At 47.7% G+C, this 940,341-nt stretch overlaps 324 protein-coding genes and 1 non-coding gene across 325 annotated transcripts; 147 read left to right on the forward strand and 178 right to left on the reverse strand.

Annotated features, from left to right (window-relative positions):
* Positions 1 to 10,055: 10,055 nt before the first annotated feature.
* Positions 10,056 to 11,481, reverse strand: TRUGW13939_10602 (uncharacterized protein; the record flags this gene model as incomplete). Its single annotated transcript, XM_035493713.1, has 3 exons — positions 10,056 to 10,472; positions 10,541 to 10,747; positions 10,807 to 11,481. 3 exons carry the CDS (start codon positions 11,479 to 11,481, stop codon positions 10,056 to 10,058), a joined length of 1,299 nt encoding a protein of 432 aa, XP_035349606.1.
* A 1,518-nt stretch (positions 11,482 to 12,999) lies between these two features.
* Positions 13,000 to 15,059, forward strand: TRUGW13939_10603 (uncharacterized protein; the record flags this gene model as incomplete). The annotated part of the gene is made up of 2 exons (XM_035493714.1): positions 13,000 to 14,767; positions 14,833 to 15,059. The coding sequence occupies 2 exons, from the start codon at positions 13,000 to 13,002 to the stop codon at positions 15,057 to 15,059; spliced, it is 1,995 nt and encodes a 664-aa protein (XP_035349607.1).
* A 4,056-nt stretch (positions 15,060 to 19,115) lies between these two features.
* TRUGW13939_10604 (uncharacterized protein) lies at positions 19,116 to 23,197 on the forward strand (the record flags this gene model as incomplete). The annotated part of the gene is made up of 5 exons (XM_035493715.1): positions 19,116 to 19,187; positions 20,180 to 20,456; positions 20,699 to 21,796; positions 22,227 to 22,955; positions 23,010 to 23,197. The coding sequence occupies 5 exons, from the start codon at positions 19,116 to 19,118 to the stop codon at positions 23,195 to 23,197; spliced, it is 2,364 nt and encodes a 787-aa protein (XP_035349608.1).
* Positions 23,198 to 24,159: 962 nt separating this feature from the next.
* On the reverse strand, positions 24,160 to 26,127 carry TRUGW13939_10605 (uncharacterized protein; the record flags this gene model as incomplete). The annotated part of the gene is made up of 4 exons (XM_035493716.1): positions 24,160 to 24,279; positions 24,376 to 25,899; positions 25,962 to 26,011; positions 26,067 to 26,127. The coding sequence occupies 4 exons, from the start codon at positions 26,125 to 26,127 to the stop codon at positions 24,160 to 24,162; spliced, it is 1,755 nt and encodes a 584-aa protein (XP_035349609.1).
* Positions 26,128 to 26,713: 586 nt separating this feature from the next.
* TRUGW13939_10606 (uncharacterized protein) lies at positions 26,714 to 28,537 on the reverse strand (the record flags this gene model as incomplete). Its single annotated transcript, XM_035493717.1, has 5 exons — positions 26,714 to 27,639; positions 27,693 to 27,827; positions 27,891 to 28,176; positions 28,236 to 28,471; positions 28,534 to 28,537. The coding sequence occupies 5 exons, from the start codon at positions 28,535 to 28,537 to the stop codon at positions 26,714 to 26,716; spliced, it is 1,587 nt and encodes a 528-aa protein (XP_035349610.1).
* Positions 28,538 to 28,959: 422 nt separating this feature from the next.
* TRUGW13939_10607 (uncharacterized protein) lies at positions 28,960 to 31,689 on the forward strand (the record flags this gene model as incomplete). The annotated part of the gene is made up of 1 exon (XM_035493718.1): positions 28,960 to 31,689. The coding sequence occupies one exon, from the start codon at positions 28,960 to 28,962 to the stop codon at positions 31,687 to 31,689; it is 2,730 nt and encodes a 909-aa protein (XP_035349611.1).
* A 743-nt stretch (positions 31,690 to 32,432) lies between these two features.
* On the reverse strand, positions 32,433 to 35,059 carry TRUGW13939_10608 (uncharacterized protein; the record flags this gene model as incomplete). Its single annotated transcript, XM_035493719.1, has 7 exons — positions 32,433 to 32,766; positions 32,847 to 32,974; positions 33,045 to 33,100; positions 33,162 to 33,296; positions 33,741 to 34,219; positions 34,288 to 34,505; positions 34,790 to 35,059. 7 exons carry the CDS (start codon positions 35,057 to 35,059, stop codon positions 32,433 to 32,435), a joined length of 1,620 nt encoding a protein of 539 aa, XP_035349612.1.
* A 372-nt stretch (positions 35,060 to 35,431) lies between these two features.
* TRUGW13939_10609 (uncharacterized protein) lies at positions 35,432 to 37,327 on the forward strand (the record flags this gene model as incomplete). Its single annotated transcript, XM_035493720.1, has 3 exons — positions 35,432 to 36,203; positions 36,257 to 36,400; positions 36,465 to 37,327. 3 exons carry the CDS (start codon positions 35,432 to 35,434, stop codon positions 37,325 to 37,327), a joined length of 1,779 nt encoding a protein of 592 aa, XP_035349613.1.
* Positions 37,328 to 37,964: 637 nt separating this feature from the next.
* TRUGW13939_10610 (uncharacterized protein) lies at positions 37,965 to 38,912 on the forward strand (the record flags this gene model as incomplete). The annotated part of the gene is made up of 1 exon (XM_035493721.1): positions 37,965 to 38,912. The coding sequence occupies one exon, from the start codon at positions 37,965 to 37,967 to the stop codon at positions 38,910 to 38,912; it is 948 nt and encodes a 315-aa protein (XP_035349614.1).
* A 300-nt stretch (positions 38,913 to 39,212) lies between these two features.
* On the reverse strand, positions 39,213 to 40,548 carry TRUGW13939_10611 (uncharacterized protein; the record flags this gene model as incomplete). The annotated part of the gene is made up of 4 exons (XM_035493722.1): positions 39,213 to 39,268; positions 39,339 to 39,903; positions 39,959 to 40,103; positions 40,169 to 40,548. The coding sequence occupies 4 exons, from the start codon at positions 40,546 to 40,548 to the stop codon at positions 39,213 to 39,215; spliced, it is 1,146 nt and encodes a 381-aa protein (XP_035349615.1).
* A 1,653-nt stretch (positions 40,549 to 42,201) lies between these two features.
* Positions 42,202 to 44,486, forward strand: TRUGW13939_10612 (uncharacterized protein; the record flags this gene model as incomplete). Its single annotated transcript, XM_035493723.1, has 2 exons — positions 42,202 to 44,285; positions 44,339 to 44,486. 2 exons carry the CDS (start codon positions 42,202 to 42,204, stop codon positions 44,484 to 44,486), a joined length of 2,232 nt encoding a protein of 743 aa, XP_035349616.1.
* A 304-nt stretch (positions 44,487 to 44,790) lies between these two features.
* On the reverse strand, positions 44,791 to 45,750 carry TRUGW13939_10613 (uncharacterized protein; the record flags this gene model as incomplete). Its single annotated transcript, XM_035493724.1, has 1 exon — positions 44,791 to 45,750. One exon carries the CDS (start codon positions 45,748 to 45,750, stop codon positions 44,791 to 44,793), a length of 960 nt encoding a protein of 319 aa, XP_035349617.1.
* A 1,159-nt stretch (positions 45,751 to 46,909) lies between these two features.
* On the forward strand, positions 46,910 to 47,736 carry TRUGW13939_10614 (uncharacterized protein; the record flags this gene model as incomplete). Its single annotated transcript, XM_035493725.1, has 3 exons — positions 46,910 to 47,117; positions 47,179 to 47,492; positions 47,542 to 47,736. The coding sequence occupies 3 exons, from the start codon at positions 46,910 to 46,912 to the stop codon at positions 47,734 to 47,736; spliced, it is 717 nt and encodes a 238-aa protein (XP_035349618.1).
* Positions 47,737 to 48,015: 279 nt separating this feature from the next.
* Positions 48,016 to 49,236, reverse strand: TRUGW13939_10615 (uncharacterized protein; the record flags this gene model as incomplete). The annotated part of the gene is made up of 1 exon (XM_035493726.1): positions 48,016 to 49,236. The coding sequence occupies one exon, from the start codon at positions 49,234 to 49,236 to the stop codon at positions 48,016 to 48,018; it is 1,221 nt and encodes a 406-aa protein (XP_035349619.1).
* A 1,148-nt stretch (positions 49,237 to 50,384) lies between these two features.
* TRUGW13939_10616 (uncharacterized protein) lies at positions 50,385 to 51,076 on the forward strand (the record flags this gene model as incomplete). The annotated part of the gene is made up of 2 exons (XM_035493727.1): positions 50,385 to 50,594; positions 50,732 to 51,076. 2 exons carry the CDS (start codon positions 50,385 to 50,387, stop codon positions 51,074 to 51,076), a joined length of 555 nt encoding a protein of 184 aa, XP_035349620.1.
* A 2,428-nt stretch (positions 51,077 to 53,504) lies between these two features.
* On the forward strand, positions 53,505 to 62,832 carry TRUGW13939_10617 (uncharacterized protein; the record flags this gene model as incomplete). Its single annotated transcript, XM_035493728.1, has 10 exons — positions 53,505 to 53,749; positions 53,805 to 54,075; positions 54,142 to 54,312; positions 54,958 to 55,257; positions 55,303 to 55,354; positions 55,406 to 55,452; positions 55,521 to 59,595; positions 60,472 to 60,767; positions 61,238 to 61,599; positions 61,926 to 62,832. The coding sequence occupies 10 exons, from the start codon at positions 53,505 to 53,507 to the stop codon at positions 62,830 to 62,832; spliced, it is 6,726 nt and encodes a 2,241-aa protein (XP_035349621.1).
* A 1,399-nt stretch (positions 62,833 to 64,231) lies between these two features.
* Positions 64,232 to 66,441, reverse strand: TRUGW13939_10618 (uncharacterized protein; the record flags this gene model as incomplete). The annotated part of the gene is made up of 4 exons (XM_035493729.1): positions 64,232 to 64,959; positions 65,014 to 65,273; positions 65,331 to 65,606; positions 65,834 to 66,441. 4 exons carry the CDS (start codon positions 66,439 to 66,441, stop codon positions 64,232 to 64,234), a joined length of 1,872 nt encoding a protein of 623 aa, XP_035349622.1.
* A 1,915-nt stretch (positions 66,442 to 68,356) lies between these two features.
* Positions 68,357 to 70,153, forward strand: TRUGW13939_10619 (uncharacterized protein; the record flags this gene model as incomplete). The annotated part of the gene is made up of 3 exons (XM_035493730.1): positions 68,357 to 68,360; positions 68,440 to 69,219; positions 69,279 to 70,153. The coding sequence occupies 3 exons, from the start codon at positions 68,357 to 68,359 to the stop codon at positions 70,151 to 70,153; spliced, it is 1,659 nt and encodes a 552-aa protein (XP_035349623.1).
* Positions 70,154 to 71,489: 1,336 nt separating this feature from the next.
* On the forward strand, positions 71,490 to 72,131 carry TRUGW13939_10620 (uncharacterized protein; the record flags this gene model as incomplete). Its single annotated transcript, XM_035493731.1, has 1 exon — positions 71,490 to 72,131. The coding sequence occupies one exon, from the start codon at positions 71,490 to 71,492 to the stop codon at positions 72,129 to 72,131; it is 642 nt and encodes a 213-aa protein (XP_035349624.1).
* A 332-nt stretch (positions 72,132 to 72,463) lies between these two features.
* TRUGW13939_10621 (uncharacterized protein) lies at positions 72,464 to 74,003 on the reverse strand (the record flags this gene model as incomplete). Its single annotated transcript, XM_035493732.1, has 4 exons — positions 72,464 to 73,071; positions 73,150 to 73,609; positions 73,668 to 73,843; positions 73,895 to 74,003. The coding sequence occupies 4 exons, from the start codon at positions 74,001 to 74,003 to the stop codon at positions 72,464 to 72,466; spliced, it is 1,353 nt and encodes a 450-aa protein (XP_035349625.1).
* Positions 74,004 to 75,219: 1,216 nt separating this feature from the next.
* TRUGW13939_10622 (uncharacterized protein) lies at positions 75,220 to 76,446 on the reverse strand (the record flags this gene model as incomplete). Its single annotated transcript, XM_035493733.1, has 3 exons — positions 75,220 to 75,826; positions 75,887 to 75,956; positions 76,014 to 76,446. The coding sequence occupies 3 exons, from the start codon at positions 76,444 to 76,446 to the stop codon at positions 75,220 to 75,222; spliced, it is 1,110 nt and encodes a 369-aa protein (XP_035349626.1).
* A 1,153-nt stretch (positions 76,447 to 77,599) lies between these two features.
* On the reverse strand, positions 77,600 to 79,999 carry TRUGW13939_10623 (uncharacterized protein; the record flags this gene model as incomplete). The annotated part of the gene is made up of 5 exons (XM_035493734.1): positions 77,600 to 77,653; positions 77,788 to 79,402; positions 79,449 to 79,546; positions 79,595 to 79,793; positions 79,854 to 79,999. The coding sequence occupies 5 exons, from the start codon at positions 79,997 to 79,999 to the stop codon at positions 77,600 to 77,602; spliced, it is 2,112 nt and encodes a 703-aa protein (XP_035349627.1).
* A 288-nt stretch (positions 80,000 to 80,287) lies between these two features.
* Positions 80,288 to 81,870, forward strand: TRUGW13939_10624 (uncharacterized protein; the record flags this gene model as incomplete). Its single annotated transcript, XM_035493735.1, has 6 exons — positions 80,288 to 80,483; positions 80,546 to 80,633; positions 80,682 to 80,776; positions 80,832 to 81,073; positions 81,124 to 81,401; positions 81,459 to 81,870. The coding sequence occupies 6 exons, from the start codon at positions 80,288 to 80,290 to the stop codon at positions 81,868 to 81,870; spliced, it is 1,311 nt and encodes a 436-aa protein (XP_035349628.1).
* Positions 81,871 to 82,015: 145 nt separating this feature from the next.
* TRUGW13939_10625 (uncharacterized protein) lies at positions 82,016 to 83,306 on the reverse strand (the record flags this gene model as incomplete). Its single annotated transcript, XM_035493736.1, has 2 exons — positions 82,016 to 83,161; positions 83,235 to 83,306. The coding sequence occupies 2 exons, from the start codon at positions 83,304 to 83,306 to the stop codon at positions 82,016 to 82,018; spliced, it is 1,218 nt and encodes a 405-aa protein (XP_035349629.1).
* A 9,798-nt stretch (positions 83,307 to 93,104) lies between these two features.
* Positions 93,105 to 96,971, reverse strand: TRUGW13939_10626 (uncharacterized protein; the record flags this gene model as incomplete). The annotated part of the gene is made up of 1 exon (XM_035493737.1): positions 93,105 to 96,971. The coding sequence occupies one exon, from the start codon at positions 96,969 to 96,971 to the stop codon at positions 93,105 to 93,107; it is 3,867 nt and encodes a 1,288-aa protein (XP_035349630.1).
* A 165-nt stretch (positions 96,972 to 97,136) lies between these two features.
* On the reverse strand, positions 97,137 to 99,038 carry TRUGW13939_10627 (uncharacterized protein; the record flags this gene model as incomplete). Its single annotated transcript, XM_035493738.1, has 1 exon — positions 97,137 to 99,038. The coding sequence occupies one exon, from the start codon at positions 99,036 to 99,038 to the stop codon at positions 97,137 to 97,139; it is 1,902 nt and encodes a 633-aa protein (XP_035349631.1).
* A 1,429-nt stretch (positions 99,039 to 100,467) lies between these two features.
* On the reverse strand, positions 100,468 to 101,352 carry TRUGW13939_10628 (uncharacterized protein; the record flags this gene model as incomplete). The annotated part of the gene is made up of 1 exon (XM_035493739.1): positions 100,468 to 101,352. One exon carries the CDS (start codon positions 101,350 to 101,352, stop codon positions 100,468 to 100,470), a length of 885 nt encoding a protein of 294 aa, XP_035349632.1.
* A 1,499-nt stretch (positions 101,353 to 102,851) lies between these two features.
* TRUGW13939_10629 (uncharacterized protein) lies at positions 102,852 to 104,704 on the forward strand (the record flags this gene model as incomplete). The annotated part of the gene is made up of 2 exons (XM_035493740.1): positions 102,852 to 104,344; positions 104,413 to 104,704. The coding sequence occupies 2 exons, from the start codon at positions 102,852 to 102,854 to the stop codon at positions 104,702 to 104,704; spliced, it is 1,785 nt and encodes a 594-aa protein (XP_035349633.1).
* Positions 104,705 to 105,304: 600 nt separating this feature from the next.
* TRUGW13939_10630 (uncharacterized protein) lies at positions 105,305 to 106,321 on the reverse strand (the record flags this gene model as incomplete). Its single annotated transcript, XM_035493741.1, has 8 exons — positions 105,305 to 105,725; positions 105,776 to 105,785; positions 105,841 to 105,869; positions 105,919 to 105,941; positions 106,005 to 106,084; positions 106,136 to 106,162; positions 106,229 to 106,260; positions 106,311 to 106,321. 8 exons carry the CDS (start codon positions 106,319 to 106,321, stop codon positions 105,305 to 105,307), a joined length of 633 nt encoding a protein of 210 aa, XP_035349634.1.
* Positions 106,322 to 107,596: 1,275 nt separating this feature from the next.
* On the reverse strand, positions 107,597 to 109,321 carry TRUGW13939_10631 (uncharacterized protein; the record flags this gene model as incomplete). The annotated part of the gene is made up of 5 exons (XM_035493742.1): positions 107,597 to 107,814; positions 107,957 to 108,652; positions 108,796 to 109,122; positions 109,181 to 109,251; positions 109,314 to 109,321. 5 exons carry the CDS (start codon positions 109,319 to 109,321, stop codon positions 107,597 to 107,599), a joined length of 1,320 nt encoding a protein of 439 aa, XP_035349635.1.
* Positions 109,322 to 110,541: 1,220 nt separating this feature from the next.
* On the reverse strand, positions 110,542 to 111,433 carry TRUGW13939_10632 (uncharacterized protein; the record flags this gene model as incomplete). The annotated part of the gene is made up of 3 exons (XM_035493743.1): positions 110,542 to 110,650; positions 110,706 to 111,037; positions 111,092 to 111,433. The coding sequence occupies 3 exons, from the start codon at positions 111,431 to 111,433 to the stop codon at positions 110,542 to 110,544; spliced, it is 783 nt and encodes a 260-aa protein (XP_035349636.1).
* A 944-nt stretch (positions 111,434 to 112,377) lies between these two features.
* Positions 112,378 to 113,605, reverse strand: TRUGW13939_10633 (uncharacterized protein; the record flags this gene model as incomplete). The annotated part of the gene is made up of 2 exons (XM_035493744.1): positions 112,378 to 113,159; positions 113,221 to 113,605. 2 exons carry the CDS (start codon positions 113,603 to 113,605, stop codon positions 112,378 to 112,380), a joined length of 1,167 nt encoding a protein of 388 aa, XP_035349637.1.
* Positions 113,606 to 114,145: 540 nt separating this feature from the next.
* Positions 114,146 to 115,307, reverse strand: TRUGW13939_10634 (uncharacterized protein; the record flags this gene model as incomplete). Its single annotated transcript, XM_035493745.1, has 5 exons — positions 114,146 to 114,422; positions 114,488 to 114,928; positions 114,995 to 115,060; positions 115,108 to 115,156; positions 115,217 to 115,307. 5 exons carry the CDS (start codon positions 115,305 to 115,307, stop codon positions 114,146 to 114,148), a joined length of 924 nt encoding a protein of 307 aa, XP_035349638.1.
* A 551-nt stretch (positions 115,308 to 115,858) lies between these two features.
* On the reverse strand, positions 115,859 to 116,149 carry TRUGW13939_10635 (uncharacterized protein; the record flags this gene model as incomplete). The annotated part of the gene is made up of 1 exon (XM_035493746.1): positions 115,859 to 116,149. One exon carries the CDS (start codon positions 116,147 to 116,149, stop codon positions 115,859 to 115,861), a length of 291 nt encoding a protein of 96 aa, XP_035349639.1.
* An 884-nt stretch (positions 116,150 to 117,033) lies between these two features.
* Positions 117,034 to 118,650, reverse strand: TRUGW13939_10636 (uncharacterized protein; the record flags this gene model as incomplete). The annotated part of the gene is made up of 4 exons (XM_035493747.1): positions 117,034 to 117,397; positions 117,456 to 117,736; positions 117,787 to 118,232; positions 118,293 to 118,650. 4 exons carry the CDS (start codon positions 118,648 to 118,650, stop codon positions 117,034 to 117,036), a joined length of 1,449 nt encoding a protein of 482 aa, XP_035349640.1.
* A 1,330-nt stretch (positions 118,651 to 119,980) lies between these two features.
* On the forward strand, positions 119,981 to 120,707 carry TRUGW13939_10637 (uncharacterized protein; the record flags this gene model as incomplete). The annotated part of the gene is made up of 2 exons (XM_035493748.1): positions 119,981 to 120,257; positions 120,355 to 120,707. The coding sequence occupies 2 exons, from the start codon at positions 119,981 to 119,983 to the stop codon at positions 120,705 to 120,707; spliced, it is 630 nt and encodes a 209-aa protein (XP_035349641.1).
* Positions 120,708 to 122,536: 1,829 nt separating this feature from the next.
* TRUGW13939_10638 (uncharacterized protein) lies at positions 122,537 to 123,828 on the reverse strand (the record flags this gene model as incomplete). Its single annotated transcript, XM_035493749.1, has 4 exons — positions 122,537 to 122,787; positions 122,895 to 123,244; positions 123,309 to 123,405; positions 123,462 to 123,828. 4 exons carry the CDS (start codon positions 123,826 to 123,828, stop codon positions 122,537 to 122,539), a joined length of 1,065 nt encoding a protein of 354 aa, XP_035349642.1.
* Positions 123,829 to 124,516: 688 nt separating this feature from the next.
* Positions 124,517 to 125,302, forward strand: TRUGW13939_10639 (uncharacterized protein; the record flags this gene model as incomplete). Its single annotated transcript, XM_035493750.1, has 2 exons — positions 124,517 to 124,550; positions 124,605 to 125,302. The coding sequence occupies 2 exons, from the start codon at positions 124,517 to 124,519 to the stop codon at positions 125,300 to 125,302; spliced, it is 732 nt and encodes a 243-aa protein (XP_035349643.1).
* Positions 125,303 to 126,212: 910 nt separating this feature from the next.
* On the reverse strand, positions 126,213 to 127,659 carry TRUGW13939_10640 (uncharacterized protein; the record flags this gene model as incomplete). The annotated part of the gene is made up of 9 exons (XM_035493751.1): positions 126,213 to 126,490; positions 126,534 to 126,599; positions 126,668 to 126,726; positions 126,788 to 126,855; positions 126,917 to 127,116; positions 127,175 to 127,231; positions 127,314 to 127,382; positions 127,432 to 127,468; positions 127,516 to 127,659. 9 exons carry the CDS (start codon positions 127,657 to 127,659, stop codon positions 126,213 to 126,215), a joined length of 978 nt encoding a protein of 325 aa, XP_035349644.1.
* Positions 127,660 to 128,145: 486 nt separating this feature from the next.
* TRUGW13939_10641 (uncharacterized protein) lies at positions 128,146 to 129,633 on the forward strand (the record flags this gene model as incomplete). Its single annotated transcript, XM_035493752.1, has 5 exons — positions 128,146 to 128,376; positions 128,433 to 128,693; positions 128,771 to 128,818; positions 128,874 to 129,403; positions 129,459 to 129,633. 5 exons carry the CDS (start codon positions 128,146 to 128,148, stop codon positions 129,631 to 129,633), a joined length of 1,245 nt encoding a protein of 414 aa, XP_035349645.1.
* Positions 129,634 to 132,018: 2,385 nt separating this feature from the next.
* TRUGW13939_10642 (uncharacterized protein) lies at positions 132,019 to 132,591 on the reverse strand (the record flags this gene model as incomplete). The annotated part of the gene is made up of 1 exon (XM_035493753.1): positions 132,019 to 132,591. One exon carries the CDS (start codon positions 132,589 to 132,591, stop codon positions 132,019 to 132,021), a length of 573 nt encoding a protein of 190 aa, XP_035349646.1.
* Positions 132,592 to 133,242: 651 nt separating this feature from the next.
* TRUGW13939_10643 (uncharacterized protein) lies at positions 133,243 to 134,619 on the reverse strand (the record flags this gene model as incomplete). Its single annotated transcript, XM_035493754.1, has 5 exons — positions 133,243 to 133,260; positions 133,316 to 133,873; positions 133,929 to 134,027; positions 134,167 to 134,441; positions 134,496 to 134,619. The coding sequence occupies 5 exons, from the start codon at positions 134,617 to 134,619 to the stop codon at positions 133,243 to 133,245; spliced, it is 1,074 nt and encodes a 357-aa protein (XP_035349647.1).
* A 3,037-nt stretch (positions 134,620 to 137,656) lies between these two features.
* On the reverse strand, positions 137,657 to 138,831 carry TRUGW13939_10644 (uncharacterized protein; the record flags this gene model as incomplete). Its single annotated transcript, XM_035493755.1, has 3 exons — positions 137,657 to 137,998; positions 138,049 to 138,397; positions 138,467 to 138,831. 3 exons carry the CDS (start codon positions 138,829 to 138,831, stop codon positions 137,657 to 137,659), a joined length of 1,056 nt encoding a protein of 351 aa, XP_035349648.1.
* Positions 138,832 to 139,930: 1,099 nt separating this feature from the next.
* Positions 139,931 to 142,339, reverse strand: TRUGW13939_10645 (uncharacterized protein; the record flags this gene model as incomplete). The annotated part of the gene is made up of 4 exons (XM_035493756.1): positions 139,931 to 140,128; positions 140,193 to 140,544; positions 140,595 to 140,682; positions 140,746 to 142,339. 4 exons carry the CDS (start codon positions 142,337 to 142,339, stop codon positions 139,931 to 139,933), a joined length of 2,232 nt encoding a protein of 743 aa, XP_035349649.1.
* Positions 142,340 to 142,843: 504 nt separating this feature from the next.
* On the reverse strand, positions 142,844 to 144,847 carry TRUGW13939_10646 (uncharacterized protein; the record flags this gene model as incomplete). Its single annotated transcript, XM_035493757.1, has 1 exon — positions 142,844 to 144,847. The coding sequence occupies one exon, from the start codon at positions 144,845 to 144,847 to the stop codon at positions 142,844 to 142,846; it is 2,004 nt and encodes a 667-aa protein (XP_035349650.1).
* A 3,352-nt stretch (positions 144,848 to 148,199) lies between these two features.
* TRUGW13939_10647 (uncharacterized protein) lies at positions 148,200 to 149,213 on the forward strand (the record flags this gene model as incomplete). Its single annotated transcript, XM_035493758.1, has 4 exons — positions 148,200 to 148,340; positions 148,430 to 148,474; positions 148,539 to 148,620; positions 148,672 to 149,213. The coding sequence occupies 4 exons, from the start codon at positions 148,200 to 148,202 to the stop codon at positions 149,211 to 149,213; spliced, it is 810 nt and encodes a 269-aa protein (XP_035349651.1).
* Positions 149,214 to 149,849: 636 nt separating this feature from the next.
* Positions 149,850 to 150,458, reverse strand: TRUGW13939_10648 (uncharacterized protein; the record flags this gene model as incomplete). Its single annotated transcript, XM_035493759.1, has 2 exons — positions 149,850 to 149,960; positions 150,135 to 150,458. The coding sequence occupies 2 exons, from the start codon at positions 150,456 to 150,458 to the stop codon at positions 149,850 to 149,852; spliced, it is 435 nt and encodes a 144-aa protein (XP_035349652.1).
* Positions 150,459 to 150,618: 160 nt separating this feature from the next.
* TRUGW13939_10649 (uncharacterized protein) lies at positions 150,619 to 151,501 on the forward strand (the record flags this gene model as incomplete). Its single annotated transcript, XM_035493760.1, has 2 exons — positions 150,619 to 150,879; positions 150,968 to 151,501. 2 exons carry the CDS (start codon positions 150,619 to 150,621, stop codon positions 151,499 to 151,501), a joined length of 795 nt encoding a protein of 264 aa, XP_035349653.1.
* A 45-nt stretch (positions 151,502 to 151,546) lies between these two features.
* TRUGW13939_10650 (uncharacterized protein) lies at positions 151,547 to 152,047 on the forward strand (the record flags this gene model as incomplete). The annotated part of the gene is made up of 1 exon (XM_035493761.1): positions 151,547 to 152,047. One exon carries the CDS (start codon positions 151,547 to 151,549, stop codon positions 152,045 to 152,047), a length of 501 nt encoding a protein of 166 aa, XP_035349654.1.
* A 406-nt stretch (positions 152,048 to 152,453) lies between these two features.
* Positions 152,454 to 152,810, reverse strand: TRUGW13939_10651 (uncharacterized protein; the record flags this gene model as incomplete). Its single annotated transcript, XM_035493762.1, has 2 exons — positions 152,454 to 152,500; positions 152,627 to 152,810. 2 exons carry the CDS (start codon positions 152,808 to 152,810, stop codon positions 152,454 to 152,456), a joined length of 231 nt encoding a protein of 76 aa, XP_035349655.1.
* Positions 152,811 to 153,247: 437 nt separating this feature from the next.
* On the forward strand, positions 153,248 to 154,797 carry TRUGW13939_10652 (uncharacterized protein; the record flags this gene model as incomplete). The annotated part of the gene is made up of 4 exons (XM_035493763.1): positions 153,248 to 153,383; positions 153,443 to 153,553; positions 153,607 to 154,316; positions 154,369 to 154,797. The coding sequence occupies 4 exons, from the start codon at positions 153,248 to 153,250 to the stop codon at positions 154,795 to 154,797; spliced, it is 1,386 nt and encodes a 461-aa protein (XP_035349656.1).
* Positions 154,798 to 155,111: 314 nt separating this feature from the next.
* Positions 155,112 to 155,752, reverse strand: TRUGW13939_10653 (uncharacterized protein; the record flags this gene model as incomplete). Its single annotated transcript, XM_035493764.1, has 3 exons — positions 155,112 to 155,298; positions 155,412 to 155,553; positions 155,728 to 155,752. The coding sequence occupies 3 exons, from the start codon at positions 155,750 to 155,752 to the stop codon at positions 155,112 to 155,114; spliced, it is 354 nt and encodes a 117-aa protein (XP_035349657.1).
* A 655-nt stretch (positions 155,753 to 156,407) lies between these two features.
* On the reverse strand, positions 156,408 to 156,487 carry TRUGW13939_10654. Its single transcript has one exon. It is a non-coding gene; the product is annotated as a tRNA-Thr (tRNA).
* A 575-nt stretch (positions 156,488 to 157,062) lies between these two features.
* On the reverse strand, positions 157,063 to 157,800 carry TRUGW13939_10655 (uncharacterized protein; the record flags this gene model as incomplete). Its single annotated transcript, XM_035493765.1, has 1 exon — positions 157,063 to 157,800. One exon carries the CDS (start codon positions 157,798 to 157,800, stop codon positions 157,063 to 157,065), a length of 738 nt encoding a protein of 245 aa, XP_035349658.1.
* Positions 157,801 to 159,347: 1,547 nt separating this feature from the next.
* TRUGW13939_10656 (uncharacterized protein) lies at positions 159,348 to 160,958 on the forward strand (the record flags this gene model as incomplete). The annotated part of the gene is made up of 3 exons (XM_035493766.1): positions 159,348 to 159,382; positions 159,472 to 159,551; positions 159,607 to 160,958. The coding sequence occupies 3 exons, from the start codon at positions 159,348 to 159,350 to the stop codon at positions 160,956 to 160,958; spliced, it is 1,467 nt and encodes a 488-aa protein (XP_035349659.1).
* Positions 160,959 to 161,290: 332 nt separating this feature from the next.
* Positions 161,291 to 161,548, reverse strand: TRUGW13939_10657 (uncharacterized protein; the record flags this gene model as incomplete). The annotated part of the gene is made up of 1 exon (XM_035493767.1): positions 161,291 to 161,548. One exon carries the CDS (start codon positions 161,546 to 161,548, stop codon positions 161,291 to 161,293), a length of 258 nt encoding a protein of 85 aa, XP_035349660.1.
* Positions 161,549 to 162,748: 1,200 nt separating this feature from the next.
* TRUGW13939_10658 (uncharacterized protein) lies at positions 162,749 to 165,992 on the forward strand (the record flags this gene model as incomplete). The annotated part of the gene is made up of 7 exons (XM_035493768.1): positions 162,749 to 162,762; positions 162,822 to 162,876; positions 162,945 to 164,342; positions 164,396 to 164,539; positions 164,587 to 164,760; positions 164,818 to 164,907; positions 164,961 to 165,992. The coding sequence occupies 7 exons, from the start codon at positions 162,749 to 162,751 to the stop codon at positions 165,990 to 165,992; spliced, it is 2,907 nt and encodes a 968-aa protein (XP_035349661.1).
* Positions 165,993 to 166,363: 371 nt separating this feature from the next.
* On the forward strand, positions 166,364 to 167,301 carry TRUGW13939_10659 (uncharacterized protein; the record flags this gene model as incomplete). The annotated part of the gene is made up of 3 exons (XM_035493769.1): positions 166,364 to 166,516; positions 166,577 to 166,647; positions 166,707 to 167,301. The coding sequence occupies 3 exons, from the start codon at positions 166,364 to 166,366 to the stop codon at positions 167,299 to 167,301; spliced, it is 819 nt and encodes a 272-aa protein (XP_035349662.1).
* A 501-nt stretch (positions 167,302 to 167,802) lies between these two features.
* TRUGW13939_10660 (uncharacterized protein) lies at positions 167,803 to 169,547 on the reverse strand (the record flags this gene model as incomplete). The annotated part of the gene is made up of 5 exons (XM_035493770.1): positions 167,803 to 168,603; positions 168,652 to 168,880; positions 168,936 to 169,290; positions 169,357 to 169,430; positions 169,489 to 169,547. The coding sequence occupies 5 exons, from the start codon at positions 169,545 to 169,547 to the stop codon at positions 167,803 to 167,805; spliced, it is 1,518 nt and encodes a 505-aa protein (XP_035349663.1).
* Positions 169,548 to 170,223: 676 nt separating this feature from the next.
* TRUGW13939_10661 (uncharacterized protein) lies at positions 170,224 to 171,338 on the reverse strand (the record flags this gene model as incomplete). The annotated part of the gene is made up of 3 exons (XM_035493771.1): positions 170,224 to 170,886; positions 170,948 to 171,195; positions 171,281 to 171,338. The coding sequence occupies 3 exons, from the start codon at positions 171,336 to 171,338 to the stop codon at positions 170,224 to 170,226; spliced, it is 969 nt and encodes a 322-aa protein (XP_035349664.1).
* A 524-nt stretch (positions 171,339 to 171,862) lies between these two features.
* TRUGW13939_10662 (uncharacterized protein) lies at positions 171,863 to 173,370 on the forward strand (the record flags this gene model as incomplete). The annotated part of the gene is made up of 2 exons (XM_035493772.1): positions 171,863 to 172,141; positions 172,204 to 173,370. The coding sequence occupies 2 exons, from the start codon at positions 171,863 to 171,865 to the stop codon at positions 173,368 to 173,370; spliced, it is 1,446 nt and encodes a 481-aa protein (XP_035349665.1).
* A 166-nt stretch (positions 173,371 to 173,536) lies between these two features.
* Positions 173,537 to 176,501, reverse strand: TRUGW13939_10663 (uncharacterized protein; the record flags this gene model as incomplete). The annotated part of the gene is made up of 3 exons (XM_035493773.1): positions 173,537 to 173,575; positions 173,633 to 175,892; positions 175,951 to 176,501. The coding sequence occupies 3 exons, from the start codon at positions 176,499 to 176,501 to the stop codon at positions 173,537 to 173,539; spliced, it is 2,850 nt and encodes a 949-aa protein (XP_035349666.1).
* Positions 176,502 to 178,390: 1,889 nt separating this feature from the next.
* On the forward strand, positions 178,391 to 179,958 carry TRUGW13939_10664 (uncharacterized protein; the record flags this gene model as incomplete). The annotated part of the gene is made up of 3 exons (XM_035493774.1): positions 178,391 to 178,519; positions 178,585 to 178,729; positions 178,808 to 179,958. The coding sequence occupies 3 exons, from the start codon at positions 178,391 to 178,393 to the stop codon at positions 179,956 to 179,958; spliced, it is 1,425 nt and encodes a 474-aa protein (XP_035349667.1).
* Positions 179,959 to 180,933: 975 nt separating this feature from the next.
* TRUGW13939_10665 (uncharacterized protein) lies at positions 180,934 to 182,530 on the reverse strand (the record flags this gene model as incomplete). The annotated part of the gene is made up of 3 exons (XM_035493775.1): positions 180,934 to 181,110; positions 181,164 to 182,102; positions 182,174 to 182,530. 3 exons carry the CDS (start codon positions 182,528 to 182,530, stop codon positions 180,934 to 180,936), a joined length of 1,473 nt encoding a protein of 490 aa, XP_035349668.1.
* Positions 182,531 to 183,966: 1,436 nt separating this feature from the next.
* TRUGW13939_10666 (uncharacterized protein) lies at positions 183,967 to 191,818 on the forward strand (the record flags this gene model as incomplete). Its single annotated transcript, XM_035493776.1, has 8 exons — positions 183,967 to 186,469; positions 186,522 to 186,886; positions 186,943 to 190,639; positions 190,693 to 190,847; positions 190,920 to 191,225; positions 191,276 to 191,488; positions 191,574 to 191,738; positions 191,786 to 191,818. The coding sequence occupies 8 exons, from the start codon at positions 183,967 to 183,969 to the stop codon at positions 191,816 to 191,818; spliced, it is 7,437 nt and encodes a 2,478-aa protein (XP_035349669.1).
* An 890-nt stretch (positions 191,819 to 192,708) lies between these two features.
* On the forward strand, positions 192,709 to 194,069 carry TRUGW13939_10667 (uncharacterized protein; the record flags this gene model as incomplete). The annotated part of the gene is made up of 7 exons (XM_035493777.1): positions 192,709 to 192,747; positions 192,819 to 192,837; positions 192,903 to 192,914; positions 192,982 to 193,100; positions 193,162 to 193,326; positions 193,382 to 193,765; positions 193,833 to 194,069. The coding sequence occupies 7 exons, from the start codon at positions 192,709 to 192,711 to the stop codon at positions 194,067 to 194,069; spliced, it is 975 nt and encodes a 324-aa protein (XP_035349670.1).
* Positions 194,070 to 196,810: 2,741 nt separating this feature from the next.
* Positions 196,811 to 197,606, forward strand: TRUGW13939_10668 (uncharacterized protein; the record flags this gene model as incomplete). Its single annotated transcript, XM_035493778.1, has 5 exons — positions 196,811 to 196,823; positions 196,982 to 197,161; positions 197,218 to 197,369; positions 197,430 to 197,526; positions 197,584 to 197,606. 5 exons carry the CDS (start codon positions 196,811 to 196,813, stop codon positions 197,604 to 197,606), a joined length of 465 nt encoding a protein of 154 aa, XP_035349671.1.
* Positions 197,607 to 198,154: 548 nt separating this feature from the next.
* On the forward strand, positions 198,155 to 200,876 carry TRUGW13939_10669 (uncharacterized protein; the record flags this gene model as incomplete). Its single annotated transcript, XM_035493779.1, has 2 exons — positions 198,155 to 198,292; positions 198,357 to 200,876. The coding sequence occupies 2 exons, from the start codon at positions 198,155 to 198,157 to the stop codon at positions 200,874 to 200,876; spliced, it is 2,658 nt and encodes an 885-aa protein (XP_035349672.1).
* Positions 200,877 to 201,474: 598 nt separating this feature from the next.
* TRUGW13939_10670 (uncharacterized protein) lies at positions 201,475 to 202,952 on the forward strand (the record flags this gene model as incomplete). Its single annotated transcript, XM_035493780.1, has 4 exons — positions 201,475 to 201,758; positions 201,814 to 201,955; positions 202,022 to 202,399; positions 202,467 to 202,952. The coding sequence occupies 4 exons, from the start codon at positions 201,475 to 201,477 to the stop codon at positions 202,950 to 202,952; spliced, it is 1,290 nt and encodes a 429-aa protein (XP_035349673.1).
* A 453-nt stretch (positions 202,953 to 203,405) lies between these two features.
* On the reverse strand, positions 203,406 to 204,236 carry TRUGW13939_10671 (uncharacterized protein; the record flags this gene model as incomplete). The annotated part of the gene is made up of 3 exons (XM_035493781.1): positions 203,406 to 203,926; positions 203,980 to 204,106; positions 204,171 to 204,236. 3 exons carry the CDS (start codon positions 204,234 to 204,236, stop codon positions 203,406 to 203,408), a joined length of 714 nt encoding a protein of 237 aa, XP_035349674.1.
* A 1,838-nt stretch (positions 204,237 to 206,074) lies between these two features.
* TRUGW13939_10672 (uncharacterized protein) lies at positions 206,075 to 211,109 on the forward strand (the record flags this gene model as incomplete). Its single annotated transcript, XM_035493782.1, has 2 exons — positions 206,075 to 206,139; positions 206,267 to 211,109. The coding sequence occupies 2 exons, from the start codon at positions 206,075 to 206,077 to the stop codon at positions 211,107 to 211,109; spliced, it is 4,908 nt and encodes a 1,635-aa protein (XP_035349675.1).
* Positions 211,110 to 211,610: 501 nt separating this feature from the next.
* Positions 211,611 to 213,151, reverse strand: TRUGW13939_10673 (uncharacterized protein; the record flags this gene model as incomplete). Its single annotated transcript, XM_035493783.1, has 3 exons — positions 211,611 to 212,545; positions 212,598 to 212,665; positions 212,721 to 213,151. 3 exons carry the CDS (start codon positions 213,149 to 213,151, stop codon positions 211,611 to 211,613), a joined length of 1,434 nt encoding a protein of 477 aa, XP_035349676.1.
* Positions 213,152 to 213,840: 689 nt separating this feature from the next.
* On the forward strand, positions 213,841 to 214,509 carry TRUGW13939_10674 (uncharacterized protein; the record flags this gene model as incomplete). Its single annotated transcript, XM_035493784.1, has 2 exons — positions 213,841 to 214,280; positions 214,332 to 214,509. The coding sequence occupies 2 exons, from the start codon at positions 213,841 to 213,843 to the stop codon at positions 214,507 to 214,509; spliced, it is 618 nt and encodes a 205-aa protein (XP_035349677.1).
* A 300-nt stretch (positions 214,510 to 214,809) lies between these two features.
* TRUGW13939_10675 (uncharacterized protein) lies at positions 214,810 to 216,424 on the reverse strand (the record flags this gene model as incomplete). The annotated part of the gene is made up of 2 exons (XM_035493785.1): positions 214,810 to 216,316; positions 216,375 to 216,424. The coding sequence occupies 2 exons, from the start codon at positions 216,422 to 216,424 to the stop codon at positions 214,810 to 214,812; spliced, it is 1,557 nt and encodes a 518-aa protein (XP_035349678.1).
* A 1,381-nt stretch (positions 216,425 to 217,805) lies between these two features.
* Positions 217,806 to 221,332, reverse strand: TRUGW13939_10676 (uncharacterized protein; the record flags this gene model as incomplete). Its single annotated transcript, XM_035493786.1, has 3 exons — positions 217,806 to 220,449; positions 220,499 to 220,857; positions 220,913 to 221,332. 3 exons carry the CDS (start codon positions 221,330 to 221,332, stop codon positions 217,806 to 217,808), a joined length of 3,423 nt encoding a protein of 1,140 aa, XP_035349679.1.
* A 679-nt stretch (positions 221,333 to 222,011) lies between these two features.
* On the reverse strand, positions 222,012 to 223,554 carry TRUGW13939_10677 (uncharacterized protein; the record flags this gene model as incomplete). The annotated part of the gene is made up of 7 exons (XM_035493787.1): positions 222,012 to 222,093; positions 222,158 to 222,231; positions 222,287 to 222,704; positions 222,756 to 223,225; positions 223,277 to 223,324; positions 223,386 to 223,430; positions 223,501 to 223,554. 7 exons carry the CDS (start codon positions 223,552 to 223,554, stop codon positions 222,012 to 222,014), a joined length of 1,191 nt encoding a protein of 396 aa, XP_035349680.1.
* A 1,262-nt stretch (positions 223,555 to 224,816) lies between these two features.
* TRUGW13939_10678 (uncharacterized protein) lies at positions 224,817 to 225,769 on the reverse strand (the record flags this gene model as incomplete). The annotated part of the gene is made up of 3 exons (XM_035493788.1): positions 224,817 to 225,515; positions 225,586 to 225,662; positions 225,718 to 225,769. 3 exons carry the CDS (start codon positions 225,767 to 225,769, stop codon positions 224,817 to 224,819), a joined length of 828 nt encoding a protein of 275 aa, XP_035349681.1.
* A 664-nt stretch (positions 225,770 to 226,433) lies between these two features.
* TRUGW13939_10679 (uncharacterized protein) lies at positions 226,434 to 228,444 on the forward strand (the record flags this gene model as incomplete). Its single annotated transcript, XM_035493789.1, has 3 exons — positions 226,434 to 226,476; positions 226,538 to 228,170; positions 228,231 to 228,444. The coding sequence occupies 3 exons, from the start codon at positions 226,434 to 226,436 to the stop codon at positions 228,442 to 228,444; spliced, it is 1,890 nt and encodes a 629-aa protein (XP_035349682.1).
* Positions 228,445 to 228,838: 394 nt separating this feature from the next.
* Positions 228,839 to 229,819, reverse strand: TRUGW13939_10680 (uncharacterized protein; the record flags this gene model as incomplete). The annotated part of the gene is made up of 1 exon (XM_035493790.1): positions 228,839 to 229,819. The coding sequence occupies one exon, from the start codon at positions 229,817 to 229,819 to the stop codon at positions 228,839 to 228,841; it is 981 nt and encodes a 326-aa protein (XP_035349683.1).
* Positions 229,820 to 230,140: 321 nt separating this feature from the next.
* TRUGW13939_10681 (uncharacterized protein) lies at positions 230,141 to 230,881 on the forward strand (the record flags this gene model as incomplete). Its single annotated transcript, XM_035493791.1, has 1 exon — positions 230,141 to 230,881. One exon carries the CDS (start codon positions 230,141 to 230,143, stop codon positions 230,879 to 230,881), a length of 741 nt encoding a protein of 246 aa, XP_035349684.1.
* Positions 230,882 to 231,074: 193 nt separating this feature from the next.
* Positions 231,075 to 232,644, reverse strand: TRUGW13939_10682 (uncharacterized protein; the record flags this gene model as incomplete). Its single annotated transcript, XM_035493792.1, has 3 exons — positions 231,075 to 231,555; positions 231,603 to 232,068; positions 232,122 to 232,644. 3 exons carry the CDS (start codon positions 232,642 to 232,644, stop codon positions 231,075 to 231,077), a joined length of 1,470 nt encoding a protein of 489 aa, XP_035349685.1.
* A 2,020-nt stretch (positions 232,645 to 234,664) lies between these two features.
* Positions 234,665 to 236,089, forward strand: TRUGW13939_10683 (uncharacterized protein; the record flags this gene model as incomplete). The annotated part of the gene is made up of 1 exon (XM_035493793.1): positions 234,665 to 236,089. The coding sequence occupies one exon, from the start codon at positions 234,665 to 234,667 to the stop codon at positions 236,087 to 236,089; it is 1,425 nt and encodes a 474-aa protein (XP_035349686.1).
* A 787-nt stretch (positions 236,090 to 236,876) lies between these two features.
* TRUGW13939_10684 (uncharacterized protein) lies at positions 236,877 to 240,848 on the forward strand (the record flags this gene model as incomplete). Its single annotated transcript, XM_035493794.1, has 1 exon — positions 236,877 to 240,848. One exon carries the CDS (start codon positions 236,877 to 236,879, stop codon positions 240,846 to 240,848), a length of 3,972 nt encoding a protein of 1,323 aa, XP_035349687.1.
* A 1,041-nt stretch (positions 240,849 to 241,889) lies between these two features.
* Positions 241,890 to 243,509, forward strand: TRUGW13939_10685 (uncharacterized protein; the record flags this gene model as incomplete). Its single annotated transcript, XM_035493795.1, has 2 exons — positions 241,890 to 242,238; positions 242,311 to 243,509. The coding sequence occupies 2 exons, from the start codon at positions 241,890 to 241,892 to the stop codon at positions 243,507 to 243,509; spliced, it is 1,548 nt and encodes a 515-aa protein (XP_035349688.1).
* A 668-nt stretch (positions 243,510 to 244,177) lies between these two features.
* Positions 244,178 to 245,626, reverse strand: TRUGW13939_10686 (uncharacterized protein; the record flags this gene model as incomplete). The annotated part of the gene is made up of 2 exons (XM_035493796.1): positions 244,178 to 245,176; positions 245,234 to 245,626. The coding sequence occupies 2 exons, from the start codon at positions 245,624 to 245,626 to the stop codon at positions 244,178 to 244,180; spliced, it is 1,392 nt and encodes a 463-aa protein (XP_035349689.1).
* A 1,225-nt stretch (positions 245,627 to 246,851) lies between these two features.
* TRUGW13939_10687 (uncharacterized protein) lies at positions 246,852 to 247,850 on the reverse strand (the record flags this gene model as incomplete). The annotated part of the gene is made up of 3 exons (XM_035493797.1): positions 246,852 to 247,099; positions 247,159 to 247,542; positions 247,598 to 247,850. The coding sequence occupies 3 exons, from the start codon at positions 247,848 to 247,850 to the stop codon at positions 246,852 to 246,854; spliced, it is 885 nt and encodes a 294-aa protein (XP_035349690.1).
* Positions 247,851 to 249,535: 1,685 nt separating this feature from the next.
* On the forward strand, positions 249,536 to 252,247 carry TRUGW13939_10688 (uncharacterized protein; the record flags this gene model as incomplete). Its single annotated transcript, XM_035493798.1, has 1 exon — positions 249,536 to 252,247. One exon carries the CDS (start codon positions 249,536 to 249,538, stop codon positions 252,245 to 252,247), a length of 2,712 nt encoding a protein of 903 aa, XP_035349691.1.
* A 329-nt stretch (positions 252,248 to 252,576) lies between these two features.
* Positions 252,577 to 253,589, reverse strand: TRUGW13939_10689 (uncharacterized protein; the record flags this gene model as incomplete). Its single annotated transcript, XM_035493799.1, has 2 exons — positions 252,577 to 253,246; positions 253,312 to 253,589. The coding sequence occupies 2 exons, from the start codon at positions 253,587 to 253,589 to the stop codon at positions 252,577 to 252,579; spliced, it is 948 nt and encodes a 315-aa protein (XP_035349692.1).
* Positions 253,590 to 253,955: 366 nt separating this feature from the next.
* TRUGW13939_10690 (uncharacterized protein) lies at positions 253,956 to 256,440 on the forward strand (the record flags this gene model as incomplete). The annotated part of the gene is made up of 3 exons (XM_035493800.1): positions 253,956 to 254,003; positions 254,056 to 254,509; positions 254,564 to 256,440. 3 exons carry the CDS (start codon positions 253,956 to 253,958, stop codon positions 256,438 to 256,440), a joined length of 2,379 nt encoding a protein of 792 aa, XP_035349693.1.
* A 143-nt stretch (positions 256,441 to 256,583) lies between these two features.
* TRUGW13939_10691 (uncharacterized protein) lies at positions 256,584 to 257,537 on the reverse strand (the record flags this gene model as incomplete). Its single annotated transcript, XM_035493801.1, has 5 exons — positions 256,584 to 257,024; positions 257,079 to 257,173; positions 257,225 to 257,290; positions 257,353 to 257,461; positions 257,526 to 257,537. 5 exons carry the CDS (start codon positions 257,535 to 257,537, stop codon positions 256,584 to 256,586), a joined length of 723 nt encoding a protein of 240 aa, XP_035349694.1.
* Positions 257,538 to 257,832: 295 nt separating this feature from the next.
* TRUGW13939_10692 (uncharacterized protein) lies at positions 257,833 to 258,348 on the forward strand (the record flags this gene model as incomplete). Its single annotated transcript, XM_035493802.1, has 3 exons — positions 257,833 to 257,909; positions 258,027 to 258,222; positions 258,298 to 258,348. 3 exons carry the CDS (start codon positions 257,833 to 257,835, stop codon positions 258,346 to 258,348), a joined length of 324 nt encoding a protein of 107 aa, XP_035349695.1.
* Positions 258,349 to 258,735: 387 nt separating this feature from the next.
* TRUGW13939_10693 (uncharacterized protein) lies at positions 258,736 to 260,214 on the forward strand (the record flags this gene model as incomplete). The annotated part of the gene is made up of 3 exons (XM_035493803.1): positions 258,736 to 259,049; positions 259,114 to 259,795; positions 259,864 to 260,214. Coding segments are annotated over 3 exons (1,347 nt in total), but the record flags the coding sequence as incomplete, so codon positions are not given.
* A 1,733-nt stretch (positions 260,215 to 261,947) lies between these two features.
* On the forward strand, positions 261,948 to 263,744 carry TRUGW13939_10694 (uncharacterized protein; the record flags this gene model as incomplete). The annotated part of the gene is made up of 1 exon (XM_035493804.1): positions 261,948 to 263,744. One exon carries the CDS (start codon positions 261,948 to 261,950, stop codon positions 263,742 to 263,744), a length of 1,797 nt encoding a protein of 598 aa, XP_035349697.1.
* Positions 263,745 to 265,300: 1,556 nt separating this feature from the next.
* TRUGW13939_10695 (uncharacterized protein) lies at positions 265,301 to 266,559 on the forward strand (the record flags this gene model as incomplete). Its single annotated transcript, XM_035493805.1, has 2 exons — positions 265,301 to 265,654; positions 265,888 to 266,559. 2 exons carry the CDS (start codon positions 265,301 to 265,303, stop codon positions 266,557 to 266,559), a joined length of 1,026 nt encoding a protein of 341 aa, XP_035349698.1.
* A 2,268-nt stretch (positions 266,560 to 268,827) lies between these two features.
* TRUGW13939_10696 (uncharacterized protein) lies at positions 268,828 to 269,932 on the forward strand (the record flags this gene model as incomplete). The annotated part of the gene is made up of 2 exons (XM_035493806.1): positions 268,828 to 269,166; positions 269,222 to 269,932. 2 exons carry the CDS (start codon positions 268,828 to 268,830, stop codon positions 269,930 to 269,932), a joined length of 1,050 nt encoding a protein of 349 aa, XP_035349699.1.
* Positions 269,933 to 270,871: 939 nt separating this feature from the next.
* Positions 270,872 to 272,191, reverse strand: TRUGW13939_10697 (uncharacterized protein; the record flags this gene model as incomplete). Its single annotated transcript, XM_035493807.1, has 1 exon — positions 270,872 to 272,191. One exon carries the CDS (start codon positions 272,189 to 272,191, stop codon positions 270,872 to 270,874), a length of 1,320 nt encoding a protein of 439 aa, XP_035349700.1.
* Positions 272,192 to 274,136: 1,945 nt separating this feature from the next.
* On the reverse strand, positions 274,137 to 278,390 carry TRUGW13939_10698 (uncharacterized protein; the record flags this gene model as incomplete). The annotated part of the gene is made up of 4 exons (XM_035493808.1): positions 274,137 to 274,433; positions 274,484 to 275,130; positions 275,193 to 276,661; positions 277,024 to 278,390. 4 exons carry the CDS (start codon positions 278,388 to 278,390, stop codon positions 274,137 to 274,139), a joined length of 3,780 nt encoding a protein of 1,259 aa, XP_035349701.1.
* Positions 278,391 to 278,791: 401 nt separating this feature from the next.
* On the forward strand, positions 278,792 to 279,625 carry TRUGW13939_10699 (uncharacterized protein; the record flags this gene model as incomplete). Its single annotated transcript, XM_035493809.1, has 1 exon — positions 278,792 to 279,625. The coding sequence occupies one exon, from the start codon at positions 278,792 to 278,794 to the stop codon at positions 279,623 to 279,625; it is 834 nt and encodes a 277-aa protein (XP_035349702.1).
* A 390-nt stretch (positions 279,626 to 280,015) lies between these two features.
* Positions 280,016 to 281,334, reverse strand: TRUGW13939_10700 (uncharacterized protein; the record flags this gene model as incomplete). Its single annotated transcript, XM_035493810.1, has 8 exons — positions 280,016 to 280,298; positions 280,357 to 280,405; positions 280,468 to 280,524; positions 280,602 to 280,731; positions 280,789 to 280,879; positions 280,944 to 281,029; positions 281,087 to 281,121; positions 281,178 to 281,334. 8 exons carry the CDS (start codon positions 281,332 to 281,334, stop codon positions 280,016 to 280,018), a joined length of 888 nt encoding a protein of 295 aa, XP_035349703.1.
* Positions 281,335 to 282,588: 1,254 nt separating this feature from the next.
* Positions 282,589 to 283,649, reverse strand: TRUGW13939_10701 (uncharacterized protein; the record flags this gene model as incomplete). The annotated part of the gene is made up of 4 exons (XM_035493811.1): positions 282,589 to 283,116; positions 283,167 to 283,289; positions 283,345 to 283,500; positions 283,581 to 283,649. 4 exons carry the CDS (start codon positions 283,647 to 283,649, stop codon positions 282,589 to 282,591), a joined length of 876 nt encoding a protein of 291 aa, XP_035349704.1.
* A 2,077-nt stretch (positions 283,650 to 285,726) lies between these two features.
* On the reverse strand, positions 285,727 to 289,398 carry TRUGW13939_10702 (uncharacterized protein; the record flags this gene model as incomplete). Its single annotated transcript, XM_035493812.1, has 9 exons — positions 285,727 to 286,133; positions 286,187 to 286,490; positions 286,775 to 287,005; positions 287,061 to 287,515; positions 287,571 to 288,794; positions 288,853 to 288,993; positions 289,055 to 289,118; positions 289,181 to 289,225; positions 289,282 to 289,398. 9 exons carry the CDS (start codon positions 289,396 to 289,398, stop codon positions 285,727 to 285,729), a joined length of 2,988 nt encoding a protein of 995 aa, XP_035349705.1.
* Positions 289,399 to 289,757: 359 nt separating this feature from the next.
* TRUGW13939_10703 (uncharacterized protein) lies at positions 289,758 to 290,196 on the reverse strand (the record flags this gene model as incomplete). Its single annotated transcript, XM_035493813.1, has 2 exons — positions 289,758 to 289,847; positions 289,969 to 290,196. The coding sequence occupies 2 exons, from the start codon at positions 290,194 to 290,196 to the stop codon at positions 289,758 to 289,760; spliced, it is 318 nt and encodes a 105-aa protein (XP_035349706.1).
* Positions 290,197 to 291,039: 843 nt separating this feature from the next.
* Positions 291,040 to 293,223, forward strand: TRUGW13939_10704 (uncharacterized protein; the record flags this gene model as incomplete). Its single annotated transcript, XM_035493814.1, has 6 exons — positions 291,040 to 291,171; positions 291,241 to 291,311; positions 291,377 to 291,524; positions 291,590 to 292,672; positions 292,725 to 293,025; positions 293,108 to 293,223. 6 exons carry the CDS (start codon positions 291,040 to 291,042, stop codon positions 293,221 to 293,223), a joined length of 1,851 nt encoding a protein of 616 aa, XP_035349707.1.
* A 169-nt stretch (positions 293,224 to 293,392) lies between these two features.
* TRUGW13939_10705 (uncharacterized protein) lies at positions 293,393 to 295,344 on the reverse strand (the record flags this gene model as incomplete). Its single annotated transcript, XM_035493815.1, has 2 exons — positions 293,393 to 293,817; positions 293,865 to 295,344. The coding sequence occupies 2 exons, from the start codon at positions 295,342 to 295,344 to the stop codon at positions 293,393 to 293,395; spliced, it is 1,905 nt and encodes a 634-aa protein (XP_035349708.1).
* Positions 295,345 to 296,757: 1,413 nt separating this feature from the next.
* On the reverse strand, positions 296,758 to 297,258 carry TRUGW13939_10706 (uncharacterized protein; the record flags this gene model as incomplete). Its single annotated transcript, XM_035493816.1, has 1 exon — positions 296,758 to 297,258. One exon carries the CDS (start codon positions 297,256 to 297,258, stop codon positions 296,758 to 296,760), a length of 501 nt encoding a protein of 166 aa, XP_035349709.1.
* A 306-nt stretch (positions 297,259 to 297,564) lies between these two features.
* TRUGW13939_10707 (uncharacterized protein) lies at positions 297,565 to 298,129 on the reverse strand (the record flags this gene model as incomplete). The annotated part of the gene is made up of 2 exons (XM_035493817.1): positions 297,565 to 297,945; positions 298,016 to 298,129. The coding sequence occupies 2 exons, from the start codon at positions 298,127 to 298,129 to the stop codon at positions 297,565 to 297,567; spliced, it is 495 nt and encodes a 164-aa protein (XP_035349710.1).
* A 537-nt stretch (positions 298,130 to 298,666) lies between these two features.
* Positions 298,667 to 299,323, reverse strand: TRUGW13939_10708 (uncharacterized protein; the record flags this gene model as incomplete). The annotated part of the gene is made up of 2 exons (XM_035493818.1): positions 298,667 to 299,086; positions 299,165 to 299,323. 2 exons carry the CDS (start codon positions 299,321 to 299,323, stop codon positions 298,667 to 298,669), a joined length of 579 nt encoding a protein of 192 aa, XP_035349711.1.
* Positions 299,324 to 299,718: 395 nt separating this feature from the next.
* Positions 299,719 to 301,468, forward strand: TRUGW13939_10709 (uncharacterized protein; the record flags this gene model as incomplete). The annotated part of the gene is made up of 3 exons (XM_035493819.1): positions 299,719 to 300,641; positions 300,698 to 300,998; positions 301,055 to 301,468. 3 exons carry the CDS (start codon positions 299,719 to 299,721, stop codon positions 301,466 to 301,468), a joined length of 1,638 nt encoding a protein of 545 aa, XP_035349712.1.
* Positions 301,469 to 301,528: 60 nt separating this feature from the next.
* On the reverse strand, positions 301,529 to 302,383 carry TRUGW13939_10710 (uncharacterized protein; the record flags this gene model as incomplete). Its single annotated transcript, XM_035493820.1, has 1 exon — positions 301,529 to 302,383. The coding sequence occupies one exon, from the start codon at positions 302,381 to 302,383 to the stop codon at positions 301,529 to 301,531; it is 855 nt and encodes a 284-aa protein (XP_035349713.1).
* Positions 302,384 to 303,013: 630 nt separating this feature from the next.
* TRUGW13939_10711 (uncharacterized protein) lies at positions 303,014 to 304,917 on the reverse strand (the record flags this gene model as incomplete). Its single annotated transcript, XM_035493821.1, has 6 exons — positions 303,014 to 303,172; positions 303,240 to 303,883; positions 303,937 to 304,030; positions 304,090 to 304,466; positions 304,537 to 304,698; positions 304,776 to 304,917. 6 exons carry the CDS (start codon positions 304,915 to 304,917, stop codon positions 303,014 to 303,016), a joined length of 1,578 nt encoding a protein of 525 aa, XP_035349714.1.
* Positions 304,918 to 305,465: 548 nt separating this feature from the next.
* TRUGW13939_10712 (uncharacterized protein) lies at positions 305,466 to 306,317 on the forward strand (the record flags this gene model as incomplete). Its single annotated transcript, XM_035493822.1, has 2 exons — positions 305,466 to 305,521; positions 305,588 to 306,317. 2 exons carry the CDS (start codon positions 305,466 to 305,468, stop codon positions 306,315 to 306,317), a joined length of 786 nt encoding a protein of 261 aa, XP_035349715.1.
* A 352-nt stretch (positions 306,318 to 306,669) lies between these two features.
* On the reverse strand, positions 306,670 to 308,039 carry TRUGW13939_10713 (uncharacterized protein; the record flags this gene model as incomplete). Its single annotated transcript, XM_035493823.1, has 5 exons — positions 306,670 to 307,200; positions 307,251 to 307,607; positions 307,670 to 307,767; positions 307,834 to 307,872; positions 307,931 to 308,039. The coding sequence occupies 5 exons, from the start codon at positions 308,037 to 308,039 to the stop codon at positions 306,670 to 306,672; spliced, it is 1,134 nt and encodes a 377-aa protein (XP_035349716.1).
* An 810-nt stretch (positions 308,040 to 308,849) lies between these two features.
* On the forward strand, positions 308,850 to 310,352 carry TRUGW13939_10714 (uncharacterized protein; the record flags this gene model as incomplete). Its single annotated transcript, XM_035493824.1, has 6 exons — positions 308,850 to 308,870; positions 308,991 to 309,060; positions 309,126 to 309,242; positions 309,302 to 309,389; positions 309,447 to 310,049; positions 310,109 to 310,352. The coding sequence occupies 6 exons, from the start codon at positions 308,850 to 308,852 to the stop codon at positions 310,350 to 310,352; spliced, it is 1,143 nt and encodes a 380-aa protein (XP_035349717.1).
* A 1,459-nt stretch (positions 310,353 to 311,811) lies between these two features.
* Positions 311,812 to 315,595, reverse strand: TRUGW13939_10715 (uncharacterized protein; the record flags this gene model as incomplete). The annotated part of the gene is made up of 3 exons (XM_035493825.1): positions 311,812 to 311,886; positions 311,952 to 312,814; positions 312,871 to 315,595. 3 exons carry the CDS (start codon positions 315,593 to 315,595, stop codon positions 311,812 to 311,814), a joined length of 3,663 nt encoding a protein of 1,220 aa, XP_035349718.1.
* A 248-nt stretch (positions 315,596 to 315,843) lies between these two features.
* TRUGW13939_10716 (uncharacterized protein) lies at positions 315,844 to 316,749 on the reverse strand (the record flags this gene model as incomplete). Its single annotated transcript, XM_035493826.1, has 1 exon — positions 315,844 to 316,749. One exon carries the CDS (start codon positions 316,747 to 316,749, stop codon positions 315,844 to 315,846), a length of 906 nt encoding a protein of 301 aa, XP_035349719.1.
* On the forward strand, positions 316,574 to 319,599 carry TRUGW13939_10717 (uncharacterized protein; the record flags this gene model as incomplete). Its single annotated transcript, XM_035493827.1, has 11 exons — positions 316,574 to 316,632; positions 316,682 to 316,695; positions 316,760 to 316,914; positions 316,963 to 317,075; positions 317,143 to 317,227; positions 317,281 to 317,366; positions 317,419 to 317,456; positions 318,057 to 318,449; positions 318,512 to 318,601; positions 318,659 to 318,783; positions 318,877 to 319,599. 11 exons carry the CDS (start codon positions 316,574 to 316,576, stop codon positions 319,597 to 319,599), a joined length of 1,881 nt encoding a protein of 626 aa, XP_035349720.1.
* A 936-nt stretch (positions 319,600 to 320,535) lies between these two features.
* TRUGW13939_10718 (uncharacterized protein) lies at positions 320,536 to 321,714 on the reverse strand (the record flags this gene model as incomplete). Its single annotated transcript, XM_035493828.1, has 2 exons — positions 320,536 to 320,582; positions 320,655 to 321,714. The coding sequence occupies 2 exons, from the start codon at positions 321,712 to 321,714 to the stop codon at positions 320,536 to 320,538; spliced, it is 1,107 nt and encodes a 368-aa protein (XP_035349721.1).
* A 2,413-nt stretch (positions 321,715 to 324,127) lies between these two features.
* TRUGW13939_10719 (uncharacterized protein) lies at positions 324,128 to 325,699 on the forward strand (the record flags this gene model as incomplete). The annotated part of the gene is made up of 1 exon (XM_035493829.1): positions 324,128 to 325,699. One exon carries the CDS (start codon positions 324,128 to 324,130, stop codon positions 325,697 to 325,699), a length of 1,572 nt encoding a protein of 523 aa, XP_035349722.1.
* A 1,438-nt stretch (positions 325,700 to 327,137) lies between these two features.
* On the forward strand, positions 327,138 to 328,859 carry TRUGW13939_10720 (uncharacterized protein; the record flags this gene model as incomplete). Its single annotated transcript, XM_035493830.1, has 1 exon — positions 327,138 to 328,859. The coding sequence occupies one exon, from the start codon at positions 327,138 to 327,140 to the stop codon at positions 328,857 to 328,859; it is 1,722 nt and encodes a 573-aa protein (XP_035349723.1).
* Positions 328,860 to 330,117: 1,258 nt separating this feature from the next.
* Positions 330,118 to 331,462, forward strand: TRUGW13939_10721 (uncharacterized protein; the record flags this gene model as incomplete). Its single annotated transcript, XM_035493831.1, has 3 exons — positions 330,118 to 330,120; positions 330,171 to 330,343; positions 331,024 to 331,462. The coding sequence occupies 3 exons, from the start codon at positions 330,118 to 330,120 to the stop codon at positions 331,460 to 331,462; spliced, it is 615 nt and encodes a 204-aa protein (XP_035349724.1).
* A 1,547-nt stretch (positions 331,463 to 333,009) lies between these two features.
* Positions 333,010 to 334,148, reverse strand: TRUGW13939_10722 (uncharacterized protein; the record flags this gene model as incomplete). The annotated part of the gene is made up of 3 exons (XM_035493832.1): positions 333,010 to 333,328; positions 333,556 to 334,013; positions 334,128 to 334,148. 3 exons carry the CDS (start codon positions 334,146 to 334,148, stop codon positions 333,010 to 333,012), a joined length of 798 nt encoding a protein of 265 aa, XP_035349725.1.
* Positions 334,149 to 335,179: 1,031 nt separating this feature from the next.
* On the forward strand, positions 335,180 to 336,608 carry TRUGW13939_10723 (uncharacterized protein; the record flags this gene model as incomplete). The annotated part of the gene is made up of 3 exons (XM_035493833.1): positions 335,180 to 335,762; positions 335,825 to 336,303; positions 336,357 to 336,608. The coding sequence occupies 3 exons, from the start codon at positions 335,180 to 335,182 to the stop codon at positions 336,606 to 336,608; spliced, it is 1,314 nt and encodes a 437-aa protein (XP_035349726.1).
* Positions 336,609 to 338,289: 1,681 nt separating this feature from the next.
* On the reverse strand, positions 338,290 to 340,286 carry TRUGW13939_10724 (uncharacterized protein; the record flags this gene model as incomplete). The annotated part of the gene is made up of 2 exons (XM_035493834.1): positions 338,290 to 339,787; positions 339,841 to 340,286. The coding sequence occupies 2 exons, from the start codon at positions 340,284 to 340,286 to the stop codon at positions 338,290 to 338,292; spliced, it is 1,944 nt and encodes a 647-aa protein (XP_035349727.1).
* A 577-nt stretch (positions 340,287 to 340,863) lies between these two features.
* TRUGW13939_10725 (uncharacterized protein) lies at positions 340,864 to 341,513 on the reverse strand (the record flags this gene model as incomplete). The annotated part of the gene is made up of 4 exons (XM_035493835.1): positions 340,864 to 340,932; positions 340,988 to 341,175; positions 341,227 to 341,389; positions 341,451 to 341,513. 4 exons carry the CDS (start codon positions 341,511 to 341,513, stop codon positions 340,864 to 340,866), a joined length of 483 nt encoding a protein of 160 aa, XP_035349728.1.
* An 878-nt stretch (positions 341,514 to 342,391) lies between these two features.
* TRUGW13939_10726 (uncharacterized protein) lies at positions 342,392 to 345,515 on the reverse strand (the record flags this gene model as incomplete). Its single annotated transcript, XM_035493836.1, has 5 exons — positions 342,392 to 343,062; positions 343,134 to 343,363; positions 344,063 to 344,246; positions 344,307 to 345,140; positions 345,194 to 345,515. The coding sequence occupies 5 exons, from the start codon at positions 345,513 to 345,515 to the stop codon at positions 342,392 to 342,394; spliced, it is 2,241 nt and encodes a 746-aa protein (XP_035349729.1).
* A 446-nt stretch (positions 345,516 to 345,961) lies between these two features.
* On the forward strand, positions 345,962 to 348,742 carry TRUGW13939_10727 (uncharacterized protein; the record flags this gene model as incomplete). Its single annotated transcript, XM_035493837.1, has 2 exons — positions 345,962 to 346,020; positions 346,078 to 348,742. The coding sequence occupies 2 exons, from the start codon at positions 345,962 to 345,964 to the stop codon at positions 348,740 to 348,742; spliced, it is 2,724 nt and encodes a 907-aa protein (XP_035349730.1).
* A 338-nt stretch (positions 348,743 to 349,080) lies between these two features.
* TRUGW13939_10728 (uncharacterized protein) lies at positions 349,081 to 351,101 on the reverse strand (the record flags this gene model as incomplete). Its single annotated transcript, XM_035493838.1, has 3 exons — positions 349,081 to 349,504; positions 349,561 to 350,492; positions 350,544 to 351,101. The coding sequence occupies 3 exons, from the start codon at positions 351,099 to 351,101 to the stop codon at positions 349,081 to 349,083; spliced, it is 1,914 nt and encodes a 637-aa protein (XP_035349731.1).
* Positions 351,102 to 351,543: 442 nt separating this feature from the next.
* Positions 351,544 to 352,640, forward strand: TRUGW13939_10729 (uncharacterized protein; the record flags this gene model as incomplete). The annotated part of the gene is made up of 2 exons (XM_035493839.1): positions 351,544 to 351,804; positions 351,855 to 352,640. The coding sequence occupies 2 exons, from the start codon at positions 351,544 to 351,546 to the stop codon at positions 352,638 to 352,640; spliced, it is 1,047 nt and encodes a 348-aa protein (XP_035349732.1).
* Positions 352,641 to 352,830: 190 nt separating this feature from the next.
* TRUGW13939_10730 (uncharacterized protein) lies at positions 352,831 to 353,840 on the reverse strand (the record flags this gene model as incomplete). Its single annotated transcript, XM_035493840.1, has 2 exons — positions 352,831 to 353,583; positions 353,655 to 353,840. 2 exons carry the CDS (start codon positions 353,838 to 353,840, stop codon positions 352,831 to 352,833), a joined length of 939 nt encoding a protein of 312 aa, XP_035349733.1.
* A 394-nt stretch (positions 353,841 to 354,234) lies between these two features.
* TRUGW13939_10731 (uncharacterized protein) lies at positions 354,235 to 361,658 on the reverse strand (the record flags this gene model as incomplete). Its single annotated transcript, XM_035493841.1, has 5 exons — positions 354,235 to 354,681; positions 354,735 to 360,723; positions 360,774 to 360,958; positions 361,012 to 361,155; positions 361,212 to 361,658. The coding sequence occupies 5 exons, from the start codon at positions 361,656 to 361,658 to the stop codon at positions 354,235 to 354,237; spliced, it is 7,212 nt and encodes a 2,403-aa protein (XP_035349734.1).
* A 775-nt stretch (positions 361,659 to 362,433) lies between these two features.
* On the forward strand, positions 362,434 to 366,208 carry TRUGW13939_10732 (uncharacterized protein; the record flags this gene model as incomplete). Its single annotated transcript, XM_035493842.1, has 5 exons — positions 362,434 to 363,067; positions 363,119 to 364,864; positions 364,944 to 365,572; positions 365,620 to 365,860; positions 366,009 to 366,208. The coding sequence occupies 5 exons, from the start codon at positions 362,434 to 362,436 to the stop codon at positions 366,206 to 366,208; spliced, it is 3,450 nt and encodes a 1,149-aa protein (XP_035349735.1).
* Positions 366,209 to 373,907: 7,699 nt separating this feature from the next.
* TRUGW13939_10733 (uncharacterized protein) lies at positions 373,908 to 374,204 on the reverse strand (the record flags this gene model as incomplete). Its single annotated transcript, XM_035493843.1, has 2 exons — positions 373,908 to 374,110; positions 374,177 to 374,204. The coding sequence occupies 2 exons, from the start codon at positions 374,202 to 374,204 to the stop codon at positions 373,908 to 373,910; spliced, it is 231 nt and encodes a 76-aa protein (XP_035349736.1).
* Positions 374,205 to 375,600: 1,396 nt separating this feature from the next.
* TRUGW13939_10734 (uncharacterized protein) lies at positions 375,601 to 378,116 on the reverse strand (the record flags this gene model as incomplete). Its single annotated transcript, XM_035493844.1, has 7 exons — positions 375,601 to 375,716; positions 375,784 to 376,000; positions 376,060 to 377,106; positions 377,162 to 377,430; positions 377,483 to 377,597; positions 377,657 to 377,716; positions 377,763 to 378,116. 7 exons carry the CDS (start codon positions 378,114 to 378,116, stop codon positions 375,601 to 375,603), a joined length of 2,178 nt encoding a protein of 725 aa, XP_035349737.1.
* Positions 378,117 to 378,606: 490 nt separating this feature from the next.
* On the forward strand, positions 378,607 to 380,165 carry TRUGW13939_10735 (uncharacterized protein; the record flags this gene model as incomplete). Its single annotated transcript, XM_035493845.1, has 7 exons — positions 378,607 to 378,799; positions 378,856 to 378,974; positions 379,031 to 379,102; positions 379,151 to 379,321; positions 379,381 to 379,499; positions 379,550 to 379,766; positions 379,821 to 380,165. The coding sequence occupies 7 exons, from the start codon at positions 378,607 to 378,609 to the stop codon at positions 380,163 to 380,165; spliced, it is 1,236 nt and encodes a 411-aa protein (XP_035349738.1).
* Positions 380,166 to 380,656: 491 nt separating this feature from the next.
* On the reverse strand, positions 380,657 to 382,730 carry TRUGW13939_10736 (uncharacterized protein; the record flags this gene model as incomplete). Its single annotated transcript, XM_035493846.1, has 2 exons — positions 380,657 to 381,707; positions 381,760 to 382,730. 2 exons carry the CDS (start codon positions 382,728 to 382,730, stop codon positions 380,657 to 380,659), a joined length of 2,022 nt encoding a protein of 673 aa, XP_035349739.1.
* A 4,264-nt stretch (positions 382,731 to 386,994) lies between these two features.
* TRUGW13939_10737 (uncharacterized protein) lies at positions 386,995 to 392,945 on the forward strand (the record flags this gene model as incomplete). Its single annotated transcript, XM_035493847.1, has 3 exons — positions 386,995 to 387,179; positions 387,235 to 392,520; positions 392,579 to 392,945. The coding sequence occupies 3 exons, from the start codon at positions 386,995 to 386,997 to the stop codon at positions 392,943 to 392,945; spliced, it is 5,838 nt and encodes a 1,945-aa protein (XP_035349740.1).
* Positions 392,946 to 393,519: 574 nt separating this feature from the next.
* TRUGW13939_10738 (uncharacterized protein) lies at positions 393,520 to 395,215 on the forward strand (the record flags this gene model as incomplete). Its single annotated transcript, XM_035493848.1, has 4 exons — positions 393,520 to 393,851; positions 393,915 to 394,425; positions 394,485 to 394,976; positions 395,033 to 395,215. The coding sequence occupies 4 exons, from the start codon at positions 393,520 to 393,522 to the stop codon at positions 395,213 to 395,215; spliced, it is 1,518 nt and encodes a 505-aa protein (XP_035349741.1).
* A 1,506-nt stretch (positions 395,216 to 396,721) lies between these two features.
* TRUGW13939_10739 (uncharacterized protein) lies at positions 396,722 to 398,105 on the forward strand (the record flags this gene model as incomplete). Its single annotated transcript, XM_035493849.1, has 3 exons — positions 396,722 to 396,788; positions 396,851 to 396,999; positions 397,053 to 398,105. 3 exons carry the CDS (start codon positions 396,722 to 396,724, stop codon positions 398,103 to 398,105), a joined length of 1,269 nt encoding a protein of 422 aa, XP_035349742.1.
* A 244-nt stretch (positions 398,106 to 398,349) lies between these two features.
* Positions 398,350 to 400,179, reverse strand: TRUGW13939_10740 (uncharacterized protein; the record flags this gene model as incomplete). The annotated part of the gene is made up of 5 exons (XM_035493850.1): positions 398,350 to 399,461; positions 399,500 to 399,518; positions 399,589 to 399,675; positions 399,726 to 399,826; positions 399,885 to 400,179. 5 exons carry the CDS (start codon positions 400,177 to 400,179, stop codon positions 398,350 to 398,352), a joined length of 1,614 nt encoding a protein of 537 aa, XP_035349743.1.
* Positions 400,180 to 401,064: 885 nt separating this feature from the next.
* Positions 401,065 to 403,882, reverse strand: TRUGW13939_10741 (uncharacterized protein; the record flags this gene model as incomplete). The annotated part of the gene is made up of 3 exons (XM_035493851.1): positions 401,065 to 401,104; positions 401,165 to 402,772; positions 402,831 to 403,882. 3 exons carry the CDS (start codon positions 403,880 to 403,882, stop codon positions 401,065 to 401,067), a joined length of 2,700 nt encoding a protein of 899 aa, XP_035349744.1.
* An 890-nt stretch (positions 403,883 to 404,772) lies between these two features.
* On the reverse strand, positions 404,773 to 407,653 carry TRUGW13939_10742 (uncharacterized protein; the record flags this gene model as incomplete). Its single annotated transcript, XM_035493852.1, has 2 exons — positions 404,773 to 406,900; positions 406,962 to 407,653. The coding sequence occupies 2 exons, from the start codon at positions 407,651 to 407,653 to the stop codon at positions 404,773 to 404,775; spliced, it is 2,820 nt and encodes a 939-aa protein (XP_035349745.1).
* A 1,350-nt stretch (positions 407,654 to 409,003) lies between these two features.
* On the forward strand, positions 409,004 to 410,189 carry TRUGW13939_10743 (uncharacterized protein; the record flags this gene model as incomplete). The annotated part of the gene is made up of 3 exons (XM_035493853.1): positions 409,004 to 409,098; positions 409,154 to 409,530; positions 409,585 to 410,189. 3 exons carry the CDS (start codon positions 409,004 to 409,006, stop codon positions 410,187 to 410,189), a joined length of 1,077 nt encoding a protein of 358 aa, XP_035349746.1.
* A 2,305-nt stretch (positions 410,190 to 412,494) lies between these two features.
* Positions 412,495 to 416,323, forward strand: TRUGW13939_10744 (uncharacterized protein; the record flags this gene model as incomplete). The annotated part of the gene is made up of 2 exons (XM_035493854.1): positions 412,495 to 415,357; positions 415,413 to 416,323. 2 exons carry the CDS (start codon positions 412,495 to 412,497, stop codon positions 416,321 to 416,323), a joined length of 3,774 nt encoding a protein of 1,257 aa, XP_035349747.1.
* Positions 416,324 to 417,153: 830 nt separating this feature from the next.
* On the reverse strand, positions 417,154 to 418,874 carry TRUGW13939_10745 (uncharacterized protein; the record flags this gene model as incomplete). The annotated part of the gene is made up of 3 exons (XM_035493855.1): positions 417,154 to 417,373; positions 417,441 to 418,242; positions 418,310 to 418,874. 3 exons carry the CDS (start codon positions 418,872 to 418,874, stop codon positions 417,154 to 417,156), a joined length of 1,587 nt encoding a protein of 528 aa, XP_035349748.1.
* A 424-nt stretch (positions 418,875 to 419,298) lies between these two features.
* TRUGW13939_10746 (uncharacterized protein) lies at positions 419,299 to 420,248 on the reverse strand (the record flags this gene model as incomplete). Its single annotated transcript, XM_035493856.1, has 2 exons — positions 419,299 to 419,631; positions 419,697 to 420,248. 2 exons carry the CDS (start codon positions 420,246 to 420,248, stop codon positions 419,299 to 419,301), a joined length of 885 nt encoding a protein of 294 aa, XP_035349749.1.
* A 5,067-nt stretch (positions 420,249 to 425,315) lies between these two features.
* TRUGW13939_10747 (uncharacterized protein) lies at positions 425,316 to 427,511 on the forward strand (the record flags this gene model as incomplete). The annotated part of the gene is made up of 10 exons (XM_035493857.1): positions 425,316 to 425,456; positions 425,512 to 425,860; positions 425,936 to 425,988; positions 426,097 to 426,104; positions 426,162 to 426,255; positions 426,317 to 426,430; positions 426,501 to 426,552; positions 426,633 to 427,108; positions 427,164 to 427,317; positions 427,375 to 427,511. 10 exons carry the CDS (start codon positions 425,316 to 425,318, stop codon positions 427,509 to 427,511), a joined length of 1,578 nt encoding a protein of 525 aa, XP_035349750.1.
* Positions 427,512 to 428,488: 977 nt separating this feature from the next.
* On the reverse strand, positions 428,489 to 431,132 carry TRUGW13939_10748 (uncharacterized protein; the record flags this gene model as incomplete). Its single annotated transcript, XM_035493858.1, has 4 exons — positions 428,489 to 429,593; positions 429,679 to 430,016; positions 430,067 to 430,554; positions 430,610 to 431,132. The coding sequence occupies 4 exons, from the start codon at positions 431,130 to 431,132 to the stop codon at positions 428,489 to 428,491; spliced, it is 2,454 nt and encodes an 817-aa protein (XP_035349751.1).
* Positions 431,133 to 433,245: 2,113 nt separating this feature from the next.
* Positions 433,246 to 434,016, reverse strand: TRUGW13939_10749 (uncharacterized protein; the record flags this gene model as incomplete). The annotated part of the gene is made up of 4 exons (XM_035493859.1): positions 433,246 to 433,337; positions 433,400 to 433,594; positions 433,651 to 433,770; positions 433,830 to 434,016. The coding sequence occupies 4 exons, from the start codon at positions 434,014 to 434,016 to the stop codon at positions 433,246 to 433,248; spliced, it is 594 nt and encodes a 197-aa protein (XP_035349752.1).
* A 799-nt stretch (positions 434,017 to 434,815) lies between these two features.
* On the forward strand, positions 434,816 to 438,906 carry TRUGW13939_10750 (uncharacterized protein; the record flags this gene model as incomplete). Its single annotated transcript, XM_035493860.1, has 6 exons — positions 434,816 to 434,840; positions 434,902 to 436,896; positions 436,957 to 437,587; positions 437,652 to 438,072; positions 438,124 to 438,295; positions 438,353 to 438,906. 6 exons carry the CDS (start codon positions 434,816 to 434,818, stop codon positions 438,904 to 438,906), a joined length of 3,798 nt encoding a protein of 1,265 aa, XP_035349753.1.
* A 1,077-nt stretch (positions 438,907 to 439,983) lies between these two features.
* On the reverse strand, positions 439,984 to 446,179 carry TRUGW13939_10751 (uncharacterized protein; the record flags this gene model as incomplete). Its single annotated transcript, XM_035493861.1, has 12 exons — positions 439,984 to 440,621; positions 440,673 to 440,987; positions 441,044 to 441,110; positions 441,167 to 441,299; positions 441,371 to 441,508; positions 442,327 to 442,346; positions 442,429 to 443,990; positions 444,068 to 444,241; positions 444,558 to 444,579; positions 444,939 to 445,535; positions 445,596 to 446,069; positions 446,156 to 446,179. The coding sequence occupies 12 exons, from the start codon at positions 446,177 to 446,179 to the stop codon at positions 439,984 to 439,986; spliced, it is 4,164 nt and encodes a 1,387-aa protein (XP_035349754.1).
* Positions 446,180 to 446,588: 409 nt separating this feature from the next.
* On the forward strand, positions 446,589 to 447,034 carry TRUGW13939_10752 (uncharacterized protein; the record flags this gene model as incomplete). The annotated part of the gene is made up of 2 exons (XM_035493862.1): positions 446,589 to 446,603; positions 446,684 to 447,034. The coding sequence occupies 2 exons, from the start codon at positions 446,589 to 446,591 to the stop codon at positions 447,032 to 447,034; spliced, it is 366 nt and encodes a 121-aa protein (XP_035349755.1).
* Positions 447,035 to 447,230: 196 nt separating this feature from the next.
* On the reverse strand, positions 447,231 to 448,895 carry TRUGW13939_10753 (uncharacterized protein; the record flags this gene model as incomplete). Its single annotated transcript, XM_035493863.1, has 3 exons — positions 447,231 to 447,544; positions 447,599 to 448,778; positions 448,833 to 448,895. 3 exons carry the CDS (start codon positions 448,893 to 448,895, stop codon positions 447,231 to 447,233), a joined length of 1,557 nt encoding a protein of 518 aa, XP_035349756.1.
* A 453-nt stretch (positions 448,896 to 449,348) lies between these two features.
* On the reverse strand, positions 449,349 to 451,173 carry TRUGW13939_10754 (uncharacterized protein; the record flags this gene model as incomplete). The annotated part of the gene is made up of 2 exons (XM_035493864.1): positions 449,349 to 450,997; positions 451,059 to 451,173. 2 exons carry the CDS (start codon positions 451,171 to 451,173, stop codon positions 449,349 to 449,351), a joined length of 1,764 nt encoding a protein of 587 aa, XP_035349757.1.
* Positions 451,174 to 452,401: 1,228 nt separating this feature from the next.
* TRUGW13939_10755 (uncharacterized protein) lies at positions 452,402 to 453,334 on the reverse strand (the record flags this gene model as incomplete). The annotated part of the gene is made up of 3 exons (XM_035493865.1): positions 452,402 to 452,428; positions 452,493 to 452,956; positions 453,013 to 453,334. The coding sequence occupies 3 exons, from the start codon at positions 453,332 to 453,334 to the stop codon at positions 452,402 to 452,404; spliced, it is 813 nt and encodes a 270-aa protein (XP_035349758.1).
* Positions 453,335 to 454,601: 1,267 nt separating this feature from the next.
* Positions 454,602 to 455,618, reverse strand: TRUGW13939_10756 (uncharacterized protein; the record flags this gene model as incomplete). Its single annotated transcript, XM_035493866.1, has 6 exons — positions 454,602 to 454,827; positions 454,881 to 454,958; positions 455,016 to 455,034; positions 455,088 to 455,332; positions 455,398 to 455,462; positions 455,547 to 455,618. The coding sequence occupies 6 exons, from the start codon at positions 455,616 to 455,618 to the stop codon at positions 454,602 to 454,604; spliced, it is 705 nt and encodes a 234-aa protein (XP_035349759.1).
* Positions 455,619 to 458,464: 2,846 nt separating this feature from the next.
* Positions 458,465 to 460,104, reverse strand: TRUGW13939_10757 (uncharacterized protein; the record flags this gene model as incomplete). Its single annotated transcript, XM_035493867.1, has 2 exons — positions 458,465 to 459,465; positions 459,549 to 460,104. 2 exons carry the CDS (start codon positions 460,102 to 460,104, stop codon positions 458,465 to 458,467), a joined length of 1,557 nt encoding a protein of 518 aa, XP_035349760.1.
* A 514-nt stretch (positions 460,105 to 460,618) lies between these two features.
* On the reverse strand, positions 460,619 to 461,622 carry TRUGW13939_10758 (uncharacterized protein; the record flags this gene model as incomplete). Its single annotated transcript, XM_035493868.1, has 7 exons — positions 460,619 to 460,624; positions 460,652 to 460,987; positions 461,049 to 461,227; positions 461,277 to 461,288; positions 461,342 to 461,379; positions 461,441 to 461,501; positions 461,556 to 461,622. The coding sequence occupies 7 exons, from the start codon at positions 461,620 to 461,622 to the stop codon at positions 460,619 to 460,621; spliced, it is 699 nt and encodes a 232-aa protein (XP_035349761.1).
* Positions 461,623 to 462,074: 452 nt separating this feature from the next.
* Positions 462,075 to 462,976, reverse strand: TRUGW13939_10759 (uncharacterized protein; the record flags this gene model as incomplete). The annotated part of the gene is made up of 6 exons (XM_035493869.1): positions 462,075 to 462,316; positions 462,367 to 462,395; positions 462,458 to 462,603; positions 462,664 to 462,764; positions 462,818 to 462,865; positions 462,919 to 462,976. The coding sequence occupies 6 exons, from the start codon at positions 462,974 to 462,976 to the stop codon at positions 462,075 to 462,077; spliced, it is 624 nt and encodes a 207-aa protein (XP_035349762.1).
* A 233-nt stretch (positions 462,977 to 463,209) lies between these two features.
* TRUGW13939_10760 (uncharacterized protein) lies at positions 463,210 to 465,559 on the forward strand (the record flags this gene model as incomplete). Its single annotated transcript, XM_035493870.1, has 4 exons — positions 463,210 to 463,718; positions 463,772 to 464,612; positions 464,666 to 465,353; positions 465,405 to 465,559. 4 exons carry the CDS (start codon positions 463,210 to 463,212, stop codon positions 465,557 to 465,559), a joined length of 2,193 nt encoding a protein of 730 aa, XP_035349763.1.
* Positions 465,560 to 468,939: 3,380 nt separating this feature from the next.
* On the reverse strand, positions 468,940 to 471,668 carry TRUGW13939_10761 (uncharacterized protein; the record flags this gene model as incomplete). Its single annotated transcript, XM_035493871.1, has 2 exons — positions 468,940 to 470,588; positions 470,648 to 471,668. 2 exons carry the CDS (start codon positions 471,666 to 471,668, stop codon positions 468,940 to 468,942), a joined length of 2,670 nt encoding a protein of 889 aa, XP_035349764.1.
* A 7,680-nt stretch (positions 471,669 to 479,348) lies between these two features.
* Positions 479,349 to 480,787, reverse strand: TRUGW13939_10762 (uncharacterized protein; the record flags this gene model as incomplete). Its single annotated transcript, XM_035493872.1, has 3 exons — positions 479,349 to 480,089; positions 480,145 to 480,463; positions 480,513 to 480,787. The coding sequence occupies 3 exons, from the start codon at positions 480,785 to 480,787 to the stop codon at positions 479,349 to 479,351; spliced, it is 1,335 nt and encodes a 444-aa protein (XP_035349765.1).
* Positions 480,788 to 481,349: 562 nt separating this feature from the next.
* TRUGW13939_10763 (uncharacterized protein) lies at positions 481,350 to 483,326 on the forward strand (the record flags this gene model as incomplete). The annotated part of the gene is made up of 4 exons (XM_035493873.1): positions 481,350 to 481,514; positions 481,577 to 481,595; positions 481,653 to 482,002; positions 482,055 to 483,326. 4 exons carry the CDS (start codon positions 481,350 to 481,352, stop codon positions 483,324 to 483,326), a joined length of 1,806 nt encoding a protein of 601 aa, XP_035349766.1.
* A 1,960-nt stretch (positions 483,327 to 485,286) lies between these two features.
* On the forward strand, positions 485,287 to 489,234 carry TRUGW13939_10764 (uncharacterized protein; the record flags this gene model as incomplete). The annotated part of the gene is made up of 3 exons (XM_035493874.1): positions 485,287 to 485,536; positions 485,597 to 487,216; positions 487,271 to 489,234. The coding sequence occupies 3 exons, from the start codon at positions 485,287 to 485,289 to the stop codon at positions 489,232 to 489,234; spliced, it is 3,834 nt and encodes a 1,277-aa protein (XP_035349767.1).
* A 484-nt stretch (positions 489,235 to 489,718) lies between these two features.
* TRUGW13939_10765 (uncharacterized protein) lies at positions 489,719 to 491,707 on the reverse strand (the record flags this gene model as incomplete). The annotated part of the gene is made up of 3 exons (XM_035493875.1): positions 489,719 to 490,012; positions 490,070 to 490,837; positions 490,895 to 491,707. 3 exons carry the CDS (start codon positions 491,705 to 491,707, stop codon positions 489,719 to 489,721), a joined length of 1,875 nt encoding a protein of 624 aa, XP_035349768.1.
* Positions 491,708 to 493,078: 1,371 nt separating this feature from the next.
* On the forward strand, positions 493,079 to 494,055 carry TRUGW13939_10766 (uncharacterized protein; the record flags this gene model as incomplete). Its single annotated transcript, XM_035493876.1, has 2 exons — positions 493,079 to 493,579; positions 493,693 to 494,055. The coding sequence occupies 2 exons, from the start codon at positions 493,079 to 493,081 to the stop codon at positions 494,053 to 494,055; spliced, it is 864 nt and encodes a 287-aa protein (XP_035349769.1).
* A 30-nt stretch (positions 494,056 to 494,085) lies between these two features.
* On the reverse strand, positions 494,086 to 495,036 carry TRUGW13939_10767 (uncharacterized protein; the record flags this gene model as incomplete). Its single annotated transcript, XM_035493877.1, has 1 exon — positions 494,086 to 495,036. The coding sequence occupies one exon, from the start codon at positions 495,034 to 495,036 to the stop codon at positions 494,086 to 494,088; it is 951 nt and encodes a 316-aa protein (XP_035349770.1).
* A 345-nt stretch (positions 495,037 to 495,381) lies between these two features.
* On the forward strand, positions 495,382 to 499,408 carry TRUGW13939_10768 (uncharacterized protein; the record flags this gene model as incomplete). Its single annotated transcript, XM_035493878.1, has 10 exons — positions 495,382 to 495,411; positions 495,472 to 495,706; positions 495,782 to 496,085; positions 496,152 to 496,310; positions 496,613 to 496,681; positions 496,882 to 497,080; positions 497,135 to 497,207; positions 497,302 to 497,423; positions 497,485 to 499,211; positions 499,279 to 499,408. 10 exons carry the CDS (start codon positions 495,382 to 495,384, stop codon positions 499,406 to 499,408), a joined length of 3,048 nt encoding a protein of 1,015 aa, XP_035349771.1.
* A 1,489-nt stretch (positions 499,409 to 500,897) lies between these two features.
* Positions 500,898 to 502,798, forward strand: TRUGW13939_10769 (uncharacterized protein; the record flags this gene model as incomplete). Its single annotated transcript, XM_035493879.1, has 5 exons — positions 500,898 to 501,107; positions 501,187 to 501,342; positions 501,403 to 501,745; positions 501,798 to 502,350; positions 502,438 to 502,798. The coding sequence occupies 5 exons, from the start codon at positions 500,898 to 500,900 to the stop codon at positions 502,796 to 502,798; spliced, it is 1,623 nt and encodes a 540-aa protein (XP_035349772.1).
* Positions 502,799 to 503,421: 623 nt separating this feature from the next.
* Positions 503,422 to 505,271, forward strand: TRUGW13939_10770 (uncharacterized protein; the record flags this gene model as incomplete). Its single annotated transcript, XM_035493880.1, has 4 exons — positions 503,422 to 503,579; positions 503,638 to 504,668; positions 504,726 to 505,079; positions 505,204 to 505,271. The coding sequence occupies 4 exons, from the start codon at positions 503,422 to 503,424 to the stop codon at positions 505,269 to 505,271; spliced, it is 1,611 nt and encodes a 536-aa protein (XP_035349773.1).
* Positions 505,272 to 505,961: 690 nt separating this feature from the next.
* On the reverse strand, positions 505,962 to 507,890 carry TRUGW13939_10771 (uncharacterized protein; the record flags this gene model as incomplete). Its single annotated transcript, XM_035493881.1, has 3 exons — positions 505,962 to 507,315; positions 507,371 to 507,790; positions 507,847 to 507,890. The coding sequence occupies 3 exons, from the start codon at positions 507,888 to 507,890 to the stop codon at positions 505,962 to 505,964; spliced, it is 1,818 nt and encodes a 605-aa protein (XP_035349774.1).
* Positions 507,891 to 508,254: 364 nt separating this feature from the next.
* TRUGW13939_10772 (uncharacterized protein) lies at positions 508,255 to 508,604 on the forward strand (the record flags this gene model as incomplete). The annotated part of the gene is made up of 2 exons (XM_035493882.1): positions 508,255 to 508,363; positions 508,423 to 508,604. 2 exons carry the CDS (start codon positions 508,255 to 508,257, stop codon positions 508,602 to 508,604), a joined length of 291 nt encoding a protein of 96 aa, XP_035349775.1.
* A 364-nt stretch (positions 508,605 to 508,968) lies between these two features.
* On the reverse strand, positions 508,969 to 509,745 carry TRUGW13939_10773 (uncharacterized protein; the record flags this gene model as incomplete). Its single annotated transcript, XM_035493883.1, has 1 exon — positions 508,969 to 509,745. One exon carries the CDS (start codon positions 509,743 to 509,745, stop codon positions 508,969 to 508,971), a length of 777 nt encoding a protein of 258 aa, XP_035349776.1.
* A 711-nt stretch (positions 509,746 to 510,456) lies between these two features.
* Positions 510,457 to 517,293, forward strand: TRUGW13939_10774 (uncharacterized protein; the record flags this gene model as incomplete). Its single annotated transcript, XM_035493884.1, has 8 exons — positions 510,457 to 510,624; positions 510,686 to 510,712; positions 510,765 to 510,905; positions 510,969 to 513,935; positions 513,993 to 514,096; positions 515,638 to 515,986; positions 516,042 to 517,054; positions 517,278 to 517,293. Coding segments are annotated over 8 exons (4,785 nt in total), but the record flags the coding sequence as incomplete, so codon positions are not given.
* A 3-nt stretch (positions 517,294 to 517,296) lies between these two features.
* Positions 517,297 to 519,210, reverse strand: TRUGW13939_10775 (uncharacterized protein; the record flags this gene model as incomplete). Its single annotated transcript, XM_035493885.1, has 1 exon — positions 517,297 to 519,210. The coding sequence occupies one exon, from the start codon at positions 519,208 to 519,210 to the stop codon at positions 517,297 to 517,299; it is 1,914 nt and encodes a 637-aa protein (XP_035349778.1).
* A 316-nt stretch (positions 519,211 to 519,526) lies between these two features.
* On the forward strand, positions 519,527 to 524,430 carry TRUGW13939_10776 (uncharacterized protein; the record flags this gene model as incomplete). Its single annotated transcript, XM_035493886.1, has 3 exons — positions 519,527 to 519,883; positions 519,948 to 523,716; positions 523,775 to 524,430. The coding sequence occupies 3 exons, from the start codon at positions 519,527 to 519,529 to the stop codon at positions 524,428 to 524,430; spliced, it is 4,782 nt and encodes a 1,593-aa protein (XP_035349779.1).
* A 2,017-nt stretch (positions 524,431 to 526,447) lies between these two features.
* Positions 526,448 to 527,721, forward strand: TRUGW13939_10777 (uncharacterized protein; the record flags this gene model as incomplete). Its single annotated transcript, XM_035493887.1, has 5 exons — positions 526,448 to 526,744; positions 526,814 to 526,895; positions 526,960 to 527,169; positions 527,229 to 527,361; positions 527,415 to 527,721. The coding sequence occupies 5 exons, from the start codon at positions 526,448 to 526,450 to the stop codon at positions 527,719 to 527,721; spliced, it is 1,029 nt and encodes a 342-aa protein (XP_035349780.1).
* A 672-nt stretch (positions 527,722 to 528,393) lies between these two features.
* On the reverse strand, positions 528,394 to 529,656 carry TRUGW13939_10778 (uncharacterized protein; the record flags this gene model as incomplete). Its single annotated transcript, XM_035493888.1, has 2 exons — positions 528,394 to 528,992; positions 529,062 to 529,656. The coding sequence occupies 2 exons, from the start codon at positions 529,654 to 529,656 to the stop codon at positions 528,394 to 528,396; spliced, it is 1,194 nt and encodes a 397-aa protein (XP_035349781.1).
* A 458-nt stretch (positions 529,657 to 530,114) lies between these two features.
* On the forward strand, positions 530,115 to 530,840 carry TRUGW13939_10779 (uncharacterized protein; the record flags this gene model as incomplete). The annotated part of the gene is made up of 3 exons (XM_035493889.1): positions 530,115 to 530,439; positions 530,501 to 530,639; positions 530,702 to 530,840. The coding sequence occupies 3 exons, from the start codon at positions 530,115 to 530,117 to the stop codon at positions 530,838 to 530,840; spliced, it is 603 nt and encodes a 200-aa protein (XP_035349782.1).
* Positions 530,841 to 531,480: 640 nt separating this feature from the next.
* TRUGW13939_10780 (uncharacterized protein) lies at positions 531,481 to 532,746 on the forward strand (the record flags this gene model as incomplete). The annotated part of the gene is made up of 3 exons (XM_035493890.1): positions 531,481 to 532,248; positions 532,316 to 532,630; positions 532,684 to 532,746. 3 exons carry the CDS (start codon positions 531,481 to 531,483, stop codon positions 532,744 to 532,746), a joined length of 1,146 nt encoding a protein of 381 aa, XP_035349783.1.
* A 440-nt stretch (positions 532,747 to 533,186) lies between these two features.
* Positions 533,187 to 536,182, reverse strand: TRUGW13939_10781 (uncharacterized protein; the record flags this gene model as incomplete). The annotated part of the gene is made up of 5 exons (XM_035493891.1): positions 533,187 to 534,703; positions 534,791 to 535,076; positions 535,140 to 535,547; positions 535,610 to 535,688; positions 535,743 to 536,182. 5 exons carry the CDS (start codon positions 536,180 to 536,182, stop codon positions 533,187 to 533,189), a joined length of 2,730 nt encoding a protein of 909 aa, XP_035349784.1.
* Positions 536,183 to 536,732: 550 nt separating this feature from the next.
* Positions 536,733 to 540,029, forward strand: TRUGW13939_10782 (uncharacterized protein; the record flags this gene model as incomplete). The annotated part of the gene is made up of 8 exons (XM_035493892.1): positions 536,733 to 536,898; positions 536,952 to 537,656; positions 538,239 to 538,506; positions 538,573 to 538,787; positions 538,847 to 538,977; positions 539,028 to 539,126; positions 539,182 to 539,395; positions 539,446 to 540,029. The coding sequence occupies 8 exons, from the start codon at positions 536,733 to 536,735 to the stop codon at positions 540,027 to 540,029; spliced, it is 2,382 nt and encodes a 793-aa protein (XP_035349785.1).
* A 2,758-nt stretch (positions 540,030 to 542,787) lies between these two features.
* On the forward strand, positions 542,788 to 544,564 carry TRUGW13939_10783 (uncharacterized protein; the record flags this gene model as incomplete). The annotated part of the gene is made up of 3 exons (XM_035493893.1): positions 542,788 to 543,007; positions 543,068 to 544,199; positions 544,267 to 544,564. 3 exons carry the CDS (start codon positions 542,788 to 542,790, stop codon positions 544,562 to 544,564), a joined length of 1,650 nt encoding a protein of 549 aa, XP_035349786.1.
* A 795-nt stretch (positions 544,565 to 545,359) lies between these two features.
* TRUGW13939_10784 (uncharacterized protein) lies at positions 545,360 to 546,882 on the reverse strand (the record flags this gene model as incomplete). Its single annotated transcript, XM_035493894.1, has 5 exons — positions 545,360 to 545,380; positions 545,432 to 546,358; positions 546,630 to 546,722; positions 546,791 to 546,823; positions 546,880 to 546,882. 5 exons carry the CDS (start codon positions 546,880 to 546,882, stop codon positions 545,360 to 545,362), a joined length of 1,077 nt encoding a protein of 358 aa, XP_035349787.1.
* A 2,061-nt stretch (positions 546,883 to 548,943) lies between these two features.
* TRUGW13939_10785 (uncharacterized protein) lies at positions 548,944 to 551,170 on the reverse strand (the record flags this gene model as incomplete). Its single annotated transcript, XM_035493895.1, has 2 exons — positions 548,944 to 549,489; positions 549,548 to 551,170. The coding sequence occupies 2 exons, from the start codon at positions 551,168 to 551,170 to the stop codon at positions 548,944 to 548,946; spliced, it is 2,169 nt and encodes a 722-aa protein (XP_035349788.1).
* A 417-nt stretch (positions 551,171 to 551,587) lies between these two features.
* On the forward strand, positions 551,588 to 552,490 carry TRUGW13939_10786 (uncharacterized protein; the record flags this gene model as incomplete). The annotated part of the gene is made up of 5 exons (XM_035493896.1): positions 551,588 to 551,683; positions 551,737 to 552,164; positions 552,225 to 552,304; positions 552,354 to 552,384; positions 552,433 to 552,490. The coding sequence occupies 5 exons, from the start codon at positions 551,588 to 551,590 to the stop codon at positions 552,488 to 552,490; spliced, it is 693 nt and encodes a 230-aa protein (XP_035349789.1).
* A 403-nt stretch (positions 552,491 to 552,893) lies between these two features.
* TRUGW13939_10787 (uncharacterized protein) lies at positions 552,894 to 554,798 on the reverse strand (the record flags this gene model as incomplete). Its single annotated transcript, XM_035493897.1, has 1 exon — positions 552,894 to 554,798. The coding sequence occupies one exon, from the start codon at positions 554,796 to 554,798 to the stop codon at positions 552,894 to 552,896; it is 1,905 nt and encodes a 634-aa protein (XP_035349790.1).
* Positions 554,799 to 556,089: 1,291 nt separating this feature from the next.
* Positions 556,090 to 557,202, forward strand: TRUGW13939_10788 (uncharacterized protein; the record flags this gene model as incomplete). The annotated part of the gene is made up of 1 exon (XM_035493898.1): positions 556,090 to 557,202. One exon carries the CDS (start codon positions 556,090 to 556,092, stop codon positions 557,200 to 557,202), a length of 1,113 nt encoding a protein of 370 aa, XP_035349791.1.
* A 460-nt stretch (positions 557,203 to 557,662) lies between these two features.
* Positions 557,663 to 558,549, forward strand: TRUGW13939_10789 (uncharacterized protein; the record flags this gene model as incomplete). Its single annotated transcript, XM_035493899.1, has 3 exons — positions 557,663 to 557,694; positions 557,754 to 558,397; positions 558,473 to 558,549. 3 exons carry the CDS (start codon positions 557,663 to 557,665, stop codon positions 558,547 to 558,549), a joined length of 753 nt encoding a protein of 250 aa, XP_035349792.1.
* A 77-nt stretch (positions 558,550 to 558,626) lies between these two features.
* TRUGW13939_10790 (uncharacterized protein) lies at positions 558,627 to 559,871 on the reverse strand (the record flags this gene model as incomplete). Its single annotated transcript, XM_035493900.1, has 3 exons — positions 558,627 to 558,736; positions 558,799 to 559,680; positions 559,754 to 559,871. The coding sequence occupies 3 exons, from the start codon at positions 559,869 to 559,871 to the stop codon at positions 558,627 to 558,629; spliced, it is 1,110 nt and encodes a 369-aa protein (XP_035349793.1).
* Positions 559,872 to 560,621: 750 nt separating this feature from the next.
* On the reverse strand, positions 560,622 to 561,736 carry TRUGW13939_10791 (uncharacterized protein; the record flags this gene model as incomplete). Its single annotated transcript, XM_035493901.1, has 2 exons — positions 560,622 to 561,036; positions 561,093 to 561,736. 2 exons carry the CDS (start codon positions 561,734 to 561,736, stop codon positions 560,622 to 560,624), a joined length of 1,059 nt encoding a protein of 352 aa, XP_035349794.1.
* Positions 561,737 to 563,556: 1,820 nt separating this feature from the next.
* Positions 563,557 to 565,371, reverse strand: TRUGW13939_10792 (uncharacterized protein; the record flags this gene model as incomplete). Its single annotated transcript, XM_035493902.1, has 4 exons — positions 563,557 to 563,874; positions 563,926 to 564,290; positions 564,350 to 564,920; positions 564,985 to 565,371. The coding sequence occupies 4 exons, from the start codon at positions 565,369 to 565,371 to the stop codon at positions 563,557 to 563,559; spliced, it is 1,641 nt and encodes a 546-aa protein (XP_035349795.1).
* A 1,655-nt stretch (positions 565,372 to 567,026) lies between these two features.
* Positions 567,027 to 568,684, forward strand: TRUGW13939_10793 (uncharacterized protein; the record flags this gene model as incomplete). The annotated part of the gene is made up of 2 exons (XM_035493903.1): positions 567,027 to 567,207; positions 567,264 to 568,684. 2 exons carry the CDS (start codon positions 567,027 to 567,029, stop codon positions 568,682 to 568,684), a joined length of 1,602 nt encoding a protein of 533 aa, XP_035349796.1.
* A 610-nt stretch (positions 568,685 to 569,294) lies between these two features.
* On the forward strand, positions 569,295 to 570,454 carry TRUGW13939_10794 (uncharacterized protein; the record flags this gene model as incomplete). The annotated part of the gene is made up of 3 exons (XM_035493904.1): positions 569,295 to 569,406; positions 569,456 to 569,610; positions 569,663 to 570,454. The coding sequence occupies 3 exons, from the start codon at positions 569,295 to 569,297 to the stop codon at positions 570,452 to 570,454; spliced, it is 1,059 nt and encodes a 352-aa protein (XP_035349797.1).
* Positions 570,455 to 570,513: 59 nt separating this feature from the next.
* TRUGW13939_10795 (uncharacterized protein) lies at positions 570,514 to 571,645 on the reverse strand (the record flags this gene model as incomplete). Its single annotated transcript, XM_035493905.1, has 2 exons — positions 570,514 to 571,197; positions 571,271 to 571,645. 2 exons carry the CDS (start codon positions 571,643 to 571,645, stop codon positions 570,514 to 570,516), a joined length of 1,059 nt encoding a protein of 352 aa, XP_035349798.1.
* A 1,590-nt stretch (positions 571,646 to 573,235) lies between these two features.
* On the reverse strand, positions 573,236 to 574,250 carry TRUGW13939_10796 (uncharacterized protein; the record flags this gene model as incomplete). The annotated part of the gene is made up of 3 exons (XM_035493906.1): positions 573,236 to 573,407; positions 573,635 to 573,867; positions 573,918 to 574,250. The coding sequence occupies 3 exons, from the start codon at positions 574,248 to 574,250 to the stop codon at positions 573,236 to 573,238; spliced, it is 738 nt and encodes a 245-aa protein (XP_035349799.1).
* A 3,002-nt stretch (positions 574,251 to 577,252) lies between these two features.
* TRUGW13939_10797 (uncharacterized protein) lies at positions 577,253 to 578,515 on the reverse strand (the record flags this gene model as incomplete). The annotated part of the gene is made up of 2 exons (XM_035493907.1): positions 577,253 to 577,553; positions 577,605 to 578,515. The coding sequence occupies 2 exons, from the start codon at positions 578,513 to 578,515 to the stop codon at positions 577,253 to 577,255; spliced, it is 1,212 nt and encodes a 403-aa protein (XP_035349800.1).
* A 570-nt stretch (positions 578,516 to 579,085) lies between these two features.
* Positions 579,086 to 580,658, forward strand: TRUGW13939_10798 (uncharacterized protein; the record flags this gene model as incomplete). The annotated part of the gene is made up of 2 exons (XM_035493908.1): positions 579,086 to 579,186; positions 579,221 to 580,658. 2 exons carry the CDS (start codon positions 579,086 to 579,088, stop codon positions 580,656 to 580,658), a joined length of 1,539 nt encoding a protein of 512 aa, XP_035349801.1.
* A 168-nt stretch (positions 580,659 to 580,826) lies between these two features.
* TRUGW13939_10799 (uncharacterized protein) lies at positions 580,827 to 582,059 on the reverse strand (the record flags this gene model as incomplete). Its single annotated transcript, XM_035493909.1, has 2 exons — positions 580,827 to 581,869; positions 581,939 to 582,059. The coding sequence occupies 2 exons, from the start codon at positions 582,057 to 582,059 to the stop codon at positions 580,827 to 580,829; spliced, it is 1,164 nt and encodes a 387-aa protein (XP_035349802.1).
* Positions 582,060 to 582,698: 639 nt separating this feature from the next.
* TRUGW13939_10800 (uncharacterized protein) lies at positions 582,699 to 584,849 on the reverse strand (the record flags this gene model as incomplete). Its single annotated transcript, XM_035493910.1, has 10 exons — positions 582,699 to 582,853; positions 582,916 to 583,321; positions 583,377 to 583,499; positions 583,563 to 583,906; positions 583,971 to 584,091; positions 584,144 to 584,369; positions 584,424 to 584,499; positions 584,554 to 584,602; positions 584,666 to 584,686; positions 584,748 to 584,849. The coding sequence occupies 10 exons, from the start codon at positions 584,847 to 584,849 to the stop codon at positions 582,699 to 582,701; spliced, it is 1,623 nt and encodes a 540-aa protein (XP_035349803.1).
* Positions 584,850 to 585,569: 720 nt separating this feature from the next.
* On the forward strand, positions 585,570 to 586,280 carry TRUGW13939_10801 (uncharacterized protein; the record flags this gene model as incomplete). Its single annotated transcript, XM_035493911.1, has 2 exons — positions 585,570 to 585,609; positions 585,673 to 586,280. 2 exons carry the CDS (start codon positions 585,570 to 585,572, stop codon positions 586,278 to 586,280), a joined length of 648 nt encoding a protein of 215 aa, XP_035349804.1.
* Positions 586,281 to 586,313: 33 nt separating this feature from the next.
* TRUGW13939_10802 (uncharacterized protein) lies at positions 586,314 to 587,075 on the reverse strand (the record flags this gene model as incomplete). Its single annotated transcript, XM_035493912.1, has 1 exon — positions 586,314 to 587,075. The coding sequence occupies one exon, from the start codon at positions 587,073 to 587,075 to the stop codon at positions 586,314 to 586,316; it is 762 nt and encodes a 253-aa protein (XP_035349805.1).
* Positions 587,076 to 587,513: 438 nt separating this feature from the next.
* TRUGW13939_10803 (uncharacterized protein) lies at positions 587,514 to 590,766 on the reverse strand (the record flags this gene model as incomplete). Its single annotated transcript, XM_035493913.1, has 6 exons — positions 587,514 to 588,398; positions 588,447 to 588,853; positions 588,913 to 589,822; positions 590,093 to 590,387; positions 590,455 to 590,585; positions 590,644 to 590,766. The coding sequence occupies 6 exons, from the start codon at positions 590,764 to 590,766 to the stop codon at positions 587,514 to 587,516; spliced, it is 2,751 nt and encodes a 916-aa protein (XP_035349806.1).
* Positions 590,767 to 592,023: 1,257 nt separating this feature from the next.
* Positions 592,024 to 593,526, forward strand: TRUGW13939_10804 (uncharacterized protein; the record flags this gene model as incomplete). Its single annotated transcript, XM_035493914.1, has 1 exon — positions 592,024 to 593,526. The coding sequence occupies one exon, from the start codon at positions 592,024 to 592,026 to the stop codon at positions 593,524 to 593,526; it is 1,503 nt and encodes a 500-aa protein (XP_035349807.1).
* A 1,660-nt stretch (positions 593,527 to 595,186) lies between these two features.
* Positions 595,187 to 596,185, reverse strand: TRUGW13939_10805 (uncharacterized protein; the record flags this gene model as incomplete). Its single annotated transcript, XM_035493915.1, has 1 exon — positions 595,187 to 596,185. One exon carries the CDS (start codon positions 596,183 to 596,185, stop codon positions 595,187 to 595,189), a length of 999 nt encoding a protein of 332 aa, XP_035349808.1.
* Positions 596,186 to 597,412: 1,227 nt separating this feature from the next.
* TRUGW13939_10806 (uncharacterized protein) lies at positions 597,413 to 601,458 on the forward strand (the record flags this gene model as incomplete). Its single annotated transcript, XM_035493916.1, has 15 exons — positions 597,413 to 597,497; positions 597,556 to 598,120; positions 598,177 to 598,266; positions 598,395 to 598,446; positions 598,503 to 598,763; positions 598,816 to 598,933; positions 598,987 to 599,442; positions 599,491 to 599,643; positions 599,689 to 599,829; positions 599,881 to 600,468; positions 600,515 to 600,648; positions 600,700 to 600,846; positions 600,894 to 601,062; positions 601,110 to 601,373; positions 601,427 to 601,458. The coding sequence occupies 15 exons, from the start codon at positions 597,413 to 597,415 to the stop codon at positions 601,456 to 601,458; spliced, it is 3,255 nt and encodes a 1,084-aa protein (XP_035349809.1).
* Positions 601,459 to 601,632: 174 nt separating this feature from the next.
* TRUGW13939_10807 (uncharacterized protein) lies at positions 601,633 to 602,471 on the reverse strand (the record flags this gene model as incomplete). The annotated part of the gene is made up of 2 exons (XM_035493917.1): positions 601,633 to 602,225; positions 602,282 to 602,471. The coding sequence occupies 2 exons, from the start codon at positions 602,469 to 602,471 to the stop codon at positions 601,633 to 601,635; spliced, it is 783 nt and encodes a 260-aa protein (XP_035349810.1).
* A 775-nt stretch (positions 602,472 to 603,246) lies between these two features.
* Positions 603,247 to 604,937, forward strand: TRUGW13939_10808 (uncharacterized protein; the record flags this gene model as incomplete). The annotated part of the gene is made up of 2 exons (XM_035493918.1): positions 603,247 to 603,556; positions 603,622 to 604,937. 2 exons carry the CDS (start codon positions 603,247 to 603,249, stop codon positions 604,935 to 604,937), a joined length of 1,626 nt encoding a protein of 541 aa, XP_035349811.1.
* A 1,854-nt stretch (positions 604,938 to 606,791) lies between these two features.
* Positions 606,792 to 608,273, reverse strand: TRUGW13939_10809 (uncharacterized protein; the record flags this gene model as incomplete). Its single annotated transcript, XM_035493919.1, has 1 exon — positions 606,792 to 608,273. The coding sequence occupies one exon, from the start codon at positions 608,271 to 608,273 to the stop codon at positions 606,792 to 606,794; it is 1,482 nt and encodes a 493-aa protein (XP_035349812.1).
* Positions 608,274 to 612,107: 3,834 nt separating this feature from the next.
* On the reverse strand, positions 612,108 to 613,235 carry TRUGW13939_10810 (uncharacterized protein; the record flags this gene model as incomplete). Its single annotated transcript, XM_035493920.1, has 3 exons — positions 612,108 to 612,436; positions 612,495 to 612,777; positions 612,828 to 613,235. The coding sequence occupies 3 exons, from the start codon at positions 613,233 to 613,235 to the stop codon at positions 612,108 to 612,110; spliced, it is 1,020 nt and encodes a 339-aa protein (XP_035349813.1).
* Positions 613,236 to 614,512: 1,277 nt separating this feature from the next.
* Positions 614,513 to 615,311, forward strand: TRUGW13939_10811 (uncharacterized protein; the record flags this gene model as incomplete). The annotated part of the gene is made up of 4 exons (XM_035493921.1): positions 614,513 to 614,709; positions 614,898 to 614,943; positions 615,015 to 615,132; positions 615,193 to 615,311. The coding sequence occupies 4 exons, from the start codon at positions 614,513 to 614,515 to the stop codon at positions 615,309 to 615,311; spliced, it is 480 nt and encodes a 159-aa protein (XP_035349814.1).
* A 616-nt stretch (positions 615,312 to 615,927) lies between these two features.
* Positions 615,928 to 617,304, reverse strand: TRUGW13939_10812 (uncharacterized protein; the record flags this gene model as incomplete). The annotated part of the gene is made up of 4 exons (XM_035493922.1): positions 615,928 to 616,084; positions 616,148 to 616,766; positions 616,830 to 617,093; positions 617,154 to 617,304. 4 exons carry the CDS (start codon positions 617,302 to 617,304, stop codon positions 615,928 to 615,930), a joined length of 1,191 nt encoding a protein of 396 aa, XP_035349815.1.
* Positions 617,305 to 617,730: 426 nt separating this feature from the next.
* On the forward strand, positions 617,731 to 620,515 carry TRUGW13939_10813 (uncharacterized protein; the record flags this gene model as incomplete). Its single annotated transcript, XM_035493923.1, has 2 exons — positions 617,731 to 617,799; positions 617,858 to 620,515. The coding sequence occupies 2 exons, from the start codon at positions 617,731 to 617,733 to the stop codon at positions 620,513 to 620,515; spliced, it is 2,727 nt and encodes a 908-aa protein (XP_035349816.1).
* A 490-nt stretch (positions 620,516 to 621,005) lies between these two features.
* On the reverse strand, positions 621,006 to 622,624 carry TRUGW13939_10814 (uncharacterized protein; the record flags this gene model as incomplete). Its single annotated transcript, XM_035493924.1, has 2 exons — positions 621,006 to 622,409; positions 622,460 to 622,624. The coding sequence occupies 2 exons, from the start codon at positions 622,622 to 622,624 to the stop codon at positions 621,006 to 621,008; spliced, it is 1,569 nt and encodes a 522-aa protein (XP_035349817.1).
* A 616-nt stretch (positions 622,625 to 623,240) lies between these two features.
* On the reverse strand, positions 623,241 to 627,329 carry TRUGW13939_10815 (uncharacterized protein; the record flags this gene model as incomplete). Its single annotated transcript, XM_035493925.1, has 1 exon — positions 623,241 to 627,329. The coding sequence occupies one exon, from the start codon at positions 627,327 to 627,329 to the stop codon at positions 623,241 to 623,243; it is 4,089 nt and encodes a 1,362-aa protein (XP_035349818.1).
* Positions 627,330 to 628,692: 1,363 nt separating this feature from the next.
* Positions 628,693 to 630,515, forward strand: TRUGW13939_10816 (uncharacterized protein; the record flags this gene model as incomplete). The annotated part of the gene is made up of 4 exons (XM_035493926.1): positions 628,693 to 629,119; positions 629,191 to 629,794; positions 629,858 to 630,189; positions 630,250 to 630,515. The coding sequence occupies 4 exons, from the start codon at positions 628,693 to 628,695 to the stop codon at positions 630,513 to 630,515; spliced, it is 1,629 nt and encodes a 542-aa protein (XP_035349819.1).
* A 559-nt stretch (positions 630,516 to 631,074) lies between these two features.
* On the reverse strand, positions 631,075 to 631,985 carry TRUGW13939_10817 (uncharacterized protein; the record flags this gene model as incomplete). The annotated part of the gene is made up of 2 exons (XM_035493927.1): positions 631,075 to 631,884; positions 631,935 to 631,985. 2 exons carry the CDS (start codon positions 631,983 to 631,985, stop codon positions 631,075 to 631,077), a joined length of 861 nt encoding a protein of 286 aa, XP_035349820.1.
* A 656-nt stretch (positions 631,986 to 632,641) lies between these two features.
* On the forward strand, positions 632,642 to 637,523 carry TRUGW13939_10818 (uncharacterized protein; the record flags this gene model as incomplete). The annotated part of the gene is made up of 6 exons (XM_035493928.1): positions 632,642 to 633,513; positions 633,580 to 633,824; positions 633,879 to 634,013; positions 634,066 to 634,156; positions 634,214 to 635,317; positions 635,711 to 637,523. Coding segments are annotated over 6 exons (4,260 nt in total), but the record flags the coding sequence as incomplete, so codon positions are not given.
* A 243-nt stretch (positions 637,524 to 637,766) lies between these two features.
* Positions 637,767 to 640,089, reverse strand: TRUGW13939_10819 (uncharacterized protein; the record flags this gene model as incomplete). Its single annotated transcript, XM_035493929.1, has 2 exons — positions 637,767 to 639,928; positions 639,993 to 640,089. The coding sequence occupies 2 exons, from the start codon at positions 640,087 to 640,089 to the stop codon at positions 637,767 to 637,769; spliced, it is 2,259 nt and encodes a 752-aa protein (XP_035349822.1).
* Positions 640,090 to 640,509: 420 nt separating this feature from the next.
* TRUGW13939_10820 (uncharacterized protein) lies at positions 640,510 to 641,550 on the forward strand (the record flags this gene model as incomplete). The annotated part of the gene is made up of 4 exons (XM_035493930.1): positions 640,510 to 640,526; positions 640,599 to 640,729; positions 640,794 to 640,894; positions 640,969 to 641,550. 4 exons carry the CDS (start codon positions 640,510 to 640,512, stop codon positions 641,548 to 641,550), a joined length of 831 nt encoding a protein of 276 aa, XP_035349823.1.
* Positions 641,551 to 642,025: 475 nt separating this feature from the next.
* On the reverse strand, positions 642,026 to 657,223 carry TRUGW13939_10821 (uncharacterized protein; the record flags this gene model as incomplete). The annotated part of the gene is made up of 7 exons (XM_035493931.1): positions 642,026 to 642,709; positions 642,758 to 653,554; positions 653,638 to 653,795; positions 653,875 to 653,983; positions 654,713 to 656,545; positions 656,605 to 656,917; positions 656,979 to 657,223. The coding sequence occupies 7 exons, from the start codon at positions 657,221 to 657,223 to the stop codon at positions 642,026 to 642,028; spliced, it is 14,139 nt and encodes a 4,712-aa protein (XP_035349824.1).
* A 1,129-nt stretch (positions 657,224 to 658,352) lies between these two features.
* On the reverse strand, positions 658,353 to 660,755 carry TRUGW13939_10822 (uncharacterized protein; the record flags this gene model as incomplete). The annotated part of the gene is made up of 7 exons (XM_035493932.1): positions 658,353 to 658,689; positions 658,743 to 658,870; positions 658,932 to 659,102; positions 659,160 to 659,513; positions 659,570 to 660,169; positions 660,230 to 660,607; positions 660,732 to 660,755. The coding sequence occupies 7 exons, from the start codon at positions 660,753 to 660,755 to the stop codon at positions 658,353 to 658,355; spliced, it is 1,992 nt and encodes a 663-aa protein (XP_035349825.1).
* Positions 660,756 to 662,195: 1,440 nt separating this feature from the next.
* Positions 662,196 to 664,200, forward strand: TRUGW13939_10823 (uncharacterized protein; the record flags this gene model as incomplete). Its single annotated transcript, XM_035493933.1, has 3 exons — positions 662,196 to 662,342; positions 662,406 to 662,793; positions 662,846 to 664,200. The coding sequence occupies 3 exons, from the start codon at positions 662,196 to 662,198 to the stop codon at positions 664,198 to 664,200; spliced, it is 1,890 nt and encodes a 629-aa protein (XP_035349826.1).
* Positions 664,201 to 664,742: 542 nt separating this feature from the next.
* On the reverse strand, positions 664,743 to 665,699 carry TRUGW13939_10824 (uncharacterized protein; the record flags this gene model as incomplete). The annotated part of the gene is made up of 2 exons (XM_035493934.1): positions 664,743 to 665,533; positions 665,591 to 665,699. The coding sequence occupies 2 exons, from the start codon at positions 665,697 to 665,699 to the stop codon at positions 664,743 to 664,745; spliced, it is 900 nt and encodes a 299-aa protein (XP_035349827.1).
* Positions 665,700 to 665,825: 126 nt separating this feature from the next.
* On the reverse strand, positions 665,826 to 666,367 carry TRUGW13939_10825 (uncharacterized protein; the record flags this gene model as incomplete). Its single annotated transcript, XM_035493935.1, has 2 exons — positions 665,826 to 666,137; positions 666,206 to 666,367. The coding sequence occupies 2 exons, from the start codon at positions 666,365 to 666,367 to the stop codon at positions 665,826 to 665,828; spliced, it is 474 nt and encodes a 157-aa protein (XP_035349828.1).
* A 1,050-nt stretch (positions 666,368 to 667,417) lies between these two features.
* On the reverse strand, positions 667,418 to 668,560 carry TRUGW13939_10826 (uncharacterized protein; the record flags this gene model as incomplete). Its single annotated transcript, XM_035493936.1, has 1 exon — positions 667,418 to 668,560. One exon carries the CDS (start codon positions 668,558 to 668,560, stop codon positions 667,418 to 667,420), a length of 1,143 nt encoding a protein of 380 aa, XP_035349829.1.
* A 592-nt stretch (positions 668,561 to 669,152) lies between these two features.
* On the forward strand, positions 669,153 to 671,480 carry TRUGW13939_10827 (uncharacterized protein; the record flags this gene model as incomplete). The annotated part of the gene is made up of 4 exons (XM_035493937.1): positions 669,153 to 669,289; positions 669,343 to 669,469; positions 669,529 to 670,931; positions 670,988 to 671,480. 4 exons carry the CDS (start codon positions 669,153 to 669,155, stop codon positions 671,478 to 671,480), a joined length of 2,160 nt encoding a protein of 719 aa, XP_035349830.1.
* Positions 671,481 to 672,150: 670 nt separating this feature from the next.
* Positions 672,151 to 675,621, forward strand: TRUGW13939_10828 (uncharacterized protein; the record flags this gene model as incomplete). The annotated part of the gene is made up of 3 exons (XM_035493938.1): positions 672,151 to 672,397; positions 672,455 to 675,338; positions 675,402 to 675,621. 3 exons carry the CDS (start codon positions 672,151 to 672,153, stop codon positions 675,619 to 675,621), a joined length of 3,351 nt encoding a protein of 1,116 aa, XP_035349831.1.
* Positions 675,622 to 676,019: 398 nt separating this feature from the next.
* Positions 676,020 to 676,345, reverse strand: TRUGW13939_10829 (uncharacterized protein; the record flags this gene model as incomplete). The annotated part of the gene is made up of 2 exons (XM_035493939.1): positions 676,020 to 676,184; positions 676,256 to 676,345. The coding sequence occupies 2 exons, from the start codon at positions 676,343 to 676,345 to the stop codon at positions 676,020 to 676,022; spliced, it is 255 nt and encodes an 84-aa protein (XP_035349832.1).
* Positions 676,346 to 676,857: 512 nt separating this feature from the next.
* TRUGW13939_10830 (uncharacterized protein) lies at positions 676,858 to 678,051 on the reverse strand (the record flags this gene model as incomplete). The annotated part of the gene is made up of 4 exons (XM_035493940.1): positions 676,858 to 677,529; positions 677,583 to 677,732; positions 677,786 to 677,957; positions 678,017 to 678,051. The coding sequence occupies 4 exons, from the start codon at positions 678,049 to 678,051 to the stop codon at positions 676,858 to 676,860; spliced, it is 1,029 nt and encodes a 342-aa protein (XP_035349833.1).
* A 980-nt stretch (positions 678,052 to 679,031) lies between these two features.
* Positions 679,032 to 681,462, reverse strand: TRUGW13939_10831 (uncharacterized protein; the record flags this gene model as incomplete). The annotated part of the gene is made up of 6 exons (XM_035493941.1): positions 679,032 to 679,140; positions 679,204 to 679,399; positions 679,464 to 680,826; positions 680,887 to 681,162; positions 681,222 to 681,319; positions 681,384 to 681,462. The coding sequence occupies 6 exons, from the start codon at positions 681,460 to 681,462 to the stop codon at positions 679,032 to 679,034; spliced, it is 2,121 nt and encodes a 706-aa protein (XP_035349834.1).
* Positions 681,463 to 682,666: 1,204 nt separating this feature from the next.
* TRUGW13939_10832 (uncharacterized protein) lies at positions 682,667 to 683,218 on the reverse strand (the record flags this gene model as incomplete). The annotated part of the gene is made up of 1 exon (XM_035493942.1): positions 682,667 to 683,218. The coding sequence occupies one exon, from the start codon at positions 683,216 to 683,218 to the stop codon at positions 682,667 to 682,669; it is 552 nt and encodes a 183-aa protein (XP_035349835.1).
* A 1,047-nt stretch (positions 683,219 to 684,265) lies between these two features.
* On the forward strand, positions 684,266 to 686,029 carry TRUGW13939_10833 (uncharacterized protein; the record flags this gene model as incomplete). The annotated part of the gene is made up of 1 exon (XM_035493943.1): positions 684,266 to 686,029. One exon carries the CDS (start codon positions 684,266 to 684,268, stop codon positions 686,027 to 686,029), a length of 1,764 nt encoding a protein of 587 aa, XP_035349836.1.
* Positions 686,030 to 686,478: 449 nt separating this feature from the next.
* On the reverse strand, positions 686,479 to 688,155 carry TRUGW13939_10834 (uncharacterized protein; the record flags this gene model as incomplete). The annotated part of the gene is made up of 1 exon (XM_035493944.1): positions 686,479 to 688,155. One exon carries the CDS (start codon positions 688,153 to 688,155, stop codon positions 686,479 to 686,481), a length of 1,677 nt encoding a protein of 558 aa, XP_035349837.1.
* A 330-nt stretch (positions 688,156 to 688,485) lies between these two features.
* TRUGW13939_10835 (uncharacterized protein) lies at positions 688,486 to 690,132 on the forward strand (the record flags this gene model as incomplete). The annotated part of the gene is made up of 1 exon (XM_035493945.1): positions 688,486 to 690,132. One exon carries the CDS (start codon positions 688,486 to 688,488, stop codon positions 690,130 to 690,132), a length of 1,647 nt encoding a protein of 548 aa, XP_035349838.1.
* A 1,209-nt stretch (positions 690,133 to 691,341) lies between these two features.
* TRUGW13939_10836 (uncharacterized protein) lies at positions 691,342 to 691,776 on the forward strand (the record flags this gene model as incomplete). Its single annotated transcript, XM_035493946.1, has 1 exon — positions 691,342 to 691,776. One exon carries the CDS (start codon positions 691,342 to 691,344, stop codon positions 691,774 to 691,776), a length of 435 nt encoding a protein of 144 aa, XP_035349839.1.
* A 2,037-nt stretch (positions 691,777 to 693,813) lies between these two features.
* On the forward strand, positions 693,814 to 694,809 carry TRUGW13939_10837 (uncharacterized protein; the record flags this gene model as incomplete). The annotated part of the gene is made up of 1 exon (XM_035493947.1): positions 693,814 to 694,809. One exon carries the CDS (start codon positions 693,814 to 693,816, stop codon positions 694,807 to 694,809), a length of 996 nt encoding a protein of 331 aa, XP_035349840.1.
* A 406-nt stretch (positions 694,810 to 695,215) lies between these two features.
* TRUGW13939_10838 (uncharacterized protein) lies at positions 695,216 to 696,325 on the reverse strand (the record flags this gene model as incomplete). Its single annotated transcript, XM_035493948.1, has 2 exons — positions 695,216 to 696,139; positions 696,206 to 696,325. The coding sequence occupies 2 exons, from the start codon at positions 696,323 to 696,325 to the stop codon at positions 695,216 to 695,218; spliced, it is 1,044 nt and encodes a 347-aa protein (XP_035349841.1).
* An 856-nt stretch (positions 696,326 to 697,181) lies between these two features.
* Positions 697,182 to 699,362, forward strand: TRUGW13939_10839 (uncharacterized protein; the record flags this gene model as incomplete). The annotated part of the gene is made up of 4 exons (XM_035493949.1): positions 697,182 to 697,285; positions 697,341 to 698,058; positions 698,111 to 698,294; positions 698,347 to 699,362. 4 exons carry the CDS (start codon positions 697,182 to 697,184, stop codon positions 699,360 to 699,362), a joined length of 2,022 nt encoding a protein of 673 aa, XP_035349842.1.
* Positions 699,363 to 699,892: 530 nt separating this feature from the next.
* TRUGW13939_10840 (uncharacterized protein) lies at positions 699,893 to 705,330 on the reverse strand (the record flags this gene model as incomplete). The annotated part of the gene is made up of 4 exons (XM_035493950.1): positions 699,893 to 702,113; positions 702,169 to 703,328; positions 703,708 to 705,180; positions 705,241 to 705,330. 4 exons carry the CDS (start codon positions 705,328 to 705,330, stop codon positions 699,893 to 699,895), a joined length of 4,944 nt encoding a protein of 1,647 aa, XP_035349843.1.
* Positions 705,331 to 705,592: 262 nt separating this feature from the next.
* Positions 705,593 to 706,923, forward strand: TRUGW13939_10841 (uncharacterized protein; the record flags this gene model as incomplete). The annotated part of the gene is made up of 3 exons (XM_035493951.1): positions 705,593 to 705,623; positions 705,677 to 705,931; positions 705,986 to 706,923. The coding sequence occupies 3 exons, from the start codon at positions 705,593 to 705,595 to the stop codon at positions 706,921 to 706,923; spliced, it is 1,224 nt and encodes a 407-aa protein (XP_035349844.1).
* Positions 706,924 to 707,485: 562 nt separating this feature from the next.
* Positions 707,486 to 709,215, reverse strand: TRUGW13939_10842 (uncharacterized protein; the record flags this gene model as incomplete). The annotated part of the gene is made up of 7 exons (XM_035493952.1): positions 707,486 to 707,872; positions 707,931 to 708,115; positions 708,192 to 708,497; positions 708,564 to 708,653; positions 708,731 to 708,871; positions 708,934 to 709,066; positions 709,135 to 709,215. The coding sequence occupies 7 exons, from the start codon at positions 709,213 to 709,215 to the stop codon at positions 707,486 to 707,488; spliced, it is 1,323 nt and encodes a 440-aa protein (XP_035349845.1).
* Positions 709,216 to 710,148: 933 nt separating this feature from the next.
* On the reverse strand, positions 710,149 to 711,880 carry TRUGW13939_10843 (uncharacterized protein; the record flags this gene model as incomplete). The annotated part of the gene is made up of 2 exons (XM_035493953.1): positions 710,149 to 711,517; positions 711,579 to 711,880. The coding sequence occupies 2 exons, from the start codon at positions 711,878 to 711,880 to the stop codon at positions 710,149 to 710,151; spliced, it is 1,671 nt and encodes a 556-aa protein (XP_035349846.1).
* Positions 711,881 to 712,481: 601 nt separating this feature from the next.
* On the forward strand, positions 712,482 to 713,225 carry TRUGW13939_10844 (uncharacterized protein; the record flags this gene model as incomplete). Its single annotated transcript, XM_035493954.1, has 3 exons — positions 712,482 to 712,722; positions 712,777 to 713,029; positions 713,093 to 713,225. 3 exons carry the CDS (start codon positions 712,482 to 712,484, stop codon positions 713,223 to 713,225), a joined length of 627 nt encoding a protein of 208 aa, XP_035349847.1.
* Positions 713,226 to 714,670: 1,445 nt separating this feature from the next.
* Positions 714,671 to 715,657, reverse strand: TRUGW13939_10845 (uncharacterized protein; the record flags this gene model as incomplete). Its single annotated transcript, XM_035493955.1, has 2 exons — positions 714,671 to 714,921; positions 715,072 to 715,657. The coding sequence occupies 2 exons, from the start codon at positions 715,655 to 715,657 to the stop codon at positions 714,671 to 714,673; spliced, it is 837 nt and encodes a 278-aa protein (XP_035349848.1).
* A 586-nt stretch (positions 715,658 to 716,243) lies between these two features.
* On the reverse strand, positions 716,244 to 716,792 carry TRUGW13939_10846 (uncharacterized protein; the record flags this gene model as incomplete). Its single annotated transcript, XM_035493956.1, has 1 exon — positions 716,244 to 716,792. One exon carries the CDS (start codon positions 716,790 to 716,792, stop codon positions 716,244 to 716,246), a length of 549 nt encoding a protein of 182 aa, XP_035349849.1.
* Positions 716,793 to 716,841: 49 nt separating this feature from the next.
* On the reverse strand, positions 716,842 to 720,784 carry TRUGW13939_10847 (uncharacterized protein; the record flags this gene model as incomplete). The annotated part of the gene is made up of 11 exons (XM_035493957.1): positions 716,842 to 717,044; positions 717,138 to 717,494; positions 717,558 to 717,579; positions 717,732 to 717,862; positions 717,912 to 717,998; positions 718,422 to 718,467; positions 718,919 to 718,979; positions 719,047 to 719,131; positions 719,304 to 720,353; positions 720,424 to 720,598; positions 720,665 to 720,784. The coding sequence occupies 11 exons, from the start codon at positions 720,782 to 720,784 to the stop codon at positions 716,842 to 716,844; spliced, it is 2,337 nt and encodes a 778-aa protein (XP_035349850.1).
* A 1,192-nt stretch (positions 720,785 to 721,976) lies between these two features.
* Positions 721,977 to 723,527, forward strand: TRUGW13939_10848 (uncharacterized protein; the record flags this gene model as incomplete). Its single annotated transcript, XM_035493958.1, has 1 exon — positions 721,977 to 723,527. One exon carries the CDS (start codon positions 721,977 to 721,979, stop codon positions 723,525 to 723,527), a length of 1,551 nt encoding a protein of 516 aa, XP_035349851.1.
* Positions 723,528 to 723,905: 378 nt separating this feature from the next.
* On the reverse strand, positions 723,906 to 724,805 carry TRUGW13939_10849 (uncharacterized protein; the record flags this gene model as incomplete). Its single annotated transcript, XM_035493959.1, has 1 exon — positions 723,906 to 724,805. The coding sequence occupies one exon, from the start codon at positions 724,803 to 724,805 to the stop codon at positions 723,906 to 723,908; it is 900 nt and encodes a 299-aa protein (XP_035349852.1).
* Positions 724,806 to 725,476: 671 nt separating this feature from the next.
* Positions 725,477 to 726,417, forward strand: TRUGW13939_10850 (uncharacterized protein; the record flags this gene model as incomplete). Its single annotated transcript, XM_035493960.1, has 3 exons — positions 725,477 to 725,668; positions 725,736 to 726,010; positions 726,099 to 726,417. The coding sequence occupies 3 exons, from the start codon at positions 725,477 to 725,479 to the stop codon at positions 726,415 to 726,417; spliced, it is 786 nt and encodes a 261-aa protein (XP_035349853.1).
* A 1,069-nt stretch (positions 726,418 to 727,486) lies between these two features.
* On the forward strand, positions 727,487 to 728,209 carry TRUGW13939_10851 (uncharacterized protein; the record flags this gene model as incomplete). The annotated part of the gene is made up of 1 exon (XM_035493961.1): positions 727,487 to 728,209. The coding sequence occupies one exon, from the start codon at positions 727,487 to 727,489 to the stop codon at positions 728,207 to 728,209; it is 723 nt and encodes a 240-aa protein (XP_035349854.1).
* A 1,169-nt stretch (positions 728,210 to 729,378) lies between these two features.
* Positions 729,379 to 739,555, forward strand: TRUGW13939_10852 (uncharacterized protein; the record flags this gene model as incomplete). The annotated part of the gene is made up of 10 exons (XM_035493962.1): positions 729,379 to 729,818; positions 729,873 to 730,203; positions 730,255 to 730,384; positions 730,740 to 731,271; positions 731,333 to 731,345; positions 731,401 to 732,081; positions 733,180 to 734,943; positions 734,997 to 735,696; positions 736,826 to 737,851; positions 737,913 to 739,555. 10 exons carry the CDS (start codon positions 729,379 to 729,381, stop codon positions 739,553 to 739,555), a joined length of 7,260 nt encoding a protein of 2,419 aa, XP_035349855.1.
* Positions 739,556 to 739,846: 291 nt separating this feature from the next.
* Positions 739,847 to 740,779, reverse strand: TRUGW13939_10853 (uncharacterized protein; the record flags this gene model as incomplete). Its single annotated transcript, XM_035493963.1, has 1 exon — positions 739,847 to 740,779. The coding sequence occupies one exon, from the start codon at positions 740,777 to 740,779 to the stop codon at positions 739,847 to 739,849; it is 933 nt and encodes a 310-aa protein (XP_035349856.1).
* A 288-nt stretch (positions 740,780 to 741,067) lies between these two features.
* TRUGW13939_10854 (uncharacterized protein) lies at positions 741,068 to 743,970 on the reverse strand (the record flags this gene model as incomplete). Its single annotated transcript, XM_035493964.1, has 12 exons — positions 741,068 to 741,614; positions 741,669 to 741,949; positions 742,037 to 742,138; positions 742,441 to 742,462; positions 742,524 to 742,690; positions 742,759 to 743,011; positions 743,072 to 743,209; positions 743,266 to 743,303; positions 743,347 to 743,372; positions 743,677 to 743,762; positions 743,821 to 743,864; positions 743,926 to 743,970. 12 exons carry the CDS (start codon positions 743,968 to 743,970, stop codon positions 741,068 to 741,070), a joined length of 1,749 nt encoding a protein of 582 aa, XP_035349857.1.
* A 306-nt stretch (positions 743,971 to 744,276) lies between these two features.
* On the forward strand, positions 744,277 to 745,722 carry TRUGW13939_10855 (uncharacterized protein; the record flags this gene model as incomplete). The annotated part of the gene is made up of 4 exons (XM_035493965.1): positions 744,277 to 744,513; positions 744,579 to 745,091; positions 745,157 to 745,506; positions 745,557 to 745,722. 4 exons carry the CDS (start codon positions 744,277 to 744,279, stop codon positions 745,720 to 745,722), a joined length of 1,266 nt encoding a protein of 421 aa, XP_035349858.1.
* A 161-nt stretch (positions 745,723 to 745,883) lies between these two features.
* On the reverse strand, positions 745,884 to 748,204 carry TRUGW13939_10856 (uncharacterized protein; the record flags this gene model as incomplete). Its single annotated transcript, XM_035493966.1, has 8 exons — positions 745,884 to 746,183; positions 746,238 to 746,691; positions 746,760 to 746,987; positions 747,056 to 747,207; positions 747,289 to 747,496; positions 747,547 to 747,655; positions 747,704 to 747,829; positions 747,907 to 748,204. Coding segments are annotated over 8 exons (1,875 nt in total), but the record flags the coding sequence as incomplete, so codon positions are not given.
* A 1,118-nt stretch (positions 748,205 to 749,322) lies between these two features.
* TRUGW13939_10857 (uncharacterized protein) lies at positions 749,323 to 752,221 on the forward strand (the record flags this gene model as incomplete). Its single annotated transcript, XM_035493967.1, has 7 exons — positions 749,323 to 749,439; positions 749,516 to 749,598; positions 749,659 to 750,047; positions 750,115 to 750,501; positions 750,550 to 750,663; positions 750,733 to 750,935; positions 750,992 to 752,221. 7 exons carry the CDS (start codon positions 749,323 to 749,325, stop codon positions 752,219 to 752,221), a joined length of 2,523 nt encoding a protein of 840 aa, XP_035349860.1.
* An 803-nt stretch (positions 752,222 to 753,024) lies between these two features.
* On the forward strand, positions 753,025 to 755,445 carry TRUGW13939_10858 (uncharacterized protein; the record flags this gene model as incomplete). The annotated part of the gene is made up of 6 exons (XM_035493968.1): positions 753,025 to 753,362; positions 753,415 to 753,460; positions 753,673 to 754,025; positions 754,078 to 754,281; positions 754,369 to 754,646; positions 754,715 to 755,445. 6 exons carry the CDS (start codon positions 753,025 to 753,027, stop codon positions 755,443 to 755,445), a joined length of 1,950 nt encoding a protein of 649 aa, XP_035349861.1.
* Positions 755,446 to 755,575: 130 nt separating this feature from the next.
* On the reverse strand, positions 755,576 to 756,556 carry TRUGW13939_10859 (uncharacterized protein; the record flags this gene model as incomplete). Its single annotated transcript, XM_035493969.1, has 1 exon — positions 755,576 to 756,556. One exon carries the CDS (start codon positions 756,554 to 756,556, stop codon positions 755,576 to 755,578), a length of 981 nt encoding a protein of 326 aa, XP_035349862.1.
* Positions 756,557 to 757,493: 937 nt separating this feature from the next.
* TRUGW13939_10860 (uncharacterized protein) lies at positions 757,494 to 758,696 on the forward strand (the record flags this gene model as incomplete). The annotated part of the gene is made up of 3 exons (XM_035493970.1): positions 757,494 to 757,774; positions 757,891 to 758,279; positions 758,362 to 758,696. The coding sequence occupies 3 exons, from the start codon at positions 757,494 to 757,496 to the stop codon at positions 758,694 to 758,696; spliced, it is 1,005 nt and encodes a 334-aa protein (XP_035349863.1).
* A 348-nt stretch (positions 758,697 to 759,044) lies between these two features.
* On the reverse strand, positions 759,045 to 759,973 carry TRUGW13939_10861 (uncharacterized protein; the record flags this gene model as incomplete). Its single annotated transcript, XM_035493971.1, has 3 exons — positions 759,045 to 759,407; positions 759,467 to 759,810; positions 759,874 to 759,973. 3 exons carry the CDS (start codon positions 759,971 to 759,973, stop codon positions 759,045 to 759,047), a joined length of 807 nt encoding a protein of 268 aa, XP_035349864.1.
* A 601-nt stretch (positions 759,974 to 760,574) lies between these two features.
* On the forward strand, positions 760,575 to 761,468 carry TRUGW13939_10862 (uncharacterized protein; the record flags this gene model as incomplete). The annotated part of the gene is made up of 1 exon (XM_035493972.1): positions 760,575 to 761,468. The coding sequence occupies one exon, from the start codon at positions 760,575 to 760,577 to the stop codon at positions 761,466 to 761,468; it is 894 nt and encodes a 297-aa protein (XP_035349865.1).
* A 2,188-nt stretch (positions 761,469 to 763,656) lies between these two features.
* On the reverse strand, positions 763,657 to 765,202 carry TRUGW13939_10863 (uncharacterized protein; the record flags this gene model as incomplete). The annotated part of the gene is made up of 3 exons (XM_035493973.1): positions 763,657 to 763,798; positions 763,861 to 764,817; positions 764,880 to 765,202. The coding sequence occupies 3 exons, from the start codon at positions 765,200 to 765,202 to the stop codon at positions 763,657 to 763,659; spliced, it is 1,422 nt and encodes a 473-aa protein (XP_035349866.1).
* A 1,242-nt stretch (positions 765,203 to 766,444) lies between these two features.
* On the forward strand, positions 766,445 to 770,812 carry TRUGW13939_10864 (uncharacterized protein; the record flags this gene model as incomplete). The annotated part of the gene is made up of 1 exon (XM_035493974.1): positions 766,445 to 770,812. One exon carries the CDS (start codon positions 766,445 to 766,447, stop codon positions 770,810 to 770,812), a length of 4,368 nt encoding a protein of 1,455 aa, XP_035349867.1.
* Positions 770,813 to 771,584: 772 nt separating this feature from the next.
* TRUGW13939_10865 (uncharacterized protein) lies at positions 771,585 to 773,391 on the reverse strand (the record flags this gene model as incomplete). Its single annotated transcript, XM_035493975.1, has 2 exons — positions 771,585 to 772,468; positions 772,527 to 773,391. The coding sequence occupies 2 exons, from the start codon at positions 773,389 to 773,391 to the stop codon at positions 771,585 to 771,587; spliced, it is 1,749 nt and encodes a 582-aa protein (XP_035349868.1).
* Positions 773,392 to 774,560: 1,169 nt separating this feature from the next.
* On the forward strand, positions 774,561 to 775,753 carry TRUGW13939_10866 (uncharacterized protein; the record flags this gene model as incomplete). The annotated part of the gene is made up of 2 exons (XM_035493976.1): positions 774,561 to 774,755; positions 774,809 to 775,753. The coding sequence occupies 2 exons, from the start codon at positions 774,561 to 774,563 to the stop codon at positions 775,751 to 775,753; spliced, it is 1,140 nt and encodes a 379-aa protein (XP_035349869.1).
* A 2,797-nt stretch (positions 775,754 to 778,550) lies between these two features.
* On the reverse strand, positions 778,551 to 780,591 carry TRUGW13939_10867 (uncharacterized protein; the record flags this gene model as incomplete). The annotated part of the gene is made up of 2 exons (XM_035493977.1): positions 778,551 to 780,009; positions 780,104 to 780,591. The coding sequence occupies 2 exons, from the start codon at positions 780,589 to 780,591 to the stop codon at positions 778,551 to 778,553; spliced, it is 1,947 nt and encodes a 648-aa protein (XP_035349870.1).
* Positions 780,592 to 781,335: 744 nt separating this feature from the next.
* TRUGW13939_10868 (uncharacterized protein) lies at positions 781,336 to 782,850 on the forward strand (the record flags this gene model as incomplete). The annotated part of the gene is made up of 3 exons (XM_035493978.1): positions 781,336 to 781,620; positions 781,673 to 781,937; positions 782,387 to 782,850. 3 exons carry the CDS (start codon positions 781,336 to 781,338, stop codon positions 782,848 to 782,850), a joined length of 1,014 nt encoding a protein of 337 aa, XP_035349871.1.
* Positions 782,851 to 783,495: 645 nt separating this feature from the next.
* On the reverse strand, positions 783,496 to 784,221 carry TRUGW13939_10869 (uncharacterized protein; the record flags this gene model as incomplete). Its single annotated transcript, XM_035493979.1, has 5 exons — positions 783,496 to 783,498; positions 783,549 to 783,695; positions 783,773 to 783,883; positions 783,944 to 784,097; positions 784,160 to 784,221. The coding sequence occupies 5 exons, from the start codon at positions 784,219 to 784,221 to the stop codon at positions 783,496 to 783,498; spliced, it is 477 nt and encodes a 158-aa protein (XP_035349872.1).
* Positions 784,222 to 786,612: 2,391 nt separating this feature from the next.
* On the forward strand, positions 786,613 to 789,076 carry TRUGW13939_10870 (uncharacterized protein; the record flags this gene model as incomplete). Its single annotated transcript, XM_035493980.1, has 10 exons — positions 786,613 to 786,841; positions 786,901 to 786,962; positions 787,029 to 787,801; positions 787,880 to 787,914; positions 788,010 to 788,146; positions 788,200 to 788,217; positions 788,274 to 788,600; positions 788,668 to 788,689; positions 788,752 to 788,911; positions 788,989 to 789,076. The coding sequence occupies 10 exons, from the start codon at positions 786,613 to 786,615 to the stop codon at positions 789,074 to 789,076; spliced, it is 1,851 nt and encodes a 616-aa protein (XP_035349873.1).
* Positions 789,077 to 790,985: 1,909 nt separating this feature from the next.
* TRUGW13939_10871 (uncharacterized protein) lies at positions 790,986 to 792,929 on the forward strand (the record flags this gene model as incomplete). The annotated part of the gene is made up of 4 exons (XM_035493981.1): positions 790,986 to 791,224; positions 791,281 to 791,551; positions 791,603 to 791,945; positions 791,998 to 792,929. The coding sequence occupies 4 exons, from the start codon at positions 790,986 to 790,988 to the stop codon at positions 792,927 to 792,929; spliced, it is 1,785 nt and encodes a 594-aa protein (XP_035349874.1).
* A 663-nt stretch (positions 792,930 to 793,592) lies between these two features.
* Positions 793,593 to 795,142, reverse strand: TRUGW13939_10872 (uncharacterized protein; the record flags this gene model as incomplete). The annotated part of the gene is made up of 3 exons (XM_035493982.1): positions 793,593 to 794,297; positions 794,353 to 795,039; positions 795,098 to 795,142. The coding sequence occupies 3 exons, from the start codon at positions 795,140 to 795,142 to the stop codon at positions 793,593 to 793,595; spliced, it is 1,437 nt and encodes a 478-aa protein (XP_035349875.1).
* Positions 795,143 to 795,532: 390 nt separating this feature from the next.
* Positions 795,533 to 796,222, forward strand: TRUGW13939_10873 (uncharacterized protein; the record flags this gene model as incomplete). Its single annotated transcript, XM_035493983.1, has 1 exon — positions 795,533 to 796,222. The coding sequence occupies one exon, from the start codon at positions 795,533 to 795,535 to the stop codon at positions 796,220 to 796,222; it is 690 nt and encodes a 229-aa protein (XP_035349876.1).
* A 478-nt stretch (positions 796,223 to 796,700) lies between these two features.
* TRUGW13939_10874 (uncharacterized protein) lies at positions 796,701 to 800,493 on the forward strand (the record flags this gene model as incomplete). The annotated part of the gene is made up of 7 exons (XM_035493984.1): positions 796,701 to 797,480; positions 797,619 to 797,637; positions 799,119 to 799,292; positions 799,345 to 799,725; positions 799,789 to 799,901; positions 799,970 to 800,030; positions 800,105 to 800,493. 7 exons carry the CDS (start codon positions 796,701 to 796,703, stop codon positions 800,311 to 800,313), a joined length of 1,737 nt encoding a protein of 578 aa, XP_035349877.1. The 3' UTR covers positions 800,314 to 800,493.
* A 476-nt stretch (positions 800,494 to 800,969) lies between these two features.
* On the reverse strand, positions 800,970 to 801,428 carry TRUGW13939_10875 (uncharacterized protein; the record flags this gene model as incomplete). The annotated part of the gene is made up of 3 exons (XM_035493985.1): positions 800,970 to 801,017; positions 801,078 to 801,148; positions 801,224 to 801,428. 3 exons carry the CDS (start codon positions 801,426 to 801,428, stop codon positions 800,970 to 800,972), a joined length of 324 nt encoding a protein of 107 aa, XP_035349878.1.
* A 1,985-nt stretch (positions 801,429 to 803,413) lies between these two features.
* On the reverse strand, positions 803,414 to 804,442 carry TRUGW13939_10876 (uncharacterized protein; the record flags this gene model as incomplete). Its single annotated transcript, XM_035493986.1, has 1 exon — positions 803,414 to 804,442. The coding sequence occupies one exon, from the start codon at positions 804,440 to 804,442 to the stop codon at positions 803,414 to 803,416; it is 1,029 nt and encodes a 342-aa protein (XP_035349879.1).
* Positions 804,443 to 806,841: 2,399 nt separating this feature from the next.
* On the reverse strand, positions 806,842 to 807,330 carry TRUGW13939_10877 (uncharacterized protein; the record flags this gene model as incomplete). The annotated part of the gene is made up of 1 exon (XM_035493987.1): positions 806,842 to 807,330. The coding sequence occupies one exon, from the start codon at positions 807,328 to 807,330 to the stop codon at positions 806,842 to 806,844; it is 489 nt and encodes a 162-aa protein (XP_035349880.1).
* Positions 807,331 to 808,720: 1,390 nt separating this feature from the next.
* On the reverse strand, positions 808,721 to 810,373 carry TRUGW13939_10878 (uncharacterized protein; the record flags this gene model as incomplete). Its single annotated transcript, XM_035493988.1, has 2 exons — positions 808,721 to 809,610; positions 810,106 to 810,373. 2 exons carry the CDS (start codon positions 810,371 to 810,373, stop codon positions 808,721 to 808,723), a joined length of 1,158 nt encoding a protein of 385 aa, XP_035349881.1.
* Positions 810,374 to 814,692: 4,319 nt separating this feature from the next.
* TRUGW13939_10879 (uncharacterized protein) lies at positions 814,693 to 816,765 on the reverse strand (the record flags this gene model as incomplete). The annotated part of the gene is made up of 2 exons (XM_035493989.1): positions 814,693 to 816,377; positions 816,447 to 816,765. 2 exons carry the CDS (start codon positions 816,763 to 816,765, stop codon positions 814,693 to 814,695), a joined length of 2,004 nt encoding a protein of 667 aa, XP_035349882.1.
* A 1,738-nt stretch (positions 816,766 to 818,503) lies between these two features.
* On the forward strand, positions 818,504 to 819,482 carry TRUGW13939_10880 (uncharacterized protein; the record flags this gene model as incomplete). Its single annotated transcript, XM_035493990.1, has 4 exons — positions 818,504 to 818,630; positions 818,688 to 819,064; positions 819,102 to 819,163; positions 819,269 to 819,482. 4 exons carry the CDS (start codon positions 818,504 to 818,506, stop codon positions 819,480 to 819,482), a joined length of 780 nt encoding a protein of 259 aa, XP_035349883.1.
* A 444-nt stretch (positions 819,483 to 819,926) lies between these two features.
* On the reverse strand, positions 819,927 to 821,216 carry TRUGW13939_10881 (uncharacterized protein; the record flags this gene model as incomplete). Its single annotated transcript, XM_035493991.1, has 2 exons — positions 819,927 to 820,016; positions 820,071 to 821,216. 2 exons carry the CDS (start codon positions 821,214 to 821,216, stop codon positions 819,927 to 819,929), a joined length of 1,236 nt encoding a protein of 411 aa, XP_035349884.1.
* A 2,017-nt stretch (positions 821,217 to 823,233) lies between these two features.
* On the forward strand, positions 823,234 to 824,197 carry TRUGW13939_10882 (uncharacterized protein; the record flags this gene model as incomplete). The annotated part of the gene is made up of 3 exons (XM_035493992.1): positions 823,234 to 823,276; positions 823,348 to 824,090; positions 824,135 to 824,197. The coding sequence occupies 3 exons, from the start codon at positions 823,234 to 823,236 to the stop codon at positions 824,195 to 824,197; spliced, it is 849 nt and encodes a 282-aa protein (XP_035349885.1).
* A 316-nt stretch (positions 824,198 to 824,513) lies between these two features.
* On the reverse strand, positions 824,514 to 825,564 carry TRUGW13939_10883 (uncharacterized protein; the record flags this gene model as incomplete). Its single annotated transcript, XM_035493993.1, has 2 exons — positions 824,514 to 825,312; positions 825,395 to 825,564. The coding sequence occupies 2 exons, from the start codon at positions 825,562 to 825,564 to the stop codon at positions 824,514 to 824,516; spliced, it is 969 nt and encodes a 322-aa protein (XP_035349886.1).
* Positions 825,565 to 828,720: 3,156 nt separating this feature from the next.
* Positions 828,721 to 830,150, reverse strand: TRUGW13939_10884 (uncharacterized protein; the record flags this gene model as incomplete). Its single annotated transcript, XM_035493994.1, has 3 exons — positions 828,721 to 829,163; positions 829,219 to 830,011; positions 830,082 to 830,150. The coding sequence occupies 3 exons, from the start codon at positions 830,148 to 830,150 to the stop codon at positions 828,721 to 828,723; spliced, it is 1,305 nt and encodes a 434-aa protein (XP_035349887.1).
* Positions 830,151 to 830,861: 711 nt separating this feature from the next.
* On the reverse strand, positions 830,862 to 831,551 carry TRUGW13939_10885 (uncharacterized protein; the record flags this gene model as incomplete). The annotated part of the gene is made up of 2 exons (XM_035493995.1): positions 830,862 to 831,122; positions 831,510 to 831,551. The coding sequence occupies 2 exons, from the start codon at positions 831,549 to 831,551 to the stop codon at positions 830,862 to 830,864; spliced, it is 303 nt and encodes a 100-aa protein (XP_035349888.1).
* A 3,984-nt stretch (positions 831,552 to 835,535) lies between these two features.
* TRUGW13939_10886 (uncharacterized protein) lies at positions 835,536 to 837,419 on the reverse strand (the record flags this gene model as incomplete). Its single annotated transcript, XM_035493996.1, has 1 exon — positions 835,536 to 837,419. The coding sequence occupies one exon, from the start codon at positions 837,417 to 837,419 to the stop codon at positions 835,536 to 835,538; it is 1,884 nt and encodes a 627-aa protein (XP_035349889.1).
* A 633-nt stretch (positions 837,420 to 838,052) lies between these two features.
* TRUGW13939_10887 (uncharacterized protein) lies at positions 838,053 to 839,171 on the forward strand (the record flags this gene model as incomplete). Its single annotated transcript, XM_035493997.1, has 1 exon — positions 838,053 to 839,171. The coding sequence occupies one exon, from the start codon at positions 838,053 to 838,055 to the stop codon at positions 839,169 to 839,171; it is 1,119 nt and encodes a 372-aa protein (XP_035349890.1).
* A 2,786-nt stretch (positions 839,172 to 841,957) lies between these two features.
* On the forward strand, positions 841,958 to 843,718 carry TRUGW13939_10888 (uncharacterized protein; the record flags this gene model as incomplete). The annotated part of the gene is made up of 4 exons (XM_035493998.1): positions 841,958 to 842,199; positions 842,301 to 842,683; positions 842,755 to 843,519; positions 843,579 to 843,718. 4 exons carry the CDS (start codon positions 841,958 to 841,960, stop codon positions 843,716 to 843,718), a joined length of 1,530 nt encoding a protein of 509 aa, XP_035349891.1.
* A 1,407-nt stretch (positions 843,719 to 845,125) lies between these two features.
* Positions 845,126 to 847,513, forward strand: TRUGW13939_10889 (uncharacterized protein; the record flags this gene model as incomplete). The annotated part of the gene is made up of 1 exon (XM_035493999.1): positions 845,126 to 847,513. The coding sequence occupies one exon, from the start codon at positions 845,126 to 845,128 to the stop codon at positions 847,511 to 847,513; it is 2,388 nt and encodes a 795-aa protein (XP_035349892.1).
* Positions 847,514 to 847,999: 486 nt separating this feature from the next.
* On the reverse strand, positions 848,000 to 851,884 carry TRUGW13939_10890 (uncharacterized protein; the record flags this gene model as incomplete). Its single annotated transcript, XM_035494000.1, has 11 exons — positions 848,000 to 848,171; positions 848,238 to 848,767; positions 848,837 to 848,887; positions 848,945 to 849,226; positions 849,311 to 849,484; positions 850,483 to 850,886; positions 850,959 to 851,023; positions 851,074 to 851,447; positions 851,506 to 851,573; positions 851,626 to 851,662; positions 851,729 to 851,884. The coding sequence occupies 11 exons, from the start codon at positions 851,882 to 851,884 to the stop codon at positions 848,000 to 848,002; spliced, it is 2,313 nt and encodes a 770-aa protein (XP_035349893.1).
* Positions 851,885 to 852,462: 578 nt separating this feature from the next.
* Positions 852,463 to 853,913, forward strand: TRUGW13939_10891 (uncharacterized protein; the record flags this gene model as incomplete). Its single annotated transcript, XM_035494001.1, has 4 exons — positions 852,463 to 852,630; positions 852,683 to 853,555; positions 853,620 to 853,713; positions 853,768 to 853,913. 4 exons carry the CDS (start codon positions 852,463 to 852,465, stop codon positions 853,911 to 853,913), a joined length of 1,281 nt encoding a protein of 426 aa, XP_035349894.1.
* Positions 853,914 to 857,657: 3,744 nt separating this feature from the next.
* On the forward strand, positions 857,658 to 858,949 carry TRUGW13939_10892 (uncharacterized protein; the record flags this gene model as incomplete). Its single annotated transcript, XM_035494002.1, has 2 exons — positions 857,658 to 858,340; positions 858,397 to 858,949. 2 exons carry the CDS (start codon positions 857,658 to 857,660, stop codon positions 858,947 to 858,949), a joined length of 1,236 nt encoding a protein of 411 aa, XP_035349895.1.
* Positions 858,950 to 859,044: 95 nt separating this feature from the next.
* On the reverse strand, positions 859,045 to 859,782 carry TRUGW13939_10893 (uncharacterized protein; the record flags this gene model as incomplete). Its single annotated transcript, XM_035494003.1, has 1 exon — positions 859,045 to 859,782. One exon carries the CDS (start codon positions 859,780 to 859,782, stop codon positions 859,045 to 859,047), a length of 738 nt encoding a protein of 245 aa, XP_035349896.1.
* A 439-nt stretch (positions 859,783 to 860,221) lies between these two features.
* TRUGW13939_10894 (uncharacterized protein) lies at positions 860,222 to 861,935 on the forward strand (the record flags this gene model as incomplete). Its single annotated transcript, XM_035494004.1, has 5 exons — positions 860,222 to 860,354; positions 860,408 to 860,910; positions 860,990 to 861,423; positions 861,484 to 861,719; positions 861,778 to 861,935. 5 exons carry the CDS (start codon positions 860,222 to 860,224, stop codon positions 861,933 to 861,935), a joined length of 1,464 nt encoding a protein of 487 aa, XP_035349897.1.
* A 931-nt stretch (positions 861,936 to 862,866) lies between these two features.
* On the forward strand, positions 862,867 to 864,638 carry TRUGW13939_10895 (uncharacterized protein; the record flags this gene model as incomplete). The annotated part of the gene is made up of 7 exons (XM_035494005.1): positions 862,867 to 862,977; positions 863,039 to 863,134; positions 863,200 to 863,324; positions 863,380 to 863,405; positions 863,471 to 863,528; positions 863,584 to 863,962; positions 864,024 to 864,638. The coding sequence occupies 7 exons, from the start codon at positions 862,867 to 862,869 to the stop codon at positions 864,636 to 864,638; spliced, it is 1,410 nt and encodes a 469-aa protein (XP_035349898.1).
* A 2,730-nt stretch (positions 864,639 to 867,368) lies between these two features.
* On the forward strand, positions 867,369 to 869,112 carry TRUGW13939_10896 (uncharacterized protein; the record flags this gene model as incomplete). The annotated part of the gene is made up of 5 exons (XM_035494006.1): positions 867,369 to 867,543; positions 867,599 to 868,573; positions 868,636 to 868,701; positions 868,760 to 868,878; positions 868,939 to 869,112. The coding sequence occupies 5 exons, from the start codon at positions 867,369 to 867,371 to the stop codon at positions 869,110 to 869,112; spliced, it is 1,509 nt and encodes a 502-aa protein (XP_035349899.1).
* A 492-nt stretch (positions 869,113 to 869,604) lies between these two features.
* On the reverse strand, positions 869,605 to 870,901 carry TRUGW13939_10897 (uncharacterized protein; the record flags this gene model as incomplete). The annotated part of the gene is made up of 5 exons (XM_035494007.1): positions 869,605 to 869,668; positions 869,729 to 869,828; positions 869,898 to 870,162; positions 870,220 to 870,388; positions 870,447 to 870,901. 5 exons carry the CDS (start codon positions 870,899 to 870,901, stop codon positions 869,605 to 869,607), a joined length of 1,053 nt encoding a protein of 350 aa, XP_035349900.1.
* Positions 870,902 to 871,430: 529 nt separating this feature from the next.
* On the forward strand, positions 871,431 to 872,968 carry TRUGW13939_10898 (uncharacterized protein; the record flags this gene model as incomplete). The annotated part of the gene is made up of 2 exons (XM_035494008.1): positions 871,431 to 872,033; positions 872,084 to 872,968. Coding segments are annotated over 2 exons (1,488 nt in total), but the record flags the coding sequence as incomplete, so codon positions are not given.
* A 115-nt stretch (positions 872,969 to 873,083) lies between these two features.
* Positions 873,084 to 874,876, reverse strand: TRUGW13939_10899 (uncharacterized protein; the record flags this gene model as incomplete). The annotated part of the gene is made up of 3 exons (XM_035494009.1): positions 873,084 to 873,503; positions 873,564 to 874,520; positions 874,595 to 874,876. 3 exons carry the CDS (start codon positions 874,874 to 874,876, stop codon positions 873,084 to 873,086), a joined length of 1,659 nt encoding a protein of 552 aa, XP_035349902.1.
* Positions 874,877 to 875,325: 449 nt separating this feature from the next.
* Positions 875,326 to 876,416, forward strand: TRUGW13939_10900 (uncharacterized protein; the record flags this gene model as incomplete). The annotated part of the gene is made up of 3 exons (XM_035494010.1): positions 875,326 to 875,413; positions 875,475 to 875,792; positions 875,878 to 876,416. 3 exons carry the CDS (start codon positions 875,326 to 875,328, stop codon positions 876,414 to 876,416), a joined length of 945 nt encoding a protein of 314 aa, XP_035349903.1.
* A 437-nt stretch (positions 876,417 to 876,853) lies between these two features.
* Positions 876,854 to 878,968, reverse strand: TRUGW13939_10901 (uncharacterized protein; the record flags this gene model as incomplete). Its single annotated transcript, XM_035494011.1, has 11 exons — positions 876,854 to 877,004; positions 877,064 to 877,137; positions 877,190 to 877,220; positions 877,295 to 877,507; positions 877,711 to 877,997; positions 878,055 to 878,192; positions 878,244 to 878,350; positions 878,415 to 878,461; positions 878,515 to 878,596; positions 878,652 to 878,704; positions 878,757 to 878,968. The coding sequence occupies 11 exons, from the start codon at positions 878,966 to 878,968 to the stop codon at positions 876,854 to 876,856; spliced, it is 1,395 nt and encodes a 464-aa protein (XP_035349904.1).
* Positions 878,969 to 879,528: 560 nt separating this feature from the next.
* TRUGW13939_10902 (uncharacterized protein) lies at positions 879,529 to 880,869 on the forward strand (the record flags this gene model as incomplete). Its single annotated transcript, XM_035494012.1, has 5 exons — positions 879,529 to 879,595; positions 879,646 to 879,747; positions 879,817 to 880,097; positions 880,169 to 880,703; positions 880,763 to 880,869. 5 exons carry the CDS (start codon positions 879,529 to 879,531, stop codon positions 880,867 to 880,869), a joined length of 1,092 nt encoding a protein of 363 aa, XP_035349905.1.
* Positions 880,870 to 881,236: 367 nt separating this feature from the next.
* On the forward strand, positions 881,237 to 881,974 carry TRUGW13939_10903 (uncharacterized protein; the record flags this gene model as incomplete). Its single annotated transcript, XM_035494013.1, has 3 exons — positions 881,237 to 881,686; positions 881,738 to 881,800; positions 881,852 to 881,974. The coding sequence occupies 3 exons, from the start codon at positions 881,237 to 881,239 to the stop codon at positions 881,972 to 881,974; spliced, it is 636 nt and encodes a 211-aa protein (XP_035349906.1).
* Positions 881,975 to 882,195: 221 nt separating this feature from the next.
* TRUGW13939_10904 (uncharacterized protein) lies at positions 882,196 to 883,287 on the forward strand (the record flags this gene model as incomplete). Its single annotated transcript, XM_035494014.1, has 1 exon — positions 882,196 to 883,287. One exon carries the CDS (start codon positions 882,196 to 882,198, stop codon positions 883,285 to 883,287), a length of 1,092 nt encoding a protein of 363 aa, XP_035349907.1.
* Positions 883,288 to 883,666: 379 nt separating this feature from the next.
* On the reverse strand, positions 883,667 to 887,857 carry TRUGW13939_10905 (uncharacterized protein; the record flags this gene model as incomplete). The annotated part of the gene is made up of 5 exons (XM_035494015.1): positions 883,667 to 884,245; positions 884,339 to 884,788; positions 884,869 to 885,172; positions 886,677 to 887,486; positions 887,562 to 887,857. 5 exons carry the CDS (start codon positions 887,855 to 887,857, stop codon positions 883,667 to 883,669), a joined length of 2,439 nt encoding a protein of 812 aa, XP_035349908.1.
* Positions 887,858 to 890,030: 2,173 nt separating this feature from the next.
* On the reverse strand, positions 890,031 to 891,195 carry TRUGW13939_10906 (uncharacterized protein; the record flags this gene model as incomplete). Its single annotated transcript, XM_035494016.1, has 3 exons — positions 890,031 to 890,347; positions 890,409 to 890,967; positions 891,025 to 891,195. 3 exons carry the CDS (start codon positions 891,193 to 891,195, stop codon positions 890,031 to 890,033), a joined length of 1,047 nt encoding a protein of 348 aa, XP_035349909.1.
* A 1,339-nt stretch (positions 891,196 to 892,534) lies between these two features.
* Positions 892,535 to 893,628, reverse strand: TRUGW13939_10907 (uncharacterized protein; the record flags this gene model as incomplete). Its single annotated transcript, XM_035494017.1, has 2 exons — positions 892,535 to 893,482; positions 893,539 to 893,628. 2 exons carry the CDS (start codon positions 893,626 to 893,628, stop codon positions 892,535 to 892,537), a joined length of 1,038 nt encoding a protein of 345 aa, XP_035349910.1.
* Positions 893,629 to 894,747: 1,119 nt separating this feature from the next.
* Positions 894,748 to 896,109, forward strand: TRUGW13939_10908 (uncharacterized protein; the record flags this gene model as incomplete). Its single annotated transcript, XM_035494018.1, has 1 exon — positions 894,748 to 896,109. One exon carries the CDS (start codon positions 894,748 to 894,750, stop codon positions 896,107 to 896,109), a length of 1,362 nt encoding a protein of 453 aa, XP_035349911.1.
* A 145-nt stretch (positions 896,110 to 896,254) lies between these two features.
* Positions 896,255 to 898,003, reverse strand: TRUGW13939_10909 (uncharacterized protein; the record flags this gene model as incomplete). Its single annotated transcript, XM_035494019.1, has 3 exons — positions 896,255 to 896,437; positions 896,502 to 897,488; positions 897,548 to 898,003. The coding sequence occupies 3 exons, from the start codon at positions 898,001 to 898,003 to the stop codon at positions 896,255 to 896,257; spliced, it is 1,626 nt and encodes a 541-aa protein (XP_035349912.1).
* A 1,995-nt stretch (positions 898,004 to 899,998) lies between these two features.
* TRUGW13939_10910 (uncharacterized protein) lies at positions 899,999 to 901,192 on the forward strand (the record flags this gene model as incomplete). The annotated part of the gene is made up of 1 exon (XM_035494020.1): positions 899,999 to 901,192. The coding sequence occupies one exon, from the start codon at positions 899,999 to 900,001 to the stop codon at positions 901,190 to 901,192; it is 1,194 nt and encodes a 397-aa protein (XP_035349913.1).
* Positions 901,193 to 901,826: 634 nt separating this feature from the next.
* Positions 901,827 to 903,954, forward strand: TRUGW13939_10911 (uncharacterized protein; the record flags this gene model as incomplete). The annotated part of the gene is made up of 3 exons (XM_035494021.1): positions 901,827 to 902,255; positions 902,318 to 902,779; positions 902,839 to 903,954. The coding sequence occupies 3 exons, from the start codon at positions 901,827 to 901,829 to the stop codon at positions 903,952 to 903,954; spliced, it is 2,007 nt and encodes a 668-aa protein (XP_035349914.1).
* Positions 903,955 to 905,857: 1,903 nt separating this feature from the next.
* On the forward strand, positions 905,858 to 907,984 carry TRUGW13939_10912 (uncharacterized protein; the record flags this gene model as incomplete). Its single annotated transcript, XM_035494022.1, has 1 exon — positions 905,858 to 907,984. The coding sequence occupies one exon, from the start codon at positions 905,858 to 905,860 to the stop codon at positions 907,982 to 907,984; it is 2,127 nt and encodes a 708-aa protein (XP_035349915.1).
* A 109-nt stretch (positions 907,985 to 908,093) lies between these two features.
* Positions 908,094 to 908,764, reverse strand: TRUGW13939_10913 (uncharacterized protein; the record flags this gene model as incomplete). Its single annotated transcript, XM_035494023.1, has 3 exons — positions 908,094 to 908,327; positions 908,405 to 908,632; positions 908,684 to 908,764. The coding sequence occupies 3 exons, from the start codon at positions 908,762 to 908,764 to the stop codon at positions 908,094 to 908,096; spliced, it is 543 nt and encodes a 180-aa protein (XP_035349916.1).
* A 1,592-nt stretch (positions 908,765 to 910,356) lies between these two features.
* On the reverse strand, positions 910,357 to 911,640 carry TRUGW13939_10914 (uncharacterized protein; the record flags this gene model as incomplete). The annotated part of the gene is made up of 1 exon (XM_035494024.1): positions 910,357 to 911,640. The coding sequence occupies one exon, from the start codon at positions 911,638 to 911,640 to the stop codon at positions 910,357 to 910,359; it is 1,284 nt and encodes a 427-aa protein (XP_035349917.1).
* A 658-nt stretch (positions 911,641 to 912,298) lies between these two features.
* TRUGW13939_10915 (uncharacterized protein) lies at positions 912,299 to 914,203 on the reverse strand (the record flags this gene model as incomplete). The annotated part of the gene is made up of 5 exons (XM_035494025.1): positions 912,299 to 913,057; positions 913,110 to 913,244; positions 913,293 to 913,655; positions 913,708 to 914,001; positions 914,093 to 914,203. 5 exons carry the CDS (start codon positions 914,201 to 914,203, stop codon positions 912,299 to 912,301), a joined length of 1,662 nt encoding a protein of 553 aa, XP_035349918.1.
* Positions 914,204 to 916,562: 2,359 nt separating this feature from the next.
* Positions 916,563 to 918,386, reverse strand: TRUGW13939_10916 (uncharacterized protein; the record flags this gene model as incomplete). Its single annotated transcript, XM_035494026.1, has 4 exons — positions 916,563 to 917,006; positions 917,062 to 917,445; positions 917,505 to 918,246; positions 918,328 to 918,386. The coding sequence occupies 4 exons, from the start codon at positions 918,384 to 918,386 to the stop codon at positions 916,563 to 916,565; spliced, it is 1,629 nt and encodes a 542-aa protein (XP_035349919.1).
* Positions 918,387 to 920,214: 1,828 nt separating this feature from the next.
* Positions 920,215 to 920,745, forward strand: TRUGW13939_10917 (uncharacterized protein; the record flags this gene model as incomplete). Its single annotated transcript, XM_035494027.1, has 2 exons — positions 920,215 to 920,272; positions 920,324 to 920,745. The coding sequence occupies 2 exons, from the start codon at positions 920,215 to 920,217 to the stop codon at positions 920,743 to 920,745; spliced, it is 480 nt and encodes a 159-aa protein (XP_035349920.1).
* Positions 920,746 to 921,637: 892 nt separating this feature from the next.
* Positions 921,638 to 922,424, forward strand: TRUGW13939_10918 (uncharacterized protein; the record flags this gene model as incomplete). The annotated part of the gene is made up of 2 exons (XM_035494028.1): positions 921,638 to 921,809; positions 921,862 to 922,424. The coding sequence occupies 2 exons, from the start codon at positions 921,638 to 921,640 to the stop codon at positions 922,422 to 922,424; spliced, it is 735 nt and encodes a 244-aa protein (XP_035349921.1).
* Positions 922,425 to 922,698: 274 nt separating this feature from the next.
* TRUGW13939_10919 (uncharacterized protein) lies at positions 922,699 to 923,558 on the forward strand (the record flags this gene model as incomplete). Its single annotated transcript, XM_035494029.1, has 4 exons — positions 922,699 to 922,932; positions 922,998 to 923,189; positions 923,344 to 923,394; positions 923,463 to 923,558. 4 exons carry the CDS (start codon positions 922,699 to 922,701, stop codon positions 923,556 to 923,558), a joined length of 573 nt encoding a protein of 190 aa, XP_035349922.1.
* An 802-nt stretch (positions 923,559 to 924,360) lies between these two features.
* TRUGW13939_10920 (uncharacterized protein) lies at positions 924,361 to 925,287 on the forward strand (the record flags this gene model as incomplete). Its single annotated transcript, XM_035494030.1, has 2 exons — positions 924,361 to 924,486; positions 924,556 to 925,287. 2 exons carry the CDS (start codon positions 924,361 to 924,363, stop codon positions 925,285 to 925,287), a joined length of 858 nt encoding a protein of 285 aa, XP_035349923.1.
* A 201-nt stretch (positions 925,288 to 925,488) lies between these two features.
* On the forward strand, positions 925,489 to 926,504 carry TRUGW13939_10921 (uncharacterized protein; the record flags this gene model as incomplete). The annotated part of the gene is made up of 3 exons (XM_035494031.1): positions 925,489 to 925,722; positions 925,835 to 926,131; positions 926,238 to 926,504. 3 exons carry the CDS (start codon positions 925,489 to 925,491, stop codon positions 926,502 to 926,504), a joined length of 798 nt encoding a protein of 265 aa, XP_035349924.1.
* Positions 926,505 to 928,244: 1,740 nt separating this feature from the next.
* On the reverse strand, positions 928,245 to 928,905 carry TRUGW13939_10922 (uncharacterized protein; the record flags this gene model as incomplete). Its single annotated transcript, XM_035494032.1, has 2 exons — positions 928,245 to 928,684; positions 928,755 to 928,905. 2 exons carry the CDS (start codon positions 928,903 to 928,905, stop codon positions 928,245 to 928,247), a joined length of 591 nt encoding a protein of 196 aa, XP_035349925.1.
* A 690-nt stretch (positions 928,906 to 929,595) lies between these two features.
* On the reverse strand, positions 929,596 to 931,939 carry TRUGW13939_10923 (uncharacterized protein; the record flags this gene model as incomplete). Its single annotated transcript, XM_035494033.1, has 7 exons — positions 929,596 to 929,668; positions 929,718 to 929,860; positions 929,927 to 930,460; positions 930,521 to 930,827; positions 930,877 to 931,617; positions 931,673 to 931,679; positions 931,735 to 931,939. The coding sequence occupies 7 exons, from the start codon at positions 931,937 to 931,939 to the stop codon at positions 929,596 to 929,598; spliced, it is 2,010 nt and encodes a 669-aa protein (XP_035349926.1).
* Positions 931,940 to 932,752: 813 nt separating this feature from the next.
* Positions 932,753 to 934,077, reverse strand: TRUGW13939_10924 (uncharacterized protein; the record flags this gene model as incomplete). The annotated part of the gene is made up of 2 exons (XM_035494034.1): positions 932,753 to 933,946; positions 934,006 to 934,077. 2 exons carry the CDS (start codon positions 934,075 to 934,077, stop codon positions 932,753 to 932,755), a joined length of 1,266 nt encoding a protein of 421 aa, XP_035349927.1.
* Positions 934,078 to 935,211: 1,134 nt separating this feature from the next.
* Positions 935,212 to 935,894, reverse strand: TRUGW13939_10925 (uncharacterized protein; the record flags this gene model as incomplete). Its single annotated transcript, XM_035494035.1, has 3 exons — positions 935,212 to 935,296; positions 935,362 to 935,584; positions 935,675 to 935,894. 3 exons carry the CDS (start codon positions 935,892 to 935,894, stop codon positions 935,212 to 935,214), a joined length of 528 nt encoding a protein of 175 aa, XP_035349928.1.
* A 976-nt stretch (positions 935,895 to 936,870) lies between these two features.
* TRUGW13939_10926 (uncharacterized protein) lies at positions 936,871 to 939,239 on the forward strand (the record flags this gene model as incomplete). The annotated part of the gene is made up of 6 exons (XM_035494036.1): positions 936,871 to 937,049; positions 937,101 to 937,218; positions 937,270 to 938,049; positions 938,105 to 938,236; positions 938,289 to 938,409; positions 938,458 to 939,239. The coding sequence occupies 6 exons, from the start codon at positions 936,871 to 936,873 to the stop codon at positions 939,237 to 939,239; spliced, it is 2,112 nt and encodes a 703-aa protein (XP_035349929.1).
* Between the last annotated feature and the right edge of the window lie 1,102 nt (positions 939,240 to 940,341).

The following is a 940,341-nucleotide window of genomic DNA, read 5'->3' on the forward strand; positions in this document are numbered from 1 at the left end:
CGAGAAAGAAGATTTTATTATTCAAAAAAACAAAAGAAAACCAACCATTAAGACTAAACTACTGTCCCAAAGGACTACCCTACACAGAAGGACTCCACAAAACACCGCCATGGCGGCGGGCGGCAGGGGAAGCAGGAGCAGCAGAGACAGCGGTAGACACAATGCCAAAATATTCATTCTATTACTATCAGTACTAGACTAGGCAAAAGCCCTATTGAAAGCAAACGCCAAAAAGAGATTATACTTACTTGCCGATTTAAGATTTAAAGAATCTAGCCTATAGTACCTTTAATCTAGTTAAGATAGGCTTCTAATACTATGACTCAGTCTGACTTAGACAGTCCTAGTGAGCGAATCCATAATTAAGAAGGTGACAAGGATGGCTCTCTACAGAGCGTCCCCTCGATAACCTAAATCTAATTGGTGGCTGCCCGGATGGCCTCTAGAGACATGTCTAAACAGAACATTGCTTACACAATACGGAATAAAGCCAACTGTGAGTCTGGTATAGAATTGTATTTTACTCCTAAACAGGAACAGCAACAATATTTTTCTATTGGCAGACACTGTATGCAGAAATTCTAGTGACAGCCCACCAGTTTTGCACAACACAAACAGGGGTGGCTCTGCTAAAGTACTAAGCATTCATCCGCCATAGGGATGGCACCAAAGTATGTAGAAGGGACCCTCGTTAATCGAGCTGACTCCTAACTAGTCAATCAATATAGACCACGTACTCTGAGCACATATAAAGGAGCCCCAGATTGAGGGTCATAATATCCTAAAAAATCTGGCTGGTCGCCAGATAGAAGGACATTAGGGATATCTAGGACAGAAGCCACCGACATAGGCGTCTTAAAGGCGGTCTGTGTATGACAAAGAGTCTTATTAGTATCCTCTACTATATTTTCAGCCAAGGGAGCTAAAGTGGCATCTCTGGCAGGGTCAGACTCAAGGCAATTAGTCATGTCAGCATCGGGCTCAAGGGACAACAAGTCCGAATCTTCCTAAAAATTGGATATACTTATTAGTATCTACTATATATACTATCCACCTAGGCCCTAAGACGGAGCTTACTAGGAGGGAGAAACCAAGGTCAATTTGAGAAAGCCTATATCGAACTACTTATAATAGCGAGGAGTACATCAAGCTCCTCAGTGGTGACGACAGAAAGAGTAAAAACATTCTTTTATTATTCAAACCTGTTAGCTAATAATCTAATAACTGCTGGATAACTATTACAAGAAGTCCTAGAGACAACTACAGTAACTTGGGATACCAAAGCACTATACCATTCCACTAGGAACCGACTCGAAGCCGACTAGGAGCCTCTTAAGGAAGCACTTACCAGAGTAGGGCAGCAAGCACCGCGGCCACAATGAGTAGAGCCCGAGGGCCCACAACAGGTTGGGGTTTTCTACAAGAACGTTAGGATAGGTCAATATGCACCTGAACTGGGAGACGAATGGGCTTGGGGGCATAGGAGGCTATTGCTGGCAGAGGCAGAAGCAGAACAGGACGAAGAAAAAAGCTTGATTCTAAGAACTACCATGATTTAAGATTAGTAAAATGTCTGTGATAGCTTATAACTCGAAACTAATCGACAGGGGAATCAACAAGGGGCATATATCAAGGTGTTGCTGCGCGTGGATAAGGAACATCCTATGTTTATTTTTGGAGTTTCCATATGTCAACACACGCGTGGGTGGACCCACCCACTGCTGCATTAAACCGCCTTCTGAATCAGGAAACCGTGATGCCCTTTGTTTTGATTGGCTGGCTGCTGTAGTAACCACCGTGTCAGACATGAGGTTATTCCCAATCTATGGATACAAGGTCTCGAGGACGATCTCTTCCAGGAGGGATGGATTGTGAAGTGCTAGGCTTGGGGATGCTGATTCGGCTTACAAAGGCCTGCATATCCTCCGCGGGTTGAGTTGATACATCACAAAGGATGCATCTACCCCTCATGCTCGGTGAATATAACCCTGTTAGGAAGTAGGATCTCATCTAGATCAGGCTTATAAGCTTGAGACCCCATCCCCCAGGATGAAGGGGCTCAAGCGGTTTATTCTATATCAATATAACCCATATCTATTTACTTTATATACTGCCTCGACTCCTAGTAGGAACCCCCTCAGAGCCCAGTAGGTTCCAACTCCCTCATATATAAGTCTTTCAGACACCACCCACTTTACAATAGTTATAAATACGTCATAGGGTGGGGTTCTCGCTATTAGATAAGTTACCTAGCCAGAGCTATAGATGGAACTATCAGCCATCACCGGTTTTCAAATTGCTTTAAAACATTTTCTATCTTTACGAATTCCGGCAAAGGCTGACGAATCATTAATTTCTATTTTTTTATTTGCTTTATAGCATTTCTATATTTAGATTTAGAACTATATGGAGAGATAACTATTTTCTTAGTAAAAATATTAGAACGCAGAATTAGACTTCCGCATAACCCATTTTGGGTCGAAGGTCACGACCCAAAACCCAACCCGGTCTGGGTCTGGGTCGAAGCTTCATAACCCAGGCCTAACCCAGGCCCAGTCACTGGGGCCCCAGAAAACCCAGAAATAACCTATTTCGACCCAGTTCCGGCATAAATTATGGTATAATTATTTAAATTACACGCCGTCATTTTTCCTATTTTGATGTTTACACTGAAATAGAACACTTTCTATCAGGAAATTAATGAAATCTTTAAGGAATTTCTTAAATATGAAAAGGGCATATCGAATTCACTGTTGCTTATCTTTTACAATGCCTCGTTCTATATGGAAAGGCCGTATCTACGGTGTAATGGGAAAATGCGCATCTATCATCATACCGATGTAGTTATATATGTTAAACATATATTCACATATTATACATTTCTACATAAATCAAATAAATATTTCGGGGAATATTAGAATGTATTAAACTGTTTAAATGTTCTACTGTTATTAGAATATCAAACCATTCTATTGATAATTTCAACGCTTGTCAGAATACCTAGATATCTATATTTAAGTTGAAGGCTTTAACTTTGAAAGTAGGACGGGATGAATTTTTTTGGCTAGGCTTGGGGAAACTGGGGTGGGAATTGGGATTTGACTGGGGTTTGACTGGGCCTTGACTGGGTTCTCTGGGTTGTCTCTGGGCTATTACTGGGTTATTACAGGGATAATGCATTAGGTCCATATAATATCAGTATACCAAACCAATGAATAAGAGGATAAGGATTTATTCCATCTGATATATCAATTAACTTGACTTTCTTATTTTTCTTATTTTTCTAATTGTAGTGCTTTTCCATCTTAGTATATTATTTATATTTTCTCTTTACCTCTTTCTTTTGTGATACTTACATATCTTTTGTCATGTCTTAAAGCCAGCTTTCTGACTTTACATCATCACTTTATAGTAGAGATATTGATAATTTTCCATCTTTTTTAATGTAACAAATTATTCTATCTGCAAGTCATCATACAATTGATTCTGGCTTTCACTGGCTAGATAACCTCCTTGTTCCTCCTTCTTTGATATGTGTTAGATCTGATCACTGGAATAGGTTTATTTTCTATGATAAGATGTTATATAATGAGTTTATTGACTGGTGGTTATAGACAGACTATAGGCGGAAAAGAAAGATTAACTGGGATTTATATTACTATATAATGATCTGGAATAGCTACAACCAGGTTGCTGAGGGTGTAGATGGCACATCAAAGATCATATGTAAATGCTGTAGAAAGATTCTTGAGCATTTTTATTCCCTAAGTCTGAACAGTTCTAGTAAAGTATAATATCACAGTATATTAATAATCTAGAAATATCTGAAAACAGCTAGGTGCCTACAGTTAGAGAAGGAAAAGAAAATAAAAATTATAAAGTTTCTCTAAAAAGAGGTATGTTTTAGACTATAAAATAATATTTAGATACTAATCTATGGTATGTCTTCCTAAGGCGAAATCTCAGTAGATATACCCTTTTTATAAGAGGATTAGGAAAATGATATCTTGTAATTCCTGACTCTCAATCAGCTATTATTCTATCTTATCAAACATTTATTATTTAAGTAGATTATTTACAAAGCGCGTTCTGCTCTTGTCATTCTAATAATCCCATCTACTAATACAATCCATCACCAATTAGGGAGCTTGGTTAAAGACTAGCAATAGCAGATTCTTCATATACTACCTGCTAATTTAAAGATATCTATTATGCTTAACTATTAGACATCTCTATTCTTGTAGGTATTTATAGCAATCACTAGTTATTTTATTGACAGTGATTAGGTTTATCATGAGGTGCTTCTTAGTTTTAAGCTACTTCATAGTATACATATGGGGTCTTACTTAAGTAATATTCTGATGGAAACCTTGGTAGAGAACAATATTAAAGATAGAGTATTTAGGCTGATCATAGATAATATATTAAACAATAAGATATTAGCTGTGTCTCTTCAACAAGCTTTATTAGATAATATTGTTATTATATGAATACCATGCTTTATCTATATTATCTAGCTCAGTCTTAATCAGCTTCTTGTTCGGATTAAGGCAGTTCTATCCAATGAATCCACAGAGACAAAGTAGACAGAGAGTCAGTCTAGGCTAGTTCAAGAGAATACAAAGCAATATTAGATCTTTTCTATATTGAACAAAGTATGTTATCTTGCAATTTATATAAATATAAGCCTCCAGCACTGAGAGATATTCTATAATCTTTAGATAACAAACATCAAGATTGTTCCCATCTAAGATATAAAAATATGATGGAATTCTACATTTCTTATGCTTTGCCAGGCTAAATAGCTACGTGTTATCTTCTCTTTATTTTGTACAAAGTATGACTGTAAAGAGATACTACTTAGTGAGCACAAGTAGCGCCAAATTGACTATTTTCTTTATATTACTAAGCTGTTCTTCAATTATACAACCTAGTTATTAAAGACTTAAGATGTCACTGCCTATTATATGTTCAAGATTTATAATCAATTTTTTGATTATCTTGAACGATCATAGACACAGTTACAATAGAAGTGTGTTCTATAGAAGAAATAAATACTAGACGCACTAAACACTAGATGGACTAAGCTTGATAAATACTACGCTCAAACCAATATTATTCGAGGGTATATCTATACCATTAGTACGATGCTTATACTAGTAAATAAATTTAGATTCTTTCTCTCTAGTGATTGGGATCAGAAATAGTAAGATATCTATTATAATGTCTTTTAGCAAGTCTTTATCCCATACCAAACGCAAGTAAAAAGTCAAAGCCAGGATATATATAGCTCTCATACTGCAGCTTAACCAAGCTCAAGGCTAGAGAAGATACTTGATAAAAAGAATATACAGCTATAAGCAATAACTAATAAAATTAGTTAATATCTTGATAGTGGTCAGTAATTATCTACTACTTATATATTACTAGTTCACTAATCTTAAACTAGATACTGTTTCTATTAAGCTATTTATCTTTTAAAAAGAGCATCAATATCGCTTTCTAGCTATTGTCATCCTTGTGTGAGATACGCTTTTCTTTCTAACCACTGGTATAGGAGTGGAACACCTCTTTAATACTGCTCAAGATGTTTGTCACTATTGTTGTGGGAGAATGAAGACTGAGATAATTAAGGAGTTGATAATATTTCTTTATATATCCAAATTCGATATAGAGGTATAGAAAGCAAAACTTCTTAAAAAATTCTTCTCATAGGATGAGCTTGAGGCGGCGAAAGAAGAAAAAAAAGAGAAGCTTAATAAGGATAAGATCAATCTAATTAGTGATACAGAGGAGTAAGAGGATGAGCTAGAAAATAGACTAGAGAATAAAATAAAGGATATAAAACTAGATATAACTTCTTTATCTACTACTGAATTAGATAGTCTAGGCTTACTATCATTACCATCAACCTATATACAGACACAGGTATTAAAATGGAAACATAAGAGCTGAAAAGATAATATATTTAAATATCATTAATTAAATATATAAATTCTAAATAAAGGCTTTTCTTTTACCTTTTTTCCTAATAAATCTATAAAGTAAATACTCAAAAATACAACTACAAAATGCATAAGTTATGCAATTAGAATTCTTGGTATATTTGTTATATTTATAACCCAATTTAGGGCCCTAGGCCCAGTACTGGGTTACCCAGTCCAACCCAGACCCATTACTGGGTCGACATATTTGACCCAAAACCCAACCCAGTCTGGGTTGGGTCTGGGTTGGGTCTGGGTTTTACTGGGTCGTGCGGAAGACTACGCAGAATGGGATCTTTGGAAGTTTCTCATCTCATACTCCGTTTCCGTCAAAACTGGAAACCTCTAGAAACGGGGTAGGTATTAAAGAATTCTAATGAGAAGAATTAATCGTAAAAATAGTATTGTTTGGAAGCCTGGAAACAGCGGACTCGAACCGAAGATCCTTATCATATGTGCATAGAAGTATGCTTGGCTCATATAAAGTTTATGATCAACGTTATAGATGATTGACGAGCGATTAAAGACGAGTAATTAGATGATAGCTAAGGCGTGACTGACAGGTGCCTCAATACTTCTAAATATAGTCGAGATTTCTCAAAATTATTAGCTCCATCTCTAACTAGGCTTTTTTAGAACCGGAATTTAGATGCAGGACCTACATTTAGAGATCTAGAATGTGAAGTTAATGTGCGTTTTACAGCCTTGGAGTTTGAGAAACGGAATTGATGAAGAAAAGACCACGAGCTATTTGTCACCCAAGATACCGTACACTTACCATTACTAGGCATATCACCTTGAGCAGAGCCAGCATCATATTCGCAAAGAGGACTATACAGACACATTCCTCCAGAAACACTTCCTTCACTAGCTTTAAGCGATAAGTTTAATTAGAGAGACGAGCAAAGATGCTCACCTGGCTGAAATGCTTTACACGCGGATCGATGTAGGACTTTCATCAATTTACATTAAGGCATCACTAACATGCAATGTAGACATTGGATAGTATTCTTTCTCAGTCTCTCCAAGATGCTCGACGATTCACACTACACTACTGTGATATACTTGAAGATCCTCTGTAGATATATTCCTCAGCTCTTATTTTTGCCCCAGAGGCCGGTTTTGTACGGGAAGCTTTCGTGAATAAAATATCGGGATGGAATAAAATCCTGTCAAAAAGGGGAGTAATTTAGGATAGTTGCTGCAGCGTACTCAAGGGCCATACTGATACGGTCAGAACCGTCGTCTTCTCGCCTGATGGGCAGTATCTTCATATAAATGGAGGAGCCGTCCCTTTGCCTTCGCCTTGTACGGCATCGCCTGCGTCTCAAAAGATACAATCCTTTCATATTCTATATACATGACAAGTGGGTCTCATTGGACCAGCAACGGTTGTTGTGGGTTCCTTCTGAGTGTCAACCGACTTGCTCTATAGTTAATGATAATATAGTTTGCTTGGAGCATTCATCAGGTCGCACTAAATTTCTTAAATTTCTTACCGTGAATACAGTAAGCTCGTAACTCTAATACTGCAACAGCGGACACAAGGCTAAAATCAACTCTTTATCATTCTAATGTGGTTCTAAGATACGGACAGTACTAAGAATAGTAAAAGCTTAACAGCATTTCTACAGTACAAGAACTTTATTGTGATATGAAGAAGGCTTTGTGTCAAGAAAGTGCGAGGTAGTGCAAATGTAATTTTTAGGCATTAGGCAGAAGTGTCCTCTAAGTGTTTAGAAATGGTCATTAACTTGTGCGTAGAGTTGGAGTTGCTTGATGTTACTGTACTCGGCTCTTTATAGATAATGCAAACGACTTTTCATTGAACATAATAATATAAAACAACTTTTAACAATAATGCAATCTATATGGATAGGCTTCACTAAACCCCAATTTTACAGCGTCTAATTAAGAAGAGCCACGCAGACAGCTAAACACAAGATACCTCTTCTGGCCGCACCCTGCCGGGTCCTCAGGGCAGCAAGCCACACGAACTAGATTGGAACATGCTATCTCTATCTCGCACGATATTATATATGTATACTTGTATAGATATTATATATTACATGAATCTAGTATACCCACACTACCTACGTCACACATATGTACCAGAATATGTACGAAGTTAGATTGATTTCAAATCGATTATGCTTAAACTCTATAATTTATTCATTATAGATAATGATAGTAGGATATCTAACATACAAAAGAGACAACCGAAAATAAACCGAAACCACACAATAGAAGTAGCAATACATGAGTATAAATAAAAAGTAAAACCCGAGACATAGAAATACAAACAGAAAATAACAAACTTATAACTAAGAACAGGCCCGCGATATAATGAACCAAAGAAATATTGAAACAAAAGTACACGATGAAATGAAATAGACAATCAATGCGTATAATACATAGGAAAAGCGATCTCAGTGCTAGATCAGGACGGTGTTTTCTTTCTGGGTCTGCTGTCGTAAATATAGCGTGAATTGGATCAATGGTCCAGATTCGTCGATGGGTATAAGCACGTCGCTAAAATTGAAATTCCGGAGGGAAAATATAGTGCTTGGGCATGAGTTGATCAAGTCGTCTTCTCCTTGCAAAAGGTTGGTCGAGTTCATTAACGGCAGAACCCTGTGCACAAAGCGCATATCTCGTGATCACAATTATAGCAGCATACGTGAATAGCTACATTATTATACTCTCCACAGCAATGGCACACCCAAAACTGCTCTGGAGTTGAAAAGTTCACATCGATTAGGTAGGAGAGCTTGCTTGAGACTGTTGACTGTGCTTTGACCGCCATGACTGATTTGGGTTTTCGGTTTATTGGAATCGAAACGCAGAGATGGATCTTGTTTTGGTTCAAAAGTGCGTGACTTGCTAATACCGAATGATGGATTTCGTGGTAGTATAAATATATGAATTGACAGGCAATAATATAGATTGTTTCACTTGGAATTGTGTTCTCTGTAAGACGATTCTGGGTGACTTGATATAAACGCTATTCAACGTGGGAACAAGGTCGAATTTATCCCCGATTTTGCTTCACTTTCATAAGTACATTCCTGGCAGATGTAAGCTGAACAAACGACCCGGTCTCCATTATATTGCCCGTGGATCCGTAAGGGCTAAGCCCCAGGTAAAGAGGTATTGCCTTGAAAATATCCATTATTGAGAAGTTGCACCTTGCTAGTGGTCCCCTAGAGGCCCTGAAGGGGAATTCTCAGCTAGTCAATAACCGACCCGGGGAACCAGGGCGTCGACGGTGAATATATTCAATAAACTAGAGCGAAATAAGGGCATGTATATGTGCAAATAGATAGAAGGATCAGCTATGATCCTACGTCCTCACCACATAGTATTCGATGTCTTCTGTGGCTATGCAGGCCCGGGTGGTCCATTGCTTGTGGGCAAATGGTTTAAAATTATTTTTCAAAGACGTTTCAGGAAAGCTTTCAAACACTATCACAAAAATTCCCGGGCCCCGGGTCGTTATGAATAAAAAGGAGTCGGTGAGACCGAGGGAGCTGATAACAAGGCTTGAACGGGTTTGATAGGATGCACTGTTGAGACTTTCAGTGCAGGCGCGCCTGAAAATTCTAGAATGGAGATTCTCATTGGATTTTAAAACGGTGCTGAGGTCGTCATCAAAAAAAAAAAGTTTGCCCGTTGTGTGTTGGAAATAGGGCGTGGGTGCTGGGCAAGGTTGTAGCGTTGGTGATGCTGTGCCCCGGTGAGCCCTTAGCAGCACCATGTGATGATCCTTTGAGCGCCTCACTAGTACCGTAGCTCATAGAATATAGAATATTTTATTTGCTGCTTTGCATAGTAGTCGGGTAAATTGATATTATCAATGTAGAGACTTTTTTTGCAGCCCAGGCCGATTTTCGGTGGTAGTTGTCGGGGAAGCCCTACACGTAAGACCGGTTACATCTATCCGGACAACCTGAACAGTTAATAACTAACATTGAAATTTCGCAATTAATATAAAATTGACTTCATTAGGATTAAAAAATAAAATAAATACAGTTCCACACATTTTACCAATTTATCGTCTCATCACTCATTTTACAAAGCCAGTTTCTCGTGCATGACTTTCTTGGCGTGTATGGCCTCCTCTTTAGGACTAAACCCGATGATCTTAGAGTAACGTTCCTTGATCTCTTGGTGAACTTTTTTGTAGTCTGTGCCAATCTCAGGGATCAAGCCGGCATCTACATTGCCCACGAATCTGCTGCTCTGCACCAGCCACTGGTCGCGGCCTCGTCGGACTTTGTCGTAGGTGGCTAGAGCGGCCTCGATGTCTCGAGGAGTATGCACTAGTTCATCTGCCAAAAGTTCTGCGATGAGAGCACTGTCCTCAATCGCAAAGCCAGCACCGTTGCCGTGGTGCGGCGACGTCGCGTGTGCTGCGTCTCCAATCACGGCAATGCGTCCTTTGAAGAAGATTGGCAGAGGATTCTCGCAGGTATCAAAGATGGCCCACTTTGAATTGAGTTCAGTAAGTATGTGTATATACAAGTGAAGTTCACTGATTGACTGTATTAACTTACAATAGGAAGCCGAGGCTGAACCAGGCTCATAATCTTGGTCACATCGGGGCCAAAGTCTTTAAAGTCGTTAAGGGCATCTTCGCGCGTCGACATTTTGGTGAGCCTCCTGTCATCGGCCCACTCGTTTTGGTCCTCGTAAAAGGCCACCATGTTGAGGAATTTGCCGTCGTCCATTGGGAAAGTGAGCACATGGCCTGACTTGCCCAGCTAGTGTAACTCATTAGTACTATACATGGGATGAACAATGCAGGGGATCTTCAACTTACAAACATGCAGGAGTTCCGAGCTTTTTCTTCTCCAATGGCCTCGATAGCTGCCTCCATCGGCACTATGCCACGGTATGCGTACTTGTGCGAGTACGACGGATGCGCCGACGGGTGATTCTCGCCAACAATGAAGCTGCGTACTCGTGAGTGAATACCATCACAACCGATGACCGCGTCGGCCTCAGCAGAGGTGCCGTCGGTAAAGTTTAAAATAATTTTTCCATCCTCACGCTCGACGATGTTCTGCAGACGCTTGCCGAGGTGTGTCTTCTCCGCAGGAAATGCTTTGACTAGCTCATCGAGGAAGCGGGCGCGGTGTACGCCTTGCTGGCCGCAACCACTGGTGATGGAGAAGAGAATTTCGTCGCGCTGCTTGGGGGACATTCCATCGTAGTAGTCAAACCAGACGGTCTGCTTGCTCGGCCATCCGTTGGCGGTGGTCACCTTGTCGAAGGCGCTCTTGACGCCCGGTCCGAATGAGCCGGCCAATTCACCGTCACAGGTCTCCATTGCTGCGACTGCATTGGAACTGAATGATACCCCAGCCCCGATTTCTTTGAATTGTGCTGTCTGCTCGTAGACTTGCACAGCGATGTTGCGGCGATGTAGAGCGATGGCGAGTGTGAGCCCGGCAATACCGCCACCAACGATGGCGATTTCGAAAGACTTGGACATGCCGATTGTTTGTTTGCTTGTTTAGTATAAAATGCTAGTTGAAATTTGTTTTATCGCTTGGATGTTCTTTGGTGGTTTGGCTGTGTTGGGGATGCTGTCTGAACCTAAGTCGAGGCATCTCAGCTCGATATTTATACCAAATTTCTTCCCTTCGTCGCAGCTTGCAAGAAGCGACAGTGACGATAGTATCGCCGCATATCCGTTCGGCATTCTGCTCCCGAAACAACATTTGAGGGGAAAGAGGCGAGATTGTATCTACATCAGCATCAGTTTACATCCGACGCAGGCGGACCGTATATATCTCGGGATATCCGTGCATCCCGTAACCGATCGGATTTCCCGACTCGGCCCTAGATCGACGTCATACTGGTGCTACTTGTCGAATGCGTATTCAAACGATGTGCGATTGTGGCCACGTTTGGATCCGACGCCTGATATTCGGGTAGTTCCCCGTGTGGGGGATTGCCTGTCTCCGCCGGGTCTCGGCAGTAATTGTGGTGTAGAAGAGATCGACAGATTATTCGACACGACGCCGGATGAGGCGGATGAGGATTTGTCACCAGACATCCATGTCGCCGTTGTTTTTCTGAGGTCACCGCAATATCGGAAGTTCAGCATCAGTTGGTCGACTACGATATAAAGACAAGGTCCCCTGACGTAGCCATAGACGTGGATAGGACGGACAGCATCCACGGATCCAGCGGAAAGGGCCGAGTGGTCCACTGGATCAGCTCGCTTGAGCCATGGATCGATGGACCCAGATAGGTGAAAAGGCAATTGACCACCGACATCAACAAGAAAGGCAGAGCGAGCGAGAGGCGAAACACCGGCTTCAACACTTGCCCGGATAAGCGAGGCTGCGGCGAATGAGCGACTGCGAATAGCGTCACGGCGCCCGGTCCCCCGGCCGAGGTGAGGCTCTTCGTTAATGTTGGGTGTACGGCGTATCGTAGTCTAGGGCTCTGACTAGTCAAGCACGTAGCACGGCGTAGCGAGCGAGGATTCGTGCTGGTGCAAGAGATAAATGCCGGCGCTGCCCCTCAGCCCCTCCGCGGCTGCGTCATCAGTCGATCCTGCCGCGGATAACGTCGACACTTCTGTCTGCGCTTTGTCTGTTGTCAACCCAACAACTTCTGCCCAACCATACTCCGTACAGCCATTACATTCTCGTTCTGGCACGTGTCTGTCGGACGCGTAGCTGTTTGTTTATTTTACACGTCGAAAGATTATTCGGAAAAGAAAGACAGAAAAGAGAGAAAGAAAAACCTTCCGACCGTCCTCCGCCAGATTTGATTTTCGCTTTTTCTTCGCGCCTTTGCTGTAGATCGCTTCTATCATTACACCCTTTGGGGCAACCTTGATCAATTCGCCTCTCCGGTTTTACTCTTCCCTTATTTTCTCGTTCTCCCTCGTTTTCACCTACTTGTCCGCCTTTTGTTGGCGTGGCTGTCAGCACAGCATTGGCCTCCATCGACATCCATCGACACTCATCCAAATCTACCCGAATTTCTCCCCATCATGAGCCATTCGTCGAGATACCGGTCAGACTCCCCAGGGAGCAAGCGTCTTTACGATCCACTGCGGGCCTCGACCGGAACAGTGCCGACCGACCTCTACGCCTCACCCACCAGCTACTATGGCCACGAGGGTATGTTGTCTGCCAAAACAGCTGAGCGACGAGGCGGCTTTTTCAGCGCCGATGCACGAGATCATGTCGACGTCAAACCGATATCGAAAACCGCCTACCGAGACGGCGGCCATTCAACGAAAACGAGAACTGAATATGCCGTACGTCCGCGCAGCCAAACAATTGCCGACTCGAGACGCGAGCCACTCAGTCTAGTGATCCCACAAACGCCAACCAGGTCTAGTCAAGTACCAGCATCCGCATACGAAAGGACAATCAGCCCATTGCCGCCTCGCGCTCCCTACAGCCGTGAAGACCCCGAACGATACACAGCACCACCTAGCCGCTCGCATAGGCGCCCCTATGGCTCCGACTATCCCAGCGATACTGGCTACTTGGAGCCTCACGATCGATCCAGAAAGCATCGGGATCGTGGGTATCGGGTTTATAGACCTGGTGGGGTTTCGCACTATCCGGCCTATGGAGATCCCCGGAAATGGGACGATTCTAGATATTACGACGCTTACTCTTACACAAATGCACGTGAGACGTTTGAAAAGGAATCAGCTGCACGAAGCTCGCAGCGGACGTCCCGTCGTACTGGACGGCCATTGAGTATGACCGCTACCGAAATGGCACCTGGTCAGTCTTCTTACGCGAGAGATTCTCGAGGACCACCTCCATCTCAACGTGGGTTTGACCGGCTTCCGGGCGGAGACCGGCTACGAATCACCAGTGGCCGAGAATACTCTGACAGTGATGCCAATCGAGATCCCCGCAGACATCCCTACCAGCGGGGCTCGGTACTCCATCAGGATCGGGAGGATGGCTACTACTCGGTCACGGACGACCCGAAGGAGTCTCGCAATCATCGTCACCGCTCTCGACACAGAGGGTCCCTCAAACAAGCGGGGGAGCTTCTTGCGCCCGTCCTGAGTGGATTGGCTACTCTGGGGTTGGCCAGTGGATATTCGGACGACGGACGCTCGGATAAGTACCGGTCTCGTGATTCGGAGCATGGCCGTAGTGATCGCAACAAGGACTATGATCGTGATCATAGGGATGGAGAGCGCGAGAAGGTTTTGTCAGATGATCGTCGTCTCCGAGAGCGATCTCAGCGGCGAGACGATTCATCTGCTTCAGAAACCGAATCACGAACACGGCGTCGTGACAAGTCTTCAGCACGGCGACACCATAGCTCCAGTGACTCGGACTCGGGCCGGGGCTCCCATCAACGCAGCAGGGCCAATTCTTCAAGACATCGAAGCAAACCCAAGGACGAAAGCTCTGAAATATCTACCAAACGGGCGTTGGTAGAAAATGGGAGTGAAGATCGACCACGCAAGCCGGTAACGGTCGAGCCACCAATGGCAAAGGAACCCGAAGCACCGCCGAAGAGTATTCTCAAAGCACCGCGGGAAAAGTTTCCAGAGGACGATAACCCGATTCGCGAAGGCGTAGCTCCTCTCAAAGATGCACATAAACAAGGCATCCCGCCGGGGGCGCGGTGGACGAAGATCGATCGACGACTGGTGAATCCAGCAGCACTTAACCTAGGACATGAAAGATTTGAAGAGCGGTCGGACTATGTGATTGTGCTACGAGTATTGACGAAGGAGGAAATCCAAGCCTATGCAGTCAAGACCCAGGAGATTCGAGGTGGGTTTACTCTTTTTTTTTTTTTTTTTTTTTTCAAAGAAAACTTTTCACTGACATTACTCTAGATGAACGCTACAAAGAAGCCAAGGAAGAGCGCCGCCGAGTACGCGAGGAGAGACGACGCAACGGCGAGAACAACGACAGCTCCTCGTCAGATGACGAAGACGAAGACGACGAGGAGCGCGCGCCGCTGGCCATCGAGGCGCCGCCAGAGAAGGACGATTTCCCGGTGTCTCGCGACAAGGGGCGGGTTGCCAATGATATGGTTAATGAAGCTATGAAAGTGAGATGATTTTGGTTCCTTTTTGTGGCAGATATGCCCATATACGAGTTACATCTAGAGCTTGTCGATCAGAGAATTCAAACAAAGATTTAAAACAGTCAATGGTAAAAGAAAAAGAGGGCTCTCCTGGAGAAATGCTCATGAAGCTCGAATCGGACGAAGAACAAGATGAGGAGCAAGTGCATTGAGACGATCCTTGCTATCCTATGATAGCTTTTAATTGTTGACAAAGGGCGGTGTCTATGTAGTAGTATTCACAGTGTTCGCGATGTCCAACTACTTGGGGTCAAAAATATTGATATCATCAACTCAATGTTGATACTACTACATACTACGTACTACGCGTATACTACTTCATGTCATTTCAAATGCCGGACCGGCCCGATCCCTTTATTATACATACCATATGTATGTTATTGCCAGCTATTAATCAAATAATGAAAGGTGTCGTATATTTTTCACCATGCAGCTACCATGTTCTGACAGGGCTAGACCCATCGACCTCTTTCTTTCTCTCTTGTCGCCCCGAATGCTCAATGCTGATGCTACATCTGTAATAGATTATTGATTGTTAAGAAAGAAAGAAAAAAAGAGTCGAAATTTTTTTTGGTTTCTATTATTATTATTATTATTATTATTGATCACGGAGATAATAAACGGAAAACCGCGGAAATAAAATTATTAATAATATTCAAAAATGTTGGCTTTATGTTTATCCGTTTGCTTTGCTGCTGCTGCTGCTGGTTTTCTTTTTTTTTTTTGTGTTGGTTGGTTGGCGCAGCATGATTGGTAAACCGTCAGGTTTTTTTTTCCCAGTCATACATACGTATTATATGCACCATTTCAGTCATACCCCAATTCCCCATATGGTAATGGGGGTTACCCCTTCTCCGTACCTCATGCATAAAAACTCGTATTGTAGATCATACCCCCAAAAAACAAGGAAGAGATGTAATAAAAAAAAATTTAAAAAAAAGCCCTCAACGGTCGAGCAGGAAAAAAAAAAAGATAGAGTTTGAAATATCCCGTGTCGGCATTCGGTAAGTTGCATTCCGGGTGTTTTTTCGATAGTTTGAGAGGGAGAAAAAAAAATGGAGAAAAAAAGACAAAAAAATTGGTTCGCGAATGTTCTTTTCAGGCTATTACTACTTATAGTAAGACGAGAGATAATCAATCAGCCTTTCATTTAAAAAAAAATTTAAAAAAAAGAAAAAATACTAGATCAGATAGATGTCACATAATCTGACGCTACAGATTACGGCGATTAACAATCCAGCCAAGCGATGCATCATGCAGTGTGATTATTATCGAGCAGGCGACTACTGCAACGGACCAATGGCTACGCTACGTCAGCGCAAGAAGAAGAATAATAAATGTACTCTGTCTCTGTCGTCTGTACAAAAAAGAAACGAAGAAACGACGAAACAAAAGGAAAGAAAAAAAAAAAGAAAATTACCGAGGTGTCAGGCCCACTCATCTCACATAGCTAAGCAACTAATCATCCTACCACGGACAATATCAGAATTCCGATTCACATGTCAGATGCACCTAGTAAAAGTTAGTAAGTATTAAGTAGTACGGATGTACCTGCGTCTTTTTTTTTTTTTTTTTTTTTTTGTGGATAGTCACCGTTAGCGATGTCGTCCAATGTCAAATCAATACTGGCGAACAACCCCTGCTGGGGACACAAAACTTGGACGAGAAACCCTGGGTCGATCGTTCGGGTTCAAATTGGATCGGATTGGCATGCAGGCGCGGCAGCGTTGGACCTTGGCAGGCGTTCAGGGCCGCGAGCTATTGGAGTGTGATAGCACAGTACACTGTAGTATGGTACTAAGTATAGTACTAAGTAGTAGAGTACCAAGTATGTATAGAGTACAACTGCCCGTTTGGGACGGATCGGACACCGAAGCGGGAGTGCATTAGCGCCCGGGCGAGCCGGGGCACGATTGGCCGTGGAGCGAGGATGACTGTGCCTCGCTAAGTCGACGTCGCACTGTTGTGCTGCAGTAACGTCGTTACAGTCCGGTACGGGCTGATAACGATGGAAAGTGGGGACGGCAAGCACCTTCCGACTTGAGAACGGCAGTTTCCGCGGCTTGGCAGGCTGTATCGGCGGTTGCAGGCGGTATCATACGGGTGTATCAGCGTATCAGGCCGTACCAGAGGCCGAGTCAAAAGAGGAAAGGCGGCATGGGGGGGATGGGAGACACGAAGGATAATGGCGCATGTGCATGCGGCGCAGACCAACCATATTATGCCGCCAAATTTTCATCATTCTTTAGTCGGCAAGGCTGGAGTCAAACAGTCAAAAGTAATGAGGGGAGAACGTTAGCCTGTTTCGAGTTTATTTACACGGGGCTTCGGGAGGTGGGGGGCGCCGGCCCAATAAGAACGTTCTAGGCTTTCTGCCTTTGTCAATTATCATGGTACGTACTTCCACCTATGCGATTGTTTGTCCATAGATCTGTTCATCAACTGGACGCAGCGCGGATGACATCAACAATTCCCCGGCTCGTTATTACATAACACCGAAATCTTCCCGCCTCAGGCATCGACAGCTATAAAGTTTGCCCGTTCGAGTAAGCACCCCAGGGCGAGATTGCGAGACTCCGCCCAGGGTCTCCTCTGCAACGGCCCACCCCATGCCGCGGAGAAGGATTCCTGGGTTTAGTATTGACATCCGAACAGTACTTGCCTGTCAGAGGGATACGGACATACCACCGATCGATCACACTGTATGTAACTATGGAGTGTGCAATCATGCATGGACGTCCGGAGTATATCGTATAGGTAGGAAGCGGATACCCCCAACGGCCCGCTGTCAACAACGTTTTTCTTTCCCACTTCCTTGCGACCAGGGCCACACAGACGAGATCGACAGAACACTCGATGGCAGATTGCTATTGATGTATTAATCTTGACCGGGCGGGACCCCTGCGCGATTTTTGTCGTTGCGACAGCCTCTTATTGGCCCATCGTGCGAGAGTATGATGCTAGTATTTAGTTCTATGCAGACAGGCTTGTGTACTGCGTATTGTCGTCCCTCCCACTTTCTCGCATCTGCAATGACACTAGTCGGTAATTTCATCCTCAGAACCAAATTAATTCCGATTGAATTTTCTTTGTTCTCTGATCTGAATAATGGGACGAGCCGACTATCCATGCCTATTCGGGCCGGCCCATTTCCCCGGCGTATTAATAATAATAATACCGTTGTGGCACGGTAACTAATACGTGCGGTAATACTGTCAGGCCACTGACCAGGCGCCGGGCTTGCTTTTCCACGCCCCTCCCGCCTGCAAGCCTACTGCACATCATCAATCGCTCAGCTGTGCCCAGTATGGGGCCGTCTCGGAGCAATTGGTGCATCCGCCGTGCATCTGGCCATTCGGGTCGATGATGGCGTGTTATTAGTATTAGTACGTATTATTATTATTATTATGGCTATTATTTTATTAATAGCTGCAACGACAATACCCGTCCGTACGTATTGTGTTATTCGCACAACAATACGGTATCGCTCTGGTTCGGGCAGCGTCTGGCCAGCTGCTCCTGCCTCGTTTGGCGCGCCTTCCCAGATCTGGCCGCGTTGGGTCGTGCCTGCCCTAGACGAAATAACAATACAACCACTCATCGTCTTCTTCTTATAACTCATTCGCGCCTACTTCCCTGCAACAACCTCATCACCATCACCGTCGCCATCACCATCGCCCTCATCTTGTCCAGCCCGCGACATCCAGCGCTACTGAGCCTGCTGCTCCTCCAGCATCCAACACCATCTTCTCCAACCACCACCACATCACCTCACATCACAGCCACAGCCACAGCAACTGTCCCGTGCCACCACCAATGCCCGGCGTCTCCGTCTCACCCTACCCACTGCGGGAGCCTCTTTAGTTCCCTGCTCGTCCCCGTCAGTGCTTTGACCGTGATCCTCGTCGCTCAACCTTAACCACGCGCATGGCTGGCTCTCACTGACCTGACCCGACCTCGACCATCTCAAAGTACTCCCCCAGGATTCAGCCCAGTCCAGTCCTCTTCACCATCTCAAGCAGCCCAGCCATGACTGCTGTTGTCCAGCCTGACCTTGGTCCGCCAGCTCACAAGTACAAGGATAATCCAGCCGACGACCCGGTAAGCCTGTCTTTTTTTCCTTTTAACTCTTCTATTTCATTGGCATTCTTCGTCAGCATCATATCCCCTGCTATGCTACCAGGGGTTTCCTGCTCCTGTCCGTCCTCTTGCCTATGCTCGAGGGGAGGAAAAGAAAAAGAAACATCCTTGAATACGATCCGAACCAACCCCACATCATGAACTCTATACCTTGTTTGTTTCTTTTCGAGTATTGGCATCCTTTTTCTATTGATTGTTACACCTTCTTGTCTATCTATCTATTTTTTTTTATTCATTTATTCTACTGTATTTCTTTATAATTCACTTCTCCTCCATGCGGCCTCGGAGCGTCAACCCCGGAATGGAATGATGTCTCGTGCTTCGGACGGATGCGGTCTGGATCTGTCCGCGAGCCCTGCGAGTCATGATCACCACACGGATATACACACTGCTCTCTACACAACTATTCACCACTACTTCGGTCTCTCAAAGGCGCTTCAAAAATCCCCCGCGATTCTAGTCGCGCCAGCCGCCTCGGCTTGTCGAGTACCCCCACGACCGAGCAGCCTATCCTCGGCTTCGCTCTGGTTTGTGCTCACCAGCTCAGCTATGAGCTATCCCGGAATTCTCTTTTTATATCAAAGATGATCTAGACCTCGGATTTCTACCCTCTTTGTTTGCAACTGACCGGCCGGCCGTCTTCTTGGTCAGGATGTGTGGGCAGGAGCAGTACCAACGTTGGCCACACATTTCGACCATTGATTTTTAATTTCCAATAACATTGTTCAAAGAATGCTTATTATTTAGTTGGGCACCGACGTCGGCATGCATCCAGCCATCCTTCCTGTCATTTTGTTGCTGCCTCTTCGGAGCCGCTTCTGGCCTATTCCGCGTGTCTAGAACATTTCTTCTTCGGCGTTGCTTTTTCTTCCTTCACAAGTCTTCTTCTTATTTGTATCTGCCTTGGCTTGAGATGCTTCCTGTCCAACGCGCTGACAGTTGTTTTGTGATAGCTGCGACACATAGGAGCAAACGCCCACCATTCTCACGGTCTGCAGCAGCAGCACCGACCAACTACTCTTGTACAGCAACAAACACACAAATCATCAGACTCTCCTCATCAAAAATCAGCAAACATCCCGCCCGGTGCTTACTCGACCCCTGGAGGATTAAGCGGTGTGCATTTGCAACATCCCCCCTACCCTGGCCCGGCTCCAGATCCTGGTTATTACGCCTCCCATCCAAATCATTATCCAGCAACAACCACCCCCGCTCAGTACCCCTCTAGTGGTAAGTTTGAACGGACTTTTTTTCCTACTATTACTCACTATCGGGCACGCTGTGGCCTGGTATCTTGAAACTTTGGGACTTTCGAATAAATGACCCGGCCTTGATTCTAACCCACCGTGAAACTCGACGATAACCGCACAAAGGCCGCGACATCCAAAGAATAAAAATCCAGGCTGTGGGAGAATAACGATCTAAACATTTGCATTTTGGTTTTATTAGACGCAGCTGGCTAACCTTCTCAGGACCCCCAGATATGATGGCTACAGCCACCCACATGCAGAGGCCTTATCCTCCTATTTACCACGCTCACACTCCTCAATCAAACTCTCCAGCTTCGGTGTCATCTACCCAGGCGCATGATCAGCATGGAAGAGCTATTTACGGCCAATCTCCACAAATGGCACCTCAGATTTACGGCTATCAGCAGTACTCTCCCATGAACCCAGTTCACCCGGCTTATGCGCCGCATCCTCCTACGCCTCAGCATCCCTTGACTACGCAACCACTAATGATCCCACCTCAGTCAGCACCTCTTCCTCACTCTAATCCTCCCCCACCACATCCGGCGCCGTTGAACAATGCGGCTATCGGTAATCACAGCCCTCGGACCAATCTAGATTCGCACCAGCAGCATCCGCCAGTTCAGGCCCAGCGACCACAGATGCCTACCCCGAATTTGACTTCTCCCACTGGGGCAGTTCCTCCTCTTTCTGCAAACAATGCTCATGCTCAGCCTAACCATCCACCGAGCACAAACTCGACAACAAATGCTGCGCCTGGACCCATCCCAGCAACCACCCCGTGGGTCGTACGCCAGGATGGCAACGGCGTGCAATGGATTGCCTTTGAGTATTCTCGAGATCGTGTCAAAATGGAATATACCATCCGGTGCGATGTCGAGTCTGTGAACGTGGAGACTCTGCCTCAAGAATTCAAAACCGAGAACTGTGTCTACCCCCGCGCTTGCTGCAGCAAGGATGAATACCGAGGGAACAGGCTGGTTTATGAGACTGAATGCAACGCTGTTGGCTGGGCGCTTGCCCAACTGAACACTCCCTTGCGAGGCAAAAGGGGGTTGATACAGCGTGCCGTGGATAGTTGGCGAAACAGTAACCAGGACCCTCGATTGCGTAGTCGCCGCGTCCGACGCATGGCCAAGATGACCCGCCGCCAGGCCTCCCAGCCAGGCCACGTTGGGGCGCCCTCGCCTGTACAGCACCTTGTTTCCGGCAGCAATGCAAATCTAGCACCAAGCACTCGCCCAAGTGAGCCCATGGCTCTTGCCACGCCTATGCACCATGTTCACTCTGATAACTCTGCTGGAAATGGACAAGTTAGCGGTATGTTCCATCGGTACTAAAGCGTTCTTTACCTGAACAAACTCTTCCCGTATTTCCCTTTGCACCCGGGGAAATGCATTTATGTGTGGAGAAAGAGAGTGTGTGTATATGGTCATGTGTTTTCTGCTGTATTTCTGTTCAGTTGAGGTGTGAAGAAAATGAGTTGGTGGAGCTGGAGAGTACGAGGTGTCACCATTTCTTGTATTCTTTTTTTCTTTTTTTTTCTTCTTCTTTTTTTGAAGCGACATGATCCCCGGAGGGGGGATATGCGCGATATCTTATTTTCTTTTTTTTTTCTTTTTTTTTTTGGTGTTATTTGTTTCCCTTTTCTCCACCACGATCATGTTTGCGTGCCTCCGTGTCTTTACTGCGTGCCTTTTTTTGATCGGCAGCGTAGGCTAATCCCAACGGAAAATGTTCAAATATATAGGCGGCACTGATTTGACGAATGGTGCTCATCACTCTTCAATTCCTCCCGGACCGACTCCGACCCGCAATCCCCATGAGAGATCAGATCTTCGTCCCGGCCATGTCTTTCATGGTTTGCCGGCATACCCTACTGCTGCACATGCCTCTGGTGCTTCTGGGGCTCCGGCAATGGTGCCCCCTCTTCGAGAAAGCAGCGGTTTTGACGCTATGGGACGCCCTTCAGTCGCCACTGCTGCTTCGAAAAGGAGGAATCCTACCAAATCCGAAAAGATCACCGACGATCCAGATAGTGAAGATATCTTTGGCGGCCTTCCCGAAGGCAAACGCCGAAAGTTCATCCTCGTTGACGACACCCAGCGCAGCTGTCGGGTTCGCGTCAAAGTCATGCTCGATCAAGTCGATGTCAGTGAGATTCCGGACTCGTACCGCTTGACAAATGCAGTCTATCCTCGCGCCTACTCCCCCGTGCAGATGAAGGCGCCTCCGGGCCGTGTCGTTCCTGGCAATCGCTACAGAGACGATAGCGATATCGATGACCCCGACGGGCCTGTAACAACCGGTCGTACCTTGGTACCAGCAGGATTAGGTGATGGCGATTTAGAGGTTACAGTGCCACAGCTAAACCGGAGCCGACATCGAAAGGATAAAGTGTTGAATGATCTGGGGTACCGCATGAGCTGGAGCCAGAGCAGGGTCTTTGCGGACCGGCCTTTGTTTTTACAAAGATCTTGTAAGTGCTGTCTTTATTTGATGGCTCGATGCAAAAGCTAAACCTGGGCAACAGTGGATGCCTATCGCAACAAGATGCACGCTACTATTACGAATACAGGCCACGCGCCATCGTCAAAGGCGTCACACTTTGAGACTCGCTGCGGAAAAAACAGATGGCGTAAACGCGATCGCCAAGACGAGGACAATCCTCAATTGACTGATTCTGCTTATCGAATCGAGGCCGAGGAGGTTCAGGACTAGATGGGTATGCGTTACATATCCCGTCAAGTCTGCAAACGACACCAGTTAGGGCAAGTATGCTGTAATTTTCTTGCCCTTTTTTGTTTTCTTCTTGTTCACTTCTTTTTTTCACTTCTTCTCGGATATTTGGATCCTTTTTGTACATTTTATTCTCCTGTCCTTACCGTTCATGGCTTGGGGCCATGTTAATTTTTCATATTCTCGTTGTACCATACAGTCCTTTCGGCTTATACCCTTGACTTTCTATTTTCTCTTTCTATTTTTTTCCTTTAATTTTCTTTCCATTTTGCTCTGTACTTTTGGTTTGGTTTTTATTATTTTTATTTTTTACTGCGTTCCTCTCAGATCATGTGGGATAATGTGACATGGCATTTACGGGAATGTTGGAAACAGGCTTGGGAAACAGGAGTTGGGAAATGAGAGTTTGCTGTCGGGGCAAAAGAAAGAGAGAAAGTAACATACTCGAACATAAGGGATATGCATTATTTTTCATTGGGTTTTTTAGGGTTTTGGGTTGGATTAATTGGTTTTCTTTTTGAGTCAACTCAAGAAAAAGTCGTTTTTTTTGGGGTCAGGATGGATGGATGGATAACTGCACATGATTTTGTGATTTGCGTGTAGGCTATGGATGGATATACGATATTAGTGGGATACATGATCTTTGAATTTGCATTTGTAATTTTGGGCTTTTTTTTTATTAAACATTAGAGAGTTGATTCTTGCGCAATATGATGGTTGACTCTCAACTACGATCTCAGAGTTATTACCAGTATGCGCCACAGGCGAAGGAAAGAGTCTTATTAAACTAGAGATCAATTACTTTTGCTACAGTCTACATGTACCATATATAAACAGCTCTCTATCGGTGTTATCATTGCCTCCTAGATACATATACATATGTACAGTACACGCTATAAATGAATAATTACCCGTGAACACGTGTGGTAGATCCGGGATGTCTATCATGCACCAGAGTCGATCTGGTCGACAAACGACGTACTGCTGAAAAAATCCCAATCTCGACACGTCTGTGCCATGATCATGGGAATCTGCAAATCGGTTTTTATCAATTCCGGGTGCTCCTGAGGAAAAGAAGTTGAAATGTTAGTTACGAAAAACAACAACAAAAACAGTCACAAAAGGCATTGCAACATATATTTCGGGTTTTCCGTACGTACTATGGATAACATGAACATCCCCGCGCTCGAATGGACAGACATATGGCAATGAAAGGGCCAAATGCCAGGGTTATCTTGTGTCCATTGGAGGACCACATATGATGACTGGTTAGATGTCCCCGGCTGCAAATTGTGTGTGTCACGACGCAGAGGATTGGACGGGTTCGTGATCTTGCCATCCCATGACCCCAGACCTTCTGCCAGAACCCAAAAGTTATGGCCATGTAGATGCATGGGATGCACGGTGGCATAAGTGTTATTCAAAATCAGGCGCACACTCGAGTTGCTCCCAAAGTTGTAGGCGTTTCGTTCCCGCGGAAAAGAGAAATTTCCTCTTGGATTACTAACATCGAGCAGTACGGGATCGTTGTAATCTGCGCGAAAGGATGAATTATCCATGAACATTACCACAAATCCCGTCTCATTGTAGCCAACAGTGACTGTAACTGTCTGGACGGTCTCGGGCTCCGGGGGTGTCAATTGGTAATAAGGGACGGTCTGGTTCAGAGGGTCGTTACGACAGTTATTGCTTTCCCAGGCGGTGCGTTTTGTGCGGGGAACCGAAGAAATATTCGCTGATTCATAGTAAATAGCCGCAAGCGCAGTCTGAATAGTGGCGTTCGTCTGGAGACAAACCATGTCGATATCCGAGCGCATCCATACCGCGTCGGTAGGGGAGCCCGTAGCATTGACGATGACATCTGTTCGCTGGCCAGCACCCAGAGTGACCACTTTCGTTTTGTAAGGCTTGACTGGAACATAATCGTTTGCAATCACTGTCATGTCGTGGTTGTCGATGCTGAACTTCTGATTTGCAAGTGATCCAGTGTTAATGAGCCGCAGTCGATGAAGCTTTCCCGAATGAAACTGGAATTTAGCGGGTCCTGGCGCTGGAAGACAGTGCGTTTCGGTGGAATTGCAATTATAAAAAGCGGTTTTTCCGTTAATCAAATTGTTGTCGACATGTAATGGCTGTGGAGGCTTCGCAAAGCTTATTTCCAAAGCCTCATAGTAGCTCATATGAAAGTAGTCCGAAATCATGACTGGGCCCAAATCGAAGTCATAACTGATTTCCGGCTGCACCGGCCCGTAGATGACCATGGGACCATATAAACCATCATCATATTGCGCACTGTAATGCGAATGGTACCAACCAGTGCCATACTGATCTGCTTGAAAGGTATATGTAAATCTACCGCCGAGGGGAGCAATCGGACATTGGGAAACACCAGGAACACCATCATACCATGGCGTCTTCCTCAGGGTCGTACCATGCCAGTGCAATGTGACACCTTCGTCTTGGCTGTCGATATTGTTGACTACAGTCACCTCAATCATATCTCCCCAATTAGCTTCAATCGCTGGGCCGGGAAACTGATCGTTGATTAGGATCACACTCTTGTTGAACCCGTCGAGAGACTTGAACTCTCGCCTGATGGTGAAATGGTAATGGCGCGTCACTCCTGTGTTGGGCGGATCACCAGCTGGATTTGCCTTGCCCCAAGGTAGTCCATCTTCCAAAGGCTAGGGACATTTGCGTGTGAGTTTTCTTTTCTTTTTTTACAGTGGCACAATACACAACATACCCCATCTGTGAGAAACTTCGGTAAGTTTGGCGATAGTAGAGCAGAAACAGCTAGGAAGTTGATTAGGCAGACAATTCAACGAGATATTTCAAAGTTACAACGCACCTTTGATGGCACTCGACGCAGTCACTGTGGTCAGCACGACGAATTTCAGTAGGCGGACCATGAGGAAATTGGGAATACCAATCACGAAAGATGGTTTATTCCTAATTGTGCGTATGGGAAAGAGATGTTGACAAAATTTTGACCACTGGGTCAAAATTACAAGGGGTTTCTTGGCCTCTTATAACTTGACAGCGGTAGGGCCACGTGCAGTTCCGGTGAATCCCTGTATGTACAACAAAGAAGGGGGATTCTGACAGGCCTGTATATATGCAGGGAAAAGAATCCCCCGCTTTACTACGCCAACCCCCTTGTAAACCAATTACACCTTGTAAACTAATTATATGCTACCCACTGTCATCCGTGACTAGGCGGGCTTACGAACAGTATTAATCTAGCCAGACTCCATGATCGCCACATATACATTCATCAAGAGTGAGACATTCGCCCTTTTCTACTAAAAAAAATATATGCAGCTCTGTCCAGTGTATAGAAAGCCGTATTCATTACAGAAATATAATCCGTCCTAGTAGCTACCTGGGTGTTGGGACTATGTCATAATACCAGGATAGCACATTTCACTATCTAACCCCTCTTTTCTTACCCCCAATCTTCATGATAATTCATAATCGCATATTTGTTTAGTCGCCTCATATCTCTAGCCGCTCCGAGGCAGGACGGCGGCGCATCAGGATCTCCGCATCTGGGTTGGGAAAGATGAATTCGTGAGCTCGCAGATTTTCAGGTCGCTTGTTTTCATGCTTGAATTTGAACTCAAAGTCCATCAGCAGACGTATCAGGATGATTTTGATCTCCAAACTAGCGAAAAAGCGACCAGGACAAGAGTTTGGTCCATGACCAAAATTCAGAACGTTACTCTCAGTTGTGGAGAATTGATGGAGATGAGCCTCGCCTTCACGCTGACGGAGCTTGTAAAAGCGGAAGCCATCAAAGATCTCAGGATCAGACGTTACTTCTGGGTCATTTTGAATGGCATTGACGGCCATGCTGATATGAGCCCCTTTTGGTAAAATGGTACCATTTGAGAGCTGTGCTTTCTGAAGGAGAACACGGTGCATAGAAAGAAGTGTCGGAGGATTGAAACGCTGAGATTCACGCATGAAGGAGTCTAGCTTGCGAAGTTTTGAAAAAACCGATTTGCTCCATGTCATCCATGGCCCCGTTTCTTTTATCACGTCACGAATTTCTTCGCGGATAGGGTCGAGATACTCCGGGTGTGCTAGCAGGTCGTACAACACATGCACGGCGTTCATCTGCGAAGTATGGATCGATGCAAGGGACATCACAACCTCAAGATGGGCTAGAGATGCAGGATCGCTTTCCTCTGGTGTAGCAATCTCCATCATCCACGATAATAGGTTCTGTTTGTTTTTGTCTTGTTCCTCAGCCCCAATTCCCCCGCTCTCTTTCTCCCGCCGACGAAGAATTTCGGGAACCAGGAGTTTCTTGGCTCTTCTGATATACGCGGTGCCCTTGTATGACGAGGGCATAAACCAGCTCACAATCCCATGAGTCCACATGGGCAAGAGACGGAGAATAACAAGAGAGACAAAAACTACCACTTCAGATTAGCATTGACTATCAAAGAGGGAGAAGAAGTATAAATACCATTCTCTGTAAACTGTGTGGAAATTTCCAACCATTCCGGATTACGGCAGAGTGGTTTTCCAAGGAAGATTCTCGCACTAACACGGGCAACGAAGTCTAAGAGTGTATGGTAAGGCTTAATGGTAACCCATTCATCTATGCCTCTTAAGTTAGCAGTTTATGGTGTTAGGCAGGGGAATTTTTATATTTGAAACTGACCCTCTGACTTTGTGAGGTCTTTCTCTATAGCAAAGTTCACCTCCTCTTGCATAGGACGTGTAAGCCAGTTGAGGTTGGGTGTCAGTTTGAGCTGCAGGGTACGGAAATGCAAATTGCTGCGAAGAATAATGTGCATATTGGTAGATGATCCCATCAGATTATGCACATGGGCAACTGTTGGGCTCGCTACATCGTTCGGCAGCTTTCGTATATCATCGACATGCTTGGGAGGCAACACCAACATGTTGGTGTCAGCCCGGCGAAATTGGAAAATTTCTCCTTTGCTCTAGTATCCGCAAAATAAGCCTGCTATTTTATCTCGGTAGATAGACATTTATGACTTACTGCACGATATCCCTCAACCAAAACATCTTCTGCATGGCGGAAGAATCTAAAGTTGGACACGACGATAGGTTCCCAAAGGGATTTGATGCCAAAAACAGGCACTTTGTACCCAAAAACCTCACTCCATAGTAATGACAAAAGGTAAATAATAATTACAATGAAAGAGACTATGGGGACGATCGTTGAGGAAGACACATTTTCAGACAATGGATATGCCTGATAGGTACGAACGAAGACTAAAAGATTCCTCATGGTTACGAGCAGTACTTTGGGTAAGTTGAACAGCCAAAAGACATACCCATATGATTATTCTTATGATGACGAGAGAGTTCGTCGGTGACTATTTTATTCAATAGTCCGGTTCCGTTCCCGAGCACCGGGCCATATCCAGGTTGTCTAATGCAGCCTAACGAAAAAATTGCCACGTACCCATGTAAAAAAGTAAAGGGGGGGAGGCGCAGTCATTAATTATTATTTCTTTCACACGAGGCTCCCTGTATGTAATAAATAAAATACGTAGCGTTCATGTTACATGAAAATACATTGTATGTATCCTTGACAAGTTATCGTAGGTATTTTTGTCAACTGTAGTGTAAGATCCATCTCAAGCATTATGAAATCTTCATTATTAAAACTCACCATCTGATTTCAATTTCCATTTGATTGTTTTACCTGAATCTTCAAATACTTAGACTTGGAGCTCAACATTCTACTCCACAAGAAAATGGCGTCCGAAAAACAGCGGAAACTGGATGCAGATCTTATCAAAAGATCCCAGCAGTTGGTGTACAAAATTTCTCACGGTTGCCAGTCTGAGCGTGGCTTTGGTGGATTTAGCCTGTCACTATATGATACTTCGTGGGTGTCAATGGTCAGGAAGACAGACTCTGCGGGGGTCCGTCAGTGGGCTTTCCCAGAGGCGTTTGCATACGTTCTTCGCCAGCAACACGAATCCCCGGGAACAAATTCATCACCTGTCGATGTGATCCTCAATACAATGGCTAGCCTTCTATCGCTATTAGAGCACCGTGCCACGGATGCTGCCGAAGGCAGTGTTAATATACAGCCCATGGATTATGAATGGAGAGTGTCCCATGCCATCGCAACCCTCTCCAAAGCACTAAGCAGCTGGAATGTTGGATCTAGTCTCCATGTAGGGTTCGAGATCTTGATCCCATCTCTCCTTGATCAACTAGCACAAAGAGGCGTCAACCTAGATTTCTCTGGGAAAAGGGAATTGGAAGAGCTTCAACAACACAAGCTGTCAAAATTCAGGCCGGAAATGGTGACATCGAAACAGCAAAGCACCCTTCTACATTCATTAGAAGGGTTGATTGGCAGGGTGGACTTTGGAAAATTGAAACACCACTGCACTGTCTATGGAGGCATGATGGGATCTCCAGCGTCAACCGCAGCATACCTTATTCACTCTCCAGTATGGGATGAGGCTGCCGAGCACTATCTTCGAAATGTTGTTCAGAGCTCTGGAGGCGCACCCAGCGCGTTTCCAACTTCAATTTTCGAGACCTCCTGGTCAATATCAACACTACTGGCAAATGGATATACAATTGATAACTTTTCAAGTGATAACATGAAACATATCACCACTTACCTTCAGCAGCTCTTTGTAAGGCAGCATGGGCTACTTGGATTTGCGCCTACATTCGTGCCAGATGCCGATGACACAGCTCGGTCTCTCCTTGCCCTATCACACCTTGGGATAAAAATAGATCCATCTTTCATGGTAGAGTATTTTGAAGCCCCAAATCATTTTCAAACCTACAAACTAGAGCGAGATCCAAGCTTCAGCGCAAATGCCAATATTCTGTTGTGTCTGTTAGGAGCCCCAAACCCCATGGACTTTTTTCCACAAATTGAAAAGACCACCAGGTTTCTAATCACCATCTGGGGAAATGGTGGGTTACAGGATAAGTGGAATCTAGCGTCTGAGTATAGCCAAATGCTTCTGGCAAATGCATTACTTGACCTCATCGCAGCATGGAGTGAGGGACGTTTGACAATGTTGTCGACAGAAGTACTAGTCAGAGTAGATATCTCGATTGTTCTCTCCCAGCTGTTTTCGAAGACCTTGCTTCGCCAATGCGAAGACGGTTCATGGGGGAATTCAGTTGAGAGGACCGCATACAGTGTACTTCTTCTCGCATACATTTTAAGGCTACCATGGCCACTACCACTTCGTGAGCTTGCTTGTGCCTCGTTACTAAGAGGAAGAAACTACCTGACACTTCATGCAAATGAGTGGTCAAAGGGGGACTATATCTGGATCGAAAAGGTAAATTATCGACTGCCTATTCTCTCCGAAATTTATTGCCTAGCTGCAATGAAGGTCTCCGTGGAAGAGAGGGTGTGGGCCTCCGAAGTTACGGATATTTTTACAATGCCAGAGAAACAACTTGGGACTATGCCAAATTTCCTTGGGAGGCTGCCCATTTTTCGACATACTTCTCCAGACACGATGCTTTTGGCTACAGCAGAGGCTTGGTTCTATCTACACAAATTAAAGACAATCCGAGTCGACATTTTTCCGCGGGACAATATTGGCATGAGCAAGGACAAATATTTGGATTTCATTCCAATATGCTGGACCAGTGTCAACATCACAACAGGCTTTCCTCTCTCAGGCGATGTCATTTGGAATATGATGGTCATCTCGATGCTCAATTATCAAGCCGATGAGTACATGGAATCAGTGGTGGGAAGCCTCCCGGAGTCATCCTTGTCCGAGCTCAAATATGAAATCGGAGTTGCATGCTCGGAGTCGTGTTACGAACAGACGCATTCACCACATCTCTCTGAGGTCTCAGAAGTGATTTTAAAGTACATCAGACATATTCGGGATCACCAGTATGTTGCAGCATGCCCGGAATATGCACAGAGGGAAGTCGCAGAGGAACTGGAGAAATTTCTCAATGCACATATGGCGCATAATGCGGACAACAAGAACAACGGTACAACAAACTTTGATAAAGGCAAATCATACTTCGATTGGGTTCGGACTACAGGAGCCAACGACACTAGCTGCCCTTATTCATTTTCATTCTTCACGTGTCTCATCAGCCGTGGCATGTCTTCCGCTAAGCAGAGATATTTTGCTAGGGCTTTGGGTCTGCATCTCGCTACCATGTGCCGGCAGTACAATGACCTTGGATCCTATTCTCGGGACAAACAGGAGAACAATCTTAATAGTCTGGATTTTACCGATTTTCATGATGGTAATACTTGCGAAACTTGCGAATGCTCGGGTCCTCCTCGCAAGCAAGATCTGATAGACATTGCAGAGTTTGAGAGGACATGCATGCAAGCTTGCTTTGCACATCTATCAAGCGAGATCAGTGTCACGACATCAGCACAGATCAAAGCATTTATCAACGTCACTGATCTGTTTGGGCAAATATACGTTGCGAAGGACATTGCCAGTCGTTTGAAGAAATAGACGCTGTATGTGTACAAACTAGCGGTTGTTTTCTCTTACATCAATATGGATTGTCGGGGAATTTTGCATGTCTTGTAAGAACGAGTAAATATCAAGTAATTTCATTTCATTACGTTACAGCCCCTCTTAATTCAGTGCTGGGATTGCTTGTCCAAACATACATGTAAGCTTCAAGTAGGACATTCTCCAAGGGTCCCCCACTATTGATAATTCTGTGTAACCCACAGACAAGGGCATTGTCATGGATATCCCTCATCGCCCCCTCATCGCCCCCTCAAATTTTAAATTGGGCTGTATCAATTAATTTATTTATGTGGCCACGGAATATATAAATCAGGGAATATGCATGCATAAGTATGTAACTAGTGATCGTATTTGAATATACGAGCGATTTGCGTTTCAATGTTGCATTCAACATGCACATGGATTAAAGCTCGCCAATAGTATTCGCGCCGAGGCAAGAATCAGCTGGTAAAGGCTGGGCGATCGCTAAGAGCGAATTGACTTCCTCTTTTGGTCGATGCAGGTGAATCAGTCTATGCAAGAAGACCTTGTTACAAATGTATTTCGCGAATTCAACTACTGCGAGAAATATAGATTCGCAAGCCTGATAGTAGTAGGAGAAGGGCGAAAACCACAGTATTACAGTCACGGAACAATTTCACAACACGTAGAAGCTTGGTACTGTTGGTTGCATGAATATCCATTCCAGTAGATATAGCTTGGTTTAGATGGGCGACTATCTACGCGCTCTTCTTCACCTCTTTTTCATTCATCAGAGAGACCACTTTCGCCACAGACGGCCGTGCTAGCATGGCATTCTGCCAACGATCAAAATGTGGAAACTCCTCTGGTCGCCAGGCATGTTCGCCTGTCCGACTACCCATGAAGAAGGGGATCTGGAGATTCCACGTTACAAATGCCAGGTCTGCATACGTGCATTTGTCTCCGACTAGCCACTCTTTATCGCTAAGAGCGGTATTCAAGACACCCGCAACTCTCTTCACCTCCGAACCATAGCGCACTTTGGCAGATTCCGGGGATTCTCCATAAGTCTTCTCGTGGAAGATATTGAACCTTTTGTTTTTTCCATCTATCAGCATCCAACATGCGCAAAGACTATTTTCTGTTCCAGGTGATAGTAAGTTTAAACGTACCACGCAGCTTGTCCAAAGTAAGGCCCCTGACCCGAAGCCTGGAAGAAAGACCACTGGATCAAGTGGTACTTTTCTGGAAAAGTGGTGTAAGTGAGTTTTTGGTCTTTGTCGTAGGTGTCGATGAGGTACTTGTTGTTTTCAACTGTCAGTTCCTTCGACCAATACCGAAACCGATGTATACATTCAAGACAGCTTTACCTGAATAATTGCACCAGATTCCCAGAGCGTTATGTTCGTGTTGGGGTCGATGATGACTAGGTATATCCAATCAGCTATAGAGTCTTGGGGTGGAGGGTTACACGATCAAAGATATACCTGGAATTCTTCCATTAGGGTTTGCATCGGTGAGAGGCGGCTTTTTGAACTCGTCCAGTTCAACGTATGCGCTTTCGTATGGCAGATCCAGTTCCTCAAAAATGATGAGAACCTTGGGAGGGTTTGGGACGTGATCTAAGTAGATGGATTTAGTGCTGGTCAGGTAGGTAGGAAGATTGTTTTGCGGGCCATTTACCTCTCCAATATATTTTGATTGGCTTCAGGCTCGTCGCCATGTTCACGGTGTGATAGCAAGAAAGAAAAGTACTGTCAGTGTTTGATTGAACTCTTGCTATGGTGAAAACCTTTTGACAAGGTGGTTGTGAGAAATCCTGTTCAGGAGGGAGGCTGCTGTTTTATGATCCACAAAATTCCCACCAGAGGTGTCTAACAAGGATATTGAAAGCAGCAGTACAATCCGAAGTGGGTTTAGTTCGATATATTATTCTCATTGAATATGCACCGGTGCCCGAGACTAATTCTGTTTCGGAGCATATTCTTTGTTTCAAATATTACAATTATCTTATATGCCCCTGTAATGGCAGCGTATCATTTGTCACCGTGGGTAAATTATTTTACCATCTGCCGAGCTTTCCCCGTATGATTCCAGCTGCATAAAGCTCTGTCGTGTGTGAATATTCATAGACTGCGCATCCTTTGCCAACGGGATATGATCATCTTCGAAAGTGGTGCCTGCCATTTCTATGTCTTCATTATTATTGTCGATTTTGCCAAGTCTCTCCCACTGCCGGCGGTTCCCGCTACTTCGTTGATTCGAGGTATGAACAATGGAGGAGCGATCTTCATCACCGCCGCCGATACTTTTCAGGGACAAACGGCTCCAAAAACTTCGAAAGCTGGTAGAAAACCCCCGGCTCGCGCCGATTAAGTGGCCGTAAGTAGGTAGGCAAGCGGCGATAACGCTGGTGCTGGGCTCAATGGTTGCCCAAGTAACGCTGGGCGTCACAGCTACGTAGCGGTTGGCCCCGGTTGAAGAAGTAGATTCGTATGCCTCTTTGTAGACATAATAAAAGCGGAGGACGGAGGCGATGCAGCAACTAGATCGATCTTATTATCAGTTTTTGCTGTTCTGTGCTGTACGTTTAGTCGGACGAGGGAAACTTACAAAATACCCAACCAGAAAATGCCCGCTACTTGCAGCTTTCGCCGAGTAGACATCATGAGCCGATAGATTATAGGAAGGGGGAAGCATAGCACAATCACATCGAAGCACATGCTCATTCCAGAAAATGCTATGCCGAAGGCGGTATAGTTGTAACGAAGCGGATTTACGGACAATGGATCGTAGGCCGCCGAGATAGGGTCTCCAGCAAGGAGCTGTGCCTGCAGTCTGTGAGTGAATGGATTATTTTTTTTCAAGTCAGTATGGGATGACTGGCCATACCACTAGACAGGCAATCCCCCAGGAGAGCAATATGGCAATGTAGACCCAAACGGCAATCCGGAATGACGAAGATGTGACAAATATTCTCTTGTATAAGAGGAGGATGGATACTTTCACAAGTACCAAGCTTGCTAATAGCGGAAAAATCTCAACCCAGAGCGCATGTAAAACAAAAAAAATGTCAGTATCGCAGCTGCCCTGCCAGACCCAAAGATGAACTGACCTGGAGAAAGATAGACGACGCTTCAAGTTGGGACCTGGTGCTGTAATTAACACCGCCACGCCCAGCGGCCACATAGATATCAATGGGAACACCCCAAGCGAAGATCAGGGCTAGAATAAGTATATAGTCATCCAGGAAGAGGCGCTTGTTCTTGGAAAGAGTGGACCAGACACGAAGAGCGACAGCGAGGGTAGCCAGAATGGGGAAGACAATCGCAACGGTCAAGAGCGCGGTAGTCACCAGGGATGGGTTCTGTGCTTGAGAACTCATGGTTTTCTTTTCAGGCCTGTAAAGAAAGGAGCATATCAATAATACAATCACAATACAATATATGCAATCCGGCCTTCAAGTGGAACTAGGGCAGGGCAGTGCCCGACGCCATTGCGGTGCCTTATAAGTCGATTTTTGGCGCACAGAAAGGACCCCAAACCGAGGTGACACGAAGCATGGGCGGGTATGCACGTCAGGCTGATATAGTCACCGAAGAGACAAAGAGGCTGCGGTGCAACGTCAAATTCGTCAATCCAAAAAAACAAAGAACAACATCACGTGGTCTACCGTCTGTACATACCTTGCTCCTTCCCCTCCTCTCCTCTCCTCTCCTCTCCTCTCCCCTCCCTTCACATCTTCTCACCAACAACCATGGCCTCGCTCTCCGCAAACGCTTTGGTGTTTTTTGCCGTCGCCTGGGCGGCCTGGTGCCTGGCCTCGTTGAGGGCCAACTTGTCGCGGGCGCGAGCAACTGGCCTGCCCTATGTGATACTCCCATGCTCAGTGCTCGGCGCGCCCTGGCTTCTGACCCAGCCCGTGCTGCTCCCTCTCCTGGCAGCTCTTCCTGAATCGTGGACTGCAAAATGGCTTCCACTGCTCCTTTTCAACGACGGGTGGCACAATGGCTATGAGCCCTTTCAACGTGCCGGGGGAGATACATTCCTTGCTGTGTCACCTGGGGGTGTTATCCTCTATACCTGTCACGCAGAAGTCTCCTCGCAGCTATTCCGGGACACTCGACTGGGAAAGCCAGCTCATTTAATGAGCCTGTTGAATATATTCGGCCCGACCATAACAAGCACCGATGGAGCCGAGTCTCGCTTATACCGTCGCATCACAGCTCCCTTTTTCTCCGAGGCAACAATGCGCGATGTGTTTGTCGGCACTGTCCAAGGGGGTGGCCAGTTGGCGCAGGTGTTGAGACAGCCGGCCGCCCATCATCATCTACGAGACCTCGCAGCGAAACTTTCGCTTCATATTCTCAATCGCTTCTGCAACCAGGCTGAAACTCTAGAAGATCTTGCTATGACCTTGCGGGGTGATGATAAACCGCAAGGCACGCATCGCATGACCTATGCTGAAGCTGTATTTACCTTGCTAGAGAACTATATGACTATATTTCTCATTCCAAGCAAGCTTCTACGTAAGTGTGGGCTTCCTTTATCTTGAACCCCTTTGGGCTCTGACTTCTATCAGGATCTTCGCCTTCCCACACCCATCGTCAAGCAGCAACAGCATATGCCGAACTGGGTCGCTATTTGCAAGAGATGAAGGGTCAGAAGGAAGCAGAACTCCAGCAAAAAGTACCAGCTTTATCAAATAAGCCTGAAAGTATCCCGGGTATGCCGTCATCAGCCCCTACTCTTATAAAATGCACACAAAACCTAATGTTTGATTTCTCTAGAGCTTCTCGTCCAATCCGGGCTCCCAGCGAAGGACGGAAGCCCGGCTGTTCTTAGACCGGACCAGGTAATTGGAAATATCTGGGTCTTTGTTCTCGCTGGTCACGAAACAAATGCCAATACTCTCACTTTTATTATCTTGCTCCTTGCGTGCTACCCCGTCACCCAACGGGCCATGCAAGCTGACCTCGACCGGATCCTCGGAGACACCCCACCAGATCAGTGGACATATGATACCCACTATAATCCGTTAATGAACAGTTTCGTGGGTGCAGTGATCAACGAGGCCCTACGGCTTTTCACCGTGTTGCCTGTGATTCCAAAATATGTACCTCCGACAGGACCTCCAATCTCTATCACCATCGATGGCCATGTCCACCCTTTGCCACCGGACACGGTCGCATTCGTAAATACCAGCGCTACCCATCGACATCCACAGTACTGGCCGCGTCGGGAATCCAGTGAAGATACTACACCTCGCGCGAAGCGACCCTTTGCAGTGTCCGATTTTAACCCCGAACGGTGGATTCAAAAGACTGGAGTGGCCAAACATGGACTGTTGAGCCCACCTCCTGGTACCTTTATCCCATTCTCAGAGGGAAGTCGTGGATGTTTGGGGGAACGGTTTGCCCTAGTCGAGCTGTGTGCCTCGGTAGCAGTTTTGTTCAAATCATCGTCGGTGAGACTGCTGACAAGAGGCGAAGAAGGTGGAGAGTATCCAGAAGGAGAGCTTGCAGATACTTGGGAGGCAGCGCGGGATCGGGCGGAGCTTGCGCTGTCCGAGGGTGTGAAATTCGATATGAGTCTGCGAGTGGTGAGGAATGTACCTGTGCGGTTCGAAGCGCGAGACTCTGTGTCGAGGTAAGTGTTGATTGAAAGGCAGACTAGGTGAATAGAATGTAGGTACATGTCTTATTCAACTCGTTCTTAAACAAATATTACCTGTTAGACTTCGGGATCTTGGCGCGGTGGTGTAAATTAGAGGCAAAATATAGGTTTAAATTGATAATGCTATAGGATATCATATTCTAATTAACACAACTATTTTATTAGTTTATATAGATAAATTGTAATAAATGTATACATATTTTAGATTTTTATTAAAACTAATTCTAGCTAATTATTTCTAGTAAGGTAGTAAGCAATTGTAGGATGCGGTCGATGCGGCCGACGCGGACGATGCGGACTGCGGCCCCATCCCGGTTGCTCATCCAAAGCTTCACTATTTCGGAACCTCATTGGCACAATCCTTTGCCATGTAAGCCCCTTCCTCGGAGTTCTCCGAAGCCTAGATATTAATTCGTGATCTAATCAACACCAGACCTGTGTAAATCCGCCCGATCTGTGGCCGAGTTGCAGTTGTTATCCGGCTCATCCCCAAGGATATAAAAAGGTCATCATGCCGCTTCCAATGTGCTTGTACACCAACATTTGAACCTACCAGCTTCATATCGTCAAGTACCTTTTCTTACCACACTCCTTTAGCCATCTATCCATCCGGGATGTCTTTCGACCCTTCCGCCCTCCCATCACTCACCAGCAAGGTTTATCTCGTAACTGGTGGGAACGCGGGGATTGGGTACCACACAGCCCGGCAGCTCGCCTTGCACGGCGCACGAGTATATATCGGCTCGAGGTCTCTCAGCAAGGCTTCTGACGCTATCGCCAAGATAAAAGCCGAAGCCCCCAATGCCGATGTCCATTTCCTCCACATGGATCTCATGGACTTATCATCCGTTGTCAAGGCGGCGGATGAGTTCAAGCAAAAGGAGGACAGGCTAAACGGGTTGGTCAATAATGCTGGCATTATGGCCACGCCATTTGCGAAAAGCGAGAAGGACGGATTTGAAGCCCAGTGGGAGACCAATTACTTGAGCCATTGGGTTCTGACTTGGCATTTGCTAGATACACTGGCGAAGACGGCCAAAGAAGAAGGCTCGCCTGCTGGGAATGCCAGGGTGGTTAATTTGACGAGCAATGGTCACAAAGCTGCCCCAAAACGTGGCATCGATTTTGACGACCTGGACCAGAAAAATGGCGGAATCTGGTCCCGATATGGCATGAGCAAACTAGCAAATATATTGCATGTCAAAAAGCTGAACAAGCTCTATGGCCCACAGGGCTCAGAGGGTGAGAAGACGGGCATCTGGACTGCCGCGGTACACCCGGGGTTTGTCGATACAGATCTCAATAAGCAAACGGATGGGCCTAGTTTTATACAACCAGCATTAAAGTGTCTGGGGGTTTACAAGAAACCTGAGGAAGGCGCTTATACCACACTCTTCGCAGTGGCCGCTTCGGAGTTCAAGCAGAGCAACAGTGGGGAGTATTTCGAGCCGGTGGCTAAGAAAGGGAAGCCAAGCAAGCACGCTAGCAATATGGAGCTTGCTGACCAGCTGTGGGAATGGACGGTGGTGGAAATGCGGAAAAGGAAGTTATTGGAGCAATAGACAGGCGGTAGACGCTCCATTTGCTCAATAGTCTGTTGTAGGTAGAATGGATATCTATATGATTCTCGAAGAGTCTGATTCCACTACATTGATGAGCAGACCGGGATGTTCTGCCCCTGTTGTAGGGTCGACAATGAAAGCTTAATCAGAATATCTCTAGCTTAAGCTTATGAGGTGTACCAGGTAGATAATCAGCAGAGCATCGAGCTGCTTTACATTCAGCTAAACATTTCCATTCCCCTCTGTGGCTGATGAGGGCTTCCATAGTCTCTTCTCTTTTCTCCTGTCCAGTCCATTACTTTACATTGCCAATCCCTGTGACATCTCATAACTATCAAGAATCCGGATATACTCTACTGAGTTTGATGTTAATATGCAATAACTTCGATACATAGACAGATGCAGTGAGAACAGTACGGTACTTACTTGGGGATTTCCATCTTGTGCCTAGCATCTGGAGGACGTCCTTAATTCCCACAACCATGGACCGACACTCTTCATTGCCGGTTTCGAGAATATACCAGAGGTAGTTTGCCGCCGCTTGATAGAGACAATCACATATCAGGGGGCTTGTTTTCAGCATTCCTCCCAACTCTGCAGCTGCTCGAATGCGTCTTGAAAGCTGAAACACTGCACTGGACAGTTCTTTTAAACCCGAAATAGCTATTTTCTGCATCTCTAGGAGGTTTGGGCTTCCCATTTGGTCAACTTCACTGTTTTCGGTGCAGGAATACTTATCGTAAAGGGTGAGTAGAGCACTAAGGCATAGACCCATGGCCGCGCTGAATGGTAGATGAGCTGTAAGATCCGACATTCTCTCAACCAGTTCTTCGGATTCGTGCAAGGCGGTGGAATATAATGCTTGTGTAGTGCGATGAAGTTGGATTGCCTCTTGAAATCGAAACTCGGCATCGGTATCGCTATCGTTCAAATTACGCAGGACACGAGATAGCAGATGTGCGGCTTGGCAGGTTCTGGCGAAAGGAGGCGCCTGTACTGCTGTGCTGGTGGAAAATGCTAGTGGTTGGACCAGTGCGAGTTCCTACCTCCAAGTGAGCATTTTTCCTACTGAGTGCTCGGGCTGAGAATGATACCCCTTGATCCCAGTGTTTGTCATCTGCAGGCAGATATTCATCTGGACGGGCATCCTCGCAGGCGAATGGGCGGTTTTTGCTGCCGAGATTGACATATCTACTTCTAATTTAGCAAAAGGTTTCACATGCCTCGGGTTGAATTTATGATGCTCAAGTATTTACCTGTCTAGTATAATTACAGCCCACCATACCCTCCGTCTCTCTTCTAACTCGGTGGCTGTTTCTGAGTCTTGGTCAGGACCAAGACCGATGGCCTCCCCAGCAGGAGAGAACTTACTAGGTGAAGAGAGCATCTGCGGCGCCCGTCTTCTATCGTGGATGCCCATAGCATGCCCTAATCTTGCGCAATGTCCTACGCTGAGGTACGCTGCTGGATACATTGCATTCGATACCTCGTATAAGGCGATCAATAGAGCGGCTTGTAACAGCCTTATGGAGAATATGTTGCTGCCCTCGACATAAGAGAGACAGTCCTTTGCGGTCCTGTAGAGCTCTCGGTATGGCGACTCGGTGTTGTCGACTGGTAGGGTATGCAATTGCATTGTAACCAATAAAAGAGTTGTGTCTGCGTTGAGGACTACCTCGGCACTGGAAAGCTCCTTATACAATCGTAACTTGGAAACTATGCCATAGAAATTGTCATTTTTGGGGGGGAGAAGAGTGAACAAAGGAATTATTCAGGATTCAATTTACCAATTGGAAAGAAAGTATGAACGGAGTTGAAAAAGACGTCAACGTCATACCGCATTTGGGGTAGTCCACTAAGGCGGCCCATCAGCTCCTGTGGGAGGCTGAGGCATTGTCTTTCCAAGGAACGATTTTCCTGTTGAAAATAACTAGAATCGAGGAAGAACAAAGCTGGGAAGTCCGTCAGCCGACTAGGAGCAGGGGCTAAGGTCGAAACTTCTCGAGGAGGACTGGTGGGAAGGCCGTGGATGCTGTAATCGCAATGCCTCCCGCTCTTCCTACAGAGAGAACATTCGGGAATCTCTTTGGTACACCTCCGTTTCTGCCTGCGACATGTTGAACAAGCACGGGCGGCTCTTTCATCCGACATGACGGTCAAGTCTTGTGAAGCGAGGCGCGGGTGGTTGCATTCTTAAGATGCGGTTAACTAGTTATCACTGTTGCGGCCGCATCGTCCGCCAACCTCCGCTAGCTCTCCGCATAACTTAATTTTACCATATTATAGTAACTAGTTAGTAGTTAACCATGTTTAGTAAGGTAGTTAGTTGCCATACGACCACGTAATTCCACATAGCCCTTATCTATAACCAGTGTAGTCGGTCGGTCAGTCAAGGCCTGTTAGTGGCTATGAGTAGATATATGATATTTTAATTACTTTTAATTGTAAATTCATATTGTTTTAAACATAAAAAGCATGAAAAGGTCGAGGTTTTCATTCACCCAATAATAATGTTGGGTAGACTCTAAATTACCGAAATAGGCAAGTAGGTGGGGGCGGCTGTTCTATTTTTGGCGTGAGACATGACAGATGCGCCATCAGACTAGGTACTACTACTACCACTACTACTACTACCACGGACTCTGAGAATGATCTTGGGAATGATGATTAACAGCGGTTTCGGATAGATATATCCATTATGAGGACGAGTTGCAGTGACTGCAAACGGCCAGGCTGCCGGTAATAGTTCTCGGAGGAGGATTATCCACCGTACTACGTATACCGTGCTCGTGTCGGTTTCCGACATGTTGCACATACACCGTGTTCGTATAGTGCGTCTGACAGGGCGTATTCGACATGTGTTGTTGGTAGACGAGCACGAGGAAGAGGCTGTGGCCGTTATTATTATGATTGAACTAGCGGTGTCTTAGTCCTAGCCGCACCCGGGGGCCGCGGACCCACTGCTGGATCGGCCAGGCAACCCGTCAGTTATTATTTGTCTCTCTCGGCGCCCTCTTCCTCTTCTTCTCTTACTCCTGCTTTCTCGCTCTCGCTTGGTCGTCTTCGATTGTTTCTGTTCTGTCGTCCTATTGCTGTATTCCTTGTTTCTCGGCGATGCGTCTCTGATATCCACGAAACAGTTCTCCCGTCACGCAGCATTCCTAAGGCTGCAGCCCCCTAGCTTGGCCCTGTATCCGCTGGACTCAGGCCACTTGCAGCAGACCTAACAGACTAGATCTTATCATAATCTATGCCGTGAGAACCACACACACACACGCTCACAATAATCATGTCCCGTCGACCGCGTTCCTCGTCTTCCGGACGGGATGTGTCGCCCGTCGACGTCCACAACGCTCGCAGAACCTCCAGCCAGGTCTCGCCCGTGTCCGAGCAGTCGATGCATTTCGAGCAGTCAGTATCCCGCGCCTTCTATCCAGGCTCGCATCCAGACAGTGCCTATGCCAGACTCAGTTCTCAGCGCTTCGGCAACATCGACTCTGCCAACCAGAACCAGATCCATCCGCCCTCGCCGCCCCGCCATGTCCACCAACATATGCCCCCGCGGATCACGCATTCGAATTCTCTGCGAACAAACGCTACGGCTACCCCCGGTGTTGATAACTTGGGCGCCGCCGCTGTCGGTGGTGGTATCAGCGGTATTGCGTTCGGTGTAGCGAACCGCAACGAAAGACAGAGCGGTGTGGAGGCCATGCGGCCGGTCGACGAGCGTGGCCAACAAGAACAACAACATTATTACGATGGCCCATCGGAAAGGCACTATACGGATACCCCATACGTACCCCCGGTGCCGTACTCGGACCAGCCCGCGGCAGACCCACGTCTTGCTCGAGATTCGTACCATGGGAATTCAAATTCATATTCAGCCTCACATTTGCCGCTCGGGGGAGGAGCTGCTCTGGCTGCGGCAGGCACGCCAGCACACGGTTCACCGAGCATGTCAACATCGAATCCGTCTCAGCTCAGCGTTGGAGAGCCGTACCCTCGCTATCCCAGCGGCGGCTTGTACGATGGCCCGTACCATTCATACCACAATAATCCAGCATCTATAAACCCGGATGAGATTGCCGACGATGGCGATGATGGCTTTATTAATGTACCGCAGCGACGATCCGGCTTGTTTGGGAAAAAGTCAAGTCAAGAAGCCGTGGCCGGCGGTGCTGCTGCAGGTGCGGCTACTGGCGGTGTCCTAGGTGCCATGAACAACTTGCGCGGAGGCGGCTCAACCGTATACGGACCAGTTCCTCACAGCGAGGGAGGTCATGCTGAGAAGAACCCAGCTCTTACTCAGCACGCTGCCGATGCTGCTGCTGCCAAGAGGCGGAAGCGCTGGATGTTGACTCTGCTGGTGGGAATCGGTATTATTGCTGTCATTGTTGGAGCGATTGTTGGAGGTATTCTTGGGAGTAGGAAGCATGGTTCTTCCTCATCCAATTCAGATGGCGACAGCAGCGGTGATGGTAGTGACGATCCCGGTACGAATACCCAAACAGCCGAAGGCGATATCAAAACGAATGGTCTTCTCGACAAGAACTCACCAGAGATTCAAAAACTCATGAATAATGACAACCTTCACCGAGTCTTCCACGGCATGGACTATACCTCTTGGGGCGTGCAGTACCCTTTGTGTGAAAAATACCCGCCCAGTCCGAACAACGTCACGCGCGACATGGCAGTTCTCTCGCAACTCACCGACACGGTCCGTGTTTACGGAACTGACTGCAACCAGACCCAGATGGTGCTAGCTGCCATTGATCGGCTAGAGCTGACAGATATGAAACTGTGGCTCGGTGTTTGGGTCGACTCGAATGAGACAACAGTGAATCGGCAAATGGACATCCTGTACGATGTCATCGACGACATGAACGATACCTCCATTCTCCAGGGCGTCATTGTCGGCAATGAAGTGTTGTACAATGGTGGCTTTGAGGTCAAGGCGACCGCCCAAGAAAAGCTCACCACGTACTTGAACAATGTGCGGTCGAATCTGACGTCCAAGGGGCTCAAAATCCCCGTTGCAACATCGGATCTTGGCGACAACTGGACAGCCGATCTGTTAGAAGCGTCCGATCTTGTCATGGCCAACGTGCATCCGTTCTTTGGGGGCGTCCAGGTCGACAAAGCGGCGGCGTGGACGACCACGTTCTTCGACACACACGACGTCTCGCTGACATCCGGCACGAAGAAAGAAGCCATTATTTCCGAGGTTGGCTGGCCCAGTGATGGCGGAAATGACTGCGGAACAAACAATTGCACTGACACAACGTCTGGCTCGGTCGCTGGCATTGACGAAATGAACCAGTTCATGGCGGACTGGGTGTGCCAAGCGCTGAACAACGGGACCAAATATTTCTGGTATGTATTTGTACCTCTATTATTTTATATGCATTTGAGCTAACTGGGTATAGGTTTGAGGCTTTTGACGAGCCCTGGAAAGTAAAGTACAACACTCCCGGCAAGTCCTGGGAGGAAAAATGGGGTCTGCTGGACGCCGGACGGAATATCAAGTCGGGCTTGAAAATTCCAGACTGCGATGGAAAAACAGTCTCCTCTTAAAACTAAGGACTAGGTGCCTATTACAAATTTCTTCACTCACGTATGTTTACGACAAGGAAAGTTTCATTGGATTATGGCGTTTTGTATATGTTTCTGTATCGATTATGGGACGTTTTATGTTTGAGCGTTGGCGCTGTACTCTTGCGGGATTGGGCGCGGTTTCATGTGGATATTTGGACGATATTATTATTATGGGAGGATTAATGATGCTTGGTTTGCGAGTGTCACTTTAGGATTACGTATATTGAATGAATGGTTTATCCAAGTCTATTAATTAGTCTATCCAACTTTTTTTCCTATCCAATTAATCAACGAGATCTCTCCAGTAAATCCTCATGCGCCAAAACGCCTCTGGCCGCGGCCCAAACTCGACGAGTTTCATCGACTGCGTTGTCGTCAAAAACTGTTCTATCACGCTGTCTTTTTGTTTCTGCTGGTTTTGATAAAGTCTGCCTGTATCTTCCTCCAACGGCCCCCCAAACAGCACAAGCGGCCGCGCCGGCAAAACCAGCTCGAGATGGCGCTTCTCAGCGCCCGGCGCGAAGAGCAGAGTCTGCGCGGTCACGCTTGAGAAAGCTTGCGGGTGGGCCACGACGGTGATGCCGAGGGATGAGAGGAGCTGTTTGTCGAGCGCGTTGAAAATGGGGTCTTGCGCGATGATTTCCATTTTTCTTGTTGTTGCTGCTGCTTCTCCCGTTTGGGAGGTTTCCTGCTCCTGCTCCTGCTGGACGCTCTGCACGAGCGATACAAATGCTGCGAGCTGGTATGACGCGACGTCGCGCCGGTCAACCCAGCCATCGCGCAGCCCGCTGGGCGAGCCCAAGCCAATGCATACCAGCCGGTCGAACTCGCTACCGGCTGGCAATCTGGCCAGGATACGCAAGAGCGAGTCGCGCAGAGTCGTCCATGTAGCCGAGGTCTGCCATGCGGCGAGGTCTGCGTCGAATTTCTGGCGCAGGCTCGATAGTGTCAGACGCGGGGGTGCTTCTGCGGGGAGAATTAAAGGAAGTTTTCCTTCTTCTTCTTCTTCTTTTTCTTTCTCTTCTTGTTTGGAGGAGGGGCTGCAATCCGGGTCGTCGGCGGATCCGTCAGTGGTGGCGGATGTGTATGTTTTTGGCTTCGTCCGTGGCGAAGAATCAGAGATGGAAGTGTTTACGACGTGCACCCAGCCGTCGTCATCGGTGATTTGCAGTCGCTTGCCATGCGCTGCTCGCAGGGGGTTGTTCGACACGTGGTTGCGGTGTCTGCGCGATGTATGCGGCATGGTGATAATGCTACCGGGGTTTGTGCGTCATTGCTAATGATGAATCGCAGCCAAGTATATTCAGCAGTCGGGCTGGGTAGATGTTTTCTCCATTGGATTGATATCTATACAGCTGTAATAGTCCAGTCAATTGATCGATTGATCGATTGATCGTGCGTTGGATGAAGTGTGATATCAAGTTGAAGATGGAAATAATTGATAAGTGAAATTGATCTAGCCGAATCGGGTTAGACCGGCCTCTGCCAGGAACATCTCTCTGCATAACCAGGCATAACAGAAACAGACACACTTTAATACATTAATACAAATAAATAGATTATATACCATATGTAAACTTGTAAAGCAAGCTAGGTATAGATAGTCCGTCACATTCCTGCTTCTATCTCATTCTGGAGTCTGGACCCTGACTGTGGCGTCACGTGACGACCCCACCGACGATCAGCGATCAGCGATCAACACCACGGCGCATATCAATCACATCACCAACCTGTCAACGTCTAATGCAACTGCAGCGCCGCATCCAAATTACCCTCAACGGCAGTACTCCCCCTGCCCACTTACGCAGCCATTCAATAAAAAACAGCAATCACCGCATTCGTAATAAGCGCTGGGCTAAAGCGTGCTAGCAGATGCGGGGTCCCTGGGGATGGTGATTCGAGCTGGCTGACTGCTAGCGCTGCAGCGGGCGCCAACTCGTCCGCAAATCAGCGTCGCAAGCGCCCGTCTCGCATGCATGCGCAATGTGACGAACTTGCAGCATGGCTTCTTGTTGGCTGCTTTTCGTCCTGGCAATGGTCGACTCTAAATTAGGCCGGCAAATCAACTACGATACGGCCCATCCCGGTGCCGCACCGCGCGCACAGAGCAAAAGCCGTCCATCCGATATCGAGCCGGCGCATCTCTGGCTCTGCGACGAGCTGCGGTGACCGTGTGATTGCCAGTGCTTTTCTCTTTTCCTGTCACATTTTGTACTCACCTTCTTCTCCTGCCTCGACTACTTCTGCCCTGCTTTCCCTCTTTCTTACACTGTGTGGATGTGATTCTGGAATCACTGCAGTGTTGGCCCTGGGAAGAGCTATTTGAACTTCATCAGACGGGAGACAAGTGCAAAGAAAACGAGAACAACCCCGCCAAGCTTACCTACACCAATTCATAAAAAATGCAGACCAGGTCGATATGGACGGCTTTGGCTGTTCTGTCGCTGTTCCTCGTGGACATTGTCACTGCACACACAATCATCGTCTATCCCGGATACCGAGGGAACAATCTGCACACAAATGGCACAGTCCTAGAGGCCTCCGGTCTAGGCCAGACGGTCGTCAATGACACCACTATATTCCCATACGGCATGATGTGGATGTACCCTTGTGAGTTACACTTCACGGCTCTCTGTGTGTGTCCTTTCTCTGGATAATGCTAACGTCACAGGCGGGGGAATGCCAACCTCAACCAACCGCACCAAATGGCCCACCCAGGGCGGCGCAATCTCCGTCCAACCCGGCTGGTTCCAGGGCCACCAGACGGCTTTTTTCTACTTCAATCTCGGACTCGGTGCCACGCCGCCCAACATGAGCCACCCCATGTTGCCGCCCTTTCAGATCATCGGCCCCAGCGCGGATCCATACCCAGGCACCTTTTGTCTACCACAGGTGCCGTTGCCCGCCAATATAACGGTGAAAGTGGGCGATTTGGCAACCATTCAGGTTGTTGAGACTGCCAAGCATGGTGCTGCTCTGTATAATGTATGTTTTCTTTTGATATTGATTTGCCTGATCATACTGACCGATCCAGTGTGTCGATATCGAATTCGCCGAACCAGAGGACTGCGTCGAAGTCACGACCGACAATTGCTTCAACTCATCCGATATCCAATTCGCCAATGTCTACACTGCGGCCCTGACGACCTCGGACGCCTCGTCCATGACGGCAAGCTCCCTATTTGCCTTGGTTCCTCTCGTCGTGTTGGGCTTGTGGAGTTTGATTTAGGCATTTCTCTCTCCTTTCACTACATCGTTCAGTCCGCCTTCAGTCGATATATATACCCTACAAGTCAGCCGGACGACGGTTGTATGTACATAGCATTCCTTTTTGTTCTAGGAGCGATAATGAGGCGTTTGTTTTCATTTAATGACACATTGTTGATCGTTATTTTACGAGGCGCAGTTTCATGGTATTCACAGTTATACCAATTACATGTCATTGGCTTAATGTACGCCTGGAGCAGTACGAAACGAATCAATATACAATACAAGCGAAAAAAAAAAACTATTTCACACTTTTCAAAAGCTCCAATATCCCTTGCGTAACCTCGTCAGGTTTCTCCTGCTGTATCCAATGCCCTGCCCCGTCAATCATTCTCAAAAATACAAGTTCCTCACACGCTGTTCCATCACGCATCTTCTGCATCGCTCCGGGCTCTTGATACAAGCCCCAATCCTTCTTCCCCCCTAGAAAGGCACAGGGAACTTTGATTTTCAATCCTGAAAAGATATCCAACTCATGCACCAACTCCATACTGCCACTATCACAGCCACTCGCCGTCACAACCCGATACCAATTCAACCCTCCTTGAAAAGCAGTCCGCGCGTACTCGGACACATACACTTCCAACTCCTCGTCCGACAGCCACTGTTTCGACGAGTCGGACTCTTCGCTTTTCATAAGCATCTGCACCGCCTCGGGCATACTCGCCTGCACTGGCATGATGCAGTAGTACGGTAGCTTTTCCGCGAACTCGTCGGCCGAGCACGTTTCGAGAGCACGCGCACTGTCATTCCCAGGCCATGCGCCCGACTTTAGGTAAAAATAGCCTCGAAAGAAACCCCGCAGACCCCTGGCTGTAATCGGTCCCGTCATGTCGGCGTTTGCGCGCGCACTCGAGTAGTACTGCTGATAATGCTTGCGGCCCAACGCGGCCAGCCGATCGTGCATCGCCTTCTTTTTTTCGTTGCTGCTGTCGCTGCTGCTACTTCTGGGCAAATCAGGGACTCCGGCAAACGGATACCCTATGAGAAGCACGCTCTGAAAGATATCTGGCCGAATCAAAGCGCAATCCGCCGCAACCATGCCGCCGACATCGCCATGTCCTACCACGCATTTCACCGTCGCATACCCCAGCGCGCGCGCTAGTACCAGCACGTCACGTACAAGCGAGGTGCGCGAGCAAGTATGGAGATCGACATCGCCGTAGGGCCGTGAGTCCCAGCCTGTTGTGCGGCCGAAGCCGCGCTGGTCGGGCGCGACGATGTGATAGGGACCGGCGCGGGCAAGTGGAAGCATTGTTTTCCGCCATGAGTAAGCGACTTCGGGGAAGCTGTGGAGGAGGATAATGAGCTGGTTGTGCTGCGACGAGGGGGAGGGGGAGGAGCAGGCTTCGAGGATGTGGTAGTTTAGATGCCCCTGAGGAGAGAGGTCGAGACGACGCGATGTGATGCCCGCAGGGAGTGGTAGGGGTAAGGGATCACGCGCGGTTGTGAGGTGTGCCATTTTTCTGTATCATGTATTTGTATTTGCATTTTTGTCAATTGAGTCAATTGAGATATGTAGTTGGGTATGGAGTTCGTTGTTGATGTTATTATGTATGCACGTGACGTATCGTCACTATGGAGTCATGATATACCCTCTATCATTATCATCTACTACTACTCTCTATCGACTTATCCAAGATCCAAAACCTGCCTATGGCTTGGGAAAATCCAGTCACAGGGAAACTCTTGCCCTAGGTTCATCCAATTTGTATGCGCAGTATCCATCTCGCCGACGGTGGTGTAATCGATGATCTCGCGCGTCCGCGACAATCTATACAGGCAGCAACGCCCAGCAATTAGTTCACAGCATGTGTATACACAGGAGTAAGCAGAGGAGATATTATTCTATTCGATAATCATGGATTCCTCATAGTGTCGTTAAGACCTGGCCAGCGAAGAGAGTTTTGGAAGTGCAATCTCGCGACGCCTGGTACGGAGGCCTAGACGTACAACCTTGCCAAAATTCGTTTTTTTACCGTCTCTTTTTTTTTGCCATGGGTATTTTGTTTTGAGGTAGTAAGCTAAACCTAAAAAGGAGTAGTGAGGTTTGGCTGGAGCTATTCCTAAAATGGCTAGCTCTATCAACTATCTAGAAATAATGTAAATGAGCAACTCTCTATACTAATTACTATAGTAAATGGCTCAATAACATTATTCTCATCAGTACTTAGATAAAATATAATATATTCAAAGTAGGAAGACCCACATGGAAATTTTTTTTCTTTGTGTTTCTTTTGCCCCTCTTTTCCTCTCTTTCCTCTCTTTCCTCTTCTCACTTTTTCAACCTTGCTTTCTTCGCTTAATCCATCCATCTTCATCCAAAACACGTCAAAAGTCACCCATTTTATCGAGAGTCTATTTGCCAGAGATACTTTCTATTGCGATATTATTTCCAAAGGGCTTTTCCCCCTAAGCCATTGCCAAAAAGCTGCTCTGGGGGTTGAAAACAGCGACCGCGCCTTGATCGCGTGAGTGAGGCACCGAATCCTTTACGCAGAGCCCCTAGGGGAGAGGCACTAACTGTGGAGCGACCAGAACCATTTATCCAGACTCTCTAGTGAGCAACCAGCTATATAGAGATCGTGGCCGACAGGAAGCATTGTAACGATGGACCTAGATGGTAACAGCGGAAGTGAGCTGTCCGAGGTTCTAGATGATCAGGAATTGCGAAGAATGCAAGTAGAGTTGGAGAATAATGACGAAGCTGAAAAGAATACAAATCAGGAAACCAAAAAGACACGGCAATCCAAGCATACAGCCCAAGTTTCCGGCCTTACAGACAGGAAAAAGAAGGCGCAGGAAATCGAAGAACCACAAGTGAGGATAGTGAAACGGATAGGCAATCGGGCTTAAAGGCCCGGCATGGCGCTTCAATTGCTTCTCTAAGAAGAGCTATCCACGCTCTTGGAAGTGCGAGGATCGAAGCCGCCCTTACTGAAGCTGAAATCACGCAGCTACAAACACTAAGAAAGCTCTACTTTGGGCCTTCCATTCCGGATCAAAGCACATCTAATAACCCCAACCCCAGACCGTCTACGACTGGCAGCAAAAAGCGGAAACACGACGATGAGGACGGGAAGAACGACGACCGAAAGTATCACGAGGAAAGGCCTTCCGGGAAGGGAAAGCAAAGAGCAGAAGGGAGCTTCTCTACAAAATACAATCTCCGGGATCGATCTCGACAAGTACCCGGCGAAGTATGGTGTCCCGATTTTAAATATTGGGTAAATCCGTGTTGGGAATTTGGGCCAGAGCTTACGACCCAAGATGTGATACGGAGGCTAGGTCGTCGTCTATGAACGTGGGTGGCATGGAATTGGATTTCTCAGAAGGGGGTATACGATGATAGTATTGGTATAATAAGCCTTGTATCACTATGGGAATTGCTGAGCAATTTCCTTTTCCGACATGAATGAGGATGTAACATTCAGAGGGAATGTATCGTTAAAGACTTTATCGGATTGTATGATTTCCTCTTCTATAGATATTCTCGGATCGGGGTGGAAGTGGTTTACCGTGACAGAGGCATCTAAGAATAGTCTTATCCTGGGGCTATAAGGGGTCAAGCTGATTATCTAAGTATATAAGGTAAAATCTTCCTGCAGGCCCTGGTAGCTAGATTCCCTCCCTATGCTTATTGTTTTAGATAACTGCATCTCTAGATAGGAATCAAATATCTTTGGAAAAGGTATGTTATACATATTACAGTAAGTATTGCTATAACATATTTGTGTCTTTCTTATGACTAGCATAGCTAGTACTCAACTGCAATTAGTGCTTTGGTTGTGGATAGACTTTTCTTTATCTTAATCTCTTTGTGTTCAATATAGTCTGTATAGCTATAGTAAAGTTTTGTCAGCGTTCTGACCCAGAACCTTTATTTACTTTTATTTGAAATCTGGAAATCTCGTGGGTTAGTGCGATGGCAAGACCAAGTACCGCTGATGGACGTCAGTATGGCGAGAGCGCTAGCAAGGATGATGTGGGAGAGTCTAGTCGCTGCTTGACCGTTAATCTCGAAGAACTGAAGCTTGGAGATGTTCCTCAGGGGTCTGCGCCGGTCTTCACGGCGTGTACGTAACGTTCCACGGCATGGCACACGGAGAGCGGTGGACATGGATCGTGCCGGACGAGGGCACGAGAGACGGTTCCGTGGGCTGTGTCGTCTGCATGACGATTGATTGATTTGTCATACAGGCATATAAGCCAATAGGCCGGCCGCGCATACACTGGTCTAGGGAGGCTTCTATCCAATATGTTTATCGCCTCAGATCCGCTAAATACATAAATCTGCACAATATGCTCTCACTATATAGATTCAAGCAATATAGAGTTAGAGATTACCATTTCCTTTTCTTATTCCTATCACGTAGAGGCTCTCCCCCGTACTCCTAATATAAGACTTCTCCCGGCACACAAAATTGCTTCTATACTAAGCAAGCATGTCAGTGCAAAGCCCTAATTGCGTTCCCCACCCAACCTTCCTTAGTCAATTATGCCCTCCAACCGGTCCCAATGAAATATATTATCCAATATATTTAGAGGCCACCCAAGCTCTATATATAATTATTTAATATAAATCCTTAGATAGGGGTCTACAGGGGTGCCAGCGCGCAGGGCGGGGGCTGTAGGATTCAACCCTACCAGCCTCCATAAGGTCCAATCTTACTATAGGGTTAGTGAGACCTATCTAACCCTATTTCGGGAACTCCTTGGAGCTGGCCTGACAGCGTTTGGCTACCACGCTATCCAGCCCCCTCGTCTGCATGACGGCAATCGTGCAGCGGTCGATACCACTTGTCGTACTCAATTTCTTGCGCGTCTCTATTTGAGTCCCCACGGCACGGCGGACGACCGTCCGAGGCGAGACTGCGACAATGTCGGGGCTTGTTGAGTTACGTCAAGGCACTGGTCCGGCAGCACGCGAATGCGGTCAATATCGTGGGTGCATTGCAAAAATCGGCCGCTAGACATGCTGCGCCGAGCAAAAAAGACAACCTGCAGGTCATGCGGTCAAAAGCACCCTAGCCCGGTCAAAATTGTAGGTGAATTTGAGCAACTGGATATTTATTCTATTATCATTCTGATTATACGAAGACCAAATATAGATTTTATGGTTTCATGATAACCTCCCAGATGTGGTTCGTTCTAGATCTATAGGATTTTAGAATTGCGGCACAGTTGGTTATGGACAACGTTGATCGCACTATATTAATTAGCCTTTTTCCCCCTCGGTATTCTCTTGGACTCTTGTGTACTGGTAGTCTCCACATACAATTAAACATGCCCCATACTAACACTTGAAAGTTGAGGCAATAGCCCTAGGTCGAAAATTACCCGAAAGGGTAACCAACTCGGGCTGAGAGGGCGTAGCCCCGGCCGCCAGCCTAGGCTAGATATCAATGTGGCTTAATGCGTACTATTAATGCGCCTACCTCGCAACCATTTCCATGTGGAAAAATAACTGTGGGCCCAGATTTGAGTTAAGGTCAACATCGAAGTCTTCGGCTGGCGCAGCCAAAAATTAGGCAGAAGCTCCGCAAAGTATGCCAAAGTTGGTTAGTAGTTGGACAGGTGAATAATTCTATAAATTCAATGTTGCCATGCTCTACCTCAAGATGCATCTCCAATCAATTCAATTTCGAAATACTTTACTCAATCTCGCTTTAGCCCTACTGTGGTTTTTTTTTTTTTTTCCCCCAAAAAAATTCAATCAACATTCCCAAAATGAATGGCATTTTCCCAGCCGACCTCGCAGTTTATCTTGCTCTCTTTCCCATAACTTGTTATATCTTCATGGCACATAGATGGACCGGTTTCTTGCCCTGGTACTATCTCTGCATCTTCTGCCTGGCTCGAATCGTGGGTGGTGCACTGGGTGCTCAGGACAATAGCAGCCTGCCGGCCAACATTATCCAGAGCGTCGGAATTGCACCATTGATTCTTGCTGTTGATGGACTAGTACACGAAGCGTGAGTTATATAAATGATCTCATACCTTTTTTTTTTAGCACTAACAAAAAGGCAGTCGAGCATATCGCTACCCATCCAAGAGCCGCCTCCTCGATTGGTCTGTTGTAGTATTTACCTCAAGTTTAATGGCTGCAGCCCTAGGGCTCTCAATTACAGGAGCTCTGCACATCTACCAACGCAATGCCACGCCAGACAGTCTATCCTTTTGGAAAGCTGGGTCGGCCATGATCGTCGTGGTGTGGCTAATGCAGGTGTTTTGGTCAATTTTCTCCTTGGTGACCTCTGATGGGAAGACCTACGGTCCGGCACATCAAGGAAGCACCGCCGTAAGCATTTTTAAAAACCGGCATATTTCCAGCTTTTATGATTCGTTGGCTAATTACCTCATTTAGCTTCTTCAAGGTGCCTGTGCTGCACTCATTCCTATCGGGATCCGGGTCATTTACACCCTTGTCGCGGTTTGCACTCAGCGAACAGACCTTAGTCCAGTGTATGGGACAACTGCCGTTCGCGTCGTACTCATGTTCCTCCCAGAGGTTCTCGCAATCGTGGTTATGGTGGTTGTGGGCATCCGGACAAGAAATCTTCGATACGCATGATCGACTTATGAAACAGGGCCAGGCTACTGGACGAATGATATTATTTGATGATTTCCATACGTATTCAGTTTCATGTATTTCTACTACGTACTACATATTACTCTTCTAGTCCTAGCGCAGCTACTCGCGGCGCCCAATAGAGAAAGCGCTAGCCTCGAGTGGAGCCGTTCTGGTACTTTAATTGACGGAGATCACAGCCATAAGTGGGGCCATTTCCGCTGTGGGCGCTAGCATTGGCCGAAAAACAAGGTCGACTTTGCCCATGACGCAATGGCTACCCAAACAGGAAAGCCACTTTGGAAGGTGTCTTCCTAACCGGGCGTAGCGGGGAAGGGCAGCCAATAATGCGGCCCCCGTGCAGCGTCATAGTCCCCGTGGTGAAAGACGCTAAGCCCCATACAGCGCGCACTAGCCTCACTTTGTCACCCAAAAAAAGCGACCAGCGCACACACAGCAGTTGGTGCAGGCTGCATCGTCACCGTGTCCCCCAGGCCCGATCGGCATCGTGCTCACCACCACTTAGTATTAGTACGGTCATCCTCGAATGCGCTCTTGATCAACTCCCCTCGGCCCCGGCAGACGCTCTCTTTTGTTAATAATTCTAATCAGCGTAATAATAACTTGGGATTCGTCTCTCTTTCTTGTTTTGCTTTCTGCTTTTTCGTTCCCCCCCCTCTTTCTGCCCTCGCTGCCCTCGAGCTGGCCGCCTGCCTGCCCCGTCCTGCAAGTGTGACGCTCTTGGCGCTCTTTCCGGCTGTGGCGCGCCCAGTTCTGACGAGCCACTTCCCGATTATTTCCTCCATCCTCTCTCTGTTGTTCGCCCATCTTGCCAGAGCTGCGCTTTGGGATCCTACATCGACATCACCCGTTCCCATTGTGCATGGTCCCTGGCTGTGTGAAGAGAGGCTGGTTCGTGCGCCAGACCTGACCTGACAATCGCTGCGTTGTCTCCAGGCCTTCCGCCCCAGTCGCGATGTTTCGTCGCAGAAGTTCGTCCCGTCATCAGGTTTGTGAATTCCATACAGCTCCCTCCTCCTTGTTGCTGCTCTCGGTCTAGAGGCGATCGCTGGCGCGCACCCCATGGTCGACGTCCGCGTGGTGCCTGTCTGTCGACATTTTTCGATATCTTATCTAGATATACCCATTGGGCTAACTAATATCCCTATTCTCAGCCGCTGAATACGACTCCGTCGGCATCTGCGCAAACCGCTGCTTCCAGGGCGTTTACGGCGAACAGAGATGCCGGTGCCGCTCTGTCATCGGCCGCCGCCGCCGCCGCATTGCGAAGCCATACAACCACCCCGACATCCGTCGAAAATGTCCAGTCGAAGCGCATGCTGCAACGGCGGCTCTCCAACTCATCCCGCGGAAGTGCGGCGACTACTCCTGTTCGAGGCGGTTCCCTCCATCGGACTCCCAGCTCCAGTTCCATGTCGTCCAGGACGTTCCGTGAACCTTCTCCCCATCGGCCGCAAACCAGCTCCGGCGAAACAACAAAAAGACATCCTCCCATACCTCCACTACCTCAGGGACTCACAAACCTCTCCAAGCTAGGAGGAGGCCGGCGCTCTTCCAGTGTCCAGGTCCCTCCTTCGCGCGTTACCTCGCCATCCACAGTGCTACCGAATGGTAGGGTGACCAGTCTTGATCGGTCTTCCGGTCAAACTGCGAGTCCTACGAGCCCCTCGCCGCGTACGGTCAGAAGTCAGCACTCAGCTCAAAGCTCTCTTGATCTCGACCGGCCGGGGAGCCGGACATCAATCAACTTCTCATACCCGATGAATGCGCGGCCAAACTCTCCACCTCACTCTCCCATACAAACCGAATTTCCCCGAGACTCGTCCGAGCAATCACCCAGCCGGCCTTTATCCCCTATAGAAGCGGCGAACATCCAGCAATCAGTCAACAAGGCTTCCAGCTTAAAGGTCAAAAAGAAGCCTAGGACGGCGGCTCCGGGGTCTACAGAAGGGAGTCATTTGGCTCAAAAGAGCATGGGAAGTCGCCCTACAGGTTCAGCCGTTCAGGATACGCCAAAGTCGGTCGATTCAAGAGCTCCTCAATCTCCTAAAAGCCCCATAACCGATAATACCACAAAACGTCCCAGTCCAGTGGTCGACGACAGTTCCCAGTCTCCTATCGCTATTATCAACAACAGCACACCAACCGAAGACGTTAATAATGTGCGGGCTAAACCTAAGAAACGGCCGTCAGCTGTGATGGAGGATCACAACGCTGAAGAACAGGCAGAAGCGGCAGAAACCTCTCAGCAAAAGATTCCAGAGCCCCCGGTCGCTCCACAGTCTCCCGTCAATAATAAAAGTGTGAATGGCCGTCCAAATCAGCGTCCTCCGGCACATCTATCTATCGAAACCCCCCAAACAAAAGACCAAATGATTTCCAATTCTCCGATGCGACTGTCGCCTTCAACTTCCTCAACCCCGTCGTCGCCAGCATCAGACAGACTTTCCGCCGATCAGACTTTTGACAAGCAAAAACCGGACAGACCGGCATCTATCAGCCCAAATCGATCTGCCAGGTTCTCAAGTCATTTGACAGTAAGCTCAGAGTCACCTATACATGAGCCCCCGCCGAGATCAATGTCGCCTGTAAAGCCAGCTCTGAAGATGTCTTCATCCCCTGATCGACGCCTTTATACCGGACTTCGAACGGGTCAGACCCCAAGTGAGATCTCGGATGCCACCTCTGTGGCCTCGGACGATGGATCGCGCACGGGCTCAAGAAAGAAGGCCGTCAAGGTCAGTTTTGACGATGGGCCGGACATTGTTGGTGTGGCTGCAAGCCCCCCCACCTCACCAGAACCGGTTGATACTCCAAGCCCTATTGAGAAGACAAAGTCACGGAGTTGGTTCTCGATTGCGAAGAAGAAGCTCAATCTCAAAGATGCGAATGATGACGACTTCGAGTCTGTTCTTAAGCCTAGACCTGCACTTCCATCTTTTGGCAGCATCCGCGGTACGAGAGAACTGGATGAACCTACTACGAGCGTGGTAGACGATGACAACGAGTCCACTTCTTCATCCGATGATGAGCTTGACCATTTCTCTGCATCAAACGACCATGCCATTGGTGGTATCCTAGCCAACGCTTACTCACAGAAAGAAGAGTCCATTGCTCAAGACAGGGAAACCACGGCTCAGAACACGGGGTCGGAGGCAAGAGATACTGTTTTGGAAGATATTGATGAAATCCCATCAGTTTCTATGCAGCAACAGCTTCCTACGGTCGTTGAGGAATCAGACTCTAATCCTTCTCCCCTTGCAACACCTGTGCAAACCCCTACTGTTGCGTTGGATGGGCCGCTGTTAGGAACAAATGTTGATGGCTCTTTAGAGGCTGTTCCGACAATCGCCATTCAGCCCGCAACGCCTGGGGAAGATAACAGGAGGAGTCTTGAAATACAAAACATGCCTGGTGGATTTCCGATGTCATCTGAGCGAAACACGACTACTAAAGTTGAATCGACACCAGCTAGTGCTGCTGCAGCTCAGACGGAACCTTCTACACCTGCTAACGATGCACCTACAACAGCCGATGATGACGATGGAGAATCCGATGAGAGTGTTTACAGCGATGCTGCCGAAGAACCAGATGGCTTCGATGGCGATAGGTTCGGGTCAATTAATGCAATTGTCGACAGTCCCATGCCCTCAAAAACCAAGCCACAGCAACAGGCCCCAGAAAGCCCAAGTCCTTCACGCGTATCACCGGTTACTGCACTTGCGGTCTCCCCACCGCAGTCGCCATCTGCTCCGCAAGCCATGACTCCGGAACCGTCTACCAAGTCTTCTGTTGTCGAGTCTCAATCGCCATCGATTCCAAAGGCTACTAGCCCTACAGAATCTGCCGAGCCTGTAAAGCAGCGCAAAAATACAACCTCTGTAAATGCTCCAAGGACTGCTGGGAAGCAAAAAGGTATTGATTCTTTCGACCCGTCTTGGCCGCTTCGATCCAAGGATGACCCGTCGCCCTCAGTATCTACTCAAACCAAGGCGAAAAGACCCGTGTCTGGAAATCCTCACCAAGGGTCGCATCTGCGGAACGCGTTGGGAAAGAATGAACGTCAGCGAGCAAATCCTCAAAACAAACACTCAACCCCTGTCATGCCTCATGTGCCTATTTCTCAACGCATGTCGTCGCCTCCGCTCCCAAACAGCGCAACACTTAAAAATCAGAGCAGTACCAAGCCAACCCAGAAGCCGATGTCACTTGCAGGCAGCCTTATCAGCGCCAAGGGCGATGATAGCGACTCCGATAGCAGTTTCAAGCGGACCAGACGATCATCCCGGGCAGAAGGCCAGTATTCAATGAAAAGGACGATGCGAGCGACGAGACCGGTCAGCATGGCCGCAACAGAAACGATGGTCGGAAGATCCACATCTCCACGAGCATCATCCATGCGCATGACGATGCGTGGGCCGCCTCCGGAACGCTCATCATCGGGCTTCGCCAGTCTGCGAAATAAGACGGCCAGTCCACGAATGAGGACGTCAACCACGGCACCCTCGATCAGATCCCGGATCATTGATTCTGATGATGAAGGAGACGGTGGCCGAAACATTTTCCACAGCCGGTTTGCAGACTCGAGCGATGAAGACGAGCCATTATCAAGTAACTTGACACCTGTGCGTGGCATCCCTCGTCGCCGAGGCGAACTCGACCGTGAATCGACCGATCTGGAAGACAGTTCGGACGACGAAGGTAAACGGGCTGCTCGAAACGGGATTATCAGGCCGGGCTCGCAAATAACACCGGCTGATATCGACGCTATCTTGTCTCAACCGAGAAAACGCGGCGGTCTCTTGTCTCGATTCACGTCGAAAGGCAAGGATGGCAAAGTTCGCAAGTCTGACCTTGAAAGCGCGGCGAGAAGAGATACTCCGTTGGAGCGCACACCAACGGAGCTAGCTCAGGTCAGGGAAGAAGTAGAGATTCTCGGGGCTGGTCGATCGACGACGCCAAAGCTTCACAAGAAAAACACGACTGCCCAAGGTTCGACTTGGCCGACCGCCTCGCCGGCGCCTTCGAGGGAGATACCAAACCGACCGTCAACATCAGATGGGCTCGTGAATGGTGTTGATCGGACCGCTATTGAGCGGCCGACGTATAGTCGAAAAAATACTTTGGACAGCTTAGAGTCCGAGCCCGTCGGGGCTGTCTCGGACGTGGTTGTTGGACGGACCGGTCGCAAAAAGCGCTTTCCGTTGTTGAGAAAGGCTTTTGGTCTACGTGATTGAGGCTGAGTGGCCTATCTGGATAAAATGTATTTTTTCATGTTCGACACATTCTACTATTTTGTTACGCCTGCGGTTCTTTTCTCCTACAAAACAGCAGCTCGGCTGTATTTGTCTGACCTTCTTTTGTATATTCCGTTTGATTCCCAGGGTGATACCGCTGTTTACTTTTTTTTCTCTCTTTCCCTTCGTTGACATTTTTTTTAATGAACTTATATCTGGCTGGTGTCGAGTCGATATGCACTCCGCAAGACGCAGTCCTTTTTTTCTTCTTGGATCTTTGATTTTGAATCTTTTGGTTCTACATACATATATAAATGGCTTGGAAGACGGGTGCAGGCATTATTGATTTATGAATTAGACATGGGCCATGGGAAGGATGGTGTAATTAATAATTTGTTCAACATAGATATTGATACTGACAGTCAGTTATGATACTTTTTATTATTAGCAATAATATCAATTTATGCTTCAAAATCTGATCGATCAATCAATTGAATCGAATTGACGAGTCCAGACTCTCGTTAGTATGCTGTCACTAGCCCAGATTGACCATCCATGATCCGAGTGAATTTCTCAACCAGTTTGCCAATGAATGAAGAACACGCTGCCGGCAAAGCTTGGGGCACTGCAGCACGGCCCACGCCCCAGTCGGCTTTGCCTGATGCGCCACTCGGCGGAGCTATAATAATCATGTTTAAGAGTAATAGTCGTATCAAAAGAAAACAATTGCTGCCCAGATCGTGAGAGCTAGCGCGAGAGCTAACAGCCTTACCATGATTGATTTCCAGTGCTTGGGTGAGGTGATTCGAGGTTTTTACTACGGTGTATACTACTGAGGAATATTTTATAGAGTATCTAATATTTACAGCTGTCAATAATTGCACGTTTGATCATATTATTTTGTCAAGCATTATTGTGATGACGATGTCTCAGCTCGGCGCGGATCGGAGAAGCACCGACCCGATCGGGGCTAGACGCGAGGCCGTTGCCATAGAGACGCCGAGGCGCGTCTGCTCCACTAGGCGATCTAGACTGGTAATTTTACCAGCCCCGTTCTGTGACGGTACGGGACTGTATGCATGTGAATTGCCACGTCCCCGTTTGCCAGCCATCGCCGCAGCAACAGTCCAGAAAGAAAAACCACTGCAGTGGCTGGTAAACGATGTTAGTATCTGGCATATCAATTGAATAATTACAAATCGAGATCGTAATAATTATTAATCATAACAGGAGCAAAGTACAATAATAATAATAATGTCGAAATAATAATCACAAGCTGCCGAATCACCTCGGGTCACAATCGCGCTAACCCCGATTTCCTCTAGCTTTGTTGACATGCGTCCACAACAAACACGCTCTAGCCACGCCCCGGCCCAGCCTCCCCTGACAGAAACTCCATAAACACGACCCGATCCCATCCTCACATTCCTCCTTCCTCCATCCATCTACACTTCTACCCCATCCAAAGAATTCTTCCATTCCAACCTCAAACCACCTTCTAACTTTTCATTTTCTCCCCGCAACAAAACGTGGTCGGATAAGCTTGCTGCATTCCAGTCAATTCTTATCCTCGCCTCCGTTGCAACCACGATTCTCCCCAAATAGTCTTTTCTTGTCTCGCCTTTTGACTACAGGTCCAAAGGCATTCGAGAAAGGACGCCCAAAGGACAGTCAATCTGGACTTTGAGGCGCGCGTACCCATCCCCTTCAGTGTCTTCCCGTCGTCGTACCGGAGTGACGCTGTCTCTGAGGCTACTCAGACCCGAGTAGAAGGAGAGGTCGACATCAATTCCACTTCGCGCGTCAGACGGGAAGATACTGTTGGTGTAGCTGCTGCTCAACAACTGCCTGACCCCCGTGCCTACGGAAAGGAAGAAGTTGACGTTCGCATCTCCGAAGACCGTCGTCGCTACGAGCCTGCTCCCACTCGAGTCTACCAGGAACAACGCGACCGCTACTACGAAAGCCAGCCACAGGTAGAGCTCTCTCGTGATCGGTATGTTTTTTTTTTTTTCATTCTCGTTTTCTGTCTTGTTTTCCCAATTCCCCGGCAACCAACCCCCCCGACAACACAGCAAAAAGCGGTGGAAACGCCCCACAGACGAGCCTGTGACACTGGCCTGTTTTTGGGCTGTGACAACACAAGCTGGGCCTCGCCACTGGTTAGCAACTGGTCTAGCTCTGGTCTAGCTGCTTGCCAAGCTCTTACGTGGTCTGCCCCTAAATCCTTAGCCTCCGCCAATCACCGCTTTTGTTGTCTATTTTCTTTTTTCTACATTAGCCTCGCGTCTCGCACATTAATACCTGACACCTCCCCAATAGCTACCAAGAACCGATTGGTCGTTACGAAGAACCACGCACCACTCAAGACAAAGCTCTTGAGACTCAGCTCGACATCACCGAACGCGACTACCGTCGTCGTATCCATCCTACCTACGACGTCGACGTCTACGATCGTCGCTACCAGCCTTCTACCGAAGCTTACCGTCCCGACAACACCTACGAGCTCACCAGCCAAGGTCGTGCTCCCTACCCCCCTGTCGACGTTTCTGTAACCAAGGAGACTATCCGTGAAACCGCCCCCAAGTCCAAGATGGGTTACTACGACGACGAAGGTCACTACCACTCTTTCCGCCGCGGTGTTGAGCGTGCTGCCGACCGCATCCTCCACCCCTTCCACCATGACCACAAGGAAGAGGTCGTGGCTGAGGGTCCCTCTCGTTACCGCGAGGGTGTCCGCGAGGAGGTTCGCGTTGTCGAGCCTCGTGGTGGCTCCTCCAACCGGGAGAGCGTCCCCATCCCCGTCCACTTTGTCCGCGTCGGTGACCTGCTCATCCTGCAGGGCCGTCCTTGCCAGGTGATCCGTATCTCTGTCTCCCCCCAGACTGGCCAGCACCGTTACCTCGGTGTCGACCTCTTCACCCGCCAGCTGCACGAGGAGTCGAGCTTTGTCTCCAACCCATCTCCTTCCGTCGTCGTCCAGACCATGTTGGGTCCCGTCTACAAGACCTACCGTGTCCTGGACATCCACGATGACGGCCGTCTCACCGCCATGACCGAGACTGGTGATGTCAAGCAGAGCCTCCCCGTCGTCACCCAGGGCTCCCTCTTCCAGCGCATCCGCGACGCCTACAGCGACGGCCGCGGCAGCGTTCGCGCCCTCGTCATCAACGACGGTGGCCGTGAATTAGTCGTCGACTACAAGGTCATCCACGGCTCCCGTCTGTAAATTTTAAAACCCGAGAAAGGTTAGTCCCGGCAGCTCCCGCCCTTGCTTCACCCCCTGTACATGTCACTGACGTCACGCACAGCCAACGCATTTTCTTTTTCTCTATACTTAAATGTCCAAAATAATGGAAAGAGCTAGATTTGTCTTTTCTACGGTTTTGAGGGCCGAGATTTTGTATCCGACACGATGGAACATGTATGATGGTTAGAGCTTAGCTCATGAGGCCAGGTTCTCTTTTTCTTTTTTTAATTATTTCCTTTGTACAATCATGTTTTATCTAGGATTTGAATAACATTGAAACGTCATTCTAAATCTGTCATCCCTTGCGTAAACGTGGTAGTTAAAAATATGGTACACGTGTTATCGTGTTGTCCACGAGGTGGTTTAATCTCGAATGGCTTAAGCTTATGTAGTGTGGCCGGTTGGAATGTGGAATGACATTAGCATCAATGTCAAATCTTGACATAATTGATACCCCAGTTGTCGTTTTTTTTTTTTATGTTTGTATGTTTTAAATTGGGGTGGATTTAATTGCGAGTTCAAACCAGTCGATATGTGCAATTTTCAAAATGTTCAATGTTTCCTTAATATATATAGTAACATTTGAACACATTGGCCTAAGAACTTTAACATTTGAATATTTTTCAAAAATTTATTGAAATTGATCTGGATAAATTTAAATTATACATGTATACGCAAATCACTACATAGTTGACATATGTGAACAATCATAAATAAATCGAATATAACAAAAATAACGAATTGATAATTTTAATAATATATATCCCGACATCATTATAGATAGATCAAACTCCCACAAAACTCGAACACAGCAATATCACACACAGCGCCACGAAAACCAGAAAAAAGTACATCAAACAAAAAGTAATCCAACAATATATAAATCCATAAAGAAAAAAAAAAGAACAGCAAACCAGGAGCAGAGAAAGAAGAAAAACACCGATTGACTGATCCTGCAATATGATATGCACAACATGAATGAACATGACAAAAGGCAAAAAAGCGTACACCATGCTGTTGGTCTGTAGCTGTAATGAGAGGAGGGTAAAAAAGACAGAAAAAATCCCAGTCAATGGGAGACTCGCCAGTAGTAATGTATGACATAATAATAGTACATGATCGGAACACCTATAAGATATGCATGCACGCATCCAGAAGAGAAAGTAAACCCAGAAGAAGTAAATCAAGAGAAGCGAAAAGGAAAAAAAGGAAATTCGTCAAGACAGACAACCGCCTAGCAACACCAGAGCTGGGTATCGACAGGTGTGGGATATAAAAGAGACAGCAAAACAACCAAAGATCCAGAGCCAGTCTATATGAGACATTGTGTGATTATTGAACACACAGTATGAGTACGAAAGGAACTATAGGCAGAGAATCATTTCTCGCCATATTTCCCATATTCTTGCTGCCACTTGAGTAGATGGCGAGTAAGAACATCCATCATCTCGACACTGCTCAGTTCTTTAAAGTCTGGCTCCTTTCCTGTAGCTTCGCCACTGGTCACAGATGCGGTAGAGCTGTCGGTAGAGGCGCCTTCGCCATTCATCGCTAGGAGATTTCCTAGTTGCTCCTGAACGCCCTTGACCAAGGACGTGCGAGAACTGCTCCCATTCCCATTGCTGTCGGGGGGTGTTATCGTTTCCCCGCTTGCAGCCATCTCGACTTGCATGCGCGAGATGAAATCTAGAATCGCGGACACGCGCCGTTTCATCTCGCTCATCGAGGTGCGATTGGGGTTCAAGTGACGAGCCTTCCCGGTCTTGCCAGAGTCGGTCCCGTTTGCTTGAACCCCGTTGGGCCCGCTCAGGTTAGGCGAGTCTCGGCCATTATCACGGAACGGTCCTCCGTGAGGTGAGTTTGGGGAGTTGTTGCTATCTCCATTGACATCGCGCTCCCGTGTGTATTGATTGCGTCCTACCCGACCTCCTCGGCGCGCTGGAGGGCGGCCAGACTTTCGTGTTGATTGACGTGGCGCGGGGGTTGGTTCTGCGGGCTGGACGGGCGTTTCCGGCGTGGCTTCTGAAGGCTCAGGCTGTTCAGCGACCACAGGAGCCGATGTAGGAGGGGGTTTCGTGGGTGATGCTTCGGCTTCACGGTCGGATTCTATTGTATCGCTGTTAGATCCTCTCGAAGAAAGAAAGAAGGAAAAAACCCTACCATCTCCTCTTTTCTTCTCAGAGCGGGATTTCCTGCGTGCGGCAGGGTCTACTCGTTCTGCTTCTTGTTCTTCCGGCTCTTTGGTCTCTTTCTCTCGCTGACTGCGAGGCGGAGGAGCTCTTTTGGGTCTGTTGGCACCGTTCATTTTTGTTTTTGTCTCGTCCTCAGACACTGGTTGTGAACCGGGAATGCTTTGCTTGGATAAGGCGGACGGAGATGGGGAGCTCGTGCGTGGACGTTTGACGGCGGCTTGCCTGTTCCTGCAAACGGGTTAGACAACGTCATGTATTTTTAGTGTACTGCACTGCGCAACTTACGCTTCGCTATCGCTGCGGCTTCTTTTCGTTCTTCGCGAGCTCGTTTCGTCATTGCTCATTCTCGTCTCTTCTTTGCTCTCTTCGATGGCTCGTCGAAGCAGCTCCTCTTCATCGTACGCTGCATCTCGACTGTTCATTGTAGAGCGCCGTTTGGGGTTGTCGTTGTGTCTGGATTTTGTATCGCGTGATGAGTGAGAGCGGTCTCTTGATGACTCGCGAGACGGAGACCGCGGGCTGGAGACCGGCGCGACGGGTAGGTATTGAGACGAGAGCTGGCTGTAATAGCGTAAGCGTTTTGTCCACATAATGGCACGACCTTGGTCATGGTATCTTTGTGTGAAATGATAGAAAGTGCTTCTGCAGTAGGAAGAAAATGGCCAGATGGCGGTGGGGGCAGGATGTGAATGAGGGGAGGGGGACGCAGTGTAGAGGAATCGAGGAGAAAGAAAGCACAGGCGGAACGCCCTCAATTGCTCCGGCGCAAAGCAGGTTGAACGACTTACCCATTTGACTCATTGATGACATTATGTAGATCCTTGCGACACTGCTCGCAGTAGTACTCATCGGGGCTCATCGCCTCGTCCATGATTCCAACACAGCCACCGTGCTGCCACACCTTGCATGAATCGCACTGGATAAACATGCTCCCAGGCTCTTCGCTGAGGGGGTCGGACTCTATTGTCGCAATATTGGTGCTGTCTTTGGCTCCGACCTGAGGGGGGTCGTTGCGAGCGGTGGCATCCTGGCGGGAAGGTGGAAGACCGGGGTATTCCTGTTGTCCACACAGACACCTTGTTACTTCCTCCTCCTCATTCTCATCGTCGTCTTCGTCTCCGATATCCCCGTTGGGGCCAGGAGGAGCGCCATTGTCTTCGTCTCGCACACGTTGGCGCTGGCGCGTCTGGGGTTGATCGAGTTTGCCGTCCGAGTCGTCGAGGGACTGCGATCGCTGCGTGGACGATCTCTGAGGCGAGGATATTTTGTGATTATTCGCACGAGTATTGCGGTCGCCGCGACCGAGGGAGTTTCCCGAGCTGTTAGAATTTGTGTGCTGGAGTAGGGCTGGTGACGGTTGTGTGGTGCGAGCTCGAGAGGAACGACGAGGCGACATGGCCACGGTGGGAGTGGAGAAAATCAGTAGAGAGTGCACAGGGAGGAATCTAGCTGCTCAAGACAGCTGGCCAAGCGATGCCAGCAGCGGAGCTGGCAAAGCTCTGTTTTTTTCTTCTCGAACGCGCTCGACGAGGGATTCGAGCGTGCTCTGGTGGCTCGGCCGGGTGGCCGATGGAAAACGCAGAGAGACAATTGACAGAGGGCAGGCAATGGTAGTGCCTGTTTCCAAGTAGATCGTCCAGCGAGCAGACGAGCCGCTACATAGTCTGGGAGTAGGGGGGAGCGAGCGAGGCTGGACCTTGAGAGTATAGAGGGAGAGAGAAAGAGAGAGAGAGGAGCGAGTTGGGATGGGGGGAAAAGACGACGGAACGGGATGGCCGGTTTTTGCTCCTGCCGGCGCTGGACGCTGCTTGTCTCTTAGTGCTGCTTCCTTCCCCGCTCGACTCTCGACACCACCAGGTGAGCCCCAGCTCGCCCATCGCCCATCGACTTTTGATTCATTGCACACTGCTCTTAGTCCCGATGCGATTGCTTTGTTGTTCTCTGCAGCCAGTCGATGCTGCTGGGTGTTTTCCTGGCAATCATCCTGACGTTGCCCCTCCTCGCCTCGCCCTCGCCGCGTCGAGCTTTTTCCTGCTGACTGACTGACTGACTGACTGGCCGACTGCACAGATCGCATTGAAATGGGCCAAAGTCTCGCACGATACCCTGGGAATACGTCGATAGCTATAGTGGAAGATAGTTGTATGAGTCGATGGTCGAGTTGGGAAGACCATCGGGTCTTGGCTCGACAGCTAGGATCACGGAATATATCTACCAAACTGGACAAATGAACAATGAAATAAAAAAAAACGAACAACTGGAGAACTGCAGAACGGAGCATGTCTGCACACGGCAATCAATTGCCTGGGGATAGTCGAAGAGCGCAAGTTCTGGCGTCGTGTCGACGGTTGCGCTTCGAGATAGAGAGCTTCAACACCACTAGGAACAGGCCTAGCCTCGACTACGTAGATGCTAGGCAGTTCTACCACAGGCAGCATCAACCTAGGTTAGGCTGTGAGGGTCGGTGATGATTACAAAGGCTGCAAGGAAGATGGAATGAAAGAACAGGCGGTAAAGAGCCGTTCATGTCCTTTGCTGCCACCAGTAGAGACCATGTCAGACCCGACCCCGACAGTCTAGGCCATGCCACATGCAGATGGCATGCATTGTAGTCTAGTAATTCTCTAATTCTTCCATTGATTACTATCATTATTATTATGTCTGATTAGTGACCATGCCATGGCCGTTCGGCTAATCTGGGCCTAGCGCGGCATACCCGAGCGGCGGCCGCTTAGTTATTACTAACGGGCCTGCTTTGCTTCATCCTCGAAGACCGACCCAACTACGTGTTACTTCTTCCCCCCCTGCTGCTCGCCCACTATCTCGCTTCTGCGTGTCCTGCCTGCAACTCTGCATCTGCTTCGCGTTGTTGGCATTGCCCGCTTGCACCATACGCCTGTGGGCGTGCCTACCGTCTTCCCCGTGATTTCTCTCCTTAAAAGTCTGCCGCTGGGCAATTTACCTACCTGTGTGAGTACGACAGAGTTGCGTCCTGGAGGCTTTGAATAGTCTCTTTTTTGTTTCTTTCTGCATCGGTAGTCTCCCTTCGATGCTGTGTCTGCCATTTGCTACAGCGGTCGACCGTCGGCTACCGTGGACCCTGCTGATACCGGATCTCCCAGTTTGGATAGGATTTTGATATCACCTCGATTTGTACAGAATTCGTTGAAACCCCGAAAACTTTTGCACCGATACTAAAGCAAATACGATTTTGGAATTTGGGATTTGGGATTTGAAATTTGGTTTCTGGAGAGTGTTTGAAGAAGGGCTGCTGTGTGTGTGTGTGCGTGAACGGGAATATGGCTGCCACAATGAGTACGTCGTCTCGAGCGACTGGGGATTCGATATACTGAATTGCTTTTCTTCTTCTTCTTCATCCGCTGACTCGATCCAGGTGGACCATATTCGGCCATGCCGGATACGCCGTCCCCCGTCTATCCTGATCGTCTTATCCGTCCTCTCCCGAAGCGTCCGTTGCGGTCTCGTCTTTCCCCGGAGGCTGCAGGGACGATTATGTTCCCGCCAGCCCCCCCAGTCTCTCAGTTGTTTTATGGCTCCTATTCCGAGCATGGAGACACCCGGGACAGCAAAGTGTACATGCAGCAAAACTCGGTAGAGTCCTACAGCCACGAACACAGCCCTGATAGAGACCAGCGTCATCCGTATGAAAATGGGGTCTCTGAAGTCGAGAGTGGGGATGAGGGAAGCCCAGTCGTTGTCCGTCGTAGTGCTGGCTTTCGGGGATCATCGCTGTCTCCTTCCACCCCTGTTCCGAATGGCCAGGCGGTTCAATCTTCTCCAGGCGGGCCGGACGGCTATGATGCATTTGAGAATACCAACAACAAGAAAAAGCGAAAGATTCCCACCTCAGGGGCCTTGAACAGCCACCATTCTAGTCTCACTTCAGACCTTGCTAGTATGGGCATATCCAGTTCCATTGCAGGGTCGCCGGTGGGACTGGGGGATTCGGCAGCTGGTACATATTATGGCTCTGGTAGCCCTGCTACCTCGAGTGTAGGAAGTGTTTCTGGACCAGGGCGTGGTCGGTATGGGCGCCATGCACCGCGCGCTGTGGGCGGGCGTAATTCTCTTTCTGTTCACCAGCAAAACACCTGGCTTAGTGGTCGAGCTGGCAGTAGTCGTCGAGACTTGACATCTCCGCACTCAGGCACAGGTAAAGATTACCGCTCAATTGGAATTGACCAAGGCTCCTTTTCACTGACAGCGAGTTAGGCGAGACAGGGACCAAGTCAGACCAAGGCATTATCTCGACAGCGATTGCCAACGCGGCCGCACTCTCTCCCTCGCCAAAGGGAGGGAATAATGTCAGTTTGCTTGAACAGCAAGCAAACAAGACGACCCCGACCAAGACGCAATTCACCTTTACGTGCGAATCGGACAGTTCCAAGAGCATTGCAATGCACCCTCCCAATCCGTATCCTCTCTCCCACCCACGCATGCCAAACCCGTCAATGAACGCGCGCGACTTTGCCACGCAGACAACTCCCAACATGGGGGGACAACATGGGCCTCCTCTGCCTGGTGGCGGGACGCCAACGAATAACCCAGGTCAGCGGCCCAGACGGTCTCGGGAGAGCATGTATGCACTTGCAGCGCGGCGGCGTAAGATCCAACAGCACTACGCCAACATCCACAATCCGCCGAGCCCGGAGGATATATGGATCTGCGAGTTTTGCGAGTACGAAACAATCTTTGGGGAGCCGCCCAAAGCACTGATTCGACAGTATGAGATCAAAGACCGCAAGGAACGACGCCGCCTGGCGGAGAAAAGACGGCTGCTCGAAAAGGCCAAAATGAAGGGACGAAAGAACAAGAAGGCGACAAAGAACGCAGCAAAACACCCCAACGCCCAGCAACCTGCTCATCACGGTTCGGACCATCATCATTCGATGGATGCGCCGCCGCACCCGGATGACTATCTGGGTGAATACGACGACGAGATTCCGCCGATGGCAGCTCCAGCTCCAGCTCCGCCGCATGCTCACCACCACCGAGCGCCTGCGGTGCCGAGTGCTGGACGGCCGCCTCCTTTAGCAGGGCCGATTCCAGAGGGCACAGTAGGCAGCGGACTGGATCGGCCAGCCTAAAAAGAAGCCGGGCAGAGTGAGCATATTACGGTATTGTAAAGCCTCTGCCCGGCTCGACAGTGTTTTTGATTATAGCGTGTTCTTGTTTGTTTTCGATTTTGTCTCTTGTTTTGTCTTTCAGGTTATGTTAAAATCCCCTCTCATCATCATCATCTTCTTCTCATCATCTTCTTCTCATCATCTTTTTTTTTTTTCCGTTTCCTTTTCTTTACCACAAATTTACAAAGCATAACTAGCGTCTGCTAGCGGGACGTCAGCATGGAGTCGTCGATGGTCGATAGGAGTGAGTCATTTCAGAGGATGAGGAACCGTCACAGTTGGACGTGACTTGGAAAGAGTGAGGAGAGGAATTCGGACGCGAACCGAATTGGGACATGATTGGAAACTACGTACGTACTGCAATTAATGAGGTGTGTATCTATTTATGGCAGACGCTGGAACACATTTTTGCCAGCCGAGTACTGTTGTCCATACATACAGAATATCAATGAACAAATGAAACTTAGCATGGTAGTATAAGCCGTACTACTAAAGTCTACCTACATTGATGGCAGCCAATCAGTCATTTATTTCTGTCGAGCCATACATAGATCAGTTACTAGTACTACTAAGTATAGTACAACTGCTATATAGTTATGGTAGTATAGAAGTGGAGCCAACCGCCGCGTCGGCGCTTAACCGCTGACGAACAGCGTTTGGTTGGCCAGCAGCGCTCGATTCTTTGAGCATGCATGTTTCTCCATCTGTTACAGAATTTCGCATAAAAAAAAAAAAAAAAGAATGGCTATTGTTAGGTATATAGTTCTGGAGCCGAGTCTGGTTGGCTCGCTGCTTCCGCCATGGCTCCTACCCCGTGTGTTTTCTTCAGGATTTTGACATTGACCGTGAGCAAATGGAGACTTTCTTCAGCTCTGAAACCGAAACACTTCTTCCCCACTAGTTACTCGGTTTATTTTTGTCGATTAGAGGAATATACCCAGCGGTAGCTTTTTTTTTCTCTTTCTATTGTTTCAGATGAGACACCGCTTGGCCATGGGCGTGTCGAGGAATCCGGCTATAAAAGTCCAGGTACGTCCGTTGTCTTTTGTGGTTGTGGTCAATCAAAAATAACTTTCTTTTTTTTTTCTTTCTTTTAATTTTTTGTCTCTTTTATCTCTTCTTTATTGTCAAGCCTATTGACTAGGCTCGAGTCATCCATCCATTCATTCTCTTACAAAAGAATTGTCACCTTGTCATCTGAAAGAGTCATCGATCATTTAAACCCATCATCCTGCCCACTATATCTCGAATATTTCCCACCTGTATACCTTTCTCTGATATTACCAACTCAAAAAAAATGTTCTTCCTCGTCTTCAGACTCCTCCGCATCGGCGTTAACCAAGCCAAAAAGCGCAAAAACGGCGGCGGCGACCAGCAACAGCACGATGGCTGGTACGACAACGGCAATCGTGAGATGCAAGGCGGCATAACCGGTCCTGGCGACCGATCCGCCACCAAATCTACACTGGACAGCATTCTTCGCTTCTTCCAATTCGTCATGGGCCTGACCGTTGTCGGCCTGTATGGGGTAGACATCCACCACGCACACAAAAAGAACGTATCGGCAGACGCAAAATGGGTATACGCCGAAGTCACCGCAGGCATGGCGGTGGTCACGGCAACAATCATCCTGCTCACGCCGTTTTTTATGAAGAAGAGATCGATTACGAGCGTGCATGCTCTGCAACTGCCCGCGTTTGTGTGGGAGAGTGTGCTATGTGTGCTGTGGTTGACGCTGTTTGGCATCTTTGGCAAGATGTACATTGGTGAGGATGCCGAGGGGGACTCGGGGATTACGCGCATGAAGCATGCGGTTTGGGTTGATTTGGTCAATCTCCTCATGTGGACTGGTACGGCGACTTGGTGTGGGCTCAGGTGGTGGAAGGGCAAGGCGTCGGCGCCGGAGCCGTTTGAGAGTGACAAGGTGTATGAGCAGTGATCTCTCTCTCTCTCTCTCTTTATGCCTTATACCGCTATACACGGAAAGGATATTTGGAGAATATGATGGTTTGGCACTGGTGTCGAGCTGTCGCGACTCTATAGACCTATTACTGGCTGGTCTTTATTTGCATTTTTAGTTGTCTCTCTCTTTTTTCTTATACTGTCACTGCATCTGGGAGTTCGCTATACTATTATTGGAGTTGGGGTTTAGTCCATTGATTATTACTTAGCAGTACTCTATGCATGAATAACACGTTTATTCCACCATTCTCAATAAAATATCCGTAGACAACTGCCAATACACTTGTTAAAAAAAAAAAAAAAGTTGTTTCATTTCGACCGCATTAGACTAGTCAGCTGTTCACCAATGTCTTGAGACTGCCTGGACACGGAAAACACGCCGCTTGTGGTCTTTTGCGTCGATGACGGGGCAAACTGTGTCTGAGATGTGCTGATAATGGCCATGGGCGCTGGCCCCCTGTCGCGTTTGCGAGGCGAGCTCGGCGATAGCGCTGACGGATTGTTACTAGAAAGAATGTGCCGTTTTGCCGGCGACAGACTGCGGGACACACTGGGTATAATAATAGGGTTTGCGTTTGAGTTAATGAGATCTTTGAATTGGGAAGAGCTGAGATTCGAGGTCAGCGAAGAAGACGCTCCGCCCTTGCTGCCGACAGACTCGTGTCGTTTACGCTCGACAAAATGCGTTCGAAAGTCCCGGTCGACAAGGGTTGTGTCGGACTTTACGACTTCTGCTGCTGCTGTCGTCTGCCCGTGTTCAAGGTCCTCTGGACTGCGGTGACGCGCAACGCTGCTGACGGAAAAGGTTGCAGGAGGCGGACTTGACGGAGAAGCCGCGAGGGAGGCCTGTATGGATGTGATGTCATCGTCGCTGGGCTTTAGGTAGGACAGGGATCGCCAGGGGAGTTCGGCATCTTCTAGGAGACACTATTAGAACGGTCTTGGCACACAGATCGGCATGCCGCGGGAATACGCGGAGATATTGTCTTGCCTACCTTTGGACACTGGCTCGGTCTGTTCAGTTTGCTCAGTTTCCTCCCTTTCAGCTATCTGCTCAATCACCGCCGGAGGAAAAGGCTCTTCCATCTCAACCGTCGGCGTCGTTATAGGAGATTTCCTTCGCATGAACACGCCTCGGCGCCTGGACGATGCAGACGTGTTTACCGCAAAGGACGGCCTTTTGCGAGTCTGCTTGCTGCCAAGACCACCTGTAGCTTTGTTGTTGTTCGCCGTCCCTGCATTCTTTGTTGGCCTCTGACTTGGCTGATCTGGAATCACGATGCGTGCCGTTTTGTAGGAAGAAGACTCGCTCGGCGGCTGGCCCTTTGCGCCGGCCGAGTTTTTGAGAATTGGAGGAAGAGGGCTTTTCGACCCCTTTCCGGATCCTCCATCACGCTCGTGGGTGATGGTTAGTATGGTCACTTGGGACGTGTCGTTGGGTCGGGAAAAGTCGGTCTATATAGTCAAATGGTTAACGAGGCAAAACCCCCCAAAATCCACGCAAGAGACCAACCTTGGACGGTGGAATGGCGTGAATTGTTCTGCTTTCGTGTATTGCCATGAACAAGTTCGCGAGAGTCACGCCCGAAAGACCTTTTTGCAGCTTTGGGTCTGCCCATAGCCGCCAAAAGAGATTCTCCAGTCGACAGGCGACGGCATCCTGGATCTTGGAGCTTTGCGTAGTGTAGACTATAAAGGATTAGCCCAGTCTGACAGTGCCTTTTGTGCAGAAAATAGTACCCTTCCAAAGCTGAGCGATGTCATCGGGATTCACAGCCTCGGATCGCTGTAGCTCGGTGGTGAGCCCATCGGTAGTCGTAACAACGCCAGAGGGGATTCGTTGATTCATTGCACGCGTTGGCACAAGGTTTGAATCAGAGTGTGAGGAAAAGAAAGCTACATGGTCATGGTCTGACAAGACTGAGTTGTGCGAGTCCAGTGTGTTTGTGTTTCGTTAGACGAACAGTGGTGTGGTGTATGACTCAAAAAAGGGATGGGCGACGCAGCATGTCGTTACAGATCACGAACAGAGCGATAGGAGACGCACGATCGATCGATCTAATAGCGGGCCTTGGTTCGGGGAAAGCGGGACGCTGCAGGAGAGAATCTCGTCCTTACATGAGCTCTGCAGGCAGCCAGCGGGGAGAGAATTCCTGGGGTTTGTGGGGAAGCGACTGAGATGTCCTGATGCTTTGAGATGAGGAGCAAACTAGAGCGTGCTCGACAGGGGGCAAGACTTGCTGAGGGGGAAGAGAAACAGTCAGACAAGGCCCGTCATGATGAACGTGAGAGTTCGGAGCTCCGGGGCTGCTGACGGCGGCAAGCGTCGGCTGATAAGATTGATAGAAGAAGAAAGGGGAAGAAGGAAGAGCCTCACGAGAGACGAGGCAGACTCGGCAGACAGGAGAGGGGAAGAACGCGTGCTGGATGATGGATGAAGCCAAGGGACAGGCCATGGAGATAGCATCGTCTGCATCGAGTAAGACGACGAGCAAGAACAAGCAGGAACCCCCACCCTGGCGATCGCCGGGGTCACGCGTGATGGTATCATCCCAGAAAGTGCTTCGCCTTTCAGCTCCACCAGACGGCGGGCTCCGGTCTGCTGCCAGCTGGGCTACACAGAGAAGGCAGAAATCAATAGTACGCACGTAGGAATAAATTATTGCGAGCCCGCGTTTGCCGACTGAAACCGCCACGTGATGCGTCCCGATAAGGATAAGCTGCAGCTGTAGCTGCCTTCCCGATCAGGCAACCCGAGCTTACTTTTATGAGTATTACTAGTATTACTATGAGTATTACTATTATTATTGTAACTGGAACTTGGATGTACCATTAATTCGGGTATCAGTCGCGAGCCTGGTCGCGTATTATATCAACACCAAGATAGCAAAAAAAAAAAAAAAGAAAAAGAAAAAGAGAAAAAAAAAAGTAATGCACAACGAATGCAAAAGACCGCTCTAGTCGAATACACCGTCTATAACCTCAACCGAAATAATAATAAAAACTGACATGCTGGCTTTTGTGAACAAAGAGAAAAATAAAAAATAAAAATAGAACGGACTTGTCTAAGTAACAGTGTAACCACCGTCAACACGCAGCTCGGCGCCAGTCACATAGCGCGAGGCGTCGCTGAGTAAAAAGGTCACCGCCCCCATCAGATCCTCAGGCACGCCCATCTTACCCTGCGGGATAAGCGACGTCCACTTCTTGTTCAACTCCGGGTTCTCGTCGAGAATCTTCTTGGTCAGCGCAGTCAGCATGTAGCCTGGGCTGATGCAGTTGACGCGGATGTCATGACCAGCCCACTCGACGGCGAGCGAGGCGGCCAAGTGTCGCACGGCGGCCTTGGCGGCGTTGTAGGGAGCCTGAGGCTGGGGAACGTTGACAATGGCGCCAGACATGCTGCCGATCATCACAATGCTGCCCGGGGCCTGACGATCCATCAGGTGCTTGGCCACGCCCGTCGCAAACAGGTACGTGCCGTCGACGTTGACGCCCCAGAGCTTCTTGATGCGGTCGTACGGGTACGAGATGGCATCAAAGTTTTCGGTGAAGCCGGCTGACGTCACCAGGTTGTCGATCTTGCCATGCTGCTCGATGATGCTGGCGAGCACCGTGGTGACCGAGTCGGGGTCGGACACGTCGGCGTAATGGGCAGTGACGCGGGGGAGTCTATTAAACGATTAGCTTGAGCAATTCACAATGGAACAAAGAACAAAAAATAAAACTCACTCCTCCAAGCCGGGGTTTTCCTTTTGGAACTGGGCAACCAGCTTCTTGGCCTGGTCTTCTGCTTCATCCTCTGCAAGCCACGTTAGCTTTGTATCCGTTTCGAGTCAAAGAAAAAAACAAAACATACTGTTCAAATCGACAATTGCTAGATCAGAGCCCGAGGCAATCAGAGCCTGGCCCATGACCAGACCGAGGCCACGGGCACCGCCAGTGACGACGCTGACCTTGTTCTCCAGCGAAAAGGAAGCGAGCGTGCGCTTGAAATGCATGCCGCCGCGGCCCTGGACGACGGGCGAGCGAGGCATTTCCTCGTCAGTAGGGTGCTCAATCACCAAGTTGTCGTCGGTACGGGCAAAGGCGCCCTCATGCGTGCCCGAGGCCCCCTGCGGCGCTTCGGTCGTCAGGCGCTTCTTGGGATCATCGTCTTTCAGGCGGGCGGGCGTGGTCGAGAGCGAGCGACTGTTGACGGCGAGAGCTGGGCGGACAGCAGCTCGCACCGCGGGACGAGCTACAGCTCGGAGAGCCTGGCGAGCAGCCGTGGGCTTGAAAATGGAGGCCATGACGGTGGCAGGCAGTGTGATTGATGTGAAGTTGATGTGATGATGAGAGGAGAGGAATTGAGGGAGGTGGGAGGAAGGGAGAGACAAAAAAACAAAAAACAAAGCTGTTGACGACAGGACGGGGGCGGGTCTCCGCAATAAATACTGCCTGCTTGGGGGGAGACCGTCTAGTAGGTCCGATGGCAAAATCCAGCAGGGACTAAAGAAAAAGTGATTGACCGATGACCGATGACTGTTCTTTTTTTTTTTTTTTTTTTTTTTTTTTTTTCCCTTTCCCCTTCTCAACAAAGCTGATACGTAGCTTGGCTGCTGTGTCCACAGGCTGGCTCAACGGATCCTGGCGGCTTAAATCATTACACAAGCAGTATCGACACTGGACAGGGGGTGAGGAATGCAGAGTGCATATTTATTCTGGCTGCTTCATTCTTGCCATCTCTATAAATTGAGGAGCTTACCAATTGCAAGTTGAGAAATATTTATTTATTTTCTCGCCAAACAGGCAATTGGGCCTTCCCCAGAAACTGGAAGAGCTGCAAGTGCGTGCCCACAGGCCCAGGCCTGTTTCGACTCTTCGATGGCGGATCTCTGGGATCGGCCAGCCAAACCAGGACGCCCCTGGAATCCATTAGGGCCTGGTTAGGGCCTAGCTGGCGGGCCACCGCCCAGGGCAGCCCCTAAGACGGGACGCCCTAAGAGCGCAAGCCCCCCCAGTCAACCCCCCCCCCGCGGGAACCGCCCAGCACCCACAGTTTAGGGACCGCCCGATCCACTGCTTATCCACATGACCCGACGAAAATTTCCCATAGGCGCTGCCGCGCTCCCGTGGCTTGCAGTATCAGTCCCCACCAACGCTCGGGGGGACGATCCCGGCGCTGATCCATATTACTGCTACGTATTACTATTATTGTCTCTGGGGCTGGATTCTCATTCGACTGTTTCACCGCTTTTATTAATAAGCCTCTGTGCTGCACAACTGCAGAGGACATGTAATCTTATTATGTTCACATGACCCCCGCCACAGCCCTGATTTGGTCGTCTGGTGCTTCTGGCCGTGGAAATACGAAGTGACTTGGAACATGTTCTAGACTTTCCTCCTATTACATATATAATATATTCATGTTTGATTTTGTATCGTTTCTCGTCGTCTCCTACATTACTCCTCGCCCCCGGCGAATTCAACCAGTGGCGTGCCGCTCTTGCATTGGTCCTGCACTGCGTTAGCCTGGCTGATCATGAAAAAACGAAGCTTCCATCGAACGCGCTAAACAAGTGGGGATCCACTCGCTTTTTGCAACATTTGAAAGTTTATTGCAAAAGTGAAAACAAATTTTTAAAACTCACCCCCTTCTTGTGCACGACCCGCGCAATCGTGCCGTCGTGCGGGCTGCGAATCACCGTCTCCATCTTCATGCTCTCAATCACCACCAGCGCCTGGTCCTTCTCCACCGTCTGCCCCTCCGTCACCTCCACGCTCAAGATCTTGCACGGCATTGGCGCCAGCACGCTGTTCGCCACGTCGCGCAGCCCCAGCGCTTTTTCCATCCACTTGCTCCGCGGAACTGTCAGTCGGTACTGCCGCCCACGCTGGAACGCGACGATGAGCTCCTCGTCTTGCACTACCGTGGTGTCGAGTCGCGTGTGCCTGAAGAACGAGGTGATGCCGTGCCGCGAGCCTGCAGCGCGGTGGCTGCGCACTTGTTCGAACTTTCGCCCGTTGACGGTGACATCAAACTCGTCTGGTCCGACTTGACGCACTTCGACTTCGTGCGTCGGATTTGTTGCGTCTGGTGCCAACGACACCTGCTCCGTGAAGGTGAACCGCCGTTGTTGATAGCTGGGACTGAACCCCAGCGGCGACGACTCGATGTTTTGTTGTGATGTATTCAGCAGACTCGCCAGTGCAACTTGTGCCAGCAGCTCGTCTTCGACCGTCCGTTTGGCGAACAGCTCCTCGCGGTGCTTCTCGATATACCCCGTCTCGACCGCGCCCGAGACAAAGTCTGGGCTCTTGCAGATGGTCTTGAGGAATTCGATATTGGTAATGGGGCCCGCCACCTCGTATTCTTCCAGTGCTACCGACAGATTGCGCAGGGCTTCCTCCCGGTTGGCACCCCGCACGATCAGTTTGGAAATCATCGGGTCATAATGAGCAGACACTTCATCTCCGGCAATGAAACCCGCGTCGATGCGCACGTTTTCCGTCTCTTTGGGTGTGCGTACGTGGAGAAGCCGCCCAGAGTCTGGAATGAACCCCTGGTCCGGGTTCTCTGCGTATATCCTGGCTTCAATGGCATGTCCACTGACCGCCATCTTGGCTTCAATCTCTTCCTGACTCAAAGGCAGTGGAGCACCCTCGGCCACGAGGATCTGCCAGTGCACCAAGTCCTGCCCAGTGACCATCTCCGTGACGGGATGCTCGACTTGCAGGCGTGTGTTCATTTCCATAAAGTAAAAATCGCCCGAGTCGTTGTCGAAAATGAACTCGACCGTGCCTGCGCCTTCATAGCCGACTGCCAATGCCGCCGACCTGGCCTTTTCCCATATGTCTTTTCGGATCTCGTCCGGGAGGTGTGGCGCTGGGGATTCTTCGAGGATTTTCTGATGTCTTCGCTGGATACTGCAATCCCGCTCCCCGAGCGCAACACAGTTTCCGTGCTTGTCGGCAAACACCTGGACCTCGATGTGTCGGGGCGTCGTGATGTACTTTTCGACCAGCATGTTGTCGTTGCCAAATGAATTCTGGGCTTCCAGCTTTGCAGAGCGCAGTTGGTCTTGGAACTCGGCCTTGGACCTGACAATGCGCATTCCTTTGCCGCCGCCGCCCTTGACGGCCTTGATGAGAACCGGGTATTGCATCTTGTCGGCTTCGGCTTCGAGAAACTGCGCGTCTTGATTCCTGCCGTGGTACCCAGGGACACAGGGCACGCCGGCAGCAGTCATGATTTCTTTAGAGCGGCTGTCCTAATGTTAGATTTGTCATTCATATTTACCGTAGAGCGTACCTTTTGTCACCCATGTCCTCAATCGCCTTGGACGGCGGTCCGATAAAGACCAGTCCTGCATTGGTGCATTTCTGCGCAAATTCCGAGTTTTCACTCAACTAAACAATCAGTATAACCTGTCTGTATTCGAGAGGGCCTGCACGAACAAAACCGTAGCCCGGATGAACCCCCTGGCAGCCCTCGCGCTTGGCAATTTCAATAATCCGATCGCCATCTAGATATGCAGACGTGTCTCCCAGATTGAAAGCGTACGGACTGCTGAGCGCGTGCTGTGCTTTGCTGTCGGGGTTGGTGTAGAGCGTGGTGACCTTGATACCGTGCTGAGCGGCGGTACGGCCGACTCGACTGCATCAATCAGTTTTTTTTTTTCTTTCTTTTTCTTTAAAAGTTAAGAGGGTCACGTACAGAGCAATCTCGCCGCGATTGGCAATCAGAATCGAGTCCAGAACGGTTCCCTGCTTGTTGGCAGCAGATGTGGACGCTGCCCTTGCGGGCTGAATGCCTCGCAGCAGCGCGATGGGGCCCAGCGTGCGGGACGTGCGGAGCATCATGAGTGAGTTTCAATATGCCATCAACAATAAGTTCAAGAATGAAATTTAAAAAAAAAAAAAAGGGAAAATGGTAAGCAGCTGGTTAAAAGAAAAGAGACGTCACAAGCAAGCGGAGTAACGTCGTCGCTTTTGTAGCCGATCCTTGCCGACGGTAAGCGGGCGGCGGCCGAGCATCGAGCGTGAATCGTCTTTCTCTCTTTCCTCAATTAACCTCACCTTGGTTTTCTTTTCTTCCTCCTTCTTTTCCTCTCACTTCCTCGCTTCTCTCTTTATTCAATTCAACACAACATGTTCGCCGCAGCTGTCCCGCGCTCGACCATCCGCCACCTTGCCCTCCGAGGCCCCTGCGGAGTACGAGCAGCTCTAAGCAGCAGCCCCGCAGCAGTGCGGAGTCGCCTGCACTCGACCAAGCATCCCCGGGGCTTTGCGCCGCCGACCGACGACGACTTGACAGAACTGCGCGAGCGCGTGCAAGAGTTTACTCGTTAGTTGGAAACGTTTCTGGATTTATAATTTTTCATGCTCATTTTGGAAAAAAAAAATTAGGACGGGAAATCTCCGAAGAAGTCGCCGCGCAGACTGACCGCCAGAATGAGTTTCCGGCGGATATGTGGAAGAAGCTTGGTGAAGCCGGGTAGGTGACAGATAACTAGATTATACCTGGGCTAACGATTGTTTGCAGCTTTCTTGGAATAACCGCAGACGAGGAGTATGGCGGACTGGCCATGGGCTATCAGGCACACTGCACAGTGCTCGAGGAAATCAGCAGGGCGTCAGGTATGCTGCTCCCTTAAAATAAAACTTGAATATAACTTGAAAGATATTAATACAGCTCCAGGAAGCATCGGTCTCTCGTATGCCGCCCACTCGCAGCTCTGCGTCAACCAATTGTCGCTCAACGCCTCGCCTGAACAAAAAGCAAAGTACCTGCCCGGCCTGATCTCGGGCGAGAAGATTGGCGCGCTCGCCATGTCGGAGCACTCTGCCGGATCAGACGTGGTCAGCATGAAGACGAGTGCGGTTGCTGTTGACGGGGGGTGGCTGCTGAATGGCACCAAGATGTGGATTACCAATGTGCGCATACAAAGGAAGATTAATAAGGGACAAAACTGATAGTGGATTAGGGCCCTGATGCAGACTATATCGTGGTATACGCCAAAACAGAGCCGGACCAAGGCTCCAAGGGCATCAGCGCGTTCATCGTCGAAAAATCATTCAAGGGCTTTTCCTGCGCTCGCAAGCTCGACAAGCTCGGCATGCGCGGATCCAACACGGGCGAGCTCGTGTTTGAAGATGTCTTTATCCCCAAGGAAAACCTACTCGGAGAAATAAACCGCGGAGTCAAGGTCCTCATGGAGGGTCTGGATCTGGAGCGTCTAGTCTTGAGTGCCGGACCACTGGGGTGCGTATTTTATCTCTTCATAACATGCAGAGACAACGAAAAGGCTAAATGAAACAGAATCATGCAATCCGCCCTCGACCTCGTCCTCCCCTACACCCACACACGCAAGCAATTCAACACGCCCATCGCGCACAACCAACTGGTGCAAGGCAAACTCGCCGACATGTACACCAAACTAGCAGCCTCGCGCGCCTACACCTACGCCACGGCTCGCCAAATCGACGAATCCGCTGTGACCTCGGCTGTGAATATTCGCACGCAGGACTGTGCCGGCGCGATCCTGTATGCGGCGGAGCGCGCGACCGAGTGCTCCCTTGACGCGATTCAGTTGATGGGTGGGAATGGATATATCAATGAGATTGCAGCGGGCAGGCTTCTGCGCGATGCAAAGCTGTATGAGATTGGGGCGGGCACGAGTGAGATTCGCAGGATGGTTATTGGGCGAGCGTTTAACAAGGAGTATGCTTGAGGGATGAGGACTATTTGTAAATACTTGTTTTCTTTTTAAAATTTGGTGGTATTGTCTACTAGAAATATACTTTTTGAATGCTTCAATGTTCCAGTGTTTTCCCCCGCATATTGGTATTGCATACATCATCAGTTCGTACAATTATTTAAACATTTCTCTTCCTCCCACGATTACTCTTTGCCGGAACACGTTTCTGCTCAGGCTGGGTTTCCGAGACCGAGGCTATTCGCCTCGAGCGTCTTTTGCTATCGGGTTCGTCATTTTCGTCGACTTGTAAGGAGGACGCCCCTCTCTTTTTGGGATTCGAGACTTTGTTATTATCAGAAGTAATAACAGGAGACTTTTGTGGTTTTTGTTGTTGTTTCGTCGATGTCGCATCTTTTGGCTTGCGTCCTCTCTTGCGCGGTGGAGAGGAGTTTGTGACGTTGGACGATGGCGCGGGCACTTCCACTCTGAGCATCTTTTTGCGAGTGGTTGGTTCTTTTTCTGTCTCTTCTTGCTGTTGCTCCATGTTTTCATCCTCTACTTCTGCATCTGCAGGCTCTTCCAGCGGCGCAGCAGCCGACTCTTCAATCTCTTCGGGTTCTCCTTCCTCGCTGTCGCCCACAACCATCATTTCACGCAGATTAGATTGAGGTTTGCCCAAGTCAGGCTGGATATTCTTCTCCCTCTGACGATTGATCGACTTGTTCATGTCGTCGATTTCCAGCGGTGGCGGAGAGTACGTAGCATATCTGTTTTCACGGACGCCATTTTCTTGAATTTCCGGCGTGACCTCCTCCCGGACAATAGGTTCGAGATGCTGCTGCTGCTTTTCCATGTCGTCGTCTTCTTGCGGATTGACGCCATTCTGGAACCAGTCTGTCCTGGCAAGAGACGATTTGAAAACTTCTCTCCAGTCGCTCAGCAACGCAACCTTTTCTCCCTTGCCAGGCTCGTACAGTGTGATTTCTTCCTTTCCCAAAGCGGCGGCCGGCGGTCTTCTCCAGAGCACGCCCTGGAACGAATTGGCGTCTGTAGGGCTGCTGCTGCCATCGACAATGGCCGGCCCCAGTGACAGGGTGGTAGGCACGTCTTGAAGGGCTGATAGCTTTCGCTTCTTTTTCCGTGGCGGCCCGTCAGTATGGCCCTCTGCGCTGCCGCTCTCGGTTCCTTGCTTTTTTATAATGGATGGGTCGTCGTCGTAGTAGTCATCAGAGTAGTATTCCCAATCGCTAAAGGTCTCGACGATTTCAAGGGATGGGTCCTCGACCATGATGGGGGAATGTACGGCGGTGGCGGCCAGGTCGTCCTGCACATAAATTCGTAAGTTAACATGAAAAAAAAAAAAAAAAAAAAATTGGTTCAGACAGATATCTACTCACGCCGATGCCCGTGTACTCGTCTTCATACCAGTACCAATCATCGTCGTCTTCGTAGTACTCGTCGTCCGACATTGTGATTGTGAATTGTAGTAAGATTTTTTTTTTTTTTGTTTAAAAAAAAGTCCAAAAAGGACGACAATCAAGGAGAAATGCTTATATCCGTAAAGTCATCAAATGATCTGCAATCGTTCTTTTCTTTTCTCAACAACGAATCGAGTGAGCAGAGAGGGTTTAATGCGATAAAAAACGAGTGGCGGTGAGAGTTTCGACGGGATCTCTCTCAATATGCACAGTTCACATCAAACCTCAATAACAAAAAACAAAAAAAGAGCAGTGAAATTTGGTCCATCCATTCCAGTCGTCTTGTCGGATCAAACGGGCAACGGCGAGCGGCGAAACGGACAAACCTTGTCTCCGCTTAGTTGGTATGTCACGTGCCGTCGCGCCCGGATATTAAAAGATTGATTAAACCCCGCAAGCTGGCTACGGCGGGCGAAGTAGACCGTAAGACTATGGCTTCTTCTGATCTTGCATGGAAGAAGCTACTTAAAGCTCAAGAGAAGATTGAAGCTCTTAATGCTGAGCTTAAGGCCCTTCTTGCAAAGCTATAACAGGAAATAATTATATAAAGACACTCATTTACCAATACATATTTAGTTTAATCATGTTTTATTTCATACCAAATTAAATCTATTTATTAACAAAGTTGTTCTTTTTACAAGATACAGCCCTAAAACCCTAGTTATCCACGTCTCTTCGACTCATTCGACAGAATACTACCAACGAACACCCTTTCGGTAAAGAACGGTTGATACGTTTTGACATTATTATTTTTATAATATATGTTATTTATAGATAGATTCTTATTTAAGGGATATTCTAGATAGGTAATCTGTTTGCTTATGTAAGTAGCATACACTAACGTAATCGGTAAGCGAGCCGCCACTGCAAGCGAGCCGCCACTTCCGCCCGAAAATGCAATCTATATAAATTTCAAATCTCAATTTTATACCCAAAATATTAATTATATATAAAAAATTAATTACCAGTACGATTAGGACATCCAGTTATTCTATGTCCTGCAATACCACAACCGCTGCAGCGAAATTGACGTCATACAGGCGGTTGAGAGACTGGAAGCTCTAGCTCGACCGGAGCAGTAGTAACAGTTTGAGATGCCTCAATCTGACCCTGTATAAGCACCTAAGCTTCTTCTCTGGTGATTCCTTGCTCATAGAATATCTACTTTCTAGATCATCTGCATTTTTGCTTCTCTTTCTCATGTGCAGCTCGTAGATCATAAACTTCCTTTCATACAATCTGAAGCTCATTAATACTCATCTCATAAACTTTTGACATGCGATTAATTGCCTCATCAATAACTTCAAAGAGACTCCTTGTACGCCAGCTTATCCGCTTTTTTATTATACTTAATTGACGCTTAAATTGACGTGGATTTTGAGATATTTATAAACAGAATAATTATATATTGCTTAATCAACTTAGAGGGGGTATAAGAGTCCTTAATTAGATAGTAAGCTATTAATAAACTCAATTTAGATCAAATAGCATTAATCCAGTTGCTACAAAGCCATTCCGAATAATCTCAGCTTTATATGCCACCGTACGGGCCTCTAGAAATACAGTAAGAAAGTCGATTTTATCAATATAATTAAATCCAAACCTCATCCACTGTTCAATAAGCTATCCATATTGCCGTTTTAAAACCGCAAAACAGCTGACATCAAGAGGCTGTAAAAGGTGTAAAGAATGAGGAGATATATAGACTAGAATAATACTATTCTCAATACAAATTTAGTCAAATTCCGCAGTCAGATAGCTTCCATAGCCATTAAAAATCAACATTCAATATCTTCCCATCATACAGCCATTGGTAAGAGGAATGAAATAATTAATAAGCTAATCTATTCTAATCTTATCTATAGTCCATCCGTTATCACTAATATTAATTCTCCAATCTTTTAGAAAAATCTCAAACCAGCCTTCTTGAGAGTATTTTATTACTTTGAAGATCACATATAAAAGTAAAGCCCACCCAATAGAATTAACTGCCTCAATTAAAGTTACCTATTCTTGATTACCAAGTTATAATAGCTTTGGACGAGCATATCAATCACTTCCAGTAATAACTTTTGCAGTTACGCAAAGTCCCATAGCAAAGCCAATCTCATCGAAGTTGTAAATATCTTCCAGTAAGATACTATATTATAATATAGCCTCTTATACAGATCCAAAATATTCTTGAATTATCTTTAGATCTTCACATTTAGCGCGCTCATAGTTATATCTTCATAAAAATCTTGATTTGAGCTCTGAGCGACATTGAACTAGATTATATACCCATTTCTCTCCAACCTATTGATTTCCATATTGTGCAAGTAAAATATTGGCCATATCTCGTACCATAGATGGTCGGAGAGGTAATCCTCGCTTATCTAGATCCAATATCCATTGAACAAGCGATTCCTCTTCAAATTTATTCAATTTATGGTTATTGGCACGTGTTTAAGATCTTTGTTGAGTGCCATTTAGTCGATCTCATAGAATTGTCCGAGGAACATTATAAATCTTTGCCGCTCGTCCAATAGTCAAGATTTTTTTATTTTATAAATCAGAAATAGCTAATAAGAGTCTTCCCTCTTGTTCCTGAGAATTTAACTGATTTTCATTGCGAATTGGTGGCATATTGGCGTGTTGAACAAATTGGAATTGTTATGGGACGCGTTTTTGAGCGGAAGTGGCGGCTCGCTTGCAGTGGCGGCTCGCTTACCGATTACGTTAACGTATTTCACAAGTAAGCCGCGCACACAAGTAAACCGCGCACCCCACCAAAATCTTTCGACTTTTCAACCCACCACTCACTTCAAAACTTCGTTTTCATCAAAAAATGGTCCAAAATCATAGAAAAAAAGACCCAAATCATAATGGGCGACTTCTATTTGCTATTAACGCGTTAAAAAACAAAAAAATCACAAGTCTTCACAAAACTACGCGTCTTTTTAAAGTGCCTAAATCAACGCTTCACAATTGAGTTAATGGCAGTATTGAAATGTCAATTATCGTTTCAATTCAATAAAAATTATCATCTACTGAAGAAGAATCGCTTCATACATAGATTCTATCTATGGAATCATATAGATGTTCTATCCAACCTCAAATACTTCAGGTTATAGCCAATATTCTCCTTACAAAACAAAGAAACACTACCACACCAGCTACTGTTAGTATAAATTAAATGAGCAACTTTTTAAAACACCAAACCGACCTTAAAACGCGATTCACACATCAATTAAATTATTCCCACGCTAAATGTGAAGATTTAAAGCTTATAGACCCTTTTTTTGACACTCTTAAACATATTTAAATAGAGTATGGCATTACAAACAAAGATATTTACAATTTTAATAAGACTGGATTTGCTCTCAGAATCATTACCACTGCAAAAGTTATATACAACTGTAATAGATCAAGTAAACCAAGTGTGACGACGAGTCGATTCCTATCCTCTAAGAGTACTCTGCAACGAGAAAACCAAACATAAGAAGGGAAAGAGGAAGAGAAAGAACCTCCCCCACTAGTTACATAAGAAATATTCTTTTATGTGTGTCAGTCTATTCCCTTTATAGTTCTATATAAAGTTATTCTTATCTTAGTACTGCTCTTAGTTCCCTTTTCCTAGTAGTACCTCAGACCGTCACTACTAATTCCTAAGGTCTGGGTTAGGACTGTTACACTACCCCTCTTTCTAAGCCATACTTGCCCTCAAGCATGCTGTTATCTCTCCTATCTAGCACAAATCTGTTCTTCTCCACTATCTTTAATTATTCTTAGAGATATTTCGGTGGTCCTAGCTTCTTTAAGTAGCAGTCATAATACTTCTTTAATATGATAAAAGCGTTCTTAAAATTTCTAGCTAGATATCACTCCATATTGATATTATGACCTAACCATTTTATCTAATAATAAAGCTTTTTCTAATATACCTAGACATCCAATACTTTTTCAACTATCCACTCATCCTGTCTATTCATCTCAATAAACTCTATCAGTTCTTCTAGCTATCCTAGTAATAGTTCTATAATTACTACTCACCTCAGTTTTTCTAGTAAAAATACAAGATACACATTAATCCCATCTGGCAATTCCAGTTCAAAAGAGTTGCCAATTCGCTTCTTAATTCAGTATAGACCATTTACCTAGATATCTAGCTTCCTACTAGGCTGCCTCATTTCCCAGTACTTCATAATAACCATAACATGATCACCTACATCAAAATTAAGTAGTCAGCACTTCCTATTAGCCATCAACTGCTGTCGCTCCTGACTCTTCTAAAAGTTTGTCCTCACCACTTTCCAGGCACTATACATTCAACCTAGCTATAACTTAGTATTCTTTTTATTTAAAGTTAATTTCTTTAATGGTTTAGATAACTTCTAATTAAATAAGGTACATAGCTGGTATCCCTTTTCAACCATAAATAACAACAGTCCAATCAACTCTTGAGATAGGGTTGCTACTATGTAATCCATTATCAGCAACCAGTCTGACCAGTTATTCTATATATGGTTCATAAATACTCTCAGCTTCTGTGATAAGTACTGGTTGGCAATCTCTATCTGTCCATCAATCTAAGGGTAATAAGCAGTTAACAGCTTCAGCTTGATTCCAAGACAGCAGCATACCTCTAACCAGAATTCTAACACAAATTAACCACCTCTATCTAATACAATAGAGTTAGGAAGTCCTATCCAGCAGAACATATTCTCTAACCACAACCAGGCCATTCCCTTAGCCATAGTCTTTTTCTGACAAAGTATTGACACTAATACTTTGCTAAGTCAGTCCACAATCACAAATACTATATTATATTCTTTATAGTCCTACAGATAAATCATAAAATCCATTAAAATATATTACCAAAGTCAATCTAGGATAGACAACAGGTTCAGCAGTCCAGGAGGCAGATCCCTCTAAGTATTCATCCACTTACATACCATACAGTTATCTAAATAACAGTTCACATCCTTACTCCATAACTCCCAATAATAACATTCTTTAACCAAGCTCTAAATCTTTATCCTTCTAGGATAGGCAGTAGATAGTTAACAATAGATCTCATCCAACAAACATATACACAGGTCTCCTTCCTCAGGAACATATAAGCGGCCTTTGAATAGTACTATCTCATTAATAATTTACCAGTCCTCTCCCAAGTACTCTACTCATTCCTTTACTTCAGCTATAACAGCATATTACTTATTAGCCATTATAGCGCAAGGCACCAGATCAGTCCTAGCCATAACCACATAGACTTCTGCTCCCAGATTATCAGCCTATAAATACTTTCCACAGTTCAGCTCCTCAATGATTCTGCTATCTAAGACTTTTTCTAGAAGTAGAATCCTCTTCTAATAGTCCAGATTACCTGTCTTATTACCATATTATTAGATCAAGATATCTATAAATATATTAGCCTTACCCAGTCAATACTTTAGAGTGAAGTAAAACTTATATAAGAATTTGCACTATCTCACCTATTAAGCGTTTAATAACTTTATAGATATAAAGTATTCAAGAGCTTAGTAATCAGATAGAATCTTAAACTATTTCTCTCTTTAAAGCTTTATCAACTCGGGTCTCTATTCTTTCAGGACCTTGATAATCGCAAGTATCTCCTTATCATAAATGTCATAATTCCTCTTAGCTAGCATCATTGTTGCCAAGTAAAATGCTATTAGATACCATTTATTATCCTTACAACACTGCAATAAGACCGCTACGACTACCCTATTAGAGGCATCTATTTCTACCTATATCAATTACTCTAATTAGTAATAGCATAACACTAGAGCCTTAGTTAACAACTTCTTTAGCTTCTCAAATGCCAGTTCACAGTCACTATCCTAGACAAAGAGGATATTTACCTAAGTTAGGCAGTTCAGGGATTTAGCTATTTAACTATATTTCCATATAAACTTCTGGTAGAAGTTATAGAATCTTAGAAATAATTACACTTCTTATACAATTCCTAAAGCCATCTATTTTAGGATAATATTAATCTTAGTTAGGTTAACCTTAATTCCTTCTGGCATAACAATAAATCCTAGATACTATATGGTTTTAATATAGAATTCACATTTATAGATTACAGCCTGCAGCCTAGCTACTCTCAGTCTTTTTAGTATAAATTTCATATATATCTGATGCTCAAGCTTATTCTTACTATAAATTAGTAAATCGTTGATAAATATTACTAGAAATTTATCAAGATAGTCTATAAAGATATTATTCATCAGTTGCTAAAAAGTTGCTAGTCTATTTATTAACCTAAAAGGCATCATCTTATACTTATATATTCTATATCAATATCAGAAGATTATTAAGTCCTTTGACTCTAAGCTTATTCTAATATAATAGAAACCTTGCTGTATATCTAATTTAGTGAATATCTTTACCTTACTTAGCCGCTCAAAGACTTCTTCAATTAGTAGTAGTGAATATCAGTCTTTCTTAGTCAGAGTGTTCAGCTTCCGGTAATCCATATAGAATCAAAGTCCTCTATCTAGCTTAGATACCATGAGAATTGGCAATACAAAGGGTGCATTGCTAGGTATAATAAAACCTTTATTCAGATTGTCCAGGATATATTCTTATACAACCTTAAACTCTTTTAGATTCATTTAGTATAAAGGGCTATAACCTAGCTTTTACTTACTGATTAGCTTAATCTAATAATTATAGCTTTTATAATCTAGAAGCTTATCTAATTCCTATTTAGAGAATATATCTATATATTCCTGATACCTTTTAGATAGTTTCTATCTAATCTCAGCAAGCTTCTTAATTCCTAGATAGTCTTCCTATTTATCCTATATAACCTTTTTAATTTTATAGAAGCTCATTATAAAGATAATTATATTCTTATTCTTTAAGTACCTTACAAATCCTATAGCCCTAATAAATACTATCTATACCTCAGGCTTCAGTTTCATAAGCTTAGCTTATTTCTGGCGGTATACTGGATTTACCTTTTCTTTAGAAAAGTCATTACGCACACTACTCAACTATTAGTTTATCTTTACCAACACCACAAGCTATTCCTTTCAGTGGCTAGTCTAATATGATCTAGAGATAATATCCACAGATATAGTCTTATATAATGCTTCACCAGTAGCCTTCTGTCTGATTTCTTCATTAAAAAGACTATTTTATCAATTAGCATCCTTCTAATACTCTGTAAAAACTTTCTTCAGTCAAGAAAGGATTATTTTAGAGATAAAAAGGTCTTACTTAAACAACAGCTCATCCTTTAAAGAAACCTCTTCTAGCTAGAGTAACTGATAATAACAATAATCTATCAAGACACCATACTCTATCATCTACATTCATCCAAAGATAACATCATATTTCCCTAGCTCTAATATCAAAAAAAGAAGATACTGCTATACTCATTCTTATATCTTTAAAATCAGATGTATTAAGTATGTAATCAGTACAGCTATCTTACCATTATACCCTTTCACTACACAGAGTTATTCCAAGAGAATTATATAAGTTTAGAAATAACATATAAGCTTCTCAACAAGAAAAATATCAAGAAAAATATAACCATTTACTCCAGTATCCATTAACACTTTAATAGCAATAGAAAGTCCATTCTTAGCTAATCAAATAGATAAGACTAGACTATCCTACTCTCTCCCCAATAACTAGAAAAAATCTAAAGATAATAAATCAACACTCACAATACCTAGAGAGGAGTCTTTCCCTAAACATGATTATTTTCTAACTAACTCTCCAATAGACTGACTTCCTCAAGATTCTTTAGCTCTAGTGCTTTCTTCTTTAGAGAACAATCAAATACTCTATGCCCTAACAACTTGCAATTAAAGCACTTATTCTCCTCTATCAGCTTTTTTTATTCTAACCACAGTAGGCCTTCTAATCCATTCTTCACTTTCAGAGTTACTAGATTTAGGTAGCTCTTACCAGGTCTAAGGTATATATCAGTCTTACATGGGCATGCACGCTTCTCACTGGTATTGATCTGCTCAAAACAATTGGCAGTAGTACTGCATTTCTTAACAAATTCCTAGTACAAGACACATAGGTCGTTACTCTTTTTAATTATTACGCGCTACAACTCAAAAGACAACTTATAGAACAGGTCCTCTTTCTACTTATTAGTGGCTAAGCCTGCATCCTAAGCAAGCAATATAAATTACAAGAAAAAAAGCTAGAACTTGATATCTCTTATTATAAGGTGTTGCAGTTCTATCTTAGTATTGATGATCTTATTGACATCCTAGTACAGGGTACAAAGGTAGTCAAAGATATTATCTATATTATAATATTAATCAAATAAGTCTTTTCTTATGTAAGCAAGTAGATAATTTGCTACTTCTCCTTTATATATACTCTTTACATAGACCATATATGCCTAGGTAGTAAGATAGTAATTAGCATTAGCTTTGAGCTTCTCTTCAATATTAATAAGCTATAACTCAAACTTAGAATCTTTTCTATCTACCAGCACCTGCCCATCTAGCAACTTGGTACTCTTGGTGTGCTTCTCTTCTAGAGCTAGAGTACCCCACCCAGTCCTATCAGCTCTATCCTAAGCAGTATTACACTCCTTAATAAACTCCCTTATAGCAGCTATCTAGTTATAGATAGTCTACTTAAGATTGGCAACTTCGACTATTAGGCTCTGCTATTCTTTCTTATTCTAGATCCTCAGATCCTCTGCTTACTATACACTCTTATCCTGCTATTCATACATCTAATCAAACAACCTCTAGGGATTAATACGGCAAAGCAACAAAAATTTTTATTTATTCATCTATATAGGCAACAGATGTTCATCTAGCTCAAAATCCTCTAGACTAAAGATCAAATAATATCCCAGTACTTCACTCAACTCATTTACCCCCATCAGGTCTGCCTATACCTCTTACACTGGCCCTTAGCAATCCTCACCTATACTTACTAGTCATACCATCTTAGTCTTCTAGGCTCAGCAGTAATACAATAAAAGAATCAAGACATAGCTTAAGCAATAGTTAGATTACTAACACTACTATACAAGCTTTACAGTCTTAAGTAAAAGATAAAGAAAGTAATATTTAGTTTTATATAATAACAAGTTGATTCCTATTCTCTAAGAGTACTCTGCAACAAGAAAACCAAACATAAGAAGAGAAAAAAGAAGAGAAAGAACCTCCCCCACTAGTTACATAAGAAATATTCCTTTGTGTACGTCAGTCTATTCCCTTTATAGTTCCACATAAGGTTATTCCCATCTCAGTACCGCTCTCGGTTCCCTTTCCCTGGTGGTGCCTCAGGCCGCCACTGCTGGTTCCCGAGGCCTGGGTCAGGACCGTCACACCAAGCCTCATCTAACCTAGAAATCGCGAATAGATCACCACTATGGAATATATAAACATATAAAGATAGATATTTCCTTCCTTAATTATATTTAAATCCAAGTATAAACAAACTAATTAGTATATAAATCTGACTTTATCTCTTAATTGGTCAATTACTCAATCACCAAATAGATTATTATTATTATTATTATTTAATCAAATTTAACGTCTATACCGAGCCCTAGGCTATGACAGACAGCGATTCGTGTGGATTAGGCCTGCTTATAGGGGTTGCCCCCTATAAACCGGTGCCTCTACCCCCATTGGATCCATGCTTTCAAGGTATCTTGCACTTTCCTCGCCCCAAGCCACTTATATGCGCAGGACGATTCGGGGGCTTATAGTGGGTGGCAACCACTACCCCCTCCTTATGGCCACTAACGTTTGGGCGTTGCCTACAATAGCGGGCCGCCCCTGCCCGCTATCCTTCCCCCTCTCGCTCTCCCTCATCCAGGGCCTCAATGCCCCAATTATCAGTCTTATAGGCCTGCTCCCAGGCCTGTTGGTTATCCTCTCGCTCCCTAATGGCCCCTATAAACGCCAGCAGCGCTGTAGTGGCCTTTGGGTCCTGGAATAGGCGTGCTTCGGGGCACTGCTCGCTATCCTGCAGGGCCTTTACCCCCGCTTCGGCCAAGCCGGCATATAGTTTTTCCCGCTGGTGGCACCACTGTCGACAGTTTGTAAGAAGGTGTCTTACCGTCTCAGTCCCCCTAGAGCACCCCAAGCAATTAGGGAAGTCTCGGGCCTTAATTCGGTGCAAATAGGCCCCAATTGGTGCGTGGCCAGTCTTGAACTGGTAATATCGCCGCGCTAGGTGCTTGGGGGTGTTCGCCAACATTGGGTCAAGCTTCCATCCCCGGGGGGGATAGTAGGCCTGGCTTGCCCGCTGGGCACGCTTTGCAAGCTTTGCAGCAAGCCAGTTGGCCCTGGCAGCTCTATAAGCTTCGGTACAGGCCCGTTGAGCATGTGCCAGTGAGATGCCCGAGTATTTGCCTGTTCGGGGCTTCCCCGCAGCTTTCTTGGCGGCTTTATCGGCCTCTTCGTTGCCTGGGACCCCCTTATGGCCTGGCACCCAGCATATAGTAACCCTGCGGCCGGTGGCCTGCAGTTCCTTGGCTAGATCATGTGCCCGCAGCGCCAGGGCTTGGCCAGGGCCTGGCTGGGTATGCTGAAGCCTGCCTATAGCGGCTTGAGCATCGAGAAACACCCTAATTGGCCCTCTAAGATTCTCTGCCAGCGCCCACTCTAGGGCTTCGACTACTCCTATTAGTTCTGCATCAAAGACTTCGAAGCCTGCGCCCAGGGGAGCTAGGCGCGACCTCCAGGGGCCAATAAGTGGCTTATAAGCTACCGCAGCGCCTACGCGCTGATCGTCTAACCTGGAACCGTCTGAGTAAAGGTCAGTGTTCCCTATCCCACTTAGGGGGTCTGAGGCTAATTGCATAGCGGTTTCAGGGGAGTCTATCCTGAAATCTAGTGGTATAGACCTATTACCAGGCTCTATTGTACGCTCAAAGCCCTGGGAGGGGTCGGCGGTCAAGGCCTCTCGTAGCCTGCGGGCCAGGCCCATGCCCAGCTTCCAGGGGCCTCGGCGGGTTGGTGTTGCCCAAGCTCGGTCTTCTAGCGGCTGCTCTCCAGGCTGTGCATGGGCGTCTCCCTCCCTAAGCGTTATGGGGAGTATTTCTGCTGCTGGATGCCCCTGGGGGAGTCCTAGGAGTCTCAGGGCATACCGCCGCTGTTTACTATCTAATAGGGCCTCTGCTGGTTCCAAAGCTGCCTCCCTTATAAGCGGTCCTAATGGGGTGGACTTCAGCATGCCTGTGACTGCCCGGGCCTGGTTATTAATTAGGCCCTGCAGTCCTTCTAGGCAGTTCTTTTGCCCATGCCACCAAAGCTCGGCCCCATAAAGCGCCACTGACTGCGCGGTGGCCTTTTGGATTCGCCATGCCAGGCCTGGGGGGAGCCCCTGGGCCTTGCACAGTGCCCGCACTCGTCTTTCAGTATTTTGACCTTTTTGCAGGCGGTACTTATAGTGGGCTTTGAGGGTAAGCTTTGGATCTAGTAAGACCCCTAACCACCGGATGGCTGTTGGGGAGAATGCCACTAAAGCGTCTCCTACCTGCACCCTAGCTTCCTGGACCTGATTTTTATGTTCCCTGCTGGTGGCCCTAGAGAATAGGATGGCCTCTGTCTTTTTAGGGTCGAATTTGACGCTATTTGCCAGTCCCCACTCAGTAGCAGCTTTTGCCGCTGCTTCTAGCTGCCTGCAGATCTCAGAGACCGAGCTTCCCTGGGCTACCAGGCCTATGTCATCGGCATAGGACAGGGCCTTGATCCCTGGCACCTGCTGTTCCATAGCCTGAAACACACCCCGGATATAGATAAGAAAGAGGATTGGGGAGACCGGTGAGCCCTGGGGCAGCCCTGAGTCAATAGGCTGTTCAGGGGCTTTATAACCGTCAATTACGAGGCTGACCCTTCTATTTGTAAGGAAGGATAAGGTCCACCTTATAAGGTCATTATCCAGGCCTGCAGCTTCCATAGCCTCACTAAGCTTATAGGGGTCAACATGGTCGAAGGCCCCCATAACGTCAATAAAGATAGTGCCTGTGAGAAGCTTTTGAGTCCATCCCTCGTGCACTGTTTGCACGAGGCAGGCCACCGCGTCAATAGCCCCACGGCCCCGCCTGCACCCCATTTGTCCAGGGTGTAAAGCCCCCTGGGCCTCACACCAGTCCGCTATAAGGCCTGCAGCCAGCTTCTCAACAACCTTGCCCAGGCAGCTAAGCAAGCTTATCACCCTCCAGGCCTTCACCTGGGTGTAATCAGGCTTCCCTGGCTTCCGAAGTAGGATGCCTTTAGCGGTCTTCCAGGCCCCTGGGTGCACCCCAAGCCGAAAGCACTGCCTAGCCATCCCTATGATTCGGGGTGAGTCTAGTGCCCAGAGTAGCCGGCATGCTTTAAAATTGAGCCTGTCGGCCCCCGGAGCTTTCTTAATGCTCTGGCTGAATAGGGCCTGATGCACCCGCTCTGGCGTTATAAGCATGTGGGCCTGTCCACCTGGCAGCTCCCCAGGAGGGGAGCTACGGGGGGCGTTAGGAAATGCCATTTCCCTGATTAGGGCTTCTTTATCGGCCATGGTAGTGGCAGGGGGAGCCCCTAGATCCGGGCCTTGGAGTGCTGGGGTGGTGGGATTAGTCCGTGGCTTAGTGTACTGTAGGGCTATCCAACACCTATTAGGATCTCCTGGAGAAGGCTTTTCCAGGCCATCCCTAGGGCCTTTGGGAAAAGGGTTCCCAGTGGGGTTCGAACCTTTTTTCCACTCTTCCTTCCCCCCAGGGCCTCCCTCAGCAAGGAAGACCTCCCAGCAGGTCCTTTTAGCCGCCTTTATTTCATGGTAATAAGCGGTTCTTGCAGCCTTGAATTCGGTGTCGGTACAGGCATGGGCCTGCCACCGCTTGCGGGCTGCAGCCCATAAGCTCCGGGCTTGCCGCAGCTCTGGCTTCCACCACCGCTTAGAGCGTGCACAAAGCCGTACTGCTTTGGCATGCCTATCGAGTACGCTGGTTAGGGTGTCCTGCACCCAATTGGCCTCTCTAGCAAGGTCTTCCTCGGTGCATTGATCACTAAGAGGGGGGTGGCCTACAGCCTCTGAGGCCCAAGCTGCTGTGGCCAGCTTTAGGGCTTCCTCGTTTACCTGCAGAGCTTCTATCTGCCACCCAGTAATCTCCCCGGAGATTCCTCCTGGGGGGGGTTCTAGGGCTTCCCAGGCTAGGACGATAAGCTCATGGTCAGATGTTGTAGGCTTATCCTTATCCACCTCCCAGGCTTGCAGAGGCCCTAGGGTTGGCGAGGATAACGCTAAATCAATAATTGACACCCCCTCGGTCTTCTTATAGCGTGTGGCCTCCCCCAGTGGGTTATTAACATATAGTGAGTGCCGCTCTATAAGCTGTTCCAAGGGCTCAGCGTTAACCCGGCCCTTGGCCAGTGGGTTCCACGAAGGGCTATGGGCGTTGAAATCACCCACTAATAGGCACCTACCCACTATAAGCAGGTCCCAGTCTGCGTCCTCGATGGCCCGGCGTCGTCTAGGGAAGGCCCCTTGCCACCGGTAACTGGCCCCAATCCACACATCATAGCAGTTGACTATTCTAGTGCGTCGGGGGGCATGCCCGCTAATTATTGGTGCTTCCCATATGTCCAGGGCCTGTAAATAGGGGTGGTCTACTAAATCAGTGCGGTTCTCGACCCTAACCGCCCCTATAAGGTCTTTACGGATGGCCATAAGCACCCGTTGATCCCGCTTCTCCCCCCCTGGCCAGTACAGCAGATAGCCTGGGTGGAGAGAAAGTCATAAGCAATATAAGGCTCTTGCAGGCATATAATGCCTATTTGCCGCTCTATCCCCGCTTCTAGAGCCCTAAGGTTGCGGGGTAGGTACTGGCCGCAATTATGTTGAATAATCAACATTAATAGGGGCTGCAGCTCCAGGCGTTGGTGTTGGACACGGGGATGAGTACGGTAGGGGTGATGTCCCTGGGGCATCTTCCATAGCGTCATCGACCTCCCTAAGCTTTGGGGCTTGGGGGGCGTCCTGGGTAGTGGTTGGGGGAGAAGCCTCCTCAGCAACGCCTTCCCATTCAGTCCATTCAGGGGGGGGAGGGGGCATAACGACCTCTACGCCAGGGAAGCGCTTATGGAGTCGCCGGCGGGCCTCCCGAAGCTTGGGGCACCCCGGGGAATCAGCCTGGTGCTTCCCCCCACAGTTGCCGCATTTAGTGGGTGCATGCAGGCATGGGTGGCCTGTTTGGGCCCTGCAGTCTAGCACGTTGCAGGTGTGCTCTTGGGCTTCATGGGCGCCAGCACACACGGTGCAGAGTGGTGGTCGGGTGCCGCAGCCTCTATAAGTTCGGTGGCCAATGCCGCAGCATCGGGTGCAAACGGTGTCTTTACCCACTTCGTGATAGGGGCTGGTAGGGTGCCTGTTGCCCCCGAAGCGTACGCCCCGGGCGAGTAGCCTGCGGGCGTCATCTAGGCCTCCTACTGTTATAACGATAGTAGAGAAACGCTGCTTATTAGTCTGGATAGCCGCTATCGGCTTGATCCAGGTAGGGTTTCTCATTAGGGTGCATGTGCCCCCTAATTCAATTTCTTCCCTGGCTAGGCCTAGCCCTGAGGCGCTATAGCGGGCTACCGGCACCGCATGCACCTTAATCTTGTGCCACTGTTGGTCTGCTTCCACTGAGATGACTGCGGGGTCGACCCGGTGGCAGGCAGCCACTAATAGGTCCTTATAGGCTGGTAATAGCGAGCCTACGGTGCTTCCTTGGTCCAATAGGGCTGAGATAGCCCCTGATTCGGTGTAATTGGCGTCTATTACCCTGGCGAAGTTCGGGAAGCCTGCCTGGGCTAGGCAGCGGTTAAGCTGCAAGATGACATCGGCTTTAGACTTTCTAGGGGCGGTGCGGCCATTTTCACGCCTAAATATAAGCCTGCGGTCTCCCTTGTTGCTTCCGCGAATAGGCTTCAGGCTCCCTGGGTCCATTTGGACTTTTGGGGGCTGGTTCGGGGAGTAAGCCCGTTTTTTTGTAACGATTTGCCACTCCTGGGCATTGCTGGCCGCTATATCGGCCCACTGGGGGCCTGCTGCGGGCTTCACCCCAGGGGGTGGTTTTGATATCGGGGGTGAGGCTCTGCGTGGCTCTATGGGCTTAGCGGCCCTATTCGGGTTAGCTTGGGGGCCATGGGCGACCTCTGCAAACGTCGTCCCCTGGGATGGCAGAGGCTGTCGTGGGCCCTGGCGGTCGCCCCCTGACGATAGGGGCTTTAGGGGGTGGTTTGGGGCGTTCGGGGAGGCCTGTTGAGCTTCTAGGGTTGAGAAACGGCGCTCCAGAGCGCCCAATTGGCCTGTGAGGCGCTGCTCCATAGCCTCTACCAGAGAGGTCATATAGGCCTTCATAGCGGCCATCTCCGCGTGCAGCGCGCTATTGCTGCTTGCAAAGTGGCCTAATAAGGCCTGTTCCATGTCCTTGTAGGCTGGGCCGATTAGGGCCTTCATGGGGGCTCTTTCTGCCCCGTCAGGGCTGTGTTCCTGTAGTCTCTTCCCTAGAGTTTTAGGTGCTTCCTGGGAGCCTGGCACGCTGCTTAGGGGGGGAAACAACTCCCTAGGGTTGATTTCCAGGCTAGGCAAGAAGCCCTCGCTCTGAGGGACTGTTGCACTTGCCTCGGGGGGCGCTGGTGGTGCTGTCCCCGCTGGGGTGCCTATATAGGCCCCTACGGGGTTCACCAGACCTAGCGCCTGCCCCCCTGGGTCTAGGGGGTGGTTGTCGATATTGGGGAGTCCAGGGGCCATAGCGAAGCCCTGGATGCCTTCCAGTAGCATTGAATTTCAAAAGGTTGATTTTTGATTTTCCCGGCGGGTCAAGTTAGTAAGGCTATTCACCAAATAGATAAATATCAGATAAAATTAGATTACTTTAGCTTTAAAATGTATTTAATAAATTTACGAGGCATCATACAATTGGAAAATACCGGCTATTAATATTAGATAGCCACAGCAGCCATTTAACACCAGAATAGGATCAATATTATCATAACCATAACATTATTTCTATATGCATGCCTCCTCATTCCTCACATCTATTACAGCCACTTAATATAAGTGTTTTTACAGTTCTTAAACGCCGCTTCAGACGCGCAGTTAAGGATTAGATGCACTATAGTATTAACCATATTAATAAGCATGATTTTCTCACAATACTGCCAAGGATACGCGAGGAGATCTATACTATAAGAAATATTATAAATAGATTCTTATATATAGACATCTTACCATTCAATCCTAAATCAGTTCTATCTCAATTACAAATTACTATAAAAACACCAACTCCAGAACCTTCAAGACCAGGCACCTCATCAACCAACAACAATACACTTATAACACCTCATAATATTCAGACTTTAGAGCGCCAGACCAATTCTATAAAGCGGCTTTTAAAATAATATACTACAAGCCCTTCTTCTTCTACAAATCAGGCCTTTAATCAATTAATAAAAAGATGCTTATTAGCAATGCATTCTACAGCGCTTTTAACAAAGGAAAATCACGATCTATAAGTAGTAAATAAACATAAAAAGAAAAAACAAGATTATTAGTCAAAAGCGCTTTATAATAAAGATATTTTGACTGTAGCTGAAGGTTAAATGCTTACTACAAGACTTTAAGAAGCTAGTTTGTCTGTTGAAGCGACTGATCAAGCTAAGGCTTCGCAGTCTTATAGGTGCGCGCCATTTACATATATAAATTGCTGGCAAGTAAGCCATAAGCGCACATCATATCCCGATAATTCTATATAGAAATATAAGCGATTTTATGGTGTTGAGTACAAATCCGAATTACTTCAATATATGAAGGGGTGGGTGGGTGCGCGGTTTACTTGTGTGCGCGGCTTACTTGTGAAATACGTTATTTCATTGATTGGCTGAGTGTTATCGATTCTTATGACACCAATTCATATGGACCGGTTGATGCAATTACTAGAAGAGGTTCCTGACCTGGAAGAATATTCCTTGGAGTCGGTTGAATTTAAAAAAAAAAAAAAACCAACTTTTTGTTTATTTAGTATAACGTTAATGTTTGTTAACAAAATAAATACAACCGACTGGTTGGTTGCTTTTGCATTGGTGATAGAATAATGACGATGAAATTTTGAAGAGCTAAGGTATAGACTGTCTCGTTGTAACAGGTTTAGGAAACATCCATCCCTTATCAAATATGATTTCTACTTCGCTCGCTTCTCCGCTTCTTCCTTCTCAATCGCAACCCAGATAAAATCTGCAATATCATGGATCAACATGTCCTCAGTGAAAACAAAATTGTCCTCTCCTTCTCCTGGCTCACATAAAAGCAAGGACTTGAATGGGATGATCAAACTCCCTCCCTCGATAGTCGGCTCCTTGCCATTCCCCCCTTTTTTGATGACTATCTTCTGCGCAATTCGAAGTGGTGGTTGGAGGCTTGTGTCTCTATTCACAACTTGGCGGTTACTCGCGGTGAGGCGGACGTGTTTTGTAAATGGCCTTGCCGGAATCCACGATTTGATTTCAATGTTATGAGAACCGCGTTTGATATCAATTGTGATACCCATCTTCACACGTCCTTCGGATTGCCGTACCCACCAAGCAATATCCCTCTCTAGCTTTGCGGCTGTCTCTGTATAGCCAACTTCGAGAACCACACTCGGGAATTTTCCTTGTGTCCGTACTGGCGCCCACGACCGGTCGGCTTGTTTTTTTCGATCTTCACCATCGACGCGGGAGGATCCAAGGTAGGATATTTGACGCCTGACTTTCATGTGATTTGCAAGAGTGGTAAGCATAGCTCCGAATTCCTCGGCGGCTGCTTCATGGGGGCGGCTAGGCATCTTCAGGATGAGGACTTTCAGCGATAGCGAGTAGTCCAGACGGCCGGGCAGTTTTTCATCGAGGTGATCGAGGAGTTCTGGGGGAAACGCTTTGATAACAACAAAACTGTCGTATGGTGATTCGGGAGGTTGGAGACTTTCTAGACGGAATTGCGATTTGTAGTAAAATACAGGAGTGTCAGGAGGAAGGTGCGACAGAAACTCATCCTCTGCGTCCGACCCGCGCTCATTCATCGGCGACATTTTGCGTGCGTTGCTTTTGTTTCAAAGTTGATGTTGGAAATGATGCAATAACCAGTGCTGCAGTATAAAATGTTAGACGGCTACACCAAAAGACCTTTGGTCTCTTGGGCAGAGATTCTATGCAATAATTATGTGGCGATAAAACAAACTTCGGAAGCCTACATCTTAATGACATCAGCCATATACCACGTAAAATCTGCAAACCTTGTGTGTGTGTGTGACTAAAATACAATAACTCTTTGCTATTTCGTGTTGTTTCGATAAATTCATTCCATATCAATTTTTTGGCCAGTTACTGCAATATATCAGACCAGGGTTTTGTCTAGCTAGGTGTCTAGCCACCTTGATTTATAGATATTGCCAAGGAACTCTTATACTATAATATTGTACCTGTCCTTCACAGTAATACTCAATAGTGTTGGTTTCGTGTTCTTGCCCGCCCTTTGCAAGATGAGATCTATCAAATTGGGGATTTATTAAAATAGATTGATTTCTGCGGTGTTGACCTTCCTGTCAAAATAAACCACTTTATTGGCCAAACAGTCCTCAACTTGACATCCTTACTCTCACGTCAAAACCCACTTGAAGTTCGTTAGAGAAAACAGGAACCAGTTCGGATGGACCTCTCTCTCGCCGTGCTAATACAGTAGCGGCGACTTCGCGCAAGCCTCTGGGTTTCTATTAGTATAAATTAAATAATAAGAAAATAGTTTTAAAGAATAACCTCATCTACACGTTCCTTCATGGTTTTTACAAGCTTGTTTATCTCCCCTTGGTCAATATAATCTCATTCTTCAAGAATTCCTTTGCGCAAAGCCTCCTTATTATAGAAAGTTTTCTTTCGAAGCCGCTGCTTAAGAATTCGTCGTACATTTTCAATAACGTTCAAATCAGGGGAGCAAGGGGGATTTTTCATATAATAAAGCCTAATTGAATCCTTAAATGCGCGCACAGGGTTATAGATTGAATGGTTTCTACAAGAGCTATCCTCATCCTTAAGCAATATAAAGCTCCCCTGCCCTTTTTATACAATAAAGAGTTCAATATAAAGGTGTAAAATCTGATTTTTTATAATCAACTTGGATAAGAGAACCACTCCCTGTCCAATATAAAGTATTAAAGGAGACTTGTAATTCTAATCCACTACTGCCCACGCGTGTGAATTGGTCTTTATAAACTCTAAGCATTTTTCTAACATTCTCCTGGTTTCCGAATAATATTTATACTCTTACCACTTCCAAGTAGCCAATGGGCTAGTTAATGATAAACCCCGCAAGCTGGCTACGGCGGGCAAAGTAGACCGCAAGTGAGACCCCTCGGTTGGCGTCGGCTTTGGTAGCCCTAGCGTAACCGCCGTACAAATACGCAGTACTTGCCTTGCAACCATCCTCAAATAATTCCTCATCAAGCTGTGCAGAGAACAGAACATCTTGAAGTCGTCAATGTTTTGAATACTGATTCACTACCCTCGTTCCCCGCCGACTGCTACATCAGTCCCAATGGCCAAGTCCGGCCTTCTCCGCACTTCCTTTCTCCGCACCGAGGCAGTGTCGAGCGTGTCGGCAGTTCGGTGTCTGTCGAGCCTCAGTATACAGCAACCAACACTACGACACCGAACCTTCCAGCACGCCAGGCGGAAACCAGCTGCGCAGTTTTCACGCTCTGTCGCAAACCACACATTCCAGCACCATGCAAACGCCATCTCGGTGCTCCAGTCGTCCGTCGACACCGAGTCGGCAGACTTTAAAGAAAATGCACGCCAGATGAGCGAGTTGGTCGAGAATATGACAGACCTGCACACAAAGATTGCACAGGGTGGGTCGCAAAAGGCGCGAGACAAGCACATCGCCAGAGGCAAGATGCTGCCTCGGGATCGAGTGACGTCTCTAATTGACCCGGGCACGTCGTTTTTGGAGCTGTCGTCCCTGGCAGGACACGAGGTTTACCCAGGAGAGGACGTCCCCGGTGGAGGAATTATTACGGGCATTGGAACAGTCGAAGGCGTGACGTGCATGATCGTTGCCAACGACAGCACAGTCAAGGGAGGAACATACTATCCGATCACGGTCAAGAAGCACCTACGCGCGCAAGCAATTGCGCAGGAAAACAAGCTTCCATGCATCTACCTGGTTGACTCGGGCGGAGCCAACCTGCCACACCAAGCAGATGTCTTCCCAGATAGAGACCATTTCGGCCGCATCTTCTTCAACCAGGCGCGCATGAGCTCCCTGGGAATCCCGCAGATTTCGGTTGTCATGGGCCCCTGCACTGCAGGAGGCGCGTACGTGCCAGCCATGAGCGACGAGACTATTATTGTTGAGAACCAAGGCACCATCTTCCTCGCGGGGCCTCCCTTGGTCAAGGCGGCCACGGGTGAAGTCGTCTCGGCCGAAGACCTGGGAGGAGGCCATTTACACAGCACCATCTCCGGTGTGACGGATTACCTGGCTGTCGACGACTCACACGCGCTCGTTCTCGCTCGTCGCTCAATCAGCAATCTCAACTACCCAACAACGACCGCTCCCGTGAGCGGCCTATCGCCGGACACTGACTTTAAAGAACCCCTCTACGACCCGGAAGAGCTCGGTGGTATCGTGGGCACGAACCTGCGCCGGCAGATCCCCGTGCACGAGGTGATTGCACGCATTGTCGACGGCAGCGAATTCTCCGAATTCAAGCGCGACTATGGCAGCACGCTCGTCACAGGCTTTGGACGCATCTACGGCACGCAAGTCGGCATTGTCGCCAACAACGGCATTCTCTTCTCGGAGTCGTCTCTCAAGGGGGCGCACTTTATCGAACTATGTGCTCAGCGCAAGATCCCGCTTGTCTTTCTGCAGAATATCTCTGGATTCATGGTCGGCGCCGACGCCGAAAAGGGCGGCATTGCAAAGAACGGAGCAAAGCTTGTGACGGCGGTGGCATGTGCCGATGTGCCCAAGTTCACCGTTGTTTTTGGCTCGAGCGCAGGCGCTGGAAACTATGGCATGTGGTAAGTTGTTTTCTCTCTTTCATTCTCTGTTGTTTCAACCGTCAACCATCTAACAATAAACTATCAAGTGGCCGCGCCTACTCCCCCCGGCTGCTGTTCATGTGGCCCAACGCCAAAATCGGCGTAATGGGCTCCGAGCAACTCTCCGCAGTCATGGAAACCGTCGGCCGCAGCGCGGATCCGGAACTCAAAGCACGCATTGACCGTGAATCCCAAGCGACCTTTTCGTCGGCGCGCCTGTGGGACGACGGCGTAATTCCGCCGGCGCATACGAGACGGGTTCTGGGGCTGGGGCTGGCGGCCGCGGTGGGTGGACGTGTTGATGAGAAGGAGACCAAGTTTGGCGTGTTTAGGATGTAGTTTTTTTTACTATGTTCTAGTTTAAAAAAAAAAGAATCAAGTGATGTAGTCTTGCTCTATTGATTCATCTAGATATCGGCATGAATACATGTAAATGGAGAACAGCATTTGAATATTCGAATTGAAAAAGAGAAAAATAATAGTAACAAACGTCTTAACAAGTCAACGGTATATCCAAAAAAAAATATATATATAATTTTATCAAAAAAAGAAAAGAAAAGAAAAGTGAAAAAAAGTATACAGAAAAGAAAACCCATTTAACTTTTTTTTTTTTCAATGCATAGTCAAAAAGCCAGGGCGAAAAAATATATTCCGCCATTTAATAGCTGGGGAAATAATACAAAAAAAATTTTATTTTTTGAGCTGTAATTTTCCATGTTTTCTCTTTTCGTAGACTTGCGTCTGTATATTGAATATAACTTGTATTTCTGTGTGGTTGTCAGATGAGGTGAGGCGAGTGAGGAGGCCAGGTCGTGATATCGTGAGATAGTCTGGTTCGTAGATAGTCGTGTCGGTGTATATAGTGTAGAGTATTTCATTTAGAAAAGGAAATAATAATGGAAAGAGAAGGGGGGAAGAAAAAAAAGAAGAAGGGGTTTGTTATATGACCACACATTGTCCGCGACGTCGACGACGGTTTTGTTTGCGGCTATTGTTAACGGGCGCTTCGCGCTTGCGAGTCTGCAGATCCATTATACTAGATTGCGACTGCTGCAAGTCCTTGCGGATGATCTGGCGACACAGGTCGACAAAGACTTCGTTGACGTTGGCGCGTCGACGCGCTGACGTTTCGTAGTATGGCGCATTGCCCCAGGTCTGCGATAGCGAAAAGGCTCGTGATCGCGACACGGCGCGGTCCTCTTCTAAATCGGATTTGTTGCCGACAATCACGATGGGTACTTTTTCGTCGTCTTTGATGCGCACAATCTGTTCGCGGATCTCGGAGAGCTCGTTGAGTGAGGACATGCTGGTGATGGAAAAGACGAGGAGGAAGCCTTGTCCTTGTTTCATGTAGAGTTCCCTGCGAGTGTGTCAGTTTGGTTCGGTCTGGTCTGTAGAAAGGTTAATCACCTCATTGCAGCTAGAAAGTGTTAGCATGAGTTATAATAGTAGCTGATCTTCATGGGTGAACTCACTGAATTGCTCTGTCCCCGCAGTATCAAGTCTGTCATTGGGTCAGCATTGTTGTATATTGATTCTCCTCCAAGACGTACATTTCCAGAATACATTGCCGACCCTAGAAAATCCCAATTAGCTTATTCTCGGGACACTCTCGGACACCTCGGGTTGATTCACTCACGTCTACCTCGATGTGTTTTCGATACGAGTCTTCAATCGTCGGGTCGTAGCTTTCAATCCAAACATTCTGCACAAACTGGGCTGGGAGGAGTTAGAATAATTGCATATCGGATAGAAGAGACAAAGACACACCTGTAAGACAGCTCTTCCCAACACCTCCTATAGCAATACTTTGTCAACATCCCCGACACCTTTTTTTTTTTGGTGATAGAAAAGGCATCTTACCAGCGCCCAGGACCACAATATGATATTCCCGTCTGTATTTGTCAGCTCCAGCACTGACCAGGAGGATGAAAGCGCGACTAACCGAGGCTGCATTGGAACGGAGAAGTCGTAGACACAACAAAGTCGAAGCAAAAGCTGTACAATAAATAATATAGTACACTGTCTGATGAAAGTCCCCAGATGCAATTGAAGTCAAGTCAATTGAATTGAAAATGTTTCCGGCGTAAACAGACCGAGAAAGCTTTACCGCAAAGTCGCCGTCAGCCAAGGGATACAATTGGAGGACAAATGGTCGGAGAAATGCGAGAAGGCGGTGGGCGCGTGTCAGCCCAATGGAGATGGCGTCTTCGGTCAGGCTGAGAAGCTGTGTTTTGTTTTATCGAAAAGGGCGAAGCTGCAATTCCAATTGCAGTTGCTGGGGTGTGGAGAGAGGGATTATTATTAGGTGACGTCGATCGGGAGGGGGGGAAGCGAGTCAATAAGAGCGCAGACAAATGGCCGGCGTATTGGCAATCGGCAGGGATGGGGCGGGCAAATTGCAATCAATGGCTAGCTTTTTCTCTCGCGAGTTGAAGTCGAATTGGACGGTGGTACAGATCACAGCGTACACAACGGAGAGAGTAAAAAAAAAAGGCAGCGGCGGTGAGGGCCGTTCGGGGGGGTTGTGCTCTAAGAGCTAGTTACTAGGGACGGCCGGCACTAGAACTACTAGCTGTGGTCCAGAGCACACATAATATTAATACGCCAAACTCTATCATTAAAATTAATAAATAATAAATATTAATACGAACCTGCTCGTGCCAGCATGGACCATGGACCGAACAGCACATGTCTACGTATCCCAGTAATTGACCGGCCGGTTCTAAATACACCCGCTGCATTCTCGTCTTGGCTGCCCTGGAGGAGCGAGGAACTGTACTGTAACTAATTGACTGGAAATTTTAGAGCAATTAAAATTTAATTAAACCAGATGGGCACTGATTGGACAAAAGCACCTGCCAGGAACAAGCCAAGCGTTGATGTTTTCAAAATATATCTCAGGATCAGGATCAGATAGAGCGATAAGATTAAAAAGCCGTCCCTCGTCTATCGATACGCCACGTGCAGAATCCTGCAACTATTATTATTATTATTATTAAGGCCAGTTGTGTTTCTGCTTTTATGCAGAGTTTATGTAATCAGCCAAAACTAAAGTCACGTGCTTTTCAGTACCTGCTTACTAAGGGTTATACTCTGCTGAAACAGAATCATAATAAAAACCAAGATACTTTTTAATTTATTATATAAATTTATAAAGTATTTACAAGTATATTATTAATATATAAATATTAAAGCTTAATCTTTTTAATAGAAAGATACGCTTCATTATTATTGAACTGATGGGTCTTTTCGTGCCTGGCTGAGGACGGTGCTAAACCTTTCATAGAGCCTGTGATCCTCTTTCTCCCACGGCTTATCCATTAAGAAAACCTCCTTTCGCAGCCGGTTAACCCATGGAATGAGAGCCCTGTAATGAGATGTAAAATTGTCTGTCGCGGTCTTAAGGAAAATCGATTCCTTGGCCACAACCCCGAGTTTCATGCCAGCTAACTCTTCCATATCCACGTAGTTCCATTTTTCGAATCTGGGCACAACTCTGCTACCGTTCGGCCCATCATAGTGTATGCATATCCAAAGAATGACCCAAAAAAAAAGATTCCAAGTCATGCATAAAGGAATGCCTCTCACCTAATAGAAGACCTATCGCCATGAAAGCCCTTGTCCCTGTCTTGGCCCTCGCCCCGGAGGGCCCTTCTCGTTGCTCTTTGATGGCAAGGTCCAGATCAATGAGGAAAGCCGACCATGATGGGTTTTCTTCTTCTTCATTAAAAATGAGATTACCCGTTGAGATATCACCTTGCAACAATCCGGCCTTCATATGCAAGGACTTGTAGCCTTCTATGCAGCTCTCCAGTGCAGAGAGCATAGAGACAGATGATTTAGCCTTGTATATAGCTGTCCCGTAGTCGCGGACGATAACACGACGATGAATCCGATTTGACAAATCGGGGCTTTTCGCGGATTTGGAAGGGGAACTTGAACAAGTGCGTTTGCTAGCTGGTGGAGCTACGCCAGTACGGCTAGATGACCTCTTGCGTCCTCCCGTGCTTGTCGAACGGCTGTCTGCTGTGCTGATAGTCGGGGAACCTTCAAAGCGTGTCGGTCGGTAATTTGCGGCTTTGCTCACATCAAGTCCCCGGCGAATGTTATCACGTATGTCGTCAATTATTCCGTTGAACTTGATTGTCTCGTGGTAGTAGTACCTAGCCACATTGGTTACGCCTTTCGCTGCTGCTTCACGCAATAGTACGCCCTCTTCCTCGCGCTCTGGGTATTGCCATGAGTCCTTGATAACCAACGGTATGTTAGCTTCGTCACCCTGTCCTTAAACAGTGGGTTCTCTCCTTCCTTGCATTTTGTGAAGACAGTCGCGGCAGTATCTTGAAGGCCTTTTATTTGGCCAAAAAAGGCATCATGGAATCCAGGTACGCCGACATGGATCGAACCCAACTCCTCCTTCAGTATACCATCAATGTCACTCCGATGTCCAGAGGAATTGACCAAGCCGCTTGTTGTGTGTAGGTATGGTGTTTGATCAAGGACTGGAAAGGCTTTCGGTGGGGGTGTAGATTCGCGGACGGCGCCATATATTTTGTCCCAGATGATGCGATCCGATTCTTCGTCCAGAACTGCTTGTAGCAATGGTTTGAAACGATCTAGTTCAAGATCGTTGGAGCGGATCATAACATTAAGATCACTTAATAGGTTTTTTCGTCCGTTTGCCGAAGGAAGCCTCCGAATATCTGCTAGGGCTCGCAATGCTGAAATCAAGTCCAGAACTAAGTTTTGAGCATCTAAGACCTCGTTAACCTTTTAGTTAACATACCAGCTGCGTGTGCAGTAAGCGCCTACCTTCAACACCAAAAAGCTCCAAAGAATCCAACGTTACGGCCAATTCTAGATCCTCGCATGTTGTCCGGAAACTGCCTCGAAACGCGTCCAGTTTCTCTCCAATAGGCGCTGTATCGCTTGTATCCGGTCGCACAGGCACATTGATTAAGTGATATTGTTCCTCTTCTGCAAGTATTCATCGCTCTTCAGTTATTTCCTGGTAGGTCGGCCGGATAATTAGAGACAGCGAAACGTAGGGATGTGGCTGGGTGGTATTTGGGAGGGATACCATGTCTTCCACCAGTGTCACCCAGTGGTTTTTTTTTCAAGTTCAAGCGTAGACCAAGAACTGATAAGGGCAACTGGTTGATTGACTTGTTGCTGGGTCATTGTGCCACTCATCCCCTTGAATGTAACTAGTAGTCGTATCTGAGAAGGATGCAAATGAAGTACGGGGTAATAAATGCACCAACTAAAATAGGCTAGACGTTTAGGTGCCTGTTCTATACCATATACAGTTAGTCTATACACAGGAAGAAAGTCAAGGCAGACATTGCAGCCTCAGGCAGAAATTCAGGAATAGAGCTAACCAAAACCAGACTAGCCTGTTATTGCTCCTTGCCCTCAATTCATCCATTCGACATCACAAAAACACTAACAGACAATAAACCAGGGAATAAAGGGTCTTCTAGACTATTTGTATGCTCCGACATAAACACATTCTTGACTTCCCATCAACTGTACTCCTCAATGAGACGTCGGTCCTCCAACCATGCCGTTCTCCCTTCCTTATTATCGGGATGATCATCAATTACCAGGGCTTCTTCCTGATCAGAATGAGATTGAACGGGCAACAAGAACTCTCCCCAAGAGATCAGGCTATGTCGGACGCTGTAGAAACATGATGAGCTTTGACGATCTGCATTAGCTTGGCCTTGAATTTGTGTTTGAGTACTCTGCAGTTTTGGTATTTTGTAGTGATGCTAACACTTTAAATGTATATCAATTGATATAGTACAATGCATTGGAAAGTCCCTAATACATTATTGGCCAAATGAAATACCGTGTCAGACTTTTAGAACCACCACACCAAATAGGGAACCCTTAGTGGGGATTCTGTATATGACACCATGTGCAAGTCACATGTGGTGTAACCCTGAAGTCTACTCGAGCACAACTTTCCGAGAGAGGAAGCTTTACTGGAACGTGATTTTCACATGAATATTAACATTACTGACATTGTTCTATGACCCGAAACCCAGTGACAATAACTATTAAATACTAATCCATTTTACTCCGTTGGCCTTACGTCATCGTAGATTGGTACATGTATAATACAACCCAAACTCATTGCATATGGAATATCAGAACAACATTTGAAGTTACTCCCACACCGGACTGGTATAGTCGGGGAAATATTCATTGTGAATTCTCCGCGCATACTCAACCACGCTCGGAAGAGACCGAAGCAATTTTCCAGTCTCGGGGGCACTGCACTCATTAGCAAGACTATGCTTTTGGAGAGGAGGGGAATAAAAAAACTCACGCTTCACAAATTAAACCACTAATAATAAAAGCAAACACCGCCGTGTCAGCCTCTGTAGGCTCAGTCCCACCAAATATCCAAAACACCTTTTCAGAAGATTTGGCCGCAGCTTTGCGCTTTGCGTCGGCTAGTAAGTCTTCAATTTGATGCCAGATCTTGGTCTTGAAGGCGCGAATCTCCTCTGGAGAGAAGCGGCCGGTGCCCTGGCCGTACAGACTGGCGTTGATTTTGCGCCATGCAAGGATTCCGACGGCGACGCGGAGAGGGTATGGAATGGCCGCGAGGACTTTGTCGCGCATAGTGTAGTAGTTTTCATTCCAGCGTTCGTGTGTCTAGATATTTTCGTTAGAGCCATGTAAAAATAGCGTTCACAAGAGGATACACACATTGTAAAAACACAGCTTATCCTCCACCAAAGCCTTTAAACCCGCATCCAGGGTATTTTCAAACGGCGACAGCTTCTCGTTAAGCTTGGGCAAGACGCCTTCATCCGTCAACGCGTCGCTGATCAACTGCGAGTCGGCGAGAACGACCGGCTCGGTGTCTGCGCGACTGACAGAAATATACGGAATCTTGCCTCGAGGCGCCTTTTGCGTCGATCCTGTCTCGATTTGATACGAGACTCGCGCAAAGCGCAGACGCGTTTCGAGTTTGATGACGAAGGGGGACCAGACGTAGGCACCTCGTTCGGGGAACCCGCGGTAGACGACGAGAGTGGGTTGAGACATTTTTTTTTTTCCCCCTTCGTATGTATATTTTTTATTACTGGCGAGGTGGAAAATTGAAGAGAGCGGTACACTTTATACTTTATACTCGTGGGACCCTGCCTGCGCCGATTGGCCTATTTATACGCATCGGCGCGCGAGTCCCCGATGCGAGCGCGAGGGCGGACGCGATAGCAGCGAGGCCGATAGGGCTATTTATCTTTGTATTTATTTGGAATATGTATCATTTTCTGTATTTTGAAAAAATTAATATTAATATTGTAATAAAAGTGGCATCCGTTTCAACAGCGAATTTACGGCCTTTGCTGTATATACTATTAATATCTAATTAATTAGGAAAGCCGAGAAGCTGAGAACATTCATTACATTCCCCAGAGACTTGTCGTCAGATGAATCGCTTCCAAATCTGGGAAAATCTAGTGCAGGAAGAACTCTAGAGTAGACTTACCCAGTCTCTTTTCTATGAAACAAGCTTACATAGGTAGCTTTCTATCCTATACACTAAATCGAGTTTGATATAATACAGCTATTCCTTCAATAAAATTGTTCTACTCGTTGTTAAAGCTCACGCTGTCTTACTCCTGCTCCGTATGTCATTACATTTAAAACTAGTGATTACATGCCTTTGGGCGTATACAAAAATATCTGCTTCTTCCTACCGTATGCACTATATTTAATTTCATCACCGATAACAGAAGTCGCGGATTTCATTTTCAATGGCCATGAAGGCTAATCGCACATAGTCTTTTTGAAAGTGTCACTGCAACATTGAACTATCAACTTGGTTTTTGGTAAATCACATATACTTTTAAACCTACCATACAAGGTATACCACTGCCGAGCCTCTAGATAATCACGGCGTTTCAAACCACAACCGATCAAATCCCCGGGTTTTATTCCCCCTAATAACATCAACACTGGAACTACTCGCAATGATGGTGCATTGATTAATCGAAAGCAATGACGACCTTGGTTATCTCGTGCTTCTCAAACCGAGCGTATGCGTCCGGAGCATCTTCAATGTTGACCACGTCACTAACAATAAAACCCGGCCGCGCTTTGCCCGAGGCCACCAGCTGCACCAGCTGTGGCGCGAGATCGATGGGCTTGGATGGTCCAGCACCCCATTTGAACTCCCCAAAGAAAAAGTCGGACAAAGGAAAGTCGAAATGGGTGTGAACGCTCGCGGCACGCGGCGCCGTTGCCGTGTTGTTGGATTCAGGGTTGTACACTCCAACAGTGCCCATGCCACCTCCAGTCGAAGTCACGGCCAGCATGTTTCCAATAATGACATCTGACTGCACCGTCAAATTGCGATTCACTTGCTCGTACCCAACCGCATCCACGCTCCGGGCCACGCCATTTGGCTCCAACGCTCGAATCTGCTCTACAGGATCGGCGTCGAGAAAATTAATGGGAATGGCGCCAATGGTCTCGGCGAGTCGTAGACGCTCCGGAACGTAATCGACGCTATAAACCTTGGACGCGCCCCGTAGAATAGCCGAGTATGCGGCCATCAGACCCACGGGTCCGGCACCGAATACAGCGACTGTGTCTCCGGCCTCGAAGCCGGCAAAGTCAAGAGATGTCCAGCCGGTGGCAAAGATGTCGGAAATCATCACATAGTCGTTCAGAAGAGATACGGATTCATTGTTTGCCGGATCGGTGTATTCGAGCGTGGGTGCGGGAATGAGGCCATTGTCGGCGAACGGGACACGCAAATATTCCGCTACACGATCTTTTTTTCAGTAATAGTTCCGGAAGACAGGACTAGTGGAACCAATGCCTACCCTGTGTACCTCCCATGTTGGCGCCGTTCCCATAGCCAGCATACATCTGCGTGGTCAGATTCGTATGGAGGTGGCCTTCGTAGACGGTGAACGGGACGATGACCGGGTCTCCGACTTTCAGATAGTCCACGCCAGAGCCCACTTCAGCCACATACCCTACTCCTTCATGCCCGAGACCAAAGGGAGCAGGCGACCCTTGGTTGGTTCCCCGATAGATATGAAGGTCTGACCCGCAAATGGCCGCCCTAGACATCTGGACAATCGCATCAGTGTCATTGATGATGGTCGGCTTGGGGAGATCGACAACGTCGACGCTGTACGGATGTCCCTGCCAGACCACAGCGCGCATGGTTGCATTGGTCGCAGTCACGTTGGAAAGTGTCATGGTGAAGAAGATTGTGGCCGAGGAATGGGGTCAATCACGAAGAGAACCAAGGCCGTCTCGCTGCACCCATTTATAGGACTAGGAAGACCGTTACGTTGTCTGGATTGTCTCCCCACAACGGTGACATCCTGATTGCGACGAAGATCGATTATTATTTCCCTCTCTTAATCCTTGGTCTGGAATTCCAAAAACTAAAATAGCTCGTCGCGTCAGCATCTCGCAGAAAAACTGCCACTACCGCACGCACCTTGGCGGGTACTATTATCTATGCGAATGAGTTCTCCGATTATTGCAGGTGCCAAGAGAAGTCCTATAAAGCACTTGGGCGGATATAGATAGAACCATAAGCAACTTGCATTAGTTTCATTCACCGGCCCCATGGCCTTTTGCCACAGCAGACAATGGCGTAGGCGCTAAAGGATTACCGGACGGACGACGCGCAGTTGCAAGGATATGCCATTTCTATCTCTTCTTCTAAACAGTACTGTTACACACTATAAATCAATGAATAACGACTTCAGTCCACGATCTTGGAAACTCTCAAGCAAATAAGCCCAGTGAAACAGGCGCTGGTTTTATCTGGTCGTCCTGGATCTCTTGAAGAAGTGTACTGCCAGGGTAATCGTCCAAGTCCAGATCCATGTATCCATTGGGAGCCCACTTCCGCGCACAGACGAAGAGCGAGTGACCGTTGATGGTTTGGTCGCTCAGGATGCGCAGCAGACATTGTCCAGCATCCTCGGCCTCTGCAAACTCCACCCCGACCTCCTGAACGTGCTTAAAGGCCTCATCAGATAGGATGTTTGTTTTTACGTACCTAGATCGTCTCAATTAGTCCGAGGGGCTGGAAAGGACTACTGCCCGATGGGAGCAGTGCTTTACCATGGTGAGATGACGTTAACTCGACTGCCGTAGTAAAATACAGTCCTGCGCAGCGAGTGCATGATCCCACGCATCGCCCATTTGGTTGCTGCATACTGTAGACCGCGAGGACAGTCGAGAAAGGCCGCGCCAGACCCGATCAGCACCAGACAGGTATCCTCCTGTTGGGGGGACGGCTGCTGCCCATTCTGCTTGATGAAATAATGCGCGGCCAGTTTCGCGGTGAACAGTACCCCTTTCAGATTCACGTCGATGATATCCAGATTGGGTTCTTTGGGCTCTTGCTCGTCGCCCGCGTATTTATACACCTCGTCTGGACGATGGATGCCCGCATTGGCTACCACGAACGAGATTCTCCCACTCGGAGAAAACGACGCTGCCTCCCGGAAAAGTCGCAGCTGGTCATCCCAATTGGTAACATCACAGGGGACGTATTTGGTCCTGTAATGGGCGGCTTATCAGTACTTTTTCAACTATGACAACAAAGCGCCAGCCGACCCCATGTACCTTGGCAATTGTGCTTCCAACCTCTGCCCATTCTCGATATCCGGATCGGCGATACAGACATAAACTCTTTCGTCTATCAGCGCATGATTTCCTACTGCGGATCAACTTTTTACCCTGCGGCAGACAGAGTGCGAACGTATGCTTCTCCAAGACCCTTTGCCCCTATGCGTCTCGAGTTAGTCATCGTCAGCTAGTTATACGAAGCTAGGAATAACAAATCACCTCCTGTGATGATAGCGGTTTTCCCTCTAACTGTGTCGCTGTTGATAGGTTTGTCGCAGTCAATAGGACCTGTGTGTGTATAGCCCTCCATATTTGATAGTTGGGGTGGTTTGCTTGATTTGTCCAACGGTTGTGAGTAGATGTTTTTATTTTCTCCTAAGAGAGCCAATATTGGTTCATAAGTGAGGGATCCCGTCTTTTCCATATACCTTAAAAAAAAAACATGGAAATGTGTTAGTTTATCATGCTTACACTGAACTGAGGTTAGTTTGAGACTAGCTTGCCTCTGCGTGTAAGACTCATTCTCACCTGACTCAATATTCGTGGCATCTATTTTTCTGGGTTACGCTATCGAAGAATACGCAGGTCGAGATCATGAAACATATTTTGAAATCTCGGGACGCCAAGTGTAAGATAAACAGGTCTTATCTTTCTTTCTCAAGGCTATATTATATCCCCCTATAGTTCAGCGCCACAGTCAGCGACTCGCATTAGTGCCGCAAACTAGTCCCCACAACGGCTGCTGATCAAACCTAAATTTGTTAACATTATAACATTACTCCTCAGTAGAATACAAAAATAGACTCTTCGCATAAAAGAAACCTTGGTTTTGACTATTAATTTCCGTTTGAGCAAATTACATCATTGGCCCATGTCGCGCAGAATCGCCAACTGCTCGCCAAGTCGAAACCCCAACTGGAAGCCTACCAAACAGGTAGCAATCCCCACACCGAACGATCCCACAAGGACGACAGCGATATATATTGCTATTGTCTTGCGCGGTACTTGATCTCGGCATTCGCGCTTTGCTGACAATGGGCCTTCGGAGGAGATACGACGACTTTCCAAATCCCGAGATGGATGCCCAGCTGGATTATATGATGCAAGTGGACGTGTATTTTGGTCTGAAATATCTGCAGGTTGTAAATCCATTTTTTGGTTCGAACTCAAAAAGCAGGTGGAAATCTGCATGTAAAGGAAACATCAGTCATCTGCCTGGGATAAATCAAGTAATTTCTCGCAAAGCGTGCTCATCAGGGACAGGGAAAAAACAAAACATTTTTTATGACTGACCGAAGTTATGGAATATATGCTAGGTGAGCATAGACAAAGTCTAATAAATCACAATTATTCAGGCAAAAGCTGCCTGCCCGAAGGATGATGGTCCTTAAAAAAAATTGAATGTCACAAAACACAAAATATTTCACAGATCGATAACTATCTTCTCCGTAGATACGCCTTACTCCATTCGTCGATGTCTGTCTGAACTGCGGCCCATCCATTTCCAACCAGCCTAGCAGTAGCAACGAATTTGCCCGTTTCAAATGCTGGAGATAAAAAGCCGCCCTAGATTTAGCAATATCAGAGATCAAGAATTCAGCAGTTGCAAAGATCTTAAAAGTTGGAGTCATTGAGCGACCGGAAGAAGGCCCTTTGTGGGAACATCCAGCCACCGGCTATTTGGAAGCATCGTGAGACAAGGTTGTCGGTCCCTTTTAAGTGATGACTCCGAATATTAGATACAAAAAGGTGTGACCAATCGAAATCGATCTAGCTAGCTTGAAATTTTGTGCTTACGTTTGCTTTACAAGAGTCAAAAGCAAGCGAAGATTCAGGCCTTGGATATGAGGCAGAAAGCCTTGCCGAAGAAAATACTCGCCATAAGCACACCCATACATTGTTACTCGGGAAATCGTTCAGTGGATACCCTTGGGTGTAAATAGAGTGCTGAATGATGCTATGTACTCTTTCAGAACGCAGTATATGGGGGTTTCAGTAGCACGCAGATACATATGATGCTATCAACAGCAGAATCATCAGTGTTTCAAGTAGAAAAGCATAAAAATGGGAAACCAAAGATACGTCATGAACAATAGAGGCTCTGGGGAATTGAGGTGAGGAGCTGCACTGTCCAAAACTCCTGCTGCTCGCTTAATACCAGGTGAATACCTGTCCTGTCCATACGTTGCATTCAAGGTAACATGTGCTGAGATTGTACCATCTTCCAATAAAATCCAAGTCTCAACTTCGTCTTGCACGGTCTTCTCGTTGAGAACAATTTGTCTTCCACCGCGAGAAGCATCGCCATATCCGCCATAGCCAGTATGTCGGCCATAGCACATGTTCAGTCCATTACCAGACAGGTTTTGGGCAGTGGTGTTACCATCCCATTTAAAGCACCTGTAACGGGTAACGGTTAGATTTTGAAAAAGATTCAACTTTACATGTAGACACATACCAGTCATTGTCATGGTCATGTCCGCTGAACGTAGCCATGAGGCCTGCGGTGTTCAAGAGAGCTCGCATGAATTCCGTATCCTGACCAGTGTAAGAAGTATCTCCAGATCCTTGCTGGACGACTGTTTCTCCATTGATACCAGGTGCTGTGTGTGGGTTCACGCCGTCGTCTTGGTATGCACGCATCGCATCCGCGGGTATGTGGTAGAATGCTAACGACGGAACTACTCTACCATACTTGTCTCTAAGATCGGAATTCGTTTCATTAAACCAGTCAACCACCTTGACAAAGTCAGCGATGTCCATGTACAAGTCTTGGGCGGATTTCATACCGATTGGTCGACCCAGTCAGGCCTATTGGTATCACGTTTCGATATTCTGTTACTAGGCACGCGTCCTCCTTTTGAATCAAAGAACCACAATATAAGGGCAGGGACCTCCGTTTCAGATGAATATACCGGCAAGTAATAGTTTGTAACCCCAGCGTCTGGGTGTGAGACCATGCTTTGTGTCAGACTATTTGTGTATTGTTTTTCCTGGACAAATATATCTTGCCATGGATCTAGATTTGGGTTGCTATCATGGTTTCCGTAAGTTGATGCCCACAAGAGGCCTCTATCAACCAAGGGAGAGACAACTTGGTGAAGATATGTATAAGAATTGGAGCTAGAGGTTTGTTCTCCAGAGACCAAGTCCCCGTTTATGACCACAAGCTGCGGGCTCTCTGTGGAGAGAACACTTTTCATAACACGCTGCGAGAGGACATCTTTATCTGAATCTAAACATTCCGGTTAGTGATTGTAGCTTTGTTCCGTAGTTTTACACATAAGCCGCCCACTTTCAGCAAAATGCAGGTCCTCAAAGACGCTTATCTGGAACGTTCCATTCTTGGTGAATCGCAACATCCGATCGGGAGTTGGAGCCATCTGCCGCTGCATAGATCTAGCACACCGACCCAAAGCCTCAGTCAATGCATAAATCCACAGCACCAGACAAATGCAGAGACATGCCAGGCATTTTATTTCGCGTCGCCAGCGCCAAGCCGCAGCAACAGTGGAACTGACAGCAGCACCATCCTTTTCACAGCCGCTTGCGTGGCCCGGAGTCTTCCAGGATCCGGCCTCATGGACAACGAAAACCCTCCCGAGGGCGAGGGTGCCAGTGCCAAGCTGCGAATGGGTCGTCATCGGTCGCATTATTTATTCATTTCGGTAGGTTTTGGTGAGCCCTCGTAAATCGAAGCTTTAACTCCGGCGCTGTTGATTATTCCCGCCGGAGCCGAGCGGGTAAGTCCATGACGCAGATATAACTATTACCAGAGTAGACTAGGAGCAGCTCCCAAATTCAATGCCTCTTCGCTCACGCAAACTTGGTGCCAGGCGACACGGTGACCGATTGTCAGTACCCTATCGTGGATTCGGGCTATCGACGAATCGGGTCCTCACGGACGCCCAAGCATCCGCATTTCAATGGCAGCTTGTTTCCACTCGACTGATCACACCGTTGAACAGATGCTCTGATTGGATGACTTTGTCAAAAGCACCTTTCGACCACTTGGCTTGGAGCTGAGTCGACCCAGCATTTATTCGCTTCTTTGTACGAGACCTAACTATCGCGAAGATGACATTAGCTGGAAAATTAGGGCTCGGCTTTCAACTTCATGCCCGTAAATGGATACATAGTATGCAGGAAGAAACGCCAAGCTCTGCTATGGAACAAGCCACCACAGGATTGCAATGCGTGCGTGTCTCATGCACACCTTGTACAGTAAGAACGTAAGCGTGTTGCATTAGCGTATTCTAAGATTCGCCACTAAGAGACAAGGCACATACATAATCGTAGATGGAGCCTTTACCTAGATCAACGCGGCCATTCTATCAATCCATGCAGCCCCGACCTCCATGTTTGTGAGAAAAAAAAATATTTTTTTTTTTTTATGCTGACAGTCGTGCCAAAATCCATTTTGGCGTCGCGCTTTTTGCCGCTTCGATTACCTTCAAATTTCGGTAAGAGCTGGGAATCACGTTCTTGAGGAGACAACCTTTTGCTTTACGCCAGAATGAAGACTAAAGTCCTAATTACCGGCGCAGCTGGATTTATGTATATACGAGTGCTTACGAAATTGGCAGTTCAGGCTCAACAGGAGCAGTAATATCAATTTAAGATGCCTCAAATCTCACCCTATATAAGCGCCTGGGTTTCTTCTCTAGTAACTCTTGCTCATAATATATCTTGCAGCCTATAAATCGTGGGCTTCTTTCCCTAGTAATAATAGTCTATTGGCGGTCAACTCATCCGCTTTAAACATCCGACTAGTCCTCTTTTTACGCCTCTGGCCCGGAAATATGGCGGTATCTCAAACGCACCTCGGATAAGTATGAGCTTGCCCGGCAAGTCCAATTCAATTCACGGCTCGTTGAGAGTATTTGTGACGAAGCTAGTGGCAAATGGAATTGAAGATCAATCAAAATGGACCGATCATCGAAGATGTGTGTCATATTTTGATCAATTCTTCGGGATTCTTGAATGAATGGGAATGGCCAGATTACGCAACTTCACTCTTTCCAAGGTACAACGCTGCACACAGCACAGTGGGATGACTCTATTAATTGGGACGGAAAGAGGGTTGCTGTTATTGGTAATGGTTCTTCGGCAATCCAACTCCTTTCGCAGATGCAGAAGTCAGCTAGCCAGATCACGACATACCTTCGAAGTCCTACATGGATTTCTTCCAACCACACAGCCCACTTTGCCAAAGATGGACGCAATTTTCCTTACACCGAGGAAGAGAAGCGAGAATTCCGTGAGAATAAGGAAAAGTTCTACCAGTATAGAAAGAAGATCGAGCACGAGTTCAATAAGTATTTCTATGCCCTTTTTAAAGATTCCCCCGAAACAAGCTACCCTCCGTGATATGTTTGAGGCAGACATGAAAAAGCGGCTTAAGAACGATCCGCACCTCTGTGCTAAGCTGGTTCCGGACTGGGATGTTGGGTGTCGTCGTCTAACACCTGGCGATGGTTATCTCGAATCCCTACTCGAAAAGAACGTCGGGGTCGAATTCGGCGACATCGAACGTATTACTCCTAAAGGCATTCAAAATGCAAATTGCGAGAAACAATTTGATATAATCGTTTGCGCAACAGGCGGTTACGGTGAGTTTAGACGTGGTCAGAGAGTTCATCGACTACAGTCAGGAATTCTTAACCAAAAAGGTGTGGACAAGCGGTTGTCGCTCGTGGTTCAAGAATGAGAAAGTAGATGGACCAGTAACAGCCTTATATGCGGGGGGTGTGATTCACTATCGAGAGTTCCTGGAGGAGTTCCGTACCGAAGGCTTCGACTCCGAGTACTTGACGAAGAATAGATTTCAATTTCTTGGGAAGGGGCCCATAAAGCGGGAGGTGGATGGTGAAGACTCGGGTTTCTATGTCCTTGAGTTTGCATGGTATGATAGAAGAATAAAGTTCTACCCGAAGTCGTTCATGCTGAGTGGCCAAAATTCTTTAGGGAGCAATAGAAAGGTGAGCTGCCATGTATTATCATAAAAGCTAGTCAATCCCTGCTCCTCGTAACAGGCAAATACATAAGTGTCGTTGCTGATTCAAGATCTAGATCATTCGACTTCTGGTATTGCTCACGGTACGTTACGGTTACTATATCAGTTGATATGTAATGTGTAAAGCGGAGCACAATGGCCACTGGGAGACAATTCAGTTTTAGTCAATTTTACTCGCTTCGGGGTTCGGAAAGCTACTAATGATCGACGAATGTAGATTATACCATAGATGACGACAGGTCTTCGCAGACAGCTCAATTTACAGTTTCTATAATCACGATAATGAGCCTACGAAAAGATTAGCAATAAGATTCGAGCAAAAGACAGTGAAGATATAGTATACAAGACGAAGCCACAAAATTTACTCCCACAGACATCCACTCTCTAGATATATGGTCGCTTTTTGACCTTCGACGCGTACGTGGTCGGAGGTAGAGCGAAGGTGAAACTGCAGCACCTGGATGTCACAGCGATCCTTGCAGTGGTTGGTTTTCCATAGTCTTATTATCCGCAGAGGCTTCGATTGCAATGCAAATGCTGGGATCCTGTTTTTGGCAAGGTAAGACATGTCGAAAAAGTAAAATTTTAAGTAGATGTACGCCTTAGTTAACAAATTTGAATCAATACCAGGCAGAACATTATAGGAGCAGAGAATATATTGGTTATTGAACAATCATTTCATTTCATTTCCGTCGTTAGATACAGACTACTATTCCTATTCATTATTGAAGAGTTGTGTATTTGAGGATTATAACTAACAAATTTGTGAGGACCCCGAGCAGACAACCCTAATCTGGTAAGGCTTGGACACCCAGATCGGTGGATTCTCCAACCTATTATCAAGAAGTTATTCTTTAAAAATTTTTTTCCAACAGATCAAGAATTTTGTCAAGTAGTATGGAAAGTATGTACAGTAGATGTTCTGTTACATGGTACTGTACTCTACAATCGGCTAGATCGGAACGGCTACGTACAATAATACTCAAATTGTGTTGGGATGATATTTTTTTCAGTTATCTTCAGTCGCTGACAAAGAAAAACGCTCAGGTTTTTCGTAATCTGTTGTTGAGACTCAATTAGATTGATATGCTATACAAGAGATATTGAGCATGAAGTCGATGCTATGGTCTGTGTCAAAGCAGGAAACGTCTCTAATGCCCCACTGAGATGCCGTCGAAACTGACCAATGCGTCCACTAACCGCAAGATAGTCATGATAAGGCTTAATGGCACTGCCAGCCGCGGTTCGAACTCTATATCTGATGCTACAAGGATCTTAATTGCAGTATATATAGTCTATAATTCTTCTCGATACGTAAAGTGCTGCTATTTCTGATCTTTCGGCTAGAAAATAGAATGGGATGAATAGTGCTACGTTGGAAGTGTATTTTGCAGAGTACATATGTAGGTAATACCATAATTGGTTGTGCTCGAATAATGTGTAAAATGGGATAATTTAGCTGGGGTTATGTATATGTATAATATCATACTGTTCATACTAGCTCACGAAACTCAAATAGTTACCTACGACTCTTCCCATGCAGTTGTATCGTACTGATAGCATAGCAATCCGCGTTCAGTGTTCATGACATCTTTTTCAACACGTGGCCGCATCGGACGAAAGATCCCGGAATCAAGGAAATCTCTTAGCACACCCTCCACGGAGGACTCGTTTGTCGATGGCCCATTATGTTCACTTCGATTAGCCTCTGATAGGTGCTGCCAAATCCACCACAAACGATCAATTCGGGCATGGTGAAGGTAGAATAACTGGTCTGCTTATAGTTAGTAAAAGTTTCACATATACATATCATTACACCCCTGGACTCTATCCCCCGGAAGTTGAAGCTCACTATTAGGCGCGGTGACCGTCGAAAAATACCTTGTAGAATATATGGAATCACTAAGTGCGGCGTGTATTCTAGCTCAATGAGGAAGTCGAAGTAGCTTTCGTTGGTATTGGCGAGACGAGTAAGCTCGGATGGCTTTACGGTTAGATCCCCAACTCCCCTGACTGTCTCTTCGTCTAACATACCCCTAGAAAGACAATGGGGATCACGGAAACCCTCGTAAAAGGTCGGCACCAGTCCAGCGAAAGGGCCAGAAACAACGCAATTTCCGCCAGCGACGCCTTCGGAGCCATTTTCATTTCGGCTAGGTCCGAATCCGTCGATTATATTCCAGACAGGGGCTCTGGAAAGATCTTGGTGGTTGAGGGTCCAGTCCCAATAGCTAAATGTAAGAAAAACTGTGAAGAAATGGAAGACTATATGGAAGGGAAGGTCAAACAATTTACGGTAAAGAGCCCTGATAGTCACAGTTTTCTCGCAACGCCTGCTTATAGACATGAATGAAGTACCGATGCCACGGCAGAAACGGAGCAGCATTACGAGCTATAAATTTACGAAGCTACTCATGCAACATAGATTGGTTTATGTCAATAACTGACAGTGATAATTTCCAAATCTGCCATGCAGAAGTGCAAACTCATCGTGAATGGACGCATTATCGTTCCTGAGAGATACGGACGGGGTTTTGGCCGAACACTGCGCGGCGCTAATATAAGACAACTTCTCTTCCATATTAAGCGTCCTCCATTCTCGTCGGAAACTTGGATGAGTACACGATTCTGGTATGGGGTGAGGTATCAACAGAACCAAGGATAATGCGAATGCTGCGACGAAGATAAGGATTAGAATTGGTAGTAGTATACGGAAGCGCCTTGATCTGCTGCCCGACGGCGATTGACCCAGTTCCTCGGGGTATTCCAAGTCTGGGAGGAGCGAGTAGAGAGCTGTTTTCTGGTAGAAGAGCATTTCGTGGAGTAGGTCGTGATGTGTACTTTGTACCAATTTCTGAGGGTAAAGACAACCGCATGGCACATCACCCTCGCCGATTCGATCCAGTATCATTCAAATTTCACATGACTTCTTTTAATACTTCTTAGTTAGTACCGTACGGTCATAGAATTTTCTTTTTTTTTATGCGTGTGATCCAATCGAGAAAAGGCGGTAGACATGCACATGCAATGTTGGGTTAAATAACTCTTTAAATATTATGGGTTAGAAATACCCTTCTACTCACCTTTATAGCTCTGTTTCTTGTTTTTATAGCTCTGCTTTCTGTTTCTCTTGTTTTTCTGCTTACCTGCGCAACTCTGCTTCGTGTCTTCGTTCCTCTTCCGCCTTCTGGAAGAGAGCCTTGTAATCTGGTGAGCTATCATTAACCATAACCTCAGGCAGCGGTAAGAAAAGGAGGTAAGAAAAAGTACGTGTAGTGAGGCCGAAATGCCCACAAATGACGGACGGATTTACTCACAACGCCGAGCCGATCATGGCCGATGGCTATGCTGTGCCATATACTTGAGCTTGGGTAAATCTTCATATATTAATAATATGTATATATATATATGTATATATTAAGGGTAAATATAGAAATAATAGACTAGATCTTTATGTATTTTATACTAAGATTCTTGTGTATTAAGTTGAAATTCGCCTCGGAATGGAACAACACATCGACCGACAAAATCGGCTTAGTGGGTTGACTAGCTAACATTGATTGTTGACATCGCTCATTTTCTTCCACCCAGGCATTTGTCCATATTTCAATACCATCTCCGTCACAATTTGGGAGCCAGTCGCTGTCCCCTTTCAGAACTCCCAGCCTCTACCTACTCTACCTACAATAGATGAAATCCGCGCTTGCACCAATGTTCTGTGGGAGACCAGGGCCTCCAAGATTGTGGCTGTGAACGACGACATCGTTGTAAAGTATGGCGGTTGCATAGACGTCTGGGAAGGCCAATCTTTGGTTTACCTTGAACGGTATGTCCCAGAGGTTCCAGCTCCTCGACTGTACGCCATGTACTATGATTCCGAACAACTTTTCTTGGTCATGCAGCGCGCTCCCGGGGTGCAGCTGAATTCCATTTGGCCATCATTGGCGCAGTCTGAGAAGGACGACATTATCGCCCAACTCCAAGTAATATTTAACGCAATGCGAAAGGCCGAGTGTCCATGGCCCGACTTTTTCGGAGGCCTGGACGGGGGCGGCGTTTATCACTACCTGTTCTATAGCCAACATGGCGATGAGAAATTTCTAGGGCCTTTCTCCAGCGAACCTGCCTTCGTTGCGGGCCTTGTCGGCAATTATAGAGCCCTGGTAGAGCGTAATAACCTGCCAGGCTACAAGGCTCGCTTTTACGAAAAATACCTCTCTCGCGTCCTTCAAGGTCACCGACCCACACTGACGCATGGGGACATTCAGCAGAAGAACATTGTCGCCTAAACAGTCAAGGCGGGCGATCATTTGACATTGTACTGATTGATTGGGAGAATTCTGGTTGGTTTCCTGACTTCTGGGAATTCTTTTGTGCATCTTATCCCCTTACTTTCCAATGGGATGAAGACTGGTCCTAGAGAGTCTAGGAGTTTGTTCAGGTATGGCCTGCTGAGATGGCCATAATGCACCTGATTGACAAGGATCTAGGCTGGTGAAGTATGATGTTATACTTCTAACGAAACCGATGTATCTTCTTAACCGCAAAGGGAAAAATATAAAACAAATTAAAAGATCAGTCATCCTAATTATAATGTTACTTACGGCTGGTGCTGCGGCCGATGTTGTTCTTCTGGATGCCCTTCTGTATACTACCGCGGTACTAGCACCGGTGCAACCGCTGGTACTGTTGGAGTTGCTGCTGGCCTGGGTGCTGGAAGGGGGTGGCGCTGCATGTGGTGGGATCCTTTCTTGTTGAACATGTTTGATATTTAGACAAGTGAGAAGAGTGTAGCGTTGATGAAGGAAAGCAGAGTATCAAAGTATTAAGACGTTGAATAGTGAAGATATGGCAGTTTCAGTCAAGATAAGACAATGAGTAGTAATCTTGTTCTCGCAATTATTCATGTCATATTTCTTTTATAAGTCCAAATTGATATCCCTAATTGTGAATGTAAATGTATACAGCCCTGAACATGATACATTTCAAGTATAGTTAAAAGACTAAAACGAAATATCACTTAAGATCATTAGATTGTTAGAGTAAGTGTTCAATACTGCTCATGATCCTCGACAGCACTAGCTCTTCCCGAGTTTCTTAACAAGCCCTCACTAGCTTCAACTGATTTCAAACAATCTCCGAAGTCTGCGTGATTCTGGTGTGCTCCCAGATCTCCGTCCCCCGTACATGCGAATTCTGTCACTCTGCATCGCCACTAGTCTTCGGGACATGGCTCACCTGTGCGACGCATTCCCCGGGTTGGGTTTGCAGCCATGCAGTATGTCTCGGGTCGTCAAGGTCGAATATCTCCGTGCCGCTGTAATGGGACGAATTCGAAAGCCCGTATAAACGGAGACGTCCCATTAGATCCCTCAGGGGCTGGTGGCGGCGCAGACGGTACAGCACTGGAAGGCATATGGCGACTACCGCGATCCCCATCTCCAGCATGCCCCAGAACATAAGAATACTAACGATGCCTAGGCCCAACGTCAGTATAACACAGTTTGATATCAAATATACAGGGAAGATTGTCGTTACCAATGTCATCATCGGACGAGACACCACCGACTGTAGGCTTTGAGATTACTGAAATAGACACTCGATCGTGAGCATTGTAATCCAGAAAACAGGCTGAGAAGAGTGTGGGAGCTCACGCGATGGACCTAAAATCTCAACAAACAACGACATGCGTGCAATACCACACGCGGTTGCCCTATAAATCTCGTCAGTATACGCTAGAACATGAACCGAAATGTATCTCCAGGTCGACTAACGACATTCCAATGGCTAACACAGCGACAATCCCAATCCTCTTTTTTAATGGCAAGCGCAACGATATGACCTGAAAAGCCCTCGTTATTAGCCTCAGTCTCCCACAACTAGTGAACGTGGCCATCTCGCACCAGTGGCAATGGAATGCTCAGAATGACCAAATCTACGGCAACATCCGATGCTGCCAGTCCAATAAGAATTGCAAAAGTGTCAGTACATTTCGCCTTCAAATCGCCAAGCGTGCCAAAGTTTGTGGCAATGTTCGAGCCGCATTGTGCTAGAAGGCATATGAGAAAGGTAATAGCCCAGACGACAACGATGCCGATTAAAACTGAATTGTAAAATTTAAATGTCTAAGTGACAAATATTTGCCGATAGAACAGAATTACAGACAGTTTGAGCGTCGCGAGCGCGAAGATCTGTATCAGATCGAATGGGTATTCGAGCTAGTTCAGTATATTAACCTATCGGTACTGGAAGTAGAAAGGGATGTTGTACATACCCTTTCTAGTAATATCTGGTCCTTACCATTGTAGTCGAGGACTTCGGGACCTAGATTTGGAGTAGAATGGGCTCCAACAGTATGTGTTGTTGCGCCTGGTCCACGCTCAGCACAGCATCAAATTTTGGAGAAAGACTGTACTACCTGCGATCATGATGCCGCACTCGCCCATCACGAGTGACTGCAAGGGTCAACATCAACAACTGGGTGAGCCTTTTGACCACGTACCCAAGCTAAGAATGAAAGCCAATCGGCAGCCGTCAGACGCGAAGTCTTCAACTGGACAAACACCCGGGCTGACGCTGTCAGTGTTCCCAGAATCAGGAAGAACATACTTACACCGAGCACAGAGGCCTCGTTAACGTATGTCATGTTGCGATAAAAAGTCGCCAGCTGCGCCAAATAGATAGCTTCAAATCTCAGGCTTGAGCAGATCCGTCGAGGACTGAGTCGCACTGAAATACGCCGCACACAAGGCAGGGCGTGCCATTTTGTCGGACGACAGGCATGGAGGAGTACATCCAAGAAACAAGAGACGGAGAGCTCTCGCCCGGTTACACTCTGTGCAACGGGGCGGGCGGTATTGCAATTCGGCGTCTAAGAAGTTGGCCGTGGCTTGCATAACGGGCGATCATACGACTTCTTCCCTCTAGCTGCATAAGTACCATCTCGATAAACAAGTATTAATTGCTGGGTTGTTTTCGTCGGCGTAACTCGGAAGGAACGGCGGGCAGAACAAAGAAGCATATTAAACCCACCCACTCTTGTCTTTTTACAAACCGTACTTTCTGTTTCTCTCTTTACCACCTCGCTTTATCTGCACATTATTATTATTATTATCATTACCAAATACTAGAAATGGCATCAACTAGAATCGCCGAGCTGGCGGCTCGCATTCAGCTGCGCACATCGGACATCGACTCCTATCTCCAGCATAACCAACTGCCGTCCCCGGCTTTCGACGAAGACGGACCGGTCGACTTGAACTTGCCCAACGGGGATCTATCAGCAGCTCGTGAACAGGTGCTCGATGCCACTTTAGAGCTTCATGATCTTCTTCTAGGGCCTTCACTCTGTCTGCGTCCCGTCGTATGTTGTTGCTGATATCGATTGCTTGGACTGCTTGACGACTGACCCTCGTATAGTACAATGGACTTAGCCTGCAGGTTATCTACAAATATGACATTGCATCCAAAGTGCCTCTTTATGGCGAGGCATCATTTGCAGACTTGGCTGAGAAATGCAGCCTGAGTGAAGTCAATATCCGACGCATGCTGCGCTACGCCATGGTCTTTCACCATGTCTTTCGAGAGCCGCGCAAAGGATTCGTTGCTCACACTGCTGCTTCACGAAGACTAGCTGAAGACCCCTATGCCGGAGCCGGGCTGGGCTACATGTTTGATGAGGTGTGGCAAGGATTTGCTCATGAATGGATATCTTCCCCAAACTTGACCAGCCAGACATTAATAGACACACATAACAGACACTTCCTGCGCTAGAGCAATTCCACAGCGACGAACCAAACAAATGTGTAAGTCCGGCTTCTGTGACTGCCAGGCCATAGGCTGATAGCGGGCGCTTCCTAGGGCTGGAGTCACTACCACAACACCGACAAAGCCGCTTGGGAGTACTATGCCTTGCATCCTGACAAGGCGCGACGATTCACTCACGCCATGTCAGCATTCGCGGACGGACACGGTAATTCGCCAGCCTTCCTGGTACAGAACTATCCCTGGAACACGATCGGAACAGGTACAGTCGTAGATGTCGGGGGCTCTAAGGGCGATATCGGCGTCCTCTTGGCTAAGCAGTTTCCGGACCTGGGTTTTATCATCCAGGACCTCCCTGAGATGATTACTGGAGCTTCAGACACCATTCCAGCCGAATTCAAAAGTCGTATTCAGCTCCAGGCGCACGATTTCTTTACTGAGCAACCGGTCTATGGTGCTGACGTTTATTTTTTCCGCAATATTTTTCACAATTGGTCTGATTCTCGTGCCATCCTCATTCTAAAGGCACTCGTTCCTGCACTAAGACAAGGCTCGCGGCTTGTCATCAATGACTATGTTCTTCCTGAGGTAGGCACAATGTCGTTGACGAAAGAACGGGCTGTTCGGTATGTACATGAAGTAAATTTATGATCCCTCTGCTGGCAGCACTAACTATCCTAGTGATATGGATCTGATAATGCTTACTCTATTCAACGCGAGGGAACGGGAGGAGGCAGATTGGATTGAGCTGTTCAGAAAAGCTGACCCTCGATTTTCGGTTGTCAGGATTTGGACCCCAGAAGGTGCGACCATGGCCATTATCGAAGTTTTGTGGACATGCGCAGATGCTGCATAATGCTACTCAGTACTTCAGCCCCACTGTCTGATGAAGGTCTTATGTTATAACTTCCTTTACGCGTCCAGTATTCAAATTGACCTAGGGCATTTATACTAGCGGAGACATATTGCGCGATTTTGTAGCTGGATATAATCTGCAGACTGCTGTTCGTTGTACTTTCGTTACTCTTTACTATCTAGGTCATGAAAGCAAATAGTTTGAGCACTACCCAATGTCTATGTATATTCCCTGATCATTCAAGCATCTCTCCAATACTTCTGTGGATCGAGATATTGTACAGACAAGGCACCGACATCGGATGATGAGGCCATAGCGAGTATTTCGTTATCAGTATGTTAGTAGGAGCGGGAGGTAATGGATGTCTTAATTCTGGTGTTTACAGGGCCTTGGTAGCCCCATTTCAGCTAATTTGACATACAGATTCATACATACACGTATGTACTGCGGAGTCAGACTAAAGGCGTATAATACTTGCGGCACAGACAGACCTTCGCATACGTGTAATATTCACACATAGGATCGATTGAAGTTTTCAAGTCCCCTCTCAAGAATCCAAGCTACAGAATTTTCACCAGTCACATCATCGATCACAACATTGAAAGTTACAACCCATATTTATACGTCCAAATCAACCGTTAAAAATGCGCCTCGAAATCATTTTTTCTTTGCTTGTGATTGGACTGGTATCTCTTGTCGTTGCTGCTCCTACACCTACTGGTATTACTCCCTAGGTATTTCACATCTTGCGAGCATAGAGCTGACAGGCAAATATTTAGGATCTGAGACCACCGATAGCCCGGAAAATGTTAATTTCACCCTGATTGGGGACGGTTACTGAGGCCATTGAGCTGGATAGTGTTATCTGTTTACTAGATTGTGTGAATGGATTCAATGCGCTAGGAGAGTAATGTGTGTGTATGTGTGTGTCTTTGTGATATGAAATTGTTTGCTGGTACCAGATATATTATACTTCATTCTAGATGGTGATATATCGTATGCGGATCTATCCAAAGCATGCGACGCACGTATCAACAATCTAAGCAATTTCACCGCTGTGTTTCTTGTGTTCCAAACCATCTTTCTTAAGTTACAGGCTCTGTCATGACTTTTGAAATGTGCAAAATACTATCAAGTTCCACTTTAGGCGTCCGCCCGATACCACACTCTGTAGCGATTCCAAAGTAAGGAAGCACTGACTGGGCGGTCTTGATTCTCTTTCTTGTTCCCTCTTCGTCGTTGGCGTGTACCAGCCCAAGATAGATTTTGGTGCTTGATGGAATATTCAGGTTCTTGATAGGCTCAAAGTAAGCGATATCATCCCTGCTTTTAGGCACAGGAACGTGAATCCAAGACACTGGATGACTGATACGGCTAACGATATCGTTTGCAAGGCCCACAAGCAGTGTCGTATCCTCTGGTTCGATAAAATGTTTATGGTATAAATCCCCATAGCAAAGGTGAAAGCCCAAGGGCACTTCATTAGGAATAGGCTCACAGATACGTTCGATACGCTCTAGTACACCCTCTTTGATCGGGGAAAAATGAGGGATGAAAAAAGGATCGGTTACACGTCCTTTCTCAACTTCCAAAGCAATCGTCTCAAAGCACAGGTCCCATTGCAGGGCGAGATCCTCAGCAGGGATCCCATTGATGATAGCACGGAGGGAATCAAGAATCCGCTTCTCGTAGAGTGGATCTAGCTTGCTATGGAACTCTGCCCTGGTATGGCCCTGGACGGGATTAAACGGGGGCGGCATCGATACCTGGAAGCGTACGCCCTTGGGGATGGTGCCTTGCGATCGCAACGTCACAAATTTTCTATAGGATTCCAGAGCGACAGTGTCATATTGAGAAGGTTTGATCGATTCTTGGGTAAAAACTCCCGGATGACCATCTGGTAAATCGACTCCTCCGAGCACTTTGTGGATGGTCTCCTTCGGGAAGCAGTCAAGCTGCCAGCCGATATAGTTGGACCGAACCCCAGTTTCACCGTCTGGGATGGATTGCAAGCGATTCGGAAGGGCCGCGACCGTTTTGGTGAAGGCTTCCTCCGACGAAGAAAGAGGGATGCTGCCAATGAGAAGCACACCAGAAGGGGGCCTAATACTCGCAGTCATGATGGATATTTTCCAAGACGATGGGGTTGATAGAGCGATAATAGAAAAGAGTAGTTGAGACGGTAAAACAGAAAAGTATTGAAGCGGTAAAAGAGGAGGCACAAAGAAAGGAGAGGACAAAGGAGAGGACAAAGAAAACGCGGGGGCCAAAAAAATGCATGTATCATCATATAATGGCCGAGTAGTGGCTAGCAATCATCAACATACATATCTACCTACCTACAACATAATTATTGATCCAACCCAGACAACAAAAACAAACAAGCTATCTCCCTCGATAATCCGCACGACTTCCATACCCCGTCGACTCGGTATTGCCCGCATTCCCAACATCAAACGTATTCCGCCACCCATTGCCATATCCAAACCCAGTATCACTGCCCCCGTCCCCAATCCCACCACCTCCTTTACTGGCCCGGAGACTGCTAACATTATTATTGCTGCTGCTGTTGCTGCTACTGGTACGACCTGCATCATACGCCGACCCCGTGTACCCACGCGTCCCCGTCGTCAGACCCGATATATCAAACGTGTTTCCGCCACCAAAGGTATTACTCGTATCAGACTCGGTGTCGTAACCCGCCGTACGCCTTTTCCCGCCATAGGTATCAGTGTTTGAGCTACGATAGCCTGATATATCAGTATTTCCGTACGTGGCCGTTCCAAAGCCCGTATCTGCGATGACCGTTTTGCCGTAACCCCCCGTTGTGCCGCTGGCGCCGATGGTGGTGGCGTCGATGCCTGTGAGGTCGGTGGTGTCTGAGGTTGGATGGTAGTGAGCTGAGCTGGCGGCAGAACGCGCGGAAAGGTCCGTCGCGTTGGGGGACGAGGAGGTCATTTTGCTCTGTGTTTGGCCGATGGTGGCGGTTGTTCTCTTTTTTATATAGAAAAAAAAAAAAAATTGTTGGTGGTAGATGGAGACGTTGAGGTATAGTTTGAGAGTGGATGTGAAAAGAGTATTTTATACCCGGCGTGGCGATAAGGTTAACGTTTGAATGCGGCTCACGTTTCCATGGTTCATTGTTCCTTGCCTCTGATGTCAGTCATTATGTCAGTACTGCCACCGCCACTAGTAACGAGTCGAGTAAACAGTCCAGAATCCAGAGACAGTCAATTGATTATCTGCTAGCTAAAATACAGTCATCACTCGTATACTTGTTCAAGATGAATCTATGATTAAACGCGAAATAGAAAATAATTGTAAAGAACATGAATACTCCCTCCAAAAACAGGACAAGGCCGTAGCCCTGCCAAATGTATGTGCTCGAAAGCATCCCCCGCATGTTGAAACCGTCCATGTCGCTGATTTTACCGGGGATGACATTATGATCGCTTTGCCCTGCCTCAAAACACGGCCAAGGGCGATGTGCATTCGCTAAATAGTTTGAATAGTTTGAATTGGGTAGATCCATGGGGTGGGTATCAAAAGGCTCAAGTAGAGAAACGATTTTCGCCATCCCGTGCATGAAATAATGAAATGTGCCCTCGATTAATCCGGGTTGGTAAGCTGTATATCAAGTCAGTATATTTCCATCCACATCAGTCAAGCCTGGTCCACTCACCCTCAAAACCGGCCGAGAATAATCCTCCTCGTCGCGAAGGGACACCGCACTGTGCCGGCCTCCGCTTTGATACAATGGTGCGCCCTTCTTCATGCGATTGTCGGTGAACGCTTGGTTCGGGTTGAGAAAGTCGTTCGGCGATGTGGCCGACTTCGGCTCGCTCGAGCCCATAAAATTTCGCATAAAAGTCATCTGGGAACCCCTGCTCTGGCGGTGGGTGTCCGATGTAGTACCGGGAGTGCTCGGGTCGTATCTCGACTCGGGAGTAGGCGACTTTTCGGTCGGTTCGTTGCGCCGACGGCCAAAGAAGAAGAACCACAGTCCAGCAGCAGCCAAAGCACCAACACCCAACAAGCAGCCAATAACAATTCCGGCAATGGCACCTCCGCTCAATGAAGATGACTTCTGGCCCGTGGTGGCTGAAGCATCCGACGTTTGGGCGGGATCGGGATTGCCAACGGTGACGGTAACCGGTTGTCCAGCTACAGTATGGACCGAGATATTGGGAGCCGTCGTCGTAGTCGAATCTCCGCTGGACGTGGAACTGGCGGAAGAGACCTACACATCGTCAAGTCAGCCCGGGTGATCGTAGACTCCATTGAGTGGATCGTACGGGAGAGAGCGAGGTTGTCAATGTCGAAGGGACTGAATTAGACGCAGTTACAGTGATTGTTTCCGTCTGGGGTGTAGACTGGGTAGTGGTCATGCTCCCCTGTGCGGTTGTTAAACCCAACACGTATGAGTTTGCACTAGCCCACCAAGGAATCCCACACAACACATTCGAGTAGGGAGAGAAGGGTTTAGGGAAAGGGCAAGTGCAATATGTTCGACCAAAGAAAAAGACCACTAACCGAAGACGTGCCCGTGCTACTCGTTGATCCTGCAGCCCCCGATGTTCCTGACGGTTGCACATTGCTCATGGCAATATAGCCATAGAGGCCCTTGTCCGAATTTCCGCAGAGGTCGTCTGGGTAGCCAGGGCAAGGGCTGTCACAATCTGAAACGGAAGCCTGGTCTCCAGGAACGTAGTTGGAGCACCAGCAGCTTTTGTACTGGACCACGGCAAAGGCGTAGTCTGCATTGCATTGACTTTCACAACGTCCATTGGATTGGTATATGCTCGATACTAGGGACAGTCAGTAATTGCCGGGGAAATTCAAGGCGGAAATTTGAGTCGTACCGAGTGTATCTGAAGCTGCAGTGTTCTCCTTGGAGCAGTATGAAATGGTCAAAGCGACGGCCGGCGAGGACGCAAGCAAGCAGGTCACGGCGGCAAGCCGGGTCGTGATGGGGGAGAACTTCATGGTTCGGCGGGTATTGAGGTGTGCCCTGACAATTGGCTTCTTTGGCGATGTTCAACCCCAGTCAATACCACCATTGACCGATATGGGATGATATCTTCAGGGCCGATTGATTTGGACCTTGCGTGCTCAACTGATGGCCTGTCAGTACAAGCCTAAAAGAACCTAACAGGCTGAAAAAAACAACGGAATAGCAGTACTGACCAACAAGCCGGGTCGAGAGCAAGCTCCCTGTGAAGCAAAGGTTGTGACGGGCTGTTTACTGGGACTCGAACAGCATTGTCGGGGCCCCTGACCGGGCAGATCGGAATGGGAGCCCAATGGCTGCTGGGGGGTTGGTTCACGAGGGCAATGGATCAGACTCTGTGAGAGCTAAAGTCGACAATGGACGAGGGTAGCAGTGGTGATGGGCGATAAGTCGACGTTGAGGTTGGCGATGGGGGAAGGTGAGAGGCGTGGTGTGGTGGTGGTGGTGGTGGTGGTGGAGGGATGAAAGAAGGCAGGCAGAAAAGGTAGGCAGGCCGGTGGAACAGATGACAGCGATCGGAGAGCAGCGACTAAAATCTTTAGTGGCCTCTGGAACTTGGCAGAAAAGGAATCTGGCCTGGCCTGAATAGGCTTAGCCGGGGCTTTTGCACCGATTTAGGGGCGTGGGATGTGTTACTTAAAAGTTACTTGCAGTCGACTCGGCGGTGAGCGAGAACGACACGGATGATGACATGGATCTGAGAAACAATAGCAGTAGATCTAGGAAGTGATGGCGATGATATTGATCATGTTGATGATGTTGATGTTGATTGATCTGGTGAATGCTGCTGTGCATGTTGACGCTTGTAAAGTGTAAACACTAGCAAATCAATACAGACCCACCTGTGCTTTTACCATTGGTCTGCCCGGCGGGGCCGCTATAGATTGCACCCGTCATCATCTACGGATGTGCCTGGCTATCAGCCAATCGCTGTGCCACTCGCCGGGGAATCTGGCTCCACTGTCTAACCGCTTGTGGATCTGGTCGATACGTATACATACGGATACGGTACGGTCTCGATACTAATGGATGGCCTGATCAAGAGGGTACTGACTACTTAGTACTACTTGCGATGCGATCGTCACATGGAAAAACTCATTGTTTTTTAATGATAATAATGTCAATGGCTGGCGCGGTCTTATCTGAGCTAGTGCGACGTGTGGAATGATGTTCATCCCATGATTCTTGCCACCCATGCGCCGATCGCATCAGTCGCCATTTAAAGTCCACATTCTCCGAGAAACACTGTTCATTCCTGAGTGAAATGTATAATCTGGTAGTACTACTACCACACCGCATTTAGTATTTGTTGTTTGGTAGAATCATAACTGAAATGTCCTTGTCGGATTTAGGACTTGGTTTAAAGCCGGCGCACCCGGCTCCAGATGAGGGGGAGATAACGCAGTATAACATCATACACCATACACCATACACCATAGCATCACACAACCACACCACCAAGACAAAAAGAGGAGAAACATGTCTCACAGCCTGTTGACTACCGTTGTGGCAATGAAACACTTGATTCAGGTTCCACGATGCTCTTAAATAGTTACAATCCCGACTAGGTAATCATGTCTTGTAGCACCATGCATACATTTCTGGGTCACCTGTACACAGTACACAAGTACAATGCATCAAATGCAGAAAAACACTATCTAACAATAACAATATCAAAATGATACCATCTGCGCGGTACATAATACACAGCCCGTACAAGTACCACTGGTAAGTACCAGCCAATTGCATGGTAAATATAACGCCACAGCGGCCCCTCTGCCCCAAGCCATGGTTCTCGAGAAACGCGGCCAACCAACAACGCTGACGGACGCCCATCGATCGGCTGTCCGAGACATCGACGTAATAATTATTTATTATTATTATTGCATATTATAAAAGTGAATCCTCCGGGTAACGAGGAGGATCAAATGCCGGCACTGCTGACAGGGACCCTTCTTACCTAATCTATGACTCTACAAATGAATCAACTACGTATATAGAGTTACACATCCAGGCCAGATCTTTGGTATTATTATAATCATTGATGTCAAGACTCAAGCCCTTTCCAGCCCGATCTGATCTGCTACCAACTCAGTCATTGCTGATTCAACAGGCGGGGAAACCTTTTGATGACCTCAGAGGCTCACACACCGATGCTTCAAATGTTTGGACCGATCCTGAAACAAAGACTTGTTGCTAGAGCCCCAGCAGTGGATCGGCCAAGAACTGACTTGTCGGCTGCTGACTCGTCAAGGACGCGCAGAACTATACAATGGTACTCTTTAGCTTAGAGTGACTGCATAATAACATATCTACTTACAGTATATACAGAGTACAAATATAAATGATCGAGTGCATAAACAGGACTGAGGGTATACACCATACCATACTATACGTTACAGCGAAGCAGCCCCACATAACGCCACAGGGGCGCAGCAGGATGTCCCAGCCCACTTGGTCGCTCTCAATTTTGCACTGTTTACACTTGCGTATTTACTACGTACCATGAAACAAGAATAATATCCTCAAAGGAACACCCTTGTTTTTCCCTCACCCCCTATATAAAATGTTTAGAATAAGCGAGATTTAATTAGTAAATACCGTATAACCAGGGGTTATATGACCTGAAATTCGCTAGTACTAGCTAGAGATGATGGATTTCGATGTTGCCATGCTCACGTATGTGATATATCAGCCACCAAAAGTGTGTTTATTCTTCAATCAGAAAGGGGGTTAGTTGCTTTACACTCGGATTTCAAAACCAGAGCTTCGTCAATGTCTGGTATAATCTGATCTTCCAGCCGAAATTCATCAATATCTGATAGGGGAGTGCAAGCGTGAGTCGATTGTTTCGGTTGATATTCCAGCCACTCACGGTGGGGAATTCAGGTCACGATGACCCTGCTGATATTCAATCCTATTCAGGTCCCGGTGTTTCATCTAACGCATTTTACTTGGAGTAGAGGCATGAATGCCTTAGGCTTGTTGGAGCATCCCATAACAATGCTAATCTCAATCCCCACAGCCCATGTCTACCTTGCGTCTCACTATCCGCATCTCCTCTCCTTGTTCGTGCGGTCGTTTCGCTGGAAAAGTCACATCAACGTCACCCCCTTTGATATCCGAGGCAATGGGACCGTCTTGATTTGCCGGAAGTAACAGCTCGGCCACAAGACGCTGCCGAAAAGTGTCAAAGGGCTTGAAAGGGATCTTTTTCTGCGTGATGGTCGGCCAGTTCGTATAGGTCGTGGCATTTTTGGGATTTTTAATCGCTTCCAGAAGCTCAGAGGTAAATTGAGCCTCATAAAGATGAATAAACTCACAGTCTTGCCACTTTGCCACGAGAAGACGAGACTATAAATGTTAGGCTTTGGGAGAGTACTTTCGTGTTCAGGAAGACGTACTGTATGCGTTTTTCTATCTTTAGTCGTGAGAGATCGTTCTTGTAGCTGTGCAATAGACAGCAGGATACAAACAAAGTATGGGTCCTCCTGCCAATTGGTTGGGGTTATTTGGGCCAGCCGTTTTTGATAGAGACGCCCGACAGGCGCGTTGTTGCCATTGCCCGGATGGCTTCTAGCCTGAAATTTATCTTTGCGACCGCAAATGGCCCATGTGTAGTCAAAGTAGCCTACCAAAATTTGGGAATCATCGTCAAGAGGTGGTTGGCTGGCTTGTTTGCGACGGCCAAACACGACAGATTTTGGTCGATGAATCTCCTGGCCTGAGAAGAAGAACTTTGGTCCTTTTTTGCTGTTGATTAATATCGTCAGTTATATGCTTCACTCACCTAGTTGTCCATGGATAGATGGTGTTGCTTACCGATGCTCTTCGAAAGGGCCTCCCTCATACTCTAGAATACGGTACAGGGTGGAGAGCTTCATAAGGGGTGCGCGGTTTTTCGCAAATCGCTCAGGATCTGATAGAGGAAGTAGTGGTACACGAACGAGTTCGTGACTGGTGTCGGAGAATTCATGCGTATCGTTGTTGTTGTTGTTGTTGTTGTTGTTGTTTTGAGCTTGATGCACATCGGTGTTGTCCTGAGTGTACTCCGTCGACTCGAGCAGCTTGAAGCGACATCCTACCAGACCCAAATGACGGGAAGTCCAGAACAACGGGTCTACAAATAGTTCTCGGTGGTACCGCATGAGATATGCAAGGGGCTGGGGCGTCAAACTGGACTGCATTCTGAGAGGTGTAGAGGTGTTGTGGTAAGCTTAACGGGTCTTTGATACTTTGATAGAAGAAGAAACTCTTTCCGCCCAACATGTGCTTACCGCCTTGAATGAAAATAGGCCTAATAATCTTGCTTTTAACAAGAATAAATTGAGAGTAAAATCACGATCTGAATTAATATAATCTAGAAAATTATAATATATTAATTATGCCCAAATTTAGTCGATTACACACGAGATTTGTCGAACTGGGCAGCAAGATATTGGTGCTCTGGATGGCATGAGACAGCTTTTCCTGATGGAAATAAACTGAATTGACTGTGTGTAAAGATTATTACAGGATTTGTGTGTGGTTCGCTGATAAATACTGTTTTCTTTGTTTCATAGGTTGCTTCCACGTGACCGCAGTGGCTGAATGTATAGTCCCCCCAAACTGGAAGAGTACCTATATAAATATTAAATTGTAGATATTACAGAGATAAATATTAGTAATATCTTTCAAACTAGTTGTATATAAAGAATTAACTATCTTTTCTTTACAAACAACTTTGAAGCTCTATCTACGTATATCTATTAGTATTGCCAAGACTAGACTGCATAAACATGATGCAGAAGTCTTCAGTATCGTTACTATGAAGACCTCATCAGTCATGTTATTAGCACTATCACACTAGAAATTCCTACTTCCACTTTGCATTGTTGTATTGGTTGCACTGTAATTTGTCCATTTTGGGTGTCGTTCGATACCCAGTAGACCAACTTTTCTTTTGGTGATACATCAACTGCTCCATTTTTCTTATTTATTCTCATCTGCCGTGAATCTTACGTGTCGCGTCACACAGCAGAAATTTAAAGTATCCTTCCCGTTCCCTACTTCAGGTACCCGTGGTACGTTCCACTGGAAACCAAAAAAAAAATCTCCTGGTTGGTTCGACCCACCTGCAAGGACCGTGGTACAACGGTATATTTAATATGGAGCTAGTAATAATGAATTGAATTTAGATTATTACCAGTGTGCCACAAACTCAGGGGTTGTCCCCATATCCCCCCCATGCCATTTGTGAGTGATATTCTGTGGAAAGTATGTGGTGTCTACATTCAGTTGATGCGGTCAAACCTCACGATAACGCCGACGCGGCCGTGTTCCCTCTACAAACACATCGCGTTCTCGATACGCATCTCGCATGGGAGGGCGAGGGGCTGGTGGCAGATGAGGGGGAGGAGGCAGGATATCTCGTTCGCGACGCATTCGCTCGCGCCGCGATTGCCGGATATCCTCGGTCATTTCGACCAGTCTCGAAACATCATCCTGTTCATTCACGATAAGATTAGACGGACAAAAAGGTACGAGGAACGGGGGATCATTGACATACATAGCGGAGGTATTTGTAGATGTAGAAGTCGCGGTCAGTCTCGTCGTAATCGTAGCCTGCTCGCTCGATGGCTTCTCGTACGACGAGGTCTTTGGTGACTTCCGTGTACCTTTTTTTGCGTTTTTCCTTCACGCGATCCAAGTCTTCGGCGAGATAGTCTCTCTCGGCCTCTCGCTCCAAGATCATAATCTCTTTGCTCCGGCTGTGGTGGCCGTCGTCAGACCTGGAACGCTCGATAATCTCCTCTTCTTCTTCGACTGGGGGTTGCCGTCTTAGAGACGGTGAGGGACTGCGGTCTTGATGGCGGTGTTCGATCGTGATCTTTTCATGAATATCTCCATTTCGATCACCACTAGAAGAAGGTATTAGTAACGCGGTGGGCCAGTTTACTCTGCTACATACCGCTCTCGTAGTTCAACCTCGTCAATCCCGGCCCGTGACTTGGTGTCATCAACGCTGAGCCGCAGCGAAGGCGATGCTTTTTCGTAGCCTGATAAGTTAGTACACGTACTTTATGCAAACCAAAGATGATGCAAGATGATTCAAAGCTTACTCTCAATATGGCGGTGGTGCGTAATGACCTCTTGGACAATGGGCGGTTTGCGTATGACCGATGGCGGCTCCTCAGGCGATGATTCAGACGACGAGGAGGCCGCCTCACTTTGGCGAGAGAGCTCCCTCTCGAGCCTGCTCCGACCTGCTCGTCCCTTGTGCTCGCTACGACGAATAATATCCTCTCGTTCCACCGACCCCTGACGGGACTGAGACGACTTGACCGAAGGGGGGCCATGAGTGTGACGGAATTCGACTTTTTCTCTGCCAGGTTCATCGCGGAAATAAATTTCATCTCGATCGCCTCCAGAAGCTAGAGGCTTTTTGTTGTGATCTCGTCTCCCTCTATGAACCAATATTTCCTCACGCTCGTCATCTTCGACTAACCGCCTTGGACGAATTACTTCGTCTTCTTCATCTTCAGGAGGTAACGAATGGCGTCGACGAACACGAACTTCCTCAAGGAAATCGTCCTCAGCGTCTCGATGTGAATGCAATCGTTCTTTTCGCCGAATCCTCACTTCGTCTCGGTCGTCATCTCGCTCGGACCCTGAACGCTCACGATGACGAATACGAATCTCATCTCTATCAGCGTGCGGTGGTCGCTCTTTGTGCCGAATTAGAATTTCGTCTTCACGGTCGTCTCTCGTTGGCACAGAGTGATCTCGGCGACGAAGAAAGATGTCGTCTTCTTCATCACGCCCCGGCAATGACCTGCGTCTCCGGATCCTCTCTGGCTCGTCCCGTGGAGGCAGTGAGGCATCCCGATGACGAAGCAGGATCTCCTCGCGATCATCCCGGACTAGGTGTCTTCGGGAAGAGCGGTCTCGGTGGCGGAGAAACCGTTCTTCTTCTTCATCTCGCTCGTCTTGGGACAGCAGAGACCGTCGACGGAGCTTGTCAGCAATAATCTCATCTCGAAGTGGCGGCGAGCGATTGCGTCGACGGATGGGGATTTCTGTTTCCTCTCGTTCTTCAAACTCCCTTTCTTCGACCTCGCGACTTTTAGCTCGCCTTCGTCGTGTGCGTTTTTCGTCTTCGCGGAGTAACTGATCAAACTTGTCTTTGTAGACTGGCGGCGAAAGCTCTTGCGTTTCGAGCATGACATCCTCCTCATCTCGAGACCTCCGTCTTTCAAGCCTCTCGTCATCTAGCGATACCCGTCTCCGTCTAGATCGATCTCGCGGTGGCAAAGACCCGCGGCGGATATACATTTCTTCAGTCTCCTCCCTCTCTGGAAGACGATCACGCTTATCGTCGACATCCTCCTCTAGATAATCCTTCTCATAGCGCCGCACATCATCATCATCATTATCATCACCCCTAGACCGCCTTATCAACCGCTCAGGTTCTTCTCGTGCTTTCTCGCGCGTACGAATGAGTTCTTCAACTTCACGCCTAAGATGTGGAGGTGTAGGTTCACGGCGAAGGGGAGCAGGACGGCGCCGATGGCGGCTGCTTTCGAGCTCGGGCTCGACGTATTGCTCGTCTAGGTCTCGTCTGCGTCGACTAGGTTCGTCGATTATTTCTTCCCTTTCTTCCTCCTCCTCATCCTCTTCGTAGTAGTCGACGGGACGACGGCCGCGTCGAGACATTGTAGATGTGACGATGGTAGCTTTCTAGCTTATTTTGAGGGGCTTTGAAATACCGTGAGTGACTATCATCAAGGCTTCGTACATTTATCGAGAGGAAAAAGAGAGTAGACACGCAAATCTGCAAAAAACGAAAATAAAAACACACACATGCATGTACCGGTTGAACCAGCCAACGGGGTCAGACTAAGAAGTGCACTCCCAGGGCGTTTCAATAATAATAAGTCACGGGAGCTTCTGATGAAGCTTGTCCCAGACTGTCTGGTCAAGGCTGACAGTAATGATAAATGAGAGTGATTTTGTTGTGGTGGTCTGATGTGTTTTGTTGGCTGATGTCATTTGCTTGTTGTCCCCTCTTCCCCACTTGAGGCTGCGGCCGCTGCCGCTGACGTACTGCTTCACGTGCTCAATAAGCCATTCTTATTCTGTTGAATATATAGTAATTGTTCTAGTATAGGGTATCATAACATAAATCGTCTTCATCATCTCACATAAAAAATCCTTGTTCTATCCAAAAAACAGCCTTTTCTGCCCCTTTTCTGCTTTCGTCTCCCGAGGCCGAGCCTTCTTGCGGTCTGGAGCTGCTGCTGGTCTTCTGGACAACTGCTGTACAATGTCTTGCGAGGTCCGGTCTGCTTGGACCTCTTGCGCCTCGAGATCCTTGGCAAAATGCCAGTCTTCATGTTCGTCGCGCTGGTACTCGTCAACTCGCTGATTGCAGCGGGGACACACGTAGACTCCAAAGGGCTCTGCGCTTTCTTGGCCTACTTCGGTAGTAATAAAAGGCATTTCAGTAGCTTGACAAGTTTCAAGATGTTCTTCAAGGTGTGTTGCTGGAGGCGTGGCATCGTCGCTTTCAACTTCGCTGTCCATCTGTTTGAAAAACCGCCCAATCCCGCTCGTCGCAGTTTTTCTCTTTTTCGCCGGATTTCCTCCATCGACTGATTCGATTGAATTTCCAACCTTGGCCGCCGGCGTGTCGACAACGGGACTACTTATTCGGCCTGGCGCAAAAAAGCTATCAATGGCCTTGTTGTTGGTTGGGCCGTCCTCAAACCCGCCGACACTCAAAGACAGGTTTGAAACTGGCCAGGCTCGTCCCTCGGCATTGACCTGTCTCAGCAAATCTCGGGATAGATCAAAGAGGATGTCCTCCTCGATCATCTTCCCACCCGGAATGGGCAATTGTTTTGAGTGGACCTGAGCACCCGTTCGATGATGCAGAGTAATTGTTTTTGGTCGACGCCTTTTTTCAAGAAGACCGTCCTCGATCAGCCGGTTATAGAGATCTGCTGCAAAGATGCGCAACCACTTCTCAGCTTGGTCCATCGTGTTGATATAAGGACGGAAGGATTTGGCGGAGAGCATCGACTTGATCTGCACGCGCGTGTTGACTTCGCTAGCATCAACCCCACGAATAATATTATACAGCCAGACGGCAGTGTCGTCGTCTAGCTTAGCTTTGAACTGATCGGCCGTCACTTTCAAAAGATCATTGACCTGTTCAGTTCCAAACTCGGCACTGATTTGATCGCCCAGTTTCCCTCCGAGCATGCGGATTTTTGTAAACTTGAAGCCTCCGAGGAACTTTTGAATAGCGCGGTTTCGGACAATGGTTTGCTTATCGGGTTTGTTGCATGCGCTTCCCAGCTTCGCCATCATCTTGTTCCGCGCGATCCCTGCGGAACACGTATAAGTCAGTTTCTCCCAAACTGCAGCGCGCACCGAGCGTACAATCTCGGCACCAATCTGCATGCCGATATCGTCCCAATCTGGGTCGTCTTCTTCTGCATCGTTCTCGTCGAGGTCAACCAGGCCGTCATCCGGGGACCAGGCCAATGCCGTTGTTGGGGGAGCAGGTAAAGGAGTAATCCTATTGTCAGTTGCAGGAGGCTTTTGCAACTCCGGATAGCGCTGCCACAGTGTAGCATAGACTAGCGATGACAAGTCAATGAAGACTTCGTCGACAGAAGCCTTTTCCATCCGTGCAGCCAGCAAGTCAGTAAATGCACCATCTGCCTGGCTACGAACAAGCTCGTCCCTCCATCTAGAGAGCTCTTCTTTTATTGTACTCAAGATCTTGCGCGATTCTGCTCGATACGGGTCTAGCGACACTTTGTCCGTCTGGATGCTGCTGGCGGCGTCTTCCCGGTATGCCCATTTCCCACCCTCGCCTTCTCGGAACGTCGCGACATGCTGGAGGACCAAGTCGGGACACTTTTTCTTCGCTTCGACTGCCGGCAGCATACGAGTAATCTCAAACGGCCGCGCGGCGTAGTTGATGGCAATGAGCGAACCCCACTGCTGAACGGCCAAGGGCGTGTCGCGCGGTGTCCCCAGCCGGACCATCTCGCATTGCGCGTAAAAGGCATCGAGGTCGATGTGCGCTACTACTCTCAATGGACTCGTCGCGGAGTTTTGACGGAGCTGCTGGAGGTGGCGGTATGTGTAGGCGGATGGTTTGGAAGAGGCGCCCGGCGAGGAGGGGATAAAAGCGGGCGGAGACGACATTCTGCGATCAATTGTCCATGGTCGAGATGTATGTGTGTTCACATTCTTCTTGTAGAGACGACAAGAAAGCTGTTGAGATGAGATGATGAGATGATGCTGCACGATCGGCAAGCGCCTCGATCTCGACCACACTAGCGGGGGTCGCGGACGCTAATTATCCGTACATTATTTCAACATGACTTCAAAAATGTTGTTATCATCTCCTTTTATTTTATCCCCGAATCATTTCTCTCAGATAATGGCAGGGAATTTTGACACATTCACAATGGCCGATGAGAAACGACAAGTCAGGCCCAGCCTAACCTTTTTGCTTTCCCTTCAAGCCATCCTTTCGGGCCTGTTGGCCTATCTCGTTGTTTACACTCACATACATCACCCAGAAGAGTCTAGGATATGGATGCTCGCCAAGTTTTTCCTAGCAGTCTGTTTACTAGTGTTTACTGCTTTTCAGGCATTGGCTTGAGAAATGCGGCCCCCTCGCTATTGGAAGCCTCGATGGCGTCCTCGTGGCACAGTATATTCGCCTCATTTTTTGACCCCCGATCAGCGGTTCTGACTCCCAACCACTAAATTTACACCACCGGTCAGCGGCCCCCCAAAGTGGACTCTTTTGCACTTGTCCGGGTGTCTAAATTCAGTGACTAGGGGTCAACTATGCCCCCAAACTATACATCTCAAACTAAGACGGCCATCTGCGTACGTTAATCGAACCATCCAGTTTTTGAATCCATACTGACAGGATATAATAGGCGGCTGCCACCATTGGTACCGTTGTAAGCGCTATTTGGGGTGTCATTCGCAGCTTTGTCAGCTCTCGTCCGGCTTCCTAACTTATCCATTGTTTCCCCATAGTGATTGCTTTGGACCTGGTTGTCACTAGGTGCATTGTTACACTAAAAAGAGGGAAGCTATTCTGTGATTATTCGGTGGCCGTGAGATCGACGCAAGCATTCGTACCCTTTGCATTTGTTTGTTGATGTCGACGAGCGGACAGCTCGAAATACTTGTACAGGCGGCGCTAATATAGGTCAACTGGTCATGTGCCTAGAGTAATTTCTTCCGGGAGGGCTTAACCTCTAGTAGAAGAAGTTTATGCAGTTCTTTCTGACCAAATACAATATATGATTTCTTGTTTCATTTTTAAATTATATAATTTCTTCTAACACATGATTTACTTCTGCTAACAATGTTTGAGTCTGGGCCTGATCTTTTCGCAAAGAATTTGATTGGTGAAAACCCATATCTAGTTTTAGCTTCAGGCTTCAACCCCCATTGCCTCGTATCAGCAATAAGTCAGTGCCTGATGTTTCGATCCCGACGAGGCAGTATGGCAGCAAATCTTACATAACGCAGACATAAAAAAGGCTAACCGGATATAGCGTAGGGCAATAATTCCTTTTGCGGGCCGGACCGACAAGTCCCGTGACCAGGCCTGGGCATGTTTGCCGGGTTTGCATTTCCACCACAACAACACAACAACACGCACAACTTTGTTATTATTATTATTCTACAATGTTACGCAACAACCCAGCCTCTCACGTCTCACAGCAGATAAAAAGCCTGCTGCAATTTGCAAAGCCCCTGTGGTGGCGATGATTGGCGGCCAGCTCGCCTGCGGTCCCAGCATAGCGATTGGCCACCTGCAGCCCAGGCTGACTAGCAGAGCTAATGCCCAAAGCTAGCACGCATTACGGCCCAACCCACGATACCCCGTGGACCTGAGCGTGTCTTCTTGCAAAGCTTTGCACGCTAGTAGCCTCTTCAGGCTGTGTTGATCAATGGTTCTTATTGCCACAGTGGAGGAATATTCTCCTTCAACAATGATTATACGGAATCCGGCATCGTCACTCGCTGGAATGACTCGCCAGTACTCCGTACACAACCCAGGGTCCTAGGCAGGCAGTCACAGGGCTTCTTACGGATCGTCGCCTGAATAAGCATCAAACGCTCAGGCCGAAGGTGTCACCAAGCCGAGTTACCGGCAGCACGAGCCAGGGACGCAACATGGATCTACGACAATTATTGTGAGGGATGCTATACTAGGCACAACTGCCATCCGCCAGGACATGTCAAATCCAGACAACCGGAATCCTGGAGGATCATGACGTCTCATAATAATAGCCAGTCCTTCAGCCCTGCCCAACAGACGTATTATTACTTTGTCGAGACGGCGTGCAAAAGCCAGATATCAAACACAGCGGCTGCACGATGGCGCTTGTGGATAGATAGGCTGTAGCCGTGGTGGGACAGCATGCAGCGTAATGCGTAGAGCAATTGAATAATAGGCAAAAGCCCGTCTAGACCAGGCTCGTCTCTGCTGTCTCGTGGCACCAGAGACGGTGAGCAGCGACAACGACAGCCCAAAGGCTGCTGGGCCGCCAACAAGGCCGCGCAGCCAACCACGGGCGTCGCAACCCACCAGGCGCCCACAACCGTCTCCTTCGCCCGCCCCTCCTCGCCGCCTCCCCTCTTTCTTCCTGCTCCGTGTGCTTATCTTAACCCGTCGTCCGCTCCCTCCCCTGCTCGCGACTCTCCCTCCGTTTCCTCTCCTTCATTCTGCTGGCCCTGTGTGTCGGCTGCTCATCCCCCGTCGACCTGCTCTTCCACAGAGAGGACTATTCCGGACATATATATAACAAGACAGACTGTGTGTGTGTGTATGTGTGTGGGTGTTTGCCAAAGGAGAAAACAACAAGAAAAACGACAACAACAACACAGAAAAACACAAGCCAGACCGTTTACAGGAGGACTCCAGAATTCCACAGGAGCCAAATAAAGGAAGCCTTGTTATTGCTTTCCCATTGGACTTTTTCTACCCCCCAGGATCGATCTGTCTCCTTGCTTTTCTCCTCTCTCTCTACTTTCGCTATTCCATCGTCGCCTTGCTTGCGTCTCTTGTCTCGGTTGATGTGCCAAGACTCTTTCGACCTTGCCTTTTTGTCCCAAGGATACTCAGCCAGTCCGGTTTTGAGCTAGGAATTTCCGTTGCATATCAGTCGCCTTGATTATCTGTCAGGTTCGAGCATAGACCTGCTCAGTCCCGTGGAGTGATATATATAACCCAGACGTGTGTGTGTGTGCGTGTATTTCTATACTTGCGACCTGTCCGTGGATTGCCCGTATATCGCCGTGTGGATTCCTCTACTGTCTCTTTGCCGCCCTGAACCAAGGTTGCCATCGGAGTCGACCAGAAACCTAAAAAATAACAAGCCACTGGAATTCTTTGCCCCTGGACCGCTTTGTTTTTTTCCCCCACCCGGATCGGAAGAAAAGGACCTTTGTATAATTGTCTACTGGCCGTGGACTTGTCACTTGTTCTGCTTTTTCCCCATTCTGCTGCCTTCAGGACAAAATGGCCGGACGAGGATATGAGCGCCCGGAGCGCCACAATGAATACTTTATTTCCGGAGACGGTATCAGCCGGGAGGTTATTCAGGCCGATATTTGCAGATACCTAGGAAACGATGCACTCGTAAAACCTGGATCACATCAAGTTCGTTTACAACCCAGCTTTTTTTCTTCTTTTTTTTTTGCGTAGAAAAAACGCCGTTCCACTACCGGAGTACTGACCTAATTCCACAGGGCCGCCAAGGCTACTTAATCCGTGCTTATCGGAATTTGACTTCTGTATGTTTTGGACCAAGCGAACTGCCACCAAGAAAATACAAAGCTAATAAGGTTACTTCTCTAGGAAATGATTACCGACTTGAAAGCCGACTCGGCTCGATGGGAACAAGAAGTTGCACGCAGAGCTGACATGGGATACTCAAGAGGTACTTATGTTCAAGATATACGTAGGTCTCGAAGCCCTAACACGCCTCCAGCGAGCTACGCTTCGTCGTCAATCCATGAAATGCGTCAACAACAACAAGGAGGAGGAGGAGGAGGAGGCCCATCGCCAGCAACATTCAACCCGCCACCTAATCAATACATGGATCCCTACCCACAACAGCCTCAATATGGCGGCGGACACCAGCCGCCGCATTATGGAACACCCGCTTACACTAGCTCACAATCCCCTGGCTTCCCTCAGAATGCGTATGCATCACCTCCCCAGCAGGGTCCTTACTCTGGGCAAAACCCTCCGCCTATATCGGCCCCGGATTCCCACCCTGCATACACTTATACTGGTCAACCTAACTACCCCTTTGAAGGGAGAAACGCGGCACCTCGTTACCCGGGTCCCGGTTATGAAAATGAATCGGATTATCCCAACGTGACATCCGGCATGGGCTACCCTCCTGTTACCACAGCCTCGGGCGCACCAATGGAAACCAGATATACCCCAGAGGCGTATCCCGAGCAGCACAGACCCGGAGCCAACCGGCCACAGCAGAACAGAGACCCTCACCGAAGGCCTCGTTAGGGGTGGCCTGCTTTTGATCCCATGGGAGTGACATCCCAGGATTTCCGCTTTGACGTTTCTCTTTTTTAAGCCCGGGTCATTTATCCAGGATTTATATTACCAAATGGACGAAACCCGGTGCCTCTTGTTTTCAGACGTAAAAAAGGACTTGCCTATCTTCTCGTCAGGAGCCTTTGAAACTGGATACCTCTTGCTCCGGAATACACTACTTTTCTATCCTTCACCTTACTCTGCACGGCCTTTTGAGGGAGAAATAATCGGCGTCTATGAAAATTATATGTTTGAAATAACAAGGTCGAGGTTGCTTGGAGTTTAATCTAACGTGGTAAAATGGACGCCACTGCCTATCGGGGGTTGACTGGAGGAATGGGGCCTCCACGACTACTAATGATGAGTCTTTGTGTGCGATTCTTTGTTCTGTTTTTATTTTTTTGGCCATGATGAATCTGGCCCATTTTATGCGAATTTGAAATGAAAAGGTGGTACTCTGTTGTTGTTTATGTGATGTTTTGGATACTTCTGGTTTGTGTTTTTTGCCTTTTGGGATGTGCTGTACAGACGATTTGAGATGAGTGGGCTTGAGTCTCGAGATGAGATGTGAGTTTTCTTGTTGGGATTAATTTTTTTTTTTTGGTTTCACCACGGTTTGCATTCGTCAGGAGCTTTGGGGATGCTACGTGCGGTGTTGTTTCGTACTGGACTGGGGCCCGACGTTGTAGATAGATGCATTGCAGGCGTTTTGAGCTGCTATTTATACAATCGCACACACTTCTCTCACTGTTGTTGTCGGAATATACATGATATCTGACTGGTGCCTAACCTAATAGACATAAATGATCTTGAAATGATAGCAGCCTCTACAAGAAATCGAGTCCCGTCGCTCACGTTCTCTGAGAGCGACTTTTCACCACATCTTTTTACCATCTTTTGACCACCTTTTCCATCTTTTCCATCTTCTTGACCATCTTTTCCACCTTCCATATTTTCCATCTTTTCGACCATCTTTTTGACCATCTTTTTGACCATCTTTTTGACCATCTTTTTGACCATCTTTTTGACCATCTTTTTGACCATCTTTTTGACCATCTTTTTGACCATCTTTTTGACCATCTTTTTGACCATCTTTTTGACCATCTTTTTGACCATCTTTTCCACCTTTTCCATCTTCTTGACCACCTTTTCCATCTTTTCCATCCTCTTGACCATCTTCTTGATCGTATCTTTTACACCACATCTTTTGACCATATTTTTCACTATATCCTTTCACTATATATTATTTATCTTCTCGCTGCCTCCTCTCACTGCCTCCTCTCACTACTTCTTCTCTTACTCTAAAAATCCGACTCCCAGGAAGTCTCCATCCACATAACCATCTCCTAGCTCGAGAAAAGGAAAGAGAAAAAACATGGACGTCGAATTCGGCCAATCTCACAGCCCTTTCACCTTCCCTAACTTCAACAACGGTGACGTTCTCATCTCCATCCCCCCCAGCGAAATCTACCATCTTCATGCAGACGTCTTGAGACGCTGCTCTCCCCGGTTCATGGGAAGACTACTCGCGCAAGAGCATGCAGCGAATCTAGCCAAAGCTGCCGAACGGGCTGGCGCGAAGACGCGATTCAAGCTTGAGTTGGAGCAGTCTCGGGATCATCCGAATGGGATTTTTGTAAGAAAGGTAGTAGATCATTCTACAAGAAAGGGGGTTCTTCCGTGAGGTTTGCTAACTGGTTCTCTTTTTCTTCTTTCTTTATTAGGATGTTGATAGATATGGCCGCGCAACTCTGAGTAGCATGAGCCCACATGATTTTCTGAGCAGTATCTACGAAACAGCCATCACGCAACACACAATAGACTGCTGGAGAAACCTCTTTGGCACATTCTACAACGTCGAGCCGGACCTCAAAGGCTCTACCCTTCAAACAGTTCTCGAGAAGTGCGTGCGTCTGATGGACACCGCCGAAAGCATCGACGCTGCCGTGGCTGTGCGTCCTCATGTGGACAATGCCCTCGTGCGCCAGGGCCAGTTGCTCTACCGGTCAATTCTGGCGAGTCCGATCCAGTGGGGGAATCTGGCGTTGCGGGTTCATTCGCCAACGATCTTTAACGACGCAGTCATCCATTTGGTGGGAAAGTGGAACGCGCTGGTCAAAAAGGACAAGAAAGATATGGATCCTCGGCTGGGCGCCGTTTGCGAACGCAAAGCAGCAGAACTGTACAGGATCAAAGGTGCGGCTGAGATGCGTGTTGCTGGGCATATCCCATCGGATTGCTGGCGACGCGCAGATTGAGACCCCATCTCCAGGGCGAGCTACTCGAGCGACGTGTACATGTGGATGGCTATTGTAATCCACCACCAATGGTTTCACCAAGTCGTTGGCATTGAACGGCGCGGGCGAGACGGTATTGATGGAGGAGCCATGCTCTACAAAGCCCTACATGAAGGGGGTTCATCCTACCTAAATGCACAAGACTACATAAATTTTCACAATCTGTGTCCAATGTCCCAGAAAGCACGCACCATTCTATACGACAAAGTGCGTCAGATCAAATGGGAAGTGCGCACCTACGTCAAAGCCTTGATGCAGAACAAGACTCAGCTTGAGCTCGACTCGGGAGATCCGATTGACCATCTTCTTTGCACCAAGGTGACCGCAGCGGACCAACCCTGGAATAGTGATGACGATGACAGTACCTTTATGCCTTCATTTTTGTCGGACAGCGATGACGACGATATGGAGGTCGAAAAGGAGGGAGGAATTCCGCCTGGCGTACCTGACACGCTTGGGACCAACTTCCATCCACCTGGCAGCGAACAGACGGTTGATCAGTCTTGATATTTCCCCCCTTAGATAGTTAGTCCAGCTATTCGGAATGAGGGGGTTGTGATTCGACATGACAAGGAATCATCCTAGGAAGCTTTGACTCTGTTTTACGGTTTGCAGCATTTAAGTACTAGCTTGACCCATGTTCTTTCATACTCTTGCGATATCCTGCCAACAAATGAACACTGTAGGATTTTTCAAAAATTATTCAACCTTTTCTATGTACAATTGTAATCTTCGAGCCCCAAACACCAGTTAATGAGTGTCAAATCATGGGACGAACATGCAGATATAAACCAGGCGATCTGATGGGATGGTTCGTCATTGAGCTACAGCCTGGTATCCTCGCAATCCGATGTGTATATCGTTATAAAAAAATGAAATCAGATGTTGTTTGAACTTGACAGCCATTGGAAGCTTATTCGTCGTCAAAGCCTTTCGGGATCGCACGCGGACCTTTGGGGACTAAATTCAACACAGAAATCTATTAGCAATTTGTTTTCATCAAAGGTAGATTTACATTAGGCATAAATTCATGCCAAAAAGAAAAAAAAGAAACACAGCGAAAGGCGCAATTGAGTATGGACTGACTTGGATATGTGAATGGGATCGGCTCCGGGTCCACGTCGCCAAAGTACCGGCGAACCGGAGGGATGGAAACGAGAGCAACAGGGCCAAGCGAGCCGAGGACGATCGAGAAGAAGATAGCTGGCTTCTCGTGCGAGGCCCAGCGGATGTAGCGCAGAGGCTGGGACCAGAATTGCGGCACCGACATCGTTGCGTGTGTGAAAGTCGTATGAGGAACGCGGAGGGGCGCGGAGAAAATATATCGTGCGAGATCGATAGACGGATCAGACCAGGCGGTGTCTATGCCGTCAAGTAGCCGTGGATGTCGTGGCAGACGCAGCAATGGCAGTTTTGAAGACCAGTCGCTTTGCTAGTTGCGGAGGTGAGGTCGAGGACTGACGACGGAAAGTGGCGCTAGCCCAAGCCCTAGCTCTCGAAAGTCTTGGCACCGCCCGGAGCAACACGTCGCCCGATCCGCATACAACTTGACAGCTCGAGACAACTTAGTTACTCTCTTTCCCTTCTCGAGAAGAGTCCCTTTTTCCAGCTGCCCACCATTCAATTGTGTGGATTGCCCGTTTGTTTCGTCTCTTTCCACTACTTCAATCCCAAAAAGCCCGCCTTGCGCGGAGGCCTCTTGTCACAATGAGGCTGTTGCTTTCTGTTCTTCTTGGCTTCTGGGGAGCTTGCGCCTATGCCTTGAGCAGCTCGGGATCCCGGTTGCTGGTTGTTCTGGAGGAGGAGAAGAGCCTATACTCGACGTTTTGGGCGGATCTGGAAGGTACAGTTGGGTTTCTTACGTTGGAACGTGCTGTCGATGCTAAATGACTGCCTGCACAGGTCGAGGATATGACATTACATTTGAGTCGCCCAAGAACGAGAAGCTGTCGCTATTCGAACTCGGAGAGAGATCGTACGACCACGTTTTGATCCTCCCACCAAAGTCCAAGGGTTAGTTGGATATCTGCACGTTCTTTTGGCTCGTTAATTCTGACTGCGAATAGGACTCGGCCCGGCATTGACACCTAAGCTGTTGGTTGACTTTGTCAACAGCGATGGAAACATTCTTCTTGCCCTTTCCGGCAAGTCGTCGACCTCGAGCGCTGTGAGCTCGCTTCTTCTCGAACTGGACCTCCACATCTCCCCCGATCGTTCGTCGGCTGTCGTCGACCACTTCAACTACGATGTTCTCTCTGCCGCTGAAAAGCACGACATCCTCCTGCTACCCCGTCCCAGCCCCCCGAGGCCGGATTTGAAGCCATACTTTTCAGGCGATGGTGTGCTGGCATTCCCCCGGCCAGTCGGCCAGTCTCTGGGCAACGCCAGTCCTCTGCTCGCGCCCATCCTGCGCGCCCCGGAGACTGCTTACAGCTACAATGTCAAGGAAGATTCTGGCAGTGCTGAGGATAGCTTTGCGACGGGCTCGCAGTTGGCCCTTGTGTCGACCCTGCAGGGCAGAAACTCTGCTCGTTTCACCGTTTTGGGATCTGTGGAGGCTTTGGAAGACAAGTGGTTTTCTGCCTCTGTCCAGGGACCTAACGACAAGAAGGCATCAAAGACTGCCAACCGAGAATTTGCCAAATACCTCACAGCATGGACTTTCCAGGAAATTGGTGTCCTCAAAGTTGGAAAGGTTGAGCACTATCTCACCGACAAGGAGGGTAACATCGAGGGCGAAGTGAACCCAATCATTTACCGTATCAAGAATGACATTGTGAGTATACCTATTCATAAAAATTTCGGAGTCAGAATTAACACATCACCAGACCTTTGAGATTGAACTCTCCGAATACGAATTTGACAAGTGGGTGCCGTTCGAAGCCGTCCCCGAAGACGAGGTCCAGCTTGAATTCACCATGCTTTCCCCATTCCACCTCTTGAACCTGCAGCCCAAGACTCGTACCGAGAATAGCACAATCTTCAGCACCACCTTCACATCGCCAGACCAACACGGAATTTTCTCGTTCCGTGTCAACTACCAACGCCCATACCTGACCTACATCGAAGAGAAGCACGAAGTCACTGTCCGCCATTTCGCGCACGATGAATACCCTCGCAGCTGGAAGATTACTGGCGGCTGGGTCTGGATCGCCGGGCTTTGGTCCGTCATTGGCGGATTCCTCGCTTTCGTGTTTGTCTGGTTATACTCGGCGCCATCGCCTTCGGCCGAGGCCAAGATCAAAAAGGTAAATTAGAGATTATTTTTTAAGCTATATTGATTATGGACTTATGAGAGGGGACTGCATTTGAATTCGAAAGTACTGGATTCTTTTCTTCCTTGTTTTCCTGATATCTTGACTGGCAATGGATGTATATTATGCTGTATGTAGGACGTCCTATGATTTATTTTTTCTTCATTTTTTTTTTCTTTTGCGGTAATATATACACTTCAAAGCGAGTAAATCTGGGTATGAAATTGTATTGTCCAAGAAGAGTATGACAACGATGATGATAAACTCCGTTCCATGCAAATAGGAGATTTTGTTTTTGGTTTCTTGTTTCATTCGATTTATAAACCTCTAGTCTTGTCAGGATCCATCTCGGCCTCGTTACCACTCGTTTCCTTGACAGACGAAAACGCCGGTTTGCCTGCATATAATTGATCTGGCGTCTGCGATTTTCCGCCCTCGGCCTCTCTGGACACGGAAATCGGCGCGTTGCCGCGGAATCGTTTGCGCATGTCGACCAAGCCTCGTCTATTTCAGAGGATAAATTGTCAGTATATAAACCTGCTGCTGCTGCTGAAGAAGAAGAAGCGAGTTGTATTCGAGAGAAGAGCGGAGAGAGAGAGGAAGGGTGTGTAGCGCACTTGCAATCCGTAAGAGCTTTCATCAATTGCTGACAGCGCGTGGGCAAATCATCGGAGAGAGGCGGTCGGAGGCAATCATGAGGCGAATTGCGCTGCACCATGATACAGTCTGATTCTTGGAGGCATTCTGCCAGTGCCGTGCCTGGATGGAGCAGTCAGGTCAGTCAGTCAGTTCGGAGTCATTGTCGAGGTAGTCAAGCCGGGCTGGGGTCAGGCGCGACGCAGATAAGTGCTCCTGGGAAATGTAATTCCCAAAGGATGCCGCAATACAATGTAGATGTATATGCATATCGAGGTGAAAAGAGAATCGACTTACGGATATCTCTACATGAGCTCGGCATGTTGTCTGTGGCTCTGTAGATGTGGTGAGTAATGGGAGGACCTCCTCCGCTCACCCGAAGCTCCTCCGCTGTCATCTAAATATTACCGGAGTTGTAAAGGTATTGTATTTGTGCCTATATTAAATACAACACAGCAACTTTAAGACCTTTAGACCGGGGTTTTTAAGAAGGTTTTTTTTTTAAAACAAACAAACAAACAAAATAGCCAAAAATTTCTTGTTATATTAGTCCCGGCTTAAATCTTAAATAAATCAGTCTTCAAATGGAGTCAACTGGGCTGTTTTGAATGTCAACACATCAGTAACCGCCCGTTTTGCATATTCGAACATACAGTTGATCATTTCCCTGTGTTACAAAAGGATAGTGGTTTCAATAATCAATGCGTAGCTATCGTGCGAGCCAAATCGTCTGTGAACTGTTTGTAATTGTAGAATGTCGGCGGTAATCGGTTGTATCTAGAAATAGTGTTGGTAATTGATGTCCATGTTGGCGGCGAAGATGTACTTGATTCGTTTATCGATGTAGCAAAGATAGTTAAAGACGCAGCTAAAAGTACCCGCTCAGTATATATAGATTACAAAAAAATAAAAGCGATTGATTCTATATACCTTGTAATGTGTCAAAAATACAGGCGGTAACAACGGTAAAAAAGTACTGCCACCTACCGGATTTGCACCGGCGACCTTTCCGTATCAAGTTACGAGCGGAATGTGATAACTACTACACTAAGGTGGCTTGTAGTACGGCGTTCCATTAAATCAAACTATAACCCATATTTCCCAACTAATAGTTCAATGTGGAAACATACAAACTATGAACATCTACTCATCGTTCATCCTCTACAAGTTCACGCGATCTATACATATCATGGATCAGCAATCAGTGCGAGTAAGAACTTCAAGACAGCAAGGCGTCCGGAGAAGCTATCATCGTATTTTGTCCTACTGGGTCTTCCGTACGGTTCATTGGACAATGCTAGGTAGAATCAATAAGCCATTGTTTTGAGTCATCGGAAACACCAAGATTCCAGATAGAGATAATTTAATAATGCTAAGCAGGCACCATATAAAAGCCAGGATCCTAAATTCTTAACCATATTAGCCACTTGTAAAAAATCGAGACAATTCCCATTAAAATATGATAAGGTGCTAGGTTGCCTGCAGAAGGGCCAACTGGGCTCTTTTTTTTAAAAAAAAATTAAAATTTTCACACATATTCGTAATGAACGTGAGAAATGAAACATATCAAATTGTAGGCATGATGTCCCCGGGTCAGATGATGATCAACACCATAGAAACGAGGCGAATCTATCACACATTGCGAGGGAGAGACTCCAGAGAAGATCCGGGATAGTTCGTCAATTCGCCCAGACCGAGCGAAACAATTTTAAAACGATCTAGACCTACAAGTAGATAATGCTGATTCATATTTTCTGTGGTACTGAGGATCTCTTGAGTAATTCTTGGGTCGCTGCTACTTCCAACCCAGTCTGTTGAATCGCAATTCGTGAATGTAAACTTGATCCCTCTCAGCCCTTGGGAGGAAAACGCTGCACAAAGAGCTTTCACTTGCGAGGTGGGAGGGATTTCTATCCACACCTCGGAAGCTGGATTACGAAATCCGAGTAGACGACCAGTGATATTAGACTGACTACCCGATGGAAATAGGTTTAGTCCAGATATAAAACTTTGTGCGCCAATTTTCACAGTTGAGACGCCTATTCGCCATCGGTAATGCTGATTTTGCGGTGGCATGAATGGTTGTGTCCTGTGATAAAGCACACGACATCCCGCTTTCAAGGTCTCATATGCACTAACAGAGGATAACTGACCGGAGAAGGAGTCGCTCATCTCTATTAATTGAGGTGGCTTTCCAGTGTTCTCGTCATCGATTATTTGAATAGGATCGCCTTGGCTTTGTGCTGGCTGAAAGGCGGATCCGTGTGGACCATTTTTCAAAACAGGCTCTAGGTCTACAAGAGCAGCAATGGGCTCCAGAAGCTGCCGGATTCTCCTTCTATTGACCAAGGACAGGAGTTCGATCTTCATTGATGCTCTGAAACCGAAGAAAAGTCTAGACCAGTTCCGTGGCTTCGTAAGATTTGGGAAGAGAAAGTCGGCCTCCTGCCCAAGAAGAAACCTACTCCGCCAGTATGATTGCGGGAGCGCATCGACAGCCGCAAATAAAGCTAGATATCGGCACACGAGTCTCATATTTAAGACCTCCTTAAAGGATAAGTATGAAAGTATCTCCAGTTTTAGATCGAGCGGCAGATCAATGATATGATTCTTATGTCTTCTCTCGCTCATACATCCGTCGATCTCGTTGCCGTACGTGAGGTTTTTAACCTGCCCATGGCTTGCTTCCAAGTCATCCAGGGAGGGGATCGCACAGGGGTCAGCGTATAAATGTGAGCTCAGTATTGGTCTTATCCGCCAAAACCGTATGTGTGTTTGCGCAGCACCCTCGTAGTCATGGCCAAATTGGAAGGCGGCGGAGGCGGGGGAAGGAGTGCAATAGAGCTGATAAAAAACGGACTCTAAAATGGCCGTCTCGTTCCGAACGTAATCATCCTGCCCATGACTGAACCTGAGGAGAAACAGTCTCCAACACGAGTCATGAACGCCGAAGCACCAACGCGTGCCAGCTCGTCCGCCAATCGCCCATTCTTCTAGTGCCCCTGACCCCACGTCGACATAAGATAAATCCCTGTCAAACGGTGCCTTGAGATATCTCGGGCGACATACTATTCCTAGCCCAGTTATGGCGATATCACTAATTGGAGTACCAGTGGCGTAGATGCCTCGTACCTCTGCGTACCAAGGGAAACCGCGCGTTTTTCGTTTTTCGACAAAGGGATCCGGCAGCAGAACGATTCCACAGAAAGCGCAATAGCAGTTAGCATATAGCAAGACCATTCCTGATTGTGGCTAGATAAAAATAACCTGGGGTTCGAGCGATGTAAAGGGAAAATTCATGGTGGAAGTCGGAGCTGCGGTACCGCGGGACTAGGCAGCAGCAGGACTAGTGCTCTACAACTCTACCACGTATATCAAGGAAAAAGGAAATTAACAATTGGCTCCACTTCACCACGGTACCATTGATATAAGCAACACAGAAGGTCTCGGACAAGTTGAGAATATGATGAGCTATACCAAGACAAACGGATGACAGTAGGCTAGCACCGGGAGTCTAAGCTAAGGTGGCCTTGCTTGGTGTTTAGCCATACTTTGGGTATTTCTGTTGCGTTTATTGTATTTCGTTCCACATTTGAAATAGATTTCTGATCTTTTAGTGCAGTTGTCAACATAAAATTCATAGTTATTTTCTAAGATTTATCTCATTAATTCTATATAGGTGACAAAAAATTGATGACTTCATAGATGAAACCAAAAGTAGTTTAGCGTGGTGGGTATTATAATATCAATTCTATTGGCCAGGACCTCTCCTTAGCGCCAGCCTATGATGCCATCGGAGCTCGTGCGGAATCACATGCAGAAACACCACAACAATAATTTTCATGGCACAACTGGGATGGTTGGGCTGATTCAATCTTTTCAAATACTCTGACAGTTGAGCATGCTTTTAGTCCACAATGCCGCGCGTTCCATTCATTGGCAGGCTTTTCTGGTACGTTGCAGTCGTCACCCATGGGCATTGCTGCATTTTGTCTATCTTCATGTGAAAGTCGTATACTGATTATTTGACTTGAATGATAGGGCCGAGTACCTTGCTCTCTTTACATCGCTATTGTTGATTTTTGTCGAGGGAGTTCTGCGCCTGATCACACTATGTCTTCGTACGTCGCGAACCCGGCTTGAACGAGCGCACAGCTAACGTAACTAATCTCGAAGCCGATGCTATCATTCGGTTCTGTTATCGACAATCCAAATCCATATTCAACACGTTATCCTCTCCTCAGAATAGGAGCACAAGGAGGCCTGGAAACAAGCAGAGGACTCTGGCAGAGTCCATAGCCCAGACCACCGATTTCTCGGAGCTATGCGAACTATACGGCTACGAAACTGAGGAACACATTGTTCAGACAGGGGATGGCTATCTCCTTGGTCTTCATCGCCTCCCTTATCGCCGAGGGGAAGAAGAAGAACACGTCAACACAGGGAAGAGTGGCGTCCGCAAGAAAGTCGTCTACCTTCACCATGGTCTGTTAATGAATAGTGAAGTGTGGGTTTGCCTTACAGATGAGCAGCGGTGCCTACCTTTTCAGCTTGTTGAAAGAGGCTATGACGTTTGGCTGGGCAACAACCGTGGTAACAAGTATTCCAAAAAGTCCACCAAATCTTCACCGGCATCTGCCGATTTCTGGGACTTTTCCATTGACGAATTTGCATTTCATGATATCCCGAACAGCATTGAATATATTTTGGGCGTTACCGAGCAGCCATCTCTATCATATGTCGGATTCTCTCAGGGTACAGCACAGGCATTTGCAGCCTTATCCATTCATCCGACTTTGAACCAGAGAGTCGATGTCTTTGTTGCCCTAGCCCCAGCCATGTCACCCGCAGGTTTGTATAACGGCATTGTGGACTCGCTCATGAAAGCTTCCCCGCAAGTTGTTTTCCTAGCATTTGGACGCAAAAGCATCCTGAGTTCAACGACAATGTGGCAGTCTATTTTTTACCCTCCTATCTTTGTACGAATTATCGACATCTCGCTGAGAACGCTCTTCAACTGGACTGGCGAGAATATTAGCCAGTCGCAGAAACTGGCAGCTTATCCGCATTTATATTCATTTACCAGCACAAAGTCTGTTGTCCACTGGTTTCAGATCATTCGCAACAGAGCTTTTCAAATGTACGACGACGAAGTCGGCGGGCCGTTAGCTGTCGGCACCAACAGTCGCTACTATAAGCCAGTGAGATATCCAACGAAGAATATCAAATCACCAATCGTGCTCCTCTACGGGGGCAGCGATAGTCTGGTTGATATTGGCGTCATGCTTCGCGAACTTCCGCGAAAGACTATCGTCAGAGAGATACCCAAATACGAACATCTTGATTTCCTATGGGCTTCCGATGTTGACGAGCAAGTGTTTCATCATGTCTATGAAGCGCTTGATCAACATGCCAGGGGGCAGTCAACTGCGAGTTTTCCGTCGCGTTTATTGCTGGAAAACAAGACAAACGGATACAGCGAGGGTGACTCTATTGCCTCTGGAGTGGTCAACAACGAGCAACATTGAAACAGCCTAAAGTCCCCGATGGAAATCAAACCCGGTGGGTGAATCTGGCAAGATTCTTGGGAATACATATCTTATCATATGTGAGGTTTTGGAATTTGCAACATCTTGAAGAGTGGAATCTGCATGTGTACAGGAGAAACGTGGCATATTTGCTTTTTATTTATATGTATACATCCAACCAATTATTCCATCGATACATACATGTATATATACACATAGTGTACTTTATATGCAATTTCATTCAGTCTTCACAAGTTCACCCAATCCCACTCCACTTCTCCTCACTCGACGAACCATCTACAAACATTGAAGACACATACTCGTCATGTCAATCAATGCTTGCTAACACTCCGGTACTTGCTCGCCGTCTTGCCCTCACTACCCCCGGGTTGGTGTTGCATATGCGGGGCGTACTCGTGCGTGGCGGCAGCTCGATTCGGTGGGCTCGGACCCCGCTGAGCAGCTTTTGTTTGTTCTTCTTGCTGGCGCACGGTGTTTTCAAAGTCGTCGACGGGGCGATCGTCATCGAGGACGCGGCCAAAGGCTCGTTTGGGGAATGGGTGCTCTTCTCTGTAGGTATGCCTGGGCATTGTGACTTGAATTTGATCAATATGTTTCTTCCTTTCCTTTTTGAGAAAATAGTTGCTGATATTTGGAGGAAAACTGGGCCATCGGTCTTGTTTTCTTGATAGAGGTGGCGTGCATGGATTATGGCAAATTGCCTGACACATTATGATGCAACAACAGATTGTGGGTAATTACGGTTTGTACCAGGTAATTCTTATAAAGTAGAACTAGATGAACTTTCTAGAAGCCTTGGTTAGGGTTTTCAAAGTTTGTTTCTATGTTGGGGAGATAACCCTAACCATAGATGAAGCTTTAAGTGATGGCAAACTATACCACGCCGCGCGTACCATGGCTGTAGCCCTACTATTCCACATTTCATGTCAATATTAAAAAAGAAATAGTAAGGAACAATACCGTATACTGATTGTTTAGCATCTCTTCAATTAACAATTGTGCCTCAACTCTCCAGGCTTTCCCACTAATTAAGGTAGTACCCAACAGACAAGTACATGTACTAGACAATCAAGTCAGTCATCAATTGACATCATGGTAAAATTCAAGACAACATTGAAATCCAGGGATGCAAATAACTAGTCAGGCTCTGGAAGTCATGTAGTACTGACTCGGACTCTAATGTTTAAATATACGCAAAGGGGTAACTTTTCCCCACCTTAAGAAACCTGCAACCCTTTGGAGAAAACATACACGGCGCGGTATGCGAGCCCTTGGCTACGTACTATCTCCCAAGCTCAATTCGATAGCCCGATCCAGAAAGAGCGCGACTGATCTTACCGATTGCAGGCAAGGCGCCATACCAGACGGAACGGCAAAGCATTTGCAAGTGTTGTAGTGCTTGACGAATGGTATCAACGCTTCCTGCACGTGCCCTGGGAGGAATGTTTCTTCATACAATTTCTTTTTGTACGTATTGAAATTTCTGAATAGATTTTGCTTTATCAAAAGTGTTAGCGCCAAGGCGACTCCACTCACTAAGTCTTGGGCGATCAACGAAGGCCTTGGCGCGCCGGCATATACTCCGTATCATCATCCATGACGCCGCCTGCCTTCTTTTAGCTCTGCAGAATTTTCTTGCTTCTTTTCTTTTTTTCCCTGTCAATGCACCGCTGGGCGATGCCTGATTATGCCGAGCGATGATGTGTTTCGCCGGTGATTGGTCGACTGGATGAGAATTTTAATAAGAAAAAATAATAAGAAGAATCGCCATGAAGTTCGCCAAGTTCGTGGTTGCCCGATTGTCCATCCCCAACTCTATCGCGAACTAACCACTCTTTGCAGAGAACTTAACGAGGAATTGGTTCCGGAATGGCGGCTCAAATATCTGGATTACAAGGTACGAGTTCCAAAGCAATCGCTGGGAAAAATATGGCAACTGATGATGTGATGTGATGCATTGATTAGCTCGGCAAGAAAAAGATCAAGGCCATTCGACGAGCGCTTCAGAGAGCCAACCGCACTCCAGTTCGCCGCCACGATCCCTACTATGGCACGACATCGCAGGGTCTTGCACCGAATGCCTCGACATCGGCTGCTCGCTTTCCGCTGGATTATAATGGATCGCCGTCGCGCAACAGTGCCCCGCGCACCGCCGAGCAGCGCCCGCTCAGAACGCCGGGCTCTCGCTTCGCCAATACAGTAGGGAGCTATGGCAGCATTATCTCTGAACCTGCTACCCAAGACTTCACGCGCGTCCCCACCCTTCAGTTGCCCGATCCTGCGCTTGAACCGGACAGCCCGACAGCTATACACAAGAATGGCTCGCCAACGACCAACCCTGCGCAGGATGGGCCTTCCAACTATTCTCAGCCGCCTTCCTACTCGCTTGTCACAAAGAATAGAGGTCATAGGCGGTTTTCCTCAGCGGGGGAGGGTCACTCGAAGGCGGCCAATTTCTTGAGGAGGGTTTTCACCGCGGGTGATCTGGAATCGCCCGGCAGGAGCTACCAAAGCAGTATATCCAACGAAGTGACCCAGAAAGAGGACGATTTCTTCGACTTTTTGGACTCGGAATTGCACAAGATCGAAACATTTTACCAGCAAAAAGAAGTGGAGGCTACCCATCGCCTGCAGGCTCTTCGCCAGCAGTTACATATGATGCGCGACCAGAGAACGGCAGAAATACACAATGCCAAGCGGACAAAGTCTCCCGAGAGAGACGGGGAACACGGCAGCTACCGGAATGTGATCCCAAACAACAAATGGGCACATGCGATAGTCGGGAAGCCTCACTTTGGGAAAAACTCTCGTGCTCTAGCGAGTCTGCAAACTCCGCAAGCACCGAGACCTATGGATCCACAATCCATTTTCGGTCGACGGGACTTTGTCCAACGTCCAGAGTTGGCGCAGGTACCTTATCGCACCGCGAAGAAGAAGCTGAAGCTTGCAGTACAGGAGTTTTATCGCGGCTTGGAGCTCTTGAAGTCGTATGCTTACCTCAATCGCAAAGCTTTTCGCAAGATCAACAAAAAGTTCGACAAGTCGGTTGATATGCGGCCTACACTGCAATACCTATCCAACAAAGTCAACAAAGCTTATTTTGTTCAGAGCGAGGTCATTGAAGGGCACATGGCTGTGGTAGAAGACCTTTATGCTCGTTATTTTGAAGGCGGAAACACAAAGATTGCCGCCAGCAAACTGCGTAGAAAGCATCGCTCGCGCGATTACTCGCCAACCACCTTCCGAATTGGTCTGCTTCTCTCTGCAGGCATTGTTGCTGCTATCCAGGGTTTGATCCTGGCCATTCGATTACTCGAAGACGGTGATAGCACCGTAAAAGTGCAGACCTCCTATCTGCTCCAGGTGAGTCATTCTAGAATATCCTATGGCTGCTCTGGAGACTAACGTAGCCATAGATATACGGAGGTTACTTCTTGATCGTCTTTCATTTCATGATATTTTGCTTGGACTGCATGGTTTGGACCAAGGCTAAAATAAACTACACGTTTGTTTTTGAATTCGACACACGGCACGTTCTCAACTGGCGTCAGTTGACTGAGGTTTGTAGACCCACTATGTTTCACTGAAACGCTGCTGACAATTGTAGATACCTTCTCTGTTCTTCCTTCTGCTCGGCCTCTTTATGTGGATTAATTTCTCTTGGGTTAACGACATGTTTATATACTATCCCGTGGTACTTATTTTCGTCACGGTGTTGATACTATTCTTTCCATTTCGTGTGTTTTACCACCACTCTCGAGCTTGGTGGGCCTTTTCAAACGTGCGTGATTCGACATCTTCTGCGGATGATTGCCAATATTGACTAATATTTTTACAGTGGCGACTTTTACTTGCCGGCCTTTACCCTGTTGAGTTTCGAGATTTTTTCCTCGGTGATATGTATTGTTCTCAGACATATGCCATGGGGGTAAGGACCGTTCTAGAACCTCTTATATGGATCACTCAACTGACTTTGTTTAGAATATCGAGCTATTCTTCTGTCTCTACGCCACGGCGTGGAATAACCCACCAACATGCAACTCGTCCAATTCTAGACTTCTAGGCTTTTTTAGCACACTGCCCGCCATTTGGCGTGGCTTCCAATGCCTCCGTCGCTATCGCGACACAAAGAATGTATTCCCTCACCTGGTCAATTTTGGGAAGTACATGGGTACTCTTGTATTTTATATGTGCTTGAGCTTGTACCGCATCGATAAAGTCACCCACTATCAGATCCCGTTTATCGTCTTTGGTGTGATCAACTCAATTTACTGCTGCCTCTGGGATGTTGCAATGGACTGGAGTTTGGGCAATCTGTACGCGTCACACACTGGCCTGCGTGATGTTCTGGCTTTTCGCCGAGTCTGGATCTATTATGCTGCTATTGTGCTGGATGTTGTTATACGGTTCAACTGGATATTCTACGCCATCTTCATCAACGATATTCAACATTCGGCCTATTTAAGCTTTATCATCAATATCACCGAGATTTGTCGAAGAGGCGTCTGGACGATATTCCGTGTCGAGAATGAACACTGTACTAACGTACACATGTTCCGTGCGCTTAGAGACATTCCTCTCCCGTACAAGGCGGAAGACGAGATGGAAGATACCCCTGCAGCTGCATTGGATGGAGACCACAGTGACGACGAAGAACAACCTACCCCGCAAGCTCATGCTACTCCATCCCGCCCATCTCCTGAAACAGACCTAGAATTATCAGCAGGAAGAACACCGACCCTACGTGCCCGTTATCCAACTGCTTCTGGCCGGAGAATGAGCCGAGTCGGTACGCTGGTGGCTACTGCCCATTCTCAAGACTTTCAGCGCAAGCGACCAGCAGATGGCCTTGGGGGCTCATCTAGCACTGCACCTGTGCTGGGTGATACTGACGACTCAACCGATGACGACGACGAGAAAGACACTGACACAGATCAGCCTGACTTTTTGGAAGATCCTGAGATTCCGAGCTCTATCACACCGCGTGCAAATACTCCCAACCGCAATACTTAAATTTCGCATCCATAAGTTTTATTGTCATGCACATATACCATATATTCGATTGCGATGTCCATATATTATTATATGATTTTTATCATTTAGGGTTGAATTATTATCAATTAGACTATCACTGCATTGTTACTCTTAATTTACCAGTAAGTAAGAGGAGACATTCTATAGATAGATAATATGTTATTCCATTTATGGACTAGCCCCGGCATTGTCATGCATGACCTCATCGCTAGCGCCAGACTATAATCGCCGATATCCACGTGACCGACCCGCCACTTCGCCTGCTGACTGTTGGTGCCTCCTCCTTCATTCATCGCGTCTATCACACTCTCTCTCTCTCCGTCAGAGAAAGCCAGAAAAGCAGTTTAACGATGGCTGCGAATACTCGCTACCAGCCCGCTCCCCAGCGCGACTCGTTTGATGAGCCTGAATACTCTCAGGCCCCACCCGCCTATGGCTCCAACGATGCAACGGCGTCCGCTGAACCGCGATCGGAAGATGACAATGTGCCAGACGACTTCAAGGTATGTTTTTATTATAATACATTCGTGTGTCTGTCGTGAAATACTGACAAAGTATCGCAGTTTGGAGGCACAGTCGCTGAGGCAACACTCCCTATTCGAATGCAGTTCATTCGCAAAGTATATTCTATCTTGTAAGCGTTTGCTTTCCATACTTGCCTTGGTCGATTTATCTAACCCAGTGACCTCCTAGAACCGTCCAACTCCTCTTGACCACGGTCCTCAGCAGCATATCGTTCTTCAGCGAATCTTACCGTAATTGGATCCATGAGCACTTCTGGGTGATGATCGTGTCTCTTGTCGGCGCGATCGGGTTCATGTTCCTGACCTACTGGAAACGCAAGAGCTACCCGACCAATCTGCTGTTCCTCTCCGGCTTTACCGCGTTCGAAGCATACGCCATTAGCGTCGTGACCTCTTATTACAATGCACACATTGTCGTCCAGGCGCTAGTTATCACACTAGCCATCTTCGTCGCCCTGACTGTGTTTGCCTGCCAGACCAAGTATGACTTCACCCACTGGATGCCGTACCTGTTTGGCGGACTGTGGTTGTTGATCATTTTCGGTTTTATGGCCGCCTTTTTCCCTTACAACAGCTCTGTGGAGCTTGTCTACGGAGGCGTCTCGGCGCTTATTTTCTCGGGCTATGTCCTGGTCGACACACAGCTGATTATGCGCCACTACCATATCGAGGAGGAAATTGCCGCTGCCATCTCTCTGTACCTGGATATCATCAACCTGTTCCTCAGTATCCTGCGCATCCTGAACTCGCAGCAGAATAACTAGAAGAAAGAAAGAAGTGTATACTTCCAGGGGGGTGCCGTTGATGCCATGTATATCGAGACTACTACTCACCTCTGCTCTCTCTTTGTGCCTAGTTTTTTTTATACCTATGTGTTTCTCGTTCTCGTTGCAAGTTTTGCAATCTGACTATTAGTATAGTAATCAACAGTTTAGTTCTAACTTTATACGAAGCATCTCTCTCTCTATACGGTCAAACATTTGTCCATTCAGCACATAAAACAAAACTAAAAAGCAAACATGTCTTGAATGGTCTGTCAATCAGTCCCAATTCATTAATTATTAATAACAATAATAACATTCCACCCTTTGGAAAGTATTTCCTCTTGAAAAGAGAATTGGTGGGAAAAGAAGAATTAGTATATACATAATTCGTCATGATACGGAACGTCGTCATGCAATGCTCGGGAAAGACGCAAATAAAAAGCGAAAAAGAGAAGAAAGAAAGAAAGTGTAAAATAAAAATAAAAAAATTAGTCAAATACCCTATGATTCTTTGGATACGTGGAAGAAAATGTTCATGCCAAGGCAAACTACCATCACCACAATACCATATACAGTCAAAGCAAGACTCAGTCGGCGGAGTAGGCTCTTGCGCCAGTGGCGAGTGCCTCCCAGGATACCGCTGGATGAGAGGAGGCCGCTCCCGCTGAGCAGGCTTTGGTGATCGTCACCGGGAACACCGTCATCGGAGAGGGCATCGTCGTCTGCCTCGTCATCTTCTTTCATGAGTTGTTGGTGGGCGGCGGACTCGGGGGAGGAGATTTTGTAGTAAAATAGTCCAGGGAGGATGAAGCTGATGCTGGTACTACCGGTGCTCCCGACATATGACAGAACAGCTTCCAGAGATGACACCGTCATGGCAGTGATGAAGCTGAGAACGATGATCCCAGTGGTGATGGCCGCAAACCGAACATCACCTATAGGCTCAGGCCCGCGGTTGGCGCGAGGAAGAAGAGGAAACCGATGAGGCGAGACATCATTGCCATTAGATGCTCTTGGCGCAGGGCGCCATTTCAATACCGCATCGATAGATGCGCGGCAGGGGTGAACCTGTAAAGGATAGGAAAACATGACTAGAACGACGATTGCAGCCCGGCCGATTGTAGCTGAAACGGATGTTGGGTACAATCCGATAATATTTCCCCCGATGTTGTTTCCAAAAGATAGATAACCCGTAATGGCGACAAGAATGTATATCGAAGCGGCGCCTCCAATGCTAGCGAACACCACGCTGGTCGTCTGAAAATGACTGTTGTCGTTGATCTCGTTCAAAATAGAAAACATCTAGGACTGTTAGTAATACCCCAGAATATTCGTGAGGAGAGAACATACGTTTTGGTGGCACGTATAAGCGAACACAATGACTGGAAAACTGCTGAGTGCGGGAGCAATGCCGGCCCATTGGATAATGCGAATAGGGCCACGATCGGCCATGGTATCCCCCTTTCCGAAGTGATAAACGACCAATATCACTAGATATCCAATCGAGATCAAAGCGACGACACTGGTATATTTGAGCGAGTCAAGCCGACGGAGGAAAGACAGGGGGATGATGATAAGCCTTCAGTCGGGTCAGCGGCCGCAAGATTCAAAATATTCTCTCAAGGCATACTCACATAAACGCAGTTATCCAAAAGCGCCGGTCGAGGAGAAACTCGCTCTCTGGCACCCCGCCGACAAAGCCCTCAACGACACCGGGCATTAGGTCCCCGATAATAATAAGATAGCTCACGCCAACGCCGAAACATTTAATCGCAATCGCGGCATCAAAAAAGACAGCTGCATTCGGGTATGTAATCTGGGAGAGGGCGAAAAACGACGCAGAACCCCGATCTAGGTACTGTGCACATCGTGACTGCAGATACAGTCCAAAACCCGCAGCGATTCCTGACCAAATAACCACCAGTACTCCAAGTACGATTCCCATATGTGCGATGGCAAGGGGCATGGCAAGGACACCGGCACCGACGACTAAATTATTGTAATTAGTAATTAGAATCCGATGACCACCCAATGTTCAAGGCTGATGCCACTCACTCGTATTGACCAGGTTTATCACGCTGCTTATCCAGCTGGCCGATCCTTGAAACACATCTCGCTTTCCTCGGCGTCTAGAGATTAGGTAAATCAGCATTGCGACACTCCGAAAACATAAATATCGAGGAATACCTTCGACCTCTATAAGCGCCAGCCGCTATCGAGCCAGCGGCGACCACCTCGCCGTCCATTGTCATGTGTGCGGCTGAAACGTCACCTAGACAAAAAAGCGGCAGGAAAAACCTTGGACATAATACCAATACAAAATCAAGGGCAGAAAAACACAACTGCCGAAAGTCTGCCGTTGAGGGCGGGGGTTGGCAGCACGAAAGAGCGAGATGGAGGCCAACTATGCAGCGATGAGAGAGGATGATGTTAAGGCAAGTTCGCGGTGAGGCGGAGTCGGCGGAATCGCTGGGCGTTCCCGGTGCGGTTAGACCCACTTCCTATCTTAGTAGAAGGCGCAGGTTTACGCATTCTATATGTGATAAATGTAATCTCATCTTCTATTGGAAACCCCCTTACAACGACGCCAAGGCGGATGTGGAATAATAGTTCCCCATGTATAAGCGCTCTTCATTATTTACGGATCTGTTGTATACCAATCTTGAAACTATCAATTGATGAGGGTGCCAATGTCTGATGCGCCGTAAATCGCTTGTCTGGGTCTAGATTTGTGAACTGCTAAATAAGATCTTTGAACGTTGAGTCAACACTATCCGGGCACTCATTAAATGGTCCACATGTCATTGATTATGTTTAAATGTTTAAATGTTTAAATTGTCCAATGTCCAATGTCCAATGTCCTAACATTACGCTATTAACAATGCATAGACTCGATTTCGCATCTCCTACACCTGTACCCAGTCATAGCTTCGCCTTGCCCCAGTTAGGCTGAGACAGCAGGTCATATATCTCATTTATCAACACGGCCGAGTCAGCGACCGTATTGCCAGCGCGGCCGGCAGGGCCAGGGTCATTAAAGGCATTCACTTCGCGGACAGTCTTGGACACTTCGAGGATAGTACCGCCCTGCACGCGATACAGCGTGCCTTGCCTGTGCTTGTCCCCGATGATACTGCTGACTTCGTCCTGCTGAACCAGAGCAAGCATGACCTCGCCAACCTCCTCAGCAGTGACCCATTCGTCTTTTCCTTCCCTGATCATCTTCAATTTCTCGGGATGCTCCAGCCAGAGCGGCGTCTTGATCACACCGGGTGCCACGGCCGTCACCCGGATACCAAATTTATCGTCCAAGTCATCCAGAGATCGCACGAGACCGTTGATGCCGTGCTTCGTGGCGACGTAGATGGGGGCGGCCATGGATTTGCCCTGGCCAGCTATGCTGGAGATGTGGACGATATGCTTGCGGCCAGAATTATTTTTCCGGTGGCGCAGGAAATGTGAAATGGCCAGTTGAGTGACTCGGATTGGATGCGTCAAGTTGATGTCCAGCAGGGCGTACCGGCCTCCCAACGGCGCGTCTCGACTCTCTGGTGCTCCAGGTGGTCGCCAAAAGTTGCTCCAGTGCTATAAGCGTTATTAGAAATTCGACCTAACCCTTGCGTAGGTAGCCGCGACAAAAACGCACCTCTTCATACACTCCCGCACCAGGACAGACGATGTCGACTTCTCCAAACTCCCTCTCTGCAACCGTAAACATCTCCTCCAGCTGTTTCCAGTCGATAACATTGGTTTTCTGAAAAACAGCTCTGGCCGAGCCTGAACGACTTGAATACTTGTCTACTACGACTTTGGCCTCGGGGCGCAGGGCAAGATCTGCAATGAGAACATTGCAGCCATTTTCAAGCAGTAACGTGGCAAACGCCAGGTTAATTCCTTTGACGAGGTGGGGAAAAAAAAAAGTAAGCTGGATGTAATTTTTCTTTTTTTTTGGCGACAACGCAGAGCTAGGTTAACTTACCTGAGCCTGCACCAGTAACAATGGCGGTTTTGCCTTGGACCGACTGGGTGACCGACATGATGAGAGGTTGTGAGAAAGCTGAGGAGACAATTGCAGGAACGGGGCTCGACCCGGATCTTTTATAGACCACAGGGAAGGTCGCTTTTACCCTCCGACCGAGCTTTGTTCTTTGCTCCCTCGTGGTTGGGAAACTAGACCGAAACGCGGGGAGATCCGGCTACGGCAAGTTATCCGAGCGGGGAGGAATAGCACTCCAATACTTCACTCGGATTACGGGGAAATCCTAGCTTGCGGGGGTCATGAATATTTCCAGTCGCCTTTAATCCAGCTGAAAAGAATGGAAAAAACAGGTAACGCCGACAATATTCCATTGTTTGGTCAAGAGATCTTTCCGGGGTCCAGAGGTCGTCGGGACATCTTCTTCTTTCGGAAGGGTGTCTAACCCGAATAGGCAATAATGCGACATGCCCGTCAGACACAGCGAGTATAAATATCATTTGATTCACTTGCCAACTTATCAAGATGTAAAGCTAGTACAATTCTCAGCTTCTGCTTTTATTTGCCTCTATCTTCAAAAAATAAATGTCAAAGATTCTTTCCAACAGCCTCGTACGGAACATGGCAACGACCACGACCGCGGCCGCGACGTCATCGTCGTCCTTGACAAAAGCCGCTGGAGATATCTCCTCGGTTTTCCCAAGTCTTCGTCCAGACTACAAGCCAGAACCGCTCCCGCCTCGATTCAAGGATCTCAAGCAGGAGCTGTTTCAAAAAAATGAAGCTGCTCTAAAGGAAAGCTGGGACAGATTGCTTCCGAGTTTGAAAGAGGAAGTGGAGAAGATTCGGGAACTTGGTAGTGATGTATACTCCCCTTTTGTTCCTTTTTTTTTCAATTTTGTATCCATTATTAATGTTGATTTTAGATAATTCCCTCGGTTTCATATTCTGATCTTGTTGCTGGCAAGATGTCAGCACAAACCTTGGCCGATATCAAACACCGCGGCTCCGTGGTGATTCGCAACGTCGTGCCCCGAGACACAGCGTTAGAATGGAAAGCCAGGACGAAAGGGTACATTGCTGCCAACAAGGAAAAAGTGAAAGCATTTCCTGCCGACTCGCCAGCTGTCTATGAACTGTACTGGGCCCCGGCCCAAACGGAAGCCAGAGCACACCCCAACGTGCTGAAAACACAGGGCTTTTTGCAACAACTATGGCATTCCTCCGACCCAGACACACGCCTATCTGTGACGAATCCGCTCACATATGCGGATAGATTGAGAATCAGACAGCCCGGAGACTCCAAATTCACCCTGGGCCCCCATGTAGACGGCGGGTCTCTCGAGCGCTGGGAAGACCCAGAGTATGCAAGCGTCTACACCAAAATATTCCAGGGAAAATGGGAAGAATACGACGCGTTTGACGCCAAACACCGAGTAAAAGCTAAAATGGACATGTACAATGGCGCCGGGGCGTGCTCCATGCTACGGCTTTTCCAGGGTTGGCTTGCCATGTCCGACACGGGGCCCGGGGAGGGGACCCTGCATGTCTGCCCGATGATTACGCACAGTACAGCATACACGATGCTTCGCCCGTTTTTTGACCTTGAGTCGTCTCTGCCAAACATGGACGTTACATTCCCCGGGTCAGTGCCGGGGGCGTGTCAAGAGTACAACCCAGTAACGCACCCGCATTTGGATCTCCTGACAACCATGGTCCCAGTACCGCGTGTTGAGCCCGGAGACTATGTAGCGTGGCATTGCGATTCCCTACACTCGGTCGATAAGGAGCACAACGGCGCTGGCGATTCGAGCGTGCTTTATATCCCTGCTACTCCGCTGTGCGATATGAACGTTGACTATCTCTTGAAACAGCGCGAGGCCGCGTTGCAGTACTCGCCGCCTTGGGATTTCCCAGGTGCTGGGGGTCCCGGCGAGACTGGGTTTAAGGGGGCTGTGGATTGGTCCTCGGTGTCTCCCGAGGGCCAGCGTGCAATGGGCTTGGGCTCGCTGAAATGGGAAGTCTCGGAGAGTATGAGCGAGGGGGAAAGGCAGGCTATTGCAACGGCAAATAAGATCTGTTTCGAAAATTAAGCTGGATTGATTAATATTTTCATGACCATTCAACACATTTCTGTTGTTAGGTACATGTACGTTGAGAGTGTACGTTAAATAAAATGACCAGTTGTTCATCTTTTAGCATTAGGGCCAGTAAAAAAATAATTTACATTATAAAAGTGAAGTCTGTCTATAGAACACACTACCTCTTCCATAATAGATTGATTTGTTTCTTTCGGACCTAGAGGGGAAAAAAAGTTAGTTTAACATCATACCATTCAAACGTTGAAGAACATACCATCGGTCCCAAAAACCACACGCCAACAGCAAGTGCAACCACAGTGGCCAAAAGTTGCAACTTTGAAAAGCTGCTTCCGAGAATATCAAAGGCCTGACTGGGTGTCGCTCGCGTACCGAATATGTCGCCTCCAAAAGCGAAGATCAAGCTTGTACTTTCCAACAACGTGGGCGACGAAATGACTTTTTGAATGTCTGCGACATCGCGAGAATGAGTTAGATACCACCGGCCGTCAAATTCGAGGTAGGGGCTATATCTGAAGAGACCCTCCTCCATTTCTCCGGCAGTGGCATCCCGTCCAACAGGTCGACGGGGGTCAAGGACATTTCGCGGGATACCGATTATGGCATTCGAAGAGGGCAGGGTGCAAATGAGTTGACGAACGGTGATTCCTTGCCGGGACTGGGTCACGGCCATGTGTGAAATCGGCTCGGGAATGACGAACGACTGAGATACTACGTATGGTCTTGACAAAGTGTTTGGCCCGGCGATGCTCGAGTAATTTGTTGCAGAGTCCAGTGGCCCACGATCGTTAGGGACCGGGGACTCGTAGAGTTCAGATACAACGAGCTGATAGCCCTTGGATTCGGATGCTTCGGTCAAATCGGCCCAGAACGAGCAGGCAACCCAATTCTCCGAGATGGCAGAGGTAATTGGTTGGGTAGTGTCCACCCCTTCGTGCTTGCTGGAATAGAGGATTGTACCGGAGACGGCATCGAGGAGGTAAAATGTAGCAGAGGTTTGTCCCACTGAAGTGACGAGAGCAAGATTTGAGTTCAAATATTTATAGAGCACTGAACGGTTGCCCAAAACTTTACCAATGGACGCGACGGGATCATGTGAAGGGCGTGAAGTCGCGTGGATGACTCGCTCTCCTTGAGATGGCAAGAACTGCCACACAGGAGCCTTGTTGTCCCCGGCAGCCCACCCAAGAACTCGACCATCATCACTCAAGGTGACAAGATAACCTGGGTTGTGGAGAGGTTCGAGTGGTGTTCCGTCTTGGGCTATAGGGATAGTAACGGATTTTGTGCCAGTTTCATCCGGAACAAAAGTAACAGAGCGGGCTTTCGATTCACTTGTTTTCTGGGTCACAATTTCTCCAGATGTCACGTTGAGATCCACAGAGTTTCCATCTTCGGAATAGACGGTGGCAATTCCAGATTCGGTCTTTATTCCTTTGACCTTCCAGTCTGCCGTGTCTGTGACCTTTGTGTTCCAGGAAACAGCACCGTGGTTCCCGGTGTCGATTGCGATGACTCGTCCACGCTTTGTCGCTACTAGCACCAGCTTACGGAGACCAAAGCTGTCCAGATTGGTAACCTCGGCCGAGATGAAGCTGGTGAGGATACGCTTTGGCAGTTCCTGCAGCCATTTAGGTAAATGCTGAAGATCCCTCGCATGACGCTTCACACGGTGGATGTAAGCAGCGAGAATATCCTCATGGCCTTCTAATTCGAGCTCATGAACTAGTTCTTCGCTGCTGGTAGGCTCAGCCCAGGCTGCGGCAACAGCCCCAGAAAGGGATTCGTATCTGGTCCATTCGGCCTTGCCGTTCCTGTTCAGGTGCAAGTCACCTGAATCCAGCACATATGCAAATCGCACGGCTACCGAGTCTCCTTTGCTGACGACTTCTGCGAGAGCGTTCCTGATGTTTTCATTGCTGGGCTTATTGAATGGCCACCTGCCGAGAATTCCGTGAGAGGCTGACGAAACAACAGATACCTCGATTTCAGTGACTCGAGTGAAGAAGACGTTTGCAGCTTTGCGGCTGACTGCGAAGACAGACTTTCCGGCTAGTCGTGGCAGTTGGTAAGCCTTTGAAATCGACGAGGATTTCAAATCGATATGGTAGACTTCAGCCCACGACTCCGAGTCCGTTTCGTAGTCAACCAGAAAGTGTGGAAGGGTGTTTAGGCCTTCGGGTCCATGTACTGTGATCTTGCGGATTTCATCGCCCTTGGCGTTTTCAATGTTCAGAGTGTGTACCTGTTTCGAGCCGAGGATGTTAATCTTCAAAGCCTTGTTGGATTTATCTGCCCATGCGACGAACGGTGAGGCGGTGTTGGTGCCAACGAAAAGGATCGATTCGGGGGTAGAGACTTCGCCTTCGGAGCTCAGAATATAATTCCGGGTCTGACGGCCAGTCTGCGAATCCAGAGCTGTTACTTTGATCTTGTGGCCTTTGAGTAAAGCCGATTGAAGGGAAATGTAGAACACCTCTGTGGCCGACGAAGAAACCTGGAATGGAGTATCCCCACTGTTTTCATCAGCCAAACGCATAAAAGTGTGATGGGTTAAAAACAAAAAAGCTGTACCTGTCGTCCTTGTATTCCCACTTAACCTCACCAGTTGATCCGTCCAGTCGTCGGAGAAGTCCTTGTTTTCCTCCATAAAGTGCAAGCACATCCCGGATCTCATTGTTTGTTGTACGACCATCTTCAAGTTCAAGCAACTCTAGATCTTTCACAGCTTCTCCATTCAGTTTCGAATCCCAAGCCAATTTCCCGTCTGTTGCACTCCATGCCACCACATTCTCACCAGCGGCGCTGAAAACCGTTGACTCGCCGTCACTAGCACGAAGGAAACCTTCAGCACTGCTGCTGCCAGCCCATCGAGCCAGGTCCTGTCTCCAGACAACCGCACCGTCTTTCGGGTTAATGGCACCAACAATCAAATTCTCTGATATCGTGTATAATAACGACGCATTCGATGTCGAAGACGGTCGGTGGAAGAACGTGGACTGTAGGGAGGGCACTCCGACGAGAGCATGGTGGAAATCGAGATGGTTGACTTCGTCGGCGAAAATGGCCAGCGACTTGGTTGCGCAGGATGCGAGGAGCACAACCGCCGTCTGAAACCACATCATCGTTTATATTATTGGTCTTCTCGATTCGAGATAGAAGATGGACTTGCGACGGTGGTTGTCCGCGCTAAGCTGCAGTTGCGGATAGCTTTCCAGCTCAAGAGGGTTTAGCGTGTTTTATCAGACGAGTGTAATTACGCATGGTATAAATCGAGGTTGAATTATAACCAACTAACTAGAGGACTAGTTAATTTTCTGTATTTAGCGCGAGAATAGGTTAATTGACATATAAATCGTGTTTTAAAATCAGTTTGGCGTTTTAAAAAGTTATTCACCTAATTTATACTAACAGTGCTGGTAGTGATATCTCCTTTAGAAAACAAAATATTACATGTAGCCATAACTTGAAGCTTATAAGGCCGGATAAGGCTGCAGTTATCTCTGCGCTGACTCGGTCGTCTAGAACCCTATCATTCTCTGCGGTACGACAGTTCCCTGTATCTACACATCCGGAAGGGTACGCAAAAGGATGCATTGCGCATGCTAAATCGCCTGTCGAGACACTGCGGATGCCGACTCTGATCGTAGTTAGACGTGAGAATCAAATCTCGCCATTACAGCAGGCAGAGAAATACAGAGCTCGCCTACCAAACGGAAAGTTGGAGATTCTAGATGGTGTGTCCTTGAGGATTTGGAGGCAACGGCAAGAGTGGTTTAAGGGTTTTTTAAGTGAGAGTAACAAAGAAGCTGTACGAAAGATAATTTTAGTCATCAATTTAGTTTGTGTAGTTTCAGTTAGTTGTTTCCTTCAGAATGTATGGAAATAACAGCAATTGAATCCAGAGAAACATTTCTCTAGCTCGGTTTTGGAAATTTGATAGACCTTACACGGATAAGAAAAGCCACTAACTTGGATAGCCTGTAATATTTGATTCTGCTTCAAGTAGTCATTAACTAGCCACTAGAAAGGGAGAAACTCTAGTCTCTTCGTCCTGGAGCTGAACAAAAATATTGTTCTTCCGGATGAAAGTCACGGAGTATTAAGTCATTTTGTCATTTTATTTCTTCACTGAGTTGCCTTTTAAAAGAAACCAAACACAATATTTAGGGAGAGGAGACATCCTAATAACTACTTGATGTGTACATAGTGACAAATGCGTTGCCGCCTATGATTGGCTCAAACTCCCTTTTTGGAGCCAGCGCGGAACTATCATAGGATAGATCTCAAGATAATATTGTATATATGAAGCTTGATTGATTGCCATTCTTGATGTTTTCTTTTCAACCCCTCATACTAATACGTGGCAATTCCCAATTGGTCCACTAGATCGGTTTTCGCGTAATACGATGGTACCAATACGGAGTACAATAAGGATTAGTGGATGAAATTGGAACGCATCACCAGAAAAAGAAAATAACTTCTATTGCGGTTTCCAATGCAACAGTCACATACAATAACCATACTAGCAGGGATTAATTTGATTAAACATGCACGGCACCCGCAAAAGCAATATCCTAATGCAATTAATGGCCGCAACAGGCCGAATCTCGGGGTAACAGATTTTACAGCCTTGTGTTTACGAGAAACCTACTTAATACTTGTACTACATAGTAGTAATTACTAATTAGCTGTTCCCAGCATGCATCTAGCCCGGCCAGCTCTGTTAGTGCCAATTTTAGAATGGGAAAACCATATGGCGTGCTGTTGATAGAGCCGTAAGCGACCAATTATATCCCTTGAAAGTCCGGGCATGCAGCCTCGTACGAGCTTGAGTTTTGGCCATCCTGCCGTGCAGCAAGACTCCTCGTATTGGTAGCTTCTCCGAGAAGTTCATCTCGTAAGGTCACACTTATCATTAGAACTAGGCTGGGTGGTTTTCGAGACTCCTTCCATTCACTTTCTCCTGATGCTATTCTAACCCAACATCGACGACTACGACGCGAGTCAGGCCATGCTCAAGTTTATATCGGGCCTTGTGCTCTATTTCCAATCTGGAAAACAACATGTTGCCCCAGTCACGGAGCAGACGCGGAACGAGCGACTGCCGGAGCTTTTGTTTGCTAACATCCCTCAGTGCACTGTACATATCTCCGCTTCTTCTATAAGCAAGAAGTGTCTTGGAGGCTGATTTTATTACGATTCTAGCTAAAATGCATCTACCCACAAGCTCTCGAATGTGGCTGCGCATACTCCGACTTTCAGTGCATTTGCAGTTCCATTGGTGAGATAGCGGAAGATGAACAAGTCGAGTTCTGCATTACCCAGTGTCCGCAAAATGAGGACCAACGATGTCAGTATTATTTTGCCGTCTAAATTACAATTACTGCTCTTTATTCAAATATAGCACTAACGCGGAAAACAATATTAGATGCGCCGTCGCGAATTCTTGACTTTTGCGAACTATTAGGCGTCGAGGTCCACCTCCCAAAATATATGGATCAATTTGCAAATTTGCACAGACGACAATCAGACCTACCCATAACATATCCTGATGCGAGCTATACTGATCCTGTCTATACTGATCCTGGCTATTCCGATCCTGGCTATAGTGATCCTGCCTATTCCTCCCAGACAACTTCTTACATATTGAATCCCGCAACAGTGTTTATCACCTCGACTAGCTCCGCGAAACCAACCTCTACTGGCACAAATACCGACACAACAACGCCTACTAGTACGCCAGCACCAACTAATACAAACCCATCTGGTAATAGCGGATCAGGCGAGTCATCATCGTCATCTTCGTCGTCATCATCCTCAGGCGGTCTGTCCACGGGTGCAAAAGCTGGAATAGGAATCGCTGTCCCAGTGGCTGTTATTATACTTGTCCTAGGCATATTCTTGTTTTACCGCAGACGGAAAGCAGCCAAAAATAATAACCAGCTTGATAGCAATGGCGGAGATCCAAAGAAATCCGTACCTTTTGGCGGCGTCGAAGCAGATGCAGGACCGCCACCGGCAGAAGCCGATGGGAATCCCCTGAATGAAGCAGATAGCGGATCTATACTACCCTCACCCGAAAGTCAGAATCAACCTAGGACAACAGTTCCCATCTACGAATTAAGCGGTAAATCTACTGCTATTAGACCCCCTCCTCCCGCGGCTCTCGCACCACACAGACAGAATGAGTCGTTGAATAGACAATATTCAGTGACATCTTCGACAAGTATATCCCGAAAGGCAGTTGAGTCTTCTCCTACCCAGACAGAGTCGGAAATTGAGGGCGGCAGAGCATTATCGTCCAAGGACCCAGCTAGTGCTGTCAATGACGCTCAACCCTCTGAGAATATCAATAATTCCGAACAGCAAAGTTCACAGCAAAAGGAGCCGGAAACGGAATTGAATGCGCAAACGTCTGCCAGCGTTGAACAAAACGACCTGCAGCAGCTAGAAGAGGAAATGGCACAAGTACGGGCGCAAAGAGAGCGCTTGCAACATTTGCAAATGTTAGAAGAGAGGGAAGAACAACTGAAGAAACAGATTGCTGCGAGGAAAGCTGCTGCGAAGTCGACGGAATAATGTAATTATGATTGGTTCATCAAACTTATTTTCATCACCAATACGGGGAATCATGATTCGCTCAATATAGCCTTAATTTTTTCAGTGATTTCCACACCTTTATAATATGTTGACGAAGTTTCAAAACTATACAAGATGGTGATATTGATATGCTTGTTGGCGAACTTAGGATAGTAACATAATTTATGATCGAAAATCATTTTGGACACCAAGTTTTGGCTATAAATACCATGTTCATTTTTAAATCCGGAATAACCCGAAGAAAGACCGAATATACCGAAGGTCTGACCGCCCAAGCACCAAAGGTGTTGGTTGGAAAACGCCTTGTTTAGTCGACTAGGGATTGCTACCTCGCTCGCCATTCTCGTAGTTCGAAATACTGCAGTCGATAGGGAAAGAGGTATAGTCGGTTCAAACACTTTTGAGGACGATACTTTTTGCAAGACGTATCCAGACGACCAAAGATATCTAGTAAGCTTTACAAGTCGAATTAGTAGGACAATCAGATCAATTAGAATTTCAATAATAACATTGAACGAGTTAGTAAAATTATGCTCAGTAAGTGCTTGGCATTGATCCAGGAGCGAAGCTTGATTTATTATGAGATGATGTTAAAGTGGCAGAGAGCGGTGCTGACCCAGTAGAGGCAGCCGCATATCTCTTTTACGTATTGTAAACACTCTAGTCAACTCTATGACTTGTATATTTGGATGTATATATGTTTCTTGAAATGAGGTGTATGACTGCATAGCGGACAATACAGACCCTCGGTCATACATATAGATAATATCAATGACGAGACAAGATAGAAAACAGTGTAAAACCATGTTAAGCGATAGGACCCATGAAAGACAAAAAAAGTAGACCTGCGCCGTGTAGAAATCACCAGTTACCCAATTCGCACCAGTTGCATGTAGAGGACAAGTTAAAACGCAACTGTCCTATGATTGGAGACACCTGTCAACAAACGATAATTTAGGCGACAACAGCGTCTTTGATGTGGCTGTAGATGGCACCAAGCTCCTCGTTCATCACTTCCTGAGCGTTGACGATCATCTCGTCGACCTGCTCGCCAACACTCTTGACCTTGTAGCCACCCTTGGCGATGATCTCGGTGAAGTTGTTGCTTCCGGCACCGTTCCAGGCGAGAATCTGGGCACAAAATTAGAATATGTTATTGCAATCTCGAGGGTTAATCAACTTACGTTGGTAGTGTCGGAAGGAACATCGGTCAGAGCACCTTGAGTGCCAACAGAGATCAAGCTCTCCTTCAGCTTCTTGGGGGTGATCTCAGCAACGGCAAAAGCGGAGTCGCTGGCGGGTTGGAGGGAGAGGTAGTAGGCCAAAAGACCGGCAACGTGAGGAGAAGCCATCGAGGTACCAGAGATGGTGTTAACGGCGTACTTGCTGCCGATCCAGGTGGACAGAATGTTCAGGCCAGGGGCAAAGATGTCATTGCACTTGCCGTAGTTGGAGAAGTAAGCACGCTCGTCAGCCAAGGTGGAGGCACCGACGGTGACGGCCTTCTCGGCGGCAGCAGGAGAATAGTTGCAGGAGTCGGCGTTGTCGTTACCAGCAGCGACGGCAAAGTGGATACCAGCATCCACGGCAGCGTTAACAGCCTTGTCAAGAGTGACCGACTTGCCGCCACCAAGACTCATGTTGGCAGCGCTGCCCTTGAAGCCCTTGGCCTTTCCAGCCTTGGCATCCTTGACCTTCTTGATGTGCTGGGTAGCAGCCCACTCAACACCGGTGACGACATCGGACATGGAGCCGGAGCCGTTGGAGCGCAGAACCTTGACAGCGTAGACGTTGGCCTTCTTGGCGACACCATACTTCTTGCCAGCAATGGTTCCAGAGCAGTGGGTGCCGTGTCCGTTGCCATCTTCATCGGCATCACCGGCAGGGATAGTCTTGCCCCAGGAAGCGCGGCCCTCAAAGTCAACGTGGTCGGTGTTGGTGCCGGTGTCGATGACGTAAACATCGACACCCTCACCGCCTTCAGCAGCATAGAGGTACTTGTTGAAGGTTCCGAAGCTCAACGAGTCCCGGTGAGAGATACGAGCCAGACCCCAGGGAGCATTCTTCTCTACCGAGGGGTCTTCCATGGTGTGGACAAGCGAGTCTTTCTCGATGTATTCGACCTGTTCCGGGTCGGGTTGGTCAGCAGATGGCTCTCTTTAACCAGGGCGACGATAAGCAACAGAAAACTCACATCAGGATGGCGACGGATGGCGTCGATCACGTTTTCATCGAAGTGGCCAGTGTATCCCAGCAAGGAACCGGCAATGTCAAAGGAGTTCTTGAGACCCTGGAAGAGGCCTCCGGTGAAAGGGAAGGAACGCTTTCGGAGCTCATTGTGCTGCATGTGGATGTCCTGCACCCAGGTCTGGTGAGCGGCAGCCGAGGCCGAGTCTACATGGTTCTTGAAAACAATGATATACGAGTCTGGGATTTCCTCGGCGTTGGAGGAGGAGAGGATGGGAGCGGCTCCGTTGTGGATGGAGCTGGGGATGATCGGTGACGCAACGGCCAGCAGCGGCAGCAGCGAAAGGCCGAAGATGCCTTTCATGGTGACGACGGGGGTAGAAAACAGTGAAAAAAGAATGAGATGGAAACAAGACAGATGAGGGTGTGAGCGTGCGAGTGAGTGAGTGGGAGATGGGAATAGCAGGAAGAGGATGATGATGACGAGGGAGAGAGGAAGAGCGAGGGAGAGAGCAGTTCAAGTAGGCGGCAGATAACGCGATTGCGAGGCAGGCAGGCAGCGGCCGGGCGGGGGGCTGGGCGAGCCTGACCACTGGCCGCAGCCGATGGCGCAACTCCGATCACGGCTTAGCGCGCTGGGCCGGGTGAGGCGTGACTTGGTCGGGGCCGGCCAATCGGCGGCCGGCGAGTGGGGCCCGCAGCAACTGACCTGATCACGACTTCAAGGTTGCCATGAACAACACTGCACAACCACGGTGGGAATGGCGGGTTCTTGCTGGGTAGGACAGTGTCTGCCCTGTGATCGAGGAGGGCATGGAAGCATAGGTCTGTGTCGGACGAGCTGCGACTGCGTAGCTGCTGGTTAGTCCACTACGTACTAACTAGTATGGGGAAGGAGCAGCGTGACTCACAGCCATATCCCGTGACCGCTAGCTCTCCCAACAAGTACTGTAGTTACTATCATCCATTCCATGGCAACAATACTAATATTAATTAGGTTTGATGGTGATGCGTGCAGGCTGAGCTGAGCTCCGTCAAGCTGCGAGGCTAATTATAGGCTGATTAATTCGAGGTGGACGGTGTATGATGATCGATCCTATTGCAATAACGCCCCTGCAGTCAGCTCAGATAAGCTTGGCTGTTGCGATAACGGGTTGATATTGATAGCCGGGCCATTACATCATCGGCTGCACCCTCCACCGTTGCCCAGTTCCCCGTCCTGTCCGTAGTATTGTCCATCCTCATGATTGCGACCATTACGGAGGCCATTCAAATATTATGATTGAGACCATGCCAATTGTTCTTCTGCCGATCGTGCTCGCGTGCCTCGTCGTCGGCTGACCTGCAGTGGGCCCCGATAGCTTATCGCCTTATCGCGCAGCAAGCAGTCACGTGACGCGTGCCTGCCCTGACCCACTTGCGTCACAGGACGAATGGCCCGCTGTCAGAGTCAGAGCTGAATCTCCATTGTCCAGCTCGCGCGCGTGCAACGTCTTGCAGGAAGAGTCCGTCTGTCCTGCCCTGCTTGATCTCGGCCTCCTTGCTTTCGTGCGGCTCTATTACACGTTCGCCCAGACGCTTCATGCCCTAATCCGTCTGCATACCAGGCGAACCTCCACGCCCGCGACCCACATCGAAATTGTCTCGTCACCACCAGGCAAATGATCCGATCAGCCTGATTGACAGCCTCTCCCCTCCCGCTGAGGCTTGGTCGGCCAGAGATCTAGGGGTGTCGGCCTGGCTCTTGATCTTGATGGTGCCATCGATTCGAAAAACCGCAGCGAAGTTCTGGGCGGCACAATGACCGGCACCCCCGCCCAGCGACGTTCCCCGTCCCCTTCGTCGTCCACCACGCCCGAACGAGCTCTTGCCGAATTGACTCCGGTCATCCAATCCCTGCGAGAAACCTGTGACCGTGACCCCTTTGATACCAATGCCGCCCTGGCATCCATCGAGCACGTTTTACGACTACGTCACTCGCTGATCGACTCGGAAAGACCCCGCGAGTCGAAAGATGCTTTTCGCAACCTCGGCGCTTTCCAGACCGTGCTGCATCTTGCCCGCCATCTAGCGCGGCTATACGACCCGAAAACCCAGTCGACCGATATCATCAACAACCTGTTGACCCTTTTCAAAGACGTCTTGTCCGTTCTCTCCGAATGCCTAAAGGACCATCCTGGGAATAGACGGTACTTTGCAAAGAAGATCGATTCAGGCGGTTCAGCAGTGATCGAGGAGACATTGAAACTCTTTGTGGACAAATTCGATGATGGCGGGTTCCGAACCGAGCAGCTGTATGGCGCTGTTCTTGCCGCCGCTCTCAACCAGGAGACGGCCAGTGACTTTTTCACCGTGCTGAGCGCCAAATATGCCCCAAAGTCCGACTCTACCGCCATTGAAAATGTTCGTTCCGGTGTTGATAAGATGCTGGGGCCTGCGGAAACAGTCGAGCTGCACGAGTTTATTGGCCCTTTTTTGCGAACATGGATCTATCAAATATCACGCAGCACCACTTCTACCGTTCAAAGACTGGCCATCCCCGCATGTCTTTACCGATTGGCTTCGAATTCACGGCAAAACATGATTACCCTTCATTCCACCGGCATGTTCTCGTCCGTTCTGCCCATGCTTTTCGATGACAAGTTGTCGCTGAATGAAAGAATACTATACCGGGAACTTGCCGCTCTTCTTGCTGCCCAAGGTATCAACAAGCTTGACGACGCGACATATTTGTACCAGAAGGCTTGTGACTCTGCCGACGTCTCCCGCTTCTTGCTGCATGCTGTCCAAGCTTCCAAAGCTCCCCCTGATATCGAATTCGACCTGTCGTCTCACGGTTTCTCATCCATTGAAATATCTACATTGGGTCGGCCATTTCCGCCAGTCTCTTCTTCTGGATATACATTATCAGTGTGGGCCCGGTTTGACCGGTTTGACCCTCAATCCCACACCACCATATTCGGCGCCTTTGATGCCAAGCAGATTTGTTTTGTGCTTGCCTATATCGAAAAAGATAGCCGCCACTTCATTTTGCAGACCTCTATCAGTGGAGAACGACCAAGTGTTCGTTTCAAGACAGCCACGTTCGAGCCAGGCCGATGGTACCATATATGTCTGATCCATCGAAAGCCTCGGCCAGGCTCCAGCCCTCGCGCTTCGCTTTTCGTGGACGGTGAATTTGTAGAACAGTTAAAAATCGATTACCCAAACACACCACTTGCCCGGTCCACGACCAAGCATCCTCGTGTGCAAGCTTTCCTGGGCACGCCTCAAGACCTGGCTGTCAGGCTCGGCAAGGGGGTCTGCACATCGAGGTGGTCTCTAGCTAATGCTATGCTTTTCGATGACACCTTTAGTGATGACCTGGTGTCTGTATTCTATCATCTCGGTCCACGCTACCATGGTAATTTTCAAGACTGTTTGGGCTCGTTCCAGACCTATGGTGCTTCTGCAGCACTGAATTTACGAAACGAGTCTCTCCATCCCGGTAAAGAGGAGCACTCGGATATTGTGACCGCCATACGTCAAAAGGCCAGCAGCCTAGTACAAGAGTCCTCTTTGTTACTAAACATATCTCCTACCGCAATTCTGGATGACGACGACAGTAATTTTGTGGACGAAACCCAGCTTGTCAAATCACTGTCAAAACAAGCAGCCAAGAATCTGCAACAGATGATCAAAGCCGGAAGCAACGCCATTGCTATCAATGGTGCCATTCCATCTATAAACGACGCCTTAACACGCTCCCATGGCGTGGCAATTTTGACCGGCGATCCTGTTGTGTCTGTGCCTCAGGCCCTTGACGATTCCAGTTGGCGAATCGGTGGGTGTGCGGCCGTACATTTGCATATGCTTCAAGTCGCTACTACCCCGGAAAACACAATTCTTGCAGTTCAAATATTGTTCGAAGCCATTGAAGATAGCTGGAGAAATAGCGAGGCCATGGAAAGAGAAAATGGCTACGGCATCCTTGCATTGCTCCTTCGAGAAAAGCTTGGATTTCCGCAAAGTAGTCAAGCTGGCGGCGCGTTGAAAATATCGACCGTTTGCTCCGATAATAGAGAACGGTCTTCCCTAGCAATCGAGCTCTTACGGCACATCCTATCGTTCGTTGGATACAATTATGACGAACCAAACAAATCCATCATCACGAATCCGCTCGCTTATCGTATTCTGCTCGTCGACCTTGACGTATGGAGATTTGGAGAGCCTTCTCTTCTCCAAATGTATTATTCCCAATTTACGACGTTCGCAGCAGAAAGCCAACATCGCCGTTTCAACGCCAAGCGCTTATCTCGTATGCGTGAGTCCACTCTTTTCCTTCCTTCCTGTATGATGAGGCTAATTTGCCACAGGTGTAAACAAGAGGCTACTTGATGCGCTAAAAGGTGAAGACTTTAGTGAGGAGACGCTAAATCTATTCATACCCGCCTTTCGCTCCTTATTCGAGAGCTGTATATCTGCAGAGCTTCTTCGATCATTGTCGCTGTTCATCACCTTTGCACTTCACGAGGGAAAAGTTCCGAAACTGAACAAGAAAAAGAGCATACGTTTTGAATCTCGCGCCCGGCAGAGTTCTAATTCGTCGGATCGATCTGCAAAGAAGAGCATGCCGAAATCGAAAATTGGCCTCGAGCTACTCCGAATGTATGCTGACTACCTGTGCGCGGCGGGCGATTATGTTACTTTGAAGAAGTTTGCTAGGGCCGTGACAAATAAAGTAAGAACCACAGAATATACCTCCTTTAAATACAACCTACTAACTCACCATCGTAGTGGTTGTTATACCTAATATGCGAAGATGAACCTGAAGTGGTAATCGTGGCGACTAAGATTCTCGCACGACTAATAATTGTCCATGGAGGGGGATACAGCAAGAAACTGGCAGATAAGTCGGGGGGTTATGCAATCATGGGATCACGGCTTAAACGCTGGTGGAATATCGCTACTCTTTGGCCACTTTGCTTCACACTTTTGTTCGGATTGGACGTGGCCGAAGTAGATCTCGATGCAGCAACCGAGCATTCGTCACTTTTAGAAACGCTCATCTCGAAGAATTATGTGAAAGTTGTCTTTCCCGAAGTGCTTCCCGTCATCATAGGCATGCTGGAGACTGGCATGAATAACACAGTGTTCACTAAAGTGTCAGAGAAGGACCAGGGTGTAATTATGAATGCTGTCAAGTTTCTATCGGGAATGCACCTCAAATCCCGAGAGTTTCGAGAATTTGCGGCAACTTCGAGCTACGCGCAACAACTACTACGCGTTTTATTTCCTGTGGCAGGATCGGGGCCAATCAACGCCGATATTGAAGCACAGTTTCGAGACAGCAAGTTCAGTATTCAGCACAACAGTCTCGTGCATCGACCTGCAATGGCTTCTGCACCTGTCTTACACACCTCGACAGTGACGCCCTCGGAACCTTCGGTGACTAAAAATGATGGTTCTCTGCGGCGTTCTTCATCCTTTGTGCTCATTTCATCGGACAAAACCCAGCATTCGTCGTCTTCGGCTCAATTGCATCGGCTCTCGACTCCAAATCTTGAGATTGATGAGTCGCTTGAAAGCAATAGCCTGGTTTTGGAAATTCTCGGCCTTGTTCTAAGAGTCTTTCTCGATCAGATCATAGAGCGGAAAGACTTCACGGGTCTTGGTTTGTTCCTCAAGAGCCCCCCAGGTCCTGCAGATCACCAAATGTATTTCATGTCGTGGATTCTTCGAAGTGTGCTAGCAGAACTACAAGCAACTTTCTCGATAAACGAGAACTTACTCCAAGAAGCTCGAGTATTGACCAACTTGGGACGTTTCATGACACACGTGTCCGAGTCGCTGTTTGAAGGATGGTTTCTTAATGGGGCCAGCTCCACTGTTGACTTGGCCGGGTTTGTTCTCGAGTACCTCTCACGCCCTGAAATTTCTAGCCTGAAAATTATTCGACTGTGCAACCAAGCTATCAGTAACATACGCTCAGTTTTATTCAAAGTTATCATGCTCAAACTATCCGATGTCGACGAGCTGGACTCTTTATCCTTTTTGAATCGCCTCGGTTATTGGCAGACCATTATTCTAGCTTCTGGAGACTCGGAGACCGAGTATAGGAAGTTGTTTTACTACTTGCTCTATACAAAGCTGCTTTCTAATAAACAGGAGGTCAGGCTGGCTGCTATTACGCTCTGGCGGATTGTCCTCGTTCAAAAGCCATTAGAGACTGCATCTATCCTGAACCACGCCCCTGCTTCACTCCAACATCGACTTAGCAATGGATTTGAGGAGTTAGTCGGAATGGATGACGAAGCCTTCTTGAACTGGATTGATGAACAACGCGAAGATCTAGACGCGTTCTTCTTCGGCAGCATCACGAAATTCTGGGACAACTTCGTTACCGAGGAAAATCACAAGACTGAGGAATCAAACCGCACTCGCATAGCAAAACGAAAGGAGAGACTCAAGTTGTGGATCCAGGAGGAAAACTTGGACGAGGAACTGAACCGCAAACATGGCACAACGTTTGACCACTGGACATCCAACATATATGCCTCGGAATTTTTGAAGCATCAAAGACTTTTGCAGGATCAACATGACAATTATTCGTTCATGTGGTCGCACCTTTCTCAATTAACAGCCGACTTGTATCGTTTCGGAGGCTTACTTGAAAAACATGAGGAAGTTCGATGGCGTCTAGACCAGACTGAGGGACGTAGCCGAATGAGGCTGCGTGTTATCCCAGATGAGTCGACTGAACGGCAAGATTATCAACCGAAGCGGAAAGCGTCCGAGCCTCCAGCCCCCAAGGTCAACTCTTCTTTACGAGCTACCGCTGATAGCGAAACAATAAGCGGCGCTCCCATGGCGAACGACCTCGTGGAAGAACCTGTGGAAATGGGGGCAGTGGGAGGCGACGGCGAAGATAGAGGTTCTCTTGAAGACAGCTTTGAAATGATTGACGACCCTCGTGTCGATATCGACGATTACGAGGACAAGAACCGCAAAGTCATGCGAAGTTTGCAACGGGGAGACCAGGTCAAGAGTGTTTGCAACATGTCCCGCATCATGGGTTTAGAAGCTTGCGAGGGCCTCTTGATACTTGGAAAGAACTTTGTCTATATTTTGGACAACTTCTTCCAACGTACAGACGGTGAAATCGTCAATGTCTGGCAAGCTCCTCCCGAAGAACGAGACCCGTTTGTGCGCATGATTGCCGGCCGTGAATCTGATGAGCGGAAATCTCGCGAGCACGAGACTCGGAGCTGGAAATGGCTCGACCTTATCAGTGTCTCAAAACGACGATTCCTGTTCCGCGATGTCGCTCTTGAAATGTTCTTTACGGATGGCCGCAGCTACCTCTTGACGCTGATATCGTCGCGCGCTCGTGATGAACTATACAATCAATTATGTGCACATGCACCGGCAATCGGGGGCAACATAAGTCTGACACGGCCAGAAGACATTTGGAGATTTGAGACGTTGAGAGTTCAAGACGACGCACCCCAATCCTTTGGGTCTAAATTTGCTAGTGTATTTGGGCAATCGTCATTGAACCCAGCAACTCGGAAATGGGTCAAAGGAGAAATATCGAATTTCCACTACTTGATGCTGGTCAATACTCTGGCTGGTAGAACCTTCAATGACCTGACACAGTACCCTGTTTTCCCGTGGGTCCTCGCAGATTACACAAGCGAGGAGTTAGACCTCGACAACCCCCGGACTTTCCGTGATTTGACTAAACCAATGGGCTGTCAGACTTTTGAGAGAGAATCTGAATTCCGCGAGCGGTACAAATCTTTTGCAGAAATGGGCGACGAAAACGCCCCGGCATTCCACTATGGAACGCATTATTCATCTGCGATGATAGTCAGTTCCTACTTGATTCGTTTACAGCCCTTTGTCAAATCATACCTACTACTCCAAGGAGGCACTTTTGACCACGCAGACCGGCTTTTCTATTCAGTAGGCAAGGCATGGGAGTCCGCTTCGCGGGGCAACATGTCTGACGTTCGCGAGCTCATTCCGGAGTTCTTTTATCTTCCAGAATTTATGGTCAATTCGAATAAATACGACTTTGGACTCCGGCAGAATATGAGTAAAGCTATCGATTCCGTGGAGCTGCCTCCATGGGCGAAAGGTGACCCAAAGGTCTTTATAACCAAGCATAGAGAGGCATTGGAAAGCCCTTATGTGACAGAACATCTACACGAATGGATTGATCTTGTCTTTGGGTTTAAACAAAAGGGCGAAGCTGCGATCGAGGCAGCCAACGTCTTTCATCACCTTTCGTACCAAGGAGCAAGAGATCTTGACAACATCGAAGATCCGGTAGAACGGCTAGCTACGATTGGAATTATCCACAACTTTGGGCAAACGCCCCATCAGGTCTTCCCGCGACCTCATCCACGCCGTGACGATTCCAATCGCAAGGAGAGTCGACTTGATACTCTAGCCGAGTCTCTGACAAGGGTTCCACTTTCTTTACTGGGTAATTTATTTATGTCAATATGCAGTGGTATTGAGGCACTAACATTTCTATAGATATCCAAGAGAGAGTTTCCTCTCTATGTATGAGACAGGACCGTCTACTCTGTACAGCTGCCTTTCGGCTGAACGTTCCTCCAAGCTACGACAAATACCTGGAATGGGGATTTTCCGATGGCAGTGTCCGATTCTATGCGGCAGATAGCAAGAAGGTATTTTTCCCTCCCATTATGTCGTCTCCGGCTATATCGATCCCTGGTAAATGCTCACAATTTGAATAACAGCTTCTTGGTCACTTTGAACACTTACACGTCGGCCAATTGTCTAGTGCGCTTTTTGCGGACTCGCAAACACTCGTTACGGCTGGATCTGACTGCATTGTATCGGTATGGTCGTTCATCTCTAATAACCGATCGATGGAGCTATCGCCTCAAGCATGCCTGTTTGGCCATCGATCTCCCGTCTCGGTGCTTGCTGCATCTCGGTCATTCAGTACCCTTTTGTCCGCCTCATTAGATGGGCAGATTATGCTATGGGACCTCAATCGACGATGTTTTGTACGACAACTCCCTGCGGAGGGACCTGTAGAGGTATGTAACCCCTGCTTATCATGTGTGATATATTGCTAATATCCCAGCAGTGTGCTCGGATCAACGATATGACGGGAACCATTATGGTCTGTCGGGGCAGGCGCATCACATTATATTCCTTGAATGGTGCTCTTCTCCTTGACCAGGATATATGCGAAACGAGCGACGACGGTATTGTGTCGTGTGCATTTTACGAGGGGGCCGGCAACGAGTGGCTAGAAAGAGAACTCCTCTTCACGGGCCATAAGAGAGGACTTGTCAACGTGAGTCTTTTTTTTTTTTGATGACATATAAACGGAGGTCACAAATCCGAAATCTTGCTGACGATTTGGGGGTGGGGGTTGTTAGGTTTGGAGCAAAGTCGTCCGAAATGGACGGTTTGATCTGGATTTGATTCGACAACTTCATCATGTGGACCATAGCAAAGACACCGGGGCGAATGTCGTGGCAGGTATCAGCTGCATTCTGCCGCTTCCAACTACGGTGTATACCGGTGACGAAGCCGGACGAGTTGTGAGTTTTATTTTGCTGTATGGATGACTGGTCTAACGTGTTTATAGTATGAGTGGGATTGTATCCAACGCCGGTCTTGAAATTATTATTATAGTATACGTATAAACGTTGAAATGTTGACGACTTGATCGTACATCCAAAGCGAAGCCATGGCATTTTATATTCTAGAATTGCACGTGGCCTTGGGGCAGGCGCAACCAGTATATACACACTCTTTCGATGGGTTTGTTTTTGTTTTTGTTTTGATCATTGCTCGGAGTTTGTGAGAGGCTTAAAAAAGCACACGGAAAGCTTCATTAGAAAAAGTATTATTGAATAAGATTACGAACTGCATATACTTTTCCTTTCTTTTTTGGATTGAATGAATAATACGGATTTGTGTTCCGATGTTTTCTATCGGTGGAAAAAATATCGATAATCCTCGTGACATGGAGTGCCCGCGATTTGAGGTGAACGCTTTAGGGCAAAGCGGCAATTGGAATTCCGAATAATACACCACGCCAGTTCCATCGGAGCACTGTGGTCCGGCTGAGTAGAAGAGCTGTCCATTTGCGAATGCACGTGGTTTGATTCCTGCTTCTCCCGGCTAAAGGATGTGGAAATGGAGGTTCTAGACGTTGCGGTGTATATCACATATCGCAAAAGCAGGCAATACTGGATGCCAACCTGCCTATTCTAGGATACGGAACATGAATAACAGCGGCAACTAAAAGAGTCTAGGCAGTATATAACTGTAAAAACCTTACATAAGCCGGGGGTGTGCGGTATTTGTCGCACAGCAGACGACCGGCGTCATAGCCCCACCATGCCACCCCCGGCCTTCTCCCCTCCCCTCGCCACAGAGCGCTCTCACTACTATTAATTCAAGCTACATCTCTCAACTTGCCAAACTTCATCATCGCAAAACTTCTTTTTACCCTTCCATTGTACCCAGATACCCGTTCACCGTGTCTCTTCACATCTTTACACAATGTCGTCTTCTCTCGATCAATTGAAGGCCACTGGCACCGTATGTTCCCTTTTTTCCCCCCCAATTGCGAGTTGGATAGCTGACCATTCGTTTTTTTCATCCGTGTATAGGTCGTGGTCTGTGACTCTGGTAAGCTCTTTCTTTCGTTTTTGTATCTGCAAGGAATTACCCATGCTAACGGCTTTGCGTTCTAGGTGACTTTGCCAGTACGTTGATTGATACCTTGACACAAGAAAGTGGAAGATCGCATTGGTACTGATACTTTTGTGATAGCTATTGGCAAGTACAAGCCACAGGATGCCACCACCAACCCTTCCCTGATCCTCGCTGCTTCCAAGAAGCCCGAGTACGCCAAGCTCATCGACGTTGCCGTTGAGTACGGCAAGAAGACCGTACGTGTTGCTCTCTTTTATCTGGCCCCAAAAAACAAACAATACTGATAAATAGCTATAGGGTAGCACCGTTGACGAAAAGGTCGACGCCACCCTCGACCGTCTTCTCGTTGAGTTCGGCAAGGAGATTCTTCAGATCATTCCCGGCAAGGTCTCCACCGAGGTCGATGCCCGCTTCTCCTTTGACACCAAGGCCTCCGTTGACAAGGCCCTGCACCTCATCAAGGTATTTATTCTCAAATCAGAGACGATATTAAAAATACTTTCTTACACGTGCACAGCTCTACGAATCCATTGGTATCTCCAAGGACCGTATTTTGATCAAGATTGCCTCGACCTACGAGGGTATCAAGGCCGCCAAGATCCTGCAGTCGGAGCACGGCATCAACTGCAACTTGACCCTCATGTTCTCCAACGTCCAGGCCATTGCTGCCGCCGAGGCCGGTGCTTTCCTCATCTCGCCGTTTGTCGGCCGTATTCTCGACTGGTACAAGGCCGCCAACAAGCGCGACTACACTCCCCAGGAGGACCCTGGTGTCAAGTCGGTCCAGAACATTTTCAACTACTACAAGAAGTACGGCTACAAGACCATTGTCATGGGTGCCTCATTCCGCAACGTTGGTGAAATCACCGAGCTTGCTGGCTGTGACTACCTGACCATCTCGGTATGTTTTACAATGATTTATTGGCGGAGTTTACGAGAAGAAAAGAAAAATGCTAATTGCTATGCAGCCCAACCTTTTGGAGGATCTCTTGAACTCCACCGCCCCCGTCCCCAAGAAGCTCGACGCTTCTGACGTTGCCTCTCTTGACATCCCCAAGCGCGCCTACCTCGATGACGAAGCTCTCTTCCGCTTCGACTTCAACGAAGAAACCATGGCCGTCGAGAAGCTCCGCGAGGGTATCTCCAAGTTCGCCGCTGACGCCGTTGTCCTCAAGGACCTTCTCAAGGCCAAGATCCAGGCTTAGATTTTGGTTTGACAGAAATTCTTTTTTAAAAAAAAATTGAAACCTTCTACAAAAATTGCACATGTCGATGATTCGGGTGCCACGGTTATGACATCATGATAGAGAACGGACCGGAATGTGCATTGTTTCTTGTTCCTTTTTTTTGTTATTCTACATCCTTTTTTTTTTTTTTTTTTTTGTAATTTCCTTTGTGGTGTTCGCAAATTTCTCGTAAATAAATACCAATGAAGCAAATTGTCGGACATAACAAAATAGAGTACATAGTACTGTAATATTAGGAGCTAGTGCGGGGCACGAGGGGCAGTCATGTGACGGCCTGGCCGGGCGGTGCTTATGAATCCAGCACGCGCGATGGTGTCAGCATGACGTTTACCTTGATAAGATAGTAATCTCTTGCCGCTTTAAGGTAATCACATTCATGATCTGATATCAGAATAAAATTATTACTCTGTAAATGATTTCATAACACAGGATACCTATGTGGACCTCCTAGTTTTAAAGGTTCGAAGCCTCTTCCAACCGGGAATCATGTAAACTTATGAATTAATAGAGACGATCCTATATACATGACGGCTTAGCCGTGGCTTATCCACCCTGTCCAAATGTAGTTAGTTCAGTCACATGACTGGGCCGCATATAGGATTATTGGTTCTACCATGGCCTTCCCCATGAGAATCGACCTTTCTTCTTCCACTGATCCTGACCTCATCGCTGTAACAATCTTCCCCCGAATGACCCGCTGTCTAGGAAGCATTCCACAACCTGCCTGGTTGTTCTTCTGTTCTTATATCTCAGGGACTCAGACGGTTCCGGCTTAGCGCGACTTTTTCTGCCACCTGCTGCCAGGTGGATTTGCATGATTTACGAGGCCAGGTGCCATAAAAAATGAACTTATCATTTTTAGCTTGCTGGAAAGCTCGCTAGCTGCTATGGATATCTTTTCCAGTCAAATCAATTTTTCGTCGTCGAGTTCTAGTGATGATTCTCTTGATAGCAAAGTTCTTGGATGGGTCGACAGAGCTTACTGTTACGGAGGCTGGTGCTACTCCCGAGGCCGCCGATAATTAAGGGCACATGGTCATCAAATCTAGCCTTTTCACCTGATCATTTTCTTGTGATTCCATAGCTTGGAAAGTACCAGGAGTTACAGTGCCTCCCAGATCGATGCTCTAATATGTTAAACCTCGACAAATACCCGCATTCACTGAGCTAGCCGGTTTGCCCTCCGGCCAATGGAGAACCCCAATCCGAATACATTGAAAGTCGAATTCTACTGGCAAAAGCAATCATCAAGTATGATACCGGAAGTTGAGCTTCTAGCAGAACCTAGCTCATCTCGTGGGCTCTACAGTAGTCAACTGGGGCATTCAAAGACGATGGAGAGCCCGAATTCAGAGCTATTCGTTCTGGCGATACCTTTATCCTCACCACTGACGATCCCGTGAGGTTTCCTTTACCGAGTTGGGCACTGCTAGAGATGCAGTGGCATCTCCAGCGGGATTGCGGTGATGAGTGGCGCCGCCGAAGTACGAGACTACTCTGACTCCGACAACAACTTCGACGCAGGAGAACCTAGGATATACCATGACGCTGTTATACGCCGAATTAGGGACTTAAACGAGTGGTTACAGGTTCTGCCCGACATTCATAAATCGTCATCTAATCGAGGCGACTCGCAGATTGGCCGATGGTGGCTACACTCTAACCTAGTTCACGATCACCGTACGGAACCTACAAATTTTGATGGATTACCTGGTCGAAGACAGATATTCGCTGGTTTAAGATACTGATCTAATGAGTTACATGCTGTCTTTTTATATCCCTTTTTTTTTTAATATCATTATCGATTGGCTAGTGATTAATAGACCCTTTTTTCAATTATTATATTAAATAATTCACTCGCTACACTCGATATGAAAGTCAATTATATTAATAACTGTAAATTGATGATGCTAATTCGTTCATCGAGGGCGTGAAGATGAGTAAATAACCCGGCGTACTGCTCATGCTTGAGCAGTGCCAACCATGTCGTGCCAGCTGCTGGGAGAACATGTCCCAGGAAATTTGTAAACGAGCTCTGCTGGTTTTGGTTTGGTCGTCAAGAATTGCCCAGACTTTGTGTACAGCGGCAAAGTCGTCGCCAAAAGAACTAATTCCTTTTGACGATTATGATGTTGTAACGTTGGCGAGCATGCACGAGGGATGTTCGATAGGTATTGTGAGGATAGCGAGGGGTGGTGATGAGGCATAAAGCGGCGGGCCGCAGGCACTAATCTGGAAACTGGCAACCCCTCTGTATATACACACATCAATTGATACATTATTGTATACACACATGGATATACCTATCTATCTATCTATCTAGATGTAATATTTGGTATATTAATCTATTTAATATAATAAATATTGAATGATGTCATTCCAAGCTGTCTAGACAAGCATGGCTCGGCTATAATTGGTAAACAAACATGCAGTGTATACATACACCTAGTACATATACCCAGTAAAGACCGAGGCTTCTAGAGCAATCCTACAAACAAAAAATGCTGTTATTATTAATAATTACGTTGTTAGCAAGGCCGTTCTGGCAAAGTGGGGGTCCCGCCCCTCAATCTTATAACCGCCACCTGCCGGCGGCTGTAGTAAACTCGCACCTCTCTTCTCCCTTCATCCAGAGAATCACTTCCTTTTTTTTTGAATTTCAATCATCCATCTCAGTCGAGAATCATAAATCCGCCACAATGGTCAAGGCTGGTAAGTGCCAATGCTTATTTCCCTCTCCTCCAGTCACAACTGCGGATTCATTCCCCACGATCGACCCCTCCCAGCCCCGGTTGAGCAGATTTGAGCACCTTGCGAGAATACTGTCCCTTCTCTCATTCGCTGTGATCTGACATCAAATCAAATTCTAGTCGCTGTCATCCGTGGAGACTCCAACGTCAAGGGCACTGTCACCTTTGAGCAGTCTGACGAGAACTCCCCCACCACCGTCTCATGGAACATCTCTGGCCACGACCCCAACGCCGAGCGTGGCATCCACGTTCACCAGTTCGGTGACAACACCAACGGCTGCACCTCTGCCGGCCCTCACTGTATGTGATAGACAATAGCAAATAAAAGAGAGAGAAAAAACTAATAACCCCCCAAGTCAACCCTCACGGAAAGAGCCACGGTGCTCCCACCGACGAAGACCGCCACGTTGGTGACCTGGGCAACTTCAAGACTGATGCCCAGGGCAACGCTGTCGGTTCGACCCAGGACAAGCTCATTAAGCTGATCGGGGCCGAGAGCGTTCTCGGAGTATGTTCCCCTTTTCGCTATTTTTAAATCAGGATATGCACTAATTACTGTCTGATCTAGCGCACCATCGTCGTCCACGCCGGCACTGACGACCTCGGCAAGGGTGGCAACGAGGAGTCCAAGAAGACTGGTAACGCTGGCCCCCGCCCAGCCTGTGGTATGTTTGGACAATGTTTTGCTCGTTATGTCGAATTTAAGCTAACTCTTTCGTTAGGCGTCATTGGCATTGCTGCTTAAATAAAAGCGTCTTTATAAATTGAAAGCGTAACGACGCTAATTGTATTTGCTACCATGGAACAATTTATCTAGAATGCAATGCAGACAAGTTAATCAATCTACTACTACTTCACGCTTGCTTGATCTCTAGTAGCTACGTATAAATGTGTAGGACAAAAAGGTTCCTACAATTCATTGTTGTTTAATAATACAATTGTTCGACGGTTGGCTGCATCTACCACCACCCCGCGTGAATAAACATTGAAAAAGCACACGACACATCAATTGATCTAGACACGGAATTTGTGATAGCAAATTCCGTCACTTGCATCAATTCCTCGACTATATAAATTGATTACCTATCCTGTTCCGCCATTAATTAATATGACATATAACTAATGCCGATGGTGTCACCTCACCGCCCAGCTGTTTGTTCTCCACACCTGCTTTGCTTTCGTGGCCCGTTCTATCCTTAACTCCGCCTCCACACTGTGTGTCCTTACCTCCTCACCTTTCCTTCTCTTCCCTTATTTTTTTTCTTTCCCTTTTTGGAACCATTTTCTTCAACCATGCCTCTCGAAGCTCGAGTAAAGTCGGTTCTGTCCGGCGACACCCTGGTCCTGTCACATGTCACAAATCGAGGACAGGAGCGCACCCTGAGCTTGGCATATGTGTCCGCTCCCCGCCTGCGGAGGGAGGGCGACGAGGTATGCTATTATATTTTATTTTACATTTTTTTTCTAATATTTAAAACTCAACTAACCCTCCCAGCCATTCGCATTTGCCTCGCGCGAATTTCTCCGAGAACTGCTCGTTGGCAAAGTTGTCCAGTTCCAGGTCCTGTACGCCATCCCCACCGGCGTCAAGCGCGAATACGGAATCGTCAAACTCCCCGGAACCAACGCCTCTCTACCGGAGCTTGCCGTGCAAGAAGGATGGGTTCGTGTGCGTGAGGAAGCCGGCAAACGTAGCGACGAGACAGAGGAATCGCTGGCGCTGTTGGAAAACCTGAGGGCGCTGGAGAGCCAGGCCCGCGCAGATGGTAAAGGGGTTTGGGGCAGTTCTGAGAAGGGGTCCCTTGAGACCGACTACGAAGTGTCTGATGGGAAAGCGCTCGTTGAACAATACAAGAACAAGCAGCTCGACGCTGTGGTGGAGCGGGTTCTGAACGGTGACAGGTATCTGATTCGCCTGTTTTTGGAACAGAACCGCCATCTCCAGACGTTAATTGCCGTCGCGGGTGTTCGTGCCCCGGCGTCTCCCCGTGTGACTGCAGATGGCACCCAGCAGCCAGGCGAGCCCTTTGGCGACGAGGCTCAACAGTTTGTGGAAGCGAGGCTGCTGCAGCGCAAGGTCAAGTCTCAATTGCTCGGTGTGACCCCCCAGGGACAGCTGATCGGATCCGTGCTGCACCCGAATGGCAACATTGCCAAATATCTCCTCGAGGCCGGTCTGGCCCGTTGCTTCGACCACCACTCTACCTTGCTGGGCGGAGGAATGCTGAGCTTCCGTCAATCCGAGAAGCTGGCCAAGGACAAAAAGCTCGGTTTGTTCACTGGGCATGTCGCTTCCAAGGGACCTGCCGGCAGTGCTGACAGCGACTATATTGTCGGCCGGGTGCTCAATGCCGACACCATTTTCTTGAGAAACAAGGCCGGTGCTGAGAAGAAGATTAGCCTCAGCAGTATCCGACAGCCCAAGCCCTCCGACCCCAACCAGGCCCCCTTTGCCGCCGATGCCAAGGAGTATTTGCGAAAGAAGGTCATTGGCAAGCACGTCAAGGTCACAATTGACGGCAAGAAGCCAGCTACTGAAGGCTACGAAGCACGCGACGTGGCCACCGTTGTTCTGGGAAATACAAACATTGCTCTCTCCTTGGTTGAGGCTGGTTATGCCTCTGTTATCCGCCATAGGCAGGACGACGATGACCGATCCCCCGAATACGATTCTCTCTTGATAGCAGAGGAATCTGCCAAGAGCGAGCAAAAGGGTATGTGGGCGGCCAAGGCTCCCAAGGGCAAACAGTACCAGGACTACTCGGAGACTTTACAAAAGGCCAAGATGGAAGTGTCTATCTTGCAACGACAGAAGCGAGTGCCAGCCATTGTCGATTTTGTCAAGTCGGCATCCCGTTTCACCGTTCTCGTGCCACGCGAGAATGCCAAGTTGACCTTTGTCCTTTCTGGCATCCGTGCTCCCAAGTCGGCTCGGAATCCTGGCGATCCAGCAGACCCGTTTGGAAACGAGGCGCACGAGTTTGCTAACAAGAAGGTCACGCAGCGCGATGTCGAGATTGATGTCGAGAACATCGACAAGGTCGGTGGCTTCATCGGCGTGTTGTACATCAACCGCGAGAACTTTGCGAAGCTGTTGGTCGAGGAAGGCCTCGCCACAGTCCACGCGTATTCGGCTGAGCAATCTGGCCATGGACCAGAGCTGTTTGCTGCTGAGGAAAGGGCCAAGGAGGCCCGCAAGGGAGTGTGGCACGACTGGGATCCAAGCAAAGAGGCAGAGGAAGAAGCAGCAGCAGAAGTCGTTGCAGGCAACGGCGCCGAGGGCAATGGGGAAACTGCTGAGCGTCGCAAGGATTACCGCGACATCGTGGTCACTCACATCGACCCGGCAACGGCCCAGCTCAAGGTGCAGCAAGTTGGAAGCGGCACCTCGGCCTTGACCGAACTCATGAACTCGTTCCGATCATTCCATATCAACAAGGCCAACGACAGCCCGCTCCCCGGGCCGCCCAAGGCAGGAGACTTTGTGGCTGCTCGCTTTTCAGAGGATAACGAGTGGTACCGGGCCAAGATCCGGAGAAACGACCGCGAGAAGAAGACGGCCGAAGTGCTGTACGTGGACTACGGAAACTCCGAGGTGATCCCGTGGTCTCGCCTGCGACCTCTGTCGGCACAGTTCTCGATGCAGAAGCTCAAGGCCCAGGCTGCCGATGCCGTCCTGTCGCTGCTCCAGTTCCCCGTGTCTGAGGATTATCTAGCGGATGCGGTGCAGGTCATTGAAGAGCAAACGGCCGAACGCGAGCTGGTCGCCAATGTGGACTACATTTCGCCTGAGGGCACCCTCTATGTCACCCTGCTCGATCCGGGCGCGTCGCAGAAACTGGAAGAGAGCATCAACGCCGAGGTTGTCCGTGAGGGTCTCGCGATGGTCCCACGCAAGCTCAAGGCCTGGGAGCGCGCATCGGCTGCTACGCTGGCGCATTACAAGAAGGTCGAGGACGAAGCCAAGCAGAACCGACGAGGCATGTGGGAATACGGTGACCTGACCGAGGATTAAGTTTTGTGAACTGTTGTTGATTTGGAGGATTGCCAAAAGTGACGATTTTGCCTAAGTAATTATTTACGATGTAAATAGCATGATTACGCAGCAGCCGCATAACTACCATCTTAGCTGGATACGAATGTATTGACGTTTATCATTGATATTATGGATATTCCAGATTCAATGTATGTTTTGGTAAAGTGGTAGCTGTACGGTTATACGAGGTATAAATAGCGGTGAACTCAGATTCAGATTTCCGGGACTTCCGGGGAGATAGCCTCATCTCGATCAGTCATCTGATGGCCGTTTCGCCACCTCGTCGGCGACTGACCTGCTCTACTCTATTTGCTAGGAGAACTATTTAATAATTAATCAGTGACAGTAGTCAACAGTAGTATAACTAAACAATTACCAACATCTTACAGAATATAACGTAGGGCTTATCGGCGGCCGGGTGGGGCGCCCAAATCACCAATCAGCGGGAGATCGTCTCTTGTTCTGTGTTGTTCCTGACTTTTCTTCGGACTGACTTTCCTGACCTTGTCTTCTCGCTGCTGTTATCGAGCACTTGTCGTCCTTTCTCATACGAAACCCCGCGAAAGATTTTCACAGGATGGGTTTCTGGTCGCGCAAACAAGAGGAACCCCCCGCCGAAGATGGCGAATCAACACCGCCAACAACAACCAAGGGCGACCTCAACAAGATCGCAGCTGAAAACGACGTCACGGCGTCTGCCAGCCAGGCCGCCGGCACCGCATGGCTGGCTGGCCATTTGAACCATTTGACGCCCGAGCAGGAAGAGAAGCTGGTCGAGTTCAAGGCGTTGGTTGAGGAGAAGGAGTACTACAAGCCTGGCAAGGACGGGGAGCCGGCTAGTCATACCGACGCTACGTTGCTGTTTGTTCCCTTGGTTTATTTTTTTTACTTTTTTTCGTCAAGCTGATTTTATTAGACGGTTCCTGCGCGCTCGCAAGTTCGATGTTCAGGGCGCCTACAAGCAATTCACCGAGACGGAGGATTGGCGCAAGGCGGAGAAGATAGATGCGTTGTACGAGAACATCCGACTGGAGTCTTATGAGCGCACACGGCAAATGGTGAGTTTTCCTTTTTTTTACAAGAGCTTCTAGAGGGCTATGTCTAACAGTTGTACTCCATAATAGTACCCCCAATGGACCGGACGTCGTGATCGCCGCGGAATCCCCGTGTATCTGTTTGAAGTCAAGCACCTGACCAACAAAAACGTGTCGAGCTTTTCGAGCGAGGTGACTTCCCAAGGCGCGTCGGAAACACACAAGGACTCGACCATTCCAGCACGGCTCCTCTGCCTCTTCTCGCTGTATGAGCACTTGCTCCAATTCGTGCATCCGCTATGCTCGGCCCTCGCGCGGCCGAACCCAGAGACTCCGATTGTCTCGTCCAACAACATTGTCGACATCAGCGGAGTCAGTCTGATGCAATTCTGGAATCTGAGAAGTCACATGCAGGATGCGAGCGTCTTGTCGACGGCGCACTACCCAGAGACCCTGGATCGTATTTTTGTACGTATCTTTGGACATTGATATGTGTGTGTTTTTTTTTTTAATGTCATACTAATTTTAAGAGCAGATCATCGGAGCCCCATCCTTTTTCCCCACAGTCTGGAACTGGATCAAACGCTGGTTCGACCCCGTCACCGTGTCGAAAATCTTCATCTTGTCTTCGACCGAAGTCCAATCGACACTGGAAACGTTCATGGAACCCGAGTCAATCCCATCGCAGTACGGCGGCAAGCTCGACTTTGAATGGGGCGATATGCCAAACCTCGACGAGCCTGCGCGCAAACTGGCTGGCGCGATTGAGAAGACGGAGCAGGAAGGCGGCTATCTCAAGGGTCCGATGAGATATCTTGGAGACCACATTGAGGTTCTCGGAACCGATCAGGGCCAGCCTAGAAGACAGACTATTCCTGTACCCGCTGCTACAACATCGACGACGACAACAGACACTGAAGACTCAGCCCCAGTGCAGGACCCAAGTGAAAAAGTGGAAGAACTCGCAAAGGCGGATGAAATCGCCCCAAGCGCAGTTGAGACCGGCGCACCGGTTGCATAGTGCTTCTTCTTCTTCTTCTTCTTCTCGGGACATACATATTTAAAATATTCGATTCATATTATGAGGACGTACATTCATGTGCTTTGGCAATGTTGAACATTTGATAGAACGTTTGGTTTTGGGGCATATCTGTTTGGGGTTTCTTTTTTTACTGGCATATTGAATGTATCTAATTCTATCGGCCATCTATAAATAACAAGGACTAATTGGAAATGAAGAAAGAATAATTGGATAAAAAGACCTTGAAATATGGTATGTAAAAGAAATCTCAAGAGCTCGCCCGAGCGAGCCACAGTCTATGTTGTATGAATCTAGTACCAAAAAAAAAAAAAATTGTAACTCCCAGAGTAATGCTAATGCAAGATGGACCTCACCACCCAGCCCAAATGAACTCCCGCTCAAATTGCAAAAAATTGGATATGTAAAAGGGACAAGATGAGGGTTTTTCCCTCTTCAGACCCCGGTATCGTCGTCGGTGCCATCACCACTCTCATCAACCCCCATATCATCGTCATTATCATCCATGCCAAAATCAGACGAGTCGCTGCCCCCAAACGGATCGTCGTCATCGTCACCACTATCTGCCCAAAAGTCAGAGTCGTACGCATTGGCGGCAGCCGACTTTTCGGCGGCTGCTGCGTCGGTCATAGTGGACTCGAACGTGGGCATGACGAAGCCTTCGGGGATATCCATCTTGGAAGCGTCGACGTTCTGTTGCACGCGCGTTTTGTAGGCGTCCTTGTCGTTGCGCAGTTGCACGCCAGCGTCGACGTTGGCGGGCGAGGAGCATTCGGCGTCGTCGAGGAGGGACAGGATGGAGATTAGGACGGACTCGACTCGTTGGGCGGGCGACCAGCGCTCGGCGGCGGATTCGCCAGACATCTCGTCTTCGCCGGGGGCGTGGAGGATAGAGATGCAGAGTTCGCCGTTGTTGTAGATGTTGGGGTGCCAAATCGGTCGGTAGAAGCGGAATCCTATTCATTCAAGGTTGGTATTGTATCATGCTACCCTGTCGGATCATTCTTACCTGGAGGAGAATAGGGATAGTTTCTTGGGAATTCCATCAAGGCCTTGAAATAACCTCCATAGTACATGGAATCGGGATTCAGGACGATGAGAGCGACGTCCCAGCGGAAAATATCCTCGTCGTGTAACTGTAACGTGAAGATGTATTAGAAATCACTTGTCGCTCACTCGAAACTTATCAGCCAGTCATACCTCAATATTAACCCATTTCTCCTTGGAAAGGGCCTTGAACTCGTTCAGCAAGATGCGCTCCGCCATGGCTATGATGGGTGGTGGTGGGAATCTATTGTGTTGGAAGTGGATGTGAAGGGGGTACTGAGAAGAGTCTTGGTTTGATTAGACGAAGAAAAGAGCATTCATTTAATCGCCCCCTCGGGTCAGTCACTCGTAAAGAGGCGGTTGAGGCCGGAGATGGCAAGAGCCAAGGCGACAACGAGGGGCCGATAAGGACCCTGGCGCCTTTCCTATCCGGGACTGGCGCTCGTCCAAGTGACAATGACTTTTTTTTTTTTTCCATGTGCCAGCAGCAAGTGACTCTTTCTTGTATTCTTTTTGCTGCTGGTTGTTCTATTGTATCCGGCCCATTGTATTCGGTCGTTGGTTGATTGTGCGGTGGAAGACTCTTTAAAGAGTATTCTAACAATCACTCTATGTTTGTTCTCGAGGATATCTAGAAATTTTACAAATAAAATAAATTTCTCTATTCCTTACATCGATGTTTCCCAAGTACAGTTCAAAGACTACAGTAGAATGGGATAAACCGGGGTGCTTGATGGGTTGGAGAAAAATTTCCTAATTGGGTATTAATCCAGCCATCTATGCATAACTCCGTACTTCAGAAGACAGCATATGTGATCGTCCCGGGGAGTGATCGCGTCAAACCTACTATATGCTGACACTAATTATTATACGTACGTACTAATAATATTATAATACCCCTCACAGGCTCTCGCGAAGCTAAAGGTGGGGCAGTTGAATTCCGCTGCTTCTTAAGAATGAAGAGAGAGAAAAACAATAATAGTAATAATAACATGGTAATAACGACACAACGTCTTCCAAGATAGATCGTAGGTCGTATCTCAACACAAAGAGACACTAACCCCCGACCAAGCAGGACTCATCCAATGCCATTAAAGGTAATAATGCATGTCAAGAGAGAAGTGAGTCAGACACAGGATTGGCGGTGAGGGTCGATAACAATCTCAACTATGAAAGATTAATAATAAGCAATAAATAATTAGACGCTTCTCGGGTGAGTCATAGCTGTACTAGCTTATAAGAGTCATAAGCTCGTGTCGAAGAACATGACGAATTATGAGTCTGGCGCTACTGCGGCAGTTCTCCGCAGTCTAGATGGCTAGGTCGCTCGCCATTGTTCCGCTGCAACAAGTCATAGCTAAACAGGAAGTTGGAACTGGCTGGATGAACTGTTCTCCAGTATTCCGAGCCGGGGATCTGGACTGGGTGGACTGCAGAGTTTTCCTGTGGAAAAAAAAAAAAGTATGAAAGTTAAAAAAAAAAAAAATTCAGCCCGTGATGTCGGCTTTAAAGTGGAGGCGGGGTTCAGCAACACAGACACTCATTCGCCTCACGCCGACTCCCAATGCGTAGTAGCCGCGGAGTGAGAGACTGGTTGATGCAACAATAACAAAGGCTAAAAATGGTTCTCTGGAAGCAAAACGAGGGCATGTTATCTTTGATAACAGGGCCAGCTCCACCGGGCCGGCTGCAAGACCCGCTGCCGCAGTTCCTGCCTCTAAGCAAGCTCCGCCGCCCTGCACCAATGCTATCATCCGCGCCCTCATCTTCCTGCTCCCTCTTTTTCTTCTTCTTCCACCACCTGAACCGTGTTCAGTCTCCAACCTCTTCCTCGCCCTGCTGTCCTGCTTCCAGATCAGGTCGCCGCTGAAGACGACCCCCATCTGCGACGCGACCAGATCCCCCAGCTTCGTCCCTCTCCACAAAAGGGCGCGTCAGTTCTCGCTCACGTCCGATGCCGGGAATGCTTTCAATCTAGGAGCAACCACCAAATGAGCGACGTTTAGCTACTGCAGCTCTACCTAATTCTTTCTCCCTCCTCCGCTCGCTGAGAAGCAATGGGATTACAATGCCACGGTCCCATTTGGGTCATCGATGACCTTACACCCTGTTTCCAACGCAAGTACGTGAATCCATCCGTCGCCACTACCACCAAGAAGATATGCCGAAACGGAAAACGAAAAAAAAAGGCAACTTTACCCCATTGTTTCGCTAAATACTAACATCTCTCTCTCTCTCTCTCTCTCTAGCTACCTTCAAATTTTCTTTCCGCTTATTACCTGCGGTCTCTCCCTTCTTCTAATTGCTTTTGGCATCGGTTATCCTCGACTCGCGGAATGGCGACGCTCCGCATACCGGCCTCTAGTCAATGACAACACCGACGACGAAACCGAGGAAGAAGAAGATGTCACCGATCTCGTCTTACACAAATCTGCCAGTCGCATCTCGCACGGCGATTTCGAGGTTAACCGCGCCCCGGGACAGCTGCTCATTGTCATCACCGAGCTTATTGGGTTGCTGATTGAAATTGGTGTCTCTATCACTGTGCTCGTCACTCAGGCTTGGGGACACAATGGCAATGTAGCTGCCGCCGCAAAGCTAGTATCGTGGGCTTATATATTTGCCCTGGTCGTCGCCCGTTTTGTGCTATCTGCTCTGGACAAACAAACCAAGCCACGACTGTGGAATCACACCACCTCCTTGTACGGCATCCAATGGCTCTTGGTTATCTTTGTATTCCGTTCCGAGGTCATCCACCCGCATTCAAGACACGCCCTCGTCCTCTCCTCCGTCGAGTTCGCCGTCTCGACCGTCTTGGTTTTTCTGTCCATCACCACTAGAAGGGGCAACAAGAGTGTCTTGCTTCAGCGCGAAGATGACCTCGAGCCACCACACCAGCCATACGCTAGTCTGTTGTCGCTAATCACTTTCTCCTGGCTGGACCCCCTCATCCGACAGGGATATTACCAACCCTTGGAGCTGGAAGATGTATGGAACTTGACCGTGTCGCGCCATGCCAGTACCATTTTGAACCAGTTCCGCCAGCAGTACAAAAACTACAAGCTGCTCTGGAAGCTGCTGCGCTATTTCGACAAAGACCTCATGACCCAGGCCGCTTGGACCGTCTTTTCAAACTTGTTCACCTTCATCCCGACTTTGTTGCTGAAGGCCATCCTCGAGTATGTCGAAGACCCGCGATCGACACCAGCAAATGCCGCCTGGCTTTATGCTATTTTATTGTTTGTGTCGGGCGCCATGCAAGGTATAGCCGATGGCCAGGCGCTCTGGATTGGTCGAAACAACATCGGTCTCAAATTACGTGCCATCGTCATTGGTGAAATCTATTCCAAGGCAATGCGACGCAAAGCCGGCGCGACTACCGAGGCCAAGGAAGAGGACGAAGAAGTCTCCAAGAAGAAAAAGAAAAAGTCCGACAAGGAGGAGGAGAACCCGGCCCAGATGGCGAGGCTTGGTACCATTATTAACTTGATGGCAATCGACTCATTCAAGGTCAGCGAGGTTTCTGCCTATCTTCATTTCCTATTGGCTAGTGTGCCAACCCAAGTGATTATCGCCATTGTTTTGCTGTATCGCGTTCTTGGTTTCAGCTCCTTCGCCGGGATTGCCCTGATGGTTTTGATTCTGCCCGTCAATCTCTTCATCGCGCGCAGCTTCCGCCACATCCAAAACGAAATCCTTGCTAAGACCGATGCTCGCATCCACTCAACCAACGAGGTCTTGCAGAATATCCGAATCATTAAATATTTTGCGTGGGAACGTCGGTTTAAGGAAATTGTTAATGAGAAACGACAAGAAGAACTCAAGGCTTTACGGCACAGATACATTTTGTGGTCATGTGCCGCCACGGTATGGTACGGGACCCCGATTCTCATCACCTTCACGACATTCCTACTCTACACAGTGGTTGAGAAGAAGCCGTTAGCTCCGTCCATCGCCTTCCCAGCCTTGTCCATGTTTTCTCTCCTCCGTGTTCCACTGGACCAACTGGCAGACATGATTGCCCACGTTCAGGAAGCCCAAGTATCAATTGAACGTGTGGAAAAATTCTTGGGCGAGGAAGAAACGCAAAAGTACAGCCAGCTACGTAACCACCACCCCGAGGAGCCTCCTAAGATTGCCCTCGAAAATGCCACCTTGACATGGGGCTCCAAGTCTAGCAGAGACACTCAAGACGCCAGTGGAGATGCGTTCCAACTCATCAATATGAACGTTTCGTTCAAGCTCGGTGCCTTGAATATCATCGCCGGCCCCACCGGGTCCGGGAAGACTTCACTTTTGATGGCTCTTTTGGGTGAAATGAGACTCCTGACAGGTCATGTCCATCTTCCTGGAGTGACAACAAACCGTGCCGAGTTGCCTGTGGACCCGGAAACCCTACTGACCGAGAGCATTGCGTACTGTGCTCAAGAAGCATGGCTTGTTAACGACACAATCAAAGAGAACATTGTCTTCGCCTCACCCTTTGATAAGCAGCGTTACAATGCAGTCATACAAGCCTGTGCTCTCGAACGCGACTTTACCATCTTAGAAGCCGGAGACGAGACCCTAGTTGGTGAAAAAGGTATCAGTCTTTCCGGTGGTCAAAAGCAACGCATCTCCCTTGCACGCGCAATGTACAGCAGTGCTCGTCATTTGTTGCTAGATGACTGTCTCAGCGCGGTTGATTCCCACACCGCGAAGCACATTTTTCACGAGGCTATTAGAGGCTCTCTTATGGCACACCGGACTTGCATCCTTGTTACCCACAACGTTGCTCTCACTGTTCCCGAAGCCGACTACGTTGTTGTTATGGATAATGGAAAGATTTCGACCCTAGGAACTTCCGACAAGGTTGCAGCATCTGGAGCCCTTGGAAAAGAGCTTCTGGAATCGCGTCCAACGTCACGAGCAGGCTCAAAGGCCCCATCTCGAGTTTCATCCGATCTAGAAGAACAGGTGGAACGTGTCAATGGAGACTCTAATGGAACCACAAACGGAGCTGCTAAAGCAGTTCCTGGTGCCCAAGCTTCTGAAGGTAAAAAATCCGGACAAACTCACAAGGAGTCCAAGGCTACTGGGAGTGTTAAGTGGTCAACCATCAAAATGTACCTGGTTGCCATGGGCCCCTGGTATTATTGGATTGCCGGTGTTGGCGTCTTCGTGGCGCAACAGATTGGTAATGCTGCAACCAACGTGTGGATTCGCCAGTGGGCAAATGCATACAATGTTCAACAAGACAAGCCTGCAGATGTTGATAGCTATGGAATCATGTCCGATCTCAAGGCACCGTCTTTCGTTGCAGGCAGTGTGCCGCGCATGAGTTCTTGGGGTGGTGTTCAATTAAACCCGTTCAGAAGTTCTGAGACAGGAAGTCAAGTGGACGTTAATTATTACCTCGGTGTATATGCATTACTCGGTACCGTCTATGTTCTCGTTTCGTTGATCCGAGAATTGGTTCTATTCTGGGGATCTCTCCACGCTTCATGGGAGATGCACGAGAAGCTACTGACAGCTGTGCTCTACGCCAAATTCAAGTTTTTTGACTCCACTCCTCTTGGTCAACTGATGAACAGGTTTTCCAAGGATGTCGAAGCTGTTGACCAGGAGGTTGCGCCCGTCACCATTGGTATGCTTCACAGCCTTGCGTCAGTCATCATGATTGTAGGCATTGTTTCCTACATCACGCCGGGTTTCTTGATCGCTGCTGTGATCATCACTTTGACGTTTTCTGCTATTGGAGCTTTCTATCTCAACGCCTCAAGAGACCTGAAACGGCTTGAGTCGGTGCAACGTAGTCCCCTGTACCAGCAATTCGGCGAGACCTTGACTGGAATCGTCACCATTCGAGCATACGGTGATCCTGAGCGATTTATAATCGACAACCACCGTCGCATCGACTCGTACAACCGGCCACACATCTATCTTTGGGCTGCTAACCGCTGGCTGGCCTTCCGGGCGGATATGATCGGTGCCCTTGTTGCATTCCTTTCTGCCGCCTTTGTCTTGTTGAATATCGGCACCGTCGATGCTGGTGCTGCTGGTCTATCTCTGACGTATGCTGTTACTTTTACAGAAAACGTTCTATGGCTGGTGCGGTTGTATGCGGAAGCTCAGACGAACATGAACTCAGTTGAGCGAGTTCGCGAGTATCTAGAGGTTGAACAGGAGGCCGAGAAAGTCATTGAAGATCGTCGACCACCTTCTGGTTGGCCGGCCAAGGGCGCTGTAGATTTTGTTGATTACTCTACTCGATACCGATCCGACTTGGACTGTGTTCTAAAAGATGTCTCATTCTCTGTCAATCCTGGAGAGAAGGTTGGTATCGTTGGGCGAACTGGTGCCGGGAAAAGTTCACTTGCTCTTGCTCTCTTCCGAGGCTTGGAAGCTGAAACAGGGACAATTAAGATCGATGGAATCGATATCGGTACCATCGGCTTACAAGATCTGCGTGAGAGCATCACCATTGTCCCCCAGGACCCAACGCTTTTCTCCGGAACTATCCGAAACAACCTAGATCCTTTTGATCTATTTAGTGACGAGCAGATCTTCGTTGCATTGCGACGCGTTCATCTGATCGGCCAGGACACTTCCGGACTTGCAACTCCGGCAAGCCCAAGCAACCGTTCACTCGAAAATGTCCCCGCAGCAGCAGGTCCAGTAGTCCAAGAGAACAAGAACATATTCCGCAACCTGGAATCCCCCGTTGCCGAGTCTGGCTCGAATTTGTCACAGGGACAACGCCAGCTTTTGTGTCTGGCTAGAGCGCTACTTAAGAACCCCCGAGTTCTCATGATGGACGAAGCGACTGCTTCCATTGACTACGCTACCGATGCCAAGATTCAAGAGACTCTGCGTGAATTGGAAGACAGCACCATTATCACCATCGCTCACCGACTGCAAACCATCATTGACTATGACAAGGTCTTGGTCCTGGATCACGGTAAAGTCATCGAATTCGACCACCCGTGGACTTTGATCAACAAGGAAAACGGCAGTTTCCGAGGAATGTGTATGAACAGTGGCAACACCGAAGTTCTCTTTGAGGGGGCTAAGAAGGCATGGGAAAGCAAGAGACTTGTCGAGACTGACTGAAAAAAAAAAAAAAAAAAAAAAAAATAGATCGATAAATTTACAAGTATTTTCCCGCAGAATGTGTACACATATAAGCCATTTCCCGCATGCTGTGGTTTTTTTCTTGATCTGAATTTTTTTTCCCTTTCGTTTTTTAATTGTTTGCGGATCATCTTTGTTGTACATATCTGTCGTGTTGCCTTGTTGAATTTACTACGAAAAAAAAAACACATGGCAAACCAAGAAAGGATGTCGGTCGATTGCAGTATTTGGGGCCTTCATCTGTAGTTTCATCTATGTTTTTTTTTTTTTTTTTTTTTCGAGTTCAAATTGTCTTCTCAGAGTTTTGCGAGTAAAATGGGTGGCTTTTGTCGACTTTTTTTTTTGGGTCTTGCATTTTGTGTTAATAATGACATCAATTGATCAATCTTTTCAAGTCTTGTCTTGTTATCAGAGAGTTCAAATGTTAAGCTATACAATTGTATGTGTTATACATATATACATATATATACATCCCAAGCCTTAATAGACCTCGACCAACTTCAGCGACTCCATACTATAAACACCGATAAACTTGAAAAATGCAAGAACCTGTGGAGCTGTCCCGCAACCGGGCCCGGACGGGGTGCTAGCTGAGAATTCAACCAGTGGGATTCGGACTGCTTTACACTGCAGACAAGACGCCGACACAGTGTATGTGGTGTTTAGTTTTAATCCTCTGCCAATAACCTGAAACATGTCAAGTCCCGCCTGACGTCGCACAGTAACCAACGCGGTGGCCGTAACATTATCCGAATGGGTCTCGCCGACAAGCAGTTTGTTCAACGGACGCTGTCGAGACAGACCCTGACGACCCAGATTCTGCGTTCCATCACCGGACCCTTCAGGAACCGCCCCGGCAACATAAACCAATGCTTGGCCCTCCTGGCCAATGTGCACGGTTTTGGTGACGCGCATTGTGGACAAATCAACAAAGTCCACGGCATCAGAGTGCTCGCCGAGTACATACATGTACGAATTGTCAGGACTTGGCCAGAGCCCATGTGGCTCAATAACGTTGGCCTTGATCGAAGTCAAATAGACTGGTGCGTGCTCTGGGTCAGGTTGTGTGTAAACCCTAGTCAAGTTCTCGGCGGCGACGGTAACAAAGCCATGGGTCGTGCCATTGATGTCTGCAAAATTAGGATGGTTGGTTTCTGGGCCAGTCTCAAGAACAGAGACGACCCTGTTCGACTGGAGCGAGATTACAGACACCTTGTCCACCATTTTATGCGCAGCCCATAGTCGCTTGCCGTCGGCGGACAGCATCATATCGGATGAAAATTTGTCTGCGAGACCAGTAATGCTGCGGACCACGGTTCGCGTCTCAACGTCAATGATGGAGACTGTTGGCGATCTAATATGGTTTGCGTATGCGAGTTTGCCATCTGGGCTAAACAGGACTTTGCTAGGTCCGCCTGAACAGCCTATTAGCAAAACTGCAAGGCCATGTTGTGCTTCAGCACTTACCTGCAGTGTTCACATATCCAACTATACCTCCGTTAATGCCGTCAACAATATCGATGCGGTCGACGCCTCTGTCATGCATAGTCAGAATTGATCTCTGTCTAAATGGAAGGGGGTAGATATTACCTAGTTCCAACCCAAACTGTACGGTTGTCGGACGCAAAAAAGGCCTCGTGCGCATTTCTATCAACAAATGTCTGAGAAACAATGCTGTTATCAACGCAGCGGATAACAGTGACGGTGTTGCTCGTGACACTCAGAGATACAATATATTTGCCATCCCGGGAGAAGCCAAGACCGTGGGTGTTGACCGCTTGGATATACTGCGGGTTGAGAACATCAGTTAATCGCTGTTTGCCCAGGGCTATTGTACCCAGAACCTCTCCAGTAAGCGGCTTAATGACAGTGATGGTGTTGGAAGATTGGTCACCAGTGTACAGTCGATCCGCATTGGAGATGGGAGGAGCGACGCCTGCGATTGCAGGGGCCTGGATCTGACCGGCTACAGACGCTGCCAGCCCAAGAGCCGTGGAACAGATTAGTCCGGACAGTAACATGGCGCAAACTTGTCAGACCAGAAATAGAATTCACTGCTTGTGAGGTAGATCGATTTATATAAACTATGTTTGGTATAGGTGGGTACCCAGAACAGGGGCTAAAACAACCTACTTTTGAGGTACCGTTCCCGCAGCGGTGCCGAATCACACCTGGCTGCCTAACACTAACAGTAAACGCCTCCTCGCATTTGCCCCACTGAGGCTTATGGAATTGGATACATCCGTATTACGTACTATTGAGAATAGTTTGATGCGATTATTGGTCGAGGTAGTGATGATGAGCCTGTAGTTGTACGTAATAAAACCTTGCACTAAATCCTATGTGACGACAGCGGGTCAAATGCGAGCAACCCAATCAACATGGCCGAAAATACGAGGGAATTATGTCGGTTTATTACCAAATTAGGCAAGTAGCCGTCTCCTCATGGTGACTCGGCTCTCTCGTCTACTCATAAACATAACAATGATGACTCGGATAAATAAGCTTTTTGTAAAAATAAAAATAAAGATTACGCCAAGGAACATGCACTGCCATGTTGTAGACATGGAATGTTGAGGTCGACAGGCTATAGCAATACCGTTAGCCCTAGGTATATAAGTAGCTTGTGTCGCCTACCTCTCATAATGCTACTCTACAAATCACAACAACAAAACAAACGGCCAACGCTTCTACATCAACTTTACAAAACATGCTTGCCCGTGCCTTGGTTATTGCCGTCTCTGCTATCGGCGCCCTGGCTGCTGATGCAGTATTCAACCCCCCAAAAACAGAACTCTTCCTGAGCATTGCCTACCAGGTTGGCATACCCGTCAACACGACCACACCAAGTGGTGTTGTTGGGACTGTCCCGGTCCGAGGTGGCGATATCAAGGGCAGCCTGTTCAACGGCTACATTGTTCCCAATCTCACTTCCTCGGTCGAGAAATATCAGCCGGTGGTTAACAATGTAGTGACTACCGTGAGTCTCCCAACACATTCGAGTGGTAGATTAGAGGTTATTGTTGCTGATCTGTCTTCAAAGAGCTATGATGGACGCTTCGTCTTCGAGAATAGCGCTGGGGATCGCATCTTTGCCGAAATCCTTGGCTCGACAGCATATGGCAAGGACTTGCACGGTTTTGGATATGCGTACGTTTTTCCCTTTCGACAAAACTGCCTTCAAACTAATGCTCTAGGCAGGAAACTGGAGACAACCGCTCCTTGCCTGCAATGGATCAACACGGCAATGTTCATCGCGGAGTGGCAGGGTGTCTTTTACCGTGGTTCAGGCACCACAGTCGAGATCTTCCATGTCAACACGGGTGGCCGCGTTGACGGGCAGCCAATCGATGCTATCCCCCCATCCGCTGATATTTGAACGGGGGAAAAATTGGCTATTTGAGACATATTGACAAAGTAGAAGTATACAGGCCTGTTTCTGCAGATAGCAGTTTGTAGTTAGTCCATACCCTGTCGAACGAATAGTATATATGCTGCTTGCCTCGCATCATGAAGTGAACAATTTGTACTGGTATCTGCGTCCCGCTGCTGTTCAATTATAGTGTCGTATCTAATGCTCCACACCTGTAAACTGAAGAAGGCCTACGCAGCTGTTCCAACGTTCAGCTCCTAGGAATCGTCATCGTCATCCAAATTAATTACGCAGGTCTTATTGAGGCTAAGCTCTAGCAACTGAGATTCGACAGATATGTTCTGATGTTTTACTATTCTCCACATCCCGCATTATAAACCGAACCTTGTGCTCGAGCATCTGTCGTCTATCATCCTGACGATCTCCATTCGCCTTCTGTGTAGCACCTGGCTCGATAAAGTACCCCCTAATGCGCTGCGAGTCTGGTGGAAATTCTGGAGGATCAATGCTCTGGCATATTTCTTTCATAGCCTCGCCAGTAAGTGTGATACCATGCTCAATCTCAATCAAACGTTTTCCTACAGCGTAAAAGATAGCCATGTCCCACATCATCTCTTTAGATTGTGATGAAACTTTTAACATTTGGAGTGCCGTAAGCCGCATCTTCAGATGTCGGCAACTAACGACGACGAAGTAGACCGAGGTAAAGTAACCCATTCCAATATCAAATACAGGTTGTGCTGTAAATCCTCCTTTTTTTTTGCAGGGTCCTAAGGCGGTGGCATTCTGAAGAATCCGTTGGAAGTAGTCCATATAGGTATCGTATATAGTTTCGCGTAAGCTAAGACAACTGCTGATATAGACTTTCCATACAAGCCACTGCATTTCGAGAAGAGGGATTCTGATGTCGGTCCCTGTAGACAATTCCGAGCTTTGTTGAAGGTGTGAAAATGAGAGCCACCAGATATGCAGTGCGACCTGGAGTTGATGCTGTTCATGACTGAGCATAGGAGAGACTTGAGCGTCGGACGCTGCACCAAGGCGGTAGCCATCTCCTGCTTGGCCTAAATGCAGTGCACGGATTGCTAACCGATCTATGATCTCTTGAGCTTGGGTAAGGGCCTTGAAAGACGCATTTGTTAAATACTTTGGGCGCTGGATGAGTGGAAAAGAAATGGTTCCGATGCCAAAGACAAAAGGCAAAGCATACCAGTGGTAAAATATAGAGCCTAACTCAGATTCCACTTGTTGTGATTTGAGAATTAAGATGCCAGACCGAATGTGACTGATAGCTGTGCCTGCATCGCCTCGAAGAAACTCAATGCATACAAACATGGCACACACTAGCAAAAGGGTATCAAGTGAGTATGATTGATGCTTGGCAATTATGCATCGAATTGCAGCATTATAATGCTGAATCGCCGACTTGCTTTCGCCTGGCCATTGAAAATTTCCTAGAGGTTTCTCGTAACGCTGTTCATACATAGCACTTATGGCGAGTGCAGCATGTTGAACTGCGGGTTCACTTTGAGCCATTTGAGACAAGCGGGGTGCCCAATTTGTGCCACCAAGCATGCGAGAAAAAGTTTTAGCCACGGTAGCATGAAAATAAGCCATGGCGCGTCCATCTGTAGATGTCGAGCTGGCTCCTGGGGCTCCAAGGGCAAACTGTATGCGTGGTGCAAGAAGCTGCTCCCAAGAATATTTGGAACCATGGCTTGATGGCGCATAGCTATAGCCATCACACTTTCTGCTAGTGGCAATACACCGGTTGCAGTAAGGGCGGGCCTCATCGCATTTGACCTTGCGCTTTCTATACGCTTAAAACTTAAGTTTCTATCTCCCGCAGGCGAGGCTGCATGTATACTGACTTGCAAGTTAGACATCCCGTCCGTACTTTGGGGTATCCCTTCTGCGGCATTCCGCCGTGTCGCCGTTTGTTGCAGCAAAAAGACGTATGGAAGCTGAAACGGTTCAACTAATCCGACGGTGTGTTGTTTGTCGAGGCGTATGTGACGTTGTAAAGTTTTACTCGGAAAAGTTAATGATAGCCCTGTGTATTAGGGAGGTTCTGCAGCGTCCTCAACTTGCAACTCCCAACTAAACTATATAAGGATTTCTGCTGGTAATATGCTTAGTTGGGTTAGAGATTTCCTATATAGAAATAGTGAATAAGTGATTAATAACAATTTGTATAGTAATTACTAAAAAAATAGCATTTTCAACTTATTAATTTGAAGCTAACATCTACCGTATAGCCACTAATCCTAATTCAGAGTTAAACTGACATAATAAACTTTTGAGTATATATATCAGTTTAACTCAAAATCAACCGCCTTCCTATTTAGATGCTTGGCGCCCCACTACCTCCCTATTGTGTAGGCGGAGAGTAAGTGACCCCCAGCATTTGAGTGGAGCATTACTTCCGTTGCTTATGTTCAGGATTGAGCCAAGGCTTTGTACCGGCAACATAACTCCAATATGTCTCCGAAAGAGGATTTGTAGCTTGCCTACTCGCTGCTCCGAACAATTGCCCTCCATTGGCCCCAGCACAGCTATCTCGTTGACGTTATTGGTGCACAGAGGAGGCAGCGGGGCAAATGCGAGGCGCCAAAACCTGGGCCAGCCGGAGTTGTATCCCCGAGTGAGTGGAGTTTGGGGCTGCGCACTCTCTGGTCTACGTGCCATCAGCGGTAACGACGTTTCTGGTAGAAAAACTTTATAGAAAAGACTTTCTATCTGGGTTGCCAGAGATGATGTTCATGCGAAAACGGCCAAGGGACTCCATACGGGGATGAGTTGCTGTTGGTGTGGGACTGAGCATTGCCATAGAAGCTTCGGGTTTATGTAGCGCCCCCCTATACAGCATGACGCTCTGTACTTCCGAATCCTATACTACAGTAAGTTCTCCTAATTGTTATACAGCATCATTGGCATGTGTTTGATTGCTATCGCTTTCGTCAAGTCTATATTTTTATAAGAATTGACCAAGGTCCTTCATAACTTCAAGGTTTATGCAATAACGTATTTTATAACCTCCGTCGGCCACATAAGCCAGCCCGGCCGCGCGAGGACTCACATGATCTTGTTTAGAATAGGGTTATAAGAACACGTTATATCAGATTCCAATAGTACACACAATCATATGCGTTTTACCATAGTAACTTGGGTACCCCCATAACAACACCTACATTCACTTGTTATCGTGCACGATAAGTCTTCTTGATAAGTCATCCCACAATTCCCGAAATATTTAATCAAACGCGAACAATGAAAATGGCAATGACAATTTTATCACTCGTCTAGTCAAGATCAATCAAGTCTCCTTCAACCGCAACAGACTGCTGCTCTACTGTAGGTATCGCGGGCGTAAACGACTGAACCCAGCGTGTACGAGCCCCTCCGCTTTCCTCGTCTCCAACAGGAGAGAGCACTCTGACATCGAGATCCTGAGCGGGCTGCTGCTGCTGCTGCTCTGTGAAGAGGTTCGCCGATTCTTCCGCGTCGAGACGTACCAGAATTTTCTCTGTGGCTTCCGCGCTGAATTTTTTGTCGAGCATCCGGTCGTGTTCGCGTGACCCGCCTTGGGCGTATTTCTGGAACGCCTGAATACGCTCTTTGTCGGTTTTGAAGGTTTGTTGTTGTTGCTGTTGTCGACGGGGTTCGGGAACGCTTGCTTTGCTGGGCGAGGATGATTGGATGCTGCTTCCTTTGCTCGGTTTTGCTAGCGATGAGGCTTTTATAGTCTTGTATCCACAGTGGCATGAGCATGTTGGCGCAGTACAGGCCTCGCGACAGCTGTGGCCACAAGAGAGCGCTTTACCACAGCGCTCCTTACATTGGATCAAGGCGTGGTCGAAGCCGTGGCACTTCACTGGACAAGGATGACCGCAGCCAAGTACCGTTTCGCAAGGAAGACGACATCCCCCATTCAAGTCTTTTATATCTTCCGGCTTCGAGACAAATTCTTTGTTTTGATGTTTGTCACATGTTAGCGGAAGATGGAAGCCTATACGGCGAGACTCCTCGTCTCCTTCGCCCATCATCTTCACCACTTCCCACCACAGTGGATCCTTCGAGGCAAGTTTCTGAGCATCTCCAAACATATAAAACCCCCGACGAGCACGAGACAGTGCTACACACACTCGGTTTTCAATAGAAAGAAATCCAATTTCTCCCTTTTCGTTGCTCCGGACCAGAGACAAAAGCACAATATCGTTCTCCTCGCCTTGGTATGAATCAACCGTATTGACCTTCAAGTGCCTACTCTGCAGGTGCCGGTTCTCCTTGAGCAGTTTGAGAATTTTTTTCCGCTGGCCGTTGTAAAATGTCAATACGGTGATTTCACTGGGGTCTACACCAGAAAAAAAGAGGTGCAAGAAGAAAGTAACCACCATTTCAGCTTCCTGGGCGTTGTATCTTGAGGATAAACTGTCCGAGTTTTCTGGCCACTGATGACAAAAAAAGAAGGAGCGAATATCCCCCATGCCAGGCACTTTCATGAGATTATTCACAGATGGATGATCTTTGAGGTTGTTGTAGATTGGCGTGAGTAAGCGTCTGATTTCTGGTACCATGCGACGTTGGAGAAGAAGAGCTCTGTAGTCGACGTCGTTTTGCACAAGACGTTCAAACATTGACATGTTGAGGAAAAATGGATCTCCTTCAAGGTCTGTAACAGAGCAACTCCCTTGCAGTTGCTTGTGGTCACCGACAAGAATGAGGTGCTCGAGAGATTCAACACATGCCGCAGTCACCGGGGCCTCGATGGTTTCAGCCGCTTCTTCAACCATCACGATTTTAGGCTTCAGTGCCGACACCAGAGCGCGATACTTGCTAAGCCCGGTGGTAGTCATTCCCACAAGCTTTGTATTTTTGAGAATGGCGTAATCTTCCTCCCACTTTCCAATAAACCGCTCGGTTACGGACCTGTTGTATTGCTTCAGATGCTCCCGGAACGTCGACAGAAGTTTTTCCTTGGCGATTCGGCATAAAACGTTATAAATGGTGCCACGGTTCTGAGGAGGAACGTCCCAAAGATTATCAATACTAAGATACTCGATCAGTTCGTCGTCAATGTTGCTTCTTCCTCGAACGTTTTCTTTCAAAGGCACAAAAGGGCCTTTCAGAGTCTCAAAATCGTCATCGGAAATTCCTTTCTCTTGTTCCATTTCTCGAAGTTGCTCATACTCCAAGTCCATTTCGTCTTCTTCGTATCCGCGGTCTTCGTATCTGTATGTGACTGAGTTCTCGAAAAGCATATCACCTACCCATGAGATGATAGGATCTGCTTGCTCCTCAAGATTGGAGTTTGTCCACCCTTCGGCCCCATTGCACAAAGCATCATACTGTTCACTGGAGATGACCTTTTGGTCACGAAAGAATGTAGCGGGAAGCGGGCCAGTCGAGTCCATGGTGAACGCTCGGAGGAGGTTTTCGATATTCTCGCGAAAAATTTTTAACTTGTGGTATGCTCGTCCTAGCGCTCCACCAGATAGAGGTGGTATCGAGATCGATTTGCGTACTTCATACAGCGTACGCTTTCTGACATTCTCATCTATGCTCCGCCCACCAAGGCGAACATAGTCCGGTACAACTTCTGAGATGTGGTTTAGTAACTGATCCAGGGCATGATTGGTATGAGCAGCGACTATGATCGGAGGATCTCTCGGCTTTCTGTTGTGGAGGAGTAACTTCAACGCTGTCACCGAGACATGAGTCTTTCCAGTGCCCGGAGGACCCTGAATAATAGCCAATCGCTTCGTCAGAATGTGGTGGAGGGCTTCCCACTGTGAAATGTCCAAGTCGTTTGCAGGTTCCTGAGGCCAATCTGACAATACATCCACAATCTGATCAGGAGATATTCGCATCTCCGGGTCTGATTTCACGTATTCTGGTACGTCTATGTCTTCGTTGAGATTGCAAATATGTTCTTGAAGAGGAAAACTGTAAGAAATTAGCAGAAACACTTGGTGAAGCTGTGGATGGAGTCTACCATTCGTCATTCATCAACTGCAGAGTTGCCATGGTATGGCGAACAGACTCCAAGTATCCTGTACGAGGTTGGACCATGATCCATTCCTGCTGTGGATCGAAATAAGCCTCATCTGGGTTCGCGAAGTAAAGGTCGACTAGAGGCGGATACTTTTTGACCTGGTGCAGTGGCCGAGCAGCCACTATAGCAATAACGCACTGAGACTTAAAGCAGTCTTTTGCTGGGGATAATGCGACCATTGATCCGGATATCAAGCGAGTGGAGTAATCCCAGACAATGTTTTTGCATGCGCGTGCTGTTGAAAACGATACTTTGATGGCGACACCTTTTGTTTCAAAGGTCATACCAGTAATGTGAACCTGTAACCTAATAAGCGAAGAGAAAATAATTTCTAGTCAGAGAACTCTCCCTTACCTGGTCATAGACGCATATGTTCTTCGTGTCAGTCATAGAAGGTTTGTTCCTCAAATATGCTACAGAGTCGCGCAGCAAGGCTACCGAATCTTCTCTCAGCAGCTCGTAGTGGGTTCGCAGATAGTCTTCCACCGACGGCCAAGGGCCGTCGACGTGATTCGGCTCGATATTAATACAGTTCTCTTCTAGGTCAATATCCCCTTTCACACACATGATCTCTTGCGATGTGGGTATCTCTGGAGAAGCAAGCCATCCTTCTTTTGTGCCTTGTTTTTGCATTCTGTTGACATATTTTCGAATGTCTGGATTTGCCGCAGATACTGGCGTTTTCGTCTTGTTGTTGGAAGAATCATCGCGTCGGTTTTTGTTAGAGTTAGGGAGTCGTGGGAGGTAGCGGGTTCCAAACTCGAACTTGGACATTTTGGCGTGATGAACAGGGGAGCCTGGGTTGATATATTTGTGAGTGTGTGTATGACTTGAATGAAGGACGAGTCTCAGATTTTACCCTGTTTTGTGCTCGAGCTAAGCGAGGCAGCAGTGCAACGCGTAGCTGGTCGATGTTGACACCAAGCTAGAGTGAACCAGTAGCCCTAAGTAGAAGGATGTGTGTTGCTGTCTCCTGTGGATAAGAAGAATCATCAACAAGACAGGAAGAGCGAGGGGGGACTCTGTCATGTGCAGGAAGTGATAGCCAGAAGCGAAAAGAAAGAGACCGAGCAGGTGGCTGGAGACTGAAGGGGTCCATCAGATCCATCTTGTCCTGAAAGAGCCAGCGGAGTTTTGCTCCGGTGAGAATGCTATTAGTCGGCCGGCCGAAGCAAACGGCCGCGCAAACGCAGCGGATTTCAGCCGAACGTTGCTGAAATTGTGTACAGGCGATAGTATTATTGCAAAAACGCATCTCTAGCCAATCTGTAATGCATACGTGACTTTTAGATAAAATATCATAGACTTGAAGACCGCGAAGTCTTGGTGGTGTTTTGGTAGTTACCAAAACGGAAGGAGGAAGGAGCAGGCAGTGGCACGTGTTCGCTTGAGGAGTAAAATGATACACACGGATCTATCTAATTTCTTTTTATCTCACAATGCATCGTCCACATCACAAATGGTATCGACTTGGCCCATCTACCTCAACGCCCATGCGCGACCACATCCCCTCCACTCCGAGGTCTTCCTCGCCACTACGTCTGCGGTTAGCACATGAAACATAACTCTGTGGTTGGAAAGGTTGCCTGGTTCACTTACTCGTCTTCTTCTATGACAACAGGCTCGCTTTGGCCTTCTGCCAGGTTGGGGTTGCGGAATTTGATATGCTGTTTCTATCGCTGGAGTCAATACATGTCTCCCACAGTTATCTACTGTCGCTTGACTCACCAGTCCTAGAGTGAGATGAATCCCCGAAGCACCCCAGGTGAATTTGTTCTCGGGCACTTGCCCCTCAATCAGGGATTGTATGTTCTTGGCCACGACGGCGGCCTGCGCTGATCCGGGCCTGGCAGCTTTCTGCACCCCAGTGTCGGCAATATCCCCGACGGCGAAAACATTGGGGTACTTGTCGTCGAGAAGCTGCATTGTCGGCTTGACTCTGATGAAGCCATTGTCTGGATTGATCAGGGATCCAGGCTGCGATGAGCTTAGGTCTTGGACAAGACTGTTATTTGGCCTTTGGCCGGTCGCCAGGATGACAAAGTCTGTCTTGAGCTTTGTGCCGTTGGTAAGTTCGACCTCAACACTCTCTCCATCTCTGGGAAACCCATTCGGAGGGACAACCACGCGAGAGCCGGTAATGAGCCTTTCCTTGTCTTAGTCAAAAAGGTCACTGACAACAAACGGGAAAACTTACTGGATACCGAGGGCATCAAACCTCTTTGCGATGATTCCGTGCAATTTTTCATGGAAGTGTGGCATCACATGGGCTCGAGAGTGTACTAAAGTCACCTCCTTCTCCGGATAGAATTCTTTCAAATCCGTGGCCATCTGGATGCCAACCGCGCCACCGCCAACGATGGTGATCGACTTTGATTGTTTGACGCTGTCTTGATGCTTTTTTAAATAAACAACCGATGATGCTTTATCATCATATCGCATTGCAGCGGGTTCTTTAAGCCGGGTTCCGGTGGCAATGGCAAGGTATTCGAATGGAATTTGGGTCGACCCTTGCCATTCTCGGTCGATTTTCACATGTTGAGCCTGTATAGACAGCACCCGCGCTGACACCACGGTATGTAAAGAGCTGTTTGGCACCGATGAAAATAAGCCAGAATATGGAATAAACGCTTTGTGTTCGTGTCCTGGGATCACTGAAAATCTTGGCTGGGAGTTGTCAGTATTCCAGTTTTAGAGAGCCGGGAGGTTGATGCTTACAAAAGTAAAAAGATGATTGAAGTGACTATGAGGCTCAAGTAGCAGTACCTATTGATAATATTAGTTTTCTCCAATACATACCAGCTGAAAAGAGGGAGTCTCGACTCACCCGGTGTGTTGTGGGTATGACCCGTGCCAGCTCCTGTGCCGTCGTCTATTCGTTGTTAGTGTTTCTATTCCAAAAAATATATACTTTTAGAGATAATTGAAGAAGACAAACTCACTCTTCCAACATAAGATCCGCCAATGACGACGACATTCTTCAATGAACTCGCCATTTTGATGCCGCTCTGTCGTATAGTATAAAGGGGATAGTCGTAATTGTTACACCAATACGCCTCTACTGCTGAAACATTGAATAAAGGAGAACGGGAAAAAAGAGCCCACGGTTCAGCTATTAATACTTTTGCCGACGCGGCATAATTCCGTCCGACACTTCCAGGCTGGTCGATTCTTCGAAATTCAACTCGGTGACACTCGGATATACGCTTATCAGATGATCAGATAACTCAGAATCATCTCCGAAGCCCCCACTATTAAAAGGCTTCTGTCCAATAATATGAACCACAGGGCTAAACTTTTAGTCGCCCCGGAGGGCTCGGCTCGGCCACTCGGGCTTAAGATCTGATACAACACGGAAATCCGAGATCGGCGAATCCTGCTTCCATTTCCATTACTATTATTATATTCCTCAGACAAGACGAACTAATTATTTCCCTCAAAGTCTGTTGACGAATTCCACCTCTTCCCATGCTTTCTCCAGAATACCCACCCGGAGCTTCAAATTCCCGGACGAGATCTGCGAAGAGGCATTTACATCTACAGCTCCGTGCCAATCGCACTGAACGGCGAATCGACAACTCGGCCACTGACATTATAAAGATAATTGTAACCCATCGCTGCTGACTGGGCGCCATCCATTGCTAGATAAGTCGTCGAGGCCGAATTGTACCATCTACGGCTAGAATATAGCACTTCTTTGCTTTTTTCACAATGCGGCACCTACAGTGAATGACAAAGGGCTTCCTAGATTAAGGACGAGAATTTCCAAAAACAGCCGCGACAAGAATCCGATTCCCATGTAACATGTCCATGCACCTCGAGACTCGTGTTTGATAAGTATGGGGACAAACTGATGAGCCCCTTATATTGCTAACACAATATCTTCATAACAACTTTCGCAAACTGTGGAATATACCCCAGGCGGAAACCTCTCCGCTTGCAAAAGTCCACTACCGAATACCCTGGCTACCTATGGTCGGAGTGGTTCTGGGATATCGCCTCAGATTGGCCTTCTTTGCATGTACTAGATAAGAGATTGCAGAGAACCTAGATCTAGAGACTGGCAAAGCCTCGGCGATGTCCCACAGTTTTCGGGGTAGATATTATATTCACACGTTATATGTAAATTCTAAATATTCAAGTATACATATAACAGCCATGACCCTGTCTGTCATAGCCTAGGGCTCGGTATAGACGTTAAATATGATTAAATAATAATAGTAATAACAGCCATGACCGATGCCCACAGTTACGCATTTCAAGGCTCACTGAACCTCCAATCCTCGGGAAAGACACTCGAGTGAATATCCTCCCGATCAGCAAAGATGTTTTCGTACTTCTCAATCCGTGTCTCGGGGCGCTCTGCCTGTCGATAGTAGTTTCCTACTAATTTTTTAATGGAAGGGTCGTTCCACATTGTCGCCATCCATTTCAGCGCATCCGGGGTGGCAGAGTCCAAGGGAAGGTTATACGTGCGGAAACGCTGTCGATGGTCAGTAATTCTCTTTTCATGGTCATTAATTGAGAAATGAATGGGATTATCTACCCATAGGACAGGCCAGAAGAATGCATCCGCGATACTAAATCCTCCAAACAAGAACCCTTCATCCTTTTCACCAAGCTCGGCCAATCGAGCCTTGGTGACTTTACGCGCATTATCCCAGATGGTCAGAATCCGGATAATTTCTTTCCGAGCTTGTTCTGGTACAGGGATGTTTCCCGTGTACTGCGCAATAAAGTTGGTGTGATACGTGTTTCGTATTGTAGTAAACCCAGAGTGCATCTCAGCTGCTGCGCTCCGTGCCAGTGCTCTCAGTTTCGGATCCGATGGCCACAGGTTGAGATGAGGGTTGGATTCAGCAAGAAACTCGCAAATAGAAAGAGTGTCGTTAATCATAATGCCCAGAGAACGACTTTCCAGGACTGGGACGAGTCCGGAGATAGATACAGTGCGAATCTATATATATCCTTTACTATCAACTGATCCATATCATTGGCCTGCTTAGTTAAATTTGGGTTGAACATACATCCTCAAAATCGACCATCTGTGAAGTATATGGGATTTTAAAGTACTCCAAAACGGTCTCGACTCGTGCAGTCCATGCTTGAATCTCAGGTGAGCCGTGATCCAAGGCCAAATAGTGATGGGAATGACTTACATGAGTACCGAGTGAAGGTCCCAACCAGGTGATATTGTGGATGGTCAGTCATTTCGCTTGTTTTTTTCGTCCGCCGATTGATTTCAATAACTAGAATAAATAAATAAAAAAATTATATTTAACCTTGGACGAGCTGAATATAAACTGCCCTGGTGAGTCACCGAAACATTTGAATTAGCTGGACCCGCATTTGATTAATAATTACACCTGGAATTTGAATAAAGGCTCGTATTTTAACTCGTATTCCTTGGTAAATAATATGTAACAAGAATTTGGCTAAAATAGACTCAAAGAGCAAAGCACCTTTCCCGCGTAAGCAACACTCTGCGGGGGCTGCTTCCTCGCTGCCTGAGGCATCAATGCGGAGAGCGGGTGAAATCATCGGAGTCAATGAACTACATCGATTTCCGTACACTACTATGCCAGTTTCTCAATTGCTCGCGCCTTTTAACCTTTCCAAGTCCTATACAGAAGTCGCATATTTGGCCCCTTTTATATCTTTATTTTTATAGACGGAAAAAAGATTCTTGGAACTCAGGGCTCACTTCAACAGCCACCTCCAAGTCGCGTTCCACTTCATCCTAGCTCGACTCCTCCGTTTCCAACCCCAACGCGAGATTTTTTTTCAGATTGGGTGTATACCGAATAACTCCTTTGTGACTGGACAAGGGAGAACGGAGGCGAGAGGCGTGTGCCGGTGGTAGTGTTAATCGACCATGGCATCCATAGTGGACGACGACGATGATCGCGACATTGCCGGTATGCGTTACTCCTTTTACTACAACGATCATAGGCCTTTACTAAAGCGAATTTATTATAGGATCACAAGATGGAAGTTCCGATAACGAAGACGAGCAGATGAGAGATGCCGACGACGGCGATGGAGATAATGAACAAGACCAGGACGTTGATCAAGAACCAGACCAGGAACAAGAACAAGACGCCGACAGCCCTTCCAACAATAGCCAAACATCAGACGGCCCTGGAGAGGCATCTCAACGAGATGCCGGCACATCTGCGGCAACAGATTACCTGGCCATGTTCCGCCCGGGTGTACGACCAGAATGTCTCACTGCGACAACATACGATATACTCCCGACCACCGCCGCGCCTCAGAGCACATCCATAAACACGATAACGGCTACCGCTGACATGCGGTGGGTTTTCACTGGAGGATCAGATGGCTTTATTAGGAAATACAACTGGGCAGATTCTATAAATGGAAAATTGATGTTGACGGTGGCCCAACGACATCCCTTCGTGGATAGTGTGGTCAAGGCTGGAGTGCTTATGAATTACTGGGAAAACATGGACGGACCCCTCCTTTCTCCCGTCTATTCGCTGGCATCTCAAAGTGAAGGCCTCTGGTTGCTTTCCGGCCTGGAGTCCGGCAACATTCGACTGCAGTCAGTGCGTCATGAGGAGGGCAAGGAGATAGCTCTGCTCAAGAATCATACTTCAGCCGTTTCAGTGCTGAATATAACGTCCGATGAGCAGTCCCTCTTATCTGGTAGCTGGGATAAACAAGTCCTGGAATGGGATCTCAATGTTGGAAAAGTGAAAAATAGCTTCAAATCTGGGGCAGGCCAAATCTCGGCAATAGAAATTCGCCCAGAGTCAAGTCTTCCGGTTCCTCAAGATACATTGATGACCCAACCCAGCGGAACATTCTCTTCAAACAATGATCAATCGGATTCCTTTGCTACGGCGAATGATGCTGGTGCCCCGCAAAACACAGGCGATGACCTCAATCATTCGGCAGAATCTCCATCCGATTCACTATTTGGTGGAACTGATTCTCTCTTCGGGGATGCCGATGGCAATATTGCAGACGGTGGAGCACCCTCTGGTGATGCCGGGAACGTCGATGAGGACGCCCTGTTTGGAGGCTCCTTGGAGATGGATATGCAACCTCTAGAACAGGAACCACAAGCAGAGCCAGGGGCCGGCACGCAGCCGAATGGAAATGAGGCTGCTCCACCACCATCGACAGAGACTAACCCTGAACCTAGTTCCAGCTCTCTAAAGACAGAGTCACAACCAATTAAGCAGCCAATGCCTGCCATGGAACCGGTCGTCAACGGCCTCCCTCATGCAGAAAACCTCGAGTTTTCTACAATCAAACAAGAACATCAGACTTCGGAAAACGCATCTCACATAACCTCAGATACCACATTCCTTGCTGCTTCAATCGATGGACCAATTTGCATTTGGGACAGACGACAACCGAACCCTGTCGCTCGCATCACTCCCAGGAACGTGCCACCTTGGTGTATGAACGCCTGTTGGTCCCCGGATGGGAACTACATCTACGCAGGGCGTCGCAATGGCACAGTTGAAGAATATAGCCTCCACAAAGGCTTAAGGTCACCTGAGCGGGTCTTCAGATTACCCATAGTCGGCGGAGCAGTAACTGCGCTCAAGGCAATGCCCAACGGGCGACATCTTCTTTGGTGAGTTTCAGCATGATCTATTATATTTGTTGAGGGCATCTATATTAATAGACTACCTAGTGGTTCCCATGATATTCTTCGTTTGTACGACTTAAAGGAAGAGGCAACCAAACACTCTGCTGTTCCTTTCCTGCTTATCCCTGGTCATCGTACCGGCGTTATTTCCCAGTTGTACGTTGACCCAACGTGCAGGTTTTTGCTCTCTGCAAGTGGAAACCGCGGCTGGGAGGGTAATACTACCGAAGTTTTGTTGGGATATGAGATCAATGTGTGATAATTTTTCTATGCTATTTCCTCTCTCTCTTAGTTTGCTCCTGCTGTGAATGTTTTGCATGTTCCTCATGATACCCGAGAAGTGATCTTCTCTTCTTGGTCGATCCAGTACGATTCTGTATGCTAAATGTGTATTGGGAGGGTGTTATTCTTTTCTTTTTTTGTTTAAATGTGGCGATAAAGAAAAGGAGCGGCTTATAACGACCAACCCATATAGAACAATTCCTTTTGTTGTAACTATCTTACATTGAAATGAATATGCACAAGATATAAAAGAGCCATTACTCCAAGAGGCCCTTGACCAGCCGAGGCCACCTTCCAGAAAAATGCAAATACCGCATAAAAAAGAAACACATAACATCATCAATAAATACAAGCCATCGGGTTTCAAATCATTAATATAAATCAAAATTGACTTCCTTGCAGACTTGAGTCTGCTCCTTTCGCCACTGGTGATAATATGGATTATCCTCCTGCTTGGTGTTGTGTCTGTCCTCATCCCATTCAAAGAAGACATATGCAGGATCAATGCCGCTCGTACACTTATAAGTCGGCCCGGCAGCCAAGTCACCGAATCCGCGCATGGCCACATTTGGAATATGCGTACGGGCTTCGACTCGATTACGCATAGTGTTCACCGAAATTAAATAGACTGGTGGCAATCTGGCCTCTTGATGTGCGAGTAGGGGCATGCCTATCCAGGCCTCGTTGCGGTAAGACTCTAAGCGGTTGATGTCATATTTGAGTGGCAGAGGTCTGCTCAGCAGCATTTTGTCGAGCTCCTTCGCGTCGAGTAAGAAACCGGGTGATCGGAGATATAGCACGCTGTCATATCGCATGAATTGGATCTCGCCCAGGCGAAGCAGTTTCGAGTCGGTGAGTGAGTAGCCTTGCTGCGTAACAAGATTCATGCTGATTGGAAGAAGCCAAAAGTCGTATTTCTTGCTCGCGGTCTGCAGCGTAGAAAGCGCCGCATTGATATTCGGATCTGACGAGGCGATCATATCCCATTCTTCAGGGTACATAAACAGGCGATCTCCGATTTCGGATTCCCCATCAATAAGTTTCTTGAAAAATAGAATTGAAGAGCATATATCAGATGGGTTTGGTTCGGAGAGAAGCTGCACATAGGCGAAATTGCCTTTATTGATCGTCACAAGCTCGCCGGTTTTGGGATCCGTTATCGTTTCTCGCGTGTTATCGTGTGAGAATTCGTCAGGAATCGTTGGTATTACATCATATGGCCGTATTGCATCCTGTATTTTGCGCACCGAGTGTTGTTGGAGAGCATATCCAGCGAGAAAAATGCTGAATGTGCACACACAGGTGATTGGAATGAGCAGGGTTGCGACAGTCCCGGAAGTCAAGAGCACCATGTTGATGGGGCATTCAGACAATGCGACATAGAACTGGACATAGAACTAGACACACAACTGATGCATTGATTTATCGCGTCGAGCGATAGAAAGCCTTCAAGGTGAGATTGAGATGAGGCTGTAATACTGTACATGACGCATGTTTACAGCCGCGGTTGTCGGCGCAACAATCTGATAACAGGCGGGCGACCAACGCTAACCTCTTTGGGAATCGCGCCAAGCCATCCGAAGCTCTTCAATAATTATTCTTGCTCGGTCCTTCTGGAATCGCAAATCTCAGTCACCAGCAGCCTTCAGAAACTCCGACCCAGTCCCATCGCCATGGCTTCCCATAGGGCCGATGCAAGCACCTTCCTCGACAATCGAGGCTACTCGGGCCCCCTCATTCGCGGCGTGAACCCTATTACCCTGTTCGAAAAGGCAGTGCGTGATCGCATTACAGACTCTTACTATTGGAAAGAGCAATGCTTCGGCCTGAACTCGGCGACGCTGTGCGACCGTGCAATCGAGCTGACATCGATTGGAGGCACTTATGGACTGTCTCAGAAACCGACACCGTTTCTTTGTCTCGCCTTCAAAATGCTTCAACTCTCCCCGGACCGCGATATAGTCCTGGAGTACTTGAATTTCACCGACCCGGGCAGTGGTGACGAAGCCACCGAGAACGATGAAGAGGTGGTCAAGGGAAAAGGCGATTTTAAATACCTTCGAGCGCTGGCTGCATTTTACATACGCCTTACCTTCGAGCCAGTTGATATCTACAAATACCTAGAGCCTCTATTGCTGGATTACCGGAAATTGAAGCAGAGACGACGTGAAAACTATATTCTGACAAATATGGATCAATTCATCGACACCCTTTTGACTAAAGATCGTGTCTGTGCTACGAGCCTGTGGAAGCTGCCGCCGAGACAGCAGTTGGAGGACTTGGACCTTTTGGAGGAAAGGATAAGCCCGCTGGCAGACGAGTTGGATGAGCTTGATGACGAGAGCGAGGCTAGCTACCATAGCCGTGGAAGCGATAACAGTGATCAAGCGTCCAACGATGGCCAAGAAGATTGAGAAGATAAAGGCAATAAGCGGAAGACTCTCTCCGTGCCTTGAAATGGAAAAGGAAATCCAAAATCCTGTGAGTATCATAGGATATAGAAGTACGCCCAAAAGGGACCGACCGAAATCCTGGAAAGCCAACAAAACCACTCGCAACACTCGATACATTAAAACACTTTGAGACATTGGAAAGATGTATGTGTCATTAGAAGCCTTGTTGGCGATGCCACTTGTCCTCCCATCCTTTGAACAATGGATCCTCATCCAATGTGGACACCTCCCAGTTCTTTTCAATCATCCCGCTATCCTCCTGTTCTTTATTCCATTTGTCCAGGGCGGGAAGCACAACATGCTCTACGTGCCAGGTGCTTTTATACTCCATCAGATTTTTCTTTCCTTCTCGAAGAACCTTGGCCACCAACGCGGGGACCTTTGGCTCGTCTCGGAACTCTGTAACTGGCGTGAATACAGCTTTGAAGTTGAATACTATACTCCCGGAAATCGGAAGACGGCGCAGTGTCTGCCAATCAACTCGAAGGTAGCAATCATCAATGGATAAATCGGGGCTTTGAGACAACCTATGCAACTCGTGCGGGTCACCTGGCGGCATATATAGCGGACAATCTACTTCCAGCCCCCACGAGCCACGCTGAATTGGCTTGTCCGCCGGCATTTTTGAGAAGAAGCTGCTCCCTTAGCAATAGTTGAATACACGGAATTTGCGGTGACTTACCGGTCCATTGAAAATTTCATCTTTTCTTTGTAATCTGGAATAGGGGCATGGACCTCGTGCAGCTGAAGGCCAATCTTTGTACTGACGTTCCATCCGAGCGACGAGCAAATGACTCCTGCACGGAAAGAATAGTATCCGGTCTTATCGTCTCGCATAGTGATGGCAAAGTCCTCAGGAACATTGTCCATGAGAACTTCCAAGGGGTGCTTGGCGCGGATGTCCTGCTCTGTCCCAAGTATCCCATTTACCAAAATACGATCGTCCTTCAAGGAGAAAAGCCGAGGGTAACGAGCGCAGATATATTGTATAACCATTTCCATCAGTTCCTTGCAAGCGATTTCGGATCCTGGTAGCCAGTCAAGCACTTCCTTTCCGTGCTTTGCGTACAAATCTTTGCGCTGGGCTATCCTTTTCTTGTATTTGTTTTCCAATTCAATCCACCAGTCCGTTTCGAGCTTTTTCAATGCTTTTTTCCTGGGTTAGTTTTCTTATCCGACGGTAAATATAGACATGGCTTACACATGGTCTGATGATAAGCCCATCGGAATGGCCGGTACGGACGGGGAAGAGCCTTGTCAATATCAAAATTGTCGCCATGAGCATTTGGTAATGGTACTCCGCTGAGAGTGGCAAAGTCTGGGAAATCTCCCATTTCTTTGATTTCGTCCATAGAAAATCCCATTGAAGTGTATAGGCTTCCCTTTGCCGTCTCATAGTTCTCTGTCATCGGGAGAATATTTCGGAGGATGTCTTTCTCGCTGACCTCCTTTGATGATGTTGCTGGCTTCTTGCTCGCCAGGCTTCTCATCGCCTCTCTTCGCGAAGGCGGTAATACATCGCTGTAGCTTGTGGGCAACAGTCCTCCTAAAGCTAATTTCTCGGGTGATACCGAGCGCGGTGGTGTCTTGGCCGTGGACGCTCTACGGGCTCGACCTAATATACCCTCTTTCTTTAGTTTATCAAATGAATAAAATGCAAGCACGGCAGTAGTCAGAGCCAGTACTATCAGCCATTGTGAACTCCACGATTGGAGGTTCGCCATTGGATGCGATGGTTTGATGCCGCCTGGGGAGAAAAGCGGCAATAGGATGTGACATATGAGGTACCAAAGGGACTTATGAAGAAGTCTGCTGAAGGTTTCAATGCTAGAGTGGTTATTAAATCCGACGAACAGAGCAGGCAGCTCTTTAAGTGACTCAAAAATAACGGAGAACGGATCAAATACGCAAAAGAAGCAACCAAGACCATACCCCGCGGGTCCCGCGTAGATCTTGCCTGGATGTCTCTCTCTCTTTCTGTCTTTTTCCAGTATGGAGGCGGATTGCTTTTCCCCGAACGATAAGATAGGTATCTGGGCCCTCCTGTTCGTGTTTGCGACGGTAGTCAGTACCGAATAGACGAATTGGAGGGCGAAACTAGAGTACGCTGGTATCCACATGGTGAATGGAGAAAGCTGCGTCTTCTACACAAGACTTAACCACGTTGGGTGAGAAGATGCAGCTGCAGTCAAGGAGCAGCAGAAACCATTTCGGCCGTCCCAAGTGATATAATTAGCAGCTCGTGTCTTCGTTGGGAAGATTATCACTTGGTCCTTTTGGATATACAGGGCCCTGCCTTCTTTTTCTACTCTTTTCTACTGACTGACTATACAGCGTCCAGCGGTCCAAAAGATGTAACAAACCCCAGAAATTGACAGAGACCCCCCTGACTTTATCGAGCAAACATTGACACCCTACTCGTGTGTCCTACCTCGCCTATGACGGTTGCACGGAAGTTCGAGTATAGTGTTGTACTTCATCCCGACTTCCCCGCACAAGAGGTGTCTCAAAATTCGCATGCACCTAGAATCAGACATTAATATCTCGATATGGCGTTTATTGACCCAAAATTTCATATATTAAATGTCCATGTGCTTCAAAGTGTTTCTTGGTGCCGGTGGCGCCTACGCTCTACCTACCACCGTCATCTAATCACATCGGCAAAAATGGACGAATTTCTTCTTGTTCAATCGAACAGCCCCCGATTATCTTTCCTTTTTTTTTTTCATTAAAAATATATTTGTCTAATGTCTTTACCTACCCTCACCCCCGAAGCCTGAGGATTGTTCTTCCCAAAGGGGAAAAGACCGGGAGCCCACAGCCCAAAAGGGTAAAATTGTCCCGATCTGCCATAACTCACTGATAAGGTACATCTTCACTGATAATGCCTTTGTACAAGAAAATATCGTCTAATTCTACATCAAGGTTTTGTCTATTCGGACAGAAAATATCCGATACACCAGGATAGTCACATGATTTGAGATCAAGAGGCCCGAGTAGATTTATTTCCCTCCATTCTTAATTGGCCGTAGGTATATTGAGATCAATATCAATGAATAGTTTTTTAGAATGATAAATAGTTGAATCTTCCCCTCTTTATTTCAGACTGATCGCTCGCTGTTTCAATGTTAACTGCACACACAAACAATGAACAGACGAAACATGGTAGAAAATGATGTTCTGGCACCGGCAACAAAGTGTCGACCTTAGAGCAGAAACGCTCATGGAAACTCAAATATAACGACCCAATCGTGTCTGGCCAAAATTTACTCTAGTGTCGAGATGAGACGAAGATCAAGACAAGTACCAAACCGATAGAACGGCCACCAAAACTGAAAGGCCATTGTTCTACTACTCAGTACATTTGGTCAAGCCAACCCTAGGTGCCGTGTCTTTATGTATAGAACTGTTTTCATTCAAGCACAAAAAGTATCATGTCCAACCTAAGAAGAGAAATAAACGGGGCTTTTCAATGATGCAATTTGTTCACTTTTTTGTTGCTGCTATTCATTACTTTCTCTAATTTACTATGTTTGGATCCTCAAAGCCAAAAAGGAGTATTTCTGTTCCAATATCGATCATTTCCACCAAAAGCCAAGGTGGAACCCAAGATAAAAAGGTGACCATGCTCTGTAATCCTTTTTCACATCGTGTCCCAAACACCTCATCGCAGGTCCTCGCATTCAAGACGCCTAGTACCAAATATCATACTTTTACCAAGCCGTCGTCATCAAAATTATCACCATGGCAAATAATCAGGGACGAGAAAAGTCTCTTGAAGACGCCAAACACGAAGAAAAAGTGGGTTTTTACTTGCAAGGACACCGCCGAGAAACTGCAGGGATTTGGGACCTATCAGCAGAGCTCATTGATATGGTTGCAAATTACTTGGACGACCAGACTCTATGTCGTTTTGCCGCAACGTCTAAACGGCATTGGGAGATGCTTCAGTCTACCTGTCACCAAAATGCCCTCAATGGGGAAGGTTTAATCGAAGAAAAAATGGCCGCACTGGATCGAGGGGATTTGATTGACGTTCCTATGCCATTGTTTAATAAAGCAGTGGCAAATGGGAATCTATGTGCAGTTCGTAGTTTTCTTGCCCACAAAGTCAATCCCAACTCCAGTTACAGATATCTCCCAGGTGCTAGAATTTCCATTTCTGCTCTGTATCAGGCAATGGAATTGTGTAATGCAATCGATATGGCCGACTTGTTGTTGTCTTATGGCGCAAATCCATCTCTGGGGAATTTATGGACAGACGAGCTTCATCTGTACAGACCGTTCGAACCACTACGAATACCAGTATGGCAGGCAGCGAGAAATGAGAATAGCGAGCTTGTTTGTCTTCTGCTGAAATATGGCGCCAAGATTGACCCTAGACATGGGGTTCATGAATTTATTATGAATTGCAATGAGACGGTTGTGAGTCATATGATAGACAATGGCTTTGACCCTTTCGAGCCATCCAACTCCGGCCGTGACTACATGTATTTCCACGATGCAGCTGCAAACAAGAATGGGCGGGGCGTTTTTGATTTGATGGCATCTCTGAGTCTTAGCCGCCCTGGCCGCCTTGACCATCTTGAACAAGAAATAAATCGCTGTGATGGTAATGGTATGACACCACTTATTATGGCCATAGAAAACGACCGGGAGGACACCGTATTAGCCTTACTTGAGTATGGTGCGCGCCCAAACATTCTAGACCAAAGCTTTTGCCCTCTTACTCAGCATCCATTGACACGGGCGTGCATTTACAACCTAGAAACTGCCGTATCCGCACTGATTCGAGCCGGAGCCAACATCAACTTCCGCGAAATATATTGTTTCCATGCAATTCATTATGCCGTCAAGGTATCGGCTAGCATGACCGAGATAATTTTGAAAGCTGGTGCAGATGTCCGGTCGGTCACTGGGTATGGAAACACCCCTCTGCACATTGCTTGCATGTCAGAAGACAGTACATTTAAGGAGCATTTCATGCCAGAAGACAGTAACAAGTATTCGAAATTTATGCGCAGGGATGTGGACTTGAAGATTGTGGAACTACTTTTGGCTTGGGGGGCTCCTGTCGACGCTAAAAACAAGACAGGCTTGACCCCAATTGATATTGCGCGGGATCACAGCGTTGTCGCCGCCTTGAAGAAAAGCCAGAGCGCAGGGTGACAGTACATAGCCTAGGGATAGTTGAAGTTGAAAGAATGCGTGATATACGTAATTTCAAGGACCTCAAGAGCCTCAAGTATACCATAGAGATAGTATTAACGTTAATGTATGTAGTATCTGTCATAAGCGGGGCGGCCCGTTGCAGCCGCAGCGCTTTCCATGGGTTGCCTCGGTACGTACCTGCCACCTTCCTGCCCGATGGACAAGTGTTTCTTCTTGCACCCCTCCGGCTCGTCGTCCGTCAACATCTACACCCTGCAATTCTTCAGCACAAGATAATAATGTATGCTCTGCGACCCTTTTAAGGTGGCTGGTCGGTGCGGTCGATCGGCGCCTGACGCGGTCCCCACCTGGTGGTGCTGATGGGGCCGCAGACCCACCACGCTTTAACGAGAGATCGTTGCCCCAGCCACCGGGCAGCAATTCGATGGATGCCATGGTTCCCCTCATCACCGCAGGATACCATTATCGTCGTTTGCATGGTCAATCATTGATGCCGGAGAAGTGCTATTGGATATGACACCGTGATTGACTGTCGGCCGGAGGCAGTGTAAATACTGTCACCGGGCATCCTTTTTTTTTTTTTGCTTCTTTTCCCTTACCCCCTCTTCGCTTGCCATTTCCATTTATGTCAAGGGCTGCATGAGCCAAACCTTGTTCAACACAGCTCCCTCAGCTTCAAATAATTTGCGCCGAGACTACTTGCAGTCAAATGCTGAAGGAGACATATCCTTCACATATTCAATTGATTGATTGATAGAAGCACCAGCTATAGTAACCATTGAAAATGGTGAATCTTACAGGGTCATCCCTGCCCGCAACACCGCAGAGAAAAGATGGTAAACTTTTGCGCCAACAGATCGAGAGCCTTAACCATGAATTCGACCTGCGCATTCCGAACCCGGAATTGTTCTCCCCAGGCTCGCAATCGACGGCCGAGAGACCAAAAGAAGAGGAGTGTCGGGCCTGGCTGCACACATTGTTTTGGAGAGATTCTAAAGCATTCGAGCGTGGCCTGGACAGCTTCAGAGAAGAAATTCGCGCCGAAATCAAAGCAACCAGAGAGAAAAACTGGATACATAAACCAAGGCAAGATTCTGGAACCATACCATCTCGAGACCAATATCTGCAAACGGACAATTATCGAAGAATATCAGCCGATGAATGGCAGCACAGACTCCATGTTCTTTGGAATATACTTAGATCAGAAGTATGGCTTCTAAAGGGGGGAGTGAACCCTTCGCATAGTTCACAGGCGCTCGGCCGTCCTCGAAATCTCGCCAACGGCGGTCCGAGGGCTAGTGATAATGGCAGAGAATCGCCCGCAATCACCACCACGCCCCAAGCCAAGAGAAAATCTGATTTTGAAGAACAGGTATTTTACACGGCTCCTAATTCCCCTACTCTGTCTCCTGAAGACAGGTATCCGTCTTTGGGAGACCTAGACGAATACAATGGCCCTAACGGGGCCAATTTTTTCTTTGAAGAAACTACCATGGAAGCGACTGACGATTTGAATCTGGGTGATCAGACATCTAGGAAGTCAAGAAAAAGACAATCCAAGATTACCGATCATATGTTGGTTTCCAAGTCGGACCGTTCCTCAGAGAACAAATCCTTTCAGAACCCCCAACCCAACCAAAACGCCAATACCGCTACCCCTGGTACTAGCTTCGCGACAACAATAGGCTCAGTCTTCGACCCCCCCGATCGCGGTATTGAGACCTCCTTTGGAACCGATATTACCGAGCCGTTGGATGATGTACTTACGCAAGCCGATTCCATAGAGGCAGCGATGCGGAGTGATGACGCTTCTATGCTACTCAGATCCATCGAAGGAGAGAGATCAATATCTTTGGGGGCACACCAGGATTATGTCGCTGCAGAACAAGACCTTCTCGATACGCTTATCCGAAACGGCCCATTTTCAAATAGGATGTCTTTCCTAGACAAGGTCCCTTTAAGGGCGAAATACGAACTGGAACGAGTTAGACTAGAATGGGGTGTCGATCATAAGCTTATTCTCGCAGGAGAGAAGCCCCACGAAAAACATGCTGATTTGTGGAGTTGGTTGAGAAATCTAAGTGTACGAGTTGGGAAGAGTCTTCCTGAAAAGTCCTCCCTGAAAGTTTGGGATGCTGCAATTGGTCGATTTCAGGGGGACAGGCATTCTGAAGTGGTGGTACTGACCGGTGCCCTTGACTGGTGTGATGAGACTGAGTCTGGCATTTTCAAACTCAGACTAAACCCGCTGAAGCTGGACCGAACTTGCCGCTTCTATCGCCGTTTTGGGTCCGACAGGTTCCTAAGCATCACAATTCCTGCTTCATCGCAGGCCCCAAGGTATATACGAGATAGCAACGTGTCCCTCCGCGAGGTGACTGCGAAATGGCTCAGCAGCTATGACCAATTTTTGCTTGGAAGAGTGTGGAGGGCTTTTTATATTGAAGAATATAAGAACAAAAGCAAGACGAAAACTGGCGAGCCAAGATTTCGTGTTGACTTATTCGCCGTTGATGGTGTGGATTTCTTTAAGAAGTTGCACGCCCCGGTACTCTCTCCGCCCGGCCAAAGCTGTGACGTGCACACACGAATGACAGTGGAACAACTACTTGAATGGCACATTCCTCGTCGAGAAAACAGTCATCAGACTGACTGTAAGGTATTCAACCGGATTCATCTGGGACTTTCGAAGACGTGGGCGACAAAGACTCTTCGTCCGGACCAAACCCGAAAGCTTCCCGATATTGAGGGAAAACCTGTAATGAATGACGGCTGCGCTTTGATGTCTCGCCCGCTTGCTCGGGCAATATGCGAAGATCTTGGAATAGACGGAAACACGCCAAGCTGCTTTCAAGGTCGTATTGCCGGTGCCAAGGGGTTATGGATGGTTGACAAGGAACGCGCGGAGGACGATTTTTGGATCGAAATCTCCGATTCCCAGTTGAAGGTCAAGCCTCACCCGAGCGACTTTTACGGGTTTGTGGATGAACAAAAGATGGTATTTGAAGTCGCAGGTTGGTCTAAACCTCTACGACCATCTGAGCTCAATGCACAGATGCTTGAGATTTTAGCCAACCGTGGGCAGCCAAAGGAGCGTGTTGCAGAACTTGCCAGGACAGCTATCACTGACCTGTATATGGAGTTCAAAACAGTGATAGAAAAAGACAGTATTCCATTGGCGAGAGCTCTCATGCAGAAAATTCGTCCGATGCCTGAGGATGGGTCTTCACGCAACAACATTAGAAGAATTGACCAATGGATTATTAAAGATACTGAGGCTGTCATCCGACTCCTGGAAGCCGGGTTTTCACCTCGAAACTTTGTACCTCTGCGGGACCGCCTCTGGCGGTGCTTAGTGGACACATTGAATCGTTATGTGAATGACTGCCATGTGCCTGTCCCATTATCTACGTATGCATACTGCATTGCCGATCCATATGGTGTCTTGGAGGAGGACGAAGTCCACTTTGGATTCTCTAGTCAATGGAAGGATTGTCCTGAGTTTGAAGATGCAATAGTGGATGGTGTTGATATTCTAGTTGGGCGGACTCCAGCACATTGTCCTTGGGACATACAAAGGCGAAAAGCAGTTTGGAAACAAGACCTCCGACACTTCAAAGATGTTATTGTATTTTCTACCAAAGGAGATACCGCCCTTGCAAGTTTGCTGTCAGGTGGTGATTATGACGGAGACCGCCCTTGGATTTGCTGGGATCCAAAACTGGTGGACAGTTTCAATAACGCATTTCCTCCTCCAGATCATGTCCCGGACGCTGAGCATTTTGGTCTCATAACGCATGCTCGCCCAATGGGTAGTGTGGAGTCAACGGAGGACTTTCTAGAGGGTGTTTTCAAGTTTAATCTCGCCATGTCAAATCTTGGGCGCTGTACTGTGGAACACGGCAAGATTGCGTATGACGAACCTGATGGTATTGGCTCACCCGTGGCACTCGAGCTGGCTGCTCTTCTCAGTCATCTTGTGGATAGCCGGAAGTCAGGAGTTCAGCTCACAGATGACGGATGGAAGCAATATCTGAAAAAAATCAGCCCTCGCGCAAGAAGGGTGCCAGCCTATAAGGATGTGGACGCTAAGCAAGGAAAAAATGGAAACATCAACGACTTCTTAAAGTTCAAAGTCGCAGTTGCGGAAAAAGATACGGCCCTGAAAAAGTTCCATGAGCTTTGCAAATCTGCAGGAGAAGAGATGCGCGATGCGGATCTTGTTCGACCCTGGCAAGCAGTATGGACAAGGGCTGTCCGTGAAAATGATGAGGAATCGCCGTTGTTACTCACAACTTTGAACATTATAAAGGAGCAGATTGGCCAAGCGCGCGACAAGTGGTCAAATAGCTGCAATTCCACTTCCGATATACCGTTGTCAGTCAAGGTTGAATTTGCTGCCGAGCACCTTAACCGAATTGAAAGACCAGATACACCACATCCATTGGGCCATACATGGCAAAACAGCGAATACGAATGGCAGACCATATTAGCATCCGGGGCATACTACTTCTATTGGCGCTCTGCATTCCCACTGTACGCCGCTGGAGAGACTCTGTGTTGGATAAAAACCGGCAAGGAACCGGCACGTCTTATTCGTGACTACATCTATGTAAGCATGAAGGTAAATTCAAAAGTCGCCCGGCGATTAGCAGATGAGGAGGTCGATGATACACCAAATGACGATTCCGAGTACAGTGATGACTCGGATGGATATGACGGGGAGTCTGTATTTGACGCTGTCCTTTCTGCATGACCGCAAAAGGCGACGTCTTTACGGAGCTCCCAGTCTACCTAGAGGTTGGGAGACGACTAATAGTCCATGGATTATTCTTGTCTCGTCTTTCCCATTAACCACATGTCTTTTCACAATGTCAAACTAGCATATCTTCTTTATGAAGATATTCATTAGATCAATCAATCATACGGCTCCTTTGTTTCGGCATATTGAATATCAGCGTCAGCATCTTGATTGTATACAACCATGTGATTCGGTCGGCCCCACCACCACGGCGGGCCCGCGCTAGTCCAGATCGAGGAGATTCACATGTCATGCATCCCAATTATAGTGATCTGATTATCTTTTGCCGGTGCACAAAAATATGCAAATATTTGTAGTTTACTTTGCCACTAATAGTTGGCCTTGTCTCGGAATTACTAATTCGTATGCGTTCAATGCGTCAATGCGCCAAGGAATTTCCCCCGTCTGTGATTCCCGCGGCTTGGGAGGAGTGAGTTTCTTTCGCAATAATGATATTAAATAAATAACCATGGCACTAAGACTGCTTCTTGGGCCTTGCTACTAACTAATAGATTGCCGGAAGAGGCTATCGGCACTTGATTTACTGGGTCAGCAATGCTTAATAGTAATAGTAATTGGCACAATCACAGGGAAAACTCCCGGTTGACATGTGAACAAAACCACCGCCCCTCCAATCGAAATTTGCCAGGGTGGAATCAGAGAGACATGCATGCTGTGACCAACTTTTTCCTCTTTCTTTTTTCCTTTTTTTTCCCTTTTTTTTTTCCTTTCAGTGATACCACGGTAGAGCCAGACAGTAGAGCCAAGGCGCATAAAATGTGATAATGTAAAAAGAAGTGTGACCAGCCAGTGGGGGGCGGGCGCTGATTGGCGGGCTGGCCCATTTTCACGTGCAGGCATCAAACTCGGGCGTCCCCAACGTCCTTCAATCTTCCCCAATCAGTTTTCGCCGCCATCTGCTCCGGCCAAATCAAACTGTGCGAGGCCAGCTCGGAAAAGACGGCGCAACTCTCTCTTGTTTCGGAAATAACAATAATGGAAGAAGAGCGACGCATTGAACAGATTGGCTCTGGCCAAGACCCGGCCTTCCAGCGGCACGAGTCACCGGCCTTCTCTCAGCAAGCACATGCTTTCGCCCCAACCGCAACACCAGGAGTGGCTGCTCTTCCTCCTCCTGCTGCGAACATGAGCAGAGACCCATCTAGCGCTGCTGCTCCGGTGTCTCTGTCTTCTATGCCGCCCACTCCGTCGTCTTCGTCGACTCTCTCTTACGACCCCTCGCGCACGATGATGGACGTTGATGGCGATCGCGCTCGTCGAGCTGCTAGTGTCTTATCCATGGACGATATTGAAGCCGCTCAGGCTCTGGAAGGGCTTCGCTCCGGTAAATTTTCCTCGTTTTCTTTTTTTTCTATATCCCTCTTATACTATCTTATACTGACGAGTGAGATATCAGATTTTGGACATTCCCCTCCTCAACAAACATCCCATTCGCAACAACCTTCCCATTCCTCTGACACGCCAGCTTCAACCCAGCCTGAACCTTTACTGTCTCTTCTCACGTCGACCCATCCGTTCATCTCGTCCGCAATTAGCGGGTCCGTATCTGCGTATGAGTCGTCCAAATCGTATTCCACACGCTTTAAATACGGAGCTGAATTTATCGAGAGAAACATCGGATCGCCCGTCGTTAATACTGTCGGCACCGTTTCGCGCAAGACTGGTGTAGAGGGAGGTCTTCGCTGGGCTTTTCAACGGCGAGACACCAACGACTTTGAAGAGCAAAACAAGCGCAGGAAGATCGAGCCTGCTGATATAGAGAAAGCAGCGCTACAACAACGCTTGCGGTCCGCGTCGGATACGTCATATTCAGAAACTTTGCCGCCATACGATGATCAAAAGTCGCCCAACTACGACGAGATCAACCGCGATTCAATGCAAGCCGAATCAGAACAGAGCCAGAGGAGTTGGCATAACCGTCTGGTAATATCGACCTCTGGGTTGAGTGTGGCTATGAGCGATGAGTCGATCCGTCGGCTAGCCTACTGTCTGAAATGGCTCAAGTGGGCCAACGAACGACTCAACAATGCAGTCTTGGCTTTGAAAAACGTGCTCAGCAAATGGGAAGAATCAAAGCAGGGATCATCTACAGATGAGAACTCGTCCCAAAATCGTGCCATGTTGTCGAAGCACATCCAAGTAGTTAAAGAAGACGTCCTGCGAACGTTGAAGCAAGTCGTCGATATCGTGTCCAAGTACGCTGGAGGTGCACTCCCCGAAAACGCCGGGCGTTTGGTGCGCCGCCATCTCGTCTCGCTCCCGCAGCGCTTCAAGCTGGCATCGACTTCAAACTCGTCTACCGAGTCTGGGAACTCGGGCTCAGACGTGGCAACCAATGCACGCCGCGTGCTTGTGCTCGCCCAAGAGGGGCTGGACATGATGACCCAGGTGCATGGCGTTGTCGACGACACGCTGGTCAGCGCCCAGACGTGGTGTGAGCGGTTGAATCGCAAACTGCCAGACCTAGCGAACGATCAACAAAACCCGTCAGAAGCCACGCAACAAGAGAACCAGGCAATGTCGATTGACATTAAATCGCCTATTGTAGACGCTCCACACCGAGAGGTTGAAATGACAGATGCGGATGCTGTCTAAGACATTTTACTTGTTATACCCACATTCTTTTTTTTTTCAGTAGCGCTTTACCGGTTTTCTCTTCTTTTCTTTTCTTCTTTTCTTTTTTTGATTGATATCCCCCCTTGCGTCTGTTGAATCTCTTCACTTGGGTTATTTTATGTTATTTATCTATTTCGAGTTCATTCTTTTCCGTTATCTAAAACCCTCGTTTTTTCTATTTTCCTCTTCGGGGTTCAAGGCGCAAGCGAGTATACGATGCATGTCAAAGGTACCAAAAAAAGAGGTGGCTGGTATCATTACCAATTGCAAAACAAAAATTGATATCCTTGAAATGGTCGATTTGTCTCCATATTTCAAACCGTATATGCCGTACAGTAAGTATTAAGTATGCACATGAACTTGAGAAAACATTTACATGCTTTGTAATAGATATCGAATGTATCGATTTAACTGTCATACATCTTCACTAGAAAATAGATTCCACAAATCACTTCATCTCCGTTATGCAACATGCAAATTATGCAGTGTGTTCAAGGGTCTTGGGGTATCTCAGATGCGTATAATACTAACAAAAGAAAAAAGAAAAGGAAAAAAAAAAGCATAGATCCAGATAATAAGAAACTCCAACGTGAAATCAAATAGAAATAGAGAAAATGATGACCCCCCAGTAAGGTAAGACGACTACATTAGCGACCATAGTATTGCAGCAATTGTGCAATATCTCTGTCTCGAGGGATCGCGAGTGGTGCGTCTTTGCCCTGGTGCCACCTTGCCCACGCAATAGCCGCTTCGTGTTCAGCTTTGACGAGGCCCTCGCGTCGCTGCAGGGCTCGTCTTTTCATTATATTCTGAAACTGTTTACGTGCGGCGCGCACACGGGCTGCTCGTTCTCGCGGGTTTGTCAAGCGGCGATGGAGCGTAATCTGGGATGAGATTGAAAACTCCTGTTTGTGCCAGGGGAGGATGGGGGGTGACGGGGGTCGAACGGGTGATGGGCCGGGGGGTGAAGAAGCAGCGGTAGATGGCGAGGAATGGGAGGAGTAGGTGGATGATGTTGGGGAGGTCGAACGACTGGTGGCAAATGGGTTAGGTTCTCCTTCCATGGTGGCAAGGCTCATCGGTTTAATTGCTGCCGTAGTAGTCACATTTCCGTTTGCATTTGTGTTGTGGCCATGGGTCATCAGCTGGTCTACCATGTCATGCGAATCTAGCCTAAGCGGGCGGTGTTGACGTGCAGTCCACAGGGCGAGCTTGTATTTCCATGAACGAAAATCGTCCATCTCATCGTTGGTTCGACAAAGGTTGAGGGCGCTGCGGCGATGGATGTAGTGTTGATGGATATGATAATCAACACAGTAGAAAGCAAATTTTGATTCATAGCCCTGGTCAACCTCTTCCATCCCGGCAAAGATTTTGTTCTCTCGGTTGCGATTTATGTGTCCTCCGACTAGTTCTAGATACCTGTCTTGTTGCGCTTGTGTGGCCAGTTGGAGATAGCCTGGTGCACAGACTTCTTGAGGCATTTCATCTGGGGCAATATCCTCGCATGGCTGGTTGAGGACGAATGGAGGATCCTCTGAACAGCGGTAGATTCCATGGCGAATGTCTGATTCCATGATTTCAGGATCAAAATTGATCGCATCGTCACAGTGGTGGCAGTCGAGAGCCTCTTGCAAAATGCCATTCTACGTCAGGCCAGTTAGCTTGAGTCAAATACAATCAATAAAAGATATCAGACATACCATTTCCACCTCAGCACTAGTATAATCATCGACTGTTGATCCGGTGGACGTGGCTAAATCCTCGAGCTTTCCTTCCACGTCATCGATGATGCTGGGTGCACTGGACAACCCATTGAAATTTTTCAAGATCGCTTGCACGGTGCATATGTCGCCATAACTATAGGAAGCGTCTGAGCCATTTCCAACGAGTGAGACATCCATCCAATCGCAGACAGTCCTGTTGGACAGCGACTGTTTAGAAGAGCGAAGCATGAGTTTTGGCTGTTGAGGCAGCTTTGGTGGGTGTAGAATCAGCCTCTGAGTGGGCTTTGACGAATTGGTGGAGTTTCTCTGCGATTTCTTGTGTCTAGAGGTAGATCCAGACCGCAGCTGGACAGCTGTGGTCTTATTCATACTGCTCAGGCTGAAATGGGGTCGGTTAAATCCAGCTCGAATGACAGGTATCGGTCGATGCCGAAAAGAATGGGTGTAGATAGGACCGAGCAGAGCACAACGCAGGAGTATCCTCATAGAGGTTGCAAGTTTGCTGTCAGGAATCAAGCAGATATTGCAGACGAAATTCAAAGGAGGGGGAGAAACTGAGTCACTGTGAGACAGTATTGTATGAAAGCGGCGGGTCTATTGATGTGAATGGTTAAATGTGCAGACAATAGAGGGGGCTTTGATTGTTCAGTCATTGGTAAAAAGCCACTAAAGTTCCAGAATGCCATTCACAGAGTTGTTCACAGCTATGTCAAAGAAGGCGGTAACAGATGAAATAAGATGGTCGTCCATGGTGTTGTCAAAAGATGGAAAGCAACAATAAATGGGCAAACTCGGCGAGAAGAAGAAACGAAGCAAGCCTGGCCAGGTTCCTGACTTCTGACTCGGCCATTCTGTCTCCGTATTTTTGCTCCCACAGGGCTGACTGAATCACATCGGTTGATAACTTGATACTCATGGTTTGCAGCTATCAAGTGACAAGACCACCCCCTCTGCAACGGTGGTGAGCCAGACAGGCGATAGTAACAGCAGCAAAAGCTGGTTGCAAGGACGGCCTAGGTTACATTGCGCCTGGCAGAGCTGATTGGCGACGCATCCAAAGTCACCGGGCTGGTCCAGGTCAGTGGGCGACAAGAGATGAGCGAGATGCGCTCCCGTGACTCCGCGGTCTGAGGCGCTCCGGCATCACTGGGCCAGCCCACCCCGGGTCACATGGCATGCCCATCGCTCGCCCATCGCTCGTGCCTGTTCTCCCTCTTTAAATAATACAGCTGGACCCAGAACTGAGGCTACAAAATGAGAAAACATCGGCGGTTCTGCTTTGGATACCCGGCCAATGACGTCATTTACGGCCGGCGTCAAGTGAGTTTGAGAGACAGACAGTTCGGTATGGAAGCATCATCGGATTCATCTACTTGTTTATTTTGACTTGTACATCCAAAAATCAGACCTACCGACTCGATCATATGTATCTTTTGTTTTCCCCGCCGCCCCGTCACAAAATCTATGTTCTAAGTCATCATCATAAGACAAAACGGCCAATCCAAAAACTGCGTTACGGTCCTAGATCTTCCCAAGTCGTACCAACCCGTTATCCAATTCGTATCGTCATCATATCGCAAATATGTGCAGTCGCTTAAGGAGCAGCGTAGCCGCCATCGACGAGGAGGTCGGCGGCAGTGGTATAGCTGGATGCGTCGCTGGCCAAGTACAAGAAAGCGCCCTTGAGCTCTTCGGGCATGCCCTCACGGCCCAGAGGGATCTTGCTCTTCCAGAGGTCGTGTGTCTCCTGGGGAATGAAGTTGGAGATCTCCGTGGCCATGTAGCCAGGAGAGATGGTGTTGGCGCGAGCGAACTTAGCCCATTCAACGGCAAGAGACTTGACTGTCCTAATTGTTAGCGGGATAATACCAAAGCATTGATGCTCGTCGGGAGCTGCATACCGAGGTGAATAACACCGGCCTTGGCGGCGTTATAAGGAGCCTGCAGCTGGGGAATGTTGACAATATGGCCGCTCATGGAGGCAGTAGCAACAAAGCTGCCGTAGGTGAAGTTTTCCAGCTTGTTGCCGAACAAGTCAGTGCCCTCGTCTTTCTGGCGGCGCCAGTGAGCGGCGGCAGCACGGGCACAGTACCAGGTAGCGTCAAGGTCGGTCTGCACAACGTCCAGGTAGTGCTGGATGGGGCCATCGACACTGGCACCCTGGGTCCATGGAATACCGGCGTTGGCAATAAAGATATCGAGGCGGCCGCCAAGGTCATTTACAGCTTGGTTAATGGTATCCTCGGCCTTCTTGTGGTCGCGGAGGTCGGCTTGGTAAGCCTTGGCTAGGAGACTTTAGCAGCCGAGACTATCTAACAGCCGGTTTTCTTTCCAACGTACCCTTTACGCCATACTTCTGCGCGATCTCGGCAGCTCGTTCGGGGGCCTTGTCGTTTGAGTTGTAGAACAACGCAACGTTGGCACCGGCCTCGGCAAGACCCTGGACGACGCAGAGACCGATGCCAGCACCGGCACCGGTGACAATGGCAGTTTTTCCCTTGAGGGAGAAGAGAGCGAGCAAGCTGTTGTGCACGGGAGGGACTGTGTTGTCGTGCACGAAAACAGCGTTCTTGTCGATAGGAGAGCCAGACATTTTGGATCGAATGCAAGTGCGAGCGTATATGCAGGGTACGGTATGAGAGATGAGTAAGATTGAGGAAAAAAAGAACGCAGGACGAGGGGGTGCGCGAGATGAAATAGGCGGGCGCTGCAACTTGCGTTCTGGTTAGCTCATCACAGGGACTGAGGGGCAAGCTGGGCGGTGATCATTAAGCTCGCCGGTGGAGAGCGGGGCTTTCATTGAGCATATCGACTCGGCCGATCGAAGGTCGAAGGCCACTTGGGAAATTCGTCAAATTAGGGACTAACTCGGTGGCGCATGCTAGGGCAATGGATCGCTTCTGTTCGTGGCAGTCTGTGTGTGTGTGCTGCAGACCGCTGAAACGACAAAGGATACGTCGTATGGAACATTGACCATTGTTGTTTTTCGTAAAAACTGCATGCCAGCACAGCAGAGTCTATCACGAGGGCCAGCCACAGACGCCTTTCGAGGGACCGGTGAAGCAGATTCGAGACGTCGACAAGACGACTAGACGGCCGTAGTGTGGGGATGCTGAAGCTGCTCCGGGGAAGACGAAGAGGGGCGATGACGGCAAGTCGGTGGAGCCAGTCCACTCGAGCTGTCAGAAAACTAGTGGCAACAATGAAAAATAACAAATAACAGGAATGGGTAATAGTAGTACCTGTTTTGCCGGGGCTCGATGTCTTTCTCCGTGCCTCTCTGGTGCGGTTTGTTCCTCAGGAGCAACGCCATACAGAAAGCGCTCAGGCACGTACCTCACCTCGTTAGCCCTAATTGACGCGACTCGCAGTGTCGGCACACTTCTCGATCCGGAAGCAACGGCAGAATTGCCTATTCGGGTGTTGGCCTGCTGTTGGGATCCTCATTATTAATATTTGACTGTGTAGTTGGTATTATTGATAGATGATAGAATAACAGTAGAAGTGTAGACGCGACGATGCTAGGTCGCAGCGGAAGGGGGGGAAACTCCCATCGCTCCTTCCCTGCCGCTGCCGCGTGCTATCCGCAACCCTCAACCCTCCCCCTCCTTTTACTCCCCAAACACACAAACACACCAGATAAGTTTCCCACTCGCATCCGATTAGTCAAAGTCCCTCGCAGTAACCCGGTCATTGTTCTTTATTAAATCCAGCAAAGCTACCACGGTCGCTCCTCTCAGAATAGCCCTGAGCACGATGCATTCCAGCAAGCAACGGTACTGCCAACCGGAGCATGTTTCCAGCCTTCCAGCATGCTACAGCCTGGCGATCAGGGGCATCCATCCAAATTTGCGTGCCCTCTTGAGATAGATCTTCTGGTAGCATATCCGTCCTGGGCAAAAACCAGGGATGGGGGTCACGAACAGGCTAAGCGCATTCTTCGCGTTGGGTAGGACCTGGAAGTTCGCATTCCACGCCGACCACCCATCAATCCGCCTTTCACAACAGTCAACAGTCAACCGGGATATGGCGGTTCTCACCCCACGGACGCTGCTCCAGTCGTGATTGCCTTTGTGCTGACCCGCCACTCCCAATGCCGTTGCTTCGTTTTGTGTGTCCTCAACCTGCCCGCGCCAACAGACTTGACCTCAACATCAACGAGAGCGCCGTCATTTCGCCTGTCTCGACAAACGTTTGGCTACTCTATAATTACGGGGAACTGTCAAGTCATAGCTTGCTTCGCTCTATCAGTACAACTTCGCAAACGACATCGGGACCATGGTAGGCCTGCCCATTGTGATCGCCGTGGCCGTAGGGTGTTCGGCCTTCCTCATCGTCGGTGCCATATTGGGGGTGGTGGTATGGTGGAGGATGAGACAAGACCGTCTTTCTTTGGCCATGGCTCATGCTCGCCAGACCATCACCCACCAGGGTCCCGCGTGCAGTAGTTTTGTGACAGAGTCTCCAATCGAGTCTCCGCTGCCAACATATCCATATCCATACCTACGTCACGATTATATACCTATTGGCTCCCAGGAATCGATTCAGCCTTGGGCACCGGCTGCCAAAAAGTCTTCGCCCCCGACGCTGAAGAAGGAAAAGTCCAAATCGATACGAAGATCAATCTCAAAGTCCTTGTCAAAAAGTCTCTCAATCGGGAGGAGCAATCAAAAGTCGCGCCAGCCGGACCCGATGCCTGTCTCGCCCTTGGATGAAACCTTTCTACCACCTTTCCCCAATGCGAAAGAAAAAGAACCAAAATCTGCCATTGCTGGCTTTTCAGAGCTTCCTACCGAAATCACCCCTCGCAACACACCGGAAAGGGAAAGAGATGATGACATACAGCTGGAAATTCTCAATAATCGCCCTAGTTCCACGGCATGGCCTCTACTTCAACAAGATCGCATTTCGTCCGTCTCGGGTGGTCAAGCTACTCTTTTTAACCGCTATCCGTCGAGGCTTCGCAGTGGAAGTATCACCGCTCAGACTGCTGGAACGGTCCCAGAGATGCCCATGCCACCACCACCCGTCGGCCTTGCTCAGCCATACCAGTTATCTCATGAAGACTCGTTGATGGGTATGTCATCATTGAGTTTGGAAACCGCCAATAGCTCCATCCTAGACGACGGCCTTCGGAGATCAATGTCGGTGGATGGAGAACACAGCCACTCGCCGTCTTTACCACCATGCCCTACTTTCACACCCTTCAGTCCGTATGACATCGTAATCGGTGGCAGTGTCGCACGCAACTGTGCATCAGAAAGGCGATCACAAGCACAAAGACTATCCTCCTCCACTGCTAGGCTCACCTACATGTCAGCGGAATCGGATGATAGGGCGTCTCCTCGGAGAAGTTTGACAACCCGAGAAGTATCCCCCCAACCGTCTGGGTGGACTGCTAGTGAAGTCCCACGCAGAAGTGAAACTGTGTTTTCATCATCTTCGACCGGGCGTTTAAGCAGCCGTCCAGCAAGCAACGTTTCGGCCTCGAGTCCAAGCGGCAGGTATTCAGCTACTGGACAGGGGCTGTACTCTCGTCAAGAATTCGGTACACAAAGCCATCAACAAGCGCGATATTCCATGTACGAGACGCTACAAGCGAAGGAAGAAAACAACTCTTCTTTTAGTAAAAGTGTGGGAGATCGACCTCGGTCTATTCAGACACAGAGTCCTAAGGCTACAAGAGACAGTCCCGGAAGGGCTCCTCTGCCTTCCGCAATGAAATCAGCCCAAAGCATGCGCAAAGGCCATCGGAGACAAAACTGTGTTCGAATTTCTATCCACCCTCCCATCACGTTTGGTGGACCAGCTTTCTCGCCTATGCTTGAAGAGCCAGAAGAAATTTTGGACTTGGAGAAGGATTTTGCCGTCCCGAAATCACAACATCAATCAACTCCGTTATCTGTTAGAAGGACAGAGTCAAAGTACCAGCCAAAACATGGCCGCCATCGCTCAACTGGGTCCATTTTAGAGGAGCCTGTGATTCTTGCTGATTCCGCTGGCATAAATTCACGTATTCCACGCCCGAGCTCGTCCAAAAAACGTCCACACTCGCGGACCAGTTCTGCTGACGATGTTTTCATGTCCGAGAACCGAGTCATCATACCTGACCGCAGCCCCGGTCCAGTTCCTGAAGAAGACCACTCTTTATCGAGCACTCCCTCGCCCGAGAAACACGAACCGTTGTGGTGTTTGCCTCATTCTGATGCATTTGTCGGATGCTCGCCCATTTTACCGACCAACGCATCAACAGGAAGTCCTCGGCGGCCTGCGCCCAGGGGGCCTCGCATTCAGCCTATAAGATCCCAGAGAAACACCGTCCCGTCTCCTTCATCATCACAGCCTCTTGCGAACGGCGTCTATACATTCACAGCAGGATCATCATCCAGTGATGGATCTCCGACATCCAAGGTCGGCCGATCCCACACACTCGCAGCATCCCCAACGAAAGATGTACGGAAATCCATCACACTTCTGCGACGCATGAACAGTGAAGCCTGGGACGACGAGTCGAAGCAGTATCGACGCATGGGTCGAAATGCTAGTCTTACGAAACCCAGGATCAACAAATTCTCAACCCCTCCGCAAAGTAACCGCAGCTCCATAATGAGCAACGATAGCTTAACGATATGGGAAGACGCGAGCGAAGACGATGCTTCCACACCACCACCCGCCCGCCGAAAGAATCATCGGTTCAAAATACTTGAACGTATCGATTCAGAAGGCGCAACCGAAGAGAACATGAGCAACGCTTCTGCTCAGCGTCAGCAGACTATCCGCCAGGTGCCCCTAAGTAGCAGTATTGTCACTTTTGGAGACAACGAACGCCATGTCAAAGCAAGCAGCGACAATGGCACTGATGAGATTGTGAATAAACCAGCTAAAAGGGCGTCGGTCGTATCAACTCCTAATGCTAAAGCTCACGGGTACGGAATTATGTCGTTGACACCAGGGAGCTTATATGATGGAGATGGATTTTTGAAGGAATAAGTGCATTTATTTGATATGCTGAAACGTAAGTAATGATTTGATTATGAGATACCAATTTTTAGGAGGTTCAAGCTGTTCAGGGTGCGGCATAACTCTTGGACTGTAGTGTTAGTCAAAAAAATATTAATAATTTTGTCAAGATGTACGTTTTTCTCAATAGCACATGTATATTACGTGAAACAACAGACCCTGACGACAACATTGAAATACCTCAACGCCATTTCAATATGCTTTTTTCTATTCCTACAAGATAGTATAATCGGATGCCTCTTTTTTTTTCCCCCTTCTCTTTCACTAGTACAAATTACTCCACCTTTTAAGAGATACAATCAATCAGTTCGTCTCCACTTCGTCTCATCGTCATCGTTTCCTTCCCCATTCTGAGCAGGCCCGTCATCCCTATCATGTGTGTTGCCTGCCCCAGGACCAAGTCCAGGGAGAGACGGCGGTTCGCCCTCACCAATCCAATTCCCTTCTTCGTCAAAATATTCGTGCATGTTGTCGGCCGTGATCCAGCCTGAGCTGCCATCCACGGGAGGCGGTAATCCGCCGTCGGCGGCACCCGACATGATCAACCCAGCTTGCAATAGACCTCCAACCCCCGGTTGCTCGTTTCCATCATAGTCTTCTCCTTCTTCTTCGTCACCAGTTGTGACTGGGTCTGGGTGGAGGTTGGAGCAAGCAGAGACAGCGGCGAAGAGTGCCTGTGTTGCGGTTTCCTCTGGTTTTATCTCGGCGCCTTCTGCTGCAGGGTCTGTCTCTTCAACAGCAGGGGCAGCAGTGGGTGGGGATACAATGGTGAGGTTGATGCTATCCTCTTCTTCGTCTTCTTCGGCGCCGCCGTTGTCGGATGGAATCGGGTTGGCGATTTGCATGTATAAGCCTTGTACTTCTTCGGAAGACGCTGGTAATTTAAGTCGTTGAACGGCATGGAGAGAGATGAGGGGATAAGGAATAGCAACGCCCGAGCTGGCCTCTGTCCGGTAGAGGAGAAATTTACTGCGAGAGATAATCATGTTAGCAATTGCGCAACAACAGACATATATATATATATATAATCTTACTCAGAAGCTGCCCAAACATCCACCCCGTCAATCACCGTCTCCTTCTCCTCGGCATCGGGAGCTGCCCCCGATCCATTTGTGTCGGAGGCTGATGATCCACGCAAAGTACGCAAGGCTGGCGATCTAGCGAGCTCACTCTCCAAGATAACAATCTTGCATCGCGCGCTGTGATAGTGCAGAACCGGAGCGCCTTCGTAAAAGGATTCGGGCGTGCGCGACTGATGCTCTGCCAAGGGCGTGAATGAAGCTGCTTGAGGAGGGGTTCGAAGGATTTCCATTGCGGTTTGCGCGTGCGCACAATTGCGGCTTTGGACCAATTTGCAGAGGACGAAGGGGACTGAGAAATTTTTAATTTTGTAGAAGTCTAAGCGACGTCTTCAGTGCAAATGGTTTGGACGTTTGAAAAATTGTTGAAGCAAGTCGATAAAAGGAAGCTTAGACTGGCCGCTGAAGCCTGAAGCTCGGGGCACACGTGATCTGATAAGCTTGGACGCCCGCTGTCCCCCCGCATGACGCCAGCGCCAGCGGGCGGTAGCGGTCTAGCACCTTCTATCAGCAACCAGCTCTCCAAGAGGAACCTTTCTGTTTGACCGGATTGTTCCTCTTTCGCCTTTTTCACCCTACAACTGAAGACGGTTTTATGCATGTCTGAATTCAAGCTTTCCGCGTCCCTAGAAGGCCACGGCGATGATGTGAGTTTATTGTTTACCCTGGCCCGATTAGCTAGCTTATTAATGATACCAGGTACGCGCCGTGGCCTTTCTCAATTCCAACGTTGTAGCTACAGCTTCGCGAGATGCTACAGTTCGTATATGGAAGCAGGTTTCGTCTCCACCACCGGTATTCGATTACACTATCGCCGCTCACGGATCGGCCTTTATCACCTCCCTGGCATACTACCCTCCCACCGCTGAGCACCCTGAAGGTTTGATATTCTCTGGCAGTCAAGATGCAATTATTGAAGCTCGCCAGCCGTCCAAGGCGTCCGCCGATAATGCAGACGCTATGCTCCTCGGTCACGGCCACAACGTCTGCTCGATCGACGTCTGCCCTGAGGGTGGTTGGGTTGTGAGTGGTAGTTGGGATGCTACTGCGAGATTATGGAGAGTGGGTAAATGGGAAACTGAAGTGACCTTGGATGGGCACCAGGGGAGCGTATGGGCGGTGCTGGCCTACGACCAAAACACTGTGATCACAGGTAGGAGGTCTGCCGGCAGGATGACTTGGGACAGATACTGAACGAGTCAAACAGGTTGCGCGGATCGCCTCATACGTATTTTTAACACTTCTGGGAAGCTCCTCAAGACGATAAAGGATTCGCAGGATGTTGTGCGGGCCCTTTGCAAGCTTCCTGAAGGCCATCCTTCAGGTGCTCAGTTTGCTTCTGCAAGCAATGATGGCGTGATACGACTGTTCACTTTAAACGGGGATGTGGTGGCTGAACTTGCTGGTCATGAAAGCTTCATCTACTCGGTAGCAGTGCTGCCGTCTGGCGAGCTTGTGAGCTCGGGCGAGGATCGTACAGTTCGGGTTTGGAATGGGACTCAGTGCGTACAGACGATCACGCATCCGGCCATTTCTGTTTGGAACGTGGCGGTGTGTAAAGAGACAGGGGATATTATCACAGGCGCTAGCGATCGTAAGGCCAGGATATTCTCAAGAGACAACAGTCGACAGGCAGATCCGGAAACAATCCAGCAATTCGATAGTGCTGTTAGAGAATCCGCGATTCCACAGCAACAAGTGGGTGATATCAACAAGGAGAAATTACCTGGGCCAGACTTCTTGAAACAGAAATCGGGTACTAAAGACGGCCAGGTGCAGATGATCAAGGAGGATAATGGCAGCGTCACAGCCCATACATGGTCATCGGCCACGCAGGAGTGGATCGCGGTTGGCACCGTTGTCGATTCTGCAGGCAGTTCTGGAAGAAAGACTCAATATCTAGGTCAGGACTACGACTATGTCTTCGACGTGGATATTGAGGATGGGAAACCGCCGTTGAAGTTGCCATACAACCTATCACAGAATGTTTACGAGGTCGCAACCAAATTCATTCAGGATAATGAGCTTCCGATATCTTATCTAGAACAAGTGGCAAACTTTATTACTCAGAACACGCAAGGCGCAACGCTTGGCCAAACGACAGAGTCGCAGCAACCGGCCTCTTCGGATCCTTGGGGTCAAGAAAGACGATACCGACCTGGTGACGCAGCAGCAGCATCTCAAGCAGCTCCAACGCCATCATTGCCTGAGAGCCGCCAGGACGTGCTCCCGCAGACTACCTATCTTTCTATAAAATCAGCCAACATAAAGTTAATTTTGAAGAAGTTGCAAGAGTTGAATGAGCAAGTCATAGCTGCGGGAAGCAAAGAGGTTTCGTTTAACCCACCAGAGTTGAACACTGTACTTGCACTGTGCAACCAATTGGATGCTACAGGATCAGTTCCCAAGGACCCTGCCACAGTCGAGTCTGGGATACAATTGCTCATCAAGGCAGCAACCAAATGGCCAGCTGGCAGTCGACTTCCCAGTCTTGATCTTCTACGACTTCTCGCAGCCGCAACACCTGTGACTGCTGAGGCGCTCTATCAGGGGCAAGACGTGGTCTCTGCGCTCCAGCAGAGTGGCATGTTTGAGGGCCCTGTGAATGGCAATAACGCGATGCTGGGTATCCGGTTATTCGGGAACCTTTTCGAAACGCCTCTCGGTCAAGAACTGGCCGTGAGCAAATTCGACGAGATTGTCCGCAATGTATCGTCAGTCACCACGGCGGCGATCAGCGCCCCCAATCGTAACATAACGATTGCTGCAACCACCTTGTACATTAACTACGCGGTATACTTTTCTACAAATGGACGAGCCACGAGTGTAGAATCTGCGGAACATGCTCTTCAATTACTTGAGGAGTTGACCAAGATTTTCTCCAAGGAAAAGGACTCGGAGGCAGTGTATCGTGGTCTGGTGGCGGTGGGAACGCTTGTCACAACGCTTGGCGAAGAGGTCAAGAGTGCTGCTCGGGAGATTTATGATTTGAACAGCGTGCTCAGCACTGTCTCGAGCTCGGGCGCTGGACGAGAACCGCGGGTTAAGGGCGTTGTTGGAGAAATCCGCAAGGCGCTTTCATGATGAACGATACTTTTTTTTAGTCTGATAGAGGTTCTCAGCCTACGAGATTAGTTGGTCAAAGAGCGATAGAAATGAGATTACTTGAGATCAATTTAAAATTATGTATGCCAAACCCGTCGTAAATATTATTCTTTTTAAATCTTCTAGAGCTTCTCGTCCGCATTCACGCCGACTTCGACAATCTGATCAATACCAGAATACTCTGGCAGATCCAGGTCATATTTATCAGCAATTTCCTTTGTCAAGAACCTGCCCCCGACAAAATGTCTCCCCTTGTACCATTTCACACATGGCTTTGGGGCAGTCAGACTAATCAACGCCGCGGGCATAAACGTTGCCCCCGGTTCTTCGCCTCCGGCTTTGGGCGGACCCTCTTGGATATCCCATGAGCTAGGGGCGTCGACACTGAGAACAGGGATTTTGGTTTCTTCAAGTTGTCGAATAATGGACGGGAATGGCTCGCGCAGCGGCTTTTGGAAGGAAAAGCCAAAGATAGCGTCGACAATGAGGTCGGTTGATTGCAGGGCTGCTGTGAAATCCGGGACAAAGGGGACTTGGAGATTTTGAAGTTGGATTTTTAGGCGCTTTTTTTTTATAAAGGTTAGACTTTTATTTGGCGAGAAGGAAATTTTATTTACCTCGTATAGTTCATTCTTGCCCTGTTTTGGGTAGTAGATTGACGGTGCATATCCGTAATGTGCCAGATGACGTGCGGCCACGAGGCCGTCGCCTCCTATACGGCCATTAACAACTGTACAGCTTAACAGTAGAAGGGGGTAGATACCATTATTCCCAGGACCGCATACAACAAGCACGCGTTTTCCCTTGGTCAGAGGATGAAAGCGATAGACTTTGTCGAGTGATAAATCAGCTTAATCAATACGAGTCAGTCTATTTAAAAAAAAAACGAACCGGCTTGGGAGACCGAAAGTCCGGCTAATTCCATCAACTGGTCCAAGGAAAAACCACCAATGTCCATGAGGTCCTTGTCCAAGGCAGCAGCATCTTTGGAGGAGATTGCCTTGGAAAGTTTACTGCTGTTAGTCGCCTTGCTGTTTCTTGTAGGTTATGTCGGAGATGATTACCTTGAGCGACATGTTTAGAGCTCTGCTATATCGATGCTTTACAAGTCGCGAGGGATAGGCAGTGTGTTTCCAGAGGGTAGAGAGACGCAGCATAGACTTGAAGTTAAGAGGTTTAATATTAAGTATGGAATTACATCATGCGTTCATCTCCAATCTACATGGCCAGCATGATACACTATTCCTTAATTGGAATAGTGTCTAATTGCCAAGTCTTGGCAGCCAGTTCTGTTCTTTCCGCGGAAGTCAACATTTAAAGCTCGCTCCAGCGACACTGCAAACAATCAATCACTCTCGAATTACATTAATTATGGTTGTTAGAATCCGGCTGTCGCGTTTTGGCCCGCGCCATTCGCCCTTTTACAACATTGTCGTGGCCCAGGCGAGGTACGTTAGAAATGTGTTTTGTGCTGTTGAGCCTTTGACAACCCCGTCAAGACGATAGCATCATGCTTATAACAAAATGACAATTTGCCATTTCAACTTGCTAATTTCTGTCAATAGAACTGCTCGCGACTCCAAACCGCTCGAAGTCATCGGCACCTACAACCCAATCCCGCAGAAGCCCACGAATTTGTCGGAAGAAGAAGCCCTCGTCGCGAAGCCATTCAAAGAAATTTCGCTGGATCGGACACGAGCCAAGTACTGGCTGGGAGTGGGCGCACAGCCAACCGATGGCGTCTGGCGACTGTTGACACTGGTGAGTGATGGAGACCTTTCTTGTTCAGATTTCACTGCAATCCATCGTGACTAACAGATGAGGGGTTGATCGCAGCTCGGACTGTTGGAAGCCAAGCCGAAAAAGTTTGCGGCGCAGAAGGATTAATTATGGACATCTGCTTTATATCCGATTGGAACAACTTGGGATAGAGCGGTCGTGGAGGGGGAGGAAGAATGAGTTGTGCTCCCGCATTTTTATGGCGTTACGGATCAGGCCTTGAGTGGCCCTTTTTCAAGTGTATAATTTTGTACAATAAACGGACTTTATATCTTCAATATGGATCAGTGAACTGGAGGATGTCCATGTAATGGAAAATCACGTGCACTGAATAATACAATAAATACATTGTTCTTCCGGTTCTTACTGAGTACCCCTGTAATCATTTCTCCCGTGATCGATCTTTGATATGCTCGCGTCAGCTTCTGCTGTTAGTTCACCATGCAACGACCTGTACGAGCCATTTCAAAATTTTGTGTCCCTGATGTTCGCAGGACCTTGACTACGCCTCTGCCTTTGACTTGTTGTTGTCGACGTATTTCCTTACCATCTAATTCGAGCAGCACATTTACGTCGTATCGAAAAGTCAGGTTGTCATCACAGTGGAAATGCACCCCCAAAATTTTCCCCGCCTCAGGATTCGAGGTGATTGACCAGTCCGTCGAGATTGACGAGGAGACTCTGTCGACGTATCAGCCAGAAAAATATTACCCTGTCAAACAGGGCGAGATACTCAATGATCGGTATCAAACACTTGCCAAAATAGGATATGGAGTCACGTCAACAGTTTGGCTTACGAAGGATTTAGTGTAAGTGCAAACAAAGCGTAATTTATTGGGTTGTTCGTGATTCTAATAGCACGATAACAATCAGCGCGTCAACATATGTTGTCTTGAAAGTTTTCGTGACGGGTCAAGACCGGGACCATGAGCGAGAGCTGAATGTTTATAAGCACATGGGTTTGCAGGAAACAAGACATCCAGGTAGAAACTTTGTTCGCAAGCTCCTTGACCATTTTTACATTCAAGGACCCCATGGTCGTTATGTTTGCCTTGTTCATGAACCCCTCGGAATGAGTGCAGATCTTTTGATAAAGATGTCTCCGGGGCAAGCAATGTCCCTTGATGACATGAAGCCAGGTATCCGACAGTTACTTGTTGCTCTGGATTATCTGTATTCAGAGTGTCATATTATCCATACGGGTAATATCTCAATCCTTCTGACGAGCTTATGTTATGGATCTAACTCTGATGCAGATCTTCAACTGAAGAACTTACTACTTCCCGGTCCAGAGACAAGCTATCTTTCGCGGTTCGAAGAAGCTGAAGTTGCAGACCCATCACCTAGAAAGATACTTCATGACCGGGAACTTTACAGATCTTTGAGTTTCCTTCCAAGAGGCGGTGGACTACCGCTTCTCACCGATTTTGGAGAAGCCAGGCCGGGCGACAAAGAAAACAATGATGATATCATGCCAAATGTTTACAGAGCTCCCGAAGTGATGCTGAGATCGAATTGGGGATATAAAGTGGACATATGGAATGTTGCCATGGTTGTGAGTTAAAACTCACTCATTCTATCTTTGACTTTATTAGAATCTGTTGACGATTTCGATTTGTGTAGGCTTGGGACATTGTTTGCTCTCGCACGCTTGTTAATGGTAAAAATGCAGATGGTATATTTGACGATCGGGTCCATATGGCAGAGCTTGTTGCCCTTCTTGGCCCTCCACCAGCCGAATTTCGGGAACAGAGGCACCTGAGCTCGGTCTTCTGGGACGAGTCGGGCAATTGGAAGGAAACAGCTCCAATTCCAAGTACTACTCTCGAGAGTCTGGCAGCGAACATCCAGGGAGAAGACAAAGAAGGGTTTCTACGATGGCTCCGGATGGCCTTGCAGTGGCAGCCCGAGGAGCGGGCAGCGGCTTTGGAGCTGTTGTATGATGAGTGGCTGATGAAGGGGCTAGGAGAATGATAAGGAAGCAAACTACCAATGAGATCTTCAGGAAGTACTGATATCAATACTAGCATGTGCTTGACAACAGTACAAGTATTCAAGTATGTAAACATAGGCGCGGCTGGTATGTCACATGGTCGGGAATGGTTTCCGGCCTCATTCCTGGAGCTGTCACCAAGTGCATAATAATTATTGTGGACATACTTTTTGAAGTTCATATTCAAAGACGAATAATATTAAAGAGGCTGTCTAGTGAGTACAAGCTAGTATGACCGATAGTGTATACAGTATAGTGCAAAGTTTAAACAGAAGCGCAGCCAATGGGTGCATGCACGGGACGTACGGGCAATACGTATTTTAACGGCAGGTGTGGCGTTGGCGTCGCGTAATTACTGTTTGGTACATTCCAGCGCGGCCAGGCTTAGAGTATATTACCCTGCGTAGTAGTAGTAGTAGTAGTACTACACCATCTCGTGTCTGCACATACTTGCTAGTTACTTAGTATTCCAATACCTCCGTACATACTCCGTACATGATACGATCCTGTACTGCAGCGACCGAGCCAGGTTCCTGGGTCGTCGGGATAGCAAGCCCTAAGTGCCACTAACGGCACGCACTGGGCCACGTTCGCAAGCAGCCTGCTGGTTGGCCGACCGCGCCCCACAGGGCCCCGCTGCATGCGGGCTGCGGGCTCTCATTGGCGGGCTGCGGGGTTCCAGAGCCGGCCAGCCTTTTGGCGTTGCGAGATCGACGACGCACGCACCTGTTCAGTGTTAATTTGTACTATTCTACTAGTTAGTATTATTCTCTAGTATTATTCTCTAGTATTATTATGATACTATCAAGTCTTCCTGTTCCTTGGACCGTGTGCGCCTAGTCGGCGCCGGCGCAACACTAGGCTCGTCACCCAGCGTGCAGCCATACCGCGATCTGCCTCTGCTTGTCCTCCGCGTACTATGGGCATGTTATGATTATTATTATTATTATCGTATTATTTGCTATCGTCATTCTGGTAAGTGACTGCCTGCGACTAGGCTGTTTCCGGCCTGGGTCCCAGACTCCAGGCGCTGCGCCTGGTCGCAACTTTCCCGGCCCCGTCGAATCGTCGTCCCCTGGCCGAGCCCACCTGCCTCTTGCTTCCTGCTGCTCGTTCTTGCCCGCCCGCCCCCCTCCCCAACTTTATCCTCGACCTTCATCTCTACTAGTATTATTGTTCTGTCATCCTCCTCCTCCCATCTATCTCTCTCTCTCTCCATCTCCCCCCCCCAGTCTTGCCACCCTCTCCATCGCTTCGCTTCTCGCCTTCCGATCTGTCCCTCTTATTCTTCTTCTCTCGCGACACTCCCCTTTTTTTTCCCTCGTCTCTTCGCCCCCCCGGCCAGCCTTCTCTGCATTCGCGTCGCCTCCTCCACCGTGCAGCCGCATCTCCATCTGGCCGTCGTCGTCGTCGTCGTCGCAAACCTGCTCTCCACCGTCTCGTACGTGTCGCTACTCGCTCTTAGTCGCCTTTCCGCCGAGAACGAGTGATCGCCTGGTTTGATCGCATTGTATCAATCAAATTCCGCCCGAAGAAACTGCGTCGTGACCCCCCGGTACGACAAGGAACAGGGAATGGTCGCGTCCTGGTAGCGCGCGAACGCATCCTCAATCTCGATCGATTCTTCACTCCATTTCGGTGCGCCGCCGAGTGCACTCACTCCCACACAGACCGCCGCCCGTCTGAATATTAAACCACGCCCTCCGGACCAGGCATGGTCGGCACCTCGTCCACCCAATCCAGCCGCACTAGTCCTGGCTCTTATAGCACAAGCACTACACAGCGCGCTCAGTCGGTGTCTTCCAGCTCCTCGTCCCCCCAATCCTTGTCGCAAGGACCGTCTGCGGCGCATAATGCGATGTCGACCGACGTCTACAATCCCGCTGTCTCTCAACCACCAACATCTTTGAGCTCTTCTTTCTCCTACCCTTTTTCTCCCATCGGTCCGCCCTCGTCCTTCGACGGCCTCGGCGCAAACACAATGCGCCTAGGCGATGCCGATCTTTCGCCCCCTATGAACGGCTTTCACCGACCTCCTCCCGCCAACAATGGCGCCGCTATTCTCATGCGTAAATTGCCCAAGAACACCAGCCGCGATGCGCTGCGCTCCATGCTTCTGTTCGCCAAAGACTTTGTGGACGCCGATTTCATTCCGTCCGATATGCCAGAAGACGCCAACTTTTTCTGTGCGATCGCGCGATTCAATACCGTCGCCGCCGCCGAAGAAGCTCGCGCCTTACTTGATGGTAAGCCAAACACCAGCAACGACGCCAACATGATTGTCGAGATGTACGCCGGTCCCCTGCCCAACCGTCGCAACACCATCGACCACACCTCCGCCCGAGGCCTGTCCGGTCCGACCGCTCGTCAGTCATCTCGCTTCAACGGCACCTTTCAGACCTTGTCAAACGGCATCTCGCAACAACCCAATGCCAACGAAGCCCTTCCGGCTCCTGACTCCAACTCCCGCATGAACAGCCTCTTTTCTCCTCAGTCCCCACTCGGAAATGGACTCGGAGAATTGCCTCGTGTGAGCGGGAAGTCGGTCATTGACCAAGATCTCGATGAGGACACTGGCGAATTGCTCAAGGACCCTGTCGGCTACGCACAGAACGGACACTCAGCCATGCCTCTGCAACAGCGGCGATCAACCAATCCTCAGATCCCGACCGGCCGTTTCGCTGGTCTATCTCTCGCCACCAATGTATCCTCGCCGCCTCTGCAAGGCTACTCCAACGGCAACGGAGGCCGTATGAATGTACCCACTCCGTCCACCGGAATCCCACCAAACATGGCCGGCAACACTGGCTTTCATTTCCCCAACCAGCATAATCCCCGCCATAGCTTACCGGCAGCGAATCCAAACGACTTGAATCCTCCATGCAATACTCTTTACGTTGGCAACCTACCCGCCGACACTCAAGAGGAAGAACTCAAGGCTCTCTTTTCCAAACAGAGAGGCTACAAGCGTCTGTGCTTCCGCAACAAGCAGAATGGCCCCATGTGTTTCGTCGAGTTTGACGAGGTGGCAATGGCTAGTAAAGCTCTGAACGATTTGTATGGATACAAGCTCTCCAACAGCGTCAAGACCGGCATCCGTCTCAGTTTCTCCAAGAACCCTCTAGGCGTTCGCAGTGGACAACCCGGCAGCAGTGTCAACCCTGCCACCCCTCTCAGCCCACAAACGCCAATCCATGGTGCCAGTGGCATCAACTCGATGTCCAACCCGATGTTCTCTACTGCCAACGGTCCTCCACCCGGTTTGTCGGCCCCCCCTGGTCTCGCTCTTCCTATGGGGATCAGGAATGGCTCCATTCCACCAAACCAAAACCCCCACCCTCCCATGACCAACGGGGCTTCTTTCAACGGCAACAACGGTCTTGGGATTCGAGCTAATGGTATGAATCCCATTGGCTCCAATTCTCTAAATGGAGGTTTGCCTGGCGGTGCCCCAAGTGCCGGCATGGGGGCTTTCGGCAATGTCTATCCTGACTATATGATGGGCCGGTGATTAACCGCATGAAAACAAACAAAAAAAAAAAACGGATCAACATCTCAAGTATGGGTAATGCATGGCATGTTTTGATGATACCTGGATTTCATGGCGCTAAGGTTTTGGGATCATAAGTTAGAGCTGGCATACGGAGGATTTGTTTACCCCTCTCATTCGCATACAAGCTTACATGGCAATCGGTTGTTTTCTTCATTTTATTTTATTTCTCGCCATCTTCGTTTCAGGGCTCGGTTTGCACAGCGTCGTCTTGAGTTGTTGTGTTGTCTGTCTGGTCAATGAGATTTCTTGTTAGACATGCACGTTTTTTTCTTTCTTTTTCTTCTTCTTTTTTTGCTGTGTCGAATTGGAGATGGTGGGTGAAAATTCTCCATTTCGTTCTTTTTATCGTTCTATTAATTGATCATTGCTCTAATCTGTTTCGATATCTTTTCTCTTTACCTTGTTTGCTTTCTGAAGGACGTATTTAAAGATGGTCTTGTGTCTCTTGTCTTCTGAGTCTGTCTCGCTCATGTGATTCCCCTTTTTGCAGAACAAAAGCATCCATTCTACGGCGCATGAGAACATGGATGGATAATGTGGTATGGGAGCAAATTGGTTTTACTGTTCAGCTTTTTTTTCTCTTTTACATAGCAGTGTTGTTTTAATGTTGCGGTTGTTTTATTTATGCTTATGTATTGCATTGTTAACCTATATCCTTCTTTGCTATACTTTTTTCTCTCTCTTTTCTTCTGGGCCAAGCACTCTTTTTGCATGCGTCAATGCAGCATGCATAGGACTTGACATACATTGCTGGCACTTGTCGTTTTCGGGGTCTGAGAAGGCATTGGAATTTGAATTTTGGTGGATGCAGCCGCATTATAGGTTGTTTTAAATGTTATTTCTTCTTTTCTTCCAATTAGATGTATTTGATCTATATTCTCATATGTGTTTGATGTCAACTATTTTTGCTGTTGAAGGTTCCTCATTGATTTTGTATGGAAGACGGCAGGAAATTGTTCTCGATAAGAAATTTAGCTAGATTGAGGAACTGTATAATTAACTTATTGCAAAGAATCAGAGTACATTCGATCATTCGATCACTGTTGTGAAGTTGTTCGACTTGTTTGCGCTGTTTGTTTGGGCCACGTGACCCGGTGGAGCCCAACAAACCCGAGAGAAACTTTTTTCTCTTCGATTTGCTGCTCCCTTCCACGTCCTCTCGTACCAGGGGTGCTTCACCCTCATTTAGAAAACCGTTTTCGCGTTGATTCGGCATTCGACATCTCAATTCATCTTTGCAGACATATTGTCAGATGCACGATTGATATAATATTCTGTTTTTTTTTTGGCCATCTCTTTCATTCTCATTCTTTTTCACCTTCATCATGCCGCCGCGGATACAGAATTCAGTAACTAATTCCCTCACCTCTTGCATTCCTTCATCATCCACATCAATCTTGTGTTGTGCACGAAAAGATGCATTGCAGACAAAGAGGATTGTCTCTCAGTCACAATGCCTTTCGCGACGGCCGTTTTCATCTTCCCGCATAGCCCAAACCCGGTTACGGTTTACCATGTTTAACTGGCTGCTCGGCGAAGGCGCGTCCTTGAAACATCATATTCCTGGAGACACAAACTACGTGACCGATTTAAAGGAAAGGATGAATCCCAGAGGCGGCTCCAACAGGTCGCGTTCAGATGGCGCCGACGGAGAGGACAATTCCGCCTCCAGTAAGCGGCCGTTCCCTCTCAATTCCTCGTTCGTCAGCTCGCCGATTCTGGGCGAGGACCTTCGCAATGAGATTTATAAACGGGTGGTTAAGCAGAATAAGAGCGTTCGAACTGTGAGTGTCGAATTGCAGGTGGACATGAGGAGAATTGGTGCCGCGGTTCGGTTGGTCGAGCTGGAGAAGCGCATGGAAAAAGAGGTATGTTTTTTTTTTTTTTCCTCCTTCGGTCACTATAATCCCCATTGGAAGTATATCGCTTCCAAACGCGCTTGAATGATGAGTAAACTTCGATTAGTCTTGAAGACCCGGGCATCCCAGCTCGGTCATGGTTACTAAATATAAATTACAACTCTCTGAATCTGTTTAAACACTGCCACATGTCTACTTTTGTTACACTGTTTACACTGGTTGCTAACTCGACTGGGCATTAGAAAAAATCCATGGCAATTCCATATGCACGTGCTGTGCACGAAATGGTGCCAACCACCCCGCTGGCTGAGGGTGGCCAACGACAACCAATACATGAACCCATCAACGAACTTCCTGTGCACCGGCTGACGCAGCCGCAAATATTCTACCCGGTGTCTGAATCGCGCCAATTCACACGTGTAGACGCGGGTCGGGTCTTTTCTGGGGCGCCGGCTCTGGAGACCGACGAGGAGAAAACACTCACGGTGCAGTCCCTGATTAAGCCAGGAACAAAACGCATTGAAAAAGTTGGAAAAGGTGACAATGAGCAGCATGTCCTGCTCCCTGCCGATGCCCGTATCCCGCATCCTCAACTGATTGAGCTCGAGCGTGATTTCATTGCCAAGCCTCATGAACCCAAGGAGCGCTGGGAAAAATACCACGAACGAATCCAAAAGTCTGACGCGCTCGCACAAAAGCGCAAGGCGGATGCAAAGAAGAGGGCTGAGGAGCGAACAATCAGGATTGAGCCGGAGAACTCTCGGTTTGAATTTCGCTTCAACGACGTAGTCGTTAGCAAGGAGACCACTGGCCCCGACGGCCGAGGCCACTCTGCCCCCGGTCGTCGCTATGGTGTGCCGACGTATGATCGGAAGAAAGGACAGGTCAAGATCCCGACCAAGGTCGAGGTGTAAGAAATTTTTTTTGTTGTTGTTGATGATGACAATCATGGGTCTGGGTTCTTGTTAGCGCTGTCGGTAGTTTTTTTTTTGTTGTATAATATTTGGATGTATAATAGTTATCAAATACCCAGCATGCACGTCTGTACCAGCTAGGATTATTTACTTGCGGGGGACTGTAGATCAGTGCAACACTGCCATAAATTGAGCAACCCCCCAGACGAATTGCCTTTTGAGTGTTGAAACATGGACTAGAACGAGCATAAATTAAATGTATGCCACAAATCATAAAACCCCCTCTTATTGCATATTGCCAACCACATGTGCAGGCTAAGCAGCTGTGATTTGCGCAGAAATGACGCAGCGTTCTTGTCGACCTGCTTCCTGTTTGGGCCTTTGGGGCGGAGTCTAGAACTCGAGAAACGTTTTAGCGATGCAGAGAGACCATGTACTTTTTGATGCATACTTTTGATCGACAGGAAAAAATAACCTCAACAAATCACAGCAATGATTGGCAGGTCAAGAAGAATAGTATTGTTGATCCCTTTTTTTTTTTTTGTGTACGCTTGCAGTGGTGTTGTGTAGCCGAACCATGGTAGTACTGGTGATACATGTGGAAAATGTTTCCTAGGGATTGGGATTGGGCGATACTAGATTTGTAGAAGATGACTGGCTGAGGTTGATGGTGTTGTTTTTTTCAAGTATTGTTTACGTAAGGAATTATATAATTGAAATTCGGTTGAATAGTGCTTTGTTTTTTTGGGACTGTTTGCAAACGATCTTTAGTCTATAGGTTTGAGGGAATAGCATGAACCAAGCAGAATTTTCTTCAGCACAGTGGCATCATCCGGGGCCTGGCACATCCGTCAACGACGTAATGAGCTCGAAAATATATCGGGATTGAAAAGCTCTGGTGGATCTTGATGGATATGCAACGGAGGATACCGACGAGAGACAAAAAAAAAAAAAAAAAAAAAACAAGATTGATCGTGTCGTGTCGTGTCGGCTTTCGGACGGGGCTCGGGGCTGGGATATACAGAGCTGTATACTAGCTAGCTGGGTTGACGGCGTACGATTGGGTAAGAAGTTGTGTTGATAGATCAATGACGTCCGCGATCATGTAATAATAGTCTTCTTCCGGGCATACTTAGTAGTACTGAGACAGAATATGGAAAATACATGTAACCTACATGAAGCCGAACTGCAGAGCCGTAACTATCTATATATGTATGTCGGCATCCTCCGGACCCCGACAGGCGATCGCCACGGCCAACGGAAAGAAACCACGGTTGACAGATCCGATCTGAAGACAGTTTTACTCTATACTATTAAATATTGGCAGAGTGCAAAGTGTAGCAAAGAGAGCCCGAGTGGCAGCCGACTTTCGGCCGCCTTGGCGCTAGTCCGGAAGCGGGCGAGCCCGTCGCTAAAGCAATAATAATTATGACATCCTGAGGAATCCATAATTATCCATCCACCATAACGCGCCGTGACTTGACTGGACCCAGTTCCCTCTCTTCCCCCGCCGCCCCAGGAGGAATGGAGCTGGCAGCTGTCAGACTCTCAATGCGGTAAAGACTCGACTCGACGTGGACTTCGGAATTGTGGCACCATCCCGCCTGTGCATCGCCCTGTCCGGCCGTGCGGGTTCTGAGTTCGCCGTCGTGGAACGTGAAATGAGAGAAAGGAAAGGGAAAAAGAGGACAAAATACAGCGAGCAGGAAAAAAGAGAGCACCGCAGACAGTGGCAATCGCCGATGGGTGACCGTTGGGCAAAATGGACCCTGGTTGTCGCCTGCGAACCAAATTCCCCCCAGTGGCTTGAATAGATCCGAGTCGAGGCCCAGCACGCTGATCCGGCACGACCAGGCAAAGCACCAAAGTTTTTTTTTGTCTTTCTGTCACTGGTTGCCGGTCGCCGAGATTAGCTCTGCACTTGTCATGGGCATAGCATGGCATAACGCAGCTCCGCGAAAAGAGCTTTGTCTTGCTCGCCCGAATCCGTGCTTGACCTTAGGGAGCTATGTTAATATAAGGGCCCTGCTGGGTCCTATTTCCACCCCGTCTTTGTCCTGTCTTTCTTGTCAAACCCAACATTCCTCGTCACCTGGCTTCCTATTAATATTTCTCCCCCCGCCCCGGCAAGGTACGACGTCAAGACTCGAGTCTATTGAAGCCAAACCCCGCCCCCCTCTCCCCTCGTCGCAGCAGCAATCTTGTGTCCTTGTGTTCTTGCGTTCAACAGTCCTTTTTGAGACTTTGCTGTTGATGCGGTCAACAGACATGACCTGCTACCAGCCGCCATCCGACCCTTTCGACCTGACTAGGCCGATGGTTATCCCCGCTGGTGGACGCATCGCCGACAGCATCGACCCGTCCGACCTGATGTCGACTTTCCCATCCTCCGACGCCGACTGGATGGGCAAGAGCTCGCTAGAGTTCCTGCCTTGGGACCTGTCCGGCAGCAACGATCAACAGGAAGCATTTAACCTATCTGAGGAAGTCGCCGACGGTCTAGAATTCCCAAATCCGTACATCAATGGCGACTACACCTCTCCGATGGGCTACAGAGGTTACACAGTAGCTACCGAGGATGCGCTATCATATGCATCACCTGTGTCGGTATGCGACTCCCATTGCTTGCTTTCTTTTTTGTCATGGCTAACTTTCATCCCAGGACGGCGAAAGCGGGACTTGGTCTCCGACGCACAACAATGACAAAAGCAACAGCCAGTCCCCGGCGCCTGCAGACAACACAAAGGGCCCTGGCAGTGCTACATCGCCTTCGACGGGCCACAGACATGCCGTCAGAATGCCATTAGCTACTGCAGGCGGCAGTCCTGTTGCTCCAGCTGAACACACCGTCTACGAATCATCATCCTCCGCCTCTCTTCGATCCCGAAAACTCTCCAATGCCACCGCTTCTTCCTCGTCGCCCTTGTCGCTAACAGCAGCAACAACAACAACAACAACAACACAAACATCATACCACAGCAATACTCCACCGGTTCGCTCAGCGACCGAGCCCGATCCCGCAGCAGTCATGAAACGCAAAAAGGCTGCTCACAACGCCATCGAGAAGCGTTATCGTACGAATATGAATGCCAAGTTTCTCGCCCTTGGAAACTCGATCCCTCGTCCCGGACCATTTGCGACTCAATTGGCTTCCAACAAGGGCTCGCGAAAGCACTCGCTCTGTTCATCTCGTCGGGACTCTCTCGCCAATGGGACACAGCAGCAGCAACAACAACAAAACAAATCAGAAATCCTCACAAACGCACTATCGTATATTCAAGAATTGCAGGAAGAAAACTCGCGATTAAAAGGCGAATTAATGGTCCTCAAGGAAAACCTATTACCTAGAGGACCTTTCACGTGGCGGCGATAAGACTTTTCCTTCTTTTCTCCTTTTTTTTTTCTCTCTCTCTTGATGATGTTACTTGGGACGGGTTTCTCTCATTATGTATATAATCAGAACCTTTTTGTTTTCTTTGTTTTCTTTTTTTTTTTCCGCCTTGATGATTGAACGATTTCAAAATCCCTGCTCTATAGCATAGTCTTTCGTTTCACCTATATAACATATATGTGCCACACTAACGCTGGCAGCGCGGTGCCGTTGTGCCTACCGGGCGTGATCCTAAATTGTGAGGGCCTGTATTTCCTTTTTTTCACTTAAGATCTTAATTTTTATGGTCTTTATAGTTATGGGTATACCTTTAAAAAATAATTGCAGAAGTAGTTGATATCCTTTTTTCACTATCATAATCCGAATTAAGAAAGGTTAAAGATTAGGTTCTAACTAGCTAATAATGCTATAAGACCGAGTGCCTGTTACTGTGATCTGGCGTATGGCACTGAAATGTATATGACGATGTCTTGCACTCATGTATTTGATGACTTTTGGATATATGCCATTATAGCTGCTTGGGTCATCTCTGACACTCGTTATCTACCGGATTTTCATGCTTTTCAAGAATACAAGTTCTATCATCTTTGCGACTATTCCTGCTAGTACATTTGTGCAATGGACGTAGGAACGGAACTGTTCCATATGGCAGCAAATCGTAATACTCTTTCGTTTGCAGCTAGCCGCAGCTCTTAGTCGAATGTATTGAATGACTGATGTCGTGTCTGAGCTGTCTAGATGCCGTCAGCACCCCCAGGCATCTAGTACCAGAAGAATTAAGACGATTTAGAAGACTCCTAGAGTAAAGATGAAAATATATGTTAAAACATAATATTCCTAGTCAAGGTCCTAATACCTGTATATCCATAGATATGAATCAACAAATTTGAGATCTAGAGGTATATCATTTTCATGAATACCTCAAGAGAAGTGCACATCTAGATCAAGAACAACATGGCTGGGTGTACTCATCCCCTTCAGCGAGACATACTTCTGGTTAGGCCACTGGACCACCAAGGGTGCAGTCTGTACAAAGGTCCCTCCAAGGTCGGTTATCTTGTTTTCCACAACCGCATATATAATACCAACCACTAGGAGCACAATCCAATCGAGGCACGCGAGCAGCCACTTCCACCATTCCATGCTTGTATCTTTGCCTTTATCCTCCTTGATTTGTTTCAGGGTGACCGTCTGCTTTGCCTGATCGACCTGAAACTGCTGCCAGCTTTTGTCCCACGCCGACCCGTGGATGTGTATAAAGGTCGCGTCAACTTTCACCAGCAGGTTGAAATATAGCGCCTTCTCAGTGGTGTCGATTTCCGCCGTCATTGTGTCAATCCAGGGGTCATGATCAAAGCTGAGATTGATGTTCGATTTGTTGTATAACTGATACAACTCAGAGTCAGACCCTCCAACCTTTTTGATTAACATTGTCTTGGGCAAGCTGTCGCCGTCCTTGGCATTCTTCTTGAGATTTTCAATCAATGGGGGCAAGACAAAGTGTTCCAGGAACAGCTTGTTGGAGGCGAGCACCATGAAATCCTGGTTGGAGGCAAGAAGTGGCTTTTTGAAGAGAATCCCACCATCGGGCTTTCCCTCAGACACGGATTGCATCAGCACGAGCAAGTTGCTGCGGCCGGGATCCTTTACATCTTGAACAAAGGAGAAGTCGGCAGTGTGAGGGATTAAGGACTTGTATTCTTTGGCCTTCTCGTTCGACAACGCAAAAGAGGCGACCTTGTACTCCTTGCCACCATGGAGCTCTTTTTGGACTAATACCTTCATCGTTTCAATCAAAAACGCGAGGTCTGCGGTCGGTATGTTGAGCTTCATGTCAACAATGGCCTTCTCGCTTTTGAAGTCAATCATCAGATCGTAGTTGGTTTGCTTTTCGTCAGGATGCGGCACCAGTTTGTTCTCGATCTGCATAAGCTCGGTTGTCACGGTGACTTTCTCACCCTTTGGTATCACAATGTTGGCTTTCAGGATGCCGTCTACTTTGACGGTACCTTGGACCGGTAGAAGAACATCAACCTGCCGGCCAGATCCATCTCTTACTCGCAGCTCTGGTCCGTTGAAAACGAGGTCTACATCCACCTTTTCTTTTGATCCGAGCAATTCCATTTCTATCTGCTTCTTAAGCGTCACTGGATGTATCTTTGCAAGTTGTTCGTTGAGTGCCTTCTGCGAGGCGGCTGCGATCAAGTCCCAGCCATTGTTGGCGATTTCGTTCTGGGACATGGCTCGTTTGAATCTGTTTGATGATTTGTTTTAATAAAAACTAGAAATAGAATAGCAAATGAAGAAAGGGTAATAAACAAGAATAGGAAAAACCGGTCAATGAAGAAACTTGGAAAACGAACCTTTATACCCCTCCTGCCTCGACTTTGACGTTGCTGCTGACTTCGCCATCGCGATATAGATCTCAGGGTTGGGCCACGTCATATGGCCTGTTCTACTAAATATAATATGCAAAATAATACCCGTAGCGTACTATATGCATGCAGGGTCCAAAATAACTCTGACTCAATCAAATAGCGAGCCTGCAACCCCCCTTCGGAGTTTCTAATCAAGAAACAAATCATTGTTCCTACTTTCTGGTAACCCATTCTATTGCAGTGCAGGTTGCATAATTTTAGTCAAAAATGCATGTGAAGAGTTAGTAATATATCTGCAGTCTGCAAGCCGTAACGTTTTTGTAAAAATCTGCAGTGTTCCATGCATGCATACTGGCCTTGAATGGGTGGGCGTTATGTACACCGTCCATTATGACAGTCACATCATACACTCTTTACCATATACGACTTCTTACTGTTTGCAAGGATGGTTTTTCATGCTGGCAGCCATACTGTGAATCGAAGTCTAGAACGAAGCATGATTCAGACGCAATCAGACTAGGGGCAGAGGGTCTTGCTCCGAATACATCTCCTTGATACCATGTGTATGTATTCTAGTTAATATTCACTCTTGTGGATCCGGTTGCGGGGAACAGCATGCAGCTGAGGCAGCGTCCTGCAGGGAAAACCAGTTTCAGCTTCTAGATGCGTCTGCCACAGACCACTGTTACATCAAGATACTGCAATGCAGCTCTCAGAATATGAAGTAGCAGTGCTCACCTCGATTCAGCTAGCCATGCCATTTTGTACGCCATCCATTTCATACATGTCATATTTTTTGTACTTTTTTTGGTTAGTTGACATCTACATGTTCAGAAGGCTGGCTGAAGATGACGTAAAACAGATCGATCAGTGTATCAAACTTGCGAATCAAAAATATAGCGCGATTCCTGAATTTTTTGTTTCCCCTCCCCACGCCTTATGATCACAAAAGTAAGGGTATGGTGCTGGTTGTTGCGGGGAAATAGCAGGCATATCAATTAGATGCACGTATCTCTATTACTTGGTTTTTCGTTGTTCTCTCTAGAACTATCTAAGACATATTTATATATATTTCACCAACGAAATGCCGAGTATCCCGACAGCTGATAAATCTAGTTATAGGGATGGACAAAGTTAGATATAGCTTTCGCTGTCAGTGGGGATTTTAAGAGATCAGTTTTCTACCTTTCCTAGCTGATAATCTATGACGGTGGCATCTACTCTATAAGCGCACTTAATAGCCCCATAAATAGCAATATCTGCTCGGCATCAATTGGTAGGATCTGAGACTGAGGGGCTTAATACATACCCAATGTCCATCATACGAAATAAGCAAAATGGATCGGATTGAGTGTCTGAGAAAGGAATTGGAATTTTGATTCACATGTTCCGGATATTTGAATTATGACACGGAATTTCTTTTCTTTTGTTCAAAACGTAGATAGAATAAATAGGTTGTTAAATTCCCGTATCTCCTTCGTATACTAGAGTCTAGGAGACCGATATTGAACTCCATGCACGCCTCTTAATTGTACATACATACATGCCTCGATAGATATCATGCAACAGATGAATGTTGTCTTGTACAGGAGTTATAATGTATGTGACCAGAGAAAGAAAAATGAAAACAAAACAGCAACACATTGGGTATCTGATGGATAAAAGACTAACCAAAGAATCTCTCGTATCTAATTGCGAAAGAAGCTCGAGAGTTCAAGGATATGTAATGTCGATGCAGATGAATCCCTGAATACGTCCATTACATAGAAAACGGGAGAAGAAAAAAACAAAAGAGAGAGATGATCGAGTTACGCAGGCACCGTCGATTTAACGGGCCCGTGGTTCTCGCCATCTTCGTCTTTGCCGCTGCTGCTACCGGAAGAGTCTCCCTCGACAACAGAGACTTTACTCGTTGGTTTGGTGCCAAGCGCCTTCACGGCTTGAAAGCCACCTTTTTGGGTAGGTGATGATACTAGTTGTGTCGAGTTCGTATTTTGCGGCGAGTCCTCGTAGCCTCGCCACTTTCGCCATCCTTCAAAATCGATCAAGGCTTGCATGCAGCCCCATTCTGTGACCTTTTGCTCTAGCCAAGGAAATCCTATAGGCTTTGGAAACTGTTAGGGCCATGCTAATGAAAGATGTAATCTAGACTCACCTTGGTTAAGAAATCATTGCAGCCAGCAGCTAAAGCTTCATGTCGGTCACTCTGTAAACTGCTGGCCGTCAATGCCACCACAATCACAGGACTCTTAAATAGAGACAGATCCTGCAATGTGTCTTCCTCCTTTAGCGAACCCTCGGCACCTGGTCCTGTAGACTCGGCTCTCGAACGACCAGAAACCGTTTTGGAAAAGACACCAATTCCATTTAGTCTTTCCAACCGTCGGATTTCTTTAGTCGCATCCAAACCGTTCATGACTGGGAGTTGGATGTCCATCAGCACCAGGTGAAAGCCACCTTGACGCCACTTCTTAACCGCAACTTCGCCATTAGGTGCACACTGCCATCGGACACTGAGACGCTTCATGAAAGCCTCTAGGAGCTTTTGATTGATAACGTTGTCTTCCACAATAAGCACGTTAATCGGCGGAACAGTTCCTTCAATGAGCCCCCCAAAAGCAGTATTGTTTCTTGGAGATGCTACCTTTTTGGTTCTTCGGACTGGTCGCGGCGATGGTACCGCCACAGGGGGGTTCAGCACATTGTGAGTTGGAGATTCTGATGGCGGTGCTGCCGGCGCTGGCGGAGTAGGCAGAGAAGCTTGCGGTGGCACTGCCTGTCCGTTCACCGCCAAATTTTGCTCTACTCGAATGGTTTAGATTCAAATGGATTCACGGATAAGGGTTGGATGATCTGCAACATACCTTTCGCTCCACCTATCAAAGTCGGCGAGCTGGTTGGATGGCGCACAAATGGTGGGCGCCAGGAGGCGTGTCGATTTGCCCGGCTTCCAGGTGACGGTAGAGGGGGAACCTTGCCTGTGGTGAGAACGGACATGGAGGGAGTTTGGTGTGTGCTCACATTACTAGCACTAGAGCTAGATGGATGCGCAGGCGGGGTCCCAATGCTGATTGGAACGGGCATCAGAGGAAAATATTCGCCCTGTTCACCGGGTTCGGCATGATAGTAATAGGACTGTCGAGGAGAAGGCTTTATGGGCGTCCGGCGCTGGGGAGCCTCGACGACGAGAGCCTCGGCCATCGTCTGACCGCCAGGGTAGTTCTGGTCAATCAACGCAAACAACGACTCCTCGGGGCTCAAGATTCGATCCGGACCTAGCGGAGCCCGAGGGCATATCCGTACCGTCAAATCCGGGGAATCATATGTTCTACCAAGAGAATTGGAGTATTTCCGTAAGACGTGATCTCGTAACTCATCAACGACACTATCCTCGGACATCGACACAAGCGTGGCCGAGGCATCGGGTCGTTTGACCCATATCTTTCGCGGGGCCATCGGAGCCGGGGGTTGATATGGCAAAGCGAATGGATCGCTGTCGCGATGATGTAGGCCACTTCCAAGCACACGGTTTACTAGATATTGCTGCGACTGCGGTATTAAAGATTGCTTCCGTGTTATAGCGGTCGAGTGCGACGTGCTCGGATTCTGACCCGGGGGCAATTCCTCGATAGTATCGTTGCCGTCGCTGCTAATAGCCGCGGGACTGGCACCGTCGCGCTCGTCGACGGTCTGGGAGAAACTGACAGGAGTAGATGTACTAGTTCCAGAATTTGCAATATGACGGCTATGAGGGTTTGCAAAAGAGGTCGAGGGCGTAGTCGGAGAGTATGTAGTGCCGCCGGTGGTGGCTAAAAGAGCGGATTGACCCAAAGAGATAGTGGCACGGTCGTCTAGATTAGTCGACGACAGGGGCGGTGGTTTCTCGACGTCCTCTCGATCGTATATAGTCCCCACGTCGTCAGTATCGGTGGGAGAGTGCTGCGATGTGCGTTGTTGTTGCTGTTGCTGTTGCTGTCGCTGTCGCTGTCCACTTGGTGCCTCTTCGTCGGGGATGGACGGAGCAGAAACGCAGGCCGCAGCACCACGGCCGCGACTGGCGAGATCTTCGACCGAAGACAGGTAGTCGACAGGGATAGACGAGGAGAAGGAGTCGGACTCGTGCAAGCCAGAAGCCAACTGGCGGTGGTGGTGGTGGTGGTCGGGATGCGGATGGGAGATGGTAAGGTCGCCGCAGGAGGAGTCTGGTCCCGCTTGTTGCCCGTCGGGTCGCGGCCGCCTCAGCTTCTTCTTCTGCTTCGTGAACTTCTCCACTGAGTCGCTCCCTATCTTCCTCCGCAACCGCTGCGATAGGCGAGCAATGCCATGCGACATCCTCGATTACTGCAGGCCAATTCTCCTAGGAGGAGAGAGAGAGCTGCGGCAGCGTCCGGCGTCCAGCGTCGTGCAGGCTGGCCGAGCTAAGCTTGCGTCCCTGCTGAGCCCGTGCAGACTGAAACATTGGCTAGTCCAGCTGCTAGCCAGCGAGTCAATGGTTGGCTAAACTTAACTACTAACTAGTTATTTGTTATCGCCTGGGTAAGCTAGTTTTTTTGAATATTTCTTTTCGCCATTGCATGATACTAAGTCAGCGCTCATCGGTATTTAGCTTCCTCTATAAACGGACTGCGCGCCCTAATACGCTCCCCTTTCCACACCAGCAGGATCGGAGCAAAACTAAGGGCTAATGCGATGAACCCCAGCAGAGAACTTGCCCACTGGAACCCCAGGTTGGTATACAAGCTCTGCGCGGCCAGCGGCAGAAACGCCGCAAACATGTTTTCGCCAAAACACACAGCAGCGCTCGCACTCGCAGCGTATTTGGCGTACGCATCTGTGATGTACATCATAATCGCCTGCATGACAACCGTGACTCCAAACATGGTCATGGCGAGGCCGATCGCTGGCAGAATCCAAGGAAGCGAGGCATAACTCGTCCATCCATACCAAAATAAGCCGCCGGCAAGCCCGATGAAACTGGCGGGTATGCTCGAGTACAGCCGGATTTCAGAAATGTCCGCCTCGGACTTGTGAGGGTTTGCCCGTCCCACGCGCGCATACCAGGCGTTCTGGAAAAGGCAGGCAATGAAGCCAAGAATCTCGCCAACGACTATCGATGCCTGGACAAGCCCCGCCTCGTACTCTGCAAAGGCAAAGTTTGTAACAAAAACTTGCGTGACGCTTTGGGTGCTGATAAATGCAATGCCATATGAGAGAGCTGACAAGAGTGTGAAAAAGAATACCACTGGCTCGGTGCAGAGCAGACGTGCAGGAAGAATAAGCGTGTCGTACAGGAACTTTGCTGGTGACGGCGGAGAGCTGCCGTCTTGAGTTGACACAGAATCATTACTCTTCTCCTTGCCTTCTCTCCTCAAACGTTTCGAAAGAATGACTGGACTACGTGTCTCTTTCATTGCGAGCAAGACTACAATGAACGTGACACCGTATATAACCAGCTGAATATAGAAGACCCATCGCCAATAGAGATTGTGGACCACGACTCCGCCATACACAGGCCCTAGGCTAATACCAGCCAGCAAAGCAGTGACATATATTGTGACAGGCAGGCTTCGCTGGACAGGGCCGTCCCATATATCAGCAATAATACCATCCATGCCATTCTGGAGTACACCGGCAGCGCTCCCAGAAATGAACCGACACACGATGAGGGTAGCAAAATTTGGTGCTACAGCTTGAGGGACGACAAATACAAAGAAAATGGCGTAGCAAGATATATAGCCCACTCTAGTGCCATGTTTCTCCATCAGAGGGAGCACAACCATCGGCACGATAGCGGCCCCGATAGTCCATGATGCAACAGGCCAGAAGGAGTTGGGGAAGCTCTCATCTGAGACGTTGAAGCGATCATTTATTGGAGTCGGGGCACTTGCGATTCCAGTTGCATTCAAGCCGACGATAAAACACACAAAACAGGTGGTTAGCGTGACGGTCCATTTGGTTCGAGTAGGCCAGTTGAACGGGTTGTCAGAGTCGCCGCTATTGGCAGGCTGGATAGCTTCTACTTCATCTTGTAATTTCGGGGCAACTTGTAGTGATTGTGCCATTACAAGATAAATATATCAGTAATGAAATCTACAAGAACCTGGAAGTTGAAGGACGATAAGGCCGGAATGGGAAATCCATTAACCCTTGTATCACGTGAAATTTACGGATATCGGTCAATTTTACTGAGGGAAATGACCAATAATGAATCACTGACACGCTAACCCAAAGTGGCTAGCTCCTACAATCTAAACCTATATTGGGGATGTGGGTCCTATAATAGCCAATCATCACCCCGTCCATCAATAACCTCGGTGGGTCACGGCGATCTGGGGATCTCTATCGGAGTGTATATAGGTCGTCAATGTCCTTCAAAGCTCTGCCAGCTTCTCAAGAAAAGTTTTCCATTCAAAACTGAACAAAAAGCTTGTCCTTAAACCCAACTCTTGGCCTGTCATTCATCATGGAGTCGGACTTTGATCGCATAACCTTCTACGACATCAGCATGCGCCCTCCAACGGAGGTGCATTGCTGCTCACCAAATCCATGGAAGACGCGATACGCACTCAACTTCAAAGACGTGTCGTACTCGACGTCCTGGGTCCCTCTACCCAGCATCTCCAAAGTTCGTCGCGGTCTTGACTTACCGGCGACGCGCAAATTTGCCGACGGCTCTGACTTTTACACGCTGCCTATCATTTCAGATCCCAGCACCAATTCCATTGTGGGTGATTCCTTCGATATCGCCGTCTACCTGCAACAGACGTATCCAAACTCTGGTGCAGGCAATTTGCTGCCCCCACAGAAACTCGACTATACCTTTTCGCAAAACCAAGCCCTGGCCGTGCCACTATCCAACCGCACTGCGGCTGGATTCGAGGAGTATGCACAGTTCAACATCAACGTCGACGCAGCGTTTACCACACATGTGCTGCTGATGGTCCAGAACCTCCCCTTTGACCCCGCCACCGCCGAACAGAGCAAGACAGAGTCTCTTCGGCGTGCCGGGTTGACGAATTGGGCTGATTTGGATATTCATGGCGCCGCGCGGGAGCAGTTGTTGAATAGTTTCCAAGACGCGCTGGCCGAGCTGGCCAAGCTTTATGAAAAAGACCCGAGTGGACCGTTTGTGCTAGGGACGCAACCAAGCTATGCGGACTGCATTGTTGGCGGCTGGCTGCGCATGTCAAGCGTTTGTCTGCCGGCGTCGGAGTGGGAACAGTTGAGGGGTTGGCATGATGGTGTTTTTGGACGGTTGCACGATACTCTGCAGGAGGAGTTTGGCCAGATGAATTAGGTGGCCCAGACATTGAAAATTTCTCGTCTTGACTATACGGAAAAGGGGTGTCGTGACTGGATTTCGGGGCTTTCTTTTTTTTTTCTGAGAGAGATTTGAATTGAGAGGTGAAAAAATTAACTCTGCTTTGAGTGGTCGTTAAGTGTCGAGCTCTATCAAGTCCATGTCCACTTGGGAGTTTATATTGGCCGCGGGTTTCTTAACTGAAATATACGGTCAACGTGGATTCCATTGATGTATTGATGATAACTTTTAATCAAAATGCTAGTGATTAAATCAAGAGATATCAGTTGATCTTTTTCATTAACATTACTCTTGTTTTTTATATCGTATATACTTTCTATAACTTGGCTATGTACAATCAATGTTCCTACCCAGGGTACTTGCTCCTCATTCTGACCGTTGTGCCGGTAGAGGTAGATCCTGGTTCACTGAACCGCGAGGTTGTCCCATATCAGTACTGACATCACCAGTTGGCCGAGCCTCTTCTTTCTCGTTTTGGACACCTTTTTCAAGATCCGGCAGACTTGAAACATTCTCAACATGCCCCCCTTTCTTCTCATCCAGCAACTCGTCGACTGTCTTTCCCGATGTCTTTGCCGTCTGGAGGAGTTTGCGGTGGCGAATTCGCCAGGTAATATGGCTGCCGTAGATGGCGACTTCGCAAAGGAACCTAATGAAATAATAAGACTTGGAAAGAAAGGGCCAATTTTTGCAATTACTACACTTACACGACAACGTAAAGAACCCCACCAAGGATATCAAAGGTTCCCTGGGCGGCTTTTGTAGGAAGTGAGTTTCAAGACGTACACTTTGAGTCTGAATCATGTAATATAACATACCTAAAGCAAAAAGAGAAAAAAGAGCACCCAGAGTGTCGATGCTCAGAAAAACCCAATCTGCCGAAAAAAAAAAAACAAACAACCATGAGCAAGATGTTCCCAAGTTATTCACGGGGAAGTGGGAGAATACTCACTGAATCCAACAACCCGGCCCCTTCTCTTCCACATCTCAAGATACACGGGCAGAAATCCAAGTGCCAGCATGATTGATGCTATAATGCCAAAAATCAAATCGGGCCAGGTGATTCCTTTGCTGTATGGAATCTAATTTGTAGTCAGTTTTTTCTTCTTCTTCGTTTCCACAAGAGAGAATTGACAAACCCTAAGAGTGAGGATGAACATGGCCTCTATACCACCACAAAGCAGCACCAATATCACTACTAGGGCACTTGCTTTAAATTTTGAGAAATTACTGGCCAAAAAAAGTAAGCACGATGTCTGTGGAAACGCTTCAATGTTCAAGAGCAGTGACTGACTGGTTGTAATAGAGGATCTGGCCCCAGCTGATAAAACCAAAGAAGCCGAACAGCTGAGGCTGTATCTGAAGCGGGATATTGACATCCTATCGACAGAAGCAGTTAGCAGGTGAGATGACGATAAAAAGACTTGCCAAACGCACTTGAAGAATCATGTAGACGCCAAAAGGAATAGCAGCTAGACAATGCGAGTTAGCCGGCGAATAAACATGAGCTTCCAGAAGAAAAACATACAAACAGCCCACAGAAGCATCATGCTCTGCGGCAGGCCATCTGTCTTTTTGTGTCTCCAGTTGTGCCATATCTGGGGCACCAGCTGGACGCACCAGAAAACAGTGCCAATAGTTCCCAGCACGTTGGCTGCCACTGGAATCCGCTCGTTGCCCGACATAACGATTTAGATACTTTGTGGTAATTGAATAGGAACGGGAATAGGAAGGGTAACAAAAATAGAGAGAAAGAGAAAGTGCCGTAAACGGAAGTAAGCACCCAAAACGGAGGAGAGAAAGAGAGGAACAGGGTCGATTATTATATACTAGCCATACCCACTTTACAAACACTCTCTCATGCGCCAAACACAATCCTAATATTCCCCGCCACCTCTTATCATTATTACTGAAGAAAAGCAGACAAAGAGTGTGGGCCATACACAGTGCAGAGTCACTGCCGCCTCAACCCACATTATGTCCCGGAACGGAAGGTCGGCAGCAGGTCGGAAAGAGCACGTTGATAAACTTGACATCAGACATGATTAATAATTATTCAATCGATTCCCACAACATCAAAAACGAGTTCATTGGTAAAGTTGTCTCATTGGCCACGCGTGACCAGATTTCCACATGAAAACGGGGTTGGGGCTAGTCCAAATTCGGTAAATAGAAGGAGAGCCGATGCTCAACGAGTCAACAGGGTCATCAACCTTGTATACTTGCGAGTTAGTGCTATACTACTCTGATTTAGTCCTAGAATAACACAGTCAGCTTTTGAGTTGATTGGGCCGTGATTTGTAGATCTAGCGGTGAATGGTGTCAAGTGGTGGGGGGTTGGTCGCGCCTGGACTTCAAACGTTGGTGGTATATATCGAGTCATCGTGCCGATTTACTACGTTGACAACAATTGGATACAAAGTAGATGCAATCAAGTACATTAAAATATCAACTTCCCAACTACCAGAACCATGTCAATCAAAACGCCAGAACAAAGCAATCGTTAAATGACCGAGAAATGACTGGTCATGGAAAACGCGTAAAGTCGCATATTCCGTCTGTTGCTTGTGACGACAAGATCGTACAGTACATCGCCACTCGCCTACTAGCAGTGAAAACGCTGGCCATCCAAGACTTCACTATTCGTGACCCTAGTCGCCTGGAACGCCTCCAAAGACTCAAAAGACTCGCCGGGGAGCAACATGACTTGAAAGAAGAAAAATGACCATGGCCATGAGACAATAACCAACAAGCCATCAAATCAAACGTGACGTCCAATCGCCCCCATAGTATGAAAACAGAATTCGAAAAACAATACGCAAGGAAAAAAGCTGCTAAGGAATCCTGTAACAGGGGTATCAAAGGAGGAAGCTGCGTGACGCAGATGATAGAAGGCAAAAAACGGAGCAAACTTTTTTCTTTTATGTTTTGAAGAAAATTCACAGCAAGATCAGGTAATTTGACGGGGCAATACCTGTCTCGCCAGTTGCTCGCTTTGCTTGCCACCAACGGCCACTAACATCAGAGACTTCCAGCTCCTCACCCTTGGCGAAGCTGATTTCATTCGCATCGTCGGGGTTCGCATCATAAGAGTAGATGGCCTTGGCCTTGTATGGGTATTCTGTCGGCTGGCTCACTTCGTTCGATACCTCTGGGTTGCCGCCATTGTTCGGGTTGACTGGGTTGGGTCCAACACCAAAGGCTGTTGCGTTGGTGTTGCGCTTGTCTGAGCCTGGGGGACCACCAGGGTACCCAGACATGGGGGAAGACGTCTCGAAGCCGCTAAGTTGAGCCGAGGTGTACATCTGAGGCGCCTGGCTGGCGGTCGTGTCGGGGCGAGCGCCGAATGCGTGGGACGCAGGGCGGCTGTTCTGGTATGGAGTGCCTTCCTTGTTCAAAGCGAAAGAATCGATCGTGCGACGATGGGTTGCCTGTGGGGTGGAACCAAAGTAGAAGATCCAGATAATCTACCGACGCGTCAATAATATACAACATACTGGAAATTGTAAATACTCACGTTCACCATGGACAATAGGATATATCCAGCAGAAGCAGCTTGTTTGGAGGCCTGGGGCTCAGACACCAACGAGTTGACAGCAAGACTAGTCAAGACGAGCCCTGATGAAAGATATCCGGTAATCTGTTTGTTATTAGATTCACATGCGGCTTTTGGAAAAGAGGTGCCAAGGTCATACCGCGACGCCATACACCAAACTGGTGTCCGACCCGATTACAACAATCACTCCGATGATGCAGAGCAGCATGTAAGCGGTGGCCCACCATACTAGGTTGGGAAAGTCAACCTGGATGTTGGCAATGATAGAAGCGACGAAGGAAATGATCCATGCAAGCTGAGAAGCCCTACAAGTCAGCACTAACTCGATACAGGGAATTGCGACAAGGGAAAAGGATTTTTCTTTTCGTCACGTACGATAGATATGGAAATGGTGGCGAGGGCGAAGGGGTCGCCGATGATGTTGCCGGCATTGAAACGATTCATCGTGGATTGTGCGAGGCGAGGTTTCTGCAGGGAGGCCGAGTAGACAGACACCATGGAAAAGCGAGGCAGTTTTTCTTCCTCGTCCTCTTTGCGAAATCCGAGGGTGTTGGTTTGGCAAAGGATGCTGGATCGAGCCAAGTGACTGCTGAATCACAACGTGTATCAAGCAGCGAGCACCGGGCGGCAACGAGTCGCGGTGGTGTGGTTGTTGACCTGCAGGCGAGTGTCGATCTTAGGCCGAGGCGGTTAACACGTTGTGGTGCCGGATGGGCGCTCAATTACCAATCGATTCCCAGATAGCGAAAACCACGTCACAGCAACCGAGGACGAGCGATGAGAGCGTGTAGAAGAGCGACAGACAGAGATTGGCGATGCAGCGGTTGTTTTGCGAAGACGTAAAAGATGGGATGTGGTTGGGAGAGAGACAGAGAGAGAGGTTGGTTGGCCTGTCGGTCGGCAAGCCAGCGGATGTATACAGCAAGGGGAAGACGAGGCCGAACCAGCACCAGGCTGAGACGAAAAGAAACAAGAACCGAGATCGAATGAATTAAAAAAAGAGAGAGCGAGAGAGAGCGAAGAAGAAGAAAAAAGGCCGAAAGAGGGAGTGGACGGTAACGAGCGGTGGTGAAGCGACAAGTGTTTTGGGGGAACGAGAGGTGAGTCGACTTCTTTCCAGGCGCGGCCGTGCGGGTTGAAGGAGGGAAAGTTTGGGTGTGGGCGGAAAGTGGAAAAGGAGATGAAATTAAATTACGCCGGCCCGCGCGGCTGATTGGCTGGCCGAGGGCCGGGCCCGGGTCAGCCTGCGTGTAAGGGCCGGGGGCCAGATCCCTGTGTATTATACAGAGCATGTATTTCTGGATGGGACATGGCACTAATCGGTATGCGGTTTTAAATGGCTGATGTCGCTGTATTAATTATCACGTTGCTAATAGTCGTGATACATTGATGCATGTTACGAGGGCCATGCTGTCATGCTATTAATATCCGTGGTACTATTACCGGTAACGCGGTACGGGGCCGTACCCGCCTAGTCCCGGGCTGTGCCTGGCAGCACTTTCTGGAGTGGAAATTAATGCGTTCTGGGCCTGCCGATCCGCTGCCATTACGGAGGATTACAGCCACCAGCCTGTGCCAACGCATCAACTGCCGTCACCCGCACGCGTAATTTACGCCGCCGTACCACACTTGTTATTATCATCCTCAATAAGTCAACCCTCACATTTATAATTTTGTATGCTAAATAATCGTCCGTGGTTAAACAAAGAAAGAGAGAAAGGAAAAAAAAAAAAAAACACACAAAGCCCTGGCTAGACGTTGTCTGCGTACTAAATTTATCTGTCACTCTGCCTAGGTCTAGATTGTCTCGTCCTCCAGCCTCTAACCCTATCCGGCGCCTGAGACTGATAATTTGTCTGTGAGATGCTAAATGCTTAACATGCCAGTATCCTCATTGGCCGGACAGTAGAAAATCATATAGTACTAGTATTGTATTGCTAGAATGCCGGCAAAATAGGCCTATTTGCCAGACCTCTGTGCTACATATCCGGAATAGTACTTCCACTTTCCAAGCCTCAAACGTAAACCGCAAGTAGACCTTATTTGGCGAGACATGCTACTGATTTTTTGGTAGCAAACCATGGTGCGACACAAATAGCACAATCTCGCCCTTTTTTGTCCCATCCATTAAGTCCAGAAATCACCCCTAGTTGGTCCAAACAAAGATACAAGGCTCTGATATCCGACCTGTCGCATTCGTGGCCGGGGACTAGGACGCTGCCGCATGCAGCGACATGTGCTGAGTGCTGGTACCGAGGCCACTTAACTTTTGTCACCGCAAGGCTTTCAGCAAAGTGTACACGCGACGACTATTTGGTACGTCGTAGCACCGTAGCAGGTACTCCGTAGACTGTGCCGTATTATAGAAACCCATCGCAGTAGTAGTCTGTGTCGGAATTCGCATATGCTCGGTCTCCTCCCAACGAGAAAGACTTGTGCACGCGACAATCCAGTATGTGATGTCTCCAATCCACGACACTTGGTAACGGTTCAAGGAATAAATTCTTGACGTTTAAACCCTTCAAATCTCATTCATTCTCCGATCTCGTAAAACTTCCTGACGCTTGACTTCATGCTCCACGTCCTGGAGACGAGATTCCCACCCTGCCCAGCACTCGCTGCTGCCGAGCAGCCCCAATTCATACCAGCGCCGCAGCAGACCAGCGCTCCGTGCGCGAAGTTCCGAGACCGCTTGGGCTTGTTGTTCTTGGATTCGTAGCATCCTCTGCAGACGCGGCTGGAGCTCGATTAGGGCAATGGAGGCCTTTGCGTCGGGCACGGGAAGGTCGTTTAGAGATGTTAAACGCGACGAGGTTTCGGGGAATGCCGAGGCGTAGGATAGAACAATCGAAGCAAGGTTCTGAGTGCTCAGGTCCGCGGGGATGCTCTCGGGGGGTGCATCGTTGAATAGGTCGGGGAATCGCGTGTCTTTTACACTGCGAGTCAGTTTACATTGTATTGTTTTGGGGAGTAGAACTCACAAAGCTGAAGAACATCGCGAACAGCGGGCTTTGATTTACTCAGCGCGTTCAGGTCTGCTTCCAAGCGAGCGAGACGGCGGGCAGCAGTGTCGTCCAAAGATTCAGGTCTCGAAGCGGGAGTTGGCTGTCCAGACCACCGCGAGTCGCCATTCAATAGGTACTCGAGTCGCCGGAGACGGCCTTCGAGCAGCTCGACAGTGGCCGACGCAATTGCAGTGTTCTCGAGCGACATGTTCATCGGTTGTATATTGATTGCGTCAAGTGTTGTCGAGGGAGTAGAGTTGGAGGAAGCTCCGAAGTTGGACTTGGCGGTTCGTCATTAGCGCCAGGGGGGTTCTCCACCAGTTGGTTGGCATCTGAACCATACCATAGTTGCCTATTAACTACCTGAGTACGGAGTAACTACTAGCTAGTTAATTAACATCTATGGTCTGTATTTGTAATGCCGATCGTTATTAATTCGTCAAGTCTTCGCACATATGCCAACAGTGCGTTATAATTACTACACCCGAACTTGCCCTATCATCATCAACACCAAGGGAGGTGATATCAAGTCAATCACTTGCTGAGAAGACTTTTCCCACCAACTTCCTGCATCTCCTGGTCTCGACTCGAGGGGCCATCGTCAAACGAGTTGACTTCGTAGTCAAAAACGTTCACATTGGAAGCATCACTTCTGTTTGGAGCCAGTGTCTCATTCACATCCGGCCACCCTTCGTAAACGCTGTCGCCAGGTTCTCCTATTTCCTCATCGTGGTACACACGATTAGCCGCGTCAAGCTCAGCTTTGAAGCTGATATTATCGGCATTCACAAACTCCTGCAACAGCATTAGCTTTTCCGGTCTCTCTCCATGAAATGGTTCCCGAACATACCTGGAGGGCCGGAGGTGCGATGTCACTTTGAAAGGAAATGGAATTAGGATTTGCATAGACCAGCAGCACGTTACTAGAGTCCCGCGCGGCCTTCAGGACTTCGATTTCTCGCACTTTGGTTGTCGTGAAGCCGATGATATCTGCATTTTTAGGCGCGGCATTTTTCCTTTCACTGTTCTCCGCCTTGGCAGCTTGTTGCGTTTTAGCATCTTCTGTTGAGAAGCTAATCCGCCACCATTGCCATTCGTCTTCGTTTGTGTCCTCCATTTCAATCAGGTCCTCAGACCCGCCGCGACTGTTCCGCCTCAATACGTATGTCACATGAGGCGCTGTGCAAACGCCCCGTAGAGTATAGGGGAAGTGTGGCGGCTCGTCAGGAGACGCCGAGGGCTCTGTCATTGTCTTCGAGAAGTTTCGAGTACTATCACGAGCTTCTTGCTTTTGGGCTTCGAGTTCTAAAAAACTTCCATTAGTTGTCTCACCAAATAATTCGTGGATTTCTTGGCCTACTCTTGAGTTTTTCTCCAAGGCTGGCTGCTATCTCACGCAGCTGCTTTGCCACTCGTTCCCCGTTATTAGCAAGCTCGGCGCTGTCTATTTGGGCAGTTCCTTCAGGTATGTATCTCGGCAATGCAATAGTCGCCGCTCGGGCTGCTTTTTCCAATAACTCTTCATTCGTCATTCCAGTTCGACTACCCGGTTTGGAACCTCTGTAGAGCGCCGCCACGTCCTCGATTTCAGCGATTCTTTCTTGAACCTCTAGTATCTTTAGCCGAACCTCATGAATCACGCCGCGGGAGGCCTCCATATAGCGGTCTGGGTAGAAGACAGTAGGGATTTTAATATTGATCGGCACATTGTTAGTATTTCCTAGCTGTATTGTGAGAACCTCGGCCACATTGCCCAGCCAAACATCGTCCAGCTCTTGCCCTGGCGCATCCTGCCAAATAGCGTCATCGAGAACGTCGTAGAGCGTTTGGCCATGATCAATTGGTGCTTGAACGCTGAGAACAAAAAACTGTTTCGAGTTTGGTTCGTCGAAATCAGAAACCGCCCGTCTCACCGCGAGAGAAGTGAATATCATGGATAATTGATTGTCTGGAGTTGCATGCAGAGCCGCTTCTTGCCAACCCTCTAGAAATCTTTCCACGCCTTTTTCTTGGTCATAATAGGAAATGGGTTTTAGGCTCACAAGCGCATCAGTGCTACCGAATGCACGTTTCGTCGAATCGAGAAAAGCCATCAGGCGTTGCGTTTCGTGAATAAAAATTTCCCAATCCTGGTACTCCGCGTACGGATCGTCCAGGGACACGATTCTCGGCGCCTTTACGAGCTGTCCATTCCACCACTGCGCGTCGTGTCCGTAGTCGGGAATGGTCTTGTCCCTAAGCAAAAGGGCTTCGCGGGCAATCGGAATGGAATGCAGTATTGTCAAAAAGCCTCCGACGAAAAGGGAATCTTGTGAAGGTCGAAAAAAGGCCGGTTCATTGTCCTTTCGCTGGCGATCTTCTGGGTCGGGACTAATTATTTCCTCCCTCGTATTTTGATCGAAGAGAGTCAGACCCCATGTGTTCTCATCATAGTATTCCTGATTAGCCGGACCGAAGTGAGAATTGTCCGTCGCTATGACGCCGCTTTCCTGGTGGGTGATATCCTGGCCGAGCGACATAGCTACTGCTTGCTCGAGCTCACGTTCTTCCAGCTGGGCCGCACTCAGTTTTTGACCGGAGGAGTCTGTTGGATAACCAAAGAGTTCAGATATGCCTTCATTGTAATACAAAGTCAAACTGACCTGCGCCTGAGCTAGGCGCCCCCATTCCACTATTCTTCAGATCACTCAATACCTCGTTTGTGTTCATTCTGGACGGCGGGCGCGAGGGAGGCGCGGAATACCCTTTACCAAGGACGTCATCGGAGTTTTCGATATTGAAGGCTAGGAAAAGCGAAAGCAAAGGATAAGCATAGGTTCTAGTGATGGGGGGCACATCACTTACTCGGCACTGACTGGTTGTTCTGAGAGTAAGATGCACTATCAAGACCTCCCCAGTCATTCCGAGGCTAAATATGTGTTTTGCTGCATTAGCAAGGTTTCGATAGGAGCCAGTTTTTGATGAGCGTACCTGCTGTTGTAGGGCATCTGGATTCTCGAAATACGCATTGATCGCCTTTTGTAGGTTTAGATTATGTGCCTGTATAACCCCCATTGTATCCGTCAGCGTACAGTCATCGCAGGTCGCAAGGAGATACTGACTTTTAGGAAGCCTATCGCCTGGTCCCGGAAGACACCAGTGATGCCGGTGAAGTTGTTGATGTCCTCTTCTGACGGTTCGGCGGCCATGATGCTGGCGTCGCAGCTCGATATGCACGGAACTTTGCGCACACGAAGCCTTTAATAGGCAACATGCGTGGGCGTATCTATCGGCCACTGGCGGGAGATGGGATAGAGTGAGAAGAGCTAAATGCGATCCATCCTGTCGTGCTCAACAGCTTGTGTCTGGGTGTGTTCTGTCTAACGTCAACTGCTTTCCCCACGTCAAGTGTTCCGCGGCCTTTGCATGATGGGCCACTAAACCATTTCGGGAAGAACGTCATCGCGGTTGTCCCTCTTCCACCTCCAACTTCAACTGCCATGGCAAACCAAAATTAAAGCGTCAATACGGACCATTTCAATTTTTACTTTGAATAAGTCATTAGTGGCTAATACGAAACATCCTGCCACAGCCCTTTCATCAGGACATAGTATAGTCGGTCCTCTCCCAGAATGAAGCCGATGAAATCGACAGAGTTCTGCGCAGCGTCAATAAAGGTTAGTTGAACAAAAGTTTAGAGGCTTGGATCAAAATATACACATACGACGAGACTGCTACATCCTTCTCTTTGAATGAAACTTTCTAGGCGAGATACTGACAGTGGATGCCAATGCAGAGCTGGCAGCGCTTTTCTCCACCGCCGCAATAGCCTGCAGTGATGATATTGTCATTAATATGGATACGGACAGATATATTGACTTGCGCTGGACTATCTTACCGCCGGCAGGAACACACTCAGTCTTGTCACCATCCAAGATATCTTCTTGGGACATACCAAAGGCTTGTAGAGCTTCCACGAAAAGCAAAGTGAGGATAAAAGACATCATTTTTTTCAACTGAATGTGTTCAATTTTAATCACACAGAACGATACTTCAGGGGAAAAAAAAATTCGAAACCGCATTTCCTCTCGGGGCTCTAGATATCGACAGAGCCTACTTTCTGTTTTCGGAAGAAAACTCCAATGTCAATCCGTATAAGGAAACAAAGAGTTGGGCCTGGGATATTCACCGCAGCCGGTCCGGAGAATTGCCAGTGCTCTTGTCTCGATTAGACATCAGTCAATACATGGTTTTGGGACTTTGTTTCGGGCAGCTCTTGTCATTGTCTTGTTTTGTCTTTGTTGGGGAATTCAAGTTTTGGCCAATTACAATAGGCCGGAATGATTAACCTTTACATTATGAGAACTAGCTTATACCTATTGACGTATATCAAACACTAATAATACAATTGATCCTCCCTTTAATTTTGTATTGTTGTATAACCTGCCTAGGTAGGCTTAGCCGGCGTGGAGATGAGCTTTGCGGGGAAGCCCCACCCCAGCAAGGAACAAGAAGAGGTTTGTAGAGAGGAATGTTACTAGGTGGCGGGCATAAATGCTGGTTCTAACGATGAGTATAGTTTAATTGAAAGTTAAAAAGGTATTTGCAGAAAATTGAGTCTTGTTTAAGGTTGACAGGACTCACATGCCGGAGCGTGACACTTGACTACCGAGCAGCTACCTTCCCCGCACAACACGAAGCCCCCGGCACCAAGTGCATGTATCTTCCTCTGTTCTCACCGACTACATACATGCATCGTTTCCCTCTACATTCTTTACCCTTGACCTTCGTTATTGCAGCTCACATCGAGGCAATCACGCGTGCAGCTGTCACTCGGTGACTGGTCAACCATGAAGCTGCATCGTCCGCTCTATGCAGCCCCAAGCGCTTTGATGCGCAGGCAATGCAGGAATATACACGGCCTTCAGTCACGGTATTCTCGCGGCTTACTGACACAGAGTTATGCTCGAGGCCCTGACCAGGTGCGTTCCGAAGACCCTGATCTCCGATGGTCTTGAATAGACTTGTTGATATCGAAATCTCAAAAACAGCCACCTTTAATAGAGAAGACTATTCCGGACCATTTTTCTTCTATCGTTCAGCAGTTTGGAGATCGGACGGCGTATGTGAACTTTGCCGATCTCTGTATTTCTACACAATCAGCGGCTGACATTGCTTGCGCTCTAGAGTAGTCTCGCGACACCAGAATGACCGTCTCACATATGACACGCTTGACCGCATGAGCAACAGCCTCGCTCGGGGCTTGATATCCATCGGGGTTCAAAAAGGCGACCGTGTCGCTATCATGTTGGGCAACTCTATAGAGTATGCAGCTGTGCGTGCATATTCGAACGTTCTCTTGCATTCCTAAAAGCATACTGACAACATTGTCATCCCCAGGCCACATATGCGATATTTAAACTGGGCGCCATACTGGTACCACTCAATCCTTCCTTCAACGCAAACCAAGTTGTCGCTGCACTGGGCCATCTAGGAACAACTCATTTAATAATTAGTGCCGAGGCAAATCTACCGAGACGTCCACCTCGTGATAATACGCCTTTGATCAAACATATTGTTCCTGATTTACAGGCAGCACATCTGAATTCAGAACTAATTCCGACCCTCAAGCATATAGTCATCGTCGACAACTCTGCTGGACGCATTGATACAACTGCATATAGTCCACTAACGCCTTATTCTTCCATATTATCCAGCCTTCGACCTGACGGAGATCGATTGTCACCTCAAAATCTCTCCAATAACGACGTTGTAAATATCCAATTCACGTCCGGAACCACGTCGATGCCCAAAGCAGCATGTCTGACACACCGATCAATCCTCAACAACGGCGCACATATCGGCGATCGAATGCTACTAACAGAGAATGATGTTGTCTGCTGTCCACCCCCACTTTTCCATTGCTTCGGATGCATATTGGGCTACATGGCAACGGCAACACATGGCTCTTCCATTGTCTTCCCGTCAGAATCATTCAACGGCTTGGCCGCCCTTGAGGCCGTGCGAGAAGAAAAATGTACAGCACTCTACGGCGTGCCGACCATGTTCATCGAGGAACTAGGCTTGCTTGACAAAGGCGAGGTGCCGTCCGACGGATTCCAATACTTGCGCACTGGCATCGCAGCCGGAAGCAGCATTCCAGCAGAACTCATGCGAAAGCTACACAAGAGGCTGAACCTCACTGAACTGACAATCTGTTACGGGATGACCGAGACCAGTCCAGTGTCGGCCATGACTACGACTGATGATCCCATGGAGAAACGGATCAACACTGTTGGACAGCTCATGCCACATGTTGAGGCAAAAATCGTCAATCCGGCGGACAATAGCGGCCTCTTGCCAATAGAGACAAAAGGCGAACTGGCCGTGAGCGGCTACCTGTTGATGAAAGAGTACTGGGATGCCCCAGACAAGACGGCGCAGGTGATGCTGGCGGACGAGAATGGCAAGATCTGGATGCACGTGAGTATCAGCAGTCTTTTCTCCAGATAACTTGAACTGACTGAATAAATAGACCGGCGACGAAGCAAGCATGTCGCCCGACGGCTACATTACTATCACGGGGCGCATCAAAGACCTGATCATCCGCGGCGGCGAGAACATCCACCCGCTAGAGATTGAAAACTGCCTCCTCGCTCACCCGGCTGTTTCAGAGACATCTGTGGTCGGGGTTCCAGACGAAAAGTACGGCGAAGTCGTGGGCGCATTCGTGGTACCTGCTATTCCTAAAGCTGCGAATAAGACGGGACTCGGTGAAGAAGTGCTTACTGAAGAGTTGAAGACGTGGGTGAGGCAAAAATTGAGCAATCATTTAGGTGAGTAGTCCCCTACCTACCTTTATAAGCACTTCATCATGGAAAGAAAGACGATCAGCTGACTCAAATTACAACTCGACAGTGCCGAAATACATATTCTTTATCGCTAGCTCGGACCTCTTTCCCAAAACAGCCAGTGGAAAAATCCAAAAGTACAAGCTCAAGGAGACTGCCATTCAGCTGTTGAAGGAGCGGTAGGAGATTCAGACGTCAACAAAGCCATATACTTTCATGCTATAGAGAAGAAGTACTATATTCTAGAATACAAGCCATGGACATTATTTCAATCCATCAAAAATGATTTACACTGACATTGAAATTGAAAATGAACGAAGTGATACACGATCCGTCAACTGGTAGTTCGTGCTCAGGTTTTTTCTGGAGGAATATGGTTATGCATCTTCCCAACCGCAACAGAGTCATCGAGCATGGTATCTGACTCTGCCACCTGGCCAACATCGGGACTGCAGCACACGATTCTCCTCATTGATCGATCTTCCAGAGCATCTTCGATTGAAATACGCATTTCCGGGTCCGGGTGCAGCATTTTCAAAACCAGCCGGCTCAATCCGTTGCTAGGTAGAGTAGCAAAAGCGCGGCCACACGAAGGATATTCTCTCTTGGTGATTTTTCCTTTGGGGTTTCTCAGTAAAAATTTATGCCAGCCAGCTAGGAATTTGGCATAGTCAGGATCTTCCGGTTTTGCGGTTTGCCACGGTATCCCATGAAAGAACAGCGTCATGCATACAATCGCACACGACCATACGTCGAGAGAACGCGGATCATAATCGCCTGGATCACATTAAATTGATGTCTCAATAGACGTAGGTAATACATACCATTTTCAGCGAGAACCTCTGGGGAGATATAAGGCAAGCTTCCACAAATTCCTGGAGAGCATTTTTGAGTTCCATCCATGAGTTTTCCGCACTGTCCATCTGCGCTTCTCAACCCAGGGTGTATGCCGGAAAAGACTTCAGAAACACCAAAATCGGTGATTTTCAATTGTCCTTCGGTTGTAATTAGCAAGTTTTCTGGTTTTATATCACGGTGTGCGATGCCATGTTGATGCAAGTACGCCACACCTCGCAGCAATTGCTTGAAGAAACAAAGGTTATCTTCTTCCTCGAGATAGCCTTTTTGAATCAGCGAGTATAGCTCTCCTTGGTCACAATACTCCATGACATGGTTCCATCGCCCGTGATTCCTGCAAAGGCGAATTGTCTTCACAATATTTGGATGTTGAAGACTATTGGCGATACTAAATTCCGACTTGATCTTTTGCTCGAATTCTCGTCTGTCTTCGTTTCGACCGCATTTTCGGAATTCCTTGACGGCATATCGAACATCCTTCGAACACCCCTTTTTGTACAAGATTCTTACAGTGGCCGTTGTACCTTTTCCAATTTCCTTTCCATGTCTTCCAGGTATCCGTCTTCCATTGCAATATTCGCGGCTTAGTTCGCATGAATCAACATTGAAATCTTCGGGCAATTCTGCGCTCAGCCGTCGAGATTTCGATCCTACACCGGCTCTGGCAGGTATGGAAAATTCGGGAGTATTCCTGTGCTGGGGGGTACCTGCTGTTGGTGACCTAACTATCTTCTTTGGCGCTGGTCTTGGGCGTGGGAGGGCGGCAAACTTGATTCTATTTCTGAAAGAAAGGCTGCGCGCCGCCTTTTGAAGAGGCGAAGGCGTTTGACTAGGAGCTGAGCTGGCATTCATGCAAGCGGTTTCTAATTGGGACATGCAATCAGAAGGAATTGAGAAGCTGGATGAATCTGACTGTGATTGCGGTTCCTGGGATTGTTGGCTAACGACGGCTTCTCTGTGGGATCTGGAACCGATCCTCCGCGTCTTTGCTGGGTGATGGTAGTTGTCACGTCGAAAGAAGCTTCTAATTGATGATGTTGATTTTCTTGAAAGAGACGAGCGGTTTTGTGGGTTTGAAGCTGTCATGGGACGAAAGTCGCCGCCAGTGGGCGGTGCCAATTTCGAATAGTCTTGTTGGTGTGGAGACGATGGCCGAAGCATTAGAGGCTCTGTACTGGCATGATATCGTCGAGACAGCCTTTTGGGCTTGGGGGGAGAGATGGCCACTGCCTCTGGGCAGAATGTCGGACACGAGGGGACAACAAGCATCTGTGAGGTGTGTATTGTGCCACAAGCAATTGACTTGGAGAAGCTTTCCAGTCGAAGACTCGAGGTCGTTTCACCCAAACCACGGTGTAACAATCCCGCCGAACATGGGTCCATACTATGTTGCTGGCCCGGGCCCAATTGGGCCTTGGACATGTGCATGGCAGGAATCAGCAACATCTTGAACAAGTGGTGGTGGGATACTGTAGGTGATGAGGAATTGAAGATGATGATGCCTTTGGACAATGAGAAATGAATGAACAGTGACAAGGAGATTTTGAGAGTCGGATTCAAGCTAGATTAAGAAAAATAAAAAGGGAGTGATAGACTAGATAGTAAACATTGAGGTGACAAAACAAAGGCCTCGAGGTGAGGGTATCAAGAGGAAAGAGAGAAGGTTAGGGTTTAGTGACCCCGAGGACATGATGGGCAGCGATATACTAAATATACACATACAGGCAGGAGCGCTCCCTGAGCCCTCTGGGCCGCCAAGACACGCCCGCCCTGCCAAGACTCCGCCAAGAAGTTGCTGTTTGGGGAAGAATGACCTGGCGATAGTACTGGCAATTATTCTTCTTCTTCTTATCGTCTATGTTGGGGACGACCGTTTTTAGCTGCTGCCTGCGACGGGTCAATGCAGAAGATCTCACTGCTCAGATCATCATCGCTTGCCCAATTATAGAGCCATGCACCGACGTACATTCATGCGTATGAGGGATTATCTTATCTCTGTGCAAGGGTGCATGTCCAACCAACCATTTGGATCTTGGGTTGCGTTGCAGAAAGCCCATGGGGGTATTGTGTCAGCTTTTGCGTGTTGTGCAGGTGAGCAGCCTGAGATCTGAAATGGGGGATGCAGTCAGCGTCGTAGCCTCGATTGAGATCAACCCATTGGCAGATCACCACGACATAGGCTTGGTCTCAAAAGAAGGAATTTGTGCGCTGTCCGACCGCAGGGCCTATTGAACGCCTGTGCAGATCCTCCGTATGCCAAGCCTATCAATAATGCCCTAATTATGAGCACCTCAGCATACATGAAAGGCGTCCTAGGTGGCTAAGTAGTTACTTGGTACTTGCATGCAAACGCAGAAATAAAGTTTCCCCTACACACTCAGAGCAATATACATTCTCAGCAATGTGCGTAACTGCCAAGTTGCTCCGCCTCGCATTCCTCCCTGTGACTAGGCTTGGCGTGGAGGGTGCTCTGCCAAGCCTGGACAGGACAGCGGAACGGCGGATGATTACCGTCTGCCTGTTGCAAAGAGCTACGTGTTGTGTAACAAGACGGCGGGAAAATCGGATATCGCTATGGTTAACTTGATGCCTAGGACTATCAGGACTATCACTTGGTATCATAGACTCCTTCGACCGGAGTAGTATTATCTGCATTGTTGATGCAGCGCCACCCGGCTCGGGGATACATGGGAATATCTTGAAATTCCCGGAAAACCGCTCATAAAATTGATTTTCCAAAAGAAACTGATTTGCTGCTGGACTTTACCAGGTTTCTATTGCCGCGCGTTCTTGTCCAAAATCGACATCTGCTGGCAAAACACCCTTCGGCGAACACACAACATCCAAAGTATCGCATGATCAAGCCATCAGCACTTCTAAGGGATTTCTCAAGCCCTTCAGACTGTGAGCACACCGCACATGTGGAATGCGTCGAAATACACCCTTGTCGGCCGTTTCCTGCATGAAGTGCTTCCACTCAGATGTTTGAATCCATTGACGCCACGCATTTTTGCTCTTGAAGCTGGCTAGCAACAAAGTATCATGCATTTCCTGGCTGGACGTTCCCCGCGGACGCCCCGGCGGCGCCATCTCAACTGGAATAGCTTCGAAGCGAGTAACGTAGGGGCTTTGATTGGCGTGTTCTCGCACTTCTGCGAGAAGACTGTCTAACTGGTGGTTTCTTGCTTCGGACCCCCCAGCTGCATTTTCCGATTTCAAACCAGTCGCAGGGTTTTGCAGATTGTAGGTCATCTGTGACGCAAAGAAGAATATTATACACGCCAGTGGCTTCTCCTTTTCGCGCCGAGACGCCTCGATTCTCTCATTAGTTAGAGATTGACGTGTCTTATGAAACAACATGATGATGAGCGGTTTTTCCTCGTTTTCCACCAGTCGGTCATGCTACGTAAACAAAAGTTGATGTGTCAAAGATCAACATGGGTATGACGTGAAGCCACTCTTCCGAGCCTTCCTAAGTTCCATGTCAAAAAATCGTACCGTGGTTGATAGACATTTGACATAAGTCTAAATTGACTTGGCATTTTTTAGTACAACAGTATTTCTCTAGCTATACCAGGCTCGGTGTCCAGCCGTAACATCATGGTAGGTATTGTTGGATAATACCTTCAGCTAGGTTGACTTTCTTTTTGGAAGGATCCTCTGGCCCTATTTTGACTCTGGCTCCCTATGCAAACCTTGCAGCCAAGGCACACGGCTCTCGGCAAACGCTTCGTCTTGAGGTCTCAACTTGGTCTCATGCAAATTAAAATCGTCCACCGTGCCAATGCGAAGCACACTTATTCCCGGATATCCTGAGCTAACACGGTACATCAAAGAACCACATGTTGCACAGAAATTACTCGTCACCGTATTTCCCGACGCAATAGTGTGCGATCGTTCAAATGTCTTCAGATTGTCACGCCCACGGACATGTTGTAGGTGCGAGTTGGCTATTGTGAAACAGGACGAGAACATCGATGCGGTTATCTTATGACAGTCTTTACAATGACAGATGAAGGTGTTGACTAAGCCAGGGCCCTCAGTTGGCTAGAAGGTATATATATATATATCAGAATCAGAATACCAACAATCGATCGACTCCTGCCGTCAAACCTACAAATGCCAACTGGACAGAACCACAAAAGCATGTCGCCGTCGCTGTTGCTGTTGCCTCATCTTCATTCCCTGCTAGCTTTGGTGAAGCTATATCCGGCTCTTGTGTAGTCGACATGTTTATTCGTTTTCGTGTTTGCGAGATATAATAAGAATTTCACTGGACATGATTCACTCTCCAGACTCTTGCTGAAGAGCCCTTGCATTTGTAGACTTGCAGTAATGCTTACAAAGCAAGAACTGATTATCAATCATGAATTGACTAATCTCAACAATGAGTCACCTGATCAGATATGTTAACTATATCCCTTTTATTATAGGCCGATTTGTAAAACTTACAGGGCGGCGATGGTGGCGATTATGGCACTATTTAGAGCCGTCGGTGGCCTAACACTCTAGGCACCCTTGCGAGGACTGCTCAGCCCAGAGTTGCGGACCTCGTCTGACAAATGCGACATTGGGATCTCCTCTGCTAGTCGACATGTTATTTCTCGCAGTCTAGCACCAGTGTGAGAGTGTAAATGGGCGGAAATGGCTGCCAGCGTTGGCAAACCAAAAAAAAGCACTGTCGCACACTATAACCAAGGCTGGTGGAGCACATCACCGTAGAATGAGAAAGTCCGCCATTTGGATAAACATAATGCCAATGTCGCTTTCAAAAGTCTTGTATTCCAGTTTCCCCTTCCAGGTTATCTGCCGAATCCTTGCCATCCCGATCTTCGCTAATGATCCATTCGGGCTCCTCGCCATCGAAATAGCGTTCTTGCTCCTCATTCCAGTCATCGTATTCGTCATTTTCATCGACTTTTTCATATTCAAAATCGTAATCAGCGCCCTTGAGAAAACGCATCTCCATCTCCCAGCGCCAGCGCTTCTCCCCTTCTTCCTTGTTGGCCGGTATGTCCTCCTCGTCTTCGGCCACAATTTCGCCATTTGGCCCTTGCCTGTAGCTCAGCATTGCATTCGGATCAGGATGGGCAAGGGCGTCCATCTTCGCCTCTGATCGAAGGAGATCGGCTTGCAATATGCCGGAGAAGCCTTTGGCGCGTCCCTCGGATTCTCTCTCGGCGGGTGTCTGAAAACGCCGGATTAAACGGTCGTAAAGTAACGGGTCTAGTAGCTGCTGTTAGTTCATTGCCGTGAAGCTCCGAACGTCAGAGTGCAAGCGAGAAGGAGCGCGCGGACCAGCCATCTCGAGATCAGCAGAAAAATACTCTGGGTGCTGATCCAGGAATCGCTTCCGCCGGTTCTTCACCTGTACGGAAGCAGGCGGCTTCAGTCGAGACGAGGCCGGCGGTGGGGAGGCAGACATTGCGTCTTTCGATCTGTACTCAGGGATCCCAGAGTCTATTGGGAAGAAGGGCATGGTGAAGCTGTGTAACTGTAGGTTGAAGCTGTAGCGGTGATGGCGAGCTCCGGCAATAAAGCGAGTCTAGTGACGTACGGGCTGGGGTGGGTCTTTCCGCCACTGTCGCATGTAGATGGATGTTTGTTGTTGACACGAGACACTCTTGACTCCTGGTCTTCTCCTGTACGATTGCGTCCTCAAAAATGCCCTCATTGATGCATTAATGATCCTGAACATTCTTTATGCTCTTTCGGACAAATTCGTCCAACCATTGCGCTGACGTCCTTGGATCGCTAGTCTTAGACCTCTACCAATCCTGAAGCCGGCCTGAAATAGCTTCAAAGACAGGGAAGCGCAAAATGGTGTGCTATGACCTCGCAAAAGCAGTGGCAATAATTTATCTTGCTTCTGTCTATTCCGTGCTATCACAGCTTGCCCTAGCACCAGTCTATGGATCAACTCCAGCACGCCTGTATCATCAAGCTTTGTGCTCCACTGCTGTGCTGGCTGGATATGTTCTTGGATCCCGATCCTCTCTGATATCCCACAAGGGACGACAGTTTCTTCCAACGCTTGCATTTTTGATACCAAATATCCAGTTCCTCCTCTTCCCATTCAGCTCTCAGTTGGGAAATCCAACTGGTCCGCTGTTGACCGAGCTCCTCACCATTGCGCCGTTGATTTTTCTTTCTGCGGCTGCTTCGTCGACAGTATTGAAGCCTCTAAATCTACAACACTATGGTGCAATCATCTCAGAACTGATACCTCCTATTGGGGGTCTGCTTTTTTTCAACCTTGCACAAACCACCGCTCAGTCTGCCATACCCTTACACCTTGATTCGGCCCTATTCATCACTAGTTTCGGGTTGCAAGTTGGACTTGCAGTGCTGTATACTGTGGTAGTCCCTCAACGCCTTTTTTGGGTTTTATGTACAGTACCAGTCGTGATTTTTTCCCTAAGAGCCAATGTACATATGCCGTTTGCATATACAACGGCAAGGCTAAACTCGACGCTGCAAGAGGTCAATTACTCCCTTGTTGACCGACAGGAGTCCCTCACCGGGTATATATCCGTTTTGGATAACATGCAGGTTGGATTTCGGGCCATGAGGTGTGATCACAGCTTATTAGGTGGACACTGGACCCACTTACCCTCTGGTTACAACCCAAGGGTGTCAGATCCGATATATGCTGTCTTCACCATGTTGGAGTCGGTTAGGCTGGTTGAACCTGAAAACAATGGCCTGGTAAAGAAAGACACGGAGAGCAACGCACTCGTCATGTATGGTTATCCGAACAACAGCTCCCTTGGCAGTTCGCTGACTGATTGTTATTTAGTGGACTGGGAATCGGTACTACGCCTGCTGCACTAATCCAACATGGCATCCATACAACAATTGTCGAAATCGACCCGATTGTATACAAGTTTGCCTTGCAGTACTTCCAATTCCCGAGAAACCATACTGCAATCATCGACAACGCAGTTACTTTCGTCGAAACTGCACAACGCCAAACGCAGCAGTACGACTATATCGTGCACGATGTGTTTACAGGTGGCGTAGAACCAGTTGACTTATTCACTTTGGAATTCATGCAGGGGCTGTACGCGCTTCTCAAGGATGATGGTATTGTGGCAATTGTTAGTCCCGCCCCGTTTCCACTTCTAGTGTCTTCAGTCTCTAATTTTAGAAAAAGAACTACGCAGGTGATCTGTCGTTGCCAGGCGCAGGCTTAATAGTCCGCACGATCAGAAGCGTGTTCCCTCAATGCCGTATCTTCCGCGAGAACAATGGCTTAGAGAAGTCTGACACGGATCCTCTGGGGTTCACTAACATGGTCATTTTCTGCAAAAAGTCGTCAACCGCACCTCTAACATTCCGCGCTCCGAATGAAGACGACTATCTAGGTAGCCAGTCCAGGGAGGCCTATATGTATCCTCAACATGAAATTGATCCCAAAGTCTTCGACGCAGCATATGACACGACAGACCAACAGATATTACAAGCCGGCAAGACGAGAATGATCGAGGCCTACCACATGAAAAATGCCATCGGCCATTGGAATATCATGAGAGGAGTCCTTCCTGCTAAAGTGTGGGAGAATTTCTGAATATTGAAATTGATATAATTTACGTACCGCATTCTATTCACGAAAGTATTCTTCGTTATTCTAAAATATACCCTTCTCTCCAGCCGTGAGGTTCTTCCGGATAAGCTCGATGTCTGTGTCTTCAAACCCGAGGGCTGTCTTCAGATACCCCTCTCCACCGCCATAGTTCTTGTCAATGAGTTCTAACGTGGCGATTATATTCTCCTTTTGAGCCGAAAACATCCGCTTTACTCCAGCTTCATCTGCATTGGGTCCCATTTCCTTGAGTGTTTTCTCAGCAAGTGCAGCCCTTATCTTTGGATCAAACGCTGTTTCTGTAAGAGCATACTCGTCTCCAACAACATCATATTCCTTCACTCCAGCTACCAGCAGCAGGAGCGCCACAATGACACCCGTACGGTCCTTTCCAGCCGTACAATGGAGCAAAAGAGGCTTCTGGGGGTGGTCGCGCACATGCTCGAAAATCACCTTGTACGCACCCGCACCTTCCCGAAGGATTTCGGCATATGCAGCGACAAAGCCTTCGGTACCATTGTCCGACATGTAATTTGCCCACCTTTTGGCCAGTGCTCTCGGGCTCGCGTCTGTCTCGGGGAAGACTGGTCTATGTAGCACAGTGATGCCTTCAGCTGACGTGAGCAGGCTAGGTGCATTATCCTTGCGCAACTCGACATTTGACCGAAGGTCGTAGATTGTATGTACGCCCAAGTCCTGGGCGAGGGTTTTGATGCCGTCGGCTGTGACACGAGTGGGCAAAGCCGAGCGGAAAATGAAGCCTCGTCGCGTTGAAGACGAGTCCGTGATCGAGTAGCCCCCTATGTCGCGGAAATTGGGTATGCCATCGACATGAACAAAAGGAGGAGACGGGGCAGAATTTGACGCCGCATGGGCTGGCAGTGATGATATCGAAGTCATTGAATGATATCAAAGTCTGGAATTGCGATTTTTCGTGTATTCTTTAGGCGACCTATGAAATGCGGTTTGCATCAAACAGGGTTCACATGCGTGGACATGAAGAACAAACACTAATTACAAATTATTTACTCGGCTTAAAATCGCTGTTGTCAATTGTTAGTGCGGGGTATGAACTAGTATCAACATCAATCCAACACAAATGAATATCAATTTCTAAAACTACTTTCCCTGGCATCTCTTAAAAAGAGATAAATTGATTGCATGTATCATTTGATCGTTACTGATTACCGATATCAGCACGCTCCCAAACTTGGCATTTTTGTCTAGATTTTTTCAAGGCCAGTTATGTAGTAACGCTAACAAGACATACACGAATCTCTGGCAAATGATACTAATCAGAAGGGTATCATATAGTATAATGTGGTATAGCTACAAAAAAAAAAAAGGGAAAAGAGGAAAAGAAAGATGAAAAAGGCCAGAACACCAAATTTGGATATTTATAGTCTCCAGAAAGATGGCGATGAGAGGTGCCATCTCAAAAGAACTCTCCTCCTGGGCATTCTCATTGAGCCAGACACGTATTAGTATGTAGGTAGTTTTTTTTTTTTTTTTGGTACTTTGGGGATCCAATTAGTTAGATGAACCTGGGGCAGGGCTGCTACGGGGACTGCCACCAGGTTTTTTGACCAGTCCAGCGAAAAAGTTTGCGAGTGCTTGGTTGTGTGCCTTTTCATCAGCAGCAGAGGCTGGGACAGTCTCTTTCTTTGGAGTACGATTCGCCTCGCGTTCCTTAAAAAAAAAAAAAAAAATCGTTAGCAACGACCGTTGGAGAGGGAAATATGAGGGGAAAACCAACCTTTAGCTTTCTAAGCATGTCATCGGCATCGACTTGGATACCACCCATGTTGAACTGCACCGGCCCAATATGCTCATTAACACGCCCAGACTCTTCCAGGTCAGGAGACATGTCCAACTGCTTTGGAACCTTGTTGGCCGCTCGGTCCTTTTCGTCGTCTACCTTGAGTTGTTCCAATACATCGACCTGTTGGCCCAAGAATCCCTGCATATCCTGCGTCTCAATCTCAATCTGGCTCCTGTCCGCGTGCGTATTGCTACCGGGAGCTCCTAGGTGTTGTTTTGGATCTTTAATCGTTTGCTCGTATATCACAACGGCACTTGTACCATCTTCAGCCGAAGGTGCTGCAGAGTCGGAAGAATTCTGGGCTTCGTCCCCCGTAGATCCATTCGCCCAATGGCGTGACGTTTCTTGTATCTCAATCGACCAGGCGTCACCGACGCCTTCAATGTCGAATCCTTCTCGGATGATTCGAATCTTGCCCCAAGAATCCCAATTTGCCGGGACCAAAATCTTATCTCGGTCGATCACATTGTGCTTAAGGGATTGCCTTTTCAATAGTGAATGAATACTTAATGACGAATGGATCAAACTCTGTAGAGAATTTGCAAGGAAAGGTGTTGTGTAAATGAGTGAACCGCCGTCTTAGTTATAATTAGCAAAATAAAGGGAAACCCGAGAGGAAAGAGAGACTAACGTTTGAGGAGAACAGTTCTCATAAACTGGAGGATGAAGTCAAATTCTTCTTCTCTCCACCCATTCTCCTTTTCCAGTTGTTCTATCTTGTTTGCCTGGATCCAGCATTAGTTAACGAGCTGTGTACTCGCTCGAGAAGAATGGCTTGACCTACCCCTTGACAGACAACACATAGAGGAACTCCTAGACCTTCGTCCCACTCGCCAGGCCCTAACGGTATCGTCACTGGTCCTCCAGAGTTCGCGACACCCGGAGTTGAAGAAGAGTCAAGTCCTCTTTTCTTATCCTTCCACTCGCTCATGACTTCTTCCATGACAATCTTTGTCTCATCGTCCAGCGAAATCAGCACAGAACGTAAAAGCCGAATCCATTCGCGCAATTGGCGAAGCCAGGTCCATGGAGAGGACCAATCAAGCAATACCACGATTAATGTTTCCGGAATCGATTGTGGTGTCAGGAGGGGCCGTATAAGAGGTGCAAACGAGGGCGAGGGGTCGGAGAGCATGTAGATAGAGAGGCGTGCAAGAATATCTGTCCAGAAAATGTTAGTGGGCTTTTCGACAGCACTTCCCCTCGTAACCTGCGCAATTCATAACCGCACCTTCTTGATCAGCATCGAGAACATCTTGGTAGGTGTAGCCGAGCGCAAATTCGTTCGCAACAGGCGCTACTTTGCCCCTCCTCCTCTCGTTGGGCAATTGAGGATCGGATGGATCGGATGATAGTGTGTCCAAAAACTCCCTTTGGCTTTCAGGCGTGCCTCCTAAAAAGATTTGGATAACACACCGGTTAGTGTTCTGTCGGTAGAGAGCGATCTCACGCGTGCAAGCGATGACATACCCAAAACAACTATATTCTTCTCTGGAAGACGCTTCCCACTGGCCACATTATCCAGCATCGACGACCAAATATTCTTCTTGTTGCCATCTTTACTGCTCGGCCGGCTCCCCGGGCCGCCAGAATTCTGAGGTTCGGTAGACATTCGCGACCCGATTCCAACCAGTTGAAGGGCAGCTTAGACCATATCCAAGGAGAGCCCCAGTAATATGTGATGGTCGAGGCACGGCGCGTTCGAGGTCGGGGGATCGGTATTCGATATCCAAAGCGCAAACTGCAAAAACACGGCAGTCCAGGTTCAGGGGAGGTCAAACAAGACGTAGGATCTCTTTGGGTCCAAGTGGTGCGCGTTACTGCTGCGATCGTGCGTGGACAGTAGCTAGGAAAAACAAAAGGCCAAAAAATATCCCAGTCTAGGGTTGTCACGGTAGTCAGTCTGCCTCAAGCATAGGTGTCAAATGTCGAGACGAGCCCCCGTAAGTAAACAGGACCGACCTGGGCCCGCTGGTCCCAAACGGGTGGGTGCACAAAGTGGGCCGCCAGTCGGCGCGCTTGTGGCTGCACCTTACCAGCTACCTTTACCTTGGATCTCTTCTTTGCAGTATTTTCATTTCGAGCGTGCTTTGCTGAAGAGCCGACGTCTCCCTTGGTTTATACCGACAACCTGTGATACAGCAGAAAAAAATAAGCATCATGAACGCGATCCGCCAGATACAAGCGCTCAACAAGCGCGAACTCGAGAATGCAGTGTGAGTTCTTCCACCGATGCACGAACTGCTCCAATGACTACCAACATTGCTAATTCTTTTCTGCAGACCACCTGAAGCTTCGTGGCATGCCGACTACCGCGATTCAGCCTACATCAACATCGGTGGCCTTCCCTTCGACCTCTCGGAAGGCGATATCGTTACTATTTTTTCACAATTTGGCGAGCCTGTGCATGTGAACCTCATACGCGATAAAGAGACGGGCAAGAGCAGAGGGTTCGCATTCCTCAAGTATGAAGACCAGCGCAGCACGGATCTCGCTGTGGACAATCTCGGCGGCGCAACAGTCATGGGTCGTGTTCTTCGAGTCGATCATACCCGATACAAAAGGCGCGAGGACGAGGGCGAGGAAGATAATGTTGCATCGATTATGGGCCCTGCTGCTGGTGCTTCTAGAGGAAGTCACGATGATACCGATGAGCGAAGACGCCGGAGAACAAGCGATGCTGATGAGAAGCCACGGCCTATGCTCAAAGAGGAGGTGGAGCTTGCTGAGCTCATGCGCGATCACGACGAGGAGGACCCGATGAAAGAGTTTCTAGTCCAGGAGAAGAAGGAAGAAGTTGCCCGAGCTCTAGAAGAACTCAAGTCCAAAAGCAGCAGGAGACACCGACGACCAGACGACAACCGCGAACGTTCTTCTAAACACCGCCATCATCGCCACAGACGAAGCGAGAACAGATCTCGGTCGCGGGAGAGGTCTCATAGGGATCGGGGCGAAACCAGTCGTCGAGACCGAGAATATCGTGATCGATCAGATTATGCTGATCGTAGATGAAAACAGAAACAAGTGGCTGAAAACTTCATTGGCTATTATCTACAACTTCTACTACTGAGATCATGCTATTCCAAGCATTTCTAAGAAATTTCACGACGAAAATACCCATATCAACCAACAAAGCCACGAATATTCAGTAACCCGCAGAAAGGCGTTCTAGGATTGCATCTTGCTCCTCATGTCACTCTGGGCCAGGCCTCCCTGAAGAACCGCAAAAAGGTCGGGATTTATGCCGGGCCTCGTGCCTTTTCACAAATGTTTAGTGAAGAAAGGGCGGGAATTTCCTCGCCAGCGTTGTGCATCAATGCGCAAGGGTGTTAAATATCAAGTTCAGACGTGAGCACCCAGTGTCTCATCCGCCTCCCAAATACCGCTTCCAGCCTCCTCTAATGCAAAAACGTTTTCCGTCTTCTCCTTCATGAATAATGAACTTCTCCCAGCGACCATCTCGGCCTGCGCCAACCACCAGGATCGTTTGGTCGTTTGTCCAGCCAAGAACGCCTTTGGATGGCTGTCCGACGGATGATCCTAGTGGGGGGATGTATGGTGCTCCGGTAGGGAACTCATCGCCGATTTCAAAATGAGCATTTGCAAATGAATATATATCAGAGAATACCCGTGGAAGCAGAGGAATCTTGCCCAGAAATCCCCATTTCTGGTTTATTCCTTCTTCTGAGGGTGAAGATGGAGACTGACTTCGACGAGCTAGCGTTTGTGGCTGTGGAAGGTCAAAAACATGGAGAGTCGACTTATCTGATGTTACAGCTAAAAGAGTGCTTGAAGGCGAAATGGCAAGCGAATATATGGTAGCATGATCGACGCCTCGTCGTAATTCGGCGATTTTGGCGCAATTCCTTGTAGAGTAGACCCGTGCCAGGGTTCCCTAGTATTTTAATCAGAAAGAGCGTGGAACTTCCTCCTACTTGTACGTACTGTTTCACTTGCTGTAGCTAGAACTTGACCGTCTGGACTCAATACCATGGCCCTAAGTGCAGAACTGTGTGCTGGTATAATGCTAACGTTTCCGGTTTCCAGCTCCACCAGTTGAACTTGGCCAGGAGAGCGACCGGGAAAGGCTAGAAGCTTGTTCCCAAGACATACTAAGCCCAGAGGATTGTCTGATGTTTCAAAAACCGAGACTTTTTGGGGAGGTGTAGAAAAGGCAAAGACATGGACGCTGTTGAGAAGTGCTACAACGATGCGTGACTTTGACAATCGTACACGGAGGACCGAGGTGCGGAATTCGAGCGTGATGACGGCTTTTTGTTTGACATCGTCCCAGATAACCATCTGCCAGGTTGTAAAACTTAGTGATTTTGCACGGCTTAAATCGGATTCGGTAGGGATAGTACTTTATTCTGTGGCAGTTTTGGTTGCTTGCCACCACCGACGATTGCCAGGTAGTTGGATTGCCCTAGCATTTCTGCGATACCGATTCCAGCATTGAAATCTTGACCCCAGGCGAGAAGTTAGCACTACTAAGGTCTTTCTAGTATACGAGGAAGTCTATGCGTACCTCGAGATACCTTTAATTCACATGGATCCGCGTTGAAGACTGGTTTCAGCGAGGCGTAAGCTACTGTTTACAAACACGCGGGGTCTTTGCTACTTACCACAGAAACCCGTGTCCAGCCCGACAGAAAAACAGCTGGTGTCGCTGTTGAAGGCAGCCGACAGAGACACAGGACCTGTCGATTCATCGATGACCTGGCGGGTATCCATGGCGCTGCTTCGTGCGGTGGAGAAAAGGCGAGGTCGCAAGAGAGGGCGAGCGATGGAATGTATAGCTAACTAGCGCGAGCGGAGACGCGGAACTGGAAGTAGACAAGCTCTATCGTGCCACGCCGGGGCTGAGGCAGTTGACGCACAGGCACCTAGGTTAAATCATGCATCGCGAGCGGACGCCGTAAAGTAAAAGCTGGCTTGGGAGCAGACGACGCCGCATTCATGACAGAGAATGGCAGAGAGGCTGCTGTGTTCCGGGCGAGAGCTCGCTAGCTTCTCTTGTAACACCGTCATATGGTTGGTACAAGCCCGTGACTGGGCGGGTCATACGAACCATCCGCGCGCAACTCGCAACGACTGCATGAAATCCAAGCCCAGACGAAGCTTTATTGCACCTGCACAGTAGTGATGGTAGTGTGGGTGAAATATCGATGATAATTTTCCATGCGAACGAGGGAAAGAGCGAAACACGTGACTGGCGGTGTGTTCTGGGCCGGGCTGCAGCCAATCAGGACGCGCAGCCGCGCAGGTAGCCGTCCGGCGGCGCTAAAGGAAGCGCTAAGCCGCATTCGGCGACAGCGTCTGCGGTTTCCCCCCCTAAACGTTCTGCTCGCTCCCCCTGCCTGCCCCAAAAGCCCCATTCAGGAGACTCGCCGCCAGCGACGTCTTTTCTTTCTCAGAGCTTCACTTTTGCTGCCCGCCCCCAAGCTCCCCTGCCCTTTCTCTTTCTCTTGGGACGTTTGATTGTCAACACAAAAATATCTGCAAATTGGTGTTCCTGTCCAGGCAACTCTCTTTTCGCCCAACATGTCTTCCGGTCTCAACGCGGTATGTGTTTTCGCTTCCCATCTCGAGCTTTGTCTCCCCCCCGAGTCTTGCCATCCAACAATCACAATTTCTTGGCTTTTCTTTTGTGCTGCTTGCTGACTGTCGCTGTGGCCGTGGTAGATCCGTCGAAAGAAGAATGTCAAGAAGGGTATCCAGTTCTGTTTGATGGTCTGCGGCGCCAGTGGAACTGGTAAGTCAATTGAAACATTTAAATCACCCACACCATGCAGCGATTGACCCTTTTGTTCACACTAGGACGCACAACCTTTGTCAACACTCTCTGTAGCAAGAAGGTTCTCGAGCACAAAGATGCTGATGATGCCGAAAACGCACATGTCGAAGAGGGTGTGCGGATCAAGCCCGTCACAGTTGGTAGGTCGTTCCTCTTGGATAACGTAAACGATCCTTGTCAACTCATTGTTTCTCTGCAGAGCTTGAACTTGATGAGGAGGGCACCCGCATCTCCCTGACCATTGTCGACACTCCCGGATTCGGCGACCAGATTGACAATGAGGCCAGGTATGGCAACTACTACACATTCCATCAGCGTGCGGCAGAATACTAATCTTTCGATAGCTTCTCCGAAATTGTCGGATACTTGGAACGCCAATACGACGACATTCTTGCCGAAGAGTCCAGAATTAAGCGTAACCCCCGATTCAGGGACAACCGAGTTCACGCTCTGCTCTACTTTATCACCCCTACCGGACACGGTCTTCGAGAACTTGACATTGAACTGATGAAGCGATTGTCTCCACGTGTCAATGTCATCCCCGTCATCGGCAAGGCTGATTCCCTCACCCCGGCTGAATTGGCCGAGTCCAAGAAGCTCGTCATGGAGGACATTGAGCACTATCGCATCCCCGTTTACAACTTCCCATACGACATCGAAGAAGATGATGAGGACACCGTTGAAGAGAACGCAGAACTCCGTGGTCTTATGCCATTTGCCATCGTTGGTTCTGAAGAAGTTTTGGAAATCGGTGGAAAGAAGGTTCGCGCCAGGCAATACCCCTGGGGTGTTGTCGAGGTCGAGAACCCTCGTCACTCCGATTTCCTTGCCATCCGAAGCGCTCTTCTCCACAGCCACCTCGCGGACCTCAAGGAAATTACTCACGACTTCCTCTACGAAAACTACCGTACCGAGAAGCTCAGCAAGAGCGTGGATGGTGCCTCTGCGTATGTCACATCTATTATATATTTTTTGTCTGAACCGATCAAATGCTAATTACAAGCAGTAACCAAGACTCTTCTATGAACCCCGAAGACCTTGCCTCCCAATCGGTCCGCCTAAAGGAGGAACAGCTCCGCCGCGAGGAAGAGAAGCTTCGCGAGATCGAACTCAAAGTCCAACGCGAGATCAACGAGAAACGCCAGGAGCTTTTGGCTCGCGAAAGCCAGCTCCGAGAAATCGAGGCCCGCATGCAACGGGAGACCAGCTCTCAACTGGGCCCGAGCGAGGAACTCAATGGAGAGGCCTAGACTATATACCCTTGTGCATGAATGTCTTCTTCATAGGTGGCACACATCGCGCTGTCCTCCATCTATGTTAATCGCAGTGTGTACGCTCAATCTATGACTTTAGGAACGGGAAGAAGTGCAGGATTTGGTTGGCGGGCTGCCGGGCTGGACGACTTTACGAGACACGGATAGGAGTATCGCATGCTCTGATCCGTCCTCTTGACTTTTCTTTCCTTTCCGCTGTTGCGTGCTCGCACCTTCATTTCAGAATTTTAAATCGCGTTTCCTGGGCGGTAGATGTTCAGGTTGGAAATAACACCTTTTTAATGGCTTTAGCGTCGCTGGGAAATTTCTCTGTCAACTGACCATCCCCCTTCTTTTTCTCTTTCTTTCTATTTTTTTCTTCCAATTATTACCCCCAGGTCCGTTCCCTTGTCCACTATTATTTTCCATATGTCTGTTTAGCTGTGCAAATATTCCGTGTTCCGTCTTTTTGTCCTCCTTTTCCCAGTTGGTTTTGATATCCGACTAGTTTTGTGTTACATGCTTTCCCGATGTTTGACAGGACGATGGCAGGAAGGGTAAAAGTATATTCTGGCTGGTATTTCAAGCATTTTTTTTATTAAATTAAATGTCTTAACTCTGCAATAAAGATTAATCCAACTTCACATCTATCCATTAGTGTGCAGCTATCCGTCTGCATGTATGCCGAGGCCTGCAGGGTGCACGTGGACACTATTTATATCGATTGGTTAACGCAAAACTGCCATATGGGTTGAGATCTACATGCTCTTTACATTTTGAAGTTGGCTCCCAGCTTTATTCATTACTACGTGGGTCTATTGATACAATCGTCTTCCCCCTTGAATACAACACTTTTGAAAACGTTATTACAAGCTCTAAATATCGTTTTCTACTGTTCTTACCTTAATGCTTGAAAAAAAGGGGTCAACGAGAGAAAACTCTAATATATATAAACTTGAATATTTGCAAAATGTTATGTTGTGGCCATCGGAATAACAATATTCAAGGAGGGTGAACAAAAGAACAAGAAAATAAAAATAAAAAAATGTCAAAAAGATAAAATGCCAGGGCATAGGTGTGTAGTCAAAAGTTGTTTGTATACATCAATGAAATTAAGTCGCTTCAGAGGATGGACATGGAAGAATATACGTCACATCCAAGAATGTAAACCCTATGATAAGAAAATGTAGAAAAGGTTGAAGGGGAAGCAGGGGGGGAAATATAGGAAAAGAAACAGAGGATAGGGAAAGAAACGAAAGACAGAAATATAAAAAACAAATTGGGGTCAGATGAAGTGCAAAATATAAGGGGTGACATTTTACAAATGTCCATTTGCAGCAACTCCAAATTCATACACACGCACACATGACTATGGTCATTCAATCATCTAGGGGGATGAACAGATCTGGAAGGACATTTGCAAACATAATAAAACACCCAACCGCAGGTGTCTCCTTTATCGTGGCCGGTTCCAGAAATCTAAACTAGCCACCACATCTTCCCCTTCTTCATCTTCATAGGCATAAAGAATCTAGATAATATGAGTTAGCTGGGTGAGAAAAAAAAAATGTGCGTGGACTGAGATCAAATGCATACCTCTCGTGTGGACGAATGTAACATTCGAATGTTCTTTCCAGTCATGATATGAATAAGTTCGCTCGTTTCGATATGTCGAATCTCAATGAAGTTGGGCTCAAAGGCTAAAATGTATGGATACGACAACGCAAAAGCATTCGGCGTTCCTTCCCAGGAAATTCTCCAGTCAGGCCGTGCTCGCCATCCATTTCGATTGACGAAAAATGAAAAATCGCTGTAGTTCAGAAGGAATTCACCATTCATACGTTCAATATGAATCGGCTTGACATTTTCTTTCCGCGCAACAAAATCCAAAGAGGTATCTGCTTGGTCAAGAAGAGACTGGCTTTCTGTAGTTTCCAAACTAACGACTTCGAAACCTCTGGCGCACCCGACGCATAGTGTTGACCGAAGAAAATGGACAGATGAAGATTCGGCAGGAATATAGTATTCCTTGAAGGGCTTCAGAGTATCTTGCCCACCTCGGAACATCTTGCCCAAGGCCGGTTTCCTACCTCCTCTAGCCAGATTCTCCATAGGTTCATACACCTTGATAGTTGTCGATAGCGCAGAAGTCTTGACAGAGCAGACAAGATGACGTCCCAGGCCGATACCAACTTTGAAAAAATTGGTATGACCTTGAATCTTCTTTGGTCGACGGGCCAATGGGTTTTGGCCTTCATTTACTTCAAGCGCCTCTAGCGGATACGAACTCAGGGTTTTGTTGGCTAGAACCAAGACCAGCTGGTATTCTTCCAACGTATCAATCTGAGTCACCGCTGTGGCATCGAGAATACGCCGTGGTTTTGCGCTCTTGTCCTTCGGCCATCGGTCGGCCAAGTAGATACCATTATCGGTTCCGATAATCAGCTTTCTACCGCCATCTGTAAGGAAAAAGTAAAGTCAGCTATGCAAATTAAAGACGTTAGGACAAGCTTACCGGTAGGAACTAAACAGTTAACACGATTGGCCGTAGTGAAGAAACTCTCACTGAGTATTGTCTTAGAATAGAAGTTGCTGTTGCGTTCTCTAAGTTTCCTTTGTTGCTCTTCAACCAGTTCGATGAACTTTCTTCGTTGAGTCTGAGTGGTGGCAAAAAGGGTGAGTTCGTAACCGCCTTTACCAAGATGTTTGAAGGTGATGGGCAGGCCTTCTTTAGGAACGGGGGCATTGATGACGGCTGCCTTGCTAGGGATCAAACTAGAAGATGACCTCTTTGCTAGCCCGAGCTTAGGAATGACCTCGTCCATCTGAGCGATCACCAACAATTCCAGTGGTATCGGCTTCCTGTACACTCGGTACTCTTCTCGTTTGTTCACTGCTTTAATACGAACAAGTAACACAGCGTGGTCGAAAAGGTACGCCGTGACTTCAGAACTATCGGTTGAAGTCTTCTTGAACGCCATTTTAGAAAGCATTTGCCGATTCTCTTCTGTGAGTTTGAGGTCCACGTAGTCACCCGGGTTGAATTTCAAAGCAGCATTTAGTTGGACTAGATTGAAGTGGTTCTCAGATTTACCACTCTCCGTGTTCACTCTCGAAAGGAAATCTTTAATTATACCAATTGCTTTAGGAATATCCTGTTTGTCGGAGCTCTCGTCGGCTGTGTATTTGTTGACCTGTTCGAGAAGAAGAGGATATCTGGCAAGACGTGTCGTTGGCTTGGTTAAATAACCATTCAATTCCAGTTTCCGAGACTCTTTTAAGCGTTCTGTTTCTTCAACGAAACGAGCGAAAGCAGGATTGGAAGCCTTCTCTTTCTCAAACTCATACTTGCCGTACAGTTGATTGGCACCATATTTAATAAATGGATCAAAACGTGGGACGTGCTGTAAGAAAATGTCGCCAATAGTTCGCACAACATGATTTTCCTTCTGCCGAGAATTGAGGGCCTCGCAAAGACCAGAATTGACTTTGAGAACCTCCAAACAGTTCCCAAAAACGGTCCTGATAAATTTTTCACGTCTATGCTCGGGAATCGGCGACAAGCTTGTATTACCAGCAGAGCGCAGAGGCCTCATCCAAAAGTCTCGTAGGTATTCGAGATCCTTAACGAAATCTCGTTCGGTATACATCATCTCGAAAATGATCTCTTGCCGTTTCTTCTCTCGGTCATCGATAGTATCGGCGACCTCCTTGGGAACCATATTTATCCACAACTTTTGATCGTCATTGTCATCATCAGCGTGTAGACTTCCTTTCGAAGAGGAATGATGCAAGCCAGGTTGTGGTTTCAGATTTAGGCGGGCTTGCTGCTCAAGCCGCCGAGGGCAAGCAATGGAATAACAAAGGTTGTCACGTGTACAAGTTGGAGAGTAACACTCCGTCAATAGGGTAAATACCCCGTTAACTTCAGAGCTTGGTGTCTCTTCGGTCATGGTTTCTTTAAATTGGTAGAGTTCCACCGGGGAGTCTCGAAGACGATGGTCGTATGTAACGTCATGGAAGAATTTTTGTGCATCGAGCGCACGACCAAGTAACAATGCGAGGTTCCGATCTTGTGTCCTGATAATATAGGCAATCAAATCAACAGCCTCTGCGCCCGAGAAAGCATTCTGATACGACAAGCCGTTCTTCTGGCGTTCGCCTAATGGTATTCTCTCACGGAAAACATCAGCGACACGAGCAAGCATGGCCGGATAAACCAAGGGCTTTCGGACAGGTCTTTGTGCTACTGCTGTTGCGGCCGTAGATTGAGTCGACTGGCTATTTGATTTTTGCACGGACTTGCTCTGCAAACTCATGGTTCGGTCAGGAGTAAGGGTGGATGCCATTGACATGGTGCGAGATGTGAGTGAGGTTTCGCTAGGGCGACGCTGACGAGGGCCTTCACCGTCGAGAGTCTGTTGCTCTACAATAGTAGGTGTTTGAGATTGAACTTGCGCTTGTACTGGCGCTGGTAGCAACTGTGAGGGTATTTGATCGGGGCCCGAAGGGGGTCGCCTCACAGGAACTGTTCGACCGTACGGCGTCTGAGCGTAGTCAAGGTGTGACGAGTAAGAGCTCAAGGACATTGTTCGAGCATCATCGTGTCTTTCTGGGACTGTTCGGCCTTGAGGTGTTCTTGCCGCAGGAGCGTTATACTGTTGATGACGGATGGCATGTGCAGAGGCGTGGTTAAAGCTATTTGGAGGCTGTGCATATACAGGAGCTGCGCTCATCCTTGGGACTCCGGCCATTGATCGTGAGCGATAAGCATCTGTATTCAGAGCCGGTGGAGGCGCAGGGCGACCCTGAGGAGCCGGCATTTTTGCATTGGAATATTGCGGGATCTGATTAGGTCTGGTGTCGACCCGCTGAGGTAGGGGATATGCGGAACCTCGTTGATACTGACGAGGATAGTTTTGAGGGGCGTGCGAAGATATGTTACCACCATTCATGTGAGGGTTTCCGTAACCGTTTGGAACAGACTGTCCAGGACCTGCGGGCATTTGGCGACCCGGTGCTGGCATCCTCTGCGGCATCTGGGGTTGTGCAATGTGAGAACTCATGGTATGCGCTCGTTCCGTCGGCAAGTGAGGGGTCTGCGCAGTCATTGTTTGTGCCCGGCCCTGTGGAGCTGATCCGAAGATGTCAGAAAACGCAGCATCGCGCTGAAAGTTCGAAGATTGTCCATATGGACTGGGCCGGAAACTCCGGCCCTGCTGCGATCCCAAATCTGCCATGTTGGCCGGTGGGGTTTCGGAAAGGGAGGAAGTAAACCAGAAGCTCAAGAGTGACTGCCTCGTCTCGCTCGTGGTTTATGAACAAGACAGATGGAATGGAATGTCTCAAGGCGAGTGATCCCGGCAAAACGATCACATGAAAGTGTTGACTAAGGAGACTGGCAAGACAAAAGACGGCGATGGGGGAACCGGCTGAGTCAGGGATTCGAGACGGTGGATAAGGCGACTAGGAGGATGCAGCGGTGGCTTCACTGTATACCATGCACTGTCCTCAATAGAGCAGGGGAGCAGTCGCGGTGGTCACCGAAATCCAAGATGGACGTAACGAGTCGTGGGCGCAACTCAGAGCAGGGCCCTGCAGTCATGCCCTCCGCATCCTTCTCCAAGGGGGAGAAAAGAGGCTCGATGGAGAAGCCTCGGTGAGTCTCACAGTGCTGAGAGTGTGAGAGGCCGTAATTGCGAGGGGGGGGACGAAGCGGAATATGAGGTCGTGGTGGTGGTGGTGGTGGTGGACAGCGTTCGTGATGAAGCAAGCACGGGGTGGTGCAGCCAGGTTGTGTTGGGTCCCTTTGGGTCAGTCTAGCCCGAAGGAACTTGCACGAAGGGCCGCCACACAGTAGTACACCGGCTACGGCGGGGCGCCGCGGGCCACTGGCGCAGTCCGGCGAGCTGCAACTGCAGGTGCGCCGCGTTCGATGCTGTTCCCTGACAAGCTTGCCTACCTTCCTTACTGCCTGCCTATCTCCGATACTGTTCGCTCGACGCCCACCCCGCGCATTCTGTCGATTCGAAGGCTTAGCGCGCGTGTCAATCTCTGAAAAAGAAGCATCTTTTCGCATTCTCGACCCTGTCTCCCGGCCGTCCGTCGACACTCGTCCTATACCAACAGCTGTTTCGTTCGCGCAGGGTCGCAGACGAGCTGCTGCCAGCGTCTTTTGTTCAGCCTCTTCAGTAACGTGAAGGAAAACAGTCGCAATCATGGCGGACAGTGAATATTCTCCAAAGTTCGCTCCGTTCTTCTCTTTCGTACGTGCTGCGTAACAAACTCCCTTTTTGGTGTCTCGTTCTGACAATGGCAACAGGCAGGAGTCGCTGCTGCGGTTAGTGTCCCTCGGAATCCCCTTTGCCCCTTTGTCTTTTTTACTAACTGGCATGTTTGAACAGATGATATTTGGCGGTACGTGAAAATACTGTTCTCGCTTGTGCTTCGGTCTACGGTTTACTTACACACCACAGCAATGGGTGCCGCTTATGGGACTGCCAAGTCAGGTATTGGAATTGCTGGAATAGGACAATACAGGCCCGATTTGATTATGAAAGTGCGTTCATGTCGCCCCACTTTGGGATTCTGGCTGATGAATTGGTAGTCATTGATTCCGGTGGTCATGTCCGGTATTATCGCGGTATATGGTCTGGTCATTGCGGTTCTAATTAGCGGAGCTTTGAACCCTCCCCCTACTCAAAACACCAGTCTTTACACGTGAGGTTCCCGCTGTGAATATTTAAAAATGTGGGTTATCCTTCGTACTAATGCCGCCTTGGTACAGGAGCTTTATGCATCTCGGGTCCGGTCTTTCTGTCGGATTGGCTGGATTGGCTGCCGGATATACTATTGGAATTGTGGGAGATGCTGTAAGATTACCCAAGTCCTTTCTTAGTCACTATGTCCTAACGATTTTATTTAGGGGGTCCGGGCATATATGCAGCAATCACGAGTATACGTTGGAATGATCCTCATCTTGATTTTTGGTGAAGTTCTAGGGCTTTATGGGTGAGACCCCTGTGATGATTTTAATGTCTTCTCGCTAATGAAAAAAATATAGTTTGATTGTCGGGCTTATTCTCAACTCTCGCAGTGGTGGTTAGTTTGATATTGTCTCAGCCCGCTAGTATATAAGTTGCCGGAGTCGCAGTCGCGCGACCTCTACTTCAACACGATTTCCTACCGTGGCGCATAATGCTTCTCTTTTGGTTAAAGACCGACATTTTATTCTCTGGGGTCTTGTCTCTCCCATTCCTCCAAATACCGGGGTATCAGGGCGCGATTCCCGAGCCGCATATCTATACATAGATTTACTTAGGCGCCCGTCACAGTTGTATGAATACAAGCATGGATCATTGACGTAACTTAACTCTTAGGAGTTTTACTTAGAGTAAATAAATAGCAACCGCAGACAGTAGTATGGTTGTTCTGGGGCGAAGGCCTCCGGAGTGTGTCAGACAGCCCCGCCAAGATACGTCAGAGTTCCTTCCCGCAAACGCTTCAGCCGCCAGAAACCACTCGTCAGCACGCGGCGGCTTTGGACGAGCTCCATGATGAGACTTGTCGTATACTCCATCGAGATCGCAACTGCGCCTTAACTTAACGCTTGGTGTCCAATAATACCTTTTGCTGTCGAGCCATTCCCGTCGCTCATGTCATAACCAACCGCGAACTCTGTCTCTCCCCATTGACCGATAGGGACTTCCGCTCTGCGACTTGCGATTTCGGAGATCGTCCAAACCTTACGCTTTAAACGAACGAACTTTTTTTTCTCCCGGTCGCCTTATACTACACTCGCCTTTCATTTTGCAATCGAGACATGCTTTGTCGTTACAATGGCTACGGAAACAGTCCAACCCACGACACATGAAGAAGGGACGAATGGCGATTTGACAGAACCCGGGGCGCAGTACAAGTGTGATGGGAACAACGCCGACCAGGAGAAACAACAGATCTCTTCGGTTCTTGTCAGCCCGAAGAATCCTTCGGATGGGTACGCGGTCGCTGATTCTCCTGGGGTGAGACATCTGGGCGAGTCAAGCCATGGTCTGAGCGTATATGATTTTGAATTGATAAAGACATTGGGCACTGGTATATAACACGAGGTGTCTCAAAATCGTTTGGCTTGAAAAAATGTCTTACTGAGGTTACAGGTACTTTTGCTCGTGTCTGGCTTACACGCTTGAAAAATAGCCCTCGAAAAGATAAAGTATACGCATTGAAAATTCTCCGCAAAGCAGACGGTACGCATGATATTCCACCCTTGGTTGTATAAACAGTATAGTTGACATCTGCTCCAGTGATAAAACTCAAACAAGTCGAACATGTTCGAAACGAACGCAGGACGCTTGCTGCAGTTGCAGGCCACCCCTTCATTACATCGATGATCACTACATTTTCAGACGAGCAGTCTTTATATATGCTGGTATGCCCATATTTGCTGCCCAGAAGACCAATTCCCTGTGGTCTGCGTTGCGCATGTGGTACAGAGCGTGTAAGCTGATTTACTTATGTTCAGTTGGAATACTGCCCTGGTGGCGAAATTTTCAGCTATCTACGACGCGCACGTTCGTTCAACGAGGCGACCTCCAAGTTTTATGCCGCCGAGATTACAATGATAATCCAGTACTTGCACGACGTTCAAGGGGTCGCATACCGTGACCTGAAGCCCGAGAACATACTTTTGGGCGCAGACGGCCATATCAAGCTAGTTGATTTTGGGTTCGCCAAACAAGTGGGTAACCGCGAGACATATACACTATGCGGGACCCCGGACTACCTGGCACCGGAGGTTATTCATAACTGTGGACACGGGCTTGCTGTGGACTGGTGGGCTCTAGGAATTCTGATCTACGAGTTTTTGGTCGGCCAGCCTCCGTTCTGGGACCAGAACGTGATGCGACTATACGAACAGATTGTCGAAGGCCGACTTCGCTTTCCACAGACGATGAGTCCTGCTGCGCGGGACATCATTTCGCAACTATGCAAGACTGATGTGACCAAGCGCCTGGGACACATTCAAGGAGGAGCGGCGCGCGTCAAGGCACACCCGTGGTTTGATAGCATCAACTGGGATGACCTCTATTATCGACGCATCCCAGGACCCATCATTCCTCGAGTCGGACATGTGGCTGACGCAGCTAATTTTGAAGAATATCCGCCTCCACCACACCCTGATACGTTGGAAGTTTACACTGACGATATGAGAGAAAAGTACGAACCGCTTTTCAGCGATTTTTGATCACTATATTCTTGTCTTTTTTTTTTCGCCATTCATTGTCTACTTATCTCTATTAGCACTCCTTTTACTCCTTGGGCTTTCCCCCCTTGGACATTGGATGCCTGGTCCTGCATTAGCCTCCATTTGAGAGGCCGGCCCTTTTCTGTTGAACGACCATCTTTAACGGCCGATTCATATATGATATTTATACCCTCTGGAAGGTCTTTTTTCTGAACATAGTGTGACTTTTGTGATTTATTTATTGTCTTTTGATTCTCATGTGACATGTTGTTTTAGTGACTTCCCAAGAGATGTCCTTTCGCTGAATGGTGACTGGCTCTGGGTATTTCCCCGTCTGTTTATTTTATTTCATTTTTTCTTCTTCCCTCTTCTCCTTGAACTTTTTCAAGCCCATACTTTCCTTGTCCAACTTTTTTTTTGGCAATTACCTGCAGTTGATATATTACCCAAACCAGTGTGGCTAAGCCACTAGGCACACGCATTCAAGTATATACCTATTCACAAAGAATGACATCGACAGTATATACAGATAAAATTCGATACTTACTAGATTGGTGATACGCATTATTTACTATCAATTGGTCTTCAAGATTTGACATCTACTCAACTGCAGCAATCGGTAGCCACAGCTTCAATGTTGACTCATTCGCATTACATACGGCGAATACTAGCGTACAAAATAATCATCTTCCCCCATAGGACGGACAGGGTCCTTCAACGACACCAGTTGATATTTGATCAATTGATGTAACAGCCAGAAATCCAAAATAAAAAAAGAAAAACCCCTAAAAGAACGCCTTGCTAATGCAATTCACCGCTTGTTCCCAAAATTGGGCCTTATATCGACAATGTAAGAAAGAAGAATGATCTAAAAATGTATATGAAAAAAGGCGGATGAAATGACTGGATATATGTTGGGTGGGTGTGTAAATGGTATTACCACTCAACTCCGATGTGTCGCTCTTCTTGCGGTTTCCAAGATCCTGAAACAAATAGTCAGTATTCTGGTTTGGAGGGGATACTATTGGTGAAAGCAGAGAAGAGGGGGGGGATACCTTCAAAATCATGCAGGACAAAGGCCAACGGGTGATCGGGTTCTTCGGCGCCCATTTGCCTGACTCCAGGGCTGAAGCTCGTAATCGGCAGAATGGCCACATCGCCTACTTTTTTCTGCACAGTCAAGCCAGTAAAGTCTTCGTACGTGACATTTCGGGTCTCTTCGTTTTTGAAGTACTCCGGGTCGTTGAAGTAGCGGAAAATAGAATCGGTCCAAACCGCAGGGCCGGTGAACTCGACAATTGACTTGTCCATCCTGGACATGGTCAGGATTCCCTCTCGTTTCATCCGCAATGTGTCCTCCACAATGGTCGCAACTATGTCGCGGAGAATGGGGTGTCCAGGCTTGGATTGTATGGTCCATTGACAGAATTGGATTCTCCGCGAATACCAATCATGCCAATCTGGACGGTCGGGGTCAGCTTCAATGCCGACGATCAGACCCACGGACAATCGGTCCATGTCGTCAGGGAGCCAATTGATGGCGGGTTGAAGAGCTTCAGTGTCAATGTCGGAGTATATTCCTCCCCGGGCCAGCAGAATCAAATAGCGAAACAAATCGGCTTTTAACACGGGAATTGGTAGCGACTCATATGCCTCGATTACTTCGGGAATGGCCCCGAACAAATACCGAATCAGATGCTCGGCGGTCTTATCGGCCAGGACTTCGTGAACGAAGCCTGGGTGTAATTCGGACCAGGACTCCTCCTGCGGCCGCAATTCGTCTTGAAACCAGCTAGACGATGGCGCATACTTCCACGTTTGCCAAATATAGGCGGGGAACTTGGTGTCTAAGTCATAGGGGTATTGATATCGCAGTCGTTCCCGAAGAGGGCGATTGGCCATGTCCTCGAGGGTTACCTGGGCGTGTTGTCTCTTCCCCGCATGGGTCCTAGCTTGTGGCGGAACATTAACTGGCTTCTCTGCGTTTTCGGGTGGCGTATCATCAGAAGTTGTCGACGACGACGACGAGGAGGAGGTGGAGGAGGAGGATCGCAGCAAAAGGACAAAGGCGAAAAGCAGCACGATGGCGACGAGCCCGCGTCGAAGGGGGGCCATGTTGGGGACGTTAGAAGGCTGCTTGCTGCAGTCTCAAGCTCGAGAGCAAGAAGACAAGAGTCGTCTGATCACGACTTGGCGTACACAAGCTCGGCTGACGCTCCGGTTTAGATGCGAAATGAGACAATAGGCCAGCTCTGGCGGTATCACACAGGAGAGCGGGACATCGGACTGGACAAGGGAACGAAAAAGACAGAACAGGAAAAAATCAACGGCACAAGGTAGGCATGACGAGTTTATTATCAGCAAAACAGCGAAGCGGAAGTTAGTCGGCAAGACGAAGGGTCCAAAGTTCCACGGAGTCGGGTGGGACTGGGAGACTTTCTGGATGAGGCAAGGCCGCAGTTTCAGTCGCCCGTGTCAGGGAACAAATACGCCGTTCCCTGGTAATATTACCGAGATCGACAGCCCTAAGGGGGCCGAATGCAACGAGCACTTCTGCAGTGATACAATACGTAGTAATAATAATACAGCGAGGCAGTTGACATTATCATTATTCGGGCGTGCGTGCGTGGTCCCAAGGTGGCGCGGGCTAAAGCTGTCTGAATCGCTGCTAAAATGGCTAAGCCAGGTACGTAGGCCGATGACGTCGTCTGTATTTATTTTTCAAGGTGCGTATCTGGGAGTATACGGCAAACTTTCGCGGCGTGTTGTAGTATGCTGTTCCTGATCGCAGATCACCCTGATGATGACCATGACTGCGATCTCTCGGGCGATCTTACCCATTGTCCGACTTGCCCTGAATTTTTTCTTTCTTTCTCCTCTTTTTTCCCTAGTACTACTAGCATCTTTTAACCTTTCTGGTCCAGTGGGGAAACAACGGGCGAAAATACTAAATGTAACTGCCAGGATTGATGGGCGGTATTTCATTGCATTTTGCGCCTGGCGATCACTTGTCTCATTTGTCATTTAATTACACATCCTTGACAGGCACATATTATTAATATATGCTGTGGTTCGCAGTAATAATAGAGCGATGATCTATATTAATTAATTTATATTACTTGCTGCTTGCATACAAATACTACATAGCATGCACCTGTATCCGGTAAACGTCGAACCCGTACGTGTGACAAAAAATACTCAATACGTGACAAAACCAACAGCTGCCGATCGCCGAGACAAGCCACCATCTCTGCCTTTGACAACCCGCAAGTTGCAACTCCAGCGTATTCCTTGTTCCCTTTTTGTTTATACCCCATGACAGCACGGCTCGAAATAGCCTTTGCTATTTTCATCCATCAATTCATCAGTATCATCAATCAGCCTACGATAATACCGGATTGATACCAATTGTTTTCGTCATCGAGCCGCGTCATCGGCCTGCGCAACATCAAGATGCTTGAAATCACTGACTTATCAGCGCCTGTAGCGGATTCCACGTTCTTAGTCCAGGAAATTGCGCGGTAGGGCGTGCGTGCTGCTGACGTACAGCCATTGGAGACTGCGTAGCGTCTGGTAGGATTGAATTGCCACACCTGGTATTCGAAATACTTTGCTTTAGATAAGAGCGAGTATAGTGGTATACAAGTCAGAGACGAGATGACGACGACTTTTTGCCAGTTAAAAAAAAAAAAAAATGACAGCAATGAGCGTGTCCGGGTCTGAATTCTCTACAAGGCCCCTTATCAGTTTACGTATGCCACACTCAACTTAACTTTTATTATTATCAATATTCCGTGGCCATTGCTCGGATATCGAGGTTCAAGAAACAATTACAGCCTGTTTTGATGGGTAGATAACAAAGAATGTTTCTCGTCACCGGGCGAGGTCGCCGCGATGGGCCTATAACCCAATGAGATTGTGCTTCGAGAAATACAACCTCTCTATCCATCTACAGAATGAACAATCATCTGTATACGATGACTTCATGATTTTCGACGGCGCCAAGCTTTTGGAGTGGGCCTCCCGCGGCCGCTAAACCGAAAGAGGGCCAGCCAATGACGTGGCTGGCCGAGACACACGTGGCCTGTCGGTCTGAGAGAAACCATTAATTATTTAATTCGATATAATATTAATAATATTAAAGCAAAATAATTTGCTGATGCAATATTATTCAAAGAACTGTGTCCATTATTCATTGCCGACTTGTCAATGATCTCTCGAAGAAGAGGGAAAGCTATGATCCGTCGTCGAAGCAGAATCACCGAAACAGAGAACTTCTCCTATGTGAATTAATGAATTTTATTTGCAGTAATAGATACAAATATATTCCCTATTCTATTTATCACCAAGTTATCGACAAAGATAAATTGTATATACTTCAGTTTCTCTCAGCCAATCAGAAAGCAGGCACATGACGTGCTCGTATGCGGGGTGCGGAGAACTTTTTTGCTCCTGCGGTAAACCTCGTCTCTATCTCTCGCGTGAACTACAACATAGCACCAGCAGCCCCCATCGTTTTCGCCGGCAAATGATGAATCCAGCTTTTCGAGGCGCCGCGCGCCGCGCATCGTGCAACTGGCGAGCAGCAAACCCTGCGCGGCGCGCGAATCTTGGTCTTTCCAGCACATACAACACCTCGCCACAATGGCGTCTCATCCACTCCAACTCACGTCGCAGCCCTCAGCCTGCCGTCTCACACGAACAGATCCAAGATTCCTCGAACCCTGCCATGTCGTTTCCCTGCCTCGATGCCCAGGATGCCAGAACCGCAACCCTCTCCGCGCGATCCCTAAACTCGGGCCCAGAGCCGTCATATACTACCGGCCATCACGAAAACTTCCACAGCAAGGAACCTTTTTTGCTAGACTGGGGCGGTATACTTCCTGAATTCAACATTGCCTACGAGGCTTGGGGAACCCTGAATGCAGACAAGAGCAACGCAATCCTGCTGCACACTGGTTTATCAGCCTCCAGCCATGCGCACAGCACCCCTTCAAATTCAAAGAATGGATGGTGGGAAAAATTCATTGGACCAGGAGCACCCTTGGATACGAATAAATACTTTGTCATTTGCACAAACGTGATCGGCGGATGCTACGGAAGTACAGGCCCTTCGTCTATCGACCCATCCGACGGCAAACGATATGCGACTCGATTCCCTATCTTGACAATGGAGGATATGGTTCGCGCCCAATTTAGACTACTTAACTCCTTGGGAATCAAGAAGCTGCACGCGTCAGTCGGGTCAAGTATGGGAGGCATGCAGAGCTTGGCTGCCGGCGTGCTATTCCCGGAAAGAATAGGAAGAGTCGTTAGCATCAGCGGATGTGCACGTAGCCACCCATACAGCATTGCGATGAGGCATACACAGCGTCAGGTTCTGATGATGGATCCTAACTGGCAGCGAGGATTCTACTATGACTTGATCCCGCCTCACTCCGGAATGAAGCTGGCACGTGAGATTGCTACAGTCACCTACCGGAGTGGGCCTGAATGGGAAAAGAGATTTGGAAGGAAGCGAGCAGATCCCAGCAAGCAGCCCGCCCTGTGTCCAGACTTCCTCATCGAAACCTACCTCGACCATGCTGGGGAGAAATTCTGTCTCGAGTATGACCCAAACAGTTTATTGTACGTCTCGAAAGCGATGGATCTCTTCGACTTGGGCCACGACCATCAAAAAGAAACTCGTGCAAGAAGAGAACAGAATGCGAAGAATGCTGCGCAAGGCAAGGTTGAGACCAACGATGCCTCTTGCAGTCTGACGTTGCCAGACCAGCCGTACGAAGAACAGCCCTCGGTCACAAGTTCCGTCACGCCGATGAACGAGCCAGCCACGGGTGAGTTGACAACCGGCCCACCCGAAGATCTCGTTCGCGGAATGGCGCCTTTGAAGGATCACCCAGTGCTGGTGATGGGTGTCGCAAGTGATATTCTCTTCCCGGCGTGGCAGCAACGTGAGATTGCAGAGACCTTGCTCGCATCTGGTAACAAACATGTCGAGCATGTCGAACTAGGAGAGGATGTTTCGCTCTTCGGACATGACACGTTTTTGCTGGATCTTGAGAACATTGGTGGAAGATTGGGAAAGTTTTTGGGTTAAAAAAAAAGGTCTTTTTGTGTATTATATTATAGCGTTCTGGCATTGGAGGCGTTTTAACATTATCCCCCCTTTATACATCCATTGATGTATTCAGTGTAAATTACATTCAAAATGACATTTATTTCCATATGTAATTTTTTCTATGTGCACGCAGCCAAGCAATACTATTCCGGTATGTGATTTTGAATGATTTAATTAAGAACAACATTGAAATAAAATAAGCCCTCAGATTAGCTCTCTCTGGTTCGCACCGGTCTCCAGGCATCATTTCCATAGAAATGGAGAATTGTGTTTTGCCGGATACCTCAACTTTGGCTTTTGGATACAACTGTTCATCACCGGGCTAACGGCATACATAAAACGAAATCAATTAAACTGCAGAAAAGAATCTACGAGAAAAAATAGTTATGTTTGATGAGGCGATCACATTAGAACGCGGAGCTGTCATGAGTTAGTGTGGGAGGCACGAGGTACATTGGAATTTTTTTTTGTTAAAGCTAATGAGCCATTGATACAACAAAAACGGAAAGGAGGTTGGGCAGGGGATTCTAAGAAGCATGTCCGTAGCCTGTTCAGATTGAAAACTACATACTCGTCAACAGCCTGCTGCACGCGGTTACCCTGGGAGGGCAGCACGCGGAGCATCAAACACCGTAGTGCCTTGCCTCTGAGGTGTCCTAAGTGTTGGGGTCATCATATAGACATCATTGGACCATGCTTAGTGGAAATGTTGTAGGGGTTGAGGTTGTAAATTGAGGGAATAAAAGTGTTGAACTCGAGAGACTCGGTGACCATCATCATTAAATGGTCAAGAACCTCGCGAGAGACACATACAGACATAACGATTTCAAAACCTGATGACAGGGCGCGTTAGTCGACGATACAAGTTCAGTTGAAAGCATCAACATCACTACACTGGCTGAACTGCAGTGGCTCTCAGATTTCTGTTCACCTGCATCAACCACGTTTGGACACGTCTTCTTCCACCGGCCTCGCACAAACAAGACTGGGGATGAAGTCCATGTGGTCTTCCAAATAATAATGCGAGACCAGCGTGTTCAGGAGCTCATGTGAGAATTTTCATCACTGAGACGTGCACAGTCCTGCCACATGAAATGATATTCAGCGGTGCGAGAACATGTCGCGGTTTGTTGTGTTGGGTTGAGAAAAAGACGCGAAAAATCCCGTTCCGAGCTATAAGTAAGGTGGAGCTAGGCGAGCTGGATTATTCTCGGCCCGAGGCTTCTCGAGCACGTGACATGTCTGCTTACTTTTATATAGTACTATAGTATCTGCAGGACCTGCACGTGACAATGTCGTGGTCCAGTGGGAGTGGTGGGCAGCAAGCAATGCATCATTAGGTATCTATTATCCCTTATCCTCTCCAGAGAGGTCATCCTCTTCTTCACCATGGTCAATTTCACTGACGCTGCCCGCCATGGCTTATCACCACACTAGACGCTACTCTTCGTTTTACGAATACGCGGAAAACAATTACCCGGACCAAGAATTTGACGAATCCTACGATTACGCACGATATTCTACGCGAGACGACAGACCACAACGCAGAGGACCTGAACAAAAGGTGGCGGAGAAGGGAAAAGAAGAAGAATCGGAGAGCATGAGTTCGTGGCTTCAGCGACAAGCTGGCTCACACAATGTCCAGCTCGCCGCCGCGGCCGTCTTGTCGGGAGCTGCTGTTGCCGCAGGCATATTCAGCTTCCAGTCTGTCAAACGACGTGAAGCAGTTAAGAATTTAAAGGCATCTATCCCTGGACTCGATGACCGCCATCACGCAGAAGCCCTCAACGAGTATGGGGTCGCCGACACCTTACAAAAGTTAAGCCCGGAAGATGAACGCAGTGCAGCTCTGGCCCGACGAGCGCAAGAAGGCGACTACGACGATGATCTCATTTTGGAACAGCTTGCGCGGAATCGTGTCTTTTTGACCCACGACGGCCTTCAAAAGCTTCGATCGTCCTTCATCATCATAGTTGGCTGCGGTGGAGTTGGATCGCATGCAACATCGGCCCTGACCCGCTCGGGAGTGTCGAAGATTCGGTTGATAGACTTTGATCAAGTGACCCTGTCATCGCTGAACAGGCATGCAGTCGCTACACTCGCCGATGTGGGCACGCCCAAAGTCCAGTGCATCCGACGACGATTGGAGCAAGTTGTTCCATGGGTGCAATTTGACTGCAGAAATGAACTCTTTGGCGCCAACGTTGCCGATAAACTCCTCGCTCCTTGGTCGCTCAATGGCCCCAATGGACAGAAACCCGATTACGTTATTGACTGTATCGACAACATTGAGTCCAAGGTAGAGCTGCTGCACTATTGCCATAAAAATTCGATTCCTGTTATTTCATCCATGGGCGCCGGGTGCAAGTCCGACCCAACACGCATCGGGGTTGCCGACATATCTGCCAGTTCAGAGGACCCTCTGTCCCGCAGTACTCGCCAGCGCCTGCGGTTGCTCGGCGTGAGCACTGGTATTCCTGTTGTATTCTCCACTGAGAAACCGGGACCTGGAAAGGCATCTTTATTGCCACTTCCTGAAGAGGAATTTGCCAAAGGGAAGGTTGGGGAGCTTGGTGTTCTGCCTGACTTCCGGGTACGAATCCTTCCAGTTCTGGGTACGATGCCGGCTGTTTTTGGATACACAATCGCAAACCATGTGATTTGCGACGTGACCGGGTACCCTATCGACTACAGTCTTGCTGGCAAGGGACGAGACAAGCTTAATGACTCTGTCTATGCCGGTCTGCAAGCTGTAATCAACAAGCTGGTGAGAGTTGAAGGGGGCACGCATCTTGAGGGAATGCGTATTCCGCTCAGCAAAGACGAAATTGGATATCTGCTAGATGAGGTGTGGCGGGGACGTAGCGTGGTTAGCGGAATCACGAACAAGCTCGCCCTCATTCCCTGGGAACGACCTGCTCAGGGGTTCGTCATTGACCCCCAATGGGCTCAAGAAGGACAGCGGCTGGTTGCCCTGGACGTGAAGAAGCTAGTATGTATGACCAAGGAGGAGGCGGCCCGGCATGAAAGGGATGTCCTTCGAGGCGGAAAAAAGGTGGAAGACCTCTACGACGAGAAGATACTGCAGCTGGTAGAGGCTCGGTTTAAAGAAGCTGAGGTGTATGAGCAATATAGATAAGAAGCATTATTGATCGACGAATTACGCGATGTAGTTTAGCGTGTCGTTTCGAGCATGGCGCCACCACCGTGTCGATAGCCACCACTTCATGTGCTCTATCTATAAAGATATGCCCGAACAGCTTCATATAGAAAAATTTTTGACCAGAGAAAGTTCTGGTCAGAGCGAGGGGTCTTCAAGAGAGAGGGGTAAAAAGAGAAAGAGATGGAGGGTGTGAACGAAGGACGTTATTATTGCATTTAACCCTAGTGGGCGCTATATCATACATAGACCTCAATAATCCAAACAATTTCTTCCTGGATGAGCTTCGAGGCGAGTAGCGTGCGCGGAAAGAAAGCAATTTCCTGGTGAAGACATACAGATATTCAGTAGGCTTTGTTGTAGATGGTATACGTTATAATGTGGGGCGCGGCGAGGCGACCGCCATGAAGCTCTCTGCCCTTCCTTCTCTTGTTCTTGCCCACAGACGTCCAACCCCTGCCACGAAGCCGTTCCAACTCACAACATGCCTCCAGCCTATTTCACTCGATCGAAAGATCCTAGTCCTCCCGACAAGCCTACGCGTCAGCAGCTCTTCAAGGATATTATGGACGAAATCTCAGAAGCCACAGAGTATAAAGAAATTTCCTATGGTATTGTATCATCAACTGATGGGGAAATACTTTTTCGATTCCCTTGTCGAGAATCCTCTTGCTGAACAACATGGTGTGAGGTATGACACCCCTCTTATCGAGATATATCAGAAGATCTTTCTAACTATGATGGAATATGATGCTAGACTGGCCTACTATCAAGTTTTTCGAGTCAGGATAATTCCAACAGAAATCCACGACGTCCATCAGCGATGGACGGTCGGTTCTACCACAATCTGGGGCATCAATAGTCTTTTGAACCAACAGGAGGTTCTCTTACTTGCTGAAGGATCTGGCACTAGTATATTCCCTTCTCATTTTACTGAAGCTTACACACTAATATTACGTTCTAGAGTGTGAAAATTTTACAGAGATCTATGCCGGTTCCTCCATAGAACCATATTGGTTTATGCGTCCCGACTCAGCCCAATTCCCCAGAGTTGTGATTGGATCTGGATGGAGCGAATCGCATCCGAACTTAGAGATAAGGATCTCTAGATGAATGGAAACACGGAAGTCCAAATTGTGATTTTGCTCAAATGGAGTAAACTCAGCCGTGGCAGAGTCAAGGACTCCGCAAAAAAGTGGGAGCGTGGACCGGGTGGTGTTATCACCCCCCTACACCAATGGTTAGTAGGCTTTATTTCAAGTCGAACTAAAGTTATTATCAAGATCTTAGCCAATCTTCCCCACGCCTACGCCCGGTTCTGCCTTGACCGACTTTATCGATATTACAAATGCTCAACTTTTCGGGCAGCAGTTGGTTACCAGCCAAAGTCCAAATACAACTCTCAGACTTGAGCTCCAACACCTCCGAGATTTCGCCAGCGAGATCTTAATGCAAAGAATGGGGTTAGTGCCGGCATAGGAGATGGATTCTGTTGGCGTGATACACTTTCTGTTCTCAGTAATTGTTGCCTGAGTCGTTGCCTAAGTCGTCACCTGAAGTGCGTCGTTGCCTCTCACCAACCATTATGGAGCTATTTTAGATATTCCATGAAATGAGATGTACTAACGTCTGCGCGCCTGCCACGATTGACCTCACTTATCCGCCTGGTTTCTTCACTGCACGTCTCGCTTCTGCACGCGGATGCAGTAGCAACCCCATCGTTACACCCGGGGGGTACACACCTACCCACAACCGTGTGACCACTCTGTCTCCGTGTGTCGGACAGTCCACCTCTCTTCCTACTCCTACGGTACTCAACCCCGCCGAAGTTCTAGCTGGAGAAGGGCCGGCCCCCAATAAGCCTCTCATTCCTGACATCCAGATGAGTGGAGCCCCCTGTACAGCTTGGAGCTGTTTACGATCCACTGTCTGCCCCATAACACTCCTCCCAGCGCCTGGGATTTGCCAAAGCTGATGACCATAATTATCGGCAGCCTAGCACCAGATCCAGAAAGCAATGGCTCGACGAACTCAATGGTCTTGAGTCCACAAAACTCAAAAATTCATCAAGAATTAAAGCACTAAGCGTTTTAATCGAGCACATTCAAAAAAATTGGCCTGATGAGAACATAGTCATATTTAGCTCGTTTTTGCGATTCCTCGACGTCGCATACACCGTTATCAAAACGAATACCGCTTACGGGTACCTCCAGTACAATGGTACCATGAGCAGCAAAGAAAAGGAAGCAGTCTGTGAGAGCTTTTTGAAGGCGTCCAAACCAACCATTTTGCTTATCACCAGCGGGGCTGGTGGTGTTGGTTTGAATCTGCAAAGCGCGTCCATCCTCATCCAAACCGAGGTATGGTGGAACAAAAACACGGAGCGGCAGGCGTATGCGAGAATTTATCGCCAAGGACAATCCAAGCAAGTCAAAATCTTTCGCCTACGTGGCCTCAACAGCGCAATCGACAAAACTATTCTGGATTGCCAGAAACGAAAGACGTATACGAATGAAAAAATCATGCGTCTTCTTGTTAGACGCCACGACGATCCCGTCGTCGTCCCAGAATTTACGCCATGAGGCGCCTTATAGCTCTATTGCTCATTTCCATTATATTTGAACTTTTTTGCGGCTATTTTGTTATTATCCTAGTTATTATCAATCGATTCTAGTTATGCCTACTTATACTCTGGTTCTATCTCTTATTTTCGTAGGCATACTAGTACTAATGTATTTCTATTTCAAATCAAACTAATGCTAATATCAAGGTTTTAGAAAATTTTTCCAGCGCCCGCGCCCAATCCTACCTTGATTGACAGCGTCGCTATTACAAAAAACCAACCTTTTGGCCAGCAAACGATCAAATTTCGAGCCAAAAGCCACACACAGCCGTGGTCTTTTCGTCGGCACCTACCTTTACAGTGTTGCTCCGTAGTCTGCAGTGTTGACGAATTATACGATGTAGTTTAGCGTGCTATTTTAGATATAGTGCTGTGACATTACAGCCGTATTAATAACAACAGCCCTTTGCTCATCTCTGTTGCCCATGTATACTTACATCATTAATAACTAGACAAGTATTCAATGTATAGATTAATAAGCAGTCTATATCTTATTTTTCAATTAGATTATATCCAATACACTTGTAAATCTCAAAGATTTTAAATTAACAAGCCCACATTTAAACTATCTGGAAATTTGCGGTCCTCTTTACAACTTAGACAATATAGACATATCCACATTATCATTGGAATTCAGGGGTAGCTTGGACATATGAACCTAGAAACTCGGCATTAGGTAACCTGTCAAGGTATGTTCAAAAGATACATGCCTCAGTGCAACATATCACCACAATTGTCATAACAAGAACTGTCTTTTCCGAGTTCGTATTCAGCTAAGTATATTAAATAGGGATAGTTTAAGTCCGATGGTTAAAGCGGCTTGTATCTCTACGATCTATAACAGTGCTATATAGTAGACCACTATATGGTGACCTGGTTAGAACCTGGAGATAAGTTTGATGTTCCCTAATTCACTAGGGAACGTATGGACGGTTTAGATGGCATATTCTGATTGAGTAGATCTATAAAAGCTTGCTCTATTTACTTTATATTTTCTCTTCTGTCGCAGTAAAGCAATTAAAGCAAGGATCATGTAAATATGATTAGATTAAAAGAGTCTGAATTGAAAGAAATCCTCTGAATCGGTCTAAATAGGGGGAAGTCTATGGAAAACCCAATAATTTACATCCGAGGCATTTACTTCTGGAATATCTTCGTACAAAGCTCTAGCACTTTATAAGACACCTTCTTCAAGAAGATCCCTGTGCGTATAACACAGAGATCATCCACCTTTGTGCCCAGCTTTGGGCAGAGTGGTCCTTAGGGTATTTTGTTGTGCTGTGTTGTCTTTCTCTCGACTTCTACGCTTCGACCTGTCTGTTTGCAGACTGCCTTCGAACATTATCCCCGCTTCACTAAGAATACGCAGATCAGAAGGCTCCTATGAGCGTATAACGTTATCGTTTCGGATGTCCAATTAGACTTTTTTTCAAAGCTTTTGATATGTCAATATTGGAGAAGACCCAACGAGCTTGCTCCGGGGATGCTGGCCGTACGCTCCCGGGGTCAAATCAGGTCGTATCCCCATGGTTGATTCTCAGAGTCAAAACGTTTCGCCCGTTGGCGTCCTTGCTGCGCCATAGGGCGTGACTTCTCCATATGACGTTGCTTCTCTGTAGGCTTCTTGGAATCGGGCATTTCGTTGACATTCGTGTGTAGTAGTGAGAGGCGGCTCACTGCAAGAAGGTCTTCAAGGTTGGAGCTTCCGTCCGAGGCAAGCCCGCCACAATCTTCGAAATCTTTCAGGACCTTGTCGATAATCTCCGCCTGGCCACTCATATGCAGAAAGTTTCCAATACAAGCGTGATTTTGAGAAGCGCGGGATCTGGAAGTTCCCAATTTCCTTTGTGAACTCTGAATCTGACAAGCCGATTTCTGGGTAAATTTTGTATCGCATCTGTGACGGCGTCTGGAAAGGTCTTGATACAATATTGGTGAGCAACCCCAGTTGCTTCAAAAATGACTCTAAATTGTCCGAATTCCTTGTGAAGCATCATGCTTAGCATTAGGACGTTCTTCTCCGAATTGATTTGTTCTGAGGTAAAGGACAACCGGCGAAGAACCGGAAAGAAGCGCCTTAGGTTAACCCAAATCTTTGCATGTCTATCCATTGCCTCGCCGTCATTTGGCTGAAAGGATCCAAGTGCAAATGGAATAATATGGGCCGCTTCAAGATAAGTCGTGGGTGCATTCTGTGGATGGGCGTGATCGCCACTGTACCTCCCCGTTGCAACACATTTATAACCATCTCTTTCTAAACAGTGGTGCCGGAGTTGCGATTGAGGGCCTCCAGTGATGGGCTCGATGTTCTGGGTCTTAAGATTCTCGATTGAATCTTCAACGCCAGGGCGTGGAGACGGAGTGATATCGGTGGGCGTTTTGCCACCCTGTGCTTTCAAAGGAATCAATAAACCAGTTTCGATGCTTCGGACTAGCTGCCGAAGCTGCTCATCGTTTGCACACTCAGAAACGTCATCCGTCAGGAGTTCCCGTCCGTCAGGAGAAAGTCCCTGGTCTTGTCCGCTGGGTTAAGTTGGGCGTGACTATTCAGCTTTTGATCTAGCCGCTGGCTTGAATATGAGTATTGACAGGACGAAAAGACTAGAAGACAAAGGGGAACTCACCGCCTTTGAGGATGACAACATTATGTCAACTACCCAAGTTGGGGCGAGCTTGGGGACAGTCTGGAGGGTCGTAAAAGCAAGACGCCAGTACCAGCTGTGACAGTTGAGAAGAAGATACGATAGATGAATCGATGAGTATGATTGGTAGAATGCTTGGAAGAGGACGGATGGATGATGAATAAATGGGATTGGTTGAAGAGGGAAATTTAGGTGGAGAATAGTATCGCTCCTATTCTGCCACCGCCTTACACGTTACTTCTATTGTTGTTCTGCTTATTCCACTCCTCTTCTCCAAGCTTTTTGTAAACAGCATGTTGGCCTAGTCAGTTTTGAATCAATTTGGCTTCAGCCCTTCACAGGTATATACCAAAGTTATATTTCAACGAAGATCGTAAGAGAATTCACGGTGCATTCCTTTACCCCAATACATTCTGAAAAACCTCGCAAAAACATGGAAACTGGACCGATATTCCACGTTGTGATAGTCGATATACTATCGAAGAAATTCTTTAATCACCCTGAAAGTGATATTCTTAAACCAGCGTTGAGCATCAGGTAGGTCCAGTTCTTGCGTAAGCCTAGACAATGATTATGGTGGAATAAACTGCGCAAAAGCATCCGAATCAAATAGTGGGTCTCTTGGCCGATATAAACCAATAGGAACTTTTGTATGGGTCCGCCAAGACCAGCGGGGCCGCGGGGCCAATAGCAGGCGGCTTGCCAAGACCGCGGCCCCTCAGCCCCTTTGCTCCTTCTTCTCGGCAAGAGATCGTGTGCCCACCGGCCTCAGCTAAAGCAACACTTGGTTTGAGCCTCCGGAGCACCGATGCTTACTTGGTCGCTTTTCATTATTCCTGGGGCAGGTTCTTGATTGGCGAATACAGCAGTGCCAGATGTCAGCCCGTCCCCACTGTTCACAGCCCGCCCTGTTATTGCAAATAATACGGCAAACAGACATAACCTTGTCGTCTTCGTTCCCTACGAGAATGGCAGGGAAACGCTGCATACCAACATAAAAGACATAATCATCGAGTCTTACGCACCTGCCCATCATGGCCGACGAAAAGCGGCCATCAATCATCGACACACGGCACTATCCCGATAATCTCGCGGTCTCGAGCAGTGATAACGACGAAAGGAAGACGCCGCAACGGGACGGTCGCACAGCATTCTTCCAAAGCTTCCCGCGCAGTCTAGGCCAGCGGCCATTGATCGACTATGTGAAGAACACCTGGGGTTCTTCTCGCTCGCGGCCGCGTGCCAATTCGGCTTCCTCGTCACGGTCATCGTCTGGGAAACCCTTGCGATTTTTCCTTTCAATGATATCGGCTCCCAAGTTCCGACGGTATGTTCTCGTCTATATCGCCCTTGTCGCGTCCTTTTACATCGGATGGTCTTCGTTTTTGCAACCAATCCTCGAAGAAAGGGCAGGGCTAGTCAGAGCCCTGGACCTCGAAACAATGAAGCAAGTCGGCGGTTGGTTTGGGACAAACACGCGACCCGTTTTCGCCGACATTGTGCCCATAAGAAGTCTTGACCCAGTGCTGGTACCAGCGTCGAAAGAAGGAGACTCAGGTGACGTTCAGCAGCGAAGACTCGTCTTTGTTGGCGACGTTCACGGATGCAAAGACGAACGTGAGTGGAATCAAACGAAATTTACTGGGCACAAATGAAACCAAAATACTGATGATAGCTAGTGGAACGCCTTTTGAAAGAGGTGTCTTTCGACGCCGAAGCTGGAGACCACCTTGTCTTTACTGGCGACATGATCCACAAAGGACCCGACAGCGTCGGTGTCGTAGAACTCGCGCGCGGATTAAAAGCTTCCTGCGTACGTGGAAACCATGAGGATCGCATTCTCCTTTTGCGGTCCCAAATGAAAGTCGACGGCACTTTCAGTCACCCTGAAAATGATTTCAATCCAAATGACGCCTCTCAGCGCAAAGTCGCCAGAGAACTGAGCGACGAGCAGGCTTCTTGGCTGCAGGACTGCCCAGTTATTCTCAAAGTCGGGCAGGTCGGCGGCATAGGCGATGTCCTCGTCGTTCACGGTGGAGTGGTCCCGGGCGTTGGCCTTGAGCGACAGGATCTGTCGAGTGTCATGACCATGCGGACCATCGACTTGGACACTCATGTTCCGAGTGCAAGCAAAAAGGACGGCGTGCCGTGGTTCAAAGTATGTTTCCCGTATATTATTATTTCGTACCAGTTTCTAACAATGCCCGTTAGCTGTACAATAAGTACCAGGAACTGTTGTCCCAACACATTGAGAATTCAGTAGACGGACTCTACGGTTCTCTGTCTGGCACGACAACCGTTATATACGGCCATGACGCGGTCAAATCTTTGAACATACAAAAGTACACCAAAGGACTTGACTCGGGGTGCGTCTACGGCCGCAAGCTGAGCGCGCTCGTCGTTGAGAATGGTGGGAAGCAAGAAGTTGTACAAGTGAAGTGCAAGAAACACGCAAAATCGTAATATACGTACTGCTATTACTTTTTGTCGGTTGTATTTTTTTATATATTAGCAGGTACTTGCTTTGTTTGGCATTGGTGGGATGAGACTACTATTTTGGGTTTATGACGGGGCTATACCTCCTAACATGGTTGTGAGCATTAGCATTTGATCACGGGCTTTTTGTACCGTTCCTGTTCTGCATAGTTCTGATTTCCCTGCATGTCAGTTTGAATAGTACATAATAATAAGTGCATAACTCAATTGTTTTTTTTTTTTTTTTTTGCGAGTTCCAGCCAGTTACACGATAGGTACAGGTGCCGCCGCTTTTATGAGGGCATCCGTGAGTGCTCCAAGAGTGTTCTGAGTCACTCACTGATTGCTCATGGAGGCTTCCGTCTTAGACTAGCCGTTCCCTGTTTGTTGACATGTTATTACTCAGTGGGTATCACATTCAATCAAAACGACAATAATATTCTCCTGTCGTAAATTTTGTCCAGGAAGATTAAGGCCACTTTGAGGTCCATCCTTCCTCTTTTTTGCACGATCAAAAGAGTCACTATATCAGTTTCAAGTCAAACATGAAAAAATGCTGAATCCAGTCAAAATTATCATCCGTGGCCATTCTCCCTTAAAGGTTCGACCTACATTGCGGCGAATTCGCGCCTGTCCTCATCCGTGGTCGATCTTCTTCGTTCTTATTTGACCCCTTCCGTGGAGGTATTTTTTACTCTATCCTCTCCTATTGATGGAAGAAATTCAAAAGTACCCTCAGATTCACGACGAACGCCAATCTGGAATTCGGAAGCTTTACAATATCCCAATCTACAGCACCCGCGATACGCCGCTCCGCTCATTGTATCGACTTTTTGAGGATACCTGTGCCTCTGACTTTACTATGATGGGCCACGAGTGCACATACCTTTTTTTTCCATTCTGGGCGTCGCTGGTCGTTGGCTTGTGTCCCAGATCCTCAGGACAATGATCCTATCCGATACGCGGTCCTTCCTAGCGTAGTTGAAGCACTTGTAGACGCGTTCATCTGGAGACTAGAACTTGGAATTCGCCGAGATAATATAACAGACATGTCGGAGCAACGTAGTTCTAGCTTTGTAAGGGAAGAGGCCACCTCCTGGACTTTAAAGGTTGCATCCCTTGAAAAGCCTCTAGGTTTTAGCGAGGGCCGGCTGCGAGATGTCTAATATGACGACGGTGGAACAACATTCTTTTGAAGAGAAATATTAAGGCGCCGAATGGATATTTCTATACAGTATAGTATAGTCCATATGACGTAAAGATTTCGGGCCACAATGGCAGATAGTTAGGGTCCGGAACTGGATCTAGGGATATGAATCTTCTCCTTTTGGTGACAGGCTACTAATTCCCGCTTTTAAACACTCTGACCTTCCATTTAGGTAGCAGGAATCCGATCTCTTCAAAAGCGGCCCTAACCTAGTCTCGTTCCGGAAAAGAAAAGTCGCAAAGGCTCCGCAAAAACACCGTTCGATAGGTACCTACGAGGAAAATACCACTCTTAAGTCAAGATGGAAAAGAGCCAGGATAATACAACTCAGCGACGTGGAAAATCCATAGTCTAGTCTAGTTCTATAGTATACAAATAATCCAACCAGCCATACGATGGCCGTTTCTATTCACGACATCTATTCATCTAATAGTGAAGAGGGTATCCAATAACAAAAAAAAATCACCGACTTGGCCCAGGGGGCATGTCAACCCATTCCCCATCTGCTTTCAATACCCCAGCTTTTGTAAAATCTTCGTACCAGAGTCCCCCTAGTGAGCTTGTCTTGATGTATGAGAATCGGAAATACTCGGGTAGCCCTTGATGAAGACGGGCCCAGTCAACATTCAATGTATCCGGGGTAGTAGCATCTCGTCCATCTCGTTCTTCGATAGCATCAGTGCTACTACCATTGGCAGAAGAAGAAGATGCGTCAAGGTATAAGTGGGAACGCAACACGTCGTTTACCAGCACGGCGATCCCGGTAATGTCCTGAGGAAGATTTGTAAAGGAGAATGAGACGCCGTTCCCGTCCGGTTGCAAAATGGGGGCGGCGATGGTAGGGAGAAGACTGCCGATTTGAGCGTCTCCGAGCAAGGCTGCGGGTGTTTGAAGAATGCTATCAAAACCCCAGCGAGCGATGCCGTTGACGAAGAACCCTACCAGAAGGCCCTGGTATATAAGACATGGGCGAGTTTGGAATGCGACCCCGGGGAGGAATAGCAAAGAGAGGATGTAATGATGGATACGGAGGTTGAGCTGCGGTATGACAATCATCACGACCAAGGAGCCAGCCATGACGCCGTAAATCACCAAATAATGGGGCAATTTGCCTTCAGTCCAGATCACATAGGCCTGGGTAACCACAGTAGTCACAATGACACCAACTATGATGATCAGTGCTGGAATAGCTCCGGGTTGTTGTTTGATGTCGTGTGGAGTCAGACGCGAAATGGGGATTTTGTCAAAGGTATCAGTGTTCAGTGCCCCAACCCAAAATGGTCCAAGCCACAGGATTGTCTTCTCCCATTGTGCAGTCAGGCCTGTGAGTGTGTCTCGAACAGAAAAACGATATATGGCCCAGCCGACAAAGGCAGCCGGCAGGAAACGACCCATCGCGGTGGAGACAACCTCGAGATAGTCGGAGGAGAACGGAGGGTCTGAGACCAATGCGACTTGAAACCATGATATGAACCAGATGGACATATAAAAAGCGGCCGGCGAAGTAGTGCACAGCGATATTACCGCCGTGAAGAGCACGGATAGCGAAAACAACGGCCACCGTGGGTCGCGACAAACCGCGGTTCCTTTCTCAAAGGTGTACGACAACGGAAAATAGGAGTCAAACGAGAAACTCGAAATGCCATTCTGTTTCACAGAACCAAAAGAATTCTTTTCTCCAGTGCGTCGGAGAATACTGCAGCCTCCGACCGCATTGCTGATGACGCCGGCATGCAACGCAGCGCCACAGATGAATGAATCACCCCGATAGCTAGACTCGGGATCGGTCTCTGAGGCACCTCCGATGACGAGACTCTTATAATTGACCTCCTGGTCGCCCACAGTGTAAGGCTCGAGAATGAGTTCGCCAAGACACCCGGCAGGGCATCTGAACGCGAAGCCGTCGGTATCAAAAGGGCGACATGCATCTCCATTAATTCCACATAGTGTGCCATTATGCCTATGCGATTGTGAGAAAAACATATATATTATGACACATTTGATAGCGCTTACCATAGCCTTGATCCACATGATAGGCGATTTGGAGCCCCATACCCCGGGACTTCAGGGCGGACAATGGACCAATCCAGAATTGTTAAAAATATTGACGCCCATAAGGCAAGGAACACAGCCAGGGCTATCAACTTCGATTTCTGGGTAGGCAGCCATCGGTCTACCATCCGAATGGGCGCTGTCTGAAAGCTCTTAAAGAACGGCTCGATGCGATGTTTGCGCGGAGGCTCTGGGCCTCTGAGGAACGATGCACAACACCCTAATCGGCGTGAACTAGAAAAGGAATGTTCTCCTGTGTCTGCGTGGCGACTGCTTCGCCCGCCCAGCAGGCCGTGTTCTACCTCGTCATCAGGCAAATCAAGAGAGTCGTCAGATCGGGCGAGTTCATCTGTTGTTTCGTTGACAGCCCTATCGCTTCTTCTATCGCCGGATTCCAGATCCTTCATTAGAAAAGCTTCCGCGGAGTCTGTTACTTGATTCGACGACGAATCAGAGTTATCACTTTCTGCAGTCATAATATATATATATATATACTGTATAAGAGCGGTGGTAGGCCGGGGCCGATTGTAGAAAAGTATTCCGGAAGAAGACGGGATAAACTGATCACTTCAGCCAACACCTATTTGTCTTCGGACAGGTGTTTAAACAATGGTGTTAATCAAGAGCTCTGATAAAACATGCTGATAGTGTCAATTGGCCAGGCTGGACGAGAGGACAGTGCAGCATAAGACAAATAATGCGCTATTCTCCGCTATCCCCGGCACGTGCAAAGGCGGGTGCTGATTGGTCAAGAGGCGCGTTACTATAAAACAACCCCAAATCGTGGATTTTCATTTATTGATTAATATTATTCAGTGAAAGTTAGCGTAATAATTAATACTAGTTATTGCTAAATCATTTTCAAGACAAAAAATTAGGAAAGAGGCCATATTAGGTAAGAAGAATGGGTATCAAGAGTCATAACATCATGAGCGCCGTGTTTTCTCAACTTCTCCAGTCAGAATACTACGCATTGGTAGTCTTTCAGACGTTGTAGCGTCCGTATACATAGCCGCTACGAGACCGGTCAACACGCCAGACAAAGTATATTCCCTATAAATTGGTTGTCAGTATCGGCCCATACATTGGGTACTTAGCATGGACATACGAGGACACCGGAAACGAGCCAAATAATGGCCGACAAGAAGCTGAATGCCTCGGCAGCTTTCCATCTGGAGCAGAAATTGTCGTGAAAGAGCCCACCCCAGTCGAACACAGAACCGCACGAAGAATCGTCTACGGCGTCGACCAGGAGACCAAAGGCTGCAAACCAGCAGAGGGATATGACGACATCAACTGTCACGGCGAATTAGAACTTGATTGTCATTCAAGTAGACAGAAACTTACGTGGCCATATAAAAAATGTATGTGCAGTTGGAATCAGCCAGAGTAAACCCAGCAGTAGGGATAGAGCAGCTATGACTTCGGTGTAGATCTCGCGGCCTTTCCAAGGGTCACCATCACCATTGGCTTGCAAGTGGAGGTAGTGGCCAATTATTCCGGCAACAACCTAGTGTAGAAGAAGTTAATGATGGCGTGCGAGGATATGAGGGTTGCTTGATGAAGCTTACTGCCGCGAAGGCAAGCTCTGCAATGCGGAGAACAACCGAAAATAGACGTGAGATGACCGGCATTTTGAGTTGTGATTGGTGAGTATAAAATAAACAAGTAAAAGCGTTGATTTAATTCTCGGGCAAGTAAGAAAATGCAAGAAAGACGAGAGAGGGGGCCGGTTGAATTTAAGCTGTGCAGGACACATCCTGACATCAGCGGCCAGAGCCCAAAATTTGCCCTTTCTATCCATCCTCTCGATCTGCAGTTTGGTGACGCAAGATGCTTCAACTTCTAGCCAGTCGCGAGAGGAGTCTTAGCGAAATGCTGGGCGATCGTGGTGGTCGATGGCCAATCCCCTACGCAGTCAAGCCAGCCCAGATTGTGGCAGCCTAGAATTGGGCGGCCAGAAGCGCAAGGGGGGTCGGAAGAAGAGGCATGATCGATGGAAAACAAGGTGTGAGTCTGTCGAATCACAATGATGTGCTGCCAGGTGTCAAACACTGCCGATCAGCAAAATCAAGACCGAGATTGTCTCGCGGCCCAATCAAGACGGAGACGGGCGCACCCCGCAGGGCATCAGCTGATGCTGTGGCTAGCCAGCGGCAAGGATATAGGCCGATCATGCAAATATTTCAAAGGAATCAAAGCCGGCGTTAACGATGGAGACGACAAAGCTGCCATGTGGAGGGCGGCGTGAAGGCGAGAGAAGCGGGGAGGTCTATCTCCAGATGTCGTTGAACACGGCCAGCTATCCGATGCCCCCACAAACTTTCCTGGCAGTTTTCTAGTGGCTGGTTATAAGAAGGTGACCTTGTGAGTTTCCTACTTGTAGCAAGTAAGCCACCATACTAAATACGTGAAATTGTGAAGACGTTGATTAGATACTATTACTATATACACCCCCCATGCTAATTTCCGAATACAAGTACAGACAACAAGAATCACGATTCAGTGGATCTCATTTCAAAAACCATTCAAAAACATTCTGAAAGACTGCTTTCCCTCCTGTCTCGATGACATCCCCGTGACAAGGAATAATCCGATCGAAGTCCCAGGCGTTCATGCGCGCAACAGACTCACCAACGCTCTTGCGGTCGTTGGCAGTGATATACCATACAAAGCGCTTGTGCCATGTCGCGGGCGGTGGATTTGCTGAGACCAACGGACTAAAGATTTTCGTCCAAATGCCCGATGTTGGCGATTCATTGGTGTGCGAGTATTGCTCCTTCGCCGGGAGGTTGAAGATCAAATCGGCCTGAATCATCGTCTTTGTCGGTTTGTGCAGGAACACGATTTCCTTATTCCCGTGTCCGTCGACGTATTCAATGTCGAACTCCCTGTCGAACTCCTCTGATATATGGATATCATGCTTGTTTGCCTTGGTGAGAATGTGGGTAAAGTGCGTATCCTTGTGCTCGGGGTTGCTCTGGCGCTTCTCGTGTAGCCCCTCGGGCGCGATGATATCTGCATCGGGGAATGCTTTCTTCCATGCCGACAAATATAGATGGTGCTCCAAATCTGGCGCTGCGATGTATTTGATATTTCCTCCTTGCGACGTAATCGTCTCTTGGACTTCGGGCGTCAGAGCGACGGGAGACACAACGAGCATATTCCCGGTGGCTAATTTCACTATGGAAGGATGCCCGTATTAGTTATGCGATTCGACTTTTTGAATGGGCAAGGGAATGCATGATAAATACCAAAAGTGGCTCTCCCCCCAAATTTGATCAAACCAAATCGCGAAAACGGGACGCTCAACGTGGTGATCTGGGGAGTGACCTGGCGGATCACCATGACCTTGGTCGGATCGCCGGTAAATAATTTCGAGGCCATTGCGAATACTTTCTCCAGCTCCTGGGACCAATTGTTATTTTTTCCTGGGTGGTTGGGTTCTGTAGTTGCGTTTGGAAAAGGAAGAGGATTCTTGGGACTGCGGAAACGGTGATGTCACTGTAGCAGTAGGCGGGACCAACTTGCGACTATCTGGGGAAACGCTCTCAATTTAAATACTAATGCAGGATAACTTAGCAACCTTTCGATAGTTTCGCGCTGCGCAACTGAAAAACAAATGACTAAGATGATTAAGAAGAATAAAGGGCCTGGGCTCCGGGCTGGAGAGAAATCCTGCCGAGGTATCTACCGGATTGGGAAATCGCCTTCGTGTCAGGTTACTTTCTGGCTGCTAGCGTTAAAATGTGCTCATAAATTTGATGAAATAATGTCACGAATAGAGATGGAGCTTAATAATACACTTGGGCGAGATCATAGTAATGAGAAATAGCCTGGCTGGTTACGGCCGAGAGCTTTTCTCTGAAGACAAGAATCTGGAGTCTATTCACCCCATCGTATGGACGGAGCTTGGGAATGAACGAATACACCTTCCTGGATATGTCTCTGAAGCTGAAGGAGTCGTAGTCTTCTATTTTAATCATGGCAGGTAGCCGTGTTGCCAACCGCGTCAACTGATATTATGAGAATCTAGATTATCATGGATTACTAGTGGTTCGAGAGCCGAGGAAAATATCTTGCCAACTAGTACACATTACGTATATGTAAATTATCGTGTGGATTGATGAAAGACGAGGGTATCAAGAATATTAATAAGAGCGGACAGGCTTCTTAGCTGTACCAGCCTTGCGGCCGATTGTTTTGGATCTCTTCTTCATTCCGATGTGGAATGATGGATTTCCTGTTCTCCAGATCATACACCTTAACCAAGTCCTCCCAGGTATCGAAGTCGAGGCTGAAGACGGCTTGATGTCTTTGGACACCCTTCGCCTGTGCTTCACTTGGAGCAAACGGTGTTGCTGCCTCTGTTGCAATTATGGTTGTTAGCTAGTCAAACTCCACGACAAAGACAACAGCAAACTTACGTAAAGTAGGTAAACCTCGACTATCGAAAGATATACCAACGATGCCATCCCTAATCAGAAAGCTCACGTAGAAAAGGTTTTCCACACTTTGTCCAAATGAATCGGGGTTGATGCAAAACCGGAAGAGTGAGAGGCCCCCATCATCGGAAATATTGTGCCTATCCATGGCCTCTTGAAGCTCTTCGTCAGTGGGCTCCTCCGTCAGTGCACTCAACTCCTCATTGGCGGCATGTTGATTTTCCTTCTGAGTTTTCCGCAGAAGCTCATTGATACTTGTGCACATTGCTGTCAGATTAGACGTCTCTTGCTTGTCCAAGTCCTCTTCCGCTAAGTCGTGTGGCTGTACCACCTGCGATCTATCAATGCGATTGGCCGCTCTTCGTTGCGTAAACTGTCGACTGCGTTTCTGGACTGACAATGGACCAAGGAGAAAGCTGGACAATGACGGACGGGCATTATGAGGAAAGCATGCGGCTCGACCCAACCAATCCCAATTTAATGCATCCCCTTCGTCTTCATCACTCTGTGCGCCATCGGGGCGGCGATGTGTTCGTCGTTGAGTACTACTAGGTATCGAGGAAGGCTCGGTTGCCGGGCCCTGGCGCATGAAAGACATGCATTTGGAGACAAACTCGTCAACATCAATACCAGCAACTGCTCCATCCGTCGCGAGTTGTGCCGATTTTTTATACGATAAATCCGCCGCATTGACCAAGAGATGAGAGTCGACGGTCGCATCTGATGTCTGCTTGACACGGACGAAAATATCGTTCGCTTTTTGGATCGTACTCAGGATACCCTTGTTTCCTGCCTGAAGGTACTCGTTCCTATAGTCTGGATTGCAAGTTAGCATTTTACAGGGGCATTTATTGAAATTGCAGTTTTACCATGCAAATCACGGGTGAGATTCCGCAGGCTCTTTCTAATCTCACGACGTTCGGTGACATCTTGGTCGGGGTCATAGAAGTCGGAAGTGGGCCTTTGCGATGACTGGACTTGGCTTTGAGTAGTAGCATTTGCATTTTTTTCAGCCAGTCTTCTCCGCTTGGTAACTGACGATTCCGAGGGCAAGGCGTGGGAGGGCATGCCTTGGTCGCTCTTTCGCTTTCCTCCTCGAGGGACGGGAAGTGTACGGTTTTCTTTATCGGACGAAGACCCCGGGGACGGCGTGTTGTCGAGAAGAGGTTCGTCCACTCTCGCGGGGGCCATGTTCAAAGTGCGATGGCTCGTTCTATGGTGTCGCTATACAACCCCAAGTGCGGCGCAATGCCGGTAGACTATCGCATGAATAAAGCTGAACTTGGACCTGTTGAATATTGGATATCAAAGACCGGACTGACAGCGTCTGGGAAGGTGTAGAGCGCGGGATTACTCCGTCGAGTATACTTGCGAAAGCGATGTAGATCTCACCATGATGCGTCGCGGGACGCGTTTCTTTCTCCTTTTCGCGCGCGATAAGAAACCACGTGATCGGAGGTGGGGCTCTCAAGCTATATCGGCCCAAAGCAGTTTAGGCTGCTCTGGCATTGCGACTGCCAATCAGCGTCTGGGTGAAGCTTATCCGGATCAACCATCTCTCTTACTCTCCCTAGACCTCCTCATATACCTTCATTCATTGATGGGGCCCTCTCGCACTCTAGTCCCAAACTCTCAGCATGGAAGCGTTTACATTTGCGACCTCAACGCAAGTTAACTTCCCCGTGCACGTCAAGATGTAAGGCGGGGTCGCACCTCTTAGGCTTCAAAGTAGGGTAGCTAATGGCTTTCCAAGTGGTGCGTTAGAAGGCAAACAAAAACAACTACCGTATTCGACCCTCCTTAAAAACCCCGAACTGCGGCATTTGGCCTCGAACCAAAGCTCCGTGTCAGATTTGTTCATAACAGTCCAGCTATGGTCTGATTCCAAGCCTTTGGGCGTTCCTCTGCAGACGTCATACAAGTCTTTCAAGGCGAGCCGGACATGGAACGAATGGTTACAGATGCCAGTGTCCGTCAAGGATGCGCCTTTACAATCGCAGTTGGCCATCACAATCTGGGACTTATCGCCCTTGGGAGGGAACGCTTCCTACGGGCACGATGTTCCATTCGGCGGGACCACAATATCTCTATTTGATGCGGATGGCAAGTTACGGATGGGAAGACAAAAATGTAAAATTTACAAGAACAAAGCTGCCGATGGCTTCTCTTCGACCACCACCCCAGCGATGCCACCTGCCAAACGTCGGAAGATAAACGATTCGATCCCACTCGATCAGTCCGCTGAAGAACTGGAACTTGAACGGATTGAAGGGCTCATCAAGAAACATGAAATGGGAGAGCTCCATCGTATAGACTGGCTGGACCAGTTGGTGTTTCGTCAATTGGAAAAGATCAAGATCGGTGCAGAAGAAGCTGGTAGAAAACGAGCTGCTAGGCTACAGGCAATTAAGGGCACAGGTGGACAGAGACACGAGGGAGATGGAGAAGGAGATTCGGAGGATGCCGACTTCGACGACGAGAACTTTGTCCTATATATCGACTTTCCTCGTTTTGATCACCCCATCATTTGGGCAGATCACGACTATCCTGCTCCTCCGGTTTCGTCTTATTCACCGCACACGCAAACAAATCAACATGTCCCCCATAAGCCACCGCCGGAAGTTCAGTTGGGCCCAGGAATTGAAGACACACACGACGCAGGCAACAATCGAGTCGTGAGAGTTTACGACCCAGAAGCTGGGCAAACAGGGAACCCCTGTGAAGACAAACACAGGAGGCTTGTCCGAAGCCACAGAACGGGCACCATGGATCGTGACCTGAAACCAAACCCCAAGAATCGGGACGAGTTGAATGTCATAATGTCATACGGCCCGGCACATGAATTAACGGCCGAAGAAAAAGATCTGATCTGGCGATTCAGATATTACTTGACACGGGATAAAAATGCACTCACGAAATTTGTCAAATCAGTAAACTGGCGAGATGCTGGCGAGATTCGACAGGCAAAGGAAATTCTGCCTAAATGGACTGAGATCGATGTGGATGATGCCTTGGAGCTACTTGGACCAACATTCGATAACGGCGATGTTCGTGCATATGCCGTTGACCGCCTGCGAAAGGCCGGCGATGACGAACTTCTTCTATATCTGTTGCAATTAGTACAAGCCTTGAAGTTTGAGAAAACGCCAGAAGATAGTATAGAAGAAGTAGCACACGACTCGTCTCTTGCGAATTTTCTCATTGCCCGAGCTGCCAACAATTTCATGCTGGGCAACTATCTTCATTGGTATCTCATGGTGGAATGCGACGAAACGGGTATCGCCAACATTGAAACGCATCGGCGGCTATTTGCAAGAGTTGAGTTCTATTTCATGACAGAGCTGGAGAGGGTTCACCCTGAGCATCGAAAGACTCTCTTACGACAGGGCGAACTGATCACTGTACTGACACGGGTTGCCAAGGAGATACGTTTCTCCAGGGAAAATCGTGCGGTGAAAATCGAAAAATTGAAGAAATATCTGAAGGACCCTAAAAATGAAATCGTCAATATTGATCCGCCTCTCCCTCTCCCTCTAGATCCAAGCGTCACGATAACTGGATGCTATCCCGAAGACTCCAACGTCTTCAAGTCTTCCCTCTCCCCACTTCTTCTTAACTTCAAAACTTCTGATGGTCGCAAGTACCCTGTTCACTTTAAAGTCGGGGACGATCTCCGTCAGGACCAACTGGTCATTCAGATTATCACACTTATGGATCGTCTGTTACAGAAAGAGAACCTGGACCTTAGACTAACACCTTATCGCATACTAGCGACAGGGTCAACAGCTGGAGCTGCACAGTTCATTCCTTCAACGTCTCTTTCAGCGGCATCAGCTAAATATAAAGGCTCTATTCTTGCATATCTTAGAGCGAACAACCCCGACGAATCCGAACCACTCGGAGTACGTAGGGAGACGATGGACACTTATATCAGGTCATGCGCCGGCTATTGTGTCGTCACATACCTTCTCGGTGTTGGCGATCGTCATCTTGAAAACCTCCTTCTTGCCCCGGACGGTCACTTCTTCCATGCTGATTTTGGCTTTATTCTTGGTCGAGATCCCAAGCCGTTCGCGCCAATGATGAAACTCTGCAAAGAGATGGTCGAGGGAATGGGCGGCGCTGACTCCCAGCATTATCTTCAATTCAAACAACACTGCTTTACGGCATACACCACTCTCCGCAAATCAGCAAACCTGATTCTCAATCTGTTTAGTCTCATGGTTGATGCTAATATCCCAGACATCAGGGTTGAGCCCGACAAGGCTGTGCTTAAGGTGAAAGAGCGCTTTCATTTAGAGCTAACAGAGGAAGAGGCAATCAGACACTTCGAACAGCTGATCAATGATAGTGTAAATGCTATTTTTGGTGTTGTCATTGATCGGCTACACGACTTTGTGCAGGGATGGAGAACTTGATATCTCGTTGTTTCTCAGAATAGTATTTGTTTCACTCGGGGTTTGTTCTGGCTAAAGCATTATATATCTAACTCAAGATAATATTGAAGATTGAAGCTATATGCTCATATTAACATAACGACAATAGATAGACTTGAAAGAGTAAATATGGCCACGTTCATGCTTTTGGTATCCGCGCAAACACATCCTATCAGTAGCTTTCTCATCACTTCCACATAAAAATGACAGCTCAAGGCTCGCTCAGTCACGAGACGAAGCCACATATTGAATCTACGCAGGGTTCGTGCGAATACCGTTTGAAATACAGTCCATTAACCCTGGGATAGAGTGTAATCGAATCAGGGTTGCAGATCCGTGGCATTACTCAATCGTTCCATAGGATACACATCCGCAGTAAATATTGCTTCGTCAATTTGATCCGCCGTCTCCCTTTGGGCCTTCTGGTCCTCTTCGTCCTCGGGGGTCCCTTCACGACACGCCCATGCATCGACGAATCGAAGAACCTCACGGTTCCACCACCGCTTCATCACGAACAGGCGAAAAGGCACCAGAGCAATAATTAGCACCGGAAAAGCAGGAGCAGCTTTAGTCAGGGTTAAGACGAATATCACTGCTGTAAGGATAATCTGAAGAATTGTGTAGAGATGAATTGGAATATAAGACGGTCTCTCGGACTTTGAGCCTTTGTTGTAGAGAGCGGCGGGAAGAAGAGGGAGCTCAGAAGGTGGCGTCAAGAGATAAAAAAGACGGTACAAAATAGGACTAAGAATTGTGGTTAGTAAGTCTCAATAATTTTGTGCATATTAAACCTTCCATACTTTACCGACAAACTCTGTTCTCCCATGAAAAGAAACAGACCAGCAAGCACACTTGTTGGAGTCAATCCCAAGACTTTCATAAACGGCGGGCTGACAAAAAGCATTATACCTCCGGCATGTAGAAATGTTGACCAACGTTGCTCATAAACACCTCGAATTTCACGTGTCCTATTTATTTCCTCGCCATCTACAGTTACCGTATATTGCTCTTTTTCCGTGTGCATTAAAGACTCGGAATGAAGAGGTGCTTGCGGAAGCAGTCCGTTTGCCGGAGGAATCCCCAATATGCCACACATAGCCGTCGTTGTTCCTAACAAGACTATATCCCATGCAAAACCCCCAGGCTTGCGAGTGCCATAGCGATCAATCGTGCATATAATTGAGCTGACCTCATGATCGAAGAAGAAGAGCACAGTGATGATGATACCAGGAACGATGGCAGCAAATATCCAGCTTACAGGCAGCTTCCAGAATTCGACAAAGAAGATAGTACGATCTGGAGACGTTGGTCGAAAAGAATTGCTAACATTTAGTGTCATCTTATCTAGTTGCGCAAGTTCTCCAATGTGTGGGATTCCGATAAAGATGATTATCGATATAGCAGCGGCATACTCCGAAAGCCCTAGACGTACGTATCGATGGAAAAGCGGTCGCCAGCTCTCGGCTGTGGATAAAAATATGGCAAGAAGCATTGTACCAATAGCGCCAATAATGGCGTAGAGAAAAGCTGCGAAGGACAGGCTGTCATGGGCTCTTTGAAGTTCTTGGATTGCCTTGTGGAAATAGATCACACTATTCAGCAATGAGAAAATCTCTGTTGAGAATGTCGTTACATAACGCATTGTCCAATCATGCGCATTAAATATAGCTAGTAGATAATGAAGCCAACCGGCATGAATCAGCGACCATGCCATAAAAGGCAAAAAAGGAATCTATCTGAGCGGTTAGATATGGATTCATGAGGCTAAAAATAACCCAAGTACCTTGAAAGAATCTTGAGTTAAACTATATATAGTCTCTCCAAGCACAGAAAATGGCCCGGTGACCCCTAGGATGGTCAATGGCTGGATTGAGGTCAAGGAGAAGATTATGCCACAAAGACCGGTGCTGAGTACGACTTCAATCGTTCCCCAATTAGCACCCGTCAAAACGAAGAGGTCACTTGCGAATGTGATTCCGGGTAGTAGATTGGTAAAGAAGACGAAGATTGCAGATGCTAATATCTGCTGGTTGAAGAACGCCCAGTCGGAAATGTATCGTCTCCGAAGGTTAAGAATATCTTGTTTCAGAAGACGAAATGGCCGCAAAGGGCCTCCCGTAGCAACAGATCCTTTCAAGATGCGCCAAGTCCTTGGGGTGTGTTTTGATGGGGTGATTATTGAATGAGCATCTAGGTCGTTTTCATGATCAGAAGCATCCGGCTGGTCTGTCTGACGACGCCGGGGAGTCCTTTCGAGTCGGTGCCGCAGCGAAGATGTTTCTCTGGTTGACCTAGGACGAAATGCCGAGATCAACGTCGTCTTAGACCGCCTCGATTCCATTGTTGATGTTGGCGAAGTTCTTATTGATCTAGTCGAATTAAGAGGATATCCAAAAGATGTCATCGTCCTTCATGAAAAACAATGCGACGCAGATTACAAAACGTAGGGAAAGTTGTCATACTGAAAAAACCAAGGGAAGTCCCCATACACAAGAAGTTTTTCTTTTAAAAAAAACCGACTGACATTAATATTGACTTTATCAAGATACTCGTATCCGATACGTCATTGGCGGCGAGGCCTTCACCGCCTTTACCCGTTCTGCCGACATATTTTCCTGGCGGCGAGTCTCAGTATTTATCTTATCGCTAACTGTTTCGCTACGAATCACTTCCTCCAGTCTTTTCTCATGAATTTCACGAAGTTCACCATCCAGAGAGGGTAATTTCACAGCAATTGCATTACATCTACAAGACCGAACTGACATCAACTCACTCTGACAGCCATGGCCGCCAAATTTATCCCGCGCACGGTCTTCCCCTTCTCCGAGTCGATTCCGCGGTCGTACTTCTTGGGTCATCATAAGGCCGGTCTGGAAAAAATGAAGCAAAAAGTGGACTCAGTGAACTATGTCATTGAATGTCGAGATATACGAATCCCAGTCACTTCTATCAATCCTTTGTTCGAGGAGGCTCTAGGGGCTAAAAAGCGTCTCATCGTATATACGAAGCGAGACCTACTAGATACCGACAGTGTATTTCGAAAGGTAGAGGGCTCGTCCATGTCACTAGATAAGCGCTAATAATGAACCCGTAGAATAAAGAGCGGATGCGCAAACTCGATGAGAAAACCCCCGTCTTTTATACTACATCCACTTTCGCGACTTCTGCAAAGCCGATATTGGAACAATTAAAGTCAGATGCACAAAGACTACAAGAATTCGGTTCGTGTCAGGTGATGGTGGTGGGCATGCCTAATGTTGGAAAATCCACATTGATAAACTGCCTTCGGAACACAGGGGTGTTTAAACCTAAAGCCGCGTATACAGGCGCTGAACCTGGTATAACGCGCAAAGTTGGAACGCCGATTAAGATCTTGGACGACCCGAATCAATCGGCAGTCTACGTCTTGGATACGCCAGGAGTCTTTGTACCCTATATGCCTGATGGAGAAAGGATGCTGAGATTGGCTCTTTGCGGTTGTGTCAAAGACACAATTATATCCCCAGTTACAATCGCAGACTACCTTCTATATCACATCAACCTAAACACGCCGGCCGTCTACGAGAGGTGGAGCAAACCTACCAACGATATAAGCCATTTTCTTGACCAGTTTGCTCACCAAACTGGTATTCTCGGAAAAGGCGGGATACCTAATACCGATCAAGCTGCGCTTAATTTTGTACACAAGTGGCGAGCAGGTGAAATGGGGAGCTTTCTCCTGGACGACCTACAGCTGGAATTATCTGAGCGGAAAAGAGCTCGTCATCTTGAAAAGCCGTCCTTCGGAGGTAAGGGAAAATGGGAAGCAAAAATAGAAGCTGATAAAATTGCAGGCAGGTCGAGGAAAGAGCGGAAAAGAGAGGAGCGAAAACAAACATGATGTAGAGATAACGCCAAAGACAATGTTAAGATAGACGTATATGTACATGTATAATATTACTAATCTCATCAACAAGGATTCAAAATCCATTTCTGGAGTTGTGTGCCATCGATAGTGTAGCTTCGCCAATGTTGATTAATCTGGCAGAAAGCGTCAGGTAACAGACGACACATTGTAGACGATCCGGTAATTATGAAATCTTGTCCAGAAGTCTCCGACGCCGCCTCTCAACAAGTTCCTCTTGTACTTCCTCGAGCGTTGGAAGCCTCCATTCCACGCCGTCACCAGCGTCACCAGGCAAAGGCTCCCAGCCGTCTTCGTTGTCATCTTCACCACGCTTTACCATGCCTTCCACCGCTTCCTTCTCACGCTTTTGCTCATATGACAGCAAAATCCCGTCTTCTTCATCCCGTCCGTATCCAAAGTATGCAGCATCGACATGTTTACGAAGCATTTCGGCTGCTTTTTTACCACTGCCAGTCTCGTCCGCCTCTTCCGGTCTGGCCTTTCTCGTAGCCGCGTCAAACATTTCTTTAACACCAGGAAGTTCTCGCGCCCGACCGAAGTACTTGTAGCCTTTTCCTCCGCCAGGAATTTCGCGCCCCTCGTCATCATACACTCTTCCACCACCGCGCATGTAATTAGGCCCGCCTAAATTGCGTATTTGCATTTCCCACATCCATTTTTCTTTGAAAAGTTTGTTTATTTCGTCATTCAGGTCACGGATTTGGTAGTCGCTCAGACTGGGGTCTTGAATCCTCGACACCTTCCGCGAAATCTCTTTGAGCACCTGGCCCCGCCATTTCTCGGCGGTCGGTATCGAGTCGATCTGTGTAATAGCCTTGGGGCGACGAGTCCGTCCAATATCGAGAATCCCAAGATCAGCTGCCTGTGCCGCTCGAAAGCGGAACAGCATCGATTGCGCTTTCTCGCTGTTTCGTGCCTAGGGAAGGAATAAAGCGGTTAGTGAAAAGTCTACTTAGTCAAAATATCACAACTAAGCGATTCACTTACCATGTTAACCGAAGGCACGAAGATTAGTCCTAGTTTGTACTGCGTATCAAAGCCGAATGCGTGGACTAAGGCGACGAAGTCGTGGGGAGGTGCGAGTTCTGTGAATTTAAGCTCGGAGAGAACGCAGACAGACGTTGACTCCTTCCGCGCTAATCCCCTTTGGGATGGATTCACTTGCCCTAACATTGCAGCCAGACATAAAGACCTCAGCTACATCGCGTTTTTGAACGTGTTGTGTTTCGAATTATTTCTCTATAAAATCTGAACCTAGTACTATAGCCCTAGATGCATAGCTTAATATAATAACTCAATTTTGAATATTTCAATTCAATTGAAAAGCACAACGCGTTGAAATAATCATTATAATACGTACAAAACCCATATCAGCATTGATAAAAAAAAACATCCAACATAAAATTTGCCTTCGCCTGTACATTGACGACTTTCGATGTCTGGTCATCACACCCATTCCTATGAAAGAAACCACAAATTTCTCTAATGCCCTCCCGTAGACGCCGCTGAACACAGTATACAATGCTCATACATGAATGAAAAACAAAAGCAGTAGACCCGGAATTCTTCAAAGAAATCCTTTGGTGTTGCTAAATTTTCGCTGAGGGATTTCAACCGCGCCATTGGCAACGTAGACGCCACTTCCACGGCGACTTTCTACCTCGCTCAAGGCGTTCGTTCGACCAACAACACTACCCCTTTCAATACGAAGTTGTTTCCAACCTTCTAATTCTCTCTCCATTCGAAGAGCTCTCTCCCGCTCTTCACGAAGCTCTCGTTCTGCCCGCTTTGCTTGAAGTTGGCTTTGAGAGTCGGAAGATTGAAGTTCTTCGATGGTCTGGAGAAGGCGCTCGACTTTGTCTCGGGATTTATTAATATCATCAGATAGCTGGGCGTTCATTTTATCCCTTCGATCAATTTGAGATTGTAGATCCTTGACGGTACGATCGACATTTCGAACCGAGCGCTGCTCAGCATTGTATTTAGACTCTTGGTCTTCCAGTTGATTTTCGAGCTGCTATGGTGTTAGGAACGAGCTGGAATTGTGTTCTGATGAGCATAACTTACCTCTTTCACTCGCTTGTGAAGGAATTTGATATCCTGGCTAGCTGAGGAGTATCCTTTGGTCTCCAAATCCATGCATCGGAGCTGAACCTCTTTGAGTTGTTTCTCTAGCGCAGCCTTGTCTTTGAATAGGTGAGCATTCGATTCTCGTTCGGCGGCTAACTCCTTTTGAATTTCCGTGTTGAGAGCTTCAGCGCGGCGCATCTTGCCCACTGCTGCTACAGAAACATCTTCGTGTTGCGCCATCTTTGACTTGAGCTCCAAAATCTCGCGGTCCATGCCGGCTGCATTTCGCATTGAAGGGCTATCTCCATTCGCCAAATCCTCCAATCGATCTGCAGCTTCCTGCAACCGAGACTCTAGAGTTTTCTTGTCCTTGATCAAGATATCACGTTCTGCGGAGACATCATCCACGGACGTACGGAGATTCCGCACCTGAGACAGCAATGACACAACCTTACTCTGAGCCTCGTTATGCGCATTGGCTGCTTGGTCTCGTGAAGTAGACACGTCTTGTAATGTCATTTCCAGACGTGACTTTTCTTTGGCCCAGGTCGAGCTGTTGAGAACTTCATTGTCCCACTTGCTGCGAAGATCTTCTAGCTCCTCACGCAATCGAGAGTTCTCGTCGCGCACATGAAGGACGTTCTCACGTTCGATTTCGATTTCATTCGTAAGCGTTGTAAACTCCCGCTGGTATTTCTTTCGCGTTTGCTCTAAGGATGCTTCCTTGTCCTCAATGTCGGAGGCTCGTTGATTTCGGTAATCCTCCAGTTCATTTTGTAGACGGCGCTTGCCTTGCAAAGCACCATCCAGATCGGCTGAAAGATCTTCAACCTTTTCTTCGTATGATTGAACTTGTCGCTGGAGATCCTCAACCAGCGAATCCATGTGTTGACGTTCAGCCATTACTGTGGCAAACGTCTCTTCTGCTTCTTTAGCCTGTGACTTGGCAAACTGCTCAGCACGAGCAGCTTTAAGAACTGTGATTTCGGCCTGCTCAAGCTTGCTGAAATACTCATCGGCACGACTCTTATATAGATTAAGACTGGAAGTGAGATCAATAACCTTAGACTCCTCAGAGTCGAGACGGATCTGAAGATCGGAGAACTCTTGTAACAATTGGTTTCTGCTGGCTGCATCTTGTTCTCTGGCACTTTCGGAGTCCTGAAGGTCTGAACGAGCATCTCGCAGTTCTACTTCAAGTGAAGTCTTGTTCCGTTTTAGCTTCTCGAATTGAGATTTCGCATCTGTGAGCTCGGCCATGGCGTTTTTGTGTACACCCAGGAGTGATCTCCTGGATTGCTCTTGAGAGGTGAGCAAGTCAAAAAGCTCCTCATGAGATTTAGCTTGCACATCACGCAAGGACAAATCTCCAGACTGAACCATACGTTCCAATGCGGAGACCTTTTTAGCAGAATCGTCAAGTTTATCGTGCAACCGACCATTTTCACGCTCCAAAAGTTGAACTCGACGAATAGATGGGCTCTCATCCTGCCACATGTCCCGCACAGGAGTAGCATTTCCGAGCTGGTTTTGCAAATATCTGTTCTGCATTTCTGTCATTTGAAGTTTATTCTGCAACTCTTCAAGTTCTGCTTCCATATCCATCCGTTTTTGGAAGGTTGTCGTGTCCACAGTACGGTCCGACCTGCCGGAATCCTGGGCGGCCTCATTGAAATTGAATCGTCGGTTGGGAGTTGAAGGATTGGAATATCTTTTCACGTTTTCAGAATTTTTTCGAAGGTGAGTAGGCGATCGAGTAGAGGTGACCTGGTTGTTGTCGATCTCCTCCAGAAGCGCCCTTTTAGAAGAAGAATATCGTGCATCCATCTCTTTCATTTCATCTTCATGACGACGACGCATTTCAGCTAGTTGACTCTCCACCCTTGAATGTTTTTCTTCAGAAACACGCAACTCGTTATGTGCCATTTCCAGGAGTTGTGCGAGATCCACCTTCTTTGACAAGTCAGGTTGAACAGCTTCCCAAGACTTAGGAGCCTCGGTAGTTTCTGGATCAAAGACTTTATGTAAGAGTATCAACTGCCGATGACAATCCTCGATTTCTTTATGCGACTGATCCAAAGCTGTCTGCAGCTGTCGAGTATTGGCTTGTGCTTGATTCCGTAGTTGCCTTTCTGTTTCCAAGTTGCGGTTCGCTTCAGATAGCTGGATGGTGGCTGTAGATGATGTTTTTTCTGCGTTACGACTGGCTTTGTGTTCTCGAGCAACTTCATGATTCAAGTCTTCAACAGTCAGAGCTAGTTTCTCTTTTTGCTTCTCAACGGATGTTATAGTGACTTGCGCATCCCCTAATTGCCGTTGAATATTCTTGAACTCTTCTTCTAGCTTGGTCTTTTCGTTCTGTAGCTGTAGAATCCGAGTTCGCTGGTTGTCGCTGGCCTTGGAGTTGGAACGAGCAATGTCCAAGTTCTTCTGTTGTATCTTGTTCAACAGTGCTCGGTTATCATTTTCTGACGCTGTCAGCCTGCCCTTGACTGTGACAAGCTCACGTTCCATTCGTTCCTTGGTTTGGTCATGACGCTCACGGAACGTCTCTGAGTCGGCAAGCATTTGAGTGAGCTCTTGGACCTGGACTGAGAGTCGAGATTTCTCAGCATCTGCTTCTTGCAGCCTCGCAGACGTAGCGTCCAAATCCTTGCGCATAATCGCTTGCCTTTCGTTAGCTTGGTTGATAATGCTTCGTTCCATGCTACTCTCTGCATCGATGCGTGCTTTTTCGGCATTGGCGAACCGTTCACGCAGTTTAATTAGCTCCGCTTGAAGTTCTTTCCGCGCCTGTTCAGCTACTGTGCGAGACTCGGTAGCACGGCGAAGGGTATCTTGCTGGATATACATCTCCTTCTCTATAATTATCTTGGCTTCGTTTAAGGATTCGTATTTTCCCTTGAGTTCCGTAAGTTTGTGTTCCCCCAACATTTGGACATCGTCCCTGGACTGGCGCTCGCGGCTGAGGTCTGTCTGGAGTTGGAAAAGCTGAGCTTTCAGATCCTGGACTTGCTGGTCAAGGAGTCTTCTGCTGTGGCCGGCTTCTGCGTCTTCATTCATTTTAGCTTCGAGCATCTTCTTGACATCTGCAGCCTCGCGTTCTAGCGTCAGTTTCTCAAATTTCATAGCGTCCGCCTGTGCTTGAAGTTCGCGGATGCGAGTTTGCATATCATTGAATCTGCTAGATAGCGTCGTCTTTTCTGCTTCCAAGGCTTTCTTGTCCTCTTCATGCCGTTTTGTGTCATTGCGGAGGACCGACAGCTCGCCCTCTTTGCGCCGGAGCATCTCTTCGTAGCCTGTAGAAGTGGTCGAAAGTTCAGAAATCTCTTGCCGAATTGCTTTGTTCTCGTCAAAAAGATCCTTCACCTGTTTTCGCGAACTATCCAGTTCTTTAGTGGTCTTGGCCAATTTAACATCGAGATCTTGATCGGATTTCAGTAACTTGGTTTCCAGGTCTTGCAGTTTTCGGTCTTTTAGGCCAACTTGACTTTGCAACATTTTGATTTCCTGGGTCAAGTTCTGTAAACGAGAGTCCTTTGTTGAGTGCGTGTTTTCCAGCTCTCTCGTTTGAGATTCCAGGGCTGATAGGCGTTCCTGTAGTTCCTGTTTTTCAGCCTCCAATCTCGCGATGATTTGTCCTGCTTGCTCCAGCTGAACTTTCCTCGAGTCGAGTTGTTCTTCGGCTTTCCGCTTTGCGTCTATGAGTTCGTCGAGTTGGTCTTCAAGCTTTTCTTGGTCGGTAATAGCTCCTGCTAGCTTCTCACTGAGTTCAACCTCTCTTACTTGGAGACGCTTGAAGATGTCTTCCTTGTCCAAAGCTAGAGCTCGCTCGCTTTCCAAAGTTTGTTTAATGCGATTCACTTCGAGGTCTGCACGCCGTTTGTCTTCCTCGAGCTTATGGCGATCTGCTAAATCATGTTGCATTTTGACCTCAAGATTCTGTATCTTTTCATCTCTTCGTTTTACCTCCGCGGCAGTGCGGGTAGCACCGAGGAGAGGCTTCATCTTGGTGAAAAGCTTCCACCAGGGGTTTGCTTGCAAATCCAAATACACATGGAGGTTTTTCTGGATGATGCGGGTGGCTTCGGCTCTGTACAGACGCTTGTTGGCTATTCGTCGCTGAACAAAACCTCTGGCGACAGATTGAAAGCGAGTCATTATTTCACGAATAAGAGCGTCACGCTTCTCCTCGAGTTCTGCGAGAACCCCGGCTCTGAAAAACACTTTGGTCAATCCAACTCGGTACCAAGTCTTATCCATACCAAGTTTGGTGAGGATCATTTGCGCAGCATTTTGTCCTTCCAAGTAACCTTTGGGCATATCACGACACAAAACTTCATACCGTTGACGAAATTCACTAAACAGTAGGCGATTCGGAAAGCCTGTCCGGGCAATACGAATTCCCTCAAGGACACCGTTGCAACGCAATTGGTCTAGAACGAGAGGGGCATTGAATAGTTTTGGCCTTTTCTTGTGATTGGGTAAAATGCAACGAACAAAATGGGGATGTGTGGAGTGAAGCTGGTTCATCAAGCTTGAGAGTTGATCTTTGTGTCGCTGCGCAACGGTGCGGAAAAGACCCTTCTTTACCCGGCTTCGGGAGAATCCTTGGGCATCATCTGCATCAACGTAGTCGGAAAACAAATTTGCAACATGTTTGTCACTGGATGCAGACAACAACCGAGTCACGTTGTCGTTGAGAGGATCTTTATTCTTCTCCAGCCAGTCGTCTGTGGTGTATTCGACCTCAGCTGCATAGTGCGTCAAGACAAAACCCTGGCTCAATCGAGACGAGCGGTATTTAGGGGAATTCCTATCCCAAAGAGAATGTAGTTTTTCGGTGAATGATTTGTCGGTGGCTTTGGGCATCACACAATCTTCATCAAGACATGAGAAGATACCGATCGGGTTGGTCACTTCAATCAGATCAATCGTCGGCTGTAAATCTTTGCCAAAATCGATGAATTGCCATTCGATCTGCTCTCGAGCATATTCTTCCTGTTCCAGTACGAACATATGATGATTGAAGAATTGCTGGAGCTTTTCGTTGGTGTAGTTGATGCAAAGTTGCTCGAAGCTATTTTTCTCGAAGATCTCAAAGCCAGCAATGTCCAGAACACCGATGAAAAATGTATCGTCAGTCGTAACGCTGCTGCTGTCTAACTGGTTGTTGATACGGTTGACTAGATCACCGAAACTGCGCTCGTAGATACCCTTCGCCAATGCATCCAGAGCCAGCCTCACTTGCTCGGGTGTTTGAACCTTTTCAACCCACTCCCGACCGGCCTTAACCCTGGGATGCAATAAACCTTTGGTGAAAAGCTCCATATCCACTCCAAGAAGACGACAGGCTTTATCTAGGCTTTTATAAGCTTCCGGTGTCAAAGCAGCCTGGTCAGCACGGATACTTTCCTTGACAACAGTAATGTTTCCAAGATGCAAAACGGCAGCTACAGTACGTAGGATGCACATTCGATCATTGTCGGAGAAATTCATGACCTGGAATGCTTCCATGAGGGCGTTCCACTCCTCAGTGTCAGAGACTCCAGCAATCGAGTCATTCCCATCCCTGGTGTATGCAAAATCTACAATCTGCAAGTCAGAGAGAAGAAGGTTTTCTCTAACCTTCCTTTCTGCACCCTGCAAAAGCTGATAGAAAACATGGTAGTTACGCTCCCGAGCATTCGGTTTCACCACCCTTGACTTTTCTAGCAGGTACCAATCAATATAAGCTCCTGAAATTTGACCAGAGCGGGTGAATTCAATGCGAATAAATTTTCCGAATCGTGAAGAATTGTTATTCCGTACGGTCTGGGCGTTTCCGAAAGCTTCAAGGATAGGGTTTGCACGAAGGATTTGTTGAGAGAGGTTAGAAAATTGCTTTCCAGTTGATCGAGATGCAGTTGCTTCAGACGTGGCTACTGCTGCAAGATACTGAATGACCTTTTTGGTATTCTCCGTCTTGCCAGCACCGGATTCACCACTGGAAATTTCCATTAGAATTTTACAAAACAAGATCGTGACGAGACGTACGTGACAAGGATACTCTGGTTTTCGCCTTCTTCTACAAGATTTCGAAATGCTTGATCGGCCATTGCAAAGATGTGTGGTCGGGTATCTTCCCTGTTTTGACCTTTGTACATTCGCACGTACTCGTTTGTGTAGATTGGAAGTGGACAGTAAGGGTTTACTGTCACCAAGAAAAGGCCGGAGTAGGTCTGTCCAAAAATCAGCATACCGCTCCAAAGACTGCGCATCCGTTTAGACGAACATAAATCAGGTCTGACTGATATCGCAAGTGCAGGTTATGCACAACAGACGCTTCATTGAGATGCGTTAATTCAGCCATATCATCAGCTTTGTCGAATTTCGCCGGGTTCACTTTATCGACATGGTCAGAGTTGACCTCTCGTTGCTGATTCAGAAACAAAATTAGCAGAGACCACGACCGATGTTTTCCGATATGCATACACTACCGTCTTCACATCGAACTAACAGCTCGCCATTGTCCCTCTCCTCGACCACTTCGCCTCTAACAAATGCCTTCTCGGCATCTTTGAGCCATACGTAGCGTTTGCCTGAGAAGTCATTATTGCCCTCCAGTTCATGTATCGAATCTATTCCTTTTGCGAGCTCTTCGGATTTAATAAACTGTGGCGCAAAGGTTCCGGATGCATGAACACTCTGTCGAAGAGAACTCGATCGATCTCGGGTATTTGATCCAAGCGCAACTGCTGAGAACTGTGACAGAGATGAATTCCGCGCATGCGGCTTCCTATCGGAGTCTGTGAACGATGTTGGAAAGACAGCAGATTTCGGTCGCGACGGCGGTACCTGGGGACTGGGGGAGGGAGAAGGAGAGTGACGGCCAAAAGGATTTGTACGCCTTGGTGAATTATTTAGCGATGAAGGCTGCATTGTCAATATCTTCAAAGCATCCCGATGCTATGATCTCATCGAATAAACAATCGCGTGGGAGGAGAAGGTCGAGGCAACGGATATAAAAAGAAAGCGAATTTGAGAATAAAAAAGTGTCAGAAGACAGTCATTAGGACCAATCCCCACAGTATGGTTGGCGCGAGCGACAGTCCAGGGAATATTTGAAAGCAGAGTTGATGCTAAAGGTGAGCCTCGATCGGGACGGATCGATGTTTGTTTACCTTTTACCAAGAGTGATGCTGCTCCGCAACTGGTGCGCGAGCTAATGACAGCCCGCATCCAACCGCACAGGCCACCTCGGTTCACGACCCGGCAGAAACTCCCCACCGCCTACATCACGTGCTGTCCTTAATTTCGTTTTCCCAAGCTTCGCCAACCGCCATAGTTCGCTCTTTCCCCTATAACACACCAGCCTGCATCCACGCATCGACCAACGCGAACCGCGTATCTAGAACCATTCCAACTCTTTATTATTCACATTTCATAAGGATCATACCACGCGAAATTGCTGTCTACTTCCGCCACCAAGCTACGGCAGCACTGGGTTGATCAATCTCTGAGACGTGATTAGTCTACTACTTTCTTTATGGCGCCGCACCGACCTACAAATCAACAATTTCTTTTTGGTATTGATGAATAGTTCGAAATCGATTGGCTTTTTTTTACTCGCGCTGTACTGTTTGACCGACGCGTCCGTTATCAGATCTGAAAATCAAGACCGGTTTGGGGTTACTCGCGCAAGCTTCATACGACCATGTCGCAGTACCCTCTAGGTTCTGCAAACTACGCGCCGCAGTGGCCAGCGAACCCCCCACAGAGCTCGAGTGACCGATCTAGTTCTACATACTATAGTATGAACACGACTTTGGCCGCAGGTAATTTCGCTACCATGCCATTCAATCCAAATCCACCTACACAACTACCCGGCCTTGGGATGGCAAATGGCCCGGCTCCACCTCCATATTTTCCTCAAACATTTCCCGATAGTCAAATGGCCGTTCATTTTGGGGGGCAGTTGAATGGTGCGGGTGCTTACCCACTGGATAACTCTCTCTCGACCCCTCCATTTGGCTTCTCGCAACCACTCAAGGCAATTCAGCCGCTATCAAGCCACCCAGCCCCCCGATCGCATGAAAAATCACATCTACCAACGCAGAATGACACAGATCGGGAGGAAGGCGAAGTGAGCGATTTCTCAGGCAACGACACGGCCAGCCAGCAGGCCGGGTCTTCTGTCAGGTCAAAACTATTATCGCGGTCCCGCGCCAACGAACCTTTTCCTCCGCACTCAACTGGACCATTATCGATACCAAGAAACCACAACTATGAGCCAATCAGTATATCGTCGTCAGATAACAGCCAGTCCCATGAAGAAGGTTCAGAATCTCGTAAGGCACATTCTCTCTTGAGTATCTGTTAACATTTCTAATCATTACTAGCGTATAATCCCCCAATGACTATAACCGCCTTGCCTGATGCGTCGGAGGAACGTACCCACACATCAAGTGAGACCTGCCTTCAAGATGGCCCTTCTACAAACCGCCTCATCACGACCTCTCCTATTGTTGGGAAAACTGTCTCTCAAATCCGTGTCATGGCTCAAGGGGCTTTACTCGGATTAGCTCCCCATAATATTCGATTCAATGAGCTTGCGAAGGAAAACATTGATCCAGACATTCTCAGGCAGTTATATAATGAGATTGGGATCAAAATCACAAATTCCGTCTCCGATGTCAAGTCACTCAACAAGAGCGGCAATGTAGCACCTGTTGTTGCGCCTAAGGAACCAACAAAATACACCCGCGGCCAAGCAATTACAACACCAGAGGCGCAACAAGATTCCATTAGAAGAAACACTCCACCGCAGAAAGAGAAGGGTTCTTCCGTCGCTAGTACTAGTAAACCGCTTGAACGGAAGGAACTTATTGCTCGGATGCTAGCTGCTAAAGCCAACAAGGCCCCTGCAAATACTAGGCCGAAATCTCCTGAATCGAGACCTGAATCGGCTTCAGGTATCCAGCAGGGCACAGTTCTACCTAAGGACCCTATAGTGCCTCCCAAGATTTCTCAAGCGACGCAGCCCAAGGAGAAGAATAAGGCTCAAACCGAGTTAGCAAGGCAGCGTATAGAGCAACTCAAGAAAATGGGACTAAAGAGACAACAATCCCAGTCCGAATCGGTATCCACACCTCGAGCATTGTCGACAGATAGCACTCAACAAGCAGCTACTTTGTCCCATCCCCTTCCAGAGAGGCCACCTATTCCAGATCAACCAACTATTTTTACCGAGATGCAAACTCCACAAATACCTGGGCTTCAAAAGCACGCTTCAGCAGAAAGCCACCCATCTCCTATACCTCCAGGCATTGGAAATACAGAAATAGACACGGCTACTCCCAGAAAAAATACCGTCAAACGTCCTCGAGCTTCAGACTTTGATGAAATTATTCCCAAATCAAAGAAGCCCTCAGTAGCCCAAGACAGATTGGTTATCGACATTAGTGATGACGAGTCCATGGAGGACGAGGACGACGCTCTGATGCCCGACGTTAATGATGATACACCATCTTCTCAAATGTCAAATTTCCCTCGTTCCAGTGGACCATCGTATCAGAGATCCTCGGCGTCAGCCACCCCTCAAAATCGGCTTCAGGATGCCGAAAGTCTTCGCCAAAAGCACATTCAAATACAAGCTATGCGACGTCGGATAGCCGAATTCGAGAGAAAAAAGATGGCTAAAAAATCACATCCGATGGAATCAACTGTCTCAACGCCAGGTTCCTTCAAAGTAACTAGTGAGCAGGACGATGCCACTCAGTCTCAAGCTGAAGAAGAGCCATTGGCACCGATAGCGGCTACACTTGCCAGGTCCAAGTCTGCAACTGGTTCAATAGATTCATCGGCACAATCGGCAGCATATACGGATACCTCTAATCTAGACCGAATACGACAAAAGCTATTGCGAAAGCAAGAAATTGAGAGCGGACTTCCGACGTTAGAGGATGAGATTCAGCGGGTTGAGACCAAACTCGCTGAGTTTCGACGGTTAGAAGAAGAGCTTTTGGCCGAGATATCCAAAGGTCGGGAAGGGCGAAAACAACTTGTGGATGAGCTTCAAAGTCTCGTTTTAGAAACGCAAGAGATAGAAGCACTACAAGAAACCCAGCACGCCCCAGCTACAGAGGGTGGGTTCTTTTCTTTCTTTTTTGTTAACGAATATTTTCGAGTTTGGTGTCATTCCATTTCACTAACTATTCGACACAGTTACATCAAAGCCGCAAGATGATGGCAGCTTGGATAACACCACCAGCTCTCAAGACTCGTCGCTAAATAGCATGAAGATGGAAATATCGCATCCTGCTCAATCAACCAAACACCGTACTCTGAGTGTGAATCCAATCTCTCTGGAAGAGGCTAGTGATGACAATGATATGGTTGAATCTAAGAGCTCAAGCTCGGAAGCTTCAGGTTCTTCGATGAGCGAATCCAGTGGTGATTCAGATCGGGATTCTACCGAAGTAGGGCCAGAGTTAGAGCACCATGTCCCGCAATCACAACCAAGCAATGGTTTTCCTCCTGCGCAGGAAGCTCCGGTTGATGATTCATCCGCTGCCGAGAGGCCAGTACTCCAAAATTCTACCTCGGTTGCTAAGCCTTCGGAAGAGGCCAGTGGCTTGCAGGAGTTGACAAAGGTTCTGGACAATGATGAGCCTCTGGAAGTTGAAGACAGTGCGGATGAAGCGTATTCTCCCAAGCTGGACGCAGGTGGCGATGAAGAAGAAATGGACATTAACTCTGTTGTTTCTGGGTCGTCTCACGGTGACGCTGACATGAAACTAACCCCCAAGTTTCAGGAACAAGTTGTCATTGCATCGAAGAATGATGCTCTTGACGTACGTTAGTCATGATCAAGTGCGGACACTTACTGACAAGGCTACAGAATGCACCACATAGGGGAAATACGACACTGAAGTTTTCACCTTACGAAAGCCCTCTGAAATATTTCCGTGCCTATCGATATCATCCTAACTTCGACAAGGAGGTTGGCGATGGCTATCGCTCTCTCACCTACAGCCATAAAATCAATCCATCCCAAGCCATGTGTCCATACGAAAGTGCCGGCGGTGTGTGTAATGACAACACGTGCGAGTTTCAGCATTGGCGCGACATGGTGATGCCTGGTGCGTTGGTCACCTAGCATGTTCTCTCTTCTCTTTTCCTTTCTATCCCCTTTTTTCCCGGTCCATGCATCGGGTTTATCTCTTTGCCTTTTTTTTGATTGATTTGGATGGATGAATACTAACTCTTAGGGAACGTTTAACATCTTAGACGACAAGATCCTTGTTGAAATGGGCAATCAGCGGGAAGGAGAAAGCCCAGAAGAAAAAGAGAGATTTCTTGAAGGGCTGAAAGAGATGATCAATACCATGCAGCGCGACCAGGTGAAGGACTTCTCCACCGTTGCCAGCGAAATCGCCGCATACCGTAGACGTTTTCTCTCGGACCCATCACGAATTCTGCCCTTGTAACTGATTCCGGTATGACTCCCTCTAGCCTTTCAGCCGATACCATCAGTATGAAGTTTTCTTTTACTGGCTTCTTTGATACTGAGGCCATGGCGCAACTGGCGCGTGCGGTGCCAGCCCCCGCTTTTTGATACTCATTCTGCAAAAAAAAAAAAAAAAAAGTTCCCCTTCATTGGCGTCTTTGGCCAATGCCCCGTTTCCTCTTTGCATGAACACAGGTGTGCTTTGCTCTTGAGCGTAGCATCAGAGGCGTTTCTCGTCTTATTTGGCATTACGGCATTCTTTCTGCAGTTCCAGAGTTTCTTTTTCTACGATACCCGGTGTTACTCTGCATTCTATTTGGCAGCGATTGGGTTATTTGCAGGGCGTAGAGCGACGAAGTGAGATTTTACCGGCATTACGGCAAGATCGATGCTTGCCGATTTCCTACTTAGCATTAATTACATGAATTGATTCATATTCGTTTCATCTGTTTCAGCAATTCCTCGTAGCACGCTTGGCATATTATCGCGTAATGGGGAAAAAAAAGGAGAGATGTGGCTAGCAATAGCCATTCAAGGCTAAGCCACAGCTAGGTAAAAGTTTGATGTCACAGCTGAGAAGACTAGTATGATGTATGATCAACTTGAGTTTACACTCGGGCGTAAATCAGACGAATAACTTCTTCTATGATCAAGCACTAAGTAACACTAGTCTATGATGGTTTTAGTTCCACTCAAAAAAGGTAGCTGAGAGCCTGAGACAAGGCATACTCGGAAGCTTGATAGTATCCGCACCCGGTATCTATTAGGACTCGGAAGACATGGCGCTCCAATAGGAACGAATCCACGGCGAATTCAACATAGCCAAATGCTTAACAAGGGCATCGATATTTTTTTTTTCCCTATCATCAACCAGTACGGGGCGCAGTGGTGAGTCATGATGAAAAACCAACAAGTGGACAGACACTAAACTCCATGACGTAATCAGACGGTGTAATTACACCTGACTGCTCCATTTTTTCCTTTCATTTTCTTGTGTCCAAAAAATTTTTCTTGTCTTTTTCAGCACTAGAGAATACAGACCGTGATTTCTAGTCCTTTTGAAGCATGCTGGTTTTGTGTTGTCGTTCTTGGCGGGCGGTAAATAATACATGACGTAACAGGAAACAAACCCGAGTTTTCAGCTGGTGTCTGTCTGTCGGGCTGGCTGATGCCCTGCTCGCTTCAACGGTCTTTTTTTCCCTTCCTTGTGATGAAATTATCCGCCGGTCTGGTTTCATCAAAAAAAAAATCCCCCCAAAAGAAAACGGATTCAGTGTATGAAGTGAAATGAAATGCAATGCATCAAGCGTTTGGCCAATCAAACGGCTGCCAATTGTCATCTCATCCGGAGAGCGGGATTCCGAACGGCCCTTACTGGCTGTACCACGGCGTTGGCCCCACCCACTCTCAGCCAATTACGGGGCCGAGCTGTGGGTCGCTGATGCGGCTCTGCGAGTCTGCGGCGACTCGGCGCATGTGACTCAAACGTCCCGCCGACAACATGCAGCTTTGATGCGACCTCACTCTCTCTTTTTTCCTCTCTCCTACGTACCACGACACATACGACGCATGCGACGCATAGTTTTCCAATCGCTATTGCGGATCAGCGCAACACTCAATAGTGTATCTCTGCTGCTGCTGCTGCATGTCGTCACACTCGCTCTTCAGCAGCTAACAAGTAGTCGCCCTCTCTCTTGTTTTGACTCATCCTGACCTGCAGAAGCACAGCCATGCAGTCACTTTACCAAAAGTGGATACTCTTAGCATGCAGAACCAGATGACTCAAGTCGAGATGACTCAACATCGGCCACTCCTCTAACTGGTTCACACTCTGCTTCGTTCACCGTCCCCACTCACTGATTTGACAGCTGATGACAGAAAAACAATAATTAATGGTTTCAATTTGGAAACAGATTCAGTGATATGATACACAAATGATGACAAAAAGTCTAATTAAAATGCAATTGAAAAACAATTGAAACATCAATGCGACAAGAGATGCCCGAAAAATAGAAGAAGAAGATTCCATGCTCAATTCCGTTTCCTGAAAAAAAAAAAAAAAAAAAAAAGTCGCTTCATGATAAAATTGGAATGCAGAAATGGTCGTGAAAAAAAGTCGAGAGTTACTGTTTATGATGTTTTCATGAATCATATGCGATGTCGCTCAAAAAGGAAGAAAAAAAAGAGAGAGAAAAAACCAATGATGAAAACTCCTCCATTATGCCAAGAGAGAAAAATGCGCGCTTATAACCTGTTAACAGTCAATCACTCTTCTTTTTGAATTGTACAGGAGGAAAAGATGCGGCCTACATCTCAAACAGATCCAGTTTCTTTGGGATGCCGTGCCTCAAGCCGGCCGGCAATTGTAGCAGATTGTGTGAGAGCAGCTCACACACATTGGCTGGTTATCGTACATCTTTGGACCGTCGTTGCACTGGCAGCAATAATATAAATTGCTAGGCATTTGCCTTAAGAGACCGCCAAAGTTGAAAATATTGTACGTATCCATTGCCTGCGGTCCGGGCATGAGTGGACGACGCGCGGTTGGCGTCAAGGAGGAGGGAGCAATGCATGCTCGTTCGAGATGGACCGGTTGGTTGTATAGCGTTTCTGCAGGTCGAAGTTTGTTGCAGGTGTGAGTATTTCCGATTGACGAGAAGTTTTGTCGGCGAGAGAGCATTTGGGATACAGTATGCATATCCACGCTTTCCATGTCGCATTGTCCACAGCGCGGCGCGGCGCAATTTGGGCAGAAGACGTCAAGGGTCACGTTCCAGGGACCAAGATTGCACTTGCAGCAGTACCAGACAGGTGATTCAGGCATGGTTGGATAATATGTGGAAGTGGTAATGGGTGTGGATAATGAAGATGTCAACAACAAGATGACTATAATCTTTCTCACTCTGTTTTGTTGACTAGAGGAAGGTTTGATGTCTGGGATGATGATATTCTGAAACGATGGAGAGAAGAGAAGAATCTTGGGAAGGGGAATTACTTCTTCTTATAAAGTCAATGGGAGCAAGTGAAATAACCAGCACAGCCAACAAGGGGCCCCGTAAACGGCTTCTGTGAAAAGCACCAGTGAAACAAAGATGAAGCTAGGGATTGTGGCTTTGCCTTATGGGTGAAAGTGAAGGTGAATTCGCCCAGAAGATCAATCTAGCCCGTCAGGCAGACAGGACCACAGCAGTGAATAAATGCATACCAAAATGCCTTCTAAAGCAGGCAGTCATGGGACTCTGTATGCGCCTTGTCCAGGCAAACACCCTCGAGCGGGCCAATCAGAGAGCCCAGAAGCAAGGAGCCACAAGAACATCATAAAATGACTGTATTATACCTGTTAACAGAGTCAAGCGCTGCGAGTCTGCCTAGCCTGCCAGGGCCGTGTTTGCCTGCGGTGGATCATTTTAGGGCTAGAAGGCATCGAGGCACCGAACCTAGAGAAACTGCGCTAGTCCTACATCGTACGCCGGGGCAATCATTGCCGTTACATCGAACATTGAGGACCAAATAATATAACTTCTTTCTCTTTCATTCTGTTCAGTTCGTAGACGAAAGAAGAACTCTCAAATAAACACCTCAAATTGAGCGCCTTTTCCACCCTGGCAAAAGGACGGGCGAGCAGGGCAAGTGGGCGCTGTCAACCGGGGCACACTCGTTAGTCCGTTACAATACCGTACCGATTTACTACATGTAATATTCTTATGCAGACCAGACAAACCAATAACCAATGTTTTAAAGAGATCATAATAACAGTAATAATAATATCTAACAAATTAAGCTGGTTATCGCGCACACTGTAATCCCAGCAGAGATCCCAGTTGCAGATGATCTAGTCTGCTTCATAGCCACAGTAGTAGACTAAAACCTTGCCGTTGCGCCGGGGCAAAGAACCCGCTCATTAGTTATTAAGGCGCGGGGCGTTTGTTTACTCATCTGTAACAAAATGAAGCAGACGGGCAACAGGATAGTGGAGGCTGTGTGGGAAATAAAAAAACTCAAACAGGGGGGAAAGGAGACAGACCTGAGCTGTGTTTTGCACCTAATTCATGATACATGCCTTGGTTTCACCCGGTTAGGAAGCCTTGCCGCAATACAATTTTTGATCGGTGAGCTGGACAAATAAACTGCAGCTATAAAAGAAAAAAAAAAAATTTTTCTCTTGTACATGGGTGGTGACAGGGACGCGTAACTTCATTAAATCAAAGATCCAATCGAAATGCCAGCATGCTTGTTCTGATATGCAACTAAATGCGCCTCGGGCCACCGATCTTCAAACGTCTCCAATTCCCGCCGTTCATTCGCCTTTCACCCGCCGATTTTATTTCATTTTAAATTTATTCATTTTTTAACTTCCCTACTTCAAAGTGAGAGAGAAAAAAGAAGAAGAAGAAGAAGAAAAACAATGCTTGGCTGCTGCCATTTCATCGAAATCAGGCGGCCAGGAAACAATACTTTCCGTATCGGGAAGAATCCGGATTTACCCGTTTAGGCGATTAAGGGCCCAGGGCTAGGGCACAAAGTCATCTGATGGCTAATGCAGCGAATAATGATGCAATCTGCAAATTCTGCATAGTTACGGGATAACATGATCAATGATGCAAATAGCCACCGTTTTCCGGGCGACGGAATAAGAGCGTGTTTGCCTGGAAAAAATTTTTAAAATGTAATGCGATTAGTCTATGACATCAGCGACAATGGGTTCGATTATCGCTACCCCAGCAGTTCAAGAGCTGCTGCAGGTGTTTGATAGGTTCCCTGCACTTGCAAGGATCCCAAGCAGGCACTGCGCAGCTAAGTGACTGTTATCAACAAGGTATATTGCCTATGAGGCAGAACACGGATACATCTCCGCGTTTTCCCTTTGATTTTTTCTTCTTCTTTATTTTACTTTTCTATTCTATTCTATTCTATTTCGCTTTTAGAGAAGAAGAAAAAAAAGCAAAGATGCAGTGTCTGCCTTGCAAGGCATTTTTACGGGGACCCCGCAAATAACCGATCGCTGCCTAGATTCAAGCCTGCAGCTGATGGCATCACCGAAACATTCATATTTCATATAAAAAGAAAAAGAAAAGAAAGGAGAAAGAAAATTATGACTGGATTCTCCAAGCGAGTGCTGATCGTGGTGATAAATTATATCGCCATGCATAGATGGATTGAGGCGGAGCCAGGCATTGCGGCTCTTTTGCCCCGCATGCATGTGCTGGGGCGCTTGCGTCAATCAACCATCAAGCTATTCGCGTCCATGACTCACCCCTCAGTGTGGTGAGGATCGGGGTTCGGAGCTGGCCGATGCTGGTAACTAGGGAGAGGAAGTTGTCTTTGTCAATTTGTTCTCGTTTGCAGACATAGTGGTATGGTTATCAATAGTAATAAAATGATATTAAGGGTCCGAACCGGAATAATCTATCTATAACACGCTCTTGCAAGACAAAAATATTTCAAATAAGACATTCATAACCGGAATCACTTGCTGAAGAGCAAAGGCCATGGGGAAGTGTAGAAACATGGGAAGCGTAGAAGCGAAGCATGGGAAGCGTAAAAGGGCGGGAAAGAATATCGTCAGGGACTGAGTAGGGGACAGCCGGCGAAGCGAGTCGAGAAGAAAATTGCCTGTCCCCTATTTTCGTGGTTTTGGGTGGCTTTCCACCTTGCAACGGCTGCATTTCTCAAGTTGACATGATGCACAATGATCCTGCCACAAAGGATGCGGTCCATCTCCACAATCACAACAGAACCATTTTTTTTCTTCTTCGTCGTATAGAGGATTATTCTGTAGACCAAAAGTCCATTCTTCAGCGAGCTGCTTAGCGACGATGTTGTTTTTTGCACCACGAGCAGCCATGTTTTTCAAGACGAAAGCCATATTGAATCGAAGACTAGCATAATAAAAAATGTTAATCCCGAACAACTGCATCGAGAGAGAGTCCAAACTTACTAGAGGGTATATCAGATGGTTTTCACTGATTGAGAGTATACATGCGATTTGCAGTGACAAAAGACATTCCATCGATGCAGCTTTAAATAGTATACCACGTCGCACAAGTATCAACCTTGGGCGCTACCAGGCGAGCGATAGCATCATAGCAATGCCTGCGAACAACGGCGAGGGCAACGGTGAGGGCGACGAGGCTTTACCCTGGCCACCACATTGTGGAAGGTCATAGGTCGACACTGTAGTAAGGCACATTTGATCACACACTTGGTCAACCCGGCGGACCACAGATTCGCCCAAAAGAGCCTGTCCTGTGGCTATGCTTTCTTGCCCTTCCTCTGCCCACATCCTCTCAAAACCGGGCGCGGTGACGGATTCGGCACCGACGTAGGCTGTGGCTTCATGGGCGACTTGACTTGCGCGCCAGGGCGACCTGGTGTAACGAGGTGCACAACACGGAGGGAGGGAGATCCATCACGAAGAGCCGGGAGCATCGCCTCTCCGGTTTCCCCCACGGTGTTCAAGGCGTTTCTGGTCTTAAACTCGCAGGCAGCAAAAGTAACGGATGACTAAGCGGCGAAGGGGGAGGAGGTGAGCCAGCCTGATATGGGCGAAACAAGCTCGTTCTACCACTGCGACTGCTCTCGGGGGGAGAGAGGAATAGGTGCGGACCAAGGGTGAGATATTTCTTTCGAGTTGAGAAGAAGGGTCAGCCAGCCTTTAAATAAACGAGTTGAGCCGCATGTTCGGGACGAGGAGTACTTACATGGGGGCCTTTACACCATTTGCGGCACGGTTATGTGATTTTTCGTGGGCCTTGGGACCAAAGGAACCTGTCAAGTGACGATAAACCACGCCACTTATGTTTGAAAGAGCCGGTTTTTCCTCGAAGGTGGTGTTGGGCCAGACGATGATAGGAAAGTACTACTACCCCGCACAGGCGCTTTCAGCTTCAGCCTGCTGCCAACAATGTTGGCCTTCCATTTCACGGCAGAAAGTGATACCACGGAGAGTTGAGGCTCTGCTTCAAAAGAGGAAACTGCTGGATTGAAACGTATCCTTCTTTTTCCCATGCTGGTTTCTGGAGAAATATGATGGAAAAGAGATGGTTATGAACATGGGATGTTTGGCCCGCAGACAGGTGCGGGGTCTGATGCAACAACAACAACCACCACAACAAGAAGCATGTGGACTAACGGGTTCGAGCGGAGCACGTCACCTGTGATAGCTCTCATTAGTCTATTGTTGAGAGAACATGCATACAAGTTGGATATCGGCCTCACGTTGTTATATGTTGAAGCCGAATTCAATGCGGGTTGTTTAGGTGACGCGTGGTCCCCGGTTACACGAGAATATCAAATTGTTTGGTTACTCCAGGAAGATATATTCTGGGCTGTTTGTTGTTCTTATGTGACATGCTACTCGAGAAATCCAAGTATAAGTACGGAGAGCCGCCGAGGTACTGTATATAAACAGAAAGAAGCATATTCCATCGATTAGTCAAGGTATGTATGTGTAAAATGAAGATATATAGATATATAGACATGATATGAAATCAGATATAAAGAGTGAGCCTTGGGGAGTGCATCAAGGGTAAAACCGGTAACAAGGACCATGTCGGATGACCCAATTGAAGTACTAGTTCACAAGGCCGAGGGGCCAGGGCCGATCCAGCTTTCGGCACGTGCCTCGAGAATCGGAAATATATACACCGATAACTTTTGGACATAAATCGTAAACTTCTTTATCGGGAATCAGAGGTGGATCGGCCCCAGGCAGAAGGCCGCCAGTTACTGCCGGTGGAGTTCTTGGACATGCTTCCGGCTGGTGAGGTTGGCGACGGGCTGGTGTACACGTACTCGCCGTCCACGTATTGTGCGTCGTTGAATAGCGTGGCACGTTGCCGTCGCCGTGTGTATCGTTGCTCGAGGCGATAGACTTCGAGCCCTGCACAAACGCAAAGCAGTTAGTTTGGTGACAGTTAAGGAGCTGCTCGTGGCTTGGAGGGCTTACTGCTCTGTAGCCTGTCTAGAAACCCCATGATTGTGGATGAAGATTTTGTATATCGGGAGGTATATAGCCGGCCAGTACTGGTATAGGCCTCACAAAGGCCGGCAGCGAGTGGAAGAAACGTAGGGGCTGGTAGCTTGAGAGAAAGACGGTGGTAAAGCTAAGGATGTCGGTCAGCACATGGATCATCACGGTCGAGAGTAGGGAAGAAGGCTACCTGTAGTAAGGGAGCAGACAAGATCGCACAGTCTGTGAGGCTGGTAGTAGTCCCAATGGATCGATTACATGGATCTTGCAGACACACGAGGCTGGGCGAGCGAAGAAGAGATCAATTGCAGAGAGGATCGCACTAGGCCAGTCACGACATCAATTGCACGCATATATACTAGCAGAATAAGGAAGGACGAAAGCACGACGGTCGAATGAGGGGACAGCAGGATATCGCTGCAGCAACTAACTAACTTATGGAGTAAGAGAGAGAGAGAGAGAGAGAGAAGAGCAATTTCCCAATTTCCAGGGGATGCGGATGTCTAGATCGGCCTAGCCTGGTTCTAGCGGGCCGTCTTGTTGCTAGCGACACGGCGAGACGGCCAGTGCTCTCCGCCGTCACTCTCTCCACGCCCACGAGGCACGGCCACAACGCCAGCGAGTCAGCTCTCGCAACCAGAACGATGCAAGGGGGCCAGAAAACCCTAAATAATAAGGCCGCAGCGAGTCAACAGCCGGCTGCTTTGCATTCTCTTTCATCCCATCCACCTTCAAGACACCAACACGCCGCTGCCACAGGCCTCTCGAAGAAACATCAACTCCAGACCGAGCCGTGAAACTGCCGACAGACGCCAAGGATCGGAGATATTATTGCGACGCCAGAGCTAGGATCATAATTCATAATACTAGTAAATACGCTGCTGGTGGGGGGAGGATTCAACGTGCAACAAAGCAGATTGCGACTTCAACCCCCCGCACGGAGGAGTCCGAGAGCGACCATCTATAGCAGCAGCGGTAATGTTATAATATACTAACTATCGCCCTGGCAGGCTGGTACCTGACTACCTGTACTACCTGAACGTTCAGTGTTATCATCAACAGTCAATCCCCATTGGGTCGGCGCCAACTAGTTTCAAACTGGCACCGCATGGTTTTCCCTTCTCCCGGAAAAACGGCTCCAGTCCTCATTAGTGAACCATGGTGAATTATGAACTAACGAACCGCCGTCGAAGTTAACCTGGTCTAGCAGCCATTTAAACTTTGTGGACATGGCTGTGGTTTCGTTTCGCAACCGTGGGGAGATTTATCGAACAGTATGAATATTCCCAGGAAATCAGTCTTCTATATACATTTATGTACAGGCGAACAACACCTCGCTCGCTTATGCTTCTTGCCCTATAAGGCGCTGCCCACCGCGAGAAACCCGACTCATCTATCGTCTATTTGGCTGGCTTGCTCAGGTCTGTTGGCGCGGACGCCTCCGGCACCTCCGACTCCGGCCCGGTTTCGAGTTGTCGTTCCAGGTCAACGTCCTGTGCGAGAGACACTTCTTGAGCTGTTCGTTATCGCGTCAGTAACGAGTCATTTATTTGGCACCAGAAACAAAAGCAAAGAGCGCTTACCGTGCCATAAGTTTGCATAGACACCTTTCTGCTCAAGCAATTCGGTGTGCGTGCCGCTCTCGACGACATGCCCGTCCTTGAGCACCAGGATCTGGTCACTATCGTAGATGGTACGTAGCCGATGCGCTACAAACACACTGGTGCGTGCCTTCTCTTTGATTATGCTGTTGATATTTTGTAGAAGCGCCTGTTCCGTATATGTATCCAAGGCCGAGGTCTAGACGTTTGATCAATCAGCATTCACCCAGCATATCCAAATGCATTTTCACAACTCACCGCTTCGTCAAAGAAAAGTAGCGGCGGGTCTTTGAGAATCAGCCGCGACACTGCAAGTCGTTGCTTCTCTCCGCCGGAAATCATCATTCCACGCTCACCCACTGCCGTGTTGTATCCGTCGGGGAGTCTCTGAATAAGCTCATGCACGTGCGCTCTTTCCGCAGCTTTCTGGACTTCCTCGCTAGTCGAGTCGATCTTTCCATACCGGATATTGTGCTCGATCGTGTCGTTGAAAAGGGTTGTATCTTGAGGCACCACGCCAATTGACTGGCGTAGGCTCTCCAATGTCACGTCCCGCACATCTTGCCCATCGATCAGAATGCGTCCCTCCTGCACATCGTAGAATCGGAACAGAAGTCTAAGAATCGTAGACTTTCCGCAGCCACTCGGCCCAACGACGGCAAATTTGGCTCCGGCGGGGACTGTAAAGCTGGCGTTTTTGAGAATTGGCCGGTCAGGATGGTATCCAAATGTCACATTCTCAAAGCGAATCTCGCCTCCGCGAGATAGATCCAAGACCTTGGCGTCTGGCTGCTCCTTGACAGTAACATTGACCTTTTGCAAATTGAACAGGGTTTCCATGTCAAGCAGAGATTGTCTCAGTTCACGATAGACAGATCCCAAGAAATTGAGAGGCACCGATAGCTGAAAGACGAGTTGATTGACCATGACTAGGTCTCCCACTGTCAACTGGCCCGTTGCAACTCCGTCTGCGGCCAAGTACATCATGGCCGCTAATGCACTGGAAAAGATCATGTTCTGGCCCGAGTTCAAAAATGCAAGAGACGTCGTCACCTTGATAGACGCATTTTCGTACGCTTTGAGTGCGCGGTCATATCGTGCTCCTTCGTAGGCCTCATTGTTGAAATACTTGACCGCTTCGTAATTTATCAAAGAGTCAACTGCTACTGTCGCCCCCTTGTTGTCTGCAGCATTTGCTTGCTTCCGAAATTTCGTTCGCCACGCTGTAGTCGTGATGGTGAACGCGGTATACGCAACCATGGTCCCCACCGTGATGGCTGCAAATTGGAAACCATATTGATAGGTCTATAAAGAGTTAATCTATATCCAACATATTCAAGGAAATCAAAGAGAAAAATACCAGAATTCCGCACACCATGGAGATCTCTAATGCAGTCGGGAAAACATGGAAGACCATAGAAGTCAAAAGGAAGCTGATTCCCTTGGTTCCTCTATCGATAGCTCTGGTCAGCCCACCAGTTTGACGAGTCAGGTGGAAATTCAAATCCAGGCGCAAAAGGTGGTTGAAAACATTTCCTGCGACTTTTCGAATGGCTTTTTGCGCAACGCTCGCAAACACGGCGTTTCTCAGTTCCTGGAATACTGTTGCACCAATTCTAGTGGCGCCATCTAGAGCCCTGGGTCAGATAAATTCATTGGCAAGAGCAAAACACCAACTAACATGCAATTATCATAGCCCCGGCGACAGTGTACGCAGTGCCTCCGACGGCGGCAAAGTCAATATTCATTGAATCAACGATATTCTTGAAATAGAAAGGCACCTCGACGTTGAGTATCTGTAGAAAATTGTAAACACTTTTTTCCCCATGCATCTCTGCTAAGATAGAAACCATACCTTTGCTCCAATAAGTAAGGTAAGCGCTGAGCCGACACGCAGCTTCGTGCCCCAGTCATCCTGCTTACTGTTAGGAACGTTGAGAAATCTAGTACGACCACTCTACCTTTGGCCAAAGATATTTTGCCATTTCCTTCATTATAGCCCAGTCTGCATTTCTTTGCTCCTTATTTGTCACAGTGGCTTCGCTCAGAAAACCACCCTTCTTCTCCGGCTGATTCGCAGCGGCTGGTTTTTTAGTTGCATGGCGCGTGCTTCCTGGTTGAGGAGCAAGTTCAGCTGGTGACTGCGGCAGCTGAGACGGCTGGGCAGGTTTCTGCTCCCTCCAGAGTCGACTTCCTGTAGTAAAGGCGCATATTCGGCTCCGGTTCAGCACGAAGGTCTGCTGCGATCGAAGGTGGAAATTTGCACGGAGATGCGGCAAGTGCGCGCAAGGTGACCTCGCAGCTTGAAGCATCATATTTCTAGAACCACCGACCGGCCACTTCCAGCTGAGTATACGTTCCAGGCGTTCGATTCGAGCTTCAAAACAGCATGAGTTTGGGATCTATGGCGTCGGTGGGGGGTTTCATCCGCTCCGCATTCGGCGATTTGATCCGTAGCGAGGAATTTTCGGGGCTCTTGCTTGCTCGACAGATGGCGTGCGCGGTTGGCGACGAAGAATAAGAAAAACACTTCCTCTCAGCCTGACGACAGAAAGGGGTGTCGGATGCAGTCCATGAGGGAGTAACAATATGCAGCTTCAAATGTCGTGATTGCCCGCGGTCCCCCCACACGAGGTGTCTGGATTGGCCCGGAGCTTGGCGCTGGGCTAGGCTAGGCTAGCCCGACTGAGCCGAAAAATAACGGAAAGAGCGAACGGTGATGATAGCAAACACTGACGTAGAGCTTCGTTTTCTCTGCCATCGCTCGCTTCTCTCTGCCTTCGCGCTCATGATCCTGCCATTGCCATGAGCCTCACTCTACACAAGGGTGCGACGGCTCTTAGCAGGGCCAATGGATGCTCTCTGTTCCGCTGCCAGCCTATACTTCGACACGGCGTAAGAAGCATCCAGGTCAAGGCCGCGCCCCGGGGGCAATCAACCACCGTCAATGGAGTTGATTTGCCCATCTCCAGCACGCCTGACAGCGCTGCCTCTGCCGGTAAGCTTGTATCCGTGACTCTGGGGTGGCCTTTACTGACAGACAATGCGCGCCAGATGCCAAGTTCAACGTCGTCGGTACTCCATACTCGCTACTTTCGGTCTCTCTTTCCGCGTCGCAGAACCTATACACTCGAAGGGGTACCTTGGTGGGGCTTAGTGGGAAACCAGACAATGTATTTCTTCTATTTCTAGATACTGCGGACCATGTTTAGTGACAAATGGACACTAGGTCATCTCGACGTTGAGCGTTCTCGAACCGTTCCGAAGGGCAGTCGTCGGGATCCCTTTCTTATACCAGAAGGTGTGCAGAATATCTTAAGGTGACATTCAACAGGCTAATTACGTCTAGATATCTTCTCCTACCCCGGTTCAAGCTTTAGTATCGGTGCAATCGCCCGCAACGTCGTTCTCGGTAGTCCATCTGGATGGGACGGTTGATTGGATGGTAGCTCAGAGACGAGCCTTGCTCGCATGGACCGGTCATTCGCTATCTATCCGACCGAGGATCAACACAAATCTGGTTCGTGCTTGTCCTTCCATTCAAGGTATTCGTGCTATTTTCTAACACCGGGGCCGCAGAGCGTGGTGCACTGGGGTAGCTCACAAGTCACCGGCCGAGGACTGCTCGCTCTCGTCGGAAGAGGACAGGTCTACTCGATAGAGCTGAAGGCAGGAGAACAATACATTGCGCATCCTAGGTTGGTTGCCCCAGCGAGACCATTAACTGTCCACTGACAGCGATTCGCAGCAATGTTCTCGCATACACGATATCGACCACGCCGCCGCAGCCATATCGTTTCAAGTCGACATCGCTACGGTTCCAAATCCCCGGCATGCAAGTCCCAGAGTTTCTTCTGAAATCCCGGTACTTGCGGGACCTGACCGCCTCGGACACTTGGAAAACGTCGATGAGGATTTTGCACAACGTTCGGACATGGGCTCGGAGGACGATCTGGGGTGACAGAGTGAGCTATCTCCACGTACATACACATCACCCACAAGCTAACATACTGCATTAGCTCTTCCTACAATTTGATGGCCCAGCGACCCTGCTCGTACAGACTCGTGCCACTCGTGTACGCGATATTCTGTCCGACCGAGAAGTCAATGAAATAGCCGACACGCCCGCGGGAACCACATTGAATGCTGCCAACAAACTCGAAGACAGCGCATCTGCTGCGCAGAAAAGCGACTATCAAAAAGCCGCCGAAGAAGCCGTCTCACAAGCCCCGGTTCCGTCGCGAACAGTCGATGAATTAACCCAGGAGATCAAGGGCGTCAGCCAATCCATCGCTACTGTCCAAGGCGGTAAAGTTCAATTTGAAAAGCCAGGGGCCAAATCCGAGCCTACCAAGAGCCAGTGAAGGAAAATCGGGATTTCCGTTGTTTGATTACTGTTACTATTATGCACTATGCACTCGACACTCGCCTATTTCTTCACTCTCCTATGTCAGTCTAGATTTCTCCCTATTTGCAATTACGGGAAAGACCTTCGGTTTTTAACGTTCTTTGTGTCGAATGCATATGTACACATAGAGCTGACCTAAGAATGGCTTTTTGATTTAATCATGTACTATATACGAAATGCAATGCTTGGATTTGACAAGTCTGTTACAGGGTGCCATGCTACAACTTCAAATTTAGAGAAAACTTCAGTAGGGGCGTAGTATGTGATTATGAAGATACATGATATATTCAGGTATCGGAGATGTTATTTCCAGAACATGTGAAACTCTCGGTCATCAATATTATTACAAAGAATGTGTTTTCAACACAATCGTCCCAAATAGCCAAACATCATACAAGAGAAGATCTGCATCTGCGTTCTAATGTACTCCCAGCATCAATCAGCTGATTAATCCAAACTAATCTTGTCGACACTCTGAGTTGCGGCGTTGACGTTGTTCTTCTTGGGAGACACATTTCTCGGCTTAGGTTTAATCTGTTGCAGTCCACCTTTGCACAGTGAGCATCTCGCCTTAGTAGGATCTATGCTCCTAGAATGTCTGCCGTACTCGTTACCACAATCGACACAGATCCAGACGTATTTGTAGTCAATCTTGTAGGAATGTTTCGTGGTGACTTCCACGGGGTAGTTTTTGTACTCGGGGTGTTGCCTCACTGCGTCGGTACATTTGGAACCCCATGCCTTGAAGCTTGCACCATGGGGTTGATTGCGAACGCCAGAGATCATAAAGTTGGCTAGATGGCAGTATTCGTGAGCGAGCGTGTTCAAAAGTCGGTCTTCGTCATCGATAATACGCTCAGCAAGTTCGATGGAGGCATGGTGCACGTATTGGGCCTGCCTGTCTGGTTGGTTGATCTTTTCGCGCTTCCAGTTTGCACGTCCAGCTGTGTTTCGTAGTGTCTTGCTCCATATGACCTTAATGCCTCCTGTTTGTCCGGCGAGGTTCTTGACCTGCCCGCCTGAGACTATTTCGTCAAGTGTGGTGAGAAAGTCTTGTGCAAGGGCTGTCTTTCTGTCATCAAATGCCTTTTTGCGGGCAGCAACTTCTTTTCTCTGAGCTACTTCGGCTTTTTTGATGGCTGTTTTACTTGGGGTTTTGACCGTCATCTCTGGTGTGCTTTCCTTCGACCTAATGCCGGTTGTGCTCGATCTAGTGCTGTTTATAGATGAATCCTCTTCTAGGCCAATTTCAAGTTCGGCAAGTAGACGCTCCAATGCTCTGCCTTTGGTGTTTTTCTTTGGGGGTGACCATTGGTCGTTCCAGGAGTTTGTGGTGTCTTGGCTCCAAAAGGCATCAGAGCTCTGGCGATGGGGCGAAGGAGGGATTCGGTAATTGGTCTTGGATGGTGAAGGAAGCGCAACCTTCGAGGGGCTGGGAGGCGGGGTCTCCATTCGTCTGTCAAGACGCTTCTTTGTGGGAGAGTCTGATATCGATGGCCTGGTCAAGTGTGAGTTGGGTTTCTTCTTGGGCAGAGGGATATCAAACATACAGTGAGTTGATACTTTCGCGCAGCGGACTTCTCTTCACTTGCTCGTTCTTTGGTCGGGCTGTTTCTTTCTCACCATGACTATCTGGCAACAGCCGTGTAAAGCTCGAAGTGACCTGCGGAGAATGTTTGTCTTCCGAGGGAGTGTGAGACGGAGAGGCCTTTGGTGAGTTTTCGGTGGGGCCTTCCTCGGAAATCGATAGCTCTTCCAAGTTGATTCCAGATTCTCGAGGTTTGCGCCCCCTCAACAGCCTCCGTCGCAGGGGCTTTGGTGATGGTGGTTTCACCTCCTCCTCCTCCTCTTCTCCTTCGTTGTCATCTGGTAGATCAGAGTCAGAGTTTTGGTAGCTAATATCGTTGTCGCTGACAATAAAACCATCGAGCGAACTATATCCCTCCTCATCGTCAGCGCTACGCTCCGACTGTGTATCCGAGTCGGCTTCGGCCTCTGGCTCTCTGTAGCGCATGTATCTGGGTATCTGCCTATCCACCAGAGAGGGCTGCGGGCTATCAAACTCTTCGCGTTCTGTGTATCCTTCGATGTTCCTTTCCTCTTCGGGCTCTTCCTCTTCTTCGGATGCCTCTTCTGCTTCGTCTTCGATGAATAGGTTCTCTTTGTCAGAGCTTTCGTCTTCGTCACTAGAGCTTCGTCTGGACCGATTAGACGCAGAAGAAGAGCTGTCTTGCGATGCGCATTTGGAGAGGCCAGATGTGATTGAATTGGCATGTGCTAGTTTCAGCGGTACTGCCGGCGTTGTGGTCTGCGATCCGGCGTGGGATTCTTCCGCCTCGTCGTCTGCTGACTGTGCATCTTCAAAGATCTTGAAGTCGAGGTTTGCAGTTGTCGTTTTTGTCTTTGGCTTTGGTCTCAGTGGAGAGTGTGCGGTTTTGGAGAATAGTGAAGATGGTGATTTGGTCATGTTGGGACGACGCCCATATTGACCAACGGGGTTGGATGCGTTCAACCTCGCCATGTTTTGTAGTTGTGGTGTCCGCAATTTAAAGATTTGATAGTCTTGGGCTTGTTGTTTTCAAGTTATATAAACGACGTTCGATTTAATGCGGTTGTGCTGGTGAAGAGTATTGAAAGTCGGTAGTCGTAGAGCGTCCGTTGAAGTGTTTATCGGACCTCGTTGGCGGGGCAACTGGTCGGGACGGCCCTACGCTGCCCGGGTTCCATGGGACGTCCCAACCCTAATTGCTAATAAAGTTCTGTTATAATATTATTGTTTAGCTAAATCAGAACAGTCCCGACTCCCTAGAGAGACCTATCCTCTAAAAGGTGTGCAATTTTCTTTAACTAGCTATAGCAACTATGTGTCATAGTACGCGATTAAATGATAAAACAAACTAAAAGAGATTAAGATATTTGTTTACTAGACAAGACTGACGACAGCTTTGTCCTGATATAGGGTATTGAGCCTATGCCTGTCATTCTATTTCTATTTAATACTATCTAAAACAAATATCTATCTATATATATGTATATGTATATTAAGGGAAACAATAATATATTCTAATCTATAACATAGATATTATATGTTGGAGGTACAAGGGAGAGATAGGACTGCACAATGGACCAAAGGCCTTTTTATTCGGTGGCCAAGATTATACTACGTAGTCATTATCTGTTGAGTTTACAGAATGAGAGAATAGAGACCTTGCTAGAGAGAAACCAGTGATCGGATTCGTACCAGAAGAAAGTCTTTCACTCCGTGATAATTGCCCTGTTCAACGACCAAAGGAATAAAGGTACCCGAGCCTCCCTTGGACATGGCCATAAAGAAATTAGTAGAAAATATTAGTAACCCTACAATGAGAACTGGAAACTAACTCACCATCATCTCCGATCGTCGATGTAACAATGAAAAAAGTCGTCCAACGACAACGATCTCTCACCTCCCAGAAATTTACACAGAAATCGAGGAGAAATTTTCATCGATACTTCTGGGTACAACAATCCCAAGGGGAAAAATACAACCGAGCGTATGGGCCAAAAAGCGTGACCGCGGTACAGCTACTCTCACAAAACTCTTTGCAGAACTTCTCGGAAGGACAACCGATCCGTTTATTTCCGTTATCGGAGGTTGTGCTGCACCAAAAGCATTTTTCTATGATAGAAAGCTGCTTCTTTTTGGGGATGTGTTTCCATTGAATCGGCCCCATACTGGCTCAACTTCAAGTACAATCCAGGCTGCTAGGCAAGCTCTGGGCTTAGCGGACATTTTCAGAGGCACTTTTGACTTTTCAGGGTGGAAAAGGAGTTCGATTGAATATACAGAAAATACTATAGTCTTCAGTCTTGCGTTTGCAGAATACTGCTTTACGGGCAATGTGTCTAGCGGCCTAGGAATCAAGCCGGACAATAAAGTCAATTAGCTACACTGGTAAATACTCAGTTTTGCGCATTGAATTTTATGACTGATAACTGAACTTTCCAATATATATCTTTGATATTCTCTTATTTGTTTATTTTATAACTATTCTTGTTTTCTAAAATGGCTAGAAGGCAGATATTAAAATCTACAAACTTATTGTCCTTAAAATCCTTAAGTCTCAACGTTGATCTTATATGTAGATATATATATAGCTTTGTCTTTCTCGCCATTATTTTATTGTGTAAAAGTTAAATACTTATTTAAACTTGATTGATATATTAGACTTTTATAATCAGTAAAAATAATATAGTCAACACGGTGGTAGAAAACATGACAACATTGCAATTCACTGACACGGCATGATTGGACCCCAAAGGCGCAGGCTGACATATCATACTTGAAATACAACTTATCCGTGATGCCGATTGTAGCACCGACATAGATCTATTGATACATGTCTCCACATAGTACTTCGAATAGTATATAAAGTCTCCAGACAAAGCAGCAAAAAACCGCAATGCAAAAGCTGTTAACTGACCACAGAAATTGACGTCGCCTTACTCACAAGTGCATAATCATCTAATATTAGTATTAGTTAGTTGCATTCGGCTTGTTTCATGTCAAGGTTAGGGATCCGCCGCCTCCCCCTTTTCCGGGCCAGAACCTAGCCGACGTTGAGGCTGTCAGATCAGATGGTGGTTGGATTAAAATTTTTTTTGCATTATTATTATTAATACGCTGGACTAGCGAGGACTGCCTCGGACTTCTTACGGAGTTAGTGAAGACACAGCCACACATCGCCTGGCGCCAATGGAAGCGCTGTGATTCTAATCGATCAAGATAGCATAGGAAAAAAAAAACAAAGTAAGAAGCTGTAAAAGGTATTGCGTTGCGGTGTGATTAAATAATAATAATGATGATAATAATATTAATGCTTGCGAGTAACTCGCACGACGGAATGGAAATAAGGGTTTGATCTAGATCTAATGTAAAAATAAAATAGTTAAGGATTGTTTAATAATACACACATACGCGTTCGCGTACCGAGAAAAAAACCAGAAAAACACGACTAGCTGCCCTATGGCCGAATGCACTGCGCCACCAGTGGACACTGGACACGCCTCTGCTTACTCGGCCTGGTCGGTCGTTACTATTCACTCCATGGACTCATGACGCAGCGAGGAGTTCTTTCGCAAAGGACAAGGTTGCAATCGCAGCGAGGCTGGAATCCAACTGCACAGGTACGTATATTCTGGACAGAGAGTATCTGGTCCTAAATGCCGAGGCGTGGATGGGGTATTGGTTGATGGGTCATCTCGCGAACTATGCGGTCGCATGGGTGATGCCACCCCTGCATACCGCAGGAACCACTTTGTGGAAGCGTTGCTAAGCATTGAAGATTTTCGTCCAGTAATTGATACGCATGACTATCAATACATCATAATAATAATAATACGGAAAAAAAAGAACACGATGCTGGAACTCTTATTGTATCAAAAACAAGGATGAATCCATGGACGTGGCAGTAGTGGAGTCAGTACTCGCCACCGCAGTGGAGCGTTGTCTCAGGGGCTGGCCACACAGTGTTTGGCGCACCCGGCGTACCCGGGGGGTCTTACCGGCACGGCCGGCGTAAGATTGGCTGTCGCGACGGTAATGCCCCTGGCTCCACTGCCATACCAGCCAATGACCGGGTGCAGGTGGGGGCCCGATCCAAACCTGGGAAATACCCAATCATGGTGCAGTATTCTCGGCGAGCCCCGCTGCGGGTCCCGCAGCTAACCAGTCACCGATCGGTCGAGCCTTTCATGGCTGTAACAGGCAGTACCAGAACAGCCCACATGCCAGCCAGGGGACCGTAATCAGCCGTCACACCAGGTATAGTTTTCTCTACTTGTGTATTCTATTTCTTGATCGTGAGATTAGGCTAGTGCGTGGTGATAGGTCGTCCTAGTGTGCTACTAACCGTACTAGGCCAAGATCATCCCCAGCGGCCCGCAACAACCACGCACCTGGGTTGGTATTTCCGTGGTATTATTGCATTGTTGGAGGTGGTGTGCAAGCAAGCCTTGCTGCGGCTTGACTGTATTACGCCGTTACGGGCACTGCCCAAAATAACGGCCCAGTAACAGAGAGGCCAGCAGGCCCTCCCACTTCCTTCCTTCCTTCCCCCCCCGTACGACCACGATTTCCTCCCTTTTCCACCCTTCTTCTCTTTCCCCCGACGCTCTTTTCTTCCTACAACCATTGCCCCCTACTGTTGAGGACCTCACCACCACCCGGTCCTTCCCTCCAGCCCCTCTTTCTTTATCACGGTCGAAGAAAGGCAGGATCGCCAACGCGGGAACATCTCAGTTTTTATTTCTCGCTCGGTCGGGTCTGACTGACTGCCTGCCCGCCGCGACACGACTTTCCTCGACCTCCCTCGTTCGTTCACGGAGACTCGACACTTGCTTGACGCATCTTTTCTGCAATCGCTGTGATTACGACGCGCCGTTTGTCTGAAACGTTTTTCTCAACAAAAAACCCGAAAAAAAATAAAATTTACGAAGTTTGTAATTGTGTTAATACGCCAGCGTTCGAAAAGATTACCAAGTCACCTGGTCGTGACGATAGTTTTTCTCCCCTCCCTCTCTACTTCCGGAGAGAGTGATTGTTCGATTGCATTTGTTTCATCAGCGAATGACCCTACGACCAACTTAAAAATTGTATTTGTATCCCTTTTTCGCCATTACCAATCGGTTTCATGGAAGTTTAAAAAGGTGAGTTTACTCGGCACCAACGAACCACGGGTTGGGAGCCACCTCAGCTAACTGACTCCCCCAGGCATTGTATTATTTGTACAACATAGATTGCAACGATGTCTGGCTACAACCAAGGCCAGGGCCATTACGATGAGGGCTATAGCCACCAGGGCCACCAGCCCCACGGCGATGCGGCTCATGGTGATGCTGCTCATGGCGATGGCTACTACCAAGACGAACATGGCAGTTATTATGATCAGAATGACTATTCTCACTATGGGGATGGCTACTACGACCAAAGGTGAGTGACCACCAATTACCGAACAATAGTGTGTAACTGACTGATTCTGGCTTAGTGGCTACTATGGCGAGCACCAAGGTGGAGGAGGCTATTACGAGGGTGGTGGCGGCGGCCACGATAATTACTACAATGACCAATACTACGATCAGGGTCACGGTGGACAGGGAGACTACGCCCAAGGTGGACGTGGTCGCCGCCGCAACGGAGAATCCGAAGAGGACTCGGAAACATTCAGCGACTTTACCATGAGATCTGAGACTGCCCGCGCTGCTGACATGGACTACTATGGCCGTGGTGACGAACGCTACAACAGCTACAACGATAGCCAGATGGGAGGCAATGGATACGGCTACCGACCCCCGTCTTCGCAGATTTCGTACGGCGGAAACCGTTCATCTGGTGCATCGACTCCTGTGTACGGAATGGAGTACGGAAACGCCCTTCCAGCTGGTCAACGCTCTCGTGAACCATACCCAGCCTGGGCTTCGGATGCCCAAATTCCTTTGTCGAAAGAGGAAATCGAGGATATTTTCCTCGACCTGGTCAACAAGTTCGGTTTCCAGCGAGACAGCATGAGGAACATGTTCGACCATTTGATGACTTTGCTGGACTCTCGTGCCTCTCGTATGACTCCCAACCAAGCTCTCCTCTCCCTGCATGCCGACTATATTGGTGGTGACAATGCGAACTACCGTCGCTGGTATTTTGCCGCCCACTTGGATCTCGACGATGCCGTCGGGTTTGCCAACATGACTTTGGGCAAAGGCAACCGGAGGACAAGGAAGGCTCGTAAGGCTGCAAAGAAGGCAGCACAGCAAAACCCCGAGAATGAGGAGGCTACTCTGGACGCAATGGAAGGAGACAACAGTTTGGAGGCGGCAGAGTACCGCTGGAAATCGCGCATGAACCGCATGTCTCAACATGAGCGCGTCCGCCAAATCGCCCTGTACCTGCTCTGTTGGGGCGAGGCCAACCAAGTCCGATTTACCCCCGAGTGTTTGTGCTTCATCTTCAAATGTGCCGACGACTACTTGAACTCGCCAGAGTGTCAAAACCGGGTCGAGCCGATTGAAGAAGGCAGCTATCTCAACAATGTCATCACACCTATTTATCAATATCTTCGCGACCAAGGTTACGAGATTCTTGAGGGCAAATATGTTCGTCGCGAACGTGATCATAACAAGATCATCGGCTATGACGATATAAACCAGCTTTTCTGGTATCCGGAAGGCATTGAGAGAATCATCCTAGAAGACAAGACTAGACTGGTGGATATCCCTGCAGCTGAGCGATGGGATAAACTCAAGGACGTCAACTGGAAAAAAGTCTTCTTCAAAACCTACAAGGAGACGCGATCCTGGTTCCATATGGTTACCAACTTCAACCGAATCTGGGTTATTCATTTGGGAGCCTTCTGGTTCTTCACCGCTTATAACTCCAAGGCACTCTATACCAAAGACTATCAACAGCAGAAAGACACCCAGCCCCCTGGTTCCTACGTTTGGTCTGCCGTCGCCCTTGGTGGCGGTATTTCTTCCCTCATCCAAATCTTTGCGACTTGCGCTGAATGGGCGTACGTTCCGCGAAAGTGGGCTGGTGCTCAGCACCTGACCAAACGCCTTCTGTTCCTTCTTGCTGTCTTCGCTGTCAATGTTGGTCCTAGTGTGTACGTCTTCGGAGTTTCTAAAAATGGCCGTGACACTATCGCCTATGTTCTCGGTATAGTCCAATTCTTCATCGCTCTAGCAACATTCTTTTTCTTCTCCATTATGCCTCTTGGTGGGCTTTTCGGGAGCTACATGAAGAAGAATACCAGACAGTACGTTGCTAGCCAGACATTTACTGCCAGTTTCCCTAAATTGACTGGCAACGGCATGTGGATGTCGTATGGCCTGTGGGTGTGTGTCTTTGCTGCCAAATTGGTTGAATCCTACTTCTTCCTTACCCTGTCGTTCAAGGATCCTATTCGTATTCTGTCTCCGATGAAAATTCGTCACTGTCTTGGTGACACCTACATCCCCGAAAGCCTCTGCAAAGCCCAGCCTCAGATTCTTCTTGGTCTTATGTTTTTCACCGACTTGACACTGTTCTTCCTGGATAGTTACCTTTGGTACATTATCTTGAACACCGTCTTCTCTGTCGCTAGATCCTTCTACTTGGGTGTGTCCATCTGGAGTCCTTGGAGGAACATTTTCTCCCGTCTACCTAAGCGAATTTACTCCAAGGTTCTGGCCACAACGGATATGGAAATAAAGTACAAACCTAAGGTCCTTATCTCACAAGTTTGGAACGCCATTGTTATTTCCATGTATCGAGAGCACTTGTTGGCCATCGACCACGTCCAAAAGCTTCTTTACCACCAGGTGCCGTCGGAACAGGAAGGAAAGCGAACCCTACGCGCACCGACCTTCTTCGTCTCTCAAGAAGATCATTCTTTCAAGACCGAGTTTTTCCCGGCCCAGAGTGAAGCTGAGCGTCGTATTTCTTTCTTCGCCCAGTCGCTTTCAACTCCTATCCCAGAGCCTCTTCCAGTCGACAACATGCCAACGTTCACAGTTTTGATTCCCCACTACAGTGAAAAAATACTGCTTTCGTTGCGTGAGATTATTCGTGAAGATGAACCGTACTCCCGAGTGACCATGCTTGAATACCTCAAGCAGCTACATCCACACGAATGGGATTGCTTTGTCAAGGATACCAAGATACTCGCAGACGAAACCTCTCAGTTCAATGGTGAATATGATAAAAACGAGAAGGATGCCGCCAAGAGCAAAATTGATGACCTGCCCTTCTATTGCATTGGTTTCAAGTCTGCCGCTCCTGAGTACACCCTTCGCACTCGTATCTGGGCTTCTCTCCGTTCTCAAACCTTGTATCGTACCATCTCCGGCTTCATGAATTACAGCCGTGCCATCAAGCTTTTGTACCGTGTGGAGAACCCAGAAGTCGTCCAAATGTTCGGTGGCAACTCCGACAAGCTTGAACGAGAATTGGAGAGAATGGCTCGTCGCAAGTTCAAGATTTGTGTTTCCATGCAAAGATATGCCAAGTTTAACAAAGAAGAGCGAGAAAACACCGAGTTCCTCCTTCGTGCCTATCCCGACCTACAAATTGCTTACCTGGATGAAGAGATTCCTGAAACCGAAGGCGAAGAACCAAAACTGTACTCCGCTCTGATTGATGGTCACTCTGAACTTTTGGAAAATGGAATGCGCAAGCCCAAGTTCCGTGTCCAGCTCTCAGGAAACCCCATTCTCGGTGACGGCAAATCTGACAACCAGAATCACTCTATCATCTTCTACCGCGGTGAATACATCCAACTCATCGATGCCAATCAAGACAACTATCTCGAAGAGTGCTTGAAGATTCGAAGCGTCCTTGCTGAGTTTGAGGAGATGACCACTGACAATGTGTCCCCCTACACTCCTGGTCTCCCCACTGCCAACTCAAACCCTGTCGCTATTCTTGGTGCCCGTGAATACATTTTCTCCGAGAACATCGGTATCCTCGGTGACGTTGCCGCTGGTAAGGAACAGACTTTTGGAACACTTTTCGCTCGTACCCTGGCCGAGATTGGAGGCAAACTTCACTACGGCCATCCTGATTTCTTGAACGGTATTTTCATGACTACACGTGGTGGTGTCTCAAAGGCTCAGAAAGGTCTCCACCTCAACGAAGATATCTACGCTGGTATGAACGCAATTCTCCGTGGTGGTAGGATCAAACACTGCGAGTACTTCCAATGTGGTAAAGGTCGTGATTTAGGTTTCGGCTCCATTCTCAACTTTACTACAAAGATTGGTACTGGTATGGGAGAACAGATGTTGTCTCGTGAATACTATTATCTTGGCACCCAGCTTCCTCTGGATCGGTTCCTCTCTTTCTACTACGCTCACCCTGGGTTCCACATTAACAACATGTTCATCATGTTGTCGGTGCAAATGTTCATGATTACCATGATTAACTTGGGTGCCTTACGCCATGAGACTATCCTTTGCCATTACAACTCTGATGTTCCGATCACTGATCCCTTGTTGCCGACGGGTTGTTCTAATCTGGTCCCCATCACGAACTGGGTCAACCGTTGTATCGTTTCTATCTTCATCGTGTTCTTTATCTCCTTCGTTCCTCTAGTCGTCCAGGAACTGACCGAAAGAGGTTTCTGGCGCGCAGCCACTCGTCTTGCTAAGCAATTTGGCTCTTTGTCATTCATGTTCGAAGTGTTTGTCTGCCAGATTTACGCCAATTCCATTCAGCAGGATCTTTCATATGGAGGTGCCCGATACATCGCTACTGGTCGTGGTTTCGCCACTGCTCGCATTCCCTTTGGCCTCCTTTACTCTCGATTCGCTGGTCCGTCTATTTACCTCGGAGCTCGCTCTCTGCTTATGCTTCTCTTCGCCACCAGTACAATGTGGACGGCGGCTTTGATTTGGTTCTGGGTTTCCCTTTTGGCGTTGTGCATCTCGCCGTTCCTTTTCAACCCACATCAGTTCGCCTGGCACGATTTCTTCATCGACTACCGTGACTATCTCAGATGGCTCTCTCGTGGTAACTCAAGGTCTCACAGCTTCTCCTGGATTGGTTTCTGTCGACTCTCCCGTACCAGGATCACCGGATATAAGCGTAAAGTTCTAGGTTCACCTTCAGAGAAGCTATCGGGTGATGTTCCACGTGCTCGTATTACCAATATTTTCTTCACCGAAGTCCTTGGCCCGCTTGTTTTGGTTGCTGTGACCTTGGTTCCCTACCTTTACATCAATGCCCGAACCGGTGTAAAACCAGACAGCAACAACAAACACACGTCGTCCTTGCTTCGCGTTGGTATCGTCGCTCTTGCCCCCATTGCTGTCAATGCTGGTGTTGCGGGTGCCATGTTTGGAATGGCTTGCTGCATGGGTCCGCTTTTGAGTATGTGCTGTAAGAAATTTGGAGCTGTCCTCGCTGCCATCGCCCATGGTGTTGCTGTCGTCATTCTTCTCGTGGTATTTGAGGTCATGTTCTTTTTGGAAGAATTTAACTTCCCTCGCTGCGTCTTAGGAATGATTGCTATGGCTGCCATTCAACGATTTGTGTACAAATTGATTATTTCTCTCGCATTGACCAGAGAAATGAAGCATGACCAATCCAACATTGCTTGGTGGACAGGAAAATGGTACAACATGGGTTGGCACTCGATGTCCCAACCCGGCCGTGAGTTCCTCTGTAAGATCACGGAACTTGGCTATTTTGCTGCCGACTTTGTCTTGGGCCATGTCCTTCTTTTCTTGATGCTTCCGGCTCTTTCCATTCCATACGTCGACAAGTTCCATTCGGTCATTCTTTTCTGGCTCCGTCCCAGGTAAGCACCCGCTCTCATTAGCTTTCTTCAAAAAGAGTTCTACTAATGAATTATCTAGTCGTCAAATCCGTCCGCCTATTTATTCTTTGAAGCAATCTAAGCTTCGTAAACGCCGCGTTATCCGTTATGCGATTATGTACTTCTTTTTGCTTGTTATCTTCGTCCTTCTCGTTGCCGGTCCTCTCATCGCCCGGTCGCACATTGACATGAGCTCCTTCGAGAAAAAACTTTCTAGTAACAGCCTTTTGTCGGGACTCATGCAGCCTCTGGACAACAACGGCGCAAACAATGATACTTGGACCGGCAAGACTGGTAACAACCTTCCTGGTGACAACACCGGTGCCGCGAGCATTCCTGTCAATGAGCTCTGGACACAAAGCACCAGCACAAGTACTGCCGGTGCGAAGATGATGTTTGTTTTGTAATGGCATCTTTTGTTCTTTCGTTTTCTCCAATCTCTTTTTACAGCTGTACAAATGTCTCAATGCCGGGACGATGTCCCACTCGATTCACCCGGGGATTACTATTACTTCAGCCTTGTATCCCTTTTCAGTTTTATTCTCTATTACGAATAATTACATTTGTGTGCTTTTTTTGCTTTGTTGATGGTGTTGGCTGGTTGTTTTTATTGGATATCAGGCTTAAAATGTTCTACCCTGTCTTTGACGCGGCTGTACTTTTTAAACCTGTTCACGGAAGCACTCATTGAAGATAGACTTGTTATTATACGAAGATTCTTGTTTACAAAACATTCTCCAAACAGTTTTTTTAGGCTCCTTAGAAGTCGTAATCTGTCAAAAATTAACTGGCCCCTACATGATCAGGACCCGTGTAGGGGCCGGTCACTCGAGCTGAATCGATTTATAACATATTTTTAGACTGTCGGGGTCACGTGACAATTATCCCGTATCTTATTAGAAAGTCCCGCCCCTTCCGATAATTGTCCACTTGTCAATCTGCATAATCTCTCGAAATCTTCGCATTGCCGTGGGAAATGCAATGATGGAAGTCTATGAAACGCAACAGGTCCTCGCGGACTCCCTGGAAGCACTGTCCAGTTTGTTTCATCGCGTGCCTGGTTCCGCCATCTTTCTCCGTTACGTTAAATCTAGTTACCAAAACGACCCCGTTCGTTCGGCAGTGGAACTGTTCCTCTTCTTGTTTGCTGTTCGCTACCTTCTTGCGCCCAAGTACTCTACCAAACCCGGTATTGTGAAACTTTCCGAAGAAGAGATTGACGATCTCGTCGACGATTGGACCCCGGAGCCCCTTGTGGCCAGTCCTACCGCTCTGGAAAGAAATGAGGTCGAGAAGAGAACAGTCATTGTAGGGTAGGTTTTAAAAAAGGAAGCAGGGAAGATTTGTTCATTACTGACGTTTCCCGTGACAACCAGACCAACCGGTCCCAAGGTGAAATTGTCCAACGGCCGCACCGTTACCAACCTCGCCTCTTATAACTTTTACAATTTTACCTCCAACGAAACGCTCAAGGAAAAGGCGATTCAGACGCTACGCACGTATGGTGTTGGTCCCTGTGGACCTCCGGGTTTCTACGGTACCCAAGATGTGCACATGAAGACCGAAGCAGACGTCGCGGCCTTTTTGGGAACAGCGGCGTGTATCATTTATGCACAGGCCTTTTCGACCGTTTCCAGTGTTATCCCCGCCTTTTCAAAGCGTGGAGACATCATTGTGGCCGACAAGGGAGTCAGTTACGCGATTCGCAAGGGTATTCAGATTTCGCGCAGTACTGTGCGATGGTACGAACACAACGATATGGAAGATCTCGAGCGTGTGCTGGAAAAGGTGACTCGGGAGCAAGCGCGGAAGCCATTGACCCGTCGGTTTATTATCACCGAAGGTCTCTTTGAATCTTATGGTGATATGATAGACCTTCCCAGAGTTGTAAGTGGAACAGCCGCCGCCGCCTTTTGTGTCGAAAGAGATGCTGACCCTTTAAACAGGTCGAACTGAAATTCAAGTACAAGTTCCGCCTTCTTTTGGACGAGACCTGGTCCTTTGGAGTCTTGGGTCGCAACGGAAGGGGTGTCACTGAGCACCAGAATGTCGACCCTACTGAAATTGATATGATTGTTGGTTCTTTGGCCGGCCCTGTCATTGCAGGTGGCGGCTTCTGTGCTGGAAGCGAAGAAATCGTGCACCACCAGAGGATTTCGGCATCGGCATATACCTTCTCTGCCGCTCTCCCCGCTTTGTTGTCGACTACCGCGAGTGAGACTATCACTATGATGCAAAGCAATTCGGACCTTTTCGTTCAGCTTAGATCCAACATCAAAACGATGTGGTCTCAGATCGACCCGCGCAGTGACTGGGTATACTGCACAAGCGCGCCTGAGAATCCGATCATGATTTTGGCAATTAAGCCAGAGGTGGTTTCATCTAGAAGACTGTCCGTTGAGGACCAACAGTCCTTGCTCCAGGATGTTGTTGATGAGGTGCGTTTTTATTCCCTTTCCTTTGCTATCTCACCTTGCTAACAGACAAACCACAGACATTGGCAAATGGTGTTCTCATTACTCGATTAAAGTCTCTGCCTGACAATGTCGAGCCGAAGCAGCACGTCCTGCCGGCGCTCAAGGTCTGCCTGACAACGGGCCTGAGCAAGCGAGAAGTCGAAAAGGCTGGCACGATCATTCGACATGCAATTACGAAGGTGCTGAGCAAGAAGCGCTAGTAATTTTTATCGTTCGACTTTCTTTTTTCCGAGTGTATTCTTAACCTTTTGCTAGATGACTTGTTGTCTTTGTACATGATCAACCTCGCGGCACTGCTAGCCATCGGTCAATTTTGTTTAACCTGTCCGAGGGGCTGGGCGTCGGAGGATACGACCTAGTTCATCTTTTCTCGCGTATATTATTAGAATAGATAGTTTTAATCCTAGTGACGGTACATGAAATGCCACACTTTACTATTTTTGATCGCATATTTAGGGCTGTTGCTACGTCATCACGCATTCAAGCCCTGGCTACATGTATGTCTTAACAAGGAGGACCAGATTAGAACTACTATTTGGCCGAGTTATTCCGACACTACCGTAGCGGAGGAGCTCACCTCTACTCTTGATGAAATCCGTCAAGCGGTTGGTAACTACATTTTCCGAATTACACACAACTCTTAGAGGCAGGATTTCTGCTTCTTCCCCGGCTACGCGATCTCGCCGCTGCTCTCCCCGTTGTTCAAACAGTCGTAGAACAGTTCGTTCATCCTGCAACACGTTGAAGTGAAACAGGGTGTCTGAGGCGTAGTGCCATCCGTCGCTGTCAGAGGCACCGCTGCAAGGTTGTTTGAATACCCGACAAGTTTTGAGGACTACCTGGCTATCAACTTCGTAGGCTTTACCAGAAGCGCCGACTCCCAGTATTTCCAAACCAGATTGAGGCTGAGGCTATATGGTATAGGTGTCGCAGTTCGAAGAGGCGGTGCCAACTGGGACGTTAGCCTCAAGATCATCACGCTTTCCATATTCTCTGATCAATGGCTAGGATATACTAGACAAGATGCCAAATAGGCCATAAATGATGTATCGCAATGTAACCTGTATGGTAGAGTAACATTTCGAGAAGTATACCAAAATTCCATAGGTGCCATGAAACAAAGAAGATTTGGGGTAGGTGGTAATTTAGGAAGGAAATCTAGAACCTCGGAAAATTATATTACCGGTACTTTTTATAATGCAAAAATCTAATGTAGTAGACTACAGGTACATAACTAGTAATATTGTCCAAAAGTGCCACATTCCAAAGCATCATTCTCCATAACCGAGGTATTTCCCAATTGGGCAAGCTGTAGCCCGGTCAACATCCTTGCATTTTTTCTCGCTTTCTCTTGTCATTTACCAAGACTCGATGTCTAAACCAGGCATGATTGATGAAGGGGGAAGTGAGACATCTAAATAAGATTGGCAAACAAAACGACATAGGGAAAAGCGATTGAATGCGCCACACGCTTGGGCCGTTCTTCCGAATTAGGAAATATTTTTCAAACATTGTTTATCCCTTTCCGCATTTAAATGAGACAAAAAATAATAAGTACGTAGTAGTACTCCAAGTGGCTTTAGATTCCCTTTTTCGATGGTGAGATCTGCTGGTAACGGTAGGAGTAAAAATTTCTATCTTTTGTCTTTTGAGTAATCCGAGTTTAAAAACGGTTTCCGACTCACAAGAGTCTCAAATTGCTCGAAATGAAGTACAGTGGCTTGGGACTCGGAGTCATAGCCCTGCTTCATTCTGTTCACGGACATGTGCACTGTACGTCTCTTTCAACCATTTGAGTTTGAGTGAGGTTAACCAAGAGTCTCTCACCTGAATAGATAATGCAAATCACCTTTCCCAGCGCGCGTCGGAGACCGTATCTTGTCCAAAGGAGAAGATAACAAACACAGTCATCGTGCATATCAATCAATCGGGGCGAACCTTGAGCATCGAGACGCAGTCGGCCAGACCACCCGTGACCTCCGTTGTCAGTTTTCACACTCTCTCCTGAAATCCGAATCTAACTTGAAGGAAAAGTAGAACTCTCAAAATGCATCACCATCACCGCCCCAAGCCAGAGTCATTGTTCAAAGCGGCACTACTTTGCCGACACCCACTGCAGAAGTAATATCCCCCGGCCCTGAGCAGCAACAAAACTTGCCTGTGCCGGGTTTCACGCCACCGATTGATACGCATGGAATAAATGGCATAGATGATGATGATGATGTAAACAATATCAACGATAGCAGTGACACGAACTCGTTCGACATCCTTTTCCCTTCACACGGCAAAAATGTGCAGCGAAACAAGTACGGCATCTCCTACTCCCCATACAACGCGGGGGGCGGATGTAAAGGACAAAAAGAAGTCGACCACGACATCAAATCTCTCCGGCAATACTCTCTGCTTCGAATCTACGGAGTCGACTGCAACCAAGCACGCACTGTCACTAAAGCTGCACGGGAAAACAACATGAAAGTGTTTGCAGGGGTCTTCAATATCGCAAATCTCGACCAAGACTTGCAAGAAATCATCGATGTCGCAGACGGAGACTGGTCTCTCTTCCACACCATATCGGTCGGCAATGAGCTCGTCAATCGAGCACAGAATTCGGCGGCGGAGGTGGCCGGTTCTGTCAATGCTGCGCGCAACAAGCTTCGACAGGCTGGATATCAGGGTCCTGTTGTCACGGTGGACACGTTCAATCAAATCATCGAGCACCCGGAGTTGTGCGAAGCGTCGGATTACTGCGCAGCCAACTGCCATGCGTTTTTCGATTCGACGCAAACACCCGAGAATGCGGGTTCGTATGTGCATGATCAAGCACGCCAAGTGTCAGAGGCTGCTGGAGGGAAGAAGGTCATCATCACTGAGTCAGGATGGCCGTATGCAGGCACGCCGAATGGTAATGCCATACCGTCTCGACCGAATCAAGAGGCTGCGTTGCGCAGTCTGCAGAAGAGTTTCCCAGACGGTGGCCTGATTTTATTCAGCGCGTTTGACGATAAGTGGAAATCTGATGATGCCGGCACGTTTAATACGGAGAAGTTTTGGGGAATTACCGAGTTGGGAGACACGATTAATTTCAGATAGATAACAAAATTTTAAAGAGTCAATTGTTTTTTGGATTTGATTTGTATGTATGTATTGCCTTGATTTATGGCGCACAATGCCATGATTTGCATCCAGTTGTCGAAGATTATAATGGGGCCAGGGGAATATCGTGGCGAAGCAGTGCAAGAACATCCATACACTTGAAACGACGGGTATTTCCACTTCTTAGCATAGTTCACACGCAAAAGCCTGACAGCGTATATTCTAGTCAAGGCGCAAAAGGCTAAGCATTCTCTACTTCTTCGCCCATGGATTGCTCGGTAGATGGTTTTTGACCATGCCGCCATCGCCGCGTCTTTGGCGGCTCTGGTTTGACACCCGGTTTCACAGAAGAGCCATCGACTGTGGCTGCAGCTGGCATAGGATGTGCTGATCGTCTCGGGGGAGGTAGTGCTGGCGCAGGCCGGGATGTCGACCTCGCCATAGTCGATACTGATGATGCCAAAGAATTCTCACCGGAGTTTTGCCTGTCTATAGACGTTGCAGGTTTCTGCTCCGATTCAACAGCAAGTTTCTCACCTCCACCTTCATCTTCTTCTCGTGCCTGCTGGCCTCTCGTACGCCTTGCTCTGGGAGGCTCTGGTTTTTGCTTCGTTCGAACGGATAAAATGGCTTCAAACGACTGGTCTGATGACCTAGTATCCTTACGGCTTGGAGTCATTACTCCAGGTTTCTCATTCTGAGCGGCTACTTCCATAACGCTCAAGGTGGACGCGCTGGCTGGTTCCAAATGCATTCCAAGTCTTTCTGCTTGGTGACGACTAAAACTAGATGGAGTGGTCGGTGACCTTGAATTCATCAACGTGGGCGAGAGAGTAGCAGAGTCCGGAGATGCAGCGAGGACGGTGTTATCCTCGTCGGATTCCTTGATTCCGACTATAGAAATTCCCGTGCCATCTGACGCACCTTCTTCTTCTTCTGCTGGAAGTGTTTCAGAAGTAGACACTGGTTTCGGGTCCCGTAGCCACTCGACTTGGCTACACCGGGCGACAAGCCTTTTGGTGGTTTCATCAGCCTCGGCGAAGTGTAATATTCTCTCATAATCATCTTCCTCGCCATCAAACTGGCTGTGAACCAGGAGACCGAGCGTTCGCCTAATTTCGTCTTTCTTATAGTGCGGAGGGTGTTGAAGCTGAGTATGGGCAAGTAGAGGATAGAAAACACGCAAGTATGTGTGTCGCAAAGCCACGGAATCCTCGGGGAGATCTAGCAGATTTCGGATGAGGATATCAACGAGCACTCGTAGATCATTTGTGTAGAAGTATTCATAAGTGGATGGGGTTGTGAAAATGAGATAGAGAAGCTTCAAGGTAAGAAGTTGCAAGGAAGTCTCGCCTGTTAAGAAAAAAAGTCAGCTTGCTATTTGAAATCACGCATAGAAGCGTTCCCTGCCTTCTCGATTGAGTAGTAAAATGATATTCTCGCCGAAAGTTTTGTAAAAATATCCATGCATGGCGAGAACTTTGATCACTTTATTCGTCGGTGGGCTGGAAGATGCCCCTGAGACAGGGTCATGTGCTGAAACCATAAATTGTTCATTTAAAACCAGCTGCACGCTTATTAGCATAAGACTCGTCTATTGTATGTTCTGGGACTCACCAAAACTCGAATTACATGATAGTGGTATGGGTCATTGGCGTCGTTAGATAGTCCCTCGATGATCTCGAAGAGGTACTTTACGAACTCATCTTCCACGAGCACTATCATAATTGTTCAGCCAACCATTTTTTCCAAGCACAACGATCTCAAAGGGCTTACCCAGGTCCTCTATCTTCACCCTCTGGATCCTAGACATCTCGTAGAGCAGGTCCATCAAGAGACGATGAAGACCAGCTCCATCATCAATGTCCGGGCTCTGAGACCGCACAAGCTCTAGTAACCTTGAAAAACAGCCCTCCTCATTCATAAGCTGGAAAGTGGTATCGCTATGTCGTCCGTCAAAAAGCAGAAACGCTGCCATGAAATGCAAGGTATCCGAATCATCCTCCTGATTTGTATAAACCGATAAGATCCCATCAGCCAAATGACAATTCAACTCGATCCAGATTCGCATCTTTAACTTTCAGCCATGAACGTACTTGTAGTAAACTGTATATTATCTGCCGTCGAATATAGTCCGTGTGCTCGGCGAAGAGACTCGACGAAAAGAGCTTGTATGAACAGCGAGAGATATCGTATTCGTTATTGAGAAATTCATCTGTTAAATTCCAAAGTTTAGCCATGAAATTAATGGGATTGTACGGTTTCTGGACAGAGCAGCAAATCGGACAGGTGTCGTACTTTTGAACTTGGAGCCGAGGCCAAGATAGTCTCGCAGAGCATTGTCGATAAGAGCGTGTGAGTCGCATGATCTGGATACTATAATATCCAACTCTAGTAACACATAAATAAATAAAAGTAAGCAACCAGCCAGATCAACAAAAACGAATTCAGGTGCGGGCAGTAAAAGAGACAAAAGCCCAAGGGAGAAAAAAAAGGTACCCACCATCCCAGAATTGCTGTTCATTTTCCACGCTGTCTGAGACTTCTTCCAGATCCATGACCTCCTGATCAAGGCGCTTCCCCAATTCAAGAGCGCATTCGTTTCATTTCCTGGTGGTTATGGGCGTATCTCCAGGGAACGAGGGGCGCGGCAGTGACGTTGTCGAGGCTGTCTCACCGCCCGCGCCTTATCAGATCGGATGATGCCGACGCCTTGCCGATCTTGTTTGTTTACCTGTAGGTAGTACTATATACCTTATTTGAATAATTAATATGAAAATAATTCAATTACAATCTTTCGTATTTCGAAATATTTACAATACAACCAAACAGTCCTTATAATGTCCAAATGAAGCCAAAAACAAGGCCAACGCAAAAGATCAGATCGTAATTTGTATATCCAAAAAGGCTGGGTAAACAACAACGACTCAAGGCATTGCTAAAATACATCAGTCTCTTAAGAGATTGGTCTCTTCAACGGGTGGGCCTCAGTGTTTCTGTTTGATGTTTATTAGCATTCTGACCATCAAGCGTAGGGGGTTTCTAGTAGAACCTACAGAACATAGTCATCCAAACTGACAACGCTTGGGTCGCTGAATAGCAGGTAAAAGTACTTTAGAGTCTCTGCTAGCCAAAAGGACTCCATCTCGTTGCTGAAAACAGGTGCTGAGCTTGTAACGTCGGTGATCGCAGAGGCGGCAATATCAGTCCGGCAGTGTTGAACAATTGCTTCAAACATCTTCCAGCCTTTCTCTCTCCAGTAGTCATCTCCCGTAAGTCGGAACATGATAAAGACGGACTCGATGGCCTCGGGACGTAGTATGTATTTTCGTGATGGAATTTTGGTAAGACCCTTCGGGATTCGCTCTTCCTTGACCCGGCGGTCTACATAGTCTTTATGTGAGATGACCGTGGGTTTGGGAGGAGCTTGAAAGCCCGAGTCCTCCACATTTGACGCTGGTTTGCCAAGCTCTGTCCTATCCGTAATAGCTTCAGTCGCCGTAACATATGCGTGTTCATCATCACCCGTACTGGTATCAGTGAGGCCAGCGCGCTTAACGTTCTTATTAACGTTCTTAGATGGATAAACCTCTGGTGTGTTGGTATCCTGCGTCGCAACCGAGTTAGCAACGCTGAGTTTATCCTGCCGAGATTTCTCAAATGCCTCTTTCGCGTCTTTCAGTTGTAGCTGGTACCAATTTTCGGCTTTGTTAATTCGGTCTTTTTCGTTCGGGTCCATTATATCCAAATATTTGGTCTCATTCCACGGGCAAGAAAGAGGATCGTCACAGGACAATATTTCGAAGCCTTCAGGCATGATGCCTGTGGTTGTGGATTCGTAAGCCCATACACAACCGTCGGTCAGTTTGGCTGCAATGTCCATGTCGCCCTTTAGCCCAAATAGCTTTGCTCCGACAGCAAACATACCACCGGCGAAGCAGGTAAGATGAGTTCCTTCGTATTTGTAATTAAGAGATTGCTTTTGTGGATTGGAAGCGTCGTCGGAAACCGTTACTTTCGCCAGAAAGCGAATGTCTCTAGGTTCTTCGATCATAGGCCGGAATAGAAGCGTTTCACGTACGGCCTGCATAGAAGACTCGTAGAGGGTCCGGTATTGGTCGTTGAGCCCTCCAAGGAGCATGTATTCCTTGGGCAAGTACTCATAGGTCGAGTCTGCTTGGCCGCCAAGACCGAACTCATCAGCTGTCGCGCCAGGAGGAGAGGCTAGACCTTGTTGCACACATTCCTTTTTGGGAAACGGGTTTGAGGTCGTGGCTTGGCCAGTTTCTGTGTCATAGTTTGCAGGTTCAGCATTAGCTGCGAGTCCCAAACTGCGTTTGTTCATGTTTTTGATTGTGCCCACAACGCCGGGCGTAGGTTTTGGCAGATTTGGAGCTTCCTTTTTGGCCAAATTCGGGAAAGAGGGTCTGCTAACAACATTGCTGGCTTTCTTGCAACCAGAAGCGTCTAGTAACAGTGGCCATAGGCCAGGAATCCTTGTATCATCTTGTGCAGCCTCCAGAGCGTTAGTAACACGCGCTATCGCGTCATAGTACTTGTCTTCTTTGGTCAGTTGAGCAAGGCGCGTGAATTCTACCGAGAGGGAGCCGAGTTCTGCCATTACGACACGGGTATCTGCGCGGTGAGGCTGAGATACATAGTCCCTGCAGAGAAAGAATGTGTTAGCATATCTCAGTTTCAAAGTATATAAATGCAGCTTACGGTGCCCAGTGGTAGTAAGTGACTGGCATTCGGTTCGGCGTATCAAAGGAACCGATCAGAATCTCGGCCAATTCAACCGCCTTATCCAAGAGAACCTTGTATTTACCGCCGGAAATATCGTATGCGCCGAGGAGACCGCCCAGATACCGAATTACAGTCTCAAAAAGTGGAATGTCTTTTCTGAAACTGGTTGTGAAATCGATCTTCTTGACCTCCTCCACAGCAGCAGCGAACTCTTCTTCTAATTCCATAATCCAAAGCGTGTCCAAAGTATCAACAAGAGTTGCACCCCAACCGGCGAATGGGTCTCGAAAACCACCGCTGACAGGTCTGACCTCGTCATGACCAAGAGCCTCCTTTGTGTAACCTTTCCATGCATGCACAAACTCGGCTTTGATGGCTGAGAGTCTTTGAGTACGTTTAAGAGATTCGGCTGAAGATTCGTCCTTGACTGCGGCCTGGAGTTTGGGTAGCGTCTTTGAAGAGCCAGATGGGAGCCTGATGAGGTCTGCAGCAGCGACGGGAAAGTGTTCGGGGAGCCTTTTCCAATGCGGCTTAGATAAGTCGTTCGAAGGAAGATTGACTTCAAGCCGGCTCTGCCCACTGGCACCAAATCTCTCGTCCTCTTCGATAATCGAGACCTGTTTCTTTGGTATCCCAGTATCCAGTCTGTCGGCGGCCCCCAGTCCGAGAGATGGCTTTTCCGGGGCTTTATATGGCTTTATCTCGGCCTCGATCGAGTCGGTCTCGACGTTAGTCGGCTGTTGCTTGTTGACCGGGGGCTTCGGCGGCGAATCAACGGGCTTCTCGGCATGAATTCGATCATTTATTCTGTCGTTGCCAGGATTGTTGTAGTTGTTGTTTGAGGGGGAGAACCCATGAGAGGAAGAAGAATCGCCGTTCTGGCTCGGCGGCGGGATTTTTAGCGCGGGTATTGAATTCGAGGCGGTTTCGGTGCTCGACCATTCGCGGGACCGTACAAACTGCAAAAATGCCAGGCCAAGGATGACGCTGAATATGAGGAAGACCCGATATCTGCGAGTTCGAAGCATGATCGGCAATCGGCCCGTCGCGCGAGGACGGAGGAAAGGGATAAAGGGCGTGTTGGTGAGCTAAATAAAGGTGGTTGCGCGCCTCGATCAGTAGTGCATCAACATGGGGGTTTCGCCTGGACGACAGCCGCGAGACCAACAGCCACCGATATTTCCACGCAGTTGTTGTCGTCTTGAGATAGTCTCGACGACGGCATTGATGACACGAAACACACAAAGGGGAGCGCAGGACAGCAGCCAGTCGAGCACTGCTTTCTTGGCCAACACAGGAGGAGACAGCCAAGGACGGCCCGCCGAGCCATAGTCACTAGTGGATGCGGCTGGCGCGACCGGCCAATGAACAGGCACAGTCCCACAAAACCGGCAGCACAGAACAAATGACCCAACGCAGCCAATGGCAGCTCCTGTAGGCGGGTATGAGTTAAGCCTGTTGCATGCTGGCACGAGTGTGCTATGTGTATTTTGGTCTACTATTTTATTTGCGTCTATAATACTAACTAGTACTACGCACTATGTAGTAGTAAGTGATGTCGGCACTGTCCGGAGCTGCGAGCGGCTAGTCCCGATTGGGGCTTCCCCGCATCCCCCGCAGCCAATAACCCACCGGCATTATAGACCCATCCGGACCACATGACACAACCTTATCTTTTCCGTACGAGACTGTTACATGGCCGCCCGAGCTAGCTAGCCCTAAGCCGGCTCTAGGATAAGCCGCAAGCGCCTCAAAAGTCCCTATGTTACCTGGGTTTTTTCCTATTTTTGCTCTTTCTTCTTTTCGGGGTCCTTTCTCCATGACACACTGGAAATTGTTCTATTGCTGCTAACAAAATATGCTCACACAGATAATAATATAGTGGTATCAGAAGCGTCTGGTATGATAACCAGCCCATTTAGATGCCAACCGCGGCCCCGCCTCCTCTGCCTTCATTGTTGGCCTTCTGGAACTGCTGGATCAGGCCAAGAACGCCACCAGGCCCCTTGACTACCGCCTCCACTTCCTCGCCTTCCTCTACACTGTCACTGTCATCCGCCTCGCCCGCGAGATTTATGCGCCAGGATCCCTCCAGGTTGTTGTCACTCGTCGCAACAGCCCCGGTGGAATCGTCGCCTGCTCGACCAGACTGGCCTATAAGATCCTTTTGAGGGCTTTGGGCGGTGAACGACTCTTTGACTCCTTCCATTGCATCAGTTCCAGTAGGAGCTGGAAGAGGTTTATGGAAACGGCCCTGAGGTCCATTTCGGTTCGTAGCACGGATCCCGGATGCAGATGGCTGGTGATGAGGGTCAAGAAGCATCGAGTGGAGAGGTGAGCCAGGTGCTGGAGGACCTCCAAATCGTGACGCCCGCATCGTAGAATGAGCTCCCATCATCGGCGCTTGTCGGACATGCGGTGTCAACTCAGTACGATCTACGCGAGGAGTCGCATCAACTTCGGGTGTCGAACCCAGTGCAGGGAAAGATGGAGGTGGGTGGAATCGTCGCCGCGCTCCGGGGCCACCACCAGCACGAGGATTTGCTCCGTAGCTGTCCAAGAACCCATAGTAGGAAGCCAGCATTTTCCCGTCTTTGGTTGAAAAGTAGTCGTCTCGTAGGTCTTTTGCTGGACGGTTTTGCCGGGCGGTGCCATTGCCAGGGCCCGCGTTGGTTCCTTTTTTGAAATCAAAGACAGCAAACGAGCATACGTAGCCTAGTCCGTCCACGTGAACGGTAAACTCACGGAAGAAATCAATCAAGCGATCACTGCACTTTGGGAGACTAAACCAGAGGACAAATGGAGTGAAAAGTATGCTAAGAATTTCCTCGAGGAATATGACGATTTTCATCTGGTACAACATAGCGAATTCTTGTCTCACTTCGTCACTATGCAGTCGCCCTGTCCAGTGTCCAGGCCGGTAGTGGATAAAGTCTGTCACCTCGACGAGGGCGAACTCGGGGTCGAAAACATCTGTTTCCTCTGGCACCAATCCGCGGGCAACTGCCCAAACGCTACCGAATATCCCAAGATAGAAGAGAACAGTTCGATCTGGGGTAATCTCAAATCCTAAGAAGAGTTCTGGGTCCAAGAGAGATGCCAATGCCAGAACCGATGCAAGCGCTCCGGTAATGAATGCCACGAAACGTGACACTTGCACGGTTTTATCTTTCGGGAACTGGTCAAGGTATCGGCTCGCGAAAGGATAAGACATGTTGATTCGGCGCTGAAAAAGATGCCACAATTCGTTAAATTCACGAAATTTCCACTCGGCAAGGGGTGTATACTGTCGCGATCCGATCTGTGAGGGGTTTTTTTGATATTCGTTGAAATATCTGAAAAAATAATGCATCATGGAGTAGATGACGATGAAGGGAGCGACCAAAACATTCATAATGCCGGCGAATATAAACCGCCTTCGCAAGCCTTCGCTCAGAGCCCTTCGGTGTGTGTCTCTGAGGAAGAGCGGTCGTACCTGGCCCTGCTCATTGAAAACATAGTCCATAATGCACATATTCAGATTCCATTCAAGAGTGCGGGAAAAAAGCTGCCGATTCCGCAGGAATGGGACAGGCAGAGTGAGATCCAGAACTTCTTTGTTGAATAGAGCTATTAAATAATTCTCTTTTCGCATAAGTCGATTGGCGATATCATGTGCATCCATGCGTTGCTTAGACTGACTACCCATGAATTTGCGATGTCGGGCAGAAATGCCCGCGGCCGTGGATGGGTTGGAGTCTCTCAAAGCCATTAATCGACTAACGACTTCTTGCCACGATATTGTCTGTATCTCTGGATCGGAAATTTTTAGCAAATAAAGGTAAAAATCATGCATGTGCCGTAGCCTCCGAACGTCTAAAATAAATTCAATGAGCTTGCCGATCCAGAAAAAGGTAAAAAGCCATAGAAACAGCGTTGTTGATGCGGAAATCTTGGTCATGCATTTCGGCACCAAGATCTCATCCAAAGCTTTGCTATTTCGGACGTTGCTATAGTTCACGCAACTTGACAAGAAAGTTGTGAAGCCGACCACGAATGCGAGAGTCCTAGGTTCAGTCAGCACATTCTTCGACAGCTCAAGGAACTAGATATTGAAGAAAGACATACAGTAAATTGAGTGCTCGGCTTAGTAGGATAGAACTGATGCCGTTTCCAAGGTAGTAGATGTACACCTCTTTAAGAAAATTGTCCAAATTTTCAACATTTGCCCACCTCCACATGGCTTTATCCTTCGAGCTTGCAGATACCATGCCCGAGATCCCACCTAGGCGTCGTGCTCCCGAAATAATAGGCGGTGGTAAGAAGGAATTATTGTCCCGTCTTGCTTCCCAGCGATTCGGCGAGATGCCAGATGATGGGCCGTCGCCAGGGAAAGAATCGCGCTCATCGTCAATCTGGTGGGGAGGTGCAGGAGGGTTGGGCATATCCTCCAAGTCTTGCCCTTCTATTAGCAGAGAGGCAGGAACGTCATCGTCTCCCTCATCGACTCCAATTCGTCGCGAAGCCTGCATCCAACGTGGCCGCGATGGGCCCGCCCCCGGCCCCGTCCATCCTAAGCGTGACTTGTTTGGACGTCTTTGTCCCAAGAAAGCAGTGCTTTGTGTTGTAACCTGACTGTCGGCAACATCGTCCGGGTTATAATCGTGGAGAGAATCGTGGAGGTTCTCTTCATCAAGAGCCATAGCAGCGCGTTCTTCGGCATCGGAATCGGAAGCTTCGTCGTCGTGTCTGATAGCTTCGTATATCGAAGGGGAGCCGGTCGAGGGGAGAATCCGCGACAACATATTGGAGTTCATCATGGTCGATTATAGTTGATAGCAGCCAGCTGCTTATCACTTCATGACGGCCGGCGTTGCCACAGCAGCTTCACCGAAGAGTAACGGGAAGAATAGACGGCGAGATAGCTGGTAAAAGGTCACAAGAGTACTCGGTAGAGGGCGTCAGAAGCATATAGGAGGGGAGGGTATGACCAGCTTCATTTCCCCTCGTGATCGAAACTAGCTTATCCGCGAGCTGCTGATGATCTCGTCTCGTCCAGCAGGAGCCGACAGCTGACGACAGCCGCGCGCTAAGCCACACATGGACTAGTGCATTTATGCATACGAGCTAGTCCTCTATGGGGCTAGGATGTTGTATGCAGATTCTATTGGTCAGAAAGACGGTGGGTCCTGGTTCTTCATCATCAACATTATTTAATAATCAGACTCAACACTGATTATTCACGATTCACAGTGGCTGCTGATGACAAGGCTATGGTAGTTAACCTTTGCCTGCTTCGATATTTTCAATGTATACAGGTCACATAGGGAAACAGACAGCTTCACTGCTGGATAGAATGAGGCCTCTGCAACAGCCGTGGATGAGTTGCCAGTATGCCCACTGTGAGGTTCTCAGTAGCGACAGAGTTCCTCGATGACCTTTATTATTGTCCTGAAAAATGAGAAGGTGCAACGAATTCTTCAGCTGCACCTCGTACAATGGCATTAACTCTGCGAAGCAGTCTATACGAAGCACACATCAACACCACCAGTCCAACAACTCACTACGACGGCCTCTGTTTAGGTACACTGGTGACTTTACATACCATGGGTCGCCTTGTATTCTCAGGGTTTACTATTGAATCTTGATGCATAGCTGACATCTTGGGCGATGTAACCAAGTGCTCTTGGGGGCCGACAGCCCACCAATGGCTGGCACCGCGTATTTCCAACACGAATGGGGACGATTCAAGCTTCTCATCCACTTTTATGCATCGACCAATTCTAAGAAACAAGATCTCCATCGGTTTGCATATCGTTATTGTGATCCGTCACTAGCCATGCACGCAGCCACTGGAGTTGATTCTACCCAGAGCAAGTATCAAAATTTTAAAGTCTCCAATCGCCTAGTAGCAGATTTTGTCGATCAGACTTAATCAACAGTGCAACACCCACATGGTAGGATCGTGTGTACATTCCGGCCTTGAATGGAAAGCACTCTCAACTGGGTTGTTAGGATCTAGGTCCATCTTATTGGTCTCAAACCGTGCCTTGAGATGTATACGCATGCAATTTTAAAATCAATATAAAGTTGCCTAGTCCCCTTGGAAATTCGATATCTACGTACTTGCACAAAAAGACCAGCAAGTTGATCAGGCTCAACCACCAAAAATGTCGCTCATTCTGAGTATTTCGTCGCTCCTGTTAGCATCGACCTTGGTGTCTGCCGATGCCACGACTTACGATGTTAACTCTATTTGCACCTGGTTGGTTGCTTCTCGTTATTTTATTGTTGTATTGTCTGCTTCTAACAAGATACAGTGACCAAATGATGCGTTACTACCAGACCTCCATCGCAGGACTCTGGGGAACCACCTACTGGGGCTCTGCAATCCTGATGGCGTCGCTGGCAGATATCTCCTCGCTCGACCCCAGCTACAATAACACTTATTTCAGTGCCTATGCGACGACGTATAGCGACGCCCCTGCCACTGTGGGAAGTGGTTTCATTGACGGCTATTACGACGACGAGGGCTGGTGGGCAAATGCCTGGCTCACTGTCTATGACTTGACCCAGGACCCGGACTATCTGAACATGGCGATTAGCCTCTACAACGACATCGCTGGTGGATACAACACCCCATGTGGCGGGCTTTACTGGTCAAAGGATGACACTTATATTGCATCTATTTCAAATGGTTAGTGGGTCTTTACGGTTACGATGTACAGCATGCTGACAAGTTTGAAAATAGAACTTTACATTACCCTTGCAGCGAGTCTGGCGAATCGTGTGTCTTCCGATCAAGCACAAGGCTACCTTGACGCAGCAACGGCAGGCTGGGACTGGTTCTTCAACATCGGAGTTGTCGGTGAAGACTGGCTTGTGGTCGATGGAGTCAACGTAAGCACTTGCTTACCAGTTGGCATTCAGTACTCGTACAACCAAGGAGTCATTCTCAGCGCTGCCGTCGAGCTATACCAAGCAACAGGAAACGAGACGTATCTGGAGTACGCGGGAAATATTGCCAACGCAACAACCGCAATCAACTCGACTCTCACCGGCGCCAACGGAGTCATCGTCGATTGCCACAATGGGCCCTGCGACACCACGGGAGCCATGTTTAAGGGATCCTTTTTCCGCGGCCTGCGTCAGCTGCAACTCGCCTATCCTCATGACAATTGGGTCAATTATATCGAGACCAATGCTCAATCGCTTTGGAACAATGCGTTGAACGACACTGATGGCCAGTGCAATACAGGTGCAGATTTCTCTGGGCCGATGTCGGCTGTCAATGAAGTCACACAGGGTGCTGCGCTCGACTGCCTTGTTGCTGCATGGGCGGTTACATCAACCTAGGCCTGGCTGGATCCAGCTACTTGCATTTCAAGTCGGTCGGTGAGCCAGCCATGTAGCTACTGGATAACTAACTACCTCACAATAGGTATAGTGTACCTTTATAAGTTTATGCCCCTGCATACATGTAGAATCGCCCACTCCCATGGCTATAAAACTAGACAGCACTTTAGGTTCGCTAGAGGCCAAAACAATGTAGCAAGGTTCTTGCGGTGTGTCCGAATTGGGACAATCAAGACAGAGTTGACTTTCGGCGAGGCCCGTGCCCGTCAAGCTTATATGCAACTGCCGGGTGGGAGGCCGTTCTAGAAGCGTTCCCTACCTTGGCATTTCCAAGGATGTCTCAAGTCTTGGGGAAGACGTGAATCACCGTGCACTATTATGTAGGTAGATCAATAATGTCAACTTATCGATGGGGCTATCGGGCCATCCCACTTGGCTAAAGTTATAGTGTAGTTCATGATCTTGATGGTGATCTCAGACGTAAAATGGCGATTTGTCATGATTTTGGCACTGTCTTTTTTGCGGTATACATGCATATATATGTATGTCATAGATCATTCCCAATCGGTCAAATAACACACCAGCTGTACATATGCAGATGACATTGGCGTAGCTGTGTAGCAATGCTCTAGCGTCAATACTGGGGCTTCGAGGAGTCACTTAATTTCATCCCAACAACTTATTGATACCAATTGATCATTTGATATCCAAGGCATAGATTTCTCCCACATGCACTTATACTCGCGTACATCAATTGATATCAATTGATACACAACGTATATTCATATGCATGTATGCGATCATGCCCTAGAGATCGAGAACCGCCCGCTATGCCGTGGCGACAAATTAATAATCACAAGGCTAAGCCAGCGCATCCAGATGCTGTTACTAGTACTATTACTACTGCCATTATTAATATTATTACTATCACTCCATGTATGACCGGACATCTCCCGGCCGCTCCAACTTTGGCCCCATTCGCCGATAGCTTCTAACCAATTCCGTCTACAACCTTTTGTCTCCCAGATAGCACGCCTGCTGGATGCAAACGATATAAATAATAATTATGAAGCGGAATAATAATTACTAATGCTAAGAGTCGGATGGATTGTTTATGATGGCTATTATAGTGTTTCTTGGCATTATAATAGTAATATCATTTCGTCTGGCGATTTCCGACGCCGTCCAATAGGGCCATTTGCAAGTAGATGCATTGGTGGCAAAACAATCTCAATCAATGGTAGTCCACCCCCCCCTTTTTTTTTTGGTTCGGCAACAAATTAACCTCTGCAAAAGAAGGCAATGGCCGTCGCTCACTGATACCTGAGGCAATTTAATTCTTTTTTTCCCCGAGAGAAGGGAGTGTAATCCGCGCGGCTCAAGTCTCACGACCGGGGGGGGCGAATGGAAACAAAGCTGTCAGTAATAAATAATCCAGGCAAAACTAGCAGCCCTCCACTCGAAGTTGTCAAGTCGTTTAACTAGTAGGTAGCAAGGGCGTTTAGTCGGTCAGTAGTGCCCCCAGCGAGCTGCGTTTCCAGCCAACCAGCCGGCCGGCCTGCTCCCGCAGCGAATCTCCTATCTCCCACAGAGGGAGAACACAACTTCCGTTCCGCCATTACCCTCTCTTCCCTTGGGCCCATGGGCGAACACCACCACCGTCGCTGCACCACCGATCTTCTCTAGCCTGTGCTTGCATTTATATATATATATATATTATACACATAACCGCCTCTCTCGCACCGACGTGCGCCTGTCCAGTGCGTGCCGTTGCGCTCGTGTCGCTCTCTGCGCTCGCCCTCCCCTCCCACGCACCCCCACCCGTGCAAAAGGTGTACTATTAATATACGCCTTTTGCCCTGTGTGCGCCGCTCCCTACGTGCGTTCTATCTATCCCTAGGCCTATCGTGCCTATATCTTGCCGCTGTCAGTAAGGAGACTTCTGTTGATCCCAATGACATCTTGCTGAAAAGCCGGGACAGAGAGATCGTGGGCCGATCGCACCACCACCACCACCGTCGTGACCGAAAGATATCAGCCAAGGAAAACCCACGCCAACGAGGCGCCCTCGATTGTTATCGCACAAGAACAGTTGCTACCTTTATTCCAATTCGGTCCCCAAACAAAGCCTGTGGTATCCTAGTCGGCCAATGTACAGCAACCTGTGACCCCATGTGTTCCGGTAGTATCCCAGCGTTAGAAAACACCCTTCGTCCACCCTTTGGCACATATTTGCTGCCATATCCGAACTCGGCCTCCACCAGAGATTTGGTATCAACGCTGCGCCGAGAGAATATAAGGAAAGATGGAGCAGGAACGCTCCAATGGGTTTCGGAGAAACTCATCTCATCATGGCATCTACAGTCGCCCCATTGAGCGACGACCGAGCAAGAAGTCGTCATCCAAAGATCGACACGGCATGGTTTACCCAGATAGCTTTCAGCAAGCGACAATCAGAACGGTGACGCCGGATTCTGTATCTGACACCGGCAACCAGTCCTCTTTGTCAGAACCGGACTTTGCGCCCGCAACTACCGCTTCTCCTCGCTCGACCGCGCGAACAAGAAATACTGACTGGGACCGCCGTCGGGAGTTTAGCCCTTACCATTCCGCCGGCGACGAGGAGGATCCAACAAGTGAGGCAAAAGGTCAACGCGCTCGGTCAAAGACCACCACTTTAGACGAACAAAGGAGTGAAATATCACCCAGCTTCCTCACACGGACTCGGAATCGTCTTGGATCAATCAATGCTACGGCGACGCCCTTGAATACAAAGGTTTCCGAGGAATCAGTGGGGTCTATCGGCTATCCCTCTATCATACAATCACCAACCTATGCCGGTCAAACTGGCAGTCGGCAACGCTTGACCAAACCGCCTCTAGGCGGCGTCCCCGGGCTGATTACGGGCGTTTCCCGGAATCCAGCAACATTTTTATCTCCCCTATCTAACGCCGACTCGGCCAAAATCCTCCAGTTAATGAAAACAACATGTGGAAGAATGCATGGCATTCTCTCCTTTCGAACCGCTCCAAACACCCAATGGTCGTCTGGGTACTGTGCTATCAATGTTGCCTCGGGGAGCTTGATATATCAGGCTAAAGGAGAAGTGGCCCAAGCAAAGACACTGATTCCCGATCTCCGTGGATGCCACGTCCGGACGCTTTTTGACACCGAGCTGCAATCGACGTATCTAAGCGTCTTCACGTTTTCGTCTGGCTTAGGCTTACAGCTTAAGCCCCACGTTAATGAAACATTTGACTCTTGGCTGGCAGCACTGTTGTGTTGGCAACCCATTCGTCCGAAAGGTGTTCAGAACAAGAGAACAAAGCCTCAGTCGGTTACAATCGGTGACCGTCGTTTTAATGACAGCCGGAGAAATTCCGAAAGTACAAGCCAAAAGGAAGCTGCTATTATCAAGATTGGGAATATGTTACTATGGGAAAAGCCCACCGTTTCCGGCGCACGTCCTGTGCCTGGTTGGAAAACATTAAGTTATCGACAACAAAAACAAAACCCCGTTTGGCAAAGCGTGAGCGGTGCATTACATGAAAACGGTTATTTCAAACTGTTCACAGAGGCTAGCCATCGCTCTGAGCAGTCGCTCCTAGCCGTTATCCAACTGTCGCGATTGGCCCGCAGTGCTGTGCAGCAGCTTGAGCCGTCCGTTTTGGGTGGCGAATACTGTATCGCAATTTACCCTCAGTATGCTGCAGTAGCGGCATCAGACTCCACTGAGCGTCCAGTTTTCCTTTCGTTGGAAACCCGAGTGCTCTTTGAAGTATGGTTTGTACTACTACGAGCATTTACTATCCCCGAACTATACGGACCTGAAACTGCCATATCCGAGGACCCCGTTATTCGACCTCAGAACGCATTTAACCCAACCAATACATCAATCGCTGATATGTTTCGCAATGAGAGATTTGTTTCAGTTCGCATTACCGAGGCTAAGCTGACGAACACTAACAAAAAAGAGTTGGATCCGTCATCTGGCAGAATACACCCCATTTCTTCAGAAGCCACTCTATCCAGTGACTATTACGCCGAAGTACTTCTAGACGGCGAGGTCAGGGCCAAGACGGCAGTTAGAGAGAAAACATCCAATCCCTTTTGGAGAGAAGATTTTACTTTTACCGACCTCCCCCCTATTCTTTCCAACGTGTCTGTCCTCCTCAAGACGCTTAATCCTGCACAAAAGGATTGGACGCTCATTGCTCATGGTCCTTACACCTTGGATGCTCAAGTTAACCCCATGTCCATTCTTGATGACCTTGAAGTCTCCTCACACGATGCTACGTGCGGACGAGTCGACCTACACCTGGACGAACTCGAATCAGGGATTGATCATGAGAAATGGTGGCCTATCATCGACCACAGAGACCAAGTCGTCGGAGACATGTACATGAAGGTCCGATTAGATGAAACGATTGTCTTGATGTCACACGAATACGAGCCCCTGTCAGAGCTACTCCATGCATTCCCCAACAACCTGACGATACACATGGTTCAAATATTGCCAACCGATTTGAATGTGCTTTCTTCGCTTTTCCTTAACATCTTCCAGGTATCAGGGCAAGCCGCCGATTGGATTGCAGCGCTGGTTGAGGATGAGATTGATGGTTTCGGAAGAGACACCGCTTCAACAGCCCATAATCGATTCAGGTACACTGCAAGGCTACATTCCAACGATTCGAAGGAATCTGGTCAGGAGCGAGAGGTAATCGTAAGAGATCTCGGACGATCTGCGACCATTGAAGCCAATTTACTCTTCCGAGGCAATTCACTACTGACCAAAGCCCTTGACATGCATATGAGACGTCTAGGCAAAGACTACCTGGAGGATACCATTGGGGAGCGAATTCGCGACCTAGATGAGAGTGATCCTGAATGTGAAGTAGACCCTATGCGTGTCGAACGCCCCGAAGACTTGGAACGCAACTGGAGAAACCTTATCGGGCTTACCAGTCTCTTCTGGAAATCGATTGCTGCGTCTGCCTCCAAATGCCCTCCGGAACTTCGACGTATTTTTAGGCATGTTAGAGCCTGCGCCGAGGACCGTTATGGTGACTTCTTACGCTCCGTCACATACAGCAGTGTCTCGGGGTTTTTATTCCTGCGATTCTTCTGTCCCGCCATCTTGAATCCTAAATTATTCGGTTTAATGAAAGGTATACCCTGCAGCTGCCTAAAATTTTTTTCCCCTTTGTCTAACAAGATATATAGAACACCCGCGTCCTCGCGCTCAACGGACTTTAACCCTTATTGCCAAAGCTCTTCAGGGTCTCGCAAATATGACCACATTTGGAAGCAAAGAGCCGTGGATGGAACCAATGAACAAGTTTCTTCTTTCGAGTCGCTCAGCTTTCAAAGAGTTTGTAGACTCTATCTGTTCAATCTCCGCCGAACGGCCCACCCAGGTGGTTACGCCTCAATATGCCACTCCAATTCAGATTCTAGGGCGATTGCCTGAGACTTCTAAAGAAGGGTTTCCAAGTCTTCCTTTCCTCATCGATCAATCCAGAAGCTTTGCAGCCTTGATCAAACTTTGGTTAAAGAACGCTCCGAGCAGGCTGAGGGAGATGGAAGAGACAGATCCGAACATCATGAGATTCAACGCTCTTGCGTTGCAAATCCAGCAGCGGACTAGAGACTGTTTCAGTAAGGCCGAACAGGCTGAGCGGCCTAACGGGAATTACGAGGTGAAATGGGAGGAGCTTGTGGAATCGATGGACCGATCAATAACATTCTATGACGATGCGTCCAAAGCAGAAACTCCTGCCACCGAGACACCATTCACTGCTCTTCCCGTTTCGTCGAATAAACGCAATTCTATTGGATACTTCCCAGCCAGGCCTACTTCACGTCGGTCGATTGATACAGGTGGAGAAGGCGACGAAGACACTCCTCCTAGTTCCTCCTCGGCGACATGGGAGCACCACCGTTTACCGTTCACCAGGGCACGGTCATCTGACCCCCGTGAGAATGGCACCAGCTCAAGAAACTCGTCACAACACTCCCTCGAAAACCCAGAGGGCTCCAAGAGCCGACACTCAACAATAGGACGGGACACAGCAAGCAAGTTACGACTTCTCGATTTCGTTCCCGGGCCATCCAGACGCAAAAATAAAGAATAAACATTGACAGTCTGTTACTCACTCAAATGAAAGAAAAAGACCTCCATATATACAGTTTGATGAACGTCCATGAGAATCGTTTGTTAGGTGTCTGGTTAATGGTGTGGCCTACTTGTTTGTGGGCATTATTGGCCGGCTTTTTGCTTATTGAGTGATCAGACCATGATTCGGCTTTATAACGTAACTCGCAAAAGTTTCGTTGGCCGTCATGTTCACTTTTCCTTATTATTCTGTATTCTCCCTCCCACGAAAAGCTTAATATCACGATTCACTCTAGGCACGGAGATAAAAAACAGCTTTCGACGGTTTTTATCCTTCACGCCTAACGTTTCCCCGCACGAAACCCAACCCTATCCCCAGCGTTTTGTCTTGTATGCATTTGATTTGGTGTTGGATACCCTCTCCTAATTCTTTTCTTCTCATACTTTTTATTTTATATTTCCCTTTTCTTGACTTCCGAAGCGTTTTTTTTATTCTTCCTTTTCTCTTTGTGTTGTTTTATTGCATACTGGTCTCGTTTTTAGAACTGGTTTGGTGGTTTGATGCCGAGAACCCTTTTTGGGAGGGTTCAGTATGAGTCTGCACATGCTCCTTTTTATATATGCGAAGAAAAATATCTATGAAATATCAAAACAGGTACATAGGGAAGCTCAATGTTATATAGGTATATAGGTAGATAGGAGATGTACTAGGGGGGCCAATACACGAGTGGCCCTCAGCCAATGAAGACTAGGATGGATGTACTTGATTCAGACATTGTAAAAAAACAATCTAGACGTCCATTTCTACAATACAAAGATTCTATCTAAGGGTGAATAGTAGAAGAAATATTACATCCATAAACACAGTTTCCCACTAGCCGTTCCGCCAGCAACCCAATTCTTGCTTCGGTGGAAAACAGCGACAGCTGGAACAGCAGTGATCCCTTCGCCCCCTAGTTGAGCTAGTTGATCTCCATTGGAGCTGTAGATATCAACGAAACGGTTCATGTTCCCAATACAGAAACGCTGAATAGAAGACTGGGGGTTTTGTTGCCACTGGGGTCGGAGTCTGTACATAGCGCTGTTAGCTGAAAAAATACTTTTTCACAAAAAAAGAAGAATAGGAAAAAGCTTACATGGTAACCCAGCGGCCAGTCTGGCAATTATGCCTCACAACGGTGTCGGGCTTCATTTCCTTGTCGTCTAGCTTGTGACCTATTTCCCACGATGCAATGCCCTTGTTTGCAAAATCATACAGTTTGATAGAGTCATCGTAAGAAGAAGTAGCAATCTGGCCCTGGGTATTGAAAGCTGCGTGGGAAACCGACAATCGACTCTCGTGATAGCCAACGGGCTCTGGGTTTTCATGAGAGAGTTTTCTTAAATCCCACAGGCGCATTGTACGGTCAAGACTCGCCGTTGCAAAAAAGTGTGGGTGCGATGGAAGCAACGAAAACCCGCCGATTTTCTTTTCTGAAAGCTGCCATTCGGTGATTGAGTTGCTCTTCTTGGAGCTGCGTAGATCATAGCGGCTGAATGACCCACTAAGGGTTGTCCAGTAAATACAGTTGGGGTCATCAGAGGCCATGTCGATACCCGAAATGGGTTCGTCCATGGATCTAGTCTCCGGCGCGTATTTTTCTTCAGATGTCGTTTTCTCGAGATCCATTTCTCGGATGGAACTGTCATAGCTCGCGGTATAGAGATGCGTGGGCTTTTGCGGTGGTATGACCATTGAACTAATGGTACGAGTGTGAGGTTTGAGCGTTGTTATTGAGGCGTCTGGCTCCTCGTCCTCATCCTCCCCGATCTCTGGCCGTTTCTGTGATGCATCGACTATACCCAAGTGACCCATTTTATCGCCAGCGAAAACCAACGGCTTCGTTTCAGAGGGATGGAATGTCATTGTGTAGATTCGTTCGGGCGTCATCTTGAGACCTGCAAAAAAAAACATTGAAATCAGCAACATGATACACAATTCCAAGAACATATGGTGGGCGCATACTATTTGGCTCCCATTGATCCCACAATTGCAGATTACTCATTTCCTCTCTAAGCGCTTTAAGCTCCTTGTCCGTCGTCTTTTTAACATCCTCATCTCCAAATGTTCTTTCATATGGCTTCGCGACTCCCTTGGTGACCACATCGATCCCGATGAGAGCGTCGCCGCTTAGCTTCTGGCCGGAGACCAACATATTATCCAGCGTGAAAAAATCAGACTTGCGCATCCTCTTCGCTCGCTCAACGTTTTGCGCCTCTTCAAACGCTACATCTGCCTTGCGTTTTGCAACCTCGCTGTCGGCCGTAATACCGCGCAGACGGGACGACATGCGGCGCACTGGGGGCGCTTCATCCTCCTTTTTGATACGGGGAGCGGCCTTCTTTTTAGATCGTGAAGAGGTAGCATCCTTTTTGGCACCGGTGGTGGTGGTCGTCTTAGGAGATGATTTTGCGAAAAGACCGGAGGATTGCGCTTCGAGTGTGAGTTTCTTGAGGAGGGCGTCGCGCTCTGCGATGTTCGCGAGTCGCTGCTTCTCAAACTCGGAGAGTTCTTCTGTTTGGCCGCGCATGGTTTGCTTTATGCCTATAATTTCGTTAGATGAACAAAGGCCAACGGCTTTTCCCCCCTCTCGCTTTGGAAGGGTTGACTGATCAGATGAACTCGTGCTGTAGAACGAGCGTCCGGGGACGCGTAAAGTGAAATTAGAGGCGCGCGCAGTCACGTGATCAATTAAGACGATCGTGAATCATCATGAGCTTTTAAAGGTTCGGAAAATCAATTTTAATATCTAAACTTCAGGATTAGCAGAGCAGTCTGGTCTCGGGAAGGCTTTCTCGCTTATATTGCATCAAGGAGCTTATAAATGGATGCTCCGAGCCATCCAGAGCAAGATGTATTATCTATTTACAATTACATACAAGCAACGTGAAAGAAAGAGCAGCGATAAATGAAGGGCATAGTATACAGTACAGCTTGTATCAAAGACCGGACGATTAAATCTTCAACCCCCAGCTTCTTCCCAGACCAACGGCTGTTCCGGCCATGAAGCCCAAGTATGATTTCACACCACCCACTTTGTCGCTAATGGCGCCGTTATCCTGGAAACGGCGCTCAACGAAGCCTTCCGTAAAGGAAAAGTCTGGCGACGAATCTCGGGTCATGATGACCTCGGAACTTGCATAGAGAGTTGATAGCGATAGGCGCTTGGTATACCATGAGGCATCAATTGAGGCGTCTCCGGCGAGATACAAAATATCGGAAGAGAGCGAATGCAGTTCGGATAGGGAAAGAGGAATATTCGATGGGAACGACATGAGAGCGAGGGCCTAGGTCATATGTATTAGTTTTGAGGAAGTTCAGGAATTTCAGGCTTTTTTTTTTCAAGACGTACATCCTGCCAGCGGTGAATTATTTCGTTGTTCATCTTCAATCGCTCCAAGATCAGAGTCTTGATCTTCTCGTCCACACCCAGTTGTCCTTTCCCCTCAAATAGACCATTTTCCACTTTTGATCGCAATAATCCGCGCCTGCTTGCCAGCCAGAATACTATGAGGTCCATCTCCTGTCTGGAGAATAGCTGTATCGAAACATCCAAAAACCCCATATCCCGCGCGCCAAGCATCAATGCCTGCTTTGTGAAGCCATGGTCAGGAATGTGTTTGAGGGCGGCAGAGAGGATTGCGGTTTGCGAATTGGTATATTCATGCGTTGGAAGAGGTGGGTGGAACTGCGAGTGGTAGCATCTCAGCTGCGACGAAAGCCGAGGAGCAGTCGATAGACGACGGCTGCAGATCGGTTGGTGGACTGTGATTGCGCAGTTTCGATTCAGCGCGTATTTCCTGCTCAGAGATCGACTGGCGATTGTGCTTTGGGTGGAAGTGAAGGCTTTTGCGATGTTGCTTGTCGCCTTGCTTGCCAGGCGGCAATCGCTGAGCGCAGCCATTGTGAGCTTGCAGTATCTGATCAACGTTGTATGAACTGTAGTAGATCGGCTCTTTTATCCAGCGTGTTGAAAAGTCCGAGGTCAACTGAAAAGACTTGTCGATGATGATGATTGACGTTGGGGTGAGGGAAACTAGCTCTGTTTCCGCGGGCTTGGCTTTGATCAGGACGCTGGCTAGTAACCTTCAGCGGTACCCATTATTACTTCCACACTCTAATAATAATGCGTGCAGAATAACTCTATCTTTAATTTTGGATTTATGTCTCGTGATAACATGGATTCAGGTTCGACTGGCTGTTTTCTTGATTGCTTTTAAGCCGGAACTAACCAATCAGGTCCTAAGAAAATATAAATAGTCTAGGATTAATTGAAACTAGATATTGGATTTCATCAAATTTATATCTTCAATGTTCAATGAATGTTTTGTACAACTTCTACTATTGCCATTCAAATTAATCACATAATGCTGGATCTTAATGAACGTAATGCGCATGCAACGGTCGACTACTACGTGCATTACAAATTCCCATTCCACGCAACGCAACAGAGTCAGTAAGTAGAGAAACGTTAGAAGAAGCGACATCTTTACTACCACGCCATGCGAAGAGTGGAATGTATCAACATTGAGTATTGCGGGGAGTCTGACGCTGATATATATTGCGGCTATGGTTATTGCACGGCTTTGGACAAGTCTCCCGGGAATTCGGTACTCGATTGTGTGTTTTTTTTTCATGTGACATCAAGTCGAGAGTCGAGGCCCTTGATAGACTCGATAGGCTCGAAGCAAGGGGGTGGTTATTTGCTACGTATTATGCAGAATTTCGGTTAGTTTGCTTCATATATGTCGCTTACTCCTCGTAACGAAATCAATTTGGTGACAAAGTGGACTTCTCCGAAGCTGAAAGTATGCACAACTCTGATATTATCGACTGTCACACGTTGTCATAGATTCTGGCTTCGTGAATATAGAAATAGAGCTAGAAGTGTCATTATGGTCTCTGCCGAGAGAGAAAAGTGATTCTTGGCATAAGGTTCAGTTTGTGGCCTTGTGTCATCGTCGATAAGTGAGTTTTGAGATAGATCAACGGGCTATTCCTGTCAAACCTAGAAATCAGTGGCATCAAATTAGTGGCAGGATAGCATCAATAGCCAATGATTGGGATAGGGAATATTTATGCGGCTATAGTGAGTACGGTCATAACGTGGGTCTTCCCAGGGTAGGAGAAACTGGAAAATATACAATTGGTTGGGAGGGAAAATCCACAATAAAACGAGGTTTGTTTCACACCGGGTCAATCCAACGACAAATCCGAAGCCTTCTCTGTGCCACCCTGTCCTAGTAAGGGTCGCGTTGCACGCTAGACAGGGTTTTAATTGCAGGATGCACCATCTATGCAGTGACTGGGCAGCATCGTCAGCCACAAGGAAATTATGAGGGGACTGATTTTCCAGCTCTTTTCAATATTAACCAATAAAGAGGCGAATGAATGCCGGTTCTCCGATTCCGAGTCCAAATTCGGAGAGGCACAAGGGCCAGCAAGGCTAAGAGGCCCATGCACTGCAGAACTAGCATGGGGAACCCTGAACCGCCTTGGTTGATGCCAAAATGGGTGCACGTAATTAGGCTGGATATCCTCGGTGTTAGGCCAATGTGGATAAGAGTTCCCATTAGACCCTATATGGACAAGTTAAAGTGCTCGTGGATCGCGATGACCGATGACCGAAATGGCCAGGGTTTTGGTCTTCTGCGGGTGTTTTTTGTGCTTCAGCATGACTCAACTCTAGCCTAACCCATGCGGTAGATCGTCTTGGTGGGTTGCATAACACGGGTGCTGCGAGCGTGAAGTATTCTTGGTGATGTGATATGGTGGGCCAGTCGCATTCCAAGGCTGTAAGCTGGTTAGTCACAAGTCCACCAGAGCATGGGACTATACACTGTAAACAGTTTGTTAATGGACTGAAAAGTTTCAGTAACGACGGCATAATCTCCGAAACCCTGGTCCTGTGATAAACAATACCACGACTAGGTACTTCGTTTAGAGCACATTAAAAGACGATCACTTTAGACATATTTCATATGAGATCGGCCGAGTTGTATTCCGGAGTAAAATATGACGGTGCGTGACGGAACATGTATGGCGGCATGGTCGTGCGCCCCCAGCCCAAGGCATTGGGCCCCAAAATAGTTTTTGACTGGCTAATATTGAAGCCGACAGCACATCTATATGTATACAGATGCAATTGGCCTAGTGCAAGAGGAAAATAGGTTTGAATTGTCTCAACCCTTGCCGCGGGTTTACCGAATGTTGGTTCAATTTGGTCGAGAGCCGACTGCACGCGGCGAATAAACCGTGGCCAAAGAATCGACAGCTATCACTGATAGATTTCCCGAAGAACTGGGTTGTTATCTTGTCTTGTCAGGCTGAGAAAGAGGTCGTCCGAATGCTGTGAAAGGCGGTATGACGCTGACGGAGCCATCACCCACAAGGCTGAATATGCGCACATGTTGTTTCTCAAAGCCGATGCAACCCGATTGAAGCACCGTTTCAACTTCGTGGACCGTAGACGCCGGCGATTCATTTGGATCAAGAGTAAAAGGTCACGGCGTGCAGCTTCACAACATCAACGTAGGCAAGGACGAAAGAAGTCGGGACTTGATGGACGAGGGCGGCACTAACTCGTTTCGGGCAGCTGCAGGGCTCGTCGGCTCCACCTTCCTCGGCGGCCGGACGAATTGCGCGGTTCACAGCTCGTCTTATAATATTATTATTCAATATTATATGGGTGTGGACTAAGATGTAGTAGTGACTGTGCGACTGTCCTCGGTTGGGAAATGGGAATGTATCGTGTATCTGCCGAGCTAATTACGATTACTCTGGATTGGTCATTATCAGTGGAGTTTATTTCCACCCACTTCACAGAGTATATACACAGTGTTTTAAGTTGCTTTTGTTGTTATCCCAAGCCTTCTGAATGGCTGGTCGAGACCGGCATTGTGGCTGATCCATGGATACTATTGGTTTTATTTTGGAAAATCCCCCCCAGGCCAGCCACTCACGACTGTGAGTGGCGCCATAGTGGGTCCGCGCTCTGCGGTCCACTGTTACTGGCCAACCAGAATGTGCGGGGGTTCAACGTCAGCTCAGCCTAGGCGCCGTGATTGGCTGTCCAGCCCCACTGAATCTTAATCAGCCAGCCATCGTGTGGCGTCAACGGCAAAGCCCTATTCGGCAACATGCATTACGCTGCATTTACCTAGAAGCCTGCATTAAAATAATAATATTACGTTGCAACAGCTCGGCATGCGACAACTAGCAGAGCTTAGTAGTGAGGGTGTAGATCTACGCGCAGAACGGAAGTTCCTGAATTGCTCTGTGAACTGTTATTGACCGAGCCAGTATAATAATCTGGATGCAATTATTACAGGTATTGTTACCGCATCCGTACGGACCGTGTAATTAATTAGTATACGATCTGGCGCGCGCGGAGAGGGAAGGAAGGACCCGCCTGCCGTGAAAAGTCTTTCCGGGGCCGCTAGCCGGAGCTCTCTCAGCTCTCGGCTCCAGCCTCGATACGCAAAGTGACGACAACAACCACGACCGCGACATATCACCACCACCATCACGCTGTCAGTGTTTGGCGTCGACTCTCAACAAGCAGAACACCATATCGCAATTTCCATTCATCAATCAGCGAGACCCAGGTCAGTCGATCCTCGTCCGTGTTCTCTCCTCCCCCCGCCCGCCGTGCCACAAGCCAGCCAGGTGAAACAGATGCCGCTACGCGTCAATCAACGCGCAGCTTGGGAATCTGTCTTTGCCTAGTCAATCCACCCTCGTCTTTCCCCTCTCGCTGCCTATCGGTGCCTGCTGAGCTGCTGCTCCATCGTCGATGGCCGATCTAAGCAACAGCCACTATCACCTCTTAGCATCAGGCCATCAGCAGCTAATCAACAGTGGCAGCTGTGTGATTGTGACTTATACCCCCCTGGCTCGCCGTCCGTTCCCCTCAGCCCCAACTGTTGATTATTATTATCGCCGCGTCCCCGTTCTCTCATCCTCGTCCTGCTGGAATCTGACCGTCCCACTGCTATTTTGGGGTAGCGCTGTTTCTGCCACTGACAACCTGCGCAGGTGTCCAGACTCTCTCCATTCGACCCCCAACTCATCCCTGTCGACAGCCACCGTTTCTTGACGTCTCGGACGGACACGCCTCCCGGGGCTTATTTTCGCGGCCCCTCCACCATCTGCTCACTCCCCCCCTCTCGTGCAGCGCTGCATCTGCCTTACACCTTAGCTTTCCACTTTCGAACTTGAACGGAGGGGAGCGCTGCAAGCTCTCGCACCCATTTCCGGACGAATCATGGGTAAGTTGTCTTCCCTTCCTCGCCCTTGTGCCTCACTACTTTTTGCTTTTCATCATTACCGTCTTCCTTTATTTCTCTTATCTTCCCCGGATCTTGTCCTTGTCCTTGTGTTCTCGCACTACTTGGTCGATTTTTCCCCTTGCTGGTCGTATTGTTCCTACCACCCACCCTCGTACAAGTGACACTCGGAGTACCTTGTATGTGACCATCGGCAACCCCCTCTCCCCTTCCGACTGATCTAGCCCATCACTCAACCCCCCCCTCTTGTCTTGGCCGCGCTCCTCGCAGTTTAATAGACAAAATTCGAGCAAGTGCATACATCAATTGCTTATTGCCGCGCACCTGAGAATCAAACCCTACACCGAACAGTTTTGTGGTCTCCTTCTCTTTCTCTCTCTCTCCCTCTCTCTATCTTCCTTTTACTTCCTACACCGTGCCGTCGTTCGCGACATCGTCTCTCACTCCAGGTTGGGCTCTACCAACCATTGTTTTCCTTTGTGTTAAACCAGATTGCTGCTACAATCGGGTACTGACGTCTTTTGTGTTTAAAATTAGCCGACGTTTATCGGCCTAATCAAGTAAGTCTGTCATTTTCTTTTATTTCTCAAGATGATCATGTTCCCCATCGACGATGCGGTTTACGCCTATGAATATATGGCGGAAACCCAAACAATAGAAGCGGCCGAGAGGCCACTTCAACCATGACCGTCTTGCATAATCTCTTACCTCTACCCCTGTTCTCTGCCCATTGGCACGACCGGGTCATCATGGACTACCTTACTTTTTGTGTTGTATCCCATTCCGCCCACATCAACATCACTCAAATTGCCGATTGTCATTTCGTTTAATTTCATTCATCCTCGAAACTCTTCACGCTCAGACTAACGTATAATGCAGCGTGAGAGATCTCGTTCTCCACGTGGTGATCGTCCTCGCCGTTCACGCAGTCCTCGTCGTTCGCGTCGCTCATATTCTCCTCGCAGCCGCTCTCGCAGCCGTGACGAATATCGTCGTAGTGAACGCAGATCACGATCGCCTATGAGTGGTGCGGGTGGCACTTCTGGAGGATCTGGTTACGGTGGACGTGGTGGGCCACCGTCAGGAAGATCGTTTGAAGACCGCTCGGTAGCGAGAGATCAAATGATGCAGACTGTTCGCGACTCTTCTCAACAGGACCGCCGTGTCTATGTCGGAAACTTGTCGTACGATGTCAAATGGCATCACCTCAAAGATTTCATGAGACAGGGTGAGCTAACTTCCTTTCGCAAGTGCTTTCTTCCGTTTTGATACACTATTAACTGGTTGTATCATTCTCGTGTAGCCGGAGAAGTTCTCTTTGCCGATGTTTTACTACTTCCGAATGGAATGTCGAAGGTGGGCGCCAACGTGTAGCTATGGCTGGTCTTTTCCTGGTTTTTTTTTTCTTGGTTATTTTGGACTGTTGGGTTGACGGGTTGGGACATGGTTGTCCGATAATTGTAGGGCTGCGGGTAAGTTTTTGAACCCAATCCTCACCAAAAGAAAACAAGTGTTAACTGGTCACATAGGATTGTGGAATACGCTACGAGGGACCAAGCTCAGCATGCTGTGAACACTCTGAGCAACCAGAACCTCATGGGTCGTCTTGTTTACGTTCGTGAGGTACATATTTCCTTCTTCTACATATGAGACAGTGCTAACCTTGAACCCATCTGCAATATAGGACCGCGAGGCCGAACCACGCTTTACTGGCCCGCCTTCCTCCAGAGATTTCGGCGGTGGTGCTCCTAGTAGGGGTGCGCCGGGAGGTGGAGGCCGACAGCTTTATATCTCTAACGTTAGTTCCTTTCTGAATCACTGGTGCGCCGGCGCAAACCAAGACGTGGTATATTGACATGGCCAATTAGCTTCCTTTCAATGTTGGTTGGCAAGATGTGAAAGATCTCTTCCGCCAAGCTGGTAAGTGCAAACTCTTATGACGCTGTCTGAAAATCAGGATATTTGAGATCACATTCTGTAATTAACCATTACGTCTACAGCTCAACAAGGCGCCGTCATACGCGCAGATGTCTTGAGTGACCCAAGTGGTCGCCCGAAAGGCTCCGGTATTGTCGTCTTCGAATCTGCAGACGACGCCCGCGTTGCTATCCAGCAATTCAACGGCTATGACTGGCAGGGAAGAATCCTTGAGGTTCGCGAGGACCGTTATGCAGGTGGCGGCCCCGGAGGTGGCTTTGGTGGTCGTGGTGGTGGTTTCGGAGGTGGCTTCGGAGCCCGTGGCGGCTTCCAGGGTCGCGGCGGTTTTGGCGGTCGCGGCGGCGGTGGCTTTGGAGGAGGATACGGACGAGGCGGTTTTGGTGGCGGCGCCGGTGGTGGTTTCGCTGGTGGTGCTGGTGGTGCTGGTGCTGGTGGTGGTAGCTATGATGCTCCTCCACCTCCACCTGGGCCTCCTAATCCTTTCACCGATTACGCTACCTCTGGAGGTGAGAAAAGCGCGGTTATCTATGTCCGTAATGTGAGTATTGTCAACATAAAGAATTTCTATGAGGAAATGCTAACTCTGTTAATAGCTGCCGTGGTCGACTTGTAACGAAGACCTTATCGATCTTTTCACCACTATTGCAAAGGTTGAACGCGCCGAAATTCAGTATGAAACCAATGGTCGCTCTCGCGGCACTGGTGTAGTGGAATTCGAGAGCGCCGATGTTGCAGAGACAGCAATTTGTAAGTCCATTGTATTGAAGATTTCTCTCCAACTTGTCTTATTAACTTGTCACTCAGCCAAATTCTTCGGTTATCAGTACGGTGGCCGTCCCTTGGGCATCACGTTTGTCAAATACGCCCATCCTTCTGGACCTGAAGATGCAATGGATGCAACTGAAACCCCCGGTGGTCTCACCCAAGACCAGATAATGTAATTCTACTGCCAACATTGCCATGTACCCTTTGCTCTTTTTATTTGCTGGCGAACTGGTCTCTTCTTTTTTCGTCATCTGGGAGAACAGCCGACAAGCAACGTCTTTGTCTTTGGGCTTTTGGCACTGCAAGTTACCGATTTTCAGTTCTACCTCTGCGCGACCCCGCCCTTATCATCATGAGAGTGGGCACATTTAAAAAAAATTAAGAGATTGATTTCGAGGTCGGATTAGAAGGGCCATACATGGTGCGTTGTATATGTACGACTATGGGAGTTCTTGTTTATCATCAAGTGGTGATACTATTCTTTTGCCTTCCAATGTTGTGTTTCTATTGCGCTTGCTGCCTGGAAAAGGGTCTTGATTTCGATGTGGAAGGAGATGAAACTTATTATGACTTGTCAACCTTTTCAGAACGTATTAACAATGTTATATTGAATATTAAACGGGGGCACAATTACGTACTTGCACTGAGTAGGAACAATAAAGTATCAATCAATATCAAATTTTTATGTACGACCAGACCCTTTAAAAACTAAAAGAGCGTTTCTGCAGATCTTAATTTATAAAAAAAAAAAAAAAACATAAAAATGGCGGTATATATAGAGATAAAAAAATATGTATAAACGGGAGTAAAAAAAAATTGGACAGGGCATCAAGCCAAAAAGAAAAGAAAAGGGAAAGTTGTATAGGACAAACAGAATTCCAAAAAAAAAGGGGGCCAGGCAGGCAACTGAACGATAGAGAGTATCTTAACTGGTATATGAGATCTCGAAATTAGCATTTCGAGGCCAGTAAAAAAAGAATCACAAGAGGAAACGAGGAAAAGGAAAAAAAAAAGAGAGGAAAAGAAAAGAAAACCGCTCAACAGAAACCGTAACGACAGTCGGTTCAATGCACCCCCATCTCGCAAACACCAGACGCATAATAAACCAAACAATGAACAAAAACAAAACAGCCATAAGAACAAGAGGTAGGAATTAGCCAGTCATAGTACGAGGATATTTGCCAGGCATATTGAGCAAGTCAATGGTGGAAGCGCTCTCTTTCGATTGTGCCCCGGGGCGTGTGGCAGCATTGCTCTCAGAAACGGGTGATGTCGTGGTCGTTGGAGTTGAGGCAGATAATGAATAAGTAGAATGTGTCTGTCTCGAGTGTTGAGACTCTTGCCTCTGAAGCTCAGAGACATCCGAAATATTCGGTCCTACGCCGGCGTATACGAAAGGCGTAGGCGAATTGGCGGAATTTGGGTCAACGTTCGTATTGCCCTGCTCTGTGTGTTGCGCTTCATTGTTGACGATAATCGGGGCGTGGGAAGGGGATACGAGTTGAGGTTCTTGTTGGCTTGATAGCTCCGATACGTGTTCTTGTGTACGACTGGGGTCGCGGTCGCTTGGAGAGGATGCGGCTATCCATTCTCCGGCATATGTTTCGTGTTCATTGTTCGATCGATAGGGTAATTGGTGTTGTGTAGGGTCATTCGGGTCTTGCGATATTGGTTGACTCTGGTCAAATGGGGTTCCTTCCCCATCCGCTAAACCTTCTCGGTCGCCATTACTCTCTCCACTAGAACGTGACAAGGTGGCCTGTAAGTTGCGGTCGATTTGTATATCACTTGGGAAACGCCCACCTGGTTGAGGGCGCTGTGCCGGTGTTACCGCTGCCCCTGAAGGCGCCCGTCGAAGAACAGCTGATTGACTCGAGTACGGAGTTTGATCGGCTTCATCCTCATCCATCACACCGTCGCTGCTGATCGAACTTTCTCTGAAGCTATTGCCGCTTAGACTTCGGACATGGCGTCTAACAAATGCGTTGCGAGCCTCCCCCGTCCTTCCGATTAGATTTGCAATGTCGTCAAACCAGGCCAGCATTGTGTCATGGGATTCAGCCCGGAATACCCAAGCATGGCCGCGATGCATGGCGCCGGTCTGTCGTCCTTTGAGCATGAATTTGTGAGACGTGGAATCGGGTTGGGAGCGTGACCCAAGCTTCTGCTCTGGTAGATATAGGGACATAATGGGCGTCTGGGAAGCTATTCTATCGGCCGATTTGAATTCGTGGAGATGTGTTGGAGACAACACGTACCTGAATAATGTCAGCAATGCAGCAACGACAAGAGGGGTGTGGAAATGGGAAAAAAGAAAACGGAATGAACGATGGTAGGACGTACCATCCTGGAGTATAGCTCTTGAGATACTTGCTCTTGCGTTCAAGCATGCCGGAACGAACTTCAGCTGCTGCGGGATGATCTTTTCCGGGGTAAGTGATACTTTGGATGCTTCGAACTGGAACTCGAGGGTCGACCAGTTGGTCACTCTCCGAAATAAAGTTGTTCCATTCGTGATCTTTGGGCATAGAAATAGGGCCAGCTCGAAGCTTCTCTACGGTGTCGTAAGCTTCATCCGCGTCCCGTTTCAAAATACTGGCGTAAGCATTGTAGGCCTTCTGAATTTCGCCGACAACGATTGACTCAAGCTCACGCCCAGAGTGCTCGAGGTTCAGGTACGCCTGATACGGTCAGTAAGCTTCCGATGAAAGAAGAGGCAAGGCTAGCATACCCTATGCAAGTAGTTCTCTTCTTCGATCTGTTTCTCAAGCTGCTTGTCGACCTGCAACCTGAGAATGAATGGGTCGTGTTTGCCAGAGGTAGCAGATGGATCAACATCGACCAAGCCCAATGTTTCTTGCAAGTTGCGCACAGATTTGCGCGTGTTCTCAACTTCCTTATCGACGCTATTCTTAAAATCACCCGACAAGCTCTTGATCTCCTTCGTTTTCTGTTGAAGATCACTTCTCAGGCCAGTCAACTGAAGGATCACCTCGGTTTCCACCTCTCGGGCTTTATTGGCTTCAGCGACACCCTGCTTGTGATAATCACGCAATATCTCCGTCGCATCAGCTAGACCACCAGACTCCAGAAAGGTCGGAGGAAGGGTCATATTGTTAACGAGGTTTCCGGCTGAGAGTAGCAACTTGGCCCTTGTCTCGTAAGACTTTTGTATGTCTTTGAAGAATACGACCAGATCCTTAAGGACTTTGCGCCAGGCTAAACATCATTGTCAGTTGTTAACGGCACGCAGCTTGGGAACTCGAGCACATACATTGAAAACGGGCTGCTAGCTCATCCGTAGGGTTGCCAGTGGTGGGGATTGGCACGTAGAAAGCGCTCCCAGGTTCTTCGTCACCGTATTTCTCTTTTTCGCCAAGATTCATACTTCTTACACTACCTGCGCGCATGCTGCGCCTGCTACCGGTTCGCTTGAGACTGCCTTTTCTGCTTAGGGATGGCTTCTTTTTTAGGGTGCCACTTCTAGAAGGGGCGGCGCTGGTATGAGACGCTTGCGAATCGCTTCGCTGCAAGCCACTTGCTCCGGTTGGAAAGCCGTCAATGACAGCAGAGCTTCGGCGACTACCGTCCATGTCCTCGTTAAAGCGTGACGTATAAGGCAAAGTGGAGGGCTCGGTGATATGCGTTGGTTGGGAGACGGCAAAATCGGAGGGCACGATGGAATTGGCGATGTATGAGTTTGGTCGCGAACCAGAGCCCAGACTGAATCCGCGGCTCAGGTGTGACTGGTCGTTGGGCATGTAACCGTCCTGAGACGGGGATTGTGCGGTTGTCATTGTTCCTCCGACGCAAAGAGGAGGGGTGGAAACAATGGAATGAAAGGGATAGATTCTAATTTATGATGGTGGAAAACCAGACCGAGACGACTTGGTCCTGTCTCCGTGACGATGATGACTGCCTGCCGGCCTAGAAAACCCGCGACTCACGAACTCTAGGAGGACCCCGCCATAAGAAATTCGCAGTATTTGCAGTTGAAGAGAGGAAAACAGGCCGATTCAGATGCGACAGAGAAGCGCAGCGAAGGCAAAGAAAGCACGGAGTCAGCTGGCGGAGGAAGAGGGGGGCAGGAATGAAAGGAGAGCGACGATGCCGAGGTGGTAATCGAGCAGCAGCGGCAGTGGACGAGCAGCAACAACACGTTGGAGGCGGTCGCAAATTGAGGACGGACTAATGTGCGTCAATGGTGGTGGTGATAATTATGGTATGGTTGTGGTGGTGGTGGAGGAAGCGCCCATAGTTAACTTAAGCAGCCAAGGACGAAGACCAGTTGTTGCGCCGGTGACGGATGCGGATGACGTCGACAAGTCTGAACAGCTCAAGGCGGCCGTCAAGCCACTCACAACCGACTGGCGATCAATCCGGCTCGCACATCGCCCCTCTTCCCCCTATTATTCTTCTTAATGATTTCTGTCGCCCACGATCTTCCAGGCTAGGGGCTGCCATTGGGCCCCAGAGCTCGTCTCCGCGTGCTGCCCATCGAACTGGCATAGGCTAAACTTTGGTCCTCTGCATGTGCCTTCGAGCAAGCGCCACACACGATGCAGCAAACATGTGCAGTGTCCCACTCGTTCCTACGTCTACGGCATTCAGAATACCTTCAATCGTTACTTCCAACAGTTAAAACACATCAAAACTGCTGGCCGTTGCGCGAATCTCTCTCTCTGTGCTGGGGAAGATTGCGATGAGGGGCTGTGGCGGTGACGACTACGTAGAGGCATTCGAAAAGGGCTTTATTGGCGTCGATCGCCGCGCTCTTGGGTGGCTTAGCCTGCTTAATATCACTACTACTTTAGGGGTAGTTCGCCGTGGCCTTTGCAACGTCAAGCTGGTTCGCTAGCCAGACCAGACTAAAAAAAAAAGGGTTGCTGGATCTGATCACAGCAGATTTGAAGGCTCAAATCCTGCTTCGGATGCTTCTAGCATGCCGTGATTGATTCTCCATGAAGCGCTTTGTGTCAAGCAAAACTTAATTAACACACTCAAACGTTTGAACAACTGTTTTGAAGAGCGAACTTCTTGCATTCGAAAGGCCTCTCTCTCTCGGGGTGCTCCACAAAAGGAGAGATGAATTGCCCAGACAAAATCCTACATCAATACTATTAGTATTCCAGAATCCATAATAATCCTGGTGGATGTATCTTCCATCCGTAGTGATTTTCCAATTGGCCTTACTATGTATAGTTAAGACTTAATAGTAATAAGTCAATACGTAATAATACCGAACCCCCGGGATTTACCATTCCCTTTTTGACTGCTGGAACGAGAAATTCCACTCAGCTTAAAGTTTTAACCTGCTTTATTATTGAGCCGAAAAGTAGCAATATATTGTAGCAAAAAAGTAGAATTGTATGGGGAGCTGGTGATTCTCGACGTCATTGACTCGGAATTGGCGGAATGGCGCCGATATCAACGAAGCATCCCCATGGCTCGGTCAATAGCAACGTTTCCGGCGCTGTTCACGTCTTGCCTATTCGGTCTTCTCCACAGTTAATCCTCTCTGAGCATGTTGATACCATACTGGCTATTGGACGAAGGCTGATGTGCTGGGTTTATTTTAATATCCATTGATTGAACTGGTAAGTACTCCGATTGCAAATATCCACTTCCATAGATTTTGTATTAATTGAGATGTTTCAATATTGAATTGAATTCTTGCACTTCTGCAATTTTCATTATTCAATGTTCAGTAATATTGATGTCACGCTAAACCGCGTCTATATAAAAAGACGCAAGTAATTTATCTCACAAGCCGTCATGGCTGGGATCAATATAACTAGGAAATCAATGGGATTGTAGCCTACGTATAAAGAAAAAAAAAATGCATCAAAGTGATCCGCTTGTCACTCGTGGAATGGAAGTAATCTACAAAAAAGAGACGCCATTTCTGTTTCACGACGTAGAAGATGTCGCAGGAACGTCAATACCGTACGCTTCTTTGATCCTCTCTCGTCGGCGCTCTGCGTAACCAGGACCGTAGATACCTACACATTGCGAATTAGATGAGCCCGTCGTCGGTCAGTTGGGAGTGCTTGTAGGTCCTTACCTCGTCCTTCGCCCAATTCTGCGAATGTCTTCTCCGCGGGTTGTCGGTAGGCTGTACGCAGCTTCTCTAATTCCTCATATTTATCCAAGTTCTTCTTTTCTTTGTATCCCCACAGAGTGCCTCCGGTAGATTCAAAAGCCGCCAGGACCACTGCCAAACCCGCTCCGTATCCGAAAGTAGCGGGGAAACTTCGGGCTGCTCTAGTCATCAGTAACCTGTCGAGTCGACAAGAGTCTTTCACAATAACTCACCGCGAAGTCCAAGGATGGCGCCGGAAAAGAAACCACCGAGAGCTCCGTTATACGGATCTTCCGTTTCTCGCAGGTTTGCGGACGCGGTTCGCACGAATGTGTATGTGCCGCCCATTGCCGCTAGGAAAGAATTGTAAGCATTCGCCTGTGTCTTTTGAACGGCAGAGCCATTGACATACCAAAGACAGCAATGGTGCCACCGGTTCGAAAGAAGATGCCGAGGGGGCCGACATTCTGTTTGGCCAGTGTATTCTGGACGGCCGAAGTGAGGAGACCGGCGCCTCCGGTCAAAGTAGCGCTCTTGATCGTGTTGGCAATTGCATCTTGAGGATGGTAGATCCTCTCTTCCGTGTGTTGTGAAGCCATTGTGGGCTGGAGCACACCAAGCATGCGCGACTGGACAAGACGTCGTTGTGGTCCTCGTCCGCCCCCGGATGTTGGACTTTGCCCGGCCCCCATTCTGCCACCGCCTAACACAATCGGCCTAGCGCCATACAGCACAGTGCTCTTCAAGAGTCAACTGGAGAACCTGTGACAGTGCTGGCACTGCTGGAAGCAATACGAAAGGCTGTCGATGAGATGATCCAGGGCCTTGCAGAACCAGTCCGGCTTTCTACCCCGTCATTTCGCGTGCACTGTATCACTTGACTGCCCGGATATTAAGCCTTGGCACCTCCAAGCAAGCTCCAGGCAAACAAACTGGCTAGCACGACCAAACACGCTGGCAGCTTCGTTTGCTGCTTACTTATCTTGTGACTGCATGTCTAGCGCCCGGTTGATATATTTCCTTGTTAAAACTGTTTATTTCTACGGGAAATGAGCTTTCGCAGACTCGTCATCCACTGCGCTATTGATTGATTGTCTGCCCCTCAATACACACCGTTGAGATCTCGCTTGCTAGCAAAGCACATCGGACTGTCACTGGCAGATTTAACGATCGAGTACTTGGCCATCGTCGTCGTCACCATCAAAATCCGCTCGCGTTTTCCTCTATCGAATCGTCTATCGCCTATTCTCCGCGATTCCCCGCCCATCAGTCACTATTTTGGAGTAGATACCATCGGGGGATTTGGACAACTAGATTCAGTAGGAGTTATCGTCTTGCTGGAATTTTTCACGCCAAATCCTGGTATTTGAAGGTCCTCGTTGCACATTTGCCACACATATGACGTCTCTATACCAACGGGCAGGTAAGTTGTCAATCAAGCCATCCTTCATCTACATCTATGTCTAACCGTATCGACGGACTAGGCAAAACTGCCCCGCGGTTTTTACAAGATTTAAACCTATATGATCCCCAGAATCCTCCAGCGTCAGGCCGTAACTTGCTTTCGGATACCCCTCCTATATTCCAAGAGGGAGACACTGGCCCTCTAGAATGGTTGTCACCTACAGCCTGCAATCATACCTACACCCTTAAACCGAATCAGACATATGTTCTTCCTTCCGAACAGAGACGGGGCCGCGGGGCAGTTTCGACTGTGTCTGCCGTTTGTTCAAAATGCCGCTGTCATCTCCAGGTTAAGGTGTCGTATCCCGGGAATGCAGGGCCTACGTCAAACCATCTACATCATCTTGTCTACCAATCTGGCACTCGGAGGACAACGCCAAAGGGCCAACACGTGGAAAGCTACTACTATGGCTGCTCATATCCGATGTGCGGCACCTCCGTGTCGGTGGGCGTGATGTCCTCTGTGCTGCACCCAGAGCACGTACAACTTTTGACTGACTTGGAACTGGTCAATAAACGCGCAGATGAGGCGATTGCGGCTCACCCTGAACGCTTGGAAGGGATTGCTCGACCTCATCCTTTCACCGTTCTGTCGAATCTATCCGCTTATCTAAACAATGCTCTTCACGATTCCGAGCGCAGCAAACCTATTTCTGCTATTAATAAACGATTTGTTGTCTGCTTTGGTGTCGATGGGCAGCCCTGCAAAGACCTGTTGACGTATTTGGCCTTTTCTCCTAATGAGGGCTTTTGGAATCCTCCCACACCGGACACTTCTGCTGAACAGCCTTATCGAGACGAGTTGAATATCTTTCTCGACAACACCATTCATGAACTCTCGGTATTGATACAGCAACGACCATCATCAGAAAAGAAGACGCCATATTCTTTGGAACCGCTTGCTCCGGCCAGAAACGAACTGTTTGATGCCCTCGAAGCTAGTAACTATTCGAAAGCAACTCGCTTTATCGAATTTCAAATGCCTGGACAGCCTTGCTATGAGGATCTTGGCGCGCTGGAAGATATGTCCTCGGACCTTATTATCGAAGCATACCAACGTCAAGTTGCAGTTGACCCAGCAAAGGGCCCACATTACCTACAGTGCTTGAAACTCATTGCTCAGCTGAGAGGAGGGCCTGATGGGTATACGATCAATGAGTCTGTTATGATGGCGTATAGCAAAGGCGCTTACACAATAGAGGATCTCCACAATGCTTACCGATACTTCAGCCTCAACCCAGACGACCCGACTCTCACAGAAGAGCTGATAGTGGGAAGCTTTTATTCATACATCAGTTCAAGCACGCAAGAGACCGAAGCCCGGCAACAGCTTTTCCGAATAGGCGATGCAAGGAGAAGTGAGCGCATCAAATCCGTCGCCGAAGACAGGGTCTCTACTGCCGAGCAAGCCCAAGTGTTTCTCGGCGTAGAAGAAAATACGCCAGATGACTTTGTCATAACGATGTATACCACCAAGATCAATGATAGTCCTAGTAGCAAAGGAATTGCCCAGAAGGCCTTGTCACTTATTGCAGAAGCGCGCAATTCGGAGGGCTTGAGGCATTTCATTACGACAGGTGAGAGCGGAGTGGGAGAAATGGACGTTGGCGACGCCTACCGACTTCTTCAAATCCCTGATAGAACAGTTGGTGATGATGCTATCATTGCAGCCTATACTATCTGCGTTGATGAAGCACCAGCTCAAGTGGAAACATACTCTCGCGCTTTAGCAATCATTGCAAAGGAGAAGGACAGCCCGATGCTAAGCAGCTTTGTATCGGACTCCGTTGCGCAAAGTGATCGTAACTTAGCTGAATGGCCTGTTGGCCTTCAGAACATAGGCAATACCTGCTACCTCAACAGTCTACTTCAGTTCTACTTCACTGTCAAACCATTCCGCGGGATGGTTCTGGAGTTCGAAGACGCCAAAACCGATTTGAGCGAAGACTCCCTGCGCAAAAAGAAGGTTGGGTCTCGTAAAGTTTCAAAGTTTGAAATTGAACGTTCCCAGAAATGTAGGTCTTACCACTTTTTTTCAAAACTCTATGCTCACGTTAACTGAATCTTAATCATAGTCTTGCGAGAACTTCGCACCCTTTTCCAAAACATGATAACAACCCCTCGAGCTTCTGTGCGACCCGAGCAAGAGTTGGCTAGATTGACTTTGATCAGCTCAACCAACGAGGCTGAGATTCGCCGAAGGTCCACTGTTTCTGGACTGAGACCGTCTCTTCTCGGTGAAATCAATGGAATGCCTGTCGCGGGACCACTAGGACCACCTCAACCGGCAGAAGCAAATTCTAGTGATAATATCCCGACTGAAAATATTATTTCCGCCGAAGACACTCAAGTTAAAGACCCGGTTGCTAGTGACATTGATAGCGAAGCGACTCTCGTTTCCGAACCTACACATGTCAAGGAGGACCAAGCTGGCAGCGTCCAGCAGACGATAGAGGAATCGGACAATCAGAATCCGCCAAATGATGTCTCCCAGCCTGCAGAGAATGTAGAACCGCCAAATAGACCGCCTCCAGTGCCCCCACGCCCTGCAGAAGCCCAACGGAGCAAACAGCTCATTGAAGAGGTGGAACTTGGGGCTCAGCAAGACGTGACAGAAGTCATCAACAATGTCCTTTTTCAAAGTGAATGTGCGATAAAGCCGAGGACCCTTGAATCTGATGGCGAACAAGTTGACATAGTCAAAGAGTACGAAACCCATTTTTCCTCCTTTTAAGTTGACTGGGACATCACTAATCAATTAACCTTGCAGCTTGTTTTATGGTAAAACCAAGTCCTATATAACGGCAAAAGATGAGATTAGGTCAAAAGAAGAGTTCTGGTCAGATATCAAGATTGATGTCGCAACAGGCTCTCGCGACATCTACTCGGCTATTGACGGGGCATTTGACATCCAGGACGTCTTGGTTGATGATGCCATAGCAGAGCAATTTGGCTCGATTAGTAAATTACCGCCGATACTGCAAATTCAGGTGCAGCGGGTCCAGTTTGACCCTGTCAAGAAGGTATCCTTCAAATCGACGCATCATCTGGATCTAAAAGAAACCATCTATCTCGACCGATACATGGACACACAGAAAGAGGAAATAATCAACCGACGCAGGGATTGCTGGGGCTGGAAGAAAAAGCTCAAATCGTTAGATGTGCGAAAAGCAGAGTTGCTGCGTTTGAATGTTAGTGTCTGTCGTATATCTGAGAAATGGGCGCAACTAATTGTCAATTAGGAGACCGATGGGCAAAACATGCCAACACTGTTCAAGAACACGTCGCAACTTTTGGAAGACCTTTCCTCGTTGAACGAGCAAGATCAAGATGGAAACAACTCTGTTGACATCAACGCGCACCTCGCAAGTGAATTGGAGCAATTTTCGCAGATCACGCAAACAGAGTTAGCCTGTAGGTTTTGAACAGAGGCCAAGCTTTGTTGAAGAGATTTAGCTAATAAAGAAGCAGATATTGAGCAAGAAACCAACGATACACAGACAATGATTTCGAGTCAATTTAGTGACTACAAGCGTCTCGCATATCGACTCTATGCAGTCTTCATGCATCAGGGCTCTGTGGAGTTTGGCCATTATTACATTTACATTTACGATTTCGACAAGGAGGTTTGGCGCAAATACAACGACAATGAAATCACCGAAGTCCAGGACACGAGCGAGATTTTTGGAAAATCGGAACGAAACTCGGAGCGAGCCAACCCTCCGACACCGTATTTCCTAGTTTATGTGAATGCAGCCATGAAAAACAGGCTGGTGGAACCAGTTTGCCGCGAGATCGAGCCCGAGCCGTCTACGGTCAATGTTTCAGTTGGACCCAACACGGAGGGAGCCATGGACGTGGACACGAAACCCTTGTCTTATGAAGAAGTCTGGACCGAGAATGGTACCCCAGGTACGCAAACCAACTCTTTTTCAGATATCTCCGCTCTTCCAAGTCAAAACTACGATTTGTATGGCAAGAGACCCGTCGTTCAAGCTGACCAGTTGGCTCCGAGTTTCTGGTAGACGGCGCTCCTCATGCTCATCCTCCTTCCACGTCCCCTCTGTCACCTACCTCCATCCCACTGAAGCGAAAGGGCTCCGAAGATGATCAGATGGATACCATGAAAACCTAGATAGAACGATCTAGAGGCCATATATTTTCTGAATATCTACACGCTTCGCTCCCCCGTCACAACACCGCCCAATACATTTTTTTCAACGATGATGATACGTTTGACGCTTGTTGTGAGTACCCATTTGAGCGTGCTATGAATGTTTTTAAGATTTTATGACATATCTTGTTTGGTTGGTTTCGTTTTTCGTCCTTGAAACATATGGGATGCATGTCTATTTATTGGCTTTTCGGTTTTTCATCATCATCATCTTGTTCTTCTCTTTCTCGAACATTTTAAACCTCATGTATAGCCTCTCGTGTTTTGATACCATATTTTTTTCTCTCTTTTTTTTTTCGTTGTTCATAGCTGCTGCATTCACTATTATTATCTTAAAAAGGTTGTTTGCGTACACCATGAACATGAAATTTAAGCAAGGCGGCATTCTCGGATGATTTGTTTTTCTAAATATTTACTCTCAACTATGTATGTAAATTTCATGCTTTTTTATTTTTAAATTCTAGACTATCCTAGTTGACTTGAGGCGAACCAGTAGACTGATTTGTATTTAAAACTATATGATACTGACATCTGGGCCCGCCCTGGAATTAGTTTCTGTTCAATGTGTTATATAGAGAATCCCAATGAGATGGGATTTTTAATTCTTCCATTCTCTCCCTACTCGGGAGGTAACCAAAACAGCTCTCACACACTCACACACAAAAAAGAAACAGAGAGAACCTTAAACAAAAGCTTTGATGCTGGGGAATAGCTGAACTGTTTAAAAGACAAGTCTCACAAATGACCAACCAATGCGGGCCATTGCTATACACAGTATAATTTGAATTCTCCTTTTTCTGAGCCCAGACTCCCTTGAAAAGAACTACAAAGAGCAAGAATTGAAAAAAAATTTAAAATAATAGGAAACGACGCAAAAAAAAAAGGAGAAAGAAAAAAACAAGACAGCCTATACCCAGGTTAGATTGGTTTAATGCACAAAGTCACTACCACGCTGCAGCGATGCTTCAAGGTCGTTTTGATGTGAATTCGAGAGCGTGGCCTCCTGTGGTCGGGGTTCATCCTGTTTCCATGTATTCTGCTGGTTATGATCTGGGATCGGCACGTTCTGGGGCGCTTGTTGGGATTGTTGGGCTTGGATGGCGGCTTGTTGTTGCTGGCGAACGACGGCACGGAAGTTGATGACTTCGTCCAAAATCATCTTGCGCATCTCGCCGACGTCTTCGACCACCTCGAAGTGGAAGTCAAAGGTAGTCGGGCATGATGGCTCATCAGAGGCGTCGTGCCATATTTGCAGGTAGCGATGCTCCAGGGCTTCTTCGACCGAGACACGTTGCGAAGGATCGAATGCCAGCATGCGGTCAAGCAAGTCGAGAGCGTCCAGGTTGGCTCCGGGGAAGAGACGCTGGAAGGGAACCTTGGGCATGAATGGCAAGTTGCGGACGTATTCCTGCGCACGCGGCGATCCAATACGGCAGAGGGTTTCCTCGGCCGGGGTACCCAGGTAGTGAAGGATTTGGTTGAGTTGGTCGACATAGTCACGACCCTTGAAGAATGGACGACCGCCCAAGAGCTCGGCGAGAATACAGCCGACAGACCAAACGTCAACTTGGAGAGAGTTAGAATCCATCAAAAATTAAACAGGACAGCTGCACATACTGGCTTTTGTGTAGCTCTGGAAGCTCAACATAATCTCAGGAGCACGGTACCAGCGGGTAGCGACGTATTCAGTCATGTACCCGGCATTCTCCTCGGGGTCAATCGAGAATCCTCGCGCAAGGCCAAAATCACAAATCTTCAATTCACAGTCGGCGTTGACAAGTAAGTTTCCGGGCTTCAGATCTCGGTGCAGCACGTTTGCCGAGTGTATGTATTTCAAGCCACAAAGAATCTGGTATATGAAGGATTGGAAGTGGGCATCAGTCAAGGGCTGGCCGGAACGGATGATGGCCGCCAAATCACACTCCATCAATTCTACACTATAGATCAGCAAATGAGAGCGGACGGACAGCGCAGATACAACCCCTTACCTTCGTAGAGATAGGTTTCGTTGAAGTTATCCGGTCTTGGGATGTCCATATCATACAGACAGGTAATCTGCAAGATGGTCAGCTGCAAAAGCATATGGTAGTATCATATTGGATCAGACGAACATTGCGGTGGCCTCTGAAATGCTGCAACAGTTTGATTTCTCTCAAAGCGCGTTTAGCGAGAATCTTTTTGCTAAAGACATTGGTCACCTTCTTGACGGCGACACCCTCGTTTGTCTGTGAGTTGACTGCAGCACTACAGAGTAACAATTGTTAGGAATTTTTCTTTATCCGATCGATGCTCCGCGCGGAGGAGGCCCAACGTACCAGACAATACCGTAGGCGCCCTGGCCCAATTCCTTGGTCACATTGTACCGATCGTCGACGACAAAGTCTTGATTGAACACCTTGAAGGTCTTTCGCTGGTGCAAGTCTGACATGGTGACGGTCACTCGTGTATTGCTGCTGCTAATGTCGTTTTTAAGCCTTGTAGACGAGGAGTGTTAAAAGGAGGACCGGCGGGAATGAGGAGAGATCCGGGGTCGGCTGCTGATATTATGGACTCTATGAGGAGGAGGAGTGAATAATCCTAGAATCCTGGAATCTTGCAGTCAGTCAGTCAGCTGTGTTGTCAACAAGACGCCCCGCATTCAGCTTGCCCTGTGGAGACGCGATAAGCAGGGCCGTCGGAGAGTTAGTTTCATGGGCAGTGCAGGGCAAGACACGTACAGGACAGGGGCGAGGAGGGCGTGAGCAGGACAGGGCGAGGCGAGGCGAAATGTTGCTCAAAGCAGGAGGAGAAAAACAAGAGTGACTGGCGTCGTAGCATCGCGCTGTGGGTGCACGACAAGACTGACGTTGCCGCCGAGGGGGGGAACGAGGGGCAGCGAGAACCCGACGAGCTGAGGTGATTGGCGAGCCTTGCCTGCAGCCTGCCATCAATCACATTACATTAATAATTTGCGCATCGAAGTTTTCAATGTTGGTAAATAGGAAAAAAATCACCGCGACATGGAAGAGGCTGGTGAAGTCATCCCGTCTGACTGCCGGTTGACTGTATACATCAATAATGTTGGTAGTCTTCCAATGGCCGGAAATCAGAATCGAGTGTGTATTAAAATTATTTAAATTAAATTATTGACAGGGGTTGCGCTTGAAATTATTGCATGCTTTCAAATGTTGGGTGTAGCTTTACATTAATTGATATATAGAACCGACTATTAACTAACTAGTTACTAGTCAGCATGTTCTCTAGGATATGACTACGGCGAACTTGGACTCACGGAAGAGAGTATTGTGTGTTCTATTACATCATTAGTATATCGAAAGACATAGTGGAAACCTTTCTAATATTAAGGAGATCTGTTACAAGAGCGCCACCAGACGCCCATGGACGCCGCAACCACCAGGTCGATCATTTTGATGCCCTCGTCTTCGATAATCAGTTTGCCCAACTTGGCACTCCTACCGTCCATGCCACCGCCGCCAGGCTCCCTAGCCAACGAGAAATCCAACCGATCTTCATCAGCAGTCAAGTCTTCAGAGCTGCTGCCCGAGGGTGGCCGGATAGGATTCGACTCGCTCCGAGCGCGGGTGCGAGCCTGTTGAACCTTTTGTATGTTCGACGTGATCATTTGAGCGAGAGCACCACGCTTGCCTCCCTTTTCCCCCCAGACGCTGAGCAAAGGGGATCGGAAGTGCTGGTCGAGCGGAAATGGGATGTTGAAGCGCAGTTCAGATACCGTTACTTCGGCATTGTTGTTGTGGTTCTCCTGAGGCCCAGACATAGATGGGCCGGGAATTGTGTGTTTGCACTTGATACCAAGCCCATTGATACTTGCAACAAAGGCACAATTTCCGTTCCACGGAGAGGTGAATGAATAGTACCCACGACTGACTTTGGGATTCACCACCATGTCCGCTACTTTGGAATCCGCTGACCCCGAGCGCTGGTGACTGCCCTGAGGGTGGTTATGTCTTATCGGAGTCACCTCCCTGTGAAAGACCGTGTCCGGTGGCCCATCGTTTCGTGGTGTATTATGCATCATTGCCTTGATTGCTTCTGCAGCCGTATTCTCAGCATGACCTACACCCGGCAGAGTCTGCCCGACAGCCGCTAGCGAAAAAGATTCATTGTTGAGAAACTTTCCATATCCCGGATTCGTGATCTCGACGTGAATAGAGCCGTTATCCTCATCGAAACTAGACATGGTGCCAACGTTCCATTGATGACCCGAGGCAGGATCACGACGAATAATGGTTATTTTAAATGATGACGACGGTCTTTGATTAGGCGTAATGGGTGAGGGGACTTTCTCGGCCATTTGCGAATGGCGCCGTTCTTGGCCGGGATATTCGTTTTCCATGCTGAGTCTTGGTCGCTCTCTGCCGTAATTATTGGAGTAATCTTCCTCAGCAGGGGCTTGAATGGTCAGACTTGGTCTAGGAACAGCACCTAATAGCGCATCATCATAAATCGTTACAGGGCGTCGAGGGATAGTGAAGTGATTTGAGTCATCGTTGTGTTCTAGCGGCGGACCGTGATGATTATGATAGTCAGGCACTTCGTTTCTATCTTCGCCGTGGGGGTATGGAGGATTTATCGGAGAGACAGGACTGTTCGACGCCGTAGTAGGCTTTCTTGGAATAACCGGACTCGGAGGAAACTCTCGATGCGGCGGCGGCGGTGGAGAAGGGGGAGTAGGTTGCGATTCAGCAGCACCTCCCACCGGTTTGCGATGAAAGTCATTCAACCTAGGCACGGTCTCTGTAGGTAACCCCGACATATGCCCGTCCTGGTGCTGCTGCTGTCCATTTTCTGACCCGATTGACCGGAGAACATCCTCGTCGGCTTCGCTTGCGACATGCAAGTAATAGAGAGATGAGTTGACGGCTTCGCTTGAGATGTTGGATTTGGTCGGGGGTTTCAAGGGAGTCAATATCACATCTAGACCGGTTGGTGAGAGGGGGGTTTCAAAGGATATATCGATATATAAAGATGGATAGAGAGAAAAAAAAGCTGACCTCGACTTCCAGGGACCTTGACAATGTACAGCACAAGCCGATCGAGTCGCTCCTGCGTTGGATTGCGTGGATATGCGGGGGGATTCGCAGCGATAGCGGTCACAGACGACAGAGACCGGGCTTCGACAGGCGCCGTCTCCGCCATGAATCGTCGCGAGGCGAAGTTGGTGTCGGCTGTAGCATAAACTGGTGTTGCTCAAGTGCTAGGGGGCCTGAATACGTAGTGGGGTGTTCGTGCCGAGTGAATGTTTTGTTTATTTGGGAACTGATAGCGATAGGAAATTCCTAGTGGGGAAGGAGGAGGAACCGTGGGTCTATGCCAACTCCCATATAATGAAATCTCGGTCGTCATGCCACGACACGCATTACTTGATTATTTTAAGCACCGGGACTGACTGGCGGTGCGTCAAGCAAATGCCGGTGCCACGAAAGGCGGTGGCTCAAGGGCTTACGAATACGCAACGAATTAGGCAGCCAAAAAAGCGCCCACCCAGCTTGCGACCAGTGTTGTGCTAAAAAAGTATAATCCGTATTAGAATGCTTGTAGCATGTTCGTAGTGGTTGCGATCCTGTTATTCTGAGCTTATATGTTACATCGGTGTGGCTGTGCGCGGCTCTATATTTAATCTTCAAAAAATGACTGACAAGTACTTGTTCGAAAAATAAAAAGGAAAGATTCGTCGTTGTGCGTGTTGTATATGTATGTGGTATCTTCCAATAATAGTGATATTTGGTAAAAGAAGCAGAAGTCCTGCAATGTGGGCGGGCCCCTTCCCTGGGGCAGACACAAAAAAGACACAAGAGACAAAACAAAAGAGACCAATGGAAACTCCTGAGCACCGACCCTGCTCCTTCATCATAGTAATTATACGACGGTTTCAGACCTCTCGCCTTCTGCAATAACAGGAACGCTGAGACCCCGGTCCGGACTTTGCAAGACCAGTTGCTCATGCCTGCGAGCGCGAAGAAATTCACTGACTGACCGAATGAGTATAAACCACCCGACAATCATCAAGGCGTAAGAGATCCATTCGTTGGTCGTAATTGCAGCCATGGCGCCATTCGAAGAATCCCCGTTCCCTTGGGCACCAACCCCGGCTGCCGCGTTGTCGCCAATCGAGTTGGGATCGAAATTGTGGCTGTTTGGATCGGGGGGCGGCGTGTACTCGTCGTTGTCTTTGCCAGACCTCGAGTCGCCGCTTCCCTTCATATAAAACCCATATTGAACCAATGTAAGACCGAGACCAGCTTTGCTTCCGTTTTTGGCTGCGTGCGTTGTGTGGAGGAGATAGGTGAGAAGGAAGCCGACGAGCTGGAACGACATGGAAATCATTCCATTCCATATGAAAGAGAAAATAGAGCCGACCGGTAGGCCGTCCACGTAAACCTCGTCCGAGGACATGCCGGGGGCCATAATGGTGGTTTCCCAGTAGGGAGGAGTCGCATCAGCGGCCGCTTGTTCATACGACTAGACAAAAGTCAGCGACTACATCATTAATACTATGAACTCTTGAGACGTGAGACGTACCGGAGGTAGGTCTTCGTCTTTTTCGCCTCGCTCCGGCTTCGCATTCAGATTAGCGAAAACGCCGTCATTGGAAGAACCCATTCCGACCGAGCGGGACGCTGCGGACGGCGAGAAGGTTGGAAGAAGAGTCCCCCTCCTTTGCGTCGATGAAGATTGTGGACTTTCGGTGGTGGTATTATCTGCAGATGGTACTGTTTCAGGGCTGGCCACGGTCGGGTCGCCTCGCATCAGCCGTTGCCTGTCGTCTGGCTCGTCGCCATCGTCTGAATCCTCGCCATCGTCAAAGGCATCTTCCATATCATTATTAGCCGCTCCGTGCATGGGATCTTCATGGAAGAGACGGTGCGACGATGGCGACGACGACCGGGAGTGGAATGAGGGTGGCGGTGACGAGGGGATTGGGGGGGCTAGGTTGGACACAGGCGGGAATGCCTCGACGTGGCTATCCTCGTCGTCTTCATCGTGGGCATTAACCTGCAAGAAACGTGTCACATCAGCCGCATGCTCGTTTTCATCAGGGAGGGGAGCTTGGCTGCGAGATGCCATGGACATGCACTTACACGCTCATATCGCTGTGAACTCATGATAAGCCGGTCGGAGCGGAAGCGTCGACGCGGAGGCGCATAAAGAAAAGGAGGCGAGGAAAAGCCGGGTTGAGAGAGATATGTACACCGGACAAAGATACGAACAAGGAGAGACAAGGACAGGACGGACAGAGGGAACGATGGCGATGGAAGCGAATCGAGGCGCAGGCAGACGGGTAGGGGTGACAGAGCAGGTGACGGAGTTAAGCAGTCTGCTTACTAGGCTCGCTGCCTGAGCCGCCAGGCAGCCAACAATCTCTCTCTCCGGGAGGAAAATAACAGAAACCGCAACAACTTCCAGCAAGCAAGCAAGCGACTATTGCGATGCGCTTCTGTTGACTGACGCCCACTTCAACACTCCCACTTCCTCAGCTTCCTGTCGCTTAAATCGCGTACACCGCCTGCCACCATGTCCAAGTCAGCGGTAAGTTCCACCGGGTTTCCTGTTCATCATATGACGTTGTCGCGATTAACGATGATGATTCCTAACAACGATTCCACCAGCAGACTGCCTACACGCGCATTGCACAAATCTTGCAGAAATGGCCCGTCGACCGTGTGCGACCAGAGCCAGTCTCCATCCAGCATTACCTGCGCACGCATCTTCCCAAGGCCCAAGGTGGCTTGTCGGAGTCGCCATCGCCGTCCCCTATCTCGGACTCGTCCATCAACGCTCTCAATTCGCTGCTCAAAAACAGCTATAACCAACGGTATCCTCTACCGAAAAAGCTGCGCTTCCCGGCAAGCAGGCCCGATCATTACGATGTTCTTTTGAAGGAGTTTGAAGAGGCGCCAACCCGGACTTGGTTCCAGAGGATACAAAAGCGATTTAGCGGTTTCCTGCGGTTGAAGTAGAGAACTCTCTCTCTCTTTTTATATTCAAAGTCTGGGGGTTTTCTCTGTAACAATATGGGTGTAGACTATTGTGGAGTTTGGGTTGTACATTATCATGCTGCACGCAAGGCGTTTTTGTTCGATTGTAACATTCAAATATTTCCTATTTACAAGATGCATACAGAGGTATAGAACCAAAAAAGAAAAATCAATCCATTCACAGCATTTTCTTCAGATCATCAGCAACCTGGAAGGGAGCCTCTGTCTTCGCCTTGACCTCGTCCACCGTGACCCCATCGGCAATCTCAACCAACGTCAGCCCCTTGGTAAAGTCGACGTCAAAGACAGCTAGTTCCGTGATGATGCGGCTGACACAAGCTCTGCCGGTCAGTGGGAACTCGCATTGTTTGAGAATCTTCGGGTTGCCTTTCTTGTCCGTGTGTTCCATTGTGACCACGACCTTTGTGGCTGAAGGGTTAGAGACAAGGTCCATGGCGCCGCCAAAGCCCTTGATCTTGCCTGGAAGCATCCCTGTACGGCGTTAGAATTGTTTGCCATAAATATAGGGGAAAGGGCAAAACTTACAGTTGGCAAGGTCTCCTCGAGCACTGACTTGCATAGCTCCGAGAATGGTCAAATCAATACGACCGGAGCGAATCATACCAAATGACTCGTCACTTCCAAAAACTGCCGCGCCCGGGTTCAGAGTAACAGTCTCCTTTCCGGCATTGATGAGGTCCGGGTCCTCAGAGCCCTTTCGAGGATACGGACCCAGTCCGAGAATACCGTTCTCAGACTGTAACATGACCTCTACCGACGGGTCGACAAAGTTGGGAGCGAGCATGGGCATGCCAATACCCAAGTTGGCATACATGCCATTTTTGAACTCTTTGGCAGCACGTCGCACGATGCGCTCGCGTTTGTTGGCCGTTTCGCCCTGGCCGAGAGCAGACATGTCGTCGCCCTCGTCCTTGGCAAAGGTATACTTTTCAATCTTCTTGTCCTCGGTACCCCGAATCACGCGCTTGACGTAGATTCCAGGCAGATGCACAGCAGCCGGGTCAATCTCGCCAACCTCGACAATGTTTTCGGCCTCGACAATGGTCATTTTGGCGTTGCGGCCCATTGCGCCGTTGAAGTTTGCTGCGGCGAACCGGAACTGGCAGTTGCCCAGCTTGTCTGCCTTCCAGGCTTTGACAAAGGCGTAGTCTCCCTTGATAGCATGCTCCATAACGTAGCTCTTCCCGTCAAACACTTTGACGTCCCGCGCATCTCCATACAAGGCGACAGTCCCGTCGGCGTTGTGCTTCAGAGGCAGCTCACCGGTCTGAACAACAGTACCAAAGGCAGCAGGCGTATAAAAGGCAGGAATTCCCGCACCGCCAGAACGGCATCGCTCAGCAAGCGTACCCTGCGGGGTCAGCTCAAGCTCAATCTCGCCTCCCAGGTACATGCGCTCAAAGGTCTTATTTTCGCCAACATAGCTGGCAATCATCTTCTTGATCTGCTTGCTCGCAAGGAGCAGGCCCAGACCCGAGCCGTCCACACCGGCATTGTTGCTGACAGCAGTCAAGCCTGTGATTTGCGGGTTCGCGCGAACCGCGTTGATGAGCGTGTCTGGCACGCCGCAGAGGCCGAAGCCGCCGGCGAGGACAGTCGAGTTCGACTTCATGTCTTTGATTGCCTCGGCGGCAGACGGGAAGACCTTGTTGATCTCATTTCGTCGCACGGAGCTAGAAAACGCGCGAGCAAGGAATTGCTGGTGCTACAAGCAGAGCCAGTGAGTACGGTTTCATGATAGGAACCTCAAGAGTCGTACCTTGTTTGGATTTGCGCTAAATTGCCGCGCCAGGCGAAAGCAGGACGCGATCTGAGAAGGCATATTATTGTCTTGCCTTCGGTATAGTCTAATTTCACACGTAAAGAAAAGCGAAGAAAGAGAAAGAGGAAGTGAATATCCCAGATCGAAAGAGGACGAGCGCATTAATTCCGCAACTGCATGGTGCTCGGCCCGCTCCCCGCAAAACGGCCGGCTAGTGCTGCCGGCAATGCCAGGCAAGTCCGACACCCCGGAATTCACCTTTTGACCCTCGGGTATGCCCCGATTACTCTAAAAAAAAGGCCCATTCTTATATATTTTTGCTCGCGGTAAACGTTATTTAGCCGGGGGTGGATAATTTATTGAAAATCACTCTATATAAGCCCTCTGTTCTTGAGTAACTCGTCACTTGAAGGCCGGCTATTGGCGGCTATGGGCGGATCTGGGGTAAGTTATTATGAGATTATTTTTATTACTGTGTCAATTTATATCAATATAGAAAACAAGATACGAAAGTTAAGTAGCTTCTACATCTTCAGCCCTGGATACGGCGCCGACGGTATCATGCTCAAGCGACGACACAACCTCAGCTCTCCATTTCTGAATAGATACCGCGTGCGTTGGTTTATCCACACCGTATCCACTGTAGTTTAGTTCTGAAGGCGAAATTTCGTCTTCGTCGTCCGAACTATCTGAAGAGAAAACCCCATAAGTGGGAGGTGGAAGAGAAGAGGGAGCCAGTTCCTCGTGGATGCTGGCTACGACGTGTGCTTTGAAAGTGCTGTGGACCTTAGGACGAGGGATGATTCTGTTTTTGGAGAGACGGTTGTCGGGGGCTCGAGAAGTCATGGTGGTATGGACGGAGTTAGGGACTGAGGTGTACTTAACCGTGACATGCACTGCAAAATTATCACTAGGAATCACATCCCCAACGCCAGACGCTTCCAGCTCGATTGGCCGGGCCCTGGTTCCATCAGCTATCGGGGTTAATGGCACCTCGTTCAATGATAGACCTGGAGAGCTGACTTCGTGTTGCTTGTCGTTGTTCTCTTTATGCTCAGTACGGTAAGCCGCAAAGCGGTTGGATACGTGACTCTCAGACGGTCGCCGGCGTTTTCGTTTCTTGTCATATTGATGTGGATCTTGACAAAGATCTGCATGATCTATACTATCGCAAGAATAGTCCATGTAGAACGATGCATTCTTGTAGTAAGCCATCCTGCCATGGGGTGCACTTGACGAAAGCTTTGGAGACTTGGACGTCTGCGGATTCGGATGGACTACCGTAAATTGCGTTGTACTTTCAGCTTCACTGTTGGTCATCGATAAACTATCAGCTTCAGCTTCGCTTCCATGTTTCAGAAATGCAGATGGCGTGTAATATGGGTTCTTCTTGATTGTCGACATCACATCCATCTTGTCGAAGCCGAGTGGAACTCGTGTAGACGCCCGCGATTTAAAAAAATTCTGGTTGTCAACTTGGATTTCATCTTGCGTGGCGCGTGATTCGACAGGATCGCCTTTGGCGGCTTTCCATCTCAGGTAGTTCCCATCCGTAGAAATATCTAGTCGTGTGCTATGTTTCTTGAGAGTCTCCAGGCTGAATTTGTGCTGGCTGACAGCCGAGGAAGCTTGTTGGATGCAACCTAGCATCTCATTGATGCTAAACCAGCCATCTTGATTGCCCTGTAGCAAATTAGACTTGCGACTCGAGGTATGATGCGAAGTATTGATAGGCGAGCACAAGCACTCAATCAACACGACCAGCATTCCCATGCGAGCCTCTTCAGAAAGCAGCGAATTTGCATTTGGGAGCGAATTGTCCTTTGATAGCCGCGGTGGCACCGATACATCAGCAGCAAACCGCTCAAGGATATTCTCCAGCTGCCTTTTCCTTCGGACTGACAGACGATGAGCTCGAATCTCGAATAGCTTGTCGTCTCGCAAATGCCGGGGGTTAGCTTCTCGATACCGCCGCAGTTTTCGTTTCATGCGCTTGACATCCAGGGTCAGGTCATCGATGATCCCTCGCAGATCCTCGTTTTCCCTCTCCCAGTCATTAGTGCGCATGTACGATAGGATCGGATCCTCTGGATCTGGAGCCGTAGTGACATGTTTCTCGCCGATCTGTACATCGACATTGTCTAAGAGGAAGGGCGGATCATCTGGTTTTTTTTTGTCTGGTCAGCAACTACCACTCAATCCATCACCGTTCTTCCCACCTACCTCCTAGGCCGCCAATCTGCGAGGCTGCCTTATGGTTGACCTCGTCGAACCAATGGTCCGACGCAGACTTCTTTTGACTGCTCTCGGAGACCTCGGCTGGGATATTGGGAGACATCAAGGAGAGATATATATGGCAGCTACCTGTGATTGTCGCGGGGCCACAGCAATGCCTCGGTTGCTCGACGTAAAAATGTGCAACAATCCGGACCAATTATGCCCATCAGGAAGAAGCCAGGCGATATCAGAGTGAAAGAACTAAATAGAGGTTCGTCAAACGGAGTTGCCAGTCTGCAGCAGACAGTCGATCAGAAACAGCGTCGATTATACAGCTGCTGTCGAGCAAACACGTTAGAAAGCACTCGTTTGTCTCGTCCCTTCACCGCTCAACCTGCCTTGTTGACAAGACAATGAAAACGTCGGAGACATTTTTTCTGGGGAGAAAGGGTGGCCCGCGTGATGCTCGACGGCGATCGTGATCCCGTTCGATTCGCATGATGTTTGATAGCCAGCTAGCTAGCTAGTGGGTAAGCAGCGATATACAAAGTCCCGACAGCGATCAGATGCAACGAGGACGATCTGACAATCAGGAGCAGCACTGGCACCTTCCCGGCGATCGGGCCAATGGCCGCCCTGCAGCGCGCGAGGTGATCGCGATCCCGGCCGGTTTGGGCTAGACTGTTACATTAATTAGGGTTAGGGTTGAATAATAAGGTAACTTTAATAATCATGGTTTATATTGATATGAAACTATATATGACCGAACAATACAAGTACAGGTGTTAACGCCAGGCCACAAATAGTCAAAATCATGGATATTCGCTTCCTATCCAACTCCGCTTAGTACAAATCAACTGGGAATTATGAAACTCGAAAAAAGGCGGATAGATCGATCGGGTGAGTTTTGGATAAAAAAAAAAAAAAGGTAAAACGAAAAGCAATACACGGCAACTCCTGTTTCCTTAAATAAAGAATAATCATATCAGATGAATGACGTGAGCCTCCCTCACCCCCCCAAAGCGCTTTCGCTAAAGACGCGTATGATTTCGTTCCTCCCCAGACGCACGCAGTCTCCGTAGTTCTTGTGTTCCTGCAAGAGAAACACTATGTACAGAATTTGGACTGCATCACTGTCAATGTCACGAAGAAAAGATAGAACTGGGCGAGAATCTGATTGCTAAATCATGATTCAAAGTCCGGTTTCAAGGTTGTAGTGTGGTTGATACATTTACATGTATCGGGTCGGAGTATTATAAGTAGTAGGGAGGAAATAGCAGTAAAGGAGTGGAATTTCGGTGACTTGGCGTGGATGTAGGCGTGGAATCGTATGGATAGAAGGAAAGAAATTACAAGCGGCCGTCAGGGTTAGTGACCTGAACAGAGTGAGTCAGTAAAAAGAGTTCCTCTTCAAGGAGTGGCAGATGCAGGAAAAAATACCGTGAGGATTCTTCTAGAGAAATCCTGGTCATCGTCAATGCTGCCGTTGCTTTGGCGGCGTTGAGCCATGTAGTCTCCATCCCAACGCGAGTCCGAGCTTGGTGTGTTGGGTTTCTTTTGGGCGAATGCACTGATTTCGGCATTTCGTCGGTATTCCTCTTCGAGTTTTCTGGCCCTCTTGCGTCGGAGGAAAAAGAAGGCGGCTCCGATGATTACAGAGAGTGCGACAACGCCGACAACCACGCCGGCGGCGATACCGGCGGTGTTCACGCCACCACCTGACTTGGAGCTGGTTGAGGGCTGGTTGGAGGCCGTGACGACGATCGTTTGGCCGGCTTTTGTGATGACGGATACACCAGCAGTCGTGGTGGTGCTGCTGCTGGTGGAAGCACTGTCTTCGCCCATAACGGCAACTGTAGGTGTTGTGCCAGTGAGGAAGACTTCATATGCGCTCTTTCCACCGCCTAGGATATTTAAGTTAGTAAAACCATAAAATCTCGTCGCCAGTCGGGTAGCTTACATATGTGTGAAGGAAAGCCAGAACATTTGGAATCGCAACCAGTCGTCTTGGTGGCATTTGGAGGGATCTCGTCGCCGCATAGACATTGGAGACCATCATACAAGGCCATGACAGGGTATCCCAACTGGACACATTGCTCCTGGCAGTACCCGTCCGTTTGCCATGTGTACGTTCCGTTATTCTTGTATCCTGGCACGTCTGAGTAACAGTCGACTCGCGTTGTCTCGTTTAAATTCAAGTCACTTGCTGCCGAGGCACTTAATCGGTCGGCCAAGAGGATGGGTAATGCCGCCAGCACGGCATTTGGTAGTGAGAACCTCATCGTTATCTAAAAAAACGAAAGTGGAAGAAAAATAATCAAATGTGAATGAAAGTGGGCGCAATATCGAGTTCGAAGGGACGGCCGGCGTAACCCTCGACTGTATGGTATATCCCTGGTGTCTTCAAAGATTTGCCTCCTCTCGACTGTTGCAAGGCACACGGCTTGTTGTGTGACTCAAGCGCACTTCACCGCCCAAACAAAGCCCGAATTGTGGATGACGATGCGAGAGAGAGAGAGAGAGAGAGAGAGAGGCGGGCGGTAGCAAGATGGCGTGTATTTGTTTCAGAGCAAGACGCCAGCCGGCGCCGTGCACATCTGCCCCTGACGGATTAGGAAGCAGAGGAAGCGGACGTGTGTGCGTGTGTGTGTGGTGTTGAGAGTGATCCTTGGTTTCGAGTGGGAAAACACAGACGGCCTGATCGATTTGGCGATAGGTTTGTTGATGGAAAGGCGAGAGGAACGAAACGAGAGACAAGAGTGAAGCGGCACCAAGGACGAAAAGGAAGGATCGTTCAGTGGTAGTGGTGGTGCGGGAGCGCGGGTGGAGAGAGGGAGACGAGGAGAGCGAGAGCTCGTAACAATAATGTGGCCGTCAGGGTCACTCTTGGCCCGGGAATGGCGGCGCTAGCCCACTTTGGGCCGCAAGAAACACGGCTGCCCCACACGGTATGTTAGGGTCGACTAGCGGGCCGCTAGTGGGGCTCGCGGCCGCTTTCATTGGACTCTGTCCCCATTTCCGGCCCCACTATGGTTCCGCTAGGCGGAATTCGCGTCAACAGAGTCGTTTAATTGGCTGGTACCTGACCACCAGGACGTCCGTGCACCGAGTCCAGTACACAGCCCGTTCTGCAATATTACGTACTGTACCGCACTATATACAATAAATACGCAGCAAATACGCAGCAAATACCCGTATTTACACTTTTGCAGTCCTCTTGTCGCCACCTGCAGAACGTCGTCATAATCACATTTAATATAATTATGGCTCACGACCAGTCAAATCTCTTGCATGAGCCGAGCACTATATACTTATATTAAATGTATGTCTCTTATAGTCATATCGCATTCTCTTCCCTTGCATTCACATGATAGCAACCGGCTACGTGGTGCTAAGGCCTCTGTGAGGACCACCGTCTGATGACTCGTACCATGAAGGAGAGATATTAATAATCATGCCCATTTGACACATACTTTCGGAGCATTTGATATTAACTATCAGCTAACAGGTTCAAAATAGTTAATCTACACGCTCAACCAAGAGGCCTACTTACTCCCTCGGCAGCGAGTCCCCGCTTTTTGTACAACTAGTGTTTACGACTTTCTGCCACAGGCTACTAACGTTGCCCATAGGGTTATCTCGCACCAAACCCTTCAGAATAACCTTGACAAGCATATGGTTAGGAGGGCCAGGCTGCAATCTCCACCGCCTCCAAGCTTGTTCAGCAATATCGAAAGAGCGTGGTGGTCCCGACCATTGGAAGTTGGCCATGTAACTTTGAAAGATGTCAGCAGACATAATTGCTATATACTGAATTCCCAAACTTACCATTTTTTGTTTGCAGCATCCCATAGGAGATCGTCTGGTTTGGGGCCATAACTTACTATTCCACACCGTTTGGTATCTCTGTGGGCAAGTTGGTTAGTATATCACTTGCTTTTGCACCGAAAAAGCGATACCTACCCAAGTGCTTCTTCGAACGCTTCAAAAATCTCATCTTGCTCAGACTTGGACTTTCGTATGTAGTAACTTTACCATCACCAAGCGGGACTCCAGGGCACCAGGTTGTTAGAATGTAAGAAATGAAGCCGGTAGGTATAATACCATCGTCACTCTGTTTCGTATGCAGTTCTGCAACCAAATGTGGAGCATTGTTTGCTCTATTTTCTGCAAATTTGCGCAGAGCATTGATCTCAGAGGCCATAAATATTGAACGGTTGGTGTCAGTTTGTGCTTTTCTGGCAGCTGCACTCGTAAACTCAGCATCAATCCAAGGAGCCCTGTGATTGATTCGATGAGTTAGCAACCAGCACTTCGATAAGAATGGGAAAAATATGCAGCCTACTGCATGTAGATTTTCACGGCGTGCTTGTCTTTCAGATCATCTTCTCGTTTGCATGAAAATGTCGCCTAAACGATAGATAGTAGATTAGGAGCAGTGCTCCCCTATTGGGTATCTTGACTTGAATTCTCACTGAGTTTTTGATCTATCACCCAGACAACATTTGGATCATTAGGGAAAACGATCTGTTTTCCGCACCAAACGTTAGGACCGAAAAAGTTCATTTTGTGCTTAGAAACCTTCAAGGTTCGCAATGGCTTTCAAATCTGTTATAGAATGTCTAGGGTGAGAGACCTTCTAAAAAGAAGCGAAGTTGAATATTGCATATTCTCGAGATCTACTGGTTGTCAAGAATCTATGAGGATTTGAGTTCCTTCGGCAGGCATCCATGTAGGTCGATGACCGCATGATTCGCTAATTATATCTGTAAAACATCAATAAACATTAACATCTGGAGACCCTCCACCAGAAACATTTCATCGAGTTCCAGAAAAAAAAAGCCAAAGCTTATATCTATGCAGGCTACATAGATTAACATACGTATTTGATGCTTCTTGAGTTTTGCCAAGAGCTAAACCAAGAAAAACGGTGGCAAATTGACAAGGTTTTTTTCAAAACAACATTACTACCTTTTTTCAATCCATAACAAGCCTTGCGTAATAGTCTCCGCCTTATTTACACCGTTACAGGTACCTACTTTTTACTAGTAACATAGGGGAATGCTGGCAAAGTATTCCCGGCACTTTTTATTCTAATGTCCTTACATCGGATTACTTGTTATCAAAAAGACTCTGGGGAAACAGACAAGTGACTTTCAATCTCTTTATGCTAATTATAATTTCTATACAAAGAAAAACCATCCGAGCCGTGGGAGTCCGTCACACGACCAAAAGAAAATCAACGCCTGCACAGCCTCAAATTCAATACAATAAATGTAAAAAAAAGTGTTAAAAATCGACTCCGATTTGGTATGCACCCCGTAATAGTAACGATATTAATTAAATACAGGACTGGTCTCACAATTAGCGGAAGCCCCGGAAACGCCTCACGACGGTGGCTGCTGCAGGGGTGCGAAAATAGTTACGTACCAAGAAAATCAGCTACACTGTTGCAACTATTTGTTAATTTACTACAGCTGTCCTTCTTCGTAATATTTAAGATTAATCTACCCAACAATAAATAATATTTATTCTGAAACGAAGCGATGACACTCTTGCAATCCTGTTGAAATAAATACGCATAAATACCAGTCATGGGTAAATCTGCAACGTTGCTTGGGCCGCGGTCTAGAACCGTCATTCTCCACCACGCTGACCCTTCTCTCGTCTATTTTTTACAGTTACATATAAACCGTTTTTATTATTACTTGAGCTATTCCCCCTAGGTATTAGCCAGCAACTTCTCATTTTGCACGGTTCATGTGAAAAAACCACGCGAACTGGCCGAGCACAGAAAAAGCAAATAGCCTCATTCGTTCTAGACCTTCAATCGACCTTGGCTTGGAAGTTTGACTATCGCCTGTCCATTTTGCAGTTTCACCAGTCAAGTGGATATTCAATGCAATTTTGATTTTGGACTTGCAAATATCTTGCAGACTTGCGCTCTATGAAAACTACGGTGGAAGCTGGAAAGTATGTCGATACACTCGAGATAAAGTTCATTGGTCATATCTAATATTAATTGTTACGTGGAAGGAAACATAATAACATTTTTCAACTTGATGGCTATCTGTAGAAAGTAAGAAAATGATAACCAGAGATAAAATAACAATGAAACATACGAAAAGAGAATGGAAGATGCAAAAGGAGAGGATTGCCTAACAAAACTTGCTAATTGGTATAGAATGGCCTTTCAGCAACTAGGCCTAGCTTAATATTTGGAAACAGATAATAACTTGCTGTTGCGCGGGAAGAGTGCATTTGTAGATACTGGGCGGTCGAAATGCTGGAGGTTGGTGTCTCTTTCGCCTCGACTGCCGTTAGATAGGCCTCACTCGTTTTATTCCTACATAAACGTCTATTAAGACTTGAATTATACATACTCTACATGTTTTTTTTTAAAAAAAAGATTATCTATCGCAGAGCCGCCCTGTCTCGAAGTTGTCGACCAGCAGGACCAGAGCTATCGTCTTAGGGTTCTTTCAGTTCCCTGATTATGTCTGTCGAGGAGGCGGCTTGTACTCAAGGTTGGGAAAGAGTTCATCAGTGGCGTGTGAATTTTTTTTAATTACTCTGTCTATATCCTTTGTCGGTTTTTGTATATGCCAAGAAGACTTCTGGCTTTTTGGTGCAGCCGTCAACAAATGATAAATTTTTAGCTAAAGCTCAACTTCAAGAAATTGCCCGAAGCAACCTCCCTGGAATAATCATAGATTGACTGAGAATACTAACATGAATACATGTAGCTATAGGGAACCAAATGCACATAGCAAACACCGCATGTGACCATTGAATTTTAATTGCTAACCTCATAATACCTTGGCCTGGCTACTGATATGCCAAAGATGGTTAAATTAGGCGTCTCTGTACGAACTGCTAAGCTAAAGGTCATGCTGAAGAGAGTACCAAATCTGATGCCTGTGGGAATACCCTATGCTCTGAAGTTATAGGAGCCCTCCCGGTCCATGTATTACCTTCGAACTGCCAGAATCAGCACTAGCGGCCATGAAAACACTCTTCGTTCACCATGATTTCCCATGGCCCTTTCCGAAATACATGGATCTGGAGGGCTCCTATAAATTCAGAGCATAGGGTATTACCACCCTTTCCAAGTCATTTCAAATACCTTCAACAAGTTTGTCATGCATTTCCGTAAATGGGAATATATATTAGACAAATCTCCTGACATCTCGCACGTTCCAGTCTTTCGCTGAGTACATTTAATTCGCCCTAATTACGTAGCTATGACTTTACATATATCAATATAATTATTTCATGTAGGTATTTAATTTCCAAAAGAAACCCCTGTGTTGAGTCATTGGAATAAGATCAGTTGGTAAACAAACGTAAATTTTAGTTACAATTCGAAGTCTTTCGATATATGTATTACATACTCATAGATACATGTATAATCATGCATGACCCAGACCCTGAGGATGGTCAAAAATTGTATCTGGGTCCGCTGACCTCTTAACTGCCTTCAAGCGGTCTAAAGCCGAGCCGTAGTAAGCCATCCCAAAATTTTGAAGATAAGGGTCGACGTAGTTCTGATAGGCATGCCAGTTGCTTTTCTTTGATTTGCTTTGTTTGATTGTGTCTGCTATATTTGTGATTCTGTTCACGGCGGAGGTACGACTATTAGGGTTATCGAATCCCGGAAACCCGTTTGAATAAATCTGCACCAAGAAGAGACTTTGCCAATGCTCAAAAGACATGCCGTCACTGACAGGTCTACGGTTAGTCGCTGACCCGGGCCCATTCAAATCAAATGAAATATGGGTATGGGTGCCGTTGATGTCCACAGAGGCCATAAGAGCATCGGCAACCGCCTCTATCGTTTCGAGTGTGTGGTCCGGATCACCATCATCTAAAAGGGATTGTGCATAATAAGGCTGACTAGTTGCCACTGAAGTATCCAATGGACCCATCAAATCAGTGAGCGCTGTAATCCAGTCACTGAACTCGCGGGCATATGATCCTGATTCAAGGGCGGCCACTCCTCTTTCTCGCAGCATTTCAAGAAGCCTGTTGATAGTAGTCGTATAGTCACTCTTATTTCCAAGGTACTGGCCAGTGAGCATACAGGCGCTCTCAGTATTTGCATAATCACCATTGAGGATCAATTCTCCACCAAACTCGACGGGTAGACCATCGGGATCGTCAGCAGGGATGGATCCTATTTCTTGTAAAGCCAAGAGAACTCGGACGCAGTCGGTATAGGTAGCAAAGTTCAGGCCATAGTTGATTATTTCAGAAGGAGCTGTCTCCATAAGGTATGTAAACGAAGTAACAACTCCAAAGTTGTTGGCTCCAGCGCCTCGCACTGCCCACCATAACTCTGCGTCATCGCCTGTTGAGCTAGGGTTTAGAATTTTGATATTTCCGTTAATGTCGACAAACTCTACCGAAACAACTTCAAGAATGAGTTAGGAGGGCTCTTCTCAAATAATATGAGATTGTTGTAATTCTCAACCCCAAGAAGTATTCGCCACTCACTTCGATCAACAAGCCATCCCCATTTGCGAGATGTGAAACCCCATCCACCTCCTAAGCTGTGCCCTGATATTCCAACAGTAGGACAAGTTCCATGAGGTAGAGCATATTTGCCTTTGCCCATTGCGAGAGCCAATTGCCCTAATGATTGCCCGAATTTGACAGTGACTTGTTTCCTGTCATCGTCAAAAGTGATGGACCTCATCTGGCTGGAATCAATAACCACCTGGCCAGACAGGCTGTACGCAGCATAACTATGACCACCGCCACGAATACTGATTTTTGTACGCCCTTTCTCAGCAGCTACACAACGAACAGTTGCGGCGACCTCTTCTGTAGAAGACGGAATGACAATGATCTCGGGATGTGTGTGGTAGTTGGTATTTTGTGACACAGAAAAATTGGCATATATCGACTCCCTGGGATAAACAAGAGATGCCCCAGTTTTGTTTAGACAAGCAGAAACAGAAACCGGACGAGCATCGTCGGCGTTATTCGAAGATGCTGCCTCGACAGTCAGTTTTTTCCTACCGGCCAGAATCACCACGGCTAATGCCATTGGTGTGACCCATGGAAATATTAACATATTTTCCCCAATGAGTTCGTCATGGAATCAAACAACTGTATGAACATTAGCACTTTGAAATATGGTCTGCAAATCGCGGTCAAATATCAATGTCCGTACCCCTATATTTGAAGTCTCTGCTACATATGTACTCACGAGCGTATCTCGGCCCCTTGCTTTATTGGCATGTTCGGCTCCCATGGCAGGTGAGACTACATTCCACACGGTAGGAAGATGTGTTGCACGGTCATTAGGTATAGGAAGATGTCTTAACTAGTTGTACCTTGATGCCGAATTTTCAAAACCTCGAAAAATTATATTGTTTATTACAACTTTTGGAAAGTGAAAGTGGTGTAGAATGCGCGTGTTTTAGTTCTACTTTAGTATATGTATATAAAAAAAAAATACCACATCTCAACTTTTGCACAGCCCCTAATAATTTTCTCAATTCAACATTCACCTGAATCGACGATACCATACCTGGTATACCTTGGGACTTGTCGAGAAACTAGGGCTTGGGTATATGCAATGATTTGCTAACCATAAGGCAGCCCCAAAGAACGAATAGCAGTGCGACAGGGTGAAACTCGAAAATCGTATCCTGCGCAGCCAGCCCAAAGGGCAAATTTTCATGAGTCCATCCCTGTGAGACCCAGTATGCCATGAGACTTGCAATCGAAAGGGATGTAGGTATCGGGGTTCCTTCAAAGTGGGTGGATTTTCCTGTCTTGTCTTTCGGCAGAACAGCGACCGTGACGTTGAATCGCGCCAATCTCGTCAGTCCGCAAAGGACGAAAAAGCTAAGCAAGAGGTGATCAACCGGGGAGCGGATGCCAATGGCAAATGCGACAGAAGCGGGGGCGACTCCAAAAGAGATCTATCAATTTCTAAAATTAGCAACGTTTCAATATTCTTTTGGACTTTGGTTGAGACCCTACCAGGTCTGCCAAAGAGTCTAGCTCTTGCCCCATCAAAGATGACTTCTTTCGCCATCTGGCGACCCGCCCGTCCATGAAATCAAAGAAAAGACCGAATGGCATAAAAATAAGTGCTGCCCACAATGGCGCATTATCCTCCGGGTTCGTCAAATAGCGCATCGACGAAAGGACCGACATAACTGTGTACTGTTTAGCAAAGTAATAACGCACATTGTGTTCAATACTTACACCCGCAGAAGCCTATCACCAGTCAGTCAAAAAAAATAATGAATCAAGTAAACATGTGTGCTTACCATTAAGCTCCGTTATCAAATCCGCAAGGTGAAGAGTTCTAACGTAGATGGTGGTGAGTGTTGGGATTTCCCACGATGGCAAAGGAGAGATATGCGAACCTAACCATGTTGAAATGCCCAGTGTCGGCTTGCAAAAGCTTCTTCTGCTTTTCTTGGCTTGCTATAAATTGTTAACTGTAAGTAACAAACTGTATATGAGGTCACTCATCCTTACAATCTCCAGTCACACCGCCTGTGCCCTGGTCCGAGCCCGACGACAGGTTCGACGTTCGGCGAGACATTTTCCTTCTCTAGCAGGCAAAACAAAGATACCGTGAATATACAATATATCTAGACACAGAGACAATTGAGTGAGTGGTGCCAAATTGTGAGGTGGGACGTATCCTGCGAACGTTGGTGCCGCCGTGACTGCGGTGAAGTTTGGCCGCCGCCTAAACGTCATTGTTTGACTGGTTTGCATTGGCTCAGCCACAACGCTAAAAAAAAAGTTGGAGAAAACTTCGTGTGGCTGGTGTTTATATTTAAATATTTTTGAAAGCTACTCATCAACCTAGCGATAGTGATATGTAAATAAAACCCACGTGCGATGAAATAATTTACAGACTTGATTTCACCAGACGGTAGACTTTTGTAGATACGCATAATAGCTGTAGCAAAAGAAAAGTATCCGTGCCCAATCCCCAGAACGCCGGAACGAGATAAACAGACATATTGGCGAGAAATTGCAGAATATCTAACCCCGTCCGCGGAAGCCTCCACGAGAACCCCCACGAGGAGCACCTCGTGAAAATCCACCACTACCACCACGACCCCGGGGGGCACCAAAGCTTCCTCCCCGACCGCCGCGGAAACCACCAGGCCCTCCACGACCGCCACGAGCACCGCCTCTGGGTGCTCCTCTTCCAAAACCACCGCCAAAACCACCGCGTCCACCGCGGGGTCCTCCTCCTCGAGCTCCAACGGGCCTCTTGGCACCTGATATGTGTTAGTGATATCGAACGGGAACTGTGGACATCGATAAATACCGGGTGGAGCCTTTGGCTTAGGCAAGAACCTAGACGCAAGTTTAGCGACGTTCTGAAACATAAATCAAAGCTGGTGTGTAGTTTGTCATACTTTTCCAAAGGTAGCAGCTTGTCACCGCCGATGAAAAATTTGTCTCCGGCCTTGAACGAAGTTGCAACGATTCCCTCTTGCGGTTTGATAGTGAAATAAACTTGGTTAATGGGACCAAGGACTTCGTCAACCTTGCCGATAGGTGTCTAAGGAACCATTTATTAGCAGAGGCCCTTCCTAGGTGAGGTTGCGTGGTCAAGACAAACCTTGTTCTCGAGGTAGATGGGAGCATTGAAATAGGGGATCTTGGGATTGATCGATTCGCAGACCATCTCACCCTCGCAAGCGTGCATAAAGCTACCCATTTCTGTATTCACTTAGCTTGTGGATAATCGCGCGTAGGGTCATCTTAAATCGTACCTAAAACCTGAGCCGGAGGACCGAACGATGGCTGAAAGCCTCCACGACCTGTCCACTAGTCAGCAACTCTCTCCGTATCCAAAAAAGAGCAGTTTTCTGACCTCCTCTGTTGGCACCAGTAGCGAAACCGCGGCCTCGGCCGCCTCCACGAAAAGACATATTGGGCAATTGCGAGTTGATATGATTGTCGAGTCGTTGCGGATGAGAATCGCTAGGCCGAAGTTTTTCGATGTGGGAACCCGAACAGGAAAAGATCAAGCGGCACGTGACACACCGCCTTCGCCGCGGCTTCCCCTCCAGCCCACCAACCAAAGCAGTAAATTCGGTGGTGACTCACCCCGCCCTAATATTTATTGTGTTCTCTGCCAACAGCGACAATTTTTTTCGGCGCAATGGCTTCGGAAGGGTCCAAAGAACTCCCAACTCGCCCTGCAGGAGACACGAAGATGGCGAACCAGGGAAACTCCCTGCCCGATTTCATACTAGAGCGAAACAGGCTCTTCGAAGAACTATGGCAGGAGCACGTTAAGGAACAAGCCGAGAAGCCTAGGTCAGAAATCACTGTCACGCTCGATATCGGCGATGGAAACCCGTCTACTATAATTGCGAAATCGTGGGAAACTACTCCTGGGTCATTTTTGAGGGATGTTCCCAAAGAGATCAGCGCCAATGTCGTTATTGCCAAGATAGACGGAAAAGAGCTCTGGGACCTGAACCGCCCATTGGAGAAGGATTGCAAGGTTTCCCTTCTGCCATTTGATCACCCAGAGGGACGGGAAGTCTTTTGGCATTCCAGCGCTCACTGCCTTGGAGAAGCCTGTGAGCTCGAGTATAACTGTCTGCTCTCTCACGGTCCGCCAACTTTACAGGGTTTCTTCTACGACATGGCTATACCAGATGGGTAGGTTACCTGAATATTTCCGTAGTTGCATGCTAACATGACCCTCTTCATAGTCTTGTTGTCAAGGAAAGCGATTGGTCAACCTTGGACAAGAAGGCCGCTCAAGTTTTCAAGGAACGACAAAGCTTTGATCGATTGGAAGTCACAAAGGAGAACCTCAAGAAGATGTTTGCCTACAGCAAATACAAACTCCACTATATCGACAATTTGGTTCAGGGAGAGAAGAGCACCGTCTATCGCTGCGGCACCCTAGTTGATCTCTGTCGAGGACCGCACATTCAAAACACTGGCAAGGTCAAGGCTTTCAAAATCATGCAGAACTCCTCGGCGTATTTCCTTGGAGACCAGACCAATGATTCCTTGCAGCGTATTAGAGGTGTTGCCTTCCCGGACAAGGGTGCCATGAAAGAGCACTTGAAGTTCCTGGAAGAGGCGGCGAAGCGAAACCATCTGAGGATTGGTAAAGATCAAGAACTTTTCTTCTTTGACGACGCTGCTCCTGGATGCCCTTTCCTACTTCCTAATGGAACCAAGATTTTCAACGGTCTTCAAAAGCTTCTTCGCACGGAATATCGTAAACGCGGGTACCAAGAGGTGCAGACACCTAACATGTATGACGTTAGCGTCTGGAAAACTTCAGGTCATTGGGCCCATTACAAAGACGATATGTTCAAACTAGACGTCGAGAAAAGAGAGTGGGGTCTTAAGCCTATGAACTGCCCCGGTCACTTCATGCTGTTTGGGCACCGTGATAGGAGTTATCGTGAATTGCCTCTAAGAATTGCCGATTTCGGTGTACTCCACAGAAACGAGGCATCTGGTGCTCTTCACGGCCTCACCCGCGTGCGCAAGTTCCAGCAAGACGATACCCATATTTTCTGTACTCCTGACCAGGTACGAAAGCTCTTGTTCTCTGATTTTGCCAATGCTAATTAATTATGGCTTAGATTGCATCTGAAATCGACGGACTTTTTGATTTCCTGAAGTCCATCTATGGGCTTTTTGGCTTCACTTTCAAATTGAAGCTATCTACTCGACCCGAGAAATATATGGGAGATTTAGAGGCTTGGAACTTTGCCGAGGAGCAACTACGCCTTGCACTAAACAAGTTCAAAGGAAATGACTGGGAGCTGAATGAAGGTGACGGTGCTTTCTATGGCCCTAAGATTGACATCACCATCGCGGACGCGCTGCAGCGAGAGTTCCAATGCGCCACTATCCAGCTCGACTACCAGGCACCGATCAATTTCAGGTTGGAATACATCACAAACGAGAAGATAACAGCTGGTGGAGATCAGGAAAAGAAAGAAGGCCAGGAGAAGAAAGAAGGCGAGGAAAAATCCAAAGAAATTGGCGTTGGCCGTGCTCGCCCGGTCGTTATTCACCGTGCGATCATCGGCAGTTTTGAGCGTTTTCTTGGTATCTTGACCGAGCACTTTGCCGGTAAATGGCCGTTCTGGCTCAGCCCTAAACAAATCCTGATAGTGCCCGTCATGCCGGATCTGAACGACTATGCGAAGGAACTTCAGCAAATCCTCCAAGCTGATAAATTAAGCGTTGACATTGATATTTCTGGCAACACCTTGCAAAAGAAGATCCGTACTGGCCAGCTTTCTCAGTACAACTTTATCTTTGGTACGTTTATTTAAATATCTCATGAAATCATTGGAAACTAACTTGATACAGTCGTCGGTGCTCAAGAGAGGGACAGCCGAACCGTCAACATTCGCAACCGTGACGACCCGGCCAGTCAGGCCAAGGGAGAGTTGATCCCTCTTGAAGAGGCACGCGTCAAGTTGACTGCTCTCAGAAAGGAGCGTAGACTGGTCAACTCTCTGTAGGGAGCCGCTGGTTTTTCCTGTTGACGAAGCATGAGATGAATGTTAGTCGACGAAAGGAATGGACCTGAGTTAGAGAAAAATAATTGTCCGGTTATTTGCATCTAAGTCTAAATATACCATTTTTCTTCTGCATGAGTGATCTCGATTAGTAGACGATAGCAATCAAGGCACTATTAAACTGATCCGGTAGTCCAGTGTTAGGATTCCTTAGTACGCCATTGTAATGCACATCGAAAATTTCTCATAATATCGTTATTAGATTCAATAAACTGTACGCTGCATATGGACACTACCCATCCTGTATATTGAAGAGCCGCTGAGCAAAGCGTGAAGTATTGAGTTCCTGACGAGCCAAAACTTCCTATTTCGGAAGGCTACCTGTAGAACGCTGTTGTTGCTGCTCTAGACATTCAAAACGCGTATATCCTATAACATTAGAAAATATTCATTATCGTTTCAAGCAATATTGTTTTCAATGGTTTCATATTTTTAAAGGCAGTGTATAAATGACTTTGCACGTGAAATATCCAGCCGGCGCAATAGAGATTAGTTCAAACAGGGCGCAGCATCCCCGTCGACACTGTGTTCCAGTTAAAAATCCAATAATTTACATAAACTACTATATTATTATTATAAAAGAGCAAAAAAAAAAACAAGAAAAAGGTTGATACTATGCGTGACAAAAAGCAACCAATGAAACAAATGCACTGTTTATTATTCCCAAGTTTGAGAGATCAATCACCAATCCTCCAATGTTAAGACTGTAATTTAGGAGGAATAAGGTTCCACATAATAACGTTATTGTGGACCAATTTCCAGCAATAATATTACATAGTTCCATCACCTTAAATTATTTGCCATTAGATGATTCTTTTCCCATGTAGGATTTCGCCATATGGCCAAGTTCTAACAGTCGGTGTGTCGATATCTTCCAGATGGCAAGCGGGTACGTACTGAAAAACAAAAAACAGTTACAATACAGAAGGATCTAGCGCTGGTGGGCCCTGTATACAGTAGGTTGATACACGGGTATCATCGGTACAAACTTTCAAGAAGCCCTAAGTGCACGTCCAAAAACTTGCCTCGTAAGTTTTCTGTTTACTTGGCACGTATCATTAGCTGTTGTTCTAATCTCTACCGAGTATGCAATGCGACGTGAGTATTAGATTAGGCCTTTGTTGTCTTAAACTCTTGTGTGCCACACATGGTCTTTGCAGATTGATCGACTATCAGAGCGGAGCATGTTAAAGAGCTATCGACTCTATAGAGTTACACCTCCCACCGTAAATGCGTACAAACAAAACCACTCGGTAGTCAAATACCCGAGAATCCCGCAAAAACACTTCAAGGAAGGTGGAGGAGAAGAATAAAGATTACGTATCCTTCTAAAGGTAGGATTCATTATTCTGGCTACTAGTAGCCTGCGTAGCGGAACCGATTTTCCGTTTTTTTATTTTTTTTACAAAAAGTTCTCGAATAAAGGGGGATAAGTTTTTGACAATTACTCATGTGATCAATCGCAACATAGTACCGGAGATCCATGATCCATCAGGTACCAATTGAGACGCAATTCTTAGTAGGGAAACTCGAGTAAAATTAATCGTCTTGATCCTTTCGCTTACAACTATCCCGGTCCTCCATAGTACATACCCTTGTCCGTAGAAGCCTAGCCAGGGCCTTTTATAATATGCAACGTTCTATATGGGCTTCCTTTGTACTGGTTTTTTCCGGGGATCGCGACGTCATCAACACGAGAAGAACTGGGATTTCCGTTTCCGCTTTTGTTGTTGGATTCGGCGGCACTGGGGCTCTAGTAGGCACGGAGTACGCCGTATGCATATCAGATAGATGATAATTATCTCCCCGTTAGCTTAAATTTTTTTAGATATCGAGGCCTGAGACATCGCCACACAAAAAAAATGTGGTTATTGGAATTTTTTTACATCCATCGGAGTACTCCGTTGAGTTCAAAGTTCGTAGCAAGGTCACCTGGTGAGTTTGTCTCATGTCGATCAGGGCACGATAGATCTCCCATGCAGGGTGCCCTGCATAGCGGGCGTCGCCTTGATTTATTTCATTCCCCCCTCTACTCCGTACTCTACGGGGTAATCCCATGTCGATCGTCTGGTTGTCAGTTCTGCCTCGTGGCACGACAGCCGACTGGCTCTATATCGCCGACCACACACACACGGCCATCATCCTCGAATAATGGTTACATGACTAACATGAACTGCATGTGTTTTCTAAGCAATGCCAACATACACATCATTCACAATAATATTTCCGTTAAAACTCCGCGTGCACGTACTCTTTACGGAGCAATACCTACGTACGCCGTAGGGGTAGTAGTATGGAGAACTCCGTACGTCTGTGCAATAGTAATAATAATAAACGAGCGAGCCAAAATCTTATCCCGTGGATGCAACTATCTAGCAAAAAAAAAAAGACTGCCCACTGCAGCTAATACTCATACGGACAGACACATGTGTTAGTATCAGGGTTTCATTCCTGCTCAGTACGTAGTATGGAGTCACTAGTCCCGTCTAGGTTGAGCAGATGCTACCAAGCTACTAGGATACTAGCCTCTAGGCCGGTAATTGTATTTGCGCATCGTCGCTCGCGCCCACGTGCATCCATGCAGAGCTCAGGGGAAATCCGCACATTTAGTTCAACTTCTTCTATTGGATTCATCCTGCCACTACCCAGACTTTCCAGGCCGGTTACAGGCTTAGCCAATAAAGATTCTCCATACGTAGAATACTACTAGAACTACGTACTCTGTACGCTGCTGCTAGCGAGGATATCCGCCCTGACCGATCTACCTCTAGAAGGATCAGCCTGGTGGAGACGGAAGGATTCAGACAGACTCGTAGTGTGATTATTATCCGAGCAAGAACAGGCAGAGTGTTCCAGTGGCAGCAGTACCAGCGGCAAAGGCAACTCGGCTCGCTCAGGCCATGGTCCATCGTCCATTGTCGCCAAGGCCTGGCCTGGATGCTTCGACTCCTCTATCCGCTCCACTGGTTCCGAGGACTGGCTAATGGAATGAGACTGAGACAATATTTCAACTGAGAGATTTCAAATGTTCATGCTTTCTAACCATAAGATAATTCACTATTTACATTGTTGCATCAAACAGACAAGACGCCACCAATTGAGTCTAACTTATCGTGTACATCAATTCACAAATGTGACGGAGCAGGGGTATATGGTACATATAGTAAAAGGCATAACGACGTAAAAAGATCATAACGTGTATCAAATCAAAACTCCAAAAACAAAACAAAAAACAAAAGACAAGCGCCTCATAACCAAAATCATAGTAGTATATACATCGTAGAGTTGCTGTTATAAGGTATAGTCAAAAGAAGAGAAAAGTTTCAAAAGCTCCACATGCCCTTGATGCCACCATGGGCACCCCGGGGTTCGGAGAGACGTGCGAGAACTTGGTCGCCTTCGTTCAGCAAGCCGCCGATGCGAGCCTCGCGGAACCGAGACACTCGGATGAATTTCAACAGTGGCGTTGTGTTGCATCTGAGCAGAGGTGGAATGTGATTGCGCGAGACATGCTCCCACATTGGCGCCAACGTTATCATGTTGTAAATATACGCCCGAGACAGTCCAGCAACGTCGTCATCAGCGCTTTGTGCCGGATAATTGTTAGGTTCGAATCCGTACGCCCAACAGATCAGAGCACAAATGTAAATACTCCAATTTGTTTGCAGCATGTTCGAAGCGCTAGACCGTGGAGGTGCTGGCAGGAAATTGTTCCACTGTGCCGGCGTTGCCGATATTGATAAAAGTACGTCGGGATCATCGACAATGTAACGCAGCGCACGTACCGCGTGCCAGACCGCCTTCTTCACGTCTTCCGTGTCAGAGACCCACTGTCGAAGAGCAATCTTGGCGCTTCGGAAGTCCCCTTCATGGGCAAGCTTTTGGTTGAAGAGCCATGATTCTCCGCTGACACTTAATAAAGTATGAACCGGAGTGTATCGAGTAGCAAGCATTGTGTGGACAATGAAGAGTGTTCGCGCATGAGGTGAAGCTACTATGGGAGTGTCACCAGCCGCATCTTCCAGCGCGGTGAATCCACGTAGTGAGCTCTCCGGGTCCCCACCCTGTGCACGTCCGGATAATCCGTAAGCAACAAGTAAAGATGATTGGAAAGTGTCAATCTGATCAGGGCGGAGTCCCGAATGTTGATTGAAACTAGCAGCGGCAGTAGCCAGTGAAACCGGGATGTAGGATCGCGCCGACACTAACCAGTCGCCTGGATTGTTGCTCTCCCACAGGTCTGAGGCGCAAGGGAAAGGAATGTCCATCATGCGCGAGTTTGACTGCCATGCATTGGCTGGAGCGGAACTGGGCTGTAGCAGCACAGGAGGCTGGCCAAATAACGCAGACTGTTGAATATCAAGAATAAAGGCGGCTTGCAAAACACGACGGCGGGTTTCGTGTTCGGCCCAAAAGTTCTGCGCACTTTTCAGTGCTTCTGGAGGAAACTGGGCGGGTAATGTGTTCAAGACAGCCAGAGGGTTCACATGCACCCAGTGCCTGTCCTGTATGAAACTGCCATAGAGACTCCGAAACCGATGCGATATCTGCACATCTGCTTTCCGAGACGTAAACTTTGACAGGAATTCAAGCAAAAAGACGGTTTGGATATCAGCCACACGAGAGCGGCTGGTAATTGGGGATCGTTTAGCGAGAAGTTTTAAACAGGCCTCTAAAAGAGACAGAGAATACTCCTTGGAGTTGGGGCGGGTGTCATATTGCGAGCCAATCGCAACCATGGCCCCGGCCATCAACGGACTGGGCTTTGTTGCGAGAAAAGTAGGGCGATGAATGATGGGGAAAAGGGGATGAAAATGCTGCCAATAATACTCAAAACAATCTTGCCACTTTAGAGTGTCCAAGATCTCCATGCTGTCGGTTCCGGAAACGACGCCTGGCGCTGAAGTAAGTTCTCTTCGTAGTGCATACCATTCATCCCGACCCACGTGGGAGAGCTGTACTGGGGAATGCTCTTGAGGCAAGTTAGTCTCGAGTACGTGGGTGGTTTTGCACCTAGAGAGGAAGGTTCACCTACTGGCTGGATCATCTGGTGCCCATCCATGGCAACGGGCATCATGTTGGGAGCAGGAACAATGTCAACACCATCCCATTCGCGCGATGTAGGCAGCTGGAGAGGGGAGGCGGCCAGATCATGGTAAGCATATGGCTCCATGACTGAAGTTGGGGCAGATGGTGGGTGTGGCATGACATAGTCGGAGGCCGGCGAGCCACAGGTCTCTGGAGACGAGTAGAAAGGCATGTCGTCTGAAGAATCACGAATGTGGCTTCCAAAGACGGTTGGGCGCGGCTGGAAGGGGATCTCCATGCCACTCCAGGGCAGGGCAAGGTCGCTGCCGAGGTCCGGGTGGATAGCGCCTCCAATGACAGGGCTACCGACAGACATGGGAGTCGACACCTGGCTGGTGGGATAGGAAGCAGAGCTCACATCCAGCGGCATCGAGGTGACCATGCTGTTGGGGACGGAAGTGATGGTGGTTTTGCCCTGGGGTCTCCATGAGCGGCCGCTAGCACTGTCTGATTGGCCGTCCAGTTCGCTAGATAAGCGGTTAGCAGCTACCGGGGAGATAAGAATGCTATCGGGGGAGACATACTGTCGCTCCATATGGCGAGCCAGAAGGTCGGAGCGATGGAAGGCCTTTCGGCATCCGTCGTAGGTGCAAGGGAAGGAAGCCTCCGGGTTGTGGTTCAGCTCATGGCGGCGGCGGTGCTCGGCACGAGTGAAGACCTTGTTGCAGCCGGGAAACTCGCAAGCGTGCACACGCTTGCCCTTCTTGGCCTTGCTGATGCGGTGAGTAGTGGGCGTGTAAGTGATGGGCAGAGGAATTTCAGCCATTGTGTTTGCGCGGCGCATTGTGTTAGAAGGAGCAGAGGTGGGAGCAGGCGCACGAGCAGCCAGACGATGAGACGACTCTTGGGGAGACGAGGCCGAGCTGTAGGCAGTCGAGGTCGACGATGCAGCGGACAGCGGACGGCCAATGCTTGCTCCGTGGTGGTATGGTGAGTAGTTGTAACCGATGAGCTCCCTGTCCATGAGCGAAAGCTTGAATAGCGACGGGCTTTTGAGGAGTTGTTGTTGTTGTTGTTGATGATGATGTTGATGTTGTTGGGAGGAGAGTATTGGAAGCTTTGAGCTTTGAGAAGAGGGAGTGTGACTACTTTGGGTCAAGAATTGGTCGCAGGAAGGAGCGATGGTGGTGATGGAGAGGAAGGAGCAAGATGGGGAGCAGCAGGAGGAGGGGGGGAAGGAGCGATTATTATGTATCGCGACATGTCCGGCAGTAAGCACTGTGAAGATGCTAAACTGCTAGTAATGCTATCGGACTATGATTGTCGATCGCAAGAAGCGGGACCCTTCATCTCTGGAGGGTTGTCGAAACGTGGGCGCGAGAGCAAGGCCGGCACGCAGAGCCCTGCAGCGCGATGCTTTAGCGGTTTCTTGATGATCCCCGTATGCAGGTCACGACAGTACGGGATGGGGCTGTACAGTACGGTACAATACATGGACGGCCTGAAGTCTCTTTTTCTATGCGGCTGAGCGCCGATTACGTACGATTACCACGGCAGGCCGCGCCCCACCCCACCAACTCCAGCCGTGCTGGGAGAGAGAGGAGCGGCTGGAGCGGGGCTGCTCGCGCCCGTAATTTATTCCGGTATGTACTTACTCCGTACTTACGTACGCGACACGGCTGCCGAAATACGCCGTCAGCCCGCTAGTATGCAGCCGTTCGTGCTGACGATAGTTCGCAGTGCTATCCTTTCCCTTTGGAAACTTGGGTGATACAGGACTGGGGAGTCTAAATTAAGATAGGACTAGACTCCTCGTCGTTTGGCTTTTAGTACTAGTACTAGTACTGAGTACCCTAGATAGTAGGTATCACCATCCTTATATTAATTATAATTTATTACCAGTGGAGACGCTGATCTGGAGAAGCCGCTGGCAACAGTTGTTGGTTTAATGGCGCTTGTCATTGGCCCAGTGGGGAGGTGGCTTTTTTTGGCTGCCAACACGTTGGCGAATCTCCCGAAATAGCGTCAGCCTGATAACACAATATTGCTTGATGCAGCGGCAACTGGGATGATTGGCGCGTGTTGTGTTGACTGCGGCAAGGGAAACTCAATGTGCATTTCAGCTTTGGCGCAGCTGACTGAGATTGGCTGCGTGCTCGGGCTCAGCCTGGAGAGATATTTATAAATCACAATTTAAGAATGAATAAGCTCGTATTGTTCTATTCTTGATCCTACGTACAGCCATGATTCATCGCCCTGCCAATCAGGAAACACTACATATAATATAGTATATTCGATAATACTATTGTCAAAACAAGAATAAAGAATAAAGAATACACTGTTCAAGATGGGCTAATTATAGCTACATGGTATATAGTATATATGGACTCCGTACTAGTGCTCGCAATCTATTCTATTATGGTAACAGTAATAATATATTATTCTAATATACTACTACTCCGTACTCCATACTCTATAATCACATTCTATAATTATACCCGCCTGAGCGCAGCATACACAGCACATGAGTGCTAGTGTACGGCCTGACTCGAAACGAACGGCGGTTGCTTCTCTTGGCCATTTGTCATGGCGCCTTGCCGATCCCTGTTTCCGTGTTGGGCCATGTCGGACGATCGCCCACCCCAAAAGGGGAAAGCGCGCCCACGGTGTAATACATATTACAGTCCCACCAGATAAACGCCAGCCATTGGTCCAATCGTATAGAACAAGGGTGGCTGGGCCCCACTTGCTGCCCAGCTGGACCACACAGACCCCTGACGGATGCCGAAGATAGTAACAAGTTCTACTAACAGGAGCTAACAACCAAATTTCCCGCTTTGAGTACGTACCTGTTTCGTGCATACTTGGAGTAAGAATATTACTATGATGATGTTTCTTACCTCCACATATTAATATCTCCAGGTGGATAATAATACTAAGTATCAGTAATACAAGGTGGAGAGCCAAGGTGTTGTATGTGGGGAGATTAGTTATTACCGCCCTTGCTAGAGTTAGTAGAAAATTAAAACTAACGCTAGGCGTTTAATTCGAGTTCTTCTTGTCTTCTCGACACACCAGACTGCAGAGTTCGAGCACGCAACTAATGCGAGGTTCTCCCGTTTTTTTTTTTCTTTTTCCTGCCGTTTGTCGTTTGTTGGCATGTGGTGTAACTACGTAAACCCTGGTTGTACCGAGAAGAAATATGCCGTACCAAGACTGCATTCCATGCTTACTTGGTCTGGGCAAATCCTGATACAGTTGCCAGTGCGACCTACGTAATGGATGGATTTAAACGTGATGTCAAAGACTCAAATGGCAGGGATGCCGCTCCTGCAAAGTGCCGCTTTGGGCCTAGCATGGAAGGATTGCAGCCTTTTCCATCCTTCATTCTCCAAATTGACCGAGGGCCCCACTGCGGATCAGCCCACGTGTTACATGATTGGACCGACTGCTCGGCTCTCCGTCGGCTCTCGTTTGGAACTGCGACCTTGTTAGTCGTCACGTGACCCGGGCCTAGCCCAGGTGCCGAATCCTTCGCGCGGAATGAGGAACACTAAGAATTGCAACCGTGAAAGTTGAAACGGCAATGGCGATGAAACTCGTACCACTCTTTCTATTATGAAGAATCTCTATTATTATATAAAATTATTGCATTTCATTACTCCGTGCAATGACATGATTGGTATCGGTGACTTTTGCCCATATACCCGGGGCAGGGTTCATAGTCATACGACACACATCTACTCCATAGCTGGGACAGATTCGGCATGGCCAATGGCGACATTTGGGCTAGCGATTCGGTGTTTTTGCAAGTCCATGGAACCCCTACTGAATAGTAAACAGTTGGTCGGGGGTTTCTTTCTATCCGTATGGAGCACTCCCATCCATCATGATCATACTTGTCGTGTTGCCGGAAACGGCAGGAGTTCTACTGACTCATGTGTTATTTGACTTTACTTTCTCCTTTCAATAATGGCAGTCTAGTTAATCGGTTGCAGGCCAAGGATTCGTGGTACGTACGGGGTAGACCCACTTGCATCTTCCGGCGATTGGCCGATCAACAGCTTCATTATCGAGGCATTCCCACTATGGCGCTAGTTAGTAACTAGCAAAGTGGTTTATGGATTTCTGCCGAGTCATTTGTTCACGCAGTGGCAAAAAAAAAAGACCATCTCGAGTCGGAGCTTTATCGACCAGTGTCTTCCGAATCATTTTTAAGTTTTTAGTAAATAGTAAATGGTAGGCCTGAAACAGAGCTTATCCTAGGAACCATGGAACCTGATCGATCGGCTTGGCCCAGCACGTTGGTTCTGGATTGTGAGGACCTTGGAGTCAACATTCGAGCTCTTCTATCCAAATTACGCGTAAAAATCAATTGACAAAGTGGTCGGAGAGCAGATTCCACATTAACATCGTAAGAGCTAAAACATTTGAGCCATAATGTTCAGTAATCAGATATTTGCGACTATCATTTGCGCCATACTACCCCATGTGTCATGTGTATATATGTACAAACCTTATTCGGGTTTGAAGTTTGGCTCTCTAAGCTAGCAACCACGGTTAAAATGCCAACTGATTCACCTGGTTATCATGATTAACGTTTATGCTATCACTTGATCAATTCCTTGGTGACGAAGGAATAACGGCGTATTACTTTCCCATTATTTTATTACATAATATAGTCGCTCTAAAAGATGAGACTCTTCTTCAGGCAAAACAGATAAGCATGTGGCTTGCAAGGTTCTTTCTATCTGGCCAATCATGTCAGAGACTGCGCTATTGGCTCTATTCCACGGTATAGAGCCTGACTTTGTATATACAGACTATTACTATTGCCAGTCATGTAGAATATACAGCATTGCCAAAATAATATGCAAACGCTAAATATTGATTAAGATGCATGTCATCAACAGTTGACACATTCAGAGCTAGATCATACGAGGCATATGCTACGGGGTAGTACTGTCACCTGCACGCCGCAACGCCACTGACAAAGGGTGGCACAAAAACCAACACCACAAGGAATCACCCCAGCAAGGATACATTCCAGCATTGTTAGCATCTATCACACTCCATATTATTATTAATTGCATCTAGAATATTCCTATATACTTTAACAGGAATGATTCCACAGTCATCATTACCATCAGGGATACGCAAGTACAGAGTATCAGTATGGATTGTCTCCCTCGTGTTCCGAGTATGTATATCCGCATCTAAAAATAGCAAAAGCTTCGACGGTACATCTCAGATAATTGAGTGGCAATAATAGTTACCTCGATGCGCCAGATGACCCTAACCATCCGCAGTTAACCTGCACTCCGTGTCTGGGGCGTGCATGATACCGTTGTTTCATATCAAGCCGATCAGCCGGTGGCGCTCGGCAGCATGCTGCTTCTTTTGAATACTTCCAACAATGAACTGCTGTCTACGCAAGCGTTCACTCTTCTTTGTCCAGTGTCGGGTCTCGACAGGAGGACCGGGAACTACATGCATCGGCGATCGCTTCCACAAGCAGTAACCCGACATGCCAAGGCCACCTCCTGGGGGACGATGTAACTGTTGGCTGGTTTTATTCGGTACATACATATGATGCCTGCCACACTTTAATTGTTCGATTAAGTTTCTAGAAGGTCAAAGCATGGCGATAACGAATATTCCGTACGGAGTCCGTAGTCCATCCTCTAGTAACAATACTCTAGTAACGTACTAGTTGTCCTAGTCGTCTCTTGTTGCCGTGTGTGGCTTGGATTGTCGCGCAGATCTGTTGGTGCACGTAGCAGATGATGACCGTAATGCATTTACTGATACTAATGGCGGGGCTAATCTGCAAGGTTATCGGCTCCTTGGCAAACACCAGTCTTGTGTGGGGTGGTATTGTAATCTATCTGCATCTGTGATTAGTCGGACCGGGTGTGCCTGAACTCGAAATGGAAACGAGCCGAACTTGTTCTAATAATTGCGACACGCCTGCTGCCACTATTGGCTCCTGCATGATAAGCCCCGCAATGTGGTCCAATTTTGGAAACATTCCAGAAACATTCTTCCCGCCCATGTGACCCCCTTCCAGGACCCACTATACTCTGTACTACTTGAGTCTTGACAGTACTAGTACGTACTACCCTAGTTAGTATTAAGTAGTAACTACTGCCAAGTTCTTCCATGCGTCACCACCACATTCCCGATTCGGCGCCTTGGCCGATCGAACAGGGATTCTCGAGAGTCTTGTCTGACCCTGCAGAAGACGCTCGCTGTTACACAGTTGGTCATCATGCACATATTGGCAAACGTGGTTCAGAGTAGATAGATCCCCGGGTTAGTAGTTAACATCGCCGACTTTGAACTTTGAACTTCGGCCTATCATGCGAAAAAGCTTCTCGATTATCATTGGCCGTTGATGAGAATAAAGATAAGGTCGCCCGTTAAAGGCATTACTGTTATTATTTTGCTGAATTGGACTTGAACTGTGGTTTTACTACAAAGTATAATCGAGTTTGAACTGACAACGAAAGCCTTGTCAAAATCCTCCCATAGCCGTATCCCTCACTTACATCCTCCCTTCTGTGTCGAACTGGGAAGACCGGAGCAAATGCGTGAACGCTCCTCGTTTTCTGATTTGCTGCTGATTGTGATATTTATCAAACTTTGCGCCAAAATGATCAGCAACAACAACTCAGTTGCTTATCGCAATAAATTGCGTCACGACTATCCATTCTCACTAGTAGTAGTACTCTCCCCGCCAACAAGTTCGTTTTTATCTTACGTGTGTCGTATATTTTTTTTCTTTGCGTGCTCCGTGCTCCAGACCAATGGGTAATTTCAAACCATGCGTGCATGATGTGTGTTGGGCGGTGAACTGTTGTACGTAGTACTAACCAACTACGATACTAGCGATCGTCGCTTTCCCGCCTTGTTGATGGTCCTTTTTTGTCAACTGATCGTCAGGCCCCTCGCGAACTATCGAATGACTTGCCCAAGTACATTCGAGAAAACTTCTAATTCGCTGGCTTGCCCGTTTTTTTTTCTTGCTCAGGAGTCTTTACTCTTGAGAGAAAGAATAGTTCATCGGCGCTCTCCGGTGGGAACAGCGACCACATGTCGACATTCGGGCATACTATGTTGTTTTTATTTTTATTTTTATTTTTATTTTTTCTTTGGCAGAGAGATTGGGAATCCTTCCTCCCCTTCGTATCTCTCCCATTTTCACTTGATCGATGGTTTTTTTTTCGTATAGATCCTAGCCTCGTATAGACAAAATAATATCACGCTGGCAGGGATATCGGAGGGATACCACAACGTTTTCCTTGGGCTGCCTCTCGTATATCATTAGGACAATATTATCTGTCGGACGTGAGTCCTGACAGAGGTAGTTTAGGAATAACCTTCTTTTTCGTTGGTTATTATTATTTATTATTGCTTATTCTCCTGTGGCTGCACTCGCTGCACGCCAAGTTTCAAAATATGCTTGGTTACTCGCCGCTGGTAGCAGGTAAGTCAGCCGTAACTGTACGAGCTGATAATAGATCATATTAATGAATAATAATAATAATTTACTCCGTACGCTTGTGTGACAAGGTTTTTTTTTTTTTTTTTTCCCCAACTTCGCATGCCTTCTCCAATAGGAAAAAAATATATAATTCCTTGTTTTTTTTGGCTTGGCTTGGCGTGGCTTATAAAATATAATTAGGAAGTCAATTCGCATTGGTGCTGACCGCTTGATCAGTGGGTAATAATAATCCCTCCCGTCAACACCACCACCACACCCATAATTTATACGTACACATTTACATAATGGAAAATAATGATTGCACGTGGGCTGACCATTACGTGGACACTCCAGCTCGGGATTTGGATGATTCTATAGTAGAGTGTATTAATTTTGAACACGTTTTTTGATAATATTAATTTGTAATTGTTATCTTATATTTTTACATGCATTAGCAGCAACACTTGAGCGCTTTTGATAGTGGGAGAATATCAAATTGATATATTTAATGCAACATTTGAAGCATAGTGGATATCATAATTTCTAAATGTTATGATAGAACATTGAAGTTTTACATATATTTATCGCGTCGATACCAATTGGCATTAACCAAACACTGAATATATTTGTTCTAATAGAGGATACATTGCATCGCTGGACATTATCGACATCTACTGTTATTGATCAACTGATGTCGAAATACTTTCCTGTCGTTTTCTTGTCTCCGTAAATCAAGCAGTTCCTCTAAGAATAAATGGATTAAGATGCTCAGTTTAGTGATGGCATCCATTGCCTACCAGCGGTGCGATTTGAATACATAGTATAGATTCCTCAAGTTTTGACGTGAAGCGCCATTGAGATATTGGCACTTCAAAATTAAAACCAATAGGGATTTAAAAACATTGAACAGTTAAGGGGAGATGTTGCATATACAAGCGCTATATCAATTGATATTAACTCTAGTATTTATATATGTATTGATGATATATATATGCATCACCAACCCACTGGTCAATCATGCAATGTTAGCCAATTGATATCAAACAACAACTGATCTTGAGGACGTCAAGACAGTTATCAATTGATCAATTGATCAACGCTCTGGGATCAACACTGCCTTTGTCCTCACCGAGAAATTTTATACATATATACACCATTCGGCGCGAAACAAAAGATGCGGAGGAAAGATATCTACTGTTTCAACACATTTGTCCACGGTCAATGGCCCTCCAAGTCTTTACGACTAGGGATAACTCTCCAACACCATCCACAGCACGCCCTATCTTGACCACTTTCTTCGTATAAAAGATACTTGCCAGTTTCTCGCTCGTCTTCATGTTCATCCACGCATGCGCCCACTGCGACCCTTTTCTTGGACTTGCGTTTGACGACACCTCCAATGCCGACTATTTCCTGCTGAAAATAACCCGGCGTATCGTCGTGCTGGACATTGTCCAGCCTGCCTTGAGGTAAGCCCCAAGGAGTGAGTTCTCGGTCACTATGCGTATGGTCGTCATGGCCATGGTTGTGAGGATCTGGTGTCGCCATCATTGACTCGTCTGCTTCAGCATCTACCTCTACTTCAATCACTTGAGCAGCCAGGCAATCCGCGCCTTTCCCGCACTTGACACCCTGACAGCCTTCCCCAATACCGGTGCCTAGGCCGCCCCCAAGATACGTACTATAATGAGTTCTCCACGTCCAAATACGTCGATAGGTTGTATCTCTATTGCGCAATGAATGGCCACATGTCTGACATAGCCAGACTGCGTTTTCGCAGTCACAAGGAGTGCGGGCAAAGGCCAAGTACGTAAACGCAGGCGGATGGTCGGATTCTGAGTTGGATGTCCACTTTTCCGGAGATAGGTGGTCAACAAGCGGTGCTGTCTGACAGGTAGTGCAAAGACGGCGCAGTCGATTCTTTAGCATCACCGCACTGGGAGGTTTAATCGTGCAGTTCTGCATGCAATCAGCTAACAAGAAAATCACTGGCCGACTAGATATCCAAACTGACCCTGCAAACCACCCGGCCACATCTCCGACAGTCGCCCACCATGTCACGAGCGCATTTTCCAATTTTGCCACTCGTGAGTCTTGCGGCATCAGCATTGCCCTGATTCATCAGCCGAACAACATGCTTGATGCTCTCCGGTATCGCAGCTCCCTTGGCCAAAAGTTCGTTCAACGTTTGAATGTATTCGTTTTCGCACCGCAGGGTTCGTTTGATGAGCTGATCGCGGAATGGCATCAAGTTGACTCGGTATTGGCGGCATGTTCTAGAGAGGGCATCGAGGCTATTCAAGTCCAAGTATCGAGCTAGTTCCCTAACAACACTGGAAGCCATTAGCACTGACATGAGTATGATAACAATCAAAGACTCACGGATAGCAGCCTAAAGAGCGACCAAAAGCATCCAAGTTGAGAGTTTCTGCTTGTCCTGTTGACTCGATCGACCTCGACGCGCTGTCGCGCCCTGCAGCGATGTCGACACAGCTTGACCGAGAGCTCGCATTAGGGTACTTCGTAGTCACAGTAGATGCAGCGATCCTTCCATTCGACTGTATACCGGAATAGAAGGCTGGTTCAACATCCTGCGGGCGATGGTGATACGCGTCATTGTACGAATCCTCCTCATCGTAGTCGACGAAAACCACCATCCTATCCCAGGGACAATATTCGAAAGCAATCTGACCAGCTCATACGAGCTAGAAAAGCTGAAGGCTATGGCAAGTAATATGAAAACATGAGAAATATCATCGTTGTTTCAAGGAACTTTTCACTTTGGTCGTGATTCGGAAAGAGGTCATTCCGCTAAGGTCCGGAAGGTGCGGGGTGTGGATGCGATGCCTCGGGCTTCCCATGCCGCGCATGCCATTATAGATACTTTGGAAAGAACCTAGCGGATCGTTAACTTGCTTCCTCTCTTCTCAAAAAGCTCCCTCGAAAACAATTCCTATACTACACGTCTTTTCACGCACATCCAGCATGTTCGGCGGTCTTCCGATTCTTGTTCTCCGCTTTTCTAACCAAGACGGCCATTCGCCGAGAGCCGGAAATGAGGGGTTCGCGATACGATGAGCCACTGAGCCAGAGGCCCATGCTAGATAGCGTGTCCCCTGGAATTATTCTCATTGATAATAATGATTCTTGTTACTCGCTACCTTTGACCACTCGAATCCGTCACTAGGAGACTGATATTCTGCGCCCGACAAATTCAATATGACACTCACGGCCAAGGCAATCTACCCCAATGCGGCGCCTGCATTTATCAATTTTCCGAGTAGAAGAAGCACGGTTCATAGTACAAAGGGCATTGTAGCTTGTACTCAGCCGTTGGCTGCAGCGGCTGGCCAAAGGATTCTGAGAGAAGGCGGAAATGCAGCGGTATGTCAATTCAAATAAAAGCGTATATCAATTGGTTGCATGAGTCTGACGATGTTTTCTAGGATGCTGCTGTAGCAACTGGTATTCACGGTACCCTAAAATCTTTATGATAAAACTCTAGCTAAACCAAATCTATAGCCGCCGCGCTGAACGTTACTGAACCAAGCTCAACGGGGATTGGCGGGGATATGTTTTGTCTTTTCTACAATGGGGAGACAAAAAAGATCACCGCCATGAACGGCTCCGGCCGTTACGCAATGAAAGCCTCCTTGGAAGATGTCCGCAAAGACCTGAAATTGTCTCCGGATGATGCAGGCGCTATCCCTCTGACAAGTGCTCTCGCTGCCACAACACCTGGTGCAGCAGCAGGATGGGTGGACACTATCGAGAAATTCGGCAGTGGTAAGCTATCATTGCAGCAGATATTGGCACCGGCAATCGAATTGGCGGAAGAGGGATTCCCTGTTTCCGAGCTGTCATCAAATTTCGTAAGACAACGCTTTCCGCTAAAAAAAAGCATGAACTGACTCCGCACTCCAGTGGCAAAGCGGAGAGCAGCAGGTCCGCAATGCATCCCCCAACTTTAGAGAGATGCTCAAAAATGATGCATCTGCGAAAGATGGAGTGAGGGCACCTCTACCAGGCGAGATTATGAAAAACCCCACGCTAGGCCAAACATTCCGGGCTTTAGCTGCAGAAGGCAAAAAGGGTTTCTACGAAGGCCGCGTAGCGAATGAACTAGTCAAAGTCGTTAGAGACCTGGGAGGGTATCTCACATTGGATGATTTGAAGAGCCATGCCGAGACTGGTAGCCAAGAGGTTGACGCCATCTCATTGACATTTAGTGGGCAAGGCGTGGGTAAGAAGCAAGGTCATAGCAGCCCCGAAGGCGGAGTAGAGATATGGGAGCACCCTCCAAATGGCCAGGGTATCGTCGCCTTGATGGCATTGGGTATTCTAGAGGAACTAGAGCGCTCGGGACAGATCCCTCACTTTACGCCAGAGCAACACAACTCTGCAGAATACCTCCACGCCGTCATCGAGAGCCTGCGAATCGCGTTTGCTGATGCTAGTTGGTGGGTGACGGATCCGGATGTTGTCAAGGTTCCCACGAATGAACTCATTTCTCGCCCTTACCTAGCAGAGCGTGCAAAGCTGTTCAATGCTGACAAAGCGACCGATATCCTGGATCATGGGAGTCCGGCCCATAACCACTGCGACACTGTCTATTTTGCAGTTACGGACAAGGACGGCAATGGAATTTCGTTCATCAACAGCAACTATGCTGGCTTCGGAACCGGCATCATCCCCGCTGGATGTGGCTTCACCCTGCAGAACCGAGGGTCCAACTTTTCTCTTAGCCAAGATCACCCAAATGTCCTGGCCCCAGGAAAGCGCCCTTATCATACGATAATTCCCGCCATGATCACTAATCTGGACGGCTCGCTTCACTCTGTGTACGGAGTCATGGGTGGCTTCATGCAACCACAAGGCCATGTGCAGGTTCTCTTGAACATGTTGGCATTTGGCCTCGACCCCCAGGCGGCACTGGATTCCCCGCGCATCTGCATCGGTGCGGGGATGCCTGAGGCAGGGAGGGTATTGGATCGTACAGTCTATGTGGAAGATGGAGTAAGTGAGGCGGCCATCCAAGGACTGCGCAAGCTGGGCCACCGAGTTGAAGTATTGAAGGGGCACGAGCGGGGTATGTTTGGGCGTGGGCAATTGATCAGGGCGCATCGGGATGACGGCAAGTTGATCTACAGCGCCGGAAGCGACCCCAGGGGTGATGGTATGGCGATCCCGATGTAATCGGCCTTTATCTCTGTACCTCATAGTTGCAATTGGGTTGTCTGATTGGGCAATGCGACTACTACCTAAAAAGGTATAAACAAATGCCAGCATTTAGAAGTTACGAGAATTGGATCTTGATTTTTCAGACTGACGGCGGTTATTGCTATTAAATCCAGCCAATAAAGTCACAAGAGATGCCGTGAAGAGCTCCAACCCTTGCTAAATAATGCATTGAAAATGCAAAGGAATCGAATAACTATGGATTTTGCTGCCGCAATCAATAATGTAGGTTTCATCCACATCAGATAAGGTCGGCAGAGACCGGGTTGAACGAATGTCACACTACTGCTGTCTTGGTTTTGATCATGCATACAGTCGTCATGTGAATCGAACTGACCAAGTAAGGAGAGATGAGATGCCAAAAACGAAAAGTAATGGCATGTTGCAAGCCTCGGGCCCCTGGTGACAATTCACAGCAAGAAGTCCAACCGCCCCTTGTCATCAGGCACCATTAATCAGATTGCCGCAGGTAAACGCAATTTCCTGTCCGAATCCAGGGCTAGCAGTCAAAAGGGGCAAGGGAGGATGCACCTTGAGGCCTCGGTGAACGCTGTATCGCCCATCTCGAAGGCGCCGGCCAATAGCCGGCTGCCAGAGCATACTACACCGCATGGTGCGGCCCGTTGCGCCTACTGCGCCTTCCTCTTCTTGGAAGGAATGTGGGGCAGCTTCTTCCTTCCTCGTCTTCTCGAATTGTTCGACTTCATCTCTTCTCCCATCTCTTCATCTATTCCTTGTACCTGTCAGACATCTTTGATGATGCAGACGCTTTTGGCTACGTGCAATGGATCCGTTTGAGCGCTCGTTTGAGACATTGATGACATGACAAACGGACTGGGCAGCTAGCTACCATTTCCCAATCCACCGTGGGCCCAAATCCGGTGGGGAATGATGCAGGACGTTTTCGCTTCACTTTGACAAGCCACTCATCAGGCATGGTTTCCGCGAGTTAATTATTTTGACCAGCTTGTCGGATCTCAATTTCCATCGACGTGCATGACCTGGCTGTCGCTCCTATTGGGTGCAATTCGCTCGACAAACGTTGGGCACAAACGTCCCTCGCGCATCGATCCGTAAAGTGATGCTATCACCAACACAGTGACAACAGGGCCAATGCCACCCTCTCGTTAGACACTTGGACGAAAAAACACACTATTACTCTGCCCAAGATGAAATCTAAAAATGACTTGGGCAAGGTGTTTGGTGTCCACACAGCTGGACGCTGTTGCCATGTCAACTTGGTGGGGAGTCACCGATGAATAGTCGTCACTTTTACACCGATGGTGAATAGTTGTCTTTGTCATCGCGCTGTCAAACAGACGGATCAAAGGCCCCACGCCTTGATGTGACCCATCAGGTGATAATGCGCTCTTGCCGGAGCAAAAAGGGCCACTACGACTCCCCTCCGCCTTGTCTTTGTCTCTGTGTTAGGTTAGGAGCGGATCTATGCATCATTATGTTTTGATGAGGATCATGGGCCCAACGACGTGGCCCCAATCGCAACCTTAATGCAGAGCTAGCCCAAATTAGGTCTTTAGTTTGCCAATCAGTTGCAATATTTGCCCAAGGGGGGGAGTTCATTATTGTTGTGTGGGAGACAAAATCCCAATCGTCAAAAAACAACTGTTTTGATCGGGTAAATCCTACCTTGTTGTTGGATATATCAACCTTACCCATTCTTACGACTGGGATTTGTACCTCGATTAATTACCAAATCTCATCATTCCCAAATTCTGATCCTTGCATCACCCCCCCTGATTTTTATTTGCTTCTTTTCATTGCCACACGTATCTTCCCCCCCGATCCAATCACCCGTGACTCGTGATCATCACGAGCATGGCCAAGAAGAAGAATAAGAAGAAGACCACCTTCAACCCTTTCCCCATTGAAGAGCCCAAGGCCCATGTAGATGGCAACAATGCAGTACGCAAAACTTCCTCAATTCCAGTACCAGAAGTTTGAAGGACAACATCACTATCAATCGTATAATCCTCAAACTCTGGGCTTTACATATCATCCTCTTTCCCCCAAGCCTGCGAGCTCTGGACCGGAGAAAGACAACAAGGAAGTTACTGACACCGAACCGGAAAAGGAGAACACTGAGCAGGTCACCGAAGAGAGCCCGCCTGCCCCCGCCGAAGAATCACCTGCACCACCCCAAGATGAAGGTAAGTGATCATGTTCTTAAATAAATTCGCCCTGCTGATTAGCCTTCTTTTTTATTGTAGCCACGAATTCTGCAGATGCAGCACCTGAGGCAGAAACAGCAGAAACAGCAGAAGCGCCCGCTGAGCCTGAGCAAACGGCGGATAATGCTGAAAGCCAAGAGAAAGCCCCCGATGACACTGGGGACGCAACTCCATCCTCAGAGGAGCCAAATGAGCCTGGAAATGATGCTGCTGGGGCTGATGAAACAGCTGAGCCTCCAGCCAACGAACAGCCTGCAGTAGAAGAAGCATCTTCACCAGAAGGCGATGCTTCGGGAGAAACCTCACCCGCTGAGAATGCGCCTGCGGAAGAGGGAGCCTCAACCGAGCCACCAACAGAAACACCAGCAGAAACACCAGCAGAAGACACACCAGCACCGACAGAAGAGGCTCCAGTAGAGGAGCCGCCAGCAGAAGAATCTGCCGCTGCAGAAGCGCCAGCGGAGGAAACCCCGGCAGAAGAAACACCAGCAGAAGGCCCTCCTGTAGAGGAAGCTCCAGTGGAAGCGACCCCAGCAGAAGCTCCCTCAGAGGAGCAATCAGCTGAACAAGCACCGGCGGAAGAAACGGCGACAGACAAACCCGCCGCTGAACAGCCTTCAGAAGATGCCCCGGCGCAAGGTGAATCGACAGAGAAAGCCCCGGAAGACAACACAACGGCAACCGAAGAACCCCCAAAAGAGGAGCCAGCCGAACAGGCCGAGAAAGTAGAAATTACGGAGCCTGCTGCAAGCAATACACCTGAAACAAAGGATGAAGCCGCAAAAGATGATTGGGCACCGATTGGTAAGAAAGGAAAAAAGGGAAAAAGTGCGAAAAAGAAGAAAGGAGCTGCTGCAGATAAGGTCCAAGAGCCTGTAGAACAAGCAGAGCCAGACAAAGCAACTGCGGCAGAAACTACCCCCGACGCCATCACGCCTGAAGCCGAAGATTCCAGTAAAGCGCCAGAACCAGGAGCAGAACCGCCAGGAAAAAAGAACAAAAAGAAGAAGGACAAAAAGAATAAGAAAAAGGGAGCTGCCGCAGAAGAAACACCATCTGCCGGAGAAACACCACCTGCTGAAGAAGCGCCCGCGGAAATGCCCACGGAAGAGAAGCGAGAGGAGGAAGTCGCTGCAGAAAACCTACAGGAAAACTCGGAACAAAAGTCACTAGAAGATGAAGCCGCTGAAGCCGCCACAACAGAAGCGACTCCCACCGAGGAACCAGCCGTTGGGGAGCTTGCCACCGAAGAGCCTACTGTCACCGAAGAGCCTACTGTCACCGAAGAGCCTACTGTCACCGAAGAGCCTGCTGCCACCGAAGAGCCTGCTGCCACCGAAGAGCCTACTGTCACCGAAGAGCCTACTGTCAACGAAGAGCCTACTGTCACCGAAGAGCCTGCTGCCACCGAAGAGCCTGCCACTGAGGAAGCTGTCGCCAAGGAACCAGCCGCAGAAGAAATCCTGGCTGAAGGAGCTACCGCAGAAGAGCCTGTTCCTGAAGAACTAGCCGACAAAGAATCTCCCGCCGAAGCTGCCGAAGAAGAACAACCAGGCGAGGATGTACTAGACTCTTGGGATATGGATGACGACTTCGGTGAGACAGAAGATCTCAAAGAAACATCCAACGAGGACGAACCGGGCAAAAACGGAGAGAATGGTACGAAATATCCAACTTCAAATTCCAAATACACTTTGTGGCTAACATTCCTAGACGATGAAACCTTTCCGGAATGTGACCCATGCGCGGAGCAGGGCCAAGTAGAGGCTGAGAAAGAAGCCGAGGCAAGGCAAGCGCAGGAGGACGCTGAGGAAGTAGACCCTGCAGAGTCACTATCACAACTCGAAAATGGAAACTGGGATGATTTGGAAGACATCGGACAGGCCGAAGCTGCAGCCGAAGAAGATCTTTCAACACAAGAAGAATCCAAAGCCGAAGACGATGTGGCGGCACCTGCTGAAGCAACCGAAGAACCAAACCAGGAAGAACCTACACCTGTTATCGCCGAAGAACCAGAAGCTTCCGGTGACGGAGAAGAGACTCCTGAGAGTGAACACCACGCAGAGGTAGCGGACGCCACAGAATCTGCAGCCAAAGGAGACGACTCTGCAGTTGAGGCACAGGTTAGCCAAGAAGCAGCTACAAAGGAAGCTCCAACAGCCGAAGAACCCGAGACAGCGCCAGCTGAAGTGGCCGACGCAGAAGAAGAAAAGCCTGCTGAACCTGCTGAACCTGCTGAACCTACTGCCGAGCCTACTGCCGAGCCTGCCGCTGAGGCTGTCATTGAGCCTACCGCCGAACCTGTCACCGTGCCTGCTGAAGAGCCTGTCGCCGAACCTGTCGCCGAACCTACCACCGAACTTGTGGAGGAACTTGCTGCCGAACACGCTGAGCCTGTTGCTGAACCCATTGAAGAGGAAGCTCCGGCTGAAGTTATACAAGACGAAACACCAGCCGAAGCAGAAGCGACAAAGGAAGCCCCTGCAGAAGAAGCCAGCCCCCCTGCTCCCGAGGAGGCCCCAGCTGCGGATGTTCAACCCGAAGAACAACAACTAGAAGCTGAGGTCGCGGAGGAAGCACCGCTTGACAATGCTAATGAGCCTGCTCCTGCCCCTCCGGTCGAGGAGGAACCTGTCGAAAGGGCTGTTGAACCTGTAGAGCCCGAACCTGCTCACATCGGGGAGGTCTCTGTAGAAGAGACTCCTGCTGAAGAGGTCCCAACTGCTGCTGAAGTCGAAGGTGAGGTGACTTACATTGAACGAGAGCCCCCAGAGACATCAGAACAGAACGGTTCCGATGAATGTGCGGTGGACGACACCCGTGATGGTAGTCTAGACGCCACTGCCGAGGAGTCAGGACACTCACGGAGACGACGACGTCGCACATCTGCCTGGACTCGCGATAGAGTTCCATCAAAGGGATCTATGGAAAGCTACCGAGGCCATCTCGAACGCCCCAAAGGCGACGGCGGCATATTGAAGAATAGATGGGCCATGGCACTGGACGAAGCCCGTCGACAGCAGGAGGCCAAACAGCGCAAAGAGGCCAAGCTCAAGCTTGAAAGGGCGCAAGAAAAGCAGAGACGTGACGAAGCCGCCGCCAAAGCCAAGCGAGCAGCCGAGAGAGCAGCCGAGAAAGAGAAAGCCAGGCTTGCTGAAAAGCGAGCAAGCAAGGATAGCGCGCAACGTCGGCCGAGACACGTCTCTTCAGACCATTCTTCAGGCAGTCGAAGCAAGCGGCGGGACCCATCACCTCAACAGGAGGGCGATGGCCTCGGTCGAAAAGTGATTGATGCGTTGACTACAGGCGAGTCTAACACCAACGGACCCCTTCTTACCATCAACGCTGTCAAGGCTGTTGCTAATATCTCTGCAGCGCCTGAGCCAGTGAAACGGTCGTCCACAAACCAGTCTGGGCGTAGTAGTCGTCGTTCTCAGGAGGAAAAACAGTCTGGTGGAAGCAGCGGAAAGAGACCATCAGATAGACGAGAAAAACAACACGATCGTCGCAAAGATGAGGGCCCTTCTGACCAGCGAACTCGACGCCATGATGAACGTCGGAGGACGGAGCGTTCGGAAGAAGCAGACCGTCGTGAACGTCGACACAAAAAGAGGGAACCTTCCCCACCTCCAAATTCTCGACTGAAGAGTCTCATGAAGTCTATTTCGGTTTTTTGAAATGACTTCCTTCTATTCTTCACACCTTTTTCTTTCATTTCTTTTTTCGATTCTTTCCGATTTCTATTTGCATCAGTTTTGTTATTTTTGTTCTATATTTGTAGTTTGATAACATATCTGCATTTCAAGGCTCGATATGCATTGATGGAGTTTTGCGCTGGTTGCGATTGCAACGTGATGGCTATGTGGAACGATATGAACATGAATGACGTGAATGAAGCACAATGTACTATTCGGGCGAATGTGGGATATTTTGTATAGTTGAGACGATTTAGTTTACTTTTTGACAATAGATTGACCCGACATAGTTGATTTAACAACACTGGAATCAGGACATCTGCCTTGCTTATGTGCGTTAAAGTAGTCTCCTTCGTGAGAAAAGATAAGGTTATAATTCATCAAAGCATCAATCACATTGAAAATGTCCCGCTCGACATAAAAATAAAGACGGGTATAATATACAAGAAGTTTCATAGTCATAAAATCAATGGTCAATCAATCCCCTTCGCCATCGTGGCCCAAACTTCTTCATACTCGTCAAAACGGCCGCTCCGGACACGAAGCCCACCAAGCCCAGGATTGTGAATAGCCAGCCATTCCCAATTGCGTTGATGATGGGGGACGCAACCATTGCGCCCACGCACGAGAACAAGTTGCGAACAAAGTTGTTGAGTGCGACTCCCGCGGAGGATTTTCGTGGTAGGAATTCCGTCAGCATGGTGACCGAGACGGCAAAGATTAGCATGCTGCCGATTCCGAAAGCGAAGTTTGCGATCATCTAGTGTGTTTTTATCAGCAACTAAACAATTCCAAAGACATGACGAGGAGGACATACTGGCACTATCCAATGTACTCCGTACCGCACCGTCCACCCGTAGACAATTAGCGGCGCCGGATAGAGAAATGCACCTATCAAAGCGTTTTCTTTCATCCGGTCTTCAGGGAGATAGATGAGTTTCCCCTTCTCATCATATCGGCCTGCCTTGACGGCTTCGCGATGCATGATATTGTCCATCCATCTGCCACCGAAGACACTCGTGATCATATATCCTAGGGAATTAGGAAGATAAAGTAGACCGGTAATGAGCGTGGAGAAGCCATAAGGAGGACGTTGAAAAGTCTGTTCTACACTGATGTTGAGAACAAATAGCGAGCCAAAGGTAACGGCTGAGTAGTATATCGTGAGTAGGATAGGGAGGTGTTTCAGATACAGGATGATAGCCAGCGGGTCGATAAAAACCATTTTCAGAGCCTTCAACCACTTGGTCGCGCCGCGAGCCACTGCTGTGGAGGAAACTTTGCTCGTAGATCTATCTAGTGGTGGACGTGTATCTGATTGCTCGGCTTCTCTCAAAGGATTCCTTCGTACGGCCAAGGTTTCTGGAAGCACGAAGAGGATGATAAAGAGAACTACACCGGCAAAGATGACCATGAACCACAGGGTGCTTCTCCAGCCCCATTTGTTGGCCAAGAGACCGCCAATAATAGGGGCTAGGAATGGTCCGCAGAGAGGTCCCATGTAGAAGTAGCTCATGGCCCGGCCTCGCTCTCTGACCTCCCACATATCGGCTATGGAGCCAGCTCCAACGGCCTGGGCGGAAGCCTAGAAATGGGTTGTTAGTAAGAACTCTTAAAGGAGGGCTCAAGGTGGATAACATACGGCAGCACCTCCAGATAATAAACGCATAACAATAAGCATAGAAACGTTAGTAGAAATAGCGCTCAGCGTATTAAATACAACGCATAACGAAAATGAAGTAATGTAGATGGAGCGTCGTCCAAACGCTTCGCTGAATGAAGACCACCAAAGAGGGAAAATGGCCATGGCCAGGTTATACAGAGCGATGGACAGATTGACAACGGTCTCAGTCGACTTCAAGTCGGCCGTGACTTCGTGTAAAGAAGGGAGGAAAATTGACGTTCCCATGGGAGCAGTCGCGCCAGCAGCCGCCACGACTATTGTGAGGAACCATCGTGTCTTTCGCGAGTATGTCTTTGCGTTCTCAACTTCGGGGACAAGGGCTAACTGGGCAAAGAGGCCTCGGCGTTTTAGTCTTGGGACAATAATCGCGGGTCCTAGATCCGTTGTGGTGGTCTGGCGGACAGCGGCCGGGGTATCGTCGTTGGCTATCGTCGATGCATCTGAGCAGTCGTTCTGGTCGGGGTGTTGGTGAGTTTCGATGTTCTCTTCGCTCTGTGAATTTCGTTGTTCCTTGACTACTGGTAGTTTCTCGGCCGTAGTCGATGCGTTCGAGGAGGCTAGTCCTTCTGTTGATCTGCAGAGATGTGGGATGACATCGATGCTATCTTGGCTCTGAGAACTATGCAGTTCTTTGATCATTGTCGACGCGTCTGACAAAGATAGTCCTTCTGTTGACGATGCATGGGCGTTCTGAACGACTTGTATGCTTTCTTGGCTTTGAGAATTGTGCAGTTCTTCGGCCACTGCCGGCTTCTCGACGGGCGATGGCATCTCGGAAAAATGTCCGATGCGGCAGTCGCCAACAGTGAAGGATGTGTCGACGAAAGCTAAAGAAGCTTGTTCATGGGAACGCAAAAGCTTGATTCGTTAAGCATGGAGAACTCGAGGAAAACGAAAGGCGGGGTGTGGATGGCGTAATAGGGAATAATCTCCTAAAGCGGATAGTATCAATTAAGCCAGAGCAGCAGCAATAATAATAGTGATCCAATATTCCAATAACGAGCGAAATGGAGTCTTTCTGTGCAATATGTAGAGGCTCCGGATAGGATTTGAGACAGCCGTAAAAGAGGCGCAAAAAGCGGCCTGTTTTTAAAAAGGATGAGACATCATCGCCGCCAGCACCAGCCAGGGCTGGCGTCACAACGCTTGCCCAATGGCTGCAGCACGAAGATACGGATTGATCTGCAGGGTGGATTAAGAATGGATCTTCAATTGCTGGAGTCTGGCGTACTATGGACTGGCTACTCCATTGTTGTGTAGCATTAAAGCTATTCTTAGTCATGTCGAGGGAGAGCCTATGCATGCACAAGCCAGGAAGAAACGGAGCAGCTGTCGGCCAGCGGTCTATCAATGGCTGAGGAGGCTCGTAGCTTGGTAGCATTGGAAATTGAGTCTTATTGATTGCGGAGCCAGCGTGGTAAAAACTGGCGCCGCTAAGACGATGAGGTTTCAGTTCAGGCACAGCGACGATCCCGACACCCGCCCCGACACCCGGAACACCCACCAGTGGATCGCGGATTGGCCGACAGCCTCAATTTAGAGCATTTTGCGAGGCTTGTTGGAAAGCAGTACTAGCAAGTCTGGGCGACATTGCCTGTTGCGGCAGGAATCGACACGCTGCATATGTTCTCCTTTAACTCAATCGGCTGTCTTATCTGCCGGGGACAGCATCCAGAGTAGCATGATCGTCTCGCCCGTCAGGGATCCGTCAATCAGGATGCTGTTTTCTGGTCTAGGCTCGTTTGTCCGGATAATACCAATGCCACTTTGACACAGTCGATCGACATCCATCGATTGATGCCTGTAAAGTCGACTGCAACAAGACTCGCTCGGGCTAACTGCATCGGGAAACACTGAGCCTCCTATATGCCTAATTGGGAAACTAGCTCGGTCGTATATTTGGAGCCGACGCTGCTGCTCGATAATACCGTCGTCAAGAGGCCAACCCTCGATGTTGCGGAGCTGGTCGTGTATGTATGATGAAAGGAAAATAAGATGCAAGAAGCTCCGGATAGACTAACTACAGCTCACTCGGAAGGTGGGGTGATGATGATGTGATCTCGGCCGCGCCTTGACTGATCCCGTTGAACTTCCGCAACACCATCTCTTTGCGCGACACAGCATAAAAAGTATACATTCACAATGGCAGAAGTCCCCGAAATCCCTCCGAGCGCCATACGCGACCACATGGCCAAATTCGACGGGGAGAACTATGTGAAAGGATGGGCCAGCCTGTGGGACAACAAGGCCGAAGGGGAGACATTGCCTTGGGATCGAGGTTCCCATAGTCCGGCACTCGAGGATTTTCTCGTGCAAAAGAGAGGATTTATCGGGAGCCCCATTGCTGAAGGGCCTGACGGTCAGAAGTATCGAAGGAAAGCTTTGGTCCCCGGCTGCGGTACTGGCTACGATGTGCTTCTTCTGGCCAGCTTTGGCTTCGATGCCTATGGTCTGGACTATAGCGAGGCTGCAGTAGAAACAGCCAAGAAAGAGGCAGCAAAGAGTAAGGACAATTATGCTGTGCGAGGCCCAGCCGTTGGGCGAGGAAACGTGGTTTTTGTCCAGGGCGATTTTTTCAAGGACGACTGGTTGGCCAAGCTGGAGTTGGCACCGCAGTCTTTTGAATTGGTCTATGACTATACAGTACGTACTCACCATGCCTGACTTTTCTGCGTGTGCACTGCTTTTACACGGCTTCCATGTCCCAAAAAGTAAAGTTCTATGTCTGTATATCTATTTCGTCTGACATCGTAAAGTTTTTCTGTGCATTGGAGCCGCGTCTACGGCCACAATGGGCCATGAGACATCAGCAGCTACTCGCTTCACCACCGAGAGGAAATTTGATTTGTCTGGAATTCCCGACAACAAAAAACCCAAAATGGGGAGGTCCACCTTTTGCATCACCGTCCTTTGCATACATGGAGCATCTGAGCCACCCAGGAGAAGAAATACCGTATGACTCTGACGGCAAAGTTAAATTCGACCCATTGCGAGAAACGAGTGCTCTGGGCCTTGAACGTGTTGTACACTGGCAGCCAGTGCGAACACACAAATCCGGAACGGACGAGAACACTTGCGAAGTTCTCGACCGAGTCTCCTTATGGCGCAGACGTGCTTGATCAAAGGTATCTGGTTTAAAGACAAATCCGTCAAGTTGCTTTCTGTACTAGCGCATTATAATGTTCTCCCAGCCCGTATGTATGTCGGTAATAGGCCAGCCATATTTGCCTTTTTGTATCTGCGTTATCATCGGCCGATTCGATTTTCTCGATTCTGCCGTCGCCCTGGAGAACATTGATATCTACGCCGTAAGCTCTAGCAATCGCCTGCAATTCCAACTGTCCGCCCCATTCGGCTGTGAGCCGTATTTTCTTTGTATATTCATCCAGAGGCTCCTCCATGAATGGCACAAAGTCATCTTGGTGTTCTTTTATAAAATCTGCCGTGACAGCTCTCACAGCCCGATACCCATCGTGTTTAGCAGAGGCCACCGTATCAATGCGCGACAATGTAGTAGGCTGCAGCACAATCCGGTTTGGGTCTGGCTTCAAGTCCAGTCCTAGATCGTCCAACTGACATGCAACAGCCGAGTACAGACAATGGCCGTCTGGGTTGATTTCAATCTCTTTCAGCCCGATTCGTTTAAACTCGGCATCCATAACCTCTTTCTCGTTCCCGCGATGATCGGTCTGTTTGGCGGCTTCTTCGGCTGCCACCTCGGCTTGCGCAACCCTCTCTGCTTCTCGTCGTGCTAGTCGAGCCTTTTGACGGTTTGGCTTTTTCCCACGCGAAGCTGGTGCGTCGTCGTTGTTTGTTGCAGGCGGGGTTGACGTCGGAGGGGCCGTGGGGATGTTTTCAGTGCTCTCATTCTCATCGTCCTTCAAGTCGAGATTTTCTAAATTATCTGCAGCGGAGGAAACAGGAGCGCCGTCTAGTTGTGCAATTTCTAGCTTCTGCTTTTCGTGTAGCTCTTGCTGGAGCTTGTCGCATTCATCGTTGACGCCTTTTCGGTTTTTCTTGGTGGCGTTCTTTTTCTTCTGGGTTATTCGGGCCTGAAGGTCTCGCTGTTCCTTGCGATGCCTGGCCTGCAGCTCGTCCATTAGGGGCGAATATAGAATATGTACTTTTTTCTTTTCTTTCTTTCTGTCCTTTGCAGCCCCCTTTTCCTGCGAGCTTAACTTGACCTGGCGGTTGAGAACGTAAGAAAACTGCCTAGAGCGGGGACGGTCCCGCACAGCCCTAACAAAAGAGCCCTAGTTGGCGTCCCAAAGAGGAATAGCCGCCGCGTCTCTCTGGGCCTCGGTCTGTCTGCGGCTATTCCGTCACGGTTGAGATGCGCTCGGCGCCGATGGACTTTCTCCTCGTCTGGCCGTGTTTGCTTTATTTTTAAATCTCTCTTTTGGTTTATACAGAGTTGCTATTTTCAAACATAAGTATCTGCGGCCATGGATGTTCAAAGCCTGTTCAATGTCAAGGTCTGTTCTCCCTCCAAGCTCCTCTGCCGGATCTCTTCTAACATGACTTCCGTCTTGTAGGGCAAAGTTGTCCTGGTCACCGGCGGAGCAAAAGGCATCGGACGAATGATCACGGAAGGATACATAACCAATGGCGCCACAGTCTACATCTCGTCCCGCGACGCAAAGGCATGCGAGCAGGCAGTCGGGGAGCTCAATGCGCTGGGCAAGGGTAAAGCCCATGCCATCCCGGCTGATTTCTACAAGGAAGAAGATATCAAAAGGCTCGCCGAGGAGCTCGGAAAGCGCGAGAGCAGTACGTTTGTTGGCTTCCTGCTGTGTTGCTATTGTTATTGATGCTGCCGATGCTAATGATAATCGTCTTCTACAGAACTGCATGTGCTCGTGAACAACTCTGGATCAAACTGGGGCGCTCCCTACGACGAATACCCATCCTCGGCATGGACCAGGGTGCTGACTCTCAACCTGCAACGCGTCTTTGACCTTACCAAATTGGTGACGCCGTTGCTTGAAAAGGGCGCCAGCGAAGGCGACCCATCCCGAATCATCAACATTGGCTCGGTGGATGGACTGCGAGTGCCTGCTCTGGAGACGTTTGCCTACTCTGCATCCAAGGCCGGGTTGCACCACTTGAGCCGAGTGCTAGCGAACCACTTGGGAAAGAGAAACATCACGTTCGCAAATCCCTGTCCCACCCCCACGCTATATGATGTTGGCTGCTAATATTTGAACGTGTCCAGATCAAACACCCTCGCATGCGGTCCGTTCCGAAGCAAGATGATGGCAGCGACATTGCGAGATATGGAGGAAGTGATTGTATCTGGCATTCCACTCAGTCGAATCGGTACGCCGGAAGACGTGGCTGGCGCCTGTCTTTTCCTGAGCAGTCGGGCAGGGTCGTACGTGACGGGGGCTACAATCACCGTTGATGGTGGTTCGGTGGTCGGGTCTAAGATATAACTTCGAGTAGTTTCAAGCCATTTTGCTCTGCGTTGTCAGCTCTCTTGCAGTTGGATAAGTAAGGAAAAAAAAAAAAGTATGATATCGTTGATCCACACCGCCTCGCGAAGGGGGAGGGGAAAACCACAGGGAGCAAGCACACTGTAACTTTGTATCGGCAGATTCGATACCAGCCCTGGCGGATCCTGGCCGAGCGCTGTGTGTGGTGCTGGGTATCAATTAGCTGTGCGAATTATTGTAGAGAGCATCGACTTGCCGGCTGGAAGAACGGTGTTGAGCAGAGCAAGATCCACGAAGCTTGTGAGTCGAAGTGGGTCGGAGCCCGCAGTGACGAAACCAGCGCTGGGAGGCAAACTTTCTCCCCGTCCTCCTGACCTCAACATCGTGCGAAACCCGTATTATTTATTATTTAATCTCAGTTACAATTTCCTACTCCTCTTTTTAAAAAAAAAACATCCCCAGTCGTTATTGTTTTCGCCCTTCTCCGTGACAACCGATACCAAGGTGCAGAAACGCAGCTCTCAAACCACCACTACTCTCCCCGCTAAGCTTCACCGGTTGGAGATCCCGCGGGGCCCTTATTATGACTTCGCAAAATCGGCTTGAACGCTCTGTTTCTATCGTGTCCGACCCTTTCTCTGATCCCGATGTCTACTATGGCGAGGATGACGCGCGTAACCGCCTTTCGCACCGGCGCACTTTTTCCGCTGTAAGAAACGAGCCCCTCGTCTGAATTTGCTATATCTGACGCAAATACAAGCAGGACATGAGATCGGTGAATCGGGAGGACATCAAAGAGTTTCTGGGGAAATTGCCTGCGCGGAGAGGCAGTCATGGTATGAGGCAATCCATCGCAAATCCGATTTTGTTCCTCGGTGTGACTTGGAACGTGATGCTTACAATTCTTTTTTTTTTTGTGTGTGTGAGCAGATGAGTCGTCGCAGACTCCCCGCAAGTTCCTGGTCGATGTCGATGCTACAATAGCCACGCTCTTGGAAAGAGAGGACACAGACCGGAATTTGGAAATTACTATCGAGGATGTGGGACCAAAGGTGAGAGATGGGACAAAGCCCCGTCCGTACATGCGTTACACAACATGCTGATTTAGGGTAGACGATGTCTCTAGGTACAGCTGGATCCCATGGATACAACAAGTTCGACGTTCGCGGTACTTATATGCTGTCGAACCTGCTCCAGGAGCTGACAGTCGCCCGAGGCTATGGCCGGAAGCGCATCGTGCTCGATGAACAGCGACTGAGCGAAAACCCAGTGAACCGTCTATCACGATTCATCAAGAAGATGTTCTGGAATGCGTTGACCCGCCGGATTGACGGTTCTAATATTGCAGTCGCTGGGTTGGACCCAAAGGACTGGACTGGAGATCCTCGCCCGCGTATATACATCCCGGCTGGAGCGCCGGAACAGTTTGAGTACTACACCCGGATTGCCGAAGAACACCCCGAGATTGGGTTGGATGTTCAGAGGCTGGAAACACCAATTACCCCTGAATATGTCAAGAACTTGAACCTCAAACCAGGCCTTTTGGCTTGTGCAATGGAGGAGTTCACCAATCCGGAGACGGGGAAGAAAGACCTTCGGGGTGTTCCATTCGTTGTTCCCGGCGGCCGCTTCAATGAGCTCTATGGCTGGGATAGTTACATGGAATCTCTCGGGTTGATTGTCAGTGACCGAGTTGATCTTGCAAAAGCCATGGTGGTAAACTTCTGTTTCTGCGTCAAGCACTATGGCAAGATCCTCAATGCTACTCGATCCTACTATTTGCTTCGGTCTCAGCCTCCCTTCCTTACAGACATGGCTTTGCGAGTCTACGATAAAATTAAGTCGGAACCGGATGCGCTAGAATTCTTGCGCAACGCCATCCTCGCAGCTATCAAGGAATACTACAGTATCTGGACAGCAGAACCTCGATATGACCCAGTCACTGGCCTCTCGCGTTACCGTCCAGAGGGTCTAGGTGTCCCCCCGGAGACTGAAGCATCCCACTTCCTGCACCTTCTCACACCTTATGCAGAGAAGTATGGCATGACATTTAAAGAGTTTGTTACGGCCTACAATGATGGGGTGGTCAAAGAACCCGAACTTGACGAATATTTTGAGCATGACCGTTCCGTGCGCGAGTCTGGCCATGATACATCGTACCGACTTGAAAGGATCTGTGCGAACCTGGCCACTGTGGATCTCAACTCTTTGCTATACAAGTACGAGGTGGATATCTCACGCTCAATTCGTACGTATTTCAAGGATAAGCTCGACATCCCGCACGAGTTCCGTACTGCTCAAAGCGAGAAAATCGAATTTGAGACATCTGCCGTTTGGGATCGCCGCGCTCGGAAGAGAAAGATGACTATGGACAAGCTGCTCTGGGACGAGGAAAAGGGTATGTTCATGGACTACGATACAGTCTCACATGAACGCAAAACGTACGAAAGCGCCACAACTTTCTGGGCCATGTGGGCCGGTATAGCCACCCCTGCTCAAGCTGCCAAACTGGTCAAGCTAGCCCTCCCCAAACTTGAGGAATATGGCGGTCTCGTTTCAGGAACAAAAGAGTCTCGCGGCGAGATCAGCTTGACGCGTCCCAATCGTCAATGGGACTATCCGTACGGGTGGGCACCGCAGCAAATGCTTGCTTGGACTGGTCTGTTGCGGTATGGGTATCAGGAAGAGGCCGAGAGACTGGCTTACAAGTGGCTGTACATGATCACCAAAGCCTTTGTCGACTTCAACGGTATCGTGGTGGAAAAGTACGATGTAACCCGTCCAATCGACCCTCATCGAGTCGAGGCGGAGTATGGCAATCAAGGCTCAAGCCAGACAGGGTTGGTTTGATATTCTTTCCAAAATGACTGATGAGTCTCGACATAAATGCTGACAATATTAATTTAGGTTTGGATGGGTCAATGCCAGTTTTGTGTATGGGCTTGACATTCTCAATGCCCACCAGAGACGAGCACTTGGTGCGGTTACGCCCTATGAGACGTATAGCAAAGCTGTTGACCAGCAGTTCCCATACTAATGGATATAATTTGTTTTTTTTTTTCTCCCTTTTCTTTCTGATGTTAAGCGGGGATATTGGAACGACGTTGGCGGTGTTTTGGTAGATAATAAACTATACTAGGTATCGTAGAGAGCGCTTTGAGGAAGTTTTCTTTTCGAGTTGTGGCGTTTCTCGTTAGTTTCAAAGTAGAGCTGGGGATCTCGTCAATAATCTTATAATGCAACATGTTTTCCTTGCAAAAAAGTAAACATTTGAACTCAGCCCGCTATTCCCCGCCGTTCCCGCATTGCCCGTAGTCGTCACATACAAGCACAGTATGAGTCATATACAAGCACAGTATTGCAGTATGAAGATATTCCCTCTCGGTCAAGTTCCGCGTTTGCATCAAGGGATCCTGAAGCATTTCACTCAAAACACGACCCGACATCAGCCGATGACTCATGCTTAAACCTTCTTAGAAAACGCCCCTTGACTCGGCTTTCAGCCCTTTTTTTCTTTCACAAGAAGTCCTCGAAGCTGTCCCGTTCCGACAATTCTTCGTCGCGAAGCCAGAAAAAGAGCCGAGGTCTTTTTGCTGACTTGTTCGGGTAACGTTTGGTTTTATTTCCGTACTAGTCCAGTAATCCGAAAACCGGGGGTGGTCTGGAACCTGGGTGTATGGACGAAAGCTATCGTGATTTGAAATGGGAGACTTGCAGTTTTGAAAGAGATAAATAATTATAGAGTTTACTTATTTACAGTATACGAAGAATATTTTAGCTATTTTTGCCATAAAAAGTGAAATAAATATATGCACTGGTGGTTAACGGAGGGAGAGTTGCCGCGCTCACATGCAAGCATATCTATGTAATGTAATGGTATTACCAAACAAGCTTTCCAAAACGATGATGCAATGATTGTGGTCCGGGTTCTCCTACATTCGGAATTGAAGCACAAGGACAGTTTTGATAGAAAAAATGGAGCAGGTGCTGTAGAATCTATAGAAATATCCACGTATTTACCTGTTTCAAGACGCTCAGGTCGTTTACGTGGAATGCCAATTCCAAGTACTATAAGACTATATTACCAGATCCGGTGGACCGAGCACGATCGAAACAGACAGTTTTTGCCTCCCGAATAACGGAGCAAAGAATGACAGAATGTGATTAGACTGTCAGAAAACTAGATTTCCTTTGATTCTTACTGGTCCGTACAGTACGTCTTACAGCTCATGAAGATTGTACCCGCTGAGCCGAGCCATTGCCGAAGCCAGCCGTTGCTTGTGAAAGCGTCATAAGTGGCCCAGATACAAAAAAGAGAGTTTCTGCTCGTGATTTGGAAACTCTTAGTTGTGACTGTCTTTTTCTAATTGAAGCAATCTTTTTTCTCTGTATACCTCGCTTGAGACTGTACAGCAAAAGCGCGATTTATATTCAACACTGATCTAGCTGGGCAAAGACTTGGCCCCCCAGACTACGAAGAACATTAACCAAAAACAACTTGATTCTTGCTGCTCATTAAAACAAAAATGGGTGCTCAAGACTTTGCGGCCGAGGACCAGAAGTATCTGGACGAGGTCAACGCTGTCAAGCAATGGTGGTCTGATTCACGATGGAGATACACCAAGCGCCCATTCACTGCTGAGCAGATTGTGGCCAAGCGCGGTACATTGAAGGTCGAATATCCTTCCAATGTTCAGTCCAAGAAGCTTTGGAAGCTCCTCGAGGAGCGATTCAACGTTAGTCTCACACCCCGGCGCGCATAGAAGCATGTACCAGTTGACTCTTTTTACTGACTTATCATCTGGATATCTTTAGACAAAAACCGCGAGTTTCACTTATGGATGTCTCGAGCCGACGATGCTCACGCAAATGATCAAATACCTTGATACTATCTACGTCTCGGGCTGGCAAAGCTCTTCGACCGCTTCTTCGACTGACGAACCTTCTCCTGATCTTGCCGATTATCCTATGGTATGCTCAAAGATATCTAGATAGAATGTGGTAGTGGATGTGATATTAATTTGTATACAGAACACCGTTCCAAACAAGGTCAACCAACTCTTCCTCGCCCAGCTGTTCCACGACCGGAAACAGAGGGAAGAGCGCATCACGACCCCGAAAGAGAAGCGCGATCAGGTCCAGAACTACGACTACCTCCGCCCCATCATTGCCGATGCCGACACCGGCCACGGAGGTCTGACTGCTGTCATGAAGCTCACAAAACTTTTTGTTGAGCGCGGCGCGGCCGGAATTCACATCGAAGACCAGGCCCCTGGTACCAAAAAGTGCGGCCACATGGCCGGCAAGGTGCTTGTCCCGATCAACGAGCACATCAACCGTCTGGTTGCCATCCGTGCCCAGGCCGATATCATGGGTAAGTGAAGAAGAAAAAGAAGAAAATTACGTTTGCTAACCGGGTGATCAAGGTGTCGACCTTTTGGCTATTGCACGAACCGATTCCGAAGCTGCTACCCTCATCACCTCCACCATCGATTACCGGGATCACGCCTACCTCATTGGATCCACAAACCCCAACATCCAACCTCTGAATGATCTGATGGTTGCTGCCGAGCAATCCGGAAAGGTGGGAGACCAGCTACAGGCCATCGAAGACCAATGGACTGCGCAGGCTGGCCTGAAGAAATTCGACGACGCCGTGGTCGATGTCATCAATGCTGGTGTTCTTGCGAACAAGGCACAGCTGATTGACCAGTACTTGAAGGCCGTCAAGGGCAAGAGCAACACTGAAGCACGTGCCATTGCCAAGGGCATCACAGGCGTAGATATCTACTGGGACTGGGACGCACCCCGTACGCGAGAGGGCTACTACCGCTACCAGGGGGGCACCCAATGCGCCGTCAACCGTGCTGTTGCGTACGCACCTTTTGCCGACCTGATTTGGATGGAGAGCAAGCTGCCTGACTTTAAGCAAGCCAAGGAGTTTGCCGACGGTGTTCACGCCGTTTGGCCCGAGCAAAAGTGAGTCAATCCTGATCCAGTCTATTAGACTTTTCTATCTCTCTCTCTTTCTCTTTGTTAAAACAGAAATAACTGACTGTCCCTCAGACTGTCCTACAACTTGTCGCCCTCGTTCAACTGGAAGGCGGCCATGTCTCAAGAAGAGCAAGTGACCTACATCGAACGACTGGGCAAGCTCGGATACGCCTGGCAGTTCATCACCTTGGCGGGTCTGCACTCTACTGCCCTCATTTCCGACCAGTTTGCCTCGGCCTATGCCAAACAGGGCATGCGCGCGTACGGCGAGCTCGTTCAAGAGCCCGAGATGGAGCGCAAGATTGATATCGTCACGCACCAGAAATGGAGCGGTGCCAACCTCATCGACCACAGCCTTTCCATGGTGACTGGTGGCATCAGCAGCACTGCTGCCATGGGCAAGGGAGTGACGGAAGATCAGTTCAAGAAGTAGAACAGTGTTAAAAAAGGCTCGTTTTAGGGCGCCTGTTATCACGTGATTACGCGACGTTTGATTCCTGTAAATTGAGGCATTATTATCATCACGAGGTTAGTATTTTTCATGTTTGATTTTCCATAGCAAATGTATACATTGTTCCCAACAATAAGAAGCAAAGTCAAAAACAGTGGAGACTGTTGGTAGTTCCAGTACGTACGTATCGGTGCTCGGGAGTCGCAGATCGCTGAATCATCATCATCAAAGTTCAGCCGAGGCTCCCGCGTGTGGCGATCGTCACGCTCCTCCGCATTTCCTCCTTACTCCCTGCCTCGACAAGTCTTAACTCGACAGTATTAATACTCTCGGGTCTTCTCAGTTGCTGCGGAGTAATCTTAATACTGTTTCTATTTATTTCTTGGACATCCCCCCTGTCATCTGTTTTTTTTTTGGATATTGGCTTTTTATGCTACACCTATATCGTTTCATCATTTTTGCTCGTTGTATACTCGCTGTATATTAACTTTGACCACCCCGCCCGAAAGCAGTTTGCCACTGAAGCTTGGATATTTGGATATCGCCTCTCATAGTTAACAAGCTAACCAAGCAATATACTCTGATCCTCCGACCTCACCGCAGAAATGGCGGCCCGTGATGAATCCATCAACATCAAACCACTCGAGTTTACATCGGTAGAAGAAGTCGCAAAAAAGAGCGCGACAGCTCGAGGTGCTTTCTATGACTCGAAAACTCGTTCCGCAGATTTCCGTAAGCTGCAGCTCCGCAAACTATACTGGGCGTGAGTGCTGTTCATTTTTCTGTCAAATAAACACATCCAAAACTAAGACGATATATAGCATTCACGACAACCAAGATCGCATCCATGAAGCACTCGCTCGCGATTTTGGCAAGCCCTCGTATGAGGCTTACCTTACCGAGTCTTCATGGATGATGGGAGACATTCTGTTCACCCTGAAGAACATAGACAAATGGCTCAAAGACGAGTCTGCTCCGGATATTGCTCTGCCGTTCAAGCCACTCAGCCCAAAGATCAGAAAAGACCCAATGGGCACTGTTCTCATTGTCGGTCCATGCAATTATCCTTTCCAGCTGACCATGGTGCCCGTGTTTGGTGCTATTGCGGCCGGAAACTCTGTCGTTATCAAGCCCAGCGAGCAAACACCAAACTCTGCGGTTGTAATGCAAGAGATTGTGGAAGCCGCTCTTGACCCTTCCTGCTACACAATTGTCCAAGGTGGTATCGACCAGATGAAAGCCCTTCTCGATGAGAGATGGGACAAGATCTTTTTCACTGGTAGTCATGCTGTCGGCCGCATTATTTCAAAGGCTGCTGCACCATATATGACCCCCGTTGTCCTGGAATTGGGAGGCTTGAACCCTGCCATTGTGACTCGCAACGCCAATCCTCGTATTGTCGCCCGACGACTACTATGGGCCAAGTCTATGAATGCTGGCCAAACTTGCACCGCTCAAAACTACGTTCTGATCGAAAAGTCCGTCTTGCCCGCTGTGTTGGAAGAATTGAAAAAGGCGTACAAGTCCTTCTACCCCAATGGGAGCAAGGGATCTCCCGAATACTCACGTATCGTCTCCGACCGGGCTTTCCAGCGTCTGAAGAAAATGATTGATGACAGCAAAGGCAAGATCATTTTCGGGGGTGCTACCGACGAGAAGGAACGATACATTGAACAGACTTTCATCCAGGTCGACTCCCTGGAAGACTCGATGATTGTTAACGAAGCCTTTGGCCCTATTTGCGCCGTCGTCACTATCGACAATGTCGACGAAGCCATCAGTATCGCCAAGAAGGTTCAGGATACTACGTTGGGAATTGCTGTTTTTGGCAACAGTGCCGAACAACAGAAAGGTGAGCCCTAATCCCATAGCCCTATCAAGCATCATCAGACAACTGACCACCCCCCAGTTATGGCCAATCTCCGATCTGGAAGCGTCTCTCTCAATGATGCCCAGCCCCATATCAACACTCTAGCCTTTGGAGGTATCGGCGAGAGCGGCAGTGGTGCATACCGCGGCAGATCGAGTTTCGATACCTTTGTGCATCGTCGACCATACACCAACACCCCCGGCTGGATGGACGCCCTGCTCGATGTCCGTTACCCACCGTACCCTGCTAGCAAGTTGCGAATGGTCAATGCTACCATGGTGGGTACTCCGGACTTTGACCGCAATGGTCGCCAAAGCCGTTTCACCTGGTTGAAATACATTATCGGTGGGTCGCCAAAGTCGGCTGCTACTCGAGTTGCTGCTGCTGCTGTTGGTAAGTGAATATTACGATGAATATTGCTTTTTTTCTTTCTACCTTGAACCTACAGCTTTTCCCTCCCCCCCTCACTGCCCTTTTTGACACTGCTATTCAAATCTCTTACCATCGATGTTGTCAGATGATCAACCCGCCACAAATGGCCATCAAGATACCAATGGCGTTGGATCCGAAATCCCCAAAGTCTGATTTACATCGAAGAAAGAGTGAAAAAAGAAAAAAAAAGAAATCCCCTTGCCACATTTCATTATACCCCACCCCACCCCCATTGGTCCAGATGCTCCCTAATTCATAATAACCTAACCCCTTGTTTTTCGCCGTTTCTTATTTACACTTCGCTGAACCCTAATCTATATATACCCCGGTTTCTAACATGAAATTTCTGAAAACAGTCTTCTACTTTACCAGAGATTATTTGCAACGACTCCTGAAGCTTTGAGTTATCAATCGTCATTTCAAAAGGTTATTTATGTACGATCTAAAAACTATCAAAGTTGGAATGTAACTAGTATCAAATAAATTGACACTGTGGTGAATTTACTACATGTATATGCTATTTTTCTTTGTTTGTATCGATTGATCATTTCTATTTTATTATTCTATATATAAGACGACTGCCAATTATCTGGTTGTTGCGTGCGTTGTGTATATACAGTAAAAAAGGTTTTTAGTAACTGGCATTTCCCTCCTCCACACTACTCAAGTCAAGCAAATGTAATTCGTACTGTTGTCACATAGGTTGATTGCCTATGTCTATGGCCCCATAGACTCCTTTCATGTATGCAATAAATAGAGAAGAAAAAAAATAAGAGCTATCATTCATCATACCACGCTGAATTCCGAAAAAAAAAGGTGTATCCAAAAGAAAGAGGAACAAATCTAACATCGCCGCTCAACACCTTTTCGACTGACACATAGATATTTTACGCCCTTGTATGGCCGTACTCCTTCGCCCAGACCTCGGCTCTTGCGCGGATCAATATTTAGACTGTCGACCCGGATACCAGACGGTAGCCAGCCCTTGACAGAGAACGAAACAGAAGCTGACGTGGGCATCAGAGCAGATAGTAGTTTTTCTTTGCGTGACGCGGTTTCCCGGAAAGGAGGATTCTGCGGAGGAGGTGTTTCTGAGGGAGACAGCTTGCTAGGCGTTATAGTTGATTGTGGATCGAGTGTCGCCGTCGATACCTTTTTGGATTTTGTTTTTTTCGTCTTCTTTGTTTTGGTGGACTTTTGTTTTCGTGCTTTTTTGGGCTTTCCGCTCGGACCGGGTTCGGCTGCGTAGGTGGTTGGGTCTTGTTGGTAAGAATCGGCATCATAATAGCCCTGTAGCATCTCTTGGCCTGCTGCTAATTCCGCTTCGGCATCATCAAGGTCGTCCTGGTAGCCTAGAACTGTGCAGCGTAATGTAGCTGTTCCAGATACCGTCCCAGCGTCTTTGGTTGGTATCCGCCACTCTAAATAGCTGTCGCCAGGGGAATAAATAGTATCGCCTCGGCTTGGGCGCATATCGGTGATATTTCGAACAGCCTTGGATACGGGAACATGGACAACAACTTCTTCGAGGGTGGGGGAGGAAGAACCGTTGGCGCTAGATCCAGCCCCTAGGAATGAAGGTGTTGAGCTCCCAGAGCCATTGCGTCCACCCCCAGACGGCCGGAAGCCTGAATTTGCGCCCGGAAAACTTGTGTTCAGTGTTAACCTGACCTCAAAATCTTTTCCGCTTGGGCCTAGTGACTTCTTGATATCAACGAATGCCGGCAGAAATAGTTTCTCCATATGCCTCGGCGGCGCATCTATGTTTGGATCTATTGGTAAAAGGTCTGCCTCATATCCAGCGAGAATGAACCGGCCATCTGGAGGCACAAAACTGAGCTCTCCAGGTCTTTCCCTCCACCGTGCGAGTCGAACGCAGGGGTGAAACACCGGCAGTTCCATTTTCTGATTGATTGCTCTTTGGCCGCCGGGAGTGGTCAGGGCAAGTAGCAGGTCAGGAACCCCTGAAATCTTTGCCGTGAAGGCAATTGTGCCCGAGACGAGAGCAGAGAGGAGGCGACCGGACGGCGCGATAGTCACTGACAATGTCTCTATTATGTCCACGTACAATTCATTCGACGTGTGGCGTACGCCTGGCCGTCGCCATGGGATGGCTGGGCCCGAGGCAGCAGAAGCGGCCGTACTGGACAACTGGGCTTTGTGTGGATTAAGTGGAGTAAGGCCTGGTGATGATGTCCTGAATAATTATATTAGCGATTTCAAAATCAATAGCAAAACCACACATCGCTAACCCTGGCAACCCAACTCCGCTCAGGAATTTGTTCATCCAATTCGGTGTCTCTACATTCTCCTGGAGCGAATTTATTTCCGTACTGCTCACCAACCCCGCATCGCACATCTCTGTTAGGAGTTGTGCGACAACATCATAGCTGGTCTGTAGCTTGGTTGCCAGCAGCGGGGCGCCGACGAATTCCTCGAGAACGTCGACAACTCGGCGGAGAAACTCCAGAACCAGCAGTGGCTCGGTGTCGACATCGCTCGGAGACAAAAATAGGAGATTTGAATGTACAATGGAGAAGACGGTGACAGGAGGCGAGGCTTCTGGGAGATAGATCAACGAGGGTCGCGGCGCGGGGTGTGCGAGGAAGAGTCGAATGAGAGATGATGCGGAAGGCAGCCGCGACCGATAGGTATGCTCTAAAATCGGCGCGCTGGATGTGTTGTTAGCAATAAGTCCATGGCGGTAAGCTTCTGAGCATATCCCTACTTGTATTCATCGTAGATATACAGCGCTTTAATAGCGCCGCTCATGGTGGCAGTTGTATGAATGTGGAGAGAGTCGCATGCCTTTGCCCTATGACGCCGGGCCGCAAACTAAAGCTACCGGGATTCTGCCTCGGCTGACCGCTTTCGCGCCGATCCAGAGACTGCAGCTCCTGTGGTATTCTTTTTGAGCATTATATTTTTATTACTTCATCAGTCGGAATTGCTTGCAAGGAGGGTGCTATAAAATATACAAGGTTATCCAGCACCTCCTGCTTCAGAGAGTAAGTTCGATCCACACACGATCGGCCCAAGTGGCCAGGGCCAAATCACATCAATTGATCACTAGATCTGACGGTTTGCTAATTTATATCTGGATAGCTATATTATTTCCCAACCGGCCCACAGACTCATGAACCCTCCCAAAGACCGTGCTCCTTGGGAGCTCAAAGCGGAAGAAGTTGAAAAACAAATGGCAGGAAAGGAGCAGTTTGAGGATTGTTTATCCTGCAGGGCCACAGGTAGGCAGTTTCGGGAAAGCATCGTACTGGACGAAAATTGACGGGACTTTCAACTATAGGATCCGCTGCATTTATCGGACTTGGTGTGTACAGCTACTACACAGGAATACGGAATCTCAAGCAACGAGAACAAATCATTATGCGAAGCGCAAGCAAATACAAAATGGGCTCGAGGCAGCTTGGAATCGCTACAACATCTGCTGCTTTAGTAGCCGTCGGAATATGGAGAGCTTTCAATTGATATACATGTCTCGTGGTGATTTATGAACTTTTAATTTGATATACTAGCAGCAGCGCTGCTTTCTCGGTACATAGTTGAATTCAATAACGGCGGTGGATCGCATCTCCACTCATTTACATGGAGTATTAGGCATATTTTATATCCAAGAAAACAGGTTTTAGAGGAAGTAATGCCCAGGGCATACCCCACGCAGTAGTTATATAAAAGAAGATCTAGTCTAATAAATGGACAGGATGGAACTGTCACCTATGAAAATCCACTAATGCTGAATGACTCCTCATAAATGCTAGGAAAACCACCCTCCTCTTTCGGGTATCAAACATGCATGTCATCATTCCGTCGTGCAAAACCAAAAAAAAAGTCCTCATGCAAATCGCCCTCGTTTTCCTCCGCCAAACAAATCGCGTCCGTTTAAACCGGAAACGTCAAAGAAGTCTGGAACGTGGTGCTTTCGCTTGTTACCAAATGAAGTGCCAGAATCTCTAGCAGACGATCGTCGGGTAGAATTATTGTGTCGATTAGCAGACCAAGGGTTTCGTGGCAAGACTGAAATGCCAACGCCTGGTGTATCAACCGAAGATGCCGAGTTCACGGGCGTATGATCAGGTGTTTGTGTGTCCATGTCCGGAGACATAGACGGAAACTGTGGTCCAGCAGAAAAAGTGAAAATAGATGGTCGCATGAGTGTGCTCGAGTCCCCGGTCGGGAGAGCTGTAGATTGTTCATGGTTCGTGGAAGCGTGCGGTTCGATAGGAGATTCAACCTGTGGGGAGGACGATGAATCTTGTTGTGGTTTATCACGTTGCTCTTTTCGGAGCACTGCTGGCGGAGAGCTTCGTGTTTGTTTGTCGTCATCATCACTGTCGAAAGTTCCCTCAGCCCGTTCAGTTGCCCATTGCCGAACCTTCCAACCCTCGCCGTCACCCAGCCCAAGGTTTTCTCGATCTAAGAAATGTAACAGATCTTCAATAGCCTCCTGATATCCGGCTTGTTTCGCTTGGGCCTGGTCGGAGGCGGCACTCTTGTAGAGGTTGGTAACCGATAGAGCGGCAGCTTTGAAAGCTTGTAGGAGTTGCTCGGGTGGTTGGGAGTATGATGTCGAGCTTGGAAGGGATGTGTTGAGCGATCTCATCGAGTCCATGATGGAAATGTAGATATAGCGGAGGTGGTGTGAGTAGGAGATGAAGCCCGCTGATACGTTCGTCCTCGAGGGGCCCTCAGTGGCCCGAGACTTGAGGGGAAGGGGGTGTGGTTAAAGTCGACCTTTTTAGTGTCTTCGTCGAGAATCAAAGAAAAGCGAGTTTTAGTGGGATACACCCGCAAGTGTGATGCGTCCAGGTCAAAGGAAAGGGATACAACAAGAGAAGCAGGCGTGACATGGAACCATCAGATGACAGGAAACTAGGGCGGCAAAGATTCGACATTATTGTTGGTGGGCGCAACGGCTGCCTCAGGCCACCCAGCCAGCCCAGTTGCCACGTGATTTCGGTACCAAAGTACCGAAATCACATTAGTACGGCGGGCGGCGCGGCGCCTCGGAGCAGATTTGGCGCTTTCCCCTTTGGGACGCGGCGCAACTAATGTTCCGGCAGCTCTGCTGAATCATCAGGTCCAGCGCCAATCATCGCGCGTCATTCACGCGCCTTGGTCCTGATTAAATTCCATTTGCCTTCTTCCCACCGCGATCTTTCAATGCTGTTCATACACGCTGTCTCACCTCTCTGCAGAACTTCATCATCCTAGGCCCTCTCAACACCCCCCACAGTTGCTGCAGAAAGCGGATTCGAATACCTCAGCATCGCGATTGGCGGTATTGTCTCGAGCTAGCAACAGCCTGATATCGATATAAGTGAGGCCGCGCAGCTACTCGATCGCATCTGGGGTGCAAACTTCCAAGATGGCGCCTTCTCGCAATCTGCCAGACTCGGATGCTTCGTCCCAGGCGGACACGCCCATGACAGACGGCAATGATGATTCTACCGCCAGAATCTCGGTTGACGAGCCTGATTATCCCATGGCGGTATGATTTATTGTGTTCCCGCACCGCACACTCTGAATTTCGCTAACACGTATCAACCCAGGACTACCAAGAGACCCCAGATTACACAGTACGATATTTCGTTCGAGGACCAGTACGCTAGGTATTCTGACTTTTTCTAGGACTCCGACACCAACCCAAACACGACGGCAAGCAGTGTCGCAGGCGATTCACCCCACACAGATGGACGCAAAAGAAAGGCAGAGGAATCTCAGTTGAAAAAGATTCTCAAGAAACAGCACGGACGCTTGGACGAGTCAAAGGTTTGTCTTCCCTGCCAAGAAGCACGTTTTCAACGATAACTAATGTCAACAACAACGATACAGGAAGACGACTCGATCAGACGCTTCCGGTACCTTCTGGGTCTCACCGATTTGTTTCGCCATTTTATTGAAACCAACCCGAACCCGCGCATCAAGGAAATTCTGGCAGAGATCGATCGGCAAAATTCGGATGAGACCGCCAAGACGAAGGGTTCCTCGCGCAAAGGAGGTGCTGGTGGTGATAGGAGACGCCGAACTGAGAAGGAAGAAGATGCAGAACTTCTGAGTGATGAAAAGCGGGGTGGGGAAACAACGACGGTCTTTCGCGACTCGCCCTCTTTCGTCAAAGGAGAGATGCGCGATTACCAGGTTGCTGGGCTGAATTGGCTGGTGTCACTCCATGAGAATGGTATTTCTGGAATTCTTGCCGACGAAATGGGTCTCGGAAAGACCCTTCAGACAATCGCGTTTCTGGGATATTTACGACACATCTGCGGCATCACACGCCCCCATTTGGTTGCAGTCCCAAAATCCACTCTTGACAACTGGAAGAGAGAGTTTGAGAGATGGACACCTGAGGTCAATGTTATGGTGTTGCAGGGCGCCAAAGAGGAGCGTCAGAAACTAATTGCCGACCGGCTTGAAAAGGAAGATTTCGATGTTTGCATCACCAGCTACGAAATGATCTTACGCGAGAAATCGCATCTGAAGAAACTCCCTTGGGAATACATTATTATCGACGAGGCCCATCGGATCAAAAACGAGGAATCGTCACTCGCCCAGATCATTCGTTTGTTTAGCTCGCGGAATCGCCTATTAATCACGGGTACCCCTCTCCAAAACAACCTGCACGAGCTTTGGGCCCTCCTCAACTTTCTATTGCCCGATGTGTTTGGTGACTCTGAGGCATTCGACCAATGGTTCTCCAGTCAAGATTCAGACCAGGACACTGTTGTGCAGCAGTTGCACCGTGTTCTCCGGCCGTTTCTGCTCCGTCGAGTCAAAAGCGATGTCGAAAAGAGCCTGTTGCCGAAGAAAGAAGTGAACCTATATGTTGGCATGTCGGAGATGCAGGTTAAATGGTACCAGAAAATCCTTGAAAAGGACATCGATGCGGTCAACGGTGCCGCTGGAAAACGAGAATCCAAGACTCGACTATTGAACATCGTTATGCAACTCCGCAAGTGCTGTAACCACCCGTACCTGTTCGAAGGTGCCGAGCCCGGACCTCCGTATACGACCGATGAACATCTTGTCGACAATGCAGGGAAAATGATTGTTTTGGATAAAATCCTCACTCGCATGAAGAAGCAAGGCAGCCGCGTGCTCATTTTTTCTCAAATGAGTCGTGTTCTGGATATTTTGGAAGATTACTGTGTTTTCAGAGAGCACAGCTATTGCCGCATTGACGGATCTACAGCCCACGAAGACCGTATCGCAGCGATTGACGATTACAACAAAGAGGGCTCTGACAAGTTTATATTCTTGCTCACGACACGTGCTGGTGGATTAGGTATCAATCTAACCACGGCAGACATTGTTGTTCTATTCGATAGCGACTGGAACCCGCAAGCCGACCTTCAGGCCATGGACCGTGCTCACCGTATTGGGCAGAAGAAGCAAGTTATTGTCTTCCGATTTGTCACAGAGAAGGCCATCGAAGAAAAGGTTCTGGAGCGTGCGGCGCAGAAGCTACGACTTGATCAACTTGTCATTCAACAAGGTCGTGCCCAGCAGCAAGGAAAGGGCGCTGCATCGAAAGACGACCTCTTGGGCATGATTCAACATGGCGCTGCTGATCTCTTTAAGAACCCGGGAGGCACTCTTGCCAGTGGCGGTGACATAACAGACGATGATATCGACAAAATCCTGCGAAAGGGCGAGGAGCGCACCGCAGAGCTTAACAAGAAGTATGAAAAGCTCGGCATTGACGATCTTCAGAAGTTCACGTCAGATAATGCATATGAATGGAATGGAGAAGACTTTACGAACCGGAAAAAGGATATCGGTATCAGTTGGATCAACCCAGCGAAGCGAGAACGCAAGGAGCAATTTTATTCAATCGATAAATACTACCGGCAGGCTCTGGCTACCGGCGGTCGCACTGCGGACACGAAACCGAAAGTGCCGCGTGCGCCCAAGCAAGTTGCCATTCACGACTGGCAATTCTTCCCTCCGCGGCTGCATGAGTTGCAGGAGAAGGAAACAGCTTATTTCCACAAGGAAATCAACTATAAGGCCCAGCTTGTTGAAGGTACAGAGGATGACCTGAGCGAACGCGAGGCAAACCGGGATCTCGAACAACAGGAAATCGACAACGCAGTCCCATTGACTGAGGAGGAACAGGCCGAAAAAGTCCGCCTTTCTGAGTTGGGCTTCTCGACGTGGAACCGCCGCGATTTCCAGCAGTTTGTTAATGGATCTGCCAAGTTCGGTCGAACTGACTATGCTGGAATCTCTACAGAAGTCGACAGCAAGGAGCCCCAGGAAGTGAAGGAGTACGCCAAAGTGTTCTGGGAGCGGTACGACGAAATCAGTGACTATCCCAAGTACCTCCGCGTTATCGAACAAGGTGAAGAAAAGGTGCGCAAGAACACGCATCAACGGAAGATGCTGCGAAAGAAGCTGGACATGTACCGAGTACCTCTCCAGCAATTAAAGATCAACTATACCGTGTCGACCACGAACAAGAAGGTGTACTCGGAGGAAGAAGACCGGTTCCTCCTGGTTATGCTCGACAAGCTGGGTAAGGAGGACGACAGTGATGCTATTCAGATTTTTGAACGGATGCGAGAGGAAATCCGTGAAAGCCCGCTGTTCCGCTTTGATTGGTTTTTCTTGAGCCGCACGCCTGTTGAACTGAGCCGCCGGTGTACCACTTTGCTTAACACCATCGCGCGAGAGTTTGAGGGGGATCCCAAAGCCAACGGCGAGGGTGGCAAAGGCCGTGGACGAGATCGGGTCGAAGAAGAGGGCGACGAGGACGAGGACGAGGCACCAGCTAAGAAGAAAACTAAGGGTAGCGCTGTGGTAAGATTCCCTGTCGACTACATTTTAATTACTGTTTTAACTAATTTGTTTTTTTAGAACAAGAAACTGAACACTGTCAAAGGTGGAAGCAAGGGCACATCGACCAACACATCAAGAGCAGCCAGCGTCTCATCGACCACCAAATCGAAGGGCAAAAAGAAGTGAACCATTGATCAGTGTAGCGATTGATTGAAACTTGTTTTATTTCAGTGTCTGTTTTCGTAGTGGCTTGCAGGCCACTGCATTTTGGTTTTGATTTTCGTCACTCTGTTTGGATCGGCGTTGAGGAAAGTGTTGTATGATGGCTGAAGGACGGATGTAGTGGTGGTTATTCCTGTACCTTTTCTTCTTTGTTTTTGTGTGTCTTCTTTTAAACCCGAAGATTAAAGAAGAAAGAATAGTTCTAATTATTAAATTTATTATTATTTTATATTCTTTCTACAGACAGTCTTCCGTCTGGCAAGATGCTCAGTTTCAGCACGTACGGAAACGACATTCAGGACGGGAATTAACTGCACCGGGCTTCTGCTAGATAACTGGAGCGCCACTCTTCTCGAACATATTAACAAGCTTTTGACTTGTTTTGTTAACCAATCAGTATGTAGCACGATTGTTTTTCGCCGCCAGATGAAACGATGGATCGGCGAGCGTACGCAATCAACGCTATAATATGCATGGTTTACTGCATTTTCCAGCCGATGCGCATCAAAAGCGTCCAGTCAACAGTGTAAGCTAGACCATGAAAAGGCCGCTAGAGTAGTGGCTACTAACAAAGTACTGCTAGTTGTTTGTACTTTGTGACGCCTCTTGAATCTTGACTCTAAATTCAGTCAGCCTAGCCCCGGCTTATCAGTTGTTGGTTATCGCGATTTAAGGCTTGCGGCCCGCCCGCCCTGACGCCACCGTTCCAGGATGTGTGTGTGTGTGTGTGTGTGTATTGCTTACTTGCTTAATCTGAGTGTGACTGGTATCGGTTGCAAAGAGTCAAGACTAGCTGGAGTCCGGCGTAATCACCTTATCCATTACAAAAATTGTGCGAGCCAGTGGCAAATGCAAGTGACACTGGCCAGAAGCCGGCGCGTGGCTCTGGTGATGCTGCAACCTGACCAAGATTTGATCTGGATTCCGTCATCGACTAGGCGAATCTGTGGCGCAGATTATGCTGGCCGTAAATTATTATTATACTCCAAGTAGTAGTATATAGATACTTTGCGCCATGGCACACTGGTGGGGCTGCAGGCACAGGGCCGGCGACACGGGATTGGCTGCGACTGACGTCGTTGCGATTCCACTCCCGCGGGGGATCGCGAGGTGCGGTTTTCTGCTCTGCTCTGCTCTGCTCTGGGCCGGCCAGCCAGCCCCAAGGCGTGATGTGATGACTGCCACTGTGAATGAAACGACTGCCTGTCGCAACCATGGTGCCACGTTTGGGCGTGATCTCGCCAGCTAGTCCATCTGACGCGGAAGGCACCACCAACAAGCTCCTTACCAGTCCTCACCGTTGACTACTTGCTGCTGCTGCTGCTGCCTCCCGACTACAAAAAGGCCCCATGTGAGCCCCTCACCTCCTCCTATTTCGCCTCCCTTCTTCACATCTTCTCATCTCTCATCTCTCATATTGCTTCGACCACATCTTTGACTCACCTGCTATCGTTACCAACTCCCAACTACTTTTTCTAACGCAATCACCCTTCTGTTACAGCAGCATGGCTTCCAAGATAAACCTCATCCTCAACCCCAAGTACCAGCGCAATGGGCTAAAGTCCTACGTCCACCTCCTTCGCAAATACGGCTTCAATCCCACCTTGGAAGGACCTTACTTCCACGCATCCAGCGTTACTCAGCAGGGCAAGTTCAGCGCTCAAGGCCATCGTCCTGTAGGTGGCCGTGCCCGCGTTAGTCGCATCTTGCAGAAGAAGACCGATGGCCAGAGTGGCGACGTTCCTGCCGACGATGTTCAGAACGACTCCCTGTATCTGGCCCAAGTAGGCATCGGCTCTCCTGCTCAGACTCTCAAATTGGATTTCGATTCCGGCTCTGCGGATCTTTGGGTATGACTCACACACAAGGAAGAGATATGGAAATATGGGCTGACAACAGCTTTAGGTATGGTCTACTGAACTGCCATCCAGCACCCAGCAGTCGGGATCAAGCCACACAATCTTCGATCCATCCAAGTCAAGCTCTTGGCAGGAGCCTTCGGGAGAGACCTGGAAGATCTCGTACGGCGACGGTTCCTCTGCATCCGGTGATGTCGGCAACGACGTCCTCAACCTTGGTGGTCTGGAAATCAAGGGTCAGGCCATCGAACTGGCAAAGACCTTGTCTTCTCAGTTTGAGCAATCCGAGGGAGACGGTCTCTTGGGACTGGCCTTTGGTAGCATCAACACTGCCACCCCCAACAAAGTGAAGACTCCAGTAGAGAACTTGATTGCCAACAACTTGTTTCCTCAGGATTCCCAGCTGTTTACGGCTCATCTCGGTGCCTCGGGTGAAAAGGGGGATACCTCTTTCTATACCTTTGGTTACATTGATCAAGACACTGTCAGTGCCACAGGCAACAAGATCAGCTACGCGGCCGTCGACAACAGCCAAGGCTTCTGGACTTTTCAGTCCACTTCGGCCACCGTGAATGGCAAGACCGTCGACCGTTCTGGAAACACCGCCATTGCTGACACCGGCACCACCTTGGCGCTCGTTGATGATGACACTGTCAAGGCTATCTACGATGCCATTCCAAACTCCAAATACGACAGCAGCCAGCAGGGTTATGTCTACCCAAGCGACACTGCTGTGGACAAGCTGCCTTCTGTTACCTTTGCTGTCGGAGACACTCAGTTCGCTGTGCACAAGTCAGCTTTGGGATTTGCTGATGCGGGTTCTGGTTTCACCTATGGTGGTATCCAGTCTCGCGGTTCCAACACTTTCGATATCCTCGGAGACACTTTCTTGAAGAGCGTCTATGCGGTAAGCATGGCCATTGTTTTATGTGTTTGTGTACTCGAGCTAATTCGTATTTCCAGGTTTTCGATGTTGGCAACACCCAGTTTGGCGCTGTCCAGAAGCCCGACCCAGATGCTTCCTCCAGCTCCTAATGCGTTTCTTCAGCAGATCATGCGGTATGGGTTGCTAGTTTTTATTTCTCGGTTACTGCTGCGTACGGAGGCTAGTGCATTGGGGATGTTTCAGACTGGATTTTGATCCTCCATGCAATAGCACGAGTGTACTTTATTAATAAATGATGAAGCTGAATAGCTTGATTATAATGAGGTTGTGATGATACTAAAATTACATCACCCGACCCGTCAAACATAATATACATGCCCAAAAAGAAATATATAGTACAGAGAAAAGTTAAGCTCTAATTAAAGTCGAACGATTGGGGCGCCACTTCCTGGGGCACCGCTTCTTGGGCTACGCTGGGTGGCAGTGTTTCTTTTTCTTTTTCTTTTTCTTTTTCTTTTTCTTTTTCCTGCCTTTCTAGTGCCGGGAGATCGGTGACTTGCAAGGGAGTCCGCATCAGCATCTCTATCAGCATCGCTGCGGCTACGCTGACGTTGAGACTATCAACGCCCGCAGCGTCGCTCAAGATACCCTCTTGGTGACGGAAATGCGCGCCGGGGATAGAGATGAGCCCATCGGCCCGAACCTTGAGTCGCTCCATCAGTCCCGTGCCTTCATTCCCCAGCATCAGCACGGTGGGGGCCTCAGTCAACAGAGACGTGGTGTTGGTTCCAGCAGCCCTATCCACAGAGATCACGTCGCTTGATCGCTCAAAAACATTGCGCGGCGAATCCGCGGCCAAAAAGCGCCAGCCGTTCTTGCGTGACGCTTGCACAAATTCTTGTGGGTTGACGGTTTTCAAAAATGTCATGCTCTCGGTGGCTCCGGCGCTGGCTTTCGCGGTCACCGGTGACATGGGAGCAGAGTTGCGGCCGGCATAGACAATCCCATCAACGCCTAGGTAGTACGCGGACCGGATGATGGCGCCTATGTTTCCCGGATCGACAATGCCATCGACCAGGAGGATGAGAGGGAAGCGAGACCGGGAGGCCTCGTCATATCGCTCTGCGCGCTGGACTTCGTTGCTCGAGCCATTCACTTTTGCCTCCTCTTCAGACTGTGGGTTTAGCTTGACGTGGAAAACATTGGCTGTTGGATCGGGGACTGGTTCCAGATTGGCAATGGGTAGTGTAGGCAGAGGTGATGCCTCCAACACGAAACCATTGTGTGGACGGCCGTCACTCATTTTAGACATCATTGTGTCCCAACCAGCAAACGCCATCTTGACTGTGACACCTTGGGCCAGAGCCATTTTTCGCAGGAGGTTTTGCTGAGTAGTGAGCTCCTCGCCCTCCGCTTGGTAGATATAAAGTTTATAGAGCTTGCGACGGCTGCATCGTAAAGCGGCTTCGACGGCAGATGCCCCGTAGACGAACACCGAGGCAGCAGTGGTATATGGGATGGCAGAAGGAACCAGCACTTGCGACTTCACTCGTTCCGGAAATTCATTGGTATACCTGTGGTGGTTTCTGCCATGCTTTAGCTTGCGCAATGTGTCCTTGTTGCCTTCACGTCTTATCCAAGATATTTCCTTTTCAGGCTCTTCATCGTGTCGATCCTCCCGTATAGCAGTATCCTTCGCTTTTTGCCGCATCTTGCCCGTTCTGATAAATTCTTCTTCATCGAGGTTGAATCCTGGCCCCGGTGTTCTCGAACGGGGGGATGATTGGTCCCATTGTTTGCTGGACTCCTTGCGAGGGGAGTGCGATGTACTCTTGCCTCTTTCTTCCCATGATTTTTTGCCATTTCCTTCGAAAGATCTCTTGCCTCTTTCTTCTGATGATCTTTTATCATTTCCTTCGAAAGATCTCCCGCCTCTTTCTTCCCATGGCTTTTTGTTATTTCCTTCGAAAGATCTCTTGCCCCTTTCTTCTGATGATCTTTTATCTTTTCCTTCAAAAGATTGCTTGCCTCTTTCCTCCCATGGTTTTTTGCTATTTCCTTCAAAAGATCTCTTGTCTCTTCCTTCCCGTGACCTTCTATCACCTCCTTCAGAAGATCTCTTGCCTCTTTCTTCCCATGTTCTTTTATTTTCTCCAAAAGATCTCCCGCCTCTCTCTTCAACGGCCACGGATCGACGCTTGCCACGTTCGATGGCGCTGGTTAGCGATGCAAATCGGACTCCTGATATAGAATTTTGGCGTAGCAACGCTCCGAAGACTGGTCTTGATCTGTCACATATCCGGAACGACCTCGACGTAAGCGAAATCATTTTATTCCGCTTAGTATACGTATAGGGCGCTGGAGGTGGCTAATGCAGAAGCTGTAATTGAAATGCATAGACGGAAAAACAGACAACCGGGAAAGGAAAATAAATTGCGATGGACGATAAGATAAGCGGATCAATATCGGGCCGGGAGCGCGGCGCGTCTTCTCCCGCGTTTTGGTGAGGAAGGCATGGATGAGCTAAATTGGCATTTGGATTTCTTGACTTGGACTCTCTCTCCCCTTCACCATTATTATGTTCCGGATTTTATGTGTGCGATCGCGCCAGTGTCATCTATCTGATCTGACCACTGGACGCGACAATGGCTTCAGATGACAATCAGGACTTTTCGCCCGCGTCTGAGGATGCCGATGAATTCGTTGCCGATCTCCTACAGCAGTTTTCGTCTGTCTCTGGCGGCGCAAAAGAGCCTGCCACAAAAAGTGCTTCGTCGACATCTATTCGGAATTCATTTCGTGCAGTGAACGCCAGATCGTCTTCTTCCGCTAGCCCGTCTCGTGAATCAACGATAGTTGCTGTTGAAGTGCCCCCGCCCCGGTCTGATGTGGAATATGAACGTCTACCGGGATACTCGACGGCTCGGGATGTTTTGCGGCAAAAATACGCCGATGGTGAATCTCTCTATCAGGTAGAGCTTCAGAATTGGGAGAAGGAATGGGTGAGCCGAGCTTCATGCGTGTCTATTAGTGAAGCAGTCTTTCTAACAGCTATTGTTTATTTAGATGGCACTTTCGGATTTGAAAAAATTAAATAATGGATTAGCCTCCTTAGTTCGTTTCCAAAAACAAGGCCCTCCCACGAAGAGGACGTCTATAAGAAGACGCGGAGATATCGTCAGTGCAGACCACATCATATATTCAGACGACGAGGAGGACGAGGAAGAAGAAGATGATGATGACGACGACGACGACGACGATCTTATTGTTGCCGGTCCCAGCACACGTCGTCCTGGTCGTCCTAGTCGGGCACGTCGACCGGGTCGGCCCCCCAGACGATCGACTACATCTGAAGAAGAGGATGCGCGACCAGTACGGCGACCTAATAGACAAACAAAGCTACTTGAAACCCGTCGGAATACGTTCTGGTCAAGCGATGAAAATTCAAGCGACGATACAGGATCAGGCACCCGACGACGCCGCTCCGCGAGACAAACCAACCAGCGGTCATCTAGGAAAATCCGCGCGCAGTTTTCTGATAGCGAGAGTGATATGCGCTCTTCGCGCCCCGGTGCTCGATTCTCGACAAGAACCAAGAATTCTGGCAGGAAAAATCTCAGAGAACGACGGGAGGATGAGATTTCAGAGAACGAGCAGGCTCCCACAGAAAAGAAGTATTTCGGTGCGAAAGAGAAGTTCTACAAAGTCTCATCAGACGATCCATTCAGACTTCGTCATCGTCAAGTCTGTGAAGTCTGCGCAGGACAAGGTAACGATCGGGAAAAAGGTTCTCTTGTTTTCTGCCAAGGATGCACAAGTGCTTATCATAAAGCTTGCTTGGGCCCACGAGGATCGCGAGAGCATCTCGTCACAAAGGTTGATCCAGACCACTTTGTGTTGCAATGCCGTCGTTGTATCGGAATTGCGCATAAGAAAGATGGAGCTGCACCCCATCTCGGCCAATGTGTGTCGTGTAACGAAACGAACCCAGCGTCGCGACCTTTCCGAGAACGATTAAATCCGCGACTAGAACAGCAGCAGCGAGAAAATAACGGAGGGGTCGATCCAATAACTACCGTCGAGCCTTCGCTTATTAACAACCCCGACCATCTTCTCTTCCGTTGCATTGGCTGCACAAGGGCTTTCCACTTTGATCATCTTCCGCCCAAGCCTGACCCGAAGGCTAATGATGATGCCGAGATGCCAGATGCAGAGTCCACCCCGTCAGAACTTGCCAACACACGCTTCAAACAATATTCCAGAAAGTGGCGTTGTCACACTTGTACCTCCGCCTCTGGAGAGATTGAAGGCCTAGTCGCCTGGCGACCTGTCGATGCAGATAGCTACACCCCAGGGTTTGCAGTCGACGATCTAGAAGAAAAGGAAAAGGAGTATTTGGTTAAATGGAAACGCACGTCCTACTTTCGTACGACATGGATGGAAGGGTCTTGGATATGGGGTATCACTTCGCCATTGATGCGCAAGGCATTTTTCAGGTCTCCTACAAGCCACAAGCCTCACATGACCATGACGGATGCCATTCCAGAGGAATATCTAAGAATTGACATTGTTTTAGATGTCAAATACACTAACATTGTCAGTACGCATTCAAAGGAAATCGACATGGCACGAGTCAAGGACGTCAAAGAAGCCTACGTCAAGTACAAAGGCTTACTTTACGAAGATTCTGTTTGGGAAACTGTGCCTTCCCCAAGCGATGGAGAGCGTTGGGATGATTTTAAAGCAGCGTACGAAGACTGGGTTTCCAAAGACTATGTGCGCATCCCCAAGGGCCCGGCTCTGAAACAGTACCTCGCCACCGTTCGTGAACAGGATTTTCAAACGACCCTCGTCAAAAAAGCCCAGCCCTCTTCTCTGACCGGTGGGGAAATCATGGACTACCAGCTGGACGGACTCAACTGGCTATATTACATGTGGTACAAGGAGCAGAATTGCATTCTTGCCGATGAGATGGGGCTTGGCAAGACAATTCAAATTATCTCGTTTCTCGCTACCTTGGTTGAAGACCATCGGTGCTGGCCCTTCTTAATTGTGGTACCCAATTCCACGTGTCCCAACTGGCGACGTGAAGTGAAGAAATGGGCACCCTCTCTCCGGGTGGTCACATACTACGGTAGTGCCATTGCACGCCGAATTGCTCACGATTATGAAATGTTCCCGAATAACGCCCGCGACTTGAGAGCTCATATTGTCGTTGCATCTTACGAATCGATGGTCGAAGAGAAGGCCCGGAAAGTGCTGGCTGGAATCCCGTGGGCTGGCCTTGTCGTAGACGAAGGCCAGCGGTTGAAGAATGACAAGAATCTTCTTTATGCCTCGCTTTCACGAATCAACTTTCCGTTCAAAGTTCTTCTCACAGGAACGCCACTTCAGAATAATACCCGGGAGCTGTTCAACCTCATTCAATTCTGCGATCCCACCAGAAGTGCACAGGATCTGGAGGAAAAGTACGAGACATTGACCAAGGAAAATGTCCCTGAACTGCATGATTTGATCCGTCCCTTTTTCCTACGCCGAACAAAAGCCCAGGTTCTTACATTCTTGCCACCAATGGCGCAGATTATCGTTCCTGTGTCCATGTCTGTTGTTCAGAAGAAGCTCTATAAATCGATCCTTGCGAAAAACAGCAAGCTGATCAAGTCAATCTTCCAGAACAACCAGGATCAGAATAACAAGCAGAATGAGCGCCATAGTCTGAGCAATATCCTGATGCAGCTACGAAAATGCTTGTGTCACCCGTTTGTATACAGCAAGCAAATCGAAGAGCGCACTTCCAACCCCGTCCTCTCTCACAGAAATCTTGTCGAAGCTGCGGGAAAACTACAATTACTTGAGCACTTGTTGCCAAAACTTAAAGAGCGTGGCCATCGAGTGCTTCTCTTTAGTCAATTTTTGGATAATCTAGACGTCGTGGAGGATTTTCTTGACGGCCTGGGGCTTCTCTACCTTCGTCTAGACGGGTCAATGGGGGCCCACGAAAAGCAGAAGAAAATTGATGCATTCAATGACCCCAAATCAGAGTATTTTGCTTTCCTTTTATCGACCAGATCAGGCGGTGTTGGAATCAATCTTGCAACGGCTGATACTGTTATCATAATGGATCCCGACTTCAATCCACACCAGGATATACAGGCGCTGTCTCGAGCGCACCGCATTGGTCAGAAGAAAAAGGTCCTTGTCTTCCAGATGATGACACGCGAGAGTGCGGAGGAGAAGATCATGCAGATCGGCAAAAAGAAGATGGCTCTAGATCACGTTCTCATTGAACGAATAGATGCGGATGACGATGAGGGCGTCGACTTGGAATCAATTCTTCGATACGGTGCAGAGGCTCTTTTCGAAGACGACGATACTGGCGATATCCATTACGATGCAGAATCCGTTGAACAGCTTCTGGATCGCAGCCAAGCTGAAGATACCGAGGTCGGCAAAGATGCTTCTGCTGAGTCTCAGTTTAGCTTTGCTCGTGTGTGGGCAAATGGCAGTGGCGCACTTGAAGACAGACTGGGTGATTCTGATGCTCCAGCTCCGCCCAGCAACACTCTGTGGGAGAAGATTCTTGCAGAGCGCCAGAAGGCTGCGGAGGAGGAAGCCCTGGCCAACGCACAAGCACTGGGTAGGGGGAAGCGTAAACGAAACGTTGTGGATTATACTACCAAGGATAACAACAAAGAAGAGCAAAGCCCCCCGGCCAAATCTAAGCGACCCAGGGTACAGCTGGATAGCGATGCAGAATTCAAAAGCAATAATAATGCGTCTGAGAGTGAGGAGATTGAATCTGAAGAAGAACACACGCCGGTGAAAAAGGTCAAAGGTCAGTATCTCTCTAACCGTGTTATTACAAGTTCATCGATTGATTATTTCTATTTTAGGTCGCCCATTCAAACGCGTGGACCCAACTAGAACTTCGCCTCCTTCCTTGGACGGAACTTCTGATGCCCGGCCGTCATCTAATTATATCGGTCGTCATTTACTTCCATGTGTGGCTTGCAATGTGATGCATCCTGTCGGTTACTGCCCTCTCAAGTTGGCTGGCGTGGAGCATTGTGGTCTTTGCGGCATCGCTCACATTGGCTATCAACGTACCTGTCCACACCTGAATTCAGAGGAGCAGATTCTTTCAATGCTCCAATCATTAAAGCAAAGCACAGAACCAAAATGGCTGGTCGACCGGGCCCGACACTATCTGCACATGGTCAAGGGAGATCTCGTCAATCGCAGGAAAAAGGCTGATGCGGCCGCGAAGGGGCTGTCTGGTGGCCCTGCAACGATTCCCCCTCCTCCTTTCTCCTCTGTACCACGACCATCTACGACACCAGCCTCTCAGTCTGCCTTCCATGTTCCCTCTGGGAATTCGCCCAATATCCCCCCGCCTCCTTTCTCCTCTATATCACATCCAGGCTCTAATGGGCAGCAGCCACCACCTCCGCCTCCTTCTCGATTTCCCCCTCCTCTACAGCCTTCTCACTCTTCTCAGTCTCCACGGCCTTTTCGACTTCCTCGGCCTCATCTACCTCCGCGTCCTTAGCAACTTTCGCAACATTTTCAACCTGCTATGTTCCCTCCTGCACCGCATTGAAAGACACTCTTTATCACTCGCGATTGTAAGTATTGAACATGTGTAGTCTTTTGCTTCAAGAATATGTTGCGGGAATATTCCCTATTATTTCTTTCAACTCGTGATCGATTTGTGCGGGCGTCTAAGAGGGGTTTGGCGGTGTAGTTCTAGAATGTACACCGGAGTTGCTTGTCTCATACATTTATTTTCTTTCATCAGGTGCTGGTTTATCTATTTTAATTTCGGCTCGAATTGTATTATTATCTCTAAGACAATCGAACCTTCCACCCGGGTGTACAATCCTTGTCTTTAATCATTGATACTCCTGACGTAATAGAAACAGGCCGGCGGCTCCACTTTTAAACCCCACCGCCGGTGAAGAGGACGAGACAACAATTGCACGTGCTTAGTGCTCTCCCAGCCACCACATAAACGCTTTGTCAAAGCCGTTGTTCACGAGGACATGGCATGGAAATTGGGCAAAGCGGCTCAGCCGGTGGAGAGCGGGGCGGGGCGGAGCTGTGGCAGATCATTTCCCTATTCGGTATCTACAAACCCTAAATTGCGCAGGACAATAATGCTTGGCGTGTACTTTAAATCAATCTCATCGCAACATAGTCTCTTGCTCTCTCTTGTGTGAGGGTAGGGGATTGCTGTGTGGGATGCAATTGTGTAGTTGGCGATCAATTGGGGGGATATTTCCTGTATGTTGTTTTTCTAGGCACCAAATATCTGGCGGTCAGGGAGGGAATCTTTCAAGGCGTTTCATGGGTTTTATTCAGGCACATGGCCACCCGTCAATCCCATAAATGTCGCCATGGCGGGGCTTCTGCGTGTATGTGCATGGCTATTGGCTAAACTTGCGTTTTCTTTTTTTTTTGCCTTGAAGAAAGAACAATCGCATATTGTATAGATCGAGATCGCCATCCCCTGCGGGGATAGCCGCAGGATTTTTGCCCAGGGGACCCCCAATTGCTCTTGTGTAATAGATTTGATTGGCTCTGGTTTGAGTAAGTCTAACTTTCTTTGCAGGTAGTGACAGGCACACGGTCCAAGCCAACTACTTCCTTTTTTTGTGCCGAGCAAACGGACTGGTGGGTCTGAACAAACATTGTCAGTGTGAATAAAGCCTGTATATTCACGGAACCCAGGTGCGGCTCCTGTGCCATTATCTTAGATATTTTAGTGTCCTGGTTAATTTGTCGGTCACATATCTCTTACAAATGGGTGTTTACTCATCTCCTTTCTGCTGGCTTATACCATGAAAAAATGCAGCCTGGAGCACCTGGTGAAAGACATAAAAAGCCTGGGGTTTTTTTACTTATCCTGAACATCACTAAACACTAAATAACCAGCAGGGCAGCTGGAAAGAAGGAAGGACTGGTGGCTGGAATGGCACAGGGCCTATTGAGACCGCTTCCCAGTAGAGAAGCTATCATTCTGAGCCTCTCCAACCACCTTTTCTCATCCTCGAAGATGATCAGCAGGCATGGCTATTTTCTTTGTTCTGCTGGGCGAGCTTCATCCTGTTTGCCCCGCTGGATCCTATAATAATTTCCCCTCTGGGACCCGCTCGACAGAAGGCCCCTCACCTTCTTAACGGTGCCTATCTAGGACACTCTTAGCCGTTAAGGACAAAAGAGAAACTATTTAAATAGGTTCGTTTGTCTTCCTCTCTCCACCACCATCCTTTCTCTCTCCATCCAAATCTTCTTCTTCTCGTGCTTCTTTTCTGCCCCTTCTGACTCTCTTCAGTTTCTCTTTTCAACATACGGCTTCGAAAGACAATTCAAAGCAACGCCAAGCCAAGCTGAGCCGGTTGATATAACTTCACGCTGTTATACAACCTTGGTGTCGACCAACTTCGACAGTCTCATCTTTCTCTCACTTGGGCCCTTGCTTTGAACCTCGAAGCTGTTGATCCTCCTCCCTCTCATTCGCCTTCGCCACAATCCCATCGCCTCTACTCTCCTCTCAGACTGCCGACATGCCTGAGTTGCGCCCTCAGTTCTTCCTCGGCCGCGACGATGGCTCTATCGTGCCACTCATCGCTCTAGATGAGTTGCCCCCTCATGTTTCCATCAGAGGGGTGCCACGCAACATGAGTCTAGGAGAAGCCGAGGACATGAAAAACTTGGGCCAGATCCCCTGGTACGGCGTATACCACGTCGACCTCGTCAAGGACCGCGTTGGCATTACGACACACCCCACCAATGACACTGTTGCTGCCATCACCCCGTACAATGGGGGTAGCAAGGGGAAGAGCCGGCTCTCTGAGAAGAAGGTTAGTTTCCCTCGTTACCATCCTTTGTTTTTTTCCACTTGTGCCTTGACTGACAAGCTTTTGTTTCAGGTGAATGGGAGTCCCAGTAAGCAGATCAAGGTGTACTGCACTTACTGGATCCGCCACGGGGAGTGCGACTTTGCGCAGCAGGGTAAGCTCAGCTCTCTCACGTTTTGACAGCGGCATGGAGAATATCGACTAACAGTTCTTCCCAGGCTGTCGGTTCAGGCACGTCATGCCCACTGACCTTCCAACCCTTCAGTCAATCGGTTTCAGTGATATCCCGTCGTGGTATCGCGAGAAAGGAGGGTTGGAAAGTCTGCGCTCTGGTCCTTCTTCTACTGGCCTCCCCAAGGGGAACTGGCGAAAGCCATCAACTCCCCCGAAAACCATTGCATACCACGACGAAGATACACTGGGCAATGGTATTCCTCTCTTCCTCCCTCTCATCACTGATATCTTTGCTAACTCATCGCGACTGCAGGCAACCCCTTGGGACCAACCGAGAAGCCTGGTGACAAGGCTCTCGACCACCACGACAATGCCCGCCCCTCGCCAGAGCTTATCGGCAGGGCCAGCGGCTTTGAGAATACGGCAGGGTACCCGTATATACAAGAGTACGAGACACCTCAGACTCCGGCTACGCCGCAGTGCCCTAACAAGATTATAGTACGTTCCTGGTTTCTCCCGCCTCAACCCCCTCCATGTCGCACACAGTTGACTCATTGTCTCCACGAAGCTCCCTTGGAGGACACAACCTGTGGTCACCCACTGATCAGAAAGTGAAGGGACGCCATACCGTCGCTTCTGGGGGACAGGCTTGTGAGAAAATGGTGGACGATTCGGAACCCGAGTACCGCAGCATTACTGAGCTGCTTCCTTATTCCGTTCCGGAAGACCGGTTTGGAAACATCACGACGGAGCGGTCGACCCCTGAAAGGGCCATGGCTTATTGGTGCTGGGGTCCTTGTTTTTAAGGAATGAGGCCCCATTCTCCTCTGGCCTGGTCTGGTCCCCCGTACGTGATGTTGCCGCCACATACGATTTTTCTTTCCTTTTCTTTCCTGGAAAAAAGTAAAAGGCCTATGCAACAATGTTTTATTTTCTTTAGTTCGGATAGTCTGTTTTGTGTCTCCCTGTCTCCTTGGTTTGTGAGACCCGCCTCTTCCAGTTGAGGGGCTCTAATTTCGATCGAATTTTTTTTTTTTCACCTTTCTTGTTTATCTTCTCTCCTTTTTTTTTGTTTCGTTTCTTTTTCATATCAAAGCTATGTTACGGTTGGTGTTCTGGTTTCTTGTCATGAGCAATGGATGATGAACGGCCGAAATCGATTTTATAATTGATATTTTCAGCTGTCTTAGGAGAATGCAATAAAGTGTTCTTACTTTCTGAATCATGACTCTATTACTCTCGTTGGGGATAATCCCTAATTTTGCGAATTCCAGAATGCGATAACCCCAGTTGACTCCAAAAGAGGTACAATAAATACAAAAGTTTGACATTTTACATTATCTTGCTAGCTACGAGGGCGAATGTGCTCAAGTGCTATACGATAGAACCATATTATGAAAATTTATCAACTATGAAATGGCTACAGACATCTAGAATTGCTATTGTACATGAAAAAGGTACACACGAATAATAACCTCTTATCTCTTCAACCTCTGAATCTTGCCCCTTGGTACAGTCTCCTTGACGGCAGCATTTCCTTCTGCAGCGTGGAGGTGTGGGAACTTGCTCAGACTTGGTTGGGTGCGAATGGCATAGGCCACGGATTCCTTGCCATCGACGATACTATTGCGTGCTTTCTCAGCGTTGATCCGGCCTTCGCGGTCTGCGGCGAGTTGCCGCCGGCGTGTTTCGGTCAACTTCCATGATTCCGGGAAAGTGTGCTGGACCTTGGGCTTGTGGTGTCGCAGGTCAAGAGGGATGTCCGTGAAGGCATCACCCTCTTTGGCCTCCTTGAATAGGGACTTGATGGTGTCGCCCAGGTAGCGTTTGTTCTGCGCGCGGGCAGAGAATTTCTCGCACGACATGCGAACAATGTCTGTGTCGGGATTGTAACGAGGTCCAACAAGTTTGAGGAATGTCTCGCGTTGCTTCTCGGTCAAGTGTTTGGGCACGAGGTCCTTGGTGCTAAGCTCGACAATGACCTTGTGTTCGGCTGGATGCTGTTCTCCCAGGTATGTTGTGTATCTGAAACGGAGGATTTGGTTTTGTTTGGGTAATTCAAAGGGTTTTGCTAGTTCTGTATGCACGTGTCAATCAATGCTCTTGTTTCCCCACGTAATACAAATGATTTGCAAGAAAGACATACTGCTTAGCAATGGCATATCCCAAGCCGCAATGCGAGCGAATTCTCTGACCTCGCGGTGCAGCTCCAGCTCAGCATGAGCCATCGAGGTCATTTCATCGTCGTGGAAGACATCGTCCCCATCCTCGGTCTTGGCGAATTCGTCGTCCTCTTCATTCGCCCAGATGCCCCGACCGCGGTCCTTGACATCCTCAAAACGCATTTCTGCTTCCCGATCGACCTGCTTGGCTCCTTCTTCAATCATGGCCGAATCTCGCTGCCGCTGCGCCGGGTCGTTCCACATGTCGACGAATCGCTTGTTTTCGGCATCGAAGAGCGCCTGTTCTTCGGGGGACATTAGTTCGTACATGGTCTTTTCTGCCTTGGTGAAATCCTTGATGGAGTAATCCGGGATCTGCTCGAGATCCATTGGCGAGATGTCCTTGGGCTCGTCCCTGTCCTTTTTGCGGTCGTAGCTGAACGGCGACGGAGAGAAGAACCGTGTCTGCTGGCGGCCAATTGAGGCAATCTGTGAGTTGAAAACTTGCGGACGACCGGGCGGCGGTCTTCGAGACAGCATGAGAGCCGCTCGGCTCAGCGCTTTTGACGTGCTAGCCATGATGACGGTGCGCGAAGCAACAGATTCAACACTGGCTGCTAACTTGTGATGCTTTTCTTGCGGCGCCGACAATTATTTCGGCCCATACAAGGGCCAAGCCGCTAGCCAAAAAAGGCTAGCGCGCCTCAACTGTCCACCCTGGGCAAGGATACATTGATGCGCTGAATTAAATGGAAATTTCTTTCAATTTTGCTATTCTGGCGGAAATCAGCTTGTCGGTGTTCAGTATTTGGCCTCTTGCGGTCGCGCCTGTCTTTGTGTCGTGACGATGTGTCACGTGAGTCAATGGCACTATTCATCGGATCGGTCTTGAACCTTCCTCTTCCAATCCACCAGTTGTCCGATGTAGAGCATTGGAAAATCAATATCGGTACGCCCTAGCGCTGTATTTATAAAAGCCAGCGTCATTTGATACTGCAACATGTCTTGAATACCACACCTAGCTTGATCAGTGAAAGATGGACCGCACACCTCGCAAAGTGTGCTTTGTGACTATCGGGGCCACTGCTCCGTTTGATACCCTGCTTTCGAACGTCTTGGATCAGCCGTTCCTGGAAGCCCTCGGCAAGAATGAATATACTACGCTTCTGATCCAGTACGGCAAAGAGGGCCGCGTCGTTTTCGACGACTACATCGCCAAGTTCCCCTCGGGAAAGCCAGAACGCTACGGATTGGATATCCAGGGGTTTGATTTCAAAAAGGACGGGTTGCTTCCAGAAATGCGCTCGACCAAGTCTGATTACAAGCTGGATACCGTGGAAGGAATGATTCTCAGCCATGCAGGTAAGCTTCGGTGTACTCGGGTACTTTTGTGAAGACAGCCGCCCTAATTCGAGATTATCAGGCTCGGGATCCATCATGGAAGCGCTCAGACTCGGTGTTCCTTTGGTCGTTGTACCAAACCCGGACCTACAGGACAACCATCAAGAAGAACTAGCTCGTGAAATTGAGAAAAACGGCTGGGCCGTGACGGGCAAGCTAGAGTGAGTACAAGTTCTAGAGGATAATTTCAACTTGAGCATCCCATAGCTGACGACGAGTCCAGCTCCCTAGCGGATTCCGTTCACAAAGCCGAAGTTCTTCGCACTGCTTCACGACAATGGCCGCCAGTGAATAGCGGCGAGTCAAAGTACCAGAGTGGTCTGGCTGGCGTCATGGCAGACGAGATGGGGTTTGTGGACTAGGTTGTGGATCAGCCACACACAGTTATCGACCGTTTCAGGGATGTCATCAATTGGCATGTCCGGAATTGCTAGAGAGTTGGATAGTTCTTGCTGGACTTATATACTAAAGAATCGCGCTGTAATGATTGTCGGATACAGTGTCAAGGTTCCTCACAAGGTGAAATGGGAACGATCGCTTTTACATATTAGCTTGTTTACCCTGTTATGTTTTATGTTTTATGTCTTATTTTACTCTTGTATGGAATTAGCAGAGCATAACAGCATTCATTGGTGACTGCATCTAGAAATATGTGTAAGTGAGGCGCGCACAGCCATAGGTGGCCCAAGCTCCACGCGGAAAGCGTGCGGTGTTGACTAGACAGGGGGACGCAACCTCCGCATAGTACACACACTCGTTTTTTTCGGCGCGACAGAGAGCATTCACCACATTGGCCAGGGACTTTTTGGTGGTATTCTATTTGCATTATAATCCACCTTTTAGCGTTCCTCGGAAATCACCTGGCAACTCGTCTGGGTTCGTGAGTGATACCTGGCGGCGTGCCCCGACACGTCCGCCCGCGCAGTCTAGACGGTCACGACCCTCGACTGCTCTTTGAGAAATAAGAGTCGACAAACACATATATACATTGATTCGGTTACTATGGCAGAAGCAAGCCTACACAACGTCCCCATTGTCATCGACAATGGCAGCGGCACGATTCGCGCAGGGTTTGCGGGCGAGGAGATTCCGTCATGTTATTTCCCGTCCTTCGTCGGTCGACCAAAGCACCCACGAGTCATGGCCGGCGGTTTAGAAGGAGATGTATTCATTGGACAAAAGGCACAGGAGCTGCGAGGGCTGCTGAAGATCCGATATCCGCTAGAACACGGCATTGTCACGGACTGGGACGACATGGAGAAGATATGGCACCACGTGTACGAGAGCGAGCTGAAGACACTTCCCGAAGAACACCCCGTGCTGTTGACAGAACCACCACTCAATCCGCGAAAGAACCGAGATATTGCCGCCCAGATCATGTTCGAGACCTTTAATATTCCAGCGCTCTACACCTCGATTCAAGCTGTGCTTTCCCTGTATGCGTCTGGCCGGACAACGGGTGTGGTCTTGGACTCTGGCGATGGCGTTTCGCACGCAGTGCCCGTGTACGAAGGGTTTGCCGTTCCAAACAGTATTCGGAGGATAGACGTGGCTGGGCGGGACGTTACAGAGCAGATGCAGCTGCTGTTGCGAAAGAATGGCCATGTCCTTCACACCAGTGCAGAGAAGGAGGTCGTTCGAATGATCAAAGAGAAAGTGTGCTACGTATCGCTGGACCCAAAGAGAGAAGAAAAGGACTGGATCAACAGCTATCACAAGTCTGAATCCAAAACGGTCGACTACGCTCTTCCGGACGGACACAAGATCAAGGTAAGCCCACTCAACCCACTCACCCACTCACTCACTTGCTTACTGAATATCACTAACACCCCCCTAGATCGGTCAAGAACGTTATCGTGCCCCCGAAATCCTGTTTGACCCGGAGATTATTGGCCTCGAATACCCCGGTGTTCACCAAATTGTGCAAGACGCTATCACACGCACTGACCTCGATCTCCGAAAAGCCCTGTACCTCAACATCGTCCTCTCTGGTGGCACTACACTATGCAAGAACTTCCCTGATCGCTTGATGCGCGAGATTAAGAAAGTTGCAGTCGAGGAAATGAAGATTAGGATTTCCGCACCTGCTGAGCGCAAGTACACCACATGGATTGGCGGGGGTATTCTCGCAGGCTTGAGCACGTTCCGAAAGGTGAGTCTGGCTGCGCTACGACATATCATTCTACATACTAACAAATTCTTTAGATGTGGGTCAGTGCAGATGAATGGCATGAAGACCCCGAGGTCATTCACCGCAAATTCGCCTAGTCCCGAGGGATATAGGCTATCATGAAAGGCGATGTATGATTTTCGAATAAACGTTGTCTTGGTTTTTTTGTTACTTTTTTTGTAAAGAGAAAGGAAGAAAATAAATAAAAGGACCAGACAGGACGCGACGGTTGGGATTGGCAGAGAATCTTGATGAGAAACAGAAAGAGCACTGTAGGCTTCTTTTGATACCCCCATAACTTGGTTTATATTTGATGTATAGGATTGAATTCATTCGTGTGATGGATATTGTATTACTTTATTGTGAATTACTAAACAAGGAATCTATTGTAATTGTTAGTTAGCAGGGCCAACTATTTAGTGTTTTGGCAATATTGGTGGCTGTTTTTGCCAAGTTGTATAACTTAGCTGCAATAGGTTTGTCTATTTGCAAAACTCCTTACGCTATACCGATCCAGCTCGTTCAAACCCCCTTACTATTATTCATCTGGTAGCTCCTCTATCCTCGAACCAACAAGAAGAGACGTTCGGTCTAGTACGCCCCCCGCTACCTCAAGATTCAATCCAATGCCTTGAGTCCCTTTGACATGCTCTTCGTCGCATGGGTCCAAATGAGAAAGATACTCAACCACATCTCGATACCATGGACCCTGCAAAAAGTCCATGATAACAAGACTGCTATTCTCAAACTTGCTCGTGAGCTCAGCCACAAGCCGCTCAAACCCTTCCAAAAGCCTCTGCTCCTCGTCTCGGATTTCGTGTACCTCATCTTCATCCGGGCGCTTGAGCGTCTGCTGGAAGTTGCTATCACGGCAGCAGGTGTGTCTCAGATCAAGGGCATCAAATGTCATCAGTCGGATGACAGCATGCTCAATTTCGGTAGTCGTTCCCACCAGGCTGATAAAGAAACCAATAGTCTCCGCAAAGGAATTGATACCAGACCTTTCTGCTTCCTGGGTGTAAAATCTTGGTGGGGGGGAAATGAGACTGCGAAGCGCTGCCGTAAACGGCGTACAGCCTCGGAATTCTCCTCCATCCTCATCCTCATCCTCATCCTCATCACCATCAGTGGTGGGCCCTGTCACGCAAGCGCAAATACAACTATCCCTTTCTGCTGTTTCCAACACATATCGTGTAAACAAAAGCGGATCTTCGTTCTTTTCCCGGATATTAGGCGTTCCTGAGATCCATGCACGCACCGTACTCGGCCATAGCGTGTTGGTCATGCAAACAGCGAGGAGATGAAATGCTGTACCACCCGTGTTCCACGGTAGTTTACGGTTTGGATCCGCACCTTTGGAAAGGAGCCATTTAACTCTCTTCTGACAATAGCCGTTCAGGCTCTGGCAAACAGATGGAATCATGAGAGGAGTTCGGCCTGTTGAGTCATAAAGATCGACCCTGTCGAAGCCCGCTTCGTATAATCGATCCAATGTCCTGGGCTTCACGAAGGCATGATGGTATATCGAGCCTGGAGACTCAATTTCCAGCGATGAATCAAGGCGCACGCCTCGTTCTGCGAGCGTGGCGATTATCTTGGGAACATTGATATCGGGAATAGTCGAATCATTTTCTTTGGGAAATAGTTCATCTAATACCCTGGACGGTATGTGCGCTTGAGCAACTTTGAGTAATCTCTTGCGCCGGGAAACAAGCTCTGCGATTAAGAGGAAACTCATTTTCCCTTCATCATTGAGGTTCTCGGAAAGGGAGACATATTCCAGATTCAAGGGACAGCCTGATTTTAATAATGCTTTTGCTGATTCGTAGTAGTTTCCCCGAATCGCCATCTCTAATGGGTAGCTGTAGCAGAAGGTATTTATATCTGCCCCTGCTTCGAGCAGGATTTGGATCCCCTTGCTCCAGCTGACGGAGAGTTGGAGTAAAGTTGAGTTTCCGAAAATTTGATTCACTGAGGCGCCAGATCGAATCTCTTGCCGCAAGTGTACTTCAGATTGTTGAATGATGCTCTTTGCGATTTCGGGGATGTGAACCGCTGAGGTAAAACTTCATTAGTACCAATATAAAGAAAGTTCTTTTTTTTTTTTCGCTATTTGTTAGTATGGCCATGATGGATACACACCTGTTTCATCCTCTTCGAGTGCCCGCCGCATATTTGGGATGCTCAAGCGAGTTTGAAATGCTCCATTAATGGTAGCAAATCCCCCTTGCTGGATTAAGAGTCTATGTAAGCCATGCTCATCTTCCTCTAGCGGGAATGCACCGAGGAAACTATCCAGGCCAGTATATTTAAGGCGGGATCTATCCAGTACAGCGCCACTGTGGATCAAAAACATTAACAATCTTGAGAAATGTGTATACGCATCTCTGTGATATTCGGAACCTTGTCGAAACGCAAAGCACGCAGCCTAGATATATAAATTAGTCTTCTTCGCGAGAAGAAACGAATTTATAGGCTAGTTTTCACCTACATCCAGGAGAGATTCTCCATCTGGGGTGGTGTCAGATGGAGAAGCTTGTCGTTCTTCAAATAAATATTTCAACAACTCAATCGTATTATCTACAAACTCGGACGGGTCCAGAGATTTTGCCATCAGAGGATAAAAAAACATCGTGCGGAATGCAGGACTATTCCTAGATACTGGAATGAGGATGCTGAGATACGGGGCGATCGAGAAACCTCCGGCTCCTCTGGTCAGAGAGAACGAAGCCGCGACTGTCACGCCCAGGAGACGGCTATGATAGCGGTACTTCTTAGCTGCTGCATTTGACCGAGAGGTAATTACTTTCTCTTGTTTTTGCTGTTGGGTGCACCAAGACTCCAATAGTGCGGGAGGTGGTTGTGAAGGGCCATTGGAAACTCGTTGCAGGGATAAATGCTGTCGACAGGGGGAAAAGAATTTAGCGCCATAATTATCTATTAACTTCGATTCTTTCTTACCATTTCTTGGACTTCACGGAGCAACTTTCCTTGCATAGCCACCATCGATGGGATAAGCCGCACATTTTGTGCCGAGAAGCTAGATTTCCCATTAGTAGTTCGAATTGAATGCTGCCAGAGTACTACAACGCACATATGAAGAGTAGTTTGCAAATTCATCTGCATCCCATCGAGATCAGTCGCCAATGCCCGCAACGCATCCTTGCGAAACGGATACACAGCGCGTTTCCGATGCGCGCGAAACTTGTCGCTAAAACTTTCGCCAGCAAAAGCTTCAAAGTCGGGTCTGCATTTTTCAACAGAAGCCTGAACCTTCTCGATTCCCACCCGAAGAACGTCTACTTTGCTTAACAGGTCGTTTGCAATGTCAGGATTCGTAAACTGGGTGTCCTGGATGATTTCCTGCAATGCCTCAAGTGGCACTACAAGTCCCTCGGCTTTATTTGCTACATCTTGGATTTCCTCCCGAGCGCCTCGCCATGCTTTGCAGTAGGACGTGATTTCCGAGCGTACTTGCAGGGCGAGGGACACCACACCTAGCGCGGTACCTGCTATCGACAAAGGATCAGCCATGGCAATATATACCTATTGGGAAGTAGACCTGAGATTTCGATGTGGTGGAAAATAGGGGGGTGCGGGGTGAGCTCGTATTCACGAATTTGAATGGTCTCTTGGCACAAACATCGTATTAAGCTAGGGTATCGAGGTTATTATCTCTATAGTCGACTCCGAACTATGTAACTATGGTAAACTCCCAATAGAATTTTGGTGTGCCTAACGAAAGTGAGCCTCATAAAAGTGGCGTCGGCCTAATTAGGTAGGAAAACACACCTACCTACGTAGCCAACCACATTTTCAAGTATCTATATGTCACTGATAGTATTAAAGCAGGCTATAGATTGTTTGATTGAAAATTATAGATATAAACATACAAAATAGACGTTATGGATAGAGTAAACAAGACTTTCGGAAATTGACTTTGCGAGATATATAAAAGCGGGGGTGGGGCGTGATATATTCGCAACGATGACCGAACTCAATAATATTTAAGCTCTTCAACACCACGTGCAGACATTAAAAGAGCCCATAAGAAAACCATCATATCAATTGATATACAGTCGAAATGTCAAACTCTTCCAATCACGAATTACGCATTGCAGTCATTGGCTCTGGGACCATTGGGCTCTCGTTTGCTGCTCTGCATCTGTCACACCCGAGCAAAGCGACACAAGTCGTCATTTACGATCCTCGACCTGACCTGAAAGAGTACATCGAGTCAACACTGCCAAGTATATATACACCTATAATGTGTATGATTTTATTTCTCTCTAATGCTGTCTAGATTATCTCGACTCGAGTTTGTCTAGCCTGTCTTCGCTACTGGATTCAAACCGCCTCGTGATCGGATCGTCTTTGCCATCTGCAGTGGAAGCCGCCGACATCATTCAGGAACAAGGCCCAGAAAATGTAGCCTTTAAACAGAGTATATGGCCACAGATTGAAAAGGCAGCTCCAGCAACAGCATTGTTCTGGTCCAGCACGTCCGGTATCCCAGCGTCCGTCCAGGGTGCTGATATGCAAGAGCCGGCGCGTTTGTTGATTGTGCATCCTTTCAACCCACCGCACATCATGCCTGTACTTGAAGTTGTTCCGTCAGGCGGGGCAAATGGCAGCCTAGCCTCGAAGCCGTACATAGAAAGAACAGTCGAATATTGGAAGGCCTTGAATCGGTTGCCTGTCATCTTGCAAGAAGAAGTCACCGGATTCGTGGCCAACCGTTTGTCCTTTGCCTTGCTTCGAGAGGCCGTCCACCTCGTCAATTCTGGCGTGGTCACGGCCGAAGAAGTCGATCGTATCGTCGAAGAGAGCATGGGCCCACGATGGGCCGTCAAGGGACCGTTCTGGAGTTATCATGCCGGCGGGGGGAAGGAAAAAGGGCTGAAGGGATTTTTGGAGAAGATCGGAGACACGGTGCAGGCTTGTTGGGACGATGCTGGGACACCGTCGCTGCAGAGAGATGGAAATGGCCCGTCGGCATGGGAACGGAGTTTGTGTCAGCAGGTTGAGACGTCGTATGGGATGCTGGGGGACAAGGATCTGAAGGAGAGGGACGAGAAGACAAGAAAGGTTTTGGACATTACCAGGAATTGAAGCTGTCAAGTTGTCGCGGTGGACTGAATAGAATGGTTCAAGTACACCCTTGAAATAGGCGTGTTCAGGGGAAGAAAGATTTTAAGTGACAGATTCATATTGTTTGTTCTCGTATATCTGATGTGGTGTTCTACTGTGGAGCCCTGCAGCCATGCGCCTTCCCTGCGGATTCTGCCAGCGCCTTCCCTTTGTGGTAGGCCCGTCTATCTCTTTTCTCTTCTCTCTTTTCTTCTCACCTCTTCTTCTCTCGTCCTCTCATCTTCCCTGCTCTCTCGCGTCATCCGTTTGCATTTTGTAACTGCACATTCTCCTTCGGGCAGTAGCCGCAGTTTGTGTGACAGACCTCGTGTGCTGGCTTCGGAGAGCAAACGGACAACGAACAGGGCTCGTGTTTGTTTTGTTGACTCGCTGCCCCGTCTTCCATCTCGCTTACCTTCGTGTCTCCCACAACATTCCTTTGTCAATCTTTTCTGACAAGGCCCATATCAACTTCCCCTCCCCACCGCCCTTCAACTCTTAACTTTCATACCATCTGTCGACCTCGTGTACGATTGTTCATCTGCACACATGTCTCAGTGGGAGGCGTCCAACGATTTGGAGGGTGCTGCTGGTGCCAACGATGACTTCGACTCCCATGCCCCTGGTCCTTCCCAGGCCTTCGCTCCCCTAAAGGAGCAGCACGACGATGGATATTATGCTGGTGGTGGCGGCCAGGACGCATATGTTGGCGACGACACCTGCCGCAAGTGAGTCTTCCCTACCGTACGAGACGTGTTCCCAATCCGCACTCTAACACAACATCTTCCATCAAGCTGTGGCCAGCCAGGTCATTTTGCCCGTGAATGCCCCGAACCACGCAAGGGTGGCGGCGCCTGCTTCAACTGCGGTGAAGAGGGCCACAACAAGGCCGACTGCCCCAACCCCCGCGTTTTCAAGGGCACCTGCCGCATTTGCAACGAGGAGGGCCATCCTGCGATGGAATGTCCTCAGCGCGCACCTGACGTCTGTAAAAATTGCCGCAAAGAGGGTGCGTGTATGATCGTATAGCTATTGACATCGAACTATGCTAACTCCCTCGGCTGCTAGGTCACAAAACTTCCGAATGCAAGGACAATCGTTCATTCGATCTCAACGATGTGCCTGACAAGACTCCGCAAGAAGCTTGGGCTGGCCTGAAGAAGGCAGATGAGGAACGTGATCTGGACGACTTTCGTGATGTTAGTGTTTTCTACTCATGTTTTCCTTTCAACTGGCTAATGGCGACTAGGCTTTCAAGGTGTATGCAAAGGCTGAGCCCGCCGTGACCTTTGTTGACATCGAGAAGAAGCTCCGCGCAGAGAACGCTAATGTTTACCTGATTGCACTTGTAAGTTATGACAATGTTGGTGGGAAGAGTGATGAGATACTCACGACTTAAGTAGGAGAAGCAGAAGGAGGGTTTCGAGAGCTACACCCTGATCGATCTTCAGGGCAAACTGGATTGCACCTATGTGGTCAGCTTCTTTTTCAGTGCCAAACCGCAGCGTGTCAGTTTCAAGGAGCGCTGGCCTGAAAGCCCAGAGCAGAATCTAGAACGTCTAGAAGATGCTGGCTTCGCCTACGATCGGATGATCCCCAAGTGCGGCAATTGCGGAGGTGAGTGATTCATGCTAATTGACTACAACAAGACTAAGATGTGTGGGCAGAGTTGGGACACGGATCCAGGGGATGCAAAAAAGAACGAGAAGAAATTGTTCGCATGACAGTCACCTGCGTGGTCTGCAACGAGGCCGGACACCGGGCTCGTGACTGTACTCAGGAACGCAAGTCCAAGTTTGGCTGTCGCAACTGCGGCGCCGAGGACCACAAGGCAGCCGAATGTACCGAGCCGAGAAGCATGGAGGGTGTTGAGTGTCGCCGCTGCAACGAAATGGGACACTTTGCCAAGGATTGCCCATCTGCACCAGCGCAGTTTGCTAAGGCGTGCCGTAAGTGTGGTGCAGAGGGCCACATTTCTCGCGAGTGCACCGAGGAGCAAAACATGGACCTCATTGTTTGCAAGAACTGTGACGCCACGGGACACTACAGCCGGGACTGCCCTAAACCCAGGGACTACTCGCGCGTCAAGTGCAACAACTGTGGTAAGATGGGACACACTGTGAAGCGTTGCTCCCAGCCTGTTGCCGAAGAAGACACCACCATGATTGCGGGTGAGGAGGATGCGGAGGTGGCGCCGCCTCCAGCCGCGTCTGGTACCTGGGGTAATGGCGACGCAGGAGACGGTTGGTAGGATTTTGTTGGCTGCTAGTACTACTACTACGTAGTACGTATGGAGAAAGGAAAAAAAAAGGGGCTCGGTTGTAGTTGATGAGCAAAAGTGATGTTAGTTAAAGGAGTGGTTGGACATGTTTCTTTTTACGCAGGATCGATGTAGTACAGTGAGCGAGTGACACGGTACAGGACAGGCAGTTACAGTTAGTTACTCCGTAGTTGGCAGAAAGGAATGAATGAAAAATGGCGTGCAAGGATGGTTAATAATATAATGTTATTGTTCATGTCGGCAGCTTTCTTTTCTCAATCTGATGAGAGTAAAAAAAACATTGAATGCGGTGGAACAAGCAATAATAGCAATATCAAAAAAATAGCGACACGGAGGGGCCAAGGCGCGTTTGTTTTGTGTAGCCAACTTCAAGTCAAGTCAAAAAAAAGCGCAACCCCTCCACTGCCGTTCACAGGGCGACAGCTGATTTGACAGGCCTAATGACAGCCTCTTTAGTCTTTTCAAGAAGTTGATGTCGCAGTCCGGGTGCGGCATTTCCGAAAGCGGCAGTTCCGGGGACAAGGCCTGGGCGTAGTATTAGTAGTAGTATTATTTGCCTGAAGCCTGAGCACAACGCGCCACGCGGGGATCTTCCCGGGGAGAGCGAGAGAGTACTAACTACATGTTACTTAGTACGCCTGCACTAAAGTGAGGGAGAGAGGTGCGAGTCGGCCTGCCGAACCTGGTCTGACTTTTCTCTCTTTTCCTTGCCTGTCATCCCTGGCAGCAGTAGCTAGCCAGCCAGCCGTTGTCGTCATCATATTTTATCTCATACAATAATACAATATAATAATGATTATGGGAAACCCCGAATGAGCAGCCGGTAGGCACATGATAGATAATAGAACAATTAAATAGATACCGAGAGAAAAGTTTTAGCCGACCGTCGGTGAATTCCGGCATTCGGCATGAGTATTTCATTCGGGTTTCCCGGCACGGTCCCGGTGTTTTTTTTTTTTTTTTTTTCCCTTCGTTTTTTTGCATGCACATGATTCTTGCATCCACCGAGTCATACAATTTTTTTGTGTGTTCAGGCTGAAAGTGAAAGGAGGGACCCTTTCCTTCCCAAATAGGCAGCCAAGACTGCAGGTCACGCCATGGAACATGCGGGCTGGGGATTCCAAGGTTTTCTAGGAAAAATAATAATTGCTTGTCCAATGTTGTTATCTTGTGGCTGGAAACATGTTGATCCGTACATATCACTATGTACTATCGCACGGCATAATGTAATGTACATATGCATGCATGCATGCATCTTTGTTTGTGTCACATGTGGTCTATTGCCAAAGTGGGACGGTGACTTGATCGAGCCAATCTTGGCGCAGAAGTAGTGATTGATCTGGATCTTACTAGACGTACTATGGAGACGGAGAATGCCGATGCAGGAATAATTACTCTCAGGAATAATATCTCTCACTGGATCAAATCTAATAAAAAAAAATAAAAACCAAATAAAAATCCTGCCGCAGCCAAGTCTGGTAAAATATCAAATAAAGAATAAATTAAACTAATAACAGTAGTCTGCGTATATTCAGGGTTGCACGGGCACAGGCGGCAGGGCAGGGCTTACCTAACCACAGGGCGCGTTTCCTGATACGGACTAGCCCGGCGCAAACCTGGAGATGGGGTTTGATAGTACGGAGTACTATCATTTTTACTCCACGTAGTAATAATGGTACGTATTGCATGGACACGCCCCCAGATCCTTTTGTGGGCAGCACTCAGCCCAGTTACCCCGTAAGACTAAGTTTACTTAGAACCAACAAAAGCTTCGATTTTGTTTTTTTCGAATTTTCTATTCCGTACTCCGTGCCAGGGCGCGCCCCCGGCCGGCAACCGGCTTCTCCAGAAGCGGACTAGCGCGATGCCCGTTCCAGCAGCCCGGCCTACGCCATGACGACACCGCGTGGAGCCGCGGTTTCCCCCAACTTTCGCTCTCCACACTTTCTCCTCTCTCTCTCTCTCTCTCTCTATATTCCTGTCGCTTTCGTCTGCATCGTTCTGTGTCTATATCTGTGTGTGTGGCCCTTTGTCACCCAGGAATAGCAATGATCCCCGATCCGATTCCCCCACTCCCCGGCCGACTTGCCCTTTCACCTCTCAAATTCAATAATAGCCTCTCCTAGTGGAACCCGCGTGTCCAAGCAACCTGGGGGCAAGTAGCAAATCGAGACAAAAAACACGCGAACTACTCCACATCCGGCGTTGTTACTATGTCCGAACCGGGTTTGGTTGCTGCAACTCTGCAGCCAATGCAAGAAAACCAACCGTCTCTCGGCGCCTGCGATTAGTCCGCCTGCTAGGCCCCGGTTAGTGTATTACCCGTACTAGCTATCCCGGACGTTGTGTTCCCCAGAGAGGGACAGAATAGACAGACACAGAGATGCCGCCCCGGCCTGTCATTTATTGTCATTTACCTGTTGGTCGGCGCAGATCCACAATAATAATTTAGTACTACGTACTTGCTTTTTGTCTCCGCGAACGTCTCTCTTTAAAAAGGATCTCTCCCCCCGGTCTCACCCCGTGGACTTGGTTCTTAACCTCTCTCTTTCTTTTTCTCACTCAATCCTCGACCTTTGACCGAGCTTCGCTCCTTCATTCTGCCAACTGCTCTTCGGTCTTGGCCAGACAGACACAGGCTAGCTCCTGTTTACTTTTCTAGCTACCGTCAATTGACTTGACTAGAGGAAAGAGAAAAAAGGAGCATCGATCTCCGCCATCCGCCATTATGGCCAAATCCTACCTCGGGCTTCGTGGAACGAAGCTGAATATCGCAGTCGGTGTGATTGCCGGTCTGGATTTTTTTCTCTTCGGTTATGACCAGGGTGTCATGGGTGGTCTTTTGACCCTCGACTCGTTTATTGCAACTTTCCCTCAACTTGATACTTCCTCCGACAATTACAAAAGCTTGTCCCAGGCCGGCCAACTGCGTCAATCTAACATTCAAGGTGAGAAAAATTCCAAATTTTTTTTTTTGGGTCAAAAACTAACTCGTTTTTTTTTTACAGGTATCTCGGTTGCTGGTTACAATCTGGGCTGTTTCGTCGGCTCCATCGTCTGTATCTTTGTCGGTAACAAGCTCGGCCGTCGCAAGACTATTTTCGTTGGCTCCGCCATTATGGTTGTTGGTGCAATTCTCCAGTGCACTGCCTTTGGATTGCCTCATTTCATCGTTGGACGTTTGATCACTGGTATCGGTAACGGTTTGAACACATCGACCGTGCCCACATGGCAGTCCGAATGCTCCAAGGCCCATCGTCGTGGTCAGCTCGTCATGGTCGAAGGTGCTCTGATTACCGGAGGTATCTGCTTCAGTTACTGGCTCGATCTGGCCTTTTCGTTCCTCGACCCCAACACCGTGTCGTGGCGCTTCCCGATTGCCTTCCAGATTATCTTTGCTGTGATTATCTTGGCCTTTGTCATGCTCCTGCCCGAATCCCCCCGTTGGCTCATCTTCCAGGGCCGCGAGGACGAAGCAACCGAAGTTCTGGGTGCCCTCCTCGATCTCCCTACCGATGATGTTTTGATTGAGAACGAGTTCTCCGCTATCAAGGACACCGTTTTGGAAGCTGCCAACACTAGCTGGCGCGATCTGTTCACCATGGGCGAGGACCGTCACTTCCACCGTGTCGTTCTTGCCTACGTCAACCAAATGTTCCAGCAAATTTCCGGTATCAACTTGATCACCTACTACGCCCCGGTCATCTACCAGAACAGTATTGGAATGGGCTCGCTCATGTCCCGTATTTTGGCTGCTTGCAACGGTACCGAGTACTTTATTGCTTCTTGGTTGCCCGTCTTCATCATTGAGAAGGCTGGTCGCCGACCTCTGATGCTTGTGGGTGCCGCCGGTATGTCGATTTCCATGGTTATCCTCGCCGTGTGCACCAGTTTCGAGGGCAACAGCCAAGCCGGTATTGGCGCAGCTGTGTTCCTGTTTGTCTTCAACACCTTCTTCGCCTGGGGTTGGTTGGGTATGACCTGGCTGTACCCTGCCGAGATTGTGCCTCTGCGTATTCGTGCCCCGGCCAACGCGCTGTCCACCTCGGCCAACTGGATTTTCAACTTTATGGTCGTCATGATCACGCCTCCGGCTTTCCAGTCGATCAAGTACAAGACCTACATTATCTTTGCCGTCATGTAAGTTGCGCTTTTTTTTCTTTCTGTGGTTTTTATCCACCTTACTAATCCGGGGTTTTAAATATAGCAACGCCTTCATCTTCCCCGTCGTCTACTTCTTCTACCCTGAAACCTCCTACCGGTCTCTGGAAGAAATGGACGCCATCTTCCGCAAGACAACCTCGATCTGGGACGTCGTCAAGGTTGCCGCCGACGAGCCTCTTCGCTACGGCAAGAATGGTGAACTGCTCATCAACTACACCGAGACCGACGAGCACTTTCGTCGTGCCAGCCACGTCAGCGAGAAGCGCGGCAACAAGCAACATGCCGACCCTGCCTATCAGGCGGAACTCGGTCATGCCGAGGAGATTTCTGATACGAGCTAGATGAGCATGTTTTAATTTTGTTTTTAGAACATAATTTCTCTTCCTCCGTCTCTCAATAATACCAACCAAGAATCTCTTCTTTTTTTTTTCATACTATCGTGTGGTTTCATCACCCATGATATTTTTCTGTTTCTTTTTGTTTTTCTTTTTCCTTTTTTATACCCCGAGTTCATGGCTTGGTTAAAGGACACCTCTTTTGCCTGGACGATTTTTATTTTTATATATCGCGGTAATTGGATAGTTTAGATTCATAGTCTGGCAACGGCATGAACAGTGACAGACTTGTATTGTAAAACTAGAATATGAACTTGACATTTTTTTAAACAAATTGCATTGCTTAAAAAAGCATTTAAAAAAGAGTACGAGTAGATAGATGTTGTGTTCAACACCAGTTTGAAAAAAATACAAGTACTTATCTTACGACAACTCAGATACATTATTAGTGGTGACGAAAGTATACATTCATCGAGTGTTAACAGGCTCTCTATGCTTAAAAAAAAAAAGGACATTGCAAACAAAGGAAAAGGACATGATTCCAGCCTGCTGCCAGACAATCCGCTGCCAAGGATCCCATTGCCAACTCTCTCTCACACGTTCGCGGTAAAAAAAAGAAAAGGCGAATCTAGGTCCCCCCGCCGGGACATCAAGGAAATTATCTATCTATCAAGAAAGAAGGAAACGAGGCCAAATGAACCCCGGCTTCGGTGCTGTTCAGCTGGCTCGGTCTTCTCTTCATGTATTTCGAAAACAAAGACGCTGAAGGGTATATGGATGTTTTTTTTTTTTGTTGGAAAATTAGTTGGCACCACCGCAGAGCTGTCATTTTGTTAGAATATGAATCATAGAAAAATAAGACGTAGTACTTACAGTCTCGACGATAATACCGGTGACCTGGTAAGGATCGGCGTTGGAGGCCGGGCGGCGATCTTCAAAGTATCCCTTGCCATCCTTGGCGCACTGGCGGGGAATGCGGATGGAACCACCACGGTCGGCGACACCGTATGAGAACTTGTCAATGGAACCGGTCTCGTGACGACCAGTAAGACGCTCCTCGTTGCCCTCACCGTAGACGGCAATGTGTTCAACGTGGCGCGACTCGAGCTTCTTCATGGCAGCCTCGATGGCCTTCATGCCACCATCGGCACGGGTGTCGTCGTTAGAGACGTTGGTGTGAAGACCGGCACCGTTCCATTCGCCTTGGATGGGCTTGGGGTGGAAAGAGATCTGGACACCAAACTCTTCGGCGACACGGTGGAGGAGGAAACGGGAGAGCCAGAGGTGGTCACCCATCTCGATACCCTCGCAGGGACCGACCTGGTACTCCCACTGGGCGGGCATGACCTCGGCGTTGATACCGGAGATGTTGATGCCGGCGTACATGCAGGCCTTGTAGTGAGCTTCGACAATGTCACGGCAGTAGACCTTGCCGGTACCAACACCGCAGTAGTAAGGGCCCTGGGGACCGGGGAAACCGCCCTTGGGCCAGCCAAATGGCCATCCGTCGGGTCCGAGAAGGGTGTATTCTTGCTCGAGACCGAACCAGAAGTGCTGGCTGGCGTGGGTGTCCATCAGCTTGTTGGCCTCATGGCGGTGGTTGAACTTGTTGGGGGTGCCGTCGGAATCCCAGGTCTCACACAGGACAAGGATGTTGTCGCCACCGCGGAAGGGATCAGGGTAGATGGCAACTGGGCGAATGTAGACGTCGGAGTTGTCGCCAGGGGCCTGGCCGGTAGAAGAACCGTCAAAGTTCCATTCGGGGAGCTCGTCGGCGGAGGTCACAGCCTTGGAGAGAGTCTATTTATTGGAGGTTAGCGACAATGACTAAAAATAAAATGTATTGGTGGTGGGTGTCAAGGGCTGTGCGTGGACTAAGACACGAAAAGAGGTTGAGTCTTATCAGCGGGGTGGCAAAGATAAGACGCGGTGTGCCAACTAGACGATTGATCCCACTGTGCCAAAGCGATTGCACAGACTTGACGCATTGCGATATGTGCAATGTGTTCAATGTGTGCAATGTGTGCGTGTATCCCCAAGTGACGAGGCTGCATCATGCAGGGATACGTACCTTGGTTTTTGAGCGAACACCGCCCTCGGCGTCAATCCAGATGTACTCGGCAAGAACCTTGCCCTTTTGGTCGAGACTGAGATACTTGAGAAGCTAGAGTCGGAGTCAGCATGCGATTATTATAGACGTGGTATTGCAGATTTGCGAGTTGTGGAACGCACATTCTCAGTATTGGAGATAACGGCTGAGGAAGTCTGTGGAGGCAAAAAGTTAGCGGACGCAAGAAAAAGGCGGGCAGAGCAGGTCGCACCATGATGACGAATGTGAAAAAAGGGCCCAAGTCGAAAGAGAGAGCGAAGCAGATAAGCAATAGGAATGGACTCTTGGATGTAGCAATACGGGGGAGATTGAAGAGAGAAGAAGTGGACAGAAACGAAGTCGGGGACGACGGCCGGGCTTTTATGAGGGATTAGAATTCGAGGCAGGTGGGGGGAAGTCCTTACATGCGCGCGCCGGGGCCCGGCAACGTGTATTACGTTACGGTAAGATTTGTATTTTATATTCTTTTCTTTTTCAGCACGGTAATGATGGTAATGGTGATAATGGCGATAGTTGGGATAATTATAATAGTTATTAAAACTGTTACAAAGGATTTCATTTCTTTTTCTGTTTTATCCACTTCCTGCCACATGCAATTTCAAGGTCAGGTCTACAGTCCGGGCACGAATAAAAGAGCCACCAATGGCGATGACACCGGAATATAAGTACGTTAACACTTGCAGCAAATACATATATATATCTATATATATATATCTATTATATGCATAAAATCATGGTAATCAGCATTACAAAGACGCAAATACGCGGCCACTGATAGGCTGCGCAGGCTATCAGATGGGCGCCGATAACGCTCGCCGAGACGAAAAGCACACTCGGACTGTTCCGGACCAAGGGCTCGCCTCCCCGTTCCCCCACGATTATCGTAAACTTATATATTTAGTATTAGAATTACATGTAATACATCCGACATTATTCGTTGTTGCTGTTTCTGTGCGTGGTATGCTGTCGCGTGGTCTGTGTGACGGGGGCTAGCAACATTGAAAGATCTTGCCATGCCGTATACAACATCCGGTCAACGTTGTCAACCCCCATCTTCTCTTATTTTTTTTTTCCCCTCCTCGGCTAGGGGAAGAATGAGTCTGACGATCTCCAAAGTTTACATGCGTGGGGAAAACGCCCAAGTGGCGAGTCCTTTTTTTAAATCTCGTCAAAGGCGCTTCCGACGCCGGGCCAATCTGCATTCAGTCATTTTAATATTAGTTTTGATGAGGCATTATTCGGTAATTTGGATCAACAACAACAGCAGCAACAACAACAGATACAATGATACATCATTCCAGGTAAATGTAAATTTCACATATGAGTGATTTTATGATCCTGTTACGTAGTACATGGTAAATACAGCGCATTCCAAGGACTATAGTACGTAGTAGTCAAAGGTTTTTTGCACGCTATTCCCGATGCAGCCTGGCTAGCCGGATCGGGCACAAGCACCTGTCATTGATTTTTTTTGCGTGTCGTTTTTCGAGTCCCTGTGCAACCAGTTTGCAAACTATTGTAAAAACTAGTGTGTAACATGGGTATATTACAACAGTCACACGATGCGCGATTATAATAATTCGAATTTGACACTCGCTTGTCGCGCGCGGCCAAGAAAAATAGAATTCTTTAGTGATTTATTTCGCGGCTATACATAGTAGCCAGCGCTAGGCTGCATTGGGCCTGCAGGGCCAAGAATGCTTATCGTGTGCTGTTGATTGGCCGGCTTGCTGCATGACACATCGCGTTGACTGTAGAATAATTTAGTTCCAATATAGACTTTATACAAAGTTAAATACTCCGTGTATATTCATATAATAGAGAGTATGGGGTATATTGAGGGAATTTCATCTCAGTAGACTTGGCTTGCTATTCAAGTCTTTGGTAGTCTTAATGCCAGCTAATACATACTCATCACATGCATGTACAGCAAGACGGGCTAGTAGCTTGACCTGGACCATGACTGCATACATGATGAGCTTGATGCTTGATACTAATTGCCAAGAGCTCGATAGAAGCAAGAGCTTGAAGAACCAAGGGCTGACAGACTCAACCCTGATTTTGTCCACCCCCTGAACATCATGCAAGGAGCTGAGCTACCTGCAGCTAACCCCGGATTCTACCGGGAAAGCTTAGACGCCTGGGCAGCAGTGGACACCTGCTGGCCATGCACTGATAAGCTCGTTCTTGGCAGGAGAAACTGGAGGCATCCGATGATGCCATCGACTCGTCGATCATATCATCCACCTACGTACGTAGTAGTATACGTAGCAGATCAGGCTCCTTGCAACTGGCCTATCACGTACTCGACAAGAACCCCCAGATCTTCCGACACCTCCAAAACGCGATTGAGCCGCTTAGAAATCGCAGCGTCGTTCTCGCTCAATCCAGACACTTGCGTCACTTTCACCCGCCCGTTCAGTCGGATCTCCAAATCAACCGACACATTCTGCAACTCGGGACCTGCTGAGCTCTTCGTTCGCGACTCGGGCACAGTGATGAGCAGCATAATCAGAGGCGGCTGCGCTACTTGGGTACGTAGCGTAATGTCGACGCTAACATCCTTGTTGTTCGCCTTTTCTCCTTCCAGCCCAGTGTCGCTATTGGCGGACCCCAGTAGACGATCCAGTAACTCTTCGTCCGGATCGTTATTGCTAAGAACTGTGATATGATCGTCTGTACGTGTTTTCTCCTGGTACATCGACATGGTTTTGGATGTCTCGGATGACAACTGCGGAGTTATATTCGTCTTACCCCCGCCCTTGACTGGTGGGAATAACTTTCGGATAAGTGTTGCCAGTAGGCCATACTGCCGAAGTATCTGTTGCTTGTCAGTAAATAATAATAATAGAAACAACGCTGACAGTAACAAAACTGACTGGAAATATTTCTGCTAGCTGTCGTGGATGAGAAAACGGAAATTCGCGTATGACTCTTCCCGGAGCAGCCTCAAATGCCTGGAACGAATAGCTGTGCCCGTTTTGGACCGGTTCGTTTTCCGCATTAAATGATAAAACAGTCGCCTGTCGTCGTCTTCGCACAGACTCGAGAGTATCCGACGATGCCGATGTGCTTTCCGTTGTCCCGCGTGTCCATCCGTTAACGAGCAAGGCATCGTATGTCGTCGTCCGGTACTCCTGCGGCACCTGCATCCCGAGATTCCGATAGATGTCGTTTGCAACCAAAAGTGGCACGTCAACAGGAGGGTCCAACTTTGCGACAAACCGCCGATTCGGTGTGCCGCCGCCTCCCATGCCAGAATCAAGTCCATTCGCTGATGAGTGTAGGGTCGGCGGAGGTTCTGTCCAGTTGACAATAGTTTCGGGGCCAGAAGAATCATCCGGCGCATCAATCGTTGTCAATATGTCGCCAGCGACCCATTCCTTCGAGATCCGCAGGGAAGGGTATCCAGCTTCACACTCAATTGTAGCACTCCGTGTTTTTAGGCCTTCTGTGTTGTGATCACTCCCGTCAACAGCCATCGCATCCGGGGATGTATTTGTATGTAACAGCCGATGATCATCGACCCAGTACTCCAAGCCCATTCCAACTCGACCTGCCCTGTGCAAATTAGGCCGACCGACCGATCCCCGACATGAATGCTCGTAGGTATCGCGGTACGAGTCCCGCTTCTCTTCGGCCTCCCAGACCTTTTGTAGACTTTCAAAAAGACCTTCTACCGCCTCAAAGCAATTCACTTCTTGGCTCAGTTTGTCTAACCTTGCCAGTCTGGCGAGGTTCTCATGAAACCCCCATAGCGGTTTCCAAATCCCATTTTCCCGTTCCTCCAGTGTCTGCATCAAATCACCCTTCACAATCGCCGTCGCTTCGTCGCGTCTTTCACCCTCCCCTTCAACTTCGGGAGAAGCATAACTCAAGCTGACGTCCTTGACGTTGTCTTCTCCAGGGTAGAATTCAATCTCCAGGTCCACCGAATTCCCTGCAATGCTGAGGCTATTCTCTTGCCATATAGATTCAAACCCTTCGAGTTGGCCCAACCTCTCAACAGCTTCGCGGCTCACGCCTCTACCAGACACTCTCTCCCGGAGCAGCTGCTCCACTACCTCAATATGTTTCCTTCGCTCTTCCTCGTGGTTGCGCGCGCTTCCTCCCCCGCCTAGTCCGAGCCCCAGCGCTTGGATATCACTTTCGTTCATGCCAGAGCCCACCAGCCCTTCTTGCACATTCATGGCGGGGCTCATGCCGGTGAAGCTGCCGAGCGCGAGGAGAGCCGAAGGCGAGCTGAACGACACAGGATCCTCCAAGGCCACTGCTGCCGCTAATGGGGTGGCGCCCTGGTATGAAAAGGAGCTGGGTTGTTGTTGTTGTTGTTGTTGTTGTTGTTGTTGTAATCCATGGCCCGGGCCAGATCCTGAGGGAGTCTTTGTCGAGGGAGATTTATGCGACAGGCCGCGACCCATGGAGACTGCCGATGGATGCGGGGACGAGGTGAGGTGTGTAGGGGTCGCCCCTGGGTTCTGCCTGGACGAGGGAGTCGCCATTTTTTCTTTAGAATGGGTAAAAGAAAGCTATTAAACAGATGAGTGATTCGGCGCAAGCCTCACAAGCTATGCTGTGTGACCTAGGAGCAAGGCGAAAGCGTAGAAACTGGCATAACGGAATGGCTCTTCTGTATTAAAGCGTAACCACAGGATGTATAGTGAGAATGCAATCCTACACACAGAGGCTAGAGAAACAGATGAAGACGATCGTACATTAAACTAACAAGTTGCTGCTGCATTGAACCGATTGAAACAGAAAGCGCGGAGCTGCAGCCGCGTTTGCACTGTTTGCATCCTAGCTAGCTCCCGTCGCCTCAAGTTTTCTTTTCGCTCTTCCGAGTTTCTTCTTCTTCTTTCTCCCACAGAGAACAGCTTGCCATTAACTTGCCAGGCTCTCCCCTCTGACTATCAACAAATATGGCTACAATGGCCATTGGGCCTCGTCGAGCTTGGAACATTGGCAGATGGGCCAACGTTCGCTCGGTGTCCACGTTGCAAGGCCACCCCTACATAGTAAGCATGCAAAAAGCTCAGTCTGCAAAATAGCTTAGTGTTAACCCAAACAGTATACATTTCCCGACAGTGCACGACCTGGCCATCACGTTTTGTCTTTGCTATCATCTGAACCTCCCAAAGCAGAACTTGCCATTGGCACTACATCAAAACTTCCCCCTACCCCCGACTCCTTCACGGAGAACTCGAAATTTCTTCAAATCTTACAAGAGGTGGTCTCCGAGTATGCCACCGAAGACCCCGAAGTGAAATCCCAAGCCCAAGTCATGATCTCTACAGCCGGCGCCAACTTGGGGTCTGGCGGAGTCTTTTTTGCTCAAAACCGCAAACCACACCGGCCTAGATATGGGGGCGGTGGTGGCACTGGCGGAGATTCCGCTGGTGGTGCGAGTGGTCAAGGTGGTGCTGGATCGGGCGGCAGAGGAGGTTGGATCCATGTATCTGACAGCCGAAGACCGCCCGAGTATGGAAGGATTGCCTGGTCAGTGCAGCCAAAACAGCGGTGAAGAAAGAACAAACAAACTAACTGAGAGTTCTCTAGGCCTGAAGATATTTTTGGGAGTGTGGAAGTTGACAGCAACGGCGAGTTTGTCGGCGAGAAAGGAAACTACCAATCAAGTGGTACGTTAGTTTTCGATACATTGACAAGAGGTTGTGCTAATAGAAACAGGCACATATCGGATAATTACCCGAGACGGAATGTGAGTATTGACGCGAGACATGCTATTGTCTAGTGCTAATCTTTGCAGACTTGGATTGAGTCCTTTTCTGAGAGAAAAACTCGTCCAACGACTCCGGAAGCAGTAGGAAACCTTTTCCACTACTTATCCTCTGGTTCATCTCGAAAGTGGTGAACCCGAGACGATTAACGAATTAACGGTACGTAAACTTTTTTATACATTGCATTTATTACATGATGACAGCACCGTTACCCAGCTCACTCATACACGCAAGTCGTGACTGATGTTAAAAGCGTTTTCACGAAACCTGATATATTTGTTTTGCCACATGATATTATTGAGAAATTGTCAGTTCAGAGCTAACTGGAATTTTAGACCATCCCCAAGTCATCTTGGCTGTATTTCTACGAGAAATTTTACAATGTAACAATATAATATTAACGACGTTATGAATTGGGTATCATATTTTTTTTTTTTTTTTTTTTTTTTTTTTTTTTAGTTATGTACAATATTCAATATTTTTGACTGGCTCAATTTTTGATACCAATTACCACCAAATTCCTGGGACTTTCAGCGTAATCAAAAACCGGCTCTATCCAGCACTCTCTCACAAGCCCCGAAGCCATGTGCTCTCTAAGAAACTGCCACCGGTCAATGACAATGATAGCCTCGACCACAGCCGAGCTAAACGCCATCAGGGTCCAGACCAGACTCAGATTCTTCTTTGCATATGCATAATCAGCCACGTATTTTTCCAGGTCTTCGGTCGTAATCTCGTTGTTCAGCCGAGTCATTTTCTCGCTATGCACCGGGTTCTTGGCCAACTTGGCAATGGCGGCTTTGGCATATGTGGGAAATGTCTCATAGACTGTTTTCCTCAGCGTGCCGATGATGAGCGGCTCATCATCATCATTATTATTGTCCCCGCCTATCAAAGCGTCCAGATTAGCAAGTTTCGGTCTCGGCACGGTGCCGCGGTCGACGAATATCCTTTGCAGTAGAGCGCGGTAGTAGTGCCGCGTGAAGAAATTCCGACTCTCCTCCACGCTCCAGTTGTACGGAGCCTGCACGGCCATCATGCGCGCCGTGATGTTGAATGTGATACCCTTTCCGCCGGGATATGCATACTGCTCAAACATGCTTGACATGGGGAAGCCGTGCGGATCGTTCTCGTTTGCGCCGACTGCGAGGCGCTGGTGCATATGACGAAGGACGGGTAATTCGTATGTGGCCGGGCCCAGCCGTTCGGTCATGAGGTTGTAGCAGCAGCCGACCATGGCGATGGCTACAACGGAAGGGTTCAGGACGAGAGATCGGACACCGTGGTGGAGCAGGTTGCCGCAGGAATGAAGCGAGACGACGACCACGCGAGCGTCGTTTGAAGTTTCTCCGTGGGTTTCTGTGGAATCGCCCTCGGTCTTGGTAGGGTCGACGACGTGTTGGATGATGGGCTCGAGATAGCCGTCCTTGATCTCATGCTCGATATAGTCCATTGCACCCCGCGGCCCTCGGTTTTCCTCTTCTTTGGGTTTGTGAGTACTAGTGTTGACAATGCTGGGCAAGTCGTCTTGGTTGATATCGAGCTCGCTAAAGACCTTGAAGACGGTAACGTCATCTTCGTTTTGCTGCTTGTCCTCCTCTCCTCCCTGCGGAGGACAACTTTCACAGGCCTGCGCCGATGCATCATCACCATCATCGTCGGGTCCATTTGCATTGCTCTGCATCCTCTTTTTCACCACGTTCACCTTCTTTTCCGCCATCTTTGCATGCACATCCATACCGCGAGCGCCCTGGATGTAAGCATGCCTGCGCTCAATAGCGATTATGTGCCGGTTATACGAATGGGCCAGAGTGCGCCCCAGATAGTTCTGCCCAGAGCCAAAGTCGACTATATGTGTGACCGGCTCGTCCCTCGTCTGGGAGACATTCGTGGCAAACGAGTCGACATACTTTGAAAAATGCTCGACCTCGTGCAGTTTCTTTGATTTCATGCCGACCGCCACACGGCGCGGAATGGCGCTGGCTTGTCCGGAAGAGGGGCGTGTCGGCGGCGGCGTGACTTTGCGCTTTAGGCTGAGACGGCGAATATCGCGGATATATCGTACGAGGGAAGGGGGTGGCGGTGGGCCATTTTTCCAGCTGCTGCCTTTTATTGTGTGATTGTCTTCTTCGACTGGGAAATGCGCAACATCTTCCTTCAAAAGCAGGTCGAGGATATCGTACAGCTCATGCTGGTCGAAGAAGCGGCGCCAATCTTCTGGCAGCAAGGTGGTGTAGAGATCCGGATCGCTGGTCAGAAAGTCAAGGATGTGCACGCCTCCACACAGGTTCAGAAATAGGGGTGTCGTGGTTGCAAACGAGAGCAGCGCGTCAATATAAGAATCGACATCATCATCCCACTCGTCGGAGAGAGGGAGGGGTACGGCCGGGCCCATTCAATAAACAGGAGGAGGACTCGGTCTGGGTCTGAGTCAAAAGTGTTAGCCTGGTAATTTCGGCTCCTCCTGGATGGCCAATAAAACGAGCATCGATTGCTGCTGCAGTTTCATGTCGCTGTCTTCGAGTCTTGGTGGTTTTGGTTTCGACAAAAATTATTGAAGAAGGCGCTTGCCGTATATGGCTTAGCGCTATACCGAGGGCTGTTATGTAGATGATAACAGGATTCTTGGTATTTTTATTTTTATTTTTACTAACAGGGATGATACCATAGTGAATATAAGCCTGTAAGTAACCTTTGGACACAGCCTCCACACACCAGATAATAATATGGATCTCCAAGGAACAACAGTTCTATCTTTCCACTGCCTTTCCATGCGATTATGCGACGCGTCTGTCTGCGTCAATGGTGAGGTTAAGAGGGAAATAATAATGGGGTGTTTGCGATGGCATGATCTGGATAGGGTATACTGCAGAAAATAATATATATAATAACAATTAATTAAAAAAAGGAAATTAGTAATGTATTCTAAAGATAGTAGAATTAGAATATACATCTTCTCAATGATTTCCAAGTATGGTATAGTGCTAAATTAGAGGCCAAGATTAAAAGTGGCAAGGCTTCAAAGTTTGCCAAAGCAGCCACTGACATTTCACCCAAAGGCCAGGCCTTACCTACTGCCGCATACAGAATAAGTAATGTGTCCGTACTGCAGACGACGCTACCTGTGTATACCCCAAGTCCATGGCAGTCGCAAGCAAGGGTTACCTTGCAACAATCCTGGACAGTCCAGCCTCAGGACAACGGCCCCAGCATGCCCATTCGACAGGGACTGTGACAACCATGGCGGTCAACGGAAAACGTAGGGCGACATTCGAGAAGAGTCTCTAGCGCGTGTGATGGGTGTGATGAGGCGGCTTGGCAGCAGCGACTAATCTTTTGTATGCAGCCGGCGTGTTCCGCCTGCGTCTCCGTGTCCGTATCGTGAGTAATTGCTCTCCAGTTGCTGCTTCTAGAAAACGCACGGCCCCGGTTCTTTTTTTGCCTTTTTGATCACTGCTGCTCGATCCAGCGCACTAGGCGAGACTAAGCTGGCCTCGTGAGGCGCATCTTTAAAACTGCCGGCGATGGCCCCAGGGCAGCAGCAAATAATACTAATCCGGACCCCACAAGATGGTGACAGCGTTGCCCGACCTGACCTGACTTGAACCTCACCTCGACCTGCTTCGACCGACTCGACCGACTCGACCGACTCGACTGAAACCCGGGGCAGACAGACATGACCAGCCATGCCGATTGACGACCATCTCTTCGGCCGCGTGCCCGACGTGCTCTTCCTCATCCTCAGCATGGGCGACGCCGCGACCATCCCGGCGCTGTGTCGCCTGAACCGCGCGACGTACGAGACCATCAAGGCCCACGAGACGCTCATCTGCACCGCGTTCCTCCGCCACCACGACATCAGCCCGCCGCTGGACCGCATCCTCACCATGGACCCCGTGTCCGGCCAGCGCGCCGCCCTCGACTTTCTCAGCCTGCAAAAGTTCATGTACCGCCGCGAGACGGCGCGCAAGCTGGCCTCGCGCGTGGCCCGGTCTGGCTGGGGCGCCTGGTGGGCCATCAAGGGCTCTGGCGAGATGGACGCCGAGGCCGAGATGTTTCGCCAGCGCGTCGAGCGCGGCCTCTATGTCATGTTCCACATGTCCGACATTGCCAGGAGCGTCGAGGAGACCCCCGTGCAGCCGTACTCGCTGGCCTTTAGCATCTACCGCGTGATTTTGTGCAGTTGTCTCTTCCGACTGCCCTTTGACCGCGCCCGCGCAAACCGCAGCTGGTGGTTCCCGCGCCACATGTCGCATATCTACGTCGTGCTGCTGCGAAAACCGCAGCAGCGCGAGGTGGGCAAGCAGCGGTGGCGCTTTCGCCAAAAGCTGGACCTGGAACGCCGCATCGACTTTCATATCGCGCTGCAGATGCTGCGCCAGTTTCTCGAAACCATCATCTTTGCACACAGCCCGGACGACGACCGCAGCATCAGCAGTCTCAAGGAAGACCTCGACGTGACCAACTGGTTCCTCCTCCGCCAGAGCGCCCACTCGCTCTCGCGCATCTTCCTCGAGCTGCCCGACGCCAAATGTTGTAGTATTGAGGACCGCGCCCGCAAAAACAACGCCAAGGACCACCGCGACAACCCCGTCTGCACGTACTCGGAAGTGCTCAAGGAGTACTGGGACGCGCGCCGCGGCGATTCCGCCGTCGACTGCAAGCAGTGCGAGACGTGGCTGCGCAGTTCCAGCACCGAGACCATTCTCAACGACTTTTTTGGGCTGCATGCTTATAATCTGGGTAAAGAATGGGTTCGGCAGATGCGCGGCGAGGGCGAGCTGTTGTTTGAGATGTGATTTCTGCTATTGACTTGACATGACATTGCTTGACGTTGACGTTGACATTGACATTGGACTGAAACATTGTGCTGTTTTCTGTCTTTCTTTACGAATGATACCACTTCTGCGACGCCGGTATATAGGCATGGATGGCGTTTTTTTCTTTCTTTTCCTTTTGCATATATAGACTAGCATATCTCATCAATTTTTATTATTTGTCCTTGGTACTCCTTACGGGTGTTGTATAGTCACGATAGTGTTTGTATAATGTGCTGAGTGTTTGGCTTGGCGGCTTAGCGCGGCGACCTGTATCCGACGTCCGTACCTATCACCGTACGTTAGCACTTGGCTCACGACACTCACTTTGACCAACACAGCGCATGAGCGATATTTAGCGACTTGAAGCGATACTCAGTGACTTTCAGACGACGCAATTTTAGACACTTATACCCTACTTGCACGCTACCAACAAGCCATCATGTCGGACGATCCTTTTCTCCAAGTCCAGTCGTAAGACACCAAGTTTCTACACAACACAAAACAAAACAATACTGATTTAAATAAAACAGCGAAGTCCTCAACACCCTCCAAACAACCCGCCCCCTCTACGCCTCCTTCCTCCGCATCCGCTCCCTGACCACCTCGTCCTCCAACCCGGAACTGCAACAATCGCGCACCGAGCTCGAATCCACACTGACCGACCTGCGCGCCGACCTGGCCGATCTGGTCGAGTCTGTGCGCGCCGTCGAACTCGATCCTTATCGCTATGGCCTCGAGCTTGACGAAGTCGAGCGCCGGCGCAAGTTTGTCGCCGAGGTGGGCGGCGAAATCGAGTCGATGGCGGGTGAGATGGCGAAATCGGTTGTTGAGCAGCAGCAGCAAGAACATGAACAACAACAACAAAGGAAAAATCAGTCGTTGCCGAATCCGGCAGAGTTTGATACGGATGATGATAATAATAACAACGAGAGAGGCGACTACTACTCGGCGTACGAAGAGCAGCGGCAGGTCGAGATGATGTCGAACCAGAACGAGCAGCTAGACGGCGTGTTTCGCACAGTCGGAACGCTGCGGCAGCAGGCTGATACGATGGGCAGGGAGTTGGAGGATCAGACTGTCTTGCTGGACGATGTTGATTTCCTGGCCGACAGGGTGGGCGGCAAGCTGGCCAGTGGGATGAAGAGGATAGGGACGATTGTGAAGAAGAACGAGGGTTTGTTTCTCTCTCTCTCTCTCTCTCTCTCTCTCTCTCTCTTTCAGACTTAAATTACTAACACATACTGTATAGATACGTATTCGTCCTGCTGCATTGCAGTTCTCATAACCGTGCTCATCCTCTTATTAATTTTGGTGATTGCATTGTGAGAGTAATATACAAAAATGGCAAACAAAGGAAATATCAATCATGGCATCCATCGACTTGTCATCGACTTGACACAAGCTCAGGTCTTGACCTTCTTGGAGGGAGGCAGGTCAGCCTCCTCCTCGTCCTCGTCGATCGACTCAATGTCCATCTCGTCGTCAAAGTCGTCAATGTCTTCATACGATTGAACTGTACATAGATAATAATCAGCACGAGACACACGAATATTAATGAAATGACAACAAACATACCATAAAGCTTGAGAGCGTTGGGCCAGAGCTCCTCGGCCAAGGCGATGGCGACCTCTTCTCCATCGGGGAAGACCTCGGCAGCCTCGAGGCTATCTTCTTCTTCATCGTAGTCATCATCCTCATCCTCATCCTCTTCGTCATCATCATCATCATCCTCAACCTTCTCCCCCTTTTCAATCTTCTGCCACCGCTCCAACTCCTCCTTCTCTGCGGCAACCGACTGCTCAGCAGTCGCGTTTCCGCCGCGGAATCCGAACCAGGCAAAGAAACTGACACCAGCGGGGCTGCTCGCCGCCAAACCGCTGTCATCATCCGCCTCGTCGTCCTCATCACCGGCAAAGGCCTCGGCCTCAACCTGCTCAAGCTTCTTCACCAGCTTCTCATACTCTGGCAACTTGACACGGTTCACTTTGGTATCCTTTTGCTCCGCCTCATACAAATCGCACGTAGCATCAAGCAACCCCTTTGTCAAATCCTGGTCCTTTTTCCAATTAATACGCACGGGGGCCGAGACATAGCCATCCCAGACACGACGCTTCCCTTTTTCCGTCTTGGTCACACTCTTGCGATAATAAAACTCCTTGACGAGTTTTGTGTTTGAAAAATAAGGGTTCTCATCACCCGAAGCAAACTCAAACACAAAGCGAACACTACGCGGGTCTCCGCCGTTGCCCTGGTCGTCGACCTCGAACCGCTCGACCGTCAGGTTTCGGAGACACTGCCCGATGACGGCGGCGTCTGTGGCCAGAATGTACTCGTCGACTTCTTGCGGCGCGTTGGCGAACACGCGTGGCCAAAAGTCGGCTTCTTGGAGCTCCTTGGAGGCTGCCAGTTCATTGCGTTTGGCGTAGAGGGGGCGCAGGGCGGGGATTTGCTTGCGCACTGGATATCGTTAGTTTTGACTTTTTTTTTAATAAAAAACAAAAAAAGAAAAGAAAAGAAAAGAAAAACGTACACTGCTCAATCTCGGCGCGCACAAACTCCTGCTCCAGCTGGGCGATCTTGCGTCCAGCCTCCCTAGGGATGGTGGGCAGGGAGATGAGGTCCTCGAGAGCACGGCCTTCGTCAGACATTTTTTTTTTTTTTTATTGTTATTCGTTTCGTGATAAATAAATAGATAAAAATGAGGGAAAAAGGTGATGGAGTGGAGGAAGGGGAAGAGAGGATGAAGCGATGAAATAATAATATGACAGCCCCAAACAAAAAATTCTTATTGAAAAAAAAAAAAAAAAAAGGTAAAGCTAGCAAGGTCCGGATTAGGGATAGCGTGTTTATGGAAGTGCCGTGATTGGTGGGTATTAAAGTGGCTCCCCACAGGTGCTGGAGCAGCCAATCAGAGTGTGGCCTGGGTTGCCATATAGCAACGACTTGTATTTAACATGAGAAAGTGAGAACTATAACTATTCATAAAAGCACAGTACGTATTCACAAGTATACTGATGATTTCAATATGAGAATCTATTCTCAACTACCAGTAACAATGTAGATACTAACAACAACACAGCCTCCAAACTCCGTCATCAATCAATTAACCCTAGGAAATAGCCCTAGTAACATAACCCTAGTGAACTTTTGTGGTGCGGACATCTTCCTCTTCCTAACCCAAACCGTGACGCCTGTAAAATAAAAGACATTCGTTAAAGAAACAAACAAACAAAGGTTGCTCCATTCGGGTTCCGTGCCGATATGCAAGTGAGGTAGGTGATGGTAGTACTGTATTTTATCCCCCGCGAAGAAAAACGCTGTGAAAAAAAAAAAAAAAAAAAAGGCAGACAGGTTGTGAACGCTGCAATGAAAAAAAGAAAAAAAAGAAGAAAAACAGATCACAGCATCCACTGTAACCCGTTGGCTTCTTCCTCCACGGGAAACACCTCGCGCGCGTATTCTTCCATGTCGCGCCAGCCCTGCCACAACCGTCGAGCCTCGTCGGTGACACGCTGCGACACGACGCCACCAGGGCCCTGCATCACGCCAGCACCAGCTCCCTTTCCGCCCGCGGGCCCAAGACCCTTGGGCGAGCCGGCGGCCGGGGTGTTGAACTCGGGGTGAGGGAAGTAGGGAGCCTCCAGCTCGCCAAACAGACGCGCCAGTCCGTCCAGCTGTTCTCGGTAGCCCGTTGGGATGTTGACTTTGATTTCGATCTTGGAGGTGTGGCGGTAGTGGCAGCGTCGGCCGAGGGCACGGGCAAAGGCATTGCACACTTGAATCGGGGACAGGGTCTCGAAGGTGAGGGCGATTCTAGACAAGTTAGTTAGCTGCTTTGTGCTACACTGATTTGATATATGGTATAATACCGATGACCGTTCCACTTCTGCGGCCCATCCTTGAAGATCTGGATCAAGGCAGGACCAACGTCATGCTCGGCGTCGAGCCAGGGCAGCGGCATATCTGGCGGAAAAGGAGCCGCCCATTCAAAACTGCCATCGGGCTGCAGCTCCATCTGGAAGAGCGGGTACGGGAGACTGGTGAAATTGTTGTTGTAGATTCCCGCATACACAAACGTGGCGGGGATACCCAGCTGGCGCACGTAGTTCTCGACGGTAAACTTGCACGCCCACATGGGCAGACCGGGCCAGGGGCCATGCACCGAGTGGTCCGGCATGCTGCTATAGACGTAATGCTGGATGGAGCCACCCCGCTTGGCGGCGTCGGCCAGCTGGCGGCCCATTGCGACCTCGTCGCCGGCCTGCGAGACGGTGTTGATAAAGGCCAGCTGGGCGCCCCGGAGCACCTCGTCCATCAGCGGCGCGTTGTCCAGCAGCGAGCCCTGGATCAGTGTGACATTGGGCAGGCTCTGCAGTTCGGCGGCAATCACGCCCTTCAAGGTGTGTGTGTGGGCGCGCACCGTATAGCCCAGGGCCGATGCGACGCGGATGAGCGATGCCGCCTGCCGGCCGGTGGCATTGACCACCGCAATGGTCTTGCTGTGTTGGGTCATTCGCGAAACTATCGATATGTGGTCGGGAGAAATGGGTGAATGGAGAGGGAAAAAAAAATAGAGGGGGGCGCGTGTTTTGTGTTTTGAGGTCGGCGGTTTCGGTCTCCACTATATATCACACACACAACGAAGAGTCGGCCACGCCACGATGATGACAGCAATAGAAACACAAACACAAGAATGAAGTTTCCAGGTCATGCGGCAACACAGAAACAGGGCGATGGTGCAATAATAGGCGAAGGAGCAGAAACAGAGCCAAGTGGAGGGCAAGTCTGTCTGACTCGAGGCTGCAGGGCTGCAAGATGTGCTAATGGATATTGAAGCTGACGAAATAAGAAATGCGAGCGAGCTCCACTGTTCTTGTTGTCCTTTTCTTCGACTTTGTTTCGAGTTCTCTGCACTATTATTTCCCGCTGATCTGATGCTGAATTTTTTTTTTTCCCCCGACGGAAATTTTTCTGGTTCGGGCGGAGCGGTTCCGGAAAGGCAGCCGGGCAGCAATCCTCACTTTTTTTTTGCTGGAATAGTATCCGCAAGAGGGGGGGGAAAAATTAAAAAATAAAATAAAAATAAAAAGGGCTAGACACGTCTGGGGAAGGAGGGGGAGAGGCGCTCGCTCCACCGGGTCTTGTTTTGTAGCTTGTGTCCGCTGTTCTGCTGTCTGTCTGTCTGGATGCTTCCTGTACAGCTCTGTATATATCTGTTGTCCGTCTGGCAAAGGAAGGACCTTCCGGATGCAGCCAACCCTCCAAGGTTGCTTCCAGGGCTGCAAGAGCCAGTCAACAATAAGGATCGCGTAATTGCGATGGAGAAGCAGAGGGCGCAGAAGACGACATCCAACCGACTATGGCATGCCGTTGCTGCAGTTCGTCCATTGACCTGCTTTTCCTTTACGTAACCAGGAACGACCTTGGCGGTAAGGAGAGTAGAGAATCCACTTGAGGGGGGGAAAATAAAAGGGCAAATTTTATGCAATTTCGGTTAATGGGGTTTTCTTTTTGCTTTTTTTTTTATCATCAAAAACTGCTCCTTGTCTGTTCCACTCTGTTGGGGTGGTCGTTGTGTTGTGTGTGGTGTAGAGAAATAGATTCGGGTTCTCGGTCTGGGGACTGGATCTTCAAGGTTAGCTGAGCAAATAATAAAATGGCGCAATCATGAAAAGACACACAAGAAAACGAGCCGGGTCTATAGTACACTTACTATGGCTCGTCTTTTCAGGACCGGACTCGGCGCGCTCGCCGTATAGAAAATGCCGAGTACACATGGGAAACAGGAGAGAAGGCGTCGGCCCCATGGCCAAAATGCCGCCTGCCAGCTGCCCCTCTCCTGAGAGACCGCGGGGTAGATAGCTGATAGTGCATGTGGTGAGAGATAGTGGTATACTGATAGCGGTACGACATGGCGGGGAAGAAGGTATGTATACAAGTCATATAATCCTAAAGTCGACATAGAATAGAACATATAAACACTACAGATCAGGGGCCCTCCTCCATATGTATTTAGGGCCCTCCAAGTTGCTTTTTCCTGCCTGCCTCATCCCACGCGATAAACATGCCTTTATCTCGATCTTTATCTCTATCTTTATTCTCTGCCGATGCCGGCCGGGCTTATCGCCGCCGGTGACGTCGCGCACGTTATTACGTGCAAGGAGAGATAAGGCCCGCGCTAGTCCCGATTGGGATCCGCGGAGATGTTCAGACCTGCCAAGAAAGCAGCGACACAGACAGGAAGGAGCCAGCCCGGCCGGTGGGGCGGCGCCTGCCTTGTTTGTTTCTCTTGTTCTCTTGTTTCTCCAACGCTTTATTACTATGTGTATAGCATCACGGCGCTGACCCCGCCATCGTCGTCCACGACCAGTCCTCCGCCTCGTCCTGCTCGCGCTCCTTGAGCGTCTTTGCGCGCACCCCGGCCTGCGCCCACACCCCCGGTCGCTGGCGCGCCTGCATCTCGGCTACTGGCCGCTCGTCGCCGTGCAGATGCGCCCCGGACTTGCGCAGCAGCACCACGTGTTCCGACAGCCCGGCGCTGGCTGCCAGGAAGAGCGGCGTGCGCCCGGCACTGTTGCGCAGATGCACCGATGCGCCTTGCAGCAGAAAGTATCGCAGGATCTCCAGCGAGGGCGAGTGTGCCGCGATGTGCTGACTTGTTAGTATCTCCAAAAAACTTCAACTTTGAATGAGAAGACGTACCACCGGCGTGTTGCCCGAGTAGTCGGCGTCGTTGAGAATCCAGATATTCTCCGCCTGCACCTGCTCCTTCACCTTTTCGAGATCCCCCTGCGCAATCGCATACCCCAGCGCTGTCAGGGCCGTCAGTCGCGCCGACAGCGCCCCGTCCGGATGCCGAAAGACTGTCTGGGAGTGATTCGTGAGCTCGCCGCGATGCGATACTGCCATCTCCTTGGCCACTGATTCCGGCGTCGACTCGGGCTGCGCCAGGAGGTACGCCATCTTGGTCAGCGCTGCCTCTGTCGTCATGTCCTGTCCAGCCACAACGCCTGCTCGGAATAGCGTCATGCCGGGCGCATACACTGGGCTGACATGGCCCGAGAGACCTATGCGTTGTTAATTCCACAGCTTCACTTATAAAGTACAGGAAGGAAGGACCACAAACACTGGGTAATATTCACAATGACAATCCCGCGCTGAATCGCACTAGCCAGCACCTTGGTCATGGCATTATCTTTCCCTCCTGGCGCATTGCCCGCACCAAACGTCTCCAGCACGAGCCCTCGCAACCCATCCAGCCTCAACACCGCATCCACCATTTCCGGCTGAATCCCCGGGAAAATGCGCAGACAGGCGACGTGGCTGGTGTCCAAGTTGGTGCGGATGCTGAAATGCTCGAGGCTGGTCGGCCGACGCACGAGATCCCAGTTGACCAGCGTGCGCATCGACGTGGTGACAGCCAGGGGCGGCGCATTGGGCGAATCAAAGGCGGCAAAGTCGCTGGCAGCCACTTTGGTCGCTCGATTCCCGCGAAACAGCTTGTAGTTGAAGTAGAGACATACTTCGGGGATCATGAAATGGCCGGCCACGACCAGGCTGCCCAGTAGATTGTCCGAGGCGTCGTTTTGTAGCTCCAGCATGGGCGCCTGTGATCCGGTCAGGATGACGGGCTTTCCCAGCTCTTGCAGCATGAAGCTCAGCGCCGAGCACGTATAAGCCAAGCTATCAGTCCCGTGCTGCAATAATTAGTGAATGAATATAATAATCAGTAGAGTAATATTTTGTTAATAAAGAACTTACCAAAACGACAAACGCATCAAACAGCGTATAGTTATTATAAACCGCCTGCGCAATCTCGGCCCACCCCTTGGAGTCAATCGAGCTACTATCCAACAACTCCTCAAACTCGAGCACTGTATATCGCACCTGCCGCTCATACAAACTGGGCGGCGTGCGCAGACTCGGATACGATTTTGTTTCCCCAGACGCATCCACGACAACCTTCATGGGCATATGCGGGCCAGCGCTCCCATCGTTGAAGCTGGGGATTTTGGCAAGGCAGGTTTCTTGAAACCCGCGCGCGGGCACAAACCCGGCGGGCGAGCGCTGCATGCAGATTGTGCCGCCGGTCATGATGATGAGGACTTGGGACTCGGGGGCCGAGCTGGAGAGGTGGTGGTTTTCCATTTTTTTTTGTGTATCAAATTCAACCAGAATTAAAACTTGCGTGGTCAAATGCCATGATACGCGATAAGTTGTACAACTATCAGGTCAGTGAGAGTAGTCGGAATGGAGGTGAGAAAGTTGACGTTTTTCGGAGCCCCACAAATAGGGAATTTGCGTCTCGTAACGGGAATCCACTATGTTGCCTGGCTAAGATGTGTTTGGATTTTAGCATTTTATATTCAGACAGAAATATAATAGTCATCATTGAATCAACAATGTCAGTCAGATATTCCCGATTAGACTAGCGTGGTTGGCCTACTCCAAGAGATCTATGGTTAAATATTAATATCATCACGATCGATAATCTAGTCATGCTTGACTGCTGCATGTAATTAAGGACATGAAATGTTAAATGTCACCCCATCAGCAATATATTAATAACAATCACCCCTAACCCTAAGAGGAAGGCCACCCTGGTGTATACACTCGGGCTATTAGTAGTATCTCGCGTTTACACAACGCTAGCAATTTCCTAGCAGTTTCAGAAACAGCCCCAGCCAATAAACACAGCAACACGGCGTCAACCTGCAACGCCGAAGCCAGCACTAGAGGCTTGAGATGATATTATCAGCTCGGCAGATCCATGTAACTTGGCTGACAAAGTGTAACCGTGCAAAGTCAGCTCATACCTACATGGTAGTACAATCAATATAAACAAATAAATACGTAGACAAGAATGCGACATCGACATCGTACAGGATTCCATTCCGATCTACTTGGTACTGACTGCGTGGCAAAAAGGAGCTTGTTGTGATTGGCCGAATGGGCGGGCAGATCGACCACTCGCAGTAGAGAGTTAATAAGAGACTAGCCAATCAGTAGATGGAATACTGCATGGCTGCATGCCGATTGGCCGAGGACCGGCCGTGTCCCTTGCTCGCGGCCCCACGGGCCCCACCCGTGCCCCTGGGTCTCATTCCGCCCGGGGCCAATCAGCGTGCGGAATGAGTCCGTATACTCTTTACTACTATTTCCTATTATTTTCTATTATTCTGTCCCTGCAGAATCTGTCTGGAATACATGTAGAATATGTATGTAGAATAATGGATTATATATATATATATATATGTATATAAATAAATAAACAATAAATATATTTGTTGATATCATAGCCAGGGATGCCGTACTATCATTGTCCACCATCGGACTATATCATGTATACAAACAACTTCCTGATTGGGCACCGCCAGATCGCGCCGCCGTCTCATGTGCCAAGCCCGCCAACATTCTCGCCGCCGCCCTTCTTTCCCTTCTTCCTCCCCTTCATCTCCTTCTTATGCCCTTTGCTTCCGCTTGTTTACCTTCTTCGCTTCTCTTCTTTCGACATTCGTCTTTGCCTGTTCGCCAAACCCCTTCGAGGTTGACCTCGATATTCACTCCTTCAACCCCCTCACTCGTTTGAATCTGCCGCCTGGAAGTGACAGCCGTTCTCTTCTCATCACCCTCGCTCGCTGAATTGACTTGACTCGCAAGACCGAGCCTCTGTCATTCTTTACTACGAGTCTGTGACTTGTCTGCCATATGCAACTATACAGACTGGATCTGTTCTGACTCGACATATCTTACTCGTCTGAACTCGCCATTTAGAAACAAACACCTCTTGTTTCGTTTCAACAATGACCCGTGTCTTGGCTACTTCGTTGGCCATCGCGGTCGCCTTTGTCTCCCTCGCCGATGCCGCCTCCAACAACTTCTGGCGTCTGCCATGCATGAGCCGCTCTGGCGCTGCTCGCATGGATCCTCTCATGGCTCCCGGCAAGACGAGCGACCATCTGCACACCATCTTTGGCTCTGGAGGTATTGTCTGCTGCAACAAAGCCCCGGCTGTTAGTTACTGACAGTATACTATATAGGCTTCTCCGAAAGCGTCACGCAGGCCGACCTGCTGGACTCTGACTGCACCTCGTGCGAGGTCACACAGGACAGATCCGCCTACTGGACTCCGCCGCTCATGTTCAAATACCCCAACGGCTCGACCGTCATGGTCAACCAGGACGGCGGCATGTTGGCCTATTACTTTGTTTATGGCGAGGACCCCAAGCCTTTCCCCGAGGGCTTCCGCATGATGGCCGGCAACCAGTTTCTGCGCAACTTTACTGGCCCTGTGCCCGACCCTGCTAAATCAGACTGGACTGCTGATGAGCAGACCCAGTTCTCGCTGTCGCAAAAGGCCCTTGGCTTCAACTGTTTGCACTACAATACCACCGACGAGGGCTCGCTGCAGCGCCATTACCTGCCTGAAAAATCCTTCCTGGACGAAAACTGCTGGGACGGTCTCCGCCTGGAGCTCATGTTTCCGTCGTGCTGGAATGGCAAGGATGTGGACAGCACTGATCACAAGTCGCACATGGCCTACCCCAATCTCGTCAATGACGGTACTTGCCCGGATGGATTTGAAACTCGCCTGGTCAGTCTCTTTTTTGAAACAAAATACGACACCCAGGATTTCGCCGGCGTCGACGGCGAGTTTATCTTTTCGATGGGAGACCCTACGGGCTACGGATACCACGGCGATTTCATCCAGGGCTGGCAAACTGGTTTCCTCGAACAGGCCATGTCTGGATGCACCAATCCTTCTGGCCAGGTACAAGACTGCCCGTTGTTTAACACGCAAAGCAATGAAGAAGCTGCGTCCTGCCAATTCCCTGTCCCGTCGGCCCTCAAAGAGGAAAACCCGCTTTTCAATCTGCACGGTTTGCTTGGTGATGTGCCCATTCAACTCGGCCCTGCGCAGGCGACGCTTTACGGAGAGGCAGCCTCGGCGCTGGCGACTGGTCTGGGTATCATCGCTACATCGGTTGCCGACGCCGTCTCGTCTATCCTGCCAGCTGCGCCTAACCCACCTGTTGAGGCTCACCCAACAACTACAGCCCCGCCAGTAGTCTCTGCCAAACAAAACGCCAATGTCGCTCAGGCCGCGCCGACCACGACCACGACATCTGCGCCGCCTCCGCCTCCTCCCGCTCCTACTACTATCATCACCACAACCTCCCCGGTCCAGCCTGTTCCCACCACAATCGAGAAAGCCGTCGAGTTCGACATCGTCTATATCGACCAAGAGGTGGTTGTCCAGCTGGGCGACAATGGCGTCCCGCTCACCACTCTTGCACCCGTCGACCGTACTGTCAGCACGCTGACAACCTCATCCACGACGACTATCACCGAGCTGGTCACCCCTACCGCGGCTGCAGCGAAGCGAGACCAGCTGCCAGGACACATCCGCCCTCCTTTCCATCGCCATAGTCACCATCGCCGTCACGGTGCGCGACACTAGACACTAGCGGATGTGTGGTTGTTGTGAAGTTTAACATCTTCGAGACATTTGACACTGTTTCTTCTTTTCTTCTCTTCGGATCGCGGAGGCTTCATGTACCTAGTTGTTTAACAATTGACTGATACCCTTGTTATCTGTCGCTGTACAAAGGTAGTTGTTGTATAAAGTAATAGCAGTAGTAATGGTAGTAACTAGTCCCGTAGTTGTCTAGCGGAGTCTCGGCAGAGGAATTTCCCAAAAAGGAAGGTGGGTTGTTCTCTTTGCGCGATATTAATACTATTGCGTCTTCCTGTCTGCGCGGGGTAATTTTGCTACCTTGCTAACTCATTATGAGTCAGTCACCCCGCGCGGCTTAGCTGTTGAAGCTTGAAACAGTCTGCAACGACATGAACATTAATATTAATAATTGCGCCATTGCTGTTGTTATGGAGGGGCTAAACTAATTGGCTTTGCTCGGCCCTGCACGTTTAAAACATCCCTGTCCCGGTTAAAATATCCCTGCCCCTCAAACACACTTCTTCCATCTTGGCCAACCTTGAATAATCAACCATATTCATTCATTCATTTAATCATTCAATCAATCAATCAATCAATCAATCAATCCTTCGCCATGGCTGAAAACCTCCCTCCAATGCAATACCGCTTCCTCGGGCGAACCGGGCTCAAGGTCTCGGCCATTTCGCTGGGCGGATGGCTCACGTACGGCGGCCATGTTGATGATGGTAATTACTGACCAGATAGTAGTAGTGGTAGTAGCTAACTTGCGAGCAGAAAAAACATACTCGTGCATGAAGGCCGCCTACGACGTTGGCGTCAATTTCTTCGACACCGCCGAGGGATATGAAGGAGGCAAGTCGGAGATCATCATGGGCCAGGCTATCAAAAAGTTTGGCTGGAAGCAGCAGGACCTGGTCATTTCGACAAAGGTATCTTTTCCTTTTTTTATAAAAGTCTGGTTGTATAAGCTAAACAAGTCAGATCTATCACGGCCAAGCAAATGCCGCCAACCCCGCCAACCCGCTCAACAACAAAGGCCTCTCGCGCAAACACGTTATCGAAGGCTTGGATCTGTCCCTGAAGCGCCTGGACCTGCCCTATGTCGACATTGTCTACGCCCACCGCCCGGACCGTCAGACGCCCATTGAAGAGGTTGTGCGCGCGTTCAACCACGTTATCAACCAGGGCAAGGCATTCTACTGGGGCACCTCTGAATGGTCCGCCAGCGAGATTGCATCTGCCTGGCGCGTCGCCGACAAACTGGGTCTCATCGGCCCCGTTGTCGAGCAGCCACAGTACAACCTCCTAGCGCGCGAGCGTGTCGAGGCCGAGTACCGTTGGCTATACGCCGAGCACGGTCTGGGTTTAACCGTCTTCTCGCCGCTGAAACAGGGGATCCTGACGGGCAAGTACAACGATGTCGCCGCGCCGCCTCCGGGGTCGCGACTCGCCGAGGGCGATGGCCGCAGCGCTTTCATTACAAACTTCGCAAAGACCTTTGGCGACGAGACATGGAAGGCGAACCTGGCTGTTGTCGCGCGCCTGAAGCCTATTGCCGAGGAGCTGGGTGCCACTCTCGCCCAGTTGGCGCTTGCGTGGGCGCTCAAGAATCCGAATGTCTCGTCGCTTATCACGGGTGCCTCGCGTCCGGAGCAGGTGTTTGAGAATGTCAAGGCGCTTGCCGTGGTTGATAAGCTGACGCCGGAGATTTTGGCAAAGATTGAAGAGGCTGCCCAGAACGCGCCTGAAGCGCAGCCGCTGCGTTTTGTATAGATTCGTTACAGTACAGTATATATGATTCCCATATATAGTAAAATGTAAATAGCATACAACTAGTCGTTGATATACTTTTCGTACACATCTGCATAAAACTTCCTGCCCACGTCTCGATGCGACCGGATCTTGGTACGCAGCTGCGACTCGCCCCAGGTATTGTATTTGCCTTTTAAAAACGGCGAGTCAATATCTTCTTCCAGACTCCTCCTCTGTCGTCGCGGCTGAAAATATTCCTTCAGTGTGTCCACAGCTTCCTGTTTTGTCAAATCCCCTCTAACCCCCTGAAAAAACGGAATACTAAATCTCTCGTCCTGGCCCGAGAGTACTCGATGGATAGTCGCCTTGCACACCCCATTGGTGACGACTTCAAACGCTTGTCCGATATTCACGACAAATGTGCCCGGCACGTTTGGCACGTCGATCCACTGGCCCTCGCGATTGAGCGCTTGTAGTCCCTTGATATGGGGCGGTGATGCCTGGAGGAGAAACGTCCACCAGCCAGAGGAGTCTTTGTGCGGACCGACACCTTGCCTGCTGTCATCAGATAAGGAAGATGAAGATACAGCAGGATAATGCACGAGTTTGAGTCGGTGCTGCTCTGACAAAAACGGGAAAAACATTTCTGGCAAAGGAAGCCCCAACGCCTCGGCGACAAGACGCAGAAACCGCTCGCCCAGCTGTGTCAGTTCGCGGATGTAGCGCTCGACAATAGGGCGGAGACTGGGGTATTCGGCTGGCCACTTTTTTTTTTTTTTTTTTTCCAACTATTTAATATCATCGATTCATCCAGAGTTGAAAATGAAGGGGAAATACCTGGTTCGGCCCCTTTAATCGCTCATACAAAGCCATTCCATTCTCCGCACTCCATGTCTGCGGTAACTCGGTTGCGTATTCGACTTGTTCGCGGCAATCGAGTTTGCCGGCTGTTGTTTCGGCGCCGACGCTGCTGTATCCCAAGAAATGGGGGGAGTGGTGTAGTGCGATGGCTTCTTTGGCGGTATCGGTTAGAGAAAAAAGATGGGGAAGGGCATTGACGAGGTCGGTGATTGCGTCGGCAGGGACCCCGTGGTTGTGTATGTATAAGAAGCCGACTGAGGTTAATGCGTGGTGGAGTTGGGAGAGTTGGTGTTGTTTGTTGGTGGTGGGGGACAGGTCGATACTGGGGATGGAGGTGAACGAGGTCGACATGTTTCTATGTTGAATACAAGTAGATGTTTGTCAATGTTGTCAAGAATTAAATTATTGTAGAAATAACCATCAGAGAATCACGTCATCCATGCAGAACCCCGCAAGCTAACCAAGATTACATGTACTCTAATACTATTTTTGGAGTGCAAAAGAATCGTTCGATGCTCGCTTACACGCCTTACTATATTCGTAGTTGAAGATCCCACATAGATCATTTCTCTGGGAGTTCCTTTGGCTAACGCTGTAAACACAATGATGTAGAATGTTCTTGCAGAATGTTTCAATCTTTGGAAGATCAAGTAAATCCTGGTATGACCAGGGTTTTTCCAAGATAACCTGGACTTGTTCCGGTGTTGCGGTCAGAAACTCATGCATCCATGGATATGTTCAGTATCGAAAGTACGGAAAGTATGAGCAGATTGATGACAATGTTTGCCGGATCATAATGTTAGAAAACACTTGTCCCAGACGACAGCCGGCCACGTCCGCGTCAATGTCCTTTGGTAATTCATTTTTTTTTTGACTGCTTCACGGGAGTATGCTTGCTTCATAGTGGAGATTGAAGATTCTCAGCATGTTAGCTGCCAACCAAAAAAGCCTTTCGACAAAATATGATCCAGCTGAATAGACTCGAAGACTCGGTGGACTTGGTAGAATCGATGGACTTGGTGTCACTGGGTAGCAGATGAATTTCGGTGGGCATGGCTAATACGTCGAGGCTCATTTTATGAGATATGATTTTGAGGTTGAGGTGAAAATTCATTCTTGCGTGCAAAACAACCATGGAGGTTCCTGGGGTGAGAGATGTTGCCTGTCATAATAGAAACACCCAAGCCAGAACGTATTCCACATAATAAAGGCATGGGCTGTGAAGATACCCTTTTGATGCCATCTAGCTCAGCTCTGATGGCTGAGACGTGAATAAAGGTTGTTAGCATATTTGTAGCTATATACAATCCATAATTCAAGCCGCATTGAGTATCAAAATCATACTCAGATGCTATTTTCTCCGAAATCGAGTTTTCATGGTTTGGTGGAAGCTGAATTTGAAACTATTCCATGATAAAGGCGGCTTGTCGACGTGTTGACGGATTCCAACCCTTCCACGGTTAAGGCCGCCATGTCCTCTCTAGCCTTAATTGTGTCCTTTACGGCCTTCACCTGGTCCTTGAACATCGGCCATTGTAGATTCGTTGTTGTGCCACGTCTTGACAGGAGCGCCTAAGTTCCCGCTGAAGAAAAGATGCGTGCATCCTCGGATGCTGGGGAGAGCAAGTAAATACAAAAAACCGTGAGTACAGTGATATGACTGTTTCATCAGTAGGCATAGAGATAGTAAAAGATGTATATAGACTCGAAAATTTCGAGTCCTCCGTACATCCATTGAGGAGCTTTGTCTTCAACGCAGGCGACATTTCAGCTAATGTCATTGCTGGAAGGTCCCAAGTATAGAGAGGCTTTGGAAAAGCCAGCCAACGAAACTCAAAGTATCCAGACTCTTATAATGAATACTTCTGCCTGGTCCCCATGGCTGCGAGAAACCTGTAAGCAAAGATCTTTGATACGAAGCAGAGTTACTTGGAGCAATTGTTAGTCAATGGACGCACGGTCCAGTGACTCGAGCAGACGAGTAGCAACAAGGGTAACTGAAGAACCAAAATTGCAAGACACGGGGTTAGAAGAAAGAGGAACAAGTTCTTTGTCCCATGCGTGTCGAGCGACATCGACAATGGCTTTCTGTCCTGCTCCTGAGGCTGGTGTTCTGATATGAAACACATTGGTTACCAGGTGTTTTTTTGGCAAATTAAAATCCAAAACTTTTCTGCTCGATTCTCTTAGGGAAGGCCACGGTGAGCTGGGCTTTGGAGTACCACCAGGCGTGCCCAGGAAGTTTCGCTAAGTTTCGCCGCGGGTGAATGCTTGGTATTCCCAGGCGCGCTGCATGATTCCCTATTGCATAACTTGCGTATAGCTTTGATGTATGCGTACTCTGAGTAGATCGCGCTTTCGATCGAAATTACGAGTTCGTCTACTAGGTTGCCGTGCTTGTCCGAAGAAGTGCAATGATGTACATAGATCTTCACCCATTGGATATAGTGGTCGACAACCATGCGGGCTTTGCGGACGATGAGGTGATGGGTGGCGAGCGTGGTTGCCATCCTCCAGTCGGTCAATTTCATCACACAGTTTCTGTCGGATGGAATCATCGTCCATAACGCAAGCTATCTTCAAAGTTAGCAGGGTATGGACGTCAAGAACACAATATACTTACTTTCAGGAAGACTAGATGTTTCGATAGATCAGGTCCGACACAGCGCGTACGGAAAAAACGGGATTCAGTACTCCTGATCTGGCGTGATTTCTTGAATTGCTTGCAGGAAACAGACCAAGATACTGTTTGTAGGGGTTTCGTCGAGATTTGAACCCAGTACTCGATAACGGGCGTTGATCTTCGACCTCGTCGGATCGTTTTCTGATCAATAATCGTGTCGAATTCATATCTTTTGACACCATCGACGCCAACCCGTTGTATGTCGAGCTGCTCAGATATGCTCTGAAAGTTGAGTAAAAGCTCCTGATGAAATAGGAATTCTTCGGATTTCATTCAAATAGCTCTGAAAGTCCGCCGATGCTTGTAAGGCCTGTCTGGCCTTTTGGTGCTTTTATCCAATATCGAGGCAAGTAGAGTAAGATAAACGGCGATGCTTCTCAGAAATAGTTCTGAGGAGCATAATTGCTTTTGCCCAATCTTGGAAGCGGATTTCAACTTGCAAGCAATCGAGAGTGACTTCTTAATGCTTCAGTTATAGCGAAGCCTAGTGTCAACTCGTCGACTGTCGCCGCACTGGTTGCTTTGATAGCTCTCCAAGACGCTAGATATGAAAAAGAGAAAGAACTTGAGATAATCCTCCCTTAACAGGGTCTTCGATATGTTTTCGAATTCACCGCCCACATCACCGGTTTCTGTCTGGTCCTGGTTGAGGTTCCAGGCGATATGCCTGGCTGATCTCAAATGCCGTTTTTGTCATTTCAGATCTAAACTCGCTGGGGCTCATTTCCTTGTGGCTGGCATGCTTTGATGCATTGGTCTTAAATCAAGACATGAGTACACCGAGCAGTTTATTCCAGAGCAAAAAGACTGAACGTCATTTATAAAACTCGGCCAATGGGCAAGTGCCCAATAAAGTGCTTGACGTGTGGAGGACAGAGCTTTTTGTGTGGTGGTTTCCCACCAAAACGTCAGGCAATGGCTCTTGGGCCATGGCCAAAGCTCGTTGTGCCATGCAAAAAATCCCCGACCTTTGCGCGGAGTTTCCTTGGAACGTGCAGTTTAATTTCGATGTTATCTGATCCTCTTTTTGATATCAACCGTAATTCCACTCCTTCAATGTCATCTCGGCCAGTATCTATTGATACACCAAGCGATGTCTTTCTCAAGTTTTGCCCTAGCTTTGAGTATCCACTATAGGCCCTGACTTGGTATCTTGACAACAAGGAGCTGTAGCGAGGTTCCGGTGTTCCTGAACAAAAACTAGCATCTGCGCGGCTTCCCACATGTTAGTTCAACGCCATCGTGTGCCACTGAACGACATAATTCCATGTGGCATTGTGGCCAGAGCCCAGCAGGAATCGTACTTCGGAGAAGAGTGACTCCCTATCGAGGCGGTCGTCAATAGTTGACGACGGAGGTGAAGACCGGTCCCGGGGTCAAAAGCCGCTCAGATCCCAGGCATCTAGCGAACTGACTTTTCGTTTTGAAGTCAGCACAAGGAGGGTCCTTGGTTCGTAGGACACGCTACCAATTGTAAGGGTAACCTTGGTATGGAGATGAAAGATGAGAAATTCGCGTAGGCGTCAAGGATCTGGTTTTCGATCCTATCGATCTTCCGTAATGCTGTTCTATGAAAAACTCGTGTAAGAAGTCTCGAACATTGAATGTCAAGGTCGATGGTTGGAGCGATATATTAAGCTAGTGGTGGATTTTAGGTCGTTGGATCGAGTTAATTTGGAGGTACTAATGATGGTTAGAACAGTCATGATTAGGCGAGAAGTGATACATACATTTGTAGGAGCATTAGTAGCCATTTTAAGGCTTTTGTAAGTTTTGATTAGCTTGGAGTTTGTATCGAGTTTTTGAGCGTGTTGCATGATTAGTTTGTTGTGATGTCGCCACATAGAATCCGCAATGATTGTCAAGGTATCCGACAAGACATCATTATTTTTTCACTTGGCTCGTAAACGGCACGAGGAAACATGTCTTCGAATTGGATTAGAGGAGAATTCTAGTCCTTGCAATGGCCTGTAGTTGATTGTCGGGAACAACTAACTGCTCTGTATTTCCAGGACTGCATAGACAAACTAGTTGTCATTGTTGCTGGTGGTTCTGGTTGTGTTGGTGGCACTGCTGGTGCTGGAGGTATGTTGTTGGTTGAGTCTTAGCCGTTGGTGTCAGTAGACTCCAAATATACATACCGAAATTGTGTGCTCCTTGGACCTGTTGGGCTGACTTGAATGCCCTGGTTCCACTTCGGCATTCTTGATAGTCTATTGACTTGGTTAGCTTGAATAATACAAGACTGCAATACATTGTAATACATACTCCAAAGTAGGCTACTTCTCCGTTGCTTGATTGGGTTGTAGACGGGCCGCTGGCCGACGTGCACCTGTAGATCTTTGCAGAAGAAATGCCAGAACTGGCCTTGCTTGACAAGGTTTCTTTCCATCTTTGCCGACAAGCCATATCCCTCAAATTGTTAGCAGCACCTTCTTGGTGCGAGTTGCTCGATGTCTAGAGCCTATCATCTGACTTGTGTCTCGAAGAGGTACTATTAATTGTATACACGGCGCAGAACAGCGAATGAGAATATCGGGGACGCTTTGACGGTTTCGAATGTTCCCATACAGCCCTGGAGCTTGATGGATATACTTCAGAAGCTGCATCTTCTTGTTGACTTTGTGGGAAATAGGAAGTCGACGTTCTCAGAGGATGTTGACGGAGATGTCGTGGATAAGAATGGCTTCGCCTGAGGAAGACACGGCAAACGTGATTTGGATTTTTCATTCAAGAAGCTAAGAGTAAAGCCACGACTCAGGAAAAAGGTCGATAGATCGTCCTTTCTGGTCGAGTCTTTCCGGGGACCTGGTATAGTCAGTTAGTCTCTCATCAACGAACCACACGAATCAGACATACCTCCATAGTCACACCCCGAGAGATTTTGCAGAAAGAAAATGAAGTCTAGTATGTAGCAAATATTTGGAGGGAAGGAAAAAATTTCACAGGAAATGTGGGAAAAAGGGGGGCATGCACACCGGCGTCGGGCAACACCGACTTTCCTAATACGGTAAGTAGGGCAACCCATGTTCGTGACCACTGGTAAGCCACGCCAGTATATGGATCCAATGGAATCCAAAAGAAAGGGACTGAAATAAAAGTTGCCTGGAGGGTGTCTGTTGTTTATAACAGTTAGCTTGCGATATCGGAATGCCGAATATGGTTATTGTTCAAAAAGGATTCTATTGTTATAAAACTGAACATTAATACAATAAGCTCCACGTTCAACTGCACATGTGGTATCTCTGAAACAAAGAAATAATACAAATAAAGTTCTAATAATTATTGTGCGGAGCAAAGTGAATCTGCTCGTTTCCGATATCAAAAACGGCAATCACATTGTGCAGGAACACATCTCCGAAAATATATAGCCCATCAGGATAGACACTGGGGTCCAGATCAAAGCCTCGGAAGATACTCGTCAAACAGATATCGTCCTGCCCTACTGGCATAACCATGTCGGTAGGGTGAATGTAAAAAGTTTTGCCACCGATAGAGATTCCTAATTCGGGTGCCGTTGCGTTGCAGGGAACAGCGTAAGCATCGTATTCTTTAAGATACGTTGCAGGGGGTTTGCTGTGGGGCAAAATTAGCATATTTAGAAGGAAACAAAGAAAAGAAACCCACAAGGCAGCATTGATTTTGTCAGCCACTGCGGTTGGGAAGCGGTTGGCGTAAGTCCCACTGTCGACAACAGCCCGGAATGAAGCGTTGTGGGTCTTGCCATTCAGCTCGAACCCTGAATTCTCAATGGCATAGAACTCCCGTTCTTTACCGTGCGTTCCAAACGGGACACCGACGATCTTGGTCGAGGCAAAGTCGTGCTCGAAATCGACTGGCGGGAGACCGCCAAAGGCCAAATAGCCGGCATCGTCACCGCGCTGGAGAGCCAGACTAAAAACCGGGTCGATTTGGCCGGTCCTGTTGTACATGGACTCAAGCACTGGCGAATAAGGGTGTAGGTCCGCGGGATTAGGTTCTTGGAAGACATTTGTCAGCCCAGAGGAGCCAACACCCAGGACACCGCTCAAAACACCGTCACCCTGCCAGAAGCCCTCTGTCAATACAGAGACCTCTTGGTTTTCCACCGAGAGACCGGCCACGGATACATCCGCGTAGCCGACTTCACCTGTGACGTTTTCTAGATTACCGTAGACCATGTTGAAAGTCTCGCCCGTGATAGTGTCAATCTCGCCAGTGTACGGCGGACCAGTGTTACATGACGTATTACTAAGGCACTGGAAATCACGGCCGAACATCCACGTATCGGAGCTGCCGGTGTCGAGTAGTAGATACCGCGGAACTCCGTTGAACTTGACTTCGACGGCGTACTGCAAGTTGGAGTTGGTCGGGCGAATCAAAGTGCTGTTTGATCGCTTGTTGAAGCTCCTCCGCGAGTGGGCCTCTCGTCGGTGGTGTTTAGATACAGCCACATGGTGAGGTGCAGGAGCGAGGTTGAGGCTGTTGCCTTGGTTTGGGATGGATATGCATGAGACGAGCTCTAGGAAGAGCGCTAGCTGAGAAATGTGGGCTAGCATGTTTAATGTTCAATTCAATGCTAAATGCCAGGGTTCAAAGATTTCAGCGTCCTAGTTATCTTGTGTGGACTTGCGTTGATGTGTGAACAGACACCTTGGAGTGAGATTGTCCCCGGCTTATATAGAGCTTGTCGAGCGCGATGATATCATTAAACCCCCCGAAGTGTCCCATTATGGCAGAATTCAGCGCTCGCAGGGGCCACTAAATGTGGCACTGTTTATTCTTCTAGAAGAAATAAAAAAAACGTGCTTAAAATAGTCAAAAATAAAGTGAGGCTTTTGGTAGTGATCGCCATGAAGCTAGTCCCGATATGGACGGTTACAGCCCCAGACGCTAACCGCATTAAGAGCGTTGTCGCGCTGTAGTTTCAGGCATCGATATTATTTCTAGTTTATTCAACTTGAATTTGTGAGTGTGCGTTGTTGTCGCTATTAGCCATCGTAATTTACTGGGAAGCCTATATGTTGATGCCAGACAACTTCATTGTTGAGGCTTGAGGATTGAGCTGCAGACATGTTCACAGTATGGGCCAATAGCATCAACAAGCTAACTGCAAACTGTGTAGCCTCATGCAAGCCATCACAATCACAATCACCAGACCCGAAGAAATGAACCGCGAGCTTTCTTTGCAGGTCAATCTTGCGGTACACTTGAACCAGCCATACCGACAGTATGTTCACAGCGCTTGCTTTGATTGTAAGCAGCATCGTTCCAGCATGCAGATCTGTAGACCCTGGGCTAGCTGCATGCACAAACCTGACGAGCTCGCTCGGAGCTAGCAAGGTGGCTGTGAGCCCCCTGGATCTACGATACATCGCGAGCAGAGAAGACTACTGGAACGCGCTTCAAAGCGAGTACCAGCCCTCGTGCATTGTATACCCAGCGTCCGCCCAAGATGTATCCCTCGCGTTGCAGGCTATCCGGGCTTTTGGCAGCCGGTTTGCAGTCAAGGCCGGCGGCCACAACACCAACAACTTCTTCTCGTCAGTGGATAGTGGCGTTCTCATTGATATAGGCTCTATGAATGCGAAATCCTATGACCCATCCACAACGCTTGCCACGTATGAGCCCGGCAGCACCTATGGCGAGCTATACGACTATTATGCCCAGTTTGATCGGACCATACTCGGCCCTACACTGGCTGGTGTCGGTACCGGGGCTGGTCTTGGTGGTGGCTTGGGCTATCTCTCGCCTCAATACGGCATGGCATGCGATGACTTTCGCGAGCTGGAGGTCGTCTTGCCCAGCGGAGAAGTAGTGGATGCGTCGGCCGAGTCGTATCCAGATCTCTTCTTCGGTCTTCGCGGAGGAGGCGGAAATGCCTATGGGATTGTCACCAGATATACCGTCCAGAGTCGACCAGCGACACAATTTGCTGCGGGCAATGTTATCTACCTGTTCGAGCAGACTGATGCCGTGGCAAGCGCCATCAGGGACTTTATGCAGTACAATCCAGACCCCAAGGCAAGCATTGTTGCAACCTATATGAAACTACCGACGCCGGGTCTCGGGTTGAATCTTGACGAAGCCATTCTCCTGTTTCTTGTTTATGATGGTCTCGACCCAGGTGATGTGTTTGGGAACTTTACCAGCATTCCTTATCTGCTCAACACCATGGCTATCAGAACATACCCAGAAGTAATCAACATGCCAATACCATTCCTAACCCAACTGACGCGAGGCGACAACACTTTCCGCGTCGGGGTGCATCGGGTCAATGATGATAGCTACCAGACAACCATTCATCAATGGCGCGACTGGGCCGAGACACACAAGAGCAGTTACGAACTGCTCTCGTTCAACTTTGAGCCTGTTCCTCGGAGCCTGACGGACGCTAGCAACTCCCAGAATGGAGGGAATGCTATACAGATGCCTGATGGGCCCTGGTTCTGGATTAGTTATATTTTGGAGACTCTTCCTGGTCTGCCACAAGCTGAATATGAGGCTATACAAGCTAGTTTCCGTGATATGGTCGAGGCATCTGGTAATGCGGATGGCTTGCCACTGTTCATCAGCGACGCAAGCGCGGATCAGAATCCGTTGTCGACATTTTCGACGTTTGCAAGATTGCAGGAGATCAAGAACACGTATGACCCAGACAACTTTTTTGCCGAAAAAACAGGCGGCTGGTCTTTTACATGACCATTCAATTGATCCATTCCATGCTCGCCATAGTGTGTTGAAAAAAGTCCACCATAATCTTGAATTATTTACGTATGATAATGATAAGTCCAATGGATAATACATGATGCCGCCCGCCACGGTTGTTGGTATCAAACAATAAAGCATTAAAAAACCCCCCAACCGAAATTAACCAGATACCAACTTTCTCCCCTGCCCCGTCATAAAATCCTTGCCCTTGAATATTGCCAGCACAAATCCCGGGAAAACAAACCATCCCATCTGCCCGGTGCCGTCCGATTTGCCAAGCGGCACAGCCAGCAACACGCTTTGTTTGGCAGCATCGAAAGTTGAGCGCGCCCCCTTGCCTAGAATATCGGCTTTTAAGTTGCTAACCACAGCACCGGTTATCGTAGGCATGCGGGCGGCAATGCGCTGCGTGTGCGACGTGATATCCCCAACGGCGTAGATGTTTGCCGACAAGGGGATCCTGCTGGCGCGGAAATGGCGGTCGACTTCGACCCAGCCATCTTCATCGAGCAGAGCGCGCGGGATGAATTCATTATTGGGAACAACCCCCGCTGCATGGATATAGACATCGGCGGTCATGGTGTTGCCAGTGGTCAGTATGACAGTCCATTTGTTGGCCACCGAGTCGAAATTTGCAGCCTCGACTGCCTCTTTGGTGACGATTTCGATCCCTTTTGCCTTGAGCACTTTTTCCGCCTTGGAGCGAGGGCCGTTCTTGAGAGTAGGGAGTACTCGGTCTGTTGGCGTGACCAGGATGACTTTGATATCGGGTCTTTCCTCTGCCAGCTCCGCGGCGAATTCGACGCCCACAGCGCCGGCTCCGCCGATGATGACGCTCTTGGCAGCTTGAATGGAATCTTGCGCGTTCTTGATGTCGATGTCTGTGTTGCTATCCTTGGATGCTTTGAAGGGCACCTTGAGCGAGGAGCCGCCCAGTGTCGCCTTGGTCGTACTTCCGGATGAAATGACCAGATAGTCATATGCAATATATCTTTCTTTCTCTGCACCTTGTTCCGTGACATAGACTTTTTTCCCGTCGATATCAACAGCCGTCGCCTTGCCAAGGACAAATCCAAAGCCTGCCCTGACTTCGGCGGGATATTTCTCAAACAGTTCTTGAATTGGATACATGTACTTGTCTCTGCTGAATGCCTGGGGCCTTGCGATAACTCGCGGCGAAGCAATATTGAAGTAAAAGTCCTCTTTTTTTTATATAATTTAAACATCAGCATTGAATCAATGGATGTGACATGTGCATCCTGGGAGCTTACCCGACGGATTGACCAAAACCACATTAACATTGGGCACCTGCTTCAGCAAGCCATGGGCAACATTGATTCCCGCCCAGGAAGCACCGACAATGACGACGGTCTTGGAAGGAACCTTGGCCATTGCGATTCTGTGGTTTCTTCTTCGTCGCCTGAAACACCAGAGGGCAAGCAGGGGTAGCGCGGCGAGGGATACAGTGAGATAGACGCGATTCAAGTCCGTCAATTGCGCCCTTATCATGATCCGTCTTTGTCTGGTTTTTTTTTGAACCAAAATCGAATTTCCGGGCGACAACTCGGACTTCCCCATTCCCTTGTCTGGAAGAAAGCCGGACCCAACAGGGATTGTTTTTCTTTTTTTTTTTTTTTTTCCAACTTAGCCTCGCAGGATGTCTGTAACCTTTAATGGTGTTGGTTATTGCATGACTAACGCGGATATTTAAACCCGATGCGGGCTAGTTTGGTGATAACGCTGTGGGCCTATTCCACGTGCCCCTTTTTTTTCGGCACTCTGAATACTTTCTGTGTACTCCGTACGATGCGCGACTCAGGGATGGTCGCGCCTCTTTCATTAGATCGTGTGATGTAGATTATCTAGCATTACCCTGACGGGAGTCTGTGCGACGTTCTAACAAGCAGATCTGTGCGCCTATATTCCACATTTATATACACCAAGCCCGATGCCATCCATCCGAGAGCCGAATTGCCGGTCCAGGAACATGCATCCAACGTCTATGTTTCTATATCTGTATGCACACACTGATCAGTTCTCAGCAACTTCCGTCGTAGTCTCTGTAGCCTCCCCCTTGCTGTGGATAAAGTGCGAAATCCGGTTCCTGGGCAGCCAGGACTCCTCGGGCGTCATCCAGTACGAAATCAGAGCGAGAATCGTCACGGCGCCCATGATCACAGGTGCATCTATTTTCAAATCAGTTTTTGTTGAAACTTTTTCAACATGTTTCAAGGGTAATCTCTCTCACAGTTTAATGTCTCCCCACTAACAGGAAACTCATACGGCGAATACAACACGGCGACAACCCATCCGTTCCAAAAGATGGAAATCACCTGAAACGGCTTGCTCCACCGGCCCAAACTCCATTTCGGCGTCGGGAACGAGTTTGGTGTCAAAAACACTCGGCCTAGACAGATGAGTCCATAGGCAGCCGCCGAGGGAACACCAGCTGCAGAGATGAGCGAGGTAAAGGCCACGGCAGATGGCAGGATTGTGCATGTCACGACGGCTGCTACACCCCATACGACAATCACTGCGTTGCGCGGTTGGCCCTCTGGAGAGACGCGAGATACCCAGCCGGAAAAGGGCAAGACACCGTCACGGGCGACAGCGAAGACGAGACGAGATGCGGCGACAATGGCAATTGCCGTATTCTTTGTGTTTATTAGTATTGCTAGAGATGCAGAATGAGTCTGAGAAGATACTTACAAACCACAACGCGACTACGCAGATGACGTTCATGAAAACATGGCCGCCTTGGCCGAGAACAACCGCATACAGTGGCACGAAAGGCTGAGGAGCGCCGAAAGAAAAGAGCGTATCAGCATCCGGCTAAAAAATGTTAAAAGAGTCAGTTTTCAGTCATTTCATATCGTAGTTCCACCCAAAACATACCGCGCAGAAGAGGAACATGATAACAACAACAAACCCTCCCAAGCCACTGACAACCGTGCTCCAAAAGATACCTCGGGCAGCAGTAATAGAAGCATTTTTAGTCTCTTCAGCGACGTGGCCCGAAGCATCGAAGCCGATCAAAATGCCGGCCGTAGCAAGATAAGACAAACACCAATTCCATCCTGCTGGCGCACCAGTGCCGTTATAAGTTGTCATGAATGCTTCATGCGCAGAGCGGAAACCCCAGGTTTGGGCCACCCCAATCGGCAGCCAAATCATATTCAGCAAGAAATCGAGGACCACAAGAGCCGAGGAAAGGTAGAAGATCCACCGGAAAGATTTCGCTATGCAAGAGTTTTAAGCTTAGCTCGTGTTTGCAGCAACCAGAAAGAAAGAGAAAAAGCTTACGCGGGAGGAAATTGATAACGGCGGCCAATGCCAGCAAGATCTCAGTGCAAATCCATTGCACAGCACGAAACTTGACATCGCTAGTGTCAGTCGGAAAGCTGAGATTGAACACGTTGATTTCCTGTTGTTGTCAGTACAAGCAAGCTCCCCCCGAGATGAAAAAATTGTCGCACCGAAAGCATATAGTTCACAGCAGCCTGGGTGTTACTAGCACAAAACGTCGTCCAAGCTGTCGTGCTCCACCACGCAACGACAAATCCCATGAGACGACCAAACCGGGGACCCCCGGCTTCAGCTGCCCAGAGGTAGATTGAACCTGCAGATGGCGAGGCCGAGCACACCTCGGCGATGACAGCGGCGCTGATAAAAGTGAACACGAGCGTCACCAAATAGCTCGTCCTGTAATCGACTATTGTGAGCTATTGTATACAGTATAATTCAAATAGTCCATACCAGTATGCAAGGTTACCACCGCTAGCAATTCCTGTGCTGTATGTAACACGAACACCTCCCACAAAGTACAAGGCGGCTTATCTACATTAGCTACTCGTAACACAACATGGACATGGACACAGGGTCATACCAAAAGTCGTCGAGAAATTCTCGAACAAGGTGTAAGATCTATGCAGGACCTAGAAACTAGTCTTAGAAACATGCATTTCCACACTCATCAGATGTTTTTGTTATTATCATACCTGCTGGTATCCCATTGTTTGCTATAATGCGCCCGCCCGGTTAGTATCGACAAGCAATGCACAGCTACGAGCAAATACTTACCAAAAGAGCAGCATCTTCATCGGCCACCAATTCATCTCTGTTGGACTCTCTTGGATCCGCAGAAACAGGAGCCTCGCGGCCTTGTTCGTCGGAGCTGGACATGATGGCTATTCAGTTGCCCTAAGTTCTAACCCGTTCGTTCGCAAAGAAAATTTTCGGCCCGCAAAATCGGCTGAACCGGCGACGTTTAATAATAATGTCTAGCCAGCACAAAATAATTAAACAAAATTAGAGAGAGAAAGAGAATCTGGAAGAGTAAAAATCATCAAGGAAATGAAATTAAAGAGAGAGAAAAAAGCTAAGCTCAGAATACGAGCCTGATCGCAAACCGGCAAATGGAAAAAAAAGCTTGATGGATTAAGCTTAGCGCGCTCTGACGTGACAGGAGAGCAACTTAGCAAATTCTGCCCCTCTCCCTTTAGCCAATAATAACTGCGTTTTAATTTAGTTCAATGTTTTGCGTATGTACTATGACTTAGCATGGTTTATACGGAGTAAAGCTGTTAAATTACTCCACGTGCTCGTCAGTGTTGATTCGGGCGTCGCCGCTTTTACGGGAAATAAGGAAATAAACTCTGGAAAACGACTCTACATAAAAGAATGAGAATATAGACATATACTATCCTATTTTACCATTTTCACTATGTAGATCTCATTATGCTGGTTTATTGAATTCTAATGTTAAGACGAGGCTGAGAGGGGTTAAGGCGGGGTGGATCGTCGCACAGGTACATCAAAGCCTTTGTGCTGTTCAAAGACCTCTATGAGTTTGTTTAATTTATTTCCAGTTTTCTTTAGATCATTAGCATACTCATTCCAAAAATGTCAAAAACTCTTTTTGCTGCTAGTGATTTCACAAATGGTATGACAGGAAGCTCTATAGTAAAGAAGCCAATGAACACTAAAAAAATTTAAAAAAAAAAAGGTCTCCAAGCTCTTGATGAAGCGATAGGCAACGACTACTGGCTCTCTCCATTCACACCCATCACTTTACTTTCTGCAGGCGGGTTTATCGCAGTGACATTTCTCCGATGCCGCCAAAGTACCGAAGATTTTGACTATCTTCTCGAGCCCCAGTGGGCATATGACGATGATGTTAAGAAGCCTCTGAATAGCGCTATTGAAAATGCCGCCAAAGTTCTGGGATTTGACCCAGAATGGGCGAATGAAGACATGGGAGCTTTCGTGTCCAAGCAGGACAGGGAACGCTTGTTTCAACAGGCAGAAGAGCAAAATATTGTACTCTGGCAAGGGGAAAATCTCAAGGTGCTTGCTGTCCCCTTGAAATGGGCGCTAGAGCGGAAACTACGACGGCTCCAACATAATAAAATGAATATCAGCAAGCGAGACTCAGACCTCAATGACGCTCTTGCATTGCTGAAATATTTAAAGGACAAGGAACGGGCACCATTGGATCAGGAGCATATTCGGACGCTGAGTATAACTTCTAGGGAATTGCCACCGGATCAGAGAACGATGGAATGGATTGCCGAAGCCTATCAAGCGAAGTATGGAGAGAAAGTTTTTGTGTAGATTTGTAGGTAGAAGTTTTTTTTTCGGCTACTTCTAGACTGTGTAGAAGTAGCCAGTATCTATGATAATATTCCTCTCTGCAAAAAAACCACTATTTCCTCCTTTTTCAAGTACGAGTTTGCCTGACGAGTTTAATACACCGCTTGGCAAATCACTGATCAAGTCAAAATCAAGTGCCGGCACCCTTTTGACCCAGGCAGGCGCGGTCACTGGCGTAAACTCTGGTAATTCATCATCCCTTGTCTCGCGTATAATATGCTTGCTTCTATCACGCCGCAGTCCTATGCTCAGCCGCCAATTAAACGCATTGGCAAGCTCTTCCGCAATACATGCAAGAATAGCATATCGCACGGGATCGGGATCGCAAGGGTCCGGTATACGCTGCACTTCCCATGACCGTCGGTTCTGGTACCAAAAGTACTCTACCTCGGAGCCTATGGCGACATGATAACGCGCCGCGATTGCCTCGTAAATCCGATACAGAGACCGGATGGGCGTGTCTCTAGCACGCCACAGAGGGATGGCGCGCATGTTTCTGAGATCTGCCAAATCTGCCCTGCACTCCCAAAGGGGAACATTATCTAGCATGACCTTAAAGGGGACTGGGTCTGGACGAAAATGCCATCTCGGCAGTGGTAAGAAGAGGCGCACTAGAGCAAGGAATGGGTATTTGTGGTGATGACGAAGTCGGGTGAGACTGCTGCGGAGACGGAGTGGTGACTGGAATGCGAGGATATATCGTTTGACGCGCATCCACCAAGTGATTTTTGGTCGTGGGCGGCGATTTGATGCCATCTTGCAGGTTGGATTAATTGATGTGAGGAAGAAGGTGACCAACTTGACGCGGTCCAAGCTCCCGCAAAAGCGGCACTAATTCGGGCCGAAAGCGGAAAACGTTCAATAGTAAACAATAATGAGAAATAATTTCGTTCAGAACTGTTTATTTGAAATAATCAGCTGAATATTCGAAAGAAATAATGGCATCAATTGATTATTGCACTCGAGTCCACATACTCTGTCTTGATTAAACAATGCAGATCAATCGTTCTAGACTGGTGCGTTTTACATTACTCGTAATTTTAAATGCTCAGCAGAGTTAGACACGTTTACTAGTATGAGAATACTCGTGAGAAACTCACACATTTCGGCCACTATCCCGAACATCGGCGATGCTCCGACCTCACTAGAATTGCATAGTGAATAGATTTTTTTTAAGATTACAAATACTACCAATCACATAATTGTACAGCTAGACCCTTGCACTTTCTCCAAGTCAACATTTGCAAGCTTCACGATAGGAAACTCGGAAATGTGAAGTTTGGCACTTGCAAACGGGACTAGTTTTATAGCAAACGGTTTGCCAGTAACCGATGGGTTCGAGGGAGGTAGGCCAGCGCAGTCACCTTCCAGCGGCCAGTTTGAAATCTTGCTTCCCGCAACTGTGATGGACACAGGCGGGGCGCCGGATTCAAATACAGGGTTGGGAAGATTCCCCTTGGTTGCGACGCGGTGAAAGTGTGCTTGTGACGGGTCAATGGCTACCTGCCAGTCCGCTGTAGGGATGTACTCGACATCACGAATTGCTTGTGAGTACTTGGCGTCATCTGGCAACGGTGTCCATTCGGCAAAGTGTCTTGGAGGGCCGGTTTTGGCCTTGTGTGGGATTTCCATCGCGTATAGAAGAGCTCCGCGGTAAATTGCAACTGCATTATTCGACCGAGGAACAACGCGGATCCTTGCATTGAGCGTAATTCTGAAAGAAGACTTTCCTGGAGAAATTTGTACCTTGTATAAACTATTGGAGTCTGCTTGCACCGTCTCTTCTTGGACAGTATCGTTGTCAAGGTCTTTCTTGACAGTGCTTCCACTGGTTGCCCATTCTGGAATACGAACGTAAAAATCAAAGCTGCGGCTTGATTCGATTCTGTACGTAATACTCTCATCGAACGGATAGTGAGTATCGCTCGTAATGTGGATAGGCCTGTCGCCTTGAACTGGGATCGTCGCTTCAGCAGCGAATAAGAACTGATGGGCAATCGACCTGAGATCGGGACTTGCGACAAATGCATTCATGGCAAACTTGGGAAGCCCCTGCGCATGGTTGACCAAACAGCATGGCTATTCCTTTGTTAGATAGTGTTTCAACGCACGTCTCGGTCTACTTACGTAGTTGACTTCCAACCCATATACCAAAGCTCGCCCTCCGCAATTATAGAATGGCCAGTTTTCCAAGTTCCTTGCCCATGGCTCATTGCTCTGCGTGAGATAATTGTGTGCCCACCAATCCGGGGTCATACCGGCAGGCAGGCCGTTGTATGTGGCAAGCTCTGCCTGATCCGCATACCTGGTCTCGCCGAACAGTCGATACAGATACGAAAGCGAGAATATCAGTTCCACTGTCCCGCACAGCTCGGCGCCGCGTTTCGGATGGACACCAGCGAGGAACTCGTCGCCCGCAAGAGCACCAAACGTTGTCCCATGATATTTCAATGCCATTTCGACGGATTCACGAGCACGGTCAACAAGGTCACGATCGTGCGTCATTCGATACAATTGGGGGATATAGCGTAATGCTGAATGATAAGTCTCGTGTCAGCTTGGTAGAACATAATTATTTGCTGTATGTGTATACCTTCAGATACATTCACGACATGCTTGATCAAAGTCGAGCCCTGAGCAGCCGGTTCCTTGGGGAATTCTTCCTCAGTGAAAAACTTTGACCAGTCCCGATCACCAGCACGGGTAGCCTTCCATGCGAGATCCATTGTCTCCCATATAACCTCCTTATCCTGCCTGTTGTTTACCTGCTCATACAACCACTGCAGTGTAGTGGACAACTCGTGCGCGCGAGTGATGCAAAACTCGTCAAACTCGTCGCCTGGATGCGGAATCAGACCCTGAAAGTCATCCTTGAACATGGAGTTGGCAAGCCTGGTAAAGCGAAGCATTGCCTCGACAATGCGCTCGTACTGAGCCGGGTCTGCAAGCGCGTGGTTCACCATGCCCATCAACACCAAGCACCGCGCCCAGATCCCGCGTCCATGTTTTGTATGCTCGGGCCCTATCCAGCCATCCGCATGTTGGTTTTTCAGCGTGCGATCCAGGAAGTGATTAGCCTGCTTCTTCAATTCCTCGTCGTCCAGCAAATAGGCGAGCGGTACGATGTAATTGTACCAATACGGCGCCGATTCGTTGAGCGGGCTATACTCTGCATGGCCACCAAACCAGCGACTTCCCTTGATGAATCGATGGAAATTGTAGATATTTCCGCCCAGGCCGGTTGCACACAGGTTGAGCTGGTCCTGGACCCATCCGCGCGGCTTGACCGAGCCGAGCGGAAGTAGGTCGAAGGTGAAGGGGGCTAAGGTCTTGGCTCTCATATCGCAACTGTGCAACGTGGGCAACGTGGACAGTGTAGATGATGCAAGATGCAGGAGATATGTGTGATGCATGGAGGTGAGTGGCACGGCAGGGACAAGCAAATAGAAGCGGGGCGATGAGATCATCGGCAGTTGGAAACTGGGGTAAGCTGCCGCTAGCTTCTTTTGGCTTAGCTTAGAATGAGTACATAGTACGCACAGATTTTACAGTACTTAGTTATGGATTTGACTTGTGATATCCTCATTTACATTGTACTGTACATGGCCTATGTAAGTTATAATATATGTACACAATTCTGTATTAGTACCAGGCTTTTCTTATAGTGCAGCCAAAGCCAAAGCAACAGCCGCACCGCCAGCTGCCCACTGAGCACCGCCAGTCACCCTGGGAACACCACCTGTGCTGGTAGAAGTTGCTGCGCTGGAACTGACCGAGTTGTCTGCAGAGGCGGTATTGGTGCCACTCAGGGTAGTGGCAGAAGGCGCCGCAGTCGTGGCGGCAGCAGAAGCCGGAACAGAGGTCACCGACGCAGTGGAAGCAGTGACCGAGGCGCCGGTCGAGGCAGCACCAGTAGTGATGGTGACGGGAAGATACATGGTCGCGATGTCACCGCCAGTGAAGGTGCCGGTACTTGTGCCGGGGTACGGAGCGCTTACGCCGCCAATGGTCTCGACGCAGTCGGCGACCTCCGGATTGCTCATGTCGCACCGAAGGTGGATTGAAACTCTGCAATATGTTAGAAAAAAAAGTCGTTGTTGCGACGGAAAAAAGAGGGTGGATCCAAAGAACTTACAAGTCCTGGTCGTGATATTGGAGCTCGGCGGTTTTTGGTCCGGCGATAGCAGTCAATCCAGGCGCGACACCACAGTCGAGAGCATCAGTGCCTGCAGGACAATTGACGAAGAAAGTGGTAGTCGATCCAGTCTGCGTGATTCTGGTAAGCAAGGGTTGGATGAACTAGAGGTGAGACAGGTTTCCATACAGATCCCATAACAGACCCGAAAAGTTTCTGGGCATCAAATCCGGGCAAAAAGAGAGACGTGACCGACTCGGCGGCGGCAACCGATCCCAAAAGGGGGAGGGAAAGAAGAGCGAGGGAGTGCATTATTATTATTAAGAATGGATTAAGTGCAATGAAGTGCAACGAGTGACTGGTGTTGAAGTGAATAGTGAGTGATGAGTAGGGATAGTGAGAGTGAAGATGCAAAAGGAAAAGGAAAAGCAGAAGGGGAAAGAGCAATGCCAAGCCTCGGCCAGGGCTAGACTCTGACTCAGCCAATAACCTGCGGCTGCTGCTACATTAGGCTCAGTAGAGCGAGCCGCTAATGCACAGTATAGCGTTGCCATTGGACAACAGGATGTACTATGCAACCTTGAGGCTTGAGGCTTGTAACGAGAAAACTTAGTTTCTCCTTATTATTCTTCATCCGCCGTGCTCTGAAAAAGTATTATTAATGAAGAATCGAATCTAAAAATAGTATCGTATTATCTACCACCATCATTTAGATGTTTTTTGCACGTGCCGACTCGATACATAGGTAATGCCACTATAAAATTAATGGTATTCGACTTGAAATCGCTGGCTTCAAATGGTTTGAAAATTGACAAATTTAAGACAATACACGTTCTGTAACGGTGGCTGGATTGGCAAAACACCTCCTTGCGCCGTCAACACCCGGACGGATAAATACCGGATAAACACGGATTTAATCAATACGCATAAGGCGGTAAATAAAGAGTAATTTTTGTGTAAATAAGAAAATGTTAATAATGCTTACTTTATCGCGGTGTCCTGAATAGTAGAACAAAACCGCGTCGAAAATCACCCGTAGTCATCCTAGAATCATATCTAATTGGTCGATCGTACCTCTGTATAGAATTTAGATAATTCAATCTTGCCTTTGCCCTTCCTCGATTTGACTCTGGTCATTCCATTGTATCAATTGATTTAAATTCGGCTTGTAGAAAATCAAAATCTAGCCTTTTAACCGATATGTACACTAAATACCCTCTGCATGCGTAAACGGATATTTGTTCCACCTCTGATGCTCGCAAAAAACAACCTTGCATGTGTCACGAGGCCCTGATCGTGCATCAGTCCATTTCAACGGGCTTATTCCGAAATGCACCCCGCATAATCATAAACAGCATGCGCAGACAGTATATGATCTCCCCATATTCATTGGAGGAAATTCCCGGCACTTGCGTAGTGCAAGCCACGTTTTAATCTAAAAAACAGATATCTCGTGAAGATCATAAAAAAGGGCCAGATGCTATACACTTTAAAACCGGACAACATGGCTACTCTACTTCAACCGTCAAGTTTCTCATTGATAAACCCACAAAAGCTCTCAGAGTAGACATGTTCCCACGAAGCATCAAAGTACTCGCCCTCGGCCTGGGCTCTCTTGTCACCGCGGGGCCCTGCGACATCTATTCCTCCGGTGGCACGCCATGTGTGGCCGCCCATAGCACGACTCGAGCCCTGTACAGCGACTATAGTGGCGCACTATACCAGTTGAGCCGAGGCTCAGATGGAGCTACAACCACCATCTCGCCGCTTTCCGCCGGCGGGGTGGCCGACGCCGATGCCCAGGACTCCTTCTGCGCCAGCACCACCTGTCTCACCACCATCATCTATGACCAGTCTGGCAATGGGAACCATCTCACACAGGCGCCACCTGGTGGCTTCGATGGCCCGGACACTGATGGCTACGATAACCTAGCCAGCGCGATTGGCGCTCCTGTCACTCTAAATGGGCAAAAGGCGTACGGTGTCTTTATGTCTCCCGGAACCGGATACAGCAATAATGCTGCCACCGGAACAGCTACAGGGGATGAGGCCGAGGGCATGTATGCGGTCCTTGATGGGACTCATTATAATGGCGCCTGCTGCTTTGACTATGGCAACGCGGAAATCAGTAGCACTGATACCGGCAACGGCCATATGGAGGCCATCTACTACGGCACCAGTACCACCTGGGGTACCGGCTCTGGCAGTGGCCCGTGGGTCATGGCCGATCTAGAGAATGGACTTTTCTCTGGCTCCAGCTCTGGTAACAATGCTGATGACCCGTCTATATCTTATCGCTTTGTGACTGCAGCTATCAAGGGGGGGCCAAATGAGTGGGCAATCCACGGTGGCAACGCTGCGTCTGGTTCGTTGTCGACATATTATAGTGGTGCGCGCCCAACCGCATCTGGCTATAACCCCATGAGCAAAGAGGGCGCCATCATTCTCGGTATCGGCGGTGACAACAGTAACGGCGCCCAGGGTACCTTTTACGAAGGCGTGATGACCTCTGGCTATCCATCCGATGCCACTGAGAGTTCAGTGCAGGCCAATATAGTTGCTGCTGGATACGCTGTCACCTCGTTGACCAGTGGCCCGGCACTTACTGTCGGTTCATCCATCTCGCTGCGCGCCACCACAGATTGCTGCACGACACGCTATATCGCACACACTGACGATACTGTCAATACCCAAGTTGTCACATCATCCAGCACCACCACACTCCAGGAACAGGCCAGCTGGACGGTTCGTGCTGCCCTTGGTGGCGACAGCAGCTGCTTCTCGTTTGAGTCTGTTGACACACCTGGAAGCTACATACGACACTATAACTTTGCGCTGTTGCTTAACGCCGACGACGGTACCCAGCAATTCGCTGAAGATGCCACATTCTGTCCGCTGGACGGTCTTAATGGGGACGGCAATTCGATCCGATCCTGGAGTTATCCAACTCGTTATTTCCGTCACTATGACAACGTGCTCTACGTTGCGAGCAACGGCGGTGTCGACACCTTTGATGCTACGGATTTATTCAACGATGACGTGAGCTGGGTGATTAGCACCGGTTTTGCTTGAGTCTAAACTATGTAACTATGCGGACTGAACTCTACTTGCCCAGTTTTCTTGGCTATGTGTAGAATCAGTCTTACTCCGCGTGCAGGTCATGATTCCAACTGGTATATAATCACTAAAAAATATAACAAATATTCAATGTTCCGTAAATACATAAAAAAAAAAAAAAACAAATCCATGGCTCAAAGTACTCTACTTCAGGATATGGAGCACCTCCCTTAATCAATGGTGACCTCTACCATGCTACCTTCACTACGCTATCACGATATGACTATTAAACTTGAGAGCATCCATTACATGTAGACGGATTTAATACCTCGTCGGGGCCTTTAATTTTCTGAGCGGCGCTTTTACCCGGCACGCGGTTGAAAATACAATACAGTAGGGAGGTTTTAACATGAAATGGTAGAGGAACCAGCTGATTTATTGGTATATCTTTGTACACGGTATCCCGACGTTTGGCAAATGAAATGACAGCCCGTTTCACAATGCCTGTTCATCCGCTCTAATTTTACTGTGATATCAAGTCAAGCCATTTTATATAGGGATATATCCAGCTGTGAAATTCCAAGACAAGGGTTTTCCAAAGTAGGAGTGCAGGGCCATTCCATTTGTGGCCATCTGAGCTAAAATGCGGATAAATGATCCAGTGGACTTCGGCCGTAATATCACCTACGGTAGTGACAGGCTGACAGCGAGTCAACTGGTGTCAATTTTTATACGAAGATTGGCTCCAAGACTATAGAGCTCCACACTAGGCGTGCCTCACCTAGATGAATTACTGGTGACGCCACGTCAAAGGTGTTATACTACCACCCCTAACACCCCCAAATAAGTGGAACCCATCGATTGCAAAAATCCGACGGACTTGTTCTGGTAAAGCTGCAAAGGGCAAAAGGGGGCGAATCACATTGAAAAAGGGTTGGTCGCTATAGGCGCAGCCGGGAGAAATGAAGTCCAAGGGAGTTCTGATGGAGCTTCTCAGTAGCGCATGTTTGATCAAATATTGGCTGTCCTCAAAGACTTGTCGAAGATCCTCGTCATATTTTGTCTTATCAGAAGTCTTCTGTACAGCAATCTTTCCTATATTCTTTTCCCAGAAAAAAGGCATTATCAAATTAAACTCCTCACCAAAGTCTGAACAAAACAAAGGCCGGATTTATTTGTGGAAAATAGTGAATAGTCCAGAAGGACTAGATAGAGCAAGTGTATACCAGAAAGTCCCTGTTGCCCAAGTTCGATTCATAACTTCTGAGAGAGAATAGGGGCCTTGGTTACGGTTGACTCCTGACACATTTCAAGAGCTGTTCTGAAATCGATAGTTAGGTAGATATTTCTTGACGCTTAGTCATTAACTTTAGAGACCTGTGGGGCAGACGGGTCGGATCGCTCCTAAAATTTTAGCGCTTGCCGGGGTGAAGGATATCAACTCCCTATCCTATTTCTGCTAGGATGTATTTATTTCTCGGAGTGAAGGTGGTTTACTCAGACTTGGAATATTATTGAGCCGGCAATTTATTGTTTAGTTTCTACATAATTTACATACCGTACACAAATAAAGATATTCAAGAATGTGAGATAAGTCTATCCTGGATATCAATACCGCTGTCAAACTAGATTAGGACCAACGGCTAGGAAACCCACTCTTCAAATTGTAAGCGGTTCACACCGTTAGCAGATCACGCACCATCTCTTGCAAATTTCCATCCCGCCATATCGTAATGTGACTAGCCCCCGCGAACTCTTTATACACGGATGCCTCAAGCCTGTTCGCCATGAAACGACCCATGGCTGGAGTAGTAAGCGCATCTTTTTCGCCATACCACAGCTTGACCGCAGGAAATGCCACATCTTCCAGCGTAAACCCCCATGGCTGCCAATGAAACTCCATGCCCTTCGCATGCGCCCACGCTCCTTGCATCCACGACTGCCGCAATACATTGACCGCCATTTTGAAGGTGTTCTCTTCAAGTAGTACCTCACGATCCATACCTGAGAAAGCCGCTTCGAAGTCAGAGTGGATCCGGCTCGATAGCGCGGTGGTTTCTGTTTGTTGGGCCAGCGGAACATACTCCGATTCATAGTAGTTTCTTAACTCGGTTGGGTAGTCCCGCCACGCTTCCAGCGCCTTCCGCTGGGGCTCGATCATACTCTCATACCCTCCTTCGTAAGGTCCAATCCCAGCACATATGCCCACACCTTTCAACTGGGAGCGTGGGAGGTTTTTAGCACATGCCAGTGCGAAACCCGTGCCACCGCTTGTGCCAAGGATGTAGTATCTCTTAAGGTTTAGGCGTTCCGCGAGAGATTGGATATCGGAGGGGTAATCGAGCACCTTTTGTGCATCATATGGTGAAGATAGGCCAACACCAGGGCGGTCGGGCCCAATCCACCTGACGTTGAGCTCTCTGGCGACGCGGTTTTCGAGCTGTCCCGTAATGGTGAGCCCGGAGTCGGGATGGCCATGTATATAGAATATGGGGGTGCCGGTGATGGGACCCGCGGTATGGTAGCCGAGTTGGCGGCCGGAAGGTAGAGTAATGGTATCACCGAAAATTCCTGAGGTTCTTGCTGCTGAGCTTGATGTGCTGATGTTCTTGCACGTTTTGAGCTGTGGTAGTCGTGGCAGAACCAGGCGCTTCGTGCACCAAATAGAACTCATCGTCGACGGGGTCTTTGATGCCACTGTTAACTTTAGAGAATTCCATTGCGGTGTCTTGACAGCGATGATGGGAATTCTGTCAATACAAGAAAGTTAGACACGAACATGTGAAACGACAGCGGTGCATTGAGCCAGAAACGGAACAGCCCCACTGGGATGAACGTTAGTCTGGAGTTTATCGCTCTTAATCGGCCAGGACTTTTAAAAAGCAATAAAATAATAAAAGTCTATAGAAAGTAAACCAAGATATCCTCATAACATTTCAGGCCCCTATTGCAATTAATTAGAGGCTGATACAGCAATGAGTGGGTCTTAGCTTATGTCTTAGACGTTGTCTAAAGAGCTAGTTATTAGCCATTAGGGTTCTAGATAGGTAATTATGTTTAAGAAGTAAGTATTTAGAAGGACATGACTAAGATAACAAATGGATATAAAGAAGGTAGGTAGAGGTGAAAAACAGCAGTGTTGCATTACAACATCTCTTAGGGCTAGGGCTAGGTTAGTCATTGTTTGAGTCACTTGGTCTGCGTACCCCTCAGTTGGCTGACATGTCCGGCTGTTAGTTCATCAGTACTAGTATTCCGTACCTAGCCTGAGCTTTGACATCCTCTTTACTACGTCAGTCTTCCTTTTGAATGTGGTTTTTCAACCTCTTGAACCCACCTCATCTTGCATCTACCTCATTCCCCGGGCATCCTCGCTCATATTACAGTGTTCTTATCAATGCCGCTCCCACTCGCCACGGGTTCTGTTATCATATGGAATGCTTCCAAGAAGCTAGCGGGGACATCGCGGGGGGCCCAGCGTCCAGTGTGGGGGAGATGGGTCCTAATGGGGCTTCCCCGCGTTTGTTCCCCCGGCTTTCGCGCCACCGGGTCGCATACAGGCTCTTAACGTCGCAATATGTTCTTTATGCCACGCGGATCCCTGCCTGTCGCGACGGGGAAACGTTCCCCTTGATCGCCCAAATTCCGCTTTTCGCTCTCCACTTCTCCGGTTTCCGCTATGCTCCTGCCCGGAGTTCCACCGATGATGCGCCCGTCCCGTGCTTGCCTCCAACAACACCAGCCCCGCTGGTAGCCGGCTCTTCTCTCCTCCTACACCTCTCTCTCTCTCTCTCTCTCTGTCGTTGTCAACGTGTTTGCTTGGGCAGAAGAGCATGGTTTGCCGACAGACGTAGCCTGTTGAAGATAGTACTGAATGTAGCTGGTTGAATCATCAGTCACCATGAGCTGGTTTGTGAAGGCGCCGCCAGTCGCACCGTGCCGGTCCGGCGCGGCTGGCTGCTCGTTGCGCCTGTTGGGAGTTCCAGGTACGTCCAAGGAAAAAGACGCGAAGATGAGCACAGTTTGATGAGCTTTCGGTTGCAGCATTATTGCAGAGTCGACCATTTTCCACGAGCTCATGCAAGTTCGAACGTCGGCGGAGCCCCGTTCGTGTGCCCCCGGAGACAATTCTGAAGCGCTTTGAAACCACCGTGTCGACAACCGCATCAACGCCCTCGCTGGTGGTACCGTACACATCGCTCACTGTTGGGATTCCGCGCGAAACCTTTCCGAACGAGCGCCGCGTTGCCATTACGCCTCAAAATGTAGCCCTGCTACTCAAGAAGGGCTTCTCCCGCGTGATCGTCGAGAGCGGTGCCGGCGAAGCCGCGCAATTTACTGACGAAGCTTATAGAAAAGCCGGCGCGATCATGGCTGCAAAAGACGCCGTATGGTCCCAGAGTGACATTCTCTTAAAAGTCAGAGCGCCCAGCATAGACGAGCCTGTCAATGAAGTGAATGCTATGCGAGAAGGAAAAACGATTATCTCGTTTCTCTATCCCGCTCAGAACAAACCTGCTGTCGACGCTCTTGCGGCCCGTGGCCTGACTTCATTTGCAATGGACAAAATTCCTCGCATTTCCCGAGCCCAGGTATTTGACGCGTTGAGGTAAGCCACTATTGTCGAGAGGACTATTATAATGACTGACGAGCTACCTGCAACAGCTCAATGGCCAACATTGCTGGATATAAAGCCGTTTTGGAAGCCTCCAACGAATTCGGTCGCTTCTTGACAGGCCAGGTTACCGCAGCTGGGTAAGCTTTCAAACCCCTACTTTTTGAACAATGCTTACTAACCACACATCTTGGGCGCAGAAAGGTTAGCCATCATTCGCAATAACCATAAAATTGCCTATCTAACAGTCGTGATAGATCCCACCTAGTAAAGTTCTTGTCATTGGGGCTGGTGTCGCCGGATTGAGCGCAATTGCTTCTGTAAGAACCAACTTCTACCCAAACTCAAAAACAGATGCTGATAATCACTTCTTAAGGCTCGTCGAAGCGGTGCCATAGTGCGGGCTTTCGATACACGACCAGCGGCCCGCGAGCAAGTCCAGTCCCTCGGCGCAGAATTCATCGAAGTAGACTTGGAAGAAGATGGCTCTGGTCAAGGCGGTTATGCCAAAGAAATGTCCAAAGAATTTATCGAGGCAGAAATGAAACTGTTTATGGAACAGTGTCGTGAGGTCGATATCGTTATTACCACCGCGCTCATACCTGGCAAGCCTGCTCCGAAATTGATCACTAAAGAGGTATGCACATTATACAACCCACATAGCTCTAAATTATCATTAACGATACTAGATGGTTCAAGCAATGAAACCTGGGTCGGTGATTGTCGATCTGGCTGCCGAAGCTGGGGGTAATTGCGAAGCAACAGTCCCTGGAACGCTGGCTATTTATGACGGTGTTAAAGTTATTGGTATGATCTCGAGTCTTCTTCTTCTTAGCATACCGTATTAACAATGGCTTTAGGATACACCGATTTACCGTCGCGTCTGCCTACTCAGTCGTCTACTCTCTATTCAAACAATATTACCAAATTCTTGCTGTCTCTAGCAGACAAGGACAAGGGCTTTACGGTGGATTTAAACGACGAAGTTACTCGAGGCGCAATTGTCAGCTACAACGGCAAAGTTCTACCTCCAGCTGCTCCTCCGGCACCACCACCTACTTCGACTACCAGCACAGCCCAGGCCTCGGCGAAAGAAGAGGTAGTTGCTTTGACACCGTGGCAGAAGACAACCCGTCAAGTAGCTACCGTGACCGCTGGAATGGGATCAGCTCTAGCCCTAGGGAAACTGACTGGACCTGTATTCATGGGTAATATGTTTACCTTTGGTTTGGCCGGCCTAGTGGGTTATCGGGCAGTCTGGGGAGTTTCTCCGGCTCTACACTCTCCTCTTATGAGTGTAACCAACGCCATTTCAGGTCAGTAGTTGGTCAGTATTGTGTTTATTGATAGCTAAGTTATTCTAGGTATGGTCGGCATCGGTGGATTGTTTGTAATGGGCGGAGGCTATGCTCCGACCAACATTCCAGAGGCCCTAGGAGCAGTCTCGGTTTTGCTTGCATTTGTAAATGTCTCAGGAGGATTTGTTATCACGAAACGCATGCTGGACATGTTCAAACGTAAGCTTTTTCCATAAAATCAAAGACTGTACTGACGCGCTTTAGGACCTACTGACCCTCCCGAGTATCCCTGGCTGTATGCAATTCCAGGACTTCTCTTCGGTGGAGGCTATGTTGCTGCTGCTGCCACTGGCATGGCCGGGCTCGTACAGGCTGGATATCTAGTCAGCAGTGTACTCTGCATTAGTAAGGCATGAGCATTTTAGTTCCGTTGACAAAGCTAAACTTTTGAAATAGGCTCAATATCGGGTCTCGCATCTCAACTAACCGCACGAAGAGGAAACATCCTAGGGATTCTTGGTGTGGCTTCGGGGTTCCTTGCTTCGCTGCTTGCTGTTGGGTTTACGCCAGAGACTTTAGTTCAATTCGGAGCTGTTGCAGGAATTGGCGGTCTTCTAGGTGCTGTCATCGGTCGACGTATTACGCCCACCGGGCTGCCGCAGACTGTTGCCGCTCTACACTCTGTCGTCGGTTTAGCAGCAGTTCTTACCAGCATCGGTAGTGTCATGGCAGATATCTCCCATGTTTCGACTTTGCATATGGTTACTGCATACCTTGGTGTTCTCATCGGTGGTGTTACCTTCACCGGCTCAGTCGTCGCATTCCTAAAATTGGCCGGCCGCATGAAATCATCACCCATAGCCCTTCCTGGCAGACATATAATCAACACGTCACTGTTAGGAGCAAACATGGCGACTATGGGAGCGTTTATCACCATGGCACCTGGAGCTCCTGTAGTTGCTGCGGCATGTTTGGGTACAAGTACAGTCCTTAGCTTCCTCAAGGGATTTACAACTACTGCGGCTATTGGCGGGGCCGATATGCGTAAGTTGGAGATATCTTTGTTGTTTGCGTTGCTAACATGTAAAAGCGGTCGTCATCACTGTGCTCAACGCCTACTCTGGATTCGCGCTGGTCGCGGAGGGTCTCATGCTAGACAACCCACTGTTGACAACAGTAGGCTCATTGATTGGTGTTAGCGGCTCGATTCTATCATATATCATGGTAAGTCTCGGTCCGTATATGGATTTTGGACAGCAAGCTGATTGAATAAAGTGTGTTGCCATGAATCGCTCTATTACAAATGTACTTTTCGGCGGCATTGCACCAACCCAGTCAAACAAGAAGATCGAAGGGGAGGTAACTACAACTGCTGTTGAGGAAACTGTAGATGCACTTGCCGGCGCAGAGAATGTCATTATAGTATGTATACACAACCTTACTCTTGACTCAATGCTAATCTAGGCCAGGTGGTCGGATATGGAATGGCAGTCGCCAAAGCGCAATACGCCATCTCCGAGATAACTAGGATGCTGCGGGCCAAGGGGGTCAATGTGCGTTTCGCGATCCATCCTGTTGCTGGTCGTATGCCTGGGCAGTGTAATGTGCTTCTTGCAGAGGCATCTGTGCCATATGACAGTGAGTATGTCGCCATGATGGTATATAGCCAGGCTAACCAGTTTTAGTTGTGCTTGAAATGGACGAGATCAACGATGACTTTAACGATACCGATGTCACTTTGGTTATTGGTGCCAACGATACGGTCAACCCGATTGCCATGGAGCCTGATTCCTCCATCTCTGGTATGCCTGTGTTGCATGCATGGAAGAGTAAGGAGGTTATTGTCATGAAGCGTGGCATGTCAAGTGGATATGCGGATGTCCCGAATCCGATGTTCTACATGCCGAATACAAAGATGCTCTTTGGAGATGCCAAGAGCTCTTGTGATGGTGAGAACCCTACTACATTTGGTAACTTTCATGACTAACATAATGGATAATAGCGATCAAGAATGCGCTCGAGGCGCGCAAGTGAAGGCCCAAGTGAAGTGGAGGATGTGACCACATGGTCAGAGTTTAGACCGACTTATAAGACCTGCTTGTTTTATGTTGATACATCTATTGATTTAGTTCGGTTAAAGTTTGAATGCATTAGTACATATAACCCTATTAGCCCTTTTGTATTGCATCTTCAATTGGTACATTTAGATCAAGGAACAACCTCCTCCCCCCGCCAATCCCAACATCTTCCCCGTCCATAAGCCATATCCAACTCGCAGAGAACCTGCAACAACTTGGCCGCCGCCTCATCCGGCTCAAGCATCTCACGCGCTCCGCCATCCCAAAACTCGCGCGTAAAATCCGTGCGAACCGTTCCCGGATGCAATGCCACCGCCATCGCCCGCTCACCACTGCTCGCCTGCAGATACGCATCCAGCGTCTTGGCCAATTGGAAAACCGCTGCTTTACTAGCCCGATACGAATACCAGCCTCCCAGTCGATTATCTGAAATTGAGCCGACGCGAGCAGCCATCATGGCATAGACCGCATGTCCCGGGAGACAACCCTCCATTCTTTTAAGACTAGGACTAGAGCGCGTAGGTAAAAAAGGTGTGAGATGCTTCAGTAGTAATAACGGTCCAAGCGTATTTACTTTAAAGCTGTCCAGTGCATTTTCGGCATCTATTTGGGCCGGTGACTTTTCCACATGTAGTACTCCGGGCATTGTCAGGGCTAGGCGAAGCGGAGTATTGCGGAAGTGATGGCGGATATGTGCTGCCAGCGCGGCGATGGATGATTCGTCTTTTTTTTTTATTCCTTCAGTTTAAAATGAATGAAAGAAAGACAGGATGGAGTACCTGTTACATCGACAGGCAGAACGTGCAGGTTCTTGTCCCCCGGGATCCCGTCCAACAGTCGCTGTCGAGTTCCTTCGCAGTCGCGACGCGCCGTGGCTACGACAGGGGTATTTGTATGCTGTAATAAGTGTTTGGCCAGGGCAAAGCCTATGCCGCGTGAGGCGGGCGTTACCAGACAGAAGCCGTTCATTCTGGGACAAAGTATGGGTGGTTGATAGAGAGGTTCAAAAGCTGGATTGAGATGCAAATCAAGGGATGACGTCAATTATGTGAACCTTAATGATTAGGTTTACGCCGTCTTCAATGAGATATTGCTTAATCCAAACTATATGGTAGGTATACAAAATATGAGCTAATATTTAATTTGTATTTTATTTAAGAGAAACGGTGTTTTGCTGTAACAATTATGTTGAGCTCGTTATTGAGTAGTGCTTACTCCCATCCCTTACGATATAATTTCAGAGTTCAGGCCACAGGATGAAGCCAAGACTTCAGAATATTGATATCTTACAATATTTATATATAGAACAGAACTATCTATTCCTTTATTTAAATGTATTTCTTTCCCAGACCCCCGGGCAAATAATATCAGGTTGCATATGCCATGTGGCCATAAACAGCCGCTCATCATGCTCTCCCGTTTGGGCAGGGATAGCGACGATCCCAAAGTGAGTAGTCTAGAAGAGCGATTCGTGGTTTGTCACGTTCAAAATTTACGATGATGATGATGATCATCATCATGACGGTTTCCATTTTGATACCGTATGTCTCAGTATGTTAGCTGCTAGCCAAAAAGCCCTCGGCGAGTTGGTCAGTCCTTACTATCCAACAGTATGTAACAATACCGTTCTGCACTGTCTCGTGGTAGCCTGATTGCGCATTACCACAAGAGACATGGTATTTAAGGCCTCCCACAGCCCTGTACGCGACGAGCGAGCGCCCAGTTGCTACAGCCTACTACAGCCATGACTACCGACTATCTTATCCTCGGAGGCGGGCTCGCTGGCTGCGTCGTCGCGACTCGCCTGAAAGAGTACAACCCAACTGCGACCGTGACGTTGATCGAGGCAGGCCCCAATGCCCACGGCCATGAATGGATGATCGAGCCCATGGGCACCTTTAAACTCCATCTCAGTGACTTTGAATACAATTACTTGACCGTGCCACAAAAGCAGTACAATGGCCGTCGCGTCTTTATTACCGGCGGAAAGCAACTGTCCGGGTCTAGCTCGGTCAACTATGCTATGTGGACACGCGGGGGCAGGGATGATTATGGTGAGTAGTTTGAAGTAGTAGTTAGTAGGAGTCAACGGGTTGCCTAATTGTCTCGTCTGATGTAGATTTGTGGTCCAAGATCGTGCAAGATGACAAATGGAGCTACGAGGGCTTGTTGCCGTACTTTCGCCGAACAGAGACTCATCATATTGAAAGCGTCGATCCACGCCAGCATGGTTCGGACGGTCCAATCCACACCACTGCCTCGGCTCGAAAATACCCACTGAAGGATCTTATATGGGATGCTTTCTTGTCCACCGGACTTGGCGCTACAAAGGATGCAAACGGTGGTAATCCGCTAGGTGTTGCGCCCTACACCGAGAATTGGCGTGATGGAAAGCGTCAGCCATCTGGAAAAGCGTACGGTTTGAAGGGGGTTGATGTTGTCACTAACACCTTTGTTCGACGCATAATATTGGAAGGAAATGTGGCTGTGGGAGCAGAACTGATTGATGGTCGTGTCATCAGAGCCAACAAGGAGGTTATCCTCTCGTGTGGTTCCATTCGCAGTCCGCAGCTGTTGCTGCTGTCCGGAATCGGACCCAAGGAGGAGCTGGCCAAACATGGTATCGAACAATTAGTTGATTCACCTGATGTTGGCGCAAATTTCAACGACCACACGTGCCTAACTTTGTTCTACAAGGTGAAAGACCCTGAACTGTCGAGGGTTGCCGGTGCCGCAGGTTGGACCGATCCCAGCTATCTGCGTGGTATACCAGCAGATGTCGTGGTTACAGCGAATGCAGACAAAGAAAAGCTCAAGGAGGCACTTATCAAAGATGGACACCCCAATGTAGATGATTCGCACCCACACTTGGCGCCTACCCGTGGACATATCGAGATTTTGCCCATCTATGCGCCAACCGAGGCACCACATACAAATCTGAACGTCCCGTTTGACGGCACTTGCATGACGGTTGGCGTGCTCAATTTGCTACCGACATCTCGCGGTTCAGTGACTCTGGCTTCGACAGATCCAACTGCCGATCCGTTGATTGATCCAAACTACTATGCCACCGAGACAGACCGGGTGATTTCCCGGCAAGGCGTGCGGCTGGCTCTACAGGCGCTCGAGTCTTCGGCCGGACGGCAGATTGTCGATGAAGAGTTTCTGCCCCCTGGAACGGGCAAACAACTTACTCAACAGAGCACTGACGAGGAGATTGACGACCGAATGACACGCTTCGCGGCTACTTGGTTCCACCCCACTGGAAGTTGTTCCATGGGTAAAGTGGTGGACACCAATCTAAAGGTCAAGGGTATAGAAAACCTGCGTGTTGTTGACGCGAGTGTCATGCCCTGTCCTATTGGCGCGCATTACCAGGTTGCTACCTATGCTATTGCCGAGCAGGCTGCAGATATCATTACCAAGGGTCAGTGAGCGAATTTATCCGGAATCTGTATCAAATGGACAGTTGAAGTTGTGTATATGAAACTATTCAACCCAAATATCTAACCCACTTACTCTATATCTATTTTTCTTCCTGTCGCTCTATACTCCCTAACAACCCTAAGCTTCGTCCCTGTACTCCCTCTTACGTACTTAGTCACAAAACGATCCCGCAAAATAAACACAACCTCGAAATCAAACCGGCCAGAGAAGCCGTTTATACCGATTGGAAAGGGAGGGGGCATGATACCTATTTCTATCGAAAGTTACGTCCATGGCTAACACTCGACTCAGGTTCCATCTCTCGCTCGGCGTCTCGACATCAGGCTTTATCAAGCTGAAATATACGAGCTGTATGCAAACGCAGAGGCCCAAGTTATTAAAAAACGAGACACGCGGATTTTTTGATGCTGGGCCCGACTCCATCGGCGTGCTTCTTCTAGTATTCTACGCTCAAAAATCTCTTTACGGAAAGTCTGGACGAATCATCATCGAGATATTGTCGGCTCAAAGCTTATATACGAAAACACGAGTACGAGTGTGCTGCGTCTTTGCAATGCCGTTCGGCAGCTGAACTCGGACATTATTGAGCCCGGACAAGGGAAAACAATAGATAATATGCAACCAAGTCTAGACGAGCTGGTGAATCACGGCTTATTAGGCATTTCCTAGGACCCCAAACACGTTGTCCTTAACAGGAAGCACGGGCTCGCCAACGTCATACCCGTTGCATACGCTACTAAATAACAGCACAGTGGATGTTGTCTACTGTTATAACTGTCGGTACAATCCAAAAATCGGGCGCATTTGCAAGAAATCACCGGACAACTCGGATCCTCTTCTAGTCCCAGAAATGTCGCATGATAATGCCCGAATTGAGCCACAGGCTACAGACGCAGCTGCGAAGCGCGACGATGAGAACAAGATTTGAAAAAGTCGACGCACAATAAGTGAAGTAAATGTTTAGCAAATCTAACTAGAAGCGAGAATTCACAGGCGCTCGCTTTATGTATAAATGTATGAAATTATATCATAATATTTACTCTAAAGAAGAAACATCTCGGTCTATGATGTTAAGTACATGTAGAGGCGGAACAATTCGGCGGGGCAGTCTGGCTTATATGCTGACTACGTAGTTACATAGTACCGTTGACACAGTACTAGTTCAAATGTTAGCTCAGTGTTGGTTTCTAGAATAGTCCGAGTTGATAGCATTGACAATTTAAGCTTTCTGCCCCAGTCCGATAAAAATAGCAATAACACAACACTAGAATCATACGTAATCCGTAGCACAATGTCAGACTCGATTGCATCGTTCGTATCATAAGACAGCGTAAGAGTCAGATGAGATGGCCACCAATAATAGTGAAAAACATTAACAATAATCGCCCGATCCCATAAACCGTGTCCACAAAACTCCGTAAAAACCAAAACCCAAACCCAAACCTAGATCCAAACCCATAACTAATTCCCGTTCCCGTAAAACGTATCCAATAAGATACAGGCATAAATGTGCCGATTCCGAGTGACCACCAGGTGATCGATCGATGAACAAAAGAGATAAGAGAGACTGCCACCAAGTAACAAAGAGCACATGCCTAATCTAGCTTAGATTGGCCGGCGATCAAGTAACCGAATAACTTAAAAAATTAACCAAAAAATGATCCGCCTCCATCGAAACACGGGCAGATTCAACTTGTTCGAACTTCGTGGTGGTTGCAACTTGCATTGATTGTCACACCGGGAAGGAATGATCGCCTTAATTCTCGGGCCATTTTCGAAACGATCCAGTAAGTGTGTCACTGAGTGAAAGTGCAAAGTCGTAGCACTTCGTATGTGTCAGAGTTAGTTGGGGGCCGGGGCCAGCGATCTCTTCCGTGGTCGCCCTAGCCCCCGGAACCCGCCCATCAGTGACTTCATAGCACTCGCGCCCGCTTTGGGTGTTTTTGCTGATGCAGGCGAAGAGACAAAGGACCAATCCCTGTTTGCTTGCTGTGCTTGCTGATGACGCTGGTCTACCGCCGGCTCGAAGTCTGTAGTCAGAGAGAGGGCAGGGTTGTTTCGGAGGCTGTAGAGTCCTTGTGCCTTGGGCATGGACATTCGCGGGTTTGTCTGCTCCATGGGCGAATAGGCCGAGCTGGCTGCTGGGCTAATCGGGTCCACATCTAGAAGCGACTCTGACCGAACATGCGGTGCTAGGCCCGGCTTTCTTGGCGAGGTGCCAAAAGGCCCTGTAAATTGAATAGGCGCGGGGTGTGATGTCGTGCTGATGGAGAGGGGGTGTGGTGTAAGCTTTGACTTGTCAGAATCAGGCTCGGCGGAGGACGTAGATGAGGTGTGGAAGGAAGATGTAGACGAGTTCAGCGTGGATGGCTGCTTCGACGATCTTGAACTAGGGCTCGTATTGTCGCTGGCAAAGCTTGCGCTGCGGAAAGTTCGTGGTCGGAGCATCTCGTCGGGTGCAGCAATGTAGACACTTCTCGTAGAACGCTGAGACGTATTTCTTCTCAGCAGCTGGGGCCGTGTCTCTCTATTGACACTAGGGGAAGCGGCCCTCGATCGATAGGGACTACCTCCAACCCGCTGGGCGGATCGAGCGCGTACGTGGCTTCGGGGATCAGCGTAGGCCAATTCGCCGTCGTCACGCAGGAACATGGCGGAGTAGCGTTTGGAACGGTCAGGAGGGCTCAATCCGGACGCTGTAGATGACCGCTTGCGTATGTTTTCGGGTCCTTTGTTGCTGGCCGGGTCTGGTGTTTCCTCATTGCCAGAATGTGGCCAGAGCATAGACTCGGATGTGAGATTGTGGATGACGATGATGTTTGGTTTTGAAGTTGGCGCTGTGTAGAGGACTTGCTTTGCTTCAAAGATCTGCTCTTCTTCCTCGGCCTCCTCGCCATCGTCCTCGATCACAATGCTTGTATCAGCCTCACCTATAGAGTGGGGGAGAATGGAAGTCGGAGAGACTGGCGGCGTAACATATCCGCAGGCTGATTCGTTCTCATCACCTTCATGATATGCGTTATAAGTAGCAGTGCTGTTCCGCTTAGCAGTCACGACGGATAGTGGTCTCGAATAGAGGCTCGCCGAGCTGTCGGAATCCTCTCGAGCTGGAGAGGGCAAGCCGCTCTCGACGACAGGATCGTTGTCATTGCTAGACCCAGTCTCGGGCGTGAAGGCTCTCACGGAGCTGGTCTCGGACACTTCCTCTTCTTCAGACTCATACCGCCTCCATGGCGGCATCGAGTGCAGCTGCAGCGGTTCGTCGTGGTGATAGGACTTGTCCTCGGGCGGGGGAGAAGAGGAGACTACGGAAGCGGACTCCATCTTTCTGTGTGTAGCGAGGTTGTTCATCGAGTCAACCAAATGCTAATGGCGTTCCTTCTCTTGACAAAGAAAGAAAGTACCAAAGATGGAGAGCGCTGAGACGCGCAGAGTGGGGAGGGGTCATATTTAGATACGGCCGCGGCGCAGGCCCAGCAGGCCCTAGCCCAGGAGGATGACAGGATGGTAGGACGAACTAAGGACGAGCGTGCGCCCCGAAAGGGAGAAGGCTCCAAGGCATGCTGGGGCCGATGAGAGTGACAGAGGAGTCATGCTTGGTGGTGGTGAGGATTGATGTTGATGGCCGCTAGCCCCCTTGGCCGCCCCACTTCCGGGTCATGATTCATGAACCCTTTCTTCTTCCTTCCGAATAACAACACTCGCTCCCTGCGATCCGACGCCACCAGAGATATTAATAAGTTGCTGACGGCACACGTGCATCGCCTCTGTATCGCTTTCTTGCCAGCCAGGCAATCCAGGCTCCCTGTGCCTGTCCTCCTTTCAAGGACCGCGCGCGCTCCCTGGTGCCCTTGGCCCTTCGGCGCCCTATCGCAGGACACATGCCCTGTTACTATTATCCCATTCCATTCTTTGCTTTGATCACAGATGACTATAGCTAAATCCATGTCCTTGACTAGACCCTTTGAATCCCTTGAAAATTGGAACCAGCCGGGCGCAAAACGGCTAATGCAGATCTGACAGGTTCCATGTCACTGTTCGCTCGCTACGTGAGGGTGGAAGGAATAATAACCACGGTGCTACGTTCAGAGTATGCATGCGATACGTAATTACGTGCCAATCACTCCACTTCTTCTTTTTCTGTAATGATGCGCCCCCGGCAACTTGGTCAATAATGCATGCATGTATCGGTGGCATCCAACGGTCGTGACGGCGGACTACATTGTCCTACTACTACTACTACTACTAGTGGCAGCCATTTTTTACTCCCTGGCATGCATGCCTAACGTGGATTTGTGACACGCCACACAAAACCCGGAACTATAACTTCTGGCCTGCTCCGAAACACGCAAAGGGGCCCAATTGTCGCATAATAGATATTATGCTCCAACGAAAAGCAAGATTCCGATTCTATCAACTCGCGGGAAAAAATAATGTGATACATACTCTGTCCTTGATGGAGAACAGTGATCCACTGATCCTCCGGCGGCCGTGATGGTCGTGGTCCGTGGTGCTGGTGAAACACCTACGGAGGCCCGCTCGCGGCCTTGGTGCGTTTTGGTATCGAGGGAGCTGTTCCGCCTTTGCCTCTAGTGTGGTTTGAAGTTTGCGGTTAACTACTGCTAGGCTCTTAGCTAGTCAAGTACGCGAGCAACGGCCATTCCGAAACAGGATTGTGATTGTCTACTACTTTCTAAGCACGTAGTGGTGGCTTGACTGGCCGAGGTGTGGTTACACTCGCTTTGCCCATGCAATCAATCTTTCGTAGTGTCCAAATACAGGACATGGTACTAGACATTAATATTATTGAACAACGACAATCCGCACATCACTGCCAAAGCAATGCTCTGGTTTAATTGAGCCCCGGACCAGTCCACCGAGTCACTGACTCGTCTGCTGCGATTATAGTTAAATAGTAAGTAGTTAGCATGTGTCTAAATTATGGGACATCGAGCCTATTAGCCTGGCCCTTGCAGCCCGGAGTGGATGCATTCTTATTACTACTTTACTGTGTTAGCCACGCGTTGGGTCTATATGTGACTTGTGTGTCGAGGGATATTGATCCTTCCCTGGCTTTTTTCCTTATCATTCTAGAAGGAGGTATTGAGGAATGTATCGACCAATTTGAACCTTTGATCAATTTGAGAGAAATCAATTTGATTTTGGAGACGTTGACCGCCGGACATGGGTAGGACATATCACATTAACAATGAATGTCAACTGGTATCGGACGTCAAACTTCCGATTAAATAACCACAAGCCAGCAACAGTAGCCATTGAACTCAAATAAGTCTAGTTAGTAAAAAGAAAGTTAAAAAAACTTGCGATCAATTTGATCAGTCAAATGCCGAATCACGCAGCCAGCCACTCTTCCTGAAACCGGCTTGAGTAGTACTACTACCAGGGTTTCCTGCAGGAACGACAGGGTCTGGTGCTAATTGGTTGGGGGTCAACTAGTATTCTTGATGATCGGTCTAGTGTTGCACTAGAAGTTATTCATGTAGGTTAGTTACGCATACAGACATACGTGGTTTTTATTCCTCCGGTTTGGTTAATTAATTAATATACTTTTGTGCCTCTCGACTCGGTGTATCTCTATACCGGCATGCTATTATTCAAGACGGAATAATTGTTTTTTTTTTTTGTTTACAAGGTTTCTTTCATCTATATGGATTGTGGATTATGGATTAATTGATTGTGGCCAGTGGAGCCTGACTCCGGAGGACATGTCACACGCCTGGCACGCACTTATGCAAGGAACAGCCGTCCGTGGTTGAGGGTCCAAGCCATGCTGTATTAGTTTAAAAAAAAAAGGTTAGTGATATCTAAACAAAAAGATGCGCCGAATCTAACAATAGCAGTGCGCAATACCAAATAAAAGAAAATACATGAGCAAGTTGGATATGCACTGACCTGAAGCTGGCGGTCGCCCCAGGATACAACGACATCAAGCCGAGTGCATACATCAATGCATACCGATAGTAACATGCACGGTCATCAATTGATGATTCTTGATGCCCATGGATCTATTTCTTGGCTCTTTTTCCCTTGCTGAGACATGTATACTATTAGACTTTGAAGCAACACCAAATGTTGGAGGGATTTATATGGCGTAGGGCCCCCACAGAGTATACATGCCGACATGGAGACAGGACAGCCAAAAATGCTATATATAACAGCTATCCGAAGCCACCAACAAGACATCAACCAAGCTGACCAGAGTCCGTGTGTTCTAGACCCTAGGAAAATAAAATAGTATAAAGCCGGAGCTAGACCGGATTCGCAGAATTGCCGCTTGAGGAAATATTTAACAACATAACATGTCAACTATCCTGTAGATGACTATTTTGACGGCAATTATTAAATTATCATTTGATTCCTCGTGCAAGAACCACCTCATCGATTTGACAAGTCACGTGAGGTCGCGTTTTCGCGTCTATATGTCAGCGCCTTGACGCGGTCCTTGCTTGAGACTTGAATGCATGTATCCATTGATAGTTGACATGTTTGTTACATGTATCATGACGGATGAGATGCAACATTGATCAATACATTCAATAACTTCTAAATAGCTAATGATTGATCTAAAATACATACAGCAGAACTCGTCTTGCTCGCCATGACTTCAGACTCTGAAATCAGGCAATACTAATAATTAATAGTAAGCACATAAATGACACCACATGCTCAACCCAGACCGGCACAACAACGTACACCTCAAAAAAGAAATGCCCCCGACCGAATGATGTACAATGATTAAGTAAATAAGATAAAAAAAAGTATATAAAGAAAAAACACAGGGGGAAAAAAACTAAAAGTGAAAAAGTATGTGACGTTGACTGGCTCAATCGTCGTCTGACAACGATCTATTCCATCCTCTAGCATGCCTTTCTGCTTCTCACCATTCTGAACGACCTTGATCGTCACTCATTAAACATGACAGCTTCTCTTACCAGGAGAAGAAAAGGAAGAGAGAAAACAAATCAAAGAGAAAAGAAGAAACGAGAAGGGGTAGTTCGATGCAACCTCATCATGGACATCCGCAATGCATATTGAAAAGTATATGCTTTTGGTGCGAGCGTTATTGACGCCATGGATAAAGGTGCTCCAGAAATCCCTCGAAAGGATTCCACAAAGTAGCTCCCATGACCTCAAAATCTAAGCCTTGCGAGAGCGGGTGACCGGACCCTTGCCATTACGGCTGGCGGCACCGTTGCCATTGGCATGGCCGGCGACGGGAACGCTGGGAAGCTGGGCGTCCTTCATATCTATCAAAGCCTGGCGACCGGTGTTTCTGCGAGGGCGTCCAGTCTTGGCGGTCTTCTTGTAGGTGACAAAGTAGAAAGAGATGAAGAGAACCAGGTACGAGGTGAGGATTCCCATTCCGGAGAAGGCTGCAAACTCCTCACCGGCGCAAGTTCCGTAGTTCGGGGCCCATTGGAAGTAGGTGTTCGAGAAGTAAGTGTAAGACGCAAAGTAGACGAAAACTAGAAACAAAAAGTTAGTGCATGTCATTTGGGAACAACCCGCTTGAAAAGAACGTACCAAGATCAATCACGAACTGGGCAATCTGGAGAATGGTAATGTACTTCTTCCACCAGATGCGGATTCCACGAGCACTCTGGAAGTAGTACCAGTACATGACGACGTGCACGAGCAAGTTCAAAGTGATTGGCACCCACGAAACCGAAGTCAAGCCGAGGAGCTGGGTGTAGCACAGAAGAGCAGTGGCGCCATGGTGGTAGGTGTGGAGGAAGGTCAACGGCTTCTTCTTCAGGACGAGGAAAAGAGTGTCGAGGAATTCAAAGTATTTGTTCAAGTAGTTGAGCTGCAATGGTCAGTTTTCCCGGTCAGACATGTTTCTGCGCGGCAACTCACATAATACAAAACAACGAGAGGCTGGGTCCATCCGCCCTCGTGACTGCAGATGGCGTAGAAAACACCGTGGTGGTAGATCGTTGGAATCAGCTGTTCCAAGAAAAGAACCAGCAGGATCCCACTGACAGAAGTGAGGACAAAGTTGTGGAGCATAAAGAGCGTGTTGAGCTTCAGCGCGGAGAAGTTCTTCATAACCTCACGGCCGCCGAAAATGACCACATAGTATGTCACCAGCGCGGCGGCGGTTTCCTGCAGCGTCGACATGGGGGTCTCGCCTGACACGAAGCGGAAGTCGTCGGCAGGATAGCCGAGGGCAAGCTCGAACGCCTTGTTGAAATAAGGCCATAGCTGGATGCCGAACGGGCGGTCGATAGTCGGGAGAGGGATATCCTTGAGGTCGAACGACATGGTTGCGAATTGAAGCGTGGGCGAATACCGAAAAGGATGATAAACACCAGATCGAACCGATGGAGCTGGGAGGAATTGCCCGGGGTTCTTCGAGTCGGAATCCGAAGACCAGGAACTTAAAAAAACAAGAGAGAAAAAAAGCCGCGTGGGGACAGCGCGGAGTATTAAAAAGAATTACCGGATAGTAGACACACTGGACGAAAGGAACGGCAGACAGGATGTGAAACCAGAGGAGAGGGCAGAAAGAAGAAAGAAGAATTGATGCAACCGAGGTCGAGAAGGAGTGTCCGGCGGTCTTATGAAGAACAGAAAGTCACGTCTGAAAAGCGCGATTCGCATGTTTCGCTGCCGAGCCGCGGGTGCCCCTAGTGCTAGGCCCGATGCGGTATAGCGGCCCGTAGCCTTGCGTAAAAGGGGTTGGCTGCCTTGGTGCCTGATTCTCTATTTAGGCTGTATTTCTGCCAGTTTTCATGCTTTTTTGTGGTTTTTTTTTTTTTTTTTCATATATTATTTTCATACCCATGCAGATAGCCGATAGATTGCCTCTGTACATGTACGGAGTACAAAGTTCTCTAACTTCTTATCTTCGCCTGTGAGCTGGCTAGAGTACCATCATATTATACGCTTACCCCCTACCTCGCAAGCTCCCCACCGGCTTGCGAGTGTGCATTTACAAACAACACAGTCTCTGACACACCTTCCTGATTAGGCCTGTAGAAGTGCATCATTTGTTTTGAGCAGGTGGTGATTGACCGCCCTAGGGCTTACACAATCTCTTTGGTCGATGTCGAAAACCATGTACAATGTAGTATTGTTTGAATATTTCACGTGTGATTGCTGACAGTGATTTCTAATTGGGCAGGGTTGATTAGTCGGGGAATCAAATGCATCAACTGTTAAATGCAGCAGATGCACCGGTGTATATTATTCCTTGGCTCGTACACTTGCTTTCATAATGCGGCTATTTTCTTGAATTTCTCCCTCACATTATTATTATATACTATATCTTGTAGAGGGAATATCTTTTAATGGAATTGTATCATTGTACGTAGCATCGGAAAGTAACTAGCCGGAAAAGGCCAAGTGCGGCCTTGCGGCCTGAGGCAGCGAGTGGGCGTCACACCACCCGCAAAACTCCGCCAGCAAACCTCGCTGTAGCGTTCCCGAACGTACCTCGAAACCTCTCTCTACACGCCGTTTGTCCTCATTGGGGAAGCACACCAACCCAGCGCTCCAATTTCTCAATTCTCAAATCGACCTCTTTCCCCACTCTCCAAATGGCTTCCACCACCCTCTTCCGCCTCGCCACGCGCTCGGTGCGCCCGGCCACCTTTGCTCGCGCTGCCTACGTCCGTCCCAGCCTTCCCACTCGCGTTACGGCTGCTGCCAGCTTTGTCGCCGCCAACAACTTCAGCATCTCCGCCAAGCTTCGCAGCGGTCACGAGGAGGAGACCTACGAGGAGTTCTCGGCCAGGTAGGGAACCCATTGCCCATTGGAAGTCGCGGCATTGAATGCCCAAAGGGGGAGGAGGAAGTCAGACGGGAATTTTTAGGATACCCATTGCATTCCTATTAAACCCCTCCTCTCGACCTTCGACGCTACAACTACACTTCCACGTTAATTTACTGTTATGTACATCTTTTCTGACGAATCAATGGCAGATATGAGAAGGAATTCGACGCTGTCCAAGACGTTTTCGAGCTCCAGGTACGTCATGCGGAAAACACAGCCACCTATATTCTTCATTTTGATAAAGCTAATTGAATCGCCCAACACAGCGCAACTTGAACAATGCTTTCGCCTACGATCTTGTTCCCTCTGTCGAAGTCGTCTCTGCTGCTCTCCGTGCTGCTCGCCGAGTAAACGACTTTCCCACCGCGGTCCGCGTCTTTGAAGGTTCGTTCTCCCTCTTTATCCCCCCTCTCACTCTAGTACATGTTCTCATTTCTTTCACAGGTGTCCGCGCCAAGGTTGAGAACGAGGGCCAGTACAAGCAATATCTCGAGCAGCTAGAGGCTATCCGAACCGAGCTCGGCATCTCTCTTCAAGAGGAGCTCTACCCCAAGAGCGACTAAACATTTGTTTAAATCACAATGCAGTATTTTCAAATCTGTTGGAAAACTTTGTATAGATAAATAGAAAGGCCTTATGGATAATTGACCCCGTGGCAGGTGAAAAAGAAAAGAAAAACACTGTAGTTGCGTGATCATGTCTTTTTACCCGTAGGGGCTTTTCAAGCGTCGTCACTACTTTTGATGTACTCTTAGCTAATCCAATGATATTTTTTTGTCGGTTTTATTTTCTCTCTTGGTTTTCCTAGTCATCATCATCTAACAACTTTATATGAGGTTAAGATACAACAGCCAACCCAACAGCTAACTCCATCGTATTCTGTCTGATATGCTAGATAAATTCTATAAGGTAGATAATACCACGAAACAAGTCCCAGAAAATAATAATCGCATAGAACCGGTACAAAGAGAAAAAGCCCATAAAAATATAGATACAGGGAAATATTGAAAATATACAAGTTCTTAAAAAAGAAACTTGAGAGAGCCCCAAATTAACGCCGACCCCGCTGTGTATTAGTTTCGTGCCTTTTTTTTTTTTGTTTTCGTGTATTTTGTTGTTGTTGAAGCAATATACGTTCATCAGCCCTTTCTGAAATATTAAAATTGCGTGACACGTGATTTAATGGGTACCGACGTATTTGAAATAGTTTGGCCGGCAGTCTTCCTTGGCCAAAAAGTCCGCGCCTTCGTAGAACTTGCCCGGTTTGCAACCGGAACACTTGGGCGAGTTGGGGCAGTTGAAGTATGGGACGTGACGGTAGCCAATGTCTCGGAACCTAGTCACATTACACCGTCAGAACATTGCGAGTATCAAACCATATTAGATAGATCTAACTTACCAGTGTACCTTGCTGGCATCTTCAAAGAGACCCAGGGCGATAGAATGGACAGGGGCATCGCCCCATCTTTCATAGAAGAAGCCACCAGCGCGATCCAGGTGGTTGAAGTAGGCTTCGTATTTTTCGCTGCGGAAGAATTCCATGTCGCCGATTTCAAAGTTGGACCAGAAATGGCACGTCGAGTACCCATTGGCCTTTTTGTTATGTTCCGGACGCAGCTTATCGTCCACAAGCCATTCCATCATGTTGTTGTCCGCGAGGTACTCGGGGTGTTCGCTCAGGAAACGCTCTGTTTCGGGCCAAAGGCTAGTAATGGTTTCAGGCGCATCGAAAAGGTTGATGGTGAAGCCGTATGTCTTTTTGTGGTCTTGCATGTATCGGAAGACATCATAATCGACGTTGCAGAAGAACTGGACTTTGGGCTCCACTCGCCAGTAATACCGCGTGTTGGCTAGGGCGGGGTGTTTGTAGAACATGCCACTGTTCCAGCGACACATTCTGTGGTAAGACGCTTTGTCGGCGTATTGGATCTTGGCCTCTTCCAGGATCTTGTTCGATTCCTTCACCAACTCTGGATCGATCCAATCTGGTTCTTCCCAGTGCTCTTTCGGTACTAGTTCTGTTTTCGCATTTTGTTAGAACCGTCTTTCCAAACCCAACCCACTTCGCATTTTTGACATACCATAGTGGCACTTGGCCTTGGTAACAGCTTGTGTTTTCCTCTTGAATTCTTCACTGAACGGCTTGTCGTTCATGAACGTCCACGGGTAGTTGAACTTGTTGTTCCAAGTCCGCTCCAAGTCCTCCATAGTCTTCACGAGGTCACCCAGTTCCTCGTTGCGAACTAGAACAAGAAGCGTCGCATTGATTCGGGCGGATTCGGTGCTGTCCGGGGAATAATCGTGGTCTTCTGCGCGCCATAACAGACCCTCAGGTTCGCCAGTCGCTACAAGCAAGGTTAGCATCACGATCACAATCCTCCCCCGGTTTCGGAATCTAAACATACGATCCAACAAGGGATCACTCTTCATTCCATCTTGCAGCCGACTGCCGACGCTTATCAGCGACTGTGTTGGATGTGAAACGTAAAAGATAACGCCGATGACAAGTAGGATGCACAGTGCCCCTAGAAGCCGGATTGGCCTGGCTATGGCCATATTGGTGCCTCGTGTGTGATGTAATCGAAGGTGCAAGGTCAGAGAGTAATAAATTAGAGTGAGCAAGGCTTAGTATCTGCAAAAAGATGCCAGAAAGAGGGGAAGCGCTTGCTCGCGTGTGCCCTTTTTTTTCCTTTGAAGGGTTCTGTCCGGCCTGCTTCATCACAGGCCTCGATCTGGCTCATAGAACGTTGCCACTTTTCCTGTTTGGGACTAGCGTTCTGCTTGACGCGTACTTGCCGCCTCCCGTTGTTGTCAAGACTTGTTTTATCACTCTGTTTTTCTGTGCTGCTGACGTCTCATGCTGGTCTAGAGGATTGATTGGCGCCATTATCTCTTTATGTGCACGGTAATTGGCCACAATCTTCAATCTTGTCCCGTGTCAACGCCAATTGCCAATGACGCGTGTCCAATGCGTAGTACATCATGGCCCGTTCCGCGGCCGTTGGAATGCTAATTGACAGTCTCATTGTGACTATAACACGCTCGGAGAAGGTAAGAAAGATTGTTGCCAGTTCAAGGTTTTTGTTTTATCTTCTCACACCAAATCCAGGACTCAACTAGCTTTCAAAATGCAAAAGCACGCTCTAATATCATCCTCAAAGAGCATAGCCCTGGCAATCGCACGGATCCATTTGCCGTAGATAGGCACTTTGACGGCTTGATAGAGAAATTTCGGGTTCTGAACAAAGATGACTTTGCCGACAGCCTCGGCGTGCGCTTGAGCGAAGCAGAGAGCCAACGAATCTCATGGATGCCGGAAATTTTTTCTTTATTGCAGCAGCTTTCGGACCGGCCCGCAAATGTAGCTCAAGTACCAAGATTCAGTCTTGCGGAATCTGAAGACTCTCCTGCCCTGAAATGGACGGAGTTGGACCCGGCGGGGTCTGCCTTTGCAGAGGAAGACATATGGGCTGAAGTGGACTACGGAGGGTCATCCTCTGAAGACGAAGCCTCAACGGTTTCCAGCAACGTTTCCATTCCTAGAATCATCCCTCAAAGCGCGAAGCCGTCGCAAGAAGAATTCGAGATTCCCGAGGAGTTCATCCAATCCGGCGAAGACGAGGAATTGATAGCTACTATCAAGACCGGACATTTCTGGGAGTACGACTCGGCTGCAGTCCGAGAGTTCTCAGAAAGTCACACGCGATTCATCACAGAGTTGCAGGCATCCCGAGAGATTATTTTCATGCTCCAAGGTCTTCCTACCTCTTTGTTCTGGCAGCTAGACAACAGCATTGCCGTTGATAGAAGATTTGCGCTCCGCCACGCATCAAATGCAGCATTCCTGCAAATCCTGCGCTCCTGTGCAGACACCGGAGCGAGACTTGGCGCGGTGAGACGGTTTGTGAAAAGTTCACAGTCCGTAATTTTCCTCCAGACTTTTACTAGAGGTCTCGAGATCCTGCTTCACGATTTCGATACGTTTTTGTCAGGGTTACAGCTGAGGTATCTTTCAACCGACCAAAAAGTTACAGTCAGTTTGTTGCAACTGGTGGAAGAAGTTAGGACGAAAGTTCGAGTACTTCTACTATTAGCAGACTTGGTGGCACAGCTAGAAACTGCCCCTTCTAGTCAAGCCTTTCTATGCCTAGACTTACTATACGACCTCGTCTGCTCTAATCAAGCTTCAGGAAGCGAAGATGATTACAAGTCACTTGCAAAGCTGTTCTTTTCTTGTTTCGAGGCATACACACAACCTATTCGTATGTGGATGGAAACTGGACAGTTGGAAAAAGGACAGGACACCTTTTTTGTCACTGATATCCATCGAGGCAGCGACCTGCGAACTCTTTGGCACGATTGGTATTCTCTCGTAGAAACCAATGGTCGGCTAAATGCTCCAAAGTTTGTGAAACCAAACGCTCGCAAGATCCTCACTACCGGAAAGAGCATGATCTTCCTTCGCAATCTCAACATTTTGCCCGAAAGCCTCGGGTTCGAAAATAGACGACCTTTTGTATTTGAAGACGTATGCCCAGATGGTCCAGCGCTACAGCTTCTTCCTTTCTCGGGTTTGCTGGACAAAGCATTCGAGGATCTCATTGCCACTAACCACCAATTCGCCTCAAATTTTTTACGAACACAACTCGACGAACAATATGGACTATGGAATTCTCTCTCGGCGTTGCAATATATTTACCTTTGCAAAGACATTACAGTCTCGTCGTTAATTGACAACAAGATTTTTGAACTGATTGACAATGGGCAGGGAGTCTGGAATGACCGGTTTCTCCTTACCGAGTTGGTGCAAAGTACCTTTGATGATATTGCCTGTGTTGACCCTTCTCGTCTTCTCATGCGCTCAACCCGCACTCCCTATCCAGATAGTGGGACTCAGAACAGAAGCGTCAAAATCCTCAAAGTATTGTCCATGGATTATATACTGCCATGGCCCGTTGCCAACATCATCCCCAAAAGTGCTATTGCGACATATCAACGCATATTCACGTTTTTAATGCAAATCCGAAGAGCAAAATACGTTCTCGAAAGACAACGACTCCGAAAAGAAGACGATGACTCGGAAGGGTTTCGTGTTAATATTGGTGATGATGGCGCAGGTTACATTATCCGCCATAGTCTGCTATGGCTCACAAATACCATTTACAGCCACTTTACAGAATTAGTCATTGCCATGAGTACAGCGGACATGGTAAAGGGACTCGCAGCCGCCACAGACGTTGACGCCATGATTGCCATGCATGAAGCCTACATGTCCTCCCTTGAGCAGCAGTGTCTCCTCTCGGACAATCTCGCACCGATATACAAAGCCGTTATAAGTCTGCTGAACCTGTGTGTGCATCTGGCAGACATTCAATCAGCACGCCACGGCCAGAACCGATTCGAGAAATCCAACCGCTCTTTTCATTCGTCTTCAGGCCGCCGAAAGCATTATCGACGCCACCAACACCGACGGAGAGGTTTCAACGACTTCTCTGACTCTGACGATGACGACGATGAAAAATCCAACGACGAAGCTGATAATGTTCACGATCATGATGACTATGATGAGGGAAATACGACTAATATCTCGTTTCTCGAATCGCCCTACTCTGAGAGATTGACTCATGTCAGAGAGAAGTTTGAGCGGCTACTGGCGTTCATAATAACTGGACTGAGAGCAGTTGGCAGGATAGATGGACAGCAGAGTTGGGAGATGTTGGCGGATAGGCTGGCTTGGAAAACGAGGCCGAATGATGTATATCGATGAAGAAATTGAATGGCGATACTAGATTTTTGTATATATTATACCCACGAGTTTGAAAGAAGAATGATGTAATGATACTATTATTGAATATATGTTTGATTACCAATTTAGATATCAACACTGCCATACCGGTTTTAGGGGAGCGTGGATACTGTTCAGCAACCCTAACCCTGAACTAGCTATATCTTTTTACAATGTATATCTACAGAAACAAGACGGCTTGCAGTTAGAATAAAACTGACTAAAAATGCAGTGAAGATTTGCCCACAATGCTGCGTAAAGCGAAAATATGAAACTGTGGCTCTTACATCAGGTGGATATAGCATTTCCAATCGAGACATCCTGACGTCTGATGACAGCTTGTGTCCGTGAACTGGGAATAGAGCATCAAACCTGGAAAGTGCCTATGATTTATTTGATGGGGGCTCATTGGCTCGTAATTAGATGTCTACCGGTTGAAATGTAGTAAGATCTATTGTAATGAATTTCCGCTTCATTGTCTCTGTTCTAGAAGCTTGAGGAGTCTTTCTTCTCGTAACCTCTGTTGCTCCTCTCGTACCTTCTGCTCTGCTGCCTGCTGTTCTAATTTAGCGAGAAGCTTCTCTTCCCGTGCTTTCTGTTCCTCTTCCCGCGCTTTCTGTTCCTCTTCCCGTGATTTCTGTTCCTCTAACCGTGTTTTCTGTTCCTCTAATTGTTGCTGCAAGACCTGAATCATGCTACATAGTTCTGGTTGTAGGTTCTGTGAGGATGGGGCCCGGCTATATCCAGACCATTCCTGCGATCCGACCCCCGATGCAATATCGTGATCATTATCGATCTCAAAAGAGAAATCTTGTGGCTCAGGGATTTCTGCTAGCAAGTCCATTAATCGATCGATATGGATAGGAAGAAATTCACGGTCTAGATTCTCGACAAAACGATAACATGTCCATTTATCTTCCCTTGACCAAATGTCGATTTGTGCAACTTTCCATCGAAAGTATTCGATCCTGCCATCGGTAATCTCGGGGTAGTAGCCATAGATCCGCAAGCCATCTAGTTCATGTGATATAGAAAATGCCAAAATTCTTCGATGGACCTTCTCTGGGCAGCTGGCTATCTGAGATAGGCTGACCACAGCCCGAAGAGCAATGCACATGCTGTGCATATTTTGTCGGTCAGCAAATTCCAGCGCCTGGGTTCCGCATTTAATCTCTGCTGTCAAGTATGGAAAGTACATGTCGTCTCGCGCTATGTACAGTGATTTCTCAGCCGGCTTGATTCCAAGCTTTCGACGCTGCTGTTCTGAAAATGTTGACCATTTTAAGCCTCGTGCATGATCAGGTTGTGGTCTAGGTCCATGAATTGGCTCTGTCTTGAGCCACGGGTCATTATAACCATCAATCACATTCTTAAGCCATCGTCTCCCCTGGATATATTGATTTTCGGCTGAGGGCATGAGGTGTGGGTGTAGATCTACTAGAAGCCGGGCTTCAGATCGGTTTCGCAATGAGTTGTAAAAGTCCTCAATGAAATTGTCGTCCAATAAGGTACCTTGAGGGTTCTCGATTGGTTGCTGAAGGAGTCGCCTGCAAAGCTCTATATCCTCTAAAACGGGACCAGCCTCCGACGGGCGCATGAAGCAGCCTTTTGTCTCGAGGATCGTAACATAATTGGGATCCTTGTATGCCGATGATTTGTGATCCCGGGACGACGTGGTATCTGAGGACGTGGATCGAGGCCGCCCACGGTCAGTGGAGATTGATCGTGACCGCGATCTTTTGGATGCAGGCTGATCCATAACATCAGCGTCGTAAAACTCTTCTGATGGAGGCGGTATCCAGTCAAAGATCCGTTTATTGGTCGATTTCGACCTAGGTGGAATCGTAGAATGTCCACGTTCTTGCTTGCCAGTTTGCTAAAAAGGAATCAGTTACATCATTATCGCAATAGACGCTTACAACTAACCTTGGTATTGATATTGTTCGATAAAGGTGAAAGCGGTTGCGCTGTAATCTGCTCCTCCTGCTGTCTGTTTGATGGTATTGGAACCGTACTTGGACTGTCTCGACGTTGCAGTTTCGCTGGGCGTTCGTCCCCATTGCCATGCAAATTAGATACTGCGCGTTTCATGTTGTACATGTTAACTAATTTAAAGGACAGGAGCCATCTATCAGAAAGGAAAGGAGTTGGGCTCAAGTTAGCGCCCACCCAAGCCTCAAGTGGGTCTAGAAATAAGGACATCCAATCATGTCTCCTCCCACTTATTAGTCATTGGACGCTCTACATTATTTTAGGCCTCTTACTCTAATATCATCAGGCACGACTGCAGGATGATATAAATAGTTCTAAACTAGTAGTAAAATTGAAATTGTCTGGCGGATTTTGAGCGTTTTTAATATACTATAGCTGACTTGCCGAGCGTTTTGCAAAGTTTTGGTGTCCATCCGCATACAATATTGTAAATCTGCGCGTTGATTTGCTATAATTAGATAGCCGCTAAGAGAGTGCTTATAATGTGCTATATCATTGGTTGTTAACTATGTTAGTAGGGTATTATGTCTTATATAATCTCAATACCCAATGATTGCAATAGAATGATTGAGATCTCGAATGTCTAGGCCAGAAAAGATAGATCAAAATGTGATAGAATTACTATCCTAAAATTCCTGAAACACCAAGAGACATATATAATTTTGAGAAAGAATTTTTAAACAAAAGTGAGATCATTTATGCAAGATTAGAAATTTTAGCCGACCCACCTGCGAGCACTGTAGAAAACGCGTCCCCATGGACCAACCTCTCCCCATTGCTCTGCCTCAGCAGGTAGCCAGCTTGCAATACCGCCTATGATAGTTCGCTCCGGATGAGGCATGATCGCCAGAACACGGCCGTCTGATGATCTAACACCTGCAATACCCTCGGGACTACCGTTCGGGTTGAAGGGATATGTCATTGTTGGCTTGAGCGTCTCATTGTCGACATAGCGAATAGGCGCCAAGTTATTTTTGACAAAGTCCTGCGCGGTGACTTCGGGTGTCAAGGCGAAAGATGCACGGCCTTCTCCGTGTGCCACGGCAATGGGCAGCGACGAGCCGTTCATGCCATGCAGGAAAACAGATGGAGTAGAAGGGTCCGGATCGGAAATATGTACCATGGCGACACGGCCTTCGTATTGCTCACTGGCGTTTCGCTCGAAGCTGGGCCAGTACTGTGCCCCTGGAATGAGCTCTTTGAGACGTGATAGAAATTGGCATCCGTTGCAAACACCGAGAGCAAAGGTATCCGGGCGGTCGAAGAAGTTTTTGAATTCTTTGCGGGTTTCTTCATGCAACAACACCGATTTGGACCAGCCCTGGCCCGCGCCGAGGACATCTCCGTATGAGAAACCACCACAGGCAGCCATTCCAACAAAGGACGCGAGGGACACGCGACCAGAGATGATATCAGTCATGTGTACATCAACAGCGGCGAAACCAGCCAGGTTGAAAGCAAAGGCCATTTCAGCCTGACTGTTAACTCCTTGTTCGCGGAGGATTGCCACCCGAGGCTTGTTGCTGAACGGTGAAAATTGGGTAAGACTTGTCAAAATAGGGAGACCTTTGTCTTTAGGGTCGAAGCTGGGTCTCCATGACAAACCGGGGTTCGTGTCCTCAAGGATATTAGCGAATTCTTGATCAGCACAGGCAGCATTATCACGGATCTTTTGCATGTGGTAAGATGTGTGTGACCAGATTTGTTGAATCTTGGCTCGCGGTTGACGATAAATCAATTTGTGTTTGTGGTACATGGTAAGGTTTTGCTTCTGTATCTCAGAAACACGTCCAATGCGAGTGATTAGCCCTGGTGGAGGGCCACAAGTTGCAAAGCATGAGCGGAACTGGGTTTCGTCCTTCTTTCGGACTTGGAAGACTGCACCAAGCTCTTCATTGAACAATGTCTCAATGCAGCTTCCAATGTCAGAGTTCTTTTGCAAATCATCTAACATGAGTTCAACGCCACAGCGTCCCGCAAACATCATTTCTGCAAGAGTCGTGAAAAGACCTCCATCAGAACGGTCGTGATAGGCCAGAACGATACCCGATTCTTGAAGCTGCTGTGTAGCATCAAAAAAGTCCCTGAAGAGATCCACGTCTCGGATGTCAGGACATTCATCGCCAACCTGTTTGAAAACTTGTGCAACAGCTGAGCCACCAAGAGCTTTTCGGCCGCGAGCGAGATCTACAAACATAAGAACAGTTTCGCCAACGTCCTCAAAGCGTCGGAGAGTCGGTGTCCATGTTTTCTTAAAGTCGGAAACTGGCGCGAAAGACGAAATGACCAAAGACAAAGGTGCGGTAACCTCTCGTGACTCCTTGGACTTTTCGTCCGTCCATTTCATTTTCATCGACATCGAGTCCTTACCAACTGGAATGCTGATTCCTAGTTTGGGACACAGGTCAAGACCAATAGCCTCGACAGCTTCATAGATGGCTGCTCCTTCACCTGGGTGACTGCCAGCGGACATCCAGTTGGCTGAAAGCTTGACTCTGGTCAGACGATTGATCAAATCTGCCGCTGTAAGATTCATTAACGATTCTGCCACAGCCATGCGTGCCGACGCTGCCGGCGAAATAAGGGCAAGGGTAGGCTTTTCGCCCATCGCCATAGCTTCTCCAGTTTTCACACCCTGAAGAAGTGATGTTGCCGTCACGGATACATTGGAAACTGGAGTTTGCCAAGGTCCTACCATCTGATCTTGAGCAGTAAGCCCACCCACAGTTCGATCCCCAATCGTGATCAGGAAAGATTTTGAGCCGACTGCAGGAAGAGAAAGAACTCTAGTCGCAGCCTCGTCAAATAGCTGTTGGCTTGATAGATCTTTAGGTAGATATGTTGACAAACTAGTATCAAAGGCAGGTAATTTCAGTTTTCGCGAGTCCACTTTCCGAGTCATCTTGGGTGGCTTCCCAAAAAGAACCGATAGAGGCAGATCGATCGGTTTCGGGTATTCCTTTGAATCTCGGTCCATCAAGACAAGACGTTTATCCTCGTCTTGATTGCCCTCTCCTCTGCCAACAACAGAGAAACCGCAGCGCTCACGTTTGGCAATGGCAGTGAACTTGTTCATACTCTCCTCCCCAATAGCCATAACGTATCTTTCCTGTGCTTCACAGCACCATATTTGCATAGGACTCATGCTGCGATCAGTGTTATCCACCTCCCTCAGTTCAAATGTAGCGCCCAGTCCTGAGTCATGAATTAATTCCGGAAGAGCGTTTGACAGGCCTCCGGCGCCAACATCGTGAATGAACTTGATTGGGTTGTCGGCTCCCATTGAAACACAGGCGTTGATGACTTCTTGAGCTCTGCGTTGGACTTCGGCATTTCCTCTTTGGACACTGGCAAAGTCGAGATCGGCAGATCCTTCTCCAGAAGTAAGACTGGACGCTGCTCCACCACCAAGCCCAATAAGCATCGCAGGGCCTCCGAGAACCACAAGGAAAGAACCTGGCTTGACGATACCTGGGTCCTTGAGCGCATGCTGAGGTCTTACAGTGCCCACACCACCGGCGATCATAATCGGCTTGTGATATCCTCGAATTTCTTTCTGGCCATTGCCAATATCAATCTCAGTAAGCAATGTTCGGAAATAACCGGCTGTGCAAGGGCGTCCGAATTCGTTGTTGAAAGCTGCGCTTCCGATCGGGGCTTCGAGCATGATATCTAAGCTGCTTGCGATATGGTGGGGTTTTCCAATATCAAGCTCCCATGGCTGTCGCAGCTCCGGTATGAGGAGGTCGGAGACACAGTATCCCGCGAGTCCGGCTTTTGGCCTGGACCCTCGGCCAACAGCTCCTTCGTCTCTTATTTCACCACCAGATCCGGTGGCAGCTCCAGCAAATGGCGATACAGCAGTAGGGTGATTGTGAGTTTCAACCTTGGCCAATATATGAACCTGCTCTTTTAACTGTGTCCATTCGCGGGTTGCAGAATCGGGCGACCAAAATCCGGCATTCTCACCCTGTAATACCGCGGCATTGTCACTGTAGGCGCTCACGGTATAGTCTCCATTCTTCCTGTGGGTGTTCCTGATCATTCCGAATAAACTGTACGGCATTTGTCTCCCATCAATAGCCCAAGACGCGTTGAATTGCTTGTGTCGACAGTGTTCGGAGTTGACCTGAGCAAACATGAAAAGTTCGACATCGGTGGGATCGCGTGGAACAGGGCCGTTGGCGGCATATGCTTCGACAAGGTAATCAATCTCCGATTGATCTAAAGCAAGTCCAAGACGTTTATTCGCGTCCTGGAGAATCTCTACTGGGGATTTCTCTCCACTATGAAGAGGGACGGTCTCCAAGGGAAGTGGTGGGTGCTCTGAGAAGACCTTCTCAAGGTTGGGTTCTTCTTGGCTGATGACTTGAGTCATTCGGTCGTGTAGAAAATCCAAGTATTCATCTTCTGCCTTACTCTCTTCCGAGAATAGAGCCGATATTTTTAGTCCGCGTTCGATTCGCTTGACGAATTTGCCCAATCCACACACATGTGAAATACCGGTCGCCTGAGAACTCCACGGTGAAATCGTCCCAACGCGAGGGTATACGTAAAAGGTTTTCACGGTACCTTCACCTTGTTCAAATGAAGGAGGAATGTCGGTGATGTCGCCGTATTGGAGAAGCTGCTCAAGAACCCCTCGTTGAGTCTCTTGCAGAGTCTCGGAAGTATGCACATAGTGAACCCATTGAGCTCGAACGTCTGCTGCTCCTATCTGCGATGCGATTGCAAGGCCACGAGACCTGGAAAATGCAACTGTGCCGGGAATCGACAAGTATGTCGATTCGGTCGAGGACGTCATCTTGAAGAGGACACTGGTAAACAGCTTCTGGCGAATTCAGTCAGTGATAGTAGAATATTTAGCTCTATCACATTGAAATATATCTCTGTGATGGCTTTCCAATGCCCGGCGCCGGCTAAAAGGTGGGCGCTGGTTCACCGTAGACTCGAAGATGTCCTTCAGAAAAATTATCTGCCTCCATTCATCCCGCGTGGCCGATAGTGGGCGCTCGCCCCGCGCTAGTCCGCTTCTGTCTTATCGAGCCATGAATTTCTTATCAGTCACGTGATCAAGAATCCGGATCACTACAAGATGTTGTGTCTGCACCTTGTATGGTTTGAAAAAAAAAATTAAGTCTTAATAGACTGTAATAAATGCGACACTCCCTCTAGAAGCTATTTTGGGACGGCCCCTGCATCTAATAGTACATATGCTACCTGTCGCTATTTCAAGGCCAATTCTTCGTTTGGTTGGTCCGTGATTGAATTCTTAAGTGGGGACTACTATTTTTGGAAGAACGCTCCGACGGAGCATCCTGCCATAAAGGGAAGTATGTACATTGTCGTTCAACATTAGTATTATTTGATATTATTATTATTATTTAGTGGTGTTTCCAATTTTATCCCTGGATGAATGATAATTGTTCTTCAATTCATTAATTATTACATCTCGCTGTGAAGCGATGGTGCATGTGGCAATTCTCGCATAATGAAATAACCAGTGGCAAGTTTGAATACAGTAGATTGTAGATAATTGTAGATAATTACATGAACTATGCATAATAACAGCTTCTAAGAAGGTTAAGCTTGGCATCAATTCAATTATGAACGCTACTACTATAAGCCCTGTGACTTTATCCACAACTTGGATATTGCCAAGACAGTACTTACGACGCATCCGTGTTCACGCTAGTTTAAAAACGTCTTTTTTTTTCTTGTCTAGACCGTCATTACGTTGTCTTTGGTAGTGGTGATTCGCGGTCCGCCGAAGCATATAGCTACTTTAGGAAAGCGGCTAGCTACCGAGACGTTCCACTTCGGGAAACCAAAAGAGCGGGTTATCGGCCTCCCATATTCCGGATTGGTTTTTATTTGGATTCGACAGAGAATTAGAGTAAAAATGAAGTCACTCTAAAAGTTTTTCTCGGTCTCAAAGTATCTTTTTCGACGCGAGCCCACCAATCCAGGGTTGCCGGGCCCGAGCCGCCACCTCAAGATAAACCAAGTAGAATGTATAAATACCGCCACCATATCCCAGATTGTACATATGTACTCCTGGTAAATACTAATAACATTGGAAGCACGACAACTTTCCAAGTGCAACCCATTTAACGCTTCCTCACCCAACAACCAAATACTAAAGCCCTAGTGGCTTTCTTCTCGCAATGACTTCACACGAGGGCGAAGTGCCTCACCGCACTCTTTCGAGAATCCCAACATACGGCAACAATCCAGGGGAAATAGATCCAACGGATCTGCCCCTTGGCCAAGTCAATGATGATGCCAATCTCGAAGAGTACATTGTGGAAACGAGGACGGGAAACATCATAAAAAGCGTGAAATCCAATGTGACCGATAAGATGGAAGATTGGAAGCTGGTTACCTTTCGCATCGACGACCCTGAGAACCCGAAAAACTGGTCCAAAGCAAGGAAGTGGTATTACACAATGGTTGTCGCCTGGACATGCTTTGTTGTGGCCTTTGCCAGTGCTGTCGTTACTGCTGGCCTAGAAGGCCCTTCTAAGGATTTCCACGTATCGGAAGAAGTTTCACTCCTGACAGTCACTGTATTCGTCATTGGCTTTGGTGTTGGTAAGAATTATCTTTTTCAATTCTGCATAGCCCTTTCGTTCAAAAACCAGACTAACTTGAGAATTCAAAAGGTCCAATGGTGTTCGCTCCCTTATCCGAAATGATTGGACGACGACCAGTCTACGCCATAACCCTGTTTATCGCGGTGATTTTTGAAATTCCGTGTGCTGTGGCACCTAATATCGGTACATTGATTGTCTGTCGTGCTATTGATGGAATAGCTTTCAGCGCGCCCATGACTTTAGTTGGAGGAACATTGGCCGATCTGTGGAAGAATGAAGAGCGTGGTGTTCCAATGGCAGCTTTCAGCGCAGCGCCTTTTATTGGGCCAGCAATTGGGCCCTTGGCAGGCGGGTTTCTCTTCGATGCTGCGGGCTGGAGATGGCTCTATTGGATTCAACTGATCCTCTCCGGTATTGCCTGGGCTATGATCACTTTCACTGTGCCAGAAACCTACACTCCAGTGTTGTTGAAAGCGCGCGCGAAGAAGTTACGCAAATCCGAGGATGATCCAAAATACGTGACAGAACAAGAGCTGGATCCTCGATCAACAGGGGAAAAGCTCCGAATTTTCATGCTCCGTCCATTCCAGCTACTGTTCATGGAGCCTATTGTTTTGTTCATTTCCATATACATGTCTGTTCTTTATGGACTTTTGTACATGTTTTTCATCGCGTAAGTGCAGTGACTTTTTTTCCTTTTTTCTGAAACCCCCAATATACTAACATGCCATTTTAGATACCCAGTCGTTTACCAGAGGGGAAAAGGGTACAGTCCCGGAATTACTGGCCTCATGTTCATTCCTCTAGCCTTGGGAGTTGTTGCTAGTGCTTTCTGCGCTCCTTTGGTGAATAAGCACTACATAGGCCTTTGCCAAAAACACAATGGCAAGCCACCAGCAGAGGCACGCCTGATTCCAATGATGTTTTCTTGCTGGCTGATTCCTGTTGGCCTGTTTATCTTTGCATGGACCTCGTACCCCCGTCTCCATTGGATTGGACCGGCTATTGGAGGATTCCCTGTCGGCTTTGGCTTCATTTTCTTGTACAACTCTGCAAACAATTATCTCGGTACGTATAATTTTTCTCCTACACCTTGACGATCGCCTAAACTGACTCTTGAATTCACAGTGGATACGTACCAGCACCAAGCCGCATCAGCTCTCGCAGCCAAAACATTCTTGCGATCGATGTGGGGAGCAGGATGCGTCCTTTTCACAATCCAAATGTATAACAGATTGGGCTACCAGTGGGCCAGCTCGCTTCTCGGCTTCCTTGCTCTCGCCTGCTGTGCTATTCCTTATGTGTTTTACTTTTACGGCGAGCGAATTCGTCGACACTCGCACTTTGCTTATTGTGAAGACGAGGAGACAAAAGCAGTGCCGCCCGAGGAATGATCAATTGGTGAAAGAAGATCGATACGATAATAATCAAGGAAACAAGGTGTTGGCGGACGTTTTCTTGGAGATTTTGATGGGGGCGGACTTTCGAAGAATAATGAGGAGATATAATACCATAGATTTTATATTGGAGTTCCGGGTGTTGTTTGATTTCAACCATGTATTTTCCGTTTTTAGCGATTTTATAATAGAGGATTAATAGTTCTAACTTCCATAAACCAAAACACGTCTATACTGATGACGTCACCGCTCTAGTTCTGTCAAACTTTGGGATGTACCTGGTCTTCTATCGATGGATTGGCTTTGGCTGGAAACTCCACGCCAGAAAATAGTTGCTTGAAGATATTTTCAGCTATTGCGAACCCATCGAGAGGTCTCCTCTTGGGGTGGAAAATGCTTTAAGAACAAGTATCTCACGGTTCCGGAGTCTGGATATCATTGATCATGCTCCAAATTTGTAAGATCTACTCACTAAGATATAGTTTCATGAAAGGAGCGTCGTCGCAAATAAACTATACTCTTCTCCCTCTAGCATCAAACATCAGTCTTGTAAGTACTAATCAAGTGCAGCTCGGGCGGAGGGAATTTCGCCGCTCCAGAAACCCATTATGATTTCCCCTCCAAATAAACCAGAGACATCGGGAAAGTAGCGGTTTTTGTACCGTGTTTCAATCTCATGATCTACCTCATGTTGACGTCGGATTTGAGCTTTAATGATATCCGGATCGTCAGATTTGGGCCCAGAAAGTTCGCTGTATGGGGCATTGCCAGTAACTAGCTCGTATAGTGTAGATCCCAGGGCAAAGACATCGGAGGTTTCAGTGTTGGGAAGTTCATAATCTCGTGGCAGGCAATGTGATGCTTTTTCGTAGCCGAGTGCTACGTGACCAGAGCATTGCGAAGCGTTGAAATCACCGAGTCGTACATTCAAATTGTTGTCAATAAAGAACTGCCGTAGAGCAAGGTCGGAATGGATCACACCACGGCTATGGATAAACTCAACGGATTCCAAGATTTGCTGGTACCATTTAGATCGTAGCTCAGGTTGTATCAAATTCTTCTGGCAATAGTTCACAAGGTCACCATGCGGATAGTACTTGATGTCGATAAAGTTTGATATGTCCTTTGATAGCCATTCAGCAATCCGTGGATGAGGCCCCAGAGTGTCATAAACCATAGCCTCGCGGAGTATAGGTTGCATGTCTTCTTCACTCTGGCTGCGAGGGATCTTTCTGATAATTTCATTGTCCACAAGATATACTTCTGCAAAAATCCCAATAATCAAGAGCTTGTGATTATCCGGGCATTGGGAGGCTCGTCGAATAATGACGTTGGGTGGTATATTTTCTGACGACCGGGAATCGACCTAAATTATGAAATCAGAAAGAGTCACCAAGCATTGTGACTTCCACTTACAGATTTCAAGCGCTCTTCATCTTCGTGATCCTGATGGTCTCCGTAGAACATAATTCAACAAATGGGCGTCTAAGCGGCCTCAGGACGAAACTGAATATATTTGAGGCGAAGTGCCAAGTCGAGCGCCATATAAACCATCGATGCCAATGTCGTGTGCTTTTCATGGTTTGAAGGAAATAAATAAGTTATCAAGGGAACAATAATAATGATATGTGTAACCAGCATACAAGGTTTGCAATGTTTGCAATACTTGCGCGCAGACATAGTCGGCAAATTCAATACTAGCTTGTTTGCATGATTTTAATGGATTAGATAAATATTACAAATAAACCTTGATTTTTTTTAGAAAAAACGAATTTTTATTTAAATTATTTATAGCTTTTATTATCTTTAAATATAGATACCTAGGAAGGAGGATCCGGTTAGGGCTGCCTTAGTAAGCAGAAATTTGACAGGAGTCCCGTGCTTTCCCGATCGGTCTTGGCTGATTGAAGTTAATCGCGTCGGATAATTCTTATCGACAGCCTCGACAACTACGTACATAACCACCGTCAATCGTTCTCATTCAACGTTCCGCTGACCACCTACTGCATGGCTCATTAATTAACCAGCTCGAAGTCCTATTAATCCACTACTCCATTGGCAGTTACGTCGATCCTTAAAAAATGATTGTCGTCATCTTTCTTGCGCTATCCTAGAGTCGATAGTATTATGCCGAGCTATCGATCTTTGATACCACGCCTGACTTCATGGAGTCCTTCTCTGCATCGCCGAACCCAGACGGCGTCGGTCCAGCGTCGTCTACTTCGATTTCGGATCTTCCACGGTCGCAAATAGATGCGATCATCAGGACTAAACGCAAAGCACGAGAACCCAAAGCCTGCTATCCCTGCCATACACGAAAAGTCAAGTGCGATCGCAATCTGCCCTGTGATGGCTGTGTGAAACGCGACCACGCAGATCTGTGCTCTTACGAAAGACCGTCGAAGAAAAGACACGCGACTCCCAGCCAGTCGTACCTGGAAAATGTCTCGGAATATTATTCAAAAGAAGCGACCCCATCGATGAGAATGTCGAATCAGGATTTGCCTGTGAAATCAGCCACCATAGAGACGGAGTCGCCAAATGGCCCTCTTGAACCGCAAATTTCAATTCCACGCGAAGATTGGGATAATGTGTGCAATAAGTTGAAGGAAATGGAAAACACCATATCTGGTCTTCGAAATGGCCTGGAGCAAGTTGAAGCAGGTAATAGGTCATCAGCTATAAGTGACCCACTGGGAATCGATACAAATCAACGATCCAACCGTGAATCTCCCGAGCGCGAGGGTATTCATACTACTCACATGTATGGTGAAGGGACCGTCCATCTTGGTTCCCGATCGGTCCTAGCATATATTTTGAACAAATCCGGTTCTCTTCAAGCCCAAACTCTTCTCGAAGGTGGTCTTCTACCAAAACTTGGCTTGGACAATGAGACCGCCACATACCCGTTTGTTGACTTATGGTCTTCAGACACTTCGTCATTCGATGTCAATGCAGTTTGTAGTGCTCTTCCAAATGATCAGCAGATTAGAGAGTAAGTACGCCCTTTTCCCCCGAATCAATCAGTCAATCGGACTCACTCTAACCCAATTTCTGCTAGGTTCTTCTACTTCTATAGAGATATTGCAGGGACCCTTTATCCCGTTCTTGTGGATGTCCCTGGATTTGAAGAGAATCTAGAGACGTTTCTGCAGAATAGAGCAGCATCCGGGGGAGGACTGAAAACTCAGCGACATTTTGGCATAAACCTAGCTTTCATCGGATTGCTCTTCGCTGTCTTGGCGTCGGGCTGCCAGTCGTCCGATCTCCCTGCCAAGGAGAGGGAACTGACATCTCAGGTCTATGGTACAGTTTCTTGTTATTTGACACTGGTTTCAGAACCATTCTTACACATGATAGTTTGCTGCTCTTACCAATGCCTTCGCATGTGCAACTTTGTCTCACAGCCGACCCTCGAGGCCATGAAAACACTTTTGATCATCGGAAATGTCTTATCTTATAATATGAACCCGGGGGTTTCTTATGTTCTTCTAGGTATAGTTGTCTCGCTGTTTCTACATTCTTCTAATACTAATTTTTTTCCAAGGCATGACTATTCGCATGAGTATAGCTTTAGGACTTCATGCTGAATCAAACCGATTTGATTTTGCCGAACGATATACTCGGCGACATATCTGGTTGGTTTTACACTTGCCTTGATCATCATTGGATACAGCAGGCTCACATTTTTTTAGGTGGTCTATAGCATGGCAAGATAGCCATTTCTCCCTCTCCTATGACCGCCCATCCACCGTGGCGATCAGCCAACCTGAGATCGCCGATAGAGCAGATGCTCAAGCTGGAAATCGCGATTACTTTGAAACCATGTGTCGAATTATATCTTTGACTTTGGAGGTTGTCCGAGAACGTATGGTGACACCTCACTCCCATATGAGCTTCAAGACTATCCAAGCATACAAAGAAAGGATACAGCAAGCAATGGCAGATGCCGATCCGCATTTACGGGACCGCAAATATTGCCGCTCGCCAATGCACCATTTAGAAAGACTGGCTTTAAAAGTTCATTTCTCGTATATCACGTCAGAACTCTGTCGACCAGCTCTTAAAGCTGAGGCAGACAGAAATGATCCCCTTTTCCATAAAGTGCGAGAGGATTGTGTGGACAGCCTTGTTGGAACAGTGGAATCCTACATTGAACTCCACTCATTCAGCACTCACGGCTCACGCTCGTGGATTACTTTGCAACGTGCTATCAGTTGTGCATTCCTTCTTGCTGTGATTGATGAGGGCAAAACGGAGCCAAAAGTACGAGATCTTCTACACCAACTGGAAACCATCATAGCAGAACGTGCCAGCGCGGAAGGCGAGTTCGGTGCAGATGGAATAGGCAACGAAGGAACAGCGTTTCCGCAGCTCGTCGGAACTACTGCTAGTTACGCTGATTCCGGCACAGCTTCCGGGGCGACAAAGGCTCACTTATCGGCAGTAGAGCCGCTGCAAGAACCGCGGTCGGCTTCTATTCCGACGTTCGCACCAGTCAACACCCATACGCAATGGACAAAACCGCTCATAAAGTCCCTTCGTGCACTACAGAAACTAAATATTGCTTTTAGCGCATCTCATGGCTCTCGTGAAAACGGGGACAGCAACAGCTCATACGGTGTCCAGGGGATACCGCCAGCATCAGCTTATACACAAAACGCATCGAGGCCGACAAACAATAGCACCACGCCGAATATAGGGTCATTACCACCTCCCACGCCAGAAAGCTCAACTAGCAGCGACTGGGCTTTCCCCGGCGTGTTAGATCGTGCAGCGGAATATATCCACCCTCCATTGTGGGGTTAACTCGCACCGATACATTATTGTCATTTTTCTTTCTTTCTATTTTTACTACTAGCATATTGGTACACTGGGTATATGGCGTTGATTAGATTGAAAGGTATATACATCGTAGGGGGCGGCACTTGTGTTGTTTCTCGGCTGAATATATCTTTTATACATGTATGAGTTGTCATCTACATTTAAGAGCTTTTTGGGGGGGTTTCCCCAGATATCAATTCAACTCGATATAGCGGTCAGTTTAATCCCTAAAAGGGAAGGGCGTCTTAGCACTAAACGGTCTTGGCAAACTCTAACCCCGTTTCCACCCATTCGCGGGTCTTCGCTGAGTCGCTGACAACGTCGTCAACTCGTTATACCGAGAAATAAAACGCGCCACAACAAAAAAGTAAGAAACAAATGGCAGCAAAACGCAATCGACTCTCCGATGTCCAGCGTAAAGCGATACGTGAGTGGTGGTTTAACCAGAATCCTCGTCCGCACCAGAAAGCGATCGTGGGGTGGTTTTTCCAGCAGTATGGAAAGAACGTCAGCCAGTCAAGCATATGCGACTGCGTAAGCTCGAAATATGAATATCTCGATAAAGTGGATGCGTCGGTGTTGGCAGAAACAAGACCTGCGTACCGTATACGCAACTCTCACTGGCCTATTTTGGAGGACAGGTTGGCCCGGTGGCAAAGGGACTGTTTGGATCAAGGGCAAAGAGTTACGGGGGATATGCTCATCGAAAAGGCAAAGGAGGTATACCCCCAAATACCAGAATACCGGGATAAGCAGCCACCAGAGTTCAGCAGTGGGTGGCTTTCGAGATTTAAAGAGCGCTACCTACTTAGTACGCCGCGGAAAAGCTCTCAAGCCAAATGGAAACGAGACGAGGCTCGGAGGAGGAATATACCGCTGTCAACAGCTACTGCTACTACTGCTGCTGCCGCTGCTCCATCGCTGCTAGGGTTTGATTCATTACCGGAAACAGAGCCTACAGGAATTCCATCGTTAGTTTCGCTAGACAACATGGATCCAGAGCTAGAGCGAGTTTCGATTTCGCGGCCATCTCATAGACTGCCAGTGAGTGAAACACAGCATTCATCAGCATTAGTATCGCAATCTTCTTCACAGTCAGCTGCTATAGACAGTGGAACCGTGGATGCAACGGAAGAAATACTGTCTATGCGGATTTTATGCCACGTGTACAAGGATGAAGACATCTATTGCATGAGCGAAACCAGCTTACTGTGGAGAAAAGCCCCTCTGCCGTCAATACAGAGCGCCCAAAAACAGAACAGCAGACTTTCCTTTATTATGTGTACCAACCACACAGGCAATGATCGACTTCCTCTTTGGATCATAGGGAACACATCTAGTGCCCGTTCCCTCAATGATCTTAACATTGAAGCACTCGGTGGACACTGGTGCTCATCAAAAAAGGGAGCCGAAGTTGATCCACCTCTGATGAGGGAATGGCTGCTCAAGTTTTATGATCATATCGGCAAAGATCGTTCTATTTTACTTCTCCTTGATAAAAAGGTTGCTAGCCATACTTTGGGCCTTGAGCTGGCCCCTCCCCCGGCAAACATACGCATTCAATGGCTACCTCCTTCTTCGGGTAGTACTAAAAGCCCCTTTCAGCCTTTTGACCATGGTATCAGGCATGGTCTGAAAATGACATATCGTAGACAATGGCTTCAATACATCGTCAAGAGCAAAAGACAATCAGCTGACCCGTTTGCAACAGTCAGCCTTTACCATGCTGTTCACTGGGCAATCAACGCGTGGCTTTCTGAGATGTCAGGTATCTCGATCCAAAAATGTTTTAGCAAAGCCATTGGAGCGACGAAAAACACGATTTGTGATGGACTTTTGGAGTTTACAGGGCCGAGCTGTGGAGCCTTGTATGACGAGACGCACAGGATATTTGTGAAGAACCACCAAGATATTAGGGACTTTCACGCGTTTTTGGATCTGGAAGATGGGAGTAATGCGGATGTTGGCAGACAACAGAACATTTCTCGTCAACCGATGCCTGTAGAGGAGGAGGATGAGAATGAAACAGCATCGATGCGTATTCCGACCGTTGAACAAGCATTACAAAGCGTTCAAATATTGATGTGCTATAAAGAGTATCAGAGTGGTACGACAAGGGACGAGATGAAGGTATTGGAGCAATGGAAAAGGGACCTGGTGGCGACCACGCGGACTACATGACTTCAATGTTGAAATAGACACCTGACATGTTTATTTTTAATAATAATAGTGAATACTGCTTAATTGTATAGTTATCATCCAAAAACTGGCATTTAAACGTATACATTGCGCCATGCCATGCCATGTCCATGCATCCCAAGTAACAGACAGCCTCCGTCTTGATATCCAATGCGCCGCCAATGCTCGCTTTTCCAATATACACAAAATCCCGCAAAACAATCGGAGAAAGAGAAAAAAATCCGGCTAGCCCGCAGGATTTCTGGCTTGGACTCTGCGGGTTGGACTCTGTCGATTGTTAATCGGACGTGAACCACCCCGGCTTCGGTTTTCTGGCGGTTCCTCGAGCTCCATCTCTTCAGGCAGGGTTGTTGGCTCCAGGGGTTGGGGCTGCTTCTCGGCACGTCGTGGCCGTACTCTGGCGAGCGCATTGCCCAAAAGACCTTTAGCCTGTGTGTCTAGCTCCATTTCAACAGCCTCATCAAATGTGCCCGAGTCGACAACATTATCTGTCCAACTTTCTCCCACGTCCAGCTCCTCTCGGGGCCGTGCTTTATCTTTGCCGCGACCAGCACCAATCGAATCATGTTTCCCCCGACCTTCCAGAGTCCATAACTCCATGGCCCTAGATAGGACAGTTCCTGCGATACCAGCACCTCCGGCTGCTTCGCCACCGCTTACGCCGAGCACTCGAACTGCCTCATGCAAAACCGTGACAGCGTCCAGGGTTCGACCCTGTTGTAGGTAAATAAGACCACGCGATGTTTGAAGTGATCCAATCAAGCCTCTGTCTTCGTACCCAGCTACCCCTACTGATGTGGTAGTGACGCCGCCAATGGTGGTGCTATATCCCATGGAACCTCCTCCAGCGCCAACTCGGAGGCACTCATCAAATTCAGCGAGGGCTTCCTCGAGGTTACCCATTCGGCGTAGTGCATGTCCCAGATTGGCGCGTGTTGCGACCCATGCCCCAGGATCGCATTGCAAGGCTTCTGCTAGCCCAAGAGCCTGGCGAAAAAGGCCAACGGCGTCTCCCAGCTGGGCTTGGTGATACAATACGACACCTAGTTCGTTGAGTACCAAGGGATCACCGCCTAACGATGGAAGCCCACTGGACAATGTACTGGGTATTGATACTGCTTCTCCGGATGGTGAGCCCGAAGACATAGTGTACGCTGCACATAGGTATTCATGTGCAAGGGACATGTTATTGAGCGCCAGATGCTGCATCCCGAGGAACAATTGAGGAAGATGACTTCCTTGAAAAAGCCGTGCTGCGGTGCTGTAAGCGGCGATGGCCTGGTCATGCTCTCCTTCTGCGGCAAAAGTGTGAGCGAATCCAATCCAGGCCGGGGCAGAATGAGGATCCAAAAGAGAAGCCTTGGAGAAGAAGCGACGTGCTTCAGCAATTTTGGCAACGGAGAGATAGTATACTCCAATAGCAAGATAGGTGTATGATTCCTCTGGCGCATTATCCGCCAATGTGTGGGCCAACAAAAACAAAGCATTGATAGCACCTGTTTCGTAGAGGCAGGCAAGATGAAGTGGATAAACTGATGGCGAGTGTCCCAGATTTTGACTTGGAACTCTTGGGGAGCCTGTTACGATGGCACCTGTCTCCGGTGTTGTGAGAATGGATGACGTGAGCTCCAGAGCTTCAGTGAAGCGACATTGTGTATAGAGTGCCTCGGCGCGGGAGAGAAGGATATCAGGGTTGGTGGCAAGATTGTAATGTGTTGAAAGTGTCTCGGTCGCATCGGAGAGCGTAGCAGGCGATGTATATTTGGAGAGCCTTGTAGTGTAAAGCATTTTGACAAAATGAGCAGCCTCTTGCGATGCAGAGGGATCCGAAGGCACAGAAATTGAGTCGAAATCTAGGGACTCCAAGAACTCGAGTTCCTCTGCCGGAGACATGAGAGAGTTTTTCATTAGTTGATCAAATGCCTCGAAACATTGAACGTCAATTCGAACAGCATCTTTGTAACAGTCTCGTGCGCGGTCAAAAGCGTTCTGCTTGGCATAACAGAGTCCGCGCAGGTAGCACATGGCTGCCTCAAAACGCAAATTGTTCCCATCTTCTCGATCCTGCTCCTCACTCCTCTCAAAACGTTCTGCCTTTGAAGAAGCCGATTTTCCATTCCGCAGAGTAACGTGGCTGTGCCCATTCAGATGTTGTATTTTGCGCCGGCTATGACCTGCGCTGTGGATGAGGTGTGTTGGATTTTGTTCTCCGAGTACGCTCAACGCCGAGTCGAATTTGTTCTGCTTTAGATAGCAGTGTGCAGCAAGGTATCTGCAGGATGTGCTCCGCGATATCAAGTCCTTGCGAGAAAGCAGAGTCAGTGCTCGTGTGTAATTGTTGTTGCTGAAGTGGACCTGAGCCAGCCAAAATGCGTCGGTGTCGCTGTCTATAACGGTTGTCCATGGTCAGTACAATTTGATACCAGATATATGCGAGGAGGAAATCCCTACTAGTCAGAGCCAGGATCTTATCCCCAACATAGACAGCAGTTTCATTCTGGCTCCGATTGAGCGCATCCTGGCGCCAGCTCCGGAGGAACTTTTCCATTGTTTACCGCGAGCGCAGGTCATGCGAAGGATGCAGGAGCGTAAGCAGATTGAAAAGTATGCATTTGGCGATACTCGAAGAATGCTTCAGACCAAAAAAGCCTTTGACGCAGGAGCCTGAATGCAGTCCAAGGTTTGACTGCGAGCAACCAACAACTAAAGAACAACAATGACGAGAGCTTGTTTCGCCCAGGCGCGACGCGGCGGGATAGTGGACTATCGGGCAGTGGTCCGAGCGCCGAGCCTCTCACCTATCGCTCGCTCGTTCGTTCTCCGCCACCATCCACCACATCTCAAACAACCCAACGCTCGCAACACTCTGGGGACTGCTTCTCTTGTGAATACTGCCTTTTGTCAGATACAAACCTTTTCTGAATTTGACAAGAAGCGTTCTCTGCGGTGAACTCCGCCTTCATACACCATGTCTGAACGAAAAGTGTACGTCGTTCCGCATTGCGATTTTACTACATTGGAAAAAAGTCTCCTCCGGACGATACTAACATATCTTAGATTGACCAAATACTACCCACCGGACTTTGATCCGTCTGCGATCACGCGAACGAAAAAGGTTCCGGGTGCGAAGGTCAAGCTCTTGACGGTGCGCCTGATGGCACCTTTCTCTATGCGCTGCACCAGCTGTGGTAAGCTTGAACATGAACCACTCACTATCTTTTGTAGACCGTGTCGCTAACTATGTTGTCACAGGTGAATATATATACAAGGGCCGAAAGTTCAACGCACGAAAGGAAACGACGGAGGAGAAATATTTATCTATAACCATCTATCGATTCTATATACGATGCACAGTATGTTATCCGGCCTCTCGTCGCCTCTTCCACCCATGCCTTTCTATTATGCCTGATTTCTAACCTGAATATAGAGATGCTCCGGTGAAATCACATTCAAAACGGACCCTAAGAATATGGACTATGTCTGCGAACGAGGCGCAAAACGAAATTTCGAGCCCTGGCGCACCAACGCTACCAACCACCAAGACGAAACCGAGCAAGAGGTCCTCGATCGCCTCGAGCGCGAGGAAAACGAAGAACGCGAACAACTAGAACGTGACAAAATGGCCGAACTCGAAGAAAAAATGCTGGACTCTAAACGCGAAATGGCCGTTGCAGACGCACTCGACGAGATTCGTACGCGAAACGCACGCATTGAACGAGGCGAGGCTCGAGGGGAAGAGGTTGCTCTAGCCAATGTGGTAGACGAAGCTGACGAAGCTCGTCTTCGGGCCGAAAAGGAGGATGAGGAGGCTGCTCGTCGGGCTTTTATGACATCGACTGGCGAGAAAGTAAAGCGCTTAGTCGAGGATGACGAAGCAGATCACGCCGCCGCCGTCGACGACAAACCGAAGAATGTCACACCTGCAGCGCCATCTTTCACGAGAACGAAAAAGCCTAAAAAGCCATTTTCGGCAGGCTTAGGGATCAAGAAAAAGACGTCTCTAGTTTAATTTTCTTTCGCGTTATTTCTTCAATCTGGATTCGCTCGCGGCGTCGAGCTCGGTTTAGAAAGTACTGGAGTTGCGTTGAACTAGTAGTCAAATGTGATCAATATCATTCGATTTTTAAAAAAAAAAACTTTATAGATACATGAGGTATTATTGAATAATAGAAAAACATAATAACATCAAATTCAAACATGGCCACATGAACATTACACAAGCCACATGAAAGAAGATAAAAAAAGTCAAAATCAAATATGGGCATAAAAGATTACGCTTTGAAGAAGTTCGCCGGTACCCATTGCCTAAACGCCATGCTCAAATCAGAGCTAAAAACAGGCCTCGCTCATGTCGCACATATTCAATGGACATATACAAAACTAAAAATCATCACGGGCTAGGATAAAACACCCAAAACACCACAATTTCATTCAAATACCCACAAAAATATAAGAATCATTGGAAACATCCTCCCAAAGTCAATCTACAAATATGGCATCCAAAGAGCATCAGCAGAAGCCAGATATTGCGGGTTGACGGCCTTCGAGATCAAGTCGATCGTAGTTTGGTTGGCCGGAAGATTGCCCTCTGGAGGACTGGCCAGGCTAACAGCACGGTTGACAATAATGTCACTGTTATTCTGGACCAATTCACGGAGTTGGTTCTCAGTCAAAGTGCTGCGATGGTGAGCCGTAGCCCAGAAGATCATCTCATCACGAACAAAGACGCTCAGCTGCTGTTCAAGTTCTTGTCGTGGTTCTGTGAGACAGCGAGCAATAGACATGAGCGTAGAAGCAAAAACGCCTTCCGTAGCGATCGGTCCCATCAATGTTTGGATATTTGGAGTGAGACGGAAAGGAACCTGCTCGGGGTTGTAGAAAAAGGCCTTTGCGGGGTTGACTGTTGGGATCAACTCAGAACCCCAGATATCACCTGTAGCTCGAGAGATAGATATCTTGTTCGGGTATCTATTGCCCATGTGCATAACGTAAGTCATGAAACAAATCGCCGCATATTGGTAAGAGAACTGGCGACGGAACAGCCAGAAGTCAGCATAGTTGGGGTATGTTTTCTGGAAGTAATCCAGAAGAACGTCGTTGGGGACCCATTTCTCTTGAACGGCCGTGAGAATCTCAGTGCGAAGGATTTGTTGTTGCTCGAGAGGACGCTGTGAAAAATTAGCATGTGAAAAACTAGAAAATACATTCGAACATACAGTTTGCTTCATCTCGGCTAGCCCGCGCATCTTCTCCATTGTAAACAGCACGGGCTCGTCCTTGTTCATGCCAGTCCGCCTGCAGTAGTCTTCATAGATGCCTTGCATTGAAATGTAGGAAGGATCATCGCGAACCAACCGAATATGCGGAGCAAGAGGAACCATGAGTGGCAGGTGGAAGTATAAGTTGCGGCGCCTGCTTTCCTTGCGCTTTGCAAGTACACCGTTGAAGATACGGAAAAGCTGCAGGATGCGCTCTTCACGTCGACAATGACGAGCAGCCGGGTGTTGCACAGCAAAAGGATGAATGCTGCCATCATGGCCGCGTATCTTCAAGCGACGATGGCAAACGCCAATGCCACGGACCAGATTGACATCCGGAAGGAATCGATCAATGCGAACAAAGTCTTGGTTCTTGTCCTTGTGCAAGAGGTATTGTCCAGGAACCTCGACCTCCTCGAACTTCAAGAATCGGAATTCGCTCAAGTGAGGTGAGTACACTTCCAAGAATTGCGATTGCGGTCGACGATCAAGTTTCTCTTCAAACTTGTCTCGCCATCGGCGCAGTTTTTGGACATATTCAAACATTGTAATCTTTTTCACGACAAAATCGGCTTCAAAAGACTTGCGAATATGTGCTGGAAGGATTGTCTCCGCAAATCGAGTGATGTTGGCTTCTGTGGCTGGCGGCAATTTGAAGTCTTGAGCATATGCTGCAGGACTGCGACCAACATAGGCGAGCCCATCGTTTAACAACGCCACAATAAGCCGGTGTGCATCCTCATCGGGGGGGCATTTGAAGTTCTTCTGGATTTGATCGACCATCGTCTCCATAGATAGAGCCAAGAGCGGGAATGCTGTTTTCAATCCTGACATGATTTCTTCCGAGTACTCCCATGGTTTCTTGAGTGGCTCTTTCTCCGGTTCTGCACCTGCAGCTGGTTGGCTTGGGGTGGAGTTATTTGGATTTTGAGCTTGAGCCTGACCCTGCTGTGCCTGTTGTTGTTGTTGTCCTGGTTGCTGAGGCTTTAGTTGCTGCTGTGCAGGTTGTTGAGACTGTCCTTGTGCTTGGGGCTGGGTCTGTTGCTGGGCTCCTGAATCTTGACCTGTATTTGCATTCTGGGTAGGTGTAGCAGTTTGGGGTTGGCCATTGGCTTGTCCGTTCGCTTGGTCATTAGACTGCGGGTTGGTGGTCTGCGCTGGCGTATTGTTGGCGCTATTAGGCGTAGTCTGTGTAGGTCCTCCACTGGTTGCAGTACCAGGTCTCGAACCGCTTAGAGATTCGGCCTTGGGGTTGGGTGAAGCTTGCTGCTTAGCTCGGTTGAGTTTCTCCTGTTTTACATCGTGAGACTTCTTGATGCTAATCATGTCTTCTCGGTTGGTGCGGAGCAAGAAAAACAAGGCTTGCGGGTATAGCTTGGCAATCTTAACAAGAACCGCCTTGCACAGACGAGCCTCGCGGTGGGAGAGACTGGTGAGCAGTTGTGGAATAAACGTAATCCAATACCACACTGGAGTGTCGCCCTTGAAATTCTCAAAGGCATTCGAGATGCGACCCTCTTCATTGTCGAGGCTCAGCAGCCAGAGGATACGGCTAAGCAGCTTTCTCGATTTGGCGTTCTTGTAGAGGCCAGCAGCTTCGAGGTAGCAACTAACTGCGTTTCCAGCCAACTCATAATCTGTAGGGTCTGACTTGAAGCGCTGGTCATTATATTGACCCCATTCAGCCCAAGCCTTGGCGAGTTTCAAATCGTAGTATAGCGCAACGCCAAATGACTCGTTGGCGTCTTCAACGTGGTCCAGCTTTGCCAAGAACATACCCTTGAGGCTGTAAAATTCGGCCTTCTGCTGAGCCCCAAAGTAGTTCAGATTGGTGTTGTTGATAACTTCCAACCCGTTGGTGAGTTCCTTGGGATTCTGATAGTGGCACTTGGCCTGCTCTCTCAGCTTCAAGAATGCCTCTTGAATCTCGATGTTTGGCAGAGTGTAGATACGACTGAGTTGGTTGATGCAAACATCAGGCATTTGATGCTTTCGAGCAACATGGGCAAAGCGATTGATAATCCACGCAGTCTCGTGATATCCTCGGTAAGCGTATGAGTTGCTTGCGACATTGTTGGTCTGCGGTGGCAACAGATTCAAGTATGTCCCGTTGATCAGCTGGAATATGTGTTGACGCCAGGTCACCAAGTCCTGCCAAGCATTGATGTCATCCCAAACGTTTGGAAGACGATCACGCCAGGTGCCTAAGAGCAGTTTCAATTCGGCTGATTTGGTATCCAGATTCCTTTCGTTTGTCTGAGACAAGCTGGAACAGATAACGCTGGCGTCATGGAGTTCAACAAGCTGCTGGAAGTGTTGGAGAATCGGAATATGAGCGTGAGTGATATTGTTTGGAAGCTGGTGCCACTTGCGAATAGATAACTGAATCGATTCATCGCAAATATTGTTGAACTCCTGGATGCCGTCCTTCTTGAGGTGGAAATTCAACAGAGACATGAATGCCTGGAAGAAAGTGCGACGCGGAGTTGGAGCATCGGAAACGGATTTGATCAAGGACTCCAGCTGCTCACGATTCCCTTCATTCTGCCAGTGCTCAATGTTTCTCCAAGCGGCTTCGAGAAGAAGATCGTTGAGGTTTTCATGTTTGGCAAAATCACTCAAAATCTCCCACTGTTGCAACTTTTGGGCACAAATTAGCCAGTGATCCTCCCACAAAATGTACTCGGCTTGAGAGAATGGCATAGCCCCTGAGCGGGCCTTGATTTGCGCGTTTTCATATAACTGCTGAGCTTTGTCCCACATGCCATGTTGTTCGTAGGATAGCGCTGCGTTGGTTTCGACGAATTTGCACCGTCGTCGCCAAGTACCATAGAAGAAGTCGTCCTCCTGTAAGCCCGCAAAGATTTCGACCAAGGCGTCAAGGTTGCTCTCACGCACAATAGCGGTGTCAATGATTGGATTGTTCGCAGATTCCTCCAGGTAAACAGCCGACGTATACCACGCGTCGTATGTTCGACTCAAGTATTTCATTACATGCGGAGGAATTTTAAATCGAGGCTTTGCACGCACTGCGCCTTCCAAAAGTGCCTGGACAACATTTGGTCGCTTATCTATTTGTCTTTGGTGGTATTCGCGAGTAATAAGAGTTACCACTCCCTTTTCAAGATCTATGCGCTCCTCCTTGGCAAGGGTTGACCAAACAATGGGAAACAAGGTAGTCCACAGCTTGTATGACGTCTTGGAATCGGTGTGTTGAAGTTGGCAAAGGGGCTCGAGTAAATCTCGAACTCTAACATCACCGATATCTGATATGAATCGCTTACGGTCGGTGACAAAGGTTTCCAGTTGACTGTCGACCATCACATCTGCCTTGCGAGAATCCTGCTCAACAGCGCTGAAGAGGAACGAGATTGGATACACATTCAAGTCATCAGGGTGCAACCGGGCAGTCGTATTCATATCCACTGAGCCCATCACAAGATGCGAGGCTTGCGCCAGCCAGAACGAATCCGCTAGGGTGTCCCAGTTTTGTGATGTAAGGACATAGCTTAGTCGAGAGCTAGCAGTACGTGTCAAACTCTTGTCGAAGATAGAAATGAAACGGTTTCTCATTTCCACGTCCTGTGCCCGTGTACCAATCAGGAAAGCATGCTCTAATCTCACCGTGAGTTCCGTGCGTGTAATCTTCGAATCCTCGTAAATTCGAATGACGAGGTCCAAGAACTTCTTCAGCATTGTTTGATCTTGACGGGACTCGAAGAGTAGCATTTTGTGTAGAACAGCTGTCTTCTCCTTGAGGGTGGGCCAAGATTCATTAGAATGGAATATCCATCCTTCAACCATTCCCAGAATCTTGCTACAGAGCTTTGCGTTCTGTGATCGTTCAACCAACTGGGCAAGAACACTGAGGAACGGGCGACGTTGATCTCCGAGATTGGACATTCGCACAGAAATCAAGTCGATTGTCTTTAGAATCAGGTCAACACCAATCTCAAACTCTTGTTGGTCTGGAACAGCTCCATTTTCACCTGGTTTAGCTCCAGGTTGCACAGCTGCTTGATTATTGGTATAAGCAGCAACATGATCCTTGGCCAATTTCTGGGAGAATGTTTTCATCACTTGAACAATATGGTTGTCCATTTCTGAGGGCTTCTTTTGAGACAAAGTCCACAGAGTGTTCAGGCCTGAGATATAATTGCTGCCGGACAGTCCTTCCGTGGCGATAGCTGAGAGATATGTGACAAATTCGGATGGCGTACTGTCAACATCCATGGCGTCTTCTTCATCTGGCTGATCATCAGGCAGCGCATCCAGCACATACTTGACGGGAGGCGGAAGCTTGGGGGAGATGTCCATTTCATCTTCCACACCATGTAGACAATCTTGAAGTTCAGGGTTTTCCGATCGGAGCGGCTTCTCCAAAAGTTTTTGGATATAAGGAACTCGGTTGACGATCCATTCACTTGGCTTGGATGCAATGAGGACACGAAGCACTTGCAAGGTATTAACCATGGTTGTGATATACTTTTCATCGGGCTTTTCGGCTTTTTCGCTAGCAAGAATAGGCTCAATGACTTTGGGATACAAGTCAATCTCCAAGTCGCCCCAGTATTCCGGCTGGAGAAGATTTCTCAAAAGTTGGATTGCCTTCTTCACCATCTCACCTGAGATGACAGGAAGCTGGGTTTTTTGAGTGGGCAGGTCACGAAGTTTGAAAGCAGGAACAGGGAACCGCTCAGGAAGTGTTGTGATGAACGATATAAGGTACCTGATCAAATTCGCACGCATATCCTGGGGGACGACGTAGTCGGATTGTGCTGAAGGCGGTGCAAGCGATGGTGATTCGGGTTGTTGGCTATCATCCAGCTTGCGCTTCTTCGAATTTGGTGATTCCGAAATGGCCCTTCCGCTGTTGATTTCTTGAACCCTCTTCTCTTCCCAGTGCCAAATCAATCCAATGAGGTTTAGAGCCAACTTCTTGCTCTCGCTGGAAGGGTTTGGTGGAACGGCTATTTTGGCCAAAGATGGGATAATGAGAGGCACAAAATGCTCCCTTGACTCATAAAACAGGTCTGGTTGACGGACGAGAAACTGGAAAATACTCATCACTTGCTGCAGGTTTGCGGTTTCTTCTGCCAGAATGCGACGAGGCCATTTAGTCCAAAGTGGATATCTCAGATCCACTGCCTGCTGATTGCCTTGCTGATTGCCCTGCTGACTGGGTTGCTGAGTGTTTTGTTGGTTACTTTGTTGGGCACCCTGCTGAGCGTTCTGAGCGGCTGCGGAAATCCTGGTCGGCAAGACAGGGGCAAGCACATCGAGGGCTTGAGTCACAAGAGCTTTGCCTTCGTTCTGGTGGGCTCTCAGCAATGCAACATAAACTTGAATGACAATCTTGAAAGGCGTCTCATAATGAGCGATAAAGTAGCTGATAAGCACATAAGCGCCGTATTTGTTGATGATGTCCTCAAGGCGGATGTAGTTCCAAGCAAATTTGATAATGTCTTTGCGAGATTCTTGGACGGTTTGGTGGTGATATTTGATCAGCAAGGCGGTCAGTTGTAAAGATTCCATTCGAGAATGGTCGACTCCAGCTTGATTTGACTCTTCAGTAATATCGCCGACCTGTGGACGCCATAGACGACTCTGGATAGACTCGGCCATGCTCTTATCGATCAGTTTTGGACTGTTCGGTGGGCTATCCCAAGTGAGTTTGACATCCATTGCGAAGATAGGATTCACGAGATTATGAAATGCGTATGTCTTCATTTTCTGCGATGATCCGCGCTGTCCGTATAGATCAAGACATCTCATGATCACAGATCGTCTGTAATCAATTGACTCGTTCAAGATGATGTGTTTGTAGATGAATTTGGGAAACGCAAGTGTTCGTTTCAGCTCATCAGACGAAAGGCCACTAATCAATTCGAAAAGGAAGTCGAGATCCTGGAGAGACTCTGAAAGATAGATGGTGAAAATTTCCATCAACTGATCTTCAGCCTGCTCAACCCTCAATCGTTCACTAGCCGGAAGTTTATCATGTCTCAACTTGAACTGGAGATCGCGGCCAGCATTGAGAAGCTTCAACTTCAGATCGTTTTGATTAACGAGCCACTTTCTCGTTGGTCCGTGAGTACATATGGAATGAACGATATGGATTGCGTTGATGGCTGCGGTATTCTTTCCATCAGTCGATTCACTGCCGAAAGCAGCAGTCTTAAAGCCATCTGTATCGGCAACAACAGCAGATCTAAGAATGGCGCTTTCAGGGTCCGCCAAAACCTGACCGAGGAATCTACCGTAACGTTCGTCACTAAACCGTTGTTGGAAGAACGCCCAGCTATCCTTCGGGTACCTGTTAAGATACTTGACTAGGGGTTTGCGGAAGGGACTGTTCGAGGTTCGTCGCAGTTTATCCTCAAGATCCAAGACCTTGTTGACAAGGTTCTCCATAAAAGTCGTTGCCGCAGGAGGGAGAAGGTGGTAAATATTGAATATGGAAGCGACAATCTTCATGGCAGCATTCTGTTCCACCAGGTTGAAAGAAACTTTTTGAAGTGTAGCATCGTCGGCAATCACTTTCATATGTTCCAGGAGTCGCTGACCAATCTCGACCTTGAAGTAATTTGTCAAAAGAGTCAGGAGTCTAGCAAGCCCATCAAGGCCAGCAACAGTCAACCGTTTCGGATCTTGCAAATTCATCAATATCGGCCGAAGACCATTTTGAAGAAGGTCCTTTGGAAGTTTGTTGGTCTGCGTCAATACATCACGCAACCCAGCATTTGCAGCGTCGATGATCTCTGGAGATTTTGAATACAGTGATTTGAAGAAGACAGAAATCACACGGCCTCGGCTACTTGCGTTGGGACCCGTGGCAAATTCCGGAAAGCCCATGGCCATTGAGAGTAGACGAAGACATGCCACTCGCAAGTTTCCAATCATCTCTGCATTCTTGAATTCATTTGGCTTGGACGCCAGAGACTCATCTTCTGCGTCGGCAAGAGCCAAAGACTCTAACATCAACCGGTTAAGAGCGTCGTTGAAAGTGACAATGTTCTTGTGGAGGCTCAAGCAGAAAGTGATGGCGTCGATAAAGCCGATCTGAACAGGGAATGGGAGTGCGCGTAGAGGTTTGTTGAAGATCGGTTGAAGAAGGCGATCTTTAACCGGGAGCATGAGTTCATGTACTTCGCAGCCAATCACCTCGGCTAGAACGGCAAATGCCTTCTGTGATGTTTCCCGCACATGCTTGTTCATATGGGACAACTCATAAATGAAAAATCCGCAGAGGGTGTGGAGACGGCTTTTCTCGTTCTTCAGATCGTCCTTGGAAATTCCCTTATTGCAGCGTTTGAGAATAAGACTCAATGTCTCTTGGGCTCTGATGCGAGTGCTGGCAGGAAGATCGGGAGGCGTGTCCTTGATCACATACATCAAAGCTCTAACGAACTCCGTTTGTCGTTCATACAGCCAACTATCGCCCAACTCCAGTTCGGTGGCTAGGAGATGGATTCCCAGACTGCCTCCAGCTTTCGTAAACCATTCTTCGCTATGGCAGCTGTGGCAGAATACGCGACCAAGATGTTGCCAGAAGGGCAATTTAGCAGCTTTGTCGGGGGCGCCGAAGATAATGCCCGCAGACTCCTTGATAACATCCAGTCCAACTTTGGCAGAATCTCTTGTTTTGGGATTGTCAGAGGAGAAACAGTCAACAATGACGTCGGCTAACAAGCGAGAGTCCAAGTAAACAGGACCTTCACCACTGTTTACGTCAAAGGCTTTTCTCGTATGCCTAGCTTGAGCAAAGGCCCGGCCGATTTCAACAACCACGATGTGCCGGCAAACATCTGCCACGAAAGACGATGCAGCTGGTTCGAGCTCAGGGATGGTAGTCGCAAAAAAGCAGGCCTTCAAAAGCTTCTTCAAGGTTTCCTCTTGAACAACTTTCTTCGAGATCGACACAGAGCGTTCTGATTTATCCAAGATGTCGACGGGGCCCTGAATTTTGCCCTCAAGGAGGTCCTCCGCTTGAAGCCGAATTAAAGACGCCAGGTCATCTGGAAGATTTTCGTGCCCAATATAGAGCTTCAGCTGAGAACTCAGCATTCGATAGGCCTGTTGTTTGTAATATATATCGGAAGTTTTGGCCGAAGAAGCCTTTGGAGTCTCTAGCAATTTTGCATATGCGAGGTCGATACCGATTTCGATGGGGAATGGCCTCTTTTCGTTAGGGCCGATGAACCTAATGTCAACACTGGGGGCGTCATCTGCGAACTGTTGGAAGGAAAGCTCGGGTGGATGATTTAAAAACTTTCTGTTGCGACCACCCAATTTTCCAAGGATGCGCATTGTGGTATGAGAGTGAAAGTGGCTATATGGATGTGGCCGTAAATGATCCCATAGTGCTGTCATCAACTCATCCATGATCGGTGACATGATTGGGTCCAAATAATCAGCCGTCAGGTTATCAACGCACAATTCAAGAGTGCGTAATCCCTGGCCGACAAGGTCCGAGTCTGCCCGGAGTGCGACAACAATGGGGCGCATAAGGTGGTTCAGATGAGGAAGGAGGTGACTTAGACGTGCCGGCACAGTTAATGTCAATTCAACGTATAGATCGCGCTCTTGCGGTTTGCGAGCGCTCATTAAGAGGTTGTTGAAAGTCTCCAGAAGCATTTCCAACAAGGGGAGAAGCTCCTTATACAACAGTTCGAACCGTCCCCCTCCAATGCTGCGGAACAACGAGCGTAGCAATAGGAAGTAGTTCATAGGCTCATCAGCTGTTACCGATAGCTCAATGCACTTGGTCACTATTTTGGTAACATGAGGGTACAGGACTTGCTCATTTTGGCTCGAGAAGAGCGTGACAGCCATGAATGAGAGCTTGAACATTCTCAATAGAATCTTAGCTTTCGCCATATCGGAAGTGCCGACTTCATGAATGCGTTCCATCAGGTATTGCAAGACCATTCCTGAGAATGCAGGTGAGGTTGCTTCGCTTGCTAGGAAGAATTGCGGAAGATGGATAAGAGCGCCATGTTCGAACATTAGTTCGTGGAGATAAGGTATCTCGCTGTGGAAGACTTCATGGAAGGTCGCGGTGTCGATGCAATGAAAAACTGTGCCAAAGCTTTCCAGAAGCTCTTTCTCCTCTCTCGACATGGGGGCAGTGTACTGGCTAGCAAGATACTCGAATGGCGATGAATAGTGAACATCAGGAGATGGCTGATCCACACCATAATAGCGGAAAACGCGAGCACCTTCGTGAAATAATTTCTTGATGACTTTGACCTCCTCGGCATTGTATCCGTAAGAAACTTCCGGCCAGTTGATCGGCGTGTTATTAGGATCGATCTGGATGTGGGTTGGATTGCAATTCTTGAGCTGATGGAAGATATTCTTCAGACCGTTGATCAGGTTCTTGAAAAGGAAGATGTTATCAGAAACCGGATCTCCACCGCGATCGCGAGGGTTGGATGTTTTGATGGGGACAGCCGAGAATATGTCGATTTCGTCCCAGTCGGGAGGGCTGTCTCGATCGACAAGGTAGCTGTCGGGAGTCAGGTCGGTGCGCTTCTTGAAGGCGCGTGAAGTCTTGACAGCATTCTCGAATTGGTGATTCATTGCGGCGAATTTGTCACCAATGGCATCCAAGATCATGATCAAAAAGTACCGTGCATCTTGTTTGTCTTCGAGCTTGGATATCTTCTCTGCCATGTTTAATAAGAGCTTGGCACTCATGGTCTGAAAGCTAGTTCCCGGAAATTCATCATGTAAATTCTTGGTGTAGACTTCAACAGTCTTTCGGATCTGGTCTCGAGTCAAGTGGTCTCGCACGTGGTGTATCAAATCAGCAAGCATGCTATAAGCCAGGGGTCTCATGGTCTCATAAACAGTCAGACCATCTCCGATAAGTGTTCGCTCATCCAGGAGCTCATCAATCTTTTCCAAGAAAATTCTCCGGTAGTTGAAGTTGATGATATGGCGAATGGCAACCAGGAGCTCTTTTCTTGCACTGGACTTTTCGCGAGGACAATCCTGGAGCAGTCGAACGACAACGGACGGGAGAGTTGGTAGAAAGTCTTGGAGCTGTTGTGCGTACATCCGGAGAAGATAGGCAAGGAAACTCATTGTCTTGACCTGAGCAGTAATGAATTCTCCAAAAGCGGCTCTATTTTTGATATCCTTGCAGACACCGGTGAAAAGCTTTCCCTGCGCAGCAGCTTCTGCATGTGCCCGTTCCTGCGGCTTAGCTTGCAACAACAAAATGCTTTTGATGAGAGGAACAAATAGCTTCACATTCGTGGCGACAGAGGCACGATGAGCTTGGAAGACTGAAACGACGATAATAGGGCATTCCGCTAGGAGTTTGAACGATTGCATTCCCTTTTGGAGATGGTGATTGGCCTGCTGCTCAGTGCCTAGATCGGCAACAGACGTGCTAGGAGATGCCGGCCGTGGAGATTGAAAGTTTTGAGGAAGAACACCGGGCGTGGACGGTAAGCCAGGCGTGCCGCCTTGATTGGGGGAATCAAACGTCTCCCGGACGACTTCTTCCATGGTTTGAAACATTTCTTGAATGAGTTCTAGAAAAGGCTGTACTCGCGAGGTTGTTGCCTTGACCTGATTTCGTGACAAGTCCATAATGATTTTCATGCACAACACCGCATTTTCCTCATTTTCAACTCTGACAAGCTGCATCAGTGTATCCACCATGTCCACGGCGTACGGCTCGACATCAGGGGAAGCGGTTGGAAGACGATGTAATGTTTCGAGAAGGCAATTCCGCAGTTTCTAAAAAGTTGTACAAATTGCGCTTTAGTCTTTCTTCCTAAAATAATGATGATGATATGCGCGCATCAAGCGATTTCCCTCACCTGTTCGTATGATAGATTTGTGAAAACGGGATCGCCCTTGAGGATCTTCTTGAAGACTGGCCATATCTTAGCAAGAAAGACGGGATAATTGGCGGCGGTGCAGTAGTTCTCGATGCTGTCGCGAAGTTCAACGGCGACATTGGCCTTCTTCGAGTTTTCTATTAACGGATGTGCTGTTAGCCTTGACTAGTAAAGCCGCCCGGCGGGTCCCCAGTTCTATTTTTTCGATGTTCTTACCAAATTTCTCACTACCCAGCCGGTCGACAAACAGGTCAATGCCGCGCTCGGCCATGATTGCGGCTGCTCCGAAAGAGAAGACTATCGCAGAGATGACAGAAAATGGTGTCTGGGTTCAAATAGCCAGGCCTTCGGGGCCGGCGAGCCTTGGAGGGGTCAAAACCTCTCTATCAAATGTAATTCATATGCGTTAGGCCGATAGTCAAACCTCTATACAGGTCTGATTTTCGCGAGGCTGGCTGCAAAGGAGAGCGCGGAGACTCGATAATTAATTAGGAAATTTGGCAGGCAAATGAAAGAAAGGAAAGAAAAAAAGTCATTAAATGTTCCTGCCTCGCAATGAAAGAAAGAAGAAAGAACAGACAGGAGCCGGAGTGTAAGGTTGCAGGGTAGGCGCGACTTGGCTCTCCGGGGAAGAAGCATCACGCCCGCAAGTCTCTGAGAGCGCGGGCGTCGCGGAGACCCTGAACAAATACGCTATTCCTAATGCGGTAATTTTGCGTATTCTTGTTTTTCCGCTCCGTACAGTCCAATCACAGTGCTCGGGTACCTCAAGCGCGCGGCTGAATACAAGCGCTGTCCAATCATTCAAAGTAATTCTCCGCCGGTCTAGAACCAATCATCCAACATTCCACGTAGTACTATGAACGCTTTGGTGAAAACATTACTCTAGATGAGTAAAATTAGTAATAATTAGGTGTTACAGGAAAGATTAAATAGCGTCTTTTATCAAGTCCAGTATGAGCAATATCGTAAAAGACGGTAAAAGTTTCAAAATTAGTCATCAACAGCACTATCCCCTCAATCGTCTATCCTGATCAATAATCCGGTTAATTACATTCGAAAAGCGTCCTGCCTTGTCGGGATCTTGCTTGGCCGTCTCAATGCCCAACAGAATCCTCTTGATACCCACGCCAATCTTCTTATCCTCGTCGATACTATAGATACCCCCGAGCGACCGCTCGATCTCTTCGGGTGTGAAGGCTTCGGATTGTTCAAGGATGTGCCTCAGTTCTTCATAAGAGTCAACCGTCGGCACCATAATGTCGGCGTTGAACGAGTTGTACATGTCCAGCTCTCGAAGAAGAGAACGCTCCGTTGTTGTAGCAAGGATAAGCAACCGTCTTCCGTGTGTCGGCGGTTTTGTCAAGAATACCATCAAGGTCTGAAGCACAGAGTTGCTGAAGCGAGAACCGATTGGAACCCAATCGATGATTCTTTCAATGTTGTCAACGACAACAATACTTGTGTTACTCTTGTATGCGTCTGTGAAGACCTTAGTGATATGCTGGATTTTTGCCGTCTCGCTGTAGCCGACCATATCTTCTGGGCTAATGAGACGAATAAACGGGAACCCGGAATCTATAGCAATCCGTGCTGCAAGCGCTGTCTTTCCACTGGCAGACGGCCCGTGGAATAGGACAGAAAATAGTGGCGTCGCGCCAGTAGCTCCGACCTGTTTAATGAAGAGGTGGCCTTCATTCAAAATTTCCTTGATGGTGTGCGAGTAGTGCAGGATACCCTGTTGCACGCAGTTCTCCAGTTGCTCTTCAGCCACACCAAATGCGGGTTTGACTTCCTCGAGGGCGTTATAAAAGTCGTCCCGTTTGACTTTCAATTCGGTAACGTCCTCCTTAATACCGGCGACTGTGTCAGGCTTAACATGTCTGTTGAATGCAAAGGACGTTGCAGCCTTGACGAGTCCGGCAATTTCAGCACCAGAGTAGTTCTTCGTTAACTGCGCAAGTTCCAGGAGATCGACATCCGGCTCCATCACATTGTTGTCTCGCATTTTCTGCGTATGAATCTTCAAAATCTGGGCCCGGCCCTGTTCGTCCGGCAAAGAGATCTCCATGTGAACCTCAAGACGACCAGGACGCAATAGCGCATCATCAATCATGTCCTTTCTGTTAGTCATACCAATGAGAAGGATATTGTTGAGCTGGTCGACACCGTCGAGCTTGGAGAGCAACTGATTGACAACGCTGTCACCAACGCCAGTACCTCCTCCTCCTCCGCTACCACGTTGTTTGCAGACAGCATCAAGCTCATCGAAGATGATGATATGAAGACCACTTTCCTCGCCCTTCTCTTTGTACTCCTTCTCTGCATCGGCAAATAGTTTCCGGATGTTCTCTTCTGACTGACCCACGTACTTGTTAAGCACCTCGGGTCCGTTGATAACTTTGGGTTCTCTGGCATTCAACATTTGACCGATTTGTCGCGCGATCAAAGTCTTTCCCGTTCCAGGTGGGCCATACAAAAGAATACCCTTGACGTGCTGAATACCCAGCTTGTCGATCAAGCCAGGAGGGAAGATTCGCGACGCAAAGGCACGACGGAAAATGGTACTGAATTCCGAGTCCAAGCCACCAATACCCATATTCTCAAATTTGAAATCAGGTCGAATGATAGAGTTGGCGGCAGGTCGGCGGTCAGAAGCTTTTAGGTTAATGCCACTCTTTGCATCTTTATAAAAGTTGACGACAGTATGAGGGGTGAGAATGCCTCGTGCGGTGGGATCGGTGGCTACGCCATCCGTGGCAGATTCTTGTTGCTTCTCCGACATGAGATCCATCAACTCGACCGTCTTAATGGTCAAGGCAAGCGGGATGCCTCGGTGGTCCATCAATACTCTTTGTCCGGGCGCCAGAATCTGGTTTTGGAATTTCTGCAAAAATTAGCATTCATCGCCCAGACAAGGCCGACTTAGATTGTAGAGCTACTCACCTCTCGAACCGAATTTCCCAGGTCATTCTGATCATAATGCTCCTCCGTCTTGGACTTTCCAGCAAAGCCGATTTCTATATCGGTCGAGCCCAGGTACGCCTTTCTCTCCTGGTTGAAAGGGTTATAGATCTGTGCCCTCACTGAATCCGTCACGGCAATCCTAGCCCACATTCGCTGCCGTTCCGCAAACCCAATGTATCCCTGTGGAAACCCATCTAGAGGCCGGGCCGAAAAGACGTAGAGATCGTTGACAAGCAGGTAAAACTCAGGTCCGAAAGCCGTCAAAGGGAAATCGAGGGAAGAAACAGCCACCCTAAAATTCCGTGTTAGGAACTAAAAACACCATGAGTGAGCGAGCGAGTGGATTCTCTTACAGATTACCATATGTGTAAGCGGTATTAGGACTCTTCTCCGAACGGAGTGTCCAGACCCCTTCCCCTTGTGGTGCTGGCCTTCTTTGGCTCGAGGGAGGTCCTCTCTGTGATGGAGGCGGCGGCCCTCCGTAACCCCGAGAATTGGATCCGGCGTCACCCATCACAGTATCGTACCCATTCCGAGAGCGTGGATCCTGGCCTTGCGGAGGCCGTTGCCCAAAAGGGAGATTGCTGCGGTTAAACATGGTTCTTTGTTCAAGAAACTATTCGTTTCTCCCTGTGCTCAAGATATTCGTTTGGCAGTGAGCACAGCGGGCGTGGTAGGGATGTCGTTTCAGCTTCCGCAAGCTCGGTCGGCTGAAACGATGACTTGTTACTTTATGCTTTTTGTTTTTTTTGTGTTATCTTTTTCAGCGAGCAGCTTGGATGCGCTCGTAAAAATGATAATCAAGTTTGTGTCGAGAGTTGAGTAGAAGGACAGCTAACTGGTGGTGACGCAGGCAGCCGCGGGACAGGAGTAGCACATGTGGCGGCTCGGGTCCACAAGTGGGTACCTCGAGGGTGCTGGGCATGTTCAAAGTTCAGGCACGTCTAAGGCCCTTTCTACATACTAATAGTACATACTAATTCGAGTTTCAACACCAAGTGTCCAGATTGCAGAAAGCATATCGAAAAAAGAGGTCCGTTTGAGTATCTACTACATAGGACATGAAAAACGCCATGTATCCCGTTTTCCCACGCCGAAACATTATCTCAAGAAGTCCAACTCGAATATACGCTCAAGTAGATCGCTGGTCCACGAGCTTCACAGTTGCAGCAGAAGCAAAGAGGTGTTGTTAAAACCATGTACACGAACAATGTGACAAGGAGAGGGGGAAGAAGGGGAGGGGCAAAAATAGGAGCGACTCCTGTGATCATAAAAAGGGGGAAGACGTCAAGGGAAGAGAGAAGAAGAAAAAAAGGTACAATCCTAAAGGCAAGCATAGAGGCTGCTCCTGATGACAGGTGTGCACAGAACTGCTATGACAAAAGCAGGACAAGAATTCGCAGGGATCGCTATACCAAGACTCGGTCACGTTTATTATTTAGTTGAATTGCTCCGGGCTAACAGGGAGGTCCCTGGCGAGACAGAGACACCACCAAGAGAACTTCGCCGCATCCGTACACCACTGCCGCTGCCGCTGCGACTGCGCCGTCTCCGAAAATCTTCATTGGAGCCTCGCCGCCGTCTCTGGATCAAACGGAAGCCGATAGTTAGAATCACAGTGGCTATTCAAAGACGAAGGACGGTATCTTAGCATTCGCAGGAAGTGATATGTAGACAAGGCAAGAGGACAGGCAGAACCACATGTTTGGCTAAGCAGCAACAAAAGATCAGGTGTGACTAACCGAATTCAATGTATTCTCCTTGGGCGTGGCAGATTCATCAAGCTTGAGAGCATTCAATCTCTTCTGGCTGTCCTGCGTAATTGGATCTATCTCTTCGGCTTTGCCCGAGTTGGAAGTAGGTAACAAGGGCTGAGTGGGCACACATCCGTTCTTTCGCTTCTCGGCCTGTTCTACGACCAGATCCCATCGTTGTTGACGGGACTTTTCTCTCTCGTCCGCACCACTCTGGTGTTCTTTGTACTCTTGCATGCAGTCGTCGAACAGCTGTGGGTTGATGTCCATGAACAACTTCATGGCGTTATAAACCATACTATGGATTGTCCTGGGCACGGTTAGCAAGAGGGTTTCTCAGGCAACTCAGTCAACCCAACTTACTTATTCCAATGGCCCTTGGAGTTTTCATACAACGGGGCGAACATTATAGGCAAGATGGTCTCCACATTATCGCTAACCAAGTTGCAAAAGTATTCGTTATTCCAGAAATATAAGGCTCGCTCGGCGACCTTTAAAGAGGTCAGCACAGGGTCTCCTATTAAGTTGGAGAGGAAAGAGGCATGGTCGAACCTGAAAGTGAGGGCTGGCGACTGATTTCGCCAGCTGGGTGAACAGAGGCTCTTGGACTTTGGCAAATTCGGCCGGATCCATGACCTCAAAAATATCTTCAACTTCGTTCAAATACATCACCTCTTTCGTGCTATTCACTTTCGGCCAGTATCGCAGTAAGCCCAGCACAACCTTGGGTTACAGTTAGCATCGGGAGCGCACATTCCAGAAGGGGAAAGGTAGACAAACATCTTCAGTGAGTGCTGAGTCCTTTTCCAGAAACTGGACAATGCAGTAAGCTAGTTGCGGGTGGTACATGCTTAAGCATTTGACTTTGTGTAGCGGAATGAGCACTCGGGTCAGGAAAAGTTTATGTTCCTCTTTCAGTGGAAGGGCGAATCCGTTAATGATGGAACCCAAAATCTCTAGCAGCTCAGCAATTCCGTTGAATCGCTCAGTCTCATATGAGAATTGAAAGAAAACATTATTTATTGAGCGTCGGATGTAAGACCGCAAGTTCAGGAACTTTCCGTAGATACGGTGAAGGGTTGTTTTGAGAAAATCGCGCTCTCTGGGATCCTCGGAGTCGAACAATTCGAGCAGCTAAACCCCGATGTCAGTTCTTCTGCTACAGATTAGGGGCAGGTGTCTTTTCTCACCTGAAGAACGAATTGGTGATCAATGTACTGCTTTGCGATATTGGTGTTGAAATCCTGGCTTTCGATAAAGCGGAGGAAGAACTCGTAGACAACCTGAATATGAGGCCAGGCCACTTCCAAGACCGGCTCATCCTCTTCGGGATCAAAGGCTTCGCCTTGAGGGCTCACTGGCGGCGGAATAGGCCGGAAGAGGTTCTTCGCAAACATGTCGACCACGCGAGGATACATGGGTTCGGTGATGACGGAGCGATTGTTTGCGACATAGTCGAGGAGTTCATGGAGTGCCAGCCTCTTTATCTCCTTGGACTTCATGTCGGCAGTAGGATCGTTGAAGTCAAAGATGATGTTGCACTGGTCGATTTTCTGCATGAACAGGTCTTGACGACGGTTTGGTGGAACCTCGTGGAAGCCTGGCAGTTTCTCCAATTCGCGCTGGCGTTGATCGGATATATCAAATCTTGACGAATGCTGGCGTTTTGGTGTCCTGATACCTTCCGAGATGTCCTTGGGGGTCGAGTGAAGTCTATCAAAGGCATGGGATTTTTTCGGAGGAGCCAGATCTCCGGGCATGGTCTCGGCCGCGCCGGGAGGAGGGACATGCTATGCACGCGAAAGATTTAGAAAATGGTTTGCAAGTATCAGGAGGGTTCAAGAACTTACAGGCGCACTTGGACTGATCACAACACTAGGAGTCAGAGGCTGCTGCCCTTGCCTCGTCGGCGTGCCGGGGATATTCACTGCTTCAACAGCATGAGTTCCTGATTCTACTTGCGCTGACGGTACCAAGAATTGGTCCATACCGGCTTGACCAGTAGCACCCTGCTGGGCAGCGGCGGAATTGGCGCTGGCCGGAGACAGGTTATCTTTGCTGCCCCTAGGATCATTCACCGAGGTGGAGGACGAGGTGGGCGTAACATGGTTCGGACTGGACGACTGGGCTTGCTGGGCGGGGGTCAACGAGGCATTCGAGGCATTGGAGGAAGAGTCTCGTTTCTTTGACGATTTATTCGAGTCCTTGGCCCGAGATAGCTGCTCGTGCTGAGAGGGTTAGCGTGACGGGGAAACAACAACAAGGCAAAAGCTGTTTGGTGTTGGGGCGACACGGGCGACAGCGACAGCGACAGATCACAACCCGCAGCGCTGGGTCAAGATGGGCACTCACCACTCTCTGTCTGAAGCCTTTCATTCTGCCTGTCTCCTGCACTATTGATGCTCCAAGGTGTTGTTCGCCGACAGTGGACCGTCACACGGCTGGTTGAGGGAGGGGGAGCGACGGGTGATTGCAGACAGTTCGAGAGGACGGCGACGGGCTACCCTGTTTCCGACCTGCAGAGGACAATTATGAGCCTGCTCCGGGATACGACGCGTGACAGCAAGAAGAAGACCATTCGGTGTCCGGCAAGAAGGCTGCTGTCGGGGGCGAGATGGGGTAATTAGCGATGCGACACGCTGAAGAATGAATGGTTGATGCTTGGGGCTGAGGCGGTGTTATGGTGTTTGGGGAAATTCAGGAGACATCGGGCAAGCATACCTGGACGGCCAGATGGGTTGGAGCAGGGAGAAAGCAAGCAAAGAAGGACGAGGAATCAAGCTTGACTTTGCACACAAAGTATTGTTGGGTTCGCCGTACCTGGTTCTCCGTCGACTTGTCCGGTCGCTGTCTGTTCTGGAGGTCTGGGCGGTGGAGGTTTGGTTGTCCCAGTGTCGCTTAGCAGGAGAGGAGCGGGGGACGGCCCCGACGACAGCTAATGAGCTGCTAGTAAGTAACCGTGCAGTGTGGGTTTGTACTGGTGATTCTTTGGGACTCCTCTTGCTGGCCGTGGTTTGCTTTGGTTTTTATTTAATTTTGGCCGGTTTTACTACGGATTAAATAAAATGCTGGGCCACTGCGAAGACGTTGTTGCACACGATGATGCGAGGGGCTGTTTATCACCGACAGTATTGGCCTCCCGCCTGTTTTATGCAGTCGGATATTGGATAGTAGAAGATGGCTGGGGTTTTCTTGGGCTTGTAAGTTATAGTAATTACGATGTGGCTGTCACTCGGCCGTCTCCAACTGTTTACTACAGTTCAATATAACAGTGTGGTGTTGTTGTGTTGATGAGCGCAAAAGTGCGAAGAGCTGAGACAAGGCAGACATCTTGGATTTTCGCGCATCCCACCACACATAACACCAAGCGTGTGCATTGTCCAATCCTGCTCTTTGCGCGTGCATCCCTCTCTGTAATTGGGCCGTATTCTGCAATGCTCGCTGCTCGTTCGACCGGCCCGATATCGACAAAGCGGTTCGAATGTTTGTGTTGTAAATTTACCGTAAACAATTCCGTGGGTCTGGTCACGTGCCGTCTCCTTCCGTTAATCCGTTTCCGCGCCAGGCACCGGCTGATTGGCTGATGGCTGATGGCTGGATGTTCAAGGGAAAGAAAGGTATTCGTCTTCCTTCTTCCTCCTGCGTGTTATGACTGCAGATGTGTGTGAAGGTCATGAAAGGGTAGTAGTTTGTTTCCTTGGTTTTGATTGACAAGAAGACTAGTGGTGGCTATTTCATTTCCGAGTGCATCTCGGCTGCAGTCTCGATATATTTTGATAACGCCGCCACCACTAACAACCTCAAATATTGTGCACCATGGTGGCCGAAGACAACGTGCATCCTCGCTATGCACCCTGGTTCCAGATACCAGCGCGTCGCATAGTCGCTGTCGAGCATCCTGGCATCGTCAAAAATGTCGACAGGGCAATCGCTACATTGCAGGGCGAGAAAGGGCTTGCCAATGTAAGTTTTACCCGCGTTGTTTTCTTATATATAAAAACTTTTTTTTCCCCTGACATGCTCAAGATATTGGATCCCTCCAAGCCAGCGACCAGGGGACTGCTCTTCCTTCGCCCCGAAGACCCCATGGCCAGGCCAATCGAGTCGGTCAACCGACCATCCAACAACATCCTGCTCAAAGTCACCGTGCCCAAATGGACCGGACGCAAACGTAAAAGAGGCAGCGATGAGCCCTTTACTGACAGCAAGTCCACGCCTGAAGCGGTTGAGAGGGAGCGGCAGTCTAGTGCTTTTAGACAGCAAAGTCTGAGAGACAATGCTACAAAGTATACTGTCGAGCCTGTCGGCATGGTGGAGAGAACTCACAACTACCGAAGTATTCCGGACTATGTGTTTTCAACTACGGCGAGTCCGTTTACGCAGAGGGTTCGAGAGACGATTTTTACACCTGACTGTAAGCTGCCAGAACATCCACCCAAAAGAAATACTAAGAGAGCAAAATACAGTCGAGAAAATGAGACAGTTTGACATGTCCATGAGCAAAGGAGAGCTCACAAACGTGGATCTGATCCCACCTCCAGCGTTTAGCAAAGCGCACATCCCCTTTCAATATACCTATCGCCAGAACCCAACAGTCAAGGTGTTCCAAGACACTGCGGGGAATGTCAACTCCATCAACACGCAAACCCCAAACAAAGTGCGCACCCACCAAGTAATCTTTGACGTGCCCAAAGTCCCCTCCGAACCACACAAGGAATGCCCACCAGTATCCGAGCTGGACCAGGAGCTCCAAGAAACGATAGCCATCCTCGAAACCCTCTTCGCTGAGCGGCCAGCCTGGACCCGTCGCGGGTTGCGCAATGCCCTGAAAACCCCAGAACAGCGCACCGCACTGCGACACGCCATCGGCTATGTGGGATACATCTTCCGATCCGGGCCATGGCGAGACGCAATCATCAAACTAGGCCACGATCCGCGCACCGACGTCGAATTCCGCAACTTCCAAACCTTTGTCTTTCGTGTACAGGCACGAGAGCCAGACGTTGCCCGCGATGGCGGCGGGAGCGCCAAACGACACACCGGCGTTGCTGCCAGCGGACCTCGCGACTTTAGCGGCCTCGACATCTCTGGTATCCCCACGGTGACCAGAGACGAGCTGCCAGACAGCCATCTCTGGACCGGCAAAGCGCCGCTCCCGCTAGACGGCAAGATCTGGATGGTATGCGACATTGTCGACCCGATCATCAAAGAACTCCTGTACCCGACCAACCCAGCCCCAGACTTTCTGCGTAGCGAGTGCGACCCCGTCAGCGATGGGTGGTATGGCAGCGGCACGCTGGCCAAGGTCAAGACGATCATGCGGCAAAAGATCAACGCCCTGACCCAACAGCACCGCGAACCTGCTGACTCGGAGTACGAGTGTATCTTGGGCTTTCCGGACCACCACGCCGCGGACGACCCTAGCCTCGAGGCATTTTACGTCAATCCCGAGACAGCTACTCCGCGAGAACTCATGCTGGCCACAGAGGTCAGGACGACTCTCAAGGGCGCCGCCAATTGGAAAACCGCAGTGTCGGCGGGCAGGCCAAGCAACGCCGTTGCGGAGGACGAAGAAGGGGAGGAAAGAGAAGCTATACGGAGGGTGATGGAGGAGAATGAACCTTTGAGTGATGACGAGGATGATAATGACGTAGGGAATGGGGATGAGGAGGACGAGGATGAGGAAGATATAGATGATGTTAATGAAGGAGAAGCGCGTGCACAACCGGCCAAGAGGCAGAGAACTGCTAAAGGGAAAGCCAAAGCCAAAGCCAAACCCAAGGGCAAGGGCAAGCAGAAGCGTGTTCGTATTGATGATTAGCAAGATTGAAATAAAATCAATTCTCAGCTGCAGTCTACATGTACTTTTTTTTTACAGCAAGAACCAAGTAAAGCGAAATGATTTGTTTCCTTGTAGCGTAATCATACATCAAATACGTAATCAAAAAGTCTCATGTGAACATAACTCGTAGCAAAATCCCATATGTGCAAACAAAACAATAAAGCACATATCGAGCAACCAATCAGAAGAAGAAACAATCATTACTAATGCAAGCAATAGACAGCAATAGACAAATAGCCACTCATATAAAACTCCAGGAACAAAGACACCCATTCAAAGTCATAGCTAAATAAAAAGTCAAGAAAAGGCGAGGAGATGCCTAGGCCATCTGCCCGTATTGAGAGAGAAGGCCGGCCAAGGTTGGGAAGAGAAACGAAAAGATTCAAGAAAGTATGTTTGTCCAGGGTATTGTAAATCAAAAAATGCCGCCATGTGTACGCCGTTGCTGAAAAGATAGCCAAATGTAAATAATGATTGGAGCAGGTAAGTGTGAGAGCTGATTGTGAGTGATTGTGTCAGAGCTAGATCTGAGCATTCTTCTCAGTCTCAGTCACAAACTCAGCCTCGGTGTTGGATAAATCGGGCTCGGAGGGGATGAGCTCCTTGGACACGGTGGGAGTAGATGCCTCATTAATGACAACGGTGTCAAAGACGCCCTTGAGATCGGCGGGGTAGTAATCGGAGGGCTTGAGCTCGACGAGGGGAGAGCGTGAAGAGGCCATCATGTTCTTTCCATGGCGGGCAGTAGACATGAGCGGCTGGGCAGCAGGTGGCATCGCGATTCCGAGCTCGTGAGGAGGAATGTTTTCCTTGCCACGGTCATCAGCCTTGGCCCTAGCTTCATCGTCATCACTGATATCAAGACGGCCAGCAAAGTGCTGCATGGTGTTGGAGGCTTCCTCATCAGGAGTGTCGACGTGGATATCAAAGAACCAGCTGGCTGGCTGGCGAGTGGACTGTGGAGCAGGGCTTTTGGTGATGGGTGCTGGTGCTTGAGCCAGACGCCCGAGAGGAGTACGCTGGGAGCGGCGACCAAAAGCTTTGGTGGACTTGCCCAATGGAGAGCGACCAGCGGGTTTCCCAATGGTAACGCTCACCTTACGAGGAGTTGGGGTCTCGACTGGTTTGTTCACCTCCGAGGCTGACGACATGCGGGTCGTCTTGAGGGCCTTTGGGGATTCGAAGAGTTGCTCGTCATCTTCGGAGGAACGCTTGCGCTTGGTCGAGTCTAGTTTGCCGAAGGAGGGAGCAATGTTTTCTTCATCCGAGCTGTACACAATCGAGCGTTTCAGAGGGGTTGGGCGGGGAGTAGCTGGAGACGAGTGTTAATCAACGAGCAGTAGAAAGTCAATGGCAGACAGGACTGTACCATTCAAGCGGTTCACGGTGCTCAGTTTGGTCGGGCGAAGAGCACCACGCATACGAGACTGGACCAGCGGCCTAGGGCCAAACGAAGGGGCAATTGTGAGAGCAGACATGGTGATGCTAGAGGTCGAAGAGGTCGACAGAAGTAGGGAGTCGGCACGTTGAGCCCAATGGGGTTATATTGATGATGGGTTTAAATAGCAGACAGACGCGTGGCCACGAGCAGACCAGCGGAGTCTTCACACGAGTTTTCTTTGTGTGCAATATCGAGTGGGCGGTACCAGAAGCAGTAATTGTTTGCCCACGCGAAGGATCAACAGCGACAACGAGAGAAGAGGGTATGGTGGTAAAGGAGGAGGAGGAGGAGTGATGGTGATAAGAGCGGTGGTGGGAAGAGGTCTAGCTCGACTACGAGGAAAGAAGGAAGGAGCGACGCAGGAGGCAGGAGGGGAAACAGAAGCTGAGAGAGGGAAGGAGGGAGGGGGACGGGGGCTTATACTAATAGTAGCAGTAGTAGATGAAGCTCGACGAAGGAAGGCGCGGAGTCGCGACTGCCGGGCGCGATGAATGGACAGAACAATGCAATACTAGTACTACATACATTGTAGTGAGCACGTACGAGTATGTCAGTCTTCTTGATCTTCTCGCGAGCATGCATAAGGACTAAGAATTCCTCGCGTTGGACGATGTCGCGACCGCCAATAACAGCCCGTAGCGCGTCATGGCTGGCTGGCGGCGCAGCGGGCCATGCAGCGTGTTCAGGCAAGGCATGATTTCGCATTATTTCACTCTGTTGCTCTCGCCGCCCCCTCGGTCGTGGCCAAGGGAACAATGCTGCGTTCTCTATGTTCTGTGTTTCTGCGTTTTTCCCCTCCTCCGAGTCTCACAAGTGCATACTTCAACACTCCATACTCATACTTCATCCTCGAGAGCGGCCCCGCTCATTCGACATAGAATCATCGCAGTGGAGCCAGATCGATTTGCGTGAAAACTCCGTGCCGTATTACTTGACTAGCAGCGATAGTCTCGCCCATCTCATGCCTCAAGGGGCAAGACACTCCAGGCTGACACGGTTAGCGCGAAACCTTGAACGCGGGCGCGTCGAGAAACCTGCATACCATAATTACCAGGTTTTACCAGTGATTATCAGCACAATGGGCATTGTTACGCACGGACAATTACCGCGCTAGCCGTTTAAAGGCTAGCGCGCCCCTGGGTGGTGCATCGCCTTCCTCAGTATGGCCCGGACGTAGTTCCTGTTTGCTCCTCGCCGTGAACGAACTATCTACTAACACATAGTATATGCACGACTTATCCTGTGGCCCCTAATCATTGTCGTCATCACGGCTGGCCATTGCTGCTCGTGGTAGGTGCGAGGCCTATCACTGCGACTCTGGACAAGACCGCGTCCCCAAGCATGCAACCTGCCTCCTGCACCCTGCACCTCGCGCTTCAGTACGCGCTCGATGGACTCGCCAGGAGAGCCTCGCTGCCACTGGATCTGCTGAGCAAGTGAACTTTAAAATCCCCGTGCGTGTTGTTCATGGTGGTGCGATTGCGAATCGATTCGACCACTGTGATGGAAAAATGATGGTTGCTATGCACCATCTCGTCGTGTCTATTATGTCCATGTCCGGTCTCACTTTCCAACAGTACGCAACTGACGGTTGTTTCACCACGACTGGCTGTGGCAAATCCAACATATACATACAACGCTCGACTGGGTCAATCACTCTCTTCACCTGAAACAGTGCACGACACCGTGTTGATGTACATTGTTCGCTAATGGTAGTTGTAAATTTAGCAAATTCTATTTTCTATTTTTTTCTTTTCAAATCTCATCTTCCCAAGGAATGCTATCCATCGCACCCTGCCTCTCCACGCAGCGCGCAGATGCACGTCCAGCTCGTTTCATGGCTTCGTCCATGACCACTTGATATCGCTCCTTCTTCTCATCTGCCGCAAGATCTACTGCAGCCTTGCCCTGCAGTCGACGCTGCTCTCGCCATCGTGCGATATACACTGCGTAGCCCCCAACAAACGTGTCTCCAGCTGCCGTGGTGTCCAGAACCCGAGACACCTGGGCTGCCGGGATCTCGTTGGTAAAGCGCGTCTGGTTTTCACCAGAAGCAGCAGCTGCATCGCCGGCACTATACCATGCCCCCTTGGATCCCAGAGTGATAAGGACAAAAGTGACGCCGAGCTGGTGGAAATACCGAGCCACTTGGTCTCGTCGATTGGCATCCGCAGCTCCCGGCACAACGCGGAGCAGCTCTTGGTCATTGGGTGCCATCAACTCGGCTTCTGTTTCGTTCATGATCAAGTGGTCAACTGCCGCATAAACGTCCGTAGGCAGGCCATCCGGTGGCGCCGGTGCCGGGTTGAACATCACTTCTGGTCCGCTCTCAATTCCTTTCCTGCCAGCTTCCCTGTTTTTCTGTTTGAACTGGTTGATATCTCGCAGAATGCCAATGACCGTATCAATTGGGATCTCTCCTTGCATGACGATGATGTCCGGCACTGGTGCTGCCAATCCTGTCTGGATCACCTCGGGGATCGGTTGCATGCCCGAGTAATTGGCCCCCGGCGAGAAAAGAATGCGGTTTTCTCCTCCAGCTGATTCATCGACGATAATCACAGCAACTCCAGTGTAGTCATCTACCACCCGGATCCGCGAGGTTCCCAACCCAGATTCTTCCAGTGTCGGGCGAAGGAGCGCTTGGAAATGTCCGTCTCGGTTCCCAACAGCGCCGACCATTTCAACGTTTACCGGTGTCGACGAGGCCGCTGCTCCTGTCGACGATGGTTTCCTGCGGGACAGTCGACCGCACGCAACAGCTTGGTTTGATCCCTTTCCACCGGCACTTGTTGTAAAGGACGTAGCAGTGATTGTCTCTCCAGCATTGGGGAATCGTGGCGTCACCGAGACCATGTCGGCGTTGAGCGAGCCGATGATTCTGATGAGAGGCGCCATTGTAGTTATTCGGTATTCGATCTTCGATATGGGTCGTTTTTCAAGAATCTGTAATGACCGTTGTACCTAGCTCTTCGAAAGCTGAGATATAGTGTCCAGCCGTTCACTTGTAGGAGCCAATTGCTCGATATAGTCTTTAATAAGAGATAGGACCCCGCCGACATCATCGCTTTCTCTGAGCGCCCCACTCGCTGCTTTCTTAGCGATCGCGCCGGTCTAACCGGATCAGTACACTAAGCGACATTTCTCAAGATGCAAAGGCGATGAGCGGAGAGAAAATGCTAATAAATCTATTTGGATATTCTAAACCGTCAGGTAGGCATACTACGCCGTTTTTGAATGGATTATTTAACGTTTAAATATCAAAATGGGGTGTCTAGCGTTAGCCAATGTCACGTGACGTGGAAACCACTTAACGCGTAACACGCCCGACGCCCGACGCGTCTCGCGTTTTCCGCTCTTCTTGCCAGGAGCCGAAGACAATTCACCTCGCAGTGTTTTTTCCCCGCACATCGCAGCAAGAAAACAACAGCAATACCCATAATCACATATTTGTCGGTGTTTTTGTTATTTTTCTGGCCATATCACAGACATGGACAGGCGTGTCCCCTATTCCCTGAGCGTCCTCGCTCCCAGCCAGGATGGCGCTGATGAATCTCGCTTGGCCATCCAGGCACGGCTCCGCGAGTTCATCCTTGCCTTCCAGCTCGACAATTCTTTCATTTACAGGTATAGCAGATCACTGGAAATTACTCGAGTTATGTACTGATATCCTCCTGCAGAGACCAATTGCGACAGAATGTTCTGATAAAGCAATACTATTGTGATGTGGACATTGCACACTTGATATCATACAACGAGGAGCTTGCTCACAAGCTGACAACGGAACCTGGAGATATTATTCCATTGGTAGGTCTACTTTCAGCTTCGAGCCGACAATTGTGAAAACTAACTTGATCGCAAACTAGTTTGAAGCTGCTCTCAAACAATGCACCCAGCACATTGTCTACCCGTCACAACGCGACATCACCCTCCCGCCGCACCAGCTACTTCTCCATTCAAGCGCCTCTCACATTTCTATTCGGGACCTGAATGCGACAAATATCTCTCATCTTGTTAGAATCCCCGGTATTGTCATCGGCGCTTCGACAATATCCTCAAAGGCTACCGTCATCAGCCTCCGATGCAAGAGCTGTGAATATATGGACCATATCACTGTCGACAGTGGCTTCTCTGGCTTGACCCTGCCCAGACGCTGCGGCCGCCGCCCACAACCTGGAGAGCAGAGATCTGACCCTTGTCCCATGGACCCTTATGTCATCGCCCACGAGAAATGTGACTTTGTCGACCAACAAGTTCTCAAGCTCCAGGAAGCCCCGGATCAGGTTCCTGTAGGTGAATTGCCTCGTCATGTATTGATCTCGGCAGACCGCTATCTAGCCAACCGAGTGGTTCCTGGATCGCGTTGTACAGTGATGGGCGTCTTTTCAATCTATCAGGCAAAGGGCGGCAACAAGGCCGCTGCTGTGGCTCTTCGAAATCCCTACCTGCGCGCGGTTGGAATCAGCAGCGACGTAGACCACACAGCCAAGGGAGCGGCCACCTTTACAGAGGAAGAAGAGCAAGAGTTCTTGGAAATGAGCCGTCGGCCTGATTTATACGAAGCCTTTGCGCGAAGCATTGCCCCTTCTATTTACGGCAACATGGACATGAAAAAGGCTATCGCTTGTCTGCTGATGGGCGGCTCCAAAAAGATCCTTCCAGATGGTATCAAGCTGCGTGGAGATATCAACGTTTTGATGCTGGGTGACCCTGGTACTGCCAAGTCTCAGCTGCTTAAATTCGTCGAAAAGGCATCCCCCATTGCCATCTACACGTCCGGAAAGGGTTCGTCTGCGGCCGGTCTCACGGCCTCTGTCCAACGTGATCACAATACCCGCGAATTCTACCTCGAAGGAGGAGCCATGGTCCTTGCGGACGGCGGTGTTGTCTGTATTGACGAGTTTGACAAAATGAGAGACGAAGATCGAGTAGCAATTCACGAAGCTATGGAGCAACAGACAATCTCGATCGCCAAAGCCGGAATCACTACTATTCTCAACTCGAGAACGTCGGTCCTCGCTGCTGCTAACCCTACCTTTGGTCGTTATGATGATCTGAAGACACCCGGAGAAAACATCGATTTCCAAACGACTATTCTGTCGCGTTTTGACATGATTTTCATTGTCAGAGATGGTCATGACCGTGCCCGTGACGAGCGGATAGCTCGGCATGTGATGGGTATTCACATGGGAGGCAAGGGTATGGAAGAGCACGTTGAGGCAGAGATTCCCGTGGAGAAGATGAAGCGGTACATTAGCTACTGCAAGTCGTGAGTTTCTTCCTTTTTTTTTTCTTTTTCTTAATTGTCCATACTAATGGTCTCAGGCGGTGCGCTCCCCAATTGTCCGAGGAAGCAGCAGACAAACTTTCTTCGCACTTTGTCTCCATCCGCAAGCAAGTACACCGCGCTGAGCTTGATGCCAACGCTCGCTCGTCCATTCCAATTACCGTTCGTCAGCTCGAAGCCATCGTCCGAATTACCGAATCCCTAGCCAAGCTCTCTCTGTCACCGATCGCTACGACGGCGCACGTGGACGAAGCCATTAGGCTGTTCCTTGCATCAACCATGGACGCAGTCACCCAGGGCGAAGGCCAAGGCAGCAAAGAGCTCATGGAAGAAGTTGCCAAGGTTGAAGACGAACTTAAACGTCGCTTGCCCATCGGATGGTCTACCAGTCTGGCCAACTTGCGTCGTGAGTTTGTCGACGGACGGGGATACAGTGAACAGGCCCTCAACCGAGCGCTGCTTGTGCTACAGCGGCGAGACACGGTTCATATTCGTTCCGGTGGATCGCAGATTTACCGAAACGGGGTGTAGGAATATAATACCCTGCCTCCACTGTCATGGGACGAACTTGACGTTGGCGTTGTGTAGATTTATTTTCTGGGGTTGCTGCTGGTCGATTTTCATTAGCATATATAGCTACGGGTGGTGTATGGAGTCTGGCCGTTTTCATTTCAGGTAGAATAATATCATTGTGTTCATAATAATAATACCAATCTCTATCAATGTAGATGAAGGAGCTAGAGGACAGGATGTCTCACCAAGGCATTTTACCGTGATTTTCTTAAGTGATGTTTTATAATAAACATGTTCGGCTTGAAAAACACCCTAAAAGAATTATTTAATAAATTATGCTATACAATTTCAAACAAATATGTCGGAGGAGATGTAAATTAGGGCTCGATATACGCACTCCGGGACCAAGTATTTCCGTGCCGCCCCGTCTTTGACGGTTTGACCCAGCCAAGGTACACCTTTCCCAATCGGGAGTAATGTCATTCGGTCTACGTCGCTGATAGCTTCACCTGATGGCAGTTGTTTGTTCCGCCCAATTCTACGCCAAAAGGAGCTGCAGCCTTTTTAATTCTCGTCCATCAAAGACATAGCAGTGGTCAGCAGCCAGTGAGCACGTCAAAAAAAGGGTCGTTCCATGGTAGGTAGATGATTCTCGACTAGGCTGCGGCCTCCTTCTTCCTCGAACGAGATGAGTGGTGCTCCGAGTCCGCGGAAGTCGATCGACAGCTTGGCCTCGATTAATTCCATTTCCACCCCGTCACTCCAGCAGTATGCGCAGTCGTCGCAGTCGCAGTCGCAGCATGAATCGCCTCGTATCGCGCCGTCTCAGCGGATTCCGCAGCGCAGATCGTCGACGGCCAGTTCAATTGTCAGTATTGGTGGGATGCTGGACTCTTCCCGACACCATGGATCGATAGCGGAGTTGGGCCAGAATGGTTAGTGGCTTTTTTTTTAAAAATTATACCGTGTGTTTTGCTGATTATTATATCTAGCTATCTCGACACTCTTGCAACCTCCCATTGTCCGCACCGGTCTCGTGCCATATTCACAAGTACCTACAACTGGCTATAAACCTCCGACCTCAAAGGATATCCCGCCTGTCACGCTTACGAATGTACCAAATGTTGAATCCAAAGATTTCCAACCCTACCTCGAACAAGTCGGATCCCTTTACGATACGTTTCAGCGCGCAAAAGAGGGCAATGAGGAGAATGAATCACCGCTAGTCAGGGGTAACAAGGGTGGTTTGTCCCCGAATCCTGCGCCGGTCAGACTGGACGAAAATGATAGCCGACGGCCGTCTGGCATTGAGCGGCGGCTCTCGGGTGTGTCTGCAAGTTCTCGGGCTGTTTCTCCCTTTGATATGAGAGGAAGGAGACGGTCGTCCTACGGCAAGGGTCCGCAGGCTGTCACCCCGCTGTCAACCATACCGAATGTTTACTTTGAGGAAGACTTTCACCTTGAAAACCCCCGGACTTTTGATGTTGTGTCCGAAAGGTCTGAAGTCGTCCGCCAACCTTCCAAACCCCCCGGCGCGGAGATTGCTGCCAATGGGTCGACGCTTGAGCCGCCCACAACTGGACGGAAAGTGCTTGCGACAAACGCTATTCTGCAGGAAAAGCTTTCTTGGTACATGGACACGGTGGAGATTCACCTTATTTCCTCGATATCGACCGCCTCCAAATCGTTTTTTACCGCGCTCGGGTCCTTGCGTGAATTGCATGCCGAGGCAGCGGATTCAGTCGAAAGAATCAAGACACTCCGCATGGATCTCAATAAGATTGACAAGGAAATGGCTATGGGGGGACTCAAAGTAGTCCACTTGCGCCAAAGAAGAGACAATGTCAGGAAACTGGCTGATGCCATGACTCAGTTACACGAGGTAGTCGAGGCTGTGACCGAGTGCGAGAAATTGGTGGACCAGGGGGACATTGAGGACGCGATTGGTGGCTTGGATGAGGTTGAACGACTCCTTGCTGGTGAGCAAGCTTCGAGATCTCGCGGAGAGTCCAAGTCCGAGTCCAAGTCAAGAGTGCCCGTTGATCTGAGAGGCATTCATGCACTACAAGGTGTCGATGAGGAGCTTTCACAGTTGAGACAGCGGATAGGAATGGGCTACGAAATTAGGTTCCTCAACGACCTGTTGACAGATTTAAGACAGCACATTAGTGGTGTTCCTGCAAATGTCACATTGCAGCGCTGGGGTCTGTCATTTCAGAGAAACCGTGTAGGCCATAGACCTACCCCATCGATATCACCAGCCTATCTTTCTTTTAACGCCGAAGTTCGATCAAAACTACATGTCCAGCTGATGGGGCTCGGCCGGTCACATTATATGATGCCAGCGGCAACCTCATTCAAAGCAGCTATTTTGCGAGAAATGAAGGGTCTCATACGGAAACATCTTCCTAGTTCCAGTGACGACGATAATGAATCGATGATGTCAGCCTCCACTCACGGCGGACGGCAGCTGAGCTCCCAGGAAAAATCGTCAATTCTGGCACGGAATTTGCGAGCTCTTGATGCTGGAGATGCCTATGAGATGCTGCAGGAAATATATACCAACGTGAGCGAGGCATTAAGAAGGCTTAGCGTGCAGGTCAAGGTGCTTCTGGACATTACCAGCGGTCTTGGTACCAGTACCAGTCCCTCGTTGGGCCGGTCACGTAGCCCTGAGCCACGGAGCATGGAAGAATTATTACGGTCAAAGGGACGAGCAGCAGACGTAGCTGCTGCCCAAGAAGAGATTCTCCAGGTCTTGGACATGTCGAGCCTGTTGGGTCAAGCTGTGGATATTGTGCAGTCGCAGGTTGTCAAGGTACTCAAAGTACGATCAGAGCAAACGTCACACTTGCCTCTGGAAGATTTCCTAAAGTACTTTAATCTGAACCGCCTCTTCGCTGATGAATGTGAAGCTATTTCTGGGCGAAGCGGCACATCTTTAAAGACAGTTGTTGATAATCAGATTCGAGATTTCATCGTCAGGTTCAGCGATGCGCAACGGCACAATATTGTGGAAGTCCTGGATTCCGACAAATGGGACGCCAAGGACTTTGGTGATGCCGAGAATGCGGTCTTGGATAAGGTTATTCGCGCAAGCACGGGGGATGTCGATTCGTGGTCTCGAGCTTCCAAAATATGGGAATCACAGACGGAAAAGAGTTCGGCAGAGCCAGTCACCGAAAATGGCGCTGCTGTGAATGGCTCAGGCAAAGAAAAAATACGAACGGCAACATTTGATGAACAAAAATACATACTCCCACAGTCGGCGTCTACGATGATGCGGAGCATTGAAGAGTTTGAGCACTTGACATCAAATATTCCTAGCATGACGCAGGAGATCGGATTAAACCTGGTAGAATGCTTGAAGCTATTTAATTCGCGTTCTTCGCAGCTGATCCTCGGTGCCGGGGCTACCAGAAGCGCGGGTCTCAAGAACATCACTGCAAAACACCTAGCACTCTCGTCCCAGGCCTTGAGCTTCATCGTGGCGCTGATCCCATACGTACGAGAGTTTATACGCCGACAGTCGTCGTCGGGCCAGCTGATAGCCGAGTTTGACAAGGTCAAACGGCTTTGTCAGGAGCATCAGAACGGCATCCACGAGAAGTTGGTAGACATTATGAGCTCTCGCTCGACCAACCATGTTGCTGCAATGAAAAAGGTGGACTGGGATGCAGAGAAAGACCCACGCGCGGTCAGTACGTACATGGAGACGCTGACCAAGGACACGGCCACTGTGCACCGTATTCTCGCTCGACATTTCCCGGATGCGACGCTTATGATGGTCATGGGCCCGGTCTTTGCCAGTTATAGGGAGCAATGGACCAAGGCTTTTCAGGAAGCCACAGTCAAGACGGAATCTGGAAGACAGCGGTAGGTTTTTTCTTCTTTTCCTTCTAAGATCTTCCGAGTAGAACATGAAGCTAATTGTGATAGATTGCTTTCGGACGCGGAATACTTCAAGTCGCGAATCAGCAAGATTGACGGATCTGGCGACCTGGGCGACCTTCTCGTTCAAGTGACCAACGCCAAAACTATCGTGCCGGAGAAGAATGGCGACCACGACGCTCAATCCCCAACCGGGTCGCCTCCAGTGCCAGAAAAGGATACCCCTGTTTCAGCAGAGAAGGAGCCGGCAGCCGAAGCCAAATCATAAGTCATGATTTGCGATGTACATACATATCTGACGCTTTCATCCGTTATGAATTTTTGGTGTCTGTTTTTGGTCTGTTCTGTTCTGTTCTGGTCTCGTCTCGTCTCGGCATTGTCTAGGAGTTTTGCTCGTTGGACGGATTTTTTTTTTTTACTTTTTGTTTTGACTACCCTTGATGTTTTTCGTTTTATGGTTCAAGAAATTCATGCACATAATGTATTCAATAGAGATTTAGACTTGCGTTTCTATGGATAGTCTGTTAATGGATGCATGATTGGTTCAATGTTTAGTTGTCAATATAAATGCGCAATTCACTTAAGATTGCATCTACAAGACATCAACTTGATATGTAGCCAGATCGATTCCATCCTATTGATATATCCTCTCAAGCATGTACGTCTTTAAGCCTTCAATCCCTTCTTCTCCCCCAACGTCTTCGGGTCATGTCCTCCCTTCCCCGAACCACTCACTCTCGGTCCACTGCTTCCCCCGCCGCTGGCCAGGTTGTTCCCGCCAGTGGTCTCGGGCAGGTTTGCGGCTTTGTATGAGCGGTCGATGTCGGAGCCCTGTCGTCAAATCAGTCAATTAGTAAACCGGCATTCAATTGGATGTGTTGATGGGTTACGAGGGGACGAACAGGGTTGGTGCCGTGGGCTTTGTTAGGTCCGTTTTCAATGGCATTGTCGGATTGAGGCACTCCATTGTCGTATTCGGCTCCGCGAGGCATTTTGTTTGATTTCAAGTGAATTGAGTTGGGTTTGTAAATGTGATATGATGTGGTTGAGGGGTATATGTATATTGACCCGGGTAGTTGAAGATTTAATAAAGTAGATATATGTGTAAAAAAGACAAAATGTAGAGGCGTAGAGCAGGTATTTAAGGGGAATTAAAGGCAAGAAATTAATAACTGGCCATTTGCAAGGTCATGATTGATGACGTCGTTCATACGTATATACAATCATTTAGACCCACTTAGGGTTTTAGGGTTAGGGTTGCGGTTATTGACAATGTTGATTGTTTCTTTTGTCCAGTGACTATATGAAGATCATTCGATATGGTATAGGGCTAGGGTTGTGATTATGAACAAGGTTAATTGTTTCTTTTATTCAGTGACTATGAGGATCCTCCGATATGGTAGCTGGATAGTTCTCTACCTAGTAAAATACAACCCCAGGCCAAAGAGAGAATAACGGGTAAGAGGCCCTCCTTCAGGATCGTTTTTTTTTTCAGTATTGCGCACTACGCACTGCTCGCAACCTCCAGACGCTGAAAGCCACCGTCCTTGGCGACCTTCTTCTGCAACTCGGCCATGCGCTTCTGGTCTCCGAGCGGATCAGTCGAATCCGCATCGAGCGCCCACGAGAGCAACTCATTAGAGTAATTGGGCTGGAACGAGGCATCCAAAATCCCCAACCGCTTGCCATAGTTTGTAACCTTGGCCCAGTCGCGCGGGACATTTTTCAAATCGCGACTGAAATACGCGTACGAGCGTTCAAAGATCTTGCGGTTGACGGCGCTGCCCATGATGGGTTTGACATCAACATACTCTTCATAGGCAACCTGGGGTTGCGCAATGACAAAGTCCGTGGCCCGTTTAACCGCACGCAGGAATTTTTCCACTTTGTCACGGTTTTCCGCCAAAAAGGAGTCGTTGGCAATGTACAAGATGGAACAGAAGCAGCAGCAGCCCAGTTCGGCCAGCTGGTCGATGCGCAGCATCTGCACGTCGTCGCGGGCGCGGCCCTGCGAGGCGAGCCATTCCTCGAGCTCGACCATTTGCACATTCTCGAGGCCGATGCCGGCGTCGATTTCGCCGCGGATGATGGCCTTGGTCACGTTCATGCCGCAGCGGACGGCCGTGTAGTCGTCGGGAGTCATGCCGTAGTATTTGGTCAGCTCGTCGATTTGGATCTGTCATGGTTAGCTTTTGTATTTTACGGGCAAGAAAAGCAATAGGAACAAACCTTGCCAAATTCTCCAACATAGCCGATACGTTTGCCCTTGAGAGTCTTAAAGTCAGTGGTGATGCCACTGTCTTTGAGGTAGACAACTCCGGTAAACGGCTCGTCGAGGAGGGATCCAAACGAGGTGACGGGGAATCCACGCGCTTTTGCCTGTTTCCATATTAGTAAGACGCTCACAAAAAGAAAGGACGGACTATACGCACCGCCAGGGTGTGGATCATGGCTTTGAAGCCCATGTCGACCTTGCCGCTGCCGATGATCTCGGTCACGTCCGATGGGTCATTGGGCTCCAGGAGGGCGACTTTGAGCCCTTCCTCCTTGAAGTAGCCCTTGGACTGAGCAAGGTAAAGAGGCGCATGGTACGGGGTAGCATGCCTTGGTACCATATTTAGCGGATGCATCGCATTGTCAATAGTCAAAAAGAAAAACCTTACCAGTTGGTCAGAAAGGTGATCTTATCAGTCGACATCTTGACAAGTAATGAATTCGTTCGTCACTGCCGACAGTCAGCAACCAAGAGACAAAAAAAATGCCTCCCCGAAAGGCGACACAGAGGGGGATCAAAGCCGCGCATGTCCTTTCGCTAGTATTATCTAGATCAAGTTTTGACAGTATAATCTCAGAACAACCAGCCCGTCAAGCTCTTCTGAAAAAAAAAAGCAAGACAGACTAGCTGAACACCTGTCATGCGGTGCAATTATTACTAAAAAAATACCTTGACCAGTGATATTGACCAGTGATGAACTCCTCCATCATGCAGAGGCTGCTTGGACATGGCGCAACTCGGACCCTGAACGGGTTCGTACCGGGTTTGGAATCTAGATTGTTAGTAGACCTGGTCAAACAGCAGGCTCGAGACGTACATTATTGATTTTTTTTTTTTTTAGTTGGGAATGTCTCAATTGAGTGTTGTTGACAGAATGAGAAAAAAGGAAAATACGAGGGGAGGGGACGAGGGATAAATAAATAAGTCATCGGTCAGTCAACAGCGAGCGGGGCACAGATCCACTTGTCGGAAACAGCTGGTTCTCGCCAATTGATGAAGCTCTCTCATATACCGGCCAGTCCCGATCTCGGTGACTTAATTAATTAATAACTATTATTCAACTGAATTAGTGGATTGAAGAGGATTGCTGTGTGATATCATTCTTACCCGGAATAACCTTCTTTAGATGTTCCAGATGTCGCATTTGTGGTTAACTAGCTAAATGACGTATATACGATAAACACTGCGTAGATCACCACAACATACCCAACAGCAGTGAGCTAACTACCTAAATAATAATAGACCTAATAAATACGAATAATAATGGGATGTCCAGCTCATGTAACCGAACGCTAGCAAGCTGGGCTATGCCGGAGCACTGTGTTCCAAGAGTGCCCCGGGGAAAATGAAGAGAGGAAAAACATAGTACTAATATAATTCAAGGAAGCAAAGAACGAAAAACCTTATTTTCCATTCAGAGAGAAAGAATCGAGAGGCGACGGAGCGTGGTCGCCCGGCTTTTTGGTTCGCAAGGTGAGGGGGAAAGGATACTCATCCGGGTCTTCCTCTTCACTGTTGATGTATTGATTATTAGCTAAATGGAAAAAAAAAAAAAAAAACAACTAGACCACTTACGGCAGTTTCCACGCGATATAGTCCTCCGTACTGAGTCCCTCGCGGCCTTCTTGCAGCGAAGCAAAGTCGCCAGGAGTCATCATGCCACTGCGATCACGCGGCGAGCCTGGGACGGACAGAGGCCGAGAGATTTTCTGAGCTGTGCCGCCAATGTAGTCGGTAAAGTCCTCTTCGGAGTCGAATGAGTTTGGATAAGCTGGTTGCGAGTTAGCTATCACTGTTGTAGAAAGGGGGCCTCGGTTCCGAGTTTCTGTACATACCTCTTCGCAGAGCAAGCTGGCGAGCTTTGACATATTCAAGACCCATACGTTTCCAGTCCAGCAAGTCGCTCAATCGCTCCGTTCGGTTTCGCTGGTTGATTCGTTGACGCCGGCTCTTGGACGCGAAATCGAACATAAAGTCGGCAAGCTGATTAACCGAGTCATCCACGCCCTTTGACCGTCGGTCTACAATGTGGATTCCGTAGTCTGACGAGTTCTCAATCAGTTCCTCCATATAGCAACCGAAGCCGGACAGATTCGTGGTAATGCTGGGAACGCCCATGACTGTACACTCTGCCGGCGTGTATCCCCACGGCTCGTAGTAGGACGGGAAGATGCCCATGTGCGTGCCGCGCACAAAGTCGTCGTAGTCCAGAGGTAGAACCGGGTTAGCTGAATTGAGGAATTCTGGGTGGAACACCACCTTGACTCGGTCCGATGGGTGGTTGAAGAGCTGAACGCGACGGATCTGGTTGAGAATTGGATCTTCCGAGTCGTTGACCATGTTGTGCGTGACAATGGGAGGCAGAGTGTGGCGCTTCAGGGCAAACAGTCGGCGACGCAGAAGCACTCGATCTTGGCTTGTGATCAGATCCTTCTCGTCAGGCATATTGTCACCGTCCTTCCAGGTCAGGCATCGTTCAAACAGACGTCGACCAATGCCCTTTTCAACCATTTCAAGAGTGTCCCGCAGTGACTTGACAACCGCTTGACCCTTCAATGCCTCGACTGTCAACGAGGATGTTTGAGCCGGCATGATGATGAAAGCGACAACGGTTGTTTTGGAGCCGCTGTTCTTTAGACGGTGGTTCAACCGCGCTAGACCCTCGATGAACATGTCAACGCCCTTGTTGCGGTACTCGTACCGACCAGCCGTAAAGCAGTAGAGTGTGTTGTCAAGATCAAAATCCATGTGGCCGTAGAAATGGCCGCGAACAAAGTCATGGATCTTCTCCTTGGCCTGGGAGTGGAGATTCTGAAACTCGTGCATCGCAGAGAACTTCTTCACATTCAATCCGTTGGGCAAGACACCGTCTGGTTTCCTCTTGAGCAGGTGCTCGCTCTCAAACGCGGTGATATGGGACACTGTCGTGAAGACATCTGCAGAGTGGGCTGCAGCTCTCTCGATGCAGTACCGGTGATAGATACCACGCTTGCCTGCCTCGGCGTCGACATCGAAATGTTGCAGGTTGTTATAAAAGTCTACCGAGCCCGCACACAGATAACGACCCAGGAGAGTTGCGTGTGTGGTGAAGATTGTGGTCAGGTCCATGTGGCGCTTCTTTGCCAGAGGAAGAGCAACACCTGCCAGCCATTCGTGAAAGTGGGCAATCACAGCACGTTTCGACTCGTGGGCGATGTACTTTTGGGGGGGTTTTTTAATCAGCAAAACTGTTTCTGATACTTAGACAAGCAAACTTACCTCTCCCAAAAACCAGGCGACCAAGTATCCAAAGACAATGGCTTCGTTTGTCTCGTGGTCGCCCTCGGGCGATGGAATGCCCGAGGTATTCCAGAGATCACCCTTCCACTCCTCCAGGTAGCGATAGCCAGTTCCAGTATCTATCAGCAGCACTCTAGGAGCACCCTCAATCAGCCAGCGGCCGTAGATAATGTCGATACCCCGTTCCTTCATCGACGCGATCGTTTCGGTGATGGCCGGGTCGGTTGGCTCCATAACCTCGACTTCGACGGCAGCCTAGATAGATATACATTAGAAAGAGGATACGTAGTATACAGGCCACCTCAAAAACACACCGAAGCCCTGTTCAATGGCCCGATGAGTGTGTAGCGGTCGCCATATTCGGCGGTGGTAACGGGAGCCTTGGACTTGAGCACCGAATAGATTCCTCCCACTGCAGATGAGACACACGCGCATTAGAACTTTCCCAAGCTTCCACATGGACTATGGGTGCAAACCTCGATTAGCAACCTCAGTAGCTATCTCGAAAAGCTGGTGATTTCGGGTGTCGCGCTTGGGGGTCTCGGAGGTCGCCATTGCGGAGAAAGCACGCAAGCAAGCAAAAGGGCGCGCGCCAAAGCCGGGGCTGGAGAGACAGTGGAAAGGAGAGACAAAGGTCCAAGAGGGAGTGTCGAGAGAAAAGAGAGAATGCAAAAACCGAGAGGATCAGGATTGTGAGAGGTTGGTTATAGTCAATGTTACTCTGGTATCCCGGGGACGGTTTGACTGCGGGGGAGAAGGAGAGAGAGCGTTGGCCAGGGTGGGCCCGCTGAGCTTTTCTCTGGGGCGACGCGATCGCCGTGGCTGCTCCAGAGTCAGCTTGACAAACAGGGACAAGTGAGAAAGATGCGAATATTGAAGGGAAATACACACACGCAGTTGGTGTTGGCTTCGTTGTAGAGAGAGCTCTCAGTCTGTCTCTTCTCTCGTCGGGTTGAGCAGGGACACAGCTACCTAAAGACAGACAGGACAGACAGCATGGAAATAGCTCTAGCTAGCTTGGCCTCGCTAGCCCAAAAAGACACAATCACGCCAGCCTCTGCCTTGTTTCTGGCTTTTATTTCGACGGAACTGATTTAGTCCTGGCGTACCCTTTTCTTTGGAGCGTACTTTGTTCACCGGATTCATACACAGGGAAAAAGCGGGTCCAGCGTTTCGTTGAAGGTTTGGTCAGCCACTTTAGCCTGAGGGAGCTTGCAACAGTCACGCTCGCAATGGACAGGGATATGGCAATTGTGACATGAGAGATGCATGCGCAATTGAAGCCTTGAAAGTTGAAGCAATTGTCGATGATGCAGGGCGCTGGCCCAATCAGAATGCATGCAGCCCGCAACCAGCCAATGATAGAACATTATGTGGGGCGTGATCATGCACAGACCACGTAGCTAGAGCTAAGAGCTGCACACATACGTCATGTCAGGTGACTGCCCACAGTGTTTTTCGCCTTTTTTCTGGTCGCGCTTTGCTCTTTTCCTATATTTGACCGCTGCACATGACCCGTTCAGATATTATTAGTGCTTCATTTCTCCAACGCGCCTCGTTTCCTCGGACCTGGTGCTGTACTAACAAACGCCACTCCCCCGCACGCTGTCCAAACCGGGGACGATGATGGGGAATGATAATAATGGGGGCCGCGTGATTCATGATTGGCGCGTGTCTTCTATCTAGTATGTGTCGATCTATCATCTACCATTGATGCATATATACAAGGGCATTAAACACCACACACGTCTGGTCCACCTCAAAACACACCATGCGCAATCGCCCACAGATAAAACTCACCGCACCCAGCAGCAGCTTCGACTGTGGCCTTGATCGCATCCCAGCTATCAAACAGGGTGTTTACCCCCACAATCTTGAACACAATAGTCTCCCAGTCCGTTACAGGCAACGTGCACAGCCCGCCCTGCACATAGCAAGTTGGATGCGTACTAAACGCGTAGTCGCTCAGAGCCGTGCAATCGGCGAACGTCTGGTTACCACCCTGGTCGTATGGCGCCAAGTGCTCTTGTAAGCAGAGCATGACTTTTGTCACCCAAGCCTGGCCTGCGGTTGACAGGAGAGAGGCATTATCCAGCGATTTTTGACAGTATTTTTGCCCGTAGTCGAGAGGGTATCCGGTCGAGCCACAGTGGTAACGGGCCTCGACACATTCGGCGTAGAACGAGCAGTCATTGGGCTGAGGGCTGCTGCACTCGGTGCTGTTGGCAGTCTGTCTGACGAAGAGACTGTTCTCGGGCTGGGCCAGGCCCAGAGTGAGGAACAGTGGGAGGCTGAGAAAACTGAGCTTCATTGTTTAGTCTCTTTCGAATGCTGCTCTCTGTTCCTTTAATGTCGGTGGTACGGATCATGCCTGTAAACCAGTCAGTTCCGGTAATTTCTGGTAAAGCCGACCAGCAACCTACACAGATTTAACAGTCTATAAACTCAGTTGAAGTTGGTGGAAAGGAGAAAATGTGTTCGTTTAAAGTTTTTGTGGTTGTTATTCACATGTTGCCTGGATGTAACCGTAGATCTGTCCGTGACATGTTCCTTCGCGTCATGCCTCTTTGGATCTAATGCATTTCCCTCACCCACTAATTTCTCAGGGCACGAATTATTTTGACTTTAGTAGAGTCTACATTATTATTACTATATATTTATTAGCACCCTTTTTTATGTACAAAATAATAATAGAAGAACGCTTTGACAGTAAGGCATTAACTGCCTCACCGCCTTCTGTTTCGGTCAATGAATCATGGCAGAATGTATTGGATATAAATAATATTGATCAATTGATAACATAACATATTGAGGCGTTCATTATGGAATATCCATTGGCTAAGGGTTCCGGATATTCTTTCGTCCCCAAAAGCCATCGTAAGAAAAGTCCGTAATCGTGGAGCGAAGCTCCACTATTACAATTATTTATACAGGTTCTGGCAGCCGTAAATTAAAATGCCCTTGTTGGCTGTTGAACGCTACAACACTGTAAAAGTTCCTTTTTTTCCTTTTCTGGACTAGCTTTAAACAGACCATTCCATTTTTGGCTAGAGCTATATATTTTTATGGATTTCTGAGGCCTGAGACTATATAGGAGAGGATAATATACTTAGGAAGCTTACAAGAAGCCTGTAGGGAAGCCTGTAAGCTGGTCATTGAGGCTATATAGGGGGGTTAACAACATACTGAGGAAGCTTGCAGGGTGGCCTGCAGGCCTGCGCGCACAGATTAGTGAGGCTTAGGGGGGTGGGGTTATATATATATATATGAATCCTTCGCTCCACGGGTCTTTGGCGTTTATACGCCACAATATAGTGCTCGCAGTATTAATACATGTACTCCGTACTCGTCCGTACTTATGGATTTCCACCCCACCCCTCTGGCTTTCTCCTTCCAAGGCTTTCACCGGTTCTCCCTAAAAAATTTCAAGCCATACTCTCTAAAAAAATCATTTGAATTTTACGATCCCAATGGAAGGCAAAGAGAGAAAAGAAAAGGCCTGTACGACAGCTTCCGCAGTAATCAGTCTGGTGTGTTGCGCACAGTCTGTCTTCAGAACGGTGAGATTCTTTATGAAAATGATTATCGAGGACTTCGCAACCGAATCATCCAACTCAATGACACGGTCCTATTGGAACAGTATATCGCACGATACCCCAGAGCGGCTACAGGTCCTGGAGAGGTATACTACCACGACCCTTTCTTCATCGCTGCTGAGTGTGGGAGTACCGATGCTCTTCGCCTTCTTTTAAATGTCCATAATACCGACCCTACTCAAAGGAAAGCACCCGATAAACGAGAGTTATTGGATCTTGCCTGCCAGAACGCCCACATCAACACCGTACGTTTCTTGGTGGACAGTGAGCCTCTACTAGGAGATGTTCGCGCAGGAAATCAATATGGGGACACAGCACTACTGTCAGCTGCAGCTTCATTGGAGCGGTTTCGTTACGAAGATTGGAAAGATAATGATCTTAGCGAAGAATGGATTCGTGATCGATTCGTTCGTAGCGAAGACATCATACAGCTGCTACTTGACAGAGGAGCTTCTGCTCGTGACTCCAATACCTCAGGATTCTTCAGAGAAGAGTATGATGTACATAAGTCACAGCCGCGGAACACTGTTCTGAGTCTTGCTGTTTCACGAGCCAGTCCTGGTTTGGTAAAACGGCTCATTGACGAAGGGGCCGATGTACACCGAAAAGACTGGTATTTGCGCCTGCCTGATTCCAAATTTGGAGGAAGCGATATAGACGCTACAGATGTCTCGGTTCTTCATCTGGCTAGCTCGTATTGGAATGTGGCAGCGATCACAGTTCTGCTCCATAATGGAGGTACTGAACTGCTGTCCTCTCCAGATAGTATTGGACGCTTACCTATCCATTGGGCGGCTGCTGGTTGTATGTTCCATAACGAACATACCATTCCTGACAACGAACTCGATTCACGAATCATTGAAACATTTAAACTAATCTTAACCGGCGGCCTTGATATGATCAATGTTAAGGACAAAGAAGGAATGACAGCTTTATTTTACATGATTGGAAGCCATGCTGGGTGTGGTATCGGGCATTTGCATCTTCTTACAAAATTTTTGCTTGAAAAAGGGGCAAATGCTGACCTACAGAATAACAAAGGACAGACCGTGCTACATATATTGGCTTCCAATTCTATGACTGGCGAGCCTATCAACGCCGCCTTCATAGACCTCTTACTTGCGCATGGAGCCGATATACACCAGACTGACATGAATGGCGATACTGTTCTTCATCTTATGGCAAAAAACTTACGCCAAGTTGAAGTGACCCGAGCCGTAGTTAGCAAAGGCGCGAATGTCAGAGCTGTTAATGCCAAAGGAAATACACCATTTCATGAAGTTGGATTAGGATTACTCCGGAGTCGAGTGTTTCGACGACAGAAAACGGAGATTGTGACTTTAGAAGACAAATTGAAAGCACAAAATGAGATGGTTGCGGTCCTTCAGGACGGAAATGGATACAACAATGCCCTTATGGACCAACCAAATGTAGCTGGAAAAGCACCACGACAATTACTTGAAGAGAGACGGGCTCTGTGGCAGGATATAGAGTCAAAATCATCACGATCTGTACGTAATCAGTAGGTCAAAAGGCCTCAAGCCACATGTCAAATTAGAAGCTTTTGGAAAGACGAAGGATAATCCAAGGATAAGGATTGGTATCTTCTCTATGAAAATTATAGTAGAAGTTTTTCCCTCGAAATTATCAAGATTTATGACGGGACAACTTTTCAACTATTGTGTAGAGAAATACTCGGAAAGTCTACTAATCATTATATCGAGAGTTCTGCTTTAGCGTAAACTCTAAAATGTAATTGAAATATCTAAAAGCAAAGGTCTTTTGACTTCTAACTAGCACGTTGTACGGCTCTATTGATAGATAACCCAGGTTCTCTATATATATACTCCTGACACTATGGCTGCCCAGATGTTTTGCAACATTGCCAAGTCATCCCAGAAACTGCAGAACCTGACCTCCGCCACAGCTGAACTATATAAGCTACAACCGGACTCTTCAAGAGCATTACCGATGATCATAACTGATACGATGACATGCGACTTAATCGTTCCGACTCTTCTAGACGCCACTTGCTTCGTGTTTCCTCCTTTAGCTGCTGAGCTGTCTTGCCGTCTACATTTCTTTCTTTCATCAAGTTAAGTCCATCACTGGCTTCTTCCAGCACTTTCATCATTTCGTCTTGTGCCTTGATTTTATCATCCAGCGAAACACCATGCCATTCAATATTGGGTGGCTCCTGTCTGTAGGGGAACACCCTGCCCTGTGCTGACTGGTGCAGCGGTGTATCACCTCTTAAATTTTTGACCGCCACGCTGGCACCACCGTCGAGCAGAGCACGTACGGCTGCGACTTGACGCAGGTTCATCGCCATTTGGTTGAGCGGAGTATTTCCACGTGCATCAACATCGTTGACGTTAGCACCATAGGCTACCAGTGCTTCTATTATCGCTGGGTCTGTGGCTTCACCGTTCTGTGTGAACGCTAATAAATGCAACATATTGCTACCCTCTTGATCGCGTATACTTCCATCTGGTCTATAATCAAATAAGGTCTTTAGAACGGCAAAATGATTGTTAATGGATTCTCTGAAACCACGGACTGTATACCACAAGGCATTAAATCCTTGATGGTCTCGAGCATGGACAGTCTCTTGATCGATGGACAATAATAACTTGATGGTTTTGGTTACATGTGGAACAATTTCGTTGCGAGGAAGCATATAGTGATGTGCCGTGTTATCAGCTCCTCGCGCAGCCCAATGAAGTGGCAGGCGACCAGCGCTATCGCTGGACAAGACCATTTGTGCAACAGTGAATTTATCCCCAAGATAATCAAACAAGGCCCGGATACCATTACTGTTTGCATAAAAACTCGCAAGATGAAGTGGAGTAATACTCTTTGCTATATTCTCATCGGGCTGGTTTAAAAAGAAATGTGCCTCGTGCGCGGTTTTGGTGTGCACATCAGCTCCCTCGATAATGAGTCGTTTTAATAACCCATAACTGGCCCTAGAAATAGCTAGACTGAGGACTGTGTCTGAGATTTGTTCTTTCCTAAGCGAAGACATCAAAGAATCTCGAGCGGAAGCTCCTCTATCCAGCAATTGATTCATAAGGTCTTCAGAGCGGGCATGTTGGGCACAAATTGTAGAGTCATCTTCATCGGAGCCAGAAGGCAAACTAGTGAAGGAATATGCAGCTGAAAGCAATGGGGTACCACAACCCATATCCCAGTTCCAAAAATCGGCCTTGGCGTGGAGGGTCGCCAGGGCAGGTTGGGTATCCAAAAGAAATAGAGCCGTCTCAACCCGAGCGCTTAAACACGCCACATGAAGCAGCCGGAATTGTCGTAGATGAAGTGGAATCATGTTAGTATCGGTTAAATGATTCTCATGATGCTTAAGAAGCATGTTTAGAGCCTCAGTACTCCCAGAATTCGCAGCAACGTATAATGGATCCCAGTAGTATACCTCGACATGGCCATGGGTAGCATTGGCGTCATTTTCGAGATATTGTGCTAACTTAGTCACGTCGTTATGTTGCACAATAGTATTTAGAAGGCTGCCATAAGGTTCTTCATAGAGCACCGCGCCGTCATCATCCACAACCCCTACACTGTATGACTCCTCGTGGAAATCACGGTAGCGTTGATATTCCGATATTAGTGGTATTTCACCAGTTTGTGTAGACATTTTGTATTCATTTACCACACTGGGGAGGTAAGACTGTGTGAGTGGAAGAAGTCAGGGAGAAAACTGAAAGAAGGCGGGGTTAGCATTATGTTCCCTTAACTCAAGTCTGGCGAAAAAGGGCTAGATGATTTCGGGCAACCAATCGGTAAAAATAAGCCAAGTTAATACTGTAATGTATTATATGTATTCCACAACCTCCTGTGTTCCATAGCAGCTACGACAGTCAATGATATTTTTTTGCAGTCCTTCAATTCTGGTATCACATACATACATGCCACTTACCAACACGCCCATCTTGTCATATCGATGAATTGGGTGATAAAAAAAAATATGGCATACAGCGAATTTCATACTGCCGACTCCTTTGATTGCGTGCCCGCTGCCTTTAACACCGACGGCACTGCGCTCTACGATGGAGAATACAACGGCCTTTTACGGACAATCATTAAACGCAATGATATGGACAAACTGAAACAATATGTACTCGGTTTCTCCAGGCGTTTTCTGTCGTGTCCAGCGGAACTCACATGGTGCGATCCATTCTGGATGGCTGCATCATACGGAAGCACCGATGCTCTCCGTTTCCTCCTAGAACAATATAACGCCGTCCAAGCAGACAAAACGCCTCTCAACCAGCGAGGATTTTCTCTACTACATGCGGCATGTCGTACGGCGAATGTTGATGTAGCACGATTCTTTTTGGACAGCCAACCTCCTCTTGGAACAATAAGTGCTAGAGACGAAGAAAACGAAACCCCACTTCTGTCTGCCGCATCTTCGCTAATTAATCTGGGTTTTGGGGACGCGAGCAATGGAAACGCGGATGATGGGGCTGATGTATACAAATGGAATATTGATCGTATATCCCGCGCCGAGGAGTTCATAAACCTGCTTCTCGACAGGGGCGCTTGCGCTCAGGACAGCAGATTTCCGAATAACGACGATGACATGAAGTCTCAGCCACTTGAAACCGTTCTTGGAATGGCTATTTCCCGAGGAAGCTATGCCTTGGTCAAACGACTCCTTGATCAAGGTGCTGATCCATACATTAAGCACCACTTTGACTACAATATTGTTATGCGCTTTGGGCACCACCATGACTCATTCAAGGACGTCAACGTGCTTCATATGGCTGCCTTGTACTGGAATGCAGAGGGAATCAAAGCCCTGATTGATCACCATACTAACAGCTACACCGACCTGATTTTCTCCCGCGACAGCAATGGCCACCTTCCACTGCATTATGCAGCTGTAACACAAAGTTTCAGCGAGTGCACAAGGCCTGACATCAGCTCACGACTTGTTGATACATTCAGGTTGCTTCTCGGTGGCAATCCCGGTGCCATAAATGCTCAGAATGAACAGGGTTTGACGCCCCTATACTATACGGTTAAAACCCACGGAACTTGCAACGGAACTATGCACCTCGAGCTCGCTGTCAGGGTTTTGCTAGAACATGGTGCTGATGCTGCTATCTCGGACAGTGATGGCCGAAACACGCTACATTTGTTAGCTTTTAGCGGTGCTGGGCCTATCAGCATCGTTTTGCTTGATTTGCTGATAGCTCATGGTGCCAATACTAACTATGCTGATAAAGATGGAAACACCCCTCTTCACATTATGGCTATGAATCTACGACAGGCGCACGCCGTTAGATTTCTATGCAGCAGAGGTGCTGACATCTCTGTTATAAATACTAATGGTGATACGGTCTTTCATAAAGCGGCAGAAGGTATTTTTTTGCCGCATAGGAATCTGGAAGGGAAGTATGGGGGAGTCACAGTTGCGGGAAAAATTTCAGCACAGGATGAGATGATGGCTGTTCTACAGACAGCTTCTGGTGGAGATGAAATGATGAATCAACCAAATAACGCTGGCAAGACACCGCGAGACCTGCAAGCAGAGACAAGGAGCAGGTGGCAGGCACCAAAAAGAGGAGCGTTCCGTGGGAGAGGAAGGGGTTATACAAGGGGTTAAGATGCCTAAAAAATGAAATATACATTATGTGAAGCCACGGTTTTGTTTGATATTTACCACCATTGCCGCGAGCTTTAATGTTAATATTAGTACTGTAACATTGAATTCATAGACTCTGTTCATTTCTCCTCCATATATATTTACATATTATACTTGCAATATTTGTAGAAACTAATCATCTATGAATAAAATAGGGCATCACCAGCTTCAATGTTATGTGTATACGGCTATCGCCGTCTTCAATGAAAAGAGGGTTTACATCAATTGATGTAATTAAACATAAATATGATCCATATAAATGATAAAATGATAAAGGTTTTTTATTGCTTGATATCCCAAGTGCCCCCTACACTTGTGCCCCCTACACTGTTCAAATGTTTAAAATGCCTAGTGTCTAACATGTGTAGTGGACATCTGGAGCCCGTCAACTTGTTTCCTTATATAAAGACCCCTCCCATTCCCTTTACGTTTTCCCCTTAAATATTCTAACTTTCAATGGTCACGATCTTTTCTTCAACATAAATCCATTACAAAAAGTGATCTAACCCACAATGAGATACAGTGAATTCCTTGTTTTTCAACCCTATCGTTAGCACAGATGGGACTCTCCTCTACGAGAATGATAATAGAAGCCTTCTGCAAACCTATGGAGAAATACCCCAAAAGTGCCCTCGGTCCAGGAACAACATACAGAGATGTTCCCTTCTGGGTTGCTGTGGCATACGGCAGTACTGATGTTCTGCGCGTGCTTCTTGACCTTTATCAACCGGATCCCACGAAAACCCAGGCCCTCGACACCCGATGATTCCTGCTGCTAAATGCCGCTTGTGATCACGCCGAGAATGAGATAGTGCAGCTTTGCTAGACAGCCACCCTCCCCTTGAGACGGTGCACGCCGGGGCGGATATCCACACCCGGCAGCAGTACAATAACATTGGAGATGGTTCTGGTGTTAGCGGATGCGCTCATGGCGTTACTGCCCTCCATATAGGGAGCTACTACTGGAATTCGGAAGGAATAAAAGCCGGGGGTGGCGAAATTGATGTGGCAGATATGGTATCTGTGCGCGATACTAATGGACGCCTCCCATTGCACTGGGCGGCTGCGGGCCCCGGGATTTTCCAAGAATACCTTCTTCCTGGAGATAAATTACTTCCCGAATTATACATATATTTAGACTACTTCTAGAAGCTAATCCCAGCACTATCAATGTCCGGGGCCATCGGGGCGCAACTGCCTTACATTACACCGGGAGGGACCATGCAAGCTGTGGCAGCAGTGGGCAATTTCTATGTGAAGGCCCCCAGTCTCCAACATAATAAGGGACAGACTGTGTTACATATACTAGCGGACTGCTCTCTGGGCGGGGAACTTATCAAACCAAAGCTAGTTGATATGTTTGTGGCGTATGGAACTCAAGTCAACCATGCGAATATAGACAGCACTGCCCTGCATATTATGGCCAGAAATCTGCGTCTGGTGAACGCAGTGCGGGCTCTGCTCAGCCAAGGCGAGGATATCAATTGTATAAATATGAAAGAGAATACACCTCTTCATGAAGCCATGGAGGGCAATCTTCTATCTCGCCAGACAAGGGAAGGGGAACTTGAGCGCGTAACTCTCGCGGACCGGATCAGTGCTTAAAATGATTAGGGTTTTGCAAGAAGCTGGAAGTTTGATGGACCTGCCGAATGAAGCGGGTATGGCACCACGACAATTGCAGTCAGAGACAAGCAGTAGGTGGCAAGCAATAGAGGAATGAAGAAGAGTATATAATAGATAATACTGTTATAGTAAATGCTATAACTAATTATATTAGATCTAATATTCATACTAATGAATTAGGTGTTGGCTTTCCTAGATCTTAACATACTTCTTAAGTATTATAAAAATAATTTAACTATTATTGATATGATTTTACTTTAATAATAATTATTTTAGCTATTAAATGTGGCGTGTCTAAATGGCCTTGTACCCAGCTAGATGCTAAGATTAGAGTATGAGATGAGATGATGAAAGTCTTAGAGGAAGCTGGAAATGGGCTTGACTTGATGAACAAAAAGGAACTTGGATGGCAAGACACCACGACAACTGCAGGAGGAAACGTGAAACAAGTGGCAGGAAGAGCAAAATCGATTGAGTAATATCGATAGAAATCTTGTCTCTAAGATGGCAAGATATTGATACCCAATTAGCATGACCCTGGTTCAATTAGTGGTGTTATGAACTGTCAATGAAATATCAATACAATGCTTAGGAGCACTAAATATAACATTGAATTTTCCAGGCTGAACCTTTTCGCGAGACTTCCAGATGTCCTCTTAGGTTAGGATAATAATACGGGCTTTTATGACACCTTCAGCCTGTCTGTTAGTCTGTATATATTGTATCAAGGTTTTAAATGCCATTAATTCTGTTCTAATAGAGCCTTTGACAAATTCTGCATTTAGTTATCCCACTTAGCAAATACGCGGTCCACGGGCATTTTTGTCTGACAACGAATTGGCGTACTTCAGAACCTCATCAAAGCGGGCACTGATCTTATTGATGGCCTCATGTGTGACTAGGGCCGATTCAATACCACGCGATTCATGTTCTTCAACTTGCGAGTCTGCATCAACATTGGCTTCTTTCCCCTTTGCCCAATTTGCTGCATCTTTCTTAGTAACATATCTTCCACCAAGAGCATCAAGTTCAGCGCGGCTGCTTGTGTCATTCCTAGGGCGAAGTGAATCAATCACCGCTCCAGGAGTATAACCCTTGGCAATTTCACTTTAAACTAGACCGCAGATGTAGCTATTCCGTTTATGGGCATCACTATACTCCAGTGAATGACTATGGCTTGTTGAGCAGCCTTCCAATCCCCATACTTCCACGTGGTCGGCGAATTCGACGATTTTAAGAGACACATCACATGACTTTGTTGCCTTTTTGGTCGTCGTAACACGAGTAGACTCTGTGACTCTTTCAGGAGTAGGCCGCTTAAAACGACACTCGATGTATTTAGTAGTATATGGATATCCTGGAGTCGGGTGCCTGGTCTTTGTGACTGAATACACGTTGTCGATTAATCTCCGCCCGAAAAAGGGACATGTAAATTAAAGAAAAGATCACGTGCTGGAATGACGTCGTGGGGGAAATGTGCTGATGCAGTAGTCATTGACGTCGTAGTCCATATTTAAATATTATTTGGTACTACGTACGTAGTAAAATTGCAGTATAGAGAGGTTGGAGAGAAGCTTTTTTGATAGCTTAGCCTGCACCTTTTAATGCGGGCTAGAGCCAAGTTGTTGGTTCACAAACAAAGCAAACACTGCTAGTGCACACCATCAAACAGCATAAACAATGCAAAATTACCGGAAACGCACTAGTTGGGCTACCGTATCTCCGACAAATATCGGACCTTACAACAATATATGCGTAGCTGTTGGTTAGATGTTGGTTGGATGTTTGTCTTTTCTACGATGATGGACGACATAAAAGGGCCTGCTCGACCCAAAATGAGAGCTGATGTTTTCAAGCCAAGCATTATATACCAAATCCATTGATTAGGACTCACTCGCAATCGATTGGCCGACGTTATTATCTATCGCCTTGGGATTCACTTTTATGAACTCTACCCTACGAGCATTATCATCGGTCTTCCGCCAAACCCGACTATTTAGCCAACAGTCAACTGCAATGTCAACCAGTACCATGAAAGCAGTGGTGCTCCACGCCCACGGCGGCCCGGAGGTGCTCAAGGTCGAGCAGCGAGCCATCCCCAAGCCCGAGGCTGGCCAAGTGCTCATCCGCGTCAAGGCATTCGGGCTCAATCGCTCTGAGATGTTCACTCGCCAGGGCAACGGTCAATTTTTCAGCGTCAACTTGCCCCGAATCTTGGGCATTGAAGCCACGGGTATTGTCGAGCATGCCCCCGGCGGCGAGTTTGAGAAGGGTCAGATTGTCATGACTGCAATGGGGGGTATGGGCCGTCGGTTTGACGGCGGATATGCTCAGTACACGGTTGTGCCTACCAACCAGGTACAAGTCATCACGACGCCAACGAAACTGGGTTGGGATGTTCTCGGCGCCATACCGGAAATGATTCAGACAGCCTACGGCTCAATCACAAAGTCATTGAGCGTGAAAAAGGGCGACCGTGTCCTGATCAGAGGCGGTACAACGTCTGTTGGTCTTACGGCAATCTCGATTGCCAAAGAACTAGGTGCCCATGTAGCCGCCACAAGCCGAAAACCCGAACGCGAGTCCCTCCTCCGCGAATATGGTGTTGACGAGTTTCTCGTCGACGACGGTGCCATTGGCAAACAGATCAAAGACGAAAGCCAGAAATTCGATAAAATCCTCGAACTAGTCGGTGCAGTGACACTGCAAGACTCCTTCCAGTGCGTTGCCCCCGGCGGCACCGTTAGTTTTACCGGGATCGTCGGCAATTCCCGGCATATTGACCAGTTCTCGCCTATGGAAATTATGCCCCGGGGAACTTATCTCACTGTCTATGGTGGCTGGGCCCCCGAATTTATGGACACTCCTCTGAACGACATTGTTCAAAAGGTGGAGGCTGGCAAATTCAAGATCAAAGTGGGCAAGGTGTTTAATATTGACCAGATTGCGGAGGCTCACCAGTGCATGGAAGCTAACGCCGCCGAGGGCAAGATTGTAATCCTAACTGACTAGGATGTATATTATTGGGAATTTTTGGTCTACTTGAAATTGATGTGACGTTTGCCTTTGGTGGTTCATAACGATCAATTGATCAATGACGGGCATAAATTCATTTAAATGTGAGATTTTAGCCGCACTGCTTACTACATGTAAATAATTGTCGACTTTGTTTGGAACAGGATAGACCACAGCTTGAAAATATTTAGTCGTATAAATTCATATTCTCGATAGAGAAACTAGTTATATGTTCTATCTGGCAAGAAGTAACCCCAGGGAAAAAAAGAGTGCGGGTATTGGAAAAGTGAAAAAGAAAAATCGATGCAGATAATGCAAGGATTTATCCTAAAGACAGCTTTTCGGTGCATGAACCAGCATTTGTGTGGCTTGTTTCACCATATTCTGACGTCAATTACTATGTCTATTTGCTGCGCTTGTAGATCTTGTCGAGGAAAGCAGAGAAAACCTCCTTCTTCAAGCCATCGGACTCGTCAACGGCAGAGATCTTCTCACGCAACTCACCAACGCGCTTCTCTTCAAAGTCCTTGTAGCGCTGTTCAAGCTTGAGATCATTGTAGAGAACCTTGACCTTTGCCTCTAGGGCAGCATCTTTGCGGCCGTAAGCCTCGTCGAGAAGCTTGCGCTGCTCGGGGGTGACAATCTCCAATGCCTGGTTGATGAGCCACGAGCATTTGTTGTCCTGGATATCGGTGCCAATTTTGCCAATGGTCTCGGGAGATCCAAAGCCGTCGAGGTAGTCGTCTTGGATCTGGAAGTATTCACCAAGAGGGATCAGGATGTCTTCGGATTGTTTCAAGTTCTTCGGGGTGGCGAGCTGCAGATAGTGCAGAGCGAGGGTCACGGGCAGGTAGAAGCTGTAGTAGGCAGTCTTGTACTTGACAATAAACGTGTACTTCTCCATGGAGAAGTTGTCCAAGTCGACCTTGTCCTCGGGCGCAGTGATGAGATCGCACAGCTGTCCAAGCTCGGTTTGGAAGGTGGTGTCGTGGAAAAGCTCGACAATGTCGATGTAGGCGGGGTGGGAGCGAAAGTACTTTTTCAAGATGGTGTAGATGGAGCCTTCGAGGAGGAAAGCATCGTTGATAGCGATCAGGCCAACGCCCTCCTGTCGATACCAGCACGGTTGTCCTCGGCGTGTTATCGAGCTGTCCATAATGTCGTCGCTCACCAGGAAAAAGGCTTGCAGGAGTTCGGTGAACCAGCCAAGCAGAGAGAGATGCTTCGATTCCTCTGCCGTCAGAGATCGACCCAGCAGGATGCTTGCGGTATCTGGCACGGACATGCCTCTGTTCATCTTTCCGCCAACAATGTTGGCTTTGAGGGACTAGACACGCAACAAAGCTGGTTAGCTACCTGCGACACGCACAGGCAAAAAGAGAGAAATACGTACGGATTCAAACCATTTCTGGGCGTTTTCTGGGAGGTTGTATGCTTTGGTCGACTCGAGGATCTCCTGGATGAGCGGATCGACATGGGCCTCAAACTCAGGACGCGAGATGCGGGTAGCCATGTTTGACTGAATTAATTAATTCGGAGTGAGCTGACTTGAAAGGGGACAATGCAATTGATGGCGAATTCGAGCTTCGGACTGGAGCTGCGAGGTTGTTTTCACTGAGAGAAAGAAGATGAACGCTGCCCCTCTCTCCCTTTTTCTAGATTTCTTTTCCGCATCGGGGGTGGAGAAGGTGCAGCCCCACTTGTACCTACTATTGCTTTTCTTGTACTAGCAGGCGATAGTATATATGTAGTTGAAACTTGACACGGCGTTTCACTTTCTGGCTTATTACGAGACTCGGCACTAAGCGAAATCGCTTTCTAGACACAAATCGCACTCGAGTACCACAAATTGCTTCCTGATTTCTTGAAGCACAGAACCCCGCTATGAGCTAAACTTGTTATGGACTAGCCCGTAATCATCCCGACATCGCGGTGTGCCTGAGGCATCAGGCATCAGGCATCAGGTATCAGGCTTCATGGCGCACGCCGATATTAATACTACTACTAGTAATACTATGATAAGTTTTTAACTATCTGTTAGATTATTCATTTATAAGTAATGCCCCTGTAAGGTATAAACAGATGCTTATTCAGCCAAAACCTCGTGGAACCTTCATGCCCGCTTTGGGTTTAGCGCCAGTCGCGTGTTTATTTCGCTGTCTCTTTCCATGTGACGATTGAACGCACCCGACTATCAACAGTCAATTGTCAACATCTGCACTACTTCATATCCAGATTCGCCCTGGTTTCCGCCAATTCTTTGATCGCGAACTCTCCAACATATACGTCGTGTCACAGCGGTTGACGTGTTGGGCAGCTCATCATTGCATTCCTACTGATACGGACCCCTCGGGGAAACCCTCATCAGGATGGTTATGACACTCACAAAAGACGACATAGAGGAGCTTCGGTCCCGGCTCGAAGACTCCGTGATCAAGTGCTCCGAGCGCTGTCTTTACCAGTCTGCAAAATGGTATATTGTCAATGCTTTCGCTACGAATCGAATTCAATTAACCAACTGAGAACAGGGCCGCAGAGATGCTCGATTCACTTGTTCCCTCTGACGAAGATGATACCGACACCAGATCCTCCTCCATGGAAACCGATACCACTCCAACCACCAACCCTTTTCTCCCACAGTTAGATCCAGCAGAGGCTGCTCTCGAAGCACGGGAGTCTCATAAATACCTTCTCGCCAAATCATATTTCGACACCCGCGAGTACGACCGATGCGCTGCTGTTTTCCTCCCACCTACGATACCCCCGGTTCCGCTTTCCACAGTCTCTCCAAATGTCAGAAGCCGCACGTCATTGACCCCGCAAAAGGGAAAGGGTAAAGCTTCAGGGACGCCGAGTTCTAGAGGGGGCCATGCTCCAGCGCAAAGTCCCTACCCGAAACTTAGCCAGAAATCCTTGTTTCTAGCTTTGTACGCAAAATATCTGGCAGGAGAAAAGCGAAGGGACGAAGAGACAGAGATGGTGCTTGGACCTGCAGACGGTGGCATGACTGTCAACCGTGAATTACCGGACCTGGCGCGGGGCTTAGAAGGATGGTTTGCTGAGCGAAGAGAACTGGGTCTGGAATCCTGTGGCCAAGGGTGGTTGGAATATCTGTATGCCGTTATTTTATTGAAAGGCAAAAATGAAGAGCAGGCAAAAACATGGTTAATCCGCAGCGTTCATCTTTATCCATTCAATTGGGGCGCTTGGCAAGAATTGAACGACTTGCTGCCGAACGTTGATGATGTGAGTTTGGCCTTGGAAATCCTTCGCAACTGATTCACTGACCACAATATAGCTGAAACAAGTGGCAGGAATGCTGCCTCAAAATATCATGTCCTGGGTATTCCAAGTACACTGTAACCAGGAACTATACCAGGTCAACGAAGATACCCACCAGACGCTCAATGAACTCGAGAATATCTTCCCAAACAGTGCATTCTTGAAGACTGAGCGAGCTCTTTTATATTATCATTCGAGAGGTACTACCCCTACTTTTCGAATGAACCATAGTACAATGCTGACATTTTGAAGATTTTGAAGAAGCATCTGCAATATTTGCCGACATTCTTGTAGAGTCACCACACCGTTTGGATGGTCTCGACCATTACTCAAACATCCTCTATGTAATGACCGCGAGACCACAGCTTGCATTCATCGCACAGTTAGCCACTGCAACCGACAAATTTAGACCAGAGACTTGCTGCGTAGTCGGCAACTACTACTCGCTCAAGTCAGAACACGAAAAAGCCGTCATGTACTTCCGCCGGGCTCTCACACTCGATAGAAGCTTCCTGTCAGCTTGGACTCTCATGGGACACGAATACATTGAAATGAAAAATACACATGCCGCCATTGAATCATACCGCCGCGCCGTCGATGTGAACCGGAAAGATTACCGAGCATGGTATGGTCTAGGTCAAGCATACGAAGTCTTGGACATGTCCTTTTACGCTTTGTTCTACTACCAACGTGCCGCCGCTTTACGACCCTATGATTCGAAAATGTGGTTAGCAGTGGGCACGTGCTACGCTAAGATGGACCGTCTTCAGCACAGTATCAAAGCCATGAAGCGTTCTCTTGTTGCAGGAGCATACTACGAACATGCGGCGGACAGTGCAGATGCCAACCACCCCACAGGCCGCAAGATTCTCGACCCAGACACTCTTCACCAAATCGCCACTCTCTACGAACGGCTGGGAGACGACGAGGAAACTGCAGCGTACATGGAACTGACGCTACAACAGGAAACGGGAGAAGTAGAGCGTCCTGACCCAGGTTCCGACGACGACGATGATAAAAACTCGGACAACGGCGCTGGAGCTGCTCGTCGACGCTCTGATGACGGTGACGTTGAAGTCGTAGGCGGCACTGGTGTTACTGCCACGACATCAAAGGCACGCCTATGGCTTGCTCGATGGGCCCTCAGACATGGCGATCTTACCCGTGCAGACCAGCTGGCTGGCGAGCTGTGTCAAGATGGTATCGAAGTTGAAGAAGCAAAGGCTTTGATACGAGATGTCAGAGCAAGGAAAGAAGGAGGCAGATAGACCACGATGCTGGCTAGTATTATTCTTTTCCTTTTTTACACATATTACTGAAAACTTAAACTGGCGATTTGCATTCTTGGCGTTAAATGTGTGTTCGCAAGAGGGGTTTTCTTGAAGCGAGGAAAGAGAGGGGAGGAAGTTTCATAGAAACTTTAATGTACATCATGAAGCAAGCTGATGCATGGAATGATTGATATTGAGCGTCCAACAACCCCCGTCCAGCTAGATGTCGTATCGTAACGAAGTGAAGAAACGAAAAAACAAACGAGTCCTAGAAAGCCAAGCCAAGCCCTCAAAAACATCAATCAATCAAGAAGAGAGACTCCCAACCATTTTTACCCGCCGCTCAAAACGAATGCAAAAGAGGAAAAACCGAGAGCAACCAATTCATTTCCTGATGCTCTACCCTTCCAAGTCAAATAAAAGCCGACGATGGGTATGCCAAGCATGTTTCACGAGCTGAATCTAAAATCCCAAATCTTAGAAACAAAAACAAACGAGTCAGATAGAAAAAGAAAAGGAGTTTGAAGCTAACCAGGGGCGTAGTAGTAATCACCAAGCAAGTGCACAGTGGGATCGATAGAGACGAATTCACCGAGAATCTCGACGTCGCTGGGTTCGTAGACGTTGACAACGCTGGTCATTTTCCGTTGGTCGTACAATGCAGCCTGGGGTCCTCCAAGTTGGCGAGCTTCGTCGACGCGCTGGGCGACCTGGCCGAGATCGATACCAAAGCCCCAGGATATAGAGGCGTAATAATACTGGACACCGTATTCAGCCCACCAGTCGTTTAGCAAGAATGTCTCGTCGTGAATCCCGCTACCCGCGTGAAGAATGTTTCGGTCGAGGAAAAAGATTTTGCCTTGACTTGGAAGGGTGGAAAGCTGGGACTGTAGAGAGCTAGCCACTAGGTTGCCAATATTGTACAACTGGGTGGCCAGTGTATTGCCTGGATCTCTCTTGTTGATAAGAATGATCCCTAGAGCCATGTCGCAGTCTGCAGATGACGGATTCGAGGCACGAAGTTTCTCGCGTGTTGATGGCGCTCCTAGACTCTGCACAAAATGTGTCATGGAGAAGGTGAAATCGCGGGAAGCTTGCCGGAAGAGAGTTTCAACAAAACCAAAATCACCACAGTACATGGGAATGGTACAGAGCGGTGATTCTAGACGGCGAGGCAAGGGAAAAGGAATCGAATTCACCATGCCTCGAGGCGAAAGCGAATCGTGGCCACGGTCAATATGTACGCCATTCAGGTTTTCTCTGACAGGACTTGCATCAGAAGAGTGTGTTGGTGTAGCTGAGTTGGTAGTATGACAGTTGTCCACAGTTGCTTTGACAGGCTCGCTGAGAGGGGTTTGTGGGATGAAGACTGACTTCGATCTCAGAGAGGGGTTTGGATTCTCCCCCAGTGGCGTCTTACTCTTCATTTTGTCCATGTTTTCATTGAACTGAGAAAAGGAAGTCGTCTGAGCTCTGTCATAAAGCCCACTGGACTTGGGGACAGGACTCCCTCTGTCTCGAAGGTATTGAAAGGGCACCCGGGGCTCTGGTGCAAAAGTTGCCATAGTTGAAGAACTGGCGAGTATTTTACGACGCTTGACAGAAGCTTGAGATGGGTCGAGATCAGATGAAGAGAGGCTGGGCGGTGTGTCTCGCTTGGAGGTGGGTTGTGGTTTGGGAGGGAGGGGCGCGTTTGATTTTTTGACTGGTGATTTGCCTGGTGAGGAATCCCCAATTTCTCTTGACGTGGGCGGTGTCGACCCTGTTGACGTCAAAGTGCCCTGCCTCGATGGCGGGGTCGATGTCAAGACAGCAGAATATGAGCTTGCTTGCGACGTCTCCACTATATATTCACTTTTACCTTGTGTTTCTCCAATTTTCTCGTACCAAAGTGAGGTCTCTTCTAATAATCCTTGCTCTGGAACTAGTCGTGCTTTGTCTGCTAGATTCTGTAGCTCAGAAAATGATATTGCATCTTGAAAAGTTCTATCCCAGTGGACTTTGAGGACTCGAGGAAAACGCAGAGTATAGTACTGCGTATTTCCGGGTTTGTCGAACCCACTACCAAGCAACTCCACTATGAATGGAGTTTTGAAAGCTACCTCCATCTCTGGCAGAGAGTTGTGAAGATTATAAGCCTTGAAAGTGTTATTGGATTCAACTTGACACGCAACAAATTTGCCCCATAGATTGAGCATTCGCATGTCACTAGCACACAGGCTGTGCCTTCCAATAACGTCAATGATGCGAAACCGGGGTAGAGCACCAGATTGGATGACGGCGTCCTTATTGTCTAAGCAGCCGAGAAAGAACTGAGTCCAGGAAAGATAACCTATTTCTGATAGATGCTGGGCATCCTTGGGATCGTACCGAGCTCCAATTAAGGAGAAGTCGGCAGTATCTCCAAGTCCAGGAATATAGTCCTTCTTGAGCTTGATCCAACGGCAGAATCCCTTTTCCGTATCTGACGAGAGAATCGCGAAATAGGGCTCGTCGCAGCCCTTGAGTATATAGCCCTCCCACCGTTCAGAAATACACTTTGAGAATGCAGTCTGTAGACGGCGCGGTCCATCCGGCCGAGAAAAATCTATAACCTCCTGCTCTGAGATGTCTGCACGCCCAGGTATTAGCTTGACGGTGTCCTTCAGCAGAAGCCGCCTTAATCTGTGTGGCTTTCCTAGACAAACATCGTCATCCAATAATAAGATATCGAAGAACATGATCATAAGGTGTTCATAAGGTTTTGGCCTACTCCATATTAGCCGACATGTCATTGAATTTCGGCCGTGGGTAGAGAGCTCACTGTGAGTCATAATCTGTTCCAATCATGGTCCCAGACCGCGCGAGAAATTTTCGTAATTTATGGAATTCGAGAATCTTTGAATCCCGATCACTCCATACGAGTAGCTCGCCCTCCAAAATGCAACGCCTTGAAATCTTGCAATCGCGTTCACCAATTATCAAAGACCGCTTCACGGTCTCATGAATGCCGGCTCTATCAACGGTAGAATCTTTGCCACTTTTCGAAAATATCTGAATGCTAGGTACACCATCTGTGATGTCGACATGTATCTGGCAATACTCCCCGTCATATTTCCTTTCGAGACTCATCCTGCGCCGATTAATCATCTTACAGCAATGCTTGAGGCTTCGAGCCTTGTAAAACTCGGGACGGCCAACTTTGAGCCCTGGCCTTGGCACGAGGTGCTTTAGAGCTTCCCTATTAAGTAAATGGGCAAAGTCTGGCTGCGGCCTAGGGGGGAAGTGTTTCAGAGAAGTTGATCTGAGTAAGTGAACTGCCCCTTCAAACGAATCCTGGAATAGCAATAACTGTGGTAGAAGAAAGTGCACATGTTTTAGGACAACATCTACAGGCAGCTGAACAGGAGAATATGACTTCAAGATCATACGAGTCAGCCACTTGGAATCCCGACTGCTCAGCCGTCGATATAGTGGTCCCAAAACCTCGTCAACATCGGCAGCAGCGTGCCTTTTGCGAATGGCAGGACCAGAAAACCGACAGCGTGAAGAAATCTCCAGAAGAGCGTCTTCGATTTCTTCAACAGTGACCTCCCGGCCTGGAATGATCTGGTTCTCGGCTTGGTTCATGACATTTTCGACGCATTGACCCAAATCCCCTCCTCCATGGAGTCGCCATTGGTCAAGGTCTTTTATTCGCGAGCTTCCCAGATACAGACATCGAGCAATAACTCTGGCCAGGGAAGTACTTTGCAGCCAGTACACTCTATCTGGCCTCTTCTCAGGAAAGAGACATGATAGCAAGGCCAGCAAGTTTGTTTCCTTGTCGTGAATCCGTTTCGAATGGTTGATAAACCAGCTTGAAATGGTGTGGTAATCGGGGTTTTGGGTTCTCGCAACGCTTGCGGCCTTCAAATGACGATTGCGCTCCAAGCCAGAGAGCAGATCACATAGGTAAGTGAAATTGAATCCCATCCTCCCCTCCTATCCAGCACATCTGACAAGTCGCACACAGAGGGATGGGACAGCATAATTAAAGAGTTCTATGTGCTTGAAATGGACGATATACGGTGTAACAGGGAATGGAGTTTGTTTCCAGAAAAGAGCAAAATGTGACGCGGGCCGCGATTAGGGCTAGACCCGAGGCGCGTCCATGGATCGCGAAAGCACGTGATATATTTGTTTCAACTTTCATGATCATAAATTAAATTGGTTACTCTGAAGTCATTAATGTGGGTTTGATTCAATTGCATTCAACTAATTTTACACCCTCTGGAATCAACCAGACCTGGAATATGCAAAATAAATAGCGCCCAAACACCGGTGTCGCCAAGTAAACCCACCGGAAGCGATCACAGAATACCTTGCTTTTGGAGACTGCATGAAAGTTAGTATGTAATGGCCAGGAAAAAGGAAGAAGAGGGAAAGGGGCATACTCGTGATAGATCCTTTCAGGCATGACGTTTCCTTCCGCATCCTCCATCTGCACGACGTTATCCCGAGAGTCTTTGTCCTTCTTCCGGTCTTGTTCCAGCTTTTCCCATAGTCGGACAGCATCTTCAATCCTGACAATCTCTCGGAAAAGGTTGGTTTGTTGTGTAATTCCCAGGCACTTCAAGCCATAGATGTGACGGGCTTCCGAGAAGTGTTTTTCAAAAGCACGTCGACCCATGTAAACGAAATTGCCGCAGACTTCACATGGCAACTCCACGCCAAGGCCATGCAGCTTATAGAGCCAATACGGAATGGGCTTTCCATCCCAGGCCAGGGGCAGTTTGAGCGGGTTGTATATCCTATCCTCTCCTTCTTCATCAGATTCGTCGTCGTGGGGTTGTCCACCGAATGATGGCTCGGCGTCAGCCATGAGAGCCTCGATCTCCATTTGTCGTTCGCGCTCCGTCATGCCTTGCTTTCGTTCAACGTTGACCCGGGTTGCTTGTCGTTCAGAGTCTAGTGTTTTGGATAAAGATCGAACCCGATGTTCACGTTCCGCCACAGCCCTTTCTTTGAGTGAGTTGAACGAGGGGTCTTTGATAGCATTTTGGTTGCGCTCAGGTGCGTCAGAGGGCCCGTTGGCTTTCTTAGCCTCTGCAGCTTTAATGTGCTTTTTGCCCGTAAGATGATTCTTGTAGACGTTTTCGTTCTTGAACTCCTTTTCACAGTCGGCACACCAAATCCCTTCCCCAGTACCCTGCGTTTTCGGTCCATCGGGCCCAATCGTCGCCTCGGTGCCCCATCCTGGCACTTCATTTGAAGACCATTGTTTTTCAAATTCTTCATCAAACGAAACGAAAAGCTGTTCCAAATTATCGAGTGGGTGTGCGCGTTTCATAAAACCTTCCAGGTAGCCTGCCAGATCACCGACGTATTTGAAATATCTGTCCGACAACTTCAAGCTGCGCTTGATGGGGAGTTGAGGCGGTGTGAAAACATCGAATTGGTCAATGTATTGAATATAGGTGAGGCGCTTCACGCCTGGAATGTTGAGATACTGCTCGTGCAGCTGTGTCAGGTCAAAAAATTGTCCATACGCCTCTTCTCCGGTGAATATGGACTCGGCCTCGAACGCAAAAGGCTCGCCCTCCCCAGGATGCTTTCGTTTGTATGCGCGCTCCAAGTTTTCCACGGGTTCGTTGGGGTATCGCTTGTGAAAATCTTTAATATCGTCTAGGCGCTTGTAAAACTCTTCGAATGGGTCGCCCGTCGAGATGGACTGAATCTCTTGAGCTCTGAGACCTTCTGCATCTTTGTAAATGTCCAGTAATCTTTTTGACTGTTCTTCGATGCGATCTAGGAACCCGGCGACTTGGTGATCTCGCGACAGTCTCTCTCGTAGCTATGATTACGGTTAGCGATTCAAAGCTTTCTTTTGTGAGGTGGTAGTACAATCACGTACATTTCGAGGATCGTCGATCACTCTGTCAGCGATCCCTTGTTCCAAACGCTCTAGGTCTTCGTGAATGAATCGCTGGTCTTCGAGCAACATGGCGACTCAATAGGCGTGCTTTTCCGAAAGACAAGAGCTCTCGAAAGTTTGTCTTTGATTTGGATGGCAAATTGGGTCGCGGCTAGCATCAAATCCGGAGCTTTTTGCGGATAAGGGATCACGTGATGTGGATGACGCTCGGACCAACAAAGCCAAAAATCAAAGAGCGACCGCAAATCACTGATAGAATTCGATCTGCGACATTGACTTGTCTTTCGCATTGCTCATCCCTTTAATCGAAAAATCTACGAAGCTTGTCACTATGGCTGAAGGCATTGATAGGCGCAACGATGGTGAGGGAACTCTGCAACTTACACTTGAAAAATACAAAACTGACTCTAGCTAGAGCGCATGGAGTTCACGACCTCGAAAGAGGTGACGGTGGCCCCTACCTTTGAGGATATGCACCTAAAGGAAAACCTACTGCGAGGAGTCTATGCGTATGGATACGAATCTCCGTCTGCGGTTCAGTCTCGCGCCATCGTCCAGATTTGCAAGGGGCGCGACACCATTGCTCAGGCGCAGTCTGGTACCGGTAAAACGGCCACGTTTTCCATTAGTATTCTCCAGGTCATCGACACAGCTGTGCGCGAGAGTCAGGGTACGTTATGTATGCCCTATTGTGTGGGTTCAGATATCTAACACACAAGTCTAGCATTGGTTCTCTCGCCCACCCGTGAGCTCGCGACTCAGATCCAGTCCGTTATTATGGCGCTTGGCGACTACATGAATGTCCAATGCCATGCATGCATTGGAGGAACAAACGTTGGAGAGGATATTAGAAAGCTCGAGTATGGCCAGCACGTGGTTTCAGGCACACCCGGACGAGTTGCGGATATGATTCGACGACGCCATCTACGCACTCGCAATATCAAAATGTTGGTCCTTGATGAAGCCGACGAGTTGTTGAACCGTGGTTTTCGCGAGCAGATCTACGATGTTTACCGCTATCTACCTCCTGCGACCCAGGTCGTTGTTGTCTCTGCTACTTTGCCCTACGATGTCTTGGACATGACCACGAAATTCATGACCGACCCAGTACGCATTTTGGTCAAGCGTGACGAATTGACCCTCGAAGGTCTCAAGCAATATTTCATTGCCGTGGAAAAGGAGGAGTGGAAGTTTGACACCCTGTGTGATCTCTACGACACCTTGACCATCACACAAGCCGTCATTTTCTGCAACACTCGCCGCAAGGTCGACTGGCTCACCGATAAAATGCGCGAAGCCAACTTCACTGTTTCCAGCATGCACGGTGAGATGCCTCAAAAGGAACGCGACAGCATTATGCAAGATTTCAGACAGGGCAACTCGCGTGTCCTCATCTCGACTGACGTCTGGGCTCGCGGTATCGACGTGCAGCAGGTTTCTCTGGTTATCAACTATGACCTCCCCAGCAACCGTGAAAACTACATCCACAGAATCGGTCGAAGCGGTCGATTTGGCAGGAAGGGTGTTGCCATTAACTTTGTGACCAGTGAGGACGTGCGCATTTTGCGCGATATTGAGTTGTACTACTCTACTCAGATCGATGAGATGCCAATGAATGGTATGCAAACCGTTTTTCAACTTTTACGATTGGCAAAAAGCTAACATGATACAATAGTTGCCGATCTCCTCTCATAATGATCTTATCTCTTTTGCCTATGAGACAACGATTTGAAATAAGCCCAGAAAGGGCCTTTTTTTGAAAAACAAAAAAAACAAAAAACCAGACAATGGGGTGCAAGCACCATTCGGGAACTGAGGTTTGCGTCTTAAAAGCAAGTCGTGGAGGAAATGGGAATATTGACGTAATGGTAAGGGTTTCTATTCATTTGTTGAAGAGATTCTGGGACTGACGCATTGGCCACGGTTATTCGCAAAAACAGTCCAGATTGAAATATGTTGAGACAAGAAGAAACGGTGGAATAAGAACAAAAGATGTGATAATTATACCCAAAGGAGAAAAGGTTTCTTCAGCATCTACTTGTGTCATCCTTTCCTGTTTAATATAGTGCCTGAAAAACGAGTATGGCCAGTGAAAGTATTTCCTTTCTAGGTATGGTGTTATTTTACAAAGTACTTTGTAGGCTACAATGCTGTCCTGTAGGCCACAAGTGCTGCCCTAGTACGTAACAAGCTCTCAGCTTTTCTCTTTATAGAAAAATCTCCATCAGCAGCTCCCCGTGATCTTGAGCACAGCCACATCATGCGCCTCCAAATCAGCAGTGTACTGATTCGTAACACATCCCAAGTCATCCCCACTCCAGATATTCTGAACCTGATAACTGCTGCTATTACCACCAGACAATTGCGGAATCTCGCTCCACACTGCCGACCTCGCGGCCGTAGCATTCTCAGAGTTGAACAGCAGCACAAGATCCCAGCCATACGAAGTAGAGCCAGACCAGAACTCGGGCGGGTGCTCTGGGTCGTATGTGCCGTTGCTATATCCCGCCTTGTAAGGGACGGCTGGTTTGCCGTAGGTTGGGTCCTGGTTGAAGGCAATGAGATCGGAGTTTTTCAGAATGTCGAGATGGGTTTCGGGGAGGGAGTCCAGCTATTTTCCTGTCAGTTTATGCTTTTTTTGAAAGAGGTTTACAAAGGATAATGCGTACAGCAGTTCCAATGATTAGCGGGGATTTCATGATTGCCCAGAGAGCAAAGTGGGCTCGGTTTTCTTCAATGGTCAGGTTTCCATTGCCTACTTCGAGCATGTCTGGGTCACTGTGGCCCCAGAAGTCAACGAACTCGAGCTCGTGAGCGTTGAGGTTGGCAATGGCGGTGATACGCTCCCACGTTGCTAGAATTAGGTTTCCCGTTAGAGTCATTTTATTGAAAAATAATAAGAGCACACAAAGTATCACGGGTTGTCTCACCGTTGATATCGCCCGACATGCGCCATGAGCTGGCCGTCTGGTTTCCCCAGGACACGACGTCGGCGTATCCCCATTCGCAGAGCGAGTAAAGAATGACGCGCTGGTCTTCGACAGCAGCCAATGCATCTCGCATGACGTTGTACCGCTTTGTAGTGTTGGATTGGCTCCAGTCGTAGCCTGATGGGGCCTGGTTATCGAGGCCAGGACATGTACCATTAGGATTCACGTTAGGAAAATCACTATCAGCGACACAGAAACTGTAGTCTGACCATTTTGATGGTACGTAACAGTTATCGTACTTGAGGTCTATGCCATAGTTAGCAACACGCCTAATTAACTTCTTCTTAAAGCGTCGGAAAGGGATGCGCGCACAGTCAATGCCCCATTCAGCAAACGATTGGGCGTCTATAGCCTCGTTTCCGATACTGGCTGGGTAACCAGCGCATGTCTCTGTTCCGGCACCTGAGTGGTGTTAGCTTTATTACTCCGGATGATGTAGATTCGGATGGTGTAGAGTCAGATGTGCTTTGCTTACTTACTGCTATAAATGCCAATCTTCAAGCCCAGATCATGTATCTTTTGAGCTGTCCCATCGATTCCGTCCGGAAACTTGTCGGGGTCTGGAATGATGCGACCTGTGGTAGCATCACGGTGATCCTTGACAGCCCAGCAGTCATCGACTAAGACGTAAGTTCAGAGAGGTACTAAGTATCTCGAGCAGGGTGTTGGAGAGCCAGCTTACGGTTGACATATTCATATCCTAGCTTATTGAGGCCCGACGAAACAAGCTCGTTGGCAGCTGTCATGATCTTGGTTTCGTCGATATCGCAACCGAATGCATTCCATGAGTTCCAACCAAGTGCTGGCAGTCTCCCCTGATCACGTGGGTCAGTTGCAGTCTAGAATCAGTGCGAGCATAACACCCCCACAGAAAAAAACATACGACATTGTTTGGTCGTTCTATGGCGCTTGCGCCTTGAAACGACAGCAGCAGGGCTGCTGCAACTGAAATGCTATTGATCATTTTTCGTCACAAAGTATTGAGGCTAGGATCCGTAATTTAGCACAGCACAGGAAGCAAACGCCGTTTCTTTTGAAGAAACAAGAGCTCTATTTATACCCCAGTTGATCTGCACAACTTAAAAAGGTACTCAGCTGGCTGATCCGGCAGAAAGGCACTAACTATTGACGAAGAATGTAACTCTACGGGGCCAACGCTCGCTAGTCGATCTAGTTAGCTTTGAATCTATTTCAGTAAAATATTAATTAATCCACGATTAAAAAGATCTAGACGGAAATAAAATTCTCAGAAAAAAGGGACAGACACACCAGAACAGGGGTGATCGGCAGGCTGACTTGCTTAGTTCTCACTAAAAACAGATTCTAAAAACAGAATGAGGATAGCGAATAACATCATCCCAGGACGACGCTGCTTATGCTTATTCCCGGCCAGGTGAGAGGACCTTCACGGGAACATAATATCCGGCTCCGTGCAACAGGAGCTAAGAAAAATCAGGAAATATATTCGAGCTGAACGTTGAACTGTTGTCGCATGTAACGTGGTATGCAGGAACTAGGAAAACTCCGTGCCCATTTGGGACAAACCCCGCATTATTATTTCTTATTATTGCTAGCGGTTAATTAATTATATATATGGGACTCGCCATCGGGTATTATATTAATATTTTATTGGTTAATCAATAAATTGCTTTAGCCGGAATAAGTATATCAAAAAAGTTGAAAAATCCGGTTGGATGCAATTGTCCTCAAACAGTTACTAGATCTATGCAATTGCTAGTTGCAGATCGCCCATTAGCCTTCTCCGTATACATAGCATGCTAATTGGTTTGGGTCGGTGGAATATGCAAATTTCAAACCTCCATCCAAGAGCATTTACCGGAAAATTTACGAGTAAAAAGTACTGATTGATTGATTGATTAATCGTATGTAGTGCTTGTCACCTCCACATATCATATTTACTCTGCCGCTTATAGCCTCCTCCACTGCTACTCCTCGGACGCTCCTCGTCCACAGGCACAGCCAGAAAACCGCCAAACCCGTTACCGACGGCGACGCTGCGACGCGCTTCTCCTCCCCACACAGGACTCAATTGTGCAGCGTGGAAGCTGACTGGCCGTGTCGCCGAAGATCCTCGCCCCGAGGATGACGTTGACGGCGATGATAATTGTGAAGCCTGTGGTGATGTTGGCCCAATTTGCGTTAGGTTCCAATCCATTTCGTCGATGCCCTTTGAGAAAAGAGACAATGGCTGCGACAGCCCTTGGCTAGCAGGTTGCGAAGTAGTTTCGTCTCTCAGAGAAAGTTGTTGGAACGGGGCGAAGAGGAGTTTATCTGCAAAGTGAGGGTCGAGTACGTATAGTTCTCGGAGCTTTGGCAGAGACCGAGACATCAACGAGGCCAACAGGTACTTGTAATAGGAACCTGACACAGGCTGTGCTCCGTATGACCCATTGGCAGACGAGATTTCATAATTCAATTTATGCACACTGTTCGACACGAGAAACGGAACATCCACTACAGGAAACGACCGGTCCACAGTGGCTTCTAGTGTGAGGCTCACGAGCCGTGATGCTTTGGAAACAAGCACATGTAATTCCTCAGGCAAGATCCCGGTCTGCGTCAACGTGAGGTTCTTCAGGGAGTCTCGATTCGTAGGCAACGTGAGATAGGTAGCCAGCCCAGTGGCTGTGAGGTGTGGCATATTGCGTAGAACCATGGTCTCTAGGGGCGGAAATGGTGGGAGGGAGTGGGTGGAAGCAAAGACGGAATCCGTAACAGCACTGAGGCTTTCCATCTTCAAGCTTTTCAAAGCCTTGAAAGAATCCAAAACTAGGCGTAATGTGCTTTCGTCAATGTGCAGGTCCGATAGTTCCAAAACTTCCAAGCTGCCCCAAAGTCCCGAGCCTGGGATTCTTGAGAAGCTTCCTTCTGAGCCATGGGCATATGTCATGTGTCGAATTTCCGGGCACCTTGCCATCAGCTCTTGTTTCAATGTGTATGATGAAACATCGTCGCTATAGAATCCCGCAGGGAGATCTACATATCGTAGATGGTGCAATACGGATACCGTTCGAGCAAGGTCGGCCTTGCTAGCTTCTCGTGTCATGTAAGGCAAACGTAGAGAAAGGACTAGGTCGGCGAGGTGCGAAGACTCTCTCACCGTTTTCATAAACAGCAAGAGGCGCATCTGGACGACATCTATCGCTTTTCCGGTCGTACCAACGAACGAGCGTCGTTTGCGCTTGGAAGACAATTCAATCTCGAGCTCACAATAGTGGACCGCATCAAGCCGGATATTTTGGTACCTACAAATCGATATACAAGTCAGACAAACAACAATATCTCGGGATAAAAGGTCCCACGAACAGCAATTTCTGTGCTGGGCCCTTCCACCTCTTGCAGGCGGCGACGCAATGGGCCAAGTCGCGCATATCGCATAGCATGCAGCCATCTTCGGTCATCGACTCTTCGGACGACTTGTACGATGTGTCGAGCGCATGAGGGCATACGTAAGAGAGGATGTGGGAGATCACAGTGTCGGGGACGAGCCTGGTGCTGTCGATGCTGCTGGTACTCTTGTTGCTGGCGCTGGACGCGGCGAACGTCTTATTCCCCGCATTTGCAGTTGTAACCCTCGGCGGAGACCGCAGCTTTTTGAGAAAGTGCATGCTTTCAGGCCCTGGGCGCAGTAGAAGGCTAGCTGGATGGTGGAGTGCGATGACAAGCTAACAACGAGACCGCGCTGCTTGCCATGAGAGAGAGGGGAAATCGTACAGATCACAATAGGCCTGTGGGGCAAGCTATCTCCAGGATCTATAAATAAAGGCGCCTAGGAAGGGGTTCGAGGGCGAGAAAATCGAGTCCCCAATGGACGTGCAAGTCCTCGCGAATCATCGATAATAATACCAACAGTGTTAATATTGAGTTGTTGTTGTTGTTGGGTCTCTCGATGACAACAGCTCTAATGGCATTTCCTGTTTGGGGCTAGCGCCACCTGTGACTCGTTTCATCTTTCAACATGAAACAACGATCTTGACTGTTTTATCCGCAACATTCTCAGGTCCCTGTTAGGGGATATCAATTGATTTTTCTGGTTTTTCTGGTTTTCCGCCAGCGATTGACGTGAGAACGCGTCTCTTTCTCTTCACCAGGTAGCCATGACATCATCATCACGATATGTTGCCAACAGGACGCATCGATTGGGATATGGAAACTATACCAGTTGACCCAGCAACAAACGATACTTCATATTGAATGACGAAGACAAAAATGGACAACCTCAAATTCGTTACAGACCACCTGCGATCCTCCGTCGCGCCAGATCCGTCGCAGCGACAAAAGAGCGAGGCTTGGAGGTCTCGTCCTCCTTATCAGCACGTCTCGGACGACGAGTTTGGGCCGGTCAAATGGCAAGCCATGTGCCACTGCACGCGTGTTCAGTACCAGCTGAGCCGCGAGAAGCCGCTGGCCGCAAAATACTGCCATTGTCGAGCCTGTCAGGTTCTACATGGTGAGTTTGTGGGCTCAATTCAATAGGCAACGGATAATTGATGGTCTATTGTAGCCGCCCCCTTTCAGTGGTGTGCGATTTACCACAAGACAGATGTTCGTTTTACGCGGGGCGTCGACTCGCTGATGTTCTACTCGTCCCATGAAAAGACCAGAGAATACCAGGTGCCGACCAAAGTCTATTGCGAGCATTGCAGCTCGCCCATAATGGACGAAGGGCGGAACATGTGTCTGATATTCCCGGAATTGATTGACTTGGGTGAAACTGAGGAGGAGCACTTGACACGCAGGAAAGTCTTTGAAATCGAGTGAGCAGCCTGCCTAGATACTGTGCATGCACCTAGTATTTCATCTTGGCTAACTCGAACAAGCTGCCATATTTTCTATAGCAGACGGATTGTCGAAGTCATGGATGGCAAGACAAAATGGTCTGGGATAGACAAAGAGAGCGACATACTGGATGACAATGGTCATGGATTGCACCAGCTGAGTAGTGCAATTTGAATCGGCTAGGTGACAACAAAATATCGTAGTAAAAATACATGAAATCAACTTGCAGAATCTGGGATTATTTCATGTCCTGCAAGTTCACAATAATAAAGCCACACCTTTTTATATTTAATACATTGGGAGGAACTCCGAGATGCAGAATGCGACTATGCAATGGCCATGATATGTTGTTGCAATATCATTATCGTCTATGCATTGGTTTCTTGCGTTTGAGAAGTTTTATTTTCGTTAAGGCGATTATAGGGTGTCTACTCCATATGGCTAGAACTGAAGAAGTGAATCCAACATTCAAAGCCCTTCGTTACTATGAAACTAATTTTTACTATTATATAGACTAGTAAACTCGCAATAAACAGAATTGAAGAATACCTGTCTAGCTATATATCTCCACCTTTGGATAAAGTGTTTGAATATAAATTAGTCTTGGTGTTCAACCCCGAAAACTATAAAACAATTTGGGAATGGACAAAAGAGAACAAATACGGAAATACCCGTGTTAAAAAATGATTTCGAGTCAAGATTCTGCATAGCTAGGCAAGGATATCCACGTCAGTACTAGCTTAAAGCTTATTTTTCCACCCAAAGTCCAGCCTCCTAGCCTATAAATAAGGTAATAGGCATATCAGCTAGACCTTTGGGGACCAGTGCTGTGATATAGTCCGTTGTGAGCTCTTCCGAACCTCTTTCTATTTCCCGGATTGCATCTGGGAACAATTCAACCAATAGCGAAATATCGTCAGCCCGAGATTTCGAGTACATATATTGGATCTGTACAAATGCATTAGCAATTTGACATATTCTACTTGGCCCCTCAGCATCACTTTAGCTTTAACAATCATTTCTGTGGCATTTCTGACAGCACGGAAAATCGACGCATTCCATAGGATTTTTGTGAGCTACTTGATCTAGATAGAGATCCTAGATTTTGCAAGAGTCTTGTTGAACAGAGGTCTTATAGTCATTCTAGTTGATGGCTGGCCGCCACTTTAATGTTGTTTTATCTTGTATTTATTTTCTCCTGTAGTAAATATTAATATCGATAATGAATACTCTTTATGCTTTTCTGATGATAGTACGACTGTGTTTGATACAATTTTAACAATAGACTATCAGTTATATGGTGTTTGGAATTTAAACTTAGAAAAAACCAAACTGTATTCCAGTCTCTTAATAATGTTAAAAACCGAACCAAATGATACTCTACTTATATTAATTGATACTTTAAGCTTTAGCTAAACCTTGAGTAACTAATATATATGTATTTCACTATGCTATATTGGTTTCGTTTATTACTGTTGCCGATATTAATGGATATATTTTTAGATACATGTAGAACCTCTTGGATAACAAGGACTGACCAAAACAGCCAAAGGCTATTTAGTTAGCAGCTGATATGCTGAGAGAACCTTCATTGGTCAAAAGCATCTAGCTATTCTATGCTATTTAGTGTATATGGCCTGATAATTCTCCCAGAATAGTCTCTCCCAGGCTTCTGCAACTTCTGAGAATCCTTCTTGCGCGAGCTGAAGCTGCACCCGTTGTCTCCATTCCTTGCTTCTCTTTACGTCTATGGCAGTGAAGTCAAAGTCCATAGCTCCACACACACAAAACTTGGTCCTAATCCAGGCCTTGGGAACAAATCCAGTCATTTCCCAATCAATAATGCCAACTTTGCATTCATTGCTGAGATCTACGAGGACATTAGTGGGCCCCATGTCACAATGGTACAGCATAAAAGCGTCCTCAGTCATTCCAATATTTTTACAGTGTTCAAGCAACGCCTCGTGAGAATACTGCTTAGTAGGTGCAAAAGGTTTCAATCAACTTTCCGAGAGTTCACCTCCGTCGATGCCACAGATCTTATCATTCTCCTTCCGAGCGAGGGCTTTGCAAGTATCCACGACTTGGGTAACGCACGCCTGCTTAGCCGCCTCGCCCATAGCCGGCCACGCCTTCTCCAGTGTCTCTCCCGCTACCCGAGTCGTCATGAGGTAGTACCGCTCGTTGAATTCATTGTGATACAAGACTCGCGGGATCGAGGAGGTCAACTCGATGCCGTTGGCGGGGTCATGGAGGAAGTCTAGGGTTGTGTGTTCGCGAGTCCTTTGTTGGTGGGACTGCTTCTGCACTTTCAGGAAAGCCTCGCCGATTCTCCAAGCCGCGTTGGCGTCACCTGCGTCGTGCACTAGTTTTATTCGGCTCGTGGGTGAGAGTGAGCGAGTTTGCGGCTGTGGTTGTTGGCTTGCTAGCTCAGAAATGGTATAGAATGCGTCCGCGCCATCACTCCAAAATGGCCCAGAAGGCACAGCAGGCTGCAGAGAAATGATGAGTCTGTCTCCAACGATCCATGAATGGTCGTCAATCTCGAGAATAGACTCCCGAACCGGTCTAGAGGAAGACACATTGGCTGGTAGACAATGGTCCATCTGAGCGACGTGTGAAAATGGAAAAAATTTGGTTAAAATTAGTGGTTAGATTGACAAAGTGACTGTCATGAAGCTCGATAAAACGCGCCAATGGATTACTTTATAGCTAAAGAGCTTGTCCTACCTGACAAGAACGCGAGGAACAAAGTATCACCGAAGCCGAACGTAGTATAGATCTAATAATATAGATCTAGTTTCGACAGCTTCGATAGCGCATCATGGCTCAGCCATGGTCGGCCTTTACGCTCAAAGTCGAAGATCTCAATCATTCTATTGCAATAATTGATTATATAAGACATGATACCCCACTCACTCAGTTAACAACCAATGGTGTATATAATTTTCTTCACACCACGGAGTATCTATCAATGGGAACGAGCCATTGCTAAGACAGGAACGGTTTGCATAATGAGAAATTGGCAAATTCTTCGTCCAAGGGAAGCGGAGGCTCATATTATACATACTTAATCATTTGCGAGAATTCCCCATATACGTAAACGACTTGACTCAAAGCTGTAGCACTTCTTTGACTTTCAATACCTATCAATAGTCTGTTATAAATTTAGACCAAAATTTATGATAGATATCATGCTTCTTCCGGAAAATCCTGGTAAGGCCATATCTTGTCCATCCACTCTCTCTGTTCCTCATTCTCTGCTAACGACATGAAGTTTTTCTTCTGCGTGTAGTTTGTCTTTTGCACAATTTCATAATCATCGGGGTCGACAATGCCATCGGCCGGCAGGATGCCCGCGTCTTGAAACTCTTCCATAAGTCGCTCGATGTAATCACGATTTTCTATCTCTTCGTTGTGTAATTTCTTTTCGTTCTCTGTGAAGGAAATGGGACAGTGCTCTGCAGACTCCAACTCAGGCCAGTGGTCCTGCACATTCATCAATGATGAGCGAAGCCCGAAGACCTCTCCCGACGACCAAGCTCCGCCTATTGACTTAATAGGCTGAATGAGAGGTGCCTTCCAGGTATCATTATGGGTTATGGCAGCATAATGTTGAGGGTTTCTCTTAGCAGTAAGAACCTCATAATATTTATGGCATAGAGCGCTATCATAGAGCTTGTCTGCTCTCAATCTGCCCTCGTCGGATAAAGTCTCGTAGTCATCTGGCTTTTCTGGCATGACCTAACCGAGTGGAAGCGGGCTAATGTGTTGGACCATTCGAGGGACCCTAGCTTGTAAGATCAGTGTGCCACAATTTCGGTTTGAGAAGTTCCGAAGAGCCAGGTTCACATTGTGTTAAGTGTGGAACAACCAACAGGTACTTCTCAATGAGGTCGATGTATTCGCTGGGCATCTCGTGGTCGGTATTGCTTCGGTAATAGTTTATGCGCGGTCGTGCACTTCGCATCGCCCAAATCCTCTCATTGATGCCTATACTTGTCGCATAATCGGATAACTGACGCCCTTACCGTACAACAAAGAGTCAGGGTCACGTAATGAAATTGATAAAGACGTGAAACTTACAAGGACCTCGATCCAGTGTCATCTCTGCCCGTCCATCAGACCAGAATACAGGGTCCACAACTGGGCCGATGCAGAATTTCACGGACTCGTCTTCACCGAATGAGATCTGATATTTGGGATATGGCGTTTGCAAATCCTGTTTGTAGTATATGCACCCGTGTCCTGGAAAGGGCATTGCCGCTAATTTTGCCTCCAGTTCTACCAGGTGCTTTATAAATTTGTGCTTAGATGGATTGGGAAGCCGATACCAGACATCACCAAGCGCAGTGCCCTTTGCTTTTTCCATTATGATATATTCACTTCCAACGGGGTTCGAGGGGTCACAATTCCAAGTGAAAACCCGTGGAACGGGTATACCTATAATTTCGCGCGCCTCTAAATATTAACTTTGGTAATGTAGCTCGCGAATTTAGAACCTACAAAGTCCATGGTTGCGACTTCGCTGGCAACAGTCAGAATATTTGGTCCTGCATTGGGATTTGGGATTTTTGCGATCAATTCAGATCCATCGTCAAATTTAAGAAGAAAGGTTTTATTATATTGCCCCTCTTGATATTTCATCATGTGAGTGCCTCGGGATATCATTAGACAAACCATGTGTTGAAAGGGATCGGGGTGTAGTACATCTTTTCGCACTAGGGCCATTGGATTGGATAGCAACGTCAAGAAGCTTGTGGATATTAAATTTTCGATATCGCTTAATGGCTTCTTGAGTGTCGTTTGATCTGTCGCCGAGTTAGTAAGTAGCCACCAACATTTTACTTCTAGACATACAGTCATCGCTTGGTGGTATACCGGTAGAAGTCTTCTTCTTTCGCCTCGACAACTGTAGAATTTCGAATTTTATGATAAGTAAAGTTACTGGTATTAGAACAAATTGTGATGAAGCCTCTCACCGGTACCATCCTTCTTCTGCAAGTACAAAGACAACGCGGACACTTCTCGATTGCTGTCCCTGGAATGATTCATTTGTCTGCTGAATTGACGGTGAAATGGTCCGAAAGACAGTTTTCTTGGGATTGAGGAGGGAATATTCAATAATGGGACTTTCATAGTGCCACTTGTCGAAGATCGTTTGGTGTAAGCTCAACAGTAACGGGATTAAACATTTAACCTAAGGTCCATTATCTCATGCTTCCTAAGAATTTGCCAAGACCGGCAGAAAGGGATCAGCCAATCAGAGGAAAGTTTGCAGCCCCATTAGCCGCTCAATTTTTATACAGTAGTCTAAGCCCGTAATAATACAAGATTCTCAGTGTCGAACTGAATATTACTACCACTTACCAGAATCCCCACTAAGGGTTCCCTTTTTGGGGTGGTGGAATTCAGTCTATCACTCTGACAATATTACATCAATTGATAATTTTTCATATAATTTCAATAATTTCACTACCATCCATGCTTCTAAATTAAAAATTCACGTATACTTTCCTATAAAATATAGGCTACTATTTATATATTGATATATTTTTTTAAGAAAGATATATTACTTAAGAAATGTAGATTATTTAATTCTTTACGTGTACTGCTAAAAAGGAAGAAACCATTCTAGGAAGTAGCTGCTTAGATAATTGGTTGGTTAACAAATGGTATGTACTGCTGTGGGCATGTAATGTTGGACGGTAGAACTATGCCTTGAAGGTATGCCTGAACATGTCCAAAGTAGCAGTTCGACCCCCCCTGGTTGATGACTGTATGCTGTATTTAAGAGAAACATTCCACGAGTAAGCTTAGACTCTTGTTTGAGGTGGTTGTGTAATTGAGATTTGATAATAACTTACACCAATGGCATCTTGCAATAGGATTATTGATCCGGCAAACCGAGAAGACATCTTGCGCGCCCTGCGAAGAGGTAAAGACAATTAGCAACATAACTATTAGGTGGCGAGGTAATTTGGCCGAAACGTACGATTCTAAGGGCGTTATAGGGTCGATAGTATTACTCGCAAACAGGATCGGGAAGGACGTAGGCTTGTCTAGTCCACGTATTGGGCCTGCATAAAAAATAAACTGGTTAGATTTAGCTTCCAATGCAGATAGTTATTGAGTTTCCCGAAGATGAAATTTAGAGAAGCGAGAGAGAGAGGGAGAGAGAGGGGGAGAGAGGGAGGGAGTGTGTGTGTGTGTGTGTGTGTGTGTGTGTGTGACAAAAAGAGGGTTGCCTACCTTGAATCACCATGCTATCAGGCAATTGGGGTCGGAATGATCTACACAAGATAGTTTCCAGGTAGATTGGGTAGATATCACCAATGTACTTGCTCTTGGAGATCGTGTACTCGACGTAGCTCTTGAATTCTTCAATGGTAGTAAGCCTGTTTCTCCGATACGAATCGGCGCATTGGATGGCGAGACGGGCGTCGGATGTAGAATTTAACCCATAAAACATTCCCGAAAGAGCAGACACGTCCCCAAGCTCGAACTGGTGTAGGATATTGGCCATTGCTGGGAATTCAGCCAGTGGGGCGGAGATGGTGTTGAGGAAAAGAGCCTTCAGGTCTGAATAGGTGACCAGTGTCGGCAGGTCTTGACTTTGGACTCCGTTCACGGGAACTGGATGGGTTTGAAGCTGATGAATGATGCTGTCCATTCTGGCGGTGATTTTAGCTGGAGTGGGTCCCCAGAATGAACATTTTTCAGGACCTGCAGAATGGCAGAAGGCCGAGAATTTCTCCATGGCCTCGTCCATTTGATCGACGTTGTCCCTCCAGTCATTGTTATAATATTGCTCTGCATTCAAAACGCCATCGAGTATCATTCTCCCAACTCGGTTGGGAAACATGGAAGCGAAAGTGCTGCCGATGACAGTGCCGTAACTGATGCCATAACACCACAATTTGGCGTCTGATGGTGACTGACCGGCTACCTTGGCCTCGGATTCTATAAATGTGAGCAAATCATGGGCCACCGCCGGTGTAGTCACATAATATCCATTAGGTGACTCGTTCTCGACAGCATGGTTGCACCACTCTCCGTAGATAGAGCTTGAATAGTACTGGTCCTCAAGCGATGTTGATGAGATGTTGGTGACTCCTGTACTGTGTAGTCGACTGAAGGCCAATCTTGCTTCTATGTTCCCCGAGAAGCAGTCGAGTCTCAAACCGCTGTTGTTCACACCGCGAGGGTCAAAGGAGACGATGTTGTACTGCTCTCCGAAGATTTGCCCTGTTAGGGTCCGGTATGTGAGGAGGAGGTCGACTCCAGAACCACCTGGACCGCCTAAAGAAGTGTCAGTCCAGTCACAAGTATTTAGGGTGACGTTGTACGAAGGATACTATCGAGATCTTACCGGGGATGAGTACAAGGCTTGGGGACTCGGCGGTGGCATTCTTGCCAGCTAGTTTTATGAAGGCAATTGACGTCGTGCCAAGACTTCTTTTTGAATAATCCAAAGGAACTTCCAGTTTAGAGCATGTGAAGTTATCGAAACATGGTGTCCAAGCGAGGTTGGCTGATGGATCAATCTAGATGGCTAGTTAGAAAGCTTGAAAGCTTCAGAGGATGTGGTTTGGCAAAGTCTTAAGACTCACATTGTCAAATCCATAAACCATGCCCGGATCATGCGAACTAGAGGCTGTACATCCCAAGCTCATGAAAAGAATGAGAGTATTGACAAGGTGATTCATTGTTATCCCTAGAAGGCTTCTCATTGAGCTTTTTGTTATGTTGCTTGCATGGAAGTGGCGATATTGATCATTGTAGCCGACACAATTGCGATATTAGGGGGCTATTTATACCAGACTTGTCAACCAAGTTGGTCGGTTTCAATTGCTCAGTTCTTTAGGCAGTCGTACTCCTATCAACTCACAATAATACCTCTCTTAGTGCCTACATACTTGTACGAACTAGCCAATCAAAATGCATATCGACACGCACTAGTCTATATTAGGATTCATCCTGATTGGTATCTTTCAGCTGTATTATTATTTTGTATGGCAGAATAATTATATGGCCGGTGTCACTTACTGCTTATGCTCCAAAAAGGGGTTGTCAAAACCTCGTAAGTTCTTTAGCTCTTCTAAAGCTACACTTGATCTAAGTCTGACATATGTTACAGCATCGCAAGCAATCTTAATTCTACTACGTACTAGTATTTATTTTAATACCAAACCTTAATATAGAACTAAAGTTACTATAAAGGCTTACACTAAACTATATCAGGCGGTAAAGGGGGTCTGTTTGTATTTTGAAGCGGTCTAAATATTAATAGTGTGGCTGAGCTATCCAGTTTTTCCCGGAAATGAGTTGTTGGCCCCCATTTGTACGAACTAGCCAATCAGAATTTAGCATGATACTCACTAGCTAGTCTCTATTAGGATTTATAACGATTGGTTTATCTCTCCAGGCTTCTTAGTTTGTACTTCGTACCATCCATCTTTTCTCATTCAAGTGCCCATCGCAAAGGACATGTGAGATGACTTCATGCTGGCATACGAACAGACGAACAGACGATCCTGTTGAAATCATATTATTTGCTTTTCGAAGCTAATGCCGCTTGTAACTGGCGGCTTATGGGTCGTATTGGTCCGCTGCTTGAAACGGCGAGTACTGCATATTTTGACCAGCTAACATCGACGTGATGGAAGAGATCAAGAACGAGAACACCAAGACGGCCAATCAATCTTGGAGAAGAAAGCCTCGCAAGTTCGCTCCAAAGTCAAGACTAGGCTGTAAGACTTGCAAGTCAGTCTTGACTCCGTTCTTCCAATTGTGTTCAAAGACTCGAAACTGACACTTAACCTTGGTGGACTTCTCAGGATACGACGAATAAAATGCGATCTATCTCGGCCTTTATGCTTGAAATGCCGCTCCACAGGTCGCACCTGTGACGGCTATAGTGAAATGCCCTTCGCTTTCAAGACCGAGAAGACAAAGATTGAATCAAGTCGTTATCACAACGACAAGGCCGACAGAGTAGAGAGTCGCGACAGTTACCACCCTTGCACCACGATCAGTGCGTATCGGTCAAAACAATGGCACGCGGAATACCATGGCCTCATTTTGCAGAATCCCGGACCCTTTATGATCTTACCAGTGACTGGGTCAGCCCAGGCAGAGGCAATGTGTTTTTTCGAGTATATTTCGATCAAGCATCTGAATGAGTACCACCCCTGGGATTCATGGCGGGAGACTCTCATGTTCTTCTCCCAAACAGTGTCATCAGTGCGGCATGCCGCCATTGCTCTGGCCTTGATGCACCGAAACTACCTGAATCGCGATTCTAGTGATCGTGTGCTTCAACCTCATTCCTTGAAAGACCGCCAACCGTGTAATGCTCCCTTACTTCACTATAATCGGGCCATTCAACTTCTTCTGACGCAGGAAAGTGGTGACAGCACCGAAATAACTGCTATCACCCTTTTGGTCTGCTATCTCTTCATCTGCTTTGATCATCTGGCGGGCAACGATGTACAAGCAGTGAAACACCTGCGCGGAGGTGTGGAGCTCTCACGCAACATTGACAAGGCTATACTGAACAACAGCAGTACTTATGAGGATGCCAAACCTTTAGGGGTTCGCACGCTTATCTGCCAGGTCACAAAACAAATCCGCCGTCTCGACATGCAGTCCGTAACGTTTCTGGTCGATTGGAATCCAGCTGACATCCAAGAGGGATTTATGTCCCAGCTTCCACCCTTCGACAGCCCCTTTCGATCTCTTGACCAAGCCGCCGACCACCTTCAGATCCTTGTCGCTCGGGTAATGAGACTGTGCAACACGGAGCAGCAACTATCCCCGATGGGTGAGATGCTGCCGTTACCTTGTTCACTTAAGGATATTGTTCTTGGGCAGTTGGAGACGTGGTCGACTCTCTTCGAAAACATACTGCAACAAGGCAACTCCTACGAGGCAGATTCTGAAACTTACCCGCTCGTGTCACTGCTGCGTTTACAATATACTATCGCATGGATTCTCCTCAATAGTTGCGGACCTGGCAGGGAAATGGACTATGATGACTTCCTGCCCGAGTTCCAGCAATGCGTGGCCCTAGCAGGCGACGTAGCGGCGGCACATGAGCGGTATTCGGGGTCTTTAAAGCCGACTTTTACGCCGGAGGTCGGAATTATCCCCGTGCTTTACATAATAGGGGTTAAATGCCGACATCCAATTGTCCGACGCGAGGTCCTAAGTATCTTGCGACGACAACAGATACGGGAGGCGGTTTGGGATAGCATCTCTGCTGCCAGGGTGGTTGAGCGGGTAATCGAGATTGAAGAGGGCGGGTCTGGAGAAGGACATATGCCACAAACTATGGAACAAATTGCCGTGTGGCAGAGGATCAAGGCTTTATCTTGGATACATGTCATCAGTGGACAGTCTGCGGCCAGGTTGGATATTACGTATACGTTCTGCGCGCGTGAGGGAATTCATACCGAGTCTCTCATCATGTAACATACAGCAATTCTCATCATGAAAGAGTCAATGGCCGAGTTGACTCATTTGGCACACCCTAAAACATGTATGGGTCGATATCTTAAACTCGGGGGCGTCGTATTGACAACCATTAGTTACACTACGTTCCTCGGCGAATGACATTTAATTGGCCGACTTCATTTTTGCTAAATTTAGAATTCAATTAAACTATTTGAAAGATTATATAACTCAATCATAGCAGAAAGCGCTTTGTAGGAAAACCGCGACGTCAATACCGGGCTTTTCTAATATTTAGAAATTTCAATATTGATACTGTCCCCTTTCTAGAATAAAAGGGAATTTATTGAATTTACTATATAATAATATCCAAAGATTAGTTTTCGCAATTACTTTGAATCAAACTTGAAAATATTCTCCATCTTGAAGATCAGCAAGAAGTCCACGTTGCTGAGGATTCCAGTCTAGCTCTTGTCGAGTCTTTTGATTGGAGATAGGATTGTCAGCGCCCACGACAAGACTAAATGGACCAAAGTGTTCTTGGGTCTCTCGTATAGACTTTGACTGCACGGGGACGCCAAGTTTGTTCCCAATGGTTTGGGCGATATCCTTCATCTTGACTTCCTCTGCAACGACATGGAATGTTGAGCCAGCGGTTGCCTTTTCCAGAGCCAGTCGATAAGCAACAGCCGTGTCTAAACAGTGGACCGCTGGCCAGCAGTTGAGCCCATCACCGACATAGATGGAGACGCCTTTCTCACGAGCAGTAGCAACGAGAGTGGAAATGAACATGTGGTTATCACCGTCACCATGGTTGACTGGGGCAAGCCGCATGATTACTGTACGGATACCCCTAGAAGCGAGACCTTTAGTTAACTCCTCGGACAGCCCTCGAGCGGCGAAAGTGGGCGACGAAGAGTCAAATAAGTCATCTTCAGTCCCGAGGCGACCATGAGGGAGCAACATAGTCCCAGATGTGATTATCAGAGGACGGCTCGACCCGGCAAGAACGTCACCCATGGCTTGAATGGCCTCCCGGTCCGTCTGACAGGTTCGCTCGTAGTTGGCAAAATCATGGATAAATGCTAGGTGAATAACACCATCTGATGCAGATGCCCCCTCCCTGAGGATGTTCAAGTCGGTGAGGGAGCCTCTCTTTACATCGGCTCCAACAGCAACCAGTTCCTCTGCTGCCCTGTCGGAGCGAGCGAGGCCTACGACGGTGTGTCCTGCGCCGAGAAGTTCCTTGGTGACGGCTTTTCCGATAAAGCCTGAAGCACCGGTGATGAATACACGCATGATCGTTGACTCGTGCGCTAGTTGAAGCGGTTTTTATGTAAAGAAGATAAATTTTTTCAATTAGGGGACATAGAGGAATAATCCAGAGTCGTCATGACTTTTCTAAGCCGGAACGCACGTCTTTCTTATATTTCTCCCATTTCGGCGGACTAGAAATTGATTCATACAGCATTGAAAGAAATATTATATGCCCGGTTATAGAAATGGGAGCAGTAGCCTGTAGGACTTCGCCTCCATACCCACCAATAAGATCACTAGCAACGCGACAGAGGGGATAGCGTGTAGATCTAGGTCGTTTAGCTTGCATGACAGCGAGAAGCTCAGCACTTGAGGACGGATCTCCGGCAACTCTGTTACATAGTATTGAGCGTCCTATATGTGAGGAAATGTTAGGCATTTCTATACGTTTAATCCTTTAACTTAAAAAATGCTAAACATGCAATTCCGGCACTTCCGCATTCGGGCAGCGTGCTGAGACATCCGATCCTAACTTTACTTTAAAAACTGCCTGCAGTTTTGTCAGCTTCTGGCCGAAAGGATCGGCGTTATGTTACTAATAGAACGATTTGAATCCTGTTCTTTGCCGCGATAAACTGTATGACGGAAGAACAGCAACCTACCTTGCTACCATTTTGAAGAAACCTAGTTTCATAAAATTAATTCAGTACAAAATGTCAGCTATCAAGTGCACTCTCTACCACAACCCCTACTCGGTTTGTTCCATTATGGTGCGGTATACTTTGGCACTGAGGAACCCCGCAAAAGACAATGTCCCCGCTCTGGAGGTTGAAGAAAAGTCCGTCGATATATTCAACCAAGAACAGCTGTCAGAGAATTTTCTTAAAACCAACCCATATGGTCAGGTAAGGAAATCTACCTGGCAGACTACATAGCACCCCTTTGTCTAATCTTGTCACGTTTTTCTTTTAGGTGCCCGTTCTATTGTCGAGTCTTCAAAGCCCCATCTGTGACAGCCTCGACATTACGCACTTCATAGCAAATTACTCCAAGAGCCTGATTCCGGAAAACCACAAGGCAGAAATTATAGAATTGCTTGCTGAACTCCATAATTTGAATTACTTTTCGCTGTCCTTCCCCGGACGCCAGCAAATGGCGGTTACCCTCTCAGCCCCTATTGAGAAAAGACTCCAAGACCCTAATATCACAAACGGATATCGGAAGGCTTTGGAATTTAAGCTAGGAGTGTAAGTAAACTCCCTTCTTACTGGCGGTTTTCCTTTCCTTTATTTTCTTAAAAAAAAGAAACTCACTCGCTTTTTGGCACCCTTACAGTGTTAAAAGGAACAAAGTGGACGGCCTCCGACCAGAAGTGACATCTACAATGGAGCATCGTACCCGTGATCTAATGCAAAAGATCGAGCCATTGCTCGGTGAGGCTCAAGATTTCGCAAAGGAGCGCTGGCTTTTCAATTTGCAGCACCCAACAGCGCTAGATGCGCATTTGGTGGTCTTTATTCGGCGGATGTGTGATGTAGGCAGGGACGCATTGATCCCAGAGACTCTGAGGAGTTATGCGGAGAGGGCAACACTGACACCTGAATGGGCTAAAGTGATGGAAGGTAGAAGAAGTACGATGGTACCAAAGAACTAGATGTAACAGTATTTTCTCGGCCCTGACCCAGAACATCATGATACAACCCAATCAGCTTTGGATGCATGCCAAAAATTCTTCTAGTATATGATGAAATGGTCAAGTATCCTAGCCACAGAGCAATAAACACTCCTGATGCAGTTCAGGGAGATGTTTGATAACCCTAACCCTAAATCTAACCCTAAATCTAACTCACGACCAAACCGCACGTAGTGGGTGTTCGACTGTGTAAAATCTCTACAACCTCTTGGAATCTAGGGATAACGTAGGCTTCGTTGCATTTAATTATTATTGGGAAGCGTATCCACCAATGAGATCGCCAGCAACGCGAGACAAGGAATAGCGTGGTAGATTTAAGTCATTTAGCGCGTGCTTACCAATTCATAGCATCCGGACTTGCTCCCCTGAACAATAATGACTTGATATTGGAACTAATCTGAAGGATATAAATGTCGACATGTTTGGAATTTGGGTAGATGGATATGGATTGTATTCACGGAGCCCCGAAGCAGCGAAAACGGAAGCCGTACAAGAAATCGCGCTTTGGCTGTCGAAACTGCAAGCTACGGAGAGTTAAGGTGAGCCGGACTTATTACTCTTGATATGATCCCAACTTATAGTCCCAGTGCGACGAGAGTAAGCCCCGGTGCCAGAGATGTATAGACTATGGAGTGTCATGCAACTTCGTGGCAACGGCTTCAGACCTCGAAACCTCCCCATCAGGATTTCCATACCGGGTAACTGAAATCGCAAATCGGCTAATATCCTACCATTCTGTGCTTCCGCCATTTGGATTTCCCATTATTTGCTCCGATGGGGCTGCTGGCTTCACTATGGACGCTCAGTGCATGACTCGGTTAGAGCGATTCCGCATGTGTACGCTCCACGCATTCAGTCCAGGGATGATGAAGATTTGGAAAGATCAGATCCCTCAACTGGCTTTCAGGGTATCTACTCATTTTTCCGATATTATTTCACTTAATAACTGGCCACATAGCTGACTAGGCAGAATCCATACCTGATGCATACAATGCTCGCAGTGGCTGTAGCACACGAGCGCTACCACAATATGATCACATGTAGTCGCCGGACAACAACGGAGATACATCATTTTTCTCAATGCGTTATGCTCTTCAACCAGAAGCTTTCGCAACATATCTGCCCCTCAGACCGCGACCCTCTTTGGGCCACAGCGGCGCTGTTGGGTATCATGACTATTGCTTCCTTTGATGCAGTCACCACAGAAGAAGCCTGGCCGCTTCGACCATCGAATCCGCTTGATCTCGAATGGTTCCGGCTGGGCGATGGGAAGAAAATCATATGGCGTCTTACGGATCCCTTGCGGCCTGGGGGCATCTTCCGGGCCATGGCCCATGAGTATGCTCAGTTACCCTTTGAAATACCTCTTGCTGGCACAAAGGGTGTTCCATCCGAACTAGCAGAGGTATGTAATATGGATTCTTCATGCAATGAGAACAACAACCCGTACTTTGTAGCCGTTCATGTACTAGTACAGTTACAAAAACTTCCAACCGATCAAACTGCGAGCATTCGAATGGTCAGTTTTATGAGTCAATCACAACAGCCATTTAGGGATTTGTTACAGGAGAAGGATCCGGTAGCTCTGTTATTGCTGGCGCTTTGGTATGCGCAGGCTAGCAGGGTCCTGTGGTGGATTGCGCAAAGGGCCCGAATAGAGAGCCGGTCCATACGTTTGTATCTTGAGAAATTTCACCGCCACAATATCAAGGTCCATCGATTGCTGCCTCCACCGCTGTTGGGTACTGAGTAGGTAATATATGATATTAACCTTATTAGTAGTCCTACTAGAATCAAATCTTATCTACAATCCTTCTACTATAAACTATTCCTTAACAATCTTTGCCCCACAGCCTTGTGCATTGTAATCGCTAGAAAAATTTCAAAGAATCGCAATGATAGTAAGTGGCAAGTCGGGTCTGACTGATCTAAGATAACTGCTTTGGTACGTGTCAGAATTTGAACCCCAAGACTTAAAATGTAGATTAAGTTGTTTCTATAGTTATTCTAACAATTTTACTACATCACTTGCTGCCACAGGGGCTTTAACTTTTATAGTATTACATATTTGTTATGGAAATCCCTAGAATAGAGAGGTCATTTGAAATTCTATTAACAGAACTAGCACTTGAGGTCTTTTAATGTTGATTTTATTATAGTACATTCGTAAAAAATCAAGTTCTTATTATTAAGATTATTGTGAATTGTTATTTTCAGTTACAAATTAAGTATATATATGAGAGGTAGTCACTGGTAATAGGTCAAGTGACCCACGTTTAGGCGTGGCTTGCGATCTGGTCCTGCAGACTTGTCACATGCAGAACCTCCAAGAAACATCATCATTATCTATCACCCGGCGAAACCGCCCACTATCTGATTTGGGAAACTCCACTTGCGTCGATCACTCGATTCTATCACTACGCTACGGACTTTAGCCTACTTAGTTCCTGGCTAGCCATGTTGACGTGCCAATCGCAATTTATCAGTCCCTATCGTGATCGCAAAGGCTTATCCCGTGCCGCTATCATTCGCTAGGAACGCCAACACAACACGAACGCCTTCATGCCACAGGGAATCGCATCTCTAGCCTATGGAAATGCGGAAATCGTCTATACATCGAAAAGAAGCGGGATTCATGACCTTGGCACGCCCATTTACGTACTGTGCAGCGTTCCTCTGCAGGCGTGAGTATCAGGAGAGTCAAGAAGGTCAGTAAGTCGCCGGCACGATGTCACCCAAACGCGAAAGACCCTATGCCCTAAAAAGAGGGGCCAGTAAACCAGATTGCGAATTTACTACAAGATGAGCTCCCCGACCATTTGTTTTCTTCTTCTTCTTCTCTCCTTCCGATAGTCCTCTCTCGACCATCAACTGCACCACAATATAGCACAAGTGCCCGTGTGCCCGGAAAATCGAGTCAAGATGTTTGTCCGTTCAATGGCCGCCATGGCCGCTGTCGCGTCAACTGCCTTCGCGGTCGCTTCTATCAGCGACGATGAGATGACTAGCTACTTGAATGACGGTGCCGTTGACCTCGCGGTCAACTATGCGCCATTGTGGTTTTTTGGCCAGGCCATGGACCAGCCTCCTTGCTACCCAGTCTGGGCATTTGGCGGAAATGTTTCGACTCCAGATGTCTATGACTCGGATCATAAGACTCCACCGGCGGCGCAATGCGAGTATCCGGATGTTGGTTGTGGCTGCCGTCTGCCCGATGTGCCTATTGGAAACGCTGGCCCGGAATTCCCTATCTACTACACTTTCAGCCAGTGCAACTCGAGTGAAGTCCGGGTGGCCTACAATTTGTTCTATCAAAAGGATGGGGCCAAGGTTGTTGACCTTATCGACACCGGCCACGACTAGTAAGTTTCCTTTATGTATAGATTCTGCAGGCTAGTACTAATGTAAATTTTAAGTGACTGGGAGCGTGTGGTTATTATCCACACCAAGGACTCGGACAACAACTCCTGGGCTCCAAGCCGAGCGCTCCTTTCTGCCCACAGTGGCTACCACAGCATCGCTTGGGGGGATATCCAGAACACATTGACCACTGACGAGATCAATGCTGGCGACGCAATCGACCCCAACGGTGTCCAGAACAACGATCACCCCAAGGTCTACGTTTCATGGTCCAAACATGCCAACTTTGACACTCGCAACACTGGCTTCAATGATCCCGCAAGTCAGTCGCTCGACGACGCTTTCCGCAGTCAAGACTGGTGGCACTTTGTCGATTCAAAGTACTATGTATGTGTCCGTTTTGCACCACAACATTCTCGAACTAAACTAACTTGATAGATTCTCTCTGACAACTCGACGGACGCTGGCCAGGCTCTGGGCTCGGCCGACTGGGGCTCTGCGACCAGCAACCCCCCCTCAGTGCAGGCTTCTCTTTGCACGCAGAACGGTCCGATGAGAAATGCTACCAGTAACTCGCGCTCGACTCTCAGATATCACAAACCCGCTCTTCCCCGGCATCATTAGGATAATGTATTAGAAGTCTTGGTTGGATTGGGGAATCGACAGCTTGTATAGATAGTGTAGATAGTCCAATGAATGGTGATTATAGAACAGCCCACGAGAAATTTGAATGAACCCAGGAGCAACTTTAGCTAGGTCGATCAATCAATCAGTTTATAACTGGAATATTTTTATATGATCGTTGCCCCACTGGCCGAACCCGATGACCAATTAAGGTTTTGTCCGCTATCGGCTGAGGCGTGCGCCCTGTGTTAGATTTCTCCGCACTGTCGATTTTGTCGACTTTTTTTCTCTTCGACAAGCTCGTGTCATTTCAACTTGGTCATCACCAGCCATGGCTACGATGACGACGACCGCAACGGCCATTGAGCTTCAGCCCCCCGCGGGCAATGTCGCGAGAACTACCGCTGCATCGACCGGCAGCCAGGTTCCGCTCCGCGCTGCCGAGGAAGATGACGATGTCATGCAGGCGTCCTTTGCTGCAGACTCGGAAGTTCCCGACGGTGGATATGGGTGGGTTGTCATTTTTGCATGTGCGATGCTCACCTTCTGGTTTGTGGGCACGACCTACTGCTGGGGCGTGTTCCAGGCCGTGCTTGTCCAGCAAGGAGTCTCCTCGGCGTCGACCTTGGCGTTTGTGGGCTCGCTGACTACGGCTTGCATCTCCTTTTTGGCCATGTTGAACGCCCGAGTGATCCGAAAATTGGGCACGAGATTGAGTGGGATCCTGGGAATTTCTCTGTTCGGGCTGGGCGAAATCTTGGCTGGGTTTACCACCAAGAATGTGGCCGGGCTATTTGTGGCCATTGGATTGGTAATGGGACTGGGAACTAGGTATGTGTAACTAGTCGGATGCAAGGCAGGTGACTGAGTAGTGTCGTTAACCATGTGGCAGTCTACTATTCATGGTAAGGTCGCGTTCCACTGAAGAACGCTAGAAATGATGCTTATCTCGGAGTCTAGGTTGTTTCCGTTACACCCGCACAGTACTTCAAATCCAAAAGAGGAATTGCCAACGGAATTGTTTATGCAGGTGGTGGGCTTGGTGGCGCCATTATCAGTTTCGTGACCAATGGCCTTTTGGAGGCCCTCGGTGTGGCGTGGACATTCCGAGTTTTGGGATTCATCACTTTGGTGACTGGGCTGCCTGCAGCATATCTCATCCAGGAGCGTGTTCCGATTCGACCGAGCTCGTTTGTCGAGTGGCGCCTCTTCCGCGACTATCGATTCGTCCTAATCTTCCTGGGAGGTGGCCTCGCTACCTTTCCGCTCTTTGTGCCCCCTTTCTTCCTGCCTCTCTATACAGACTCGCTGAATATGACTTCGAGCGTGGGCGCCGGGTTGGTGGCCGCTTTTAACTTCTCATCGGCAGTGGGACGTCTGCTTTGCGGCTTTAGCTCTGACAAGATCGGACCTCTGAACACCGTTTTCTCCTCTCTCTTGCTGAGTGCCCTGAGCATGCTGGTGCTGTGGCCGGTCTCCAACTCGTTGGGCCCGTTGGTAGCCTTTGTGATTATCAACGGGATGGCCAATGGTGGTTTCTTTGCTACTATGCCGACGGTGGTGGGCAATGTATTTGGCTCTGCAAGGGTCTCTGTTGCCATGGGCATGGTGGTAACCGGCTGGGGTGGCGGCTATCTTTTGGTATGTGCTGCCAGTGAAACCTCGTCCAAAGCGCCACGTAGTAGTAGTATTGGTTACTGATGCAACATCTAGGGAGCACCTATTGCCGGATACCTGTTGAACGCGGGCGGCGGCCAAAAGGACGGTGTCGACGCCTTTCACCCAGCAATCTACTACGCGGGCTCGATGGCTCTGGGCTCGGCGAGCTTGATGCTGCTGGCTCGGTTGGGAATTGATACGAGATTCAAACGGAAGATCTAATATCGTGCGATTACGCATAAAAGTGAGTATTAGTATATAGTAGTGGGTGTATGGAGTATGTGAAGTATGGTGGCTCTATTCTGCAGTAAATTATTGTGGGTCTTCTGCATATATATGGTGGTATTTGGAATGAGTATATATCATAATTAGACAAATCGGCATTTTAATCATCGATACAGACAATACAGAATAATGCAGGGGAAACAATAGTCCTAGTAATAATGGGCGTGATATTAATAGCTCGGGCCCAATTGGGCGGCCCGCATGTCTCGCGCTAGGCCCCATGCGGCTAGCCCGCCACGAGCAGCACCCGCCGCATTGGGCCTAGCGTGGACGAGCGCAGGGAAGGAGCGACGCGCAGCTTTTTCTCCGGCCGTCATCGTCGAGTCGATCGGCACGTTTTTTCTCTCCTCCCTTGCATCCAGCATCCTCCATCCAACTGCTCTATTTATTGCATTATCGTACTACACACTTGCACACCAGTCGGCGCGGGGACTCCCTGCAATTATTCTAGCAGTACCAGCGCCGAGGCCTCGCTCGCGGTTCTGTTCCTGCGTTTATTCTCGCCTGCCTGCGGCTGCTTCTTGCATGATCATCTCTCTCCAGTCGCCATGAAATTGTTTCGGCTATCTTCGGCCTTGAAGTGCGGTTTGGCCGCCCCGGAGGACTAGCATACAGTTCGCACAGCTCGCAACCTTTTCATCGCCGCTTGAATACGCCGTGCCATTGGCATATCGATGCCATTGTTGCCTTTTATTTCGCCATCCAATCGAGTGCCGGGAAACTCTCAATAAACACAGAAGAAAAGTTCTGAGGAAGAAAACAACACACAAACACACACACACACAATAAATACAGGCAGCCATCCAAAACTACATCAACCACACCCTCGTTACACCCGCTTGTCATAGCGCAAAACTCCCCGCCGACATGGACGCTGTACGAGGAAAGTACCACGAGCTCAGCTCCTTGATCCTCGGCTATTTCATGTCATGGAGCAAGACAGCCTTCCGACGCCTCCACAAAATCCATAAAAAAATACCTTTTGTCCGCGAAGTCCAATTCAATTTCATCTCCTTACACTACTCCTATCTCATTCTCTGGGCTATCATCGGCTCTGTTGTCGTCTATGCCGGCAGCGGCATACCGTACATCGACGCCTTGTTCTTTGCCGCCGGCGCCGCTACCCAGAGCGGGCTCAACACCATTGACCTTAATCTCGTACCAACATATGCACAGATTTTTCTCTATATTATCACCATGTCGACCAATCCGATTGTGATCCACTCGTTTGTCGTCTTCGTCCGCTTGTACTGGTTCGAAAAGCGCTTTGAAAATATCGTGAAGGATGCCCGTGCGTTGCGCCGAACGAAGTCTCGAACCTTCACTACCGGCAACGACCACCACGATACTGGAATGGAAGAGCAAGGCATTCGTGGCCAGTCTATTGTCGTTCTTCGCAACGAGGCTGGAGAAGCCCGCGATGTGGTGCAGGACGTTCCCAAAGTCGAAGCCGAGGCTAGTTCCGAGGCCGGCTCTTCCAATGAACCGGGCGACACTCGACGGACATCCGAGGCGTCGCAGGAACAGACCACCGATCCACCCTTCACTGGCGTCGAAGCCTTGCGTCTTCCCACCCAGCGAAGTCCCGAGCATCACATTGCTTTTCTAGAGCATCAGCGCACAGACAAAGGCACTTTGCGCATTCCTAGTCCTCGCGAGTATGATCGGGGAGGCGTGCCGCAAGCTTTAGATGATGTCCTTGAGGGCCCATACAGTCCCAAGACTCAACCTGTCGATGATGAGACACAGGATACGACAAATGAGGACACGGCGAACGACGTTGGAAACCACATCACTATCAACGAGCCTGATATTATGCGTTTCCGGACTCGTACGGGTACATTTCCTCGTTTTGATTCTCGCCGGACTGTCCCACGTGACGAGGGAGAGGAGCCAGCGAACCTTACCAAGACTCGTACTCGACGGAGTACCTTTACCGGTCTTTTCAGGTCGCTGACCCAAGAACAAGAGAAAGAAACGATGCCATATTTGAGTTGGAATGCAACTATCGGTCGCAATTCTGCCTTTGTCGCTTTGACCGAAGAACAACGCGAAGAACTCGGAGGTATCGAATATCGCGCTCTCAAGACTTTGGCAATTGTGCTAGTTGGCTTTTTCTTCGGCTTTCACATCTTGGGAATTATTTGTCTGGTCCCATGGATTATGCACACCGAGCCCTACTCGTCCGTAGTCACGGCTGCCGGACAAGGTCGTCCGTGGTGGGGAGTCTTCACCTCCATGTCGTCCTTCAACGATCTCGGATTTAGTTTGGTACCCGATTCTATGAATTCATTCAGCCATGCCATTTTCCCGCTCCTCCTGATGGGTTTCCTCATCGCCATAGGAAACACAGGATTTCCCTGTATGCTCCGGTTTATCATCTGGATCGTTTCGCTCTTTACCACGTCGGGTAGCCCAATTTGGGAGGAACTCCGATTCTTGCTAGACCATCCTCGACGATGTTTCACACTGCTTTTCCCTAGAAATGCGACTTGGTGGCTCTTTGGCATTCTAGTCATTCTCAACGCGGTGGACCTGATTTTCTTCATTATTCTCGATGTTGGTATCTTTCTTTTTCTAGACAAGCAACGTTCACTAACAGCCTTGGCTAGATTAACGACCCTACAATTACTCAAATTCCGGCCGGCATTCGTGTGGTCGATGGTCTTTTCCAAGCAATTTCCACTCGAACAGCCGGTTTTGGCGTTGTCAACATTGCCGACCTCCACCCAGCTATCCAGGTGTCGTACCTGATCATGATGTATATTTCTGTCTTCCCGATTGCTATCTCAATGCGACGCACGAATGTCTACGAGGAAAAGAGTCTAGGGATCTACGGCTCGCAAAGTGATGAAGACGAAGAAGCCAAGGAGCCCAGTTACATTGGCGCTCATTTACGCCGGCAGCTAAGTTTCGACTTGTGGTACATTTTTTTGGGGCTGTTTATCATTGCAATCGTCGAAGGCACTCGATTAGAAAACAATGACGCATCTTTCTCTCTATTCGCGGTTCTTTTTGAAATCGTATCGGCATACGGAACAGTCGGGTTGTCACTTGGATATCCTAATACGAACACTTCGTTTTCTGCCCAATTTCACGTGATATCAAAACTAGTTATCATCGCAATGCAAATTCGTGGTCGGCACCGTGGACTGCCTTATACTCTCGACCGAGCCATTCTCCTTCCGTCGGAATCGCTCCATGAGAAAGAACAGGCCGATGCGGAGCGACGCCTACGTCGCCGCGCATCCAACACCAGCAATCTTTCAGCAGTCGGTGGTCAAGCTTCAGGCATGTTTCGGGCCGAAACAGGTCTTTCAATGGGTAGCAGAGCTAGCAGAATTCGAACCAGGCGCTCTGCAGACGAATGATTGCTTTTTCCCCAGACATGGCCAGTTGGTCAAAATTTCACCGGAATTAGCCGGTCACGGATTTAAGGGCTGGTTCCCTATTTCCTTTCAGAGTACAGAATGTGACTTTTTTTAAATAATATTTTTTTTGGTTCGTTTTTGAGCGTGGGATAGACTATTTATTGTTGTTGTTTCAACTTGTATCTTACCTCTCTGCATTTAGTATTATTTCCGGATATAATATTCCGCATCTTTCGCACTTGACTGATCGCATTTCATAGTTCGCATTTCGCAGTTCCCAGTTCCCATTAACACATTTCCTTTCTATTTTTTACTGGAAACCTCGCCTCTTGTTGATTGGAACACGTCGTCTATGTGGCACCTGAGTATCCCTGCCATCGACTGAAAATGGCGGCTGAGCGGCTCACACAGCCACGACGTAGGAAACAACATCAGTTAAAACTTTTTTCCCCCATCACTTTTTTTTCACTCACTCGAACAAATGAGTTTGAGTTTGTTTTCTTATCTGAAATTTTCTATTCAAGGTGCCATACAACTGGCGCAAACAAAAATTCCTTTGCGGAATGAGTTTGCATTCCACTGCTGCTTTACAATACTCCGCAAGGCTGAAGCAGAGATCTCGACATGGAAGATGTGCCAGAGAAGACTTCTCGACGTTTTACGAGTGCCAAGCAGTTGGGTTCTAGGATAGAAGAAAATGACCCTCTTTCTTCAAAGCCTAAGACCAATGATATTAATCAACACGTGGTCGACTTGGACCACCTGTCCTCCTGGGTCCCCTCATTCATTCGAGTTGAAAAGAGGGAGAGAAGCCAGCTTCATGAAGCCGCTCGGAATGGGTCGACCGACCTAGTTTACAGTCTTGTCGCCAGTGGTGCGGACGTTAATGCAATTGACAAACACGGGAGAACCCCTCTCCATGAAGCCACCTTTTCTGGCTCTTACGATGCCGTTAAGGAGCTTCTTGACAAGGGCGCAGATGTTAACGCAACTGATAAAGATGGAAACACCTCTGCACGAGGCTTCCAGAAAAAGATCAGAAGAAATTGTCTTGATATTAATTGAAAAAGGGACCAATATCAATGCGACTGATATATCTGGAAATACACCTCTACATTGGGCTATCGCATCTGGATTTGAAAACGTTGTCTTGATATTAATTGAAAAGGGGGCCAATATTAATGCAACCAATGGACCTGGACACACGCCTCTATTCTCGGCCGTCTACAGGAATTTAGAAGCAATGGTCTTGATATTAATTGAAAAGGGGGCCAATATCAATCAAACCGATAAATATGGAAAGACACTTTTACACGAAGCTGTCAAAAGAAGATTAGAAAAATTTGTTCCGGTATTGATTGAAAAAGGGGCTGATATCAATGCGACTGATACACATGGAAACACACCTCTGCACGAGGCTGCCATAACAGGATCAGAAATGGCTGTTTTGGTTTTAATTGAAAAGGGGGCTGATATCAATGCGACTAATCAATATGGAGAGACCTCCCTTCATCGTGCCTTCGAAGAGGGTTTTTATAATGTGGCGGTTCAGCTTTGCGATCAAGGGGCAAATGTTCAAGTGGCTACCATATGGGGAAAGACGCCTCTCCACATTGCTGCCAAGAATGATCCAGAGAGTGTAAGTCTGCTTATTGATAGAAATGCAATCGTCAATGCGGTCGATAAATATGGCCGAACCCCTCTACATTTTGCCGTTGGTTCCAAATCCCCGCTGGCTGCCAGAGAGCTTGTTCGATGTGGTGCCAATATCACACTGAGAGATAAAGACGGGATGACACCAGTCCATGATGCCAATAGCTTGAAATCGAAAAGACTTGATCTACTTGCCGCGTTGAGTGATGATCGGGCTGGAGCAATCTCTTTTTTTCTATGGGATCCCCCAGAAGCATTCGAGTCGTCTACTAACAGTAAGGAAGCATTGGATACCATTACGAATGCAATAGCCTTGGTACGACAGGAGAATCGTGTCGTAGCAACAACTTTGGGGGCTTTTGTTCAGAATGAATTTGGATCCTGGGGCTTGTGGTTCTTGTTCTACATTGCGTGTGCATTTACTGGTGATAACCGGACCTATGGTAAGTTTGTGGAAGAATTTAAAACAATGGTATTGTTTAATTAACTGATTTCAATTTCTAGAAAATGATGATATTTCCATTGTGGCTCAGCCGACTTACATCCATGTCAGATCATCTATATTTCGTGACAGGATTAAGGAACTTCTCAAATGGATTTGCCTATCCTTTCGCAAGCCCAAAGACGGCAGCGTAAGCGTTTCCGGGGGAGAACTCTATACCAACATATTTACTCTTCAGACATTGCAACCCTTTGTTGTTGACACCTTTAATAACTCAACTTGCTGGCATGGGCTATTTGAATCAGCCGTGATTGGGACAGACTCTGCTATCAGTGCTGAACAGCCTATATCTGGTTGTCGGCTTGATGTATCATTCGATTTCATGATCCAGATATCGGCCGTGGAATATCCCCTTATGATTGAAAGAGGAATTATCCTGATGGGATACTCCACTGCGTTGGTTCCAGTCCGCATGGTTGACGATACGCATGTGCTTTGGCACTTGGAGGTGGCAAAACACAATTCCCAGCTATCAATATCGGAGCTAGCAGCAATACAGTCTTGTTGGCTACAAGTAGACAATCTGGATCAACTGCGTGCAAAGACGGCTCTGGTAGGCTGGTGTCCTGAAGCAACCGTCTTGTTAGGGACCGACAAACTGAGACCGAATGCAACGTGGTCAAACGGAAAAGTGAAAAAGACTTCATGGCACTGGTCTGGGGCAAATCTACAGTTTCTTGCCCAGTCCGCAGCTCCGGCTCAGATAGGCGCGCAACTTGGGCTAGCCATGAGCCGAACAACAAATATGCTCAGGTTTAGTCCTTCGAATAACTATCTTAAATGTCTCAATAACAGTGCAACTGAGCATGTTGTTCTCTATGATCTGGCTGCCGAACGTGCGTGGCTTGTCCCCCTGCTTAGCACATTTCATCACATGCTGGCAATCTATTGGGATACGATCCCTACCGAATCACGATCCCCCACCCTTCCCTTAGCTACTCCTAGTGCTGATGGGGCATTAGCTTCTCTAAATATTCTCAAAGGGAGAAGCGAATTTATTGTTGAGAGATCAGCCGACGAGAGCTCTACAATACGGGATTTAATAATGGGATTTTCGGCTAATTTCTCCAGGATCTCAGTCCATTCCCCTTTTCGGAGCGAGGTTTACGGCTATGAACTGATGGACATCGTCGTTGACTCTCCAATGGCAGATCTCAGGCAGAAGAAGATCAAGAAAGAGGGTCTTGGCTGGGCGCCTCTTCTTAGTCAGGTCCGCTGTCTGTTCTGTTCAGGGGTTGGGAATGCTATTATCGGCGCGAAGGCGATAGATTTGGACTCGCCTTGCAATGAACTGCCATACGGCTCCAATTTAATGGCAGCCACAATCCCCAGCATCAGCGCATTGGCACGGCGTTTTGGTAGTGATTTTCAAGGTCCTTTATGCCAATTATCAACCCTGCATATGTGGCAGTTGGCTGGTAATCCCTTTACACGTTGCCAGCACAAAGTGAACAGCCACGAGACTTGTTGGCACACGATGAAATTTCTGCAAGAAATTCAATCAATTAAAAAAACGAACCATCCCATTGAAGGCCCACAGATATCAACGCTGTCCAAGGACGGTGCGGTCGTTTTCGGACAGCAAAGGCGAGGAAGCATTGTCAAAGATTCAAAATCCATTAGTGTGCTTACCTACAAGTTCTAGAATATCACGATATGTTCTCTCTATTTTGTTTTTTTTAACAATATATCTAAGCAAAATGATTAAATATTGAAAGCTAAGAAACTTCAGTTGTTCCTAGAAGTAAACATTTGAAAGGGCGTAGGTGATTTTACATGTATGTGTACAATTAATAGAGGCCACCCTGTGGACTTATTTTGGTAACACAGTCTTAAAGAGGTTATGTCATGTCACAGTACAATGGGTTTCTATTCTCAAAGTAGAAACTGTAGGACTTGAGCTTGTTGTATTATGGGTTTATATTAACCTTTTTATTTAGTGCTGAGTCTTAATATGAATCTCTATCACACGACAAGTATTTAGAATGCTTTTTAATGACGCCACTATTTCCTCTCTCAACTGCGGGTCAAGGGAGAATGGGAAGCCCTTCCCAGCTATATTGAGTCGCCGCAGTCGTGGCATAGATGATACTCCGTCCCATAGTCGCCGCCAGCCGTCTTGATTGATGGAGCTCACTTTCGACGTCATTATCGGTTCTTCGCCGATATTGAGGCGGTTGAAATTAGTTACCTCGTCGACGGAAAGTGATATAGTAAGCTCTCGAACATGTGCCAGGTGCTCCGCCGGCACGGTCATCATGAAGTAGTACGCGTTCCAGCTGCTGTTAATCTCGAAATTTATGCACTCATACAGCAGTGGAGTCGCTTCGTCCTGCAAGACCTTACAAGTTTTCAGTAAAGAAAGCAAGCATTCGCGTCCATCTGCCTGCTCAGGAAGCTGCTGCTGTTGCTGCTGCGTGACTGAATTCGGCTTGCTAATCGTTTGTTGCCAGCGAGGATCCCATATTCCGTAGGAATAACTCGTCGGGTAGGCCGCGCGCCAAAGACCTCGGACTACAGGATGTTCAATAAACTTCTTCCTGGCAGGGTCCACCTCAGAAGTTGGATCGGTGTCAGGTGGCAAGGGCATGTAACGGAGGTATCCAAGACGCTTGCGGAGGCGCACGATGTGCAGGTCACCCATAAAAACGTAAGCGAATATTTGAAGCCTTATCTCTTTCGGTAGACGAAACAGTGGAGAGTCCTCTTGTGTTGCAGTGGGCTTGGGACGTTTTAAGAGAGCAGTCGCCCACGAGACGATCGGATTACCGGTCGTTGGGTGTTGTCGTGGCGCATTCTTTTTACGATCCTTCCAGACGGCTTTTTCTTGTCGGCGCTGGTGAGCCATAGTGGCGCAATAAAAAACCATTGCAATGTGGAATGGGCTTTGCTTGACTAGATAGATAGATTAATCAAGGAACAGTCTATAGCAGGTCGAAGGGCTATGTATGACACTGCGTTATTGATTTAGTATGAGATTATTATTGCGAGAAGTAAATGTAAGGAATCGTTATGACCCCAACCACACACGTCAGGTGTCACAATAATAATGATATTATGATAAGCCCGGATTTTCTATTGTTCCAGGTATAGATTTCCAGGTTAGCGCGTGCTGCTCAAGCTAAATATATATGGACTAGCAAAACATATGAAACGATCATGATCGGTCGTCAGACGCGAAGTTTCCGGCCCAAAATGCGCGATAGTGCTTCTGCTGGCCGAGGTGGGAAATCTCCTCTACTTCTTTCGGAGTTAATTCGAAAGTCAAAGCCTGTAAATAGCTGGCCAAGCGCAATTCCTTGCTACTAGTGGTAATCACCACATATTTGCGTTCCAGTGACCAACGCAGCAAGATCTCGGACTCGTTCACCCCATACTTCTTCGCGAGAGTCGAGAGCAAAGCGTCCAATGGCCCACCCGTAGCACGCGTAATCGGAATGAGGCCGCCGTAGCTAACAGTCTTGATGCCTTTGCTCTCCTGGAAAGGGACCAGGTCGCCGTGCTGGAGATACGGGTGAAACTCGATCTGGTTTACCGAGGGAATCACTTTGGCGGTCTTGAGAATGGTCTCCAGGTGGCTCTTCAGAAAGTTGGAGACTCCAATCGACCGGGCTTTCCCAGAAGCCTTGACTTTCTCCACAGCAGCCCAGGCCTCTTGGAGCTCTTCCTCAGTATTTGCCCAGAACGGATTGTGGATCAAGAATCTGCATTGTCCACAGTCAGAATCATCACATAATGGTATAGACGGATAGGCTTACAGGTCTACATAGTCGAGCTTTAGCTTTTTCAAGCTCGCATCGATGGCGGCCGGAATGTCGCGAACACTGGCACCGACTTTGGTAGTCACAAAAAGCTCATCTCGAGAAACCCCGCTCTCCTCAATAGCCTGACCCAATTCGGGCTCAGTCCCATAGCCTTCAGCGCCATCGAGATGGTTATACCCTAGTTTCACAGCGGTCTTTACCGTCTCGACCAGGGCACGATTGACTGCGGGGCTGTCTCCGCGCTTGAACCAGGCAGTTCCTGTGCCATATCCAATCTGCACAGTGGGTGTTAATTGTATAGCGAAGACTGCTGCAGGTAATAGGATTCGCTTTCATCTACAGCTAAAACGGAGCGAACTTACAATTGGAAAAGCAGTTCCATCATTCAGCTGGATAGTCGGGATTTTGGGGTTGGCCATGGCGGGGATTTTGGGTGGTATGCAAGTGACTTTGACAAGATTCTCCTTTGTACCTTTATAGAGTTATTTTTCCCCTCCGAGCGAATTGGCGCCCTTGATTAATAATGATCGCGAATTTAATATGGCCATGATGTCATTTATGCAGCGCCAATCTAGTTCTTCGACCTTATCTTTCAGTAGTTAAAGAATGCCGGATAAATAACCGGGCTGTATCTTGGTGGGAATAAAAACATCCATCCGGCAAATTTGAATATTCAATTAAACTAATCTGAACGACCTGGTTGTTTTATTCAAAACACACTTTTATCTTGTCGACCCTAATTTAACCCCAAAACTAACTATTTGACTCGCTGTCCATACACAACGTGGCTGGACAGAAAACATGGTAAGCTACAGTTACTCCAGGTATACCAAGGACCAGGAAACTTACAAGTCGTGTATCATGTGGACACGCCGGTTCTTTGCGTCCTTTCTTACGAGGGCTAGAAACACCTGGACTTCCTCATAGCTCCACCCCAGTACTTGAGTAAACGTAGCGATACTGAAGGCTTCCAGACCTTCAAGGAACTGCAGCATGTTAAAGGCGCCAATTTCCTTCTGTAGAGAAGAAACAGTTAGCGATAGGCAGGCTGCACAATGGGCTTTCGTGCCAATACAATACTCACCATTCTGGGGTCTCGTGGCCATGTCCCGAGAGGCAGCCGGAACACTTTATGTTCAATATTTTCAAAGCCTGCATCTTCCGCCCATTTTTTCAAATTTACACCAACAGTGACGGGGCGATTGATTTTTTCACAAGCCTCACGGAGTAGCTCGTAAAATTTGTTCACATTGTTCCCTTCCTTTAATGTGCCATCTTCGGAGTAGTTGACAAGGTGGAAATCCTGAAATTCAGCCCAGCCTCCAACTTTAGTTTGACTATCTCGACTTGTTAGCAACCAGAATAGTCTGCTTCACGTCTAGAAGACATAAGCATACCTGTATGCTTGCCGAAGAAACTTTGGCCAATCTGAAATGGACCCGCACATGTATCTCGAGTGAATAAAATCGAAAGGTGGTCGCTCTGGCCACTCGGACTCAACATCATCAACCTCGAATTCGACATTGGGGGGTACCCTTTTGGCGTCAATTAGTTTACCAAGAGAAAATAACGCGAAAGAAGGAATACAAACCATGAAGGTTGTATGGGACTGAGATCATTTCCAACGACCTATTTACATTAGATCGTCCTCTGGTTAGGTCATGAGGCTCACCTTTTCGAGAGATGGAAACGCGTCGGCTATAATGACAATAATCAGCCTTGGAATAGTTGAAATATTGCAGAGAAGGGTCGAAAAAAAAAAAAAAGAAAAAAACTTGCCCATGTCTATGGCCCATATTCCAGTTCCAGTTCCAACATCCAGGACGCGGAGCGATTCGCCTTGGACTGGCGCAAGAAACAACTTCCCACCAAGTGATAAAGTGAACATATGATGGAACATGTCAAGACGATCCTGTTCTTTCTCATCGTTGGGGAATTTATAACCTGGCAGCGATTCAGTGTAAACATGTATCCTTGTGCTCGACATTAGGTGGCAACTCACTCCCTTCTCGGTAGCTATGAAAACGACGCCCATGTGTCCATTTGTAGTCTGTGACAGTCGAGCTCAACGATGTCCTGTAGCTTTGTCTTCACGGCGTTGTTACTCAATTTTTGCTGGTTGTGACACGTTCTATCGGGGGCTTACAGCTCATCACTATATGTCTCGTCATCTTGGTCTTCTGCGAGTAGCTATGATGTTTTAGTGTGCGCCACCTGATGCGACCGAGTCAATATTAGAGAGAGGGCATACGTCTTCATCCAACAAAAGCGGTTGCCTTCTTTCTGGGTCCGCCATAGGTATTGTTTTTTTCTCCTTTTTTCCCCCTTATTCCGAGCTAATGTTTAGCTGGCAGACGATGAATGCAAGAGTGTGAATGTGGACAATTAACTCGGGGATTATTGCTGTTAGTTTACTTAGCGATGAACCAATTGTATGTAATAACGTAGTTACCCCTCACTCCACAACCACATGCACGGCCCAGCAGTGCGACATTGAGTGTTGACGTATCTATATATCCATTTATCCATTTATTCATATAGTTGGCCGTTATTTCCGGAATTATCAATAACCAGCTCCTCGTGTTTCCGGATCTTGAGCGATATGGCGAACCCCCTCATTGATCTCGCGGCCCAGATCACAGACACAGCGAAAGTAATTAACAATTTCATCACTGCCAATGGTTATCCACAACCTTCCTTCGATGCAGATGCGCCGCATGCGTTTCCGTCGGCTCCCAAGGAGATTCTGGATGCGCGTCGACAACTGCTAGATGCATCGCAAGCCATTCGAGAGTTGGTAATTGGGCCAGCAGAGTATCTGCGCTGGTTTTCATGCGGGGTATTTTCCAGTCCTTTTTTTTTAAAAATAAAAAAATATCGCAAACAAGGTCTGACAAGAGTTAGTCCCATGACATGTCCAGTCTTCGGTGGATTTATCATTTCAAAATTGCAGAAGCGGTGCCGCTTGACCATGGAGTCACTTTTACACAGATAGCCAAGGAACGAAGCGTTGATGAGGATTTGCTAAAACGCATATTGCGGCATGCGATGACCAACCGCATTTTCCATGAACCAGAACCAGGCCTTGTAACCCATACCTCTGTATCGGCTCTGTTGGCGCGCTCAAAATCGTTAAATGACTGGGTTGGCTACACCTGTGACGAGACCTACCCAGCCTCAGCGAAACTTGTAGAGGCGCACGAAAAGTATGGGAATAGCCAGAAGCCGAATGAGTCGGCTTACAGTATAGCCTTCGACACAGATGAGCCGATGTTCGCTCATCTCACGAAATATCCTGACCGTGAACAGCGATTCGCCAACACCATGGTCGAGATGACATCAACTGAAGGATATGGGGTTCATCATTTAGTGGGAGGATACAATTGGGAAGATATTGGAAAATCAACTGTCGTTGATGTAAGGATTCCGTTGCCGGTTTAAGGGCTAGATGCTAACGGTCACTGTGTTGCCCCCGTGTCTAGGTCGGTGGCTCAACCGGACATGCATGCATTGCTATTGCGGAAAAGAAGGCCCCGGACGCGACTTTCATTGTCCAGGATCTGTCAACTGTTATCGAACAAGGAAAGAAAACGCTTCCACACGCACTTGAATCTCGAATTGCATTCCAGGAGCATGACTTTTTTACACCGCAAAAAGTCTCCGCCGACATATACCTTTTAAGATTTATTTTACACGATCATCCCGACGCTATCAGTCAAGAAATTGTCAAGAATTTAATTCCTGCGATGAAGAATGGATCTCGCCTGATTGTAAACGATGGAGTGCTTGCAGAGCCAAACACGTTGCCTACGGCGGAAGAGCGGATTTCAAGGTAAGCCAGAAGGACTTGGATAGGTTATATATTTCTAACCATCGGTATAGAATTATGGACATGGAAATGATGACAACATTTAATGCACGAGAGCGACCGCTAGCAGATTGGGTGAAGTTGTGCTCCGGGGCCGACAGCCGACTCAAACTGCACTCCGTCTCGAGACCTGAAGGGAGTGTACTCTCCATTCTCGAATTTGTGTTCGATGATCAGTAGTTATAGTGGACGGTCTACCCATAATGCGTAATGCACCACTCGATGTCAGCTAGCCTAGAGCGCAACTTATGAAATATCGATATATGAATTATTGCTGCCGAGTAGTCGGTAATGATTGATAATTTGTGTATTCGTTACTTCGTTGTTTATATCTTTTACCTAATACATAGATTGGAAGAGCTGTTTCTCGCTTCCGGATCAATATCTCCGATGTGAAAGACCATACCCATTCCCGCGGCCTGATGCAGCAGTACATGGCAGTGAAAAAGCCATAGCCCATCATTATTCAAAGGAAACTGTAGTATGACAAATCCCCTTGGTGGAACATAAACTGTGTCTTTGCGCAAAGGGTTCCGCATGTTCATAGTTTTCGCTAGGTCTGCCGCGTCAGGGTCAAATGGGTTATACCCCCCCAACTGTGTCGTGGTTTCTACGGAAAGAATGTAAAATTCATTTCCATGCTGCAGATAGTAAGTAAACTTGAAAACATCAACGCGCATTCATTCTTAGCTCACCAAGTGAAACGGGTGCCCCGTATCGTCCATATTATTTAACACCAGCTCAATCCATCTGTCTTCCCCAGTCTTTTCGTACCAAGGAACTTGCAGGGTCTGTATTGAGCTTGGTTGCTTGGTGGCCTTTGACCATTCCTTGGGATCTAGCGCAAGAAGTGGTTTTGCCCTGGAGTCCGCGATCATCCATGAGCTGTGATTCACGATTCCCACAGGCCGGTTATTAAACGACGAGCGAATCTGCATCGCAGTGTAAAGCACAGCTTTTTCTATAGATCTCTCAGTAAGATCTGAGCCAGGCCATTGGGGCAGTCCTGATGCCTCGGAGAGGAGGAAATTTGATGTTGCATTAGAACTTTCACGTCTCTCTGGTAGTGATTTGTCTGTCACTCTTTCTTTCCAAACCAGAGGAAATGATTGAATTCGCGTGAGAGCGAGGTTCTCAATTTTCATATGTCTTGAGAAGTTGAGATTATTAGTATTAATAGAACCAAGGGAACGGTGGGCACTGTTTCCGCAACTTACTCTCTATCCAAAGCAACAGTGAGCTTGGTTTCTTTGTCTGAATTGCTATGTGTTTGATCTGACGCAGTATCTTGTAAAGAACGATCGAGAACAAGATCCATGCGCTCACCAGGATAAAGCACCCCCATCGCAGTCGCAAGTGGAGCATTTCCAACGGGGCTTCCTCCGTCGACGGTGATGAGTTGCATGGCTCCTTGTGAGATGGATAGAGTGATGCCTGAAGAGACTCTAAATATCACGTTTCATCAGTGGGATTTTATTTTTTAAAAAAAAAGAAGAAGAAAAGAAGGACAAACCCAGTGTTGATTACTCTGAGTCTAACGCGGTCTCTGTCTGGTAATCTGAATGATGGCGTTGTAACGGTCTCGCAGACCACCGGCTGGGACTTGACCGCCATCGAGCAATTGAATGATCCCTCACCATTCATAAGCATAGAGTCTGGTGCAGGCTAAGAAGAGGTACATATCCGCGTTAGAATCATAACTTATTGAACCAGTCGCGGTAACTTGGAAACTTGATTTATTCATACCTCGTTTGCATAATGACCTGGATCCTGGTACCAGTCAAACACAGTGTCGGCTTGTCGATGATACCAGTCTCCGACAAGTAGAAGCTTTTCTGCGTCGTATTCGTACGTAGACATATCAGATCCCGACCCTGACGGATCTGCTGGTTTGTGTACCACAATCGCTCCGAAAAGCCCGTCAGCTCTTTGAAGACCCGCATGAGCATGGTACCTGTTTCTTGGGGTCAGTCTCTGGAATAGAAGATGGGGAGGTCGCAATACCAAAATGTCCCAGACTGGGACTCGTCGATTCGGAACCTATACGTAAAGCTTTCCGATGCGCCAATGGCGCACTGCGTCAAACCGACAACGCCATCCATATGATTTGCTCCTTAACGAGGTGAGTGTCGCTTCATGCTAGCATTGAAGAAACGCATACCTTTCATCGAGAGTCCATGCCAGTGGATTGCAATCCCATCGTTGTCGCTATCTTGAATTGAGTTTTGGACATCAATCACAAGCTCATCTCCAGATCTAGCTTCGATAGTTGGTCCCGGAAATTGGCCTACAATCAATGTAAGCATGCAATCTAACTTCACATCGGGGCTGGGGGTTTGCATAATGACAGAGGGAATTGCCTACCGTTTATCAAGTAGACCATTTTCTTCACACCATCCGGTGCACGCTCTTCCATAGTAACATTCCATGTAGCACGAATAGTCTGCGATTTCCGAAAGATGTGGTCATTTGGCTGAAGCGTAAATGCATCTCTCCAACTTTCTTCCACTGTTCCCGGATTAGGTTGACTATCGTCGGAACCAGTATCAGAACCGGACACAACGATATTAGGAACATTGCCTCCATAAGGAAAGAAAGTAGAGGCAACGAAAATGGTTGGGGCTATAACCAGAAGGATGGCCAGGCCAGCAACCACCAGCATCCGCCGTGTCGACGTCGCCAACACCCCCTGGATAAGCGCCATCGCCCGTCACTATTTCCCGCTCAACCAAGGAGCTAAATAGGACAGAGGGCGAGAGCATTGAGTGTAAAATGCTGTGAGGATGCTTAATTGTTGTAAGCAAGGTATGCTGACATGCGCTGCAACCCAGAGCCGCAATAGCTGCTAGCCTCGAAGCGGAAAGATATGGCGCTTCCGGGATGCCTAGGTAGGCTAGGTGAGATCGACTCAGGTTTTTTATCAGACTATACTATAGGAGGCAGGTGTTGGCGGGGTAGACTTTGGCACTGTCTCGCCCCCAAATTTACAGCCGGCGGCTACCGGATAACAATTTCGAGGCTGAGGTCCTTAATTCCATTGCTTGGCCCGTAAGATTCAGGGCACTGATCCACAACGACACCTAAAATTAACAATCTGTCAAGTTCCAACACTGCCAAGCCAGCTACTGTATACGGGGGGTACGGACTTCCTCTTGGCCATGCTTGAGTCAGGACTCAGTAGTGATTCTCCAGCCTCAGTCAGAGACTGCTCATTGTTGAATTTCGCTTTTACGTATGAATAAATATCCAACAACAATGAAGTATTTTGTGATTCATGTTCAAATTAATTGATAGCTTCAAATGTTTGAAAATCTCAACATCTGAACGCTTTTTGTGCGCGGGTTCAGTGAAAGACAGTAAATAAGCGCTAGTAGATATGCTTATACTATAAATTCGAAGCCTCATAGCCTGGCTACATATAGGGACTAGTTACTCCTTTCTCCGTAGATTATTCTGCAATCGTCAAATAGTACCCTGATAAGGGGTAGTCATTACTTCATACTGGGGTCCTAACTTGTCCCCACCCAAGTAGAAAGTAGTATGGGGAGGCGTAAAAAGGCACAACGTTACATTAAACCTAGTACGATGGACCACCAACAATGCTAGCGCTTATTATTCGTGCCCCCTAAAATATAAATAAACTATGACATGCAAATCAACAAAATAGTCCATAATCAATAATAACTTAAACATGATTGAATGAACGCCGGGGGAAAAAATTTAAAAAGATCTTTTAAGAGGTTGCCAAACTAAAGAACTCGTCCGCTAATAATCGCCAGAATGCGTGCAACTGGCCTTGTGGCGGCCTCGGCCGTTGTAGCAGCAGTTCAAGCAGGGTCGCTTCAAGATATTAAGCATATTGTCCTGTTCATGCAGGAGAACCGAGCTTTCGACCATGTAAGCTACTTTTAGTCACTTCACTTTTTATTGGTAATCACATTCTGACCGGAGTGATGGATCGATCGCCTCGCAGTACTTTGGTACCATGGCTGGTGTGCGAGGATTTGGTGATCCCAATGTCCAAGTCAACCCCGACGGAAATTCGGTTTTCGAGCAGTAAGTGCAGAATCAGGGTTGTAAAAGTGATCTTGACTGATAAGGAGACACTTCGACTAGGCACCTCAGCTCGACGCAGAATGGTGCCGATATCTTGAAGCCGTGGCATATCAACTACCTCGGGAGCGATTGGGTCAACTCCACACAGTGCATGACTGCCGGTGACAACGGCTGGGCAACGATGCATACGGTCTACAATGGTGGTTTGGGGGACGGATGGGCCGGTGCCGATGGAGCCTACAGTCTGGGCTACTTTACGCGGCAGGACATCCCGACCCATTGGGATATCGCCGAGGGCTGGACCATCTTCGACATGTCCATGCAGAGTCTTCTTATGGCCACTGATCCAAACCGAATCATGTGGATGAGTGGTTCGGTCAACATTCCTGGGTCGCCTACCAACTTGGACGGCAAGGGCGGCATGATTATTGATAACAGTAATACGCCAGGTGAGTCTGCCATTCATTTCGAGGTGAGAGAACTTCGGTGGTGATCTACTTTCTAACTTTCCACTAGGGTGCGAGTCCCCTGGCGTCAATTGTTTCCCGTTTGTGTGGAAGACGTTCCCAGAGTACCTCGAAGAGGCCGGCATCTCGTGGCAAGTGTTCCAGGACCTGGACAACTTTGAAGACAACATGTTGGCGTACTTTGAGCAGTATCAAAAGGCCCCCAATAGCTCGGCTCTTCACATCAAGGGCAACTCATACCCTGGCCTCGATGCCTTCTATGCAAACGCCTCTGCGGGCACATTACCGCAGGTTAGCTGGATCATCGGCCCCCAAGAGCAAGCAGAGCATTCACCAAACATGCCCAAGGATGGAGCATGGCTGCAACAGCAAGTCGTGGAAGCCATTACTAGTAGTCCGACTTACAATGAGACAGTTCTGGTTATCAGCTACGATGGTGAGTAATTCCCCGTCTTACACCAACGGCCTTGCTCATGGTGAACAGAACAAGGAGGCTGGGCAGACCACGTCGTGCCTGTAGTCCCGGAGAAGGACACGCCAGGTGAATGGATGACTGATCCGTATGACGAGTCCCTGGGGGATGTTCCAGTTGGTCCAGGTGTGTATAAACTCATGTTATTGTCGTATTAGCACTCCCCATATCCCTCGCGCTAACTAAACATCTAAGGCTGGCGTGTTCCTCGCTACATAATCTCCCCATGGACACGCGGTGGTAATGTCTTTACTGAACGAACTGATCACAACTCGGACATGATGTTCATCGAAAAATGGGCCGCTGCTAATGGCTATGACGGTGTGCACAACGAAGCCATTACGCAATGGCGTCGTGATCATATGTCCGACCTAGTTAACGCTTTTGATTTCGAAAATGTAAGTCAATCGAAACTTTGATTATTTTCAATCAATAAGTCACTAAATCAAATCAGCCCGATTACTCGATTCCTACCCTTACCACGGCTGCGGAGCCGCCATCCAAACCTGAAGACCCAAGCGACTATAGCGGCAACCTGGACCTTGGTTCACTGACCGGCCCCTGGGTTGGCCCCGCCAGCTGCATTGCGGATTATCCGGTTAAAGTCCCCATCCCATACGGTGTGAACAACGCGAACCGTGATATCAGCCTAACAGTCGAAGATGGCTACAAGCGCGTGCGCGGGAATCTCACTGAGGGTCGCTACCTCACCTTCGAGACCGAGGGACAGGCCTTGACAAACGTTGGAAACACATCCGTCAGCCTCTCGGCGGCCAAGGAATCCCATGACGATATAAATCAGCGCTGGATCGTCCATCCAGTTGATGGACCAGGTCACGGTAATCGTTTTTATATCCAGTCAGCGGTGGACAAGTCATATATCACAGCTACAGGGTCACTAGCTGCAGATGTAGGACAAGCGCAGGCTGTTACCATCACATATACTCCAAATGGAGCGTCATATACTCTGGGAGCGACCACCAGCTCTACAGATACTGAAAACCATGGAACATCACAAAGCAAAGTCCCTAGAAGCAACGCCGCTTCTATTTCATGGAAAGATCTTGAAGGAAAGCCCTTTGAAGTCTTCAGCGTATCATACAAAGATGGTGATAATGCGAACACCTTGTTATACAACGCTGGGCTATCCATGTTTACCTTTGACTATTCAACTTCGGATCCAAACCCTTCTAATTGGGTTGGCATTTATGACGCCTCGGGCGGTGGTCCAGATAACCAAACACAAAACCAACCTTCGCTGGTATACAGCTATGCTCCTCAAGCCATGGGAAGCGTAGTAGTTGTGGACCCAGGGCTTGCTCCAGGCGACTACAAGGCCTATTTCCTTGCAGATGACGGCTACAAGTGGATAGCCGATCCCGTTACCTTTACAGTCAAGGACTATGGGGGATCTATCTCTTTTCAGTCAGGATCTGATTTTATCTTCACTTACTCAACGGGGGAGGCCAACTCAAAGAACTGGATTGGTATCTACTATGCATTAGGAGGTGGACCCGATGATCAGCAAAATAATGCAGACTCGTTGGCGTGGGTCTACGCTCCAGATAGCAGTGGCAGCGTGACTGTTTCCGACCCAGGGCTTGCGTCGGGTTCTTACAAAGCCTACTTCTTGGCTAATGACGGTTACACCTGGCTAGCGAACCCTATTACATTCAATACTTAATAGCGAAGTATTAATATAGCATGTAGCCCATCCTGACCTAGACAAAGCCAGATGGGCCGTTTATTTCTTTGTGCATTGGTACGTCTAGTTCATTGAAGCTTACCTGTACAGTAGAATTAGGCTATTAAAATGTAACAGGGAATTATTGATGCGAAACATAGAATCTCAAATTGAAATTCCTGCAACACTTCTTGTGCTACAATACCCTGTGTCAACCCCGGTAAGGCTCTGGAGCGCGGCGCACCTGGGCACCACTTTAGACCTTAGAATCTGAATACTTTCAATTTCGGACCTTTTCAAATATTTCTCGCGGAGCTTTAGTAATTAGACTACAACAAACTTTTATCGTGTCGCGCCCATGGAGGTATTGTCCTGAAATTGTCCCTGCGACATAGAAGATAGCAGCTTTAGAAGATGCGGATAGATTAGAAGCGAAGAGGTCAACTGGTAACGATGAAACTAAACAAACTAACGTTCAAATTTTAAGCACATAGTTACATATTTGACAGCATGAACAAAAGAAAATTAAGAACTTTCAATGTTGCCTTCAAGTCAATATGGTCGGTTGATCGGTGTCTTGAAAAATCTATATATATACATGTACATCATGTAAGCATTGCCTAAAGGAAGCTCCCAGGAAATAAAACAAATAAAAATGTATATAAATAAAGAATGAATTAACGTTAGAATAATTTAAGCCCTTTGTACCCTTGCTAGATCCTGCTGGTAAGGTTTCATGTGAGGCAAAACAAAGAAAGTCGGGGGCGGTCGTCTCTGCCTGAACTTTCAGGCTCCACAAAGCAATGGCTTCTTCAGCACAGCCACTTGCGTGCGATTCATCCTCTTTTCTCCCCGTTTCTACGTCCCAACACCGCACGCTAAGGCCACATACGCTACCGCCAGGAAGCGGCATCGTTGATTTACTTTTCTATACAACTAATATAGCAGAGATACTTGAAGACTCTTGGTTTCTGGGCTTCCGAGCCGCAAAATCGGCTTCCATGGCGCAGATTGGTTCAGGAAGCGAGTCTTCCCGTCAGATGGACGGCAAACGTTCCAACACCTTGGTGAAAACCTGCAACCATTGTGCTAAGGGCAAGATTCGATGCATTCGCCATGGAGACACAGGCCCCTGCGATCGGTGAGTTACTCCCGGTGGTAGTCGCTAGCTTTTTTTATTTACTCGTATCTAGATGTAAACGCTTGGGTAAGGATTGTCAGTTTCGCGAGGTTCGGAGTGTGAGTAGTGGCATCCCAAGAGATAGGGACAGGTGATTATTTAATCTATCATTCCATTAGTGCTTATTACAGTACCTAATACTCTTAAGAAGGATTGATATGCTTGAAGCCAAAGTTGATCAGATGTTGGCACACTTGCCGGCCTCAGTACAGGTAAAAACATCACCAGTGGCACATTCTTTGATTGAAATTCCAGGCTAAGACTTTTAAAGAGTGAAGGCAGTGTCACTGACGGGACACCGGGCAGCCCTCTTCGGAGGCCTACGGATATCATCGACAAAGGTTTACTGACCATGGAAGCTGCCTCGTTGCTTTTCGATGAGTATCGGGCAAATCTTGTGCCTTTTTGCCCATTTTTAGTAATCCCGTCGCATACAACCCCGGAGGCTTTGCGAAGGGAAAAGCCATTCCTATTCCTAGCCATCCTAACAGCTGCTTTATACGACAACATGCCCATGCAGCGGGTCTTTGAAAACGAGATAAAGAAAGCCATTAGCCATCGTTTGGTTTTCGATGGCACAATATCGTTCGAAGTATTACAAGGACTTCTGGTCCATATTACTTGGTACATACCCATTCATACTGATCCACTGGGAAGGTTATTAACGACAATACAGGTGTCAGTACCATTCGAGGCCACGTCGTTTCTCCCAGTATCTGCACCTGGCAATAAGTGTTATCAATGATTTACAACTCGATCGTCCGCCGGAGCTTAGGTTCTGGAAGACCCGGGTGAGCTTTGATCATACAGATAAAGAGCACTTGTCCTGGGGCCGAGACGAGAAACGGGCAATTGCTGGATGCTTTTATCTTTCATCGAGGTAAGTTTCATTGATATTTCTCCCCCCTCAGAAATATTCCCCTACCCACCGGTTGGTGGTGTTCTTACAATTTCTAACAAGCATCAGTACCTCACACATACTTCAAAAACAATGCCCCTTTCCATACCAACCCTTTATCGGCGAATATTGCCAATCTTTAGCAAAGGATCTTGAATTCCCATCCGATAGCAGTCTACTTTATATTATACAACTTCAATATCTCTCTGAAAAGATGACATCCGTCTCGATGCAACATTTCTCAGAGAATCAAACAGTCAGCTCAACAATACAGCACCGGTTTCAAGAATTACATTCAGAACTGGAGGCATATCGAGCAAATCTACCATTTTCTCTAGACGAAAACCGTAAGTGTTGGAAAACCTGAAACGATATTCTGAGGGTAAAATATTTTTTAACTGATACGTGATTTTAGAAATACTCTTTATGCAATTCTATACAACAGAATTATATCTATGCCAAGTCAGCCTCTTTGACTACAAGCCAAATACACCAAGTAGGAAGCTTGATCCTTCCTTCCACATTGAGGTCTTATGTGTGGGCCTGAGGGCGGCGAAACACTTTCTTGACTTTTACGTGTCTTTGCCACTACGTGCCGAGATGTCGTTCAATAATACGGGATGGGTTCAAATAGGCTTCGCATTAACTCTTGCATGCAAGCTCACCATTACAGCGTGTGAACCATCTGTTTATACCCACACCGGGGAACTGTGTCGAACACTAGATTTATCAAGTTTGCTAAACAAGTGCATATTGAGAATCCAGGCGTTGATAACGTCGCACATGGATGCATCTGGTGATAGAGATGTTTTCTACCACTACGAAAAACGCATTAAACGTGTCCAATGGTGGTTCGAAAGTCGAAAGTTGTCGATTTCTAATAATACCAACAACAATTACTCGCCGCCACAGTCACGGGGGGCATACGAGACCACACTACCCTTAAACAACCGGGAGAACTATTTTGGTGCTTCGAACCTAGTGCATGATTACTCTCGAACTACTCCTGCTCCAGACGCCGTATTACAACAGGAGGTATTTGATATTCAGTGGCCTGCGTTTTTCCCCGACGCCGGATTTGATCAGGTTTTTGGTGACTGGGTAACGCACACTACTTTATCTTCAGATCAAGAGCATCTAAACTAGTGTCATCCGTTTTGACGTTTATAGGGAGAAAGAATTATAAACAATATTTGTATGATATATGTGCATTTTCCTGCAATGCTAGATAGTGATTTCTATGAGATGGTACATAATACAATTGTAATATCAATATTTACACGTGGGTGTCTTGGACTACTAAGCGATATTTGGAATTTCTTCGTGGCCTTATCCAAACCACAAATACCAGAGTGATCATCACAATCACAGCAACTCCAGCTGTAGTCCACCCGAACAAATTTCCAAATATGCGATCATAGGCCAAGCCGTTGCCCCAGTAGGCTCCCTGAGCTTTATAGTGCGTGAATATCGCATTCTCTGTTTTATCGTAACGTGTGGATGGAAGAACCGCAGCGTCAGCACAGTCTGTACCAGGTTGAAGGCACATGGCGAGGGCGCTATTCATCGAAATCTGTCGTGTGGAAAACAGCCCTTTATACTTTGACATTCGAGACATGCTATCTTCGTGTATGTTCCTAGCGATGGCTATGATGAAGGGATGGTTTGCTGTACTGGCGATTAAATCGTTGCTGGCCCCGGATGATGTCGGTTCGGGTGCAAGAGCTGTTGTATCCATCAAAAGCAACGAATCCAGTGACGCCTGGCAACCAATACTATGGTCCATGTACACGCCTCCATAGTGCCAGAGAAGAAAATAACGAAGCACATCTTCTCGCTGCCTAGCTTTCAGACGATTCGTATAGCTTGGAGCAAACCAGGCAAAATGCGCTTGAATAAATTCGAGAGCAGTCTCATCGGTCCAGTCATACTGCTCAAAGGAAGGGTTTTGTTCAATACAGGAGTTGGATGCATTTGTCCACTCCACTGGTACATCTCCCGGCTCCCCGCTCCATAGACGGTGAATGATTTTGGGGATTGATTGACCGGTAGAATTTAAATTCTCAAATGCCGCGGGTAGAAGCGGTGCCGGATTCTGGCTTGACTCTTCATTTTGAGCGTCTACATGCGTTGCTGATGATGCATTTATTCGCAAGGTAGACAAAATATCAAGAAAGAAAAAGGGGACGAATAAGCAGGCAAAGATAGAGCACAGGCCAATGCAAAAGAAAAGCTGGCTTCGCCGTATTCCGTCCATGGTGCTATGCAATAATGCACAAGGCAACCTGTAATAGCAATGGGCTATTCCTTGGCCTTCACAGCCAAATCGAGACCTGCGTGTGTAGTGGATGTCCCAGAATCGAGGCTTAGTATCTGGGCACCAAGTTCCGCCGTGGATGTAGAGGGTGATACAGAGTCGAAAAACAGGAAGCTTGCGAGGGCATGCTGTCCGTTTTAGGCTAGATGGCCCCCATTAAGTGCTTATTGAGTAAGACCTTGGTAGGGGCGTTGGGTCCATGACTACGGAGTACGCACATGGTCGGTTCGAACCTAGATGCGTATCGAACTCTGGAATATTCCACGGGCTACACGCTTTACCTATCGTGTCGAATCCAGCATCAGCTTACGGGCTATATTATTAAAGATAGAAACGTGGCTGTTGTACGAAGTATTCTAGCGTCCATACAAAAAGTTACATTAGGTGGTCTCCGTGCCCGTGTCCGACCCCGAATCCGTGTCCGTGCCCGTGTCCGGGTCCAGATCCACATAGGGTCTTTAAGTTAAGCTTTGACGATCATTTGCCCCATTTCTAGTGGGGCCAGGAATAAGGTACCCAATAATAATTGCCCATAGCCAGACGCCGTACGTACCACGAATGTACGAGGCTTACTGCACAGCCCCAATAATACCGGTGGTTAGAAACTGCTATCAAACATACACGATGTGTGTCTCGTGTATAAACTATAAACACACAAAGAACTTTATGGCGTTACGCAAGATTTAGGCTGACATGAATGAGTATTTGAAACGTGTGGACCACCGGTTGGCACTTCCAGTGTACTTGGCAGGATGAGGGTGCTGTTTTCATATATAACATATGATCCTTGATACCTCAACTACTGGTGATGACGTGAAAGCCCAGCTCACTATAGTCCTCCCAAAAAGAAAAAAAAAAACCAAGACACGCGCTCGCTATGTCAAACAATCAAACTTCACTTGATCCGTCGGATTACTGTACACTCGATATCTGTCCGATTGATTTAGCCTACATCTACTATGTGCCGAGTCTCGCCGGAAACGCATTTTATGCGGGCATCTTTGGATTTTTCCTCCTGTCACAGTGCATTCTAGGCATCCGCTTCCGTACCTGGGGCTATCTCGCTGGCTTGTTAGGTGGCCTTGTTCTTGAGGTTATTGGTTATATCGGGCGTATCCAATTGCATAATAACCCATTCAAGTTCACCCCGTATCTCGAGTAAGTCAAATCAGTAGCGCTGCTCACCTATGATATTTTTCCCTAGCGGTTCCTCTCTACGTGCTATTGTCATCATTTAGCTGGGAATGTTACTAATAGTGAGTCAAATGATGTAGATACCTGATATGTCTCACAATTGCCCCGGCCTTTTTCAGTGCCTCTATTTATATCTGTCTGGGACGAATTGTCATCATCTATGGAGAACAGGTCTCGCGACTACGGCCACGAACGTACACCATAGTTTTCGTGTCTTGCGATCTGCTGTCTCTTATTCTGCAAGCCGCTGGAGGAGCAATAACGTCTATTGCTGATGCCGACCAACAAGATCTTGCTCAGACCGGTGTCAATATCATGATTGCCGGGCTGGCAAGCCAGGTTGCATCCCTTGTCCTCTTTATGGTTCTCTGCCTTGATTTCGCCTGGAGAGTGAAAAAGAGCCCGATGAGTCTCAACGATGGGACCCGGGATTTGAGAAACCAATTACGCTGGAAATTATTTCTAGGTGGTAAGTCGCCCCGCATCCTGATCTTTGATTTCTTGCTCGTTGCGATCTCTGTTTACTAACATGACCTATTATGTGCTTACAGGACTGGCTCTTGCAACAATCACTATTTTCGTCCGATCGGTATTCCGAATGATAGAGCTAAACGGTGGTTTCCACAGCGCTCTGGCCAATAATGAAGTCGATTTCATGGTTCTGGAAGGTGCAATGATAGTAATTGCTGTTCTTTGCTTGACTGCCCTACACCCTGGCGTGTGTTTCGATGGCATGTGGGACCAGACAAAGTGGTCATTTAAGGGGACTAAGAACAAAAACGCCGACAACAACAACAACACAATGATGAGCCTCGCAAACCTAAACAACAAGGATGGAAACATGTCCCGCGACAGTCAATTTACGCGGGATAGTCGGTTTACTTAATATACACTGCAGTGCTGGTAGCAAGGGCTGTATATTATCAAAAGTATATAGATAATAGATAAATAAAGTGGAACAATTAGGAATGATGTATGTATATATATATATATTCAATATTTTAAGGTTGGGAAGTGCACATGTGCATACAATAGATAAATAAAATCAGACGATTAGAATGTGTGTATATTGAGATATATATATTCAAGACTGTCAAGTGTGCATATATAATACATGTACAGAAATAAAGACGAATAATTGAAAAAAAATATATATTCAAGGCTATCTATGATATAATAATTCTATATGGTAAATAATGTTGACAGGAAGTGAAAAGAGGCAAGCAAATGGCGGCTATACTCGCCACCATAGCCTGAGCCGACTCCACCACGCGGCCGCAAGAACAACGACCACAGGGGTCGATATCTTAACCACGGCCATACCAAGAGCCCGCCACCAACGGCGTCGGCGACCAGCGAGGAACTGGTTGGTATTGTTCACGTGAGGGAACGGGGTCGATGGAATGGGCTTCCCCAGGAACTTGCACAGCGGCTCCCAACCATCTGCGGGGTTGAATTCTAGAAGGTTATCGGCCGGGACCAGTTCGCGGATCCGGGCGTAGTGTTCCAGGTATGCCTGGCGCTCTCCCTTGGGGGCGATCAGGGGTCTCAGACCGTGTTGGTACTTGTGATATTTCCACCAGGGGCCAATAACATGCTTTTGGGTATTGTTAGCGTGGACCGAAAAAGGAAAAAGGATAGTTTGGCGGCACATACCGAATCCCAAGGAGCAATCCAGTCGAAAGATTTCCACTCCACGGCTGAATCCACAGATTCCCTCATGGAGCGCAGCCATCTGTCAACATCTCGCGTGCTCACAACCACCTTCGCGTTCGGGTAGGCCTTGATAAGGTCTTCCGCGACCAATGTTCCGGGGATATTGCACGAGACGTTGAATCCGTTGAAAAGCTTGTCGTACTCCTCGCGACCGAAGAGCTCGCCATTTCCGCGCCATTTGGCGTCCAGGGCCTCCAGCCATAGTGGATAGAGCTCTGGCAGCTCATCCATCATGCGCCCGTGGAAAGGCTTGTATCCGAGGACTTCGAACGCAACTCGGATAGCTAATACACAGACCAGTCAGCAAATTCGATAGGCATCATATTTTCTTTTTTGGTTCTTCTTACAGATAGTTCCTGTACGAGGCATTCCCAACAGTAACACCTCCATTTTGGAAGGTGACTGTGGTTGGGGGACCTGATCTATGAGGCGGGGAGACTGCGCCATGGTGGATGAATGGACTGAGGGAAAGTAGCAGTGAATGGTAGGAATGCACTTGGAGAATGAAAAATAAAAGACAAGGGAGTGGCTAAGGACGACTTATAAATAATTATTTCGCAAGATAACATGGAGCTATTCACATTGAAAAAAAGCTAATTCATCTAAAAATAAAAGCTGATTCTGTTCCTTGAAGCTTGCCCCATCTTTGAGGGGCTGAAAAAAATAGATTACAGGGCCATATCCCCCGAAACCATCCCCAGTTGGTCGAGACCACCAAAATTGGAAGCAAATAACTCTAAAATGCTACGATAATAATCATACGAGGGGGCCGAATGATTTAAGCAGAGTCAGCAATTACTTGGGCTTCTCGAATCCAGCAATTGCCACGACATCAGTAATGAGAAGTATGTGTGCATCCCAGGGACGCCATCAAGCCAGAGATGTATAAATATGCCCTCAGCGTTCGACCGTAAATTTTTCATCTTTCAATCTTATCTTCATCCATCTTTGAACTGAGCTTCCTTCCCATCAGTGACTCAATCTAAATCGCCTTTCTACTTTTCATATCACACAAGTCTTTTCTTTAACACAACTCGTGTTGGTCAAAATGGCTGTTATTCCTCAAGGAAAGTTCACCACCGGTGTCGTTGAGATGTTCGACGGCACCACTGATGGGGGTGAAGCATACCTTGACACCGCAAGCGGCGAAACCAACCTCAAGCCCAAGAAAGTCCACCACGTTACAGTATACGACATTAGAACACAGGAGCCGGCGCCACAAATCAACGAAGATGGTTACGAGGTCCTGGCCTACCCAACTGCTCTCACCGAAGAGGAATTCATGACCTATCGCACGCCAGAGGGAAAGCAGATGATCAAGGACCGCTACTGGCCAGAGCTGCAAGAGCTGATCCTGCAAAAGACTGGGGCAACCGAGGCCATCCCTTGGCACTTCAGTCTGCGCAACCAGACTCCCGGGTATCACCCGGATCAAATCTTTTTCATGAAGACTGGAATTTCCCAGCCAGCATCTACGGTGCATATCGACAACGACCACACCACTGCCATTGATCACATGAACCGTGAACTGGGAGAAGAGAAGGCCAAGGAGCTTATTGCCGCACACAAGCGCTGGGCTATCATCAATGTATGGCGACCAGTCGGGATCCCCGTCCAGTCCTGGCCCTTGCTTGTTGTCGATCGACGCAATGTCCCAAACTGGAACTACCCGGAGAACACTGCCCGAGTTTACCGGACCAACGATCCGAAGTACTACAAAGCCCACGACAACTTCCTCAAATTCCATCCTGATTACATCTACCGCTACGCAGATCGCCTTACACCGGAGGAGGTTATCATGTTCAAGGATTATGATTCTCGCACCGATCGCGTTAGAGGCACTCCCCACGGAGGCTTCCAGGACGACAATAGCGCTGCTGATGCTCCGCCGCGCCGGTCCATTGAGGTCCGCCTCTTCGTTTTCTTCGATGATGAAGAATAGGCTATAAACCGAAATTATCTGTCTATTGCTGGCTGGTGTCTGCGATTGGACGATGGAGAACTGGAGTGAGAAGAGAAATGGGTATTTCAGCATGAGCAACTAGTCTAGTGTTTTTTTAGGTCTTTTTTTCTCTCTTTTGTATAGATCATTTCGTATAGATATTGAATTTACTAGTACTTATTATTATTATTTCCTGGGCAAGATTACGCGTTTTCCGCGCAATAAACGAGATAGTTCGCACTATGGAGTAGCTATGTGTCCTAGTTCCTACTTTTTCGAAGGCTTCAGCCCAGTTGAGACCTAGCTGAGAGTCTGAGACCCATCGGCGGCCCAGCGGCGGCCCAACCGAGGACGTAGAGCCTAGGCCACGCTTTCTGACGCTTACTTTCGGAGAGGACCGTTGGGAGTCACCGCCTGGGGGCTTGATTTTTGTTTTCAGCCAAAGCTTGGCGGTATGGGGCCTGGGCCGAAGTTAAACCCAGAAAGCCAGTTACAACTTACGGAATACGGGGTACCAGGGAAAGTATAATAATATCCCGCACCTGAAGCTAAACTTAGTAGCATCGACAGTTACTAGCCGAGAATAATTACCATTCAGCCCCCCTCGTGGCTGAAGTTGAATTTAGCAGCCCCGATAGTTACCAGCCAAGAATAATAATATTCGGTGGCTGAAATCAAACTCAACAAGGCTATCAGCTTTGTGGCACCATTTACCAGATAAGGATGGTGTCCAGCCGCCCCTGGTGGAAGTTAAAATCACCAAACCCACGCTCGCTGACACAGTCTAGAAGGATCATAATAATGAATGGAAGTCGGCAACTCGAAACATGTACAGAGGTGCGCGTCAAAAGCCAAGGCAGTGGAGACACCTACTACTAGTGAGTCCTAGTAAATTAATATTTTAGTTTAGTATTAACATTTCTAGCTAGTTTACTAGTAAATAAAGAGTCCAATGAAAGATCTAAATTAAGTATGCTATCCAATTTTATGAGTATATTATTGGATATCTATGACACACATATAGTTGCTATGGAAATAGCACGTAATTTCGTACATTTGAAAAGAAAATTATATTTTAATCTATACACTAATAATTTCCCCACTGCCCTGACTTTTGACGAGCACCCCCGTAGTCAGCATCGTTTATCGTTCAGTAGGAAAAGTCTAAAATCCAGGAACCAAGGGTCGATACAGTCAGACAAAGGGCCCAGGGGCCAATGATGGCTTCAGCCTTTGCCAAAGTTAGCTACAATGTATTTTCGCGCATGGGACTCAGGAGACAAGGGCGGCGTATGATATCGTTTCAGGATTTTCTAGAGCGGCCGGTATTACTTCTTCCTACCAAGTGTTAAGCTTACAAATCTGGCCCTGACCCCACACCCTCGTTTGAGGATCTTAGGGCACAATTTCACAAGCGTTTTCGAGAACAAGCGCAACACTCTCCGGCTACCGATCGGCATGATCATCATGGGTAATTTTATGATTCATGGAACAGTTGAAGTGCTATTTCAGTATCTGTTAATAGTGCAAGTTTGTTTTTGTTTATTCACATCGAAGTTTTCTTGTGAGCTCCCCAGATTTACAAACATAACACCGGGGCCGCAAGCTTTAGACCCAAATGTTGTTAATAATAGGAGGACGTAATACTAGTACGGATGGAGTACTACTCCGGAGTCGGGGACATAAGTGTAGCTTGACGCTGGGACCGCCGGAGATAGGGTTATTGCGAATACAAGGTTTCTGGTAGTACGTACTTACGTACAATGTGTTGGCACCAACGAGGACCCACCATGCCGCCCTTGTTTAATTGCCAATACGCAGTACGTACTACGTCATTTAATACGCGGCCCCGCCCCTCAATGCACTTAGGGCTACGCTAACCATTTTAGGGTTACGCGGGATGTTGGCCGCCCCAGAGGCTTATTGCGACCACATTTGTCTCTCCCAACGAGTCTAATTTAATGTCGCCGACGATTATTATTTGTGGGCATATTTCAGTTCAGCTCCAAGTAAACTAAGCCCTGTTATTAGCCACTAGATTGTGGAAACAAAGAAGAATAAGAGAAGAATTTGAAATCTATTGACTAGCGCCTAATTTTAACACCAAAAAATTTTTACACATAAAATATAAACAAGAATCATAAAAGGGGCAAGTCTATAATTAGCCAGTTCGTTGCGGGGACCACATCTAATTCGTAACGTTTCCAGTGTAGATCTGCTGAGGACGCCACAGACCAGGAGTTTGGCCCATAGCTTCCTTCCAGTGTGCAAGAACACCAGCTGTGCGAGACAGACTAGTCAAGGCAAGAATAATGTCGGTTTCAAACCCCCTAGAGACGCCTGATTAGCAAAAACTCGTTTTATAATCCTGTCGGTGAGAATGAAAACTTACATGGCAGTGTAGAGGAAGCAACCGTAAAGGTCAGCGTTTGCCTTGAGGTTGCGCGAGGTGAAGTAGGGGTCCTCTCCAGCAACACGATCAATCTCCATGGCGACTCGAAGAAGTGGGTTTCCCTGCACATCCTCCTTGAATTCCTCCATCATCTCCCGAATGAACTTGGTTCTGGGGTCAACCACCTTGTAGATGCGGTGTCCGTAACCAAACAGACGTTGCTTCTTGGCCTTAACGGAATCAATCAGGCTTGGCACGTTCTCGGGTGAGCCTAGTCTCTTAAACTCATGGTAAGCTAGATCAATGGCTCCACCATGTAAGGGGCCATATGCCGAGACAATGCCGGTAACGCAGCAAGAGACAGGGTCGGTCAAAGTTGAGGCGGCGTGCAGAAAGGCGGCGGTGGAGTTGGTCATCTCGTGGTCTGCGTAAAGAACCCAGAGACGCTGGAAGCAGTTTTCAATCTTCTTGTTCGGTGTCTTGGTTCCTGGCTCAACGATGCCCATCATGAGCAGAATGTTGCCAATGTAGGACTCGTCCAGTCGTGCAGGAGTGAATTCTCGGCCTCGCTTGTGGCAGTATACCAGAGCGATGACGGTTGCCAACATCGAGAGACTTCGGACCACAGCTTTATCAACGGCTTCAGGCTTGCCCAAAAAGGCAGGTTCGCCCTTCTCATGGGTAGTGCGGGTACCCTCATCCAGAGAAGCGTAAGCAGAAAGACCGGCAAGTACCATGGTGTATGACAACGCCTCGCGAGGGAAGGCACGAATCACATCAACGACAGTTTGGTGAGGTTTCATTTCAGCAGCCAAGCTTCGGCGGAAGGCCTTCTTCTCTTGAGGGGTGGGCAGGTTTCCGAAGATCAGAAGGTGAATAACCTCTTCGTAGTCATTCTGTCTGAATAGTTCGTCAATCGAAGTGTCACGGTACTGGATATAACCACGTTTGCCATCACTGTGAAAAGGGTTCATGTCAGCTGGGAAATCATTGTACGAAAATTGTGACAAAAGACTCACATAAGAGTGATAGAAGATTCCATGCAAGCGGTGTTCAGGTATCCCTTGTCGACAACCAAAAGGCCGTTTTCGACTTGGTCAACTACATCAGCTCCCCGCTGGGCAGCAGTGATCTGTCGGAAATCTGTTGCGCGCACCGAGTTGCGTACAATAGGAATCTGATATGATCGACGGGTTCTGTTGTCCGTGATGGTCAAAGAGCCGTTCGTAGGCCCAATAGCCGTACGGCCCAAAGCCCTGTGATACATAAGAGTCGCTGCACCGGCATAGGAGAGCAGCAGCTTCTTCCAAATAAGGAAGATCTTGAGGAGGATGAGAAGCATTTTGGCGAAGTGAGAACAAAAGGGGGTAAGAGGGTATCAAAATAGAGAAAGGAACAGATCAAGATGAAACTGTCTTCTGTGAAGGCTTTATAAGTGCAGGCTGGTGGTTGGAATTGAAAAGTTGATCAACATTGAAGAAGTCGAGGCTACATTTATATTTTTTTGCCTTCGTATATTATCACTCAAACCGTGCGAAAATAGGTCTAACGCCTAATTAATTTAATGGACATAAATAGATACTACTGACAACCAATTGACTCGAAGGATAAAGTTAGTTTTCTGCCCCATGCTATACTGGCTGTCATCAAAATGGAGCGGGACTACTGTTCCGTCCACATATTATGCCTTTCGGATAGCAAGCTTCATACCCGCCCTACAGCTAAACCTGCACTATACAGAAGGCCCCAATCTTGGGGCAATGGAAACATTCTAGCGTGTACACCAAATCTCCACGTGGATCGCGCCAGACACTTACTGGGCAAGGGCCGCCCCAGAAAAGCGGTTGGGAGGTGGTCTCATGGTCGCTCATGGTCGTACCTCGGACATTCAGCCTCAAAACACTGTTCCTAAAACATTAATGAGTTGGTCATCCTGTCTTCTTAGTGGTATTCTATCCCCTTTTTCTATTTTAGGTGAGTCGGCGAATTCATGTATGCAGCCCTATTTCCGTTTTGTAACGGCCCCAACGGACACCGGACTCTGGATGTCCGTTCCAACCTCCCCATACTGCCGTAGCACGTACTGCGTATCCATACTATTCGCTTCGCAAAATCTTCCTCATTTTAGTTTGTAAGGATGGCGTCTAGTTTGTAACTATGATCTTTAGTTCGTAATCTCGCTGAAGTGGCCCGGTCATCAACGGAGTTCTTTTGTATTGTGACTGTGCATGATGGCCCCTGGGCCAAGTAGAAAACTAAAAAAAGATTCCAAAGATCGTATAAAGAATATTAATGCCACCGGAACCAAACGAATCCCCGAAGGTCTTTCTCAAGACCATTTTCTTTTTATGCCATTATCGGCAGTGCCAATCATTACCTCCTATACTTTTGCGAAGGCAACCGCCACAGACACGCAATAATAATATACGATCTTCTTTTCCCTACCATTCTGAGCAGTTGGATCCTTAACCTCATATATTTTCGCTCAAGTCACCATCAAGAGGCATACGATATACTATTTTTTCTCCTCTTTATGCCGTTCTCGGCAATGCCAATCCTTTCCGCATAAATCGACATTATCACGATGAAGCTATCCCAATCCCCCGAGCCGGAGTCTCCTCCTCCAAGTTCAGATGGCAGCACTTTAAACGAATCCCGTTTTTCAACCCTCACAGTAGCCGGAACAACTCATTTCGTCAAAAATGAAGAACATGTTGTCGAGCCAGTCGTCCCCAAACGTTGCTCATTACCGCCTCAACCTTATGATGGTAGTGGCATCACTGCGCTTCCCACATCCCGATATTCAACCCTGAAACTACCTGGGTCTACCCATTTCGTCAAAAATGAAGAACGAGTTGTGGAACCAGTCGCCCCAAATCGTTACTCATTATCACCAAATGCCGCAATAAAACTACCGAAAGAACCCTGGTACCGACGCATGAATCCTCTCAAATGGGGCCCGGTCCCTCCAATCCCAGAGACAAGGGAGGTCTCCCACGAATATAACGCCAATTTCTTTAGCAAGGCCACATTTCAATGGATGCAAGGAATAATGAGCGTCGGATATCGACGGCCATTAGAGATGAATGATATTTGGCTAGTCAGCCCAGAGCGCCAAATTGATGTGTTAGCAGAACGTTTCGATGCTGCATTCCAAAATCGCATTCGGCAGGGTGCAACGAACCCACTCTTGAAGGCTCTGAACGAGACTTTCAAGTGGGAGTTTGGAATGGCAGGCCTTTGCGTGCTTTTTGCTTCCTTATGTCAAGTGTTGACACCTTATGTATTAAAATATTTGATTCAATCTGTCACTGATTCATACGTGGCTGGGGAAAACGGCGCCCACACCGGGTTTTCGAGACAGATCGGATTGGTGTTTACGATCATGATTATGCAGTTGATCCAAAGTTCTGGCACGAATCAATTCATCTATCGTGGTTTCATGGTCGGAGTACAGGCTCGTGCTGTCTTGATCACTGTCATATTTGAAAAGACATTGAGAATTTCAGGCAGAGCACGCGCAGGAGCCGAAACAGACGAGAAGGAAGCTCCGACAAAGAAGAAGAAGAAGAACGCCAAGGGTGATACTGACGAGGCAGGCTGGTCAAATGGACGAGTGATGAATTTGATGTCTACCGATACTTCTCGAGTGGAACAGGCGGCTGGAATGTTTCACCTTGTTTGGGTTTCCCCCATCACTATATTTATTGCACTGGCACTCCTCATCGTCAACATTACCTACTCAGCATTGGCTGGTTTCGCGTTGCTCTTCTTCGGAATCCCTGTACTTACATTAACCATGAAGGCTTTGATCAAGCGAAGAAAAGGCGTCAACAGCGTCACGGACTCTCGGATTTCACTGACTCAAGAAATCTTGAGATCTGTGCGATTCGTCAAGTACTACGGATGGGAAAACGCCTTTCTGGAAACTCTTCGGAACTTGAGGAAGCACGAAGTTGCTCTGATCCAGAAACTACTGGCTTTGCGAAATGCAATGAATGCCGTTTCTGTATCCCTTCCTATTTTCGCGTCCATGCTCTCGTTCATTGTCTATTCGCTGACAGGACATGAGCTTACTCCGGCCATTGTCTTCTCGTCTCTTTCCATCTTCAACTCGCTACGAGTTCCCTTCAACTTGCTTCCTGTGGTAATAGGACAGCTGACAGACGCCTTGGCATCTACCCGCCGTATTCAAGACTACCTTCTCACCGAGGACCACCAAGATCAATCCATCTGGAACGACAGATGTCCCTCCGCTATTGATATCCGGAATGCATCCTTTATTTGGGAGCAATCTGCCTCTAAGTCTCAGGGTGAAAAGGGTGAAAACAACGAGAAGACTAAGAAGGAGAAACGGGATCGCAAGAATGGGAAATCAGGCGACATAGAGATGGAATCACCTTCTCCTGCCGGGTCTTCCCCATCTCAGGCGCCATTCGGTATCGATAACCTTTCTTTATCCATTGGCCGCAATGAGCTTGTCGCAGTCATCGGCTCAGTTGGTTCTGGAAAGAGCTCATTGCTGTCAGCACTGGCTGGAGAGATGCGCCAGGACGGCGGCCAAATGACAATTGGAGCGTCAAGAGCCTTCTGTCCACAATACTCCTGGATCCAGAATACCACCGTGCAGAATAATATCTTGTTCGGCAAAGAGATGGACAAAGCCTGGTATGAAACTGTGGTCCAGGCCTGTGCTTTGAAACAAGATCTAGCAATGCTCCCTGGTGGCGATCAGACAGAAATCGGAGAGCGTGGTATCACGCTCAGCGGTGGACAAAGGCAGCGACTGAACATTGCCCGAGCAATTTATTTTGATAGTGATATTGTCATCATGGATGATCCATTATCTGCTGTCGATGCTCACGTTGGACGCCACATATTCGAGAATGCCATCTGTGGAGTTCTGCGAAACAAATGCCGTGTTCTTGCCACACACAGACACGATATTCTCCCTCGATGCGACAGGATTATTTTGTTGGACGATGGCCACATCAAGGCCAATGGCACCTATGAAAACCTCATGAGAAACAATCGCGATTTCCAAGCACTGATCGCCTCGTCGTCTGGAGCTGCGTCGGAAGAGCAAGAGCAAGAGCCCGTAGCAGTCCCGACTGAGCAAAAGGAGGCTGAACCCGCTGCCAATGCAGCCTCCTCCAAGGACCCAGAAACCCTTATTCAACAAGAAGAGCGCTCCACTACTAGTGTGGGCTGGAGTGTTTATTCAACCTACATCCGTGCGTCAGGCTCGATCTTCTACGGATTAATTCCGATTGTGCTGCTCGTGGTAGCCCAAGGGTCGAACATCTTGACCAGCTTGTGGCTATCATACTGGACTGACGATAGATTCAGCCTGACCAAAGGTCAGTATATCGGCATTTACATCGGCCTAGGTATTTTGCAAGCTGTCCTCATGTTTGCTTTCTCTGTATCCGTCTCGATGCTCGCAACCACCGCGAGCCGAACAATGACAAGCCGTGCCTTGGATCGAGTTCTTAAAGCTCCAATGTCTTTCTTCGACACCACGCCTCTTGGGCGCATCACCAATCGTTTCTCAAAAGACGTTGACACCATGGACAACACTCTCTCTGACGCAATTCGTATGTTCCTCTATACAGTCGTCATGGTCCTCAGCGTTTTCATCCTTGTTATTTACTACTTCCATTACTTTGGAATCGCCCTTGGTCCTCTTCTCATCTTCTTCTTTTATGCTGCTGCCTATTACAGAGCTTCTGCGCGCGACTTGAAGCGCCATGAAGCTGTCTTACGATCTGTCGTTTTTGCTCGCTTCAGCGAGGCTATCTCTGGAACCTCGTGTATTCGTGCCTATGGCCAGGAAAAGCACTTCACGTCAATTGTCCGACAGGCTATTGACAACATGAACTCGTCATATTATCTCACCTTTGGTAGCCAACGCTGGCTAACCACACGCCTCGATGTCGTTTCCATTCTCCTTGTTGCTACCACTGGTATTCTTATCGTTACCTTGCGCAATGTTGTTTCACCCAGTATTTCCGGCTTGGTGTTTTCCTATGTCTTAGCGATCGTTCAAATGACCCAACTACTTATCAGACAGTTCGCTGAGCTTGAAACATCTATGAACTCTACGGAGCGATTAGACTTTTACGGCACATGTCTTGACCAGGAGGAGAAGGAAGACCCGTCTTCTCCCCCAGTGCAGGTGGACAGCTCTTGGCCTCAAAATGGTGCTATTGATTTCGATAATGCCCAGATGCGATACAGGGAGGGTCTTCCTCTTGTTTTGAAGGGACTTGATCTCAAGGTCGCCGGCGGAGAAAGCATTGGCATTGTCGGACGAACAGGCGCTGGAAAGTCATCTATCATGACCGCACTCTTCCGACTGACAGAGCTGGCCGCTGGAAAAATCAAAATTGACGGTGTGGATATTTCGAAAGTACCCTGCCATGATTTACGATCACGCCTTTCTATCATTCCTCAAGACCCAACGTTATTCCAGGGTACTATTCGATCAAATCTTGATCCTTTCAACAAACATCCCGACCTAACACTATGGTCCGCACTTCGCGAAACTGGATTAGTGAGGGACGATAATAAGAATAGTGCATCTCGAGTTCAGCTGGATACTACAGTGGAAGAAGAGGGTCTCAATTTCTCTCTCGGCCAGCGTCAGCTGGTTGCCCTGGCTCGAGCACTAGTCCGCGGCAGCAAGATCGTGGTGTTTGATGAGGCAACTTCTTCTATTGACCTGGAAACCGACGATCGAATCCAGGAGACTATTCGACGCAACTTCAAGGGACGAACGGTCCTTTGCATTGCTCACCGTTTACGAACCATCATCAGGTATGACAGAGTTTGTGTTATGGATAAGGGACGAATTGCAGAGCTTGACACACCCTTTAAACTATGGAGAAATGGTGGCATATTTCGCGGGATGTGCGATCAAAGTGGCATTGTCCAAGATGACTTTTTTTAATTCCTATAATGTATTTATGTATATAGACTAGAACTGGCTTTCGTTACGCAACTTCAATCCTCTACCACATACTTTGTAGTGCACTCAATATCATCTACAATAGCGAGTGTTCAATGTAGACAGAGGACACACTTCATGTTGGTCTTGAATCATTTACTGTAGACATTGCTTCGGGCTCATACAACAAAAAGACTTGATATACTCCTGCTTTGCAGGTGGTAACTTCTTGGTTAGTTGGGCTTATCTCAGCAGTGAAGATTTCAAGGCATTGGGACTTGCTGCCACAGGATGTACAACACCACGGCCTTAGGCTTGAACCCCTTGGCTATTGTTTGGTAGGGTTCAAATAACATGGCCTCTCACCTAGTTTATAATGGCGATAGCGAATTCGCTAAGTAGGCGCGGTCTTATTATGAAAATGTAGGAGGCTATTTTCCTTATTTCAATGTAACGTAGGTGGGGCTCTATACAAGCGATCAAAAACGACGCTGAACGTGGTAATGTTGTTGTATCTAGCCTGACCCAACGTCACGCAGCCTAATGGCGGTAACCAGTATCCTGATATGCCGAGGTACGTGGATTTACGCAAATTGTACCGCAGTTTTTCTTGGATTTCTGACCTTTTTTACAGTTACTTTTTTTCATTTGGGTTCACTTTAATATAATCCTACCTCTATATTTCTTGCGTATACGACTTTCCACACATTTCCAGATGCCATACTTCCCGGAAATGCGAGAAGACTCAAGGGAGTTGTTTCCGAAGCTTTTAGACTCAAGACTCATCGGAAAAGTAATAGTCCGAAAAATCATCCTCTGTCGTCACATAGTCATCTGATATGTCCTCAGCAGGTTTGGGTTTTATCCACCGGTCCAGCATCGCATTTTGTTTGGAAGATACGACGAAGCGCTCCTCATAGGCGGCGCGCACCACAGTCCTTAAACGCCATTTGAAAGTCCCTGAATGAGAAACAACAAATAGAACAGCATTGAAAACCTTGTTGCTATCTTTTGTTGGATTTTTGAACTCGAAAAGCAGAATTAGAAATAAAAGTTGGAATGGTGCATCTCTTGCTGTGGATTTGTCGCCCCTAATAGCACGATAACGCTTGTACTCGAGTTCATAGTCAGTCTTGCCAGCTTTCAGGCGGATGATAATATCATCTATTGATTGACCTTCAAGAACGTCAATCTTAAGAAAGTCATACGTATCACAAAGAGTGTGGAATTGGGACAAATCCGCCGGTAGAGAGCGAAAGCAGGTTCGGTAGCCCGACTCGAGGCCTTTGAGAGCGGTATCAAACAAAGGAATGGGACCATGTACAAACTCTGAAGTCTGGGGCTGGGCAGTCCTTGGGAACCTCACGAAGGCAGATAGATATGGTATTCTTGAGATATCGATGTTGTAAAGGACCTCCCCAATTCTGATTTTTGTTTTGTTAGATGCTGCGGCCGAGGTCGAATCCTGTGTAGATTCATGGTTGTCAAGCTTGGAGTATAGATCATCGGGCAACATCTTTGGCCCATCATTTTTCCAAATGACCAACTTATCAATATGTTGATCATATTTGATAACGGCGTTTCCTTGGTAACCCTTAACGACAAGTATGATCTTCTTAATCAATGTGGCTAGATTTTTAAGATCCGGCTGATGGCTTTCTTCCCATTTTTTTGATCTCAGGTGAAATATTCTCAACCTTCGGTGGTTCAAAGAGACCATGTTTGTGGTAGGCGCCGACGAGATTTGGTGTTTGAGATACCCACAGCTGCGGAAGGACTTCTTTTAAGTCGATAGGTTTGTGAGAGACGCGAGTTTTGATCTCTAATGTCGAGTCGATACCCACGGCCTCTCCTGCTCTCTTTACCCTTAACTTAGAGCTAGCAGGAGCGGTAGAGACAGAGCCGAGGGACAAAGACTGTATCATGCAGGCTAGGATGTCATTTTCGATCTCCAAATTTTCCCTTATGGGTCTATCAATGTATCCATCAGTTTCATACCGCACCATAATCTTCAAGTCGCTGAACTGATAGGAGATAAGCCTATGATGTCCGGTACTAGCACCGATCCTATCAGTAGTAAACGCCTTCTCAAATTCGTGACCGTAACCTATGAATTCGTGCGGTTGGATGAACTTCTTGGTTTCAGTTTCTGCACGACAGAAAATGACGGTGTTTTTCAATACTTCAACATTGATAGTGAAAGACTCAAGTCCATTCTTGCTGGTGGTAGGGTTGATGAATGATAGGAGTTTGCGGATATTGTTTCGATCGGTTATGAGATCAACCGATTGGAGGTCGAATGAAGGATGGTCAATGTATAAGGCCCGGAACAGTGGTTCAAGCGGATATTCCGGGTGACGAGCGGCATTCTGCGCTATATAAATCAAACCGGAGTCCTTAGACACCATGCGCGCAGCTTCGGGGGGAGACCAAAGTGGAGGGCAGCCTGGGACGGCAATTGTGGGTTCAGAGGCCTCTAGCCAGTTGTACGAGGACAGATGGCGGACATCAGTCACTGATGCTACAGCCGCCCCGTTCTCTAGATCCCAGCGAGAAATCTCTGTCAACTGCTTCGAAGTCATCATGGATGATTGTAACTGGTCTTTTGGTCTGGTATGGTAATGACTAGAATGCCCTTGTATTCGATCGTGAGTATCATTACTCGGGAGCGCGAAGAGGAAACAAAGGACGTGGGCGTTACTAAACCATTAAACCGCCGTTTATTACTCACTTAACAATAACTGACCTGTTAAAATCTTGGAATGAAGGACAGGTCACACAAACATGCCAAGGCAGGACTCCTATCAGTATCTAATAGCATCTCGCTCAAATTACAGCGGATGCAGAAACCGCAGCGATGGTTGCATATTTGTTATACGGACTGCTCAATATGCACGGTGGGAGGTATTTGGTGGAAGCGACCCTTCCATTGGACGTGAAGAAGACTCGTATAGGTGCACAGACACTACATTAACTGGGATGGTATGGTGGGCATAACCTGCGTCCTGATAATCCTTGCATGTTCACGCATACAACGCCATAGGTTCGATTATTTTTCAATTTGTAACTATGTCTGACGTGTTAAATACCTTGCAGAAAGACAGTTCCAGTGATTGCCCCCTTTGGCGACTCAGATGTCTATAATTCCCTGGCATGACATGTCCCCCACTTATTTATTACCCCTCCTCTTTGGATGAGCCAAAGAAAATGCCACTCAGCTTCTTGTTACCCCTAGTAATTTGTTAGTACATGGAGTCCCGACTAGGGATCTTGAAAGTTTGTCAAACCTGACAAAAAATCGTGACATCTTAGTAACTGCTCCACCTTGGTGGCCGCCTTTCGACACACGACATTGTTGGCTTGGCTCAATTCAGCGGAGGACAAACGCAGTAGGCTGGACATATTGATCAATCTTGAACACTCTGTAGACCATACCTTCCTGGAATTTTAATGCTATCACTTGTGAAATCTTATACACATGCCATCACCAGAACTTGGTCATTATGTTGGTCTATCGAATGTTCTCGACACAAGGCTGTAAGGCTTGATTCGTAGCTCACAATTCCATCGATTCGTTCTTCCAACTAAAGAAACTCCTTAGTGTAATGTTGTAGCTCCAAATCAAGCTTAGCTTGATTGGGCACCAACATACTGACCCCCTCTTCTGACGCGCCTGTGAAGTCATGGATAATTTTTGAATGCTGTGAATTTCATTTTTCCAACTCTATGGTCTTCAGTCAGGTCTTCGGTCATGGAATGCCAAAGATTTCGGATTGATGAGCCCGTTTCTCACGTCAAGAAAGCATCTGAAATCGTCGATGCTCGAGTGGCCGGGGATACTCTAAGCCGTCTCAAAGACAGGGTCTACACCCCTTCAGGGGTCATCATTGAGTATCTTCTGAAAGAAGCCCCAGAGTTCAGAAGACTGTCCGAGTTACGCGAAAAGGTCAAAGCCCGGACCAGTACTTTCGTTTGGTACCATGGATTAACTAGTGATAGGGATGGAACAATCCAGAAGGCGATCGATTCTTTGAAAAGCAGCGCCAGACTGCCGATTACGCGGATAATAAGATGGCTAAGCAGTTCTACAAAATGATGAAAACCATTGCGTATGATATGCATCAAGCAACTGGGGCCTTTCACATCAAGAACCCCTGCCAGGATGGCCGCTCTATCCTAGACATGTGCATGGCACCGGGAGGTTTTCTCGCGATAGCACTCAGCTATAACCCCGAAGCTCGTGCGTTGGCATTTAGCTTACCGAAGATAAATGGAGGGCATGTGGTTCTTCTACCCAAACGCCCCAATGTTACGCTCAAGTTCCTTGATGTTACAATGTTGGCGGAGGATATGGGGACATCAAGCATTCCATACGAACATCCGGATGCTAGAAATTTTCTCCCCAGTCAATTCAACCCAAGAGAATACTTTGACCTTATATTATGTGATGGTCAGGTACTTCGCAACCATGGCCGGGCTGACTATCGTGAGCGTACAGAAGCAAGTAGGTTATGTCTTACACAACTGACACTTGCACTCAATCATCTCAAGCCAGGAGGGACAATGATTGTCCTTCTCCATAAAATTGAGGCTCTAGATACGGTTCAACTCTTGAATACGTTCGACAGGTTTGCTTCTGTGCAGTTGTTCAAGCATACGAAATTCCATGCTAAACGATCCTCCTTCTATATGCTGGCAACCAATATTAGAGCTGATTCTGAAGATGCAAAGACGGCTATTGAAAGATGGAAATTTCAATGGAAAATTGCAACTTTCGGTACTGATAATGATTATTGTGAAGCAATTCGCCCGGAAATACGAGATGTTCAGGTTATGCTGAAGGCATTCGGCCCTAAACTGATCGAACTAGGACGGGAAATATGGGACATTCAGGCGAATGCTCTGGAGAACGCCCCATTCATGAGACAAACTTCGTCCTCCTGAGGAACTAGTCGCAACAGGCCAAAGAAAGAATATTAATTTCACTGATTTTTGCGAGACACGCGGGTGGAGCTTTGAATATACTTGTTACTAGTTTTGAGATTGTGGCACACCCGGAAGCAATTTCCTATATGAGCAACATTTTCGTTAACAATCCAATGACTTCATCCTGCAGATTACTGGCATATTTTACAAATCAGAGAGTCTCGGGCATGAGCCTGATGTACAGGATATGACTCCTTTTCTGTATGCGATCGCATGCGGACGACAGGGTCTATCGCTCCTTCTTCTGCAGAATGGATATGATGTGAACTATGAAATCCTTAGATGGGTCCAATGCAAAATCATTATGTTGCTTATAAAATTGATGAGAACCATAAAGACTCATTAGATAAAGCTTCTGCTACGGGGATGACCGCACTTCACTTTTCTGCTTTGAATGGAAGCGTAGGAATGACCGAGTTTCTATGTCTCCATCATGCTAATCCTAATGCACAATCTGAAATGGGCGACACACCATTGCATTTGTCAATTCGATGTAGCATTCTGGGGTTGGGATATGATGGTTACTGGACAACTGGAGACTATGCTATTGAAGAACACAGAAATTTCATTACGGACTGGGACAGCGAAGAAGCTTCCGAGATCTTTGAGCAGATAGATACAACCAGAGTACGTATCGCTGATGTTCTTATGAGTTTACGTTCTATCGATGTCAACACCGCCAACAATCAAGGAGATTATCCACTTCATGTGATTCCATTTGATAAATGGTACGCGTCAGAGATATTACTGAAGCTTATCGAGAAGGGGGCCGATTTACCCAAATCAAACATCAAACGTATCTTCATCTGGCATGCCAAGCGGGAAACTTGGACGCTATTCGAATATTAACGAGTCGAGGTTGCAGCATTACCTTACAAGATAAGCATGGATCATTTCCCTTCAATTATGCTGTTAGAAAGAATTTCCCTGATTTTGTACGATGTCTTTTGAAACGGCATCCTCAGCAGTTACTGGGAAACTGTGAGCAGAGTGGCTTTCTGCAAACGAAACTTCTACACCACCATGTCAGATCCCATTTTTGCTCTATTGAAATGATCAATCTCCTTTTACAGTGTAGATTTGAACTAAATGAGAACGGCGACTCCGTTCTAAGTCTATATCTGAGATCGTTTCACGTGCGTTTCCAAGTGGATGTCTTCGACTGTTTAGTGCATAATGGTGCCAGCATGGCCTGGTTTAGCGAGAAGAGAGAGGTCTTGATACACCTAGTGATGCGCCAATGTGATCGCAATAATTCTCTTGTCCTCGAGCGTTTATTGCAGTTTTATGATATCAGAGCGAAGGACGTTAAGGGCCGCAATTTGCGTACTGCATCATGGAGCAATTCACGGTGCTTTCAACAAAAAACTCACGTACTTCCTGCAAAAAGCAAACATTGTCGATTTATTACATAAAAATGACGTTCAGGACAAGACACCTATTGACTATGCAGAAGAGGAAGCGCGACGCAAGCGACACCGTCACTTGTTCAAAAGAAAGCGGTGGAACGAGTCACTCCACAATCTCAAAACTCTTCAAGAAGAGCCCATCCAATCAAGCGCCCACACGTGTCTCTACAAGTATGACGTGGCCCAGACAAGCAACGTGAGCAACCAAGGATATTTGGTGTGCATTATGAAAAATTCACTCTTCAGCCAGGATGAATTCAATGTCTGAAATGAATTGTCCTAGATTAGATCATACCACCCGTCTAGATAACTTCGTATGTGGGAAATATGTTCTTGACGATAAATTGTTCATTGAGCCTGCAGCTTTCTTCGGCCCGGCACAAGGGCTTGAATTATACTTGTAGCGAAGTACTGGCATACTATTGGACAATTCTTCTACCGTCCTTCACCTCCTGATACCCGATTTTGCTTCAAATCGCAAAAAATCACGAAGAATTCACACCACGTCAAATCAGTCAATATGGATTAATATGAGCTCGTGCTTGAACCGTTACGCTCCTTAATGCCAGGACAAAAGCTCAATATCAGTTTGGTAGCGAGGAGATATGGTGTTGACCATTAAAATCTGTCAAGGGGGTTTCGTGGGGTTACGGGCTCGAAAGAAGCACAATACAATAACCAACGATTACTGAGCAAGGAGCAATCGAGGGCGCTTATAAATGGGATAAATCAACTCACCGAGCACAGCCTGCCACCCACGAATTTCATGCTGGAGAATTTTGCGAGAGAAATATCCGGTAAAGAGCCTGGTAGAACTGGGCCTCACGCTGGATAAAGGCTCATTTGGATAAGGTCGTTTCTCATTCCTTACTCGGGCCAAAATGCTCTCATAACTTACTACTTGCGGTACAAGTTGTTTGGGGTTGAAGTGAATGGTGTTGCTAATACTTACGAGCTTTGTGGTATCTTTAGATGGAGCGATGAGCCACATACAAACGATGTACCTGAAGTGGAGAGTTTTTGTGACTGTCCAATGGTAGTCACTGATGAATGGTTGCTTCATTAGCCAGTGATCCATTTTGGGAAAAGGCCTCTCGATCCTCAGTTTAGCGTTGATCAGGCTCTCTGTGACCATCTCGTAGGGGAGCTCATTTTCTCCGAAAATGAGTACGTAAATTCATAAAAGATTAATGATAGGAATATCAATTGATATATTGTTGATTTTGTGGTCTTACTTTTTTGTTTACTAGATACTACATGTAAATGCACATAACAGAAACGGGAAGATCAACCAAACCCAAAAATTAAAACTCGGGCTTCCGAGGTCAGACAAATCCTCGTAATCATTAGTAAAAGCCCTCCCTATGAATTCTATCATCCGGTATCCCCGCCTCCTTGAGCCGATCTTGTGCTACATCTCCAAACTCTCCAGGGCCACATATGAAAATTTCATCGCAATCACGGGCACGAGACCAGTAATTATTTGGTATCCGATAGTTGTGGAAAGTAACATCTAACCATTCCGGATCCGACAAATTCGAAGGCTCATTTGGTATCTCTCCGCTCCGAGAACTAAACACATCAACCTCGATTTGGACGTTTGTCAAAGCCTTGGGAAATGACGTCTTGATGAGGTCTAGAAAGACCTTGGGCTCTCTAGTAGCAATAGCAAGCGTGATAATAGCCGTTGTAGACTTTTCCCTTTGACTAATTGCCGCAAGCATTGCCATGAAAGGCGTCACCCCTATTCCCCCAGCCACCCATAGCATCTGAAGGTCATTGTTTCTGATGTTGAAATCACCAGTAATACCAACAATGTCGGCGTAAACATTCGTTCCAAAGAGATTCAGAGCTTCCTTTGTTTTTCCATGGCTATTCTGACGTAGTATCTTAAACAAACCGCCAGTCACTGCGCCTTGCTTCACTTCGCGCATCGTCAAATCAAACCAAGTAACATCTTGGCCTTCATGGCCACTTGATACCGTCCAAGTTCGTACTCTATCATCGTTTATTGAACCAGGCGTGTCATTTGCCATGTGCCTATAGACTGGCGGACCCATCCAATCCATAAAGTCGAGCACAATCGCTTGGCCTGGAAGAACTCTTAACCCCGTTGGCCCGGGGCGAGGGCTAGAAACCGTAAAGCGGAATATTGCAATATCATGGGCGTATTGGATTGCTTGACTTAGTTGTGCTCTGAGCCCGTTTCTCGACTCTATAGATGCCCCTTCTGGCTCAGAAACCAAATACTTGACCTTTGGACTATAAGGGCTTCTTTCTGTTATTGTGCCTGGCTCTTGCCTGATCGGTAGTGCGTCGTGTACTAAAATGTATCCTGTAATTTCGATCGCAGTGAGACATGTCTGTCGAGGCATGGTTTTCATAGCCGAAGGCCCAATTAGTACCTGCGCTCTGCCTGTAAGGTACAACACGTTGCCTGTATGAAAATCGACTATAGTTAACCCGGCCATGGGCGTTGATGAGATGTTTCCTAAGCTTGTCATAAATCGGTTTCCGGAATAATCTGGAATTATGACAGTGCGGTTGTTAGATGGATCAACACGCATAAAACCTGGAAGTCCGGCTCTGATGTTCATCCCCGCATGCGAAACATTTGGGTCTCTCACCAAATCTGTGGGCTGATAGTACGAGGCAAGAAACACGGTATCGGCAGTAGTAATAATATTGATAATTTCGTCCGGTAATTTATCGGATATCGTCATATAGGAATTTTGGCAAGCAATAAGAGGTCGAGTGTTGGCATGTGGTATTAGTTTACGCACATTGATATATTTCGGACAATTTCTACACACCACAAGTATTAGATCGGCTATGACCGGCCAACGAATGAGATAATAGTTCGGGTTGGGACCAACGAATAACAGGAGGCTGAGCGTACCCTAGGGCTTGATTGACCTTCAGGTCTAGTCTGTGGATACCATTTGAACTCTTGATCGGCCAGACATTTCTGATGTACCCAGCAAACTTATTACGTCTCCGTGTGGAATGCTCGATACCAATGCCTGCAATGAGAAACCTTGGCGAGTCGCCTGCCTGGCATGAAATATTATCTGAAATGGCCTGTATAGTTCTCAAAATCGGATCGCCATCCCATATACGAGCATCTACAACCAACGTGGTATTATTTGGGCTTTCAACAAAACCGACGGATCCATTGGCGCCAGCAAGAAGAGAGCCCCATGGCCGCCCATGCTCATCAATCGTTGTAATTGGAATAAAAGGAATATTTGATGTGTGGAAAATTCGGTGCTGGTCGCTCATGCTACTTGCGATGCTGGCCCACCTGTCTCGCATGGCATCAGCAAAGCCAAGTTCTCGATGCATCCGGGCCTCCCCCGGATGCCATCCTGCCAAAGCTGGAGCCATTCTGAACTCGTATGTTGAATTCTTGACTCTCCTTTTTTGATCTTCGAGCTTTGATATGTGCACAATATTAAGGCGCGAGGCTGGCGGGATATCCCACGGTCTAGAACAGCGACTACGGAGGAAATCACCCAGCACATTATTAATAGTACTTCGATGACAAATTGTAAAACTTTAAATAAATAGTTACTAAGATATCATTGGATGTCTTATGCTTACCAATGAGAGTAAAAGTAGTGTTATTAAGCAGTCTTACTAACCAAGTTAAACATGCGTCATTCTACTCCGAATTACCGTACCGCAAGGGTTAAAAAGCGTTGCTATCAAAGCGAGATAAGCGAAGCCCAGAAGAAAAGGGGATTTACTGCAAGAATGACGAGTATCAGAAACAGTGAAAAGTGCAGACAATAAGGAAGGAAACAAAAAAGGGCAAGAAATGCGAGTGATTTGTCATTGCGGGAGTTTTACTTTGTGTTTGTCTTGTATGCAAAATCTGCATATTCAATATGAATGATTTCTCGTGCATTCTCTAAGCAATACAATGCTTGGTCTTTTCAGGACTGTTGAGTTGTTTTCATTGAAAACCCCGGATCCACATCAGCAATTTCATAATTATAACAGCGAACTTGGCTTGCTTTTCGGACAAGAAATGCAATCATATCTTCAATACAAGGCCTTTGGCACCGACATGGGAAATTATTATGGTAGACAAGCTTCTTCCATGCATCCTCCAGGTAGTTCCAAGCTATGACCGCATTAGCAGACAGCAGCGATGAACCTACCTTGATTCTCAAGAATGATACACACGGAGCACAAGAAATGGCAAGGGCCATAGTGGTAAAATTGGAAGGACCGAATGATCTAAGTGACTCTCGCAACTGGCCCACATGGAAACGCGTCTTTTGTAGTGAAAATGTTGGCATCATCGCACTGGTAATCGGCGATGCAGGAGCGATCGATTCATCCGCGATTCCGCAGGCCGCAACAGAATTTAAAGTGAGCCACGTCGTAGAAGCACTTGCTACAGGATTGGTAAGGTTTGCCTTATCGGAGCTGGTATCTATATGCTGACAAGTTATAATAGTTCTTGTGTGGAATTGGTGCTGGAGCATTGATTCCCGGGCCATTATCAGAAACGGTCGGGAGAAATCCTGTCTACTTTGCATCATTGATCTTGTTCATGTTTTTTTTTATTTTTGGAGCCGGGATATCACAGTCTATTGAGGCCCAGCTAGTGTGTCGCTTCTTTGCTGGGTTTTGTGGCGAATCGCCATTGTCGACGATAGGAGGTTCCGTTGGCGATCTCTGGGGCCCATTTGATCGGTTGATTGCGTTTCCCATCTTTGCAGGTATGCATCTCTCGCTCTACGTTTAACCAGTATTCTGATATTGGAATGTGGCAATAGCTGTCGGCTCGACAGGTCCTTTAATTGGCCCCATACTCGGCGGGCTCATTGCAGAATCATCATTTGTATCGTGGCGCTGGACTGAATGGACAACTCTTTAAGCTTCGGGGGTGTTGCTGTTGTCGTTGATTTTATTTCAGCCAGAAACTCATGAGCATATTCTTCTTAAATAGAGAGCGAAACAAGTCTGTGCAATCACCGGCGATGCACGCTACAGAGCACTGACTGAAAACGACTATCATAACGACTTTTGGAAGCGTATGCAGATTTCGCTGGTTCGGCCATTCGTTATGATTTTCCATGAGCCAGTAGTATTACTCTGGACCATATATCTATCTGTTGTTTATGTCATTTTTTTGGGTTCCTAGCAAGCTTTACCTATATTTTTCAAGACAACTATGGTCTGTCACAAGGTATCACCGGGCTTCTGTTTCTCGGTATTGAGATCGGTACCCTTCTTGCATCGGTTATTCTCACCCCATTTGCTTACCAAAAGGCAAAAAAATACTTGGTCACTTTGAAAGCAGCTGGCTTAGAAACCACGGCTACAAATCGTCTTAAACCAGAGTTCTTTCTCTGGTATTCCATCCTAGGAGCTCCGGCTATCCCCATATCACTATTTTGGATGGGCTGGACGGCTACACCCAACATCAGTATGTGGTCGCCCATTACTGCCTCTGTCCTATTAGGTTGGGGAAACCCCTCTATCTTTGTGTCGGCATGGCTTTATATGATTGATACCTACGAGACCTATGCAGCTAGCGCACTGACGATAAATCTATTTGTGCAATACACTACATCTGGTGCTATGCTCCAGGCATCGATCCCCATGTATGAAAACATGAGAGTCGGCTAGGCTTTGACTTTACTTGGTCCTATAGCTATTGTTCTGGTAGCTGTTCCGTATATTTTCTATCGGTATGGCCGTGGATACGATCAAATAGAAGATTTTCAAGTGGATTGTAATCACCTAAACTAAAAAATTTTATTGATGAAGTAGACTGCCAACAAGGAATGGGAATGAAACATGGATTATTCACAGGTGCGCTATAAGTACACCACGAAAAATAATTGATATATGAGTTTTTTTATGTGTTAATTCAACTAAAGACTTAGTAAACGAAAATAACCAATCACCGCTTTTAGAACATATCCTCAAAATTTAGATCCATCAACACCCACTCTTGGAACGAATGAGTCAACTGGTTTTCTCAACAGGCTGCTATTCTCATAACCCGATATACGAACCCATGCTAAACATGGCAATTTATTATCAGGGTGGATAATTCTTAGTTGTTTTTATTGCGCTGTGAACTGGTGCCTCCAGCTCGCCTTTGAAACGCAACTAAGCCTTTGAACTGCGGCCAGCAATGATATATTCAGCAATGCGGGGTCTTTTTTCAAATGCATCCCTGAATTTCACCAAGCTTTCTGGTAGTGGCTGCAACGAAGAGTAAGTTGACCCAAAAACCATTTCTCCGTCAAGCTAATGAAGTGAGTGTTACTTACCGGAAGAGTCCCGATCCTGTCATCATTGTCGATGGAGCAATATACCGCAAAATCTGCATAGGTTATCTCTTTCCCCAGAAGGAATGGGCCACCATTCTCTGAATAGTATCGCGACAGAAGGTTATAATAGTTAGGAACAAAGACATCCTTGTACTGTTCTGTAACCTTCTTCAAGGCCGGGACCCATTGAGACTATATACTCAAATGTTGTTATTAACAAAACATCAATTGATGCAATAAATTTTACTCAATGCGAAGGGTGGACTTACTCTCCAGTCAATATAAAGATCCGAGACCGCATCAACGATATATTTCTCGTAGCTAGACTTCCCATCATAGCTGCCGATCTCTCTCGACAAATAACGCAGTATTGGAACATGCTGAAAAGAAATCGATGGGTTAATATAACCTCCCAGGCTTATACACGTCTGCGTACTCACTTGAGAAAGAAACTTTCCTTCGTATTCAAGAACAGGTAGCTTTCCGGTAGGGGAGATACCTTTCTCCTTCAGGCTTTTACTAGTGGTCTGCCACGTATCATCAAACGCGTAACGAATGTCCTGGAACTGAATGCCTGCATCTCGCATAAACAAACTGTCAAGGAAGAAATCACAGTGTGTTAGTGGCTATCCCACACCAGATGGGGGATGACTTACCGAACGACTTCTCCCCGCCCCAAGCGGCCTATGTCTAGGTAGTGGTAAACTGGCTGGGACATTGTCGGCAATGAATGTCACCGAATATACGTCGCAGAAAGTGAAACTGGGAGTAAATATTGCTAAGCAATTGAGAATGCTGAGGGATTTCAACAACATTTAAATAGGAATTGCTCCCAGCCTCTGATCTGTAAGCAACTCCCCACTACTCCCCGCACGCCACATGTCACGTTTTCGTCATCTGATTCAAGTTGACAGCATTGGAGTATGTTATTGGATGTAGAACTAGAAATTCAGTTAATCTCTCTCGGGGTTATTAATAAACAGAATTGTTTGTATTGCTTTCGCCTTTTTTGTTGGTTCTTCGATATGCCCAATTTTACATATTGATATCAGTTGGCGACTTTGGCGACCTAGGCGAGCTAGACGAGGGTAACGAGCCAATAATATCTAGGGGATATGTTACAATATTCAAAGATTATCCCACTCGGAACATCATTGACAGTTCAATGTTGACGTTAATGGCGAAGCTTCTCTGGAACCTACATGTATATATTTAACAGGTAGTAATAGTAGAAAAGCATGTTTACTTTGTAATTATTGACCTCATAACCACCATAACGACCAAAAAAAAAAAAAAAAAAAAGGAATACCACTCCTCAGCCAAGGCTAAAACTATGGTATTCACCAGGCGCCTGCTCCTTTGCTCCACATGCTCTGCGTTGCGAAACCGGACTTGATTTCGAGCTAATTCTTTCGATGACGGGCCAATCCACAGAAGAGTCGGTTACTCAAGTTAACCCTAAAAGAAGGGTTCCGGTGCTATATGTAGCCTTGGACGATGAAATCATCACCGAGTTGCCCGCCATCGTAATTGTCATTTCTACACTGGTGCCTGACCGGAGACTACTAGGTCAAACACATCTGGAAACAGTACGGGTGTATGAGTGGTTGAATTATCTCTCGGGTGACCTCCATGGGCAAGGATACGGAGGCCTTTGGAGGCCGAAAGATTTGTCGATGATCCGAACCTATACTCTCAAATACAAGAAAAGGCAATGAAGACTATCTAAGAGTGCTATGCGTCGATAGAAAGCAAGTTTGCCGCTACAAAACCAACTTATACGATTGGAGATGCGTTCACCGTCGTCGATCCTTTTTTTATTTCTATGTTATCGATGGGGCGTGAGAGTAAAACTGGATATGGCTACGAATTATCCGAACCTGATAGCATGGGCTGATCGATTCTCGAAACGGCAGTCAATTATTCGGCCTCGCGGGCGTCATTCGAAAGTCTGAAAAGGCAATGAAATTTTCGGGATTGTTCGTCCTTGGAAAGTATTTGGAATAATAGATTAGAGACAAGGGACTGCTTTAAAAATCTTGATTATTCACGTTTTCTAGACGCGGAATTTTAAACCCCATATGGTACGTAGATGGTACTTCGTATTGGCTAGGCAAGTCTACAGCTGTCACGTTTCAAAAGCCGGTCGGTTTGGAAATTTCTGACCAAGCCTTCAAGTATCTCTACAACAATAACTAGCTAGTTAATCAAGGAGGCTTGCGTCCAGTGTGACTTCAAAGAGTTCTATGGCGCGACAAGACTCGAAGTACGTGCACATGTATTCGCTGAAAACGGTTCCCTATATTAATCTGCTCCTCGCTATTATCTACGGACTTGAACGAGCTAATTAATGCTAGCTTAAATACTTAATACTAGTACTATATGCTCAGTTTGTAGCATCTAAGCGAATTCCTCATACCCGGTGGCCAACAGCGACATGGGTGGGATGGGGCCAGTTTGACCCCAATCTTGCCTTCTGGCCGATTTGCCTTGAACCTACGCATAGTACGACTGCTCTTTAGGGCCACACCCTGTTTCTCTGAGAACTGTGCGTGGTGCATCGGTTAGGCTCATCGGGAACCGCTCCAAGCTATTTCACAAGTCATATTGATTCATTCATAGGCTGCGATTCCCAAATATATCGTATATGTGGAGAATAACTGGAAATTGATTGTCGTTCAGTTAGTTAGTCCCTAATTTATTCTTAGCCTTCAGAGCGGGCATCTTCGCCTCTTTCAGCTAGATTGCTGGGCTTGAGATCGGGGTGTGCCTAGTGGGCACGCTTGGCCAATTTTCATCCAATAAGCCGAGAATTTGAGATAGCCTCATGGCCAGAGTAAGCATAAACCTTGTGATTCAGGTAGTCAGTGCTGACTTTCCATATGTAACGCTGAGCAGATAAATAGAATGCTTGTCAACATTTCGCTCATTTTCAGTCCAGTTCCAACCAATAATAGTTGTCAGCTTCCTGAAGACCGCTAAAAGCCAGGCGGCACTCTCGGAATGATCTCCAAATAAATATGCCAATGTTGTCTTCTCGACTACGTCCCTCTTGGTGAGGCTCTTAGCCACAGAAATCTGCCTGTCTTTTCATAATAATATTATACAAATGCGGTGTTCATTACACCATTATATCTGGTTGGGAATAGTCGCAGCGGCCTCCCAGGCAGTTGCTGACGTTTTACAATTCACAAATGTGACCGCTGGAAACCCTGTGAAGCCGGGCACTGAGCTGCGCATTCTGTGCGTTGGCGATTCCATCACCGTGGGGTATCGAAGCGACAAAGATGGAGGCGATGGAAACGGTTATCGGCTTAGGCTATTCGATGATTTGTACAGTAAGAAATGAGAGACAGACATTTCACCGTATCACTTGTAATACTAACAGACAACGCAGAAGATAATGTGACCTTTGCTGGAAATCAGACGTCGGATGGAACGATGATTGGGGGGTACTTCGTAGGTTAAATCCTGATTTTCATTACTTGGAAGTGGTCGCTGTTTTAACCGCCTTGCTATTATTAGGGCGCGTGGTCTGGGAAAACCATCCAATACATAGCAGACCATATTGGACCCGCTTTGGAGCAACGCCCCAACATTGTACTCATACATGCTGGTACAAATGACATGAACCCAAACCCATCCATCTCAACAGAGGGAAACGATCCGACCGGAGCTTCACAACGCCTAGGAGCCCTTGTTGACCAAGTGATACAAGCATGTCCTAATGCTGTAATTCTAGTGGCCATGATCATAAACACCTGCGACGATACCCAGGAACCACAAACTCGGAAATATCAAGGGTTAATACCAAACGTGGTGCAACAGCGAAGTGACAACGGATCTCACGTCCTGGCCGTGGACTTTACAACATTTTCTACAAGTAATCTTCACAGCGATGATTGTATCCACCCAACCAATGCGGGTTACCGACTTTTTGGTGATTACTGGTACGATTTCATCACGCAGATTTCCAGTGACTGGATACATACTCCAGTTGGGCCTGATCCACACCGCACTGACGGGATATATGCGAACGGTGGCTTGGATAAGAACATTCCAGCCCCTGACATCGGAACAAACCTCGTCCAGATTTCCCCGAGTGAAAATGTGACATCCGCGGCGATAATTGCAGAAAAGAACGGACAAGTCAATCGTAACCCTAATCCTATCCGGACCGCCACTGGGGGAAATTTCCAGAATGGTCTCAGCCGTGATGACGATTGGAAATATCACATGAACTGGACAGAGCCTGCCAAGGTTGCTGATGGACTTGGATTGGATCGTCATTATGTTAGGTAGGCCTTTGAAAGAACCTCACAGACGTCATCACTAAATAACTCGGATCAAACGCTGAACTGACACTGGTAAAACAGTAGACTTTACGACATGGATGGGGATGGCAAAGCTGGTAAGCTCTATTTTCTCTTTCCCGATGCCTAATAATTTATTCTTATTATCCTATGGATCCTTCATTGGTTTAAATTCTACTGAGAGGTTATTCAGATTATGTATGGCTCGACCCAATGACCGGAGAGGTAACATGTTGGCTAAACAAGCTTCCTGACCCATGGACACCGGCTGGAACAAATGGTGGCGTAATTGCCAGTGGAGCAGGAGCAGAGAACTCTGTCTTTATTGCTGTATGATAACCTTCACAAGACCAAAGAACGGAGTTCGCTGATACACATTTTAGGATATGAACGGCGATGGGGTATGCATCAACGTAAAAGTCTACTTTTCTTTCACTAACACCCCTTTGTGTAATAGCTCGCAGACTACATGGTAGTAGATCCCAGTGATGGGGCAGTCTCAATATGGTGGAATTATGGGTCTGACGACAGTTGGGATAACGGATGGAAGTTCGTTGGGGGCGGGCAAATCGCCTCTGGCGTTCCCCACGCGAACTGGGTAACTCTGCGATTCCCAGATATTAACGGTGATGGAAGAGCAGATTATGTGTACATTGGCGAAGGTGGTGCCCTCAAACATTACATGAACACCGGAACAGCTGGGGGGCAAGATGTTGTCTTCATCGATCAAGGAGGTATCTTCAATGGAGCTACATCTAACATTACCAAAATCGTTTTTGCCGACGTCAGTTCCCGAAACAATTCCCCAAAACAGTTTTCCCTATGATAGCTAATAAGCAGTGACGATATAGATCAACGGAGATGGACGTGATGGTGAGTCCATAAAAAATATGTGGACCTACTGGAATTTTGCTAATCTGTGATGGGCACCAAAGACTATCTCATCTGGGATGAAGACGGCGGCCTCAGTGGCTTCCTTAATCAACCAACACAGAACGAAGGAGTGCCACAGTTTGTCAGCCAAGGATCCGCGAAATCTCTTGCCACTGGGAACTCCCAGAACCCTACGTTCCTCTGGTTGGCTGATATGGATGGGTCAGTAGCACTTTAACCACGTCTAACACACCAGACACAAGACAACATAAATTTACTAATGCTTTCGATAATATTAGTGATGGTAAGGGTGATTATGTCTACATCGACGAAGACCATGGTGCCTTATTTGTGTCATATAATAAAGGAGACGTCGACACTAGCTAGAATGCTCATCAACACTAGAAATGTGGGAATGCGGATACCGTTTAGTGACCGTTTGAAACGTTCCGCATAATACACATGCGTGACCATTGCAGATGACAATACGTATATAATTTTATAAGCGCAGCAACATTCTATCACATATTGACAACGTAGTGACATTGCAAACATTGGCTCTCGCAAAAACCGGTGTTGGTAAATGGCCTTCGATTCGCTGATAATGTTGGCGATCACTTATACTCCTATAATCGCTCTTTGCTGGAGCTTCTGGAATAAACTAGCAGGCCGATTATAGTTAGCTTGACCCAGCCACCGGGGCCCCAACAGTCTGGTGAGTTATAAATATAGAGGCTGTGGCCTACCTATTTGACCTTTTATGTCGACAAAAACGTGTGTCATTAACGAGGGCCACAGCATCCACGGTGGTGGGCCTTCTTCATCTAGCTCTGTTGGATGGGCCTGGACTCGGGGGAATATCAGCTCCCCAGTTAGCTCCAGTGGGGTTCCAGTATCCCAGGTCCACTTTGGCGATATAAATGGGTTACGCACTAGTAAAAATTTCTTCTCTTTGGTATAAGGAGAAACAAAAAATTAATCTGTACATGTGAGTATCCTAATCTATAGTTGATTGTAGTGACGGAAAAGATGATTATCTTACACTCAATCCGGAATCGGCGGTAACGGCTTCGTACTTAAAGCAAGTCGGCGATGGCATACCGTGAAATTCCATCGGCTCCATCCGGGACTGGGCTTGAGCTAGGTCCTGGAGCTAACGAATCGCTGACATCGAGATTCGATGGGGCAACTGTTGCGCTGAAAAAAATTTCGTTCTTCAAACGTTACATTCAGCCTAACCTATTCAACAGTATGGTGCTTATATTTACCTGCACGCAAATGGCAGTACCACCATGTCAATTAAATGTTGATATCGAAATACTCACACGCCTGATACTTCTTTTACGGGTTGGGCTGCGCTCCCAGAAGCAGACGCCGCTAGCATTAGCCAAAAGCATCAAGAGATTCAATTTTACGACATTACCAAAGCTCGAGGCTCTCCATGAATCCCGTTAGAATCAATAATTACTCGAATACCGACGGAAACATAGACTATTTTTGGACGAGCGCCGTCAATGGCTCCGTCCAAGTCTTTTTCGACAACTCTCTCAATCAATCGATATGGCTAATGGAATACACGAGTCATACATCCGGTATGATATTTTGTTGAGCATGACTTGCTCGCATTATATCGTGGCCGACTCGGAAAATGGTACTATGGCCGCGCAGCTAATAGATGTGATCCACAAAACATCGTTCCAAAGGCAAAGAAAGCCTAGTACCAATCGTAGTCTAATCGATATCTTATTTACCCAATAATTGCAATATCTTCTGGCAGTGAGATCGCTTTCCATGTAAAATTCTTCCTCGGATTTGGCCGAGGGCTCTATCGTAAAAACAGCTACCATAAGCGAAGTACAGGTAATTGAAAAGGGTCCGGCTTTAATTCCAGTGTCTCGTTTAATATTTTGTGTAGGCTGACGTCACCCTAAGAGACTAGTTTAGTGTCCCACAATGGAGCGTGGGTAAGGCATTTATTGGTCTCCTCGGGACTGATTGATAAATTTCATCCCGTATCAGATGATCTGATTAGATTGCAGTTCTCCTCTCGTCCAATCGTTACTTTTTCTAGTGGAGCCGAAGTAACACCCCATAGTAAATGTCGCAGCGTTTTGTCCAATTGCTAACATTTGAAGCCTAGTTTATTGTTGGGAGGACGCTCTAAAAGCCGACTTCGGCATGGAAAGTGAAAAATAATAACGCTAGCTTTATGAAATGCCAGGGTCTATAAGGACGGGATTGCCGACATTCTCTACCATCTAGAATCTATTTTTTTCTCCATTCAAGTTCTAAAACAATGGTCGTCTTTGCCAGGCTTCGAGCAATGTTCCGCCTATCGGCAGGCAATAATGAGCCAAGCGTCGATCCGCTGGAAAACTCGCCAGAAGAAAAGAAGGGCAGCTCTGCTTCCGCAAACAAGATTGACGAAGAATCGCGCGCGGAACTTCCAAGCCAGGATCTCCAACGTGGTATTCAAGATGTCGAAGCCGTGACATTATCGTGGTCCAAGGCCTCCTTAATCGCGGTCTTTGCAAAGTAAGCCAATACACGCCGGAGACAGCGATTACGCCATGCTAACATCGTTTTCACAGCATATGGATGCTTTATTTTGTCAATGCAATGCAGAGTTCCACTCTCTATAACCTGACTTCTTTTGTCACGAGTGATTTCTCCGCTCATTCTCTTTTAAATGTCATCCCCATTGTTTCCAGTACCATGTCCGCAGCAACATACATCCCCTTGGCCAAGGTTATGGACGTTTGGGGCCGCGCCGAGGGCTTCCTCATCATGGCAACATTCTCGACCTTGGGCTTGGTTCTTATGGCAACTTGCAACAATCTCGCCACTTTTTGTGCCGCAAATGTAAGAACGCAGCGCCACCTTTTGAACTCATCTTTCTAATTTGATTGCTAGGTTTTTTACACCATTGGTTTTGGGGGTATCACATATTGCGTAGATGTGATTACTGCAGACGCATCTAAGTTGAAGAATCGAGGCTTAGCATATGCTTTCACATCTTCTCCATACATCATTACCGCATTTGCCGGGCCAAAAGCGGCAGATCGGTTCTACTATGAAGTGAGCTGGCGATGGGCTTTCGGCTGCTGGGCTATTGTATTTCCAATCGTTGCGGCCCCTTTATATGTGGTGCTGAAGTACAACCTTCGCAAGGCTAAAATCACGGGCATTGCGCGTCATGAAACAGTGCCCCGAACAGTTTTGCAGGCGACCTGGCATTATATTAGCGAATTCGATAGTGAGTACATTCTCTCTCCAACTTACTGATTTAAATACTGATTTCCGTATAGTTATTGGAGTGATATTGTTCTCAGCTGGTCTCACGCTGTTTTTTCTACCGTTCAGTATCGCGGATAATGCCCCTAATGGATGGGCATCTGACTACATAATTGCCATGCTTGTCGTCGGCTTCGTCTGCCTGTTCTTGTTTGCTCTATTCGAAAAATTCTTGGCTCCAAAGCCAATGTTCAAATTCAGCTTCCTAACCAATCGAACCGTCATCGGAGCTTGTCTATTGGATGCGACATACCAACTTTCTTATTACTGCTGGAATAATTATTACACGTCGTTCTTGCAGGTGGTTAACGACTTGACACTGGCGGAAGCTGGCTATGTTAATAACACTTTCGACGTTGTTTCTGGTGTGCTCCTGTTGTTTGTCGGTTATCTGATCCGAAGGACTGGCTATTTCAAGTGGCTTCTATACGTCGCCGTCCCACTATACATCTTCGCCCAAGGATTAATGATCTATTTCCGCCGTCCCAACCAGTCCGTTGGTTATCTTGTCATGTGCGAAATTTTTATCTCCATTGGTGGTAGCATATTCATTATCGTCGAACAGCTCGCAATCCTGGCTGCGGTTGACCATCAACATGTTGCTGCTGCCCTTGCTTTGTTAAATGTAGTCGGAACTGTTGGCGATGCTGCAGGATCTACAATATGCGCAGCAATATGGACAAATACATTTGAAAAGGCGCTCATCCGTTATCTGCCAGAATCAGCCATGGCGAATTTGGACTATATCTACGAACGGCTCGACATACAGCTTGAGTATCCTGTAAAAAGCTTAACCCGAGAAGCCATACAAAACGCATATGCCTATTCACAGATGAGAATGCTAGCTGTGGGAACTGGTATCATGGCTCTTGCATTTATTTGGGTCCTTATGATCCGAAACATTCACCTGGGCAAGGTTGATCAAGTCAAGGGCATGGTATTCTAGAAGAGTAGGGAGACAAGAGTTACTATTTATTGCGAGCTGCTACGATATGTTTAACAGAGAATTTAAGTATTGACATGCATGCCAAAATGTGAAAGTCATGTACTTGTTTTTGTCCTTCGCAATAACCTGGTTTTACGTTGACATACAGGGCAAAGAACCCCCAATAGATAGTTAGAAGCTATTTTTTCAAAGGATTTGACATAATAGTGTTATTTGTGAAAATGAATGACTTTAATGGAATGCCGAGAACTTTTTTAACTTCATCATTCGATACGCTTCAAATAGTCAAAAATACAGCTACGGCGTATTCCTTCCAACACTTTGAATATCGGAAACCTATTTCTTTATTCGACAACTGAAAAATATTCCCAACTATTGATCGGTTGGGGGTCGACAGGTGCATTTCTGACTGGGTACCGCTATCTCCCGGTACACCGTTACAAGTCATGGAGGAATATTAACAGGCACCCTGGTGTCACTTAGACGACCCGGGAGGCTGTAAGAAAAATAATAAGCTCTTTCTCACATGTTAATAACCAAGGCTCTCACAGCGCCATTTCTGCACTGGCGAAGGATATGTCTAGGGCGTGTTGATGGATAGATTAAAAACCAGCTCATTTGTTCGAAAACGATAACCATAGGCTTCAGATACGATGATGGTATTCAGCCAATGCCGTAGATTAGACGAAGAGCCAACGTATCCCACCATGCTATCTGGCCATTCTCCGCCATAGGAGAGCACTGCGCTAATGCCCATGTTGGCAGTAAAGAACGGCATCGCCCCTCAGTGAGACCAGGAAGTTCCGCAACAGCCTGGCCAAAGCATGGTAAGCACAAAACTTCACGTAGTTTACTTTCAAGGAAACCACATTCATTTAACAGACTTTCCAGTTGGTTTGCTTCGATTCCCATAGGTCCCTCTAGAGATAGTAGGTATATACCTCGCAAGATCTTCAGTTCTGCTAACGTGAGTAATAACGATAGAGCTATGAATTCAGCAGCGAGAAATGTGAACTCTTCCTTTGGAAAGAAGCCCTGCAATGGATAGAAGAGCTCGATTTCTTTATCCAAACTTTCGCCGCTGCCATTCTCCCATGAATTGAGTATGTTCATTTTCAGATGAGCTGCTTGCCACTCTATCAACCGCGCGTACAACTGACGACAGAGAAGCCGGAAATTGGTGAGTTTTATGCCATCTAAAACCCCCGCGCTAGGATCTTCTGGGAGAAATGCGTACACGGCTGTCAAATTGACAGCGATGTCGTGCAATTGATCGCGCGGCGTTTTTAAAAATTCGCCCCATGGGAGCGACATCCATTCCGGGCGGGCAAGAAATGTAGTTTCTCTGTTCGACAGTGCAAAGTGAACCTTGAAAAATAAGTTAATTCCGGGCAATTTTCAGGGGTTAAAGAAGAGGGCGTACAGCCATTTCGCGGATTCTTCTGAAGACTGACAGTAAACCAGCCCCCCGGAAAGATTCCGGTGCTTGTCCCTGCATAAGAGCGAGGGTACCTTTCAGGTGCCCAGCCCAACCGGAGTCATAAATTTTCGTAGGCGCTTGCTGGGCACCCTCAAATAGCGTGAATATCAACGATGTGACAACAAGATGAGAGCGGCTTCTTCCATTCTTATTGTCTTGTAGGAGCCGGCGGAAAATTTGTAAGCTCGTGCTATATGCTGAGAGACTAAAAACCCGATACTCGTTACTGCACTCGGAAATCGACATGCGCATTGTTGCGAGCGAAATCAGAGCCATATCAAGCGCACGATTCTGAAGGCCAAGCTTCGCAACACCTGCACTCCACACGTCTGGAGTCCGGCCGTACTTAACGTGAAATTTTCTCCATAGCATGGTGAAGTGGTTTTGAAAATCTCCAGAGGGTAAATCAAGGATGCGTAGCGATACGGTATAGTCATTGTCATGCTTGTTTACAGGGGTCACTTCTGCGTTTTTCGCAAACGTGATAGCCTTCCCAATTATCGGTTTTAGTGGCTTTGCAATGCTGCGAGAGTTCAGGTTGACGAAAACAGCGTTCTCTCGTGAAGCATAGCCTCCGCATTGGCGGTTGGCTTTGATACAAGTTTTGCACTGTGGCTTTGCTCGATCACACTGTCCACAGCGAAGTCAGCCCGAGATGTAAAGCCAGAGAGAGTCGACACCCACATACTGCTTTCTTGCGCATTCGACACGTCAGACAAGGCGGATCCATCATTAGCCGGAGGTGAAGTGATATCAGCAGCGTGCCTGCTTGCCATTCCGAGTTGTCATTTGCGCGCTACAGATACATCAAGTGGCACCAGTACTCATAACACAAGTAACTATGCCAAGGATAGACACTAACCTCTCTCTCCACGGTCTTTTAGTAGATACGTAGGCGACAAATGCTGCAGCTAATCCGCGATTGTACTGTGCTCGTTGATGATAAATACACGGCCGGGTATGACAGAAATTTTGTTGCTCGTTGGGGCATTCCGGACTGCGATGCCCCGCACTAGCCGGTTTTCATACAAGAGGGCGTTCATCGCCAGTTTTCTTGTGTTTTTATTAATTGACATCTTGTTTTCCCACCGGTTTTCTTAAGCCTGCACATATCCTGCACACAATGTCGGAAGAAACGCCGATTCGATCATGCGTTCTGGTCTTTGACGGCATGGACTTGGTCGATTTTGTGGCGCCGTTGGAAACCCTCAACCATGCTTACAAGAAAGACACAAAGACCTTTGAAACTCTAATCTCTACCGTGGTGGCCGCTCCCACCGAAGAAGTCATGACAAAACAGGGCGTTGCAATCAAGAGGCAGATTTCCTGGGAGCAGGCCGCGGCGTCTCTGGCAGACTACGACATCCTAGTGGCCCCCGGCTCGTTCTTAGTGGAAACCATGGCAGTGTGTAACGATCCGGACTCTCCATTTCTTAAAATGCTCAAGGACTTCAGCGCATTGCCTGCAAGCACAAGCAAAACCGGCCAGCGCATCCTGCTCTCGATCTGCAGCGGCTCTTTCTTCCTCGCGGCGGCCGGTCTTTTGGACGGCCGAAGAACCACCACGCACTATACCATGATCCCCCAGCTCGAGGAGCTTGCGGCCAAGTTCGGGAAAACCGAGATTTCTCGCCACATCTTCGTCGATGCCGGCTTGCTGGATAGCGGTGTTCGAATGATATCGTCCGGCGGCCTCACCAGCGGTTTCGATGCGACTCTATATACACTAGAACTGGTGTGTGGGGAAGAATGCGCTGCATTTGCAGCCGACGTGCTTGAACATCCATGCCGGAAATCCCAGGCACTGTTCTAGTCTCGCTAAATAGTCAATTCTCTTCGTCATAACTTGAATCCTACAAACAATTCGGATAGGGGAGACGTGCTAGGCCATGTCGATGACAAATAAAGGCTAGTCAGCAGCTCAAAAGTAGACCAATTCCAAACAATCCAACTACTTCTTTCATCCCGATAGGGCATTGATAGCATTTCGCTTTTTGTTGAGGGTGGCGCGCAGTGTTGTGCACCACCAGTGTGACTGCTGCGATGTCCCAAAACGGCAAAGACAAGGCGCCGCTCACTTACCGAATCCGGCATTTGATACCGCGCCTAAACTGGTTCCGCACCGCATTTTTTGATACTTCCAATTAGCATCGAATTCCATGGAAGCGCACAAATGGCACATATAAACGAGCGTCCCATCCATTGATCAATTTACATCCAACAAATACTTTCTCTTCATCCATCAATTCCAATTGCCCTTAAAAGAGAAAGAAACCTGCGACTCGTTCATCATGCAATCCTTATCCCTCAAAACCTCTCCCGACACAGAGATTCATTTCACAATTTCTAAACCCCTTTCAACACCAGAGGACCAAGTTACCTCTCCGCTCCTGGTTTTCCTCCATTACTGGGGTGGCTCAAGCGCGACATGGCACAAGCTTACCTCATATGAATCGCCATCGTCTCTTAGCAATGACTACCCTTGCATTGCCATCGACCTTCGTGGATGGGGACAATCCTCAGGGCCTTCGAGTGCACCGGACCACTCGATCACACCCACGGCCTCGGATGTTATTTCAGTCCTGACGCACCTAAACACCGATCCGACTACCGCCCATATTTTTAAAAATGGAATCATTATTGTCGGCCATTCTATGGGAGCAAAGGTTGCACTAGCGACCCTCAATCGAGTTCCTGATGCTTCACTCGGCCTTGTCAAGGGCTTAGTTCTGGTTGCACCATCGCCACCAACTCCCCTTATACTACCCCCTGATATGAGCGAGCAACAACGCCAGGCATACAATAGCGAAGAGTCGATAAGATGGACGGCCGAAAATGTTCTTTCCAGTAAAGAAAGTCTTACTGACGACGATTTTTCCATCATTTTGCGCGACAGTTCAAAAGGAAATACCTTTGCAAAAGATGGGTGGCTCCTGCATGGAATGCAAGAGGACATTTCTCTCGACGTGAAAAATGCTGGCTTGCGACCGGCTGCGAAAGGACTTAAGATTCAGGTTCTAGCCGGAGAACTTGACATTGTTGAGCAGAAAGATCGAGTGGAAAAAGATATTGTACAAGTTCTTCGATCTAATGGGTTCCATGTTTCCTTTACAGTGTTGAAGGGCATAAGACATTTGATTCCATTGGAAGACCCTGAAACGATCTCCCATGCTATTTCCGCTATCATCACTGACTGATGGGGGTTATAGTTTCTTCTTTCTGAGGGCTGTAAAAGCTCCATTTTGCGTATAGACGGAGTTCTTTCTTCTACTCTCCAAAAAAGGCCAGTTTCTTTCTATAATGACATGTTTAATCCAAATTCCGAAAGAAGCCTTCGTCTACATTGACTCCTATTGTAACTAGAAACCATTAGAAATTAGCCCTTCGATGGGAATTATTATTGATATTCCCTTAAAAATATTGCTATATCTAATAGTTACTATCATTTCTCCCCTTCAGCCTAGAATAATTTGCATGTGTCGGTCTATAGCTCCTATTATCTAATGATGCTTGTGGTGGTAAGGTTTTAAGTTTTCAAGCCTTCTGCAGTTAAAAAGGGCGAGAAATTTCGACGGTCCCTTAATTTTCTTATGATTTCAAGTATTTAGAAGTTAAATATTACTTTTATTTTGTCATACCAAATTTACTGAAACAATCCATACTATTCAGGATAATGTCTAGGTATTTCTTTGTTTACCATGTTAGATATATGGCTCTTCCATCCAGCGAGCTTCTTATTCAATCGTCCTTCTAGTAGTTTAAGGGGGAATCGAAGTAGAGATAATGCAAATTTAATCTACCACAAGCACAAGCACAAATAAGACAATATTTCCAGAAAGGCGCCAACGATGGAGTGACGTCCTTTTTCTTAGCATGGATTTTTGGCAACCGAAGGGAATTGCCGGTCCAGTTTGGAACCATATTTTTATAGTAAAAGTATTCAACAGGAACATAGATAGACGCAGCACCAAGTGAATTTTCATTCAATCGCTAATTATTAGTCCCATTCGTGTTACACACCTTGAATAATAATTACTCAATACAGATCTTGAAGTTTGGCAGAAGTAAATTTATTGATTGATATTCAACGTTGTCTCTTCCAGGGCTGAATTTTTCTCGCCGTGGACTTGTTAAAAGTGGCTCTTTGTACTCCATACAGAGTATTCTGTATTATTATAACATCTTCACTTCGTTCCGTTATTAATCTCTCCGATGTGATCAGCACAAAATGGCCCCATCGGGCCCCTGGTTTAACGCGATTTGGCGAATGGATCTCATCTTGCAACGCCTATGGATTATATTATTGGTCAGAATATTACTCCCTAGGAATAGAACCACATCTGTCGCCAGATTACTGAGATTAGCCGTGGAGCTAGAACATAGAATAGCATCAAACAAATCTAGGAATGTATTTTCGCACCTGTTAGCTATTTCGTTGGTGATGTCGGATACAGACCGATTTTCATGGAACCTATTTATTTATCATAAGAAAAAAGAACATTGTATTACTCGGCATTGTGAAGAAAGCAAAAAAGTAAGACCTTCGCAGCGTAGTATTTTGTGTACGAAACGCCTCAAAAGCTAGACTATTATTAGGTGTTTCCCGTTAGGGTAAATGCGGTTACTGGTCGCAAATTATTATTATGCCCAGGCTGACAGTAAGAGGCCCCTTCTTGAACTAAGCTTATTCAACGTTTCTGACTTATAAGTGGTATCTTCCACGCGACTGGGATCCCCGTTCCGTGTGAACTCCTCGCGCTTTGACTTAGTAAAACACGAATTCATTATTATTATTATGTTGCCAAAGCTATTAATATCCAATGCGGCAAGCGTTGTCGTCCTAGGCAGCGTCTTGGTCGATGCTACCGGGGCACTCAAGCAAGGTATAAATCAGTGGCTTTTTTTTTACGCGAAATACTGACAAATTTCCCCAAGAGGTGCGCTACAGACGCAGTAACAGCACTCTTACCCCGAACGGCAAAAAGGCCGGCAGTGCCGGTGGCAATGCAGTATCTTTCTGGGAGCCACATCTTGGTTGGTGGTACGACTGGAACCCTGAACAATCCAGCAGTCATGATACCGAGTATGTCCCAATGCTATGGGGTGATGGCGATGCCAGCGACGAAGATGCGCAAAGATATCAGGAGTTCCAAAATCTAGACACCACCCCGACGTATTTATTGGGATTCAACGAGCCCGATTGCTCTCCTCCTGATTCATCGAGTATTGATGAAGATAAGGGCGCTCAAGTGTGGAATTATTTGATCGCTCCTTGGGGTCAGAAGGGCGTATTACTCGGCAGCCCTGCAATGTGTAGTAAGTCTGAAGGCGCTCAATAAACCTTACAATGCTAGTCCTAATTGATTTTTCTTTTCAAAGAGCAAGCCGATGAAGACTGGTTGGCTCCTTTTGAGTCTCAGATAAGCACAGATTGGGATTTTACTGCGATTCATGTGTACAAGAATAGCATAGATGGAGTCAACAAAGATTTGGTATGTTACCCTTTTCCGATGATCCATACCAGCTGGTGGCATGAAATACTAATTTATCGATACTATAGGACCACTATTGGAGCACGTACGGCAAACCAATCTGGGTGACAGAATTTGGATGTGTTGATGGTGAGCTATTTCGCATTCTTTATAATCAATACCTTCGCATGAATTTGATCAACTCTAACAAAATCATCGAGTAGACCAAAATGGGTTTACCCCATGCACTGACCAAAGTGAGATTAACTCATTCATCAGCGGCATTGTCGACCTGTTTGAAAGCGACGATCGTATCTACGCGTACGCCTACACCGATGGCAATGGACTGGGAGATGTATGGCCCCCGACCAGTAATGGTGAGCTGACTGAAAGTGGCCAAACTTATCTCAGTGCAATCAGCAAGTATTCGTGAGGTCTGGCAGAAGGGTAATCATTTGCATACTTAAATACATCTCGCTGTTGCTTCACAGCAAGAAACTCTTGTCCAAAATAGCATGAAGTGAAATTAATACTTGTATTCGCGATGGCCACTTGAATGTTGGAGCTATTCATATCGATAATTGTGTTCATCGCACTTTTAGAGAAACATTAGACCGGGACCGGGTTTAACGACAGATTCTTTCTCTTCGCTCTATTTCAATGGTGTATGATAAAATATGTCGACTATTTAGATTGACTGGTATAAGCAAGTAGAATTCTAGATGAACTCCAACCTCCGATGTGGGACTTCCATTGTTCCATCCGCAGCTAATTCCATACAGATGGTTTTTATTTGGAGTTGTTTTAAAAAGAGTATTCCTGCAAATTTGTTTATTAGCTATGAAACTACTACGATATTCAACTGTCAAGAAGATACTATGTTGATTGTATTAAAATATTTAAAATCAAAGAGAGGTGTTCGGTCTATGGGATACCACCCAAACGAGAGTTTATCAGTTGGTATAGAATACAGCGTAAGCTTTTGAACGTTGCACAGTCTTCCTTCGCACGTTTTCTTTTCCATCTTCAGGGCCTTGGGATTTTGAAACCATCCCCAAGAGCCCACGTGCTTCATCCAGGTAGACGTATCTACAAGTCAAGGTTGACCGGGACACAATCAACGTTAACCAGTCCGCCCTATGATAGTTTCAAGTCAGTTGATTGAAACGATTTTCAAGTCAAATACACTAGACTTACGTTGCTGGTACCACTGCAGCAAACCGGCTGAGCCTCACAGTGAGGAACGGTGACGCTAAGAATCGGGTCACCTAGAACCATTTCATTAGACCTGAAACTTGTGGGGGAATTTATAGTGAAAACAGATAGATCATTGTTGAACTTACACTCAAGGCCAACTTCTCCGGTAAGACCATCAGCGGGAATATTAAGCAGGCTCAACAGCTGGGTGACCTCGTTGCTAGAAGTCGGTCCAACAGTGTCACAGCACTGGAGATGGCTGGCATCACATTGAGATGCAGATAGTGAGTTCGAGCCCACCTGAGCCATGGCGGCAGATGCGAGCAAGGCGATGGAGACGATGTACTTCATTTTGGTTGATTGGAAGATTTCGAGTTCGTTCGAAGCGGTGTTTATTTCAATGAATGTTTATCGAGCGAGCGACAGAATGATGAATGAAAAAGAAATTGTTGTTGGGAATGATGATGAATTGAAAATATCGAGGAAGGCAGTAGGCTTTTATATGTGCGAATGAGACACCAGAGCGGGCACACGAAATTGAAGTTCGCCATGAAAATATGAGTCCGTTCGGAAACGATTATTGCCTCGCTCATCTTATTCGGGATAACCCACAAAAAAAGCAGTTGTTCATGTTTCCGAATCAATGGTGTTGTCGGCTGTTTGTTGATCAAGTCAATAATCCACTACAGTGCACATACGTCCAGTCACAACCTGTTTCAAGGTGACACATATTCTGTGTGTCTACATACAAAAAGAAACGATGTGGTAAATCGTTAACAAATTGGAAAGGAATATAAGCCTGAGGTTGTAGTCCGAATCCGAATAAAATGTGACGAATCATATTTTCGGGAAATGAGGCCATAGAAACTCCGAATTCAAATGTTTCATGCGGTGCGACAGTCGCAGGTAATACTCGTTAGGGCGATCGGCATTCTTATTAGAGACCTTTGTGCCCATAAAAATTTCCGGTTTGAGTTGAGCTAACATTGGAAACTGAAAGCCATTGGGATTTCCTTCGTACGTCTCGAAGCAGACATTACTCGGGTAAGGAGATTGTAAAAGCTCTACTACTCAGAGTTTCTATGAAGAACCTCCATTTGTAAAATCTATGAGATTTATCTCTGCAACTAAATTGATTACGCAATTGTCAACTAGTATCCCCGAAAATGGGCAGCTTTTGACGAGACGGATTGTTTCAGAGTATCTCATGGCCCCTTTTTATCGTGCCTACTCCCTTTGTACAGTTTATATAGACATTTTAACCGCTAAGCTATGTGTTTAATTTTTGTTTTTATTGAACCATTTACTTCACAACCACAACGGTGAACAAAGTCCCGCCCGGCTCTATACAAATGACGTCACATTAACATTGGACTAACAGGGTAGTTAATCTTAAATGTACCAATGCTGTGCTATTGGGAAAGTTTCTGTTAATGGTATTAATCTTTATATATACATTTATCGAATATCCCATCCGTAGTTTCTAGTCTCGCTATTTACTCATCGCCCCGTTGTCTGCACATGTGGTAACCATGTTAGTTGGTAGCAGACGTCTCTTCTAGGAGGGTGGCTTCCACTACATGTATATATATTGAAGATTTAGAACGCGGTTTGTAGATAAATTGTAGAAAACCACATTGTATTCACACATTTAAGAATCAATTCCACGGGTATGGATGGCATCGAAGATCACAATAAATGTTGCGCTCAATTGAATTGATAGTAGCAAAATTCCACAGCACACATATTTAACCATGTTTCTCTAGATAATCCAATATCCAAGGTTCGAGGCCATTGCTGTAGGGATACTTCTTTCAAGATGTTCAATGTTGGTTTATTCAAAACCTAAGTCGAACATTTGAAGTTGTACTTGTCTTATTTTCGTTTCAATGTTCGGTCTAGAAATCAATAAGGTTACATATGTATCGCTCCAGATGTCAGATATATATCTTTACTGTTTGTTGTGTTTTGCAGTGGGTTTCATACCGTTTTCTATATATAGTAGTTCCAGAATTAGCGCAGCCACATTGACATAGATTCTTGACATTGTAGGCACGGCATATTTATCTAGAGAGCGGTCTATAAACTCTTTAAGAGATACTAAACCTTGGTATAAGGACAGCTATAACATTGGCCTTCTGTTTCATGGGCTTATTTGAAAATTAAAAAGGTCTGCCAACATCAATTGATAAATTCAATTCTGCAAGGCATAAAATAGCGACAAAGGACCATCCATCAAGGAAGTATTGTCTAACTGTCTTCATCAACTCATCCGTGTGTACAGTCTAATGATGAAATAGCAACAAGTTAAATACAAGTAATTTTTTCCCAGTAACTTAGCATGGCGAGCCAGTCTTGAGAATGCTGGATACCTGTTGGGCGTAGGTGCAGCCGTCGATGACGTTAGCGTCAGAGAAACCAGCACTCCACATCATCACACCGCCGAAGCGCTCATCATCTTTGACGGAGCTAACGATGGTGGCAAGCTGAGAGGGAGTGGCGTAGTAGACAGAGCCAGTGGGAGTACCATTGGCACCTAGCTCGGATGCAGGGACACCAACATAGATCTGAGCATCCTTGGAAGAGCTGTTGGCGGTGAAGGACTTCCACTCGTCCCAGTTAAAGGCAGCATCGCCGTTGATACCCAGAGCGCAAGGGTGGGTGTAGTTGTTGTTGTTGTAGAACTGGACCCAGATTTTGTCGAACTGGGCGTTCTGGATAATGGCACCCATGTTGGGCTCAGGGATAGGGCATTGAGGGGCACCGGTAATCCAGTATGTCTTGCTGGTGTCCTTGGCGAAGTTGGAGCGAAGAGTCGAGATCATATCGGGGTAGTATTCAGCGCCGTTGGGGTTCTCAATGTCAAAGTCAAAGCCGTCCACAACTACGTCGCCAAGTGGTCTGGAAGTGCTGTTTCCGGAACCGCCGCCGTATGAATCCCACAAGTACTGGCCAATCTGTTGGGCCTCTGCGGTAGATTGCAGAGAGTATCCGCCGCTAGCACCGCCGAGGGAGAGGACAACCTTGATGCCAGCCTTCTGGCAGGTTGGGATGGCCGCGGCCAAGCTGTCGCAGTTCTGGCCCTTGCCTGAGGTGATGGTGCAGGACTGTCCGAAGAGACCTCCAGGGACGTCGTTACCGTTGCCATACTGGTACAAGAAACCGATCACAAGGACATCAATGCCCGAAGTTGAGTTGCAGTATGCAGCGAGGTCATTGTTCTCAATGGTACCACCACCGTTCTGGCCCCAGTAGACAACGTTTTGGGCGGTAGAAGAAGAGTTGCGGCTCGCAAGGGTGATGGGTTTTGCGAGGGCAGAGCTGGCCAGCAGACTTAGTCCGGCAAGTGCGGTAAAGGTACGCATCTTGGATGATAAAAGGGAGTGGTATTTACAATAATAAAGGAAGGACAAGAAATACTTTCACCGAAGTGTTGCAAGGAGAGAAACGATCCGTCTAGGACCTGGATGAGTTGCTGGCTGATTTGGAAGAAAAAAAACAACAACGAGACTAGCTTTACGGGGAATCATCAAGATCATATATATGCACGAATTGAGACGGCTGACAGAAGTCACAGGGTCCATTCCATCGTCGATGAACGGCTGCATTGCGCCTGTGACATTGGTTACTCCTACACATCGTGGGGATGTGGCTGCCCCAAGTGCATGGTACGGTAGCTAGCTCCCTAAGGCGTAGCAGTCATGGTTGCTAAGAAAATAGCTTGATTGGCCGACTGGTGCGTTTCGCAGGGGGGTCGAACGGAAGTCATTCCTCCTCGATTCATCTGGACAGGGCTATCATATGAGCTCTCTGAGAAGAATGCAACATTCTTCGGTTAGCGCACTTCCGGCTTAGACGCCGGCCAAACAATCGAGCATGAACCAGCGAACCACGGTGAAGATGTATATCGATCTGTGACCTCCAGTTGTGACTTTGAACGTGGAGATCTCAGTCTGCTGTGCTTGGTCCGAGGTGCCTCGCCAGTGGCAGGGTAGCAGCGTTATCAGCGTGATCGAAACGATCGACAGGCAGAGTGACCAATGCCGGCATGCGTGATGACAGATATGGTTACACCAGGAACGCAGCCAGGCGGGGGCCATCCATAGCGCCGGCTACTAGTAATAATATTAAAAGCCGGGAGAATGGGCCATGTGGCTTTCGTGGCAAAGCTTGGTATTTTCTGCTCTTTATGTCGCATAATGAGTGTTTTTGGCTGAAAACTCCGGATGGGCTATGGAATGTATAGGGTCGCTGTGCAACGCTAACAATATTTACAAAATACGATCACATAAACATGTCGACTTTGAGCAGGTAACCATTGAGATTTATTAGTAGATGAAACGGCCCCAGATTTTGACATACGCAGGGGCAATATGAAGCCCGCCCTGATCAGCAAACTAGCCCAACAGCGTAGTGCATTCCGTTAGGTGCATAAGGAGTACGAACGGGCAATAAAGAGCATCGTACAACAGAGCGTATCAAACATTAATAAAAAGAAAATACGTAGAACTCGGCGTTCCCTCTATTATCTGGGGTTAGAGCTAGTACTCATCATCACTGATTCATCAGCTTGACTTACCCATGCAGCGTTGATACCCCGGACCGCAATGTCACCGGAATCTGACAGAATTAATGATCGGATAAGGACCCGGATGCCTAGGCTTGACTGACAACGGTTGGTCAGCATTGTATTGGAAATATTATTGAATAGTGGGACTGTTGGTGCTCTAAGCCAGTCCGGTGCGCCTATCTCTCCTCTATTACGGTTGCGATGTCACGTCCGAGGGCCAATCATGTCCCCCAGTAATCGTACGGCGGATCATCAAGGCTTCGGTCTGTTATTCATGTCTGAAGCTCTGGCTGTCTCGAAAATGTCAAGACGTGACTCTACCGTCTTTACGTATCTTGCCCGAAACAGCTGGGACCAAGTCTACGAGCCGATACATCGTTATGTGTCTCGAGAATAACCTACGAGATGAGAGACAACAGGTAGCTTCTGCAGTGTCCCAATTCAAGGTAAACAACCGCAGTATGGATGCGGCCCAGCATTCAGAATCAATCATTAAAGGTTCATTGAACTAGCAGTGTAAGATGATGGGTAGAGCTAATATCCAACGAAACATAACAAGCAAAACGCGCATGTATCGCCGTCTACTCCTTATTGAGACTTTCGATTGTTGCATCGGCCTCGTAAATGTATTCCTGGTGTGGATACAACTTGCAATCGCCCGGTGATCTACACCAAGGGCAGAGGAATCAGTGCCAGTCACAGTTTTCCTCGCGATTTTGGGTATCATCAGGAGAGCGCTATCCGCTTTTTACAGACTTAAAAGTCCTTAAGAGATCGCAAGAGAACCCCGCAAGGAGTGGATCGACCTCTAATGCTACCTTGGGTTAATTAGTCTATCATTATTCTATTTTCACTGATAGAAAGCGACCCATGAAACACCAATAGTTGGTAAGATAAATATGACACTACCCTTTGATGTTTGATGTTTCTGAACCCAAATGACAACGAATCACCTGCAATGACACATGAAAATAGAACTCGCGAAGAAGATTGAAATTTTCCTTCAACGAACGTTTTACTAGGTACTATTTTCATTTATCTATAGTGACTTCATGGAATTTCTGTCAATCCTTAGAACAAGCTCATTTCAATTCATCATTAGAGCAAAACATTCTAAGTTTCATACATAACTCAAGATATGCAACTTTATTAGGGACCTCGTTAAAGCACGCTTGGGGGGTTGTTGCCCGTGGTTTAATCCCATTGCCTTCGCCTCCTAACCCTGAGTTCATATCTCCCTTCAACCAGCGTATCACTAAATTGAGGAAGTCGGGAGGTAAGGCGTATAGAAACTGTGATCCTATACAATCCCGCCACTTTGATTGCTAATCGCTCTCCGTCATCCCCGGTGCTCCTCAGAGCGATAATGTGGCCATCATCTGGAACGGTTTTTATAAAGTTTTCGTCCCAGCGCTTCAAGATGCGAAGCTCACCATCGTCGCGACCTGACAGCAGGCGTTCTAGTACCACCCTAAATGAGGAACCGTCATAATTAAATGGTGTAAAGGGCACTGTCTGCTCCATAGTAGTATCACAACGGTGGAGTGGTTGTATTGCCCAAAAATATACTAATGGCTCCGGGACCTCACCAAATTGCGGGTTGTTGATCACAACCCTGAGTTGTATGGGCAGAGGTGGAAGAGGTGGTTGGTGCTGGGCGTTCGGGTTGTATATGATCGACATGTTTTCTGGTTGCAATATGAAGAGTAAATCAACTGATGGAGTGATAGTTAAGAAAAATGGTAGATTCGGTACTTTCAAAGTTGGTGTTCCAGCTCAATATAAATAGCTCTCTCCTGCTTTTTCTACCGGCAAGAAACAACGTAAAAGTCAATTGCACATGCCATGGGGGTCGTAAACAATGACAGAAAACAAGGGGAGAACAATGGAGGCATTGTATCGGTAAACTTCAAAACTAGTGCCAGATTTGAAGTTTACCGATACAATGCGCATTTCATTGTCGCTTCAAGGTCTCTGATTGAAATTCGTCATTAACACTCCTTTCATGCCACCGCGCAGTATTTTAGTTGGGCCGATACATCGAATTTGTCGGTATTTTCTACATAAAAGCGATGTGCGGCTCAGTGTCACGCCGCTCACGGAGCCCAAAACACCAGGGTGCGTAACCCTAACATTGAGAGGGTCCTTATTTTCTTTTTACCTGGCCACCTTTACCTCAACTTGCGTGCCACCGTGAGTGTTGCTCAGTCCCCCTTGCTTTTGATTTTTCTAATTGACTACAACGTTCGAAGCATTGACTGTCAGTTTTCTGCACCCGGTGAAAACTACACACGCATAATAGCAGCCTTACTTTTCTGGACATTAGAATCCTTATATTGATTTCGATGTAACATACAGAATTTTTTGAATACCAGAGTTGACATGACTGAAAATCAGAAGCGAAGAATATGTTGATCTAAATTGTGGATCATGCAGTTGCATGTAACAAGAAAGTTTATATCCACGTGTTCCAGTTGGCATCACTGTTGTAAAAATTGCAGCCAAATGTTAATTAAACTTTATCAGAAACCACAAGAAAAAGTAGTCAACTGGTAGTAGCCGTGCCTAGTGGCTAGCTGCATAGTTAATACAGATTCTGGAGAAATGATGACAGACTGCTGCTATCATGGACTACAGGGACATTAAGAAGACTAGTTGTGGAGAAGGGTATTGATTCCGATGGAAAGGGCCTGCTTATCTCATATTTAAAACAGTAGCAACATGGTGATATCTAACGACTAACATCCGACAGATCCTTCAACCCTTCTTCTTTTCACATACCACGCTGGGGTACCGTACATCTTGAAGGTGGAGAACTGGCTAGAAACTATTTTATAATAATGGCTATATTTATTTCTTAATGTTTTATTGTGTGCTCTAAAATCCATAACATAGAAAGGTTTCTATTCGTGCTATTTGTGCACGGGACTTCGAATTCCGTTATTCCTGGACTAGATTTGAAGACTTATCAAATACTCATACAAGTTATTCACCGCAGCCATAGCTCCGTACATAGCGCTCGCAGTCTGTGCCCGGGTGGTCGCGGCTCCAATATGTGGCGTGCTGACGACATTCAAATTATCCCACAGCGCACCATACTTCTCACGAGTGGGGGTTCTTGTTCATGGCAGTCCAGACCAGCTCCCCATAGATGGCCCTCAGACAAGGCCGTAGTGAGATCAGCTTTGTTGACAATTCCACCTCGAGCAGCGTTGATCAGTATCGCATCGGGTTTCATCATTCGAATCTCCTTGTACGATATCATGTCACGCGTTTCCTCTGTCAACGGAACATGAATAGAAACAACATCTGCCCTCTTGATAACTTCTTCCATATCATTGAAGCTCCGATGTGAGATGTGAGGCCATGCACCGTCCGGCATAAAAACATCATAAGCGACGACATTGGCATCGAAAGCGCCACGGAAAATTTCCGCAACAGTGCGCCCGATATTTCCCATGCCAATGATTTCGAGAGTCTTCTTATAAAGCGTCAAACCATTGCAGGTCTCTTTTGGGATGGGCCTGGTCATTTGGCGTGTCGTAATGGATCGAATGTCTCGAGCAACTGTCACGCTGAGCGCAAGGACGAGTTCCGCGACATCACGAGCGTTGGCACCGGGGGTGTTGCAAATCCTGATACCCCTTGCCCCACATGCCTTTTGATCAATTTTATCAATCCCAACACCATGCTTGCCGATAGCGATGAGGTTGGGGCAGCTAGCAATGTCCTCGGCGGTCAAGTACGAGCCGCGGATTAGCAGTGCGGATGCATTCTTCTTCCAGTCGGCGAATCCTTCGTCCTCGGGAAGAATGCCATTGAATATTGTCCTAGCATGGGCGAGGGGCTTTTTCGTTGAACTTGTCGAGGATATAAACTGTCGGTTTGGTTTTGGAAGGGCCGGATGCGGATGCCTGAGTGTTGTCGTGGGCGAGCCCTGGGGCCATGATGTACGTATTGCAACTAGATATCAAATGAATATTGATCAAAGATCAGTGCCACCTCAATCGGAAAGTTACTGGTATAATCATAATATAAACTTGGACGCTAATTTTATCCACCTCCTATGCATCGGGAATTTGCCGTCGGCATCTATCCGCCATCCTACTAATACAACCAACCATACATCCGAGAAAAAATAATGGGCAGTTATTAGCTTGTTCAATCATATGAATTTGGAGATAAGCACTCTTATTCCCCTAGGAATTATTGGTGGAATTTCCTGGAGAATCGTGTCATTCACAGGATTCCCCAAGACCGCATCAGACAAGGCCCAAAGCACACGACGAAACACCCGGAGGCCAACAAATCGCTCTCCAAGCAGTGTTAGCAGAGCTGTGCATCTATAAACAATACCATTGTCCCGTAATGATGATGAAGATCTGGGGCCACAACAAAAAATCACAACCCCCGCAGCAAAAATGTCATGCGCATCCACAAAGCCCCCAACGAAATCACCACAGTCGGAGCGTTGGTATTCTTCTTGGATATACTCCATAGAACTCTTTACAAGGTCATTCTCGATCTCGGTGGGGCTATGGGTCATATTGGAGTTGACAGTCGCAGAGCTTTTCGATTTGAAAATCTCAACCATGGCCCGGCATGAAAGTCTCTTAGAGGAAAATTGGGCGGTGCCCTCACTTCCTACAGCAAAATCCTTCCAATAGGAGATATTTCTATAGTGGAATAGAAAGCTCTTTTCAGGGCCTCCGCGAATGCTCGACATGAGTCTAGCATGTGTGATTATATGCCTGGCAATTTCGGATCCTGCGTTTGAAGATCCACTGGCATAGTCTTCAGGGCCCTTTTGATGGATATAAGTATAGGTAGATACCACGTAAAAAGTAGGGTTCTCACTAGCACTGTTATGTCCTCATCCTCGATACTAAAGGGTCGATCCGTAGTGGTGCTAATTGTTCTGCGTGGTTGTTAGCAGGGGCATGCTGGTGAAATACGCAATGAAGTATGCCTGTCAAGGGTGTAAAGACTCTAGAAAATATCGCGTCGGCTTCTTAAAGCCTCCGGGGTTATCTCGACAGCACCGTCTGGATCCTTATGGAACCCGAAAGTTATTTCTTTTCTTCACTGCTAATCTAGCAAGATGCCATGTTGACCCCCCTAGCGAACTATACATAGAATAAAAAACCAATAACAACATGCAATGCAATATATCTATCCTGATTCCAGAGTTTAGTATTCCAGAGAAAAGCTTCATGGCTGTGGCATGTAGGCTACTCGCAAGCCCCTGAAGGCTTCCTGACTCAGGAGAAAGTAATGCCCCAACTGCCACAGCGATATAGATATTGAACACCTTGGCTGGTTAAGGATGGAAGCTTTGGTTATCTATATTCTCAAATACCAGCTCGAAGTCATCCCAAAGTTCTTTTGGTTTGATATGCATAAACTGGGCCCCTGTTATTTCTAAAAAGCGAGTCACCAATGGTAAGGCCAGTTGCCTCTTGAGGGTTGCGGACAGGTCCACCATTACTGAAAGCCCTTGAATGTAAAGATCTCTGGATTATTGTGCCGGATTAGCCCCGGACAAGGCCAGAGTTGTCCGAACCTTACGTCCTATTGTCAGTCCTTGTGACAAACCGCTATTCTCATCACGAGGCTCCGCCATAGCACTATGTGACAAGAATCCAATTTCACCCATCGCAGCTTGGACTGTCTGATCGCTAGTATTGTTTTCAGCTCCAAGAGCTTCACCCTGCGACCTTTGTCTGCTACGTGACTGCTCTCTGGTGGAACATCAAGCCGCTGTCGTTTGTGCCGTAAGCGAGTTTCCAATTCATCTCGCTTCCTTTTCAAGGTATCGATATAGCTATCAAGGGTTAATTGAAGACCATGGCGATCACTTGTCGCGCTCACCTGGGAATGGCGGCATGAGACCCCCACCATTGTTTGCATTTGGGTCGGTGGAAAATGTCCGGGGAATGCACTGCACGTTGACTGCTACGCAAGCCGTGCATGTCGGCAAGAGTCTACCACACTGTATTCAGTTAGGCGTGAAGGTATATCGCATAGCATTCGGGACTCGGGGAACCTTTTGTTTCCGCTTCCAGCACCGCTCACACGCCTGGCCACGCTGAGATGGAGAACTCGTCCGCACGACGTTACCTCCCCGCCTCATTTTTCAGTAGATAATGCACGACAGGGCAAAGTAAGCTATCGGACGGGGTGGTGAGGGACGGAGGTTGAGTGTTCAGCGGAAGGAAAATGTCTGACGGTGGCAAGCCCAGGGAAGTTACAGCTTCTCCCGGGGTACTTAATTATTATAGAACACGCTACAGGCGAGTGTCTAGAAGTATAAATTTAGACTCTATTATTTCCTCTAAGTACTAGTATTTTTTTATATTACCGAATTTTATATATAGATCAAAGAATGCATCTTTCTACTGGAACATAGGATACCCACCTGCATTGCCTCGATCCAGTGCATTATCTATTCAAAACTACATGACCATACACACTAATGCCCACTTCTCTGAAATTACTGGTAAAAGAAACACAAATAGAAAGAATTGTCTTGGTCTAGGCGTCGATTAAGAATGGATAGCATAGCTTAAAGAACCATCTTTACTATATCCAGACAGAGTACCATTATATACTCACTCATAGGATTATATATCTAGATAAGAGCTGGCCAAATCTCACTAATAATAATATTAATAAGTTATAGCATCTTAGAGTATAGTATTACCATATTCATAGCTTCTTCTTACAGTGACGCTAACTCGATAAATCTAGAGAAGTAGTTCCAGGCGTTCGTACGCTTATATCCTGCCTAGAAATAAGATTAAAGCCATCTCCGCACAGTTATCTCTAGCTATATAGTCTTCACTTAAAAATTTAATTCTTAACGACCTGGAAGTTTCCCAGATTCCTATCATCGCCAACTATATAGGTTGTGCTTCGCCGGCAGATATTAATAGCGTGGAGTTTGAAACCTTTGTCAACCTATTACACGCGAGAAGGCTCTACGTCAAGATATCTTGCCTCTATCGCTGGAGCAAAGACATCTATGAAATGAAACCCATGATTCAAAAGTTAGCTTTGGGGTAGTGATTGGCCCCATGTGGACAGCACAAGTCGAGCCTCTAACGTCTCACTAGCATCGAAACAGGAAGATATAGGAAAGGAGGTCATGGCCCTTCAAAGTTGGTTATCTGAGGTCCAGTGGAAAAGGATGCTTGCTGAAAACCCAGAGAGACTGTTTGGAAAATGAATGGCATTCGTTTCTGTTCTTTACACAAATTAACATGGTATTGGCCCATGCAACAATACTAGTGAATTTATTAATAAAAAAATAAAAAAACGGGGTCCCATGACCACTCAAAAATTAACCAGTACGCACTTCATTGGTTGTCAGCAAATTCCCGATACACTTGGACTGTGGAGAGGGTCCGGGGAACCTTGCGGCACTAAGGGTTCCTAATATAAGTATCATACAATGGCAAATGAATACTTCCATCAAAAGCGCAAGACTTCAATCAAATTATCCATCCCTTGTACATAATTGTACATAATTGAGATTCAAAATGTCTCAATCTGAGTCTCAATCTGACGTCCCCAGAGATCAAAAACAAAGGCCGATAACGAAGATGCGTGGGTTGAAAATAGTGAGGGGGAGCACGCCCTAGTTGATGTGATGGATGTTTACATGTCTTATGGGCCCGAGTTTCGTCAAGATATCGAGCGACAACTTCGACGAAAAATTGACATACGAATTCTGCCTCTAAATTGTTTTAATCTACCCCTTCAACTACCTTGATCGCAATTCTATTACACAAGCTCGCCTTTATGGTCTCCAAGAGGACACTGGCGTGAAGGGTGCAGAGTATCAGACAGCAATATCCATATTTTCTGCTGGATATATTCTCATGCAGCTACCTGCTATAATTTTGATGACAAAGCTCCGCCCGTCTATCTACCTGGTGAGAAATGCATTGATCCCATGAAAGTTTGCGACAATACTGGCCGTTTAAATCAGCCAACATGTATCATAGTGTGGGCAACTGTGAGTGGGTGTACGTCTGCAGTCCACAATACTCCGGACTTGTTGATGGTTCGATTCGTCCTAGGATTTGTGGGGACTCCTTTCTTTCCTGGTGCAATTTACTATCTCAGCTGCTGGTATACTAATCGCGAGATCGGTGTTAAGGGCCCATCTAATCTGCGGTATTCTACTTTCCAACGCTTTTTCTTGCCTGATTTCAGCGGGAATTCTATCGGGCATGAACGGGGTGGGCCATTTAGCATCATGGAGATGGCTCTTTATTCTTGAAGGGTTGGCCACGGTTGTGCTAGGGGTTTGGATTGGTTGTTGGTATCTTTGATTATGTTTGCCTATAACATTCCCAGGGTTTTGCCATGAATTCAATATTCCAAGTAATATGGTGAGGGACTCATCCATGTGCGTATATGTGTAGCAAAATGAATTTTTCCCTGTCATACTTTCATATATCAAACCGATACTCTCTATCGATGTCGTCAAGTAACCATGCCCACAACTTTTCATACTCTTATAACTCCTACTTTTCGTATTCTGTGCGGTCTTCTCCTCGTGCACCCGATGTCGCTTACAGTACCCTGCCACCTTTCGCAAATGCTGAGCATCACCGCTACACCTTTAAAAATTGTTGTTAGCAATTTCTGGTCCTTGAATATACCAAAAATTCCTCAACCCAGCATTATTTCTAATTTCTAGATATTACCTTCTACAATCCCATTTGTATTACTAGGATAAATAGCGTTGAAGAGTTAATAATTTGCCTTCACCATAAATTGACTCATTAACTTGGTTAACTCCTCCAGCAAACAGCTACAATGTCTCGTGTCTAAATATGTGTAGAGGGAGGGTTGCTTCATACAAGTCTTTTTAAGGGTAAATGCGCAGTTGCCAAGGCCGATTATCTCCCTATTCCAAACAGCTAAAATTCTAATGACAAGAGAACTAAAATTTTCAATGTTGTTGTCAAGCATCAGATTTTTCCCCGTCAAATTACAAATAAGATGTTGGCTGAACAGTTGCTAATGGTTCCTTCATCCAATCGCACCCCCAACAGCACAGCTCTGCAAGGGCTGATTCCAGTACTTCTGTGCATACAGCTGCAGCAAGGTATTTGTATTGATTGTTGCATCGGTGTAATCATCTACTTTATATTCCTGTGTTTTGTCCAAGCATTTGAGGGCAGCCAGCACCTTTGGCTCCATGTGTTTGATATACACCACGTCATAATGCTCTGGCACCTGACCCGCACCACTAAGAATGGTGACATTACCTTGGACGTATGCTGGTGGTTCGTAGTGAGGAATAGTGGAGTGTTGAGTGTCGTCACCATCGGTTCCGAAGTCATCGCTTGTTGTATATCCAGGAGTTAGCATGCCAACTGGGTCCTGTACTCCTCGGCGAGATAGCACTTTCTGGTCAGTGGATCCTGATAGGTCATCCCAAGAACCATTCTCATCCTTGTCGTCTACCGGTAAACTTTCAGAGGTCATTTCGCCCTTACCACTAGGACATTTTATGTCGAGGGAGCCGAGAATCTTAGAAGCGTGCTCAGAAGAAACATTATGAACCACTCGAAAGCCATCGGTGAATGGGCAAACAATGTAAGAGTCATCACGCATAAAGGGGCCCTGAGCTAAATCGTATCGAATGCCGTTCCGGTTCGCGAAAATGAGCCGCGAGGTAGTGTTTCCCGTTGGAGAGACTACTATCTTCTCAAGCGCCTTTCTCACGAGGTTATAGATATTTCCTTCATCGTCGTGCGGTCTGCATGAGATACAGTACGACCTTGGCGCGCAGCCAAAGTACTGAGTGAGATGATATTTTGTTCGAAGTTCTGTAATTTTCTTACTGACTCCAAGGCCGTCGGTGGTATCGAATGCTGTGTCGTCGCCAGATGTATTTGTGTGGAATTGGAATGTTTGACGGTTGAAATCAAGATAGCGACGAGCGTACTTTAGGCTTGACGTGTCAGCCGTTTCAGATGTTTCGTTCATGCTCATACTGGAGACAGGCTTCGCAGGTCTTCTCGGGTTAGGAACGCCGGCAGGATTCATGACCCCCTTATATGTGCTTGACTTGATACCGGTCATGGCGAGCCATCCCACAGTATCGCCGTATTTCCCCGATTGCAAAGCCGTCGAATTTTCATTATAGACCATAAAATCACGAATGTGCGAGTGACTAGAAAATACCTGAACTGGAATATCTGGGCGACTCTTCTGGATTGTTTCAGTGATGAATTTTAGAGTGCTGTTATTGTCATGATTTGTTATGTCCAATCTGGCCGGATTGTGTCCAATGAGAACAAACAGATCGATATCACTCTGATCCACTGCATTTTTGAACCAGTCCTCGTTTACCATATCTTTCGCTAGATGAATTTGAGTGTCTTTGGCAGGTGGGTTCATGTCGAAAAGCACTCCAAACGCCATGATTCGGAGTCCATTGGGTGTGGTGAGTTTATGGAATAGGCTGCCGATCGGAACGGGATCGGTCTCATTTATTGACGTGTCGTTAACATAGACATTACTGGTAATATATTTATCGCCAAAGTGCTTCGCTAGGTTCATGTGTGTCGCATTTGGGAGTCCCGCGTCCACGAGTTCGTGATTGCCAACGGTGAGGAGATCGAAATCGGTCATTTTGAACAGTTCGTCCGTTGCCAGGCCATCGGGTTTTGTTACATCGCTAAGCCCAGCCCCGTCATGTAAATCACCTTTTTTAAAACAAAGTCTCGAGTTAATTTTTGTTTCTTAAACAAAACAAGTGCGAGATATCAACATACCTATATCGACAACCAATAAATCGACATTGAGTTGCCTCGCTCTGTCGCGCATATGCTGTATAAAGGAGATAAAGTCTCCCCAGTCGGCACGATAATTTCGCTCTTTCATATGGCCTTCATACCAGCCATGGAGGTCGGTTGTATGGATGAAATTGATTTGTCCCCATTCCAATTGCCGCTTTGGAAGGACATCCTGAGCATCGAGTTGCATGCGCCGACTCAATCGCTTGTCATCTTTTTGATTTGCTGGAACGCAGGCAACTGTATGACAGATGAGATATAGTAGACACAACCTCAAGAGGCTAAACAAGAAAGCCATTTTTGTTTCTATTTCGAAATTAGAAGCAAATGGGAAGAGAGATTTGATACCGCCTCAAGAATATGACTTCCCACGAGCCTTTCAATTGAGAGATTTTAAGGAACCCAATTGATCGTGTCCAGAAGTTATACGGAGTAACTAGCCGTTATATAACTCCGAACCAGCCTGGCCCAAATTTTGAGTGCCTGTCCGCAATCTTGATGTCCGCTGTGGAATTGCTGCTTGTGCATATGCATCTGCAGTGCTCCATCCCCCCTCACATTTTTTTTCCTTTTCCCTTTTTGATTTCTTTCTCTCTCTTTCTTTTCTTCTTACGGCCCCGCCATAACTATCTGACAAGTCATCAGCGAGGGAGATGTACAAACCAAAAAAATAAATCAAACACAAACATGCCATCTCCTTATGATGAAGACACTTGTTCATTCTCGTTCTTCGCGGATAATCTGTATGTGCCATGCAAGGAAATGTCGTGTACATCAAATTTCTTAGTGTTACTCCCCACAGATTTAAAATATCTGTTCTCCCGTAGTGGAGTTCAATGATTGGCGAGACGTGCATGTCATGGAAAGGTATTTCTCTTTCGCCTACATATGTAGAGGTTTTCATTGGATGCCATATCTGAAGGATTGCATGCACAGGCCCCATGTTTTTGAGGCTGGCTGAAGATCTACACTACCAAAACCCTTGGAACAGGACAAGGAGTTGATTTTCATTCTTTTGCTTTTTTCTTTCTTTCCGTTTTCTATGTTGCAAGCATGCCCAAGAAATCGCAAATTCGATACAAGGTTCTATTCTGACGGTTTCACTGAAGTTATGGCTTCAGATGTTCGCAAGGCTTTGGAATGTTCTCGACCCCAGTCTCTACCGGGTGCTCCATTTCTGGCTGTACCTCCGTGATTTAAAATGGATGTGTTGTGTTGTCCATGTGACTAACTTAAACCTACGTGGATATTTAGGGGGGTAATCTGTATGATCTGTATGTACAGTATAGCACTGAAGTTTTCTGGGTGATTTTTATTCTTATTATCCTTATTATTTTTGTTGTTTGAGCATTTTTGTTTTTACGTTATTATAGTAACCAACACCCCTGCAGCAACATGTGAATGCTGCAGGTTATCATCACCCCCTATCATTTTTGCTTTTAGTCAGCAAGCATGAATGCTTTAAACCAATTTTCTTTGACGTCAACAAAAAAAAAACGTGAATTCTTTAAAGCATACTCTATTTTTACACAGTTTTGAGTGTTTTGAGTCAGCAGATCATGAAGGCTTTAATGCATTTTTATATTTTTATACTGCTGGTATAATGTCAGAGTAACTATCACCCCAGCCTTGTCACTTCCGAATTTTAAGTCGGCATAGTGACTGTAAATGCGTTTAAGCTACTACTTTATATTTGCTTGTCATCATTTTGTATTTTAACTGATGACTCTGATGTGTACTCTGTAACAAAGTATCACTTCATATTTTGTGTTAAGAGCCAGAATATTTTTATTTCAATACTAGCTGCACATTATCCTTGTGTCTTACTCCTCGACGACTTCTTAACCTTTCTAGGCGATGCTTATAAGCTTGAGGCCCTATCCTAAGAAGTGCGAGGCCTCAAGCGGTTTATTCTCAACCAATATAACCTATATTCCTTATCCTATTTACTTTATATTGCCTCTATAACAATGCCAGATCAATAAACCCAATGGTGGGCCCAATTTCGAAGATAATAGTCATAAATTCTTTCAACAATGAAAGAGGTTCCTGTTTTCTCCACAAAGCCCTTTCTCACAACGGCAATTTGCGATGGGAATCTCCCCGTGCCGCAAGACAATGGTATTCTCATACGCGTAATGGTTGCAAGTAGTAAGCCCAAAGGTTCGTGTAGTGAATGGTGCCACAAGCGTCATGAATGGCACAACTGACAACGTTTAGACTATAAACATCTCTATGCGACCGGGGTGTCGATTAATAGCGGCGACGATATTGCAGGCTACGTACACGGGCTTGGAAAAATGGCCGCTCTGGGCAACGAGTTCAAAATTGGGGACCGCGTTGCAGCGTCTCATCCTATGATGGCCCCTGGAGGAACATCTGCCGAATACGCTGTCGCTCCAACAGAGACAACGTTACTCATTCCAGACGGCATAGACTTCGAGTCTGCGACGAAAATTCCATTAACAACGTTAGCCGCTATTCTGGCATTGTTTCGCCGACAGAGTCTTCTACCACCGTGGATGAAGAGGAGCCCAAATGCACCGCTTATGCCGCTAATAATATACGGGGCTTCGTCTGCATTGAGGACTTATGCTGTGAAGTTAGCTCGGCATTCTAATATTCACCCCATAGTCGCTATTGGTGGAATCTACATGCTATGTTAAGAAACTCCTGGATTCTAAGCTTGGAGACGCGTTTGTCGATTACCGTAATGGGCCAGAGCGCATGAAATATTACATTAAAACTGTCCTCTAAAACATGTCGGTATTTCACGCCCTTGACGCTATCAGTGAAAACAGGTCTTGGATCACAATCTCCCAGATTTTGTCTCCCGGAGGCACAGTATCCACTGAAAATTACGACGAATCGAAAATCCCCGCTGATATCAACATCAGCTATAGTTTTGTCGGTTCGGCACATTTTGGCGCATTCAAGCCCAGTATGCCTAGGCAACCCCAAGATGCAAAGAATACTGCGGCAGACATCGACTTTGCATATGTCATGTTTAGGTAGATTGCTAGGATGTTGGCTCGTGGGGAATTCGAAGGACATCCATATGAAATTGTTCCCGGTGGGCTGGAAGGTGTGGAAACAGGGCTGAGAAAGTTGTAAAAAGGCGTTAAATATGCCTATCAGGTGGGCCAGTGAATCTCATTTTGCCATCTACGATGTCTGATAGCACAACCATGACTTGTTCGGAATCAGGGAGAATATAGTTGTCTCAAATATTTTCAAATATAATGTACTAGGTTTATGGATAGTATGTACAACTATTTAATGAATCGTGTGCTATAAACCAGATGTGAACTAACTGGAAAAGCTAGAAACATTTCTCCATTTATATCATGGAGCTTTAAACGAACGTCATAACGAGAGAAGCTTGTTTGTTGAATGGACCCGCGCATTCATAATTTTGAAACGAGTGACTTTGAAAAGAACAACGAAAGGGTGGAGCATCTACTGGCAAGACGACCACCAAGAACTTTCTTCCACGCAGGTATAAGGTGACGCGCACGTGGTAGATCCTGAGTAGCCTTGACCTCCGCACTATAAACTGTTAGAGATGTCTAAAAACAACTGAAGGGTCTTTTCAAAACTAACCTGGCCCCATTGTGCCACTGGGGTTCCCGTTGTCGACGTTGAAGAGGTAGTGGGGGTTGCAGAGGTAGTTGGTGTCGCTGTAGGAGACGATGTCGAGGTAGGAGTTGCTGATGGCGAAGGTGTTGATGTTCCTGTCCCAGTACCAGAACACGGTGAACCTGTGTCCAGAATACTCTTGGCTTCTTGCGCATAGGTGCATCCGTCGATCACATTAGCATCCGAGAAGCCTGCGCTCCACATCATTATACCTCCCCAGTGTGCATTCGTATCATGCTCGCTGACGAGGGTAGCTAGGGCGCTGGGCTCAAAATAATATCCTGCTCCGCTGGACGTCCCCGTGGCAGCAGTTGTCGACGCTGGGACGCCGATGAAGATTTTGGCGTCTGCCGAAGGACCGCCGGTGACAAGGTCGACCCAGGCATCATAGTTGATTTCGTTCGGGTTTGAACAGCCAGGGTTGTTATAGAACTGGACCCACAGATAGTCAAACGTTGCGTTGGTAATAATTTCCTCCATATTCGGCTCCGGGATTGGGCACTGCGGAGCGCCTGTGATATAGTAGGTGTTGCTAGAGTCTGAGGCAAAGTTTGATCGCAATTTTGAGATCATATACTGATAGTACTCGTTTCCGCTATTTGATTCGATATCAAAGTCCCATCCATCAACGAAGGTTGTTCCAAATGGACGTGGCACGCTACCATTTGCTGTATTGCCGTATGCTTCCCAGAGATTCTGGCCGATGGTTTCTGCTTCGCTTTGCGACTGGAGTGAGTAAGCGCCGGATGCTCCACCAAGAGACAAAATAACTTTGACACCATTGGATTTACAGGTGCTAATCGCGGTTGCAAGGGCGTCACAATCCTGGGGCTCCCCTTGGGGCGAGATGTAGCAAGATTGACCGATGGTGCCAGACGCAATATTGTTTCCATTTCCATATTCGTATAGAAATGAGAGGATAATGATGTCAATTCCAGAACTAGAGGTACAGTAAGTCGATAAGTCATTGTTTTCTATCGTCCCACCGCCGTTTTGACCCCAGTAGACTGCCACCTCGCCACCGGGGGCACGCGACTGAAGCATATGCGGTGCAGCCAAGGTAGTGCCTGCCATGAGGCTGATAGTAACAAGGGAGTTTGAGAAATGCATTGTGTTGTGTTTTTCGTTATTTCGACTAATGTCAATATTTACATTGAATATAATTGTTGTTGTGTAGGGAATGGATCGATCCGTCAAGGACCTAGTAGGTTGGTTTCAAAGGAATGGTGTAAGGTTGGATGAAACTAAAACGCAAGAGCAGGGAGGGGGGCCCCTCAAAGGTATTTATGTTTCTTGGGGACAATGCATATCTCTGCGGGGAGGGTCAGACGACGCCGTTTCAGGATCTTCTGCACTCGAAAGTATTCAAGATGGAGCGTTACATTAGCAAATCACTGAATAGCACCACCTTATTTGAGGGTGCCTAGTATTTTGACCGGTGACGCCTCTCATCAAGTCTCAAGTGACTAGATACTTTTGTGGTTGCAGTTTTACCATGAGAGGCTTGGATGAGGTGTGGGAATATGGACTATAATCGACGTCTAATTACGCGGCTGCTGAATGGCCCAGACTAGTGCTTACTCTTTGACCTAGGGCTTTGAGTCTGAACAATAAGACCCTGACAATGGGCCTTTGTAAACCACTAGTAGCCACGCATTTCCTATTCAGGAAATAAAAAGATCAAAGCCGCTAACGGCAGGTCCGTCGGCTTACAGGCGCCGAAATCCCTTAATAAAATAAACTTGCCTTGTCCAGTCGTTGGTCAACTGGGTATCCTTTGTAATCTCTATGCGTATTTGCAAGGGTTTGACCAGCAGCAAACAAGCATTTCCGAAGCAGCCAAATCGTCGGTCATGGTATCCACCTATACTGGTATCTGTACTGCATGACATGTTTGTATGACTCGAAAAGACCGAATTAAGTGCGGCAAAATAATAATAATACCCGCCGACTTCGACGGTGGCTGCAGCGCCATGGCAGCCCAGATGTCATTTTGCGATTGTCAGGTAGCAGCCGGGGCTTGATGCTTCCAAACAAGCCTAACTGGCTATATTCGGCCATCGCGAGAGAGTAGCATGTGGCGTGACGTGGCGCACCTTGGCCGCGCAAGCAGCTTTTTTTCTAGGACACTCTCAACGCCAATGAATTACTGTGCCTGACCTGGCCACGCGAGCCAATTTCGTCCAGCGCCAATAACCGCATGACCCCGGCGACGGCGTTTCGGCACCTGATACACTGGTCGCGATCTAATCGTCGAGTAGAGATCGTCTTTATCTTCAAGCCTTGTTTGCAAGCCTTCGTTGCGTGTGCTGATATGCGATACATGCTTTGGATGGTATAATATAAATTCCGACTCATTAATGGGTTGTCTTCGTGTTGACTTGGGTCAACTGGTGCTTGCAAGCTTCGCAAAACATGACGCGGGAGGATGACCGGATCACATTGCATAAAATCATGTGTATTCGTGCCTTTAAGCTGTGTGTCGTGCGAACAATTCTATTGCTCACTATAACTCCAACTACCCAACATAAAGAAATAGCAGTCCTCGCTAGGACGCTTTATCGTTGAACCGTTCTCCGACTAAATGGCGGGGTAAAAGGGCGGGTTTTGTTTTGCGTCGGCGTATTGTCCCTCGTACAAGAAGGAGAAAGAAAGTGGGAAAGATGGGAAATTGAAATGAAATTTCGATAGCATAATACCATTATTTTAATGTTGGTGGTCACAACCACCTTCCAGCACAAAGCTTGTATCATCTTGTATAGGTAGTGATATTCCCTCGGAAAGAAGCCCGCCCGGAAAAAAGTCATGGCATTCGCTGTTCGCAATACAAGCACCAGGTATGCAGGAAATTGCTACTAGACATAACCCTCTCAGCAAAAACACGATCCTTGCTTACTCCGTACGTAAAATGAGTTGCGCATATATCCAACTCCATGGATTACTGTCCAGATGCCAGATGTGTCATAAACGTATATCTCCGCTTTTTCCAGTTAGCTTACGCAAAGACCCATATAGACGTCGAGTTTTCATTCTGCCTTCTATTCAGTCCTCGACAACTCCATTTCTACTGCAATTCCTTGAGTTTTAGTCGTCCAACACAAGAGTCCGAATTCGTGCTGTAAACACAATGGCCTTTGCCCGCAGGGTAGCCATCCTCCCTGGAGGTCTAGGTAAGCAGGGCGAAGTATATCCATGTGCTGAGGCGAATATCGTTTTAATCAAATGGCCTCTATTTATTCAGGAGGACTGGGCTCCGTAACCGGCAAGAAGTTAATGCAAAACGGGGCTCAGTTGGCCATTATTTATGCTCCTTTCGAAGCCAAGCGTCACGATGAATTGATGGAGAAAGGATACGGAGGAACACCGAATAGCGACAAGATCCGCACATATGAGTGCGACATCACCTCACCGGAGTCGGTCCAGGCTGCCTTCGACTCAATTGAAAAAGAGACGGTTGCCCCGTCTTCTTCTGCCGTTTCGGAGCGAGCGTTTCCGAGTATCCTAATCAACACCGCTGGTTACGTATCGTTGAGCGACATGGAACTAACACCGCCCGAAGAGACCATGAAGCACCTAACAACTAATGTCCTTGGCCCGATGCTTTGCTCCCAGACATTTGCACGATTGTACTTTGCCGCGTCCAAGAAGGCCCAATCGTCCACCAGTCCACCTCCTCCAGGAAGAATCATCAGTATATCTTCACAGGCGGCGCACGCGGCGCTGCATCGGCACGGGGCGTACTGTGCATCCAAAGCAGCGCTTCTAGGTCTCACACGTAGTATGGCATCTGAGTGGGCCGATCGCGGCATTACGTCGAACACTGTCTCGCCCACTGTGGCCTGGACGGAACTAGGGAAAAAGGCTTGGGGGGAGGCTTCGGTGCGAGAAGCATTTTTGAAGTCGATACCGACTGGAAAGTTTGCTCGGCCTGAAGAAGTCGCCGATGCCGTGGTCTTCCTTGCACAGGCAAGCATTGCTCTTCTCGTTCTCATCTTTTTGTGTTCTTTCTAACTTAGTTCAATATTTAGGATTCGAGTGGCATGATCAATGGTGCTGATATTAGGATTGACGGTGGGTTTACCATAAGGTAAACCAAACGCCTGGAATTTGTTGATCCAACAATATAGGCCCATGACAACGAGTTATGAAAGTATCCATTTGAAAGTTAACACACTGACCACATAACATGTCGGGGCTTAGGGAAATGTAAAAGAGCACAGCTCATTCAATTTCCAAAGTAATAGGAATATGTACATGGATAGCCAAACAAAAAATTCCATAAATGGTGAATAGATGTCTATTTCAAGAGGACGCCAGTCCCAACAGTGAAGAATTCCACTGATCCCTTACTTCATCTTCCCTGTTCGTCTTTATCTAGGCCATATAGGCTGGTCCTTAGTTCACCATTTATGCCTCACCATTCTTCCTCCAGTCGACAACAGCGGTATACGGCGACTCGGTGGTACCGCTGACACGAGTACGCTGCGTCCCGGTGTTTCCGTTCTTGGGATACAGGGTGTGAGAATCCAAGTCAAAGCAGTTGCTCTTCGTACTAGTGCAGAAAGGGTAAAGAGTCTTGCTTCCCATGTCACAGAAAAGCTCCTCCTCGGTGTGAACAAAATCCGGGCCCATCGAGGTGGATGACTCGCAAAGTTTCTTGGCTGAGTGAGACTCCGAGTCGCTTACAACGAGACGAGAGGCAGCCCACGCAACACGCCGTGGAGCCACAGGAATAGAGTCGCGCTTCGTCCAGAAGTTGATGGAGTTTGGGTCTTTCTCGGTGCGAAGACCAAAGTCAATGTTGTTGCAGAACTGCTTTGGGTCCGTGTTGCTTTCATTGAACTTGACGCCCGCGAAAGAAGGCCAGCGGACTTGGAAACCAGTGTTTGGTTGATCTCCGTTGGAATCGATCCAGAAGCAATCGGGTTGATATTGGGAGTTGTCATATGGGAACATGCCGCTGTGGTACCAGGTTCCACCACACTCGCGACCAAAGTCGCCCGATACGGCGTATTTGTTTCCACCACGCTCGGCACTCCATGTGGTAGACGCCCAAGCAATACAGATGGCGTCGTCGTTGGCGGACATCAATGAGTATACGCCTTGGTTCTCGTGCGAGACGTACACTTGACCAAGGTCTCCGTCAGACACCTTGCCCGGATCGGCCTTCATGCCCACGTACTCCCCGTATAAATTCCAGATACGACTACATGCAATGATTCAGTCAGCACTTCTGTGTCGATAGGCACATTTGCTATTCGATAAAACGAATCAACAGTCACACTTACACATCTGGCAAGTCACCCCCGGCGTTACTCAGGCCACTCTGGCTATCGAGACCGATAGCAAACTTGATAGTTGATCCTGGGGGTGGTTCTGTTTGGAAGTTATTGATTCCGAATTGGACGACACCAAGAAGGCCGGAAAGAACGCCAATAGCCTGAACGAAACCAGCCATGTTTGAGAAGACAGGGGGAATCTATAGGGAAGAAGTAAAAGAGGGTTCAAAGAGAGTGTGTGGGAGGTGACTTGTTCTCGAGGTCAGCTACCTGGGAGGATGGCGTAGCAGGCAGGTCGTAGGTTTAATACTAATAGTTTGGGAGTCAGGTAAAGCGGTTCACTCCTAGTCACGCCTTGCAATGACTCGCCCCTCGCTGCGTTTAGACGACCTACTACATCGCATGCAGCCCTCGTTTCCTTTGGTTGCATTTCAAGGACTAAGTATATACTAATAGCTTCCTGCAAAGCCTAAGGTAAGTAATGCCTGAACTACACTCCGAATAGCTAGAGCTATGGGCTGCTTGGTGCCTAACAGCAAATCAAGACTGTTTGCAGCCCTCTCAGTATCCATAGTAGTCAGTGATTTTCGCCCTAGGTCGCAGATTAGCGCGCCTGGGATCTAAGATCTTACTTTCAAGATGTTAAACAGAGCGGCAAAAGCGGCCACCACGTTTCAGTGGCTGACCTGGCTTGTCTTTATCGGGCAAATGATGTTGAGAGAATGCAAAAATTTCTCCACACATTCTGCAACTAGCGTATCAACCCAACCTTTAAGGCCTCCCCACCGATCAAGGCTAGGTCCAACTGCGTTGCAACTATTATAGTTGCTGCGTCAGGAACAAGGAAAGATGTTCGAAAACTGAATAGGCTATTTACACAGTGCAACAAACCTATGATCTGGCGGGAACCCATATTTCCTAATTAGGTCCACTTCATCTTCCAGGCGTGATGAAAAAGGTTATCAATCTTTTCTTGCCGCGATCAACATCAGAGTTCGTATTATTCCGCAGGATTGTGTCTATCACATATTAACACAGGCAGTGAGCAATAGTTCGGAGGTCGTGACCTATCAGGAGCCTCGCGAAGATTTAACCATAAGGACCTGTGGAGAAGAGCCGCCCATCATACAATGAAGGGCCCCTCTATGGCCTCATGATTATCAAATCTCACTTCCTTATTCAGTAAATCCTATGGTTCTTTTGTTCCATCGTTAGCAGTGATATACTAGTGGCGAACATGGCCCAACGATTAGTGCTGCAACGTGCACTATCTGGGTCCGTTCACGAAGTACACTACATTCACAACGCAAATTCGCCAAGATGGCTTTCGGGCTAAGCCTGGAGCTACTCTACTAGAAGCAATGATGTGTAGTACTACTATGCATGGAACTCAACCAAAGGAACTTCAAGGAAGAACCATGCCCTCATTGCACTACGCACACCGTTCCACGTGGCGGCATACTCGGTAGGCGTAATGACATTTCATGAGGGCGACTAGCAACCTCCTTTAAGTCACCTACGCAAAGGATCTCAGGAAGGAATGGAATCCTATACCAGATCTTCATAATAGATGATTTTTTTAAAATAAAAAAACATACTCCCATGACGTGGGGGCTGTGACAGAAAGGGGCGGAATGCCAAGGCGCCAAGGGACAGTGGAGAAAACGTCCCGATTAGGAAATACCCAATAGGCTACACCGCCAGCGACAGTCAACGGTGATGGTGATGGCGATGGTGATTATTTATAATCCAGAGGAGTCGGTGAATGTTTGATGTGAGTGATAAAGGGATATATTGCCTCCCAAGTGTCCCCGGTTTTACTAAATAACAGCAAACTGACGTCATTAATGCTGTTGACAGCTATTTTGAGCCGGTATACTTTCTTAGGGCTCCATTAAGTGTTACGTTAGATAGTTTATCTATGTAAGCTGTGCTTGATCAAAAAATCTCCCCAAAATACTACGCAATTCAGAAACCGAAGGTGTCGATATACCCGCAACGAAAACAATGTAAAAGCTTGACTTGGAATCATTCCATTTTGACTAGTAGAAATTCTGAAGAAGAAGATTTTAGATGTCTGCCATTTCGACAATGTGAAATAAAATAATTAAAATTTAATAGATCACTTCTAGTGTCTCTGCTTTGCTTCTGAGAAGCAATTACCCCAAGAATGGCAAGTTAGAAAAGAGAAACTTACAAAGATGTTCAACATGACTTTGCTATATGACCTATTTTAACAATAAAATAGAATCAGACAGCCACATGTGTAGTATACTAGAACGTACCTGCATTATTTACTAAAAAACCTATGTATGCCCACCTATCAAAAACATCAGCCAATGCTGAACTCATTACATGTAAACGTGAAGTCATAGTCTTTCATAAGTAACTAGGATATACATGTAAAATTCAAATGATAGCTTTCACACATCAGACATCCAGATGCACTATTTCATTGATAACTATTTTGTCAATTGGCTGGTGTATGTATAGAAAAATATATAATAACATTATGGCACTCTCAGTAGTCAAAACTATATTCAAATGTTATTTTAATAACCATCAGTGGTCTAACTCTATATACATGATCCTTACCCCAATTGAATGCTCTGTGCTCATCATTTAAGAAGCCCGGGTAAAAAATCATTTGGGAAGGAATGCGTTATTATTTGTTCCACCAGATTTCAATATTGATGACGATTCCAAAATTTAGATGTTAGACCTTAAATATTAATACATCACATGCAATCCCAGATTATTGGCTTAAAAATGAAATCAACATTAGCAGATCTATACATATCCTAAACATAACCATAGTAACCGTCAATTAATGGTCTGCATGTGTAGCTTTCCGTTAGTATCAATCTGTATCTGCCATTGTTACTATATGAGATCATTAATGTTACAGGTGCAACCATCTGGTGATACAAGCGACACGAGTCGCGAGACAAGGAGTTTAATGCAATTTGCGAACATGGCGTCGTAATTTCATTCTGCAACTTCATGAAGAAGAAGAAAACAAATAAAGAAATAAAAAAGAAAAATCTATGGACCATTTATTCATATATACAAGCCGTAACACAAACGGTCCGATATTCCCAGACACCATTCAACACCTTCACAGCGAACACAATTAAGACAAGTCAGGAAACGAAATTAGATGGGGAAAACAGATTTACGTAGGGGATAGAAAACGAAAAAGAAAAACAACAGGTGAAGATGGAAAGGAGAAGTAGCACGGGAGAAAAAAATGACAAGTACCGCATTCATTCACTATTCTTCCAATCCCCCCGTCGCGTTCGTATTGTCCCATCAAATTTGAATGCATTTGCCTGTCAAAAAATCCTTGCCCCTCGCATCTTGAACTCGGGTGACGGGCTAGGGCCGGGACGATACCAGAGAGCCTCGTTCGCCTTCCCATTCTTATCCGACTTCTCCCTTGTCAGGCCAAAAGTAGAGTCCTTTTCACTGTCCCCTTCCACCCACTGACACTTGCCAAATGCGACAGCCAGGGCGTCGTAATTGAAATCGCCGCGGCCGTGATAGTGCTTGCCAAGCAGCGGGATGATTGCCCTGCTGGCCACGGGGCTGTAGTAGTGTGGGATACGCGAAAACAGGTGGTGGGTGACATGGTCGCTGGAAATATGGTGGAAGAAGTGAGTGCCGATGAAACTGAAGTCGCGGTCAATGGTGGCCGTGGCGCCCCGGAGAAAAGTCCAGGATTCAGAGGTATATTTGGGCACGGATGGATGGGTATGGTGGAGGTAGGTGATCATGACTATTGAAAGATTAGTGACTGTCAGTGGGTTATGTAGGGTTAAGAGAAAACACACCTATCCAGTGATTCACCCAAGTCCATGGAACAATATAAAACCAAAACAAGGTCTCGAATGAGCCGAATGCCCGACAGAGGTAGCACAGAATACTGATGGTAGCGAGGCAACCCAAGTCGGACATGATGATGGCGGGCCACTCGGAGGAGTAGAACAGGGCTCCCCAAGGATCAAAATGGCTGTGTCGCCAAGCGGACATGTTCTTCTTGGGAACGGCCGAAGGTGGGCAGGTTATGTTGGTGAGGATGTACCAGTTCCAGCCGATTGTTTGTTGCAGGATTATGCGCAGGAAGAGCACGACGGGGGCGTCCTGGCCGACTTCATCAAGGGTCTCGACGGCGGCGTGGATCTTCTCAGCGTACTGGCTCCGCCGTGGCGGGACATAGTTGAGGTCCTTTTCGATGTGGTTCGCATAGATGTGATGGCGCCGATGGGTCGACTTCCACGAGAAATAGGGTGCGAGGAGCCACGAATGCAGGACGAAGCCGATGGTATCGTTGAGAGCGCTCCAGCGCGAAAAACCGCTGTGACCGCAGTCGTGAGCGATCACCCACAGCCCTGTCCAGACAACACCCTGACAGAATCCGTAGACATTGACGACGGTGTAGTACAACCAGGTAGATTCGACGACGGCGGGCGTGTGTAGTAATTGGTATAGGGCTGCCGTGAGGGCTGCGCTGTAGCAGAGATCGCGGGCTAGATAATAAAACGACAAGAAGAGATTGGGCGAGAAGCAGTAGTCCGGCACTGCGCGGCGCAGGTCGTCGACGGTGACGTCTTTTTCACTGAGCCTCTATATACCAGATGTCAGTCAGTCAGTCAGTTCAGTCAGGCGCAATTCCGCAAGTATCAACTATACGCACCCCTCCTTCGACCAGCTTCGTCGGATGGGGTTCCTCGATCGTGTGGAAGCCTGTCCGTTCTGCCTCCATGGCCGATAATAGACTGTTTGCGAACGATTGCGACAATCCCAATTGACACGCAACGAGACAAGTTGACTGCGTCGACGGGGCGGGTGGATGACGGATGGAATTCCAGAAAAACGTGAGAAATCTCGGAATTGGATTAGCCCAATGTCGGCCTGCTTGGTTTAATAAGCCAGGGGACTCAGTACTAAGTAGGTCCAAGAACACAGGGAGATCGAAGTGGAGTAAGTTTGGGTTGGCTCGGCGTTGGTCGGTTCGTGACCGGGATGTTTTTTTTCTTCTTCGTCTTCGCTTTGTCCCTCCTTCTTGGTTATTACTATCGGATTATTGCCCAGCGTACCTACAGAGTCCGTACTAAGAGCCCAGCCAGAGACAGCTGCAGTGGCATTGCGAGGCGAGCCAAGGAGAGCGAAGGATCAGAGAATCTAGACAGGAGAAAAGAGGGCGGGGGCTGCCAAGTTATAAGAACCAGGCTCCGTGCTGCCCACTTAATAGTAACAGGACTCGGAAGGAGAAGAGGAAGATGAGGATAGCGTCCAAGCTCAGGATTTATCTAGTCATCACAGGAGCAACTTATAATTCTTCTAATAATAATGAAAGGAACATCAATAATCAGCATCCGCCGCCGGTAAGCCTCTCGATCCATAACCAGGCCGCCTTTTTTTGTCCTCAGACTTTTCTTTTGCCATTCCTTTGTTGCTTTTTTTCCTTGCCCTTCTATTTTTTGCCATCGGGGCTGGCCTGCTCCAGTTTTCTCACGCGAGAATTAGCATTGTTTAACGTCTGCGAACGGGCGATCGGGTCCGGAACGCCAATCAGGCCGGACAACCAACCCTCCAGCCATTCGCCTGGGGCCGATGCAACGCCCTGGCTTGCAGCGTAAACCTTTTGAGTCGCACGGGCAGGGCTCGTAGAGGGAGGGCCAGCGTCGGCGCTGGTTGGGCGGTCGGCAGCGCCTTTTCCCTTGATTCTGGCAAGCTGGAAACACGTGTTAGACAATTATTTTTAGTGGCAAAGCGGCCTCTTGCGGCCGGTGGAGAAATCAGAATTCTCTGGCTGCTCACTCGCCAGGAAGCGCTTCTTCTGTCCACCGGCGGCTGGAAGAATGTGTAATTATTGCTGTACGTAGTTAGTACTCCGTAGGAGTATGTCCGAGCCAGGAGAACCGAGTCCCACCACCAAACTAGCGCCTTAGGAGAGTATTATTAGTCGCCTTGATGGGGCCCTTAGAGTACCACAGACACGGGCCTCTGGTGATAGGTCCGTATCTAGGGGTTTAGTACATTCATTCAACCCTGAGTCGTGCGTGGCCGCCAACATCCGGAGAGCATGTCCCTTGCGGCCTGGTATCTACGACCTACGTACAACCCTTCTGCGCTTCAACCGCAGTACTGTCGAATCTTCCATCTGCTTCTTGTACTGCACTCGGTCCGCGTGTTCCGGCCGGTCCCGACGTCTTGTTTCGTCCAATAATCAACTATGGCTCGACTCCATCGTGTCCGCCAGTCAGTGACCCGCCCCATGCAGCCAGATTGAACAAGGAAGCAAAGCGAGAAAATCGTCGAGGGTTCACCATATTAATCATCATTATTATTATTGGTGGCTGGTGCACGGAGGATTCCAATTAAATAACACGATGCGATTCCGAGTAGTATTATTACATTAATACATGTACCGTCCGGGGCTACCGCGCCAAAGAACAAAGGGCGAGAGGGGAAAAGTTTAATAGGAATCAAGGAAACAAAGGGAATTCCCGAGGAGCGGTGGTCCGGGCCAATGATTATTTGTTTATCTTGAGATAAGGTCTTTTAGAAAAAGAATAAAAAAACCACTGCTAGCGATAGGTCACGTCGATTTTTGCCATTCCACATCATTCTTTTCAACGGGCTGTAGCAATGGGTAAAGTAGATCGAAGAAGAGCGAGTTTATGTCAGTACCGTCACTGGTAATAATAATACTACGATTGATACTCCGTATAGTGAATGGACTTATTTTCATCTCCTTGTTCTATAATAATACAGTTTATTTTTACCTACCTGCGTAGCCAAGTCTTTGGTAACCCCGAGATTCATCCATCTTGATTGCCACCGGGGGCGAGATGCATAGACTCATGTCACTGTCCTTGTATGGCCTGCTCAGCTGCACCATGCTTCATACATACTCGGTATAGGCCTCGTACCCGAAAAGCGATGACCGACTACAGCTCGACGTGCAGGTAGATCTGCACTGTGCAGCAAACAATTTGCCGCACCTCGAGCGATCTGTGCTACTGTAATCTTTACTGGCGATCACATGGGCAGCCAGCATTTTTTTATGACACCACCTTGCATACCGCCACAGCGCCGCAAGTCCGCGAGCAAGTACGTATTATTCATAGACTTTCTTTGACCAAAAGCCTCGTTACGGAAAACATTACGGATAGGCTGCAACGCTGCCAAATACATTTACTGTTCCATCGAATCATTGGCGCGCGGCTTGTAATTTGATGTCCGGATTATACTCCATACATCGATTGATAGCTGCAACAGTGAAACTATTGAACTTTACATCGAACGATGTAGTCTTTGTGCAGCGAATAGCCCTATTCGATTGGATCCATAACGACTGTCTAGATCGACCGACATGCATTATTATTATTAACTTTTTTTCTTTTTTTTCTTCTTTTCTTTTTCGTTCTCCAGCGCCAAGAATGCTGGCATTCCTCAGCCACTTTTATGCGAGGAGGCTAAAGCAGCACCCATTCGAATGCAGCCCGTCGCATCTAACTGCAACAATTATTGCGATCGGGGCCGATTCAAGATATCTCGATTTGACTTTCTTTTTCTTTTCTTTTTCTTTTGTTACCCTTGCAGGTATCCACCTTTATGTCTCGCTATTATTCTTTCAGACATCGATCAACAGCTCGGGATAGCCTCTTCCCGGGTCGGTTACTCCGTACATGTACGTAGTTAGACCCCAGAGAAACAAATGCGAAAGACTCGTTTGTCATCAATTAGAAGACGTGTCAAATTTTGAAGTTCTTGTTTAGGTTTGTGCCCCCCGCGCTTCATGGCGCCATACTTTTGCCACATTCAGCATTTCAGCTCCAAGAAAGACTCCCTCCAAGATACGAAGCTGCTAGTACTACTCGTATAATTAGTAAGGTATTATTAGCCGAAAACGTGGGTTTAGCTACAAAAAAAACCCCCGGAGGAATTATTCCGCCAAAACCAATCAGCGACGTTTTTGCTGTTATGCATCTCCGAACGAATTGGCAATGCAGTCAGATTTTAGTCCGCCTTTTTTAGTGTCTGTTTTGAACTGCACAATTTCCTGAAGAACCTGACTAATAATAATTATCTCATCATGAGTACGGCGGACGAAGTACACCTAATTTTGTTATTTTGTCAATGGAGGGAGGATTTGGCATGGGGACGTGGAAAAGGGCATATGGCTGTTTATTATTCAAAGTTCGGTTAGTCGTATAGATTAGATGGCCAAAGCAAAAGCAGAAGGAAAACGAAACCCCGCCATTGGAAGGTGCCAAAAGAGGGGCAAATAAAACATTAATTGCTTGGTTAGTATATACGCCTCGGCCCATCCCACCGACACTTGAAACCTTACACTCCGTTACCACTTACTTGGGCTGCGAACTACTCAGCTGGTCAGTCTTTGTTCGTTGGCATGGAAATCCACCGCCACAGGGTCTCACCACATTACCGATCAGAATACACCCTTGAGGCTTGCATATCAAATGTCAGATGACCAGTGCTGTGGACTCCTAAATTAATATATTGGGGCGGCTGCAGTTGATATAGCCCATTACGTAGTAGATTGAATTGTGGATATCAATACTGGTTAGAAAAATAGGCGGCCTTCAGCAAGGCCGGAAGCGACATGTCATAGTACGATGGGCTCAGACACGTGGGCCATCTAGAAAGCCAATACTACTACTGTCAACTCGTTCATGAAGGTCGATCGCTACAACAAACAATAATAAATGCGCATGATGCCATTGGACCCTTTTAGTTTTGTCCGTGCTGCTCGTACATTTCCGGTGCTGACAAGGAATGATTGAACAAGGCAGTGACATCGACAACTTGTTTACGACCGCGACTAGCTTTGAAACAGCCAACCAGTCTATAAGGCAAGTTGGTCTAGGTTACATTTCGCAAAAGCCATCCCTCAATAATATACGAGATAGAATCGAGTGTTGATCTTCTACTTCTCCATCGTTAATGAAATCGATCATCTTTGAAACAGAGCCAGTACCTGCAGGACAAACCTATTCAACCATACTGAAATCGATGCGGTGAGAAGCAATGCAAGGTATCTCGTGCAGTGAGATGTACGGCGACAGTAAGCGCAACGGTCTGACGTACCCCGCCACAACGTGGGTTGCTATATTTACAGTGCTTACTGTTATGAGCTTTATTCTAGCCTCTCTAACCGGGATTGGGTAATTTTTTTCCTCTCCTCCTCTGTAGATGGATGTAACCATGAATATCAAGAAAGAGTACCCTGGCTCTGTTGCGTAATCATGTGTTGTTCAAATTATCTCTGGTAAACCCGAGATATCCGGTGCGATGTATTCGCAAGGGCCCTTCACAAAGGCTGATCCAGCAGCAAAGTTGGAAAAAAAAAAGTCAATAAACCTTGCAAGGAGGGGAGCGGGGGAAAATAATCAATGTGAGCTGGTGACCGGTTTTCTCTGGCAACTGCGGGGTCTAACCTGATGCCCGCAGGAATAGGGCATCCGCCGAATGAAAGCGAATGGGCTTTGATGTTTTCACTACCTCACAGTGCATACGGCTACATGACTCTAGGCAATAACAGGAAGGCCGCATGGCTCAATGGCGGCACAAATGGTGCTAGGTAAACAGCCTCGTGGTTTTATGTGGCATGCGATCATTGGCCATTTGTAAATTGATCGGCATCCAATATACTATCAATTTACTTGCATCGAGACGAGGTTATGGCACTTGCTTTTTTCCCGCTTGATTCCGGTAGAGTTATCCTTGGCTACTTCAATGTTGATATGAGACATAAAAAACACAATACATCCAACTTTGGCAGTTCGACTAGTGTGTTGCCGTGAAGCAGTCACATGTACATGTATGATCAAGATACGACCGGTTAATACCTACTCGGATCTATGCCCGGCATTATGAGGTGGTTGTGTAAATTGAACATTATAAAACAAGGTGAATCAAATAAAGACCAATGGCCAAACAACTCTATAGACGAAATGGTTTTCTTTCAAGGCCAGAAATGCCTATCACAGGGACACGTTTGTCGCATTAAACTGTTGGTATCATAGCAAACATAACCTCATCCTACATTACATACGTATATAGATTACTCGCAAGCATAGCAGTTTTTTTTTAAATAACATCCGTCGTATGAAAAACTCTAGTCCCTATAAGCCTGGGCGGTCTCGCTAGAACTTTCTGTTGCAGCAGGTGCGGATGACCCTGTAGCCTGCGAGTCGTTCGTGGTGGGTTTGAACTTCATATCAGAAAGACCGTAAACCACGATAAAGGCCATTCCAAGAACCGCACTGATGCATGAGAAAACCATTGCAACAATGCCCCTGGACGTGAAGCCAGCCGGCAACCAGCCAGGCTGCTCGTTTTGTCCGCTCAAGTCAAGGTAGTCTTCCGTGTTGGCTGCAGCATTACCCTGATAAGGAATGCCAGCGGCCGCGCATACATCGTAATGCTGCTGAGGGACGGCCTCTTGGTTGGCGCCTTGGATTTTAGTCGGTGCTTCGACCATGATCATAGCCAGTCCTTGTGATAAATGCCAATCAATGTGGCAGTGAAAGATCCATACGCCTGGGTTATCGGCCACGAAGCGGATGACAAAATAGCCCTGTGGAGGAGCAACAAAGGTATCTCGGCGAGCCGGTGTGGCCGGGAAGGCGGTATGGTTATTTGGATCATATGGGACAGGGTCACCATCCGCATAGTCGTAAAAATGCTCCCCATATGGAGGCTGGCGGTCAACAAGCTGGAAGTTGTGTCCGTGAAGGTGAAATGGATGAGAGCCGGTGTCGTTGTTGTTGAGTACAATCTGTACTACTTGATTGTGTTCAAGAATCATGGGATGAGTGAATTCACCATATACGGCTTGGTTGGTAGCCAGATCGCCAACTGAAAAGACGGTATAGAGAGAAGGCACCTTGGGAGAAGTGAAGGAGATGTTGTCGAGGAATGCATAGCCGTCCCCATTGTCTAGGTTCAACATCTGGACGGTGACTTGGATATCTAAGTCGGGCTCGGGTAACAGAGGCATGCCATCTGTAGGCACAAGAGTGATGTCGTCAAAAGGTACAAGATCAGAGGCGACATCAACAGTCATTTGGGCTTGTGGATGGTCTACATCGGCATTGTATTCAAGCCAGTTGGTCTGGTTCAGTTTCAGGTCAGGTGTGATGGTGTCCAGCAGGACCGAATCGGCCACGGTGACAATTGGGTAGTTTTTGTCGGTTGTGTTTTTGGTTGTCACCAGAATCGAGTACCGTTGCGCGACAGCGATATAGAGGGTGTCAGCCTCGACAGGCTCGGTATAGACACCGTCGATCTCGACAATGCGGAAGGTGTGATCCTCAATATAGAAATACTGGGCTACAAAGGCGCCGATATTAATCAGACGCAGCAGGTATGTCGTGTTTGGTTTCACGGGCAAGCTGGAGTTCAGAGTGTCGTTGAACAGGAAGGCATTGGGGATTGGCTCAGCCCCAGTGGGATTGTAGACCGAGAGGAACTGAGGTGAGATATCCTCGGTCATCTCATGATACCAATCGCTCATGGTAAGGGTCATCTCCTCGTCATAGTCATTGACAAAGGGGGACTCGGCGTCATGCACAATCAGGGCCTGCCGGTATCCGTCCGGGTAGCAGAAGTCGGTATGGCAGTGGTACCAGTACGTCCCGTTCTGATTGACCGTGAAGTTGTAGGTGAAGTCAGAGCCAGGCGGCACCGGACACTGGGTGACCATTGCAGCACCATCCATGCCATTGGTGCCATTTTGAAACATGCCATGGAAGTGAATGGTGGCGCTGCGGTCAAGCGCATTGTGCATGTTGACGACCAGCTGGTCTCCCTTGTCGACTTCGATCACGGGCAGCGGCCATTGGCCATTAATACCAACGACTTTGCGCTCAGCCAGTCCATCGGGGTTGGCAGTCACCCAAGTGACGTTGAAGTCGTAGGTGACAGTCTTTGCACGACACAGCTGGGCCAGGCCGAGGACGGCCAGCAGCAAGAGAGAAAGCGAGCGCGAAACAGCCATTGCCGGGGATCACCTGTGGCTGGCTCGGCACGACACAGCGAAAACAGCAATACAGAGATGCAGATGAAGCGAAAGCAAAGGCGACGGCGACGATGAAGACAGGAATACGACGAAGAGAAAAACAAAAGCCAAAAAGTCACGAGGACTCGTTATCAGATCCCGGCTCGGCCCCACCACGTGCGCGCTTTTATTGGTTGAGTTTGATTAGAGTGGGACACTCACAAGCTTATTTAAATCAGATAAGACGCTGATTGGCTGCGTTAAGCCGCGACCTCGGCGACGGCCCGAGCGCCAGCCAATCGCGGTACGTCAAATGGGTCCTGATGATCTGATAAGACAACGCAGTGCGTGATTTTAGCCAGGTCGTTCCACTACAACGTCGAACCCTCCGGGACGCCGATGAAAAATTTTTCTTCGATCAAAGCACCGGACGCGTCGCTGGCCAGGGCAAAGAAAAATAAATACTAGTCATCATTATTAATTGCAATAATTGCAACCCTTCCCTGTCACTGCCACTGTCGCTGTCGCTGGTTTCTGCTCATGACATACACTCCGGCAAAACTCAGCTTGGCCGAATAATAAACAAACCATCATCAACATCGTCAATTGATATTCGCACTCTAGTCGCCCATCATGGTTAGCGTCTTCGCCGTGCAGGTCTTCTTCATCACTTTCCGCGAGTGCTTGGAGGCAGTCATCATCGTTTCCGTGCTGCTCTCCTTCCTCAAGAAATGCCTCGGCCAGCCCGGCCAGGATCAAGATATATACAAGCAGCTGAGACGGCAAGTCTGGGTCGGCTCTGCGGCAGGCATTGGGATATGCCTGGTTCTCGGCGGCGCCTTCATCGGCGTCTTCTACGGCCTCGGCCACGATATCTGGTCCAAGTCGGAGGACCTATGGGAAGGTATCTTCTACCTAATTGCCGCCATCATCATCACCATCATGGGCCTCACCCTGCTACGTATCAACAAGACCCAGGCAAAGTGGCAGGTCAAGATCGCCAGGGCACTGGCCGAGCATAAGGAGAAAAAGTCCTTTATTCTCGGCAATTGGGCCCGTCGCTATTCCATGTTCCTGCTGCCCTTCATCACTTGTCTTCGAGAGGGGCTCGAGGCCGTCGTCTTCATCGGCGGCGTGTCCCTGGGTTATCCTGCTACCGCGTTTCCCCTCCCAGTCATTACGGGAATCATAGCCGGCGGCTTGGTCGGATGGCTCATCTACCGTGGTGGAAACGCCATGTCCATTCAGCTGTTTCTTATCGCGTCTACCTGTGTGCTGTACCTCATTGCCGCTGGCATGTTCTCCAAATCCGTCTGGAGCCTGGAATTCAACACGTTTGGCAACAAGGTTGGCTCCGACGTTGCTGAGGCCGGGGACGGTCCGGGGTCGTACAACATTTTTGAATCTGTGTGGCATGTAAACTGTTGCAACCCAGAAATAGACAATGGATGGGACGTCTTCAATGCCATTCTAGGCTGGCAGAATTCTGCAACTTATGGCTCGGTCCTCAGCTACAACTTGTACTGGGTCTTCATCATGGTGACTGTCTCGTGCATGCTGTATCAAGAACGCCATGGATTTTTCCCCTTGCAAAAGCCTGCCTTGCAGCTGATGTCCCGCGTTCCTGGCCTGCGGGGATATGCGCTGCGCAAGTTGAATCATTCCGATGCAGATGACGAGGAGATTGTTCGCCAGGTGGGTAACAACATGTTCACCGAAGTCACAACGGAGCGCGTCGAACCGACAAAGTAGTATGTTATTATTATTATTATTATTTAATCATATTTAACGTCTATACCGAGCCCTAGGCTATGACAGACAGAAAGTAGTATGTTGGGCTAGTAGTTGTTTATTGTTTTTGCTATGTAATGCCGGATGAAACTCATGTCTTGTATACTTGAATGTGCAAAGTTTTCCTGTCATCAATTGATTCACTCTTCAAATTTGATATTTCGAGTCAATGTCGAGCTATATTAATATATATATTACATCAGTCAATTATTATATTCCATAGCATAGTCCCAGTCACCACATCAATTGATGTAGTTAACGTAACACAAATACAACATTGAACAATCAAACATTTGAATGGGTGCAATTTTTAATTTTGTAATTAATATATAAACCGGTTCAGACATCAATATGTTTAAACACCATAGGTACACAACATTGAACATATTAGTTGTTAGATGTTTAGTGTTACTAGTTGACTGACATTAACTATATAGTTTTATATTTAGCTTTGAAACTTTGAACCTGCTTTTTACAATGATTGAACGCTCATTGATATTCATGTTCACTTTGCGATACCTCTATGTTAATTGATACCATGAATACACAACAACTCGTGTTTGAATAATACATGTAGCACATTACTCTGATGTCACATGCAAAGTAACAATCAATCCAGCTTCCTAATTCAGGAAGCACTTGTAACATTCCCAGCGGCTCGAGCCGACCGAATCAATTGCTCATTACACGCTTACCAAGGATCCGATCGAAATGCGACCGTCAATCTCGACCCCTGCACGATTAGTTATCCTTGTTGTCTTGCAAACATATTCGTTGATGCATGTCGACAGAATTGTTCAATATTGGTTCCCGGCCTCAGGCAAATGTGGCCATGCCAGCTAGTGAACGCCACATATTTCCAAATAAAGACAGCATGCAGCATACCCGCAGCTGCGGATTTGGGACTTGGACAGTGCACTGCATGCAGCATTTACATATCGCCAAGCAACGAGTAGATCATCTGCCCTTTGTACATACTAACTAGGAATTAGCACTGAGTCTTTTGCTCCAGTCTAGAAGTAGAGTTGCAAGGTTGAAATCTACGAGCAGTGCCCCGCCGAGCCGAGCCGAAAGATCCATCCCAGATTCTCTTTTCTTCTTTTGTTTCATTATTTACAGTGTTGCCGATTATCATTTCTGCATTCTGACATCTCTGGCGTCGCAGAGGACTGACTGCCATTCTAGGCAATGGCACTGCATAGCCGCACGGGATACTCTCGGGGGTACGTCCGTAATAATATGGAGAGTATTCTATCCCAGAGGACAGCACATAGTGCAGAGTAGCATCATTATCCAGTCCTTGCTACGTAGTTACTCGGTATTCTTATTAATACTACTCCGCAGCAGTGGAGTCAGCCTGCAGGTGGCCTGGAGTCCGAGCCCTTGCTGTTTTGCCAGGCCCAAAGAAGCCACAAAAGTCAAACAGTCATAATTTGATAATAATGATGGACCAAGATGCCGGCTTTTGCCGAGGAAATCCGCTGGACAACTCCGGTGGAATCCCGGGGTGTGGAGGGAATTACCATTCTTATTAATAATTAGGGGGTGTTATTGATACATTGTTGTCTCGTGCTGGTTGGAAATGTATTCCGTATGCTTGACTTCCGGTTCAACTATCCGTAGATAACACGGACTCCACTCACTGCGACATTGCGACAGAATAGTGCGTCGTCAGTACAAAGAAAAGGAAAATAATAAGAACAAAAAAAGCGGTGCGACCGATAGATTAGCTGAAGGAGCAGAAAGGGGGGCCGTGGAGGCTTGGGTGACAGCCAAATCGACAACAGGATGCCCGCTAGCACCGCACAAAGGCCTGCCAATAGCAATAATAGCAATAAGCAATCAATCGAGGTTCAATAACACACAATAATAATAACGGATCCTGCATTATTGTTGCTCTTTTTTGGGACCCGGGGATCGCCATAGCGCGGGCCAAGAACGAGTGGAGATGGTTCAATGTTGGTTTTTCCAGCATTCTTTGCAGCACAGAAGAAATAAGCCAGTCGGTGATTGGTTTTCAGGCCATATTATCGCATCCCTGCCCGTAATTGATGATTACTATTTATCGAGGAATAACGGTGGCAAACCCAGACGCTATTGGATCGCCCTCTCCACCGCCTCGAATCGGGTATGGGACCTCCATCACTGCTCGTTTCATTCAGTGTAATACTACGGATCCAAGGATACGACGAAGAATTAAAATTGGGAAAGGGACCAAACCAATAATGGGCCCCAGGTGGGGGGCTGTTATCCCTTTTCTTTCGGCCCAGCGCAATCAAGCTTCAACGTACTTCATCCACCAAACATCCAAACCCGATAATAATAATTAGAATGCGTCTGCTTCCAGGCACAAACCACCAGTGAAAAGACAACCTGCCTGTTCTCCGCCGCCTTGCACCAGCAACCCCGCATTGCTGCATATCTTCTTGTGGTGGATGTTCGTTCGGATGATCGCCATGGCTTGTCCATAGAGTGGACGGCCCATCAGCAGTATAACCACACCTACGTTCCTTGTGTTCACTCACCACCGTGGCTGGCCTTGCTTGGCCTAGTTTTGACTCTTTGTTCTCTCTCTCTCTCTTGTCTCTAGCGCCCCTCCGTCCGAGGTCTTTCCGGTCAACCGCCCTACTACGCCCTTCCCTTCCTTTACTCGACGTCCCTTTCCGCTCCTTGACCGGACTGCCAGCCAGTCAATTGGCATCGCTGTCGACCCTTGGTGAAGAGGGAGCAGCACAGAACCCGTCTCGATGGATCACGCCGTGAGCGACGACCAGCTGGGGATGGAGCTGGAGCTGGAGCAGAAACCATCGACCATCGACGTCGACGCCGACATCGAGAAGAGAAGCGACCAGCCTCTTCACACCAATGTTCCGCTTTTGTTGTCCGAACTCGATTGGGACTCGCCAGAAGATCCAGATAACCCGAGGAATTGGGGCTCCTCAAAGAAAATCTACCATTTAGTTTGCATCTCACTATGCGCTTTTACCACGTACGTCGCAGTCAATCTCTCTCGCGCCCATGTACCAGAAATATCGTGGGAACAAGAACAAGTTGTTCGAGTTGTAGCTAACCATATTCTTGTCTCACCAGAACCTATCTGTCCTCCGCATGGGCGAGCGGCGCAGTCCCGGCCGCAAAGGAATACAACGTCTCAGAAACGGTTTCACTACTCGGAGTCTCGCTCTTTTGCGTCGGTCTTTCCCTCGGTCCTGTCATTGGCAGTCCAGTAAGCGAACAATACGGTCGGCTGCCTGTATATCGCTGGAGTCTCCCGCTGGGCGGGCTCTTCATCATCGGATGCGCCGTGTCGAAGAATATGGCCAGCATTCTGGTCTGTCGCTTTTTCGCCGGGCTCTTTTGCAGTCCCTGTCTGAGCATTGGCGGCGGCTCAATCACCGATATGTATCTGCCCAGTAAAATGGGACGCGCCACGTCGGGCTTCCTGGTTTCTCCCTTCCTCGGCCCTTGTATAGGTAGGTGGTCTTTTTTCTTCCTTTGGGTTTCAAGTCGACGGTCACAAATGCTAATTATTGGGTGAATATAGCACCGGTGATTGGCGGCTTCGTGATCGAACACAAATCCTGGCGATGGTTGGAATGGGTAGGCCTGATTGCCACCGCTGTGACCATTGTCTTCTCGCTCGGAATGCAGGAGACATACAAAACAGCTGTCTTGAAACAACGCGCCCAAAGACGCGGCCTCTGCGTATCCGATCACAAAGCGCCGACACTGGGTAGCCTGCGAGGGTGGATGGCAGATACCGTGGTACGACCCTTGATTCTCCTGACGACCGAACCCATCGTCACCTTTTTGAGTCTATACATCGGGTTCAATTTCGCCGTCCTCTACGGATTCTTCGCTTCGTTGCAGGTCGTCTATTCCGAGATCTACGGCTTCAACCCTCACAAATCCGGCCTCGTCTTTCTGTCTTTGGCCATCGGCCTGGGCTTAGCCACCACCACCAGCCTTTTAATGGATAAGTTCATATACCAGAAAAAGCACAGAGAGCTCACCGCGCAGGGCGTGAAGCGGATTCCGCCAGAGCACCGTCTATACCCGGCTATGTTTGGCGGTTTTTGTATCATCATCAGCCTGTTCTGGTTCGCTTGGACCGCTCGCTCCGACATTTCCTGGGCCAGCCCGACCATCGCTCTCATACCCTTCAACTGGGGGAACCTGTGTGTTTTCACGTCTGCAGCGATATACTTAGTGGATTGCTATGGGCCTCGTTACGGTGCCTCGGCGCTGGCTGCTAACGGATTCACCCGGTACATGTTCGCCATGGCCTTTCCATTATTCATGGTCCAAAGTGAGTTTCATCTTGACAAACTAACCACCTTGAAATCTCAAACTGACTTCTTAAAACAGTGTACAACAATCTCACCCCAAAATGGGCGACCAGCTTGCTGGGTTTCATCTCCATCGCACTCGCCCCGATACCATGGCTTCTCTTCTGGACTGGGCCTAAAATCCGAAGCTGGAGTCGCATCGCATCAAGTTTAGCCTGATATGTGTTCTTTTTTTTTTTAAATCGTGCAGAAACTGCATTTTAATGATACCGAAACGACTTTTCTCCAGTCTTTCTGTTTTTGTTTTGCTTTTTTTTCTAAGGGAATGGACGTCACACTTGCATATATATACACACACACGTTTGATTGGTTTTGGGGTTATCAAAGGTTTTTCTCTTTTCTTTTTTGAGACGTCGGCTACAGCGGGAAATTCGGACTATGCATTCATTTTGGCTTCATTTTCGGAGGGGAAATAATGGTTGTCGGTGGCCTACATACGATGCTATCAACTGGTAATAGACTTGATTATACTTTATGACGATATGCACCATGTTTACATTCAAATGTTTACATGTCGAAATAAAAATATGACATTGTTCATTCGCGGATATTTTTATTATACTCCAGATGTCGTATACGATTGTAATTGGTGATAGGTTTTCCTGCGGTAGACCTACCAGTCATAATTGATCAATTGATATCAATTGATGTAGATATTCTTTGAAATGACATCTCAAGTGTTGCCAGAAGATACGTATATATACATGTAATAAATATATACACCCTGGTAGATGGAGTTTGCATATTCGACATCAGGGCGGTCAACGCCACCAGAATTGATCAATTGATTTGTTGATGTGCACTATAATGACATCAATTGATGCAACTAGGTGATGCTAACATTGACTATCACCCATTATGAATATCTGCTTAGGCTAATAAACGCACGGAATGTCAGCTAATTTAACTAATCTTAATGTAGATTAAAAGCGAAGCATCATTTAGCCTATGCATCTATTTATCCATTGTTCGGCGCATCTCCGAGTCTTGACGGGGGATTATTGTATTATTATTGAACATGCTATATCTACTTTTGCCGGAAAATTTATTGGCTATAAACCAAAGTATATAGAAACAGAAACAATGGCTTTCAGCGCCACAACCATTGTTGAGCATAATAATTTTGTCTCCGGTTGGTTGGGTATGGTGTCGGGGCATGTACTCCCGATACACCGCGGCAAAACCAGTCAGTCTGCCCTTGGCATTTAGAAACAAGGCCATGACTATCACTTATGGGTATTTATCATTTCTGAGGCTGACGCTTTTATGTTTAGCTCTTAATTAGTCAAATAAACATTGGCTCTCGTCTGCGCAATCCGAGTCATGTCAGCCCGCAATCTCCTGCGGACGACTTCAGGCTAAATGAGTGTCTATTGTATACGGCCTGAAAGATGGGGAAGTAAGCCCTTGGAGAACTGTGGGGTAATTCATGAATTACCTGCGGAGACTATAGACAAGCATGCACAGCAACCGCGTCCATGCGAGGGAATATAAATTAACCCTCGTTTCCTGTTGCTCCGTGGTGTAGACTGGCCCAAGTCAACATCGAAAACCCAACCAGCTAGTATGGTCATCCAAGCAGTAATCGTCACCGCATTGGCGACTCTACTGCCCAGTGCTGTATTGGCGCAAAACAATCAGAGCTATGCAAACTATTCTTCGCAGTCCCAGCCAGATCTCTATCCTCTGACGGTGGCCACCATTGATTTATCCTTCCCCGACTGTGACAATGGGCCATTGAAGACCAATCTTGTTTGTAACACATCGGCAAACTATGTCGAGCGTGCTGAAGCCCTCATTTCGCTCTTCACACTCGAAGAGCTGATTAACAACACGCAAAACACTGCACCTGGCGTTCCTCGACTTGGTCTTCCTCCATACCAGGTCTGGAACGAAGCATTGCACGGTCTTGATAGGGCCAACTTTGCTGAGTCTGGAGACGAATGGACATGGGCAACTTCCTTCCCCATGCCTATCTTGTCCATGGCAGCCCTCAATCGCACGTTGATACATCAAATAGCATCGATAATCGCCACTCAAGCACGTGCATTTAACAACGCGGGCCGCTACGGGCTAGACAGCTATGCTCCAAACATCAACGGCTTTCGGAGTCCAATCTGGGGTCGTGGCCAGGAAACTCCTGGCGAGGACGCCTTTTTCCTTTCGTCAGCGTACGCGTACGAGTACATCACCGGTTTACAAGGCGGCGTCGATCCAGATCACCTAAAAATAGTCGCAACTGCCAAACATTTTGCTGGGTATGACTTGGAGAACTGGGAAGATCACTCTCGCCTGGGCTTTGACGCCGAGATTACCCAACAGGACCTGTCCGAGTACTATACTCCCCAGTTTCTGGCTTCATCTCGTTACGCAAAATCTGGAAGTTTCATGTGCTCATACAATTCCGTTAATGGAGTCCCCAGCTGTGCGAATAGCTTCTTCCTCCAGACCTTGCTAAGAGATAGCTGGGATTTCCCCGAGTACGGCTATGTTTCGTCAGATTGCGACGCTGTTTATAACGTGTTCAACCCGCATGGTTATGCGGCGAATCAATCTCAAGCTGCAGCCGACTCTCTTCGAGCTGGTACAGATATCGACTGTGGTGAAACATTTCCCTGGCACCTGAACCAATCCTTCATTGATGGATCAGTTACTCGTGGCGAAATTGAGAGATCTGTGATCCGCTTGTACGCAAACCTGGTTCGCCTGGGCTACTTTGATGGCAACTCGAGCGAGTATCGCCAACTGGGTTGGTCTGACGTTGTCGAAAGTGATGCATGGGATGTCGCTTATGAAGCAGCTGTGGAGGGAATCACTGTGCTGAAGAATGATGGTGTCTTGCCCCTGTCAAAGAAGGTCAAAAAAGTTGCTCTTATTGGACCTTGGGCAAACGCAACGACTCAATTGCAGGGAAATTACTATGGTAACCCCCCGTACCTCATCACCCCACTGGAGGCTGCGACCAAGGCGGGATACGAGGTTAGCTATGTGTTTGGTACCAATATAACCAGCAACTCCACAGCCGGATTTGCCAAAGCCATTAGTGCTGCTAAAAAGTCCGATGTCGTGATCTACCTGGGCGGTATAGACAATACTATTGAGGCTGAGGGCGTTGACCGTCTGAATGTTACCTGGCCCGGAAACCAGCTGGACCTGGTTGCCAAGCTTGCTGAAGTTGGGAAGCCCTTGGTTGTCTTGCAGATGGGTGGTGGTCAGGTCGATTCGTCCTCGCTGAAGAACAACAAGAATGTCAATGCTCTTGTCTGGGGTGGATATCCCGGTCAGTCCGGTGGAACTGCGATCTTTGATATTTTGTCAGGCAAACGTGCACCGGCTGGTCGTCTCGTTACCACGCAGTATCCAGCAGAGTATGCCACTAGCCTGCCAGCAACAAACCTGAACCTCCGGCCCGACGGGGATTCAAACCCGGGGCAGACATATTTGTGGTATACTGGCAAGCCTGTCTACGAGTTTGGACATGGTTTATACTATACCACCTTCAGCGAATCTCTTCCATCGACTGCAAAGAATACTTCTTTGAAGATTGCGGATATATTTGCCGCTCCACACCCGGGTTACACATATAGCGAGCTGGCCCCCTTCACGAGCTTCAACGGGACGGTCAAAAATGTCGGCAAAGTTGCCTCTCCATACTCAGCTATGCTGTTTGCGCGCACAAGTAACGCCGGTCCAGCGCCATATCCAAATAAGTGGCTTGTGGGATTTGATAGATTACCTACCATTGACCCAGGACATTCTGCCGAGTTAAGCATTCCGATACCTATTGGCGCGATTGCCCGCGTGGATGAGAGTGGTAGTAAGCTAGTTTACCCGGGGAAATATGAATTGGCCTTGAACGTGGATCGATCAGTTGTGGTGGAATTTGAGCTGACTGGGGAGCCTGTTGTCGTTGAGAATTGGCCACTTGAAGAACAGCAGATCAAAGCTGCTTAATCTTGATGCAGCGACTAGAACGTGTATGTAGTGCCGCTGGTGGTGTCAGTGTTCAATAAATCAATCAGATATTTCACTCGCTTGAGAATAAGTGACAAGATCTAGGAGCATATGTTTTATGAAATAAAGAGGAATGAATCAGTAATAAGTCAATTGCCAACACAGAGCTTAGCTACACTTTGCGATAGGTTTATCTGGATGATACGTAGCCGACTAATGTATAAGTTTGGAAAAAGCCACTAGAGGTCTACATCATTCTGTAGCGATTGAATCTCGTCGTTCTAAAGTCTTGGGTTCCACCGTAGTTTCGTTGGACGCTGGCTGTGGTAAGTATTTCGAATTTATTCGAAATATTGTTCAACGACTATGTAGTGTGCTGATGATCTATGGATAGAGAAACTATGCCATTGATTCAAAATCATGTCGATTCGTTTATTCGTAAAATTCTGGTCGCAAAAGTAAACGACATCAATGCCTTTGCCACATCTAATTTTCAGTCTCGTTCCAAGTAAACACAATAACAGCAAGGTCAGAGCCCTCAGGTTGTGTTACTCCAGCGAAGCTGAACCTCTCGTCGGCACGCTTGAAGAGACTGATCCACTCGTCCTTGTCACGCTCCTGGGCATTCTGGAGTGTCATCATAGCCACGTCCATGGCCCTAAGATAAATAGTCAGCGACGAGATCGGACCTAGACAGGGGGACTAAAGAAATTTTGGGACGAACCGGAGTTTCCTCTCTTGCCTGGCGTCCATGGTATTTGGCTCTGGCAAACATATCTCGCTTACAACAACCTTGGAGTTGGGCCCAAGAGCAGGTACTAAATTCTTTAAGATGCGAATGCAATGGATGTCAGCCCAGTTGTGGAAAATCCACCGGAAGAGGTAGACATCGGCATTCTTGATGGGCTGTGGAGTAAAGAAATCATGCTCCACAAAGGAAATATACTCGTTGTACTTCTCAGGGATTGGCCGACGAGCTGCGATTGTTGCGGGCAGATCTTGGACAATAAACTTGAGGGAGGGAAACTTTTCAGCAATAGCGACCATTGCATGGCCGTGGGATCCTCCGATATCGATCACAGTTCCTCCAGAAGGGAGGGACTGCCATGGTCCACCTTCGACCAGATATTTCAGCTGTAAACTAGGGCCGGTAAGACGGAATGCCATTGCATTGGAAAAGCGCTGTGCGCGAGCCGGGTCTTGACCCATGATACGATACATTGTGTCCGAGCTGTTGTTTGCCAAAGAAAATCCCTGGGGAAAAAAGACGATCAGTGAGTAACTGAAGGAGTTCATAAACTAGACTACAAAATAACAACTCACTGTCTCTGCTGGGTCTTGCGAATCCGGCCATTTCAACATCGCAGGGATTGTCTATGTAGAGTTCGTCAGATTGATCATAACAGCACAATTAAGTAAAACCAAACTCACGTTTAATTCGGCTTGCCACATTTCCTCGCACCTCATGCCAACGTAGTCTCGGAATTTCTCATCTTCCACTAAGGCCTTCGAAGTTGCTGTATGAGCAACGACGCCTTTCCGAACCTCTTTGAATATGCGATTCGTAATTGCATAGCGCAATATGCGACGAACGACCACCTCACCACAATTGGTTTTACTCGCGATTTCGGCAAATGTGGCTTCTTGTCCCACGGGGAAAGCGTTGGGGATTTTGTACTGATACAGGGCTCGCATGCAGACGAAGTAATTGTACTAGATATTCGTAACCCTTCTTAGTATGTATAGCTTGAACCCCTCTACTTTGGTGCCGGGAAAAGAAACCAACACCGTGCGTACCTGATATTCAACGAAAATCTCCTTGGGACCTAGGAGCAAATCACTGAGCTCTGTGTTGGCGTCGAGAACCGCAGTTCTCAGCGCACTTATTTCTTCAGGATATTTGCTCTCGAATGGGGTATCGATATCAAACGATATGTCTGCAAAGCCATTCGCTTTCAGATAGCTGTCGATCTTTGCGACATTTTCGGATATTGTAGCTGCTAATTGCACAATCCGTTGTTGAGACATTGTAAGTAGGCCCGCCGGGGTAGGAATATAAAAGCGAATGGATCTTGTTCAAGCTTCTCTAGATAGCAGAAATGGTGATGATATAAATGGGAAAAAGCAGTGGTACATGTAGGAGCGTAGTGTCTGGAAAGCATGGGCCAGCGTGCAGGTGCGCAAAGACAAATGACGACGATCAGGCCGACTACTTTTGAAAAGAAGGCAAATCATCATGCTCAATTTACCCCCCGCTACCCCCCTCTAAATTTGCATTTTCCGTAATTTTCTTCATGACTTGAAGTACTACTAATTGCTATCGGGTTGATGATCTTGGCAACAGATACTGGGACCCATTTACGTACATGATACGTTAGCAATGATACATGTATTAAACTTGCTGCTTATTGGGGCCAAAACGGCCTCTTTGTAATACCGCTACTAGGATACAAGTCTGCTCTAGCGTGCAAGTAGATGATTATTATTTTAGCCCTGTTTGGTAAATGTATCTAGCATGCTTCAGCGTAGCAGATAAGCCGTGTCTTCAACTGCACGAGGAATTCTTACCGAATCCGGAGAATTAAATAATCACACGGCTTGAACATTGACAGGTGAGTGGATGGTCTTCAGAGACTTTAAGCCTAGTATGGAAACTCTCTTTGTCTGAAGAACCCGCATGTATTTCCTGCCTCCTGCATAATAACAGAAAAAGGGAAGGGATGTAGCTCAGAACTGGGGAAGGTCTCCATAGATTGCTTACAATATGGTATCGTCAGCAAACGCGAAAGAAGCGCTAGATACCATAAAAAATTTTACACACGCATGCCTACTTTTGTGTAGGGTTAAATGTAAAAAGAAAGACAAGGGGTTGGCAAAATTTTCCCCTATAGAATAAAGTTTACTATACATATGCAGTAATCCAGCACGTACACAGTGGCAAATAAATCATGCCGAATCATAGATCATACAATTGACGAGGCAGAAACGTTTATGTTGGTTTCCACGTGGATATCTTGTGAATCCGCTGAAGGGCCTTTGGTAGTGGAATTGTAGCGCGACTTTCCGACTGCGTTGAGTGGTACAGCATTGCTGCTGTACGTGTCAGCAGTCCAGTAGCTGTTTAGCCTGCGGTTTTCGGCATCCATGCGATCCATGCGATCTATTTCGTCCACTTGAGAGGACTTGGGCACAAACTCAGCCGTTCCGTGTGTATAGCTTCGTAGCTGGGAAGATCCTTTGTAGCTTCGACTTCGGGATAACCATTGACGGGGTAGAATGAACTCGGCGACTGGACGCATGGTGGGGAGACAGGAACTGATGACGGCGACCGATGGCTCGACCGATGACCAGATGACCGTGTTGTTGAATCCCCCTATTAATATTTGTTAGAGATCGTTTTCGTGACTTATGTGAACATGAACCCCAACAGGAGAAAAATACTCACACATAAAGTCGGCACTGGCGACCTGATGGAGCTGTGATAGACGAATAATACTGGCGACGACGACACTGGTTTAGTCAGTACGAGTAAACTTAGCCTGAAATTTTCAAGAACGTACAAGCTTCCGAGGAGGAAAATGAATGTCAGGGCAACCCTTTCCCACTTTGACGTGTGTAGTTTCCAGACCATGTGAATCGGAAGAGCCAGGATAATGGCATCGGTGATAATGTTGGGAACGGCGTTGGCGATATAAAAGTGTTCGGAAACAATGCAAGTTGACCCGGGCTCGTGAGTCCAAAAGGCTCGCACGGGTTTGCAAGAGAAAATAGAAACCAGCGTAGTCGCAATGAACCAGGAAATCACAACAGCTGTCATGATCTTGACAGCTATCTTAAACGACCGTGTTGGGAACAGGCGTGTGTAGAAAGTTAAAATGGAGAGCTTGGTCGCCGAAAGGGTTGCAAAGTAAACGATCTCGTATGCCATGAGAGCCTTGGGATGGGTCAGATGGTAATTTCCTAGGGATTGGGTTTTTCATAGCTCTCCGAACCTTGAAGAAATTTTCTTGATCTTTCGGAGAGGAGAGCTGCGTGTGCTTTCCAACACCAATTTTCACCACTGATTCATGTTAGCAAATATCCCTCCTCTCCTCTTAAATCGGGCTCTATACTGTAAATCCCCAAGCCAAGACATCCCCACGAAATAACCTGCAAAGTTACAATATCAGAGGCTTGCTCGAAGGTAGAAAAGGCGAACAGGGAGAGGAAACTCACCAACCCAATGACAGCCAGAATGTCATCCAAAGCATAGCTACCCTTCAGTTTCCGTGAAATAAGCCGGAGCACAATAGCTATATCCGCGACGATGGATAGAGCAATTGTGACCTGCAATATTTCTGCTTGCTGGTTGTCCTTGAGATTGACGGCCATGATGATGCCTATGAGGTAAAAGGCAAAAGAATGCAATACAGCATGAACAGGATGAAGTTCATTTTGGGAATCTTCAGCCGTTAGATCCTGACAAACGGTGGCGGTACAGGGGGAAGGGGCCCCGGTCCATGCAGAACGGCGATAAGTGGTCAAGCTGCGGCAAGCATGAGTCCATGTGTCAAGTGAATGCTGTTCTGGGGCCGCCTCGGGGTATAATTCACTGGCACAGCATGCCTTTTGGTGAGAACTACCGGGCCGGCTAGACAAGGATTATACCGATGGCGCTGACGGGAGCCGTGTCAATAATTCTTAGCCTTCGTTACGGAGGCGTAGTTCATGGGCTAAAGCCTAAAGATAGCCGAGACTACCGCTAGCCTGATTACTGACAGAGGCTTGATAATTACGTACAATAACGTACTAGAGGTAAGTAATAGGATGACTTCCCCGCATCGCTGGCACCACTTTGTCTTTTACTTTTCGCTTCGAGCTCCCGACCTGGCTTAGGGTTCCGGGAAAAAAGCCGCTCTTGAACGGGGAGAAACCTTACGTCTTATTCATACTGTTTGGAATGAACAAATATGTCGGGGCATCAGCGTCCTGATGAAAAGGTCGCTCAGCCGGCTGTAGTTTTATCCAGCCTACCGGACTCGACCAGCGAAGAGGAACCTGATCAGGATAGCAAGTATAGCTGGCTCTGCGTTGCTTGTGTTTTCTTGATAAACATGCACACGTTTGGCATTAACGGCGTGAGCAAACGCGTCTATATCCCTTTCCGCTGGTTTTCTAACCACAATACAGTCATACGGAGTGTTTCTTTCTTACTATCTAACATCAAGTTACTTTCCCGGTGCCACTTACATTGAGTATGCATTGGTCAGTGGGCTCTCCATATCCCAAGCCTTATTGATATCTCCTTTCGTAACATATACCACGCGCGTCTATGGTACTCGGACAGCATTGTTCATTGGATCCTTTCTCGAGGCCCTTGCACTCGTTGGTGCTTCCTTTTCAAAAACCATATGGCAGCTATTCCTTAGTCAAGGTCTCTGCTCAGGATGGGGTATGGGATTCCTGTTCCTCGGCACGGTCGGTGTCGTACCTCAATGGTTCACCAAGAGACGCTCGCTGGCAGCGGGCCTCGCATCTTCAGGAGCTGGCACCGGTGGATTTGTGTACAATCTGGCTGTTAATGCTATGATTCATAACATATCTTTGCCATGGGCGTACCGAATCCTCGCCATTATCGCCTTTACTGTTAATATCACCTGCTCTTTTTTCATTAAGGATCGGCACCGGCAGATAGGAACTGTGCAAAAGACTTTCGATTACCGGCTTTTAAAAAGCCTTGACTTTTGGGCTTTGTCAATTTGGGCAATATTCAACATTATAGGCTACGTGGTTTTATCGTTCTCTCTGCCGTCTTATGCAACCAGCATTGGTCTCTCTAAGCAACAAGGTGCGCTTGTAGGAGCACTGTTGAATGTTGCCCAGGCCTTTGGACGCCCCAGTGTTGGCTTCCTGAGTGACCACGTGGGAAGGGTCCGAATGACAGCCATTGCGAGCGCCGCCTGTGGTTTGACGTGTTTTGTAATCTGGATATTTGCTCGTAGTTACGGTGTCTTAATTCTCTTCGCTATCTTGGCAGGCCTGTTTGTTGGAAATAATTGGGCAGTAAGTACATTATTTTGTACCGGAACAGGTGAGGAAAGCAAGAAACCTAACCATCATAATACAGGCAACCGCACCCGTTTCAGCCGAGATATTCGGCATGAAATACCTCCCATCTATTCTCTCAACCCTGTGGCTGATACTCACGCCACCTGGCACTTGTACGTTTCATCTGACGGAAATGCATTCGTTGTTGTACGCTAACGATTCATCAGTTGCTGAATTAATTGCCCTAGGGCTTCGTGAAAAACACGGCAGCAGAATTTATCTCCCGACTCAAATATTTACAGGGGCTTTGTACTTCGGAGCTGCACTGTCTATGTGGTTGATATACGCAAGAAAAAGCAGAAAACTGTGGTAGATAACAATGTATGCAAAGGTAGCGTCTGAATGGACACTTTTCTTCTGAAGCAAGTATAGCATGCATGAACCCAGTTCCAGGGGGATTGATAGCATTGCTGACCCGACAGTGAACAAAGCCCACTCGCTATAAGATTAATTGATGTTCATTATTGCTGATGAAAGAGGGAGACCTGACACCTCTTAAAAAATGCCTCCGGTTCAATGTTACAAGCACCCTTTGGTCATGATACGAGAGGATACAGTATGTTTGACCAATTCGACAATTACGGGTTTTAATTAGATACCTCAAAAATAAATTAATTAATACACTCTAAAAAAGTAATAGGATATTCAAAACACTACTTGACTATCATGGTCATCAAAAATGCGAACTACTCTCTTCGAGATGGATTGGTCAATGACAGGAGTCTTCTCATGCATGCCGTGCTGGCGCATAACGTAAATAGTGCTTATAGTTATTGCAAAATGTAGCTAGGCCTGGTGGCGTCTCCAAGGGCGTTGTTTAATGCAAGCTTTCCTTGGCGCTAGACTTGGATCCTGATCCTCAAATGTAGCTTGATAGTGTGCGTATTAAGGGTTCTGGCCGCAGCAGCTCCATCTTTATGCCCTTTTCGGTCGCAATGGGGGCCAGAACCACAATTTAAAATGGATTATCCCTTCTCAATGCATTTTGCAATTGGTGGATTTCAAATTTGGACTCGATCCCGGGACCCTTTCCGCCCCAGCAGACCGTGCCGTAGATTTAATACTCCTTACGGCCTCTCCCGTTGGGCCGCTACTCTATATGCTTAGTCTGAACCACTGGTCTTGAATGGTTAGCCCTTATGAGCATGGACAATAAGTACCGAGTATACCTAATGGATTGGCCTGGTAAGTGCTTTGTTGTTGGGACCGATCGATGAAGATGCGTCGAAACAGGAGCCAAATCCTTGCCTCGGTGTTACTATTTAGTATCCAGAACTTCTTCCGTGATACCTAGCCTCTGGGTTAGCTATGGCTTGGTACGTTATGTTATGGAGTAAATAGGGAGTACATGTATTATTATTATTATTACTATTGCTGTAATAATAACATTTCGAGACACTCATCTCGGCCACTCATCTCGGCAAACATACCTTATCGCCCCAATAAGACACTACCGGCAATTTGAAACACATCGTCTGGGAAATAGGCATTCAAGCTCAGCACTAGATTATGCTAATACCGTAGTGCGAGCGTTAGCACCGCCTCTAAGGGGTCTGGGGAGGCCTGGTCCTATTAGGCAACCCATCAAAGCGATACGCCCAATCCGTGCACTCGGGAATTTCATTGTGGGTCTCGCCTGTCAGGATAGTGGCAGGTTTTAACCGCTACGCTTGACACTACTTGTCTCAGGTGCCGGTAGGCCTTATATCGAGCGCATATCTTTCTTGAAGTGGAATAGCACACCGTGCTTAGCTGCGTGCAGATATTTCATGGTTCTAATAGGCGAGTTCCTTTCCAAACTCCGAAGGAAACGAGGACGTACTCCGTAAGCTAAGGCCTGGTATTGCAATTCCTGGGTTACTTACAGCAATCTTTGCATTCGCATATACGGCAAAGCAACCATTAAGATCACATGATTCCCCGATCCAGTTGCATAAGACAATGTGCAATTGATCACTTTGGGAATGTTGACTTCAGAGACGAGTATTACTTTGTACCGCGTACGGAGTACTCCGCCAACGAAAAAGACGGAATTCGGTTACAGAAGCCTAATACGATCTTACCTAATCCCCCATTGGCTTTGGTCCATGCATCCTTGGGCATTATTATTGCGAACTTCTTGGAGATAGATACAGTACTCCGTACGAACTTTTCCGTACGTATTGCTGGTACGAGTCTAACTGTGTACTTGGGGGTATTATGGCGGTCACGACGCACCCCTGTGGTCCCACACAGTCGCTGCGTGTACCTTGTTCCGGTTCGTCGGTGAATTATCAGTTATTTGTCAATCGTTTTATTACCTTTTCTTTTAATGAAGGAACATGGTTCATAAAATACACACACCTGAGGGTGAATTCTCCCTTTTGATGGTGTATAGAGGCTTCATAAAGTCTGAAGGCTCGGCTTATCTACAAGCGAGAATTCAAGTAATCGGCCTGTTAGGTTGGGATAAACCCACTTGAAGCCTGAAGGTGCCATGGGACCAAGACAAGTTAACTGTAATTTTGAAAGTAACAATTGAATAACTTGTAATAATAAAAACCCGCCCGTCTGCTGAATCCGGCGTTTACCAAAGCCACAAGGTGCCACGTAACTTGAGCTCTTAAACTGTGTTCAATACCATGAATGGAGATACTAATCTACCACTTGATAGTTAGCCAGCATTTCCAACTCCCTCAAACTTACTCCGGGAAGAGTTGATCATATAAGTATATCGATACAATGTCAAGTCATAGATTAGAGACAAAGAATAGCTTTAACCACCCCGCTAGGAGGAGGCCCTTGAGGTTATTCACGGTATCTAGGGACTGTATTCCACCCCGGAACATGGGTAATGCATTACTAGGCGGCTAACTAGATCCGATTTTCTGGCAGGAATCAAGTTTGAATCCCAAATTCCAACTGTCTGGATTCATGCCGGCAAATGTCCATCGGAAGTACCTTGTCGCTCTTAACTAAGAACGAGAATCATACGCGGTAATCCCCTAATTACATACTACGTATTTACATAAACCGAAGAATTGATATGTAATTACCGCTGCATACGCACATGCATAAAAGAGCCGGTATTAATTTCTTGCATAAGAACTGAGCCAGGATTACATCCCACCGCTGATCTTTTTGTCTTCATTGATCAGAATCACTAGCAAGGAATATCCTCCTAACGCGTCAGACTGAAGCGACATGCACGTCCCATCAAATTAGAGGCCTCACCGTCCCAACGGTAAATTATGCAAGAGTAATACGCGTTGCCGTGCGTCTCACATGCGGTTGATCGGCGCTATCCCCTTGGTCTCTCACAGAGCTGCATTATAATCAAGAAGTGGCCCCATTTCATGATGATCGACGGCCCTCAAAGTTGCCATAGGTTAATGGAGAGATTAGCTTCATGGTCAAACCTTGGCTGTACTGACTTCTTCCAGTCAACTGTAAAGGCCCCCATTGTCGACGTTAAGCCTGTAACTGTAGCATGATGTGCTTTGCTAATTACTACATAGACGACATGGAATAAACACGTTGCATAACACCTGCAGGTGCTTTTAGTTCAAGGCCCCAATAAAAATCGGCACTTTAGGCACACAGAGCTGCGTCGCCCTTTTCAGGTTCTGGAAGCGGTCGAGCCTGTCCATTAATAGACATACAGACGTGTAGTCTACCTACGTACGCCATATCGCCACTACATTTAATCTATGGTATCGACCCACCACCTTCCATCCGTGTAACCATTACCTACCACCTTTGATTTCCTCTGACATGAAGCATGTACGGGCCAGGGATACCTTGTACGTGGTTAGTCGTATCATTGACCCCCCACTCCTTGACTCGGTGTTTTTTCTTCTTCTCCTCTCTTCTGCACTCTTTTCCCGGGCAAAGTCCACACTTGGCAGCATTGAGTCAGATAGGAAGATAAATGTCGCTTTAGTTAAACTTAGATGGCACGCAATCTGTTCCTATTTTTTTTCCTTCTTGTTCCCGTAGACTTTTCTTATGGTATATTCTATCTCATCGGTGACTCATCACGTAGTTCAAACTTTTTCAAACCTTTCATACCTTACCCATGGCACCAAGTGCAGCACCAATTGCCCACTCGGAAGAGCAACTGTATGCTTCTTCCAACAGCATTGACGTAACATCTAATCAGGATGTGTACCGGGGCTACGATCACACTACCTGGTACGTTGGCAATGCTAAGCAAGCAGCGTCCTGGTATGTAACTCGCATGGGCTTTGAAGTGGTAGCATACCAAGGCCTAGAAACCGGTAGTCGTTGTACTACATCCTATGTTGTATCCAACAACAATGTAAGATTCGTTCTTACTTCTGCTCTCCAAAGCATTTCTGGAGTCGAGGATACCGCCTCCTCCAAGGAGCGACACCTGGTCAAGGAAATCTACGATCACTTAGAGCGACATGGAGATGCAGTCAAGGATGTTGCCTTCGAGGTTGATGATGTCCATTCGTTATTTTCTAGCGCCATCTCGGCTGGCGCAACAGGTGTGCAAGAGCCAACGTCGATCAGTGACCAGTCCGGATTTGTGGTGACTGCGGTGATCAAGACATTTGGTGAAACTACGCATACTTTTATCGACCGTCGAAACTACTCTGGCTCCTTTTTCCCCGGGTTTAAAGCAGTCGAAGAGACGGATCCCATACAGCAATATCTCCCTGTAATTGATCTTGGGGAAATCGATCATTGCGTGGGTAATCATGACTGGCACGACCTCGAGTCAGCCTGCAATTTGTAAGAAAATTGTGGAATAGATTCCAATATTGTGTCGTCGGGCTGATGTCCTATAGTTACGAAGAATGCCTCGGCTTTCGTCGCTTTTGGACTGTCGATGACAGATCGCTTACGACGGAATACTCAACGATGAATTCAATAGTTATGGCATCTCCTGGAAATGGCGTCGTCAAAATGCCTATGAACGAACCAGCAATTGGCAAAAAGAAGTCTCAAATCGAGGAGTTTGTGGAATTTTTCAACGGAGCCGGAGTTCAACACATTGCGCTTCAAACAACAGACATCTTGGAAACCGTCACAAATCTGAAGAAGCGCGGCGTGCCATTTATTAGCGTACCAGATACATATTATGAAGATTTGCGCATTCGTCTAAATAAAGCTGGCATGGAAATCAACGAGAGCCTCGAGGCGTTGCAAAAGCTGTGCGTTTTAGTCGATTTCGACGAGGGCGGCTATCTACTTCAGATATTCACGAAGCCTCTTCTGGATCGACCCACGATTTTCCTTGAAATTATTCAACGAAATAATTTTGATGGTTTCGGAGCGGGTAATTTTAAGGCGTTGTTCGAGGCCGTTGAGAGAGAGCAAGAGAAGAGAGGAAATCTATAGGAAAGAAAACCCGAATAAATAAGTATCAAGAATTGATTGTGGATGGTGGATATTGCTTTTATAGATACAATGTTTCCAGTTTGCCGATGATCCGATCAGTTACCTTTGGATGTATGACTTTGACCTTTATTCCACGAATCCCTCATTTTTTGCATTTCTGCTATCATGGCCTCTTCCACGATGTTGCCACAAAGTCTGGCATACGGGTTGGCACTGATGGCCATTTTCTTTGCCTCCTGGTCGCCATATCTGCCTGCAGCTTCTAGGTCGCTTCTTGCTTTGTCTTCAATAGCCTCTTTCTCTAGGCCTACTAGTTCCAACGGCAGATTATTGGAATCCAGGGTGATTGCTGAGTTCTTTGCTGCTTTCCATGTCAAAAATCCTCTTTGGGCATAAGCAGACCTCAAGATTTGCCCCTGCAGTTCGCAGACTCGCTGTTGCGATTGACCGGGCGACGCAAATGCAATGGCGCTGCAAAGATCGCTCCACAAAGTACTATCTCTGATAGCCTCATTGTATAAATCGTCTCCATGTAACAGGCGTAATGCCTGGGCACGATTATTGTACGCACTTGAATATTGTGGGTATGACGTTACAAGGTCGGTTAATTTAGCAATACTTTGACGAAGTGATTCTTGTGACGGACGTTCACCATCCAGAGGGCTGATAGCAGCGAACTCGAGTTCACGGAGTTCTGAAAGAGCGCCTGGGGGAATCGAAGGAAGACTGGTTGGGAGAGTATGATCAATTGGTGAGGTCGCTAAAGATCCCGAAGGATGAGACTCGAAAATTCGGGACAGAACGTTTTTGTCGTTCTGGCTGAGGGTCTTCATTTTGCGTGCTGAAATACCGGAGGCTCCGAGGTTTGGCAAGGCTTTTGAGGGGGTTTCTCATCTGGGGCTACAAGCTCGAAGGATTCGAGACTTTATTATTCTTGCTTATGTGTGCTTATGTTTCTCGGGTTCGTATTTTTGACAAGAGCTTATGCATGACTGCGGTATATTACAAGTAGGCTAGGAGGATCTTTAATACGGGCGGGGCTGCCTGGGACAAGTTGTTACTCTCGCAGGTAACTCTGCACTGAGTATTATTATTGTTTTGTACTATCTAGCAACTCGGCTTTCCTTCAGGCCGCCAGGCCGCCGCGTCGCCCTAATAATGCACGAGTCTTATCCTAGAATTTCTGCCCCCAAATCCAATCCTCATTTTGTCATTCTTTTCCAAACTTAGCAATTAACTTGCTCGGTTGGCTGTCTCTTAGCTACTTCCCATATGGACGCAGAAAAAGGCATCAAGGCGGCAGAAGTGTCCATTCACTCAAGCAGGAATGATTGCTGGGTAGTAGTGAACGGGCAGGTATGGGACGTGACCAACTTCATGAAAACTCACCCTGGAGGAGAGGATGGTATGGCTGCTCGAAATAATCGTATGCCGCGCGCCGCTGATGAAACCTGAAAGTCATCTTCAAGCATGCCGGAAATGATGCTTCCTATACCTATAATCAAGCACATAGTCCCAAGCTCCTTGCACGGACTTTACCATCGACCAACTTGAAAGGTGGTCTTGTTGGCGAATTGCCATCGTCATGGCTTCCAATACCTGAGACCACGCAGGAGAAGAAAGAAACACAAAGTTCTATACCTCCACTCTCCACTATTCTAAGTCTTCATGATCTTGAAGCAAGCGCCAAGGACCATTTGTCGAAGAAGGCATGGGCATACTATTCCTCTGCGGCAACAGACCTGGTCTCTGAGCGAGCGAATCGTGCACTCTGGGAAAAGATCTGGTTTCGGCCTAGAATTATGAGAAATGTGAAAAATGTGAATACAGAACGTATCATCCATGGAGTGAAAAGCTCTACTCCGTTTTGTGTAGCGCCAGCAGCAATGGCTAAACTGGCTAATGAAGCTGGAGAACTGGCCATCGCGAAATCATGCGCGGAGAGCGGCGTTATACAGTGTGTAAGTTACATCATGCCCTGCATTCATTTTTAACGCTCCAAACTGTAAGAAACCCCTGAAAAAAAGCTAAAATCTGAAGATATCGATCAACGCTTCGTACCAAGTGGAGGAGGTGGTCGCCGCAGCTCCACCAGGTACTCCCTTTTTCTTCCAGATATATGTCAACAAGGACCGTTCCTCATCGGAGACTCTGCTTCGACGGGTCTGGGATAAAGGAATTCGAGTTCTTATTGTGACTGTAGACGCCCCGGTACCTGGGAAGAGAGAAGCCGATGAAAAGGTCAAGACGAGTGGAACGGTCCAAACACCCATGACAGGGACCCTAGCTGCTAACGACACGGTTGGAAGTGGCCTGACTAGGACTATGGGGACTTACATTGATAGTGAGCTTTCCTGGGACGACTTGGATTGGTTGAGGAGTATTTGGAAAGGAAAGCTGGTTTTGAAAGGGATCCAGACAGTGGAGGATGCAGCCATGGCAGCTGAAGCGCGAGTGGATGGGATAATACTAAGGTATGAGTATAGTACACTGACCTACAATTCCAGAGAATAAAAGGTGTTGATGAAAAACAGCAACCACGGTGGCAGGAATCTTGATACCTCTCCTCCCGGCCTTATGGTCCTTCTCGAAATACGGAAACACTGCCCCCAGATTTTCCAAAAGGTAGAAATACACATTGATGGGGGTATTCGACGAGGGACAGACATATTAAAGGCGCTTTGCCTTGGTGCAACGAGCGTATTGATTGGTCGGCCGTTTCTATATTCGGTGCTCTACGGTGAGGAAGGGGTTGCACACGTCATTCGTAGTAAGTTGCAAACCTTTTGACTTTCATAAAAAAGCGCTAAGTGGTATATCCATTATAGTTTTGAAGGATGAGTTGGAAACAGCCATGAGGCTTGCTGGGATTACTGATTTATCCCAGGTGCACCCGGGGTTTGTGACTACGCGTGAGTTGGATCATTTAGTTGAAACTACAATCCATTGGAACTCTAGGGAGTACATGCTCAAATCCAAAATGTAGGCAATGGTAGTCTCACGTTTTCTTTAACTATGGACATATTAGAGATAATAGTAATTCAGTGTGGTTTCCATATACAACATTCGAAGAATTATTTTTTCACGGTGCGAGCTCGTGTCGGTCGGAGTACTGACACATACTTATTGCTAGAACTACCGAGTTGACTAGAGACAGCTAGTCACTTCAACTATGTCCTCGACAAGGGAGTTAAGCTTCATTACCCCGCTGTATTTCCAGGGCGTTGCTGCGGGCTTGTCTAGAGGCATCGAGTTCTTCGTTGTGTATGGCTAATGTAACGATACCAACAAAAGCTTCTCGGTGTATTTCCGGGCTAGACAGGCCGCTGCATTAGCGAAGAAGCTAACACAAGCGCTGTCAATTGGGCCTATCAGCCTCAGCGGCACGTGCTATTATACATAGCTAGCCTATGGAATTAACGCTTGATAGGCGCGGCGTCGTGATCCCAGTCGCTGACATTCAATACCACCGGCGAATCCGGTGTCCTACAACCTAGTAGTATCTACATCGTCTGCTTCCTAGTTTAGAATAGCGATAGCTTTATTTTCTTACGGGCACGTTTCAAACAAGGAGGGGGGCGGTTCGTTTTCCGCGCCAGGTGCAAAGCTAGGGGACATGGGGTACGCAAAGCAACTTTTTCGTATTAGAAATTGTCACCAGTGGGCTAGAATGAGTCCGGATTAGATCCCTCATTGCACTCTGGATTTTGTGGCGCTAAAATCCACATTATTGCTAGTCGAGACACGCGCAATAAAGACAAGGGTCGTTGCCAGAATAGGCATTGATCTATCGCATGTATCGCACTATATAGGTCACGACCCCCCTGGTAAAATGAATTACTATTTTGCAATTTCCACAGTCACAGACATATTTACTTGCTGCCACATCCACACTCTCATAAACATTCCCTGTCGCAATGGCAATCGATAACGTTGTCTCTGAGCTCCGTACTTCCTTTGAGTCTGGTAAGACTCGGCCAATTGCGTGGCGTAAGGAACAATTGCGGGGTCTATGGAGTTTGGTCATTGTATGTGCTCCACAATTGAGAGAGTTATCAGCACTTACTTATGTTTTTGGTTTCTGTCTAGGATAACCGCGATCGATTTGCGGAAGCTATTCACAAGGACGTCGCTAAACCTAAGGTCCAGGTCGAGGTTCTGGAAGTTTTGTGTGTTGCTAATGAAGTTAGTTCTCTCCAGCATTTCTTCCTATGAATTTCGCATCTGGAACTGATATTGGAACTTTCTAGATCATCCACTTCTTGCACAACCTAGATGACTGGCTGAAGGATGAGCCCGTGAGCACTTTGCCACCATTTGAGAACTGGTCGCCAATCATTCGGAGACAACCAAAGGGCCTTTGCCTTATTCTAGGGTAAGGAGAATATGCCGGCTCCTAATATAGCAGGCTAACAAGCATATTACCATAGAACATGGAATTACCCATTAACATTGAGTACGTCTCGTTTCTTTATTCAGATGATGACGGTGGAAGGGCTGGACAGAGCTAACCATTTATAGCTCTCCTACCCTTCATTGGTGTAATAGCAGCAGGAAACACTGGAATCTTGCGCCCTAGGTATGTTGTTTCTGCATAGCAGCCAGTATTTTACTCACCTAATACTTAATTTTAGTGAATTTGCACCTAATACTGCTGATCTTCTGTCGGAACTGTTTCCTAAATACTTAGATAGCAGCTGCTTTCAATGCGTGACTGGTGGAAAGGAGGCAGCTCAAAGTCTGCTGAAACATTCGTTCGGTCATATTCTTTTTACTGGAGGTCAAACAGTTGGCAAGGCCGTTATGCAAAGCGCCGCGACGACTTTGAGCCCTCTCACACTCGAATTGGGAGGACGAAACGCTGTCATCGTTTCAGATAAGGCCAATGTTCACCTAGCTGCCAAGCGAACGCTTTGGTCGAAGGCAGCAAGTGCTGGTCAAACTTGCTTTGCGCCCAATGTTGCTATTGTACATGAGGCCGTTTATGACCAGTTCCTGGAAAGTCTCAAGCAGGTAAGACCATATACCCCATTGTTTAATAACTAGTTTATGCTCATTTTTTCTTTCCCCAAAGGTGCATTATGACTTCTATAAGGGGTCCCCGAGCATAGATAATGTTGGTCGTATTGTCAACACTGCTCAATTCAGTCGTGTTCAGTCTCTGCTTTCATCGACCAAAGGAAAGATTGTTTTGGGTGGAAAACTGGATGCGGATAGTCTATATGCTGAGCCAACTGTCGTTGTGGACTTGGAACCAGAGGATTCCCTTTTGACCAGCGAAGTTTTTGGTCCAATTCTACCAGTTGTCCGTGCTACGGACATCGAACATGCCATTTCTCTTGCCAAGTCGCTTGCACCCGAGTCCCTTGGACTGTACGTCTTCTCAGAAGACCCCGAAGAAGCAAACACCATCGCCAACAGTGTTCCGAATGGATCTACTGCAATCAATGACGTTATGGCTCAAATTGCTCCAACAAGTCTACCATTTGGCGGCTTCGGTGCCAGTGGCTTTGGATCCTACCGCGGCAAAGCCAGTATCGATACATTTTCACACCAACGATCCATTGTCACCGTACCAACAAATGCGGACTTCGAAGCTATGCTGGAATGGCGCTACCCTTATGCCGACCCAGATCCAACTGTTGCGTTCATTAGGGCAAACATGACTGCTCCGCTTCCAACTGCCTGATCACGTCGCAACCATTATTATCAATTGATATTTTGGTAATTTGGCTACTCCCAGCAATAGCTTATATAGAGAATCTAAGAAAACGAAACATGTGGTCAGTTAGCAATAAGCCGTACGAGTTGATTTTGATTTCGCAGTCAAACTGTTCATAGCATTGACAGGAATTGATCACACGCTACCTTCCTCAATACGTATATATTGAAATGAGTAGCCGTAGAATGGTCAACTAGCGACATCAATTGAAGGCATCAGTTGAATTCGCTCTGTTTACCCTAACCTCGAACACCTAAAACTTTATGTGTACATATGCAGAGCTTCTACATCGCATCTATGCCATGGCGATGTTATATGTTGTTGATATTCCATTAGGAAAAGGTCTCAGGTATGAAAGTTGGTCTTTTCAAAAATGTTCATGTTCGTTTTTCTACATGGATAGATATATACAAACCAAGTCATACCTAAAATTGAATGTTCTCAGTGCTCAAGTGCACGTATCTATATATCAATTGATGTAAATTTGAAAGCTCAAGAGTATGAATAAGGTCAACTGGTATGTAGGTTTCTTGTTTCAAAGTTTATACTCTTGGTCAACGACTATGGTTGTCGCGCTATCACTTCAACATCTCAATGAAGAAGTAGTTACATAATAAATCTAAATGGCGCCGTATACATGTCAACTGGTACCTAGTCAACAATATCAAACGTTATGAATGCGAGAAATTTCTATGAAATCCCAGGACACAAGATTTAAAAAAAAAGCTTTGTTCGCTTTGGGAATTTCACTTAATATAACTCTAGCTAACATTTGATAAACACCTAAAAATTTGCACGCTACGGAGAAAATGATAATCTCCCAAAACAGTATGCTCTTAGAGACGTACATGTAGCTACAATGTAGATACTACTGTTACGTTTGTATATAAGCACATATGAATTGTTGTGAATATGTCTTTAACATTCATATCAAAGCCACATCAATTGATATATGTAAATCCATGCCGGAACATCATTGATATTTCAACTTTTATTTCAGTATTAAATTATCAACCACATTTATTCTTAGTTTGATAGTCTCTTCTCATTGGTACGTTTGTCGCCAAGATACGTGCATACAACCCTATTTTTGAAGGAGGAACATGCGTATGCATACTCAGCATTGCGTGTCTCACTGTCTAAGGATTTCTAAGCAATGAGAAGGCTAACGTTGCACTGTACGTAAACGACAGCCAAGGCCAGTGACGTCAACTCGTACTGATATCATTAGTGATATAGTAAGAGACAAACGTTTCGATCTTCGTAAGAGTACCCTGATCAAAGTTAGTCCCAGTCCCATGCTGGTCATCTATGGTTGTGTGTTACTATCTCGTTTACTGATTGACTTTCACAGAGCAAAACCCATAATTAGGCCCTGGGGCATAAGATCGACATAGATAGTATCGTCAGTTGATCATGCTGTCCCGGGCGAAGATCGTGGTTCGACATTGTCTAATTTTCTAAAAAATCGTGAACTAGCCCTCAGTCGATCATGTTGGTTTCTCCAAGGTTCAGCAATATCTGAAAGGAGAATATGTACTACACTACAATAATAATTGATGATTTATTATTTGCAACGAACCGTGCTAAAAATGCCTGCCCAAAGGGGAAAAGTCAGGGTCACCGTTGGGGCCGTTATCCGCCCGATGAAGTATAGGGCTAACCCCCACACGGGACGCTACGAGGTTGAAGGATCAGATCCTCCGAGGCTGGAAGTCACCGTGTGTTTGACTCTGGAGTCTGGACTGGTTTAATGATGTTGTCATGTCGAAGACCTTTGGAATCTGCCCTGACTACGGACTACGGAGTAGGAGCTCCCGTTTCTGGAAGCGCTAGGCGATGTCCCTGGCAGTGTGGTGGAGATCTGCAACTGCCCTAAAGTCTAGAGGGAACAGACATTGACTAAAAAGGGATGTGCCCTTTCTTATCAGTCTCTTTATTGGTCTCTTTAGTAGTAGTCTATCACCAAGTGGTACGTAGCCACGGGCTTGGCAGGCATATATCGTGAAACGCGCTCAGGACACTTTGCTGACACAAACGTTGCATTATGGCAGCAAGATTTAATCGCTAAGGTTTAATACTCCACGCTAAGGCTTAATACTCCACCACATTGGCAAATTAGAGGTCGAGAAACGAACATCATCTCCATGTCGAATTCTAGAAGTTCCACTGCACATGGGGCCTGTGAGAGCTCAAGTGACACCGTGACCCCATTCATCTGTAGAATATCGCCTCGCTGTACGGAGTAGAAAGCACGTAGTTATTATTGAAGAGCAGATATGTATATCACTTCTGTTGGAATTTTTTGGTTTGGCAAGCTTACAGATCACAAACAGCCCCGGCTCTCTACCGTGGGAAATAATAGGCGATGCTACGCGTCAAAGACTACGGAGTATATACGGAGTACACAAGAGCTATTCAAGCCGCTCGCGCGTCAAACCTGCGCTAGGGCCGATCTTTTAGGAGATGGGCAAGGGGGGGCGGGCGGGCCGCTACGAGGAGGACCTAAGAATAACACCCTCGTGCTGAGTCTATTCTAGAATATAAGGTTGCTCCATCACCTCCTGGACACTGGAGGTTTGCTTCTCTTGTAGACACACGGTGATTGATCATCCACCATCTCGTTCTTTTCGAATTCTCTAGCAGATTGCTTTCTGGATAAAGTATATCTGTTTTTGTCCGTCATTACTAGCCAACATGAAGTCCTCCCAGGCTTTGATGCCCACGTTGGGCGCCCTTCTTTCATTCATTGCCAGTCCAGCTCTTGCCTTGGATCTTCTCCCTATTGAAGCGCCTCAAGCCGGTCTTGATGCAAGGGCTGCCGACTACTCTGCTCTCAACCTGCAGAGTGTAGAGACTTTCCTTTGGGGCGGTACGTTGACTGTCTTTGGTTCTGCGAAGGACGATGCTGACCAAACTTCCCACAGGCTCTGACACCATCAATACTGCCATCGCAAACCTCACCGTTTACATGAACGGCAAGGAGGAAAACATTCTTAACCTAGAGCGTTTCAAGGATCTCGTTACATCGGTCAAATGTGCTGAAAAGTCGACCACTTTGACCTTGGAAAGCGATGACGCTTTTGCTCATTTGATGGAGGCCTGGGACTGGACCAACCAGCACGAGAACAACACCTTCGTCCTGATTGCTGGAAGCGGACAGTGTTCCTCGAGCAGCAAGCGCCAGCCCTACATTATCGAGTCTGTCGAATACGACAACACCACCAACACTGCAACCTTGAACGGCGCGCAGTCTGATTGGAAAACAGTTGCCCATACCTATGATCTGCATGTCGGTGGCACGCCCTCTTCGAAGTTGGCACAGCGTGACTACTCGGGCTCCTATGCACTGAACTTCACCCACACTATCAACTTCGGCAAATGGGCCTTCGATGCTGTAGAAGGTGTCCAGATAACTGCCGTTTGCAATGACTGCTACACTACTGGCGAGTTTGACTTTAACTTTGATATCAAAACCGTTCTTGGTATTCCAGATGGTGCCAGCCTCACTCTCAACCCCAAGGGCGTGACTGCTGTCGTTAATCCCACTATCGGACTGGTCGGAAAGTTGAGCGGCAGCAAATCTTTCGAGAAAAAATTTCTTACTATCCCCATTGACGGTATCAGTGTCGCCGACATTATTGAATTGGGCCCTGAAATTGCGTTCAAAGGCAGTCTGGACATCGGCCCTCTCAAGGGTACCGCGTCTGTCACCACAGGCGTTACCCTGACCATCAATGACGATGCCGACTTCACTCTCGACCTTTTGTCGCCATCTGATGCCTCTGCCAATGGATGGGCACCCGAGGTTACTGGAGATGACACGACGATTACTGCCATGATCAGTGGCGGTGTTTCGCTTGGTGTTGTGGCTGATGTTGAGTTTGATATCTCGGTGCTTGGTATGTCTAAAGACATTAACTCTAATATCACAAGTAACCATGCTGACATTAATTCTCCATAGGCAAGGGCCTGTCTGCTGGTATCGGCCTGAACCCCCTCGCCGGTGTGCTTCTGTCTGCTATTGACTGTACGTGACACCTTGTAATCTATTTCTTTCTCTATGATGGCTAACGAAAATAATGCAGCATCCGCTGGAGCTTGCGCAGACGACCCCGAGCACCACCAGTACGGTGTTCAGCTGGCTCCTTACGCAGGTGTCTACCTCCAGGCCAGTGTTAGCGATGTTGCTACAGTGACTATTACCGTAAGTGAAAAACGCCAAGCCAGGTCTCATTTTGATCGAAGTGCTAATAAGAAATACCAGTCTGAAACCATTTCCTTGCCATCTACTTGCACCGGATTTGGAGCGGCTTTGACTAGCGGAGTTTCCACCACTGTCGTGCCAACCACGACTGCTGTTCCTACTCCTTCGGGCTCGGTTATCCCGTCCTCCAGCGCTGCTATTAACCGGAGAGCGCCCCGTCCTACCTCCTTCTAAGTTGTTAGAAGGAAAGTGTAAATTGGCGGTGGTTGAATGTATATATTCGCATAGACTTCCTTTCTTCACACCTAAATTTGTTATGAATTCAATTCATTTCCATTCCTTTTACCAACTTGAAGCTGTAAGAGAATTTGTTAAGAGTCATTTAATTGCGAACGACATGCACAACATGAAAATAGAGTTCGGTAAATAAATAGTCAGAGAATAAAAGGATACTCGGCCATTAAAAGTGGTCAGTCGTATCTTCATGTTAATGTGTTTCTTTCGTATTCAAGGAAGAAAATATGTTGCACCAGTTCCAGATGTCACGATTATTAGGGTGATAGCTAGACATTTTTAGGGGAAGATAAAGTACATTTGAACCTCTTATCGAATTTCGAGTAAGTTTGTCTTACTATTAAAACGTCGGATAAGAACATTATTGTAATAATAATGTGTTAGTTGTTGGAAATGCCGAATTCAGGTCATTCGCTGCAGTCCAATACAACCTCATAATTTCGCTTTTTCGAGAGTCGTCTCGGTGAACAATTTCACTGCATGCTCTGCCATTCCCCTGCAACATATTTAGCACCAGTTATCAATTGATATACAGTATCGATTTCCTAAAACATACCAAGAAGCCTGATATCCCGTTCCCCCTGCACCATAATTATGAATAAGCCATTTTCCGCCGCGCTTCTCTCGTTCAATGCGCACGCCTCCCTGTCGACTCGCTGTAAGTAGCGTTAACGTTTGTTCATACCAACCACTTGGAATTAATAGGGATATAAAAAAACACCCACGTCTGAAGCCAACATTATGGCGGATGACCTTGAGGTTCTCGGGGCGTCCTAATTCGGGGCAAATATCGCATGCACGTCGCTTGATTCTTTCAGCAAGCTGCATATCCGGCTTTTCATCATAGTCATGGTGCAATCGAATGCCTCCGATAATAATCCCGCCACCAAGCGGGCGTGGAAATACGTGAGTAAACTCGTCCTTGTTTATTTTGTGCATGTACATGCGTGGTACTGGAATTTTTGGTTCGGCAAGGAGTATCGTTTGTCCCTGAAATAGCATTGAGCCGACATAGTATGCATACAGGAGGGGAAAATGCTCTCTTACCTTGATAGAATGAACCTTCTCATCTTGAACGCCTCCTAGGGTTCTTGCACCCAGCCCCGAGCAGTTATACACAGTAGTGGCGGAAGGAAAATCTTCGAATACTTCGTCAATATGTTCATATGATCGCCGCAAAAATTGCACTCCAGCGTGGAGAAGACGTGACTGCAGCCTATACACATGTTGATGCTATCAATTGATGGTTCATATAAGCAAGGCTATAGTCATACCACGGAAGATAGACATTGGGATTGATCATGAAGGTCGTTAAATCTAGGCCTAGGCTTGCCCATGCCGGCAAATCCCCTGAGTTTACTTCCTCCAGGCCGCCGACAAGATCCCGGTACCATTTCTGTCGTAATCCCTCCTTTCCGTGTATTTTGATATCTTCATCATCATAAAGAAGACGCAGAGGGACTCTTTTCACCCCGCTGCGCAAGTCAAGATCTCGGAAGCGCTGGAACGAAGCCTTCTCGTATGCTGCTTGGCAACCCCAATTGTCATCGTACGAGATCCAATTTGCGCCTGCCCAGCTGGAGCAATAGTCTCCAGTGGATTGATCTCCCGGAAGATGTCTCGCGACCACGGTGATCGAGGCTGTGGGATACTGGCGCAGGAGCTCTGTGGCTGTCGTCAGCCCAATCACCCCGGCACCAAAGACCACGGCTGTTATAGGTTCTGCCATCTTTACGTGCTCGATATTTGAAACTGGATAACTGATAGGATTTTTTCTCCAGGTGGCCGAGTCGACTTGGATGGAGAAATTGATAGTAATGGGCCAATCAAAATACGTTCCAACCAACAAGTATGTCCACCTTCCCGATCCGGGATGCCGAGAACAGACGTGAAAAGACGTTTATGTCGCGATTATATGTATAGGACTGTTATCTATACACAATTTAATACATTTACCGAGTCTATGAACCAACCAAATATAGCGAAAATATCTTTTGAGCATCCTGAAAATCAAGGGTACCCATCGGTAGATCTGATTGGCCAGTTGCCACACGCTGTTATCCACCGACCAACGATCCCGACAAACATGATTCCATCTACACTTCAATACTGTCTCGAAAAGCAGCACCGAGAGAATGTTTAGAAGCAATCATGGCTGTTGGACATGTCGCCTACGACGGAAAAAATGCGACGAAGGCAGACCTGCTTGCACGACTTGCACATCCCGCAATATAACATGTCATGGCTATGGCGACAAGCCGGGATGGAAGGACGGTGGTGAACGTGAAAAGTTACAGATAAAACACATAAAAAAGGAGATACAGAAAAACCTCACTAGGCGAAGAGGCCAAAGTCGCTCGTCGCCCCACAACAGACATGAGGATTCGCAAGACAATAGCGACATTAATCACAGACGTGGTTCGGTTGCTGGAATGCTAAACCCGGTTTTCTTCGCCTCTGCACAAATAGACGAAAACAACTCCATTGACGCGGGCAAAGGGATGCCGGAGAGAATATCCAGCTATCGTAAAGCCGAGTTACTCATGCACTACATGGATTATGTGTTCCCTCTGCAGTTTCGTTTCCACACCCCTGACGTGAACGGCCGGGGATGGTTGTTATGGCTACTCGTTAAAACCGGACCATTGTATCATGCAGCCCTCAGTTTGAGTGCCCTTCACCAATCTATATACTTTCCTAATGTGTTTGGTAATGCATACGCGGAATTGGCTGGATATCACACCAAAGCCCTGCGCGATTTACAAGAATTTCTGCAGCACCTTCGAATAAACGATCATAGAGACGAGAAGAGCCGATTGATGGAAGTCATGTCATGTGGTGTCTCATTAATTAGCTTTGAGGTAGGTCTGGAAAACCCTTACTACTTGTTGTATGCTGAGAATGTCGCTAGCTCTTCCAAGGTGGTGTTAGTGACTGGCAGTTACATCTCGATGCTTTGATTTCAATTATTACAAGTAGAAGCTCTTCTGCTGTTATCCAACTATTGACTGAAACACGACAAAAGCCAGACAGTCGAAATACACCATTGGATTGGCAACATACTGCACTATCATTTCTCATCGCTACGATTATGTGGTTTGATCTACTTGCATGTGCTTCAACGGGAAAAGCACCGCGGATGCCATATGAGTTTCTGTTGGACGAGAATATTGTCGACATGTCTAATTATATGGGTGTACAGAACTGGGTAATGAGAGCTATTGGAGACATCGCCGCTCTTGACGTGTGGAAGAACAATGTTCAAGATGATGATTCTTCTAGCCATTCCGACTTGGTGTCGCGCGGTCGAGTAATCGAGCAGCAACTCGAGCGAGGACTACAGGATCTCGACTCTTCCCCTTTGGAAAGCTATTCAACCACCATGCCCGGTCCATTCAAGAGACTGAACAAAGTAAAAAATGTGACTCGCTCGTTCGCGACCGCTGCACTTGTTTATCTACGAGTTGTATTACTTGGACTTGGTCACGATTCGGATACAATACAAGACGCAGTTTCGAGAAATGTAACGTCTATGAAGAGAATCACCTACCAGCAGGACATGCGTGGTATGGTCTGGCCTATTTGCATTTCAGGCTCCATGGCCGAAACAACGCACCAGCCATTTTATGAAGCTATCGTTAAAGAAGCACTCGGTGATTCACCGCGCGACTTTGGGAATTGTGCTACTATTTTAAAAATTTTAACTCGATCCTGGGAAATACGTCGACTGGACCAGAGCCGGTCTGTTGGCTGGAGGGATGTTATGACGGAAATAGGCATTTGCTTGCTCGTTTAATCAGCTACTAACACCTTTGCTAGCCGGATCTGGTACCAGCCCAGCACGCCTAGACGGATATTTCAGTCTTCTACTCTTGGAGAAATGCTAATTTGCCAAACTAACGGGTTGTACATTAATCCCGGGGTGTTGCGCATTCCTTGCTCTTCAAAATATCCACCACACGTTTTGTTATACACAACACTCTCTCTCCTTGGAGTCTCCTGCCCACAACCTGGAGAGATATTGGAGCCCCCTCATACCTCAACGGTCCCTCTGAGTCAATGTATAAATTCCTGGACCACGCATCCATGGGATTCAATGGCGCCGCCAAGGGTGGGAAATTTTTCCAAATGTCAGTTCCCTGAACCGTACTGACCGGGAAAATAACAGCTGGATAATCGAGGGCATTCCAAACACAAGTGTATCCCCAATATCGGTTCTCATTGTGTACAGAGGCAACCGATGCATTTGCAGGACAAATGATCGCGTCTACATCATGATTGTTCCATTGCAGAGCATACTTGGTTCGCAAATTGTCCAAGTCCCGATTAACCTGGTTGGGATAATAAGTATGTGACTTCAAAATGGATGCAATTGCGAATAATGTACTTACTCGCCAACTCTCTTCGATGGTATACCGATGTTTAGCCTTTTCATCAAGCAGCCATTTTACAATCGGCACTGGCGGCTCATGCCCTTCTTCCAGTGTCTGATGGTATTCGGCACCTCCATCAAGAAAATATGCCTCATTGGTCACATCAAATATGGAATGATGCAGCTGTGAGTCCCAGTCAATGACAGTGTGGCCTTGGTTTTGCAGCTCGACGACGACTTGCTTGAGCGCTCGTGTGATCGGGGGATGAGGCTGGACTACCCCGTCACTCCACATGACTCCAATTTTCAGTTTCTTTGGCACATCAACTTCTTCTTTCCACGGAATATCCAGAAGGGCGGGCTCGTATTTCCAGGGATTGTTCTTCAATGCAGCGATACAAAACAGTTCTATGTCTTCAAGCGAGAGAGCGAGTGGTCCGACGACTCCAACAATGTTTTGCATCCCATCGCTTAATCCACTCAGACCACTGTGTGGAATTCTTCCAATGCTTGGCTTGAATCCATACACGCCATTAAACGCACTTGGCACTCGGATTGAGCCACCGATGTCGGTCCCAATACCCAAAACACTTCCTCGCATCGCTAATAACGCGCCCTCACCTCCGGTACTTCCACCGCAGGTTAAATTGGTATTGTGAGGATTGACCGTTCTCCCAAATAAATTGGAGTCGGTTTCGATGGCCATCAGGGTCTGCGGGTTGGTCGTCTTGACATAGAAAACGGCGCCTTGTTCGCGAAATGTTCGAACAATTAGCGCATCTTCATCGCTAACATGGTCCGCCCATGCAATTAGGCCGGATGTCGCAGTTGTATTCTTGATTTTTATGTGTTCTTTTACTGAAATTGGTAGACCGTGAAGCATGCCCTTTGGCCTGCCGTGCACACGCATGTACTCGTCTAATTGACCTGCCTGGAGTAGGGCTTCGTCGAAATGAATTTCGGCGAGACAGTTTGTCTAGTTTTATCGATCAGCAATGCAGTCCCCTCGAGGTGTACTCTTCACGGCAAGGACGTGTGTCTATTCCTCACAGCTTGATGCGCAATCGCGGCTCTCTTACAAAAGGCCTTTGTCGTATCTACAGCGGAGATCTTGCCTGCCTGAATTAAAGATACTATCTCAACAGCACTCAACTCCGTAATGCTCAGTTCTTGCTCAGTCATGATCCTGCATCTTCGAGGCAGATCCACCAAATCCTTGCTTTTCAGCAACTCGGCTGGAACTCGCCATTCTGGCGGAATTTTGCTCTCTATCAGGGAACGTCTTGTGGCTGCTACGTGCTGCCAAGCTGGGGGTTCAATTTTCCGCCTCATCGTGTTCTGTGGTAGTGTTGAATATAGCACTTGTGTATATGTGTGTGCAAGTCTCTCTCTCGAGTTGACCTTATCAGTGAATTAAAAGACAAAAAGGCGACAATCTTCGAGCATCTTTCTTCTTTTCTTTATACGGAGTCGGCGCTTGTCTATAGAAAAACGGAAGGGCGAGCCGAGTGGGACAGACCCGCCCGCAACGACTTTCCCTGTGTACTTTTTCAACTCTTTGGGACTAGTGAACTAAATAAGACAGTCGTCATTGGCTGGCGGAGACTCTTTCACATAGAATCCAGAATAATTATCTTCGAGTCGAAGCGAAGGATTGCGGGGGTCATCGATGCGGTGTGCGTGTGATTTGGCTTCGTCGACTCTTTTCGAGACAGGACTTTGTCTACCATATCAAGATTGACAAAGTAACAGGGCTGCAAGCGAGATAATACACCATCGCCATGGCTGGTACTGCACAGCAACCGGATACAACTTCCGGGGGATATCCCCAAGGAAAACTAAACACAATCCGGGTTTACAAGCAAAGAGGTATGTATAGATTCTTATGGTCATTGAAGTCGGTCCTAAAAAAGGTCCTAACCCCATCCAGGGCACTATGACTACGAAACAGTTCACTCCATCACAGACTCAACATTACTCTCACATGTAGCGTTCATAATCAAGGACAACGACAACAATGGAGAAGACGCGCCAGTCAATCTTCCCCTCACTTGTGTGTTGGGAAGATATAACCCCGATATAGATTACGAACGCCTCAGCGATGAGCAGCTTGATGCCGAGCATAAAGAGACCATACGCAGCGGTCCGGTGGAGGCTTATGTACATGGAAATGCAGCAGCCATGTTGTACAAGGCAATAAAAGCAAGTGAAAACGGTAGTGTAAAGGTTTGCATTACTTCTACAGCAGGTACGTTTTACCGGGACGGTATTACCGTAAAGGAATATAAAGTGAACTAGAAACTATAACTAACAACGAGGGCCTTTTTTATTAGTGGACGGCGTCGTTCTATTTTTAACGCCAAATGGCCACTCTCTCAACTATCGTTCTTCTGTCCTTCATGGCACTGCATCCCTTGTCCCAGAGCATGAGGTAGCAAAGAAGCGTTGGTCAATGCGTCTTCTTACAAACCACATGGCTCGTGGACGTTGGGATGTTACATACCCGGTCGCCCAGTCGGCCATGAAATATGTACAGGTCATCGAAGTTCAAATTAGAAGCGCAAGTGCAAAGGTCCGAGGTGCGAATATCGGTGATTTTGAGCCAGATACCGTACTTGGAGAGTCGCCAGGCTGGCAGAAAAAAGATGTCTGGTCGGGGGTTGTACCGTTATACGAGGTTCTGGGTACTCCGGTTTCAAGTGGAGTTATGGGAACGCAAGGCGAGAGAGACGATGCTATACGACAAGTTGAACATTGGCGAGGTGGGCGGAATGAGGCGTCCAAGGAATATGCAGAGAGGGTCGCTGCTGTCGGGCCCGTTGAGAAGGACATGAAGGATCAAGTAGAGAAATGGAAATCAACTCATAATTAGGTGGTAATAAAGCAGGTATCTTGTTTCTCATGGAAAGGTCTGCAGTCCCGGTCTCAATTCCATTCCGTAATTTGCCTGTTAATATTCTCTCGAAATTTAATCGCCAATTCTACATAGGTTATGGACGAATGGTACTAAATAAAAAGGTTTCCAGATAGTCGCATATGTGACAAAGTGTACCGTGAACTTGAGATTATTGTTGCGATCAATTAGATTTAGCCCTGTCGTTGGATGTACTTTTGATACTCAAAGTCTAAAATTGTTTTTTTCTTGCGCATGCAACATCTCTCGAAACGCATTACACCAACTAAAGCTCAATGAGTGATCTTCTAATATTCACTTGCCACATAAAGCTCATCGCGTTCGCCCTGTGGCCCAACCATTCGCCTATTGAAAGTTAGATTTTGCGCATCACCTAACAAACTCCCCTAGTCAACTTACTCGTCTCTTCTCTGTAGATATAGCGCCAAAGTAAGGGTAGCGGCAGCGCAAACAATTAATGCCACAGTAATCGAGTTTCCGACAAGGAAACGGGGAGCATAAGTCGTATTGTACGATAATAATGGTATCCAGGCATTGAAAGCGTATCTGTTCAAATTAAAACTGAGCCCAAAGAAATGTGATGTGGGCAAGGTGGCTTTGCTTACGCTATGGAGTTTGTCGACCCAAGAATTATCAATCGTTCAAGGCTATCTCCGGCGCATACCTCGTTAACCATGGTCTGTTCATCTTTAGCTATGATCCTAGTCATGTATCAGAAAGGTTTGGATTACCAGAAAAACTGGGCCCGACCCTTGCGCGAATCTTGAACCACTACAAGTCAGTCTATATTCACCAAAAGGAATATAAAGGTTCAATGTTGTCGGTATCTATCTCACCCTGTAAGGTAATATGATGCCCATTTTAACCCGAACGGCACACCATCCCAGATAGCAAGGTTCATTGCCGCAAAAAAGCACACTGTGAGAGAAAAGTATACTATTGGGCTACGGAGCCCAATCGAATCGCTTGTCCAGCCGTATATCAAGGTTGTAAGGATCGTTATAGCGTTCATGACCGTTGGATAAGTGTTTATGTCTGTAACCGGATATCTGCGGTTGTCAAACGTCGTCTGTTAGACTTGGAGATACTCCATTTGTACAATATGATGAAGGATAGGGACCAAACCTGTTCAGACTCTTGAGCCATAGATTCATGTAGGAGCCAATGTTCTCGCTACAGATGAAAAACCTGCCATACCCATAATGATCAGCAAGGCGTACATCATCTGACTCTTTAACCCAGAGGGACTCACGTGTAATAAGCCGTGTACACCCAGAAATGCCATTTACTGAGAACACGCTTCACGCCGGTCCAAGTAATTGGCTCATTTGGCTGCTTTCCAGCTCTCTTCATGCGCTCAATAGCCATCTCCCGTTCGTGAGGTTTAAGCCATGGAGCTCTTGTGTTGGCTGGCAAATCAGGGAGAGCAAGGTACCCCCATATTGCCATGGGAAATGTGATGACTCCGTCAAATACGAACAGCCATCTCCACCCAGATAGGCCACCCACCCCGTTCATCCCCGAATACAACGCTGCTTGCTATAGATATCCCTTATCAGTAGTGAAATTAGAAGGAGAAGAAGAATGATTCAATACCAGATAACCACTAAACATAGACCCAACAAAGGCCGAACCGAAGAAGATACATGCCCGTTTAGCTAGTTCTCTCTTCGTATACCACCCACCCAGCACAGTATGCACTGCAGGGTAAAAAGTACCTTCCGCAAGGCCGACCTAAGTCTATTAGCGTATCATCCGAGTTTTTTAGTGGATATAATCGCTTACGAAAAAGCGACATATGTATAGCTGATGAGGTGTTTTGACAGCGGCCGAGGCAAATGTTATTATGACCCAGAACAATTCCCAAGACGGACACCACAGAGATAGTCGAACTTGAGTTAGTGTATAGTTAGCGATAATCCCATATTCAGAAGAAGAAAAAGGAAGAAAGCTAACCTCGTGTGCAAATCATTTGTGACGGTATCTGGCTAATGACATAACCTCTTTAGGAAGTTAGGGTTCTGCTGCTCCGGATCAGGGCAAGGCACCAGCTCACATTGTCCACATGGTAGTAAATGTTTGATACTCATTTCCGACAACATTGAGCTCTTCTTTCATGCCGGAAACATATGCATTTGCTATATATCATTCATTAGCCTGTACACTTTGCTTTGATTGGTCGAGAAGCCTTACAAACGTTGTTCGAATTGAGATTCTTCGAAAAGTAGGAAAACCCAGCCCATGTCCTGAATTTCACATCAGTCCAGAAACTTTCTACGTAGAACACATAATACGCACAATATAAAGAAATCGATCTTCGAGACAAATTTCCGCTCTGCCGGTGGGTAGTCGAAAGTATCCCAGACTACTTCTTTTAGTCGCTTGCCAAAGGTCTTTTTCTGGGCCGGTTCTGAAGATAGCTCCGTGTTTGCACTGCTGCTATCGGCTGGATGAACATCTGCACGAGTGCTTTGCGCGATAGCAGCCTTTCCTTCACGCACTTCAGCCATGGTGGTGCGACTTGACGCTTTATCCAGATTTGAGAGAGATTGTCCGTCGATAATAAATCTATACAATTGGATGAAGATTGCCTTTGTATTTTTATATTTTTCTGGCTACGAACTACTGCAGACGCTGCAGCTTGTCATAACCTTCTTGTCTGTCGCGCATTAAACGGTTGGAATTGCGTCTTCTAAATGCAACCCCCACCAGTGGCAGGTTTCTCGGTCAATCAGAACAGTAATACAGGCGTAAGAACAGCCCACGGCCATCCATATTTATGCTGTTATCTATTGACAGTCGGCAAATTCCTCTAGGCGCGAGTCATAATTTCCTATTGCAACAAACTTCGCTGCGGGGACGGATTGTCCCCGGCCTGTGAGGTTGGCAGACGGGAGGCATACACAATCTTAGTGAGGAATGAGGTGATCCGACATACACGTGCCGAATCCCTCTAGACTCGCCTTTCTCTCCGACCTGCGATGTGGACGACAGGATAAATAATTACGATGTTTGGAAATTCCCAGTGCAGATTGATACTGTATGAAGCGAGAAGAACATCACTGAAGAAATGCCTTCGACAACCGCCCTTCCGGTCTTGAAACCGTATGTCACGCCAGCTCAGACCAAGGACAACTGTATGTTTTATTGTAGCCAACGAATACGAGCATAAGCTAATACAGCTTAGTGGACTGGGCAGAGTTGGAAGCTCTCGACATCTCTCTTCTGAAACAGCCTGGTGGAAAGCAAGCACTGGCAAACCAAGTCTTGAATTTTATCAACAACAATGGTAATTCTTGCCTGAACTATATTGGGAATTATAAAAGTAGTGATTAGACTAATGATGACAAAACAAAAGGCTTCTTCTATGTAAAAGGCCACGGACTCACAGATGAACAGGTCAACCGCCAATACGCCATTGCGCAGGCGTTTTTCGATCTGCCGCTGGAAGAAAAGGAGGAATATGCCTGTAACAGCGCGGCGGGGGATTTTCGCGGCTACAAAGGCCGATCGACAGGGGATCTTGCAGCAAGAGATAATGATGAGAGATACAATATTCCCAAGTTCACGCCGGAACATGAGCGGCCACACCCGCAGCTGATTAACCAGCATTACGAGGAGATTAAAGAGTTTTCTTTGGTATGATGATTGCTATCGTTACTACCACCTGTGTTCAAGTAACATGCGCTAATGAAATTTGTGAGTGCTAGCATATCCACAATAAAATACTCCTACCGCTGCTTCGTCTATTTGCATACGTGCTCGAAATAGACGAAGAATACCTTGTCCAAGTTCATCGCTACGAGGAAAAGGGACTAGAATATCTCCGTTATATGCAATACTACCCACGCAGCGCGGAAGAAGATGCAAAATTAGGCAACCTGTGGTCCAAGGGCCACACTGACTACAATACGCTTACGTTTCTCTTTTATCAGCCGGTGGCAGGCCTTCAAGTGCAGCAGCAGGATAACACGTGGAAATACGTCAAGTCAGAGCCAGGGGCAATCATCGTGAATATCGCAGATGCACTCGAGTATTTGAGTGGCGGCTTTCTCAAGTCTACTGTCCACCGCGTTGTGCGCCCACCACCAGACCAAGCCGACAAGCCCCGGCTGGGGTTGATCTATTTTGCCAGGCCAGAGGCTGCAGTGAAGATGAAGCCGGTCCGCAGCCCGCTGTTGGAACGGTTAGGGTTACAAGTCCCCATAGATAACTTGAAGGCCCTAGAGGGCGTGACAGCTGAGGGTAAGTTCGTACTCGGGAACTGTGATTTTATGGACCGACTAACTTCTTGTGCTACCCAGAATGGGCTCGCGCTCGCATTGCCAAAGATCATCGATTCCGTACCGGTGTTGTCAACCAGCAGGAGACCGAGATTTTAGGAGGAGTGCATCAGAAGTACTATGATTGAATTTATGGTGATGGTGTTGTCCAGCTAGCATATGTATACATTTTATAAAAGGCATTATGACAATTGTGACCTTCCAACTGATGTCGCTCTGAATTTTCGTGTCGTATACGTCAAAAGTCATCGAATATTTAATCAGCTCTAGCCACATGGCAATTTTACTAGCGGCCGCTAGAAGCCCAAGGAATTTCCCCTGCCATGATAATAGTCCCGATAAAATAGTTGCCTTGGACTGGTGGCACTAGAATTAATAATTGACCTACGACACCGTCTTGATCCTCAACTCAAGAAGACAGTTGGCAGCTACGATTTTACTAGGGGTAAAAAAGTAGAGAGGAGATAAGAAAGAGGTCACCATAATCACCCCAGCATGTCTCTTTTCGCTCGCCTCCACGCCTCCATCTTTGGCTCCTCGGGGCCCGAAGCAAAGATCGCCATTATTGGACTCGCTGGTGTGGGAAAAAACACTCTTCTTCGACTCATCAACGAAGACCAGATCCAGACTATTTGCCATCCGAATAGCCCATACCTGTATTACAAGACAGGGAAGAATTATCACCTACGAATGAACTATGTAATGACATACGTTGGGTACGACGAACCAGGCATGAGCAAGATCTGGCTGGGCGAACAATTTTGTGACTCGGACGGAATAATTCTCGTGATTGACGATGACCATGACAGCAAAGCCGAAGCAGCCGAGTGGATGGAGGCCTATGTGAAGGGGTTTCGAAGGGAACGTTGGCCTGATCACTTCCCTGATGTTAAGATCCGCGAAGGAATACCATGGCTAATCTTGGCCAATACGAAAAAGAGCGATGTATGGTCTATCTAGGTTTGTATTTTATTTGGTAAACGCTGACAAGAATAGAATAAGTTGACTATAGGGGAGGTTCAACGTTTTATGGGGCTCGACGAATTGCAAATTGACTATGTAAGCTATTCTGCACCATTTAAGCCGATCTTTGCTAATTGTTTGATATAGTACGTTGAAGTAGTAAATATTCTCACTGGTGAAGGAGTTGCAAATGCCTTGAAATGGCTGCGTCAGAGGGTTGACACACCGGTAGAAAACCGACTGCAAATGAGGGAAGTTAAATCATCATAGTGTCATAATAACATTCTCTATTTATGGAAGCAAAAAAGAAATACCCCAAACTGTAGATCTTTTTTACTAAAATCGCCGGGAAAAAAATCCATGTCGGAACATCTCCGAGCGCATCCGTATTTCTCTCCGCTACAGTTTTCCCCCGCATTCCGCTTGTGCTGCATATATGGAGGCCCAAGTAACATTAAACAAATAAAAGTGGTTAGAGCACAGACCTGAAGATGACCGACGGCATCCCGAAATTATATCCGGGGGAACAGCTTGACAATGCCGCTGGCTTTCCAGTTCTGTTCAACTACTTCCCTGCTGATCCGAAAAAGGCCCTCGTCGTCTTCATCCCGGGCGGCGGCCACAATGCACGGATTTCCTACGGCGGACACCAAGGATCAGACGAAAAGAACTTTTTGGCACATTGGATGAACCAGCACGGACACGGGTTTCTTGCTGTTTCATATCCGCTTGAAAGCTCACCTCCTATTATGCCGGCTACAGCACCGCAGTTTCGAATTCGAGACTGGGGCAAACAGGCCGCAGAAGTGACACACCGGGTGGTGAAGCAGTATGGGTTGTCTGGACGAGTGGTCCTCATAGGTTGGAGCATGGGTGGGAGAATTGTTGTTCCTTATAGTGTTGCTGTACGGTCTCTAGGACTACACGTCGACTTGTATGTGGGACTCGCCGCAACACCTGGTTTGCACGGAATGCGGCCACCACCACCGGGAATCAAGAGCTCTGAATCGGGTTACGGGGCATTTACCAACATGAGCAACCTTTTCCTAGCGCAAATCCATGAACAGCAGGCCATGCTAAATGGTGGCCGTACCATTGTCCCAGATGATGTGTATGTGCGGGAGTATTTTGGATATACCCCGGTCAGTCTTGCAGGATGGAATTTACGATATGACCCGGCTGGTCATGGTCAAGCCTTTGTTGAAGAATTTTGGACGTCCACCAAAGATGCAGCAACAGACCAGGCAGAGCACCTGCCCATGATTGCTTCTCTCACTGGCAACAGTATTCTGGATACTCGCCATGTCATCATGGACCAAGCAACATGGACATTTATGCTCACACAGAGGTTCACACGGATAATAGAAACGAGAAACCCAAAGAGTGGGTTGACACAGGCGCGATTCGAGAAACTGGCAGACATGGTGCATTCCCCGCCGCGACAATTATCCAGGACTATACCTGGGAATCATTATTTCTTCCTTGGGGAACGTGGAGCCCGCCAAACGTCCGATGCTATCGTTGAGCTATTAGCGACGGCCATTGAGTTTGAAAGTCAATTTCAAGAGATTTTGAGCGGATAGATATTTTATAGCCTGATAGAAGTGGGCCTAATTATGCGAAATTAGAAAAAAGATGTTCTCAATCAATTTCATGAAGTAATGTCTCTCATTAGTACTAGGTCCTTGAGGATGGGATTTCTCGTCCGACATGTTGCGGAAGTTGTACAGGGAGTGATGAATTGAGAGCAAAGGACTTGGTTCGGATGTTTTTTTTGTTCCATGATACATGGTTTTTTGTATACTTTTATACGCGTATAATATGTCTACTAGCTTGCAAGCGTTGTATGGGTGAGTAGTGTCCGGTCGTTGAAATGAAACTCGCTACTATATGCACATATCTAATTCAGCAGAGATAGAAAACACCAGTCGCGTTGTATGTAAAAAAAAAAAAAAGAACAGACTATTCACTCGTTATCAACCAATAAACTCCTGAAATCACGCTCCCAGCAAACAACGCCGTTATAAAGCCTGCGCCAGCCCGATCTCCTGCCGTAATGGGCCTTGGCGTATCAGATGTACCTGTGCTATCGTCCGTTCCAGCAGTAGGATTACTGGTGCTATTTCCACCAGTTGTCGAAGTCACAGGGCCTGAAGTCATGTTGTATGGAATCAGGTTGGCCCAGAAAACATTGGTCGTGCTCATGGATTCTTCAAGGCCAATCCACCCATCCCAGCTTTTTATTGACCACCGTACACCACAGGTATTGTTGCTATATCCTGTGCAGGCCTCCGCAGCAGACTGGGCCGAGATTTTAAGCGCGGGCATAATGGTAGTATATGTTGACGGTACGATGAGGGCGGTAAATGCAAGCCAACCAGCAGTAAGGCCTTTAAAAATAATTTCATTATTGTCGCAGGTCTCGCTGGTTTCGCATTGAATGTCAGTGAGTGTATTATTATATGTTGCAGACGCAAATGTGCTGAGAGTTGAATTCATCAGCCCATTGACTGGAGTGAGCCAAGTCGACGAGTCGTTTGTCTATGGTCGAGTTTTGTCAGCTAACTGTTTATCAAAGAGCATTCTCCCACCCTTTTTTAGAAGAAAACAACATAAGGTAACGTAAGCACATACATAGTTATACATGTACGCTGCGCCCATCAGATACGCGCCGTAGTTGTACGTCCACCTCGTGTGGTCTGGCTCGCTGCAATTGTTGCTGATGCTAACTGAGTCGGCGACAGCCCAGGTCGATGTATCTACCAATAACTGTGTGGTCGACCAATCCCAGATCTTCTCAGCCCAGTCAGCATAGGTATCATTGTTGGTGTATCGAGCTAGTCGTGCGGCTAGTTGGAAAAGCCCGCCATTGGAGATGGAATTCTTCATCGTAAAACCGCTCTCATAGTTCCATATCTGCCATCTCATACCTCCTCCGCAGTCTTCCGAGTCCCAGCGTTCGATCTGAGTGTTGTAGACCCCCTGGGCGAGGGATAGCCATGAGTATCCATCTGATACCTCGGGAAAGTTCAATTCAGCGGCGGTCATGGCGGCAAGGCCCCAGAACATCTGATCGTCGTTTCCCTATGGATTCCGATACGTTTAGCCATGGACATTTAATAGCAGCAGATGGGTCCATTTTCCGGGATGGAGGAGTGCCTTACAATATAACTACTATAATTCGATGGCATATAGTCGCCATCACCAGCTTGCCACTGCATGCCAGTGCTAACCTCGCTATTATACGTCGTATCTCCAGTATAGTACCAGTACTCAATCAAAGCCATAAACATAGCGCCACCTTCCCACCACGTGTTTGGAATCTTGCCGGGAATCTGGCCGGTTTCATTTCCGGTGTAATGAATCATCATGCCATAGGCGGCGCTGCTGGCAGCATCGATAATGGATTCTACAAGTAGGTAAATGTCAGCGAAGAGCACGCAATTATTTCTTTTCTTTGTGTGAGAACTAAAGGTCCCGAGCACGTTCAAAGCACTTTCAGGAGGCACGTACGGCGGTCATCGATGTCGAGAGTAATAGCCCCTGTAATGGGAGCCAGAAGCAACAGAGGCAGCAACACGATCTGGTCCCGCCATGATCTGTATTGGGGCATAGTTTATATGATGTGATGTTTGGTGAACTGTGAATTGGGATTCCAGGCGTCACCGTTCTTCGATAAATGCGGAATGAAGCAGCCAGATGAAAGAATGGACGTCAATATGTCTTGACAATTTCAACGAATGTATAATACACAGAAAGTCAAACTGGTTTGGTCAACTGTGACGCGTCATCTCCTTTTTATACGCTCGATGGGAAATGGGATAAAGCACGGGGTAGTAGCATGCAAATATAATCTGCGTCAAGAAGGAGGCAGCGGGGGCATTGCTGCCTATGATCCACTTGAACGGTCGCAGATTATTGAACCTGCTTATTATCACCGGTCCGCTCCAGATCTCAGACATCCGATCCTTATTATTCTATCTCGTCCGAGATGGACGCGTAGTACACGCACACAGGGTGACAGCATAGCCAAGGACTCGCGTCGTCCCAGTCTCGACGCCTCCAGAAAGAGAGATGAGTGGGCTACGTGCCACAGAGAGTCTGGTCAGAAGCAGAGCCTGAAAGTCCACGTAGCAAACACACGCAGCGAACGAGGCTTGGCTAGATTCGGATATTTCGGGAGACCCAGCCAGCGGGTTCCATTGGCTCGAGTTGCAAACTAGGGTTATGCTAAAAAAAGCTTGGATTGGACACTGTCTAATCACTGATCGAGATTGCGCGGCAAATGATGCGGTCCGGTCATCTATTGGCCTATCCCAAAATCACTGTGGGTCTGGGTTACGAAGACAATCTTGAATAGCTTCAAAGTTACGTTTCCCCACCTGGTCTGGCGTGCGTTATTTCTCTGGTTTATTCGACTCTTCAATATCGTTTCCCCTTGTAGTTGGACGGACTGGCCAATTAGCCTGCAGGATAACTTGTGATTTGTTGGCCTTGGTACTTGGGTGTTCTATACAGTCACCTAACTCTGATGCCTGAGGGTCGAGGTAGTTGTTCAGACTGATCAATTCTATGGTTGTCAAGTCACTTAGCTAAACCTAATGATCCTCACCTTAACCCTAGAAACTTTATTTTGGCAAAAGGGCTGTTTGGAACAAACCCTGTACACTTAAAGTCAATCAACCTTTCAACGTTGATAATTTATGACACTACAACCGGTTAAAAAAACGCCCGTCACATCAATTGATTGACATATAGAATTTGAATCGAGTTTTACTAGCCATAATAGCTACGTAATGTGTCAACCGCACATCTCAGATGGGCAATGGGTTGTTTGACCGCCAACACGCCCACATTGACGAGAGTCTATAGGTAGATAAGCAAACTGTTTTTCCAAATATATATATACATGTATATATACTTCCACAGCTTCCATCAGCTGTACTAAAAACTGGCAAATTCAAGACATCACGCGCCGACAGACCCAACAGTAAATCCACTCACAATATCACTCTTCCCATCTAGTTTGATCTCCCGTCCCCCGCGACTGCGCGCATTATCTCGCCCAGCCTTGATCGCTACGGCTTTGTGTGATTCCCACTCGGATGCAGTCATCTTGTTGTCTTCTTCGCCTTCTTCCAACGGCGGAATCAAGCTCTCGCCGCCAGCAAGCCGTTTCATTGGCGCCTGACCAAAGGGGCGAATCAAGTATGCTAGGCTGTAGCGAGTGCTTTTGCTCTGTTCACCTGGGGCAAAGGTCACGCGGTGCATGTTGCTTCGCAGAATGCCTGCGCTCCATTCTACCATGGCATCGCCTAGGTTGACAATTGCGCAGCCGGGTTGCGGCTGGGCGTATACCCAGCTGTTGTTGTCCTTGGGGTCCGCACCCGGTGAGAGGAGTTGCAAACCGCCAAGCACGTTGAAAAGAAGAGTCAAAGATCCAATATCCGTATGGCCCAACAGACTTGTCTGGCGGTCCTGCTCGGGCTGGGGTAGATAGCGTAGCATCCGTAGTGCAGTTCCAGAGGGACGAGTCTGTGGCTGGAGAGCGACCAAAGTCCCCTGTGGCAAACGTAGTTGAGTCTCCAAATGACTACACACCAGAGAGAGTACTTCGTATGCTTTTTCCATATATGTCTTTATTTCGCTTCGGCTGTTTTCGATCAACGGTGGGTTTGGGAGGGGATCAGATACGCCAGTGATATCGTCTTGTCCGATGTTGTAGAACTCGCAACGATCCGGTCGACCGTCTTCAATCTTCAAATTTCCAACATGTTTATATCTTTTATTCTGTCAGCCTGAACTGCTCATCTGCGAATATCCAAACAATCGAGAATCAACGGGGGGCTCGTCATACCCGAATAGATGGTGGGGTGGCCTGTAAGCATATTTCATCAATTCATCTTGTTCCAGAGCGTTGACTTGCTCGTTAATCTCAAACATCCGTTCGGCATGCTCAAGAAACTTCTGTCCTTCGGGACAAGTGGTAAAGTCAACCAGAAAAAAACCCGACCCTCGCGATGCGTTGAATAAAGCTACCGACTCTGCTTCATCGCGGGCTAGCAGTTTGGCGTAAGATAGCCGGGGGAGCTTTGCGACGGGAACATCAGAGGGGAATGGAGGAACTTTTTTAAAATATCGTTCTGTAGGCATTTTGACTCGAATTATTTATGTTATTTTGTTGATAAACGAAACACTCAAAGCATGAAAACTTGTGCAAATATAATAAAATGTATCATGTCAGCGCAAAGCTTCTAAGTACTTGTATGATTAACAAAGCCAGAAAGCCGACAGCCCCGCGTCAAAGTAACAAATAGCGTGGTAGACCAACACTCCTATCTACCAACCTTTCATTGTTTGATCCTTCCACCCATTAATAATACTCCGTGCTACCCGGTTGCCTTTTTAGTCTAACCTTTTAGTCTAACATGTGGAAAGTCCCGGGTTGTTCGGCTATAAGCGCACGGCCGAATTTGGAGGCGACGATCATGCGTAGTTCAACATTTATATCCGAGAGAAAACGGGCTTGTAATTTTTTCATTTTCTAGTAACGGAGTACTACGGACTCACAGGGTATGTAAAATAATTCTAAGTTAAATTATTAAGAGTGATGTGGGTTATACGACGATCATGAGGTGGATTGCATTGGCGTGGTGACAAGTGCTTTAATATTCCCTTGGTACAGTATCAGCAAATGACATATATACCGAGATGGAAATAATAATATGTTTTCAGATTATTTATTTATAATCCGAAGCTGTACAGCTCTTCTGTGAGACGGCCAGGCAGGCGCTTTCGGTTGATTCGATCCCGAGATACGAAGAATGAATTTGCAAAAAACAAAAATTAGCACGTCAGATAATCAACCCCCAACCCACACTTAAGAGGATAATGCATTTTCCTAGGCCTAGAGCCTGGTCTCCTGCCATTATTGACCTCGAATTTTAGCAAAGCGGGGGGCGGGGGAGATTGCTGGATTTACTATGGTTTGTAGGAATTTGGAATCGTTCAACATGAAAGTAGTGTCCAATTTCTAAGTGAACCAAATTAGGGCAGCGCCACTCCCTTCCTGAAAAATAATTGCGAGCTACATTCCTTTACTAGGAATAGTGCTGATTTTCTTCAATGTCACATAAAGGAAACTATACTGTTGGTCTTTCAGCGGCATAGACCGGGTTTAGGACGAGCAATTTATTTAGTCGACTCCACCAGTTGACGCTCATGTAAGGCCTATTATTACTTGGCCTCTGCATGATAACTGGGTCTAGTAAACTGACGGCTGTCTTCAATGGTATGCTATTGTGGCTGCTGACTTCCGGTGGAGGATGATATATTCGCATGCGAGTTCTAGAATTTCTAAGTGGCTGTTGGAAACATGAGGTAGTTCATGCTGCATGCGGTTTCACTCTTATTAAATATATATAATACGGCACATGTGCACCTGGAAGTAGAACACATGATATTACATGTACCTGGTATTTGCCGGTCCTTCCGCTAGCTCATAACAGACCGTTTGGAAACAATCAATCTGTTAGTGAGCAAAGTAGCATCTCGCTTAAAAGATAACAGGGTCTGCTATCGTTACACAGAACCATTGCAAACATATAGTAGTTAAATCGATAGTTATGCAAAGAATAATACGGCGTAAAACTAATGCACCTCGATGTTTCTAGCCCCCACGCGGAGTTATCCTGATCCCTCGGCGGCGCAAGCCGTCTGGTGTTTTTCATGCCTGAGCCAAATATCCGTACTATAATAATACATAAATATGGATAGTCTGTCAGTATAAAAGGATTCCAATAAGATTGAATTAGGGTACTTCCGCCGATAGCGCTTCTGTGGGTCGGTACCGGTATTTGGGGGCGATCCCTGAGACACGACAAGTACAGGGTCGACACCCGAAATAAGGTGCTGAGGTGTAGTTGGTTGACAATGCTGTTGTGTCCGTAATTTAATCTATAAGAGGGGTCTATGCAGCCACCTTTTACTACATTGGAAGGGGGACCTGAGTCATGATCCATCTCACGCTGTTAATACAAGCCCCATTGAAAGCACTAACACTGAGCAGGCTTGCATAAGCTTGCAAATGCCCCCATAAGCGACCTGACCGAACCAACCAAGTAATAACAACACAATAACAAGACAAGGTGGGATGAAATATGAACACCCATAGGTAGATCGTGGAAATTAAGCGCTGTGGGTACTTTTCAACAATACTAGTACAGAGAATAGGTCATACAAACGAACTCGTAATAGGTGAACAATAACAATGAAAGAGAAAGCGCCCCAAAGATTCAAAGAGAAAAGAACTGCCCCAAGGTGCCACTTAGGCCGCGCTATGCTCCACGGCAAATGACTTGGACATTGTTATTTGGTTACCCTGGTTCATCGACTTGAGGGGAATTTCGCTCTCAGTACTCTGGCGGGAAGTATGAGTTGCATCCGTAAATGAGTATTGGTTACGACTGGGAATCGTATTCCTTCCCCGGCCGGAACCAACAGTGGGTGTCATGCCACTCATTTTGTTGTAGCTGCTGTTGTTGCCATTTCCTTTGAATAGTGGCATTAAGGTTGGCATACACGCGGCGATGGTCCCTAGGGAAAATTCGAGGTCCGCGACGAGAACAATGGGAACGATAGTATCTATGCCATAAGATTAGTTCAAAATCCAACATCTCTACAATACTAGAATTAGGTGTCTCACATGTCTCATCCGAGGCAGTTAAATTCGGAATAAATGCATTGCGCAAGGCGTTTGCAATAGTGGCCATCAAGCCTAAACTCATCAAGGCACAGATACCAAGCTTCTTCCTCAGACTGATCTGAACTTTCCACAAAATGACGATTGGTGAAACAGTGAGGAAGAGGTCGGCCAAGATGGCAAATGCAGACTGAACATAAGAAACATTGAGAGGCGTTTTGTTGCTAATGCAATGTCCTTTGATTGTTGGTGTCCACAAAGCCCGCAAAGGTATACATTGGAGTCCAACAACGAAGCACAAGATGACTGTTGTAATAAACAACGGTGTCAACACTCCCCAAACAGCGATTGTAAATTTTCGGGTTCGTTTGAGGCGCAGGAGGAAAAGCCCAATGGAGATTTTTGTCAAAAGAGCACCACTGACGTTGAGAATTTGGTAAATCGAGTTCCACTTGAGAATCTGAAGTGCCGAATATGTCGGATTTGGAAGATATTCTAGATGCCGTCCCATCCCTGCCGAGACCATGTTGGATATAACTACATCTCCGGCAATCAAGACGCCCTAATGATTGTATGCTGTTAGATATTGATCCGGGAAGAGTAGGAAAAACACAATTACCAGCGTGACCACGATCAAAATATCATCGTATCCAAATGATTTTATCATGAAAATTCTCACATAACAACGTAAAATGACACTGACAACAGCTATAATGAGAAATGACCATGTGACACCATTCACCGCTGGGCCATTGTCGTGGTCGCTGGGAAAGCTCGCCGATGAAGACATTTTCTGTGCATGTAATGAGACCAGTTAGTGGAGCGAACTGGCGGGGGGCTTTTAATCAGTAAAGACACCAAAAGATAGATCGAGTATATGTACTCCGTATCGGCCTCCTATTGAATCAGTAGCCACAAGAACGCCATGAAGTACAGGGGTGCAGAGGCTACTTTTTGAAAGCGAGACGCTTTGATATTAGTGAATGAAAACAAGCTGGGGCTAATGTACTAGCGATCAGCCTTTCAACTATAGTAGGTCGTGGGGGCGTGGAACGGGTGTACGTAGTGTTATAAGACCTTCAACAACATTGAACTCGGTTGGTAAGAAGTACGGTGATGACTTTGCTATTATTCTCGTGATCAGATGGATCGCGACTGAACGCAGCCAGCATTCTTTCGAGAAATTATGAATTTCACAAGCGAGAAGTAATTTATTGGACACTGATGAGATGATTTTTATATCAAAACCAACCAACCACCAGGTAAATGTGAATCGCCCTTGTGTTCAAATATATTAAAATTTAACACGTACATTAGCGTCATCCTAAACAGGGAGCAGATCTTTACCAACATTACACATGCAGAATCGCGTACATTGAATCCGCAAGTAGTTAATCATCGTTCCTGAAGCCGGGGAGGATCATTGGCGTATTTTTTTATGAAGAAGTTGGTTTCTTTGGCTACATCAATACATCGCCCGTACGAAGTCGGAACATGGCGTAAACTGGATGCACTATCAGCGTCTGTGCCCAATAATGTATCCACTGTGCAAGTATAGACTCCGAGGGAAGTCCCAAGAGATTCTGGTAATTTTACTAGTACTATTCGGAGTTTAACAACGGAGAAAAAAAGAACTTTTGCAGCTAGGAGCTTAGCTGCATACCGGATACTGCCAACAGGATTTTATCCCTGTCTAGCTTCTAGAATGACAAGACCGGCCCGTTTCACGGCAGGATGGGACCCACAAAAAGTAACCCTTGGTCTGAGGGAGTAAAAAATTCCTGTCAATAATACAAGATCAAGACCAGGCTTACGAACTCTTCCGAAAGTAAAGATGATCAAATCAAAAGGAAAGAAGAAGAAAGAAAACAAGGAGCTCAACTATACGACTAAAGGCGTCTTTAAATAGATCAATATTTGTTTTTGTTTTTCTACGAGGTTATCTTTTGATCGCAACGACCTAGAAGCAGAAACACGCAAAAAAGGGACATCCCCACAAAATAATAAAAAGAGCATAGTCATTGCTGATGCAAAATCTGCTTGCATATTAGCCCCCATTTCGGGAACGGTGGAATGGACGCCAGTTCCAAGTCCGCTTTTTCACACTGAACACTAGCTAATATGATATATCAGATCGCGAGTGGTAGCAACGGAAGAGCAAAAAGTGACATCAGCCAAATGCTCCAATACTTGTAAGTTATCGTGTCTGAACGGGGATCACGCCATAACAAGACTCGGAAAGAGACGAGGACTGCGAAAAGGCTGGGAATGGTGGCAGCTATCAGCCCATAACCACAGCTAGAGGCCGGCACGGAAATGGATGAAAACCAATATAACGGGGCAAGTATTGACCAGGCCAAGACTCCACCAGTGATCGTCCAACGGGCCATAACATCACCAAGGGCCAAGGGCGCGGTGCTCCGAGCTCGTGCCCGGTCTCCCTCCTGGTCTTTGAGGTCTTGCACATGCATGGTCGAGAGGATAATGGCCGAGACAATCCCAAGCCATTGGACCAACCCAGCTTGCAATGCATCGTTCAGAGACAAGTCGCTGGCGACGCGCATCGCCCCACAGCCATACACAAAGTAGGCAGCGCTATTAACCCCGTTACGTACCAGGAAATGCTCATCGGCGCCCCCAAGGTCATTATACATCCATGTCAATAGTAGGCAAACAATTGTTTCCTGTGTGGCCCCAAGATGCAAGTAACAAAGGCTCACCACGAGAGGGATCCCGGCGAGAAGCAGGCGTCGCGCCTGAGAGGGGCTGATTCGCCCCGCTGGTAGAGGCCTCCAGGGTTTATTGATCGCATCTTCGACCATAGCATCTTCGCTGCGTTGATTGGATATCGAGAATAGTAAGACATTCATCCAGACCCATAAGAATGTCTTAGGGACCCGGCACAGTGTCTCCCACCACCAGAGCCCGCCCGGCCCATGGGTTGTAAGAGTGCCTTGTACTGATAGAGCAGCACATGTTCCCAGGCAAGTGACCGGAATAATCATGGTAGGGACGTCGTTACGTGGGAATAGATAGATTGTCTTTAGAAAAGAGAACATGTGTAGCAAGGCGCCTTTCTGTCTAGGAATGAGTATAGAGAAGAAGAAAATTTTGAAGTAAATCCAGTACTCACATGCTCGGTAAAGGGTGATTTTCCCATGGTCTTTGATTTTTCTGTGTGGCCAGACGCCGCCAGAGTGGGAGTTGAGCCAATTGCCTCCATCTGGAAATACTATAGATGAGGCTTTTCTCGGTGATGATAATAAAATATCAAAGAGGTAGTTATTGTCCGTGTCAATTGGTAACTTTGGCGCAAATCTAGGGGCACATGCTTGGAAAGTGCCCAGATGTCATTTATATCAGAGGTCTTTCGGCCTCGTACGTACTACCGTGAAATCTAACATAGCACTTGAGATTCCGAAGTATCCCAAATTACACCGGGTTACGGGTCGTCATTTCGCTAGTCATGATGAATTGTCAAAAGGTATCCCTGGTCTTTTGTGGAGAATTATGGCGGTGAACTAACCTAGCTCTGTGTATGGCTTGGAAAATGTTCAAGATTATGCGGGTGTTAATGATCCGAAATAAGTGATTGTATGCTCCGTAGTCCAATAAACAAGCTCATTGCGCATCCGGGACAGTATTATTGAGGGTCGATGCGCTGCGTAGGATTAGAACTTTTGCCGCTTGGAGGTTCACTCACTTACAATGATCGGCAGCATATCCACAATCCAACCTGTTGGGTCGAAGACCGGGAGCACGTAGTTAATTTACTTGGCCACCCGTTTGCACGGACAGGCTACGGGTTTTGTCCGGGGGTGTGATTTTCCTTCGATTTAGGCCCTGGTACGTACTTGTTATACAATGGGGGCCGTACACTAGCTACAGTAGCAATGGCCTTTCCTTTAATGGTCCATGGTGGCTCCTTAAACTCGGTATTGCAGTCGAAACGGCATTAGATATGGAGTTCTGGGTCGATGTGTTGCTAAAGGTAGGCCTCATTACAGCTGCAGTTCATGATTACCCCTCCCGTCTGCATTAAAAATCATCAGTAGCATGAATCAAGATGCTGGGACTTATTTCTACTGCAGGCCCCACCACACTGCGTCCGTTTTGCCGTGATAACGACCCCTGCTCTCCGGCGGTCCTTCGATGGTGTAACTAACCATCCTCGGCTGCAAACGAAAGAACAATAATATAGTAAAGTTTCGGATTACCCACATGCAGGAACTTCCCGTTTCCCATCTCTGTCTAACTAGTTATACCTGTGTCGTGCAATTTCAGGCAAGAAGACATATTGAAACCGGACGCAAGTCGCGTTTCTGGACTTATTACCTCCGCTATGCTGGTCATAACGCCCTCGATTACTATAGCCGGATTCATTTTCCTCTTTTATATTCTTTGGGTCCGGCAATTCCGCTATCATCGAGCTCGCAAACATGCCCAACTTCTGGCGCAGTCACAAGCATTGGATACCCAGGAAATGCCTCTTCCTATAGCCCAGGAGATATATGACTCTCTTATGCATGCCGAGTTCCCATTTTGGTTTTGGAAAGGCATTGAACTTGCCCTATTCCGCACTTACGCTATCCCCACAATATCCTCTTTGTTAGCCAAGACATCGCGATTAGTGTCACCGGAAATTCTTCCGAGAAGATATGTCGAAACAGAAGTGCTTTTCCTAGAATTCGCACTGCGTAAATGGGGTACAGTCCCTTGGCTCCAAGCAACGGCGCGAACTCGGGCTATCCATGCTGGGTATCGAAAGTCAGGGGCCGTGAGAGAGGAAGATATGCTATTCACATTAGCAGCTTTGGCTACCCAGCCAGTGACACTGGTTGAACAATTGGAATGGAGACGTCTAAACGAGGCTGAGCTTTGTGCCGTCGGGACTCTGTATCGCGCAATGGCAGATGCATTTGATATTGACTACTCCGTGTATCTTGCTCCATATGTCGACAAGAAGCCGAGTACCGGTCTGCTTGGTCTAGACTTTTACTATGCTTTACATGACTGGCAAATGGCATATGAAGCTAGAGTAATGACATATACACCGCAGAACAGAGTGCTCTGCGATGCCGCAATCGGCCTTCTACTATGGGGGGTTCCTGGCGCATCGGTAAAGCAGTTCGTCACTACAGCACTGACAACCGTTATGGACGACTCACTGCGCGAAGCAATGGGATTCCCACCAACTCCAGTTTGGATTGCCAAAATTACAACCTCTCTGTTGGATGCCCGACGATGGTTTCTTAGATATTTGTGCCCGCCGCGTCCAGATGCACTGAAGATTCAGCGTTGGAAAGATTTGGATCCGTCATCTATTGGATGTGCATTTGCACCAGCAACGGCAACTACTAACAAGGAAAGTGACACTGGTTCGGGACTAGAGTCAAATTTCCAGGGAGAGCGGCCTAAAAATTCAAGAGTCGGGATCTACAAAACTCCCACCACGAGAATGGTATCGTATGTCGCTGCACCGTACTTTGTGAAGCCCACCATATGGAATCGTTGGTTCAGTCTAGGAACATGGTGGTGGTGGGCAGTGGGTCGTCCGATCCCAGGCGCCGAAGAAATTCATGAACCAGAGGGTTATTCTATCCTGGCCCTGGGACCGCCTTTGGGACGGACAACCGCTGCCCAAAAAAGAGAGGAGGAAGCTGTTCTGGCAGTGGGTCTCTCCAAAGGATGGCAGCATCTTTGATGGAACCTAATCCATATAAAAATTTATTGATATGACCCGGTTAAACTATATTCACGACATAAAAAAGAGGCATTAATTCAATGTTGCAAGTCTTCTATTTTATGTCTAAGTTATTGTGAAAGAAATGAATCTAGCTTTAAACATATTACTGCATCTTGGCTTTGCTTTCCCAATCAAAGATATGCAACGCATCTCGGGATTTGGCCGCTTCGTTTAAGAGCGTCTGCTTGTGTTTTGCAGAACGTGGCGTAAAGCGAGCTTCGAATGGTTGTGGTCGAGAGTTTTCCGTATTGGTATATGCAAAAACATCGGGTTTTATTTCGTCACCCTATTGGTTCAATTAGTCAGTCGCTGTTTTTTTTTTGGATCTGCATGAGAGAAATAATAGTCACCTTTTCGTCAAGCCCCGGCTGAATATTAAACGCCCAGAGCAGCCGGACAATAGTAATCCACAAGGCCTGTTCGGCCAAATTCTGCCCACTGCATGCTCTACGACCCCAGCCAAAGGCATAATGGCCCTTTTTAATCGGAAATGGGCGCTCCAGTCCATCATAGAATCTTTCCGGACGAAAAGTTTCGGGGTCAGGGTAGTCACGCGAGTTTCGGTGGATGGCCCATGAATTCCCCGTAATCGCAGTTCCCTTTGGGATAAAGTATCCTTTGTACACGTCGTCTTGAATAGGGGCATGGGCCATGCCACCGAGAACAGTGACTGGTCGCCAGCGGAAGACTTCGGAGATGACAGCAGCAACATACGGCATTGAAGATTCGTCTTCCCAGCTTGGCGGACGGTGACCATCACCAACAATACTGTCAATCTCTGCCTGTGCCTTTTTCTGGACGTCCGGGAAGACGCACATGGCAAGGATGAAGGATAGGGTTGTGCTTGTCATCGTAGCCAAGCCTCCACCAACGACGTTCCCAATCAAAGAGCCGATTTCATTCGACGAAAGGTCACTCTTCTCTCTCTCTTGTAACAGCAACCGCGCAAAGTTCTTGTCAAAAGTTGCCTCTCCGCCTTCCTCTGTCAAGGCCCACAGATATTTTCCAAACAGTTTCGAACCAGCCGCTAGCTCTGTTGGCATCTTGAACAGCCAAGCGGGAAGCCGCGTCAGAAACGGTAGAGTCTCGATGATGTAGAATCCAGGGATGGCGAAGTTGGCTGCCTCAGTCGCAGGAATCGATAGCGCAGCTAGCTGGTCGTGCACTGTGTCTATACGGCGCCCCCAGCCGATGATTGAAGCTTGCGAACAAGCAAAACGCCCAATGGCATCTGTCATCTTGTCTGGTGTTTCGAACATGTCACGGAGCATGATATTGGCCTCATCTGACTGCGAAGGGCGGAATGTACGGACATTTTGTGGTCCGACAATTGCATGCTAATAACGTCAATTCCGGTTCCCGTCGGCGGGAAAAAAAAAAAGTAAAATATACTCACAGTCAGACGTCGATGTAACCGCCATCGATCCCCGTACGGCTGCAAGATTTGGTTCGTTGTTGTCGCACCTGTGCAATCGCCCATTAAGACACACCGCGGACGCGATGAGTAAATCGAGGCCCGTTTATCCAGCAAATCCGAAATGCTCCATGCGTCGTTACACAAGATAGTCGGCGCAGTGCCATTCCAAATCGTGATCAAGGGACTTTTGTATGTTTTTGTAGACCATTCCTCAAATTTGAGCCAGGGTCGTTCCCCGGGGATGGAAAAGTAGTTGCCAAAGAGAGGCAGGGGAAATGGACCTGGCGGCATCCGACGTCGAAGACTGAGAACTTTGGCATAGTCGATCAAGACGCGAAGAATGAGGAATATGGGAACAGCGATGCCGAGCGACAGTCCGACATTGTATATTGAGGCGTCACTCAGTGCAACGGAAAGACGGGAAAAGTCTGCCATTGGCAGTGGAAATGGTTTGCTCTCTTTTTTCGGTTTCTGTATTTCCTCTCTCTCTTGAAAAAAAAAGCATGAAATAAAAGAATATTTTACCCTGCACGTGGCTCAAGAAACCTCAGTGCGGGGGTGCGCCAGCTTTTGCGGAGTTGAAGAGATCTAATGCAACGCTGTGTCTAGAAAAACGGCCAATGGTGGCACAGAGGATCGGTTGTTTGTGGAGTAAAGTCCCCGAATGGAATGTGGATTGCCAACAGCAGCATTACTATACGTGTTGGTTTGCCCTTGGCCTCATTCGCTCATTGGTTTTTAGTTTTACATGCTTGGAAGCACGAGTCAGCCAACAGGTGTCTATCGTGTTGGCCCGAAACAGTGGTTGGGAAGAAATAGGAGTGTGTCGGGGTAGGTGGGGGTAAGATGAAAATAATGTGAAGATAATCCCATCACTGAATCATACCGAAATCAGGCTAGCGTATGGGGACCTTCAATCACCTTTCATGCACCCAGTATGCACGTCCAAGGCCAACAGGCTGTAAAAGTGACGAGTAAGTAAGACAGGAAGGAACAGAGTTAAAGACGCACTGTCATTACACCCGCTATATGCGGTTACTTACCCAGACACTACTGTGAGACAAAAACAGTGAAACCGGCGATAGAAACAGAGAACTTCCGTATATTGTCTTAAGACTGTCCTGCAACGATAGAAGTTGAACGGCGAGTCGTCATAGTAGGAGCCGGTCCATACAGCGAGCACGGATGGTGGATAATAATAGCGACAAATGTAAGGTATCAGACGTGTGAGAAGCGCCTTAGATAATGACAATGCCCTCTGGGTTGACTGGCTGTGTTGGGTTTACGAATACTGGATACAACATTGAATGGTATCCCAGATAGCAATAATGCGTGGTAGCTGCTCTTCGATGTATCCATATTTACTGGGGACCCCTTACATTTTGGCCTTATTTTCGGGCTGCAAGTCTTTACTGAGGAAGCTTGCAGGGTGGCCTGTAGGTCTGTAATACCGATTTGACGCGTTTGAGAAGCTTGTAAGCTGCTTAGTGCATGTGAGGCCTTATAAAGGGGATCTCAACGTACTGAGGAAGCTTGTAGCGAGGCTATTGCATGCACTGATTAGTGAGGACTGGGGGGGTGGGTTCCAGATGTTAACGTTGATGTTGGTGCGAAGCCTGCATGTGGTTATATATATATATATATATATTGATATATAAGACGGTGGTGTTGAGATATATATAAAGGTAAAGCGTGTATGCCGGTAAATAATATTATAGGGTTTGTTTACACTATTCCTATTTCAAATGTTAGGAAGGAGCGTGCGAGAATGCGTCAAAAAAAGATTAAAAACCCATTTGATACCCCTTGGAAATGTCTTCAAAACTGGGATGTCTCTAAATTCTGATACATTTTGTAAATACAGATGATACAAATTATAATATATCACATGTTTTTTTGGAAAATAACTGTATTTGCCAGTTGACGTCTTTTACCCGCAGATACGGGTCTCCCTATTTCAAAACGTTTCCACCACCAGTTTTTTAGTGTTCAAGAAAACCCCTTTCCCGCTATTGAATTGCTCCTAGAAAGAAAGAAAACCATTGTTAGTTTAATAAATAAGCTTTTGATATTGTAGCCTTGCATCATGGGTCCTGTAGTCTTCGCTCGAGTTTCTGCATTCTTTGGTCGCGGCTTTTTTCGTTCTCAGTGTTCTCAATTTTTGTGGCTGCGCTCTCGGTTTGCATTTTCTTGACTGAATCTTCCAGCTTGGTCAAAAACTGCAGCTCAGCAAGGACAGCGATGTATACGCTGCCAGCCAATAGCAAGCTGGGGAATTGAAGGACTAACTATGACTCATCGTTTCTCATTGGTCGGCGCATTTGGCTGTACATGTAGCTAATGAAAAATGAGATATAAGAACCCTTGGAATGGATATTTGTTTATCTTGGCCACTCGGATTTCCCTTGTATTTATGCAAAGACAGCAGAAATGAGCACATCGCCCAATCCTTCCGGCATCCGGGCTCTCATTCCGGGCCTTCGCCTCGGGAGATATACGCCCGGGCATTTGAATTCTCTCACCGATGTGCCAGGTGTGCTTGTGCACACTGAATCTATTATCAAGAAAGCCTCGGAAACAGAGCGTGGACTCGCGATCAATACCGGGGTCACCGTCATCCTGCCCCGCCGCGACTGGTTCGACAACGCCAGCTATGCAGGCTACTTTCGCTTCAACGGTAGCGGGGAGATGACTGGCTCGCACTGGCTCGACGAGACTGGCCTGCTCAACTCACCCATCGTCCTCACAAACTCATTCTCGGTTGGGCCCTGCTATAGTGGAATTTACCAGTATGCCATTCGTGAATATTCCAAGAATGGCAAGCCGGCCGACTGGTTTCTATTGCCCGTTGTCGCCGAAACTTGTGATTTGTTTCTGAATGATATCGCGGCCATGGTCGTTACGCCCGAGATGGTGGTTAATGGGATCGACAATGCGTCGAGTGTAAAAGTCCCCGAGGGAAATACGGGTGGAGGGACTGGGATGACTTGTCAAGGGTTCAAGGCAGGCACTGGAAGCGCCAGTCGCATTATTGAAGGGGTAGAATTTGGGGAGAAGAAAGCGTATACAGTTGCAGCGCTGGTCCAGGCAAATTTTGGCGCCAAGCGGGATCTTCGCTTTGGTGGTGTCCCTGTGGGCAGAATCATGCTCGAACGAGAAGAAGCAAAACAAGCCTCGGCCGATAATAACACCACTACTGAGAATACCGAGGAAAAAGACGAGGAAAGAAGACTGGCTTTAAAAGATGGCAGTATTATTGTTGTCCTCGCCACAGATGCTCCCTTGCACCCGGTCCAACTCCAACGTCTTGCCAAACGAGCCACTGTTGGTGTTTCAAGGGTTGGTGGCTGGGGATCAAATTCTTCCGGGGATTTATTTCTCGCATTTAGCACTGCCCAAGGAATCCCAAGAGCTCCCCCGTTTAGTTGGAACCCCACAACGGAGCAAAAGGTGAGCGTCGTGCAGGATGTCACCATCAATGCTCTGTTTGAAGCCGCAGCAGATAGCACAGAGGAGGCAATTTACAATGCTTTAGTTGCCGCAAAGGATATGGAGGGGCCACTGGGGGCAGCGGAGGCAATCGATCATCAGGAGCTGAAAGCGATAGTTGAAGAGTATCTATAGGTATTATTAAGCAATAATGAACATTATAAAAGAAAAACACAAGTTAACGTTCATTTTTTGATCAATTTTTTCCCCCATTTTTCTTTTGATGAAGAAACAATTTTGGTTTGCCTTAGCTTGTGGTAGACAAATCATGTTCTGAGAAATAGTGTGCATGAAAATTGGATCCTTTTATCCGTTATTCTCTTTTCTAATTCAATAAATCCTTATAAGACCACTGGGAACATTAGAATGGACAAGCCCTCTCTACTTCTAGTATCTTTTACTTTGTCACTAGGAAATGTAGGGAAATCGGGGCCACTGGGGTTTTTTCTAGTCGTCTTTCCTTGTTATTCTTTCTGCAAATTAGCCATATCTTCTTTCCTTTCTTCTCTGTCTTCTTCACCTCGTTTTTTGTCAACATGTATACACAATTGGACGAGGAGGTCACGGGGTCACACGTGCCCCGGCTGCTCGGCTGTTCGGCACTTCGCAACGGCCGCTCTACATCAATTGATACATGACTTTTACCTTGCAATCACCACATGCATGCTGCGTTGATATGCACTATCCGTTGGCAAATACACTGTAGACGATTATTCAATGGAATTAAATTTGCTCCGTATCGCCACTTTGTCGAGATTGAGATAGCTGCATGGATCAGAGCGTGCAGGCCGAATCGTCGCGTCGCGATGCTGTGCTGCGCCGATACAACGTCGAGCGGTCTTGTTTGAAATGCCACGAACGCAAGATTCGCTGCGATAGGCGACATCCTTGTACTTCATGTATGCGGCTGAACATTCAATGCATATACCCTGGCCCGGAACGAGGCAAACGGCGCCAGCATCACAAGGCGGCCATCTCCGACCGTTTGGCGCAACTGGAGAGAACCATCACCACGCTGTCGCAGGCCCATGACGAAGACGTCTCTCACCGGAAACCAGAGAGTCCTTTGAACGAGTCAACGCCAAATAAGCCATTGCCAGTACAGCGGGCTCCCTCCGAGGCTTCTACAAACAGAGGGCTACTGCTACCGGATCGCCATTACATCAATGACCAACTGCTTTCGCGGCTTCTCACGAATGTTAGCCCTACTCCTCCTACTCCCGGAGGTCAAATACCCACTGACTAGCCACTTATATATAGGAAAGTGATTTACAGGCAGCCATGGGTGGTAATGCGGTCGATCCAAGTCGCAACCAAATATCGTCGATCAATTTCAACACGTTTTTGTTCGGCGGTGGACAGCCTGCTGTCGACTTATCACTCTTGAACCCATCTCGATCGCAGGTTTTACGGCTTTGGCAGGTTTATTTGACCAATGTCAACCTCATGTTCAAAATTCTTCATGTCCCTACCATCCAGTCCTTGCTGTTCGCTGCTATCAATGACATGAAGAATATCCCACACGATCTGAATGCTTTGTTCTTCTCGATATACTTTTCCGTCATCAGCAGTCTCGATCCGGAGAGTGTCGTTCGTATTCTGAATCAAGACAGACCCTCTGCTCTGCGGCGCTTCCAGAAAGGCATCGAGATTTCATTGGCCCAAGCATCGTTCTTGGAGCTCCCGACTGTGACCTCATTGCAGGCATTTGTCATGTTTCTAGTATGATTTCTCTGTCATTCTACTTACTCACTTCCCCCTACTAATAGAAATCACACCAGATGGCCATGCGCGTTCACAATAAATGCCGCTTGAGCTGGACACTTGCCAGTCTCGCAACACGACTCGCGCAGTCTATTGGGCTTCATCGAGACGGAAAGAATTTTAATTTATCTCTCCTAGAAACCGAGACTCGACGGCGGCTGTGGTGGCAAATTGTAAACAATGAGAACCGGGCAGTCGAGGACCATGGCATTGCTGTTGGTCTGTCATGCGGCTTCTCCGACACAGAGTACCCGCTTCATATCAATGATACAGATATATCTGCCAGTTCAACAACTCCGCCTCCTCCCCGCAAGGAGCTTTGTGACATGACTACCTTTCTAATCGCTACCACGACTAGCAAAGGATTTCGCAACTACTTACAGCCTATTATTTACGGGCACCGTAGAAATGCTGCAGATGAACTTTATACAAAGCAAATGATGGAAAGCCTAATAAACAAAGTCGAAAAAAATTATATGCCGCTTTGTGATTACAACATTCCTACTCAAAGAAGCGCCTACCTCCTTGCCCGCGTTCTTCTTGCGAAGCTGGAATTTCTGGAGAACCAACATTCACTTGCTTTGGACGCCGCTGAAGATACCGGACCACACCACATCGACCAGAGAAGCGTGGCTCTAGCTCGGAAAGTGCTTGACCCGAGCAACCTGATTTTGCAGGATGAACTTCTGGTGCATTTTCACTGGAATTTCCTTTCTTACACGCAGTACTCGGTCCTCATATATCTGCTCTGGAATCTGTGTGTTAACCCAACCATCGCCGACGCCGATAGCATTTGGAACGAAGTGAATCTGCACTTCGGCTTGATTGAATCCAAAAAGTCTATTGTCGACCTAGGACCAAAATGGCCGCTCATGGTTCGATTGAGAGAAAAGGCGCTAAGCATCAAAGAACAGCACATAGCCAAGACTGAGGCTTGCAAGGAAGCGCAAAAGCAAAATAGCACGTTGCCTACTCAGTTACCCGCGGGCCAGTCGCATCTTCAGTCTGGCAGTTTCACCCGAGAAGCAGAATTCTTGGGTTATATCAATTGGGATATTAGCTCCCCGTCCACTTCGGACTGGGCTAATTTTACTCTTAATTTGGATAAATTGAGCTACGAAGTGGGAATCTAGTATTGCATGATTACTTTAAGTCATGTAGGAGGCTTGTTAAATTATACATAGTGTAAACTTGCATATAAAGATATTTTAATAGCACCTCCGTTACGGGCAAGGTTTAGGAATAATTTTGCGTCTAACCCAGATAACTCAATAAAGTCTCACAGATCACGTCCTATGGCCAGTCTATCCGTCTAGCTAAAGTGACAAAAAGAAAAGAATTAAATCCTATGCCTCATCTCACCAAGTATGTGCCAGCCTCTCTCCTTGTTTTATAATACTCTCCAATGGCATCGACGGTTTCGGAGAATGTGCGAGTCTAGCGGAATTTGATCGAGGGCCAAAAACCTCCTAGTATTAAACGAGATGGCTAATTCTCTGCGTAGTAAATCATTGTTGAGAACAGCGTCATGGTCTGCTTGTAGAACCGACCTCCGGGACCTCCAATCGTCGTACACAATGGATTTGAAGTGACCGCCCAGAAACAACATAGCGAAACATCGCCTTGCAACGCGGACAGTCCACCTCTAATTGACGTACATTCGGGTTCCGGTGGGATTCTAGCACACATCCGGCTGGTCCAGTAAATGCTCCCATATCTTGATGGGGACATAGCTGTCGTAAGCGTCGATGGATCCATGGCTGTTGCCAACTTTCTTCCTCGGTGATTTCAAAGCTTGAACTAATCTTGAACAGTGTAGTTTCATCAAAGGAAAGCTCATGTATTTCTGTTATGAGGATTCTGTTGTTTGGATAATGGTTCCTGCATTCGTGCAGATAGGTCCACGTAGTTTTCCGGTCCACCATGATCTTTCGAGAAAGGGATATGATGTCCCATGCCGTGAGTCGGATGACAAACGTGAACAAGCCCAGGAAGCTTACAGATAAGGTAGACTCTAAAACGATCCTTTCGGTGAAGTGCCATGCACCCCTCACAGGGAATCCAATTTTATGTCTGCAAGCTCCCCATCAGGTCCCATCGAGCGTCTTTCTTCATGGACGTAGGTCGTCTGGACGGTTGTAATGATATTGTCGTTAAATTGTGGACCCACCTGAGAGGGCACGAATCTTCCATCTCATCCTCAAGCCTGATGAGTCGAGCACCACCATTTTTGGAGGCTTGTGACGATGTGTCGTCGCTAGGATACCGTAGAAGTGGACTGTCTTGTTTCAGCTGGAAAACGCCTCTGTCTAAACCTCTGGGTACGTATCTTTCTATTATGCAGGCGTCGCGCTTGCATGAGAGGGCGAAGCACCATACCTCCACCGGCGGTAGTTGCTCGGCAATAATCCTCCACAGGCAGACATGAGAAAAGGTCCACTCTATTTATATTGAAATAGTCCATATTCGAGACGAAAAGAATCGAAAAGGCTAGATGGGGCCTTTCTAACAGTAAACGTCGTTCACTGTTGGTTGAAGCTGGAAAGATAAGAATTGTGTGGGAGGTGTAGAAAGCTAGTCACTAAGAAAATAGCTTGAAAAAAATCTCTTTCTGTTTGCTTTGTCTTTCATCATACTACAGATGACTGTTTGCTCCCCCTCCCCCCTCTCTAAAAATACCCTTTTCCCGGAACGGAAGTCCATAACATGCCTAATAATTTGTAGAGAAAGAAGCGTTCCTTCCACCAGTCAGCCATCTAGTTTCCCCGCTTATAGTAATATCTGATTTTTCAACGTAAACTGACTGACCCTTTCCCTACTCGTAGTTCCTCATGTTTGATATATTGCAAACCCGGCTGGTATCCGATTGGCTAGCGGCCGGACCGACTAACTCCGTCGCTCATCGCTCCGACTTGGGAACGTTTCGTTTTCTAGTCAAACAACACTGCATGATATTCTTCTGTCTTTTTTTCCATACCATGTAACTTGATTGATACTGTCACCGCATAAGTATACGTTTTCCTGGAATCACGACAGATGCCCCCACCACCCGCTCCGCCGACTGCCCCCAACGTCGCCAGCAAACCTGCGTTCAAACGGCAAAAGGTGCGAAAGGGCACCTTTAGTTGCTGGGAATGCAAAGCTCGTAAAGTAAAATGCGATCTTAGGCCAGGCTCCGGCTCGGTTTGCAGCTCATGCCACCGTCGCGGTGTTCAGTGCGTCAGTCAAGAATTTGTGGAGGTTGGCGAGAAGAACTACCAGCATGTCGGGAGACGCATCGATCACATCGAAGATTTGGTCAGCCAGCTGGTTCAGCAACGATTCAGTGCGTCTTCTGCCAGCCAGAAAACGTCCAAGAATTGGGAAGGATCCTTGGTAGATGCAGTAGAGACCTTGGATCGTTCTAAAGGGTCTTTCTCGCCTTCCGTTTCGACAACCGGCCAACAAATGCTCAATGAGTGCTGCTCGCTCAGCGCCTACCTCCATTCTCTCCTCCCCAGTCAGCTGGTTACCATGATTATTTTACGCGAGTGTAAATTTTTTCAGCTTCCGTTCCATCTTGTGCGACACAAGCATGAAAAGCTACGGTCTTTGAAGCCAACGACAGAGCGTCTTCATCAAGTTTCCAAACCCCCACCACCGACAGCTCCTCCTAATGTATTCGCACACAGGCTCATTCAAATTGCCATTTGCCTGCAGGAACTCGATAAAATAGAATCCCAACAGCTACAGTCTTGTCTAAACGGGTCCGCGGTTGACGCTGCCAGTCGATTCTTCAATCTTGCGTCTCGCCATGTTACATCTAAAGATGAACTAATGGAGTCACTGGAGGGATTAGAAACTCTCCTGCTTGAAGCCGGATTTTATATCAACATAGGAAAACCTCGAGCCGCGTGGTCGACCATTCGCCGAGCTTTGGGCATTGCTGAAATCATCGGCCTTCACAGTCTACGCAAGACAATGGGTAGCCGCGCGGAAAACGTGTGGTTTCGACTTCATTCTAGTGATCGCCATGTTTCCTTTATGGTTTCACTCCCATATAACAGCTCTGATAATGGCTTTGCCGATGAAAATGTACTGTTAGGGAAAACGCCTGCCGAAAGACTGGAGCGCCACCATACTGCCCTCGTCGGCCGCATCATTGTACGAAATGTCCATATGCAACGACGCAACACTAGCCACGAAAACTACGACGACTACGTTGAGACCCAGTCGATTGATTACGAATTGAAACATTTGGCAAAGTCAATGCCCCCTAAGTGGTGGGTAGAACCAACCCTCAACAGCTCCACCCCGGATACAGACATCATGCACAACAGCGCTGTCCTTCATGCACAAACTCAGCATTTCTACCTCTTGGTTCTTTTACACCAACCATATCTCTTAAAAAGATCATATTCCTATCCCATTGTCAGTTGCGGTGTCATTGATCAGGCTCGTTCGTTCGATTTCACTTATAGCAAGCTCGTCGCCCTCTCAGCCAGCCGGGAAATGCTCTCGCGCTTTTTAGTTTTTCGAACCTTCCACCGCGGACCAGCTTATCGAGGCGTTGACCATAAAGGCTTCACGTCTGCAGTGACGCTTCTTCTGGCCCACTTGGATGGGCATCGCTATGATAATGCAAATGCACTAGAAATTCACCGGCCGCAAGATTTGGGGATGATTTTTAGTGTGATGGATCTTTTCAATCAAGATGGGCCCCGGGGGAAAAAGTTTGCAGAAACCCTTCAACGGCTTATCGAAGTTGAAGCAGATGCAGCCAATGGGTCGATATATTATTTCGTTCGGAGCGAAACCAGCAATGATGCAACACAAAATAACGGTCTCGACCTAGAGATACCTTATTTTGGAACGATGTCTGTTCTGAAATCGAGCAACACTGTCTTCCGGCCTGATAGGGACTGTCTCGATTTATCTCTAGAATATACGCAAGATTCTACACCTCTTGATAATTTCACCTCACTAGACTCGAGTATTCAAGATACAATATTCACGATGCCGGGAATGACCACTAGCGATAACTTGGTGTCAACATCGAATCTTCAAGGTATCAACATTCTAGCTTCGCCCAACTACAGTTCTGGGTTTGATTACACCTTTTTCAGTTCTTGGGTCCATGATGATGAGTCAATATCAACGAATGACTGTGATTTACGACCATAGCAACAGCTTTCTGGAACCGCATGACTGTATATATGACAGGGAAAGCATATTACATATCTAATCGAGGAATTCTCGTGGCACATCTATGGGGAGAGCCTGGCTTGATGGGTTATGCCACAGCCGAGACACTTAAAGACAGGATAGGTGGGCATTTAGCGGCTCTTGCCAACTGCTGCAACCAGTGGTCCGAAGCTTGCACGTTTATCAATAAAGTCATGTTCGACCGTATGAAGACCATACGGTCGTCGCGCAGACCTACACTGGAGGCCCGAGACCTAGCCCAGAAGGTCACCCAAGATGGCCTTCCCATACCGCAGATTTCACCATCGGAGCTGGAGGAATTCTGCAAACAACGGTCTCTATAGATTTAGTTTAATACATAGGGGGCGCTGTTTAACCCGGGGAACGGAAGTAACGAACTGAAGGTTCGCGGTAGAATCTGCACGTCTCTCCAGGCTTGATCACAAGTAAAGAAAATCCAGAGGCAATAGTAGGGCCCGTCACTTCATTCAGGACAGGACTAGTGTCAACTCTAACTGCACCCCATTCGCCATTCTTTTTAATAAGTAGGGCAGGTATTGACGCATCAACCTCTTCTAGGTTGCCACCGATTGACCAGTTTTTGTCCAAAACAACATCCATACTCACCTGCACTAGCTTAGTGAAGATCAACATGTGTACAGGTGTTTTGCTTTTTACCTTTTCTCGAACTTTCTCTATAAGACGCTCATCATCGTCCACAATATCATTAACAGGTATCAACTCGCTTTTCTCCGCCATGGTCTGGTACGAACAAAGCCCGCAAGGGCATCCGAACGTATTTATAGTCTAGAGGGTTGAGAATCAACAGCAAATATGTTGGCGACCGTGTTTAAGCCGAAAATGTTGTATCACAACGTTGGACTCTCGGTTTCGATAGGAAACGGGATAAAATGAACGGAGAGCGGCGATATCAGATAAGCGTGCGAATATTTCGAGGCTGAGCCTACTTCAAATACAAAATAATGTAGCCCATTATGAGATTTTAAATCCTTTCAATGAATGAAGCAAATATAATAGTAACGGTTATCCAGTGTAGAGTTGAAAAACCTTTTGGTGGGTTATGGTTCTGAAGCCCACGACTAAACGCGGGGCACTTGGAATCTTGTTGACGTTACTCGGGCACCAATCAATGCATCTTACTCATATACACAAAAGATACAAACGCAGCCAGCCATCATGCAAAGTTAGACCACAACGGTCATCTTGCCGGAATTCAATTCTGGGATTGTCACGGTGAGATCCATGTCGTCTAGCACTACCTTGATAGTAACAAAAGGCTCGTCGCTAGGAGTACGATGTCTATAAAATTGTCAGCCTTGTCCTAGGTTCACCGCACTTTAGCACAAACCAACTAAAGCTGACCGGTTTCAAGATCTATTTCGAGATTGTTATCGATATATTACCATGTTTAACTGGAGATCGTTGTTCTGTTGTAGTATTATGTGCTGAAAATTCGGGTCTCTCTCTTTCCTAAATGATAGACCATTTTTAAAGAGCCGTCCTGTTTATATTACTGATCTATTACTTTTTCCAATTTTTGTATAGTTTCTAATTTATGATTGTATTTAGAAAGATCTTATTATCTAAATTATAATATTAGAAATTGATGTATACAATCTAAATGGTAATGACATTTTTGCTACGTACTATAGATATAGCATGGTTAGATTCGCGGTTCCTCTTTCTCAATTACATGTAGATATTGGTGAGTATAAAATCGATTTTCAACCATGTTTCAGTGTTGCTAGAGCATTGTGACCTTATAGACCACAAAACCGCACTTTATTTTTTGGCTTCTATTTCCTGGAAAGGCGATTCAGTTGAATAATTATGAGTCATCGTTAGTAACCACACTATAAGGGCATGCATGTTCCTCGTATTCGGCTCATTGCCAAGACCCTAAATATCACCATGTCAGTATAAGAACGCCTTGGTTCATATTCCATCGACGTATATTTCGTGCTCGGTTTTTCATAGTTCATAAAGTCGTCGTTTGGTGTTGATTGAAAACTATACGAGCTGGCCCTTTCCAGTCGTGCATGAGCTTATCAATTACATGAGAGTTCTTTCAGTTCATCTGGTACAAATATTCTAAGTAAGTTGAATCATGACTCAAATCTATACCTAGTATTCTGTGATGAAAATAATCCAATCTTCACTCGCCGGTATGAAAGCTATCTCTTTGCTTAAGTCGGATGGCTGTATTGATTATTCTTTTGGTTCTGAGATTCTGTTCCAATTATATGCTGGATTCTAATACAATTCATGGTGGTCGTGGCTAACTAAAACAGTCATGACTTTAGTTATTACTTGTCTATTCTTCCTCCGTTTTACCTAAACAACGAGCAGGGATTCCACGATTTGACCTTTGGTGCAGCCCACTGAACAACCATTTGCTCCAAATCAACATCGTACAACCAGGTAAGTTCAAACTCGCCGATTTCTTCTTCCTCTTTCCCCTCGGATACAGCTTTTGGCATTCGTCTTTTGTCAATCATGCCATTCAATTCCAACACCTTGTCGATTCTAACTTGTCTCCCCGCCTGCCAGTTCCTCAATCCCTCCGCTAGTACCGTTTGATGAAGCTCGCCCTTCTTGCTTAATGCAGCAACTACGCCGGCAAAAGTGTACACATCCTCAAAAGCCTGATTAACACCTTGGCCTGCGGTAGGGGGAATAGCATGCGCCGCGTCTCCTAGAATCACAACCCGAGAACCACGCGACACCCATGTGTCCAACTTCGGAACCACATAAAATGGCCATAGATTAATCTTGTCTTTGGGGATATCGCTGACGGCATTTTTGACAAGATCTGGGAAGTTTTCTGCGCCCTCTCGTAAAAAGTCAATGCACCAATCTTTGTTCTCTAGCATCTCTACCCATCCTTGCTTCGAGAGATCAGTTTGAAACCGGCGCTGTTTACCAATTAGGCATTCGCTTCCATCCCGAAGTTGTTGTGAGATCACAAACGCGCCATGCTCACGGTTCATAATAGTAACCGGGGTGGAGTAATTGGTAGGAAGATTGAGTTGTGCTGTTGGTACGGCGGCCGTGACGCCGATGGCACCCGTGAACCGAGGCTCGAGGTCTGGATAGATGTGTTTCCGAACTTGGGAATGAATACCGTCGGCGCCCACTAGAAACGAAGCAGATGCCTCAGAGCCATCACTAAACTCCCAGGTTACGCCCCTTTCTTCGGATATGACTCTGGCGAACTTTTTCCCGTATTCAATAGTAATCCCTTCCTTCTCTCGCACAAGTTCGTGCAATATGTCGATAATCTCATAGCGATATACTCTCAAGGCTTTGTATCCGTATTTTATGAAAGATCCAAATTCAAAAGTATCGACTGGTGTGTTGTCAGACTGGCGGAAATCAAGGGACTCAAACTCGAACCCTAGTGGTCGAAGGCGTGCATAGATGTCGAGTGCATCGAGAACCTTGAGTGCGTTGGGTGATAGCATAATTGCACCACCAATATCTAGAGACTCGTTTCGGCCTTCGTAGATGGTGATATTCGTGAGCCCTCGCTGGTGTAGAGCCAAGGCTAGGGTTAAGCCTGAGAGACCGGCGCCAATAATAGCGATTTTAGGATCGACTGAAGGTGAAGGCATTTTGAATGTTTGGCTTTGCGTTGGCTTTGAAGAATATCAATTGATATATAAGTTCAATATTCAAATGTTCTTTTGAGATTGAGAGCAAGCAGATTTCCAATGTTATTGTGGCGAGTTTGACTGTGTAGAAGCTGTAGTAGTTGTTGTTTGATTGATGCTGTACCGGACAGAGACGTTGGTCATATAAATACTTATATTCTTCAATTTTTTTTAAACTGCTTTTCTTTCAACAAAACATCACCAATCATTAATGCCGTCGGCTTTAGCAGTTACCCTCATCATTTCCTTTTTCGGAGATTTCTTGAACTCGGGATTCGGATGACGCTAAGCCTATAATAGACTTGAACTCCGCGAAGCTCGGGTTTAGAGACGTTATTTCCGAAATTGGATATTTATCCCGTCGGCCGAACAACTGACATATGTGATCATAATTTAAGGGTGGTATAAATGGTCTGGATATTTGTGTTTTTATTTATTTATTTATTTTCTTATTGGGAATGTGAGTAATATCCATATATGCGCAGTATTCAACACCAAGTAGCGGTATCGCTACAATTGGATGTTCATGAACATTTACATAGATCCTAGGCATTCAGAACAGGCTGAATGGCCAATGTTTCTAGCTGATATACCAAAAGACTTGTGCCGATTCCTCGAATTAAGCAGAATCATCGGCACGCACCGCGGTTGCAGATTCAGAGCAATGATTCATAAAAACCGGGAACCGATACTTATTGCCGATATACCAAAAAAGCTCTTGCACAAACCTTTTCTCGACCATGCCGTCCGTAAAAGTGTCAAAGGCAACTCTCAAGACGAACATGATGCGCGAGACTAGGAATCCGGGAACAGTGTGTAGATAGTATCGCATACTACGGCAGATGTCGACTGCAATTTGATAGCGCTCAGAAGGTCGTAGCACAGCCACAAGACCATCGTCACTGCTACCGGAGACAACAAGACGGAGTGCTCGATATAGACACATACTCACAGCGAGCATAAGGTCAGGATAGATAAAATTCGTCGGAACGAAGGTTTCGTTCGTGAACAGATCGCAGCACTGGAAATGAGGAAACTCCTCATCACCAGTAATGCTGTCGGCGGGAGCCTCGGTCATGTATCCGTGCTCATAGTCAATGGCATACAGTGAATGCCAAAGCTCTAGCCGGTGGTCTAGTTCGGTCGCTGCAGCTTGGACTCGTTGTTGCTTAGACAAAACTTGGTCCTGGGACAATGTTTTGTGTCGTACTGCGAATTTTAACGCATCATAGCTACCCAAAAAGCCGGGGATATCGACGGCAATATCGAGAAGCAAATGAAGTATGTCCTTTTGGCGTCCGTCTCCAGACCAAGGAACCGTTTTCCAGTCGTCATTGGCAAGAAAAGTTTTCTTGCGGCTAGCAATTGCAGACGTTACCTGAGAAGTCAGATTGGTTGGACTGTTATTTTTTCCCCACAGACGAGCTTACCCAGAACATGCGCAAATCCACAAAAAGTGACCTTTCGAAACCAGATCGGTGTCGATACGGGGTCCGTATTCTAAGGAGTTCGAGTCCGCCGAGTTGATGTTTCATAACAGCCCCAGGGGATGTTTGTTTGAATGCCTATGCAATTGGTTAATACCACTCATCCCGAGAGGAACCAGCACTCACCTCAATGATAGTCAAAAGGACGACCACGGTTAAAACTTCGCTGGATTTGGACTTTTCTGGGTTGTTAACTGCCCACTGCAGCAATCTCAGCAGTCTGTTATACTGACTATTACCGGCAGCTGTGATCTTTGGGTGTTCGTCTCGTTGGCCGACAAAAGTTAACGCGGCGGCGCTGAACCCGCTAGTTAGCAGTGGCGAGAAGATCCGCCTCTCGGACGCGGATCGCAAATCAAATACACGACCATGCGTGTTAGATGGATCGGGGGAGAATCCATTGATTAGTTCTCCAACAAAAACTTCCATCAACAGTTTGCCTGGCGATGGGGATGAGGCTAGAAGGTCCTTCAACGTTGGTCGGCGTGTCTGTACCAATTAGTCAGGCGGTTTCCTTCAGCGCGCTGAGGTCAAGACAAACCGCGGCAATACTGTGAACGGGTTTCTTCTCATCTTCTGGAGGCTCTTCGTCTTCTGCGGGAGCGTCATAGTTGTCATCCGGTGAGCCCTCGGTGAGTGGTGGCGTCGTGGCGGCTGTTGGAGTTGTTCCGGGATGTTTGATGAGCCGTTGCTCCAGGTCCCTGACCTTTGTTTGCAGCTGCTCAATCAGGTCGGACTGGTCCATAAAATGGCGATCCTTCTTGGTAACGCCAAATTCGCACTCGGACGGGGCTCCACGGGTACAACAGGCCCGACATGGTTTTACACGGTCACACTAACAATTCGTCAGCCAGACGACTTGAAAGATTCCTTCCTGATACGTGGACATTACACGAACACGTATCCAGACAAAACAGAAAGCGTACCTTGACCTTGCGCTTCTGGCAACTCAAACAGGACAGGGTGCGGCGAAACTTCCTACTCGGGGGCTGTAGATGAGGAGCGGTCTCGTTCTGGGGAGAGTCGCTTTCATCCATGAGCACCGCATCGTCGGGGGGCCGATTGCACAGCAAAACAGGTGAATATGCTACTGTGGCGTGATATAACAGCTGACACAAGTCGGTTGGTGATGCAGCTGGCAAGGAGAGGGGACAGGTAGGCGATCATGTCAATGTCATCAAACGAGCGTAAAGCGGCAATGGATCAAGGGCTCCGGCTGACTCTCATGGGGGACGGCGCCATTTAACACATCTGTCTCTGCGACTAGCCGCGCATCTCTAGACTGCAAGCGAGAGGGTGGAAGATGAGAGGCAGAGGGAGAGCAAAAGTGGTGGGTGACACACCCCAGTCCCAAACGGGTAGGAGACAGACATTCCACTGCGCGGGGCTGCCTAAGGCCCCTAATGCCACTAGCGCGCTGCTCCCGACTTCCCCCCATGCGCCAAGCTGCATCGCGTTCATCGACTGCCAATCCGCTCAACACCCCAACGCTCGCCGATGGAGCGGTCGTATGGGGGGTCTGTGACGCTGTCTCATGGTTGGCGCTGTTGGGGGCATTCTTCAACAGCTCGGACTCGACTTTCTGCGTCTTTTTTGCACCCCCGCAGCCTGCACGGATACGTTGACTCCTCCCTGGGGCCGATTTTAGATGCCTTGATCCCCCTTGACATCTCAGAAGGAATGGCAGGATATCTTTTCGATGAGTATGAAAAACACTCCTACTCAAAATCCACAATTGTGTCTTAAATTCCCAATGAGGAAGGGCAGATCGGCGGACATGGAGAGGAGAGAGCGCGCCTCCCTCGGAATGCAGCGGCACCCATTATTGACACCAATAACCTCAACGGGACGATAAATTTCATCTCTAGATCTCCTGGTCGCTTCTGGGCCCCAGAGTCTGGACTCTCGCATACTAAGGCAATCCGAATTTGGTATGAGCCGGTCTGATTGGCCGGTCTACACGTCTTCTTTGAAACAATTACTTGAGATGACGAACCTGGCCTGTCGATCATCGTCTGTCACTCTTGCCAAGTCCTGTTTCAAGTACTCCAGCTCCCGGGTGGACTTTTGTTTTGAAATCAGTTCGAAATGGGTGAATTTGGTCGGTCATGGGCACGGAGTACGCCTACATGAGCACCGATCATGGCTAGCATCAGACTTGTTTAAACCTTCGATCCATCTTTAGGGCTACAAGCCTATATTGGCCAAGTGATCGCCATGACGAACCTTTGACGGACTGACAGCTCAAGATCTCGGATATCGTAACATTCGTCAGCTCAAGCATCAAAGCTATATTAAATGCAACATAGCTAGTGAACTTAGATAGCAATTAACCGGCGGCCCATGCTCCTAGGCTGGTTACTATTCCCCTTGAGGGAAACACACAACCGCACCTAGTCGACGCACAGATCGCTGTATTATTCTGGCCGTGCAGAAAGGTTGACAGTGCATAGACAGCTGCCGTAGGCGGTCTGGCCTCACCTATGGGCTTTTAAAGCTGTGCTAGGTTCATGCCGTTGCCTTTGCATCTGAGCAATAATCATTGTATCATTACCTCTCTGGCACTCAGAATTTGTTTTCTTTTCTTTCTTTTTCTTTTCCCCTTCGTATTTATTGCCACTGTAGATAGGTATGAAATTTGTCCCAACCGGATTCGACTAGCGCTGTGATGAGCCACAAAATGGACTAGTTTTGTGACATGAATATGTGGCCTACTACAGTTAATAACCATATTCCTTTTAGTTTCACTGAACTGTAATTTATTGTAAAATAACATGCCTGTCATCTGAAATTTACATACAGCTTATTAAGGTACTCCACAGGTCAACTGTACAGGATTTCGGAAAACAATAACCAATGGCTTTTCTGCTATATTATGGGACAATTGCGCCCTTTTCGCTTGATTTTGGTGCTATCAGTTCTATCAATATGGTCACATGGTACATGGCCGTGAAACAACTTGGACGGTCGCGCCTCTCATTTCCTACCTCTATTTATAATTTCAATAATTACAGTTACAGTCGAATTGTTGTTTCATGTTGTCATGAAATAGGGTTAGGTGCAGAGTAGAAATAATACAAACATGATAAAGGCCTTCAACTAAACTTGACGCGTGTTCCGCAGGCAATGCTCTTTAGAACCATCGTGAATGCATTAAAAGTATGGATGGGCCCGTACTATCTAACAAGTATCACGATTACAAGTTTTAAGGTGTCCCTTGTTCATCAAGCATACCACTATATCACTATAGAGGACTGAAACAGGGACATCGGAATAATTGATGAACATAGCTTAGTGACCCTTGGCAGCAAGGAAGCGTGGTTTTGCAATCAACTGTATACAGACAAATATAACAAAAGTATGGTAAAACAAAACAAGACAGAAATGGGAACTTGACTAAATACGAACAAGGGGATTAATAGCTTTCAATCCATGCTGAGATAGCATTTCGTAGTAGCCGAGAGTGTTGTTAATCCATCCAACCCATTTACCCTTGATAACCGGAACAGACTGCGAGTGCCGGAAAAAGGGCCTCTGCTCCTTTTCATTAGTGTATTCCTTGGTTACCAGAGTGATCAGATTCGCTATTTGCTTGCGTTCTTCCGGCATCAACGCAGAATCTTGCTGCAGGTCCTTCCAGTATTGAATATAACTGTCACACCAGGTCCGCACCTCGCATCTATTTTTATCTTTGCCTAGGGAGCAGGCGTAGTCATGGATAACCAAGTGCTCGCGCTCACCAGCGCAATGCTCTTGGCATCTCATATGCTGGTCGCATATAATCAGCAACCGGGCCTTGACCAGCCCGCATTTGGTCATAACTGTTACTTTCATGCAATTCTATAGAAAAATATTAGTTTGAATTCTTCGCAAAATAAATGCTCAGTCTACGTACCGAAATATTGTCTTCGGGGGGCCCTTTTTCTAGCCATGAAAGCATCCACACTGGGAAGCAATCCTGAGGAGCGCTCTGGGATTTATCCTCTTCGATGTCTTCTTCGCAATGATTGGGGTTCATCGGTACTTGACGTTTTCCCCGAGGCTCTATCTCCTCAGGGTCGACTTCAACCCATTGCATAAGGGAGCTTTTATGTTTGAGGGGCGGATCGCCATGCTTCCAACTCGAGTGTTCGTCACATTGATCATCATCGCCGCCGCAGATGGTCACATTTTGCACCTGTCGGAAGAAAGGCTTCTCCCGGTGACATTTGACATACCATCGATAGACAATATCACCGCATTTCGTCTCAACCTGAATCTTGCAACTCGGTTCTGGGGGCTTACATCTTTTGTCAGTGCATGAATGAAGACATGTGTCAGAACTCTTCCCCATCTTACTTCTTCGCCAACTTTCAAGACTTTCCCGTGGCTGCGCCAAAGTGCCGGATTGAGTGATTCAAAAAACCCAAGACCGCTCTCCCGTTCCATTTTCTCGCGTTTGGCTGCTTCAGTCCACAGTTGCTCTTTAGTTTTCGCTAGACGGTTTCTCTTCAAATACTCATTTTCTGCTGCCATGGAAGCTTTCGTGGCGAAGCCTTTTTGTAATGGCAGCTTCGCCTTGAACCCGTGCTGCCAGTGCCGCACGTAGTAGTGGCCACCTGCGTTGCTCAACATATCCAAAGTTGATCTAAAGTCATTTACTTCGTCATAGTATGGCATCTTCACTGTAAATAGCTGGTTATGGACCATTGGTTGCGTTTGGTCGATCAATAGACGGCGAATACCGCCGTACATGTCTTCTTGCAAGAATTCTTCATCTCGATAATCCTTCCTGCCATCCCCAGTTCCACTAGAACCTTCACCATCATCAGAGGCCCAACGCACCGACTTCGTTTGGGTGATTTCCGTAATTGGCATATTGGTGGAATTTTCATAAGTATTCTGATCTCGCGGTGAGGGCCGAATAGATAGCGAGCCAGCAGGCCCTGGTAGTTGATGACTTCTTACCTCGAGCTCTATCAGCTCCTCAGGCTCTTCCCTTGCCTTTCCTTTACCCTTGTTGTTGTGCGCCATCTTCTTTTTCGGAGTTGGTGGTGCTGTCGGTATGTGCTCCACGGTTTCGTACTGAATGGTTGTTTTCCTATTGTTTTAAAAAATATAAGTAAGATCAAACTTTCGTCCTTTATATACTAATCATTGAATAGAGTGAGTCACTCCTTACTTGCATGCTTTTTGAGTCATCGTTGCCTCGTGCAACTCAATATCAATCGAGTGATCCATGGTCTCAGTTGATTCCTGTCAATCTCTGAAATCTGTGATTCGGTCTCAAACAGCTAGTGTTGGAGTTGGCTGGACATCTAGCCCAGACAAAGTCGTTCGAAAGTGTATGCGGATATAAAAATCACTAATATCGTGCCGTACGCAGATCAATATCTTCTTCACCTTGCATAAACATGGAAATAGAAAAGGAATTTCAAATGGATTGAGAAGTAATAGTTTCTGGACCAAAAGCTGAATGAGTATCGAAACGGTAGTTGGACTGAAACCCCCGTTTTACTTTTGGGCACATCCAGGGGTCTAATAATGTGCTCAAAGCCTACTGCCACGGATGTGTTACTTGAATTTTGGTCCAGACTTTGAGAGCCAACGGTCACTAACTAAATTACCATGAAACTCATCCAATTGTAATTCACGGGGAAGAATATCTTCCCGTGATAATTCGTACTGGTGTGACATGGGGTTGTTGTATGTGTCACCTTGTAAAAATGAGTCACTAAATGGTGTAATTAATACTTGGGTGCTACACTACATTTAATATCCGGTACCATGATAGGAGGTATTAGGAATCGAGGTTCTCTGTTGATAGATGAGTGGTTCGGGATAGGACTACATACGATCAGTCGGGGACCTGCATGTAGCTACACCTTTCCGGTGTGGAACATTGAAGAATGGAGGACTCCTCTCGCCTAGTTTCATATATTTTACTACCTTCTAAATGAAACTCTGGTTCTAGCGTTTATTATTCATGTTCTTTTTCTTATTTTAAGTGTTGTTCCTCACGATACAGGTTGATGCCGAGAAGCTTCTTTAAAGAAAAGAAAAAAAGAAAGATAAAATTGTAGATGGTGACAGACCAGAGGTTACATAAAGTTTCAGGGACAAATAAATTGTGTTATTAAATTTCTTACCATGCCGGTTTATGTCGAACTGGACGGAGCAGGTTAGATCTTGAGGCTTTGGATTGACACATGAGACAGCTTTTCTTGACGGGAAAAGACTAAATTTATTGCCTGACTTGCTGTAGATTCTCAATTTGTAATTTAATTTGAAACGTATTGAGAAATATAAACGTCAAATCGATTTTCTGTGATGTATTAGATTTCTACAACTTTTAAGCGGTTTGCAACGGTTTATATTTTGCCATGTTACTATATTGCTGATATGTCGCAGAAAGTCATTATACTTAGAAAATTGTATACGTATCAACACTTGCAACAGTAAGATATATGTGGATTTTTTGCAGCGTTGCAAAACCACACAACGTTGCCGCAACGTTGCAGAACGGTATCCCTGGCGTTTCCGGTATTGATATCTTGCAAATCGTTCAGGTGACATGACTATAGTTGATAGTAACATAATCGCTCATAACTAACTAGTAACTCTAGAGTGGTATTATTAATAGACAGGTTCTGCAGGTCAGTATCCGAAACAGGTTAACACTTGAAAGGATTTCCTAATTGAGACAGAAAAGAATACACCTCAACTTTCTACTATCCCAATTAATTGCTCTAAATATCTTCCAATTATAACCGCTAAAGGTATTAAATATGGTATAAATTGTTTTATCGCCTTTCTAATCAGAAACTTGGCGCCCCATCTCCTTCCTGAAGCAGTTGGAAGTTGGAAGTTGAGGACTTGTCTATTTATCTATGATCGACTATTAACTAAACTGTCATTCAGCCGCTACAAAGGGGCTATTATAATTAATGTTGCATTGCAGTTAACTATTCATAAGCATGGTACATGAGATATAAATTTGGGTGGGTTTTCCCTTTAATCTTGATGGCCATAGCAATTAATTTACGTTGAGAACAAAACAAAGATGAAAATGGGTTTATCTTTTATAAAGCTGCTAGCTTTAGGCTTTGTGCCATTTGCTACTGCTTGTGTGTATTCTTCCAAGTGATACTCACACGAGGGACTAATAGATTATCTAGATGACCCGCGAGAGATTTTCCAAGTCACGGTTCAAAGCGGCGATCCCCAAATTGATTCCCTATGGTTCCAAAAAGGCGTACAAAAAAATGGCCTCATTAATCTGTCCTTTGGGGATAATAATGCGGCCTTCGTCCTTGACGGCAATCATTTAACACTGCTAAACGATGATTTGTCCGAATTCGCTACTGGATTTATCGACAACGATGACAACGGGATCTTGAAATTCGGTAATAGCACAAAATTTCCGCCTACCAATTTCTACGGCTATAAAGAAGATCTGTTCGCCGAGGACAGCAGTCTATTGTGGTTCTCGTGTCAGATACAAGACCCGCCTCAGATTACAGTTGTTCTAGCAACTGCTGCCCACAGTGGGTGTCAGCAGCTTGGGGAAGTCAGTTTTCAGTACCAGCCAACAGGTTAAGGTTAGGAGAGAATGGAAATGCGTAGTACCAAAGGTCGCATTGATGAATGTATGGTAGTTCATATACCAGTTGACATCAGTTTTAGATATGGGCACTAATATTAAGTCAATAACTTGTATAACTTATTACAATCCCACACTAGTAGCTAACTAAGGGGAGATGTAGTTTTAACGCTTTAAGAGACTTAGTATACCTATTTTAATAATGATCTGTACTAGTTCCCTCTATAGATCTTTGACTACGGAGCACACAGTATGGTGCAATACTCCACCGACACATCGCACTAGACCAAAAAGCCAAGACGTTACATATAAACAAGCGAAATCTCTGCCTCAGGCACCCAACGAGTTTTAGCCAGAACAGGCTTCCCCGAGGTAAGTAATATAAATGTTGTATTAAAGTTTGTAATATAATAATACTATTACTTATATAATGTCATGGAACATATGTTAATAAGTACTCTCAATACTCTCAATAGGTAGCTTCACCATTTCTCGCCCCCATTGTAGATGCTGCATGGTTACGTGGCCAAGAAACGAGCAAAGGAACAAGTATGCATGATCTTTGACAAAAGCAATTATTTGTTGTCAAACAGAAAGATGGATAATCTTCCATGTGCTATAATCTAATATAACTTTATTAATAACAGCTGTGTTATTGGCAGTGGACAGGGACTGCTTTCAAACAGCGTCGTAATATAGTTTCATCCTAATAAGGTAAAGCACCGGCGGCGCAGAAACTTGAAAGGGGCAGCAGTTTCTATTTAATTGACCGAACTTCCAAGCGCCAACTTGAACTATCCACTGTGTGTCCAGCGGTTTTGTTTGCGTCTTCCCGTCTCTCTTGTTGCATTCATTCACTCAAACGCGACCCAATTGATAATTCCGCAGTATGCGTCTTATTCTCGCGCTGGCTGCGCTTACAGGCGCGTTTGCAGCATCGGCGAACACTGTTCCCCCGGAGCTGGCAGTCATCGGCGAGCCTTCAATCGTTTTGAATGCGACATATTCGGTCGGATCAACCAGCGTCAGCTTCAAGCCCGGCGAGTTCCTCAACGCAACGAGTATGTATAGCAATACTCCTCATTTAAGAACTATTAACTAACCCACATCTAGCCGCCCAGGATGCGCCGCAGCCCCAGTTGCATGACTCGGGATTGAACAGCAGCGCTTCCTATCTGCTGCTGATGGTTGATCCGGACTGGAATGCCACCAGTCCTCCCTCGGTGATTGTACACACGGTGGTCACCAACCTGACTACCAGTGCCAACAGTACCAGTGAGGCAAAGGTGATTGCGAGCTACATTGCGCCCGCGCCCAGTTCCGGCACACACAATTACACGCTGTTCCTCTTCGACCAGCCGTCCAACTTCAGCATCCCCTCCGACTATGAGAGTTACATGGAGACCACCGCTCGAACCCCGTACAACAGGATCAATTTGCCGCTGGAGAAGTTCATCAAACAGGCTGGCCTGGGAACACCGGTCGCAGCTAATTACTTTCGCGTTACGGCGGCGAGCAACAGTTCCGGCACCAGCACTACCACTGGCACGCCCTCCGGTACGGCCACCAGCACGGCTGCCACCGGCACCAACACGTCCAGTGCGGCGGCCGTTAGGGGAAATTTCTATCTAGCGACTGTATTGGCTTTGTTTGGTGCAGCGGTTGCGATTGTCTAGTCTGTTCCTGATCATGGAATCAACAGGGACCATTATCTGTATCTAGTTTGTCATTCTCGGGGGACCGGAACCAGGTCACTCAGTCAAGATCGTGTGGCCAACTTAAAATCTATAGAAATTAGATTCGGATTTATACAATAGTGTATGAGTCGAGACACTAAATTCAATAGTTCGCACGTGGCCATAAACAATAACCCACTATTTAGAGTAAACCTACCAACCTTGGTACTGTTCATCTACTATCTGTCTAATCGTAGACAATAAACTATACACCATGGCCTCATCGCGAATCGATTCTCTGGCGACCACTATTGCCGAATCGGCCCAGGAGCTACGCACTCTGCTGGCCCAACATGGCATGGCCGAGCCCTCTTTTTCGGCCGACTGCCCTGCATCGACAGTGCTACCTCCAGCAGTAGACGAAGCGCGGAACGTCCTTTTACGTACAGCCTGTGAGATCCAGGACCTGCTTCTCGACCCGGCAAATCTTCTACGATCCTATGCCGTGGTAGGCCGCTTCACCTAAGAGGCCACCAGATCCACGTCTAACCATGGGTTATACTCTACTTCCAGCATGCCAACCTCGTGTTACTACACTTCATCCAACAGTTCAATATCGGGCAGCTCGTGCCCGTCGCGGGCGAGACCAAGACCATCACATTTGCAGCGCTGGCCGAACAGTGTGGGCTCCCTGACGCAGACGTCCATCGTCTCGTCCGACATGCAATGGCAATGCGGGTATTCGAGCAAGTTGGCGATAACGAGGTGGGACACACGCGGGCCAGCATGCTTTTGCGCCAGGAAGGGATTCATGGCTGGATTGGATCAACTTGCGAGAATGCCTAGCCGGGTGCAACACGAGTTAAGACCTTTACTGACTCTCCCAACCACATATGGTACCATTCTTAACATGTCGTAGACAATCGAGTCGTTGAAACGGTTTCCCAGCTCTTCAGATCCTTCGCAATCAGTAAGTCCTCCTTTCTATACCATTGTTGATCATCATTTGTATACCATCGTTGATGCTGACAGGGATAGGGCTTCGCGCTCGCCAATAACAGCCTCACCCTCTACGACGCCCTCGCCCAGTCTCCCGCAAGAGCCGCCACGTTCGCTGCTAGCAAACGAGGGTAGGCCTCTGGGCCGGCTATGGCTCCGGCGACCTTTCTCGAAGCTTACCGTCCGATACTAAACGAGCTTGCGCCGGGCTCCCTGTTTGTTGATGTTGGCGGCGCCCATGGAGCCATCGCCCGGGCTGCGGCGAAACCTATCTGCATCTCCGTTATATAGTACAAGACCTTCCCTCGGTCATTGCGCAGGCACCACTTTCTTTGCAGCAAGTAGAATTCCAGGCTCGCGACCTTTTCAGAAGTCTGCAGCCACAGCGTGATGTCACCGTGTTTTTCCTGCGGCACATCTTGCACAACTGGGGGGATGCACACGCGATCGATATTCTCTGGAGCCTGGATCCCGGGATACGTCGGGGAACAAGGGTGCTGATACACGAGCATATGCTGGACTACCACCAGAAACAGCCAATGTGGAAGAGGAGGCTGGAGAGCGCAATGGATGTGAACATGCTAAGCCTACTAAGTGCGCGCGAGAGAGACGAGGTGGCGTGGCGCTGCTACAGAGCGCGGACGCGCGGTTTACATGGGTTGGTGTGCGATGGTTTGCAGGCAGTGCGTTAGCGATTGTCGAAGCTTTTTGGGACGATTCTTTGCCTTCTACCCCTGCAGAAGAGGGGGCTGGTTCTTGCAACTAAAGAATGAATGCAACAAAGGAAGATCGGTGGATGCTAGACAACAGTTCAGCTCCTCCCGCCAGCCCTTATCTAGTGCGGCCCTTGACCATTTATAGTTGTATACACTGCCTGCATTGAACAACACAACCAACAAGCAATTCATAAATTGATTTCTTTTCCCATCCGTGCAGAATGGCCACGACAACCCCCGGATGGTACCAGCCCTCCGTGACAAGCATTGACCCTGCAGCCCGGTCTCTCCTGGAAGAATACAGCGGGCTCTCACCGGATGAGGTGCTCCCGCACGTTGTCGCCCTGGTATGACATTTTGACTTTCTCTCGTTGGCTTGTGCGTTATCAGACTGATACACGATGATCAATAATCAGCGCGACAAAGCCTTCCAGATCTTTCCGTACCCGTGCATTGGCCAAATGCGCTTTCTGACCTGCCACCTTGCCCGTCTTCCGTTCTATTCGCGCGTGCTCGCTCGTCTTACCCTTAGCGAGCATGCAGGTTTTCTCGATGCTGGCTGCTGCGTCGGCCAGGAACTGCGCCATTTAGTGCACTGCGCCAAAATCCCCGCTCGCAATCTGTATGGGTTTGACTTGGAAGCAGGGTTCTTCGACCTCGGATACGAATTGTTCCGCGACGATGCTACCAAGTTTCAGGCTAGCCTGATCCCTGCAGATTTAGGCGTGGAGGGCCCCGAATGGGAAGTTTCCCCGCTTGTGAAAACGGTAGTCGGCAAGATTGATGTCGTGTGGGCTGGCTCGTTGCTCCATTTCTGGAACTATGAGGGCCAGCTACAGGGACTGCTTCGGCTCATTAACTTGTGTAGCAGGAATGAAGGCGTGATGGTCTGTGGTAGGCAGATGGGCAGCGTATTGGCTGGCGAGTATGAAATGACTGGCTTGCTGGACAAGAAAACCTATCGGCACAACGTCGAGAGCTTGAAAGGCTTGTGGCTTGATGTCCAGCAGCGCACAAAGTCGCGGTGGCAGGTCGAGGCCGCGTTGGAGGTCGGCGAGACGACGGCCAATATGCAGGGCATGAGTTTTGTGGATTCGAATGCGCGAGTCATATGGTGGTGTGCCACCAGATTATCTTCATCTCTCTGAAACGTGAACAAAGATATAATTATTGCTACTACTCTACATCGCGATGAATATAAAAATTAGTCGAAACAAATATCCCATCCCGCGTTTCTTCTCCCTTGGAGAAGCTGGACTTGCACACCAACTCGATACTGCTCATCGAACCATCCTGCCGACCTCCTCCTCCTCTCATAGGATGAGAGGGACTGGAAAGATGACCGTAGTATGTCCGAGGACACTGTGGCCCTTGAACCGGGCATGGCGCGCAAGGCCCTCTTGTCCGAGCGAGTTCGTCGTCCAGAGTTTGAACAAGACCCTCCTGCGTGGAACCTGTCATGTCTACTGCGTCTTCTCAGGGTGCGATCCCACCGTACGCCAGATGACAGTGGAACTGACACGCAGCCTGAAACCATACAAAGCTCAACACTTTATTCGCGCTGGCTACGGATTGACCGAGTCGTGCGTTGACATGGTCTGAGATCTGGTTGACCATCCTGTGGATGGCGGCCTTCTCCATGAGGATTCTTCCGGTTAGTTTCTTTCATGTGGTCTGCTCATTCCCGGAGTGCAGATGCGCGTGCTGCGTGATACTGACGGAAAAGAGGCTGCTGTAAACGAAGAAGACATGCTGCAGCTACATGGCCCGGCCATGTTCAACAAGTACTACGATGGCGACCCGGAAGCCACGGCCGATGGTTGGTTCATTACCGGGGACAGCGCCTATCTCGACGAGCAGCCAGCTTTACATCACTGGGCGCACCATGGACACGCTGCTCGCCTACAGGCCCATCGCCAGGCTCAGCGCCAGCCGCCCACCTCCGACATGGAACAGACCAGGAAGCTACTGGCGCCGAGGTCCGGTTTTTGGGTGCGTTGGATGGGCCACCGAATATCGCCCCGCTGGTTGGGCACCTGACCTGGACAGAGGCGTTGGTGATTATTGGGTATTTCTACAAGCTGATTCCGGAGAGCAGGTGTGTCGTGCTCATGCCAGAAATGAGGGAGAGGCCGGTCGAGGTGGCGTTGAATGTCAACTAGTGGTTCTTGGTGAAGCGGATCAGCAGAGGTTCCAGGTACTGGGGCTAGAGAGGGTAGAGTTGACGCATGTGACGGACGTCACTCATGGGTCTTGCAAAGCAGCAGGCGCGTTTATGCCCAGTGGCCAGATGAACTGTGTCGTTGATGTTTTTTGGCGTCGAGCCGTCGTTGACGGTAACGGATCAGAAGGAGGTATGGCATAGGGATTACTTGGGACAGTGGAAGACGTTGAGTAAACAAGGGATGGCACTGCATCAGTGCGAAGGACGGCATGCGGTTATGCTGGGACAAGAGTTTGTTGGTTCTTTAGGTTTGATTTTGAGGAGGGTTTTATCTGAGAGAGGGGTGCTGTTCATACAAGATTCTAATGTTACTCTATTATCAGTTGACGGACCTACCTGCTAAGCACGGTGTATGGTATGAGTAATTCCGCTGCAATTATGACTGGTTTCTTGGGTAAATTTCTTGCTCATGGTCTCTTGAAGACTCATCAAATGTTGCCACCAAGTGCTATCTTAGTAAAAATACCCCGCCTGTGTGGAGGGAAGCTTTCATTGGCTAGTAGAAAAGAACACAATCAAGCTTATCATTTTTTATCATTGGTCTCTAGTTGTGTGCATTTTACATTGTGTTCGTGTGTTCGTGTGTTCGTGTGTCCAGTGGAGGCGGAAATGAGTCTCTGTTGTATATTAGGCTGCGCTTATTTAATAGCTCATGTGAAACAGTGGCTGATGAAGAAATATAATATCATTTATAAAGCACCTATGCCCCAGTTTCCATGTTATAATGCTTCAGGGGGTGCCGATTTCTTTTTTCTCGCTAGGTTTTTTATCAGAGAGCATGCAGTTTTACTAGGAAGTGATATGTGAAATTTCTTAGACCCAAGCTACGGCCTTCCAACTTAATGTATTCGCGTTACAGTCCGAAAATTAATGATTCAAGGTACCCAGAGGGGATGTGTAACAAGACTTCGTCATGATAAAGACTCATAAATCACCACCTCAATTTTGACTCATAAGTAGCCCGGCCTGTCTGACAGGCATCGATTTTTTGTCATAATTATAGTTCTTCAATCTTCTTTTTCCTTTTCTTTTTTCTTTTTAGAAAACTCAGTATTAATGTATCCATCAATATGGTACATATTTCGTACAGAGCGCTGAGCTTGTAGGTACCCCCTCCCCTGCCTTTTACTTCTATACTGCTACGGGATATCCTAACGAGGCTACTTGATAAGGATTTTGAATAAATAAAATCATTTTTTCCACAGAAATCCACGCCGCAAACATGCTGGAAGACACCCCGCCGAAATGTCGAAAGATAATATACGTGTACAAATGCGGACTTATCAACCCGGCGCCCGCCATGGAACGATGCGTTCCACACCTTGATATCAAGAAATTGCCGTGTCCGCATCCTATCAGAAAAGTCAGATACCTTAATACTGACTGTCTCTGTACCAACAACAACGAATCTTGCCGCAGTGACCATCAGCCTCAACCCCGCCAGAACAACGTTCAGCGGAAGGGATTCAAACATTACACTGATTACCTTCAGGCCAAATGGCAAGTACCAAACCACTGTCGCCAAGTCCTCTGCAATAACGAAAATTGTGGTCGTGTGCATTTTTACTCTTTGAAGTGCAAGAGGAAAGAGGAACGGCCTCGGTTGGATCAGTCTTGCTGTGGACAGCGGGAATGGGTATTGGAGACAATCAATGAGCGCTGCAAGCATCCTGAATGTATGAGGGCTAAGGGCCAGGATAAATGGTGGTCCAGAATATGGGATGGGTTTTCTAATTAGTGCTTAATGAATCTTGGCTAGTGGTAATCTCCTCTCTTATCGTGCATCACATTTATAATGATTGTCTTTGAGAGTACATAAAAAGTCCGGTCTCGCGTATTTTAAGAATCATTTTATATCAATTGATATCATATCTTTCCTTTTCACTTCAAAGTTTGGACCAAGAACCAGCTCCCCGCCACCGGCTCACCCAGCCCTGCTGCTCTAATGAATCCCTTGATTTCAAACCCCATACGCGCCTCTGGGTTCTTTCCCAGGTACTTATCAAACTCTGGCGGAAAGATATAACGATCCGGCTGCTCAAATAAGATCTGTACGTATCGGTGTGCTGAATCACCCGGCGGAGGCGAGGGTGCAATGTACTTTGCCTTTTCCCGTTTGCTAAAATGCTGCACGGATAACGCTCGGGTCTTTTTATCTTTGATAATGAAGTCGGGCTGGTACCAATGTAGCAACGGCACAGTTGTGTCATTTCGCGGCACGTCTAGATCGATCATGAGGACCAAGTACCTGGCACGATGACGGCCAAAGGGAGGAATCTCGGCTACAGATTTGAGATCAAGACGGGGCTTGTGGTTTGCCTCTAATTTTTTTGAAGAATAATCATTAATATTGAACTTTAGCAGCCAAAATAGAAAAGATTAAAGAAGTACCGTATTTTGGGATCTTTGCTCCTGGGTGAACTCGTCCATTGTGTCCAAAGGATACACCGAGCCTTTCTTTCGTCGATGGCTCAAATTCTGGCGGTGTTTGAGCTAGCACCTGGTGAAAGAAAAATAAAAATAAGAGCACGATCCTGAGCATGTTTAGACTTTTCTTTTTTTGTGAGATTGATGGTTTTAACTAGGAGCTGAATAGCCACAAAATCGTTCACTGGGCGGAAATCGAAATTGAATCTACATGTGTCATTTTAGAATAACAATTTGACACATTATGATAAGCGGAACATATTATGGTAATGCACAACAAACCTTAATAATACATGTACGCTGTGGGTTGACGTCAGTATTTCCGCTTGCGGTAGCATACATTAATAGAGCATGTTAAAGTATAAACGAGTTAAAGTATTAAAGGAGAACAAATACAACCGTCGTTATTGTTGTGAGCTATCGATATAATCACGCCTTTCAAATAAGATCAAATTCTTGGTGTAGTTTTACAATAAAATCGTAATTATTTGGAAGATCGGGAAAGTATCTACAACTACACTTGCTATAGTGCCATTTGCGTTTGAACAACCCCGTATATACATGTAGCCAACATTGAATTCTTATCAACGACAAAGAAATACGTAACAATAGCCTTTTCGAACAAAGACCTACGGGATGAAGAGTATAAAACTTAATCCGGATAAGGAAGTGTTTCGGCACGACTGTGGGCCAATGACGTTCTCAAGTTTACATATTTCGCTCGGCTGGTATTCTATCGATTTTTTTGTGCATCGGATCCAATGTATTCTCGCACATGTTCCAACTAAACTATAGTTTTCATGATCTAAGGAAGAGCCAAAAATAGCTCCTTCATCTTCGGGTAGTTGGGCGTGCCCAAACCAGTTGCCGGGTCCCATCTGTTCATGTGTGAGTTTGGATTTACAGAATAAACATGCATAAACGTACCCCTCAATAGCAGAGAATCCCTCAGAGCCGCAGCCAACATTGGTGCCATTCGTGATGTCGTTGAGGACGTGGGGATTGGCGTAAAGGACCGGGTTGACAAAACCAATTGGTCCTTTGCCAATGCTCAAGCGTTCCTCGTTAAGCTAGCAGAGATTCGTTAGCCTGTTTATTATACGTTTCGAGACAGATAAAAAGTAAATAAAGCATACCAAAGTCAATACTGAGGCGAATAGGGGCGATGCCAGACTCGCGCCGAAGAAATGCACAAACTTGCCGTCAAGGAAAGACGAGAAATAGGCACCATTGGCAGAAATATCAGGATAAGCACGGCCTATACTATTGAAAAGACCAGACGTCGTGTTCACATCGACGGAGAGCTCGGCGTAGTACGGATATGAAAGGTCGGCAGTCGCAAAATATTTCTCGACCGCGAATTCCTGATACCAAGGGCGCAAGAAGTAATTAGAGAAGCCACCAGAGCTAGAAAAGTTTGCTGCAGTGCCGCCAAGGTCAACGTGCATGACACTTTCCGTATCCTGAACCGATTGACCGTTGTACAGCATGGTTCCACCGACCGAGGTCACATAGGGGCAGTTTGAAGGATACTGTGGGTTAAAGATCTTGCCTTCTGGTCCCAAGCAGCCGTTTTCTGCGCCGTCATTCGCAAACGAGGCTACACCGTAATCACCGGAAGCAAACAGAATGGAGTGGCCCTGCAGACCCAGTTTCAAAAACTCGTTACACTTTATCATCTGTCAGTTTTCTTCCATATTTCTTCAATAACCTCCCCTAAATGAACGTACCTGACGTTGGGTGTACTTTAAGGGAAGATCAGCCTCGGCCTGGCCGTATGAGGCACTGATTACATTGGTGGGTTTGTACACGCCGCACTGCAGCTTGCCCTTGTATCCGCCTGCAGCAGGGTTAGGGTAGATGGGGTCGATGCTGAGGTCGTCCCCCTTTTCGCCGTAGGCTGCGTAGGTGCAGTACGAGCCGTCCAGGGCGTCAAGGAAGGTGTTGAAGAGATTGGTGGTGGCTATTTCCTCGGGCTCGTAAACCTGGTCGTCGACTTGGTACAAGGTGACAGTTTGCGGGTAGATCAAAGAGAACCTGAAAATGGTCAGCATTTGGACGAGTTTTTGTTGAAATCGCTACTCACGCCATCTCAATATCAATATTAGACTCGCCCTGGTTGAGCGAGCTATACGAAGGCACAGAGAAGTTGGCTCCGTCAATTAGCGCCGGGGTCGGGTACGTTCCCTCGGGCACCGCCGGATTGACATTCTTCCAGTACAGGTCCAAGTCAGACTTGGAAAAGTAGTCGCCCTGTTCATACAAACCAAGAGAGTTGTCTTTGTGCGGGTTCTTCAAGGTCTTGGGAATACCGTACAGCTCCTTGATGCACGTTGGGGTCATGTTGAAACTACATGTCTGCACGTCAGCGGCCAGACCCTGAGGTGCAGCCCAACCCTCTGGCAATTCCAAGTTTGCCTCGATGTACTTGGATGTGCGGACAGCCTCAGCGTGGCTTGCACGTTTCGTATAATCATGGGTCTTGTGCTTGACAACCTGGGTGAGCTTGACACCTGGGGTGATGTAATCAATATGCGCGGCCAAGTGCTCGGGCACATGGTACTTGTCGCAGCCGACACGGATCTTGTCGCTCTGAGCATGCTCGTGCTCATGGTACTCGGCCTGCAAGAGTCGTTCGACTTCTTCCGTGGTAGCGTCAAAGGCGAGCCAGCCCTTGTTGTCGGAACGGACAACACGGTGGCCCTCAATTCCGGCAGTCGTGAGCCACTCTCTGACAGCATCGACGTGCTTTTCCGGAGGCGCAAACATGTCATGGACATCGTCGGAAGCCCAGTACTTTCCATAGTTGGCTGATTCTGGGTTCGAGCTATGACTTCTTAGCACCGACTGGCTTTCATCTATGACCTCCAATGCAAACCTACATGTCCACTTTACATTCAATGGTCAGCACAACGGTTCCAGACACTAGCAACAAGTAACTCACTGAGGAATTCCTCTCCCTTCTCCAGATTTGTCTGACTCAAGCCAATGCGAACAGGCAGGATAGCTGAGGGCTCAATGCGAGCGCTTTTGATCCAGTCAGCCGAGGGCTTCTCGCGCATTTCGTGCACGACATGCTTCGGTTGCGACGGAGCGGCATTGGATAGAGCAGCCAACGCGGACAGAACCGCGATGTGGACGACGACCATTTTGACCACAGCACACACGAGTCACTACACAGGTCGTTTTGAAAAGGGAACCAACATGAATCGACGAGAGACGAATTGCCGGGTTATATGGTGTGTTGCTCGCGAGCATCGCGCAAGCCCAACCGCGTTCCTGGCTGGGAATCCACCAATCATGCCGGGCAAGATAAGTGAAGCGCTTATCGCGAGCTGAAGCTAGCGAAGCTTCATCCCTTGAGGAGGTTACATGGCGTCAAGCCCCAATTTGGTTGTTTCCTGCGCCGGGAATCGCCGCGCGGACAAAGCATCGAGGATCATGCCTTCAGAGCGCATGCTGAAGAAGAGTAGCGCGAAGAGAGTGAAGATGGACGAAAGTGAAGCATCAACAACAACAACAACAGTGACAGAGAGACGAGACAAAAAAAGGCAGGATCGACGCAGTAGTCGCATCACCTGCCGTTATGGGCTAGCGCAAGGATTTTTTCTAGAATGCTAAACTTAGATTTCTATTGGCTGGCTTTAGTGGGGACTGCGGGTCTAACGCAGATCACCTTCCTGTTCCTGACTAGTGGTCCCCGTATTGACGTGTCTGTGTCCTGATTGGCTGGCTTATCTCCGCAACTATATATACATTGTAGAAATGAGAGAAACAATTACTATGAACAAGAAGGATAGGAAAATATACAGAGAAGATGAAAAAAAAAAAAAAAGGCTGGATCAACCAGAAATATCCGATATTACAAACACCGAACCAATGCCAACGCCCATCCAATAACTAAAAGTCACAACACAACATTCAATCGTCATCGTACTAGCCTACTAGGGTCTCAGGGCGCTTCATGTACTAGCTTCTATAGTCTGGACGTTGCTCTCTATCGCTAGCTGGTCGCCCTGCGAATGGAAGACCTCGTCGATCGGCCACTGCACGGCCGACAGCCAGTCGGCATCTAGTAGGTTCAGCATAGCGCTGAGCATCCGCTTCGCCCAACCGTCCAGAAACCACGGTGACGGGATACGGTACATGCCAGCGCACCAGTGGCAGAATATCACCAGCGCCATTGGATCCTTGCTGCGTAGCAAGGTGAGGAATTCGGGGGCGACCCCGGCGGGCCACCACAGGACAAGCAGCCATGTTGTCGGCAGTTGGGCCGCCAGGATGGAGTACCAGAAGCGCAGCACGGTGATGGCCTGGGCGCATTTCTGGCGATCTTCTTCGCGGCGGACTCCAAAGCCCGAGGTCTCGTTGAGCTGCCGCAGATGGGATAAAGCAATTTCGTGGTTTTCGTCCAGGGCTTCGAAGCGGAGGTGTTTACGGTGGGTAAAGAGCTCCTTCAGCTTACTCTGTTGGAGATGTGGACCGAGCTGGTCAATGAGCGACCAAGTGCCGCGCAGAGCCGAAATGGCATTATATGCATCGGCCACAGGTAGTCCGTTAGTCATCGGGGCGGCGCCAGGCACACACGATATGCCCAGCTGAAACATGAGAACCATGAGCGAGAAGGAGAGGATGGTTACGCAGTTTTCCGGGTTCATTTCTTGCACGGCTTTGGGAAAAGCGACGACGGCGCTGCGATAGTTTTTGAAAGCGGCGGTGTAGTAGTCCTTAGGGTTAGGGGGATTCAGGTAGCAGATGTGTAGCGCTGATATTGCCATGGTGCAATGGTCGATCCATGAATTGTGCTCCGACTGCATCGGCACTTCGCCCTTCCAGATCAGCTGTACACGCCGCGGGTCTTCCTTTAAAAGAGCTAGCGTGGATCCGGTTGACTGCTGGTACTGCCATCGTAGCTCTGACTGTTGGATGTCCAATGCTGGCCAGACGGACGGCTCCATCCATCGCAGCTCTGAGGATTTTCTCCTGCTGCTGCCGCGTTCATTTTGAGCCAGCGATAGACTGTCGCTCTCGCCAGCAACCTTTCCGTCACTATCCTGGCATTCCTCGTCGTCATTTTCCTCGTCGTTTTTGAATTGAAAACTACAATCTTCCCCCCTTCGTTTGCAGTGGTGGCACTGGGGAGCTTGCAGATTGCACTGTCGATCGTCAGCATCTTTCCTACCTCAAACTATGCTCGGGTCGCATCAAAGCACACCTTCACGCGCCGCTTTTTGCAGTTGGTGCATCCATTGCGGGTTTTGGTGTGGAACCTGCGCGAGTTCCCCATAGCGAAAGGACAGTTAAATGTGAATTATGGTGTTGTTGGTTTTGTTAGAAGATCATCGATATGGAACCCCGGGGAGGAGAGGGGTTGTTTTTTTGGCCCTTTTATCGAAATATCCTTCCGATGTTGGATTTCCGGTTTCAGTCAACGCAAGTTGTCGCAGTCAGCCAGCTACAGGCACGAGGCATGCTCAGACAGGCGAGGCGATAAGAGGTGGTGAGTGATGAATGATTGCAGCCTTGCGCGGTCATCGAGCTGTTGGGGTTTGGTGCCTGGCTCTTTTATTTATTTCTTTCTGTTCTTCCCCTCGAAGCTGCTCGACGCATGGGGCCGTGAAAACCAGGCACAAAAGCTTGTCACGACGATGTATTTACGCCCTCGCCAACGGAAAATGTAGCGAGTGAGGGAAGAGAAAAAATTAAGGAAGAGGTCGATCCCGCCCGCCGTGATATCGTCGTTGGGGGCTAGCGGCGTCTGGGCTAGACTAGCAACAGGCCTCCTCGTGGCTAGCGCGCACCACGCAGGATCTCGTAATGTCCAGTGGCCACCCTGCCTTGTGTGATATGCACCTGGTGCAGGTCGCGGAGTCATCGACTATTGAAAAATTGAAAACCTGTTGGAATTGAGGGCGGCGTGGGTATCGGGTATCGGTCAAAATGTGACCCTTTTGGTCCCAGCAGGAAAAGACGCACTAAGAATATGAATGGAAACCCATGCTAATTTCAAAGTACTACTACTACCAATACTAACATTGATGTTAACATTCAATGTAAGCGTGCTAGAATTTAAGCTTATCTCGAGAAGGAATGGCACTAGGTGCAGGGACAAGAATGTGATGGGGAAAAAAAAGGGTCCTCTGTCAGCGAGCTTTTCTTCCTAGTACTACGTATTCGCCACTGGCCGGCCCCTCTGGTATAATCACCGATCAGTATCTGGCACAGCTAGCGTCTCACGATCCGAATTTGTCATGAATCAGCGCGTGCCAGTGGGAGGCCGGCGCTTGAGCCGAATGGATCTGACTCATCTTCTTGCTACATAGGTAAAACGGAGGTGCATTATTGTTATTATTTATTCACATTCTCTATTTTTAGTTGTAGAGATCGACACAAACGTTATAAGCCCATTTTGGTTCCGTGTTTAGTTGTCCAGACCCGCGCAGTTCTCGCTGGTCTGCGCTGTGATGTTGTCGTACGGAGACGGGTCCGTCCAGATGATGTTGTAGCTATTGTGCTGCTAGTCAGTACGGAGAAACAGCAAGGTCGCCAAAAGCAAAAGAGGCATTCGTACCTGTCATCAGGATAGTCGGGAGCATCGTCATAACCGAGTTTATCCACAATGTCGGTCAACGCCTTGTGCTCCCAGCAGATCAAAATGTTGCCTTCACCGTCGTAATCTTTAACGGCATCCTTGACACACTTCGGGTCATCACGGTCGCAAGAGGTGTCAACAGTCAGCCCGAGATCCTCGGCGAGGGGCTCGACAGTCTCGTAGGGGCGGTCCCGGGAGCCATCTTCCAAATCAAACTAATCAGCACGGAGTATCCGGCACACCAATACAGCGAGCGAGCGAGCAAATTATTGGAAAATGGGAAAAGGCTTACCTGACTTGTAGGCCTGGGCCAGGATGTACCCAATATTGTACTGGGACGAAGCACCAAAGACGCTGCGCAGACACTGGGCGCGCTGGGCGCCGACTGAGCTGAGACCGGGGTCGCCATCGTCAGGCTTTTCACCATGGCGGATCAAGTAGACGGTCGGGTCTGCCAGCGAGGCAGATCCGAAAAGAGCGAGCGACAGGGCGGTAGTGAGGAGGAGCTTCATCTTGCCTTTTCGTCTTCTTCTTTCCCCTTTATTTATCTTGCAGTCGAAGGAAGATTGATGGACTGCGGACTTCTTGTCTTGTTTATATCGTGCTTACTTGACGGCCCCGAACAACGGACAGACCGCAACGTGCCCCCTCCCCCACGGGCGTATTGACGAGTCGATCAATCATCTTGCCCATCGTCATCTCGAACACGGTGTTGTCCAGAGTCAGATGTAACCCGGTGAACGCCGGCAGATGATTGCCGGTGGTCTAACCCATTTGGGCTCGTCAGCTGTTGCGCTAGACTGATTCAGATCTAGCACTCTGAAACACGCCGATCGCACGTGAAGCCGCACGATGACCACATTGGCAGGTCTCGAGATACAAACTCGTGAGATGCAGAAATAAGAGTGCGATTGGCGCCTGAGCTTGCTGTTCCTGCGTCCGCCGCGCGTCTTCATGCGAGTCGTTTGTCTGATCTCTGTTCCCGATTTTAGCATCGTCCTGCGAGTCATTTTTGCTCTGCATGAGATTTGGTCAGTCTTTGATCGATTGATGTTGGGCTATTTAGGGCTCGGGCTCGGGCTATTTATGCAAAAGCAACTGCGATTTATGTCCAGTGAATAGAGATATGCACGGCTTTCTCAAAACTAAATAAACATCTCAGTTATTCTGCTACTGTCGTGTTCAATGGGTTCAGATCAATTGATGTCGCTCAGCGGGAGGAATATGATATTGAAGTTGTGAGCATATCCATTATTATTCAAAGGAGCCTCATTTTTAGAAAGGGAAGATTCTACTTTAAAGTCGTCCATCCATTCGGGCTCGTACACTAAAAATAGGCTTCTTTGACCATCCAATCATCGCCCGTGTTGATAGCTTAGATCGGCATCAAATTACCTCTTTTGTGACTAGCGCCAAGATAATCACGCTTTCATTGGTGAATATGGGTTTAGAGCACAATGGGGTCAACCTAAAATTGTCAACGTCGCAATGGATGACTCTATTCACAAATTATCCCAAAGCTTGATCAGTGATGACCTTATTATTCATCCAATGGGTACAACAAGCCTCCGCAACCATATCTTGAATAAGCATAGTCAGGATTCAGCCGCTCAGCTTACCCGTGCAACCGCCAATGTTAAAAGGACGTTGACGCGCGCAAATCTAGCGTGTGTTCTTATTTAGTATACACCCATTGCCATGGTTTTCTTTAACATAAGGTTTGGCCTGTTGGCCAGTCTCTGGGCAGGTTTTGATGCTGTGCTGGCCCTGAACCTGAATATTTCGACAAGTGGCGGTAACGCCTCGAGTCCCATTTTGTATGGGCTTTTGTTTGAAGTATTCCCCTCCTTTCTTGAATGGAGACAAAAGCGCTAAACAGCAATGTAGGATGTCTACCATTCTGGAGACGGCGGTCTCTACGCAGAAATGATCCAAAACCGCGCTTTCCAGGGCACAACGATTAATCTAGATAGCAACAGCCATGTGATCCCGCCCTTCCAAACCCTAGAATACTGGCACACCAGAGGCTCAGATACCCTAAATTTAGATAGTGAAGGCCCGGCGCTTTCCGATGCTCTGCCGTCGCATATGCGCGTGGATGTTGATTCCGGTGCGTCAGGAGCCACGGGCTTCTGGAATGAAGGATTCTGGGGGATGAACATTACAACTGCCACGCGGTATGCTGCCAACTTTTATCTGCGCGGCAACTATGACGGGGAGATTTTGTGTGCGTTTTGGAGCAATACGACAAACTCCATGCTCGGAAATACGACTTTTACGGTCTCGCAGACCGAGGACGATGGGTGGAAGTTGTATCAGCAAACTTTTACTCCGTTTGCCTCGGCGCCGGACGAGAAGAATACATTTCATTTGACATTTGACGGGGCCAGTGTTGCTGGCAACAGCCTCCGGTTCAATATGATTAGTGTGTTTCAACAGACATGGAAGGACGGAAATAACGGTTTGCGAATGGATCTTGCCGAATCCCTGGCTGCCATTGGAGGCAAATATTTGCGCATGCCTGGCGGGAACGACCTCGAGGGGCAGTCAGCACCATACAGGTTGAAGTGGAACGAGACTATAGGTGCGATTATTGATCGTCCTGGGTTTCCCGGCACGTGGGGCTATTACAATACGAATGGACTTGGTCTATTGGAAATGATGCAGGTGAATTTTGCCTTTGTCCGAATTTTTGACACTCCCAATACTAACAGTTGTGGAGTGGTGCGTCGATATGGGACTGGAGACAATATTAGGCGTGTGGGATGGGTACTATCTCGACCACGAGGTGGTTGCAGAAGCTGATCTGCAGCCTTATATCGATGATGTTTTGAACGAGTTGGAATTTTTGTTGGTATGTTTAACAGATATTCCTTTTCCTGCTTTGGTACTGATCCCTTTCTCAGGGCCCAGCAAATTCAACTTACGGATCTCTGCGGTCTTCCTTGGGCTATCCCGATCCGTTTACCATCAAGTATGTCGAGATTGGGAACGAAGACTTTTTCGACACTACAAACTCCTACATCGGTAAGGAAACACTCCTTCGTTTATGCGTATTGTATACTAATCTCATAGATTACCGCTTCTGGGACTTCTACAATGCCATAAAAGCGGCCTACCCAGATATGATCATGATTTCCTCCGTCTGGTCCGGCTACTTCGCCGACCCTGTTCTCCCGAACGGCACGGTCCAGGATATACATGACTATCTTTCCGCCTCAGATATGGTTTCTAAATTCAACGCGTACGACAATTCAGATCGCAACTACCCTGTTCTCGTGGGCGAGTATGCCGCTATATACGATGACCAGCACACGAATCCGAATCAGCTTGACAATCCCACCCTCCAATCGGCGACTTCAGAGGCTATTTATCTCCTGGGGCTGGAACGGAACTCGGATGTCGTTGTGGGATGTTCCCACGGCGCGCTGATTAAGAGTTTGCATGACGAACCGGATAATGTGGCCATGATAAAACATTCTCCTACAGAACTTGTGTTTTCTATCAGCTACTACGTCGCAAAGCTCTTGTCATCGCATACGGGTTCGGAAACGGTGCCCGTGACCTCGGACACGGCGTATGGGCCGTTGTACTGGTCAGTCACGAAGAATGACTCCGAGACGTATTTTGTCAAGATTGTGAACTACGATGGTGCAGCATCAACCCCCGTGACGGTGACAATTCCTGGGAAGAAGAATGACGCGACGTTGATTACTGTAACTGCACCGGGCACGTATAGCACAAATACACTAGGGAACACGACGAGTGTGTGGACAGAGACTACGGTTCCGTATAGTGAAATAGGTTATACCTTTTCACTATCTGGCAATTATGTCAGTTCTGTATTAGTTGTGTGAACGGCATATTTGAAGTTGTACATATGTTTCATAGTTTCAATATTGTTCCATATCCTGAGGTGGTGGCAACGTGCTAGAATGTATATAGTTGTAAAATCGCAGAGCAGAATGTATTTTATTTAAGGATATCTTCCATCTTTTAGTTGTCCACAGGTTTCGTCAATGTCAACATTTGTGGATAACAAGGAGACCAAGGCCACATCTAAGATGTGGAATCCAGAAACCGGCAAAATAACTCGCTTACCACGCCAACTAGAGATCACATGTAGAGGTAATATAAAGATAGCTAGATGGACGGCACATACTCCGCCAAGTTTTTTAATTCCTCGTCTAAAAGGTAATGCCTGCGCTGCGATAAGGGCACATTTTGAAAACCTATTGATGACAGAATTCAAACCCTCAACTCGAGGTTTAGCGCGTTATGGTCAAATATCATAGTGTAAGATGACGTGGCACGACACCCAAGAAGGCCGGGCAAGTACTTCTCAGATGAAAATATTATTTTGCGGATCGCAGGGGGACCCAACCCGTGAAAGGAGACCAACGATGCACTCAAGAAGTAGGAGTTTAGTGAGAGACTTTCAACTTAGCTTCTTCGTAGCATTTTGTCTCTCTTTCGTTTACCTTTTTATTTTAATGAAGGGGAGTGTTATATCTGTCTACGAATACTGTATCTGTTCTTGACACCTACACCAAAACCCTTTGATCTCTTGGGCAGTCAACCTATGGTTCATAGCGCCAATATTTCTTGTTTGAAAGCAGCATACAACTTGTTACTCCCCCAGGTCTGGTCGCTTTTACTGCACTCTTTTCTCAGTTTCAAATAATTTCCAAAATTGACGAGCTGCAATCCAAGAAAATTAGATCAAAGATGATAGTTTCATATAACTGTCTAAAGAGTGTATGTGTCTTCAGTTGATGAAGCACTAAATATCAAAGTCCGGAAAAGAATCACAATCCTCAGTTGATGAAGATACATGTTTGGCATTCTGCCCCGGTGCCAAACGAAAAAAAGGCGGTCCAGATTCGTATCAGTGAATGACCATCCGTATGGCTTTCTTTTAAGCCAAGGATGATCAGACATGGTGGAGTGGCTTGAAAA

Source organism: Talaromyces rugulosus, chromosome VI (assembly GCF_013368755.1).
Source record: "Talaromyces rugulosus chromosome VI, complete sequence".
Classification (NCBI taxonomy): Eukaryota; Fungi; Ascomycota; class Eurotiomycetes; order Eurotiales; family Trichocomaceae; genus Talaromyces; species Talaromyces rugulosus.